This window comes from Cydia fagiglandana, chromosome 1 (genome assembly GCF_963556715.1).
Source record: "Cydia fagiglandana chromosome 1, ilCydFagi1.1, whole genome shotgun sequence".
Classification (NCBI taxonomy): domain Eukaryota; kingdom Metazoa; phylum Arthropoda; class Insecta; order Lepidoptera; family Tortricidae; genus Cydia; species Cydia fagiglandana.
The window spans coordinates 21858575-22894728 of NC_085932.1; the positions used below are offsets into that span (position 1 = coordinate 21858575).

Consider the following 1036154-nt stretch of genomic DNA (forward strand, 5'->3'; position numbering starts at 1 on the left):
TACTAGTACAATTTGAAACTGGGTTAACGGTTTAACCGTTTATCCCCGGGCTAGTGGGATGGTGCAAGTGGGCCTAAAACACATAAAAACCTCAAGCACATCACATTCCATGTACCTAACCATTAATCGCAAACTAACTTCCTACATTACCAACAAGAGCTACCCAAGTAAACCATTTATCCTAATGTACAAACACAGCATATCCACAAACAACATAAACATTCACTTACGCCGGAATAAACATGTCCAACTCGCAATCTCCATATTACCCCAGAATTAGGGAAGATCGCGCGTTAAGATGGCAACCCCGATACTTTGATATGAATTAAGATATTCTAATTTTAATTGTCCATGCGAGTGTTGCCAGGGTTCGGGGTAAACGCTTTTATTTAGATGCGTTAATTAAAACTATGAGTATATCATCTTTACAGTCATATATTTCAAAATGGTTATATGCAATGTACAGTCAGGTAAGTAACGGCCCTATTCGAACTTTAAGATACGTCAAATCGAAGATCGTTCTAGAAATGATATGGATTAGACCTGGTTATGGATTTGAATAAACGTCACTTTTGACACTGACATATCTAATCCATATCGTTTCTAGAACTAATATTCGATGTATCTTAAAGTTCGAATCGGCGCGTAAGTGTAGTAATAAGCCAATAATACTTGGCTTTTTAATATTTTTAACTTTAATCTTAACAAAATGTATAAAAGGAGTTCAAAGTCTGAGACGGCAAGTTTGGTAAGGCAAACTTGTGAAGCATGATCCTCAAATCCCTGAGCTTGCCTAAACTCATAATAACGAGAACTTTGCTCACCTTAATACTTTCAGCACCTCGGTGTCAACGAACTTGGCAGGGTTATTCTGGACTTAAGCTTAAAACACGTCACTTAATGCAAACAATACTTGATGCGCTCTTAAGAATGTTGCGCTAAAATCTAAACACTTTAAAAAAACATATTTTTAATTTTAAGTAAGTTTTATGTACCTTATTAGAAAATAACAGTCATGCGGCTCGATTCGGAAAATGAGTTAGATATCTATTAGACATCAAGAAGTTACGATATGGATAATTTAAAGATATTTGTAAGGTAGATATGTCAAATTTGACGTTTCCGCGATTCTGGACGTCCTCTTTAACGATTTCCACAAGTTATGACTTAGATATCCAAGTCACATCTACTCGATATCCAATGTAGATCCCAAAAATCTCTAGTTCGTCTCTAATCTTGCAATGATCTCGTTTCCCGAATATGCGTGTTTGAGTCAAAATAACAGTTTTATTATTGTTTTTAAAGGCTATTCAGAAAACCTTTTTTTGTGCCATCAATGTATAACGATATGTGGTGAAACTGCTTAGGTCGTTTTAGCATACTCAGGAAAATAATAGCCAATTTGGTAGTCTAGTTACCTACGTTAAATCCTGAATAGGACCCTAAGAAATCTGAACCCTGATAAGATCTGAGCAAAACATTAAACTTTGCATATGGGTGCAATTAGGGTGACTTTGTGTAACTGCAGATTAACTAAATAAATTAATAAGGCAACCCTTAGCAGGGTTAAGATGAACGCGATATGTTAACCCTTTTGCGCTTATCTTGTTAAACAAAATAAAAATTTGCATTCGGTAAAGCAATTTGTTATTTTTCTGAAGGTCTGTGTACGATTTTAATTATTTTTTTAATGTAATGAATAAATTAAAAATATTACAAGTCCCACAGAAACTTTGATTAGCCTTGTAGTGTGGGTAATTAATTAATTATTATTTTCTGTATTACCACTTTCTTTTTTATGAGTAAGTGGTAAGTAGGTACCTATATTTGTCTATCTACTTGCATATAAGCATAGGCCATAAGCAATATACCTTTATATGTAACTATCATCCATGTAGAAAACTGAATAACGTAGGTAATGCATCAGTACCGATGCATTTAATTCTAATGGTCATTATTGTGACTAAATAAAAAATATGCTACTTTTTAATTTCCATTTTTAAGACAACTAATTATTATTAGGTAGATACCTATATTATGTCTTAAGGAGTTTTTACCATTGAAAACTTTGCCCATTTAAAGGCTCTACAATGTCTTTGTCATTGTTATAAGCCGATACCTCACAGAATATACGTTTATCTGTAACACTTATTAAAGCTCTAAAATCTCCCGAAAACACCGGATATGAGTTTAGCAGCTCATCGCCATGCGAGGCACGGCCGCTCCCTCACCCCTAGCGAGTATACCTATACTATGTTGTGAGACTTGTGAGGCTGACGCGAGAATGGATCAAAGGCGGTGCACGTCATGTTGCTTCTCGGAGTCATCGGGGTATAGCCGCGGACAGTCTAGAACGCAAAATGACTAGTGTAATATTTTGCCTGTATCGCTTTTAGTCTACATCACGAACGGTCTAGAACGCAAAATAACCACTTTTTTATATCACACAGGTAGGTTAGGTTCGTTAGTTATCTTCAAATGGCCGAAGGCCAAACCTCACAGAATAGGAGCCCCGCGGCAGCGGGGCTACGTCGACATCGCTAACGTAAAGATAAAATGACGGAAAATGATGTATGCATTTTGCGTTCTAGACCGTTCTCGATGTAGACTAAGAGCGATATAGGCAAAATATTATTTTATTACACTAGTCATTTTGCGTTTTAGATCGTCCGCGAATAACCCGTCATCGGTACTTACAGCTTGGCAAAAAAGAGTAGAAATTAAAAAGGCAACACTGTAGTTTCGTCCCGTTTTTTTATATAAATTGGTTTGAAAGAATTGCCACTTTTAAATTTTTACACTTTTTTGCCAAGCTGTACCATCCATCATGTCAGACAGTGGATGAATGTTGGGATGCGTATTTAAGAACTGTAAAGTCCCTTCAGAAATAGAGTTCAAATTCTAAAATATACCTTGCTAGTCCTAAGATTTTTTATACCACCATATCTATTACGAAAAATATACCAATATACCTACCTATATAATTAGCAATATAAAGTGGTGGAATAGAGCGAAGCTTGGTTAGCTCAGAAATGAAAGTGAAAATCAATTAGGTTAGGTTACTCCGTGCGTAGCTAGGCATTCTTTCGTCAATATCAGTTTCAATTTCAATACTCCAGATATACCTAACTAAACTAAGTTAGGTAGGTACAAGTAACAGAATGTCACAGATATCTCATGATAAAAAGCACCAAATGGCTAAATGGGATGTAGGTTCGAGTCCCACGTTGGCCAGATTTGATCATCGTTGATTTTTTTCAGTGTGATTGACATCTGTATTTACAATTTATAGACATTCAATGTATTTAGCCGTACATGGAGACTTAGTAAAATTATCCAATATCATTGAGTTATCTAAAAAAAACGAGTTAGTTTAAAAGGCTGATTTAAGGCAAGCGCAAACCGGCGGAGCGCAGCGCAGATCATCGAGGAGGATTTACGCCGCGCAGCGCACACCGGCGAGGTAAAATCCCTCTGCTGCGATGCTGCGAGCGCCCGCCAGCCCGAGCGCACCAGGGAGCACTTCGGCGCACGCCGGGGGATGCCGCGGCATGCCGCCGCGTGTACTCTATCACAAGGGATTACTGACTAGTGTTTACCAGTTCTCCCTCGTCGTTCCGGCGCTACTTCGGCGCAATCGGGAGGCCTCGGCGCATGCCGGGGGATGCCGCGGCATGCCGGCGCCTACCGCCGCGGTATCCTCTAACGTGCTCCTCGATGCCGCGGAGTAACAATCCTCCGTGATGCTCCGAGGTCGGTCTCAAAGCATTTAAATTTATACCTGAGGTAATTGAAATAGGGAAGAAAATTTATTGATAATTTTAAAATGATCTGCGCTGCGCTCCGCCGGTTTGCGCAGGCCTTTAGACGGCGCCCGAACTCTCATGCGATTTTAGTTACATTGCGGACTGTTGGTTACGTCCAATTCAACCGACCAATCAAAACCCGCAATGTAATGAAACTCGCGTGCGAGTTCTCGCTTCGTCTAAATGAAACCAACCCTAAGGAAAGCGCCAACAGACGTCTAATAATTTCCACAGGCCGTTCGCGAACCCCATCGAAACTTAACACATTTTTCCAGCTTAATTCCCTACAAAAAGTGGACAAATTCTTTAATTCGCACAAATTGGCGCTTGCAGTTTAAAGCGCGATTACATTAACCTCCCCTCGCCGTCAAATGCCAGTACATTTTTAAAACCTTTTAAAAAGAAAAAAAGAGCGGTTAAGGGTATTTTATGAGGGATCCGTACGATGTACAACTTTGTGTATTGGGCAAAAAAAATTCGAAATTTTTAAAACATCATTAGCAAAAATTATTAAACATATTGCGGATGTCAAACCATCTAAACCATGACTTTATAGTTTATAGTGGTTTAACATATTCTTACTACTTGTCTTGTAGTATTTTAGGTATTAATTATCAACATAATTTATTATAGGTACCTATACATACTATCTAGGTACCTAGACTTTGATTGATTTATGGCAATTAATAAAGTACGAGTAAAAACCGCAATGAAAACGGTTGATTTTGTATGTAGTTTTTCATACAACGTAAATAAAATGAGACGACACTTTTTTTTTTTAGAAGACCATGTTTCTGGATTCCTGTGGAACCCCAAAAAAGGCGAGGTAAGTGCAGTTTTTGCGACGGTAAGCGCGGGCCCAATAACGCGGGGTAATTTTTCAATTGTCCGTGTTAGAATTCTCCGACGCACCTTGTTCTTGGATGGTGCTATGCAGTTTGAGACAACTATTCCAAATAGCTGTGTATGTAAGTACGTATTTAGCACGATTATCTAAAGAGTCATTTGAAAAGCCTATTTGTTGTCTGAAAAAGTAATCGATTTACTTAGTCAAGATTTTGACGACCGTTCTGGTCTGGCCTAGCGGGTATTGACCCTGCCTGCGAAGCCGATGGTCCTGGGTCCGAATCCCGGTAAGGGCATTTATTTGTGTGATGAGCACAGATAGGTATTTGTTCCTGAGTCGTGGATGTTTTATATGTATTTAAGTATTTGTACAGGGGTCCCTTTGTTTCCCATAAAGTTTTAAGTCATAATGTATTGTTTGTCATATTATCGTTAGTCATAAAACTGAAACCGTTAACTTTTCAGGCTTTTCCTAAGGTTATTCTATAGATAGGTTAGGTTAGGTTTGTTATATGGCAATCCTGAAAGTTTACGCGTTTCTGAGAAAAACCAATTATGACTAACGAAAATTCGGACAAACCATACATTATGACTTAAAACTATTTGGGAAACAATATAGACCCATTTGTACATTATATATATCGTTGTCTGAGTATCCACAACACAAGCCTTCTTGAGCTTACCGTGGGACTTAGTCATGTACATGGGTATTCCATTTAGGCTTTCTATTTAACTGTATACTTACATAACTAAATTTGTATTATTAATAATAATACAATTTGCAAATAAAATGTATTACAGCAAGTCACAGGATGATTTACATCGTCTTCACTTCTGGTTAAAAAGCATTTTATAAAGGACGTAGGTATATAAGGAATCGTCGATCGAGGCACCACGGTCAGCTGACTGACTGTACCTTACCTACTTGAATGCTACATACTTAGTAGTGCTTATTTTTTACATCTGTATCGGTTGTCTACATTACTCCATATTGCATAAACCGCCCCATCGTCCCGCTGCAAACGATTTGCATACAATTTTTCTCCCGTGTAATTTTGTTTCTTTCATTCGACCCCGTCTGACGATTTTTACAAAGTGACTGTACTTATTGACTTTACTTGAGAACGTCTTTTTCCTTTATTTTGGCTTTAAAAAGATTGATAGGCACTAATAAAAGACCATTTAGTAAGAAAGTGTAAGTACCCAAGTTTAAACTAACTTCATTGATAACATTTGAATCCATAACCAGGGGCCGATTGCATAACAACTTGTAACTAATAATATTAGCGAAAGTCTCTTTCTAATCAAAAGAATTGGAAAGAAACTTCCGCTAATATTATTAGTTACAAATTGTTATGCAATCGGCCCCTGCTCTCCTCCTCTTAATATAGTCCTACTCTTAATAGTAACTGTAACGATTTTTGCAAAGTAACTGTAACTTTAAGGATCCTTTCAATGGCACATAATTTAAAGGCATTTAATTCCCGACGAGTTATGAAATTCTTTTGTTGTTCATTTAAACCTCGATAATGCAGTAGTCGTGTCGCTGAGTTTTTTATTCCATTTCACTTGTAAGTCACCCACAACTTCTGTGGAATGAGGGGGTGGCGGGTAGAGCTATGCGTTTCCTAGACTCGACAACTTTTTCAATTAGACTCGAATAACGTAAACGTACCTACTAGTGCTCGACATACTAATGCCCAATAGATGACACCTTGCTGTTACCTCTATTGACAATGACATAAGTTTCAAAATGACATGCAATGGGACCGCGTCGAGCACCAGTACGTTTGCCTTAATTCTCCTCGTGTGTACATGTAACTGATGTAACGTATGTAGTAAAACTGTTGAATGTTTTAATATTTTCATAGGCGAAGCTTGGACACCAAAAATAGGCGTATTTAGGTATACATAGTAGGTAATTGATTACCTAGACAGATAACCAATCAAAGGTACCTTTAAGAGTACCAAGTTGGCACAATTTAGTTTGTTGAAAATAGTTAAAGGTCTTTTTCCTTAATATCTAGAGTATACGTGCACTATGGCCACAAACAACAAATTTTAAAAAAGTTACTTAACTACAACATTTTAGTTTTAGAGCTCCGTACAAAACTTTGTTCACGGAGGTCTTATGGGAACACTTCGGTCTTGCAAATAGGTTATTTTCTGTAGAGTGATGTAGTGCTGATGGCTGGTCTAACACATTCCCATGTCTGCACTTGTGCGCCGGCGCGTGCAATCGTGGGTCCGTACCAAACGTCACCGTCACCGCCACGCCGCACTCGCGCAAATACAATTGTACAATACAATAATACAATCGACTAGCTGTTTCCGGCATATGAGCGGAAAACTTTGTCGTGTGCATTTTAATTTTAAGAAATTGAGATATATGTATATATGTTTTTTTTTTTGTTTTTAGGCGGGCTGTTTGACCAAAATGGAATGAGGACTTACTAATGTAAATGATCGGGTAAAGGGAAATTTCAAGCCCCTCGCAACACAGCGCAATTTTGGAAGCATACATACATATACATGTGGCTAAAAAATATGTGCATTCCCATTGCCAGGGAGGTCTTGGGATTATACTGAGCAACTTTTACTTGGGACCAACCTCGAATCGCGAAAAAAAATTGACTGTTTTATTCATTGTGGCTGGTCTATTTACTATGGGAGGGATAAAAATGTTTTCACGATTTCGGGGTTAGTCCCTTACCTAGGATATATTTAGGCGGCTACTATTATAAAAATGCATTTGGAGTACTATACATATCGCTGTTTATACGAACACATTGTTAGATATTCAAAGACTGAGCATCATATAAGATTTTTCATCCTCGTATTGTATTTTGTTCTTACCAGCCCTTCTATTACTCACTACTTCAATAAAGTTGCAGGAAAAATTGTTTTAGTATACAATTTAATCCTACATGTTAACGGTCATGAAACTCATGAACTAGTTTTAAACAATTGCGGTTAATTCGTCTAATTAGGGTTTTAAATTCGAATTAAGCCTCCGTACGTGACACAAAACATGGATCGCAGCCGTTATGACATTATACTAAATGCTTCATCCATTAGCGACCACGAGTCAATACACAGTTAATGACTGGACTATACTTTCCATTTTTTGCGCAGTTTTAGTTAAATGAGATTTTGGGATTAGGATTTTTCCTTCATCTGAAAGCACCAATGGACGATTTGTCATTCTATTTTATACTATTATTGCCTAATCCGGGTCTAATACCCGGTTGGTATAGATTTTGAGGGAATATGACCAATCTCCTCTGCCGAGCAACCGAATTATTCAGTACCAATAATCTATAGTTATTAGGTACTAAATAATTCGGTTGCTACCTATTTCATTGTTTTTACTCTATTTCATGACGCATCCTCCTTGGCATGAGAAAATCAATCACAAGTCGACTCCAGGCATGAAAAAGTTAATTTTGACCATTTCCTTTAGGTGTAAACGTAACGTGTGTTCTTTGTTATACATTAGGGCTTTGAAAATACCCCCGGTTTGAATCAAACTGGACTATGTCTAAGACTTTGTTTGTTATTCTGGACTTCAGATAACCACCTAAGATATTCCTTTTGGTAGCTACAACATAGTTATTTTCAAATTATGTTAACGTAAACGAACAGACAGATATGACTCATCAATATAACCACCCATGTAATTAACCAAATTGATACGGCCGGTAATCATTCGTTAGTATGCTACGTGTCGACTCCGCCGTCGCTGTTTTGCAATATTAATCGATTACGCGATTGAAGACATCTAGGCGGCCGATTTTATAACACCTGAGGGCCTACCGCGAAACACGTTCAACGTGTTGCCTCCCTGTCGCACTTGTAGATTCGTACGTAAGTGTAACAGGGAGGCAACACGCCAAACGTGGTTCGCGGTAGGCCCTCTGTAACTTGTGATGCAATCGAAATAAGTGTTATGTTTATATGTAGATCGGTATTTTGAGCTTCATAGTTATTTGGTTGTTAGATACATTTGTTTGTCTGATTAGGGCCACTTGCACCTTCCCACTAACCGGGGTTAACCCGTTAAACCGTTAACCCAGTGTAAAATCATACTCGTAACCATGGTAACTCCTGTTTTAACCGGTTAATTACCCCGGGTTAGTAGGATGGCGCAAATGGCCCTTAGAGACTGTTATAATTATGTATATCCCGTGGAGCGCCCTACTGTCACACGTGTGCTGGTACTGGTAACTGGTAACTAGTATAGGAGTTCCATACTACGGTAAATCTGGGGCGCAAAAAAAAAGAAATCCCATAGAGAAATATGGTCTTAAAATACACTTTGTAACTAAACACATCATAACGGAATAAGTACTAGATAGCAATAATCTGTTGTACCTAACGAAAAGGATCCAAAGCACAAATATAGGTAATAGGCACTGACAAACAAGAAACGCCACCACATTAAGTATAAGGTTAGTTATAATGGTGAGTGACTCCACGATTATACCTTTGCAATCCGGGTTTTTATAGTAAGTGTACATCGAAAATCGATAGATGTAATGCTTATAACAATAAAACAAAAAATAATAATAAATAGCGAATCCACAAAAATACATTGTGTAACTTTAATCATTATCTAACAACTCATAACAAGTGACATCTCCCACCTTTTCCCTCCTCGCTTCATTGGTTGCCCGAGTTCAAATTTCTGACATCATAATTTCCATTTCACACGCTGCCAAACGACTCGTGTCAAAAATTTCGTAAGCCCTTCCATTCACGAGGCGTTAAAATCTTCATTAAACACGACCGCTAGAACAATGAATGAGCCGGCCGGTATGCTAGACACTCCAGCACTTCGGTTTTATACCACGAACACTTTTCTTGATATTTAGGGTAGGGGAGACCGAGGTTAGTTGTGACAGAGGAGAGTTGAGACATAGTCGATTTTTTGGAATCTATTAACTAAAAACTATAGGTCGCAATAGCGCGTGTTTGTTAGTTCAAGTTGCGAGCTAACAAACGCACACTGTTGCGAGCTCACTAACAGTTATTAGATTCCAAAAAATCGACAATGTCACAACTCTTCTCTGTCACAACTCACCTCGGTCTCCCCTAGCATCAAAGTTGATTGGATAACAAATGTATTGTTTTAGTGACATCGCGATTATACCTATAAATTCTGGCTTAACAATTAAAACTTAACAAAGAATAGGAAAAAAGTAACAACAATACACAAGGTTTCCTCGTTTTATGTATTTCATTAATATTAAAATGTGATTTAACCGAACCGGGACCGAATACCGGTATATTTTTCATTAAAATTAACCGGTATTCAATTTCGGTATCTTGATTGTTTATGTATATTATTGCACTTAATTTAGGTAATCTGATCAATCATTACCTAAATACTATTCAATAATATCTAAGAAATAATGTGAAAGCTATGAGATATTTTGATTTTTACTTATACCGGTAACGGTCCCCGAGTTGATGTCGGTAGCTTACCTAGATGCACAATGATTCTTACGATTAAACTTACAAAACTTTTAAAACTTAGTCCCTAAAGTTGACGCGATTTTGCTTCAAAGACACTATCAAAACAAGTATCAAAATCAATCAAACCCCAACACAAACCGGACTCAAAAGTCACGTCCCAACGCGGTCGACACAGCACGTACACCAATCATCAGAATCGCACCCGTGACTGTCTGGCATCCCTCTTACGCTGCTGAGAACCAGTATCCTCCGTCCCTGTCCAACACCACCAATCCACCGGGAAATCTCATGGTAAGAAGCTGTGGAATTAGGTACTATGACATTTCTTTAAGGTGATGGAAGATGGATTCTTGTTTATAGACATCCTTTTGAGTCGAGGGATATGGATTGAATAATGAAGAGGACTCCAAGGTTTTTGAAGCTCAAATGACAGATGATTCAAATACATTATCTTTATGCAACTGTTGGTCGAAGAGACAAACCTATAGGTATCATAAATAGATAACCCCAATCCCATTAGCCAAAATGCCATTAGGCATTAAGTCCGCTATTTGTACTTTATTCTTATGTTCTGTGCAATAAAGTCTAAACAAATAAATAACTCAACTATATTTTCCAATTTCAGCAACGCAAAGTATAAAACTAATATGTGACGTTCCACGGCAAAAGGTACCTTATGGCGGCTGGCGCTTACGTCGCATAGCGCCACAATAATATTGGAGCGACGTTAATAATAGCGTAAGCGCAAATCGCCATAAGGTACCTTTTCCCGTGGGACGTCACATATGGACAAGTAGATTGTACAGGTGTGTACGCGCATAACTGTACTGTAAAAATTAGTACTCATAATTATGTTTTAAAAGTAACCTTTAACCCCAAAAAAGTAGTGAACATACTGGTTTTAAAGAGTCGGGAACGCGTAGGTAAGGAATTGCAGGCATTCAAACCATCACGGTGAGTGCGACCCTCAGACGTCGAATAAAAAAGTAGGTAAGTATATTATGAAGAAATATATAAATCTTTTTCTTTAACTACAGTAGAATTTGATCTTCCTGCTTGTTTTTGTAAGTGGCCAGTGTCTTAGATGTACTTTACCGAAAAAAAATGAAATCATAGCGGCATCGCTAGGGCTGCTCCTGACGTCTCCCCCGCCAAGGCACGCACGACTGGCCGCTAGGGTTGCGATTTACTTTTGACTACAAAAATAGTTTCGAGACGACACACGCGCCAAAACACTTTTTTTGTTTACCGAATGTATTTTAGATCAAATCAATAACTTAGCTATCGAACTATCAATTATATACATAATAGATAAAATATACGTATGCTAAATATATAGGTATAAATACGAAGTGTCTCGAGTTCAGATGATTTCTCCTGTTAACTTTGCAGTACCTGTAATTTCATTTGTTTTAAAAGTACCTTGAAAAGTACCAGAATATTACACGTAAGTATGGTGCTCATTGATATGCTCCAAACAGTTTGCGTGCTTTGCAAGTGGTACTGTGCTGTGGTAGGTAGGTACTTTTGAAAATGATTAAGTTTCTAGTGTTAAATAAAACTAAAAATAATTACCATCATATTTGGCGTTATTTATTTTATTTTCTCATTAAAGATTAAGCATGTCATGAAGCACGTCGAAGTTCCCATTTTCCGGTCCGTTCGTCCCCACGCAAGAGGTTTATAAAGCTCAAGCGAACGTCACTTTGACGATGGACCCAATCCTTCCCACACGGAAGCGCTTTACAGAAAATACCTTTTCCGTCGTCCCAAATACTTCATGCAGTAACTCTTTGTCGCATGCCCCTCCGTTTCAATACGTCTAAGAATACCACGTACCCCGATTTTTCTGGTCAAACGAGCGCCGAACGAACGTTCAGAGTCGGTCGGCCATCACCGATCTATCAACGGTCGCGCGCGGAATTCTAAATTCGAAATCACCAATCACGCCCTCGATTTCAAATTGTCTTACGGTCATCTGGTAGAATATTGAAAAACGAACGAATGTTGAACAGATTTAGATTCGTGTTTTACTTGCCAGTTGTGTTTAGATTAGAAAAGTATGGTACCTAAAATCCTATTGCATTTGTTTTAAAGTTTCTATAAAGTTGTAAAAGACAGCAACGAATGATTCAACTGTCTTCTGGACGAACATGGGCCCTTTTGTTTTAATACGATGACATCACTTTTCAAGCGAATCATAAATTGGCTACATCAAAATTTCATTTTGTCTTCGAGGAGTCATCGCGGAAGACAGTAAAATAACGTATTTGATATAAGATAAGCTAATACGTAATGCTGTGCGAATTGACAATGAAGTTGGATACCGCGCACAATACAAAATAATCATATTTCCCTCGAAACAAATGTTTCACGGTAGCTAAAAAAAGAATCAGCAGTAAACGATAAATCCAAGCAACCCTTCACTACAGGTGGAAAATAATTTATTCAAATAAATCTCCGGGAAATTTCGCAGCGTCTGAAATAGCCCCCTGGGCGCACTTGGCTGCTAACTGCACAGAGTTTTTCGACATTTTTAATGAAATAGGTGATGATGGCGGAAAATTTGAATAGACAGCTACACTAAGAATGCTTGAATTTTATTAGAATGCTATAAAACTGTTGAAAATCTTATCGTTTTTAGTATGTTAATTAATGACAGTCGTCGTATACACTGCGGATGAACTACGGACATTGAACTTTATATGAACAGGAACAAGAATAGCGAACCGTTTGGGAACAACGACAAATAATTAGGATTTATTTATATTTTAGAGATGTATGAAAGCAGATTGAATGTTTCTGTTTCGTGTTTGTTTTGTTTTAGGTATCTATAGATACCTTATATTGTGCCTGTGGTTGCACCTACCTGTATCTGTGTCTGTGGTATCTAGTACTATCGTATTTCGGTGAATTGTAAAAAGACACCATCAAATCTTAGCCCCATTTGTGCTGCCCGTAAATAAGCGAGATAAAAACATTATCGCTCTCATTTTAATTTGAGCTCGCATTAATCATCGCGCCGCACGGGGGACATTTATTTTGTAAGAAGCGTTTGCAGGGTTGACTTTTTAAAATACGGAAAATATTAAGTCTTGGAAGAACACTCCTTCATTATTTATGACATGGCTGAAATAGTACTTTATCTTACCTTGTTTATTTGTAGAAAACCTAATTTTTTAATTTATAGAAAACATTTTAAGAAGTTGCTAAGTCTTAAACACCTTGCATTATTTCTTGAACCCTACACAATCATATTGATAAAATCTCTTAAATTTTCTTAGAAATATCAAATACCAACCGACAATATAATAGCGTAATAGAGCTACCGTTCTCATGGGCCTTGGCTCATAACATAAAACTACCAAATAATGTGTATCAATATTTTTTTGTCTACCACAGACACCGCAGTGCATAAGGTAATAAACAAATAACACAATACAATTCTATTTTGGGTCCAAATCAGGACAGGAATAGTATGGATTGGCTAAAACTAGCAGTAACTAAAACTTAAATATACCTACAAGTATGTTTGTTTCATTTGTCTACCACAATAGTTATTTTCACCATACCAACTCGGAAAGGCTTACTTTGTACTTCAAAAACTGATAGCAAAGTTGCATTTTATTCACATGTGAGGCAAAGTAATCAAGTGGAAATTTTGAGTTGTTTTCTTATGTTTGCTGGTAGAATTGACTTTTAAATAATGATTTTGGATGATAAATATTTAATAACATTCGTTTAGAGGTTGGTGTGGTGAAAAATTTTGTGTTTCACTCGGGGGCAAATTTTGTTTAACCCTGGTCCTTTGAAACCCACGCAACGCTCAAGATTCCATTTTTCGAACCACTCGCTACGCTCGTGGTTCAATTTTGGAATCTTTCGCTTGCTCGGGAATCAATATTAGCACGAGCGGTTAAACAACAACTTTGCCCCCTTGTAAAACAAAAAATAATATACCTACATTTCTAAACCATCTTAAGAAATTACACAGTTCCGTAGATAAATAGTGACATACCCATATAAATTAGTGATGTACCGACTATTGATTTGGCCGACTAGCCGACTAGCCGACTAATCGGCGCTCGAAAGGCCGATTAGTCGGCCGACTAGTCGGCTAGTCGGCCAGATCATTAGTTTCGTATAAGTTCTGGTGAAAAACAATAGTTTTGCTCCTTTGATTGCGCTATTCATCATATTAGCTTGACTAAAAGGTGTTCTCTACAGGTTCAAAGACCTATCACAAGAATCCTCGTTCCATTTCTGTCTTTCTTTTATTTTGCGAACCTGAGCAGACCATCAGTACAGCTTGTAGTATTTCCAAGGCTATATTTCCCGTACGTACTCGCCAGTTAAAAACTATCCCCTGTGGTCAGCGTCTTTGCGAGCAACGTGCCCTGTCTAAGTCTCTATATTTTGCAATTACATTGTAACAGTTCCCCATGGCTCCACCATAAAAAAAAAACAAAAACTGATTAATAATAAAATTATTTTACTATCGAACTTGCCCATGAAATTACACGAGAATCAGTTGAGTTCGACCTGTAGAGGAAAAAACCAGCCCACCAACATACGATAACGATCAAACGGTCAATTATTTATGGACAAAAGTTTTCGTTTGCAGCTTGAATAGGTATTTTAGTAAAATATACATAAAACATGTGGTAAATATTGACTGTTGATTTCTTTTTTCTCTGTTTTTCTGTAACTAATAAAGTGCCGACTAATCGGCCATTTTTGCCGACTAGTCGCCGACTAATCGCCGACTACAAATGTGGCCGGATAATCGGCTTTCCCGACTAGTCGGCGACTAGTCGGTACATCCCTAATATAAATATATTAAATATACACCAAGGACTAAGTAGGCATTTTTTCGCTAGGCAGGTACGTGGTTGGTCCTTTGAAGAACGTTTTACAATAATTTACGCTAAAATAAATACCACAAGTAGGTATAATTTATAACGGCTTATTATTAACCGGGCAACTAAAATATTAAACAGGAACTTTCATTGGTTGGGCATATAATAATATAATTTGGCTGTGCATTAATATTTTAGCGCCAAAAAATATATATCAGCCTCAAATATAAGCATAATATTATTAAAAAAACTGGCAGCAAAATCAAGCCACGCAAAAAAATTTTAGGGAACTTAAAGTGATAGGTTGGCGTCTAAAATAATAAATTGGCAACTAATATTGTAAAGCGATCATAAAATTTAGTTGTCATCTAGTTGTTCACACCTAAGTAATCAACTATAGTCATAACTGAGCATGTCGTTTCAGCTAGGTAGTATTTTGACACGAAAGCAGTTTAATTCAATGAATATTGGTCACCTTTTACACAAAACACCTCAAATTAATTTACCAATACGTAATGGTCAGTATACTTAATAGTCGAAATTTCTAACCATGAAACGCCTAATGGCCATTATACCATTAGATCTTTAATTTTTTAATTACTAATTTCAATAGTTACCACTGTGTTCTGCTAGAGTCAACAGATAGGTGCGACGACGAGCAAAACGAGGAGGAGCGCGTTAGGTTGACCGTGTAATGACCAAACAAAATATTTTAAAAGAACTTTCATTTTTTAATTAATAGATAGCCGTTTTCTTATTAAAATGTGCTTCATAAATGGTCGCCAATATAATAATTCAGTTGCCAAATAAATACTTGGTACCTGCCTAAAAATAATCAAAAGCTGTAACGGCATTAAAATACAACTCATATTGATATATTTTAAGGCTCCGTTTTTGTTGCTAAACTATTAATTTTAGTACCCATTTCTATTTTTTTAATCTACCCAAATGAATAATTAGTTGACCGGTTAAATACGTGCCATTTATAACCTATGAGAACATCCATATGATTCTAACCGTATTAGCGCCATTGCTATAAATCTGCGCCTGACCCGCGATCGCTACAGGTGCGCTACCTGCGCCGGCGCTTGACCAAAGCAGCATTCCAAAGTCAAACTTTAACAAATTGATTTGATATCACACTCGTGATTAACTGATTATATGTATGTATGTATGTATGTCGTGCTATGATATGGCGTGCGCGTGCAATGAAGCATTATTTTACATTCCGTAATTTTCACTCTCTTAGAGTTTTCTACTCATCTACCTATTCGAAGGTTAGCTGGAAGAAATCCCTTATAAAATAAGTTCCCTTTGTACCTCAATTTCTGCTTTATGTAAATCTGTTTTTGTACGAGATTACTTATTACTACTTCTAAATGCAATATGAGTATTGTATTGTCAAATCAATATGTGTCAAGTTGAGATTTTTAATTTTCGGATGCGGCTCCCGCTCATTAGCCAATGGAATGCATTGTTGGCATTATTTTGACTTAACTTACATTTTTGGGGGGTTTTAACAGATTTTTTCGAGAACATTTTATTAGTGACATATTATAGTTACCTTCTCATGGAATGAGTGACAGTTTCTACTTATAAACTACTTCTTTTATAAATTAGTCCTGTGGAATGCGAAAGTAAGAATTTTCATTGCTTTCATTGGAATATAATGATGTACCTAATATATTTAATAGAAATATCCTTTTTTAAATTGACTGTTTTGGGGTGATTTGCTGCTTTTATAATTAATTGGATTTAACTTGATTTAAGTGACAATAATCATCATAATTGATAAGAAATAAGATAGGAGTCTAATTCCTAACCATAGGTTTAGGATATTTCATTCGGTAAGCGCTGGTGGCCTAGCGGTAAGAGCGTGCGACTTTCAATCCGGAGGTCGCGGGTTCAAACCCCGGCTCGTACCAATGAGTTTTTCGGAACTTATGTACGAAATATCATTTGATATTTGCCAGTCGCTTTTCGGTGAAGGAAAACATCGTGAGGAAACCGGACTAATCCTAATAACACCTAGTTTCCCCTCTGGGTTGGAAGGTCAGATGGCAGTCGCTTTCGTAAAAACTAGTACCTACGTCAAATCATGGGATTAGTTGTCAAGCGGACCCCAGGCTCCCATGAGCCGTGGCAAAATGCCGGGATAACGCCAGGAAGAAGAGGTTTAGGATATTTCATAGCTAAATAAATTCCGGTTAATTTAAGTACTTCTTAGGTACCTCTCAAACAATAACAAATAAAGCAAACCTACACACGTGATGTTGTCAAGATGTTCACAAACGTTCCTACTACAATCGTATACCTACACAATTACACACCTACACCATTCATAAAAGTGACCAAATGTTTTAAGTTATCCGACGATCTAAACGGTAACATCCTACACGGAACGTAATGAGCCATTAGGTATAATAAATGTCAATTAGAGAACTCTTGTAGATGAGTGGGATATAGCGGAAAACAAATTCCAGACTTTAAAAGCTCCTATAACTCAATAATGATTAATAAATGGAAAAAAATCTAACAAAACGAAGTAGCATATTTGGTGGTTAATACGTATATGTACTTACATAAAATTATGTAAAAATATTTTCTATAATGTTAACATCCGGAGAGGAAAATGGGAATCACATTTTTATAGAGAAGCTGTCATATGACGCCGTACCCTTTCGTCTTAAAAACTAGATTTTTTCGCAATGCACCCTTGTTTGAAGTGTTACCCTTCCCGTAATTACACCACTTACACATCAAAACCGCACGCACACGCGCACACATTCTCACCAACCCTTCGAATGTCTACCGAGAAATTACGTAAGCAGATACTTTTTAGATCTTCATCTAGGATTTTTCTTTGAAGTCAAAGTTTTGGGGTAAAATTGAATATTAATAGCAAAATTATTCCCGCCAGTCCCTTTTCGAGTTTTTATTACTTTATTAACGTTTTTTTTGTTGTTAATGCGATATAAACAAATCGTTGTGGGCTTTTATATGTTCGGGGAAGGGTGTCAAAAAACAGTAGCATTTTTATAGCTTAATCGTGTGTTTGTTTTATAAAATTTATTAATATTAGCACTCGTTTTTGTTGGTCGCCATAAAAGTTTTTTGTTCTGTTGACTTTCTAGAAAGGTTGGCAATAAATGTAGGTGTAAAGTGCCATTAGGTTTTTTGTCTCTACCCTTTGAATAATTTTGTCCTTTAGATTAAATCCTTACTTAGATACTAATACAATCTCATATGACTTATACCGTACACCACAAGTTTTCTCCAGTCAAGGTACCAAAAACCACGGATTCTGTACGAACAATTTTAGTACAGGCATAAACAGTGTTCGTAAACAAACTTTCTTAGAAAATAATTGCCTTCTCATTACAAAATATTGTTCATAAATAAACAAAAATGTGTATTATGAATACGTGGCTTAGCAATAATTCAATTACTTGATATTTCTCATTGAATGAATAATTTATTTCAGAAAAGACAGTAAAAAGACAAATAAACTTTTGAACTAAATATATTTTAGAATAAAACTAAATTAAAACTAACAACCCTAAATATATCTAAAATAAAAACAAGGATTGTAGTTAATAATAACTGTATGACCTAATATGGAATATAGTTATTAATTATACAAAAGGTTAATGGTATATAAATAATCATACAAAAATAACTTAAATATATCTAAATGACCTAATAGGGGTGAAGGCCGGTAACTAAAGCTTCCAAAGGCAAATATTTAAGTGGTTTAATAACCAGAAACAAGACAAAAGAATATCTAACTATACATAAATTTTTAACATTATGGTTTGTCAAAACAGTGTCAAAATTTATCACAAAACAAAAAAACAAATCGGCAATAAAACGAACGGTAAAATGATTTACACTTTTTTTGTCATAAAAATCGGCTCGCCTATTCACGCATCCCTCAAAACACAGTGGATTAAGCCATAAATTTGTGAAAATTGCCATCGATAACCATCGCGAGTGTAGTATTTCAAAACATTTGAGGTTTTTTTTTTTTAATTTGGCGACCAGGTAAGAAAGACAAAGGTCAAGATGACAAATTTTGCGTTTAGTATAGGATGGCGTTTAAAATAAAATGAAACTTTTCAACAAACAGTAAGTAATAAAATATTTCTAGTTGATTTTAACCTACTCCTAAGTCCTAATAAAAGTATTGTTTTGAAACTTTGCATATGTGCAATGTTTGTTTTGTGCTATGTACTAATGTTTATAAGATGCGTTTAACGAATGAAGACCAACATTAAAAATGTGTTCCTTGTGACTTATGATTCGCACTATCAACACTAACAACGAAAAAACTTGCAGAATTTATACCTAACATTGTTTACAGAGACTTCGACCAGGTTCGATTTCCCGGTTATGTATGAGAGATAAAAAAAAATGAATGCCATTATTATTAAATCTAAAATCGAAGCCATGGTTCCTAAGAACAGATTTCGCTATCTCTCATAGTTTCTGATTTCTCCATACTGACCCATTTGGATTGATCACCCTATATATTACATATAATCATATACATAATAATAATATGGTAGGTACCAAGTACTTTTGGTAGAAATTTATACCGCACGGGTTCCACAAAACCTTAACAAATTATAATACACTTAAACCTTCCTCAAGAATCACTCTATTGATGAAAACCGCATGAAAATCAGTTCAATTCCTAGTTTTTGCGAACATACAAACATACGCTGCTGGTGACTTTGTTTTATAACTTTTATAAGGTGTAGTAATCTAGTGATACTTAATAAACAGTTTTGGTAGTAGGTATGTGTACTACCTTTACATCTCAGAATCCTAAAGTAAAGAGTTATGGCCCGATTCTAACTTTAAGATACGTCAAGTAATAGATCTGGAAACGATATGGATTAGATATGTCAGTGTCAAATGTGACGTTTCTTCAAACAAATAACTTTTGACACTGACATATCTAATCCATATCGTTTGCAGATCTATTAATTGACGTATCTTAAAGTTCGAATCCGGCAGTAAAAAGATAAAAGGAAACACACTTGGAATTCAGTTAGAACTGTAAAGTAAAATTCCATTTAGTGTCGGAATCCGGCCGGTGGCTACAGGGGGCGTTTTGTCGCTAAACAAATTGTGTGCTATGTTATGCGGGGCACGGACTAAGGCGACCTCCACCGGCGCAAGAAAGGGTGTAAGCGTGAATTTTTGCAATTTCAGTTTTTGTAATAAAAGAAAGTAGTGTCTTGAGTTTAGTGTAGATATAAAAATGCTAAAAATGTGTATTTATTTCATTTAGAATAAAAAAGAATTATTAAACAATAAAAAGCCTTAAAATAGAAAATACAAAGACTAAAAATTATTGGATGAATTATTAAATTTCGTTACCATATAAAAAACACTCCATTAAGAGTAGGTACATTTAAATTTCAATCCATGACTCAGGAACAACGTATTATATACACACAAATAAATGAACATACTCATTACAATTGAATATGTATTAATACTTATGTATCTATTTTCTGAGCAGGTCGTTTATAAGTAAATACATATAATATTACAAGAGAATATACCTCTTTATAATCTTAGGTAGGTAGATTAAAAAAAACCCTAACTCAAAAAATTCAAAAACGCAAAAACGTAAAATAGCGAGTTATATTGCTTTCCTCCAGGCGGTAGGGTTGGATGAAAAACGAGGCTCCAGAAATTAAGTCTCAGCGTGAAAAATGGTTTTCTTGGACACTGTTGATGCCGAGGGCGGGGGGCTATTACCGGCCGTTGTTTAAGGTTTAAACTTAAAGCTCATATGGATGGCATCAAGGGCTCGCTTACTGAAAAATGATATAAAATGTACTGGGGGCCGATTTTTGAATTTCGATCACTCGATTTCGTCACTCGAAAATCGGTGGAAAACGGCGAGATGCTAATTTTTGAAATACGTGCGATCGATATTTGAAATCTAGTGGTATTGACCACTCGATTTCAATTCTATTAGTAGAATTTAAACGCCTAGTAGTGGAGATATCATTTAACAAAATATACGAAATCGAGTGGTCGAATTTCAAAAATCGGTCCCCTGTACAGTCAGCATAAGGCTGGTCGATTTAAAAGTAAAATTTTGGGTTACGTACTAAAGTTAATATAAGACCACAAAAAGTATACTACTAAAATACATGATAGAGGATTATCTTTAAATATAGTAGTAGTAGTAAAACACTTTATTGTACAAAAAACAAAACAAAACAGGAAAAATAACATTCGAAAAAAAAATTTTTTTGATAGAGAAATTGGCATGATAGAACACTGCGTAATATCCATCATTACAAACAATGAGTAGCGTCCTGCAATTTATTAATCCCATCAAACCCATTAGTCTTTTATTCATATGGGTAATATACTAGTAATAACGTATATGTATAGTTCGTTTACCGGGGCGATAATACTGGCTAGTATTATGATTATTACACAGAGGCCGTCAATGGGGCGACAAATCGTTGATTATCATTTGCATTTCCATTGAAGCACGAGAGGGTAATGTCATTTTTATACTGCGATAAAACGCTGGAATTTAATAAATGTGCATTATTATATTCGTATTTTGCTTAAAGATAGGAATTTGCTGGCTAAATTAATTTTGTGTGCAGTTTTTTTAAAGGGTCGTATGGGACTTAGCTCTTTAGGTGCGACTTAGACTTCAAGTATGGACTCGCGCGCGAGAACGCAACTTATTAGGGATGTAACGATACATGAGTTTGCCGATACGATACCGATATTTGAAGTAAATAATCGGCGATACCTATACAGATACCGATATTAATGACACAGTAGTTAGTTAATAGATCAAACAAATAAGGAATTAAATGCATAATATATATAAAACATACTTGTGTAGGTACCTACCTATAATAGACACTCGATTTTGTGAAGTGTGATAAACTGTAAAACAAATAAAGAAAAATGTCAAATCAAAATCAAAGAAAACATTTATTTAGGTAACCATCAAGCAATCAAAGCAAAAGTAAATCCAACACTTAAGGTTATTTTTTTTTATGGTAACAAAGTTTATACAAATCATTAGCAGCTTCGTTCGTTTCGAGCGCTTTTTAAACTGTGATATCGGCTGAATTTAAATCGGCGATGCCGATTATATCGGTATCGTTACATCCCTACAACTTATGCTAGACCGCCAGGCCGTTTGGTTGATTGATCTCATCTTGTTACCATTCGCGCGTTCATCTCGGTCATACTTACCTACCTATAAATATTCTTGCGAGAGAGATGCACTGCGAGGCCTGCAAGTATTAAAATATTAATAATGGATTTTTAAAATCTGAATGTCATTTCCTGTTGATAAATTAAAAGCAATAATGAAAATATCAAACCCACAACAGCTGTTTCATAGTTGGGATAAATGCAATTTCAATCATTTTGAGGCCTTTACGGCCATTCAAAAATTGCCATAGCGGACGGTATTTCACGTCCACACGGCGGGGTATTGGTAAAGTTTTCAACTAGCAATAATCGCACCTCGGATTAACCTCATTGGTTACGATATTGCCTCTGCGCAAAGTTAGCAATTTCATCGAACTCCGGCCACCCGATGAAACTACGTCGGACAAACGATAGCGTGTTCTATCTCGACGCCAGCGCCATCTGTTGTCAGATAGCAGAACTATGCATTCGGAGCAGCTGATTCTGCGAAGAAAATTGCGACAGGTATTATAAATTTAAATACATTTAAAAAAGAGAAACGAATGCAAATTGCTTTTCCTTGGCTCTGATTGGCTCGATGTACGAATTTCACCGAATGAGAACGTCAAAATTCAAATTGTAACGCGATCACGCTCCGCGACCGTTACTGCACATTTCAAAAATAGAACACGCCGGCCATTTTAAGTGGATGGACGGTAGCTGCGCATGAGCGGCTTATTAATCAGTGTGTTTATTTTATCGCGCATATAAGTATGCGGGTGGACACGCATTCTTGAGAAAATGGTCATAAAACTTAAATATGCGACCTCGATGTGCCAGGGACTGCTAAGCCAAGGCTTGAATTGGAAGTGATGAAAATATACATAACCATGGTCATTGCCATATTTATGCCAGTGAGTTTAAATTAGGTTAATGATGCCTACGTCTTCTGTACAGCGCAGCGGTGCATTGTTCAGTCAGGACAATAAAAAATGTTTATAAAATTATTAACATCTCAAATTTGCTTCATAATAGTCATAATAAAATGTAAAAGTCACACCACCTCATAAAACTGTTACGAATAAAAATTCATAATAGCCGGCGGCAGATTTGCCCGCCAGAGTTTGTCAAAAGCCCTTGTTTAAGAGTTATCCTGACCCTCCAACTTAAGTCGATCCATTTTAACATCAATACAAAACCAATTCCTTGTAAAAATATACTTTTAAAAACGTATCATTTCGGCAACCACTGATATTCTTAAAGTTATTGTACCACATTTTATTTAAGACTCAAAATACAACTCACACAATCGTCAGATTTGATATTGCGAGAGTTATTATTTGAGTCGAGCAAGGGACAAATTCTTACACGGTGGTAACTGATCCAACAAAATTATAATGAAGGCAACCTTAGGTAGCTCTCCGAAGGTCTAATTTCGAATGTATAAATACATACGATAAGAGCTTGTCGAAGTTAATAGTTGGGGGCCAATTTATAGCGGTTCAGGATACACCATCATTTGTTACGTCAGATCGCGTTGATACGGCGTCAGAAGATCTGATGGCCCGAGATTTGTTTAATACAAACTATGAATATAATTTCAAGGGTTTTTATTTCTTCTGCATGCTTTTATGTTAACTGAAAATCATAGCAGAATATATGTACTTAGTTGGAACAGATTTAGGTAAGTGAAAAATATAGGCAAGCACCTAGACTAAGTAAAACAATGAACACCTACCAACAAAAAAATCTTTGATTTTAACATAGGTTCTTAATTTTCGCTATTACGTACCGAAGGTACTTTAAATGTAGTTAGATGTTCTAAATTTAATAACATCTTTTGATGGCGTATAAAACTATCTAAGTACTTACATAACCAAAACTATGGTTTTTGGGACTTAAAATATTTGGATAGGTAACTTACTACAAAATATAAAACTTACAATAGAAACTCCCTCAATTCATTAATATTAACCCCAGCCTCGCCAACCCCAACATAAATAATAAATATACATTAGAAAAAAACCACAGATATAAAATATTCATTCGAAAGATTCTTCAAACATTCACACCTCAGTCACTTAACACCATAGATATATTTTTCTTTTCTCTCGAATATAATTTACATATTTTCTTCTTAAATTTATTTGTCGCTGAAGATTATAAGTATGTAAATTGGACGATATGCCTCCTGAGGGAGCTGAGGTTTCGTGTTTCTATTTCTCTCTTTTGGAACATTTTTTGTTTATTCAAATACGCAATATGTTTTTGAACGTTTTTCTTAATTATAAGAACGACTGTGACTAGGTACATTGTTACAAAACGATACGTTTTGTACTCACCGTCAAAAAAACTGGCTCTTGTTCGTATAATATTTGCATTCTTTTCGTGTTTTGATACTTTTGATTACAAAATCGCCCCTGTGCTCTGACACATACAAGTCCTCAATGAGTAACAATAATAAGACCACTGCCATTTCCTAGCGTTATAACCGCTCCTCGCCAATCACTTCCTGTCTCAAATAGTCCAATTTGGTCCAAAGTCAGACCAAAAAGGCCATCATTTTTCCATCTAAAAAGGCTCCAACATTGCCCAACAGCCCAACAGGAAGCGGTAGTCGATTCGAGTCCTGACCGGAATATGTTATTTGATTGAAGTCTGTATGTCGTCATACATCACTGCCATAGTTGGCGAGGAATAGTAAATCTTACATAGAGATATAGATGAGATAGCTTTTGTTCAATGATCTTTGTTTAAAACAAAAGAAGCACGTGGAAATATGCGAGAAAAGATCGACACGGCGTGACCGTTAATTTGAGTGACTGTAGAAGAGACTGGACTTGTGAATTCAGTAAAGATACACAATAGGTACAGATGTAGTGTATAATTATTTTCCATCAGATTTTCACGGAAACGTATGAAAATGACTTGCTATTTCAGTCAGACTCGGTTCAAAAAGTACTAAGGTTGACTGAAGTAGCATGACAAATACGAAAATTTCCAAGAAAATACGATGGAATGCAATGATGTATATGTACTAAATGTTTAGTCAAGATAGTACTTACCGTCAAACAAGTCATCTTTGCCTCAAAACGATGGCATTGATGGTAGGTACCCAAAATTTGAAAACTGAGTATAAATTTTCCTCAATGACACAAGATCCTTCTGAATGGACCGTTAAGGTCACGAACCATCTTTGTCATGTCATGTCACTTAACTCACTGCCACTGTTTATAGCTGTGCCATAATATTTAAAAGGTAGCACACACACACACATCAATATTTAATTCACAAATGGTTATCCACCATCGGAGTACCTTCCTTCTACGCTCATCATCATCATTATTCTTAAGAGCCGGGCTCTTGTCGGTGGAGTAATCGCCATTCCGTTCTTCTCTCTGTCACTGTTTTGAGCTCCTTATACGTCACTACGTTAATTTTCTCTTTGGCCTGGTCAATGTATACATGTCTCGGTCTTCCTCTGCCTCTCTGTTTTTCTATTCTGCCTTCAATTAATATACACTTTATGTAAGTATCATGAGAGTTACGCTCAACTATTTAATTTTACTTACACTTACAATAATTTATTACACAGTATTAAGTTATTAACCAACAAATATTCCAAGACCGTTTAAAAACACACAAAACGCCAAAAAATCAAACATTCAAGACACATAAAAATCCCCATTACAAGTATTACAACCCCATCCTGCAGCAGCAAAAAGTTACAACTCTTAAGGGGCCCGGCTCACTTTAAAACGCCCCCACAGATAATAAAAACGCTTGTCTATGATTCGAGTGCCATAGACAATGAGTACCAGCCATAAAACAACAGCCAGTATAATTCGAACCAAGTCCCGCGAGTTTTCCAGGAGGCTTTTCTAGACCAGTGACATTTTTAGGGTTACAATTTTGTTGGTGGAAAGAAAGACAATACTGGCGAAAGCAAATGACGCGAGGAGAGCAATTTTAAATTGTCATTACAGGGGTAACGGCGTTTTTATATTTTGTAAGGAAGGTGCTTCGCTTAACATACATTTTGGGGGTGCATGTACAGCCGGATGGTTTTTAGAAATTATGTACCTACCTAAATTAACTTTACAATATTTATTAAAGCTCGTTAATCTTTTTGTTTACCATTTTTGTGTATCTCTGTAATACTAAGAAATAAATATTCCAGTATTCCAGGAGGCTTCTTCTCAGTCCTTTAAATTGTGTTATATTTTATGAGTGTAAATATAATGATATAAGTTTGGGCGGTGGCTGGGTTACCTACATGTTAACACAAAGACATCCATTTCCGCCAATAAGCGTCAATTAAAAAAACCGGGCAAGTGCGAGTCGGACTCGCGCACGAAGGGTTCCGTACCATAATGCAAAAAAAAAAACAAAAAAAAGCAAAAAGAAAACGGTCACCCATCCAAGTACTGACCCCTCCCGACGTTGCTTAACTTTGGTCAAAAATCACGTTTGTTGTATGGGAGCCCCATTTAAATCTTTATTTTATTCTGTTTTTAGTATTTGTTGTTATAGCGGCAACAGAAATACATCATCTGTGAAAATTTCAACTGTCTAGCTATCACGGTTCGTGAGATACAGCCTGGTGACAGACGGACGGACGGACGGACGGACGGACAGCGAAGTCTTAGTAATAGTAGGGTCCCGTTTTACCCTTTGGGTACGGAACCCTAAAAATATAGACTCGAAAACTTGATCACTAATACAAATTATGACTTCCGCTTCTTTTTTGCAACAATATGTTTGGACAGTCAATATCTATGTAAATGAGATAAAATTGTAAATTTTTGAAGCTATAATCTATAATCGGCCGCGTTGATGTAAAAATCATGAAAGTTGAAAAATAATTAATTAAATTAAATGAACATATAAAAAAATTGAATGACAAAAATGATACTTTAAATAAACATTTTCAACATCCTGTAACGACGTCGCGGAATATCCCGGCCAATAAAAAGCATAAAGCAAGCAATCCTTTTTCCGCGTTAGGGCGACTACGAGTACACATCCCTCGGGTCTCGCGAATTATTACACCTGATTACTCCGGGTGTTGCGCCTCAACATTGCTAGAGACAATGCGATTTTTTATTTAAAAACATAGGTGACAAATGAGCGCATACTACGACGCATCTGATACGCGGCCACTGCACATTAATATGTGAACTAACGAATATGTATACCATACAGAAACTTTAACCGCAGATCACACACTTTATCCTTGCCGACCTTGGAAAACCAGATAATCTCATTCTTGTAATAAGTAAAATTCTAAAAATAAATTTCAAAACGAAAACAGAATAGATTGTCTTAATACGGTCAACAAATACCTAACTATATAAATAGTTTTCTACAGTTGCTAGACCCTATCATTCACCTGTATCATCGTTTTGAAACTAAATACACGATTGACCAAAAAAGTTTGTATTGTGTGTACTTAAACTAAGAACGATATTGTGCATTTTTTTTACAACAGTATAGTGAACAGTAAAATAGGGCGCGAACAACGAACATATCCCGCGGGTGTTCGCAAATTACCTATCGTTATTTATGCCGATTGTTTGACACGCTGCAGTTGCATTGGAAAATATAATGGTATAAGAAAATCGATGTTGCATTTAATTTAATACCGGTTACTATTTTTGTATAAAACCGGTCAAGTGCGAGTCGGACTCGCGTTCCAAGGATTCCATGCATAAGTCCGACTCACGCTTGACTGCACATTTTTAATAGGTTTTCCTGTCATATATAGGTAAAGTACTATTTTGTGTACTTTTTTCAAAATTTTAGGCCCAGTAGTTTCAGAGATAAAGGGGGGGGGAGGGGAATGGTCGGACAGACAGACAGACGCACGAGTGATCCTATAAGGGTTCCATTTCTTCCTTTTGAGGTACGGAACCCTAAAAATTAAGTGTTAAAATTACTATTTTAAAGAAATCTAGTATGCGTTTTCCTTTAAAGACCAACCTAAATAAAAAATCTTCCCCCACGACCTGGCCCAAGAAAAATGTCTTCGTGTACCGGCAATTTTTCAAAATAAACACTTGATGCCACTATTAAGCGCTTAGCATATTTTTTCTCTCGTCCCGACAATTTAAACTAATGGTCTACAAACTTTACTGAACAAAAATGTTACAGATACGGTGAACGTTCAACGGCGTTTACGTCGTTCTTGTTTACAATCGGCTCCCCTCGGATGATAGGTCGGACTTATTAACTTGCGATTTGACAGGGTGCCTGTTAAATCCTTTTTATGGTCTTTTTTAAATGGAGTGCATATTTTTTAATATATTTAGTGTTTATTTTTTACGCATATGGAAAACTTTGTCTGTTGCGACTGTGACCTAAAGTACATAGATTCAGGAATTTAGAGAAATAATATTTCACTGAATTTATTATTTGACCATCAAGTACCTAATTGTCAAAAGAAATAATGTAAAGTTAGTCATGCAGAAAAACATAGTAGTCCCAAAAAAAGTAATTACATATGTATATTAAATATTTTTGATGTTAGTAATCTGAGTATGTATGTACCTACGACTAACATAAAACATATCCACTGTATGTATGTTTGTATACTTGTTTGAAAAACGCTTAAACAAATAAGTAGCACAGTGTTTCGCCCGTCTAATTCTGAGACGTCAAAGGGATGCGGTGTGCGGTACAAGGAGCCAATTTGCATATAAATTGTGTCTTGTCGAACTTCGTCTGGAATACCTAGTTAGACTTTGATGGAGTCGTATACTGTACGTATCACCACCCTGGTGGAACTTCTTGGAACAACTTGGAATTTGTATCGTGACTCCAAGAAAATACCTAACGCAGATATGAAATAAACAAGATTTAAGGTATAAATCTAAATCTGTAACGTACCCATAGGTACATATCCAGGCAGCTCTGGTCTGGTTTACTATAGCCAGCAACTAAATGGATATAAATAAATATCACAGTCTGCTGAAAATTACGATACGAGTATGTGCCATGAATAGGGTTGCCAACTTTTTTTTAGTGAAATATAGTAATTTGAAAAATTACATATAAAATATATAGTACACTGAAAGAAAATATAGTACAGTCAAGGAGATGGTTTAAAATAAATGAAAAGTATGCCAAATATCGCGCGTGTCAGTAGGCGTGTGTAAAATCATGGGTTGGACTAAAGCAAAGGGGTTGCAGCACTTAGAAAAAATCATGCGAGTAATGTTATTAGCACATCAATCACATCATCCATCGAAATTTTACTTTTCCCAACTTTCGGGTCAAATATCTTGGCCATTTTCGATTTTAGAGAAAAGTTTTTCCTACATAACATGCTTATTTTAACGTTTTGATTGAATTTTTTCTACGATTCCTATACATTTTGCACTTTTGGTCAAAATTTTTCTGTCTTTTTTTGCACCCCCTTTGCTTTAGGCCGACCCATTGTTCCTATTATAATCCTTATTACTTTGATCATTATCAGATTATCATTTTAGTCATCCATTTCACGAGTATTTTGAAATATTATTTCAATTTATTTCGTTGATGCAAAGTTACAAACTTCTGAAACTTCACATCACAAGATGAAAAAACCGTTGACAGTTGGCTGAGTGCTGTATATGAGGACGTGACAGTGACACTGATAGTGTCACTTTTGACATAACACTCTTGACAGTAACATTGACATGTAGGTTCACGTTAAAGCATGCAACACTCGCGCTTGTTCAGTTTAAGAACTTTGAGTTATGTTGTTATTTCATATTTATGAAAAAAAAGCACAGCGTAAGGACCCATCGAAATATAGTATTTATGCGTACTATATAGTATCCTAAAAATATATAGTACGCAAGGCCGAAATATAGTACAATACTATATTATATAGTACGGTTGGCAACCCTAGCCATGAATGAAGCTACTTATAAGTAAGACTGGAACTGAGCCGCTATTCGACTACAATGTCATACAATTATAAAAATATGTTTGTACTAATACTATTTCGGTCTGTAATTATTATTATAATATATTACGCCATCACCGTTCCGCATGCGGACCTATATAATGAGAATTAATGGAGTTTTTTTAAGAATCTCGGAAGTAATCTCCAAATCTTGCACTTTAATAAGACACCCCACGAGTCACGGTCGCCCGATTATCTGACTTAACCCTGTCGATATCTGCTCCGCCCTCAATGAAGAGGGTGCATTACAATTACAAGTCGAGATCACTATTCCATATGGCATAAATAATATGGTATCAATACGATACTTCTAATTTATTTTGAGATTGCTAAAAAAATAGGCACTCTCTTTCTCTCTCTTCTTCTCTCCTCTTACACACTCGTATATAAAAAAAAGCTTTTCTCTTACGGTTCTTTCTAAAGTATTAATGCATTTTAAAGTTTCATGCGTTAAGTATCATCAAAATACAACTTAGATTATTAGTAATATTTATAATGATAATAATCGCCGTAAATTTGTGCTAAACCTGACACAAAACTTTTTCCATTTTGTTAAAAAATATCTGAATGATACAATAAATTTCAATTCTTAAAATCTACTTACTTTTTTTTTATTTGCACACCCCAATAAACTCGGGTAGAACAAAACGCCAACAATAATAAAAACTATAAAAATGATTACACGGTCAATATAAGAAGGCAGTCAAATAAACTCTTGGCGTAGCTACAAATTAGTTTAATTGTGACGGTCACGCGCTGGTTGAGACTAACGGACCACGAACTTCTTTCTCTGGAAGGGTTAACAATGGCGGGGTGGCTTTTAAAGTAAATAGCGAAGAATTAGTACGGGCCACTTAAACGTCCCTTACCACAGTACCTACTGCTAATACTGCCAACCAAATGAAATACAAAATTTATTTGATTATTGTACTGTGGACATTATGGCCTTATTTTATTGATTAACACCTAGTAGCAATACGTCGAATTAAAGATCTTACCTAGGTACCATAAGATGCAATGTTTTATTTTTTATTAATTTTCCTGCACGAAATTTATATAGGTAACCGTACATTTAGAAACACTTAACAAATATATTTTTATGTGATATCGTTAATGAACAAACATAAAGATTATAGTTATGCACTTTCGAAATTGAAAAGAAAATATAAACTTGGGAAGTAATTTTAATCAAGAAGATAATTAAAAATGTTTACTATACCAGTTTTCTTGGGGATAATATCTGAAACAAGTTATTTATGAATTAATAATCACCATAAAATATAATATACAATCTAGGAAGTAAATGAAACATAAACAAATTAATAAACACCAAACGTTTTTCATGCGGTCATTTCTTCGTCTCAAGTTTTGCAGTCAAGGTAGCTAACGCCATCTGTTCGGAAGTAGCCAAACTATCACACACTACGCTTGGGCTTGGCGTTAGTACTGCTTGTCAACACCCGATGGCGCTAGTAACAAACTATTCAAACTAACTTATAAAATAGAGGGTTGTAATTTTATTGTAAATATAAAGAAAGGCTATTTTAAGGAAATAAATTGCCAAACAATGAAATTACGCTTAGGCAGAGGTATAATTGAATGGCAAAACAGTGGCCAATTTTAGCATATTTTTCGGTCAATAGCTATAATGGAAATAATTTAGTTTGCAACTTTTATTGAAACTTAAATCTTTTAACTGTCACATTTTTCACGTAAAATGCTTAAAAAAGGCAACAATTTAGTATGGTTTATTTTGGTTCAATTTTATTTCATTTCTACTATTTTATGTCGCACTAGGTATATGTACTTACTTCAAGAATAGGTACTTAAAAAAACTCTCTCTAAATAGGTTGAAGGAACACTAAGCGCCACTTGCACCATCCCACTAACACGGGGTTAATTGGTTAAACCGTGTCATTGTACAGGTAACCGCGGTAACTCGAGCTTTATCCGGTTAACCCCGGGTTACTGAATGGTGCAAGGGACCCTAAGTTTTTCTTTTCTTCAAACCGCGTTGGTATAAAACGGCATTAAATGATGTCTTTATGAGGTGACCCGATCACATAATGCCATAAAGCGTGTACACCGGAATATATCGGGCGCGGAGTAAGACATCGTGCATTCGACCGTATTTCCATACAGACGAACATACCGCGCATTCCGACTTGCGAGCGTCGCCTTTTATGAGATTAACAAAGAGGAACCGTCCTTTTTATATTGAATGGTGACATTTTAGGATTTTTATTTTATCGTGTGTGTTTATGTGTGTTTAGTTTTGTTACGTTATACCTATTTGTTTTTTAATAAAAGTGAATACAACACAAAACTACGTCAGGTGCTGAATCAAATACAACGTGATCTGTCGTCACTAAATAACTTTAGCTCAAACTGTCTGATGGTGCTTGAAACATATTTTTATTGGATACAAATTCTTTGGTTGCAATTTATTTGGGATATAACAATAGTAACTGATGTCGTAATAGTTAGGTTAGTATCTAACTTAGAGGATATAACCAACGGAGACGCCATGTCTATAATTTTCGGTACAAAATAGTCTGCCGTTTTTTGCGGGGAGGGACACATCAAATGTATACGTAACGTCAACATAGCCATGTCAGATAAACGTCAGTCCATACATGTGTTTGACATGTGGTTGACCATTGGCCGCCTTTTTTCGACAGAGGGGAACGCCTGTTATTGACCACTCCGTTTGGTTATATTCTCTAAGGTATCTAATCTACTTATTTCACAAGTCGAAAGATTTACAAACGCCACTTAAGAGCACCATCGCTATTCGCAAAGATGTGATTTATATTCGACAATAATGCGACGCACTGGCTAACGTCTATTAATATTTTCAACCCCAGTACAAGCAAATTTCACCCCTATGTATATTTGTTAGGGTTAATTTTTCATTGACAAGTCCCGTTTAAATGAAGTACGGGGAAAACTGGAATTAACTATTAAGACTACTATTCGTAAAACTGACATAAAAGTACTTAGAACAAGGTTTTGAATATCTGTAAGCGCCACGTGCACCATCCCACTATCCCGGGGTTATTAACTGGATAACCCCGGGATAGTGGGTATCCCAGGGTTATCCAGTTAAACCGTTAACCCAGTGTCAAATTGTATTGGTAACCATGGTAACTGCAGGCTTAACCGGTTAACCCCGGATTAGTGAATGGGAGCGACGAATGCTGAACCTGCATGTAGGTACTGAAAATTGGCTTAGGCACTAGTTTTAACAAAAATGAAATGCCGCTACCGTCTGTTCTTCTAATGGTAACATTCCATTTCTAACCGCAGCTGCACTACCGGTACTGAACGCGTCGCTGGTATTGTCAATTTCCATAGTAAAATTGACAGTAGTGCAGCTGTCGATGGAAATGGAATGTTACCGTAACCCAGGTTATTAGGTTTACACCTTGTTAGGTTTTTATCGGTTAATACCTAGCGATGTTTTTCTTCACTGAAAATTTACTTACATCTAAAATTTAAACCACGTAGAATCAAACAAACTCATTTGTTATCCATCGTAAAACGTTTTCACAGTAAAGGTGACAGTCCATTTCCAACGACAGCTGCACTACTGTTCATTTTACTATGGAAATTGACAATGTGCCGCTGCGGTTAGAAATGGAATGTTACCATAAGTGTTATAATAATATGTATTACTTTTTAAATCAATGTAATGCAAATCTTTAAACGAGCAATTCTTGTAGGTATACTTAGGGGATCTCGGAAACGACTCTAACGATTTCGATGAAATTTGCTATATGGGGGTTTTTGAGGGCGAAAAATAGATCTAGCTATCTTATCTCTGGGAAAACGCGCATTTTTGGGTTTTTATATGTTTTCCGAGCAAAGCTCGGTCTCCCATGTAGTAAATGTGAAAAAGATATACAGATGTCAGGAATCGAATTAAGTTGTTCGATAGTACTTAACCTACTATTATCAGAAAATCACGGGAATTATTAGTTTACGCACATAGTATTACAAAGTATAGCACGGCCCCATGTGGTCATAGTTCAGGCGGGGCGTGGGAACAGACACAAGTATAATAAGCATGCGCCGGCGCCGTAATTCACGCCCGACGCACCGCGCCATCATACGTTTATCGCCATAGATCCGCTCTGTTACTCTGTAAACTCCTTCCCAGTACCGTCTTTACCATAAGCGTACACGGGGCCTGTGCCCAGGGCCCCCATCGTCAGGGGGCCCCAAAGGACAGACAGTAGCAGTATATTTGATTACCCAGAGTAGAAAAATGGTAGTTTAATTAGCTTCCTTTACTTTCCAAAAGGGCCCCAAAATTTTGTTGCGAAAAATCTAATATACCTAGCGAAAAATGTTATTCCTTGAAAAACGTTTCGTTTGTCATGGTGGTAAGTTTTCAGAAATAAAATTAAAGAGCATAACTCTACCAGGTATCATCATATTTCATGCCAAGCCGAGAGGCATATTCAGATAGTGGATGAAGAAATGTCACTGTAGACAGTTGACAGATCATATCCGTAACATAACGAGATATTACTATCTGAAAAGGCCAATGACTAAGTAAATTTAATATGCGCGGTAGGAGCGGGAAAGTTTTAAGTAGGTAGAGTAAGATTTCCTTTCGGCCATATTAATACGAGTAGGTATGATGATTGCAGTTTAAGTCAGAGAAATTTTCTGCCAGAATCAAACAAATAATCTAACGTACAAACCTATCTGAACGGCAACTAAATGCATTAACAATTAATTCCGTAAGAGTGCTGAAATTTATTTAAATAAAGTTATGTTCAGTTTATTATAACATAATAGGTATTTAAAAATCTAATTTCAATATTTTGATATAATATTATAACTAATTCATTCCTAATCGGCGGCATGACAAAGTAAACTATTTCGGCTTATCAAAGTAAACATCCTCAGACGAGCTCCCGATATTATGCAAATTGCTAAAATCACATTATTATTCATACTGTTTTTGCAAAGGGCACGCCACTGAGCCCTAATCTTGCACCCAGCTATTTACAAAATTATACAATAACTTATTTACAAAATTCTATTTAAAATAAACCCTACTTACCAGCTATAAGGTCGTGAATCTAAGTCAATTTCATATTCGAAGTAAAAGTTTACCGTGGTATTTCAGTAATGCGCGCTATCCGCTCATAGATGGCGCTGGAGGCGATGCAAATTTTCGATAATGTAATTTCCTTATGAAAAACTGGGGTTCCGCGTAGATTTGATTGGAAAAACATCTGTAAGTTATTATTCTGTAATAAGATTGAGGTGTCTAATGTTTGTTTGATACGGGTTTTGCTTATTTTGAATTATTGGGGAAGGAAATTAATTTTGGCACGCGAGTGATTTTATTTTCGATGATACTTTCAGAAAGAGGATTTAAGTAAGTATGTTTTAATTATTTTGTGACAACGTAAGTATAATATAGCTATACATTTAAGGTAAGAAACTCGGAGATGTCACAGGAGCTTCCAAGCTCAACGTATCAGCTTAACAATCCACCGAGGAAATGCTGCCAACATCTCCGGTATTATGCCGCAGGATGCATTTTTATATTTAAATCATGGTGTTATTTATATTATGTATTTGTTGAAATGAATGAAGCCAGTTTAATACCCATTTAAGGAAAAAAATAGGTAATTTATGTCTTACCTACATATCTGTATTGCTATTACCTACCACCTACCTACTATTAATAATAGGTAGAAGTTTTGTACTGCAGCGGTTATATAATTAATTATCGATCTTCTATATGAATTTGAAATTCACGCCTTTTTCTACTGACAAGTTGGCTTGCCAAAGTAAGTCAGTTAGTAAACTTATTCATGAATGTTACTCTGACGATTCCAATAAAATGGCTTGTCATTTTATTACTCACGGACACACGAGTTGCACCCTACACCAGACATAGGTGAATACTGACGTCAATAAAACTGACCAAGCTGCTGAATAAATGATTGTAATTCTTAAACTACCCGGCAGTAAGACGCACGTGGCGAGCACTAGTTGTAGCGGGGTTAAAAAATGTTTGATACTTGACTAAAACAAATTAGTGATGGGCGGCGTAGACAAAGAAATCAGCAGCAAATAGATATAATTTTGTAGTGATTATTACGCCTTTAAATCATTTATTTACATACAATATATATACAGTGGTACAACTAAACGAAATTAATAACTAGCTTAAATCTTAAATAGGCCCCTGAGGCATTGTACCAAGGATGCTGGCGGCATTTCCCCGCTGTATCACAATACTGATACGTTGGGCGAAGTTGCCGCCAGCTCTTAGTTTTGAGTACCTTCTTTATGGTAAGGTAAATTGATTGATATTGATGATGAATTTTTTTTTGTCGATAAACTGAGCCGGAAAGCGGACCCTCGCGCTAGGCCGGGAAAACGCTAGGTTGAAGAAGAAGAAGAAGAAAGTATGTTTAACCCGTGCTTCACGAAGCGCGATGTATATTAACTTTTATTTTATTAGGTAAATTTTTCGGTTTTATTAAACTTTTAGGATTCAAAGTCGTACCTCCTTTTCCTATACCTATCTTATTTTTTAACAATAAGACTTCCTACACATATAACTATCAGAAAAGCGATTGTCTCGCACCTTTCTACCTACTCGTATCCTCGTTGCATTTGACCGTCTATAATTATTCCCGGCAATCCCTTATTTCCTGGCAACTGTAATACTAAAATTCAATCCAGTGCTAACTACAGAGTACAATGAATTCTGTCAATCGACCAAATATCACAATGACACGAAAATTGCATGCAAGTTCTTGAACCAAGAAAGAAGGACTTAATATACAAATTCTATTCTCAATACTATAATTTTCATATTATCTCTTCAGTAACAATGCACAGTCAGCAAACTAGATAGACGAGGGAGAAGTACGTACTTAAGTTTTTTACCAACATGAAAAGTACCAAGACGCCTTGGTCCCTCTAGCCGAAATATAGAGCTGTCCGTAATGACCGAACACTTTGCATAATTCGGCGATCGGCTGACCCCCGGCCGAATCGGCCTCGATATCTATATAAATGCTAACTCGAGCGGATCCGATGGGATATTAGTAACATTTGTTGAATATTGTTTAACGTAAACAATAAGGGTTTGTCCAATATGCTTTCATTTTTTAAAGGACTATTTATCCAGCTAACTCAAAAGGTCAACAATCAACTTAACACATTTCATTTTGTAATATAAATAAATAATGTAATATGCCAGATTATTGGTACTAGACTCGTAAGTCGAGTAACTTGAGACACTTGAGTAAGTAAATAATTGTAAAAATACGTTTATCGTGGGCATTCTCACCAAAGCCTCGAGCAAGCAAACAAACCAGGTAAAGCCTATTTTTTTATTCCGTAGACTAAAATGACATTTCCTAGTATGAACATTAAATGTCATTTCATAGTATGAAATGTCATTTTAGTCTACGGAATAAAAAAAACAGGCTTTTAATCGGTCAAAAACCAACAACAAAGTCCGAACTATGGACCATTAGTACCTACACTCTCCGAAGGTAATCGTCTTAAAGAAAAGTTTCATGTTTTCTGGGTGGGATCTAAATAAGCCGGTTTTCATGTGATTTCTTAATTCCAATGTAATTTTAGTAAAGTTTACAGGTAATGAATTATTGTTAAGTGATACAGAAGAATAATTAAAAAATCCAAGATTAGAAGTTATGGTTTTCCCACAATTTAATTTTATTCAATACAACAAATTTTACACTTACAGTTTTAGAATCTTTCGTAGTAAGTGGTAAGTTTTTAGTTTTTCTTGCGTTTTACTTGTTCGCGTTGACATTATTTGGTAATTAACTGGAATAAGACGTCGTCGAACCAAAGACGAGTTTATCTCGACGATTATTAACATTAAAATTATTCATTAGAATGCTTACGCGGGAATTGGTAAAAACCATCCATGGACTTAGGGTTGCCAACTGCTTTGTGCGTGGTATAAATCGCATTAAAATAGTTTTTTTACTTATTGGACAGTCGGTTGAAAACTAAAACCTACTAAGACAAGCACCAACTTAAAATACCTTAAAGCTAATTATCTAATTTAGTAGGTATGTCTCATTAGGGTCGTAAATATTGTTCTGACAAGTCGAAAAGGAAATGTGACATATTTTCTTGTGAGTTTTGAACGAACTATTATCTATTAAATTAAAATTACTAATTTTATATACTCCAAAAGTATCTATTTCTTCTTTATTTTATTGGGCTAGATAAAAACCTCAGTGAAAGAACTTAACGGTGACGACATTCAATATTATTATTGCGTCCGAAGTACCATTAGTGTATTGTGTGTGCGTGTCGGTACCGACGACACCCACCTAATTAAACTTGCATAGATCGGTCAGCGTGGAGAGCATGCTGCAAAGTACACACGAATATAAAGTTACGAGTGGGATCCATATATATTCCACAGACGATTTTTCCCTTTATTATTTTGACCCACAGAATAGTTACTCCAACCTGCTGCCTGTCGCTCCTCGGTACAAGTGTCAACCCTAACGCAATGACGCCCAGCAGGGAGCTGTCAGTCAAACGTCAGTGCCATACATTAAACTGGCCTGTTCTTGCGCATCGGGCTTATTAGCAAGCGCAGCTCTCCCCTATTCAGAAACCGGTTAGCCGCACTGTCATCTCACCCCTAGCATAACTTTACCCCAACATTCATAATAAGTATGAGTAACCTGAGTCTTGAGTTTTACTGGACTGAAGACTGCAGCTGTGGATCGTTTTGCGAATATCATTGTGCAATTCGTGGTGGGGTTTTTCTATCTTTACCTGTTTGGGGGATATTTTCTTAGGTTTATTTTAGTGCTGGGTAGTTAATAAATCATAGAGTTGCTAGGTGGATCATAGCCGTGCCACCTAAAGGACTTAATTTGAATCGAGCTTAAAATAAAGAATCTCCTATTTTTTATTTTATACATTGATAATTTGCAGAAACAACATTACATCATAAGTTATAAGTAAAAAAGATGAAAGTTTACCTAAAACATAGTTCCCTTATGATTTAAGTTAAGTTACTAACTATCAAATCATCCTATAATACGATCCAAAAATTTATTGTCTCCTTTAATAGAATGTGCATGGTTGTTATATAAAAGCCGTCGATTAAGCACCATGCATTTACGTGCAATTTAAGGCATGAAGCAGGTTTACCGGGTAAAAACAAAAGAGATCAACCCCCATATAATAAATATATACCCCACTATCCCTTTTATTGTAGCCGATTTCCACAATTTAAACACACGTAAAAAGCCGAAGAAAATTTACGAAACTTGACCTTTATGATAATACAAAACAATAAAATCCAATAGCCTAGTAGCGAAACCCACTAAGTGCCGTTTTCCGACTTTGGAGGGCACGTTTATCGGTTGAGGCCATTTTATGAGACATAACTGACTATCTGATGCATTTTTAGTTGGTTCGATCTTAGGTTAAGACAACGGTTAGGGGCTGGTGCGAGTGAAGAGGTGTTGGTTCATTGTGTTCAAGTTCGTATTCTCTTAACACACAATCGTGAAATTAGATCCGTATCGAATTGGAAAGCGAGTCAAATTTTATAAATGCAAACAAATTATTATTGAAAGAAATAAAGAAAATACATTTATTTATGACAAACACAGATGACAAATATACAATGTATAACATTTAGAGCAAAATGCCATAAAAGGATTACAACTCAGAATGTAAGTAGCTGGCAAAGCCAGCGCTGTTCTTTCGTTTGCACCCAGAAATTGATACACAAAACTTGGCGAAATCCCTTTAATCGTTACATAAATTATCAGTGATTTTGATATAGCTACTACGGGCAAGAACCATGAAAGTTTGAAAACTTGTATACCTTTAACAGTCCCAAATAAAATTGGGTTCCTCTTCCTACCTTCGCTAAATGTGTACCTATCGATTTGAAACTTTTTTTTTATAAAAAAAAATCATTTTTTTCAATAATTGTAATATAGGAGCTATCAGCATTAAGACGATCATCTTGTCACTTGCACCACCTTATAAAAAGCAATCGGGATTAAATTTAGAGCTCGATTAGGACGATGCCCACAAGGGCCGGGACACTTTCAATTCCTCCGGTTTACGGAACTACCATCGGAACTTAGCCAAAGGAAAGGAATTAAGTTGAAACCCCTTTGTGACTGACATATACATCAGAAGTGTTAATTCGGCTTTTGTTTTCGTCGTGGAACTTATGCAATAAGGAATTATCTTTTTCGCGAAATAATCCGTTTCAATAAATAGTTTTATTACATAATAACTATCGCAAGTTAATCAAAACCTACATTAGTCCGATGAAACTTAATATTGTAATTAGTTGGGACCACGCACCTGTAACATTCACATAGGTAAGTAACAATTTAAAAACTACGATTTACGTGAAGTTAAAAAGCAGTGTTACCTACTCCAAATATCATTATTTTTTAAAACGTCAGAAGTCACAATACATATTCATATACATATATGACCTAATTTTATCGCCACCTATTTGCTAAATTATGAAAACCGAGAGGCAGATGCGAAATTGCTCCAATTTCCGAAAAGTGATGTAATAAAATAAGCGGTGCGGTCGGATCAAACCCGCCAAGTCAAAAAGCCCATAAATTATGCACTCGCGCAAAATATCGGCATTATAACAAGTTACTCAGTTCTGATGCAGGGGTTGCTTACTGTCGGTATTTCGATTGAAGCAACTTTGCCTCACTCATCCTTTGACTCTGGATTGAAAACTTGGTTTTATTTCCTGTTAAGCTGTTTTATTATTTTATTATATCTATAAGTATAGCGGTCGCAATCAAATGACGCTTCTAGTTATGCATAAGCACACAAAACAACCGTAAGTGACATTTGAAACCTTATTAATTTATTTGCTGTATTTAAAGATTTTCCATTGTTATTGGTCACTACCAAGTTTTGAATGGGGGGCTGAAGTATCACAGAAGATAGTGACGTCATAACATTAAAAGCGTGGCGGCCGCATCAAACCCGCGTAAGTCAAAGAGCCCATAAATTACGCACTTGCGCGGGCGCAGGAAAAAAGCGCAGCGCAGAATATTGGCATTTATAAGTTACTCTACTATACTCGGTGGTCTTCGGCGTATATATCTAGAGCTTGATTTCTTGCTCGTAAGACATCACTTTGAGTGATGAAGACTATTTTTTGTAGCTTTGTGTTTATTATCATATGCTGCAAAATGCTCAGACATAATATCAGCCATGTATGCCGCTGTTAAAGTAAAATTAAAATGTAAGTTTTTTTATTACTAGCGACCCGCCCTGGCTTCGCACGCATTACACAAAACCTTAACAAATTATACATCTAAATTATACTCTATTGATGGGTGGAAACCGTATGAAAATCCGTTTAGTTTTCGAGTTTATCGCGAACATACATACATACATACATACATACATACATACAAACAGACAGACGCGGCGGGGGAGTTTGTTTTGCAATGTAGTGATTATAACGAATAAAAGTAATTTGAAAGCTATAGTTATACCTAGGGTAAGATGTACCTAACAAATAAACTTTTTTTTACAATAACCCATCACCCATGGCTTTAACGATACATTTAACGACAGGTAGCTTCAAATGGATCTAGAGTACTTAAGTAAATTGTCTTTACATCGACTTTGTTTATATCTAATAAAAAATAATTAAGATGAAAATGCTCCACCAACCATGTAGAGGTGATACTTACTTAAAACTATTTTGTGATATTTGCCAGATTCTAAAACTACTTTAATATAATTATATACAAACAGTAAAAACATACCCTCCTAGGTTATTTCAAAAATATTCGTGGTATTACAAGAAACAGCAATACAAGTAAACCCGGTTATCGGAGTAGTTCGCCAATAAATCGAGATGCATAGCGGCGGCGGGTCGTAAAAGTGACCCCGGCCCATTCCAGGGGTCAGGCCGCACTCAAGGATATTCCTATTCAATAATTTATACAATTGATAAATAATAAATGGAGAATGACCGCGGGCGGATCTGTTTTATTTTTATATTCTTTGAGCCTTGCAATATTGAGTTCCATTGCAGCCGAGGAATGGTCGAATTATGCGGAAAAAGTTAATTTTGTTTTCAGATGAGAAATTGCTGGAATTTATTTATTTACTTATTTCAAAATTTTGAAAAGTATAAATGATTCATTTTTTAGCATTAGAAAGAACTTGTAAGAAGGTAAGCGGTAAGCGATCTTGACATGTCTTTTAATTGAAAAACGCTTTTTAAAAATCAGTAACTATTACTTATGAAAGCAGAAGAATATAAATGATCGAATTAGATTCATAATTGTTACATATTTGCCGTGACTTATTTTTAAAACGTGTTTTTCAATTAAAAGACACATCAAGATTGTTTACCTTATTTCTTATGCTAAAAAAACAAACTATAATAAGCCTTAACGGCCTAAGCGCATTGTATTTTTGTATTTGTCTTCCGTAAATAAACTTTCAACTGATAAATTAACTTCCTTTGGACAAATGAACATTCACTCTGGCCAAATAGGAAGCACTCTTAAAAGGACTACCTGAATACTTAAACGAATAAACAACACATTAACTTCTCAAAACTAATGAGCACTCGACGCAAAAATCGACTCAAACGTTACTCGAATCGATTCAATAATCGATCAATTAAGCCGCCTCATCCCGATTCGAGAATTCGAAAATGAAATAAATGAACACCTAACGCCTCAGCCCTGCCAGTTTTTCGCACGGAATCGCGCGAACAATCGGCCCTTGTATAATAATATCGGATAATACAACTTTTTGTCCGATTCGTTTTCTATATGATTGCACATTTTACTAAACAACGCGTCGACACTGACTTCCAATGGCATTCCTTTTCTCGGCTCCGCTTTTTAATTTCGTCTCGTGCATTGCATTCTCTATTTAATGTCAAATCAGACAAAACGCATTTTCCTTTACGGTTCTACTGATCGTCCTGATGGATCTCTGTCGGGTTTCAATCATGCTGATTAGGACGTTCGTGCCTGTTTGTTAAGAGCGATTATTGCTTGCCAGGTGTAATATTAGCGAATAGGTTGTAAGGTCATAAATGAAATACTCAAAAAGGCGTTCTATCTCATATAAGGCGGAATCAGTTCTTCATAATGGCGATGCAGCATTGTTACGGATGCCTCGCGTAGCGCGAACGGTGTTATCGGAAAATACCTTTTAGGAAAAAGGCACTTTTAGATTTCCATTACGTTTTGTTGTACACTTGATCTGATCATTGTTGGCGTCTTTTTCATGGCGTGAGGTATTTCTTTTATCTAGATGATAATATGTGCGACTTAGTACGCATTATGAGTTTCTGGGCTGGGCGATATATCTGAGCTTGTTTGATGTTCGAAACGGGATTGCTTTGAATTTCAAGTCTATTTTATTTGGGCTTATGTGATTACTTTAAAGTTAGGTTTTAGATACAGAGTGTTTAGTATTATAGAAACGAGAATAATTGTATGAACCGAACACTTTTTAATCGATATCTGTCTGTCACAGTTGGATTTTTAGTGGCGCTCAAATATTGTTACTCACTCATATTTAATTATTTATCCCTTTGTTTCATTTTATACCGTGCACTATATGAGGTTATTATGAACTCAAAAATTATAATCATGGTTTCTTTTCTAATATAAAAAAAAACCGGACAAGTACGAGTCGAACTCGCCCACCGAGGGTTCCGTACTTTTTAGTATTTGTTGTTACAGCGGCAACAGAAATACATCATCTGTGAAAATTTCAACTGTCTAGCTATCACGGTTCATGAGATACAGCCTGGTGACAGACAGACGGACAGACGGAAAGGCTGACAGTGGAGTCTTAGTAATAGGGTCCCGTTTTTACCCAAAAAATACAAAACTTGGCGGACTACTCAAGAAGGCATTACCCTTTTAAAAGTTGTGAGTTAAGGCGGCGACTGTGAGTCCCCAGTGAGCCGTGAGCCTCACTTCGCTCCTTCGCGGCTCGTCTTTACGGCCTGCTTAACGACACTCTCGCCCGTTTTAATGACAGTTAATGACATCAGGTGGCTCTCGCTTGACACAGACTTAGGCCCAGTTGCACCAAACACATTTAACAGACTGATTAACGTCAAACAGCAGTGAAGTATTAATTTTCCATACAATAAAATTTAGCTAACGCTTTAGCGGTTTGGTGCAACCGGCCCTTAGAGAGGACATGTTTGTTAACAGAGTTTTGTAAGATGTTAGATTATATAGTTTTGATTGGGAAACCACAAGAAAATAAGTCCTGGTTATGACTTGAGTAATAAAGTTAGGCGATGCGTTCATAATTTTTATACCTATGTCAATCTTTATTCTCTCTCTGTGGTCGCTCCCTCATGACTGAGGATCGTGGTCATCGGTGGATGTGGTCAATTTTTATTAATTGACCGATAACCTAATTGCCGCCTAAAAATATCACTTCAAAATAATATGTAAATTATACAAACTATAAGATTAGATGCGTGAAAGTAAGAAAATTTACTCAATTCTTTTCTAGAATGATTATTTTAGTAATAACACGGTATAGATAAAAAATATTAAATAACATGAAAAAAAATAGGTAGTTTTTATATTATTAATTGGACAAGATTTTAAATCATAAATACATTAAATGTTGAATAATATTTCATTGTTTATAAAAAAATATAAACTTGGCTGTATTTTCCCGTGTCCGGAGAGTCTATTAGCCAAAGACGCTGAGCGGGGCAGCTCGTAAAAGCAAATTGTGTTCGCCGACTAGGTACCCTCCGAGGACGGCGTTAATTATTGTAATACTGCTCCATTACTAGTCTTATTACTAATGGGAAAACCGACTACTACCTACTATGTAGAAACATTGACCCTTTGTTCAAGAATCTATTCACTATACCAAAGAGAATAGATAGTAGGTATAGCCTCTAGCGGCCCACCATACAAGGAAAATTGGCAATCGAATTTGAATCAACGGTATTAGAAAATAGAGTTGAATTTGTTTTGTTTTGAAATCGAACGAAACGAATTAAAAGAAACTATTCAATTTCATTAATATTTAAATTTCATTGGAGGTAAATTGTATTAGTATTAGGACATTGAACCCCAAGAGGTAGAATAGAGGGGTCCTGTCATAGTAAATTTTGTAGTCACCGTAAAATTACTGCCATCTATCGACACACGACTAAAACTCAAAATAAACACGTATACAATTTCAATTATCAAAAAAAAAAAATGTGTATTATGGATAAATGATTTTATTATATTTATATCATTTTTACCCTTGTTCATTCCCTGATATCTATGTGTTAAAATTGTTAAATATGAAACGGTGTCGTCACGCCATCTAGCCGAGAATGACTTTTTCTTGATTTCCGGGGCACGTTTTTTTCTTAGACTTTATTCATCTTAACTATACGAAGTTATATATGTCTTTCATATTCACTGTCCGTTTGTGTGTTTGTATGTTCGCGTTAACTCAAAAACTGCTGAACGGATTGTCATGCGGTTTTCATCTATCAATAGAGTGACTCTTGAGGAAGGTTTAGGTGTATAATTTGTTAACCCGTGCCAAGCCGGGGAGGTCGTTACAGCGACAATTGTAATTAAGAAACAGTATTTCTTTGTTGACAAGATCCCCCAAAACAAGAAACAAAGTATTGACACATTGTAGTTTTAAAAAATTCATTCACCTGTACAGTGTTTATGTATCTTATATCTTATTTTGTCTCGTGCAAGATAATTTATCTAAGTTCTCTTAGGCCCGCTTGCACCATCCCACTAACCCGGGGTTAAGCGGTTAAACCGTTAACCCAGTGTCAAATTGTACTAGTAACCATGGTAACTCCAGATTTAACCGGTTAACCCGGGTTAGTGGAACGGTGCAAGTGGCGCTTAATGCACCACTATTTCTTTCATTCTGCAAGGCATAGTTTCTAAAATTAGTGCACAAAGTCAAGGATTATTAGGGACTTATTAACTGATAAAGAGTGACATTCCATTTCCAACTGCAGCTGCAATACTGTTCATTTTACTATGGAAATTGACAGTGACAGCGACGCGTTTCCATAGTAAAATGAACAGTATTGCAGCTGCAGTTGGAAATGGAATGTCACTTAAAATGTCATATTCAAAAATAATTGGAATGTAGCTGGATTATAAATATGATACGATCTCTGTTCCTCGTAATCATTATAAATTACAGCGCCAATCGGATTATCCGCTATTATTTTATCTAATTCCGCCTTCAAGGCTAATAATTATTGGCTAATATTTCCCTTAACCCATTCGCATGAATCACGCAGTTGCTGCAGAATTCAATGGATAACCTTTACTTGGATGTATACCCATCGCATTCATATCGTCTATTTAAGGTGGTTCGCCTAGGTTACTCAAAACTTAACTCTCGCTAGATGGCACCACTTTTGCAAAATTTCAGATTTTATTTTTTTGTGAAATGGTCTTGGTATTTGTATACTTAAAAGTATGTTTCGCGCACTCTTTAAGTAAATATTGAACTATTAAAATAAACATTGAATACTTCATTGTGCAAAAACCACCTTTTTAATTCGACGGAGTGTTGCTGTCACGCTTTTTCCTACTATTACTCACACATGCAAACAGTGTTTCCGTGATCCTTGTAGTAGACAATTTCACACAACGTAAGTATGTTGCAATAGCGTAACGGTATGTTCGTGGAAATACGTGCAAGAGGATTGGGGTTCAAGACTGGTGCGAGTAGGTAATTTCTTTTTGTTTCTCCTTTGTGTTATCTTACCTTTAAACGAGCAATTATTAGATATATAATTATTTATTTATATATTTGGATGGTATCAGAAACGACAGAAACGGCTCTAACGATTTCGATGAAATTTGCTATAAGGGGTTTGATCTCTTAGCTAGGTCTATGAGAAAACGCGCATTTTTGAGTTTTTATGTTTTGTAAGCTTTGGTCGGTCTCCCAGATATTCAATCTCCGCTTGGCAACTAATCCCAGAATTGGCATGCGCACTAGTTTTTACGAAAGCGACTGCCCTGACCTCCCAACCCAGAGAGTAAACTTATTTGGATTAGTCCGGTTTCCTCACATTGTTTTCTTTCACCGAAAAATAGGTATCGGTGTATAAATAGGTAGGTATCAAATGCTATTTCGTACAAAAGTTCGAAAAATCATTGGTACGAGCCGGGGTTAGAACCCGCGACCTCCGAATTGCTTTCCGCTAGGCCAGCAGCGCTTCCCCCACATACTCAGTGTTATCAGGTTTTTTAAAAATCAAAAACGATTACTTATGAAAGCAGAAGAATATAAATGATCGTATTAGATTTATAATTGTTACATATTTGCCGTAACTTATTTTTAAAATGTGTTTTTCAATTAAAAGACACGGCAAGATTGTTTACCTTATTTCTAATGCTAAAAAAAACAAACTATAGTAATAATTGTGTTTTTCATTCATAGACAAAATCCATTATTTTTAACCACAGGAAATTTTATACACTTCTTTTTAGGGTTCCGTACCCAAAGGGTAAAACGGGACCCTATTACTAAGACTTCGCTGTCCGTCCGTCCGTCCGTCCGTCCGTCCGTCTGTCACCAGGCTGTATCCCACGAACCGTAATAGCTAGACAGTTGAAATTTTCACAGATGATGTATTTCTGTTGCCGCTATAACAACAAATACTAAAAACAGAATAAAATAAAGATTTGAATGGGGCTCCCATACAACAAACGTGATTTTTGACCAAAGTTAAGCAACGTCGGGAGTGGTCAGTACTTGGATGGGTGACCGTTTTTTTTTTGCTTTTTTTTGTTTTTTTTTTGCATTATGGCACGGAACCCTTCGTGCGCGAGTCCGACTCGCACTTGCCCGGTTTTTATTGCAGTGAGGATGTCCTGATTGTAAAAATCAGAGAGATTAGGAAGAGTATAATTTCTAATTATCTTTGTAATAAGTTTTTGACAAAAATTGCATTTTTGGTACAAGCTTTTATCGCTGACTGTACTTTTCTTACGACAGACTATATTTTTTTTTTATTATGAATGGGCTTACTCATGGCCACAGACTAGCCGTAGGCGTAGACGTAGACGTGGCCTACGATGGAGCGAGCTCGCCCAGAAAACGATGGAGCGAGCTCGCCCAGAAAAAATAATACTCATCGAGACAATTCTAAAAACCCCTAACACAATTAGGTTGCGTAGTTTCATCACAGAGTTCCTATGGCCACCTCCTGTCTCCATCATCAGATCAGTTCGACAGTACCATATTATTGTATTGTCATCAGAACTACATACAGCTGCCAATTTTCATGACGCTACGATCCTTGGAAGATGGTTAAATTAGTTACCTTAGATTCCATTACATAGTTAGTTACATACAGGTCGAGAGTTCATGGCCACCTCCTGTCTCCATCATCAGATCAGTTCGACAGTACCATATTATTGTATTGTCATCAGAACTATATACAGCTGCCAATTTTCATGACGCTACGATCCTTGGAAGATGGTTAAATTAGTTACCTTAGATTCCATTACATAGTTACATACAGGTCGACCTAATAAAAGCTTGTTAAAAATAAAAGAATACGTGTAGCCCATACTTAATAATCGATTTATGATAATAAGAAAAATTAAATAAATATAAAAAAACAATACGAAATTTAGGTGTAACAAAAATACAAAAAGTTATGTTCCAGCATACAATGACTGGGGATCGAACCGGGAATCTTCCGTTTGCAAGCAAAAAAGCGACTGTTTGCATAACACGCCATGATAGTTCTTAGCTAAGCTGACGAACTTCTCGCTTAGGTCAATTAACTACCTGTCAAATATCAGTGTCAACAAAATTGCACTAAACATGACGGCACTCCAAATTCGAGCCGTGGTCAGCCCGGCAACGTCGGAAATGGTATGGCAACGTCGCAAATGTATCTGTACACGACATTTGTGACACACACATACGTAAAATTGATGAAAAGTTAACTATGATTTTTGCATGATTTCTGTATGAAACATTGTTTTCCTGTTAATTTCGCGCAAACGAATATTCGAAAGAAGATAAATGCGGAAATATTTGTGTACTAATAGTGTGTAGTTACTTAATGAGCTTTGATTGAATTTTGTATGAAAAGCGAACCACCTTAAGGAGAACCAGTATAAAACCTTTCTATTTTACGATTTTTGGATTAGATAATGTGCTTAAAATGTAAAAAAAAAACATTTATTAATTAGTTACTTTCTACATAAAATCATACTTAGTTATGTAATTGCTTGTATGGATATTTTGTAACGAATGGATTCGAAATACTTTTTGGGATATTTTTCACTAGAATTGGTAAAACTGTAAAACCGTCAAATCTAAGATAAGTATTAACGAAAGGTAAAACCGTTAAATCAAATTCATTATTAAAAAGAAACACCAATTAATTCATTAATAAAAGTTTAGTCTGGGTTGGTACTTCTTAACAACTTTAGCTTTTAGTGCTAGTTTCCCTAAGTTGAGCTTACCTTAACTGACCTTATTTTTGTCTTAGGTACTCGTCTTGCATGTGATCTGTAAGCGTTGGGAATATGAGGCTGATATATCAACTAATCATGCGAATGTTTGATACCATCAGTATTTAATATCAAATGTGCGTGTAGTCGAAGTTCTCAACAATTATGCAAGAACGTCTCTATTCGAAAGCTACTCGTAACTTAGTGTCTTAATATCATATCATAAATATCGTATCGTATATATTATTGGGTATTAAGTATCTACAGTAAATAAATAAATAAATATTATAGAACATTCTTACACAGATTGACTAAGTCCCACAGTAAGCTCAAGAAGGCTTGTGTTGTGGGTGCTTAGACAACGATATATACAATATATAAATACTTAAATACATAGAAAACAACCATGACTCAGGAACAAATATATGTGTCATCACACAAATAAATGCCCTTACTGGGAATCGAACCCAGGACCATCGGCTTCACAGGCAGGGTCACTACCCACTAGGCCAGACCAGTCGTCATTACTACATTACTCTAACTCCATTAGTCGTCAATACTTTATGCAAAGTGCGTGTGCTTAAATAAGTTTAAGATTTTGAATTACAAAATATAAGAACTGCACAAAAACGGCAAAAATTTCAAATTCAACATTTCACATGCGCATACATATGTCACGTGAAATTATTCTGTCTTGTTACCATTTAAACTTGATTTATCACTACGCCTGCACTACTTTACTAATGAGTCGACTATTACGAGAACATTTATTATTCACAGCGCACCTTAAACAAATCAACACTTCATCTAATTAATCACTCGTATCAGGAGTCGTCAACCCAACGCAATTAATATCGCACTCTATTCGCGCGTCTTCCTGTTCATTTCCTTTATGTAAATAAATGTTCGCCACCCCTGCCCTCTGATCTTGAGGGAAAACTGATTAGGATTTTTTTTCAAGAACGCGTGTGTTTTGTTTTGACATATCGTAATAGACAACTTTTCTGAATATAAATTAGGGGGTGGTTAGAAGCTTGGTTTGGCTGCTTATTAACTCAGAAACATAATATTAAAACAAGAAAGTTTGATATAAATAAGTAATACATATATATATACGTATCTCATACTATTATTATACTTCAATTTATATAACAATTATGGGTTTTGAGACACAATACTTACTCAAGGTAAAACGTTTTTGTATCATTTACATACTTAGAATAGACAGTATACATACAGTAGTAATAGACATTAGTTTATTGTGTGTATGTTTACCACTGTCAACAAGAATAACATAAAAAAAATAAAAACATTGTCACTACTCTTGAGCCTATTGTCACTGTCTTAGACGAATGGTGGCGTGGCGTACATTTGTGAACTCGGCTGTACCAGGCGTGGCTTACTCAGCGATTTCGTCGCTTTGCTACAGGTAGCTAAAAGTACATCCGTTCCACCCCAATTTTGGGGAAAGCCATAAGCCGCGCGTGGCGCTGTCGCCACCTAGCGGCCATATCTGTGCTGATCGTAACAGAGTAAGTCTTCTGTACCTAGTACTATTATTTATTCTGTGGCTGTACATACTACTTATTAATGTGTAAGCATATTTTTCATGCTAAAACAAAGTTATTTGCCATTAAGCAAAGTGCCGTCATAACTTAAAGCCAAGTTGAGTTAAACGGAGCGGTAAGTCAAGCCGTTCCAGTTATACCCGGTTTTAATCAAACTCCTAACGGCCCCATTTGCATATGGAAAACTTATTCCGTCACATTTAACTTCACTTTTAATTTATGGTCTACTTAAGTTTGCAGCATTTTTCGGGACGATAAAAGCTAAACAAAAAAATGCAACGAATAGGGTTTTTCTGAAAAAATACTGTCTAATTCAATATTATTTATTACTTAGGTGTTCCTGTTCACTGTTCATAAATTGGTTCAAATTATTGAATGGGCACCTACTAAATCATTTAAAAACTTTCTTTCCCCAAAATAAAAAATAATGCCTTTTATTTATTACGTAACCCTTAAAAGTAAACGCAGAATTGAGTATATTGCAAAACTTTTATATCACATGTTGCTCAACACATGCGTACTTAATAAACAATACCAAAATAAATCAAACAAAATCGATCTAATAAACTCAATAAACGGCAACACTGATTTATTGCAAACGAGGAAAAAACAGTTCGAGGTTCTTGACAAATAAGTCCAATAAAACACGCGTATTTGGCTTAGGAGTCACTTTATCACGCGGGCACGCGGGACGCCGCGCGGGGAGACAAAGTGACGAACTTGGCTTAGCTCTACCGTGCGTAGTATCTGCCCAATAGGTTCTGCTTTAATTGGTTGATACTTAGCCAATTGACTTGTAGGTAATAAAAATACAATGTTATAAATATATGAACCGTAAAAAATGGAATACGATTTACCCAGCTATAAACATTGACAGTAACCTGAGATACGTGACAATTATACTATAGCTTATTAATTTATTTTATTAGCCTATGTGTGTGTTCCACTGCTGGGAAAAGGCATCCGCTCTCCCTTTCCAATCCTTCCTGTGCTGAGCAAATATTAATATGTAAGTACATATAAAGTAGGTACCTATATTTATTACCATCTGAAAATATTAATGAAATGAATTTGAGTGACATTGTATATACTTAGACAAATATAATTAACGAAATAATGAACAAAAAACATTAAAACTAATAAGAAACATTGTAAACTGCAGTAACCCGTGATTTCCAAGAAATCTTAAAACAAAAGGCAACATCTCACTTCCTCCCGCTAGGGGCGCCCCTCAATAAATAATTTGGCCGTATTAGCATATGTCGATTTATCTCGCTCCGAATTATTATTTATGGCTGCCAACCCTACGGTACATATGTTAACTAAATCCGTAAGGATTGCCATAGAGTAAGATAAGATTTGGTGGAGACGTTGATTTAGAAGAAGGAATCTTGTGCAGGTTAATATTTGTACACGAATTTAACATTAATGATTATTTTACAACAATAAAATTACCACATATTGTATTTCTAAAATAGTAAAGAGTGGATTTTTCTTACCGCACTGCTTTAAAGAACCAATCTAAAATCAACTTACGATAACTAAATCTATAATCTAAGCTCGAGACAAACAGATAGCTATGGGCGTATAAAGGTTTAATCATCAGGTAAACCCCGGAAATACACCGCCATATTCAGGCAACTATGAATGTAGAAAAAATATTATTAACTATATCAACCTCGCGCTATCTTTCTACGATATATTATAAGAGAGAGAAAGTTGAATTTATATTCCAAAAAAACATTTCGTAATTACAATACTGAATCGCATGGTTATTTTTTCCAATAAAGTTATAAGTTTGTATTAATTTAATAACATTTGATGTGTCACGTTCGGTGCCCGCACGCCCGTGGCTCCCTTTGATTACCTATTGACGTTTGACGTCTTAACCAACATCGGATTTGCATTATCCAATCTGTTTACATGAATACTGTTAGCGAACTGCGACGCAGATCTACTGCTTGCTATTTATAACTTTACGGGTAACGATGTTACCTATTGGCACAGAATAAATAATAGTACTAGGTACAGAAGACTCACTCTTACTGTTACGATCAGGCACAGGTATGGCCGGTAGGTGGCGTCAGCGCCACGCGCCGCTTATGGCTAGCCACCAAAATTCGTGTGGAACGGATGTACTTTTAGCTACCTGTAGCAAAGCGACGAAATCGCGGAGTGATCCACGCCTGCTATTGGTATTTACTTTAACAGGGAGTTGTATTCTGATTGCAATAACAGGTTATAAATTTGATCTGGTTTCATTATTTATATGACCAGTCAGTGTAATTGTACGAAAAAATGTCACTTTTGACAGGCCATATCCATAACAAAACCAGAACACATTCAAAACATGTTTTTACAAACAGAATACGCCTCCGGTTTCAATCTAAGTACTTACTGAAAGTTATAAAATACATTTAATATACCGGATTGTAAAATGAAGCGATTCCAAATAGAAATGTGCAATAATATACGTACTCCTGTTTTAATTGTTTATTATTTAGTGTAGTATGTATAAGCTAAATAATATTACTTCTTCAAGTTCTACAGATAAAAAAAAGTAAGAAACTATCCTACAATTCAAAAGTGTCCATCCGCCGTTACCTTATTATCATCCCTTACAACACTTTCAACACCAATCTGTCATAATATGTAACACATTAAAACGCTTGTCATCAAGCAACTCCAACCAAAAAACTTTTAAGAAGCCATTTTAAACCTTCAATACGTCGGAAACCCATACAATTGAGGGCCCACACCGACTCGGATCCGAAGCGGCTAATTCTAATAAATATTCATGTCTAGTATTGTGATTCTTTGATTAAGTGACCCCCCGATGAATGAACGTCGCGATTGTGAGTTGACATGACATGATGTTAAGAGACGCTACCGTCTTCTGTCTTTTTTTGCTGGGGTGGTGTATGACGTCGATTTGTCACAAGTATGGGTTTGTAGCGAAGCGTTCAAAAGTGGAATTGTAGTTCCATATTCCGCTCGCTTTAATAAAGAAATAAATCAACTAGGTATTACCTGTATTTTAAGGATATACGAATCATTTTTTTTTATTTCACTAAATGTTGAAACGTCGACAAATCTTTTAAAATAAAAAAACCCGTGTAGTGCGAGTCGGACTGGCCCACCTAGGCTTCCGTACTTTTTAGTATTTCAGTTTAAAGGAGAAATCTTTATTCTCAAAAGAATTACAATAAATTCCCTTATTAAGTACATGAGAAATATACGTATTTAGTTAGTTTTAGCGTTTAGTTTTTTTGTTGTTATAGCGGCAACAGAAATAGATCATCTGTGAAAATTTCAACTGTCTAGCTATCACGACTTATGAGATACAGCCTGGTGACACACAGACGGACAGACAGACGGACGGACAGCGGAGTCTTAGTAATAGGGTCCCGTTTTTACCCCTTGGGTACGGAACCCTAAAAAACATCCCAAAATAATGACGAAAGCTCATTTATATTTCCGATAGGGGGCAAACCCCGTTGTTTGCTTTAATTAACCCCATCAAGTTATTAATAACGGCGATGTCGGCGCCGTGTCGCAGTCATGTCGCGCTAATCGCGCTATCCGTCTTGTGTCGCACTCACACCCTTAACGAGAGCTAAATTGCTTATGGAAATTTATACAATTGTTTTTCTAATTAATTATTGTTTTCTAGCTAAATATCCTAAATTACCATTCATTGTAAACTACGTGTATGTGAGGTGTGCAATAAAGAGTATTGTATTGTATCCTAGTTTCAAGATGTATCGATAGAAATAGATAATAAAAATAAGAAATATAATTTTCCTTAACTTAATTGCTTTCAAGAGTACTTTATTCACTTTCAAAAATCAAAAGTACATAGCCATTGCAAATAAGTAAGTAACAAATAACTCCTATAAGAAAACCTTCTTACTCTCCGCACATAAAAAATATGAAACTACTCATTTGATTATATAATTCCAAAAGAAAACATACTCGTATGATAAGTTAAGTGGCCAAGCAAAGTCAAACTGATCCTTTTAAAACGGATCTCGTTCGCCTAACCTACGCTTAATTAAGCCAAAATCTCATTTACCCCTCAAGCCCGCAAACAGAAATCCGAATAAGTGACCAAATCCCAGTTTTAATACCATGGCGTGGTCACCCGATCGGACTCAGACTCTAATCCAGGCCTAATAGCCCGGACACTTCATTTCACCGCGATTGCTGAAACTTGGGCAAAAAACAAACTTAAAACAAGTTCACTAAAGTTCAAGTTAACTTGGCATAAAGTTTAAAAACATTTGTGCTGATGATAGAGAAAAATGAGTCTTATACGCAGGATTTAAGAAAGAAATCAGATTAATAAGATTTTAGATAATATTTTTAGGGAGTCCTCACGACTAGTGAAAGCATTTCTATGTAAGATTATGATATTAGGGAATGTGTAGTGGCTGGACATTAGTTATCGTGATGTTTATTGGGTTTTTACTGCGTTTTATGAAAAAAACCTGATGCATTTCGCTAAATGAAGAGGCGAAGCGAATTCTAACATCGGTTGGTACTTTTAAGTTTATGCTTTTGTGTGTACCTACTTACTACCTTTAGAATGAAGTAATACCTACTCTTAATTTAATGTCTTTACTAGATAACTAGTAATTAGTCGAGCTATTTGATTTATGTGCAGTTTGATTTGCTGTAAATTGTAATAATAAATTTGTAACCCAACAATACACAAAAATCCATTCACACTTTTCACAAATAGACTAGACAAAAAAATTCAAAATCGCTCTCCTTCTTGATGCGACTGGCAAATCGTATTACTTTTTGGCAACCGGGTTTTTTAACCTAATTAGACCCCGCTGAATCCGAATTTGCCGGTTGCTCGATCGAAATCTTGACCGGAAGTGAGATATTTGACATTAAAGGTCCCTTTTTTTAGTTTTTCGTAAATAACTCTTAAACGGTGGCGCATAGCAAAAAATGTTCTATTACATAAGTAATTTGCATAAAATTGCCTACAAGAAAGATTTAGTACAATTTTTCGCTAGGATCAATATTTAAAGAGATTTTAACACGGGAAATTTAATTATAATAACTCTAAGGTCCCATTTTTTAGTTTTTCGTACATAATTCATAAACGGTGGCCACTATCAAAAAATGCTGTAAGACGTTAATAATCTACACAACATTTTGAACAAAAAAGATTCAGTACACTTTTCGCAGGGATCAATATTTAAAAAGATAATAAAGAGGGAAAGTTAATTATAATAAATTCTAAGTTTCGGATTACTACTAACTCGGATTCAGCGGGGTCTAATTAGGTTAAAAAACCCGGTTGCCAAAAAGTAATATGCTTTGCCAGTCGAAATCGTTTTGATGAAAAATATGACCAGTCTAAAACAAAAAACGGACACGTTTAAAAGGCAAAGAATGCCAGCATGCTGTGGGGCTTAGTCAATTCGCGTAAAATTGTATTATAATATTTATTTATTTAAAATCTGAAGTAAATCTTTAAGTGCTAACTTCAACTTCAGCAACAAAACGCGTATTCGCAGCTAACGCAATCCAAAGAATCTAATTAAAAGTCCGACACCTTTTAAACAAGAGGAGAAAAATGCGAATTTTCTTATTAAGAGCAAATAAATTACTCGCCCCTACTAATTGGGGAGCTTGAGAATAATTTGAGAAAAAAATCAGTCAAGCGCGAGTCGGTCTCGCGCTGTTAGTTTCGTAATTGTATACTTATCCCTACTCATATTATAAATGCGGAAGTAACTCTGTCTGACTTCCTGCCTGTTACCTCTTCCCGCTTAAACTGCTGAACAGATTTAGACGAAATTTTGTACAATAGGTACAAGTATATATTATGTGAATTGATATATTGCGAATGGGTCGTTCACTTTAATAGTTCATGTGGAACCTGAGAGCATTGCTTGTTATATGTTTAAAACTTCTATGACACCAATTCTGTTAAAAATGTAGCTATATTCTACCTAGGTACTTGTATCAATTAAATCTCTTATTCGGTTTTAAATAAATAAAAAGTCATTTATTGTCGCAACAAAACTTACAGCAACAAATCGAACAAAGAGAAAACAAAAAAGGTTACAGGTTACATAATAAGGTTTACTCTTTGGTGTTAAGGTTTTCTGTCTTTACACCAAACCTTGACACCAAAGAGTGCGGAACCCTAAAAAAAGAATTTATGCTAAACACCCGCAAGCAAATTAAAAGCGCTGACGAATAAATTAATCCAATACCGTCTGTTTTAATAATGGTGTCGATAGTAAGAAACGTGTGGACATGCTTAAATTTATTCGCATTTTGGGCGCAGTTTTATAAAGCTAAGCTAAGCATAAAATAGCTTAGCAGTGTTCTTTTTTTTGCTGTTTTATAACATAACCGATTTTTGTACGTTTCTAGGGTTCCGTACCTCAGTCGGCAAAAAAGGGGCCCTTATAGAATCAAGGGGCTGTCCGTCTGTCCGTCTGTCAAAACCCTTTTCTCAGAAACACGTGGAGATATTAAGCTAAAACTAATATCAAATACCTTTGCTCGCTTTTGTGTCTTTATCATCACCTGTTTTAAATATTTTTTCATTAATTTCATGGTAGTGACATATCCATGTTATGTCCACTAATTCAACTTGTGATGGGGGGTCATACAACAGAAGGAAACAATCGTAATCGAGGCAATAAATCTATCAGCCCAATGTAGAAGCCGACAATTTGACATATTTTGACTACTGCAGACAGTCTGCAGTAGTCAAAATATGTCTGCTTCTCGAGAATTCCTCAAATTGCCTTAGGCATATCATGTCTCGCCTTTTGCTTAGGACTGAGTACTTGAGTAGGTACTTTTTAGTAGGTAAGTACTTACTCAAACAAAAAATCAAAATTCGTTATTTCATAATAATATACATTTTTGTGATACAAGGGATGGAGCCGTCGGGCGTAAGCTTATGCTTGTGTTGGGAGGCACCGCTCTTCCCTAGGTTTATAAGTAGTACAATTTTTATTTTATTTTACTAACTTATTGTTAGTATAAGTTGTTATTAGTCCAAACAACAGGGCACTAAAGTCAAACAAAAATAATGCTTATAAGAAGTTATGTTATTTAGCTCAAATAAAATTGCGCGGGACATATGGCCAGGCAGAGTACATTTAGCATACACGAAAAGGAGTTTATGCTCAACGGTAGGCGATATGAGAGTAAAATGATAAAGAAATCAGGAAGATACTTATTAGGTACCTGAATTAGACTTGGTAAAGCAGTGTTGCGCAACTTTTTACAAAATCGTTATTTGAAGGTGGCAAAGCTTGCCGTACTTATATTTACATCAAAAACTTTTCTAAACCTCGTAAGGCCCAAGTCATTTTTTAATCTATTGAATTTGGAACCTTCTGTTATTTCTATAAGAGTTCAAAACTCGAATTTAATTTGTACCTATACAAGTACGCGGGGACTTACAGGTTAATACTTACGACAAATGGACGAACCTACAACTTGCACTTGATCACGCTTTTTGCGACCACATACTCACCTTAAAGTTGAGGCATAATTCCAATTGTTATAGAAGTCAAGACTACTTTTGCTTAAACTATTATTCGTGATTAATGTGGGCACTTCTTTTTGCATCTTACTTGGGCGGAATCGAATAAGTGATCGTGGTTTGTAGTCAGCATCAATGGTAGCGGATCCGACAACGCATCAAAAGTATGTAGGTACCTTGTCTATTAGCAGCTTCTACTAAAAAGAGGTATGTCTCTGCAGTATTTTAGAACAATTAGACTGTAACAATTACTTTTAAGCGAACTGTAGAGATTTATCTGTACTTGAAAATCTATTCCGGGGATGGCAGATACCTTTGGCGCGTTTTCATCCGCTACTAATGACAGTACTAAATATAATAGATACGTCAAAATAACACAAGACGTGGGGTACCTACCTATCGTTTCGTTTATCGCTTGCCGTAGAAGACAATTAATGTAATTGTTACTAAAGACCACGTAACACTGGTCCTCTCAAGTGCTGGACTCGCCCAACCTCGCGCTACCAATGGAAATACATCTCGTCCCCATATATTCATACCGCTAATGTAAATGCAATGCTATTCACACAAGCTTAATTGGTCGCAGATCGCTATCTCGCTTATCTATCGCGATAACGCGGCGCAGATAAATATTTAAAACAAAAGACCAATTAGTCTAAAAAAAGTCGCCTATTGATAATTTATTCACGGCGAATTAACAAAAACACGGCTCGTTTATTGTTGACTAAAGAGCTAGCATGTTGGTAAGAATGTCGAATCATAAGTTTGTTCGAGTGCCATTTATGGAAACAAAAAAAATGGCTGCGGATAAAATTTTTACACATCTTATACACAAAAGTCCTACGTGTAATGTTATTCCATTTCATACCAACATTAGCGTTAATTTTAATTGCATTGCACACATGAAGTAAGCCTAACATTTAGGTTACCATTCAGAATCCCACTGTAAATACGCACCACCCAAAACATTTCAAAATCTCAGAAGTAAAATTTGGTAATTATATGACGGTCGTATCTCAAACGCAAAGTGACTATTTACAATGGAAAGCTTATTTTGTCAAAAATGTTCAAACTTTAAAACCGATCGACCTATGTACGAGTACATATTATGAGTCAGAGTAAGGCCCGTCTCTCACGAGACTATTCAATTATCAAAAAGATGTTGACGCTTTATCAAGTAAGCACCTTTATTAACTCAATAAAATATCTTTATCTCTATCTTCAAAATAAATGCTAGTCTTTATGATAAGAGACCAATAATGCCAAAAATTTCTCACTACTACTACGATTTGAGTGACCCCCTTGTTCATAAACTTTGTCACCGCCAAATCTATACTATAAACCAAAGCTAACCATTTATTTTATCTCTGCTCACTATATTTTGCTATTTATATTGACTATTTAATGTCCCTATAGATGGTGTAGATGAACTCCGTCCTAGGAGGCACCTGCATATTTTCATAAGTCTGAAGTCGATATAATACTGTAATCCTAAAAGCTCATTTGGCCGCCTGGCCAGGTAATTTTTCACGGAAAAGCCATAAAGTAAGGAAAACTACGAAGTATGCTAGTCACGCTCCTGTATGTGCGAGCGAGAGGCCCGACCCAAATGTAGATCTGGTGTGAGTATGACAGAGATAGCCGTGATGCATGGATGCTGGTTGAATGAATAATATCAGGCGAATTTTTATAACGATAGTTTGGATGCATCTAAACATTTTGACTTAGAGTAAAATTTTATTTATATATTTTATTCGTAGACATTCACGAATACTGAAAACATTCTTGCTTAGAACACACCATTTCAATTAACCAAATATATGTATCAAATACTCATGATATTTCATAAAGAGTCATTAATTTGACCTGTTACGGCACAATAGGGTATTTATTAGCCAAATCAGATATTATCCACATGTCAAACGATCAGCCACTATGGAATTTATATGAAAACAGAACAAGTGACATGACGGTCAATTTACCTAGTCTTTATTAATTCTATTTCTATCTTCTATTCATCCAATTTGTTAAATATAAATTGTACAAAAAATAACTGCTATCTATATTTTTCAACAAAATATTAAATACTTATTGTGTTTTTTTTCCATGCATGGAATGAAATAATTTATTTTAATCACAGTCAACATCGCTATTACACTATATAGGTAGCTGCATAGGTGTCAGTAGTATCGATTCATTGAAAATTTTTACTCCTCTCCAAATCATATAAAAAACCAAAGATTTATTCCCACAACTGTTTGTAAACAGCACATTTATCGCTCCATATTTTAAACCGGCACAAGTTCCATATGCAAATATGTTTGATTAAAAACAATAACCGCTCGCATAAGGAATCGATTCGATCATCCGATTCATACGATCCGAGTTTCGATTACTGTCCCTACTAGGTAACTCGTAATTAGTCAAGCTATTGTGTTATTCGATTTATGCCCAGTTCGATTTGTTGTAAATTCTAACAATAATTTATGGGTGGGAAAGGAGGAACAGTTAATGCGACTATTATAATGTTATCTTGCGCTAGGTTTCTTTGTCATTGACATAAATTAGTTTTATTTTGTTACCATATTTGGAATTATATGCATTGGAAGTACATAACTACATAAGTAACTATATGTAGATTTTGTAGATGATGATACCCTTTTCTTATGATTTGTATAAATAAGTACTTATTTTATTGAAAGAATATGCATTGAGATAGGAATGGGTTTAACCAAGTTATACATACACACCCATGTTATTTTTAAAATAAAAATGTATATAAAATAATGTAGGTATGTACCTACCTTATTTTTTGTGGTTCCTAAATAAAACTTAGGAAACTAGGTACAGTTTGAATCCAGTAATAATACAAACAGATATTTTTAACAAAAGGTGTAAAATTGTTAAAATATTCGATGAATTTTAGTGGTTGCGATATAGCTCAGTTGATAGAGACTGTTGTAAAGCTAGATCAACTTCAATTACGATATCGAATATAATTATTAACACTTCGGGCCCTTGGGCGATGCTGTTGAAGCGAATTTGCGTGATCTCGATGCCGGTAGATGGCACAGGATCGAGACAACTGGCGTGTACTCGTGTCGGAAGCCAAGACTCATTTTGGGTCGCTGCGCCATTAAGTAGTAGTAGTAATACTTCGGGCAAATATAACAATCGTAAACACAGATCATCAATATTATTAATGTTATTATAATTTAATTTGTTATCATAAACAACTGCGTAGTGCGCAGAATCCATATTTGCGTTATTAATAAAGCGTACGAGATTGCCTCGGGGCCGTTTAAATACGGCTATCGTCGCACTTAATAAATAACGAGCTGACGTTTATTTTTCTTTGCTGTGTTATTATGTGGCCAACTTAAGAGGGCCACTGTGGAATCATATGCAAATCGTAAGGTGAATTTGCTTTTTCGTCTTATTTATTTATTTCTTTATAATATTTAGTTGATAAGGCTAGAGTATAAAATAAATTAGCACTAATGCTGTTAATTTTACTCAATATCATGGAATATATCCTTGTAATTCGATTGATTGCCGTATAATTATTAATATGAGCTTGTCGTAGAGTGCGCCGCCAGGGGCGCCCCAAATTCCGGCGTCTGGACCACTCGAACTCAATTTTGCAGGGCCTCGTTTAAAAAATAAACTTACAGTCCTCAACTTGGTAGCTTTTTACGTAGCGGTAGAGGCAGTATTATTTTAAGTAGTCTGTTATGCCGCTTCTAGAATGAGTGAAATGTTATTTAACAGGTACCTATTACGAGTATTTAGAGTATTATTGTCACTAATGTCACAGAATAAATAATAGTACTAGGTACAGAAGACCCACTCTCTAACAAAGCGCGTCTGTTACGATCAGGACAGATATGTCCGCTAATAGGTGGCGACAGTGCCACGCGCGGCTTATGGCTAGCCACCAAAATTGGTGTGGAACGGACGTACTTTTAGCTACCTGTAGCAAAGCGACGACATCGCGGAGTGAGCCACGCCTGCTAATGTTACGGAAGTCAAAGCTGTTCAGAGTAAGTTGTAGATTGTAGAAGTAACGTTGGTTTGGAAAATGTCATACATTAGAATATGTTAGTTACATGTTGGCAAAATGTCCAACGTGTTTCCCCTCGCGCCATCGCCAGATCTAATTTGTCCGGGCTTACAGCGAGTGGTGGTTTTTCATTATTTTCAGCCAGTGTCTTAAGCCTGGCTTACCGCGCGCTGCCCGCATACTAAACAGCTTAGAAAAATACACACTTTTATACTGTGCGGACTCGAGCACCAACTAACGTTTTGGCTTGCGGTTTAAATTCTTTCAAGTAACAGATCATTTGTATATAATCCTTACATATATTCTAAATAAACCTAAGACATATTTTCTATAAAGTTTGCGTAATCTCAAATTAGCATGAAACTTTTCATTAGGTTCACGGGCTGCTAATGTACAATAATTGTCAATTAAAAGTCTATGAAAATTGTCACGTATCTAATTCAAAATCATGGTTAAAACATTGTAGAAACTATAGTGTCGACAATCGGAAGCGCTCAGATGACTCTAAATAGATTTACCCCTCATTTCATACTGATTTTAATAACATCATAGATTACGACCGTTCGCATCTCGGCCGATTGGAAAACGAAATTACAGTGCGCGCGGCGTAATTTTATTGTGATTGGGTACCTTTTTTCTCATTCAATATTTAGCTCTTTTTTTCACTCAATCCTTTGTTTCGTTCGTGAGAACTGAGTAGAAATTACCATTTTTAGAGGCAGGATTATCGGATAGCGTTTTGGGGATCCGCTAAAAATATGCGGTGGAATTCTGAACGACCGATTTACAATTTTAAATTTTGACGTTCAGATCATACTCGTACTTAAATTAAACATATTTTATGTAACGTATATTACAATGAGTATGACTAGATCCAAGCTAGATGGATTTATACGCTTGAAAAATAAAATTTCTTATAAGCCTTCTTGAGCTTACCGTGGGACTTAGTCAATCTGTGTAAGAATGTCCTATAATATTTATTTATTTATTATTATTTATTTATTTTTATTTATTTATACTAGCTATAACTCTGGATAGGTCTAATTTGTGTGCATTAATTATTATTTGCTGTCAGTGTACAAAATATAATTTTTTTCTATTATAATATATTATACCTACTTTTGCAGAAAGAAGTTTTCCGCTAAACAACTACTGCCGGCCTAGCCAAGGTGACAATCGCTATCGCTTCGACAACAAAACGCTTTGTGTCTCTCAAACACTCTTCCTTATAAGTGCAACAGTGACAGTTGCGTTTTGATTCGATCGCTACGGAGCGTTAGCGATTGGCAGGTTGGCTACGCGGCCAGTTTCTCTATTTTTCTCTCAATATACAGAACCATAAAACTCCCGGGAACCGTCCCGCTCGCCCGGCGCCCGGTTATTTGGCCGGACGGAACGACCGCTGATCTGACGCGATGTCGGAGCAACACGTTTTGGGCGTGCTGCCCGATCCCGACTTTTTGGTCACCGGCTAATGAAGGAACGCAAATTGCTTACTGGTTTTTACATTTTTAGCGATATCTGGATTCTAGACCTCTGCTCGACTTGATTTTGCGATCGGCTACTGCAAGCCCACAATAACTTTTCTCATTTATATTTGGCAATTGATAAACAATATGGAAATCTTAGAAAATATATTTAAAAAACACGTTAATTGATATTTAAGTTTATTAGACATTAGAATAGTGACCGCATTATTCACACCAGGAGCCCATGGGCCCATTTCTCGAACGATATTACTGATATTAGTCAAATATTATTAGTCTGTTGCCATGGTAACCCATACGACTTGACAGTTCGTGGACTAATAATATTAGTCTCAAACCGTTCGAGAAATGGGCCCCAGTTTAAAGACAAATAGAACTAATTTTAACTCAGAATAGTCGCAATTTTTTTTTCTATTTAACTTATGTTTTATTAGCGTGGAATGGCAGTACCTCCCTACTTATTTTACTGTAAATTACTTGATTTTATTCATTCGTGCGAATTTTTATTCGTAAGTATGTATGTTAAAATTTACCTGTGTTAAAAATATGTACGTTTCATCAAATAGTTGCCAATTTATGTTATCCTGCTAGTATAGACAGTTTCACGTTCAAAGTATGTATTGATTAACTTTAGCATTGAATATAGGTAGACTAAACAAAAAGTTACTCACCGACTGTTTACGGATGCAGCGTTTCCTGCGCCATCTACCGGTGGCTTTCTGGAACAACGAGAACAATGATTATGACTTTGGAGTGCTCTGGACTACAAAAATTTGCACATTTCTATTAAAATAAAATTTTAAAGTAGGACACCAGGACCCGTTGTTGTAATATTTAGTTACATATATTCCAATTAATTCAAGCCATAGACGAAGACATAAAAGTAGTTGTATAATGTGTATGTTTAATAAATACGTACATCCAGTAGGGGTCCTGCAGACTCGACGTGTGAGGCCCGTAGCTGCCCAGGTGGTAGGGACTGCAGAAGTTCACCATTGGTACGGCGTACATGACTACAGTAACACTTTTACGTCACGCGAAACATTATGATTGGTTTTTAGGCTATATATATAGTAATTTTTGTATTTGTGCCTAGAATTTTATGAGAAAAGTTAAAATATAATTGAAAAAAGAGAGGTTTAATTTAAAAAATACACTAACTCTACGATAAATTGATTTTGAGTAATTATATCGTGTACGTTAGCTTAGCTTAGCCACATTCTGGAAACTAATGCGAAATCGCGATAATAAATCGGTGCTTCATACATTTTATTTCATCCGATATGTGTAGATGTTTCTACGTAAAAAAATTCGTGGTGTCGTAGTTGTCCCGATAGTGAAAGTGTTATATAACCTATCATTTGCCTAGCAGTGTATGGCCAAGGGTTAAAAAACAACCTGTAAATAAATATGAACTCGTAGCGGCTATTTTAACTGACCCCTACAAATACAAACAATCAAGCAGCAACTCTTCTATTAACAACCTTCCTAAGAAACATGTACTATTCATCAAATCTCAAATCTGAAACAGATCCTATGGCCCAAAAAATAAAGATAGAATTTCAAGAACCTACACCCTCAATTGATTTAAACATTTCACTGTACTTGCCGACAAAACACATTCCAGATTTAAAAATACGCAACCGTCACTAAATAACGGCTAGTTGACAGAAAGCCGACGAGCCACGGAGTTAACCGAATCGAATTGGACAATAGTTCTACTTAGCGACTCAGAGATGTCGTTAGCGCCCGCTGTGACCATGCAGTGATTCGAAATTGGAATCTTTTTGATTTTGAATTTCCTTCTTAGCGGGGCAAAAAGGTGCTCAAATGTACGAACTTGTTGGGTCGCTATAAAACTGAATACGCACAATAGTACAAGTGCCTGTGTAAAAGACTTGCAACTCCAGCGATTACAGGATAAATTTGTAGGTACCGATACCGACCTGTACGTATTACCCGACTAATACGAGTTTTTTACCGTGTAAAACAATACAAGAAACTTCATACTCGTATCACTAGGTAGTAGACCGAGGTAGTTGTGACAGAGAAGAGTTGGAAGATCGTCGATTTTTTTTTTATCTATTAACTAGAAACTAGGTCGCAACAGTGTGCGTTTGTTAGCTAGTAACTTGAACTAACAAACGCGCGCTATTGCGACCTAGTTTCTAGTTAATAGATTCCAAAAAATCGACGATGTTTCAACTCTCCTCTGTCACAACTCACCTCGGTCTCCCCTACCTGCTAATTTTTTGTTTTAGGATGACTGTTGTTCATATTTTGTTTTATAAATATACCTAATCAAAATGTATACTGCATATTCACTGGACGAAATACCTTACATGGATAAGTTCGCCTTTGTAATTTTTGTTTGCTACCATTGTTTCTCGCTATGTTAAATATTTGGTTGAATAAAATACTACTACTATTACTACTTTGTTTGAGAATAGATATCTAAAAAATGTTTTAATAAGATGGAACGAGCCACGAAAAAAATCCACACGGGGGGGCATTTTTTGTCGTTGACTTAAAGGCTCTAAAACATAATAACTCTAAAGGACAATAGAAACATAGCTGGAGGAAACGAGTTCCGTCTTTTTTGTATATTTAACTTGATTCTTAACGCACTGAATAAATTGTGACGACTACTACTTGAAACATTTTGATACTTTACAACCATACGAGTAGAAAATGACTGATATACGGTCATTATAAATACCATTAATCACAAAACGTTCTAAAAACTAGTGAAAGTAATCAGCAATTTCAATAAATTGAAACCTAGGTAATACCTAAATTAGCCCAATAAGAAAGTAATGTGGTAAACGGTAAAACTGCAAGCTACTATTGCGTTAAAATATTTCACCGTCACCAGTGATATATGTATCACTTCAAAAAGTCATCAAAATATCGACGACACAAAACCATTTCCAACTGCCAAGACCCTTCCAATCACGGATAATCGCAGTCAATCTGAAATCGATCTATTCGATGGCAATCATACCGATTTACTTCACTCCGATTTCGATTCGAACACTTTACGATTGTGGTGCCGCACTATCAAAGGCGCCGCTGACACATTCGTCATGGAAACGCTACCGTCTTTTTTTTAGGTTTGTAGTCAAATATGATGGTAAAAAGGGGTAGGTAGGTATGATTAAAGGATCGTGGTGATGATGCCTATTAAAAATAGATCTATCTATAACAATTTGACAAGTAATGCATCTGTTAGTTAAAATAAGCATCATTAAAAAAAATTCGTGAGATAAACTGTTTTAATATTTTAAAGAACAGTTATTGAAACCACATATTTCTTCTTCTTCCTCGCGTTATCCCGGCATTTCGCCACGGCTCATGAGAGCCTGGGGTCCGCTTGACAACTAATCCCATGATTTGACGTAGGCACTAGTTTTTACGAAAGCGACTGCCATCTGACCTTCCAACCCAGAGGGTAAACTAGGCCTTATTGGGATTAGTCCGGTTTCCTCACGATGTTTTCCTTCACCGAAAAGCGACTGGTAAATATCAAATGATATTTCGTACATAAGTTCCGAAAAACTCATTGGTACGAGCCGGGGTTTGAACCCGCGACCTCCAGATTGCAAGTCGCACGCCCTCACCGCTAGGCCACCAGCGCTTCTTTATTGAAACCACATACAATAAAAAAATACAATAAGGTCAATAAGCTGCCCGAGGAAGACTGTAAATACTTTTTCTAAAAATCATTCCATTTTACAATACACGGAACAATTAATTAGCCAAATACAAAAATGTACGTTCCGAAAATTATTTACGCAGGCAACACGTCAATACAAATCTCTTCATTAAGTGAAGTTCGGCATTCGGGGAAAAAAGCCGAGGACTCCCACATCGCGCTTCGGGGAAAACTCAAAACACCAAATTCCACATTAAACGAATAAGGGCACAATCCGGGGCACAGGAATAAGCAATCGATCAGACATGTTTTCATGTCACTCGACGTGGAAGTAAAAACATACAATCACCGGGAAAAAGTTAAGTTGCAACCGAGATCGCTAAGAAACACTTATTTTCTTACTTTTACCCGTTTACATAGTAATTCCGCAAAAAAGTTAAAGATTGCTTTTGAACACATACTTACAAAACTACTTAAAAACCGACACTAAGTACATTATTCTGATTAAAACGAAACAAAAACTTAACTAGCATAGCAATTATTTTTACGCGATTTTAACTTTTAGTTCTTACGCCAACTTCCTAACCGAATTCGAATTACAAAATTCCAAATGTGACTTGAGCTTATTCGAACTATTTTCGCGGAACTTTTCTGGTAAGCCAGCGCTCGCCACGGCAAACCACGTGCTAGTGTCACACCCTCGGAAAATTCGCCGGTCCCCCATTCTGTGTTTACATACAAATACACATATTGTGTTTGTGGGAGTCGTATCCCATTCTAATGATTCATTAATATATTTTGACTTTTGACTTTCAAGTTTGTTGTTGTTCAACTGGAGTTTGATTCGAGTTCTGTTGGATTTAAAATTAATTAGTCACAGTAAACAGTCAATTGTTTTAAAGATTATTACAATTAATACCAGCTTAAGGTTGAATTGTGTATACCGGGTGTGGCCTGTACTATGAGCAAAAAATTTAACTGTAGGCTGTACTCCTCATACTGACCAACATTTGTTCAGCGACTTTTGAAAATAACTTGTAGTTTGATTTTTAATACACTTTAAAGGTTATTCAAAGACGCAATGTATTGCAAATTTTGTTATGTTTAAGGCTTGACAAGCAACGTCAATCACAATGATATGGCGTCGCGATGGCGTCCATTGAATATAATATTTATTTTGTATGAAAAATAGGGAGTCTAAATACTTCATAATTTTTAAAAGTTGTTGAACAAAAGTGTCACCGTTTGAAGAGTACAATCTATGTTTTAATTATTTGCTCATATTACAGGCCACACCCGGTATATTACATAATAAATAAGGTGGTTAAAAAAATAGAGTAGCAGTATTTTTTAATTTTGCCTTGTTTAATGCGATTTCATTAGCAAACAGCTCTTTTAACTTTTGTAACTCCCCGACCACAAATTCTTAAATAAATGTTTGTACTTTTAAGCTTATAAGCTCATTATCCTACAATTTTCATATGCTCATAATCCTCAAGAGAAGCAAGTAAGTTGGTAGTAGGTTAGGTACCTACCCAACATGCCGAAAATATCTTGTAATACCTAAAATTATGGCAAAACCTTGCGTTCATATTTTCCTTACACCAAAAACTTAACCCAAACAAAAAACAATAAAGAATGTATCCTTGTTGCCAGCACTAAACAACAGTAAAGGCCTATAAGCGCGCCCCTCGCGCCGCGAATATTTCCCCAATATCGGGGTAATATGACAGAACACTGGCAACACAGCGTGAATAATAAATAAATTGTTCGGGACGGTACCGTACTGTCAATTATTTATAGGGAAATTATTGATGTTGCTTATTTCTGTTGGATATTTTCGGGGTAAGTAGTTGTAGCAAGTAGCACATATTATATTGGTGGCTCATAAATACACAGAAATCAATAAACTTGACTGTATATTTAAAGATAGGTAATGGCGCAATTATGCAAAAACATCAAGTGATATAATTAGGGTAGTGATAAAAATAAAAACTTAGTTATTATGTAGTACATTATAATTTTTAACGTAGATGTTTATCTGTGTTACTATACCTTTTTATCGATCATTCCACGTCTAATTTTAGATTTCAATTAGACAATTTTAAGTACTTTTTTCTTCTTTTAGCTTTAGGTATTCATAAGAAGTTCTAACTGAGAAGGTCTTTGGTTTGTTTCCTTGGATTTGGCATATAGATCAAAATATTAGACTCTCAGTCTATTAGACTCTTTTGCTTTTAAACGATTGGAGGGCCTCCCTTTACTTGATTAACCTCATTGAATATTATATCATTAATATTTACTTTTGAGTCTTTCAAAATACCTATCAAATTTAAAAAACTTTACATATTCCATACTTTATGACTGGCGCACATCACATCGCATATAGTTGTGCGTATACGCACCGGCCAGCTCGATAATCACCTACTTGGTTAAGTATGCAAATGTTCGCAGGCCGGTTACGGTTTTTTGCTTAAGTAAAACATTATCCGGGCAAATATCTCGGTCGCCGCGGGCCCGAGATGGTGATCGGCCAGACCATGAGTTCCTATCGCTAACTAACATTTTAGTTTCATTTTGTATCCAGCGAATAAATTAAAAATTTAAGAAGAAAGGAAAAATTTAAAGATTAGTATTAGCAAAATTTATGAATTAGTGTTAGACCAAGAAAAGTCTGCAACTCACAATCACAATAGCTGCAGACTCTTCGTGGTCTAACTCTACGAGTCCTGTCGCTATAACCAACTGAGCTACCGAAATCCAAACCTAGGTATATATCCCTCCATTCCATGTTTCTTTGTTTACATGCCAGGGAGGTGTAGGTGTACAATTGTACATACCTGTCATTTGAATCTAAATCAATTACTGAGTCAGAAAAAAATGTTCCTGTTCACCGATTAAAAATCAGCGTGTATATGTATAAATAAACAAGAATTGCTCGTTTAAATACATTACATTATCTTCTTCTTCCTTGCGTTATCTCGGCATTTTGCCACGACTCATGGGAGCCTGGGGTCCGCTTGACCACTAATCCCATGATTTGACGTAGGCACTAGTTTTTACGAAAGCGACTGCCATCTGACCTTCCAACCCAGAGGGGAAACTAGGCCTTATTGGGATTAGTCCGGTTTCCTCACGATGTTTTCCTTCACCGAAAAGCAACTGGTAAATATCAAATGATATTTCGTACATAAGTTCCGAAAAACTCATTGGTACGAGCCGGGGTTTGAACCCGCGACCTCCGGATTGAACGCTCTTATAGATAATGTAAATGCATTACATTATATACAGGTATTAAAAAATCCGTAGGGTCGTACTAGTTACTTGCAGTCCTACCCCATACATTTCTCCAACATCTTGGTGCTCCCGTAACGTAAATGGTTCCTGCCGATATTAGATATACTAACTGATGCTTACGTCAGCTTTATGAATAAACTACATTAAGTATAATGGTATGAGAAATGATAACGGATATCATGTTTTTTGTTTTGTCGTGTACAGTCGCCTTTTAGTATAAGTAACAATAAAATGACTGCGACTGTGATACGGACGCACACAACGGCTCCGTTTTACCTACGGAACCTTAAAAATTATGACCTCAAAAACCGTGACGTAAACTACAAGTTTACAAAAACTAGATCAATAACTATTAAAAAATTACATTATATATATGTTATGTCTAATAAAAGTAACATGTGCTCGTATTTACTTACTTTGCTCCTAAAAACCAAACTGAACTAAATATTTTTACGAGTTCGTTTTTATTTCGATGTAATCAACCACTAATCAAAATATACGTTAAAAAAAAGTCGCATTTGAACATTTTCTCCAATCACTCAGTTCTAAAAGTCAGGGGTAAGCAACGTCTCGGTTACTAGCGCCGTGGGACAGGGATCGTAAACCTTCGGGGGGCTAATGAGGATTTATGCGCGGGGCGCCAGGGCAGTGCAACTCGTGATTTTGACGACACCTACATTTTTTCAGTTGCATTTTTTTAATTGGTGTAAGTATTACTTTTCAAAAATTATAGACTATTTTTGAGGAAATTTGTGCCTCTAGTAAAAAAATTAAAAAACAATATTTTTGCTTTTTGTCTTTATTTTGAGTATCTATACAACATGTTAATATGTAACTGAATAACACAGAATTTTTCAGTCATCCTTTCACAAGTATTTGCATAACAAAAAGGTTTGAAGCGATTAATAATAGTGGAATCGGTTAACAAACTTGTATTTAGCATTACACAGTTGGTAAAGCCCATTTCACAATTTTCGTCCATTCCTTAGAGTTCTTCTTCTAGAGTTAGTTCTTCTTTACTTAGTTTTGTTGTGTTTACCAATAGTGCACGACCCCTGGCTCAGTACTCGGCAGACAATGCCGATGATGCGACATTGCCCTCTTACCTTTATTCCCGTTTTATTGCGGGGTGAGCCAAATGCAGGTGAAATATTCAGGCGAGTTCTACAATTTCGAGTAGGTACCTATCGTTGTATACAAAAGCATACAATATGATGCAATCTAAAACATTACTTGATGTATGTAAGTTTTTATATGCGTAAAAAACTTTTCTTTATATAAAATTACGTTAACTTTCAAACTAAATCGGCTAAACGTATGTAACATAATATTCATGTCAAAAATTATTAGTTACTATAATAACTACACTACCCTCTTCGAGCTATCTCTTATTTTCGGGAGATCCTTCAAAATGCTTCGCTCAAAACAAAATTAAAGAAAGATTTATCAACCACAACAGCGAATCCGAAACACCTGTAACCGACAATCAAACTCGCGATCACACACAAAATTACCCGTAACCCGTTTCGCGGTTGACCGCAAGAGTGCCCCTGCACAAAGTTTGCCCCAAAGCTGACCCGTTTCGGAGCCAGTGGGCTCCATCCAGCCCAAGACATCGCATCAACTGATATTAAAAAACCGGACCGACAGTTTCCGCGCCCTGCAATTTGATATTCTTGACATTTCATATAGAGATGATGCTACCTGTGAAATATTCATGCACTTAAGACCTTCTTTATCATCAAAGAAGGAGCACTAAAAGTAATTTTAAGATGGCAATGTCGACGGATTTACATGAAATAATGCTTTTAAGTTAATTCTTGGGAGATTTAAGACGCTGTTTTGGAGTTTTGGGGAGATAATGGCTGCGGCTTTGAAACAGTGGTAATGCTCGAGTTAAGCACAAAGCGTAAATACGCTGTATATTACGCAAGAGATTTGAGACAAATGCGTATTTTAATCTTGAAAATACCAGAGCGGCTACCGCGTAAACCGAAATTCGCAAATTGCGGGGATCTTTCTCTTTTACCCAATGAAGGCGTAATTAGAGTGACAGAGAAAAATCCCCGCAATTTGCGAACTTCGATTTTCGCAGTTATAGCCCAGGTACGTCAGACTCAAAACTGGCAATGGAAGTATTCCACAAACGCGAATTTTCTGAAAATTTGTAGGAATAGGTTGGAGTTATTTTTCTGTCACATTGAATATGAAAAATACTCAATAAAAATAAAATGTTCTGATACATAATGGAAAAAAATCTAATGCGTTTGTACGCGGAATAGCTCATGGAAAGCCCCTAAGGCTGTCATAACACTATGTATATTTAAATTTAATATTTGAAATATAAAAGATTATAAATTTTACAATAATTGAATAGTATTTGGTTGAAAAGCAAACAGTGGGCAATTGCCGTCACGCGGCGCGCGATATATAAGCTCTGACGGACGCAATGCGTGCGCTTTGCATTTCAAATGCAGGCATTGTATGCACATTTTTACCGACTTATTACTTTCTAGTCGGTACCGTGGGCAACGCCGTGAGTTCTGGGGTATGGGAAATTCGACAGGCCCGTTGAAATTGGGTTACTTTGATATGAAAAACTTTCAAATGTCTATATGCCTAACACGCTACTAAAGCCATTCATAAACACACTATTCATTTTGTATTGGGGATTTCACCCAAAATAAATAAAATAAAAAAATAGATAACAGGTTAAAGCATGTGTAATGTGTGTGTTGTAGCAATTGTATAAGCGGTGGTGGCCGAGTGGATATATATGACGTCCGATTTTCAATTCGGAGGCCGCGAGTTCAAATCCTGCCTCGTACTAATGAGTTTTACGGAACTTATGTACAAAATATCATTTGATATTTACCACTAGCTTTTCGGTGAAGCAAAAACATCGTGAGGAAACCTGCATACATCTACGAAGAAATTCAAAGGTGTATGTGAAGTCCCCAATCCGCATTGGGTTAGCGTGGCTGTGGGGACTATAACATGTTAAAGGGCCACTGTCTAAAACAAATATTGGACAGTAAAGATCACGTATATGCCATTTCTTTCTGGACCAGTCTGCTCACTAGAGTTGTGCTTGATTGCTAGTCATCCTCGTGTCCTATTGCCTACCGCCAATACCGAAAATCGTCAATTGCGGGGTTTTTCTCTGTCACTCTAATTACGCCTTCACTGGAGTAAAAGAGAAAGATCCCCGCAATTTGCGAATTTCGGTTTTCGCGGTAGCCGCTCTAGCCCAGTCCCGTCCATGGACTGCTGCGCTTGGCAGTAGAGAGGTATGACCACTTCAAGATCACTTACCATAAGTATAATACGTACCGATAATAACTACCGCTGCAGCTGACTGTACACGAACCTATACACGCGCACCAATTATGGTGAAGAACAACTCGAAATGCGGACCCTGGGCTAAGAAGCTGCCGATGAGGATGCAATAAAAAAAATACTCGGGGCAGATAGATGGCCAAGTACAGCTAAAATTGCCTAATCTTTCATTTCAAATCAATTTCAGAATCAAAATTCAAAACTCCCTTTTTCTGCAAGCCTTACAAAGTAACAAAGCGAGTCGCATCAAGCGTATTTTTGTTTAAATTGTGACTGATGCGCCGTTAGCCACTCGTAGGGTAAGGGCGCGCATAATGGGCGATCTCCATACGTCTCGGTGGACGTAATAAACTGGACGCTAGGCCTTGTTTACGCTAACAAGTGTATTTGGACGGGGATAGACGCAAAACGGACGACAACACTAACAAACAAAATCTATAAATCATACGAAGTTTAAGTTTCTTGTCAACATAATCACAAGTATGTACCTACTTTAATAGTTTAAATTATGTTGCATATATTATCTGTTGTTTGTTTAAATTAGGAACCGCCCAATCGAGGAATTATTTACCTACAATTTACAATATCTCTAGAAGCAGCGAGACATGTACACTAGTTTGCAAATTTATATCTCTAAAACGAGATACTTACTTAATTTGTTTTAAGACTTTTAAAGTGACATTCCATTTCCAACTGCAGCTGCAATACTGTTCATTTTCTATGGAAATTGACAATGACAGCGACGCGTTTCCATAGTAAAATGAACAGTATTGCAGCGCAGTTGGAAATGGAATGTCACTCTTAAGGTCTAATAAATGGTCCAATTCCTATCAACCTACTGACACCAACATATTTACCTACAACTTGCGTCTTTAACAATGAAAAAATAAAAGAAAAGGAAAGTATTGTCCTTAAGACACAATTTGAAAAATACTTCACGGTGAAGAAAGGTTGTTTAAACACTTGGAGGCTGACACATGTCATAAAATAAGAAATAAAACACTCGTTGACCGCGGCTGGAGTTGTGACTTATAAGTTATGAGTGATAGAAGTTGAAACATGAGGGTTCCGTATGCATAAGTCACGCACAAGATTAACTACGAATGAGAATTTATTATTTTAAGTGTTTAACAACTTAGTAAGAGACATACTTTAAAGATGGTATAACAATATCAGTAAGAATTACAATATTTTTAAGTACCTACTTTACTATTACAAGCTATCATAAGTCATAAAATGTACCTATCTGACAGTGTGTAGGGTAGGTAAGGGCCCCCCCACATCTGGCGTCTTTCGAGCGTCGGCGTCTACAATTCTATAGCCAACGTCGACGCAACGTCGACGCAGCGTCGACGCAACTGCGCAGCGACGTCATTTTCCATAGCGCTGGACCGACGCCGACAGACGCCGACGCTCGAAAGACGCCAGATGTGGGGGGGCCCTAAGTATAGTGATATGAATTATGGAAATGATGGAATAATGTTTTATGTCAATGGTAATAATAGTGTCTTGTAAAAAATGTATTATCAACGAACCTTATTTGGTGACCTGATAGTACATGCCTATACGACGAATAATTACGAAATTAAAGTTATTACAGTCAAAATACGCACACAAACACGAATGAAAAACAAATGAGCGACAAACTAGGCCTCTTCTGCGGCCTATGTCCCAAATGAGAGACAACAGGAATGCATCATCATCATCATCACAGTCAAAATATAGTTATACTTATTCGATGCATCTATTGGGCTTTGATCTATTATTAAATGTGTACCCACTAGCTTTTGTAAACACGGAACCCCAAAAACTAATCATCGGCATTAATAACCCCTTTCGAAACGAGACACTTTCGAGTTTCAATCGCGTGTTTTCCAATCTGCATGTAAAGCAGTGACATAAAGGAAATTAACATATGTACGGGGCTTTGTGCGCAGGCGACGCGGACGGTCGTCGGCCGGCGCGGGAGTGTCGCGACGTTCGATGCTTGTCTGTATCTTTAGGTATTTCAAAAACAGTAAACAAAATCTACCCTCAAATGGCTCCTTAAGCCAGTTGTTGGTAGATGAAAACATTACATGATCAAATAATGTAGGTTAAAGTGAGATCGTTCAGTGACTGATCCAGGTGGTTTTGTATATGGTTGGTTAATCAATAAAAGTTATAACTACCCGGAAATTTACAAATTATTTGTTTATTTTTATTTACCTAGGTACAGAAGACTCACTCTCTAACAAAACGCGTCTGTTACGATCAGCACAGATATGGCCGCTAGTTGGCGACAGCGCCACGCGCGGCTTATGGCAAACCCCAAATTGGGGTCGAACGGATGGAGTTTTAGCATACCTGTAGCAAAGCGACGAAATCGCGGAGTGAGCCACGCCTGCCTAAAGATACAGAGCAGGCAGTGGTATATCAAACACTTCTTCGGATTTTTTTCGGTCTCGTGCTGCTCGGGGTAGTCACTTGCGGGCGACCTTGGGGATATCATTCTTAGATGTTACGGCGGAAAATAATACTTGAAGAAGGCAACTTGTTCCACAAGATTAGGAATGAGCGGGGAAACGGGTAAGTGAGAAGTGAGTCCTTTCTACTACCGCCGCAAGTCCTCGTTCTACATAAATTAGAAGAAAGAAACTTGTTCTACATAAATTAGAACAGTTCCGGGGCCAGTCTCATATATTCAGACGCCATACAGATCTCCCTAATGAATTACATATTTTAAGAGAAGAGTTGTCACACATTCACGAAGTGCTTGCTTTAATGGAAACTAGGAAATAAACGGTACAGAAACTACCTCAAAGGAAAATTTCCAAATATTTCCTGGTAACCGGATTTGCAGCCTTCTGATCGAAATTGTTTTAGTTACTGGGTGTTCGATTGATTGCAGTCTGTGTAATGGTAACATTCCATTTCTGACCGCAGCTGCACTACTGGTACTGAACGCGTCGCTGTCATTGTCAATTTTCATACTATAATGAACAGTAATGCAGCTGTCGTTGGAAATGGACTGTCACCTTAAGTGCCGATGTCGGAGGAAACATACCGTAGTAGTTAAAATTGGTCAGGTCGCCAATTACTTACTGAACATTTATTGAAGTCAGGACCAAACCACTGGACTAAATTCGTGGCAAGGATGTGGCCAAATATTAAATTTTCTCGTTAAATATAGTTCGTTTTTTTTAGCAGTAGAAATAAGGTAAACAATCTTGATGTGTCTTTTAATTGAAAAACACATTTCAAAAATAAGTTATGGCAAATATGTAGGTAACAATTATGAATCTAATACGATCATTTATATTCTTCTGCTTTCATAAGTCATAGAGCGTTTTTCAATTAAAAGACATGTCAAGATCGCTTACCTTCTTACAAGTTCTTTCTAATGCTAAAAAAATGAACCATAGCTGATATCCGTCAATGATAATACAGCAAAAAGGGAGGATTTCTAAAGTACGTAATGCGGTGACATCACTGTGAGTAACCGAGTGTTCTTTCTTTTCGGTCACCGCGTTATGACTAATATCGCGACCCACAATAGTGTGAGTAGACAGGCGTTACAGCTGTCTCGTGGTGTAATACTTTTTATGCCTCAACACAAAAAAAGTCGAGCAAAATCCTGAAAGCCTCAGAGCTACACTGCCATTAGAGACTCGGTAGTTTTTTCTTTGTAATCTGCAATACAACTTACATCAACCGCTTACAAGAAAAATCACCTTTATTTGATACGCAATCTATCGATTTCTTACCTATACGATATATTTAAAACTATTTAACCTATTAGTACAGTTGCCATTAGATATATCGGAGTGGCCTAGGTGCTCACAAATACCTATACACAACTCTATTGTCAACGCTCTAGAGTGCATGTTTAGATATTTTGGAGCCATTACCACCAACCAACTTGTACAAATTTACCTTTCACCATCGCTCTAGCTTTACCTCGTTTTCTTTTGCTAGCAGGACTTAGGTGCTTTCAAACACAAAGAGAATTCTAAACTTTAGGCATTGCACAAAGCTAATTGTCAAGTGGACTCTAAAAACCACTTTGTCGAAAATGGTCAATTTGGACTGGGCATACCCCGCACATACTCTTTACAAACAATGTGAATAAAAACAAAGTCTTAAATCGCAACATCCTTAGCACACAATAAAACACCTGCATCGTTAAATCAGCTGAATAAAATATATACATTAGGCTCCGTATGTAAAAACACAGATGTCCGTCCGTCCGTCTATCCGACATTGCTCGATATTTTAACTAACTGCGCGCTTTAAATTATTTCCAATTGAACGCACGTGCATGGCGAAGTTATATAATTCAGAGGTGATACTACTGATAATACTTCAAACGAAGATACCAGCTGTTAAGTAGGTATACAATTATAAATGTAACGGTTGTGTAGATGTGATTGAAAACTAACTGTAACATGTAACGTATGTACGTATGTCATCAATTCATCATAATTTTTCAGGCAAACCTAGACCATAAACTCCTAATTTCTTTTTTTTTTAGATCTCCTCAATGCAACACAACGTATATAATGTACGAAAACTTTATTCATATGTATATCATGAAAGCTAAATGTCGACATCGGACTTTCAGGTAACAGCTATTGCTTATTAGGTAATTACATAATTATTGAAATACTGCCAACAGTCGCTGAGCCTGAATTGCTTGAAACGCCCACTTACGAGTATGAGCTGTTAGTTTACAGCATGTTTTATGTAGAAAGGACATACATACAGGAGTTTCTGAAATGATCTGGAGGTGGTTGTACCAGCTGTACAGAGATCCACCTGTCGCGAGCGGGATGCAAAGCGCCATTGTGTCCGGCTAACGACCACGTTACAGTCCTCATATCGGTACACATTTGCTTATATAACCCACTTAAAAAGAGTAAGTAAGTTTTGCTGCAAGTATTACAACTATTGTTATGGTTTGTCATTACTGAAGAGACATGCACGACGGTGATACCAACGGGTGACGGTATTTTGACGGCTGTCACTATCGTATTTGCGTTGAATATTTTTTTTTTGATATGTTTCCGTCACGTTAGTTAGAACAATGTCAGCAAAAAACATTATTATTGTTTTACAATGTTCGCGTGTCTGTACCTAAACAGCAAATCAATTATAATGGTTTACTATTCGATTATACTTGTGTTTTTTTGTTAACTAAGGATGTTTTACTTTGGATCTGCAACCATCTTAATATTCAACTAATTTGCTCCCGTCAGTTACGGAGCGAGCGAACGTCGCCTTGCCCCGTTCGCGTTTTTTACATAAACTTATTAAAAATCTACATTATGATAAGTGCCCAACACCGACACACTTTGGCCCCCATACATCAAATTCGCGAGCCATATACGAACTTTTAATTAGTCGATTAAAAACTCTATAAATTTACACGCGGCTATATCGGATCCGTTTGAGCTGGGTCTGCGCAAAAAGCATTGCGTTCGGTCGGCGCAGGCGCGCGGGGAATCCGGGATGGCCAAAAACAAGGAATCCAACAATGGACGGATAGTATCTACATTGTTTGTTAGGCCCAAGTGTTGTTCGGATTGTCGGAGTTGTCCGAAAGTTCGGCGGTATGAGAGGAAATGGTTGTGGTGGCACTTGCAAGACCATACAGTAGCAAAATCAACCAATAGTGGTAGTTTGCAAAGTTAACCTCAGTCGTTGTCTTAACTGAAGCGCCTGACCCAAATCCAACAGCTGTAGGTAACTGTCACGACGCATGGGAAACGCATCGCGCTTATTTTTATTTCTCTTTGGTTTGAGTTTTTATTTCATTGTAATCTTCTTATGTATACTCGTAGGCATTGAAAATGTTTATCATCAAAGCCGGGTCCAAACTTCCGAGCACATATTTATAAACATAGGCTTACATAATATTATGTTATAAAGAAAATTACTATAAAGTATTACTTATCATGATTATTTGTCACAAGACTGGAGCTCTATCAAAAATCTATTAAAAGTTTTTCTCATATTCTACTCGGATCGGATGCAATGTCTAAAATCCCTCAATAAGTCACCCATCTGAACTAGCCATTCCGAGTTTTCCAAATAAAGCAAGAATTACTAGCCCTGTATACCAGATTATGATAACTCCTTTAACGTGCTAACCTTTTGTTTAAACTTAGGCTAAAACGGACATATTCATTTATCTTGGGTATAATAAATGGCCGTGTTTCTAAGCACGTCATACTCACAGGTTGTACGTATAAATCATTTATATCCAAGAGTGAGGAAACAGGTCACTTAGTATGGAACTAGTATTTTGTATTTCTATATTGAGTGTAGGTCTAAAACATCGTTTGGTATATATATATCGTTTGGTACTTATACGTTGGTGTCCTAAAAGAATAACATTTTTAATTACGATCAACCAATCGACCAACCGATCAATCAATATAGATTTTTAAATGGATTTTATATACAATCATTTAATTTTGTTTGAAAGTTCAGCTAGAATTAATATTGTTGTTTGTTAACATATAATTTCTTTGAAAGGTCATTGGGCGTTTTTGACCCGCTTTGTGAATTTTCGCGTACAGAGACCAAACTAGTTTTAAAATAGAGAATTTAATCTCACTTTTCTAAATATCTATTTTTTTTTATGTATCACCCGGCAGTAAAAAGTTATTCAACAGTTCGAGATAGTGTTATTAATGTGCTTTCGCATTGTGCAAAAGTGTGGTTCATGCAGCATGATAAACGTTTTATAGCACAATGGCAAATGAAATGTTGTCAATTGCAGCTGTTGCCGGGGTGGTCCTCTGCAGTTTTTGCAGGTGGCCTTCTGGTCTAGAGGTCGCGTGCATTGGCTGGCCCAGTGTGGTTCGGCGCAGCGAGCGTAGGCGAGCTGTCTGTGACATCCATGTGATGAGTGCTGAAAGCCCTGGTGACATTGCGCGGGCCCTATCTTTCCGCGCCATGCCTCCACCTTGACACACCTCATGTGGAGAAGCTCCGACACATCCCGTAGATGCCCATGTGCAGCCCGGGCGGCCCCCTCTTGCATCTATCCCTTTGGCGTGTTTGGGGTGGCCCAGCTTCTCCAGGGGTTTCTTGATATCTTCAATCGGTGCGAAGGAGGGGAGACCCCTGCGGTACTCCGCCTCGGAGCGGGGTTCGAAGAGTATCTCAGCCCCCAGCGGTGTGGTGAATGGTGACTCCCGCTTTATTTCGCGCCTGCTGCCTTTTTAGACGAATTAACAATTGATTTTGATCAAGCAGAATAAAAATATTGTTTTTTGAACTGGATTTTATTTTTGTTCCTCTTGATATTAAACAATCTAACAACAGCAACGTAATATAACAGCAGCTATTCAGAGTATTTTTTGAACTAATTCCAATAGTTCTGACTTAATTCATTGCAAAAATGCTATAATGATAAGAAATGATTTTTATTTTTTTTCTCAATTCTCCCATGGCTTGCAAGAATGCGACTCATACCACTGAGTAGCAGATACATTTACCTACATATCTAGCCCTATTTCGTTTGTGTACGCTGTGGGTCATATGTCCGAACAAAATGCCCAATGACCTTTCTCTGTTATACCTACAGATTTTCAAGTAAGTACCTAACTCATTTAGCACAGTGACAACAGAATTGCTTTCACGCAGTTATTCCTTTTTAACCTTAACTCAGTTTCGCTGTAGGTAGTTCAGTCTCCTTAGTAAGTTAATAGTTTAGTTATTTGCATAAATACATACCTTTAACCATTATGGATTATGGTGACAGCAGCAGACAAATTTAGTTCGAATATAGAAACTGGGTAAGACCTTAACTAACTTCGACAACATCCAAGCAAATCATGATGTCTATTTTGATAAAATTAAAATCAATAACCAAGATGTTAACGTCCCTATAAGCTAAGTTATTTCCATCCTATTTCCAAGTATAATGTCGGAAAAAATCGATAGGTACCTACCTAGAATCGACTCCAATCAATTCTTCGCCGGTATCGACTGGGCCCTTATTATTTTTTTCTTTTTCGATAATAGGTACTGTCATGATGGATAAATACACCATTTGGCACGTTCATCCTACCAAGCCTTAATTACTGAGATCTTAAGGTTTGTTTTTGTACGTTTTATGTGTTGTTGTAATGTTTGTAATGTGCTAGACTTAAAGTATGTTATCCTGCAATTATCTGAAGGATAATTCACTCGCTGCGGTGACAATTTTGTTCGATTGTCAGGGCAGACTGGTGGCGTTTCTCGACGAAGAGGAATTGCCGACTGAGCATTCTAAATACTAAAGAAATACTTATTGAATGCTATGTAAAAAATATAGAATGTACTGCTAATAATGAGACCCATTGATAATTTTAGACTTATTCTATGCTATCACCGCGTTGATCGATAGGGATTAATAATACTCGAGAAAGATATAAGTACCGTAAAACGGGGTGAGTAGGTTTCGCGGGGAGAGGTGAGTTATGAATGGGGAGAGAAGGTTTGAGAGGGGGGTGAGAAGAAATTTTAAGGCTACAGCTACAAAAATAATGTATTCCAATTTAAAATGGAGCTAAAGTAATACACATAATAAAAAAAATCGATCCAACAATCTTCCAAAATCACCTTTGTATGAAAAACCCTCTCACCCCAAATACGAGGCAGTACGGGGTGAGGTGGGTTTTCTTCTTTATCTTCTAAGTTATGAATTGGAAATACCCAAAATAAAATACAAACTAAAATACAAACGTTCGAACCACTTATTATATACACCAGTTTTCCCATGTAAAAATAAAATGCTATCGAGGTTTGAAAGTCAAATTTCACCCAACTCACCCCATTTTACGGTACATGTACTAGTAGTAACAAAATACTAAATGCAAAGTTTGATGAAAGGCAATTGTTTACGATTTCAGTTACGTATCCAAAAAGAACAAAACATATGTAACATACGGCTTGAGCACCAGCGGCGAGGCTATTAAATAAATACGAATCTTACTTTTTTAATTCAATCGTTTGATTGTTCCGTCCACAAATTAACGTAATTAAGAAAATAAAAACGCCAATAAAGTACCGTTAGCAAAACAATGTTGCACGAAACTCTGGTAGTATCCGCGAGAAATTAAATGCAATTATTATCCTTTAATAGACGTGCCAGCATATATCGGGGCAGATCGATGCTGTACCTTCATTGGAACCAACGCTGTCAAAATTAAAGCTCCAAAATAGACTGTAAAATTATTGGAACAAAGTTCATAACCAATCAAAGAAAATTCGTAACTTTGACCACTATCTACTTACTCGTATTACAATCATATAAATACACTTGCAATATGGCTTATCCCTTGACCTTAGAGTGTTATTTAGAATACCGAATATTCTTGAAGAAGCTTGAGAAATATGCGGGAACGGGTCAACGTATATTCTTGTATGAGAGTAAAGAGGATGCATAAACTTGTTATTACGATCAAATTGGTGCGTTTATAAAAAAATCGCTTTACGCATCTGCGGATCCCTTCTGTAATTTGTAGAGAATTAACTTTTATGTCATATAAGTAGATTTTTCTTAGTTTTAAAGGTATTAACTCGATTGTAGCCAATTGTAGGTCTCAGTGGGGCAAAATTGTTTAATCTCATAATAACTATACGTTTTGAGCTTGTAATTAACTTGTAAGTTACAATGTTATTCTTATTAAAGTTTGGTGGGATGTAGACATAAATTACTATTTTCATTATTTCTTTAACGGTACAGAAATTATATTGATATGCTTCGAATTACAAAGTTAGTACTTAACTGGTGGGATTACACCCTACAATTTGATAAAAAGTAATAAAAAATTGCGGCACTTTGCGTCAAAACCGCCCGAGTATCAGAACATTGCGATCGGGATAGATGCCGTCAGCTGTCCGATCAGTCAGTAAATAAATCAAAATGGCGAATGATTTGTTTTTTATTTTATTTTACGCGTCAAATTATTAAATTGGCTTGATAGTTGAGGAGTTGTATGAAAATTTGTAGGTGAGGGTCAAAATAATTCCTACAAAGACGGGGTTTGATTTTTTTTAGTTCGGTGTATGTATATTTTTAACATACTAAAAATATATCAAAATATATGCGTGCAAAACGCTTTTATTGACATTTCAAAAACAAAAAAAAAATCGTGTGTGGTATCAAATTACAGGAAATTACATGCTAAAAAAGGTTATGAGGTTGATTTTACAAAATTGTCTGTCGGTCTGTCTGATACCCCTCCACACTGAAGCCACCAAACAGATTTAGATAGTTTGAGGCCCGAGGAAGGACATAGCAAAAATTTTAATAAGTAAATGAAAGATTGTTTTGAGGCATATTTAACTATAGTTCGTTTTTTTTAGCATTAGAAAGAACTTCGCAGAAGTAAGCTTGTGGTTCAAAATCCGGCACTTTTAGCGGTAATATTTTGAAGTAAATTATATGTATTGACCATGCTACATCAGATAATTAAATAATTATTAACAATTAAAGAGCCTGATGAAAACTGCACGCTTGCTTCTGTGGAGTTCTTTCTAATGCTAAAAAAAACGAACTATAAGTAGGTACTATATTTATACTAAAAAAATGTATTATGTCAATTTGTTTTATATTCTTGTAACGTTTCAGCAGGTTTCAGTGAGTTATCTTTGACTTGTTTTTCTTATCGATGACAGATTAGCTAGAAAAGGTTCTAGATATACCTACATTAAGTGCTACGGCTTTACTAGTTTATAAATAAATATATCTAATTTCATCCTTAGATACATCTTAATTCCCCTTCTATCCGTCTTTATTTCTCACTCTATAATTACTAGAGAGGTAGTCCAGTAATCTACTAGATAGTCTAGATAAGTGTCGTATCAATCAGATATGACATACACGCGTATTCGGGAAACGAGATAATCACAAGATCTAGAAACGATATAGAGATCAACTAGATTTACATTAGATATCGACTAGATGTGACTTGGATAACTAAGTCATAACTTGTCGAAATCGTTCAAGAGGACCTCCAGAATCACGGAAACGTCAAATTTGACATATCTATGTTGTCGAAATCGTTCAAGAGGACCTCCAGAATCGCCGAAACGTCAAATTTGACATATCTATCTTACCTTTACATTATCCATATCGTAACTTGCTGAGGTCTAGTAGAGATCTAATACATTTTCAGAATCGAGCCGATATTATCGATATCAATCGATGCGGGGCTAACGCTGAAGGCTAAGAATGAAGAGGCGGTAGGTGCAATCTCTAGTCGTACCTCTATAATATTTTCCATAAGTTGTTTAAAAATAGTAAAGCCAGAAAACAGTTCAACAACTTCCCAAATAGTTTCGGTGTTGTGTACATTGAACATTACAACATAAGATTTTTATACCGCGGCAAAACGCTATGCTGAAGAAAATCATTAATAAATACAGTAAAAATATAGTTATTTTTAGTAAAATAAACCAAATCTAAATAAAGAAACTGCTGTAATTGTTATATAGCATACATGGGCCATTCTGAAAGTTTCTGGATTCTGATATATGAGACGACTTTGTTTTTCTTGTTTGGCCAGTCCAGGAATTTTCAGTATGCCCTAAGTATTAACATTAAACCATTGTTATTAACATTTTATGTATTTTTATGTGCTCCATATATGAATTAATAAAACTTTAATCGATGACCAAAAGCATGGGCAGTATTTTAATATATGACTTCATTATAACCAGTTATAATTACAGACTGTTTTAACACCTGTCCTTAATAAAACCATAAAATATACTTTGTACTATTTTTTGTCCTTTATTACTACCTACTAAACTAAGAAAATGCAAAATATTTGTTATTTAATCCAGTTTTACAATAATTTCTGATTAATTGAACCCCAGTTAATTAAGTTTTAAATAGTCAAAAATTTGTACCATAGCATTAGAATTTCGTAGAATTCCTTAGTTTAATTTTAATGTAGGTACCTAATATAATTATACTTAATGCAATATTCTGTCACTAAATACACACACACACACACACACACATCCAAAGAGAAGACGTAAAATAGACAAAATAATTAATGTCGTGTCCCAAACATAGGTATACAATATACATACTTAGATAACGATAATATTACGCGACGACCAACACTTTAGAGCTAAGCGTCGATTAAAGGATATCGATACTCGATCCGATTAATTCGTAAAAGGTTGCAAAGTAAAAAATCGATGTATCGAATATTAATTACAAAATTGTCCATCCATCAGTTTAAAGCCACTTGATATATGGCGCAGCTTATAGTTTTTTTTAGTTACGCTTCAACCTTAGCGATACTGACACACTGTTAGGTTACGTTTACATCGACCGATTTTTTACCCATACCACTCAATTTTTTATTTATTAAATGTACATTTACCCCCTTATTCATAAACGCGTTACAAACCTCAATTATTAGCTAATAATCCTTTGCCTTTATCTATTATTTTGACTGTAATGTATTTGAAAGAAAGGAATAAAAGTTAAAATATAATTTAACGAAATCAGCCCCATAAAGTTTTATGAATAAGGGGTTGACTACAGTAGGAATCATCGTAAAAAATGATCAAAGATAGTATGTATGAGTTAAAAATTATCCTAAACCTGACACCTGAAGAGCTTTATTGTAGGTCAATACATTTTTATGTTACCTTCTATCATAGTTAATGCTAACAAATCAATACAACTATTACTACAAGTCATATTTGATTACGCGGTATTAAAAATAGTAAGAAGCGTCAATTTCATTTATTCCCCATAACATTACATTGGCCGTGCAGCAGGGCCGAGTGGTCCGACGACTCATACGCACCGTATACAGTTAGGCTAGTGTCAGGCCTGTCCAAACTGGCTAATTTCTCGTCATCCGATAACATACCCGCGCCCGCGTAATAACTAGCTTGTGCAGACCTTCGAACATGTAGACCTGGCTTTGAAAAAAAGTTTGTCAAAATTGTGACTTGTAATACTTAAAACTCCAAAAACTGTTCTTTTTACGTCACGGATAAGTACTCGTATTATTCCTGTTTAGTCAAGAAAGACATATATACTTGGTCAAGCAGATCTTGTCAGTAGAAAAAGGCGGCAAATTTGAAAAATGTAGGCGCGAAGGGATAGCGTCTCATAGAAAATTTAAATTTCGCGCCTTTTTCTACTGACAAGATTTGCTTGACCATCTATAGGTACATATATAAACTATGTCTTACGAATTCATTGTACCACAGGATCCAAAAACAATTTTTCTTACACTACAGAAAAATGTTGTAGGTACAACATTTACCTACAAAGATATCACCTGTTCCATTTACCAAGTGGCTAAATTACATTTTATGATATGCTTTTCAGTATAAAATGAAAGCGCTCTGTGGCCCATATAGTTCAGTAGGTAATGAGACATGTGCCACAATTTATTTCGACATTTAACAAATTGATTGAAAATTGTAATTGGTTTTCGAGTAGACTGTACTTTCGGCTTACACGTTGCGTAAAATATATATGAATTTTAGATGTTTTATCATACCTATCTATCTATTTATCGTTTGTATAATTTTCCGAAGAGTTGCTTTAAACTCTACTACTTATGTATCTGGACTTTCCAAACACTGCATATTGTAATTGTTTTCAAGAAATACTATAATTATAAATACTATTATTTAGCCCCGATTCAATGGGATTCGTTTTCTAAAAAACAAATACATTCATCCTCGTAGTATCATTTTCGGTAACTTTGGTGCATCATATCGGAAAACTTATGTGAGCTTAACGATTCATAGATAAATACATTGTTTAAACCACGTCCGACAGGTAATTATTGCACCATCCATCACCACTCAATAAAACTGACGTCGACACTGATAGAATATTAACACTACGCGGGGACATAATGAAAAAACAATTTAACTTGATTTATAGCTTACTCAGGGCTCCGCAAATTGCGGAGGCTTTGAAACGTTTAACTTAAGTACTGGGTAAGTAAAAAAAAGTAATCGAAAATTTTGAGTAAAAATCCAACGCGGTGTTTGCGCCTTTTTGTATAATGGCCGATGTTAAGGCCCCGCTGTATCGAAAGTCTTGACGGCTCCAGGTTATACACAACTGCCCTCTAATACATGCGACATTATTATTAATCATACATTACTCTAGATGTCGTTTGTTACATAGCATTTCTACAGCAAGCAGCCAACGAGTCAGTGCCATCAGTTCTAACCCGAACGCCACGGAAAAAAACGCTTGCAGAGAATTCGCTCACAAATGTTTTACTGTGGCCAACGCATCAGAGATATGTATGTATGTATCTAACCTAACACGTGACGACAACTGTTTGACGATAGTATTTTAAAATCGACATCGAGGAAAAATTCAAGGATTGTATTTTTTAATCGTCACTGACTTATCATAGAAGCGCTGGTGGCCTAGCGGTAAGAGCGTGAGACTTGCAATCTGGAGGTCGCGGGCTCAAACCCCGGCTCGTACCAATGAGTTTTTCGGAACTTATGTACGAAATATCATTTGATATTTACCAGTCGTTTTTCGGTGAAGGAAAACATCGTGAGGAAACCGGACTAATCCCAATAAGGCCTAGTTTACCCTCTGGGTTGGAAGGTCAGATGGCAGTCGCTTTCGTAAAACTGGTGCCTACGTCAAATCATGGGATTAGTTGTCAAGCGGACCCCAGTATCCCATGAGCCGTGGCAGAATGCCGGAATAACGCGAGGAAGAAGAAGACTGACTTATCATAGAACCGAATTTCTACATTTTCGACCATGATTTTTCCTCCGATCCCGTCATGGTTTTCGAAGTCCCCAATACATCCTCTTAATAGCCACAAATAATAAATGCAAATAAGAGAGCTGGATGTTTACGATGTAACATTAACTGGTATTTGATCGGCGCGGATGCCAGGCATCGGGGTTCGCTCCCGGCGAGTAATGCATGTATGTATTCGTGATGTGGGAAATTGATACTTTAATCAGGTCACTTATTGGTGGTCATTTACGTAATTGCGTAACTTTGTAGGTAAGGGCACATTGGTAAACATTATCTCTGATTAAATTTTAAGGTTCCTTACAATAACATAAATGCAACTTCTTTTGAGTCATAACAATGATTAATGAAAAAAACTCTAAGGTAAAATACTACTTATCACAAAAAGTTGCGCTGCATGAGAGTTGATTGAGTGATTGACCGAGTGGTTCAATAGGCGGGTACCGAGTTTTTGATAGAGCCTAAGAAGTGTTTTACTAATATTTAAGCAGTTTCTCTTTAGCAATACCTATATAGTCCCGTTTTGACTACAAACATGTAAGACACGGTCCAATCTGACAAAACTTTTACCTTAACATTACTTGTGTCAACATTGTCCTCAAAATATCTCACATGCACTCCAATATAAACTGTGCCATCATATAATTAAAGTCCATGTCGATTTGTGAGATAGGTACCTACTTCGATTAATTAAAAACCTGTCTCTTAATGCGTCTTCATAGATTTGTTATTCCCACGACTCTGCAAATAAGCCTAAACTAATACATAGTGGTCATTTGATAAATGCAGTTATGATAACTCTTAACGCTTGAAGAATAAAAACGTAAATCGAGTAACGTATTGACATATTCATTACCAATAAAATGTATGAAGCAAATTGTTCAATGGAAGGAATGTGAGTCGTAATGGAAAAAAAGTAAGGTGCATATCGCTCTCTTGTATTAAATCGGTATAATTTGTTTCTATGATTGAATTTGATTAGGTACCCCTGTATTGGAAGGGTTCACCTAAGTCGCATTTAATAAGAAGATCATGAAGAATTTGTTGATCTTTAAACTAAATAAAATTTTATTATTGTGCCAATACGTTGAATCGATAGCAAAAATGGAGACGTACCTAAATAGCTCATTTTATTTGATGTTGTTCAATAACCTTTTTTGTACATTTTTTATTTTTAGTCAGAATCCCGAGCTCTTCGATCCTAATAGAAGAATGAAAGTGCTCCAAGCTGTTAAATAACCATTTTCCTTTTTATAATTACATAGGTACCTACTATTAAAGATTACACCTTTATTTATTTTAATTGCTCGTAAATAATACATACTATATCTATCTACTATATCAATCAAAATTTGGTTAGTTAATTCAAGCGGTCTGATAGTTTTGAAGAGATTTGTTCTAGACAAACTTTTGGAATGACATTTACCATTTTGTGCAAGCCAAGAGAGTGGTTTCGTGGTCACTAAGTGGGGTAGTAAAGGGAAGGGTTGGCACAACTGCGAATTATGTGTATCCGATCCGCGGTCACCCCACAATTACGAGGCTAATGCCTGACCCACAGGCTTATACTTTAAATCTTTTTTAGGGTTCCGTACCTCAAAAGGAAAAAACGGAACCCTTATAGGATCACTCGTGCGTCTGTCTGTCCGTCCGTCTGTCACAGCCAATTTGCTCCGAAACTACTGGACCAATTAAGTTGAAATTTGGTACACATACCTATGTAAATTGGTGATCCAAAGATGGACATATTTTTTTATAGTTTTAAAATACATAGGTTCGAAGTTATATCCGAAACTACTTGGTCTAAAATTTTGAAAAAAAATACTCAAAATAATTCTTTACCTATAGATGACAGGAAAACCTATTAGAAATGTGCAGTCAAGCGTGAGTCGGACTTATCTACGGAACCCTAGAAACGCGAGTCCTACTCGCACTTGGCCGGTTTTTTTTTTTAACCAAGCATTTTCAGAAAAATAAGTTTGGTACTTTCTTAGATCTATTAAAAGAAACAGTGCTCGATTAATTCTATAGGTACATATTAACTATGTGTAGATATAAGTCGAATAATATTATAGCAGGAGATCAGGCGTACTAATCAATAATCGGAGTAAGTATACATAAAGTAAGTGAAATATTCAGTTTTTAATGAACCAACGATGAGAGGTATTTGATCATATTTACATGTAATATGCGCACTTCTAACCTAAGCTACTTATAACAGTTCATTCGCCGGTAAAATAAGTTTACACTTTTGCACCTTTTACATGGCATTGACGTCGACCGTAGTCATAGTTATTAGATAGTCCAAGACAGCGGTCAAGCAACGGTAGGGTTACCACAATTGCGGTTTATTGGGTATCTGTTCTACGCCCGCAACAAAATCAAGCAAAGGGATGTGCAATCAATGTATTCAATTTAGTATAGCCCACCAGGGTACCATGTGTTTCTCTAAATTCATGGTATGTATGTAGGCGGCGGATCTTTAAAATTTATTGTACTGTCCACTGAAGAGACCTCTTTCTCAAATGGGTTTGACCTACCTATATAAATATGTATGTATTGTTTTAGTTTCACTCCCCGAATGTTTTATTGACATGGGCCCAAATCCTAAACAAAGGATTAGACCGCTCGATCGCGTGGCCTCGATTAAAATATTATAGTGGTCAAGCATTTGCATAGTTTGCGGAGGGACTTAACCTAATCTGCGGGGCTTTGACAGAAATGTGAAATTTGAATTAAAGGAATTAGGTTAAAATTTAAATCGTGATCTTTTTGTGTTGTGTTATATAAAATATGTATAATAATAATTGCCCTTTTTACAAGCTCGTTACATGAGTTGTTGCATTAGGTATACAATAATTATTTACTGACTTTTGTGAATTAAATACATACTTTAAATCTAATTTTTAAAATCAAGTTACGTACCTGTCTGACCAGCATAGCGGATCGTCTCGATATCTGAAAATAGCAGAATAAAACTAGTTATTTTTTCCGTTGATACTTAATTGTAATAATCAGAGAATTAATCTTTGTGTAATTTCGAATTGTCGTGAGTGTTGTGTGTCAGCCGAGTGATAAATTACAACTCTTGTTTCACAGACATACAAGTACCTAGATTCGAATTAAACCTTATAGGACAAGCGTTTACCGTTCGCTAATTTAACTCAGGCGCCAGGATTATCTGCATTATAAGAGCCTTCACTGTGTTAGAGCCATTTTTAGGGTTCCGTACCTCAAAAGGAAAAAACGGAACCCTTATAGGATCACTCGTGCGTCTGTCTGTCCGTCTGTCCGTCTGTCACAGCCAATTTGCTCCGAAACTACCGAACCAATTAAGTTGAAATTTGGTACACATATGTAAGTCTGTGACCCAAAGACGGATATGTAACGTCAACAAATGAATTTTAAACATAGGGGCTACTTTTGGGGGGTAAACGATTAAATTAAAAAACAAAGTTTTGAAAACTATATCGTGTTACATATCAAACGAAAGAACTCATTTTGAGAATCTCAAATATATTTTTCTTATAAATTTACGATAAAAAATTTAGAAGTTATTCAAGAAAATAGACAAAAAATGACCATTCCCCCCCCCTCTATCTCCGAAACTACTGGGTCTAAAATTCTGAAAAAAATACACAAAATAGTCCTTTACCTAAAGATGACAGGAAAACCTATTAGAAATCTAGAGTCAAGCGTGAGTCGGATTTAAGAACGAAACTGCGGTTAACGTTTTTTTAGGGACACAGCCGCAATGGTTTAAGTGAAACGTGATGTAGACAGCTATTGCGAAGGCCCCAGGCCGATATCCGCATAAGGCCGAAGGCCCGAAGCGTCCCAAAGAGGCGTGCCTTTAGCTTCAAGCGTGAGTCGGACTGAAGACAAAAAATGCGACTAGGCTGTATCTGGCAATTAGCCGCAATGGTACTTGTAGTACAGTCAACAGCAGAAGTTGCTAAGCGGGCGAGGTGTTCAAAATTACCTTCACATGCTCTTATTGTCTTAAGTATAAAGTCGCGTCCAGATCATTTTAAACCATTCGCCCGCTTAGCAACTTCTGCTGCTGACTGTACTGATTGATTAGGATACGTTTTACGTGTTACGTGTATTAAAAAGGAATAGGTATACAGGGTGGCTAAAAAATAAACTAAGTGTATTCCCGTTACCAACGTGCAACCCTGAAATCGCGAAGAAAAATTTGGCTGTTTCATACATTTTGGCTGGTCCGTTTTCTATGGGAGGATACTTATTTTTTCGCGATTTCGGGGTTGGTCCCGTACTAAAAGTAGCTCAGTATAATCCCAAAACCTCCTCGTACTTTGACCACCCTCCTGTAGGTATTATCTCTCTTCGGCCTTCGCTTTTAAAACACTTTCGGAAGTTGTCGGAAGCGCGACCCGTCGGACGCTCGAGTTTTCAGCTCTACGCATTTGGACACTTGTATTATTGTTCGGCATTTAATCTTCAGAGATGTAGAGATATAAGCCACCGCGCCAGAAAACTTCATGTTACATCTGGTTTTTGATTGACCCATTCGGGTTTTTCAAGACGTTTCACTCACGTCACGTTTCACGTACAAAAAAAAAATGTTGAAAATTGTGTGATGTACGGAACCCTTGAAACGCGAGTACGACTCGCACTTGACCAGTTTTTTCAAATGGACCTAGTGTGAACAGTTTCATTCGATGTAGGTACCTACATCTGCAACTAGACCGGACTGCGCCCGCGACCTCCCATGCACCGAATGAATAATGCAGCGCCAGCAGCTAAGTACACGGCACTTCCAGTTAAGAACGACTTATATCACTGCTTTCTTCTACTAACCATAGCCCTTTAAAGTTTGACGTTGTCCACATTAATAAAATAACTATATTTCCCGCTTTACGGGAGTAGAGCTGGGCGGCAAATGTTTCCTTAGGCAAGCTGAAATTAAGTTGACGGGTTTTTCTGAAGTATAAGCACCTATAGAGTTCGTCCCCACTAATGGAGTTATTCATAAACCCGCTACATACCTCAAATAGCTATAAATGGCTGGTTTTAATCTTTCATTTTGACTCATATAATAAACATAAATTAACTACTTAATTGAGACTTGTAAAGTTTTATGAATAAAAGGGGGTATTTAAGTCGACCCATTGTCATCGCTAAAAGAGTCAAGTAGGCAAACTTGATGTGATCGGAGTCTAGATTAATAAAAAGGATTATTTCGAGCAAATCGCGTTATAATTGCAATAAAAATTATAATAAAACAATCGCGTTTTGAACTAAGATAAAGTAGGCCCGGGCCTATAGTTCGTTTTTTTTAGCATTAGAAAGAACTTGCAAGAAGGTAAGCGATCTTGACATGTCTTTTAATTGAAAAATGCTTTTTAAAAACCAAAAACTATTACTTATGAAAGCAGAAGAACATTAAGATCGTATTAAATTCATAATTGTTACATACTTGCCGTAACTTATTTTTAAAATGTGTTTTTCAATTAAAAGACACATCAAGATTGTTTACCTTTTTTCTAATGCTAAAAAAAACGAGGTATAGAGCGGCAAGATTTTGGGGGCGCCAAATTGTGACAAAATATTCGTTGATGATAACAAGACATAACTCAAAATGTACCTAGTCAATTATGATGGGTGCTGAGAAAGGGGCAGCTACACAGCTACAGGGTCTGGGGCCTAGGGTGGCAAATATTGCAAATCCGCCACTGCTTATAGGTAAAATCCGGTCAATATTTTAAAATGTTTTCTTATATGATCAAAATTGTAAAGGTATGACATCACTTCACCTATTACGTTACGCTCAGCTATAAAACACCGATTTGCCAGTTTTAACATCTTTTCAAAGTTCATAAGAATATAAGTAAATAAATATTTGACTAAAGCTGTTTAATATAGGTAACGCAACACACTACGGATTTTTATGAAAAGAATCGCCGATTTTCACTGTTTGGTGTTAAAGCAATTTTCACACCATTTTACGTCTTGTTTTAAACTAATAAAGATGTTAGTTTTACGTAAACTTGAAACTTGTATTTACGGTTACTTTACATTTACAATAACAATACGAGGTTTAATATTAGTTTTGCCGATTGCTTCGAAGTTTGGGTACAAACAAAAACCGGGCAAGTGCGAGTCGGACTCGCGCACGAAGGGTTCCGTACCATAATGCAATAAAAAAAAAAAAAAAAAAAAAAAAGCAAAAAGAAAACGGTCACCCATCCAAGTACTGACCCCTCCCGACGTTGCTTAACATTGGTCAAAAATCACGTTTGTTGTATGGGAGCCCCATTTAAATCTTTATTTTATTCTGTTTTTAGTATTTGTTGTTATAGCGGCAACAGAAATACATCATTTGTGAAAATTTCAACTGTCTAGCTATCACGGTTCGTGAGATACAGCCTGGTGACAGACGGACGGACGGACGGACGGACGGACAGCGAAGTCTTAGTAATAGGGTCCCGTTTTACCCTTTGGGTACGGAACCCTAAAAATCATGCTCCGACGTAAATATGAAGTTAAACGATAAGTTGTACTGTATTATGTATTATAGGTACCTAATCATAATTCCACCAGATTATTGCAGAAATATATAGTACTAAAGAACAAGATGCAAACTTTTGGACAGATGTAGCTGTGGGTTGTGTTTTATAATTGTAATTAATTAAAAAATACTGTTGGTACATAATACCACTCTAATATATCAAGATATCTTTAAGATAATTTGCCGTTGTCCTGTCTGACGGTTGACAATTTTTTCACAAAAAATGATTCACAAATGGTCTTTTTAATAAAAATTATGTAACTGTAATCATTTCGCAAACTTTTTAATGTTCAAATACATATGTTCACTCCGTAAGTAAATAGGAATATACATATAATGAGCTTTTTACCACTCATGAATTCATTAAATCAATGAAAATTAATTACGATTGTTTAGGGCATTAAGTAATTAAAATCGTACCCATTACATGAGCATGTGATACAATATGACATGACATTACCCTGCAATCAGTGCGCCGACACCGCAGGATGCATGTTATTGTAATTTTATTCCGACACCTACCAACTCCACGTGCTGCGAACGCGCTAAACGTGTGCCGAATTTCGATTGTCAAATACGGAACACTTTTGACTGTGATATTAAATTTGATATTTATATTTGAATCAAGAAAGCGTATCGTTTTTTAATGGCTTTTATTGGTGCTTAGGTACTAAGTGGGGTTAAGGCACTTAATATTGGTTCTGAGTAAAATTACCTACGAAAGAAGTACTGTAATATATTTACTCTAATACTATTTAGGAATATGAGAATAGGTTATTTTATAATAAATACTGGTTTTAAATAGATCTCGAGAGATCCAGGCTCCCATCCCATGAGCCGTGGCAAAATGCCGGGATAACGCGAGGAAGAAGAAGAAGAAATAGATCTCGAGAGATTCCCAGTCCGTAAATACCTATATTAGTTGCATAACATTTGCAAATTTGTTGTATACCGGTAATGTTGACATTGTTATCATTAAGTAATTTTTGTTTTTGGTCAAATATTTAGCTGTGTTTTGCGAGGTAAATGTGTTGGTCATACTGAATAACTTTTATTATATTTATGAGACTAACACAAAAATCACGAAACTGGCTCTCAAATAAAAAAACGTTTACTCGTACATCCCGATTCCTGATCAACCGAAATGTAAGAAAAGTAGGGAAATTTTTGCGTGATTTCTTTGTTTGCCTCATAGTTAAAGCTGTTCAGTACGACATACATAATATAATATCTATAAAGGCTGGAAAAACAACCTGTAACAACCAAAATCAAACATTTGCATACAAGTATAGTGGCATCAGGTGCGTTCTATGTCGTAAGTTTGGGCAGACTGTTCGCAAACGGGCCTGGGTCATGGGTGAGGGTGTAATTACCCGTTTCGAAACGTGTCCTAGTACTTTATACAGTGAAACCTGGATAAATTGAATCTCGATGGAAATATGTAAATGGATATGTCACGGAAATTTTCATATACAAATTTTGTACAACGACTTGCTTTGCTTGACCTATTTAAAAAAAATGCGTGATTCGGTTTACCATATTATTAACGAATATCTTGAGACACATGAGTTGTGATTACAACAATCATAAAATCGCTTATTGTCTACAAAGTTCATTGCATATATTGTATGGGGCCGTTTTTCAGTTGAGTCAAAATCCAGAAAACTAACAAATAAATGAATTCGACCCATGTCTAAACGCAATCAATAAAGAATCAGCCATTTCTAACACCCGTGGAAATTCTAAAACGTGCAAAATTGATCGTCACATTAGCATGTCAACACCACTCAGAAAAGCTAAAAGTGCCTTTCGAAATGACAGGTTCACAATCGAAGAGACTTCCTGGGCTGATATTTTGCAGGCAAAATTGAACTTTAAGTTGAACATGTTTAGAAGAAATGAGTGTTGAAAATGATATTGATTTAGTTCGTTTTTCTTTCGGAGCAGTCAGCGTTCCAAAATGCAAAATGGCGGCACGGCTGTTGACAATTGCAGCGTTCATCGAGAGCCGGAGCTAGAGATGGGTAGTGAGTAAATACTCACGGGTAAATACCGAGTAAATACTCAGTATTTACTCAATTTACCCGTATTTACTCGTTTATACCCAAATTGGTAGGTATAAACTATTTAGAGTGCTGAAAGGGGCATATAAATTTGAAATATAGGTATATTTTGTAAGCCGCTACTGGATTACGTACTCAAAATTGGAAGAAATGTATTTTTAAGAGGGGCACTCCATACATGTAACTAATTGTCACAAAAAAAAATCTCAGAAACCACCAACATTTTGCAGATCATTAAATGGGTCTTTAAAAATAACTGGAATGTTTCTAAGAACATTTTTGGATAAATTGAATATTTTTGGAAAAAAACCCTTTCGAAAGGCCAAAATAATGATTTCCTCTCTATAACTTTAGAACCAAAGTTCAGAAAAAATATGAAAACATATCGGGAGATTAGCCGTATAATAGAGTACAAAAAGCAATATTTTGAACATCATCGGTTGAGCCATTTTTGAGTTTTCTTTAAAAAACCCTTAATAAAAGGTCGTAAGTGCCGCGTAAACACGCACTTTTGCGCGACATGCACTTATCTAGAACATCGGTAGAATTTAAGTACTCATATTTTTAAAGTAAATACCTTCTTATTTAAAACATAATTGTTAACAAAATTTGCCTCTCACTAATAATTACCTTTTTTTCCTAAATTAAGCGTCCTCTATGCTTTTTATTTTATAGATATTGTTAATACACGTTAGCACTCTTCAATAAAAGACAATTTTGTTCTTTAATCTCACTTTTTGAATATTTTATAAGCAATCGTTTTTACCCACCTAAATGAGTAAATACGGGTATTTATCGGGTGCTTTGAGTAAATACCGAGTAAATACTCAGTATTTACTCACCCCTACCCATCTCTAGCCGGAGCTAAACTGAATCCGATTGCCTTTTACGTTTGAACTTGGAATGCGACTTTGGAAAATCTCAATGCATTTTTTATCTTGAGTGGTATTTGATTGTGAAAGTGAACGGTTGTTACAGGCATAACATTATGCGGAACGATTAACTATAGTAAAAAGTAACATTGCGCCAAATCTAGACGTAATTCGACATATGTGCCACCAATACTTGGCAGGATTTTCAGACAACGAGTGTGCTTCTTTTCTTAATATTAAGGTAGAGCAAGGTAGAGCCATTTTTCCGGGAACACATTTATTATGGGAAGGTGTATTATAGAAAAACTATCGTCTAACATTAACACTTGGCCTATTAATAGTATATTATGCAACCGTTGTTTAAGAGAGGTCAAACGTGTCGGCCCTCAAACGCACTCGTCCATCTTTTAGCGGTTTTCCGTCCTCTCCTACAATGTACTATTGTTGTCTCGTAGAAAAAGTATTGTATACAATAGTAATATAATCAAGCTTTTCAATCTCGTACCTTACTTAGGCAACTCAGCAAGCTTCGTTGCCTAAACACGGTACTCGATTGAGAAGCTCTCTATTATATCACGATTGTATAAAATACTAATACCTACTTACGTCGTATATTTTAATAACGCAAAAGAATAGTCCAAATATCTTAAAGCGTTTAGTAAAGGTATACTTTTATGATCTCACGTATGACTCGCTTATGAGGATTACATTCCTTCAATATTTCATTGTATTTTACACACGCCAGATTTGAGGAAACCATTCTCTGTTCCTAACGAAATTTCATTCAATTTGAAACTTTAATACCTAGACTTTATAGGTGTACGGTAATCTCAATGGCGGCAGCACAAATTTGTAATCTAAGAAGGTGTTTTATTAAATTTTCTATGGGGTGTAAACACGTGTAGCGATATTGGCAAATTCGCAGTCTCAGTCGCTCTACACATGTTTTATGGAACATTCGGGGTTCGAAATTTGAAAAATTTATGACGTTACAGTGGTTACGCGTATATGCATAGAATTTGTTTTAATACAATGATTACTTTATATTGTATAATTAATTTTACAATGGAATTTTACATCTTAAATAATTACAAAAGAAATTTAATATTATAATTGATAGTTATACAAGGTAGTCAACGTCAACACTGCTTACAATTACAGTTACAATGCTTCTGTACCCAGACTCAAATAGATATAACCTAAATTGCCATGTTAACTATACTAATAGCCAGTATCATAATGCACTATGAAGTGTATTGACAACGTATGTAAGTATGACTTTGAAAGGGCGTCCATACAAAAGCTTTCTACCTTTTCACGCAAGTAAAAGGACTGCTTTTAAGGCCTCGAGGCTCACGCTACAGAACAAATAGGTACGTCTTTCAGTTCGAAAATAGTTCACCTATTTACGGCAATATCCTTTATTGTCGGTGCTTAGGCTTAAGTCAAGTTAGCATAACAACAACAGCGACTTACTAGGTGGTACGTACTGTACGTAGTGAGTAATTCTAAAGAGTACTTCAACCAGAATGAAATCGATGAGAAATCGTTAATAAGTGCCGCTTGTAGTTCCGACATTTGTTACAAAACTAAAGAGAGACACATATGTACCTACTTATAAAAATAAAGTTCCGAGGACCCACAAGGTATGTAATGTATACCTAAAAAAATTTTACTAAACCAGTGACCGACACGAACCTATAACATACACTTATTTTTTATTCAAGAAAATAAGGGTGGGAAGCCGGTTTCTTGATATGGCAACACGTGCAGTAGCTGCACAGTGGATAAAAAATAAAAGTGTCGGTTACAGGGTCCTGTCGATCACTGGTGCCACTACGTTACATACCTTTTTTTTTTAGCGTTGGGGAAATGCGTTTACGCATGCCACCTGGCCCGGGGGAACCAGGAGCGATGACGGACTAACCAGTATTAGGACTACCGTCTAAAACCACCAACGAATGCCAACTCCGCCTTGTAGAGGAGCGCCGCAGGATAACTGTCAGCATTCGACTGCGTACGCCCCCGGCACTACGTTACATACCTAGTAGATTATCGCCAAAGGCAAATTTACTATTATTGTGAGCTAAACAAAAGCATGTTAAATGCCTGCATAAAATAATTAAGGAATAACTTATGCCGTGGCGCCGCTGAATATTTAACATAATCTTATCTCACACAGTACACAGCATAATTGCCACTAATAGCTTTTCGCTGTCGCCACAGTAACTGGGCACTTCTGTTTGTCTAACTCTGTACACGTGTCAGCTTACCTGCGCTAAGGTTTTATGGCTGCTTGAGCTATGGAAATCTGGTAATGGATTAGAAATTTAATGGCAAACGTGTTAACTTTACACGGCGCGATTCGGGAAATGAATTAGAGATTAACTAGATACGATATAGTAAAGATATATTAACTTTACTATTTCATATCTATTGAATCTGTAATTTATTTCAAGAATCGCGGCGCCAGCCACCATAAGGTACCTTTTGCCGTGGAACGTCACATATTTTTACTATTTCATATCTAGTGAATCTCTAATTCATTTCCCGAATCGAGCCGACAGTAGAAGGACACACATCAGAATGCAATGACTAGTAGCGGAAATCCTAGTCAGAGTAATGCATGGTTTGTTTTTTGAGTCGCTTCGTACGGTACGGCGCGGCGTACGAGGTTTTATTTAGGAGGAGGTGAGGTTGTGTCCTAGGTTAAAAGGTTAAAACACTGTTCGTACGCATGAATTCACCAGTTATAAACGAATACATATCTATTAACGAAGAGGAAACCGGACTAATTGGAGACCAGCTATTGGCTAGGTAGTTTCAGGTACTAAAGTGCGAACTTAATTTAGGTACTTATATTTAGAGATATTCAAGAATTATATATCGTTTCTGTTGCAGACCTCAAAATGAATCTTTAATCAATTTCAATGGATACTCTAATTCAAGAATGATCTGTCGTCGCATGGGATCCGATCGGTCCATTTCGCCACCCGTGGCCAATCACACGCCGCGATGGATTCGATATCGACGCGGCGCAGACGATGAACGCGAAGCGGTTCGATTATGTATTTGAAAGCAGAGGGAGGTGTTTGGAACTTAGCCTTATTTGGAATAATAGGTCAGGTTTGAATGTTTTGACAATAGCGGTAGCTGTAACAATTATTTTATACATTTTGATTTCACCAAAGAATAATAAAAAAACCGTCAACCGGGACATATTTCATGCTAAAAGGGGGGGTTGCGTCAGGGGGAGAGGATGGGACACTAGTGTGCGTAAAGCACCATACCCAAAGGTATCATACTACATTCATTTAATGTTGGCTATAATTTATTTTTCATAAAACACAATTAGACCGAATCATTTATACGGGTGGATTTAAGACATCATGCTTTATAAGATGTCATAATCCGTAAAATATTTCAAAAAACTTTGCAAAATTGCTACACATTTCTCTTTGAAATGCTATGTATACGTGTATGTGTTCAGCGGGAAGACAACGTTCAGTACCTCGTGGAAAGTAAACATATGTTTATTTAAGTTTGTACATTAAAGCCTGAATAAGTGTACCTAATTAATTGATACAATGTGTTCTTTCAGCTAAGTTGTAGCCCGCTGCGTCTTCCCTCTCGCGCCACACCCGAGCCAATATGGGGCCCGGCCCGCCGCCCTGTAATTCCAATACTTACCAACATTATCCCGGACTATTATAATGTATTAAGGAATATTATTTTACGACTATGGCCGCATTATGGCGCTGCAGAAAATACCTTTATGTGATAACGGAGGACATTAACACGTTCTAATAGTGCGGATAAAAAAATATTTTAAATTGCGCTTAGACTTGATTTTGCTATTAAAGTGTATTCCCATACACTTATATGATGATCTCCCTGAACTTCCGTGAACTCCCGTTCAGGAGTTCAGAGTTCGATCATAGTTCATAGTTATATGTATTTAACTTTAGAGAAACTCCTGATGAAGTACTAATTATTATTTTTAACAAAACTAATTTAAACGCATAATTGTAAAACTACTGTGAAATCAATAACATAAAAGTACCTATAAAATGAAACATATTGACTTAAATTAAATCAATTGAATACACCAATACGTGAAAATCGATAGTCGATGATGTCCAAAGTTTTGAGTCTTCAAGTTTTAGAATGAGAATAATTAAACTTTAACTTGATTTATTAAGTTAAGTTTAGATTTTAATTAAGTTTTATCGCTCCTTAATTGCTGTCATTACTACATTAAAGATAATGGGGTTATCAAATTTTACGAGACTTTTCATGGAAGAGTAAAATACGCAACGGTATATCACAAAATGTTTAATTAAATTGCAAAACAAGACTTAATCGCCAAAACGCGATCAGGAAAAAACCCCGATAACTGTGTTGGCAGAACGCTACCTCCGACAAACCTTACAGTCGCGGGTTCAAACCAACTTGACAGAATAGTTTATTTTCTCCACTTTAACTAGAGTCTGTGGGGAAAGAGATAAGTCGTGGAATAAAAGGGAACCAATACATTCGATGACTCTTCTCTTTCCGCACACTCTAAATCTTAGTTTTGTGACTTCGAGGACCCTGGGAGTTGTTACAACTTACCCCGTAATTTTTTTTCAATACCTGGTCGAAACAGAGCTCGTATGCACATCCACTCGCTTCGATGTCTGGCGGAGCAATGGCGGTGTCAAAATTGAGCGTTACTACTTACCCCTGTTATATTGAGCCCCCGGCTCCCCTACTTAAAATTAAATTACATGTATGTCACGGAATAACGTGTGATAATCAACTCCATCGACATACAGGTACCCAAGTAAGATAAATGTCTAGTGGAACCTATAAACAATCAAAGCAACACGTGTTTGCCGCAATAATCGCGACGGTAATGATCGCTGTAATGACCGCCATTACTCGCTAGCGGGAACGCGGCCCTCTTACACGAATTGTTATGATTTTTGAGAATTTTCATATACTTATACTCACGCATTTATTTATTTATTTAATCTTTATTGCACAAAGGAAAATACAAACGTACAAAAGCCGGACTTAATGCTACAAGGCATTATCTACCAGTCAACCTTCACTGGAGTCGCATTCACTGGACAAAAGGAGACTAGGACATTATATTATAAGTTTAGTACATTATATACAAGTACATTATAAGTAGGGTTTCACTGTTCTTGACGTCGCTGCTCCTGACTGACAAAGAAAAGAAGGGACCGTTTTCAGATTTCATTTATGTAGGTATTTATTTAGTACTCACTGCAGCTTAGTTAAATGGCTTAGCAGAATTGTACTGTATAAAGTGCCGTTAGATTTGACTTGACTGTGTGGTTAAGTAGGCTTTACATTTAAATAATCAACCTGGTTTCATTTTATACTTTTAACCTTAAATAGGTACTTACTTGTGAACTTAAGAATAACTACGACAGTCATGGAAGCCCACCACTCCGTAAATCGTAACATGAAGTACTACTATTTTATATACACATACATACGTACATATTTTGTCTGACATTACAAACAGACTATAGGTAAGTACCTAGTGACCCGCCGACCTACTAATCCCATTACCTACTCTTAACTATACGTATAATTTTTACTATTTTCTCTGCTCTCAGTTCTCACATCAAAAAGTTTGAAATGAAAACCGTTATCTTTCGTTGCTATAATTCATGGTTTATAGTACAAACCATAAACCCGAGTGAGTCAGCGCTGCGCACACGCAACTAAGTATCACTGCGCAAGTGTGAAAGGTTACCGTGGATTACGAGAATTATCGGCGCGGGCAGACTGCGCGGCTAGCGACCTGTTGATACGGCGACTGGGTACCGTCAACCGAATGGAACTGTAGAAAGATTTTTTTTTTAAGTTCTATACTATACTATTTGTCAATTTGACATATAGATCGTATTAAAGTGTAACTGTGCAGGTTGAAAGGTACTGGATTAGGTACGAATGGTACGATAATTGTCAGCGCGGGTCAAAATGCACTAGCGACCCTGTCCTGTTGATACGACGAGAAGGTATCGTCAACAGAGTGGAACTCAACTATGACAAATAAAATTATTACGACTGTTTTACTTATAGAACAGTTTCAAACTGTCGATGATTTTAAACAAATGATAGTCAACCTGGGCATGGGCGTTACAAAAATACCTACATAATAACTTTTTCTGGACACTGTAGAATGTCCCGAGACATAACAAAAACACGTTCAGCTTATGAGATATTGAATCTTCCTACTTGGATTTTCTTGCTAGATCACTGGTTAAAAATTGATTTCAAAAGTACCTACCTACTGGAAATAAATTACACTAATTCATCATATTACAGTATAGTCCCAACATGGACATATATATTACTTCGTAAGGACGCGGCTAACGAGCACTAAAAAGGGGGCCGCTACATGGGTGTGATATTTGCATTTATCACACCCCGGCGCTCAGTCGTGTGGCGAATTGCGCAGTAGAAAGTTGTCACGCAGCATAACACAAAAATGCCTTATTGCGTTGTAAAAGGGTGCAAAAACCATTATAGGAAGTATAAGAAAAAAAATGGGATCTCATATCATCGGTAAGTAATTTCCAATTAGGTTTATTTATTGCTTAAAACCAATTTTAAACGATAATTTTATTTCATTCTCACGAGCAACTAATGTTCGCTCGTACGTCATAGCGCTAATGCATTAACCTTGTAAGGACGTCATTTCTCTTTGGAAGTTATTATGAAGTAGAAATGCATACTGCGTGATTTGTATAGGTAAATTTACTTAAATATGATTAGTTGATTACCTACCGGATATAATTACCGAAATTAAAGTACCTATTGTCTGTCTTACAGAGTTTGTTCCCGTTTCTTTTACATAATTATTAAAAACATTCGAAATAACAAGATCAAGTATTTGTTATTGTTTTATTCGTTGACTTAGGTACCTAGTATATTAATTCTTGTCAGGTTAAAGTTTTTAATTAACTGTAGGTAAAACTCAAAAAAAATTAACAGGTGAGCGCTAGAAACAAAGCGCGCATTTTCAAACACCGATTAATTCACATCGCTGTATTTAATACTTTCCATTACCTACTTATATTTTTTCATCATATTTGTGGACAGGTGGCACGCTCTCGTTTCGGAGGCCAAGATTCTCTTTGGATCACTGAGCCAAAATAGTTAGTTTGTATTGCTGTTTCCTTCTTTTTTACTCTACCTGTTTTGCAAGCAAGAAACTAACAGAAATAGTTGTTCGCCGCATTTTACTCGCGAAAGTTCGGGAGGTACTTATCGAACTGTACTGCTGTAGCTAGTAGCTCGGCCAACTTGTCGACCTTGACAGAGCCGGCTTACACAGGGCGGCACACCGCACTGCGCGAATGTTTAAAATATTGCATTGCCACCTGAGACGATAATGACATCGCGAAATAACGTAGAAGAACGGAAACTTATAAGGATAAGTTCGCCCATTTTAATACAATAAATATGTTAACTAAAGCATTTATTACGAGAATCATAAGTAATACATAGGCAAAGGGTTAGGTTAAGACATATGTAGGTAGGGTAGAAAAGGGGTTTCAGTCGATGTGTGGAAGGGCGGCACCGTCGTCGAACCCAAGCCACCAGGCGGGGGACTTAAACCGGTGGCGTGTGCCTCGGATGCACATGGTGGTGGCACGTATAACGGCGTTACTGATCCTGCATCTCAGCCAGCCCAGTACAGTACTTAGAGATCGGTTCCAACGTTGAGATATGGTTTCTGCCATATGTTTTATAACGGAGGACATTTGGGGTGCATAGACGCTGTCAACAGATGTTACAAGTGGTGTGAAAGTTGCATGTCGCATTTCACAGGCCGTGGAATATTTTCTCTGTTTTTCGTCTTCAGCTGATTTTAGTACAGATGTCACGGGTCTTGAGAGGTAAGAAGGAGCGTCAGTGTCGACGACACGGATATCAAACAACGCCAACAAATACAACAAATAATTTTGATTAACCATAAACTTAATCGACGCTCTTCTGATATAAACCGCGAATAAACTTAACAAGCCTTGTACGCCCGTACAAAGTTATCGCGAGAGTCGAGCTCACGTAGTTGTACGCAGTGTGTAACAGATGGCGCTTTTTTGCTGACATGAAGATCGCAACGGGCAATTCATATGCATGCGCTCATCCATAGTTTATATCTATGAGTCCCAAATAATCCGCCTCGTAATCCCATATTTTCCAAAACCCTTTGATAATTTTATATGGACAACCTGGACATATGTGTTTTTTATTAAACAAAAAGACCATATCCACTTAAACCTGTAGCACGGCAATAATATCCGTACAGTTATTGTTTTTTCCCGGGTAATAAGCGGTTGGTCATTGATAGGAAATTATTGATTGCGCCGGCGTCGATGGAACTGCGATAATGGCGGCCGGCCTCACGGCGCGAGGTGCTAAGTCGGGCCGAGGGGTTAGACGAAATAATCAACACTATGAAACTTGTAAAAAACGATACATATTTGAAAAATACTAAATATTTTTATTACTTACTAGAATTTAGTATCTATATATGTTAAATTTTGGCGCAATTGGATTTAATTTTCACTTTCTATTAAGTACCTACTTAATTCTGGATGTTAGTTTTAGGTTTTACATTTATTAATTGAGTAGGTACCTGTCTACGTACACTTTTAATTGTAGTTTTGTAATAAATTGAATTAAGGGGGAGGCCTATGTTCAGCAGTGGACGTCTTATGGCTGAGATAATGATGATGATGATGAATAAATTGAATTAATAAGCAGGTATATTTGTTCACAAAACTATTGTTCAAGGGAAACCGTATCAAAGACATCTGTCGGTTTCAGATAACTTGATCTCTAATGACACATACAGAAGACACTGACAGTTACCCTGCAAAGTTCGGGTCAGCTTTCATCCATCTAATTACTTTATTACATCCTTAGTTATCTGACATCTCTGTCAGAATTTAATGATCAGTAAACGAAGTTAATTAACATCCAATTGATATGACTTCTTTTTACTTTTTTAAATTTTGTAATCTGATAATGATAAACCCCAACCGACCAATTAAATTACCATCAAAACTACATAAAACATCAAAAACATCGCTACCTCTCGTTAAAAATGACCAAACGAATAATTAAGTGAGAACACACAAATAAATTGATTCTTGTCGCCCCAGATAAGTTTCACACATTCACAAATTATTCAACTGTACAGAACAACATAATAAATTGACCGTTTTGCTCTTCTTGTATGATTAAGGAAGGTATTAAAGTAACAATCACTTTAAACCTCAATGATAGTATAGATTTTATACTAATTAAAAGAGCGCTTTTTTAATTCAGAAGACCTCTGATATAATTTCATTTTCTTTTTTAAACAAAATATGTTAAATCCCGATCCTAACTAAAAATTAATAAGGATTTTAAATATTTACTCTATTTAAATACCTACAGACATAACTAGCATATTATAAATTATAAATTACAGAGTGCCATCAATTTTGAGGTTATATGTCAAAAATTGTGAGATTTCCCGCGCTCTCCCGCCGGTAACAAGGGTTAGGCGACCACGGTATTTGGAATGATGTTGTCGCCCTTATGTTATTAGAACAAGGTCTATTATAGCTTAATCCGACTCAAGTGTAATTTGGTGTGACTATAGTAAACGAGGTAGATACGTTACGTTTCGTTTCACGCTGTGAATGTCCACCCGATGTTTAAATCGTTGTTTCTGTTCAAGCATTAACTTAATATTGTTAATAAATTTGTTACATGTTTCTCCGAACATTGTAAGGAAATTGTAATGAAATTATTCAATTTGGATTGTGTTCGATTAATTTATTTTGTCGTTTGTTCTTGCCTCCATGGGTATTTTTTTACTAACTTCTTAAACATGTAGCATAAAATACAAAGAAAACAAACTTTAAAAGGTAACTCTCATCAAAAAAGTAGTAAATTAGTTACTATCAAAATTGGTTACAATGACATTATTAAGTATAACATTGCTAGTGAAATCTAATTTACATAATGAATGTTTTTGAGAGAAATATAGTGATGTCTCAAACCTTTTTTTTTCTGCTTTCAGATTTACTTTAGTTGACATGCCAGTCTGTGGAAGTGATTTAATACAGTTAGGCTGTTTTTTTCTACCATTTTCATTTTAAACCCTACTATCTCTTTCTTATCGCGCGATAACCCGCGCCTCTTAATTAGTACAGTCGGCGGCGGATTGTTATGCTAATTAAAGTGCTAAGTGCCGTTTTCGATTTGTCATCGATTAGATAAAGGTGTTAAGTTATTATTCCCGATTATAATAGCTACCAGGTACAATCAAAACGATACACAAAAAAAAGGAAGTTCGTGGCACAATCTACCTAAAGTCACATAGTACTTTCTGATTCTTTTGATCCGAGGACAGCAGAAATGTGTGGTTGAAATCTTTCGAGGTTCTCCCGAACACCTTGTATATTATTTTTGGTGTAACATATTAAACAAATGATGTTGATGAATATTAAATAGTGATATATTTAGGTACCTACTGTATCATACTCTGGATATATACACTGTGTATTTGACAAATCATTAATCCCCTTTATCTAAAGGCCAAATTCCATCAAAAGCTATAAATGCGCGATGTTGGTGTACCACCTCATGCCCCCCGCCGCTCACGCATTTATTTGTCTCTCACCTCGCGACACTAAGTGAAATCGCCCTATAATTCCTTAGGCCATGGAAGAGTCACAACGCATAAGTACATTAATTTCTTAGGAATCCCGTTGCTAGTCGTAACATAAACATTGAACATTTCTTTGTTATAATAGATACATAAACTTATATCGTAAATAAGTTGCAAAATTTGCCGCATCATATATATAAAATTGAAAAACCAGAACGGGATAAAAAACGAGGAAAGAAGCGAGATGGCGCCTTACAAATTTCTAAAAAAGTTTTTGACACGTTTCTCAAATACGGCGCACGTATAATAAGAAAAAACTGTTCCAATCTATTATCTAAGTATGAGAATATAACTAGAGCATAAAAACTATTGCCTTCGATGCGTATTTAATTTACAATAAGCAAAAGAAATTTTCATAACATTCTTCATTTTACGACTATTGGCTATTTTCGGAAACTCTCGGTTGGTTTCGTTTCGAACTTCAAATAACCAAAATTATGTTTGTTATGTTGGTATGCAGTGATTTCGGCCTTTTTTAATCGAAGTAAAATAAAAAGTGCTGTCAATGTCAACCTTGGTATGCCCCCGTACGAGTGACGTCTGTCATATTGATGACATCTTAGTTGTATTAATATATTACTAATAATTTGCATTTCGTTGTTTTAAATTTCTTTTCGAGTTATATTATTCAGATTGACTTTTACGGCTTCGGCAACCATTGCCATTCGTCCGGGGAACGGGCTGCCGAGAAAGCCCAAAAAATATAAAGTTGATACGTTAAATATGAAGTCCATCAGTTCAAGGGATTACTTTAGAGGTATAATCAATTCGGGAACTGTTTTCTCGCGTAATACGATACGACTCGACCAGGTAAGATTTTTCTTCTTGCTGAAAGTCACCATCAGATATATCGGAGCGGAGGAGGTATTCACAAATATCTGAACCATGTAAATTATGTATAATGTAATTTAAGTGCATGTTCAGATATTTTTGAGCGACCTTGGTGGCTACGATATATATCTAATGGCGACTACACATTCTTAAAGCAAATGTACAGTCAGTATGAAATAGATAGTGACTGCTAAAGTAGCCAAATATATCGTAATATAACTTTGTTGCCATAGAAATAAGGATGTGTTCCAATATAGTGGCGTAATATTGAGAGACCACAGTGGGTCGGACACTGAGAGAATGGGAAAGGATCGTGCCGAGAGCTTACTTGGGGCAACGAAATGGGAGACAGCCGATGGACGTCCTAGGTACCGCTGAAACGACGTAGTTGCTCAAGACCTGCCCAACCTCCGCCATGCCGACTGGCGAGAGCTTTCGCAAGACCGAGAAATATGGCGTGATCAAGAGTCGGAGGCCAGGACTCACCGTAGCCGTAGTAAGTTATGTTAATATCCAGAAAGGGAAATGGGGACTGCGTTTCTATGAAAAGGCCATTTATGGGCGGTGGTCGTCCATATTATTCTTTAGGCTGAAATTAATATAATGAACTTTTTTGCAACTAGGCTTATAAAAATAAATAATAATTTTATGTTGAAACAAGTTGTTATAAATGTGACGTCCCACGGGTAAATGTACCTTATGGCGGTTGGCGCTTACGCTATTATTCGTTAAAATAATAGCATCGCTCCAATATTATTGCGGCGCTATGCGATGTAAGCGGCAGCCGCCATAAGATACCTTTTGCCGTGGAACGTCACAAATACCTACGTAGATAAGAAGATACAATCTTGCCTTTTATTTATCAAATCACATCATTTTTTGAGTGCGAACTTAGTAATCCAAGTAACGCTACAATTAAATAAGAAATCCCTATCACAGTTATAAACCCTGGCAGGGTTGCATATGTATCCAACCCTGCCAGGGTTTATAACTGTGATAGGGAATGGACTGTGTTATTATGTAATAATGTCGGTATTTAAATAAACATAAGACAAACTCTTTATTTCATTTACGCGAGCGGAGCTGCGGGCCCGTCTAGTCCTCTATAAAAACACAGTCGTAGGCAAAACTGAAACAGAGCCAAGAAATATTTGAAGCGAATCTCCTAATTTACTTTTAAATGTTGGCATTGTTGGCAATAATCAAAACGGCTGCTAATAGAGGCGACGCCGTTTATTCTTACACCCCCTTTAGGCTGCACTTGTGCAGGGGCTTGGGGTAACATAGAGTCGCAAATTTTATAGTATTAAACTTAAATAATTTTTCAGTATAGGGGTCATCCATTAATTACATCACACGTTTAGGGGGAGGGAGGGGGTCCAGAAAATGTGACATATTGTGACATGGGGGAGGGGGGAGACACAAACTTTGTGACGTCACTTCATCAGTAACCGAAAATTTATTTAAATTATTTTATTCGCTGTACATTTAAATAACAAGTTTTTAAAACGATAATCGTTTTTATTCGTTTAATTTTCTTTCTAAGCAGTTTTGGGTTATAAAATTACTAATATTTATATCGTCAAAAATATTTTGATAAAATATTAATAATACTTAGGTACTTACTTAATTTGATTTGGCGATTTCGTAGAAAAAATGTGACGTCACACTAGGGGGGAGGGGTTTGCCAAATGTGACCAAGTGTGACAAGGAGGGGGGGAGGGGTCAAAAAACCTAGAAATTCGTGTGACGTAATTAATGGATGACCCCATATTAATTTTAATATTAAATAAGTTAAATATTTAACTGTCGTCCTATTATATGCACATATAGACATAGACATATTTTTTAACATCAATATTATAGACACCAAAAACATTTTCATATAAAATGTTGCCAAGACGAGACTACATGGCTCGCACTGTCAAAAAGTTATCAGATCTCATGTAGAGCTAAAGCTTCTAACTCTACAAGTCCTAATTTCACAAACTCTACACCTTGGTCAAAATATGTGGTTTGGCAAATTCGGTACATACCGTCACATGGGTGAAAGCTGAAAAATGCATTCACTGCTCATTACTTTTCTGTTAAACAATAATAATAAATAGTTCAATCATTTCAAATCATTAGGGCTATTATAAGTTGGTCAAGATCGACTTGAAAGATTACGTATCACTATGATAGTTAAAAGTTAAATCGTTAATTACAAGTGAAGTTAATATGATTGTGTTAATAAAAGATCTCAATTAATTAGACTTTACTACTACACGTATGCTCATTATCATTGAAACCATTAATTTTTTATCCTTCCCGTAATTTCGGTGACAATGTAATATGGTCAATATGTGTGGTATGGTCGTGTGGCTGTGGTTAGGGCTGATAACACATTAAAGTGTTTATAGCGAGATCATATCTTTGCCACTAAACGCAAGTTATCATCATCGTCATCATCATCATCTCAGCCATAAGACGTCCACTGCTGAACATAGGCCTCCCCCTTGAACCTCCTTTCGTACCGGTTGGAAGCGACCCGCATCCAGCGCCCTCCGGCGACCTTAACAAGGTCGTCTGTCCATCTTGTGGGTGGACGTCCTACTCTGCGCTTGCTAGTCCGTGGTCTCCACTCAAGCACTTATCGACCCCATCGGCCATCTTCTCTGCGTGCAATGTGGCCCGCCCATTGCCACTTCAGCAACGCAAACGCAAGTAGCTAGTAGCAAATGTATAAACTAGCAATAAACACTGCCTAATACCGAATTAGGCAGTATTATAGATCGTAGAAGCGCTGGTGGCCTAGCGGTAAGAGCGTGCGACTTGCAATCCGGAGGTCGCGGGTTCAAACCCCGGCTCGTACCAATGAGTTTTTCGGAACTTATGTACGAAATATCATTTGATATTTACCAGTCGCTTTTCGGCGAAGGAAAACATCGTGAGGAAACCTGCATACATCTGCGAAGAAATTCAAAGGTGTATGTGAAGTCCCCAATCCGCATTGGGCTAGCGTGGGGACTATAGCCCAAGCCCTCTCGCGCTCGAGAGGAGGCCTGTGCCCAGCAGTGGGACGTATATAGGCTGAGATGATGATGATGATGAATACCGAATTGTGTAAACAAGCCACAAAGAAGAATCATCACCACTTTATGCGTAGGGGAGGTACATACATATACAAACCCTGAAATATTTTTGTATTAGATTTATTTTACTACTTTGTCCTCGTGATTGATTTATATAACCATGTCAGATTGCAGCTTTAAAGCGGAGCGGAGCGGAGCAAAGCGACGGACAGACAGACGGACATGGCGAAAATATGTGAGTTCCTAGTTGACTACGAAACCCTAAAAACGCAAGATCTAGAGTTACGTTGCGTTCGAAACATTCGAGCAGCTACCTAAGTTAATTCTCTTCAATTACTTAGTGGGTAGTAAAATGTCCCAGACCACCGTAAAAAAGCATTCAAAGCAAAACAGTCATTTAAAAAACATATCCTGAAATAACAAAGTTAACTGCTGTAGGTACCTAATTAGATACAATTACAAAATCATTGGGCAATAAATAATTTGAAAGATAAGTACTTCTTTTTTATTATCATTAGACATGATAATGATAACTGCTCGAGATGTTACTTCTTCTCAAGTATTCCTGCAATGTAGGTTTTTATATAGGTACGAGTTGCTTATAGAACTTATCGAATGATAAACCGATAACGCAGGTAATTTCCCAAATACCTAAGCAATTAATAATTGTATGTACATAGTGTACATATAACGCTCTTGCAACAGTTCTTAAAGAAGTAATTCATTTAAGTTTTTAATATTTCAGAGCTGATATTTAAATACTATGGAAAATTGTTGATGCTTATTACATTTCCTAACATCAAAATTAACCTTGTTTCAAGTGGCAAGCTCCTTTACTTTCTCTGTCGCTCCTGCCCTGTGCCCTTTCATTTGTGCCCAATTGCCTCGTCCTTTGGCACGTTTCTTTTATTTCCACCTTTTTATTTAGGTATCTTTCTTTCCCCTTTCAGAGAATGCGACAATTATTTGTAATTATGCAAGCAGTCTTTTGCAAATGATCGATTATTTTGAATTAAAAATGCGACTTTTTTGAAGGTTTTTTATTACAACAAAGTGGTGGACTAATTACCGCTTAGGTCGCTTTTCATTTAAGTTGATTAGCCAGTAGTTTCAATTAGTTGTTTTATAGAGTACCTACCTAGACTTGCGGTATCCACTGTCGCTTTACTTTGTGTTTTATATAAGGAGTTGACATTTACCAGTTGAGACAGTAAAGTTATTTAATTTGTCTTTCAGTTGTGAACAGGTGATGCGTTACGAATTTCAAACGATATCTTACTTCTTTACCGCTAAATACCATAAGTACTGTGCCCACCCACGAATGTTAAAGACTTCGAAACCCAGAGTATTTATACCGGTTTAGACTTACAACCAGTGGAGTATGATACTACTTATGAAGGCCGTATTTTCAGCTTAATAACCAACTCTGATTTAAACTTTCACGATTATTTAACATTATGAAACTACACAACGGGACTTAATCGCGTATTTAAGTTTTAAGATTTACCTCCGACGTTTCAAGGACGGCGATGTCCCCGTGGTCTCGGAGAAGACTGGCTTAAGTTGACATCAACATCTTCTAGCCGCGCGAGTTTTTCGAACTACCCGCACTTGGTCTTGTTTATCAGTTTGAACGTTTTGCGCACTAGGGATGTCACTCTGTCGACACACAACACTAACGATATTCGATTTATCGACTGTCGATATTCTTTTCTGCTTACATTTACTAATGACTGGATTCCATGTGGATGAGATCTTAAAACCCTCGTCCCGATTAAAAGTCAGTCTTCTCCGAGACCACGGGGACAACGCCGTCCTCGAAACGTCGGAGGTAAATCTTAAAACTTAAATACGCGATTAATAATAACCAACTGTTTTTCATATGGTTCAAGAATTCGAGCGAAGTGAAATGGAAATCAAAAATTCAGAAAAATAAACAACCTAAGAGCCACCTTTCACGTCCATGGACTTTCCACATTGAATTAAATTAAAACAGAAACCGCAATGTCAACAGCGAAACTACCCACAACCACATTAATCTCCATTTTTGCCAGGTACGTTAAGTAACGTAGTTATACTTGGCTTGGCGAGATTCCTTAGATCATTACATTACACACTACACAGGCTAAAATTACAGTTTTATGTCTTAGGGAAGAACGGCAGTGCATTTACCAAGGTCAAACTCCTACGCACGGTGAAATCTTACCTAACATACGCTTCAAAATTTAAACCCTGCATTTTAACAAATTTTAGCGCCGTGCGTTCGTAACTTGTAAAGTTACATACGGATATAAAATAAAATATTAAGCTTGATTAATCCTAATACAAACACGAATTACCTACCTCCTCAATTAAGTAAAAAAATAGTGTCGCAGTTTGATGAAGAACCATGCTACCTGTAGTTCACCGATGTTTCTACACTAATTTACCAAACACTATTGACCACTAATGTCGCTAGTTCCCACCATTCACGTGACAATCCACGCGACGAGACCAAATTAATTCTATGGACCAATTAAGTACCGTGCCCTTAATGTTATCTGCCTACAAAAGTTCAGGATTCAAAGACGTTTAGTGTCGACTTAGCACTACTGTTGCTTGGCTTAGGATTTATTACGATAGTTAATTAGACTTAGTTTGCTATTTGACATTTGTGCGCTTATTGAAAGCACAAGATGAGGCGACGTGCTTCTGTAAATATCCTATTAGTAGTTACAGGTACAGGTATTAATGGAATGGTTACTATAGTACTGTAGAGTGGACAAGTGGAAATTTAATATTGTCATATTTTTTTGCCAGACTCGACGATGAATGGTTTTTTATTTGCGATTAGGTTCCAATCAACCCGGATTACCTAGTTAATTATAAATACAAAAAATATTTAAGCAAAACGTCCCAATTTCCGTAAATAACTTTCCATAATTAAGGCTTAATGCTATCAATACCTTCAGCAAATTGGGTTTGAAAAAAACAAAATCAACACCGGGCCACCGTAGTCTACATGGATAAGCCCTCATTTGGCAACGGCATCGGGTCTTTAAGGTTGACGTTTTTCTTCTATAAAATAAAGCGTCTTTACCAGACTAATTGTGACGTATTTTACGATCGAAGCAGTGAAGGAGAATTAAAGCCAATTGAAGATAGTATAGTTTTTTAAGAACGGCCTCGATTTATGATGGTAGAGATTCTGAGACCGTATAAGGTGCATGTTTGCTGGCTTTTATTGAGCATTTTTGTGCGCAAAGTACTTGAAATAAAGGTTTCAGCGGAAATGATCGTAATTGTTGCCATGCATGTTTGAATATCGATGGAACTAAATTTATTTTTATCTTTATATCTTCTCGTAAACGACTAATTCCTTCCTTGGAAGTAATCCAGCCTAAAAAGCTTTCCTTTAAACGAATTAAGCGAAAAATTTGTAGAAACCTATCGAATTTCGCTCACAATCGAGTGAAACACCATAAAAGGATTGCCGTACGGGTCATTTGTGCCGCATTGGTATTTTTACAGACGTTCGTCATTAATTATGGATGATACATGTATATAAAGAGAAAACAGAAGGCAGACTAAATTCGTTTCAATCGACACCAAACGCTAATGAAGCGGTCCCAAATGCAACAGGCCATACTGAAGATCAAAATAAGAACAATTTTTGAAATTCAAATGGATATTTTTGTTGTTTTCATAATATTTCAACTACAAAGTGCTCTTCAAATTTGATTCTTATTGTACTAAGAGAGTGTTGAATTTTCCTTCCGTTATGTTGAATTGATTAATCGTCAATTCTGATTTGACAGTGGAACTTTTTGGCAGCAAGTAAAAACTGAACTATCGTACTATACGTCCGGTTTTCAGAAATTGAGGGTTTATAAGAGGACGGCATAATGAAATGGCATGTGTAAATAAATGCAGCATGTTGGACAGCGGCGGCCACTTTAGCATTTTCAATCCATCGTGTATGCATATCATACCTTCAGAATGTTTTTTACATGCAAATTAATGACCATTTTTATCATCGCTCACTAAACAAAAACAAACGCTACACATTTAATTTGATAAATCTAACGCATTGCATTTAGACGTATACACCTACTTTTATGACTTCACCTACATATTACCTATTGTCAGACCTTGGTGCTTTCAATACCTAAATTATTTCCCATTAAATATAGGTACCTCTCGCGTCGAGTGAGAGTTCCGTCTTCTAGTCTCGTTTGATTAGGCTTAATTAAAAAAATACGTAAACGAAGAAATATGTAATACCGTATTTTATTACTCAATTGTGACATTTAATAAACCCTCCAAAAAATTCTACATGACATGCAGCTACTCCATTTAAAAAGGAACTTCATTTGACGCGGAAATTATATTGCATTTGTTATTCTTAAACGAAATTAAATACAGTTAGCTACAGAGAACTAACCACCTCTAGAAAACAAAAAGAAATACAAAAACAAAGAAAAGACAAAAGTGAATGGGCAATATATATTATGTAGGTGATTGTGATCTGAACATACTGGTGTACTATATAATAACATATCTATGACCATTATTTTTCCCTGTATGAAGACAAAGTTTCTAAAGGCCTTCATAGAAATAAAACTTCAATATATCCACAAATCAATTCTCCAAACCCATTCGGTCATTCGAATGACTGTCATAAGAGCCGCTGTCCCCGCCATTATAAACTTGCGTCGTAATAAGCGTATGCGCAGCGCAAATTACACCAAAATGGCCGCAACCTTGTCATTTCGCTGGTCATCGGGCAATGATTACTATACACGATCCATTCATTCGTGTCGTTCGGGTTTTAGGTCCTTTGATGATAGCAACGGGATATACCTACATAAAGACTGTCGCTTAAAATGAATGATCAGAGCCTAAACAACTTAAAATCTAATGACTAAGAGAAAGATGTCTAGAAATGTATGAGTTTTAGTCACCTATCTCAATCTCACGTTGAGGAAACAGCATGCGTATTATGGATCGCTTTATCCACGTGATAAAATAACTGTCACTTTTAACTCCGCGGACACTGTTTTATCACGCTATCATGTAGACAAAAACGACCATCATATCCGTACTGGTCTATGGTCAGATGGCAGTCTCTTTCAAAACAAATTAACAAAAAAAAAACCGACGGCGAAAGTTAAATATCAATAAAGTTGTTGTAGACCATAAATGATAGTTCTAAATTAAAAACTACCAATGAAAACTAAAGATGAACACCAGCAACACTACACAAATTAATTTTATCTAAAATCTCTCTACATTCAGTACCGATAACAAGTGTCACCTTTGACGAATGAACAGCAAGTACTGTTAAAGTACCTATAGTATGTTTCTTTGGGGTTATAAATGGCATGTATGATGAATGAACTTTTCCGCCCTGTATTAATGTCACGTATTTATATATAGTATCGTATGACTTATCGTTTTATAATTGTTGTAAATAAGCCGTTGCTCTCTATGGCAGGTGATTGTTTGATGTGCAGTAAATTGTCAAAGGTATACTTAGCTAAGTAGCTAATTATATTACCTACTTATTAAATTGATAACTGGGTGGTTAGTTTCTTTTCTATGTAATTTTTCATTGTTGTTCAAAATACTTTTTAATATTGGGGATAGAGCTAATCGACCATGGACATCACCATTATATACTATAGCAGTTTTAATAAAGATTTCGATATTCCATGATGTGATAATAACAACCTTCTGTGTTAGATAAGATGATAAACATTTGAATACACTAAAATACCATATACACACACTTAGATTTCTTTGGAGTATAATTTTACATGATTAGTTGATAACCAAAATTGACCAAGAGTATCGGACTGATAATCCAAAAGTTTCTTATCATACAAGTTTTACTAGGGTTTTTTCATGAAGCCAACTCACGCTTGACCGGCTTAATAATTTGTCTGTACCTAGTATGTTTTTATTAGAACGTCACGCTTAAAAACCACATGAAATTGTTTGAGTAATACAGAGATATAGCAAAACAATAAAAAGGGCATTTATGCATATATGTATAGGAGTCACTTTGCTATTTCTGAAAGTACACTCACACAAGTACACACACTTTTAGATCAAAGTATGTATCATTCTATATATCTTAAAAAGGCACAGGTATGCGCTTTAGTACAGTCCACTCAAATCAAATTAGATAATCATTTCACTATCCCGACGATTTCCTTAAACCGGCAGGTTATGCGACAAGTTATGTCGACGACAAAACCGACCGGCGTGCCAGCCGCCATATTTAAGCTTACCACTTTTTGTCGCTACCGGCTTTTTCGATTACCGCTTTTTCCCAACCCTAGCCAGCGCTCGCCGTGATTGGTAGTGTTGCTATTATAAATGGTTTTTAATTAACGTTGATGGTGTAGTGGGGATGTCAGACATACCTATAGGTACATAAAGTATCTACTTAATGAGGCGTAATGTTTAAGTTTGCTTTATCACATACATATATGTACTAAAGTTCTGTTCTTTAGATACTGCCGTATTCGAACTTCAAGATATTCACAAGAGACGATACGTACTAGATCCATTCTAGATACAATATGAACTAGTTCTCATTTGCAGGGCAATTCGGGCAACCAATGCCACTTTTACGTTAGATAGAGTAAGATATCTATTAGATGTGAATTGGATCTCTAAGTCATATCCTGTGGAAATCGTCCAAGAGTATCTACAGAATCGCGCAAATGTCAAATTTGACAGGTTAGATCTTAAACATATCGTTATGGTGATGTCTAAAAGATATCTAATAGATATCTATTTTTCAAATATTGTATTAGTCCTCAACATCGATGTCGAGCAATTAAGGCTTTTTCCGCTCATGAGCTCTTATGTGGCTGGCCAGGCCAAACTTGCTCTTAAAGACTCTTTCACACTCACGGCAGTACCTAAGAGTTGACCGGCCGTACTGTACGTATACATGTAGGAGGGCTTAGATCTTTCCTTGCACAATTGTCGTTTTACATCTAACGTCGTGAGGCGGTTTTCCCCAAATGACTTCAAGGACAGGAACATTACTTTCTGCCTGATCTTACGATCGGCCGCCGACATATTCATACAATATACATATATAGTGACTCCAAGTTCTCACAAACAATACAAACTCACCGGTAGTAGGGGAAGGGCTGCGGCACGTGCAGGTCCATCGGCATGGGCGCGCCGTACTCGTGCTGCACCATGCCGTGCATGCCGTGGCCCAGCATGGCGGCCCACGGGGACGCGAACCCGCCTGGGTGCTCCATGCCTTACGCATCCATCGACAATTGCATCATTTGAAAGTCACTCGAACACTTCCATTGTACTATACCGTCTAACACTCAAACACTAGTCAGTGAATCACACAAAATAAACTTAAAATTTTATGAAAATGTTCTATACACTGGCAAGCACTGGATTCGAAGTTTCAATAGTATGAAAATTGTTATAACACTGTCAATGTAGGTACTTATTTTACATATTCACACGAGACGACGTTCAATTCGAAGATTTCTATTTTCTTTTGTGTTATACTCTTATTCTATTTGAACTGCGAACTGTTATTTAAATAACTGTTATGGTTATTTTATTATATAACTTACGAGTAGTGTGGTTTACCTACCTATATAAATCATTAACTCAATATTGAGGTATTTTTTCATGCCTGGCAATAAAAACTTTAAAAATAGAGTCTGTGTGGAAAGAGAAGAATCGTCAAATGTAGTGAGCCCATACATTCAACGACCCTAATTCTTTCCACACAGACCCTAATTGTTTTCCCAGTTACTAATTAGCAATGATCGTACATTTTCCAGCATTTTTGGTGCAGCGGAGTGGTGTTAACAGAATTGTGTATAGTTTATTCAACAATTTATTATTGTTTAATCTTGCATACCTACTGATTAAAGTGATATATCATTTGGGAGTTCAATTTCAATACATATTTGATAGGTTGTTAGTTGCAAGGTTAGGCTACCATACATGTGTAAGTACCTACTCATATTTATTTCGTAACAATGCAATCCGTCCGTTTTATCTCGACTCCGCTCTCGGAACAGCCGAGTCAACAGCGGCCCGCTATCACAATCAAACCTGCCGATTAGCAAACATCTTAGGACAGCTCGCACCAATACCCAGAATCCAATCACCACACAATACTATTAAAATACGCGATTAAATAAACACGACGCTAATTAAAAATCAACATAAGGTGATAGAGCGATGTTTTTCTTTCTCGTATTCAGCAAAGTTATTTAAATGATTTGTACATACGGCAAATATAACATTTTAATGACGAATTTAGAAATTTCTCATTTCATCACGCACGACTCGACTGAGAATACTTCACTTTCTATACTTCTGAGGCTTATTTTCTATACTTTTGAATTCTGACCTCTGCTATACATAAATAGAAGTACATAATATTATTTTCACCACACCAGCTCGGAAAGAATTACTTTGCACTTCAAACACGAATAGCAAAGTTGCATTTTATCCACATGTGAGGCAAAGTAATCAAATGCAAATTTTGAGTTGTTTTCTTATGTTTGCTGGTAGAATTGACTTTTAAATGATGATTTTGGATGATAAATATTTAATAACATTAATTTGGATTTGATTTTGTTTGATATTTTACATTTAATATTTGCTTCGGGTTGGTGTGGTGAAAAATTTTGTGTTTCACTCGGGGGCAAATTTTGTTTAACCCTCGTGCTTTGAAACCCTCGCAATGCTCAAGATTCCATTTTTCGAATCACTCGCTACGCTCGTGGTTCAATTTTGGAATCTTTCGCTTGCTCGGGTATCAATATTAGCACGAGCGGTTAAACAACAACTTTGCCCCCTTGTAAAACAAATAACTATTATGATCATGTTTGATTATTATGCGTACAATTCGTATTATTAATTTTACTTGGATTATCGCCGTTGGTTTATGTTTATATTTCTTGTTTTATGCAGGAGAATGGTCGTGAATGACAGGCAGTAGGTAGGTACACTAGGTACTTAAAAACATTTTTTCAACCACAATATGTGTAGGTTATTCGTTCAGTCTCTACCATTAATTGAAGTCGAATTTCAAAAAGTCTAAACACCTTATAAGGATTTCCAACGTCTACTGGAGCAATTTTCTTGCCATTTGCAACTTTTAAATTAAGTAAATTGCTCATTTTAAATTGGGTATTTTTATTTTTACTTAAGTAATTCATTTTTGTATCTGTTTTTATGATTCGTACGTGCTTCGTTATCTACTTATAGCCCATAAAATTATTCTACTTACGTAAACCAGCGATTCATGAATCCTACAAGTACATATTTCAGTATAGTAGGTTTTATTACTACATTAATTATCTATAAAACATGTCATCCTTAATATTTATTAGAAATGATTATATGGCCAGGCCTAGGTACAGCAATACTGTTATAACCAGTATTACCTAAAAAAAATTATATGAAATGAAAACTTTGGTCCCCAAATGGAGAGAAACTGAAATGAAACTTTAGTATCGTGTCCTACATTTATTTACATCTAAATGTAATTCCAAATTCGTAATTGAAGTTGTATCAGTAATTCAATTAATTTGTAATTAGTAGGTAGGGACGCTAAACTACCGCAAAAGTACCTATTGAAAACGCTTGATGTTAAATATTTTTTATATCACACTTCGTTAATATTTTATAGCAAGTTGTAAACTTAGAAAGCGATAACATTATGAAAGTCGCTATATATTTATGTTAATAGATATTAAATAATCCAGCAAATTAAATTTCCTATTAAGTAGGTAGTAATAAGTAAATGCACTGAACAGATTATATTTATATAATTTTATTTTTATAAATTGTTCTAGAGTTGTTAAATACTCATTAGCGTTACTAATACCTGCGACTTATCTGGGTCCTACCAATACGTTAACCAAAATAATAATTTCTGGCGTTAAATATTTAACTTACTATGAGCTCTTATTATTAAAATTTCAGTAAGTAATTGATAGAGATTTTTATATGTACTATAGTTCTTTTTTTTAGCATTAGAAAAAGACGTGTCTTTAAATTGAAAACTTTTTTTAAATATCAGTAAATATTACTTAGGAAACCAAAAGAATGTAAATAATCATATACAGGGTGCTTCCTGTAACAGGAGCAATAAATTAACCTAAAGGCTGTACTCCTCAAACTGACCAACATTTTTCAGCAACTTTTAAAAATTATGAATCCTTTAGACTTCCTCTTTTTCATACAAAATAAATATTGCCTTCAATGTACGCTGATATCAGTGTGTTTGGCGTTACTTGTCACGCTTACAACATAACAAAATTTGCAATACATTGCGTCTTAGGATAAACTTTAAAGTGTAATAAAAAACAAACCATGAGTTATTTTCAAAAGTTGCTGAACAAATGTTGGTCAGTTTGAGGAGTACAGCCTACAGTTTAATTTATTGCTCCTGTTACAGAAAACACACTGTATGATTCATAATAATTACATATTTCCCGTGACTTATTTTTCAAAGGTGTTTTTCAATAAAAAAGACACGTCAAGATTGTACACCTTTTAAAAACAGATAAAAAACGAAATAAAGCAGCTCCTGGCCCGCATGTAAGGTCTAAAAGTCCTGTAGAAGAAAATACAATGCTATACAACACATTAATTAGTTGTTTTATGTGTTTATAGATTTTTTAGTTATATGTTAAACTAATGCAAATAATCGTCATTTTAATGTATTTTCGAGAAAAAATTAATCTTAGTTAAATAAATCCATAACATATTAATAAATAATGCTTTAATTAAGTCTGAATTCATCCTCAATGAATTGATTCTATTGTGATACGAAAGTTATCCATATAAGTGTATGGTATGGTTTGGTATTGTATTTAATTCATACACTTATAACTCTTATAAGTTTATAGCGTACACTTGCACACTTACATGCAAGTAAGATATCTAAAAAAAAACTAAATATTTTTGTTAGACCTATTTTTTCAATTCACCCAAATACCAGATCTTGAGACAGGCTGGTCAATTTCTTCAACAAAAAACGTCACTTTTGACACTGATCTTTATCAATACCTATCATATCAGTATCATAGTGGAAAGAGATCTAATAACTATATATTATTCCGGGTGTGGCCTGTAATATGAGCAATAAATTAAACTGTAGGCTGTACTCCTCATACTGACTAACATTTGTTCAGCGACTTTTAAAAATAACTTGTGGTTTGATTTTTAATACACTTTAAAGTTTATTCTAAGACGCAATGTATTGCGAATTTTGTTTGGTTTAAGGCGTGACAAGCAACGTCAATCACAATGATATGGCGTGGCGATGGCGTCCATTGAAGATAATATTTATTTTGTATGAAAAATAGGGAGTCTAAATAGTACTTCATAATTTTTAAAAGTTGTAGAACAAAAGTGTCACCGTTTGAGGTATACAATCTATGTTTTAATTATTTGCTCATGTTACAGGCCACACCCGGTATAAAACTCGAATTGACTTTTGATGTCCGATGTACAGCAATATACCGGGTGTGGCCTGTAATACTCTGGAGTCTAAATACTTCATAATTTTTAAAAGTTGTTGAACAAAAGTGTCACCGTTTGACGAGTCCAACCTATGTTTAAATTATTTGCTCGTGTTACATGCTACACCCGGTAGATTATTTTCCAAGCTTAAGTTTTGAAATAAGCCCTAATACTAAAAAGCTTTCTGGACTTTAATAATAGTCTCAATTATTTTTAATTTGAAGAGTGCGTTGAATGTTTGGTGTCAAATCACTCCTTAAAACATATTAAATTATATTTTCTATAAAATTTTAAAATATTAACTGATGTGATATACAAGGGCCCGTCATTCTTGTTTTTTTTAAGTGTTAGATATCACATACCGACAGCAATATCAAAATTAAATATGTACATACCAAGTAAATCTCAAGAATATCATTTCAAGACTCTTACTCAATTATAACTCTACTTTTAAAGGTTCCGTACCCAAAGGGTAAAAACGGGACCCTGTTACTAAGACTCCGCTGTCCGTCTGTCCATCTGTCCGTCTGTCCGTCTGTCCATCCGTCTGTCCATCCGTCCGTCCATCCGTCCGTCCGTCTGTCTGTCACCAGGTTGTAACTCATAAACCGTCATAGCTAAACAGTTTGAATTTTCACAGATGATATATTGCTGTTGCCGGTATAACAACAAATATTAAAAATAAAATAAAATAAATATTTAGGTGGAGCTCGATAACATCGAACTTGATTTTTTTTTGCCGTTTTTGCGAAATGGTACGAAACCCCACGTGCGCGAGTCCAACTCGCACTTGGCCGTTTTTTTTTAAACTACTGACATATTTAGATTGTTAATAGGTATAAGAAGTGCAATTTTATCCGTATAGGTAGGTACTTAATGTACGTCCCGCGACTTCAGTTTTCCCCTTTAATAATAAAACTTTATCTCTAATGATTCTTAAGCAACTGATCCAAGTCAAACATATGTTGTTACTTAACAAACACCAAACTAGTCCCTTGGTACGCAATGAATACTCTGCTGAGCAAATACAATACCAGAAATACAGAAAATTCGTCTCTAATAGCCGTCACTGCGCGCGCACGTCAATATTGTCGTAGAGGCGTGTGTGTATGTTTTTATAATAATTAAATATATTTTAATAGTGTTTAGCTAGGAGTTTTGAGTGATTATCAATTTATAAGTAATTTTATTTTTACATAGGTAATCGTTTCATCAATTTGAAAGTTGTTGTATTTTTTATTTCAAATTACTCGAGCGAAATCAAAATTTTATAGATTTACAATAAACAATTATTCATATTTTTCAGTGACATCATGTATTTAGCATAACTACAGTAAAATTTTGAACATGACAAATAAGTTTTTATTTAATACCTACCTAGAAATAATTATGTTAGTACTTAAATAGATACCTACGGCCTATACTACCGTTTTTATATATCCTTACCAATAAGTACAAAAGTTTTTTTTTAGTTTGGGAGTAGTACTTCTGCATATTGTCGCGTTAAGTTGGTACTTGTATACCTATATGTACATAGCACGTTAGAAGATGCACTGAAACACTTCCATCTTATTGCACACTGAAAAATAGTATGAAAAATCTATCTATAGGTCACTTGTAGTAACTAGTGTAACTACCCCCTTCTTAACTTAAAAAAGTTTCAGGAAAAGCATGAAAAAGTACCTCAATCCATCCTAAAAACAGTGTTACTAACCACACAAAACACAAAAAAAAACTTTCACTTTTCCAAAAACACTAGCAGGCATCGCGCGCGGTCCGACTCGCGAGCATGCATTTTAGACGTGTGCCGGTCGCTCCGACCCAGCGGTCATTGAGAGCGCTCAAAACTACGGTATGTGCGGAACCGGCCGGCGAGCATACGAAACAACTATACTCCTTCCAGCTCGAAAAGACCTAACTCCTATTATTCTAAAACAGATTCCAGCTTTTATGGAACTACCTAAATGTGGCGTCCTGTCGAATTTGGCGTCACGTCGGCGTAATTGGGTTACGTTACGTGACGGAGGAGCGCGTCACGCGCGGGGCGTGCCCTAATTACTTTCGCTATGCGGAATTCTGGGGAATTCAAAAAGGATTAGCGATTCTTTAAATTATTTCACTTTATTATTTGTTGTTTTAAAATTGTTCTCATAGCAAAATCATTAGTGCTGTACATACAATTTTAGACAGGTATTTACGCTAATAAGCTAAAAAGAGTTCAAATATAATATGTAGCCTCAATGTTTTTGGTAAACAAACCATCCAAAATATTTAGTCATAAGCACTAGGTATATGAAATAATTAATATTAGCGTTAATTATATTGCGTTCATAATATTGAAATACCTACTTCGAGTCGATTTATATCAGCATTGATGTTTATCAACGAATGACACAGGTAATGAGCTTGTGAATATAACTCGGTATCGGTAATTACATATTCATTTACATTTTAAATTTACCTCACTGCCACAATAGTTAATATGTCCTTGGGAAATGAGATAGTAAATAAAAGAGTCAAGTTTATTTACCAAATGGATAACTTACCAAATAAAAATACCACCAATGCCAACACACGACATGCCGCCATAAGTTTTTTATAAACAATATAATAACGCAATATTGATTTACTAAACAAGTACAAGGATAGGTTACGGCCGTGACGGCTTGTCTATACCTACTTAATTAACTAAAGTTTAGTGTGATACCATAGATAGATCCTCTGGTGTGATATATAAGTAAATATATGAGCACAGTTTTTTGTTAATAACGTTGTGGAAACCAATAGTTTTCATATATATGTACTATAAAAACCGACCTGTTGGAAAGTTGAGGAGTGTTTTTTCAAAAGAGCTTATTTTTGTATGGTGTCCATAGAGAAATAAGCCCTATTGGAAAAACTCTCCTCAGTTGTAAAATTGATAATTAGGTGCTTGATATTTTTAAGCATTTGTATACATTGCATACTTCATCGATATTAAATTTGGTGACATTGCATTGTTAAACAAAAACTCAAAATAATTGCTTGAAAAGCAAACATGTACTCTACTATCAGCAAATTAAGAAATTAAAATATTTGGAACGCGCCATTCCCACGATTCATATTTTCACCTCTAACCTGCAGTCATTTTGACTTAACTGTCAAAACGACATTTAAGCGGGAAACGACATCCAACCATACACGACCTCCGCCACTCTCTCATCTTACAGTGCGTTTATAGATCACGAGGGGTCACGCTCCGTGGTCGGTTTAGAAGTAATTGCTGAGCGAAATAACACAGGTGTGACTAACACCTTAACGGTATTTCTGAGTTGCTATTGACGACTTTGTCGCGGTACGTTTACATGTTAACGTGTGTATTGCTGTTTTGTAATAGTATGACGAAACACATTTATTGTTTTTAAGAATACTCAGTTAAATACTTTCTTAGTCTTTCTTAGGTTTAGACTCACTTGTTGTTAGTCACTCGCGAGACATGTTTCGGAGAGCCTAGGTCTCCTTTCTCAAGCACTAACAGTGCGAGCAGCGTTCACGACGGCCGTGTATCGCGTGTAAAATTATTCAATGTACTAATATCTCACAACAGCTTAAATTCGACTTTCTTAGTCAATAGAAATACTTAGTTTTCTAACATAAATAATAAAATTAAATTACCATCATGCTTGAAGATTGAATTAAAAAGTAAAATTTAAACAGTTTAGGATACATATGTATTTTTAAAGTTTACTTATATATATTGATTTTCTTTTGGTAGTAAATTTACAGTTTAATAATATTGTCATGAAAATGGCACTATTTTTTTATTTTTACCCTAAAACACATGAATCCTACTTACAGCCCTTCATTCATGGCCGCACATCCATTCAACAACTTAAGGTTTTTTCATAAAAAAATCCCTTTATATTCACGAGTAGGGGTAACTAAACCATCGTAACTAGAACCTGGGTTATTAGTATACGGAAACGAAGATGGGTCCAAGTTATATTGGACATTTCGTTGTAATGGTCACTTTAAACGGAAGTAAGTCTGATTTACTGCCTAAAGGAGTATCGTTGACGATTTGCTTATGGAAAGTATGCTTTTAGAATTAGTATGAAGGTGATGGTGATACTAAGAAAGGGTTAAAGAAGAGTGCCAGTGAACTTTAATGTTATATAATTGTACCGATATTTTTTATGTTAATTTAAGGTACATCCTGTATGTTCATGTTCAATGTGACTGTTTTAAGTAACTTAGGTAAAAAGATATGGAGTAATGTTTATAAAAAAAAACTCGTAAATTTTGAATATTTAGCATGTTAAAATAGTGCATCTAGAAATACCCACTGAAAATGATAGACCCTTTTTTTTCGGAATTTTTTTCCTCCGAGCTATTTTGCACACATTCAATATCGCTAATTAAAAAAATAAACTGTTGCCTTCCAAATTTAAACACGCCGTCGCCGCGCGAACAGGACAGACTGTATTCGAACGGCGTCATTTGAATTTGCTACGCCGCGCTCCGATTGGCCGCCGGACAGCGAGGAAGGCGTGGGGCGGCCGCTCATTGGTGGGCGTGGTAGGTGTAAATTCTGGGTCAGTGATAGATATAATAAATTATGAGAATATGCGGGTTATGATCGTAGCGCTACGGAGCTACGGCGTAGCACTAGAATATATTATAGTCAGCCATGACGATGAGAAGTGCTCTAAAAGTATGTCTGTAAAGCTTAATATTGCCTGTCTCAGCCGCGAATTGAAAGCATTGTGTCGGGAAGTTATAACCATTTTCTGCTTTAAGCCTAAGTTTCAGACAAAGTTGCCATCTCATCGTTCAGCTAGATCAGCGGTCGGCAACCAGGGGCCCGCGAACTTCTCACTTTCGGCCCGCGAGCCTCCCTGGCTCATCATCATCATCTCAGCCTATATATGTCCCACTGCTGAGCACAGGCCTCCTCTCGAGCGCGAGAGGGCTCCCTGGCTATTTTGTATGAAATAATGACAAACAACAATGTCTGATAAATAAAGTCATAAATATTAACAAAGTGCGGCCCGCGTCCACTTCGTTAACCACTATGTGCACTGAGAGAAAAATCATCTGCTTTGTCAATGTAGTTTAAAAGCGCTCCTGTACAGTCGATGTCAAAGATATGTTTACGTTATTCGCCATATTACAGAGGAGTGAGGTGCAAAAGTGTATACATATCTTTGACGTTGACTGTACGTAATTTCGCTTTACATTAGGTACATCTTTAGTTATGTTACTTACCAAGATATACTGCCAGCAGCTGAGGTCAGTCAGCAGGAGTGTCACGTCCTGTACTAATCGATACCAGGTGAGCCGCGTGAAACTGGACCTCTTATGGCTGCTTTACACGATGGCTAAGTGCTGGGCCAGTGAAATGGCCATGCGATGGTTATGGCTCCTCTACACGATGGCCTAGCGCTGAACCAGCGAGATGACCATGCAATGGTTATGACTCCTGTACACGATGGCCTAGCGTTGGACCAGCGAGATGGACATGCGATGATTGAGAGCACGCACTATGGAATGGTCCACGTGTAGATGCGCACGCACCATCGCTGGCCCACCACCTTTGATGTACGGACGAAAAAACCGACACCTTGGCCATCCCATCGCCATCTCGCCGCGCCAAAAGCCATCCGACAAAACTACCCGCTCTACACGCCCCAGCAAACATTTTAAGTATTTTTTCCTAGGCTCGAAGAAGATTTTACCAATTTAAGTGAAAATGACGTCCTAAGTCACCAATTTATTTTACGTATTGTACACTTTTACTTCCAAGTCAAAATATAGGGATAATAAAACGTAAATTTCACTTCATAAATACACCATGAAGTCAGGGACTTAGGGGTTGAAAATAAGGCAAAATATTAGGTAAAATTAACCTTAAACCCTGACCAATAGGTCAAATCTACTAATAAGGTATTTTAGGTGTATTTGCGACGTAATTATTACTTATACGGGGACTATGAAGTCACGGACTTAATGGTTGAAAATAAGTCGTATTACTAGGTAAAATTAACTTCGTACCCTGACCAATAGGTCAAATATACTAATAAGGCCTTTTAGGTGTATATGCGACGTAATTATTTCTTATACGGAGACCATGAAGTCAGGGACTTAATGGTTGAAAATCTGTCGAAATATTAGGTAATATTAACTTCGAACCCTGACCAATAGGTCAAATGTACTAATAAGGCATTTTAGGTGTATATGCGACGTAATTATTTCTTATACGGGGACCATGAAGTCAGGGACTTAATGACCTTTAGGTCGTCGATTTTATGTCGATTTAGCTACTAATTTTAGGTAAATGTTACTTAAAATAGATACCAAATTGCGACCATATAGTTAAAATCACTTGTAAAGTACTATCAATACCATAAGGTTGTGCCGCCATTTTCTTTCATTATAACGAGATGCTAAATATGAAATTGCATAATTTAAGTTGTTATATCTTGAATGGTGCGATCGCACGGTACTTCATTGTGCTAATATTCAAAATAAAACAATATTTTTGATCAAGTCAATACACTCACACACACAAATATTCAATTGCAACACTCAATTACAAGCAAATATATGCATTTTGATTTTATAAAATGTTGAAAACTTAAATATTTCAAAGCCCATCGATAGTTTTGTATGTAAACCTAACATACTGCACGAAAAAATTTTCTGTGCACTAGATTTCATCGTTCTTCATCAGCGTAATCGGCCTAAATTATTTTACATGACTTAGTGGCCGCCATTATCATTGCACAACTTAAAGCTGTTGTTTTCTTGTTAGACATTTTGTTTCTGAGTGAAAAGAATATATAAGCGTAATGTTTGTGTCTCTTTTTCTCTTCATCACGTCTCATCTAAATATTGCCTCGCAGAGTAAGTAATTATATGGATAAAAATATGTCGCCATCACGTCTAAAGGTGGTAAAGAATACCAAATTAGTACATTTTCACTACGCGGCACGTCGTGGCGACGTCGAATCCACGTCGGAAACATGACCTAGTGTTGACCTAATGGTTGTAATCACTAATTTACCGTCAATAAATACGTCGCCGGCACGTGCGTTTTTTCCCCATTTATGTCGACTCGACGTGCCCACGACGTCGATTCGACGTGCCTCATTTTGGTCTCCTAAATTGTGCGACCTAAAATAGGTGCCTTTTTCGGAATATCGACCAAAAATGTTTGCTGGGGCTCGTCCATCTTAGTGGGCCAGTATGATGGCACATCGTGTAGAAGTCATTACTGACATACCCATTGATGATCACTTTCTAACTGAAATATTGCCATAGTATTGCGTCAAGTTCCAAAGATAATGTTTAAAAGATAAGAAATTTCATGAGCATTTTACGACAACAAGGTACTTAAAACATTCTCGTGCCGGTGTTACTTGATATCACAAAGTAGCCAAGATATATCGTCCCGACAGTTAAGTTGGTTAGCAGGAGTGTCACGTCCTGTGCCAATCGATACCCGGTGAAGCGCCGCGTGGAACGGGACATCTTTATCACTGAGATGCCCGTTTCATGAAGATCTTACATAAATAACTGATGTATTTAACCTAATGGAGGCTACTATGATTGATCTTTCTAAAAGAGGACATACTCACTGAATTTAGACGCACAGTGGCAAGACAAACCAAAGGATATGTACGTTTCTTTTCTCAAAGCATTTGTCGTATTTTAGAACCTTCATTATTTTTTTAGCACCACAATCGTTCTGTCAATGTCGGGGATGGCTCCATTTCATGCCACCAAATGAATTGTAAAAGGGTTATAAGGGCTTGAATTAAATAAAACTCTTTAGTCAACAGCTAAAGCAAAAGTGCCTAATAATCATTTTGGGTGAAAAATATAAAATTATGAATATATGAATTTGATAAAGGTCAAAAACTTATTACACCTCATAAGTTCCTACCCAACTATCGGGATCAGTATCTGGATGACACCTTTAAACCCAAGCTGTACACAATCGAAGCCATAAGGTATTCATTATTTCGTTGTTTTGAGTCAAATATATTAGCAGTAGGCGTGAAGCCCTGTAGCTTTGGTATGTGCCTCACGTTGTCAAGTGGAGCAATATACACCTGGCACAGGCAAAACGACGGCTTTTATTTTAAGCCTCATGTCAGTTAAGCCTTTCTATTCTATGCAAGCAGTGTACAACAGACGCCGCCAAGTCTGTCACGCGCGTGAGATGTATTACCTGTAGGCTAATATATACTGTACTGTTTAATAAATTTTGCTTTCAGATTTTCAGGAGACAGTCGAATGTTTGAAGTATTTTAGGGGATTAATTCAAAGTAGCATTGAATTACGAGGGAAATCCGCGAAGTAATAAAACGTTCAAGGGAGAGATGACGAGAAAGCCCCAAGTTGGACCGACGATCTGGTATGCGTATAGATAATCAAAATCGGTTTTTTCAGCTTAAGTATAGCGATGCCTGATAATATTGTATACCTAATACTGTCGAAAAGAGCCGTGTAAAGTTCCCAAATATTAATAATTAACGTTAATACTAACCAATTGACAAACCCGATACAATTCCCAAATTGATATCATTTAGTTTCAAATTACTTTCCCTCCTGCACTTAATATCTTTTCATATTGTTTTTAGTACATATTTTGTTAAAAAGGAAGAAATTCGCTCGCACTCGCCGGGTCGTTAGTACGGGAGTCACGTATCCGCCAATCGATACGGTCCGGAGCCGCGCGTGGCTGCGGCCTCCGGAGGCTTCGCTGGCATCTGTGCGTATTTACACGAAAAATGTGGCTCAGAGTACTGTAACCTGTGCCTGAGCAAATACTTCAGTCGATCGTGAAAGTCTGCACTTCTAAACTACATATGCTTCTTGCATTTGTAATTTAAAAGATATACTGCCGTATTCGAACTTCAAGATACTTATTCACAAGAGACGACACGTAATAGATCCATTCTAGATGCGTTATAGTTTAGATATCAACTACTAGTTCTCTTTTGCAGCGCAATTTGGGCAACCAATATCACTTTTACGTTAGATAGAGTAAGATATCTATTAGATGTGAATTGGATCTCAGGTGATATCCTGTGGAAATCGTTCAAGAGTATCTCCAGATTCGCGCAAATGTCAAATTTGACAGGTTAGATCTTAAACATATCGTTATCGTATCTTGGTGAAGTCTAAAAGATGTCTATTTCAAAATCCGAATCGAGCCTGATTCATTACATTGCGTTATTCGATCGGTCCGCTAAATTCATGCAACCTCAATGGTCCGCAATGTAACTAAAATCGTATACGAATTCGCGCGCCGTCTAACGCCTTATTGACGTATTTCTAATTTGGCTTATTGATATTGATAATTAATGATGCTGATTCTTTCAGGATACCGCACGGCTATCGGAGCTCGATATTCACTACTGAAGGCAAAGCGCCCGAGAGGGTTAAATATACGTATTATATGCATAATATCTTCTCTCCTAGGGATCTCCTGTGTCCACTATAGTTCGTTTTTTTAGCATTAGAAAGAACTTCGCAGAAGTAAGCTTATGGTTCCAAATCCGACACTTTCAGCGGTAATAATTTGAAGTAAATTATATGTATTGACCATGCTACATTAGACAATTCAATAATTATTAACAATTAAAGAGCCTGATAAAAACTGCACGCTTGCTTCTGTGGAGTTCTTTCTAATGCTAAAAAATTTTTAACTATAATCAGTGTTTCTCGTGCGGGTATCCAGATCCGCGCCCATGCGTTGAAGGCTTTAGCGGTTAGTACATGCCGAACCGGCAATCGATACTAACTATTCAGAACCCACAGGCCAGAGCGCTCGCAGAGTAAGTTAATCGAGTAAGTTTGAGAAAGTCAAAATTACTGTAAGTACCTACTACAGTAAGTCAGCGATAGTTAAAATGTGAAATAGAGAGCTATCTGGTTTTACCTGCTATCTGGTTTCACCACCTTTTCGGTTACGTATACAATATCTCATTATATTGATGAGTACTAAGCACACCGATGGAATTTCATTTTTTTTATACTACCGATTGTTGTTTTTACGTCTAGCTATCGTCTGTTTGTCTAATAATTAATCTCATTATGTATACGCTTTCAGAAGTAATAATCGACTTTATACATAATACTTTTTATACAACATTTCGCATTAATAAATTAGACCACTAATTAAAGGTTAATAGGTGCAGATATTTTAATTTCCCAGGGAGTCGCATTTAAAAAGTTAATTCCCCTTAAATTGTGTACTTTACAAAATACGATTTGTAAATCAATCATTAATTGATTTTAATAATTATGTTGTGGTGCCTGGTGTCCGTAGGTATGTAGTGGAATAGCTGATCACCACATGTTTATAAACGTATGAGTACCTAGAGGCCAATTCTAATCTAACGAGTTGTTATGATTTTGAACTGGTTTTGACACGACTTTGATGATCTTTGAAGGTGACAAGTTTTTAAATCTTAACCAAGCTCTTATAGTCGTATGCGTATGAAGCTTCAATATTCAAATTTTACAAACTGAGAACCGATGCACCCTGCGTTGCTCATTATAATAAACCCTTCATAAAGCATTGGCAAATTGGTGACTATAGGAGATACATTGTTCGACGTTCGAAATGACCTAACTTGTAGATTAATATGTCAGCAAGCGGGTGATAACTCGAAACATCTAAGTAATTGTTTCACAGAGCCTCTGCAGTCTGTTAGGCAACTCGCGTGGCTGTTTCCATCATCAGAGCCGTTCCCGTGATATTTTGTCTAAAAGCCAGTTCAAAGGCCCTCGCTTAGTTAGTAAGTTCGTCACGTGCCGCGAATCGATACCGAGTACTCGTGCCCAGCCTCTGCCACCGGCATCTGTGCGTAGCCGAGCAATGCTTATCTGACTCGCTTTTGTCGGTCGCTTAGTGTCATTTCATCCAAGAATATGTTTATTTTTAGATGTGTTTAATAATTGACCTTTTATCTCAATAATTTCGTTATCTTAGTGAAGTTTATAAATTTAATCGAGATAAATATACCTATCTGCCAGTCATACAGTCATTCTAACATTACAATTCCAAAATATTGCAAGTGAAACCTTACCCGTAGTTAAATAATAAATAGTATGACAGTATTACTTTACTTCTAAATTTAATTAAAACGTACACTGACATCAGAACAATATCTGAATGATGTCATTTCACTCGTTATTGACCGTACATGTACATATTTGCGCGAATAGACGCACGATAACTAAATGACATCATTTAAATATCATTCTGATGTCAGTGTTGTGTAGTTCTAATTGACCTGTAAGATCCATTCAATAAATATTTTTCAGTGACCTCTATTATATTCTTTATTTTTTCTTCTTACCTAACCTAGAGTGCCGCCAGCAGCGGGGCAGGGCCCAAGCTGTCGGTGGTCAGGCCCGCAGAGTGAGGAACCGACGTACTATACACGCCGTGTCCAAAATTACCGCCTTCTGCATCTGACCCTTGATCCAACCACCCAGCAAGTCTCTCTAAGTGTTTGACCTCTATTATTATTATAAAATAAGGTTGACAGCTGGCAACTACAGTTGCCAAAAGCATGTGAGTGGATATCGTATCTAGACGTAATATTTGACATAATATATCTTAAAGTTCGAATCGGGCAGCCACTATATACAGATACCTATACCTAGACCTACTAATGTGTAGCAGCACGAAGCATTCAGTATGGGCCACACGTACATCGAGTTGATCGCGCCCCCGGCGTTACGGAGTCTTATTAATCCTGGTTAACAACACATTGTAACTAATACTACCATTATATTGCACGTAGTATGATACAATACAACTACTATGTTACACAATAAGGTCCAGGTATTCTTAAGATAAGGAGTCGTAAGCACAAATAGGCTATTTGGAGTTCTAGTCAAGTAATTAAAATCCTAAATATGATTCAGATTTGATTTAAATTCTTACGAGTACTTTCATGTTTTAACATGAAAGTACTTATTTTACATGAAAATTTAAACGGGCATATGTACTTACCGTAAAACGTTGTACGATACACGTGCGAATAGGTAATTCGTAACTCGTGCCGATTTGTAACCCTCCCTTCGGTCATGTTTTAAAAAATTTCAATTCCCCACTCGTTGCGTATTTCGCACTTGTATCGTAAATAACTATTTTGAATAACTAATTCTGGTGCAAACGCTGTCCATCGCAATTCGACGCGGTAACGCAGCGAGTGTGATGGGCACCTTTGCGCCGGGGGTAGCGCGGGGAGGCCTCTTTGAGTAGTTTTTATATTCCTTGTTTTATTTTATATATATTTAGGGTTGTTAGTATTAATTTAGTGTTATTTATAGATGTATTTAGTTCATAAGTTATTTATTTGTCTTTCTACTGTCTTTTTCCTATGAAATAAAGTTTAGATTTTGAATGAGCACAAACACTGCATATTAATGTCATCATCGCAGTCAAAGAACCCTTTCAACCTTCCATATCATGCACAAAATATATTTATAAAGTTTCCTAAGGCCAATAAAGTGGATCGGGAGCGAATCAAGATTCACAAATTTAAGAAAGGAAGGAAAAAGGTTATGAGCCCGAGCGCGAGACAGACGGACGGACGGCGCAAGAAATCATTATTGCAGCGGAATCCATACAAATAATTGGCCCGTAAACATGTCAGGGCGGCGTCTCTGCCATGTGTATTAACGGCAGGGTTGCCACTCTCACAATTTATTTCTTAATGTAAGTATAAACTTTTTAATTTAGAATATTTTAATATTATCAATATTACAACACTGTTTCATTCAGTCTATAAATTTTCATTAGGTACAAATTTGGTGATTGGTTAAATTAATAAAATAAAATTAATTAAAATTGGTTAAAGGAAAAACTCAAAGGTCATAAAACTTACGAGTACAACGGTTTTAATGTACATTTATTTAAGTTATAAAAAACCTGCTGAAATATCTTTAAACCCTTTTTCATAAAATCCAATCAACACTATAAATCAAATTCCGATTGATATCAGTAAGTGCGCGTGGTATGCGCGTATGCGCCGGTGCAAAAATCTCGCGCGAGATATTATCTGCCACCTAGTTGACTCACAAAAACTAACTTTACTTAAGTCTGAAACTGGTAGCAACACAGGTAGGTATGTCGTTGATTTCTTACACAATTCCCAATATCTTTAATTGGAGGACGATAACATGTTAGTATTTACTTGCACATACATACCTAATGATTTACCTACTCGTAATTATTTATTAGAATTGTTACTTATTAGAATTGTTTTTCAAAGATGTTCAATATTTTTAACGATTATCCAGCTTTGTAGTTGTAGGTATCTAATTACTTATGTAAATACCTCAACAACAAAAACGGTGTTATTTAACCGTGTGACTAAGTTCCAGTGCCATTTTTTGTAGAGTTTCAAGGTAAACTAATATTAACTACATTAAAATGGAATGCCAAAACAAGATAAATGGAGTGACAATAAAAACATTCTGATAATTTGAATATGCATATAAACAGAAGGCGTAGCATTATTAAAATAAAGGAAAGTTTAGACTTGATGCTTTAAAAAAATATTTTTTGAACGATCACAACAATAATTCTCCAGAAAACTTGAAATTTAACGAAATCTGACAACGAAATTTACAGTTAATGGTGCTATGCACTGATAAAGGTTACTATGATGTTTTCTAGAATGTACTTATACCTAAATTGTGACGTACTTTGCGATCCATTTAGATTATTTTTGTGATGGGCATCCCTAGCGCGGTCCCGAATCCGTCAATGTCGTATCAATAGAGCGGCGCGAGTTTTTCGCCGCAGCTCGACGCGCGATGCCGCCATTGTGCGCACGCGCACCCACAAACATAATCCTCAAAACTTCATAGACTAACAGTCATTTATAAATACTTCATACCAGGAACAATATTATAAACCTCACAGGTATCTCGAGCGAATCAATCTTGATTAATCACAAGTTCAATGCCATTGTTAACTCTGTTGTTATTTTCTTTTTTAGAGCTAAGTGCATTTTCTTATTAGCTAACACTAATGAATTCAATCGGAAAACAGACGTATGCAGCGGTACTTACAAAAATATGTTTATGTTGAAAGAATTACGCAAGGGAAATTTCTGTCCCGAATTTTCCTGAAAAGCAAAATTATGGGAAGCGGAACATTTATCTGTTCTGGTTTAATTCTTTAAGTATTCTTATCTGTTCTTAAGCATCGTCAAACTGAAGAAACACCGTTTTGAATGATTCACGGTTAGTGATCATATCCCGGTCGATATAAGTCTAGTGAAGAAACACATTAGATACAAGACAGAACTCTATATTTCAGGAAAGTAATGCACATATAAAACCTAATTATAAGTATAAAAAAAACTTAAGTAACTTTCTAGAAGGTGTAACTCAGGTTTTTACTCAATTTTACGCCTCATAATGGTCACTTGTGATCTATAAAAATTGCAATACCTAGGCGATCACTGACTGGGGTGATGTACAACGGAACTGGATAAACTTTTTTCTGCTAGTTGTTAAACGCGGTATAAATCTTCTGACAGGATAGCTAAGTTCTCATTGTGAATGGACACATCCATAGCAAAACTGCGCGCTAGAGTAAAATGTTCAGGAACATAATCATCATCATCATCGCAGCCATAAGACGTCCACTGCTGAACATAGGCCTCCCCCTTATGGGGGGTGAATGCAATAATCGCCACGCTTGGCAGGCGGGTTGGCGATCGCAGTCGAGTACACCGAATTCGAGGGACGCTGCTGCCCGTCCACCGGTGGTCTTGGACGTAGTTTAAGGACATACCCGGGTCCACCGGGTCCGGGTCCGGGTCCAGGAACAAAATATTTTATTATAAAATAATATTTCTCAACATAATTATAATACATATATTTTTATTCACTTGATAATGTCAATTCACCACACATTTCTGGCTCGACAAATAAAGATGGAATCTAGGTGTTTACAAGTATTACCATCATCATCGTCATTACATTAGACATAACTGTTATTTAATCTAACTAGATTAGTTGTAAAATTAGACTACTTAGTACTTACATTTTAATACATATATTATTTTTTTCTATGTGAGGTCATTATTGTCACAGCAACAATTATATAAGATTCGACATCGCATTTGTTACACATTCCCATTAAATTGGTTGATTATTCCTAATTTCCTACAGATAAATAATAAATTTTAGTTTTTTTATGCCGTAATATGTTTAACGAATAACATAGAATTACATTTACAAAAATCTATCTAACTTCTGATAAATCACGCCTCAATGCTTTTTCAATCCTGATAAACTGTCGAGCAGCGCGCGCGCCTCGATCAATACATCGATCGTTAGTTCGGCATCCGAAAGACAGGTGGCGCCATTGTTCAATGTAATTATATCGTAATTAATGTACGCTTTAATTAAACGACTCAAAGCCATCAGATAACTCCCGGCTTATTGATGCACCAATTAAACCCATTAAAAGTACCGATCGCTCGATACAGACTTAATACGCGTAACAAAAACAAAAGCATTATCCTAAGTAAAATGCTTCAGTACATTACTTAAATTTATGACGGAGCTCTACTACATACCAAACGATACCTACTGGCTAGACTTATACTCCGTACCTATAGCACGACACAGATAATCGGCGCGATTTGGGAAATGAATTAGAAATTCACTAGATATGAAAAGATATGTGACGTTCCACGGTAAAGTGTACCAATGCCCCGGCCGAATATTGGAGTGGCGTTAATAATAGCGTAAGCGTCAGCCGCTATAAGGTACTTTTTGCTGTGGAACGTCACATACCTTTACTATTTCATATCTAGTGAATCTCTAATTAATTTGCCGAATCGCGCCGAATGTCTATAAACACGCTGCTGTGTGCGGGTTCACATCCTTACATATTTTAAGTAACTTATTAGAGCATGTTAATAGGTGTTTGTTAGTGTTTCAACTGTTTATCATAGCTCTTTATCGATCCGTATTGTTGACCGAGCGTAAGAAAAGGTCTCCGTTTCAGCTAAGGCAAAAATGTTTTCGTGTTCGAATCTCCCGATGTTCTCCTCTACAAATCGCAATTCTCAACCGATTCTAATGAAATTTTGTGAGCAGAATCAATAACCAAATTTTCTTTTGTCGATTCAACTTTTAGACATCATTCAAAATGGGTCATACATTTTTTCAGTTTTATGTTATACTCGCGAGTACTACAGCTCCGGAGCCACTCATGTAGATAGGAATAAAATTTGTAAATGTATACAAAACCTACCTACTCGTACAGTTTTCAGGGCAAGCAATCGACAATCTTGCCAATTTATTTCACCGTAGTCACATCATCTATTTAATTATTAATTGACACCACAAAGATAACTGTACTAATTTTCAACGCTACACGAATTATTTCCGCTGATTGCCCATATTCGGCTTAATTTGACGTGCCCATAACGCCAATTCGTAATATACCTGCAACGAAACCACCACGTTATTGTTATTATGAAGGAACTTAAATACACAAATTTTAAAAGGCCCGATATTAAAATTTGTATGGTAGTTAAGTAGGTAAATAGTTTTCGAACTAAGGGTCGCCTTTGCGCCTACATTTGCCCTTATTCACCTGATAAAATTGACTTGCTAGTTAACTCATAAATAATGTTTTCTTTATCCGTCATTGATTCCATCAGAGGCATTTCATATCTCTGAAATAAATCCTCAATGAAACTAAATCAAACAATAACTCGAAGTATGAGAAAAACAAGCAACAGGCCGCCAAACACCGTCCAATAAATAACAAAATGAAATCTAAAATCACCACCTTTTAAGTCTACACAGCAGCAGTACCTTTTATCTTTTGAATCTCGAGATAAGAGAGTACTAAATCAAAGACCGACGCTTTTTCCAGCGCTATTCTTATTCATTAATGCTTTAAATAAGCTGGAAAAAGAGCTTGCGAGTGGGGGGTTGACATAAACCGTTTGGACGCAAAAAGCAAGATTCCTACGTTTACCATAAGCCTGTAAAAAGTGGATGGACGCTGATTTTCTGTAATGCTGGATACAGCGGCCTTGGGGGCAAGGAACCCAAGCTCATTTCGAGACTCAAGATTTCGGTGCGGAAATAGTAAAATATTTTCCGGAAATAAATAAATAGGTACCTACAAAAATTTTATCCTTTATAAATGTGTTATTTGTGATGGCTCTCAAAGTTGATCTGACATTCAACCGCACCCTGTTTGTAATAAAAAGCTGCAGTAAACATCACAAACACATCTACCTACCTTGGGGCGTGTGTATGGGCAAATACATATTACATCGTGTCCAAACCTCAATGGCAACAACAGCAATTACCAACGAAATCGAATGAACAATCGCCCGGCACTCACAAAGCGATCGCAAATGCAAAAAACATCGCAATTATTTCACTCAAACAGTAATTTCGTGTCATTGTTCTTGAGAAATCCCAATTATATACAATTACTTGTATATGACATTGTGTTTCAATGGCTCTCGATCGATAGCGGATCGATGCCTGGCATTGCTCGGATGCCGCGCGGGTTTCAAGTTAGAGGAAAAAGTACTACAATGACTTGAAATGCCCTCCAAATAATATGCTCCGTTTTATGCATTCTCATGATTGATACTGGTAGGTGTGAAAAATGTTGTAGCACCAAGTACTATGGTACTTTTTAGATGGTCTGAGCAGGCAATGTAAGAATGTTGTTCTGATTTTATAGCTTGATGATAAGAGAATCAATATTCAACGAGTTGCTTAGCTGCACGAAGGTGAAGAAACGCAGAGCATTCGCAGCAATTTTAGACTCACAATTACTATGAATAATTGTATATTATATGTGTAGTAGGTAATCACACTTCTATTAACTGCGGCTATTTTTAAAAATTAGCGTAGATTAAGTCAGTCATTTCTGTGTCGAAAGAAACAACGCTTTTCTCCTTATTTATAAAACGACCTTACTAAATAAGCCAAATGCAACTATAAAGTTTAATGTAGCATTCGAGGTGCAACAATAAAAGCCTTATTTAGTCTCCCCATACTAGACTACACCTAGTCTACACTTTGCAACATAGTATTAAGTGGTATCATCCTGACATATCTCCAACTTGAGACAAATTTATTTAACTTAAAACGTTATCGCAATTCTGAAATGTGTGGTCAGCAAAATCATCACCAAAAATAAAACCAGATATATAGTGAAATTTTAATAAATGTAATACAATATTTCAAGTTTGTTTGACATTACTTTTCTCTTGGATAACATGCATACCATCATAACAAAAACCGGGCAAGTGCGAGTCGGACTCGCGCACGAAGGGTTGCGTACCATAATGCAAAAAAAAAACAATAAAAAGCAAAAAAAAAAAACGGTCACCCATCCAAGTACTGACCACTCCCGACGTTACTTAACTTTGATCAAAAATCACGTTTGTTGGAGCCCCATTTAAATCTTTATTTTATTCTGTTTTTAGTATTTGTTGTTATAGCGGCAACAGAAATACATCATCTGTGAAAATTTCAACTGTCTAGCTATCACGGTTCGTGAGATACAGCCTGGTGACAGACGGACGGACGGACGGACGGACGGACAACGAAGTCTTAGTAAAAGGGTCCCGTTTTACCCTTTGGGTACGGAACCCTAAGTGTTTAGCTGCATTTACATAAATGCACCACAAATGCCTCAACGCAGTTCAAAATTATGCAAAGCAATACGAGGAACAGAATAAAACAGCCGGTATATGGTTTAATGTGCCAAAATAAAACTCTGTACTGAAATGGGTAAATTTTAGAAAATAAACGTCCGTCTGAAAATAAATATATGACGGATGGCACCAGCAGGCAGCATGGGGTATTTACACAGGATGGCGGGTGGGCGTAGTATCTCAATGTATTACTTCACAGCCAACTCAGTATGCTACCAGTGCATGAAATAAACTTTCGGACTTGTTAACCACACTAGTGCCTACTAAAATGTCTAGTCGCTACTGGGATGTATTTGGATTGCACTCAAATAAAAGGATCACATAAAATCGTTCAAGTTTTTATTCACATCAAACTAGGCCGGCTCCAACCGTACACCTCTGACCTGAGAAGATTTAGCCCTTTATGGGACCGGCAACAAACTCAGCGGGACACATCTTTTCAAAACAACACTTCTTTTCTTTACAAAGGTAAGCTTCTAATCACACGTAAGAAATCAAAATAACACTTGGAATGAAACACTTAGCTAAATGGTTAAAGAACGTTGGATTCTATAAGCTTTCAGAATAATCCTTCAGGTATAAGCCTTCAGGAACGTGGCGAGTTAGGCACGAGGTTGGCTAACGTCCGATCTCTAGCGCGGTCAAATCAAGTCTGATTACGGAGCCTCACCGCTCCCGCCTTTTAAGTCAAGCAGGCACACCTGCTCGACCGGTCCACCAACATAACGACAAAACTACCAACTCGTGCCCACCTTCACCCAAGAGAACCCTCTTGACGTTCCAAAGCCTTCTACCTGTCATCTTAGTTCAACAACACGCCAATAGATGGCGTTACTCTCTACGCAACATTATGAATTTCGTTACAACCCAGTAATACGTAGCCAAACATTGCTAATCGACTTTATACAGGCGTCTTTAACTATGAACTATAACGCTGCAATACGTCCTTCTGGAGTCACGCTCCGACACGGCCGTCCTGCGGTACACACGTCCTCGTGTGTGGGTGTATGCATTTGCTTCTGAAACAAGATACACAGCACAGTATCATATCGCTCGGTCACTCCTGACCAACAATTTGTGTCTCATTCATCATCGAATAAAATCAATGATCACATGTGATTCTTATTGCTCGGCTAACCTGACCAATTATACGGTCGGGGTAGATAAAACAAAAACAGGGTCACCAAAGACAGTCTTTCAATCAATCTAGATCTAATGATCGCAACAGCAATTGCACAAATGTCATCATCATCATCGTCATCTCAGCCATAAGACGTCCACTGCTGAACAGAGGCCTCCCCCTTGGACCTCCATTCGTATCGGTTGGAAGCCACCCGCATCCAGCGTCTGCACAAATGTACTGTGTTTAAATTACACTCGTTAAATCTATAAAGCTCACAATGACCACCATCATCATGAACTCATGTTCGGACCACCATCCGGTCATCTCGCAATGCTACACTCACAATGACCACCATCATCATGAATGCATGACCCGACCACCATCGGGTCATCTCGCAAAGCTACACTCACAATGACCACCATCATCATGAATGCACGACCGGACCACCATCCGATCGTCTAGCAATGCTACACTCACAATGACCACCATCATCATGAATGCACGACCGGACCACCATCCGATCATCTCGCAATGCTACACTCACAATGACCACCATCATCATGAATGCACGATGTGGTTTATCGTAGCTGGCTGTTACTGAAATCATCATTTGCACTGTATCAGTTCTATCATGTATGCAGCTTAAACTCCAAGGTTTGTGAAATGCCCTAGTAGCGCACACAAAAGGCATGTTACCAATGGATACAGGACTTTAAAAAACTCAGAATAAGATTTAAACTTCAATGAGTGTGTTTTATTTTACTCCATGAACAAACACGTGTTCCTAAAATGAGTAAAAAGGTAAAAGGGCCAATACGAAAAGTGACAGCTAATTAGTTACGTTCGACTGTTATGCTTCGCCATTACACTCAAAATAAAAATCACTAATAAACAATCAGAACGAAACCTGTCCTTTTATTTCCAAATCTCCATCACAGAAGATTCTGCACAGCTGCTTCTGTGTTACAGGCGTGATGGCATCTGTAAGTTGTCTCTGCTCAGGTTGCAGCACACTGTAACATTAATTTTCACATGCGTAGCCCATGTTTTCAAAGTAAGCACGATTTGTTATCTATCACGGCATTACGGGCAATTACTTGTCGCAGCTTATTAATTACAAAACGATACAAAGGATGTCATAATTCTTAATAGGAACATTTTCTACCAGTTCATTTCTATTTTCATTAAAAATCCATTTTTGAGGGTAGATTCACAAGTGAGCGATGAAATAATATCACGTCGTGATAGTCGATAGTTGGTTTTAATTAAGAATATGGATTTCACAACAAAATAACTCAAGATCACTTTGATTTACATGGATTATAAAAAACAATTACAAAGAAACGTGGCGATACCAGAGATAACGTCACGTCACGACTGCTCTGTTCGACTGTCTCAATCATAATTCACAATTTCACAATAATTCACATCAAAAAACATAAAGAACTACACTCACCTTTCAATTTAGGTTAGACACGTGAGCTTACCATTACCACGTGTCTCGATGTAGGTCACCAAAAACACACCGTAAATACACCGCACTCCCACGTGGCTGTGTAAGCAATACATGAGACTCGGCATCCCACTTCTGATGACGGAGGCCAGCAGGGCAGCACGGGTGTTTACACAGGATGGCGGGTGGGCGTAGTATCTCAATGTATTACTTCACAGCCAACTCAGTATGCTACCAGTGCATGAAATAAACTTTCGGACTTGTTAACCACACTAGTGCCTACTAAAATGTCTAGTCGCTACTGGGATGTATTTGGATTGCACTCAAATAAAAGGATCACATAAAATCGTTCAAGTTTTTATTCACATCAAACTAGGCCGGCTCCAACCGTACACCTCTGACCTGAGAAGATTTAGCCCTTTATGGGACCGGCAACAAACTCAGCGGGACACATCTTTTCAAAACAACACTTCTTTTCTTTACAAAGGTAAGCTTCTAATCACACGTAAGAAATCAAAATAACACTTGGAATGAAACACTTAGCTAAATGGTTAAAGAACGTTGGATTCTATAAGCTTTCAGAATAATCCTTCAGGTATAAGCCTTCAGGAACGTGGCGAGTTAGGCACGAGGTTGGCTAACGTCCGATCTCTAGCGCGGTCAAATCAAGTCTGATTACGGAGCCTCACCGCTCCCGCCTTTTAAGTCAAGCAGGCACACCTGCTCGACCGGTCCACCAACATAACGACAAAACTACCAACTCGTGCCCACCTTCACCCAAGAGAACCCTCTTGACGTTCCAAAGCCTTCTACCTGTCATCTTAGTTCAACAACACGCCAATAGATGGCGTTACTCTCTACGCAACATTATGAATTTCGTTACAACCCAGTAATACGTAGCCAAACATTGCTAATCGACTTTATACAGGCGTCTTTAACTATGAACTATAACGCTGCAATACGTCCTTCTGGAGTCACGCTCCGACATATATGTTTCCTAATAACCACCAACCTACCCTTTTCACCGCATATTGTACAGTCGCCATCAGATATATCGGAGCGGCCAAGGTGCTCACAAAGATCTGAACACGCCTCTATTGTCAGGGCGTTAGAGTGCGTGTTCAGATATTGTGAACACCTTGGCCGCTCCGATATATCTGATGGCGACTGTATGTGTTGGTGTAAGTGCGTGTAGATTTGGTGCTGACTTTACAGTGCGTGCTGCCACCGCCTTATAAGTCTCAATGATCTACAAAAACCTCAACGACCGCTGGATTTATTATAATCACCTAAGAATACCGATAACGACGTTTTATGATTGTCATTCGCTAATTAGGTTTGGTTATTTTGCAGTTATATACATATGTATGTATATACCTGCATGAGTAAGGAACGTTTAAGTTGTTTCATTGTTTTGCTTCTTGGGTTTTTTCTTGAGGCACCTGGTATAACTAAGTTGATCATGCTTGTGCACGAAAATAACCAGGTAACTATAGAGATTTATTTCAGCGTCTCAACATTGTAGCGAGTGACCCTATTAGGTAAATACGAGTATAAGTTTTTTTTTAACTTAAATGTGGAAAAATTACTGTCTTGGGTGCAGGGTTGGGCAGTATTTCAATTACATGTATTTGAAATACGTATTTGAAATACATTGTAGTATTTTGTATTTGTATTTCAAATACTACCTGGAAAAGTATTTTGTATTTGGTATTTCAAATACTGCACTCACATGTATTTTGTATTTTGTATTTCAAACTTCAAGCTTCAAAATACATTTCTACAAAATACATTTTATTAAATTCTATGATCCTAAAATGGAACGTTTTTTTTTTAAATATAATGTACAACTTGTACGAGGGCAAATATGTACCATGCGCGAGTTATTCTGCGCGGAACTTTTCGTCAACAGCCAGGGGATAGAGTCATTACAGTAGTTTCCGTCCATGCTCTAGTTTTCGACCACTTGACAGATAGGCAAATAATATATTTCATTTTTAATTTACTATTTGCAGCAATGTAGGTTTATATTCAAATTTCGTCAAGTGGATGAAAACTAGAGCTGGACGAAAACAAGCGCAATGACCCTATACGTTTTTAGGAAAGGATATTCGTTAAACAAACTAAACGATTAGACAAAAAGAATTAAAAGTATTTTGTATTTTGTATTTGAAATACATTATTTTAAACACTGTAATTTGTATTTTGTATTTCAAATACCAGTCACCAAAGTAGTTTGTATTTGGTATTTCAAATACTTTTAAAAATGTATTTTGTAATTTGTATTTGAAATACGTGGAAGCCAGTATTTTGCCCAACCCTGCTTGGGTGAAACTTGAACTTACCCAAGTATCTTGATCTATCTCTTGATTTTAAAAATTTAAATTTATACAGGGTGAAATTTAATTCACTGGCCAAATTGAAACAACCGAAAGAACTCGAAAAAATATTAAACACGTGTTTTTTCTTTTAATACCGCTCAGTACATTTTTTTCGAAATAACTCATCATCAAGTTGTCCTAAAAACCTCGTACGTTATGGTGAACCGACAACTACCCACTACACCCGCTTCTCTCTTATCAGTTAAGGTCATTGACACCCCGCCCCGCCCGCTGTTTGCAATCGCGTCACCAATTATGAACCCTATTGCAGCGAGATTACCTACATAAGTTGCTAATTTTTCCTTTCATACTTTAACGGGCTTAGAACCGTCAAAATGCAAAGGCAACCCATGTTTAATCTAAAATGTTATTTCTGACTAATGATTATTAACAAAACGTCCGTGGCTTAAAAACAATGAGTAAAAACTAGGTCAGGAATCTTTGCATTCAGGCGTATTTAAAAAATTGAATCAACTTACGTACATTTGATTAAAAATCGACGCAACTAACGAAAGTCCCACGAGATGGTACTCTTGGATTCAATCCTTGTCTGCGAAGGCGTGGAACGGATTCCATTTCGTATAATCTTTGTGCACCACGTAAACACTTACCACTTAATAAATAACACCGTACCACTTAGTAATATTCCCGGTTCGAAAACATTTTTTTTAACCTTAGTACGCGCGCGATTATTATTTTAAGGTTGGCGAGTGACTAATCATTTAGGCTTACCGTTATGTTTACCGCTAGCGCGGAATGGTTTAGTTTAGACTACCCTCGAAATTGATAAACTTGCCTACCATCGCCAACACTAACTGGGTGGACCCTATTGCAACGATTATAAGGTTTAGTGAAGGTCAGATAAGGGTTTTGCTGATGTTGTTGTTAAAACCTACTATTAGGTTTGTTTACATTTGTGGTAATAGGGTGACCACGAGTCATGGAAAATATTTAAAAATTGAATAATGAAATATAAAAAAAATGTACTCTTTTTTTTCGCTAAATAGATTCCTTAAGTGTAACCTAGTGCCGGGAATGAATATGGCCAGTGATTTAAATTTCACCCTGTATAAATACCTAACCCGTAAGTAACGAATTATTTGTTATTTTTACAAATATGAATTTAAAAATTAATCGATAATACACTCATTCTAGGTCAAATACTTATTAAATTAAAGAAATACATTGTATTTTTGGCAAGCTACGAGTATGGCAGATATTTTTATTCTGTTTAATTGAGTCCGTATAGAAGGTTTTATATGCGTATTGTATAGAGACATTATGCCAGAAAGAATTTTAATTGGGTGTGTCAAAAGTAGGTAGGTACTTATTCCAAATGCGTATTTCCAGAACCCAAATATCAACCTTAAGTACTTTTTTGTCTAAAAATGAGACAATCTCCTCGCTATTCCATATGGCAAAGATAATTTCATTTCGCCTTTTTGCTTCCGGCAATGCCCTTAGAGGGCGCTAACCGTGAAAACGGGCAAAAAGCTATTTCAATTAAAATATTTATCATTTTCTCACTTACACTGCTTTGCCGTTTGGCGTTGAGTTATTTACGAGGGCCCGTGCAGGATTGAACCCGGAATATCTCTGTCAGAGTTATAAGTACCTGCCCATATGTGAGAGTAACGAGTTCGAGTTATTTGTTTTTTTTTCAATATTCTTATTAGGTACATTATTTTTATATTTCAGAGCATTTTATACAGATTGACTGTGGCGCATTTAAAAATCAACCCTGTGTATATTTTAGCTTGAGAAAATTAGAACCACTAATTACTTAGTCCTACTTTTTTGGCCTGTACAAAATCGATAAATATAGATAATTATAAATCTTTAAGATGTAGGTTTTTTTTTTCTTAACAATAACAAAATAACGATCTCAAAAATACGCACATACTACCGAAATCAATAAAAGCATACCTGTATAAATCTGGCGCATATCACATTTGGCAATTAACACATTTTTAATTAGATTTTATTCATACATTTTTCACAGCATCCATCAAAATGTATCTTTTCCGACGATCGTCGGGGCGTTGAATTGATCCTTATACCGCTGGCAATAGAGCTGCCATAGGCTCGCGGTGAGATGGATGGAATGGTAGACAAACGTGATTTATGAAGCGTCAAGAAGACAAGACAATAGTATAAATGCTGTAAAGTACAACACACACTACGGCAGAGCTGTCGTGGAAATTATTCGACGTAGGGTTGGCAATGGCAGTGGGATATTGTTCTAAGAACATAAAAACCGGGCAAGAGCATGTCGGGCAAATTGTAATGTTCACGCTATACACAGAAAGGATTTGTTAACGAAGCACAAATATATTTACAGATAAATTAACAATTAATAGGTGTTGGTTTGATGAGGATGTTTTTCAGACTGTTACAAGACTTATTCAATTATTTACAATGACAAGGTTCTAAAAGAAAACATATAAAACCTATGTAAACCTCTTTACAAAAGTAGAGCAGCCGAATACGTCACACTCAGTGTAGAGTTCCATTGTTACCTATTAATGGGTATCCTGTAGGTACATAACAAGCAAAACGGAGTAACTTCCTAGCAGTTTTACTAAGAATAAAGTCATAAAGTTCAAGTAAATTAAAAGAAATAAAGTCGTCCCACTTTATGCAAAAACTCTTAAACGGGTTTTTATGTTTTAAACCGATAATGTTCGCTATAGTTTTCCTTGAATGTCTTTATAAATTCTACTTTTACGATTTTTTTCACATTTTTCAGACCCATGGTCAAAGAGAATTTAGTTATTGTCTTTGCCCATGGTTCAATAGTTACTGTTGCTGAAACTATTGTTTATCAAGAATTGTTCTTGAAGAGCCTTATTATTTTTTATTCATATGGAATTTATTCCAGATAAACCTCCAGCTTGGTAAGTTTGATATAGCGTTCGCTGGCAGCCCTGTCCCCTCGCAAGATTGTTTTTACACCGAACTGCGAATTCATCGCATACATTGTCTTAGTATGGACAAAATAAGTGAGTCGGAACTACACGTAAGAAGCCGTCGCTCCACTTGTCCTGGGCCCTTTGAAGTTGCCTGTCACATATCAAAAACAACCTTAATCCTATTGCCATAGATTCCAAATTCAATTTAAACCAAAGTTAGTGTTTCATATCACAGTGTTAACGTGAATTCTGTCTTATAACAGTAAGGATAAGATAGATTTTCGGGTGATAGCTGTAGACTTTTGATAACAACGCATTGAAGACAGGATAAAAACTGTGTGATGATCCAGGAGTAAGCAGAAACTTATTAAGCCCTGACGAAGATGCCAATTGGCGATCGATTTCTTATTGCGACGGATTTATTTATAGACTTCAGTTGAAGGATTTGGAGGGTTTAAGGAATAACAAAAAATAGAATAAGTTGCTACCTACGTATAAATTCCGCCGGATTTTTAAAGACCAGTACCTATATCATAGTTGGCATTGAAGAAAATGCCAGTAAAAATTTTTTCAGACTTACTATCACAGATACTGTGGTTATTGATGTGCTATATTACCGACTTTACAGTATTAGTACATACTGATTTCTATAAATATATCTTCTTTTTATTTCATTACATTACACCACATTCTCCTTATTCCTTTTCAATTTGTCTTGGAACATTATATAATTAAAAAAATCAGACAGGCTCAAGTGCTCGAGCCTGAGGAAGGACCCCCGACGGGCCCGAAACATGTCGCCAATAGCGACTAAAAATTCAAGTGAGTGGTGAGTGAAACCGTTGTCGTATAAACAATTTATATCGTAGATAGCCGCGACGACGTCTCAATTCTCAAGGAATAAGAACCTGCTGTTAGTGACAGTATTACCTAACTGAAATATTCAGTTTCATGTATGCAATCCGTCCTAGACACCTAGTCTGCAATAAGTGTGGAGTCGCCCCAACCGGAGTCCAAGACGGATTAGTTATGATTTACGAGGCCCGAGGAATGTCTGCTCCATTACAGGCCCCGGCGCGGCCATTAGTGGGCCACACGGAGAGCGGGATGCGGCTAAAAGAAGGTTAGGGTCATTTGTGTTGTGCCCGACTGCGAGAGATCAAAGTTGAAGTACAAACCGACAAGAAATGTAGAAATTAAAAAGTGGCAACATCGTAGTGTTGTCCCTTTCAAATCCATCTAAGAAAACGGGATATTATCTACATCTTTATCTTTAATATGTCTCTTTGTGTTTTGTATACTTCTTGTTTCACATTTTATGTGTTTTTTTGTTATGCATTTTGTAATGGAATGATGTGTTGCCTGAATAAATATTTTTCTATTCTATTCTATATTTTTATTTCTACAATTTCTTATCAGTCTATAATAGGTACTTCTCTACTTTTAGGGGCGCTTCAAAAATAATACCTAATATGTACTTAAAATTTTCCGAAATACAAATATTCATAGTGTCAAACTTAAGTACTAGGTATATTTTGAGAACTAATAATCAATGACTGTAAAATATTTATTGATACAAACTGTTATTTTTACAGGTACTCTAGCTGCTCTAGCCAAATATTTTCACGAAATTCCTCCACTTATAAAATACCAGAATGACAGTTTCAACGATGATAATTCTTCTCAGGTACAGATTTTTTAGGTAAATTAGGTCGTTGCCGAAAACCATGCCATGGCTTGCCGAATAGAATAACTCGTGCCAGACCAAGAAAAGTCTACAGCGATTTTAATAGCCCACAGAGCAAGTGTTATTTTAATAGCCCACAGAGCAAGTGTTATTTTAATAGCCCACAGAGCAAGTGTTATTTTAATAGCCCACAGAGCAAGTGTTATTTTAATAGCCCACAGAGCAAGTGTTATTTTAATAGCCCACAGAGCAAGTGTTATTTTAATAGCCCACAGAGCAAGTGTTATTTTAATAGCCCACAGAGCAAGTGTTATTTTAATAGCCCACAGAGCAAGTGTTATTTTAATAGCCCACAGAGCAAGTGTTATTTTAATAGCCCACAGAGCAAGTGTTATTTTAATAGCCCACAGAGCAAGTGTTATTTTAATAGCCCACAGAGCAAGTGTTATTTTAATAGCCCACAGAGCAAGTGTTATTTTAATAGCCCACAGAGCAAGTGTTATTTTAATAGCCCACAGAGCAAGTGTTATTTTAATAGCCCACAGAGCAAGTGTTATTTTAATAGCCCACAGAGCAAGTGTTATTTTAATAGCCCACAGAGCAAGTGTTATTTTAATAGCCCACAGAGCAAGTGTTATTTTAATAGCCCACAGAGCAAGTGTTATTTTAATAGCCCACAGAGCAAGTGTTATTTTAATAGCCCACAGAGCAAGTGTTATTTTAATAGCCCACAGAGCAAGTGTTATTTTAATAGCCCACAGAGCAAGTGTTATTTTAAACGTCAAACTTCTATGAAATTTTAACAAAATCGCAGTAGACTTTTCTTGGTCTAACTTTCAATATGTCTCGCATCTTTTCAATATATATTTTATAGGTACATGCATATCTATATTTACGTCCTAGAACGAAACCCGATTCGCCTGTCTCATGGCCCGAAGTTTGTGTCCACACGTTACAGCAATCGTATTGCACTTACGATACTTTTTAATCTCCACAAAAACTGCCCACTGTCCCCCCGCCTGTCGCAAAACAATCTGTTTCGACTTCTTGGCTACGGTTTTTTGGGGTCTACTTTTTATTAATTTTTGTGTTCACAATTCTTATCAGGTCATGTCAAGCAGCGTCGGTTATTCAGCTGCTACCCACAAATTGGAATCCTTTTAGCAGCATTTACCAAAAAAATATATGTTTTTCTTACAAACTTAGCAGATTTATAAAATCATAAATTAATTTGAATCGTAAAACGTAACTGTATTTTTTAAAGAACACTAATTTAACTCGTACAATTCCTCGAAATTTTCTGAAAGTTCACCCCAAAACTCCCAATAACCCGAGACGGGCCCATCAGGGGGCACTATCACCTACTTAAGTAGGGGTGGTAATGAAATAAAAAATAAACCCCCTCCCCCTACCTGCGTACGCGGGGCGCATAGTAAGAATCGCATTAGAAGCCCAGCATATGGGAAAAGTTCCGTGCAAGTTAAAGGTGACTTTTAAGTGATAGTGAATACTAGGATTCATAGTTAGGTTATCAAGGTGCTTGTGGTTAAGACGAGGCCAAATTGCATGGCTAGTTCATGAATGAACTCCATTCATAATGCGTTAGCTCGCTGTACAGTCAGCCAAGAAAGTGGTTTACCACTTTTCGACTCTATCAATCAGATAATAGAGTCGAAAAGTGGTAAACCACTTTCTTGGCTGACTATACACACATGGTCAGTTAAAAGTTAAGTAATAGTATCTACAGGTTATTAATTGTTACGACAACACGCGTCCATATAGCTATAGCTCCGACACGTGGCGGTAGTACGTGACATGCATCCGCTTCAGGGACGTACGCCATAGCTACCTACATCCCGTGAGGGTCGAAGTGCCTGCTGAAATAATCTCAAAATAAAATATAACAAGAGCAGTTACTTAAATGTTAAATAAAAAATATTTAATAGAAATTAGGAATATAGTCTGTCAAACCATTTACGTCAGTGGAAAAAAGAGACAAATTAAAAAATGTAGGCTTGAAGGGTAATCGTCCTTAATCGTCGTATTTCGCGCCTTGTTCTACTGACAAAGTTGTTTGACTTAGTAGACTTAGTTGTTAGACCGGATATAATTAAAATGAAAGCAAGGTAAAACCTCTATGAAAACCTCTTGCAGAAAGTTTCCGAAACGTTGGAAAATGCCCTTGGAAATTCCAGGAAAATGTCACTAGATATAAGGGTTTCTTTACGTGCCTATATTGCGAGGAAATCAGAATAAACCCAACAACGGTCTAGGTTCTCATATCTCATATGTAATAAATTAAAAGGTCAGACCACTATTTTACAAACATTCTCAATTCTTGTTACTTGGCAAGCGGGCCAAGCGGACCCTAAAGGAACGTTTAGTTTAGGATGCACCCACGACAGAGCTTAGATAACAAAATCAGGGCAGTATTAACCGCCATAAGTACTCATACGACGCTATATGTAAATAAATAAATAAATAAATACTATAGGACATTCTTACACAGATTGACTAAGTCCCACAGTAAGCTCAAGAAGGCTTGTGTTGTGGGTACTCAGACAACGATATATATAATATACAAATACATACTTAAATACGTAGAAAACAACATATATGTGTACATATATCTTGCTTTTTATAATCAGCTGATATTAGGAAGTTTAGCCCTCCAGCGCGATGCGACCCGCCGACGTGACCGGCATCCCGCCATGATTAGTAATAATAATAAAAGTTGCGCATTAGGAAGTTCAAGTTTGCAGTTTTATCCAGAGTACGTAATCTAATGAGTTATTTTGCATACAATAAAAATTGTCTGCAGATCTTATTTGGGTGAATCATTTTTTTTACCTTTTGACACTGGCAGATTAATTGAAGCTAATAAAACGGTTTAACTCACGTAATTTTAGTCACTTACGACAGTTTAAATTCGATTACTGATAGATAACTAATACAGATCTCATTCACAACCTGTTATTAAAATCAGAATACGCCTGACAGCTTGTGTTTTGGGTACTATAAAGGCGAAGATATAATACAGTTATATAGGTATATGTATTTACATACGGAACATCCATAACTCAGGAAAATTATGTGCCAAACACACAATAAATACCTCCTAGGGACCTTCGTAGGCAATGTCACTACTGGCAGGGGTGCGAAACTCCTGACTTCGGTCAATCTCGGCTCCGCTCGGCTCAGCATTGCTCCGAGCAATTATTAGGGTTGGCACCACTTGACTTCCCTTTGCGTGAACGACCACAGATAAGATAATCACTTGAATTTTGACAACCCTAAATAGCCGAAAGGGATAGTGCTATATATTAGAAAGGCATAGTATGATTCGACCCTGAACCGCTGTCAAACTTCGGTTTTGTAGGAAGTTTCCTTTCTGTACGGTAGTACTATATAGGTATATATTTCTAATTTGCTACCGGAACGCACAATGGCCAAGTCCGTCGCTATACGTAAAGATCGCGCGGCACGCTCCCACATCGATCTGGCGACGTGACGTGCCGTGGACACGTCCGTTTTATTTATCTACTCACTAACATTTTCCGTCTCGATTGATCTCGCCTAGTACCTGTAGGTGAATCAGAGATTCGTAATAACTGCCTAAAATTTAGGCATTCATTTAGGCCCTAAATGAAGGCTAGAGCTATATCGGCTCAGCTCTGGTGATATAGTGTGTCGTCAAGTGCACGGCAATCATGCAGTACGGTTACCATCAGTTTGTCACTGACATAAACGCCGTCGAGAACGTAATTTACTTTCTATACATCCCGTTTGCACTAATATGCGAGTGCGAGCGAGATGTATAGAAAGTAAATTACGTTCTCGACGGCGTTTATGTCAGTGAAAAACTGATGGTAACCGTACTGGTGGTCACGTGACGGTGAATTTCAAAGGTTTAGGGTGGTGTTCCATCTGTCCAATTTGATTGTCCAATGTGTATTGCGTCCCACATTTTGCTTAATGAGAGAGTGAGACGCAGACGCAATGACATTGGACAGGTGGAATAACACCCTAAGGTTTGAATACGCGCTTGTTCTGTAAACTTGTAATTTTCAATACCTGAAATGCTACTTTTGTTGAATCCTTTTATTGATCCAGGTGATTGGTGATTATTATTAATAATTATCAGAAATACACGGCAATGTTGATAATTAAACGATTCAATTTAAAATACTTGCGTTTTAAACTCGAACAATTTCTAATAAGTCCGTTTTATAGGGTTGCCCCCGTTGAAGGCGTGCAAGTATTTTTATGGGCGCGCCCGGATGCCGGCGCGGCGCCCCTGACAATATCATGATTTAAGACCTCATTTGACGGTTTACTGTATTATTTATGGGTTTATAAGTATGCAAAAGCAGCGATATTGATTGAATAGAAGAGATCACGTCTACGGTTTTTGATTATGGATAAAAATAACTACAGTAGGAACAGTCAAAGTAGAGGTATCTCAACTACAGTCACCATCAATATCGGCGTATAGTAAAGAACAACATACTAAAAATATCTGCCACACTCTGAGCTTCACAAAATAGAAATAGTTATAAGTAACTCTACAGTTTCCGACATAAGTATACAGTAATTTATAGTAGTTTCCAGCCAATGTTTAGTTTGTTGTTCAAATTACCCCAAAGATGTCGCTGTTCCCAACGCAAACTAGATAACGTTAGTTTTTAATAGCAACATTGTATTAAACATAGTCATAATCATAATTTTTACAATTTATTAGACCGTATTAACATTACAAAAAAAAGTGGACTATGTCTAATAATTAGAAAATAGTTCAATACTTTTGAAGTTAGAAGCATAATTTCATGCGCGCTATTATAATATATTGCTATATGTACATATACCTAAATGAAATTAAACGCGACATAAACAAATTCGTTCCGAATTAATGTAAATGTCGTGTAGTAATTAAAAGCGCGCGAATTTTTCTCAATTTCACCGGATCCAATAAAGAAATGCAAATGAGAGGGCGAGAATTATTGCCGGGCGCTAGGGACGCGACACGAAAACGATGTTTGCATTTTTGTCGATGTCGATCAATGCTCTTAGTTAGTCGCTAGTCATCGATGTTTGAGATAGTACCCCACGCACTGTAAAAAATATTTATCTGTCAAAATGTTGCTGAAAATGGTTTCATTATATACATAATTAATAAATGTTTGCCAATCACTTAAACAAAAAGTTAATAAATTAAGGTACAAAATGTACTTATTTTGTAAACGCCTAAACTATTTTAGGAAATACCTTGTTGGGTATACTGTGCCTAGAGTCAGCGTGATTTTGAAAAATCGTACAAACAATACTTAACTCTACACTTATTCTAGTCTTCCAAATCATATTAAGGAATTAAATTTTATTAAGAAACCAAAACCATTTTCATGACATATCGATAAAAGCCTTCCCCTACTTTTGTCGATTGTGAAAAAGTTTTTATTGCCAATTCCCGGCTGGCCATTTCCCGCGCTTCTTGCCTTTACGGCCATTGTCAATCTGCCTGTAAATGAACTTGAGTTTGTTTTATCTGTGCTGTTTACGTTCTCTGTGGTTACTTTTTGATTACAAATTGGGGTAGGTACTGTTAACGGAGGACTTCTGAATGGTTGTTTTATATGCGATTACTTTTATGTTAAGGGTAGGTACTATAAAGAAACAAATGTAAGTTTAGGTTTCCTTTACAAAATGATTGTAAAAAAAAGAAAATTAGGGCCTAGGCTAATATAATAGTTAGTTTTTTTTGGCATTAGAAAGAAGATGAGCAATCTTGACATGTCTTTTAATTGAAAACCGCATTTTAAAAATCAGTAACTATTATTTGTGAAAGCAGAAGATTATAGATGAGCGTATTAGATTCATAATTGTTATATATTTGTCGTGACTTATTTTTAAAACGTGTTTTTCAATTAATAGACACATCACACATCAAGATTGATTACCTTTTTTATAAAAAAACGAACTAAAGGTTATAATTTATAACCTATAACATGGGTATATGGGCCCAATTCGGATTTTGAAATAGATATCTATTAGATATCTTTTAGACATCACCAAGATACGATAACGATATGTTTAAGATCTAACCTGTCAAATTTGATATTTGCGCGATTCTGGAGATACTCTTGAACGATTTCCACAGGATATGAGTATGACTTAGAGATCCAATTCACATCTAATAGATATCTTACTCTATCTAACGTAAAAGTAACATTGGTTGCCCGAATTGCGCTGCAAAAGAGAACTAGTTGATATCTAAACTATAACGTATCTAGAATGGATCTAATACGTGTCGTCTCTTGTGAATATCTTGAAGTTCGAATACGGCAGTATGGCACGAAAGGAAATTAACTATGTAGTATTTGAATGTTTGTACTGTGAATAAGTAGTTTTTTTTCTCAAATCAACCATTAGGTAAGTAACTATTTACCCCATACATTTTTATTCTAATCCAAAGCAATGGTTATTAACCAGCCATCCATTTACTTACCAATCGCAATATGGCCGATAGATCAGGCCCCGCTTGCCATACATTCGCGTAATAGCGCCATGCTTCGCCTGGCAACATTATGGTGAATGTTTAATGCCAACACCGCGGCAGAAAAATGGCGCCCCACCAAAAATCTACCGCCGGAATGGCGAGAATAGTAGTTGTCCGGATTTAAATAAACAATATGGATATTGGTCTTCAGTCTTGGTTTAGGGCGTAAATCCTGAATTAGAAGGAAACAAAAGATATGGCGCGGCGCTCGTAACTGGCGACGGAAAATATGGCCGTCGCACGGGTTTTATCTTGAATCATGTAATGTATATAATAGGTACAATCATAGGGTACAATCCTTTACTGAGATGGATCGTGGTACCATAGTTCTCACGCTGTTTTATTTCGCCACCTCAACAAAAGATTAGAGTGACGGCACCAATCATGGACATGTTAAGCGCACTAAATTAGAATTTCGTTTAAAAATGGGATGTTTTTTGACGATACAAACATGGTGATTTTTTTTTCGGCACTTAAATACATGAGGAACATTTAAACAAAACCAAAAATTCTGTATGTTTAATACATAAATAATAAAAAATATATCAATTGAAATTTACGAAATCACCATTGATGGACATCAAAAATTCAGTAATGGACACCCAGTCATGGACATGGACCCAATTATGAACATCCATTAATGGACACTTTTGTATTGAACACATAAATGAAATAAATGATGTCACAAATCAACTTTTATTAACGCTATTTGAACTTTCATTTAGATTTCTAAGTTATACTATAAGAGTTTTAGTCCGGTTGCCGGCTGCATGAAACAAACCTGATCAAAAAATAGAATATACCTACCCTGTAGAGGTAACTGACATTTAGTACCTTCCAACGCACTTGGTCGGCCTAGGCTTAACCTGGCAGATTTTGTACAAATGGCAAAAACGTTGGACAAAAAAACATCAAAAAAATACCTCATCGAAAAATAGAATGAAACTTGTATGGTAGGATACCTGACTTTGGGGACAGTAAAAAAAAAAGTGGTCGGCCTCACCTTAGCCTGGCAGTTTTTGCAGTCCGACCAGATTTATTGGACCACATGACAGCTACAATTTACCTCATCGAAAAATAGAATTGTTGACGTATGTCTTGGTCGGCCTCACCTTAACCTGGCAGCTTTTGCAGTCCGACCAAATTTATAAAAAAAAAACATGAAAAAGACCTATCGAAAAATTGTATGAAACTTGTATGGTACGATAGCTGCCTTTGAGGACAGTAAAAAAAAATGGTCGGCCAAAACCTGTATTGGCCGGCCGATTGGCGATTGGGTCGATCAAATTTGTGGTACCATGTGAGAGCTACAATTTACCTCATCAAGAAATAGAATTGGCAGTTTTTGCTGCCAGGCTACGAGTTTTTGCAGTCCAACCAAATTTGTGGTACCACGTGACAGCTACAATTTACCTTGTCGAAAAATAGGATGAAAAAACGGATTATAAGAGCTAAAATAAATCTGTTGACGTATGGCTTGGTCGGCCTCACCTTAGCCTAGCAGTTTTTGCAGTCCGACCAAATTTGTGGTACCACGTGACAGCTACAATCCCTACAATTTACCTCATCGAAAAATAGAATGAAACAAACAGATTATAATAGCTAAAATAAACCTGTTGACGTATGGCTTGGTCGGCCTCACCGTAGCCTGGCAGATTTTGCAGTCCGACCAAATTTGTGGTACCACGTGACAGCTATTATTTGCCTCATCGAAAAATAGGATGAATAAAAAACGGATTATAATAGCAAAATAAACCTGTTGACGTATGGCTTGGTCGACCCCGCCTTAGCCTGGCAGTTTTTGCAGTCCGACCACATTTATCCATCCATAGACAAAACAAAGAGCCCAATTATGGACAACTAAAAATACCCAGTTATGGACATCGTCCATTATTGGAAAATAAAGAGCAATCACAAAATCAACCCAACTCAAATGTTTAGTGCAATAAATTAAATAATTTAACACAATTAACTAAAAAACTAATAAAAAGCTTAAGCTTGGACACTTGTCCATTACTGAATTTCATAAAATATCGAATCCAGTAATGAACAAACCCCACAAAAAACTTATTGCTGTGATTGGACATATTCAACTTAGCTCAATTTACTTGCAATATAGTATTATTCAGTAAAAATAACATCAAATCTCATTACAACATAACACAAGATAACAACATGCACAAATGTGTACTCACCTCCTTAACGATTTCAACAACAATAACGGATTTTTATGACTACCGCCCGCAACGAGATTTCACTTCGCAGCCATCTTAGAACAAAACGGCTGATTTTGGTGACATGTGTCAAAATGACAGCTCAAACATTTATTGGTTATGCTTTAGTGTTGCCAGTTGAAAAATGTTGGGACAGTTGCTTAATAAATTCGATCAACGTAAAAAATGTCCATAATTGGTGCCGTGTCCATTACTGGTGCCGTCACCCTACATGTAAGTAATTTAAAACAAAATAACTATAGAAATATATCTTAAGACTAACTTAAAAGCCTAGTCAGAAAGGCTCGAATCCCTCAAGTTGTAACTTAAAGTAGATAAGTAGTTTATCTAAAATTGATTATGTTTCTATGAATGTCCAGTACATATTAAGTATTTAAAATGCCACAGAATACATAGGTACCTACTTTATATATAATGGTTTCTAAGACAACTTTCTTGTGTCTTCTGCAGGTTTCGTTATCCCAGCAGTGAACCATATAAAAGAACCAAGGTTAGATTTCGAGTTGCCAAGTGATGTATTGAAACAGGAAAGCCGCCGCCGCAGGAACTGAAAAATAAAACGGTAACATTTTTCAAACTGACAAAATGTATGGTTCTCCAATTGAATTTCACACTTGATTTAAGCGGCCGCGCCGCTTGAAAAACTCTTCCGGTTTTCGAGTTCCAAACGCATCTGTCAAATAACGGCGGGAAAGCGCGGACCGCGGCGCTGCCCGCTTTAGCTCGGGTCGCCATGTGTCAAACGGGAAATTGTTATTTATGGCCACTCACAAATTGCATTCGTGGCCGAATTGATATATCGGCATGTTTTATATGTAAATCTGACCCTAAGACGTATGGCTTGGCCCAGAAATGGATAAGGAATGATTTAGATGAAGTGCTTCCTATTTATTACCATTTTCTTTCGCATTACGTATGTATTAGATCTCTACTTGGCGTTGTTGTCAAGGCGTTACCCGAGCATAGTAAATAAATAATAAACTGACATTAAGTAATAAGGCAATTTATATTTATTAATTTATATTCATTTATAGTTATTTGTGTTATTAGCAACGTCAGCAACTGACCTAACTTAACTATAATTTTTAAAGCTTCGCGCGTATCACTACATCGAAAAACAAAACCTACAAGTATTCTAACAATATCCTATTCAATAATAGTATCACAAATAAGGTCCAAGTGCCTAGTTTTACCGTCTGTGGTGGTCAAAGATGGTCAGTATCTCAACGCAGGATCTCAATCAGTTTTTACTGAAGTCATGCAATATGTAACAAGCTCAAGATTGTGAACCAGCATGATTCCCTGGGTTGTGTTGTTGTTGTTGTACTAAATGACCTGCTGTGCGGACATCTGTACCTGGATTGCGAAATTTTGTTTTGTTACTCTAGGATTCTGAGATACTTTTCTAGAAAGCAAGTTAACCTTCTTTTTTTTTCAATACCTAATATTATTGAAAGACCCAGCGTCATGAGGTACACAATTACACATGATGGGGTGTTGTGACGGACGGGCAAATACGAAACTATACACCAAAGAATATAATACTGAGAGTGACCGTAACCAGACGGGTTTTCCGAACAAACAATTCTTAAAACTAGATCACTTTCGCAAGTAGCAATACCAAAAAAGGAATTTTAGTTATGTGTTAACGGATTAACGGTGTCTAGTTATTGCCTATATTCTTAGTTATTGAAAGGTAATATATCCTAATTCATCAACACTCCCAAAAAGGCGTGTGGTCATTGCAAGTCAACACTATATAATAATTGTTGTTATAAGTACTTATTGTGTGTTAATCCGACACTAAAGGTGCACTGAAAGACTATCTTGATCTTAAAAGCAGCACCTTTGTCATCAAGGTTTTTATTTACACATCATTTGGATCAACACATACGGATACACTAACGATTCGCCTTGAGGAGACGGTTGTCTACTCATTTAAGCACATTGTTACCTACTGTAAACACGTATTTACAGATATATCTGAATACGCCTCTATTGTCAGGGCGTTAGAGTGCGTGTTCAGATTTTGTGAACACCTTGGCCGCTCTGATATATCTGATGGCGACTGTACCGTGCTGTTAAAGAGGGGTTATGGGGTTCTTCCAAAAAGGAAGTTGCCTACGGGTTTTTAAAGGGTCGCAACGCGCATGTAACTCCTAACGGTGAGTTCTCTAGGGAGAGACGGGAGAGTTGCTGCAACTGGCGTCCATAGACTACGGGTGATCGAAAATCATCAGGCGAAACATATGCTTGATTGCCACCGACGGAGGTGTAGTGATTAGATTATTAGTGAACTAGTATGTATGTATGTATGTTTTTACTTTATTGTACATAGAAATATAAACACGAGAAACACAGTTACAGAGTCAATTAAATACAACAAAGGCGAACTTATCCCTGAATGGGATCTCTTCCAGTTAACCTTTGAGGAAATGAGAACTAGTGACTAGTCATATTGGAATGTCCTGAACTTTCATTAAAACAATCAAATTAGACTCTAGCTTGAGAGTTGAGACCGCTTTAGGTTCGTTTATCACGAACATTTCAAGTAGAATCAATAAAGGCTACATACTTACATATAAATTGATAGTTTAATACATTTTCCGTGACAGTGCGGTCACGTCGGACCGATAAATCGGCTGGTTTCGGTAAATCGTGTTACTCGTAGCCACGACTCCTTTCCTATACAATAAATAATAGTCTCGTACTCGTAAGACTACGGTTAACTAAATTTGCGATATATAGAAAATGGTTGTCATATTCGTCACGACTATTGACTATGACTGGGGTTTGGTTGTTCAATATAATAGCTTCGTCCTACGTACCACTGGGTCCTGAAGTCCTGACGTAGCTAGCGTGAGATAGAATGCCTGAAAGAAGATTATGACTTGATATTTTTAATAATATAAGTACATATATTAAAAAAAAATTAGGTCTACGCGACATTTCCATCATCAACACTTTTTCAAACTGTTTGCGATATTTAGTTTCCATTTTTCGCCACTAGGTCGCGGCGAAGCCGATGAGATGATTCACTATTGGCGTCATGTCACGTGAGGTTTAACAATGTTGCCAGTGGAAGTATAAATTCTGACTTTTGTGCCTATTTTAAATAAAATATTTTATTGGAAGGTACTTTCTTATTTTGTGTAATATGTAGGTACCCATACCAGTTTTAAGTATGTATATCTATGAGGCGTTAGTTGCCTAATAATAAAGCTATACCTACTCATATACATATGTATATTATTTTCTAAGCTAACATTTTTTGTTCAGACCTCAGATAAATTTCACAATAAGTAAATACTATTTAATTATCATCTAATTAAACGAAACATAAACGGCATACTTACTTTCTTTGTCTAGTCTGACCATCAAAAATACTATATACAATACTTACTACTTAGTGTTAGAGGTACCTTGTGAAAGTTGCCGAGAAGGCCGCCAGTCGACTTCTTCAGACCATTATTGACTCTATTATGGCGTTCCTACTAAATTTAGACAAAACTGCAATTACATTTGCAAAGCAATAAAATATGATTTAGAATCTTAGGGAAAGAGATGTATCCGAACCAAGAGTAATTCTTAGCTAAATTTATATTACATGCCGGGCAACATTATTTCCAGTTCAGTAGTCGACGACTCGACGCGCCGGCGCGCCCGTGTCTGACAGTCAGCTGTTCGACCTTGTGTGCAATAACAAAATAACCCAAATCCCAACATGGATTTCACCGACAAAGTTGTGTTAATAACCGGTGGCAGTTCAGGAATTGGAGCGGCTACCGCCATTTACTTTGCCAACCTTTCAGCAAAGCTGGTATTAGTTGGCCGTAAAGAAAATAACTTGCGAAGGATCGCTGCATATTGTGAGAAAGTAAAAGGAGTAAAACCTCTCACAATAACCGCGGACTTAACTGAGGACGCAGACGTAGAGAGGATCATCGACGAAACCGTCGGACATTTCGGGAAGCTGGACGTGTTGGTCAACAATGCCGGCGTTTTAAAGCCGGGTGGAATTAAGAATTCCAATATGGATAACTATGACACGGTCATGTCTACGAATATGCGGGCCGTTTATCATTTAACAATGCGAGCTACGCCTCATCTCATTGAAAGCAAAGGCTGTGTCGTCAACGTGTCGAGTATATCTAGTACGAAGCCTAACGCTTTAACCATAGCGTACAACGTTTCGAAGGCCGCATTAGACCAGTTTACAAAATGTGTAGCGCTGGAGTTGGCGGCAGATGGTGTTCGCGTTAACTCGGTGAACCCTGGATTTGTGAAAACGAATATCCTGAATGATACGGGATTATCGGAAGACCAATTGGAGCTGGTCGTGCAGAATATTGTCAACAACATGCCGCTGAAAAAGCCGCTGCAAGCGGATGAGGTCGCTGGCGTCATTGCGTTTTTAGCCAGCAACAAAGCTAAAAGCATTACTGGATCTTGTTTCGTAATAGATGGCGGTAGCTTATTAAAGTAAAAGAAATCTAATAAATACCTAGTATGCAATCTCAAAATACTTACCTACTTACTTTATTACATTAGGTACCTAATTTACGATTCGGAACCTCAAGTAATAGGTAACTATTTGAAAAGTTCGTTTCATTTAATGACTTATTATATATCTAAGTATACGTAATGTATTTATTATTAGTGCCATTCCTTTATGAATAAACGTTATACCTACTTTTTATTTATATTTAACAGGATAGAGTAGTGATTATATTCTTTGTCTCAAACTGGTTGGCGTATTTTCGGCAGAAAAATACACTTCTACATACATACATACATACATATAATCACGCCTATTTCCCGGAGGGGTAGGCAGAGACCACGGATTTCCACTTGCTACGATCCTGACATACCTCTTTCGCTTCGTTCACATTCATAACATTCCTCATACACGCTCGCCGGTTTAGGGTGCTCTTGACCTGGCCTTTCTTCAAGATTTCCCCAATCTGATCAGAGAAAGTCCGCCGAGGTCTACCCCTTCCAACTCCCACTTCCACTTCTCCCTCATACACTCTTTGTCAGCCTTCTTTCACTCATTCTTTCCACATGTCCAAACCATCTCAACATACCTTTCTCAATTTTTGTCCCTACATCTACATTCAGTCCACACTTTTCCCTTATCACATTGTTCCTAATTCTATCTTGCAATCTCACACCACACACGAAGTGCTCAACGCTCTCATTTCCACTGCATTCACTTGGCTCTGATGCCTCTTCTGCCATACTCAACTTTCGCTACCATACATAAGTGTAGGCACCAACTCCCCTCTATGAACAGCCAACCGTGCTTTTTGCGACACCTGGCTGCTCATAAAAGCGTTAAGTGCTCCATTCACACGATTCCCAGCATTCACTCTCCTTTCAATGTCTTTATCATGCTTATCGTCCCTAGCGAACAACACTTCTATTTATTAATAAAAATAGAAATGCCGCAAAGCAAAAATCTTTTCAATTATTACATAACTATGAACGTACTATATTTACCGTAAAAACCGTATTGCATTAGTCACGCCGCACGAGAGTGTTATAGGTGATACGGTATTTCGTGCCACCTTACAGACAGGGGATGTAGCTCAGTGGTAGAGCGTTCGCTTTGCATGTGAAAGGCCCCGGGTTCGATCCCCGGCATCTCCAATTTTTGCAAACGCACACTGAAAATCTTGACATTCATTTCATAACCTGTGAGTGACCGTTACTTACCAATTGATAGCTGGATTGAATCTTCTTGTTAACCCTATGAAGTCAACTGACGCGCGTGCCTACAGCCCAGTATCAACCATCTTCCATTACGACAAGGTTCACAATGATAGGCGTGACTATCAAAGGATTGAACGTTCAATAATCGTGCTAAACATTAAAAAAATACCCTATAACACTTTAAACTCTCGCGTTTTGTAGGTACACATATTTAATTACACAAACGGGTCTACCGCGATATACTTTCATAAAGTCCGACGTTTCAGCTGAGTGGTAGTTGCTTTCTTTGTCTACCCCGAACATTTTTATAAACTAATTTCGGGTAGTTAGTGTTATTTTTAGAGGGCGGAGTACCGGTGGCAAATTTCACACTAAATGTATGGAGTCGCCTAAGTATTCTTATGATTAAATAAATAACGAATAAATGATTAATTTTGCATAATAATTTTTAGGAACTTATAGAAATTATCTTACGAGCATACAAATATAATGTAATATGTTGTTAATATCTATAATACATAATAATATGTTTTCTTATCAAAACATTATCATTAGGTACTAAATACTAGACTAAGAAGTTATACCTGCCAAACGATATATTATTTTCAAGACCATTCAATTACAATTGAGGACTGGAATTATGTGTTCGAAGTCCTCCTCACAATCTACACTTAAGTGCGTATCCATGTTATAAAATGACTGGACTATGGCCACATGTTCCTGGTTTTTCGGAGTGAATCGGTTTTATTAATTTATTGAAGATCCATTTATGAGTGGAAAACGATCGCTCTACATCTACCGATGTCATGGTTGCATGTTTAAGGACTTGTTTATAATTTTCCATTGTAATCATATTCCTTAATTCGTCAGCATCTGGGTTTCTATCTAGAACCAATTTGAGTTTATTTCGCACGGTTTCACTTCCTTGGAGGCTTAAAATAGTCCTAACTATATCTATTACCAGAAAACTTTCTTCTATCGGAATTTTAGTGCATAGTGTTCAGTACTTACTTCCAATTTACGAGTAGGTACCATACTAAGTACATTAGGTAAATAAATAATTTTATTATTCAAGCCTAAAATAATAATTATAAAAACGACTCCATACCTTTTGTGTGAAATTTGCCACCGGTACTCCGCCCTCTAGTTATTTTATTTGTATCTCCGTTGACATTTGCTGGGACGTGTCTTTCCGTGAATACAGCTGCGGGCGCAGCACGGTTCCATTTTTATCGACTATCACTATGCGCGTCCCTTTCGCACTTACAAACTTGTTAGAACGTGACAGGCATGGTGACAAGGGATAAAAACGCGACCGTGCTAGGCCGCCGGTGTAACTCAGCTGAAACGTCGGAATTTAAGGTAATAATAATGAAAGTATATCGCGGTAGACCCCCTTCCCATTTTTAGGGTTCCCAAAGGGTAAAAACGGGACCCTATTACTAAGACTCCGCTGTCCGTCTGTCTGTCTGTCACCAGGCTGCATCTCATGAACCGTGATAGCTAGGCAGTTGAAATTTTAACAGATGATGTATTTCTGTTGCCGCTATAACAACAAATACTAAGAACAGAATATAATAAATATTTATGTGGGGCTCCCATACAACAAACGTGATTTTTTCTGCCGTTTTTTGCGTAATGGTACGGAACCCTCCGTGCAAGAGTCCCCCTCTTTCATTAACATAGGTAAAAAAAGACGGGTAGTCTATCTCGCCGCGAGACACTGTGGCCCCAATCATGCGCTAAAATAGGCCTAAGTGTCAGGACTTATTTTGCCATAAGGCCATTAGAGGTAACTGGACTATCTGGAGGCTAAAAATAGGCGACTTAATGGATTTTACGTATATTGTATTGTATAGTGTAACTGGGAATGGCGTTAATGCAAATGTAGTTTTCAACGCGACATTCTTTGGTTAACTGTTTTAAAACATCTTACATTACAAACCGAACATTTATTACAAAAAATAAATTACATTGCTTGTAATAAGATTAAGCATCAAAAAAATTGTCAAAACAACATGAAAAATGTCGTAGTTGAATTAAAAACAAACTGGGAATTACAATCATCAAGAATAATTTAAATTTCATTAACAGTTTTACCATCGGATTATATTACATACGAAGTACATTTTACTAATTTCGTCATTTGATTTACATTTTTTTTATAAATTAACAGCAAAAATCAAATAAAAGGAATGAAGATTATTACCAATAATTTTTATCCGTCAATTTTTCTCTTTTTACTCTAGGTTTCCGATCTATCGCATACTTTGAACACGGTTCCAATAAGTCCGGGCTCGTCCGGGGACTCTCTACTCTAGCAACACTAGGTAAACAGTGAACACATCGTAATTTAGAAAATACCAACTATCATTTTCTCATTATTTTTCAATTTAAAATCACGAAGTTCTTCTAAATTCACATCCACTATATATAGACATTTTTTAATAGAAAATAACTTCAGTACAAGGCTACGGGTATCAATTTCATAGAAATTTATTTAGACGTAGGGTTCGTATGGGTACTCTTCTGAGCTCGGACCTCGCTCTACAAGAAATGAGCAAGGCCTTACATGTATTTTCTTCTCAATTACATTCTAAACAGACAACCTACGCTATGTCTTTTCATACAGGATACGGGCATTAAGGTACTTTACGATTTTTTTATTCTTAAGTTTCTAATTTTATACACTATAAATAGAGGGATGAGAGATTTTTTAAGACAGGAATGTAAACCGGAGCTCGATCGAAAATACGACACATCGAAAAGGAAATCTTACACGGCTAATTTAAGTCTAACGACGAATTTAAGCTCTCTCGTCGAAGGCTCAGAGTCCACACTCCGTCGGCGCACTACGCGCGGGCGAAATTGAAGAAGATGAGTATGAGGTCGGCGGCCGGGCGGGCGGGGCGGTCGGGGCGGTCTCGACGGGCACGCCGGGCGCCTTCGGACTTGGCGACGGCGCTCCGGTAGAGCGCACATTCCTGTTCAGATCGACAGCCGGGCTCGCAGGCGGGCTGGCGGCAGGCGGCGAGGCGGCGGTAGCGGCCGCGCGGGCACTGCGCGAACACGGCGGGGCGCTAGGCGCGCGGCTCCAGCTGCTGCGGCGCGGGGCGGAGCAGCAGCGCGTCGCCGCAGCGGGACAGCGAGCCCGCGGAGCCGCTCTCGGCCGCGGGGCTCGCGACGGAGGGCACGGACGCCCGCTCGGAGGGCGGCGGCGACGGAGCGTCGACATCATTCTGCAACGATCCAACGCGCTCAGCACCACGGCCGCTCGCTACAACACAGGCGGAGCGGGGGGGACCGGACGGGCGGGAGGGGAGGGGACGGGGGGCACCGTTACTCACTCGCTCACAACGCCGCTTTACCCCTCGAGACCACTGTCTCCGACTAGCTTCACTTTCCGTATTATTATTATAATATTATACGTTTGCAAAATAATACGTTCGAGACAGTAATCTGAAGATCGTAAAGCTACGCGTCGTTTCTAAATATTTGTGCTGATGACTATACTCATGGGCGTGGCCTAATTCTATGAAAACAAAAATTGGAGAACAAAACAATATATTTGGACTAGAAAGGACAACTGACACTACATTTACTATGACTAATCTTAATTATCTGATTAGTAGCTTTAGCTGAAACTACGAAGTTGTTAATGATGGCTTACAAATGGATCCCGATTTCTATTATGATTTATGATTTAATACTTTCTAGGTGGTGACAAATACTAAATACGCATGTAGCCTACAAGACATTAAATGCATGTTCAAAACTTTAACTGCAACAAAACATGCTGGACTACTGAGGAAACATATTGAAGTACAGTCAGCAGCAGAGCGAGCGAGGTGTTCAAAATGATCTTGACGTGACTTTATTGTTAAGAGAATAAGAGCGTGTCAAGGTCTAAATTTCAACATCTCGCCCGTTTATCAACTTCTGCTGCTGACTGTACTAGAGATTGTGCAGATAGCTTTGTCAAAATATTACTGTGAAATATCAAGGATTTGAACATAAATTTAATGTCTATTCATAGAGCGTTGGACGATCAGCACATACCGCGAGCGAATGGTGCCAGGTTAGTTGTCCCTTTCCTACTCGCCATGCTAAACAAGGCACACATAAATTGGCCACGACTTTCTTTTAGATAGTAGTGAACGGTAATTGTCAATTTAGTTTAGAAAAGGACGAGTTACTTAAAAAAGGATCAAAAGAGCGCCGCAGCCATCCACGGCCAAGAATCGGACACGCGACAGTAATAGGTTGAGAATAAGGGCTCATTTAGACGATGCGAGACTTCGCATGCGAGTTTCATTACATTGTGGATTTTGATCGGTCGGTTAAATTGGACGTAACTAACAATCGCATGCGAGTTCGCGCGCCGTCTAAATTAGCCCTAAATCACTCAGATACGTATGTATTTTTATATAAAGGCGCTTCATTCTAGTAAAGCATCTATAAAGATAAAGATGGTTATGGCCAATTATTTTAAATATTTTTATCATGCAAACAAACCGAGTAGTAAGGCTCAATTTATGGCTATAAATATGCCAGATTTTTCTTTTTACAATGACAATAATGTATCAGATTCTTGGATGATGCATTAAACACCCTTCAACCTACAGCACAAACGTTAGGACCGTTAGTTTAGATGAAATGACAAGAAAGCGGTGTGGCCAGTGCCATAATATTGCAAACAAATAAATTCATTTGGTATTTTAAAGTCAAAATTGTGTTCGATTTCTTCAAATTTACAAAATAGAAAACATATCCAAACCATGCAAAAGATAATGAATGTTAGTGCTTAAATGAGTAAATAGCAAAAGCATAGAATATACCGTAAATAAATGTTAAGTACATACATTATAATGATAATAAAATAATAAATGTATTAAACAATAGTTATCTAAGTATGTTAACCTATAAATGTTTCCTATGTTTATAATGAGAGAACAACAATAAAGTACAAACATTACAGATATGGATTATTGTACAATCTGTTTTCCTATTTTCTAGCGACTAGAAAAAATGAGATATAAATATATGTATTTATAATAATCAATTTGTTTTACCTGGTAAAAGTGACACGTTGAGACTTATCTTAAAATCTATTTCCGAAATAGTAGCTTACTAAAACCAACATACAGTTTTACATAAAAATCTACACATACATACTAGATAATAATTTCACCTACCTAAATACTGTAACATGGGTAAAGTTTTATAAAAGGATAAGGCACCAATTAGTACAATTATCTATGTATAAAATTCTGTATAACATTCATTCGGCCCATGCGTAACCAAGTACGGTATCATATGGCATTTCTTGTTAAAGATACTTTTAAGAGCTATTTCTTTATCTATTTTCGTGTAACAACTACCAATATAAACTTTTGAAATTTTGATGAAGTACTGACACAGGTTTCTAAGTTTAAGCAAATACAATTGTAACCGAACAACGTATAGCTGTCCTGGTATACATTAATTAAGCTTTAATTAAATTCAATACACTGGTCTATTTAATCGCAACTCGGAAGTATACGGTTGGTCTAAGTTCAGGAGTTGATGCAGGAATCCGGACGTCAAAGAGTACGTGAACCATATTGAACCACCAAAGATAAATTGAAGGCTGCTGATCCATACAAACTGCTAACTAGTTTTAAGTTTTTTTTTGGGCCAGCAAGCAACAGTATTACGATCGCACTTTTCGCGTCGATAACGGCAAGTTAAATATGTCACTTCACGCCATGTCGACGCAATAAGTGCGACCATAGTACGCCTGCTGCTTAAATCTGTTTTAACTACGTAAACCGGGTGATTTTTAACGGCGGAACGGCGGGCTATTAATTATTGGGTTTGTGAAGCCAATTTGATTCACGTACTACCTAATGTTGACTTATTGGAACGTTCCAATAAACTAAAACATTTACAAAATTGACCTAAATGAACAAGGTTTTGACAAAAATACTATTTAGCTCTAAACCGAACACATCCTCGATACAACGTTCTAGCATAGTAAAAGTAAATAAACAGAGAAAAACAACGTCGCTACTTTGAAAAAATCTCGTATCTTATACTGTTCATCAAAGTTGCATTGCAGTCACTCTATATGCAATTCATACATATAGTTGGTCAAAAAGATCTTGTCAGTAGAAAAAGGCGGCAAATTTGAAAAATGTAGGCGCGAAGGGATATCATCTCATAGAAAATTTGAATTTCGCGCCTTTTTCTACTGACAAGATTTGCTTGACCGTCTATAGTTACTGCATTTTTTTTGGATGACAGTACAAGATACGATTTTTTTTTTCAAATTAGTAACGTCAGTCAACTTCATAAACGAGCGGTAGCGAACACACACATTTTCACAAAGTTAAATACCACGTTTTATTGGATTTACTGTTAACAAATGACAATATGAACCGGAATTGTAATTACATAATCATTAACATACCTACTAATTTTACAAGCATCAACTCATTTTTAATATGTAACAAGAACATAATTCAAGTAGGTAGGTCTTCTTTAAATTTAACACATTAATCGATTTACTGCAACGATTAGTTGGCGATGTTCTAAATTTATAGCAAATATAAAATTCATTAACAATAAAAGTCAGTTGAAAACTTGTGTGCGTGCTCACGTCGCATTTTACTCAGTCTATACACTTTCCCCTTTCAACTATGCGTCTAGCTTACCAACATTTCCACCGCTATCGTCAACGTCTTACGTCTATTCCTCTATAGCATCCCTATTGGGTACACCGACACGTTTACGTATAAAAAAATCTATTTCGTATTCACTCTTGGCGTACCACTGTACACGTTTCTCTACGCACTTACTGTGGGCGATGTGCTTACAACCCAAGTAGGCGCGCCTAAGCGCACTTGTCACTTTGCCCTGATGAGCAGTCAATGAAAATTTTAAACAAAACAATCAATGAATGAATATTAATGTGAATTAGTGTAAAATGTTCTTCGAAATGCTTCCGCTATTTTTAATTGACACAACGCTGATTGATAAAATCTTGTAAGAAGGGTAATTTGAGAGTTTTGCATCTCATAACTAAACAAGACCGAAGTGAACAAAGTTTTGTACAGAGCTCTAAAAAAACTGACCAATGAACAATTTGCGGATTTTTCAATATTTTTATAGATACTAGCTGTCAAAGAACCCTCCAAACAATATTGAAGTGAAACTGAATATGTATTGTGCAGTTTTACTTCTATTCCTAATTTTAATGAAAAGAGATGCCAAGCCAATCCTTAGCTGTTCTCGCTAGGAGCTGCCTCTGTAAGTCTGCAGCTGGCATGGAAAGTCTTTTCGAGTTTTGACTATCCTAAAACCTATATTATTTCGCACGCACAATCTTTCAAACTGTAAAAAATGTCTATCGAGCGGTTAAGTTGTTTTCTGCGGCATTGATGATATTTATTCCAAATTCACCGGCTTTATAATTCATGCCGTTCTCAGTCGCCGAAGTCATCAAATTCTGACCTTGATTTAATACTTTTTTTAATGAACTTTGTAACTAGATAAAATTCAAAAACCCTTGCATCTTATTTTTGTCAATGGGTCAATACCCAAAATATAGGTGATTATTTAAAATTAAGCGTGTAGGTAAATTACCACAAACTAAGAATTAGCCAACTTCGATAGACATTCTTATCAAAAACACGTTAAGTATCTAAAACCTATTTCACACTTTCAGACGCCAAATGAAAAATCAATGAAAAACAATGCCGCTTTGCGTCGTGATCGTGATTCAGTTACAACTGCCTTAGTATACCAAAGCATATGATCGATATAAGAAATATAATAAAAACATGCTCGATTATCGTAAAAACTTTTCTCACCACACTAACTCCGGATTTGCCCTGTAATGCACAGCATTTTAGTTCTGAAATATCTAAAACTTCTAATCTAACCTCAAAAACACCTTTTACTCTTGAGTTGGTCTATATAGCTAATCATCGCTCGGGTGGTTTAAATCTACAGCAGACATCAACAGTATTGAGTTAACTACAGCCATCGTTTTGGGGCTTGATTCGCAAAAATATATAACTTGTATTACAAGCGGAAAGCTCTATTTAAAAAGGATATAAAGGAAGGTCTCTGCCGCGTATTACAAGTTTTTATAAAAAGGACCTGAAGTTAATATTCGGCTACTTCTTGTTGTACACAAACTGTTATACTTCTACATTTACCTACAATCGTAACAAAATAGTTTCTTTTTGGCATTATAAATGCCGACTCCGTGGTATACAACGGAGTTGAAAGCTATTTCTTTTTCCTAAATTTTTTGCCTAATAAAATCCAACCTTGGTGAGTATCTCTCATTATAAATGTGATACATATATTAAATACACCCTTAAATATACATATATAATAACATCTTAACAAATGTAAATAATAAGAAGGTAACGCAATTGAGAAACCCAAACCAACATAAATAATGAATTGCAATCTTTACACAGCATTTAATGACAAACTATTTGTTAGCACTGTAAAGATTGCAAAAGAAAATACTAAGTGACGCCACCTTAAGTACCATTCCAATCGGATCCAGACATAATGCCGTCAAATAGTAATCAGTATAGGGAATGAATTAATCTTGGAAACGACTAGATGTAGACTGTATTTCAATGAGTCTAAGTAAACTGTATAATTCATATTAAATTTTAGTTAACAATTAAAGGCAAAAAGAGAAGACACTAAAGAGTAATAATCTCATTTTGTATAAACGCTTTTTCGCCCCTCACTGTTAACTCATTCTCTATTCCGTAGTAATCAAACATAAATATATATATACCAATTTCCCAAGGCACTATTATCACGGGGGAGTAGAGGGACTCTACAATACAACTGGAAACTGGTTCATGACATATTTCAAAACGTTACAGAACAATAAACGCGTATTCTTCATAATTAGGAGTTTAAAACCCGGTTAGGTGAATGAGTCAGGTGCGTGTTGCCACTTACCTATGTCTGATAAACCTTTATCTGCGCAATATTCCAGTAATATGACAGAGCCATAAAGACCCAATTCAGAGTGCCATAGAATTCCAATTCTAGCAAAGACGTATTGGAAAACATTAACTGTTCATTACATATCTCACGTTAACAAACTTACAATATTATAGCTTGTTTGATGGAACTCTACGGCACTAAGAATGGTGTAAAAGGGTCACCACACCACAAACGACCATAGATAGAGCAGCAGTCTGTGTGCGTGGTGCTTTATCGTGCGCGCGGCGTGCGCCAGAATAGTTACCTTCAGCGGCACGGGCGGCACCTCCAGGTGGTAGCCGATGTCGCACAGGTTGCGGAGGAGTAGCAGACCTGCAACGGTAAGTGTGCCAGCTCTAGTTATCGTTGAGGATTAACTCGATTCTCACAAATGAGACTCTAAACGGCGAAATAATCCTTCTATTAATCTGAATTTGTCAAGGTTGTTGTGTCACAAGTCTTTTTAGTTGAGAATATTCGCTTAACTTTTTAATATTGGGTTAGCATAATTGTTATTGCTATGTAGCTTACATGATTCCCAATTTATGCCAAACCGTCTCTTAATCGCCAAAGGAACCTCATCTAATGGCCTAGTAACGAAGTTTAAAAAGTTTTTTGATGTGATTTGTAAGGGATACGCAGTACATTTTTTAGGACTAGATTAACTCATCTACAAACAATCTCGAAACTTATCCCCATACAAGAGTAAAATCATAAAATCTTACCCGCTTCCCTGTTGTTGCCGTACCGCGTTTCCCACGCGTCAAAGAGCCGGTTGTAGTAGCGCGGCCCGCTGAGGTAATTGAGGTAGTGATGGGTGCTCTTGGTGGGTGTCCTCGGACTGTGTGAGCCCGTTTTCCGCCTGTATGACTCGTCTCTAAACATAGTAGAGTCAAATCTTACCCGCTTCCCTGTTGTTGCCGTACCGCGTCTCCCACGCGTCAAAGAGCCGGTTGTAGTAGCGCGGCCCGCTGAGGTAGTTGAGGTAGTGGTTGGTGTTTTTCGTGGGGAATATCCGCTCCATGTCCTCGGACTGCGTGAGCTCGTCCTCCGCCTGGATGAGGTGTCGCACGTCGTCGGGCGTCAGCGTCGACAGGATGTCGCGTAAGTACTGAAATATCATCGTTGACGCAGTTGAGTGACCGTTCGCAATCTTTATTGCAACGGAATAAGGTCTACTAAAAGTCAGTTGACAGCCATGTCTATCGTACGCGGCGCGTCATGGTGAACCCTATCGGAATGCACGAAGGTTGATACTGGATTGTAGCCGCGTGCGTCTCGACGTTTTTGGTAGTCAACGGGTTAAGTAGGTTGCTGTTAGCATGATAGGGCAAATTCAACATAAAAACCCAACATAAAAAAATGTGGGTTGAAGTAAGACTTATAAATAGAATCTTACCAAATCTCTATCTTCCATATTAGTGTAAATAATATGCTTGTCTCTCTCTTCTTTAGACAAATACACCGTGTATAATCTGCTGTCGTAAGGTAATCCACCCTAAACAAACAAAAAAAAAACATTTTATTAATAAATTCCGTACATGTAAAGATCTCACCAAGTCCGGATCCAGTACTCGCGCAGCCATGAGTCACTTTGATCATCAAGATAAGACTAACAATACAAGAAAAAAAGTGCTATAAAATTTCCACACACATTCCGTTCCGACCATTGCGTTGCTCTCATACAAAATCTGTAAAAATGGTATGTATCCGGAATGGATATTGATATTAGGATCGAAAGAGCTCGTGTTTCTGAGTAGCAATATATCATATCAAATATCATTACAAATTTCAAATTAAATTAAAGTGGGGTATACAACGTTAAATAAAATGGTTAGGCCTTTTGTTGCCTCTGTCTTCATGTAATATTATGTATGTCTCTCTGTAAATGTTTTATTGAGGTTGTGCAATAAAGAGGACTTGTATTGTAAAGTGTCATTCTATACAACTTGCTAACTATGTAAACAAACCGCCATATTGAAACTGTCACTGAATGATGATTTCAGTATGGCGGTTTGTTTACATAGTTAGCAAGTTCCATAGAATGTATAACACTATTGTATTGTACAGCTTGGCAAAAAAGAGTGGCAACACTGTAGCGTCGTCCCGTTGTTTGTATATATTGGTTTGAAAGGGACGACACTACAGTGTTGCCACTTTTTAATTTCTACTCTTTTTTGCCAAGCTGTATGGTTATGAATACAGACCAGCTTGTGCGGGCGCTCCTTGGAGAGCATGTCGAGGTTGACCTTGAGCGGCACCTGGAACTGCGCGATGTTGAGCACGGCGCGCACCAGCGGGCCCTTCACGTGCGTGTCCAGCGGCGACGCGCTGTGCAGGCTCGGCGAGATGTTCACCTGCCGGACCGACCGACACAACCATTACCTTACCTTACCTTTATCTTATCGCGATTCGATCAATTTATCATTTATCATGCCGGGGCCACACTAACGAGAAATACCGGGGAAACGCCGTTGATTATCGCAATAATCCCAGTGTGGCCCTATGAAAAGTGTCAATTATTATTATAAGTGCGTTTCCCGTAAGTGTGGCGACGGCATCACAAAGACCTAGACGCATGATGCTGATCAATGGTGCTTACTGCGCACCACATCTTGTACGAGCATTATTCAAAATTACCTGTGGCAAACACCCGTCAGATAATGAAGGAAGAAATATATTAACAAGCTGTGCCATGTTTTTCAAAAGCTTGTAACTTGTAATCCAAGTGGAAGTCCCTTTTTGACAACTTTTGTTAGAAAGGGACTTCCACTCGTATTACAAGTTACAAGCTTTTGATAAACAGGGCACTGGAGGCGTTGAGGGATAAAAATGCCTGTTAAAAACGGGCACTATAAATGCTCCAAAGACAAACAAATTCAGAATTGCGAATAACGCCGCTGCAAATGGCTAGTATACATTCTAACATATACAGGGCGTCCCACGGCTATGCCACATGGAGGGAAAATACCCTAAATATTGTAGATGGAACATTTTACTGAAAGAAGACATTATTTTAATTTAAAAAACAATTTAAACTGCATTCATAGATTTTTAAATAATTACATGGTTGAACCGGGAATCGAACCCGCCGCACGAGAAAAAAAATCACCCTGTAGCTTTATCATACCGATCGAAAGGCTTGATCATAAGGATTATTTTTTGCTAAAGAACATAGTGTCAGAAACAAAAGGAAGACCATGAATTTTAACATTTGATGTGAAATTTAGCGAAATAATCAAAAGAGTGCGGCTTTGTATTCAACAGAATGAGACTACATTTTGAGCATTTGATAAATTAAATTGATTAATTTTGAATTAAAAATTTTAAAATTCAGGGGCTTCCTTTTATTTCCGACACTATGTTATTTAGCAAAAAATAATCCTTATGATCAAGCCTATCGATCGGTATGATAAAGCTACAGGGTGATTTTTTTTCTCGTGCGGCGGGTTCGATTCCCGGTTCAACCATGTAATTATTTAAAAATCTATGAATGCAGTTTAAATTATTTTTTAAATTAAAATAATGTCTTCTTTCAGTAAAATGTTCCATCTACAATATTTAGGGTACTTTCCCTCCATGTGGCATAGCCGTGGGACGCCCTGTATACTCAAGTAACTCGTAAAGTTTATATCCAATTGACAACATTTCATATTTTTAAGTGCTACTTTTTATTGTCTACATCGAAAAAACGCACTAATTTAAGGTACCCGTATTTTTTTTATTTTGCGTAAGTCCTATATTTTGGTCATAAAATCTATTTATATTGTTACTTGAAACAAAAGGGCGTATGTAACAAACGTCATTTGTGAGAATCGTGACGTCACGGATCCGTTTCATACACTGGAAAAAACGTTGAATTAATTTACGTTTGAGCATAGACAACAGTGCGAGTCACATAACTTCAAACGTTAAAAATAAAATCACAAATTAACAAGTGTCACAAACTTCAAAACTCAAGTCAAACGATTGGTTTTCATCCCGTTTTCAATAATATTTGTTTCTAGAAATGCCTCGTATTAAACATTGTTTTTTCAAAACATGCCAAAACAACACTGGTTTGTCGGCGAAAAAGAAGTTTTTTACTGTTCCGACGGACAATAAAGCTCAGTGGTGTGCAGCAGCCGGCTGGGATCATGTACCTACAAGGGCATTATTTATTTGCGAAGATCATCTGAATGTATGTACCTAATATCAGAATGTATGTAACTATGTACTATGAAGTGCCGGTATAGCTCGGTGATAAGACGCGTGACTTTCAAACCGGAGGTTGCGGGTTCAAACCCCGGCCGTACCACTGGGTTTTTCGGAACTTACTAACGTACGAAATACCGTTCATTACCATTTGGAAAGTCGTGATAATTCAGTGTCGTAAATAATAAAATCACACAAGAAAAATATCCGAACAATGTGAACTGTTAGTAAACCATTGTCAAGTGTCACTGGTAGTGAAGTGACAATGACAATGACAATGTCAACCCAATCGGAAGTAATTTCTTTGCTTGTAGTGGCAGAACTGAAGCAGCTGGGTGACGTCAATTTCCGTTTTAACTATTTTTAGAGATTTTGAATACAAAAAATCGTAAAAAATATATAAAATATATTTTTTTGTAATCTACAGGAGCCCCTCTCGAAATGGTTTTCGATTTAGGGATATTGAAATTTTTGAAATGTTGTCAATTGCATTGGCAACACTACAAAATTACGGCCCTTTTAAATCGAGTAAGGGTCTCCCCTGATATATCGACGCGCATTCGGCAAAAGCCGATAGGAAAAAGCTTTATGTCCACGCAATAAGAGCGAAAAAGCCGTCGACGCGTCGGCAGGCGCCGGCCGAAGCGAGCCGAGCCGAACGACGACTTTTTCGCTCTTATTGCGTGGACATAAAGCTTTTTCCTATCGGCTTTTGCCGAATGCGCGTCGATATATCAGGGGAGACCCTTAGACTAGACATTGTTTAGGGTGGTATTCCATTTGTCCAATGTGTATTTGCGTATCACATTTTGCCTAGTGAGAGTGAGCCGTAATGGACATTGGACAAAGAAATTGGTGGAATACCAACCTTAGGTAAGCATGCTTCATCCTAAACTGCATCGGCGCTTACCATCAAGATATAATTGTGGTCAAATGCTTACCTTTATCCAATAAATAAAAGTACCTAGCAAGCAAGGAATCAACAATGTCACTTTATTTTACGGATTCGACGAAACAATTACTAAGGTAATTTTATGACTGGTAACTTTAGACCCATGGAAATTACCGAGGTATTTCCAACAATTGGACCATCTGTCAACATACCTCCAACAACCACGGCTTCAGATCCTCGTCCAGCAACACATCGATCCCGAAGAGCTCGTAACAGTTGTACCGCGACGTGGTGTTGGCCTTCGTCAGCGAACTGATGCTAGCTTCGCCAGAGATCACAGTCTTGATAACGAGATCCTTCATTGAGTTCCATAGCGCGTCCGTGTCCACGTTCTTCTCAGTTTTCAAGTATTGGAACAAGCTTTGAAGTGTCCTGAAATGTTATTTTCACCTCAGCAGCTCGAACAAGGGTACTTTGCTTCTTAAAAACAGTGAGCAAAATGAGTGAGCAAAATCGCATTTTGCTCACTGAGTGCGGGGTCTAATTGCTCAACATGCGGGGTCTAATTCAAGTTCGATATACTTGGGTTCTATTATCTCTGTCCCTCTAGGTATGTTCTCACTGCTTAGGGTGAAAAATTTTGTGTACTACACGAGATCAAAGTTATTTACATCTCGTGCGCTTTTGAATCCCTTACTACGCTCAAGAATCTTTCGCTTGCACGGGACTTAAAATAAGCACTCGAAGAAATATCAAACTTTGATCTCTTGTTGTACAAATAACTATTCTTGAATCAATCACTTCATCTTTATGGTGATAGATATAATATGGTGAAAGAAAAATAATTACTTTTGAACGCTTTCATACAACATAAAGGCTTGGCCACACACAGAGCGCGACGCAGCGCCGCGTCCGCGCCGCGTGATGCCGACGCGAAGCCTGGTCAAACAGGGCGCGCGCCGATCGCGCCGGCCTCACGCTCTCAACACGCCCTCAAGGCGCGCGTGAACGCGGCGCGGCCGCGCGGGAACGCGGCGCACCGCTCGCTGCCTAACGTCCGATCCTACTGATGTGACCTTGCGCGACGCGGCGGGCCGCCGCGTTCGCTCGGCGCAGCGCTGCGCACGCGCCGCGCGGACGCAAGGGGCCGCGCGGCTCGGGGCGCGACAGAAGCGGGGCGTGATACCGGCGGGACGCAGTCTGTTTGACGTCGGTAACCTGTTAGCATGTGCCGCGGTCGCGCGGCGTGGACGCGGCGCGGACGCGGCGCTGCGTCGCGCTCTGTGTGTGGCCAAGCCTTAATTCACACATGACATTACTCTCTATTCATAATCATCATCATCAGCCAGCATATACCATTCACATTTCTTCTGTTAATGGCAGTGGATACCAACGACTATTAGTAAAACATAAAACGATCAAAAGTGTATAAGTATAAAATTAAATTAAATTATGAAAGAAGAATTTTACTCCATTTTAAACAAACATTATCATGCCTCTAACTTTGTTTTCTTTCAATCAACCCAGTTTTCTTTCTTAAAAGTATAATATCTGGGAGACCGAGCTTTGCTCAGAAAACATATAATAACTAAAAAAATGGGCGTTTTCCCAGAGATAAGACCTAGCTAGATCGATTTATCGCCCCCAAAAACCCCCATATAGCAAATTTCATGAAATCGTTAGAGCCGTTCCCGAGATCCCGGAACTATATATACCTACGAGTATATGTAAATAAATAAATAAACAAGAATTGCTCGTTTAAAGGTATAAGATTCTCACCATTTGTGGCCCTCGCAGGCCGCGAAATCTTCGTTGGGCGTGTAGTTCTTGGATAGTCTGTTGATGGAGTAGTTGGTTAAGTGCATGTACCTATCGTTGAGTGACGTCAGCTCGTCGTTGTATTTCACTGGAAAATACAAAGTGATTTTATTTATATGACATTCTAGCGACCCGCCCCGGATTCACATGGATTACACAAAACCTTAACGAGTTATACACAAACTTTCCTCAAGAATCACTCTGCTGATAGGTGCAAACCGCATAAACACTAATAAAAAGCCGTTTAGTAGCTTTTGTTTATTGCGAACATACAGACAGACGCAGCGGGGGACTTTGTTTTATAAGGTGTATATATAATAAATGGATCAGATCTCGGCAGATGTTAAAATTAAGTTTGCAATCTCTTGTTTGTACAGTAATTCTTAAGCTTTATGTTTTTCTTCGCCACGTTTCTCAATGATGCTGGAAAGTGCTCCGCATCTTTTCCATAAATCGAACACAGAAGTGCCTAATTTACATCTTTTGATGTTACTTAATGAGGTATATTTTGGACAAGTAGTGGTGCAATGTTTACCTGACGCGAATCTGGCGAGTCCGTTCTTGAACAAGTATATCCTGAGCGGGTGCACGGACGTGACGAGCACGTAGAGCCGCATGTCGAACTTGTTGCCGTTGATGAGGTACGGTTTGGAGACATAACGCTGCACAATGTTTACCTGACGCGAATCTGGCGAGTCCGTCCTTAAACAAGTATATCCTGAGCGGGTGCACGGACGTGACGAGCACGTACAGCCGCATGTCGAACTTGTTGCCGTTGATGAGGTACGGTTGTATAAGTATATCCTGAGCGGGTGCCAGGACGTGACGAGCACGTTCAGCCGCATGTGGAACTTGTTGCCGTTGATGAGGTACGGTTTGGAGACGTAGTGCTGCACAATGTTTACCTGACGCGAATCTGGCAAGTCCGTCCTTGAACAAGTATATCCTGAGGGGGTGCACGGACGTAACTAGCACGTAGAGCCGCATGTCGAACTTGTTGCCGTTGATGAGGTACGGTTTGGAGACGTAGTGCTGCATAATGTATACCTGATGCAAATCTGGCGAGTCCGTCCTTGAACAAGTATATCCTGAGCGGGTGCACGGACGTGACTAGCACGTAGAGCCGCATGTCGAACTTGTTGCCGTTGATGAGGTACGGTTTGGAGACGTAGCGCTGCACGACCACGGGCCGTTTCTTGGGGATCTGCGTCCAGCGGGATACCACTTTGATGCCGGTGCCGCGAGCAGATGCCGGCTGTGGAAGCACCAAAGGTACTTTATTAAAAAAAGTAACTTTCGTTTTACTTTAGTTATAACTTCTTCAAGAATAAACTGAATAGGTTGTTGGTTGAATGGCTCACCATACAATATTATTTTTATGGAGTCGAATTTTTTTTTATGTGATAGTCAGCAAACGAGCAGACGAGCCTAATGGGGAGCGGTCATCGTCGCCCATGGACATAAGCACTAAGCAACATCACAGGAGCCACTTGCGTTGCCAACCCTTGAGAACCCTAAATACCCGCTTCTTGAAGAATCCCATGTCATAGCACAAAGGAAATACCTCAGGAGGCAACTCATTCCATATTCTGCAGGTTCTGGGAATAAACGAGCGAGATGCCCGCTTATTCTTGGTGTGCTATATATCTAAGTGAGGACGAGCTTTATAAAAACTAACAGCTCGATAAAAACGAGACGATGGCACCAAATCAAAAAGTTCTTCGGAGTGAGTTTTTTGAGAATACATAATATGGTTTATCAAAATTTACGGGTTAAGTTTACGTTCCAGTAAGCAGTAAGTAAAAATGACAATTATAATAATTTTATTAAGGGTAGGGCAGATGAAAATCTTACCGGTTTGATTATCCACCTCTCATTATTAGCTGCATACTTTTCCCAATCATACTTCAATAACTTCAAGTCGTGCGGCAGGACATACGTTTTGGGCATGATACCGAACTCTTTATCGCCGAACTTTGCAACCAGCTTCTGCAGGTTTCTCCACAAGCGGTCTTTGCGGCCGATTTGGAAGGTGCCCGGGAAGTGGTTCATTTTCTGGCCGTCTTTTATCGCCCTGAACATTAAGGACTTCATGTGTTTGCCCCATATGCCGATCCATTCTACCGTTTCTGTAAAAAAAGGCAAAATAAGCACTAAATCTTAAAATGATAAGACCACGGCCAGAAGTTATTTGCATCAATTTGTCGTACGATCTGAACCGAAAGGGAGGACGAAGAACACGCAATCTCAGTCGCCCGTTGTATGTGTATGTAACTATTTTACTTTTTCTTTCTTCCACTAACGCTAAACATTGCTATATGGTAAGTGCTGCTCATAATGCAACCTCTTCCGCAATGACAGCAATGGCGAATATTACGCGAAACTCTGCGTAGGAGGCGCCACTACCACTATCCGTCACAATCTGGGGGTCTACCGCGAAACAAAAAAACCGAATACGCAAATACGAGCGATAAAGAGGCAGATAACTTAATGTCCCAAATGGCCCTTATTAATAAACCGCCTTGATGCATCAATGTCATATTTTATTGTCTGTGAAAACTTGTCAAAAACAGTGTAAGGCACAGTATGTATAGGTTACTCTATGGTTTACTAGAGGGGCTAGTGCTGCACTCTGGCGGCAGAACATTACAGTAATACGCCCTATTGTATACCTATGTCATATGATTAAATATTTACCTTCTTGAGGACATTCGGAAGTGTCACACTCGCTTTTAACCAGCCGGAAGCCCGAATTGGTGAGTGTTTTCTTGACGACTATAGGCGTGATACTGGTCAGCTTCCACTTGAGGTGCTTCTGTATGGGCGCGGGGATCCTCTGCACCGTGGCCTCGTCGTAGTTCACGAACTTGAGGTAAGGCGGCACGCGGGGAAAGAGCGACTGACGGAGGCAGTTTGATGCTGTGTCGGGTATACAGAGAGGTGATTCTGGAATATAGAAAGGTTAATACAAACATTGTGAATAGTTAATATAGATTATAGTTATAGTTAATATAGATTTAAGTAAACAAATATTGTCTGACAGGCAATATAGTGAGTCCACTAAATTAAAAAGTATGTAATCCACCTTTCTGGAATACATTATGCAATAAATGATTATCTATTCTTATCTTAAGGGGATTACTTAATTTCGCATGTTAATAATTGCCAAAAAGAGAATAGCGTTTGGTAGGGTGTATAAAGGGTTTTAATAAATAAGAATGTCGGTAGACAAGGTGGCTCAGAAAGTGTATCGAAATCCTGATTTAAAATCACACCAAAAACTTATCAAGAAACAACCGGACGCAATTCATTCTACATACATTCATTTACGGGGTCTATTTATAGGCGTGCTTGGAAATTGAATTAAATAGAATTTCGTCTAGAAATAAACCGAAACTTCGCATACAGTGCGAATGTGTTACTTCTCAATAAATATTCGCAGTATATGCGAAGTTTCGGTAGGAATGTTATATTAGGTCAGTTCCGACCGAATTTATAACTTTGTTGACAACTGCTTGGCTTCCACTTCGCCGAACGACTTTACGTGATTTGACATGTTTATGGGATCTTTTACTACTATTACCTACATTACCAGAAATTACATTCTAAATGACCGAATTACGGATGTTAAGATGAAAGACGAAAAAGTGTGTAGTATGACACTTATTATAAACACAATACTAATACTACTATTCTATTACCTATCAAGATAAGTATACAATACTTAAATCTCAAATCACAAAACAATTTATTCGTTTTCCTTTTGTTACCTATTAGATTTTTCTTTACATTATGACCGAAATAAATAAAAAATTCTATATACATTAAAACGATAATTATAATGAACTAGAACTTGCTAAAATACAACAATTAAAAACTGAAGAGAAGAGACCTACCTCTTTTTCACGCAAAATAGGCACAAAGGTTGTCGACTGGCGGAAATGCCCAGTATAACTAACTAACTAACTAACGGAGGGGATGTGACGCGAACCTTTGCGGGCCGGAGCATATTTGAAGGGATTTGTCGTATGCAAAGCGGTGAAGAACATCTCTTCTTTGAAAGCAGGTTTTTTTTCTGGAACTGTAAATTGATCAATCTAATATTTTATTACTTTCCTGTTATATAAAAAACAAGTGCGAGTCGGACTCGCCCACCGAGGGTTCCGTACTTTTTAGTATTTGTTGTTATAGCGGCAACAGAAATACATCATCTGTGAAAATTTCAACTGTCTAGCTATGACGGTTCGTGAGATACAGCCTGGTGACAGACGGACGGACGGACGGACGGACAGCGGAGTCTTAGTAATAGGGTCCCGTTTTACCCTTTGGGTGCGGAACCCTAAAAAACAACGAAAACTTTACTGTTTTTAAGTATTTTACACCTTATGAATTCCTATTTATAGAAATCAATACCAAGGAAGAAATCTGACAGTACTATCCCACCAACCTACCATAAGTTTAAGGGTCAGATATGCCAACCAAAATCAATGGACTGATCAATGTCATTCGGCAGTGCACTATGAAACTTCCCATATAATAAAAATGTAGCGAACAATAACGGTCACAGTTAGGTGCAACCGACCTTAAGTCGCTGTCATCAACACTTGTCTAACCCAGCAGGCGGCAGGTGACCCGCGGGCCTCATGCGGCCCGCGAACCTCTCACTTGCGGCCCGCGAGCCTCCCTGACTATTTGTGTGTAGTATTGACAAATGACAATGTCTGATAAAGTCATAAATATTAACAAAGTGCGGCCCGCGTCAACTTAGTTAACTACTATGTGGCCCTTGGCTGCTAAAAGGTTGCCGACCGCTGTCTAACCTTCAACCTGACAAATCCCACCAATATAAAGACAGTCAGTAATCTTTACCTTTAGCATCTACAAGTTTCTTCGGCGCGCTAACCCCGTTGGTCTTCGGGGTGAGCTTCGCGGACGGCGAGCTCTCGACGGAGTCTAGCTTGGGCGGAGGTTTCTCTTTCAGCACGTCTATGATGTCCGTCTCCATCTGCCAGGCTCCGTCCATGCGGTCGGGGGAGGGCGAGCGGCTGAGGGCGCTGCGAAAATTGGGATCAATTAACACAACACTACACTGTTATCTTTTTTTTTGCTAGCCTATTATGGTTTCCCACTGCTGGACGAAAGCCTCTCCCCTCGTCTTTTTTTTTTTTTTTTAAATTATGAATGGGCTTACTCATGGCCACAGACTAGCCGAGGCGTAGACGTGGCCTACGATGGAGCGAGCTCGCCCAGAAGGTGCCTGTTCACTCTTGATTTGAAGGTTGCCGGGTTATAAGAACACGGAAATATAGACGCCGGCAAGGAATTCCATTCCTTGGCAGTGCGCATAAGGAAAGTAGAAGCAAAGCGCTTCGTGCGAATTGGTGGAATATCTACCAAGTAAGGATGGAAACCGGCCGTGCGTCTAAAAGTCCGATGGTGATCTTCCACGACTCCCGACATAGGCCTGCTCTGGTCAGTTACTGAGAAAGGTGTCTAGGTCGTCCCGCCATCTCCCGTCTGTTACACTGTTATCTAAGATATATTGAAAAAAAAAAACTAATAAAGTCGACAGAGTTCCAAATTTAAGCATTTGTACATACAAAGTAATTGGACCTTACTGCATTTGTTAGGGTGGTATACCATCTGTCCAATATCTTGGTGCAATGTGTGTTTGCGTCTCAAATTTTGCTTAATGTCAGAGTGAAACGCAATGCACATTGGACAAAGAAATTGGACAGGTGGAAACCACCCTTAGTTACGTGGTATTGCACTATGCCCGACGATATGACAATTTTACACAGATCGACCTCCCACAATAAACCTGTATTGTGGGTACTAGACGACGATAAGAGATGTTTCGCAGACGCTAAGATAGGGCTTCTGTTATGATACGATAACGAATAAAGTTAGACGGCCGAGTGGTTAAACGAGGTCTACGAATTGAGCTATATAAATTGGCGCCTGATATTTTTATTTTGTTTATAACAGGTGTTCCTACCTGGTTTGTTAATAACGTAACTACGGCCTTGTTTATAGTGAATTAATCAATTTGTGCTTCCTCTTAGGACCAGTTGCAATAACAACGATTAACAGACTGTTCAACTTCACGCAAGTCACGCAACTGAGATCTATGAAACTTTTCATATAATAAAATTTAGCGAACGCTTTAACGGTGACAGACAGTTTGGTGCAACCGACCCTTAATAATTAAGATTGATTACCTACTACTTTTCTCCACCAAGCGAGCTAAACTTAATTTATTTAGGAAGCAAGTACCGGGAGCACCTCCTAGTCAAGTAGTTACGGAGGACGTGTATACGGTAATAAATGAATGATATAGTTTGGCAAGCGATTTCCGTCAGTACAAATAGGCGGCAAGTTTAAAAAAATGTAGGGTGGTCCTCAAAAATTTGAACTTCTCGCCTTTTTCTACTGAGAAAATGGGTATGTCAGAGTATACTCACTCGTCCGCCTCATCTTCTCCATGATTGCACACGGCAGGAGGGACCTTGAGAGCTTTGACCTTCTTCGACTTGACCTTCTTGCCGGTCTTAACGACCTTCTTTGGCACCGGCATTGAGGTCACTGAGCTCACCGGCAGCGCCGGGCTGATGGCCGGGCAAGTGGGGGTTGGCGATTGCTGTAGGTTCTGAAAAAAAAATCGACAAATAAATTAACCTTAGGTACCTATAATACTGGTTAAACAGATTTTAGTAAAACAAAAATATTAAATTAGATTGAATAAGTGTAAGAGCGTCGGAGGTGAATCTTAAAACTTGAATACGCGAATTGCGCGATTAAGTCCCGTTGTACAATTTAATAAAGTGTAAGAGCGACCAGAATTCGGAATTTAAATATATCCGGACTAACTATAGGAAATATAAATGCTGGTAGGGGCTACCCATAGGCCCAGACCCGTAGGCTACATCATCATATCATATCAAAAAGTGATTCATATAATGTTTAAATACTATTAACTTGCTATCATTGGTTTTCAATAATAAAGTTAAATAAAGATAATATTTCTTCTAGGCGACTCCAATTTCAATTCACTTCACACTCACGTTAATCCCAATCAATACTTAGGGGTCATCCATTAATTACGTCACACCAATTTCTAGGTTTTTTGACCCCTCCCCCCCCTTGTCACACTTGGTCACATTTGGCAAACCCCTCCCCCCCTAGTGTGACGTCACATTTTTTCTACGAAATCGCCAAATCGAATTAAGTAAGTACCTAAGTATTATTAATATTTTATCAAAATATTTTTGACGATATAAATATTAGTAATTTTATAACCCAAAACTGCTTAGGAAAGAAAATTAAACGATTAAAAACTATTTTCGGTTTAAAAATTTGTTATTTAAATGTACAGCGAACTAAATAATTTAAATAAATTTTCGGTTACTGATGAAGTTAAAGTGACGTCACAAAATTTGTGTCTCCCCCCCGTCCCATGTCACAATATGTCACATTTTCTTGACCCCCTCCCTCCCCCTAAACGTGTGACGTAATTAATGGATGACCCCTTACGACTATCAATTGATACGTTAACGAAACGTTATCAATACGTCGGCAACGCGCATGTAACACCGCTGGAGGCGAGCCGTATGCTTGTTTGCCACCGACGGGGTATAAAAAGTACTTTAATTTAAAATATAACTCTCTATGTTCTTATTACTCATCTTTCAAAGATCACGCACACATATAATAAGAACACATTTACATTATATGCAATTTGATTACACACACAAAGTTCAAGCACTTCACTTCTGGGTTCAAGCGGCTATAAAAAGCAGCCGACAGGCTATGTCGGTCAATTAACGACGAAAATCGCGGTTTGCTGTAGTCAATAACCTCAAACAACACGCTATTGTGCTACTTAGTGATAGGAGAAATACACGTATCTACGAGTATCTATACACGAAATGATAAGATCGGACGATGCGAAATGTAACTAACTTTGTTAATACAACAGTGACCACGATATTACGGTTTTTTTTATGTTTAAAAACATTTAAAATATTGTTAAGCGATCCTACCTTAAACAGAAACGAGACTTAACAGACTGACCTTGACTTTATCGCGTATTTTACTGTAGTAAAATCAACCAATCGCGTAAAATAGACGCACGTGTTTCGACTCACAAACAGCTGAGAACCACGAGGTTTTGGCAACATCGTAATTAAAAAAAAACTCACTTTTTCAACTATCAACGAAATGACCGCCATGTCACTCAGGTGTTTAGGGCTATAATTGCGTAACGAGAACTATTTAGCGGCGATAACGGTGTTGCAAGAGTTTGTTATTAGAATTCCGAACTTGAGTTTTATAAGCCGCTCCAGGACTCTGCTCCTCGGCACCTGAGGTAAGTGTGGACTTACGCCTGGATGGAAGCATCGACGTTCAGAAATAAACCAGGTGTTGTTACTCAAGAGCACCACGCTGGAAGATTTCACTAACGAATTTGGCAAGCAATGCTGGTAAATTTAAAAGAAAAACTCATTGTATTACACCTTGCACACACTGGATGCCGTTTCAAATATAACAGCACAAACATGTCAAGGTTGATGAACGGGTCAACATTTCGAACGGGAGTGACATTAAAAACCCACTTTTCAGCACTCCTTTGATATTTATAGTTTAATGACTTTAATGGACCGTTAACATGGGTAAGATAACGAATATTTTTTTATAAATCGAACGGGACGTCAACATGGATGGTTTATGGGCCGGCGACTGAGGCAGTTATCACCACGATGGTAACAGTGATAATGCATCGTATTGACATTTTGCTTATTTGGCACAGTGCCCAATGGAACTGATGCCACAATAATCTAAGGGGGCCCGAATTAACTAAGACAATAGGAGGGCGTTAAGCAACACTACACCAACTAATTTGAGACTATGATTCACGGCTAGTTTATAATAGGGAGTAGTTTCACGTAAACAGAATGGGTGGGTGTTCGGAAGAATCGAACAAATGTTAACTTGGCAAGTGTTGCTAGGAATGGGGTCAGAAGGCCGTTGACCAAGATTGTGGGTTATTTATTTATCAAGGCATATTTTTAAAGCAGGTCACACGCTACGTTAGTACACTAGGTAGGAAATTAGCCGTTCAACTGAAAATTGTACGTGTCATTGCTCATGCATTATCTTTAGCTACTATTTATTTACGTCATTATGAGTAGCGTTAATGCGTAAAGTATATAATTTAGGAAAACAGCTCAACATGTACCTTCAGAGTATTACATTTGTATAATAAATTTACCAGTAAGGCTAGAAGATTCAAATACAATATTTAGTATTTTACAATGGCACGAGTCACTTCATATTATTTTTAAGTATAATTCCACCGCATTTAATATGCTATTAAGTATGCCAAAAGCTACATTGAACAATAGAAAAAGTAAAATGTATACTAAGAATGAATACCATTCAACGATAAAAGAAATGTAGATTGCAGATAACTATACACATTCACAGTCCCGGCGGAAATGAAGCGAAAGTCACGCTGCGTCCGTACATTCAAAAATATACGCAATGCGCTATTGCGCTACTTGCAATATTCTACCTTCGATCCTTATCTTCCAGCAAGTTGTTGACCCGACTAATATTGTTCGGGAAATGTTAAACAACGTGTATTTACATTATCACTGTTTATCAACAAAGAAAAACACACAATGCACTTACTCTGCGACAGTTCGAAACTGAAAGTTTTTTGAACATCTTTTTGATCGAGCGCATCGTTTATACCCTCGACCACTTAAATCTAAAGTTCAATCGCTTTCAGGCACCTGAACTATTAATCTAATAATAAACTGAGACTATCCACTTTAAGTCGGTGCAGTTTGTTCACCGACGATTAGGGCATGGTCACCTCTTGCACAAGTCAATCGGGCACGTCACGCGCTATAAAAACATTAGAACGTCGTCACCGAAAATAAACGCAAATTCCTAAACTTCCGCGATTTATGTAAACAATTCACATCGTATAATTTAGCACCAATAAATCTCTGTAAGGACTCGCTTCGATAAACGTTGCATAGAAGACTGTCGGACAGATTATGAACGATGATACGTGTTTTTATATGATAATATGAAACAGTTAATGCGTGCTGAGCTAGCTGATAACGTTAAATTAACTAGACTATACCGTGTTTGTATAAGGACGTTTTAATTATGCCATGGGGCGCGGTAAATGTCACGGACAGATCACACCCTGGAGTAGAGGCAATCTGATATACAGGGTAACACTTCATTTTTGCAATTTAATTACGGTGCTAATTGCCATTATTTCTGTCCCTTTCTAGTTTATTGGCAACATTCTTTGAGTATGATACGTCAGGGCTATTATTTATTCGGAGGGTCCACACCAACCGACTTGGCTCGGTTGCCGTGTGAGTCATGGTATTGGTAAGATAGGACCCGTCTAATCGACAAACGGTGACCGATTGCCAGATCTGATTCGTATAAAGGTTTCTAATCTGTACTCTATTATTAATATGTGCTTTAAAATTTTAAAAATGGAGTATTAATCTAGACATAATGACTGAAGACAAAAATCACCCCAAGACGACGTAATGTTCGTCAGATAATAGATATGTAGGTATTGCTATGAAGCCATCCTCGAAATCGCAAAAAAAAAAGACTTTTCCGTACAAAAAATCCGACGTCCTATCACAAATTGAAGCAAAAGACTACATACAACCAAAGAAGCCTTATTTGCGCCGACTTCGCGTCGGATTATAATGTCAAGCTAGATTATAGATTATTGGTTTTGGTTTTTAATAATAACTTTACACGGCACCCTAAACTGCCGGTTCAAGTAGCGGACATCAAGGGTAAACATTAAAGCCACACGTAAGCTCTGTGTACACAAATCAGTTATCTTTATAAGATAGACTCACTAAAACAACTCGATAACAACAGTGTAATCACACAAAACGTTTGGCACTTGCGTGTATGTTTGCCCCTAATTAAATTCTTACTGAAATTCGTGATTTGTAGATGGACTGGAGATTAGACCTATTATTAGGCTTAGCCACTAAATTGCCACTTAAGATAGAAATCTATCCTTTTCCTCGTTATAGCGCAAATCTTTCGACATGGCTACAATATCAAGCCAAATTGCCATATTTATAGAATGAAATACTGATATGTGACTATAACATTTGACCATTCATGTTGAACAGCGTAGGCGTCTAGTCAACTCTATAGCTGCTGTTCGACGCAACGTTGGCGCAACTACGCGGCCACGCCATTTTCCATAGCGCTGACGCTCAAGACGCTAGTGTGCGGTGGCCCTAACAGGTACTTACTTCCCCAAATTCGCCAGTGATAACCATTTTTTATTTACGTATACGAACACAGTAAATAATATATTATGGTAAAAAATATTGAATAACAAATTACTAACGCAACAGATTCGGCGCTAGTTAATAAATATTTAAGTTATTCATTCTACTGACAAAAACTTCGTGTATCATTGTTGTTGCTTTGTATGACTTGTTGTTGCGTTGTATGACTATTTGCGAAATAAAGGAAATAGACATATTGTTTGCATACAATTAAACTACGACTACACGCACACACTAAATCGTACTTTTATCTAATTTGAACAAGCCAGCATAAAAGTAGATAGCTATTTTCAGGACAGCATAATCAAATCTTTACAGGCGCATCTCGTGAGGTAGGTGGGTCTCTTAGTACGAAGAGCTGCGCTGAGCGACCCGAGTAAACCTCGTTTTCTAACTTTCGTGAGAAGGTTAGAGTAAAACAGTAATACTTACCACATCGTCATGTTCGTTGTTGATGGCAGTGGTCCTGAGCACGTGCATGGTCTCCTCCTTGCGTGGTGCGTCTTTACAGGCGCATCTTCTTGGGAAGGTGGGGCTTTTGTTACGAGGAGTCGCGTTGAGCGACGCCAAGGCTGTGCCGTACGAGTAGCCACAGCCAGAGTTGTCCTTGAGACGTTTGTTGTTGCTTGAGAGGTAGGATACGCGGCTGGAACAAACATGATGAATTAACAACTAGACAAAGTTATTTAAGAGATTATCTATAGAGGTTGTTAGATAAATAGATAAGACTATTCATTGATGATTACAAAATTGTGTGAAAGGTGATGTATTTACATGCACTGCACACTTTATTCTGATATGATTTTATGATGGTTTTTTATGTAAAAATAAATATTGATAAAAGGGCTTTTTCTTATATCACCTGACTATGCGAAGCCAACATATGTGAAAAAAAGATTGCATATTTTTATATAGTTTAAATTGCCAATACTCCAAGACACTGTTAATATGAGACTAATATTCATCAGGAATACTTTTACTGTAATGAGAATGAGTCTTTGAAAAACCCTATACACATTATTATTTAAATACCTATTACAAGAATGTGAAAGTATTTATCTTGAATAGGTTGTTATATTAGATTTTCATATCTAATCTTGTCTAATATTTGATAGAATAAGAGATACTAAAACTAGATATATGTTAACATATATAGGTACAAGATTTATTCTTAAATAACATGGATTGAGTGACCCTACCTTTGTGTTAAGTTATATTTTTTTAGGTAAGGTTCCATATTGGTACTATACTTGGTCAAGCAGATTTGTCAGTAGAAAAAGGCGGCAAATTTGAAAAATGTAGGCACGAAGGGAGATCGTCTCATAGAAAATTTGAATTTCGCGCCTTTTTCTACTGACAAGATTTGCTTGACCGTCTATATGTAATAGTCTTTATCATATTTTAACTCTTCAACACACTCTCATCTCATAAGTCACGACTATCACAAATGTTTGTATATGATCAATGTCTACCTACATCAAAATTTCGAGTCTACTCATTAAGAAATTAAAATTTTATAAATCTTGACAGTTGAAATTTCAAATATTGTAAATCTATAGCCCTTCTACTTATTGTCTTTCTACTGGACGGAGTGGGAAACACCACTGTAGTGTAAAAGTAGATGGCACTATATAATACTTGTTTGCAAATGTAATTGGCGTGGCTTGGCTCGGCTCAGTTTTAGGCTATTCTGAAATGTTATAACATTGAGAAACCAGGAATTAATTTAGTTTTCGATTTGATTAACTATTAACACAAAATATTAAAATAAATTCCGTCATTGTTCTACTCATTGTCAGTTATTGATGATAGTTTGTGATGTTATGTAATTGCTAGTTTCAATGTCATTGAGACCAACTTGATTATGGCATTTATGGCATAGTAGGTGCATACTAACCCCCTTATTCATAAACGCGCTACAAACCTCAATTAGCTAATAATTAATGATAAGGGTAACCCTTATTATGGGATTGCAAGGCATATAGGTATGCTTTTCAGTAAGGGGTAGCCAAATGAATGGGCTTGCAGTTCAAACTGGAAAATCTTTCAATGTGTTAGCCATGGTTAAGGGACGCCCATTGAAAGGTTTTTATCATGGAAAGGGTTGTCCGGTCCCTGAGGTGAACACAGTATGAAAATCAGCATACAACATACTACATTCTAAATTTATCCTTGTGCAAAAAATAGTCCCTTGGTTTGCTGTTGTGCAACTAGTTAGGACAGTTTAAAAAACCAGGCAAGTGCGAGTCGGACTCGCGCACGAAGGGTTCCATACCATAATGCACAAAAAAAACCAAAATCCAAGTACTGACCACTCCCGACGTTGCTTAACTTTGGTCAAAAATCACGTTTGTTGTATGGGAGCCCCATTTAAATCTTTATTTTATTCTGTTTTTAGTATTTGTTGTTATAGCGGCAACAGAAATACATCATCTGTGAAAATTTCAACTGTCTAGCTATCACGGTTCGTGAGTCTGGTGACAGACGGATGGACGGACGGACGGACAGCGAAGTCTTAGTAATAGGGTCCCGTTTTACCCTTTGGGTACGGAACCCTAAAAATGATGTTTATAACATCACATAAATATTATAACAGCTTCTCACCCATCATAGCCAGGTATAGGAGAGCCAGGTTTATTAAAGTTGGTATAAAAATTGTCAGATTCACTGGCAGCTCTCTGTCGTCTGCGGCCTTCTACTCCACTACCACTCCTGGGCTCCTGGTATGATCGCCCCTTCGGTTTCTTGAGTATACCTAATAGAAGAAATTATGAAATATTTTTAAACAGACACAATATACATATTTAAAAATAAATAAAGTTTCCCTGATAATATGGGATTTACTTTCTTGGTTTTGTATGAGTAGTCTGATATTTTGACACATATGTAAAAAGATTGTTTAGACGAATTGTTGTCTTTCAGTCACTTGAATTTTTAGTCGCTATTCAAGTGAGTGAAACCATTGTCGTCTAAGGTCCACTTGCACCATCCCATTAACCCGGGGTTAAGTGGTAAAATCGTTAACTCAGTGTCAAATTGTACTGGTAACCATGGTAACGCCAGGTTTAACCTGTTAACCCCGGATCAGTGGAATGGTGCAAGTGCGCCTTAAAAGTTAAAAATATGTCTCACTAAAGTTTAATTATGATGTAAAAAGATAATTGATTTGGTAAAAGTAATGACAAAGGCCTTTAAACAAGAAAGAAAATCGATGAACTGTAACAGATGTTAAATAAAGATTTATAGCGTTATTCATAAATGTGTTACAAGCCTGAATTAGCTGTGAATTGTTTGTCTTTATCTGTAATTTTGACTTATGTAGTTGTTAGAAAGGGATAAAATATAATTTAACCGATTGAGGCTTGTAAATTTTCCACTTGCACCATTCACTAACCCAGGGTTCACTGGTTACACCTGGAGTTACCATGGTTACTAGTACCGGTTAACCCCGGCTTAGTGGTATTTCGCAAGTAGAGCTAAGCTAAGGGGGGTTAAGTTTAGTATAATACTCTAAAATTAAGAAAACAACTGTACCTGGTGGCGATGTCTTTGGTAAAGGGTTATTGAGTATTGATTTCAAAGGTTGTTTTACATTGTATTCAACCATGTCATGGTCTAATTTTTCTATGAGTTCTTCTACTTTTGGCAGTCTAGTTTCTTCTAACTTAGAATTTGATAATGTTGTCACCAATAAAGGTCTGATGGGGCTTGTTCGATTGTACATGGGTCTACCTGGCTGGTAACTGGAACAAAAAACAAAAATATTATTTAACCATTCCATAATTAGGTTTTATTTTGATAAACATTGTCTATAAACTGTCTAGAAAACTGGTTCTGTGCTGTGTCATATTGAAAATAACCTTTACATGAGAACAAACATGTAAAGAAACATGCTTATTGTGATGGAATGAAAACATGCTAGGTTATGTTGTGCGTCACTCACCCATGGTGTCTATTTTGTTCGTGAGCCATGAGGTAGTCGCCGTTGTGCGCTCTTGGTAGCGTGCACTCGTGGTTGTACCTTTCGGGCGAGGTATTCAACGTGAAGAAACTCTTGTTGGGCTGCGCCCGGTGCCGCGGAATCCCGTCTGCCGATTTCAGGGGCTCCCGCGACGCATCCTCGTACGGCGACCGATCCACGCCCTCGCTGCGACAGCGACGGCGCAGAACGCGACCCGCCGAGCGCCCCGACCCTCCTGACCACAACACAGACCCAAACGGATCACACGAATCGAATCCCGCCTCGTAATGTGGACTCACGCGTCTCCCATCCATAGCCGACGCACCTACTCCTGACGCATCATCCAACGTCCACATCGAACGACCCCTACAATAATTTTCACAAAGGCACTGCTAATTTAAAGATACGAGATTGCAAGACATGAACTTAGGTTTTGGTGTTCAGTGCCTCAACTTGAGGCCACCGACGACAGATGACAGACCGCCATTCAACGTTACCGAAACGTGCCAGCTATCCCGCCAAAATTGAAAGAAAACCGCGTTCTATTTACAAAATAATTAATATCAACTATCTTGAGAAACTAATCCACTTATTACGCACTTCTTAACACGTTAATGCATCTTGCTAACGACAATAAAGAGCGATAGTAATGGCGATTCAGAGATTCACACATAGCACCCATTCATTAAATCTATCTATTCACGTGTAAGTAAATTAGATTACGTTTAATATTTTATTCAAGGCCAACGTGAGGAATATCGATTTTGCACAAGTGGTAAATAGTCTTTAGATTTATTGATCTGGGTCTTCATTGCAAACTGTATTTACTAATTTTAAAAAGAAATAAAGAAATTGTATGTCAAACTTCTTCAATTTCCATTTTAAGCCGAATAGCATAAAGAGCCGTTTGGCATGATGCGCTGTTCTACTTTAGCGCGTTCGGTTTAAACGAGCGCGAGTGAGATAAATACTACTTTGTCTTTTTTTCACATTGACATTTAAATTTTCACCTTTGCTAGCTATCACGACCAATCATAAAACGAGCCTTGAATTCTCATTTCGCTACCACAATAATCACACTATGCTACTCAAATTCAACCTATTGACTAAAACCACAGAGTCGAATTTCTATCGTAACATCCCAAAAGAGTCGTTGACAAACGGTGGGAAACTGGGAATATTTCGAAAAAAAAAACAGGTTGGCCAGTGCATTTCACTCTTTTAAGTTTTGAAATTTTAATTATGTTACATTTTACAGAAATTTAAACATGACATGACTATGAGCGAGCGATCTACGCTCTACGAATTGCGCATGTCACAGCGAAAGTTTATTTACAGTACTTACGTACGCAACCAGTGGGTGGATGAGGGATGGCACTTGAGAGGCTGAGAGCCCATTCCTATGGGGTCACGGGAGGGTAGGTATTAATGTACGATACAGGGTTCATCTACGTCATCCGATTTGACCTACTGACCTACAATCGCCCGGGATATTCCTTGTTGGGGTTTAACCAACCGCAAAAGAAAAAAAAAATGTGTTGCTTAACTTCAAACTCTGGTAAATCCATTCGACCCTCAGCAAATATCTACCCTATTACCTTTTCTATGCGTTATAATCTGTCAGATGGATTTACCCAAATGAAGTTATGACGAAAGTGGAGGACCCGCGAGAAATCGTTCATATAAACGTAGTCCTCATTTTCCTAATCGGTAATATCCAGAAAAGAGCCCTAACTCTTATAATAGGAGTTACGAGCATTTATATATCAAATGTGCGAAATCTGTTTTTTTGCACCTAATTAATGCATAGCTATTGATAGCTGATACATATATATGTATAATAAACATTAAATTATGCAAAAAGCTGTTGTGTCCATATCCGGAGAGGAAAATGAGGACAACGTTTGTATGGAGAAACGGCCGTCTTCTTTCCTCTTAGCGACACATTTTTCAATGAAATTTAAAGAGTAGAGAAAGCTTTAAGCTTAGAATTGTATTTCCATTTTGGATATCACGGGCCTGTTAATCCCTGTCTTTTGATAGGCTTGCATGGGGAAAAAGGTCCGTAGAGCCCCTTTGATGAGCTTTAATGTCATGTACAGTCTGACAAAAAAAGATGAAATTAAAAAGTGGCAGTAGAGTAGTGTCGTCCCATTTTTATAAATATTGATTTGAAAGGGACGACACTACAGTATTGTCACTTTTTAATTTCTACTCTTTTTTGTCAGACTATAGGGGTCATCCATTAATAACGTCACACGTTAAGGGGGCGGGAGGGGGTCAAGAAAATGTGACATGTTGTGACATGGGGGAGGGGGGAGTCACAAACATTGTGACGTCACTTTCTATTCATCAGTAACCGAAAAGTAATTTATATTTTTTTATTCGCTGTACATTTCAATAATGAGGTGTTGGAAGTAGGTTATTTTCGTTCCTAATTGGTTTTGTGTTATAAAATTACTAATATTTCTTTTACCAAAAATATTTTTTTATAAAAAAAAAATATTAAAAAAATAATGCCTAGTATTGCCGATTTCGTTGAAAAAAAATTGCCTAAAATGTGACGTCACACCAGGTGGGGAGGGATTTGCAAAATGTGACCAAGTGTGACAAGGAGGGGGGGAGGGGTCAAAAAACCTAGAAATTCGTGTGACGTAATTAATGGATGATCCCATAGAATCCTAGTGAGTATTATATTCTTTGCTATAGAAGCTGGAAACAGACCTTGTAAGATAGACTGGGTAAGTAAAAGACAAGTTTTTAGGAGAATCTGTATTCTTTTTTACACAGCTGTAACCTAAACTTACGGATTACGCTATTATTTAATACGAATCTGACTCTTTCACAAGCTATATTACTATAATAAAAATTTCTATCTGTGACAATATTACATATCAATCGTTAAAAAAAAAATGCTAGTCAAATAAGATTTCCTGCCACAAAAATTGGAATTTCACCTTAATTCTACAGTCTAATTTATTATTAAATATCTCATATTACACATGGGTAATTATAAAGAAATGTATTCCTGGCACCGAGGAAAGTGTTTCGCCGTTCACGAAAATGTACATCGAAGCTTTTACATTTCTCGAAAATATTATGTGATCCGCTTGGCGTACTTATATACAAATTTAAGATTAATTTTACCAGAGTCCATACTGATATTCGAATTATAACTGCCAACTAAAATACCATTGATTTCATAATTATCCTAGTACCAATGAAAACTGTACAGACCGCACAGAACTTACAGCTACATTGCAACATTGTAAAAAAAGGTTTCTATTGATAAATCTTTTTTTATTTAAAATTAATCGTCCTTTCAGCAGGCTGATATACAAAGTAGAAAAAATATACATTGTGCTTAAAATTACCATCTTTACAACGTTTGGGAGACTGTTTTGTAGGCTTGACTTGGTACGTAGTAAATAAAAGGATCGAAACCAAACGCGAGGGAGTTGCATTGCGAATCTAGAAGCCGGCGAGAACACTGGTTTGAGAAATCTGGAACAATAAAAATATTATAAGTCCAGATTTGAGGAATTTCATGACTCATATCAACAAGGTTATAAAAACTGCCACTCAAAACAGAACAAGCTTTAAGAATATCTACCAAATCGGTGCCAAGCTAACTCTGCGTTGAATTCGCAACGGCCAATGACAAAGTGTGGCATTATTATCATTAGATAATGTCAACATTCTAAAGAAATATGACGTTAAGAATAACCTCCCACACTTTGTGTTCTGTTCAAACTTCAAGTTGCTGCAAAGTTAGCTTAGGGTGGTATTCCACCTGTCCTGTTTCTTTGTCTAATGCATATGTATCACATCTTGCTTAGTGAGAGAGAAAGACGCAATGCACATTGGACCAAAAAATTGGACAGGTGGAATACCACTCTTAGACGGACTTCTATCTTTCACACATTTTTGTAGATTTTTTAAATATTAATTTTGCTGTACACATACATACTTTAGCTAGTGAGCAGCGCGATGTTGATCTCCTTGACCATCTTGACGCGGTGCAGCATCTTGGCGAGCGCGGCGCGGCTGAGCGGCTGCGTGGAGTACCACACGGGCGAGTCGGGCACGCATGACCGCTCCGGCTGCAGGTAGAACACGTCGTTGCGGGTGCGCACGGACTCCGGGCTGAGGGATACGTGTTTATGTTAGTGATGTATTGTTATTATTTTTGCTTGTATGTAAATTAAATGTTGATGTGTAAAAGTGCCCTTGTGGTTTATTTGCTGAATAAAGTTTTGACGATAAAGAGCAGCTGTACAGTGTTTAACCTTATGAACGCCAAGAACACCTAAAGTGGTAGTCACTAGTCGTGCCCACAGCGCCAATGATAATATAGGTTCTACGGCGTACGCTGTCAAGTAACGTAAGTAAGGTTAAGGTGGTTCTCCTTGCTCGATTTTCATACAACTTTCTTGGCACCCTAGCTCCTATTATATAGGGTTTCTTCACTTGTATATGTAATGTTTGGGTAGTATATATATTTCTGTCTTCGCTTAACGTAAAAAAATACTAGATTTTGATTAAAATTATTAAGAAAAAAGCCTTTGAATATTGGTAAAATTTTGCCTCATTGCCTGTTTGTGTGAGTGATGCTTATAGTATCGGTGTAATTCTAACATGGCGACTTCATTTGACAAGTAATCATTTTTAATTTGTCAAAGGTGTAACAGATGGCACTTTAAAACCGCAACACAGATTACCTGTGTATTTTGTTTTATTTTCACTCAATAGAGGGAGGTATATTAAATGCACAAAGCATGTTACGAGTATACCTACTCATTTAAGAATCTCCTTTCTGATATAATTTCATTCCCAGATTTAATATAACTTAATAATTATTATGATTATTACACAATAAAATACATTTATATATTTATAGAAAGGTCAGTCCAAACAATCATTCGCGTTACGGTCGTCCACCGAAAACCCTTGTGAATTCTGCTTTCGTTTCGGTAAATGTTCTCTGGAAAAGCCTATATTTATTGTAACAATGATTTTTAAACTAAAATACCTAGCTATATTTTTCTCAAAAATATAGCTTATGCTAAATATAATATAGCTTAGCGTATGTGGAGAAAAATGTCATCTTCTTGTAAATAAACAAGATTCTATAATATCTTCTGCTTGTGCATAACAATAACATTAGTAGATGATATTTTTAGGGTTCCGTACCCAAAGGGTAAAACGGGACCCTATTACTAAGACTTCGCTGTCCGTCCGTCTGTCCGTCTGTCTGTCACCAGGCTGTATCTCACGAACCGTGATAGCTAGACAGTTGAAATTTTCACAGATGATGTATTTCTGTTGCCGCTATAACAACAAATACTAAAAACAGAATAAAATAAAGATTTAAATGGGGCTCCCATACAACAAACGTGATTTTTGACCAAAGTTAAGCAACGTCGGGAGTGGTCAGTACTTGGATGGGTGACCGTTTTTTTTTGCTTTTTTTTTGTTTTTTTTTGCATTATGGTACGGAACCCTTCGTGCGCGAGTCCGACTCGCACTTGCCTGGTTTTTTTTCAAAAATGCTGCCTTTCACCCGAGTTAAAACACTCTAATTTTCATTTCGCATACGAGGAAAGTAAAATGCATGTGTTTTTTTAAATACATTTTTATAGTAGGTATTTTTGAGAGTAGGTATTTTCAATTAGCAATTTGGCCAAAAGTAATTTATGGAATGGGGAGTCAAATATCAGAATGGAAATTGTATAACAAATCCATTTATACCCAAATTTCAATTGCTTATTGTAAAAAGAATAATAAAATCGTACTTGGAATTGGAACCTAAACTGCTCTAGTGCAGTAACGTATCATTTCCTGCACACCTTTTACAACAACAATGACCCTCTTTCATATATTCGGTCAAATTGTGCTTTTTGAAAAACTAATTATAGCCAGCCTTTTATGAATGTAGTATGATACCTTAGGGTATGGTGCTTTACGCACACTAGCGTCCCTTCCCCTCCCCCTGACGCAATCCACCCTTTTTGCATGAAATATGTCCCGGTTCACAGTTTTTTACATTTTTTGAGGAAAGTATACATTTTAGGAAAAAAGTGTCAATGAAAGAAATAATCCTTAATAAATTCTTAATAAAAAAGGTCATATTCATTTTTTTTATATGATGCACCTAATTCATGTATTAGCTTGTCAAAATTCGAAATAACATAGTTTTTACTTAGGGTTCGAAACTCATTTATTATACACGGTGTAACATGAGGAAACCGAATAATTTTAACAGCGTATTCCTGATCACATTTAGAGACAAAAATGTCCTATAAACTTTTTTGAAATTCGCCTAGTTTCAGAGTTAATACCAATAAAAAAAAAACAAGTTTCTATTGTTACATAGTTCAAAACGCCTTTTTGATGGCGATGTTGCTACTATGGGATTTAGTCTAAATATCCTTATTGATATGTCAAAAAGTGACAAGTAACACTTTGCAAAAACTAAGTTTTACGAAAAAAAAACCATTTTAAGTGACAAGTTTACCAATAGCATTTAATTTTTATATACAAATTCATTCATAAAAAAAAAACCGGGCAAGTGCGAGTCGGACTCGCGCACGAAGGGTTCCGTACCATAATGCAAAAAAAAAATACAAAAAAAGCAAAAAAAAAACAAAAAAAAGCAAAAAAATACGGTCACCCTGAAGTACTGACCCCTCCCGACGTTGCTTAACTTTGGTCAAAAATCACGTTTGTTGTATGGGAGCCCCATTTAAATCTTTATTTTATTCTGTTTTTAGTATTTGTTGTTATAGCGGCAACAGAAATACATCATCTGTGAAAATTTCAACTATCTAGCTATCACGGTTCGTGAGATACAGCCTGGTGACAGACGGACGGACGGACGGACGGACGGACGGACGGACGGACAGCGAAGTCTTAGTAATAAGGTCCCGTTTTACCCTTTGGGTACGGAACCCTAAAAAACGAACAAAATTTTTTTTTTGGCGAAATTGACCTAAACACATATTACATCTTTTCGTTTTTTTTGACCTCATGTATACATTTTAGGATAAAAGTGTCAATGAAAGAAATAGTTCCTTATTAAATTCTTAGTAAAAAAGGTTATATTCATTTTATAACACTTATTATACAAGGTGTCCTCAAGAAATGCGAAAGATTTTATTTCTGAGGTCAAATTAAAAGAATCATATGTATGTTAGTCTGTAAGGTATTTGTAATATGGGCCTTGTTCCCTGAATTAAATATCTAAATAAATAAATAAATAAAATAAAAAATACATTGTTAAAAATTGTGTAATATACGGAATCCTTGGAACGCGAGTCCGACTCGCACTTGGCCGCCATTTTTTAATTTTTTGAATATATATGTATGTACATAAAAAGTAAATGTTATTGGTAAACTTGTCAGTTAACATGGATTTTTACTTTTTTTTCGTAAAACATAGTTTTTGCAACGTGTTACTTAATTGTCACTTTTTGACATATCAATAAGGATATTTAGACTAAATCCCATAGTAACAACATCGCCATCAAAAAGGCGTTTTGAACTATGTAACAATAAAAACTTGTTTTATTTTTTTAAATTGGTATTAACTCTGAAACTAGCCGCATTTCAAAAAAGTTTATAGGACATTTTTGTCTCTAAATATGATCAGGAATACGCTGTCAAAATTATTCGGTTTCCTCGTGTTACACCGTGTATAATAAATGAGTTTCGAATCCTAAGTAAAAACTATGTTATTTCGAATTTTAACAAGCTAATACATGAATGTGCATCATGTAAAAAAATCAATATGACCTTTTTTATTAAGAATTTATTAAGGATTATTTCTTTCATTGACACTTTTTTCCTAAAATATATTCTTTCCTCAAAAAATGTAAAAAACTGTGAACCGGGACATATTTCATGCAAAAAGGGGGGGTTGCGTCAGGGGGAGGGGAAGGGACGCTAGTGTGCGTAAAGCACCATACCCTATGGTATCATACTACATTCATAAAAGGCTGGCTATAATTAGTTTGTCTTCCCCATACATTAGAACACAATTTAACCGAATCAATAGCATGAGAAATGAAACGGATATTTCTTGTTTTCTTTGCATTAGCATTTTTCTCTCGATAATTTAATCAATTTGCAACATAAGTAGAAGAATCCTCATATATCCATAAATATCAAAATATAAAAGGACATACATTTTCAGAAGAATTCCCCGTGCGACGTTGCCAAATGGTTTAAAGTACAACATGCTCGCAACGTTTGGATGTCAATAAATCGACAATGAAAAATTATATTTCAAATCAATTCAAACTTGATATTTTTGACGGTAATGGGTTACTTAAATAAGAAGGCATTTTTCGCCCGGGTCTACTATGGTCAAATAGTCTAGTGGCTTTTAGCTACTGAGTATAAGTCTAACAAGTTGAACAGCATGACAGGGTTCAAACCACGAACAAAGACTCATTTCTTTTTGTATTGATTTATTTATTTTGTTTCATCTTTTTGGTAATTTTATATGCCTTATTTTAAAAGTTATTTTAAGTAAATGTGTTGTATTTGATTATTTCATGTAGGTATATCATTTCAATAAATTTTTGGAAACTTTTATTTTATACCTGGTCAAGAAAATCTTGTCAGTAAAAAAACCGGGCAAGTGCGAGTCGGACTCGCGCACGAAGGGTTCCGTACCATAATGCAAAAAAAAAAACGGTCACCCATCCAAGTACTGACCACTCCCGACGTTGCTTAACTTTGGTCAAAAATCACGTTTGTTGTATGGGAGCCCCATTTAATCTTTATTTTATTCTGTTTTTAGTATTTGTTGTTATAGCGGATAGCGGCAACAGAAATACATCATCTGTGAAAATTTCAACTGTCTAGCTATCACGGTTCGTGAGATACAGCCTGGTGACAGACGGACGGACGGACGGACGGACAGCGAAGTCTTAGTAATAGGGTCCCGTTTTACCCTTTGGGTACGGAACCCTAAAAAGGCGCGAAATCCAAATGTTCTATGAACGATATCCCTTCGCGCCTACATTTTTCAAATTTGCCGCCTTTTTCTACTGACAAGATCTGCTTGACAGCTATACTTCGTCGATAGTTGACTTCTTATGTACCTATTCTGCGATCCTAATTAGCCTCATGCATGACTTTTTTTTAATTATTTTAATCATTATTTATATCCTTTGAAAACCGGAAAATAAAAATACTTTTATAAATCTTCCCATAATATTATTAAAAAATAATTAAAATACTGAAACGTGATACGTGAGTAAAATATCTCACGTAAGTTTAGTTTCGAAGGATAACACACGCTCAAAATAATTCAAAAGAGAATGCTAAAATTATAAAATAAAAAAAAACTGGCATTGTCGGGGTTTGAACCATGTATCTTAGCTACAATCTGATTTTTTTCAAAATAGAGGCTACGGGTGCCACGAGCACATGACAGTTGATGGTCGAAAACATTAGTTGCTTCTGAATGCGTTGTAATTCTTAATCGTTGCTCAAACAAGAATTTATTATTTAATTTCCAATCTTTTTTCAACAATAAACATTTCATCCGCTGCGCCCTCTAGGTTACTTTACTGTAACATTACGAATCTGCTGACATTTGACACTGACTTTAAGGTGACTTTAAGTACGTAAGTGTGCGTGAATGCAAGAAATTGCAATATTTTGCAGTTGGATTCCGGTAATAACGAAATGAGACGATGTTGAGTTGAACATGTCTCGATTTGGATGTAGTATTTTTTATAGTTTTCGCACATATCAACACATCTTATGAAACTTTGTATTTTGGGAGAAATAGTGAAAATCCACAATTCGTGCACAGTGACGCCATCTTTTGGCTGATAATCGGCATCCCATCCCTAGACATCCACCTTAATATTAGCTCGCTTGCGCCCGTTGAATGTTCGATATGACTCCGTGTGCGCAGAGTGGATTCCAGTGTTTACATCATTCAAAGTTTGATTTTCAAAAAATAGGTACACTATAAAAATAAAATAATTAAAACTAAGGACATACCATTTGGAAATATAGAATTCGTAAAGCTTGACAGGACAACGAAGAGGATTTTCTTCGTTCTCTTGCTGCTCATATACTTTCTTTTTCCTGGAATTCGCTTCTGTAAAAAAATAACCATCCACATTTGAGAGACGTTAGTACTCAGTATACCAATGTATCACTGATTATTTACCAAAAAATATTTTTTTTAAATAAGTGTAAATTGAATACATGTAATGTCTATTTTTCTAAATATTATGTGTGCTTACCAAGCGCCGATTGAGGGGGATAGAACCGCAGTAAAACATTCCTAGAGCCAGGTATTTTGGCCTGCCCTGGCTGGTTGGGGTTTCGTTTCCAATGCTTCATTATGTGTGAAAATGATAGCTGCATATGCTCTTCAACAGTCTGGAAAAAAGTAATGTATACAAATATTTAATATACAGTATCCTACATAAGATTTACCATTAAATAAAAGAGATAGAATTGAGGAACCCCTCAGGGTAGGATATTTAAGTACACGGTAAAAGAAGTTTCATATCAAATGCTATTCTGGATATCAAAGGATACCACGATGCCGTCGTTCTACTAGAAATGCGTAGTTTGAAAACAGAACAGTCAATATTTCTATGCGTCGCTCGTGGTCGTGTGATACTCACAACTAGGTTGAAATGTTTAGTGTTGAAGAACATTAATGTTGAAAGAAGGACATGCGGAGAATGTGCTCCCAACTGCTTGCTTTCCCATAGGTGCTCCTCCTCCACTCGCGTTACTATGTACTCTGTCAAAGAAAGAGAACCGGTCAAGTGAGTGCAAGAATTACTTTTTATACTATACTGTATGCAATATTATTTGCGTTATTTGACACATTGTGACTGACGTATATAGATATGTAACTAACCCAAATCGATTGTCACAGCAAGCGATTACGATTGGATGGCACGTAGACTGAGGTATCGAATTGTGACGTATAATGAATTTTTATTTGAGATTTAAATAAAGCTAGAATTATATGGTTTTCCCGCAAGGTAAATGCATTTAATACACCGACCGAGTAGGTCGCACCCATCGTCAAAATCTAAACTAACTGGGGATCTATTTTAAAGTTTATTTATGTTATTTCTGTGTCAAATTTGTTGTCTGTTAGGTGACGATAAATATATCCATATTTACAGTTAATTATCCACCTTTTCCTTACTTTTATTAAAAGAAAAATGAAAAATTCATATCGATTTACTTAGACGACTACCGATTCATAACGATGGTGACCGGCCAACCCTAAAATTAAAAAAAAAGACGTAGAACGTAAACGTTTGCAGTGCAGTTGTTTTCCTTTGTGATTTCGATGTGCAAGACATTTTACGTAGTATTGCTGTTGTGAGTGACAGACGTCAAATACCGCAAATAATGTTGTATACACTATACAAAAAGTAGATATGTATGTTTGTATAATTAAACGTAGCAAATAAAATATAGCTTAAACTTACGTGAGTCGTTATATAAGACTGAGAATTTCTTGGCGACTTCGTCCAAACAGTCCGTGAACTTTTCATAGTATGGGTCCGTAAATATGTTGTCTATCCTACCATTTTCAAACAGATATTGTTGTATACCTGAAAATCAAATAAATGATTAGCATTCCATATTCAGGTCTAAAGGGTCCTATTGCTGGGAAAAGGACTCCTTCCTCTCCTCTTGATTCCTTTCCTATAAGTCTATATCGACGGCGTCGAAATCATCTAACAGTAAAACAAAATTTAGTTGGTCATTATATTAGTTGCCTTGCCATTATAAAATAATAAGTATGCCGAAGCGACATTTGATAGGATATAAAGCACTTTTATAAATTTATCTATACAAGATATATATGGAACTGTGTGAGTTAACGTTACACAACTTACGCAGCACCACTATTAGACCACTCAAAAACTACATACATTTTCGTTAAAATTTTACTCACCTAGAACCAAATAATAAATAGTGTCCGGGGCGTATTCGCTGCCGTTCGGTTTCCGCACCTCCTTGACGAACAGACAGAGCGAGTAGTTCAGCTCGTCGGCGGTCAGTTGGAGGATCTCCGACTTGAACGGTTTCCGCCGGATCGAGCTCTTCTCGATCTCGGCGTTCTTTGTCATGACCCACTGCTTCCATGCGTTCACGCCGAATGTGTACTGGAATAAGTCGGTCGGTTATAGTATAGTAATCCTTTATTCTACCATAGAGAAATTTAGTAAGACAAGAGTGTTCACTCCATACATCAGTTTTGGTACCAAAAAGACTATTATTTTATAGTCATAGTCGACATCTAGCATCGATATGGACGGTATCAAAACTGATGTATGAAGTGAGCAATTTATTTATTTTTTTCTCTATGATTGTACAGAATACACAAAGACACAAATATGGCACAGGATAGCCGGTACAAAGGTGAACTTGGCAGCCTTGCCATGGTCAGCGGGAAGTCCTCAGGAGGCGCCACCTTCGGACAAAGGTGGACCGATCTGACGGACTACAGTGTTCTGTGTTCTCGGGACACGGAAGCGGTACCTTGAGACACATGTTGGCGTCGGGCTTCTCGGCGGGCTCGCGGGGCGGCTCGGGCGGCGGCGGCTGCGGCTCGGCGCGGCGGCGCTTGCTGGCGCGCGTGGGCGGGCGCGCGGCGGCGGCGGCGGCGGCGGCCGGCGCGGGCAAGGGCGCGCGCTTGCGCGGCGCCGCCGACGCGCGCAGCGCCGCCACCGCGCGCTGCTGCTCCAGCACCATCATGTGGTGGTGGTGCATCGGCTCGCCCTCCAGACCTGACACACACGTTTCTCTTTACTCCTCATTTCCTATAGAGTCTGTGCGGAAAGAGAAGAGTCGTGGGATTTGAGGGCGCGCCAGTGCTATTTTATGGTTTTTGCTATGCTGACAACACTGGTCACGTGATTATAGTACGACACTAAAGGTCATGATACTTGAATCCCTTTTGTTCCGGTTTTTTACCACGGCTTACTAAACGGAGCCTGGTGGTGGTGTCGGCTCGTCAACTCAATCCTCTGATTTAGCGCAGGCACTAGTTTTATTTTTAAAACACACTTGTTTTTATGTCTCAGATACTAAAAAGTGACAGTGCGATTGACAAAACTGCTAAAACTAGTTAAGAATTTGCTCAATACAACTGTAATTTTAGTACCAAACAAGATAGTCTCATTTACGTACTGCCTAATCTGTGCAGTCCAACAGTTATTAAAACCGGGTAGATCGGGTAGAAATTGGGCAATAGAACTGTAATTTTATCTGGGATATATTTCACCCATTGTAAACTTGACTTGTAATGTATGTGTACATTATTAATAATAAATATGAATATGAATAAAAATAGTGCATAAGTAGGTAGGCCTTATTGGGATATGTCCGGTTCTCTCATCTCACGATATTTTACTTCGCCGAAAAGTCACTGCTAAATATGAAATATAATTTCGTAACTAACAGAACCTACAAATAAAGAAATATTTTATTAGAAAAAGTTTTATTCAGAACCTAGTAAACGAACTTACAAATAAAGAAACATTTTATTAGAAAAAGTTTTATTCTTTGTAATCGAAGTCTGAATTAAAATATTCAATGTCACTTATGTTTGAGCTAGCTTCAGAACAACCAGGGACACTCATAGAACTATCTTCATCTGAACTGAATGTGCTTGAATCCGGCACGTAGATTACGAATTCTTGCATATCACCTACTCAGCGGTCTTTTATTCGAGATACCGTAGGTACTTTTACACAATCCTGAAAAAGAAATTACATATAAATATGCATAAAATAGAAAGTATCAAGACTATTTGTCAGTTATTTTAAAGATCATGAATGACCTTCATATTTATGAAAATTAATATATTTTGAATGAATATACTTACCGATTATGTACCGGAGACAAGTTACTTAGGGGGCTTATTAAATAGGTAATTATATAATATTAAATACAACATCAATACCCGCAAATAGCGGAAACACGTTCCGCGACTTTTTGTAAGTCGATAGTCGGCATTTAGCCGTTTTCTTCCCGCTGACAAAACTGAACAATGTTAAATATAATTTTCCTTGTGGTTTTATGTACGGTTTTATCGTGTTTTGAAAATATTATATACATAAAACTTGCGGTTTTTGTTAATAAAAATATACAATGACAGAAGTTTGTTTACTTTTTACAAGACAGGTGTCAAAGGTTTGATTGCCATATAAAATTTAAAATGTTAGTTCCCGTTTCTGCCACGACTCTTCTCTTTCCGCACAGACTCTAGTAGGTACGAACGAGTTTAGATCAAAAATATTCATCCGACCCCAAAATTGCCCAGCGGGTATGAATAGATTTATCGATTCATACCTATTCATAAACATTACTTTACTAGATCTCCAATGGTGATTTTGACCATCGCGACAATAGATAGTCGATGGGCCGTACCCGGATGATATTAAACGACAAAGACCGATTAAACAATAAAAATGTATCGAGATAACACATACGAATACGACGAATAATCACGTCATAATTTCCGTACATTTATTTAAGTCTTGATTTTAATTTTCTATAAGCGATTGACCACCTGAAGATCGGTTTTCCTAGGATAGCGGTGCCGTCATATAGCGGCCGTCTCCATACTACGCCTAATACGGCTAAAAATGGATGTCGTAGTATTTGTATGGAGACGGCCGCTATATGACGGTACCGCTATCCTAGGAAACTAGAGCATTACCGCCTATACCGCCATCTGCTCGCGACGCATTGCTGCCAAACTTCGTAACTTACCAGGCATGCCAGGGTGCGAGCTCGGCGTGATAGTATTAGCCGTCATGGCAGACTCGAGGTCGACAGGCTGATCCTCGTACTCGGTGGCCATTTTTAAAGCCATCTGTAGCATATCCTCCCCGAATGCGTTGTTGCCATCCATTCCGGCCACTGGGCTGAACCCTTCCTCTGCTGAAAAAGACATTTAATTTAAGCATAAGCTTCCACGCGATTTACTCCTTTAGTTAATTATTATGTGTAAATATTGCGCTACTTTCAATCAATATTAAGCGTAAGATGATATAGAGGTATATATTGGGCTTATTTCATGTACATAAGCTTTTATGAGAGTCAGTGCGGAAAGAAAAAAGTCGTGACATGTATGGGGCCCAATACATTCCACGACTCTTTCCGAACAGACTTTATTCATAAAATATGGGATGAAGTGTTTGTGCATTTTATTCAAACTAAAAAAATATAGTGTAAAAATGCTACTTACTCTTTGAAGGTACTGAAAGGTTATCATACTTATCATTATCCAAATAACTAAATATAGATATTTGTTAGACTTAAGAGTTCAAACCTTTATTTACTTAATAATAACCAGGATTAGAGAGATCATTTAAACAATAATTCAAAACTAACCAGGATTAGGGAGATACCGTGATAAATATACGCATACAGATAGGAAAACTTTCTCACCATTATCATCATCAGTATCAGAGTCACTCTGATCTTTCTTCTTGTCACCAGCAACCATCTCGGCCATCATCAGCAGCTCCGCCTCGAACGGATCCGTAGGCATCTTGTCATGGATCTTGTTGATCTCCTTCATGATCCCCTTCGCAGAGTTCCGAGTCGTCGGTATGAACACCGGGGTCGGGATCGGTATCGGAATCGGCACCGGGACTGGGAACGGCAGCGACCACATGGCGCAAGGAACTGGGACGTATATAGGTACCGGGACCGGTATCAGAACGCGCCGCTCCAAGCTCGGGTCGGTCTGGCATTCTTTAGTGCACGGATGCGGACGGCAAGAGACTCCCTTCGAAATCATCATCGGCTTCGACATAGTCGCCTTATTGGCTACCTCTCTGGGAGGCAAAGTCTTGACTATGACGTGATTGTATATTTTAGGGGGTGGGGGTGGTGGAGGTGTGGGGGGTTTGGGAGGGGGCGGAGGAGTCTTGGGGGCGGCCGGGGGTTCAGGTTCGGGAGGAGGGGCAGGCTGGACCTGCAGCCGCTTGGACTTGGCGCGCGTCATGGAGGTCATGGCCGGCATGAGCGGCGGCGGCGCGGCCAGGGACTGCACGTTGGAGATCACAGGGAGGCCCGTCGACCGTGTCTGCGTCTTTGCTACGGCTGTAAAGAGAGATAGTAATCGAACGTAAGAACTCAATTAGAAATGTGAAAGTGTTCAGTTCAGTGTAAAAATGCGGGTGCAAAAAACCTACATTTACCGTTGTTTTTATGGCCTGTGCCGGAGTACGTCCGCCTGGGGACGCCAGTGGGCACCGCCTTCTGTTGGTCCATCGCTTCTCCCGGCATTAGAGGCGGCGTATGTTTTGAGTATTGACCCTAGAAAAAATAGATATCACGATGGGAATAAGGTTTTAGTTGTAATATAGACCCACCAAAAACATAAATGTAAAAAAGGAGAGCCAAGTTCAATACAAAAATTATGCTTGGCTGTGGGGCTCGCCGCAAAAAGAATGGAGATCTAAATGAGTGCCACTGCCAAGTTCTATGCAAAATCCAAATATGTATTTATAGGAACAAAATAACATTATAAACAAGTATTAAACTCTATTTCTTTGCTTTATTGGATACCTATAACAATTGCTGTTATTTAAAAAAATGTGAGATCTTAAAGTAGGTTAGATTTGACTTGGCCAGTTTTCATTATATCAATCATTTTATATATATTGTAATTCTGATAAAACCTGGCCAAGCCAAATCTAACCTACTTTAAGATCTCACATTTTTTTAAACAACAGCAATTGTTATAGGTATCCAATAAAGCAAAGAAATAGAGTTTAATACTTGTTTATAATGTTGTTTTGTTCCTATAAATACATATTTGGATTTTGCATAGAACTTGGCAGTGGCACTCATTTAGATCTCCATTCTTTTTGCGGCGAGCCCCACAGCCAAGCATAATTTTTGTATTGAACTTGGCTCTCCTTTTTTACATTTATGTTTTTGGTGGGATATCAATACTTTTTGTAAAGAAAACTAGGCAGGTATTGAGATTTAATGTTTTTTCTTGTGTTTCCGCTGTATGGTTTTTACTTCTGTTCTTTGTATAATTATGTGGTGCCGCGCGCCGCCGACGACACACCGTTGCCGCGTTGTTTAGAGCGTATTACAAGTTTTTTGTATGGGGACACCACTTATTTTTTGACTAAAGTTTATTTTAATATAGCAAATATAATAATACATATATTGGGGTAGTTTCAAATATCTGCTTGTAACGGTTCCAACGCTACAATAAAATAATATTTTTTTGTATGGGGACCCCCCCTATTTTTTAACTTTTTTTTATTTTTAGATTTTTTCCTACGCTTACACACAATAACCGAGCTGGATTCCAAATTTCATCCTTCTAGGTCATCTGGAAGTAGGTTAGGTTTAGGTACTTATATGTCAGTCCCAATAAAAAATGTTTTTTTTTTGTATGGGGACCCCCCCTATTTTTAAACTTTATTTTATTTTTAGATTTTTTCCTACGGTTACACACAATAACCGAGCTGGATTCCAAATTTCATCCTTCTAGGTCATCTGGAAGTAGGTTAGGTTTAGGTACTTATATGTCAGTCCCAATAAAAAGTGGTTTTTTTGTATGGGGACCCCCCCTATTTTTTTACTTTATTTTATTTTTAGATTTTTTCCTACGGTTACACACAATAACCAAGCTGGATTCCAAATTTCATCCTTCTAGGTCATCTGGAAGTAGGTTAGGTTTAGGTACTATAAGTCATAAGTCAGTCTTAAAATTTACGACTTTTTGACCTTCATACCTTTATAACCGTTTGAGCTAGCTTCATGAAATTTGGGCTTCTAGATATCCTTATGGATATAATTAAACACACGTAGTTTTATGTGTTTACGTCAAAGATGTTTTGAGTTATAGAAGGGTCAAAAGTGGCACCAAGTGGTTCGTGTAATATTACACTCGGCGCTGGCTAGCCAGTTCCTTTGCTTGAACTTGGCTTGACACGCTGCCGCGTGTCTAGATTTTTACATTGATCGGGTATTTATTAAATCTAAATACGTGTCCTTACCTGGAATGCCATGACGCATTGATACGTGCAGAAGTTCCGAACTGTCGCATCTGACATCGTCAAGTGGTACTGTGCCAGAGATGTTCGCTTGCACATATCACATTTTATTCTGAAAAGAAAACATCCCTTTACAGAGTCCTACTTACACGGAAGATATTTTAAGAATTTTCTGATGTACCATGTTGTATGGTGCCAATATGTAATACCTTGACTGTACCAGTGTGATAGGACCATAAAACTTAAGTTTGTACTACTCACCTTCTTGACGACACTGCGTTCACGGAGACCTGGTAGAGATTCAAGCAGTTGAGCGAACACATCATAACGACCTGGCCCGAGCTCTGCACCCGCCGTATCATGTCGAAGTTGTACTTCTTCACTTTGCACCAGTTGCACGGCACGATGTGACGGGAGTTGCTGATGTACACGTTCATGCACGACTTGGAGCAGAAGCAGTCGGGGGATTGGGTCTCATAGATGGTGAAGCAGTTTGAGGATTTCCGCTCGAAGTATTTCTTGCACCATCGGCATTGGTCTGAGGAATAGGCAACCAATTATTTTTTTCAGCTTAATGTAACTATTTCAACTTCAAGACACATACATACACACACTAGGTTTTTTCACCAAAACTATTTCATCAAGAGTAAATGCAAATTACCTGGGAATATGTTATTGACGAATTTGAAAGCGGCAAAACATGGATCGGAGCAAAGCCTTTGTACGATGTTCTCACTCACTTCGACCTCTATTGTCGTCCCTTTCTCCAGGGAGCAGACGGCGCACTTCGCCCACACCGGCTGCGGTAGCGGGCTCTTGCTCATCTGATCAAACTTCTCCATACAGGTCTGAGTACAAAAGTCTTTGAACTGGCCCTTGTCTCCTACTGGCGCTAGGAAGCCTTGGTGACCGACCGATATATCTCTTTGACAATAGCAACATATCTTCAGCCCCTTTTTGAACTCTTCCAAGCATCCAGAGTTACAGAACTGTCGGATATCATACCCGAATCTCACACAGTATTTTCCTAAACTAGTGTGCGTGACCGTGTTTTTGCAGTTGGCGCAACGCGCCCCTATCTTGTTCTGATATCTTCCCAGACACACCTCATTGCAGAAGTCCATGGTTTCCCACGTCAGAGTTTTATCACTTTCTAAGTCTAGTTGTAAATTGCACTGAAAGCATTTCCTGATAAATGTCCTTTCTCTCTCTTCCCTGGCTGCCTGCACCATGGCCGGCGTCTTGGGCTGTAGTTTGTACGCCTCATCCAGATATTTGTCTGTTGCATTGCTTATCACTTTTAATTTGAGGAGTGGTGGATTCGATACAGTTGCCGCTTGCGCAGCGGCCTTGCGAGTGACTCGTTTCTTTTTTATGTGGAATCTGCCATTTTCTCTACTATTTAATTCCTTGATGCAGGCTTGTTCACACACGGCAACGTGCTCGCCGTACAGTTTGAATGCGTACGCGCATGGTTTGGTTTCTTTACAGACTAGACACTCTGCTTCCGTTGGAGTTACTTCATCAATGGCCATCCTCCGGCGTTTGAAAACATATTTCTCCTTTTCATCTGCCATCATACTGTGTAAACAGGTAAGAGAGCAGTAGTTCGTGTCTTCGCCGTCGTAGTTGTAATAGAAGTAGCAGAGTTTACTTTCCTCGCATTCTGAGCAGGTGAGGGTTTTGGGCGTTATTTCTTCCACAGTGTACTTCTTGGAGCAGACATTGTACTGGCCGGGGTGTTCCTCCTGGAAGGCGGTGAGACAGGCCTCGGTGCAGATGTACTTGTAGTCTCCGTCCTTGTCGACGTACCGGTAGGTGCAGCCCTTACTTTCGGCGCATTGCACGCAAGTGCCGTCGAATTGACTAATTTCCTGAATGTTGTTGGGAACTAAGTTCTCTTCATCGGCTTCGGCCGCCTCGTCATGTTCGTTTTCATTTTCTTTATCTGTAACATTATAACGAAAATGATAATTACCTAGTATTCCCTGGAGATTAATGCTGCAGGTGATAATAGTGATTCTACAGACGTTTAAAGGTACATACACTCCATACATGATTTAAGTTCCGATTGGCGTTTTCTATCAACGATTGTCACCTTGGCTAGACCCCCAGCAGTCACGAAATAAAAGGGAATGATTACCGCCGGCGTGGTCGTCCGTGGCAGCGTCCGCAGGAGCGGGCGCGTCGCTCGCGGACTCCGACGGCGCCTCTGCATCCTCATCCGCATCGTTTTCCGCGTCATGCTCCGTCTTGGGCACTGTCTCTGCTTCGGCAGCTGTTAACACAAAAGAATATCAATAGTAATGTCACTAAATGATATGGTTAGATTAGGTTTCCCAACCAGTTCTTTCATGAAATGATGAAGTGATCTATTATAATATAATGTTGTGAACATTAACATGAGAAATTCAATGCTCCTTTTTCAGTATAATGTCATCCTTTTTTGTCTTACGCCCAATATGCAAATCTTCATTGCTAATGAGTTGCTCGAGTCCCATGGTAAGACCCTCAGTCACCAATTCTACATTACCTTTCATTTTCAACTAGTAGTGAAACATCCTTAAAATAAGATAAATGTATGATGTAAAATTGTATAATCAAAACACAAACCTTCAGCTTGTTTTCTCTTCTCAGCCAACACCTTTTCTGCTTCTGCCTTGTCAGCTTCTGAGATTTCTCGCTCAGTGTCAGGTAACAGCATAATTTCCTCATCAGCTCCAGGTTCCTCTGCTAATTCGGAAACACTTCCACTATCATCTAAGGGGGTTTCTCCTGTGAAGAAAATTTGCCAGATTTTAGAAAAAAAATGTGACGGTATAATTTTTTTAACATAATCCTGTTTTAGTTATAATGTGTGTTCGCAATACAAATTAAATTTAAAGAAATAAAGTGAAATTCCGTAGCGAATTAAATTGAAATTCATTTCATTTCATTTCAAATGAGACTAGATACTTAACATAAAGAAGTAACCTATCCTAATTATCAATTATCTACAGTCATAATTGACCAGTTATCACATTCCTTATTCATCTCTTATACCTACTGAAAGAAAAATTATTTAAGTCTGTACATTTTTCAAATTGAGTTATTAATATTACATTTTATTAAATAATAAGTGTTCTGTTTACCCGTGTGATCATCATCATGAGCTGCAACACCATCTGCATTGTGGTCATCATCATCATCATCCAAGTTGACTTCCCCGCTTGTTTTAGCTGTGGATGTTTCTGTAGTGCTATCACTTTTGTCCTTCAGTAGGGCATCAAAAGGATCCAATGCCTGGAGAAAAAATTTGAAGTAACCAATACATAAATGATATAGCTTCTTTAATGTCGGAATTTATATTAATTATGTATTTACCTGTGTATGGTCTTCCTGAGGCTCATCCTGAACATTAGGTGCTGTCTCAAACTCAGGTTTACCCACATCATCTTCCTTTTTCTCCACATGGGTTGTCTCCTGATCATCTACCTCACTTGCTTTCGCGGCAGTGGCTACTGAATCTTGGCTAGTTTCCTGGACCAATTCATGTGTAGACTCCTCATTAGACTCTTGTGCAGAGTCTTGAATAGTAGATTCTTGGCTGTTTGATTCTTCTGGAGTTTCTATATTCTGTGGGGGATCATCTACTGTTTCTGCACTTTCTGCATCTTCTAATTTTATTTCTGGAATAGTAAGATATTCCGTGAGAACTTATTTACTAAGGCACAGGGGTATTCAAGTTAGTACAAGTATGGTTAACCTCGTGCCGCCCACCATACAAAATTATAGACAAGGAAGTTAGAATATTGTTGTATTTTCAGTTGGGTTGAATTTCATTTGCTCGAAAATTTTACGAGACAAATGAAATGCCACCTACTTTGTTTTTAATTAAGGTTGACATTGCATCAAAACTGAGTGTAATCCTAATGTACATTGGGTGGCACGAGGTTAAGCCATGGATAAGCTAATTGCCGCAGCAAGTGTTGTAATGAAAATTATGTGTAATCATAAATTTACTTTAATATCTTTTTTATATTAGGATTTCTCCATGACTCCGAAACATTTACATAAGTCAATTTCCCAGATACTAAAATTATAGTTTCTTTTGCCTCGTCACCTCATTGCCAAGGGTCACAATCATGTTTGCCTGCACCAAGGCTCTTTATGTAAGATTTTCTGGCATCCTATGATACAGTTTCATTGTTCCTAATTTGTTGAATAAATCTTCATTTTTGTAGAAAATTATTATTTATTTATTTATTATTTGTGAAACAGGCAGGCAGTTGAAATAACTGATAATGCCTGTATCTAGAGCCATCAATCGAGTTTTCAGTGTTGAGTAGAGTTTGCATTGTGCTTGTCTAGTTTATTCTTAAACTCATTGACACTTTGGGCCGATACTACATCCTCTGGGAAATTGGTATAAAAACCACACAGCAATGTTATAATCTGAAGTACAATTATTTTAGGTACAATTAGTTTAAGAAGTTGCTATAATAGTAACTTTTTTCCCTTTCTTAAATGCAATGCCAACAAATCATTCTTACTTGGCAACATTGTTGCCTTTTTATTTACTTAATCTTATTAGACTAACTATTGTTAACAAGGATAGCATGGATTATAGTTTTAAATATGGGATATGATGTGATGAACTACAGTCAGCAGCAGAAGTCGCTATACACTCCAGGTGCTCAAAGAGAGGTAAACGTTTAAACTGTCAAAATGTTGTTGACTGTCATGGTAGCATTTACTTGTGAGCGCTCAACATGTCACAAATATCTTAACAGTCGCTATTCATTAATTTCTACACTTACAACAAATCATTGATACCTTAGCTGTCAAAAAACCACTGGTATCTAAGCGGTCGACGTGTCAAATATATCTGAACAATATGGAAAAATAGACGTTTAAAGCATACATGTATGGTCGTATATTGAATGAATAATAGCTATGCTAATTTCAGGTAAAGCGTTTTGACAATCATCGAAAGCAGTACAGTCTTGTCATCACATACATCTATCTCACGTTTTGCCCTTCAACCATTGACAGTGGTCTGTCAGTCAACTTACTGCAAACTATTTCTTTTATTGAATAGAATCATCAAAACGAATGAGTGACACATAGCGAAAGCTAACTGAAGCCGAATTTAGAGCCAATTGTCAAGGCACGTTGTGGTCTTGTTACTAAGGCGTTTGCTTTTCAAAGCAGAGACCGCGGGTTCAAATCTCAGTCGGACGCACCTAGTAATTACAGCTTTTTTTTTGGGTTTCATTTCTATTATTAATTTGTGGTTTTATATTAATTTCGCATAAGTTTATATGTTTTTTGAAGATATTATGTCACATGTAGCGTATGTACGACTTTCTAACAGGACGTTGTAGGTTTGAACCCGCAGTGGGCGTTCCTTAGATTACTCCTGTGCCGAATGCCATTTGATGTTTACTGCTAGGTTATACGAACAATAAGTTCAAAGATATACAGTATGTATCAGGACGAAAGGCCAAGAAAGAGACCCATTAATGTTTAGATCATACTGGACAAATTTTACTATGGGACCAACCCCGATAACGCGGAAAAATAATTGGAAGTTTTATACATTTTGCTGGTCTGATGTTGAAATTTTTTTCCGGGGTTTCGGGGTTGGTCCCATAGTAAAAGTTGCTCAGTATGACCTAAACATTAATGGGTCTCTTTCTTGGCCTTTCGTTCTGATACATACTGTATATAACTCCGTATACTCTATCCTCTCTGCTAATTGTAAAAACAAAATTCGTCATTCCTCCAACAAAATAAAGAAAGGAGTCATAGTTGGATATGCTTAACACCTTTACTGCCCGTGCTTCTCACGTGGGGCCACGGCTAGCCTCTATTACAAAGCCATAAGGTTTACATGTCAGATTGGGACAGTGAACGTGTTACGTTTCAATTCTATTGTTTTCTCCTTCGTTCTTTGATCGATTCGGAGCATCGTATTTTAGTACTATATAGTATATTTTAGTACAATAAGCGGGCTAAATAAATATATTAACATATAATATGCTCTACGGTTTGGAAGAACGGCCGCCTATGACAGTTAAAATAAAAAACCGATCATTCTCGTAAAACCTACCAAAGAATATAATACTCAGAACCTACTTATTTATTGTCTAAGTTTGACACTTGACGATAAAATACTTCTTTAAGAAAGGAGGTGTCAATTCGTAGCTGCTACAGTATTTTTTTTTAAAGTTAAACTGATAAAACGTTGATGCTTAGTTACCATTGAAATAACAACAGCTTAGCAACTGGTGGCACCCTGGCTGCTGACGTACGTCATTGGCAGTGTGTGTAGGTATTAATGACAGCAGCTTGAATTTGAGTGCTTAGATACCACTGACTTTTTAACCGTTATTGTCATTGTGATTAAATAAGGGTGTATGTGTTAAAGAAAAACTCAGAAGTTAAGATATATGTGACGAACTGAAAGCCTACGCTAAAATGACAACTTAGATGTCCTTATTTTTGTGACGATTGAAGTGTATATGTTTTCTTGGACACCTTGCCCGCTCAGGTATATCTGCTGCTGACTGTACATAAGGTAATGCAGGCATTTTATATAAAAACACATACCATTTTCCTTAGTCGTCTCATCCTCTGTTTCCTCAGCAGCAGGTTCATCAGTATTCTCCGCATTGGTTACCTTATCACTAACACTTTCACTCTCATGTTCCACATGGTTCTGGAGCCCACTATCACCATCCTTATCACTAACTGCATCATTCACAGAATCACCATTACTATCAGTAGCTTTGCCTACTTCTTCTGCTTTATCACTGTTATTGGTATCAGTGTCTTTATTATCACTATCTTGCGGTTCTTCAGACTTTTTGGGATGTGTCTCATCTTCTGCAGAGATCTTGTCCCCAGATGCTTCACTCACAGCCTCCATAGAGTTTTCAGGAATGCTTTCTTTCTCTTCCATGTTACCAACAATCTAGTTGGATTTAGGTCAATTAGAGGGTCGAATACATCTAAAAATGAACAAAATGCATATTTTAAAATGCCTTGGTAAGACGCCGCACCCGGCGGCAAGTTTCGAGGTTAGAATGCAATTGGGCTGGCGGTAAAGAAAAATAAATAAGAAGGAATACACCATATATCAGCTTATTGCTGTGGAAATTGACAAGCTTGCCCAATAGAATAAGATTTTTGGGCACGGTCATTTCAATTACAGCGGTAATTACAAGTCAAATGACGCCAATCCCAACCAATGCCATATTAGCCCGCGCTTATTCTCTTTTTGACTTTTTAAGCTTACAGTTGGCACTGTAGGCCTAATAATACATTCATCTTGTTATCGAAATATAACTGAACTTGAATGCTGAAGTATTTGTCAAATAACTACTAGGATGTCGCGGCAAGTTTCTTTGTAACAAGTGAAAAAAACGGCAGGACAGGTAAATTAGTTTGGCGAGACATGATGCGACAGTACCAACTATTGAACTTTTAGGATAAAACACATATTTTTCTTCATGCAACCTATTCAATTTGAAAATACAACTTGCCTGTATTGCTATTTCACACAAAATTCCTTGAAAGCACAACAAACGACACCATTTTGGAATCGACTTGCATGCGATTTGTTGCGGATGTGTATACCGCACTAACTATGTTTTATTATTCTTAAATAATACTCTTGAGCCAAAACAAGATAAACAGATGCATTAAATAAATTTGAAAACAATTTTTTTTAATGTAATATTTGCAACATTTTCCTGCAAAGAGCAGATTAAATAAAAAGTAATCAATGTGGAGCCTAAATAATTTCTCTATGTTGGTAGTAAGTGACGCTTCATACAACTGAATCAGTTTGAGTTAAAGGTTATAACGCCTGAATGTAAATGTAAAGTTAGGACACACAAACCGTAAAAGTCAAACGTGTCGTCCGTGTCCGGGACGACCGGAAGGTGTCCAGTCCAGTTTCCAGTTTCAGTCCAGTAAGATCAGCCTATATACCATTCTGGATCTAGGTATGGATCAAGGCCTGTTCACTTCCTAAGAAAGTTATGTCCCCAAATAATTGCGCATGTGTTCGCCTGAAGCTTCTATGTGTGCGTTGGCCTCCGAGAAAAAGTTGCGAGTAATAAAAATAAAAACATTTTTCTATAGCAACATTGCTCCCAACTCTGATTTAAATTATCACGAATTTTATACATAATTAATCATAAAACGGGACTTAAAACGCTTAAAACTTAATAACACGCGATTAAGTTTTATAATGAATATTTGCTTCCAACTGTCTTTATCAATGTTCATAAAATATATGGAGGGTAGGTACGTCTACCCACCATAATAAAAAAATATATTTGTCAATGACTCTGTCCAACTGCTGTGGTTAGAGTTCATAACGAAAATTTTATTTATTAAATCTTTAAATAATGAATACAACGTAGCGGTACAACCACTTAAGACTGTAAGTCTGTACCTACATAGATTACAGCAATGCACATAGAAAATGTGCTAAATGCGGAGCAACGGCTGTTGAAGCAGCCAGAGTGAAATTTATACAGCTTTAGTGGGTTCAGAAGGAACCGAGTCATAACGCATCTGGAAAGCGTATTAATTAACCGTGAAGAAATGTATGAATACAAGTTGGAAATCTGTGTAAAATGCCGTGTGTAAAGTGTAGCGTATCTGTGTGTAAAGTGTAATAGGTAGGCATGCCTAATGTTATTTGTATAATACTGAAAACTTTGTGAATGCGCTTTATTAATGTCTATTTTTTATTAAGTTGCCAGTTGCCAGTTTTCAGTGTATATTTCTATAAGTAAAAAATTTTTTTTATAAATTTAAACATGCCTTTTATTTAAATCAATTGATAATACCACAAACAAGGGTTTATTTGCATCTTTCATATATTTCGTGATATGAAGATAACAAATATGTTTATCAACAGAATTACTATATATATAGGTACCTATAATACCAATACCCGCCAGGCTAAACCGGTTGTCAACTTTAGTGTTTGGTACACAACGAAGGCGCTACTAGTATAAACGTATAAACGTTTGGGGACATTTTTTTGTATGGAGTTATCGTTCTTCTCCTAGTCAGTATTATATTCTTTGGTATGGATCTCTATGAAAATTCATGTCCGTGCATGGGCATATAATAGACCCCTAATATATTTTATCTGTCCAAAAGTTCATTAATCTGTCCAATATATTGATCCAATCAAGTCCAATGTGTATTGCGCTTTGGTATTGCGTCTCACATTTTGTTTAATGAGAGAATAATATGCAATGACATTGGACAGGTGAAAGGACCTTTACATGAATATGCGTGCTAGCTAGCGCGGAAGCGCCTCTCGTTTCTATGCGGCGAAATATTTGCTTTCGCATTTTCGAGTCGTCATTACGTAGTGATTATAATATATTATCCTTGTCGTCATTTGCTGTTATAGTCTGACAAAAAAAGTAGATATTAATAAAAACTAGCAATACTTTAGTGTCGTCTCTTTCAAATCAATATATTAAACGGTACACTACAGTATAATACAGTAAAATTATACATTTTGCGTTTGCGTCAAATCCGGTAGTTCTGATTTTTTGCAGGCATGTTTATAATGTTGGCCCAATGAATAATCCAAGTTTGTGACCTCGAGCGCCGAACGCAACTTTGTCAAAAATCGAATAAACCGTATTTTTTTTTAGATTTGGGCGATTATAACCCTAAAGTACTAGTTTTTGATAGTAACTTCCTAGGGCGTTTTTAAAGTAGACTAAATTTGCTACAATAAGACACTAGAATTGTCTCTGTACATCTAATATTTTCCGAGATAAAGCCTTTCAAAATTTTATAATTTTACATTACTTCTTAGCTATAATATAAGGGTTATGTAGGTAATTTATATGGAATTCATCACCGCCACGTTCTACAAAATATTTATTTGCCATAAAAAATGTATGAGTGCCTATTTTGCTACAAATATTTTTTTTTGTACTTTAGTGTTATAATCGCCCAAATCTAAAAAAAATTGCGGTTTATTCGATTTTTGACAAAGTTGCGTTCGGCGCTCGAGGTCACAAACTTGGATTATTCATTGGGCCAACATCATAAACATGCCTGCAAAAAATCAGAACTACCGGATTTGACGCAAAAGAGCCAGGTTACTAAATTCGACAAAGTTACTGGATTAGTATTGTTATTTTTTTTAATTTCTACTCTTTTTTGTCGGACAGTATTTGATAGAAAACGCGCTCCGTCTTTTCCTTTGGTCTCTTCACTTGTCTCATAGGAGTGTTCATATTAAAGCAAAAAACTTCATGATAATGCAATAACCTAATATAAAAGAAACAAATCAAACAAAAAACAGCACTTTGGTGCGGTGCGGTAGTGCGTTATGACTATAAGATCCCCATGATATTATAATATTATGAAGATTGAAGATCCGCATGTGTATTAACTCCCTTATGTCAGGGGCAAATATGTTCTCCTTTACAAAACGATATCTGAGGCTGATTCTGAATTTTTATTGGCTGTTTTCAACTCTAAACTGTTTCTATTGGCTGGAATAATGTCAAGACGTTTTGTTGTCAATCTCGTCAACTATGGCGGGCTTGTGTTTTTTCAAGCTCAAATACGAAATGAGTAGTTATGTGCGCCGCTCGGGCGGCGACATTGACAGCGATTTGTCGAATATTCTCGTTCGCCATTTTGTGAATGCTATGGAATTTTGTGTTAAGTAATCAACGTGAAGTCATCTTGGAGGTATCCAAAATAGGTGTAAGTTCAACTTTTTGCAAAGTGGCCGGGGTCTACTTGAAATTCAAAATAATCGCGATTCATGTGTGGGAGTCGTCGAGTGTCCGCGTTTATCGTTAAGTCGTTGCTTTATTGTTTCCTTTCGCAGCGGTTTAGCGAGCGTGTGACCTTCAGATTCTCTATAAATCACTGTTTCACTGAATTGTTTTTTCAGGTTTGGCAGGTATGACTGAAAATTGCGTTGTGGGTAAGCCGTCTCTGAAGCGGCATGAAGTCGCGAGGCCTGTACACGTCCAGAGGCTGGAAGCTGCCCTGGAAATCCGCCCTTTTGTGAACCAGGTGGAACAGATCCTCAACTCCGAAGGCGGAAGTGACAGTGACGATGATTCCGATGGCAAATCCATGGGCAATGAGATGTCCAAAGGAGATAGGGTAGTACATGGTGTTGTCACTACTAAACAAGGTTAGTATTTATTAATATCATGCTTCGATGATCCTAAGACTAAATAATAACCTTTGTTTTCAATGCACACATCGGCAGTCAGCAGCAGAAGCACAGAATAAATAATAGTACTTCCATACAGAAAGGACACTTCCTATAAAACCGAAGTTTGACAGAGATTCAATTATGCATATTGTATACTTTTCTCAGAATTTAGACATAGCGAAATTTTCAAACACATTAACAGTATATTTAATTAAGAGGGAGGTGATAATATTTACAGTATCCTTATTTACAGAACGCCATAGTGACCGCCTTCGCCTATACAACCTCACATCTGTGGGTGAAGAGAGAGAATGGCTCCGGAATGTCTTGCTGTCCTCTGAGTCCGACACCAGTAGTGGTGAGGACACGCCTGCAGGCAAAGAACAGAGGATAAAAAGATTGCTTAAAGAGAGACTGTATCATAACAAATATGCTAAGGATTATTATAAGGATCAAGGGGTAAATATGGCTTGTTTTTTTACAATATGATTTCAGTCAACAGATGACATTCTTAGGTCTTAGTTATAATTGAAATTGTATAACTGTAATTAACTTAGTGTAGTAAGCTGTTATTTGGTAATTCTGAATACTTCAGAACATCAGATAATTTCAAAACATCACCCATACTTCCATTATAAAAGCCTACTTTCGGCATTACACAAGCCAGTTTTTTTCGTTTTAATTTTATATATTATTTTATTCTTTAAGGCATTTGTAATTTGGGCCTTGTTGCATGAATCAAAAGTTAAATAAATAAATAACCCAATTACACCCTTATTTTCTTTATTTAAGAACTAAAAACAAGTCAAAAACTAAAACATAATATGAATAAATATAAACTACCTAAATCAAACAACCACATTTATGGCGTTTGCAGTTGAGACACTAGGGCCATGGAGCAAAGACGCCCATATCCTTTTCTAGAATTTAAAGAAAAACCTGCTTGAGACTACAGGTGACCCTAGGTCTGGCTTGGGTGACCCTAGGGCTGACTCATTCCTAGGCCAAAGAATAGGCATTGCCATTCATTGAGGGTACATAGCCAGCCTTTTGAGCACCCTTCTGTGGGGGACAGACCTGGGGGACTTTTCATAGGTGGGGGTTTTTATTTACTTTTCTTTATTTTACACCTTGCTTCTGTCTTGCTATTCATGAACTATCTTGGTAGCAACAACGTGTGAAGTTAAAAATGATAGCCCACTTACATGTGAAACTTCAGCTTCATTATTATAACAGGCATTAACGATAATGTACAGAGCACTAATATAGCTTCAAATTATGTCTAGTATGCGTTAAAGACTATCTGTCCCCACATTATGTAATTAGTGACTGAAAATATATTTGTAAATTTGTAAAGCGACCATGAATTGTATTAATGCCATACAGTCGCTGATGCCATACAACTAAAATAAAAATAGCCTTTTTATGCTTTAAACATTTCTTAATGTATCCAGAACTCTCGCTACATGTATTATGGCGCGGGGCTCCTATCAACGGTGGACCGGTACCCAGAGCGGCGCATCAGTCGGCCGCCGCCGCCGGCCGCACGCGGACGCCGCGGGCGGCCCGGCGAGCGCGGCCGTGGCACAAAACAGAAGAGTAGGCGCGGCCGGGGCAGGGAGGGTCGGGGTGAAGCTGGTGATATGGTATGTAACAATTTGCTACTACTTCGAAGACGCTGAGGAATGATAAGGCCATGTCTTTACAGTTTATTTTTGTGGAAAATGTGTAATGTCGCTTATTTTGCAGCCTGATGATGTGGATTGGGAAGATCAACTAAGAAATATTAAGGAGGAGAAAGATGACGAATTTACCATTGTAGATAAACCAGGAGTGAGGTTGGTCATTTATTTACTTTGATTTCTATTTTATTAATTTTAAATATTAATAAGGTACAAGTTCTCCCTTATTTTGTAAATTTAATTACATATCATCTTAGGGTGGTATTCCATCTGTCCAATATCTTGGTCCAATGTCTGTGCATCTCATTCTCTCACTAAGCGAATGTGGGACGCAAGACACATTGGATAAAGAAATTGGACAGGTTAGGTACTAAAACTCTATACTTGAGAAGCATGTTACATCCAAATTGGTGTGATAATTAAGAAAAAGCATTGTGATGTGAGTTAATTCAAATAGGGTTCTGGTAGTCGAGTATTACCCAACACAAATTTTCCAGAGGTCGCAAAAAGCTGTCCACCCTCAAAACGCCAGAAGCGCTGACCGCGCGCCGCCGCCGCCACTGGCAGCTGCTCGTCAAGAAAGAACTGGGAAAAGTGCAAAGGGCTAGAACGGCCACGCACAGGGAGGTCATGCTGCAGCGGAAGAGGCTGGCTACTCTGTGCTGTAAACATTGGAGGCATGTTGCTATGCAGGTTGGTGAAAAAGTGATGGGACAACTAATGCACCACACAAGCCTCGCTCGAAAATCTCTTTACAGTAACTGTAATACAGTTCGATCAACTTTAAGACGGCAATTGTTTAGTTTGACAGCACTAAGCACCACTTGCACCATCCAACTAACCCGTGGTTAACCAGTTAAACCGTTATCCCAGTGTCAAGTTGTACTAGTAACCATGGTAACTCCAGGTTTAACTGATTAACTCCGGGGTAGTGGGATGGAGCAAGTGGCCCTAAGCCTAATTTTAGATAGGGTGTAATTTCCAAGAGTCAAACGTAGGTCTTGCATCTATGTCCCTTGAAAAAACTATGGCAATATGAAAAACTTTTCGTTATGTTTCTATTTAATCATACAAGGTATCTGTAGGTTGTTTTTATATGTGCAGTCCCAGAAGAACATGAAAGAGACAGTGTGGCGGTGCAAGCGGCTCAGCCGAGAAATGCAGGCGTATTGGAGGAGATATGACCGCGCTGAAAGAGAAACGAGACGACGAATGGAGAGGGAGGCGGAGGAACAGAGAAAGGTGATACAGCTTTTTGGATTTTTTAAAAAGATTTTTGAGATAATGCTTGACAAGATCTAATTGGCCCTGAGATAGTGCCGCTGCAAAAACAGCTAACATATAGCAATAATGTGCGTATCCGAAGGTACCCTACTCCTTGCTAGAAAAATCAATTAGTACCACTGAAAATCCGCAACATGGCGAGGGCCAAACAGAATCTTGTCAGGCTATTAAACTTGATCACTATTATAGTTTTATTCATCTTTTTTTTGCCTTTTTTTAGTAGCCTACTTTGGTGTGCCACTGATGGGCAAAGGCCTCCCTCGTTTTTCCCACTCGTATTCGCCTTTACATTCATTACATTCAAATTATGCTATGTAGCCCAAATAAACTTTATTAAAGTAGTTTTGTACATCTAATTCAAAATTATCACATGTATCGTTATTTTAGCTTTAAAACCCCTATTACTATGACAGATGGACGTGGAACTAATGGAAGCCAAGCGGCAACGTCGCAAGCTGAACTTCCTCATAACGCAGACGGAGTTGTATGCCCACTTCATGCAGAAGAAGTTGAACGCTCCCACGGACGACGGCGACGGAGCCGACAGGATACTGCGGCAGCTTGACGAGGACAGAGACCCTAGGCTGGCGGCTATTGATAGTTATGACAGGTAAATGATGAAATTAAGATGTCTGTCTTACCGCTGGTACCTATACCCACTTCATGCAAAAGAAGTTGAACGCTCCCACGGACGACGGCGACGGAGACGACAGGATACTGAGGCAGCTTGACGAGGACGGAGACCCTAGGCTGGCGGCTATTGATAGTTATGACAGTTAAATGATGAAATTAAGATGTCTCTCTTACCGCTGGTACCTATACCCATTTCATGCAAAAGAAGTTGAACGCTCCCACGGACGACGGCGACGGGGCCGACAGGATACTGAGGCAGCTTGACGACAGAGACCCTAGGCTGGCGGCTATTGATAGTTACATTTAAATGACAGGTAAATGAGAAAATGTGGGTACTTTATTGATAAAAACAAAGAAAGAACTAAACAAATCAAAAAACTTAAAAACCTACAGAAAAAAATTGGTCCAGATCGCCGTCAACGGGCAAGGTGCCCAGAAGGCTGGCCGTATTTCCCCGCTGTATGGCGATACTAATACGCTGGGCGAAATAATGGCCAGCCTCTATTAGGCGCGCCGACAAGCCTGTGAGATGATGAGATGAAGTGACTTTTTTGTAGACGCCTGAATGCGCACTTCAGTCAACTGATCGCTCTTGGTTGCGACGGAGATGGTGCATAGTATACTACGGCAGTCCCTTGCTTTTGGTGTAGCTCTAGTTACTAGCCGTCACTCTTAATACTCAAGTAATCAAGTTCAAGGAAAAATATTAAGCGAGTATATTTAGAGCGAATACCAAGTGAGACAGGTGATTTTGTTCGTGGTGCGAAAGAAGTTCACCTGAGCTAACTCAACTATAGCTTTTTCTCAAAAATGGACGGCAAGGTCGACTTTGCCGTCTAAAAAATAGGTCGCGAAGCGCGTAGTTTATGGTCACTCAAAAATTAAAAAGTTAAAAACATTGCAGTCTCGCTTTTGGGACTGCAATGTTGCATACAAATTCCATTATTTGTCGAGTTCCAAACTTTTTAAAATTTGATATGGCCATATTAAATGAAGGCACAGGCCCATTAAACAGCCAAACAGATGATTAGTACCGCGACTATTTAGTTGTCTCAAATAGGTTGGCGTATTTTCGGCAGAAAAATACACTTCTATTTTTTTACTAAAAAAATAAAAAGGCGGCAAGGACTTTGTTCTGTGAAAATATATACGTAAGAACGTTGGTTTTGTAAAATATATCTATGATATTCATATTTCTTGCACCATTTTTGAGAAAAGCACTATATATGACTCGGCTGGAAGGCTACTTGCTGGCTTCGGATTCAATTAAACGGACTCCCAAGGTCGTCCGTTTAAAACGAATCCTCAGCCTGCAAGTAGCTACTTCCGAGCCTCGACAATAATGTACTATTATTATCTACATATTTATTAATACACCCTGTTAATTCCAGCGAAGCGATGAAAGCGCGCGCGTCACGCAACGCGCGGGAAGCGTTCCGCACGGAGCGCGCGCGCACGTGGCAGTTCGACGCCGCCGCCGCGCCCGCGCCGCCGCCCGAGGCCCGCGGCGACCACGCGCAGCCCGACATCTTCCAAGGCACGCTCAAGGGCTACCAGCTGAAGGGGATGAATTGGCTGGCCAATCTTTACGACCAGGTTCGAGTTTGATATCAAGCTTCTACCGCGGTTTGTGCGACGTATCGACCACCCAAGCGAGCATTCCGGAGTTTTGTGTGGAACCCTCAAATGCTGCAAGTTCAAAGTAAATCATTTTGATAAGTTTTCCCAGTCTTTTTAATGGTATATTTTGCTTTATAATTTGTCTAAAAAAAAACCAGCGACTTAGAGTCGCTAGCACCAAACCATCTGCCACCGTTAAAGCGTTCGCTAAATATGGGTTGTATGGGAAGTTTCATAGATCTCAGTTGCGTGATGTTGATCAGCCTGTTAACTATGGTTGGTGCAACTGGCCCTTAGCCGTCAGTTTCTGGTCTATTAACGTTAGCTGCCTAAGTTTTTCTATAGTATGTTACCTGGGCAATTTTCTTTAGACAAAGTTCATATCAAACATTATTATTTTTCTATATTGTTCAGGGTATCAGCGGCATCCTGGCCGACGAGATGGGTCTCGGGAAGACCGTACAGTGCATAGCGTTCCTCTGCCACGTGGCCGAACGGCTCGGCGTGTGGGGCCCTTTCCTAGTGGTCTCACCAGCGTCCACATTACACAACTGGCAACAGGAGTTGCAGAGATTCGTACCTGATTTTAAAGTTGTAAGTTGAAAATTTATTCGGTTTATCAGGCACCAGTTAATATTACACTTTAAACTCTCGCGTTTTGTACACATATTCAATTACACAAACGCGTCTACCGCGATATAATTTCATTGTTTTTACCTTTAATTCCGACGTTTCAGCTGAGTTGCACCAGCTGTGGTCACGGAAATGTCCCAACAAATGTCAACGGAGACCATTTGTTGGGACGTCAGTCTTTCCGTATATTGACAATAAAACTTTCTTTTCCACGAAAACTGCCTTATCAACATTGTCAAATACAATTATAGACCAACCGCTTAAATGAGTCCTCGCCTGCGCGGTACGGGGGCGGCGGGGTAGGACGACTAAGGGCGGCGGGGAAGATGCGGGCGGCAGGCGTCCGGCGCAGTCATTTAAGCAGTCGGTCTATAAGTCCCAACTCTTATCGAAATTGAATGGTCGAATGATGATAAACTCTTCTTTAGATCAAACTGCTTGACCCAACATAGAAATGATTAATTGGACAGTAAATTTGCAGGTACCATATTGGGGCAGCCCCAACGAACGCAAGATACTCCGGCAATTTTGGGAGCGCAAAGACCTTCACACGCGCCAGGCCGCGTTTCATGTGGTCGTGACGTCATACCAGATCGTTGTCAGCGACCTCAAGTACCTGAATAGAGTCTCGTGGCAGTATATGATATTGGACGAGGCTCAAGCTATAAAGAGCTCTGCTAGTATGAGATGGAAACTACTGCTTGGGTTCAGCTGTAGAAACAGACTGTTGCTGTCAGGTTACTATCAGATTTTTTTTTGTTCGGTAAGATTAAGCTAAATTTGAGAAATTGGGAAATCTATATGCTATGCTTGGGAACTTTTCCTGAATATACCTTGGCAATAACAATATTGAACGAGGCTCGTGTAGTAAAATCAGGAGGTTGTAGCAGGGTCATTCCACCGTTTCGGGTGTTACACTTGAACTCATAAAATAAGGTTTTAATCGATATTGTAACAGGAACTACGAGGTTATAACTATTGATTCATCTACTACTTTGATAATATTTTCTTTTCCTGTACACACATAATTGAAGTATAAGACCAATAACGAGAGAATCACTAAAAAGTAGCTGTTTCGGGCGTTACGCGAATTGGCCTATACCTTCTGACCATCAGTACCAAAATGCATATTTTAGCGAATTTTGTCAAGTAACCTCCAGTTTTATTTATGTCAAGTAGTAATAGTTAGTATAGTCTACGGAAACACTGAAGTAACACTTAGTATCACTTTTTGTTTAATTTTAATAAAATAAATTATCTGTTTCGGGTGTTACTCATGGTTCGTTTCGGGTGTTACGAGTACGAAATTAAGACAGATTTATACGAAATTATGGCTCATTTTATTGAAATTATTGTCTTTTTAATAAATTCGATTAAAATCATAAGTAATAGATGCTGAATTAGTATTAAATACATTAATCTTAACAACAAAAACTGTTTCTCGAAGATATCATAATTATTTTTCTTTTGATTCAAATATTTCCGAAAATATTCACTTAATCAAAAAATGGTTGATGGTGACACCTATTCATTTTGAAAGATCTATCCAACGACACCCCACACCTCAGGATTAAAGACGAAAAAAAATAAAAAATATTTTGTACTGGAGGTACCCTAAAAAAATTTTTTTTTTGTTATTTTTGTGTTACTACTTTGTCGCCATGATTGATTTTTGTATCCATGCCAAATTGCAGCTTTCTAGCACTAACCACCACGGAGTAAAGCCGGGGACGGACAGGCGGACGGTCACCACGTTTCGGGTGTTACACAACTTCAAACTTTAAAACATACGACTAAAGCAGACGCTAAAACAATAATTATTACACATTTGAATAGGTTCACATCATAGCCTTTCTTTGGCAATACATGTTTGGCTGTAGTTAATTACGGGAAAAGTTACACATACTTTTATCTCTTTTTCGTTTCGGGTGTTACTTTGAGACCACAGTCTAGAATACTCTTCTAAAAACCAATTAATCCATGCTTTTTAATATTTTTAAAGACAAATTATAAAATTACGATATTTTACCTGAAATAACTGCGAGAAATTTGTAACAGTTTACAGTTATTTTCTTTTTAATTAGTCTTGCCAATATCGCTGTATAAATTTAGTTTTACGCATATCATTTAAAACGTTGCGATCAAGTACATGGAAAACATGTAAAAATGGTTTTTTTTCGGGTATTTTTTCTGACATGAAGGTTTGGTATGTTTTCTATGGAAATAGGTTAGTGTTGACTTCTTAAACCAATTTTCATTTTTGAACCCTTGGTAGCGTTTATTATGGAATGACCCAGCAGTGGTAAAAGCTGAACTGAACCACAATAAATGTACTAGGTACCGAAGGTTCACTCTCTAACAAAACGCGTCTGTTACGATCAGGACAGATATGGCCGCTAGGTGGCGACAGCGCCTCGCGCGGCTTATGAACAAAACTGTTGTGGAACGGATGTACTTTTAGCTACCTGTAGCAAAGCGATGAAATTGCGGAGTGAGCCACGCCTGCTCGCGGCAAAAATCTGACGGCTCCTATGCTGCCCCCTATAGTTCATGCACGAGGCCTATACTGTTTGATAATCATCAGTATTTGTAACTGGCAGGTACTCCAATACAGAACAGCATGGCGGAGCTATGGGCGCTCTTGCACTTCATAATGCCGACACTGTTCGACTCGCACGAAGAGTTCAACGAGTGGTTTTCGAAAGACATCGAAAGCCACGCCGAGAATAAGAGCACCATTGATGAAAGTAAGTAAATAATTTAACTAATTAATATTTCTGGGTTAATTTTACCTGTTGACCGCCAAAGACGTTAACTGACGCGCGCGGCTATAGCAGTATAGCCCAATATCAATCTTCGTGCATGAAGGGCTAACAAACCCGCTCAAATGTTACCACTGCCCATAGACTAGGAATCCTCTAGACCGAGTTTAGAGCAATTATTTCATGCGATGATGCCAAAAATGCGGGGGTGCGCGGGACGAGGTGAGCGAAGTCCCGTGCCGTGATTGGTCCGTTCAAAGACACGGCGGACGTCATACAAAGACACTTTCGACTCGAACATGGAGTAAAATTACCGTATGCGTGGCAGAGGGGGTAGTGCGACTATGCTCAGTCTGGAGGATGTTTTGTCTGTGCCACTACCCTTGTTTTGGGTCTTCGCACAGACGAAGTACTGACTGAACTGAGGTTTCTTTTTGTTAATATCGATTTTATGTTGTTCCAGAGCATTTATCTCGGCTCCACATGATCCTGAAGCCTTTCATGCTGCGAAGAATCAAGAAGGACGTGGAGAACGAACTGTCAGACAAGATCGAGATAATGGTGCACTGTCCGCTCACCATCAGACAAAAACTCTTGTACATAGGTTAGTCCAGTATGGCTTCGATGTCGCAAACACCCTGTATAGATAGTCGTATCTTGTTGTTGATTGTTTTTTTAGGGTTCCGTACCTAAAGGGTAAAAACGGGACTAAGACTCCACTGTCCGCCTGTCTGTCTTGCTGTCACCAGGCTGTATCTCATCAACGGAGATAGACACTTGACATTTTCACAGATGATGTATTTCTGTTGCCGCTACAACGACAAATACTAAAACGTACGGAACCCTCGGTGGGCGAGTCCGTCTCACACTTGTCCGTAGTAATAAAGTAGCCTCACAAAAACCGTATGTTTTAGCACTGAAAAAGAAGATCAAAATCGAAGAGTTGCTGCATTTCACTGTCGGGTCGGAATCGGGCCACAACGTCGACAAGAACTTCACATCCAACCTTATGAACTTGGTCATGCAATTTAGAAAGGTGAGCCACATTCATCTTTATAACTTTATAAGTAGTAAAATTGTTCTTAGTGTAAGGCAATTATTGATCCTACTCACGTGGATCAAAAACTATAAATTCGGAAGAATACGTTGCTTAATAGAGTCTTTAAGCTTTTAACCGCCAGCAATTTTTGATCGAGCGTGCTCGTGTCGCCACCGACAGTAATTGTACCACGCAGAGTAAGGTTGGCATAGTTACGCGAGTTATAAATGTGCTGTAAAAACCAAATCAGATCTTTGTCTTATTTATCAGACTGTGACGAAATGAGCTGGATATGTAATGTCTTATATATCAGACTCTGGCGGTTAAAGAGTTAAAATTCCTACGCCCATCACAAAAACCTCATTCGCGAGGCGTCTTCCTAACTTCCTGCATCCCTATATTTTTAAAATACAGTAGTAAAAATGTGCAACTTATCTGAATAGTCACCTCTTGAAGCACACTTCACTTTCTCATTCCTATTCTCTTTCTTTCAATTTCATTTCATAATTTCCTTAACTACCTATACATCACCTATTAGATTACTTTTAGTTTTTTCCTTAACCTTCAGCCTATGAACTGCGAAGTCGGCTGCCACGTCACAGGCTTAGCCTAGTATGGGGCCACAGGATACCTACCTATTAATATTTGTAAACAAGGTTCTTTTCAAATAATAGTTATTTGTTTTACAAGGGGCAAAGTTGTTGTTTAACTCAGTTTTTGCGCTTATTGTATATTTTGTTGTATAGAGCTCTGCCTTGTAAGAGATTTGCTTCACACACGTTAATTCCTTGCTTGGCAACACGTATTAATGACCGTTTTATGCCAGGTATGTAACCACCCCGAGCTCTTCGAACGTCGCGACGTCCGCTCTCCCTTCGCAATGCAAGTCGACGACTACCACTTACCGAAACTAGTCGCCGAAGAAGCTATCCTGTTACGCAGCATACCGTCCAAACGGCACTTGCTGTATAACAAGCTGAATATACTGACGCCTGAGTATGTACACAGAAGTCTGAGTGAAGAGAATGGAATGTTCAACTTTATGAGGTTTATTGACCTCTCGCCGATGGAGTTGTATAAAGTGACGCTGTGTGGATGGTTTTACGCGTAAGTATTATAATATACATATTATTTTCTTTAAAAAATGCCACACTATTTTGAGAGCTTCCACTAAAACGAGACTTATGCTCTGACTTACTTTTAATATTTAACCTAACATTTCGAGCGCGACATTATAGTAATAGGCATACCTCGCAATCGAGGTAGCAAAACCGTAGCAGTTGCACATTAAGGTTGACGCATATATACGTATTTACTAAGTCACATACAAAAACTATGTTTTAAATTAATTATTTAAGATCAGGCCGCGTAGCCAAGATGCCAATCGCTTACGCTCCGTAGCGATCGAAACGCAACTGTCACTGTCACACTAATACGGAAGAGTGATAGAGAGACATAATGCTTTTCGTTGTCGAAGCGATAGCGATTGTAACCTTGGCTAGGCCGGCTGTTTGCGTGTGATTACGCTAAATAAGGTATTTACATCCTTGTGCTATACACACATCATTACGTTCTAAGTAGGTAGAATTTATTTTGTATTTCAAATTAAGAGTAAACAAATTGTGATCAAAGAAACAAAAATTTAAAGAAGTAATTTAATAATTTACTTTCTTGAAACACAAATTTAACTTCAACATTTAAAAAAATAGTGGCTTTGTTATCATGAGTCATGATGATGATTCATGACATATGAACGCTAACCTTTACATTCAACTGTCATTTGCTACGGTTTTGCTAACTCGATCGCGAGGTATGGTACAGTGGAAACTCGATAAGTGGAATCGCAAGGGACCGGCTGTTTAGTTCCCCTTATCCAGGTTTTCCATTTATCCAGTTTTCCACTTAACCAGGCTCAAATAAAACGTTTTCTCACTTACAGAGGCTCTCGCTAACAGAGGTTGTGGATGCTAGTAATGTCGCTTATAGAGGTCACGTATAGTATGTTCAAATAAAAGATCAAGACAAATAATCATCTTTTATTAAATATGTATGTAGATATGTATGTATTAACAAAAAATAGGTATGTAATCCTGACTTTAATAAAAGCAATACTGTAAATAATCCACAGTAGTTACTCGTATACAATTTTCAATATTTCAAAAACAAGATCAATTAAACAAAATCACTCCTAATATTTATTTATGCAAGAGAAACCAGTATGGTTAAATATAAATACGTAGTTAAAACACGAACCATATTGTTAACAAAACAAACTACCCTCCTTGTGACGGTTTTTTTTTTAATCTTATTTATTTTATAAGCCGGTTGACGGTTTATTAAAAATACAAATTTTATAACGCCGAGCTATTCCACTCATAGAGGTTTTGGAGACGGCTGCTTCCAGTTACAGAGGTAAAAATAATAAATTTTCGAAAAAATGGATTCCGCTTATAGAGGTCCCAAAATTCCACTTATAGAGGTAATTCGTTGCCAAGGGACTGGAACCGAGAACTTGGGTCCACTTAAAGAGGTTTTCCACTAACCCAGGTTCCACTTATCCAGTTTCCACTGTAATAGGTAAACATAATGATTGGAAATCGTTCGAGTTCAAATATAAAAACTTATTCTTTTTTTAGCATGGAGCATATAAAACAATGTCTAGAAAAATACGAAAGGCTTCGGCATCGGCACTTCTGGTGGCAACAGCACTCAAATTCAGAAGTAAAAGACGAGGTGGCCGAAGAGACTGTAGAGTCAGAGCCAGATTACTACGACGTTGTCAGTAGTAAGGATAGATTGCTGCTGTGTCCGGATGGCGATGTGTTGAGGCAGAGGAAAACAGATAGTTTGACGTGGAGGGACCTACTGTTTACTGACCCGCTGTGGACTCAAGGTAAACCAAAACAATGCATGTCGTGTAGATTTTCCTCAGTCACCCGTTGACCACGAACGCTGTAAAGGATTTGAAACGTCGAGATGAATCAATATACGCGATATAATCCGGTTATTTTTTTTTCATAAACTAAAACATTTTGCTTGAAGTTGTTTTCTTTGGTTGTTTCAAGTCATAGTTGTCAATCACTTCGGACCGTATATGTTTGGCATAGTCTTAAAATGTGTAATCTTCGAATTTCTGACAAAAAAAAAACAAGAAAACAACAGTGCAGCTGGATTAACTTGAACTTGAAGGCTATACAGTAAACTTGACGTTAATAAATTGAAAAATTGCCTGATAAAAATGTATTTGCATGATGGACATGAGTATGTATAGTTTGCGTTATTCCATTTTAATGTTTATGTTTTAGGTGGGCCATTCTACACACACACAGAACACAGTATTCACTACATGTCGGAGACTATAGAACACAGAAACATGAGGACTAGAAATCTCAAAAGTCATGATGATCAGGTAATTTATTTAACTTACATTTATAAGTAACTAAGAGTGGTATTCCATCTGTCCAATATGTATTGTGTCTCACATTTTACTACAATGAGAGAGTGAGACGCAATGACATTGGACAGGGGGAATACCACCCTTAGCTATATATTTTGTCAATCTGTCCAACAACTAACCCACACTAGCGTCTCCCGAGCGTCGGCGTCTAGTCAACTCTATGGCTGCTGCTCGACGCAAAGTTGGCGCAACTGCGTAGCGACGCTATTTTTCATAGCGCTGATTATCGACGTCGACGCTCGGGAGACGATAGTGTGGGGTGGCTCTAAAGTGTAATTCAAAATGTAGGCACTTGTCCCACCGGCGGCGATGAGCGATAAGCGAGTAGAACGATAAACTAGAAACGAGTGGGCGAGCGGCGAGAAGCGAGTGCTAGCTCCAATAGTTTTGTCGCTCGGCTATAGGCGAGTGTTCGTGTGCGATGGGCTATTACTCGCGTCACTCGCTCGGGCGGTGCAGCGTAGCCGAACCAAAGAATATAATACTCACTAGGAGAAGAACGATAACTCCATACAAAAAATCTCCCTTTCAAAAGTTCGTTTATACTACTAGCGCTCTGGTAGGATACCATTGTAATTAGAATTGACAACCCGTTTAGCCTAGCGGGTATTGGCAGTAATCCAGTTCAGGAAGCTAATGGTCCTGGGTTTTGGTCCTTGTGGGAGAGGGAATTTCTTTTTGTATTATTGGCAGCTCGTTGAATAGTCTGAATTCACTGTATTCCCTTCTAAAGTAATTAACATTTTGCATCCAAATTCTTCGTTTTTTTCTGTTCAAATTATTCCTTTTTTTCTTCCGTCTATTCAGAATTGCTGCTGCGACTATACTATAAAAATCACCATCATCGTCGTCTGAACTAGACAACAGTAACAGCTCAAACGCTTTGCTTACATTCATAGCAAATATCTGCACTGAAATACACGCTGAAAAATCACCGCTGATTGGTCTCGCAGCTTGAGTTCTACTACGAAGCGAGCATCGCCGAGCGAGTACCGCTGAGCTAGTTTTATCTTATCGCGGCGACAAACTAGCAGAGCGAGTGTTCTCGCGCGCCGGCAGTGTGAACAGCCAGCGATGAACTATTAATATATGTCTCTTTTACTGACATTAGAATCCTAATTTTTTGTTCGTTTCTTGGGCGATAAAATCGCCGATAGTTAATCGCTTACTCGCTCTTGGTGGGACAAGTGCCGTAATGTTGAGTTTGACTCAAAGTTAGCTCATGTCATTTTAAACTTAACATCCTAAATTCCAGTTTGATACGATCTGACTTTACCAATTGTTTTTTTTTCTCAGTCGGATATGTTGCGTGAGATAAAGACGGAAGAGGGAGGTGTGATGTCGGTGCCAAGCGCAGAAGTCGCGGAATTCGCCCACGTGGAGAAGCCGCCTAAAGTGTATCAAGATGTGCCAACGGGTTTACCAGCTTTCTTATGTACTGCCCAACCTAAGGTAAAGTTCAACAGAAATTGTATCTGATATTTCCTTATCTTAAAATCGTGATGTAAAGCTCTATTTTTGTTGACTTTAGATTTGAGAAGACCTTATGGATAGTTGTGGGTAATAGATGTATGTCTCCAAAGAAATTAACCCGGGATGTTTTCGTAGGTTGGTGACTCCTGTTGTCAAAGTGTAGTGGGAGGAGGGACGCCACTTTATAGCCCAACAGCGTCGGATTATGGGGTATGGCACATTGCGTCCGATTCGCACGTCGCTCCGATGTTTGAGCGTGACAACGCTATGCGCGTAATATTGCAGTGTGCCCTGCTCCTATTGAATTTTGGGAATACTACACATATCAGAAAATGTACGGTCTATTTAATATATATTCAACTCATTTGGGGGACGTGATCTAATAGACCTGCAGAAGTAAATGTATTCGCTTGTGCAGGTATGCGTGTGCCCGCTGCAGCCGTTCGCGTCGTCGCGGCAGTTCGCGTACCACCTGACGCGGCACGCGCACGCGGAGAGCGGCGCCGGCTCGCACGCGCTCGCGCGGCTCGTGGCCGCCGCGCGCCCGCCGCAAGGCTGGGCGCCGCTGCAAGTGCCAGGTACATACGCCCTTCTTCTATGGAGTGTAATCGTTAAGTGTAGCCAGCCGATAATTCCGTAAATATAACAGATATCAGAAAACTTCAAATTGATATCGAAAGTGCGTTACCCAATGAGTAAAATTACATTAATAACTATTTTAAAATAAAAGCAGATATATCCCAAAAATTAACTTCAAACCCTACCATACATTTAGTACGACGACTCACCCCTCGGTGACGCGTCGGTGTCGTAAAAGATATGTACAACTGCTTGAAATTCATTATCTGGGTATAATATTGGGTAACGCACTTTCGATATCAATTTGAAGTTTTCTGATATCTGTTATATTTACGGAAGTATCACCTGGCTACACTTAACGATTACACCCTGTATATTATAATGCTCCTTCAAGCCCATGGCCGCCCTCACTATAAGGATATTATGAATTGACTAAATCATCGAGGCTTAAGATCGATTTTCCTAGGATAGGAAACTAGAGCATTAGTAGTACAACTTTCTCATGCTCATTTACTTATTTCACGTAACCAGAGATTTTGTGTGCCCGGAATGTTTTAGTGCTGTCTTGCCGCACTTAGCAGTTACAAATCTACTAGTGATAAGTTGCAAAATTGTATTGTACCTATTACAGTTATGTATAGCCTGTCCGATTTCTAAGATCAAGTTTGCCGCACATTTACTATGGCATACTTGATCTTAGAAAATCGGACAGACTATACCTACTTGAGAATTTGTTATGCTTTGTTTTAGATAAGAATCAGTTAGTGAGCGACGCGGGTAAGCTCACAGTTCTGGACTCACTGTTAAAGCGGCTCAAGGAAAGAGGACATCGTGTTCTCATATACAGCCAGATGACCAAAATGATTGATCTCTTAGAGGTGTGTATAGTGTTCAATTTATTTTTATTTATTGTTATATTCTGTCGCTGCATACCGAAAGCGTATGCGTAGACGTATACGTGCGTATGGGTGGTGTTCAATCAGTCCAATATCTTTATCCAATGTGTATTGCGTCTCACAATTTTGCTCAATCAGAGAGTGAGACGCAATGACATTGGACAAAAAAATTGAACAGGTGGAACCACCCTAAGGTATAAATCGTCATAAGCGCCACGGCTGTGTGATGTCTCTTATAAGAGTTCATACAATACAACGCACGTGCGTGTACATTTTACGCACACCCATCCGTCATATAGCACGATCTTTTGTTATATTAATACTTATACGCAATTATATTTTAAAAATACATTTGGAATTGGTATTTGGCAGGAATACATGTGGCACAGAAAACACAAATACATGCGGTTAGACGGTTCCAGCAAGATATCGGCGCGGCGCGACATGGTGGCTGACTTCCAGGTATGAAATCAACATAAAAAACCGTTATAAGGACTAAACATCGAAACTAAAACTCTGTGTATTTTACAATGTGACGTGTCAATGGAGAGTGTTGCTATTAGTTTCCTCGCGCGTCAACGCATTTTAGTTTACGTTATGGTTGATCGCTATACAAATTCTCGAAGTAACTCGTCTGACGATTATATAAACTTAAAGCAAATGTAATTTACAGGCACGAACCGATATATTTGTGTTCCTTCTGTCCACGAGAGCCGGCGGCCTGGGTATCAACCTCACCGCTGCAGATACTGTAAGTAAATTATGATAGCTAACCCTAGCCTAATAAAACATGGTCTTCTCTTCCCAGAGTGACACAAGCCTGCGTCACAATAACATTGCCACTTTATATAGCGCTATCGCACATTATCATATAGCGCTGTCGCATGATGACGTAGGGTTGTGTCACTCACGTGACCACGAAAAGACGGGAAGAGAGTACCAGGCGGGGTATATTATTATACCATGTACCTAACTATATCGCCTCATTTGTAACGCGATTTTATTATAACAGTTTTGAACGATTCACGGTTAGTTTCACTAGACTTGTATCGACCGGGATATACCGTGATTACCTTTTGTATTGTTTTCGAGCTCCCGATATTTCGACGCTCGAAAACAATAGAAAAGGTAATCACGGTTCATATGCCGGTCGTTATAAGTCTCGCGATTTTATAGTATGGGGCGGAAACGAGAAAATTGCGATCCCATTCGACATGATTTTAGTTGTTCAGCTTTAAACGGACTTTACTTTTTCAAAATCTTTTGGTTACACAGTTGTTAATTCAAATAAGATCATGAGGTTTTAAATTTAATTTAAATTTAGAGACTGCCCAGAGAGCAACTGATTTTTGAAAGGTTAAGTTGGTGTTAATATTATGACCGTCTACTTTTGACAATGCTTGAACAATAGGCGAGTAATAAAAAATATCGTGGTTTCTTTGTATGACAGGTGATATTCTATGATTCCGACTGGAACCCCACCGTGGACCAGCAGGCCATGGACCGCGCCCACCGACTCGGGCAGACCAAGCAGGTCACCGTCTACCGGCTTATCTGTAAGGGCACCATCGAAGAGAGGATTATGCAGAGGGCCAGGGAAAAGAGTGAGGTAGGTTACCACCCACATATGATTTGGATTGAAATATTTGAAAACCGCCTGAGGACCAAGATCAGTAGTACTCTTACTGATGTGCCGACGAGAAAATATCTCTGGCATCAAAAGAAAATTCGACAACTTTTAAACGAAAACGCCAATTCCGAATTGTGCAATTATTGGTGTAAACACATATGGTGAAATATTTTATATATGAAGCATTAACTCTGTACAGATCCAAAGGATGGTGATAAGCGGCGGCAACTTTAAGCCCGACACGCTGAAGCCAAAGGAGGTCGTCTCGTTATTATTGGACGACGAAGAAATAGAACTAAAATGTAAGTTTGCCGTCAAATCCGCTCGCGACTAATTCCCCCTAAAACTTTCAAACACATTTCACCCCCTTAGGGATTGCATGTAAAAAAATGTTTTTGAGATATACTTACTTCCCACGAAAAATATGTCTGCCAGTGTATAAGTAACGAAACTGTTCTATATGCATATACATCATGTTCTTACAATTAAGTACATTACAATATTTTTATTTCCAGACCGCCAAAAATCAGAAGAAAAGAAACAAGAGGAAAGGGAAAGAAAAAGAAAGTCAGCGGCGCTGCCCCCTGTAAGTAACGAGTTATTTATTTGATTGTTCGGTGTCAAATTAGTCTCGAGTTACTTTAAAATTTACAATTAAAAATAAAAACGTTTCATTATGTGTTTCAGTTGTAGTTATTACAGTAACAGTTACAGTAACACAATGTATGTTGCAGCAACCCGCTGCCGTCGAAGTGAAGCGTGGCCGTGACTCGTGCTCGGAGCCCGGCAGTCCGCTCCTCGTGGACGATGAGCCACGCGACGCGCATCTCACCCCACCGCACACGCGTGAGTATATCAACCAACTAAACTTTAAGAGCGGCACCCTGGCGATTTGCGAGCGAGTTCGCCGCGAGCGCGCAACGATTTCGCTGCGTACTGTTATGCAGGAATGGGAGCGAAGAAGTTGTGTGCTTGCGGCGATATCGTTGCGCGCTCGCGGCGAGATCATTGCGCGCTCGCGGCGAACTCATTGCGCGCTCGCGGCGAACTCGCTCGCAAATCGCCAGTGTGGCCCCGCTTTAAGAGCCGTAGAATGGGTAGGGTATTCCGTTCGTTGTTTCTTAAACTCTAATATCAGGGATCTAAATTTGCCAGCCAAAAACCGATTTTGAGGTTTTAAATTTAGAATTGGAGTCTGTAGGGGCAGGCAAACCAGTGGGAATGGAGTTTCATGCGTCCGTCAAACATGCTAAAATTTGCCAATGTAACTGGAATTAACTGGCTAAGGGTTACTTAAACTTACTGGCTTAGGGTGGTTTAAGGGTTATTTTAATAATATGTATGCTAGTTTTAAGGTATTTATATATGGGCCATTAGTTGCCTGAAATAAAAATTTCTTTTTTTCTTTACCACCCTTACAGAAATATGAATATAAGTTGGTATTTCATCTCTCCAATATATTTGTCCAATGTAAGAAATTGAACAGGTGCAATACCTTTGCATACGGGATCTTTGTTCATGTTTTTGTATTGGAGTTTTTACTGTTTAGGTTTATGTGTAATGCGTTTGATAGAGTAATTTCCATCTACAGCTTTCTCCCCCGTGGGCCGAGCGTCATCGTGGTCGGCGACGCGCTCGACGCGCGGTGCGAGGCGGGGCCGACCGCGCGGCGCGCGACACGCGTCGCGTCGCGAGCGACCCCTCCCTGCCGACACCGCGGGCACTTCTGCGGACGCTGTTGCCGGTAAAAAAATGTTATCTATAGTTTGGCAAACAAAATTGAAGTCGAAGAAGGTGCGAAATTCAAAATTTGCGATCAAATCGATTTATCGAGCATACCTACAGTTTCAAATTTGCCCCCTTTTTCTATTAATAAAATTGACAAAGTATGTTTTAAAGTTTTTCTGTCGTTGCGTATTACGTCGTCCTAGTCGTGGACGCATTCCGTTTGTTTTTTAATCTTGTTTTATTCCAGTGAAGCTCTGTGTACGATAAAATTTACATTTTTTTTTTACTTTTGGGTGGTACTCCACATTCCTTTGATTATATCCAATTTCTTTGTCCAATGTGTATCGCGTCTCATATTTTGCTTGAGAGAGTGATACGCATATACATTGGGAAAAGAAATTGGACAGGTGGAATACCACCCTAAAGGCCTGGCCAAACAGCCGGCGCGACGCAGCGCCGCGTCCGCGCCGCGCGACCGCGGCACATGCTAACAGGTTACCGACGTCAAACAGACTGCGTCCCGCCGGTATCACGCCCCGCTTCTGTCGCGCCCCGCGCCGCGCGGCCCCTTGCGTCCACACGGCGCGTGCGCAGCGCTGCGCCGCGCAAGGTCACATCAGTCGGATCGGACGTTAGGCAGCGAGCGGTGCGCCGAGTTCCCGCGCGGCCGCGCCGCGTTCGCGCGCGCGATGAGGGCGTGTTGAGAGCGTGAGGCCGGCGCGATCCGCGCGCGCCCTGTTTGAACAGGCATCGCGTCGGCATCACGCGGCGCGGGCGCGGCGCTGCGTCGCGCCGGCTGTTTGACCAGGCCTTAAGGCTTTTATTGAATAGAAAGAAGAAGATATTTCACGTCAAACTGGTAAGCTTTCGGCCCTTGTAATAATGTAGAAATGAAACGCAGGTGCCGCAATGTTGGAGTCGGAAGCGCCGCTGGAGCCGTGCGTGCCGGCGGTGCGCGCGCGGCGCGGGCCGGGGCGGCCGCGGCTGCGCGGCGGCCCCCCGCGCGGCCCGGCGCGCCGCCCCCGCCGCGCGCCCGAGCCGCTGCTAGTGCCGCTCGCGCCGCCGCCGCCGCCCTACCACTCCTAGCAGGGACGAGAGGTGCGCACAAGCGAGAGATAACATTATTCTGGAACTTTGAGTCACCTATTTTGGCTTTAGTTTGCAGGTTTGCACTTCCGCAGAAGATTGTAGAGAAGTACGTAAAGTGAAGTAGAAAAGGTCGCTTAGGGTCACTTGCACCATCCTACTAACCCGTTAACCCAGTGTCAAAGTGTACTGGTAACCATAGTAACTCCACCACTGGTTTAATGGGATGGTGCAAGTAGCCCTTAGTCGCCTCTAATTCTACAGGAGCGAAGACTGATCAATGATTACATATACCTTATATTATTTTATTGAACGCGTAGTGATCTAATAAAGGATCCAATTAAGGCATATAAATTAAAATTTAAAATCTTTAATAAATCAAACTATGTATTATTTTGGTATGACAATTTATCAGTTGAATAAAGAAAAAGAATTTGATGCCATGGAACATGAAACGTGTTTTTGTATTTATTAGTTAGAGTACTTTTAACCTTAAATGCCGTGACGCCGGAACATCAAATATGCCAGGTAAATAGCCACTTTTATTGTTACAGATGCCATACACCCCCAATTGTGTTCGACGCTGAGCCCCACCTAGTGCAATTTAATTAAATGAATGAACTAAACCCTAAAATAAATACTGCTCATGTTAAATTTAAATCAGCTTTGTACAAACGCTTTTATTTGTTCTCCGTTATTGTTATTTTAAAAGCATGTTTTACTTTAATTTTACACAGAATATCAATTTTTTATTTAAAAAGAACATGATTGATTTAAACGTTATTTAATGAAATATGGACAATCAGCATATTTATGTGTAATTAACTTGTTGTGGTTTTAATATTAATTTAAATAGTCGCGTTTGGCGTGACGCCGTTGTATTATAGGAGGAAATGGATGTTTTGCAATAAATGTGAAAGTTGTGAAACTAAACATTTGTTTTATTACTTTCTTGAGATTGTAGTTCAATAGCTATTTAAATAATTTGGCCAAGCCCGAGATAGCTCGAGGCATTTAGTGTTCCGTACGGCTACCATCAGTTTGGCATTGACATATCGTGAACGTAATTTACTTCTTATATATCTCTTTCGCACTAATGTGTCAGTAGTGTCAGTACGAGCAAGATGCATAGAAAGTAAATTACGTTCACGCCCATGATAGCGTTTACCTACGTCAACGCCAAACTGATGGTAGCCGTACCGCTCGCATCGTTACATTTTACAGAGGTTGTTTGCCTGTTTTTAGGATACCTTATTCAACTACCCTATAGGAACCCTTATAGTTTCGCAACCCTTGTAGTTTTTACTACATATTTAAGTAATGGTACTTAATGAAAAGGAATATTGTGTATATTGTTTCGACGAATCTTATACTCTCAATAAAATCTATAGATGAGGCCATAGCTGTTAATAAATATTAAATGACTTTATTATCTCTATACGCCTTACTAACTCTATGTGTCCTATTGTGAAAAAAAAACAAAACGACAATGAAGAACGGAATTCTTAATCTGAATTTTTCAGATTTTTGAGATACCTAGTCCATTGGTTGGAAAGCCCGTTCGAAATTTAAACTTATTTACAATATAATAAGGTTGTATTTTGTAGATCTCTCTCATACTTATAGTAGGCTATTCAGATAAAATTAAATATCTCAAAAATAAGCAAGCAGAATTAAACTTTGTGTCAAAGACATAAGTCGTAAATTTCAATGCCAAAGTTTTAACTAAGGATCTTTCTCGTTAAAACTAATGCCTAATATGAAATGACCAGTGTAAGCATCAGTTAGCTAGCCCTAAGCAACCAAAGATCAGGCTGCAGTTGAAAAACTAATAAAGATAAAGTTAAGCTGATAATTTTCCCGCCGTCTCCATGCTTCTTTAAGTTGGGTATTGACTGGTCAGCTGCCTGTTAGCTATAGTTTTCGCGAAAATCGCCAGGACAGAGGTGAAAATTTTTGTATGAAAACTTGCAACTTTAAATACATTTTTTGACGAAACTATTGCTGTCTAAAATGAAGTCAAAATCAGTCCATCGTCTCAATTTTTTGCAAGCTTTCTAATGGTACCCCACACGATTCTTACAAATGAAAAATATTTCAGCCTACCCCTCTCAACCCCCTAAATTTCCCCCTTTAATAAGAAATAAGCAGTTTTGACTTATTTACAATATGAGTGGTGGTAATTGCTATAACTGTTCCAAATTTTAGGTATCTACGTCAAACGGTCTCTGAGAAAAACGCATTTAACTGATTTGCAAGACCGAAGTGATCCCATAAGTGTTCCGTGAACAAAGTTTTGTACGGAACACTAAAAAGGAATAGACCCACTTTAACCTGTCATACCTATGTGTGGTGTTAAAAAAATCGTGGGTTCAAACCTCGGTTGTGTTGTTTAGAGCAAAAATAATCGTACTCGAAAATAATGCAATAAAAGATGAGTAAGGTTTACTCGGGTAATGTTGAAAACTGTCTGATAATTCCGAAAAGAGACTTTTATCATGATGGAATTAAGGGTGATTTTCATCTGAATTTCGGAATTATCCTTGAATTATCCGACATTCGGTATTACCCGAATACACCTTACTTAATAATCTGGTCAGGATTTTTATCATACTCATACAGAGACAAGATAAAAACAGTATTATAGTCGTAGTAGATCAGGATCACATATGGATTGTGATTACCACGTAGCTCTTTTTCTGGGATAATGACCCCCTATGCCCCAAACCATTACTTTAAGCCCAAACGCATACATTTTGGTTAGTTTATGAATTGAACATTAGATGACGCTCACCCGACTAACTAAAATTCTGAATCGCGCTATAAAGATTTTTCTTGTCATAATGACCCCCAAACGCATATATTTTTGGTTAGTTTATGAATTTAACTTTAGATGGCGCTGACGCGACTAGTTAAAATCCTGAATCGCGCTATCAAGATTTTTCTTGTGATAATGACCCCTAAACGCATACATTTTGGTTAGTTTATGAATTGAACATTAGATGGCGCTGACCCGACTAGTTAAAATCCTGAATCGCGCTATCAAGATTTTTCTTGTGATAATGACCCCTAAACGCATACATTTTGGTTAGTTTATGAATTGAACATTAGATGGCGCTGACCCGACTAGTTAAAATCCTTAATCGCGCTCAGCGATGTGACGAGTCCACTTTTTTTCGATTCGAATCATTCGAATCGATTCGGCCACTGATCCGAGTTGAAATTCGAACTGACTCGACTCGACGGTTTGCGTGGTTCGCGACAAGGTCACGGGCCGCGGAGCCGCAAACGAGTCAAGCGGCAGTTGTTGTAAACAGAACCTTCAAGACACCGAATTAAGGTTTATTTTTCAATGGCCATACTACCAGTGAACTCGACTCGGGATGGCAAATCAAGCGGCAGTTGTTGTAAAAAGAACCTTCGGGCTATGGAATTAAGGTTTATTTTTGAATGGCCTTAGCGTAGCGTTGACTCGGCTCGGAGAGTTGGTGAATTGGCGATTCATTCGCCGAGTCAGCGGATCGGATACCAAGTTACCAGTCAGTTTAGTGGCCGAGTTGATTCGGATTGCCAATAGTCTTGATTCGAATCAACTCATCTGTAGGTTGATTCGGATTATTCGAATCAGATAACTCGACTCGCCCATCGCTAATCGCGCTATCAAAATTTTTCTTGTGATAATGACCCCCAAACGCATACATTTTGGTTAGATTATGAATTGAACATTAGATGGCGCTGACCCGACTAGTTAAAATCCTGAATCGCGCTATCAACGATTTTCTTGGCACAATGACCCCCTAGACTCGTACTATAACTTTTGCACTAGATTGATTTGTTATTTTATTAGGTCAGTACCATGTATGTACCTATAAAAGTCATCTCTTTACGTTATAAGCCTGACCCGTAATAACTTTTCTATTCCTCTTTCTTTTCTATTTTTCTTTTTTTTTATTGTGCCTGTCAAATAAAAGCAGGACGTTTAAATTCGCGGAGCAAATTCATTATGGGAAAATATTGTCCAATAAAACCGCAATCAGGTAGTCGTGCGAATTCGTCACTAACGACCTCTGGCGACGTGATCCGGCATCAATTAATGCACTACTGCTGCATACAAATGCACTCGTGACAGGCATGTGTGACGAGATATACGCTATGGCAGTTTTCGTCTGTCTGTACATCCCGTAGTACAGCCAAAAGCAAATTGCTTGGCCACTTTATGAATGAATCTTTTTTTATTATTAAGTCTATGGAATTAATTGAATTGTTAATGTTGAATTGTTGTCTTCATGCAATTTTGCAGTTCGCTGTAGGTACATTCGTAACTTCGTAATTTGATCCTTATAGGAAAATAAGTATGAATAATGTACGAAACTGTAGGTAGTGCCATCGTCTGCAGCGGATTTGATAGCCCACGCAGTGAAAGTGTTATTTTAAACGTCAAACTTCTATGAAATTATGATGTATAAATGACACTTGCACTGCGTGGCCTATCAAATCCGCTGCCAACTTTTTTGGTCCGACTCTACAATATTTTTACCATTCATTCGGCCTGTCATAAGTTTCCTACAGCAAGCTACATTCAATTTATCAATGAACAGTTAAAAGCCAATTTAAAAGATCACGCAAACCCACGATATTCTCTTGTAATCCATTATGATCGTAATAAAAACTCATGTTTTTTACGGATTTATGACCAAATCGAACCTTTAATATGTACGTGAGGTGGATTTACCTCACGAGTGATTCAGTGTTCGAAATCAAAGAGGAAAGGTCACAATAACAAAGAGTGCAGACGATAAACAACATCGTGTGTGTTGTCACGGTGTGTTATGTGCATTTTGACATTATTAGGATTGCAATGAAATGAAAATCTAAACTACGTACCTATTAGGTTTTCAGATTTGATTCAGATGCAGCAGAATTTTTGAAAAATCGTTTTTCGATCATAATATGGTTGCAAAAAACATGAACAGCAATATTGAGGCCTTTTTGTAGTAATTCATCAATTCGAAACATAATATCTTGACTTTCGCTCGATAGAAAAATAGGACATTGTGCAACATGGGGCGTAAGTTGAATATTGCAAACGAGAGAGTAAGTTAAATCGCGACGGCTTGCCGGAGCGATTTATAGACTCGAGTTTGCAATATTATTACGCCCCGAGTTACATACAATGTTTTTCATCACACTTTGCGATACAAAAATTAAGTATAAAGACTAGAAACTTCATAACTCCCTAGGGAGAACGCTTTTTCTATAACTCCCGCTAAACCTGCGTGCAATTTCACATTTACTGAGTGAGTGTGATGAAAAATCACGAAAATAGGTCTAAAATGCACCTTTTTAAAGATTTGAATTTTTTTTGTACAAAAGCTAAAATATTAACCTTGCTTCTTAAAATGCGCAAGTTTATTTTTGATCGAACCCATCGATTACTTTTTTTGTTAATAATATTTTTTTAGCCTATAAACGTCCTACTGTTGCACGCTAGCCCAATGCGGATTGGGGACTTCACATAGACCTTTGAATTTCATCGCAGATGTATGCAGGTTTCGTCACGATGTTTTCCTTCACCGAAAAGCTAGTGGTAAATATCAAATGATATTTCGTATATAAGTTCCGAAAAACTCATTGGTACGACCCAGGATTTGAACCCACGACCTCCGGATTGAAATTCGGACGTCATATCCACTCTGCCACCACCGATCTACAAATAATAAATTTAAAATTTATATTCTACCCTAATATTTAATATTTCGATTTTAGTAACAAATATCACGCATATTATAACATTAAAAAATCATGACATATTCGTCACGTAGGTAACGTCAGGCGTGGCTCACTCCGCGATTTCGTCGCTTTGCTACAGGTAGCTAAAACTCCATCCGTTCGACCCCAATTTTGGGGATTGCCATAAGCCGCGCGTGGCGCTGTCGCCACCTTGCGGCCATATCTGTGCTGATCGTGACAGACGCGTTTTGTTAGAGAGTGAGTTTTCTGTACCTAGTACTATTATTTATTCTGTGGTAACGTTCAGAAATGATATCAAATAGATACGTGCGTCGCGCTAGCTGGCGCAGTTAAAATGTGTTGTTCGCCCCTAGTTCGCCCTAACAGCTACGTACCGTTGTTTTCTACTATTTTTTGCCAGCAACACGAGTAATGCAACGTGCAACTTACAAAAAGAATGTCTGACACGTTAAATAGAGACTGTAAGAAGATACGCCGAGCACGAATATCTGGCGTTCTGTTAGCGGGCGGTCTCGCGGGTCGCTAAACATGTCAATTAGTATTCCACGCACTGACGAGACCCGAGAGGGTCTGAGTGCCTACCGCGAACCACGTTCGAAGTGTTGCCTCTCTGTTCCACTTGTAAATTCGTACGTAAGTGTGACAGGGAGGCAACACGTCGAACGAGGTTGGCGGTAGGCCCTCTGATTTGATCTTGCACTAGCTCTCGTATGTGGCGTTTGACAATGACATATTTAGTTATGCTGTGTTGCAATGAAAAGTATGTACTTTGTATTTTACCTATCAGGAAATCCTCCGCTCCGCCCCACCACACTGAAGGGAGTTGGACAATAATGGACATTCCTATTTAGGTAGCTACTTAGGTATACAAATAGCGAAATATGAAGGACGCACATTTAATTACCTTAGACGGATATTATAACCTAAAGGCTGCAATGGACGGACGTAGGAAACCATTTAAAAAAACTATGAATTAGGTACCTATCTATAATTATTAGGGCATTCGGGTTAGCACAGGAGCGCAGCGCTGGTATCTGGGCTGCGAGATAGACTACCAGATTTTCTTTTCTAACTGTATTCAACTACATAGAGAGGGACGGGTAGGTAGTCTATCTCGCGCTCATTCGAACGTACGCTGACATTAGAATGACATTTAAATAATGTCATCATTATCGTGCTTTTCGCTCGTACGTACAGATATCATTCTGATGTCAGTTTACGTTCGAATTGGCCTGACTGTCGAGGCGCTCTCCTGTGAGTAGTAGGGCAGATTCAATTCGGTCGGCTTTTCTTTTGTGATGCTTTACAATACGAATACTTTAAGTGGACGATCAATCAATTAATCATTTGTGTTATGAAATTATAGACACACTACCTATATGTTTAAACACACCTACGTAAGAATTCCTGCATGCCTACTTTTGCAATAGGTACTTATACCGTCCAATAATTCTGGCATCAATAGAGTGCAATCTGCATACTTTTTATAAACTAACGATTTCACAAGTCTAAATCGTCGACACTGGTCATAATGCTTTTAAATTACCGGTCAAGCACGTGTCAATCACATCAGATTTGCTGATTAGACTCGTAAATTTTAATACTTAGGTACTTATAGTATTAGGTTGTACAGGCTTAGCACGCGCGCGAGATTCTGTTGCGGTACAAAGCCTCAGTTATACTAACTACAAAACTACTACAATAGATAAAGAGACATATGTACAAAGAAAATTAACCAAAACTATGCTATGTGCCATGTCCGATCCAAAACTCCCCACCCCCCGGGCAGAAAGTAGATACTTATGCACAAATGAAGTCAGCGCACCATCAGTACGGTTACCATCAGTTTGTCACTGACATAAACGCCGTCGAGAACGTAATTTACTTTCTATACATCCCGTTTGCACTAATATGCGAGTGCGAGCGAGATGTATAGAAAGTAAATTACGTTCTCGACGGCGTTTATGTCAGTGACAAACTGATGGTAACCGTACAGCTCTAGTGTTTTACGACTCACGGCGACAGCTAAACGCAGTAGTTAGGGTCATTTAGCCCACTGTTACCATTTCTCTCGTCTCACACGACACGACAAGCCATGAGTCACGTGGGAACCATATCTTACCTCAAACGACGGACGTGGAACAATTTTTGCAAGAAATCTTAGCTGCATGTGGTGCAAAACATAAGCGATTATCTATTTTGAAGATTTGCTCATTAAGAAAGTGTGTACAGCTACATTATTATCTGGCCCGAGGGTTAACTGGTAGGATGTCTTCTGGCATTAAGTTCGCCTTTTGTGCAATTTTTACTGTGCAATAAAGTTTAAATAAATAATAAGTGTACCTACATCAGGGATAAATGGGTTACTTTGAGAATCGTCGTTTGATTTGTGTTATATATGGTACGGGTTACATATTTCTACTTTGATCCTGACCATTTTGATCGTTTAGTATTTAAATTCAACATCATGCACTGTTTAGCGCTAAGTAAGCTGCGCAGTTATCATACGCTTAGTTGTCCACCATAAACCATAAGTTATGGTTTGTTAAATTGTCTTGTTATGGTCCATAACAAGGGTTGCCATATGGAAAAATTAAATGTCCTGATAAAAATCCAGACATCACCCTATAAATCCGGACATTTCTTGTAGCAGAGATTTGGCGTAGCTTGAACGACGCCCTGGCGGCGCGCTGCTCTCTGTGGTGTACTGTATATCGTGGATCTACTTTTCCCTTTCCCTTCGCCCGATCCCGTAGCCGGGAGCCGGGAGCCGGGGAGGGCCCAGGCCTCGCATTTTATTTTTATAATGTCATTCCTAAAAATCCGGCCAAGTCCGGCCGCAATCCGGACAAAGGGTCAAAAATCCGGACATGTCCGGACAAATCCGGACGTATGGCAACCCTACTAACCTAACCTTAAACCAAACCCATTTCAAGTTTGCCATCCACAGCTCTAAGACTAGTCACAGGTTGCAAGCTTGTGACTCGCGCCACCCCGGTCTATCTGTTCACAAAAATTGCCTCGACTGCGAGTTCGTCTCTTGTATAACTTGACCCCAAAATTCATCACAACAACGCCTAATCGTAGCTCAGATTTACACTGGTCTCTTGCAAAGATGTGTGTGAACGATTCACACCGTTTAGCATGCCGCGCGCATGCGCGGGGGCGCCTGCGCAGCCGTCACACGCTTCCGCATCTAATTGTACACATAACACCGCTGCATTAACCATGAGCTCAATGGCTTATCTATTACAACGCTCAATGGACTTAACTTCATTGAAGAATACTTAAGACATTCTTTACATCTATAACATCTATGAGAAAGACCCGAGAATTATCCAATGCAAATTTAGAAACGAACGAATACGGACTTGTTCTTAGAGAGTATGTAAATCAGCTGATTAACAATTATGCAGGACTTGATACTTTGATGTTAATACTACATAGTAGGTATGATCGTATCGTGCAATAAATAATTAAGTAAAACATTGTAGGTTAATGAACGGGCAAAATTTTCGCTGGTACGTAACCTCCTTTATCGGTACAAAGCTCAACATAAATAGAAGCTTACTTAACCTCAATGTCAGGTCAACGATTGATCAGTCCGTTGACCCGGCACGACATCTTGTAGACTAATATTTCAGTGAGCTGAAACACGCGCTGGGGCGGGCTAATTCGATGCTCCGGTTAACGTGTGTTGATTGATCTCAATGAGAATCTCAATGAAGAGATATCTTGTAGCTGTATGTAATTAGGTAGTTAAACATAGATTGTTGAGGGCCTAGCACACAGTGGCCTAGCAAAGATGAAAATTGATAGAAAATTCCAGTTGAAACTTATTACTTATAAATAAATAAATAATGTATGGAAGTAATCACGTGACTGTTCGTAGCATTTGTCATACAGATACCTACATTTTTTTCTTGTTTGGCATTCGTCGATTGTCATCTTGTCTGGTAATAGTAAACTTGACAACTGGCAGGGTTTTTGGCAGTGCATTGTTGTCGAAACAGGGAAGGCGATAAACAATGGCTTTGTTTACTGATTAGTGAAAGTACCTAAACTAAACATTTCGCAGCTATTTTTGCCAGCAGCTTTGCCTGACAATTTAAAGAAAAATAAACCTGAAAAATTGTACAACTAAATACGAGTATTTATACTATTTATACTTATTTTAACCACGACTACTCTACCAACGACTTGAATCATCTTAAATAATTGCTTTACCTACTTGGCGGCCTTGTGGTTGTAATTTGTCATGAAATGGTTTTGAGAAACCATTCTGCTTTTATGACAGTAAGAATTACTTAAATCTATATATATGAGTTGATTTAACTATTAGGATTTTTAGTTTTCTTTTTTAATCTTTATTTAACGAGCTTAGTCTAAAAGACGATGCCGCTCAATAATACACATCAAGAAATATTCTTACACTACAATTAAAAGCTAAACAGTTAATTCTTTTCGTCTTCGGATGCCCACCATCACCATACTGTACAGAGCTCTCGCTTCCCTTGATTGAGGGAAAGCCAGGATTTTTAGTTGAAATGTGTAAAAATACGAAGTATTGAAATGTCTGAACACCTATCTATATTTATCAAGTTTACAACCCTGTGTCAATAAATCACACCCCATGATTTCCCTTGCTTCCATTCATCAAGTGCAGACAGATACAAAGTAGCGAGATGTTTTTTCTGACCATACATCATCACAAACCGCCTCGTCGGCACTTCCGATGTTTTTGCAGACGGTACAGCATTCCTGGTACGGCTAACTAGGTAGGAATGCATTCTTGGATCATGCTAACTGGTAATTAGGATAAGATTGTTGCTTCCGTTTTTCTGAAGAACGAAAAGCATGTGGCGTTTTTCAATGAAATTATATAAAAATAGGAAAGCTACCTATACAGTGAATGAGATATTTATGCGTTTTTGCTAGCAAGAAAATAATCATAGTGTTCGATAAAACAAACATGAAATGAAAACGAACAGTGGCTCATAACAAAATACCCCTTCGCTTCGTTTCGCTACCGAACAAGACACCTTGTTTCCATAATCCTATCTGGCTTGATTGAATGGTTGATTGGTAAAAAATGCCTTCTGGCATGAAGTGCAATTCAACCCTAGAAAAACACAACGCAACTGTAACTGACCGCCGCGCCGCCTACAGCTACCAAAACCTAACCAATTACATATATCATCATTGCAGTACCTATCTAAATTAAATTTGAAACTGCATGACCGCGCTTGCCGTGCCCGGGGACAAACTTCTCGATTACATTCTATTTCCGTAAAAAAAATAAAAAACAAAATTCATAAATAATTTCAGTCATAACAAAATCGTCACGTAAATGAGTAACACGTTGTCGTGTTATTTCGGATACCGCCAAAGCGCCCGCACGTGGGGTATCGGATACGCGTTTTTTGACAGTGTTTTTTTTTGTTTTTTCGACAGTAACGTTTTAATTCGAGGTGTAAGAACCGGGGGTGAAACAGACACTTATCTTTTAGCGAACGATATGTTATCGAGTGCACTTAGTGATTCTCAAAGTTTGCCTACGTATTTATTTAGCTGCGTTCTCGTTATGTATGTTTATGTGTAGAAGTATTTACCTCGTTACCTACTACCTACGTTAAATATATCTAAATAAAATTTTGTTTTAAAATCGTGCACAAACTTCAAGGCAGTTCAAGGGGACATTCTGACCGTGGTTGTATATCCAGTAGTCTTTAGGTTGATTAATGGTAATGATGGATAGAGTTAGACCAAGCTAAGCTGGCAGCGATTTTGACAGCATAGACTGAGCAATGTGCATGTGTTATGTAGGTACCTACTGTAAACGATAAATTTCTATGAAATTATGACGTTTAAAATAACGCTTGCACAGTCGAGCTATCAAAATCGCTGCCAACTTAGCTTGGTCGAACTCTAAGCAAGTTCGAGGTGTCTCGAAAACTTTAATTGATTCGTAATTGAAATTATTTTTACTCCACTAATACTGGCCACATGTCAATTTCGTTATGCTATAGAATTATAGAAAATTAGAGTGCTTAATGACTGTCGTCACTTACGCAAAACAACAAGTAAAGAACAAAGTACCAACATAAACCGGTAATGTCACTGTAGTTATTACAAGTCATTCATGTTGAGTACATAATGCTTCATCGTATTCTCGCTGTGAACATAAAGGTTTCTAGTTTCACTAGTTTGAACATCTCAGATCACCATAAGTCCCGCTGACATCTCTACCTTGTAAAGACATCCCTCATTCCACGCTCTAAGACGATTTATCCACCCTCCTGTCTCTATCCTATACTTAAACTCACCAAGAAAACTTGACCTGTGCCTTTCAATTTCTTCTACAATACCACAGTACAAAATAATTCCTTGTATAGAAGTCTGAGGTCATTTGTGACTGGTTTGCTAATACAGAGGGCGTAAAACGTGTAATGTGCCATTTCCGATAAACTTTTTGAAGCCCACTTTTTGTTAAGTATATTGAAAATTTTTGTTCGTTGTCTGTTTTAATAAGTAGCTCATGAAAACATGATAATCTGGGGTATATAATAATACTTAAATTATTCTATAGGTAAGTAATGTTTCAACTTGTTAGCCTAATTACAAACAGATGGAGATTCATATGACTTCAGTAATTTATCAAGTAAGTCTGCATCACTGACCTACATTACTCACAATCAGAGAGCTCCCAGTATGGCTTCCATGTAAATTACACTGTCGAGAACTTTCTTCTATGCGCATACTACATCTAGGTTTCTTAAAAAAATATCTGAAATTATAAGAATTATCTCAATTCTGTTTGCTCATAAAATAAGGTAGAGATTAAATACAACAGGAGCTTATTCATTTATAATACAATTGTATGCATGTCTTGATGTACCTATACTATTATTTACTTATTAGGTGTTATGTACATTTGGGTACATAGGTACGAAAAAAAATTAGTAGAAATGCAGTGCTAAGAATAGGGTCAACATACGTAGGGTACGATCATTAGGGCCGACTATTTTATCTTTAGAATATTATTTTAGGACTCACAAAAACGTTGAAAAAGTAACCTTTTTTCCTCTTAATTCGTCTTCGCCAGAGTTTCGCACCTCGTTCGGGCGTTAAAAACTGGTCGCTAAAAATGTCTGATGAGGGTTGTCATGGGGCGAGACTTTGTGAAGTAAACGGAAGTTTACTTAAAACATAGGTACTTTAGTTAAAAAAAACCGGCCAAGTGCGAGTCGGACTCGCGTTCCAAGGGTTCCGTACATTACACAATTTTTAAAAATGATTTTTTTTATGTGAAACGTGAGTGAAATCTCTTTAAAAAATCCGTAGGGGTCGGATCAAAAACTAAGTAATTAAGTCCGACTCACGCTTGACTGTACATTTCTAATAGGTTTTCCTGTCATCTATAGCTATAGACCTATTTGATGTACTTTTTTCAAAATTTTAGACACTAGTAGTTTCGGAGATAAAGGGGGGGGGGGAATGGTCATTTTTTGCCTATTCTCTTAAATTACTTCTATACTGTTTATTAGAAAATTATAAATAAAATATATTTGAGATCGTTACAATAAGCTCTTTCATTTGATATGTAATATGATATAGTTTGAAAAACTTTATTTTTTAATTATCTCATTTACCCCCCAAAAGTGGCCCCCATGTTTAAAATTCATTTGTTTTCGTTACATGTCCGTATTTGGGTCACATTTAAACTTACATATGTGTATCAAATTTCAACTTAATTGGTCCAGTAGTTCCGGAGAAAATCGGCTGTGATAGACAGACAGACAGACGCACGAGTGATCCTATAAGGGTTCCGTTTTTTCCTTTTGAGGTACGGAACCCTAAAAATAGAAATAATATCAATTTGATAAGAAAATCGTAAGTAAAGGTGTGACAGAGGCGGTTCCGAAATAGAAACATTGTCCATTAAATAATTAACTTAATGAATTTTGAAAAACGACAGTATTCGTAGTTAATTAAATTAGCATTGATTAAGGCTCGTCGCACAGCCAGTTGGCGAGTCCATTATGCGCGTTAAATATAGCGCGATCAATAGCAGGAGTCTGCAGCCGTAATGGTGGTACGGTCGGCATCAAAACTTAAAGCATGCCTGTGGGATATTTATAAGTAGGTAATTTATTTAAAATAAATTCGCGATAGACCCGTCTATAAATGTGAGTTAACAGGTAGTACAAGTACCTGGTTCGAACTTTCATGGACATATTTATCCCGAATTAGCTACGTTATTTATTTCCTACCTAAACCGAGTTCAATGTTTTCTTTTTTGCTTCTAGTACGTTTTTAAATGTTTCCAATGACTCCAATCAACAAGGGGTTGATCGGAAAGCGAACATTAAGACATTATGTATTGCATTTTTAAACAAAGAAAAAAATACAACTTCAGGTAAAATCCTCAGACCAACCGCTCTGTCCATATAGATACAAGAGCGTTTCCAAATGCGACGAATATTTCCATATTTAATATGATTCATTGTTTCTATACCTACCTTAGAAGGGCGTCAAGTATTTCTATTTTAAGAATATCAAAGCTTAATTTACTATTAAACTTACAAAGCTAATCTTATTTTATTTGACTGGAGTAAACTAGGTATTTCGCGTGACTTTACGATGACAGGCAAACGAATTGCTTTTCAAATAGGTACTTTTCTGTTTGTTAATATTCGGAAAATAGCAAAAACAGCAACGACTTTTAAAAACTATATTAAAAATAAAAAATACAAAATTGTCTTATTGTGTCTGGAGTAGAAGTCTGAAGTAGTTTTATTTAACTGGACGGGACGGGCTGCTGTTTCACTGTTGCGGACATTTTTGGGGCCTCGAAGGTATCAAAAAGTTACCTACTCTGTATGTATATCTATCTTTTAATTAAATATTTGAATATGTTGTACCGTAACATGTTCAAAAGTATCGATTAGTATCATAACAATAACAGCGGCAGTAGCACGGTCGCATTATTATCGCTTGTCACCATGCCTGTCACGTTCTAACAAGTAGGTATGTAAGTGCGAAAGTGACGGGCATAGTGACAGGCGATAAAAATGAACCCTTGCTGCACCCGCAAAAATAAACGAGAGTCAATCCTGATCCTGCTCTATTTAATACTGGTCTCGCCTGATAATTTTTTTTAAAGCGTGGTTATTCCAATTATTACACAAGGCAATATTACCTACAAAACAAAAGCATTCCATAAACAATCACTTTGCGAATAGCCAATTACTCGAACAACGAGCGAATCGGTCCGAATTCGACGCTGCGCGGGCGTTGCCGATTAGACGCGATTAGGCTTTCATAATCCTAGGCGCACCAGGCCACCTCGTGGATAAATAATCAGAACTTAAGGATATGATGGTGATTTTTGTCTACGTGACAGCGTGATAAAACGGTGTCCGTTACTTTCTATCCCACGGTGTTGAAAAGTGACAGTTATTTTATCACTTGGATAAACATGGATAAAGCCATCCATAATTCGCCGGCTGGAAAGTGTAAACCTATATAGGTAGGTAATTTAACTTCACATTGTGTATCTTTAATTTCGTACCACTCCCGCTGTATTACCTACTTCCGAGCCTGCTGAGATTTCTGATCGTGATAGGAGTCGTTTCTTGTATTATCTATAGAGTTTCTTTATTTACGAGTGTCCTTGTAGACTGACACTCTGGAGGCTAATTATTGTCGCCTTTTTATCGTCTGTCACCATGCTTGTCACGTTCTAACAAGTATGAAACGAAAGTGACGCGTCACATGACTAGTGATAAAAATGCGACCATGATATCACTGACAAATCCTCTGGGCCTCACTGCTCTATAGTAGTAAGGAGTTCGTTTCTTAGCTAGCAGCATGGATAAAGGAACATCAAGTGTTTTACCAACTGCTTTCTTTGCAATAAAAATTTTACCGGTACCCCTTGACTAAGTAGGTATGCGGTATTTACAACGCCTGAACCCGCATCACTGTGATAACCCCCTTAGGACTGACACGATGATTTTTTGTCGTACTAATATTGACAAACGAAAAGTAAGTACCTACTTATCAGTAGATACAGTACCTACAACCATCTGATGATGAAAAGGCTCCGTTCACAGCTGCTTCATGGCTACAATAGTGCAGCAGTGAAGTGCAGTGAAAGCAAAGCGTGGGAGGACACGGATCATACCCGGTATGCACTATGCAGTCGATGTAAACGAGGATATCTTCTAATTGTATCTTGTCGATATTGGCGGAGAAGAAACTACGATAAAATATACGTACAAATCATAATCAGTTGAAGAAATTTAGGAAAATTGACAATACTGAACTTTGTGGAAAATTAATAATGCATGGTAAACTACCAGGCGTCATTATATGCGTAAAATTGAATAATAAAAGTGTTCAACTGGATGAGTGTCAAAGAACATAATTACGAGTATGTTCAGAAACTTGAAATAAAATTAAGTATATTATCATTCGTTTTAGTAAACATTAGATTAAGATTACTTAGATAACTTTATAAGTACTATTCTGTGATGCCATGTTCGACCGCAATTAACTTTGCACATAGCGTTCCAGTATTTTAACCTATAAACGAGTCGTTACATAACGCAAGTGACACGGCATTTGAGCATGATTACGGCTTGTGTGTACGAACGGCAAAATGCTGTGACACTATCTTGTACCATACGCACATACTGTGTTCTTCTCTTGAACGATCAGTGGCGCACCGTTGCATCTGCACTTCTGCATTTGTGCCGTTGCCTAATGTATTGTTGCTTGGGTACCACGCGTAAAAGTCCATCAACTTAACGGCGTCGTGACGGAGATTAGATCTAGACATCTGCCGAACATCAAGCCTATGGAAAATATGTTTTAGTCTTATTTAATCATTCAGGCAAGTATAAGTGAGGGTGAAAACTCTTTTTATACAGTCAATATCAGATTAAATTTGAGCGGCTAAATAAAGTGTCTACATGAAATGTATGGGTTCCTATACATTCTACGACTCTTCTCTTTCCGCACAGACTCTATTTTAACACGCCTTTATTGTCAAGGGGTTAGAGTGCATTCAAGTAGTACCTAAGTAAAAAAGGCAAAGCGGGTAATTTTAATCAGAATAAAAAAGGTAACCTATTCTAAAATATGTATTCAAAATATAAGCAGGTACACCAGTTTATTAACGATCGTATCAAAAAAGCATCGGCGGTTTTCAAACCACTGCATTGTACCCCAAAGTATAAAAACAATATAAAAATAAATTATATTAGCAAACTTAAATATCACACAAACACTGTAAAAACCTAGAAATCTAGGTAAGACAAACATAGATTAGATCACCGTTTAAGTAAAACATATTGAGCAAATTTCTTTATATGCCATGTACAAAAACAATTGCTGTTGTCTGTTGAATTGTACCAACATTCCGAAAACACCTGATAAGCGATTAAAAGACAAGGGGATTTGACATAAATATATATCTACACGTAAGTATATCTTAGAAATAATATTTTTTCATGTGCATGTTTCTAGACAGTGCGAATTATTAACCATAAGTCAAACAGAGATTTTGTCGCAAGCAACAGCGAAAATAGTTGTAGAAGGAATATCAAAACCACGAGATTTAAATTCTTGCTACCCCAAAATATTACACGGAACCTTTTAACTTTTACTAATTTTACTATACTTAAGCTCAGTGTTTACGAATACCTACGAATATGTACGCCAGTATCATGGTCTTATTTTTATCACTTGTCATGCCATGCGTCACTTTCGCACTTACATATTTGTTAGAACGTGATCGGCATGGTGACAAATGATAAAGAGCCGACCATATTAGCCCTACAGATTTGTCTGCAAGCAGCCTCGTGGTATTTGCGGCCCCATATTTTGTACGGTTCTCTGCTCGTGTAAATAGTAGGTAAATATGCTACGCTTTAAGGATGACTCACGTTAAACCGGGCCGTGTCGGACCCGGAGTTTACGGCGCATGGTTTTCTACGGAAAGCATCACGTGATCGCCTGTTATATCATAGAAAAGTAAGCGCCGGAAGCTCCGGTCCGGACACGGTCCACGGTGAGTTGTCCTTTATATTACTTTATTTCTTTTCCTTCTCGAAGAATTCAGGCGTGATGGGTACGTGTGAGATCTGCTGGTAGGTGTAGGCGCTGAAGAATCGCTGCGTCACGTTCATAGCGTAGTCGATGGCGTACTCGAGGATCGGGGCGCCGAACTCCTGCGCCACCAGCTGCGAGTTCTGGTTCAGGACTTGCAGGATGTTTGCACCTGGAAGTAGGAGGGTCATACTATGAGTGCCATTAATTAAGGGTCTTCGGATTTAGTACTTACAGGAATTATATTCGTAGTAGGTACCGATAAGTCTACTATTAGGTACAGTCGACGTCAAAGATATGTTTACACTTTCCGCCTTATTACAAAGGAGTATGGTGCATAAAAGTGTAAACATATCTTTGACGTCGACTGTACCTATATTAATGTTGAAAAAACATGTGTTTAAACATTACCCCTTATTCAAAAAACTTTACAAGCTTCAATTAGTTCATTTATGTTTTATCCCTTTTTAGGGTTCCGTACCCAAAGGGTAAAACGGGACCCTATTACTAAGACTTCGCTGTCCGTCCGTCCGTCCGTCCGTCTGTCACCAGGCTGTATCTCACGAACCGTGATAGCTAGACAGTTGAAATTTTCACAGATGATGTATTTTTGTTGCCGCTATAACAACAAATACTAAAAACAGAATAAAATAAATATTTAAATGGGGCTCCCATACAACAAACGTGATTTTTGACCAAAGTTAAGCAACGTCGGGAGTGGTCAGTACTTGGATGGGTGACCGTTTTTGTTTTTTTTTTTGCATTATGGTACGGAACCCTTCGTGCGCGAGTCCGACTCGCACTTGCCCGGTTTTTTACAGATATAGATACTTACCTTATTATAGATACTTACAAATACTTACCTACATAAATCAAAATGACAGATTAAGACAAAAGATTAATAGCTAATTCATGCTTGTAGCGCGTTTATGAATAACGCCGCCATTACTCTTAGTAATTTGCTACATAGGTACTTTACTTGCTCACTGCTAAGGGAGGTATTCCATCTGTCCAATGTGTTTTGCGTCACACATTTTGCTTAACGAGAGAGTGAGACGCAATGACATTGGACAAGGAAATTGGACAGGTGGAATACCTAACATTATAATAAGTATCAAATAATAGAAAATTACGTACTGATTTCAGCGCTTCCTCGGAATAAGTTAGTGAGGTTGAGTTTGAGGTCTGTGCCGTAGTCAGCTTTGTACTTGTACGAGTTGATCTTGTAGTGCCCCTCGCCCGTAGTTTTGTCCATCACGACCTTTTCCAAAACCTCCAGGCGGATACGCTGGTTCCCTGAATAAAAGTGAATAAGTAAAATTCAAGTGGATATGTAAAATTCAAGTGAATAAGTAAAATTCAAGTGAATAAGTAAAATTCATAACTTTCGCATACTGAGAGTATTAGTAGATCTGAAAAATAACGATCGTACAAAAAAATCTTATAGGTAAATAAATAAATAAATTCTCGTTTCTGTCATTCTGATCACAGTCACCATTTATGACTACAATAAGTAGGTGAGTAATTAACTATGCTCATACATACGAGTATTTTACATTATATTAATCTTCACTTTATTCATTTCATACCCTATTTGTGCTAATTAGTGACCATAAAACCTGACACGACCAATTGTCAATCCATTTAGTTTATTATTTATTTAGCTAAATTATTTATTGTTTATTATTTACTGTCAATGGAAATTACCGATCATAACTAGGCAAACCCTATGGTTTGCCTAGTTATGATCGGTAATGGCTATGGTTAGTAGTAGGATCTATAGGTTTTTCTTTCATGAAAAAATTCAACTTTTTCCCCCAATCTAAAAAAATGCATTCATAGTTGGACAGTCACCTCATGCTTATAGAGTTCCATGGTTCCCGGCAAGTGATCACCCGATTTGAACTAGTCTAATGGCTCCTCTACACGATAGGCCAACGCCGGCCACTCGAAGGGACGCATTTATGCGTTAGAGCGAGCAAGCGATATTGCTATCTCATTCTACCACATGGCTGCGTCCCTTGGAGTGGCCGGCGTTGGCCCATCGTGAAGAGGAGCCATAAGCGTAGCCGCGTAATTGTTTACCTACAGATCGAGTCACAGTAACAATGATTCTCCTGTGTCAAGCGACAACTAAGACAGGACACTTTCAAAGTAGGTATATTGACATTCGTTGAATATTCAGTTAAGAATAATAGTTCACATTATGGTTGACTAAACAGAAGTAGAGACAGAGCACCTATCAGATGGACAGGTGCCAACCAAAAGTGTCCCCCGGTACTATTGGATGGCATCGTTATTGTCAAACCTACCTGCACAAAATCAGAAGGGTCTGGAGAACGGTGGTTAAAACTAGTGCTATATAATCATGGTCGTCAGCCACAAGGGTCGAGGAGAGAAAAAACTTACATATTTTGATCTTGGCGTTGCCGTCGGTGTCGAGGTTGAAGAGCAAGATCCTGCCCTGCAGACTGTAGTGGCCCTTGATGGTGAAGTTGCAACGGATGTCGAAGATGAACTTGCGGGTCTCCCGGCGAGACCTGACAACAAAGTATAAATCAGTGTCTATTATTTTAGGGAATCCTAGTTCAAGCACACGTAAACCATTACTATTTTTAAGTCTGTTTTATATGAATGTAACCATGAAATACGTGTTTTTAAATAAATTATGTTCATGGTTAAAGTACCAACTGAGTTAAGCTATAGAACTAAGAAAAGGTTAAGTCGTAATAATGATGCAGGCTATGCGTTTCGACATACCGACGATAACCTCTTCTACAATGAATAATGCATAGAGTTTTTCCGAGTTAATTACAAGATGCGTGAACACACTATTACGTTGTTACTTATTAACTACATTGTAGTGGGAAATCCTCTGGAAATGATGTCACTATTGTTTGACGGACACATGGGTTTCTCGAGGAACATTCAACTTATTCAAACACTATACTTCTGCCCGCCACTTCTTTTGCGAATGATTTAAAAAAAGGATAAAAATATATATGCCCTCTCCGGGGCATCAAATTATCTTCATAACATAAATTCGTTCTGCGGCGTATGCGGCACTTAAAAATACAGTAAAACAGTATGTAATGTAATGAATGAGACGTACAATCTGCATAGATTTAAATTAATTATAAAAGCAGATGTCAACTGCAATGCGTTTACCATAATTGAGGTTATCCAACGAAATGGCGAGGCAACTCAGGAAATTTCATACTATCCCAGTGTTTTAGACTACATTTTTTAGGACAACCGGTAGATAAGAAGAAGGTACCTTTATACCGGATGTGGCCTGTAACATGAGCAAATAATTAAAATATAGATTGTACTCCTCAAACGGTGACACTTTTGTTCTAAAACTTTTAAAAATTATGAATTATTTAGGCTCCCTATTTTTCATACAAAATAAATATTATCTCCAATGGACGCCATCGCCACGCCATATCATTGTGATTGATGTTGCTTGTCACGCCTTAAGCAAAACAAAAGTCGCAATACATTGCGTCTTACAATAAATTTTAAAGTGTATTAAAAATCAAACCACAAGTTATTTTTAAAAGTCGCTGAACAAATGTTAGTCAGTATAAGGAGTACAGCCTTCAGTTAAATTTTTTGCTCATATTACAGGCCACACCCGGTACCTATAGTAATCAGCAACAAATAATACGACTGGGATGTATAAAAATGCTGATTGCACAGATATTGTATTACAATAATAGGTTAATTGACTTACATTTCATCATCACATATTTTTATGTCCTAAACAGAGATCAAGGTCAAAAACACTACTACCAACAAGTCAAGGTACATAATACATAAAAAACTGTATGATCTCTTTTATGAGGCAATAACAAGCATAGGTACCAGCAAATATTGTCCATGTAAATATTGCATGGTCAATGTCAGCGTCTTTTTAGCAAGTGAAGTGTAGGTATTGTAGGTAATGGGTTTGAAGATGTGTGTATTCGTGGGTAATGGTTTTTATTTTGTGACAGGTAAATATTTAAAATATTTATGTAGAGTCAAATATCGAATAAATACTTGAAGCGGAATAGAGCTATGGATACACTTACGGCGCGATTCGGGAAATGAATTAGAGATGCACTAGATATGAAATAGTAAAGCCAATGTAAAATCCAAAAGTAAAATCCACAGCAAAAGGTACCATTTCCCCGGCTGAATATTGGAGCGGCGTTAATAATAGTGTAAGCGCCAGCTGCCATAAGGTACCTTTTGCCATGGAACGTCACATATCTTTACTATTTCATATCTAATGCATCTCTAATTCATTTCCCGAATCGCGCCGTTAGTTCTAATTAACTTTTTTAAGGAAAATGTGCTTTTACCTCTGAAAAGATTCGTAAACTTTTCTGCGTTTGTGCTGTGGTTTTGCATTTTATAGGTTGCTAATCTTGACGCTATTATTTTAATTACCAGTTGACATTCCTTGACATAAAATGACAACATAACTGTACCTTCTATCTTTACAAGTAGGTAATAAATGATAATTAACTAGATTGACTATAAAACTACCGACTGCATAGATCGATGCTCTTGACCTATCTTGTCAGTTATTATGCATCATGTAATGCTAATGTCATTAATCTCTTGGTCAAGTATAAATCGTTTAACATGTCATTTCGAAAGCATAATATGTACTTTACTTGAAATAAGCTTTGCTTTATAGCAACGAGGTAAAAACTTAAATATGTACCCTGATCTGATAGCTATTTAATAACATACCTACGTATAATTAGTTATAACAAATGACATTGGTATGTACCTACTTATTTAGAGAATCGTTCTCTATCGGCTTATCATAAAACTTAGTTATCATAGATAGGTAAAATACTCGTCATGTCTATGATTGGATAAAGTCTACGTCATATACTAACTTGACAAATTACACTATACCTATACAATAAGGTACGGTTTCATAAGAATATCCTCTCAATAACGTTTCCGTATTTACATATTTTCTAGGAGCTGCAGTATATTTTTTATAAAAACATTAGGTACCTAGTTCATATATGTACCTACATGGATTGCACGTCACGGAGTTTGCATCGTGCATCGTGTATTTAATAAGTAGGTAGGTTGTATCGAATACTCACGAAACTTTGAGCGGCACGCACGTACTGAGCCCGATCAGCCTCCCATTATGGAAGGTCATCTTGACGTTCCCGGGCAGGTTCATGCTGATGTTCTTGTCCAGGTACAGCGGATCCAGCGACGGGATATTGGCCTCCGGGATGCCCTTCACCAGCCCGGGGATGGCATCCAGTGTGGCCTGGGTGAAGCATTCGTCTGATAGTTCGGAACAGGGATGGATGAAGTCCGCTGGAATTTGAAGACAACATTATTCCTTGTCGTAGGACAGATTTTTATGTGTTTCACTAAAGTGTAGCTTTTATTGACTTTCCTTTTTCTCTCTTCCTCTTTCTTACATATCGTCGACTTAAAGATTGAATAATGTAGTCATTCCTTAAGTACTGGATAATTGGAGAATATAATTTGACTCTATCGTCTTCTATCCTCTGCATCTTTTCCTAGGTAGGTATGCATACGTACTTAAATATATGAAAATATGTATTAAGGAAGAAGATTAAGAAGAATCCTTCACTAACACTACACTAGGAACCCGGCAGCGGGCTCGATAGCCACTTGTGATTTAACTATTTGAACTTTACGAACGACTGTTAATAAAGAAGATAATTAGTGCAAAGCATGCAGTTTTTATATTTACGTATCTAAGTACATCAGTTTGGCGTTTGGTGATTTACACCAAGCAGGGATCACGTTTGTAACCAAGGTAAATACGAGTACTTGACGCAAGCGTGGCCGCGGCCGCGTTAGTAGGTAAATGAGCCCTAAGTTCTGTCGCAAACTGGAAACGTATGCGCATGCCTAACACCTGGCTAATTCACGAAACGATCCTGCGCAGCGCTGACGCGCTAGCTATTTTGGTGTCGTATAGAAGTTATATAGAATCAAGGCGCTTGTTCGCTGGATATATGCTACGCAGACAGGCAAATGTAGCTCTATGAAAACTATGCTTGTACCTACAGCAGTTTAATTCGTAGAGCGAAAGGGAGGGCGTAATTATGACAAATAATTTATGTTCAAAACTAGCTATCGCTCTGCTACAGAGTTAGGTCTGGTTGGACGCAGTTTTGCCTCTATATGATCCTAGATACAGTAATGGGTAACTAACTACTATTTACTAAGTACACCCCTAACTTGCATAATGCCCTATTATTTACAAGAAAAAAAAAAGCTTAAAAATATCATTTTGCATTCTAAAGCAAAGTTACAGAAACAGATACGAATAGGGTTACCAGATACAAATTTAGAATTTCCTGACAAAATTTGACATTCATATTTTTTTTCAGGACGGGGGGGAGGGATCTCTAGCCGTTAGCGATGGCCACCCGATTGAGCCGATATCCGCGTTTTAATAATTTAAGCTTTATTAAATTTATTATTTGTATTCATTTTTAAGTAAAAAAACAGGTACATTAAAAAAAAATCTATCAATTCAAAAAAATTCCTGACATTTTCGTGTTCCGTCCCCATTCCTGACATGTCAGGAAAATTCCTGTCATCTGGTAACCAGCTAGCTAGATACGAACTAAGTCCCTATACAATCCGAACCCGAAGGGCATCTTAAGCGCATACTACATGAGCGCACGGCGTGAGAGGAAGTCCGTTGTTGCATCGATTGCAACCAATCTGAACGGAATTTGTTCCGGTTTTCACCGTGACCTCAGCTTTATATCCTCGAGAGTTTAATGCGTTTATAATTTATACGAGCGAAACCAAGGTGATCTAAACTATTGCATGTAGGTACATACTAGTCCTAGTTGCGTAGTCTTACGCGTTTAATTAAGTGTCAAATTTATGGATGACTCACGCTAGACCAAGCTGGGGCCGGGCCGGAGCTTTCGGTGCTTCGTTTTCTATGGAAAGCACCACGTTGATTAGTATTTCAATAAAACTGCAATTAGGTACACGAACAATTTGAACAAGGTTTATTTTAATTTTAGAAAATGATTACTTCGTCAAGGTTACACTATGACTTTTAATTCACCATAATGTGCTTATGGGTAAACTTTAAGGAAGAAAACGAAGTGTATAGACCGACCGGATGTTAGATACAGGTACTAGATATGTCATAAATAGGTAGATTATATTTTATGACATATGAAACTTTTGCGTTTTTAATCATATTTTTTCATCTCATGCTCTGAAAGCGACTCATCGCTTATCTATAAAGCGGGTTGAATTTGATACATTTGGAACCTAGGGAAATTTACTTTTCATGTATTTTTTTTCGATAAGCATCCAAAATTCGATTTAAAATGGATACGTAGTATAACTTTCATTCTGATATATAACTCCCGATTCCATAAGTAACGATCCTTTAACCACAACTGTTCAGTGAAACACACCTCAAGAAATAGGTAGGTTGAGCTGCAAGAAAACAAATTATTATTTTTTACTTATATGTAAGTACCTACGTTATTATTGCTCATGACTCTCTATCGGTTTTGAGTTTTCGACTTTCGACCCATAGATCTATTTCGCTTGGAAAATAATTTAAAAAGCGACATTGAAATATGTATATATTGTATATAGAATTCTTTATGATTTATTTGGTATGAAAACGAAACAAAAATTAACTACACATGGCCACTCAGCAATCAGAATGAGTTATGTCAATCATTCTAAAATCCAGAATAAAGTAGAAGGTACGGTATTACCATAACGGCGGAGATAAGTGGTAGGACAAATAGAATGAATACATTACCAGTTTTACTTCAATTATCTATTATCATAAATATTATTTCATAAAATAAAAACTGTTAGGTGTGGTGGTGTAGGGTGTGGCGTGTGTATCAATATGCCCAACATTTCCCACTTTACATCGAAATATACTGTAGGTACTCACGTAACGGTATCAACTGCAAACTGCACTGAAGGCACACAAACACGTATACCACCAACACTGGCCAACCGCTCCTCATTTTTAACCCCTAAAACGCCTTAAAATAAAAGAAATACAAATAAATTTTCAAATTTAGAACGCGAACGTTCGAAATTTGATTTGTATTCTCTATTAGCTATGGTGCGTGTTTTTCTCGTTTGCGGCGGACGCCGAATGGCTCCTTAGAGAAACCGCGCGCAACTGGTGTTTAAAACTTTGGAGTTGTAATTAAATGCCTCAAGGACTTAAGACTAGGTTTCTTGTTCGCGATTACATTAGTATGTTAACTAACTGGTACCATGACGGGTAAGGAATTTTCAGTTAATAACTTAGCGATACTTATGATTTTAACATTCATCTTTTTGACCTATATCAACATGTTTATAATTTCAGAAGTATTACACTGGCACTGCAAGATTTACATCGTCATTGTGAACTACCGTTTTCAAAATCACGTACACATTTTCAGTACGAATATGGTGTTTGTAATTTAAAAGGGTGTTGATCAAGTGTTGATGATATTTTTAAGTAAAAAAGTCGCACGTGCATCTTTTATGCCAATTCGCAAAGCCTGCAATTTGAAGGGCCAAAAATTTATGCTTTACACGTCTCTTAACAGATTGCATCTGTCATACATGCGTCTAATAAATCATACGAATGAAATCCCAGCCTAAGGCTGTGGGAACACTCGTGCAAAGCGTTTAGAGTGCAGCTCTCGTGTTGAAACTGCTGTGTCGCAAGCCCAGCCAGAGACGAGCCTTATCCTAGCCTCGCTTAGGCTTAGCCTTAAAAATCTGGTAAAGCATTTGTATTAGCGCGTTAATAAAACATACTTAAGTTATGTATGTACGTAATAGAGAATACAAATCAAATTTTGAACGTTCGCGTTCTAAATTTGAAAATTTATTTGTATTTCTTTTATTTTAAGGCGTTTTAGGGGTTAAAAATGAGGAGCGGTTGGCCAGTGTTGGTGGTATATACGTGTTTGTACTATTCGTAGTACGTAGTACGTAAATTTAATCATAAAAATCATAAATCATTTAATTAACTACAAAATTTCGTTTTATGAATTTACTACCACTAGTAGCCAATTGTTTTATAGTTTAACTACACTGCTCTATTTCAAATTACTTTATTACAATATTTTATACAATTGAATCTCATAGTATTTAATTATAACTACACGGATCCAACTGCTTGCACCCTTTATGTAGGGACTGAACCTCGAGTATTAAAAGTTATAAAAGTGTTTACGGTATTAGGGTAGGTATTCCTACAAAGTTTAAGCTTTATTCACATTGTAGGTCATTATTTTTGGTTTGGTTCGCAACTTTTACCGATGTTTTTAAAATCAGTTCTTGATTTATTTAGGTACAGTCGCCATCAGATATATCGGAGCGGCCAAGGTGTTCACAAGTATCTGAACACGCCTCTATTGTCAGGGCGTTAGAGTGCGTGTTCAGATATTGTAAACACCTTGGCCGCGCCGATATATCTGATGGCGACTGTACTATTGCCTCACCTTCACGTCCTTCGAGAGGTACTATGTCCAGTTTTAAACGAACAAGGCTTATTTGGCCTTCACTAGGAAAAGGTACACCGCAGTTAAGTCAAAGTGGACATATTCCAGTGAACCTACTTAAAACAACTCTCATGTTGGACAATCTTAACTAATTATGCTGTGTGTCTAGTTTGTATAACGAATATAAAGTGACGAAGGTATAGTTTGCCTTTAGGTTATATTTTGGCAAACTTTATTAATTTATATGTGTTTAACTTATACTCATTATGTCCCTGTGTCCCACCGACCTCGTTGATTATGATTTAAAAATATAGGTGCGAGTAGGTTTATCAGATGTCAGGAATGCGGCGGGGAATGCGAAAATGTCAGGAATTTAGTGAATTAACAGACTTTTTTATTACGTTTCTAAAAATGTATTTTATTCATATTTGCTTATTTACCTACATAAATCCGAAATCAATTTAAACAATGTATCAAACATACATACATATTATACTTGGTCAAGCAAATCTTGTCAGTAGAAAAAGGCGCGAAATTCAAATTTTATTTATTTATTTATTTATTTATTTATTTAATCTTTATTGCACAAAAGAAAAATCTTATAGTACAAAAGGCGGACTTAATGCCATAAGGCATTCTCTACCAGTCAACCTTAAGGCTAAGCAGAGAGATTGTGAGCGGTGCTATAATTACAACAGCAAAACGAACAATAAATTACGTATAACATATTAATTACCTATACAAATATACTATAATATATATATACATATATATATATATATATATATATATATATATATATATATATATATATATATATATATATATATAAATATATAAATAAATAACGACGAAACATATTATGAAACTAATAATACACTAAGATTTTTTCATTCTGCTAGCAAAGAAAGCACGTACGGATTTTTTGAAAGCGAACTTATTAGGCGCATTTTTTATGTTAAAAGGAAGTCCGTTCCAAAGACGCGCTACCTGCACAGTGAACGAACGAATTTTCTATGGGACGAAAAAAATTCGCGCCTACATTTTTTAAATTTACCGCCTTTTTCTACTGACAAGATTTGCTTGACCATCCATATCGCTTACGGCTCCCTCCCTCTCGCCGATATGAGCGTCAGGAAAAATATTCGCAAATCATGAATTTTGTCAGGAAATTCCAAACTTGGATCTGGTAGCCCTACTACTATTATCACTTTTTAACTTTTTCACTCGATATTTTTCACAACATAGAGAAAATAAAGCCAGTGGAAGAAATGCCACTGTAGACACTGACGCATCCTATACAAATTCAATTCATAACCTGGTATTATAATTAGAATAAGCCTCCAGAAGTCATTCATCTCTTGGATGTTACCACTGTGTTTATGTTACATATACTTACTTGTACATGTCCCTTGCACATTTTTAGGGTTCCGTACCCAAAGGGTAAAACGGGACCCTATTACTAAGACTCTGCTGTCCGTCCATCCGTCCGTCCGTCCGTCCGTCTGTCACCAGGCTGTATCTCACAAACCGTGATAGCTAGACAGTTGAAATTTTCACAGATGATGTATTTCTGTTGCCGCTATAACAACAAATACTAAAAACAGAATAAAATAAATATTTAAGTGGGGCTCCCATACAACAAACGTGATTTTTGACCGAAGTTAAGCAACGTCTGGCGGGGTCAGTAGTCAGTACTTGGATGGGTGACCGTTTTTTTTTTGCCTTTTTTTGCATTATGGTATGGAACCCTTCGTGCGCGAGTCCGACTCGCACTTGCCCTGTTTTTTACATTTAATATGCCTCGCACAAGCCGCACGTGCGATCCTCCCTCATAAATAAAAATTAATTGACACTTCAAAATCGTAACGATTTAATTTAGAATCTAAATAGTATATTTATTTTATTTGTGGCGTGTCCTTTAATTGTCAGTTAAAAGATAAAAAATAATAGGTATCCTTTTTTTCATTAATCAGCAACTTAAATCTAAGTAACTTTTAATTAAGTTATTATAAAAGTATTTTTAGTTTTGATAGTTGCATGCGTACTCTATGTATTTGAATGCTTGATTGGCCATTCATGTCGTTAAGCATGCAGCACGAGGTTTGCAGTAAGTATATGACATAACATAACGTGCAATTATCACGACTATATTGATGGTTTCATCATAGCTTTTCCTGCAATCAGGACCAAGTCTAGCCGTGGTTTTGAAGTGAAAACTTCTTTAGCGGCGCTGAGCACTTTTTGAGGTGGGGAAAAAATGATAAACTCGATACAGCGTAGCGCGTAACGCGTAACGTAACGCTGACTTCATGTGTCACGGACAATGTTATTCACCAAAGAACTTTAGTCATATGATTCGGTTAAATTGTGTTCTAATGTATGGGAAAGACAAACTAATTATAGCCAGCCTTTTATGAATGTAGTATGATACCTTAGGGTATGGAGCTTTACGCACACTAGCGTCCCTCCCCCTCCCCCTGACGCAACCCCCCCTTTTAGCACGAAATATGTCCCGGATTATGGTTTTTTTTATTTTTGAGACAAGTATTAGAGTTAGGAAAAAAGTGTCAAGGTAAGAAATAATCCTTAATACATTTTAAACAAAAAAGGTTATATACAACTTTTTGGTAAGACTCACCATATTCATGCATTAACTTGTTGAAGTTCAATATAAGTTAGTACGTGATAGTACTGAAATAAAACTAATATGGAGAATAAGCTTGCAAGCTTATTCTCCGTGAAGATTTCTTTCTGTACTGTCACGTACTATGTTATATTGACCTTCAACAAGTTTTTCAACGGTTACATTATGTCGAAGTTAATAAAATAACATATATAACATCAATATGGTGCGTCGTATCAAAAAAACGGATATAACCTTTTTTGTTTAGAATTTAATAGGGAACATTTCTTTCATTGACACTTTTTTCCTATATTGTATACTTTCCCCAAAAAACCAAAAAAACTCTCAACCGGGACATATTTATGCTAAAAGGGGGGGGGGGGGGGTTGCGTCAGGGGGAGGGGACGGGACGCTAGTGTGCGTAAAGCACCATATCCAAAGGTATCATACTACATTCATAGAATGCTGGCTATAATTAGTTTTTCAAAAAACACAATTTGACCGAATCAATAACGTATCATAATCAGGTCAATTATTTAAAACTGGACTTTTTTATTAAGCAATAAAGCTCAATGTTCTAATCTTGTTCGGGCTGAAATACGAGGATCTCACAGTTACATTCTAACTTTATATCACTCAAATATAATTCAATAAAGCTACATCTTGATGAAATCGCTAATAAAAGTGAACTCTAGTACTGGTGAATAAAACTCAAAATATCATGACCAAATATATTTAGATGCGAGGTCTGCAAGGAAACTACAATTTCTATTCGAATTTTAAACAATTAACGCTACAAATTTAAGCTCACTGGCCAGCAATTTCGGAACCAAAGTTTTTCAATAGAAAGGAGGATGGGTCAATTATACATAGTGCTGCAGACACTTTGGACTAGTCATTGAGTTTTTACTTCTGTCGGCACTCCCGGAGTGCAACCCGTTGTTTTTTACTACTTAGTACTTAATTTGGTTATGTTAATTGATTGCTCCTTTTTTAGTATAATATTGTGCATAGCAATAGTAGATTGTTAACCAAGGGATGAAGGGCACTCATATCTGCCGAGGTAGTTTGGCGCTCGAACGCAATGAGAGCGCCAATAGTCCGAGGCTGAAATTATGCCTTTGAGGCTAAAAATATGAGGAAAGGAAAATGCATGTGTATTTTGAAAAACATGACTAAGTATATATTTATATGGTATTATTTGAGGGTACTTTTAATTAACAATTTAGGCAAAAGTATTGTTATTTATGGAATGGGGAGTCAAATATCAGAAACCATTATACTTTATACCCAAAATTCAATTGCTTCGTAAAAAAATGAATAAAATCGTACTTGGAATCTTAAATGCTCTAGTGCGTATCATACGTAGCATTTTAAATAAATAAATAAATAAATAAAGTAAAAAAATGTTTATTGCCAAAAAAAAACTTTCTGCACACCTTACTTTGTTTTCTATGGAAAGCACCACGTAATCATACCGATACCTAAGCCGTCATAGAAAATAACATGTCGGACGCCCCGGACCGGGCACGCCCACACGGAGAAAAAAATATTTTACAATATTACCAGATTGTATAGTAGTTATGATTCTGGTGTAGGAAAACAGATTTCAGCCATGTTTAATAGACTCGTATTTTGGACAATATTAGAATATTCTAGTTAAAATATTCTAGTACACTAAAACTCTGATATCGTTTTGGTAACAATCTAATAGTAACAGAGTAAAATATGCATTTAGCATACAACACTTTACAATAATTGCGATGTTTACAATATTTATTAATTCGGTTCACCATCATCTAGTAACACACCAATAATAAAAGTGTGTATTACAAAATCTTTGTTTACCTTATCTTGGTCCACCTTATGTAATTCATTTATAGGTACTAGATTTTCTCGTACCTGTTAGCGGATTTTTAATACCTATTACTTACTCGAAATTTCTTGATTACTATGAATATTTTTACACATAACTAGATACGTTCTCTGTTGTCATACTCTTTTTAATGATAACAATAAGGAGTGGTTCCAGCAACAATAAAAATTGTTGGCATTACAATATTATTGCACACTAAACAAAATATTATTTCCCTGTAACGAAAAACTGTTCAGTCCACGATATGAGCTAACTGCGGCCCCCCGTACCCCTGCGCCGCCGCCCGCAGCGCCTAGAACATTCTGTCATTTTCACCGAAGTCCGGATCCGGACAGAGTTCATTTCAAGTGTCGCCAATAATAAATGAATCAGGTTGCATTCCAGTTTAGATCACCGGTTTTAGCAAATAAAAGTGTCTGTGTGTAGTGAACAAAGGCGGACGAAGCGGATAGCGGTTTAATTGATAATTTATACATATGTTGCTAATAGTGATAAGGTTATATTGGAGTGTTCTGTTTGTGTGTTGTGTTTGCTACCAAAATTATCTCTGTGTTAACATATTTGCCATACGCTCACTAAAATTGCGGCCGATAATTTATGTTATGTACTACTAAAATTAAAACGAATTTAAAAAAAAAGTTTGTTTTTACTTTATTCATAGTAATTGTTTAGGATTGAGATTTTTCTGTTTATGTTTCAGGCCACCACAACTATACCACAAACATCATTATTGCGGACTAAGCCAATGTAGGTACTTACTGCCGAGTCAAACAGAATAATGTTAAACACCTTAGGTAAGTCTTCGTCGCAACAAAAGCATGTTAAAGCGAAGACTCACCTAAGATATTTAACCTAACTCTGTTTCACTCGACAGTATATTACAATTTCAGTCCGCAATAATGATTTACTGAACACAAATATAAAACCCGTTAAACTCTACAATATATATAGTAAACAAAACATACTGTTTATTTCATTCCACAACAATTATATTTAACACAAACATAAATCTGGTATTCTCCAATACTGCATAGTAAACAGAAATTGTTGATTATTTCAGTCAGCTAAAATTATACTTCAAACTAATAAAAAATCTGGTACACATTAATGAAATATCTGATAAACTCTACCCTGTCCTATAATGATGGCTACAGATAGGATACATATAATACAATACAATAAAATCAAGTTAAATTTACAATATTCTGGTAAAGAACACTAGATTTTTTTCTCCGTGCAGGCACGATCCGGTCTAGCGTCACTAGCGTGAGTCATCCTTTAAGCTTTCGACATCCTGCACTTATAGGTGCTAAAAGGCGGACTTGATGGCTGAACCGAATTCATTTAATTTTCGACATATTAAAGGTATAGGGAAAAATGGATCAATGCGGATGCGTAATAAAATCTTGTCACTTGCAAAGGAAAAACACAAAACATGTTGACTGGAAACCATCGCTGCGATAACAAACATCTAATATTGGTTTGTCTTAGTATGTTTATAAAGAATGAAATCAGCTCTTCAAGTGGGCAATATTCATGAGCAAAATGTTTGAGAATATCTGTGTTTTTGACATTAAAGACTAGAGATGCAACGGATAGTTGTTTGGCCGGATACCGGATACCGGATATTCGGCCTAAACATTGGCCGGATATCCGGCATCCGGCCGCCGAATATTTGGCCAGCGAAACTAACTATTACATTTCGGTTTTTCAGGTGCGCATTCTGCAGGTTTGACCTGTTTCCTAGTAAACGTTCGTGCGGACTCATTAGGTACGAAATGAGTGCGCGTGCAAGTCAGTGAAATGATTAAATTGTTTTAAAATAATATACAGGTACGAATATGACCGTGTCTGTTTCTTACATCCAATTGGTTTACTCCGAAATCAAGCAATGTTACTATCCGGTATCCGGCCGGATAGTAAGTCACTATCCGGTATCCGGCCGAATAGTAGGTCACAATCCGGTATTCGGCCGGATAGTAAAATAATGGCCGGATAGGCCGGTTACCGGATAGTAACCGGATATCCGATGCATCTCTATTAAAGACATTGAATGAATTCAATAGAATATTAGTTGTGAGTAGTTATGAGACAATAGGTACCTAACTCTTGATAAAGGCTTGCTCGTGGAATTAAAAGCAGTTTAAAAGCGTGATGGTATTATGTTAAAATAGCTTGTAGTAGTAGTAGTAAAACAGTTTATTGTACAAAAATCAAAACAAAACAGGAAAAATAACATTCGTCATTAGGACAAAGGCGAACTTATCCCTTTAAGGGATCTCTTCCAGTTAACCTTGCTTGCTTGTTGACGTTTGCCCACCGTATGTACTTGGTATAGTTGGGATTTTACATTATATAAATTAATTATGTACATATAATAAAGACGAGTAGTCCGGAGTTAAATATTTTTGCACTGTTTCATAAATGGTTCAAACCTCTTACCTGGGCAAGTCTCCCGGACCACACTCACAGGTGTAGGGGGCTACACTTAAAGGTTTCCACTAAAACGAAATTGCATCATCAATATCACTGCTTATGGAAGGATTGTTTGAAATCCTTATTTGAATATATAAATATAAGTAAGTGAAGTTTATATGTAAAACATGCGAAAAAATAAATTCGAAGCTTCGGCCACGAAACGCACGGTCTGAGTCTTCTTTCTGTGACCATCATAAGGAATTTGTTCGAAATATACTTTTAAATTCCATTTTTATTATGTGACTGTTTGTGTTCTAAATAAATAAAAAAACAAATAGATATTCAATAATTCGTTTGTTAAAACTATCTAAAAGTAAAAATCAAGCGATAGAGAAGAAAAAGGAAACTATTAAAGTATTTATTTATCCTGAGGACCTACATCCTAAGTCTGATCGGTTAATTAGAACCCTAATTACATCTTTTGCCTTATTAGAAACATCCTTGTGTACCTAGTGTGAGTAGTGTGGCACAGCTCGTCCTTGCTCGCTTGCTCAACAACATATATTATGTATAGTTGCACCAAACAAAGTCTGCAGCGGATTTGATAACCCACGCAGTGTAAGTGTTATGTATACGTCATGATTTCATAGAAGTTTGACGTTTAAAATGACACTTGTACTGCGTGGGCTATCAAAATCGCTGCAGACTTTTTACGGTCTGACTATATATATACCTGTGTCAGTTTAAGTAATTACTATGCACGTCTAGTATATCTTTACTAGTCGCGCGACTTCACACATCAAGCGCAACATGACATATGGAGTCGTGGGATGCGGTGCTAGACGTGAGGAGTGGAGCAAAAACTAAAAGTATTTTATCGGAGTATAACTTGTAAGTATGTCTTCTTCTTCCCCTGACTTCTGAGCTAGGTAAAAACCTGTGTAACAGCAGAGATTATATCGCGTATAATGAGTTAAAAATAGATCCTGACTTTTCGAACCTTTTACAGCTTTTGTGGTAAAAGGGAAGATGTCATCAGCGACTACAGGATACACCGGTTTTTTGTACATAGATGAGTTAAGGTCATGTGTTTTTTCTATGGACATTATAAAATAAATGGACTTGAAAGCCTAATTTTATACCTAAAGCCTCAAAAACCTACTTATATTTTGTATGATGAAAGTTTTAGACAATTAATCAAATTAGTCAACTTTTGGAATATCCACAGAAAAAACGACAGTATAAACCTGATCATTTTTCAGCCATACATAATAATTATGCCTGCCTATGGTTTCCTTGTGTAAAAAGTAATTGTAATATTTAGACTGCAGACAGAGAAACCGCAGCCTAAACCTAAACGATGGGTACCTACCGGTGTAAGCTTGGGTACATAATAATTACAATTTTATTTGACAGATCATCGAGCACCAACAAAGCACAAAGGATTTGTAAACCAATTTGTAAACCCTTTGTAGCCCGTAAATCGCCAGGAGTGTACAAAGTGCAGCGATTGTAGAGTTTTCGCGCCGTTGAGCGCCGTGCGAAAACGATTTTTCGCATTGTTAAACTGAATTTATCGAGTCGATAACTTTAGTTGCCCATTCAGTTGGTAATACGCAGACTATATTGAATACAAATTAGTCACTTTGCAGCAATGCGTGCTTTTAATCTGATTTTATCTTATTTAATATTTAAGTGGCTATGTTTTGTGGATATATAATCTTCGAGTACGTACTTAAATAACTAGTACTTAACTAGTCAAAAGTCGCGCCCACGCCCATTTATTTCACGAACTCGTTTTAATGTCGCACCCCTAACCGCCATTCGGTACCTAACAATTAGTTTATATGTACCAAAGAACTATTTTTTAACCGACTTCCATTTCATAGAAGGAGGAGGTTCTGTATTCGGTTGTGGCTATTTTTTTTTTTTTTTCTATGTACGTTCACCGATTACTCCGAGACCCGTAGTCCGATTTGAGTAATTCTTTTTTTGTTTGAAAGGAGCTACCTCCGAGTTGGTCCCATTTTAATTTGGTTCTGTTCTGATGATGGTATCCATGAGGAATTGAGGGAACTCCTCAATTTTTAAAGGCACATGCATGGCGATTTGGGTGTTTTCTTAAGCAACTCGAGCATTTTCTTCCGAAAATCACCACTTTGATGAAGTAGACCTGATGATGATGATTGTTTTGATGATAATGATGATGATTTTTTAAATGTAGTATGTTCAGCGATTACTCCGACACCTGTGATCCGATTTGAGTAATTCTTTTTTTGTTTGGAAGGAGTTGCCTCCAAGATGTTTCCGTATTATTTTTGGTTCTGGTCTGATGATGGAATCCATGAGGAATTGAGGGAACTCCTCAGTTTTTAAAGGCACGTGTAAAGTGATTTCGGTGTTTTCTAATGTAACTCGAGCATTTGCTTCCGAACACCGCCAATTTGATGTAGTGCAAGTGTAGCCTTACCACGAGTTTGACATTGACATATAGTGACGCTAACGTATTCGTAACTTACTTTTTATGCATCTCGCTCGCACTAATACGCCAGTACGAGCGAGATGCAAAGAAAGTAAGTACACACACGCTAGCGAATTAATCAATGTCAAACTCTTGGTAAGCTGGTAAGGCTACTGATCGGGGGTTAGGGTTAGGAGTTAAGGGGTCGGGGATTAAGGGGTCGGGTAATGGTGGTTGATGGGCTGCTGGTTCAGGGCCGACTGGTACATGAATCAAGGGTTGATGCGCTGAGAGGTAGAGTGATCGGGGGGGTTGAGGGATTGGGTCAGTGGCGGGGCGGAGGATGGATTTAGTGAAGTGGCAGGAATTATAATTTCCCAGACGGACTCGAGAAAATTCCTGATTACATATTTATTAACCGACTTCCATTTCATAGAAGGAGGAGGTTCTGTATTCGGTTGTGGCTATTTTTTTTTTCTATGTACGTTCACCGATTACTCCGACATCCGTAGTCCGATTTGAGTAATTCTTTTTTTGTTTGAAAGGAGCTACCTCCGAGTTGGTCCCATTTTAATTTGGTTCTGTTCTGATGATGGTATCCATGAGGAATTGAGGGAACTCCTCAATTTTTAAAGGCACATGCATGGCGATTTGGGTGTTTTCTTAAGCAACTCGAGCATTTTCTTCCGAAAATCACCACTTTGATGAAGTAGACCTGATGATGATGATTGTTTTGATGATAATGATGATTTTTTAAATGTAGTATGTTCAGCGATTACTCCGGCACCTGTGATCCGATTTGAGTAATTCTTTTTTTGTTTGGAAGGAGTTGCCTCCAAGATGTTTCCGTATTATTTTTGGTTCTGGTCTGATGATGGAATCCATGAGGAATTACATATTTATTAAAGTAATAGGTACACGAATTTAGTGTTAAACATGATCTTGTTTTTCATTCATGCGTCGCGCTGAAAACTAAAAATTGAAAAATAAAAACTTTTTACAAAAAAAGCAAACCGACTTCAAAAAGGATGAAATAAAATATTATCCTTTTTTAAGTCTATGCGTTACCAACTGATATGTTTGAAGTCGGTGCCAAGCCAAGTAGTAACAATACCAGTCAAAAATAATCAGCTTTGTGGCTATACATCCCATTAGAACTGTACTAATAACTATTATAAATGTGTAAGTAATTCTGTCTGCCTCTTCGTCGCCTTTTCATGGCTAAACAACTGAACCGCTTTAGGTGAAGTTTGGGAAGAAGGTCAATTCCTTGAATTGTTTTATATTTTGAAACGTAGTCCTCTGGATAAGGGACGGGAAATAACTGTCCCAATCCCACACTTGCGTGCTACAGACTGTTCGAGCATTAGTAAGAAATGCTCTTTAAAAAATATGATGGATTTACACTAATGTGCCGACAAAGATGGTAAGGTACGGACTGCGCCAAGAAGGTTTGATCATGTGTTCTGAGGTGTGTTCTTAGGTCCAGTCGACGTCAATGATATGTTTACACTTTTGCACCTTACTCCTTTGTAATAAGGCGAAAAGTGTAAACATATTTTTAACGTCGACTATACCTACAGAAAGTTCGTTCATTGTCGTGGTATAAGGCAATCCTTATCGAATCGCCCCAAAATCATGGTATGCTTCAAAATTTGGCTTGGCACCGACTTCAAACATATCAGTTGGTAACGCATAGACTTAAAAAAGGATAATATTTTATTTCATCCTTTTTGAAGTCGGTTTGCTTTTTTTGTAAAAAGTTTTTATTTCTGATGTCAGTCGATTTTAATCACTTACATGTGAACAAATCATAAAATCGTAGAAGTATTTCAGGGTGTGCTACAGAAATATTAGGTAGGTACCTTTTCTACTTTTTCAGCCGGGTAAAAATAAGAATGGTACCTACCTTTCTATTTTCTACGTTCTGCGTGTCTGTCTTTTCTAGACGTCTTCGCATATCGCATATGTACTTATACACTCGGCTTGAATGTATGACGTACATCGCTTGTAACGCCTAGTAAAATGATAGGCGCACGATGCTATGAAACTTTTTGCTGCTCAGTCTACGTAGGTGGAGTAATTTATTCCAGTACTTATAGGAATGGTTCAGAAGAACGGTCAGTGAGAAGATCCGTGCAATTGAAATGCGTAAACAGTTCAATGTGGAATTTTCCCAGGACGAATTAAACGGTTACATGGAAGTGCTTGACTTTCAAGATTTTTAAAAGTAGAATAATAGGTTATAGTGAAGTCATTAGTTAATAACTTATCTTTGATTTTTCTTGAATATTTATAGATGTTTTGAGATAACAGATTTATTTTTTGGAGCTAGTATTTATCTCTAAGATGAAATGGCAAGGATTCCTGATCTGCACGAACTAAGTTATATCATTTATTTAGTAACTAATTAAGTAGGTATTAAATACAAGGAATATATCTTACGAACTAAATATAGCACCACTAAACTCAAGAATTAGCAGTCTTCAGTTCAAACTAGGTTTTATATTAACTGTCAACAGCGCCAAACTAATTTAGATATTAATAATACTTATGGCTTAATTAAACTAACAAATGTATCAGTAAGTAAGGAATATGTTACCCTTTGGATCTGTTTTTTTATTCGTAGATATTTTGGTCAAACTTTCGTCTTGTGCCACAGATACTTATAAGGCCTTCTTGCACCATCCCACTAACTCGGGGTTAAGCGGTTAAACCGTTAACCTACTGTCAAATTGTACTGGTAACCATGGCAACTCCAGGTTTAACCGGTTAACCGCGGGTTATTGAAATGGTGCAAATGGGCCTAAATCTTATATATTTTTTAATAATGTAAAATAAATACTTAACGTCTTTACTTTAACTATACTTTTATTGCTCTTGCACGCACAGTTAATTTTGAATAGTCTGAATTACATTCAAAGTGGCTAACAAAAACTATGGCGCAAATACGAGTACATAGTCCGAGAGCCAAAACATGATTAACAAGTCAAACAAGTGATTAACAACGCGTTAGGGTAGTATTCCTCCAATCCTATTTCTTCATCCAATGTGAAGCTTGGTCCTAAGCAAAATGTGAAAATGCAAATGTTCTCACATTTTGCTTAGGACCAAGATATTGGACGGATAGAATACTATAATACTGAAATGCCTGTTACTTGTCGGTCGTACTTAAGGGTAAGTACGACCGACAAGTAACAGGCATTTCATGAAAATTGTGGTAGGTAAGTTCCATGTTATGCCTATGTATAAAATGTATAAATAACATATTACTTGTACTTATTATGGGTACCCTACCTAATCATAATGTTGCACCGCCTACAAATTCTTTGCTTTGCCCGAAGGTTGATTGGTAGAGAATACGATTGTATTTTTCTTTTGCACAACAAAGTTTAAATAAATAATTATGACTACAAGTTGGTCACATCCACCGGTAGCTCTTACTACAATTGCCAAATATCCGATATTTGGTGATGTCCATGAATGGTGCGTGAAATTGAGCGTGTCACGATAATGAGCAGGTGACCGATTGAGCCATTCGTCGCAGTGGGAAGCGCGCGGTTCACACGATGATTCACCTGACATGCTGATTGGGGCTTTGAAAGTGATTTCCTTGGCGCCAACGTGACTTGTCCATGTTAAATCAATTGAGCAACCTAAAAAACGAATCTTTAAAAAAAAAATTTTTTGCAGCCTGACTGCCTTCAAGTGATAGTTAAATATTTTTAAAATGAATAAAGTTCTGTACGGATATGATGGTCGTTCTTGTCTACGTGACAGCGTGATAAAACGGTATACGTCACTGTCTGTCCCGCGCCGCGGTGTTAAAAAGTGGCAGTTATTTTATCACGTGCTGGATAAAGCCATCCATAATACGCCGGCTGACTTATTAAGTCATACTAAAACACTGCACACTTTTAGAACATGATAAAGTAACTTTCGATATCGTTTTTTCGCTATGCCTGTGAAAAAATGGAAAAGGTTCTTAAAATAAAAGTTAAGTAAGTAGTTACAGCTTTAAATAACTTATAGCGATGTAAATTGTATAGGTATTGTTTCTAGCTCCCAGAGATATAATGCTAACTACGTTTTTCTGCTCGGAAAATTCGCAGAGTACTAGATAACAATACTCATTAGTGAACATTATAGACACATATAAGCAGCTTTGCGAGAAAGTGATTTCACGGTCGATTACCAGCCCGATATGCCCCGCTCACCCACTACACCCACTCGCTGTGTTCTGCGTATGCTTTCCTTGATTAGCCATTTCTCGGATACAGCTATATTATTTTCTATTTTCTGATATTGCTATACCCTTGTAACTAACAGCAATTTTCCGTCTCGGCTCCTCTGAAAACGATTACCATGACTGACACATTCACCGCTAGATACCTATATCATGCTGGGCTTGGAAATTCTATGTAGAGGATGGTTGGATCAAGTTGGAAAATTCCTAAATTGTTTGAAAGGATATAAGTACCTCACAGTTAGTTATTTTGATAATCAGATCTCGGAATAATTGAGAGTATACTCTTCAAATTTTATAGACGTAAAGCTTAGCTTCTCTCAACCGCTCTTGACACAGAGTTGCCACAATCATCCGTCAGGGATGCAGTGGCCGTTGATGATGATGAAAGCTTAACTTAGAAAAGCTAAATTATTGATTATTTGTACATAGCATCTCGTGCACTTGCTCCCGGGAAGCGACATTTCACTGGCCGTATATTACAGGGTTCGATGTTACATTTTCAAGTTATTTGAAATTCAACTTATAATGTAGTAAACGAAGCAAGTTGTTGTATGGAGACCCATGCACTAATTCCTCAGTCGATGAATTTTTGCTTGGTTATTGTATAGTATGAGCCGAAACTAACATTATAAATATCCAAAAAAAAACCGGCCAAGTGCGAGTCTGACTCGCGTTTCTAGGGTTACGTACATAATTCCGACTCACGCTTGACTGCACATTTCTAACAGGTTTTCCTGTCATCTATAGGTAAAGAACTATTTTGTGTATTTTTTTCAAAATTTTAGACCCAGTAGTTTCGGAGTTACAGGGGGAATGGTCATTTTTTAGCTATTTGTATTTTGTTAAATAACTTCGAACCTATGTATTTTTAAATTATACAAAAAATATGTCCATCTTTGGGTTACTAATTTACATATGTGTACCAAATTTCAACTTAATTGGTCCAGTAGTTTCCGAGAAAATAGGCTGTGACAAACAGACAGACAGACGCACGAGTGATCCTATAAGAGTTCTTTTTTTTTCATTTTGAGGTACGGAACCCTAAAAACACTCCTAAGTTAGATATTTATACGTAAACATACAAATCTGTTTATTTATTTAACCGAGTAATTCCTCCGTCCGAAATTTTTTTACCAAATAAGTTATTGGTATTTCTGCTGGGATTTTTTTTATTGTTATGTCATAGGAATATTGTTGCAATACGTTACATGAATATTTCCGGTGAAGACGAAAGTTTGAACGGAGCATTTTTCCGTAAAAAGATATTAACGATTTAAGACTTTAGGTATTTACTTAAATACTATTACTATTATTCTTTGGATATTTATACAATACTTTTTATTTATTGATACTTTATCATACTGTAAAGTTTTTTCTGGCTGAGGAATTACTGCGGGGTCCACTACCTTTATTTACTACACTATTAATGAGAATGTTCAAATTTCAGTTTGAAAAAAGTGAAACAGTGGTGGTTGGAATATCGAAGAAGATCGTATATATAATGTTGGCATGGCAAATGATCGACCTAATATTAGGAAAACAGGTTAAATGTTTTCCTAGATCGAATTTTTTCCTCTCACTAACATATTCCTGTATTGAAGTCTATTGTGTAGTCGCGTAGATATATCTAGGAAAGCATATGGGTTGCGTCGCATTCAGATCTTAGCTAGGACAACGTGTAACGCCTGTTGCCTGTTCCCGGCAGATGCGCTAACAGTAAATCTGCGTCGTGCGCCTGCGCTGGTAGCGCAGCATACTAATGCGGCGAGCGCATATCCACTCGCACACGGCTGTAGGAGCAAACCGAATCTGACGTATATTAAGTCAGACCTATCATGTCTGCCAGCCTGTTTAGTTACCTCGGACTTTGTCATTGATTAACCGGCATTCAAAAATCCCCTTTTTTAATTGAGATTAAGAGTTTGAGAGGTTAGGTGTTAGGAATCGGCAAAACTCCTAAGTAGGAGCATACAAATAAGTAAATCTGTGTATCAATGCTCTGTCAGTAGGCACTACTACACACAACACACACACACGCACGCACGCACGCACGCACGCACGCACGCACGCACGCACGCACGCACGCACACACGTCTACACGTCTACACATGACAACTGTTCGTAACGAAATTCTGCCAAACTTTTTTCTAAGGACCCTTTGCGAATCGTTCTCTGCGAAACGAAAGTCGGAGTAATTTTACTCGGGGAATTTATAGGTTACCACGGGTGTGCTATGGAAACCGAGCCACCTCTATCTTCAGTTGGGTCACAAATGCACGTATATTATAAAAATGATCGCAACGATGAGAGCACAATGCCGTTGCGAAATGCCGCGGCTCTTACGTGAGTCAACAATGAGCTATGCTCGGAGATCCGTGGGCAAGTGAACCTTTAAGCCAGGTTCAGGTATGTCAATAGTATGATCTATGAGTCAAAACTGGGAGGAATAAATAATAAAGTCTGCAACTACATATTTGCACTACGTTGCAGCTTTCTTCAAAGACTTGTCAGGACAAAATGAGAAATACCTAAGTCTTGCGTGTAATTTGTACTTAGTGTAACGTGTAACATGAAAAAGATATCCTTACAGATGGATTTTCTGATAGTAGTATGAAGAATATAAAGATCCTAATCTCTTATCAGTATTGGGCAAGTCTATAACGGGGTGCTATTTTCTGCAATGGGGCGTATATGGGCATGGATTATGAAGAACCTAAATTCACCATCAAACATCTTAAGTGAGAGGATTGTGGAATGTGGGTGGGTTTTATGAGATTTTTTTGACTAAACGTAGATATTTAGTCGAAGGTATAAAAAATCACATAAAAATAAAAACATTTAAAAACGAATAACCCTACAGTATTTTTTTTAAGTATGTACATATTGGTAAACGGAACCCTTTTACACAAACAAGTTTTCATATTAACTCAACTTTTTCGTATAATTTTGCATGACTTGATAGTTTTAACGGATGTCATATATATCACGCTCTATTGTAATATCATGTATGAAGTAATTTTGTACGAGTGTATGACACGCGAAAGTGGCAGTCGTTGTTTAGTATTCACCTTGCATTTTGTTGGGAAATATCAAGATACCTATGTTGTTTGGGAAAACATTCGTTGGAACGCGGATCAGCAAGGCTCTTTCTAGTTTAAGTATGTATCTTTATGTTGTTCTTGCTTAAGTATGTTGTTGTATAGGCACTATTATGGGCATTGATCAATTGTCGACTCAAAAAAGGGACTTCGAAGTTGACACCGGCTTTTTGGATTGCATTCGTTACGACGAATACCCTAATACCATGGTATTGGACCCCAAAACTGCCGGGAAATAACATCCTCTCAAATATCTTTACTAAAAACTACATATGAACACTTTTTGGCTGATATTATAGAGGGTGGCCGACCTTAGGGTAGTCTTTCTTTTTGATAACTTCTATGTCAATATGCCTTGCACTTTAATACTGTATTATATGTACTAGGTATAACAAAAAAGTCCCTTAATTAGCTCAGCAGGGTCGCCAACGCGTAAAAAGCGATAATAACTTGATTTTATGAAATAAAATGGGAACGCATCTGTGTGGCGCCTAACAAAGAGTGCGGCGCGGAATTTAAACTTGTACATGAAGAGTCGGCCATTACAGACGGCTTACACTGCATCCCTTTTCGTTATTTATAAAATAGTCATACAATTTACGTATTTGAAAATATATTTCAAAAACCTTACAATATATAACATAATGATAGCGAACTTTAAAGGGCCCACAGATTACCAGTCCACCGGACGATATCAGCCTGTCAGTTAATCGTAAAAGGTGACAATTCCGAACAACTGATATCGTCCGGCGAATTGGTAATCTGTGGGCCCCTTAAGATGCGGTTCTCTATAAAATTGCTTTTACTGGGTGTGGCCTGTAACACGAGCAAATAATTAAAACATAGATTGTACTCCTCACACAGTGACACTTTTTGTTCAACAACTTTTAAAAATTATGAAGTATTTAGACTTCCCATTTTTCATACAAAATAAATATTATCTTCAATGGACGCCATCTCCACGAAATATCATTGTGATTGATGTGGCATGTCACGCCTTAAACATAACAAAATTCGCAATACATTGCGTCTTAGAATAAACTTTAAAGTGTATTAAAAATCAAACCACAAGTTATTTTTAAAAGTCGCTGAACAAATGTTGGTCAGTATGAGGAGTACAGCCTACAGTTTAATTTTTTGCTCATATTACACAAACTTCTATGAAATTATGACGTATAAATGACACTTGCACTGCGTGGACTATCAAATCCGCTGCAGACTTTTATTGGCCCGACTCTACTTAATAAACGTATAGTGTGTAGATCAAGTATTTTATGAAATTGTAATGAAAGTAGTGCACTTGTAATAAGATTTTTCAATAATTTACTAACTAGATTTGACGCCCCCGAAGACCATGTACAACACGATTTCTTTTTAAGTATGTACTATATTGCCTTAAAGGTAGGTAAATATTATTGGTTACACGTCATAAGTAAATAATTTTATTAATTTATTATAATGTTATATAATTTGATTAATTAAGTAACTAATTTAATGTGTTGTAATATTTTTGTAGTGTGTGTTTGTATGGTCCCAGATGGTCGAAATAAATGATAATTTATATGTATTTATAACTCGGATGCAACGTAAGCCCTCCCCTGCAGTACAGATACAGTGCCGGAGAGCTATTTCGATCCCGCGCTATTTTTACACTTAAGCACACTCATCAGGACATTGTAATGTTGCCGATACAGCTCAGATTGGTACCATTACCACGAAAATCGTGCATATGGGAGAGCTCTAGATATTAACAAAAAATATGCTTTGCTTGACTTGTTTGCTTATATTAAATTGATATAGTCTGTGGTCATGAATTTCATGATAGGTACCTACTGTGCAGCGAACATTCCTTTTTGATTATATTCTTGAAAAAAAAATGCTTGATAAATAAAATAAAAAGTATAAACAAATGCTAACTTATAAGAAATTAATTTAAATGTGGCATTATAAAAAAAATCTTAAAAAATTGGATTAAGTAGGTACTATAATACAATATGTGTATATGTCGCAGTAAGATAGATAAAGCCGTTATATAGTTATAACCCTAGGGATATAATTATATGTCGTAACATAGTTATACGAAAGCGATTCATTACTATCTTACTAGGAATATAACTATAATACGTCTTTAGTTTAGTGATATAGTTACATTACTGGATTAAGTTTAGTGAAATAATTGTAGGTACCTAGGAGAGCGACGATGCAGCGGAGCCGGCGGAGGTATAGTTATATCCCTAGGGATATAGTTATATGTCGTATAGTACGTATTATAATCATATTCCTAGTAAGATAGTAATATCTTACTTATCTTACTAGGAATATGATTATAATACAGTATTTGACTAAACTAATGTGGTTAAATGGTTATAAATCTGCCAGGGAATCAAAGAAAACAGTAAGTATATTCGTTTTTATTTTTATTACAAAATCAACCTTGTTGGTTGCAATGAGTTGTAATACATTCTAGCAATATTACGTAAAATATTATATATTACTATCTTACTAGGAATATGATTATAATACGTACTATACGGCATCGGCATATAACTATATCCCTAGGGATATAATACTAGACCTCCGCCGCACCGCCGCACTCCTACCTACAATTACTATCTTACTAGGAATATGATTATAATACGTACTATACGGCATATAACTATATCCCTAGGGATATAACTATACCTCCGCCAGCTCCGCCGCACCGCCGCACTCCTGGGTACCAACAATTATTTCACTAAACTTAATCCAGTAATATAACTATGTCACTAAACTAAAGACGTATTATAGTTATATACCTAGTAAGATAGTAATGAATCGCTTTCGTATAACTATGTTACGACATATAATTATATCCCTAGGGTTATAACTATATAACGGCTTTATCTATCTTACTGCGACATATATAGTTGTTAGAGTTTAGTTTTAGTTTAATTATTTTGTTAATTCTTTTATTTATATAAAAATAAAAAATGACACTTAACTTTAAAAAATATTAGTTTATAACTAATTATGTAATTAGGTAGTTTTACTAGTATTCGTTAATCATTTTATTTCGACGCAAACAATTGTGGAGGAGACAGTACTTAAAAGTTATAAATATATAAATTTACTCGTATTCGTTGATTATAAACTCATAAAATTAGACTCGGTCGTCTAAACGTCGGTCATTTCAAGTTTTTAAAACGAATTAGTCGAGAAATCTTATGCGAACGTGCTATATCAAACAATCAAAGTATTGTTATTGCCCATTCGTACATTGATTGGTTAATGGATCAATATTGATCACTGGAGTAGGTATCAAAATAACAATTAAGACGAATCAATAAGATTTGGCACGAGTAGGCATCGTAAAGCTCATAAACCTGGCAATTGCCTGTCTTTGAAGACGGCACTAAAATCGCGCCGAGACTGAATTTCAGGTCAATCTGAGACGAGGGATTAAACCCAGATCTGCAACGCATGTGTGATTTTGAATCGACTGCATTTAAACTATTGGAAATCTATCATCAAAGTATCATCAAACTATCTGTCTGTTTACTGCGGGCTAATTAGTAAACCTGTCTACCGCTTACGTTAAAATAACTATCTTTAAAATGTGGGCAGGTACGCGATTCACTATGACTAAAATAAGTAAAAAAAAAAAAAAACTCACTCATGCTCTCAAAAAAAAGCAATGAGTTAAAATGGAACGTAAACCTCTTAAAAGTGAACAAAACCTAACGTGAATTGTTGGATCTAGTATAGAAGTGACCTGTGTTTAGCCAATTACCTATCATTAATTTTATTTTACCCGATTACGAGATATAAGTCTGCGGTTCTTTTTTAGATTTAGATTTAGATTTCTTTATTTCAAGATGAAAATTACACTATAAATTTGCTACATTCGTCAAAATTATGTTTATCTTCTCATCATGATCGTCAAAAATTACATTATATATTTAAAATAAAAAATAATAAGATTAATAAAATTGTGTCTCCCAATAAGGACCACTACTATACTATAACGCATGTTTCACCGTAAGAAAGGAACTAATAGCATTGTGGTTAATGATAAGTTGTGTTTTAGGACCCAGGGCAACATTTATATACCTAATACATTAATATAATTCCAAATAATTCTAAAAAGAAGGGGTTTCTATTTATACTCGGTAAGCTTTGAAACTTTTTGCTTGTTTACACGAACACACAGTCACACACTAGTAATTATCATACGGTATAAATAAAGTGTCATTGTCATTAGTGTTTATTCAAAACAGATATATTAATTAGCAAAGGGCTAAAAGCACCGAGGGGGTGCTCCAATTTCAATATTCAAGGATGGGCTTTGGACATATAGTAGGTAGCTACAGCAGTTCGGGGCTACAGTCAAAATATAACCAGTATTTACCCGACTACGGCAACGCAAAAGGAGGGTTATGATTTTGACCGGTATGTATGTGGGTATGTATGTATGTATGTATGTATGTATGTATGTATGTATGTATGTATGTTCATCTGTTCCCTCATAACTTCTAAAGTACTTATTATAATTTAACAAACGATGAGTCATTCGAATCGTCTTAATCGTCCGCTGGTTATAGGCTATATGGCGTCACAAAAAAATGAACACTGCGCCCTCTACAGGTCATAAAGTCACGAACCAAAAAAATAAAATTAGGTAATGATGACGTGTTATACATCATTGTAAAGAGCTCAATTAGCACATTTCAAATATATAAATATTGTTAGCTTTTGCACCCGGCTTTGCTTGCATGCGCCAGATAAAACATTAAATTTTCGGTTAGGTGATTCGAACTATGAATCTATAAGCGCTCTGGATTCTATCCGCGTGTTACGCGACTACGGCGATACAAGAAGGTTTTTGCAAAAGAAATTTGTTTGGCCGCTATACATGGTGTTTTGTTAATGTCCTGCAACATTTTATAACGTGAATAGGTATAGAAGTCCTGATCAGCCAAAATGTATGAAACAGTCAATTTTTTTACAAGATACGCGTACGTTCCGAAGCCGGGCGCCTTCGGCGCCCTCGTACTAAAATTGTCGGGCGTAGCCCGACGTACGCGTTCCAGAGCCGGGCGTCTTCGGCGCCCTCATACTAAAAGAGTCGGGCGGAGCCCGACGTACGAGTTCCAAAGCCGGGCGCTTTCGGCGCCCTCATACTAAACGTGTCGGGCGTAGCCCGACGTACGCGTTTCAGTACTAAAAGAGTCGGTCGTAGCCCGACGTACGCGTTCCAAAGCCGGGCGCCTTCAGCGCCCTCATACTAAAAGAGTCGGGCGTAGCCCGACATACGCGTTCCAAAGCCGGGCGCCTTCGGCGCCCTCATACTAAAAGAGTCGGGCGGAGCCCGACGTACGCGTTCCGAAGCCGGGCGCCTTCGGCGCCCTCATACTAAAAGTGTCGGGCGTAGCCCGACGTACGCGTTCCAAAGCCGGGCGCCTTCGGCGCCCTCATACTAAAAGAGTCGGGCGGAACCCGACGTACGCATTCCGAAGCCGGGCGCCTTCGGCGCCCTCATACTAAAAGTGTCGGGCGTAGCCCGACGTACGCGTTCCAAATCCGGGCGCCTTCGGCGCCCTCATACTAAAAGCGTCGGGCGTAGCCCGACATACGCGTTCCAAAGCCGGGCGCCTTCGGCGCCCTCATACTAAAAGAGTCGGGCGGAGCCCGACGTACGCGTTCCAAAGCCGGGCGCCTTCGGCGCTCTCATACTAAAAGAGTCGGGCGTAGCCCAACATACGCGTTCCAAAGCCGGGTGCCTTCGGCTCCCTCATACTAAAAGAGTCATAGGCACTAAAGGAGTCGGGCGTAGCCTGATATAGGCGGCGCTCTGCGTGCATGTCTGTACTGAGGACGCCCTCGCAAAAGTAATACTTATAAAGTGACTTCAAAAAGTTAGAAACGAAATCATGACCCCAAAATTAATTAAATAAAAAATAAGTTCAAAAACTAAAACCCGACTACTGCAAATCGCGCTCTAACCACATTACTTAAGTTTATAATCGTGGCATACGACCACGGCGATCCTCTGAATCTCTGTAAATATATAAAAAATTCAGTAAATTATATTACGTTGTATTTTTATATAAAAAAATGGTAACATTTATAATATTTCCTGCTTGATAATTTTAGATAAGAATTCTATCTTGTTTCATACTTTTTAGAGCGCGATTTGCAGTAGTCGGGTTTTAGTTTTTGAACTTATTTTTTATTAACTTCAAAGGATTAGAAAATAAAAGATAGCGGCGTTTGCGTCAGAGCTAAGCTGCGCTACTTTTATTTACATACAAGCTGAAATGAAACGACTTACGGCTGGAAGGCTGAATAAAGTATATCGAATATTTAAGAATCAATTTTAAAATCTAGTTGCCTATTTTTTTTATTTCTGGGCAGCTAGGGCCTAAACCATGAATGTCTCTATGTAGTTATTTTTGGTCCGTTTATTTTTATTTACTTATTAGGTATTTGTGCTGCATTGCAACAAAACTCTGTTTAAACATAGACAGTTTGACAGTATGGGGATGTTTTTTGATGTTTAGTTTAATCTAATTTAATCTTACTCGTAATATGACTTACGATTGTTTAGTTTTGAAGTGAAAGAATTTTACAATAAGGCATATAACGTTATGGTGATCCCTTAGAGTACAGTAGCAGCTTACAGGCGCACTGCGCTTGTTTGTTACCTATTATTGTGCTCTAAAAAAGTTTGCATGTGAAGTCATCATACTAGATAGTTAAAATTATAAATTGTAGGTACGTGGTGTGTCTCCCGCGGGGCGTGGGAATCGCGCCACGTGCGACCTCCGCGGACGCGGGATAGGTCACACACCATGCTTGTTTTGATTACAATGAACTTCTGAATTTGATACCTATTTTTCGGAGCACATTTGTTTTTAATGGGATGTTCCATTGTAGCACTACTAGAAATAGATTGGGTTACTTGATATTATCAACAACAGTAAACATGTTATTTTAGTAATTAGTATTTGCTTTATCTAGCTAAGCTTACAGTATTGTCAAGGCATAAACATAATTATTATACCTTTATGCTTTTAATTTGTTTTGGGATATATATTACTTGGTTAAAATATTGAATTCGTGGTTTACCTGTCGACTTTTACGCTATTTTATTATAATACTTTTTATCTCCGTTACAAACTCTCGGGTTTTTAAGCCCGGTCATTTATAAGGCGTGCGTGGGGATATAGATCCAACACGTAGAGGCTTTAGGCATACTTTTTATTATTATTAAAATTATGAAATACCTAAAATGCAAAACGTAATTCTAGGCCAAAAAAAGTAAGACAATGTTGCCACTGCAATAATTTGTTTGTAAAATATTAAATTCCTTTTGATAAATAATCACGCTAAGATAATTTATTCATTAATCATTTTACTCCTACGATTTATGAAAGTACTTATTTTTACATAAATACAAAACGCGCTAGTAAAAAGTGGCATCATTTTCTTACTTTTTTTGCTCTTGAATTACGTTTTGCAGTACTTATAGTTATAATAACAATCGAAGCGACACATCTGCTATTACGTCCTAATCTATAAAATCGCACATTAAAAACCCTCAGTGTGAAGTGGAGGGTAGCAGGCATCACTTATCACTTTATACTCATAGTATTGTGCAACTAAGGCGCCTCTGTCCATTGTTTGTCACGTGCGGAAAGCACTATTAGCGATTTAACGAAATGGCATGTTTTAAGTGATCGGCACAGACCTAAGAACGCTTCTAGATATGCACTTATTAAAATAATTTATTCTTTAAAGGATAATAATTTATTCTTTTTATATAAACATTACTACTACCTACTCATAATTAAGATAAAGAAGAAAGGGTAGCTGGGTTTCTTCTTTATGGCACCAATCAAAGGTTTAAGAGGATATATTCAGAACACAAGATATTCATGTCAATGTGCAAAACATAGATGTGCAAAATATTCATGTAGTTCGTATTTTTATAATAACTTCGTTACACTGTGAGATTTCAATGTTTCATTCTGGGACACAGACCACGGCGGCGGTTTCCTCTGTTCTGGGAGTACCGCGTCGCGAGTGTTGGTGAACATTCTAAAATTGTAACAAATTTGCGAGCAAGACTAATCGTATCAAGGAACCAGCGACAGGATACGACTACGAGTTCAAGGTTAGTGGATGGCTTCAAAGCGAAGCCAATTTTCTTGATATAAAATATATAATATATTTCAGTCGTTGCTCTTCACAAAACGGCCTTGCGTAGAATCTATAGTTCGTTTTTTTAGCATTAGAAATTAGGTAAACAATTTTGATGTGTATTTTAAATGAAAAACACATTTTAAAAATAAATTACGACAAATATGTAATCATTTTTATTCTTCTGCTTTCATAAGTAATAGTTATTGATTTTTAAAAAGCGTTTTTCAATTAGTTAAAAGACATCAAGTCAAGATCGCTTACCTTCTTCCAAGTTCTTTCTAATGCTAAAAAAAACGAACTATAGGTACCTATTAAATACGACATATTCCATCAAAAAATTGATTTTTCATGATTAGCAAACCAAACGAAACGGACCAAAAACCTTCTTAAAACTTTGTAATGCTTTTTGAAACATTTTTATGTGAATTTAATCCTTATGTTATTTGGGTCGCATCACTGCTATGTTTATTCTACAGCTACTTATAGATTTTTCTAGTCCTACAAACTATATAGATGACCTTTATTTACCTATCTATATTATCATAGAATAGTCCTTAATCCATACCTCGTAAAACTATCGTACAATACGTAAACTATAAAATCTTACAACATTCCAAAATAAGTAGTTCATGCTATTCTACCACTTTAATGTCCTAAATATCGTTAACATCTAAATTCCGGCTGTCAACAGCCCCGTCCTGAGAAGGAGGGCGTATGTTGGTAGATGTTAGTAATTAGTTACGCCGGTGTGTCGGGAGGGCAGGATGCGTGCGCGCACGCGGGACATGCGCGGTAATCCGCGCGGCGCGCTGCGCGGCACGTCGCCGTGGGCCACTTCCCATCACTTCTATAGGAGATATACTTTTCGTATGATTTTGAACTTTATTTCTTCAGACTTCCATTCTGATTGTCAATTGCTTTCATGGCTAATCAAACAAATGAACGATTGCATTAAGTAATGTCTTTTGGACCAAAGAGCTTCGGTTAAGTGCAATCACTTACCTAAGTAGTTAAAGCTGCTCCGAAATCATCAAGCCATTCTTCATTAGTCAACGCATTTTTATTTAATTGAAAATTTTACAGTATTTGTTTTCATGATGTATTTTCGTAGGTGTTTTAAAATTGGAGGTAAAATTTCCAGTATAAAATACTTACTTAACTAAACGTACAATTAAGGCAACCTACACAAAATTGAATCTCAAAAAATAATTTAATCTTTAATTATCTACACAAAATCAAACATATTGCACAACATAACGTATCAAAGTTTAATTAACCAGTAATAACCTAATAAATGTCACATATGGATACAATATTTTACAGTCACGGTTAAAATAAAGTCGTAAGTATGTTACGTAAATGTAATTGCTTCCTATTAAGAAGTCTGAATGTAGTTTGGGTAACGGAATACAAATAAAGGTGCTTAATATGCATTTTTGGTAGAGAACGGTGGACACGAGCCCGTTAAGGGTCCGTTTACATTCGGAATAAGAATTAGCCTGATGCGATATAGATTTAAGCATGTCCTACACTGTTTGCATTAAAATTTGTGTTAGCGTTTTTTTTAATACTTCATCATCATCATCATCATCATCTCAGCCATAAGACGTCCACTGCTGAACATAGACCTCCCCCTTTTTTGAATGCCATAATCGCCACGCTTGGCAGGCGGGTTGGCGATCGCAGTCGAGTACACCGAATTTGAGGGACGCTGCTGCCCGTCCACCGGTGGTCTTGGACGTAGTTTAAGGACATACCCGGGTCCTGGACGTAGTTTAAGGACATACCCGGGTCCGGGTCCGGGTATAATACTTACTTGTAAATAACGTGGAAATTGGATATTTACGTACACTTTCTAAGTATGGAGCTTATAATTCGTATAGGGAGGTATAGGATGCAAATCCTCAGTTTTACGGTGGTAGACCTGTCAGTGATTTAGACGACATAGAACTGATAGGTACTTATTAAGAGCAATAAGAACGCACATGAAGTGTTTATATTTATACCTATATAGTGACCCATTTTCATTATACTCGTATATTCATTTATGTCTCGTCTCTTTACTTCCGGGATAGCCCAGTATGTACGTTATGGTAACTATTGGTATGGTAAACATAATCAAGTATAATCAATAGTATATACAATTATGAAAGAGCCCTTAGAAAGCAAGAGCCATCCTCGGCTTTATTAATTCATTTGTCATCACGTTCTCAGCAACATTGCCCGCGGCCAGCTTCACACAAATAAACGAGGGATACAACGCGCTTCACTTAAGCTAACTGAATACTTTGAATATCTTCACATAAATAAGTTTATACTTTGTTTTATTTGTATATAGTGTTTTAATAGTATATTTAGAAGACAAGTATTCGATATATGTACCTAAACATCTCACTTAGCGTTGATTCGACTAATTGTTCCAAGATTAGACTTTCATGCAATTTTGAATTTGCTGATATTTACGTGTAGGTATATTTTTCATTGGCTTAGTTGGAATGTAGATTTTATCTATTTTTCTATATTACCTTCGCAAGATCTCAGTGGTCTAGTCACATAAAAGCTAGAATACCTATGGATCAGGATCGATTAGGCACGTGAAAAATTTCAACTTGCATTACGTGCGCGCGTCAATGTTTCAATCATCGCAGCTAAACGTCTTTATCAAAAGATAGTTCGCTTTTTATTAAAATGATTACCTATTTTAATATTCAACTGATATAACACCAATAAGTCGTTTCCAGACCTTAGGTGAGAGAGTAATTAGTCTATCTATTAAGCGTTGACAATGTTGGTATTACACCATTAACATTACCATACAAATATAATAGATTTACACTTAATTAGTTATATGATTTAATTAATCAGTATGTTCGTATGTAAATGAAGCTTTAATGTGCTTTTGTAAGCTGATAATTTCCATTTTCATTTTCCATGATTTGTCTGCGGTCTTATCGGTTCATGATTATGAATAAATTATATCGTAGTGACATTAAATAGTAGATACCGAGTATTATACATATAATGTGCTCTATAATTTCACAGCTTCGTACATTGAGGTTTTCAGAAAAATGGTACCGTTTAGGTACTAATTTTCGAAAAATCATCAACTTGTTGATTTTGAGTCTAAATAATCCAAAAATTAATGGCTTTTCGAAAAAAATAACTATTATGCCCACATTTTATATTCTTTATCTCCACTGTAGTAGTTCATAAGGAATTGCGCCGGCTGTTCCGCGATAAATCCGACTCTACCACTGGCTGACTTTTTGAGAGCGCTAAGTATAGTCGAAGTGTACCTATACCTACCTAATACTACTTATGAGTTATGTCAAATATTCTATAATCATACCGAATACTAAGTTAATGTCAATCTGATTAATTTGTATTGCTAATTGAATTTGCTAAATGCGCTGTGTTGAGAATTCAGTATGTGAATCGTGACTTCATTTACTTGTTTGCTACTCGCCACTAGATGTCACTGCCTGTAGTGCCTATACTATGGACATTGGATGCCATTTGACGTTTAATGGTCTGTAGTCAACTAGAAAGGTTAGGCTAGGATTCGTTTTACCATAATCCGTCTGTCTGTGTGTCTATACGTCTGTCAGTCCGCGATATACTTATTTAATGTTTGTGACTAGTGTGTAGACTTTTCCTTGTAACTAACTAGTTTTTAAGATTATTGGTTTCTTGTAATAAGATGCTTTGTTAAACTATGTTATTTTGTACGTATCAAATAAAACTGTAATTGTTTCTTTACGTGAAACGATTAATTAATCGTGTGTCATTTCAAATTAATTTAGTATATTAACGAATTCCGGGAACTAATAGCTGTTTCGCATTTGAAATCGAAATAAAGCTTCCGTATAATTGACGCTACTTTAAAGTGAAAGTTCGTGAAAACCATAATAGGACAAATGTCGTGATGCCTAAAAAATTAGGAACGTTTCCTAGGCATGCACATGCTCCACAAAGCCCTTTAAAGGCATAAGTAGGTATAGCAATTACTAGGCGGTACGGTTGGCAACGGCTCGTGTCCCGTCGATGCTATCGGTACCGGCGGATTCCACTGCAGTCGGGTCGGCCGGGATTGGTTCCTCCTTGCGAATAATTTTACATGTTACTTTCAGCACGAAAAATTTTGTTTATTTAAATTAACTAATTGTTAACTAAATATTATACTGATAGGTATATTTGTCATTTTAGTTTAGTTTGCGCAGCTGCCGCATGGCGCTAGATGTAATGTCAGGCGTAATGTACGGCCAAGATGAGTTTGACCTGATAATGTAACAGCTGTATTGTACGTAGTAAAACTATACATAGTAATTTATTGTAATGTATTCTTGACTAATTGCTATCTTTGTCTTTTGTATTCTTATTACTATCTTTGTCTTGTGTATGTATTAATTTTGTTGTTAATTCTCTTGTTATTCATGTTACCTGTCGTGATTGTTTCACCGGATGGTCTTATCGGAAGATCAGCGCTGGAAGTCGCCAGCAACATGCTGAGGTGAGACCATTTCGTGGCACTTTCTCTTTTTTATGTTTCTCTGTTTAGTATAAGTTTTTATTTTGTGTTTGTGCTTACGAATAAAATTATTTCTATTCTATTCTATTTCTATTCTATATCCTGTATAATTAGTGGTCAAACATATTTATATATGACCACCAGGCCAAGACGATATACGATTTGGAGATAACTTGAAAACCGTGCCACTTTTACCTGGGGTCATGTTTAGTTTGGCCTGGTGTCACTGTGACGATATATAGAATACATATATTCCCTGTTTTTAATATAGGTATATTAAACGATCTTCATGTATTATTATATATGAACATAGTGCTTACATTTTTTTCTACTCCCGTACTTTTATTTATCATTTAAAGGATCGTGCACACACCTTTAAAACCCTACCTTATAGTAAGACAAGTCTTTAGTACCTATATTCCCCAAAAAAGAATTTGTGCATACACGCAGTATCTTTTTGGCGTTTTTACGATACTTCGTGTAATGACCACTTAAAAAATATTGAATACAGTGTTGCCAACCTTATTTTAAATGTCATCTCTGACAAATAAGTGAACCATAGACATGTTTTTTTTTTATTTCATTCATTCTTCATCCTTTCCCGCCCGCACCCTCCATTTTTGCTACATCTTGAATTAAAAAGATTTGTTAAATTTTTAATTTTATTTCAAAGTAAGTGCTTGGTCGTAGAAAAAGTATTGTATGCAACGTTGTTTAACTGAGTCAAAAAATACTCGTGGCATCTTTATTAACAATTTTCGGCTTCGCCTCAAATTTTTACTCACGCCACTCGCCTTTTTTGACCTCTCTTAAACAACGGTTGCATAAAATACTATCAATAATCTACCCTAGGTCCATCGAATTGTTGTTTTTATACGTCTCTATATCGTAAATTTTATCGAAATCGCTAAAGCCGTTTTTGAGAAATCACCAAAAAAAATATGCAAATGTATTTGACAAAAATATGCTAGATTATTTGCCGCTACTGTAAGGATAACTAACATATATTGGAGTTCTCTACGCCCTGAATAACTCTGAAACCACACCTATAAGTAAACTTTGTTGTCTACCAATAAAAATTAGTAACCAGTTGAAGGCGACCGGACTGCAAATCGCACGCGGCTCTAGGATTTATTTCGCGAAATTGTTTATAGGGAGTTGCGCGGGCACAGTATAGCGAGGCACTTAACATTATTCAGGGCCACAATAGTCCCTGCGCGCAGTCATCGCTTAAAAACAGCATGTTAATCACAGCTTGTAGGTATCATACTATCGCGCCTAATCGTATCATCGCTTTGAGGCGGTAGGTTAGCTTGTTGTTTTAATTTCGCGCACTATTAGGGTTACACGTTTATCTTAGTTATCTAATTTTCAGAATGAACCTAAATAGGTATTTGGCCTTGCATAAAATAGGTACGATAGGTACTTATCTCTAATCTAAATTATTGAGCTTTTAATCCCTTATTCACAAGCGTTTTAATATTACTTCGGGGGTTTTAAAAATAAAAGATAGAAGTAAAAATTTACCGTTTTGAGCAAGATTTGAACACGGGATCTTTCTTACCATTCCCATTCCATTCTATTATATTCCATTCTATTCTGAGGTTCCGAAGTTTGCCAGACTCATGCGATTTGATTGTTCCTTTCCCGCCTTTTTGTTTACCTGTCGTGGTTTTAATAATTGCTTTAATTAAAAAAAAAAGGAATATTGCGCGCGGACTTCTCTGCTTCGCAAACTTTATCACTCACTTAGGGACGTTTAGAGAAAAGAAACCGGTATCTTGGTGGTTCAAATGTCAATTTTATCGTACTTATATGCGTCTCGTGTATTGTGCTACGCCGTTCTCGTCGTGTTCTGATATTTACTCCCATTATTTTTTTAAAACCTCAATTAAAACTAAAGCGAACTCGCTGCGGTGCTTTTAAGTCAAAGCTGCTTTCTTTGCCAATAAAGGATGTCAATAAGTTTATAAGAATTATTGACATCCTTTACTAACCTCCTTGTTATGTACTGTCCTACATCGGGTTACCGTGTTTAACCTCTCTCAGGCCAACAGTCACGCTTTTCGGCTCCCCGGCGGAAAATCAGCATAATACCGAAGATAGATGCATATAATAGATCGTTTTAATTTATTTCCACTATGGTTTATAGCCAGGTTTGTTTGTCAGGTCGTCCTTATGGTACCGGTCAATGATGTTATATACGTATGTGATAAGCATTCCACCTTTGACATGCCATCTGATGATGTTTAGTTAAGAATTACTTCATAACTCCGTACGAAGTCTAAATTTAAAATATTAGCAACATTAGGTTATTTAAGTCAGTTAATAATATCATAAAAATGTAGCTTTTTTACGTAAACACGGAAAAAGCTACATCAGAGAATACGATTGAAAACTAACACCAATTAGCAATTTCGAAGCGAGTTCCAATTTCAAAGAATTCCTGCATTCACCACCTATCAAGTTTCCCGCTCCTTTTAAAAACATTCCATATTTTGAATCCAAAAATAAAACACTAATATGAATTAATAGTTGCTACGCCGCATTTACAAATAAAAACGTTGGGGGAAAAGGCACATTGTCTATGCTCCAAATATTTGTTTTTGGAGTGTGAAAAATTGCGTTTTTCGACGGTTTGCGGTAATTTTAAGCAATACGAATGTTGGCATTAAGTCTGACTAATTCTTTTTGGCCGCAGCTGCCGCCACACGTGATTTTGTTTAGTTTCGTAACGTGAAACAAGTTTTAAAAAGACCATAGACAAATTCGTGTTGTGAGAAAAACATGAGGGCATTATTTCTGGGCGTGCCTCGAATACGATTTGATTTACATGGTGACATCAGGGAACCATGGAATGCTTAATTCGATGGTTTCAATCAATTTGTTTAAAAATACATAGTTATCTACAAAGGCACTGCGTCTGGTTTAAAATTACTGCGGTTATTGAGGTATATAAATGTATACTTGTACAATAAATAAATACTTAAGTACATAACAAATTTGATAAACCGCCATATGAGGGCAGAACGGGGTCAAAGAAATACATAGATTTTTCAATAGTAGGTAGTCTCAGCTCTCAATTTATGGACCATGAAATATATCCCACAATTTTATTAGTTAGAATTAGGTAAGTACTTAAGTATAGGTACCATGGATTTTCAGTGTAAAACTGATGTAAGCAGGTTATGCAGGGCGGAGCAGAATAGTGCATCCATTTTTATCTTATATTTCTTTGTACCAAGGGTCAAATCAAGTCACCTAGAGGAGATCTAAAACTTTTGGTGCAATAAACAAACGTGAAAGTTTGGCTTGGCAGCCTCCTCGTGTCATAAACGATGTCGGTACTCCTAAATCTTGAACTAGATTGGCTGTAATCGAGCTAGTTCGCATTTCCATAGTTTAGTTTTGAGGTTGATGACTTTAAACGGTTCTCCTTAATAGTGAGTAGAATAATGTTTGCGCTGCATAAATACCTACAGAATGTTTTTGATATATAGGTACTTACTAAATAATAAAATATAATGTCGCTAAATTACGTGTAATTTATCATAGACATATGTACATTGTGTACAGGTTTAAACAATAGTGGATCGAACTGTAAACAAAATAAATTATAACATACGCTACAATACACTAGCAGGACCAATTTGGCTGTCCCATCTAAATCAATGCCATAACATCAGCCGAAATGTATGAAACAACCAAATTTTTTTTCGTGTTTTCGGCATTGGTTCCATAATAAAATTTGTCACTACGCAGATTATGGCTGGTGAATAAAATTTCACCCTGTATTTGTCGTTTAATATGTAGTGGATAGTGCAGAATAATATAAAAGTACTGATTATGTTCTATAAAATTCATATATTATATTATTTACCCGAGCGTTGTGGAACGTTGGGCGTCTAGCCAAACGTGGAAGTGATAACGCGCAGCCTGCCCGTGTCCCGCCCGCAATAAATACGGGGTGCGAACAGTTATTGCCCATAAACGGGATCGAGATCCGCCAGGTAATGAGCTTGTCACAATATTTGGTGACTTAGTACCTACATATTCCAAAAATAGATATATCTAGTCTTAAATTACTGCATAGATATCCATCCGGTTCTCATCTCCCTTTGGCATATGGAATATGGATGAAATTGTGTTGAAATCGTATTTCTGTAATGATTTATCGACACCTAACTAAAATATCGTAGATAAAGAATACCAAAAACAACTGCCATCGTCACCTACTTCTTCAACTTCTTTGGGACTTCAGAAACTACCTGACACACAATGCATGGATATCTGTACCATAATGTACTTAGGTACCTACATAATGTATGCAAATAGAATAAACAATTTTTACCGATTTGGTTTTGTGGAAAAGCTACCTAAACTTATTTTCTAGCCAATTAAAACGAACAAACATGAATGCTGCGTAATACACCTACCTATTTTATTTGAAATATACTGACTCCTATTTTTCTTATTAAAAGCCACCGTATTGTGCTGTACGAACCTTCCATATGTCTGTGATATGTAACATTTACAGAAAAGCTTAATTCTAAAATACTATGATGGATGACTGCCTCCCCGATCTGCTAATATCACTTCATTAGTGCACCCTCCGCAACGGAACGCACGGCAATTCCACTGATTCCTCTCCATAATCTCGTAACTAAACGCTTGTCTACACGTGGGCCCCGTGATTAATGCCAAACTTAATTATCTCTTAAATTAGGACCTTTAAAATTTGCTTCTAATAAGTTTTGGGCCATATTGCAAGAGGTTTAGTATCAGATTCGATTGGTGTTGTATTTTGCTGCTGAATGCGGTATTTATTACTTTGTTTTAATATTTGGGAGGTTTTACTTACTTGTATATATGTTACTTATAAACAGGGAAGCCAAAGCTTTTTGCAATAAATAAGTAAAATATTTAAAAAATATATAGTTTCAAATGTATGTAAATTATAAACCATAGATTATGTTATGTTACTCATATGCAGGTCAACATATTCCTTGCCCAATTTACACTGCAACGTGACATGTCGGTATTATCGGTATTTAATACTGAAATTACAATAAAGCGTCTGTCAGACGTACACTCCAACAAATGATACAATTAATAACCAGCAACCGCCACGAACATGAACTTGTCACAATCAACGCATAATTATTACGATTTACATTACCAATCGTATATTAATAAACAAACAACAGCACGACGACGCACGCGCGTCGTGAGCACGCGACGCGGCGCGTGCGCACAGGGTCGTGATATTTGGGGCTATTTATTAATTAGTTAATAAACGAGCCGATTTCTTTGACGGTATACATGTCGGGATATACAGAAACAGTTTTTTTGGATATCGGATGATTATTCTATCACGCGCGCATTTTAAGTTTAAAAAATGCCGTCTTTAAGTATTCTATCACTCGTGCACCTTCTATAGGTACCTAAGACAACTCGATCGCGACAGTTAATTTGATTCTCTGGTAGTTTAAGTTTACAAATAATTTCCATATTCCGTTTATAACTGTTTTTTATATTTAATAATTATCTAACATAAACAGTTAGGTACTTATACAACGAAAACACGCATACGAGCAAGCCCAAAATACCGTCAGAAAAGGTTTATTTACAATGGTTATAAATGAATCTATTACGACATGCTTACACCGCTTTGTCTAAATAAATATATTCCTACAATAGGAATTCTCATGACATTTGTCGTCAACTAGCCAAATCAATCAGTCAGTCAACCCGATCATAGCACCAATAAATCTTGGCTCACCTGACCACACGCAGCATTACGACGCGAGTTTGACCACAAATTAGTTGCTTTACGATGTATATGGCCATTAGTAGTATTTCACACTAAATGCACTGTTCTGTGGCGAAAAGGGCAGTAAATTCTTGTGTGCAATTTCCTTGTGGGTTGTAGTAACAGTGATGAGCGGAGAGATAGCGATTTAATAGGTCAGTTCAGTAATAAGTTAAAATGGCCACTAGTACTTGTAATTGAAAACCATACTTTTTCTTAATTTAAGTACAGACTATTATAGTAAATAAGAAGTATTTTAATCTGTTGGCTAACTTGTTCTAACGACCATCATTCATTAGATTTACAGCTGGGATTACTATTATATTGTATAAATTTTTCCAAAAACCTTTCTGAGGAAGTAAAAAGTGTTAAGTTCTAAAATGAGGAACAACAACTCGATTTTCTTCTGCTTTGTTTTCTCCTTTTATTTTAATCCTGCTACCTTCTGTTGGGCTCAAATAATTTTCGTCCACTGGCTGTGGTGTGAATACCCAACACCCAATTCCGTAGAACGGCACCAAGTCAATTTAGGATGACCATGTTTCCGTTTGCCGGGCATTTTCCAGGTCATAGCCAATTTGGGTTGGGAGTCAGGTATCCTGAGGATACGTCCATTCAATTGTGATGATGACCGTCGTGCTGTTCTAGTAATAAAAAAACAATAAAAAGATATAAATGCAAAGTCAACACGCATTTTACGCCATCAACAGAGCGGGCTGTCTTTGGCGCCGTTTAGTGGACTCCAACCAACTGGGCATGTCTCCTATGATAAACGAGGCGTGGGCGCGTGAGAAGCTCATACGAAAGTGAAACTGATCTACCAACTTGTTGCTTAAAATGTGATGCAAGTTTTGCGACGTAAACAAATCGCGAGAACCACAATTAAAGTCCAAAACTTTTGACTTAGACTATTTGGACACAAAATATGGAAGGTACAGAAAACAAAAATATATGTTAAATAATCATTCAATGTCTGGCGTTTCAGACATGTAAGCCAGTCCTAGCTCCGGCTATTCATGGTTCCAGTACCATGCCTAAAAACGTACTAAAATTTGGTGACTGTGCAAGACTGCACAACCTTTTTTATAATTTTATCTTTTTTACATATTTTGTTTATGGTTTTTTGCTACTATTTTGTCCATTTAAAATGATGGGCAGATTACATTTTATTTTCTCTAAAACCAGTGCCCTTTTACTAAACAGTCGTTCATAAAAGTGATTTTTAGGTCTTAACTTTATATTCGATAACTTTTTGTAAGGGAGACGACGACTGTACCAGAACTTGTTTTACAGAATGATTATACTTTTAGATTTGTATTTTTTAGGATGCTAATATCAATTCAATAATTTTAGCTCAGGATGAGTTACCTAAACAGTATCGAGGAGCTATAGATATTTCGGAAAATATAATAATTATCGATACACATCACACAAAGTCCTGATGGTCGTTACGCGTCAGTTGTGTATTAGGGCAGTCACACACTGGGTAGATAATGGCCGATCGTTAGGCTGAATTATAGGCCAAGGACTCACTAATGATCCCACATGGTGAGAGTGTGATCGGTGTCCGATCATCAGAAAGTGTTAAATTATGTTATCGAGTAGGTTTTACTATTCCTTAACAACACACCTTCTGTTACTTTACCTGAATTTCGGTTATGAGGTCAATGCTAATCTGTTTAGAAAAATAGGTAAAGGACAACATTAAAGAAATATAAAAATACATATATCAAATACGTAATAATATATATAAATACATTGATAGTGATTGGTAATAAGAATTCGTGTAATCTAAGGCAAGCTGTTCATGTGGCTCGTTTAACCGTGCCGTGCCACATGTAATATCCGGAAACAATATGCAACTCATAAAACTATCAATCACTTACACATTTCCAAGTAAAATCACGTAAATTCCCTATTCAAAGTACTCTCAATGACTTCAAAAGCTGTGTCCGAATCTGTTCAGCCTAAATCGCAAACACCGGTAGCAAAATGGAACTTACGACATTAAGTTTATGTACCCTTACTCCGTAGCACGTTCGCAGTCTGCGCAAATGTAGGCAACAATGCAAACAATTGGTATGAAAATGTGCAACCACAGATTGCATATTTAGTGCAATATGTTGTTTGGAGCGCGGAAATGCCACCTTTGCATTTAGTTTGGTTTATCAATGACATGCACCGTTGCACAAAGGGACAGTTTGTGAGCTTTTTTGTTGGACGGGTTGAGCGTTCAAAAGAAGGTATGTGTTAGGTGGTTAGTTTTTGGGTAACATGACTGCCAATATGACTGTAATTTAAGTGGGTATGATTATAATTTGTTCTTGTTAGACGATAATATAGTTAAAATAGGTTTCTTTACCTATACTATACTCATTCTCAGAAAAAAATCAAGCTTGTTACATTGGGAACATTTTAAAATGCATACTCATAATGTTGTAACACATTCCTAGGGAAACTTTTCTGTGGGTAATACATAGTGGTCAAGCCAATTTAATTTAATTTAAATTAAATGTGAATTTGTGCGTCTCGCGCTCACACATTTGGTTATGCGCTACTACCAGTGAAGGACTTACAGAAAATGGGTTGATAAAATAAAAACATTACGCAACGCAACTAATACACACGAAACATAGATGACCCTTTAACATCCCAAAAGAGGTATAATTACACATTCGCGCTGGTCGGTCCCAATCGGAAATAGAACGGCATATGTCGACTGTCGGCAGGTAAAGGGTTGAGTTTGACACGTCTTTGTCGCGTCTAGCAGCGTCTAGCGCCCGCTGCGCGTTGCGTTAGAACAGCGCAGGGAGGTATTAGATGGATATCCTTGTTGTCAGCAGTTGTTGTTGTTGTTGGCAGGTAAGCGGTTGGGTTTGACACTAGGGGCCTTTGTCGCAGCTAGTAGATGTTTTCGTTGGTGTTAATAGGAATTATCTACTTAAAATGACATAAGTAATAATAATAATATTTGACTTATTTAAAATCTCCGGTTGTCCTCATCTTGCTAACGGCGAGTACTTGCACAGACATAATCTCGTAGCCAGAATTATTCACCAGCAACTTGCCCTCCTATACGGCCTTGTGGACCGTGAAGTGCCGTACTACAAGTACTCACCTGCGCCAGTTCTCGAAAATGGTCGTGCCACGCTCTATTGGGATCGATCTATCATCACTGACAGGACTATTGTAGCCAATAAGCCTGACATCGTGCTGATAGATCGATTGCAGCGCCGGGCCGTGCTCGTCGACGTCACCATCCCCCATGATGAGAATCTCGTGAAGGCCGAGAAGGACAAGTCCAGCAAGTACCTAGACTTAGCTCACGAGATAACCGCCATGTGGGATGTTGACTCGACGATCATTGTTCCTATAGTCGTGTCAGCGAACGGTCCCATAGCGAAGAGTCTCGACCAACACCTAGAGAGACTCTCGCTAGGTGGTTGGATCAAGGGTCAGATGCAGAAGGCGGTAATTTTGGACACGGCGCGTATAGTACGTCGATTCCTCACTCTGCGGCCCTGACCACCGGCAGCTTGGGCCCTGCCCCGCTGCCGGCGGCACCCTAGGTTAGGTTTTTTATAATGTGTTTATAATTTTTTTTTTATTGTTTTGTAAGTGTTTTTATATTTTACTTTTATATTCATATTATAATTAACCTAACTTAAGAAGAAAAATAAATAAAGAGATAATAATAATAATATTTGTATAGGTAATTAGTATGTTATCCGTAATTTATTGATTGGTTTCGCTATTGTAATTGTAGCACCGCTCAAAATCTCTACTTAGCCTTAAGGTTGAATGGTAGAGAATGCCTTATGGCATTAAGTCCGCCTTTTGTACTATAAGGTTTTCTTTTGTGAAATAAAGATTAAATAACCCGTGATGCCTGCGTGATGGGCACCTTAGCAAGGGCGCAAAATTTTGATAGGTATTTTTAATTTTTTAGCTTTAGTTTTTAGTTGTAGTTAATTTTAGTTTTGCATTCATTTTATACAATAGATAAATAAGTATGTCGGCGATTGGTAGGCGAAGAAACGAGTATGACATGTTTTTTCCGTACTCCCTGTAGTGCAAAAGGTTTGACATACTTATGAATGATAAGAATGTGTCAGTAGCAGAGAAACCTTAGCCATACTTTTTTGATAATGACGATTTAATTAAAGCAGGATAAAGGGGCACTCACACAACAACCTGGTAACTATTACATACAGGAGTGACAATATTATTCAGATTGCGTTGTGTGTATGATAAATTGATCGAGCCACCTAAACTCACATACTAGCTATTAAAATATCGGCCAGGAGTGGCAGCATTTGTTTTAATATCTATCACCCTTAAAGTTCTATGGGCGGCTCGCTGATCCTTTCCAAGTCCGTACCTGCGCTGGGCAGCGCGGGCGCATCGTTACAATATATGATCCTCCGTCACGCACACGCGCGCCGGTTGCTCACGATTGCATTGTTATGTGTATGCTAAATTGATCTAGCCACCTGCCGTGGTTCGACGAAACGGCGTGCTGTTCAACGCGACAATAACAATCATAGAGCATGAAAAATATTATAGGCAATCAAAGTTCGGCAGGCTTTAACTTTTTTTGTTACTATTTCAATCGTTATTGAAAATGACTAAATGAAATTTTCTTGAACCTGTTGGTTATTTCCGACCTAAGTTTTAAATAGGTATTCGGGCCTCTGACAATAGGTAAGGTAAACGTACTGGTGCTCGGAGCGGTCCCAGTACATGTCATCTTGAAACTAAAGTCATTGTCAATAGAAGTGACGGCAAGGTGTCATATATTGGGCATTAGCATGTCGAGCACTAAGAACGTTTACCTTAGTCAAATTCCAGTATCTATATCTACATATCTCTCAAATATCTAACTTAATAGTTACGCATGCTAAAACTTGAATTATTTTTTATTAACGAAATTCCAACTACATTCTTAAAGAAAGTTAATGAGCCAGTGAAATATAAGAACCCCACTAACTTAAAGTTTTAGTGCTTATTTCCTTAATTTCAATCTTGCCCGTGCGCATCAGCCATGACGCGGCTCCGGGATGTGCCTCGACCACAGATCACTTCACTAGATGACACGGCTAGCTTATTATGCTGCGACTCATACTAGACGGCTACCTCGGAGCCACATGATATAATAGGTACGCGCAACACAATGTGCTGATAACTCTACTCGACTAGCCGGTCATAATTTAAATTCTTTGTGTACGTAAAATAGCAACAAAAATATTGTGTAAGTAGAATCAGAACAAGCTAATAACTTGGCAGCGACTATGAAATTATATCTGTTATGTCAGTCTGTGTTATCAAAATCGCTGCCGAGTTAGTTTGGTCTGACTCTATTAAATTATTATGAGTAGTTGTGCTGCTTGAGACATCTCTCTTCTTAATCGCTCCCCCATTGCTGAGGATCGTGACTCCACTTGCGATTTATAAATTGCCTCCAACTGTTGCGGTCTGATGCTTGATGGAAGGCGATGGTAACAGGTAGCTCCAGCTGTTCGGAGATCTGGTCCGACCATCTCTTTGGACTTCGTCCTCTAGGTCTTTTACCCTCGACCTTTCCCGTCACCACTACGAGGGACGTCTGAAAACTTCTAAGCCTAAGATACAAAAACACAATTTTCAAAGGTAAATCACTGTTTATTTTTCGATATAATCTCCTCCCAAATCAATGCACTTTTTACATTTTTTATATAGTGCTTTTAGCCCATTAAAAAAATATTCTTTATTTTGCCCTTCAAAATGCTCCTCTACGGCCGCCTTCATCTCTTCGTCACTAGTAAATCGCTTTCCCCTCAACTCTTTCTTCAAATTATTGAATAGAAAATAGTCGCTAGGGGCTAGGTCGGGGCTGTACGGTGGGTGGTCGATTTCGTCAAAGCCAACTTCCTTCAAAGCACGCCTCGCAACATGAGCGGTGTGGACGGGTGCGTTGTCTTGCAAAAACAAAATTCCTTTCCTTAGTTTACCTCTCCTTTTTTCAACTATTGCTTGTCGTACCTGTCTTACAAGATCTGCATAATAAAGTGCATTTATTGTGGAACCCTTTTCTAAATAATCGATTAAAAGAATACCATCACAGTCCCAAAACACCGTAGCCATTAACTTAGAGGCCGACTTTTGCACTTTAAATTTCTTCGGCGGCCGTTCCCCCTTCTCAATCCACTGCATTGATTCGGACTTACACTCCGGGTCATACTGTCTGATCCATGTTTCATCGACAGTTACTATTCGGGAACAAACTTCGTCTATATTATCTTCGCACAAGTCTAAAAACGCCTGGGAAGTTTCAACACGACGTTCTTTATCGAAGGCAGTAAGCATTTTCGGCACCCAACGAGCACTAACTTTACTCATGTGCAAATGTTCGTGTAAAATTTCTCCGACTCGTTCTTTACTTATACCTAGGACCTCAGCTATTTGCCAAACCTTAATTCTTCTATCTTCCAATACCAACTTTTTGACTTTGGCTACGTTTTCTTCGGTCACTACCGATATTGGCCGCCCTGAGCGGGGGTCGTCTTCGATGGATTCCCGCCCGAGTTTAAATAAGCGACTCCACTTTTTGACTGTGGCATAAGAAGGCCCAGAAGCACCGTAAATAATAGCCATTTCCTCAAAAATACACTGCGGTGATTTTTCACTTTTTGTAAGGAACTTAATTACAGCACGATGCTCAATTTTCGTAATATTCGCTGGTAATTCACACATTATGTAGTTTCTAGTTGAATATCTCGAAACAGAATAATAAAAATCTGACATATTGTTTTCTTAATAATTTATTTTTAAATGGCCTTTCTAGCGGCCAGTATCATAAACACATATACAACCTCGAAATACCTTAGGCTTATAAGTTTTCAGACGTCCCTCGTAGTTTTTCTAAATTGTTGGCCCCTCTTCGTGCGATATGGCCAAAGTAGGTAACAACACGGTGTAGACATATAGAGGACAGACGTTGGGTGTTCTCCATTCTGAGTTCTTTGAGGACCGAAGCGTTTGTGCGGTGGGCTGTCCAAGGAATCCTTAACATACGGCTTGAGACATAGTTCATCACAAATGAGAGTGAGAGTGTTATGACCCGCCCTGCGTCTCCGTACATACAGGTAGGCCAAAAAAATGTGACTGTTTCATACATTTTGGGCGGTCCATTTTCTATGGGAGGGTAAAATTTTTTACGCGATTTCGGGTTTGGTCCCAAAGTAAAAGTTGCTCAGTATAATTCCAAAACTTCGCTGGCAACAGGAATGCACTTATTTTATGGCCACCATGTATAAGCTTCTGTTCATTATCTATAGGACGTAGTCTATGGACGCGATTTTGGGGTCATCAAATAACAATAGGGGTCGTAAAGTCTTCCGTTACAACCCCTTAAGTATAGGGGTAGTATAATTTGAGCTACCGTTGTCCGATCAACCCTTCTGATACCTGCTGTTGTAGGTGTTAAAAATTTTTTGACCGTTAAATTGTCAAGAAAATTTACAAATCAAGTTTTATGATGGTATATTGATACCACTTAAGTATATTTTGGCTGACTGTACCTATTGAATTAGGTAGCTTAACTATGTAAATATAATTATGTATTTGTTAAATTTAAATTGCGAAAACTTACGTTTCAAATTCAAATTCGTATTTACAATATTTACTCGTACCTACATGTATGACTTCTCTTCTTCTTCTTTGCTCATTCCCACATGAGGTGGGGTCGGCTCTCCTAATTTTTCTGCGCCATGACATTCTGTCTAGGGTTCGGATTAGGAAGCTCCTCCTTCTTTAACAGGCTGGTCATGCTGGTCCACCACGTCGTTGGGGGCCGGCCTCTACCTCTTTCTATCTCTTTCTTACCTACATGTATGACTGATTTGAAAAAAAGAAACGTTAAATTTATGGTCGCTTGCACTGATTCGTTTCACGTTTCGGGATTCGCGGGCACGACCTTGGGTTGGAAAGCAGAAGATCGCGCTCAAGAAGAAAATTGCTAAGTAAATAAATTGCTTGCGGAAGTATCCGGTGGATTATTCCATATATATGTATAGAGAAATATTTAGTGCTTTCTATTTAATTTAAATATACCTACCATAGTTATTGGGTCACTTGTTGCCGGTGAAAAACGAAGAGCATACCTTTTTATGCAGTTCAGCTAGTCATCGAGAGATGGCGCTATGTGTCTGAACCGTGGTTGGCACAAGCACATAATATATCTATTCTATATTACATCGCAAATAGACAGATATTATTATAGAGCAAGATAACTCTGAAACGATTTTGACAGCACAGACTGTGTAAGTATTTATACAATTTTGACGTTTAAAGTAATTCCTGCACATTCTGGGCTATAAAAATCGCTGCAGACTTATCTTGATCTAACTCTAGTAGGGATACGCCCCGCAATTTAAGAAGTTTTGAAATGGCATTTCAATACGGTGTACAGTTTAAAATAAATTCATTTAGTAAATTAAAAAAAAATAATTTAAACTGTTTATTTTAAAAAAGAATTAACATTCTATTAGCTTAGAACTAATCTTACATTTTTAAGATTATTAGAACTAAGGGACATGGGGAGCAACCCCTATCAAAATTATTACATTATCATATATTAGTATACGTACCTACAAGTCTAGTACAAGAGTATACAAGTATCTTAGGAGAATCGTGTGTCAGTGTTCGGATTCATCAGCCCGTGAATTCTCGGCAAATGAAGCAATTTTGTACAAAAAATAGCAGGTGAAATATAACGTCGCTTAATTGACCACTGTTTAACGGCCCTAAGTTTCATCTTTTTGATTATTGTAAAACTCTATTCTAAAATTAACCTAAACTACCTGGCTTAAAGCATTTTTTTCTTTATCATTTCGATTAAAGCGTGAATCTTACTGCTGAATCTTAAAATTTTGCTTTATACTTTAAGTTATAAGGTTGATATTCAGAGAAATGAGTGTCTATTTTGTGACAACTATCTAAATTCATGCGAGTTCAGGTGCGCGTGAGCAAAGTTACTTTGTGGTTGGATTTGAGGAAAACGCGTCGTAGCAAATCACTCTTTTATGAAGACTAGTAACGGTCTTATGCTGTTGAAATCACGCCAGTTTTCTATATCTACTATAGCGATGTACAGTCGGCATATATATCGGAGCGGTCAAGGCGCTCACAAATATCTGAACACGCTTCTTATTGTAAAGGCATTAGAGTGGGTGTTCAGATATTGTGAACACCTTGGCCGCTCCGATATATCTGATGGTGACTGTACTTTTTACGGCTAGCTAGCCTTTATTTTTGTTTTAATAGCTTAGAATGACATGATTTATTTTTTATCATTCAAAATATAAAACCGTATTACAACAACACGCAAGTTAAATATTTCAACTTAGTTATTCAACAAATAAAGTTTTTTGATAACACGATATATTAAGGCAATTAACATAGTTTATTCAAAAATGAAAGTTCAAAATCAAATTTGAATCTCTCGTTGTCATTGTAAAGATGTTCATTAAACAGTGGCGACCGGAAGTGATAAGACACCGGATATGCTGCCACGCCCCCTTGCGTGTCGAATTAAACTTAGGGCGAGTTTAATTTGAGGATAGCCGAGATTAACATCAGTCTTATTATCCCGAGAATGTTTCATAATATCTGCATAATTTTATTGCATACTGCATTTGACTGCGGGGAATGTTAATTGTTCTATTAACCTTTCTCGGCTTTCCTGCCAGCCCTAAAATAACTCATGCTTGACGGAATGGTTTGTGTATTATGAAGATGTACACAAATTCTTAATTATACTCGTATTATATATACTTGTATTAACTAAACGTAATTGTTCTCAAAATAGATCTTAAATCACAAGTGACCAATATAATTTTACCGAATGTTTTTCTTTACTTAGGTACAGTCACCTGCAATAATATATTATGTTCTCCGAAGACCGCAAACGCTCTTATGGCTCTACAAATAAGATCATGTCAGATATTTTTGTGGCCTTCGCGTGCAACATATTATTGCAGGTGACTGTACCAATTTATTATACATATATATAAAATAATTTTGTAGCAAAATCCCTTAAACAGTAAATAGAAACAAAATTTCACCGCGCCCTTGCGTTTTCAGAATTGCTTGAGCACGATTTAATTTGGTGCACTTAGTTTTATGGCACTTAATTAAGAACTTCTGAGTAAATCTTTCTGAAATTTCGTTATCAACCGGTGCAATCATTTTTAATGCTTGTTTGATGCTATCGTGTGAATGTGAACTAATTATCACTCGCTTTCAAACGTTACGTTATGTGCCCTTTACGATTACAATGCTAGTACATGAGGTAAACACATCTGATCAATTTTAATTTTTGTGCAATATACAGCTTGGCAAAAAAGAGTAGAAATCAAAAAGTGGCAACATTGTAGTGTCATCCCTTTCAAACCAATATATATAAGAAAACGGGACGACACTACAGTGTGGCCACTTTTTAATTTCTACTATTTTTTGTCAAGCTGTACTTATTCCGAGCAACTAACCAAGCGAGAAGGTGCAGTGAAATATACAACAAAGTAACGGCCCGATTCGAACATTAAAATTCGAATCGGGCCGTAAGTAATAAGTATACCTTGTTATAAGGCATGTTCCTATGTTTCGTAAAATATATTCTCACAAGATTTGATATGATATGTAATATCAGGGGTTTCTTTGAAATCTGAATGCGTCTCCTATTCAAAGATATGACCGTAGGCCTGGCGATATGTCCGTGAAATTATTATCAGTTCTGTTTTTTTTGTGAGATTAGTTGTATTCCGATGATCTAGAAACACTAATCCCCTTATTCGTAAAACTTTACGGGCCTGATTTACGTAGTTAAATTATGTTTTTTCCCTTTCTTACAAATACATAAGTCAAAATGACAGATAAAGACAAACGATCATTAGCTAATTAAGGTTTGTAGCGCGTTTATAAATTAGGGGGTAAGTAACTTAATATTATTATGCAATTATGCTTTGGAAAGTAATGTAAGCAAGTATGTATGCCAGTCTTAGAGAATACTACGTAACCCAATTGGTTAGTAACGGTGGGGTCATGGGTTCACATACTGACGGAGGTATGCTATGCATAATTTGGATGCATTTTACTCGGCACGCGTGTTTCCTCTACTCAAAACATGATTCAATAGCGTTTTCTAAGTTTAAAAGTAATGTCAATATTTGTTCTGATTTGATGGCTGCCTAAGGATCCATTATCCTTCTATCTACTCTATCATGTAATAGAAACGTATTAGGTATTTTTTTTTCGTATTGTATGAAGATAAAACGGGGTTCCATCTTGCGAAGCGGTATGCAGTTGGTCTTTTTAGGGTTCCGTACCCAAAGGGTAAAACGGGACCCTATTACTAAGACTTCGCTGTCCGTCCGTCCGTCTGTCACCAGGCTGTATCTCACGAACCGTGATAGCTAGACAGTTGAAATTTTCACAGATGATGTATTTCTGTTGCCGCTATAACAACAAATACTAAAAACAGAATAAAATAAAGATTTAAATGGGGCTTCCATACAACAAACGTGATTTTTGACCAAAGTTAAGCAACGTCGGGAGTGGTCAGTCAGTACTTGGATGGGTGACCGTTTTTTTTTGCTCTTTTTGTTTTTTTTTTGCATTATGGTACGGAACCCTTCGTGTGCGAGTCCGACTCGCACTTGCCCGGTTTTTTAATGGTTTTATAACAACAGAAATCCGCGCTGAGAGTGTCAAAGCCAGAGCTCGCAGTATATTACAAATTCGTTCAATAAAACCAGAAGTAGCTGTTTCAAACTTCTGCCGCTTCATTCGCCAACAAACTGGTTACAGTTTGGCGATATTGTAAATTTTGTTTATGAGCATGTACCTTGTGTGTAAATAAATTAAAAAAAAAAAAAAAAAACGGTTCCGCCACAAACAAATAGATACTACTAAGATACCTATCCGCGATGCCATGCGATACCAATTGTAAACAAACATTGCTTATCGATCCCTACCTGTTTCCGACGACCATTTTCGCGACTGATATCACCTAATCTCTATTTACTTACACTACAAATACCTATTACCTACTTTTCCTCCAAAATTTGGATATAGGAACCGCTTCAAGAAGACGCACGCGTAACTGACATTTTGCACAACACACACATACTATTAATAATAATTCAATAATTAGGTGTTTTGTTCTTGATCTCAATAAGAGTATAAAACTGGGTGGTTTAGATAAATAATTAAAGAGTGCTAATTAAAAAGCCTTGGTTTAGTTGAGGTTATAATTATGCAAATACGTAAAATTCAAACAATGAACAACAATTTGTACACCGGCACGATTGTTCTACTGAAATCTACTTCACCAGGGATATATAATGTACCTGTAATGTAAGGGGGAGGCCTATATGTTCAGCAGTGGAAGTCTTATGGCTGAGATGATGATGATGATGATATAATGTACCAGAGGTCCAAACAAGTTTGGGAGTTAAGAAAAATATAGCTTGTCAAAGGACTGTCTCATTTCAATCATAGACAGAGAGAATCATACTATCTTTTTCTTACACTTTCTTTTTTCTTTTTTTCTTTCTTTACTAGCACCCAAAAGAAAAGGATGAGTATAGTTTTCCTGGTTCTTACTGACTGACAAATTGGTTTCACCAACTATATGTACCATCTTACATGCATATACCGACCTTAAACAAAAGTGTTAAACATAACTTTACCTAAGTACCTACATAGCCATTTGAAATTGGAACACAAATAGACGCAATTCTCAAACGTTTTAATTAAGCGTTCTATTTTTCAAATTTATAGCTGAACCGCCGAACGCCGAATAGAGATGTCATTTTATTTGAACAGCTGAATAAGTATACTTTACGTATATGTATGTAAGCCTATTAGTGATAAAAGGTAACAAGAGGCAAAATCGGGGGAACCGTGTAATTTACTTTGCATTAGCATAGCGCTTAATAAGTTACATTCTCACATATAGATATACCTGTACCTATACACCTATTGAAGCGATAAAACTTTTTTTTATTTTGTTTATGTATCGTGATTACCATTACCAATCAGTTTCAGTGGTTTTCATGCGAAATTTCAACCTTTTAAATCGACATCTTCGGGTGGTAGATTAATATGAAAAAAAAAACTAACATTTTGTATTTCAGATCGATTTATTTATCAGCTTCTATTTTATTTATTTTACCATTAAAATGCAACATCAAATAAAAAATACATAAAAACTGCCAAAAATAACCTATATTTGTTTAGTTATGTAAATTTTGCATGTTTAGTTTAATGTAAAAATTATAAATATTTTGCGTTAATAAATTTAATAATATTCATCTTCAGTCAGTCTTAGAATTGCATTGCAGCGATAATCAAGGCAGTTAGGCTCTTTTGGTTTATGTCCGGAGATATTTGCCAGTGCTAGTTCCGGCAGAAACGTATGTGTGTGTGTCTGTGTCAACAGTCATTATGCACATCGGCATCATTAACGGCTTTATTGTTTCTTGTTTGGTTAACTTTTTATATTAATTTGGGACCGTGTTCCTAGCGGTGTTTTAGAGCTTATTGTTTGTATGAGATGTAGTAAGGATAGCTTTTTAATTGTTATTTTTATTATACATATATGTACCAAGAATTAAACAAAATCTACCCTCAAATGGCTCCTTAAGCCAGTTGAGGGTAGATGAAAACATTACACAACCAAATAGTGTAGGTTAAATAGAGGAATAGTTAGGTCGTTCAGTGACTGATCCAGGCGGTTTTGTATTTGGTTGGTTAACCGATAAATGTTATAAGTACAGCAAAATTTACAAATTGTTTGTTACTTTTATTTATGTAAATACCTAAAGATACAGAGTATAGGTGAACTCACGTTAACAAGTTGAAACCGAAAATTAATAAAATTTGTAATGTTAAGTAATGTTAACACAAAATCTTTTCAATCAACGTCAAATCCCTTCGCGAACATATTCATGGAAATAGGACGAAAGTTTTTGCGATTTTTTATTGTTCTCTTATCGTCTGGCGATTATCGCCGAATACCTAATAGTTATCGTATTGAATGCAAACACGCATGTTTGCACACGTAGGTAACATAATCGTCACTTAATAATACAGGATATCCGACGACAGGTTTATTTGTTGGTTTTTATAATAAATGATCAATTTGGTAGTTAAAAAAGTATTTTATTTTCCTACCTACTTATTATATGATATTATAGGTAAAGTACAACAATCTTGTAATAAATAACCTTAGTGTATTGTATGTAATCTGGATCCAAATTGTACGGAAGATCCGTCGGATCCGGGTAATTCCATTCTTATTGAATCCGGAGTGTAAATCATCTTTACAATTTAATTATTATACTATATATTATTATAGATTTACAATTTATTTCGGTTTAGTTCAATTGTGGTTTAAATATTTTAGGCAAATTGGATAAATAACAATATATTTATTGTATCTCTAAACATAATTTATTTCAATATACTTCTTAGGTCCTATGATAAGCACTGTTTAAATATTCGTCCGTATTGAATTTACATACTCTATAAATTTTTTTACCGCTATGCATACACAATTCGATTCAATTTAAATGACAAGATTAATCATCAAAAACTGTTGGTCAAACCCGTCATCTGGACCACCAAACACAGTAAATCGTTGTAGGCGTGTTATCATTATTTTAAAATTCGAATTCATCACGACGTCATTTTACTTTTTTTTTCTTGCATTGAGCCATTAAGGCTGTATTAAGTTAATACGGTTAATGCAGGCTGGCGAATGGGTCACTATTAAAGAAAATTGCGAGACATGTTAAGCTGTGCACTTTGTCATTTTGTTGCGGCGAGATTGAAATCATTTATTAATTTGAATGCTTTTTAAAACACGTCATTAAAAATATTTATATTTGTTACTTTGTTCGTATATGACTTGATACATTTATAACGGGGTTTACGGGTTTGGCCGTTAAATAAACCTACTCTTACAAGTCTAGTAACGTACTTGGTAAGAAAATATTTTTTTTAAAATCCTTTAATATTTTCTATTAGTGTAATCAATCATAATACCCTTTTTAAATAAAGGCCTGGACATTTTAAATTTAATCACTCTGTTAAATTGACCCGCATTGTAATGTTAAAAAATTAAATATTCTTAAATAGCTCCTCATAAAAAGCTCAATCGCGAAATGTTCCCACAAGAAATCGACTACTGTTTAACTACTTACAGTTTGCATGAAAATGCCACAACAGCGTTTACTCGTGATGGATGGATTCGGAAATTTACTTCGTATTTTTATATAATAAGCTAGTTTCAAAAATAGGCAGTGGATTAAGACTCGTCCAGGCCAATTTTTCTGTGGAACCAATCGATTTGCGATGATTAATCTTCTGTAGGAGCGAATTAAGTTTTTATTAAGTTGCGATGTATTTAAGTAGGCCGGGGGCTAATTATTTTCGTAAGGGCTTGTACAATTTCATTCAAGATATGTGATGGTAAATAGGATAATTACAAGGCGAAGCGGTTGATCTGCAAAATCAGAACATAAATAGATCTGCCATTTATAGTTCGTATTTTTTTGCATTAGAAAGAACTCCACAGAAGCAAGCGTGCAGTTTTTATCAGGCTCTTTAATTGTTAATAATTTATATTGAATTATCTAATGTAGCATGGTCAATACATATAATTTACTTCAAATTATTACTGCTATAAGTGTCGGATTTGGAACCACAAGCTTACTTCTGCGAAGTTCTTTCTAATGCTAAAAAATACAAACTATAAACTTAAATAGGTACACCTCGACATTCTTTTAGGACGTTGTTATTGTATGACAAACTTGATACTGTTTGTAGCTACCTAGGATTGTATCTTTGTCCACAGACACTAACTCGGTCTTAAAAGCTCCCAACGTTCTCTGTAGTGGTGAGATCGTGCTAGCAGCTACTGAATAACTATTTCCTTGATATGGATCTCCCACCTTCGCCGATTCTGAGAGGTGAAGTTATTTTAATTGTGAGCACATACGCTTGCGCATATGTATCATAGCGATGCGTGTAGACTGTTAATGGCATAACTTGATTGCGGCAAAAACGGACAAACAGACACATTCTTATTAATAGATATTAATATTGTGGCTGCAAAAAAGTAGTAAACAGCATTATTAATTGCTTGCGGAATCGCAATTTTTTTTTAAATTTGCCATTAACGTTTTGTTAGGGTTCCAAGCTATAGCTTTAAACGATATAATACTTGTGGGAAGTAAGTAGTGCATCTTTCCATGACTGTGCAATGAACGTACATATTTATAACTAAGTTGTCAAATCCAGTCACCAAATGTAAAGCTGATTTGTTTATTTGTTTATTAGGATCACCAACAGAAGATACAATTTACATACTAATTTCTGTTCGAATTGTGATACATTGCGGTAAATTAATGTTTTTGTTACGGATACTTGTTTTATAATTTGGGATAAAGAAATAAATATTTAAAGACAACCACACTATACACATCCTACCTTACATAATTTTAAACTAACTACTAGCAATGTTAACTATCTGGTCACCTGTTTATTTATATCTTGTCTGTTTAATTTTACAAAATAACCACAGATTTCATACCTATGTAATATTATATTTCATTCAAAACTATGAAATCGTAATGTTTGTTTAATGAATGATTGAATAAGACTCCAAATTCTTCTATGTTTAAACCTACATACAATACATACGAGTATAGGTACATATTATTTAATTGGAGGCAGGTTTACCCAGGGCCGTCTTAAACTATGCCGGGGCCCTTGAGCCCTTATCACATTCGAATTTGGGGGCCTTTTGGAAAGTAAAGAAAGCTAATTAAACTATTTTTTTTCTACTATGATAGAAGATTTCTTATGGGCAAGGCTCGGAACCGGTTTTTTTTTAAACCCGAAATACTTTCTTACTTACTTACTCCTCTGGCGCAGCGACCCAAAGTGTGTCTTGGCCTCCAACACGACTGCTCGCTACTGATCCCGATCCTGTGCCGTATCTCTCCAGTTCTCAACCCGGAGCTCGCGCAGATCAGCGTCCACCACAACCGCCCATCGATACCTCATCGAAACCCGAAATACCTAGGCCAATATGTTTTAATTATTTTATGCTGTTTACGTATAATTATTGAATAATAGATTTAGGTAACAACTTAGTATTATTAGATTGTTCCATTTAAAATGAAATAATAAACCAATGAACGAAAAAGAACGAAATAATACCGGTATTTTTTGTATGAAGAAAAAACCGATTCCGAGCCTTGCTTATGGGGAATCAAATATACTGTTACTGTCTGTCCTTCGGGGCCCCCTGACCCTGAGAATGTGCCCTTATGGTAAAGACCGTACTGGGTTCACCTCTGCGATGCGGGCCAGAGGGCCTACCGCGAACCACGTTCGACGTGTTGCCTCCCTGTCACACTTACGTACAAATTTACAAGTGTGACAAAGATACTACACGTCGAACGTGGTTCGCGGTAGGCACTCAGGCCAGGCGTTAAGTTCAGCACTATAAGTAAGTTTATTTGTGTTAAACTTCCATCTTAAAGTCCTTTGATTAAATTTACCACATAAAACTACTGATAATAGTGATAATAATCCAGATGTCGTTTAGTTTAAGCGAGTGAGTACCTATATATAGATAGCCCTGTGTAATCCAGAAGGTCGAATATCCATGGGCTCCAATGGCGCGGCAGTTTCATTAACGTCGTTCATAAACATTGTTGCATTAAACTTGCAGATAAAAGTAATGCGTCTACGCAGGTCAGCGCTTCCATCGCTTATGTTATACAAAATTACCTTCGTATGGATAAACATGGAGCAAGCAACATTCAACCATATTGTGATTGACGTAAGGTTTCCGTGAATGTATTGTATACGTGGTCTTAGTGTACTGGTGAATTAATTAGAGCACTTTGCGGTCCGTAAAGCGCATTCATCATTCGCTTCGAGATGTGTGAAACACCTTAGGAGTGGTGGGGCGATGTCGATAACCTCGTATCGATATCGTCATCATCATCATTCTAGCAGGTATTATTTATAAGACTACTGCAGGCATATATAGGTAGGTATCAAATAAGTACGTACATATAAAATTAACGTAAAATAATATTGTACTGTGGTACTTATGATAGTTATGATATATTTAGGTACCTAACGTGCTTGCTTTATTTGCTTAAATATTAGAGTATTTAGATACATTATTTAAAACTAGATCATTTTATGACTGCGATGCCGTGCCATTTGTCATACGATGAGCCATATGTGATACGATTTACAGAATCCATAATATCGTTTATTGTTTATCGTTTATCGTTTATTGTTTATCGTTTATAGATTAAAGTATGTTGAGGTTGTTCTGAGACTTCTGAGCGTTGAGTAGGTGCTGGAGGTCTTTTGATATAAGTTCAAGTAATTGAAATACCTGTAAATTTAACATTAAAAGCTAAGTTTTTATGTAAAAGTAAACTAAATTGATCGATGACTAACCTCAGCCACAGAATAAATAATAGTACTATCGTACAGAAAGGAAACTTCCTACAAAACCGAAGTTTGACAGCGGTTCAGGGTCGAATCTTGCTATCCCTTTCTAATATATGGCACTATCCCTTTCGGCTATTTAGGGTTGTCAAAATTCAAGTGATTATCTTATCTGTGGTCGGGCACGCAAAAGGAAGTGGTGCCAACCCTAATAATTGCTCGGAGCAATGCTGAGCCGAGCGGAGCCGAGTTTTTGCCGATCTCAGGAGTTTCGCACCCCTGCCTCAGCTTCTGCATACTTTGGACAGTTAGAATGTGTGCATAGTTATTAATAACTTTCTCACTTGTTATTCATCTGGGCTAGGATTTTTATACGAGTAATAGGAGAAAATATTCAAGAGCAATTAAAATTAGCACCCCGATTTCATGGTTAAAAGTACATATTTATACAAAGTATTATAATATTACTCTTAATAATTATTTATCGATACCTGTGTCACGGCAGCAGCACTAGTCCACATCTGTGTCAGATGCGCGGCAGGTGCCGCGTGAGCATGTGAACGCCATACTAGGCGCGCGCGCAGCCTGGCAGCCGAAATCTAGCGCGGCGCGGTCATTGTTTCTGCTCACTCACCTCAAGGAGAGCGTTCCAGAGCTCATTTCGATTTGAGATATAATGAAAACAGAGTAAGCATCGGTAGAAGAAAGTAATACTTACTTATATGATTATTCTGTAATCTGAACAGCTATATAAAATTTGTCAGGTGACAATTGTCACCGTGGTGAGACAGAAGCCATCTATTTGCCTATTTAGAGACCACAGATTCCGATAAGAAAAGTTTCCCTGACAACCTTTTCTAAATGTCACTTCACTTTGAAACTTTCTGAACCCTTATGACCTGTTTCGTTGAGTTTGGACATTTATTTCAAAAATCATACTTGCGGGATCCTGTTTGCCCTGTCAAATTTTTTTTGTGTCAACAAATCATCCATTAGGACAGAGTAAGGAATCTATTCAGACGACATCATCTATTATGTTGATAACAATGTCTATTTTTTACTAATTTCGATCCTGTCAAATAAAAGACAACATAGTTTTGTCAAAGGTAGCATCAGAAGCCTTATTCAAATAAGCCCTTATCGATATGGACTTTGTAGAAAAAATACATAGGTACCTGGACAATGTACTTACCTTATAGTTATTTTATTTCAATAGTAGGTACACACTTACACAGTAATGTACATTTGTACTATTACTGAGAAAACTTATTACCTAGTCTTTACAAAAAGCTAATATGAGAGATTTAGAGGTATTATGCAACCGATTTCTATTGCAAATACTTCAGGTTAGAAAAAAAAAAATTTTATACCATGTATATTGTATTGGTTTTAAAAACGGGCATAAACTTGTTAGTCTGATCTACTGACTGTTCCAGCAAGGTGTAAGACAGTATAGGTGTCATTATTTTCTGCATTTTTTCTAATAGGATATAATATCTTAATATTATGCTAGTTGTCGGCGCCCAAGCTAAACCATGCTAAATGCATAAACTAAACAGGGACATCCAGGAGACAATTACCGCCAGGTGGGGCCTTCCTTTTGATGTAAGAACAGGCTCTAGGTTTGCCGGTTTAATACGTAACAATGTTTTTCTGTCAATAGCTTGAATATTGTTAGACACGTTAAATTTACTCGATCGATTATGCAGTAAGATCGATCGAAAAAAATGCAGTAAGAAATAATTGCGTAGAACGATAACAGATGGCGCTAGAAACCACACTTGTTTGATAGTTACACACTTAATACATTTATTAAAAAAATCTAAATACCTTCTGCATAATACTTACGTATTTTCATAAAAAGGACTATATTTGGACCAAATAGATAAATAGAAAATAGAAAAAAAAAATTAAAATAGAAATAGATTCTAATCATTCTAAGATTCTAATAAGGATTGTAATAATAGCATTTCAGTTAAGTACCCAAGTAAGTACCTAATTTAGTATTTGAAGTTACATATTATAAACGATTGACTATCTAAGTAAGTTTGTTTTTTTATTACTTATGTGTTGATGTTATCTACCTGGCAACACAAAACACGACATCTAACCATTTGAAAAGTTAAAAAATAATCTTAAAAAAATGGAATTACTCTGTAGTCCGTTTTTTTTAGCATTAGAAAGAACTTCGCAGAAGTTCGCTTGTGGTTGTAAATCTGGTACTTTTAGCGGTAACAATTTGAAGTAAATTATATGTATTGACCATGCTACATTAGATAATTCAATAATTATTAACAATTAACAAGCCTGATAAAAACTGCACGCTTGCTTCTGCGGAGTTCTTTCTAATGCTAAAAAAAACGAACTATAGTTTATGTGGTGCGGAAAAAGAAGAGTCGTGAAATGTATTGGGTCCCATACATTCCACGACTCTTCTCTTTCCGCACAGACTCTGCACGGGAATTACTAAAATAACAATCAGCCGGCCTAGCCAAGGTTACAATCGCTATCGCTTCGACAACGAAAAGCATTATGTCTCTCTATCACTCTTCCATATTAGTGCGACAGTGACAGTTGCGTTTCGATCGCTACGGAGCGTAAAGCGATCGGCATCTTGGCTACGCGGCCTGTTTTCGAATAACCTATTCTTCTCTTTATCAAATTCATTCGGGAAATTTAATTTCCGCTCGAAAATTCAATTCAACTGCAGTTGTCAAGTCTCCGGATATAAAGCTAAAATGGAATGTTCGAATACTTTTTTATTTTTTCACGCTGGGGTGAGATATCGTACATCGAGGAGCGCTGGGGAAAATTCGGAAATTGGTAAAATTCGATAAATTATTCTTATAAGATGTAGTACTTCGTATGGGTTGTATACGAAGTATTACATTTGATGTAAGCTAAAATAAGGCCTATTAAAGAAAACTACTGTTGTTTTAGTTCAAATCAGGTAGGTGGTGGTACTAAATTTTAGGGCCACCTTTTTAAGAATTTTATTAGAATGTTCTTGGCGTTATATGCATATGAAGTGGCATCTACTTCAAAGCCTTTGCATTTTTTAACTGAAATATATACTACATAATATGCCATATATTAAGAACTATATACCTATGGTATATTAAGTGTAACCCAAGGTCTCCAGTGCAATAACATTGTAGTTTAATTTCCGCTCGAAATTAAACTACAATGTTACTGCACGTTATTTTTAATTTGTTATTTAAGCTTTAAGGCTACTATACAGTTTCTTTTTTTTTCGCTGGTTGAGAATATATATAAGCATACAACACGCACGTTTATGTCACTTTTTAGGGTTCCGAACCCAAAGGGTAAAACGGGACCCAATTACTAAGACTGCTGTCCGTCCGTCCGTCCGTCCGTCTGTCACCAGGCTGTATCTCACGAACGGTGATAGCTAGACAGTTGAAATTTTCACAGATGATGTATTTCTGTTGCCGCTATAACAACAAATACTAAAAACTGAATAAAATAAAGATTTAAGTGGGGCTCCCATACAACAAACGTGATTTTTGACCGAAGTTAAGCAACGTCGGGCGGGGTCAGTACTTGGATGGGTGACCGTTTTTTTTGCATTATGGTACGGAACCCTTCGTGCGCGAGTCCGTCTCGCACTTGCCCGGTTTTTATGATTATCCCTGCGATTTGCGGTCCGGGTCCCTATGTACATTGTACGTTTTAATAGTTTCGCATGTAAAGTTGTAATATAATTTCATCTCTTGGCCATAAACTGAAGCCTACAAAAATTCACTCCACAGAACAGTTATGTTAATATAAAAATATTTCTGAACAGAAATAAAGAAGATGCTAGCAAGACAAATACCTACGAGACAAACAGTTTTGTAAGTTAATTGAATTTCCGCACGCTAGGGTTGAACGCTCGTCAGGGTTGTCGAAAGCGTCGGAAAGGGCGGCCCTGAGGTAACGGGATGGGGCAGATGCAGCGGTGTCGCGGACTGACCGCCGTACGCACACTGCCGTATTCGAACTTCAAGATATTCACAAGAGACGACACGTACTAGATCCATTTTAGATACGTTATAGTTTAGATATCAACTAGTTCTCTTTTGCAGCGCAATTCGGGCAACCAATGTCACTTTTACGTTAGATAGAGTAAGATATCTATTAGATGTGAATTGAACTCTAAGTCATATCCTGTGGAAATCGTTCAAGAGTATCTCCAGAATCGCGCAAATGTCAAATTTGACAGGTTAGATCTTAAATATATCGTTATCGTATCTTGGTGATGTCCAAAAGATATCTAATAGATGTCTATTTCAAAATCCGAATCAGGCCCATAGTCAATGCTATTCTACACAACTATAAGTATTTATACACAACTTACGTAATCTCAAGTCCAATGATTTTGTTTAATATTCGTTAATTCCAGTTTGTAACCACCCAATAAACGAGTTAAAAAAATAAAAAAATATGTCAAAACTTAAGTGTTAAGGCCGGTGTAAGAATTCAGTTAGATTTTCCAATGTCCTTGCCCATAAAATACAATATTTGGCTTGATTCAAATAGTAAATAGTTACTTGAAATAAAAGTAGGCATGCAAATAATTATACGTCGTTATCAGTAAAAACAAACCTTGTTGCAAATAAAAACCATCCCTTTTCGTGGTTCTTTGAAGCCATATCAAGCATAGCATGTAGTTAAATTATTAATGGCACAAGTGACAACTATTTTGTATAACTTGATGGATTTTTCATATTTTAGTAAAAAGGTTATGTACCAGAGTTAGCACTATTTATCATGGTGGATGTTAGTAAAAATAACGAATTCAGCATGGATATACTTACCTAATAGTTAATTACAATTCCACTCTTTCAATGAATGAAAAGAACGATAATTTTGGTAAATAACCTCAACATTATACATAGTAAATGTTTATTATTTTTTATATTATAAAGTAACTTTGTAAGTACCCCAACCTTGGGACCAGCATCTGCAGTGTTCTTACTTTTTACTGTAAAAGCATTCATATGAATGTCAAACACATTCCGTGAATACATCCGACCCTTTGGGTCTAAATACCGGACACCGTTCTTCCACAAAGTAAGTTGACTTAAACAATAACATAACTGTACGAGTGTACAGTCAGCAGCAGAAGTTGCTAAGCGGGCGAGGTGTTCAAAATTCCCTTGACATGTTCTTATTCTCTTAACAATAAAGTCGCGTGGAGATCATTTTAAACACCGGGGCGGCTTAGCTACTTTTGCTGCTGACTGTACGCGAATAGAGCACCTTGTTATCCCGCCTTTTTACTGCCTGTCAAATGTCATGGCCGAGGCTTCTTTCTCTGCGGTGTGACAGGTTTTTAGTTTTAACGCATTTTGACGGCTACTTAGTTACCTACACCGTTGGAGACATTTAAGAGCAAAGGGGAAGACCGCTTCTCGATACAAACGTAGTCCTCATTTTCCTCTTTGGATATTAACATTATAGAAAGCGTGTTTACACAATTTGTTGTATGTTGACCATAGCTATGCCCCTACGTATGTTTTTTTTTCGATTTTTGGATTATTATAAAGGGTTACCAGCTAAAAACGAATTTTAAATAAGTATTTAAATGCTCCTAACTCTTGTAATAATTATAAATAATCTAACGAAGCCCAAACCCTGTGCCCAGAAGAGATACATATATAGGCTGAATTATTATTTACTTTATTTAACTTGGGTCAGGTTATGGTTTAGGTTAGGAATTATTATTATTAATCTAACTAAGCTGTCAAATTGTGTCAAAATATTTTCAATTATGTTAATATCCAGAGAGGAAAATGGGGACTACGTTTGTATGAAACGGCGGTTTCGGGGCGATTGTCCTCTTTCTTTTTAAACAATCTTCATGTACTTATGTGCAAAGTAGACCTGAAAATTATGTAAAAAGTGTTGTACAACACAAAATAAAGTAAAAGCTACTTTTGATTTAGGTCTTAGTGCCTTAATGTATAAATACATTTATAATTATGTAATATACCTATGTAGTTTTTCGATTTTATATACACCGTGTGTTTTTTGATTTCCGTTAATTTCAAGGGTGCATTCCTGAACTTAAATCAAGTAACTTTCTCAAAGACAGCGATATTCTAATTAACTCCATTTCGGAGATAATCAATAATTTATTTTTTTCCTATAAGGCCTCTACAAGCGTGTACACTTGCCTTAGGGCCGGTTTACATATTGATTAGTGTTTAGAATGAGTTCATACATTTGCTACTAAACTTAAGTACAATCTCGGTCGATCGATGTTCGAAATGACATTGATATGTCACAGATTTCAATTGTTTGGTTGAGTTAAATGTAATGCCCGTGTTACAACAACGCTATATGCTACATTTAATTAAATTTAAAATTATTTTTTTGTTTTAAAAAAAGCAAAAGAATTTTTATTTTAATTAACTACGCCATTTAGTTCTCTTAAACGTTCTTAATCATGCCCCGAAGTTAACGGAATTCAATAATAACACGGTGTATATGATAGAGGTCCTAATAAGCATTTTCTGATTCACTCAAATAAGACAATAAAATACAAAAACTTAACGATTATAGCTACGGACGTGTGAATATAGCAATCAAATCGTTAGTAACAAACCTCGACGAGCATTCGTTACACTTCATTACGGTTATATAACTATCAAATGCATACCAATATGATGCTTATTTCACATTCTATATTGGAAAGATCACATTTTGTGCATATTAATGCAATCTGATCTAAGTAAACGAATTTTAGATGTTGAGGTCACCGAAACGGTCAATCGCGATTTAAGAATATAAGTAAGTAAGTTAGCTTCAAGGTTAGGCTCTTTCGGAGTGGTCGTGCCGCCTTGCAGGAGTTGAACGACCAGAAAACCCCTCTTCACAAAGACTCTGGGATGATATTCTGTGCCGTGAGTGGCATAAGGGCCTGTTGGAGAGTGCCGTAGGGAAGGACGTTGCCAGGCTAAAGGCTGTTAGGGAACCTGAGTCCGGGGCATGGTTGCATGCCCTGCCGTCACCACACTTGGGAACCTTACTTGATAATGACACGTTACGAACGGCGGTAGCACTGAGAATTGGGGGCAAGGTGTGCGAACCACATCAGTGTAAGTGCGGGGCAATGGTGGAGGCGGATGGTCACCACGGGCTAAGCTGCTTGCGGTGTGTGGGCAGGATACCTAGGCACTGCGCCATCAACGAATTAATAAGGCGAGCTTTGGTGTTGGCGAACGTCCCATGTATCATGGAGCCCCAGGGCCTAAGTCGTTTGGACGGCAAGAGACCGGATGGTCTTACACTTGTTCCTTGGGCGAAGGGCCGCAGCTTGCTTTGGGATGCCACGTGTGTGAGTACTTTTGCACCCACTCATCTCACGCGCACGGTGAACAAGGCAGGTGCAGCGGCTGAAACTGCTGCTAGGTTGAAGCACAGCAAGTACGCGAACCTTGAACAAGTGTACGATTTTGTCCCGGTTGCCGTCGAGACGGCGGGACCTTGGTGTGCCGAGGCCAAAGCCTTTATTAAGGATATAGGCCGTCGTTTAAGGGATAGGGGCTGCGACCCTCGCTCTGGTTCTTTCCTTGTCCAACAAATATCACTGGCCATTCAGCGGGGTAATGCCGCCAGTATTTATGGCACATTTGGTCCGGGAGACAATCAGAGTGGGGGGCAATATTTTATTTGTTAAGTTAGTTTTACTCATTCTTAGGTTTATTTTAGTTTATAATTTGTATGTTTAATCTGTTTTATTCTAAAGGTTTTTAGTAAAATGTACATGTAGTTAGCTACCTGCCTACATACGTTATTTATAATCAATTCAATTCATTTATGTTTTTGGTTTCGTCAAGTCTGCCAAATCGATGGAAGACAAAAGTGGTAATATAAAATGCAGTAACGTAAAACTAAATTTCTGTCTATTCCGTTCAATCAGGTAACTACGGTTGACAATCGCTTCAATCGAGGTTATAGTCGATCAATCGCGATTGATAATCTCGTGTTTATTACAATCGCGATTGATCATAGAGTTCTTTGAAATCTGTATTGTATTTAATAGTTCGCTACGTACTGTGTTAAGATACGTGTTAAGGACTTTCAGTTCTGAATGTTTATGAAAATTTGCGAAGTTATGTAGATATGTTCCTTAAATACAAAGTGACATTTGAGTATCCCGTCGTTCGTCGTTTATCGTATGATATATTATAGCATAAGAAAATAGTCTTATAACTTTATTGTAATTGATGCAACATATAAAAATATTTGTCGAGGTGCTCTGGGATCAGAACATAAAAAAATATCTTAAAATCGTAATTATGTCACGCATAACTTGTTTTTGAGATAATTCACTTAAAAATATTAAACACGATCGATATAACGTTGGGTATGTCGCTTAGATTATTTAAGTTGACTGACTAAGAAGCATGACAACATCTATTCTTAACCATGTGAAATTTGTATATCGTATTCAAAACTTAAAAACCATCGACAGGGGCGTGGGAAAAAGGCCTCCTGTTCGACTTCTTTTTTCAAATCCTCATTGTAGATTACACCTGCTGGCCGTTCGCAGCTTTCGATAAAAAATCAGTGCGTTCCTTTTTTGAATGAGCCTATCGTTCGCCTCGATGTGGGCATTTTATTTTTAAAGTAGTCGTGAGATACCGAGTAGGTTTACTACGATTATTAAGTGGTAGAATCACGACGAATCATTATTTTTTCGGCATCACGAACGAAGGGTTATTGATCATTATACAAATCATAACGCGGGTTGGTTTTTTACGAATGACCACAACATAATAATTTTTGAATAAAATTGGTGCTTTGATTTGGTACGATCATCTTAATGAAGCTGCATAAGAGTGTAAAAAAGTAGATTAGTATGTTAAATGTAGTGTAACGATCTACCGCGAGCATAAATGATTAGATTATCCGTATTACATAGCAAAAACTTGAACCTCTAAAGTAGGAATCACATCTCACGTAATGCGGTGAAATGAACCGTAGCGGTGTCACGTCTGGGATGCAATGAGCCCCCTGTTAGCCGGCCGGTGCAGAAACAACCTGCTACTCACTCAGCGTTCATGGTAATCTGAAACACTTAGTTTGGTCGAGTTGCCAAGGTTTGACCACCGATGAAATATCGTAATCGTAACGACGAAACAAAAATAAAGCAAGTGGCGTCCGTTATAAATAAAGTAACCTCCAACCATCGCCTAAGTAGATATACATTTAAGTTATTCAATAACATATAAGTACTTCTTTTTATAGCCTTTATAGGTTTAAATAGTGTCTGGTGTTTTTTTTATTAACCATGGCCATCAAATTGATTATGTAAATATGGCAAGTTAAGAATAAGGTTTGCACATTCCTTTTTCGAATAATTATCCCATATACCATGCCATATACACATAACTGTTATTTCCAAGATCTACATAGAAATTTTAACGATTAGAGGCGTTATATATCTCGTAGGGTAGGTATATAACGCCTCTACGAGGCATTTGGAAAGCGCAATATAATTCAGGAATCTACTTAAACTAGTTTACATCCATAGAATAGATATCCAGGATTAAAACATTTCTTAAATTGTTCAGTCGGCCAGGAACATTCTGTTCAGGTACCAAAATTATATCGGTATAAATAAGTTTAATAAATACTAATGAACGTAGAGTTACAATATTACTCGCAAACTGAATGCCGAACTCGTTCATTGAATTTTCTGTATTATCTCCCTATTTTTACAAAATTCTATAGGTATCAATGTATAGTGGTTGCCAATAAGAATTAGGTGTCCAATATTTACGACAGTTCGTATGTCCATATACGGCGGGCGCGTGCGCGCCGCACCGGCCGCCATTATGGAGACGATAACATGCCATTTTTAAAATTGGAATTTAATGTAAACGACTACCTGCGTCTACGCAGTCATATTCTTTATAAATACGTCATTCGTTTTTTGAGAGTCTTTTTACAGCTTACTTTGTAGCGCTTATTGTAATTTATTCTTATTCAAAGTTACATCTAGCAAGGTAAGAATTATATTAAGGCTATTTCGACAGGCTGAGACAATTAAATATTATATGGGACAATCATACACATATCGACCTAGTCTCACTAAGCCCAAAACGATTGTGAGTACTTAGACAATACATATATTATAATAGACATCGACAATAGGTCCTATTTTTCTTTAATAATAATGTAGTACGTTGTTTTATCACATTTATCAGTTAATATACTGCAGCCACTTTCTAACTATATATGTAGTATGTATAACCAGATCTCTACAATGACATGACATTAGAAAGAATTGCACTTTTATCCAACTCAATTAAATTAGAACTTAGTGATATCTCTTGTACCTACTATTAAAATATAACTTTAAATTAATGTATTATTTATTACAGCCCAAAAAAAATATAATCGCTAGCAGTACAAAAACTTGAAAAATGGTTCATTTCAGCACATTATACTCCTAGGTATTCCATACCAACCCCTTTGCAGATTTTTTGAATCTCGCAAACATGTGCTTAATTCAAAATCCCAAGGTCAGAGTGAACCGGAAGTGGCACAATGCGCGGGCGCAGTATCCGGCGGATACGGAACCGCCTGCGCGACGGGAAGCGCAAAAACGCACAGGTTGCGCTTGTTCGAGACCTCTCTGTGGGTAAGATTAAGAGCATTTCGTTCAACTATGGTTTATTATTATTTAGATTGTTAATATGAAGAATCGCATCTCACACAGACGTTCATCTTAAGTCCGTTACGATTAAAGTTAATACCTGTGATCGAAACTTATCTGGGATATTTTAAAATTAGTGCGTCGCGTTCGTACGTATACTGGTAAATTAAGTTCTTCTGTGATTGCGCTGGACCCAAAATATAATAATGAGTTGACCACTTTTTTATCAATACGTGGCTTCGGCGAGGTAGACTCTCTCTCTCAGTTACTAGTCAGTGCAAATCCGCTGAAACCATTGATTCCTTCATGAGATTTGTCGAGACAGAAGCTTCAATCGAAGAATTTTGAGAATAAATAAATTTCAGTAGAATTTTGAGAATTATGTAAAGTTGATTGTAATTTAGCGGAAGCAGTTATAAAGTTGACCCAAAAATTTTTTATTAAGCTATGAGCTTCATCACATATGTTCCTTGAGTAATTCTAAGCATTTCAAGCCTGGGAGGCAATAAGAAATGTGTGTCTACTCGGATTTGTAATGGATTCAAACTTTCAACCCCTTTTTAACCCTGTTAGGGGATGAATTTTACAAAACGCTGAAATTACTTTTCCTGTCTTTTAATAATATCCCCAAATACAAAGATTCAAGTCCCGCGTTCGAAAATTTTTTTGATATCCATACAAACTTTCAACTCCTTTTTCACCACCTTAGGGGATGAATTTTCAAAAACGCTGAAATTAGTTTTCTTGTATTTTAATAATATATCGTTTTACGAAGTTTCAAATTCCTAGCTTAAAATAAAACTTGAACCCCATACAAACTTTCATCCCCTTTTTAACCCCCTTAGGGGTTGAATTTCTCAAAATCGCTTCTTATCTCTTGTACACTTTATAAATGTAATCTAGTGTGCAAATTTCAACTTTCTATCTTTTGTAGTTTCGGCTCCGCGTAGCAAAAATCTCCAACCAAATTTTTCACCTTTTTACGTTTTTCTTGTAAAATTACTATGAAATTGAAAAAACAAATATCAGCAATGAATTCTACGTCTTTGGTTTATACGAAAATGATACCAAAGTTGCCCTAGTACCCACCAGGATCAGAGTAGATTTTTTTTAAAGATGACGGATGGCGGCCGTCTTTGTACCCCACCCTCCCCCCCACTTCAGGCTAGAAATGCTTAGAATTACTCAAATATCAGATGTGATGAAGCTCATAGCTTAATAAAATTTTTTTGGGTCATGTATGGCAGCGTTACATAACTGACTCCAGTATTATGAAAGTTTGGTATTGAATATATTAGCATTAGCGATATATTAATTTAATAATTTTTTGGCACGGAATCCTAAAAACATGCAAACGCCTCCTATGTTAACTACGTATTTAACCCGATCACTGGCCAAATGCCTCGGACTCATCACGGCACTGTTTATCGCAATACGGCGCCGGCAGATGGCAAATGACTACAAAGCACTTGTGCCGAACGATTTCTTTTTTCCAACACAACACCATATGCACTGCGATTCAGAAATTAAATCTACCTTCTAAGCGTCATATTTGCATCCCAGTGACATATGTCTGGAAATCACAAAAACTCGAGATTTTAGAAAAAATTGGAGAAAAAAGGCTCAAGGAGCGACAGATGTACGAAAAGAAACATAGCACGTGCCATCTGCCAAATCTTAACGCACACACTGACGACGCATAGAAAAAAGTCTAAGGAACGCACACAGAGGCAGGTATCAAGCACGCGCGATGCGGCAGATGTTGCCATCTTTGATTGGTTCTGCTGTTTGCCTTTGAAACTTCCGTACAGTCAGCACTTTTATGTTCACGTCCTGGCGAAAACCTTTCTTATGCCCCAGAAAATAAAGTGCCTATGTTTTTGATACCTTTGATACTTGTCTTTGATTGTACATTTTATAAGGAATATGACTTACTGGTTGGACAGTCGATACAAATGATTTATTCTTCAGTAGCCATTTGTTCACTCGAGGAACATCAATGTATTAAATCGACTTCGCCTAGAAAGTACCAGGTGTAACATCTTTAATGATTTCTACTTTCTCATTATTAATCATCAGAATTGTGGTTTTGTTTTGGTATGCGTTATCATCTTAATGCGTTAATCGTGTTTAACTTGATGTTTAAAAAATAGTGAAAACGTGTATGACTTGCGCACGCTTCTAGACTAGTAGGTATTATACCTAATAAGGTAATTAATAAGTTATACTTATTGCGAAGGTGTAAATATTGAATTTTATTTTGGTATTAGGAGACAAAGCTGTTTCAAAAAATTTCTTTGTGTTGGCGGTTTATTGGTTTTAATGTTAACTAAGTTTATGAGGCGTTCTGCTCTGATCTTACCTACTATCTTAGAGTTTATTTCTATATCACCTATTTTTATTACCTATCTATTCTTCGCAAGTCACAAGCTACCTATCTAATATTAATATAAAACCTTTTTTTAGAAATCGACCGTTTTTCTGCTCTTCACTACTATTAATCTTTTTTTTTACCTTAAAAAACGATTAAAACCCAGAATAGGTTCATCCGAAATCTTAAGACAGCCTTGCTACCTGAACGGCAGCTGGTTTAAATCGATATATCTTGTGTCTCCCTCAAGTATACTCTTAATCATATGCGCATCCCTCTCCTGATAAGGTTGTATGGAGCATTGTCTGAGATTGTCTGAAGCGTTTGCGCACTTATCTAAATACAGCTTTGTAAGGAGTACCTACTGTCTTTGTATGTTGTTGACGTCGCTTAACTGCCGGGTTCTATGTAATAAATGCGTGTTTGTATTTCAACGCATGCTTAACTTACTTAGGTAGATAGGCGAGTAAAAAGGGTTTTAAAGTTTTTTTACAATCATTATTTATGTTGTTTGGTTTTTCTATTTTTTTTTCTTATTTTATTTCAATGCCTAAGAACTTTTCTCCTAAGTTTGCAAATTGATATTTTAGGGCTCGCATCTCCATGAGTTCCATGACGTACGATTGCAATAAATGAGACGTATATGTAAGTTATACGTTATGATTTTATTGTCATTTAACCATCGAATCGAAAATGCATTTCAATTTTGGTATATATAAATGTTTCAATCCTGCCAACATAATTCGACGAAAAAGAAATTAAGTACCTAATTATGTAGAAACGGTTAGCATTTAACGGGTGCCAATGAAAATTTAAATTGAAAATCAGTTCAATCGGCCGTAAAAGGCAAATCGCGATATTGTGTTAAATTGTCAATCACGTTTGATTCTCTTGGAGCCTTTTCTTTGAAACATTGACTTTCGTGTATGGGGTCATCCATTAATTACATCACACGTTTAGGGGGAGGGAGGGGGTCAAGAAAATGTGACATATTGTGACATGGGGGAGGGGGGAGACACAAACTTTGTGACGTCACTTTAACTTCATCAGTAACCGAAAATTTATTTAAATTATTTTATTCGCAAGCATTTAAATAACAAGTTTTTTAAACGATAATCGTTTTTATTCGTTTAATTTTCTTTCCTAAGCAGTTTTGGGTTATAAAATTACTAATATTTATATGGTCAAAAATATTTTGATAAAATATCAATAATACTTAGGTACTTACTTAATTCGATTTGGCGATTTCGTAGAAAAAATGTAACGTCACACTAGGGGGGAGGGGTTTGCCAAATGTGACCAAGTGTGACAAGGAGGGGGGGAGGGGTCAAAAAACCTAGAAATTCGTGTGACGTAATTAATGGATGACCCCTATGGGTATGGGTAAGTACCTACTACTACGAGACGGCTTCCTTTTAAAATTCTACGTTTAGGTACGAAGATGTTAGTAATTTTGCCTATTTTAAACTATCAATGCCACGGACCTAACCTACAGTTGAATATGTCACTTTCAATGCACAATCATTGATTTATAAAAGGCAAATTAAAGAATAGATACGTGAAATAAAAAAAAATCTTTGATTTGGCTGTTCTTAAACTACACGTACAAATCCTCGCATTTACTTAATCTCTTCAACTTTCAAAAACTATATACGCAGTCAAAAAACGACCTTTACTGTTTTAGAATACAATTTATTATCGCGAATCATGATACCGATCAGCTGATTCCCATGGCAGAACGCACGTGTTCAGGTCAAATTTGCAAGCTTTTTCTTAAATTTTACTATAAAAGAAACTTTTTTCTTTATTTGTGCAAGAGTCGTGGGAACGAGTTCGCCAGCCCACGTGCTTTACCTGACTAGAAAAAACGAAAAATGTCTTGCGACGTTTATGATACATACATAATAGGTGTATAGCATAGGCCGCTACAAACATAATTTTGCGGATAGAATTGGCGCAAGGCCGAAAGTAATATGTGAAATTTATACGAAGTTATATTAGTTCTAGATTTTAACACTTGTCACCGATAACTTTGTGTTTATAAGAAATAGCGCAATTTATGGATATTTAAAGGTTCTGAAAAGTATGATTGATAGGTCTGGACATTCTGCATTGTAATGTGAGATTATGTTTTATGAATAAACCAAAATGTACCCACCAAATAGTTATTTACCGTACTAACTGAAAGCCGAACTTGAATGACTCTTTATAACTGGAATAAATGAAATTGTAGGTTTCCTTTAATTATGGACAAAAACTATAATTGTTTATTATAGTTCGTTTTTTTAGCATTAGAAAGAACTCCGCAGAAGCAAGCGTGCAGTTTTTATCAGGCTTGTTAATTGTTACTAATTATTGAATTATCTAATGTAGCATGGTCAATACATATAATTTACTTCAAATTGTTACCGCTAAAAGTGCCAGATTTAGAATCACAAGCGAACTTCTGCGAAGTTCTTTCTAATACTAAAAAAAACGGACTATAGTTTATACTCTTAGCTATTTTATTGGAAAATAATAAGGTTCCACTTAATATTGGCATTTTATAATTGCATTATAACGCAATTGAAATTAAATACCTATAATTAACGAAATAAATGGCTCTGTGAAAAGTGCTCAATATCACGGAATGGTACGCAATAATGAATGGCTTGTGATATTGAGAAATTAAGTGACTACTTCCATTCTAATGAACTATTAGCAAGAAAGAATTTAATTGACCAACGGTTTTTGTAACATACATACGACTACATATGTAATATTTACGATATGTTTCATGCTTTTACCAAATTGATACTAATAAGATGGAAGTCAAATGGCTAGTGTTTTTTTCTATACTTTTACTTGGCTGGTTTTGTATAAGTAAACATTTTTTTTATCAGTAGCGTTATAGCAAAAACTTGTATTAAAATCCATGAAGGTACGTACTTAGGTAATTTAATTTCGTACGTAAAAATAGAAGTCCTCAATATTTTTCTTCTATAGATATTATTGTCATCAACAATGACTCCAGGTGACGTGGGTTCTATAAGAAACGCATTACAGCCAAGAATAAGACCCAAACGGTATTTTAACTGGCAAAACCATAGAGAATAGATCACTATACAATGGGACAATGCAAGGACGAATTTCGTTCACTCTATTAAAATGCTATTACAAACACTCGTGCCTTTAAAATCTACATTCTAAGTGATCTCAGGTCCTTATGTACAAGAATTTAAAGATCATGATTCTAGAACATAGGATGTTACCAAGAGCAAAGTACTGTGGATTTTGCGTTTTGTGGGATATTTGAAATGGATACGTATTATAATGAGTAACGGCTGGATTTATTTGCATTATAAATATTATAATTGATTATAATGCATTAAAATAACGGTGGCACTGAAGGAAGAAATGATAGTATAAAATAGGTACTACTTAAGGCGAGTTATATTTACTTACGGCGCGATTCGAACTTTAAGATATCACGCCGTTAGACAGTCACTAAGATATGCAATAGTAAAGATATGTGACGTTCCACGAAAAAAGGTACCTTATGGCGGCTGGCGCTTACGCTTATTATTAACGCCGCTCCAATATTCTGCTGTGGAACGTCACATATCTTTACGATTTCTTATCTAGTGCACCTCTATTTCATTTCCCGAATCGCGCCGTTAGGTACTTTATGTATGTATAAACTGTGATGCAGCAATGTATTCTAGGTTTGTAACATAAACATTTTAAGTTATAATAAAAAAATAGCGATTATAAATTATAAAGATATTATTATTATAAATAACAAATGTTATCGCTTTTCAGTATCTCATTATGTACCTACTCTATTGAATTACTTCCCGATCGATACACAAAACCAAAGGGTCCGAAACCACAACTATCGATTGTTGACCCAAGATCATATCGATTTCTTGTGATCTATTGAGTTGCAGGATGCGTCTTTGAAAATAATGGGGGAATACGCAAGGGTGGTTTTCCGTGGTATTTAATAGTCTAGTTGGTTTTATATATAAATATACAATAGGTACAATAGGCAGCATTTTTTAATTATGAATAATGAAAATAATATTATTTAGTAATGAACAGTTTAGCTTTATTCAATTGCTCAATGCAATTAAAACAAAGTCTGAGGCAGAAGACGCCTGGAAAATAGCCTGCCCTGGAAGAGACCTACCCATAGATAAATCAGTTCAGAGAATCTGGGATCAACCTATCTGCACACAAGTACATTCCCACATCCTAAACTCTTGCTCCACCAGCCAGGAAAAAGCACGCATCCTGGCTGTTTCGGAAAGAGAATCCGGCTCCTGGTTACATGCTCTCCCCTCCTCCAACTTTGGAACATTACTCGACAATAATACCCTCAGGCTGGCTGTCGGTCTTCGCCTAGGATCCAACATTGTCTCACCCCATCGCTGCCCCTGCGGAACTTTTGTGGACAGCCTTGGACACCACGGTTTAAGGCCCATTTACATGGTTCGAGTTTCTCGCCCCGGCCGTGCGATTATCGTAGCACGCGAAAAAATATAGTATCATGTAAACTATACGTACGATATCGCACAAGATGGAGCGATAATCGCCTCGCCCTTGATGATTGGATGTCTCTGTGTAAAAAAAATATGAATGCGAGAATCGTACTTCGAGTTCATGTGCTATTCAGTCGCCATCATGAGTGTATTTTTAATCCGTATTTTATTTTCATTTTGGACCAAACTCTTTAATTGCCACCTCATGCAAAAATGAATAAAGTGCATCCCTGTTTATTGATGTTTAAGTGACATATTTAAGCATTCGTAGCTTTTATACATCTGAAATAACCTTACGTATGTTGAAGCTCCAAATTTGTACGTGTTTTTGGGAAATTTCAAATGTTTTATTGATTGCCATAACTCAGAACAAAGTTTTTCTTTTCAAAATGCTGCTGTCTCCCGCTAACTTTTTTTTCTTTAAGTCAATACCATTCCATTTTAACTAAGAGCCATAATAAAATAAATGCAACTTACTCGTAAATGATATTAAAATTAAAAATAATTTGAGTAATGACTAATATAATTACAAATATTGACAGTATGGTGGTAATCATTAGTAAATAATCACGTAATTTGACAGGTAAAACTCGTATGAAAATCGGTTCGCACCGATTCGTGCGATACTCGCACGTACGTGAAAAAATGTCATACGAGGACCAGTTTAGACGAGTCGAGAAATCGTATGGGAATATCTCCCTGGAATGCAGCTCCCCGTGTAAACTATTTCGCCTGGCGATAATCTCCGTTCGAGTATCGCATGACATAATCGTAGGCGAGTTTTTATTTCTCGCATGAGTGTAAACATTTTTATACGATAATCGCCTGACGATTATTGCATACGATAATATCATATGATTTCTCGCCCCAAAACGTGCGAGGAACTCGCACCATGTAAATGGGCCTTTATCGTGTTCTAAAAGTGCCGGCCGCCTATCACGCCATGCCTGCCTTAACGACATCCTCCGTCGGGCCTTCGTCAGCGCCAACGTCCCAGCCATTCTCGAACCACCTGGCCTCGCGCGCGACGATGGCAAGAGGCCCGACGGAATGACCCTTGTGCCCTGGAGTGTGGGACGGGCCCTTATTTGGGACGCAACGTGTGTGGACACCCTGGCACCGTCTCACCTCGGTTCAACATCATTGAGAGCGGGCGCGGCGGCCGCAGCTGCTGAGGCAGCAAAATGCCGCAAATATATAGCTCTCACTGACCGGCATATATTTGCGGCATTTGCAGCCGAAACTCTGGGACCGTGCCCAGGGGCCCATAAACTAGTTCGGCAACTTTCCAAAAAAATATTTGAGGTCACCGGGGACCGTAGGGCTGGCTCGTTCCTCGCCCAACGGATCGGCATAGCCATCCAAAGGGGGAACGCAGCCAGCCTTATGGGAACCCTTCCACAGGGTTCGGACCTGCCGGCCTAGCCAAGGTTACAATCGCTATCGCTTCGACAACGAAAAACTTTATGTCTCTCTATCACTCTTCTTTGTTAGTGCGACAGTGACAGCTGCGTTTCGATCGGTACGGAGCGGAAGCGATTGGCATCTTGGCTACGCGGCCTGGGTGATCTAGCCTAATATATACATATTCGGCTAGATCACCCACATTATGTTATATATATATATATTTTTTTTAGGTATTAGTTTTAGTTTTTTAGGTAGTTTTATAATTTTAGGTTAATTTTATTCTAAGTTTGTTTTTAATTATGTTTAAGGTTTTATAAAATAAAAAGTATTAAACTCTAAAAAAAAAAAACAAAGTTCTCAATATTAAGTTTTGTACATCTAAATATGTAATATCAATAATATTAAGAATCAAACACGGGTACTTTTTCTTTTTTTTTATAAATCGGTTCTTAATTCTGAAGCAAAATATATAATGTAATTTTAGTCGCTAACATGGCATAGTTATTTATTTAACTGCGGGTACGTACTTATCCGTGGTGCGGTGCGGCAAGGATGTCGCTAAATTTAAAACTTCCAAAACGACGTGCATCTTAACAACCTCGTCCGCTTAGCACACTGGCCGCAATTTCAAGAATTCCTCAAAGACATCTGCAAGCAGTCATCCTGGAGCACTAACATTCTATTTTTACATGTTCGAAACACAAGGAAAGCACCAGATGCACGCGGCAGGTACCAAAACAGCCAGCATCATGTTGCAAATTATATACTCCGACCGAATTGAAAAGTTACCAGTTTGCAGGTACCTTTCGAGAGAAAGGGGCGTATTTAAATTGTCTGGACTGCGCTGAAAACCACAGCTTGCCGCGACAGATGTATTACACCGGCACAAGGAAGCCGTACAAAAAGAAGCACGTGCTGTTTCGAAAAAAATCGCATGCGGGCACAAGTTGGCCGTCATATTGCACCTTTTGAAAAAAATCGAGTTAGTCGCGCGTGATTTTCGGAATATTTTTGGCGCTCGCAGCTGCTGTAGGATTTACCTTCCGCGTTTGTGATTTGTCATGATTAGAATTGTTGTACGAGTAATGTTGATATTGTTCAATGCTATAAGTACGTGCCTGCAATGATTTTGTGTGCACCTTGTTTAATGGAATGAGGACGTAGCAATAACAATAAGAAAGGTGGTCGAACGCAAAGCTAATGTCAGGCTGTAAAGCATTTAGAAAAAATTAAGGATAGTGGCCATAAGAAAATGGCGCGAATATCAGCAGAACGCGAAATCCGTGCATGGTACAGTTTATACACTTGCAGTAGGTACTTAACAATATCTACCCTTCGATCAATGTGAGCGATCACAAATATTGTCCCGGAAGCGTCACAACGAGCCACTATGCGCGAGCGCACGTGAGGACCACCCCTGCGATCGAGGAGGTAAACATGTCATACGGGCGTCATGTGACACATCCCATCTCATCATTGGATTGCAGAAAGATATAATTGAGATCGTATTGTTTTGTTACGAGCCGGCAACCTCTCAATCAAAGTATACAGATGTGTGTACGTGTTGTCGTGATTGCTGTGATATGATTCACTGTGAATGACGGACAGTCAGCGTTGTTTCGCTGTGAACGGCGGAATTGGTAGCGCCGTTGGTCCGGCAATTGCACGTTGACAAAAGTGGACCACAGTATTTCCTTGTGATATAAAGATACGTTTCAATGGCAGTTTGTGATACGTAAGATGACGTGTGCCCTTAGTAAAATATTCCTAAGAAAGTTCCTAAACGAACAACGTAAAACAAAACGAAATTTCGCCCTTGCAGCGAGAATGGGATGTATTCAGCAAGGAAAATATAGCAATATTTTAATTTTTGAAAACGCTTCATTGTATTATTCTAGAAAACGGTTGATTCTCTTTCAATTTCTTGTCTCTGGGCCCTAAAGATGTAGGTACTTACTTTATTTTAGATATCTACCCTGAAAAGAGAAAAAAGAAGAATAATATATACATAGGCCAAGTTCATATGTGGGCAAAGGAGATACATTTTTTATAAAAACGTATACCTACCTATCTATAAAAGAATAAGTGGTAACTGTTTAAATTATGATGTTATTAATTTAATGATGAATACAATTCAATGCAAAAGTGACTGTCATCATTACTATTTATTATTGCCCAGACAAAACCAGACGTTAATTATTAATTTATGAGATAATAGGAATGTCTACAGTTACAATAACAGCAGGTGAATTCAGACAAACACTTTATGATACAGTTTACGTACAATAAAAATGCAAATTAATTTATATAATATTTGTACAAACATCGCATAGAAAAAGGAAACTACAGAATAACTTAAAAACATAGAGTAAAAATATACGAATGTAGTAAAACTCACATATAAGGTATTTATACCTAAGTACCTACCGTATTGTATGATTACCTAGTAGAAAACACAGTGGCACGAGTCAACGCTAACAAATGAAATAAAGCTACTTATCCCAGGGTCTTTATATAGCTACATTATAACATAATCGAAAATGCCAATTGGAGGAAGAATGCTATATAAGGAAGCTGACAGGGACCTTTACAGATCTTTGCTATTACCATTATTTTATGGCGATACGCTTATATTATATAAATAGTTATTGTTAATAAAATTTCATGACACATAACAAAATAAATAATAATCCAACAATCAGCTGCGAAAGTACTTATTGAAGTATCCATTAATAAATTATTTATCATTCGAAAGCTTGGCGATTATGTTTATTAATATTTTATGCCACTACTTTTTGTACATGTAATACTCGCTTTATCATTTATTTAAAAAAACTATTGAACTGTAATGTTACATGGTACTTCTCATTTATTTAACAAATAATTACTGCACTGATGTAATACCTATAGGCAATATGCTAAATACCTAAAAATATGACTGCTTCAATACTACAAAACGGTGTAAGTTAATATATACGAGTATGTATCGTAAGGCGTATCATAAAAATAAAAGCATATGATTCTGGTAATAGTCGTGCAGTGTATCTCTTTAAGTGCAAGTTGCGGTATATATTTTAGCGCAAGTGTAATTTAGCGGGCACCTGATCAGTAATTTGGCTTCATCTGAAAGTCCCGCGGTGACAAGGTGCGACGAGAGGCTGCGCCGGCGCGTCACATTAAATACACAGTAAATTTATTGATAAGCAGGCCTTGAATTCACTCACACCTAGGAGTATTTATCGACAAACCATTATTTGTCTCATCTCTGGCTAGGCATAGTTAACATTTGATCCGAGGTCATCATTTTACTGGACGGTTCAAGCGATCATTTGTGGTTGGTGTGGAATAAGCTTTGGCTCGTGTCCACATTTGTGGTACGAGTAAATACAGCACTTTCAATTGTAAAGTTTTATGTCAAACGTTTACCTTTACAACATGTACATTTTTATTTAAAAAAGTAATGTCCAATTTTAATGAAAGAAAATGTCCATTATAGGTAGAGTTTTACACTGGAATCGTTAATTTTGGATTGTTTTACTACTTTACCTACCCCTGCTGCTACCCTCGTAAAAATTACGATACCAATCTATTTAATAATCACACTAGATTACAGAATGTATTCATCTTCATTAAAGGGCCTTGGTCGCTGCTCAAATTATTCACGCCAACAATTCCAAGTATATAATATATGTTGTGGGTTAATTATGGACGGTCCCGTTACCGGACAGGTGTTGCGCGCGCACGCGTCTGCGCGCGCGCCAGTGTTACCACAGTGTATCTTGCTATTACCAAAGACGAGTACACGATAAGGACTGCTAATACTGCTAATATTTTCTGCACTAATATTGTCTGGAAGTAATTATTTTTTAAACTATATTTTTTAGGACATTAGGACCACCTGATGTTGCCATAACAGATTGGTTGTGAATATTTCTGTGCTTTTATTTTCTTTTTAACTAGGTTATTTTTAATTCGCCCGAAATGAATGATAACACCACTTCTGCGAGGTCTCAGGTCCATATTTTATATAATTATGGTAGGTAGGTAGAGTAACTACTCTAACTTATTTTTGTTATTTATAAGTATGTACGTAATGTAATGCCTTGTATAGAAAACTTTCTCAGCTAAATAATGTTGTAATCAAAGCAGGTAAGTACACAAAATATACCTTCCTTAACTTGAATGCTTAGCGGGTATTTGTAAAAAAATCTCGATTTGGCAAATCCTAACAATACTTTTCTTTTTCGGAAGAACGCATTTTTGTAGCAGTTGTGCAGTGTTTATTGCAAACTCGTCACTGATCACAGTGTTGCCACGCTGTAACTTGGTACCACCACCACTAATTGATATTCGGCAACGCATATTGCACTTATGTTTATTGGCTTGCGGATCTTCTGCACAACCACTAAGTGACTTTTAATGCATGCTTTTACAATGCAACTTATTATCTTACTTTTGAGTCTTTTGATCAGTATACATCGTCGTCGGTGTATTGTTATAACGTTCGTTGAATTGAATCTATGTTTCTGGATGCTTTTAGCTAAACGGCGAATATTTTTAAGTCACCAGTTTAATAACTTATGGATTTCAATGTCTAAAATACGTAGTTCTGTAATGTGTAGATACATTGTGTAATGTAATATAGTTATATCTAAATAAAGTTGATATGTAGAAGTTATGCGAAAAAATATGGGACAGTTTAAATTATTATAAAATTTGTATGTTTAAGATATATATACATATACAGACATATCTCGTTTTGTTAAGCTATCAGAGACCTAATTTTGACGCATAGTGACTACTTTTATTGCTGACTGTACACACATTGACACTTGGTCGCAAATACAGCTCCTAACCTACCCCGACTTTATTTGTGAGCACAAGTCTCCCAATGTTTCTAATCTGTTGTAAATATACGAAAAATCTATTGTAGTTTATAACAAAATGTAACCTAAAGAATTGTTATAACAAACATTGGGCATTACGTGCTTCTTACATTGCACTGCCGTATTAAAAACTACAAAGATATATTATGTAGGTACCTACAACAAGAAAAGGGTAAATCAGATCATTAATCCAGCCATCTGCAACGTCTTGACATCTGCCTTTTTAACCAACCCCTTAAAGGCAAAAAAACTAAGGGTAGTTTTCTCATGAGGTAAGACGGGTTGAAGGCCAACAGTTATGAAATGCTACTAAAATGTAGTATTTTATGGACTGGTGTCATTTAATCAATTAATTTTCATCGTTCTCACATTAACATTGACAGGTGGAAGACTTTATCGAGATTGTCTAAAATTTTTAGAATATTATGGCTCGTTCAAGGGTAAAAATATTTAAAATGCTTTCATTAAAAAATAAATAATACAAACTAAATAGTATAATTTACGATTTCTATCTGTGAACGACTTTATGACACCAATAGTAAGTTGTTTTTAGTTTTAATTACTAAACTTGATTTTTTTTTGTTAGGCTATACCATTTAAACAAATTCTATATGTTGAATATATTTCAGTTTAGATGTCCAAAAGTCAGTGTAGCTTGTCCTAAATTGTTATACAGTAAATTCAGTGTCAATTACGACACATAGTTGTCAAGGCCCCGGTCTAAATTACTAGTGGACGTATAGTGGTCTAATTTCACCCGTGACTCAGCTATTAATACATTTTCCTGTTTGTAATGTTACCATTGGCCGGATATACCGGAAATGCCGGGCTGAAATAGACGTTCCCATAAATTAGTTAGAAGAGTTTCCGAAAAACATGAATATTTTGGCAGCCATTCAAGGATAATAAGAAAAATGTTATGATTGGATTTTTGATAGGAAAGAGAGTTGATAATTCAGAGCTTTAGTTTTGTTCGGCTTAGTGTCTAATTATTTAAAACACTGCGCTTAAAGCATGCATTGAGCTCCATTGAGCATTGGCAGTGTGCAAAACGACATGCTGCAAAAGGTTTTCTATCTAAATTGCTCATATATGAGAGAGTGTTAGTATATGTACCTAGTTGCAACTTAAAATATTTTAGCAGAAACTAATTTCGTTCACTTTAAGATAAGGAAATCCAAAGATCCCTTAATGTAGCGCTCCACCTGCCTTCTGCGTTAGCCTCTTTTTTGCCGGCAAGGTGTTTCAGTGCGTTTGGATTTTGGCTTGCTCCCGGTTTAAAATTGAAACACCTTAATATCTTGTTTATGACAGAACTTTTGGTTAGGGTCCAGTGAAAAAAATGTGCAGCAGGTTGAACTTGTAATCGAAATATGACCACGGAAAAGGTGTATTATAGTATATGTACAATTATACTCCTTTCTTTCAGAATAACAGTCGCGGGGAATTTCACCAGAAATAAGATCGCAGCACACGTGTACGTAGGTACCTAATGATAATTTGTGTCAGCTACCCTTCAAGAGACCACTTATCCGTATTCTAATTATAGAACATAATAAGCAGTTAGCTTACTTTTTTAACCGACTTCCATTTCATAGAAGGAGGAGGTTCTGTATTCGGTTGTGGCTATTTTTTTTTTTTTTTCTATGTACGTTCACCGATTACTCCGAGACCCGTAGTCCGATTTGAGTAATTCTTTTTTTGTTTGAAAGGAGCTACCTCCGAGTTGGTCCCATTTTAATTTGGTTCTGTTCTGATGATGGGATCCATGAGGAATTGAGGGAACTCCTCAATTTTTAAAGGCACATGCATGGCGATTTGGGTGTTTTCTTAAGCAACTCGAGTATTTTCTTCCGAAAACCACCATTTTGATGAAGTAGACCTGATGATGATGATTGTTTTGATGATAATGATGATGATTTTTTAAATGTAGTATGTTCAGCGATTACTCCGGCATCTGTGATCCGATTTGAGTAATTCTTTTTTTGTTTGGAAGGAGTTGCCTCCGAGGTGTTTCCGTATTATTTTTGGTTCTGGTCTGATGATGGAATCCATGAGGAATTGAGGGAACTCCTCAGTTTTTAAAGGTACGTGTAAAGTGATTTCGGTGTTTTCTAAAGTAACTCGAGCATTTGCTTCCGAACACCGCCAATTTGATGTAGTGCAAGTGTAGCCTTACCACGAGTTTGACATTGACATATAGTAACGCTAACGTCTTCGTAACTTACTTTTTATGCATCTCGCTCGCACTAATATGCCAGTACGAGCGAGATGCAAAGAAAGTAAGTACACACACGCTAGCGAATAAATCAATGTCAAACTCTTGGTAAGCTGGTAAGGCTTCTGATCGGGGGTTAGGGTTAATTCAGTGGGGAGTTCAAGGGATTGGGTCAGTGGCGGGGCGGAGGATGGATTTAGTGAAGTGACAGGAATTATAATTTCCCAGACAGGCCCGAGAAAATTCCTGATTACATATTTATTAAAGTAGGTACACGAATTTAGTGTTAATCATGATGTTGTTTTTCATTCATGCGTCGAGCTCTTAACAATGCGTTAAAACTAAAAATGGAAAAATAAAAACTTTTTACAAAAAAAAGAAAACCGACTTCAAAAAGGATGAAATAAAATATTATCCTTTTTAAGTCTATGCGTTACTAACTGATATGTTTGAAGTCGGTGCCAAGCCAAGTAGTAACAATACCCGTCAAAAATAATCAGGTTTATGACTATAAATCCCATTAGAACTGTACTAATAACTATTATAAATGTGTAAGTAATTCTGTCTGCCTCTTTGTCGCCTTTTCATGGCTAAACAACTGAACCACTTTAGGTGAAATTTGGCAAGAAAGTAAATTCCTTGAATTGTTTTATATTTTGAAATGTAGTCCTCTGAATAAGGGACGGGAAATAACTTCAGTCTCAATCCCACGGTTGCGTGCCGACAAACATGGTACGGACTGTGCCAAGAAGGTTTGATCGTGTGTTCTTAGGTACAGTCGACGTCAAATATATGTTTACAGTTTTGCACCTTACTCCTTTGTAATAAGACGAAAAGTGTAAACATATTTTTAACGTCGACGGTACCTACAGAAAGTACGTTCATTGTCGTCGTGTAAGGCAATCTAACGTACATCCTTATCGAATCGCACCAAAATCATGGTATGCTTCAAAAGTTGGCTTGGCACCGACTTCAAACATATCAGTTAGTAACGCATAGACTTAAAAAGGATAATATTTTATTTCATCCTTTTTGAAGTCGGTTTTCTTTTTTTTGTAAAAAGTTTTTATATTGACGTCGATACCTTTTTCAATACTTTATTAGTAATAGATAGTAATAAAATACATACTTGCAACTGCGCAAAAATTTACGGTATGTATGCGTCCATATTAATGTGGTGCAAATGCCTACAGACTGCTAACCACGCGACTTAAAAAAAACACTCTATTGGATCACTCAAGTAAGTACGAGTAGCTACATACCTAGTTCTGAATTAACGACTCTATATTTTATAAATTAAGGTTTCAACTTCAGTACAGGTAAAAGTGTCACACGAGCTTCTAAAGTTTATTCGGTCTGACCTTTAAGGTTATAATTTTAAAAAGAAAATAAACATCCGCTTTATTCTCCGCCAAAATCGAAAGTGTAATTGCCCGATTGAATTTCAAAATACGAACGCTGTCAAGATTTAAATGGAACGATCAATTTAAAAACTTTCCCGCCTTTTGTGAGTGCACTGAACTTCCATTGATTTGTTAATGGCCAGTAATAAGTTTATTAATGCATCCGAGATGTTTTGTCTATGCTTGGTTATTGATTGAGATCGTTTTCGCGCTGTGTTGCCACGTGTTTTTTTTCTTTTTATTTACCAATGAGTAACTACCAATTTAAGTACATATAATCCAATTCTTAATTTCCTCAATATAACATAATTATCATCATTACTGTGCATGTATTGTTTAAAATTGGTAAGCGAAGTCTATTATCTTAAATGGTAGTTTGGTTCACAAACAAATACCTATTAGAATGTACATTAGGATGTATACGGATGTACTTATACGGACCATTTATACGGTTTTCCAAAATAATTTATAGATGCTACTTGTTTCATTGTGATGGGTTTGTCACGTCGCGAGGCACATGCGTTGCATTTAACGAATAAATAGGTACACTGGAAGAAAGTTGAACGCAATTTACATTACAAGATATTGACAGAGTAAATGCCAACAACATTTTTGACGCCGAAATCGTTAATAAGAATAGTTCGCGTTGCAATATGGCCGCGAGCAGGTGACCAGCGGGCAGCTGCGCGCACGCCGCATCAAGGTTGCCCCTCCCCTCCCTGCGTGTTTACTTACCCCCTTGATAAGTGTTAGTGATGTTAGTACGAGGGTACTTTTTATAAGTAAGCAAGGGTAATAAGATGGTTTTATGTAAATACTTGTAGCTGTCTATTTAACAAGAATATTCTTGTAAGTACCTTCTTACCTATTACATGATCCGAAATTACGCAGACACTTAAACAGAATAAAAAATGCATTCATTATTTGTTAAAATAATAATCATTACATAAAATAAGCTTTTTATTACAATCTAGTTGTTATTGCAAATAAATCGTGTTAAGGCGGGATTCCACCAGAGTGGTGCGGTACTTATTTTGGTCGACTGAATTAATTGTACTCTGTAATTAGCAATGTATCGAATTCGCATGCATGGAACAGTTGACGTCGATAGATTCCTTCGATCACTTGGTGTGTTAAAACTAGGGATGTACCGACTAGTCGCCGACTAGTCGGGAAAGCCGACTATCCGGCCACATTTGTAGTCGGCGATTAGTCGACGACTAGTCGGCAAAAATGGCCGATTAGTCGGCACTTTATAAATGACAGAAAAACAGGGCAAAAAGAAATAAACAGCAAATAATTTACTATAAGATTTTCACCTATTTTATCCAAATTCCTATTTAGGGTGCCTACGAAAACTTTTGTTAGAATTATCGACCGTGTGATTGCTTTCTTATGTCCGGTTGTCGTATGAAATATTAGCATAAGGATTTTTTTATTTATTTTATTTTATAGCGTTACTATAATATGATGAATAGCGTGGCGAAAGAGGTATAACGATTGTTTTTTATATAAGTGCATCTGATCTGAACTGAACTTAGACGAAACCAATGATCTAGCCGACTAGTCGGCCGACTAATCGGCCATCCGAGCGCCGATTAGTCGGCTAGTCGGCTAGTCGGCCAAATCAATAGTCGGTACATCACTAGTTAAAACCCTAAATAAATCGGACTAAAGAATATTATATGTATATTAGTTCTAGTGACCGCGAGTACTCTCAAGGAAATAAAATAGCTCGGATGGAGATGAAGATGAGAGTACATGAGTAAATTCCCCACTTTTATCTTCTTTTGAAGGCGCCAGCCACGCACCACATTCCTATGTGGCCTACTGGACATAATTAGGGCTCTAGTTTTCCACGTCTTCAATAGGATCACTATGTTTTCTGAGCAGAGTGACCTCAATTTTCGTAATAAATGCGTGCGGAGTCATATGTGATATCAATGATAAGTTTGCTCCTACAGTTCAAGACAAAATTTTTAGTATACATTGGGTCCATATCGTTACCTTTACTTTACCATGAATAGATACATGCAGCTACAGGACGTTATCATGCACGTCGGCCACGTGGCCCAGTCATGAGCTGTGAAATGCTAGCTCGTAGAGCTAACCTATTTATACAGGGTGATTCAGGAGACGTGAGCAGGACTAACACTGCGCATTTCGTAAATTATAAGCAACTGTTTCGGATCAGTATTAGTGAGGTTAACGTTAATTTTCTAGTCGTGTTGAAAAAAAAAGTTATTAATTTATTTACGACATGCATGGTCACCCTACAATTAGAATAGTAAACTATCGATATTCTGTGTCAAATTTAATGTCATCACGGTCTGGTTACTTTTGAAAACTCGTATCTCACTCAAGTTTGACAGTTTATTTTCTTCGTAAACATAATGCTGTCATTACGGTTAAAGAGGTTTTATGTTTATTAATTAGGTCTTGTAGGGTGACCATGATTGTAGAGAATTAAATTTGCCCTCGCCAAAAAGTAAAAAAAGAGGAAAAGGTGTGGTTGTTTCACCTAAATACGACGGTGATCGGTCAATTATCAGTTACTGAGTGTGCAGGATTAGTCCTGCTCACGTCTCATGAATCACCCTGTATATACTAAATGATCTCATATTGCGTAACAAAATGTGCATGTTCCATTAAAACAAAAATAAAAAGAGTTTGTTTCCAAATAAAATACTAATGACAAAATATGTCAGAGGGAGACCTAATCAGTAGGTTATGACACAACAAATCCCCCGGACTACGTTACATAGATCCAGCTTTCGGTAAATGAAACATACATACAACTAAATAATTTAACAATTTTTGGGGCTCAGATGAAGTCGATGAAAGCTTGGTCGTCTCGTTATATATGGTCGTGATATTTTGGTAACTTAGGTGGGCTCCTCACCTTTACCTTGTGCTAAATGACCTTAAGTTGCGCGTTATCAATGTTATCATACTTATCATGAACGCATGCACGCGCCACGTGGCGCATAGTCATGAGCAATATATAGAGCTATGTTATACCGAATTTCTATAGGTATGTTATACCGAATGACTTGAACCGAGTTTAAACTGCACAGGCTTTGCAGTGACGTACTCCTATCACAATAAGAGTGACATTCAATTTCCAACTGCAGCTGCAATACTGTTCATTTTACTATGGAAATTGACAATGACAGCGACGCGTTTCCATAGTAAAATGAACAGTATTGCAGCTGCAGTTGGAAATGGAACGTCACTCTAAATGTCACATGTAAAAAGTACTTTGAAAATACATATTTTTACGGGGTCCCTTTGTTTCCCATATAGTTTTAAGTCATAATGTATTGTTTGTCATATTATAGTTAGTCATAAAACTGAAACCGTTAACTTTTCAGGATTTTCCTAAGGTTATTCTATAGATTTGTTAGGTTAGGTTAGGTTTGTTTTATGTCAATCCTGAAAAGTTTCTGAGAAAAACCAATTATGACTAACGAAAATTCGGACAATCAATACATTATGACTTAAAACTATTTGGGAAACAATAGAGACCCATTTTTTACGTTTGACAATCGTACATTCACACTTTGTAATTTTTTACTATTATTACAGTTGTAGGTCCTCGCTTTCAAGACCGGCGGCCTATAACTATTATTACTTCGTTTCATTAGTTTGTCACGTTAGAATCGATACAGATGACTCTTGTTTAAAGTTCGTTACATTAGGTGGAAACCTCACATTGACTTTGTAAGGAAACCTCGGGTTAATAGTTATTAGACCCACGTGCCGCTTAAATAGCGTCGAAAAGCTTTTTAGTAGAATATATAAAGCTTGCTCGTATAGAGCATGGACTCATACAAAATGTTGACCCCACATTGTTTGCAGTTAGGCCTTTTTGAATACAAAGCTCGAAGGACGAAGACGAGAGGTGAGAGTCGAGTCATGGTGCAGTACGTCTTGGGGTTTCCATGCGGCATGGAGCGCGCGCCGCGTGACCGCGCTGGCTTGCGAGTGAAGCGGACGCATCGTTCAACAAGTTGATTAAAGATTTAATAATAAAACAATATGTCAAAGAATAAGTAAAGTAGAACCATGCATGGAAACACCAATTTTCTTGTCAAACATATAATATGTCACCTGCAATAACATGTTACACAACGAGGGCAGCATTAATATATCTGACACGATCTTATTTGTAGAGCCATAACAGCGTGTCACATATTTTTGCGGCGTTCGAAGAGTAAGATATTATTGCAGGTGACTGTTATACAAACTAATAATGATGCGTTGAACTGTGGCAAACAGTAACGTATATAATGATGATTATATATATTACATATATGTATATGATGTAATTTTGCGGCAACATGAAAGCAGCATCATTTATGTAAGTAATCCCGCCTGTTTACGTTCAGTGGCACTGTTCATTAATTTCTTGACTATATGATTGGACTATAATTTTTGAAAGAAATGTTAAAGATCATTAGAAATCATTTTACTAACGATTAGTTATAATGATATCATATAAATTCATTTTATTTCAATATTATTGTTGTCACAACTGTAGGTAGATAATAGGGTAGTATTAAAATTTCTATAGTTAAATAATCTTCTACCAAAATCTGTCCAGCATGCTCATGTGTCAGCGGCCACGGCTAAGCGCCGACTTCCTACTAGTCGTTCTGGCGGCTGCCTCGAGTAACGATGTGCCTTATGGGAACGTCCCCCCTATCCACCCCCCTCCTTCGCCAGAATACAAGGAAACGAGCATTAACACTGCCCTTCGGGTCAATTATGCCTTAACTCATACATCATTACCCTTTTCATGATCTCAAAATATCAAACAATTTTTTTTTCTATAAACTGGCCCATCCCTATGACCTGGTGAGACTTTTGACAAGGCCGAGATATACCTATAGGGTAGATATTTATATGGGGCATCTAACAAATCCAGTGCTGCTACGTAAATACCTACTACTAAAATATTCTTAGACCCTCTCTAAATTTTTAAAGAAAAAATATTGGCATTTATAGTAGTTTTGGAAATATTTACAGTCAGCGATCAAATTGTTAATTCTGCCAAATGTTTTGATGCTAATGGATTTATATCCAGGATCTAAAACTTCCAAGACAACAACCTGGGTTAGGCCATTAGAAAAACCAGAAATGAAAGAAAAAATGTTTTTCATACATTCACAATTAAAAATGGTTAAGTTTTTTGCATGCTTTGTTTTTTGTGTGTATTACTATTAGTCTTGAAGAATCGTAAACTGTCTTGAAGATGATAACATTTTTATGGGCACATCACAATTAAGTAGGTACTTACAATATTCATAAATCGAATTTAATTTAATTTATCATACATTTCCCGCATCCAGCGCTATCTGTTCCGTTGTTCGACATTTCTAATGCTCTAATTGTTAAAATATTTATTAGTAAACCAGCTATGGTAGTAGACCAAGTAGATAGTAAACCCTATTCGTTATTTATTTATTGCTTTAGAATCCTCAGAAGTTTTAACTCAACTTATTTATTAGAAATTCATAACAGAAACTATGAAAATGGTGGCAACCGTTACATCCTCACAGACATTATGAAGCTAGACTAAACAATGGGTAATCAGGAATATTTCGCATACTTCTCAGTCCATGTCAAGCGCATACGAGAAATGTCTCTTTTGTTTTGTTATTGAAAATGGGTTCCTGTCTTTGCGACGGATTGGTATTTCTTCTGGGAAATTATCGTAATTACCTACTTACATATTTTACACCTTTGTCGAAAGGCTATCTTTTAGAATTACGTTACAAAAAATATTCTATTTAATATTTCGTCGCAAATCCACGGTCAAATTAAATTAATTTATGTTTACTAACGTAATATTTTTTTACGACATGTCTTTATTAGTTAAGTATTGAAAAAATGAAGAGTCCATGGCATTTTATCCACAAGAGTGGCAAAGTAATTATGTAGATGCAAATTTTGAGTTGTTTTCTCATGTTGGCTGGTGAAATCGACTATTAAGTGATGATTTTGAATAAAAAATATGTATTTAGCGTTTATTTGGATTTGATTTCTTACGATTTACAGTTTGTGTTTTCTTAAGTCCACATGAGGTAATGTTGTAACAGTGTATCGGTTGGATACAAAACGGTATTGTTACCTAATGTAAATATATTAAACTTACGTTTTTTCGACCTTTTCTTTAATTATGTAGCTACCTTAGTGTGCTGAAATAATCTTTATTCATTTAACTTTCAGTCATGTTGTTGTGTGCCCTACTTATAAAATAAATATCATTATTTTATTAAATGCATGACGTAAATTACGTAATTACATTTTATTACGTTCGAAAATAATGATCATATTACAGGAAGTCATATACCTACTAAGAACCAGTGCTTGCCAGCGTGAGCTCACGTCTAATTAGTGAAGCCATTATAAAATAAGCCGTCGGTTAACCTAGTAATTATAAAATGCAAGCGATTACATATGGATGGAGTGATTGGCAACCATTGACGCCCAAATCAGCGCCCGGTGTGAACCAAATTATAATGTCAGCGCGTAATGGCGAAGACAAAAGTGATTTCGTTTAATATATTAGATTAGACCAGCCATTCTCAAAGTGTGTTCCGCGGAACCCTAGGGTTCCGCGAAGCCTCTGTTGGGGTTCCGCGAAAATACAATAAGAAAAAACCAGCATTTCTATAGGTATATCTGTTCCACAGTGACGAACGAAAATTTTTAATTTGGGGTTCCGTCATATATTTCGCTTTCCAAAAGGGTTCCGTTACCAAAAAAGTTCGAGAACCACTGGATTAGACCTTTATTAAAAACAATAATGCAAGTCAGAACCTATATTATCTGAGATATAAAAAAATGTATAGATGCGTACTTTATATTTCGTACCTATCTATATCTCTCTTTATCTTTAATCTTTAATGGCAAAGTCAGTTGTAATCTATTTAATTTCTAGTGGGTGTCAGTAATTTCAGCATAAGTAATATCTTACTTCATTTTATTTAAATGCTGTAGATAGGACCTATATCTAAGTTGAATTTATAATATCCAGACCTTCTGTTTATGCATAGCAATATTGTCTTTTATTTAAATACTTAAATAAATGTTATTTCATTGCTTTTAGATGGAGGGAAATGATATAATAATGATGATGATTTTTCATTTCGGTGGTATGGTTCCGTGTACAGCATTTTGGACGATTTATTAACAATAAATAATTCTGACTAGTTAACACTTCTCTACGCGACGTTCACCTCTGAATCGACCTCGCGCACAAAACGGATAAAAAGATGGAACAATTAGATAGTGTCAGTCTAGCATTGTGGATGCACTTTTGTGTGTAAACACCTTTATTGGGAACAAAGCTGTTTTGACAAGCAGATGTTCGTATTGATGTCTGTGTTTATATTACATTGATAAAGATAAGATTGCCTGGCATGTGTGCAGCTCGATTTACAATACAGTTTTATGAACATTGACAAGATAGTCCTGACCTACGACAAACTATAACACAGTTAACTATTATATTTCTTTACTACACGGCTATCGGTCTACGGATATAGTCAGATGACTGTGTCGATATTTTCATATACTTATCGTTCTTATTTTAGTGCCATCTATCATATTCCTGTTGTGATGCTCCTTCTCGTCACCTATCTTATATGTTGCTATTATAGCTTTCCCATACTTGTATGGTCTCACAGTAATTGGACGTAGTTTATTAGCGAATAAGATCTAACAAATTAATTACTTACTACTTACTTACTCCGTTGGCTCAGCGACCCAAAATGAGACTTGGCCTCCGACACAAGACAGCGCCACTTTTCTCGGTCCTGTGAGGTCCGCCTCCACCATGTCGCACCAGCGATATCTGGGGCGTCCGATAGGACGTCTTCCTGCTGGGCGGCCCAGGTATGCTCTTTTCACGTTCCGATCTTCATCTATTCTCTCAAGGTGGCCCAACCAACGGAGTCTGTGAGCTTTAATCTAACAAATTGGTCATTTGAATTTCAATTTTATTGTAAAAAAATTGTTGCATTGATAATAATCAGAATAAATTATACAGTGTTAGCTACCAACCATGCCATGCCATGCATGCATGCCATGGACCAATTTCGGCAATTAGACTACATTATTGCCTAAAAGGATGCAAATAGCATTCACCCATAGGTACTTAACAACCATATTTCGACAATGGTTAACAAACATGGTAGGTAGTTTTTGTCTGAAAATCTGTTATTATATAGCTATTGAATGATATCTAGTAAAATGCTCCGGGAACTATGAAGAAATTCCGTTACACATAGGGTAATAAAATGTACGTCACCACATTCTCCCGCCGTTTGTCCGGCGTCGATTGTTTCAGCTGTTTACAAACTTGGCAGCGCTTACGTCGCCCGTGACGTCACAGCGTTCGGACAAATGCTGCTAATAATAATTCCTAATGCTTAACTAACTAGTCTTTGCATAAAGCAAGCAAGAAGAGGCCCTGCCGCAAAAAGCGAAAATTGAAATTTCTTTATCAGCCTCTCAATCGCTCGAATTTGCAAGAGCAATAGAGAGGCCGATACTGAAATTTCGATTATCGTGATGTGAGATCAGATGTGGGCTCTACGATTGGGCAAAATTGTCAAGGTTCTCAAAGTTATACCTATTCTGGATATCAAGAGGCGATCGCTCGGTGTGTAACTGTAAGTGATAGGAATAACGGTCCAGAACGGCGCGTGCGCCGCTGAAGGATTTACGTTTACGACTTACTCATGTGTGTTTTCGTTTGTAGTTCAGCCTGTAACCGATTTGGCAAGATGATGACTGAATACAGACCTCATTTGAGTTTTGATATTTGGGGAGCGAAATATTCTGTGCGTAAACTTAATATTTATATTCAGATCATTCATAAAACTGCCATATCACTGAGTTAATGTGCTATCTCAACTGGTTGTTAAACAGTCCGTACGCTTGGTTGCCACCAACTTATTAATGCAGTCATTCGTAAAGGTTGAAATATAAATGTAAATATAAATATAAATGTATTTTCTTTCTTCTTTCTTTCTTTCAAATAATGTTTATAAATAGGTAAATGACACTTATGAAATAAAAATAACAAGCACTACAAACTTACTTAGTTAACAGTGGAGGAGTAGATGTATGTTTAAGATATATGTATTTATTTATTTATTTATTTATTTAAACTTTATTGCACAAAACATAAAAATAATGTACAAATGGCGAACTTAATGCCTAATGGCATTCTCTACCAGTCAACCATCGGGCCAAACAGAGACATGTAAAAATGGTGCAAGGAGAACAGGGGCATTTATTAGAACATTGGAAAACAACTGAGCAACGAACAACTAATAATTCTGATAAACTACATATAGAATACACAAATAAATATACTAGAATATATATAATTAATATACTACTACATATTTCATACATACTCATAATATATAATATATAATGATGGACACTACTCGAACTCTTGTTTCAGCAGATACTTATGTAGCAACCGCTTGAAAGCTAACTTGCTCGGGGCTTGTCTAATATTGAGAGGGAGTGAATTCCAGAGACGACTCGCCTATATGTATTGTATGTTTCTCGTTTTGTCGTTTGTGTCGTCTCGTTGTGTTTTTTTTGCTCGTATTGTATGTTTTTTACTCGAAAGGTCACGCCAATCGGCCATATCGGTCGAATATTTATGTATAATTGTCATAACATTTATAAAGGGGCGTTACATCTTTAAATAATACAACACTGATTTCATTCTTTTTCCAAATTTGTATACACGATTGAGTAATACGGCGTATCAGTTCGGCCTATTGATTCAATAATTAATTATTAAAGAGTGAGACTTGATCTTTTACTCACATTGCATATCGCTTGCAAAAAGTACTATAGATATTTAAAATATACCTACATACATACCTACATATTAATTAGAGGTTTTTAAGTTTAAATGCCGCTAAAGGACAAATACAAAAAATAAATCTTTTGAAATCACATCTCTGTTGTTGCTTATAACTGTTTACAGGGGATTTATCTTTACCACTGGGAATTTCCAATTTCCAACTGTCTGTGAGTCACTTTGGTGTTTTAGCAGGAAGTAATCCGAAATAATGTTAGTCTGGTTCTGGTTATTTAATGGTAAATAAACATTTCGCAATAACAACTGAAAAGATAAGACATTAATTCATTCCTGATTCGTAATCACAAACTACCGTATTCGTTATCTGAAAGTTTACTCTCATGATTAATGTCTAATTTAGGTACAAAACTTTTCTAAATAACATCTGAGTAATGTTAACAATGATTCTGGGTCATGAGCTCCTTACGTAATTTCTATTATTATGTTAGTCGTGTGTGCATTGATGGTAATTTAGTGTAATACTGACTAAAACAGTCTAATTAAGTCGTGCGCATCATCCAGCGATTAGATCAGGGCATTTAATTCTAGTTTTTGCCATCTGTCACTGCAGACTTTAATTATACGTTCGGTGTCTAGACTCAGCTTCGTAAAACTTAAGATTAAAGAACCTTAAGTTTGTGCACTTAGGACTATATTTGAATAGCCGTTTGTGATGATGACCGGTATAGACCGCATGGCAGACAAAGGCACATGTAGGTCGCCTGAAGGATCTGTTATTGTTATTATACAGCGGTTTGTAGATATTGAACTAATATGTGTTTTCGTATCATTTAGTATATTTAATCAATTACTATACTACTCCTGCGAGTTGTGGACCTCATGAAATTAATGAACTCCATTCCATGGCACTGCAATATTGCCAAATTACTTATCAATATCTGAGGCCACAAACAATTGATATAATTGTCGAAACTGCTGACAAAATCGTTTGAAAAATGCGACATGTTAAGAAGAAAAGCCTTACATAGGCCCAAGCTGAAATGGATAGATGCTTTGCTTCGCTTGGTTAATTGTATGAGCGTAAAATTACTCTTATTTACAGTAAGTATGGCAGCCAGAAACGTCCTCTATGATGATAACTGAGCTATCCAAGCTTACTCAATCGACTGTGTAATGGTTTGAGTGCTCGATCAGATATTTTTGACCATCATGTGTACATTTATTTGTTGATAACGACTCAGCGTGCGCCGGCGCAGCTGCTGCAGACGTTTCACCTGTTGGTTTGATTTTATACTATACTCCGTTGCTTGGATATTTACATACGATAGAACGAATGATTGCCTCTTAATAATTTTGAATACTTCAGAATGTCTTTACATTCAGAATCGCTTTTAGGATAATAAAGTTATACAGTATGTAAACTTACTAAAACCATTTACTCAAGCCCGTTAATGAATGGGTCACATTGAGCAACTTTTACTATGGCGATTTCGTGAATCGCGAAAAAAATTTAGGTACCTACTCAAAAATTTCAATGCTACACCAGCAAAATGTATGAAACAACCAAATTTTTATCGCGATTTCGCGGTCAGTTCCATAGAAAAGTTGCTCAGTGTGACTTACACATTAACGGGTTTAAAATACAGTATGTAAATTTACTACAACCATTTGGTTTTCATAGATTTTTTTAAATGCTTCTAACTCTTATAATAATTAATAATTCGAAAAATATCACACATAGGGGTATAGCTGTGGGTCATATATAACAAATTGTGTAAAAAAACAGTACTTAATATCCAGGAAGGAAAATGAGAGGGACGTTTCTATGAAAAAGCGATTTCGCGGGGGCCCTCCACTTTCGTCTCAAGGTTAAATAAAATAAAACTCACAAAATAAAAGGGAATTAAACACAAAAGCTAAGAATCACTGTCAATCGCCGGCACCTCCCCTTTTTCTTGAAGTTATTGTAATATGTTAAATGACCATAAATAACATGTTTAACTGCTACGTAACACAATAAGCTCAAAATTGATTGATAACTGAAAACTTCGTCTTACGGTAAGTCCCCCTACGACTCGGCTACAGAAATATAAGGCAAATAAGGTTCGGGAATGTGTTATTATTCACAGTCGTATTATTAAAGATATAGAGTTTGTATTAGAATGGCTAACGGTTTTGGCTACTATTTGTCGTTGCGCTTAACATGGACGCCAAATACTCATCATATTTTACGGATTTGCTTCCGTTACGGATTATAATAAAGTTTTTATGCGAAATTGTTCCAAGACTTCCTATTTTTAGAAATTTTACGAGAAGAAATATTGCTGATCTTAATACGATTACGTTTATTGGATGGTCTACTTTGATATTTTTAGCTCGTACAGTCAACGTCAAAGATATGTTTACACTTTTGTACCTTACTCCTTTGTAATAAGGCGAAAAATGTAAACATATCTTTGACGTCGACGTACCTATTAAACGGCGGATGATACTACCTATAAGGCTTTATGCTTTAGTAGCATCTGCCGTGCAATTTGTTTGGCTCCGATTGTTATCATAAAGAATATTGCTGATTTAGTGCGTTATAAACTGTTATAGTTTTGGCAATAATGATTATGATAAATTAACATTTAAAGTTTTAATAGCCTAAAATTGTTATAACTAGTGGGTAGGCGAGCTGTAAACGTCGAGATAAGCTTAAAATTGTACAAACAAAAAGCACTTACTTTGTTGAACACTTACATTATCACAGCGTTCTCACAACAGTCTTAAGTGCCCTATACATGAATACCACTTAAGCCTTTTATGCCAATTTCCACAATTTTAAACATTTTCTGTAGAACCAAAATAACAGAAAATTTATACCTAACTATACTGAATCTGTTCATAAAATTTCACGAGAATCGGTTGCGAATTACGACTAGTAGAGGACATACCTACGAAAGCAGTTTGCCAGAGTCAAAACGGAGACCTTCGCTAACGCTTCGGTCAGTAACAAAATATTCACTTGTTCTCCGTACATAACCAGTTAAGGATAAAAGTTAAGACCAATCCTTAAAGAAATTTTCATTATAGCAGTTAATATTTCTTTGGTTCGGCCAATTCGTAACAATGCAATAATATTAATATAGTATGTCTCACAAATCATTAAGTATCGGTCTTCAACGATAACAATAATTTAACTAAACGACGGTTAACTCGCGTTACATAGTAATCTACTCGTAACTGACGGTGAAAGCGCGAAGCTCAGAGGGCCTACCGCGAACCACGTTCGACGTGTTGCCTCTCTGTCGCACTTGTAAATTCGTACGTTAGTGTGACAGGGAGGCAACACGTTGAACGTGGTTCGTGGTAGGCCCTCAGATGCTTAATTGTCATGCTAATCCGTGGCTAATTCTAAACCGACGCCTGTCCAATATGAGGAGGTCTTATTCTGGAATAATATTTTGATCGTGTTGTCGTTTTATTCAAGTCATATAGATCTATAAAAAAGGTCTCCTGTTCCATTCTAATTAGAATCTTTGTTTTGACGAAATCAGAATTGCATTTTTCTTGGCAAGTTTTGACGTCTCGTCGGCTAGAGGATTATGTCATACGTATTTGAAAAACCGGTACAATCTATCATTAAATCTAAGAGTTTTTTTTATTATGAACTGTTCGTGTTAAAAAACTCAAAAGTTTATTTTCATCGATATTAAACTTTCGTGAGACATATTTTAAATTGTTTATACGATTGTTTATTTTCATATTTATATATTTTATTAGTTATATTTTAGGTATTTATGAAACATGAAGCTATTAAATAGGTATGATTAAATTCATTAATTACAATAATTACCTTGTGTATTTATTCTGTATAATATTGCAGCCGACCAATTAAGCAACAATAACATCTTAACAACATGCAGTAAAAATAGTTCTGTTACAGACGGAATTATAAATAATACTCGTAGTACGCAGAATACGTAGCAGCTACATATTATTTCCAGACTAAGTAAGCTATGAGAATTAAATAAGGATATAATTAAGGAATTAATTCAGAATAAATTATTTGAGTAAAATATGTGTTAAAAAAATCTTTAGTATATTTACATATTTAACCATAAAACTTGTTTCAGTCACAAATAAACCCCTTAATGTCCAGAACAATTAAATATAGCAATAAAATTCAGTAATAAAACGAAAAATAGCAGCTTAATGAAACTCTAGATCATTCAATCGTAAGTAGCAAGTAAACTTTAAGGTATTATAGTAGTGCCGCAATATGTTTTTTTTATTTTATGTAAATCGTTTTAAATACTTTCAACGTGTTATTGTGTGGACTATACATTGTCTACATTGGTAATTATTTTGCTTATAGATACTCGTATACGTAGAACATTATATGTACGTGAAACCACACCCAAATCATTAAAAGTATTTTAAAACATGAATTCAATACAAAAAAAACGGGTTGCACTCCGGGAGTGCCGGCAGAAGTGAAAACTCAATGACATTGTAACAGTTTTTCGATCAGGTCACGTGTCCATCTTACGAAGCGTCTTACGTCTTTACGCTGTCGCGAGTTTAACATTTTTACCCCAGCACAAAAAGTGCACAGCGCCGCTAAAGAAGTTTTCGCTCAAAAAAATAAACATATTAAAATCTTCTCCGAATAAGACGCCGAATGTCAATATTAAGAGGTCATTAGGTCGAGGAGGCTTTGTGTTTTATTGGAGGGGAATTTATTGGCATTGTAACGAATCTAACGTTGCGTCTAAATTGTATGTCTTTACATGTGATGCTCTTTAATTATGAGGCTAAAAAAAGTTAACTAAGTAGGTTTTAATAACGTGACGGGGCTCTGTAACTAACCTACTTACATATTGTAACGTTTATTAATTCAACAATATTTTCTAAAAACGTTTTCGACGCGATGGTTTGGTTTGCGATTCGGTTATTCTATGAATAATTTTCGGTATAACAAAATTCTGCAAAAAATTTGGCGCTAAAATAAGGGTAGGTACACCCTTTTTTATAAGAACTGTATAAAGTGTAATAAAAGTGTAGCTGTTTGGTATTAAAACTAAAAAGCGTAAGTAGTTCTTGTAGTCAGTGAAATTTCAAACTTAAACTCATGCGGCGTAAGATTGACATTTGATTGGATTTCAGGTTTTTGCTTACGAGGTATGGATAGGTACCTTTACAGTGATAACCGTTGAGAATGAAACTCTAATGCGTTTGAATTAAGAGTGGTGATCGTGTAAGAAAATTTTTAGAAAAACGCATGCCGACGTCAAAAGCAACGTGAGAAACAATTCTCCGTAATAAAAATGTCACAGCAATCCGTTAAGCGTTTGAGGAACGCACCATTTTGTTCACCAGTTATATGTGTGAGGACTTTAAAGTAATCGTGTAAGAGTGATTTCTGTTTGGCATACCTATGGACTCTCGCTACGTGAGTGCGATTGACCATTGTAATAATAGGTATCTATTTTGTATTAATGCCTAGTAATAGTATTTTTTATAGCCGTTTTATGTTTTAATATACGGGGCGTCTCTTTCTCAGTGGAAACGCCGTAGGAGATAAAATGATGTGTGAATAAGACTTTTTGTTTGACCGTTTCATTTCGATCTTATTTTAAAACGACTTGATAACTTTTTGGGCCGTTTATGAGATGTTAACGAGATTGAACGAGCAGGGTAAATTTACTTGGATGATTTAAGTGTACAGCTATGATCAAGGCGTCTATTTTAATTATGAATTATAAGTCAATTATTTAGTTTATAAGATAATACTAGACAGTGTATATAAGTAATTGATATAATATATAGTTTCATGAAACTCGTCATAACAAGCGGAGAGTCAAAGATAAATTTATTACTAATTTATATTCACTTAAGATGAAATTAAATACTTACCGTTATATACAGAACACAGAACGATCCTATTAAAGGCCTTGTATTAAAGACGACATGTACGAGTATAAGTGCAGACATAATCTTCTTAGAAGTCTTAAGCCTTAACTTTTTGGTTGTAATTCGTTCATAAACTACATGAACTGGACCAAGATTTTGTGACTTTGTTAAATACGTAAATAAGTATGTATATACTACAAGTCCGTACCTACTCGTATCGTTTCGACCGCGCCACTAGGGGCCCACAGATTACCAGGTCGCCGGACGATATCAGCCTGTTAGTTGTTCGGAGCTGTCAAATTTTGCGTTTAACTGACAGGCCGATATCGTCCGGCGAACTGTTAATCAGTGGGCCCCTTTAAGGAAGTTCAAAATCGAACGAAGTGAAAGCGGCTTATTCAGGATATAACAATAAGCACAAGTAGTTTGTTGTTGTTTGGTAAGTAGGTAATTAGGTACACTACTTACAGTACTTACCTACCATACGTCTCAGAAATGGAAAAAAATACGGGCAACTTCAAAATATATTACTTAGGTGCAAAATATATTCACTGTAAAAGACATACATGTCATGTTACCTTTTGTTTTTTTTTTGGCCAAAATATAAACAATAGTAGATAATCTGTAGAACATGGAATCGCCTTTACTTCTTGTACCTACACAGTTTTCACAAATATTTATTTATCGTATGGCTTCGTTACATGTCACTGAATACAAAACTTTATTAGGTAGGTATGCTAACAACTTACATATAATTAAAATTACGCCCTACTCAGTCAAGCAGCCGCTTACCTTTACAGACGATAAATATTTCTGATTCTGATTCTGATTTTGATTCTGATTCTGATTCTGATTCTGATCGCCGTACAGGGAGTAGCCCTCGCTGCGATTTAATGCGCGCCGTCATTACAGATGAGACACGCACTAATTTGCCTGACAACGCATTCCTTGGGACACCTACTGTGAAAAATGCGCGCAAAATGTGGAATAATTCACTTATAATGAGAAAAAAGGACATCTTATGACAGTTTTTGCAACCATCAATAACGTTGTTCGTGGAAAAAATGTTTTTTTTTTAATTTATTTCGTAGTGATAACTAATTTTAAAATAGCTTATTTTACTTTATGGTCAAAGAGTATAACTTGTATAACATTAAGTTGAAAAAATAAAATAAATGATATTTCACTTAAACCTTTTCACCTGCAACATTCCAAAATTATGAACTTAGTTTGATGTTAAGACTTATTTCACTTACTTGCATTCCGGTACATCTCGAGAACACGTAAATTAATGGTTAATTAATATCTAATAATAAATTTTAACTTACCTAAATTACTCATATGTCCAACGCTTACAAATACGTTTTTAAACAAATAATTGCAAATACAAAAGCAAACTACCGCGAAATAATCAACGCCGCCCCACAATAAACTGTATAAAAACACTATCCGATTTTTAAAGTGGCCCATTACGGAACTATTACCTATTGGTCGATATCGATTTCCTGTTCTCTGTCCTCATACCCATAATCCTCCCCATAATAACCTCTTGATTTATTGCATAATTTGTCCTCTACACTAATTGATCAATTTAGTGCGAAAATTGCCCAATTTCGTGTACTCTCAATAAGCGAACCGTGTAATTTAAAATAGTTAAGGCGAGTACATTTTTTTGCAGGCTTCGCAGGTTGATTGAGCCAGTCTGTTCCGTTATGAATAATTTGCTTTATTCGGAACTTTTCGATAAATAACCTCTCGTTTGTTTTGAGCCGTTTTGACTGTTGTTTTTTAGTAGTTTCTACAAGAAATGTATGTCAATTTTTTTACAGACAATTTATAAAAAAAAATGCTGAGACGATAGCAAAGTTTTAACTTGTCAAATGTAGGTAGACATTGTAACCTACATTTTCTTCCTTCCTTGACATAAATAAATCTGTGTTAACCATCGTATCAACGTTCCTAATACCCAGACTACAACAACTGTACTTATTAAAACAAAATTTGATGCGAAATAGGTAGGACTCGGCGCAGCAGTGGTGGCTTTACATAAGACTTAACTTTTTCGAATTTGAACATATGTAAGAATTTCAAACATTTAGATATACAATTTCATTGCATTTTATTAGACGTACCTACCATGAATTAAATACACATGCGGATATACACAGATCATCATGTCAGCAGGTCGTTCTTGTTCATTACTGGGAAAACGCTAATTCTCTTCCTTAGAGATACAGGCCACGTAGCCAAGATGTCGATCGCTTACGCTCCGTAGCGATCGAAACGCAACTGTCACTGTCGCACTAATATGGAAGAGTGATAGAGAGACATATTGCTTTTCGTTGTCGAAGCGATAGCGATTGTAACCTTGGCTAGGCCGGCTGAATACAAAAAAGTATTTTATAGCATGTTATGGCCATTACAAATATGTAGCACATTAAAGGATGACTCACGTTAGACCGGGCCGTTTCCGAGCCGGAGCTTCCGGGGCTTACTTTTCTATGACATGACAGGTGATCACGTGATGCTTTTCATAGAAAACGATGCGCCGGAAGCTCCGGCCCGGACACGGCCCGGTCTAACGTGAGTCATTCTTAAAGCGTTACAGTTCTGTCGTGATATGCGTTAAAATAACTCATAAAAATACTGGTTACAACACAGAACACTAACTAAGAATTAAACGGTTTCAAAAACGGAACAACAATTAAAAGCGTACACGTACCAGTTGCAAAACAATGTCAATGCATTCCCAAACTGCACGCGAGCGGCGAATCAATCACATCGAACCGTAAAAACTGATATTGTTTTGAAATCGGTTTTCTAGTACAAAAGCGGGTTTTACTGGCAGATGCGAGATGATTTATTGTCAACTTTTTAATGGATTTCCGAAATATTTTCTACATTTTTTAGTGAAAAAAAATCAAAACATGTGGGACTGTCGTTTGACTATGTAGTTTGTACCGGTCTTGATACTTTAATAAAATATCGTTCGTACCTATAGTGCGACATAAAATACAAATGAAATAAAATTGAATTTAAAAATTTCCATACTAAATGCTTAAATGTGACAGTTACTTAGGAAGTGGCGCCCTTAATAATTTTATACAATTTCTTGCCGGACTATAGAAGCGGTGTAGTATTGTAGCTAATAATAGAACGCGACACTGAAGCATAAGTGGAATAATAATAATAAGACGTTGTTCTGATATAACAAAAGTTGAATTTTAATTTTGTATAACTAATATTTTCTTAGTTAGATGAACTTAGCTGCATACTTTCATAATTATGTATATTCATATTATTTAATTGGACAAACACTTTCTAATAAAGTAAGTTAAATGTAAAATTATCGCGGAAAATACGGAAATAAACTAAATACAAAAAAATCATTTCATTCATTCACACAAATTGCAAACTCCGAGAGTTCTGTCTCTCTCGCCTACATATTCTTATCCCGTCTTTTCAAGTATCAAGGCAGTTTAGGCGAGCTAAGGTATCTTGTATGGGCATATGCTCGTTTTTTAGCAACTGATAGGTTTCGTTTCAGTGCTCCAGGCCGACAGCGGCCCAGCACGCGAATCCGACCCGGCCCGCATGGCGCGCTTGGCTTACCTGAAACCGACATTTTTTTTTTTTGAGATAATAATGTCTTTGTGAATTTCAACTTTATTGCACAAAGCATATCAATAAACAGATTTTATACTAATACGTCTCTAAAGTTTAGGGATGCCACGAATATTAGGCAACTATTCGGTAATCGGCATTCAGTATTCAGTAATTTTTCAGAGAGTTTAAAAACTTTAGGAATAAACGGGGTTGATAGTTTGTTTTAAAGCAGTCACAAAATTGGCATTATTCTGTATTTACTCTAAATAGTTCGTGTTAACAACTGAGATTTCTATGAATCATTTTTAACTATGTTCTTACTACCAAAAATCCTGCGAAAATAAATATCATGGCTTTAAAACTGAACTTTATTATATTTCCTCACCCCGGGCAGCAGACACTCCGTTTTACGGCATTTATTTTACTGAATTTAGACTATAGTTTACACTAGTTTAATCCATTATCCCCTTTGACAGCGTTCTGATGTAATAACATTCTCAATTTAGTGTGTTACAGCGATTAATGTTTCTTCTTTGCTGTTAAATTATAGAACAACTACCTAGTGCCTGCGCTTAGTTAGAATTTAATGGTGTAGGTACTGTAAAAGCGGAAAACATTTAAATTAAATCACTCAAAAACTTTTTAAGTACTCTATGAGTTAAGGTTATGCATATTTTAGTGGACATCATAAAATAAACGGACCTTGAATGGAAAGGATGCAGTTTTCCGTTTTAGATGCACTGTTCAAATTCTTTCAGGATTTACTATTTCATTCACAAACTTAATGAAGTGGATTGCCATCTACGCTTGGCCCCTATAATTGCATAGCGGATATGTTTTCATTTGAAATTTAAATGGTGTGTACAGGAGAAGAGTTCAAATTAAAAAGGTCGGATATGAACTTGTGCGGAGGCGGGGCATGTGTTCGAAATTCAAATATCTCTGACAGGAGAGGTAAGTAAGTCAATAGATAAACTATTGTAATTGTGACCTAAGCACGTCTGTGATAGGGTCTAATTTTGTATTGAATTATTTCTTACTTACCGCTATTTAGCTTCCAAGGTGCAAATATGGAACTCATTCAGAATGGTACTTCCGATTCTTCCTTTAGAATCTCAGTTCTTTTTAATGCACATGTGACGGTACACGTGCTAGTTGAATGCTTTTTTCTAATTCCGAGTTTTTAAGAAGGTTGATATGAATGAAGACATGGTGTTTATTACAGTTTTATTTAAAATCTTTCAGCTTTTTTTATAATACCTACACACTACTTAATAATTATATACACCTAACCTAACAGAATTAGGTACGTAGTAATCGGCTCTTTACATATTTTTACTTAAAAAATTGAATTTATCTATTATAAATACATATATGTATAAAAATACTTTGCATACACCTGTCCTTGTAAATCTATATACATATCTACCTCTCAAAAATTATATTAAAAACCAGAAACCATATACTATAGCCAGCTGCCCAAAATCCACACTACATTACGTAATTCGAATCCAACTTGTTCTAATCACCGGCTGAAGACTACTTGTGACTGTGCACTTGGTTTAGAAAAAAAAACCGGCAATGGCTGCACTTCCTTTTAATACAGCTGCTCTTACCACGTGCTATACGGGACCACACAAAAAGTTTGTGTGTTTTTTGATAATTCCGATGATAAAGTTTATTGTAAATACTTATGGCCCCTAATGGTAAAGGCTAAAGATATATGTATATAGTTGGTCAAGCAGATCTTGTCAGTAAAAAAAGGCGGCAAATTTGAAAATGTAGGCGTGAAGGGATATCGTCTCATAGAAAATCTGAATTTCGCGCCTTTTTCTACTGACAAGATTTGCTTGACCCTCTATATATATGCCCGTTTTTTGTGCACTTTAATTGTAGAAAATACTGCCTTATCGATTCATGTAGAGCTATATAGAAAGACGTTTCTCTACTAGAGCATTTTACTTTACGTTTCTTTTTTCATGATATTTTTACGATAAGCAATTGAAATTTGGTTTTAAATGGATTTGTTATACAATTTCCATCTTGATATTTAACTCCCCATTCCATAAACAATGATACTTTTAATTGAAAGTCATGTTTAAAAAGCAATTTAAAGCTTGCAGTTTTATAAAAATGTTACAACATGTTGTTGCAGTTCTCCGCCGTACACGCGCGTTGTCTGTCAGTTATTCAGCCAGTTAGTCACGGCACTGTTTTATTGCTGGATAGGATCATCAGAATGGAACTGATCAATTACAACCGCCGGTATCAAAGCGCAGCACTGCCCGTGCCGGCGCGGCGCGGCGTCGGTCGCAGGTCGCGTAACTGTAAGCTAAGATACGTCTATAAAATGACACATGTCCAGTTGAAACACTAATCGCATATGCCTTTCTCCACAGCACTTGAAAACTAAACGTGAGTGATTATAGTATGTGTATCACGATGGTGATTGATAGGTGCACCAAATAAATAATCGATGCAAAAATGTGGAATGTTAATGGTGTTAATAAAAACGACGTAACAATTTACGTCTACAATGGAAAATTTCGTCTTCGTTGCGAACTTTGCTACGCTTTATTTTTTAATTTAATTAGTTACCTAAATCCACGTACTTACGGGCAAGTCGAAGAGAGATCACCCTTTGCTGTCCTTCAAGCTAAATGCGCATTTCAATTGCCCCTTTATAATATACTAAGTATATTATGTGTCGTCTCAATTACCCTTAGTAGATGTGACTTTGTCCCGAGATTAGCAAATAACATTTGACGTTTGCATCTTAGTAACAAAATACAAAATCAATTTTAAACGTAATTCTAATTTTATATTTAATTTTAAGCTTTTGCTTATATTTAATTTTAAGTTTAATTTGTATTTTGATCTCAATTTTATAACTGTATAGTTCTAAATTTATTTTGTCATGAAATATGGCTTTATGAATATTTATGAATAAATGAGTACCTATGAGTGTGACTAGTATGAGTACACCCACATACATATAAAATGTCAGGAGTGTCAAAAAGAGTTGCACGATTCCTCTAAGAAACTTTATCACGCATAAACATGACCACTAAGCCCGTAATATGTTACGTACTAATACGCAAATTGAAGGATGCAATGTAAGACTTATCAAATATTCACGCATACGTTACCTAAGATAGCATCTAATTAACTGTACAACTTCCTCATAGGTAAAAGATGTGCCGGGAAGTGAGTATTAACTAGTCGTCATACATATACCTGTTTGCAGAAGATCGGGTCAAAGTGTCCGATCACTTTCACCTTTCCATTAGCCATCTGTCTTAGTCAGATTAGCTATAAACGATATTTTTTACTTCTAATTTTTAGCGTATATATTTAGATTTCTTTTATTGGCGTTATGTTTGGGTAAACATAAGCATTTCAAACTATCTTAAACAATTAACAATAGGTATATGATAAATAGGCTTTAACGCTCTACAAATTTAAGTAAAAAAATCCGGCTACTAATTTCAATTAAAAGTGTTAGTGGGAAATAGGTTCTCATATTTTGTTAATTAACCGGAGACTTCAAACCACTTACATTGGTCGCCTCACGCTTAAAAAGACGTTGTGGTTGTCTGTGGGTTACTTTTACAATAGCACACATTATTTTTCCGTGAAAGAATAAACAGTCACCGTCTATAATTGGAACGAAACGTAAATTCCTTAGCCGTTAGACAAAAACATTACCCCTTTCCGACTAATAATCAAAAATAAAGGAGTGACATCACCGTCTGTCGCGAATGGCGTCCGCATATGCTAAACCGAAAATAACTAAAATAATCTGCCATATGCACACGTAAAAACACGCGTGCATCGTGCAACTGCGAAACACCAACCCAATATCCATCTTACACGTAAAAAAGCAACGAAGACCTTTAAATATAGAGAAGAAATGGGGTCAAAAGTTATTAAAACCTTCTGCGAGAAACGGAACGCACTGAAGCATAGACAAGAAATCAAAGAGTTAAAAAATAAAAGGGGGGAGCTGAAATTCGAATTCGGAAGGGTTGTTGTAAAAAGTGGAGTCTTTTTGATTGTTTTCGGCCAGGTGTTTTCGGATTTGGACGTCTTACCGGAAATCTGTGGCGCATGTGTCTGGCAACCCGTTCGGCGGAAACAGTGCATCCCTCACCTTCCCTCCGTTCTTATTAAAGAACATCCCTTGAGAAGGCATCGTTTTATTTTCATTTGGACTTGATGAAGACGATCCTTACTGTCACATTTCTTTCTGTACCACAATGGGGTTTGTTGGGAATCGTTACTTAAAATCACAAATTCTAGTGGGGATAATTTATGCAGGTAAGTATAGGAAATATGTATGCAGGTAAGTATTTGATCGTAACGAGATTTGAACTTATTGTTTCAATAGTACTGATCACATTTATGTACATTAATATAAATAAATATTAATGATAGATTCCATATACCTACTAAAGAAAAAGTAATCCCAACAAAAACATAAATGTGAAATGAGAGCCAAGTTCATTATGTTAAGAATATGTGTCGTTGCATGGTACCTATAATAATATACTCCGCCTGGTACTCTCTTCCGAGATTCGCGAATGACCTAACTGACACAGGCCTACGTCATCATGCTGTTTACAGGTTCTCAAACTTTAAAATGTGGGAGAATTTTAACCAACGGTGAAAATTATTTTAACGGCATTAATTTTAAGTTATTCATGTAGAAACAAATAGTAAAATAAAACTACCCTTTTCACTCCTACTCCTACACTTCCAAATAGAACAGCCAACCATTTTCGTACCAAAATCACCAAACCAAGCTTACGACGTGAAAAGTTTGGAAAACACTGCAACTGCTGACACTGAGCGAGAAGGAAATAACAATTAACACGCGTTCGACAAGGATGACGGTCGGGGCATGAAGTTATCTAGACGACCGGTCTGGCCTAGTGGGTAGTGACCCTGCCTGCGAAGCCGATGGTCCTGGGTTCGAATCCCAGTAAGGGCATTTATTTGTATGATGATACAGATATTTGTTCCTGAGTCATGGGTGTTTTCTATGTATTTAAGTATTTGTATATTATATTATATCGTTGTCTGAGTACCCACAACACAAGCCTTCTTGAGCTTACTGTGGGACTTAGTCAATCTGTGTAAGAATGTTCTATAATATTTATTCTATAATATTTATTTATTTATTTATTTAATATTTATTTATTTATTTATTTAAAAAAAAAAAATTAAAAATGACGTGTTATTGTAAAATTTAAGATAAAATACATATAAATGAAAATTATAAAATTATAAAGAAATATTTTAACTTATAGGTATAATGTACCCATGTAACATGTTATGTTGAAATAAAGTGGCAATGTTATTGTGACGTAGGCCTGTGTCACTCTGGGAAGAGAAGACCATGTTTTATTAGACCATGTGTCGTTGTTGACTTCGCCGACAAAAGAATTGAGATCTACATGGGTGCCAAGTTCTGTGCTGTAATAGAAAATCCTGAAATTATAAAGGTTTTGACTAGTTTTTACCAACAAACCATATTTTAGTAGATATTTTACGCAATTATTTGCAAAAATTAAACAAAAAGTTTAATAATGAACTCCAAGTCTTTTTGTAGTCCATAAACACAAGCCCTTCAAATCAGATCAGCAACAGGTGGCCTGCTTGCGAGGGTGCAGATTCAATGCCGACTTATACATATATACCTAATACGTACTACGTATACCTCTAGATAGTTATGGGGTTGTGTGTATTTTATTCTTTACCATTGTGGTTGCGAATTTAACAATATAATTGGACTCGTTTGAGTAGTGTTATTGTTGGAATAAATATAATGTTAATGCCTAAAATTCGGGTCCATATTGGGTTGCATACAAATTTAGGTCATATATTTGATGCGCATAACAACTTGTGTCATAATCATCATTGCGCATCCAAATGAAAAGTCATATTATATTGTGTCATACATTTTTAGCCATAATATTTGATGACATACTCAGCAGTTGTCATATATTTTTTGTGCATATAGGTTTTGATTATAATTAATCAAATGTCATACCAGCTAAAAGCATATTTATCGATACTTATAATGTTTTTACGTATAACGTTTTGTAGCATAATAATTTTCAACCAATGGTTTACATAAATAATTTAAAATCTAATTTTAGCCTCGTCAACAACTCCTCAAAAAAACCTTTTCCCTAATCTTCGTCCAAACACTTAATTCGACGGAGCCCCGCTGACGCGGGGCTCCCATTTCTGCGTAGTTTGCCCTTCGGGCATCTAAAGAAACCTAACGAACCTAACCTACCTATTATGATTAGTTTCTTTTATAAAACCGTTTCTCCTACTGGAGGGGCGCCTCTTCTTCGATCTCCTCTTATATACGGTTTTTGTGTGGTATTATGACCACTAAATATATGACTTATTTTTTTATGTCTATATTAATACTATGCACTGTAATACTTCGAACGAAAAACAGTTATGGATATCAAGCGGATGACTTAAAATTTTATGCGAATTAAATTAATGACTATAAAAATTATGACATAACTCATTTATGACAAAAACACAGTTATGCTCAGGAATAATTCTGATTAAAGATTTTTGTGACTTACAATTTTATGCATAAAGTGTTATGACAATTAAAAATATGACAAAAGTTGTTATGCTACCAGAGGGAGTCCCCTAAAATTCTAACCAAAGAAACGGTTTTCATTTATTTGTTTTAAAACAATGATTAATTGTTAACTTCCTACTTAGGTTTAGGGAACCTGGGATAGCCCAAGTCCACCTTATCATCAGATTGACCGTATACCTACCTGTTTACATTGTGCAAAATTCGAGTATATATGCATAATACTAGACTAGGCAACAAGATCATTACTATATCATTTACCTCATCAATCAATCACGCTGCTTTGACCGGAGATTCCCAAATGTCAGCTGAGCGATCAATCTGTCAAAAGGGCGTTGACCCCGACGTGATCCATCTCGGAGATATGCTGCGACAACACGGTTTGTTTGCTCTTTACTCTCCCACGGGACGCTTTCATTGAGACATTTAGGAGAGGTGTAATAAAGAAATCATAGGAAAGTGTTAGAAAGGAATTCGTCGGCTAGTTGTTCTGTCCCTTAAATTGACTTTGATCCCATTAAGTTATTATTTTGGTTTTCTATAGGACCTATAGGTTCGTCTGTATTCGGTTGAGGGTACCTATTTAGATAAAGTACATTATCATTATTATCAACATTAAAAACTACGTCAGCTACGCCGCCATAAAATATTTGCATAATAGAATAATGGCCAATATACACTATAATATTAAAGATTTATTCTCGATTTTACTATTTAGGTAGGTATTCGATGTTCTGGTGCCATTTCAAAAAACATATCTCATAATTTTCACAACATCAAAGCATACGAGGGTGTTAAAAAGCTTCTAAATAACACGCCAAGACCTACCCTTTTAGATGTAAATCACAGTCGGCAACAAAAAGGGGTGAGCAGGCCGTGTATACCAGTTGTGGAAGCTCAGGAGACTTTAGTTCTCGCGCCAACCAGTGTAGCTTGATCTCTAGATCCTTAACAACTAGCTGGATACTTAGAGAACAAACTCACACTGGTTTTTCTGAGTCGTCAACTCAGTTAGCGATTAGATTGCATCCTATAGCTAACCAGAGATGATTTACGCGCATACGGCGCATACCTAATCGGATAAAGGTTCCATATCGTCTATTAATAGACACTAGCAGCTGCTGTCGACGATTAGTCATCACATTCAATAGGAATCATAGTTTTCGTTGAATATGAATATTGTGCCCAATTACGTCATTTAATGTCTTACATTACATTAAATGACGTAATTGGGCACAATATTGACATTTTGACTGACATAAGAGACTAAAAACAACCACTCATGAGTTACTTACCAAACTTTTACTCTTTCTACAAAGAACAATAGGCATTCTGAAGTCTTGTCTCGATTTCTACATCTGCAAATATCATTTCTTGCATTAACATGCACAAAAAGTGTTTCGTCGATATTCTCACGTGAAGAAAGTTGGCCCGAAAACGATACTTCCTTGCGGAAATACAATATCCGACCCTTACCCGCCCCACTCGAGAGCAATATCTCCCATACGACACGTAATCCATGTGCAAGCGTTTCTCGTTCTCACAATAAACAGTTTTACCTCTGTTTTACAGCCTGTTGGCGGTAAATTGCGCTAGCGATAAAAGCCGGATACATCAGTTTGTAAGTGGTACTTTCAGAACCTTATAAATTACCTGCAAATATATAGTGAGCTTTATTAAATTACCTTTTACCTTCATAAAACGGTATGTCGGGTTTTAAAGGCTAGGAAAAAAACCAATGTACCTAAGGACGACACACAGCGTTGCAGTAGTGACATATCTGCCCCCTTTTTATAGGGACGAATCTTCGGATACGAGCTGGCAAGATGACATCCGATGTAGGTAACTCGAGCCTCGGAGGATATCCGGCGAATATTTGTACAATTGCAGCGAATACCTGCAGACGGATGCGAGTCGGTAGGAAGGTTCGTTTGCTTTTGACGCATCGCCGCGGAATTGGGTTACCGAATTTAAAATGGGAGGGACTGGACTGGTACTCGTAAGTCTTGAGCTTGTAAGCATCGTTACTTACTTATTATTGTCAAGGAACTATGTATAAGAAGGAACGACCAGCAATAACTTCTTAAATAAAATCGGTCAAGTGCGAGTCGGACTCGCGTTCTTAGGGTTCCGTATGTTACTCAATTTTTTTTTTAATAGGTAAGGTTTATTTTATGTGGGATGTGAAAACCGCATTCGGGGTAGGGGTCGGATCAAAAACTAAGTAATTACGTCCGACTTACGCTTGGCTGCACATTTCTAATTAGGTTTTCCTGTCATCTACATAGGAACTATTATGTCTATTTTTTTTCAATATTTTAGACACAGTAGTGTCGGAGATAAAGCGGGGGGGGGGGAATGATGGGCGGACAGACAGTCAGACGCACGAGTAATCCAATGAGTAGTTCCGTTTTCCTTTTGAGGAACAGGCGGCGTAGCACGGTCGCGTTTTTATCCCTTGTCGCCATGCCTGTCACGTTCTAACAAGTATGTAAGTGCGAAAGGGACGCGCATAGTGATAGTCGATAAAAATGTAACCGTGCTGCGCCCGCAGAACCCTAAAAATAATGGCTTCTTTTTGAAGTCGGTCAAAAGACTTGTTATTAATTTGCAACTTATGTAAATAGGTACTTGCACACAGTCAAACAATTTGCTCCCTTATGCATCTACTAAAGATATAAAAGTATGAGGACAAAGTCGTTTGCCGTATTAATTATTTTCTAATTTTACTTCGACGTTACTTAAGGAGCTTAGTATTTTTTGTCTCCTTGAAGGGTTAATCTGAACAATGAGGGAAGCGCCATCTGCCGCGGACTATCGAAATAGAAAAGTATAAAAACCCTTAATGAACGTAATTCCCGTATAAAAGGGTTGCTTAAAAATAAACAGCAGCCTTATTCTGAGCGCAGTCGTTTCGATGCAGCTTAGTTTTGGGTAGAGCGCGATTGTGTTTTCTTGATGGTTCGCATGGTTTGCTTAATCTGATTATGTTCTGCAACCGAAACCATGTTCGAGTCACCGAGCTGAACTGAGGATAATAGAATGACATATTTTTAGCATGACATTATATTGTCCCGGTATGTCTGTACCTACGAATTATAAAAAAGTATAAAAACCTATTACAACTTACTAAACGTAATATAGGGCCGCCATGATAAATTAAGTGATTAATACTAAATTCAAACTATGTACAGGGGAATCTCGAAAGCACGAATCTTACCTAAGGGAAACACCAAAAATATTACGTCATAGATTGTATGATATGGATTTAGTTAGCGCGGTTCCACTGAATATTGGTTTGAAGCCAATCGTTCAATAACATTTCCATTCAAAAGCGGTGGTTGTAAACAACTCAATGATTTGGATCACTTCTCCGGCTATTCATCTTCCTTTGAACATTGTCCACTAAGGTTTTTATTTAATTTACACTCGTAATTTAGTTTAAATAAATGTTACGTACTTTTTTTATCTATTCCATAAAAAATACAGCATACAAGCTGTCGAATTTTTAGTAAAATACAAAACTAAATACATATAAAGTTGTGTCCTATTTGGTAACTATTAAGTATGTATGTTTACTAACTTCTAACAGTTCTAACTAGTATTACGAGTACTAGTAACTTAGTAAGATCGAAAACCTAATATAAAAAGTTAATGATTCAGATCTCCTACATAAACTAAATGGCATAGTTATCATAAACAAACGGAAATCTTATATAAACTATGTTTACACGTGAAAGTTAGTGTTTCACGACTCGTCGAACAGAATAAGCGGTCGGATTTTTTAGTGCATCTTAAGTCGCGCCGCGGTATGTAAAGATGATTTATAGATTCAACGTGCCTGCTTCTATTTTAGACTGTGGTATTCAAAACCGAATTTCAAAATATGTCGTTATCGTTAATAAATTAAACTGTTAACACTCATTAATAACAGACAAATCATACTGCCGTATTCGAACTTCAAGATATTCACAAGAGACGACACGTACTAGATCCATTCTAGATACGTTATAGATTAGATATCAACTAGTTCTCTTTTGCAGCTCAATCCGGGCAACCAATGTCACTTTTACGTTAGATAGAGTAAGATATCTATTAGATGTGAATTGGATCTCTAACTCATATCCTGTGGAAATCGTTCAAGAGTACCTATCTCCAGAATCGCGCAAATGTCAAATTTGACAGGTTACGGAACATTATCGTTATCGTATCTTGGTGAAATCTGAAAGATATCTAATAGGTAGATGTTTAGTTCAAAATTCGAATCGGGCCCATAGACGATTTTTGTAGTCATCAATAAATATCAATGACTTCCGGTGTAGTGCTATCCTGTATTTTAAAACTATCTTAGTTAATATACTGACGGTATGGTTCTATTCTAAGTATTTACAGCTTTGACATAACCACCCTATAGGTTTTGCTTCAATTCATATGTAACTTCTATACTTAGGTAAGTACCTACCTACTTGTCAAACATAAAGTTTGCTTGGCTGATTAAAACTACGCGTGGAAAACAAACTAGGTAATCTAGCAACAAAATTGCAGTGAGCAACAAAATTAGCATAGCTATTAACTATCACCATCTCGCAAGAAACTCATCAAATCAATAACGAATAAGCTATAAAACTTAACTACTTACTCGTAAGTTCGCAAAAAACATCTAGATTTAATTCTAACGATCTTTCTCAGGCCAAATATATCCAGATGTTCGGGTTTTTTACTAAACGGAAACGGAAAGACAATCTTTCATCTCACTCCAACCCCCTTTGTTTTGTTGTTCTGTCTTTGTTTAACACAGTATTATATTCGCAGGTTTTTCGTGCACAGATTGCGCCGTCGGCCACCTGCTTGAGAAAAAAGTCTGAACAACTGACGATCATATGGTGCGTGAACGCAGGTTATGTGAGTATGGTGGATTTGTCTGTATGTTGTGTTTGGTGATCGGCTCACGCCAGTAATATGTAAGTACTAAGATCATCGTTAATGTTGTGTCCTGGCATAGAGACATGATCGACAAGCTAGACGAGCTTATACATTTATCCGACTCGCTGGTAAAAATTTGGGTACTTAGTTTACACGTAGGTACTTAATTATATTCTACGCCGTTATTAATGCTTTACTGAACTTCAAAAAGTAGGAAAAAAGTTAGCTCATAGCTAGCCCATACAACCATTTCCAGTCGCCGTTACGACGCGGTGTAGACACATCTTGTGTCGACACCGTCTGTTTCGGTCACAATTCCAGTCGCAGAGTCGTCGCCGTGTCGACACAGTTACCAGAAATGGGGAAGGGTCGACACATGACACAAAGTGACATAAAGTGTGGTCGCCGTGTGCACACATTGTTTCGGGTTTGCGACTACTTTATGCCAAAATCATTCGTTCATTCGTTCATTTTGTTCCTGTCAAATGGAAACTGTCAGATGGAAAAATACTTAAATAAAAATAAGTGACATTAATACGCCATCTCTAAAACGGATTACAAGACGTAATTGTATTGTTTGCATTTATATTACAATAAGACTTAAATTATTATGGGGAATTAAACTGCTCGAGTGATTTGATAAACTAAGTGTAATATAATCAACGCGCCACCACATTGTTTTAGTTTAGCCGGAAATGAAATTGTTTACTTCTCAGTGCCTGTGTTCATAACTATATTATTCGATGCATTTTTAGTACTTCGATGCGTATACTATACTTAAATAACAGAAATAACGCTTTACATACTACGAAACTTGTTAATTATGATGTATAAATATGGTTTAAGACTGAGAAATATTGCAGTCACAAAGTAGTCGCAATGTTTCGACTTTGTGTCGACTCTGTGTTGACACATGACACGCGCTGTCAAAAGTAATAAACAAGTTACTGGATTTGCAAAATGGCTCCTTGTGTTCATTCGTTTTCAGATATTCTCAAAGTGTAAGAGCCATGCCGTGGTCAGAGATGAGGGCATTAATCGACTAACTGTTTATTCGACTAATTAATGGAATAAAAAAAGTTAATCCTCATATTTTAATCGCGATTAGTTTAGTCGACCTAACATAGATTGAAATTGCATTAATCTGAATATTGATCGAATAAATTATCGATTAAATCTCGATTGAAAGTTGACAGGGGGACATGTTTGTACGTAAATGGAATAGGATTTGCATGTAAATATTTCCCACCTTTTCGGGGCGGGGACAAATGGGAACACACAATTTTTGGATGTATTCCTATTTATTCCCGCAGGGAACAGATGGAATAGGATTTGAAAGTAAATATTTCCCATTTTTTCCCACCTTATCGGGGTGGGGACAAATGGGAACACACAATTTTCGGATGTAATCCCATTTATCCCCGCAGGGAACAGATGGAATAGGATTTGCATGCAAATATTTCCCAAGTTTTCCCCCCTTATCAGGGTGGGGACCAATGGGATCACACAATTTTTATCCCCGCAGGGAAAAGATGGAACAGGATTTGCATGTAAATGTTTCCCATTTTTTCCCACCTTATCGGGGTGGGGACAAATGGGATCACACAATTTTTAGATGTAATCCCATTTATCCCCGCAGGGAAAAGATGGAATAGTATTTGCATGTAAATATTTCCCATTTTTTCCCACCTTTTCGGGGTGGGGACAAATGGGAACACACAATTTTCGGATGTAATCCCATTTATCCTCGCAGGGAACAGATGGAATAGGATTTGCATGTAGATATTTTCTATTTTTTGTACCTTATCGGGATGGGGACAAATGGGAACACACAATTTTCGGATGTATTCCCATTTATCCCCGTAGGGAACAGATGGAATAGGATTTGCATGTAAATATTTCACAATTTTCCCACCTTTTCGGGGTGGGGACAAATGGGAACACACAATTTTCAGATGTAATCCCATTTATCTCCGCAGGGAACAGATGGAATAGGATTTGCATGTAAATATTTCCCATTTTTTCCCACCTTATCGGGGTGGGAACAAATGGGAACACACAATTTTCAGATGTAATCCCATTTATCCTCGCAGGGAACAGATGGAATAGGATTTGCATGTAAATATTTCCCATTTTTTCCACCTTTTCGGGGTGGGGACAATTGTGACAAATGTCATTAGCTTCGCAAAATAAGTACTTATTAACTGGCGATATAGTGGAGTTTTTTTTTAATTAACATGTTGGTGGCAAACAACCACACCGCCCGTCTGATGGTAAGCGATTACCGTAGACCATGGAGGCCTGTGACGTCAATTACAGTGATGTAGACAATTGTTGGACCTGTCACGTCCTAAAACCTATAAAACGATATTCATGACGACTTTTATGACAAAATGCGCAGCCGCCATCTTGGGTTATAAAATGGTCTACATTTTCGAATTCTGCACTCCCTAAAACCTATAAATCGACATCCGTGACGATGCAAGTTATCTTTATTTTCAGATCTAACCAATTGCTACAGAATACAAAGGACAAAAAAAGAAGCAAGGAGGTAATGAAACAAGCAAAAATACTGATGATTCCTCGACGCAATTGGATGGTTCTTAAATTATGTCCAGATTTTTTTGTCATAAAAGTTTTTATTTTTCACATATAACTCACACAAGCTCCGTGACATTTCGACCTTGTAATTTTTTTAATGTTTTTGTTTATCTATGCGTATCTCACTAGAATAATATAATCAAGGTATGTTTATGTTTGATGATTGAAATAGTAACTCTAAAAATTATATTTGTGTCTTATATTCCGGCCGAAGACTTTTATTTTTCCTTTTCCTTCTACACAAGTTAGGCCAAGTAATAAGAATTTAGGGCTCTCAATTTTATCTTGACTTCTACATCAGTAAAGCTGTGAGGCCATGTTTGGTATCGTTTTCGTATAAATTCACGGTACCAAATTTAGTTATGGTATCACATTGACACCATTCCGAAGTAAAAACATATAAACTTATTAAAATACTTTCTTTTAAACTCCTCTTCACGCTTAAACTGCTGAACAGTTTTAATTTAAAGGTACACATATATTTTGATTCCCGAGACAGGACATAATACCTTTAAAGGTGTGAAATGTGGTGCAGGGGGGAATTCATCAATTCAGAATTGAATTCTTGAAGTTAATACTTACTGTTTAAGTTTAGGTTTGAAGTCATGTTTTTTATCATTTTCAACTAAATCAAAGATGTAGAATTGTAGACCATCCCAAATTTCATATAAATCGGTTCAGCGGTTATTGATTTTCCGTACAAATTTTCACGCCAGACGCAAACTATTTCTATACCAAATTTCAACGAAATCGGTTCAGCGGTTAAGCGTCAAGAGGAGTTTAAAAAATACCGGCCAAGTGCGAGTCGGACTCGCGTATTAAGGGTTCCATACATTAAGTCCGCCTCGCGCTTGCCTGCACATTTCTAATAGGTTTTCTTGTCATCTTAATAATCGTGATAGGTAAAGGACTATTTTGTGTATTTTTTTCAAAATTTAAGACGTAGTAGTTTCGGAGATAAAGGGGGGGGGCAATGGTCATTTTTTGGATATAAAATCAATTTGTTTACGTTACATGTCCATCTTTGGGTCCCTAATTTACATATATGTACCAAATTTCAACTTAATTGGTCCAGTAGTTTCCGAGAAAATAGGCTGTGACAGACGGACAGACATACAGACGCACGAGTGATCCTATAAGGGTTCCATTTTTTCCTTTTGAGGTACGGAACCCTAAAAAAATTGTTTTTAAATTTTGTGGAACACGGCCTAGCGCCTTCACTGATATAGAGATCAAGATAAAATTGAGAGCCCTAAATAAAGTTTCAAGAGCGGATATCTCAAAAACTATTCAATATATGGAAAAAATTTCCTAAATACACTTGTAACAAATTAAATTAACTTTCATTTTGTATAAGTGGCCATGTCGCTAAGATGCATAGTTTCCGAGATATAATCGAAAAACCGGAGAAATGGGATCTTCAAAGCCCCCTCTCTCCCCCCCCCCCCCGCTCAAGGGCTACGGCCGAGGACTCTTGATATGTTCACCTCCTAACTTGTCCAAACCAAGTTACGGAGTCAAAAATTGTGTTCCGAGCATTTCCCTCTACAACTTTTTTGAGCATTCGTTGCCTGACCTAGTAAGCGTATTGCATTTCTTTAAAAACTTTTCTGTAAAAGGTTGACGGGTGTTGGGTGTTTATATGGTTTTGGTCGATTTTTATCATTCGCATCGCCCATGATGACTTACTAGAATTACGAGCACACGAGACACTAATAGTAGTTTGACAAACCTTGGTTTTCAAGAGGTATTTTATATTGACATTTGCTGTCACAAATTTGCTGTCAGATTTAGTCGCAAACCGCACGCAAAGTGCACACAAATGTGTCGACACCTTGTTACGGAAAAGTGTACACACGGCGACGACACTTTGTTTCGAAACAATTCTAGACACATTGTGTGGACTCTGTTACGACACATCTGACATTTAGTTACCACTTTGATGATTCTGCGACTGGAATGGTTATATGGGAGGTAGCTCATGAGCCACCATTATAAAACTTTATTTTGTTTACCAAGTGTAGACCTATCAGTGAGTTAAAGGATCTCCTAATAATTGATTATCACATTTAGGAATAATCATAACGCCTCTATATAAAGCTCATTCGGGGTACGATATTTACCTATCCAGCGCATAATTTGCAAATAAAGCACAGTATTATTAATGGCAACCTGTCCATTGCAGCCGGCCGACGTTTTTAATGCAGGCGAATTTGTTTACGTAACTTTGTCACTTCATGTTTTACAGGGGATAGCGTCAACAAATACAGCCTAATGAGGTGAGGTGCGGAACATTCTCTGCCATACTTCATGCAGCAGTGCTGCAGGAGATGATGTGGACAACGTTTTTGAATAGTACATTTTTGCAGCAATCTGCGATCGCCAACGATTATGGCATTCATCCCCCATCAAGGGGGAGGCCTATGTTCAGCAGTGGACGTCTTATGGCTGAGATGATGATAATGATGAGAAGTCTGATGCAATTTTATTATACGGTCAAAATAAACTAGATTAAACATTATAGACTAGACAAAAAAATTCAAAATCGCTCTCCTTCTTGATGCGACTGGCAAATCATATTACTTTTTGGCAACCGGGTTTTTTAACCTAATTAGACCCCGCTGAATCCGAATTTGCCGGTTGCTCGATCGAAATCTTGACCGGAAGTGAGATATTTAACATTAAAGGTCCCTTTTTTTCGTTTTTCGTAAATAACTCTTAAACGGTGGCGCATAGCAAAAAATGTTCTATTACATAAGCAATCTACATAAAATTGCCTACAAGAAAGATTCAGTACAATTTTTCGCTAGGATCAATATTCAAAGAGATTCCAACGCGGGAAATTTAATTATAATCACTTCTAAGGTCCCGTTTTTTAGGTTTTCGTAAATAACTCATAAACGGTGGCCAATATCAAAAAATGTTGTTAGACGTTAATAATCTACACAAAATTTTGAATGAAAAAGAATCAGTACACTTTTCGCAGGGACCAATAATTAAAAAGATAATAAAGAGGGAAAGTTAAATATAATAAATTCTAAGGTTCCTTGTTTTTATTTTTTCGTTAACAATTTGAAAAGTATGACTCATAGCAAAAAAATCTTATACATAAATAATAAATGTAAAATTTCCTACAAGAAACATCTAGAACACTTTTCGCTAGGATCAATATGTAAAAAGACAAAGCAGCGGGTAAGTTAATTATAATCAATTTTAAAGTCCCTTAGTTTTTTGTAAATAACTCGTAAACGGTGTCCCATAGCAAAATAGGTTTTTAAGAACAAATTATTTACATAAAATTTCCTCCAAAAAACATCTAGAACACTTTTCTCTAGGATCAATATTTCAAGCGATATTAAAGGAAGAAAGTTAATTACAATCAGTTCACAGGTCACTTTTTTTTAGTTTTTCGTAAATAACTCGTAAACGGTGGCCCGTTGCAAAACAATATTCTACATAAATACTAAACATAAAATTGTCCACAAAAAAGGTTATGTATACTTTTTCGCTACGATCAATATTTAAAGAGGTATTAAAGGGTGTAAGTTAATTATATTCAATTTCCAGGTCCCTATTTTTAGGTTTTCGTCTATATAGGTAATGAACTATTTTATTTTATTTTAAAAATGTAGACCCAGTAGTTTCGGAGATAAAGGGGAGATGGTCATTTTTTGTATTTTAATGTTTTATTTTGGGGGGAGGGGCAACTATTGGGTCTAAAATTTTGAAAAAATATACAGAATAGAACCTCTATAGATGACAGGAAAACCTATTAGAATTATGCAGTCAAGCGCGAGTCGGGCATTACTTAGTTTTTGAACCGATCCCGACAGGTTTTTTAAAGGCAATCACTCGCGTTTCACATATACAAAATACATCGTTAAAAATTGGGTAATGTACGGAACCCTTGCAACGCGAGTCCAACTCGCGCTTGGCCGGTTTATTTTCATTTTGAGGTACGGAACCCTAAAAAGAGAAAAGTGTTCCATATGTTTTTCGTAGAAAATTTTATATCGATTATTTATTTACAAGAACATTAAGAACTTATTTTGCTATGAGCCTTATTTTACGAGTCATTTACGAAAACCTAAAAATATGGACCTGAAAATTGATTATAATTAACTTACCCCCTTTAATACCTCTTTAAATATGATCGTAGCGAAAAAGTGTACATAACCTTTTTTGTGGACAATTTTATGTTTAGTATTTATGTAGAATATTGTTTTGCAACGGGCCACCGTTTACAAGTTATTTACGAAACTCTAAAAAAAAGTGACCTGTGAACTGATTGTAATTAACTTTCTTCCTTTAATATCGCTCGAAATATTGATCCTAGAGAAAAGTGTTCCAGATATTTTTTGGAGGAAATTTTATGTAGATAATTTGTTCTTAAAAACCTATTTTGCTATGGGACACCGTTTACGAGTTATTTACAAAAAACTAAAAAGGGACTTTAAAATTGATTATAATTAACTTACCCGCTGCTTTGTCTTTTTAAATATTGATCCTAGCGAAAAGTGTTCTAGATGTTTCTTGTAGGAAATTTTACGTTTATTATTTATGTATAAGATTTTTTTTGCTATGAGTCATACTTTTCAAATTATTAACGAAAAAATAAAAACAAGGAACCTTAGAATTTATTATAATTAACTTTCCCTCTTTATTATCTTTTTAAATATTGATCCCTGCGAAAAGTGTAATAATTCTTTTTTATTCAAAATTTTGTGTAGATTATTAAAGTCTAACAACATTTTTTGATATTGGCCACCGTTTATGAGTTATTTACGAAAACCTAAAAAACGGGACCTTAGAAGTGATTATAATTAAATTTCCCGCGTTGAAATCTCTTTGAATATTGATCCTAGCGAAAAATTGTACCGAATGTTTCTTGTAGGCAATTTTATGCAGATTACTTATGTAATAGAATATTTTTTGCTATGCGCCACCGTTTAAGAGTTATTTACGAAAAACGAAAAAAAGGGACTTTTAATGTCAAATATCTCACTTCCGGTCAAGAATTCGATCAAGCAACTGGAAAATTCGGATTCAGCGGGGTCTAATTAGGTTAAAAAACCCGGTTGCCAAAAAGTAATATGCTTTGCCAGTCGAAATCGTTTTTATGAAAAATATGACCAGTCTAATAGCAGATAAAAAACATATTTACTTGTTTTAATCACAAAATAAACCTCATAAATAGTATTGAAAAAAGTTTAATTCTAGTTTGTCAAATTACTGGTTGAAATATATAGTGCGTCAAGCAAATCTTGTCAGTAGCAATGTAAAGCAAACTAAATTAGGGCAACACTCAAAGAGTAGTAGTGCGCTAAGAAAAGCAGCAATGTACAATGTACATCGAACCAAAACTTTTTTGCCGCTGAGCGCGCCCTGTTACGTCAATTCAAATTGTCACTCGTGGATTCTCTATTGAAAATGTTTGAAATTGTTATTAAATGGTATGGACGGACAATTTAAAAGCGGTGTGTGGTGAATTTGAAGATCTCAAAATAAAATTAGAAGTGGAATATGCCGTTAAACAAGAATGTAATGAATAAAATCATTGCTTCAGCAGATAGATGTCCTATTGGATTTTAATATTTTATTAGATTTATCAGTTGGAACTGTAGGCACCTTAGCTTTGATTAAGCACAATTTTATTTCATATATTTTAATGGTGACACAGCAGAAATATCTCTTGAAATAGAATCGATTCAGAATGTAAACAAAGATGATGGCTGTCATTCGCGATCCACATTCCACAGATAAAACACAGATGACACGCGATTTTCGAATTATTCGAACACAGTGTTGCTAACCCGCGATTTTTCAAATTTGCTGCCGTTTGCTACTGACAAGATTTGCTTGACCCAGTATAGTTATATTGGCAAATAAAAATGAAGGTTGAATCTCTATGCAGAATATTGTGTATACATAATTATATTCTAAACATAACATAGCCAATTTTTTCTGCATCCACGCGACCTTTTTAGTTAGGCTTAAGCAGGCCACTGACGAGCCTTCCAAATGGATGCCGTTACAATGGATTCATCCAAATGGACGGCAACATTGTACGTTTTTGACATTCACGGTCCGATTTTGGATTGCAGCCACGCTATTTGGACTGTTGGAAGGCTCGTCAGTGGGCACCTTTAACTAAGGAGGCCGCTACGTAAATTTGTGCTTTACGCCTATATATTCAAAATAGGTATTTGACCTATGAAGGTAATATAGGTATGTAAAGTAGGATCTGAAAGATAATGACAAATTAGGTAAAAATTGACGATGGTTGATATACTGGTCAGTACTGTACGGTATCGACAACGTATCAGATTGAAACTGCCTTATCGATTTACAATTAACGCTAAATAAACCACTTGCTAAAACCTCTTTTTATCCAGAAATATCTTATTATATGCCGTTTCATACTGAGCTTCCTGTGCCATAGTCAATGCTCACGTAATTGTAATTAGATCACATGTTGAAACCGTAACGGGCCCCTACAATCACCAAAGCAAACAGTCTTTCGTTCGCATTCATTATTGGGCCTAACTAACAAAGAATATACCTACCAATGGCGCAGACGCGACATCGAGTGGTTTACGAGTATATTGCCTGCGAATGATCTTGCTTGAATCAAAGTCGTCGCCTGGTTTTCAAATCTAATACAGGGACTATCGATATTGTCAGCCGACTTTGGCGTAGTCGTTAAAACTATCGACTATTTCAACCCTATTAGGGGTACAATTTCAGAACATCCCATGTTAGTGAAGCACTTCAACATATGATATGAATAAATATTAGCAAGTGTATTTCAAATTTCGAGATCATGTCCTCATCAGTTTAGGAGTATCGGAGCTGTTTATACTTAAGTACATGTGTAATATGAAACAAGATCCCGCGATCACTATATTTTGATAACCATCGTAATAATCTTCAATTAATCTATGAACCATAAAATATCAAAGTCACTATTTTTCAAGAGGATCAAATTCTCAATAATACGCGGTGAACTAATTGGTGGACAAAGTGAACGGATATTATTTTATTGGCCAATTAAAGTTATTGCCCGAATTTATTTATAATTAATAGAAACACTCTTCATTGAATCAGGTCTATCTTACGTATAGCTCGTCGAGTCCGACTCGCAATTGTCCAGTTTTTATAATCAAAACAGACAGACCTTACATCAGGTATCTGCTACAATATTGTTAGTCTATGGCACTTACAACTCAGTGCTAAGAAACTTACTGACGCGGGGCCACATTCCTGAATTAAACGGAAGTTTACTCGATAATTGTATTAAGAATTTACTTAGTTTTGTAATCTAGTACGGTGGCCAGTCAATACGATTTCCGCCTGGGAAACGTAAAAGAACACCATGCTTTCTTTAGTACCTATTTTATTATCATTCACTTACTTATTGTATAAAATTGCATTCTCAGAAATGGTCGAAACAGCATTACTATAAAATAAGCATTGTAGAAGCTTGCGGGGGCGAGAAATGGTAGCGAGATGAAAACCTAGATCGCGATTGATTTACATCCCGATTGTCTTTCCTGTATGAGTTCTGTGGTATGAGCATGAATGCGCTCCGCCACTAAGCAGGCTAATTAACGTGCTTCAAAAGTGGGTAAATAAATAGATTTTGTATTTATATTTTTTTCGCTGACTGTACCTACTCTACAAACTTGTAGTGTAGGTAAGTTAAATAAAAGATAGGTAAGTAAAAGCTAATGGGTAATTTAGTTTCTTAAAATAATCAATCAGTCAACATACTAACGTGTTTTCCTTGGATTGATATACATAGAATCGTTATCAAAATAGTAACGTCATCTTTAATTACTTTTTTAATTGGCATGGTTATATAAATAGGTATATTTACTTTCGGCGAGGTCAGTAGCAAACAACCAATAAAATTAATTATGAAATTATCCTCAATTGCCGAAAAAAGTATGTAAAAAAAGAGTCAATATAAATATAAAAGACTTGGTATATAGGTGACGCCTTATTACAATGTAGTAAGGTGCAAATATAAATGTACCAACCTACATTTGGCGTCGACGGTAACAATTAACGATAGCAGTGACATTAATCACATTAATTATCTTGGCACAAATGGGCACAAAACATAAATAACGCGATTTTTGTGGAAACCAGCTTGAGACCAGTTTGTGAAGAAGTGTTAAATAGATTGATGAGGTTGTATCACAGTATGCACTTGTTGGAACTGACCCACCTGAAATATGATGAGAAGTAGAATAAAATAATTAATAAATGTAAAGCTGATTAATGACGGGCATGGCGATGAAATAAACGAAAAGGGACCTTTAAAACCCCCCTACCCGTTAGATTCACCCCCACCCTCCAGTACTTTTAGTATGTTGTTTAAAACACCATTCCCTACAACTATGCCAAAAAATAGGCGACTACACGAATTATTTCCCCCCATTGGCAATTTTTGGTTTTCGTTTGGTGTACTATTATAGGTACTGATGTTGAGCAAAACCCTAATTTGTGTCAATAGGAGCAGATTCTAATTTTACAACCTAAAACGTTGTGGACCTGCCTCCTTATGCAACTTACTAAAATGTTGCACGAAGATATGAAATAAAATTTACGTGTCAAGAGGAGTCATCTTCGAAACCTTGAGTATTACTGCATAATAGATCTTATGCGACCAAAATAAGGTACAAGTTTTCATATATACATTACCAAGTAAGTACTTGCCAACACCGTTTTCGAGACATTTTACAACTTACCGCTAATACATGGCGACTTCACAAGCGGATCGTAAGTTTTCTATTACACCAGCCATGTTGTTTTGACATAGATACAGTGATATATTTCTAATTAAGACTTAAATGTTTATAAAGGTATAAAAGTTATAAATTATTTCAAAGATTCTTCACATTCAATACGTTCATTCATTTTATTCTGTATTACATACAAATTATTAGTGCTTCAAATACTTTTATTAATTTTATTATATAACTTTACGTTAGATGTAGGTTTGCTTGTAAACTAAATTTTACCTACTATCTCCTCCATGTCCAATTGTTTACGTCGAAATAAAATGATATAAATAAATAAATGCTTGAGATAGAGAGATTTCAGAAAATTATAAAGCTTCTAGTCCAAACCTAGCCTAACCTGCTTAGTAAAGAAATAAAATATTCAAATAGGTATTTAGTCCTCAGCTAGTAGACATATTGTCTATCGAGTCAGGTGTCTCCCGCCTGCATAACGGAGAAAGTGGATATGATAATTGGCCCCGGCGATGCGCGACTGCGCTGGCTGACCATGTCACTAATATGGATACGGTTATTAGTTTTACAAATTCATTGTACAGCTTTTAGCGGAAACATAATACAGTAGTAATATGGTCTTAGGATTGACATATAAAATAACAGATATAATGTTTTCTCACGCCTTTCGGGACGTTCATTCTATATATGCGACTTTCGAAGCGTAGGTAGTCACTGTCGACAAAGATAAAACAGTAAACGTTATGACTAACTAAGGGCTTACCAGCTTAGTACCTTTACTTGTCACTGGCAATGCAATTATTTGGGTTTTCTGATGGAATGGAATGTTTTACCCTGTCGGGCTGTTTACAATCTCAAAGTGTTTTGTGTAATGTAACTTGTACAATTGTACAAATTTCATTCAATTGGATTTTATAATTCCAATAAGGAATATTTTCGAAGTGGAAAATAATTAAATATGCGCCTTTGCATAATGTACCTACATAATTTCGGACTGACATAGTGGTAAAATAGAAAGTAAGCAACAGATGGTTAAAGTATAATTATTTGCCATTTATTTACTATTAAAAGTTTAATAACGACTTCCAACCCTTCAAAAAAACGTGTGCTTCCTTCTTAAAGGCCAGAAACGCACTTACAACCCCTCCGTTGTAGAGGGTGTCCATGGCCGACGGTAATCGCTTACCATCAGGCAATCCGTCTGCTTATTTGCCTAATAAAAGAAAAAAAAACTAGGCACATCCATAGTGTACTCCAGCGTTAGTCCTCGCGCCGCTCTGCCGCGTTATCAATCATCTATTTTTACTATTCCACGGCTCGAGGCTTTATGCAACTATGCTAAACCACTCAAAAAGACCTAAGTTTCCTTACTTGAGAACTAACTTGTTATCTTTAGAACTAGCAACGCGTGACCTATCAGCACCTTACCATACTACCATTACATGTTCGCCACATACCAATTGCTGGAAGACATCTTTAATACGAGTGTTTCTGGTATTTTATCTAGTACCATAATTAGTTTGCGTAATGTGGCATAATTACATTATATAAGTAATATCTACAGAATAGCCTAGGTACAAAATTAAGCACAACAACAGTAAACATACCTACTTTATCTTAATGCATTTATTGATTTTAAATTCGATTTGGTAGGTTAAGTAACTAAGTAAAAAGTATGTATAAAATAGTAGTTATGATAAAATATAATACCTTTAATTCAGTATCTGCAGGTATTTCATGTTAATCCATCTACTATCTGTAATTTGTTTCTGATTTGGAGACAGTAGGTACCAAGCTTTAAAAACACACAAGCAAGTTGTATAATTTGAAAACACTAACAAACTTAAAACTATGCCTAATTGGTAACTATAAAATGCTATTTGCAATACTTAATTATCGAGATCATTTAATTATTAGCTTAACTGAAACAAAACCAGTAGCGTCAGTAACTGTAAATTAAACTTAATTAGTCCAATTTTATACATACACAAATGCCATCAATGGCCATTTCATTAATCGGAGAATATCTTCAGACATTTGCTAGGTAACGGTTTTTTCCGGAAATGGTGTTTTTTTATTCTAATTAGAGAAATAGCTTGAAATACGAAACGGTGTATGTGCCTTACAGCACTGTAGACTCTTTTGACGTTATCATAACGACATAAAAGTCTTGAAATAATATATTGGTTCGAGAATGATCGCATTATTTACGGCGCATTGGCTGTACGTGGAGTGCAGCTAATGGGCCGTGAGCCGTGAGTTGTGTGGGGCGAGACACGAATTATAGCGACAACGGTCCACATTGGATGACATGTTTCCAAAAAATGTGAAGATTAAGTCATAACGTGCTAAAGGGGCATACATTAAGCGGTAACTAGTTTAATTGTGTAGGCATATATGAATGTATATTGCAAGTGACTACGCTGGTCTTGAAGAGACCTAGTGGTAATGTCTATGTATATCTCCAGCTCCGAAGATCAATCAATGTGAAGTAGTGTTGGTGAAGTTAGGTAAAACAACAAGTATGTTGCAGATTCTGCTGTTCCAACCATTAGAAGTCGTTAGGCTAGGTTCACACGGCGTAAATTTTTCCCGTATAACGTATACGGGATTTTAACAAATACCGTAGTGACAGCAAAATTTGTATAGAAACGTTCAAAATCATTCAGACGGCTAGACGGCTTTCCCGCATAGACGCCGTGTGAACGACTTTTAACGTTTCCTTACAAATTTGGCTGTCACTACGGTATTCGATAAAATCCCGTATACGGTATACGGGAAAAAAATACGCCGTGTGAACCTAGCCTTAGGGATTTCATTGATTACTGTTCTTGGTAGTATTCATTGATCTAAAAAAATATTGGTTTGATTTCTTTGACTTGATCCATACAGGAGAAACAAAGGGGAGTAAGAATTACTTTAAATATTTGAATCGCCTAGTTGCTGGCGCGTGGCAGGGGCAGACAATCCTTTATTCAAATACATGTAAATTATATTAGTAACGTAAGGGATATATCGGTCAAGGCCTGTGATTCTAGGTAGGTAACAATATCGGTATGGGCCTCGAGAAACTTATATAATTGAATTCATTGTCTAAATGTTTAAGTAACAGCTCATACCAGAAGACAAAATCAATTTCCACTGCTCCTCATCAATTTCATATTAATTATCCGCAGGTTAAGGCAAGTTACCTAACCTACACGTTCATATTTTTTACTATTAAAGCAATATTTTTTATGTCAATTAAGTAACCAAGGTATTCACTGCAATGCCTTGATTTGTGATGTTAAAATAATATAATTTTGAAGGCATGATAAAAACGGAATACTAGTAAATTAGCACCCATTGTCCAAAAATACGTGCCTTATTGCTCGAATGATAGATACCTAATGTCTTTTGTACCGATATTTTATACAGTTGAGGTCTATTATAATTAATTGTGATTTTATAGATTCGCCTTTCAAAGTCCTCTAGTATAGGTACTTAGCCAGAGCAATAAATGAAATCACCAATCTAGTTAGTCGAAGCAGAAGTTAATGGCAGGTGATAAAATCGATACTCAGCACAAAACTAGACGGCAAACGACACGCTTCGTAAAACGAAAATTACTGTAAAAAAATAAAATTTATGACTCGCTATATGTTTCCTATTGGTATGATACAGTTATTTTTATTTCTAATTATTTTGTTTCGGTAGCAGGTGTTGGTTGAAATTTATATGTCCATTAGACAGTTTATGGGGAATAGAGGGTTGAAGTGTCGGACAGGGCTCGAGAGGGTGGGGGGTTGATCGACGTCTGGCGGTCACGCGCATGATTCTGACTTTTAATTGGACAACGATAATAATAAAAATTAAGGAACAATAGCATGTTGATTGTATATTATAATAACTTTGTATTCTATTTTATAAGTGGTTTTGTACATTATACAATATAGTTGTATGTAAATTGGATGATAAATGATCCAGGATATATGAATAGTTGTATTGAGGAACGCAGCTTAGTCATTTCGTAAATTAAATTGTAGTAAATCCTTTTATTTCGTACCTACCAAAATTATTTTAATTACCTACATATTTTCCTATGTATAATGTAGTATGTTGAATTGTTTCTACGTGATGCATAGATCCATTCATACAAATTAGATTTACTATTTTTTTAAATCACTAATTTTACTTTAAATTACTTACCCGTCAACATTTCTGACATTCCACTAGCCAGATGTTCCAAATCTTGTTTTTCATCTCATTCTCACCTAACAAATTGAATTACCTAACAATTTGCTTCGAAGCTAAAGCGAGGTAAAAACTCACTGTTTGCCTGCCCATTACCAGTGCGCGAGCAGCGTGACCGAAGGGTTGCGATCCCCTGTCTTTAGTACATCTCTACTGATCTTATAACTAATAACAATATTAGACCTAATGTTTGACAACGCAACATTCAAATTCGTTTGTAAAATACTTGTAGTTGCAGCGTTTTGATTCTGCAGATTACTGTCTCTAAGTCTGTTGCTACTTAATTAACAGATACGTTATTTTGTTTTTTGTTCCATTAAAATAAGGTTGTCTTTTGATTATTACCTGATATCGTAAGCTCTTATCCAGGTTCTGCTTCGCAGATCACAAGTAAGGGCTAGATGACCACAGGTTTATTGTAAAACGCGAGATCTTTCTTGGTCGGTATTTTGTGGTTGAGACGAAACGGATGGAAAACAGGAAGTGTATTTGGGTTAATATAATCTGGTAGGTAGGTATCTGGTATATGCTCTTTGTTTGTTTATGATAAGTACTTTTATCCTTATATTATGTCGGCATGTTACTGGCCACTTCCGATACAACCGGTTTATCGGTTCGCGGATCACCAGTCATCGATAATTCGACGAGTTTTGAGAAGCCATCATAAAAAGAGTAGTCCACTGTGGTCTGAGCTGGTTGTTGTCAATACACTAAAAGAGTACAGTCAACATCAACAAAAGAGATACATATATACTTCTCTGTATAAAGGACAATTAGACTGTGGAAAATACTTACTTTTGAGCGCGAACTGAAGAGATATAGACCGTTATATCTGATGGCGACTGTACTACTAATTACGTTATTTTGATTATCATGTACCTATAATACATATTTATATTATTTATTTGGAAAAGTAAGTATTCCACGATGTTAGATACTTTTGACGCGTCGCTTCATCAGCTACTATTGAATATTGATGCCGTGATTGCCGTGTGTACAGTTGCCATCAGTTATATCGGAGCGGCACAGGTGCTCAAAAATATCTGAACACCCCTTTAGCCAAGGCGTTAGAGTGCGTGTTCAGATATTTTAGAGCACCTCGGCCGCTCCGTTATATCTGATGGCGACTGTACTACTAATTACGTTATTTCAATTATTATCATCGCAAGTTTATTGCTGGATGAGTCATTCTCCACGATTAATCTTGATCGAGACTTTTTTCATCCAGGTCTTACAGCCACTCTAAGCCACAGAATAAATAATAGTACTAGGTACAGAAGACTCACTCTCTAATAAAACGCGTCTGTCACGATCAGCACAGATATGGCCGCTAGGTGGCGACAGCGCCACCCGCGGCTAATGGTAAACCCCAAAATTGGGGTCGAACGAATGTACTTTTAGCTACCTGTAGCAAAGCGACGAAATCGCGGAGTGAGCCACGCCTGCCTAGGCATAGATCATCACTCCACCTAGTCTGATTCAACCTTACTACACTAACTTTTATAAAAGTAGGTAATAAGTAATATGAATAAGTATAGATACCTGGCCTAAAATACGTAATAAATACATTTTTTTTTAATATTCATAAATACGAGTAGGTACGTTTATTCCCACAGTAATACTATTTAGCTCACATTGTAATACGAACAAATATTTTACTTTTAAGAAGAATTCAAGTCACTTTCATATTGACGAAATTATTTTGCATATGAAAATAACATTATTGCAATACGTCATCCAATAGCAAACTAATCATCCCCGTCAGTCTGTTTATTCCGAACCATCGAGTCGACCCAACGAACTGAAATTAATGGTCTCATGAATATTCATACTCATTTACCCATTCGTTCGCTCATTCGTTCAGTCATTCCCTTGGATTCCAGCTCATTATTTCATAAAACTCATTACCATTGCCTATCTATCAGATGGCCCACTTTGTAACGTCTGAAGCAAACCGTTTATTTTATTATTATTAAATATATATGTACTTATCTAGTAGTATCTATATTATGTGCCATATTCGTTATTAATTTAGTATATTTTTAAAAGAAATAATAGTCACTTCTGTGGTGGTTTCACACATCTTTAAACGCTCACTATTTCTCCTCGTTACTTGCATATATGTAACTACAAGTTATAACCAATGGATGTGATTATGCGTAGGAATATAAATTACCTAATTATCAAACTACTTGTATGAGTTTAATAGGTAATTAATAATAACTTAAAATATCAGAATTGAAAGTATCAGCCTGTAAAATCATGTCTATAAGTCTGAAAGGAAGTGTAAAATATTTTCTATACGTATCGTCGGCCACTTGCACTTGCAACCGAAATCTGATGCAATCCAATGTTTTAATTCCTCTTTCTAACGTCAAAGCATTTCGTAGGCATGTGGTTTCAAAATCATTTGCCTAGTGTTGTTACACTAGCGCGTCTTCCATAACATATCCCCCGTGAGCCCGTGCGCTGAACCGCGCATGCGCGCTCCGGAACGGCGCACACGCCGCCGACCGCGCGCGTGCGCGACCGGCGGCCTGTGTCATTATGGGGGGTGTCACAGCCTGACCCCTTCCAAAACGACGTAACTCAAATAGAGTTTAAACCTACTTACATCATTACAAAATCGGGGAAAACGCTGCGGTAACGCCGGTAAGGTAGCACACGTCTTTAAACAGTTTGAACACATGGAACCATTGGTCGTTTCCTACGTGACCTGGGTATTTTTTACTATCTTTTATTTGATTATTATGCTGTTATCATAATTATATATTTGCATATTATTTAATTGCTTCTCATAAACGACCGAATATAACTGATTATTATCTGTCATCTCTACCTAACATTAAAAACACCTGTACCGAACATTAAAAATATGTAATTGTATACTTTTATACATTATACGGAATGAAATAAGTAAACACGTTATTTAGCCATGAACCTAGAAGTTTATTGTGAGAGAATGATAAACTAACAATAAAAGTCAGCAAACCAATAGCTTCACCTTGCAAAAATTATACTTCACACGTCCGTTCATTTCAATTAAGTAAGTTAGTTTAGAGAATAACTATTATTACTGGCTTTAACTGCAGGGTTAAGACCGTTCAGCTGTCTGCGGATATTCCGTAATTACAAATCATAAAAACCATCCCCTTAAATCTTGATTGACAACGTTGGGTGGTCACGAAGACGACCCTCAAAATTATTTTCAAGATCGCAAAGATAGAGCGTCAGTTGCCCGGCCGTGCTTAAATAAATAATTATTTACCTAATCAAAATGGCAGTTGAAGATCGGGCAATTGAGTGCATAAGAAAAAAAATATTGCTTATAGTACTGGGTGTGAGACCCAACAGTTACATTACCTTAACTACTTAGATAATACAAATTATTCATTCTAAAAATAGGTACTGGGGGCCGATTTTTGAAATTCGACCACTCGATTTTGTGTATTTCGTTAAATGATATCTCCACTACTAGGCGTTTAAATTCTACTAATAGAATTTAAATCGAGTGGTCAATACCACTAGATTCCAAATTTCGATCGCTCGTATTTCAAAAATTAGCATTTCGCAGTTTTCCACCGATTTTCGAGTGACGAAATCGAGCGATCGAAATTCAAAAATCGGTCCCCTGTTCGAGTATAAACTTTATGTTTGTTTATTTCCAACGGTTAATTTATATAGGTACACATAATTGATACTCGTATAGAAACCTCGAGTTAGCACTAAACAATTTGCGTGCATCAAAATAATAAGTCGTTAAGTTTTATTATGGTTTGGGCTTGAATAATTGCTGTAGGTGCACACCTATTACCTACTGACTGTTCTGTGAACCTACAACGCTTTAATGAAGTATCACTGTATTAGTTATTTAATGAATAAAAGGAACGAGGTATCAAAACAACTCTATTTTCTGTAGCTTACCCACTTTTTAGGCTCCTTATCGTTTTGTATATTAATATTTCTTAAAGAAAAGGTGATCCAAAATGAAATGGATGTGGCTCAGATATTATTTACCTATTCCTCAAGCGCTCATCTCCATCACTGATCAGTTGCCGCTGGTGGGTAGGCTTGGCTCACAAGTTATCAATCCTCCTCCGTGTTAACTTGTCTCAGTGTGTATTTCATAAAAGTAAGTTAGTTGCATTATAGAATACATAGAATAGTTGCATAGAATAACGCGAATACAATGAACAAAAAAAAGACGAATGAATTTACAGCTTTCAGAATCAAAACGGATATGATAGTTTAGAATTATATATCAAACATGAACCATAAATAAGCACTAGGTAAAATTGTTGTACACTTACATTAATATGTCAATAGAGGGAATCAAATAACACCATGTAACATAAATAGTCGAAAACACCTGGTCAAAAAACAAAGGCGTCCCGTACGGTAGAGTCTAGGGCCACAAAGCGGGTCGGGTGTCGGAGCCCTACCGGAACGGTCAGACCGCGCTCGTGGTCTAACGTTACGCCGGCGACCAGCACACATGGCCTACCTCGTGGGCTACACCTAGCACTGAGACCCAAAAAAATAACTCTTAGAGGGCTTAGACTGCTAAAATCAATGTGAATTATAATTAATTAAATATTATATGGTTTCATTTATTGTAAACCGAAGATGTAAATCCGTGATTAAGTCGACATTGTAAGAAGCAATACTAATAGCTATGATTATTTTTACGACGTCACAATTAGCATTAGCGTAGTACTTAAATAGCAACACTATAAAACTGCTCAATTACATCAACAAGGTATTCAAAGGTTAATTAAAAGTGTCAGTTAAACATATTTATATTTAGAGCAAGAGCCGATTCCAACCAAGTTCTAAGTTTTCTAAAGACAGTTTTTCTTTATTCTTTTTCTTTTTTTTCTCCATGTTTTATTTATTGTTTTTATTGACTAGCATTAGATTATCTATAGTTATTATGTTCGTAGGTTAGTCTGAAATGTATATCCTGCTTTCATGTCTCTATCTAATGCTTTCGCACTTCTTAGTATTAATTATTACATATTATGATCTGTACTTTCGCCTAACGCAACGTATGTTTTAGAAAAGAAGCATAGTGTTTAAGATCCTTGTCGTTAATTAGAGTAAATAGGTATTACGTACTAAACGTACTTACTTCCTAGATTATGTTTGTATATTGCATCTGTACCAAAAAGTGCATCGGCAACGTATTAAATTTATCTTTTTGCACATCTCGCGAGGGCGGTACCTATCAAGATAATTGAATTGGCACTGTGGGACGTGGTATGGCTAGCAGTAGCACCTTCAAGTCATTGTTGAGTCATTTACATGACCCGTATGCGTTGCCAGGTCAACGTTAGTCAATTCATAAGTTGTAGATTATTAGATAAGGGAGAACGGAAACATGAATAGTTTGTGATAGTGCATCATCATCATTTCTGTGTACCGAACATGTTTTTTCTCATTCCATTTCAGCTATAATTTGGAAAGCATTTTGTGTGCACAAACCTCGCAGCCTATTTTAGAGGACCAGGAGACGCCTCCTGGTCCTCTAAAATAGGCTGCGAGGTTTGTGCACACAAAATGCTTTCTGATTGTTATAATAGGTTATGATCTGTAAATGTCAAAAGTCAAACTTCTTCAATCAGTAATGGGGACATTTAAGCCAGGTACGATTCGTGACGGTTACTTTGTTCAACTTAGATTATATGTACAGGGTGTCCCAGAATTCGACGTCAAGCCGTAAACGGATGATAGACCAAGTCATAACAGTTATCATAAAAATACAAAAAAAAAAACCAACATGTTTTTTAATAATTATGGTCACTTTAAAAATTCACTAAAAAATCCACACCCTGTAATGGTTCTTTAACTCTTGTTACTACAAATTCCATAATTTATTCTAATTTTTTTATTATTGTGTAATCTTGAATAATTACAGGGTGTGGATTTTTTAGTGAATTTTTAAACTGACCATAATTTTTAAAGAACATGAGTTGGATTTTTTTTTGTATTTTTATGATAACTGTTATGACTTGGTCTATCATCCGTTTACGGCTTGACGTCGAATTCTGGGACAATCTGTATAATGACGAAGCCTCTTGCGGATATCATCCTTGGTAGGTATGTTAGGGACGAAACATGTTACAGATTTGCATTTGTAGCTACCGGAAGAAGCCTGTGTTGCGGAATTCTTATATAACTGGAGTAGGTATTTTTAGGGTTCCGTACCCAAAGGGTAAAACGGGACCCTATTACTAAGATTCTGCTGTCCGTCCGTCCGTCCGTCCCTCCGTCTGTCACCAGGCTGTATTTCACGAACCGTGATAGCTAGACAGTTGAAATTTTCTATAACAACAAATACTAAAAACAGAATAAAATAAAAATTTAAGTGAGGCTCCCATACAACAAACGTGATTTTTGACCGAAGTTAAGCAACGTCAGGCGGGGTCAGTACTTGGATGGGTGACCGTTTTTTTTTGCCTTTTTTGCATTATGGTACGGAACCCTTCGTGCGCGAGTCCGAGTCGCACTTGCCCGGTTTTTAACATTATAATACATATATGGATAAATCAGTAACGTCACTTTTGACACTGACAGAATCCATAAATATAAATATGTACCTATAAATATGGTCATATTAGGCGGTATTTACAGTAGGCGTATTAAATTATTGGTTGATTGATTGCTGAACTGATTTCCTATCGATCCCAGGCGGGCTAAGATTCAGTCGATCCTTAATATTTATTGGCATTGCCTAACATCCGCCGTTGCCGTGATTCACGAATTGTGCAAGTCGATCTTATATTTGCTCGAGAGTTCCGCGAATGTGCCATTGAAAGTCTACAGTAATTTTAAAGATGCCTAATAGTAAATACAAGTAATGTGTACTTATCTATCTGACCGGTTATGTATCTTTTACGGAGCTTATTCAAAGGTCTAACCTTTAGACGACCGGTCAGGCCTAGTGGGTAGTGACCCTGCCTATGAAGCCGATGGTCCCGGGTTCGAATCCTGGTAAGGGCATTTATTTGTATGATGATACAGATATTTGTTTCTGAGTCATGGGTGTTTTCTATGTATTTAAGTATTTATATATTATATATATCGCTGTCTGAGTACCCACAACACAAGCCTTCTTGAAGTTACCGTGGGGCTTAGGCAATTTGTATAAAAAAAAATGTTCTATAATATTCATTAAGCCCGAAGCAGGGGCAATAAAGCAACTAACATGCCAATTCGAGTTTTAATTATTGTATCTGTTTCCAGCATGATACTGATCTGTCAGTGTTAAACGTTTGACGTTTTTGGTTGAAGAAATGTCACTTTTGACACTATAATATCAGTAATGAACAGATGGAATAATTAAAACTTGAATTGGCCTGGCCTGAATTACGATTTTGACTGACTATGTACACATTTAAGCTATCTTAAAGGTATCTATCTACACTTAAAGGTAATTTTATAACAAGACCATTGGTATTAATGGAAGACGATAACTAAACGTGCTTTTCTATTTATAGTCCAACTTTATCGTTATCAATAGTATTATTCAGATCACAATGGTTAATTCACATGAATTATTAGTCGCTATTGGCGACATATTTCGGGCCCATCGGGGATCCTTCTTCAGGCTAGATGCTGCCGAAAAAGGTCGCTAATAGCGACTAATAATTCACGTGAGTTTACCGTTGTGATATGTCCCACGAAAGTTTAATTTGGATCAATACCCATACAACCATTTCCAGTCGCCGTTACGACGCGGTGTAGACACATCTTGTGTCGACACCGTCTGTTTCGGTCACAATTCCAGTCGCAGAGTCGTCGCCGTGTCGACACAGTTACCAGAAATGGGGAAGGGTCGACACATGACACAAAGTGACATAAAGTGTGATCGCCGTGTGCACACATTGTTACTAGTTTGCGACTACTTTATGCCAAAATCATTCGTTCATTCGTTCATTTTGTTCCTGTCAAATGGAAACTGTCAGATGGAAAAATAGTTAAATAAAAATAAGTGACATTAATACGCCATCTCTAAAACGGATTACAAGACGTAATTATATATTGTTTGCATTTATAGGACTTAAATTATTATGGGGAATTAAACTGCTCGAGTGATTTGATAAACTAAGTGTAATATAATCAACGCGCCACCACATTGTTTTAGTTTAGCCGGAAATGAAATTGTTTACTTCTCAGTGCTTGTGTTCATAAATATATTATTTGATGCATTTTTAGTACTTCGATGCGTATACTATACTTAGATAACAGAAATAACGCTTTACATACTACGAAACTTGTTAATTATGATGTATAAATATGGTTTAAGGCTGCGAAATATTGCAGTCACAAAGTAGTCGCAAATGTTTCGACTTTGTGTCGACTCTGTGTAGACACATGACACGCGCTGTCAAAAGTAATAACAAAGTTACTCGATTTGCAAAATGGCTCCTTGTGTTCATTTGTTTTCAGATATTCTCAAAGTGTAAAAATGACGTGGTCAGAGATGGGACTTAATAGATTAACTGTTTATTCGACTAAGGCCCACTTGCACCGTATCACTAACCCTGGGTTAAGCGGTTAAACCGTTAACCCAGTATCAATTTGTACTGGTAACCATGGTAACTCCAGGTTTAACCAGTTAACCCCGGGTTAGTTGTCGTGAATAAAAAATAAAAAATTTAAAGTAGCATGACATTGTCATGAATAAAAAATAATAGGGTTTTAAATGTTTGAGTAATTAATGGAAAAAGTGCCTCGGATAAGATCCGCAGTAAAACATTGGACTATTGGAGTACAAGGGTCCTCTTGTTATTCTAACCTGGTTAACGGGAACTTGGTAGGATATTGAAAAGATAAAACCAAATGTCTGACATGCAATTTAATATACTCCGCTAACTACTTACAAGGCACTCCGCTTTAGGGCGGGCGCTACTCAAAATACAATCTGTTTCTATAAGCCGTTGGCGGTTATGGGGTGACACCATAGTAAACCTTAATCTACGGTCGCGAGACGGGCGAAACGCGGAGTTTTGGCCAAAACCTAAAACGAAAGTCTAGTGCACTCACGGATACCGGGTGTAGCTTTCATCCTTGAACTTAGCGTAGCAGACAGATCGACGTAGATCAGCGGCGGGCGTTCATCGAGCCCCAGCTGTGACAAGCTAAGGCGAGAACAACCCGCGGCGCTCGGACTTTCACGGGAAGGACCCGCACGAAGACACCTTGGAGTCGTCGGACGGCAGCATAGCCATCCGACACACGGCCTGCAGGTCGAGGCCGCGTCCTACGGCGTGGAAGCAGCGTCAACATGACGCTCAGCAAAATCGGGGACGCGCAACAGCGCGCCAGGGAACACGATCACCAACCGTGCTCATGTCCATCGGCGACACGGGACGCACTAAGTAAATCACGCGCACAATTCACGCACAGCGATATACGCACTTTACAAATCGGTCTCCCACCAGCCGGACCAGGCGGCGGAAGGAGACGAGGCAATTCCTCTTAATCTTTAATTAGAAACCATCTACATCCTAGCGTATTCCCATTCCAAGTCCAAGTGTCAGTGACAGTGACAGTTCGAAATCTTCCCCTACCGGACACGTTGCGTTTCGATTCACATCAACACATTAAACGTCAAACCAACTTAAATCTTTTCTAAATCAAATGGTTCTCGAAAAATATCAATACTCATTAATACTTGTAATATTTTAAGTGGTTAATAATAATTACTAATAATTATATTTTTATCGTACGTTTCTACTTTGTTTCCTTTGGAATATATCCTTGCTTATGCCTGAACAAAACGCCTATATTCTTAGCTGTCACCGGGCTGTCAAACTTACGACTACCCAACGAAAGTCTTTTTTATGTTTTTATATAATTTCATAAATGATTCTAAAATACAAATTAAATTAGGATGTGACCTATTTGAGCAGTTAGGGTAGACCAGGAGGATCATTTTGATATGCGTGAAGCCAGGTTTGGTCCAATAATCTCTGCACAATCTGGGTGACAAGTTCCGTTCAAGTGGCATACTCTTTGGACTTGTTTCTTCGAAACCAGTTAGCCAGGAGGCAGTATATGCTAATCAACCTACAGCTGAGAAGGTACATTACAGTTTTACATAAGTGTCATACTCTGGTGTATGTTATTCTGTTGGAAATGCGACACTAATGTTGTATAGGTCACGTTGTATGAGGAAGTATATGTTTAGTATAGGAAATTATGTAGCATCGCTACAATATCCCCTCTCTCGGCAAAGAGGTTAAGCACCGGTTAACCGAGGCAGCCGGGGTAACCGGAGAAAAATAAAGTAACCGGATACCTAATCAACAAGTCCATTAGGACGTTAATTATACATATTCGTTTAACATTAAGCTTAGAACCGTATTTACTGAGCATGCTAACCGTCATTAAAACTTAATTTACCTATGTCCATCTCTGGGACTGTAAATTTTATTTCTAAATATTAACTCTATTAGAAATCACAGTGCATGGCCACTACACTGTGGTTTCTGCAACCTAACTAAAAAATATTTTTTTTAATTCCAGTAATCCTAAATTGACTGGTCTAGCCACTATTTGACATAAATAATAATAAGCTAACTCCCTATTCTAAGGTTTACTAAAGTATTTAAATCCAATTTAAATATTAAGTATTTTCAACTATATTTATAAATTCTTACCATTTAGTATATTAAAAGTAGTCATATACCTAATGGAATACTAAGAATTAATATTAAGTTTTAATATGGCATGCCCTACTATGTGCATGCCTAAGACTACAAAATTAACTTACTAGTACCTTAATGTAATGTGGTAACTAGTTGCTAATTTATATCTACAAATTATATTAATAATAGTGGAGGCTAACTTGTAGCTCACACTCAAGTCAAATCCCAATGTGTAGCCAGCGGGCTTACACTAAGTGAAAAAAAAAAAAAAACTTAGTTTTCTTTTTCATGTCTAAGTCAGTGAATCATATCCAATATAATTACATCACCCTGGACCCTTAGGGTGTGTAGTCACAAAAAAATTAGGTTTCCCTAGAAACGCTTGAAAAAAAATCTTGACCAAATGAGTCAAGGAGGTACGCGTACTCAAAAAAATGGGTTGTTACCTAAGTTCACCCAAATAAAAAATAAGTTACTAACTTGAAAATACACCTTGCAAAATATAACATTGAGCATAATGTCACTGAACCAATGCTTTAAAATTAAATGGTAACTGATTTTTTTCAGATTACCTTAACTACAAAGCGGTTTGCTCTAGCAGTCGGAAATTCGGAGGTTATGTGACGAATCAGGAATACTACTCCAAATGGAATGCAGCATGCCGTTCAACAACATGTCCCTACCTTTAGCGTATACAAATGGTGCATGTTTCAGCAGAACTTTAAAAAAATGCTATGCTAAGATAGCTGAAATTGAGGTTGATTCTAAGACCAATTTCCTCAAATTTCAAAAAACAAAAACGAATATGAACATTTAAGTTCTATAAAATAGTTCTATTTAGAACCAAATAAGTCAAAAACGAAAAAATTTAGAGTGTCTCGTCTGTCATAACTAAGTCTGCGGAATGAAAAGTTTGAGTTGGTTTGAGAAATAAAAATGAATAAATATTTTAATACTTTTGAAATGGGTGGGTCGGGCGGGTGGGTGTCTAACGCGGCACCCCATGGTCGCGTATTAAACAATGAGGCATTAGGCATGGGTAGGGATGGGTAGATAAGGTATCCCCCCCCTCCTACTTCATGAAATTCCTCTCCTTCCCCGTCCGGCATGTCGGTGGAAAAAAACATGGTTTGCTTGTGTCAGGGTATGTAATAAAGTATAATAAATTGGTAACACTTCACTTTATACAGGAAGTGTTAAAATAAATTACCTACCTCTCAAATGGAGCATGGTGAAAAAAAATAATATGTGGCTGAGCGCTATGCTAATTAGTCATAGTGTAGCCTAATAATAATTGTAATAATTGATGAATTTGCTACCCTGTCACAAGTAAACTTACAAATTAATTAATATTGTATTTTTAAAACAAATAATTTCACTCAATTTTTTAAATATTAAGTTTTTTAAATGACAAAAATTTTATAAATTTATGTTATCACTCTCCCAAGCTCACAGTAACCAGGCTATATATTGAATTTAAGCTTTCTTCGGGCGCCATTGTCGTGAATAAAAAATAATTTGATTTAAAGTAGTGCTGGCACTGTGGTGAATAAAAAATAATACTGTTTTTAAATGTTTAAATAATTAATGGGAGTGATGCCTCAGGTCCCTGTTCGGGCGCCATTGTCGTGAATAAAAAATAAAAAATTTAAAGTAGCATGACATTGTCATGAATAAAAAATAATAGGGTTTTAAATGTTTGAGTAATTAATGGAAAAAGTGCCTCGGATAAGATCCGCAGTAAAACATTGGACTATTGGAGTACAAGGGTCCTCTTGTTATTCTAACCTGGTTAACGGGAACTTGGTAGGATATTGAAAAGATAAAACCAAATGTCTGACATGCAATTTAATATACTCCGCTAACTACTTACAAGGCACTCCGCTTTAGGGCGGGCGCTACTCAAAATACAATCTGTTTCTATAAGCCGTTGGCGGTTATGGGGTGACACCATAGTAAACCTTAATCTACGGTCGCGAGACGGGCGAAACGCGGAGTTTTGGCCAAAACCTAAAACGAAAGTCTAGTGCACTCACGGATACCGGGTGTAGCTTTCATCCTTGAACTTAGCGTAGCAGACAGATCGACGTAGATCAGCGGCGGGCGTTCATCGAGCCCCAGCTGTGACAAGCTAAGGCGAGAACAACCCGCGGCGCTCGGACTTTCACGGGAAGGACCCGCACGAAGACACCTTGGAGTCGTCGGACGGCAGCATAGCCATCCGACACACGGCCTGCAGGTCGAGGCCGCGTCCTACGGCGTGGAAGCAGCGTCAACATGACGCTCAGCAAAATCGGGGACGCGCAACAGCGCGCCAGGGAACACGATCACCAACCGTGCTCATGTCCATCGGCGACACGGGACGCACTAAGTAAATCACGCGCACAATTCACGCACAGCGATATACGCACTTTACAAATCGGTCTCCCACCAGCCGGACCAGGCGGCGGAAGGAGACGAGGCAATTCCTCTTAATCTTTAATTAGAAACCATCTACATCCTAGCGTATTCCCATTCCAAGTCCAAGTGTCAGTGACAGTGACAGTTCGAAATCTTCCCCTACCGGACACGTTGCGTTTCGATTCACATCAACACATTAAACGTCAAACCAACTTAAATCTTTTCTAAATCAAATGGTTCTCGAAAAATATCAATACTCATTAATACTTGTAATATTTTAAGTGGTTAATAATAATTACTAATAATTATATTTTTATCGTACGTTTCTACTTTGTTTCCTTTGGAATATATCCTTGCTTATGCCTGAACAAAACGCCTATATTCTTAGCTGTCACCGGGCTGTCAAACTTACGACTACCCAACGAAAGTCTTTTTTATGTTTTTATATAATTTCATAAATGATTCTAAAATACAAATTAAATTAGGATATGACCTATTTGAGCAGTTAGGGTAGACCAGGAGGATCATTTTGATATGCGTGAAGCCAGGTTTGGTCCAATAATCTCTGCACAATCTGGGTGACAAGTTCCGTTCAAGTGGCATACTCTTTGGACTTGTTTCTTCGAAACCAGTTAGCCAGGAGGCAGTATATGCTAATCAACCTACAGCTGAGAAGGTACATTACAGTTTTACATAAGTGTCATACTCTGGTGTATGTTATTCTGTTGGAAATGCGACACTAATGTTGTATAGGTCACGTTGTATGAGGAAGTATATGTTTAGTATAGGAAATTATGTAGCATCGCTACATAGTGGAATGGTGCAAGTGGCGCTAATTAATGGAATAAAAAAAGTTAATCCTCAAATTTTAATCACGATTAGGTTAGTCGACCTAACATAGATTGAATTGGAATGAATCTGAACATTAATCGAATAAATTATCGATTAAATCTCGGTTGGAAGTTGACAGGGGGCCATTTTTGTACGTAAAAATAATAGAAATGTCTTGCATGCAGATGGTAGCCAAACACTTTGTCATAAAAGTCGAGATGGGTGTCGATTTATAGGTTTTAGGGAGTGCCGATTTCGAAAATGATGACCATTTTGGAATTCAAAATGGCGGCCATGCACTGTGTCATAAAAGTCGTCATGGATGTCGTTTTATACGTTTTAGGGGGCCCCAATTTTGAAAATGATGACCATTTTGGAATCCAAAATGGCGGCCATGCACTATGCCATAAAAGTCGTCATGGGTGTCGTTTTATAGGTTTTAGGAGGCGCAGATTTCAAAAATGATGACCATTTTGGATTCCAAGATGGCGGCCATGCGCTATGTCATAAAAGTCGTCATGGATGTCGTTTTATAGGTTTTAGGGGGCCCCGATTTAGAAAATGATGACCATTTTTAAATCCAAAATGGCGGCCATGCACTATGTCATAAAAGTCGTCATGGGTGTCGTTTTATAGGTTTTAAGGGGCGCAGATTTCGAAAACGATGACCATTTTGGATTCTAAGATGGCGGCCATGCACTATGTCATAAAAGTCGTCATGGATGTCGTTTTATAGGTTTTAGGGGGCCCCGCTTTCGAAAATGATGACCATTTTGGAATCCAGAATGGCGGCCATGCACTATGTCATAAAAGTCGTCATGGGTGTCGTTTTATAGGTTTTGGGGGGCGGAGATTTCGAAAATGATAACCATTTTCGATTCCAAAATGGCGGCCATGCACTATGTCATAAAAGTCGTCATGGATGTCGTTTTATGGGTTTTAGGGGGCCCCGATTTAGAAAATGATGACCATTTTGAAATCCAAAATCGCGGCCATGCACTATGTCATAAAAGTCGTCATGGGTGTCGTTTTATAGGTTTTGGGGGGCGCAGATTTCGAAAACGATAACCATTTTCGATTCCAAAATGGCGGCCATGCACTATGTCATAAAAGTCGTCATGGATGTCGTTTTATAGGTTTTGGGGGGCGCAGATTTACAAAATGATGACCATTTTGGATTCCAAAATGGTGGCCATGCACTATGTCATAAAAGTCGTCATGGGTGTCGTTTTATAGGTTTTAGGGGGCGCAGATTTCGAAAACGATGACCATTTTGGATTCCAAGATGGCGGCCATCCACTATGTCATAAAAGTCGTCATGGGTGTCGTTTTATAGGTTTTAGGGGGCGCAGATTTCGAAAACGATGACCATTTTGGATTCCAAGATGGCGGCCATGCACTATGTCATAAAAATCGTCATGGATGTCGTTTTATAGGTTTTAGGGGGCCCCGATTTAGAAAATGATGACCATTTTGAAATCTGAAATGGCGGCCATGCACTGTCATAAAAGTTGTCATGGGTATCGTTTTATAGGTTTTGGGGGGCGCAGATTTAGTAAATGATGACCATTTTGGAATCCAGAATGGCGGCCATGCACTATGTCATGAAAGTCATCATGGGTGTCGTTTTATAGGTTTTGGGGGGCGCAGATTTCGAAAACGATAACCATTTTCGATTCCAAAATGGCGGCCATGCACTATGTCATAAAAGTCGTCATGGATATCGTTTTATAGGTTTTAGGGGGCCCTGATTTAGAAAATGATGACCATTTTGAAATCTGAAATGGCGGCCATGCACTGTCATAAAAGTTGTCATGGGTATCGTTTTATAGGTTTTGGGGGGCGCAGATTTAGTAAATGATGACCATTTTGGATTCCAAAATGGTGGCCATGCACTATGTCATAAAAGTCGTCATGGGTGTCGTTTTATAGGTTTTAGGGGGCGCAGATTTCGAAAACAATGACCATTTTGGATTCCAAGATGGCGGCCATGCACTATGTCATAAAAGTCGTCATGGATGTCGTTTTATAGGTTTTAGGGGACGCAGATTTCGAAAATGATGGCCATTTTGGAATCCAAAATGGCGGCCATGCACTATGTCATAAAAGTTGTCATGGGTGTCGTTTTATAGGTTTTAGGGGGCCCTGATTTCGAAAATGATGACCATTTTGGAATCCAAAATGGCGGTCATGCACTATGTCATAAAAGTTGTCATGGGTGTCGTTTTATAGGTTTTAGGGGGCCCTGATTTCGAAAATGATGACCATTTTGGAATCCAAAATGGCGGCCATGCACTATGTTAAAAGTCGACATGGATGTCGTTTTGTTGGTCATGGTCATCATTTTCGAAATCTGCTCTTCCTAACACCTATAAATCAACATCTATGACGGCTTATATGACAAAGTGCACGGCAGACATCTTGGAATCCAAAATGGTCATCATTTTCGAATTCTGCACTCCCTAAAACCTATAAAACGATATCCATGACGACTTTTATGACAAAGTGCACGGCACACATCTTGGATTCCAAACTGGTCATCATTTTCGAAATCGGCACTTCCTAAAACCTATAAAACGATATTCATGACGACTTTTATGACAAAATACGTAGCCGCCATCTTGGATTATAAAATGATCATCGTTTTCGAATTCTGCACTCCCTAAAACCTATAAATCGACATCCGTGACGACGCAAGTTATCTTTATTTTCAGATCTAACAAATTGCTACAGAATACAAAGGACAAAAAAAGAAGCGAGGAGGTAATGAAACAAGCAAAGATACAGATGATTCCTCGACGCAATGGGATGCTTCTTAAATCGTGTCCAGATTTTTTGTCATAAAAGTTTTTATTTTTCACATATTACTCTCACAAGTTCCGTGACATTTCGACCTTGTAATTTTTTAAGTAAATGTTTTTGTTTATCTGTGAGGATCTCACTAGAATAATATAATCAAGGTATGTTTATATTTGATGATTGAAATAGTAACGCAAAAAAAAAATTATATCTGTGTCTTATATTCCTGCCGAAGACTTTTATTTTTCCTTTTCCTTCTACACAAGTTTGGTCAAGTAATAAGAATTTAGGGCTCTCAATTTTATTTTGACTTCTACAACATTAAAGCTACGAGGCCATGTTTGGTATCGTTTTCGTATAAATTCGCAGTACCAAATTTAGTTATGGTATCACATTGACACCATTATAATAATAATAATAATAAGCCCGCAGGGCAGCTTGTGGCGAGCTGTTGGGGAGTAACGACCCCACGGACCCGAGTGCTCCCGAGAGTCGGTCAGGGTCTCCGTCTCCGGCGTGTCTTCGTCGGTCGGAGTGGACCCCAAGGGGACCCGCAGGACTCTCAGCTCTGGCTTGCCTTAATTGGCCGTCCAGAGAGGAGTCGCTAGAGCTATATGCTCCAGGGGTGGAAGTGAAAGATGCATAAGACGCGAGTTGGCACAGTGGCTGGTAACAGCCACTGGGTAGAAAGCGGCGCACACCTCTCGACACCCCTGAGCCGCTCACACCGATGTTGCTCCTGGTCGTCTTCACGACGGCAGTTTCAGGGGCCCATCTAGTCAGCGGCAAGTCACCACCTGCCTCGATAACGTGTGTTAGCATTGTTATGGCAGGTGTCCGAACTCTTTACAATAGCCCAGTCTCATAGTCCACCCAAACTTCAATCCATAGACCGGTATACTATTCACTTTTGCTACAATAGTCCCAATGCCTGCTGAGACCGGTTCATGGGTGTCTATTGTTGCACCTGTGAACGGGTTCCAGCAGGCGTTCTACATGACATTAAAGCTCTCCAAGGGGCCTCTACGTGTTGGATCTGTGTCCCCACGCAAGCCTATCAAAAAACCGGGATTATAGGCCCGTGATATCCAAGGAGATACAAATAATAATAATAATATATTCTTTATTGTGCACCACATAATGAAAAGGAATACAGAAAAAGAACAGATATTACATTAGGTAACAACAGGCGGTCTTATCGCTCAAAAGCGATCTCTTCCAGACAACCTTTGTACCACCATTCCAAAGTAAAAACATATACTTTCTTTTAAACTCCTCTTCACGCTTAAACTGCTGAACAGTTTTAATTTAAATTTAGTACACATATATATTGAGTCCCGAGACAGGACATAATAAGTTATCTCAAAAATCATCCTTTAAAGGTGTGAAATGAGGTGTAGGGAGAGGAATTCAGAATTGACTTCTTGAAGTTAATACTGTTTAAGTTTAGGTTTGAAGTCATGTTTTTTTTATCATTTTTAACTAAATCAAAGATGTAGACCATCCCAAATTTAATATAAATCAGTTCAGCGGTTATTGATTTCCCGTACAAATTTCCACGCCACTTTTCACACCTTCAAAAGATGATTTTGGTTATAAGATCTATCCTATGTCCTGTTCCGGGACGCAAACTATTTCTATACCAAATTTCAACGAAATCGATTCAGCGGTTAAGCGTCAAGAGGAGTTTAAAATAAACCGGCCAAGTGCGAGTCGGACTCGCGTATTAAGGGTTCCGTACATTAAGTCCGACTCGCGCTTGACTGCACATTTCTAATAGGTTTTCCTGTCATCTATAGGTAAAGAACTATTTTGTGTATTCAGACAGACAGACATACAGACGCACGAGTGATCCTATAAGGATTCCGTTTTTTGCTTTTGAGGTACGGAACCCTAAAAAGATATTTTTTTATTTTGTGGAATGGTGTCAATGTGATACCTTAAATGGATTCAGCAACCCAGATTTATACGAAAACGATACCATACACGGCCTTGCACCTTCACTGATGTAGATATATCAAGATAAAATTGAGAGCCCTAAATAAACTTTCAAGAGCGGATATCTCAAAAACTATTCAACATATCGAAAAAATTGACGGAATAAACTTGTAACAAATTAAATTAACTTGCATTTTGTATAAGTGGCCATGTCGCTAAGATGCATAGTTTCCGAGATATAATCGAAAAACCGGAAAATGGGACCTTCAAAGCCCCCTCTCTTCCCCCGCTCAAGGGCTACGGCCGGGGACTTTTGATATGTTCACCTCCTAACTTGTCCAAACCAAGTTACAGAGTCAAAAATTGTGTTCCGAGCATTTCCCTCTACAACTTTTTGGAGCATTCGTTGGCTGACCTAAGTAGCTTATTGCATTTCTTTAAAAACTTTTCTGTAAAAGGTTGACGGGTGTTGGGTGTTTATATGGTTTTGGTCGATTATTATCATTTGCATCGCCCATGATGACTTACTAGAATTACTTACGAGCACACGAGACACTAATAGTAGTTTGACAAACCTTGGTTTTCAAGAGGTATTTTATATTGACATTTGCTGTCACAAATTTGCTGTCAGATTTAGTCGCAAACCGCACGCAAAGTGCACACAAATGTGTCGACACCTTGTTACGGAAAAGTGTACACACGGCGACGACACTTTGTTTCGAAACAATTCTAGACACATTGTGTGGACTCTGTTACGACACATCTGACATTTAGTTACCACTTTGATGATTCTGCGACTGGAATGGTTATATGGGTAGTAGGTTATAGGTTATAGGTTTTCGCGGGCTTGGTTTCCGCAACTCGACGTCATAATATCGCGCCTATTTTGCGTAATGGATTGGCGGCACTATTCCTGCCAACCCAACTCTACCAAGAAGCCTATAGCAGACCCTTGACGTTGCCGACGACTTCCGGGAGAGACCCCGGTGAGCCGAGGTGTTGTGCCCGGTATTTTGCCACCCCTGGGCATTCGAGAATGACGTGGGCGGCTGTCATCAACCGATTGTGGATCAATAGTAATCTAGAAAACGTAGGTATTAAATGCACAATGAGAAATCAGTATATACAGCACTTGTTTAACTGTGTCCAATACCGGCATAGTTCAGCGAGCACTAATGCCGCCGAGACTGTTTCACCCGTCTGTACAGGTGCACACAAAAACGTCAAGAACGAAAAAAATACGTCTGAGTACTTTATGAATGTCGACGTTGACAATTAACATAAAACAAAAAGACGCCATACTTCATAATCTCAGCTTTACACATATAGTATAATTAAGTACAAGCCTTTTCTCGCGGGCTCCAGAATGGCGTACAGTCAAATTAAACATATATGGTATCGATATGTTCCCCTTCATCGACCAGTCACCGTGGACGGTTCTAGTTTAAAATCATCGCAAATAGGATTGAAATATGTTAAGCCAAAAAAAATACCAAGTGATCCTTTTTTCGTTTAGTGAGGTATTAAATAACTTTCGACTACATCTTTATATATTCAGACCCACTTGCACCATCCCACTAACCCGGGATTAAGCGGTTAAACCGTCAACCTAGTGTCAAATTGTACTGGTAACCATGGTAACTCCAGGTTCAACCGGTTAACCCCGGGTTACTGGAATGGAGCAAGCAGGCCTTAGGGGTTTAGGAGTTTTTGTTAAAATTTTACCAGACACTTCGAGTTCACTAACATGAAAATATATTCATGTATGTAACTTGTGTTCCAGACTGTACATAAAAACTCCATAGGTACCTACTTTATACTCGTACTAGATTGATGCACAAGCGTTACAATTTTCTAGTCAATTTGAGCTGCTTTCCGACTCACGTGTGTACAATTGGTACTTCTCTTTGTAACTGTACCAGTGTACGTTACTATAATATTACCATGGTCGCGGGGTGTATCCTTAGGGCAGCGGTTCTCAAACTTTTTTGGTGACGGAACCCTTTTGGAAAGCGAAATATTTGACGGAACCCCAAATTAAATATTTTCGTTCGTCACTGTCGACCAGATATAACTATTGTTTTTTTCTTATTATTAGAAGTATTTTCGCGGAACCCCAACAGAGGCTTTGCGGAACCCTAGGGTTCCGCGGAACACACTTTGAGAATGGCTGCCTTAGGGAATGTTAAAGACCTTTACGGGACAACAGGATCAGGATTGTATAATACGCTACGATGATGAAACTAATAAACTGTAGGGTCTGTAGGTACATACTTGTTTGATGAAATAATACCTACAATGTACCTACGTACTACTGAATAGTTTTCCTCGTGCCTATAAAATATAGGCAATAATAAAATTTTATCATTTTGTTTTCTAAGCCCAGGAATTCAAGCAGCAGCAATAACGAATTAAGACTAAGTGAGAAATCGGATTAAGTAATAACTAATAATAATAATATTAAGCGCTGGTGGCCTAGCGGTAAGAGCGTGCGACTTGCAAGTTTTTTGGAACGTATGTACGAAATATCATTTGATATTTACCAGTCGCTTTTCGGTGAAGGAAAACATCGTGAGGAAACCTGCATACATCTGCGAAGAAATTCAAAGGTATATGTGAAGTCCCCAATCCGCATTGGGCTAGCGTGGGGACCTTAGCCCAAGCCCTCTCGCGCTCGAGAGGAGGCCTGTGCCCAGCAGTGGGACGTATATAGGCTGAGATGATGATGATGATGATGAATAATATTAAAGTGAATAAAAAAATTGTATGTCTGTCATTTATCGGAGCTCCTTCAGCAAAGAAAAAAAGTGGGTAAGATCATGATTATAATTTTTGGGTTATTCATATTGAGGAAAGAAAATATGTATGTAAGTAGATTGCCTAGATTTATGCTGCTATCGCAGGAGGATATGTCATAACATTGGCCTCAAATTTCAAGGTTTAATATGACAAAACACCAATTCGTGTTTCCTCTAAAAATTTTTACACTTTCACCATACCCCAAACATTCGTGGGGGTAACGGGTGTCTCGGTCTGCTTGCGCGCGCTTTCGTAAGCTGATCCTCCTGATAGCGCAGCGCAGGCGCATCGGCCTGTATTCCCACCACCTACCAACCAGTCGTCGCACCTTGAGGGTCTTAAGTTATGCGTTGTTTCTGAACAGAACCATATTTGAACGAATGGTTTTATTCGTGTATCCATTCACCGACTCACTCGCTCTCTTCTTTCTCGACAACTCTCTCTGTTAACATCGCTCTGTATAATTATTTAAGTTTTTATGGAAAATACATATTTTTCTTTGATAAAAAGTGACTTTTCATCATCCACCAACATGCGTAAGCGGAGCTCACATTTAAATTGGTTTAATGATGGCAACTAGTAGGTAATGATTGGAAATAAGGTGCTAAACTCACAACAACAGCCTTAATACATGTGAATTATATGGATATAAGGTCTTTTTAATTGAATTATAAGTCTGTGGTAACACTTTACACAAACATAAAGATGTTGAGGAATACAGTGGTATACGTAATGTGTTGTTTAATTAAAATTAATTTCGTTTTCTGTGGTATATCTCACTTTACTGCATTTATGTGTCCCTACACGTTAGCGTCCAATTTAGTAGGCAACTGTATAGCATTGTCACCAAACAAAAAGAAGATAGTAGTATTATTTTTATGTATATGCCAAAAAACATACGTACGAATATTACAAGAAATATTTGTTTAGCGAAGCTCCGGCCCGGTCCCGGCCAGGTCTAGCGTGAGTCATCCTTTATTTGCCATAAACGGTTGCAATTGACATAACTTTAAAAGATGTGTCATAAACTCGAATGCAACACAATACAGATAATAAAGCCGTTTTGCTCAATGTGTTACTTTAAAATGCTTAAAAAACATGAAGCATTAAGTTTTACGATCACAACTTTACATCGATTGTAGAAACCATTAATTGCGAAGTAACTTTAGTAAACATGTCTTCTAGTCATTTAGCTGAAGCAATTAAACTTTAGTGTCATTCGCAGCATAAAGATGCTATTAGAAATTAAACTTTATTGACAATAGACAAAGTGTTATATGTCGCCTGAAAATATCACACTTACATATGTTATGTAGTACACCTAATTAACTTAAAGATATTAGCACTGTGCCTTCACATTTATCAATTAGTTAGCTCAGCAGCTGCTTAGAAAGGAAAAAATGGAAAAGCAATTATAGCACAAAACTCGGGCAATTACGAAAAGATCGACAAAAATCATGCATCTGGTTCCTTTAACCCTTTTTTGTAAAACAAATCTAGCTAAGTTGGAAATACACAGTGAGAAGGGGTTCCGTTTAGCTAACGATATATATTAGTGATCTCCTGCTTTCATTTTTATAGTTGTTGTATTATATAGGCATTTTATAAATACATTCACTTGAATTGGAATTACCCTATGTTACATTTATAATTAAGTTCAAACTGATTTTAACTGGTTATGTATTTGAAACCAATTGTGACTCTATAAAGTCCCATGACACTGCGATTTTGGAAAAAAAACGAAAAGAATCGACAAAAATATGTATAAATATGTATATTGCAGTTAAGAAATATGACCTATAGATAAGCAGCTATAAGAAAGCATTTCTGCTCAAGCTGAAACGGAGATCTTCGCTCTCGCTGGGTCAATAAGTCATTTTAATATATGACCTCATGTATTATGGTGTAAAGGCTCACGTCACGTATTATTAGAGCTCTCACTGAAGGTCCCTAAAAAGGGTTAAAAAAAGATAACTCGAAAACATGGCATTAATTACGTTCCAATTAAAGCTGCGCGTGCGCTTGTGACGGATTAATAAAGGGAGGGGAAACCTTCCCCTCGGGGACGGGTGTCACTTAGGATCTAATACACACGATCATCATTACAAGCAACAATTCATATTTTTATTGATGTATTTATACCTATTGTCCTTTTTAAAATGTTTATAGGTCACTTTTAAGCACTTTTTAATATTAGTCTCTAACCAACGGCCTTTTATCTTTGGGCCTGTTGTCACTTCCCACTTTCCCAGCGGGTGACAATTAATATATTAAAAAGTATTCATTCTTGTACCTACATACAGTAATTATTATTAATAAATCACGAATAACTTGATAAATCTGACAAAATAACCATTAAACTTCATTACGTCGACTAAACAACGACACTACAAAATTCACTACATCTGAATATGGGTAAGAATATGAAAATATATTATGTAGATATTTGAAAATAAAGTTAATATATACGTATAAAGTTTATATTATTGTATTGCTGCGGAGTTGTACATAATAATACATATCACTACAAACTTGCATACAATTATGTACTTCTTTAACTTTTATAAGTCAACCAGTTGTAACACCTATAGGGATAATATTATGCCTGTGCGCCTTGTAACATAAACCTAACTTGATCGAATACACGTTAACTTGATTTTACATTGTTGCATACATTTTTATATCATCCGCCCAACCTAATTATTTATTAAAAATAATAAAAAACCCCAGCGCCGGATAGGAAGTGCAGTCGGAAGGGGAGAGTGGGGACGGACACGTGCGCACTTACCCTATCTGCCCGCACTCACCCCATACAAATCCGCTACAAGCGCGCTGAGGGTGGAACAACACATGTCAATGGGACCTGCGGACGTGGCTTTTTATTACACGATTGCCCAAAAAAGGAGTGTATATTTTTTTGTAGATTAGGTATTGGAATTTGATTTATTATTTTTTCCTAGCCTCTACCTCTATAAATGATACTCGTAATTTCTTAGATTTAGGTAAATATCCTATGTCCTTCCTAGCAATGTACAAATTGCAGAACATTCCCAAAAAGCGGAAACGTTCTCGAGAATGTTCTCAGAACATTCCTGCAACATGGAAATTATTGTTTAAAACTAGAGAATATACTTGAAATAAAGTTTAAATAGGCATAACTTAAAACTAAATGTTATTATGCATATATTATTGTCTATTACAGTTAGCTATTTTGTTGATGTGATAAATTTACCAATAAGTTGCTTAAATTCTCACTGTATATCAGAGAACATTTCGACTTTCGTCAATCTTTTCCAACAATTTTTTTTTGTTTCATTAGAATCTAGAGGCCTCTATCTCCCGTCATGCCAAATCTCAGCGCGCTCGGACCAACATGAAACAAATTTAAAAAAAAGTAGGCCATTTTGATTTTTTTTAATGCAGTTAGTTTTGTCTCGGGGCCCTCTATGACATTTGGTCGAGCACCCCCACCTATCACGCACCGTTTAAAAGTTGCCATACAAAATAAAAGTGGCCAGTTTTCCCGCAATTGTAGCATTTTTTCAAAATAAAAATTTTCATAGGTATCTAGGGGACCCCGAGATTCCGTGACCAAAATTTCTGCGCGCTGGGACAAAATTAAAAAAGTTTAAATAAAAAGTCGGCCATATTGAAAAAAAATGGCGGCGTCAAAAACTGCCAGGGTCCCTCTATGATATTTGGTCGAGCACCCCCCACCTAAGTCTGACCATTTGGCCGGGCCGTAATACATTTTTCTGACCGGAAGCGGACGACCAAAAGTCGGAATTTTCTGGGGGTAAGGACTACACCTAAACTATCATGAATATTCATGGTATAAACTACGATAAATAAATAAATTCTCGTTCTCGAGAACATTCTCAGAAGTTACCGAGAATTTCTCATGTGGAAAGTTTCGCAACTTTGGAAAGTTCTCGTGCGTGCATTGCTAGTCCTTCCCCCGGACACAATCTATTTCTATAACAGACATACATACAGACGAATTACATTTATACTGTGTATTAGTATGGATTAGACTTGGATATCGGATTGGATTCAGAGGTTAACCAAATCTATTACTCATTTTTAAATCAGGCTAAAAGCATTAAAACCGAAATTAATTGAATTTTGACAGTTATCTATAGAAAACGAATGGGAATGATCCCGAGATCAGTCCGCAATAGAAGATTTGTTGTAAAGAGGTAATATTTCTCAAGATTAAATTACCTACTAAGTATAATAAATTGAAATACATACAAAGTCAAAAATAACTTAAATGGAATTTAAAACTGCCAATAATTATTAAAATATCATAAAAAGCATAATAACGTCATTATAATAATAAAAACTTCCCTCTCCACGACGATATCATCGAGAGCCGTCAAAATGTTTTGTACCAACTTTATCAGCCATCGCACTTCGTAAACTGAGGAAATCGCCAATTGTAAAACAATGCCCCAATCTGCCAACATTTGATCCAACGCCCTCGCTCCATCCCGCTCATTCTTAGCAAATTTTACTAAATAATGAGTGAGACTTACTTAAGTTACAATGTTGTGTTTGAACGGTTGTTTATGAAGATTGCTATCTTTAAGTGGTCTACATTGTTTTTGGATTTAGCGGTATTTGATGGAGCATTAATGTTTTAATGTTTCACCTATTCTATGATCGTTAAATACAACATTCGATTTCCTTTTACAAGCTCTTAATACAGTATTTTAAGTTTTATAGGCAGATATCAGTATTTGGCGATAAAAAGTGTTCTTATTAACTTTTAAAATGTTTTTCTTAACTCTTTCAAACCTCGTTACGATAAATGGGACAAGCCATTACAATGAAACAGTTTTAAAGCCGCTTAAAGTAACATACTACCCGTTAATAATGTCTAAGCTCCTGGTTTGCTTGACAACATGACAACACGTCTCTGCATCTTAATAAAGTCTAAGCTTAATAGTCTAGACTCGAAAAAGCTCTGACGGTGAGTATATCGAAGTTCGGGATTTAGAAGAGCTTTTTGGCTTTAGCACCCTTGTTTAAACGTGATGAAGGGCTGATAGGGACAGTGGTCCTTCAGTTTTTTTTAACTTTATAATATGTCAACTGCTACTACTATTAAAGTTGCCTAAGTGTGGGCGTTTTAAAAATGTATTAATATGTTATGAATATTTTACTTCATTTTACTATTCGGTAAAATATGGTAATGTTTATTGCTTAAACATCTATCTTTAACTTGTACTTGTACTTTAACTTATACTGTAAACATTTCAATGTTATTTTTCATAAATCAGATAGGTACGAAACAGTAGGAGAAGTAGGACACAACCTTATCAATATCATTCGCATAATTTAAGGATGACCCTAGACCGGGCCGGGCCCGGCCCGGAGCTTCCGGTGCGGCGCTTCGTTTTCTATGGAAAGCACCACGTGATCACCGATCAGCCATCATAGAAAATGACATGTCGGATGCCTCGGCCCGAGCACGGCCCGTCACGGTGCGTCATCCTTTATGCTCTTAAGAACTAACACTTAAACCCAATCAATTAGGAAAAATTCACTCCAATAGACGCAAGATGAGAGGAATCAGGTATTACTCCAGCACCCTCGTACTCGTATAATACGTGATGAAGAGCTGATAAGCCAACACTCGTTTACCACTCAACATTCAATACAGGAACTAACTTTTTGATTCGATGAAACTCCGCGGCACGCGCGATCCATTGTTGTTAAATATGCATTTTTTCACAGCGTTTGCACCTGTTAGGCACATGCTAGGATTTGCGAAGGTGCTGAAGTGGACCCGAGTGGATCAATTTGTGGGTAGCAGCGAAAATTAGCACGATCGGTCGTGATCCAAGTATGTAGGTAGGTACACCCAGCCATAGCTGCATGGCTACTTTAAGTATGTGTTAATTCATTTAAAACGTGTCCATGCAATTTTGCTGATCGCTGTACCTAAACTTAGCTGCACTATTTATAGGGTGCAAAAAAGGCGCTTTATACTTTATTTAGTAATCAGATCTATCATTTAAAATAGACACCGCGGCGGATGGATGCAGTATTGCTGTTTGAGTGTCACGGCGAGTGACTTTCGCAGATCGCAGCCTAACAGTAGTACGGTTAATTACCATCAGTTTGTCACTGACATAAACGCCGTCGAGAACGTAATTTACTTTCTATACATCTCGCTCGCACTCGCATATTAGTGCAAACGGGATGTATAGAAAGTAAATTACGTTTTCGACGGCGTTTATGTCAGTGACAAACTGATGGTAACCGTATAGGTACAAAGAAATCAACGCAGGCTAATAACCATTGTCGTTTTCGGTGCTGTGGGCGTTTTAGGGGCCTTGAATAATATGACCTACTTATATATCGATAATTGAATAACGTATGCAATTATTAAATCTAATTAAGTTATTATAAGTACAGTTACTCATTCACGCACGGTTTTCCTCATGATGCCATTACACTATTATGTTAAGGATATCGCAGTAAGTTAACTGGTACTCAACCTTGATGTGCATCGGTACGCGGACTTGTCCATTATTACCTCATAATAATGCATTTTAATAATGCATGATCAGCCATGTAGCTAGCCCAGAATCAGTAGTACATATGGTTGAAACGATAAGATCATAAATAACTTCGCTCTCTTTGTATTTTGTACATATAGGTCATGAAATGTAAAGTATGGAAAAAAATCAATAAAGCAGAAAGTCTCTAGAATTGTTGAAATTGATATTAAGCGATCATCGAGATCTGATCACGTCATGAAAACTAATCTAGCATACATAGTACATACCTATGTATTTAAGAAGAAATCTTCAATATGAGCAAAATTCATTGTTTTCGCGTGAATTCGTAATTATTTAGTTATTGTTTTAAGTAACATTTAATATATCGAGGAGTAAATAGCATTAACTTACTTCTCCGTATACTCGACAGTATATTTCCTTATTACGAGTATTATTATCTGTTTGGGATTAAACCTAGTCCCTCCCACTATTTTTATTCAATTACAACTTTTTTTCCAACCCGGTTTGTTTGTTACTATAAATATCCCGTTGTTTGTAGTCTGTGGGAGCGTTTAGTGCTATAAATAAAGCGATTGTATTTAATCGCTCGTCTTCTATTAGTGCGGCTAAGTGCGACCGATTATTGCAGTCCTCCAAACAGAACACAACCCGTTCCTTAATAACACGGTGCCGTCTTCTACATGTGAACAGCACGCTATCCGACGTAACAAAATTGAATCTGGTCGCTTTATTTATAGGACGAAATTATCCGGCTGTAGTCGCACTGTGAAGTCTGTGTAGTTCAGTGAGTTCAAAAAAATTACAGGTTTTAAGGGTCACAACGTGCATGCAATACCTTTAGGAAGATGCAGGCGTCTATATGCTACGGAGGTCAGTGACCGATCTAATTTATTAATAATAAGTTTTACCAAAATTGTATACCATTTTATTAGACAGGCATCCGGTTTTAAATCCCAGTCCTTAGACTCTGGCGGGTGCTATGGGCAAGGACAGCATCCGATCGACCCCTTACATTTCATTAAAATATCAATAGAGCCTCTACGTGTTGCTTTCGGTTACGCGCATGCTTCCCAAAGGTCCGCAACAACCATTCCGTGATGGAAATGTTTTACCATACCATCCATATTACTTATTATTATTAAAGTAAGGATAGCCATATCACCCCTTTAAACTCAGTCAGCACTCTAAACTAAGCTTACCTACGTACTTACCCATTAATGAGATTCTCAAACAATCGTTACTATAACTACATACATACCAATATATAATAGTACATTACTACAGAGGCCGGGACGAAAGGGGTTGCCGGCCGAAGACATATAGACGGCCGAGCGAAGCGAGGCCGGATAGGTCTGAGCGCGGGCAACCCCATTTCCCGCCGAGGTATGTATAGTGCTTTTCTCAAACATGCAATGAAATAAATAAAATAAAAAATCCACGAAACCCAAGTTTTATTTATAGAAAAAACTAAAAGTAAACTACACCCAAAATATAACCAACACGTACCTATATCATTATCACGCGTATGTTTTACACGAGTCGTGTATTTTTACTACCCGTATATTTTCATGTATCTTTGATTTTTTCGCCTTGTATCCGTCTGACTGTCGTTTTCGTCACATAAGTTTACATAGTCTTTCATATTGATATCATGTTTCACATACATCGTTGCTTTATGCATGGAGTAAATAAGTATAATTTCGACAGTGTTGACGAATTTGTAGTTACATTCAAAACTGTTTCTAATAAACTGTAAGCCATTTTTCTTAGTTTTACTAATAATAAAATTGCCATAAGCAACCATATACATACTTCGTCTTCGACTTCGCGGCAGAGGCAGCAAATTATTTAAAATCAATTCTGCTTACGCTGCCAATTCCAACACCTACGATTACAATTAATATTAATTTCATTATTTCGTCGGAACTCATATTAAAGTCAAAAAATCAACAACGCACCATAAATCCAATAAAACAGAATGAATATTTTTCAACTTTACCTCCATAACAATTTAAAAAATATAACTACGCGTGTTTGAGTAGACCGTTTTACCGCTAACGTTTAGATGAAATGTTTTTATTTGTGTAGTTAAATTTATAATTTAAAATTATAAAATTATAGAATGTATTATTTATTAAGTTTATGTTGATTTTATACAAATAAAACTGCAAATTATAGCAAACATTGTTTTTTGTTTTTTTTTTATAGGCGTAGTGGCAGAGTGTCATTACGAACCATAAAGCAAATACTGCCTCTAGTTTTTTTTAATGGATGAATGCCACGATGCTGTGTCACTATATCTGTGAAATGAAAATTAAAAAAGAGGACTTTGCCGGCCTAGGCCTGCAAGATGTGTATGAAATTCCATTAACGACCTTTTGTCCTAGCCGCACCTGAAACGTCATACTTCGCAGCCTATTATAAGGCACATAATATTAATATTTCATTGCATGTTTGAGAAAAACAATTATATCAAACCCATATCAAATAAATCATCATCACTGTCTACTTAAGTAATAAAGACATTCAAATTTAATGACGTCATTCCGTCAATATAAACAAACATCATTGTGATGGAACAATAACACTCGTGTGTTTGCGCATTGTTGACTGTTTGTTGTGCGTAGGCGCAGCTCTGTACGGTTACCATCAGTTTGTCACTGACATAAACGCCGTCGAGAACGTAATTTACTTTCTATACATCTCGCTCGCACTCGCATATTAGTGCAAACGGGATGTATAGAAAGTAAATTACGTTCTCGACGGCGTTTATGTCAGTGACAAACTGATGGTAACCGTACTGGATGCTATTGAATGGTGAGAGTAGCGAGTAGTTAAGTGTTTACAAGATTGATGTCACGGGTTCGTATGTTGTGTGACTAGAATGGGCATCATTAAATCCTCACTCAATGGGATCATATTATTCAATAAGACATGTTTTTCATTGAATTAAATTCCGTATATAGATAAGTAAGCTTATGTTCCTAATACCTATTGTCTTGCAGACTATATAATAATTGAAATCGGCAAAAAATGCACCATTTACACTTATTTAGCCTTTAATTTTGCTTGATCTTTGTGGTTCTGTTTATTATAAATATTATAATTGTCGTCTAAATACATATTTGAAATAATTAAGTACCTAGAAGCTCAGAAGAATAATTAGAACAGTAAAACCGTAAGTTGCTAGTGTCTAAAGGATATCGAAAAACATAACCCAACATTATTGGTATCGCGGCCGGGCTATATCGCACTTCACGTCCGATTATACATATATATAACCACTAATTATAATTTAAATCCGTCCGTCTTGTAGACGAAGTGCCAATAAACCTGACAAATTATAATTACAGTATGTTTGTCTGTTTCCGCATGCCGAACGGGCTACATGTCTAAGGCGTTTGGGGTCAAAACTAAGGGCCTGCATCCCATCTAGATAGGCAGTTTAATTAAAGTGATCATGACTAAATTTATGACCTTTGATTGTCATGTTATTGAGGTATTTATATTGCCATAAATTGCATGTCGACGGTAATTTTACTACAAATAAACCTGAATTGATGTCATTTGACCTCGGTCTTATCTGATTGAAAAGAATGGCAGAACTGACAGAAACTTGTACATACTAATTTTTTGTCATGATTAGGGAAAAATGGAATACGATATTTATAATATTAATTACACTTCATAGTCTTGCAAGATAATGTGAACTTCATTTTATTACCTACATTATACAACATACGTCATAGTTATCATTTGCTAAGGTTCATTTTTTCTCTGTTTGTTTCACAAGCATAGCAACTGTAAATTAATTACCTTTAAACATATTAATTTGTGTACATATTCACGCTACGTATCTACACACGAGCTTACTAATACAATTTAATATTACCTAGCAATAATAAGCACATGAGTATACATACTGACTCACCTGATTCCGTCTTCGTCAAGCATAACTTCTTTGGGTTAGGATGAGTTACAAGTATGCGCTAACGGTAAGTTTATGCGTATTGCACTGGCACGGCTAGAGGTGATCAAGACGAAGGATTCGCAATTTACTTGAGATTGCATCTTGCATAAACAGGTAAAGCTATTATGGCTTCTACGTATGAAAATATAGAATACATGCTACCAAAAAAGGATTTAATTAAAATATAATATAGAGTATACGTATAATATACCAACGAGGCATTAAAAGAGAGAAACTCTGGGTAAAAAATCGAATTGGAATTTTCACATAAACACTAGTAATTTGGATTACGTTGTAGAATAGACGCCTAGCTTCTTTAGGGTGCAACCTAGAAAGTTTTTAATGGGAATACCGCAAAGTTTTTTTGGTAGAACCTAACAGAAATATGTATCTATAAACAATATACATATATATGTATAGGTATATGTGCTTATCCTATAAATGCGCCCTTAAGAATGTACAAGTAAAACAAGAATTTATTAGTAGAGGTGTCTCGATTTTCCATCAGAGTTAACCGATTTAATCGTGTCTGCCGCACACGTAATATGTAAGCATATCGCGGTAGATGCGCGTGATTCAGTGGCCGTGGTCGTGGGAGCGGCGCGGGCGCAGGCAGCGCCGATTCCAGCCATACCGCGCGCTCCGGCGCCGCAGCACATCCTAGACATAGAATATTAATTGCAATAATTATTTCAACTACTGCTGTATTCAATTGGCGCGATTGACGTATACCTACATAAGACATTGGCAGCGCGTAAAACCAATTACTAGAGACTAGCGCCACTTGCAGCTAATACCCACTAACCTGGGGTTAACCGGTTAAACTGTTAACCCAGTGTCAAATTGTACTGGTAACCATGGTAACTCCAGGTTTAACCGGTTAACCTCGAGTTAGTGAATGGTGGAAGTGGCCCTTAATGAACTTGTGATAATAATATTATAGATATAAAGGTCTCGATAAGTCCATTATAATCTTTACTGGTTGGCGATCAGCGTATGAGTATTTAGATACAAATACACACGTCATGTTTTAAATGTCGATGCGATAATGTAATTAAGTACCTTTCCGGTTAGTTATGGTTACACATATCTGAGGAATGTAAGATATTATTATTTATTGTTAAATACATACAAGGTCAACATCTGTACGAAGAGTAGGTACATAGTTAAAATTAACGGGAGAAAAAATAAATTGTAGAACTTATATTGATTTAATAATCCACAATTCCATATTAAAATTCTGATTTAAGTATATTATAATAGTAGTAAGAACATCGTTTACTAGAAACAAAATATTTTTTGATGCATATCGTGATGTTAAGATTGCAAAAGTCTCATGTCTAACAGGTTATTTCGATATGAATTACATCCGATAATTGAGAATATTAACGTTATTAATATTAATTATCTCCTATTTAATTACGGCCACTATTTAGAGCAGAATGTATTAGGAAACTTGACAGCGTCAATCACTCGGTTACTATTCATAAAAAACCTATTCTAGTATCTAAGGGCCCCCCCACATCTGGCGTGTTTCGAGCGTCGGCGTCTACAATTCTATGGCCGACGTCGACGCAACGTCGACGCAGCGTCGACGCAACTGCGCAGCGACGTCATTTTCCATAGCGCTGGACCGACGCCGACAGACGCCGACGCTCGAAAGACGCCAGATGTGGGGGGGGGGCCTAAATAAATCTCTGCAAAACCTTGTGATACGAGTACTTCGTAGATAAAATCTGCGAAAAAAAACGTGACCTCTCAATAACACACATCTCTTCGATCTCATCTTCCACCCACCAGGGACTTATATTTACATTATTTAAACTACGTATGAAAAAAAGTTAAAACCGAATGCTCAATCTTTGAGAGTCAAGTATTTCAGATACCGTGAAACATGCCAACTTTGCTTCCAGGGGTATCTTTGCCCAACAATATATTTTTAAACAAATTCCTTTATGTAGAAAACTGTATAACCGTATAGTAATTTCTTTTATTTAAATTTAATTTACTCAATAATATTGAAATAAATTTAGTTTAATCAACAACAGGGTTAAGCCGGCTTAACCATAAGATGTATGGCTTATAAAATATATAAGAATAAAAAAAACAACAGGGTTATACCTACTGATTGACCTGGCGATGTTACTTAAGAGCCCTTCAATGTGCACACTACCACAGCTAAATTATCGTGATTATTTAAATTTAACGAAAGATATTGAAAAAAGGGGGCCGCTACGTACTGTATTGTGTATTTAAATACCTTTTGAATACATCAAACTAGTTTTTATGTTGCTGGATTTGTCAATCTATGCGTCCAAAGTTAAAACGGCCGTTTTTGTTTTAAGTTCCTAGATCAACGAAACCAGCAACATAAAAACTAGTTTGATGTATTCAAAAGATTTAAATAATCACGATTATTTAGCTGTGGCGCTAGTGTGCACGTTGAAGGGTTCTTAAAGAAACAAGAAAAATAGTTACCTACCCTACAAGTTCAATCCGCTAAGAATTACATCGCCGTAGCAGCTGTAGTACCTACCTAGGTATGTATTTCAAAAGCTTTACAAAGTCACAATTTGTTTGATGGCCTCATATAAAAACAACTTGTTTGCATATAGTTGCAAAGTTATTGTTTAGGAGCTAGAAACATAAAATCTACACGGATCAAAAAGGGGGTCACTGTTATTAATGACAGAATCCACCGAGGTGGACGACGCGGCGCAGTATGCACGAGCGAGTCTCTTGCGGACAGACATCGCAGTACATAGTTTAGCGACAGTAACCACAAATTTGAAATCTTATGGGATCTTTCAATGACCGCAACCCACCGTTGGACGTTGTAGAAATCCTTAAAAAAAGTCTCATTATAGCAATTTTCACTAAATTATTAAATGTTATTGGTATAAAAACACCTGTCGAAGAATTGGTCATCGTTGTTATTAGTTACTCATCATGGATGTTACGCTTGTAGCTAATTTTCCCGCTTTGTAGAGGAAAGCGACTACGAACGTACGTAACGTTTGATTTTACTCCCCATAAATTTATCTAGATAGTCAGTCAGACCGTAAAAAGTCTGCAGTGATTTTGATAGCCCACGCAGTGCAAGTGTCATTTTAAACGTCAAACTTCTATGAAATTATGACGTATACATAACACTTACACTGCGTGGGCTATCAAATCCGCTGCAGACTTTGTTTGGTGCGACTCTAGTTACCTACGTTATGTTTCGTGCGCATCCCCTAGCAACGGCTGCAGTGAATCACTTTATTTATTCAATGTTAACAAATAACAACTGTCACTATGCAGGGTTTTGATCTTAAATTTTATAATGTAATTTATAATTCTTCGTATGGAGTTAACTCGCTTTTATATAGATACCATTTGTAGGCTGTTCAGATTGAGAGATTAATAGAAACTAAACTGAAAACGCATTGTTCATTTTCTTCATTTCCAGGTATTTATAAAACTTTAACATATATACTTGGTCAAGCAGATCTTGTCAGTAGAAAAAGGCGGCAAATTTGAAAAATGTAGGCGCGAAGGGATAGCGTCTCATAGAAAATTTGAATTTCGCGCCTTTTTTTACTGACAAGGTTTGCTTGACCATCTATAATACTGTCTGATTTGGATATACTGTGATGTCACATCAAGATGTGGGAACAAAAGTCGTCCGTCTCACGGTAGATTAGCTATGCAAATGCCCCCGCGCACAATGAAGACGTCGCTCGTCGGTGCCGATTTAAGGACCCTGTACACTTCGTCGGTGCCTACTTAAGGCACCTTTATACTCAATCCAACAACTCATAAAAGAGTTTATTATACTATAGGCCAAATGGTCGATCACTATTAATTTAACTGGTCATAAATAATAAGATAGCTTTGGAGTTTGTAGGTGAGTATAATAATTATAAAAATATTAAACAAACAATAGGATTAGCCGTCGGGCTCTATTAGAAACCTACGAACTATACACTCCTTTACCGTGGCATTGGTGACGCGAATGTTTTACATAAATAGAAGGATAACAATTACACTGTACATTTGTTTAATTGACCATTATGTGGGATTTTATACCTAATCTATGTTAAATCTGAGGCCATTAATGCAGATTATCTGCAATAAGATAACAGTACAGTTGAATTTAAGTGTAGGTATGTGACAGGTCTACTTTGGCGTACAGTTAACATGTTTCTAGATACTGTTGAGACTAGAATTATAAGTTCGAGGGGAACGATTTAATTAACGATTCTAGTAATGTAAAAGCGTTTGTAAAATATATAAAAACAACGGGTTGCACTCTGGGAGTGCCGGCAGAAGAGAAAACTCAATGACATTGTAACAGTTTTTCGATCAAGTCACGTGTCTGTCTTACGAAGCGTCTTACATCTTACGTCTTACACTCTAGCGAGTTTAACATTTTTTCCCCACCACAAAAAGTGCACAGCGCCGCTAAAAAAAGTTTTCCCTTTAAAAAAATATAAACCAAATCAATTGTGTTGCATGTGATTATGGCATAAGTTTATGTTTACAAATGATACCCACCTTCATCAGGAATGCAAACAGCATGAAAGAACAATGGCCGACCTATTATACTGTACCCCTGTTTAGATGAAATCTGCAATGCCGTCTATTTTAAACGTTAGTCTTTTTATAAATTGTGATGACAAGGGCGCATAATCACGATGTGATGACCGCGGGTGACAATATCATAATTTCCTGTAGCATTATACGACTGATAATATTTGCGACAGCATACTTACCTACTAGTTTTCTTACTGTATTAAATTATTTGCCTAAATGACATAGTAGATAATAGACAACTGAATTAATGAGTATGTAGACACGATCTAGGCACTAATTCAAGTAGCTCATTAACCAAAAATATGTGAATATGTCATGTACTGTTAGTGCTTGAAAATAATGAAAATGGAGACATAGGCTACGAGCTACGAAACATGTCGCGCGAGTGACTAAAAAAGAGTGACTGAAAAATTCGCCTAAATTATTTTTACGCTCTCGTAGGTACTTCTGTTACAGAGTACTGGGGGCCTAGCCAAGATGAGAATCGTTCGCAGAGAAACGAAACGAAACGCTATTTGTCTCTATCACTCTTGACAAAACTATTTGTCTCTTGTTGTTGAGGGAGAGACAATAGCATTTCGTTTCGTTTTCTGAAAACGATTGCCATTTTGGCTAGGCTGTGCTCGTTACGATTTTCTTCGGGACCGTCCGACAATCCCCGACCACATTATTCGTTATGCATTTATGAATGCAGTTTCTATATTCGGTCGTCAGTAAAACGGTCAATTTTGCTTAAAGGTAATTTTAAAAGTCACAAGTTTGTATTGTGTAATGAGACAGATATTTTCGAGGTTAATGATCCTCAAAAACGGACGAAGCTAATAATTAATTAGATCAATTATCCTAACGGAAGTCTAGAACCTGAACACACAGGTTGTTAATAATTACATCCGCTAAAGATAGCCAAGTAGCTGGAAGAATAAAACAGTTCTTAGCATATTAATTATATATTAAAAAAATTAAAATACCTATGGATATTATTAGAAAATAGATTTATAATAATACATTCGTATGTAGGTATACCTACTAATTGTTGCAAATAATTCATACTCGTAACTGTGTACTAATGCTCATATGTAAATTACGTTTTAAAACAATATTTTTAAATATTTAAAAACAAATAACAATCACTACCTAAGTAACGAATACTTTACGTAAAATTGTATGTATGTAATAGCAAAAACCTACTTCCAATGACACTGGTCTCTTGATATTTTTTAGTTTTGTACTTGTTGTTATTGTAACATAATATATTCTTCAGTAGAATAGGTAAGTACTATCCTCTGTAACATAAGATTATGATAACAACAAGCTACGCAAATAAAATAGACTGCAACACATTACCGTCATCCGAATACCTGTCATCATCATCAAATCCACAAAGAATGACCCGAATAGGCACAAAATAATGGGACCTAGGTTCCAAAAATCGACTTCTGTACCTAAGTATATACCTATCTACACACATTATATCCCAGATAAACTCTAGGTAAGTAGCAAGAACAAGTTAGTCAACTTATATTAAAGAGCTTTATAGTTCCTGATGCCTAAAAAACTAGTATTTATGCAAACGAGGAGTTCCCATTCTCTCGCAGATAAGCGCTGAGACAGGCGGTAATTATAAAAATACGCTTCCTGCGATTAAGGGACTGCGCCGGAGTGGAGTGACAGTCGCACGGTGCGCACTAAACGCTCGTCTGTATGTGGGCCTTGTGGGCATTTTCATTTTAACTTGCACTTTAAAGTGCAACTTAAGTCGTGTTTCAGTAACGTCTAACCATTACAATTCTGACAAAATGTATGGGATTTGACATTGACCGTCAGTTTTGTAACGATTGCTAACCGGCCGTTAAAGGTGCACAGTTGGTGAAAATGCCCAGGTATTATATATAATATATGTCTGTAGCTGTAGGAATGAGACCGATTCAGTTTTAGCGATTTTATAAAGTTTTCATTTATTCTGATACGACCTTGAGTGTCACGAGGCAGATTCACCAAAAAGTGCAGACGACAATGCTTAATGAGCAACTTTACTGTGATTGCAATGCATCTCGCTCTATCATCGCTCATAGAACTCAGCTGTCATAAATTATTACCTATTAATAATTAGTGAACTAATTACCTATTATGGTGTGATAGATAGTTTGATCAAACTTAAAGATTTCTTTGTTGACTGAAACTTCAGCTTATAACTTTATATCCCTAACGACGTTAGAATGGAGTCGAAAATACCGTGAATGCCTTCGAGAAAAGAAGGTACGGCTGTGCCTTCCTTGCTTGTGTTGCTCGACTTGGCTTGACACACGTGTATCAATTGTCATTTCGGTTTTGGATAGGTACTACAGTATCTACGGGTGGCAAAACTAAGTCGTTTAATTCTGATTCACTCGTCACTCGCACGACATTATCTCAACGCGCATGTCCCACAGCAATTACCATATTAAACCGATTCCTCAGAAGTGTTTTTAGGCTAAACATCGCTTTTGTCCTCCCCGGTCACGTACGGTCTTAGGTCGAGGAACGCGGAATTGCGTAGGTATGTTCTAAGAACGGAATAATTCAGATCTCAGGAAAAAAACTAAGCTATTCGAAATCACAGTTTATTGTAAGGTATTTTATAATGGAACAAGCCTTGTAAGGAAAACGAGCCAGCGACGTGTTGTCAATAAATGACTTAATGATTACCTGATTGAGCTTAAGATTCCCCTGTACTCTACCTACTTACACTACTAATTAACCCTTCGCATGGCAGATTCCCACCCAGATATGTCTATTAATTGACAGAAAGTTATAATTCTAATAACTGGACCAACCTGAAGGGTTAGGTTTATTGTATTTAATGTTCATTATTAATGGATATTGGGAAAAACAAATGTTATAAAATAAGAACAAGATGTAGAATAAAAAAAACATGTTTTTTATACTGAACTATGTACGTCGGAATCGGAAACTGGTTGATTTTAGCTACTCCTTTTCATCGTGCTATTTTGGACGTTATTATTATTTTTATTAGCTCATGTGTCCTTAGGATATCCAAAAATTGTAGATTATTCCTACTTAGATTCACAAGCACTATTGATTCTACTGAAGAAAAAGTGTTCACCTATCTTAGTTCTGCCTTCTGCTGAGTTCTTCATCCCAAGATCCTAAACCAACGAAGGCAACATTTAGGTGAATCTGCAACAAGTCTGGTGTGTCCTTATAGGGGCTAGTCAATAACAACAGGCAGGCTATATTTGTCAAAGGACTGTCACATTTCAATCATACACAGTGAGAATCATACTATCTTTGTCTTATACCAGTACTAGCAATCAAAAGAAAAAAGAATGAGCTTAGTTTTCCTGGTTCTTACTGACTTACGAATTGGTTTGACCAACTATGCACGCAAAAAAATTTTTTTTTTTTTAATTTAAATATAATCATGACAACGCTTTTATTCTTGCGACGTGTAATTTCGCCCTATGGGAAACCGAATAACATCACAAATTAAAACAACACACCAGCAGTAAAATATTAAATAAATACCTTATATCGTACCATTTACCGGGTACTTGATTTGTAAAATTGCCTATTAAGATGGTAATAAAATATTGTAATTATAGTCTGAGCGACGTTTTCAGGGACACCACTAAGGCAGATAATGTCGTTTTAAATATAGGACAAAAGTCGGGACTCATTTATTCGCCGTTCTCATTGTTAACGAAATACATAAAACACTGCATTTACTATCTGAAGGCCAAATGTAAATTGAAATAATTTGCTCACGATTAAACATTAAAGTGGAAGATATAGGTATTTTTTTTAATCTTATTTTTTTTATAAACCATACATCTTATGATTAAGTCGGCTAGATATAGGTATTTAATTTCATTAAATTTATATAGGTATCCTCTAAAATGTTATTATAAAATTGTTTATACCTAAGTTAGTTAACTCAATGAAACTAATTGTTATTATTTAAGTACCTGAAATTTCTAAATCCGATTCATTGTGTAGCTATTATTATGTACCTATCTTTTATAGTAAATTCACTTCAGTATTAGTGTTCATTAGTCTTAAAGGAGCAAGAATCAACTTTTTAAGTACTTTAAAAGGTTAAAGCTTCCTTATGAAGCCGTATATTGCAATCTTAGGCTTTGCTAATCTAAACTCATGATTATAGGTATCACTTAAACTACATTTAGAGGTTTTCTACGCATTCATACTGTAAATAGTCAGGTAAGTTCATGATACTCGCTCGCACAGTTACTGGTGCAATTAATATGTTACTTATATCGACTCTATAAAACAAAAATTTACCGCTACTTTACTTAAAACGCTCTTAAACAACGGGGAGAGGATTTAAAATCCTTCACCGACGAATCCGAATACGAATTTCAAATTGTGCTCTCTGGTCAGCTTCTTCTTTTAAATATTCAAACCAAATGCAACCGTAATGCTAGTGATATTAAGCTGTTTCTTATTGAGGCATGGAAGATTGTAGCAGATGCATTAGCTATTGGAATTTCAACGCTTCTGCAGTTTTATTAGAGTATAAATTTGTTTGCATATTGCAGTAGGTTTTAATAATAACCCGTTTGCCGGCGTCGTGGGAACCAAGTCTGATACGCGAGTATAATCGCCTGTCGGAACCCAGACTGCAATAGTCCAATTTTGCAGCCTTTTACTTAGATTGTGTTTGAGAAACGAAACTCGTTCTGTTTTCGGCGCATCGTTTATTTTTATAACCTACTGGTCAAATTCAAACAAATTAGCTTTTTACTTTCGCAATGTTTCTTAACTAACATCATTAAATAGGTACTTAACCAATTCATAGTGCAGGTTAATGACGGGTCCTTATGTTTGGATGTAAGAAAGTTGGCTAATCAAGAACTTAAAGTTTTCAGCGTATGTAAATTATTTAACATTAACTAGCCATTTACATTACACCAAAACAAAGTTAGTTTTAGACCATTCGTATTAACCTTTTCGTAGTCTTAACTAACCAAAAGGAAACACACATGATTAATGATTCTTTAGATAAACAAGGAATAAATGTCAATTAGTCTGTAGGCAGACCTACTATGCTTTTTGTGGCAAATTAAACAATAGGCCATCGATTATACACGATAAAGTACGTAGACGGAAGTTGTTGGAGGCCTTGAAGAAGGCCAGAGTTTAAGGATCAATGGGCCGTCAGCCTGCGGGGCCTGCGGGGTCTGCGATATCACAGGCTATTTTTATAAACCTGTTGTTTGGGTCTGCTCGTACCACTCTCTTTCGATCCTTCGGAGTTGCGAAGTGGAGCCTCAATATGGTATAGAAAGTAATAAAATTTTAAATCAATTAATGACATCAAGAAAAACAAATGGTTTAAAACAACGGAAAATAATGAACGTCAATTAAGTATGTTATGATATAACTGATATAAGCATTTGTAAACTACCTAATGATTTTAGAGCGATTGCAATGTTTATAAGAAAAAGTTTATAAGCATGAAACTCTCAATAAGTGCCTACTTGATACACTCGAATAAAATAAAACAAACTTCAAAACCTTCATAAACACTTACGACACTAGACGTGTGAGTCGCTGCAATGAAAAATACGTCGAGACGACTCAATCAAATCCACGTACAAACATACGTTTGTATGTAAACAGGTGTTTAACTGAGTTTACTGACATTCGAATATTAAATACATTAACAACACTATGGTGCCATAACACATCCATTTCTGGCCTAAACTGGCAGACGAATCTATCTAGTAAAACAAAGAAATCGCAGTGTAGCGTCCAGGATGAATTGGTCGCGTGCGTTGACTGTGTGTGTAATAGACAGCGTTTGCTTGTGTGCGTATTGCGCAAGCGCACGAGACGAGACAGGCTGAGTCACCGGAGCTTCTAAGCTAAGCCCTGAGGGACACTTGGCTCAAGGTTGCTTTGAGTAATGGGTACGTGGTAACTTATTAATTCATTCATAAAATATGTTCAATACTAGCATTGCGTTGCGGCCGTGTGTTAATATTTGATTCTGACCAAAATAGCCAACGCATTGCGGACAAAGTCCCCCCTCGACATAGCAATAGAAACCTAATCCACATTGCAGGAGTTTTGAGCTTATCATTTACAATCTGGTGTAATAATACCGGCTCCCTTGTAAATTGTAAGTTTGACTTCAGTTTCACTGATGGATTCAGGAGACTTTAATCTACATCATATTATAATTTTGTGAGATTTGACTGAAACCATTTTTATCCTATGTTTGCTGCGGGGTCCTACAGAACCACTCACCAGTTCTGACGTATTAAGTTTTTTTGACACCAGTTAAGTATACCCACATCCTTATTAAAGCAGTGTCAAGCTTACAGGCATAACCCTCCGCCGACCTCGAGAATTAAATAAAAAACAAACACATAGCTCTTTGAACTTTAGGCATTTTTTGCACACAACCAGTTCTGCCACAAATTAAATTACTTTTAGAGCCTTTGTTAATTTAAATAAAGGTAGCACATTTTATGAGAACATGATACTTGCCGCCAAATAAAACAATTTTACGACTTAAGAATTGAACTGAAAGTAATAACGATCACTTTGTGACTTTTCTGGATGTTGGTCTCGACGAAGCTTTTGATCCTAGCCTGAAATGGAATGTATTCTAAACATCACAAAGAATTTAGTCATAACTAACGATTTATTTCGCCGACTGTTTTAACTTAAAAAGAATATTTTGACGTAATTTCATAAATTATTTCCATTATTTTAAACTTTCGCGTTTTGAATACATATTAACTCACATTATAGACGGGTCTAACGTGAATTATATTCAATTACCTTTATTTACCGACGTTTCGACACAGGTTTCACTGGTCGTGGTCGCGGCTGACTCAGCCGCGACCACGACCAGTGACTCAAAATATTTCCATTACTTTGTTTACATTAAAAATATCTCTAAAATATGTTTACATTGCCTTGACTACGAACTACGATCGACGACAACTATTTACATAGGTTAACGCTATAAATTGTGCAATCTTCAAGGATACTGCGATTTTGATAAATTACCCAATTTTCATCTAACTGTGGGAAAAAATTGACGTGTAACAAAGCTCCGAGTGTGGTGATGCAACAATCTATAATTTGTCAAGCTCATTACAAATTATCATTCAGCTTGGATCGTGATGTGAATCAATCATCTTGTTGACTACAAATATAGAATTACTGACAAACTGAAGGTATTGTTTTACACCGACTTGATATGAGAAGATCGGCAAATAATCAGATCGTGTAATCTACACCAGAAGCCTGTACTAATATGTATTAAGTTAAAGCAATGATGGAACGGGATTCATGGACATAAATTGGCCATTGCAATGTGTTATATAAAATCAAATAGGTTTTTTGTACTTAACATAAATAAATAAATGTACTTAACATAACTATTTGTAAAGAAATTATTAGAATTTCAAGATATTTTTTATTGGCCGAATGTAGGTATATTACATATTTTTATTAGATTCCTAACGATGATATAACAAAAAAGATAATATATATTATATAGGTACCTACTTAAAATGCTTTTTACGGTGAAAAAAAAAACAATAATTTAATTTTTTTACTTTTACAAGAATATTGTTAAAAATATAACCTAAGCCAAAAGATAAATAAAGAGAAATATAAATAACTTATTTATTCATAACAGTTACGAGTGGCTTCATACAGTTTTTACTTTTATAATAAATAGGCAGATAGGTACTTATTTAAGAGTGTCTCTCAACTGTCAATTCAGTCCATCCGTGTCGGCTTAGCGTGTTTGTCAAACTTTGCCTCACACTCGGCAAATATTAATATTGGCACTCAATATGAGTACATAACACGACTTGTTTACTTAGAGCGGGTCAATTAGCCGTTCATGTGATAGGTATCACCTGACACAAGGTTTTAATTAGTATAATATGGCTTTTTTAAATTGATGTTTATCCACAAAACTTTCTTCTAGGTTTCTATAAATCTGAATACTATTATACAGTACGGATATTATGGTCATATTTTTTGATTTTTTTGACGTGTCGGCGAGATAATGATAGTGTCTGTCTCTTACAATTGCGTGGTGTTAAAATGACATTTATTTTATAACGTGGATAAAGCAGTCCATAATAGCATTATGATGATCATAAGTGTACATTTCTAATAAATATAATATGTAATACACTATAACCTTACTTAATTTAATTTATTAATTTTTTTTAGGGTTCCGTACCCAAAGGGTAAAACGGGACCCTATTACTAACGCTACGTCTTACGTAGGCGAACAACGCGCGAACGCGGCGCGGCGCGGCGCGGCGAAATCAATCCTTTGATGCCCATAGAAGTGTCCTACGTAAGCGATCTCGTTGCGAACGCGGTGCGGCGCGATTTGCACGCGAATGTCAGGCGGCGCGGCGCGGCGCGGCGCGGCGGCGGCCGCTTTCGCCGCGCCGCGCCGCGCCGCGTTCGCGCGTTGTTCGCCTACGTAAGACGTAGCGTAAGACTTCGCTGTCCGTCCGTCCGTCCGTCCGTCCGTCCGTCCGTCTGTCACCAGGCTGTATCTCACGAACCGTGATAGCTAGACAGTTGAAATTTTCACAGATGATGTATTTCTGTTGCCGCTATAACAACAAATACTAAAAACAGAATAAAATAAAGATTTAAATGGGGCTCCCATACAACAAACGTGATTTTTGACCAAAGTTTAGCAACGTCGGGAGGGGTCAGTACTTGGATGGGTGACCGTTTTCTTTTTGCTTTTTTTGTTTTTTTTTTTGCATTATGGTACGGAACCCTTCGTGCGCGAGTCCGACTCGCACTTGCCCGGTTTTTTTTATTCAATAGTTCAATTGCCCAGTGAGTAAAGTGACCAGTGAGACTACAGACTACCCAGAGATATATTATACATACTAGTAGAGTAAACAATAACAGCATGAACCATGAACACTTGAACAGTGTCAAGGGTCAGAGGTGTCAACGGGAAGAACATTTTTTTATAGTGGCAATATTGAGTAAACAATAACAGCACGCTATGAACAGTGTCAAGTGTCAGAGGTGTCAACGGGAAGAACATTTTTTTATAGTGGCAATATTGAATCTGCTGTATGGCATCACCTGCTAGAGTCGTTTGGAAAGAGAAGAGTCGTGGAATGTATGGGGCTCAATACATTCCACGACTCTTCTTTCCAAACAGACTCTAACAACAACAAACCCATGCAATCGCAGGCTCTATTTCATGCAGAACCTCACTTACAAGGGTGCAAGATGCCGCCAGCTCACAGCATGCAAGGCCTGTCACTGTCACTCAACACTCGTGATCACTATGGACAGTATGGACATTTTAACCCCTCTGTTACACTTCTAAGGATAACTGCAGCACTCTACTCCAAAACGTAATACCCGAGAAAATACCTAGCTGCAAACACCTAAAGCTACAATTTAAGGGAACAAAATAACTACATACGACATTGAAACAATTCGCAGCAACCGTTATAAATCGAAAAATAACTTTCGCACAATAGGATATCATTCCTCGTTTTTATTGCAAAACGGATCTTATTTCATGTTTTTAAGGTTCACAATTTCCACTTACACCTTTGATAATGCGTCGATGTCCTAGCATTTAGTATTCAGTTCAGGAAAGCTCGGTGGGAAACGTCAGGACTGCGCACATTATCAATGATATACGCATCCTCACGACTAACTCGGAGGAGGTGAGTAGGTTTAATTGTGCTCATATTGGGTACAGATAAACCTCACCTACCTACTCTTCTAGTTTAAAATCCAGATTTTACTAAGAACCCCACTGAAATCAGCGCTATGTATGTCTTGCCTATGCATTACTCTGGTAGACATTTGTGTTCTTTTTTTCTTAAAGTAAGTTGTGTTCATTTACTATCGCTGGGCCAGCTGAAGATCTAGATGCCTTGAAACCTGGCATAACAAAGCTACCCTTTGATTGGCTAAATTCGCACTCCATACGATTAAATAAAAACGATTGGTTAATTAAAGACATGTTATTACAGAATTGAAACAAACAGACAATCACTGACATTCCCTCGAAATCTCGATTAACTCGCAAAGAAAATAAACACACTACAAAGTAAGTACATATGTAACTAAGTAACTATGCACTGAAACTGAAATAAATGATGATGATGGATGGTGTTTTTATGGGTCAGGTAAGTTATTGTCAGTATGCTTCTCCTTTAGTATTACTTACATATATGACATGTGTTTCAAGAACGTCCCATTATCTTATTGTTTACCTACCTATTTAACTTTCATACACACAAAGTAACGGTAACAAATAAACGCAAGCGCACTTGAGTTTAATTAAGACAAGACATTCCTTACAATTTACTCAAACTGTATATTTTTAAACATCGCCTTAGTACGAGAGGGTTGCAAGTTTCGGATGCAAAGATGGAGTTGCGACCTTGTCGTCGTGCTGTGTGCAGTGGCATCTGTGCGAAGTGAGGCGAAAATTCGCGAGCGCGGGCGCAGCTGCCGGTGCAACATTTGGTACGTGCCGGAGGAAAAAATCTTGACACGCTCGTTGTCTATGGGTTCGGTGGGTTCGAGTGTAATAAGATGGCGGCAGACTTTAGATTGACGTGGGACAAGCATTGAGATTGGCAACCTTATTCAAATATGTACTTATGTACTATTTTGGTTCTAACAGCAATACTCTTGAACTCTTAACTGAGCATCGAACCTTATATTTTTGCTTTTCGGTTTGTGAAATATCCGTTAACAATGTGGATGATGATGGTCCATGCTTAGACAGGGTCCGCAATCTAGAGTTAATGAGGAGATACCACAAATTTAACGATACTTGTACATATGTACCTTTTTAAAAACTTTAACCTATCCTATCTCCTATAATTACATATATACTGTCCAACAACCTCTAGCCTAGCCACCTAGACGTCAAAACTTAAGACAAATGCAATTGTAATTTGTCAAAATGAAGGTTCAAAATAGAATGGAATTGGATCACAAAGGCTAGACTGACACTTGAGAGCAGTTAAAACGAATCGCATTGTACTTATGAAAATTGTACAAAAAGAGAAAAAGAGAAGAATTTCTTTGAATTTGAGCGTATTTTACGCATTATTCTCATCCAATTCGCGATTTTTGTATCAGTTTTAGTTAAAACTATAACAATAGGAAAGACTTAAGTCACACTTTTAAATTATCAAAATCAATGTCCCGATGTTTCACTTAAATTTTACCGAAAAATAGATACATTTATTCTATCTAAAAACACCCTGTCTTTTAACTTACCGTTATTAATTTTCTACTTTAGGAGCTGGAACATAAAAAAAAACATTCACCTCCAGTCCTTAAATACATAAACCCTTTAGGTACCTACCTACTGTACTGCGGAAGTTGCAGTCCAATTTTAAACTCGACCACTTGAGTCCATCTAATTCCCAACCGGAAGACACAAAGTGACCGAGCCTAGAAAGCATCTGCCTTACCTGGCAGACGTCTCACAACTGCATATGCCTTTCTTGAGAAAAAAATCTTAATAATGTTACAAAAGTTTCTCGAAAAACTGTGTGAAGCACATCTGCTTTAACAAAACCGCACCTGCAATCAAAATTGAACTGTATTCCATGTTGCGGGAGTTCCTTTCCTATTAATGTGGTTTATGGAACTGTTTTGGCGATGATCTTCGTAAATATTCGGACGCCTTCGTGGATCTTCGGGCGCGTGTCTGACGCGTAATTTGGCTCCGGGGGTAAAGATGTCCACTCTCATTTAATTTGATTCGGACCCATATTTATGGTTTTTATTTTTAAAACGCGGTCAGTTTCATTATAGCAGTAATTTGGTGTAACCTTTATTTATTCTAAACTTGTCAAGTTGTTTTGTACTACAATAACTTTTAACAAATTGTAGTATTTACAATAACTTGCTAACAAGTACACATACATTGTAAATTTAATTAAAATCTTAAATTTTCCGAGTACTTAAATAAATAGTTATGGACATGCGAATGGACAGATGGACGGACATGATAAAACTACTTATTATATTATTGAGGGTTCTGTTTTTGCTATCTTGGCTACGGAACCCTAAAAAAATTGTAAGGGTTTTAAATTTTCATAAAATGCCGTTTGTTATTACGCAAGTACGTTTTCTAAATAGCATATTTGTATAAAAAAGAAATATTCCTTTATGGGCTGCAGAATGACAGCGGCATCATTAAGAATATTTAATTAACAAAAATCACATCTGCCGTAAAAAAACTGCTACTACTCACAGTTTTATCACCATATCTTTTTTACGTAAAAAACCAAAGGTGGTACGTTTTTTTTCGCCAAACATCTTCAAGGTCCTTCTTTGCGCATCTGCCGAGGCATATTTTTAACAACACATCTGCATATACTACTGATAACAAAAAAGTGACCTACAAAACTTAGGAAATCACCTTACTTTTTATGCATAAAAAATACTACGACTAGTCAATGCAATGTAAACCTAATTTTTGTAAACTTGAAAATATTGGATTTGCATCCCTATTTGATGGTTTTAAAATCCCCAAGCTAGGGACGTGAGTATTTTGGTAAGTTGGTAGTCATAAAAAGGTGCCAATTTCCGCTCGGATCTTGCATCCGTTTAGAAATCGGCAGTGACTGATTAGTGTCGCCTGTTTTTATTGTTTTTTCGCATTTTTTACTATTTTTGAAGGCTGTTTATCAATATTTGACAAGCAGCTGGCATTAAAACAATATGTGGGATATTGTTTGCAGATTGTAAAATCTGAGGAATCTTGTTCAAATTGGTGACGGCCTTTTTTATGTTTTTACAATTTTTGCAGATGTTTCTTTTCTTAAACACGACCACAAGGCCATAAGACTAGTCAAAATTAAACAAAATTATTATTATTGTTCCTATAAAAGCGATTGCTTTTATATTTCATAATTAATTTACAGTCTTTATGGTCCTGTGGTGCATTCTAATTTTAAACATATGATTTTGATTTCATATTAATGTCAGTACCTACTTACATCTTGCTCAAAAGTATGAAATGGGGCAATCGGAATGCACTGCGATTAACTGAACTAATGAAAAAATTTCTATTTCTATTTTAGTAGGTACATTTTACAATTTTCATCACTTTATACGCGTCTTATTAGACCTCACCTTGAGTTGTATTCATCTTCACCGACATACAATCGACATAGGTATCGAAAACCGACTTAATAATTGTAACGCACAAAAACAAGTCAAGATCAATTGTGTATTTTTTTCTGCTTTTATTAAATGATAATATTTTTACACATACCCGGAAGTTAACTTTAGTTTACAATGAAACATATTTGTAATTACGGTACAAATAGCACAGGTGACATTTATTCGTAGTGTTCTCACACAATATGCACCTTTCTTCTACTTGTCGCCAAAAAACCGCGGACCGGCGTACGCGCACCTTGTAACAACCCTTTAGGAGAGTAGAGTAGTGTACGGCATTTATGTAGGTAAAAGTACTAAGCTGTAGCGGAATATTTCCGTAACTTTACATGTTTAGGATTCCATAATGCCATTCTATTAACTATTAGATTGAAAAAAAAACCATATGAGTTTTAAAATATTGTTTTTTGTTGCAAATAAAACGACTCATAGATTTAAAGGTACATATTTTCGAGTAGACAGAATTTACAATAAATTACACACCTGTATGGTGTATAATTAAATTGTGTTTAAATTAAAATGTGTGTATAGCCCCGTCTCCACCAAGCGCACGCGCCCGCGAGGCAGCCTCGTGAGCCAAATGCTCGGTCTGTGTGGACGTGCCTCGGGGCCGCTCGGGCGCACGTTGGCTCGGCCGAGCGTGCCTCGGGGTCGAGCCATCCGCTGTCGGTAAATGCGACATGCTCAAAGGTGCCTCGGTGTGCGCTGCGCGTTCGGTGTGGACTGGTGGTGGTTTTGGCTCGCGAGCGCGAACATAGTTTAAATAATTATGAACTCTTGGGAAGACTGTTGGAGGGAAATGTCTAAATGAATGCATTTTTGAAATACTCTGTTTCGATCCTAATTAATTTTTAATGATATGCATGACTATGAAATGTACTTTGACTTACCTAATTATTATTAATTTATTTTTATTAAATTCATTGGATTTTGTAGTATATACCATGTAATAGCACTGTTTATTTGAATGGAATTAATTGTTTTGTTAGTATTAGTTTTATGTATGTGTAAATGCCTGAAAAGGTAAGATTTTAGTTATATAAGTTATTAATGAACTTAATGTGCTGTACATACTTAGCTTTAATCTATTACACAATAAATTACAATTACAATTACAATTACAATCCTTGAAATAAGGATTGCCAACTGGTATAAGAGTCTTCGTTTACTAAAAATCTTATAGTTATTAAAATTCGTTTCTCTCACAGTTATTGATTCTCTATAACTTGCGTCGCACTTTTTAACTTACTCAGTCAAAATTGAGAACAAATTTTCAAATTTCTCAATGCATGTAAAGTTATGTACGGTTTTATCAAGTTACAATTGTTGAAATAATGTACATATTTCCGTGTTAATTGCGACGCTCATAAAGTTTTTTTATCCACCAGCGTTTTGTTGGTATTTTCTTAAAACGCGAGTTTTTCCTCTTTTTTAAACAATAATCCACTAGAAATTGCAGCAGCAGAAAATACACAACTATGCATCGTGATTTGCCTCGGACTTCTAATGGCTCGGTCTGCCTCGCGAGGCTCGCTTCAGTGTCTCCGAGCTAACCTCGAGGCTGGCTCGCGAGCGCGTGCGCTTGGTGGAGACCCGGCTTATGGTGTTCTATTTTCTATGATAACATACAAACAAAAAGAAATAAGGTCAAATTGATAACCTCCTCCTTTTTGGAAGTCGGTTAAAAATTCCACTTTGTAATGTCAGTGCAGTGTCAGCTTACATATTACTGACGGCTATTACCTATTACTGCCGCTGCCGGCTCAATTTGCCCGCTTGAGCCCATGACTTGACTACGTGTGGGAGTCTGCCGGCAGATGTCTACCCGTTAGGTGCTTTGTGATAAAGATCCTCTCCGCACAGATACCGTACGCGCGCGCATCTGTTGGCATCTCCAGATTGTTTATCCATCACATGCATTTTACGATATTAAACCAGGTAGGGCAGCTAATATAAAACAAAATTATGCCAATCATATGAATATCGACCAGTCTGGAGTAAACATTGATTGCAAAACAATGGCTTGGATTCTAAATTCGTAATAGTATAATTCTACAGTTAAGACTACTACAGTTTACTACCTATTAACTTGATATAAAAATTGTGCAACATATTGTCTCAATTATCTTTTTTTTTACATGAAATGCCGAACCTGAAACAGTACCAAATTTTTTTTAGATTAAGAGTGACATTCCATTTCCAACTCCAGCTGCAATACTGTTCATTTTACTATGGAAATTGACAGTAACAGCGACGCGTTTCCATAGTAAGAGTGACATTCCATTTCCAACTGCAGCTGCAATACTGTTCATTTTACTATGGAAATTGACAATGACAGCGACGCGTTTCCATAGTAAAATGAACAGTATTGCAGCTGCAGTTGGAAATGGAATATCACTTTAAAATGAACAGTATTGCAGCTGCAGTTGGAAATGGAATGTCACTTTAACTGTGACTAAAAACCTAAATAAAATCTGGATTCTATCATCATATTAAACACGTATTAAGTAGATTTGGACACAGTGTGTATGGAAACATCAAGTATTTCTTTTTACGATTCGATTCATCGCAGCTGGCTTACTTGAACATATTGGGATTGAGATTTCTTCCAGACACTATACACATATGTGTGTATAAGTATTGAGATTTGATTATACTACTATGATTCGAAATGTTTTATTGTAGGTACATATATGCTATTTTGCATAAGGTATGTCATTAACTATAATGTTAATACTCGTAGTCATAACAATCATTTAATTTATTGTAATAGTAGTAGTTAGAATTTATTGTAATAGTAGTAGTTAATATTAGTTACTAATATCAATTTCATTCAGAAACAGTGGTGCGTGCTACATAAGCTATCGACTTTTATTCTCAGTTTACTTAGTACTTAACGAGACCTTAATTAAAAATTAACTAATTGTAACAGCCAAAATCTTTTACGAAATACCGTAAGCATCTGTTATATTTTTATTTCTAACTCCAGCTTGTTGCCTGTATGTGTAATTATTATAACCACATTCCACATTAAATACATTACAAACCTCTCATATCTAAATTGCCTATCGAAATCCGACGACAGATCCTAAGTAAGGCAGTAATTAAAGAAAGGCTCAGTATTTAGGGTTGGTAAATCTACACCTTGGCATCGGCAGGTGATATCTGGGCGTTTATCTTTTTTTCCTTTTTTTAATTAAAAGAGTAAAAACATCAAGGCGTCATGTGTCGCGATGCAATCGGCTGACAGTGTGACTGATATGACAAATACGAGTGCACCGTTTAGTATTCTAATGTGACATTTTCATGTTACAATTTAGCTTATTCGATTGTAAATATTTAACATTGTATGTATTTGAACTTTAATATAAAATATTGTTGTGTCGTGTTAATTACCGAGACAGTAGTTACTCATGTCAGAGTCTGTCTACCTATTATTTATATTTTTTTAATTAAGTATTATATGTCTTAGTGTAACTACTCACCGCGGTGAGTCGTACACTAAGCATACATCGACGTTGTAGAATCCTGATCTCTAGTACAAATCATGGCCTTAACAATATAATCAACAGTAATAATATAACTTACGGCTGAAGTTTCTAGCAAAAGCTTGCTTGTTTGTTTAGTTTATTTAACTTAAAAACCGTTTTTACTTTAAGTTTTTTCTGCCCCAAAAACACCAAGCTAACAATTATAACTAGCTAATGTTAGTTATTTCATATTATTATTATACATTTACGATTAAGTATCTTATTCAAATTCACTAAATATGTATCTGAAATTCAACAAAACTCGCGCTCTTCTCAAGCGCATAGGCATTATCGAAATCATACGCAGCATGATCACCGCTGTTCGATGACATAAAAGTGCCGGCACCTTCAGGCAATCTTGGTTCGTAAACAACTTCCTATAAGTGCACTTGTCCCGTGAACGCCATATGCAAATGGCACGTGTCATGCGTTAAAACATTTTTACGTATCTGGAAATTAATCAAGTTAATTACTTAAGAGAATTTCGAGGCGTCCGAACTGTTAAAGTTATTTTAGGTATTTGCTGATTTAAAAGTATACCAGCCTTATTCAGCTTGGCCTCTGCTTGCGGTTATTTGTCATTCGATTTTAGATCTTATCAGAAGTGCCACGAAATTGTTTTTCATGTGCTCTATTTTGATGAGATGAGATGAACGCTCAGCTGAGAACGTAAAGTATTCTGATAAAGAGTATTCTTTATCAGAAACTATACTTTATATATTCTGCGTGTGCAAGTAATGGCCAAACTCCCGGGGATGTGGTTAAGGAGTTTTTTAATTGAGATAAAATGTGACAAAGCTGAGATTAATGTAAGTTATTTCAAGTAGTATATACAAGTATTGCGGACATAATGGAATTCGGCCATTCCCAGAAAATGAGACTGCAATATAATTAGTCTAATTGCCATATAAAATGATATAAAAAACAAATATGCAGCTGTTAGTTTAGTTACTTTATGTACTTACTTAATTCTGAATTCTTTCGGGTGTCTCAATTAAAGTGTAAAAATAGTCTACTTATACAAGACTATGCATTTCATTCTTTTTGCCGTGACTATTTCGTAATGGTCCTATATATTACTAGCTACTGTCCAAGATATTAACTTTCAGTCATCAAATACGGGTAGATAAATTGCTAACAAAATTGAATTACGTTAGTAATTATACTACGATGCCTGCCGTCCTCCTCGCCTCGGGTCCAGGTATGGGCACGGGCCAGATGTTTAAAAAGTTATAAATCTCTCTTTTGTCTATGGGCATCTTTTTTTAACAATCACTGGACACATGGCAAGGGTTTCGGACAGATGGTGATGGAATATGGCGGCAAAAACATTTATTGAAAGTCATTTAAAATTTTAAAGGGTACTTGTGCGTCTTGGAAACAGTTTGAACTTTGAAGTTCTTCGTAAAACGTGGTTTAGACAGTTTTAGACATTAGTCAAAGACAGTTTTAAATCTTTGTACAGGTATCTATACGTTGTTGTGTTACTGTTACTACGAGTATTCTACAATCAGTTATTTTTAGGGTTCCATACCCAAAGGGTAAAACGGGACCCTATTACTAAGACTTCGCTGTCCGTCCGTCCGTCCGTCCGTCCGTCCGTCTGTCACCAGGCTGTATCACACGAACCGTGATAGCTAGACAATTGAAATTTTCACAGATGATGTATTTCTGTTGCCGCTATAACAACAAATACTAAAAACAGAATAAAATAAAGATTTAAGTGGGGCTCCCATACAGCAAACGTGATTTTTGACCAAAGTTAAGCAACGTCGGGCGTGGTCAGTACTTGGATGGGTGACCGTTTTCTTTTTGCATTTTTTTCAGTTTCTTTTTTTTTGCTTTATGGTACGGAACCCTTCGTGCGCGAGTCTGACTCGCACTTGCCCGGTTTTTTTATCTAGACACCGTAATTCTAGTCAACGGATTTCCCTGATACAGCTTACCGCTCTTTTTACTTAGGACAAGAGACAGAGGCTTGGCAATAATCTACCGCCCAGGGGGACCCTAGCAAAGGCCACTTGGGGGACCCGAGCTTGATCTTGCCAATGACCATAGGTTTAGAAAGCAACGACATAGACAGTGCTTACGTTACTGCTTAAAAACAAAATCTAATCAAGAGAATATCCCGCCCACATTCCATCACAAGATCATTTAGAAAATATAAATGCCCTTTAGATAATCAGTGGGAACGCACGTATCTTAGATTTACTCTATCTGGCTGGCTCGTAAATGTTTCGATGATTAACTGTAAGACACGGTCGGTTATGAGCTTATGAGTGGCGTTGGTTAACTACTTTACGGTGATATTAGAGGAGCTGAAGGAATATTAGACTCGTTTTAATTACCGGTTGATATATAAGAATAAGAAACCATTTATTGCCACACAAAAACAGACAGGTTACAAAATATAATTAATTAAAAAAATGGCCTGTGCGGCAAAATTATAATAATTATTAGAATTATAATTATATATACATATATAGTGACTTTTAATAGGTACCTAATCATATTTATACAAAATCTAATCGATTCTAAATGCATTAAAGTATAGAAGAAGGGTTGCGATGTTACGAACTGTGTAATAAATGTGGAATAGAGTTTCAGAGTCTATGAACGCGTTTGACCCGGCATGGAAGTCATCATTCATCAACGAGGTTGTCCGCCTGAGAGTCCTTCTTTTAAAATTTGCCCTATAAAATAATTTAGCATATCACTCAAGCCATAATTAAAGTTCGTTAAATTACACTATTCATCAGTTTATTATTAACACAAGATACAATTTAACATATCTATATACTTACGCAAATGCGCATTTAAATTTGTTGGTTTTCTGCCTTTTTGCCAAAGTTTTATTATTCGCATTTGTGTTCAGGACATCATACTGAATATACGTTACTAATACCAAATACGGAGATGACTAAGCGCCACTTGCACCATTCCACTAGCCCGGGGTTAACCGGTTAAACCTGGAGTTGCCATGGCTACCAGTACTATTTGGGTTAACGGTTAACCCCGGGTTAATGGGATGGTGCAAGTGGCTTTAAGGTGAACATCTATTTCTAGAAGACTTTTAGACAAAGTACCTACTACCGACTGACTATTATGCAAAATTAAAAAAAAACAGTCTCAAATATACTTCATGCATTAACCAAAGCATAAAATGAAAAGTTGAAATACCTACTTAACATTGTACCATAATATAGTTTCGGCACGTAAGGCCCCGATAATCCTCGGCGGCATTTTGCTACAGACCGGTGATAATACGTTTGTTGACTCCTCTCAATGGATGACTCAGGATTCAATTATTTCGCAACATTTGCACGCTTCTCGTAAATATTTTAATATGAACATTTTAAGTTAATTATTATGGCTCACAAGTATTCGCTTATTAAAACGTTGGTAAAATAAAAAAAAACGGTTGTTTGTTTTTCTTACGGGTATCCTCTATCAGCATTATTCAAGTATCCACTTTTAAAATGTATCTTAAATTCCAATTCTGACTGTACCTTATCCAATGGTTCCTATCTAATTCATAAAGCTCGGAGCTTTCTTTAGCTTAGTCGTTATGTCACGACATCATCAGTCGACAACGTGCAGAATGAGGAAAATTCAAAATACAATTGCTTAAATTAGCTAGTACCTATATTAAAAGTCTAAAGTCACAAAAATGTTAATGTAATGGTGGTCATAACATAGTATTGACAGTTCGCCTAAGCTTTTAATTTTCGTGATTAGATAACTTCTAATGAATTAATTCATCACATTAATTGAAACTGGAAACAAGTAAAACAAGCCAGTCCAATCCAACAGATACATAAGTAGTACGCCGGAGACCTACATAATAAATGAAAAGGACATACTTATTCTAGAAAGGCATGGGTTGAATAGGTTGAACGATTAGTGGGTAAGAAGAGAAAATACTTAAATAATAACGCTATATGAAGTAGGTAAATACGATTGATTGGCATGCCAGAATTAGCTTTCTTTTCTGTTATTTTATCAACTAATATTGTAGTTTTATAATTTAGAAGATATTGTATTTAAAGACTCGTATTTTTCTATCTTGTATACCACAAAACAATAAAATATATGTCATCATCATAATCAATCAAAAAAATATATGTACCTATAAGTACGTATTTAAATACATTGCATAAAAATAAAATAATCGCAAATCTATATTAAGCTTAACAGAACTGTAAACCAAACGGTCACCCAGTTAGGCGATATCGTTCCTCACTCTATTCAGTCCTAGAGAATACGAGTACCTGCGGCTAGGTCAGGTGAAGGTAGTCCTTGTGGAATTCTGTCCCTTCCCCTGCCGCGACTCGATCTATGCGTACAATGCTGTGCGATGTTATTTTTAAGCGTACGCATTTGAGGTATTTAATTACTGTTGCGTGAAAGATATAATACATATTATGATGAGTATTTATACTCTATTCCATTGCAATTAGCATTTGAGTTTAAATCATAAATATGTTTGCTGTCTTTTACAAACAAAATCCCACAAATATATGCTACTCAAAGTTAGGAGTTTAAAAAATCTGACGAACATCTACCACAGCTGAACGAGGTTGTAGAGTGATGCGCAAGAAAAGTAACGCCAATAGACAATCACGCACTGATTGGAAAGCATCCTTGTAATGTTCTGCCATCTAGCATGCTGGGTTTGGTGTAGAAGTGTAATGTGCCAAGACCCCAAAACCTACTTCCAAAAGTAACAAATAATTTCAATTAAATTCATCACTTATATTTTGTGTTTTCAGCAGCAGCAGCAGCATCAGCATCAGATCCCGACGGTTGAGCACCGCGCTTCCAAATACCAGTCCAGATATAATAAATCTCAAGTTTGTACTATCAGGATGACGCAAAGGTCAGACTCGGGAGCCGTAGCTATCGCGTCGCTTGCGCATACTAACGACCCGCCGCGTCACGATGGTGTCAACGCGGAAGCGGTTTCTGGGTAACAGGGACGCATTTCCATACACCTGTAGGAATCCTAGATAAACTGCTTACGGTTATATTACTTCATGACAGTTTTTTTAACGACTTAATATTTACCTATTTAAGTTTTAAGATTTTACGAAAAGGGTCCTGGATTGGTGCCTCCATCACGTTTCCCTACAAGCTACGGTTGCTCTAAGAATTAGTAAAAATATCGACAATGGAAAAAACTTACATCTCCATCTTCAATTGATTATCTTTCAATGATATCACATACCAGCAACAAATCACCAATGGTAAGTAAACAAAATTATGAACAGTACAATTGTATTTGTTTCATTACATTCGCTTACATTTTAGAAGTATATACATGAACTCGGGATGCTTTATGTCAAATATATAATGTATTTATATTTACAAGATGCATCAAAATACCATCACCATAAATTATAGAGTCGCGAGAGAGTAAATACCGTTGTAAGCAGGGACAATGTTGTTAAATATTGGCGTGCTTATTTAACCGGTAGTGACATCGGCGCGGGCGCACGCGGCGGTGACCTATTCTGCTCTATTAAAACATACATATGTGAAGCTGCAGGTAAACTTAACCAAAATCGCTGTCATTTAATAATATTTAGAGTTTCCAACTGTTATACATACTAAGAAAGTAAAGCGAGCAGAATTTACATACACTCGCAAACATTCTACTTACTTAATTTCCTTTATACGTTAGGTACATATTAAATTCTTAACAATGGAAACTACATACCTAATACCAGTCATCATAGATTCATGCCTGCATGCATGTTATTTTAAAATGCGAACGTATTATCGATTATATAGCGGCGGGTAAGTTTTTCTATCTCCTAATACTAACAACTTTATTTCAAAAACGTTGTATAGGTACTATTGATGTTCAGAATAGCGCCGCAGGTCGGGAGTCGCGGCGCAGGAGTGGCGTGATTGCTCGATCGGCCTTAAAGGTCGCCAACGGAATGCCTTTACTTTTCGTAACCTGTGGCGGGCTTTCCTGCATGCTCTGGCAACCACGGGCTGATGCCAGACTACGAGACGACAGCGTACCTAACAACGCCTTGGTAAACGCGAACTTTTAATTGTATTACGTAAGAATTAGCACAATACGTCATTTTGCACTGAACTGAACGCAGAACCGTGAATTGCAACAAGTATTGTGTTGTTTTTTGCGGGTGCGGTTTTTTGCAGGATCTAGTTTTCTGCAGGATCCCGCAAACAGAATCCTCGTGTGAAATTTACTATATTAGAACCTATAGGTACTACTAAAACGGGATCCTGCAAAAAACCGTACCCGCAAAAAACTGGACGTCAGTGGGAAACAGCTCTAAGAAAAGTAGAAGCTTAAAGTTAGCCGCATCCGCGACACTTCATAGTAGATAATACATTAATGACTCGTAAAACATCTGTGCATACAAGCATTTCCAAACAAACTTTAAAAACCCTTTCACAGAACGTCAAATTGTAAAGTATCTCAGGTAAGCATCTAATAGCAAAAGCCAACATCTGTAAGTTTTTAGAAATACACGATCCTATTAAAATTACCTTTTCAAACATTACCTTTTTGATGGCGTAGAAAGTAAACAATCGGAGATATTTCGCACATCTGGTTACTGATAAGCTTCAAACCATCTGTTACATCTGTAATTGAGAAACATTGTTTTAGCAAGCTACGACAAGTCGTATATCCCTTAGTTTTAATCCTATTTTAATCACCCATCTGTGTTTTACAATTAGGCTGTTTTTGAAATTTTCTTAAGCTAAAAAATCCTTTTATGTTGTTTTCGACAGAAGTTCACAGGTGGCTGGCCAAGTGAGATTATTGATTTGAATCTCCTCCTTCCCAAAATCATCATCAGCTTAGTATGCCCTTCTAAACCTCGGCTACGTTCCCTACATTATTGCATAAATGGTAGATGACTATCATGACTTTAAGAATGAAGAAGATGCCAAGTTCTTAAAGAAATACTATCGCAGGGTTAAAGTGCTCTTGTCTTTGAATTCCAGAATTTCTCGTCTTGGAAACGGTGATGGAATTAATGTATTTAGGTTGCCTATGTGATCAAATGAAAGATATTAGGATTTAACCCAAATATATGTCGCATTTTCGAACTGAAATATTTTATTAATTATGTGTTTATGGCAGGTCCCCTTTGTGCAGTAACGCATCACACAGTGATTAGCATCAGGTAAACGGCGCAATTTTGTATTCAATTCAATTTTTTTATCTGCATCGGAATCTTAAAAGAATATTCAAATAGACAGAACAGAAATTAAAAAATGGTAACAAATAGTATTTTGACTAAAGAACATTTTAACAGGGGGTCGAACGGAACACATGGAGGCATCACGACTCGCGATTTGCTGAGTCACCCGTCTCTCACGGAGCCTGGGAAGCTGTGAATCATCCCGGAACATGTTTCTACTTGAACGATGACACAAATAACTTCATTTCGTCATCAGTTGAACCAATAGTTTACTGGATAAAGGTTAAGACAGTCTAAGAATGAACGTATTTACATATATACCATTGAATAAAGTAATCCGAAACTAAATGCAAAGGGATTTAGTTTCGGATTATAAATAATGTGCAGTAAAATAGGTAAGTATATAAGAAATTCCGACTAAGCTATGCTATAAAATCAATCATAATAATATCTTCTTTGACTTATATGAGTTATTACGTGAAAAGAAGAGATATATAGTAGTAGGTAGGTTATCAATTAATTATCTATGGCATCTATGCATACGGAAGATAACGCGGATGGTTAAATAGTAAGGGGATAGGTAGGTACCTATATTATATTTGCAATAAATGCTCTTCATTGTACGTGTATAAATAGATAATTAAACACAATTTCTCTTCTATTAACACTTACTTGTCCAGTAGTAAGAAGTAAAATTAGCAGTTAATAGAGAAATTGTGCGCGTGTCACTTGTCGCTAAGAGCCCGTGCGACCCCCGACCCGCGCGGCCGCTTTCCAAAGAAGATGGCTACTCGGGCTCACTAGTTAGTGTGGCATTCCAGCGCGGTGCCATTCGGCACGGACTCGACGGTAAGCTAGGAACTCTCGGATAACCCCAGCTAATCCAACAAGGACGTGTAGTCGCGTCTGGTTACACGCGTAAAAAAATTGAAGGTTGACGACTTGTACGCTTAAAATTTAAACTATTTCTTGGTGTCCGTTTGTGGTAAAATGATGATCTGGCACAATCAGAACTAGTGCGTTCATGGGATGTGGTTAGAGTCTTTTCACCCTGACCGCTCTTTTCTTAGTGAGGAAAGGGAAAGTGGGATCGTTGGAAGGACTCTTCTAACCCATCGACAATTTAGCTAATAAGCTCATTAGCAAAAATTGAAATATTTAATAGAAGCTTGTCCGAACATCCCATTTTAAAATCTGAAGAGGGTATTTCATTTTCTATGAGCCTTAGCTACTGATATTGTCAATAATTTGCGACATATACAAACATGAAAAACCACTATAGGGTTCAAAGGGGCTTTTTATCCTATTTTTCCCAGGAGAACTAGATTGTCTTATCCATGGATTGTAACTTCACGTCAGTAAGTGAATAGCTATAATGATTCGTCCCACCCGCGAGCACTGGGTCGCAAGCGCAAGCCTCAGAGGTCGCACATACACGCACACAAATAAAACGGCACACATGGCCAATGGCGATCTTAACATTGAGACAGGATGTGCTGTGTTTACGCTACATGTATTGGTATTGAAGTGTTTAATAACTGGGGGCTTGGTAAGGAAAAGCTTATGGTAGGTATATCCGTTATGAAGTTCACTCGTTGACTGCATATCTGTGAATAAACAAAAACTTATGCGTTTATTGGGTTTGTTTCAATGATCGCTTCAACATTCTATGTACAGTCAACTGTAAAAATATGGGTGTACAAATCATCTCAAAAATATGTCCCATAACTGTTATGTCAGTGAATTAAGAACTATGGGACATATTTTTGAGTAACTTGTCTGCACCACAGAACAATAATGTCTGTGGTCTGCACCATTATTTTTACAGTTGACTGTACCTACATTTTGGTGCTAATGATACAAATACATGTGTATACAGGCTAAAATACATATTAACCACCAGCCGTACTTTGCGTTGTGACTTTATAGGCCATACTGAACAACTTTATAGGGCAATTGTCGAAATCGCGAAAAAAATTGGCTGTTTCATATATTTCGGCTGATGAGATGCCTCTCTGATTTCAATGGGACAGACAATTTTTTACCGTTGGTCCCATAATAAAAGTTGCTCAATATGACCTAACGATGCAAGAAAAATTATTCAAAGATCGATCTCCATTAAAATCACAAGCTATAGGTGTCAAAGCAGCCAGAAGCGGTGTCACGGTCGCATATATATTATTTATCACCTGTCATGCCATGCGTCACTTTCACACTTACATATTTGTTAGAACGTGACAGGCATGGTGACAAATGATAAAGAGCCGACCATCTTAGCTCTACAGGTAAGCTCATTGTAGGCAGGAAGATAAATCTTACGTAGAGGTCTGACACGTATTTGCCAAATCAACACTCGACTCGTAGCTGTATGTAAATGTTGACCCTCCATATAAATTTGAGTCCGGTATAAATAATGAAGTAATTGCATGCAAATATAGTGCCTTATTTGGAGTAGGATCTAACTGGAGCGCCAGCGGCTCTCAAATGGCAAAGGATGACCCCGATACATTACTTTAATGTGCTTACACAGCAGGATATAGGTAAATAGATAAATATGAAATGAAGGCGGCATTACCAACCTATGTATTTATATTCTATTTTTTTTAATAATTTTTTCTATTGCATTTAGCCATCGGACTTTAAAGAAGGCAATGTAGAGTCAAAATAGCTCTGTTATAACAACATATGTTACATAAGCAAGTCAACATTTATTAACTTGTTAATCTGAGATTGTGGATATTATATGTAGATACATATAATATACCCACGGTAGGATTCCTAGGAGTAAGGTAGTAGATAGGGGCTTGATCTGAAATACACCGATAGAATGTAAAATGTCGTGGCCAGATCTTAAAATTTATCATTTCATAATGTGGCAATCATTTCATGAAATGATCAGTACCTATAAAGTATAAACTAGCGGATGGTACAGATTATTGATTTTAACTGTTGAAACATTATTTTGTTTTTAAACGATTCCGACTTAAACATCGAACATTCCCCAAGTCCATTTCTCTAATTGGTCCATGTAACAGCGTTGTTTCGTGATAATCACCAAAAACGGAACTCGCTCAAATCTTAAACATTGTACCTGTACAATTTTAACCATTATTCCTTTAGATTTACGTTCTAAAACGTACCATATTACTTGCATTCTGACTTACATACGCCCTTTTTGGTTCGACAAGGTCAGACATGTAGCGCACGCGCCGTCGCTAGCACGCATGCGCGAATAATGCTACTAATTGGACTTAACGAACGGCCGATTCGATAGGGACAAACCGAGGAGAAATTCGACCGACCACACAGATTGAAAAACTCTTTTTAAGTCGTCTTAAAAAAAGAGACTAAGTTAGTAATAATTACTTGTTTTTGTTATGTAAAACTGTACTTAATCGTGTATCAAATGAAACTTGACAATTACCTCTGACATTTCGAGCGAGACATTGCACTCCGAGTCTTAATCTTGGAGAAAATTCTCCCAAATTTAACATCAACCAGATGTTGCTAAGCGCGAGATTTTGGAACTACCCTCCCTTGGTCTTTTTTATGAACATGATCGTCTTCGGGCGGTAGACACACAACACGCATAACGTGAATATTCGTTGGCACCTGCAACCATTATTTGCATTAATTCGCCAATTAGTGCATTGAGAAAACGTTCTACGATAAACTTCTGTGTCGCTGATTTATGATATAATACTTTCGCGTCACTTACGACTCCTACGAGCAGTTTTTTAACCGACTTCCAAATCCCAAAGGAGGAGGTTATCAATTCGGTTGTATGTTTTTTTTTTTTTGTTTTTTTTTATGATTGTTACTCCATATCTCCGTCATTACTGGACCGATTTTGAAAATTATTTTTTTGATTGTATGTATATGCATACAGATTGGTCCCGTTTTTGTCAAAATCCAGTTCTGATGATGGGATCCATGAGGAATCGACGGAACTCCTCAAATCTTAAAGGCATACATATGGTGATTTTTGTGTTTTTATCAACAAATCAAGCATATACATTCAAAAACGTGACATTTGATGAAGTGGAACTGCTGATGATGATCAGAACGGAACTCTTCAACGACGCATAGTTCACCTTTGGCGATTTGTCCTCTTCGTTATGTTTGTTAAGCAAGTTAAGTTTTTAAGCCACAATTTTGTCAAGCTTGAGTTCTGATGATGGGATCCATGAGAAATCGAGGGAACTCCTCAAATTTTAAAGGCATGCGTATAGAGATTTTTGTATTTTCGTCAGAAAATCAAGCATTTTCATTAAAAACTGTCGCATTTGATGAAGTGGAACTGCTGATGATGATCAGAACGGAACTCTTCAACGACGCATAGTTCACGTTTGGCGATTTGTCCTCTTCGTTATGTTTGTTAAGCAAGTTTAGTTTTTAAGCCATATTTCTGTCAAGCTCGAGTTCTGATGATGGGATCCATAAGGAATCGAGGGAACTCCTCAAATCTTAAAGGCATACGTATAGAATTTTTTGTATTTTCATCATTAAATCAAGCATTTACATTAAAAACTGTCGCATTTGATGAAGTGGAACTGCTGATGATGTTCAGAACAGAACTCTTCAACGACGCATAGTACATGTTTGGTGATTTCGAATTTCGATTTTGACTTGGACTGAAACCCGGACTCATACCCGGATCCGGTTCGGACCCGGACTCGGACTCGGACCCGGACTCGGACCCGGACTCGGACCCGGATTCGGACCCGGACTCGGACCCGGACCCGGACCCGGACTTAAACCACTATGATTACCTACCATAAAATGTGGGTATGATGATGCCAAACCCCTCCCGCTCAAACTCCCGTACACCGCACCGCATGCGCCGTTAAGTGGGTTAGGTTAGGTTTGAACTGCGATCCTCACAGAACCGAACAAAAGTGGGTTAGGTTTGGTTAGAACTGCGAGTCTTACAGAAACGAAATGCTACTAGAAAAGTGGGTTTGATTAGGTTCGAACTGCGATCCTCACAGAACCGAACTGCTATCAGAGAAGTGGGTTAGGTTAGGCTAGATAACTACGACCCTTACGGAAACGAAATGCTACTAGAAAGTAGGTACTGGTTTTACCTCCTTTTCTACATAGTGCACCATCTAGCATAATCTTTCACCGGGCCCCATAGAAGTCGGTTTTTTTTTCTTAAAAATTATTATGAGTCGTTTTGTATGAGACAAATAGTAAATAACCCTTTATGGGTAAAATGTATTAAGGAGGGAATCCAATGAATCGCTTTATCGCTAATGTTGAAGGGAATGATCGTTTAAGTGCTCATTTAGTGACAATTAATAGCTCACCTGTTTTCCAACTGCGACACTTGGCTTAGCATTCATTATTAACAACTGACAGATTTCGATTAATTAAAAGCACCTGTTTAGATATGCATGTAAACATTCATATTTTTATAACGAGTAAAAGTAATCTTGTAATAATACGTGTATGATGTGAGTGACTCGAATTATTAAAGGTATTGTATTGTATTACAGGCAGGTTTCCACAACTCGACGGCTAGCGCCTATTTTGAGGAATTTCTGAAGGTACAGTAGGTACCTATTGACTCCTGTACTTTTGAATAAGATTAATATCCGATCCAATATTTTTCCATATATTTTTGTATATTAGTAAAGAATAAAATATATAAAGCCTTTTCTATTCCAGAATTAAAGATAGAAAGGTATTGCTCTTTTAGCTTTTGGTAACTTGTAATTGTTACTACCAGCTTTATTATTTTATTATAATAATGGAGGTCACTGAAAAAAAATCATGTGAGTGGTTAAACAGAATGTTAGTCTAGTCGTCATTGTTCATTAGGGTGGTCCAAAAAAAATTTTTTTTGAAAACTGTTTCTCCACATAGCTCATTATTGTCTAAGACCTATAAAAACCGTATATATCAATTTTCATAAGAATCGAGTGGCATTTAGAGGTAGCTCAAAACAAACAAAGTTTGAAATAAAAAATGTATGAAGAAAAATTTATTAACCACAAACTATTAAACTAACGAAGATTTAGATGGCACAGGAAACCGTTTTCTGTGATTTGCAACTAGACGGAGAATATATTGCTTCTGTTCTTCGTCTTTGGTAAGAGTCTGGTTGTATTTTTGAATCAAACTGATCCCTCGTTCAGCCGTGTCATTGACAACTCTGACCTTGGCACTCTTTTCCTGTAATTCTAAGAAAACCTTGTTACTTGGCCATTTATAAGATGGAAAGTTCAAAAATAGCTGGCTTTTTTGTTTTCCATCATCATCAAGGATGTCAAAAAAGGATAACGTTCGTTCAGTAACGAAACTTTCTAACTGAACGTTTCCCTCGCCCTGAGTACCCACATCGATGCGTCGAGGAAAGTTAGTATTTTTTGGGCGAGTTAGATTTTTTGCCATTTTGTCTTTGTTTTCTGAAGACACTCGGTCATCAAAAAATGCAAATGCAACTAAATGTTCAGAAAGAAACCAAAGGTGCCTTGCAAAAGCTTTATAAGTTTTTTAACTGATTTTTTTATTAGGGTACGACTTTAGGGTATCCAAAAACAGTAAATCGTTCAATGGTGCTTTGATGCCCAGAGGTGCTTCATTCCAATAACGCACATAAGCTAAAACTGCAAAAAGAGCAAACTCTTCTACGTGTTTGGACTCTCGGCCGGTCAAGTGAAATTGTTCTCGAAACAGATATATTTTAATTGCGTAAATGGCTTTTGACATCCAGCGAGCATGATGCGTGGGGCCAGGTGCTCGGAATCTTTCTTCAACACCTCCGCCGCCCAGAAATAGAAGAGACAAATGTAGAAACTCCTTGTAATCATCTCTCGGTTGCTGGTTTTTCAAGGCATTCGATAAGTATTCTTGTAAATCATTCCGCAGCATATTAAGCATTGGATTTTCAAACAGTTCATTTTCAGCCGCCTTGTACACCGTGTGGTTGAAACTTGGCCACTTTTTTTGGAAACGGTTGAATAATCCTACTTCCGGAGCTCCCGTAGAACCAAACAAAGATGAAAATGCTGCAGAAAGTACAATCTCCATGATATGGTGCCGGCACGCAACCCAAACTAGTTCACTTTCAAGGGCTTTTTCAATTTCTGTACAAGCACCTGTGTGTAGGCCAGTATTGCTTGCTGTTGTATCAAATACGAGTGCTTTTATGGAGTGAGTCATGTTCCATGCCTTAACCGTATCGACGCATGCTTGGGCTTGAGCTTTTCCTGTTCCTCTGTCTATTTTAGGGATAGCTAAAAGCTTTTCATGGCCATTCCCAGACACAAGTATGGCGATTCGATCAACTTTGGTTTTCGATTCATCAATATCTGGCAAGAGTTTGCCGTCCCAGTGGAGAAGCAAGGGTCCATCCATTTCAGGAGCTGTTAGTTCCGCTTGTGCTGCTCTCTCTCTTTCTACTCTTCTGCCACGTCTCACAGAGCTCCGGGAGAGAGTTTTATCTGAAATATTATGCCCTAAAGCCTTGACAATAGCTCCTGCTACAAAGACAGCTCCTCTATCGGGCAAATTTACACGATCTAAAGCAGCGACAACTTCTGCAGATTTAAAAATATTAGTGCATTGGTCTGAAGAAGAAGCCTTAGGTTCTTGGCATAATTTAATATCATAACGTGAGAGTGGGAAACATATTTCGTTGTCGGAACTTTCTGAAGAACTTGACGAATGCTCAGTTATTTCACGTTGCTCATTATTTTCCATACACTCGTATCTCTTCTTGAAATTACCTTCTCTTTGTTCCCGTTGCCTCTTCCTGTTCTCTTTTGCTGTCGTAACAAGATCAACACTGCCCATACTGCACGAAAATACACTTTCCCTTTGTTTTTGTAGAAAAAGTCGGTCTTCCTCATTTTTCATTGTACTAAAAGCATCTTTTGTGGCTATATCAAATAATTTTTCAAGGTCGTTTTCAAACATACACTGACGCATCACATGATTATCACTTTGACGAGCACGGTTCTTTTTCAGGAGTAAGTATTGCGTATGTAATTTAGATAGTTTTCGTACACACGAATCGACACGTTGCGTAGGTATCCTCGCTCGCTCCCAAACACATAGAACTGCATCACAGGTATTTTTGTAACTTACTGGCAAGGTATTGCCCTCATCTATATGGTAAAATTGAAGAACACGAAGTACGTCTAATGCTCGAGGCAGTCGTGCCGTAGAAAAACTTGAAATTGACTTCCCTAAAAGCCAATTCCTTGGTGCGGATCGAGTCGACATAGTATTTTTGATGTAAAACTAGGCAACATAAATGATGATTGCATGAGCGACCAGTAAAACGCAATCAAATGAGTTAATATTTTGCACAACGATTTCAACTCATTGACAGACAAAAACTAGCTATGTGGAGGTAGATTTAGAAAACTTTTTTTTTTCTCCATACAACCGTGGACCACCCTATTGTTCATAAAGAATATTTATAAACATATTTGACAGTTTAGTTTTGGCTTTACTGAAAAAATTTAATAAAATTTGCGATACATCCACAATCGCGCTTAGTCTGACGTATCAAACAAAACGTAATTTTATTTATTTAATCCAAATATGAAAATACTTTGCTTAGTTGTACCACTTGTCAGGTACGAGTAGTCAATGTCAGGTAGATATTTAAAAAAATATAACTTATTATATAAGTTACTTGTTGTTGTCCGTTTCAAATAATTAAATGCTACTAGTGCTACTACTACTAAGTAACCATTCCTATCCTTTAGAATATTCTCCGATATCTTCAAGATAAGCTATGAAATATCGCTTGCATTCCGAATTATACAGTTTTCTTTGAAATAGAATATATCGCCATGCAGATGCTCGCATATTTATATGTATAAACTGTACTACGCAATACGTACGCATGTTTTAGTTTAACATTTTTATTTCAGTATTAGCGCTAGAATATATCGATGTGTAGATGAATATGCATGGCTGGCCACACACGAACTGAGCAATTAGCACAGCAAGCGCGAGTTTGTTTGTTTTGCGTTTAGCAAACTAAATGTCAACCGTTACGAATAGTGTTACCTCACGCGTGTCCCAGTCCTTACGACTTTGGCACAGAGTTCAAATTCGTCTGACAAGTGAAAACGGTTTAATAAAATAATTATACAGATCTAAGGCTTAAAAGGTAATATTCAATTAAACAATACACATGTAAATATTTCTAATGTATATAGATTCTGCATTATAACAAGCTACCTGATATAAGCAATATGCATAATATGTATGCAAACATTATAAGTAAGTAAAAAAACGATATTTTCAATCGTAAAATAGGATTGGTATGCTTATAATAGGTATCATAGGCAAATAAATTAATAAGTATATTCAGTATAAGTAGGTAGATATGTTGCGTAATTAGGTACGTTGAAAGCAAATACTTGGCGCTTTCCCGAGCGTATATTTGCTAGCATATAAATTTAACTGAGAATGCGAGGCTATCGAAAATCCGTTCCGAGCCGTTCCAATCGCCGTATTGCATCGAACATAATAGATAAGCTACATATAGTATGCGGTGTTCAGCTCATTCGGACACGCTAATATGTTACTGGACACAAAGCACTAGCTATCTGAGACCTGAATCTCAAAGGATTCAAATATAGTTTCACAATATCTTTGAAATTAGCTGGCTAAGGTTCACAATCGGAGCGTACTCAGACACACTTTGAGAGCTTGCTAAAGTTATACCCCAAAATCACCTGTTGTCAGTATCGCCACCTGTTCGCTACAATCACATCTGACCCCATCGGCCAACGGAAAGTGAACCTTCAGACGTACCGTGTACAATAAAAAGTTGAACTTTATTTTTCTGTTATTTTTCGAAAGATGCCGCGAGGTATACGGACGAAAAAAGCTTTCCTTAAAAAATATTTAAGGTAACGATTTTTCGACGACGATAGAATTTAAACTTTCATTTGAATTCATAAATATCAAAGTTAAAGATATTAAATACCTATGTCTTTTGTGGGTATTAAAGAATTGTGTAGGTAAACAAAAATACTTAATTTCAAATGTATCAAGACTTTTAACCTTTTAACCGCCTACTTTTTCATCGAGTGTGCTCGTGTCAGTCGTGTCGATGGCGGTACGAAGTTACACGAAGTTTTGTCTTATTTATCAGACCGCGGCGAAATGAGCCTGAATATGTATGTTTTACATATATGTATATCAGTCTACGGCGGTTATAAGGTTCCCTGTCTAAGACGAAGCGGTAACGAGAATTGTGGGCCGTAAGATTTACAGAAAAGGAGTTCCTCTCGGAAAAACTCCCAGTATCCCCCAGTACTCCCACTATATTTAATAATTTTAATTTTTAACAAGCAGAAACGTCTGCGAACGATGCTATTAAGCTTAGAGTTAATTTATAAGTTTTTCTGAGACTTGTACTCACGGCCTCTGGATCTGAGCCACCAAGAGCTCATCCATAGCCAGCAAATCTTTCCACCATATTATGTTTAATATTCTTTGTCTCATATGACCATTCGCTCGTGTAGCAGAAGTTTGTTAGCTATGACAAAACCTAGCTAGCCCTTGTCCGTATAAGGGGAGCCGCTTTCTTCCTACGACTGGTTGCGCATCCTTACCTTTAACCGCTTTCACTCACATCTTGGATCTCTTCTCTAGGTCTGTTTCAATTCATTACAATTACCAGTGTACCTGCTAAAAATGTTTAATTCATAACTACTTTAGTTTTTAGATTGTTTACAAACAAAAATTTAACTAGCACATACGTTGTAGAATTTCATATATTTATCGCACCCAATGGTAACATTCCATTTCTAACCGCAGCTGCATTACTGACAATTTTACTATGGAAATTGATAATGACAGCGACGCGTTCAGTACCGGTAGTGCAGCTGCGGTTAGAAATGGAATGTTACCATAATGCAGATTAAATAACGGTCTAATCACTAGACTGTAGTGTTAAAAAAACGGGGTAAACTTAGCACACCATGACAACATTGACAACAAATACAATGAAAGTCATAGAGAAAACAACCAATTACTTACCTAAGTATTAGTTACGATAAATTGCCATACAGTAAATACCTACTTTTCGTACAAAAAATAATATTAAAAAATATAATATGTATCTTTAAAATAATCATCATCTATCTATGCTAACCAAATCATACCTATTCTATATTATTACAACTAGAAATGCTTCGGTTTTATTGGTAGGTTTGCCACTTATCGTACTTATTTAAATATTTGACTACATATAAATAATTATCTTACAAAACTTGCCTTAATTTTTGTAAGGTATCGTCGTCGATGTATCGAATTTGAAATAAAATAAGAAATAATAATATGGAAATAATAACCGAAAACGAAATCACATCAACTTGGATAGCAGTTAAACAATATTATTCAAATGTCATAACATAATTCAGTTTTAAATTAGTAAAAGTTTAGTTAAGTTTAGATTAGCGGTTCCTTTACGCGTTGAATCGATATTTCAAGTCAATCATTACCTAATTAAGTGAAGTAAGTCAGTAAAAGCTTAAAAGCTTATTTCATAACGTTTCATCCATTAGCAAACTGTCTAAACGTATCAACTGATTAAGCTACGCTACTTGCGAAATAAAAAGAATCATAGACATCTTCAACAAATAAATCACTTAAGTAAATTGGCTTTGAAATTCGCGGCGTCGACAATAATTATTGCCTCATCAAAAGATATATGTATAATAAAAATGGATCATAATATTTATTGCATAAGAGTGAGCTATGATACAGCATTGATCACTTCCACATTATATTTCTCTCGATGTTGTTTTAACCAAATTATGCACCTTATTTTAATGCAATAGAATAACTTTTCAAACTCTGTAACAAAGCTAGATAATACGTTTCTAATGTTGTCTTAAATTTTTCATATACTGCGTACAAACTTATTGATTCAGTCAGCCAAACGCTGCTTTAATATAAAATGCATATAAATAAACAGAAAAGCAGTAAGTAATAAAAACAGAGGCAGCCTTTGGCGGTTCACTTGGTGCTAAAGCTATCTTGGTAAGGCAATTAATATCTAAGCATTGAGGAGTAATCATCATTAATTTCTTGGTTTTCTATGACACCCACATTCAGCCACGATTTCGCTGCACCAATCCGATATGTCACAATATAAAAAAGTATTATCTTTGGCAGCACAGGAAAGTACAGTCGCTTCGAGAAGAAACATATTATTATGTATGACTTGAGTGTTTGTGTTATTATGTATTCGGTGCATTAGTATAGTTATTTTTTGTAATTTGTATAAATTTATGGCAAGGACATCTGTCTCATAGGTAATATGTTTAATAGGAAACAAGTATCTAAACGTCGCGTCTGTCTGTAGGTACAGTGGACCTAGTAAAAATATTTACCTCCTTCTAATTTTGAAAAAGAAAAAAAATACTGATTATATTTCCATGCTTCGATTTTACACTTTCTGTTAAATATTTAGGACGGTTTTTTTTATTTCTTGTTTGCCTTGATTTTTTACAATAATCTAAATATACAGGGTGATTCAGGAGACGTGAGCAGGACTAACACTGCGCATTTCGTAAATTATAAGCAACTGTTTCGTATCAGTATTAGTGAGGTTAACGTTAATTTTCTAGTCGTGTTGAAAAAAAAAGTTATTAATTTATTTACGACATGCATGGTCACCCTACAATCAGAATACTAAACTACCGATATTCTGTGTCAAATTGAATGTCATCACGGTCTGGTTACTTTTGAAAACTCGTATCTCACTCAAGTTGACAGTTTATTTTCTTCGTAATCATAATGCTGTCATTACGGTTAAAGAGGTTTTATGTTTATTAATTAGGTCTCGTAGGGTGACCATGATCGTAGAGAATTAAATTTGCCCTCGCCAAAAAGTTAAAAAATAGGAAAAAGTGTGGTTATTTCACCTAAATACGACGGTGATCGTTCAATTATCAGTTACTGAGTGTGCAGGATTAGTCCTGCTCACGTCTCATGAATCACCCTGTATAAATAAGGTACAGAAAGGGGATCCAGGTCTACACGGCCGTCCGCTATCTTCTTAAGTGCTCATGATTTTCGTTGTCTGACTGTACGCAGCATCCGTCGGCTCGAACAAAGCGCTAATTAGCGGCTTGGACGTTAATCACTCCCGGACGGACGGACGGACCACGGACACCCATAAACCATGCCGATAGATCGCTAAATTCGCCACGAAAGAGAAACTGCACTCTTGCTCCTTTTTTACTATGCTACCAAGGTATAAAATTAACCTTGCAAGTTGAAGTGAAGCGTGCTTGAAAAAAGCGGCTAAATTTTAGCGCATCTGAACATATTATATATGTCATTCTCATATCACACAAGTGCAATGGTATGGCATTACCTTTGATATATGAATATTGTCGTAAACAATGAAATTTACAATTTTGGACGCGAAACAAACACGTTAAAATCCCAAATAGATTAATAGAGAAACGGAATAAGAGACGAGACAAAATGTTAACAAATAAAGCTTTTTTGGAGAGCACTTTAAATCTATTGTGAAATGGGTATACTGGTATTTGAAGATGCCAGTTACGCCATCGTTACACGCGAGGTTATTCACAAATCAGATAATTTATATGGATTTGGATGATAACTATAAAGTAATTAATAACTTATGTCACCTAACCGGAAATGTGGCCATACTTTTATGTTTATAGCTGTCAATAAATAATAAACTACAAACTAGCAGACAGCATAGCGGCAGCATTCATTAAGTCAAGAAATCATATACCTATAATGAAATCAAAACATATTTTTATTGTTTTAAAACAATCGGAATAGACTTTTTTATAACCCTCCTCCGACAGTCGGGTAATTTGCCGTCAACTTTAAATATAAGACTTCAACGCGTTTAATAGAAAATATCTTATTACCTTCTTACAGAAAATTTATATCTAACTAGCTGCTGCCCGCGACTTCGTCCGCGTGGAATCTTATCTTCAACATTTTACATCTTTAGTACCTATAATTTTCATATCCAAGCAATGCTGAAATTAAGTACTTTTCTTTTTTAGCAAGTTGTATGAAGTTAAGTCAAGTGGATTTTGATGTTGGTTGCTGAAATTACTTTTTTTGTATTCTCATAATAGGTACCTATGCCCTTATACAAAGATTCAAGTTCGGCACTCACAAAATATCTGATCTCCATACAAACTTTCAACCCCGTTTTCACCACCATAGGGGATGAATTTTTAAAAACGCTGATATTAGTTTTCTTGCATTTTAATTTAAAACGTTTTACAAAGTTTCAAGTTTCTTGCTTAAAATAAAATTTGCACCGGCAGACGAACTTTCATCCCCTTTTTAGCCCCCTTAGGGGTTGAAATTCCAAAAACGTTGCAATTACTTTTTTTTGTAATCGGCTATTATGCCTTTCTAAGAAGTTTCAAAACCATTTGTAATGGATTAAAACTTTCAACCCCTTTTTAACCATGTTAGGGGATGAAATTTACAAAACGCTGAAATTACTTTTCCTGTCTTCTAATAATATCTCTAAATACAAAGATTCAAGTCCCACACTCGAAAAAATGTTTGTTATCCATACAAACTTTCAACCCCTTTTTCACCACCTTAAGGGATGAATTTTCAAAAACGCTGAAATTAGTTTTCTTGTATTTTAATAATATATCTTTTGACGAAATTACAAATTCCTAGCTCAAAAGAAAACTTTAACCCCATACAAACTTTCATGCCCTTTTTAACCCTGTTAGGGGATGAATTTTACAAAACGCTGAAATCACTTTTATTGTCTTCCAATAATATCTCCAAATACAAAGATTCAAGTCCCGCGCTCGAAAATTTTTTGATATCCATACAAACTTTCAACCCCTTTTTCACCACCTTGGGGGATGAATTTTCTAAAACGCTGAAATTAGTTTACTTATATTTGAATTTGATACTTTTTTTACAAAGTTTCAAGTTCCTAGCTTAAAATAAAATTTGCACCCAAAGACGAACTTTCATCCCCTTTTTAACCCCCTTAGGGGTTGAATTTCCAAAAACGTTGCAATCACTTTTTTTTCTTATCGGCTATTATGCCTTTCTAAGAAGTTTCAAAGCATTTGTAATGGATTAAAATTTTCAACCCCTTTTTAACCCTGTTAGGGGATGAATTTTACAAAACGCTGAAATTACTTTTCCTGTCTTCTAATAATATCCCTAAATACAAAGATTCAAGTCCACCACACGGAAAAAAATTTGATATCCATACAAACTTTCAACCCCTTTTTCACCACCTCAGGGGATGAATTTTCAAAAACGCTGAAATTAGTTTTCTTATATTTTAATAATATATCTTTTTACGAAGTTTCAAATTCCTAGCTTAAAAGAAAACTTTAACCCCATACTAATTTTCATCCCCTTTTTAACCCCCTTAGGGGTTGAATTTCTCAAAATCGCTTCTTATCTCTTGTACACTTTATAAATGCAATCTGGTGTGTAAATTTCAACTTTCTGGCTTTTGTAGTTTCGGCTCTGCGTTGATGAATCAGTCAGTCAGGACACTTGCATTTATATATATAGATTATAAAATACTCTACTGACATTTAATGCAAACAAAAATCCATACAAAAAGAATGAAAAACCTATTTTTAGAAAATAACTTATATGACTTAGTTTTTGTAAAGAAATTACATTGTTTTCGAGGACTGAAAGGTGCGGAAAGTGTTGGAATGGTCCAAGGCAGACAATCCGTATTTTCACTGAAGAATATAACAAATATGCCTGTTAGAAAACAGTATTATACTTGAACGCTGAGTTTAGGTACAACATCGTCTGCAGCGAACATGCCAATCTTTACGCTCCGTAGCGAAGAAAACGCTGTTGTCGCACTGATATGGAAGAGTGATAGAGAAACACAAAGCATTTCGCTGTCTTAGCGCAAGCGATTGTCACCTTGGCTAGGCACTCTGGTTCAAGGTTATTATCTAGCCCCGCCAGCGTGTTACATGAGCAACTATATCATCTTCTTCTTCCTCTCCTGGTCCCATTATTTGGGGTCGGGTCTCCTCACTGTCCTGCGCCAAGTCCTACGAGTTCGATACGATACTAGTACGGTATCTTGGGTTGTCCGTTGGGGCACCTGGGTTTTCTTGAGGTCTCTTTCTATACTTGTGTGCAACTTGCAACACCTATATCTTTATCCCAAAATGTTTAAGACAACGGTCGTCTCGCCTACCCAATAAAAGGTTCAGTCACACCGATCGGCCCAATTATCGTTTATATTAATCACCGTGCGTGGTGTATGTCCGTCCGTCTGGCACGCGAGCAAACGCGCATAGTCAAGGGATACATTAGGTGATTTGAGATTATATTTATTGTATCATATCTATTCGTTTGCCAGTGATTGTCCTGGATTTCAGCTGTACATTAGTATACACAAATCATCGGTAGCTATCTGTCACGTCAACTAAGAGGTCAAGTATATAGAGTATATGTAATGAAAACTGTATTAAAAATTTAAGAAAATATTATGAAAAATCAAAATTAAACATTGTTAAACCAATGTGATCGAAATCTCGAAAACTTCATCATTTACTCATTCTCTTTTTCATAGGAAAACTCCCTAATGTGTTAACTCCACATATAACCGCATTGAACCGTGTTGATCGCTAACGACGCAATTCGATACGAACTATAAAAACTATTCCATGCCGTCCCGTAATCCTGCCATAAGAACATTAGAACATACCGACCTCTCCGCGCTGCGTTTCAATACTGTTGTTTTCACACTTCGTTTATCGAGGAATGTATTTATTATTACGATTTTTATTGAGCTATTGACGACATTAGTCTAGCTCTCCAGTTTTCAAGTTCATTGCCAGGACTAGATCAAGTATATCCGAATTTACGCATTGCGTCTATTAATAAAGAGACGGCAAGTTGTCTGGAAGTTGCCTAAGAGACCTGCAGTCCTGCACAAGCATATAAAACCAATATAATTTCAATAAACTGTATTAATTTGGCTCCATATTTCCTCAATACATAATTACATGACTTGATTTAATATATTAATCAGATAACATAGGTACAGTTCCTTTAGCGCCACTTGCACCATTCCACTAACCCAGGTTAACCGGTTAAACCTGGAGTTATCATGGTTACCATCACAATTTGACACTACACTAAGTTAACGGTTTAACAGCTTAACCTCGGGTTAGTGGGATGGTGCAAGTGGCTCTTAGTAGGATATTTATGTAGGACTTAGCATAAATAGGCATAATTATGTTATAGCGGAAGCAGTTATAAAGTTGACCCAAAATTTTTTTATTAAGCTATGAGCTTCATCACATATGTTCCTTGAGTAATTCTAAGCATTTCAAGCCTGGGAGGCAATAAGAAATGTGTGTCTACTCGGATTTGTAATGGATTCAAACTTTCAACCCCTTTTTAACCCTGTTAGGGGATGATTTTTACAAAACGCTGAAATTACTTTTCCTGTCTTTTAATAATATCCCCAAATACAAAGATTCAAGTCCCGCGTTCGAAATTTTTTTTGATATCCATACAAACTTTCTACTCCTTTTTCACCATCTTAGGGGATGAATTTTCAAAAACGCTGAAATTAGTTTTCTTGTATTTTAATAATATATCGTTTTACGAAGTTTCAAATTCCTAGCTTAAAATAAAACTTGAACCCCATACAAACTTTCATCCCCTTTTTAACCCCCTTAGGGGTTGAATTTCTCAAAATCGCTTCTTATCTCTTGTACACTTTATAAATGTAATCTAGTGTGCAAATTTCAACTTTCTATCTTTTGTAGTTTCGGCTCCGCGTAGCAAAAATCTCCAACCAAATTTTTAACCTTTTTACGTTTTTCTTTTAAAATTACTATGAAATTGAAAAAACAAATATCAGCAATGAATTCTACGTCTTTGGTTTATACGAAAATGATACCAAACTTGCCCTAGTACCCACCAGGATCAGAGTAGATTTTTTTTAAAGATGACGGGTGGCGGCCGTCTTTATACCCCACCCTCCCCCCCACTTCAGGCTAGAAATGCTTAGAATTACTCAAATATCAGATGTGATGAAGCTCATAGCTTAATAAAAATTTTTTGGGTCATGTATGGCAGCGTTACATAACTGACTCCAGTATTAAGGCTAAACGTAAACTAAAGTAGGTAAACTTAAAGGACCTAAGTAAGGTACCTATAACTGATAAACGTGATGGTATGGGTTACTGTATGCACACCACGAACTTTTAACTATCCAAATATTAAGTTAGTTAGCCTGCACCATCCAATTATGAAGACTTCGCAGTATTTCTCACTTATGTTCCTAACTTCGAGATATAAAGCTGCACCAAAGTTTGGCTAAGTTATGTCCATTTAGTTACATTAACTACTCGAAAAGTTAGAAAACTCTCAACTTATTTCTTCCTTCTCAACTTATTTATTACGAGTATGCTGGTTAACTACTATTTTAACACAGAGCTAATTAATAAAATCATGTGCAGAAATCGAAAATACTACAATACATAATTTCGTAATTTTATAGGCCAATGGTGATAAGAATACTAGCAATAAATCATACCTTGTTCATAAGCAATGCAAAGTAAAGATCAACTGCACAAATTAAATACTATAAACATATCACCCCGTTAACCCCCGAACCAGGTTTCAGTACTAAATAGCATTTCGTAAATAACCAATAAAATCCACAACGCAGTCTTATGTCAATATTGCAACATCTCAGCCATTTTAAAAATATATTATTACCATTAATTAAAAAGATACTACTGCAGACGCTGTCGGGGTCACGTTACCTTTTTAAATTATCTGAAAAATCTGACATCACAACAAATTGGATTCCGAAACGTTTATCGATGAAAAATCTGTAATAACAACGTCTAAATAATAAATTAACAAATCACTGTTTATATAATAAGCCCAAAATTAACTGCCACGATCGAAAATTAACTCTATCGTGCTTACTCAAAGCTGATTTCCATTTTCATGGGTTGGATGCATCGATGCAACTTGTTACTAAGCACATCGGCGCTTCAATTGATAATTCGATATGATACGAGTCCGAGGTAGAATTAGGAACATTTAGATTTCAAATCGACAACATTTATACTAATTATGATACCTACTTTCTTGTTTAAACACACGCCAGCTACATCATCAGATAGTTAATTCGTATTATTAGGTTGGAATGAGATCATAAATATCACAATTTACCAAAAAGTTCTTCCATGTGCAATATTTGCACGATACTCCCCATTTTATTCAGTCTTCGAATGGTGTACTAATTGTCTGTATTTGTGCAAAATTGGAAGACTAAATCTTTGTAGAAATACAGGTAGCCAGAGGTCGAAGACTTCTACACATGTAATTACTTACAGGTACATAAGATGTATACGTGTATTAAGATGTCTATATACTTTGTAGTATTAAGTACCAGGTCCGTATTTATTATTTGTTTATCTGTGTCAAAATGAATAGGCACTACGGACCCACGTTTATACGCGGATACCTACCTACATATAAACGTTTTACGGGAAATAAAGTACTAATAGTAAATTTTATCGCAGACACTTATCTGCATAAGCGAGACCTGGGGTCAAGCTTTCTAGGACCCGTCAGTGGACCCCTAATTAACGTCTGCCTAGGAAAGCTACGGAACTTGAATTTCAATGATTGCAGATGACCATTTAGGTGTATAAACTTATTAATTATTTTACGACGGCATAATTAATGCCAAACTTATATTATACACAATTGAGTTGCAGGAGAGTTTAAGAGAATGTAAGGTACCTAATTTTAATAAAGCTTGGATTTTTTTAAATAATATCACAAAATTAGCTGTCGGATTTTGGAGTAATTTTCTCACGTGTTTTGCAATTGAGTAAGTTATAAAAGCACGTATTCAAAAGAAAGCGTGCGAGTGTACAATTGCATCACAAAAACTAAAAAGCAACAGCGTTGTTATTAAGTATGAATGAATACGTAGCCCATACTCTTAAGTAGCACCGTTTATAATAACGTAACAATGAGTCAGAACTCTTCCTTCGAGATTTGCTCAGGCCCATGCCATAAAGTAAATTAACAACGCTATCCGATCAAAGAGAAAATGCATCCCAATACAAACTATCGAAACCAAGTCGGTGTATTTTCAACATCATAGGCTCATAATACAAGTCCGTGATCAAGCTTTAAGGTTATTAAGTAATACCTATTACCATATTAAAATAGGGCTACGACTCCAAATAGTAATTTATAGATCTTGTTAAGAACTGTGAGTTGTTTAGGTGCCTTATAAAATTTCATCTTTATTTATTTTAGTTCAATAGATAGAGCATTATGGACATATGTTATCAAGACTGACTTTAATGTCATTCGTTATACCGGGTGTGGCCTGTAACACGAGCAAATAATTTAAACATAGATTGTACTCGTCAAACGGTGACACTTTTGTTCAACAACTTTTAAAAATTATGAAGTATTTGGACTCCCTATTTTTCATACAAAATAAATATTATCTTCAATGGACGCCATCCCTACGCCATATCATTGTGATTGACGTTGCTTGTCACGCCTTAAACATAACAAAATTCGCAATACATTGCGTCTTAGAATAAACTTTAAAGCGTATTAAAAATCAAACGTTATTATATATAATTAAAGTTATTTTTAAAAGTCGCTGAACAAATGTTGATCAGTATGAGGAGTACAGCCTACAGTTAAATTTTTTGTTCATATTACAGGCCACACCCGGTATTAATAAGTTGTGTTTTTAATCCGCGTGGAATTATAACAATCTCTTACAAAGTTTATTTTCGCCAAAAGCTAGATACGTATATAAAAAAACATAAATATGACACATCTACTTTTTTTTTATTTTATAAAACCATAAACATAATTAAAAACAAACTTAGAATAAAATTAACCTAAAATTATAAAACTACCTAAAAAACTAAAACTACTACCTAAAAAAAACATCTACTTCAAACTCTATATCTTACATGAAATTATTTGTTGACTAAATAATTATGTAAATGTAAGGTAGGTATATTATTGACGAGAAAACCTATTAAAGATATCTAAAACTAAAGACGACATTAGTTATGATAGTAGAAACATGGACGAATGCTGCCCTCATAATATTTATAAAAGGTGTGAAGATTGATATCAACTTTGGTTTTTGCTTTGAGAACACACTTTGTTCTTCGTACCAGATGTTGACGCTGTGATCATGACTTATACCCTAGTTACTTAGACCCACTTGCCAGTATTGATTGTCAGTATTGATCCTGATCGTATTAAATATAAAAATTTTGCATTTACGATTGTACATCTACACTCGATCGGGATTTTATCTCTAGGTAGGTACTACTAAATGATTTTACCTAACTACTGCGGTAGGTACTAGTTAAAAAACTACATACGGCTCGAACAATGCTTATAAGACGTACGATATTGAACTGTTAGTTTAATAAGTGTATTTTCTCAAACATGCAATGAAATATTGATGTTATGTTCCTTATAATAAGCTGCGAAGTATGACGTTTCAGGTGCGGCTAGGACAAAAGGTCGTTAATGGAATTTCATACACATCTTGCAGGCCTAGGCCGGCAAAGTCCTCTTTTTTAATTTTCATTTCACAGATATTTATGACACAGCATCGTGGCATTCATCCATTAAAAAAAACTAGAGGCAGTATTTGCTTTATGGTTCGTAATGACACTCTGGCACTACGCCTATAAAAAAAAAACAAAAAACAATGTTTGCTATAATTTGCAGTTTTATTTGTATAAAATCAACATGAACTTAATAAATAATACATTCTATAATTTTAAATTATAAATTTAACTACACAAATAAAAACATTTAAAATATTTCATCTAAACGTTAGCGGTAAAAAGGTCTACTCAAACACGCGTAGTTATATTTTTTAAATTGTTATGGAGGTAAAGTTGAAAAATATTCATTCTGTTTTATTGGATTTATGGTGCGTTGTTGATTTTTTGACTTTAATATGAGTTCCGACGAAATAATGAAATTAATATTAATTGTAATCGTAGGTGCTGGAATTGGCAGCGTAAGCAGAATTGATTTTAAATAACTTGCTGCCTCTGCCGCCAAGTCAAAGACGAAGTATGTATATGGTTGCTTATGGCAATTTTATTATTTGAGAAACTAAGAAAAATGGCTTACAGTTTATTAGAAACAGTTTTGTGGCATATTTTAAATGAATGTAACTACAAATTCGTCAACAGTGTGGAAATTATACTTATTTACTCCATACATAAAGCAACGATGTATGTGAAACATGATGTCAACATGAAAGACTACCTATGTAAACTTATGTGACGAAAACGACAGTCAGACGGATACAAGGCGAAAAAATCAAAGATACATGAAAATATACGGGTAGTAAAACTACACGACTCGTGTAAAACATACGCGTGATAATGATATAGGTACGTGTTGGTTATATTTTGGGTGTAGTTTACTTTTTTCTATAAATAAAACTTGGGTTTCGTGGATTTTTTATTTTATTTATTTCATTGCATGTTTGAGAAAAGCACTATACATACCTCGGCGGGAAATGGGGTTGCCCGCGCTCAGACCTATCCGGCCTCGCTTCGCTCGGCCGTCTATATGTCTTCGGCCGGCAACCCCTTTCGTCCCGGCCTCTGTAGTAATGTACTATTTTTTACCAATTACGTCACTTTTGACACTGACAGATCAGTATCGTATCGCTGTGACATCTTATAAGCATTGTTCGAATCGGGCCGATACAAAACAGTAACTCTGTTGAAACCTGGAGATTTCGAAGCGTTTCAGTATCGCTTACGCGTATTGGCTCGGCTCAAGAATGCGATTACACAAGCCGTTCACTCTGACTACATACCTGTTCCTAGCACTTATTACCATGTAATACGGTTCTAACTCGCTTGGCAATATAATGAGGATTGCTCTGAGTAGAACATGTGTCTTTATAGCTCTTACTTGTTTGTGAATACGGTTGTTATTTGTACTCTAAAACGATATGTACCTGCCGTTGCGGAACGATTAATATTGCAACGCAAGGTTGGTCGTCTGCCAGTAATTAGTTATATCGCTCTATTTGGACTTAATTAACTGTTTTAATAACGATTGTTGGGTTAGATGATGATGGATCGATATCAGAGTAATGCATTAGTATGTGTATGTATAGGCGAGATGAATTAATTGACATGATAGAGTTTGTTAGCATATTAGATTTGTTTTGTGCCTGTGTTTATTTTTTATTTTGTTGTTTGTGCTACTAGTTTTGCTATTGCATACTGGTATATCTTTGACTATGGCTGTATACACCGTGTTTTTTTTTGATTTCCGTTAATTTCAGGGGTGCATTCCTGAGCTTAAATCTAGTAACTTTCTCAAAGACACCGATATTCTAATTAACTCCATTTCGGAGATAATCGATAATTTATTTTTTTCCTTGAAGGCCTGACAAGCATGTACACTTGCCTTAGGGCCGGTTTACATATTGATTAGTGTTTAGAATGAGTTCATGCATTTGCTACTAAACTTAAATACAATCTCGGTCGCTCTATGTTCGAAATGACATTGATATGTCACAGATTTCAATTGTTTGGTTGAGTTAAATGTAATGCCCGTATTACAACAACGCTATATGCTACATTTAATTACTTTTTAAACTTAATTTTTTTTCAAAAAAGCAAAAAAATATATATTTTTTTGAAAATTAACTATGCCATTTAGTTCTCTTAAACGTACTTAACCATACCCCGAAGTTAACGGAATTCAATAAAAACACGGTGTATAAATAAGTTTTTGTCAAAAATCATTTTTGGTACTTATATACCAGCTTTTATTTTTAGAAATGATAAGATTTTGAACACCTGTCCGTGAATTATGGACTGTATTTATGGGTCAAACAGATCACTGTGTTACGTTCTTTCCTGTGGACATACACAAAGTTAAGGGCTATAAAGATTAATTTTCTTATTGAACCCTTATCCACGTAAAAAGATCCTCCTTTTATTTACAGAACTATGATAAAATCATTACTTACATGCCCACAAGCTGTTAACTATTGCCCACAGGAGAGAAAACTAGCGTGTTCGCGCGAACTGTACATTTTTCTCCCCTGTGGGCAATAGTTAACAGCTTGTGGGCATGTAAGTAATGATTTAATCATAGTTCTGTAAATAAAAGGAGCACCTTTTTACGTGGGTTAGGGTTAAATAAGAAAATTAGCCTTTATAGCCCTTAACTTTGTGTATGTCCACAGGAAAGAACGTAACACAGTGATCTGTTTGACCCTTATCCACGAGATAAAAGAAGTGTTACTTTTTATCACCGCTTGATTGAAAGAGACGGACACTATCTGTATCACGCTGTCACGTAGACTAATACAAAAAACATAGGTATTCAGGGTGGCTAAAAAATAAGTGCATTTCCGAATTCGCGAAAAAAAAATTGGCAGTGTCATACATTTTGGCTGGTCTATTTTCTATGGGATAGTAAATTCTTTTTCGCGATTTCTGGGTTGGTCCCATAGTAAAAGTTGCTCAGAATAATCCCAAAACCTAACTGGCAATGGGTATGCACTTATTTTTTAGCCACCCAATATTGGTAGTTACCTACTTCTGCTGCTGACTGTATACACATTAGATTAAAGACGCTTACAACAATCGCAAAATTCTATTAATCTATTCACTTACATTTCGTAATCGCTTTGCACACCTAAATCCTCACACATTCCTTAAAATAATCGATGCGTAAATCATTTGAGAATCTCAATCAATTTCGATCTTTAAACTGATTCTAATAAAGGTTAGTTCCATTGTTTTCGTGTACAAGTATTTAGATTTCAATGCAGTACAATAAATTTCAAGAGATCGTATCTTTGCTGACGCTGTAATTTAAAATGATCTCTTTCTCGTAACTTTAAGGTATAGTTTGGTGAAATAATTATCATGAAACTTTTTTGCAACATTTTACGTCCAATAGTTCACCAACACTGTAATGAATTGTCAAATAAATTGTTCGGGTCAGTTGGATTACTGGCGCTATCTTACAAATATATTTGGCTATTAAGCTGTCTGCGGCCATGTTCGATTGTTTGTAGCTATTTGCTAATGAAATGGGTCGATGATTTGTTTGATAACATTCAGAAGTATCTGTGTATGTAATTACATACAGTGGTTGCGTGAATGCACAACTAATAACAGTAAGAAAAAATCAAAGACACTATCTTCAAATGGAATACTTATAAATATTATTCGCATTTGCCTTTCTTTATCTAGCATTCAATAATATGTAGCTATATAATAATAGGTGTTCGATGGTATTAAGTGAACAACAATTTATATTTATATAGGTATAACAAAACATTTCAAAACTGAAAGTATACTTTATTCAGTGGGATTGGCCTGTAGTTATTTCTAATAACGTCTTCAAGTGAAGCGAACTTCTATTGAGATATACACTCGAGAGTAATGAAAACGAGTCGTAAAGTATCATACAATTTATAAATTCAATAGCTAACATATTTTCTTTAAATGGTTACAGATATAATCGCATACCTATATAAAGCCATATTTATGCTCCGAATAAGAATTTAAAAATACTTAAGTACCAAGAACTAAAGCAGAATCCCGACATGACTAATGTACCATTACAAAACCGACACAGAATTATTTTTAAATTAATTTGATTCGGTAAGTCGCGTTCCATTTTCACACATTTGGCACGAGATATGAAGCAAAATCTTACATGCTAATAAATCTGCAATAACTTTATTTAAAAACGCATTTAATTGTGCATCTTATTGTATGAGAATAAAGTACAGAATTCAAAGATTATTCTAATGTACTTAGTAGCTTTATGGCATAATTGTGTAATTAAATAATTTCGTGTTCAAGTGAGACGTATCGTAGCCAAGAACTTGTTGGGGTCTGCCTGTGCGCTACAATTGAGTAATTGTGTGATGCTACAAGTCCGGTTTTTTGGGTTCTAAAGCGGGCGCGAATACAAAGAGGAACTGACCACTTTTTATAACTACATTGTGTTCATATAGGTACGCAATCAAGCGCCAAAATCAGCCTTGTTATATGCGTTTGACTTGTATTGTACATAGGCTTTATTTTTCCCTTGCATTGTATCTCCTTTTATATTGTGAAGGTGAGAAACATGAATTAGTTCCTAATACCAAACTTATACGTACTTAATTCTTTAGAGTTTTGGCAATACGTACGTAAAACACTTGATCTACGGTGACCTTCTATATAAGATGGTCTGCACACCGCACACCCATGCTTACCCATGTTTGCGACCACTTCTTCAATCTTCACCATTAATTAATAAAATGGTACGATCAAGTTCACTAACCCACTAAACCAAAGTTTCAAAAAAGATTTGTTGTGTTTGTTGTTGTGTTTGTGTGTGTGTGTAGTTGGATATTTATTCGACGTTATTATTATACTATTAGTTATCCATGCTGTGCGTCGTCGCTTGCGTCATCTTATGCACTACCGTCATAGTTTTACCGTTTATACAGTGATATGTAATTAAGTTATGCTGTTCACCCCGAATTGAGAATTCGCGATTTGCCACAAAACGTACTACCATTGAAAAAGTCTTTTAAACACAGAATCATGCAGAGCGGATAATAAACATATTTTTAAGGTTCGAAGCGATTGAGTGATCAATTTTGAAAAAGAAACCTTGTAAAGCTCCTTAATATGAATCCGCTTCTAGTACATACCTACTTTATTTTACCTATATGTACCTAGGTAGGTACTTACGTACGGTAGGTACTGGTTATTTAAAAAAAAACCTTATTTTATTTCTCACCCTTCTTAAGCAAACACTATATACTATACACTATATAGCAAATAATTAAAACATAGATTGTACTCCTCAAACGGTGACACTTTTGTTCAACAACTTTTAAAAATTATGAAGTATTTAGGCTCCCTATTTTTCATACAAATTAAATATTATCTTCAATGGACGTCATCGCCACGCCATTTCATTGTGATTGACGTTGCTTGTCATACCTTAAAAACATTACAAAATTCGCAATACATTGCGTCTTGGAATAAACTTTAAAGTGTATTAAAAAATAAACCACAAGTTGTTTTTAAAAGTCGCTGAACAAATGTTGGTCAGTATGAGGAGTACAGCCTACAGTTTAAATTTTTGCTCATATTACAGGCCACACCCGGTATAGTGCTAAAGCTCTAACATCTGCTGCTACATTCTAAACCAGCATCACCGAATTAGAGCAACGCTTAATAAAATAACAGTTCCAAAATCTTTCCTAATATCCCATCATGCACACGGAACCTAGCGCCGCCGCTGTCATGGTATATTACATAATTGCGATTTTGGACCGTCGGCAGTTCACGCTAGTTTCAATAATCCGCTAACTCGAATGTTATTCTCCTACTATTATGAGACAATTTGCATATCACCACCAATTAATCAAAATCGCACTTACGTTAAATGAAATATCAATTTAATTATTATGTTACTGTTACCTATTTAGGTATATTTCTTAATTTAATAAGAAAACAAAAAAAAATGGTAACTAAAAAACTTAAAGTGCCTTCTTAGTGCCTTACTTTACTATAAATACCTTTACTACAACAAAACACTAATATTTTAGATATTCTTAAATAATAAGCTTCATTTTTGTTCAATAGAATACAAACATAAATAAATATCAATTCGACTGACACGCACTTGACCAAAGGCGAAAAACTTTTTGACCAATCAATTTTTGCGATATAGTCTTGGATGTAACTTGCAACCCTGCGCCTAAAATGGGACCCGCTACTTCTTTTACGTAACACCTATTGACCTACCCACGTAAATTTTACCTGCGTGTATTTATACCCATGACGTCTGTTGCGTGTTAAATAATATGTTAAATTCCTGTCAAGAGTGTCAAGTGCCATAAATAGAATATTTATTTATATCACAAGTCATTTTAACCTTACCACCATCAAGATCTTAACACTACATGCCTACAGAGTACTTACTCTACTTAGAGTATGTGCGGAAAAAGAAGATGTAACTGGGCCCCATACATTCCACGACTCTTCTCTTTCCGAACAGACTCTAGTAATTTTATTATTTAGTCTTCTGTAAGGTGGAGGCACTTGCAGTTTTAAACGTAGATATGTCTATTCCTTCAGTTACTAATAGACTACTTACCTATAATTTTAGTAGAAGATGCGCTTTGTATAATATGTTCATTTGATAGGAAATTGGCTCCGACCTCCTTTGCTATCAACTTTATCATGCATGCTTTCATTTCGCCTTCCTAATTTTCGCATTACCTATGAGCCTGATTATCAGACCAAAAAGTTAACACATATATAAAAATTCATCTAATCCAGCAAGGTTTACCCATAAATATCCCCATGTTTTACAGTAGATATATCTCCCCATCTTAGCAAAAATAAATATGTAATTTCACGGTTACATATCGGTGGCCCGCTAAGAATGTAAATCTTCAAACTAATTTGATGACCGAATAGACAGGCATGCCGCCGCCGTCTACGCGGATTTAAACCGTTGACGAATGACATTTTTCAATATGCGAACAGCCGTGGGACCAACTTATCTGCCGGATCAGAGAAATCCCAACTGGGATGTTACCGAGCGCACCGCGTCAGAGACCGTTATAATTTGGTCTCTGATCTCGTATAGCTTTCACTGGTCTACCGATCTAATTTATACTGGAAATTGAAAGTCTATAATAATGTCCGCCTGAGCTCGGTGCGCGATAACAATACAACTTGGCATTTAAAAGTTTCTTTCTTTTTAAAGCTCGTATTTTTTTCTTTGTAATCATTTTATTTTAAACCTTATATTTTATTATATAGGGTTGTTTTAGATATCATATTATTGTGCGAGATATGGGTTATAGAGAGTTACTTTACACTCTATTTAAAAAAAGTGTTTATCTAAGAGGCAGCTCATAGGTACCTATTCAAACACTAACTCAATAACTTTAATTCATTAGGTACCTACAAATATTAAGTCCGAGCAATCTTAGACTTCAATATTATTGAAATTAAATTTGAAGAGAGTTATTGGTGAAGGATCATCTCCAAATTGCTCTACTTTTCGTTCAATAACACGTCGCCGCAATAAACTAGTTATCAACTAAAATGTGCAACGCTTCGTGCAATAAGTATACAATATTTAATATAAGTTTTTAAATGCCTTACCCAAGTTTTTTAGAGTGTTAATCAGAATAAGACTAAAACTCCAGTTTCAAAAGCTTTTCGTGGATAAAAAAATGCCTGTTAATCAAACTAAGTCAAAGTTTATACCATAAATACTTCCCCAGTTCCTCTGAGCCTCCGACTCGTCCACACTTTGTAAGTACATAATGTGAACGATTTGCGTGTTGAACCGCCAAAATATCGACCTTTTTATCTAACCAGTACCTAACCACCTAATCCTAGTTACTTTGACTATACTTACTTCCCTACTCTCTGTCATTGTCCCCGTGCGGTCTACTGCAATTTCGGTTTTTGCTTAGATACCTAATAGTCTTCACACCAGCACTACCAGCAGAGGCCGAAAACAGGCTTATTGAAATGGTCATTCTTTTTTCAAAATAATAATAATATGTCTATGGTTCCATAATAGTTGTAGGAGATGAATTATGATATTTATGACGTCTCTGAACCTTTTTTGCCTGAAAACAAATGTTGCATTAATTAGAGTCATGCAATAGGTGTGATTCAGTGCGCTAATATAGCGGTTACTGGAACAAAGGCCGCGCACACCCATTGTGAACGGACCACGCCTAGCGCGCGTTACCCCTGACATAGAATCTTCAGCGTTCGGCAATACAAGGAAAACGAGAAAAAACATAACTATATTTTACATACATTGTGTTTTTAACAACTCTGGCGTAATGATCAGACTTAGAGTATTTACATAAATGCTGTATAAATAATCGCGGAACTAGAAGTCACAGATTTATTATCTATTACACACTCCGTGAGCTAAATAAAAATATGAACTATATAAGTATTTTTAATAAGGTATTTCACAAGTGACTTGGAAACATGATGAAGATTTAGAACCGGGTTGAACTGTCGCGAAACTGTCGCACTAAATAATATCATCATCTCATCCTTACTGCAATGAGAACTTTGCATACCTCCGCAATAATGATTTATATGCTAGACCAACTTCGTGTAGCAACTTATGTCCAAGACCAAGATCATAACTAATCGTCCACTCAAAGACCCTCAAACATCATTGTTGGTAGCGGAGGTTGTGCGTTGGTGCTTATACTATACCTATTGCTTATATGATACCTATTATGTCCGAGACATTTTGGCCAAGGAATACCTACAGTTTTCATGTGCGAACTGTATTTTGATGGGTTTCGTTTACTGAGTTCGACGGTTTAACTATTCTGCATCTTATTTACGAGAGGCCAATACTGCCGGCTTTGCTACGGAACTCTTCACTCGGTACTGCGTCTAGTTTTTATATCTTACGGCTGATAACCCGAAGGTCCGGCCTCCACGCGATGCTGATAATCCTGTATCACTGATAACAACGTGATTGCCATACGCTGATAATTGCAGGATGTGCATGCTGCGCCGGCGGTTGGAGGTCGACCGATTCTTCGTTCTTCCTTGATTCGTAGAGAAATGTATGTATTGTAAGAGATACAATTCGTCGTATGATCAGTGTATTTAATGAAATGAACATACATCGAGATTGCATCGACCAGAATCCTACATAGTTGGTTTTCTGTATCAAAATAAAATAATAACTTGGTAAGAACATAATTTGCCCGAGACAGCCTTTGACAGACAGTATTTGAACAGACGTGACACTACTTCCTCAGATGTGTAGGTACTTATTGGACCCATCTGATGATACTCATATAAAATCCGAAGTCTAGGAATTGCAATGCAAAGACAAAGAAGTGAAAAAAGGAATGTTTTGTCTATGGGTTCCTTAGCATGCCCTACGTGTAGTGTCAGTAAAAAAGGTAGTGTCCAGTAGGGTTGGAGCAATAATCATTTTTAAAGTACTATTAACGTGGAATTAAAACTTCAGTACAATGAAGTAAATAAAAACTAAAATTTAGTTTCTAGGTTTATTACACATATTATCGATATCGATTTACGAGTACTTAACCTGAATTCCTCGAGGTCGAGAGAAATTCAGTAATGTATCCGAATAATCCAACTTCTAATGCCAAAGTTAGGCAAGGTGAATGAAACTCAACGCGGTTCCTAACGTGGTTGACTTATTATTTAAGTGTGGATATTTTTAATGATAATAATCGCTGCCTTGAACTGGCTGGATCTGGTCAAGAAACCAAGATTGCTCTGTTTGTTAAGGTATTCTACATGTACACAAGACAGATGAAAAGTGCTGAATTTTTCTGTAGACAACCAATGTAACCCTAACCATAATATATCCATTTGTTAGAAAGAACCGGAAATAAAAGTTTATAAAACGAATTCTACAGTTAAAAGATTACCTATATTTTTAGTGACATACGAGTAACTAATGGGTAAATATGAAGTATAGTACAGTCGACGTCACATATATGTTTACACTTTTGCACCTTACCCCTTTGTAATAAGGCGAAAAATGTAAACATATCTTTGACGCCGACTGTACAAGCCTGTCATCACTTATAGCTAGGTGCGGTTAGGTTTTAACGTTATATTACTACTTTATTATAGGTATTATTTCAGGACTTCGCGTGCGCACTGAGTGTTAGTCTAGTTAAATAGGTAATACATTTACGACTGACGTGTCTAATAGGTATAAGCGCTGAAAGCCTAATAGCCAGGCGTGGCTCACTCCGCGATTTCGTCGCTTTGCTACAGGGAGCTAAAAGTACATCCGTTCGACCCCAATTTTGGGGTTTGCCATAAGCCGCGCGTGGCGCTGTCGTCACCAGCGGCCATATCTGTGCTGATCGTGACAGACGTTGTTAGAGAGTGAGTCTTCTGTACCTAGTACTATTATTTATTCTGTGGCCTAGCGGTAAGAGCGTGCGACTTCCAATCCGGAGGTCATGGGTTTAAAGTGTCTAAGCCCCGGCTCGAACCAGTCGCTTTTCAGTGAAGCAAAACATCATGAGGAAACCGGATGAATCCCAATAAGGTCTAGTTTCCACTCATGGTTGTAAGGTAAGGTATAGTCGCTTTCGTAAAAACTAGTGACTACTCCAATTATCTTGGTATGTATTAGTTGCCAAGCGGACTCCAGGCTCCCATAAGCGTCTACCGACCTGCATCTACAGGTTACGTGTGTTAGGTCATACACAGATTTCAGTTCAATCTTGTCAATTTGTTCCCCAGTAACAGCATGCATGTAACAGCTTTACAGCCGTATTCGAACAATGAGATACGTCAAATACTAGATATTGAAACGATATGGAATAGATATGTCAGTGCCAAACAAGTGTCAAAAGTGTCAAAAGTGTCGTTTTTGTTTGAAGAAATGTCAATTTTGACACTTTTTTGACACTGACACATCTATTCCATATCGTTTCTATATTTAGTATTTGACGTATCTCATCGTTCGAATACGGCTGTTAACGCGTTTTCGGACCTTAATTTAATTTATAACATCTTTGGTGACATTTCCGAGAAATAATACATTTTCAATAGTAATAATATCTGTTACGTTAGCAGGTCTGGAATAACGCCTTTATAAGACCAAAATTAAAGGATAACATCCCATCGCGTGATCTCATTTACTTATGCAAATTGCAAATCTGCACAATTGCTATCGGCAGCTGCTTTGATAACTGATAAACATATTCATGAGCCGTCAGTTGAGGGAAGTTGTTATAAAAACTTTTATAAAGCTTGCTAGCTTTTGCATGTGGATTTGCGCGCTTTTTTACTTAAAGTAAAAGTCATATATTAGGATGATGATGTTATTTGAAAAAAGTGCAAAGAAGCATACCGTCTTTAAATTCTTAGGTACAGTCAGCAGCAGTAGTTGCTAAGCGGGCGAGGTGTTCAAAATTATCTGGACACGCTCTTATTCTCTTAAGGGGTCATCCATTAATTACGTCACACGAATTTCTAGGTTTTTTGACCCCTCCCCCCCCCCCTTGTTACACTTGGTCACATTTGCCAAACCCCTCCCCCCTAGTGTGACGTCACATTTTTTCTACGAAATCGCCAAATCGAATTAAGTAAGTACCTAAGTATTATTAATATTTTATCAAAATATTTTTGACGATATAAATATTAGTAATTTTATAACCCAAAACTGCTTAGGAAAGAAAATTAAACGAATAAAAACGATTATCGTTTTAAAAACTTGTTATTTAAATATACAGCGAATAAAATAATTTAAATAAATTTTCGGTTACTGATGAAGTTAAAGTGACGTCACAAAGTTTGTGTCTCCCCCCTCCCCCATGTCACAATATGTCACATTTTCTTGACCCCCCCTCCCCCTAAACGTGTGACGTAATTAATGGATGACCCCTAACAATAAAGAGGCGGCATGATCATTTTGAACACCTCGCCCGCTTAGCAACTTCTGCTGCTGACTGTACATAATTAATTCCACGTCCTCCTAACCTAGTCGGCAGGCGCCTAGGCCCAGGCGGCAGGTGATCTGGAGGCTGGAGGTCCCAGGTTCGAATCCTGGTAAGGGTGTTTGTCATGCCATGTTCATCACAATTATTTGTTCCTGAAATATGAATGTTTTCTATGTACTTCAACACTTATGTATACCCATGTGTATCTAATTCCCACAATTCAAGCCTTGTTGAGCTTACTGAGGGACTTAGTAAGTAAGATTGGCCCAATATAATATTTTTCTATTATTTAAGATACATACTTATTAACGAAAAAACGAATGGCTCTAATATAATATTTAGTAGAAACTGGTAGAAAATACAAACACACAGACAGACATTTTCAAAAAATATAGTGTATACTTAATATCAGCGAGATTTGGCAACCCGTCTCAAAATGATATTAGCATATTGCACATGATTACACGATCAGGTAGCTGGAAGGATTTCCGGCTATTTTCCCATTTCGACTCTGTTCGTGCTACTGTTCTTTCAAATTATTGATATAATAAAATTTAATTAAAGATTATTGGCGTCGTTAAAAAAACTGCAGGTAGGTCATCTTAGTTTCTTCAAAAAAATTTTTTATATTGATTATATAATAAGTAAAGTTAAATTTGAAGTACATTAATAAAATCGAATTTGACGACGGACGACGCGGAAATTTATCTTTGGGAGGGTGGGAACATTAATCGCATGTATAAAATACCGTCGGGTGACAAGCAAAAGTCACTAATACTATCACAAAATTCAAGTAACAATGTACTTTATTACACTTGTAACACGGTTTATTGTCCAATAATTTCAATGGTGTTAGTTAGTGACTTTTGCTTGTCACCCGACGATACGCAAGTTAGTACAACATATAATATAACGGGTTAGCACTGATTGACTACACGTTACGTTATCTTTTCGCTGATTAGCAAAGTAATATTTTGTTTTTTTTTTTTTTTAATGAAGTTAACGAATTTGTCTATATTTTTTATTGTAATCACCGGGGCAGCGCATGAAGATTGAAGGCTACTATTTGATTACCTAATCAATAATAACTTCCAATTCTCGAGTGTGTGACGTGTCACTACTAGCTGCACACATCCTTCGGCCAGCAAGTCAATGTCATTCCGGTACCTCTGAATTTCCTTATCGCACGCAAGCTGAATTCTTGTTTGTAAATTCAATTCTATATGTCTTTATGACTCTTACTCGTAATTATGGTAAAATGTAATTGATGATAAATACTTATTTTACACGATTTGTTGTTTACGTTTATTGGTGCCACGTCCATTATAGGGGCGTTTACCATAGTCTTCCCGGTAACTGGGCTTATTTTGTCAACAACATATGTAACAATAAAATTGCTAAATTGGTAATCATGTGTGATTGGTACAGTAATAATACGTTCCATTTTTCTTCACATTCTCAAACTAATTTAGGCTGAAATTAAATCTTAGTAGTTTTCGGCCTCAGTAAACACTACAAAAGCAAACTACATTAAAAAACTAAATAAATAAACACTTTGCATATGAATGTCGCTACGAGATCGTACTCACACTGTTTGCTACGAAGCGCTACGCCGTAGCACTTGTCATATTATTGTCAACTGCATTGTGCTCGGCCATTCAGGCGTGCCGGCTTCTAAAAAGGCCTAACTACACCAGCAGGAGGTATCACTTACGCCGTTTTCGCCCGCGCGGTAAAGTTACGTTACGTGAAACTTTGGCAAATCTACGGGTATCTCCGCTCGCTGTAGCGTACTACGGCGCGAGGATACTTGGCAAAGGTTTATTTTATACGAAGTAGTTGATCAAAGAGACTACCTTTAAGTTTCAATTTAGGTAGGTATGTACCTACATACATGAAAAAAGATTTAAATACCAAGAAATCTAAGTAAGAGTAGGTTCTACAACAGGACAGCACTCTTCTGTTAAGTATGAAAATTGAAATCTAAGAAGAATACACATAGGAATACAACTACGCAAGCATTTTACCTTATATCTTTGACCAATTTGTATTGCATCTCACATTTTACTTTAATGAGAGAGTGAGACGCAATGACGTTGGACAAAGAAATTGGACAGGTGGAATACCACCCTTACTAAATGATCGTAGATATTATTAAGTATCTGTGTTCCTACATGTAAACCTACGGTGTTCTACTGACAAGCAAATCTTGTCAGTAGAAAAAAGCGCGAATTTCAAATTTACCATGGGACGATAACCCTTCGTGTCTACATTTTTTAAATTTGCCGCCTTGTTCATCTACTGACAAGATTTGCTTGACCAAGTATAATAATAATTTCCACCTAACTATACATACCTATGGTAGGTTCATTCTATGAACACCTTATAGACGGATAAAAATAACATTACATTTGTTGGTTTTTTTTTTAACTCAAAATAATGCTTGTTTTTTCAATGTGCTAATGCTAAAAACTTTTTACATGGATATGGCACGTGTGACGGTGGGCGCGGGGCCCGGGGGGCGCAGGAGCCGGCAGATGCGCCGCGCAGCGCCATCTCTGGGCGCAACGGCGGCAGCGCGCCAGGTGTCCCGGCCCGCGACCGCCGCGCCTCAGTCCGCTACCACGCGCCGCCGGGATCACACGTCCGTACGGCTACACGCCGCAACTACACGCGCGCGTTTCGAATACCGGTTCGCAAGTGACCACTTTGTGAGTGACTCCCAGTGAAACTCAGTGTACAGTGCTGTGATGGATTGCGAATCCCGTGCTTGCTGACCGACGGCCTAGGCCGGCCTGCGATACATGCTCCGGCGCCGCTGGCCCGGTCGCGCCAGTATGCGCGCCCCTGCGGTGCTGCTTGCCCTGCTAGGGTTTCTACCCCAGGTACTGACACGGGCACTGGCCGTGCGAAACTCTGCAAAACAGAGTCGGAGTTTGTTTACGTGAGTCCAGGGCGGACTGAATGAGACGCCGGCGGAGGCGACGTCGGCCACGACACTCACTTTCCCACGTTGGTGATCGTCCTGGATAGTCGGGAGTCGGTCGTGACCGGGCGCGCGGCCCAGGACGCTTGTGTGTGTCCGATACGTTTACCGAGCAAACATAGTTAGTTGCATAGTTATAAAGAAAGTTCAGGTTTTAATACGGCCGGCGCGCGGGGTCAGCTAGGTCGCGACGCGAGCCTCTTCGTTTTAAAATTAGATGCATTCCGAGGCTTCGAGTGAAGATCCGTATACCTAGCGCTGGCCCTGCCAGGAATAACTCCAGACGGTGCGTTATTTCAGGCAGGGTTAGTAGTTCGCTCCAGTTAACAATGCCTAAGCTGGTTCGTTTATTGTCCGTGGCTAATGCACGCGCATTCTGGCTCCAGTGTCGTCAACTTGTCAAAAACTCAAAAACATAACCTCAAAACACTAGTAACATGGTTCCTTGCTTTACCTATAAATGCGAGGTCGTTGCCCCGGCCGGTCAAGGTTGCGCTGAGGGCTGAAGTCCTGAGCCGTTTCTAGATTTCCTGCACTCCTCGGGCGGCGCCAGCCGGCCGTGAAAATTAATTCATTTCTTACGCTAGGTCGTTCACGTCTAAAGTTCAACATATTCAGCTGCTCCCACTTGCTAAAGTTACTTACTTACCTATCTAACATTACCATAACTCATACGCACCTGGCATTCATATCATACTCATTCATTCTCAAAGTAATAAAATTCCAGTAAAAACCTTTCATAGCAATTAAACTAACGATGAATGCAGCCGCTATAGCAAACAATTTACTTTTAATCTAATAAACAGAGTTTGGTACTCCTTTACCAATTAAGTAATCATTCAGTTACTTTAAGCAGATAGGTAAACAACTTGAAAAAGACTGAAAACAATAACAACCAATAATCAATCTTCATACTAAAAGCTAACAATTCCTTTTAGAACAGTGCAGCCCACAGGCAGATGTGTTTATTTATACCTATTTAACAATAACAGACGTAGTAACATCTACATCTCAGTAAGTAGGTACTTCAGACTCTTCAGAGAAAAACATGATTCACCAAACGATTTGATACTTTTCCAATAATCTACTCGCTGCCATTTCGCTAGCATTTAGGTAGGTCATCTTAAATATTACTACATACATATATTATCTAGTTATAATACTTATTTTGCCCTATCGAAATGTCAGCTAGGCGTCGATAAAAAATCGATAGTTACTCGTAACTAAGTACCTAGTCGGGTCGGTTTTTATTCTCCCGCATCGTGCTGGCTAACATTTCGCGAGGGACCCTATCCCCATGCGTGCGCGCAAAACGACTACTTATTTATTAATGTACGCGAATATACCGTTATTTCACTAACACACATGTACGCGGATTAAGAACGTGTATGTTTGTAGGTGTCGATTCCGGCGACATAGTGATTTTGGATAAGTTTTTAATCGTTTTATAACCAGACGGGCAGGTTAAATTACTAACTATGGTGTCCGGCCGCACACTCGCGTCTTCTATAGATTTAGGTGTCTATTTATAGCCTTGCGTGTGTATGCGTGCGAGTGAGTTTTCAAGCCATTATACATTATGAATGAAGTCGCGTTGTTTCATAAAAAAACGGTATTTTGCGTCCAGAGCGAGGACTGGTTTGCTCCTGGCTACGTGACGACGGCGTGCATTGATGTAATTTGTCCCCCGACCGAGTCGATTCTTTATGATGTAGGTATCGAGCATCCGCAGTGGAAGCGATTGAAGAGCGTTTTTGTTTTGTGGCTCATTATGTGCAAGCTGGCTGCCGAGCCGAGCCGCGGGCATCGCGTGAGCCGCGCCGGCAGCCTCGGAAGCAGCGGAAACACGTCTGCCCAAACCGCAATTCCAATTTCGTGAAATTGTTAATAAGTAAATAATCATCATCGATAGAAGGATAACGCCGTTTAATATGTACACAAACTCAAATTTTATTCGCTTATATTATTTCAATTATATATTTTACCTAAGTTGTTCTGAAACGATTTCGTTAAAAGCTTACGGAATTTCGGGATGTAAAATTAATTACTTTATAGTAGGTAGATAGGTTTCTACTCGGTTAATTTAAACTAGTTTAATCATATAGGTATGTCGATTGTCCTACATATGGACATAAACTTCTTTTTCTAAGTTTGTTCGACATTGCATTTAATGCTGAGATTATTGCTGCATTTTATGAGTATTTCTGTATAATAGTCTGTGAGTATGTAGTATGTACCTACGTATACGTGATTGCTCGGCGCCTGAAGCATATCTAGGACATAGCTGGTCATAGCTCGCATGGAACGCTGTGCGTGTTATTGCGTTATGATTTGTGATATAACTAATATACATTAAATTCGCCCAGCCTACTTCGAATTGGCCGGTAAGTCGCAACATGTATGCAGTATGCACGGTGCACCCACATACAAGCACTGTAAACTAAAAGGTCTCATGTATATTAGAGTTTCGAAGACGCTTCAGCCGTGTCGAGGCGAGGCGGCGGCATAGCTGGCCAGCAGGTGTGCTGGCCGACTAAAGGACTCGACATCTGCTTTTTTCTTAATTTACAATGAATTGTAACTGCTTCGAGTGACTCGAAAGTTCATCACGAGGTCTCTTATCATACTTTGATGTTTAACGACCTCCTTATAGCTCCCAAACGTTAAGGACTAACGTTATACATCTAGTTAAAACTAAACTATGCACATAATTTCGCGGTTCTCCTACCTACTTAACTACCTATGTAAAAAGTTCCCATAGTTAATTTCGAGTTATTACTGTCAAATTTGCAGGATAATGGACGAATCGTAGTCGTAAATATGGTGGTTAGCGCCTGGTGGGTGGCAGTACTTTAGTAACAATGTACAGTTTCTCTGAATTTTCCCAGCGGCCAAGTCGCCACCTGCCGCGATTTCGGCCGTCGCACACGTTTTCACAACAACAATTAATCGCCGTATGTCATGTTAGTCGCAATAAGCATTTAAGTATGTGAAACTTTAACGGACCAACCCTGTTATAATTTTGTCCATTGTCCAAAACGGTTTTTGTTCTATGAGAACCGGCTCAATTATAAGAGACCTCCTTGTACGAAATCCGTATAATCGTCGGTTTTTAACAGCTTAACTATGAGAAACTGTGGTTTGGGTTTCATTGTGCCGGGTATGTAATTGTGGGCCCACGCATGCCGAATAGACGAGTGTCTGCTTCTATATAGCGCGACATCTCTGACAAATGAAGAATTCATTACGGCGCCATCGTTCACCCCCGACCACCACTCCCAGAAGCACGTGACGCGTGACATACGGACCAATACTCACTGAGGTGCAGAATTTCTTTAATTATGAGCTCTTTAAACTTTTTGCCGTACGACCGGACGCTTAATTGATTCCCGATCTCCCGGCAAAAAGGCCGCACGGCCGCCTGGATCATTGATCAGATTACGCAATGTCGCCAAACTGGATGCTCGGGGAAGTCAATATTATGCATTATTTATAAACACACGCATAACTTGACGTCCGTGAGCTTACTTAGCAGGGATTGCTGGAAAGGCTCAATGGCATTCGTAAATTGAAAACTAATTGACATCGATCCTTAAGCGGCGCGTTTTGGTACGGTTTTAATTTTATACTTGGAACTGTACGCTTCTGATTTAAGACTTTATTGTCTTTACGCAAGTATTATTTTAATTTATGGTATTGTCTAAAAGCTACCTCGGATAGGGAATTATTCCGAAACGAGTAGACGTGCCAGCGGTGCTGTGGGTTGCACAAGCGCCATAGCCAAGAGATGAGTCTCTCGAGCTTCTGTGGATGTGGGTTGAAAGTTAAGGTTGTTAAATGACAGTTATGAATGCTCAAATTCACACTGCGAAATAATTACTCAACTACGGAGGCGTTTAAATTAATTGCGTCGTTTCGAGTGTCCCACACTTAGAAACTTTATTGTTCTGTGTGTGGGTAAAGTTTCTAAAATAAAGAAGCAATTATAAGAGTAAATTTGCCTAGTGTCCCCGTACACGTCGGTTACACTTGAACGGGCATGATTAAATTTCTCCATACGAGATACGTCGAGATACGCGCGCAGGTACCGGTGCATAGCGTTTCATAACTAGCGCATTACTATGATGGAGCCGAACTAATTTACTTAATCTGTTAGTATCCAATTCATATGCAGATTTCGATGGGGCAATCGCAAGGAATCTTAAACCTATTCGATTAGATAACTTGAATTTACTGAGCTTCATGCTTCCTACAGACGACCAGTATATGTACGTATCCTATACAAAGCAATCGATATAATTTATGTGGATATGTACTATAAATAGGTATGATTAAACCAATGTAATCGAGTTATTGGTGTTGCAAGTGTTATTTATGTAGGTATAAAGTTCCCAGGAATTCCTAGTATAGACATGATTTATTACGTCTTACGTGTCATTTTTCCTCATGAGAATGTCTAGACTGATTTAATAATAAAGGTGGACAATCAACGAAAGTAATATAAGTTCCGTATTGAATCTCGGTTCACACGTAGGTATAATCCCAATAACAATTCGAGTATGAAGATCGGGCGATACAGCGCGCGATCGCAGCGAGCGAACACCAACGCACGAAATCTCAATTCCCTTGCACAACACGCTTAAACAACCGCAAAATACCTTATTATGCGCTTTCCATATACGATCCAGGCAATCTACGGGCCTATTACGCTCCGTGATTCCCGACTAATTCACAATTCCGACCTTCCATACTAAGTTTCTTTATGCGAGCAGCTGCGAAATTAACAAAGAGCGACTTTTGTCGCGCCGATTTTAACGTTTTGTTCCATTTGAGATGACATTCCGTGTGCAAGACGTCTGAAAGCCGCCCTTTGTGCGATTGTTGCCTCAAAAGTTTTCTCGAAACTTTGGTCATCGCTAGCAACAACACCCATTCATCGTCATGTTTTTTCATTAAGCGATTAATTTATCCCGAGACCGTAGCTATTTTTAATCTGAACATCTTTATGACACGTGGCGCGTAACTGAAAAATAACCGAATAAAAAAATAAATCATACTGCCGTTCTTAATTTATATTATTGCGAATTCGGATGCACCGGAGGCCACATCGTCGCGATATTAAAAGACTGTTTGGGTGTTTATTTTAACACATTTCGCTCGTGTATAACGGCCGAGATGAAAAACATTCCCCTGCGTTTCATTATTTGAGCTATTTTTAGACTTCGCTCAACCTGCCGTCTGGAGCAAAGTGTTTACTGCTGGCTTACTTACATACAATGGTGTTCACATTATTACTCCTTATTAGGTCTCCCTCGTACTGAATCCCTATTAGCGAAGTGTTTGTGCGAGTTCGTTGGGGTTGAGCAATGCGCAATGGACAGGCTGATGTAATAGAACAGTGTACATAATAACTATTTTGTATTATTAAATCATTTTGACACATCAATTCCGCATTAGTCGGTAGTAGAAACTCGGTATAATTAAAATAGAAAAAGAATTAATGTACCACGATATGTTACCGGTCGGTATCTCTTGCGCGATCGTCTATCTATTAGGTAGACCTACTCAAATCAATTTAGACGGTTTTGTGAGTCTTACACCGTCGCAATTAATGCTACAGCCATTGCTTTCTTCGAAAAAAAAAACATTGAATATTAATGTTCACGAGTCTGACGTCGAACGCATTAAATGTAAAGTCGTATGTTAAATAAATGAGACTCATCTCGAACGCATTTAATTGATTGGTGGCACACAAACCTTACATAATCGAAGCCTACCAAGGTAACATAAATATATTCAAAATTAATTTAGGTAAACATCGGTAAATAGAGGCAACGTCATAAAGCTTAGCACTTTAAAAGCCGTATTTTAAAACATCAATCAGGCAGGTGTCAAACCGCCCGAAGACATCATAAGATAAAAGTTATTCGGTAGTCGAGCAGTAAGCATTATTTAATTGTTAGTTTGTGGTCTGCCCGCGGCTGCGCCCGCGCTCGCCGCCGTCCCGTTGCCTTTTTTACCAGCCTAATTGTTTAATTTACCGTTTAACCTAAACCATAAACTGTAACTCAGACTCTAAAGGTCATACATCCAATTACTCACTATTAAATCCAACGTAGTTGAATGAAAGAGATCATATACTTAGATCTGCACCGCCCAAATTACTTGGCTACTAAAATTGATAATCAAAGTTCCTATGCCACAATTTATCATAATCCGTGCTACTATGTATAACTCGTTTTATAAACAATACATCAACTCGATAACAAAAAAGGGGATGTTTAGAGTGCCCGTAACTTTTTTTGGAGCATTTTTTTCTTTCCGCTCCTACCTGTAGAACCACGTGGATGAGTGAAGAGCGAGTCGACCTTAGCTAGTTAGAATGGTTAGAGCGAGATGTAAAACGACTCGCTTTACACTTTCTTGAGTCCAACCCTAGCCCCAGCAGGCAGGAAGTCTGGTGAAATCTGGTGTCTTTTTTACCACATTTGTTTAACCGGGGGTAAGTTTTGACACAGACAGTCCTACTGATGAGATAACACTGAATGCCCCATTGTTCGTCATTCAGATTCTTTAAGTTAGCGATTATCGCTTGATATTCGTGGGAATCGCAGTTTATCACTCAATTTGAGAAAATATGGCGTTTTTATGACTAATAATTTGCTTAAAAGTTATATATATACGAGTATTAATTACGAGACGGTCGATCTAAGGACAGATTATTTAAAGTTTATTATCAGCTTAATTATTTAAGATTCAAATCACGACAGCATTTAATAGCGGGAGTCATATTTTATGAATCTAATTTATAGTAGCCCATCAAATAATCAATTAGATCGAAAGGAAATGATTTTTGTTTTTATTAAGTGGCAACACTACCCATACTAAGCCGGCGGTGATTCGCTGAGACGCCATAACTTAATATCTACCACTTCCTTCCGATGCCATATAAACAACGCTCCTTCCCATTCAAGCCCCGTCTCTAATGAAATTAAAAGTAAGTTTAAGTACGCTTAAGGACTGCCTCTAATCAAAATAATTATGGGACGACTGTTTAGTGCATGGTTAGGCGCATTCTCTGGTGTATTAGCCTTAGAGCTGAGCCCTTATACGACAACTGTGCGTATTAATATACAAGGGTTAAACTACCCTGGAGGGAACAAAAACTCGCTATTATTATTCATATTGACAAAAAACCTCGGGGGATTCGAGTCGTTTAGCTGACGACTGCTTATCTATCAACATCAGTAGCCACATATTTTTCATCAATTTTTGATCCTGGCAGCGCAGAAAAAAATCGTTCAAAACAATGCGTGGGGGATCCGAGTATTTGACAATTTTAAATACGCGTTTTCGTTATCAACGGATGTTTAAATATTACTTTCGCAAACTCGTATTAGTTATAGTTGCTCTGTGCAACATAATATTGAATTGCTTCTAAACGCAAAAACGCTTGCTACGAACTTTCAATCGTCCCCCGTATGCTTAGCAGTGCGTTCGAAATATAAATCGGGTTAAGGGTGTCGCGCACAGTGAAGTCACCCCACATGCTCGCAACCCTATTTTTGAACGACCCACATAGTGTCCAGTAAAACCGTTAATGTCTCCCGGTCGATACAGCACGGCCAGTTGTGCAAATACTCGATCTGTTTGAGGATTACATCTTGGGGGTGTCGAAAGTTGTATCACTTACACCAGGCTCCCTGTTTGTCTTGTCAATACGATGTTGATAAATGGACTCGACTCTAGTGGAAACACATTTACGTCGTTGCTTTTATTACTAATCTCCATAAAAGGTTATTCGACCGTTATTAGTTGAAACTCGGAGTTTGCTTTTTGGACAGTTGATTTAGAGCCGTACTTTAATTGAATGTTTTGTTTCAGGTGCTGACATCTGGTTTCTTCGAACTTAGGATAAAAAGTTTTACTAACCCGTTGGGTAGGTTAAGTAGTGGCCAGTGCTGTGATGGTTCCTCAAGTAGTAGTGATGCGCCTTGCCTGGCGCCGTGCAGGACTAAATTCCGCGTGTGCCTCAAGATTTACCAAGCGAATATCGATACGACATCACCTTGTACCTTCGGTGATATCACGACCCCAGTGCTAGGAGGAAACTCTTTGGATGTGCCCAACCTTAATGTGAAAGGATTCACCAATCCCATCGTGTTCCCGTTCGACTTTACGTGGCCGGTAAGTGTTCAAACTCCTTTATATTTAACCTACGACTGTGGTTCATAACGACCCAACACTTCATTAATTTTGTAAGCAATAGTAAAATCAATACGTCGTAAAAAAGCATTAAGTAGCAGCCCTACATCAATAAATCAATGCCGCCGATGTTACCAACATTCAAATTCCAATAATCCACGAAGGCCGCGTCCCGGCCGCTGTAAATAATAGTAAAAAAGAAATTACGGGATTCTGTATTCAAATTTGACAGAAGCGACGACGATAAGAATACTTGATGGTTTAACGAGCGCGTGGGACGGTTCAAGCTTTCAATGGTTCATTTTTAATTAATTATTAAATCGTCGTACGTGTGTTATTAGAGGTAGTTCTTGGTTAACCTTCGGCGCGCCGCGTTCTCATCTCCAGACGATTACCTACTTAAAGTCGGCTGGGATCGTGATTCGATATTGTAATTACCTGTTATTTATTTACTTGTTTAGATCTATCTCGCGTCCAAGGATAACGGACATCTTAATTGGGCCTAAGTTACGGTTATTCCGCCGGCGTGAATTGTCTCTGGCCGCACTGTGGACACTGGAGGTTTCGAGTGCTATTTGTATTTTATTTAGCGGCCCGCTTCAAATGTCGTACCGTCTCGTAATGTTTGAACAAACAAACGCTCCTAAGCTCGGCCGCTTGCATAAGCTCGGACCATCTGGAGAAAAACGTGGCATTTGGTAACTAAAGAAACTGCAGGTAGACAACTGTGAAACACACACCGCAACGAAATTTAAGACTTTATACAATGTGGATCCTGTATCTCCCACTAGCCGCGTAGTTCCGAATGAATTGATGCTAAATTGAAACTTCCTGTTTAAATTCCCATAGTGGTCTATTGTCAAACATATGGTGCTCGGGAGTCTCGGGACCAATTGAGCGAAAGCCACGCGAAATAATCCCGTCTATCGAATTTCGGCAGTGACAGTGACGGCCGAAGCCGATCGTTGCCACGTTTTCACGCCATATGTCCTTTATCTTAGCCGTAGCCCGGCGGGTAAATGTCTCCCATTTGCTGGAACATTACATATGTTATGTTCTGCTCCGGCAGATCCTTTATACTCGCCGAGGAAGCACTCGACACGTCACGGCCTCACGACCTATACCGATCGTGCTGAAGATAGGTGCGTCGCATTAAATTATAAGTATAATTCACCCTAAGGAGCATTATTAGCTGAGTTTTTCCTCACAATGAGGTCATCGACGGACCGAGAAGAGCCTGTTTCACGAGGCATATCGCCCGCACGAATAAATATGTACGCGGCGCGTAATGTTGGTATATGCCTGGTACACGTTCTGCGCGCCTTCGTGACTGGCCGGGCAGGTGAACGGCGCTCGCTTTAAAAAGGATCGGCGGCGTTCGATTTTCGAAATTGACATTTTAATTTAGTCATCGACGAGCCGTGTCGATGGCCAGCATCACAATATTTTGAAACGCGATCCGCGCGCTCCGCCTCGGCTAACGGTCGAGGTTGTATTACATCCCTGGAGTCGGGAGAGTCGATTTCGTCACAAATGCATCTGAACTTTTTATCTGATCCGTAGTGAAATAATCCCGGCCATAACCAGATACGACCTCCCGATAATAGGTCATGAGCATATTAATATTACTGACAACATCGAACAGTGAAATTACAAGCACGGCGTGCGCGTTAACGACGCATAGAAACGATTCATCATCCGTTTAAAGAAAGAGATGGCTCACTCCAAAAAGAAATCTCATTTGTATTCAGCCGCCCGGCTGGCGGCTGGGTTTCATTTATTTTACTCTTAAACAATTTGTGTTTGTAAATCACAATTTTTATATTGTAATGCGGCTTTGTGAAGCCCGTTAGACCGGATGTCGCGGCATGAGCGACTCGTCGCACGTAGCTTGTAAGCGAGTTTAATTGTTACGTGTCTCGAGGAAAGGTTAATGCTGCTCAGGGCTAATTGTGCCCTTCGCGGGGCTGCTCTGGGTAGGAGAATGAAACTGTTCATTCATTCACTACTCGTAAGGACCGTTACTCGGCGCCATTTTGATCCGCAATTAAATACTTATTTTTAAAGATGAGGGAAACGGGGTATCGCAAGGTGTACTCATACCGCGAGGTAAAATGTCAGAGTGTACTTCCGCGCATGCCTCGCGCGTACCGCCCGCTGACCGTGAACTATACTTTTTATAGATTCACTATAGATCCGTATTGCTTTAGACATTACTCATCTCGGTTTATCTTGATAAATGGACTCGCATTGTTGTTAAATTGTCGATAAAACTGGTAGAAAAATAATTTGAATTGTTATGTTATTAGTTAATTGTATAGGTACGTAATTCGTTCGGCGATTTATAACAGATAACTGTGTCTATGTCTATTTTGTGTCATCATTGCTTAGGTACCTATAATAGTTTCATAAAAAGTAGATGGCAACTTTTTCGAAGACAGCTTCTCGAGAGCATTATTTATGTTACCGGCAGGCATTTTTCCGGAAACCATTTTCACTCGTGTCTTTAATAACGAATGGAGACATAAACTAACGAGTTTCCACCTAACTAAGGTTAATTAAATCAGAGCGAGTTATTCACATATTTGAGTTTTTATACTTTTGTACATTTTTTAAGTGTCTATTCGGTTCGGCCGAGCGTGGCGTTCCCAGCAACGCGGGGGGCGCGCTACAATTGGTTAATTGTGAATCTTCCAAACCTAATCTACAGAATTAATTGTGACGTTCCACAGAAAAAGGTACCTTATGGCGGCCGGCGCTTACGTTGCATAGCGCCGCAATAATATTGGAGCGGCGTTAATGATAGCGTAAGCGCCAACCGCCATAAGGTAACTTTACCCGTGGGACGTCACAATTTTATATGTTAAAAATGTATAGGTAAATATGCCGCTATTCCGACGCCTTTAAGTGAAAACAAGTACAGCAGCAGTATGCAAATTACAAGTTATGAAAAACGACGTTTTTAAAAATATTCCAGAACACAATAATATGTCTTATTAACATCGGCCGTCTGCAAGGAAACAGACAACTAACAAGAGATTGTTACACACTTTGCATGTTTCGTCAATAGTTTCACGCTCTACATCCATATGTATGCGCGTACGTAATTTAGCATTTCAATGAAAGTCAACCCAGTAAGAAAATGCCTTGGCAAGGTTCGAATATCGAAGCAGATTAATAAGATAACGTTGTGACGTCAGTGAATTCGAATTTCAAAACAATAGTACGGTAACGCACGATGCCACAGAAGCCGAGACATTGTCACCGTGAGAACGCTGCCACTTCTTGCACCGCTAGCGGCCTCTCCATTAGAAAGTAATTAACAATACATTTCACGTCGCATAAAAACTTCACACCACGAATTGTAACATGAAACTGGGTTCAAATCGCCCATAATTACGATCGAATTGTAATCGGTTATGCGGGCATTGTTATTCCGCGAGCGAGCCGTTACATAAGCCCGGCACACACGAAAAACGGAAAACGTTGCCTTCGTACTTGTTACTTCGAACGTCGACTTGTTACTTCATACTCGTAATGCGATAGTGCGTCGGACGCTTTATATTAAACCATAGCTCGCCGAGCACAACTTCCGTCTGCCGAGTTTTTTCACGTAGAGAACGCTCTTAATAATTTCCTTTATCTCAATCCGCCCGCGCCGGGATCCTCTTAAAATACTTACCCCTACATCCGCTTCTTTTAATAAAGTCTACCGAGCTACGGAATGCCTCACGGTCTTGCTCTCGTCGACACCGTCTTTATCTCCGGGCAATTAATACAGAACAAAAAATTAAATCACGAGTATATTCCTCGTAAATGCGGAATGACCGCCATTGCAAATCAACTTAATAACGATTTCATAAGTTTCAAATTTAAACAATCGGAGCGTGTATAATTGGTGCGGTCGCATTGTTCACGTGAGTGCGCAGGTATTCGGCAACCTTATCAATTAACGGCGAGTTTTCTACTGAATCCGCCTAAATAAACCAACGCACAATAGCCGCGATGCCTCAATTATACCGAGCTTGCCGGGTGCTAAAACAACAATCCCACGTCCACACTTCTCAAATAAAATCTCACTTGAGATTATGATTAGTCATAGACAAGAAGATAAAGAAAATAAGCTCATCAACCGAGTGAATAGACAATAAACTTTACCGGTTTTGTTATTACGGCCGGCTAGAGCCGAACGCTAAGAAAACACTCCTTTTTCAAATGGGCGCTCGTTTACGGTCACATTCTGACATTTTAATTGCATCTCTCAAATCATTTACGGCCACTAGTAAAATTGTTCAAAGAGCCCGATAGATATTTGGAAAAGTTTGCAGGATTTTTTTTTGTTGTAACTAAAGTCAGAAATGAGTAACTAAAGTATTATCAAAATCGGCTTCGTCGCGTCGCATAATAATCTGCATTTTAAGCTGCGTTCCATTTTTATTAGTTGACGGCGGTGGCCGTTCTCACGTCGCGAGGGCGCATCGAGCCCTCAAATCTGCAATGATGAAATTCCTCGCATTCCTGGCTTTATTCACCACACGCGCTCACTTTCTAGGAATTCTGAGTCGCAGTAAGCTCATGTGGCGGGCGGTATCCACGGCCGCGCGAATAAATCCCGCTCATTATTTAGATACATACCAAGCAAAGGCGCACTATTATACACTTGCATCTTTTGAGCATTATACGCCATACGTGTCAAAGGCCGGTCATAATCTGGGAACTACTAAACTGTAGACGGTCGTTTTACATACGAGCATACGACTGATAATATTGGTTGCGCGCGATTACATCTCGATGTTCTATTGAAGATTCCACTCCGGGATGTTTCTCGGAATGCACGTCTCCATTGTTGATCCTCTAGATTAGCCGCTGGTTATCGCTCTTCTTGTGATTGTAAAACGCACTTAGTTTATTTCCATTCGCTACGACCGTGACCAGAGTACAAACTCGTCAGTTTTCTATGTATTACTCATCGGGTGGATTGTCGGTTCTCATGGTATGCAAAGTAGAATGGGAAACCAGTTAGAGTTCAGTCTATCGGAGAGTTCCACGTATTTTCACTCGATTACAATTAAATCAATCCTAAACTTTTTAAATAAACACTCGAGATTAATTTTGTTAAGGTCAATTTGGGAGCTTGAACTTGAGGAGCATGTTTTATCTTAATCATTAATGATGGGTTACGTTACACGTTTAATTCGGTGCGGGCCCCTAATTATAAATATCGTTTGTGATCGTGTCTCGACCTGCGCGCCGGCGGAGGCTGTCCGCGCATCATCTTAGGATCGGATCCGGGTGAGCTGATAATGAGCTGTTTATTTGTACCGCGGATTCGATTTCTTTACCCTTCTCTTATCGTCTCGATCTAAGCTATCCGACGGTTCCAAAATTTGTTAACTTTATTTTAATTATTATACAGGCTGACACATATTAGATTATACTCCTTTTCAGATCTGATTCCTTCCATTGCGAATAAAAGTTAAAATAATTTATTAATTCGTGAGTCGTTGAAATAAACATAGACATACTAACTAACCAAGCACCTGCAATAATATGTTGCACAACGAAGGCCGCAATAATATCTGACACGATCTTATTTGTAGAGCCATAAGAGCGTATCACATATTTTTGCAGCCTTCGAAGAGTAACATATTATTGCAGGTGACTGTACAAATATTAGTATATTATTACAAAATATAGGGACTTAGGGACATAGTTTGTTTAATTCATAGGTACATTTTTTACTTAAATTGTTTGACAGTATATATATAATACTTAATAATATACATGATCGCTAGTCAAGCATTCAATTTATGATTGATTACAAATAAAATCCACTTAATTAAATCGGCTTTTTAAAGAGCTCTAAAGATATATTCACAAACGCTCCTCGCCCTGTATCGCCCTGTATGCTCCATTCAAATCATTCCATAGTTTATTGCGGACATTTTCATGTTTGGGATTTGGGATTCCAGCAGCGGTCCGCCGGCGGATGCCTCGTGGGCCAAAGGTAGCCGGTTCGTTTTTCACTTTAGCCAGTAGGTATTCAGCCCCGAATTCCTACCGTGAAGTCGCTTTTTTCGCGATGATTGTAATTGAGGGCAATAAATTGTTAATGTCTGACTTATTTCGTGTCTCCGAGCGGTCGTTATTAGCCGAAACGGTTAAATGTTTATGTATCACGGTTACAAAACCACAGGTTCGTTCTGATATTGCGGCCTAGGCCCGCGTATGGCAGTTAAGCTTTTAATAGCCGTCTAAACACTGTTAATTTTCCTCTTGATGTTTGTATTCTTGCTAACTGATTGCGGCAATGCTGGGGTCCATTATCACCTCGATTTAGTGGTTAATTTTTATGATTGGCGTGTGAACAACATTATTGGGTAAATTTATTAGTAACTAATGTCATCGGTTTCACAATGGACCCATGCGAAATCATCTCGAAAATTACGCCATTTACTGAGTGGCTATATCTTTTATTATCATTACAAGCTTATAAACTGCTGTTTGAAAGCTTTTTAATTTATTGCGCGCGCAGCGCAATCCGGTTCGGCGCAAGAGACATGAAATATGATAGGTATGTAACATTAAATTGAAATCTAATAAACGTATTAAATCTTTACAATGGGACTCATTGGACCACTTCCAGCTATCCTTATAAATCCAAATGATTTATTTTGACGTTACTCTTTCAAGTTTTAAGTGCTTTAAATCCGTTTACATTAAGCATTCCATTTAGGTGTACAAACAAAGGATTTCTCTCGTTTAACAATTTGAATTTGGAACGCCGTAAGTTCACATAGCCCGCGAGGTCGGCGGTTGAGAACGTCTCACTTTTGTCTATATATGCGTCCGAGACGTGCTTGTAGCGACAAGGATAACCCGGCCGAGTCACAATGCATTCCGATATAAACATAGTGGTCGTGTTTGGACGAATACGTAAACCGGCGGATAGGCAAACACAGTTGAGAGGCTCCGGTACCGCTCGGCGCACTCGCGTTTAACACGAAACTGCTTAGCATTCTAGCCGAATGCACGTGTACTGTCGCCAATAAACCGTCGACCTGGATATTTTTTGTGGGAGAATATTTCGACAGGAAGTCTCCCGTTCGCACGACATTTATCGCAATAACACTAATAGCTCATGCTATTTTATTGCATCGAAAAGGACCAATTCTGGCGGCGAGCGCAGGTCAACGCACCGCCGGGCGATCGGCCATGCCAAAATAGAAGGAAGATAAATTTAATTAAAAGCATTAATAATCCGAATTAAACGCTCTCGAAACGCTTAAATAATGAAACACGTTACGCGTCCTGTATCAGCCAGACGTTGAAATTTGCATATCTTTTAATTTGACGTATGGTGCGGCATCGTATCGTATCAAAAAAGATCAAATGGAATTTGCGAGTGTTTTTGTTATTATCATTGGGATTACAGACCTTATGCGGAGCATTTTAAGTATTGTAACAATCGTTCAGACGCCGGTGCCGGCTGGGTGCATCGAAACCTGTCCTCGCCGCGGTGTAACAAAGTGTGAAATATGAAATCACGACTCTACTTGCCGGTGTTTGCGTTCCAAATATTTTCTCGTGTCGAAACTCGAAAGCGAGGCCTAATACGTTTTTCCCGATGTTTTATGAATACTTTCGATAGTATACTGTAAAGAGTGGAACGAATAATCAGGGCGCGACCTTGTTCCATTTTAATCTCACCTGAATACAAACTTTCATTACAGTGTCGAGCTCGTAGAATCTAGTCGCCACTCAACGGACCAACTTAAACGTTGGTACCTAAAACATCTGTTGCAGTTTACCCGCATTTATTTCTATAGCAAACAAAACAATGGTCGGGACACGTGGTAAGCGCCAAAACGGCCGGCACCTGATTCTTCCCTTTGTCCGAAGTCATAAAACTCATAAAGATCCCAAACACATGACGTCCAGCACTAACGAGCCTCGGTCGTTCCCACGTATCCTTACATTGAGTATTTTAATTAATAACAAATATGACGTCGGAACGGGCTCTGATATTGAAGTAGCCTCTCTGGGCACCCTCATAAAACGATTATCAAACAATTCCCCAACATTCAGACCGCATCATATCAGTCTATTGCTTCGTTTAAGTCGATTATACAATTTAACGCATCGCGTTCAGGCGTAGGATTAATGCGTTGTGATACAGCGGTCTTTTTATTATTCAACTCTTAAAAATAACATTCATATTCTGTAATTTGAATACTAAGGATTCTTATTTAGCACTTTAATCGACAGATCGTTCGAATGTAGCTTATTTCAAAATTGGAACTCGAACTACGAGTACCTATTGGTCGTTAATATATCATAAATAAAGTGGCGTTCACGACACGTTTCCTTAATTGCGGGCCGAGTAGGTAACAAGTCTATGCAACTCTGTGTACGGTATTGCCAGCTCGACGCGTTTATAAAGGCTACCTGCACACGTACGCTTACGTCGGCCACTTTTTATGGCCGCGTCGAGAGTCACTGTCGTGGGAACCGGCATATACTTACGCCGCCACAGCTGACCGAAATGCGCTCTCCATACTCGATTAACAAATCAATACGACTACTACGACTTGCCATATTTGATCGGTTACGCGGAGTCCCAATCATAATGTATTTTGACAACGCGCCGTGTATCGCTCCTTATTCATAAAATATTACGGGCGTTAAATGGTCGTTTTATGCGATAAAGGTGGAGCTGCGAGGATTTAAGGCTCACATTTGTCCATCCGCAGCAGCCTGCTTATTAGTATGCAGAGGCGGCGATAAGACGTCCGCTCGTATTGTCCACGTATTAACAAAACGCTCGTTATAATTTCGTCTAAACCCAACAACGACACCCATACCTTAATTGAAACCCGGTCGATAAGCAATTAAACGGCTTATGAATAAGTAAACTCGTTTCGAGAAGTAAAGAGCTCGTTTTTAGCGCCCGTGTGACGCTTCGAGAAACGATGATTTCTCGTAGTGACAATAATCATTGTCTATAGGAGGCGCGTTTCCTATGCAAATATGTCATTGTTGAGCGCATGGTGCCCATGCAAATAGTGTTTTCATTCATCAAGCTAATTGACAGCGACATCTGTCAGAGAAACTGAATCACTCCTTAAGAGCTGTGATCAAGTGAGTTAAACGGTGACCCTACCATCCGGCCCGGCAGCTGCCGTGACGTGCTCATTGTAATTATTCAGCCCGGCTCCCCTTCAAGATTTCATACGCCATTAATTCCCGTACAAACGTCTCCGCCGAACTTAATTGCCCGATAATCCTTTAACGACTTCAGCCCAAAATCAACAAGGCTTAATTTTTGATCTTGTAAATTGTTTATTAACGAGTACGGGTCCGATTGGTCGCGTAATTAAAGCTCGATTAGTGAACTGTTAAAGGTCGGGGAACATCGGAGCTGTGGTCGTGCGCGCGGGTCGAGATGCAACCTCGATCCGAGTTTATGCTTCAAACAACCGGTTCTCTGGTGGGAGAAATTTTCATAACCCAAGAGACTAGCATTCCGAAACTCTGAAAGAGCTCCACCAGGGGCTACATATATTACACTTGGGTTGCGAAATATTCTTAACTCTTAACTGATTCATGCGGGATACCTCCGTTTTTGCAAGAGCGGAACTGGTGCGCTGTCACCCATAAAACTCGTCGATAAGTGTCGTCGCAGGCGCCTCGAAGGTGTTGACTCGTCGCGTTATCGTTTATAATCGATTTAGACTGCCGTTTCGCCTCCTTGTGTAAACATCGACAAAATATCAATAGCTCCCTATCAGATACGCGGAGCTATTTTTTAAGGCCCGACACCATTACGGAGTCCCATATTGGGCACATTAAATTGTAACAGAGTCGACACTCCGTTTGTATTATTTTTAGCGTTTATTAAAAACCATTTCGCTACCATCTGCTCCCGTGTTCACCTGTCCATCATGCTGGTAATTTACACTCGTTCGCGAGCCCGGCACCGGTCGAGCTCCTCGTAAACTAAGGGAAATATTTGTACTGACCCGCCGCACCCATACTTAAAGGTCTCGTTTTTAAAGATGCATTATCTTGATTAATTGTGTTGACATAAAAATCTCGTTTCGTTTTATATGTAAAACTTTAATGGTTATTTTCTGTTTTTCAGGGCACTTTCTCGCTCATAGTCGAAGCGTGGCACGACACCAACGAGACGTCGAGATCTGACGGTGAGTTAATGACTTTATGATAAGAAGGGTCATGATCATGAAATCGCCGAAGCCGTTTGTAAAATTCGAATCACGTCTGTCACGAGTCGCTCACATTCAGGTTTCACTGTAATTCTGGGTGTTTATCGTGCATTTAACGGACAGCATGTATATTTGAATGCTCATATTATCATATCGTGGAAGACAAAAATGTTCCCATGGCTGTGGCGATTGGCGTGCGGGGCACGCGGCGGCGCGTGAGTCGCGTCGCAATGCGCACTATTCTAATAAACGCAGCCTTCTGTAGGACGAAAATTTAGTAGAAATGTTGTAATATATTCTAGTGGCCGTTGTCTGTAGGTATACTCGTTACTTAGCACGGGAAACAAATCGAATCGCTGATACCGCGTCCGCAGCTATCAAGGTTTCGTGACTATTTTATGAGCAAGCCACTACATGCTACAAATTACAGCTGCCATGTGCGCAAATAAATATTTTTGATTATTATCGTTTGATTTACATTTGAAGTACGATCGGATCAATAAGTTCGGCACGGATATTACTAGTCTAAATGCTCAATAAAGATTCGACAGCGGTTTACTATCATGCGACATAGCGTGACCGAAAAAACGGTTCCAAATGAATTCTACCCACCGTAAATACATCATCGGGGTAATTCGCTTAGCTTCTGCATTACCACGCACACAAACACTCCAAAATATGACAACTGACAACATAATGTTGGATACGGGTCATGTTCCAAATTAAAGCCAGACTTTTCAAAGGCAGTCGAATAATATACCGTGTCGTTATCTTTTTTTAGAATCCAGTTTCGATTTTCTAAAATAATGGTAGACGCGAAAACTGCCGCTCCGCCCACTTCTTAATTAGATTCCTGCTGCACTCTGACCGACATAATTACTATCCTGACCAACAAAAAAACCCTGGTGATTTACTTAGAAGAGATTTGGAGATACGGGGAGGCTCTACGAGCCGGTTTACGGCAATCATTAGCCTCCGAGTGGATAGCAGAGGTCGGGCATATTTTAATACCGCTCGGGAGCGATGGGCGGCGCTCACCACTACCGAGAAATGTTACCAACAGAAATCTAATCAACCGTAATAACAGGTTACACGCACGCCGTTTGTGCTCACTTACTATCGACTCACCGGCTAATTCTTAATTAAATCACATTCGTTTTTTTTCTAAAAGAACAGCTGCATTTGCACTAGGCCGTTACGCAAAAAGATCGCTCATCGCCCCTGGTTCGTTTAATTTTTGTGCAGGCGTACCGAAGAATAGCGACGATGACTTAAGAATTCAATATATCATAGATAAACGCGCAATTGTGTAGAATAGCGCTTGTTCATGGACGTATAAAGGGATTCTTGCGCTAAACAAACAACTACAATGGCTCCTCGCTTCTCTGGCGATGTTGTCGCTCGTTCCTTCACCAAAATCTTTTGTGCGCCCGAGGCGGGCACCTGGCCGGTAACGGGCCTACATTGTTTACCGCGAGGATACACCTCGGAGGGAAATCATTTTTTAGTTTACACTTCATCTTTCGTCGTAGGGCTTGAGCTGGGTAAAAAAACCAAGGAAGATGGTCCGGAAGGTTCAATTTATGATTCAACAGGCTCAGGAAGCGCCGACGACAGATGCTAAGCACATGCATCGGGATAATGGAGGGCACACTCCACTGTCTCAGTTTGTTTAGTTTACATTTACGATTATTGCACTGCTTCGCTTTACACCTCCATATAGATGAAACCGGAAAAAAGAGCGTGTGAAAAGTATCGATAAGATTCGTAGCAATTACTTGTCTGGGCCAGTGCGTTCGGCCCGGGGCGGTGCTACCGCGCGGCGCGGCCTGGTATTACACGACCGAGATGCGATTATTGATACAGTTATGTTGTGACGGCTTGCTATCTCGTTATCCGCCGTACGATATTAGTCAATTCATTACTCTTTAGTATTCGTCTCTAGCTCTGTTCCTTTCGTCCTTGTAAATTAATAGGTACACTCATTACTTTTCTCAAAGGTTAAGCTCTAAATATGTAACGTCTACATTGCGCAATCAGGCATTCATAGGATTCTCCGCGCGGAACGAAAATGTCAATTTTCTCACTAAACAATGGGGAACTTAAAACGCGAGTCGTCTCGTGACTCCCTTGTCGCAAAAAACTGAATCCGTGTGTTAATTGATTTAAAAAAAATAACTAGCGCGGCACGATGAAGCCGAATACTCGTCGAGCCTGTAGTGGACAGTTTTATAAACAAAAGGAGTGCGTGGTGTGTACACAATCCATTCATGAGATGCCTTTTCCCACACCACGCGGCTAGAGTGGGGCGGCAGGTGCCGGCAGGTGCGTCAGAGACAGCGGCGACCGAAGTAATGATGGCGGACCAAGCTCCACAGTTTCGATTTCATTCGAACGCCAGCGCTCACTAATTAGACCAGCGTCGCGATCCAGTTTAGGCGATCGATAGACGTTGTCAATCTACGGGCTACATAATGAATGCGAGCTTCGCATCCGGTGGGCTATTGATCGATGGATCCCGCGACGGAAGCGTCGCGTGAGCTTCCCAAATCGCGCAGCATCCACCGATAACCCGAATTATCGGTTATTTCACCTTTTGTTTTTGTTTATCGACCGTTCTCTACTCTCGTTTTATTTGTATTGACCTCGTAATTACTGCACCGGCGGGCGAGCCACGTACTGCCTTTAAATGCGTTATTTATTTGTGAATCGGAATTACATTATTAGATGATAGCGCACACCTTCATTTAATATAGTTACGGCTTCGAATTGGGATAATGGGTGTAATTTGTGCGGTTTCATGCCGGACCGTTGGTAACGTTTTGACGGCGAGTAATGCGTCTATGCAGAATAGAAACGTCTTAACGCATTTGCAATTTTCTACAAATTGCTTAGTCATTCGGATGTTGAGGGTTAGCAGTGTTAGCACATGTAGGTCTACCTGTCCGCGAGGTAAAACGGCACCAATTTATTGTCATAAAAAAAACTCAAATTTAAGCTGACACTTCGTAATCATTACGAACTGCTTAACACTAAATTCTTCAAATTATAAGTGAAATGTTTTTCTAAGAGTCCTGCTAGCCATAGCCCGTGCAGCCCTAGCGCCCGCTCCGCGCTCGGGTGCCATAATTCTCCGCTACATGGAGCTAAATTGCAAGCGAGCTCAGTTCCCACACATCATTTTTCTAATTCCCTCCGAACTCTGCACTGCACTTCGCGTTAATAACGCTTCTAAGAAGCGTCTATCACATTTCACTAGGTTGTTTACTGCTTACGTTTGATTTTGTTTTAAAACTAGTCACAAACGAGCCTCACGCGACCCTTGTTTTATAACCGATAAATAACTGACATTTTTCAACGGCCTTCGATCGGAATAAATTGATATTTATTGTCGACTGATTGTATTTTCGTTTGGTAGGCGCTGCAGCGCGTATGCGTTTTATCTTTTAAATTTATTGGACAGATACGATCGGTGTAAGCCCATACCGGATCGGTAAATCGTGTGCACTATGCGCTATTCCGGCATCCACTCGCGATTATCCAAACGTCCATGTTGCTGATCGTCGTTGCGTTATTTGTAAACAAAAGAGTCAATTGGAGAATAGCAGATCTCACACTCATCTCATTACTTAAAATCCTTTATCGCTTTCGAAACAAATAAAAAAGACAATCGACTCGAATACCATACGCCACGAAATTAGTCGGATCGATCGTTTTTATATACCTTTTAATTTTGTTTCGCGTCTGGTTTAATTTTATCTGCTGTAGGGATTACTGGCTTAGGAATGTTCTGGCGAGGCAACAAGACTAAAAAGTGGGCATACAGAGAAATAAATAAAGGTAGGAACTGGTCGAGGCTCGACCGTGATGAATGGACTGGCAGTTTTTTTTTAAATCAGTGCGGGTAGTTTTCACGGAGGTTTTGTGGCGCATAATGCAGGCCTATCCTTGGCAGTTTTTGTGTTACATGAGCTATTACATCATACATGACCACATTACAGTAACAAGTTTATACTGCAGTGGTTTCTCGGTAAAGATATACACATGAAGTATTTATAGACAGTTATAAATATTATAAATTCTCTCTAATGTCTAGTGAGCACTAACTTGACATTAGATTAGATGGTAAGTTTACCATTGCCTACTTGCACTTTCCAGGTTTTAGCTTATTCCCACTAGTAAATATTTAAATGGCTATAAAAACCGCTGTTACTGTAGACGAATTTGAATCAATCACGCTCAAATGGAACAGAATCACGGACAATAGTCTCACGGTATGCGGGCTAACAGGTCAATCTACCACCCTTTCCCACGACGATAAGCAAAGGATCTTAATTTAATTAATGTCCATTATCCTTTTTAAATTCACTCTTATCGGCGCATCGTGCGCAATAAGTTTGTTGAGGATAAAATGCTTTAGATTTTATGTACCTACGCTGTTCCAGATTCCATTACGATGTTTATTTATTGCAGTCGAAGTTAACAACATTGAACTTTAGGTGTTTTCTTCCTCTTCCTACTTTTTCCCCGGTCTTTGAATTAGTTCTTCAGAGCCCTGGTTTTGGAATTAATTTAGGCACTATATAGTTTCTGCAAAACCCACTGCTAATCGACCCTAAGGAATAATGTAATTCGTTTCCATAGTTTTATTTCATTCTGTATACATTTTGTCGAGTGCGGCGATCATGACATTGTTGACTGTTGAAGTCCTTAAGCCGCCCCGTAGCATCCACCGTCAAAGCGCGCTTCGTGCACTGGCTCTCTGTTATTTATGGAAATCATCCTGTGTTTAATTGACCGTAGCGTCAGCGAAGGTCTCCGTTTTAACTCTAGCATTTTTTCTTATATCCGGAGGTTCTCGCAATTCTTAACCAATGCTCGAGAAATTTTGTGACCAGATCCTATGAATAAATACTTGGATGTTTTTGTTGACCCAGTTTTGCAAATTATTCAAAATGCGGAAATTGGCATTAAGTACTTATGCGCCAATAGCGTCTATGGCGGTTAAGACCATTGTGAGTTCACTGTAATTTCCACTTTAACCTTTTGTAAGCTTAACGCGAAGTCTACAGCTCACAGAGCCACTAGTTTTAAGATGTTCCATAGGCTTAGGAATAATCTCTAAGCGAATGGCAAATTCTATAATAGAGTTCTTTCCTTCCAGACACACTAATCGCCCGCATGACGAAGCAGAGCATCGCCGACGTGGGGGGCCCTTGGGTGGAGGAGGAGCAGCGCTGGACGTCGGGCCCGCACCTGCGGCTCTCGTACCGGGTGACCTGCGCGGAGCACTACTACGGCTCGGGCTGCGAGGTGCTGTGCCGGCCGCGAGACGACGGCTTCGGGCACTACAGCTGCTCGCCCAGCGGCGCCATCGTCTGCCTCGCTGGCTGGCAGGGGGAATATTGCCAAAAACGTAAGTCTAATTGACTTCTACGCTGAATGGTTTTTAATCCTGTATTCTAATTACTTATCATAATTAGATGCTAATTTGATAACTGAATCACTCACCTTGCGTCTATTTGTGACTGAGAAAACAGGACAAAGTACATATGTACATATGTTGTTTTATTAGGTAGGATCGCGGAAAACAAATGTATAATTGTATACAAAGCTGTCTATTTGAATATAAATTAGCGATAATTAGACAATAAAGACGAACGATTACCAAAGCAACCAAATTAAAAATGTACCACAAGGTTCGAAATTCAAATACTAGTAGGTACGCAATGTTCCAAATTTGTTTCAAATTTAAATATGGAACGGGCAATTCGCTCTTCCTCATTAGTGGTTACGCGACAGTTTAGTCGAACATCCTCTGCCTAATTGGAGTTGATAGCCTTTATTGCAATACAGATAATGCATTAATTGCTCCAGTCGACTCGTACAGTGCTTTAAACTCTGACAGTGCTTTAGACCCCGTTTCTGTGAAACTTATATCGTTAGTCTGGTTTCACACATGAGTTAATAAAATAATATAAATGTAGGTATTTGTAGATAAATATGGCAAAACTGTTTGTTGTAAGTAGTAACTAAACTGACTTAAATTTCACAGTTTTCTTTGCGCATATTTATTATTTTCTTCTTCAGTGTTGCCGTGTGCAAATAAAAATTGCTATAAAATTATCAAGTGGCATATCCACCTTAAATCGCGTTCTTTAAGTATTCCCGCGATAATATAATTAGTCTATGAATATAATTTATATTGTTATATCCACTTCCTGTGGCCAATGCTCGACCTCCAATTAAATGACTTATAATAAATTAACAACTTTTTTATTTTAAGTGTATTTGCCACGAGTATAATAATTTCGTACAAGTATTCGGTTCATAAATTTTTATTACTGATTGTTAGAGCAATTAAAAATGTAAGAATCTGGTTTGGTATTTCTGAATTGAAACTGTTCCGCTACAAAAAATATTATATAATTATATCGCAGTTTAAAGTATTTAGAAATAAGGTTGGTGTTGGTAATTTTATTAAAGCAGAGCGTCGTCGGAACGACAAAAACGATTCATCTGTCGTCAGTTGCATCGTCATTCACACAAGTTGGAAAATACGAAGCGTGCGACCGGCGTTCTCTGGTGTGGTCTGTTTGTCAATCATCGGCGCCCATTCCCAAACAAAGCAAAACACGCCATCCATCAATGTCGGACTATCAATAATAAGCTGAAATAATTCGCAAATCTAAACGTTTCAAATGCGAGGTCCTGACGTATGTTAAACACCGTGTCTCGATCTCGGTAAAACAAAGCGGTGCTGAGATGCATTGTGGGGAGCGGATGTCGCGTCGCAATCTCAGCAGCCCCACCTGCCGCTGCGTTCCCACACTCCGGCGCCGCAAAAAACGAGAGCGAGACGCCCGCGCGTCGTCCTCTCGCTCGCACACCAGGGCTGCGCACAGACTCCACTCTGATCGTGCGATCCTGGTTCCGGCGCAACCACCTAACACAAATTTCGCTCAATATTAAAATTAATCGAAGAATTTTATTCAATTGCGTTCTTGTTAAGTTCAACGTGTGAAAGCGGCGGCCATTCGCGAATATAAAACGACCATACGTTCAAATATACGCCAATAAAAGTCTCGCCAACCCTATCAGTTCGGTTTGTATCGGCGATTACGAAAATGTAAAAGCGAGAGAAGCGGCCATAATGAAATGAAAACAACGCTGTATGCGCGCACACACACAGCCGCGACGAACCGGGTCAAAAACACTTTTAAAACGAGAACTGAACACCGAACGAAATAAGCTCTGTTCTTGACCGTGTCACGAAACTTGCTCGGTGCTCACATCTGCCTGCAGAACGGTAAGTACGGATCTGCCTTCTGGGAAAGCTTAACGATCCCGAAAACTTATTTGCATGTCCCGAGCGCATTATCTCCGCTCTCCCGCTAATGATAGTCCAGCCGCCAAGAACCTTTACGCCCGCTTAATTTCGCCTAATTGTAAACGAGAGTAAGGTTCTCACGAATACTACCTCCTGTGTAGGGGGAGGTGAAGTCGCGAATCCCACGCGTCCCTAATATCCGTTCCATAGACAGATGTGGAACAGTTAAATATTTGCAGCCATGTGGGGCCGCGGGAAGGTCACTTTTTGTCGCCTGCTACCTGGCCTCGCCGAAGGCCGAGAAGCCTGAGACCTTGGCCGATCGCTGCGGTGCACGAAAGCCTTTCATTACGAATCGATACTGCTCATGCCCATTGATAATAATTAATAGCCCTGCAGGACGGTAAAAACACCCTGCGGCGCCTTACGCCCACTCGTGCCCTAATATTAGTTTTAGGAGTGTAATTTTTACGACTCCCGTTTTACCTCAAGGGGTCAAGATAAGAGTGGGAGTGCTCTGGAGTGGAGCAGAGCAACGGGCTCGCACTTGACTCGCTTTGATCTCCCTTTGTTGCGCCGGCCGCCACCTATGCATTCGAGTCGTAAATTTTTATTAAGAATTTCAATTTAAATAAAAGGTAGTTTAATCTAAGAACAAATTCGTAACGGCCACTTTTAATTCACTCGCGAAAGTGTGAAACGGACGGAAAGCGAATTGTTTTTAATTTCCTTTACGGCGTTTAAAAATAATGGAAATAGAATGTCTGCGGCTTTATAGTCCCCAATTTCGCGGAGTGAACCGTAAGCGGATTGCAAGGCGGCGGCGTTGGGCTTAGCGAACCTATTTACAGTCTAGGGAAGCGCCGGGAGATAATCTCTTTTATTTAGCTCCAACTCGTCTGAGCCTTAAATCCTCTAGAGGTTTAGCTGCCGGATCCAACGATTGCTTCCTTATTTAATTTAGAAAGTGAATAAGCTTCACATTTGCATTCTGAATCGTGGTTATGAGCAAAATGGCGTCTAGTATTTTTCTAGTGAGGGGAATAGTAACGGTCGAGCGACGGTTAGTAAGTCTCCCCGCGCTATCTGCCCCCTTTGTATTCGCTCCGATAACTTGCCCATGCGCACCCGACCGGTACGACTCCGCGCCGCACTTCTTATTTCAAAACACATTTTTTCCACCGGCTACATACACTGCCGGCTCGCCTTTTGCACTCGTTGACGGCACGCGTTTTTGCACGGTAATGCAACTCGTTCGAATCGCGCGCACCTCTTCGTTTTCTCTTTTGGTAACGCTAGAACAGGGTAAGGTTCGTTCGTTGCATGGAACGTAAATCACACAGTTAACGATGCGCACATATTACGCCTTTAATACATCACGTCCGAGTTAAATATTCATCTACCTATCTATTAAGTATATCTCCTTCATTGATTTTGATGCATCCCCGATAGTTTCAGTTCACTTCCAGGAAATAAAATTATATATATATTAAACTCTTATAATTAATACTATTTAGTGCTATTTGCATTTTTTAAAAGATTTTAAAAGGTGATAAAGTTTATGGATAGTATGGTAGCGTGTCGAATATGAATGGTCTGCGGAGCGACCTCGCCCCGGGTACCCCGGCCAACGCTAACGAACCTCTCACTTTGCTGCTCTCGTCCTTACGGACTCCCGCGGCTCGCGAGATGCAGCTATCCAACTGATATTCGTGTAATCACTCGCTTCCCTCCAACGCATGACATCCGTTGTTACACGAATGACTTTAAAGAAATCCATTAAGCAGCATCCCTTTGTGCCCGTTTTGTCTTTGTGAGGCGCTAACGAACTCGTTCTTTTGTTGCAGCGCGCTGCCTGCCCGGCTGCGACACGGACCACGGCCACTGCCTCAAGCCCGACGAGTGCATGTGAGTATCCACTTCACACCTTTGTGCTAAGCGCTACAACCTCCCTCCGCGTTTAAATCATTCATTCTCCTCATTGTTCCGAAAGACAACTTTTTAGTCGCTTGTTATCACATCCCATTCGAGTTAATGAACGTTTTTGTTCGTTTCCAGTTGCCACTCGGGCTGGGTGGGCGAGCTGTGCGACCAGTGCGAGCGGCACCCGGGCTGCGTGCACGGCACCTGTTCTAAGCCCTGGGGCTGCGACTGCGAGGAGGGCTGGGGCGGCCTGTTCTGCAACCAGGACCTCAACTACTGCACCAATCACCGACCGTGCCGCAACGGCGGCACGTGCCACAACACCGGCCAGGGCAGCTACACCTGCGCTTGCCCGCCCGAGTACACCGGCCCCGATTGCGAGAAGTCTCTGCACTCGTGCGCCGTGCGGCCGTGCCTCAACGGCGGGGCTTGCGTGCCAGATGAGGGCGGCGAATTGGCCTGTGCTTGCCCGGCGGGCTACGAGGGCGCGCGCTGCGAAACTCGCCGACTAACCTGCGCCGACCGACCCTGCCGACACGGCGGCACCTGCGAGCCCCGCGTCACCGGCTACACCTGCCTGTGCCCGCCCGGCTACGCCGGCGCCGACTGCGACCTAGAAGCCGACCCTTGCGCTGCGGCGCCATGCCGCAACGGGGCCACCTGCACGCGCGCCGGTGACGGCTTTCGCTGCTCCTGCCGCGCCGGCTTCCGCGGCAACCGTTGCGAGATCGACATCGACGACTGTGCGGGCGTCACCTGCGAGCACGGCGGCACCTGCGTGGACTTAATAGACGGACAACGCTGCCATTGCGCCCCTGGATTTTTAGGCCCACGATGTGAAACTCGAGTCGACCTATGCTTAGCCAAACCTTGCGCGAATGGCGGGGAATGCCTAGTACTAGACAATGATTACGAATGCCGGTGCCGGCCCGGCTTCGCCGGAAAAGACTGCAGTGTAGACGTAGACGAGTGCGAGTCATCACCGTGCCGGAACGGGGGCACCTGCCGCGACCGCGTAGACGGATTCCTCTGCTCGTGCGCGCCCGGCTGGAGCGGTCGCGCCTGCACCGTCTCCCTGGCAGATTTAGTGGCGGGCGTAAACATGCCTCGAGTCGGCGGAGAAACTCCAGAACAGGACACGCTATCGGGGCGGCACGTGGCTCTGATCGCGGCGCTATCGGCGGCAGTGCCGGCGGCGGCGCTGGCGGCGGCGGTGGCCGTGGCGTGCATACGAAGGCGGCGCAAGCGCGCGCAGCACGCGGCGGACGCGGAGGCGCGCGCGCAGAACGCCGCCAACGCGGGCGGCGGCGGGCGCGTGATCCGCAACACGTGGGGCAAGTGCGACGTGCCGGCGCCCGAGTGCCAGAACGCGCACAACGCCGCGGCGGAGGAGTGCAAGCGCAAGACGCTCAACACGGAGAGCGCGGCGCGGCTGCTGGCCGCGCTAGACCCGCGCCTCTCGCGGCTGTCGCAGGACTCCGCGTATTGCGCTAATAGGTCAGTACTAAACCCTACCCTGCTTTGGTCGATGATTCGACGGCCGGTCTTGCCTAGTGGGTAATGACCCTACCTACGAAGCCGATGGTCCTGGGTTCGAATCCCAGTAAGGGCATTTATTAGTGTGATGAGCACAGATATTTATTCCTGAGTCTTGGGTGTTTTCTACCATGACAATGACATTGTACCTATGAAAAGATGTTAACTTTCTGTAGAACGTGACGATATACGGTAATGGCGTTATCCGGAGCCTTTGACCTTAATTAAAATCTTCTATTTTGGTATTTTTTTGCTAAAACACCTAAGTAGTTACTATCAAATTATAAGTTAAGGGTCCGTCACACAGACGCGTTAGACCAGAGCCAGACCCAAATAACAAGTAGGTAAATAAAGTAAAATGACGTAGTACAAGAGTAGTGGAAAGACGTAGGTACTAACTTTTCAAACTACCACAATGTAATAATATTGTATATTCACCTATAAATTGTGTTATGTAGTTTACAGTATGATATATCTAACGTTTGTTCTCTTTGTTGCAGTGATACGTCGCTAGTGAAGCGGGCGCTAGAAGGCGGAGGGGTGTACGTCCTGGACGACCATTGCCTACCGCCGACGTTCGCGACGCAAGTGTAGTGCAGACATTAACTTATTTATTGGACGCTAACGCGAACTTGGCTGTGCGCCGCGTGTATATATAGCGTAAAGTGTAAAGTGACATCTGTATAAACGGCTAGATTAAGTTCCGATGTATTTATTTGTGCGATCCGTGAGCCCCTGTAAATAGTAACGGCGGAGCGGATCGTTTTTCCGCCTCATATCGTCGCGTGTCGCCCGAAACGCGCTTTCAGATCTTTCGACAGTGAAAGATTGTACGGTGCAGACTTGCCTGTCGACGGTGACCGGTGACCGGTGGAGGGTGGAGGCGGCTCTGGGGCCGGCAAGGCTGCGCCGAGCGCGGCGCGGGCGAGGACCGCGCGCGGCGAGAGGCCGGGTGGCGTGGTCCACCGTCTGCGATCTCTGTAGGTAACCGGTGCGAAGCGCGCTCGGGCAGTGTCGGTCCACTGCGCGACCGCGCCGCTCCAGAAACGATACTGATTCCTAAATTAACCCTATTTATTCATGTCACTATCACATTAACTATTAACGCTTTTGACGTTAACGCGCACGTGTTCAAAGACCACTAAGGTAGGCTGTGAACTTTTCACGTTGCTGCCAAATTATGCTCTCCGTATCGCTTCTCCGAGCTTCTCACCATTTCTAAACTGTCCCTCTTTAGACTCGCACCAGTATAGAAGCCAAAACGTGCGTAAAATAAGATTTTAGACTAATTTATAAAAAAAGAACGCGAATCACGCGTTAATCAGTTTTATACATATATTATTTTGTGATTGACTAATTATTGTCATATGTTCCTATAATTATGATGATTGATACTTATTTCCGATTTGAAAAATCTTGTTCCGGTTTTCTTTAAAATCGACATAGATTTTTTTCACGTTGTTTCGCTTCCTAGTTGAAGTACAGTAAGTAGCACGCGCCTGTGCCCGGGGACGTTCGCGCCGCCTCGCCGGAGGCCGCGCGATCGCCCCCGGACACGACCGATGCCAACAAACAAACATCACGCACGTAATTAGTCCTAGGCTAAAATAACTTGAGTACTTATAAGAACAAAATGTCGAAACCTAAGTCATTGTGTATAAAAACTATTAAGTTTCAGTAAGTTAAGTATATTCTCCATTACTTTTGTAAGAGTACTGTGACAATATGGTGGTGATCAGGCAACATAGGACGCTGGGCCCGGCTATTTATTGGCTCGGCGCGCCGCTGCGCGCCATCGCGGGCTGCTGCGCGCCGACCCTACTATAAGTAATTATGTATTTTATGAAATCTAATCACACTCAATTAAGTACCATTTCTCGAGCAGATGTAGATATTATTTGGTAAGTAGATGTTACCTCTTATGTTGCCTTTTCGACTCGAATGTAGATTTAAAAGGTTAGATCGACAAAATTGTAAAATTTATATCAAACTATGAATAGACTGATGATCAATAATAATGTTCTTGTATTTAATTTTGTAAGATGACAAAATGTAACTTTAAATTATGTGAAAATAGAACATATTGCCCGAACAATTGTACTAAAATATAGTATCATAATTTTGTACTTAAAATTGATCATGGTAAAATGTCACTTTCATTTTTCTTTTTGATGATATTTTAATAATAATGTTTCAGACCAATAAAATTACAGTATTTTTTAATTATTATTTATTACTATTTACGATTATTGTGGATTTGCTTAAATTTTACTAAACGTCTTATTTAATAATTATTTTTGAACACGTTTACAATTGACTGAAGATAAATTTGCTTCTTGATTTATATTTTGGACTTAGTTTTTATCGGGAATATATTTATAAAATAAAGATTGTGAGTATACTGAAAGATAAAAATATTAAATCATTCCATTTCTTATTTAAGTAGCTTTATCTTTTTGATGTCTTGTTGTAGTGTCGCTATTTTCTTAGGCTGTTTATTTTGCATGTGAATTTAGTAATACCATCTTAATGTTTAGTCCCAGGTGGACCATTCCTTCTTTATTCCTGTCTTACCTTTGAGTATATTCACATGGCGCAATTCTGAAAGAAAAATGAAAGCAGTCCCTGCATTAGGACATTAATTAATTCCATAAATAGATCCTATCAGAATAAAAGTCATTATATTGCTACTACGGTGATAAATTTGCCAGCGAGTGTTTGCGATGAATGTGTATATGTGCAGTGATACAATGAGAAATAAAATGTTAATAAACAATTGTTTACAAAAGATAAAAACGGTATTTTATTTCATTTACCATGGTAACAAATAAACACACGCTACACACGCTCTCTTCTAGAGGACATCTCCAAATGCCTTATTACTCTCGCGTCGAATTATGGTAAGGTACTTTTTTTAAGTTTAGCAACTCACATTTAAGTAAATGAAATTAGAGATGCCACGAATATTCGGCTACTATTCGGTGTATTCGGACACTTTGCCGAATATTCGGTATTCGGCCGAATAATTATTTAAGTAATTTAGGTTTTATTGTAGGAACAATTGCTTCATAAGTCGGAAACGCGCATGTGACACCCTTAATATAGGAACATCCATAGACTACGAAAACCGCTTAGCGTTACTTGTTAGTCTCCATAGGCTACTGTAGCTAAAATCGAGAAAAAAATTGTTTTAAAAGTAGATTGTACAACAAGGGCATAAAGTAACCCATTTTTATCCGAGGCAATTTTTTGGTCTGAGCGAAGCGAAGACCAAAATAGTAGACGTGGGTAAAAATGGACATTTATGCCCTTGTTGTACACTCTGCTTTTCACTCCGATTGCGAGGAAATTAAAACACATTTTTCACGGCAATTTACATCACGAAATTGTCGTAAAGCGAAAGAACATAATACATAACCAATTCCCGAACCAGTATGAACTTATGAAGGTATCGCGGCTGCTCGCGTGTTGTACATACTTTTGGTTTGTTTACCTCGACTCTACTAGTTTAATAGTACATAGTAGAATGGCGGCGCCTCATTAATGATAGAGTTAACATTTTTGAGACGGAACGCCGCAGTGAGCTCGACAAAAAACGTGATGAGCTTAAGGCTCGGCCGCCAACCTCAATTTCCTACAACTATGTAGGTGGTGTGCTGACGTGCCCAAAATGCGCTCGAGTATTTAGCAAGAAGATAGGGTACGTGAGCCACCTAAGAGCGCATCAGAGAGTGGATCAGCTACACTCTAATAACACGAGCTAAAAATTGCCTAGTCCAGAGCACACAGTCGCTGGGGCCGAAATCGGTCAGGAGAGCATCATCATCATCAATAGTACATTGTAGGAGAGGACGGAAAACCGCTAAAAGACGGACGAGTGCGTTTGAGGGCCGACACGTCAGTGGAGGCCCTCAAATAATACGAGTCCATCTTTAGCGTTTCCGGCCGAGGCATTACATAGTGCTTTTCACGACTACTGCGAGGAAATAAGAAAACATTTGCATAACTATAAGTACTAGCCCGCGATTTCTCTGGTAGCAAATTGCTAGCCACTGCCTGTACTGTCTCTTGAATTTCGGTAGGCGTCAACGTAAGAATATCATTTTCTTCACTAGAAGAACTCATTTTTATAGCGAGCGTAGATACGCGTTTCCTACAAAAAGTAGTATTACATAGATGAGCTATACGCGTGCCTCCGTGAGGGACAAAACATACGCAAAGCGACAATATTAAAAACACGTTTTAACATTCCTGACAACATACCAAAAACAATCTACGTAATTCGGTCGGGTTATTTGTTGCCCACCATACTAAATTTTTGGTGGGGAACAAACAAAAAGTGAGACTGTGACAAGGACAGGACAAGCAATAATATCGCTTTCTCTGCTACTGCTACTGAAATTTCCATAAGTGCATCTTAGTCGTTTGGCCCCTCCCCCGTGTGCCCGTGTCATCTCTATATTATTGTACATAGATTTATAATATATAGAGATGGTGTCTCAGCGAGCTGTCACTGTTGCCACTTTTGTTTAGTGTACGATTAACAATGAGGCCCACCTTGCTGTAGCCATGTCGATAAAGTCATATCGATAAACTATCGACATTTCTTGCAATTTTAATTTTACTTCAAAGGTTTAACGATACCTAAAATGAACAAAAACGCTTTTATTCTTTATTGTGGTTATCAGATCACAATTTTATAGTCACGCCCCAGCAGGGAACCAAGGGAAAGTTCAGATATTTAATTAAAATACATAAATACCTCCTAAAATAGGTGTTCCGCAATAATTGAATTATATTATAATATATTCATTATCCATTAGCATTTCAATTATGTTTATGTTTAACGAAGATATTGAAGCTTCAATTAATCGCTATTTCGTTCCGCTGTGTAGCGTTTATCGATATATAACATGATTAAAATCGACTTTTCACATCCCTAAAAGAGTACACATATACGCTTTTATGCACACATACACAGCCTGGGCGCATCAAAAAAGGCAACACTTGATTTGAAAGTCCATCTTGTCAACAGTATGGTTGTCCTTTTTTGACAAACGGCATTTTTAAAAGAGCTAGGAGAGAGAAATGATACTAGTTGCTGCGCCGTGAAAGAGAACAGAAGACGTTGGGCCCTTGTTATTGTACCTCTATGAGTGAATGGTTTTGACATTTCTTTTTTTAGAAAATGAAAATTAAAAATATATTTTTAAGCCTTTATACAAGTTACAATCTTGATTTTTTTTTTAATTGAACTACTATTAGGTGCATGTAACATCTAAATTTCAAAACAATCGAACCACTAGTTTAGCTACAAAAAAAAAACAATTTAAAAAAAATTTCCAAAGCAAGGGGATTCTAGGTAAGGCTTGAAATTTGGTAAAACGATATCTTATAAGACAAATAAGCGCGCCTAAGAAAGGTATAGATTTCAGTCAGGGGAAGATTCACTATAGGATTGCGGCTAGACCCTTTGCAGCGATTTGCTTGACCATTTGACCAACTATAGTATCCCATATTACTTCAAAGTTAATTGTCTTACAGATATTTGGCATCAAAGTTTAACAATTTTAGGCCAAAAAACTGGTTTTCTGGCCATAACTTTTGGGTTAGTTTAAAATTTAAACCTCTGAAACATTTTAACCTCTTTCCTTTCATCCTCCTTTTGTACCAATTTAGTTATGTTATGGTAGTACACGAAATAAAACCAAAATACTCGTATCGTAATTTATTCTTAATAGTCAGAGATCCCACAAATTTTGAACCTATTTGCTCCTTTCTAACTAGGACAACGTGTGACACAGATTTGATAAAAAAAAACGCCAGAAGACCTGCAGCAATTTTCAGTCACGTTTCCACATAACTTATACACAAAATATAAATAAGATTGAAACAGATCAGATAGGTGCATAAACGTACGGTGGAATCTTAGTAATAAAATTAGATATTTACAAAATACTAGGTATATAAGCCTATCGAATAGGATTGCCTCCGATTGCCTACCTGTCGGTCAGGTAACAATGTACTTTGAAACCGTGTCAAAACCTGTTACAAATAAGAATTAAAATTCCCTTACACAATACTCATTTAATAATAAAATTATTGTACGTTTTTAAATGTAATGCACGAGTGCTAATTCATTTTCACAGAAATAAATTGATAGTCACTTTTCTGTCTCGTCAAACAACGCCAAATTATGAATTCAATTGTTCACTAGCCCAAAAAGTATAAACTAAATATCAGAATAGCGGTAATTAAAAAAGTTTAAGTTAAAACTAATTTAGTCGGCTGTAATCAGTGATCGGCACGGACGGTGCCACACGATTCGGTGCGGGTACAGGATTCCGCACAAAAATCTTAATACGGACATGACACAAATGCCGCGATCTTGTTCGAAATAGTGTTATTTATTAAGTTTTTCAAGAAGATTTCTACTCGGTAACCCGCGGTGTAGCACCATCCGCGCCGATCACTGATAATAAATAATGCATGAAATGACGAGCAGGAGTACAAAGGTATTTGTGTTTCATATATTTGGTAAACAATTTTTTCTACCTTTACACTTGAACGAAAGGTACACATTAATTTTAAAAATCCTACAGCGAATAACTAAGGATCTATCCAACCGCGAAGTAAAAGTAGTTCGATATGGCAATTGTTTCGAACAAGCAACTATTTTTATGATGATTACTGAAAAACAACTTCACAAAACAATGCCATGTGTGAACCGTCTTACTTTGGCTCTGCTGAATAGGTTCCTAGATTGTGTGGATGAAATTACAACTATATAATGGCTTATAATTAGGATCTAAAATACTATACTGAACCTGCTTAAATTAAACCTGGGTGAAAAATGCTTTACACTTAGGGTAAACATAAAAGCTTCCAATTGATCAATCGAATAAGTAAGAGCGAAAAGGATTAATTACATAGAGGACTATGCTATTAACGCTACCGCATTCGACCCAAGAATAGCCATAATTATATGTACGTGGTTTTGGTACATATTTGAAACCTTAATAACACAACATAATCAAGTCAGTATAGCACTAAAGACGATCTGTGTATGTCTAATCGCCGGAGCGCGGTGATCGGTCGTCGGGCGCGTCGCCGTTCTGGCGCGGCGACCGCGAGCGCGAGCGGGAGCGGGACGCCGAGCGGTCGCGCGAGCGGGAGCGGCCGCGCGACGCGGACCGCGAGCGAGAGCGGGACCGAGACCGAGACTTGCTTACGCGACGCTCCTCGCGCTCTTCACGCTTGGGAGAACCCGCCTCCTTGCTGCGGGATCGAGATCTTTCCCTGTGAATGAGACAATAATTATGTTTTATCAGTCCGAGATGGATCAATCAGGAATACGAAACCAATAAAATTGGCACGCTCTGTAATCGTAAAAATGTGAAATCAATCTAGCAGGAAACCTAACAGGAAAATTTAATTTAACTATACTAACTAGTTTACAACTACATATTTAAAAACTTAACAGGAAGCCGTCTACTTACAGCACACTAAAAATAACATACCTCTACACTTAAAAACAAATTGTTACAAGGGCATAAATATTAAAGCAGGGTAAATAATAAATATATAACGTAGTTATATAGGTACAAATAAAAACCAAGCACTAATTAACCGAGCAATACAAGGGGCTCACCTTGCTGGCTTCACCTCGGTTTTTCTTCGTGATGCAGGAAAGCACGGAACGAGTCAAATTATCAAATTGTGCTATCAATATAGTGGTTCCTATGGTTGTAATTTAGATTTATTATAGCCAATAGAATTTATTTCACAAATGCTGACGACTATGTTGACACGTCACTGAAATAATTACTCTACTAAAAGCAACTGGCATGTTTGAACGTTAGAATTAAAGAAATTAAGTAAAATTATAATGTAAAAAGTGTTAGAGAGTAGTAATTTCAGTGTTACACAACCGTCAGCGTGGTATTGAAAGCACACAGGGACTCACTTGGATTTGGCGGGCGATCTGGACTTGGAGCGGTGTCCGTTGCGGTCCTCGGACTTGCGGTCGGAGCCGCGCGATCCGGAGCGGCGGTCGGCGCGGCGCGGCGAGCCCGAGCGCGACTTCGAGCGGCTGCGATCCCTAAGCGATGCCATCGCGCAATAGTACGGGTTTAGTTTAGGTCTACTTCTACGGTTAACTATATATCAACATTGTAGTCTCTGGGACTCTTCACAGCGTGACAGTTTTGTTTGGAACATGTTTACGTGCTTGCCAATGCCAAGCCCTGGCCGGCCTGACTGCGCCATTTATGTAGTGAATCTTATTTCCGTATAATTCCGCACCCATGGACGCGACTTATCAAAAGCTCGGTAATCATTTCAACTCTGACCAATGTTGACACCAATGTTTATATCCCATATAATTAAATGCAACAACAACTACTACTGAGTATCAGATACATACTAATAAAAATACAGTCATATGGACATTCATTACACTTACAGCTAAACTACAGGATTCTAAACCCAAGTAAAGATACAGAAGTACGCAAAGTACTTACGTTTTTAAATTTTGCTCAGCGCAAGTAATAACACACCTAGCCAAATGAATACTAGGTTAATTCGATATGGGCCATGCAATGCAATAATTGTTAAGATATTTTATTTAAGATTTAAATATCCATGCAAGCCACCAATGTGACGCAATGATATAAAATGGAAAGGGAGAAATGCATATCCTCTAGCCGCCCAGAGACCTATAAAAAGGTCTCCTGTTCCATTCTAATTTGAACTTTGCGTTGACAAAATAAAATCTAACTTTGCTTGGCAAGGTTTGACGTATGGGCGGCTAGAGGATATTATTCCTAAAGTGGAGACTAATGATAAATAAGGTTAACAACAAATAATAGATGGTTTCGTGAAAACAGCAGTTTTATTAGATGGTGCTGTTATTGTTGTTTCAGCGCCCACTCTTTGTCTAAGCACTGTGATTATCAAGGGTATCCTTTATTAAAGCAGGCAAGATTTTTCAAGCATGATCCATCTTAAGCTTTTTATAATCTTCAGTTACACATTAATCTACACAAAGTTGTGTTCCCTAAGAACTTCAAGAAACCGGATACTCACTTGGATCGGGATCTAGATCGGGACTTAGCAGCGGGGCTCTTGCTCTTGCCCTTGGACTTGGAGCGGGAACGGCTGCGGCCGGCCCTGCAACGTGCAGTACTTAGAGCACAGGACATCCAAGGGAAAATCAGCGCAGGTGGGGTAATCAGAGGTATAATCAGAGGTAAGATATCAACAAGGCTCTTCTGCCCCGAAAGATGGTAAAAATATAGTATCATCACGTAAGATATCGAACTATCCTTATCATATGTAAAGCATTTAAATTTCCCAATTTTGTGGTAGTTAGAAGTCCTTTCCATTATGCGTCTTCTATTAGAAAAGTTTCAGTAGAACACTTTAAACTCTCGCGTTTTGGACACATAACTATTGAATGACATTAATCTTTCACGACCCACATACTTAGAGGATATAACCAACGGAGACGCCATGTCTAAAATTTTCGGTACAAAATAGTCTGCCGTTTTTTGCGGGGGAGGGGCACATCAAATGTATAGGTACGTCATGTCACATAAACGTCAGTCCATACATATGGTTGACATGTGGTTGACCATTGGCCGCCTATTTTCGACAGAGGGGAACGCCTGTTAATGGCGGCTCCATTGTTAATTACTCCGAGCCCACATACGGCGCCCATTCAACTCCCTATTATAGGCGGTTATCACACTGCCGCCGCATTTGATGGAGAAGTACTTTCGCGTGCCGCAACGACGGTACGGTGGTGCGGTATGCTTTGTAATCTTTGTATCTTCGTCAGGAGTTGCGGTGGAAAACGATCCGCGTTTATGCACAACAATCCGTACGGTACTACGGAGTAGACGTGTGCGCCGCGCCGGCGCGCCGCCGCCGCCGGGCTTTTTGACCACGCCGCCGCCGCCGATAAATGATCGGCGTGAAATCGGCGTGACCTTGAGTGTTGTGAATTAGCTATTCCAAGTTGGTTTTTGGATTACAATATGGTTTTTTTTGTAATATTTATGTTACAGTTGTCAAATACCTATACAGTAGAATCCGTTTATTATGACTCCGCTTATACTGACCAACCGCTTACTATGACGTAATTACTGTGCGAAGTTTGGTTTTCATATAAAATTCTTAGTGACAAATTCGAATAAAATGACTTCACTTATAGTGACAAATCGCTTACTATGACCGAAAAATCCCATTTTCATGAAATTATGTCCGGTTATACTGACACTTAATGCTGGTTTTCGGGGCCGTCACCACGTCTTTCCCTGCGAGGACGTTTGGTGCGTTCGTGGCGTGTAAGGTATTTTTAGTTTTGATCATCAGTGACAAGTTGATATATGTTACAAGTTTAATAAAACTTATTTCTCACAAAGGAATTTGAGATTAATTTGGAAAACATAACAAAAATAATAAGTTGTACAACTATGTTTTATTTGACATCCGCTTAGTATGACGTGTTTGTCACTTCCCTTCGATGTCATTATAAGCGGATTCTACTGTACATCAATTTTTCATTAAATGAAACTGAATAGCCAGTTGCAGAAACTATTTGACAGACCAATTAAAGTAACTGAGTAATCCTAAGTATTCACCGTCAGCTGTTAACGAACGAAGACTGCTGCTAGTGCTGCTTATACTTTGGACAGCTAGAAGAACAAACCCCTTCATTCTCAAAGAGTTCTATATCGCCACTCATCTCTTCCCAATATGCCATGGCTGAGCCCTTAGATTCTACGGACATATTATCCAACGCATGATGTGGAAAAACACATGAATTTAATCCGAATGAATGGCAAACATGCTTGGAGCATGTGTGAGATGGTCGAACACTATGAAGAGGTCGGCTTGCGGCAGTCTGCATCGTGCAGTCCATACGGCTTATGACCGCGAAATGGAAACAAATTACATGTGGTCGCAAGCCTCAGCAATGAGAAAACGAGAAAGAAGATACGTCTCAGTGAGCCTGGTGCTTGTACGAGAAGAAAACCATAAAAAAATAATAATAATAAATAAATAATAAAAAAGAAGTCATGTCATAGCAGTTCATTATGTCTAGCAAATGTCAAGGATGTGTGGAGTTCTGTTTTGTTAAAGTACGTCATTTTTAATAGGATAAGCCATGGACAACTTGAAAAAACGGAGAGTTACAGATCGGATCGAAGGTCATTGGGACTAGGTAACCTCTTAATGCAAGCCAGTTACTAGGAAAATCAAGTTATTACACCTATCCTATATTCATTTACAAACCCTATTTTACTCAAAGCATATTTAAACTATACTAGCGATAGCGGTACAACCTGAAATTCGGGAATCAGCTGCAAATGGTGTTAAAGGTATGAAAATCGGCACGATTAATCTTTAGGCCATTTGAATCAATTTGACCCGTAGCAACAAAAAAAAAAAAAACAAACGAAAAGGAGTTATGACGTCATCTTTTTTTTGTATGGAAAAATAAAAAAAATTGTTCAGAAACCTATCGTGTGTGGTATTAAATGAAAGGGCATTTTGAGCCGGTTCTAAAAATATATCACATTATTATATTTCCGTCACTTGCATTCAATTAAAATTAAAATAACTTTCAAAACATACCAAGTTTGGGCTCCTCCAGATACGAAGCCGTTGAATTATTTTTTTCAAAATATACCTCAAGTAATACCCAATATCCTCATATCTAACCCCAAGAAATTAATTTCGAAAATATTTAGTTTTAGTATTATTTTTTAAACACACGTCTACTACGGAGCTCGGTGTGGCGTACCCTGAGGCTCGCACAGCATCTCCATCCTCAAGCAAGAACCGTCGTGCGATTTGCACGGAGTTTGTTATACCATGCGGTTATTGCATACAAATATTACAAATCAAAACTCTACAGTACAAAGTTAAAACATTTCTAACCAAATTTGGCTGCCACATGACAGGCATAGCCTAGTGTGCCGCAGTGTAATGAAAAATGTTAATAAGGATTTTTCTTTTAAATAAACAATTCTTATTTTTAAACCGCAGCACCGGACACCGTCCCGAAGTGCAGAGCAGTGTGATAACCGCCATAGCTTCTCGATGGCATCACGCATGTCGGAATGCATCGTAGTGTTAGGCGTTACCTGGAGCGGCTTCGGCTGCGGCGCGCACGCGAGCGGCTGCGACTGCGGCTCGAGGACGAGCGCGTGCGGCGTCGCGAAGAACGCCGGTCCTCCACCAGGCGGATGCGGCGCCCATTCAACTCGGTGTTGTCCAGCTTCTCGATGGCGGCGCGCATGTCGGAATGCGTCGCGAACTCCACCACGCTGAAAAACGAACAGTTAGAATGCTGTCGTGTCTGAATTGGGTAGCCCACAGCGGCAGTACTCCTCAGAAATGTATTAGCATCAAGGTTTTCAGCCCCGAAAGATGGTAAAATGTATAGTTTCATCATTAACAAATATTTTCTCAAAAATGGACGGCAAAGTCGACTTTGCCGTCTAAAAAATAGGTCGCGAAGCGCGTAGTTTATGGTCAGTCAAAAATTAAAAAGTTAAAAACATTGCAGTCTCGATTTTGGGACTGCAATGTTGCATACAAATTCCATTATTTGTCGAGTTCCAAACTTTTTAAAAGTTGAAATGACCATATCAAATGAAGGCACAGGCCCATTAAACAGCCAAACAGATGATTAGTACCGCGACTATTTAGATGTCTCAAATAGGTTGGCGTATTTTTGGCAGAAAAATACACTTCTATTTTTTTATTAAAAAAAATAAAAAGGCGGCAAGGGCTTTTTTCTGTCAAAATATATATGTAAGAACGTTGCTTTTGTAAAATATTTCTATGATATTTATATTTCTTGCACCATTTTTGAGAAAAGCACTATATATGACTCGGCTGGAAGGCTACTTGCTGGCTTCGGATTCAATTAAACGGACTCCCAAGGTCGTCCGTTTAAAACGAATCCTCAGCCTGCAAGTAGCTACTTCCGAGCCTCGACAATAATGTACTATTTCAGTGTTATATGATAACGCATCACAGACAAAACTCTGTGCGGACAAAGAGTCGTGGAATGTAGTAATAAATTCCAAGACTCTTTCTGCACAGACTCTAGGTACTTTATACAATGATGTTGACGTACTTGACAACAATAATCATCTAACAAGAAGTACAAGAACTTAAACAATTAGGGACATCTCTTTATGATAAATACATAATGTAACCTGTAACTTCCCGCGATTCCTCCATATTCGTTGTTGATAGTACACGATGATAAAATGGCTGTGACATACCTACTAACGGACGGATAGATTTATACGACAAAACTACGAGTATTGCCATTTTGGCTAGGAAACCCTAAACACTCACCCCTCATTTCTGTGTTGCTTGTGCGCGTCAGCGTAAGTCACTTCTCCAGCTTGACGCATGTAATCCTTCAGGTCCTGCCGATCAGTTTAATATGTTAATGATGACTTCAGACAAGTGTGATAGAACTTTTCCTAAGGTTAGCATCAGATTAAAATTGGCATCAAGGATTTCAGCCCCGAAAGATGGTATAAAAAAACAATATCATCATATACACACCAAGAAATTATTATTTACTTTGTGGTAATGCTAACTTTGGGAAAAGCATTTACTTAATCAAAACAGCAGCCTAATATCCCTATCTTTTCTTAATGTGATACTAAATAAAGATGAACAAAAAAATGAAAATAATAGAAATACGACCGCAACAATGTTTTCGTATTTGGCTACCATTTGGTAAATTGTTAAATGTTTGGAGGGTCCGTGTCCGAGGTTTCAATCATATTTCCCTCATTTAAGTGCAGCCTTGGTCCAATATGTCCTTTGTTTAATAATTGCCTCTTATTTGTTCCAATTATTTCTATTATATCCAATCGGTTGAGATAGGTATTCTGTCGTCGTTGACCGCAACTCAATGATCTTTCCATGATACAACAGGCATTGCATTGCTCCATCCATTCAGCAATTGACGCGAAATGTCCTCTACGGTCCCTTGGTCCTGTCTGGTGAGTAAAATTCCGTCCATGGGTCCAGGCTTCTTCTGCATCCACAGGTCTCTCTCAAAGCTCTGATTACATAAACAATTACACCTTAAAGGAAGACCCAAATACGAAAACTTGTTCGAGCAAGCAAGAGTAATTTCGGAAATTAACATGATTATTCAAATGATCGTCCACATCAATCGTTATAATTTTGTTGCAGATGCGGCGCTAATATATCGAAATGTAAACTTAAATTATAATAATGAAGGTATAAAATGATTTTAAATGGGAGTATGCACATAACGAGAGCGGCTCCTGTGTGTGTGCCCCCCTTGGTCTTGTTTACCTGGGCGGCACCGGGCACCGGGCTCGCGGGGCTCCAGGACTCCGGGGCGGCGGCGGCGGGGACATGGACGCCGGCAGGGGGCTCCGGACCAATCCCTCTAACATCGCCTCAGACCACATCTCACACAGCACTACATCGAGGGCTCAGGGCACGAAACGCCACCTTCTGTTGTTTTTAAAAATTATCTATAAGCTCGTAAGTAAGTTTGTAAGATGAAAGTTAAAATTATAAAGGACAGATATTTTGGTTAAAATTTAAAATGCTAGTTCTGTCCCTATTTGAAATTAAATCAAGTTATGGAATTACAAACAAGTTAACAACTACTACTTTACAATTATTTTCAATCCTTATTGCAATGCTGTCTTTTTAGTTAAATAAATAAATAAAGTGAGTTTTCGATTGAAGATCATGGTCCATTGGCCTCGAGATCCCGACTTCGTTGTCTTCCTTCACTATGTGATTGTCATCTTTGGTTGTACTTTTATATAGGATGCTCTATCGCCGCTTCTCTTCAACAGCTAGAATATATTTGCTCCATCACTTATGTTCGTCATGCTGTCTTCCAACAATGTGTATATCAATCTTCAGTCCATCAATGATCATCGGTTGGTTATCATGCGCCTCCAATTTGCCTCGTCCCATAATCCAGAGCCATTACATGTCCTGCAGTCCCGTCCTCGAGTAGTTGGATAGTTTAACCGTGTGGGAGAGGAAAGTCGCCCTGCCCTCGTGTTGGTGACCCTCAAGCGCCATGAGTCCAGACCCTGGGTGAGAGGTGATGGGATGATGATGGCCCAGTCTTGTCCCGGCGGGAGTTGCTTACCTGCCAGCTAATGCGGCTAGACAGATTTTCGACGACAAGCCGGTACTCCGTCCTCGTTGGCGGCCCATATCTGTAATTGTCACTGTTGTAAACAGCAACAAAAAATCATATGAAATTGTTGTTTTTTCTGTACATAAATGATCTGCCTGATGAAATACATATTATGATTGTTATAATCATCATCACTGCTCAAGAAGGATTGTATTGCCAGTTCAAGAACCGAAACCTAAAAAGGAAAACAGGTTTTATTTCAAGTTTTGTTTCTTTGACCTCAGACTGATATCTTAATAATTGAGAAACTAGGTGAACTTTACCATTTTTTTTTCATCTTCTGAAGGCCTGTACTTTATACTTGTAGATGGCCATTTATTGAAATAAATTACTGAGTCGGCATTACATTCCTTGCTAGAACTCTGGCATAGGACTGCCACCAGGATTTACTCATTTTGTCATAGTCTATTGTCAAAAGTTTTCGAGTCAGGGGAGTTGCCCTCGTTTTACTTTTAAAATAAGGAAAATCATCATGATGTCACTGGGCACTGAAAGTGAGATAGATGTTTGCTTGGTTGTTACTTGATGACATCAATTAAGTTTCATGAAAATAGATACATATTAACTTCAGGAAAAGGCGATTTACTCACAGGAATCTTCTAAATATATAGCTGCAATACACGACATTCCGTGTTATTAAGAGTTGCAGCCATAATTACGAAATAACTCACAAGTATTAGGATAGGTTCCTTTGCACCAAGGAAATTATCAAGTATGTTTATAAAAAGAACTAAGGAGATTTCTTCTACAGTACTATTTAAATTCCATTTTTTTTATGTTACACTAATTAGAAATTATCTAGATTAAAGATCAGATTAAGCGATTTTCTACCACATAAGAATTACTAGGGAATCGGGGAACAGTAACCATGCTTTTGAATATGAAATTCTAATAATTTTATCATAAGCAGAATACCATGAATTCATGAAATATTGCAATTCACATACAATTATGAAAATTTAGAATGCAATTAATTTTTTTCATGCATTCATATTATTCAGTTAAAGCAGAAAATAAGAATTAGGATAAAAAACAGTTCAGATTTCAATGCCAAAATAAATAAAATAAATTTTCCAAAATAATATTACCTACCGAAAATAATGATTTTGTATAAACATGTAGCATGTAATGATTTATAGTTTTGAAATCGTCATATTAGAAAATTATTTCTTATCAAGAGATATTACAGATCCAAGGAGTGATAGACTTATTCATAATTGCATATTACAGTGCGATGCCTTGGTACAGTCAGCTTCAGATATTAGCAACTGAGATTATTGTATATATCGTAACAAACGAATCGTGTAGTAATAGGGTAAGAGAACATGTTCGGATGTGCTATTATCTCTACTTTCACTGCTACTAGTTGATGCTGATTGATTGTGCATTTGTTGAGGTCTACTAAACATTCAAGCAATTTTACCCAAGATCGTGTTTACTGTTTATGTTTCACTTTGATTACCTGTTTTTATCAAAAGACAATAAAGACTTTTTCTACTCGAGTACTTTTATCTGTCATTTACATAGTCACGAACGAACATATAAGGGCATAAATTATTCATACTCCTTAAAAGTCTATAGTCTATTGCCCAAAAAAGCACTTGTGTCGTTTTAGAGACATTACGATACGGTAAGCTAGTGCAGGGTAGCAGGTGCCACATACCGGTACATTGCTCCCAACGTGACAAACGATTGAATGCATACGGTTTTTATTAAAAAAGAAACAAATTTGTACTGAGTTCATTGCTACCAACATAATAAAAAATACTTTTATACCCTACAGCATCACGACCCTGGTGCGGTGCGGTAGTGTGTAACGGCTTAAAAAAAAACATAACCATAGACATTACTCGTTTGTTTCTCGTTTCCCGCCTTTCCCGGTAATTTCTTGTTCTTTGAGTACTTTGCGTTACTATTTGTTTTGCGTTCATAAAAAGTGTTGAAAATGGACAAAGAGGATTACATTGTGTCTACACCTGAAGAAATATCCGCTGCAGCACAAGCAGCGACCGAAAATTTGTTGCCTAAGTACTAAATCTCAGCACCTATACGACAAATCTTATGAGAAGTGCATGGCGTGGAGATTGGAGCACAAAACTTCGTCATTCTCTGAAAACGTCTTTGGTGTATTTTCAAAGACTAATTGGAAGCACCGGATCAGATCTATATTTTAAGCAAGGTTGGTATATGTTATAAAATTTTTTGATACACATTTTTAGGGTACACAGTACAACGAGCTATATTTATGTACAATTTTATATTTTTGCATTGAAACTGAATATTATTTAATTCTCCTTTTTCTTGTTACAGGTTGCAGTAATATGTGGTATTATGGGTGCTTGTCGCATACAAGAGCTACATACAAATAGTATAATACCTACTATCCAAAATTTACATTGACATTGTCATAAATAAAATTTTGTTAATATTTTTTTGTATTTTATTTAATATTGCCTACTCATAGAAAAAGCATTGTATGCAACGTTGTATAAGTAGTCAAAAAATGCTCATGGCGTATTTATTAACAATGTTCGCCTTCGGCTCACATTGTTACCCACGCCACTCACATTTTTTGACCCCTCTTATAAAACTGTTGCATAAAATACTATATTGTTCATTTAATATTTACCAAGCATTCTTGAATCTAATTAATATTTTCCATCTTATTGTATTTTTAGTATTTTAACTTGCAAAATCAAAATAGGAGGGGTAACTTAGTTAATAAACAGGTTAAACTACGTGGAAAATGAATGGATTTTTCGCAAGGTACAAATTTCCAGGTGTCTCGCAACATAAGCGCTAATATACAAGGCATACGCTCACGTGCAAAGATAAATAAATGTATCTACTCTTGGTTCTTTCGTGTGTGTAATACAGACGCGTCCCGGCGTTTGGGCGGCGGCGGACGGCGGGAGGGCGCCGGCGCGGGCGGCTGGTCGCGGCTGCGCCAGCGGTCCGAGCCGCGCGGCATGCCTCGCGCGCGCTCCACCGTCACCCTACAACAACAGGGGACACTCACTCGTACCGCGAGCCGCGCCCGCGGTCGCGCTCGGAGTGCCGGTCCCGTCGGTACCGATCAGCGCTGCGGTCGATGCCTCGCGCCGGCTCCACCACCACCCTGGGGGCATCCGTCATGTTAGCAGTCATCCCCGCCCCCTCCGCTCAGCCGATCGTCACCTGGCCTTCCGCATGCATGCACACCCGCCGACTCTTCAGACTCACCCAACAGGATATAACCTTCTCACATCACATTATGATGATTCTATTATACAAACTTTACATCAGTGACCATTTACTTCTATCAGAAGAAAAATAGCCATTTGTAATAAATAGCCTTTTGATTGATTGATTGATTGATTGATTGATTGATTGTAAGAATAAATCTTATTAAAAAAAATCCTCTAGGTATATTCATCACACATACTGAGTATATAGTTAAATTAGACCCACAATCATATCCCACATTTATTCCTTTGCAGAAAAACGTTAAGAGTAGGTACAAGCCAAGTAGTTAAATTAAATTACAGAGTCTTCACACTTCCATACAAAAACTACCATCAAATATCAGTTCTCCATACAAATCTTGCACTAGTGGAGCCGGCTGATAAAGAAAATTAATTACAAAATATCAAATTAATAATTACATCATAATTAAACAAATGTGGCCAAATAAAAGTATTTCTTCTGTTCTGAACATAGACAAATCACATATAGATAAGGGAAAATAATTCACTTTCAACAATTTCGACTCTTGTACATATAACTTAGGTATAATATAGTCTGCCGATGGTCCCAGCATGATGAGCATGGATATTTTCTGTATTTAAGTATTTATATATTGCATATATATATATATATATATATATATATATATATACATATTGTTGCGAAATACCCCAAACACAAATCTTGCTTTTTGCAGCTTTTTTGTACAGTGGGACTTCATCAATCTGTGTAATAATATTTATTATGTCATATAATATTTATTGATAAACACAATATTTTTATAGAAACTTGCCATTAATAATGACATTGACACACTTTGTCATTGCAAATGCCATGCAGTGTTAGCTTGGTCTGACACTAATATCCTTTTCACTTGACTAAATGATGTAATAAACTTTGAAACATGAGTAAGTAGTAAAAGTTTTTCCTATAGTGCAACTGTAATAATTACCTTTCTCCTAGTAAATCCTTGCCATTGAGTTCATAGACTGCATCGTCTGCATCTCTGTAATCTTCAAACTCCTGTGAAGTAGAGCAACAAATATGTTACCCCCCTTATTCATAAACGTTTACTAAAGTTGTCAAGCCGATAATAATCGGTTGCCCTTTCTGGACAAACAAATAGTATCTGCTTGTCAACTTTAGTAAACGTTTATGAATAAGGGAGTTTGACACTTATAAAACATCAAGCCAGTGGACTGAACAAATCCTATGCAATTAGTTTCCGCTTCGCCAGTAGTTTGAATGAATGTCTAAATAATTAGTTATAGAACATCAAATATCACTTAAGAATGTCTCCCAAAATAAAAAAAGATTTGTAGTAGAGGAGAGCAAACCTCTAAACAGTGGCCCTTTTATGTTAAAGAAGGCCAGAAACCCCAAAATAGGTATAATTTTGCTGCCCAATATGATAACCTCAACTTCTGTGATATGATAAAGCGCTATCAATGTTATTATTGTCCAATCAAAAGACAGATAACCTCATAATTTATCAACACACTGGCACTTACCACAAAACCATATCCGTTTTTAATAAGTATGTCCCTGATCCTCCCAAATCCCTTGAAAAACTTCTCCAAGTCTCTGTCCCTGACACCGAACGGCAGACCGCCGACGTAAACTCTTGACCCCACCATTTCTGAAAAGATATGTAACAATACGTTCAAATATGTTGACTAATGGTTACAAGTTACAACTTATAACCTAACAGCCGCGTCTCTATAGACACGCGTCTACAAAATCAATTCGTACCGAATATTAGGACAACCCCACGCAATACGTAAAAATATCTCGTTCCTAACAACCTCACTTTACTGGATATCGGCATGTATTTATATATTTGTTTTTGACAATCGCCGTGTCTGGACACTCTATGGAAACATTTCATTGTAATAATACCTATTCATGTCGTTAACACTTACCAGGTAGCTTAGTTTAGGTAAGTAGTTAAATTATGTACAATTTGCAACAGATATACGCCGCAACCTGCTTATCTTTAAGCTCGGTTTTCTTGCAACAATTGCAGAATACAAACTCCTATTTTATTACTTTTTTGCACACCTGATCACAAATATACATTAGATGGCAATAAACCGTGAGGTGAAATATTAAATTCATTGCAAACGATCAATATAGCAAATTCATCTGTTACAAAATCACCAACTCATACAATATGGCGGCGCGTGGCCTGGCCTGGCAAGTATTTCAATATCCGAAATTATGAACTTACATGTGGAAATACTGCAAACGCTTATGTATAAGTAGTACCTACTTTCGATTCACTTCAAATATTATTGAATTTATTCACTCTAATCACAATAAACCACTATTTATTTTTATAAGTAGCACTCCGCTAGCACGTGTCGCGTCGCGTAACCGGAAATGAATGAAGGAATGAGTGAATGAGGATGGTTTGGGGGTTGGGTGGCGTGAAAATGGCGGTATTGACCAAAGAGAATATAATCACTACGTTTTAAGAGACGGGACTTCCATACTAGCGATTTGATTAGTCTGTGTATGTTTGGTTATCCAATCATTACCAACATGTATGACAAACAACTGTCAAAGAGCAATAGTACCAACATAACAGACTTAAATAGTGTAGTATGCTACACGCTCTCGTATTTTATCGATATCGATAAATTGGGGAGGGTTGAAACATGGGCCCCTGTCAACAAACTTCGTACTCGATATCAGGTTAGAATCGAGTCCATATCGTATGTTACCTATATATAGTGTTCTTTGAGTGGACTAAGACATGGTTGGACTTGTGAACACGATATTTATTTGTTAAAATAAAAATATGTAACGTGTTTTATTTTATATAAAAATATATAATATAATGTCCATTCCATTAATGCACAGATGATAGATAATTTTCCGCGATAAATATTCGGAGAAATAATTATAGTCATGTTGTATGCAAGTTACCAGGAAATTCACTCATTTTCTTTAATTTACTATTTACATTAATAAAAAATTAGGCTGCAGTCGATATCGATACTTCGTATCTTATACTTGTAGTACATCCCTAGTTCACAATGAAAGTGGATATAAAATATTTAATTTTCGATGTGTTTATAGCCTGCTACACCAAAATAAGGCTAAAAGTATCTAAAGCAATACTTACCGGTCTTCATCTAATGGAAATTTTGCCATAAACTTCCTTTTTTCGATTTTCGCGAGCGTATCAATTGCCACATATTTCGCAATGAAACAACTTAAGTTTTCGGTGGCATTTAAACAAAATCTATTGACTCACTATATGTTCTTATCACATTTGACTGTTTTGGAAAATAACGAAGGCTTTTAAAAAATAAATTGCTAGAAATACGTAAGTAAAACCTACGAACCACCATGACAAGCAACAAAGCAATGTGGCTGACAGTTGAATAGCACTGACGTTTTATTTTGTTTTTTTGGCTATGGCTAGGTTACTAAAGTCCATACAAAACCTTTTTTTGTTCTTAGTTGCGTCAGCCTGGTATTGACGGCGCAGTGCTGCGCCTGACGTGTGTTTAAGAAGACTTATTATAGCCGTAACACACTAGCGCACCGCACGCAACATACACTTATGACAAATTTGTGTGTATGACAAATCGTTGTCGATTATCGTAACGATTTGTCATACACACGGTTCGATTTATCTGCACAGTCAGACTGCACAGTTTTATCGCAACGATTTATCGTTATTTACGTATGTAGCCGGCATTAAGTGGTATCTGGACGGGACTGATCCAATCGGTCGATTTAAGCAGAAATTAAATTGGCGCTAATCTCCAATTTTAGATTTATGGTGATATTAGAGCCCTAGAGAAAAAATGCCCCAAAACGAAAATACTGGCGTCACAAATTGGTATTCTAATTGGTATTGGTAATTATCGGTGGTGGAATTCGGCGAGGTAAATTGGCTTTTGCGTCCACACGTCTAGATTCGACCGGGCAATTTAATCAGATTGGCGAATAATTGACTAATCTAGATACGCGTTTATCCTACTCTTTCTAAAGTCTATTTTTTCATTCGGTAATAATTCGGTAGACTAAAATGACATTTTATGTTCATACTAAGAAATGTGATTTTAGTCTACCGAATAAAAAATAGACTTTAGGAAGTGTCCTTTCTGTACGGTAGTATTCAATTCTTTATATGAATTTGGGTAACATAGGTGAAAAGCTTATAGTAAATATTGACTGTTTATTTCATTATTCCCTGTTTTTCCGTCACTTATTATTAACGTTATACTTTCATAGAAATTAACTTAGCCACGCCAAAAATATATTGATTGAGTAAGATGGGTAAAATCTAAGACAATTTCGTGCTTCGAATTTGACAGGTAAACGAGATGGCGCTGTACAGCTCCATACATTTTGCGGTAACTCTGATTGTCAAAAGTTGACGTTTGACAATTAAGTGACCGCAAAATATATGGCGGAGTACAGCGCCATCTGTTTTGGTTGTCAAACCAAGGGGCACGTTTTTTTCTTAGACTTTACCTCTCTATTGGCCACGCTTAACGTTACTTAGGGTGGTACCATTCCATCTGTCCAATATCTTGATCCAATGACCAATGTGTGTTTACATCTCACATATTCCACGACAGGACTCTTTCTCTTTCCGCACACCGACACTGCCTACGATTGTGGGTTTTTAAGCCCAATGGAAGTTCCACGGATCGTATGGAGCAGCGGTCGGCAACCTTTTAGCAGCCAAGGGCCACATAACAGTTAAAGAAGTGGACGCGGGCCGCACTTTGTTAATATTTATGAATTTAGCAGACATTGTCATTTGTCAATATTACATACAAAATAGCCAGGGAGGCTCTCGGGCCGCACGTGAGAGGTTTGCGGGTCGCATGCGGCCTGCGCGCCGCTGGTTGCCGACCGCTGGGATAGAGGGACAAGAAAAAAAAAACAATTAAAATCAATTTATTTATTTCATTCCAAAAAGCCAACATGCCACACATTATGCAACCTATTATTATGTTTGAAACATATTACTTCCTGAAGGGCAAACCTCTAAATGCACTATCATAGCATGCCTATTTTCTTTTAATAATTTTAGATTAAGTAATAAAATAAAGTATCAAAAGAAATATGACACACTGTAGACATACTGCCTTACATTAAATCATAGAAAGCGCAATTATTTAGATTTAATAGTCTGTGAATTCATTGATCCACAGGAAGAGTAGTGTAAAACAACCTACTGTCAGTACTGTCAGCACCCATCCAATCTTATATTATGGGAAACTTCCTGCAAGAGCTAGAGGGCTCATGACTAATGATGAGGGGGCCTCTGAAGTGGTGTCTACTTAAACTTCTGTTCCTCATGGTACAGTCGCAATCAGATATATCGGAGCGGCCAAGATGTTCATAATATCTGTACACGCATGGAACACGCAATCTAACGCCTTGTGTTCAGACATTTGTTAGCGCCTTGACCGCTCCGATGTATCAGGCCTATAACCGCGAACATCGAAGTTCGCAAATTGCGGGCATTTTTCTCTGTCACTCTTTCGGTTTTCGCGGTAGCCCCTCTGATGGCGACTGTGCAACTTACGAGTCGGAACTATGCGACTATGTGTAACACATTCATTGCCAATAAGTGCTACGGGTTACGCTCGCTCGTAGCGGGTAGTCATAGTTTCGCCATATGGAGCGCATAGTCGCTACGAACAGTGTACCCGACAGTCGAGTTCTTGGCGCTGAATGTGTTAAACACGCGCACGCAACGCGTAAATGACTTCTAAATCTAAAACAATCCAACACTCGTATACTACAATCGTACATAAGGCAGTTTTATGTGGTATCAAACATTTTAATTCACTCGAGGCGGCATTATACCTTAGCGTTAGTTAACAATTATGTCTTAAAAACTTTAACACATTAAATTATGTTAAAGGTTTTATATCTATACTACAACTACCGTAGTAAGACTTATATCCTACTCGAGTTATGCCAATTAATATATTGATACCAAGAATAATTCATTAAGTCTTAATTGCTGGAAAAAATTGGTATTAAAATACATACCATCTTATACATGAGAAATAACCATCGCACTTTAGAAATATGCAGTCGCTCTATTGTGAAGCTGCATATTTTAATAACGGCTAATTGCAGGCTTTTCAATACATACTCGTAGTATATAATAAGTATAATAACTGTATGGTCGCATATTTGTTGCAATTTCATACTTTTATAAAGTGACAAGTTCTTGTATAAAACAAATTTAATATATTGATTACAATAATTTATATTTTGATAATTTTGATTTCATTGACTTTTAAATAAAATTATTGGTAAAGTAATAGGAGTGAATCGGTCACACCCTATATTGTAACAAATTATATATATTATACTATAATATAAGTAACAATCACATCGTCATATAATGTCAGGCACAGTATATATAAATACCTATAGCCTTATACATACATATGTATACGTACGTATACGTAACAAGGAATAAAGGAACCAGGGAGTATACTCAACCGCAATGAGTGAAGTGTTACAGCTTCTATCTGTTTGTTTGTACTGGTATCAGTTCATTTGTCATACATAAAGGAACATCTACACATAGCGATCTAGCTATTGAAGTAAATAATACAGTTTTAAAATACTGACTTTTAATTCAGTGTTTAAAATAAACCACCGAAGCGTTCATAAAAATATACACAAGGAGTACACAAGTATCCAAGCTCAAGTACATTCGTACTATCGCCAACATTGTTAACTGACAGTTCGTTAACCTTATTACAAAAGGCATAAGGTCCATCGAGGAAGAGTTAAAAGTGTTGCTGTTTGTACAATCACGCGCAATTATATTTATTATCTGATACGAGTACGAGTAAGCACTCAAGTATATATTATGCCAGGGTCTATTTTTTAAAATTTTGGACTCCACAAACACAAATATGTTTGATGACCTATTTCCTCAAAGACATTATTGCTGGAGTTTCAGTATTAATTACGCGAAAGATTATAACTACTCGTAACAGTAATCAAATCAAATGTAGTACTTAATACATATTCTGTCGGCAAAAATGTATCGCGATTGATTTTAAATTGTGACTGATAAAATTATGACACTTCCATGATATTTAAAGATTCATTCATCATACCTACCTAAAACATTTCAGTTAAGTATAACAAGTCAGATTTTATTTTTACCTAAACCTATCGGAAAATCGTCAAAGTCAGAATGTCAGTCTTTACTATAGTTTACTAAGGCCACAACTGTGTCAAAAGTGCTTATTATAAATACATACATAAAAGTCACGTCGATATTTAGAATTTAAAATATATAGATACTGCGCAATGTTGCAACTTTGAAAGAAATAAAAGGTAATAACATGCAGATCTGAAGAATATTTTGTATTATTGTCGCGGTACATTTCTCTTATTTTTAAGAAATACACTGGTCACACTTGGCGTACTCTCACCTATTTTAAGTAACCTAACAAATAAACTTGTACTAAAATAGGCATGCGACTAAACTAACACAAACTTAGTAACGTTTGTTATTGTTAGTACATTAAATACTACAGTAAACGTACTACTACTTTGAACTTCATCTGATGCAGATGATACTTTTTTTTTGGAACACTTCATTAATTTGAACTTTTTTATGCTGTGAGCAAAAAGGAATTTTATAACGGAATTGGTGTCAATTGAATTCCAGTTTGGTTAAATAGTGGACCTTTGTTATGTTCACTATGTTTACAGTTAAAAGAAATATAATTATGAAATCACCAATCAACTACCTACCCATAATTCTCATAACACCTAATTAAGTTTCCTTTTCTTGGCGTATTGTTAGTAATAACCTTCGCATCTCATTCTAAGTCATATCTTTAAACGTTCTAGTCATTCCAAATGTTAGTAAATTAAAATTAAGATATTGCATATGCAATGACGTCAAAGATCAAGTACTTCACAACTATCCCATTTCCATCTTACTTTCTTAAAGTATTTCCGGGAATTGCCGAAAACGGCACTCATTTCTGAGGTTGGAACTGCCGACAAAAAAAGATTTTAAAGCGTCAAGCTTTTTTCGCGCCGAAATAGTCGCAGATACAATGTTGCACAGATACAAAAATTTGTGTCGCATTCAGACCGGCGGGGGGCCGCGTACGTAACGCAACTGCGGCGTGAGGGTTTGAGCGAGTGAGTTGAGCGCGTCGCAGCAGCGGGGCCGCTCCACCAGCCAGGCGGCCAGCAGCAGGGCCACCAGGCACAGCTGGATGGGCAGCGACGAGCGCAGCACGCGCCACACCCAGCCGCTGCGCGGTGTGTAGTCGGGATCGCCGGATCCAGTTTTCTTACCCATTACGGTACTTACGCTGCGTTCTCTGCAAATAAAAACAAATAGGTAAGTAAAAACGAAGGGCTAGGTAACTCGGTTGTAATATATTAACTCACATTTGTAAACGGGTCTATCGCGAATTTATTTTATTACTTTATTTACCGACGTTTCGGTTATTAGGTATTGTCTTGGGCCGTCCCATTTGTTTTTCGTCAAGTTCTTAAATTAGTCCTATTATGCTTTCGTCACTCATTCTACAATGAAAGCCACCGACGATTGTGACGAATGTAGAATGGGTGACGAAAGCAGAATAGGACTAATTTAAGCACTTGACCAAAATCGAATGGGACGACCCAAGCCGATACCGGTTATTATAGGTACATAGGACAATTTCTAAATACTTACGTTTCCTCGTGGATCTTTAATTCGGGGATGCTTTGTTCCACCAAAGCACGGCAAGATTCTTGCAATGTTCGCACCTCATTTTCAGTCTGCTCCATGCGCTGAAAGGCAAATAATTCAAGTTTAAATCACTTTCCTTCACATAGTCTTAGTTAGTATTTAAAGCCTAATATTATGATGGGTTAAGTTAAGGTATACCTACCTATGACAGTAGAATTATTAAATACAATAACCATGATAGCACTGCGGTCACTGCGGAGAGCAAGGCCCGCCATAGGTTGTACGTACGTACGAGTATACTGCCCTCCTAACGATAAGTGCAATAACTAATTTTGAAATCTCAGTCGCTTGTGTGACATATTGTATGAGAACAAAGTATATTATTTAATGATAATTTAATATGAGTTATTGCACTTATTGTTAGGAGGGCAGTATAAGTAAATGACCAAACATCGATTAGACTCTAACGAAAAAAAAAAAGATTTGTCCACTGTCCAGTCACCTTAGTGATGGCCCTGTGCGCGGGCGAGTTGGGCGCGAGCGCGGCCTGCAGGCGGCGCGCCAGCTCGCGCAGCGTGTTGAGGCGCCGCGCGCGCCCGCCCGCGCCCTCGCTGTCGCCGTCCGAGATGCCCGAGTCCGACAGCGAGTCGCACGTCGACCCACCCTGGGAACACAAGAATAACATTTTTATTAAAACAAACACATTTATTGAAACCAAACATAATTTGTTAAACCTTAGGGTAACATTCCATTTCTGACCGCAGCTGCACTACTATAGTACGAACGCGTCGGTGTTATTGTCAATTTCCATAGTAAAATGAATAGTAGGGCTGCTGTCGTTGGAAATGGACTGTCATCATTAGGCTTCATCATTATTCGAGGCGTCAACGCCTCAAATAATGACTAGGGCACTCCCTAGAGACAGATAGATTCATCAATGGAGATGGACAATACCAATACCTTCTTTTTATCCACAAGCGAGGCGGCCAGCTGACGTATCTGCGCGGTGACCTGGCTGTAGTCGTCCCCGGGGCGGTCCCGCAAGGCCTCCAGCGTGGCCAGGTCTCCGCGCAGCGCGCCTTGTAGCTCGCGCAGCGCGCTCTCCCACTCAGCCCACGCGCACACCGCCTTCTCCAGCGAGAGTAGCTCGTTAGACGTGCTAGATAGATAAAAATAGTACATTATTGTCGAGGCTCGGAAGTAGCTACTTGCAGGCTGAGGATTCGTTTTAAACGGACGACCTTGGGAGTCCGTTTAATTGAATCCGAAGCCAGCAAGTAGCCTTCCAGCCGAGTCATATATAGTGCTTTTCTCAAAAATGGTGCAAGAAATATAAATATCATAGAAATATTTTACAAAAGCAACGTTGTTACGTATATATTTTCACAGAAAAAAGCCCTTGCCGCCTTTTTATTTTTTTAATAAAAAAATAGAAGTGTATTTTTCTGCCGAAAATACGCCAACCTATTTGAGACAACTAAATAGTCGCGGTACTAATCATCTGTTTGGCTGTTTAATGGGCCTGTGCCTTCATTTGATATGGCCATTCCAACTTTTAAAAAGTTTGGAACTCGACAAATAATGGAATTTGTATGCAACATTGCAGTCCCAAAATCGAGACTGCAATGTTTTAAACTTTTTAATTTTTGACTGACCATAAACTACGCGCTTCGCGACCTATTTTTTAAATGGCAAAGTCGACTTTGCCGTCCATTTTTGAGAAAAAAAAATTAAAACACAGATGAAATAAAAAGCTATCTTTAAGATACCTACTTTAAGTCAAGCATTATCAACAGGGACTGTGGGCAATCATAGGCTGATAATGATGCTACTTTTAACTGATGCTACTTTTAACTTTAGCCTGTGAATATGGTATTTAAAACTGTCTCTTAATGGTTATGGAAGTATGTATTTGCTTCTTCTGGCGAGATAGTTATGAACCACCGTTCCCGGTACCAATCTCCACGCTGTTCAAAACGATTGTATGTCGTCGAAACTGTATCGCTGAGGCGCCAAGAAAGATAACAATGAGGTATCGGTACCCAACGAACTGTTGCACATTAAGGCAGAGACACATCACTTATCCCACATATGCAACGTATGTAATGCATTATGACAATCTGAACCCTGAAAGTTGTACGCTTAGAAACATACTTGTCATGCGTTGCATTGCGTATGACTTTGCGTATGCTTATAAGCATAAACATTTCAGGGTTCAGATGTCCACCAAACCTTTTACTGAAACCATCTTCTGTGAGAATTAGGGCGTGGACTCACCGATGATGCGCGTCTTCCCACAGAGCCAGCAACGCGGCCAGGTCGGCGGCCAGCCCGCTGTCATCGGGCTCGTTCTCGCCGAGCGCCCGCTTCACGGACACCTTTATCTTCAGCATCGACACTTTGCAATCCAACAGGCGCGCCAGGCGGTCCTAGAAGAATCAGAAGTTACAATTATAGCTAAATCAGTTTATACCCGAATACTGAAAAACTAATGTTTATAAGGTAGTAGGTATATATTTAAAATATGATTGGGTCATTCATATAGGCTTTTTGAACGCCTAACTTTGGAAAAATGTATGAGCAAGTGTCTCTCCAACACGAAGTGTCAAAAACGATTCTGTGTTAATTAACCGTAACTAATATAGTGATATGTTTCCAAGTCGATTGGTCCCCGAGTCCACTAGATACTAGATATCTTACATGGCCTTAGAGCATTTAGTAACTACCTGGAAACGCCTTGCCTGTCATTTTCTGTATAAAACAGTCTGCCGATTTTTGTGGGGGGTGGGCACGTCAAATGTAGGTGTGGCTATTTGTACATTATTTGTCCGTAACGGACAAATAGCCATGTCAGATAAACGTCAGGCCATACAAAAGTTTGCACATTGCGCAAGGTTTTCGGCAGATGGGTAAGCTCTTAAAGGAGACTCCGCGGTTATTAAATGCTCTAAATGCATGGCATTAGAGATTTAGGAAATTAAATGAAGGCACGATACCTTCAACTCTTCGATCCTCCTGTTCAGCTGCACCCTGGTGTGCGGCTGCGGGGCGCAGTCCTCGGGCTCGCAGATGTCGAGCAGGTTCTCTCGCAGGGCTGCGACCTCGCGACGGAGGCGGCGGGTGCCGCCGCGCCGACTCGCCGCCGCGCGCAACGCCGACCATCGCGCCGACACCGCTGGTGAGGACATAGCTTAAGTTAGATATTTTATTTAAAAAAAAAACAAGGAGAACCTTAAGAATGATGAAACCTAGAACTAGTATTACATCCATGGACCCGATTTGTTAAATAGTGAAATCATAACACAATACATCACCATCTCATCAGTCTTACAATAATCAGAAATATAGATAATAGCTGAATGGCAAGATATAATGGCTTAACCAAGAGAGACTGGGCTAATATCATAACATAACTTTATAAGGTATTATATTTTAATGACATAAACGGCTGATCAGAAGATATACCTACGTCTTAAAATTGACACAAATTACATCCTGCATTGCATGACATTAGCCTACTAGACAACGAGGTCAACAGAACGGTACCATATGCACTTATGCACGCCTCTATATGATATCAGTTTTACACAGTTATATTTATATGTTTATATATTATACAGGAGGTAGAGGGTTGACTATCGTTAATCCCCACACCAGTTATTATAATAGGTATGATCTATTTAAATGTACTTATATTTCAAAGTGCATTACATTGTTTTTTATGAACAAAGCGGGCGTGTAGGGTTCATTAAAGCTCGTTAATTAATTATGCACTCTTAATGAAGTCTAATGCTTAGATAAACAATCCAGAATAAGACGTTAATCGCCTACTTATTCAGAAAACTAAACAAACACGAGGCGCCTTCGGTCTATTCTTGCTACAGTAAAATTAGAGCGTTCAGAATAAAAACGCACACGGAAGCCACCGATGATGACATCCAAAATGTTTATTTATGTTTTTGTGTAACACTTCATTTCCCTAAGACACCTGTCACACAACACTTCGCTTTCCGCGTGATGTCAAAACGCCATCAGATACAAGTTATGAAAGTCCCTTGTGAAAGTCCCTTGAAATAGGTTTAGTCGTTTTTAGCGTTCCGTACCCAAAGGGTAAGACGGGACCCTATTACTAAGACTCCGCTGTCCGTCCGTCCACCCGTCCGTCCGTCCGTCCGTCCGTCTGTCACCAGGCTGTATCTCACGAACCGTGATAGCTAGACAGTTGAAAATTTCACAGATGATGTATTTCTGTTGCCTCATATATCAACAAATACTAAAAAGTACGGAACCCTCGGTGGGCGAGTCCGATTCGCACTTGTCCTGTTTTTTACCTTATTAAATTGCTTAAGGTAGGTGTTTCAAAAATTACAGACTAAAGCTCAGGTTTCAATATTCCGTTATCTTGCTGTCCTGTAAATTAAGATTCCTTTCAACCAAACGTCTTTAGAAAACCCATAAATCTCATTAGCTACCCAAGCGTAATAAATGGATCGCGATCACGAGGTTTTTTTTATCAGAGAAACTATTAGTGTCTGCATGGCCACCACTTTCAAGTTGTTTTCCAACGGATACTCCGATAACAATTTCATTAAGAGCTAAAGTGGTTTCCAAACGTGCCCGGTATCCGTTATGTCTAAATCTGATGGTACCTAATAATTTCCTACCGTTGATCTTAAACTACTGGTTTGGAAATACTACAAATTTTACTTAATCCTAAGAACAGTAAATTTAATTTTAACTCACATTTATAGACGGGTCTATCGCGAATTTATTTTATTAACTTTATTTACCGACGTTAGACCCGTCTATAAGTTTGAGTTCATATGTGTTCAAAATGCGAAAGTTTTAATTTAATTTTAATGCCAACGAACCTGGGAAATGGGGGGACCTGGGACCTGGGAAACTTATGTTTTATTTCTGCTTTTAAGGCAGCCAATTTATTGCATTATTTCTGCACAACCCAGACACGTATGGTCGTAAATCAGTCGAATAGATAGGGCATAACGCTGCATCCAGCGAAGTGTGCACGATCCAAAATAGCGCCCTAAATGTCATTGGGTCCATGAACTTGTCTGGTGCTCGGTGTACGTAATAGTCTTAATTTACGAGTCGTGTCGGCGCAGTTACAGCTAGGCCTAATGGTTTCCAAACGTCTAGACGTCCGAACATGGTTAATAACTGGTGAAGGAAATATGAGTGCAGTCGTAATGAAGAGACATGTTTATGATTTAGGTACTACATATACTCTGAACCGTACCGCGTTCCGGAAACGCAACCAATTCGCGTACCGCGGCAGCCGTTCGTCAAATTCAGAGTTAAATTACTGCTTCCCCCTTGAGGCCGATTTGCGAATTGGAACGCGACGGCGTACATACAGTCGAAATTCAAAATTTATATTATGAACTGCATGTCATTAACTTTCACAAAGTAGCCTGTTTATACATAATTTAATTCTTAAAAACGGTTTAGCTTTAAATAAATAATACCTGTTGGGAGACACCGTTATTTTTCATAATATAAAACATACAGAAATGAGTACTTAAATAAATGGTCAGGTATTAAATTGAATCCTTGGAGTGGCTTTCGAAAATAAAATATTCCGTGTCCATACGTGGAGAAAACTTGTCGTTACGCCACGCGACAGCTTCACATCCTCAGCGTGGGAGTGAAAGTAAACAAATTGTAAAATACATCCATTAACATGTTTGAGTGCATTATTATGGATCTTTTATTGACAGCCGTTGGAAATGAACAGTCGGGCTTAAATGTATTTCACCAGGAAAAGACAGAGGCCAGCATCGTGTAAAATCTTAACTTATGACTAGAAAGTGTTCATGCATCGTTGTTTATTATATAAAAGTGCAATAATACGACACCGAAAGAGACTCACCAACGTATAACATTGCTCGTTTTTAGGCCGGAAATTTATCGTCTTGGCAATTTGTCACGATACCTGACAGGATACTAGTTGTTGCAATCCATTACGGAACTGTCGGCGCGGACGCAGCCGGCGAGGCGGCAAGGTCGAAACTGCACTATTTGCACCACTAACCACTGGTTAACCTTACAGAGATTTGAATAACAGTATGGCAAGACTTTAATGCTCTGACTAAAGGTATAAAATAGTGCACGAAGCAAGTTTACCAACAGTTAATGCAACTTTGCAGGATATATCTACCGTTGTAGGTAATTTACATCTTTAACGCTTATTGAACAAGACCTAAGGTGTTTATACTTATACATAAACGTGTTTTTGAAGGTGAGTATGATTTAAATGTTAATAGAAACCGTGTTAAAGTGCGATCCTAAATGGGTCAAAGTATGGATGAAGTCAGTAATGCAATACTGCAGCGCGACCGATTCAAGGTGACCTCAATATGACAATTCGTTTGCAGACATTCGAGAATATAACTTAAGGACATTTTACTTTAGCTTGTATATCTATAGTGGGTAAGATAATATTTGTGTATGATATTATTCGTGTCCTTACGCAGATTTTATTGTGGGTAGGTCATGTAGCTCAGTGTCCCTGGGCTTTTCAACGTGACCACCGAATTTATCGATCTAAAGATGAAGTTTTAAAATGGGATAATTTTAAAGAAATTAACTATCCGAAACCTTTAAAATGTTACCTATATACCTGCGAAATACTGTCAGATGGCAATAAGGTTTTCAAACCGTAGTCACAAATATTTACACGGCCTATGTTATGTAGGGTATGTAGTAGGTACAGTCGCCATCAGATATATCGGAGTTCACAATATCTAAACAAGCGCTCTAACGCCCTGACAATAGAGGCGTGCTCAGATATTTGTGAGCACCTTGGCCGCTCATATATATATGATGGCGACTGTACACTAGGTATTATATTATAGGAACTTGTGTAGTAGGCATGTGCGGTAGGTAGAGGGCATGGTCATGGCTGGCGTCACGTGCCCCATGCGCGGTTTTCATCTCCGCACATTACATCTACTAGGTAAGACGTGGGTCGTCCTTGTTAAAGGTCGACTAGCTTTTCTATTTATCTCGTTTAAATATACCTACGTAAGTTTTCTGTTTGTCTATTAGCATGGCATATACACTTCCGTAACAATTTTTTTATAGGTTTTAATTGGCAAATGATCTCAACTACTCAATATGATTAATTTTAGAGAGAAATGTGGGCAACCGCTTTATAAAGTCAAGCAATTAATAGGTAAATAAACAAACTTGGTGTAAAATGATGCTAAACGCGATTTATGACCAAATTCCGTATTTGGTGTAGCAAAGGTTATCAAATACGGGTCAAGATATTGACCTAGAATGTCGAATAACTTGATTAAACGCGAGTAGGTAATTGGCTTCGCTCACATAAGTAATCAGGCTCGGTGACGATACTGAACTGAAATAAAACAAACTTATTTATTTTCAGTTTTAGATGTTTAAACGCTTGGCATTAAAACAAATAAAACTATTGGCGGTTAGCTTGATTTGTATTTGCACTATTAATGTTTATTATAAGTAGCACCCTGCGGAGAGGATTTTCCTTTCTTGTGAATACGTCATAGGTACTTGCAGTTTCTGGACAGATTATTTATTTTTAATTTTCCAGTCCCATTCTATGAAATATACCCACGAAAATATGATTAGGGTGTAGAGGAAACAGCAGGGTGTGCGCTATAGCTGAACACCTGGCTTGAGAGGCAGGCATGATTTCATTTTGCTTACACGCTATTCCTGCACGATCTATGTATAACTAGGCTAGGAGGAGATAGTGTTCCGATCAAATGTGTTAATTCAGTTGCAATTGTTTCAGTTACGTCAATGGTTGATTAATGACAATAAGTTGCATTCGTTCACTTCTGAGGTAGCAAATAACAATCAACACAACGCAACAATGGGTGAATAGAGACAATAGCAGAATTAAATCAGTTTACTGAACCACATACATTATATAGTAGGTCAACCGACTAAGTATATAATATACCAGCTACTGCCCGCGACTTTAGTCTGCGTGGGAAGATGATATTCATTGATTGTTTGTTTTACTATTTTAAGTAAGTACTGAAGCAAACTGGTTAGGCAAACTGTAGCCCCATTATAGCCTATCGGACTAAATCTTTCTAGACATTAGATAAACAAACGATTGAAAATCGGCAGTAAATCTCCATTCTGTCTGTAACGACTTTTTTGCGAGTCGTTGCGCAAGCGCAAGTGTTGCAACAACGTCTGCGCGAGATAATGATCGAACGGCTGGCCTATTCCAGATGCTCCCTTAGTAGATCCTTGAAAGTACCAGTGCAAGGATGGCCTCTGGTTATGGATACTTATTAAGATTCTTAGGGTAAAGTTATGCTGGTCGCAGTAAACCAGACTCATCAAATGGGAATACATGGTGCTGCCAGTGTTAAATACTACACTACCTCGCGTCGCGACCTACTGCCTTACTGCATCGCTAATTTTGGAAATTAAGATTTGATGTGATGGAATGAGATCTGTTGATCTATTATCGCATAGGTAAGTACTCATGATGTATAACACGTTTTTGCACTCATAAGATAAGCGTAACAGTCTTATACTAATTTCCAAGAGATATACTAAGTAATAAGCTAAAGGGCTTTAAAAATTACGTCGTCCTTTTGAGTGTCGTTATATGATATATTTTATACAATATTTATAAAAAGCAAAAATAAATAGCTATTAATTTTAAATCTGCGCAGGTGGTAGTAGATAGTAGTGGTGGTAGTGGTGGTGGTAGTGGTGGTGGTGGTAGAGTTTCTGCTTTTAAAGTAAGACGTTTGGCATTTGAAGGATCTTAATTAATTACGATAAATTTTCTATTTCCTGTTGCGCCAGAGTTGGCAATTTCCTACTTTATTTATATGGACCCGTGTTTTCCGTTTATTTACTAAGATATGTGGAAATGTTTCTATAAGGTCTTGACTATTTACAGCCTCTATATATCTAAGGACTTCCGTTGAATACAACTTGCTAATACAGAATATGTTACTTCTAATATGTTATTCAATTCAAACTTCATCGAAGTATCAGGCAGTTTAAGATTGTCGTTCATTATATTTAACGGCTCTGTATTACCTTTAACAACCGAACTCCAAAATGTATGCATCATATTCTTAAATATTATATTATATATTATATTTTTTTATTTATAATTTTGGACACAATACATAATACATCTTAAATAATTACGAAAGTAACTATCCGTCAAAACCCGTTCCTTATCGCTTCCGGTGCAAAAGTATATTATATTATATATATTATATAAATAAATTGAATTAAAATACAATCTGCACGTTCATTAGCATTAGCACCCACGAACCAATAAACGTATCTAACATGCTAACGATATAATTAGACCTAGAGAAAACAGTGCCAGGCAGGCTGCAGGCGTGGGCAGACCGTAGGCGAACTAGCCTAGGTCAAGAACGAAGCTGGGGAATCGTTCTATCGCTTGCCGAGCAGGGAAGGCTTAGGCGAACCAGTTTAATTATTAATTAAATTACTTTACGATTACATACGCGATGGCTAAAAAATAACTGCATTTAAGAGTAACATTATGACCTGAAGATCCATATCAACTAAAAAAATAACTGCATTCTCGTTGCCAAGGAGGACTAAGGAAAAAGAATTTCGCTGTGTACATTATGCTGGTCCATTTTCTATGGGAGGGTAAATATTTTTCGCGATATTTTTCGGGGTTGGTCCCATAGTAAAAGTTGCTCAGTATAATCCCAAAATCTCCCTGGCAACAGTAATGCAGTTATTTTTTATAGTTATTTCTCAAGAACTCGATCTTCTCGCGCTCGCGCACCTATAAGAACATACGAGCATACGGCCTGGCCATAGAAAATTGCTATAGCAATAGCAACATGCCTTTGCTTGGTTTACTTCGGTAGCCACTACCGGGAGCTGGCAATTTCGAAATTATCGTTGTGATAGAATGTCAGGCACTTCCAAGATTACGGACCACTTATGTGAAATAGGGTTGAACGGTACTAGATTAACCTAGTGCGTTTATTAATAAATATTTATCAGGCTACGCTTACTTGACCTTAAAGACCCACAAGGACAATATATATACACATATCAAAGCCGGTTTCCTGATGATAACCGCCTACGACATTTTTAATGGCCGAATTGTTCGTCTATATCCTTACGGTTTCTGTACTCATAGCTACTTTTGTCCTATGTAGGTATAACTCAGGTATGACATCAACATCATGCTATCTACGTGGGTGTGGAACGAAAAGGTTTGAACATGTTTTAATCCGGCTACATCGGCAAATGTAGGTAATACGTAGTCGCAATGAATCGGAAAATGTAATGCTTACTATTATAAATTCGTTAGTCGTTACCTAAAATTTGTAACTGTAAATATTTACATTATTTCCACTGCGACCGGCCTATGTGTCTACTGTATAATCCAAACGGCATTGATTTCTTAAATATAAATAAGATCAGATGAGACAGATGACCCAAGGCGGTTTAGAAACTTCGCCGCCACTAAATTTAGTAAACTTCACAGATTCTACCTGCCTTTGTTTGTAGTGGAAAGTATGAAAAGCAAGTATACGATTAATAGTTGAAAGTTATTGCTTATTCCTCTATTGTAACTTACCAATTTCGTCAGTGTTGCTTGCCGTAGTGGCGACAGATAGACTCATTTTGATATCACAGGTATCACAACACTATCTTTTCACTAATTGTTACTTCATCACTTCACTTTCAGTCCAGTCTATAGATTAATGTGTGTAATATATTACAACTTCACATTGATACACTTCCTGGTTTAGCTAGAGACATTATCATTATTTATGGATACCTTGTAAGGTTTTAATTGCAATGTATACATATAGGATCTAATTGTAGATAGGTAAGTATTGGACCAAACTTAAAATTTATATTATTTTCAGTCATAAGCATTTTCGTAAATCAGTTAACGTTAGCTCTGTTAAGGTTAATCCGGTGGCAGCATGGTTGCATTTTTTATCGCCTGTCACTATGCCTGTCACTTGTGCACTTACATACTTGTTAGAACGTGACAGGCATGGTGACAGGCGATAAAAATGCGACCGTGCTACGGCCGATATTATCGGAATTGTCGTGATAACGATATCATTTCTATTACACCATCGGTGTGGTTACTATCAAACTATCAATCAACCGTTACAATTTTTGACAAGATATCGACGCAGATTTGAATAGAATTGCTCGATTTAAATCAACAATAGCGTCGCTCACTCTCACGCCCTTCTGCGACACGACACGACTGCGACTAATCGCAGAACGTCACCTGTTTACCGATTTGCTACACATGTTTTATACAGGTACTATGCGTAATCGATGGTCAGATATTGACATTGTGCACACGCACTGTGTGGTGAAGAAACTAAAAGTCGTGTCTAATGTGACCAAATATTCCATTTGATAGGTACGACATAATTGTAATCATTGACATTTTAGTAATCCAAAATAAAATAACTGATACAGCCCAAGACCACAGTCATGCACATAGTCAACACGTCCGACGATGGCGAGTCGGAAAACTTTTTGAAAACTTGTCTATTATTTATAAATTTTAACTACCTACTTTGATGTAAGTCTGACCTTCGAATATAAAGGTTAGGTGACGAGCTCGCAGCCAAGTACAATGTTTTGAGAACGCGATTTGAATGTAAACAAAGCTGACATATAAAAAAAACATCGTCTCACTTGTACGAGTACTCACAATATAGGTGCCAAGTGAGTCTCTGAGCGCTAAAATCATAAACACGTACAGTTGCCTTTTAGTCTAGAAATCTAGTAAGTATGTAATTTTTGTGGTTGATTGGCTAGGTACTGCTGCATTTATGGTCACCTAATCGACTATTGCACTTGATTAGCGACTTCACTGCCAAAGCAAAATACCCTGTACACAGCAACATTCCAGTAGGAAGCTAAAATTTAACCATTTTATTCAAGTCAAACTACTTATTTAATTTGTGAAAACTATATTTTGAAATCACCATATGAAATAAGTGTCGCTGGCGGCGATCTCTATATTTTTAAGAAAATCGATAAGATACTTAAATATTTTCGATATTTGTTCCAGTTTCTGGTCAGATCAGGTCACTTATAAACTGTAATAATGATATAGTTGATTCCACGCCCGCCTATCACGCCAATCATATCAACCTATCATTAGCGCATGATGCAATTTGAGAAAAAGGCCGTTTCGCCCACAATTGTGGCAAAGATCTCTCTGTAATTGAATTAATGATCGTTATCTAAGACTGCTGACCGCGAGTTAGATGTTCCGATTGTTACGTCAGAAAAGATACACCTTTCGTTTTTTTTGACACAATGTCGATTGTTTTATCTGGTTAAATTGTAATTAAAGCTCGAGAAATAACACCATTCATCTCAATATTAAAGTCATTTCTATTTATACAGTGGGTATTACGTGTTTCTAAAGTATTTTCGTATTCAACACACGCTTTGTATTGTTTCTTTTATGTGTTTTTTGCATCTTCGATTACATTCTGATTAAGGGCTATTCAAAAAGCTATCAATCATGTTTTTGCATCGAATGTTTTTTAGAAAGCAGAACCTTCACCTTGTTTAAATAACACTTTAAGTATGGCATTATTTAAGTAATTTGATCGAAATAGTCAATTATATAATACGTAATCGACTTTTATAACAAGCGAGAAAGGTTTAAGATAATTATATTATAATTAACAGTCGTATATTTTTATTTTATTTTGATATTGATTAGTTAGTAGGTACTAGGTACCTACAAAGCTACCTAGCCTAGATCAAGGTAAACATAAACAAGCTATCTCTAATAACATCCATTATAGAAAATTAAAAGAAATCAACACAAAAAAGGGAACCAGGAATGTCTAGATATAGCGGTACAGATGAACTAGATTATCTGGTCTGATACACCGTTAGCTACTTACTCACGGGCCAAATTAATTATAGCCTGTAAACACATCACAATAGGGCACATTATCGCCAGCAGAAAGGACAATAGAATTAATGAAGCTGTGAGTGATTATGATTATTTTTCATGAGGACTAGTTAGTGTTAACCCTAATAAAATGAATAAGTGATGTTTCAAATGACCGCAATCCAATGAGGGAATAGAAGTCAGTCGATAGAAACATATCAAATCCACTCAAGTATCTATAAGGTGATGTCATGTTGGGTACTATTTTGCACGGGACAAAATAAACAATATTAGAATACAAGGATACAATATAAGGACAAGACCCCTACAAGAACTCTACAAGGGTTTCTCTTGTCCTTATGTTGGATGAGATCGATAAGAGAGAAAGATCCAACAATAATATTCCAACAATACCTATCACCTCATCACCAGCGTCATTACCTATCACCTCGTCTTTTTCGTTTACAAATACTTAAAAAAAAACAATATGAATGTGACTTAAATACCTACAACTAAGAAACGGGATTCTCAGATGTCGAATACTTTAAAAACTTGTTTTGACTAAAAAGTTGCATGAATAGGTCTGAGTCAACCGGTCTTTCACCTCATGAGCTCAACAGCAACAGTAGGTAATCGTCAAGCGTAATAATACATTTGCCCATCCAACAAAAAGGTTCAATGACAACCTCGTTTCTTGTAATGCTGTACTATAAAGATTAAGTACTTATAATATGTTATTCGAAGTAAAATCATCAAGATGTGAACTTAATGCGTGCAAATTGTGGATACACGTATTTGGTAAAGGCAAATTCTGATCTTGACGTAAAATCAAAATTAAATGTAAGTAGCTATCACGTACTGATTGCTGTATTTCAGTCCCTATCATTGGTCTAGCTAGATAGCCAGATCCAATCATTTCCGTAACCGTTACACCATGTTTCGTTTCCTTTTTCCCCGTGATCGACAGCCGATAGCGCCCGTAACAAGTAATTACTCATAGGTGGCATGTGTAGGGTACCTTGCAGTGAAACTCACAGGGCAAGCCAGCCCTAACTACTTTCGATAAGCATTAGAAATGATTCCTGTTTGTGTCATGTGGAAGCCATACGTTACAAAGATCTTAGCTTTGATAAGAGGACATTGAATTCTGGCAGAATTATTTTTGATTTACCGTTACTGTTACGTATAATATCTTAAAAATATATCGACATTGAACATAAACTTGGGTACCTTTTAAATAAAACAAGTATATTGCTTGTCAAGTTGTCATTGACCCAAGAGTTGCTGCATTCTTCTATCTTTATTTCTAGTGACAGATGTGACGAACACTTTTAATATTAATTAAACAGGCTATCATAGAAAAATTTAAACAGTAGAAGGAGTAGGAAGATTACTTTATTGCAGTAATATATTAACATTACCTAATAGAAGTTAGTGCATGAAAGTAACATATAAATTGAGACAATTAAACAAGTAGCTAATGTGAATTAGATCGGCGATAAAAGAGCTACAATAACAGTCATTGATAATTAATTGACCTTGCGTTTAAATAACTGATCAAGGACAAATGTTCATACCGTTTTTAATTGGATATAAGTGAATTGCAGAATCGATCCTTTCACCAGGTTTTTAAAATCTTAAAATTAAAACCGGTGTAGTATTTATAATATATATTTTTCGGATTATGCGAGTCATGCGACATGGCTTCACATGAATATAACGTTAATGCAAATGGCGCGCGCAGATTTATGCGATCTTTTAAGGAGTGTCTGTGCTCTCATGCTTAAGGTTCAGAACAATGAACTGTGCTACCCAGACTAAAGATGCTGTAGAGTGCTTTATTATGTTTAAATGTATACTGAAGCCGCATCATAAGAGATTCTTGTGTATTTGCAAGAACATCTTCCTTTTTGGAGATATTATCAACTTTTTCATAATTTTAATCGATATAAAAAATATTTTAGGGCATACAAAGAAAAAGGCCTATGATTATAAAGATTGAATTATGTACAATTATTAACTGTTATCTCGGTATTTAAATTTGCATTTTATCTTAAATGAATACCGATAATGGGCCCGATTCGGATTTTTAAATAGACATCTATTAGATATCTTTTAGACATCACCAAGATACGATAACGATATGTTTAAGATCTAATCTGTCAAATTTGACATTTGCGCGATTCTGGAGATACTCTTGAATGATATGACTTAGAGATCCAATTCACATCTAATAGATATCTTACTCTATCTAACGTAAAAGGGACATTGGTTGCCCGAATTGCGCTGCAAAAGAGAACTAGTTGATATCTAAACTATAACGTATCTAGAATGGATCTAGTACGTGTCGTCTCTTGTGAATACCTTGAAGTTAAAATACGGCAGTATAAACCTCAGCAAGTTTTACTTTAGTTTTATTTTGCATAAAGCGACACTTTTACCAGTTAATGGCCATAAAATACAACTTAATGATGCAACCGCAACTTTCACAAACCTAGAAGTATGTCATTAGCGCCGCCATATTATAATATGCGATATGCGTTAGTGCAAGTCATAGTACCTATGCATATGATTTCTTTATGCGCTAATGTACTTTTGATATGCGTCAATTTATGGTGTCTGCCTTCTATCAATTTGAGTCAGTGTTACATGGAGAGTTACGTCACACGAATACATTACAAGCATGATGTACTACATTACGTTCAAATTAGATACAAGAGCCAAAATCTGTACCTACTCTGTAGCTGCCTATTACGCAAATTCGCGGGTACCACTCGAAAACATACGAGTCATATTGAGCATTAACAGCTTATAGCGATTATTATTAATTAGTATTATATAATTATGACACACTGCCTCACTGGTTCCAGATTAAGAATTAATTGATATAATAAAATCAGGAAAGGCTAGTTTTTTTGATACCATAGATTACGTAATTTAATTACTTATTATGACATTTGGTAAATGTAATCAATAAATGACCTAATCTATTAGATAATGCAGTAATAGCGTAGTTATCTACAATTTTATATCAGTCTTTTGTTTCAAGTTATTTCATTCATTTAAGACATAATAGAACACAGGTTTTCTTGCCGATTATGATTATGGCGTCATTCGATGACTATATGTATTAATTTAGTAATAGGTACATACTGATTATTACTGATGTCACGAAAAAATCAGTGTGAGCGGATTACTTTATTCGTCGGTTTTTTTTTAAGAAACTTTGTCACTAAGTACCTATTGACTATGACTAGGTACTTAGTTGAAATGCTATGCAGCTATTTAATGTACCTAATATAATTCCATTAAAATAGAGTTATGAACTCGTGAATGCAATCTTACTAGGTAAGACGATAAATGTAAAGATGATAAAACCTACTTATAGTCAAAGATAACGAGAATCCAGAATCATCATAATATTACAGCCGTACAAAACCTTATCTTGTAAATGTATCTAAATACCGCGTGAATACTGCAGTTTGTTTAAAGCGACGTGGGTCCGATAGCAGAATGTTTACAAGAGCAATTGCGTTCCCAGTGCAAGGATGATCGTAATTTATACAGGTGGAGAAGTCTACTTCAATAAAATACCTATTCAAGGTTCTTTTTAAGTTAAATGTAAAAGCTTCCAACTGCTATTTAGGCATGACGGATGTTAAATTCAAGTCTTATTGTAAGTGGTCCATCAGACCTTTGTAACTTTTAACATGGAAAAACAACAATAAATAATTGTTGATTGTTGGTCCGATAGAGTTCCAAAATTAGGGCAATGCAATCTCTCATTAAAAACGCAACACACTGACGAGCGAAAGTGTAAACCACTCGTGCGCATCCAGTTTCTCTTATTATTATTGTCAGGAAAAATTTACACGTTTTCTTTTAATTCAGAAACATTGATTGGTTAACCGTCGCAAAGATCGTGGTCACAATAGATGTGAAAATAAAATAAAACCTTTAGTAATAAACACTCGGTAAAAACGCTTGTTCGAATTGTAAACACGAACGAACACCCGCGACTTTGGTCCGGCGTAGCGATGAACGCGACCGTTCGCGAGCCATGTAGTAGATCTACTGTTAGTACTCCCAACCACTCGGAAATTCAGCGCTTGAAGCAACTCACTCCAAAAAACCCTCTCATAAAACAGCAAACGGTACAGCCATGAAAGCGCTTTTAAATCCTGATACTAACAACATTGGATCAAATGTAAGTAAGTATGAAATCGCCTTTTGATGCGCGGAAAACACCTTCGAAGAAGTGTATAGGTAATTCATACTTTGATTATAGCGATTGGGTTTCGTAGGTAGGTACCACATTGAGCAAATACAATAGAGGTGAGAGGTCGTGACTTTTCTTTGTCTGAAGTAAAAAATATATTCATTAGTTACCTATAAATTAATCATTTTTCAACTTACTGAAACAAGGCCATACTTATGTATAGGTATTTATTCAATGAACAACAAAGACTAGACAGCTTATATTATATAAAGCGGTCGGAATACATTTTAATAAGGGAAACTAAGCTCGAATATAAAACGAAGCTCCTTGATTTTACACAATGTATTCAAATTCAAAACAAATGCAGTCGATTTACAAAACATAGCTAACTATACGTAGCTTTAATATGGCTAGCTTAGCGGTGTTTCAAACGTGTCTGCCATAGCAATTACGTCGCCTTTTGAAGCGTCTTAAGGATGCGTGTATGGCCTGCATTCCATACAATTATCCTTAGTTTAGAATGCTTATCGATGGACAGGCACTTTGATCACGACTTCGTATTTTAATTGCAATTGACGGCATACTAACTGTCAATACCTCGAGTTATAAAAATATAACTTAAGTCTATTGTTGTGTACATGTGTTTCGAATGCACGAGTTCCTGTTGCGATAAAGAAAAGTCGTTAGTCTCGAATAATTTCGCGATAACGATAACACATGTGTCGCTTGCCAGCTACAGCTCTGTAGATATGGCTCTGGCCTTGTGTCTTCGCCAACTGCAAATATCAGATCTATTTACTAAAGCGATTGTTTTGGCGGCAATGCCAAAGAATGCACTGCACTACGCGGCCATGTTGCGCAAGTATTTTACATACAGTATTTTAATGAGCAAACTTTGTCTAAAACAATGTTGGTTCAACTGTTACCTAATACCGTAAGAAATCCGGAAATTCTTGATTTCATTCTCGAATGCTATTTGTTATCATGATTGGCCGCTTGAGTAATTTGAATAACGAAATACATAATATTATGTTATGAGCGTGTAACTTTTTACTTACTTTTCCGAATGCGAGGTCCTCTAAATTCTTGAATAACCAGTAAAACTTTGTATGACATAGCAAATTAATTTAATAACTCAAGTTAGCAGTTACGAGATCAAATCAGCACTGAGATCAAAAATGTCTCTGCACAATATCATCTGTGCATTGAAGTATTTGTATTACTTTTTAACGTGTCTAGCTAGATGATGTCATGGGTAAACGTGATTTTATGATCAAGTGAATAATAAAAAACCGTATTGACACTCGATTGTTTATATTACACTTTTGACACATACTGCCTAGATTTATGTTATAAGAACATATTAAATACCTACGCCACGGAAAGTTACAGCCATGAAACACCTCAGATTGAGTAGGTATAGCCTTACATAATTTACTTATACTTGAATTGAATGCAGAACAAAAGACAAAAGAATACTGTATATGTAAAGTAAATTTCCGTGTGCTAGTTCTAAGAATGCACTTTATGTGAGCATAGTTTTGTCTGCATAGCATATGTGTTCATTTAAAGTAGGCATCGGCAAATAGATTTTTAGGTTACACTTGTAAATGCAGAAAGAGCTTGTGTGGAGTCATCAGTGTTAAGTATGCACATTAAATTAGGATTTGACTGTGTTGTTCAAAGTGGGTGTTTAGCAAAGTGATTATAGCTGTTGACGTCAAACGACTTGCTATTGTCAGAGCGGGGATTGCAATTTTAATTTACATGGCCATTTTCTGAACAAGGAATTCGGTGTTCCGTACCACACTTGGAAAAACTGGCTCTTAATAGGAATAAGATTACGTCATTTAGGAAGGTGTTCCTATGTATTTCTGTTCTCGTTATGGCTCCTCTATACGATGGGCCAGCGCCGGCCACTCCTAGGGACGCAGCCATGCGGTAGAATGAGATACCTATATCACATGCTCCCTCTAATGCATAAATGCGTCCCTTGGAGTGGCCGGCGTTGGCCCATCGTGTAGAGGAGCCATTACATTCGAACCTAGAATGTACCTACTTATAAAACTACACCTCATAAAACTAAGTCCCCCGCCGCGTCTGTCTGTTTGTCTGTATGTATGTTCGCGATATACTCAAAAACTACTAAACGGATTTTCTTGCGGTTTTCACTTAGATTCTTGAGGAAGGTGTAGGTGTATAATTTGTTAAGTTTTTTGTAACCCGTGCGATGTCGGGGCGGTCGCTAGTAATATATAAACGGAGGTGATTTAAAGATTGATTACTACACGTACCTACATACATATTACATAACTAACTACATAACAAAGTATGTTTAAAATGAACGTACTTTCAGAACAATAAATCTACTGTCGCCGCAGTATTTTAACTAAGTAGTTATTTTAAGAAAGCAAGTAAGACAATAGAAGGATAATAGGCTAGCTACCGATAGTGTAGGTACATGTATTTTTACAGAAACTATTTATGGAACTTTAACTGCCGTTTCTGTAAAGCAAGATACTAGAAAGATATGGAGGTAAAATTAATAGAGGGAGCCGTCTACCCCTGCGCTCGTATCTTAAACTATTTTAGTAACCACTTATATGTAAATAAATAACCTTTTTAATAGCAAACTATATTTCAAAAGAAGGTCCCTTTTTGAAACTACATACCAATATTTCATAGACCGCTATGTTGGTTGATTTTATTTGTTAAATAGATATCTCTAATAAATGTGTAGTCGGCCGAGCGCAAAATGTGCAATATATGTAATCTATATGCAGTAATTCATACATGATACAAACATAAATAAACGCCATTAAAAACGCCGTAAAAAGAAACAAAATGCACGAGTGTCCTCTCTTTCGGACTTAGCGGGACCGTTCCGCTTTCGTTGGCAGAAATAGACGGGCCGGCCGTTTGGTCGCCCGCCTCGCCCGCGTGGCGTTTCCGGGAGACGATAGGGTTGACAGGCGATAACGGTTCATTGTGTCGTGCCGGCAGAAAAGGGCTTAGGTGTGTTTCTGATCGTGATCAATGCAGTTTATATTTATAGGTATATACGTCAAAGGTGTACTGTAGTTAGAGATGTGGTGATAATTAGATTTTAATCGCGGGAATGATAAACTAACCTAATCTCTGTGTTTTGTAAGCACTAAGCACAAAAGTATACTTCATTGTTTATGCAATTTTGTGAAACTAGGAACACTATTGTATGCGCTAACGATGCAGATTTAACAATAGGTTGGCAAAAAAAACCAACGGATTATGAAATATTTTTTTTATTTGTCGTACTTAGTTGAACATCTTTCCGACAATTCGTTTTGACAACCCTGTTAAAGGAAGGGATAAATCAGTGTAGGTAGGTATTAATCGCAAGTCACCGAAGCCCTTCGTTCCGCGATTGCTTTTAATTTCGCAATTAGTCTACTCACATTGGTAGACGTAGTAGATTGTTAACTATGTATTATGAAACGGAAGCAAAACTTGCAGAATCAAAGGGAGACTCGTTTGACTTGTTTGACAGTGGTTATTTGATGTGTTATTATACCTGCATTGCATCATATCTGCCCGTAGTGTTCGTGCCCTTGTGACAAAAGACCGACCAATAATGACGGTAGTATAATACGAGGGTATAATGTGCTTTTCTTCGGAATAAAAGTTTTACTAAGGCACCTTGATTTCATCATAACGTTCATCATTACATTAGTATTATATACTCAGTAAAGTTAAATTCCTATTATGAGTATTTTGTCGCAAAATCTAAAGGACTGAGCTCTCTTGAGGCCATCTTAGTACATAGCCACGGGAAGGTTTTTATTTAGCAAACAATATTCTGGTTAGTATTTAGTACTAATTTGTATGTTGCAGTACCCCTGCAGGGTTTTAATAGTAGTAGATTATATTATATTACTCCTCGAAGAATATGTACAAAAATACAAGATGATTGAGCACCCTGTATAAAAGACGAGCAAAAAATTGGAAATGTTTTATATTGGAGGAACGCAACTTTAAAATAAGGCAGTCTACACTGAGAGAAAAATCATCACCAGGAATTAAAAAACAGTTCTGTACTGGGGGAAAAAAATGAAGTTTTAGTAATAATTATGGACGATTCACTATTTCTGTAAAGTTTATTTATTTCTACAAACAGCTCAGTAATCCCAAATATAATTTCAACAAAAAGATAATAGAAATTGCAAGAACTAATAGAAATTGCAAAAGCAATTTGTTCCTATCAGTTAACTCTCCTTGTCCCCGGATTAAGTTTATTTTTGTAATTCTAAGTGTATTTTTGTTGTACTTTTCTCTCAGTGTATATTTTTTACTAGAGTATAGTATACAATTCTGTCTCTTCTGTACATAAATAAAATGGGGCGACGACGAGGCAAACCGGTGCCAAACGTGGAGAAACCTTGGTTGGTTGGTACAGGGATTAAATGTTCGTATGACCACGACATTAATTGGATATACACTGGATGTATTAATTCGCAAGTTGTAACAGTAAATAAATACCATGCTAAAAAACTGCTAGCTGAATTTCAGAAAAAAATACACCGTCGTAAAAGGATTAAGTAATGTCCAAAATGATCGTTGAGTACAATCAAGTGTAAAAATATGGGTGCACATATCATACTCAAAAATATGTCTTATGTCAGCGATTTAAGAACTATGGGACATATTTTTGAGAAGTTAATTATGCACCTATACTCTAGGTCCATGGGGTCCCAGCACGCATAAGTTGTTCGCAGAAATCGCGAAGCGTCTGGTTGACGTAACTGGTGACCGAAGAGCTGGCGGCTACCTCGCACAACGTATCATCATTGCGATACAGCGAGGAAATGCCGCCAACATCCTTGGTACAATGCCTCAGGGGCCTATTTTAGATTTAAGCTAGTTATTAATTTCGTTTAGTAGTACCACTGTATATATATTGTATGTAAATAAATGATTTAAGATGATTACGTAATTATTTAAGATGTATTATGTATTGTGTCAAAAATTCTTAATAAAATGTTTTATTAAGGCCTAAATAAATGATTTAAAAAAAATGTACCTATACTTATGTACATACACATACATATGATCCTTAGTAGTTCTAGTCTTTAATGAGAAATAATAAACTTGTCCAACGTTATCCTGTGCAAATATCGGAGCTTCTTGGCCCGCAAACACCGCATGATGCACACGTACGGAAACCGGTCGCAACCTGAGTAAAGAAACCGCAACCGGCCACCTACTGCCGTAATCGAACTTCAAGATATTCACAAGAGACGACACGTACTAGATCCATTCTAGGTACGTTATAGTTTAGATATCAACTAGTTCTCTTTTGCAGCGCAATTCGGGCAACCAATGTCACTTTTACGTTAGATAGAGTAAGATATCTATTAGATGTGACTTGGATCTCTAAGTCATATCCTGTGGAAACCGTTCAAGAGTATCTCCAGAATCGCGCAAATGTCAAATTTGACAGGTTAGATCTTAAACATATCGTTATCGTATCTTGGTGCTTGGTGATGTCTAAAAGATATCTAATAGATGTCTATTTCAAAATCCGAATCGGGCCCCTACCGCTCGCATTTTTGCGAGAAATAAGATACGATTTTATTCATGGTTCATTGTTTCGGTCCGAATTGGAGCGACACTGCGGTCGGTTTTTTAATCGAACAACGTTCACGCATTTACATGGGTACGCATCAGAGACATTTAAAAATGAGTTTTACCTTGTATCTCGGGAAGTTTATACATTGTGAACATTCAGATTTTTGGATATAAGGTTTCTTCATGTCACGCTGTCAAAGTATCAATTGCTAATTACTTTGAAGTTCCATAAGTACCTACATATATTAGTTGTATAGGCCTAAGGTCTCAAGTCGGGATAGAAGTGTGGTAAAGCGTGTCAGTCTTTCTATTCTAGATCTAGTTTTTCAGAACTATAGACACGTACTAAAGTGAATGTATAAATCGGTAGGTACCTATAGTCAGATCCGCCATGTTTCTGGAACATTAAGGGCTTCTAGTTTTTTTTAACTCTTGTACAGCATAGTTACCAAATATCATTCCAAAACTGTATTTACACGCTTCTACGACGCTGACAACAAGGTCTAGTAATAATATTTTGGAAACGTTGGCCTGTAAAGATATTTGTGAATTTGACCTTACAAACTACCTATCCATGGACTTATAATGACTGCGCTCCTTGCTATTTTCAAAGGTAATTGAAGCTACCACGACGTCAACGACCTTTGGCGCTGCCATTTATGTAACTACTGTTTTTCAAGAAGTTCCAAATTACTTTGACTCTAGAACCCTGATTCCAGCCCAACCAGTTCATGTGAATCCATTTACACGTTCGGCAAACCATTATATGGTCAGTGTACTAACATTGAATAATTTTAGGGTTTAGACTCACTTGTTTATAGTCATTCGCACACAAACAAACAAGTAAAACAAGTGAGTCTAAACCGTAAAATTATTCAATGTTAGTATGTCTCACGACAGTTTAACATTTTGACCGCCAAAGACGTCAACTGACGCGCGCGGCTACAGGCCAATATCAACCTTCGTGCGTTCCAGCAAGGTTCACGATGACACGCCGCGTACGATACTGCCCTCCTAAGCCGAATAGCGCTATCTCAAAAACAAATGATTTCGAAAATGGAATTCTCAGTAATATGAACTAAAGTATAAGTTAGCAATGAATTTTCTTTTGAGATAGGGCTCTTTGGTTTAGCAGGGCAGAATAAATTCGATCAGTGTACTAACCTCTGATGTCCCGCTGCAGCGCGGGCGACAGCGAGCCGCCGGCCAGCGCGGCGTCCAGCAGGTTGATGTTGTCCCGGCACCGCGTCTCCAGCTCCGTCTGCGTATCAAAAACTTCCTTCGCTCAACTCCATCGATAACGTCGCACCGTAAGACAGCGCATTGGCTTCAAAATCCCAGCATCCGTGTCAATCAATTTAAAAAACATACTGATCCATTTTTTGTTCGTCATAGAAGTAAATGTTTTTATTTTAGAAACATACATTTTGTTCTAATATATATTTACGTCTGATTTTGGGTGATTATAATGCTTTAATTAATAACAACGACAATGCTCATCTTTCGATGCGACTTTAAGTTGCTCTGTAAATCCATGCAGTGTTTTTTATAATCAGAGTACTTAATTTAGTTTTACGAAGTGTAACTATTTTAATGGATTTACATAGCACAATTAATATTTTACAAGTGAATACCTACCAGCTGTGCATGTGCCACAATTAAAAACTTTAAAAACAGACAAATAAATTATAGCCAAGTAATTATAAGTACATTCCAACTAACTCACTTTCTCAAAACTCCTTATCTTCTTTAGCAAAAGCAGCATTCACTTTTTAAAAATCCAAATCACATGCAATTAATGTTTACAATTTTTTGATCATGCCCATTAAAAACACAAGGAGTGTAAATTTTATCTTACAAGGTAGTTACTTCTAATTTCTATTAACATAACCAAAAGTTACATCAAACAAAAATGCAGGTCTAAACTAATCAAAGAAAGGAAATGCCAAACATTAGGAAAGCATGTAGGAAAAGCCCAAACAATTTAGAATTTTAAAAATTTCCATGAAACCTCTCCGAACGATAATGAAAAGAAATATGTACTCTAACTGTTGATAGAGAAGGGTGTTAATTGACTGAAACTCCATTTAATTTTCCAACCGACACGTTTATTCCTCTTAAACTGTTACACAAAAATAATCACTTTATTGTTTTAACATTTTGTAAAATTGCACAAATAAAATCAATTAACAGCCTAGCCCTAATCAACAAGTGGTTAACTATCTTTACATAAATATACTGAGATATACTGCGGAGTTCAGTCAATGATATGTTATTCACAAAAACATATATACCACTATACAACTGATAACAACCGAAGGTGTTAGTTTTACTAACTAAGCGTACAGATATATCACTCAATGACAAGAATACGCTTCTAAAATGAGGTAAACCGTAAATTAAAATAAATTAATTGCTCATCGCCATATTAAAAGATTTGGCGATATTCAAGCGCAATTTCTTACTCATTCCTGAATTGATCGAAATCGTCAAATGTAACTGTTGTTAATTTGAAATTTCAATATATTTCATTTCATCGTTTTATTGCCACTGGTAACCCCGAATGATTCTTTCGAAGCTTTCTGTACCATTGTACAATATGCAAGAAATCATTTGATTAAAGATAATTATGAAAAATATCGAAGTATTCGATAGATACCTAGCACCGAGTAATAACCACCAAGAAGATGAGATGATTTAAAGGGAAAATAAAAGGCAGTTAGTAAAAATGCACAAAACACATCACACTGCAAACAAACTGTTAGTAGGAGATAAATAAACAAAATAAGGTTGAAAACTCAAACAAAACTTATGGAAGACAGTGTCACTTTGAAGGTACAGCAAATTAAAAAATAAATAAATAAAAAAGTAAGTACTCGTTTTGTACAAAAAAAGTTAGTTGTTTGTAATTCAAAATGATACTGTCCTTGTGAAATGATGTAGATTAAATATGAATAAATTAGTAAGTTAACATAAGCAACGATTGTCAGGTTTTTTTTTGTTAGAAATAGAATAGTATAAATGTTTTATAAATGCTTGTTATTTGTACATTCTTCAATTTCTCATACAAATACGTCGCATTTATTGTCTTTACCTGACTAAAACTAGCACAACGTTATTCGAGACACAAAACCGCCTAAAACTGACAATCGCCGCAAACTTAATACGTATACTTACATAAATAAGGATAAATATCACACACGCCCAAGCCAAATGTCATTGAAGATGTATGTAAACTATTACTAGGATAGAGAAAGCGGCGACGGCGAGGCAGAGGCGCGCGCGCAGCAGCGCGGGCGGGCGGCGCGCGGCGAGCAGCGCGGGCAGCTCGTCCTCCGCCTCCGTGTAGCTGCTATCTAGATCGGTATCGAATTGGGTCCTTACGTAGTCGAAGGCGCGCAGCAGGTCGGGCGACGCCTCGTGGCGCGCCATCATGGCCTCCGCCGCGTCGAGCTGCGCGCTCGAGCGCCGCACCAGCGACCGCACTTCCTCCGACTCCGAATCGGAATCCCCGCTCCAGTTCCTTCGGCTGTGCTTCTTGGGGCTCGACGTGTCGTCCTCGGAATCCACGTTTTCGGTCGAGCGGCGGCGCAGCTCCGACAGGGCCACTTTCTGCAGCTCCGACTCTACGTTCTTGTCGACGTTTCTTCTCCTTCGGCCCAAGGAGTCGAGTATGTCCGGCCGGTTGTTGACCTCGGTGTACTCCAGGGAGCTATTGACCTCGTCGCTGGTCATGTTCGAGCTGTGCCGGCGGCGGCTCAGCGCTTGCACGTTGAGCAGGTCGAACTCGGGTGATCGTTTGTTATTTTTGCGATCGCTCTCGGACGCTTTGCGGCGGCGAACGCCGTCGTTGCTCTCGATGCTAGTATTGTTCCGGGACCTCTCTAGACTGTCGAGGAGGGACTTCTTGCGCTCGGCGCTCGACATAGATTTTTTGGGTTTGCGAGGCGGAGTGTCGACGGGGCGCTTCTGGCGAAGGTCGCGGCGGCGGGCCGGCGAGTCGCGCTCGGGCTGCGCCGACAGGCTGGAGCAGCAGTCGGACTGCGAGTCGAGGAAGGCGCGATAGTCGTCGCCGAACTCGAGCAGGCGCCGCGCCGCGTCAGAGTCTGGGGCCTCAGAATACGGCTCTGAATTGTACTTTTCCTGTGAAGAAATAGTTAACAAATAACTACGGACAACTAATACTATGTCACATGCGAGAAAAATTATACCTATCAATTGATAAAACCTATGCTACTATTAGAACTAAGAGAAAAAATCTGAATTTTTATATTCGCATTCTTCTAAGATACAAAACACGAAAATATACCTGTAATGGATATGTAAATCTAAACCTACTCAATTCGTATCTGTACTACATAGTTCTAGTTTCTGCATTATAAAAATGAATAATATAATTATCTAGGTACTAACCTGATAGAAATCCCAAGCCTGCTCCGAGAAGGAGCTATGCTCCTCCGTGCCGGCCGTCACACTTTTGTCTATATCAGAGTCCTTGTCCATGCTGAGGTCCCACAGCTGGCTGGGGTCGCCCAAACTCAGCGCTAGGAATGTCTTTTCTCGATCCATGCTTCTAGCTATCCTCGGCCTGACCAGGCCTCCAGCGGGGCCGATCTTGAAGCTCGGAGCGACGCCTCCCGAGATGTCTGGTTCGTTCTGCTCGGGGATGGCGTTGTCCTCTCGCGAGGAGATGTGCGTCTTCTCTATGCTCTTGCGCAGGTTGGCGATGGTCGCGAGCTGTTGTTTGATTAGTTCTTCGTCGCTGTCGTTGCCGGACGTCGATGTCGTGTCAAACCTAAACAATTTATAAACCGGTTAGAGATAATTTACCGATAATTTGCGTGCGTTGGAGAGTTGGACACTTCTGTATCAAAAACTTAAACTTGACACCGAGACTTCATGCTAGTAATAATAACAGTGGCGGCGCCAGGCCAAAATTTAACGTGGACAAGGTATATTTTGCGAGGCCCTCTAGTGGCCGAATTATGCCATTGGAGCACGAGGCCATTAAGACCGCGAGGTTGTAAGCGGTGGCCCACGTCGCCTACCCCTGACACTGCCCTCTGTATTTTTTTTAAGTAAACGTGCTGTTTCTACAATTCATGCACGCGCCTTTGCTCGAAGTAGGCTCTGCTTCCTTGTGGCCTAAATGTAAATCTTGACATTTACACTTCACTCCCAATAAACAGGTTGCTCCAGTATAGTTTAGGCATGCTCCCTATAGTATGTCGCACATGCCACCTATATTTTGTTTGCTATAGACGTACCTAATCGATAAAACAGTTATCTAAATATGGAATACATCCATACGAATGATCATAAGAAATAAAATGATTCCGTTGGTAAGTTCCACTAGACACCCGAAACTGTAACGAGAGTCGAACTAGTCCGTTTTAGTTACTAGTAGTACTTTAACCTTGGGAGTTTGTCAAGTGTAGCAGCACTAACCTATTCTTCTTGCTAGTAGCCGGGTCGCTGGCCGTGCTGCGCTCGTGCTTGTCCTCGTGGTCGGGCGTGAGCGCGCAGAAGGACAGGCTCTTGACCATGCGCTCGCGGCGCGCCGCGTTGTGCCGCCGCAGCTTGAGCCGCTTGCGCCGCAGCCAGCACTGCTTGTCGGCGGCCTCCACGCACGACATGCACGCCTCCGTCATTGTGTTTGTGCTGGACACGTGGCCCTAAGATAACAGATGGCGTTAGTATAGTTGCCTGCAGTTTCCTATGTCAAATACTACGAATTACTTACATATAAACTTTACGCATTCTATAAAATCTTATTTATTAGTGTAAAACAACCAGGACCAGTTCATAATCATGTTATTGTTTTTTGTTATGTTTAGTATTAATAAATTAAATATATTATTTAAATAAAAATAACTGTGGATTAATTTTGTTAATTTAAGCAATCGCTAGATGTCACTAGGTGGTTCAAATACACGCCCCAGTGGCGCTACCATGCGTAATTTCTTGGTAAACTCTGTAAATAATCCTTTCTTGAAAACCTCCAATAACTTCAAAAATTTCGCGTTAATTAAATCTTGTTTAATGTAAAGAGTATGACCAAACGCCTTCAGATATGCCAAATTGCAATTTAACTTGTATTATTCGACAATTGTTTATTTTTATTTTACTTTTAAAAGTACACTAAACAGATATCGTACAATATCATGGGTATCATACAATTATACATTATGGTTTAAAAGTAGCACGAGAAAACAAATGCACACAACATGTTTTACAATTAAGCGGCAGATATTCTGTTTAGGTCCCCACAACTTCACAATACCTGTACGGTAGTAGTGCTGCCCCGCAGCTTCGAGTTAGAATTAGCCGGGGTGACCCTCTGCGGCGACGCCAGCGTGTTGAGCGCGGACTCGGATATGGACATGACGCTGTTGATGGCGTCGGCGGCGGGCGTGGCCGCGAGCGAGGCGGCGGCGCCGCTGAGCTGCGAGATGCACGACACGGACCACGGCCGCGCGCTGTTGCCACCTCGCTTCTTGCGGAGTTGCACCTTGGGAGGAACGTGAACCTTAGCCGAGGGTTAATTGTGTGGGTTAGTGTTGCGCATACACTCGGAATTCGAGTCAAACGTGTATATTGAACAAAAGGAAGTTTTAATTTTGATGATTATTAAAGTAATCTATGTTTTCTGCACGTCCTAGTAGAGGTATTTTAAATAAATGCGCCAACCATACGGTTGTTACGGTACTTTAGCATATTGATGTTTCTACTCGCCGCTAGATGTCGCTAGTGGTGTCAAGTAGTGTGTAGTTTCTATGGAATATCAGTGGAAGAAAATGCAACTCGAACAAGAGTACTACAATGCTTAAAAACACTACAATGTTTGGAGTTTGTTTGGACTTCTGTTATTCATTAACAATTAGGGTAAGTAGATTTTTTTGTTTTTACTTTGTATTATGTGACGTGAAAGGTGTGATTACATTTTAACTCGTTTGTGATAAAGTTATAAAATCAAATTTTTCCCCAGGTCCAGAAGTACTCAACTCATAAAATAATAATGATATTACATATATAGCAGCCTTCAAAAATAAAGAGTGTATGCGCTTCAGTAAGTACATGGTGAAATTGGTCAAACTGGTGAATGATATCCTGACCGCCCCTTGGTTAACACCGAATGTAAAAAAAGAACCACCGCCGGTAGTCAGTTAATAAATTTGGACAGTATTTTTATAAATACAATTAAAATATAAATATTCCCAATTTCATTTAATAAGAATGAAGTTACAATTTAGTAATCGAAGTGGTTATATTATACGCATAACACATAAAGCCGATATATAAAATGTGGTATTAGTCAAAGATTACCTTGGCGTGGTGTGTAGGCGTGACCGTGCAAGTGGAGGTACTCATGTCCATCGAAGAGTGTATGTTCCTCTCTTCAGAGGTCAATGATGTGTCCACTTCGCTCTCAGTGGTGTACTCGCCGGATGCGTCACAACTTTCTGTACCCTAAAATAAAACAAAGAGAAAAAAGATACACAAAAAAATAAATAAAGGCTTATTGAATTTGGCCAACGACGAGGGCCGGTTTAGATTCAAAACAGTATTTTCACACCAGTGTACGTACTACTAGCGCCATCTAGCTCATGTTTGATATAACACATTTATTGTTTACATAAATTACAAAATGTAAGCATTACCTTTAAGATATATCTATGTATTTCCTAATATAAATATAAAATTGCTATGTAAATTACTCAGTGTTAATTTACACGAATTTATAACACGGCCGTTAATACACAAATACGTTTCGTCTAAAGACTCGAGTATAACTGAACCTACAATTATTGTAGTGCATCCGAATCATTTATTACTTCCGAATAAATTAATTATACGAAGAATGGAAACAAATACAAGGTTATCGGTGCATTTAACATATTGTGTTCTTCATAAGTGAAGCCGAATAATACTTATCGACAACACGCTATTAAAGTAGTACATATTATGGAATGCTTTTAAAAATTGAAATGCCATAAGAGTATAACAATTTTTCTGTTATGTGATTCGGCATGTATGAAAGAACTGCTGTTGTTAACAGATGGCGTTAGTTGTACGGATTAACCGTCTATTTGCATTTGTATTTATGGTATTTGAAGACAAGTTCTGCAATTCTGCTGTTTTATTTATTTTAAATCACACGTGACTTTAACCAAAGAGAATTTGAAATTGAGGAATATTGTCAAAGTATGTAGTCAGTACACTTACTGCCATCGTCCGACACAAATGATTACTTTTAGAACGACATTTGACTTTGATCCTTATTTTTTCACTGATATATTTTCAAAAAGTATCGCCATCTACTCGAGAGTAGGCCAAAGGCATGGCGCCATCGCTCGACAATATGGCACACAAAATCCAATATTTTATTGAGTTCCAAACATTTAAAAAAGTTGATATTGCCATATTAAATGGAAGCATAGGTCCATTAAACATCCAAACAGATGATCAGTACTTATTATGTTGGTACTCCCAAGGTCGTCTTTTCAAAATTAATTCTCAGGCAGCAAGTAGCTACTTCCAGGCCTCGACAATAATGTACTATTTACTGTCGAGGACTTATAGGTATAGTTTTACAGCAAATACATACCTGGTGCTGGTGCACATTGTTGTTCCCCTCCGAGCTCTGGTTCAGCCACTCCTTGATGCGCGACATCTTGGCGCGGCTGGCGTTCTTGCCGTCCTCCTCGAACGCCAACGGCTTGAAGCTCCTCACTCCCTTCTTCTTAGCCATTTGCTGCTGCGCCTGCTTCTGTACCAACTCCTCAGCCTGGATTACTAGCCTCTCTATGTCCTTGCATCTTGTGTTGTTATCTCTTATTAAATCAGGCGTCGGTAATAATTTCGGAGGTTTTTTTTTCTCATCAATAGGCAGCTCGCATTGTATTTCGACCGATGACGTCATTATATCAGTGGAATATTCGGTAGTTACTTTAGAGTTCACGTAAGTCCATTCTTCTTCGGACGACTCTTCTTGACTCTTCTCGTCTGTTTCGACTAATTGCCGGTCCGAGTCTGTGTCGCGATGCTTACAGTAAAATATGGCAAGGTGGTCAGATTTCCGGTAGGTCTGGTTGAACTTCGACGGGTCGGCGGGCTTTTTCCTCTTGACTACTGTCGGTGGAGTCCTAGGTTTCTGTGCGGTCGTGTGTTCGAGCCCTAGAAAATGCAAAGACAAATGACAATCGCAGCATTGTTCTGTTTATTTGTTTGTGAACGGCGGCATTCCTCAAACAACTCCAGTATCGGAATTGTTGTTTATTGTTTTCATTGAATGGTGAATATGAATGACTGATGCGGGTATGCTCGCGTGAAACGGAAAGCTGATGAATATGAATATTTATAGACTCTCGTAGCGTGTAAGAAAGTAACGTGATTTCGAATTTCGATTCGAGAGTTACTTTGTTTGCGCAGAGACATAATCATTAAAAATACTTTGAATAAAAATGCTTAACCAATATCGGGCGTCCATGTTGCGTGGCTCAGATTACAGTCAGAGTGGAGGCCAAGTCCATTCGATAAGCGTACCCAGTAATCCGATACGTACCATCGTATTTGTCCATCATGGCCGTGATTGTCTGGTCTGTGTCGCAGGCGCTTGCTTCGCTGCCTCCACTCGGTACGCGGGCGTCTATGTTGTGTCGCTCAGATTACAGTCAGAGTGGAAGCCAAACCCATTCGATAAGCGTACCCAGTAATCCGATACGTAGGTACCATCGAATTCGTCCATCATAGCCGGCACTGTCTGGTCTGTGTCGCGGGCGCTTGCTTCGCTGCCTCCACTCGGTACGCGGGCGTCCATGTTGTGTCGCTCAGATTACAGTCAGAGTGGAAGCCAAACCCATTCGATAAGCGTACCCAGTAATCCGATACGTACCATCGAATTCGTCCATCATAGCCGGCACTGTCTGGTCTGTGTCGCGGGCGCTTGCTTCGCTGCCTCCACTCGGTACGCGGGCGTCCATGTTGTGTCGCTCAGACTCGCAGTCGGACCCGAAGCCGCGCCACGGGTACGTTACAACATAGTCCTGCTCCTCCTGGAACGAGGGTAATTTGATATTAGCGATGTTCATTAAGGCAATATGTAGGTAGGCAGTGTGCGAACATTGCATTTCAGCATTACTTAACGCAATCTTTCAGCTATCTAAGTTTAGTTTAAATGTTAATATGGAAAGTAGTACCCAATGAGTCCAATGACCATCAAAATTATAAATCCGTAAAAACCCCTCTAATGTGAAACAATAAATTGCTAATAACCATGTGACAGAATGGAGTAAACCGTTTGTAGTTCCCCTATCCCTCACAAGAGGTCACTAGTAACGGACGGCGTACTGTCTGGCGCCGCTGACCCATTAATTAGAGTCGCGGCCAGTCAAGTAGTGTCAAAGCTTTTTAACCGAGACTACTGCCTTAGCTCTTCATCCTTTTATCTATCAAATCGTCACTAACTGTAGCTTGTCTCACCTAGAAGGACGACTGCCTGCTGTCGCCCGAGCTGTCGTGCCGCCTCTGTGTTCGCAGTCGTCGCGGTGAGCCGCACCGTCGTGAGCCTTCCCGATTTAGTCGGGGCTGCTGCAACGTTGGCTATTTATCCTTGTTAGTGTACGGTCACTAAATCCCGCTATTCTCACCTCTGAGGCCGACTGCCTGCTGTCTCCCGAGCTGTCGCGTCGCCGCTCTATTCGCAGTCGTCGCGGCGAGCCGCGCCGTGGTGAGCCTTTCCGACTTAGTCGCGGCTGCTTCAACGCCGGCTCTTCGTCGCTGTCGCTTGCTGCTTCCGCTGAAGCACAGCCCTGGAATATAATTAATACTACATTGAAACAACGGTTACATCTTGTAAAATTACCAAAATAGGTGTAAGTATAAGAGATGTAATTTATATTCGAAAAAAGGCAGGAAACGGCTATTAATCAATCAAATAATAACTAGGTACTTAGTGAAAAATAGCTACGGAACGCAATGTAACATGCATAGCTAGAACGGTATCTTAATGAAGTTTATTTATTACTTGCGTGGACGTAATGACTTTTCAATGTAAACAAATATAATCTCTGAATAACGAAACGGCGTTGAGTAAATGATTTTAACGTCCCTCTAAAACTATCAAAGTAGAACACCATCCTATAGTTCTATGCATTCGGAATCGTATTTCATTCACTAATACCATTACGGTTTCATTTCATTCAATTACGCCCATTCATAAATTAATTTATACGCACTAAAAGTCGATTAGAAGTTAAAGAAATTTATGGCCAGCTATTGTCATATAAAATAGTTCGGGAGACGGACAGTAACGATCCTTATTTAAACAAACGCGCCCCTAAACTAAACACGGCGCGCTACTTTCTCTATTCATTCGAATATAAAACCTTTCCTTCTTTCAAAGGAAAACGAATGTAGGTCGAGCATTCTGTCGTATTTAGAAAAAGATATAAGTATAGATAGACACTACAGTTGTTTAACATTCGCATCGTAGATAGACCAGCCGCTGTAAGTTGCTTAGCAACGGGCAATCATAACAATCCCACACAAATTCAATAATGTGATTTATGGAGCACACGTGGCTCCGCCAATCGGAATTCACTTAACATTCAACTAATGTGAGGGCAGGCTGTTAAGTTTAATCGGGTGAACTTGTCAATGTGTTTTACTCAACTCGTAGTATTTCAAAAGTAGGAAAATAAGCAGCTACAGACATTACCTTCATGCATAGTAAGTAATCTTAGTTATTATTTCGTAGTTCAGTGGTAAATTCTTTGTTAATATTTCGATGAGGCTAATATTTCGAGATACGGCGATATAAAGACGGAGTCAAGTCACAATACCTGGAGAGATAAATAACTATGGCGTTTATATTATTCAAGCTTTACGTCGCCTTCGGTGAAGAGTGATTGATGACTACGTGTAGTTCGAAGATGAAGTACGCCTGTCTACATACAGTTCAATTGAATATCACAAAAGTTTGAGCACCACCGACAAAAATAAGTGGTTAACCGCAAGGGTGAAACCAAATTGCATGAATAACAGCCGCCCGAGCTCTCATAAAGTTTAATAGCAATAAAAGGGTTAGTCTATGGCCAATTTCTGATGCCACTTGGGGCTGTTTGCAAACAGGGCGCCGCGGGTGGCTGCCTGATTGCGCTTTTGTCGGCCGTGTGAAAAAGCGTCGGAATTGTTATAGAGGGAAAAACGCACACATATTTTATTTTGCATGTTTTGTACCTAATGTTTATCTTTGTAAAATATATGTGTGTGATCTATAAATTGGTAATTGTATGGACTGGACATGAACTTTAGCAAGAGGAGTTTCAACTTTTAACCCGTGGAGCGCCCTAGCAAGACACGTGTGATGTTAACTCAATTTGGGTCGTAGCGACTTAGTATCAGACGTGTGTTACTACAGATCAATATGGGTCAAATTGCTTTGCATCAATTTGTTGGATGGTGGACGTTCGACAGGTTAAGGCCTGTTGCGTACACACGTCATGCACACCGGCTGCGTGTGCGTGACGTGCACGTGCGCGTGCGGCGTTGTAGTATACAGATCCTTATGAGAGATGGCACACCGCTTGCGTGACGTGTTCGTGTGCGGCTCCAACATTTTAGCGCACGCGCCCGTCACGCACACGCAAGCCGGTGTGGCTCGGCCTTAATGCTCATATATAAATTAACTGACCTAGTGGTTCATAAATAGTTGATTGAATATTAGTTATAGTTAGATTAATAATTTTTATTTAAAGTGAATTATTATGTAGATTTAACAGGTTAAGGGCAAGTCGGAATTAACTATGTATGTATTTTCAAATTAAATTTCAATATTTAAATCGTTCGTCCGATTCTATTAGCAAAATGAGAGATATGCTAATATTGAGATTAAATTAGACAATTTTACGTTTATTAAATATTAACAGTGTGCATGTGAGATAGGCAGTGGTAAAAAATGTGGAAAACATTAATTATTTAAGATTATAACGCATTAAGTACTATATAATTAGTTTTAAGTGTTTCTATCAATATGTCATTAACTTCAAACAGTACAGTTCAAGTTGACATCACCGACGCCTAATTATTAAAGGAGCTACAAGTATGATCAATAATGATGCGAGCTTGTTTATTTGATTGACTGCCACTCAATGGCGCGGAGACAGAAGAGGTGCCACCTCAAGAACCGCTAAAGCTCAAGGATCAAGGTAGCGCAAGTAAGTGATGCAGGTGTAGGGTTGTTTACCTGGTTATCGATCCTAGCGAGGCACGCCTCCAGATGGCACTGCCACTCGATGGCGCGCAGGTACAGGAGGTGCCAGCGACGCTCGAGCGCGCGCGCCGCGTCGCCGCCCGCGCACAGCCTCACCACCGAGCTCACGATCCGACCGTGGCATTCGACGTCGCGTTGCAATACCTGGACAACAAAAATAGGAATGAGTAGTTGTCATGGTGACAAAGTTTGCCATAATCACAGCTATATGCCAGATAGAAGTATTTAGACATTTATGTAGCAGTAGGTCGCTACATTAAATATGGATGAAAAACTAATTATGAAAACGATGCGGCAAAATGTGATCGATTGTTTACACAATCATTTCATTGATTTTTCCGCGCGCGATTCTTACGAGCGCGATGCATTTTTGATAAGATTTAATCAGTTCTAATGATTTTAACTGCCCCCACTTTGGACTTTGTTATACATATGACAACTTTTATTCTGTTCTTAATAATTTCAACACGGGAAAGTTCAAAGCCAATGGTCCATGATTCATTGACCGCGTCTGTGAGTTTAAAAATATTAAATTGGAAATTCTATTATTCACAATAGGTAGTATAGTAAACTTACGTAGCACTAAATCGCGTTATATAATATATCATACAAAAGGAAAGACCCATGCCGCTCGACCCACGTTGTTTATAACATGAGATGACGAGGTTATAATGTATACTAACGTACACATCAGATGCTAGACGAGTCTTCAAGAATAACCCATCTATCATTCTAGTTCCCATAAATTTTGCTGTCAAGCCGTGTGCCATAAATTTAACTACTTTCCAGAGGGATGTCATGGTGATGATTTGGCAAACTTAATAGAAATAAGAATCGTCCGCTAAAATCACAAGTCTTTTAACTCAATTTTAAAGTCATTGGGGATTTGCTACTTTAGCCAACAATATGTAAAGTTTAAAACCTTTTAAATAATTTCGGAAGAGATAAGAGGTTTGCGACATTAGCCGACGAAATGCTCTAACATCTATAATATAAAAGTATGTCGATCAGAATGAAACGGCTATCAGTAAACAAATGCATCGAGATCAATAAAACCGATACGGAATTCGTGTTACGAAATGGCTGACGAAAACAATAAAGAATACGGCCCTAGCGTGCCGCGGGATAAAAAATATAATCTGGCCGCGCACAATACGGGCGAGAAAGCAGTGATGGAACCAATCAAACCGACAATGGCCGTTGACACAGCAGCCATTTAGTAGGGGAAGAAGAAAAAAGTAACATTTGAAAAGCGAACAAAGGGCGGAACGTGCTGGCACCCCATGAAAGTGACGGTTGGCAAATCGAAGAAAATAGGTAGGTACCTACGACGAAAAAGAGTTTGAATATCGACGAATTGATACCTATGACAAAAAAGTAATAGGTACTGTTGCTGTTGGTAAGTCACACGCATCAAAACGGGTACTTATAATGAACGTAAACAGTTCTAACAGAAAACATACCCTGCGATTTCTAAGCGTAATAAATTTCGCTGATTTAATTTAACGATATGATGGTTAATGAATAATAAAACAATGACTTTTTAATCTGGCGCGATGGAGCGCGTTGATATGATTGCTGCTTCATGACGTGCAGCTGCATTCTTGATGGAATCTTGGTTCATCGTAAACAAATCTCGATGCCGGTGAACGCATTCAGTAGCTTACCGGGCGTTGATCTAATAGTTAGAATGAATACGAGCTTATTTTGCGTGCAGAATACCTACGAAGAAGTTTACCCAGGAATAACTTAATGAATTACAAGAAGAAAAACTAGGATCGGTAGGTACCTAAATTATACCTATGCAACATGAATCATTGCGCGACGTTAAAATTCTTTTTGCATGCAAACTGCAAACTCTTTCTTTCGTAAAATCAACTAGCAATTTCAGAAAATGGAAATATATTATCAACTAGAAATGATTGCCTTAAGTAAGAAGGTATCTCCTAATGTTGTACGTTTCATAAACATAGTTTATTTTGAAACAACCGACTTCAAAACACGAACCAATCAGCCTGCCGGCATGTAAGGGAAATCAGTAATAAATATCCCAATTCAGTCTAATTGGGTCTATTCCAATCTTGTGCAGAGAAACCAGACCATAACGAGCATTCCGTAAGCGATGCGTATACAAATTACCATCTAGAGAATACAGATTTCGATACTGATAGGTAATGCCGATGCACTATTACGGCGAATTACGATTTATCGGGATCACTGCTCGTTTATTTTGATTTCCGCCTAGAAAACGCAGTCGTTAGGGCGCGGGAAAGTTTTTGGAAGAGTGTAAGGTTCTCCATGCAAGGAAAGTAATGTATTTACCTACTATGCTTATAGTCCCTAACAAAGCTGAGTACAGTGCTTACCTACCTCAGTTAACTTGGTTATTGTTAACTTTTGTGCGCTGTTTAATGCACGCACTGTGTGTGCATACGCACAATTTAAACAGTTAAATCATACAGCGTAATACACACAAATTCTGATGATTATTGATTACACACCATGTACAGTCAGCGTCAGAGAGACGTGACCCCCCTAGTATCAGTATAGAAACTGTATAATAATTTCGTCATCACACGTAATGTTTGCGTAGCTGTGTGGTTTCATAAGCGGACATAAGATCCTAAGAAACCGGGTTCGAGACCGATCCAAAGCGTTAGAATCTTTTTGGTTTTTTCTTTGTTTTGTTAAGTTCAGAACTATTGGAAACTAAATACGGGTAATATCAAATATTATAGTAGAAAAAGGAAAAAATAAAATAAAAACAATCTTAAAAACACTGTATTTTATTGGTATTTTATCTTTGCATAACAGCTGCATTGTAAACAACAATATTATAGTGTGAGTTAATTAAAATTGTGGTATGTTACATAGGCTGCGATTATAGCTGTCTTAATAAGTAATAGCAAGTAATAGGAGGGAACCGGAGGGGAAATCCCTAGGATACTGTCTATTGAATATAGGCTGGTGGCTGTATATTGTCTTTGCCTTACACCATCAGAATGACTGAGTCATGAAAGTCCAGACAGGATATATTTTGAATGTCGAATCGTGCGTGATTAGTAGTTACTAATATCTATTATGCAGTTGCATAACAGATAACTATATATAAATATTGGGTTTGATTAACAATGGGTATGTATAAAACGCGAAGATATTCTAACCTTGCGAGCCATTAACTACGTTTCAGAGAGAAACAGCATGTTATCGGCCAGCGATAACAATATTCATCTCCTGTCACGTTACCACAATTTTAGGAAACACAACACTTACCTACTCGTATACCTTGTTTTTAGCATTAGAAAAAGGGTTAACAATCTTGACAAGTCTTGTTATGGAATAACGCTTCTAACAAAAAGTAACTATTATTTATGAAACCAAAGTAATGTAATACCTATATATCCTTGCTACATAACTGTAACATATTTACTAACTATAACTTATTTTTCAAAAGTGTTTTAAATGTAAAGACACGTTAAATGCTTCTCCCAATCGAAATCCTAATATTTTTTGGCAAAACTAAGACGATCGTCGCGATGCTTATTAAACAAACTTATTTTTTTTGCTGGTTTATAATGGTCTATCTGGGCAGCGTGCAAATGTCTTCTGACAGTGCTAAGAGATGACCCCAAATGTCTCAGCTGTTGAGCGAGTTGTAGTAATAGCGTCGGTATGAATTTGCACAATACTACGGTGCCGCTGAGATTCCTCTGTGTAGGCAGAAGGACGAGGGCCTTGCCGATCTTCTTTAAAGTCACCCGTTCTTTCATACCGCCTTAGCCAATTTGCGAACCGTGTTCCTCTGCAAATAAAAAAACACAATTTAAACTTAATAGGTCTATTAACAAAACATGGCCAATGAAATGGAGTAAACTCTAAATAACTCACCGCTATTTTCATTTCTCGTGCAATTTTTTTAATACTCTGGTTTTGTTCCCGAAGCACTACAATTTTCGATCTCATAAAAGAGTTTAATCGAACCATTTTAAAACTCAGTTGACACAAGTTTTCGGACAAGTCGAGAATAATATGTAACAACGTTACTACTTCGGCACACCTAGAATAGACATAACGATGACGGTAATGATTTGCGGCGGATGCGAATTATTACAAAGTTACCCTAAAACTCAATTGTAATTTAAAAAATGCGAAACGGGATAATCATACTAAATTCAACCTAAACACATATTTAGTTAAAGATGTTATTACTCACTTTCGGATTCGGATATGAGGGTAGAGAAATAATAATAAACAAAGACAAGACTATATTAAGTATCTATGACTAAGACAAGGACGCATCGACATACGAGTAACTTCCACCTCTACGATTTGACGATAGTGATTCATATTTTCGCAAGTAATAATATGTGTTCGGTGGCTCAATGGTATAAGTGACGGACTAATGTAAGAACATGATGTAGTCTTAATAACAGCCGCGAGGTCCGAGGATCGATTCCCAACAACGGTTGGAGACAAAAGGGAAAAATGACTTTTTGAAATAATATGATGCTTGATACAGCTGTGGCGATGTTGAACTAATGTTTCGACGTTGCCGTGTGAGCTATAGTTTTAAAATCAGGGGGGTCACGTTTCTCTGACGCTGACTGTACATATACGAATTGGGAAATAAAGTTAAACGATCTTTCAAATATTCTTGGAATTAAATCTCGTGTAGCTGCACTTCATACACACACATAAATTAAGTTATTATATTCCAAATAAAATTGCGTTGGAGTAAAAGCATCATGGGTTCTCAATTGAAGTGCATATAAAAAGTTTAAAGTGTGCATTCACACATAATTTATTATTATTTTTATGAACAACCCACGCCACATGAAATATAGATAAAGATATTACAAAATATAAGTGTGTAATAAAAGGCATGGGAACTGAAATTTATGTAAAAATATATCAGTTGATTCATTTTTATGTAGATTGCATATTAGAGATGTGAAGAAGATATTTGAGATGTGATCAAGCGAGATAACTCGAAGGCAACCATGCAATTATGAGAAAACTAACCAGATAAATGGAAGCAAACGTACATATCGTTTTTTTTTGTTCTGATCCATACCGAATCCCTAATGAAGGACTACTTGTGAAGTGAACATATTCAATGTTTTATTTTTCAATCTTGAAGATAATTGAGAAGCGTAATAACATAATGTTATTAATTACGCTTCTGCATAACATAAAATGTTTTAATGGAGAAACAATTAAGTTTGTTAAGTCGAAATACTGTTACCTAGATTTTGAAAATCTTACCTGTGTAATAAATACCAAGATAAAATATACAGTCTAGGATCAACCGTGATATTATGCAGTCGCCGATACATCATGAAATACCAAGAGGTGTAAAGTCAAGGCGAATCATGCGGTGAGGATGTCGCATTTCGCAATCATATCGTGATATGCCGGCGCGAGCGTGCCAGACTATGGGGTTAGCTGGTCATATGTCTTGTATATGCAAAAGTCTCTTACAAGTCTGTGCTTCTAGTGTCACAGACATTTATTTTCTAAACCGTAAATATACTAAATTCGTTGTCTTTTCCCTTGTGATCTGTGCAAGTTACTTAAATGTAATGGGTATTATATTTAGACATTATAAATATGAGCTAGTTGATTCCAATAGCGTAAGCAAAGTAGGTAGAGTAAGGCTTCAGACAGCGTATCGAATCAACAACCTTTCAACAGCACGATTACATTTTTTACATTGCTTCCGACAGTTCTGTCTAATTCAACACAAGACACGACGAAGTTTACATTGCAATAGATGGTATTAACTAATAGAGCTCTCTATATGCATAAGCAACAAGGTTACATTTCGCAATCACGAAACATTATTTGTCCGGTGTTTCATTTGTCAAATTTTCATGAAATGTTAAATTTGAAATACAGAACCTAGGTTGTACTGTACAGTTTTATACAGCGAGTAGTATAATTTGCCTGGATCTCAGGTGTTCACCCTTCACCGAGTGCTCAAACCATTCATTACGCTCTTGGATTGTAATGGTACAATTTGAAATCAACACTAAGATTATTTCTTGCGGAATAACATCGTGTTCTGCTATTGACTCGAGTTCAGAATCATTTGTATCTTGAAAGTGGGTTATACAGAACAATTATGTAAGGAGAATGCGCATGAATTTAAAAATAACAACAAATAAACAGGAAGCCAACAAACTAATACAAAGACAATACTAGATATATATAATAGAGATGTTGTAGTTTTAAGGGTGTACATATGTATACAGAGTGGCTAAAAAATAACTGCATTCCCGTTGCCAAGGAGGTTTTGGGATTATACTGAGCAACTTTTATGGGATCGACCCCGAAATCGCGATTACGCAGTTATTTCTAGCCACCCTGTATTGAAGACCTGAAGCTAATGGTACATTGGAATGATGACCTTACCGGAGTGTATGAAGAAACCGTTCCGCTTCTAGTGTTTGAGTAATGTTCGGTGCACTGTTCTCGTTATAATTGGCGTTATTACTGACGTCGGCCAGCGAATCACCGCTGTCCGACCCCACTCGTAATTGTGCTTCAAACAATCGCACAAAGCAATATACATTTCGTAATCTCTTCTCATTGTTGTGTCAAAAACGACGTGTCTTATCGTTGACTACTGGAATAAGTTATATTAATGGTTATACAAAAAGCAATACGTTATGCATAGACGTCATAATTGTTACAAGACGGGCTAATGGCGGATCAGTTCGACAGATGATAATTAAGTGACTGGCTAACTATAGAAATCTGAGAGATGTTTTCTAATCAATGCATCCTACTTTAAGACGGTACGTTTTATAGTCTTGTTAAAATGTAAGTAGTAAACAGAAAAAGTCCATTGGTAGTCATTCACAATACGTGAAAATGTAATGGCAAACATTTGCGTTCCCTAGTCTATAGTGCCTGGCCGCTAAGAAATCAAACAGACGGATATGTAAGTTACTCATCACCTTTTCTTTGATAAATTTACTTATTATAATCTTCTCACGAAGATCCGTTGTAGTATCGTAAACAATAGTTTCTGAGTAATCATCCGTAACGTTTTCGTCGGAATACTTAATAAAGTTGGCAATCGGCATCAATTAGAGCATTCCCAGGCATCCCCGAACAAAGCATACTGCACCGAACTTGCTTATATAATATTAATCTTCACGCTATTGCAAAAAAGTTGATAATGCAGTGTTGCATTGCACATGCACAGTTTGCACACGTCAAGTTTACGTCAAGGTCCGGCGCCGGCGCATGCGGCGTGCCGGCGGAGTCATCGGCCGCCGCTGCCGGATTTAGCCGACGGCGAACGGAAATAGCCGAATGTCCAGAAAGCACGCGCTTGTCCGCGTTTCAGCGAAATGTTTGGAACACCGGTCAATGGCGGTGTAAATCATGACCGGGAGTAACTTTGTGAATAACCATGACTATAAACAGACATTCTGAACTTACGGCTATTGAAAGCCAGATTACTTGCATGGCGTAAAATTATCATCTACAAAACGTAGATCTACAAGGGAATACCAGATATAAATTAGCATATATGTATTATTTAAATACATATTTATATTAGCATCTTATTGTTTATAGTGCGGTGTCCAGATCTCTCTATATCGATGCCCTAGTAGAAAAATTAATTGCATTTAAGGCTTTTGTTTATGCACTATAGTGGTACTAATTACAACAATTTTGTTACCATAATTAGTTTGAGTGACTGCACTAAGATTAAGGTATCGATTATTTAAAACATACCCATGATATGCCTATTTTCATATTTCGGTAAATAGAACATGTTAGATTTCTATGCGGTCATTTCATCGCAACTCATTCTAGTCAAGAGTACAATAATAGGGTCATTCTAATTTGCTTGTTCACTGTCCGAATCACAACAGCAAAGTATGTACAATTAGGTAGGTATACCTACTTGCATACAAAAAGCGAGAAACATCATCATTCCTTTTAATAACTTCGTAAATTGTATTTCTTTTTAACGTTAAACTGCTATCAAAAATGGACGTGACCCAAAGCTTTATGCAAATCCAGATCCACGACCAGTTCAATTAAGTATCGCACAAAGGCTTCTTACAGTGTTTTTTTCAAATGCTCGTTCAACGTAACGAAGACGTGAGAAATCGATTCCAAGGCGCAAACTCGACCGTGTTTTGACTGACACGGAACAAAAATCCGAACTTAAGGACGTTGATTGTGAACAAATTGAGGAAGCATTAACAAAAATACCGCAGACGCTTCGCATAGAGTAACGTTTTTTAGGGTTCCGCACGTCAAAAGGAAAAACGGAACCCTTATAGGATCACTCGTGCGTCTGTCTGTGTGTCCGTCCGTCACAGCCTATTTTCTCGGAAACTAACTGGATTAATTAAGTTGAAATTTGGTACACATATGTATGTATGTCTTTGTTCGATTTGTTGCTGTAAGTTTTGTTGCGACAATAAATGACTTTTTATTTTTTTTATTTTTTATTTAAATTAGTGACCCAAAGATGGACATGTTTTTTGTGTAATTTTAAAATACATAGGTTCGAAGTTATTATTATATAATTATTATATTATATAAAAATTACCATCCCCCCTCCTTTAACCCGAAACTACTGGGTTTAAAATCTTGAAAAAAAAATACACAAAGTAGTTCTTTATCTATAGATGACAGGAAAACCTATTAGAAATGTGCAGTCAAGCGTGAGTCAGACTTATGTACGGAACCCTAGAAGCGCAAGTCCGACTCGCACTTGGCCGGTTTTTTTACAAATGTGAGCATTGCTACAGACGGGCGTAATTACGCTGTCAATGGGAACGACATTTCTACAGAACACCTCTAAGGGTTCTTTGAAATACCGCAGAGAAATCCATTGCAAGAACCGTTATAATATAGGTTATGTCACCGCAAAAGGTAGAGCGGACGCGAGGCGGTGCTACGGGTCTTGGATATGCCTAAGCGCAATTTTCTCAGTACGTCTGCTTCGGAAATACTCAATTTACTGTTAATCCGCGATGGCTGCGCCTTATTTACACTGAGGCAGGCGGCTAATCCTATTACACTTGACATGATAGCTTGTCCTCAATACAGCCAATTGACCAGTCGGTGAGTTGACATGAAAACATTATCATAATGGTTTGGATCGCCACCTGCTATGATATAATTGGAAATGTTGATAGCTTCGGTTAAAATTTGATCAAAGTTACTCGTACGTCGTATTAATATTTTTAAATAGAGAGAATAAACATAAAGAATACAGATATTACAGTACATGGAACCATGAACCATATACACGGTGGCTATAAAATAACTGCTTTCCCGTTGCCAGGGAGGTTTTGAGATTATACTGAGCAACTTTTACTATGGGACAAACCCCGAAATCGCGAAAAACCAAAACCTCCCTGCCAAAGGGAATGCAGTTATTTTTTAGCCAACTTGTATATTATATATTTTTTACATTTCGTCGGGTGACAAGCAAAACTCACTAAGTACTACCAAAAAATTCAAGTAACAATGCTTGTAACACGGTTTATTGTCCAGCAATTTCAATGTGTAATGATGATGATGGGTAAATATAGGTGTGAAGTGACCTTAAATCGATAAAAATGTAAGGATAAGCTCATAAATCAGTTGAACCCCAATTTCTAATTCCCACAGCCGACGACTGGCACATATTAGCGCAATTACCTTCTCCACGCGTAGTGCCAACATAAGCTACGTATCAACGGTAAGCTGCAATTAACCAAGCTCTCCGTTTACTGTACATATGGCAAATTAAAGTTGACTGACTCTATGGGAAATTAACGTCGAGTCTGAGAACGAAGTTTATGGGATATGTCAACCATTCGCTTGTAATTTGCGTTTAGATAATAAATTTGCGACTTGCGACACGTGGGGTCTGCTGGGTAGGTTAGAAACTTTGAAACGTCGCGAGAAATGTTGTGGAAATGTAATAAATAATGTTGAACTGCCTTCAAGCGGTTTAACAAATTTTACAATAAATAAAGATTAGCTTTTGATTGCAAACAATAGTGGATTTTGAGGCCTTTACGGCCATTCAAAAATTGCCATAGCGGACGGTATTTCACGTCCACACGGCGGGGTATTGGTAAAGTTTTCAACTAGCAATAATCGCACCTCGGATTAACCTCATTGGTTACGATATTGCCTCTGCGCAAAGTTAATAAAATCAGCGAACGCGAGGCACCCCATAAAACTACGTCGAACAAACGATAGCGTGTTCTATCTCGATGCCAGCGCCATCTATTTTGGAATCTTGCAACTACTGTACGTACACGCATAAAAAGTAGACCATGATGGTTCAAGCTCTCGCGGGAAGGAGTACATAGTTGCGTTGCGCACAATTAAAATACCTGTTTATATGAAGCTACGCTATGTTGTAAAAACATATAAATGAAATCAGTAACAAAATCTCAGCGGTTACTAGAACGCTGGAATATTAAAGTAATTACTTGACGATGGGAACTAACCAGCTTGGTTGATGTCGGAAGATACCTGTGCTATGCCAGTTTTTATTTTATGACTTATGAACAGGTGCAGTGAGATTATTATGGGCAATCTACTATTGCTTGCTTATGTATGTAAAGCAATAGCGTTTAAGATTTTTGGTCGTAGCGTGCCATGACTTCAATCAATGGGTAAACGGGAATATTGGGTATTATGAGTTGTTGTACACGCGAACTTGTTTTCACGAACAAGAACGAGAACAAAAAGGTGAGAGATCAAAAGACCGGCCACAAAACACCATCGTATTTTATTTTCCCTTCAAATGTGGTATGGCGGAATGCCTCTTTTAAGGAGGAATTGTTACTCAATGCTGCGGATTCTCACTCTTACGTGTTGTATGAACGGTTTTGCGTAAAGAATCAACTTTCATTTTACAAAGTTAGAGCCATTATCTGACTTAGTACACGCACTGAGAGAAAAATCATCACCAGGAATTAAAAAACAGTTCTGTACTGGGGGAAAAAATGAAGTTTTAGTAATAATTATGGACGTTTCACTATTTTTGTAAAGTTTATTTATTTCTACAAACAGCTCAGTAATCCCAAATATAATTTCAACAAACAGATAATACAAATTGCAAGAACTAATAGAAATAACAAAAGTCAATTTGTTCCTATTAGTGAACTCTCCTTGTCCCCGGATTAAGTTTATTTTTGTAATTCTAAGTGTATTTTTGTTGTACTTTTCTCTCAGTGCGGATTTCAAATTAGCACACATGACGTAAGTGAAAGCATCTAAAGGAGACGTCATGCTTTCAAAGTAAAAATAGCAACTTCCCAAGTTCTAAAACATAAACAAACGAACCGACGCAACATGCGTGCAAACGCAGTGACAGCTGACAGCCATAGCAAACTTGCGAAATGACACCTTAGCGAATCGGCGAAGTAAGCTAACACAATCATAAGGTCACCAATGTAACACCTAACGCATGCTGTAACAGGTTAGATAAACAAAATCAAATAATGATGCTGTGAAATCAGAAAACGAACACAATGAGATGCATGAACGCTCAATTGCTTGTTATAAATAGAGATGGGTAGTGAGTAAATACTCACGGGTAAATACCGAGTAAATACTCAGTCTTCTTCTTCTTCTTCCTCGCGTTATCCCGGCATTCTGCCACGGCTCATGGGAGCCTGGGGTCCGCTTGACAACTAATCCCATGATTTGACGTAGGCACTAGTTTTACGAAAGCGACTGCCATCTGACCTTCCAACCCAGAGGGTAAACTAGGCCTTGTTGGGATTAGTCCGGTTTCCTCACGATGTTTTCCTTCACCGAAAAGCGACTGGCAAATATCAAATGATATTTCGTACATAAGTTCCGAAAAACTCATTGGTACGAGCCGGGGTTCGAACCCGCGACCTCCAGATTGCAAGTCGCACGCTCTTACCGCTAGGCCACCAGCGCTTCTTAAATACTCAGTATTTACTCAATTTACCCGTATTTACTCGTTTATACCCAAATTGGTGGGTATAAACTATTTAGAGTGCTGAAAGGGGCATATAAATTTGAAATATAGGTATATTTTGTAAGCCGCTACTGGATTACGTACTCAAAATTGTAAGAAATGTATTTTTAAGAGGGGCACTCCATACATAGGCACTCATATTTTTAAAGTAAATACCTTCTTATTTAAAACATAATTGTTAACAAAATTTGCCTCTCTCTAATAATTACCTTTTTTTCCTAAATTAAGCGTCCTCTATGCTTTTTATTTTATAGATATTGTTAATACACGTTAGCACTCTTCAATAAAAGACAATTTTGTTCTTTAATCTCACTTTTAGAATATTTTATAAGCAATCGTTTTTACCCACCTAAATGAGTAAATACGGGTATTTATCGGGTGCTTTGAGTAAATACCGAGTAAATACTCAGTATTTACTCACCCCTACCCATCTCTAGTTATAAAGTAAATGTAGTAGTGGGTTGGAATTTGGAACACAACGGTCAAATGTACATTGTGCATCAAATGGAAAGCAAGGTCAAGCATATTTCACTAAACTTAAATAAATAAATATATTTTTCAATAAACTTTGTATTGGAATTTAGTTTCATTAACAGCGACAGGACATCAGTCATCAAGTTTTGTAAAGCAGGATTTAAAAGAAACATATAGCTATTTCGATACAATCTTCGAGCAACACCGGCTTCCGAAGGATACAATAGATGATGTATTTGCTTAAACTACTACATACATATTTGAATAGTTTTAATATCTGCAAGCACATTTTGATTACGATTTTTACAGTAACAAGTTACTTTAAACAGTCCACTTAAAGTAGTATATTTTCGTTTCAACAGTGCAAAGATATGTTTAGTATCTTTGATGATGTTGTACAGTCAGCAGCAGAAGTCGCTATATACTCCAGGTGCTCAAAGAGAGGTAAACGTTTAAACTGGCAAAAAGTTGTTGACTGTCATGGTAGCATTTACTTGTGAGCGCTCAACATGTCACAAATATCTTAACAGTCGCTATTCATTAATTTCTACACTTACAACAAATCATTGATACCTTAGCTGTCAAAAAACCATTGGTATCTAAGCGGTCAACGTGTCAAATATATCTGAACAATATGGAAAAATAGACGTTTAAAGCATACATGTATGGTCGTATATTGAATGAATAATAGCTATGCTAATTTCAGGTAAAGCGTTTTGACAATCATCGAAAGCAGTACAGTCTTGTCATCACATACATCTATCTCACGTTTTGCCCTTCAACCATTGACAGAGGCCTGTCAGTCAGCTTACTGAAAACTATTTCTTTTATTGAATAGAATCATCAAAACGAATGAGTGACATAGCGAAAGCTAACTGAAGCCGAATTTAGAGCCAATTGTCAAGGCACGTTGTGGTCTTGTGACTAAGGCGTTTGCTTTTCAAAGCAGAGACCGCGGGTTCAAATCTCAGTCGGACGCACCTAGAGATTACAGCTTTTTTTTTTTGGGTTTCATTTCTATTATTAATTTGTAGTTTTATATTAATTTCGCATAAGTTTATATGTTGTTTGAAGATAATTATGTCACATGTAGAGTATGTACGACTTTCTAACGGGACGTTGTAGGTTTGAACCCGCAGTAAGCGTTCCTTAGATTACTCCTGTGCGGAATGCCATTTGATGTTTACTGCTAGGTTATACTGGTTATACTAACAATAAGTTCAAAGATATACAGTATGTTGATACATACTGTATATCTTTGAACTTATTGTTAGTACGAACGTTAGTTTGAACGAAAGGCCAAGAAAGAGACCCATTAATGTTTAGGTCATACTGAACAACTTTTACTATGGGACCAACCCCGAAAACGCGGAAAAATACTTGGAAGTTTCATACATTTTGCTGGTCTGATGTTGATATTTTCTATGGGAGAGTAATTTTTTTCCGGGGTTTCGGGGTTGGTCCCATAGTAAAAGTTGCTCAGTATGACCTAAACATTAATTGGTCTCTTTCTTGGCCTTTCGTTCTGATACATACTGTATATAACTCCTTATACTCTATCCTCTCTGCTTAGTTGTAAAAACAAAATTCGTCATTCCTATGGTCAACAGTTAGCATATTACGTAGGTATATATGCATGGCAGTGATGGTTTTAACGGCTAGCCTCTATTACAAAGCCATAAGGTTTACATGTCAGATTGGGACAGAGAACGTGTTAAGTTTCAATTCTATTATTTTCTCCTTCGTTCTTTGATCGATTCGGAGCATCGTATTTTAGTACTATATAGTATATTTTAGTACAATAAGCGGGCTAAATGAATATATTAACATATAATATGCTCTACGATTTGGAAGAACGGCCGCCTATGACAGTTAAAATAAAAAACCTATCATTCTCGTAAAACCTACTTATTTATTGTCTAAGTTTAACACTTGACGATAAAATACTTCTTTAAGAAAGGAGGTGTCAATTCGTAGCTGCTACAGTATTTTTTTTAAAGTTAAACAGATAAAATGTTGATGCTTAGTTACCATTCAAATAACAACTGCTTAGCAACTGGTGGCACCCTGGCTGCTGACGTACGTGATTGGCAGTGCGTGTAGGTATTAATGACAGCAGCTTGAATTTGAGTGCTTAGTTACCACTGAGTTTCTAACCGTTATTGTCATTGTGATTAAATAAGGGTGTATGTGTTAAAGAAAAACTCAGAAGTTAAGATATATGTGACGAACTGAAAGCCTATGCTAAAATGACAACTTAGATGTCCTTATTTTTGTGACGATTGAAGTGTATATGTTTTCTTGGACACCTTACCCGCTCAGGTATATCTGATGCTGACTGTACCTACAACTTTATTCATCTCAGCAAGAGCGTACTTTGACATAATTGTGAACTAGGTATCGCAACTTCAAGACACGTTTTGACGAAATTACAAAGCCGCAAGTGTTTTAAATTACTAGATTACTATGAGTCATCAGAATTAAGGCGATGTTGTAATACTCCGGTAATTGAAGTAGTGCAAGAAAAACGAAGGTCGATGTTACAGATATATTTGAAGACCTTCAATTCAACACAATAAATGATAACGATCTATACGCCTACCGGTAATATAAATACCTAGTTGTTTCACAATTCGCACATAGCATGCAGATTTTAAGCTAAAGATTTGAATCGAATTCATCACCTGCATAAGTACAAGATACTATTCCATACATATACCTTGGAGTGCTCATTCAATCATTATCTGTGTAATACCTATGTAAAGTAAATGAATATGTATAAATAACTCGCAGACTTTTTACTTCTAACAGATAAATGTTTGCGCATCATCTACCTGCAATAATATTTAACGTAACCGTTTCTACTAAAATCCTTATGACATTAAAGTCAATAAACCAACAAAAATAAATATGACAAGTCAGCATGTCACCTTCACTAACGAACAGAATAGGTATGGTAATTATGTAAACGTTGTAAGCAGTCAGGCACTAAGGTCAGCATAATTATCATATACAAGCTCGCATCTCTAATGATGCACAAATAAAAGGTAGTTACAAAATGCGATGAGATTGAAAACCGCGGCGGATGAAACAATGATGGCCAGGACTTTCACGGTTCTCTCGCCGGTGAAACTGTAACTTTGAGAAATGCGCAATCAGCCACAATGTTGCCACAACACACATTGGATATGCAGTACAAGCAACACTAGCAACCGTAGACGTCAACATCATAAATGTATTTTCTTTGTTCCTAGACATGTTTTAAATCTAAAATAAAATCATCATCTCCATATGGCTATTATACTTTTGACTCGGTTAATGTATGGGATGGTCGAAGTCGAAGATTACATGATTCGTATTACAAATTGTATTCTTCTGTCGTATAAATGCCGCCTTTTGTACAATTTCCAATTAATTGGAAACCAATTTATTGTAGACTTTATTGACATCGAAACGGCTACATAACAAGGACAGTACAGCTTGTACCTAGTCTTGTAACCGTGATACCACGATTAGGTAAGTAATAGGACCTCTAGTCTTATTAACTAAAACTACATAATTGTTGCCTTATTTCCCCCTTTACGTTACGTACCGGCGAAAAGAACAATTACGGAATAAGTTTCATTAAATATTGTGAAATTGAACTCTATACTATAATACGATGAGAATAAGTTACTAATATATTTAAGTAAGTTTCTAGTGAAAAATATAAGAATATAAAGCAGGAAGCCACTTATATTTATTATTTAATAAAGTTGATACCGATTTTATTTATACAAAGGCTATATGAATACATAATATAAAGGTAAAAAATGTCCGTTAAAAAACTAGTTTTAGCGGATAGATTTAAGCCATTTGCCTCGGTTTTAAAATACATATTTTATCTGTGGACTGCGTCGAAGTCAATCCCGCCGCAAATCATAGTAATGCCCGCGCGTATCACGTCGTATACGCAGCCAATCTGCAATAGATGAATTTCGATTCACGTTTGATTTACAACTTTTACAAGCCTTCCATTCGCTTTCAGTTTCTACAAACTACTCGTCTTGCCTGTATTGAAGTCTAGATGAGATTTGTACGGATGCAAATTGCATATCATAGAAACCAATTCATTATAGGTCGTATGCTCATATCAGGTTGTAAGTAATGGTTAGCGCTCTAATGGCAATGGCGACAGCAATCATTTTATCACTAGCTTTTCATATGCATACTGCATACCTACTAAAACACTACAGCATATTAAGTACTATATCTCGTACTGATGATCCCATTTTTAACCGACTTCCAAATCCCAAAGGAGGAGGTTATCAATTCGGTTGTATGTTTTTTTATTTTTTAACCGACTTCCAAATCCCAAAGGAGGAGGTTATCAATTCGGTTGTATGTTTTTTATTTTTTTTATTATTTTTATTTTTTTTATTTATTTTTTTATTTTTTATGTTTGTTACTCCATATCTCCGTCATTACTGGACCGATTTTGAAAATTATTTTTTTGATTGTATGTATATGCATACAGATTGGTCCCGTTTTTGTCAAAATCCAGTTCTGATGATGGGATCCATGAGGAATCGACGGAACTCCTCAAATCTTAAAGGCATACATATGGTGATTTTTGTGTTTTTATCAACAAATCAAGCATATACATTCAAAAACGTGACATTTGATGAAGTGGAACTGCTGATGATGATCAGAACGGAACTCTTCAACGACGCATAGTTCACCTTTGGCGATTTGTCCTCTTCGTTATGTTTGTTAAGCAAGTTAAGTTTTTAAGCCACAATTTTATCAATCTCGAGTTCTGATGATGGGATCCATGAGAAATCGAGGGAACTCCTCAAATTTTAAAGGCTTGCGTATAGAGATTTTTGTATTTTCATCAGAAAATCAAGCATTTTCATTAAAAACAGTCGCATTTGATGAAGTGGAACTGCTGATGATGATCAGAACGGAACTCTTCAACGACGCATAGTTAACGTTTGGCGATTTGTCCTCTTCGTTATGTTTGTTAAGCAAGTTTAGTTTTTAAGCCACATTTCTGTCAAGCTCGAGTTCTGATGATGGGATCCGTAAGGAATCGAGGGAACTCCTCAAATCTTAAAGGCATACGTATAGAATTTTCTGTATTTTCATCATAAAATCAAGCATTTACATTAAAAACTGTCGCATTTGATGAAGTGGAACTGCTGATGATGATCAGAACAGAACTCTTCAACGACGCATAGTACACGTTTGGTGATTTCGACTTTCGATTTTGACTTGGACTGGGACCCGGACTCGTACCCGGATCCGGTTCGGAACCGGACCTGGACTCGGACTCGGACTTGGACCCGGACTCGGACCCGGACTCTGACCCGGACTCGGACCCGGACTCGGACCCGGACTCGGACTCGGACACGGACTCGGACCCAGACTCGGACCCGGACTCGGACCCAGACTCGGACCCGGACTCGGACTCAGAGACCTGGACCTTGACCCGGAAAATCACTATGGTACCTAAACTAAATAAACCGCTATGATTACCTACCATAAAATGTAGGTATATAGTATGATGATGCCAAACCCCTCCCGCTCAAACCCCCGTACACCGCACGGCATGCGCCGTTAAGTAGGTTAGGTTAGGTTTGAACTGCGATCCTCACAGACCAAACAAAAGTGGGTTAGGTTTGGTTAGAATAGAACTGCGGGCTTTACAGAAACGAAATGCTACTAGACAATTTTTAAGAAAAAAAAACCGACTTCCATGGGGGCCGATGAAAGATTATTGTAGATGGTACACTATGTAGAAAAGGAGGTAAAACCACCCACTTTTCTACTAGCATTTCGCTTCTGTATAATGGCTCCTCAACAGGATGGGCCAACGCCGGCCACTCCAAGGGACGCAGCCATGCGGTAGAATGAGATAGCAATATCACTTGCTCCCTCTAACGCATAAATGCGTCTCTTGGAGTGGCCGGCGTTGGCCCATCGTGAAGAGGAGCCATGAGGGTCGTAGTTCTAGCCTAACCTAACCCACTCCTCAGATAGCAGTTCGGTTCTGTGCGGATCGCAGTTCGAACCTAATCAAACCCACTTTTCAAGTAGCATTTCGTTTCTGTAAGGCTCGCAGTTCTAACCTAACCTAATCCTTGTTCGGTTCTGTGAGCCGTGAGGATCGCAGTTCAAACCTAACCTAACCCACTTAATGGCGCATGTCGTGCGGTGTACGGGGGTTTAAGCGGGAGGGGCTAGTAAGATTGGCATCATCGTACTTTATACATAGGTACATTAATTTTATGGTAATCATAGTTGTTTATTTAGTTAAGGTATCATAGTGGTTTTTTGGGTCAAGGTCCGGGTCCGAGTCCGGGTCCGAGTCCGGGTCCGTGTCCGGGTCCGAGACCGGGTCCGTGTCCGGGTCCGAGACCGGGTCCGAGTCTGGATCCGAGTCCGGTTCCGAGCCCGGGTCCGAATCCGGATCCGAGTCCAGGTCCGGGTCTGAACCAGATCCGGGTACGAGTCCGAGTCCGGGTCCCAGTCCAAGTCAAAATCGAAATTCGTAATCACCAAACGTGTACTATGCATCATTGAAGAGTTCTGTATTGGTCATCATCAGCAGTTCCACTTCATCAAATGCGACAGTTTTTAATGTAAATGCTTGATTTTATAATGAAAATACAAAAAAATCTATACGTGTGCCTTTAATATTTGAGGAGTTCCCTCTAGTGATGGGTAGGACATCAATTTAAAATGAGTTTGTATGAGTACCTCATTTTCTAAAATGAGGTGTTACAATGTCTTACTTCAAATGAGGTGAGGTACTAGCATATTTTCAGCGTCGACTATTCCATTAACTCCAACGGCAACAAAAATATTTAATGTATATACATATATCATCATCATCACTTCCTTTATAAATAAATAAGTAGTAATATTTCATTGGAGTGCAATTCTGGAGGTTAAGAATAGAACTTTTAGGAGAAAGATAATTTTAGAATCAAACTAAGAACATAAAGTACCTAACTTAATTTGCTGCTTTTATGAAACTTGTTCTAATGTAGCTCTTTTTTATTGTTAGATTGTTTAGACCTCCTCCTTGCTACTTGATATAATTTTAAGTATAATAATCACTAGCGACCCGCCCCAGCTTCGCACGGGTTAGCAAATTATACACCTAAACCTTCCTCAAGAATCACTCTTTTGATAGGTGAAAACCACATGAAAATCCGTCCAGTAGTTTTTAAGTTTATCGCGAACATACAAACAAACCCACAAACAGACAGACGCGGCGGGGGACTTTGTTTTATAATATGTAGTGATATATTTCATAAGTACCTATTAACCATAAAACTACCACAATTTTTAACAAACTAAGGAGAACAAATTCAATATTTTCACAATCATTATTATATAGAAGTGACTAACTTACCACCTATAATTTAACAGTAATATCATCAATATGATAATAAACATAAACAAAGCACCATTCGAGCCGGCCGCACCGTCTACATTTACACTTCATTTTTTCATGCAAAAGGCACCAAGGAAGATCCGCGGGTATATTTACTGGCGAAAACTATGTCCATATTTTGTTATGATTATAAGAATTATTACTAGGTATTAGGTATTAGAGAACTAAAATTAGCTCTAGAGAACTAGAACGAAGTACGGACAAAATAAATATAAATATGTCATAATCATAACTTGTCAGTTCGAAGACGTTTACAAAGAATGTTAATAAAAAGTATTGCAAATTCAAATCGGTATAATTTACATCTACATGTTTATTTTACCTATGCAAATTATACTTACTTTTTATTTAATAAACTTGAAACTTATTGAAATTATCATAAATTGTGTACGCTACCGTATTATATTTCAATAATATTTTAGTCACTTAAAGGATTTCTGTTTCTAACCAAGCTTCGTAAATGCCCGCCTGGTATACAGAGGGCGTACCGCGAACCAAGTTCGTCATGTTGCCTCCCTGTCACACTTACGTACGAATTTACAAGTGCGACAGAGAAGCAACACGTCGAAATTCGTTTTGAAGATTGATTTATCGCGCCATTTTGACACGTAAGTTAGGATCAAAAAGGCGTAAGATGTATGAAAGCTTGCAGCGCTTACGCTTGTTGTCTTTCGTGTTTAATTTTTAACGTATTTTCGGTGGTGACGCGAGGCGATATTGAAGTACGGCGCGTGTCTGTCTCACTCCCTCTTTGGATATTTCTAATTCGTTGTTTCATTTTGAGGTATTCATGTCACAAAGAGCCGGTGAGCGGTACAAACTCAACGCTTTTCTCGGTGGACCTTTTGTCGTTGCAATAAGGTTTGTAGTTCGGCAGTTGACAGTGTGGACCATTACGTCCATTACTCGTTTCTTCATTTGAGTTTCGAGTGTCGGCGAGCGGGTGAGGGGTGAGCACCTCGAGCGCCTCGCGCGATCCAGGGACTCTTTTGCGAGGTTATGAGGACCGTATGAGTTTTCAGGGTCGCGAGTGAAATTAAAAGGATAAGAGTTTTTTGAAATTTGAAGTGTGTGAATGATTTGTGTGGCAAGAGGTGTTTGTGATGCGCGCGAGTAAATGAGTAAAATGAATAGAGGTGTGATGTAAGACATTTTTGCGGTATGAAGTACTGCGACAAATTAACAAAATGAGCGGTACAAATGAGGTGCTTCACGAGTGAGCGACTCAACACTAGTTCCCTCGATTCCTTATGGATCCCATCATCAGAACTCGAGCTTGACAAAAATGTGGCTTAAAAACTTAACTTGCTTAACGAACATAACGAAAAGGAAAAATCTCCAACCGTGAACTATGCGTCGTTAAAGAGTTCCGTTCTGATCATCATCAGCAGTTCCACTTCATCAAATGTCACTTTTTTGGGTGTATATGCTTGATTTGTTGATAAAAACCCAAAAATCCACGAATTTACTCGTGTTTCCTTGAGATGCAAAAACATAATAATACCTACACCAAGTTATTGTATAGCATTAAGTTAAATTTGTATTCTCATTTTAAGTGAATAATGTATATTCTTATGAGAATAAATGTCTTAAACCATAAAATCACTATATGTATGCCTTTAAGATTTGAAGAGTTCCCTCGATTCCTCATGGATCCCATCATCAGAACTGGGTTTTGACAAAAACGGGACCAATCTGTATGCATATACATTCAATCAAAAAAAGAATTTTCAAAATCGATCTAGTAATGACGGAGATATGGAGTAACAAACATAAAAAAAAATAAAAAAAATAAAAAAAAACATACAACCGAATTGATAACCTCCTTCTTTGAGATTTGGAAGTCGGTTAAAAAGTGGGTTTGATTAGGTTCGAACTACGATCCTCACAGAACCGAACTGCAATCAGAGAAGTGGGTTAGGTTAGGCTAGAACTACGACCCTTACGGAAACGAAATGCTACTAGAAAGTACTGGTTTTACCTCCTTTTCTACATAGTGCACCATGTACCATAATCTTTCACCGGGCCCCATAGAAGTCGGTTTTTTTTTTCTTAAAAATTATATTATTTTTATTTTTATTATTTTTTATGTTTGTTACTCCATATCTCCGTCATTACTGGACCGATTTTGAAAATAATTTTTTTGATTGTATGTATATGCATACAGATTGGTCCCGTTTTTGTCAAAATCCTGTTCTGATGATGGGATCTATGAGGAATCGACGGAACTCCTCAAATCTTAAAGGCATACATAGGGTGATTTGTGTTTTTATCAACAAATCAAGCATACACATTCAAAAACGTGACATTTGATGAAGTGGAACTGCTGATGATGATCAGAACGGAACTCTTCAACGACGCATAGTTCACCTTTGGCGATTTGTCATCTTCGTTATGTTTGTTAAGCAAGTTAAGTTTTTAAGCCACAATTTTGTCAAGCTCGAGTTCTGATGATGGGATCCATAAGGGATCGAGGGAACTCCTCAAATCTTAAAGGCATACGTATAGAATTTTTTGTATTTTCATCATAAAATCAAGCATTTACATTAAAAACTGTCGCATTTGATGTAGTGGAACTGCTGATGATGATCAGAACAGAACTCTTCAACGACGCATAGTACATGTTTGGTGATTTCGAATTTCGATTTTGACTTGGACTGGGACCCGGACTCATACCCGGATCCGGTTCGGAGCCGGACTCGGACTCGGACCCGGACTCGGACCCGGACTCGGACCCGGACCCGGACCCGGACTCGGACCGGGACTCGGACCCGGACTCTCACTCAGAGACCCGGACCTTGACCCGGAAAACCACTATGATACCTAAACTAAATAAACCACTATGATTACCTACCATAAAATGTGGGTATGATGATGCCAAACCCCTCCCGCTCAAACTCCCGTACACCGCACCGCATGCGCCGTTAAGTGGGTTAGGTTAGGTTTGAACTGCGATCCTCACAGAACCGAACAAAAGTGGGTTAGGTTTGGTTAGAACTGCGAGTCTTACAGAAACGAAATGCTACTAGAAAAGTGGGTTTGATTAGGTTCGAACTGCGATCCTCACAGAACCGAACTGCTATCAGAGAAGTGGGTTAAGTTAGGCTAGAACTACGACCCTTACGGAAACGAAATGCTACTAGAAAGTACTGGTTTTACCTCCTTTTCTACACCATCTACCATAATCTTTCACCGGGCCCCATAGAAGTCGGTTTTTTTTTCTTAAAAATTATTAATATCTAAATAGCATTTTTCGTCGAAAACAATGAAGTTTGACTCGAGTATGTGAAAACTAGGGAAAATAAATTTTCCTGAAAATTAAACCCAGCTAGACCGATGTGTCGTCTCCATAAAGCAATATATTCGAAAACTTATTTACATGTTTATCTTATAGTATTTATTAGTATTAACTTGTAAATTAACACCGGCTCTGAATTATTATGTAGCTGATTTATTAATTACTGATGATATTTTTAATTTATCAGCTGATGTAATGAATGTGATGGAATCTTTTATGAACATACCTAATTCCCATAACAAACAAGTTATTACCGTTACTGCACTTGAATGGCTATTTGTAAAAGTCGCAAACATAGCAAACACATTCAGTATTTTCTTTTCTGAATGCATCAATCTAAACGATATGTGTAAGGTTGGGGTTGCTTACGCCAATGCAAAAGGGCACACAAATGTCAAATGCCCAAATACACTTACGGCCTTTTCACCTAAAATGGGAGTAGTCGTGGAACACGTGTTTATGGGAGGCGCAAGCGCAGCTGCGGTGCACGAGGGGCCGTATTATGAAATAGCCATATGCTTCGTGATGTTACTGGAATAATGTAATAAAATAAGAAGGAAAGCTTTAAAAGGATGCGATGCGCTGAAAATAAAGTATAACTTTAATTATAAATTCATCAATCGTAGCGCTTTCTCGGTTAGATAAACTTTGATCGTAAAATATCGGGGCCGTTTTATGACACAATTTTAGCACAAATAAACGCTGCGATATTTATAATTAGAGGTAAATAAATATAAATTAACTAAACGTAATCTTTATGCAAAACTATCAGCTATTGTGAAACTACAAAAGAACTGTAAAGTGTACGAAAAACTTGTGCAACAAAATCAAAGTGAAAGATCTCTCATCACTCTCATGCATTATAATTACACGTGGATTCTCAAGTCAACAGCCGCAGGCGACAAGCTGCAATCATTCAAATAGTATACCCTAAAGGGTGTGTTGCAATCATCAACTCTAAATTTGAACGAGAAGACGTCATGAACACGAACAAGCAACATGCTTTATAGACAATTTATCTGATGCCATTTTAAATTTTTTGAGACACGATGCTATTTAAAAAGTCATCTATTACGTTTGTTATTTACACAAATACAGTACTGTATGTGAGTTATATGTATTCCGATAAATCGCACCCGGGAGCAATAACCCGTCGATCTGATAAAGATTATGGCACTAAAGCCTTCGCAGGCTTCGCTTTGAATAATTACGCTATACGTGACGTACAGTCGATAACGTTTTAAGTACCATTAGGTTCAAATTCACGAAAGACATTCTGGCTCTGAATGGTGCACAGGCCCGTTGTTATAAATCTACCACGGCCAATAATAATAGTAACAATAGAGAAATATTTACTGCAGATATTATTAATTGGTGAACAACAGTGGTCCAAATTGGCCTCGATATGCAACTGGTAATAAAAGACATTAAACTATTACAGCTTGATGATGATTCATTCTATAAGTAATACGAAGTCAAACCTCATGTCTAGTAATGCTATTTTTGCTAAATGGCATAGCGCGGAAACACCGAACAGTTACCTGTAACAAATAAAAATAAATTTTATAACACCGTCTACTTTTAATTAACAGAGTATTGTTAGTACTCAAATAATATTTGTTTTAAACTCTACAACAAGCTACTTGAGTTCAAGGGCCCGGAATTATAAGTACAAATGATGTTTGAAATTGTAAAATATCCATAACTCTTGCTTTTAAAAGAAAAATGAATCATACCATACCAAACAGGTAATGGATGCTGAATGTGTTGTATGTACACTCAGTATACCTTTACCAACAAAGCCCAGTAACATTGGAATTCAATAGTTCAAACAGTAAGCCAAAACAAGAATGTTGCGTACAAAGTATCAAGAGCTTTGTATTGAGAAACGGGAGATTATATTGTTAGTTTCATATTCGTGTTAAACAGAAGCCCTTCAGTTTCGACACATGCCCATTGATTTAAAATATTGTACTGAAATGTTTCCATTGTACGGTCAACACAAAGATTGTAAATTAAGCGTACCTATTGCAAATTTTCTATGGCTTTTAAAACAACAATAGGCATGTGCTTAGTGTAACAAAATTATTACACAATGGCGAATTCTGGAATAACGCAATAAAAAAAGTCATTATTCAAATATCGCATATTATGTGTTGATAGATTGATGATAGTGATGTATCCAAATGACAGATGGCCTACTATGATCTAAACAGTGATATTATACAACGTGCAATTAGGTGTTTTGCGGTTGGCCACATAGGGAAATTGCTTAATGGGAATTACATCGTGAGACAGGAATTTAGAAATAAAGTAGAGCGATAGATGCATGTGAAAAAAGAAGGTTTTATTTTAATTATCACTTGGAGAAGAAGTTAGAAATTCTAGCATCCAATTATAGCTCGTTGAAGAACTACATATTTACTATCAGTAAATAGTATAGTGGTAATAAAAAATCATATTTGACACTCTGCTGCGTGTGTGCAAGATTTCAATCCAAATATGTATTTAGAAATAAAAAAAAACAATTAAAATGATTTCAAAACCATTGAAACTTACGCAATTGCGTAATCGTTAAAGTTGCAGAGGAAATAGTGATCTGAGCGAAAAATTTGACTGACAGGCCTAACAATGAAGTTAATCATTATAATTACTGAGTACGTAATACCGGAGGCGTTGGCTCCACGTGCAATAAGATATTAAACTTCCTAGTGTAATTAACCAAGTGTTCGGTTATTAATGATGCCATGTCTGAAATACAAAAGGAAGAAATAATGATATTCCTAATAAGAAGTAACATAAATCTAAGTTTTCTTTTGTGCATAGACTCTAACCTAAAGTACAGATCAAATGCATCTGGTGTTGAATGATGCACGTATGAGTATTAAATCGATAAAAGATTTCTTTGGGATATCATATCGAAAATAGATGTTGCAAAATTTCAAACTATTACATGTAATAACACTAATAACATTCAAGATAAACTAAGTGGGTCAAACACATCACAGAAGCGGAGAAGTCCAATGAACTATAAAATTAATAGTCAATAAAGAGAAGAATTACGGCCTACTGAAAATTAAAAGACCAGCATATCGCAGGCTGTTCACCTCGGCTAATAATAAAATTGTCCAATCCTTCGCTAGTAGTAACACCCACGTGAGAAGCCATTGAACAATCATGCTAATATTTCGCACTATCATGATTAGGGTTGCACGTCAGACAGCCTTCATTGATCCCTTAGTCTGCATGTTTAATGCAGAAATTATTACTACAAGCGGAATAAAAACATAGCAAATAAAAATTTAATATATGTAAGTAGTGTAAGGACTAAAGGACAGCTACTAATACGTTTAGTTATTTAAATGCAATATATACATATCAACAAATGTACCTATATATTCGCCGGGATCGAAATGAGTGGTGTACACGAAGGAAGTATATTATTTCCACAGTCATAAGACTCATTTTAATAAAAAATCTCTACTACACGATTTTTCGACTATCGTTTAACAGAGAAGACCGTTGCTTTTGAAAATAGTCGAGATTTCTCGAGATCAGAAATCGAGATTTATTTACCTTAAACATGAATAGGTAAATACTTAACAATTTAAATTTAGTAACCAGCTATGTTACATTTAGTTAAATAATAAGTATGTACCTAAATAAGTACCTATATCAATGAAGCAAACCTTGACTCAATTTCTAATTCATGATGACTGGTATTAGTTATAACGAACTGAATTCTTATAATAGAATAGAGATCGATATTAAACTACAAGGTCAAGTAAGTAATAATGTTTCGGTTCTATTCGGTAAGTTTATTTCTGAAGTACCTATTGATTGGCGGAAAAAGCAGATCATATAAACTCTTAATATGTATTAGGATTATACTTATTCGTTTATATAGTCAGCTGTAGATTTTAATCGTTTTTACGACGACTTTATATCGCACGGTGTCTTTATACGGTTATGTAGTAATTGTAGCATCGAAAGTGATATATGTGTCACTTCTGATTAGCATAATCGAGCATCGACCACCTCGTTTAGGCACGCATGATATTCAATACTGTTTTGAAATATAATAATATCAATGCAAGAAAAAGATATTGAATTAACATGAGATACGAATTTAGTACGAAATTTTATGACAGAATATAAGCCAGGAACCCAAATCGGATGAAATATGAGAGTGAATAAAAATAACCAGAGCGCGTTATATGAAGGCCACCACATTGATAAATAACAAGGAAATCTATTGTATAGGTACCCATGAATATACTGCCATGATAATCTCGTACTATAATATCAGAGATTATTGTTTATCGATAATAAAGTTTAACATTTTTGAATATTATTAGACTACACTTGAGACTATTTAGTTGAGACTATGAACGTAATATCTAATAATATCTATAACTAGGAAGAGTAGGAAGATGACCAATAATTCATCATGAGTAAAATAACAGCCCATTATGTATAACGTGCATGTGCGGAAACGGAATTCCACAATTTCGTTTACAACTCAAGACTCAAGTGTCTGACACTAATTCACCTGATCTCGCCATTCTAGCCCATTCCCGAGATTTAGTGTTTTCCTACTGTACCGAGTGGGCAGCAGTGCTCTTAAATCATGGAGCCACTTACGTTGCCGAAGACAAATTGAGCCATTTTGTCTACTCCGACGTCTATCTAACGCTAAAACCAGTTAACGTAGAACCATCGAATATTTCCAGTGAAAAGGCTTCAGTTGAAAATTCAAAAACATCAGAGCTCTTGCTTGGATGGCTGATATGAAAGAAACTACCGGTTTTCTCAAACCCGAGGGTAGGTTCTACCGATTTATTTTATGAGGGTGATTTAAGGAAACGTCGGCAAAAAGCAGTGATTGCTTTATCTATTACGGTTGATGGCTCATGTGCGCTATAGCTGCCAGTTATTTGGACTAAAGGGGGCACTTAGTCAATAGCCGGCTATCATGCGCACTTAATGATAAATTGCTCACTATTTATGTCTAGATTATTAGTAGGTCGTTGGTTGCTCCAGGTAGCATACATGATTTCCGGGAATATAAACATTGAGCTTGACTATGGTAGCTATTTGCTGCTAATATTTATTTATTTATATACAAGATATTGATATAATGAATTATTAATATAATATACATAATAAAAATAATGTGTACATATACATAAGTTTTAAACATTAAACCATTTAAGATTCATGTCTCCAGGAAGTTAACATTTACAAATACAATAAAGTTTTCGGCTCAACAATAATGTGTTCTTATAAATGTTACAGCATTTACTGTGGCGTTTCGTGCTTTGTAATTTGTTCTTGTTCATTTAGGAGTAACAAAAAACAACCTTGTGATTTCGGTAGGTCGGGTTACGAATGCTACGATCGCACAACCTTGCTCGACGGTAAGCTATAAAGTATTTATCGCCGAACAAAGAGAGGTTGTTGCAGTTGCTAATCGAGGAAGCGTTGCTTCAATGTTGAATTATCCACCATTCAAGTAACTCGGTAGTTGTCGGTAGTTAACAGGCCAATTCGAGTTTTTGTTATTCGATATATTTCTGGTACGATGCTCATCTGTCAGTGTCAAAAGTAATGTCACTTTTGACACCTACAGACCAGTATCATACGCATATCGTTGATTTCAAGAACTAAATTAAATTAATTTTGGTGTGCAGAAACGTCTGCGAATGATGATATTACGCTTAGAAACAAATTAAATATGGAAAATTCACTGTCTTGGGTGGGACCTGAACTCACGACCACTGGATCGGTAGCCCAGTGCACTGCCATCTGAGCTACCAAGACCTTACCCAATACAGCGAATATTTCCACCATATATTCTTTATTTGTTTCTAAACTAGATAAATTAAACTAAGAAATACACGGTTGGTTATTACGTAATCTATTTTATCATAAATAAAGTTGGGTATCTTAATTCATTATTATTTAGAATAATTGTGATAATAGTGATGTTGTAGGATGCCGAAAATAATATCGTCTGTTATTATAAGACTTGTATGTACCTACCCACTCGGAAGGCAATTCTTCTAAATAGGTACACGTTTTTTTATTGCAATGAGATCATTGTATGACTCACTTTAGTATTATTAATTTATTACTATTAACTTGCACGCTTTACTCTTAGTAGTTGGTCTCTGTTTCTGTTTCTACAATCAAGTGCCATTGGCCTATTTATGAGGTTGTTAAATTACTTAAAAAAATATAAGTACCTACGTAATACGTGTATTTGGTTATTAAGACAATGTGTTAGGTACATACAATGTTACGCCTATAACGCTATTATAGAAATTAACAGGTAACTTTATCATTACACTTAAGAAAACCAAAATATTAACGACCCATTCAAAAGAAAAATAAATTTACTGTTAATCGAATGTTTCGTATCGTGGCAAATCATTCGGCAAAAGATCAAAACTTGATAAAGTTAATTAGATATAATACAAATTAAGTAACAGAAGCAAATACCTAGCCCAAGATAAGCGTTAGCAACAGATTTAGTACTACAGCAGAATTAGGTCGATGTAGACCTTAGATTATATTTACGGAACTTACATAAACAGGTAACTTTATCAATAATCGGAGATAGGCCGACCGTAATTCAATCGGAGCAGGTAATTTATCGACAAATAGCGGCCAGTTTGTACGACATGGTTTAAGTGATAAAGGATAATTTTCAATGCACGAAGTAAGCAGGTTCGCCGGCAAATTATCGGAGAAGGTAGACGGTAAATGGTTTGGAATCATTGCAAAACACTGGCTTATTCTTTCAACTTTTTAAACACTGCACGAGATATTGTATGTTGATGTCTGTTCGTTTGCCACCTATATAAAATGTAGACTGAATAGGTATTTTTAAACGAGTTGTGAATACTTACTTATATATTCTTTCTAATCTAATACATATAAAAATGTAGGGAAATGGGAACAGATACAGAAGTTCAGACGAATTAACCCACATAGGCACTCGCGGTCGAAACGGCGACGACGTATGAATGAGCCGATATAACGGATTACTGTGGTTTTGTTTACATTGACATATAAATTCCAATTGTCATCGATATTGGTGATTTTTGGCATATAGTCGTGTCTACAGTAATATTTTTAAATTAATATAATGTACCTTTTGTTGATCAATAAGTTTTACCAAAATAAGCTTGAGGACTCAATAGGTATTAGTTATACTTTAGTAATAGAACATATTTAAATTGTATCGGCTTACCAATAACAAGTGGGCTAATTGAATAGGCAAAGGCATGACAAACTTACTGATTCAGTATCTCCTCTTCTTTCACCATCCCAATTGCATATGCTACGGCTAACAATTATTCCAATCAAAACCTAGCACTATGCCTAATCTAGATTTATTAGACTCAATATCGTTTAAACGTACAATTACATCCTAGGCTATAGTAATGTCATAAGACCGTTCATAATATAGGAACTATGACTCGTAATGACTCGGGTTAAAGTCTACCGTGAATCATCCTGCGTAATGTTAGACAGTACTGAATCGCATCTCGGCTAGAGATGCACCGGATATCCGGTTACTATCCGGTATCCGGCCTATCCGGCCATTATTTTACTATCCGGCCGGATACCGGATAGTGACTTACTAACCGGCCGGATACCGGATAGTAACATTACTTGATTTCGGAGTAAACAAATTGGATTTAAGAAACAGACACGGTCATAATCGTACTTGTTTATTATTTTAAAACAATTTAATCATTCCATTGACTTGCACGCGCACTCATTTCGATCCTAGAAATGAGTCTGCGCGAACGTTCACTAGGAAACAGGTCAAACCTGCAGAATGCGCACCTGAAAAACCGAAATGTAGGTATAGTTCCGCTGGCCGAATATTCGGCGGCCGGATACCGGATATTCGGCCGGTGGTCAGGCCGAATATCCGGTATCCGGCCAAACAACTATCCGTTGCATCTCTAATCTCGACTAATTTATAGGCCAGTAGAACTCTAATCAAAAACAATTTGTACTAACGGTTGACTAGATATCTTCCATTTGTCCGAGGATCATATTTCATGATATCATGATGTAAGCATTTGCTAGATTTGGTGTCCTAGATATACATGTATATATAATCCTCCTCATCGTTTTCGATGACGGCGGCCAAAGACATACATGTATGAACATTGTGTGTAAGTAAGTATACTTTTTGTCAATTTAAAAAGTGTAAACTTTATTTTTAAGTCAAAGTAATTAATTAAGGTTTCCTATGTAACGCTCCTTATTTAGATAGAAAATCCACTAGTCTAGTTGGCCCAAAACAGAAATATCGGCTCCAGTAAGGAGATAGTTTCTACACGCGGGCATGACTGCTTTTTAAGACATTGCAGGTGGCGCGTGGCGCAGGCTTTCCATACGTATGGTACGAGTATAATTGGTATATGTATAATAAAAATTTAATTTATGTTATTAAATTATTACGATTATGATATGAAAATAGTTTTGCAATAATTTAATATTAAGAAACATGTTTTGTTTATTTCTCAGCTGCTTCAGAACTCTGGATCCGTAAGAAAGCCCAGAACACCTTCATTTGCCCCGTTTACTCGTATTATATAGTTAATTTGAAGTAATACATATTACATACAATGTATCTTAAAGAAATGCATTAAGAAACAGTCCTCAAATCTATATGGCTTTTCAACAGGTCATCAAACAATTCGAAATATTCGAATATCTGTTTTCATTATGTAGATACGTGTACGACTACTTTAACTAATGGCCGCAAAGGGTGTCAGTCAGTCGATTCCCTTTGAAAGGGCCTGATAAGCCGACGCATTCGTGATAATACATTGATTGACGGTCAATAAACCTCGGTCTATGAGACCCACCGCGACCCACCGCGCGTTGGTGTGTTAAGGCTAAGCGCTACTTACCTACAAACATTGAAGCATAACCAAATCGGAGATAATAGAATGGGCTACTTTTCAAAAATCTAAGTGTATTATAAAATATTAAAATTATGAAAAACTCCTTACTCACTTAACCTACCGAAACTGCTTGATTTGCAAAAAACCTTTTAATTAAAAGTAAGAAGTTAAACCGTAAAGTAAATTTATACGCTCTAGTTTGCTGAATGAAACACTAAACAACTGCCGAGCCAGACCTAGAACTCGTTGAAAAGAAAAGCGGAATGAAAGTTTTGAAATGCTAAGACTCACGATTAAGTCTAAGTAAAAAGTAAAACCTATTCTATTCTTAAATAACAAAATAATCCAAACAGATATGAAGTGTCTACATTAATCAAACTTGATTTTAAAATCGATGATTGCAATAGTTTGACATACAAATTAAATTAAGTAATTGACTAGATTGATTTGGATATCGTATTTAACACAAATAAACTTGTCGGTACTTCAAGTATTATTAAAAGAACTATTTTATGAGAGTAACCAAAAAGTGTTACATACCAGTACCAAATAAAAAACACGGAAAATTCTATACGAACAAAAACTTCCATTTAATATTTCTTTAGATCTTTCTTCTTTTAATCAATCATAGCAGACACCCACATTGTAATACTATAGTCCACATTACCCCTAACACTTTCACGTCATTGTACCATCAGAATGCAGAACTCTCCGAAACTCGTATGAAACATCTGCGACCACTCGAAATGAAGCTTTACTTGAAATGTAATACAGTCGAGATTTAAACTTAATTGCTCAGAGTAGTCAGAAAGGTGTGAAAGTTATCTACCTTATACTTACATATCAGTATGTAATGTAGTCATTAGTCAATGTACTGTACCGTACTATTGAATGTACCTATAGTAAATATTGATGTAGATATAAAACATATCATTTATTACAGTATATACAATACACGGGTCAAACTTAATGAAAATATAAAATTAAAGAAGGCTGAATGAGTGTTTGTGGAGTCTATGTCATGCGATATATTAATGTATCGTAGCAACAAAGAGGTCGCAAGGTCAGGACGGCGAAAGAAATTTACGCCTATTTAACTATTGACAAAATGATTGCATCGTTAAGTTTCTATCGATTGATAAATGACGCTCTGAAAGCTTATTTATTAGCTAGGATATGCTTGTGTCTTTAGCGTTTTAACCATCCGAGGAACTTTCAAGCTCATCATGGCGTCACACTTCTATTTACGGCTATTGCAAACGAACAGGTAACTATTTCTATGGGCATTCATTTTCAAATTGGCCTTTTCGACCTGCGATTCAACAGATAATTCTGGCGTCCACTGCACGTAGTAAATAAAAGATTCGCTGCTAAACTAACAGTGCTATACCAATAGGCACTAAGACAAACGGCTGTTGGGCTATAATAATGTATTAAATCCTGACAATATCGCAAGAACTATTCCCTTCATACATTTAATAATCAGAATATTGTCTATTGCTTGCTTCTATTACTTTATACATCCGACATTGATTATACGCACATTTCTCGAAACCAAACTGTTAGCCGCAACATCTCACTTACAGTGTCGGCGGGTTCAACCACCTCCAATATGCCAACTATTCCTTCCTTACACCTATAATTACGGACCCAGCTCGTTAGAATTACCCTCCAGCTAAATTCGCGGAACGAAACAGATTCGTCAATCATTTACAGACAAATAGCTAACAGCTTATCCATGAATCTCCATGGGTCCATAATGTTAACAGTAAAGGGAGAAAGTCTTAACTTACGAGGGCAAGGCGAAATTTACAACAAGTCTGAAGCGGAAAAGGATAGTAGCTCTTAAAACATAGATTGGTCATTCTGGTAAAGGGGCAGTAATAATTTTCAACGGGAACGAAATAAATCGGTAGCCAATCCAAGAAAATGTATAGGTTGTACAATCTCGTCCCTTGTTGGTAAACAACTTACTTAAAATATCTGTTTTCTTCATTCCCATCTCATAGTAACAACAAGTAAACAGTATTATATACATTGACGGTCATAATAACAGAGGCGTTAATGTACGCGTAATAAAATAAACAAAGCAAACTAAAATAATTATATCAAGGAACAGATCTGATGATAATGATTTAAAGGCTCGCTCGCCCCTTCAATTTACAGCTTTAAGCGACAACATAACAATCGATTACTATTGCCCGGTCGATAAATTCTCACCGGTGATATTAGAAGTTTCGAATTCACGCTCGATTCGATTTATGTATCACGTTTCCGGAAACCATTACCCACGGTGGTCTTCAGCTGTGACAGAGAAATTATCGAGACTGTTTCTAAACTCCAGTGCGTCGCTTAATGGGTCCGTGACCGGTTGCCTTCCGCGAAGAATGGGGAGCCAAAGGTTCGGGCTCGTCTCGCTAAATCACCGATGGAAAGTCAATTAACTATTTGCATAACAGCTGGAAATATGTACTTCAGACCGTTTCCCTTTCATGCACACACTCACTTTGGTATTAATGTATGTAATTAATATTTTTTAACCTTTTGAACGCCAAACGGCGCATCCATTTGCCGTGCCACTGACGCCACGGGGGTAAAATTTAGTTTTGTGAATAAATGCGAACCTAAAAGTGGGGTGTTTTTCAGTAGATTTTCATCACAAAATGATCGACGTCAAATGCCGTCTTTGGCGTCGTTGTCACGATTTTGCGTTGAAGTCAATTGCCGTTTGTGGCGTTCAAAAGGTTAAAAACAACTAATTTACCCTAATAAATTACATGCGTTAGGTGAGCCAATTTCCATTGAAACATGTGCTGTAAGAATTATCGCTTTGAAGTGTGAACCTTGAATTACATGAAATTAGCATCAATCGACACTGTGCAACGGTACAAATGGAGGTCGCACGCTTAAACAGGCACGCGGTACACTACACATTTTGCTGAGGATGTAATGTACCATACTTATCGAATTCCGACCAATTTATAACGAAAAGGCAGGAATATCGGAATAGTCGTCGCCATTTAACTTTAAATCACGATGTGATTTTAATGTGTATATTTAAATCTAAAATGTAAGTTAAGTATAGTTACGTTGACAATTTTAGTTAGGACGTTGCTCTTCTATTTTAGACAAGGTAATAAATACGGAACCCTAAAACCGTATTTACAAACATGACGCCATTGAATTGACTGGTAACTTGTCGAATGTCGACGATCGTGTCGTCAAAGTAAAGGAAATAGTTTATCTGCATCTGTCATTACAGGAGCGGCATACAAATTAAATTGTGATTCTATCTCTCGTTATGTTACAAGATTGTGTGAATAAGTTATCTCAACTCAATTTCAGATAGGCTGGAAGGATAGTTGCGTTCTATTACTTCATCTGTCACTTGTGGGCAGTTACCGGCATTCGTGTAATGAGATTATCTAAACGATTAACTTATGTATAAGCATAGGTAGAACATAACACACTTAGTTTCGAGTAGGTTTTTATTCACATTTTGGCTGCTGTGATCGCACAAACTTATACGAGTATGTATACCATAGTCAGTATAGTCAAACGTATACCAGATACACGCGTTATTTATGTTTATGAAATACACACTGAAACCATGATACTTAAACAAAAAGATGCCGTATTTTTTAATAAAGAGGCTGGTTTATTGAATAAACGTTAATGAGTTTCCGTAAGAGACTTAATAAATGCAACAATGATGCAAATTGAATATGATTCTAAATTCTAAGTTAAATATGTTTTCATAGAGAAAATTGTTTAAGTGCACCTGCATTTGATAAACGTTCGCAATCGTGACCACGAATCGCCCAGCTTGTTAATCTTAATATTTTTCCACACATAATTTACATCCACTCTGGGCAGCGCCATATTTCCATGGCTGTTATTCCAGAGCGTATGTGAGCATTCGCCTCAAACTAGCAATTATGAAACTATGCGTAATCAGATGTCCGCTTCATGGCTACCTATTACTCACATACTTAACAGGAGCGATTTTGGGTTACAGCTTTTAATCGCCTCCTTGATTTTATTGAAATTTGGGCACAGCCACGCAATAACGTTTTTCTAGATTGACCCTGCGGCAGGGCGGTAGGCGTCATCTTCCTAGCTCGAGTCGCGACAACGTTTCATGCTCAAGGCGTGTTTTCAGCGGGATATTCGCAGATGAAGACAACCGCAATCATGGATGCAGAGGATAGAGGAATCTCGTAATTGCTCCGACTGTAGCGCGCCCGATATCAGCTCTGCGACAGGCGCACGCCCGCGCTCAGTGAGCGACGACAATACAGGGCCAAGCACGACATGCGCGTGCGCACAGAGGCCTCGTAATAAGCGCCGCGCCGTCTGCAGTCACGGAGCCTTCGTTACTAACCACCGGAACTTCGCTCTTGTCTATACTAAATCACGTACAACATGTCAAAAGAAAAATACATTCATACGTGCGTCTTTCACTGTGTTCTAGAATTTATCTTTCAGTATAACATAATTGGCATGAAGGAATTTTATTAAGAGTCTAGAAATTCAGTATCCTAAGATATCCATCCGTTATTAGGACTTCGGTGCCTGATAATAGTGATAATAAAGATAATATAATGTAGAATATGTATTTTACGGATAATCGGCCCGATTAGAATTTTAAGATACGTCAGTTAATAGACATAGAAACGATATGGATTAGATATGTCAGTGTCAAATGTGACGTTTCTTCAAACCAGGGTTGCCAACTCCATTTTTTTTTACCCCTAGAGCTCAACTTAAAACCCCTAAAACTGTACTATTATTTTGGAAAACCCACTAAATAAAAAAATAAAAGAAATTATACGTTTAATTAATTCTTTATTTATACATTTTCTACAATTTAGTAAATTATTATGATTTTCAACCGGTTCGACGTTTTTGTGATCAATGATCATACATACATATGAACGTTATAGATGGTCAAGCAAAACTTGTCAGTAGAAAAAGGCGCGAAATTCAAATTTTCTATGAGACGATATCTACATTTTTCAAATTTGCCGCCTTTTTCTACCCTAAAAAAAACCCTAAAAAAACCACTAAAAATATTTAGCCCCTAAAAAAACCCCTAGCTGGTTTATTTCCCTCTAAATCTAGTGGTAAAACCACTAAGTTGGCATCCCTGCTTCAAACAAAAACGTCACTTTTGACACTGACATCTAATCCATAACGTTTCTAGATCTATACATTGACGTATCTTATTAAAGGTCGAATCGGACAGAATATCAGAAATTAAGAGTATTTTATAAAAAGACACCTTCCATCTTCTAATGAGTGTAAGTGATCTATGGGATTAATGAACAACGTCAACAACGGGCTTGAAGAATCATTACAGTTAAAAGGGCACGATTGTTTTGCTGTTGCAAAATGCATTTATATGGCAACAATCTCCCAAGAATCACTAATCAATCCAAGGTTAGTTTACGGTTCTATGACATTTTAATAAGTTTATTAGAATGTCACAAACGAGCTGTCAATTAGCGTCCAACGAGACATACGGTAATACGGTTACATGCGTATTATGCATTGGTTGGAGTCATGCACCTGTCTGCAACGACCTTGCTTACTTAGGAGCTCATTAAAGATAATAATCGGGTTTGGCTTATGAACCTCGCTTGATTAATATTCTAATGAGTTCGAGCATAGGTAATGAGGCGTTAAATGTTAAATGAGTGCTAAAGAAACCGTGACTTTAATACCAATGTTTGTTCATGATCTATGACACGATAAGCCATGACTAACGGAGTGGAATGCTGGCCCTTGAAAAAACAAGAATACTGAGGTGGTCAACAGGGGTTACACTACTTGACATAATACCTAACGAATAGGTACCTATACCTGAAAGATCTTGTAAATAGATATATATCAAACGATAGCTTGCCCTTTAAATGCCTAGTCAAAGAAAATTGACGAATTCAACCTAATTAACAAATAAAGTCGAATAACGTAGCGAAAGTAAATTTAAGGCTTATTGTGGATCTTATGTGTAAATCTTATTATATTTCTGTATGAAATCTATATAAATTCCTCCATAGGAGCGTTTTACGTGTTTTAAAGGAAACGTAACCATTTCCTTCGCCGTAACGGTTTCCAGCAAGTGGACCGATTCCGTGTAAGTTCCGCCTGAAGATTGTTTTAACTTAGCTGCAAACAAACAAGCTCTCTTATCATACAATGGAAGTACTTTGCTTGTACTGTCGTAAACCTACATTCGTAACTACATACATATGCCGTGCATTTCATCATTTTCATCTAACTAAATTTCAAACAGTAGCAATATTTAAATCACCATTATAAAAATAATTTAAAACCGCTGTAAAGAGGTATCATTAAGTAGGATTTTATTATGTTATCATTTGCTTTATTAGGTTTTCAATACACTATTCAATAGTGACTATCGCATATACATTATCTATCGGTGAGAAAGAGATATGTTTTCCGTGGCGTCGTAGAATAACAAAAAACATGGAAAACTAAACCCACAGAATCAATTAAACAATCTGTACCCATATGGACCGTAACCGCCGAGCCGTATTCATTCCATGGAGTTTTATAGCGCAGACGCATACGGGCCGCGGCGTGGGTGCGACCACCCTCGGATTATTCGAGCACCCCGAGTACCGGCAACGGACACATTACTTATACCGTGACAGAGTACGCGGTCGCGGGGTATACTAGCATGTATGCTACTTTATGATGACGATAAATACATAATACCTATTCCAAAATAAAAGGAACGTATCTGTGGCAATAAATTCATTTCATCTTTAAATGTGCGTAATCTTGCTATTACGATATTTCCACACATACCAATTCGTACTTGTACGTACTTGACTGTGATTTACAACGCATATCCAATAATTTTATCACATCATCAATGAAATTACATTCCTGCCATATCAATATTATAAAATGTATTTCTTTACGAACCATATCATTAAAAAGTCTAGATTCGAACATTTCGAACCTACTTGTCAAAGAATTAATACCTACAGTCTACAGTCTGTACTAGACTTCGATAAACATGACCTATGTCAAGCAATCTGTAAAGCTTTCTCGTAAATATTTTAATTTTTTTAGGAAATGTTTACATCTCGTCTCCCTGCGTAGTGCGTACCCTAGTTCATTATCTCCAACCACTCTGTGTATATTCAATCATCGCGAGACAATCCCGTCGAAACATCCGCCCCTCCTCGCGTGGCTAATGAAGATGAAACCTGCGCAACTAATTTTGTATCTATTCTAGGGTTTCGTCTCCAGCAAGAATAATATGAATGTATTTTTAAGCAGTATTTTAGGCAGAATTTATAAATCAATTAAAGATGTGGTAACATGTTAAAAAAATTAACGAATAATATTTTAGCCAGAAGCATCGCTCTTCAGAGTTTGAATGCTGTATCATATTGGGTATAGCTTACTTACTTGTAACTGGCAATAAAAGCGTCTGTTATCAATCGCAACATCGATTGCTTTAAATAATATCGAAAAGGTTCCCATAAAGATAGCACTTGTATCTTAAAAGGATCAACTATGATGTTGACCGGTGACATAACATCAGATCAGAAAGTTAATGGCATCATAATACAAGCCATTAAAAGATTAAGTAATTAAATACGTAAACAAATAATTTTAGGTTGTGAAATGATGGAACCGGTTGCATTAAGGTCGAATTTGATTCACACAGAGTGAAATAAGAAGTACGGAAATCGAAGATATAGTGTGATGACGCAGTGACGTAATAAAGGTTGAAACATTTAATCATAACACATAATTATTATAAACTTAGGCGCATTTCAAAAACCGAATGGCTCAGCCGTTAAAGTAATTGAAGGCATTATTTACTGTAGCAGAGATAAATATGATGATGGTTATAAAGCGAGCGATGATGTGGAAAGACACTAAAGTAAAAAGGTTAATAGAGATATCAGGTGACCAAGGAGTCATTTCTCTAAAAGCGCATTAGCAACATGCAATTTCATCGAATGATACTGAAATTAGCCTTGTAATCGAGACGTCAAATGAATAGCCAAATGGTATGTAATCCCGTGGAGCTTGTGCCTACAAATTACTGGTAGCTTTATTATACGTTGGGAAAAGGGGCATCGAAGGCCATCTGCGGAACGACAGGATCCCAGTAATGGCCGTGAACAGATGTACAAACGCTTTATTGTTCAAGCTGTTCCGACAAGAGTAAACATTGATGAGCTCCCACGTCAAGGGGAAAGCGAAATTTAAAATCAATTAAGTATTCGATTTATTTTTGAGCTGAGATGACTCATAATTGAAAACCGACATGTTTTTAAACCAGTTGTAAAATTGACTTGTAAATCAAAGGCAGTTAAGAAAATTATCCACTGACAGTGAAAGTAGAGACGATGAATCGATTGTCTCGATTAATGAGCTTAAGAGTTAATCGATCAGGAGCAATCGAGAAAGACTAGGTAATCTAGAGCAGCTCGGTGAAACGTAGCGCACCGGACTTCAATTTTAATTTATTGACAAGTTTTTATTTTTTTGAGAACTTTTACTTAGGGTATTTCAGATTGAAATGAATTTATCTGAAAGGGTAGTCATAGTAGATTTTAGAAATTTTAGAATTCCTGTGAAAAACGCAATCTTATTGTGATAATTACCTACTTGTGACTACGTATTATCAGTATGAGACGACAACCGAAAGTATTCGAAATGTGTTTGGCATTGAAAAGTGACCTCTTCTACTAAGGCCATCAATATAAGTTTCTTTCATTAAATAAATTTAAACTAAACGCTCTTTCTCTAAATCAGACCTCCATCCTGTTTAAAACTTTAACTTGTTCTAAATAAAGTGCATAATCGTATAACACGTGTTATAGTCTGTATGCAGTCGGTGGCATTAGCGGCAGCTGTGTAAATGCACACCAAGGTAAACTGTCGATGCAAGAACGTTCCCAGTAATCTTTCATTGATCGCTATTCAGTGTATTGGTCTAAAATAATCTAAATATTAGATAACTCTATTTGTCATGTCAAACATCATTTGCATCTATGTATGCATGCAATATTACTCATTAAAAATAATGATTTCAGGTACGCCAATACTTGGGATTAGTTGCCAAGCGGACCCCAGGCTCCCATGAGCCGTGGCAAAAAATGCCGGGACAACGCGAGGAAGATGATGATGATTTCAGGTGGCTCATTTGATCCTTTTTTAGGTTCCGTACCCAAAGGGTAAAAACGGGACCCTATTACTAAGATTCCGCTGTCCCTTCATTGTCCGTCCGTCTGTCTGTCTGTCACCAGGCTTCTCATGAACCGTGATAGTTTTATGATATAGGAGGCCAGCCAAATCCCCTGATGGTAAGCAATTACCGTTGCACGTGGCAACACCAGAGGGGTTTAACATGAGAGTAAGCTCTTTTCTTGAAGGATCCTTACACACGTACTTTTAAATTGTTCGTGTACGCAACGGTTTCCTTGTTACGTATGTATTACGACATCGAAATGCATCTAGCGATTATCCCAGTGAGTCAGCGATATATTATCAACACACAACATCGCCCACATATGCTATATTCGTATTATTCTAAGTAGATATTCACTGCCAGATATTCACTGCTGATAAACATTTAATTCCGCTATCTTCATTGTACCGACTATCAAATCGTATTCTGAACGATATGAAGTTATTTGAATATGACATCAGCTGCTGCTGTCGGGTTACGTAAACTATACATTACATTCCACACAACATTGTACCCTTTACTGATATTAGGTAGGTAATGTTATTAACTTTGCCTACTTTACGACTGTTTTCATGACAACCACTCAATAGATGACATCATGCACATACTCTTAAGTTGTAAAATATGTGTTTAAAGTATCATGTTTTGTACTCTGGATTTTGTATAACATAAAGTACCTACGGAACATGGTCTGGTTAAAGGTGTTAATTTTTTGAAATTACGGGTTAGTTTTTCCAGCTATGCTTTAAAAATGGAAAAAAATAAGAAGAAGGTGGCGTAAAAAGAAAGAGCTTGTGGGGTTTATAACTAAATACCTATGCTTTGAATTTTAACGTACATAATGTTGAAGTTTTTTAAGAAAATAGGCAAAGATTGACCATTTCCCTCCCCTTATCTCCAAAACTACAGGGTTTAATTTAAAAAAAAACAGTTAATTGTTCATTACCCATAGATTAACAAGAAAAACACATTCCAGTGTTAATTTGGAAGGATCTACATCTAAATATGAGTATGTTCGTGTAATAAAATTCTAGATAGTGTAGGTACGCCTTAGTTTGTCTAAACCTCAACTAAGCAATGAAAAGTATGTGTAGATATCACATGATAACAATTGTTGTAATCAAATTTAGTTTCTCATTGAATAGATTTTAGAGAAGACTTTAGTTTTCAAACAGACAATAGAACTTCAATTTCGAATACTGTCGAGAGTCTAAAAAACTGAGCGGAGTTGTAAAGGTGAGTATAATATAATGCAGGTGCAGTCATTAGTATTAAAATTCAAGGGGACATATCGATTGGTTGAACATGGCTTCGATAAGGATAATACATTTAAACGTCTAGTCAAAATACATACATGAAAAGAACCCCTAGTGCAGGAGATCAATGTATCGACCCACATTAATCATTCGCACCCTCACCGATTCTATTATTAGTAACTAATGATTTGCAATAATTTAATAAATTGGCTACGCCATTTTGAAAAATTTTGTTTAGAAATTCAACAACACGACAAAACATAGGTACATTAGTTCGATTATGCACACTTACTGCATCCATCTATTACTGTTTGCGCATCTGTTGTATTTACCTGAAAACAAAACGGAAAATAAGAATTTAGAAAATATTCAATAATATATATTGGTAAAAATTGCTTTATATAAAAAAAGACAATATAGACGATTGGTTTTCATTTAATATTATGCACTTTGTAAGCTGGTCGCATTTAAGTAAGTAAATGGATTTTATAATATTTAATTTTTTTACTTAAACCATTTGCAAAAATAGCAATGCATAGGTATTTATACTAAATCTGCGTGCATTACATTATAGAGAATATACCTATACATAATAAGTAAGTATGTAAAGTAAGAGCTACATGTTACAGTCATTTATTTAAACGAGTATTAATACCACCGCTCGAGAACACCTAACAGTATCCAGTGCTGTAGCTTATACATAAAAATTATCAGGTTCCCGTGTAGCAATAAAAACCGAAACAAAAACGATTTAATCATATATTCGGCAACGAGATGGATCGAATTCGAATTATCGTTACAAGATGAATGGTGATTGTTCTGTGAAATAAAAAATGTGTTTTTTTACTACAAAGAAAGAAAACAAGATTAATTTCGTCATACTCTCATGAATTAAGAAGATACGACTCGATACGCCTTTCATCATCATCATCTCAGCCATAAGACGACCACTGCTAAACATAGGCCTCCCCCTTGGATCTCCATACGTGCCGGTTGGAAGCCACCCGCATCCAGCGTCTTCCGGCGATCTTAACAAGGTCGTCTGTCCATCTTGTGGGTGGACGTCCTACGCTGCGCTTGCTAGTCCGTGGTCTCCACTCGAGCACTTTTCGACCCCATCGGCCATCTTCTCTGCGTGCAATGTAGCCTGCCCATTGTCACTTCAGCTTGCTAATCCGGTGGGCTATGTCGGTGACTTTAGTTCGTCTACGGATCTCCTCATTTGTACGCCTTTACCAACCATTATACATAGCTATGTATGTGCACATGAAACTACATACTTAATGTATTATATTACATGATATAAGATTTTAAACGTATGTAACATTTCAGGACTACCTACACCGTTCAACAAATTTATCGTCATAAAACACAACCTTTAAGTTATAGAATAAAATCTCCATGACGATAACTACTTATTGTACAGACAAAAATTGCTGTTTATTAAGACGTCTTCAGATCTCAATTATCAACAAGAATACGAGTATAGAAGGGTAAAATCAATGACCGGTTAATCTTAGTTCAAGGCCGATTTTTGATTGATGTTGGATAATTTCTTACACAACAAAAACACTTCATTAGTGAAACTAGATCGATTACTGACCAATTCAATGCCGCAGCACACCTGAGAAAAACACCTTATTAATAACAGTTTTTGTCTCTGATTGTACCCGGTCATTGACGTCGTGATCATGGTGAAAAAGTCTAAGCTGGCAATATAGATTACGTCATGGGCTATGGTCATTTGCTCGATGAGATAGCATGATACGTTTTTGTAGTCGATTCGTTCTTGCTATCGACCGACCTTGTACGTGCTAAATCTTCTAGTTTTTTTTATGCTTCATAGAATAACTTCTCGCTGCTGTGAGTAGTTAGGTACTTCGCGTTTGAAGTGTTCCGCGAGAGAAGAGGAAAATATTCAAATTGATTGTGGGCAAAAAATAAACTTCTAAATCGACACAGGTGCTGATCTCAATCAATTAAATTGAAAATTATATAGGTATATTATTATTATTAGGCATCCAGTTCTTAAGAATCCATATACTCTGCCGCAAAATATTTGCTCGGCTACTTAGCAACGACAAAACGACATATCGGGTTACAACAAAAGTCAGCTTCGTTCAAAAACACTTCACTGCCCCGGGTCGCCTTACCCATAAACTAAAATTTTGCGTGAACTGGTCTCATCGGGCTTTCACCAATGCCCTTTTCATATGATATTTATTGTCGTTTACTGTGGTAAGCAAATTATGGGGCTTCCGGATTAAATGGACGTTGGAGCGTGAAGCGTCATCAATAATTTAAATAAGAGCCGATACAGTGGCATTCTCATGCCGGTTCCCGTAGTAACGAGTACAGTACAATAGCCTTGTTAATATAGGATACATGTCTTTGTAGTCGACGCAAATTAAGCTAATAAGTGAAGCTATGGACCAAACATAGTCACTTTATTTAGATTTATTCGAGACAATCTGGGTTAGTGAGTACTTATCATAAATTCGTACTTAATAAAAATTTCAGCACAAGCAGATTGTCATGTGCGAAGCTGGGAAACTAGTTCATATGCATTCCTTACATATAAAGCCTTAACACAAAATTCCACATACTTTCTCCGTAAAGGCACTTCTAATCGATTCGACAACCTATAATGAAAAATATGTATGTGAGGTTTGCATTCTACATTTTATTTTTTCAACTGAGGAACTACACAAATAAAGTAAAAATAAAAATAGGTAGGTTTGTTTCAGAACTAATTGAATCAGTTTTGATTTAGAATATTTTAAAACACTTCAATAATAAATATCTGGAATTTTCACAGCAAATTTCATCGAAATGATTAGGGATGGTGGTGTTTCATGATCCGCCTAGGATTATCTCGATATGCCGGCCGATTTTACGATATACCGCCGACATATACAATAAGAATTCAGTAGTTTCTTCTTATCCAATGATAACTTTTTATTGCACATGTCAAAAATAAAACACAACATAACATCAAATTATAGGCGGTCCGACGTCTTTCAGACAACTTAAGAGAACTACTAAATTGATTAGGTATCGGTAAATATCAATCCGGAACGTCTAAAAATTTACATAAAACATAACCCGTTATGTGATGAGATGAATATAAGATACTGTAATTTTTATTCTAAATATTATCGCGTGTTAAACGTATCAAGTTTATACCAAATCGTACGCGCGACGACCTAGCGCACTCTACGGCTACTATTTCATATTGCTCCTCAAATTAATTTTAAATAAGATCAGGCATGTTAATTATTGTCTGCCTAAAGTCCCTAGATTCTCGCGTGAACGTCCATTCACATTTTAGCAAGGCACGCAGAGGTCTAATACTCTAATAGTAATTTTACAATATGACGGCTTATCTGTGATCAAGATGAAATGATGTTTAGATGGAAAGTCATCAATCATTTAACAAGACTAAATTTAAATATACCTATTTGATAAATGAAGGCTACACGTTTTTCAATTTCCGGCCTATTGAACACCTGCTGACCAAAAAATATTTTCATTTTACAGTTGAAACGTATATTATAGCTGAAATAGTCCCATACTCATAATTGTTGCGAACTCGACACGTCAAGAAGATCTTTATTTTAATTTATTTCATCTTTATGTAATAGGATGATAACTTGATAAGAAATACAGCCATGCGTATAGCAGAGTGCAGGTAGCCAGCCCATCGACACCCCATACTTTGATAAATTATGAAAGCCCTTGTTACCAACATTGAGGCATAGAAATAATCTTATCGAATTAAAATGACTGCTGTTGCATTTTGGTGGCACATACCATACTTGCTTTTAACATAGACGTATTATACTTACTTTTCTTTAGGTTGGTATGATTGGTAGTAAAACGTCAAACGTCATTTGAATTGTCGTGAACGTGGAAATACGTGGTTATTTTTTATTGTAATTGGTAAAATAAATTTTGCTATTATTTAAATGGGGGCCAAATATTTAAGGAAATGTGAAGTTTGTAGTGGGTGTGTAAGAAGACTAACTACTGACGCATTTTTGACCAAATTTCCAACTTGATCCGAACAGGTCGGTAAACTGATGTTTGTATGCAATATTTTCATTTTTTTACTTTGAGTCGTTAACAGTTACTAATTTAATTAGTTTTAGTCGTGTACAATCCATGATTAAAACGAAAATATTTTGTGAATAAAGTATTTTTAAGTAAAAAACTAAGTAACCTATGACACGAATAGTGTACGACCAATTTTATCGATAATCTCTTTATTTCAGATGTCGATTATGGGCAAAGCTGAGGAAAAGGAAATGAGGATTTGGCGTATTTATTTACCTATTCAAAAGCTGAATGGAAACAAGTTCATTTATGGAAATCATTCTCCATCCAGTGCCTTCAATAAAAAGGGACCAGATTAAAAAAGAATTCGCGCGAATTCAGCATATTGTAATATGCCTACTTGAATAATAAACTATGTTATTTTTATCATGTAAAATAAAATTGTTTATATATATATAATGTTCTTTTATTTTATCAGTAGGTAAATACAGCAGCACGTATCGCACATTTATCGATATCGATAAACAGTAGGTACTGGAAGTGTCGAGCCCTAGCGTTGTTTTTTTTTGTGTTGGTAGTATTGTGTGGTTTTTCTTTTTTTAACAATTATGGCCTGGATGCGAGATCTTTAAGCCTGTATTTGGTGTGTTGGGATATGTACGTTCATAATTCGGTTCGAGGATTGTTCGAGAGTGCCGACTCTTAAAACGTAGTGATTATATGCTCTTTGCAGGTAGCTACCATAATATTTATAGGTCAATACCTAATCATTATTTAGGCCATTTTAGGCAAACTACTACATTAGGTACCTATCAGCTATGGGGTTATATGTATAATAGTTAATAACTTGCACAATACTTTCTTCCAATTTATAAAAACCCGTAATTTGACAATTTGAGAAGAATATGAGTTCTTTTGTAGTGTCACCTCACATCACGCTGTCAACTAAACGTGTAGGCAGAATGGCAGAAAATTAACTTCTATTTTACGCAACGCTAATGTTGATCGCAGAACAAAGCCGTTCCTACCACTTAGTAAATCTAATACGTTTAACGTCATGACATAAAGATTTCAATCACCAATTAAGATGATGGACAGTATGGACACCCGCCTGGCACGCCCACACTGTATTGTATGTACGCAACGTATCGCCAAAATGTGGAAAGCGTTGTGTAACCACATAATTGGCTCATGTGTAATGCTTGCCTTTAAGTACATTTAGGGCAGATTACATGTTAGAAATCCGGACTAACAAATACGGATTGGATGCGCTTGATGTGTTCATAAACAAGACTTGTTTGCATGTGTGATGGTTATAGGATTATAAAACCCAACTCTTGCAGATTTTTGCTAATATTAAGAAAAATATTGCATGTCGTCCGACGCCTTCGACGGGCGACAGCGTCCTACGTAGACGTAGGACATTGCTGTGTGTTAACACTGTCAAAAAGCCCTAAGATGAAAATAGGCATAAAATAAAAATACACGTTACTTTATGTAAATTATCTAGTTTGTGTGTAGCAAATGAACTATCCGCAATATGTCAAAATTATAAACATCAAAGCAATTCATTCACGAGTGTTATGACGGACAGAATATGAATTTCTGACAGGTTTAAGGCGCCCGAAATATAAGAGTTGCTGTTGCCAATCATATGAAGCATATATTAACTTTTTGTGGTTTCGACGTCGTCAAGAATCTTGACTTTCTAGACAATAATGACATCATCCAACAACTAATTGCATGTTATAATATACATTGTCACATTTCTGGATCCATTTCTTCTGCGAGAGTAAAATAACTTCCATCATTATAGTTACGTCGAAGTAACTGTGACAAAAATATTATTGCGTTGTGTTAGATTTCGTATTATTTGTTTTGAATAATTACAGTTAAATATTACAAATCAAATTGATGGGTTATATAAATTCAATTATAAATTATTGAGCTTTAAAAGTAACAGCATTTAACGACAAGGGCAGACAAAATTTCGTTCTTGATCTATAGTAGACAAATAAATTTAATAGTTTGCACATTTCATGTTTTTATGTCAAGTCAGCCTGGTTAAAATAATAATTAAGTACACTTCTGAATCAGTGGAGCCATAGAAGAGAATCAGTGAGTTAAAATCACAAGCGTGCTCCAAACTAATCACAGAACTGACAGCGTCTTCATGTGTATAGAAAGCTCGTTTCTTTTCAATTCGTGTTAAATAAACCACTACTGTAACCAATCCGTAATTAAACTTTGAATGTTATCTTTTCATCATATAATGTCTTCGTCGCTTAACGTCAGGTGAGGATCAAATGGTTGCCCATTTGTAAGAGGTAACCGGCTAGTCGAAATTAATTCCCACAAAAAGGTAGCCACGGCGTGCGTCGTAGTAGCCCGTCGCGCTAATCCATCACCCAAAGCGATATTCATAATATTCATTACAAGTGTTGCTGGTGCATGCTGCGGCCCCGTGGTCAGCGAACCAGAGGGCCTACCTCGAACCACGTTCGACGTGTTGCCTCCCTGTCACACTTACGTACGCATTTTCAAGTGCGACAAAGAGGCAACAAGTCGAACGTGTTTCGCGGTAGACCCTCAGGCCGCCGAGGTGGTCTTTACATCAATTTCACACCCGCTACACCGCGGCTACCACGAGGTTTAGACATAGATTAAAATTGTGATTAGGAACAGATTCGTTTTGGTTATCCTAATTTGGTTAATTCGCTAATCCATGCTCAAAGCCGTTGGGATATCTATGGGGTTTAGTTAAACGTCCTTATCAAGTCTAAGGTGGCGATAACTGAGAGTAAGATAGTACAAAGACCGAAAATTGTGAGTTGGCTTAATTAGCTAAAATCTACACTCATTATTATAAGACAATATTAACGCTAGTTGAGTTAATTTAACTACAAACTACATTTATTGACCTACAAGAAAACATATGAAGAATACAGAACCTATCTATGCCATGACATAAGGTATTGGTCAATGGTAACAGAGCAATTATTAATTCAATGATTATACTTTTCACTATTAACTATTGTAACAAATATGTTAAATGTTGTCATACCCATCAGCTAGGTGTTAAAAACCACAAATTAACCAACGATCATGTCATGTCAAATCCATCGCCTTACATCACATATGCACTACACAATTAGGCATAATCGGTATAATTATCTGCTTACTCTACTCTATATGACTTTCTCCGAGCTGTCAAAATTGGTCTTACTCTAGTATGAACGTGTGTTTTTGTGTAATTTGGATTTACTGGTGTGTGTGTAATTTGTGCATGAGTGTGTTACATAAGTAAGACGGGGCTAATGCGAGGCGACGTTCATTTGTTTATTCAGCGCGCATTATAAACGATGAAGATGGGTGTATTAAGTTACATTACATTTTGACGAATTTTAGTTTATCATTTATCACTCATTACAGTCATTACGAATTCATTTGGCGTATTTAGCTAACAGTCACGATTAAGTCATTATTGACAATAACCAGAGGTAAATAATTACACTGACAAAACCTTGAAACCAAAAAAACAATAAACAACGGGTAACGCAAGCAAGAATGCATCTTACAGCTTTATAAATAAGGTTATAATACATAAAACAAACAAAACACAACGAGAATATCCATTATCTCTAAGAATTAATTGTAAATAAACAAGCAAAAATGCGCTCTATAGACAAGAAAACAAAGACGTTGAAAAGAGCTAAATATAACGTGGCCGACTATGGGTGCATCCGGAGATTTATGCAGGTGCTAAACCCACCTTGCGCAACCAGAGTAGACGGTGTAAAAACAACAAAACTCACGCTCCGCATCAAGCAGCTGCAGTTTTGGACCCGCTCTTAATGGCTGGAATTCGGAAAATATCAAACACGAGCGGTTTTATGAGCCACTACTTACCTACAGTCATGAAAACGGGTACACTACACCGCTATATTTTGAATGGTTATATGTAGATCTAAATAAACCGCCGCGTAGCGGCCATGACAGTCGACATAATATGACAAATAACTTACGTACGATAGCTTAAGTGGCCCACTGATTACCAGTTCGCCGGGCGATATCAGCCTGTCAGTTAAACGCAAAATTTGACAGCTCCAAACAACTGACAGGCTGTTATCGCCCGGCGAACTGGTAATCTGTGGGCCTCTTTAGGACCATGAAAGTTTACTTTTCATTCTATTGAAATCAAAACTCAAAAAGAGAGCATTCATGTGCAAGTTACACTTTTTAAAGCTATATTTACGGAAATCGCATTAAATCGATATTACACAACCCATATTATCAATTAGTCTCGGATAATGTTTATTAAGGGCAACAACCTGATATCAGTATCAGCACCCAAGTTATGAAACCATAATCCGATAAACGTTAAAAAAGTAAGCTAATATAGGTGAAACTACTTCAATACCTAACTAGGATAACTTCTTTTCAGAAGCTTATGTAGCTGCGGATCTGTATAACTTTTGAAATAATTTCACGATAAACTTGTATTATGACTACAATTTGATCGTACGTTTAAATTATATAAATGAGATTTAAGTATAAATGTGCAAAATGTAATAACTAATAATGAGAGGGTCGCAGAAGTGACCTCTGGCGCACACAATGCGCCTGTAAAGTGCGCACGCGCTTATTGTACCAGCGACGCCGAACCTTGACTAACCCACCATGTGATTTACGACTGTAAACTGTAATAATTGCCTATTGTACCTTTCACTTAAATAGGTTATCCTGGATTAAAGCTGGTCGCAGGGACGCTTTTGTAAAAGGGGGAAATGGGAACATTTAAGCGGTGCACTTCGGTCCCTTGTTAATCTATGCATTTTTACAGGTTGAGCCAACCAAATGGAAGAGTGTGAGGAAATCAGAAACTGTAAGATAAATATAAATTTTTATGTTACGAACTACAAGGTCCATAGCAAAAGAAAATTTGTAAATCATTATTGCTGACGACGCTATCACAATAATACTTATTGAGTTACTTCCCTATAGATTCAATCTATTTACAAATGTTACCTATTGAAGTAGTTGTATGTACTTTTTATAGAATAGGTACTCAATCATCAAGTGTGGAGCGCTGCTGGCCTAGCGGTGAGAGCGTGCGACTTGCAATCTGGAGGTCGCGGGTTCAAACCCCGGCTCGTACCAATGAGTTTTTCGGAACTAATGTACGAAATATCATTTGATATTTACCAGTCGCTTTTCGGTGAAGGAAAACATCGTGAGGAAACCGGACTAATCCCAATAAGGCCTAGTTTACCCTCTGGGTTGGAAGGTCAGATGGCAGTCGCTTTCGTAAAAACTAGTGCCTACGTCAAATCATGGGATTAGTTGCCAAGCGGACCCCAGGCTCTCATGAGCCGTGGCGAAATGCCGGGATAACGCGAGGAAGAAGAAGAAAGTACTCAATCATCAACAATTCACTCACCGTTCCTTAGAACACGATGATTGGATTTTAATTTTAGATAATGCTTCTCTATTAACATATCTTATTAAAATTACAAGTCTACCACTACTTCTAGAAATCTGGTCAGGAACTTATCAAAGTTAAAACCTCTAAACCACAACATTGTCTAAAACAGCAATGCATAAATCACTCAACGACTTACAGAGATTTGAGAAAGCCCCTTTCAAATGTTTGACTCTGAGATGATATCAATCTAAACCTCGGAACAATGAGATATCGAGATAATTTTTCCGCTTTCAGTTGTACATTAAATTTGTCACCCACAAATGATTTAATGTCTGTCATGGGATCCCACGCGAGACCTACAATCTACCATTTTATGATGAAATTACAAACAATGATTTACTTTCTAACGTTTATAATATGAGTCCGAAATGAAAAGGGCTTTTAAATTTGGAGCCTGAGATAGCTATTAGCGTCACGCCAACTTACACTGTAATAAAATAAATGCAAGTAGTATGATAATAAAACTTGATATTTGACACTGTGTAAATTAACACTGTTGTGTGTACTGCTAACACAGATGAACAGGATAGACTCACAGAGGAGGGTTAATAATAGGATACCAAACCCTAAAAATCTTGCTTGAGTACAAAAATAAGAAGGCTGTCAAGAACTATCAATAAAATGTGGTTTCTAGATACATCATAAGCCTCTGGTCGAGAAAGCCCATTTCCCAATATGATAATAAATCAACGCCACAAGACATAAAGAATCTCACGTAATATTGCATATTGCTGATGCATTTGCCCATAGCGCCGACGTGTGAAAGTCCTAGAGGCGTGGCGGGCCACCATGATGTGGCGTTTCCCGGGCGGATATCTCGGGCCTTACTTGCATTGTGCCATGGCGTTACTTGCAATATGGAAAATCACGGAATCTACCAACACCTGAACGTTATGTAATATACTATGTAATGGTATCCTTTGCTAAAACGGCTTTACTTTTTGTATTTGTCATATTTAAACGCAATATTATAACATCGTTGCATGGTGTTAAAATATTTCCAAGTTTTATGAAAGCTTATAATGTGCTAACAACATTTCATAAATCTTTCTTAAGGACTGCTTATTTCCAAATTACTATTAGCAATAGCAAGCAATATCTCCAATCACCTACCACGTTTAGGGCCATGATTTCCACTCTTAACATTTCTTCTTCCAAATTGATTGTATCAACTTTGTTTTATCTTAGTTATATTCACAATGTGGCGCAAACGAATGGTTCTCTAATTCTCGTACCTAATTATTCTCTGTTGTGGTAATATTGACGGAATCGTATATCATCTGACTACCTTTTATGAAAGTTACACAGGTAGTTGTTAAAAATCTGGGGTTTACATTATATGTAATACGGGCTAGTTTCAGAATATGGCCATATCAGACGCCAGGAATAAGATATCTTACAGACTCATAAAAATGCATAATGCAATTCGACTCACGGAAGTCCTTCGGCAATTCAAACGAAAGCGAGTTTCTCTTCAAGGTGCAACGTACAATATTTCGGTAAAGGTTATAAAGCTTTATAACTTATAAAGCTGCGGTACTTTAATGCTGGCTTGCGTAACACTGAATGTAAGCATGAACATTAAAATTAAGTCAATTATATTAACTTGCTGTCAAATTTGAGGAAATTATTGTCAATTTGCTATATGTAGTAATTTCGATTCAGTACTCATATCATATATCATAAGTAAGTACGTGGGTACGCTGTTAATTTTACACGTAAATACGATTTTGCATAAATATAAATGATTATTAAAACATTGCAAGGATTTTCTCTCTTTTATTCTCCTGAATATTCAATGATCTTTGGTCACAGACGGGAAAGTTAATGAAAAGGTGATTTTTTTAACTGTTTTGAAACAATTAGGTACAAACCATCGAGTTATAGAAACATTCAAGGAAACTAACGAGTCCATAAACTGACGTCATATTAGGTTTCATAAGGAAGGAAGAAACTATTTGCGGTTAACACCATGACGGACGTTGAAATTAAATGATGTTCATATAGTATTCAACTACTATTTCAATATTTAAAAACGTGTAAATTGATAAAATACACTCGCACACTATTGGTACATAGGCACACTATAAAGAAATCTGTAGTGCGCTTCTTCATAAAACAGCGTATAATCGTAATGTAACAATCTAGTTCTCATAGAAACGCTTTCAAAACAGTACGCATATGGGTGGTTACCCATAACAGGTACAGGCCCATGACATGGCAAAAAAGTAAACGTATCACACCATCCATCATTAGAGCTGAACACTAATCAATCAATTATTCAACATCGAACAGCTAATCATGTCTTTGCAGCAGTAATAGCGGAGAAAGTGACCGCACGACGGCGTACGACGGTAAATTAACACCGGTGCATGTACAATTTTTCACTTACACGATTGATAATAAGACGGCTCTTGACGTTTTAATACGTGAAGGTCGTGGGTCAAGTACGGCATTTGTAACGTAAGTATAGTTGTCGACAGAAGTGATACTAGCTAGCCAAATAATTATTATATTAGGGAGTTCGTTTTGGATGAATGGACATACATGCATAGGTAATTCAATAGCGTATATCGGCCGCCGGCCAATAAGAGAATTTCTTTACAATTATTAAGACTTTCCATATATTTTTAATCTACCTACTCTAAATAGGTCACCACAAAACACAAGTAATGCTCAATTAAATTTTCACAAAATGATACCATTTAGCGTTAGACAACAGTGTTAGTTGTAGCTTTAGTGCAGTTTTAGGTTCTGTGTTACCTATAATCAGACATAGGAATCCGCGGGGAAAATTGTGAATTAAGACTTCCTATGTCTGCCTATAATTATCCAAATTTCCTCTTTTCATTATGTTTTCTGTGAGATAAATACCATGCTTTTGATCCTCATAAGTCCTTCAATCAAGGTAGGTAGGCGATGGGCGATGCACCCTGTGCTGTGACTGTATGATAATAAATAAGTTTCAGACCGTTTTTCGTATCGCCTGTACCGAAGTTGTAAACACAAAGCGCTTTCCAATCAGGCTGTGATAGATCACTGACATCAGTCAGATTTCGTTATCGCTGCGCCTGCGTCGATCATTGCGTAAAGCGTTCATCATGAGATGAGATACGGCAACGGTTCTAACACTCAATGCAATTGTAATTGTAGTCAGTAGCGAATTGTAGCCGATCTAGTTTGGATATACTTAACTAAGATGTTGTTAGTTATAACAATTTGAAGGCTCAATCGAATTTAAACAGTTGTGAGACATACTACATACAGTCAGCATCAGATATACCTGAGCGGGTAAGGTGTCCAAGAAAACATATACACTTCAATCGTCACAAAAATAAGGACATCTAAGATGTCATTTTAGCATAGGCTTTCAGTTCGTCACGTATATCTTAACTTCTGAGTTTTTCTTTAACACATACACCCTTATTTAATCACAATGACAATAACGGTTAGAAACTCAGTGGTAACTAAGCACTCAAATTCAAGCTGCTGTCATTAATACCTACACGCACTGCCAATCACGTACGTCAGCAGCCAGGGTGTCACCAGTTGCTAAGCAGTTGTTATTTCAATGGTAACTAAGCATCAACATTTTATCTGTTTAACTTTTAAAAAAATACTGTAGCAGCTACGAATTGACCTCCTTTCTTAAAGAAGTATTTTATCGTCAAGTGTCAAACTTAGACAATAAATAAGTAGGTTTTACGAGAATGATAGGTTTTTTATTTTAACTGTCATAGGCGGCCGTTCTTCCAAATCGTAGAGCATATTATATGTTAATATATTCATTTAGCCCGCTTATTGTACTAAAATATAGTACTAAAATACGATGCTCCGAATCGATCAAAGAACGAAGGAGAAAATAATAGAATTGAAACTTAACATGTTCTCTGTCCCAATCTGACATGTAAACCTTATGGCTTTGTAATAGAGGCTAGCCGTTAAAACCATCACTGCCATGCATATACACCTACATAATATGCTAACTGTTGACCATAGGAATGACGAATTTTGTTTTTACAACTTAGCAGAGAGGATAGAGTATACGGAGTTATATACAGTATGTATCAGAACGAAAGGCCAAGAGACCCATTAATGTTTAGTTCATACTGAGCAACTTTTACTATGGGACCAACCCCGAAACCCCGGAAAAAAATTACTCTCCCATAGAAAATTTCAACATCAGACCAGCAAAATGTATGAAACTTCCAAGTATTTTTCCGCGTTTTCGGGGTTGGTCCCATAGTAAAAATTGTTCAGTATGACCTAAACATTAATGGGTCTCTTTCTTGGCCTTTCGTTCAAACTAACGTTCGTACTAACAATAAGTTCAAAGATAATACAGTACCAACATACTGTATATCTTTGAACTTATTGTTAATAATACAGTATGTACCAACATACTGTATATCTTTGAACTTATTGTTAGTATAACCAGTATAACCTAGCAGTAAACATCAAATGGCATTCCGCACAAGAGTAATCTAAGGAACGCTTACTGCGGGTTCAAACCTACAACGTCCTGTTAGAAAGTCGTACATACTCTACATGTGACATATCTTCAAAAAACATATAAACGTATGCGAAATTAATATAAAACCACAAATTAAGTAATAATAGAAATGAAACCCAAAAAAAAGCTGTAATCTCTAGGTGCATCCGACTGAGATTTGAACCCGCAGTCTCTGCTTTGAAAAGCAAACGCCTTAGTAACAAGACCACAACGTGCCTTGACAATTGGTTCTAAATTCGGCTTCAGTTAGCTTTCGCTATGTGTCACTCATTCGTTTTGATGATTCTATTAAAATAAAAGAAATAGTTTGCAGTAAGCTGACTGACAGGCCTCTGTCAATGGTTGAAGGGCAAAACGTGAGATAGATGTATGTGATGACAAGACTGTACTGCTTTCGATGATTGTCAAAACGCTTTACCTGAAATTAGCATAACTATTATTCATTCAATATACGACCATACATGTATGCTTTAAACGTCTATTTTTCCATATTGTTCAGATATATTTGACACGTTGACCGCTTAGATACCAATGGTTTTTTGACAGCTAAGGTATCAATGATTTGTTGTAAGTGTAGAAATTAATGAATAGCGACTGTTAAGATATTTGTGACATGTTGAGCGCTCACAAGTAAATGCTACCATGACAGTTAACAACTTTTTGACAGTTTAAACGTTTACCTCTCTTTGAGCACCTGGAGTGTATAGCGACTTCTGCTGCTGACTGTACTTGCAAGTAACTTAAAACAAGTGAGTCTAAACCGTAAACTTATTCAAAATTAGACGGCTTTGTACGTCTTCCGTTAAGTATAACAACTAATTTACGTATTAAATCAACCATATATTTTTGTAACTTAGTTGACAATTGATATAAATACCTATATTATAGTTGGGTTCGGTTGATTATTTTAATAACATGGAAAGACATTAGAAATCTCTACGCAGTCCCATGTGACGAGGCAAAAATTACCCGCATATAAATGAAAAGCGGGAATTTGATATGCTATTTGACATATTTCCCCCTAGTATAATTCTGTGACCCTTTAACGAGTTAAGCAGTTAGTGTTACATTTATGAAGATAAATTAAACTCTTTTGAGACACAACCAACTGGTTTTAATAATTGTACAGTGTAAGTGTCTAGATAAAGTATATACAAAGTATACAAAATATTCACGCTTCTCGTTCATTTCTACGTAGGTGGCCATCGCTACCATTCCGAGCCGCCGCTTTACGACGCTAAAGAGCCCTCAGCTCATAGAACTAAACGATATAATATAACTATAAAAACAAAACAAAGCGAATAAGTATCTGGAACGGTTCCAGCGACCTTGCGCCTATTAAAAAGAAAAAATATCAACTGGTGAACTCACGCACAGCTTCGCAATAAATCGTAGATCGCCCTACTTTTGCTAATAAAAGACTAACGATGTACGATTTGAGGTTTAAGGTACCACACTGATGCAATATATAGTGCGGGTGTTAAGTAACTTGATTGATATGTGTGGTGATTTTACGGCGAGGCTACAATGGTAATCATTACAATTAGTAAATGTGAACACATAAATTAATAATGTACTTCAGACGAGATGTGTTGAAAATAATGTCGCCTAAAAAAATCCTAATTAGTATTCCGGTAGTAATCTAAAGGTTATAAATGAGCTTACAAATAAATATTTTCTTAATCTTAAGTGTTGTTATATTAAATAAGGAAGCGTGATCTTGAAGGATTTATAAAGTTCAATAGGCACTTGAAATCTGTACAATAGAACCATAATTACTAAAGGATATACGACAATACAATGTGAAATAAACGTTAATATTCAGTTATTACATTGCTAAAAAGCATTTATAAAGAATACGCAAAGCAACTAAAATCTCTTTGGCAACATTTTTACAACCTAATACTTCACGCCTGTTTGTTTACCAACGATAACCGCATGTTTCCAAGCTAATTTAAAATCAATTTCATGCCATGGTCGTTACTTCGACACGTGTTTTGCAATTGTAAAAATTGGGTCAAATGCCAACGGCGTGAGAATCCGCGGGATGTACTTGTGGTAAAAATAACTGGCATTCGCAGCCATGAATCTGTTCGCTGCTAAAATTGTAGATGATGGGCACTTAGTGGTTGTGCTTGGTTTCTGTTGTTCCATTAAACATTAGACTTTACTGCTTGGTAAAAATTGCTAAAGTTTAATATTAATATTTAGATCTTGTGGTAAATAATTGTAATTCATGTTATAAGTATACAATTATTTCCTATTACAATCCCTGAAACATCCGTAGGCTGACTACATTTTGGTAGTCGAGTACAAGAACATATCGATACTACTTTGAAAAAATCCCGTATCTTACACTGCTACTCAAAGTCGAAAGGCATTAACTCTGTATGCATCCCATACATTGATACCATATCTGTCTTTTTGTTGACAAGATACGAGTTTTTTTCAAAGTAGTGATGATATGTATATATTACGAGTATAAGTGCATAAATATTTATACATTTGTAGAAAATGAAGAAATGTATTAATATTTATGCACTCGACTGTGCATATTGTACTTGTGTGTTATATTCCAAACGAAACAATTAACCACCGCAGCACGTTCATTGCGTTTTATTGCCCAATAAACAAGATCAGGGACATAAAGTCACCCGGGTTATCAACTGCTCAAATGCCTGAGTCACGAGTGTTACACTTCTAACTTCTAAACTGGAGTCACTGAACTCTGCCGGCCAATTTAAGAATAAGTTAAATTGTATACTGCTAGCACCAGCACCATACAATTTTGTAGTTGGCATTGATCTATTAAACTTAACAAGATATTGTTAAAGGAGCGAATATTCTATGTATGTATATCATAAGAAATACATAAGTATGCGATATAAATAAACAAAGAAATACGTACTGGAAAATCTTACACAAATCGACCTACTCCCACAGTAACCTCAAATAAGGCTTGCGTTGTGGAGTACTAGACGAACCGAAATGTTAACTTACAACCTCATGCAATACATAACACTACAAATTAACAAGGATGCAACTCTTGATAAGACTAACCCCCTCCCATTAATAAAATGGGAGGAGATATAATTATGCTTTCTACAGTTTCTACCTCCAATGATATACTTTCACGTATTACATTTTTGAGATTGAATATAGCTATTATTTTAATCGCCACAGTCGAGTTTTGAATGCACAAGATTAGTTGGATACTGCATTGACAACAAAATTGTGAATGATGAATTCAATGTACACTTTTACTCTGTGGCTGTCGCCCGCGGGCTATCTGATGGCGAGAACGACCGCCCTGCTAACTGTAGCGACAATTTTCTTAATAAATATGGCCGAGTGTCACACCGATCTGTACTTTGTAGTCGGCGGTTGAGTTCATGAAAACTGTATGAGCGATAAATAAAAGAACGGCATCACAATATCATTCAGTCGTCAAACATTTGCTTTATTTTTAACTAGATGAAGATAAAAATAAAGCAGAAACTTAGTAACATATTATGTAGTCCGCATTAATTTGTAGTAATATAGGTAAGTAATACAATACCTTATAATAAAACTATCATGTCTTAAACTGCAGCTGCGCATCAACGGATTTCATATTGCTTCATTAACAATGCAGTGAGTATTGTTCACAGAACTACAGGCATGTCGCCTGCGACTACAGTGTGACAAGCGGCGTTTATCCAAACACCGCTGTCGGTAGCGATTCATTATTATTGTAATTGGACACGAGACACGAATAAATAACTTAGCTTCTGGTTTATTTCACGGTTAAAGTCATCTGCGATCGAAAAGCAACTCAAAACCAGCCTGTTAGAGTATAGAACCGGTGAGATTGGAAAGAAGAGAAAATGTACATACACAATCTTGTGTTTACACCTCTCAATTGAGCAATTATAAGAAACTAGCTTCTGCCCGTGACTTCGTCTGCGTGGGATGATGACAATGATTGATAAAATCTATCCTATGTCCTTCTTCGGGCCTTAAACTATCTCCATAACAAAAGTCAGCTAAATCAGTTTAGCGGTTTAAGCGCGAAGAGGCAACAATTATATGACAAGAGTTAGTTTCGCATTTATAACATCAAGTAGGGATACTAGGGATACAAACAATTGTGAGGAAACTATAACATTATATTAGCTTACCTTAAGTTAAGTTTATACTTCTTACCCAAAAGCATAAGAGATTGCAATATATCGGCGAGCTTGTATTCCTTTGACTTACCTGTAACGAAGAAAACAATACATTAGTAAGCACATAAAAACTAAACAAGATAATTCAAATTTAAATTCAAATTAAAAATTATATGTGATAAAAATGCACGTACATATTAGATGTACAGATGTACATTAATTCTATAAATACGGTACAAAACAACATTGTTAGATTTTTAGCCATGATGCTTATGTAGTTAATTATTTCACACATCGATATGATCGTGGTAATGGTAACTTCCTGTGCAGAATCGATATGAATTTGTAATAATTCAGCCCATAAAAGGGCCCACAGCATATCAGCCTGTCAGTTAAACGCAAAAGGTAACAGTTCCGAACAACTGACAGGCTGTGATATCGTCGACATAACGCACCATCATGCATGACATCATTTTCGTAATAAAACAACGTCTATTATAAGAATACCCCCTAAAAACGATTGACCGTTACGCATCATCATTGCCTATTCGGTATGAATAATACATTCTACAGACCAGATGTTTTCCCTCCCACAGTATCGGTTGCTAGTTTTGTATGTAACTATACGATCGTACGTACTACTGTATTACTTAAATAACCTAAACTTATATTATTCTTACACTTTATATGATATTCTACATGATTCTACGTAGATGGTATATTTATATTGAAGATTAAGATTCAGAGTTTTAAATGTATAAAATATAAAAAAAGTGGTGGCTTAAAGCCAGCGTTAAATGTTACATAGACTATCTCAGGTCAAATAGCTTACTTTTACGAACGGTAACAAACTAATGTGTATGAGGATTTCGTAGTTCCTTTACGAGTATACAGCATGAATCACAGCAAACAAAACACCATGCAAGCATGGGGAAGCAAGGCAAGGGATCATCTTCGTGGCAATATTCATTTTAACTTTCGGAGACTGTCGAAATTGTAATACACCTATACGTTTTATATAAGTTATTGACCGAGTAAAATGAGTCCCGTTATTGTCTTTTTGGGTAGGGAACCATACAATAGAATCTTTTTTTTTAGTTGAAATTAATTAAGAGCCATCAGGAGTGGTCGTTTCTCCATACAAACGTACTCGACTGAAGCGTATAGTCGAAAAGAGACTAACAAAATAAGTTCGATAAAAAGAAATTCAGAAAACAGGACGTTGCATGACATTATCGAGACGAGTTTGAAGTGTTGATAACAAAATGATAAGAAAAAAGATAGTTACGCTCTGTGCAACTGTACGAGTATCAGGGAACGTACCATGTTAAACTAATTTCTACATTTACTGATAGAAAGGGACAGCTAAGAAGAACACAAAACCAAACAGCCAGCCGGCTATTTGTTGATGTGTGTGCATCAGCAAGATTTTAGACAACTAAAATACTTTCAAGGAAGTAAACACAGATAATATAAAATTAAACTCAACCTACATGTAGAACACGGTGCAGATTAATTGAAAATATAATTCAAACAAAAAATTACATCTAAAACGACCCCTCTATCAATAGCAAATTATGTACTTTAATTTCTTAGGCAAACACGAATACAAATTAAAGAGGACTATGACTATGACTTATAGCTCCAATCACCCAGCTGTATTGATGTCTTCAATCTCAAGATTAATAACGATTCAGTGGCTCTAAAAACGAAAGCAGTTTATTTACGAGCCTCAAACGTTAGTAAAATTTACGATAATACCTGTGTGTGTGTGATGGGTTAATACTTAGTTGCGGTTGGTTGGTTCACGCGTCAAGCTAACTATGTTGTATTACTGTTATTATTCAAAAGCACCGGTAATACAATTAACGGCAGAGCGATATAATTAGGCGTTATCCACGCGAAGCTGCTACGTTGTAATCGTCTTAACAATTTGCTTGAGGCATTTTAAATTTTACCTTGTAAAAAATCACAACCCGACATCTAACTCTGTGCCACGAATAAAATCGTGCTGTTTCGTATAGCCGCTTTGGCAACGTTAAAAATTCGAATGATCTTGTGAAAATCACCAATATGTGAATGAAAACGAAATCAACCATTTTTTTGTTGGCTAATAAAAGCATTGCGTGGGTCATTTATGTAAAAGCGTCGTAAATATTTAAATAGTCTAAATCAGGTTAACCTCACCAAGCTGTGGTGATTTTTTTGCACATTTATTGCAATGTTACATATAAAAGTTATGCAAATTCGCGTGAATAATATGTTGTTTCAAAACACCATGTACATGAGAATAAATGTTAGCCACGGTTGTGTTGTGAACTTGTGGTGTCATAGGTTGCGTGTGCTGCATGCTGTGAGTGCATGCACAACAACAGGTATTCGTTTTCTGAGTATTTTACATATAATCATAGACATGCATATTTTATATCCATTTTATCATAAACACATTAAGACAAAACAGAAACTGAAATATTTGAGTATGATGCTAAACAATAAAAGTGTAACCATCATTATTCGTATTAATTATATAGGTTACTCGTACCTATCTATAAAGTAAAAAAAAATACACTGTTCTCAGTATAGGGATTGAAAACTATTTGGGCTCAAAAACTTTATTTTTAATACAGTTGCTCAAAAAGTGCTACTTTACGTAGCTGTTTAGCGTGCGGAAAGTTGGTTATCTCGAACTAGTGCTTTTTACTTTTCCAATTTTTTTAAATTTATACTTGTTCCTATTCACGACTACTTATTGATGAGTGTTAATATTAGTTTCCTTTAAACGTCGTAATCAGCATAAAAACCTACCGTTAATGTAAGAATACGAAAAATATTACATATTTCATATTTAATTACTTACCTCTTCATCATTATAACACGTTTATTTTTTAATATTCAATATTGAAAATTCCGTTCTTAATAAGTTGACTGAATGGAACGGAATAGCTGCCAAACGCCCATAGATATAATATACTTAAAGACGACGTCTAACCGAGCTGTCACTGTTACCACTTTTGTTTAGTGTACGATTAACAATGTTTTTCTTATTTTTTCGCAACTGTATTAAAAAACGTCGTTCGATACACGTGCGGAAATGTCATTCTTCCCTTCCGCACTAGCATCGAAATGTACTATTTCTTGATTCAAAATTATCCGGTTTATAATAATACATTCCGTCCAAAACAAAGTTTTATATGTTGGTAATAAAATACATAATTATTAGTCATTACGCTAACTATCCTACGCTTTGTACAAGTATAACTGGGTGTGTATTTTTCCTACGACTAGATTCCTAGCGTGATCTGGGTAAATTACAATGTTGTTTTAAAGTTTAGCGTATAACTATCAGTAAATTATTCAACAAGTGATAATTGGGTGTCGAACATTGGCAAGTGACGTCATTTACAAGCCTTGATGTGCAGTCGCCCTCGTGCACGCTTGATAAGAGTCACGTAAGCCGTAAAATATAAATGAATGAACATTTTGGAAAATGCTTCAAATTGCATAATGAATTAATAAAGATGAATGAAATCGTATGCAACACGTTACAAATAGGTTACAACTAGCAAAGTTATGACTAAACAATGAGTAAGAAACAGATACACGCCTAAAATAAACGTTGCAATATACTCACTTCATCATGTTCTCGGAAAACTGGTCAGTAAGTCTGCATAAAGTGTGTTTGGAGGCCTTTACTTTATAACTTTGTAACTTATTTTCTTTAGAGATTTGTCACTAAGCCGGAAGTCTGAGTTCTTCTGAACTTGTTACATACTTCTGCAGACTTATCCTCTTTAGTGGAAGGCTCAAAATTAATATAAGTTTCTAGATTAAGGGTCCAAAAAGTGTGTGTGGAAATTCAAAAACACACATAGTTAACTCGCTCACATATTTCCTGTACCTAGATATCGTGAAGTTAAGAAAATCTACTGTTAATTTTTAAGGTGCACCTTGATAGGCGTGATACATGTTTTTTCAGTACAACTCAAATAAGAAAACCCTGATATTACACCTATTACACAAGTCATTAACTTTTATTTTACTGTCCACAGTGTCCACACAAGATACCTTTTTGTAGAATGTGTTTTACCCACTCGAGTTATTTGCGTCTTGCGTTCTTTGAAATCCCCTCGAAATTTCGCTACCTAGCTACACTTTAAAACAAGTGCTCTTGAGAAGATGTCACTAACATTATGAATGCAAAACTGTGTTCATTTGCACTGGTCGGAAATATTTACAGGTAACAAAGTTGTCGTCAGGAAAAAGATTCAATGTGTTAAGCAATAGAAAGTTTTAGACAAGTATTGACAAAACATTAACTTTGCATAAAACAACTTGCAAGATATTTGTTGTAAACCGTTCGATGACTTTAAACTCACAAAATGTGAATCATGTGAATGTGAACAGTCAACTGTACGTCATTACATACGTTTGTTCCATGAATGTCTTGTAAATATGTTTGTTACCTACAATAAATATATAATAATATGTACTTACGAATAAGAAACGCTGTCGAGTCACGGCGATTGATCTAAAGAACATTGTAAGTGTTACCTAGCTAAGATACCGTTTATTAAATAACTGTAGTTTCTACTTCAGCTAATATTGAACGGAATACTTTGTCTAAAAATAGTAGATGACTTGAAAAACTGGTCTTCTGCGGAAGCAGGTGGGAAATTGGAGTTATAAACCACCCTCTATGTAGAGGATAGAATATCCGAGTCACCCAACAATAATTATAAAGACTATCGTAACTGCAAAAGTGCACTGAATTAATTGAATTAAGAACATACGACAAGAAGAAAGTCTGCCCTGCTCTTTGTTTTAGCCTTAGACACGTAAAAAATTGAAAGCCAGGGTAAATTTTAGATATGTACGTTGAAATGACTTACAGATATTCGGATAACTAGTTAAAAACACATTCACATATCAAACCAAATGTAAAGGCAACCAGGAATAGACAGCGTTACCTCTTTTGTACAGGACTCTGTTCCCAATCCCCGTGATGAATAGCGCCTTGTTACTTGTTACTTACTTACCTCTAGAACAAAGACCACGACTTTCTAATTGCTTCAAACGCGCCTGAATGTTGAGATTTATGGACTTTTTTAATCCTTAACGACACAAACCGAAATAACTTTTATGTGCTAAGTAATAAGAGCTAAAAAGTCTATTGGTCCATTAAAATGGTTTATTGAAACTGTTCCTTCACAGTTCAAGTGGCAAGGTTAAAAAGGTCAGGGTGAATGACCAGACGCAACTTTTTTTCTTTATTGTGAAGTGACACGCGAATGCTAATGTAGTTGTTAATGTTAGGCTTTAATCAGCTAATTGGGAAAAGAAACGAGGCTCGAGTGGTCTGGTCTAGGCATCAGAATGGCATTTACAATTTTACGATCGCCTGTTGTTAGTTGTTAACTCTATTGTCTTTGTTTATGTTATTGTACATTTATTGTAAACTACGTGTATGTGAGATGAGCAATAAAGAGTATTGTATTGTATCCCCTTCAGCGCAGAAAAGGAAAATACGTATTACAATTATATATTTGGAGTTATGAGTTTAGCTATAGTTACTAGCTGTTGCCAGCGACTTGGCCCATGTGAACTGAACATAGTAGTAGTACGCCGCTATAATATTTGACAACCATACCATTTTTCTGCCACAGTGTCTTTATACAAAGATTATGTGAAGACCCTCACTCAAAAAATATTCTTACCCGATACAAACTTATAACCCATTTCAAACCCCCTCAGAGGATGAAGTTTTTGAATGCTGATTTAACTTTGCTTGCTAAAATCCTTACTAAGAAGTTTTAAGTCCCACACTTAAAAAAATAACGTTCCCGATACAAACTTTCAACCAAATTTTAAACTCTGTACCTATCTGATGGCGGCTGTATCTATTCTAGGGGGGCAGATACTTTTAGCACATTATTTCATCCGCTATCCGCTATTATATTGATGCTGACTACACTTTTATAAAACGGCACTTAAGGTAAGCCCGCTAGACGGCAATAAAATAATACTAAAACCTATCTAGTAGATAAATATAAAGAAAAGTAGTTATCGTACAGTAAATCCATTTTATTTAAGATATTATTTATAGACCAGGTCCAATTTACAACCATTATGCCCATTGATAATTTCCGCTACAGCAATTATAAAGCAATCCCAATGAATTATACGAATGATAACATCTCCCGTGTTTGCATAGACTAATGTAATTAGGAATCTACTCTACCATAAATGTAACAAAGTTGACAATGGCTTGGCAAAATGCTGATAATCCATAAGCTATTACGGATAGTGATAATTTGTCCATAATAACATTTCTATGTACATGCGTTTTTGGTGCAAGTAACTAAAGGATAGCTTTGGTTACAATTACTAAGTACATAATTTTGTACTGTGTATGTCCAAGTATATTTAATTACACATAACATTAAAAATAATAAAGTGGTGACCGGTCGGTATTTTTTATCACACTCCATCCTCCCTCGGCATTTGTAGAACCCAAAACCACCGCCTCATTAATTTAATAATATGTCCTCGACACAACTTATCACTTAACTTAGGCTCAACTAGTTTGACAAAAAGAAAGGTCCTCTTCTAACACCTACGTGGGAATCATAAGGGCGTTATAACTATTCACTAAGATAAGATCACCCATCTCTGTCCTACAGGCAATAACAAATTATTAGAATGAGAGGGATAGGCGTTAATATATTTGGTTTCTATTTCTGTCGTTGCATGCCCCAAAACAGCATGACTTGGCGTTTTAGGGTGCATTGTTTCAAAATAAAACAATGAGCTGCCTTCATTGTCTAAATATTATATTTGTGGCAAGCTATTTGACATCTACTTTACATATTCCGTTATCGTTTAAATACAACAAGTTCAAGTTTTAATACCATAAGTATTTAATTAATAAGTTAGTTCAGATTTGAAAGTGCTAAGGCTAAGACTCCATTGAATAAATGTTTCATATAGTCACACTGTGACTGTCACAGTCATATCATATACGATATTTCCTGTTAAACAATTCTACTTTGACAGCAAAGTGTAGTAATAAAATTAAAAAAATGACTGCATTTTTTAATGAACATTGTATTACTATGTTATTTTTCAAAAATATTCCTCATACCTTAAACTTCGTGTTAAACAATCACTATGTTGAACAATTCTATTTTGACAGCAAAGTGTAGTACCTACCTAATAAAATACATAAATGACTGCATGTACTTATTTAATAAACATGGTATTATTGTTCCATTAAAAAAATATTCCTCATACTTTAAATCTCGTCCTAATTTAATGCCATCCTATTGTTTTACATGCACCAAATATTTTATGAGTGGCATCTCGCTGTGTTCCACAGTTTGTGACATACGCCACCTGCGCGCGGCACGTGGCGCCCCGTAGCGTGCGTGTCGTACGAACGGGACACACCCGCCAATGTGACTCCACAGATAACTGATATCACGGATCTACTAAGGCCTATTAATGTTTATATAACTTACGAGATTTACTTTACTGGACTATAAAACTTGAATGGGTAACATCCGTAATCCTGGTTTACCGGAGGCGCTCAAGATATTATAAATGTATTAAGGTCCCGTTTTGTCGAAGGCATAATTTAATTACTGTTCTCTATGCTTGTTTCCTGTTTTACTTAGATTTTTTATTATTTTACCGTGTTCGTATTCATTATTGCTCTTTATGGTATCGTCTTGGGTCGTCCCATTCGTTTTTCGTCAAGTTCTTAAATTAGTCCTATTCTGCTTTCGTCACTCATTCTACATTGAAAGCCACCGACGACGCAAGCATTGTGACGAATGTAGAATAAGTGACGAAAGCAGAATATGACTAATTTAATAACTTGACGAAAAACGAATGGGACGACCCAAGTCGATACCACGATTAGGATCGAGTTGTATTTCTTGTGTCTTCATTGAGATCGAATGCATGGTCTGGCTAAGCTAAGTAAGGTATATATAGTGTTCTTGGAAATGTTAGAGCTAATGCGTGTCATATTAATAAAAATGTGTTTCCCACGCTGCGTGTCCTCCTCTGTCAGCATATTTGCAGACTTCCACGAGCCGTCGCATCTGCTCTCATTGTTTAGCTGCAATGAGGCGATGCATCAATGTCGTTGCCAGTTTTTATTTCATTGTTCTTGTCACTAACGGTCGTATCGGCAACATTGTTCTAATTCATACTTTTTGTTTAAACTATAAAAAGCTCACAACAATTATTATAACCTTAATCTTCTACAGGTATATTGTTACATGTTCATTGCGTACCTGTCAGTACAAGGTTACGGTCACCGAAAACAATAATAAGAATCACCGCAGTCATCATTATTAAGTGGCTGTATTTTGTAGTACGTCCTGCTGCTTTTCTTATGAGCCTTCGCTCTTAAAGATGAACCGTGGTCGGAAAAAACAAACCTCAAAAGATATACCTAGATACAATTCCATAAATAAACAAACAGACAAGTGTTTTAACGGCTTTAACGGTTATTCAAGAGTTATCTGGCGACTATTACACAAAACTAGGAAAAAAACAATCATAGTTCCCCCTCGTGTATTTATTCGTCAATCCACACTCCATAATTATTACAGTTGAGAACAATTAACACCCAAACGAACAACCCGCGAACTAACCCTAATCGGGGTGGAGCCGGTCAACAACCTCTTAAAGAACGAAACAATATTAACCTGCCCTACTTTTCTTCATTGCAATGTCATAAATACATTGTTTGCTGGTTGCTTACCAAATATCAAATTTTACGGTGAAAAATTTTTTTTTTTACAAAATTCTCTGATAGCGTTTACGCAATACGATTTACTTAATTGACCAGCTGTCTACAGGAACTACAAACCGGCGGATCTGACATGTGTACAAGAGCCCCAAATATTTACAACCGAAAATGGACCCCGGTTTGGCCCTTAAAAGTAAAACAAACAAGTTTAGTACTCTCACTTCAAGTTGATCGAGAGTCCATCCACATGGTTTTTTTTATTTGAAAATCTTCTTTTCAATGGACACGGTTATTCCATTCATTGGCATCGCCCGAACTGTTTACTTTGACGGAAATATGTCGATCGGGCTATTTACATAGATGGAGATAAGTCAAAATATTCTCTGAGAATTCCCCATGAACTTTCTATTGGTTTTGATGTTTAGAGTAATTTAAGTTTAACGCAACGTTTGTTCCATTTTGTATTCGTGTTCGGAACACGTTTATTTCTTTAGGAAATATTTAACAAACCAAACTATAGATAAAACTAAGTGTTGCTGTTTTTTTTAAATGCAGATAACTATAATAACTTGGATGAAATTTTAGCGTAAAAAGTAGTTAAGGGGAATTGCTAGACTGCTAGAGGGAAAAATCGATGAGTCGGCAGGATAACACCTGATAAGGCTGCGATAAAACAATCTATCAAATTCTAATATTAGGGTTAGCCACAAAGATAACACTTTGAATAAAAACGAAAAGAACGAGTACCTAGTACCTACACCAACAAAATAAATTATAAACACTTCAAATATTTTATGCGTTGCCACGCCACGGTTATGCCCTGCATTACATTAATGGAATCACTGCAGCATGCAATTTCTCTAGTCGCACATATTGAAAGTAATCGCGTTTCTGCGCCGGCTACCGATTTGTCCATGGTTGTCGAGCTGTCATACAAGTAACATTATTATTCGCATAAAACGGGGCGGCGGCGGCGGCGCGTCGACAGCGGCCAATTGCACTGATCCTATAATCTGGTTTACAGCAAGCGTGTCCGTGAATACTGAGGGCATATCAGTGCATTGTGTAAGACGGTAGAGCCTAGGAATTATTAACACATTTTCAACTCCTACTAATGTCGGATCATCCCGTATAAAAACAAATCACAATTAAGAAAAAAAAACAGATAGTTTGCCAAAAATTAAGACCAAAAGCATAATCATCATCTATTACAGACAGACCTTTGAATCTATTACAGACTATACAAACAATATAAATATTTGGGGATAATACAGACCTATGGGTGCACTATGGGTGCTAGGACTAGGCGCCGACATACCCACATACGTAAAAAGATAAATACATATACATACTTAGATACATCTTAGATAACATCCATAACATAGAAAATATTGGTGATAGACACACCGTGCCCTTACCGTGAGTACCGTGACCTTCTGCTTCGTAATAGGTGCACTACTGAGTCTACCGACTAAGGGCCATAATAATTATACCGTTCGATAATTGCCTTTATTTGATTAAGACTGGTTGAATCTGAAAATTGAAAAGATGACGCTGCTCAGCAGACATTGAGTTGTAATTTTCAGATCAGAATGATATTCAACACAATGCAATAATAACCATTTTATTAATCGTAAAATGTCCTTCACGCAATAAACTACCACGTTGTCGGTTCTCAATTGTGAAAACGAATGTACACGAAAGTATTAAGCCTTCAAAGTGGTACGCACAATAATATTTGCAATCAAATAAATTATGAATGCTAAATTATATGTCATGCACGCTGAATGCAGATTATCAATAGGTAAAATTTTATGTTCAAATTGGGAAATATTTAACAACGTCCGAATTGTACATGGTATTGCATTATTTTTATGTTATATCGTATACCTACAATAAAGTGTTTACATCAACAACAACTAGTTAACAACATCTACGAGAAGCGAGTAGAAGGAAACAATGGTTCCGCATTTAGTTGGGCTCGTTAGCCGGAGGAAGAGGGCCGGCCCGGCAACGAACACGTGCCCCGGCTTCCTGTGCTGCCGCGTTTGATGATGATGGCTCACACGCCATCTTGCATTTTATATTTGACAACGTTTTAAAAAATTCGGTTAAGTTTATTTTTATATTCGACACGCAAAGACATCGCTACTCGTGATATATCAGGAGCAGGTAAGGCTGTAGCAGGTGTTTTATCGGCATACCTACACGTAGCTCGAAGTCCAAGCACTTCTTGTGATTGTTGTTACGGGTTTTCTTTTCAGCCTTTTAGTAAAATTGACACTTGAAGAGAATGTGTCTACAGGTGTCCATTTTAGCAGACAATCATTCTAATAAATGTCCGTGATGCCTGCTTTTAAGCATTTCTAATTTCCAGCTGAAATTACTAACTGCTGGTGGTAGAAATCTTTTACTAAGTACCATTTTTACGAGCGTTCGATAACGAGATATCCGTTCACTGATTAATGCCCAAATGAAAAAGTAGATAATATATATACAGGTAATTCATAGGTGATTAAAGAGTATAAAGTAAACAACCAATTTCTTGTATTGTCTATTTTACATTCACACTCAAAATACAATTCAATAAGCTTCAACTTATGTAGATTATTTTTACTGAACATGTATTAAACTATAATAAAGGATAATTGGAAAAAAAATTCTTGCCCCGATATTTGAATGCAAAAGATAATGTTTCAACCAAACCTATTTCGAAATACATAACAGGTACAAAGTAATTCACAAGTCAGTTCACCAGGTCGCCAATATATTTAAATGTTGCACACGAAGTATTTATGTAGGCAGAGTTATTAAGGAAGTCAGTTTTACTTTCAACGCATACCAAAATAATTGGATTTATGATATTACACAATGAAACAATTACTTAGTATAACCTTCACTATGGTACATTCTGTTTCAATTACGTATGTTCATATTTTGATGACGATTACCAACAAAAGTGTCATATAGTGACACGTACCCCGTAAACGCACAAACATTTGTATCTAGTTACATGAGTTACATCGCTCTCACGAGGCGTGGGAACAGTCTGGACAACGGGTACAGAACATATTGTAATAGGCTACTGTCACAGCACGGAGTGCGACGCTTGAGTGACTACTATAAGAGTGGCCTCCAAATGCGTAACTACCGTAGGCAAGCCAAGATCAAACTTATTAGGGATCGTTTGAGGCGATGCGTTTAGTGAGGAACGCATGTAACTGTAGGTACTAATACGCATAAAAAGAGCTAACAAGTAGCTTATGTCTTACGTACATACGCCTATTTAGAATGACAGTAAACTGTCAGTTTATAAGGATGTGTGATCTTGGAGGACAACGTGAACCCTACCTTGTAATGGGTGCTCTGAGATGCAGAGACACATTCGAACATGGGTTAGAAAATGTAGCCTGTAATTTTCATAATTATTTTTTAAATCGCTTTTGGTAAGTAACACGAAATTTTTAAATCATACAGGTAAACGTAATTCCCGTTCCAACGCTCTGGATATCTTTTTGCAAAATTTCATTAATATCAACTGATGTTTATAGTCATGAAAAGGTGCACACAAACGGACCTCATTCACATTAACTTCTACCGAAGTTAGTGTTATTTTATAAAAAAGAAAATACTTATATAATCGACAGATAAGTAAGTACCTATGTAATAAATTTATAATAACCTATCATGATTGTGTTAGACGTGCAACGTGCAGACTGGATCAGTAAACATCAAGTACCTTGCGCCTGCACCGCGCACTAATCGTTGTCTGCGCACTAAAACTATAAAGCGCGATAGATACACGCGAAAATTAAACACCACGTCGATCGTGGTGTTAAGTGAGGTTGCTGGAAAGTTTTATGATTCCCGTTTCAGTTATCAACTACAGTCGTTAGAGAGTTGTCAATTTCCAGTTCCTCCTTTATAGTTCCTGAAGCGATAATCTTCGAATATGTACCTACTGAGCGCCAACATCGAAAAACGTTATCTGCCTCTCTATGGCTCTTGTGTATTCGAACGATAGAGAGTCAACGATAAAGAACAAGAAATATAGTTGTTTATTTAAAATACCGTCCTCTTTAAGTTTGGCATATGTTTATACTAGTATTTTGAAATCTGGTATTTTACTCAAAAATATGACCATTCGGCAAATATGACAATGTCGGAGTACCAACAATACGGTATCTACAAATATCATACTAAAAGTAATAGGGAAGCCGTTTGGTCACTTACCGTGCGTCTCCGAAATGGGAAGTCCCAACAAACAGAATCCGTGTATTGCTTACCTGTAACAAAAGCAATCGATCGTTGTTATCGGTGCAACACAACAACACATAACAGGTAAATTCAAGTACCTGGTTGATAAGATTGTGTTCAAGATGCCTTTAAAGTGAACAAACAGTCTGAAATGTACAGATATAGAAGTTGATTAAGATGATAAAAAAAGTTATAGTCTGACAAAAAAGAGTAGAAATCAAAAAGTGGCAATACTGTAGTGTCGCCCGTTTTCTTAGATTGATTTAAATTTGACTTGAAAACTTTTTTTTGTCAGACTTCACACTTAATATGGAAATAAAACCTACTTTGTTTCAATGGTAGGTTTGTTTATTTTAAATTACGTGACAGGTCAAATTAAATTTTAATCACTATATACCATTATTACATATTTCATAAAACTAACTTATACACATAATCATTATCTTAATTCATAAATGTTCCATAATTCATAATAGATCATTACAATTATTTGATAGAAACTTATCCGACCAAAGGGACCATCTGATGAACTAATGAGATGATATTGAATCTCATTATAAAAGTAAACAAACATAGCCGGTCCAGGGTTCGTTAGTGGCCGAGGTCCGGTTACAAAAGCCTGACGGACGGTTAAATTAACCACTCCTCCGTTACGGTGCAAGATGCAAGGAAATTGAACAGACGAGCAGAACATTAGCTGCGAGGCGGCAGCGACGTGTTCCACTATTGTAACTAAAATAGTAATACATATTTAGGAAATTAATTTACAATAGAATTTAGGAATTTTAAAATTATGTTTTCACTAGAATCGAAGGACATAAAAGTTAATTATTTCATTTCTGACGTTAACAAACACTAAACTAAACCAGAAAGCATCTTTTTAAATTCCACTAATGATATTAATTCCATTTTATTTCCTCTTTTGAGCCGCCCACGCTCTAGACTGAAACCGTACTGCTCAGTATTTATTAGGTTAGTAATTATTTTCCGGCAAAGACGTAAGTTTTATTTTAACGGTAAAATCTTAATTGATACGGTGTCTCTGGCTTAAGTATTCGATTTTATTGAATTTCCACTCTGTATTTAATAAAGAAGTATTTATTTGCTTGAATGCTCTTTGCCCGCGGTTAAAGTTGGAAACTACGTTTACGACAACTAGACTTGCAAAATATTATCTACCCCGCTGTTAAATAAATGTTGCAATCAACGAAATACAGTTAATACTTGTACTGCTGTGCCTAAGGTTGTACAGAGTCAATGAAGATTGTCCCTTTCCAAGGTAGAAAACTCCGCCTATTCCACCTATTCCTACTGCAATATCTCCTCCAGTGGCGGAAGGATAATCACGTATTATTTCATTATAAATTGCACACATTACATTAAGTATATTTATCCAAATTTAAACGAATTAAAATATTGGTAAATAAATCACATGCAAAAATTACTAGGATATATATAACTATAACTACTGCATGCACGTTAGTCTTCATTATTAACCATTCAATTTACTAGTACTCCTTACCTATCTACAGACTATAGATAGTATAGATTACTAAATTCTTAGTATTAACATTTATCTATGGCTCGTTTTCAAAGAAAGCAAAACTAATATAGTGAAACTCGATTCGCAGTAAAAGATAAATGAAGGCAATGTATTATATTATAATGGACTTGTAAACCAAGAGTAAATTGTCGCAATCTTTATCAAACAACTTATTATCGTGACAATGACCACGTTTCAAAAGTGAAGCAGTTATAATGTCTCCAATATGACAAACACAACATTTCGTAATAGATTATACAATATCACTGTAACAGTAATGTCCCAAATTTTCATAACAAAGATTCAGGACAAGAAAAACGACAACAAAGATTGTTCTGGCTTCAGTTCAGATTCACAAAACAAACACAATGGCTAAAGAAATACAATACCATACAGAACCAAATAAGGCATTTGATGAAAACGAAGTAGAATAAGCAATAACAGCAGCTGAAAGGAGCAATTTCTACACAAACCTAGTGCTTGCGCCCACGCACCTTAAACGTCTTAATAAATAACCTTACTTGGGTTCATTTTGTATGTATTACTGCCCACGGGCGCTCTTCACCTCATTTGTGCGTTTATCTCTCTTAAATGATTGATCAAACTATTAAGAAACTGTTTCTAGAGAAAATAACGGAAAAAATTAACAATAGTTTATTATACCTATTCATTATTACATTACTATGAAGAAGCTTGCCCTTTCCTTGTCCAACACGAAGTACACCGTGAACACATACAACACATGCATGGAAATTACTACAACTCAGACTGTGTGGCAGTTTGGAAGTCCCAATCGGAAACTGATTCTAATAACTTTTTTGTCGTTAAAGTTAGACACAAAAATAAACCAATTGTCAAAAAAATATATTCTTCAATATTCTTTCAACAATATTTTAAAGATCGTTTAAATCAGAATGTACATGATTGTTCAAGCACACTTCCTCCTCGAATAAACCGTCAGATTTAACCCCGTTCGTTCATACAAAACCCACGCTCTCGTGTAATGAGCCATTGAATTGGAGAACCTTCTAATTAGTCCCATCTTGCAGTATGAGAGCCTGGTCCATTCAAACGTTATCCGATAGAGATAATTGGAGTGTATGAACATGTGTGAGACCGCGCACAATGTTTAGAAATCTGGCCAGTTATATTGATTTAATGAAGGATGTTTATGCATGCCAACCGTCTGTGTCACTTAAAAATCTTTGTAAAATTTAATCTGTGACTAAATGCACTTATTTCCACCATTTTACCCAAATCCAATCTATTACTAGGGGTTCTTAGCGTCAAAAAATCGAACCAAAGTATGAAATATGGCACAATTTTCTAGTTTCGGCTCTGCGTTAATCAGTCAGGATTTCAGGATATACGCAAATGAAATGTATAGACAGATGCGTACGCTACGGTGTGTTCTATTTGCAAGGTAACTTAGCTATCAGCTGCCTTTAACAGTCAATCATAGCAATAGCAGTTTATATACTAAATAAAGGGCCTATCAATAGAACGGATCAGGAGAAATTGCGTGTTCATAGTGTCAGATGAATGGTCGATATTATTTGTCTTAGCCGCACAAATTGTATGCTCGGCGCCTCCGATAACGCTTAAGCCTTTATGAGCCCTAGAATGGATTAAGAACATTCATTTCATGAAAGCAGCATTGACAGTTCCGTTGGCAGCGATACAGCCTAGATTCCCAGTTACGATAAGCCTTTAAACACACTAGGCCAGGGGCTGAATTACCCCATTGTGAGTGCCCATAGAATAGCATTCAGGGCACGCATTATTGATGGCAAGCCGACTATAAAATATTTCACATTCCGCCTGTTACTGCCCATTGTTGGCAATCGCTAAACAACGTTTACTATATGACAAATATTGCAAACGAAATTGTATTTTCCAGTTGTAATATTGTAACCAGAGGAAACCGAACAAGCAGGAAAATGCGCACGTAATTTACTTGTTATTAGTTCATAGAAATGTATCGAGTTTCTAAATATCATATCGGTATGCATCGGTCGGTCATAAAATAACTATCGCGCGACGCAGCGGACACTCAACTGGACATACCTATAACTCCGTAACCGGCAATTTCATCGAGAATTTCCAAGTGTTTTCACTCAAATCGCTAACAAAATAATGAGTGAGCAACTCAACTCAACCCTCACACTTTATCGTAGCTCTCTCCAGCATTACGGCCGCTTTTATTAAATCTAGACTCATATTATTGTGCTTTGCCAGCGGCGACTGGAAATGACCCGTAATCGAGGGGGATAGCTAGATTTCAGATACGTGGTGATAGAACGTGATGGAGGTGCTGCGAATTATCCAATTTGCTTAGAAATTTTCAATGCGATCTACAGATAGGTGACAAATGGTTGGTTTACCACGATATTTTTACTGAATGCTTAGGTATGGTTTATTCGCTTCATTCCTTTGTCTGGAAGAGACGTCTTACAAACTAACTTAACACTTTCGATGCCGGGCGCCCCGTTTCCAGTACAAAACGTACATACCTACGTGTTCTTGGTAGTGAATGTGTTAAACGATTTAATAACACAAATACCGATAAAACAACATGGCGCGAACATTCGGGAAATGTTGAAAACTTAACAACACATAATAGTTGCGCGAGCAGTTTTTGTTACATTACAATATCATCTGATGATCTCATTCAACGTTTCTTACAGTTTGCATCAGGTGAACAAGAAGTACACACGACTACAATACATCGCTACCGTGAAACTAAGCTTCAATTAGTTCCCACAGGAAGCTCCAATAGACTTTATCATTAAAGCAGGCGGAAATGATTAAGTTGTCGTTGCTTCTATTAGGCGAAGCATCGACAAGATAGATTTATGGACGCGCACGCGCGCTGGTGTTGTATAAAAATAAAACGTGTTTGACATTTATTTTGGGTAAAGAGTTCATGATAGTTTATAATTAGTAACTACTACAATAAATTCTACTTATGTAAATGCGGGATAATGTGCTTAAATTTAATGTATGTAGAATAGCTAGTGATGTAGCCGAGGGACTGGACGAGTACTAGTAATTTTAAACAGAAGTAGGTATAATTGAGATAAAAGCCATATTTATCCATATTGCGCGACGGCCACAGGTATCTTCCGTCTCAAGTTCCGCGCGGCGCGTACATATCTTTTGTATCCGTGTAATTATTTGGCTTTTAAGCAAATGGGTCAAACAGATCACTGTGTTACGTTCTTTCCTGTAGACATACACAAGAGTTAAGGGCTATAAAGGTTAATTTTCTTATTTAACCCTTACCCACGTAAAAAGAGAGAAAAATGTACAGTTCGCGCGAACACGCTAGTTTTCTCTCCTGTGGGCAATAGTTAACAGCTTGTGGGCATATAAGTAATGATTTTAGCATAGTTCTGTAAATAAAAGGAGGACCTTTTTACGTGGATAAGGGTTAAATAAGAAAATTAATCTTTATAGCCCTTAACTCTTGTGTATGTCTACAGGAAAGAACGTAACACATTGATCTGTTTGACCCAAATAGGTATCGACTGTTCTTTTACTTTACACCAATGACATCATTACACTTCCTCCAGGGTACTGAAGGAAAAGTAAAGCAAAATATTACAAAGGATTCTCTTTAACTTTTATCATTGTTTTTTACGATTTATGATGATTTTGGAGGTTTATGAAAACGTTAAAACCATCGGTAAGCGTACGTTAAATCAATTTTGCCTATAAACCATGCAAGATGGAACTAGAATAAAGAACAATATATACTACGATATTGTACTATGTGGTTCTCTAATAAATAATCAATTCATTCCAGCTAACGAATTTTCAATGGGTTCTTCATCACCAATTGGGTCCAGCATATTACCTTCACAAGTTTGTGAGCCCTATCGGCATCTTGACAACCATTGTACCGGCAGATTAATCTGCATTCGACCTCCTTTGGACAATAGAAATAGAACCGCATTAACCAAGACTCGAAGAGCTGCAGCGACTCTACAACTCTTGGTAACAGAAGGTCTAGATAAACCGGTGGGTGTCACACGTCAAGTCATCAAAGCTGGGTAATTAGAAAGCCCTTCGTGCGCGTAATTTTTATTCATAACGATATCTTCTCGTGAGCCGAAATGTTTGCCCATTAAGGGGTATCAGCTTTTCACTTGACCGTGGACAAACTGGTGCAAGTAGGTCGGTAAACATGGTATGTTTGATGTGGGCATGCGAAAGGAAATGGCGCTTAACATTAGTACTTACAAGGTTAGGACAGAAAATCAATACTACATTTATAAAACATAATTAACCAGGTATGTTCAGTGAAAGCTACTCCTACCTTTCAACCATTTCCCTAAAAAGGTAAATAGATGTAGGTATAACACATATTGAGCATTGTCTTTTTTGCATGGATATGGATAAGGAAAACACAGTTAGAAATGTATCTCTCACTTTAATTCCAGAAACAGGTTTGAGTCTTGAAAACACCTAATGCGAATTAAATTGTAAAAATGGCTAAGGACCATGAAACACTTTTGAATGTACCGGCACCGTATAAACAGTAATATTCGTAAGAAAGATAAGCCAATCATTCAAATATCGACATAAATGCATTGAGTTAAGGCTTATGTCATGAATCAACGGATGTTTCACGGGGTTTAGAGCATGAGCAGAAAGCCTTAATTGCCGTTCACTGCGCACACGCAATGGCAACGTCAAGGTAAAAAACATAGCATTGTGATCTTAACCCATTATTAGCGGCAATCTTGATAGAGGATTGAAAACAAGGTAAAGGGTTCAGTTTAGAAAGATTGATAGCTTAAAATTGCGAGGTTAAATTTACGAAGTTACACAAGCTAACTACCAGTGTTAGAAGTACCTACGAATTAAAGATGTGGAATCCGAATTCGTTGTTACATTTGGACCGGGTTGAAATCGGGGCGAGAAGATTTACATACAAATAGGTAGTAAAGTAATTTGACTCTTCCAATAAATTATCTAACAAAACAATTTATGAAAAAGTTATCTGAGGTGTATCCATTCGGGTTGACAGAACTAAACCACATGGCGAGGGCCGTGTTTGAACTGCGATAAGGACCGCCATTCGCGGAGCGCAAACATGATGGATCAACAGATAATGACACCGTTGAATAATAAATAGGTCTCTCATAAGTGTGTTAGTGAGACTTCTATCAAATGGATCAAATCCGCTTACCCTCAATGAAATGAAAAATTTTAATGTAGTTTCGATCGCGCTTTGAGCAACCACAAAAAACCGGGCAAGTGCGAGTCGGACTCGCGCACGAAGGGTTCCGTAATGCAAAAAAAAAACAAAAAAAAAACGGTCACCCATCCAAGTACTGACCACTCCCGACGTTGCTTAACTTTGGTCAAAAATCACGTTTGTTGTATGGGAGCCCCATTTCAATCTTTATTTTGTTCTGTTTTTAGTATTTGTTGTTATAGCGGCAACAGAAATACATCATCTGTGAAAATTTCAACTGTCTAGCTATCACGGTTCGTGAGATACAGCCTGGTGACAGACGGACGGACGGACGGACGGACGGACGGACGGACGGACAGCGAAGTCTTAGTAATAGGGTCCCGTTTTACCCTTTGGGTACGGAACCCTAAAAAGAACTTAAGGTCCGAAAGTAATATGATATGAATCCCATAGGTATAATTTATAATTTTTATTGTAATAACTAAACATATTGCGAGTAACTAGAAATCGTAACTGTTACAGTAAAGGGAATTATTAAAATTATATTAAGCGGTACGAGTTGCGGAAATTAATATCATTGTTAACATTTACAACCGCGGCGCTGCGGATCAGTGTCAACTTTCAAGTCAACTTTCGATAATTGCTATAATCGTAGGAATATGTAAACCCTGTTTGATTGCGAACGAAAACAATTAGCAAACACCACGCCCAAATCCTGGTTTTTATTGTTAATTGCTACAACGCTGGGTACACATCGTACATCGTACACGTATTCTAATCAATACACAACATTTAATTCTAGGTTATTGATAGATAAAATAATTTCTTGTTGTGTCAATTTAAAATAAATGCTACTGTTCATCAGTTAATAATGCCGTTTATGTATCTGAATCCTTTATCATAAGGAAAAATGTTACCATTTTGTTACCATTTTGTCTGACCATCCAATCAAAAGGGAAAATAAGGTCTGATTCTGCCTCACGACATTTTTCTACATCGAAAAATTACTAGGTACTAAAAGAAAAGTGCTAAATATAAAATAAGATTTAGTACATAAATTCTAAGAAACTCATTGGTATTAGAAAATTTAACACGTAGCAACTATTCTATTGTACCTGCAATGGATAACTTTCTTGCTGCAAGGTATAATAGGTACATATCTTGCAACGAGTTCGTCTAACATTTAGTTTAGACGAAGGCATTTAAGAATAAGAGTTACATACAGGCGTTATGTTCAGTTCATCGAACAACTTTAAGAATCGTGATGATTTTTTCTCAGTAGGTTTTGCCATTCTAGCAGCCACAAAAAGTGACCCGGTCCGGATGGCAGCGAACTGCAACGCCTAACGGTGGTTAGATTACAGCCATTTCGGCCATTGTTGTGTGGCCGGGCGCAGCGCACCAGCGCGAGTGCGCTGTGTTCTATCGCATCAATCATAATACGGGTTTGATCAGCAGATGCTTGACTGAATTAAATTTTACGATTATACCAAGTGCAACATTTCCTTATTGACTGTTGAGTAGAGACCCTTTGTTTACTGTTTGAAACTGAAAAGATCATGGTGACAGAAAAAACCGAAACACTAGAAATGTACAAATTGTATATTTTTGGACTTTTGAAATCTGTTTTTTTTTTTATGTGTCCAATCGACAATAAAACTTACTTATCCTACTTAATTATTCTTACTGCAATTAGGACCTCTATTTTAATCAGCTAACACGATTATACATTTATGGGGTACCTACATCGACTTAACGCATAATTATCCCAAGCATACCCGTCAGACCATTTCAAATCATAAAAGTAGACTACAAGTAATTAACTACACAGCTTAGTTGATGATTTAATGTGCGTGTAAATTTAAATTGAAACGCTTAAGAAAGTGCTCTAGTAAAAGACAATTTCCTAGTTAAATACTCTTTTTATGATTCGTTAGTCTGGTATACGCCAACCGCGATTTACTAGACAAGCATTTGTTGAGACATGTTTCAAACATTGCAAATTTTATGTAACGTTGTCGAGCAAAAACTTTAAAAACATTACGTCGGAGAAAAGGACGATTCCGCAGAATTTACAAGCGTAGTAGTATAGCAAGGCAGAGCTGCTTGTTGGTGTACACCCGATTTTTAATAAAGCTCAGCACCAGTCGCGTAACACCGGAAACTATCGGATGCTAAGTTTCCTGCTTCGAGCCAAGGTCTCGAAATTTAAATGAGCTGGCCATTTTTTTTAAACATACTTTGATGCAAATATATTTTTGTTTAGGTAAAATTACTTATATAAATATCGTTCTGCTGCACTTGTCACAGTTGCTTTTTGTAATGTAGGCACAACACCATACACCTGCATCTGCAACTATTTATAACACATCGAATAAACTTAATTCTTCAAATAAAATGTGCATTACTCAATATGTATTAGAGAACCAAATATTGAATGGCCAATGAACAAGAAAAATATTGCCACTTTTCCTATCGCGGAACCAGAACACAGCAAGCTATCACTTTCAATCCGATCCTACTTAACACAAAATTAGTCAATTCCGACCAAAAACAAAACAAAACAAGAGTAATGTCGTCGGAAAGCGGCAAGCACAACAAATTGCAATTAAGCGGACGACGGAACTGGGGCGTGAAGTTGCGGCAACCGGATGCGCCGAAACCTGCGCGCGCGCTGGAAATGCGACCGCCGTGGTGGACTATGGAGATCCTGAGGTTCTAAAGGATTTCAGAAGACAAGTTACTTATAGGTCATCGTCGAGTGGGAAAAAGGTTCATTCTCATCAGCATCACAGCTTCAAAGTCATCCGTCTTCGGACATACGCCTCCTCCAATCCCTTCTATGAGTAGAGTCCTTATCCCTTGCCACTTTCATTCAGCCTATTACAGACCGAGCTTTCTAGAGAAGCATGTACCCGTATTTTCGACCATGTTTGTGGCAACTCAGCGAGTTCTCCCAATGGTAAGTGATAAAATTCATATATTTTTTTAAAGATTTAATTCAAATGGCACACGCATACGTTAGCACCGTTGTACTCGTAATTGGACTTACAAAGTAATTGGCTACTTGTATAACCGGACGGCCAATCTTTTAAAAACTAGCACCCAAAACAGTTATTATTGCTAGCAAATTTGTTGCTAGAAACTCAACCAGAAACGTATCCATAGCGTTTTTTTTTAATCTCAGTTATAAATGCATGGGGTCACTGGGTTAGTAAGGCAACAGTTTCTGGCGGTTCATTGTGAATCGACCAATAAACAATTTTATAACGAACGAATGTTCATTACGTGCAATTCGAGGGCTATAGAGTAACAAGCGAAGGTTCTTGAAATTTCGATGAGCGTAGAATCGAAAACGTTTGTAAATTACTCTCTCCAAATTTAACTGCCTAAATACTTTGGTCTATTGACTCTATCATTTGGCACGATGACTGATGTTATAAACAACAATCTAATACTTTACTTCTTATCACAATAGCTGGGAAGCTGAAAAGCGATTGATGTAGGTACTTGGTGTAAGAATGCATGCTTATATTCCCCGTAGTGGTATCTGAAAATTGTAAAATGTACCAAACTCACCTATTTGGCTGTATCATCTTTCCAAACGTTGAATGCTCGATCGAAAATCGTGGTCGGTCAGATTGTTGAAGTTGTCGTCTTAAAAATATTATTCTTCTGTATATTGTAGGACAATATTATTTAGAATAATGTCTTTCCCTCTTTGTACAGACTTATTTTAAGAGCACTTTGATCACTGGAGGTGATTTGTTTATTTGTTTGTTATAAATATTTTAGATGTATGGAATGTTGCGTGTGTCCCTTTGAAAATTAAATATTTTTAAGATCGTTCAAACATATGAAAATAAGTAGGTACTTAGCAAAATATCATAGTTCAATAAAAACGTGCAATTAAAAGTTGTTATTAACCATATCGTTGTTTAAATCTCAGCATATTGAATACAGACTATGCAGACTGAAACGAATAGGTATTTTTAATACAAAACATATACGAGGAGAAGAAAGTAAAGAGATACCACATAAAAAAGTTGGCAAAACACTTTACAACAAATCGCATCCTAATGAAAACTAATGCTGTTAAGAAAGAGCGAGCGTTCAATAAATAGGTAGAAAGGCAAGTCGCCTATTTATTGAATGAGTTATGCTATGAAGGGTCGTTTGTTATTGTATAATGTTGCACAATCTAGTAAAAACGGTAGCAATACTAAATTAAAGATTCGAGTAATAATGTTAAATAGTCGACCTGACATATTATTAAACAAATAAACAGAAAATAGCCAGAATAAATAGTAATCTATGTTTTTGTAAGAACATCCTCAATAAATTGTAGTAAGACCGTTGACGGCAACATTTTAAAGTTATTGACAACCTTTTTAGCGTCACTTTACATAACAAACTATCGGTAGACGCTCCGTCTGCAGAGTTCAGTCAACCTTCATTTTCGTTTTCTTTCATGGAAGTTATAAATTTTAAGATGACAGTGTTGGAAGCCTGCCATTCTTCAGTTACGCAACTCCCATGAGCGTATGACACTTAATAAGTATCTATCTACGCGATTCGTGACTCAGAGGAAGTGCCGCATTAGAAACAGTCCAGGACTGTAATGAGAGTTAAAAAAAACTGCAAATTGGCAAACTGAAATTGTGTAATTCATATTGTAAAATTCGTTAGGTTAGAAGACAAAACCAAACTCAGCAAAAAAGTCAATGGAGTCACGTTTACGAGTGAAGCGGAGCGTGCAACAAGTGGCGAGAGAACAGGCGGATTCTGGACGCGATTTAACGAGATCGTTACAGATAAAGTGCGGATGACAGATGCACGGAGACGGCCGAGATTTACTGCGCACGGCGCAGGCGCTGAAACCACGATACTGCCCTTAGATGCAATTAAAGAAGCGCTCAGTAAATTAGCGGCGCTAGACTTGCCCACGCGACGTCTGTCCTGTTTATATTACGTGCACTTAACCACGATTAATGTGCACTACTTCAGACAGTAATTTAGTGTTTACGGCGGTATCTATTTGAGCAATCTTGAATTTTTGCCTGTCTACTTATATGTACTCAAATGCCAATTCATGACCGACTAGATATGTTAATTGCCGAGTAAGGCTTTATAAGGACTGACCTCGGAACGGAAAGTCTGCATCGGTGCAGTGTTAAACGGTCAAGGCAACTCGGCCAGATTAGCACGATTTGCGATATGGAAAAGAAATATGGAAAGCGACACGATAACAATAAAGTGGGATGGCGGAAAGTCTACAGCAGTGACAGATAAGGAAGATTAATTTGATACGATGTGTCAGCCAGCCGATAAAAACAACCGGTTTGGACGGTGAATCAATATCAGACGAAGCCTTGCATTACAAGTCTGTATTCTGTATTAACATGTATACTTAGAAATATATGGAGATGCCTCGAATTTCGTTTACGAGAAAGGCGCCCGCATATGTAAGTCAGGATAACCACAGGCGCAACACTCGCAAACTGGTTTGGTGCACTATTATTATTAAGGGCTCGTGCCAATATACGGGTCGAAACGTGCTTCAACCTCACCTCACCACAGTCAAAGCCTTCAAAGATAAATACAAAAAACTAAACGCAACTGCAAAATTAAATTCTAACCAAAAGGACACAAACGCAAGATGCCACTAAACTCCACACGCTGTCACTTTAGTAGTAGATTAAGTTCTTCAGAGTTGTTAATCCATGCATACACTCGCACATCCATTAATGATAAGGCACTGTTGTGTGATTAAACTATAAAGAAGTATCAAAAGATTGATATAAATTCGCGATTTGAGCGCAACAGACGGTTTGCGTGAGTCGGCCGTGCGCGCGGCCGGCGTCTTGCAAACTGTTCCGATTCGTTTCAAACGCAACACCAACGGCCACGCGGCGAGCGCCCTACTATTCCATCTCCCTCACCACCTACAAAAACATTGCGCTGGAAAGAGATGGTCACAATTCTAGCACCGCTCAAGTTTTATCGCAGGATAAACTTTTACAGCGACGTGAATAGTCACCAGACATTAGTCAGAAAGGAAAGGAGCGAGTATGTTTTTTTGTGTATTTGGCAGGGCTTTTTCTCGTGTCGAATGTTGGGTTCGGTTTTGGACTTCTATTTTTGTTGTGAACCGAACTCACGTTCAAGCGGAACGAAGAGGGACAAGTTTGTTAGAGGAAGTGCAGTGTGCACGCGCATTCTCAGAATCTGTTATTGTAAATAGCAAATGGCTGGAAATAAAAGAGATAGCAGACATACGTCATGTCGTCAAATTATATGAAGTAATCATATTTATCAGCATTTGTGGTAATACCATCGGCGACAACTTTTAGAACAACAAAGGTGCTCCCTAGTCCTATAATCTTGAAGAAAATGCAAAAAAAGTTCCGACTTGCCCGATTTATCTATCAGGTATCAAAGTATCAAGTATTATTGGCACCCCGTCACTGTTAGACTTTTACGTCCAGGAACTCATCAGTATTTGTACTTTCTAAGTTGTTTAAATATCGAAGGAATTTCAACAAAATCCTTGAAACTTCCATAAGTAACTACGTAGGTAGTTACAGAAGTTTCATGTCATAACCAGTGATATTATATTCACTTTGCCATCAATTTCCACTTCAGCAAAATGGTGTATTTATGTAAAAACCAAATTGTTATTGTTAGTGAATTCTTTTCGTTCCCATTTTCGTGTTCAGGAAGGAAGGAAACAAAACACAATTGAAGTTGTATGATAGACTTATGATGTTCTTTTTAAAGAAAAATATAAAGTAGATATTCAAAAGTAATACTTCAAAGACATTAGTAAGTATACGAAAAAACTGTGACGTGAATATACCTATAATTACATACTTATATAAACGTTGTGGGTAAATGGCATGAAAACATTTCACTCACTAGCTACTCTTAGCTAGGTATTACTTTGTCAATTGCTGTCGTCAGTTCATATTCATGTATCTTAATAAAAAAGCTAGGAGGTAGGTAAATTAACAACCTACAGGAAAATACATTAGAGTACACAACCGGACAACCACTTTAAATGTGTGTACCAACAACAGAAAACGAAATAAAAGGAGGTGGCAAGGAAGTGCTGCAATCGGCCAAATCGAACATTGAACATTCGAAGCGGTTCCAAGACAAAATAAAAAATAACAAAAGGTAAATCAAAAAAACGGAAAAAGGTCATTTGAATTCATGTTGCATTGCGCAACAACGCTACCGAATCGCGGGTGCACTTAACAAACAATGAAAGCGTCAAATCATTTGTACAGAATAAAACATTATATAAGAAAAATCTAATTTTCACTGGTAACACAAGGCGAAGAAATGTTGCGTGGTTTAGTGCTAATAGAGAAAGAAAGACAGCCTAAGAAATAAATAGTTGGTCATCGGCTGCAAACTTTCTACTGTATTCTGTATGAATACGGGATGTCTTGACGAGTTAAGTGTGGCGACTATTGTAATCGTTTTAAGTTTTACGCGCATTCATACTTATGTAATTGCGAGACCGACCGTTAAGTTACTATGTTTAACACTCTGCTTACTTTCGTCATGTCCAATGTGAGAAGCTAAATTAGAACCGCTTCCTGAGTTCTGTATGAATTTGGTATAGGTACCTGCATAAGAGACATAACGGTTTCAAAGCAATAGGTTCACAATGATGATGACATCGAGCTGAATTTTTTGTTGAATTTGGTGGTAATAACATGAGGTTACGTAGTAGACTGTTAAAATAATAGTGCAGTCATACATATAACAATAAATGATATAATCAAGGGTCAGATGCAGAAGGCGGTAATTTTGGACACGGCGCGTATAGTATAGTACGTCGGTTCCTCACTCTGCGGCCCTGACCACCGGCAGCTTGGGCCCTGCCCCGCTGCCGGCGGCACCCTAGGTTAGGTTTTTTATAATGTGTTTATATGTATTTTTTATTGTTTTGTAAGTGTTTTTATATTTTACTTTTATATTCATATTATAAATGACCTAGCCTAAGAAGAAAGATAAATAAAGAGAATAATGATATGACAAAAATAAATATCTAAATAAAGTAAATAAAGCTCTGATGATGAAGCAGCTTAAATCATTCAAGTTATTGAAGTTCATAGACGTTAATGAATAATGCATAAACGAATATTTGTGTAAGTGAAGATTGATGTACGACACGAAACTGGATCGACACTTGTACAATGGACGAACTGATTTACGAAATAATGACTTTCTCTTGGCCCTTCACAGAGTTTCGCCACAGGGACTTTTCTATTTTGGATGTAGATGCAGAGGGCTTGCATTAAGAGCCATTGATTGCAATGCGAGATCCGAATCGTAATAATAGGCGCATTAGTAATAGTAGTAATACGAGTAAGTGGCAGTGCCATGACAAGATAATCTTTACATAATTGCCACTTAATTTTATAGACCATTGTAATAAATGAGAATTCCCTTTCATATAATAGTAACTTTATGCAAAGTCACAAAATTTCAAACAATATATTTTACATAATTTTTTTTTTTATTTTTTTTTTATTGGTTTTTTTTTTTACATTTACATGCATATATTTTCATCAAAAGCATTAGCTTATCTTGATTTCATATGTCTTCAGATCAAAAATTCAAGTTACTTGATTTGATCAATTTAGTTAGTGTCCTATGTTAATGATGTCCTATACTGCTGCTGAGTAAAACTAGTAGGTTCATATTATTTGACGTCTGTATAGTATTTGATCCAAGTAATTATTCATCACGTCCTCCAATACCTACTGAAGTCGATATCTAACCCTTATGAAAAGACCTTACGATGTAATCTGAGAACTTCGAGAGCTACCTATTGCTTCGCTTGTGCCACTACCCGAAGGAAAAGGATTGTTTTTTAATGGAACAATTGCTGGTTAAGTAATACTTGTTCCGAGTTAAGTCAAAATTGATAGTGTTTATGTAATAAACGCATGAATGAAACGGGCTTTGAGTAAAAAGAAATTTAATCCTTAAGTAACTGAGACATACTGATTGATTTCCCTCTAAAGTCTGCTCAAACTTACTGGAGTGTAAAAAAATTACGCCATTAACTTTCCAAATCAGCGTTCCATTATCAGTATCAAGCAAAACCAATATACTTGCATTCGGTACATTTTAATATGAAAGCGTTACCTTAAAGGTCAGCAGAAACCGTATTTCAGGACAATTGTGGTGAACGAACGACAAATGAAGCATGTAACAAAGAGTATAGTTATTCCACCTTTGTAAGGGCATCGCAGAGCTCAAGCTTCCATATATGAGCACCGCTAAGCGTTTACAGACATGCTCCGGATGACTAAAGATGAGGAGGAAATCATAGTGAACTAACCTACATGGAGAGGTTTTTATTATTTACATAGGGAATGCCGGAACAAACCATGGCCTGGGATTCAAACATGGATGCTAGGACTAAGTATGGCTAATTTATAATGATTAACGATCAACTCATTAAGGATTAATAACATCGAGAGCGATCTGATTGCGTTAGCGAATAAAAATTATAACGTTCGATAAGCGTCACAATCGCAGGTATTTTGATAAATCGCGATGCTGCAAGACCTACTATCTTGCGTCACGCTAAATTTTCTAGTCACGACAGTTATTCAGGAATCCATTAGCGCGAAATGAGGAACAGGGCTAGTAAATCTACATTAACCCTTAAACAACAGGCCAATATATCAACCGGTCACTATCCTTCCTTAAGCAGCGCAATGGACGTTATCTCTTCATTTATATCGAGTTACAATTACTAGCCGCTTCCCGGTCCGACGCGTTGCGTAGGCGCTGTTTCCGTGTTATGGCAGATAGATATTGGATGTGCCAAAGGAATAATAGATTGGGCACCGGAGATTGTGGTACCTATATATAAAGATCGTAAGATCTAAGAATAAATAAAGACTATGCGAAACACTATTATCGCAATTATGGTGAATTAAGCCAAATACATACTACTAACATTAGTTAGAAACGACCATTTAAATTTTATTTAGAGCAATGCGTTAGGGAGAATGACTAAATGTTTACAAACAATCGTTTTAGAAAGTTGTATAAAATCAACTGTAGGTATTTAATAGTTAACATATCTAGAGGTGCGAGGTTCAGTTGCACAATGAATCTCCAAAGTATTAGCCTCTATTCTTATAATACCTCTCTTCCACCAGTTCAAACGAATGACAGAAATAATTTGAGAGCAGCCAGTCACACCTTATAAATATAAAAGGCCTGTAGTTTTTGTTGTTCGGAAGCGACATATTTTTTTGATGGTTACTCAATACTATTCTAAACGACGTGAGCCAACATAGTTAGAAATCTCTCCGAATCCAGTTTCTTATTGGACGAGTTCTAGTTTGTCCTGTCTGTATCTCGTTGACTTTGGGCACTCGCCAATATTTATAGATAGTTGCGTAAAGGAAATTGGTCATCACTGGAGTGACCGACTTATTCAAATCCGTAACGGGATCATCTTTATCTAACTAAATCTTTATAACGACTAAATTGTCATATGCTAAAAATAAAGAATTAAAAAACATTCAAAATTATTATTTTTCTCACACATTTAATAATTTGAGTGTTTAACAATTTAACTGGCAGTTTTATTTAAATGTTCTTTACTAAATACTCAATACATTTGGATCAAATTAAGTATCATTTATTCGTAGGTATAAAATACTTACACACCACCGAAGCTGCCCCGAACCAAGCTAGTGAAGCCAGCAAGAGCCAATTACGTACCTATATGTATTTTATTTACAAAAATCCGCAACATTTTGAGATCTCATTGGACCCGGCCATACTAAGGTTTTGGCGTCGAAACTGTCAGAAAGCCTAAAATATAGTACCCTTGCCAAAGGTATACACCAGAAGAGTTATAAGTGTTATAACCTCTTTTGCAAGCCATATTTATATTTGCATAGTTATCGACCCCAATCTAGATAGGTATCAGGTTGATTCAAGGGAGTCGGAAGATGCATCTCTGTTGCAACGCGCCCACCGCTCTCCCACGTGCTCGGCGTTGCCTAATTATCCACGATATATAGGTGCTATTACTTGCATTACCTCTCGGAATTATTATTAGATCCGCTTGCCTCATCATTGTTAGTACCTTGTAGATATGTACTCCGATATGTACACGACTTCACGAATCTTTAACGATTGTCTAGTTCGGTAAATATCTGCTCGTATAAATAAACATAGGTGTTAGATTTATTCTTACCAGATTTATTTCTTTGTAGTTCTCCGATTTATAAAATATATGTTGTGTAGGTGAAAATCTTCTTTACACTGTTTGTGACACGGAATCTAAAGTACACGACACCTAATGATGTATAAATATTGTCGAACCGCATGATGTTGATGGTAATATTATTACTTGCCGGTACCGCTACCGACTGTAATATTTTATTTTGACGTAAAGCGAGTGGTTACATATAAGTATGTCTCAATTACTACCGCCAGCACTGTAGATGTTATCAGATATTTCTGAGTAACTGTGTCAAATCATGCCAATTTAGTTTGACGTAAGAATTCCATGATTTCCATAGTTCACAATCGAGCGCCGCGGGCGCAGCCATAACGTGTGAACCCGTGGGTGTCCTGCCTACTGACGCAACGCTTGCCACAGGTGCACTTACTAAACTACATAAATTGTGCCATAAAAATCCAAAATTAACGGTTAGACAAATCTATTGCAGTCATTGTTATTGTGTCAAACTTATTTGATTGTTTTGTGCACGCACATGTTCTGAAGTTTCTGAACTTCTTCTTCTTCTTGATCGGGACACTCTTGACAGAGCGGTCGTGGTCATCATTGGAAGTCTCCCTTTGTGACACGTTTGACGGCTCGCCTCCACTTCTCCCTGACGGCTGCGCGTTTAGCGCATTCGTGCAAGGGGCCGTCCATTGCTGCCTTTATTTGGTCCGTCCACCTCATGGGCGACCTTCCTCGCGCTCGGGTACCTTCTACTCTGCCCTGCACTACCAGTCGCTCTATGGACACATCTCCACGTCGAGAAACGTGTCCAAAGAAAGTGAGGATGCGAGCTTGAACGATGGAGGATAGACGCTGCTTGATGCCGAGCTCTTGGAGTATGGAGACGTTGGTGCGGTGTTCGGTCCACGATACTCCAAGCATTCTTCGCCAGCACCACATTTCCAGGGCATCCACCCTCTTCCTCTCACTCTCCCGCAGGGTCCACGTCTCAGCGGCGTAGAGAAATATGGGGAATACGAGTGCTCTAACGAGCCGGATTTTTGTGGATTTTGTGATGTTACGATTCCGCCATATTTTTCGTAACTTGTCCATAGCGCTTCTAGTAATTGCCATACGACGTTTGATCTCGTCTACACATCCTCCGTTGTTGGAAATCAGAGCTCCCAGATATACATATGATTTTACAACGTCACAATTCGCTATGTGTGTGACTTCGGGCGAATTGTCGTTGACACGATCGATAATCATTATCTTGGTCTTACTGCGGTTGATCTTTAAACCAAATTCCAGGCTAACCCTCTCCATTCTGCGTAGCAGATCCTCCATATAGCCAGCACCAGTAGCGAATAAGGTGGTATCATCCGCGTAACGGAGGTTTGAGATCTTTAGTCCTCCGATTGCAACTCCGTCGGTCCAGTCTTCAAGGGCAGTTCTCATGATGAGCTCCGTGTAGATGTTAAACAGGAGTGGAGATATGATACACCCCTGTCTGACACCCGCACTAGGGTGGAAGTGACTCGACAGGACACCGTCCGTTCTCACCGATGCTGTTCCATCTTCATAAAGCCTACGAAGAAGGTGTACAAGATGTTTTGGTGTACCCATTTCCAGAAGAGTCTTCCAAAGCATCGGCCATTTAACGGAATCGAACGCCTTTGAGAAGTCCACGAAGCAAATATAAGTCGGCTTGTTGAATTCCCGGGCCTTTTCGATTATTTGGCGTACCGTCAGAATTTGCTCGCGGGTGCCTTTCCCTTTTACGAAGCCAGCTTGTTCCGGCGCTATCTCCCGAGACAGGAAGCTTTTGAGACGTTCGTTCAGAATGTGTAGTAATAGTTTCTGAACACATATGTATAATCATGAAAATCGAAAGAGAAGTGTTTTTTAAATAACGAAGTAAATTAACCTTTATTTTATACCTACTTTTACTTTTAAAACTATATCAAAAATGAGGAAATAAGTTTTCAAGCCTCGATTTGAACATTCATTAACTTTTTGTCATTTCGTGTGATTTAAACAATAACCATTTTTGGACCAACCAAGTTTGACAGTTTATCCCACTAACCCAATTCAACAACAATGCATAGGAAGGGAAGTGTCAATTTCCGTAACCATTTTACCGGTAACTGACCTTCGTTCGGATATATTTTTTCGTAGTTTTTATACTTTTCCCGATATAAATAAAAATCTGACAACCGTAAGGTATCGACTTGTTCCAAAATAATCACCATTATTAATTTGTTTCCTCCCATACATTGTATACATAAAAAAACTTCACTGTTTCTTGTATAAAAGGGTAACAGTTTAGTTTACAGGTATATTATAATTTTTCTAGTTTAAAAATGCTAACCTAATTCCAAATAGTATCAACTAGTATCAAGAATATGAGAAAGTGCCAATTTTCGTGTAATTTTCCTGTCCGTTTACCGGTTTCCAGTGAATAGTCTGAAACAAAGCCGCGGGTGTGCGATCAATAGCACCGGTGTCGCGGCGACACGGACGGACGCGGACGGACGCGGACGCGATCACTCGTGACGGCGTCGCTGCCCGCTCCGGCGCAAGTTATGAGAGAGCCGAATGACGGCTGGTAGCCAAATAAATTTTTATGTTTTGATAACCAATAGATAGTGACTAGAAATTAAAAATATACATATTTATTTCAAGAAATTAGCATTCCAAGAGAGGCAGTACAGTGATCCCCACACTAGGCTCAGCCTGTAACGTGGGGATCTTAGAGGAATATCTACAGAATACCGATATGTTGCGGCTATTACTATAGATACACTCCACTTATGCTGTCACTATCTATTTTCTACTGACTGTACCCATAGTTTGGCTGCGGGTACCGTTCGTTGTCACTGTTAAAATAAAAATGGAAGTCTGTTTTGATCTTTCAACTTCAAACTGATACAGGTTTTATTGCAATTAGGCTATATTGAGTGAGTATATACTAACCTAACTTGGTTGTTAATAGAAGTCCGTAAGCTGCCCAAGACCGTGCCATCAAATGTAAACCATTCATAAGCTTCAAAACGGTAACCCCACCCGCTGATTTTCCGCCCATATTTTTTGATTCAAACAGGCTAATTCGATCGCGCACCTGACATAAAACTGATATTTGAATCATATTGGAATTATCAGTTTAGCTGATTTGCGCGTTCATTTCGATCTGATTTGTCCGTACATTATTACGCAGGTACGTATTGCGTAGCATCCTGCATACAAGTATGTAGTTTTGATGACCACAATCTATCTGAACATGATAATGCAATATTGAATAAATTACTAAAATGACAGATGGTCCACATACATAAATACTTAATCTCAAAATAAAAAGAGCAATATTCCCACCAAGTCCAAGGCAACCACCAAACAACTGGCGGGAACCGGATGCGGATGATTAATTAATTTACCACCAAGCGGATGCTTAACGTCGCGCTTCATCTTCGAGACGCTGCCAGATCTGGACAATTATTCCCATCGAAGACGAGCCCACGAAATAAGACAGAAAATAATTTAAATCTTAACGTGACACTCGCTAATTATGTACTACTCGTATTGGGTCGCCTGACGTAAATGTGATGACACTTATGACGAATAGAGGACTTGTAGTATTCAACTACAATACAAGGAATTAACTGTAATGGCTCCTACTTACTTCTTCCAAGGAAAGAAATGCAATAAATACAATTAAATTAAACGACCTGTTCTTTAAATTTGTATGCAAATTTCGGCCTTAAATTATTTCTTCTCAGTTCTTCCAAGGAGATGTACTTACAGTATAAATTAACAGCCAAGCCATTAAGTCGTTAAGAATCCAGGAGTCTGCAGTTTGCACCACCGCATGCACGCATTAGGGATTATGCGTCCGGTGATAAAGCTAGCGGGTAGCGCGGGTAACGGTGCTCCCGGATTACGCATTATTGATAAACTGTCGCGCGTAAATTGCCGATCATCTGGGTACAGAGAATTTATAATAACTAACAACTTAATGACGCTGTGACCTCAAGTGAGTCTTGATCTATGACACGTTATTAAGCTACACGCCATTTGTCTCGATCCTGCACAAACTCCGCCGGTTAATATTAGACTTCGAGATCGCGCTAGTCCAATTCTACAGCATCGTTTCAGCGATACCCGGGACGTCCAATTGGCTTTCACCCTACTGATAGAGTAAAAAAAGCTTTAATATAGCAAAAAGCACGGCCTTTTTTCCTCCGATGCCGGCAATTGGCGCTAAAGAGTATAAATAGACCGCATTTTAGGATAAAGCGTCTGGTGATATAAGAGAGAGGTACCTTTGATGGGAAACCTTTGATTACGAATATATTGATAAATAGACTGATCTTCAGTGCGAAAGCAAGAGCACTTTTTGTTATCTACCGAATTAACATCAACATATCAAAAAAAAAGTAAAAAACTAGTACACTATTTTAGTATTCGCAAGGGATACAATTAGAGCTAAATGTCAAAGAATATCGTGATAATGGCGCTCATTAAGGAAATAAGGGTCATGCATGACATGCAATGGGCAATAAAAGCTAACGGGTAAACATCAGTAACGGGGATAAAATGTAGACCAGTTTACTATTAGCAAAAACAACATGGAGAACAGAATATATCGTAATAATAATAGACAGGCTTCCCACATCCTCGAATCTCGATTAATCAAAAAACAAATAAGAACCCCGTCAGCTATTATCAGGTCTAACACTTATGTCAGTATGTATAGGTAAAGCTGGGTTTTGGGGCTAGGACGTGTATATATATTATACTTTTTCTTACATAAAATTAATCAGCTTAATGCAGCCAAGTTTCAACCAATCCGCCTAAGTTAAACGGTAGATCTGTAGTAAGGTAGTTACATTGCTAGTATTGCTAAAGACATTTAAAGTAACTCTGGTAATAATTAGCTATTACGTCTTTATATTTATTTTATATTAAATTTCCGTCGGTTATATGTGTGTTAGGAAACTTAATTAATGGTTGTTTTTACGCACTATTTGCAATCGTGATATAAACCTGCAGGTGATTATTGGCGTAAAACAAGTGCAACACTATTAACGATAGCTGAAGGTTTGAGTACTAACTCGTACTCGTATTTTGTCACATTAATCTTAAATTCGTTTCCTGCCTACTACCTACCCTACTCCCGCCTTCACTTTCGCTTCGCAACTAAGTTCTGGGCAGATATTTAATTTTCTAGCGGATCACTTAGGCATTTATTACCCTAACTCTAACAGTTTACGACGCGCGCCAGCAAGACAGTTTCATTAGCTTAGCTTTCGTTTAATATGATGTACTTGCTAATTATAATTTCTAGCCATCATTCAGACTTCAGAGAATACTTGTCTAGACGAAATGATTGATTGAATAGAATGAATGCCTTTGGTTCTCCATTCCTTATAATGAGTCAGGTAGAATTATTACCAAGTAGGTAGCAAACGCTTAAATATTCTTACAGATACTTATTACTATACCTTCGCGCATACTTATTAGAAAATATCGATAAATTATTTATTTGTTAGTTCCTGGTAATAAGAATAAGACAGGTAATTAAATCTCAAAATGCTTGGCATCGAAACTTTGTTCATGATTAAGAGAAATTACGGTACATTAGCTTGTTTTTAGGGCTGATTTAGACGGCGCGCGAACTCGCATGCCATTTTAGTTACATTGCGGACTGTTGGTTACGTCCAATTCAACCGACTAATCAAAACCCGCAATGGTCCGAGTTCTCGCATCGTCTAAATCAGCCCTAAGTCTCGGCTAAATTCATCAGCGAGCGGAATAATTACTTATACAGTCCGGGATCCGCTCCACTTTATCAATAGCGAGTCGGCGGGTGACGCGACGTACAATCGCAAGTAGGCAGGTTCCGTGACGGCCTAGGCCACGGACATTTGTCAACTGACGGGACAGATTGTTGGCAGTCTGTCGCAGGGTTCAAGGGAAATAAATGAACATAGAAACAGGTTGGCGTTTTAGTTTAAAGAACGATTGGCTGATTTATTATGGGACATATTTCTGGGTATTATGATGTGTGCATCACCCATATTTTTACTCTTGACTATTCACTTAATAGCTGCAATGGTACATATTGTATACATACATATTGTAGGTATAAGTATAACACCTCAATGACATGTACCAACTGCCCCGAAAGTTGTGAAAATCGATAAAACTAGTACGAGTTTAAAAATTCCTTGAAATGCATAGGTACCGCTTTTCATTGCTCTATATAGTCTCCTGATGTCAATTCTATATCGGCTATTGCCCTACTCGCCTGTATGTACATATTTACAAATTAACATAACTACCGCCAGACAAAAGGTACAAGTTCATCAGTCAAACATAATTCATTCAAGCCAGGTAATTCACATGTTACGTAACGACTAGCTGGGTTTCAAAATAGGCGAAAACAATTTGTATGTAGGCCCTTCAATTACATGCAAATCATATCGCGGCGTGCAACTCAGATTCATTCATTATTCTTTGTTTAAACCACTGCAATTAGCATCCATTTGCATCTAATTTGGACAAGTGAATTATTTATTGTATGGGTAACAATCGGACAATGAATTAGACGTCGAATGAGATTTTAATTGGGAAAGATAAAAGTAATTTGGATTAATCGTAGTACTATTTAAGTTCCCAATCGCTTTGCAGGCTACCTATCCTTAGGGCCCCCGCACATCTAGCGTCTTTCGAGCGTCGGCGTCTGGTCAGCGCTATGGAAAATGACGTCGCTGCGCAGTTGCGTCGACGTTGCGTCGAGCAGCGGCCATAGAGTTGTAGACGCTCGAAAGACGCTAGATGTGGGGGGGCCCTTAGTTTCAATTTATTAACGCTGACTATCAAAGCTGAAAATCTAAGAAGAAAGACAAATTTATATTGATCTGATAAGAGTCCTTAACTCGTTACCACTAAGTCACCATTGTATATTATATGGTGTACCCTGGTAATCTATTATGCTGATCTCGCTGTTAAAAATGCATTGCACATCGTAAGTGGATGTCAGAAGAAAAAATCATTAAAAAAGTACTTACATTTGAAATAATTCTATTGCGTTGCTTATCGCTATAACAACGGCGTTGTACGTGGCTGCAATTCTTATTGGCAAGCCAAGCAAGGTCAGCATTTCTACTATCCTTAATCCAAGTTCCAACGTTATTTTGTCGTACTATTACCCAGATGCACGCCGTCCGATAACACATTATGAGAGGTGCGCTGAAGTGGTGAATTTAGATCTGCTTATCTAAGTGGGCCGATCACAACAAAAGTAGGCGCTAAAACAATAATGGCCGCCACAGTGCTTTCATTGTTCATCTATTGCATACAAACTGACAAACATATCTACGGTGAGCCGGGCACACTTACTGCATTGACTATAAGGAGGTTTTGGCTTGAATAGTAACAGAGTATTTGGGGCTGGACCTTAAGTGCCACATTAAATTTCGACACATTGCTATTAAATTTCTTAAGAGTAACTATTGATTGGAAGTTATAGTCAAACGGATATTGTATACAAATTAGGAAGACAGTATGATAATGTTAACACTTTATACAATAATGAATTGTATACATAAAATGTACGCCCGCAATATATCAATGTACGCGAATGTGCTAACATCATAAATACTTATTCTCCAAGTTTTGGCAAAAATAAAATGATCTGAAAAATAATAATACAATGGAGCACAGTGGGATAAATTCTTAGTTATCTCTAAAAGACTTTTGGGAAGGTCTACTTAAAGTCTGATCGAAAATCATGTGTCAATAACTTTGGAGCTTCTTCGACTTGTTTTGCTTTGCACAAACTCTTTACTATCCTGTGAAAAGTATTTGTTGACAGACCATCGCAAACCAATAACTTGCACTTTGAAAACCACTAACGATTCGCAACTTCGTAAGTAAATACAAATTGTATATTTTACAATCAAGTCGCACATTCAGAGGTTGATGTTAGTGATTTCCTATCGTCCGTACGCAACAATTACGATAAAAATCTCTTTTCACAAGTATTAAGATCTATAATCGTTTGCCTAGTTATATAATTTTGTAATCAAAGGCACTTATAATTATGAACTATACACGTGTTATACAACACCAAAAGCGTTTACGTTGTATGAACCTAATTCGGATTAACGCCCATGCGAAAACAGTAAATCCACTTACGCACTCCGCCATAGACAAGTTGAGTAACATACCTGCAACAAAAGAAGTAATTATCAAACAAATATCAGATAACGTTAACACCAATGTGCAGGCGCACGCAAGGAACAAAGAGTTCCATTAAACAGCCCTTCGATCGAGATCTCGATTAGTTATGACCTTATTGGGACACGCTTTAGATTGTGATCTTAGTTGTGAAATGTTCTGTGACCAGGTTGTGCAGTTCAATAGTACAAGTGAATTGATTGGACTCTGCGAAGTAAGAACACTTATTCACCATAAACTAATCAACAGTCAATACATTTTGAAGTCGAGACCACACATTTCGATATTATATCTATTATATCTATAAGAGTGTCGCAATCCGAACAATACAGTCGTACGGGCGGGGCACGAGATGAATTATCGGCCGTGCGTTATTTATCGCCTGGTCGATTCCGCGTAGTTTCACTCAGAGAGCCGCGTCCCGTCCAGCCATGTTTGTGATGTGGACCCGTCATACACCACTCTATAGACACAACACAACAAGCTGTGCGAAGCTTTGCATTACAGTATTCTTAAAGAAAGTTGCTGAAATGCGCAACATGATGTTATCAAAGAAAAAGAAGTTCGAGAAAAAAACATGTGGGATGGAAATTGAATAAAGCACTCATTAAGTCAAGTGATTTTTTGTGTCTAAATGATATCATTTAGTTGTCAATTTTTTAAAGCACTATCTGAAAAACGAAACTTGCACTTAAAGTTGCCGAGGGCATGCTATCAAAAAACATAATAAACACTCAAGTGTCAAACAAAAAAGTGTCAAGTGTGACTCAAGCCTTCTCATGAGAAACATAACCAAATAGGTATCATTGGTAAAACTAAACACCGTTGTATGCCTTATACAACTATGCAATCTGTTGACAGCGTCATCTAATAGTATACCAAGTGTGGTAAATATCCACGTCGCAACATAAAGTTGTGTCGACCTCAGCCCGTGGTGTCAGCTAAGTTATGCGTCGATAGAACTGATGAACATTTGTGGAATATCATTAAACAAGTTGTATTCGCGGTTATGTACTTAAACAATGACGAGGGGTCTTAAGATCTTGTCTTTATCCGAAAGTTGGCAATGTTTATCCAGACCGTAACAACATAATGGCTTGGCCAACTATGGCCCAAACTATAAAATGCGACATATGCGACTAAACAACTGTACTGTTAAATTGCTATCACTTGACAGAGATGTATAGAATTCCATAGAAGTATATACTCAAGACGCGCTGTAAAGTACCCCGAGACACTCAACCATGACACTCGCAATTTAGCTAAATTATGAATCGATACGACTAGGATAACCACTTTCCCCCTTACGTGTGCCGGAGTAACAGAATTATCTTGTAATTTAAGAAACATGTGTAAGACTGTCGGGGTTAATTGAGCCATTTATAAGGTGGTCAATGGTTGAAGCGGTAGTGGCGAGGATAGTAATTGGTAATGGTGATGTACGTACATTCTGCAATGTAATTAATGCACAGGTACACAGCTAACATCTTCGCTGACTACAACTCGTATAAATGAAACACTTACAGGTGTAGCTTGGTTAAGAAATTATTTTCCTTTTTTTAAGACAGTATGACCTGTCTTAGTGATTGTTATACCAAGCAAGTTGTTAACCCAAAAATACTGTCAGTCGGAAACAAAGATACTATCTGTTTACGAACATGTAAAAGACATAACAACGTTGACAAGAATAATAAATAGGAAGTGGACATAAATAAAAGCTCTGAAGATTTAACTAGTGTGCCATGAATCTCGTCGGTTCCAAGAACACAGCGAAGATTACTTGTGATTACACAGTCAATATATACAGGTATACATGTATTTCATGATACGTGATAATTAAATGTAGTTTTATATCACCGTTTAAATGTTTGCATTGCAGTAGATAAGTTTTATTTAAGTGCGTATTTAATTGAGCTTGTGCCCTATGAAATGGTAGGAAGACCTTCTAATTTAAATCCATGTTGTGCTTCAAAAATTAACACGACATAGATACCTACCACACAAGCAAAGCAAGATTGTAAGTTTTTGTAGCATGGGAATTTCTCCTACTACGGCAAATATATTTAAACACTGTCAACTATAATAAAAATACTCGTACTCTTAGAATAATACTCGTAAAAGTAAACAGCCTATACTTTAAACGACTCAAATTTTAATTTAATTAATTTAAAACGACACGATAGAAAAGGCAACAAAAACAAGGAAGCTTTACGTAACAAACGTCCAATTTGCGTCACTATCATACAATTTAACAACGGCGTGACAAATACAAGCCTGCAATTGAAGTACCGACGAGAGTTAACAGTCCCAGTTGAAACATTTCGCAGCCGCCGTGCCGCGCCAATCATGATCTAAAGAGCCCGAGCGTAATTAAGTTATACGGTTTACTTGATGCAGCGAGTGTTTGAAAGTAAATAGAACTAGATCGCGATAAAAGTGGCCGCCGTGCAAGCCGGAACGTGGGGACGGGTGTGCAGGAACTTTTAATAAAAAATAGTTTTTGCCAGACGTTGCCGCGACAACATTACCATCTTCATCACTTGGATGGTTGGCAGTCCTCAACTGTGTCTCCAGAAACTTCCTGCCTTGCACAACCAAACTGTGGAATGAACCTGGGGTATTTCCAGACCGACACGACCTTCAAACCACCAAGAAAAGAGCGCACTCCCATCTTAAAGGCCGGCAACGCGCGTACACCCCTTCTGGTGTTGCGGGTGTCCATGGGCGGTGGTAATCGCTTACCATCAGGTGATCCGTCTGCTCGTTTGCCTCCTATGTCATAAAAAAGTTGCTTTTCTTTCTACCGCCGCACTGCACCGTTCGCCGTCAGCAGGGCGTTCACCTTCACATCCTGGAAGTCCTGGAACCTAAATGGTCGTGCGATTTCAATAAGATGAATTTGTTCCCGCGGAGCCTTCGGATGTGAAATATGGTCCGTGCATGTAGTACCCCTAGAGTGCAGGCGTTCACAGACGACGGTGACCGCTTATCATCGAGCCGTATCCTTGCTTGCCACCGTCTTGATATTTAAAAAAATAGTACTAAAAACTTTGAAACAATCTCTTTGCTAACGCTTTTAGTACCATTATTTACCGGCCGAGAGAGCTATGCAGAATTGACCACCCACATAATGAAACGTTACCTGAACGCCTTTATCTCTATTGAGTTTGATAATAAACCGATTACGTCAATTGAGATGAACAATGCACATGAAGCCGGATCACTAAACGCGTGACAAATCGCACCTAGATAACGTATTAAAAGAAAACAAAAGCATTACCTAATAAAATAATGACGTTATGCTGCGATTGATCTTGATCACATTCTAAACAATTGAATGTCAAATATTTTAACCAGCTACTAGTAAAAGTAATCAATGTTAAATGTTGGCTACAACAAATTGGATAACGTTAGCAAGTAGGTACGAGTAACATAAGTTTATTCTGATACACGTCAAATTAATATTGTAATATAGAAAGTATAATTGGTGCAAATAACCTTCAACAACTATACAAGTAATCAAAAACATATCAAATGTAAAAGCCCCATGTATTGAAGGCCAGTCAGATCCGCCTGAGACGATTGTTAACTGTAGCAAAGAAGTATTAATTGTAGAAGAGTGAAAGAAAAATTAGTACGCTTAATTTTAAAGAGCACTAATTATTTTAGTGACTACCTAGGTACTACAATACCATTTTAGTGACTTAGGTGTGGTGCTTTACGATGTTTGCGCTGCACCCCATTCGAAGAAAAAGGGTTACAGTAAATACGAAGTAGCTCTAAAGCCTTTGAAATACAGGGTGAAATTTAAATCACTGGCCATATTCATTCCCGGCACTAGGTTACACTTAAGGAATCTATTTAGCGAAAAAAAAGAGTACACTTTTTTTAATTTAAATTTTTCAATTTTTAAATATTTTCCACGAGTCGTGGTCACCCTATTACCACAAATGTAAACAAACCTAATAGTAGGTTTTAACAACAACATCAGCAAAACCCTTATCTGACCTTCACTAAACCTTATAATCGTTGCAATAGGGTCCACCCAGTTAGTGTTGGCGATGGTAGGCAGGTTTATCAATTTCGAGGGTAGTCTAAACTAAACCATTCCGCGCTAGCGGTAAACATAACGGTAAGCATAAATGATTAGTCACTCGTCACTCGCCAACCTTAAAATAATAATCGCGCGCGTACTAAGGTTAAAAAAAATGTTTTCGAACCGGGAATATTACGAAGTGGTACGGTGTTATTTATTAAGTGGTGAGTGTTTACGTGGTGCACAAAGATTATACGAAATGGAATCCGTTCCACGCCTTCGCAGACAAGGATTGAATCCAAGAGTACCATCTCGTGGGACTTTCGTTAATTGCGTCGATTTTTAATCAAATGTACGTAAGTTGATTCAATTTTTTAAATACGCCTGAATGCAAAGATTCCTGACCTAGTTTTTACTCATTGTTTTAAGCCACGGACGTTTTGTTAATAATCATTAGTCAGAAATAACATTTTAGATTAAAAATGGGTTGCATTTGCATTTTGACGGTTCTAAGCCCGTTAAAGTATGAAAGGAAAAATTAGCAACTTATGTAGGTAATCTCGCTGCAATAGGGTTCATAATTGGTGACGCGATTGCAAACAGCGGGAGAGGCGGGGTGTCAATGACCTTAACTGATAAGAGAGAAGCGGGTGTAGTGGGTAGTTGTCGGTTCACCATAACGTACGAGGTTTTTAGGACAACTTGATGATGAGTTATTTCGAAAAAAATGTACTGAGTGGTATTAAAAGAAAAAACACGTGTTTAATATTTTTTGGAGTTCTTTCGGTTGTTTCAATTTGGCCAGTGAATTAAATTTCACCCTGTAGAGTCAGCACTTAGCATCTTAAAATGAAAATAATGCGACGATTGTGCGAAAGATACCGCCAAACGGGTTCGTAGCCGTCTGTCACGACAGCCACCAAGGAAATGGTTAGCTTGACAATGTTTTCATTATAATACTCCCAACACCAACTTTCGCAACTACCAATATCACAAATGTTTGTAGTTGCAACTGAGACCTTGCTCACTACAGCTAAAGTTTACATTAGTATCTTACAAAAAACCTGGGACGAGCTTAAAACGATAACTTTCCAGCACCTTCATGTGAATATTTTGATAAACAATAGAAATCTGGTGAAACGTAGGGAGAGGTTGAATTTTAATGTAAGGGCAGGGGCAGAATGACATGACATGACGCGAATGTGATGTTAAAAGGTAATCCTTGGTGAGGCTAAAAGCTTTCCACGAGGGCAAGGATTAACATCTTTTCCGCTTTCATTCGTTTGTTCCGGACGACGGAGACTAATGGCATATACGAATAACGTCGTCACAAAAGCCACGAACACGACAAGCTGTCTAAAAGCCAATTGTCTATTAGCCAGCTTACGTGAAGTTCTTTACGTTAGACACAGCAGCTCAAACCCCTCCAGTTAACCAGTACATTAATCACCGTACATTACAAAACGTGGTCACTTCCTAGTTAATCCTTTTAAGAAGTCCAAGTTCTACTTTAATAATGTATGCCAACATTTCTAAAATCTATCTAAGCTATTTCGACAGGTCCCACAGTAATTTGAGCATAGTAGTCAGCTGCAGAGATAGTTGACCCCCCTTTAAACAAATTTATATGCAGGGGGGTCAGTTATCACTGCAGCTGACTGTACATTTTAAGTTAGAATAATTGCAATCGTGAGAAACCATTAAAGGACGTGCTTGAGAGGCCGTACCGCAGAAGAAACAAACTCCTTGCATGATTGTTCCTATTATGGGTGACAGGTTTGATGTAAACGACAAAAACCAGATTCCTACTCCACAATCAAGATTTCATTCTTTAATTGTACTAGTACACACGGTTAGTACCAACAACTTCAAGAAGAAGTCATTGTCCTACGTTAGTTGAAAATAACCAACTTCTCTTTTTATATTACTTAAAATTATGATACTTATTTAAACAACGGCTTATGGTCCGGGTATCAGAATCCGGGGAAAATGTATACATACAAGAATCATCAATAATGTTAGGTTAGGCTTACGAATGATCGCAAAATGCATAAAATTTTCCTTACAAGTTACGCAATGTCTTCAACCATTAAGATAACGACAACGATCATAATAATAAGGATAAAATTAAAAACAACAATCCAGTAGTCACGACAGACGCAAAGGTTAGAGATTAACATGAGCACTGGCTGCATAATGAAGTCTTTGGCGACGCTTATGACAATAAAACGACTAAAAGCGAGATATGGAGAAAGTATACAGGGTATGGAGGGTCAACAGATAATGTGGGGCGTAATGATGTCAAGCGTATAAGGACACTTAAATATTCGGACACTAATTTATATTAATGACAACAGATTTTCAGAAATCCGATGTTGTCCAATATATGAGGGACCCAGCCTTGAAGTGTACTTACTCTAGCTCCTTCTCATAGATTGAATGGGTCACAAAACTTGGACCCCGTGAGTTAACCAATAATTCAACTAATTCAGTTAACGACTAATGTCAAATTCTCAACGTTCCTGATTTTTTTTGGTAAATGCTAGTTCAAAAATTCGTACTCCGTTCAAATAAATATGTTTTCAGATAATTCAGCAAAACGCTTACGGTTGTAGAAATTTTACTGATCTTGGCAATCTGATTGCCACTAAAAGCTGAGTTTGTATGAATCTTTTGTTCAACTTGCTACCATTACCATAGAAATAGCCCTTTAATGAGTTGGGATGAAAGTGAGATTGCATCCACTTAAGATTGGCCCCACTGAATCTGCACAGTTCGGTTCTGTTACAAGATGTGACATTTTAAAATTGAACATGAAAAATCCCTGATTATTAAAAGTATTTAGGCTCATAGCCACATAAATACGAGTAACTAATAGCTTGCTAGCGCGTAAATTTTCAATTTTGTACAACTCGCCATTGTAGTGTTGTAAACCGGTTCAATTGGATGGATGTCTCGTTCATGGGGGATAGTCACAATGCATATAATTGTCAATTTTATTATGTAGTGTAGCGGTACTCGGGAAATTATTAGATTAAAACAGTCAGTAGGCGAAACGCGACTCGTGCCATGCGCACAGGGTCATCAATTCATCATATACAGTCGCATTTAGTTAATTTTTTTAATAATTGGTAACTGTGTTTGACTGCATAATATGTAATTTAATAACATTTGACTTCCATATTGAAAACACAAACGAAAATAAAATTAAATCCGATTCATCGGGTGACGAACGCCACCACAATTTTAAAGCAAAGAGAAGTTCAATACAAACAAGGGCATTTTGTATACCTACCTAACCTGTATCAATTCATGCACAGCTTCTCTGATGGTTCCGCTTTGAAAGAATAAGGATCTAGTGAATATTAGTGTATAATTTAATCCCACCAAAAACATAAATGTAAAAAAGGAGAGCCAAGTTCAATACAAAAATTATGCTTGGCTGTGGGGCTCGCCGCAAAAAGAATGGAGATCTAAATGAGTGCCACTGCCAAGTTCTATGCAAAATCCAAATATGTATTTATAGGAACAAAATAACATTATAAACAAGTATTAAACTCTATTTCTTTGCTTTATTGGATACCTATAACAATTGCTGTTATTTAAAAAAATGTGAGATCTTAAAGTAGGTTAGATTTGACTTGGCCAGTTTTCATTATATCAATCATTTTATTAAAACCTGGCCAAGCCAAATCTAACCTACTTTAAGATCTCACATTTTTTTAAATAACAGCAATTGTTATAGGTATCCAATAAAGCAAAGAAATAGAGTTTAATACTTGTTTATAATGTTATTTTGTTCCTATAAATACATATTTGGATTTTGCATAGAACTTGGCAGTGGCACTCATTTAGATCTCCATTCTTTTTGCGGCGAGCCCCACAGCCAAGCATAATTTTTGTATTGAACTTGGCTCTCCTTTTTTACATTTATGTTTTTGGTGGGATATCAATACTTTTTGTAAAGAAAACTAGGCAGGTATTGAGATTCAATGTTTTTTCTTGTGTTTCCGCTGTATGGTTTTTACTTCTGTTCTTTGTATAATTATGTGGTACCGCGCGCCGCCGACGACACACCGTTGGCCGGTTGTTTAGAGCGTATTAAAAGTTTTTTGTATGGGGACACCACTTATTTTTTGACTAAACTTTATTTTAATATGGCAAATATAATAATACATATATTGGGGTAGTTTCAAATATCTGCTTGTAACGGTTCCAACGCTACAATAAAAAAATATGTTTTTGTATGGGGACCCCCCCTATTTTTTAACTATTTTTTATTTTTAGATTTTTTCCTACGCTTACACACAATAACCGAGCTGGATTCCAAATTTCATCCTTCTAGGTCATCTGGAAGTAGGTTAGGTTTAGGTACTTATATCAGTCCCAATAAAAAATGTTTTTTTTGTATGGGGACCCCCCCTATTTTTAAACTTTATTTTATTTTTAGATTTTTTCCTACGGTTACACACAATAACCGAGCTGGATTCCAAATTTCATCCTTCTAGGTCATCTGGAAGTAGGTTAGGTTTAGGTACTTATATGTCAGTCCCAATAAAAAGTGGTTTTTTTGTATGGGGACCCCCCCTATTTTTTAACTTTATTTTATTTTTAGATTTTTTCCTACGGTTACACACAATAACCAAGCTGGATTCCAAATTTCATCCTTCTAGGTCATCTGGAAGTAGGTTAGGTTTAGGTACTATAAGTCTGTCAGTCAGTCTTAAAATTTACGACTTTTTGACCTTCATATCTTTATAACCGTTTGAGCTAGCTTCATGAAATTTGGGCTTCTAGATGTCCTTATGGATATAATTAAACACACGTAGTTTTATGTGTTTACGTCAAAGATGATTTGAGTTATAGAAGGGTCAAAAGTGGCACCAAGTGGTTCGTGTAATATTACACTCGGCGCTGGCTAGCCAGTTCCTTTGCTTGAACTTGGCTTGACACGCTGCCGCGTGTCTAGATGCAGGTATTTACATACCTAAAAGTAATAATCGAATTCCCAACCGAGCTATGCTTCCGTTGCTTGCAAATGCTGATTTGTAATAAGGGGCAACCCTGCTGCCGAATAGAACCGTCATCTATTCCAACAGTTTGTTTGACACAGTCCATCGGCTATTGATGTTTATTAACCAACGATACAAATAAAACCATTGTTCTTTAATTACAGTAATCATAATAATTATATCCATTATACAGGTAATACTATAAAATATTGAAACTCAAATTTCAATAGCTATTTGAAAATTCAATATAATTGTACCTAATACCGAGCTTACGACTTAAAATTCCCAAGACTGTTAATGTTACTTTTTTATTTATTTATAATGATAATAATTTTATCCCAACTAGGCCTTATTGGGATTATATCTGGGTTGGAATGTCAGATGGCAGTCGCTTTCGTAAAAGCTAGTGCCTACGTCAAATCATGGGATTAGTTGTCAAGCGGACCCCAGGATCCCATGTGCCGTGGCAAAATGCCGGGATAACGCGAGGAAGAAGATTTATAATGATAATAATTTAATCTACTTAAATGTTTATAACTAAAGACTTCGCTGAATTGCTTCTGTCAGACAAACTTATTCTAACACCACCGTCAGGTTTCTACCTGTATGATAGTCAACCGGAGGACACGTAAACGCGTAAAATATAAATAGACGTTAGATTACTATCGCCACGCTATGATCTAACTTATCTCGACCAGTAGCTTTTACCTGTCTAGAATTGATACTATCGGCAATCGATGCGTGTTTACATCGCCTGTCGCCGCATTGATACATCGATAAGCAATAATCGTAAAGGTAAACTAGAAGAGGTGCGACAGGAAACATATACAATGTGGCGGATACAGAATCGGTAGGGTCCGACCTTGCTGTCAACGTGCGGCATGTTATTGTCATGCGTGTTGCTTAATAGATTGAGAGTGTAGGGTATCGAACGTGACCAATGATTAATAAACAAGCTTAAGGATATAAAAGAGAAATTCTTCTACATAGGTGCCTTGCCTACTGTGTAACCGTATTTCTATTGTAGGTCCCAAATTTTAGTAATTTTATTAAGTATACGTTGTTTTAAATGTATAAATGCATAAAATACAGAAGGGGGATACAACAAAGTGCTAGAACTGCGACACGTCAGTTGAATTATAATGCTTTAGACTAAATAGTTCCTAAATCAAAACAAGTCAAACCTTGTCCAGAGCAAAATAACACCAATCCGAACAACCATAACCCCGCCGTCGAACAAGAATTACGAGAATCAAGTAATATTTATTGCGGGCAGTGTTCAGGAAGGAGCGTAATTGTGAGGTGGTATAATGAACGGCCGGGCCCGCAGATTATGAAGAAGTATAGCATAAGACCCATTACCAATATCTAGTATTAATGATACAAATATAGGTAGAATAGCGTTGCGAACTGCACGGGTATTTCAATGAACTTTTCACGCACATTGTTTGTTAGTAAACAACATGTGAATATGTATATGCAATGCCATTGCCATATTTTAACTGTCGATTGTGTGTATAACCCTATTATGATGTTATAGAAGCTAAGTTATTAAGATATACAGACGAAATGTTTTGATATCATAAAGATAAAGCATCGAATACTGAGTTAAAGGGAGATGCTTAGATCGGACTAAGTAAAAGTTACGGATGTGTCAAAAAACTATTTATTTAATGACTTGGAGCATTGGTTGAGTACCAGAAAACCATTGTATTGTGAAGTATGTTTAGTTATGGAGAACTGCCCACCACCATACCAGCAGCAAGCGAAGGCGTCAGGTTTGCTCGGTAAACACAGGCTGGGACTAAATATTGTTATCAATACAATCCACGCGCGTGTTTCGTCGGACCAGTGTTTCCTGATGCTTTCTACAAAGTAACAATTATAGTTTTTACTTCCGAAATTGATAAGAGAAGCAAAAGTTATTTGAATTTAGTAAGGTACTAGTTCTCCACATGCTAATGTCCAATAGATGACGCCTTGCTGTCACCTCTATTGACAATGACTTAAGTTTCAAGATGACATGTACTGGGACCGCGTCGAGCACCAGTACATTTACCTTATTTATACTAACAGACTCCAAGTGTTTGTAAACAAGTGACCATCTCCAATATTAAATTATGGGAATTGACCGGACAAAACCCTTTAGCTAAGAAGATACTTCTGCGGAAATGGCGCTGGATAGGACATGTTTTACGAAGGCCAAACCACCACAAGGGCTGACCTGGAAAATTACCGGAAAAAGAGGGCTATGTCGCCCACGTACCACCTGTAGGCGCACAGTGGAAAAAGAGGCGGCATTAGTTGGCCTCGGTTGGGCGGAGCTGGAGGAGGCTGGAGGAGGAAGAATGGAAATCCCCTCTGAGAGCCCTATGTCCTTGACGAGGAATAACAGGATATAATCATATGTACTAACAAAAGATGCGTCATTTGTCTTCGGGAAAAATTCATAACTTGAGATATAAAAAAAGAAAGTATTACACATGAACCTGATTAAATATTGATATTTTGATGTTTAAAACTGCGTCAATGGTTCCTAACCAAATATACATTGTAATAATTATGATTTAAGCGCAACCCTTAAAATGTTATTAAACATAACAGGCCTTTCTAGCACGTGGGCTAATTACATAAGTGGTGAGTTATGGGCCGGCTAATGCAGATCTAGATAAGTTGCGCTGAAGCCAGGATTTATGCGGCAGGTGATAACCGCACCAATATTAATAATGCCACTAATAATAGTGAGTAATGGGTGCGCGCACGATTATCCGCGCGCGCACCACAACGAGGTTATCGCCATTTGTTTTGCAGTAAAACCGTGGCAAAACAACGGCATGCCTGTCATTAATTTAGATATGAGACCAAAAATAAGCACCATGAAATAACCTGTAGGGCACTATTTAAAATTACTAAGGTTATGGTGAAGTGCCACCTACTGGCTTGCATTTTATTTATTTAAATAAAACTAGTAATAACCTGGAATTGCTATTTGCTTCTTATTCTATTTATCAATCATAATAGGCTACAAGCTAATTTGGTAAAAGTTAAATAGGTTTTTACTTAACTGTACTTAACTTGTAACTTAACTTTAAAGACAAATATTACCCTGAAATCCTTTAACGACGAGAAAGTAGATATCATTTAATCGTATATCACCGAAATCCATTACTAATTGCAATGGCCAATTTAAAGCGATAACGAATGTTAACTCCATTTAAAATCTTCCACAAAAGGACGCCGTCCAGATTGTCTTTTTAACAAAATAATATAAACTCGATCTTAGCTCCTGAGCATAGGTAATAATTTAGTTTAGCAAAGGAATTGCAATGAAATTGGCAAAATCGTTCAACACCATAAGACGTGAAAAGGTGTTATTCCGCTAGTAACATTACTTTCACGGATTAAAGATAAAGCCGTTAATTAAGTTACAGAAATGTCCAGTTGAAAAGACATCTTAGCTGCAGTCAGCTGCGAACGGTTTAATCGAGATCGAAAAAGCGAAGGAATTTTACAAAATGTTTAGTTCGTGAAACTAAGTGTTCATTGATAACGCTATAATTATTACGACTACGTCGATGGTTCGCGAAAGTATAAAATGATTTCATGAATTTTACCTTCAATGTTTTTACCTAAACTTATAAGTTATAAAATTTAAAAACTGCGCGATTTATACTTAAGATGAATTGAATATAGGATAAAGATCGAAATAAAAAGACAGAGTGTAAATATTTTTTGTGACACATTGAGCATAATATTTCAACCTTATAATATAATAGCTTGTTAAACAATAAACATACTTACTCCGAGGAACCTAGTTTATGGTTCAATTGGTTCAAAGAATGATTGGTATATAAGTTACATTCTGAATATAGTAAAAACACATACGAGTACAGTAGGTACTGGTAATTTCTTCTTAGATCAATGCATTATTTTATTACTTATCAATTAAAAATAAAGTTAAACTTACTTGTGTCCAAAGCATAGGTTAATTAATTTTAAAATGAATGGTCTTGAAGGGGCACGCAATTATGTTTAGCTTTGATTATTCCTTCGAGATTTTCCTTTAGAAATTTGACTATCTCGTTGTAACCTTTACCTGGTAATAACGAGCTTTTCCATGTTTATAATTATTTCTCCCATGGCTAAATTATCGCGCGTGTGGTCTCATCTCCGCGCCGGGGTCAGGCAGGCTAAGATACGCTACCCGTCATGGGCTTTTCAGCGGTAAGCATTACAACTTTCTCAGCTACGGTCATCTGAAGATGACCGATCAGCGGGACGAGATGTTTACAATTTAATTTAATACGGGGATTACAACGTGCCTTCGTATTTTAGTTTAAGCTATGATGACTGCATTATTGTCGGAACTTATCTTTGGATGTTCCATGAAACAGGCCATATTAGAATTTGTAATTGGTCACTTGGTGTCGATACTATCGATGTCGTTGTCGAGATAAAGCCTGACCAGTAATATATGACCACGCGCCATGTTGCAGAATTTCGCTGGAACTAATTTTTTGATACTATACTGAACTCTGTCACCTTATATGTATGTGAGAATAACAGTGCCCTCTCGACAATAATCATATATTGATGGTCAGGCTATACATACATTAATCATTAGAATGTTATCCGTCAAAGTTATTCTTATACCCTCAACCCTCATTCATGGAAAAAATAGTACATTATTGTCGAGGCTCGGAAGTAGCTACTTGCAGGCTAAGGATTCGTTTTAAACGGACGACCTTGGGAGTCCGTTTAATTGAATCCGAAGCCAGCAAGTAGCCTTCCAGCCGAGTCATATATAGTGCTTTTCTCAAAAATGGTGCAAGAAATATAAATATCATAGAAATATTTTACAAAAGCAACGTTCTTACATATATATTTTGACAGAAATAAGCCCTTGCCGCCTTTTTATTTTTTTAATAAAAAAATAGAAGTGTATTTTTCTGCCAAAAATACGCCAACCTATTTGAGACATGTAAATAGTCGCGGTACTAATCATCTGTTTGGCTGTTTAATGGGCCTGTGCCTTCATTTGATATGGTCATTTCAACTTTTAAAAAGTTTGGAACTCGACAAATAATGGAATTTGTATGCAACATTGCAGTCCCAAAATCGAGACTGCAATGTTTTTAACTTTTTAATTTTTGACTGACCATAAACTACGCGCTTCGCGACCTATTTTTTAGACGGCAAAGTCGACTTTGCCGTCCATTTTTGAGAAATAGTACATTACTACAGAGGCCGGGACGAAAGAGGTTGCCGGCCGAAGACATATAGACGGCCGAGCGAAGCGAGGCCGGATAGGTCTGAGCGCGGTCAACCCCATTTCCCGCCGAGGTATGTATAGTGCTTTTCTCAAACATGCAATGAAAGAAATAAAATAAAAAATCCACGAAACCCAAGTTTTATTTATAGAAAAAACTAAAAGTAAACTACATCCAAAATATAACCAACACGTACCTATATCATTATCACGCGTATGTTTTACACGAGTCGTGTATTTTTACTACCCGTATATTTTCATGTATCTTTGATTATTTCGCCTTGTATCCGTCTGACTGTCGTTTTCGTCACATAAGTTTTCATAGTCTTTCATGTTGATATCATGTTACACATACATCGTTGCTTTATGCATGGAGTAAATAAGTATAATTTCCACAGTGTTGACGAATTTGTAGTTACATTCATTTAAAATATGCCACAAAACTGTTTCTAATAAACTGTAAGCCATTTTTCTTAGTTTCTCAAATAATAAAATTGCCATAAGCAACCATATACATACTTCGTCTTTGACTTGGCGGCAGAGGCAGCAAGTTATTTAAAATCAATTCTGCTTACGCTGCCAATTCCAACACCTACGATTACAATTAATATTAATTTCATTATTTCGTCGGAACTCATATTAAAGTCAAAAAATCAACAACGCACCATAAATCCAATAAAACAGAATGAATATTTTTCAACTTTACCTCCATAACAATTTAAAAAATATAACTACGCGTGTTTGAGTAGACCTTTTTACCGCTAACGTTTAGATGAAATATTTTAAATGTTTTTATTTGTGTAGTTAAATTTATAATTTAAAATTATAGAATGTATTATTTATTAACTTCATGTTGATTTTATACAAATAAAACTGCAAATTATAGCAAACATTGTTTTTTTTTTGTAGGCGTAGTGGCAGAGTGTCATTACGAACCATAAAGCAAATACTGCCTCTAGTTTTTTTAATGGATGAATGCCACGATGCTGTGTCACAAATATCTGTGAAATGAAAATTAAAAAAGAGGACTTTGCCGGCCTAGGCCTGCAAGACGTGTATGAAATTCCATTAACGACCTTTTGTCCTAGCCGCACCTGAAACGTCATACTTCGCAGCCTATTATAAGGAACATAACATCAATATTTCATTGCATGTTTGAGAAAAATACGTTAAAATTACTAATATAAAAGCGTAGACAGTCTTATAATGTATCTGCTCTCAAATCACATGATTGCTGTAGGTAAAAGGTATCACACATTTGAATTTAATGGTACCATTTGCGCTCTTGTCGTGAGTTTCGTAATAGCCTATTACTATACTTTAGCATTGTGTATCCGCATGCCCAATTGTGATAAAAACGACGCGGATGTACCAAACTACATACCGTAAATAAGGTAACTACAAGTACGTCGTATAAGCTTACTATTATTGGAATTAATTAAGCTAGGGATGCAAGTTTTTCAACCAGATGGTGAAACGTGGACGATAGGAAAGGCTACAGTTACAGATGGCTCAACTTACCATTGCCGTTATTAATATGTTACAGCATTTGAATTGTGCGGGATTTTTAGAGTCTGTTTAATAGACTGGGAAGAAAAGGCTATGTGTTTTATCCGCGTTACCTGGTAATTATATTACTTGAAACCATATTACACCACATTAGTCACATCCATGGTATCTCTTAAACATTGTTTTAAGCAATAAAATTACCGGGTAACTCGGCGAAGGCTCTCGACTGACAACAGATGATGGCCAACAGGCCACCGGCCGGCTATCTGATAATGTGTGTGTAAATTGGCCTGCAGGCCACGGACTGTCCGGCAGATATCTGTCGACGCTGACCGGAATCGACGAGCCGTAGTCCGAATAGCCGTCAGTCCAAAATCTGAAATAGAACTGTTAATGTGTGGCCTGCTGCGGTTAACTGACAGGCTAACATCGTCCGGCGAACTGTCAATTTGTAGGGATCTGTCAAAATTATATCAGACTATTGCCGGCAGGCGGCCGTACGGTGGGAAAATGACGACTCGTCTGTAGTCGCAGAGGTGGCAGCAGACCATTGCCGGCCGGCAATAATCGCTTATGTTTGTGGACGTTATTGGTCTAGGACGGCAGGTCGCCCGATAAGGCCAGAGACTGCAGGCGGACTGGTAATCAGTGGGCCCCTTAAAAGACAATAAAACTGACTATCACCGAATAACTACGTATCATCGAATGGCCAAGGTTTGCCCTACATACGAAAACCTTTGGCGAAGGCATGATCGCATACGATGTTGCTATTCTCCAACCTAACAGGCGGTTATGGCGACACCAGCGCAGCGTACTTTTCTACATTCACACACGACATAATATAGGTATACATATAATTGTCAAATATAGCTGAGTGCAGCCCTGTTTGCAAGAATGTAGGTATGTCTGGTACATTAAAAAGATGCATCGACTGCATCGCCAGTGGCGAGCATTGTCGGGATCGCTGCGTTATCGGTGGGCTCCGCTGCGTGGAGCCACTTTCGCGGCTTTCTAAATGCGAAGATTAGTACGCGGCTATCTCGGCGCGCGCCTGCTAATAGCCCGATTCAATATGGGGATTAAGGGGGTTCAATTGGGAAAGAGAGGGATCGAAATTGCTGATATTAATTATGACTGCAGATTTCATCGGCCGTCGGAATTTCTATCGAAATAGAGAATAAACCTTTTGAAAGTTTAACATTAATGACTGGATTTATTGACTTAAGGTGGTTCTCCTTGCTCGATTTTCATACAACTTTCTTGGCACCCTAGCTCCTATTATATAGGGTTTCTTCACTTGTATATGTAATGTTTGGGTAGTATATATATTTCTGTCTTCGCAGAACGTAAAAAAATACTAGATTTTGATTAAAATTATTAAGAAAAAAGCCTTTGAATATTGGTAAAATTTTGCCTCATTGCTTGTTTGTGTGAGTGATGCTTATAGTATCGGTGTAATTCTAACATGGCGACTTCATTTGACAAGTAATCATTTTTAATTTGTCAAAGGTGTAACAGATGGCACTTTAAAACCGCAACACAGATTACCTGTGTATTTTGTTTTATTTTCACTCAATAGAGGGAGGTATATTTAATGCACAAAGCATGTTACGAGTATACCTACTCATTTAAGAATCTCCTTTCTGATATAATTTCATTCCCAGATTTAATATAACTTAATAATTATTATGATTATTACACAATAAAATACATTAATATATTTATAGAAAGGTCAGTCCAAACAATCATTCGCGTTACGGTCGTCCACCGAAAACCCTTGTGAATTCTGCTTTCGTTTCGGTAAATGTTCTCTGGAAAAGCCTATATTTATTGTAACAATGATTTTTAAACTAAAATACCTAGCTATATTTTTCTCAAAAATATATATAGTAGTGGACCCTATAATGGACGTGGAACCAGTTATGGGACAAAAAACCACAAATCCTCTAAAATAAGTATCTAAAAATAGTTTATAAACACTGTCTGTATATTATCATAAATATGAGTCTTAGAGCTGTTTCAATTTAAAGTTTCATTAAATTTGGTTATTTTTTAAGAAATTGGCGTCAACCCAAAAGTTGTCGTGTCACTGAAAAAAAATACCACTACGAATTCTTAACAACTTCGCTAAGAGAGGTGAGTTAATTTATTAAATTTTAATTAATTAATACTCGATGAAAACTAGAATGTGTTTTGTTAATTGCATTTACCATGAGATAATGTATACAACACACTATGTTGTGACTCCACAGATGTAAAAAAAATAGTGGTATTTGGCCCAATCCCATTATAGGAGCTGTAAAACTGCATGCCTCCTATAATGGGACAATTGACATTATAATGCTTGCCATGGCATAATTTCATGTTTAAACAATACAGAAGTAAAATGTAGTTACGAAATACGTCAACCAGGAGGTATTCTCGGACTTCGCATAAATTAATATCGTTTTTCCAAACTTTTATTTAACTTGCCCTGTTAGTTTGTGTGGGTCAAATTTTGGTAACTGAATTTGAGCCACTTTTCGATTTCCGATACAATTGAATTTTTTTGTAAGTACGTAATTAAGTATGCAAATCTGATGATAATGCAATATTATATATGATAACATCGACCTGATCTTATGATGGAGACAGGAGGTGGCCATGGGAATTTTATCGAAATAAACCCTAACTAATTGTGTTAGGTATATTAGAATTGTCTCGATGGATCTAATACAATAATAATTGGCTGTGGAAAGAAAAATACATTCATCGATAAAAGCTTATACCAAAAATTGATTTTTTTGCCATAACTTATACCCCATTTCAATATTTTATACTGATAGAGCAATGTCCATTATAGGGGGCCCATTACTGGATCCACGTCCATTACTGGGGGCCCATTACTGGAGCTTTGGTGTCCATGACTGGAGAAGAAAAAAACATAGTTTTAATTTGTTAAGTATGTGGAAACTCATTGCAATATCTTTGATACAACACGCCTAAAACATGAAAGACGGATAGGACTTTCATCTTTTAACACGCTAAGCGGTAGACCAGTTACATGTATAAGGGAAATATCATAAATACTCCAAATTTCTTCTTAAATGTCCCATGACTGGTGCTGTTACTATAGGTATGTGGAGAAAAATGTCATCTTCTTGTAAATAAACAAGATTCTATAATATCTTCTGCTTGTGCATAACAATAACATTAGTAGATGATACTTTTAGGGTTCCGTACCCAAAGGGTAAAACGGGACCCTATTACTAAGACTTCGCTGTCCGTCCGTCTGTCTGTCACCAGGCTGTATCTCACGAACCGTGATAGCTAGACAGTTGAAATTTTCACAGATGATGTATTTCTGTTGCCGCTATAACAACAAATACTAAAAACAGAATAAAATAAAGATTTAATTGGGGCTCCCATACAACAAACGTGATTTTTGACCAAAGTTAAGCAACGTCGGGAGTGGTCAGTACTTGGATGGGTGACCGTTTTTTTTTTGCTTTTTTTTTTGTTTTTTTTTGCATTATAGTACGGAACCCTTCGTGCGCGAGTCCGACTCGCACTTGCCTGGTTTTTTTTCAAAAATGCTGCCTTTCACCCGAGTTAAAACACTCTACTTTTCATTTCGCATACGAGGAAAGTAAAATGCATGTGTTTTTTTAAATACATTTTTATAGTAGGTATTTTTGAGAGTAGGTATTTTTGAGAGTAGGTATTTTCAATTAACAATTTGGCCAAAAGTAATTTATGGAATGGGGAGTCAAATATCAGAATGGAAATTGTATAACAAATCCATTTATACCCAAATTTCAATTGCTTATTGTAAAAAGAATAATAAAATCGTACTTGTAATTGGAACCTAAACTGCTCTAGTGCAGAAACGTATCATTTCCTGCACACCTTTTACAACAACAATGACCCTCTTTCATATATTCGGTCAAATTGTGCTTTTTGAAAAACTAATTATAGCCAGCCTTTTATGAATGTAGTATGATACCTTAGGGTATGGTGCTTTACGCACACTAGCGTCCCTTCCCCTCCCCCTGACGCAACCCACCCTTTTTGCATGAAATATGTCCCGGTTCACAGTTTTTTACATTTTTTGAGGAAAGTATACATTTTAGGAAAAAAAGTGTCAATGAAAGAAATAATCCTTAATAAATTCTTAATAAAAAAGGTCATATTCATTTTTTTTATATCATGCACCTAATTCATGTATTAGCTTGTCAAAATTCGAAATAACATAGTTTTTACTTAGGGTTCGAAACTCATTTATTATACACGGTGTAACATGAGGAAACTGAATAATTTTAGCAGCGTATTCCTGATCACATTTAGAGACAAAAATGTCCTATAAACTTTTTTGAAATTCGCCTAGTTTCAGAGTTAATACCAATAAAAAAAAAACAAGTTTCTATTGTTACATAGTTCAAAACGCCTTTTTGATGGCGATGTTGCTACTATGGGATTTAGTCTAAATATCCTTATTGATATGTCAAAAAGTGACAAGTAACACTTTACAAAAACTAAGTTTTACGAAAAAAAAAACCATTTTAAGTGACAATTTTTTGTATACAAATTCATTCATAAAATTAAAAAAAAAACCAAAAAAAATTTTTTTTTTGGCGAAATTGACCTAAACACATATTACATCTTTTCCTTTTTTTGACCTCATGTATACATTTTAGGATAAAAGTGTCAATGAAAGAAATAGTTCCTTATTAAATTCTTAGTAAAAAAGGTTATATATTCATTTTATAACACTTATTATACAAGGTGTCCTCAAGAAATGCGAAAGATTTTATTTCTGAGGTCAAATTAAAAGAAGGAAAAAATGTTTGTATGAGTTTAGGTCAATTTCGCCGAAAACAATTTTTTTTATTGTTTTTAGGGTTCCGTACTTCAAAAGGAAAAAACGGAACCCTTATAGGATCACTCGTGCGTCTGTCTGTCTGTCCGTCTGTCACAGCCGATTTTCTCCGGAACTACTGGACCAATCAAGTTGTAATCTGGTACACATATGTAAGTTTGTAAACAAATGAATTTTAAACATGGGGGCCACTTTTGGGGGGTAAATGAAAAAATTAAAAAATAAAAATTTTCAAACTATATCATGTTACATATCAAATGAAAGAGCTTATTGTAAGGATCTCAAATATATATTTTTTATAATTTTCGAATAAACACTTTAGAAGTTATTCAAGAAAATAGGCAAAAAATGACTATTCCCCCCTCCCCCTTTATCTCCGAAACTACTAGGTTTAAAATTTTGAAAAAATACATAAAATAGGTCTATGATGACAGGAAAACCTATTAGAAATGTACAGTCAAGCGTGAGTCGGACTTAATTACAGTTTTTGATCCGACTCCTACGGATTTTTTAAAGATTTCACTCACGTTTCGCATAAATAATGTTTAGTTTTAAGTTTATAAAATACATATGTATGTTAGTCTGTAAGGTATTTGTAATATGGGCCTTGTTCCCTGAATTAAATATCTAAATAAATAAATAAATAAAATAAAAAATACATTGTTAAAAATTGTGTAATATACGGAATCCTTGGAACGCGAGTCCGACTCGCACTTGGCCGCAATTTTTTAATTTTTTGAGTATATATGTATGTACATAAAAAGTAAATGTTATTGGTAAACTTGTCAGTTAACATGGATTTTTACTTTTTTTTCGGTAAACATAGTTTTTGCAACGTGTTACTTAATTGTCACTTTTTGACATATCAATAAGGATATTTAGACTAAATCCCATAGTAACAACATCGCCATCAAAAAGGCGTTTTGAACTATGTAACAATCATCATCATTTCAGCCTATATACGTCCCACTGCTGAGCACAGGCCTCCTCTCATGCGCGAGAGGGCTTGGGCTATAGTCCCCACGCTAGCCCAATGCGGATTGGATGTAACAATAGAAACTTGTTTTTTTTTATTGGTATTAACTCTGAAACTAGGCGAATTTCAAAAAAGTTTATAGGACATTTTTGTCTCTAAATGTGATCAGGAATACGCTGTTAAAATTATTCGGTTTCCTCATGTTACACCGTGTATAATAAATGAGTTTCGAACCCTAAGTAAAAACTATGTTATTTCGAATTTTGACAAGCTAATACATGAATTAGGTGCATGATATAAAAAAAATGAATATGACCTTTTTTATTAAGAATTTATTAAGGATTATTTCTTTCATTGACACTTTTTTCCTAAAATATATTCTTTCCTCAAAAAATGTAAAAAACTGTGTACCGGGACATATTTCATGCAAAAAGGGGGGGTTGCGTCAGGGGGAGGGGAAGGGACGCTAGTGTGCGTAAAGCACCATACCCTATGGTATCATACTACATTCATAAAAGGCTGGCTATAATTAGTTTGTCTTCCCCATACATTAGAACACAATTTAACCGAATCAATAGCATGAGAAATGAAACGGATATTTCTTGTTTTCTTTGCATTAGCATTTTTCTCTCGATAATTTAATCAATTTGCAACATAAGTAGAAGAATCCTCATATATCCATAAATATCAAAATATAAAAGGACATACATTTTCAGAAGAATTCCCCGTGCGACGTTGCCAAGTGGTTTAAAGTACAACATGCTCGCAACGTTTGGATGTCAATAACTCGACAATGAAAAATTATATTTCAAATCAATTCAAACTTGATATTTTTGACAGTAATGGGTTACTTAAATAAGAAGGCATTTTTCGCCCGGGTCTACTATGGTCAAATGGTCTAGTGGCTTTTAGCTACTGAGTATAAGTCTAACAAGTTGAACAGCATGACAGGGTTCAAACCACGAACTCGAAGACTCATTTCTTTTTGTATTTATTTATTTATTTTGTTTCATCTTTTTGGAAATTTTATATGCCTTATTTTAAAAGTTATTTTAAGTAAATGTGTTGTATTTGATTATTTCATGTAGGTATATCATTTCAATAAAATTTTGGAAACTTATTTTATACCTGGTCAAGCAAATCTTGTCAGTAAAAAAACCGGGCAAGTGCGAGTCGGACTCGCGCACGAAGGGTTCCGTACCATAATGCAAAAAAAACAAAAAAAAAAGCAAAAAAAAAACGGTCACCCATCCAAGTACTGACCACTCCCGACGTTGCTTAACTTTGGTCAAAAATCACGTTTGTTGTATGGGAGCCCCATTTAAATCTTTATTTTATTCTGTTTTTAGTATTTGTTGTTATAGCGGCAACAGAAATACATCATCTGTGAAAATTTCAACTGTCTAGCTATCACGGTTCGTGAGATACAGCCTGGTGACAGACGGACGGACGGACGGACGGACGGACAGCGAAGTCTTAGTAATAGGGTCCCGTTTTACCCTTTGGGTACGGAACCCTAAAAAGGCGCGAAATTCAAATGTTCTATGAACGATATCCCTTCGCGCCTACATTTTTCAAATTTGCCGCCTTTTTCTACTGACAAGATCTGCTTGACCAGCTATACTTCGTCGATAGTTGACTTCTTATATACCTATTCTGCGATCCTAATTAGCCTCATGCATGACTTTTTTTTAATTATTTTAATCATTATTTATATCCTTTGAAATCGGAAAATAAAAATACTTTTATAAATCTTCCCATAATATTATTAAAAAATAATTAAAATACTGAAAATATTTTACTCACGTAAGTTTAGTTTCGAAGAATAACATACGCTTAAAATAATTCAAAAGAGAATGCTAAAATTATAAAATAAAAAAAAACTGGCATTGTCGGGGTTTGAACCATGTATCTTAGCTACAATCTGATTTTTTTCAAAATAGAGGCTACGGGTGCCACGAGCACATGACATTTGATGGTCGAAAACATTAGTTGCTTCTGAATGCGTTGTAATTCTTAATCGTTGCTCAAACAAGAATTTATTATTTAATTTCCAATCTTTTTTCAACAATAAACATTTCATCCGCTGCGCCCTCTAGGTTACTTTACTGTAACATTACGAATGTGCTGACATTTGACACTGACTTTAAGGTGACTTTAAGTACGTAAGTGTGCGTGAATGCAAGAAATTGCAATATTTTGCAGTTGGATTCCGGTAATAACGAAATGAGACAATGTTGAGTTGAACATGTCTCGATTTAGATGTAGTATTTTTTATAGTTTTCGCACATATCAACACATCTTATGAAACTTTGTATTTTGGGAGAAATAGTGAAAATCCACAATTCGTGCACAGTGACGCCATCTTTTGGCTGATAATCGGCATCCCATCCCTAGACATCCACCTTAACGTTGTCGAGTTCAACATCGCGTGGTTTACTAAAATCAATTAATATGACCAATCAAATTTAATAACTCTTTTTCCCTGCAATCGCATATGTTGTTGCCCATAAAATAACACAGTCAATCTTGTTTTTAAATTTCAGAACAACATTAAGCCAATTTTGTTTTATACATATTAGGTACCTACTACAATTGGGTCCTAACTATCCAATCTTCCTGCATGTTGTCTTAAGTTTAATAAATACCTATTTTTTTTATTACATTTAGCTTACAATGTAATATTCCTACTGGGTACTCAAGTAGTTGTTGTACATATTCGAAGTGGCAGTGAGAGTTCGAGTGTTACCTTTCTAAGTTCCGAGCACGCGGTCGCAAGGTCGTGCTCGGTCGTCGACTCACGCGCAACGACGCATTGTTTACCTTAAATAAACTGCCCCCTGCCGCACGACTCGATTAAAATGTATGACCAGCGTCTACAACAAACCTGAAGGCCTACCACGAATCACGTTCGACGTGTTGCCTCTATGTCGCACTTGTAAATTCGTACGTAAGTGTGACAGGGAGGCAACACGTCAAACTTGGTTCGCGGTAAGCCCTCTGAAATATTGGATTTAATTAAAGATTGGAAACTAAATTTTAAGTAGGTACGTAGAACTGGCAAGGCGTCCGTCGAACTATCTTCGCTCTTACTTACTCTTCTTTATTTAGCTTGATTTTGTACGTTTTTTGACGACAAAGTGATAATCATATTAGCTTCAGCCTGCTTGACTTTGTTCATATTTGCTGCCTTGGTTTACTAAACTATTAATTCAATCATTCTTGATTGAAACCATAAGTACTATTCTTCTAAATATTTATTACCGCTATTTTCTTGCCGCCTCTGTACCTATTCCTAAATATGCCTACTTATAACGATAGACACAAGCGTATGATACGTCTATTAAATAATTCAGATAAGAAATGTTCAGGCATTGCAATAAATTACTGGATAGCGTGTCAACCCTAGCGGCGTGTTGAGTGCTTGAAATGTCGCGGGCAATTTGACGTCCCAGCTGGAAACTATTACGAAAGCCTCATAGGGTTATCACTTATCACGCTGGCGTAGTTAAAATTCTAGTCAAAAAATAACTAAGAAGATTCACACGTGAATAGAAAATTAAGCTTTCCATAAGAGTGTACCCACTAAAACGCTGATAATTTTATGTTAATAGTCAAATAAAGAACTTTAGTTTCTACATTAATAGCTTCAGCAGAAATTCCATTACAGACATTTTTAAAATCTACTTATCTGCTCCTAAAAAATCCTATTGGCAACCCTGTCCAGTGTTAACAAACCAATGCGGTAGCCAATGAATTCCGCGGCCACCAGGGGGCGATGGTATCGCCGTCGCAAGAATTATTGACCGCGGGTTGACCACACCTGGCTCGAAGCGTGCCTTCGATTGTGCGCTTGTGTTACGTTGTGATGTGATGGTGTTCGAGCTACGAGGCATTCATTGCCTGTTAAGAAGTTTTCTTCTTCCTCCTTTTTCTTAGTTGAAACGTACGAGGCCCGTGTAAATGGGAATTGGAGAAAGCAAAAAAGAAAAACCATTTTGTGCCGCCATAATTATTTTATGAAAATCAGATTTAATTTACGTGAATGTGAACATAGAAACGTTTTGTAAAAAGATTTCGTCACTGCTCCTTTCAAACACTCACGGACGCAACGTTTTCACGAAAGTTTAGATCAGTTAAAGATTTTCGCAACTCCAAACGTGTCGGTACTACAGAAGATTTGATACACATCAGCGTTCATAAGTTAGTGATACGTGACATGGCACCTGACAGACGGCAGAGAAAGCGGACACTCATAAAGGTAAAGGGAAATTTGCGGAACACGTAAATGACTATTTTTGTAAATTACTTTGGTCTTTTTCCCGTTTAAAACAAAACAAAACAATCACACGCAGTAAAACGGTTACGGTTGATGATTCAAAGATTATGACCGGACACTTTCTTTTGGTCGATTAACGTTTGTTGTTCTTTGCTTTAGATTTTGAAAGCGTCTAAAAATATTTAAATTTACAGCTACTTTGTGTTTCTTCACGAGTAAAACGATAACTTAATAGTTAGTATGTATATCTACTCGTATAGGTATACGTGTGTGATACGACGACGTTAAACCACACTGTCGTGGCCGAGTAGGGCTGAAAGTAAATAGATATCGCGTCCCCTGACACGAACGTAAACTAATCTATTTTTTATCAATCATGGCAATCACATACCCCCCGGCTCGAAAGCTACCACCGTATCGACTCGATCTTATCGCCACATTGTGCAAAAACTGTCGCCCATCGTACAACCTGTCACTGTACTGACAGAGATTATCTGCGGAACAAATGAACCGTTTATGAGTAGTTACGACATTTTTTGTTAATTAATTCCACCTTTGTAAGTTTTACGTAACTGTATGGCAAGTTTGCATTATACTTTTAGACTATAGCGGATCGTCTGTCAATCAAGTGGTGCAATAGTAAAAGAGTAGCAAAGTGATAGGTGCATCTTTCATAACAACAATTAAATTTAACTTTGTTATGGAGCTCGTTATACCGTGACTAGAACGAATTCCGAAAAAGTTTACTTAAGTAGGTAGGTAGGTACAAAGCAGAGTCCGTGGAAATGAAACTTGCACCGAGAACAAATTATAGGAGTGCCACTATAAACGTCATATTTTCAAAGGAGTTTAACGTATATTATGGTGAATGGTGGCTCTCTGTCGCTTGCCAAGTCGGTGCAGTCAACTTGGTCTAATTTTACCATTTTAGGGATAATTTATAGTCGTTAATACTTCTTAATCTTTCTAATCAACACGGCTGCGTATGCGAATGACTTTATATTTATTTACTTCTATCGAAAAGACTGAACCTAATAACAAGTTTGTCATTATTGATTAATCATTATTTATATTCATAAATTTCATCATAAAGCTACATAATGAACTAGATGACGTACCTGTAACGTAAGAATAAACGAGACGTAGATAGGTACAATTTGCTGTTGCACACTTGCACAGTCTTATTCGAACAACATATTAGTAACGTAAAGTACTAATTTTGAGGTAGTATTTTGAATGCAATTATTGAACAGCTTGCAACGCTTTAAGTATTGGTGCAGTTGACAGTCGATGACAAGTTTTTGTGTTGCCCCGTTGACGTAACAAGCCGTCAGCACAAAAAAGACTAGTTTACGATCAAGAGCAACAAACTGGATCAAGTACTTGAATGAAGTCAGTTTATTAACTTGATTCACTTGTAGCAAGGGTACCTGATCGCTGACTGATCGGAGCGTATCAACCCGCAACGTAGGTAAGTGAGCAGCTAGAAGAAATCGCCAAGTATCTTAATAATGTAAGTATACCTAATTTATTAATAACAAGAACGCGTGATCAAGATTTAATTAACAAAATTGATTACTTTACTTTCGTTTTTGCACTCAAACGCCTTCAAATTAAGTGACAATGTTTAAAAAAGACTGTCTTTAGGTAGGTACCTACATACATACAGGCTACACTTTGCGTATAACATCTCTTGTTTATTTGTCTTCTTGAGCACAAAGGACCATTATGCGCAGATTTTATCGCGGAAACATGCTGAACTAAAATATTATTACTAAGATTTGTGACCCATACATTAGCATGCCTATTAACCCTTTAACCGCCAGAGTCTGATATATAAGACATTACATATCCAGCTCATTTCGCCACAGTCTGATAAATAAGACAAAGATCTGATTTGGTTTTTACAGCACATTTATAACTCCCGTAACTATGCCAACCTTACTCTGCGTGGTACAATTACTGTCGGTGGCGACACGAGCACGCTCGATCAAAAATTGCTGGCGGTTAAAAGGTTAAAATTACGAGCGAAAACTGCAAATTATTTTTCATCACACTCATCTAGTCTAAAGGGGCCCACTGATTAACAGTCCGCCGGACGGTATCGGCCTGTCAATTGTTCGGAACTGTCAAAATTTTGTTCTAACTGACAGGCTGATACCGTACGGTGGACTGTTAATCAGTGGGCCCCTTTAAGGTTTTAATTTCTGCCTTGAAGTCATGGTAACCACTGTAACCAGGCGGGTAACCAAAGAAACTGTAGTAACAGTGAGTAACAATTTATTTCTCCGTAAACTATAAGCAATAGGTAAATTCGAATTTTATTACAGACCTACTAAGTAGACAGATCTGGGATTTATACAGCTCCATAAGTTGGAGCTGTTTGAAATTCCACATTAGACTACTTTCAATCGTGGTGGTTAAAATTGTAAATAATAACGTGTCATTAATAAATAATAACCATCTGCTTTGCTACTTAGGATTTCTCCTGACTCCCGTTATTTATTTTTGCCATATCGCTTTTATTACACAATGTACAATCAAGAATTTTATACTATAGCGGATCGTCTGTCAATCAAGTGGTGCAATAGTAAAAGAGTAGCAAAGTGATAGGTGCATCTTTCATAACAACAATTAAATTTAACTTTGTTATGGAGCTCGTTATACCGTGACTAGAACGAATTCCGAAAAAGTTTACTTAAGTAGGTAGGTAGGTACAAAGCAGAGTCCGTGGAAATGAAACTTGCACCGAGAACAAATTATAGGAGTGCCACTATAAACGTCATATTTTCAAAGGAGTTTAACGTATATTATGGTGAATGGTGGCTCTCTGTCGCTTGCCAAGTCGGTGCAGTCAACTTGGTCTAATTTTACCATTTTAGGGATAATTTATAGTCGTTAATACTTCTTAATCTTTCTAATCAACACGGCTGCGTATGCGAATGACTTTATATTTATTTACTTCTATCGAAAAGACTGAACCTAATAACAAGTTTGTCATTATTGATTAATCATTATTTATATTCATAAATTTCATCATAAAGCTACATAATGAACTAGATGACGTACCTGTAACGTAAGAATAAACGAGACGTAGATAGGTACAATTTGCTGTTGCACACTTGCACAGTCTTATTCGAACAACATATTAGTAACGTAAAGTACTAATTTTGAGGTAGTATTTTGAATGCAATTATTGAACAGCTTGCAACGCTTTAAGTATTGGTGCAGTTGACAGTCGATGACAAGTTTTTGTGTTGCCCCGTTGACGTAACAAGCCGTCAGCACAAAAAAGACTAGTTTACGATCAAGAGCAACAAACTGGATCAAGTACTTGAATGAAGTCAGTTTATTAACTTGATTCACTTGTAGCAAGGGTACCTGATCGCTGACTGATCGGAGCGTATCAACCCGCAACGTAGGTAAGTGAGCAGCTAGAAGAAATCGCCAAGTATCTTAATAATGTAAGTATACCTAATTTATTAATAACAAGAACGCGTGATCAAGATTTAATTAACAAAATTGATTACTTTACTTTCGTTTTTGCACTCAAACGCCTTCAAATTAAGTGACAATGTTTAAAAAAGACTGTCTTTAGGTAGGTACCTACATACATACAGGCTACACTTTGCGTATAACATCTCTTGTTTATTTGTCTTCTTGAGCACAAAGGACCATTATGCGCAGATTTTATCGCGGAAACATGCTGAACTAAAATATTATTACTAAGATTTGTGACCCATACATTAGCATGCCTATTAACCCTTTAACCGCCAGAGTCTGATATATAAGACATTACATATCCAGCTCATTTCGCCACAGTCTGATAAATAAGACAAAGATCTGATTTGGTTTTTACAGCACATTTATAACTCCCGTAACTATGCCAACCTTACTCTGCGTGGTACAATTACTGTCGGTGGCGACACGAGCACGCTCGATCAAAAATTGCTGGCGGTTAAAAGGTTAAAATTACGAGCGAAAACTGCAAATTATTTTTCATCACACTCATCTAGTCTAAAGGGGCCCACTGATTAACAGTCCGCCGGACGGTATCGGCCTGTCAATTGTTCGGAACTATCAAAATTTTGTTCTAACTGACAGGCTGATACCGTACGGTGGACTGTTAATCAGTGGGCCCCTTTAAGGTTTTAATTTCTGCCTTGAAGTCATGGTAACCACTGTAACCAGGCGGGTAACCAAAGAAACTGTAGTAACAGTGAGTAACAATTTATTTCTCCGTAAACTATAAGCAATAGGTAAATTCGAATTTTATTACAGACCTACTAAGTAGACAGATCTGGGATTTATACAGCTCCATAAGTTGGAGCTGTTTGAAATTCCACATTAGACTACTTTCAATCGTGGTGGTTAAAATTGTAAATAATAACGTGTCATTAATAAATAATAACCATCTGCTTTGCTACTTAGGATTTCTCCTGACTCCCGTTATTTATTTTTGCCATATCGCTTTTATTACACAATGTACAATCAAAATAATTTAACTATATATGAGGAGCTTATATGTATTCAAAACGTGATTTGTCACAAAAACAATAAAATTGACTTAATGTTATCAGTCTATAGAGCATTAAAAATAGCACCTATATAAAACATTTCCTTACTGCATAAAGCTTAATTTCCTATAATAGTATTATAATTTTGTATAGCGGAATCATATTATGCAAAAAGAGATTTGTCCACAAGAATTTGCCATGCAAAGTTATTTGTCACTTTAGCTAATCAGTCTATTTTGCCGACATTTTGTCTAATGGGAAAACACTTTTTTTCTAACAGCGCAAAGTTTCAATTGTATCAATGTAATACCAAATAATATTTTTTTCCGTTTATCTTAGTTTGACATTACTGTGACAAATCACGTTTTGAATATATAGTTATTATTTTGACATTATGGCAGCCGTCAAAGCCCTACTAAGCGCTAGCAATTAATTCGTCAGGTATTTATTTGTATGCATTTATCGTCGGTAGTCCAGTGTATCATTAGCTCAGACTCAGAGCGCGTTTGACTCGCCGACTATTCATAGAGACCGAAATGCCAGGCGCTGATATTTTGCATAAAAATAAACGTGTCTCATTCACTGGAATTAAAGAACTATATATTTTGTTTTAATTTTTCGGGATCGTTTATCACAAAACGTAAATCACACGTAACAGACAAATGGCACCAAATTTTCACTAGACCTAGAAGATACATAATATCTATGTAAAGTCTTTGATAAGGCAAGCCATTAGAATATGTGTAATGTTTCAATTATCAAATAAATCACTATCACAAGTATCGCTCATTTATTCGTTATTAAGGAACGAGGTTAAACTATAATCAACAACACTGCACACACCCATAACCGTGGCAAGATCGGCCACACCGGACGCATTAAAACCTACAGATTCATAGTTAAAAACTGGTCAAGAGCGAGTGCCCGGAGGGGCCGAAGGGTTAAATACTTTAAATACAAGACACGGTAAGGTAATAAGTTCATGCAGTTGTAAGGCGCGTCAACAATTCATTATAGTTAAAATTGAATACCTACTTACAAAATTATTAAGCACTAAGAACCTTATAAACAGACTAGTGTAGTTATAAACTGAGTCTATTTACCTAAGGGACTACCTACTGGCCCCTAAAATGCAATTTTGGTACTACATAATAATTAAAAACTAGGGATGTACCGACTAGTCGGGAAAGCCGAATATCCGGCCACATTTGTAGCCGGCGATTAGTCGGCGACTAGTCGGCAAAAATGGCCGATTAGTCGGCACTTTATTAGTGAAAGAAAAACAGAAAAAAGAAACCAACAGTCAATATTTACCATGTTTTATGTCTATTTTACCAAAATACCTATTCAGGCTGTGGAAAGTTGTGTTCATATAATTGACTGTTTGATCGTTATCGAATGGTGGTGGGCTGGTGTATTCCTCTACAGGTCGATCTCAACTGATTCTCGTGTAACTTCATGGCAAAGTTCTATACTTAAAGGATTTTATTATAATTCAGTTTTTTTTTTTAATAGTGGAGCCATGGGGAACTATTAATGTTATTGCAAAATTTAGAGACTTATAAACAGGTCACGTTGCTCGTAAAGACGCTGACCACAGAGGATAGGTTCTTAACTGGCGACTACGTACGAGAAATAGGGCCTTGGAAATACCACCTACAAGTTGTACCTACGGTTGACGGTCTGCTCAGGATCGCAAAATAAAAGAAAGGCAGAAATTGAACGAAGATTCTTGTGATAGGTCTTTGAACCTGTAGTGAACACCTTTTAGCCAAGCTAATATAATATATGAATAGCGCAACCAAAAGAGCAAAACTATTGTTTTTCACCTGAACTTATACGAAACTAATGATCTGGCCGACTAGCCGACTAGTCGGCCGACTAATCGGCCATTCGAGCGCCGATTAGTCGGCTAGTCGGCTAGTCGGCCAAATCAATAGTCGGTACATCACTATTAAAAACCCATTACAAATATTTTTGTAAGCCAGCTTACATAATAAAATGAAGACATAAACTGTTTCACTGCGAACGTTATGAAGTTTAAATAATTATTGAGGCCTTAAATTACATCCGAATAGGGACTTTAGCTCGTAAAACCGCGTGAAAAGTAATTAAGACACATGTTACAACGTATGTCTTGGAAGTTTTCCTCATAAGGAAGTCGCGGAAAGGAAACGAAGTCGATTTACTTCACTTTGATGTAACACGGCGAATATTTTTTAATTCTACGCCTACATTATGTTTGGTTTTAAAAGGTGTAGAGTTCAGAGGAGATTCGGTACATTAGACAAAAATATATCGAGATAAAATGGTTTTTAGTGCGTTGTTATTGTTGCTCGCATAGTCTTAGAAATAGTTATTAATTCAATCTATCGAGATTGTAATTGAATTTACATTTTACACAGTTTTTTACAATAGGTAACTTATCTTACAAAAGCTTTCTATGAAGCAACAAATCAGGAAAATAAATAACCATAAGCAACTAAAATCACGATTATTCACGATCGTCGATCAATAACTCCAAACAGATCGCCCGTCAAATCGGGGAGGTTAATTCTGACGTCGTGCGACTCGCCCGGAAAACTGCACAAAATGGACACCTCGCATTAGTCAATCAAATGTAACTCGCAACACTACTACTCGGCGCTCGCACTTCACCATTTTCAACTTTAACCCGATCATATAAAGTTCACATAGAGTATTGTTTTAAACCGTTGGTTGGGGGCCAATTTGTGCAATTCTAGGCATCGATCGTCTGCGATAGACGATCTTTATGGAAGTGTCCTATTGGCTTATTGTTATTTATTGCTTTATAATGCGCTTCGAGTAAATTTTGAGATCATGGATCGTAAAATACATTGGAGAAATTCGATTAAATCGGGATATTGTATACCACCGCTTAATTAACGATTAACTTATTATTGTGGAAACGGGACCGCTAATAATAACTGTAAAACTTGGAGTAGGTATATATACTAACGTGACAAACTAGTTACTAAGGTTGCCTCCAGAATCTCGCGAACTAAATTGACAGGTCAATGTGCACAAATGATACCACAGTTTGGCCAGTGCTGTTCATATCGATATTTTCAAAAAAGTTTGAATTAGAGAATATCGCGAGAATTCACCGCTAGCGGCGCTACTGTTGCTCGGTCAGTTAAAATGTATCTTTAAGTAATTTAAGTTATTTTACAAATGTTATTTGGTATTTCGAAAATTGTAAAATTGTATAGTAATAGATACAAGGATATTGGATAAACATATTGTAGGTAATTGAATAAATATTTTATTATATTTATTTTGTTTTATTTGTTAGGAAAACTTACAGCTAGAGTAACAAGTTTTAGGTGATAACATAGTAACAGTGATTTTGGCTACATAAAAATACAACAAAAAGGCCGGCCCAGATGGGGAAATAAGATACGAGTAAGTTAAGATTTCTCATTTAATTTGTGTGGTTTGGACGTAAAAATTAAATCATCTCGGTGATCCCTATTGCTTCGATCGTAAAGATCAGTCCCTAAACTGGACATTCAAGTTGACATTAGGTCAGAATTTTAATAGAGTTAGACCAAAAAAAGTCTGTAGCGATTCTGATAGCCCACGCAGTGTAAGTATTATTTTAAACGTCAATAAGCTTCTATGAAAGTATGACGTATTAAATAACAGTTGCACTGCGTGGGCTATGAAAATCGCTGCAGACTTTTCTAGTTCTAACTTTAATTATGGATCAATCTCATCTACCGGCCGCATTGTATAAAATTAAATCACCAATTTTAGATTTATGGCGACAACCGCGAGCTCTTGAAATAAACAGCTTGCCCCCAAACCTGCATACTAACATTGAAATTTGTCAGTTTCACATCCGCACCTCCTGATTTGATCGGTAACGTCACAATGTTACAATCGAATCAACCACTTTTCTCGTCACATTCATACAAATCGAAATCGTTTGTGACCCCTTTATAATTATGACATGGATGAATAGGTAGTAAGTGCATTTCCTACTTATCGATATCATTTTATCGACATATACCCGTGACTATTTTTTCTTTGCTATTCCTGCGGGCGCAGCACGGTTCCATTTTTATCGACTATCACTATGCGCGTCCCTTTCGCACTTACATACTTGTTAGAACGTGACAGGCATGGTGACAAGCGATAAAAAGGCTACCGTGCTAAGCCGCCTGGTATCATTTTATTTGTCAAACTCATGTCAATTTAGTTCGCGAGTTTCTGAAGGCAACTGTAGTTCCATATGTTTCAAAAACTACTTATAGTCCGTATTTTTTAGCATTAGAAAGAACTTCGCAGAAGTTCGCTTGTGGTTCTAAATCTGGCACTTTTAGCGGTAACAATTTGAATTAATTTTTAGGGTTCCGTACCCAAAGGGTAAAACGGGACCCTATTACTAAGACTTCGCTGTCCGTCCGTCCGTCCGTCCGTCTGTCACCAGGCTGTATCTCACGAACCGTGATAGCTAGACAGTTGAAATTTTCACAGATGATGTATTTCTGTTGCCGCTATAACAACAAATACTAAAAACAGAATAAAATAAAGATTTAAATGGGGCTCCCATACAACAAACGTGATTTTTGACCAAAGTTAAGCAACGTCGGGAGTGGTCAGTATTTGGATGGGTGACCGTTTTTGTTTTTGCTTTTTTTTGTTTTTTTTTTTTTTTTGCATTATGGTACGGAACCCTTCGTGCGCGAGTCCGACTCGCACTTGCCCGGTTTTTATGTATTGACCATGCTACATTAGATAATTCAATAATTATTAATAATTAACGAGCCTGATAAAAACTGCACGCTTGCTCCTGCGGAGTTCTTTCTAATGCTAAAAAAACGAACTATAGCGGGTGTGAATGCACTATTGGAATGTTCAAAATTATGTTTAGGAAATGTTCTCAATGGAATTAGAGTTCCTATAGATAATTTTGGCTGGGCACTTTACCTGCCTTTAAGTTCCTAGCATAGGGTTTATATTACTACGTTGGGATTGTGATGTAAGATTTAGTAGATTTACCGACCGAAAGTTTTTGGAGTTAGCCTAGTCGTAGACGTATTTCGGCTGATGTGGTCATATATAGATGATGATCCAATTTTATACTCAAAGCGGATGACTACTCTTCGAAAATCTGCTATCTGCTGTTGCTGACTAGATTGACAAAAACTGACATCAGTTTCTGTCAATCTAGTATAGTTTCTTTGTTTTTAATTACCACGCATTGATGTTTTAAAGCGTGTACAATGTTGGTAGCTAATGGTCCGTGAGTCAGGCGCAGAAGTCGGAAAGGCAGGACGTATGACCTTTTTACTTATGGACGAAGCTACATGTGATACTTAAATCTACGCTTGGAATCGGCGCCACAGGGAACAACATTTCAGAATGGAGACTTGAAATTCATTTGCAAGACTTAAAATAACACTACCTATTAGAAAACTTACCGCTACAGTGATTTATCTTATAGCATTTATATTTAGGTAATTATTTATCAACTATTTGATTTCAGTTATTTAACTAACTTAAATTCAGCTTTTTAAGGAAAAAGTGTCATTTCAAAACCCCGTTCCACCTGTTTTTGCAATCTAGCACCTTATTAAAAGGTCTTTGCACTTAAATATTTTCCATTCACGCTTCAATACGGGCAATTCGAAAACAACATTGCCTCACACCAGAATCACAATAGGGCAAAGACCAACAAAATGAGCGTTGATCTAGTTTGATATTTTAAGAAATATTTAATGAGACGTAAATTTCCAACTTTGAGCTTTATACATAAGGTAAAAAGGTTGCGTTTGCAAGCATTCAATTAAGCAAGAAACGACATTGAGAAAGAAATCTGTAGAACTTTCCACACTGCATCCCTCAATACTATGTGACAGTGAGAGCGCATTGTCCCCCTACAAAGTACAAAGCGCTCTCACTCACGAAACGTCATCCCTAATTAAGGGCATCGCTCCATCGCGCGTGATTTACGAGGGCCATTAGGCCGGCCGGCGCGCGGCACGATCCCGGCCCGCAATGGATAACGTGTAAGCGAGCCGATACGAATTCGGTGAGTACACTAATTTATTAGTTAATAAGTAATTTGACTTAAATCAATGTGTCTAGAGCAATTTAGAGCTGTAAAATCTTTTAGTTAAATTAATAGATGTAGGTATTTAAACAGAAAGCAGCTTACAAGGAAATCTAAAACTAATGACTATCCCCCTTATTCATAAACGTTTACTAAACTTGACAAGCCGATAATAATCGTTTGTCCCTTTCCAACGTATTGGTATGATGGAAAGGGACAAACGATCATTATCGGCTTGTCAACTTTAGTAAACGTTTATGAATAAGGGATTAGTTTTTATTTAAATACGTCATGAAACGCTTGACTAGTAAACAAGTATCTGAAAAACCGGGCAAGTGCGAGTCGGACTCGCGCACGAAGGGTTCCGTACCATAATGCAAAAAAAAAACAAAAAAAAGCAAAAAATAAAACGGTCATCCATCCAAGTACTGACACTACTGACCACTCCCGACGTTGCTTAACTTTGGTCAAAAATCACGTTTGCTGTATGGGAGCCCCATTTAAATCTTTATTTTATTCTGTTTTTAGTATTTGTTGTTATAGCGGCAACAGAAATACATCATCTGTGAAAATTTCAACTGTCTAGCTATCACGGTTCGTGAGATACAGCCTGGTGACAGACGGACGGACGGACGGACGGACGGATAGCGAAGTCTTAGTAATAGGGTCCCGTTTTACCCTTTGGGTACGGAACCCTAAAAATGGTTTACAAATTTGATTTGTTGAGAAAATCCATTTTTTGTAAGCTTATCAATTTGATTGTCAAAGAATGAATTACGACGTTTTACTGTGTAATAAAATTTAGCCAATTTAAGAAAAAATAACTGTCATTAAAAAAAAACAGAAAGGTTGTAAACGCTGCACTTACCTCATGCTCCCTCAGCTTTCTCAGCAGCTCGTGGTAGGGCGCGGCGCGCGCCGCGGCGAGCGACGGCGGCGGCAGGCGGCCCTCCATGCCGTGCAGCCAGCGCCGCAGGCAGCGGAGCTCGTGCGACGTGTCTGAACATATTGCTTTATTATAGCTATTGTGAAATTCAAAATACTATAAAACCATTACAGATATTGAAAAATTATATATCCCGAAAAAATCTGATAGGTGTCACATGAGGCATCTTAATTAACATTAAATTTCATTCTTTAAAAAGAATGACATATTAAGTATATTAAAGGTACTGATACTATTTGTAAGCGGAGCATTGCCCGCGTGTTAATTGGTCAGTTGCAATTCACCCTCCCCTCCCTCAGGTCCAGGGTTAAATTAAGCTTTCCACATGACATGCCACATTATATCAAACTCTGTTCAGTAGTTTAGCCGTGCAAAGGTAACAGACAGTCGTGTTTACCTGTGTGTGTATTTGCATGGAATATGTATCATCAGTCAGAATGCGAGGAGCGTTTATAGTGCCATCTAGTAAGTAACGATTTAACTGTCTTAACAACGCCATCTAACGTCGCGTAGCAAGACTACAGTAACAATGCCATCTAGTGTTGAATAGGTAAACATTTTTAGAGCGCCACCTATTGTACGTCGACATAATCATCACCTTAGCACAGCGCGCTAGTTTAACGGCGCCATCTATATTTACTCTTCCGAACTATTAGCCTAACCATAAAGCGCGATAATATGTCAAGGGAAGTAATATTTAACTTGTCTACAAGATGGAGCTAACAACAAAGTACATGCAAGTTTCATAATCAGTCGGATAGATGTCGCTATACGTTTGATATAAGCGTGAATACTTAGTGAATACTAACCGACGGTGTCGGTGCCTTCTCCGTCGCGTGGAGGCTGTTCGGGGCTCAGCAGCAGACGCAGGCCTTCCCACTTCGCGTTCAAATGGTCCACGCGCCAAGTCACCTGAAATTATAAATTTAAAACCTTGTTTAATACTCGTGACCAACTTGTATGCTTTGTGTACAGAACTGATAAGGGATTTCAGCATAGTCAACTCCATTTTAAAAGTATTTGTTACATGGAATTTTAATGCTTCCATTCAAATTCGGTATTTTTAACTCTTCAATTAGATTAATTAGTAGCAAGAAGTTCCTGCAATTTATAACTTTAGACAAATGAAATTATTTTATTAAATATTCTGATTTGTGGTTTTTGAAGTAGTCACACTACTAATTGTGAGAGGCCTTTGCCCAGCAGCGGGACACGACAGGCTCCAAATAGTAATGACTTATAGTGTTTAATATTAATATTTACCTCTGCGCTAGCCTCTGGAATGCGTTCGAGTATGGCGCTCGCCTGCTCGATGAACTTAGCTCGGCGCGGCTCCACCGACGCCAGTTCGGCCATGCGATTCTGGTGACATAAAACAATGGGCGAATTATCAGACATATCTACCTTAAATATTTGCTTGTTATTCAAACAAGGCACATGAAATTCATTTTCGTTTTGAAAATTGTAGGGATGCATAAAATATAGTTTAAATTCCTACGAGATTTCAGATAAAAAAACCACAGATGACTAGATTTAGAAACAACAAGGCAACCGCACCGACTTCTAGTAATAAGGCCTTTTAGGCCTTTTAGATTAAACGATTATTTGCGAAACGGTAGCTGCCAGCTGACCAATTTCTATTAGCAGCTGACTGGCCGCCTACTGCCGGTTGTTATATTAAAAACGGGTCACTCACGTATTACGTATTACATGTTGAGCTTTTTTGACTTAAAATACGTGAGTGACCCGTTTTTAATACTTATATTTAATATGTCTGTGTCTCACGGTAGTTTTGTTATCAAAATTGTCTCTTACCGTTCTTAACTTCCTGCTGCTCAGGTTCTCGGGACTAGAATAGATCTCCTCCTGCACATGCGACAGCCACTGGCACAGCTCCCCGAACTCGGCCACGAGCTGGCTGAGCGACCACTGCCGGTTGAAGCCGGCGGCCGGGTTGAGCCGCGGCAGCAAAGCGGCCGACTTGCTCGATTGCAACTCGCCGTTTGCTTCCTGGAAACAGAAGACGAAATAATTAACATTGCGTGCGTATTCAATTCAATGGAAATACAATAATGTATTGTTTCGACTCCGATTTGGCACTCTTGTTTGGCTGACAAACAAGATAAACAAAACAAACAAAACAAACGAAATATGGCCGTACCTACATAGTACATAATAGTAACTTCAAAATGTTTTCTTGATCTTTCAGACAATAGGGTGATTTTGGACAAAGCTGCGTCAAATTCACTGCGATATAAAATATAAATGCTCTTTGTTTATTGATATTGAACTATCCCACAGCTGTACGGATATGATGGTCGTATTTGTCTACGTGACAGCGTGATAAAACGGTGTCCGTTTCTTTCTATCCCGCAGTTAAAAAGTGACAGTTGTTTTATCACGTGGATAAATGTGGATAAAGCTATCCATAATAGGCTTGCTGGCCATTTTTTGGTTTATTATTAGGAACGGTTTAGAAGTTTTGTTGAAGAATAGTGCAGAGGTAGGTATCATACCTTGCAGGTGTCGATAAGGTATAGCCATGATATAGCCGTCGTCGTCATGGCCACAGGTCGTCGCCGGCGCTGCCGCTGGCCGCCGAGCCCCAGCTCCTGCGCCACGCCTCGCGACACGGGTCCTTGTGTTACAGTAGCTAACCTTGCAGGTGTCGATGAGGTGGTTGTCCATGATGTAGTCGTAGTGGTGCTGCAGCAGCGGCCACAGGTCGTCGCCGGCGCTGCCGCTGGCCGCCGAGCCCCAGCTCCTGCGCCACGCCTCGCGACACGGGTCCTTGTGTTACAGTAGCTAACCTTGCAGGTGTCGATGAGATGGTTGTCCATGATGTAGTCGTAGTGGTGCTGCAGCAGCGGCCACAGGTCGTCGCCGGCGCTGCCACTGGCCGCCGAGCGCCAGCTCCTGCGCCACTCCTCGCGACACGGCTCCTCGTATTACAGTAGCTAACCTTGCAGGTGTCGATGAGGTGGTTGTCCATGATGTAGTCGTAGTGGTGCTGCAGCAGCGGCCACAGGTCGTCGCCGGCGCTGCCACTGGCCGCCGAGCGCCAGCTCCTGCGCCACTCCTCGCGACACGGCTCCTCGTATTACAGTAGCTAACCTTGCAGGTGTCGATGAGGTGGTTGTCCATGATGTAGTCGTAGTGGTGCTGCAGCAGCGGCCACAGGTCGTCGCCGGCGCTGCCGCTGGCCGCCGAGCCCCAGCTCCTGCGCCACGCCTCGCGACACGGCTCCTTTCTGGAATGGTCAAAGCGAGTGTTCATTCGGAAGCTAAATCGATTACAATCTGAGTGGAATGCAAATATACTTATGCTATTTAAAGGCACCAATCTTAATAAGTCATCTAAAGCTAAATTATCTTATGAGCTCACCGTGGCAGGCCCTTTGAGATTAGCTTTTCTAAGGTTAGCTGGAAGAGGGATAAGTTCGCCTTTGAGCTTTAATTTCTGTAAATTTTATGTGAACCTGTGGTGTGTACAATAAAGTAGTTAATTGCTAGTTATTTACCTCTTTTTGGTGAGGCTGTGATAGGGGCGCTCCAGGTGGTCGGCGCGCGCGGGCGGCGCGGGCGCACTGCGCAGCGACGACAAAGAGAAGCTGCTCTTCATCGCGGAGTGCTCGAAACCTGCAGCAGAGGACACACGCATCAATGCTCAACAACTCAACAGGGCTTAACTTAGCTAATTGACTTTACCAGCAGGCCATGTGGGCGGCCGGCGGGCCAAAGCGTAAACTTTACCAGCAGGCAACGTGGTACGCAATGATCCCACAAAAATCTAAATAATTATCATCTCGCGACTTCTCTTGTTTGTCGGACGAACTAAACATATCATGAGAGCAACCTAGATAATAAGAGCGCCCATCATAGCAAGTTAAAATTGCGCCACTACTATTATACCTTTACATACAAGCGTCTTAGCAGTGAATGAGTTTATTTGGACTGCTTAAGGAAGTCACTGGAATTATTTAAAAAATAAAAGGTAATATCTATTATAATTAACTATAAAAAGACAATAGGTAATAAATATTACGGATACAAAAAGCCCATTATTTTTTATTTGTTGTTGTCACCGCAGCAATAGATAAATATATTACGTATAAGTTCATGTAATAAACGCACAGCCTTGCCGTTCTTTGAGGTTAGGCGAATAATACAAGTGTACTTAATATGTAACTAATATCTTAGTTGTAACTAAGATACACTATGCCTAAATCCAAACACCCTCATTACGAGAATGCCGATTCACTTTTAGCCTTTAAACCTCAGGCTCCAAAAAATAATCGATTTAAATTTTGGCCAGCTAGGTATGACACTTGACTTTTAGAGACCGAAAATTTTAACTAAAAACTACCATGGTCGTGCAAACCCATTCATCAGTAAACTGTTTTAATATGCGTAACCCTCAAGGCTATTACAGCATAATAAGAGCAGTAGGTTACCGCAGCACATTATAAGGAAAGCACGACCGTCGCCCACCGCTGAGCAGGGATGTCTCCCATCGCTTGCCCAGCTCTCGTTTATCCAAACCAATATAATAGTAACCTCCGATTATGCCTTTGCGACGGATAGCAAGTGACACATATACTGGTACAATGGAAGCGAGTGCTTGGCAAGTGTCGAGAATACTTGGCAAGAACCGCCAGCCGCAAGTGGATGGCGAACATGATGCTTTCGTGTTCGGGAAATGCGGCATTATGTCGCTTTTCTATCACAACTGGGATACATTGTGGTCGCAATTATGAAATTATGCATCCTTAGTTATGACATTTACTTTGCCGACTTGGAAGGAAGAGTAGATTTGAAGAATATTGATCTCCATACAAAACAGCGTCTTACGAAAAAAGGGTTTCAACATATTAAACTAGATAGCTTAGCCTTGTGGTGTCTTGTGATATATGTATTATATGATTGTTATTGACTGATGGTTTTACTGCACTTCTACAGAAAAAAAGCGAGTTTTAAAACAGCCATCACATTGTAATACTTGTCCTATTAACTTTTGTAGTTAGAAATAAGAAACATAACGTATGCGGAGTGAAATTTGGTCAAAGTTTGTTATATAAAATATAAAAACACAAAAATCTAAATAAAAAAATATGTGTTGTCAATGTAAAGCCAATATATCTGTCAATCAGTTTGGTAAGTCTCATAAAGATTGGTTGTTTAAGTTTGTAATTATGGTAAATTAACAAGAACGCCGTCGTCAAACAGTATGTAATTTCTATAGTAGCCATCCCCTATGGCCGAAATCAAAGGTGGTGGAACATTTTGTGCAAATGGGTGAGAGTCGAAGCACTATTTACAATATTCTGGCGTCCTTTGCCTTGATGAAAACCACTGCCAGAAAGCCTGGTTCTGGAAACTATTCCAGCTTGAGCAAGGTTTCTGAGAGAGCTCGATTAAAGAAAATTACGGCCGGCCGTGTCGCACAATCTTATAGAGAGCTCGGAAGAAAATTTAAAACTGACGGCAAAACTGTTAAAAAATATCTTAAAGACATGGGCATTGATAAGCGATGTAGAAAAGTTAAGCCCACTGTCTCTGAAAACCAAGAAATCACTCAGAAAGTACGGTTGTGTAAATTAGTCAAAGAAATATTTTACGCTAAAAGCAATGTCACTTGCGTTATGGATGACGAGTCATATTTCACGTTAGATGGAAACGAGTGGCAAGGCAATTACTATTTTGAGAACACCAATGGTCCAACCGATGAGAACGTGAAATATGTTGAGCATACAAAATTTCCTAAAAAAGTTTTGCTATGCTTGCCATCAGCCGACGCGGAATGCCTAAGCCTGTATTCTTTGAGTCAGGTTTAGCTGTGAACGCCGACCGCTACATAGAGCGTTGTTTGCCATTAGTGCGGGATTTCATAAATACGAGTCATAGAGGAGAAAATGTAGTGTTTTGGCCAGACTTAGCCTCAAGCCATTATTCCAAAAAAACCCTTTGCAAAATGGCGGAGTTAAACATCCCATACGTACCGAAGACATCAAATCCACCTAATGTTCCGCAACTTCGCCCTATAGAAGATTTTTGGGCAAATCTAAAGAGGCGAGTATATTGCAATAATTTTCGTCCCAAAAATCTCCAGAGTTTGATTCGAAAAATAAAATCGGAGCTGAATAAAATGCCGACATCTGTGTTTTCGACAGCGATGGACAAAGTACCACAGAACTGCCGTAAAGCATCTCGCATGGGAGTAACCTATTTTTTACACTAAGCCTTGATATATACATTATTATAAAAACATAATTATTTTAAAAAAGGATGGTGTTTTTTTTATTTCAAATAATATTGAACTTTGTCCAAATTTCACTCCGCATACGTTATTGCCCATAGTTTCAATATACGGAAACGCTCTTCATTACTTAAATTGTACAAGTAGGTATAATATATAAAAAAATACTCACTTGCAGACATTCTGAATAATCCTTAGGGAACTTCTAAATGAATCAATTTATTCTTAAATCAACATTAGCTTTCCCTCTTTGTACTGTCTCATCAATTCCTTAATCTTTGTACTAGTTTAAAAATTGATATTCAAATCCTCTTATCATTACAGTCTAAATTGCTTCGTGTTAAAAGTGTTATGGCGACTAGATTCGTTTATATTAAAATTAAGTAGAATAAATAGGTGCGTGATCATGTAATCTTGTGGGATTCATGAATATTCGCAGTGTCGTCGAGACGCGTCGGTCGGTGGTCACATGTTGTGTGTGCGCTGGCGGCGTGGCCCTGCCTGTTGCGGCGGCTGCCCGGCCGCGCCTGAAATGATACAAATTAAAAGGTTAGACAAATGCAGTGAAGAAACAATTAATTAGGTACAATTATTGCTAATCTACTAACTCTACGCCTGATCTAAAGAAATTTACTAAAGACCTACCACTCTCACGGACACTGACCTAAGTCAACATTATACTGCCGTTTGTGGATAATACCTAATACCTAGGAAGCATTTAAGGTTCATGACTAAATGAATTAGATAATATTTGTTATTGCTCGCGAGTGAACACATAGACATGTATTAATGTTGTTAAAATAAACTGTCTACTACAAAATATACAATATCAGGTATGTAGCATCCAGAAAAGGGTCAAACATATTAAATACAGCTTTCATATAAAAACCAACCATAAATATGAACAGTCTAAAATTTATAACTAATGAAACTATGAATAACTAATGAAGGTTTGTGAAATTGCCACACATTGTATTCAAATTGCCGTTTGTGCAAACAAATTAAATAAACGAAAGAACTGAAAAATGGTTTCTACAAAAACGTTTTCAATTTTGGAACAGGACTTTCACCGAAAATCGGATTGTTTCCATGGTGGTTCCACGTACCGTTGAGGCAGGCGCGGGCGCACAACGAATGGAAAGCGACGGGTGTTTTCCGACGCAGTTTCACACCGATCTGCAGATTTACACGAGCTAGCCGTAGATTATGGCAATAGCTTACAAAAGCTTTTTAAAAGTGATTTAGGAAAATTCATATGGTATGTACAATCAAATCAGTACCACCCTTTTTAGGGTTCCGTAGCCAAATGGCAAAAAAACGGAACCCTTATAGATTCGTCATGTCTGTCTGTCTGTCTGTCTGTCTGTCCGTCCGTATGTCACAGCCACTTTTTTCCGAAAGTATAAGCACTATACTGTTGAAACTTGGTGAGTAGATGTATTCTGTGAACCGCATTAAGATTTTTATACAAAAATAGAAAAAAAACAATAAATTTTTAGGGTTCCCCATACATAGAACTGAAACCCAAAAATTTTTTTTTCACCAAACCCGTACGTGTGGGGTATCTATGGATAGGTCTTCAAAAATGATATTGAGGTTTCTAATATCATTTTCTTCTAAACTGAATAGTTTGCGCGAGAGACACTTCCAAAGTGGTAAAATGTGTGTCCCCCCCCCTGTAACTTCTAAAATAAGAGAATGATAAACCTAAAAAAAATATATGATATACATTACCACGCAAACTTCCACCGAAAATTGGTTTGAACAAGATTTGGTAAGTAGTTTTTTTTTAATACGTCATAAACCGTAAACCCCAATTTTATTTTGTTACTTGCTGTTACGGAACCCTTCATGGGTGAGTCCGACTCGCACTTGGCCGCTTTTTTAAATAATGTAAGAATGTAGAAATACAGTACACTGAAGAAGCAAGTACCTACAAGTTGGTTCAGCGTGGCTGATGTATAAACATACATTTTGGGCAAGTGTTGAAGGTATTTCCCCTGGGTACATCTACAACACACAGCTAGTACAGGTACTCAAACGACGCATACTTCAGGGCCACTATAATCACAGATTTTGTAATACTTATTGTATATTGTATACATTTTTTTTTTTTTTTTAGCCTGTTGTGTCCCACTGCTGGGCAAAGGCCTCCCTCTCTTTCTTCCACGCGTCTCGTTCTATGGCAATATCGGGCCAATCTTTCCGAAAGACGTCAAGATCGTGCCGCCACCTCCTTCTAGGTCTGCCGTGACGCCGCACTATGTTTGGTGTCCACTCGGTAGTTTTCTTGGCCCACAAGTCGTTTGGCATACGGCAGATGTGTCCGGCCCAGTCCCATTTAAGCTTGGCGGCTGTCAGGGCTACGTCGGCTACTTTGGTTTTGGAGCGCAAGATGGAATTTCTAATTCTGTCAACATAAGTCAAGTATTTACTATGACATTGAAATATGTATCTCATTTCGTTATATCAATACTTCATTAAACTGCTAAATTCTATTTGAAATTTCGTCTTGAGAGTTGGCATAGCTGTAATAAGAAAGATGACCACAGGCCAGGCTCAATATCAGAAATGGGCTTAAAAATCAAAAGCGTAACAACGATCGGATATATGATTTTGAACGGCATGTTACAAAACTATATCCGTTCGTAACATTCCTCGGAACCATTAGCACGAAGTGGCCATTCACAGAACATGAGATCGATTGATTCAGCACCCATTACCCGAACCATGACCACAGCCATGACTGATGGGCCGCCATCAACTTTCACCCGCGGAAGCCTAGTTGCCGACACTTTGTGTCTCTTTAATCATGGTCTATGGTGACAACCTAGTTGATACCGTCTCTCTAAGTGACACACCGAAAAGTCGCAGGCGATTTAATCGGTTACGTAACACTAACGCTTATATCCCACTTGGTTCAGTGGATCGATGCAACAAATAAATTAATATCATTACAAGATATGTACTTTGAATAAGCACTTTGCAGTGACATATATGAGTGATTATAATCGTGACATGCTGAGAGAAAACAATGACATAATATAATGGAAGTATCTTGAATTGTGGTAGATTTAATTAATCGGCTAGCCAATCAAGCACAAGCACCTACAACATAAGTGTTTTTGATCAAAATGTACTAAGTAAGCTAAGCTTATTTAACATGGATGAATAAAATTGTTGCAAATATGGGTACATTAATAAACAAGAACACGTGGAACACATAAAGCCTTTTGAAAAAGGTGAGCAGTTGCAAATGAAGCAGCTGCGAATACCGCCTCCCTACAATACAATTATATAGGCATGACATATCTAAATATAGATAGATGCAAGAGGCCAAGGATAACACAGTCGTTTTAGAACAGGTGCGTCTTCAAACACACTAAAACCTGTTCTAATCTCGCCAAGCTGGCACCTGCTGCCCGTATCCCGTAAGCTTGTTTTAACAACTCTTCCGGCACTCAACAGTTCCTTGCTATTTTAGGGTCCCCTAGCATAGTATAACACAACCATAACCAAACATAACATACCAAAACCAAATTCTTAGGTATTTGTTCCATTAGTTAGTCTAACATTTAGTTTTATCAAGAATATCTTTTACGCCTTAATTTATGTAAAAATATTGGCTTTGTTTCAACTGAAAATGTGTTTTTTTTTTATTTACCAAGTAACTAGTAAAGCATATTTATGCTGCAGATTTACATGTAATGGTTGTTTACTCAATCGTGGGATAGATGGCGTTATGGGTCTCGGAGATCGCTTATTCTTGTCGATATTTTACGTCAAGTTAACATTTTTACAAAATGAGGGTGGCGAGAGAAAAATATCCGATCCGGCGAGTGAATGTCACTGTGTCCGCGGATAAAATTATATCGAAATAATTCAGTTTTTGGTGCAATTTGGTTGTAAACTTATTAAAATCGTGTACATTCCTTATTTAAATAAGTGCATAAACGTTATCCAGACAGGGGGTAAGTGTTTTTACGTACAATTGTTAGATATAGTATGTGAATGCAACTCGTTCAATTCAAGTGTACCTAACTTGTATTCACATACTGCTATTATGTTGTTCGCAGCCTTTGAGGAACGCCCCTTATGCATATGGTGGTAACCATATTGCGTGACAAATCATATTTTGATCAAAAAAGGCTGTTACTACGGACCTTGGAAGAATTTGTAAATACGGACATAAGATTCGTGACTAACCGCAACGGGCTCGTGGTCCAGTGGCTCTGCAGTCTTGTCAACTCGTGATCGTCACCAAAACTCTCCAGTTCGATTCTCACCGCGCGAGTTCTTTTTGTTTTTATTTTTTTTTTGTTTTTTTTTGTATTTTTCATTTCTTTTACTTGTTCTGTTTAAATACAACTAACTTCACCGCTTATTCTGCCTTTGCCAACGTATAATTATCACATAATTATAGTTATGTTATTGTAAAATTATAAAATAAGTATTTGCAATATAAGCTCAAATTTCATTTATCTCTTTACTCAAGAACCTGACTCATCACATTGGCGCCCATAGGGTACGGTAAATAGAGATTTGAGCTTGTACTCGTACTGTTTAGCCGTGTTTGTTTTAGTAAATAAGCTTTACCACATAAGACTGTGTTATTGAACATTTGTATTTTATTGAGTTTTTGATTGGTTTGATCAGTAAAAATGGAGGTTAATTATCTTTTGAAGGACGAGTTGATGTTTGAACTCGCGTGTAGAGGGATATGTGACATACAGACCGTAGAGCCTATGCGGAAGATACTTAGGGAAATATTCAACCGAGAATCAAGGGGCGAGTCCTCAATCGCGCTTAAGGTTCCCCAGTTTTGCGTCGACAATCCCTTGTCAGAAATAACGATTTGCGAGTGTAAATACAAAGCACTATCGGCGGCGCTCAGCGAAATTTCGGGTAGTTCGGATCGGTCAAATTTTCGCCGTATTTTCACTCGCCTCTCTCATTTGTTAGGTCGCGTTAAGATGATCATTCCCACGGAACAAGAGCATACAGAAAGACATTTAGCTATTTTGAAGGATATTCAGGACGCTTTTAATACGTTGGAAACGTTGGAGAATGTGGATGATGAGGGAGATGGGAAAATATCGGATAAGGACAAGGAGATCCTGCAAAGGTCGTTAGGGGCGGAGGCTATGAAGATTATTGAGAAATTGGAAAAGGAAAGTGTACCGAGCCAGGGTGGATCAGCGGCAGGGTCTGGCTCGGGCTTGCCGGCTATGTTAGAGTCCGGCGATAGGCAGAATGATATAAGGACCGTTCAGTATCCGCCGTTCAGGAGCTGTGAGGTGCGGCATGCACAACTGCAGCGGACGTCAACTCTCGATATAGAAACTACCAAGAGGAAACTGATACCTCTCAAAGATTGGGGTGTAAAGTTTGATGGCAAGGGCACGTTGAGTGTTAACGCGTTTTTAGAACGTGTTGAGGAGTTGAAGGACGCACGTAACGCTACAGACAGTGATTTGTTTCGCTATGCAATTGATTTATTTGAAGATGACGCCCTAATTTGGTTTCGAGCTAATAGGGACCAGGTGTCGAATTGGGATGAGCTGGTGGAACTATTGTTAAGTTCTTTTCAGAGGCCATATTATGAGGAGGAGCTTTTGGACGAAATCAGGCAGCGCACGCAGAGCAAGCATGAAAATATTTTGATTTACATATCTGTGATGCAAAATATGTTTAATCGCCTGCCTACCAAATTATCTGATCGTCAAAAGTTGTCGATTTTACTTAAAAATATTCAACCGGAGTTTCAACGTGCAGTTTGCAGAGATCGTTTTGCCACAGTTTCCGAGCTATCAGAAGTCTTAAGGATTGTTGAACATACTAGGGTGAATTGTGAAAATTTTCAAGAGCCCAGTCAGAGCCGAGGTTTGGTGGAACCCGATTTGGCGTTTCGTGGAAGGGAAATAAATGCGATTGCACGCAACGCGGTGCAGGCCGGTCGTACCACAGAAACTATGAAATGCTGGAACTGTCGGAATACGGGACATGGGTTTAGGGAATGTCCAGCCGAGAAACAACGGTTGTTTTGTTACAAATGCGGTAAATTCGGATCTACGGTAAAGAAATGCACTTGTTCGGGAAACGCCAATTCGGAAGACAAACCTGCCGTGGGGCTTCCGAAATAGATCGCGCTGGTAGTGAATGGCAGGATTGGCTCAAGCGTATCAATTCGTTTTTTGTATCGGGAGAAATTAACGTCATTGATACAAAGCCTCATGACAATCGTTATTATGGTTTCTTCAAGGTCTTGGGAAAGTCATTTTCGGGACTCTTAGATTGTGGTGCGCAATCTTCATTTGTTAGACCGGAATTTTATAATAATAAATTGTCCACTCTTGGAGCGCAGGCGCAATCTATTTCGCAGAAAAACTTCTCCACGGCAGATGGGACACCTCATGCCGTTGACTTTGTTACTTACTTGCCAGTCGAATTTTTAGGAAAGTACAGAGTAGTTAAATTTCATATCATGGATCAGCTGAGTCATGAAGTAATTTTAGGCATGAACTTCTTTAAGCAGTTTGGGTTGCGTATCACTGAAACTGGCGATCCTCCGAACATTCCGGACATATTAAGCCGTGAAGATTTTGAAGAGGTTTGTGAGGTTGAGACAGTTCGGCCAGTCATTTCTCGGGATGAGCTGACGGCAGAACAGAGAACGTCCTTAGAATCAGTCATTCAAGAAATGCGTGAGCAGCTTGGTACGGGCATCGGCAGGACAAATTTAATTAGACACCATATTGACACGGAAAGTAGCTTGCCTGTATGCCAACGCCAGTACCCCTTTGCTCCTCCCATTATGAAGGAATTAGAAGACGAAATAGATGATATGTTAGCTAATGACATCATTGAACCCTCTAATAGTTCTTGGCGTTCTCCAGTACTCCTAGTGAAAAAAGCTTCGGGTCAGAACCGCTTGTGTCTAGACAGCAGACAGCTGAATAAAGTTACCAAGAAGGATTCGTATCCTATACCTAGGGTTTCCGTTATTCTAGATAGTTTAAGAAATGCACGCTACTTGTCTACTATTGATCTTCGTTCTGCGTTCTGGCAGATCCCTTTAGATGATATAAGTAAAAAAAAAACTGCGTTTGGTTTACCTGGTAAAGGCCTGTTCCAGTTTAAGGTAATGCCGTTCGGCTTATGCAATGCATCACAAACTCAGCAGCGTCTCATGGACAGGTTGTTTCCACCAGAACACGAAGGAAAAATATTCACTTACCTGGATGACATTGTGATCAGTAGTAGCACTTTTGAGGAGCATTTGGCGTCGCTTAGATGGGTTATTAATCAGTTGAAGATGGCCGGGTTAACTGTGAACACGGAAAAGTGCGAATTTGCCCGACCCTCCTTGAAGTATCTTGGTTATCTCGTGGACAAGGAGGGATTACGAACTGATCCAGGGAAAGTAGATGCCATACTGAATTATCCACGACCGACAACATTTACAGAACTGAAACGATTCATAGGCATGGCAAGTTGGTATAGGCGTTTTGTTGAAAAGTTTGCAATGGTGGCCGCGCCATTACATGAGCTTACTAAAGGGGGAAAGAAAGGCAAACACATTACTTGGAGTGATGAGGCAGAGGTAGCCTTCACCAGGTTAAAGACCGCGTTAACATCCACTCCAGTTTTAAGCGTTCCAGACTTCAGTCGCGAATTTTCTGTACAATGTGACGCTTCAAGTATGGGCACGGGAGCGGTTTTGTTTCAAATCGTTGGCGGAGTGGAACGGCCTATCGCCTATACTAGTCGCAAACTTACGGATCGTGAGAGTAAATACTCAGCATCGGAGAGAGAATTACTAAGTGTTCTTCATGCTGTAGAACAGTTTAGACCATATATAGAGGGCAGTCATTTTAAGGTGATTTCAGATCACAGTGCGCTGCAGTGGCTCCATAAAAACAAAGATCCTCACGGAAGGTTGGCAAGATGGGCCATGCGTCTGCAACAGTTCGATTATGAAGTCGTTTTCCGAAAGGGAAAGCAAAACATCGTGCCAGACGCATTGTCGAGGGCATTGGATACAGAGGATTTAGCCATGTTAGAAATTAGGCCAGAGAATAAAGATGGTTGGTATATGTCACAGGAGGAGAAGGTCCTCAGCGGACAACATTCAGAGGAATGGCAGCTTAGCCAGGATCGTCTATGGAAATATTTGAAGTTAAAACAGTTCCCCGACGAGAAGTTCAGTTGGAAGTTGGTAGTTCCCGAAGCGCTCCGCAATCAAGTTTTAAAAGAGTGTCATGATGATCCATTATCTGGACATTTTGGGGCCAAGAAAACGATTAATAGAGTCAGGCAGCAATATTACTGGCCCTCCCTTATTGGGGATGTGAAAAATTATGTCAGAAAATGTGAGGTCTGCGCCAGTCATAAATCTTCACAGTTGTCACCATGTGGCATGATGGGACGCCAAAGGGAGGTAACGGGTCCATTTCAAATTGTTTCCATGGACTTGATGGGTCCGTTTCCACGCTCTAAACAAGGAAACACAATGTTATTAGTGGTATCATGCTGGTTTAGCAAGTTTTCTTTGTTATTTCCTTTACGCAATGGTAAAGCATCCAATATCGTAAAAATCTTGGAGGAACAGGTATATTACTCTACGGTCCACCAGATGTCATTATATGTGACAATGGTAAACAATTTGTTTCAAACCAGTTCAAAGAAATGTCCGAAAACTACAACATAGACTTATGGTACACACCCTATTACCACCCACAGGCAAATCCTACTGAAAGGGTTAACAAGGTCATTGGGACGGCTATAGCCTGTTATGTAAGGGATAATCATAAAGAATGGGATAGGTACATCCACCATATAGGACATGCCATGAGAACTGCAGTTCACGAGATTACGGGAAGAACGCCTTCGTACTTATTCTTTGGCCGGGAAACCTCGGTGCAGCGGGATAAATGTAGACATTTCCAAGAGAAGGCTCCTTTGCAATGCAACAGACAGGGTTATGAGGCATATATTAAAGCAAGGGACGAGATCTACAGAGATGTTCGAGAACGACTCAGGAGAGCCTATGAAGTGAATTCCAGTCACTATAACAAACGGCGTCGTACCTGTGAATACACAGAAGGTGACATGGTGTGGTATCGCAAGAAGCTTCTCTCTAACGCTGCAAAAGACATAATGGCAAAACTGTCGCCGAAATTTGATAAAGCCATAATAGCTCAGAGGTTATCAACGGACGTTTACAGATTGGTAAGCTTACGAGGCAAGGACTTGGGAAAATGGCACTCATCTGACCTTAAGCGTATGGCATGAATCCGGGTCGGATTCTCCCGAGGAGGGAGGATATTGTAATGGTTGTTTACTCAATCGTGGGATAGATGGCGTTATGGGTCTCGGAGATCGCTTATTCTTGTCGATATTTTACGTCAAGTTAACATTTTTACAAAATGAGGGTGGCGAGAGAAAAATATCCGATCCGGCGAGTGAATGTCACTGTGTCCGCGGATAAAATTATATCGAAATAATTCAGTTTTTGGTGCAATTTGGTTGTAAACTTATTAAAATCGTGTACATTCCTTATTGAAATAAGTGCATAAACGTTATCCAGACAGGGGGTAAGTGTTTTTACGTACAATTGTTAGATATAGTATGTGAATGCAACTCGTTCAATTCAAGTGTACCTAACTTGTATTCACATACTGCTATTATGTTGTTCGCAGCCTTTGAGGAACGCCCCTTATGCATATGGTGGTAACCATATTGCGTGACAAATCATATTTTGATCAAAAAAGGCTGTTACTACGGACCTTGGACGAATTTGTAAATACGGACATAAGATTCGTGACTAACCGCAACGGGCTCGTGGTCCAGTGGCTCTGCAGTCTTGTCAACTCGTGATCGTCACCAAAACTCCCCAGTTCGATTCTCACCGCGCGAGTTCTTTTTGTTTTTATTTTTTTTTTGTTTTTTTTGTTGTTTTCATTTCTTTTACTTGTTCTGTTTAAATACAACTAACTTCACCGCTTATTCTGCCTTTGCCAACGTATAATTATCACATAATTATAGTTATGTTATTGTAAAATTATAAAATAAGTATTTGCAATATAAGCTCAAATTTCATTTATCTCTTTACTCAAGAACCTGACTCATCACATACAAAAGAAGCCTATTTGTTTATTTGTACCTATATTCGCTGTTAATTGTATTTCCACGGAACCTCGCCTATTGTGTTAGTGTTACTGGGCTACTGAATGTGATTCTGATACTTACTCTTTTATTTGTGTTAAGTGATCTTTCCGAGAATAAAGTGAACAAAACTAGAAATAGACGGGTGTAGTTTTACGATCATTTGACTCTCTCTCTTTGACATTTGATAGATGAGGGAACTAATTTCGTTAATGGTTTTACTCATTTCACCAAAATAGTAAGCGTTGATTTTGTCGACAGAACACACAGATTTCGAAGCTAGTAGCTTTTTAAAAGCCAACATGATATTGACTTTTATATTCGATAAATATTGTAAAAAAAGTCGTAAAGGTACGGGTATATCGTCACTGCAAGTTTTAGGCAAAGGATTAAAATTAGCTTTGTTTTGGTAAGACAAAACAAGTAAAGAAGATTACCACATATTACGCTTGCGACGTCTGTGTAGGTAGGTAATGTTTTGGTTTACATTATATGGCTCAGTTATAATATCTCGTATCAATACCTCGATCTCAGCCTAGTGGGAGGTCGCATCTCGTGAAATTGCTTCTAGCCATAATACTACCCCACGTCTTCCGAAAAAGCCATTGCATTGCAACTACAGTTACGTCATTTCGCTGGACAATGTTCCGTCGATAAATTTTCGCGTAAATGCGTAACGACAGATTGTGGTGTTGGCTCCACGTTATGGATTTAACTGCTTCCTGCTGCCGGGGGCCGTTCAGTGTTCGAAAATATCTAATAGTCGATAATAGATTGGCATTGGTCATATTTTTGTTGCGTGACAGCGTGGTAAGGCAGGGTTGCCTTAATGTATCTGTTTGAAGTAAATATTTACTTTAAATCTTGTGTACCTAAGTACCCACTGGTTATAGTATTAGAATAAACCAGTTTCCTACAGATAAAATGTGTTACAACAGTCATCAGACCAATTGTAAGAAAATGCAATACAAAAAGAGGGTCCAGCAGGTTTATTCTTTTATTTTATAATCAACCAAAAAAACACAATGAAAGTTGTATTACCTAATTGTGAGTGTGACGTCACTTGTTGTATTTCTTTTACTAATTTTTTCCATACTAAGTATTAACAAACAGTTTTCACGCTCCATACAAAGTAGCTGTTTTGGCTAGTTAGGAAAATACCTAGTCAATTAATTATTTCAGTAATACTTATTAGTTATTTATATTGAACAAGGAATCAAGCTAGATTTTATAAATACATTAGGAAAGTTTTAAAAATATTCAACTCTGTGCTTCAACTCAATAGACATCCAAGCCGTGTCGGAAAATAAGCAACTAACAAAGGAAAGTACATAGATAAAATAATTGATCCAATAAAATATCTAAGTACAACAAAATAAAGTCACAGTTTTATATAATATAATTTAACCCAGGCCCTTAACATACCTAACTACCGTCCAAACATTGACTTTCTAGCCGTTAACCCATAAAGCAGGGTGGCTCGGAACCCTAGGTACAACAATTTAATCTGTCGACTAACGGTAAACGTATTGGAGTTAAAATTTATGGCCCCTAGATAATGGCCGCCTGCCTGTGTGTCGTGCGAGGCATTATAACCTATAGCTGGCTCCGTCCGTGCTGCATAACACTCGCCAATATTATTCTCAATTGAATTATAATTTTCAAAGGGTTTATATAACTAATGGGACTGTGTTACATGACGTGCACTTGTCATACAATATATACTTATTGATAAACGATAACTCTATAAACATAAACCAACATTCACTATTGGCACCTTTACGTATTTGATTTGAATGTTAGGAATCCATTCATTTCAGTGTCCTACGTTGTCAAAACAAGTTATGATCGACAAAGTAACAGCAAATAAAATCATTACGGGAATAATGAGAACGATTGAAAATGCTCATTGAATAGAAATAGACCATGAAGTATGAACAATATGGCATGTACTTAAGTCGACAACAGTTAAAATTGCTTATTCAGTTAATGACTTATTTCGTTTCAAGGTCATAGAAAGTAATAAACCCTATCAATCTCCGTTCCGTTACCTACCGTGCGAAATCCGGACAATGCAAAAAACAACTTTCCTTTAGAGAATAACCCGATGATTACCTACCAAATTAAATTATAATTTGAAAATAGAACCGTTTTTCCCCCGAAGGGTAAAAAACGGATATTTAGGTTCCTGCCGAAGCTTGAACCACATTATGAGATAACACCCTTGTAACTCAGCCCTAATCAAGCGAATTCATCAACTAGTAGCGCCATCTATCGCGCCACTCAAGTACTAATGTCGCCCGGTTGCCAGCGCTCGGCTGCTTTCTCTTCAGTACCACATAAGCCGGCAAGGCCCTTAGGTGTGGTTCAAGCTTCGGCAGGAACCTAAATATCCGTTTTTTACCCTTCGGGGGAAAAACGGTTCTATTTAGGTGTCCGTGCCTTCGCTTGAACCACATTATGAGACGTGTTTAAACCTCTGCCGGCGCTGGTCCGCCCTACTGTGACTGATAATATTTATTATTTATGCAAAAATCACATAATAAGAACGTGGTCTTGAAATTTATTCCATATAGATATACTAAAGGATTGTTTGCGTCAAACTAGATTTTCCTTATTTGAAATTACCGATAGATGAGACAATTGTTAGCACTGACTGGCAACATAAGTTATCCGTTGCGACTATAAAATTACTTAACTTTTTATATAAAACAAAACTGTGTAATTATTAGTTGAAAAACTGTCCCTAAAATCATAATTAAAGATATAAGAAGGTACTTGTAGGTCGTACAATTTTTAAGTGTAACCACTATCTGTAGTAGTAGCTCTGAGGCATGTAACGTGAACCACATCGAGTGAGTTTTACATTAAACCCGTCCAAACTACCTCTGATGCTTTCCTTACAATAGCCCACTAGGTGATAAAAAGGTTTTGTTGTATGATGTAATGATATTACTACTACTTATCTACTGCTTACCACAAAAATAGCACTGTCGGCCCATCAACTGTTTAAAATTTGTAACTAATTGGAAAAGCTTGGGTCCTCTCTGATCTCTGATTTATCGTATTTTCCAACAATTTAATATAAATTGGTAAGTTGCATCATATGATAGGCCAGATGTAATGTTATATACGTCTATGTGGACAAATAACCAAATGTTCGTAAGTATAGGTACCCACTAGAATACGTCATTGTCATTATTTAGATATAAATAGTTATTGACTAGGTATACCAGGTTTATTTGTTAATGGGCTATCATTACATAAGGACAACATATTCCGTAAACAAATGAGTAAAACCAAAAAATTATAAACATGATGTACTTATTTGTGGAAGCCATTGAGATTTATTTCGAATCGAGTACTCCTCTGCCTGAAAGTAGCGTCAGAAAGTGAAGAAGAAAATACAACACTTCATGATTTAATGTATGCGTTACTAACTAGTAACAACTCTCAGCAGTAGTTTCAACTGAGCCGATAATACATCCTACCTTACTGATTAGTTTTAGGCGAGGGTTGCTTTAAAAACAACCATATTAATAGTAATTCATGAATAGATATTAATTCTTATATGAAAAGGCCTCCTAGTCCTCCTACCTATTTCAAGTGTCAATTATGAATCACAGATAACTGGAAACATGCCAATTAAGCTGGTGCCGGGTCAACCAAGCTTTTATATTATATGCTTGTCAGTCATGTATTTAACGAATGAACAAAATCACTGACACGCAGGTGACAATCGTATGAAGGCGATGATTATGAATTTAAAGTGATGCTGACAACTCCAGTTGTTGTGGATGACATCTCTCCATGATATTGTGCGTAGACTGAAGATCCGTCTACCAAGTAGAATATTTTAGAAGATTTTTTAATCTTTGAATAATTCCAATGCCTTCACCTATAATTTTTAGGCTAATTATAACATAGGCTTGTAATTGTAGGTTGTTTAAAGTTCACTCTTTCTGGTGGCAAGCTGATTCCCAAACTGAAGATTTTATGGTTCGCGCGCTGGTAATGGATTGTACGATGCTTTATTGTTAGACTTAGCACGATTTGTGAGTTTTTAATGCTTTAGTATACATACAATATTCTATAAGAGTGTAAAAACCCCTTGACTGATGATGGAAGACTCTTTGACTAAGAAAAGAGGAGGTGGACCTATCCACTTTAAATTGTAGTGCAACCTTTACAAACCAATTGCGAAACTTTCGTAACTCCCAGACAAATTAAAACATTATTATTATTTGTATATGGTGAGAACCAATAAGTTCTTGGCATTATAGCATTGTAGTTGCACAAACCACGGGTGTCTCATGATATCATCTAATCTCAAGTGCAGCGCCAGCACCGGCGCGCGCGGGCGATGCTGTGGCACAATTCCTGTCAAACCTTAACATGTGTATGTATACGCATTCATTACCAAATATTAATTTGATTACTTAATTTGTACTTTGAAGCCCCAATCCGCATTAGGCCAGCATGGGGACCCTAGCCCAAGCCCTCTCGCGAGTGAAAAGAGGCCTGTGCCCCGTAGTGGGACGTATATAGGCTGAATTATTATTATTAATAATTTGTAGGTACTTTGGTTAGAAATTTAGCAATACAAGGACGTTGTATGTTGTTTATTGGCTTTCGTGCAATTAAGTTGTGTATCAATTGATTTTAGACTGTTTTTATTGTCGTGAGGGAACCCTAGGGTTAATTAGGCATCATGATGCCCACAAATAAACAATTATTTGATGATCTTGGCCTTTCTGCGACATATTATATTTATGTCACTACCTTGACGTAATCATAGAATAAATAATAGTATGTACTGTAGGTACAGAAGGTTCACTCTCTAACAAAACGCGTCTATTACGACAGATTATGACCGCAAGGTGGCGCAAACGCGAGCAGGTGTCCGTTACATAGCGGTGCGCGGCAACTACTAGTGCTAGACACCAAAATTGGTGTGGGCCGCATGTACTTGGAGCGACGCGACAAAATCGCGGAGTGAGCTACGCCTGACGTAACACTGATATATGTCTACAGATATCTTATATTCAATGATGTAAGCATATTATCATGAATATATGAATATGTGAATTGTAGTTGTCTTCACAACTAATGCTGTAATTCTATTAGCAGCACATCTGCCCTATAACCAAGATACGATGATTTTGTAGGGTACTACACCTGGAACTCTAATTGATTGCATTGACGATGATGTTTCCAATTACATGCCCTACTAGACTTGTTACAACAGTATGCTGTAAACCCTGGAGTCCCTGGACTACTACCTTTCAGCTAAGCTTGTAGTACTTAGATCTGGCAATGCTGCAATGTCAGCAGAACTAGTGTTGATTTTTAGAGTAAATTGCAGGCTCTATTTAATCGGCGAACATATTTGTAGTCATGATTCACTACCAGGATCACATTTTGGTTAGATCTTGCATTTTGCCTGAACCACCGTATGTTGTTATTCTTTATAAAATCATGTGAGTACTTCCTTATCTGCCAAGGAAGCCTCTCATCTGGAAATCGAAAGAAGGATATTTCTGATCCGTGTTCTTTCAGAATCCGGTATCTGCTATCGGTGACTGCCTGCAAATATTTTCTACATATTACGGATAGTATGTACGTTTACGTACGTTGTACATTTGTATGTATATTGGCTTGCTCCGCAGTCCACTTGGTTTCAAAGTTTCTGAACTGACTTCATTTTAATTTATCTATTTGGAAAAATTAAACAATCATAATTTAGATGAAGGTAAAGCCGTGGACCGTGGCTGTTGGTTCGACAGTTTAGTCCCTTAGTCGGCTTCACCTCTAATTCAATACGCGATTTTTCGAAACAGAATCAGTAACTCCACTCTAACTCAACTTACGAAAAATCTTTTCATAAATTCTTTATTTATTTACATAAGTAATTTGAAGGGGCGCTTCATCGTCTACATAGGCATAACAATTACCACTAAAGAAGCCGATGTTTCACCTCCTATTGAACAATCATGGGTAACTATGCGGATTGCCATACTAAATTAAAATTGTACTATATAGGGTCCTTTTAGACATTATGTAAAAGCACCTCCTACAAATGCCGTCTATTTCCGATAGTTATATCACCAGTAGTAGTTCATTTCCTTTGAAATTGAACTATGTAACGTTTACGGTCAACGTTTTATGATGCATGATTGTTATACCGACGGCGCAGGTTGATTCACAACCCGCTGCTTAGATACTCTTCAGAAGTGGAGCTTGTTGCTTACAGCATTAAAAATGCCTTTGTCAGTTCGGTCTCTTGGACGGAATGCGATCCTGCCCCTGTGTTTTCAAGATATTACTCTTAGTTCAGTGGTCTCAGTTTCACAGCTACATAGTAGACGATTTAACCTTAGTAAAAGATTTATCTGTGACAGGTCGCAATTTTTTAGCTAATGGTCAATATTTAGAGATGCTTCAGTATTCCCAAAGACACTATTAAGTCTCATAGTCATTCATCATTTAAGAGAGGGATTTAGTGCGATGATTATACACTCATATATATCATTAACTCTTTATTTATTTTCAGGTTTAGAGCCGCAATAAAGAGATATCTTTTGTTAGCCTATGACAGAGTCGTTAATGAATTGGCATTATACGTGTATTGGTATTCCTATTTAGAAGAGAGAGTTTTAGTCTTCTTTCCTTCTTTAAAGCTAACGTCAATTTTTTCTTGCCTCCCCCTCTCTCTTTTTGGTATAGGATCTAGTTGGGCAAAGTATAACACACGGTTTTTCACTTTGTACTCTTCCCTTTTCACAGTTTCTTAACTGCTATTTTCCATGGCCAGTTAGTCATTCAGTTTAGGATCCTCAGAATGTATATTTTTGGTTTGTTTGGTATCTCACGGCAATTGAGATGGCAGTTATCGACCAAGACCAACATTTGTACACGACCAAGACGGAAACCGTCCTTTTTTCCCGGCAGGTTGAAACAATTACTGTAACTACATTTCGTTATCAATTTCGCGCCAAACCCGCCAATAGAAATTCTGCTGCTCGTCGTTCTAAAAGGTGACACACCATTTGGTCGGCTACAATGATGATGATGTCTACTAACTGGGTCGCACATTGGTTCATGACCATGCAGATTTTAAATGCGAGTCCGGCCGTGCAGACATCGATCGATAAAGCGACCAATAAGTCGTCCACTACCGTGTTAGTGGTAGGCCATGAGACTGATGAGACAACGGTTTTTGTTTAACAAGATAACGTCATTTCAATGTCATTTCAGAGGACGATGCGATATCGTCTCATAGGACGACGCATTAATGTCTCACGATACGACAAAATGTAGTCTTATGGAACAACGCAATGTAGTGTCTTCTCACATGATGACGTAATTCATCGCGATGCCTGTCGTATCACAGGATGACGCCTTATTGTTTACAGGACGACGCTTGATGTCCCACAGGGCGATGTCATGTCATCTCACGGGACTACGCTATGGCGTCTCACGCAACGACGCTTGTCGTCCAACGAGACGACGCCATGTGCCATTTATACCCGTATTCTGTTCAATGATGATGGCCATAGGAGCTCACTTAGTCTCATCGCTGGTCCACGGGCACTGAGCGAAATGTCACAAGGTCTTTTAACGAGTCGATGCTCGTTGTCTTACAAGACGCTGCCATGTCATCTGTCAGGACGATCACGGGACGACGCCATGTCGTCTCGCGGGACGACGCCTTGTAGTCTCGCGGGACGACGCCTTGTCGTCTCACGAGACGACGCCATGTCGTCTCACGGGACGACGCCATGTCGTCTCACGGGACGACGCCTTGTCGTCTCACGAGACACGAGACGACGCTTGTCGTCTCACGAGACACGAGACGACGCTTGTCGTCTCACGGGACGACGCCATGTCGTCTCACGGGACGACGCCCTGTCGTCTCACGGGACGACGCTTGTTGTCCCACAGGACAAGGCCATGAGGCGTAAGTACCCGTGTACTTTTTATGACGGTGCCTGTAGGAAGGTCACTGCGTCTCGTCGCTGGGCCATGGGCACCGAGCGGAATGTCACGAAGTCGGAGATTTACAAAATATTTTTTCGATTTAAATTTCTCGATCTTTTTAAACTTGCTTTGTAAACGTGTTGCTCGGCTGAGTTACAAAAGCGTACTGAAGAGAAAGCAGCCGAGCGCTGGCAACCGGGCGACATTAGTACTTGAGTGGCGCGATAGATGGCGCTACTAGTTGATGAATTCGCTTGATTAGGGCTGAGTTACAAGGGTGTTATCTCATAATGTGGTTCAAGCGAAGGCACGGACACCTAAATAATGATTAAAACAAAAGAGCAAGTGCGGATGTTTCGCGAATCATAAAACAAATGAGAGGTGATAGATTAGAAGAGGATCTGGCGAATCATTGTTTGCGAAAGGTAAGAGACATCAATCATGTTCGCCGACTGACTAATGATAGAAACGGCTGAGGTGGCCGCACGGAACAAGCTTGAACAAACTAGAAAAGATGTAGAATTTCAGTCTTAATTTAAGACTCTAGTACGTATGATTAGTAGCGGCTGCGCCCGCGCCCCCCCGCGGTAGGCCTATTATCATTAAACCAGTGTGCAAATAGCTACAGTGCGTTTCACTCGTGTCCTCATCTACATACCAATTGGCGGCGATGGCTGGTACTTTTGGATTGATTTCGGTTTTTAATCATGAAACCCAGGAGTGGAGAACCTACAAGAATCGGCTGACTCAGTGGTTCATAGCCAACGATATTAATGACGACACAGATAAAGCGGAAGTGAAACGTCGAGCTATCTTGATAAGCGCACTCGCCGAATCTACCTACCGGCTGGCAAGTAATTTAGCATTACCGGCTACGTTAGAACAAAAAGGATTTTCGGATGTGGTGAAGATTTTGGACGCACATTTCACACCAAAACGTTGCGGATACGTGGAGCGATTCCACTTTTATTCTGCTACCCAGCAAGCGGGCGAAGGTCACGTACAGTGGGCTGCGCGTCTGAAAGGCCTCGCCGCGCACTGCGATTTTAAAAATATGGAGGACGCTATTCTCGATAGATTTGTAATGGGTATGCTCCCAGGCCGAGAGCGTGAAAAGTTATTCGCCCAAAATGTCGGTGAGCTCACATTAACTAAGGCGATAGACTTGGCGGAGAGCATCAGAGTTGCTCGCACCGGTGGCGCTGCCACCGGCCCAGCTGGAGCCCCGGTGGCTACGGAAGTCAGCGGTCTGTTCCAGATTGAAAAAGCAGCTGCGCGCCCGTCTACGTCGTCGTCTGACGTCCAGTGTTCGGTGTGTGGTAGATACAAACATAGTGCTACAAAGTGTCGTTTTAGAAATTATAAGTGCAGAAAGTGTCAAACAAAAGGCCATTTAAGTAACATGTGCAAGGTGGTAAAATATATCGAGTCGGAAGAGGTGAACGAAGATGATGACGGTGAGTTGTTTCATATTCGTTCGGAAGGTGGGGCACCTATGGTCGAAACTATGAAGGTAAACAACATTTCGATTAAGTTCCAGATAGACAGTGGTGCGGCAGTCTCAGCTATCTCAGACGAAACTTATAAATTTTATTTTAGCGACGTGCCATTGTTACCCCCTAAGAAAAAACTATTCGGCTACACGCGACAGTCACTCGATAGTAGGGGCGTTATTAATGTACCGATATTCTATGACGGCCGCGAAGTCTATTTGGACATTTATGTGATTCCAGACGGTGGACCACCGATCCTAGGTCGCGATTTTATCTCGAAATTCCGCCTAGAATTAGCACGAATTCCCCCCGCGCCAATAAATTATTGTACGGATACAGACATGGTACAACAAACCCTATCTGGCTATAAGGATATTTTTGTAGACCGCCTGGGCTGCTTTAATAAATACAAGATAAATTTAAACTTAAAAGATAACGCAAAACCTGTATTTATTAAGGCTCGTCCAATTGCATTTGCGCTTAAGAGTAAAGTGGAGAACGAAATTGATCGGTTAGTGGGCTTAGGTATTTTGGAACCAGTGGAGTATTCAGAGTTTGCTTCGCCTATTGTTCCCGTGCTAAAACGTGACGGCTCCGTGCGCATCTGTGCCGACTACTCGCGCACTATCAATAAACAGCTGATCGCGGAGACCTATCCGCTCCCAACGGTAGATGAGTTATTCGCGAAACTACACGGTGGAGTTCAATTTTCGAAGCTAGACATGTCTATGGCCTATAATCAGTTTCCCATAAATGATCCGAATAACATAACATGTATAAATACCACCCGCGGACTATATAAGTATAAAAGATTAATTTTTGGGTTAACAAGTTCTCCGGCTATTTTTCAACGCGCCTTGAATACGTTGTTAGCAGGATTAGACGGCGTATTATGCTTTTTGGATGACGTGTTGATAACGGGGCGCGATAAGACAGAGCACCTGCAAAGATTAAATAATGTGCTTGCGAGGTTCAAGGACGCCGGCTTAACGCTGCAAAGAGACAAATGCGAATTCTTTAAAGATGAGATATCGTATTTAGGTCATGTAATAAATAAACAAGGTATTTCAAAATCGCAAGAAAAGGTAGCTGCAATTAGTAAGGCACCGCGGCCTGAGAATGTAGCTCAGTTGCAGTCCTTTCTAGGTCTAGTGAACTATTATCGTAACTTTGTACCTGACGCATCTAGCATTTTAAGCCCTCTATATGATCTGACAAGGAAACATGTTAAATGGTCGTGGACGTCGATTCATCAAAATGCATTCGAAACAATTAAGAGGCAGTTGTCCTCCGACCAGGTTTTAGCGCATTTTGACCCTTCGGCTAGAATAATTGTAACAGCTGATGCGTCACCAGTCGGCCTTGGATGTCTTTTATCTCAAATAGGTACTGATGGAATTGAACGGCCCGTTTCCTTTGCATCGCGAGTTTTACGGGATGCCGAAAAAAACTATTCCCAAATCCAACGCGAAGCAACGGGAATAATTTTTGCAATTAAAAGGTTTCATCATTACCTTTATGGTAGATCGCAGCCTTTTGTTCTCCGAACAGACCATAAACCGTTACTTTCTATATTTGGACCACAAAAAGGTATTCCAGAGGTCACGGCAAATCGTCTACAGAGGTATGCAATTTTTTTATCGGCGTACAATTATGTTATTGAATACGTACGAAGTGAGAATAATAGTGCAGATTATCTCTCGCGCGCGCCGCTTCCACTTAGCAACAGCGCATCGTCGCCGGCCCGTGACGTCACAACAGCTCAAGAATTCGATGACCGCGCGGCGTATGTAAACTTCGTAGTAGATGGATGCTTACCTCTAACAGTTGAAGATTTGCGTCGCGAAACGTTACAGGATATTCAGCTGCAAAAAGTATGTGACTTTGTTAGGAATGGTTGGCCGAAAAAAATTAACGATAACCATTTAAAACCATATCATTTATGCAGAAATGAGTTATCAGTCGAGAACGGATGCTTAATGAGAGGGCATAAAATTGTTATACCGTTATCGCTTAGGGAACAAGTTTTGCAGGAAGTTCATAGTTCACACCTAGGAATAGTTAAGTGCAAATCGGAAATTCGTTCGAAATTTTGGTTTCCCGGTGTAGACCAAGCTATTGAGAGAATCATCGGCGCTTGCAACGTATGCATTCAGCTACGGCCTTCTCCGCCGCGGGTGACAGTAGCGCCATGGCCGTATCCTGAGTACGCGTTTCAAAGGTTGCACATCGATTTTCTCGGCCCAATAAATAACCACTCATATTTGGTTATAGTTGACGCTTACAGTAAATGGGTCGAGTGCTTCGATGTGAAATCAAACACATCGACGAATAGTGTTATTGAGAAACTCTGCGAAGTGATGTCTCGATTCGGTACCCCGCAATGTATAGTCAGTGACAATGGCACGGCGTTTACTTCAGACGATTTTAAACAATTCTGTTCGCTAAACAAAATAACACATTTAACGAGCGCGCCGTACCACCCAGCTAGCAACGGCCAGGCCGAAACTTATGTAAAAGTTATTAAAAAAGGAATAAAATCAGTACTTATGTCAAATATTTCGAATGCTAAAATGAACTGTAAACTAATGAAGTATTTATTTGACTACAGAAATTCCATTCATTCGACCACTGGTACTTCACCAGCGCAGTTAGTTTTTGGTAAAAAGTTAAAATCCAGATTAGACTTATTAACCAATATAAACTCACCGCCGTCTTCGTCCACCAACTTCGCCTCGTCGGTTAAAGATAAACAGTCCTCACAGGTTAATTACCACGGCGGCACAGAGAGAACCGATTTTAATATCGAGGACCAGATATTATATAAGAAATATATTAATAAAAACAAATTTCATTGGGTAAGAGGAAAAATAACAAAAAAACTAGGTCAACGGCTGTATTTAATAGAAGATCAAGAAACATGTAACGTTATAAAAAAACATATCAACCAAATTGTTTTATACAAAGGGAAACAAACCAATTCACCCACTACGGAATGTATGGTGCCCACTACACACACGTTGCCGAGCACACAGGAGCCAACCGTATTCCTGCCCGTGCCTGGCCCGGTCGCCTCCACAAGCGTCAGCCAGCCAGTTGTCAGGCCGACTTTGCCGGCGCTTCCAGAGGAACCCGAAGACTTGGACACTTTTCATCCGGCAGAGGGGGAAGAGGGTAATAATATATCCCCAGAGGGTCAGTGCTCTCAGCAATCCGAGAACGCGGATGGCCAACGTGTCTACTCCTCCCCGGAGGACCAGCCACCTCAGCAACCCGGGAACTCTGATCCTCAAGACAGGAATGCCCTAAAACCCTTGCCACCGCGGCAAGCTAGACTTAATTTAGATTTTAAGAAATACTTTTAAGGTATTGTTAAATAAAGGTGGAGGGATAGTACGTATGATTAGTAGCGGCTGCGCCCGCGCCCCCCCGCGGTAGGCCTATTATCATTAAACCAGTGTGCAAATAGCTACAGTGCGTTTCACTCGTGTCCTCATCTACATACCAGACTCTCAAATAAATTGTCTTCTTCATTAGAGCTTTACAATCGTATTGAATCATCGCATTTATTCGTGATAAACTATATCATGCACAAGTATAGAACAACAAAGAAATTTAAACATAAAATTAACAAATAGTTTACCACGAAATGGTCCAGCCTCAGCATAATGCTAACCCAAAAGTCAGCGCTGATCTTCCTATTGGTATTGTTGATTTTCCCATAGTATGATCAAACGTTCAACAAGTTACATGTAATCGCCTCATCAATTCTCTTTTCACTTAAATTCCTCGTCACTAGCGATTTGGCAGTACGATAGTGGCACTGCACCCTTTGTGAGCCCGTCTTCCATCACACACGACGTCTGTCTGCCGCGGCAGTAAGTTCCGCCCGCCTGATAAGTTGATAACAATACGCCTTTCTCGTCATGGGCTGACAATGGGAAGCGAGATATAAAGGTTTTTTTATACTGTCATGTGTCAGGTGTTAGTGGCACAAGTGCCGAGAGGTTGACGCCTGTTAAGGACCTTTTTAACTGATTGTTTATCGCAAAAAATACTGTAAAAATCTTAACTGGTTTGCGTCTTTTTGTACTAGTAACTTGTGGTTATCCCTTCTGTATAGTTTACTCTTAGTTACTGTGAGTTTTTCTTTAGAATTTTCGGCAATTTTTTATAAAGTATAGAAAACATTAAGCAGAAACAGAAAATGTTTAACTTAAGAAATGCTTGTCAGTGTATGTATGAAATGCTGTTAGTCCAACTTTCTTTCCAACCATTACAAGAATCGGTAATTTTTCCCGCTTCCGCCTAACCTACCCCAGCTAGTTAATAACATCTGATAAAGGAAATTGCAGTAATGCACTTTAATTGGTGACCATCTAAAACGATTCACTAAATAAATATAGAATTTCTTAGAAGTTAAGGAAACACGAGTATTTTTAAACTCAAAGTAAGTACCTCTTGTTTAATAAGAAATAATTGCGAAGGTCTCAGTTTCCGCTTGGGCAAAAAATGCTTTCGTATGTCCGGATATTTGCCTCTACAGGTGGCCATTCTCAACCGATTTGAGCGAAATTATGTGAGCATGTTCGACGATTAAATATTTTTTTTGTCGGTAATTTTTTTTTAATTTACTAAAATGGTGGAGTCATACATTCATTTAATTTTAAGCTATGCTCGCAGAGCAGTTCACAGAGCCACTGGTGTTATTTTATGGATATAGGTATGTATGTACATATATGTATAGTACAAATCGTAAACGCAATTTAAGAGTTGTGAATTCCCCTGCCGCCTGTCCCTCGCGCCCGACGGGGTTATCAGATCCGATAACGTTGATTGTGGCCTTACTTTCATCGACCACCACTTGATTAATGTTAATGAGCTAATTGTTGCCTATGGACTTTTGGCAATGCGAGAACAATGCACAGTATATTAATACTACAGGTAGAGAAAGGCATGAAACAAATATTAATACATACCTAATACTGGCTGAGCAGAGTATGAACTTGAACTGGTATATTTTTTAGTGCATAATATGTTACTTACATAGTGCGTTGTTATCTAATGCCTATACATAAAATTACGTCGGATATGTTTATTTGTATGTATCTATACCAATTGATTGTCGCGATCGAGGTTAAAAAGGAAGTCTTGCATTGCTACAATCTGCTACATCCATTATTTATTATGAGCTCATCCAGAAATCATGTGATCAAATTTTGTTTTAATTTTGACGAAAGACGTAACCCTAAAACACTGAGCATTAAATTGTTTCTCTCTCTTCCTTCTCTTCTCCTCATGAAAGTGAAACTGCTCTAATAATAATAAGACAGCGATTACCCGCAATTAAATGGTTATCTTGTTAAAAATCGCCTACTAACTAACACCACAACGCTAATTTGTTTAGCTCCCTAATTCCTTTACGTCATGTAATGTTAAACTAATTTGGTTTATTATCATTTCTTACGCGATACAGTGAACAAAGAAAATGATGACGCCTCCATTTCTTTGTGTGAAAGATTATTTTTGATTACCTATACTTATAGGTAATAAGAACATTGGATAACCTAAAGTAGACAACAGAAATTTGGTAGTCGTGGTTTAACAAACAGTAGAAAAGAAACGTCACAACTCATTTCAAAAAGAAATCACACTAAATTCAAATATATTATTTAAAATTTTCGTCGTGTAATAGATTTCAGAAACAAAAGCCTATTTCTTGCTAACGTGTCGACGCCTATTACCCATGTGGGCCGGCCAGATCAGTCCATGCGTGGGCAAATATAAAAGGTTTTCTTTACAACCACCACTTCAGCTGGGTAAACCTAATTAAACCGAGTCAACAATAGAAAGAAAACGGGCCATTGAAAAGGTTTTAGGTGCGTAGAGCAAAGCAAACAATCCACTAACACACTAACATGGTATTATTCATATTATACGCGTATAATGTGTGCCACCTGCTCTAATGTGGATCAAAGTCTAACGCGGCCGCCTTACATAATAGCATTAATAGCGCATCTCGCTGGGAGCTTAGTGTAATTTGTGTGAAATTAGCATGTTGATGTTTATTCAGTAATAAAAATTTTAATACGATTTTCGTGGGCGTGCTTCCGGCGCGTCACGCATCTGGTTTATTTTGTTAGTTGTCTAAACATCATCTATACATTTAAGGAAGAGCTTAGAGCTCGACAAACGCGACTTCAAATGCAATTAGCATTTTTTTTACAGCCGGCGAACCGCAGACATCCGATCCATTCCACTTTGCAAATTTACTATGCGCCCAACCAAACAATAGTCTAGAAAATAACGAACGCATTTTAACAACTGTAGTAAAAATAACTAACAACCCTTTCCATGATCCTGTACTAATTACTAAAGAAACAATTTCTCAACGGCAAAACGATTCAAGATATACTTTACGGGTCATATGTGGTTTGGAATCTTGATATAAATACGCCTGTTTCGAATCACAACGTGGTCGGGAATGGATATCATTAAGTGAATAGGCATACTGAACTATTAAAGATGGACGTAATGCCGTTGAGCCTCGTAGTATATTATTGGTCCTTCGGGCCGGGGCTGTGACTGAGAAAGAAAATAAAGGATGCGCGCGAGTCCGGCAGCCGACAATGGTGTAATTATAGTTGAAAGCGAGGAGGATGCGCCGTGAAATGTACAGGTGGTTCATATTACTGCCGGCAAAGAACATGACTAGGATGTCAAGTGAAACAAATAGGTTGTATACACTAGTCGTGAAATGACACTAAAGAGTATTTGTATTTCTAAATAAGACTCGATTTCCACTCCAACAGTTCAAAAGTGACAGTCCAAGTCCTTTCTTATTATTGTTTGCCTTACTTTAGTTTGAAACACAACAGAGAGATGAATAACAGAAACTGAAAAAAAAGTAAACTTTCAAGCTTAAAATTAATTAGGTACGTACCTAATCACCACTGCAAATTTTTGTTATACAAATATTATATAATGCCATTAAATATCGAGAACATTTAACCACCTACTTATTCATTTGTTGTGACTTTGTCCTGAATTTACAAATTGTTCAACATGATTCTTACTTACGTTATGTAAAATGTAGGTAAAGCCTAATGCCCTTGTGTATTTACAAACACTATAGGTGATGAAATGTGTTCATATAACAACATATTTATTAACTTAACGAATACGAAGTTTAAGAACAACGTGATGCTCAGCAAAATGGCAGTGGAAATTTATATTTAAATTTACCACTTTCCTTAGAACATTTGTGGGAATTCAATTAAGATGCCCATACAGATAAAGTGGGTAAAGACACCAACACCTTTCATTTGCTATCATTTATATAATAAAGCAAATATTACTTTCTTGGTAGTATGATTTTATTCCCCGGTATACTATGTGTTGTAAATGTTGTAATAGTTACATGTTGGCAACTTCAACAGCCATTGCGGCAATTACGCCATTACGGCTCGAGATTAGGTTTGGTACATTTATGTTTTACGTTATATTGTCATAATATATATGCCATGTAACTAAAGCAACATAATGCCTACGGGATAAGTTCGCCTTTGTACGCATTTACTGTATTCTCTCTGTGTTATGTACTTGTTTTGTGCAATAAAGTGTTTACTACTACTAATGCCACTTCCGTTTACACTTGCAGTAAATACATTTCCTCTTCTCTATACCTACCTATGATAAAACAATAATATATGTTCAATTGTGCGATTTGTAGGATGTAAATAAGTCTTAACATGATTTAATCGTATTGATAACTAGCCATGATTATTTCAGCAACAGTAAAATAGGAACAAATAGGACAAGAAAACAGGAACAGGAAGAAATAAATCACGTGTGCCTAACATACTAATGATAATATATATCTTAAGTCATATATTATTTATTTTTCGAAATTGTTAAATATAGGAAGTCACAGTCTTTATTTTAATTACAAACACAAACACGCTGTATCCAAATTCAACAAGGTATAACAGAATAACACTTGTAAAGCAAGACGAATCCTGGCCGAAGGATGATCGACCAGAGACTAAAAAACTGTTTTTTTTTTTTACATCTTGTATCAAGGAATGCTGAGCGCGATCCGCCCCGATTATAGTTGGGCTCGGATTCTTACTCTCATTTTTTTGGAGTTAAACATAGACTTGGATAATTGTTTCACTTCTTTCATTCTTTATTAGAACATATTTTATTTTATACTTGCATACAAGTTCTATTTTAAAGTTGAGTAAGCAATACAGGACAGGATAGCCAAACATTGGTACAATTGCCCAGCATAGGTATTATGTTAAATATTGCGATAGTAGCTATCATTATACGTTTCTAACCATCAACAGTATCAACACTCGTTAAACTACAGTTGGCACAGACATACGAAAGAAAGCGAGAGGACACGACAGGGAATTTCTCTTTGACAACTACAAACACTAGCACTCATTACGATTATTAGTGTAGATAACGTCATGAGCATACCATGCACTAATCCAGCTATGTGTTTGCAGACACTGTATTTTTTTAAGCACTATCGTCTACGTACAACTCTCGAGCTTGCAATGAGCATGTGTAGATATTGATTAGATCATTAGTAGATGATTGCACATGGCAAGCGAACAGTCCTAAATACCAAAGAAATCGATGCATGTCTCAGTTTGTCAAAGTCAGTTTCATCTGATAAAATCTAATGGTTACTTCCGATACACAAGTCCTGACTAACTGCTATTGAACTTGTTACGTTATGAATCGCACTAATGGAATGGTCATCTGGAGCATTTATTAAAATGACGATCAGATAAGATCAATGAGCACGTACATGGCTATGCTATTACTTAATTAAAGTTAAGCCAAATAATGACGTTGGCGGCGTAAGATGAGATAACCGTTTTAATATTGGCAATATCTTATTTTGTACCTAATATTGATCGCCACTGTTTTGTAATATGGACCGATATTTCAGAGATATAATAAACAACTAAATACTTTCTCGTATCTATACGAGAGCGTGCATTGTATGTAATGTAATCGTGTATAAGTTACAGCATCAATTATACAAACACGCTCTCTTCGATATTAACAATAAGATCTGTGGTAAAGGTCAACGGCTAGAGCTAATCGGTATGTTGCGAACTCGTTACAATCGACAAAAATCAATTTTCTTTCAAATCATAAACACCAGACAACTCTCACTTTCGTGCGGCCAGAGCGAATTTGAATAAGAAATAATAAATATCAATATCACCCAATCTACTCATAGTCATAATGCTCGATATTAAAACAGATATTTGTTTGTAAATAGTAAGTACTAATGTAATTTTTAGAGATGCACCGGATATCCGGTTACTATCCGGTATCCGGACTATCCGACCATTATTTTACTATCCGGCCGGATACCGGTTAGTGACCTACTATCCGGCCGGATACCGGATAGTAACATTACTTGATTTCGGAGTAAACAAATTAGATTTAAGAAACAGACACGGTCATAATCGTACTTGTTTATTATTTTAAAACAATTTAATAATTCCATTAACTTGCACGCGTACTCATTTCGAACCTAGAAATGAGTCCGCGCGAACGTTCACTAGGAAACAGGTCGAACCTGCAGAATGCGCACCTGAAAAACCGAAATGTAGGTAAAGTTCCGCTGGCCGAATATCCGGCGGCCGGATACCGGATATTCAGCCGATGGTTAGGCCGAATATCCGGTATCCGGTATCCGGCCAAACAACTATCCGTTGCATCTCTAGTAATTTTTATATCGTGGGTGCAAGCCAGGGGGCTTAGAATAAGATAATATGTTCATATTTGAAACTATCTCTAGAAAAATAATGACCTAAATGTTAACTAAGGACCACGCTTAGACATTATTATAGAAAATAATCTAATTCTAATTCATACAACCGAAATCAGAAAGGAATAGTGGAATCTAAGAAATTTGTAGCCAGCAGTCATCGGGGCACCGCTTTGTGCACAATAACAATAAAGGTTAAAGCTTCAGGCCACAGTACTAACTAATACATATTAAGCAGAAAGTGCACATTTATCACCCAACATTAAATTGCCATAATTAGGCTACTAGCTGCCGCATAATTACAGTTTGTGGAGAATAATTAATTCTTACGCTGGCTATTATTTTTAATAGTCGATTATGATGATGGATGCACGAAGGGAATACAAGTTGTCGTGGAACTTTGAGGTAGATTACATCACGAGTACACACACATCCAAAACGTGTGCTTCAAATATCAGCCTTATTGAGCAGTGGCAAGATTCAGTTCAAAATGGATTGACTTTATTGTCTAATGACACAACTTTTAGGTGCTTTGGTGCATTTATCTTTTTGAGCCGACGTTAAATACTGATATGACAGTAAAGTCTATGTTTCATCATAGCATAATGACACTTCTAATAGTATAATTAATCTAACAATGATGTATATGGTTCTAAATCAACGCAGCGCTGTACTTAGAGAAAATCGATAGGTATTTAGTGTACCTAAATAAAACTCAATGCTATTTTCACTAGACAGTTTAGACGCAAGTGACGATACAGAACATAATATTAACCGATACTACGAGTACATCTGTTTACCCAGTCTAAGTATTTTTTTTAAATGGTCTATAAATGCAATAGGAAATCGTAATTGCTTAAAGCTTTAAGTCCCCCGAATCGAGTGCGTAGTGTATTTACGCGGCCACCATTAATATAACTTTCTCAGTCATTCAGAGATTGCAATCTTCTGTACATCGACATGATAGTTACAATGCTTCCGGCTGGGATCAATACCTGATAGGTTCTTACTGTGTTTTATTGGTTTACATTAGATAAGGATCTTGTTTTGAGTATATTCGGGTCGACATCGGATCGTTTGTTTTAGGCTTAGGTCATGAAAAGTATTAAGTTAAGTTTCGACAACACTAGACGGCACTCTCTATAGGGAGATGGAGATGGCTTTTGTTATTATGTCAATAATTCATACGAACCATAGGTATAGGTAGTAATAGCGGAGTCAGTTATGAAGTTGACCCAAAAAAAATTTATTAAGCTACGAGCTTCATCACATATGATCTTTGAGTAATTCTAAGCAGTTCAAGCCTGAGAGGCAATACGGGGAGGGGGGGTACAAAGATGGCCGCCACCCGTCATCATTCAAAAAAATCTGTTCTGGTCCTGGTGGCTACTAGGGCAAGTTTGGTTTCATTTTCGTATAAACCGGAGACGTAGAATTCATTGCTGATATTTGTTTTTTTCAGCTTCATAGTAATTTTACAAGAAAAATGTAAAAATATGAAAATTTAGGATGGAGGTTTTTGCTTTGAGAGCTAATAACTTTTGTATAGTGGCCAAAAATATCATATAAAAAATACTATAATAAAGCGTAATTCATGCAGATTCTAAACATACACACGTTGAGTAATATCCTACTGCAAAAAGATGGTGAAAAATTATTAAAAATGACCGCAGCGCGGGTAGTTGGACTTTCGTTTATCTTGCGGACCGTCGTTTATCTTACAAAATGATCGAGTACGAGTATCTACGTAGGTATGCTTACTTTGCTAGATTTTATGATGACGAATAAAATACTTTCATCCAGACATAATTCATCATACAGACATAATTTTATGCACTTTAATTTTAATGCACTTGCTACGATTTGAGTGGGGCCTAGTGTTATTTGACCGGTGTTTTCTGTAAGGTGGAGGTAAGTACGTACTTCCCCAGTTGGGCTCTGCTCGGATAGATCTGGAATGCCATCCGCTGTGCTGTGCCCTACCACACAAAGCGAGATGATATTCACAGTGCCCATACCTCTCTTTTGAACGTAGTTTAAGGATATACCCGGGTCCAAAATTGGGTCCGAGAAATAACTATTATAAATGAAATTATTCTAATAAAATAGCGCTCTTATTTTTGCTGATAATATTTAAACACTATTTATGAGAAAAATTGTACTACTTAGGAAGAGGCAAAATATTTATTTTCACGATAATTTTCATGCTATAACTCACTTTAAGTAATTTTATAGGTACTTGTTGTTTTTAATAAATAACTTCAACCTGCACATAACATTCATTTGGATTTGATTTTGTTTGATATTTCACATTTAATATTTGCTTCAGGTTGGTGTGGTGAAAAATTCTGTGTTTCACTCGGCGGCAAATTTTGTTTAACCCTCGTTCTTAGAAACCCTTACAACGCTCAAGATTCCATTTTTCGAACCACTCACTACGCTCGTGGTTGAATTTTGAAATCTTTCGCTTGATCGGGTATCAATATTAGCACGAGCGGTTAAACAACAACTTTGCCCCCTTGTAAAACAAATAACTATTATGCGGAGAGCTTACATTTAGAAATCATATCAGCTATGTATATTTGTCATACTAATATAGGTTATGCAAGTATGACTTGGTGACAAACCAACGAAGCCCCGCCTCGCGGGGCTTCTATTTTCTGCTCTGAGGGATAAAAGGTAACTAACGAACCTAATCTAACCCAACCTGAAATTGCGGTTGTACATGATCTTATTTGTTAAGCGAGCCGCCCTCCTCTTTAGACATGGGGATACCTGATGTGTGTATTTTTTTAACCTATACCAGAATGATGTCTGTGTACTGGAAACTGCGGACATTAAATATACAGAAAGCATTTTATTCGTCATCATAAAATCTAGCAAAGTAAGCATAGTTACCTACGTAGATACTCGTACTCGACCATTTTGTAAGATAAACGCCGCCTAGCGAGAGTCCAACTACCCGCGCTGCGGTCATTTAATAATTTTTTCACCATCTTTTTGCAGTAGGATATTACTAAACATGTATATGTTTAGAAGCTGCATGAATTGCGCTTTATTATAGTATATTTTATATGATACTTTTGGCCACTATACAAAAGTTATTAGCTCTCAAAGCAAAAACCTCCATCCCAAATTTTTATCTTTTTACGTTTTTCTTGCAAAATTACTATAAAACTGAAAAAAACAAATATCAGCAATGAATTCCACGTCTTCGGTTTATACGAAAATGATACCAAACGTGCCCTAGTAGCCACCAAGACCAGAACAGATTTTTTTGAATGATGACGGGTGGCGGCCATCTTTGTACTCCGCCCTCCTCGACTAGACGCACGCTTCTTATCGTCTCCGAGGCTAGAAATGCTTAGAATTACTCAGAAATCATATGTGATGAAGCTCATAGCTTAATAAAAAATTTTTGGGTCATATATGGCAGCGATCCGTAACTGACTTCAGTATAAGTTAAAGCAGGTTATAAGTAAAATACTTTGTTTTAAGTCAAGGTATAGGAGAGTTCTATTTTTAAAATACCGACGTTTATTATTAAATATTTTTGTTTTAAATGAATTGCAATCTCGGGTCTTTAATTCCCTCTAGCCTGCGACTGTCGGGAATAAAAACCCTCGTCTCCAAAATTTCACTTACCCCCCACGTTGCACAATGTACTACATATTACCCCGGTTCCATCCTCAGAGATGGAGTCAAAATAAGACTGTTAGAAGCAGTTACGTAGAGTCAAAGAATTTAATCTATGTAACATGTTGTACCTTGTCATCTTTTTGTATTTTTATGACACTTATGAGCAATTCAACTCAAGCACCGGTTGTAAACAAAATTGCGCATCGTTTTCAACGCGCCCCTCCCACACGTGGCACACGCCGGCGCCAGCGCCGCTAATGTCACGAGCGGTCCCGAGGTGAAAACACAAATAACTGCCATCTCTACACGCCCAACTATCGTTGCACGACCAGCCCGAGGAAAAAACCATTTAGATGCTGATCTGTAAGGAGTTATAGTCAGTGATATGTACGAGAACATGATCTCATGTAATCTGAACATACCAGTATGCGCGAAATGAAACTCTAAGTACATATGTGCCATTTTCGACCAAAGGGGTCCTTTTTTCGGTTGCCAATAAGACGCTATTTCCATAAAGCTTCCTTCCTTATCGACCCGACAATGTGGTACTCTTTAGTTGAAAACTTCACATATTATGTATAATGTTATACTAAACGAAAATTAAATATGTATAGCAAAACTTAAATATTTACCTAAATATACGATATTTAAGTGTTTCGAGTGTCCGTAAATTAGACAACTGCTTAAAGAAAAGCACAGTTATGTAAGTATTAGAACAGTGTGTTGACCAGTTGCAAAAAAATGTATTGCGCATGTGCATCACTCCTTTGTGTTTGCGATTAAGTGTATGTATACATAAATGACAAACCCCTGATTGTTACTTCGCTAGTTCGTCACTGAGCAAAGCGATGAAATGTTCTAATAAGTCAATTTCGTAACTTTTCCCTATTAAACAGTGCCATTCTATAGTGATACAGTTCGAACACAAAAACACAATCGCGTGGTATAATCAGCCACATGTCAAAAGTTTCCTATCAACCGGATGTCACTGAACTTCACATTTCACAAAATGGCTACCGGAAAACACTCTTGGTGCTGTTGACTTTGACATGACAGTAACTTTTGTCGGGCGACTATAGTTGGGTTTGGAGAGTACAGAAATCGAAAGTGAAAACAGATGATAATGTTCATTGAATGATGAAGGGCTAAAGGCAAATAAACGGGCATTAACATATGCATTAATCTTTATTTTATTAATTCGAATGTAGCATTTTGAACTATAAGCTGTGGGTATAATGTTCATAATGAAGAATAGGAATGAAAATAAGAAAGATTTTTATTAGCTACCTATCAAGCAGGCGTTTGTTATACAGTGAAACCTGGATAAGTGAGATCTCAAGGGACGAGCAAATTTGTCTCACTTAAAGAGGTTTTCCACTTACCCAGGCTCCCAGTTAGCCAGGTACAAATAAATTTCTGTCTCATTTACAGAGGGTCCCATTAATAGAGGTGAGAATAGAGGATATATCTCAGTTATAGAGGTGGTTAATTAGATATTTTGTAACTATCTTTAAATGTTTAGGTAAAATAATCCTTGTCCCTAAATATTTTTTAAGTCTGTTTGAATATTTCGTTGAATTTATTTCGAATGATTTTCCAAAAGATAGATTTTTTCAATTACATTTGATACGGACTTCATTGCGTCTTAGAAATTTATTAAATGAAAGTTTGTTTATTCTTGTTCCTTATCAAGATTTCAGCTTTCATTTCGATAGTTTTAACTACATAAAGTAACTAAATGAAACTTGAAGTCGTTTAGATACAATTAAGCAAATGCGGAATTTGTGGATAGACTAAGAGGTAGTAAGAATACCAAAATAGATCAATAAAGTCCAAGTTAGAGAGGTCATAGATTGACGTTATCTCAGATACAGAGGTAATTCAAATAAAATTCTAAAAAAACAATTAGAAAAATGTAATGTTATAAATATAGTCTCAGTGAAAGAGGTAAAATACACTCTCTGTCTCAATTATAGAGGTAAATGTGACTATAAAATCACAACAACTAATCTCAGTTATAGAGGTTCGTTTTATCTCACTAACAGAGGTAATTCAGTGCTAAAGTGTCGGGACCGCACCATGAGTCCCAGCTATAGAGGTTTCTCACTTATCCAGGTCCCACTTAACCAGGTTTCACTAAACAAAGTTGGATAGCACAATAGTCTACCTACACACACTTCTGGTATCAGTAGATTATACATCATACTCGTACATTTACAATGACATTAATAACTAATGAACCTTTTAAAAGTAATAGAACATCGTTGTTGTAAACCACTAAGATGTATGCTAGGGCGAGGGCGAGGTAGTAAATCAGGGTTGTATTTAGGCTTCGAAAATTCAAATTTCTACCCCGAATGCTACGGCACGCGATGCCACGTGTTAAAGTGAAATTTTGTATTGTACAATATGATGAGCCTTAGAATAGGTTGACAAAAGTTGACTCTTGTTTTAGTTCGGTCTGACTAACTATGTATAGTTAGTTCGGAGACAACGAACACGCGACGGCAACACTTGTCGAATCGCAAATGAGTTCACTCGAGGATCAAGGCAACGAGTTTGAAATCGATTCTCCATGCTAATGGCCGGCCAAGACGTTGGCAAATCGGCATATTCCAATGTAAATGTGTTTTACAATCAGTGCTATGTTGTTGATGGGGTCTTTAATACCCAGTAATAACTAATAATGATCTTAAGAGCATTGACACAAACAACAAGTGGATTCCTCTTCTCAATGGCTTATACAGGGTGCTTCCTGTAACAGGAGCAATAAATTTAACTAAAGGCTGTACTCCTCAAACTGACCAACATTTGTCCAGCAACTTTTAAAAATTATGAATCCTTTAATCTTCCTCTTTTTTTTATACAAAATAAATATTGCCTTCAATGTACGCTGACATCAGTGTGTTTGACGTTACTTGTCAGTTGTCACGCTTTTAACATAACAAAATTTGCAATACATTGCATCATAGAATAAACTTTAAAGTGGAATAAAAATCAAAACATGAGTTATTTTCAAAAGTTGCTGAACAAATGTTGGTCAGTTTGAGGAGTACAGCCTACAGTTTAATTTATTGCTCCTGTTACAGAAAGCACACTGTATGTATTTTATCACCGACTTCACGACAAAAACATGTTATTTCAGGAATGGTTATAAAAAAAGTATTCAGTTTTTCACCTTGCGTAAGTCAATAAGGTATAGGTATGAGTACAGGTATACTACGCAAGTACAAAGTTTATAAGCTTTTTTTTTAACATGGAATTTAGAGTCGGCCGGAAGAGTCCGGCCCGATTTCTCATTACCCTAAAAGTATGAGATTTTTATAATTAGCACACCTAAGACTAATTAATTAGCACACCTAAGACTAATTAAGTTTATAAGCATAACTGAACAGTCAATTTATAGCGTTTTGACACCTACACAACTAATTTGACGGTATCATAAACAATCACATATATTTTAGGCACTTACACAACATTATAATTGACCAATTACAGACAAGCTTATGCAATTATCAATAAAAGATGGCCGATTAAGAACGCTGTACATGCTCAGCGGTAGGTAGTTATGAAGACGTTTCATTTACAAGTAACAACCGCCTCGGATTACACCAGGAAATGTACACAATACAGCGAGCCGTGTCGTCTTGTTAAAAATGGTGTTAAACTTATGTAACATGTGCGTTTGCCGAATGGGAATTTGAGATAAACCATAAAGATTGCTAACATTTTCTACCATCTGCGAGTATGAGGTTTCATTCTTTACCATCCACAACCATGCCATCCACAACCATTGGGAAGAAGCGTAAGGTTCTTAATTAATGATCATATAAAGTTACATATATTACAACAATTTTAATTCCGAAAATGAGTCTGAGAAATAAGCTGTCGAAATAGAGGAGCCTTAACGTAGCATGCATCAAGCGTTTGGCCATAGCCATAATAAAAGATACATATAGCATAATTTAGGTCTGCGATGGATGCTGGAATAACGTTCAATATAGGTAGACAAGAAACAAAACTTGATCCACGAAATAATATCATCAATACTCGACAAGCAACTCGATAAGAGCACGCCTACGTTTCCGATAAAACAAAAGTTTGCGTGTCACCGAACACGCGCGCGAGCCATGAATCACTGACCGCAGATGGGGCAACAATACCGGGGTCCGCACCGCTGACAACATAATAGACAAGATTAATCCTACAGCTGCTATGTTGACTATTGATTAATACTAAACAAATATCAATTTATTAGATACCTCTGAATGTCATATTTAAAAGAACGGGTTTCAATCTTTTAATCTGTTTTGGGAAGTAGGAAGAAGTTACTTGGGTAGTTTGACCAGTGAGAAATATTAGTAGCAAAATGACTGATCGAAAGTCAACTTTAGCTTCAACATCTACTTACATCTTGATTAAAAGACAATATTACTTTACGTTTCATATTTTACGACATCTCGAAAGACAATAACGTTTTATACAAATATTTTTATGGATTAAATTTCTAAATTCCAACTGTTACTTAACATTTGCAATAAATAGTTCTCATGCACCTGGCACTACATGTATTAAGATCATGTTAATGCGCATGTTCCTGTAACCCAGCACGTATCGGTTACGTCCTCGAAACGCAGTTGCAGCAAAAACAAAAGACGCGCCACCTAACACTTCACAAGCTAGCTAGTGTCGAGTTGCCGAAGGCACAAAGGACACCGGACACTAGCACTGCTAGAGTAGAAAGGAACGTCTTCGTGCTATTTGGAGCATGAATTATTCAGTGTTGCTCATTTATAATGTTGATAAGTACACGTATTAACATTATCTTCTTCGCGTTGTCCCGGCTTTTGCCACGGCTCATGGGAGCCTGGGGTCCGCTTGGCAACTTTATAACCTACAATGAAAAATGTAAAATATTGACAAAAATGTACATAATTATAAAATATATGCAAAAAGTTACGCAATTAATACATTTATACGGAAACTAATACAATCTGGTAATTAGTTATTTTTTGCATTTTACTGTGTATAAGATGTATCAAATGTACGTGTATCTGATGGATTAATCCGTGGGAACTAATTTATTTATGTGCGAATACGCTGGGAAGAGTAAGGTAAACAGTTTAGATTGAGAAGTGGGCGTCTGAGCGACTGACTGATTTAAGCAGACAGTGGGTAGACATTAAATAAACACACAACATTTAAATAACAGGTGCTATCAGTGAAGTACACTCAAGAGCAATGAATACGTATTCACGTAGAATTGAAATATCTGTACATAATGACCCTTTTCCATTGCTCATGGCAATAGTGCAACTGAAGATGGGGCCGAAACAGTTGCGAATAATATACAAAGTATAAATAAAACTGAACAGTTTCAATGTTCGATAAGGTGAAGTATGTTCACCGTTTCAACGGGCTGAACGCTCGCTGCCTACTTATCAACCCGTTACGGGCGGGCGCGGAATACAAATTAACCCATTATACAATCAAACCTTTAATCAAAGGTTCACGAAATTGATCACCCGGCTCCTCACCTACTGATCATGGACAAATGAGATTGACTGTATGCTTGTTTGATAAACTCTTCGTAATTAGGTAGATTCATTTGTTTTTTTACAATAGTTAGAACGATAATTGCTAGAATTGCTAGAGAACGCAGCTCGTGCTAGACAGTCACTAATAATATTTTACTAATAAATCCTTCCAGATCTAAAAAATAATTTCGCATACATAATTAAAAAAATATTTGATAATAATAAACGTAAGACTTATATATGACAAAGAGCAATCTATTGTTCTTTATTCTATTTGCATCAAGGTCATTAGGCAGCCGTGAAACTAAGTACCTATTAATGTCTAAATAATAACAGAAGCCACACAGAGAAGCCGAACAGAGTGTACCTTTCCCACGAGCTAATTACCCGCTGATTTGAATGAATGAACCGCATGCATAAACAGTGACTTTAATTAGAACAGTCAACTCAGAACGTATATTCATGCTGCAGCTTGCAACGTACTTTTTAATAGCTTACACCTGACCTTATGAGACTTCTTTATTACGGGAAATGTAGTTTTATATGAATAGAACGAGGTTATGTTAATTTATTTTGTAGGTAAGATAAGTTTATGACCAATGTCACGAATAAATAATAGTACTAGGTACAGAAGACTCACTCTCTAACAAAACGCGTCTGTCACGATCAGCACAGATATGGCCGCTAGGTGGCGACAGCGCCACGCGCGGCTTATGGCAAACCCCAAAATTGGGGTCGAACCGATGTACTTAAGCTACCTGTAGCAAAGCGACGAAATCGCGGAGTGAGCCACGCCTGCCAATGTTAAACCGCCACATTCATTTAAAATTACACTTTAATAAAAGATAATTCAATTCAGCGATTGCATTTATCGATTCCATAAATGGAAAGCGATTCTAAGAGCTACGTTTGTACGATATGACAGGAAATAAAGGCACTTGTGACACGGTGAGCCCAATTTCTCGTGTCGTGTTCACTTCACACGCGACTCCGTCGGGAGTGAAAACTGGAGCAATATGATCATCAGCCATTGTATTACGGCGGAATATTCAGATATTTCACACCTCATCTATGTTTATGGTTGCCTATAAATCTCATATTGGACGCGTAATGCTTAGTGAAACTTCAAGAACTATCTACTTCCTAATCCGTCTGCCCGCATTCTCGGCATACTGTTTAATATGCAAGCTGGAGAAATATATTGATAAAAAATTCTTTCTGATTTCAAGCTACGAATAACCAGGATAAGAAGATATTTAAGTAGAATATATTTAATTACAGCAGTTATGTATTTGCAGTCTAATTTGTGATTAACTATATTAATACTAAAGCTATAACTATATATAAGTTTTAGTTACATGTTATTTTTGATATGTAACCACCAACTAGCTAATATGACTGTGAAACATTTATCTTTTATCAAATAAATTATCTAAAGAATCCGTCTATCCAAACAGTCATAGATAAATCACTATCGGAACTATTCGTAACCAATTACACGGAAACAGATTGTGAATAACTCCTTAATCCTAATAGAAATACCCTTACTTCTTTACCTAGTTTAAGTAACAAACAATTGAATACCTGTCCTTTTATTTTTAATAATTTGAATGTAACTTTTACAAAACAGACTATCGTAAATGACTACACTGAGAGAAAAGGATAACAAAAACACACTTAGAATTACAAAAATAAACTTAATCCGGGGACAAGGAGAGTTAACTAATAGGAACAAATTGACTTTTGCAATTTCTATTAGTTCTTGCAATTTCTATTATCTGTTTGTTGAAATTTAGGATTACCGAGCTGTTTGTAGAAATAAGTAAACTTTACAGAAATAGTGAAACGTCTATAATTATTACTAAACTTCATTTTTTCCCCCAGTACAGAACTGTTTTTTTAATTCCTGGTTTAGTTTAGTAATGATTTTTTCTCAGTGTATCTACTCTATCTTGTTTAAATTATTGAAAATAGATTACCTCCTCAAAACAACCTCTTTTCTTCCTCTCTTACGTTACAAGTAGGTATGCACTGTTATCCTAAGTTAGATCTAGCGAGCGTCGCCGGCGCCGGCGCCGGGGCAGCTGATCGCTGTTGCATCGCTGTTACCTCACAGCTCGCGCTGCCGAAGGTCGCGTTGTGTCACTTGCGAACAACCTTCTTTATTCGCACAACCTACTAAACCTACTGTCACTAAAAACATAATAGTTCATAATAAACAAGATATTCATGTCGTTTCATGATACTCGTCCAGTATCGCATAACAATAATTGTTTATTGCAAATTGCAATGCAGGAGTTTTGTCGAAATTAGCATATCATATTCAGCCCGATCTTGCGCCTACTTACGTCCGACTAGTATAGTCCGTTTTTTTTAGCATTAGAAAGAACTTCGCAGAAGTTCGCTTGTGGTTCTAAATCTGGCACTTTTAGCGGTAACAATTTGAAGTAAATTATATGTATTGACCATGCTACATTAGATAATTCAATAATTATTAACAATTAACCAGCCTGATAAAAACTGCACGCTTGCTTCTGCCGAGTTCTTTCTAATGCTAAAAAAAACGAACTATAGGTACTGCCATTTATTTACGCTTATTATACTTACTGACAATACTGACATTAAAATGTGAAGTAATAACATCATTACCTGCAACAAAAAATAAATAATTAGTAAACATAAAGGTAGATAAAACAATTTACATTCAGTTTTAGTCAATGAATATTAAGAAGGGACAAGGGAAGGGCTAGTAGGGCGTTTATAACGAAATAAAAAATAATAATAGTATTAGGTTATAATCATTGTGTTTATGACATGAACATGAATTGAGAATTTGGGACTTCGTAAAGAATAGTAAGTAATTTACTATAAAAAAAATTGCATAAACTTTATTGTCACCATCTTTAACCAGAACCACACACGTTTAACCAGGGCGCAGAATTTAGCCACATAACACATAATAATATGCGAACCGCGTGCCAACGACTGTTCCACGAAACATACTGTTGCGAATTCCTTTAAACTCTGTACAGAATCAACAGTAGGTACCTACAATTCCAGTAAAATCATGCACGTGAAACGCGTACTTACAATTAGTTTTACTCGAGATCATGGCTAAAAGCTTAAAAGTTTTTGTTTAAGTCAGGGAAGTAAATGAAGGACAAAACTCACAAAGCATAATTAGTTTCTCACTGGTAACATGTTTACTGGTGCTTAGAGAAAAATACTTAGTCTGATTTTCACTGAAATGTATACAAAAAAACATTTGTAGGTTGCGTTAGTTAGTATGAGTACATCACATTCCTGCTGAAATCAGTGTTCGATCCCATTAACATCAATCAGATACAATTAAGTAGATATTTAATAATTGCATATCTACTTAATTGTGGTTGTAATACCTATATAATTTTTCACTACATTATTAAGAAGATTGCGGCGGATTGCAACTTTGCAACTTGAAATAGAAGTTCACAATTGTCACATCTTTAAAAAACAGGGTTATCAGAACCTTAAAATATCATCCAATAAAATCGCAACTTTACGACCCTAAGCTGCAAACTAGAATACGTGGAGTGATTCACCGACAGGTGACAAAGACGACATTCCTCAAACACGACCGTGTCATGTGTCCACGAACGTGTCAAGTGTGGTGGGAATACTCATTGTATGCATAATTAACGTTATATGCAGTTTCCAAGCTACATACCAACTTAACAAATTATAGGGGCAGGGAAAATGTCCAGACATACCCATTTACGGTTAGCAATGTGTAAGCGTAGTTCTCAACGCAAAAATTGTTCTTCATGACATGCGGTTTCTTTAAAACAATATTAGTTATAACACTTATCACTATTGAAAATCTCTAATATTGTCCCAGACAAACTTAAATCCGTTGAATTCTTACTTGGCTGATAAAAAGTTTTACCCCCTTATTCATAAACGCGCTACTAACCTCAATTAGCTAACTATCGTTTGTCTTTATCTGTCATTTTGACTTATGTATTTGTATGAAAGGGATAAAACATAATTTAACTAAATCGGGCCCGTAAAGTTTTATGAATAAGGGGGTTAGTATTTATTTGTGCAGCAGTTGTCTCGTTATATGGGTTAATTGCCTGGTCAATGTAAAGGCCGCAGTTTCACGGCCGCGTGCAGTTTTGGTCAATCGCGCTGTCTCATGCTGGCTGACGCATGCGCCATATGGCAGTTAGCGACAAGTCTAGAAAACAACTGTCCGTAGAAAAAAACTTATTTTTAAGCCAAAGATTAATAAATAAACGGCTAAATTTATGTTTATTACTTACTAAATAAATATTTTTCGACTAAAAAAAAGGCCTCCACGTAGACGTCTACAAGAGACGCGCACGAAACTTAAATATTTAGGGCCCCCCCACATCTAGCGTCTTTCGAGCGTCGGCGTCTGTCGGCGTCTGGTCAGCGCTATGGAAAATTACGTCGCTGCGCAGTTGCGTCGACGTTGCGTCGAGCGCGGCCATACAGATGTAGACGCCGACGCTCGAAAGTCGCTAGATGTGGGGGGCCCTTATTCCCAGATTATTCATGAATCATGAAACACAGTACCATAGCCCACACTGTTAACTATACATCGGCGGACCTTATAATAAGGTCCACCGATGCACAGTTAGGAGTATTGCTGTTTATATCTGATTTTCTTTTTCATTTTTAATTAAATCTAGAAATAGATCCTGCATTAACAAAATCAACGATAATATGTCGTGTCTATAAGTTATGGTCTGCATAATCTAAAAATTAACAAGCTAAACGTTTGCGTGTTGTCATAGCTAACGTGATTTAAACCGACAAATGGGTCAAACGTATGCAGAGCGACCCGCCGCCGCCGCGCCTACGGTGCAATACATAAACTTAACGATGAAACTTCTACTTTATACAAACCGAGGGACCTATTTCATCACCAATATTTCTCTTCTTCCTTGTCGTATCACTTTTCACCAGCGCTCTCCAGCCGCTCTGTCTTGGACCCAGTACATGCTTGACTGAAATGTGGCGTTTGTCTCTGACGTTATTCTGTCCGCCCGTCGCGAGGCTATACGTCCACGGCTATACGGGGTTTTCTTTAATATTTAAAGCCCTTCATATGATCCTCTCTATAATATCTTTCTCAGGAATGTAATATGGCCGAGTCTAAACCACCACAATGATTGTTTGTTTAATGAAGCAAGAAAATTCACGACATTGCAGTGTCTCTGATACACCGGTAAAATTACAACGCGGAAGAAAAGTCGGGATTGAAAAAAGTCGTCTTAAAGCGCTGACGGCTCGTCGCCCGCTCGGCGAAAACTTGTCATTTGTCAGCACGCTGTCATCAACTCTACATTGACAGATTGATGCCACTGGCTTTAACAAAAAGTAGAGTGAGATACTGACTTTACTTGAATTGACTTGTGTTTGTTAAAAATTGTGTGAGAAATCAAACTTTCATGTTTCTTAAATGTACCATTGAAATCAAACGAACTTCCTGTAACGATCAGTGGTTTTTATCCTTCCTGCTTTAAAACTAAAGAATATCAATATCATACAATGTACTCGTAATCGTGTGAGTCATTTTATTTTTTTATTTTGCTTAGGTTTTAGTGTGTTTCTGGTCTTACCGCTACCTTTCCTCAACTGTGCCGTAGAGACACTAGAAGCCTTACTACGTGACTACGTTTACTATAATATTTAGTTGCTTTAATTTACCATACAATTTACCGTCAGTTTCAACTGCTATTGGAATCTTAAAGAGCCGCATTACAAACCCATAATGGAATTTCGTTGCCCATAGTTAAATTATATACATACATCGTTATCGCGGGAGCAAATATAAATTTATTAAAGAAGTGGTAAAACAGACTGCCCGTTTAGTAAAAACAGACCTTTCTGCCTACACATTATAAGCCTCCAAGAAGTTCATCATACATAGCACGAAGTTTTTGTTGCATAATGTTCATAAATCTTGCTTTACACTCTGTTAGTAAATAATGACCCGGAATCGACATATCAAATAAATATTCATGATTTATTTTGTACAACATTATTTAATTTTTGTTGATCTTAAGTGATTTTCGTAATATACGACATAAATTTTCTCTATGTTTTCTACTCTTAATCTGCGGCGTCGTGCAGTAAATATCCATTTTAATTGGCTAAATGATCTTTCGACTGCTACTGTTGTAATGGGTGCGTTTTTAAAACGACGGAAGTAATCAAATGTAGAACGATATATCGTTGAATCTAGTACTATCTCCTTCTCCGATATCAGTTCACACATTTTTTTCATAACTTCATATCCGGCATTTTTCTGCAAAACCACTTTGAACTTTTTTAAAATCTGTTTTCCATCTTTATTCAAAATTAATTTGGATATATGTTTGTATGTATTTTGTCATGCTTATTGTGACCAGGGCCCCACAAATCATCCAGGGCATTTTTTACAGTATTAGTTATACTGATATTGTTCGTTTCATTTAAACATTTGCTTGACAGCACGTGTGGAGTTCCAACATCATCTTCAAGCATAGCACCTACTATAACGTTAGCGATTTGACGACCTATAGCATCTGTGGTTTCATCAACACTTACATATATATACGCGTCTTTTAATTCGTCTCTAATTATATCCATCTCTTTGTCGTATAATTCATTCACGCAAGTCTGCCTCAGCAAACATTCTGAAGGGACCTGAACAGTTTTTTCAAATTTTCCAGATACACAATCTTCAATGAAATTTTTAAATACAGGGTTCTCTATTTGAGACCACGGTATGTTACAGCTTACTAGAAATTTTGTCAGTTCCAACCTAAAATCTTTTTTGAGAGAAGTGTGTCTTTCAGAGTTAAAATGACGTTTCACGGAAGATTTAGTTTTACAAAAACTAATATTGCACTTCGAGCAAAATAGATTTGTATCGCGAGCCTCTAGCTCAGGATAATCCTGTATAAACAACCCCACAAATTCATCACATGTTATTTTCCTTCGAGGCATTTTAAAGGCAACTTCTATTTGATTATGTTGTTACAAATAAAGATCAGTCAAGATTGACAAATGTCTAAATTGACTGATAAGGTTGCGTACCTAATAGGTAATCTTTTTAAGTACCAATCAAGTCAAGTATGGAGGTAAGATAGCATTGATATTCAATAAAATAATTATACATTTTAAGGTCGTAGGTATAAACGTTTCTCTATACGAATGTCATTTCTGTTTTTGACTGTTTTTTATAATCTTTCAGTATTGTCAAATCGTATTTGCTCCCGCGATAACGATGTATGATTATATATGTTGCTATGCAATGTTACCTATACTAATGTGACTTGTTAACAATCAGTATTATTCTAGGCTTTGCTATAATAGGAATCTATAATAATCATTGTCTCTAGGCGTTTGATGTCATATGAGTAACACTCCCTAACTTACTTATTCTAATACAGTTACAACCTAATCAGCTTCCTTACAATTATTTCGGAGACTGGGAAACTGTTAGCATGCCGTAGTAACTTGGCCTGACAAGTTGCAGAATTAATTTCCACCAGATAGGCTAGGAAAGCAAATAATGATGAAATAGGGCTTCGGGCCATAGCTAATATCCTGTGAAACTTTGCGATACCAACTTATTAATCTAAAAGAGCTTTAACGACATAATTAAATACATTCAATAATATTATAATAGAAAGATAAACCGGACGATTCAATTTGTTTTGTAAGATCCAGATTACAAGATGTCGCTTACGTCACTTTCCATTTCATGTTTCACATAAGTACTACTTTCACTCAAGTCTCCGGAATATGGCAAGTACAATAGAATATAATAATATTATCAATTACCAAGACAATTTGATGGCTTAAGTTGACGTATAAATGTTATCATGTCAGTTGCATAGGTTTGTATCTAAACATACTAAGCACAATAATTCTCTTGGATTGGTTATGTATTTATCAGAGTACTATTTTTTTTTTCAATTTATTAAAAATAATTAGGGCAATAATTATTGAAAGTTACAACTACAAAATCGTAAGTTTATTTGAACAGGGTCAGGTAGTACAAAGCGAAGGAGCATAATTCACAATCTGGCGCGGCGTTCACAAATGTTTGCTCTGATTTATCCGCGCCCTCTGGCCACACCACGCAAGGTGCAGGGGACCATGCAGCGAGCGCAATTAGGACAACTAACATTAATCTCAAAACAGTATGTATTAAAAGTAGAGAGCCTTTAAGAAAAAAAACATTTGATTGACCAATATATATGGATGCTTTGCGAAAGAAGCGCGAGAACGAACCGCTAGCAACAAAACTAAAAGATATCCCTATACAAGAGATTTATAAAATATACATTAACATGTAAAGTAATGATCATGATTACATTAAATTTAAACCGTTTTTTCATGATCAATTAAGATATGAGGCAACACTTAAATAAGAAGACCACCGCACTAGAACTAGAAAATTAATGAAAAAAAACATATTTAGAAACGGTCCCGTGTGAATTTCCCGTAAGCGAGGATACTTTAGCCGTGGCAAGCTCTTGGTCAGATACCGCCGACCCGTCAGCGATATCGCTAAAGTTCAGCCAGTTCCCTTCATACCGATGCAAGCAGGCCAGCTTTCGAAACTGTGGATTACGAATACGACTTAGGGACTATAATCTATGTTAATTCCGATGTTCACTTTCAATGGGTCCGTAAAATTCATATATCGTATATGATAAAATTCCATTTCTAAGATAGAAAACAGCAGAAAACGGGCTAGTGGCGAAAACTCATTTATTATAAAATAAGTTAAACAGAAAACAGTATTCTTCTTCATATGTAAAAGGTTTTGTCAAGAAGTACGTATTTGAACAAGGTGCGATACTTGCGATATCAACGGAGACACAGTCCAAGAATTCTGAAGGTTAGTTTCACGTTAGTTTGCATTGAATGCAACTGATTTACGATATACGAGTAAAAGCTAGCTTGGTTTACTTACATAATTTAAATAAGTTTACTACCCCTAAGAACTGTCCTTAAGTAGTGATGGTGACTACTGTGCCCTGTTCATCAAAAGCTTGTAACTTGTAAAACAAGTGGAAGTCCCTTTTTGACAGCTTTTGTTAGAAAAGGACTTCCACTTGTATTACAAGTTACAATCTTTTGATGAACAGGACACAGATCTTTGTAATTGTCCCGTTCCATCAAACCAATACGTCGGAAAGGGACAAACGATTATTATCGGCTTGCCAACTTTAGTAAACGTTTATGAATAAGGGGGTAAGTCACTAAAGTCAAAAGACGGAAAGTATTTGCTACCAATTTGTATGTTGTTTTTGTGCTTCTAATTTGCACCCTCGGCCTCACTGGAAATGGGTCGGTTACGTAACTCTAATTGATAATAAAATAAGTTTCGACGCTTAACGACCCTTCAATATTTTGTTAATCAAAACCTACGCAATGCAATGAAACAGCCCACAAGCCGTTTTTTATTATTATTATTATAAATCCTATACGTATAGTGAAAACGAAATTTATTGCAATAAAAAAACCGGTTACAAAATATTTTAAACTAGCAATTACTATTGATGATGATGGGATGCGACTTTGAACACGTCAGCCAAAACTTTAGTGCTTGCTTATCCTAATCTAATGCTAATATGTATAATTTTACTTTAATATGTATTCCACATTAATCTACTTTGAATTTATAGGTAAGTACGCGCAAGGGTACGAGTAAATTTATGAACGTAAAAGCAAACATTTATGGCGTTCTCTTCGCTTCGCTTAGAACAATGTGGGCCAGCTGATCGCGCGCCGATAGTTTCAGCCACCCAGTCGAGTGTGACTAAGGCGATAACAATAGCCACGAACAATTTTAGAAGGCTTTTTATTATTCTATCTGCATAGTGTATTTAACTATTTACCTATAATAGTAGGTATAAACTTTATACAAAAAGTATATTCAGACGAATGTATTTGCAATATTATGTCAAGACGTAAATTTCTGGACAAAGGCCTCCAAGGATCTCGATTGTGTTCATTCTTGCAGGGAAATTCCATCATCGCCTCTCTTGGAAAGCGTGTTGTCGGTTGCAGTATGATATAGCTTGTAGGTTCTTACATCCTTAATTCATGGCGTACCATACATACGTGCACGGCAATCGATAGTTACATCCATTCCATTGATCCAATTGAAGGATGTTGCTGCCCGTCCTCTATCTCGGCGTAGTCATAGGTCAAACGGGGGCACGAGTGTATTGACTAGTGGCATGATATTCATCACCTTAAATACGAACCTTAACCTACGGCATTGCTTTCTGGGTTGCTTATACTGCAAAATACCACATCGTTAAAATGATTTACCAATATTTGACATCTGTAAAGTGAAATTCATTAAAAGATCAAAAGATTCCGATTCAATTACACCTCTTCGATGTTAGGTCGACAGAAAACGGGCTCATAAAATCCATCACAAGTACTTGCTAACGGTGCAGGCGCAGGACTATAAAACCTTATCGTTGGATCTCGTCGCTCGAGGTGCCATCAAACGTGTTTGAACATAAAACTTAGGTGCCGTATATGGACAATAGATGCGCTACTTTCTAAGCTGTAAATAAACATAGAGTGGCGACAAGGACTAGAAGACCGATAAAATTAATATATAGGTAGTGAATTTTGTAGTAAATCTCGCATTACACGTATTAAATTAGATAATCTTTATCGCACTGATCTCTAATGTCGGTCATGTCTAATGAATGACTGTACCCAGTGTACCCACTTACACTTAACCAAAATAGATTTCATTAGAAGAAGAAGACATTAGATACAAAATAATATTTGTGTTTATTCTTTACTTCTACAAAAAGTTGCAATGGTTTCAATTATTAAATAAAAACGACAATGGCCGGTTTTGACAATAAAAACAAAATTGCACAATCATCTTTAACATCTCAATCACACGACGCATAAAAAGCATAACAAATCTAATAGAATCGATTACACGGTGTCGTGAGAATATTCGTGTCAGCGGCGTTGCCACGCGGTAGCTGATAACGGATGTAGGGCAAGCCAACACCTTACCATAACTGCTTTTTATGGAGTAACAGTTTACATTGCAGCTATCAAACTATAGCTCGTAAAGTTAATCTGTAATCAGAAAGCTATCTGGAAAAACTGGGACTTACATTGCCACACGCTACCTTAACGTCTAAGATTATGTTAGTAGTAAATAGTAAGTACTCTTATCCGTTAAATATACTGTCTCATCAAAATGAATTCGTGACAACTTTCTATTCGATTGTTCAGTACCTAATGTCTAAAGTTAATAGTTTAGAAAAATATATTAATTGCCGAAATGTGATACAAAAGCCTAAACCCTACCAGTTTATTAATACCATGTTACTAGCCCCACCAATTAACGACTTTGCAAACAATATGGACATTTTAATATTTTTTAATGTTAGAGATTGATATTTTAAACGAACTGGACGACTTGGACAATAATAGCAGCTTTTTCTGTAAGATCACGGATCTACCCACTTTAATGCCTAAAAAAAAACCTACATATTCAATTATAACTCAGAATATAAGAAGCATTTATAAAAACATGGATGACCTAGAAGTAAACTTAACCTTATTCCAACAGATTCCGGACGTTTTGGTACTCACGGAGTGTCGGTTTAATCACGACAAACCTCTTCCAATAAAATGTAATTACTCATGCTATAATACTACAAAACAGACAACGCAAAATGATGGGGTAGCAGTTTATATAAAAAATTCTATACAACATCAGATAAAAGAAGTTATGTTACCCGAGGCTTCTTGTATACAAATTACTATATCATGTTTTACCATACTCTGTATTTACCGTTCTCCATCGATAACGAACACTACTAACTTCGTTACGTCTCTCGATTTGTATTTAAAAAACAACCATTTGGGGAATAATGTCATTATTACCGGGGACATCAATATTAATATTATGATACAAAATAACTCGACTATAAATTACCTCAATATGTTAGCATCGCACGGCTTGTTGACAACACATAAACTAAACACTCGAATAAATAGTTGTCTGGACCACATAATCACAAATCTAAACCCCAATATATACTTTTCCAGAACAGCTATACTTGACACTACGATAACAGACCACCACATGACTTTGCTAAATATCTACTCTAAATCTAAAAACATGCCTAATAAAGCTCACAAAACCATAACTGACTACCAACAAGCACTTAATTTATTTAAAAACAATGATCTCAACGAGTTATTAAAAATAAACGACCCCAATATTTTGACAAACAAATTGATTTATTACCTCAATAATGCAATCGTAACAAGTTCTAGGATAGTTAGAATTCCATGCAATAAAAGGACGTTAAGACCCTGGATTACTACAGGTGTACTGAATTGTATTCGGCATAGAAATAAATTGCAGAGGACACTTAGACATGACCCTACTAACGAGATACTTCAAATTACTTATCGCCGATATAGGAATTACTGCAATAATCTAGTGAAAAAATTAAAACAAAAATATGAACGTGATCTTCTAAATGAGGCCAAAAATAACAACAAACTATTATGGAAGTCAATAAAAAATATTACAAATTTAAATAAACCCAGAAGTAAAAACAATGAACTTGCAAACCTATCTGACTCCCCTATCTCTTCAGCTAATTTTATAAACAAACATTTTACTTTTGTCGGACAACATCTAGCTGAAAAAATTGCACCAACTTTGAGCTACGATCATAACCTCACAACATATTTAAACTCCTTATACTCTCATGCGTCATCAATTGGCATAATAGAGCCAGATCTGGGAGAAATTGAATCCACAATCCTAAATCTTAAAAATAAATCTGCATCTGGTTGGGACAACATACCAACAACTTTTATTAAACTGGCAAAATCTGAATTAATTCCCATTCTAGGCCATTTGACTTCACTGTGTTTCTCCAAAGGAATATTTCCTGACGCTCTTAAGCGAGCAATTATCCACCCAATCCACAAGGACGGGGACAGAACAGATATCAACAATTATAGGCCCATTTCAGTCCTTTCCACAATTTCTAAAATCATAGAAAAGATAATAAATCGTAGATTGATAAATTATTTTAATAAATACGATCTTCTGTCAGACCGACAATATGGTTTTCGTGAAGGTAAGAGTACGGAAGAAGCGATACTTGAACTAACTAACTCTGTCTCAAAGCACTTGGAGAGTAAAAAAAAGACGGTATGTATTTTTCTAGATTTACAAAAAGCTTTTGATACTGTGTCTGTCCCCGTCCTAATTCGAAAGCTAGAATCTATGGGTGTTCGCGGAAACTTCTCAAAACTAATCTCATGTTATTTAAACAATAGAACACAGCGTGTTAAAATAAGTAATGAGGTATACAGCTCCGATGAACAATCAACGCAGTTTGGCGTGCCCCAGGGCAGTGTCTTAGGTCCTACTCTTTTTCTGGCCTACATAAACGACCTTACTAACATCCAACTTACAAACGGGCTAGTTATTTCTTATGCAGATGATACAGCTTTACTATTCCATGGGGAAAATTGGGATGAGGTATATGCTCATGCTGAGGCTGGTCTTTCAAAAGTGATGATATGGTTACAAACCAACTTACTTTCATTAAATATTAAAAAAACCAATTACATAACTTTTTCAATTCTAAACAGTACACAACCGGATAGGATAAAACATAATTTAATTGCTCACAATTGCATTAATCAACAAAATGATACTTGCTCATGCCCCAATATCAATCATGTTACCTGTACTAGATATTTAGGTGTCCATATAGATCAACTACTTTCTTGGAATCAGCAAAACGAAGTAACTGCTAATCGAATAAGAAAGCTGAACTGGTTATTTAGATATCTTAGGCATGTCTCAGATAAGGAACTATTAATATACATATATAAAACGCTAGTACAATCAATTATTCTCTATTGCTTACCTGTTTGGGGTGGTACTCATAAAACTAAACTCATAGCACTTGAGCGGGCGCAACGATCTATCTTATCTTCTGGGTAAAAAAATAAGATACAGCACTGTCGACGTTTACCGTGACGCGGACGTGCTTACAGTGCGACAGCTTTACATACTAAATAGTGTTCTCAAGGTACACAAAACATTAAAAATTGATAATAACTTAATAAAAAAACGTAATCCACATTCGGTAGTTAATCAACTTCATACAGCTAAGACTTCTTTTGCACGAAGACAATTTTATGTATTATCAATCAATCTATACAACAAAGTGAACAGGCTAACGAGCATTTACACAAAAAGTTATGGAGAGTGTAAAAAACTTTTATCAACTTGGTTAAAAAATAAAAACTATGATGAGACTGAATCACTCATAGAATAGATAGGATAGGTAAATAAATTATGTAACTGTATAACGGATGGTACGGAACAAGGGACGTTTATGCAAACGGGTAATTGTTTAGGATATGTACTTTATTTCTTACTTATTAATCACGCTAATGTTTGAATTCGGTTGTGAGATACAGTTTGTTAAACATTAGTGTAAAAATATGCATGTTTCAACCCTAGCTAGTAGATACTTAACTGTTTTGTAGACCACTTGGGTAACCTACTGTTATGTCTTTTTCTTATATAATATAATACTTATGTAATTAGTTAACAATAGTATTTAAGATTACCTTAAGTTATAGGTTATTTTATTTTTAGCGCTGAACCCTGTATGAAAGAGCGAATACCTCCTAACACAAGTTTTTAACTTAAAAGGAGGATTCGGCACCTATGTCTTTAAACGTGTGTTAAAAATAAATAATTTTGAATTTTTTTTTTTTTTAATGTTACGTTGCACGTTCGTTTCCGTAAAATACGATATAAATTACGTATCTATGCACTTTACATCACAAGCGCTATATGTGTATGATAAGACTGATAAGAGTAATTAGTTACTTATTTTATTAACTGAAAAATCTATCAGGTTTTTCTCATCTCATGCTTAAAACGAGTTGGTCAATCCACTTGAAGTTAGGAGGTGCAGTACAAAAAAAACATTGCCTACTCAAATCGAACGACGGCGCTGAGAATTATCGGTGATTGGTAAACATACATACTTAATTAAATGAAAATCTACACCCGAACATACAAACATTATTATACTTACACGTACAACCTCCTTACTAGAAGTCACTCAACAATGTTTCATAATTTTAAAAAGGATGATTTCTTTGTAATGTTCAAATAACACTTGCACAGTCTATGCTATCAAAATCGCTGCTAACTCTAGCTATCAAGAATTCGATCGGATGCTGAAATGGCAATTGTCCGAAAATAGCGTCCCACTTACGCCAATCTTTGTAATTCTGGGCGATTGTACCCAATCCGTGTTTGAATTGCCTTAATTCTTATCTATGGTAGAAAGCTGTTGGTAACTGGGCCAGATGTACATCTGAGGTGACTAACAGTGTTAATTAACACATTATTAGGCATTGTGCAGTCAGCAACAGCACAAAGATTCATATCTTAAAAAAAAACTCCAAAATACTTTAATAGCACTCTAGAATAGAATACATGTATCGCCTAGATATAGGGCTCATGTCTACTAAATAAGTAGGATAATGCGTATAAACATTTTGCCTGTTTGAATCAACTTACCACACTCGCACCTCTGCAGATATAAATAAAAATTTATGGAATCTTCAGTTACCGCAGTGATTAATCGAACTTACTGAGGGAAAAGTATGTGAATGACGTCACATATTTTCCAGTCCAGAAGTCGTAACAAAGTAGTCCATACTAATGAGATGAGGTAATTAATGTTGCGACTTATCAATGCCGTTACGTATCAAACGAAGGAAGAGCAACATATTCGAATCGCCTAACCTATAACCTAATCAAACACCAAATACCTAAAAAACAACTGCCAAGTTACAAATTGTTTCCAGCCATCGAAAGTTCGGACATTGATTGAATAACAGTAGCCACCAAACTAAACTGGTTAATTATATTGTTCCATTGACCCGAAATGCGAGTGTCGGCAATTTTACTTTCTTACAGAACCAGTTAAAATGTACCATGGTATCGCTCGCGAATCTCGGGTGAATACAGCATGACTTATACTTTGCAAAATAAAAGAGTAACGATCTTATCGTCAACTTTGAACTTATAAATATAATTTATAATAATTATGTTATTTTTATCGCAATAACTTTCACGAAAGTAACCAGCTGGGGGTAAAATATTAAAATGCGTTTTAAAGGTCATACCTGAGCGTTTTCCAACAAAATTTGGCATGTCTTCTAAATATTTACTTCTTGGGCTCATTTTACTCAGAATCATTTGTACATTCACGCCTCATACATGAAAAAATGTGTCCAAAAATTTCCTTTCCACATCGTCACATTCTTGTATGAAAAACTTTTTTATTTGTATGAACGTGACGCACTGGAAAAAAAATTTCTATACAAAATTTTGAGACACATATTTTTATGTATGAGGCGTGAATGTACAAATGATTCTGAGTAAAATGATCCCAAGAAGCCAATTTTTAGAAGACATGAATGAAATGTACACTTTTTTTGGAAAACGCTCACCTACTGAAAGTTTTGTAATAATATTTATAATAATATGCATAATATTGCATAAGTTGGTGTAGGCGGGATTCCACCAGTGTGAGGAACTGTGCAGCACAAGCATACCTACCCGTTCAGTACAAAAATGCTGGTGCAGTTGTGCCGCACAGTGGTGGAATCCCGCCTTGACTGATGGTGATAGCCGTAATGATACGAAACTAATAATGATACTGATACCAACATTACAAGCACTTCAAACAAACATTGCGACAGAACTGTATGTACAATTGCTACTCGAGATTACTGATACGTGTCTTATCCTGACCTCTCATTACAATAGCGACCCCCAGTGGGTGCAACATGACATTGAAGATGCAGTCGAAAGTGAAAACGAAAGTTCAAAAGTTGACCGATAGAGCCTAAGGTGGGTCCGATGCCTCGACGTTGAATAGGCGTTTAGAATTAGGAAAATAGTAGCGATAACATCGGAAGAGGTGTGTCGAATTTCAGAGTTCCGTGTGAACATACAGGTTTCGGCCAAACTTTTTAATAATCATGGTTCATTCATGCCCTTCTGCTTTTTTAATGGCATAATAATTATTTACCTACTATATCATTTTTTAACCAAAACAAAAAGACCTATTAGGTACTTAGTACTTACTTACCACGTTTAGGAAAATTTACAAAGAAACCTAAATGGATATGTATCTACATATAGTTAAGAGTTGTTGCCGATAGCAAAAGGTATAAAAATACAAGTTGCAAAAGAAACAAGGTGCATTTCAACCGAAAACACGTGCCTGTGTCCATCTCGTGCTTGACCAATTTCTTTTTTGAAATGTAAAACGGTCACACACAAAGTACATGTCTGTTATGTCATGCGTCGTAAAGCCCAAAACGGCTTGCAAATTAGTTTCGAAAGTGCAAAATAAATAGATCCAGTTGCGGACAATGTTCACGAACAATATGGCGGTCTCGTGCTGTGAACAATATCCTCGCTAAAATTATTTATTATTTACACCCGGATCCACTTTCGCTAGCGATGGCCGCGACAGATTAGCGCAAATGCTGTAAGAAATTGAGTGATGGCATTAGCTAACAATGGATGGGATAAATGTTTGTCCATGGCTTATCCATACTTAACACTAAATTTTTAAAGAGCATGCCTAAGACCTTGTGATGTAAATGAGAAAAAGCCGGACAATGGACACAGGGCTTCGAATCAGCAGCTGAGGATGCAACTGGAATAAAATTGTTGGGAGGGAGAGAGAGAGAGAGAGAGAGAGAGAGAGAGAGAGAGAGTCGACACTGCTATCTCCATGCGTTTTCTCATGAAGCATGATTAAGAATTATGGCCATTAGTTACTGGATTAAGTACTTTTGCTGGCTTTTATACATCTCGTCACAACTAAGCAAAACTTATGGAAGGCTCTTCAATTTCTCAGTCCAACTGGTGAATAACCAGCTTCGTGGTCAATGCCATCTCTTCGACATGCATGTCGTGATCGGAGGGCCTACCGCGAACACCGATGTTCCCCAATTGCGACGTTATTTTTTTACTCCAATTAAAGCGTAATTAGAGTGACAGAGAGTTGCCCGCAGTGTGCGAACTTCGGTGTTCGCGGTAGGCCCCCTGTGCTGTGTGTGCTAAGCAATCAGCGTGCTAGTGTTACCTATAGGTATTTAAAGGTCATTATTATTATAGTATAAAGTGTTTCTATAAATCCACTGAGGCCATTACGCCCATAACAATAATACTTCACATAGCAACAAGGAAATACAAAGGAATTACTAATAAGTCATAGAGCCTATTCAGCAATTGACTACCTAAATCAGAATCGGATCCAATTTGCCTCTAACACCGATGTTTATCAGAGCTTTCATGGAGACGTCATTATGTCATCATCAAAGAGTTATCCATGGTTTTAACAAACTATTACATATATCTTATACCTGTACTGTATGTTATCGCGGAAATTAACACAGCTACGTCCGTAGACACGGAACAACCCCGGACGGCGGCGTCTAGCGCCTGAGTCTCCCGCCAGCTGTTGACATCAATGACTAAATTAATTACGCACGATCGCTGAGACGTTATTACGTTGGGCAAATTTCCTTCAAGTGAAAGTAATAATTCACTTTCTCGTGCTTTCGAGCTATCTTCAGGGTGTCGAACAGGTATCGTAAACTTAATTGGTCAGACTTGATACAGCATACACACAGATTGATTTATTGTACATATATGCAAATTCACACATCTATCTAACGTGAAGTCAAGTGTTTATTTCCATCTAAATATTAGTCCGGTTTGTTATTTTGACGTGATGATATCAAATAATGTTGGAACGCTTCTGAAAATCCGTTCTGAATATAAAAAACGAAGACGAACGTTCAAATTTGTTTTCGAGCATTCTGAATGTTGCGTTTCGTCGACCGAATCAATTTCGGTCACGTCACACAGGAATGCAATTAATTGATAATCAAACGACATGACATGTTTAAATAAACGCTTTTTCTTTCAACGACCAGATTCATCTAAATCAAAGCATAAAACAGCCCATATGAGTCGATCATAATAATCAACGAAAGTGTTCTCTTCGGCTCATCAATCTCTTAATCTAAATACTAATCTAATGTCATACTTATACTCGTAGTTAGGTATATAAAATGGCATGTAATGTAACCCGTCACGTAGCATATGTAATCTAGAAATCCATCTCCTGGAAGGTCAGACAAAAATGCCCCAGGCCCTAAAGAACGATGTGCCTACTAATATAAAAGATGGCTGAAACAGTTCCGGGTATTCTGAATATGTATATGCATAGTTTATGCAAGTTATGTCTATTCTGGTGGAACACGGAAAAAAACGAGAACGTGTGAAGACACAAGCAAGGCAACAGCGCGGAAAGAACGATACAAAAAAAAGAAGTAAAGCCACATAAATACGTGGCGTTTGAAGTGTTATCGAAGTAATTATTGTGAAGTTAAGAAATACAGTCTATTTAAGTGTCTAAGCTCCGTGAGCAAAATTATATTCACAAAAACCGTATTGTATATGGATGTGGAGCATACCTGTAGCGAATACACATTAATACAACATAAAAATATAAATTGTTTTATTTACATCACGTAATGTTGTTTGAACTTAAAAGACTAGATTCCTGATGTAATATTTTCCTTCAATGGACATTTACCTATTAGGTACCTACCTATTCTTCGTGGAAAGATTCTGTTTCTAGGTTTAAATTTCAAAAATTAATGGGGTATTTATTTATTTATTTAATCTTTATTGCACAAAAGAAAAATCTTATAGTACAAAAGGCGGACTTTTTTTAGGTATCTATGGATAGGTCCACTTATCTCAGACAATTGGTAAAAAAGTTTATTTTTACGTTGTTTGTACATTTGTAAATACATCGTGATTTATTTTCTAGTACAAGTTGTTTTGACTAAAACTATTATTTATACCTACATATTTGTTTATTGCAAAATAAAAACTTATCGTATTACAAAAGGCGGACCTAATGCCAAAAGCATTTCACTTAAGATAATCACTAATCAGCCCCATGCAGCCTAGACTCCAACCAGTCCATTAATAGCCGTAATAATTAATAACTTCTTACCTTAGTTAAACGGTAATAGAGTCGGTAAAGTTCTAAATTAGCTTAACCAATTACAAAATCCATTGACATAATATTCAATTCATAGATTCCATTGGATTCCCTTTCTATGCAAGAAGTCTAGCTATACACTCACGCACAGTACAAAAAACCTCAGACGCCGCGCTACGGAAGATTAATGTGGTCTAATGAACACATCCCGCGGACGAGCGCACACACAGCGGACTTTGATCTCGCGCGCAGCCTCGCTAACGATAACGCAGGGGACTGAGAGGACCCAGTGTCAGGTGGGGCCTTAAACACTAAACGGTCCTTATAGACATGTCAATACAATGTATATATTTATTTTAGTTCGTGATCCATAAATGATGCCAACTGTGCATAGCTGTCTTCATGTGAAAAGAAAGGTCAAATGTGACTTGTAACAAAACCGTACCAAATCACAAATGGAATGGATCTTGTTGTATAAACAACAGGTCTATAATCGTAACTTATGAACATAATTAAACTATAAGCGATTTAAAAGAATGCGTACAATATCAAAATTACCTATATACATCGTGACTTTCAGAAAGTTAAATCTTGTGCTCGTTTTAATTTCAGTCCTAAGATTGGACCTATAGGTAATCGAAGTTTCTTTTTAAGGGCACATTATAAAGTGATTTACTTACCACGTGTGCTTGCGTCATATTCCGATACAACCAAGTTAATAATCATACTTGAGTTGAGAAGCAAGCTTACCTTACCTAAAACAAGAACGAATGATCAATCATCTTATGGCGATACAAGTACCTAGTTATGTCAAGGCAGGATTAATTTATGCAATCTCATTTAATGTCATACTTACGTATTATGATGACATTCATGTCACAATTACAAGCAAATATTAAAATTCTCATAGTGACGTTAAGTAAAGACAGAAATATCTTAATGAGATAAACGGAAATCTACTTATTCTTCAGGAATTAGATAAAAAAATAAACGCACTTTAACTTAAATTAGGTACATCTTTTCACCTCAAGAATACATTGGTTTAAATCCTTCGCGTTTCTCCCGGGCACCGTGTGCCTGAATGTTTAACCTTTGAATCAGAGATTGAGAGTGAACGTTAATAAAAAGTAAATTGTCTAGATTAATTTAAGTAAGTAACGTAATAAAATGCTAATGCATGCAGTAAATATAAATGCTAAAATAACGATATTTTACAAGCTAGCGGATGCATTCTTCGTTGTTATAACAAAACAAATACGATTGAAAAACCCTTCATTAATAAGTCTTAAAACATCACAATGAGAGTTCTTTTCAACGGATGCTAATATAACTATGCACTATGACAGATGTTAAAGAACTTGAATGGTGTATAAGTAGGCCATAATTTCCATGACCTCAAAACAAGTGATGCCCATTGATGCGCGCGCGCCGGGTGCCTCTAATTATAGCCCCGAACTGAGTGCGCGGACTTTTACGGCAACCTCTGTAAGTCTGTACCGACATCAGCACCACATAATGATAAATAATAAAGAAAAGATAAGAATTTAACAGCTATACAAATTGATTTTAGTTACGAAGAACAGATTTAATATTTTAACAGCCAGGCGAAACTTGGTCGTAGTAAAAATGAAAGTCACGTTTCTGATGTTTTTTTACGTATGTGAAGTCTAGGCCACTATAAATTGAATTATAAAGAGCCAATATGCTTGTTCTCTTAGAAATCCAACGAGCGAGACCGAAAAGTAGGACGCAAATAGTACGAGGAAAAATAAAAGATGCCCGCTCTTAGCCGTAGTATGTCAGAATGTTTATAATAACTACATATAAGATTATAACAAAATAACATCTCGGCCAAATATCTAAAAACTGCCTTGTTAGGGCTGAAGCATTTAGTTACAACAGATTGTTTGACGATCGATGTCCTATTCAATTTGGATAAGTAACTTCAACCACGTTCATTCAAATTACGAGCATTGCGTTTATCAAATATCTCAATCAACTTTTAAATTGCGATGACCGTCCATTACAAGAGTATCAAATTTGAATGCACGGTATAATTAAATTTAATAACTGCAATAAATCATTATTGCACTGTCGTCGCAGCTATTATGGACAGCGGGTCCAGTTTACTTGCATTTCCTTCAGAATTTCCCATGCTTTCCAAACCGGTTTGTTTTAATAGATTGACCGTTTAGAACTATCTGTACCAATAAGCGAACTGGACCACAGAGTTACCTATAATATAAATTATATTAGTTAAGTAATTAAGTAGTTCTATAATAGTTTTAAGGAAAAAATGTGCACTAATTGACAGATATAAGTGTATCCTGTATACCTACATGGCAAAATGAAATTGAAATTAAATAAGGCATGTTAATTCTTGACGATTATATTAGTCAATCCTATCATTAACCTTTCGCACGTCTAAGCACTGATCAGTGCGAATGAATTTTCAACCTATTGTATAAAACAATTATAATTTAAATTCATGCGCACTGATCAGTGCTTAGACATGCGAAGGGTTAATGTAATACATAATTTCGATGACATAGGTATCTGCAATGAAAAATACAGCGTTTGAGATGCGTATCCACTATGCCAATATAACATATAACATATGAAAACTTGCTAGTATAAATAACTACTGCATCTTTCAGTAAAGTTTTAACCGCAGTTCAGCAAAAGGTCATAACTATATGACTCGAGATCTACCGCCGCACATTCACTCTCGGCCTTTCGTAATCCTCATAATACTATTAGCGGAGTCACTGGAGCAGCTACTTCTAAGTATCTAATCACCAGCTCAGTTACTCGTGCCCATTAACCGGAATCAATTATGCCAAGTAAAAATACTTCAATTATCTTAGAAACGATAGCGGTTTCCCAACCAAAGAAAGAAGCCAACGTCACGTTAACATACGGTCGTATTCTATAAAAGGTTGCGACACTCGTTAATAAGGCCTAATTGGAGATTTCACACGGTTAGATTAACCGGCATAAATAAATGTTTGTTTCTAATACGACGTATTGCCTATTGATCTCTCGTGATTTAAGCCGTTATTGAAATTATCGATTGCATACTGTGTTACCAGTGACAGGTTTGAAACGAGTCTAAGTGACATCACGGGTGACACATTTACTGTGATGTTGCGCGTGGACCGTACCGTTCGCGCAAGGACGTTAAACCTGCTGGAGAAAATCTTGATTATATACTTAAGGGTTAGAAACCAGTCCATAGCAAGGAGAAAATTTATAGCTTAATTAAAAATGTGTGAGAAAATAGGTTTACCGTGGTTAACTTCGGATTTAATAGAGTTGCAGAGGTATAATTTTATTTTGTTACGAAAATTGGCGCAATCTATGTTCTTGTAGTTACATTTAGCTTGTGTTAGTCGTAAAATAGTAATATTTCTATGTTTACAGACTGTTATAAAACATTTAAGAGGTGGTAATTTGCGGCTAAAAATCTGCTATAATCAACGACCTTCTAGCAAGAAGATCTTGGACATGGACAGTTACGTATTTATTTCCGCTGACGTGCACGTGCAGTACCCCATGTATTTACTGTAGGTACCTATAAGTAGAAATATATTTTAATTAAGGGCTTACAGTTAGTAGTTTTAGTACCACCATAATTGAATAAATAGTGTGGCATACATTACACAGCGGTATAATTTAATATTAAATCGGTAATCCGTTATATATGAGATAAAGCAACTCGATATAATGTCCCACGATGCAATGTTACACAACCAGACAGACAGGCTCGCCCTAAGGGACGCTTAAACTATCTATTACTAAAGCATCATAATTATGAATATAAATTTATTTCACAAGCACTTTCATTCGGGAGCATAAATCCAATACAACAATTAAAGCACGCAATAAAATAAAGATTTAACACTCTTACGAAAGAAGATAGTCCAATAATTGATCCGGTGCTATCAGAATCCGATACTTAATTACCTAACACTAGATCCCACAGGTGATTCACATGATGTACGGCGCACACCGATGCATGAAATTCTACCATCAGATAAGACGAATCTCGTATTAGGGTCGCATCCACCTGTGCGGGCCGCTGTACTAATAATTACTGGGAAGCCAGCAGCAATTACGACAAAGGAAATTACATCGCACAATACTCGGGTACATAAATCATCAAAGAAAGTGAAGTGAACCTGCAGTTTAGGTTGACCTGTGTCACTGGAATAATGCCTGTATACGTAAAATATGATGACAGCAACTTGTGTTGGAATCACAAGCTAAATTAGCCTTTATTATGCAACCAGCTCTTTAAAAAAGAATTAACTTATTATCTAGCAATTTAGAGAAAGGCGAAAAGAAGGAATGAAGAATTATTGGAATTGCAATTGCACACAATAAACAATATGAAGATAAGAAATCTGAATGTAAAATAGCGCTGACAGTTTCATGTTCATACAGGATGTGTTTTTGCGAGCGTGGACTCACTCCACGATGAGATTAATAATTATCTTCATCTGATGTGTATCTATTCTATCCAAACAAGTTAATCTGCCTGAAGAAGTTATTTGTGAAATTTCCGTAGTTTTACTTAAATACCAACTAGTGTACAATAAGGTAAATTAGAATGCAATCACAATTTAATTACTGCTAAAGTGGGCGTCAACGTCTCACTAAAACTGGTTTATGATCAAATGAGATACATTCTGTGCGGCCGTTAAATTGTTGTCAGAGTTAATTCCAGTAATTATAAGATTGTAACTAATTCAAGATAGAAAATTCAATTTCTAGATTTACTGTACAATATAATTTAATTGTAGACACAGGAAATGGCTAACTATTACAATCAACACCAAGGGACCGTTTAATTAGTTTTTTATCTGTGTCCACTAGGTGGAATACAAACTGTTACTATGCCTTGACTGATATTTAAAGGATATCAAAATACGCCGAGCTAAATTAACTGAATTCTAAGGCAAATTACACCATTTTTGAAGAAACTGCTCCAGATCTTCAAAATGAGTCCACTCAGCTTGGACTTCGACCTCCACATCCCTTTAAATTTTTCTTACAAGCCATATGTTATTTTTATTGGGGAACCTGTAGAAGTCGGATGGAGCTAAACCGGACTAATACTCGTAGGATGGATGTCAATCATTAAAACCCACAATTGTGAATTTCCGCCAACGATTTTAGTGTCGTTTTAAAACGTGCATTATCCTAGTGAACGGAAGTTTTTTTGACAATAGTTCAAGCCTTTTGTCTTCATACAGCCGCGTAAACGGCATAAGAGTTTGCAATTATATGTCTCGATATAAAATTTGTAATTTAACTTGCCTGTTGACGTAAATAAATGTATTTTCTTTCTTTCTTTCAATTAGAGTCTAAGTTTAAAATGGCATCCCTTTCGATACAGTCAACTACTATTACTCCATTGCATCGTAGAAGACTGAAGTCATGCCTCGATTCTCGATTTCGTATCGGTTGACAAAATCACTTTAGCAAGCATTAGTATTAGTATAAGCAAAGAGAAATAGGTAGTAAATTGGTAACACGAGTGATTTTTTCTTTCACTGAAAGGAACTTCGGGGACCATGTCGTTGATACCTTTAAAAAAATAATTTGGCCAAGTCCGAGATAGCTCGAGGCATTTAGTGTTCCGTACGGCTACCATCAGTTTGGAATTGACATAAACGATATCGTGAACGTAATTTACTTCCTATAGGTATATCTCTTTCGCACTAATATGTCAGTACGAGCGAGATGCATAGAAAGTAAATTACGTTCACGCCCACGGTAGCGTTTATGTCAATGCCAAACTGATGGTAGCCGTACCGCTCGCATCGTTACATTTTACAGGGGTTGTTTGCCTGTTTTTAGGATACCGTATTCAACTACACACACAGAACAATAGTACAAAGTGTCTAAGTGCGAAGGCCGAAGGCCGAGCTTTAGCAAAATGTCATCGCTTTAGCACAGAGCAATAGTACAAGTGTCTAAATATGAAGGCCAAAGGCCGACCTCCGCGTAGCCCGAAGGCCCGAAGCGTCCAGGATGTCAGTGCTTTAACACAGAACAATAGTACAAGTGTCTAAATGCGAAAGCCGAAGGCCGAGCTCCGCGTAGGGCCGAAGGCCCGAAGCGTCCAGGATGTTAGTACTTAAACACAGAACAATAGTATAAGTATCTAAATGGGAAGGCCGAAGGCCGAGCTCCGCGTAGGGCCGAAGGCCCGAAGCGTCCAGGCTGTCAGTTCTGTGTTTAACCACTGACATCTTGCAGGCTTCGGGCCTTCGGCCCTACGCGGAGCTCGGCCTCCGGCCTTCACATTTAGACACTTGTATTAATTACCTGTGTTTAGAACTGACCTCCTGGATGCTTCGGGCTTTCGGCCCAATGCGACTTCAGCCTTTGGATCTTGCGACTTAGACACTTGTACTTAAAAATACTTGGAAAAGTTACGGGAGGCGCGCGTCTGTCGGACGCTTCGGATCTTCGAATTGCTCCTTCGGCCTTTGCATTTAGTTAGATTCTTGTACTATTGCTTTGTGTTTGAATACCGAAGTCGAGCATCTCGCGAATGCTTGATGTATTATAATAATTTAGAGTAAGGCCAAGCGCGCACCACGATTTTTTGTCCTGCGATAATTTTGTCGCAGAAATGCAACGTATGTGTTTATATGTTAGTGCGCGCATATGCGACAAAAAAATCGCTGCGATTTTAAAATTGTGATTTGTCACATTTTTCCGCGATTGTCGCAAAGTGATTGCAGCATGCGGAGTTGTACGGCCCCGCGCGCACTATGATAATAAAATCGCACCCCGGCCGGACCTCAGTCGGCATTTCGCTCTCCAAACCCCAACATCTCGACACCTGCATCTCCAATGGAGTCTCAAAATGAGACGCTAGATGTCGACCATTTAATTATGGAAATAGACGGGGATCACCTTTGTGTTATAAATGCTCAAAGTCATACAGCAATCGCATATTAAAGACACGTTTCATGACAAGCGACTGGTACGAAATCCATGTTGAGAATGAACAAATCGTCGACTTTTTCATCGCAGTGCGCGCAGTGAATTTTCTGCGATATACTTAAACTAATAAACGATATATTACAGCGCGATTCTAAAATCGTGTGGCAAAAATTAATATCGTGGTGCGCGCTTGGCCTATAATACCTTAAATGTATACTCCTTCAATTTTAATTTAGAACTCATTATTATTTTTTATTTGATTTTGTTTCTAGTTCTATGCCATATATGTATATAGACTTTAATATTATTTAGAACTGCTAAAAAACAAGCTCGGCTTACTTTAAATATTTCGTCAATTTTACCTTTGTTTCTAAAAACTGTGATATTTAACTGTCATATACTATTAATGCCTTCCAAAATTATTTTCTCGTAACAGGACTGAGGGGCTACCGCGAAAACCGAAATTCGTAATTTGCGGGGATCTTTCTCTTTTACTCCAATGAAGGCGTAATTAGAGTGACATAGAAAAATGCTATAAATTTGCGAACTTCTATTTTCGCGGTTATAGCACTGAATCTTGTTGCTCACCGATCCGTTCAAAAATATACATAAGTACTGAATATAATTAATAGATATTATAATTATACAATTAATACAGAAATGTAATGTAAAATAAAATTATAAATTTTATTTATGTTGTTTTGCACTAACACTAAATTTAAGTATGTACCAAACCTGTTACTAACATAATATGGGACTAGTCCTGAAATAAATATTATTCATTCATTCATTCATTCAATGGTACTTAATGAAAAGGAATATTGTGTATATTGTTTCGACGAATCAGATACTCTCAATAAAATCTATACATGAGGCCAAAGCTGTTCATAAATATTAAATGACTTTATTATCTCTATACGCCTTACTAACTCTATGTGTCCTATTGTGGAAAAAAAAAACACAACGACAGTTAAGAACGGAATTCTTAATTTGAATTTTTCAGATTTTTGAGATGCTAGTCCATTGGTTGGAAAGCCCGTTCGAAATTGAAACTTAATTGCAATATAATAAGGTCGTATTTTGTAGATCTCTCTCATACTTATAGTAAGCTATTGAGATAAAATTAAATATCCCACAAAAATAACCAAGCAGAATTAAACTTTGTGTCAAAGACATAAGTCATAAATTTCAATGCCAAAGTTTTAACTAAGGATGTTTCTCGCCTAATATGAATTGACCAGTGTAAGCATCAGTTAGCTAGCCCTAAGCAACCAAAGGTCAAGCTGCAGTTGAAAAACTAATAAAGATAAAGTTAAGCTGATAATTTTCCCGCCGTCTCCATGCTTCTTTAAGTTGGGTATTGACTGGTCAGCTGCCTGTTAGCTATAGTTTTCGCGAAAATCGCCAGGACAGAGGTGAAAATTTTTGTATGAAAACTTGCAACTTTAAATGCATTTTTTGACGAAACTATTGCAGTCTAAAATGAAGTCAAAATCAGTCCATCGACTCAATTTTTTGCAAGCTTTCTAATGGTACCCCACACGATTCTTACAAATGAAAAAAGTTTCAGCCTACCCCTCTCAACCCCCTAAATTTCCCCCTTTAATAAGAAATAAGCAGTTTTGACTTATTTACAATATGAGTGGTGGTAATTGCTATAACTGTTCCAAATTTTAGGTATCTATGTCAAACGGTCTCTGAGAAAAACGTATTTAACTGATTTGCAAGACCGAAGTGATCCCATAAGTGTTCCGTAAACAAAGTTTTGTACGGAACACTAATAACCAATTCTCTCACAGCAATAGCAATATTTCATAAGAAAAGCCTATGATGTCAGGTTTCTCCGCTTCACCGCTTCAACTAGTATAAAGCCATATTAATAAACAGACAGTCCGCTCAGATGTAAGCATATAAAAACCGGGCAAGTGCGAGTCGGACTCGCGCACGAAGGGTTCCGTACCTTCTGGGCAAGCTCGCTCCATCGTAGGCCACGTCTACGCCTCGGCTAGTCTGTGGCCATGAGTAAGCCCATTCATAATAAAAAAAATAATAATAATAATAATGCAAAAAAAAAAAACAAAAAAAAGCAAAAAGAAAACGGTCACCCATCCAAGTACTGACCCCTCCCGACGTTGCTTAACTTAGGTCAAAAATCACGTTTGTTGTATGGGAGCCCCATTTAAATCTTTATTTTATTCTGTTTTTAGTATTTGTTGTTATAGCGGCAACAGAAATACATCATCTGTGAAAATTTCAACTGTCTAGCTATCACGGTTCGTGAGATACAGCCTGGTGACAGACGGACGGACGGACGGACGGACGGACAGCGAAGTCTTAGTAATAGGGTCCCGTTTTACCCTTCGGGTACGGAACCCTAAAAACGAAGTGGATAACATTTTCTCGGAACGTAATACGGCTAACAAATTTGCAAGCACTGCAACGATTTTGCATAGGTATACAAATGCGCTAACGCACCGGAAAAAGGGCGCGTCGCTTGAACTCGAACATGGTTCACACCGACCACTCTTCCTCGAGCTACATGCAATAATAATACTGAATGTGCAAATAATACAAAAGATGACGCTGACATATACAAGTTCAGAGTCTGTAATAGTACAACGTACAGAGCGTAACGAACTAACGACCGCGCCAGACGTAGTAAATTTACGAGTACTTAGTAGAAAAATAGAAAAACCCTCATTCGATTCCCAATGCAAAATTTCAAGATTTTCAATTGACTAATAGACAAAATAGTTAGAAGTCGAGGTTGTAGAAAAGAAAATACATAGTTGGCCGAAATATACGAGGCTACAAATGGAGTATACACTTATTTTTGGTCTTGAAAACGTGCAAAGGTAAGAATATGGAAAAGGATGTTTAAAAGGCAATCGTTTTATTCACCTAAAATCGATATAGTAGGTACATTATGTGAAAGACTAAAGAGTATCTATTGGTTATATTGCTAAGTGGATAGCAGGTACTCATCGATTATGAAATCGATAACATGATTTATGTCATGTCAAGACGGTGTTAACATGCGCTTGCTTATCTCTTACCAGTCTCTTAAATCTTGTTTTAAGAGCGCGTAGGTAGTCGAAAAGTAAATCATATTCTAGTAGGTATGTATAATATGTTCGAACAGAACTCAAGTACCGTTATAGTTAAATGTCAAAGCTAGCTAGTGTGGTAGGTTAGGACCCTGGAAATGACGCCAGTTCGCGTGCCGCGCATTCGCATCGCTGGTTCCAGTCGGGGCGGACGTGTGACTCACAGGATGTCCACTCTAAGTGCAACAATCCTGGACCATTTCACAACGCTTAGGTACTGGTCACTACACACATTGCCAGTGTAAATATGACCTCTGATTACGCATAGTCGTTGAGAATTCCGGGGTCAAGTTATACTCGTATTAAGGGTGAGCTTACAATCATTGAGACAATATAATAATGTTTTGTGAAGATCGGACTATCTTCACATGGACCAAAAGGTAATCATTGTTTAAAATGAAATAGAATGAATTAATGAATGAATGTTTGTGAATTAAAGGTAAAAACAATGAAATTATACCGCGGTAGACCCGTTTGTGTAATTAAATATGAATCATTGTTTAGCAAATGTAATAAGCTTGTACGCTGCAAAACAAATGCATTGAAAACGGGTATTTATTATGAATGTGTGAATATGATTTTAAACAATAACATAGAATTTATTTGGATTGGATTGGATCTATAGATTACTACTATCACATGTTTTTTACTACTCTTACATGTTTTTTACTACTATTACATGAAAAAGAAAATGAAAAACATTCATGTTGAAATAAAAGAATTTTAAGATTAAGTATATCGCGTTTTAAGAATTTAAAATACAGTAGACAATAACTATATATTAGGTTTTTGTAATCGGTAGTTCAACCTCTGAATCCCATATGTAATCCGTGATCAATATTCGTCAATTAAGGTAAAGTTACTCGCATGACAACGTCTTTGTTACTTGAGCCTTATATGTACAAATCATGCGGAGTAATTAATGATCATTGTAAGTAGAGTGAGCATCAAAAAAATTGACGGAGTGGCCGAAGTTATTGCAAGATATCTTTAAGTACAAGTCGAAGCAATTAAAACAAAACGGTTCAATTCAGGTCACAAAATGAATTAAGTAAATAACCATAACAATTAAACGTGCATAAAATCTTGAGGGAAACGCCGTCGCGTCGCATCCTGCATTGCGCAAAGCCTTAATAAAGCAATTAGTATGGAGATCTTCCGTCTTGCTCGGCCGGTGCCTTCCATCTTGCTCCGACTATTACGACTATTACGCCTCGGTTAAGTAATTGGAAACCATTCTCTGATTTTTCAGTCTGACTGCAATCAGTGGCGTTAATATTGTTTACACAAAATTAACCGTCCAGAAATGCGGACCTGCAAGCCTATTATGGATCGCTTTATCCACATTTATCCACGTAATAAAACAACTGTCACTTTTTAACTCTGCGGGATAGAAAGAGACGGACACCGTTTTATCACGCTGTCACGTAGACAAATACGACCATCATATCCGTACTGGACGGCAGGGTCATAGGCCAATACACACCACCCCACTCACACACATAGCACACGTGACATAATAAATATTTCCTTAAGGCAACAGGCGGAACATATTATAATACGAATTGCACGGCTCCTCTTTTTGTGACTAAATAAACACGTAGGAAGATTGGTTATGTAGCATAATTTCTAAAATCAAATATCCTACACTGAGAGAAAAATCATCACCAGGAATTAAAAAACAGTTCTGTACTGGGGGAAAAAATGAAGTTTTAGTAATAATTATGGACGTTTCACTATTTCTGTAAAGTTTATTTATTTCTACAAACAGCTCAGTAATCCCAAATATAATTTCAACAAACAGATAAGATAATAGAAATTGCAAGAACTAATAGAAATTGCAAAAGTCAATTTGTTCCTATTAGTTAACTCTCCTTGTCCCCGGATTAAGTTTATTTTTGTAATTCTAAGTGTATTTTTGTTGTACTTTTCTCTCAGTGTATGTACGAAATTCCTAAAGATGCATTTCCTACGGTTAATCAACCTACTTATTTTTAAATGCACGAAAATACTAACGACATTTTTTCCTACGTTCAGTTGACCAAGTTTAAAATGTAATAAATTACGAAATTTCTAACGATATTTGTCCTACGTTTAGCTGACCTTAGCTTAAAGAGTTCTTTTAAAAAACATTTATTTTACAACCTTTTGTGGTATACCCTAAAAATGGCTTAGGTTCGGTTCCCACCCATCCCATATCATTACTATTATCATCGCTAACCACTCAAGATCCGAGCACGAAAGCATCGAGTAATCGACAAGTCATCGACGAGTCCTATAATTACGATCGATGCGCGGGAGGGCGTACCAGGATACAGGCGCTCCCCGGGAATGAACCCATAAAGGAATATTACTAAAGGCATATTACCCGGACTATTATGAGGACAAACGCTCTGACACGTATACATTTAATAGCAAGGGAATGTACGGCTAGAATGATGGATGGCAGGCCGCTGTAAATAAATTGATGATCAACGTTATGGAATAAATGAAAGGAATTAATTTAATTCAATATACCTACTAGTGTATGCTTGATCAAGTAACTCTTCTGTTTGTTTACCTAGTAACCACATGGGTACCTTTGTTTTGTACCAACAATTAAACAAACATGTGATTACTTATTACTACTGAATGAAAAAATCAAATTAATAAAATAGATTACCTAAATAAAAAGAAGTGTGTAACTAAGCAAGTAAAATTCTCACAAAAAAAAAGAAATAAAACTAAATCGTGAAATATACATTATTCAACATTTTTCATTTTACTCGTCGGTCATAGAAAACAGCCCAAGAATGGCCTTAAAGCCATGAAATGCTCAGTTTTTACCACTCATGGCATTATTGTGCTAAGTTAAGTATCTAATTACAAAAAGCCGGTTTTAGTGTGGTTTTTATTTGAATTTATGATTTCCGGACGCCACTCGTTCAGTAGTTTCATAAAATATCTCACAGCGTTAGTTTATTCTTACTATACCTACTTAATTTTAGCAGAAATATGGCACGTTTATTCCTAATAGCAGTGATGTTATCAAATTTGATTTGAATTTTAGATCGTGGCTGTTACGACGCTGGCAAAATTAAAGCGAGTACCAGTTTCCATGAGCAATTTGAGCATGGCCGTGGCCTATCCTATAAGGTTTTTATTTTTAATTAACTACTGATTAGGCATTATTTAGGTAAGTTTAAAGATTACAAAATACTTGTCGTAAATGTTCTCGTAAGAGGGAATCTTCATACCGGAAAAATCGGTATAAAAAACTGTTGTCATTTCTCAACTTTGTCTAAAAACCTTTTTCAAACAAAATATTCGTCTTCAAGTGTTTCTCTTACTCCAAATAAATTTACGCATGCATAATCTTAATCTAATATGAAATCACAAATCAAATCAAAACGCAAACATCGTATTTCTGCCAATAATGGAAAGACTGTAACTGGACACAATGGGTAATATTTTAACAAATGAAAACAAAAATCCTCATACGGCAACGCAGTAAACTTTCATTTACATCTTACTCATACGCATTACGCAGGTTTCCACGATATCACTTGCGCCCATAAATATCTTGAACCATTATTATAATATTTTTTTTTTAAAACGCGTCGTAATATTTTTTAAAGCGCAAGAACCAGAACGAACTAAATTTTAACAACGATGTTTCCAGCTTCCTTTTAAATTAATTACAACTCATTATCATTACTAAACTTAGTCTTCAATATTTATTTTATCATTTTGCGCACCGTAACATTAAAACAATATCTGTGTAAGATGATGAATGAAATTAAAAGGGGTTATGTGACTAAACAGTTGGAATTATCGTGCATAAAAATTTAAAAAATTAAATCAAAGAAATGAAATGAAATCAATTAAAGAATGGTAAAAAAAAAAGAATGTCTCTTGTAGAAGTCTTCTCCACATACTCGTATAGGTATATTTATAAACTTAAGTACTTACTTATGTATATCTAACATATACAGGGCGTCCCACAGCTATGCCACATGGAGGGTAAGTACCCTGAATATTGTAGATAGAACATTTTGCTGAAAGAAGACATTATTTTAATTTAAAAAACAATTTAAACTGCATTCATAGATTTTTAAATAATTACATGGTTGAACCGGGAATCGAACCCGCTACACGGAAAAAAAAACATCCTGTAGCTTTTTCATACCGATCGAAAGGCTTCGTCATAAGGATTATTTTTTGCTAAATAACATAGTGTCGGTAATAAAAAGAAACCCATGAATTTTAACATTTTTAATTCAAATCAACCAATTTGATTTATCAAATGCTCAAAATGAATGTCATTCTGTTGAATACAAAGCCGCTCTCTTTTGATTATTTCGCTAAATTTCACATCAAATGTTAAAATTCATGGTCTTCCTTTAGTTTCTGACACTATGTTATTTAGCAAAAAATTATCCTTATGATGAAGCCTTTCGATCGGGATGAAAAAGCTACAGGGTATTTTTTTTTTCTCGTGTAGCGGGTTCGATTCCCGGTTCAACCATGTAATTATTTAAAAATCATGAATGCAGTTTAAATTGTTTTTAAAATTAAAATAATGTCTTCTTTCAGTAAAATGTTCCATCTACAATATTCAGGGTACTTTCCCTCCATGTGGCATAGCTGTGGGACGCCCTTGTATATGATACATATAAATAAACGACCTCGATTATATTTCCCGTAATTTCAGTAGATTAATATTGTAACCGGTAAAGCTTTCCGATAGCGCGATACGAATATCAAGGGCAGCCGATAATGTTTGATGATTCGGAGCCAAATCAAACTCAATCGTGACCGGAGCTCTAAGCGAGGAAACAACGTAACGTAATAGACGCCGGCGCCGGCGGCCGGCGCTGATCGCGGTCGGAAGTCCTAGCATGCCAGCGCTGATCACGATAATACTAGCAAATTCTCTTCGACAACACTGGTCGGAAGGAATCAGAAGCTCTAAACTCAACGAAATACTGAGCATGCTAGCGGGCTTACTTGTGCAGAGGGCTAAGGCTAAGCGCAAAGATAAAATCGCAGCAACAAAGTCGTAATGTAATGACGTTTCGGAGATGAGATCGGTTATTTAACGATGTTACGTGAACAATGTGTCTAATAATTACCTTCTAAGTATAGTAAGAATGTTAATGCACAATATATGTAATAAACGTATAGAAGAGAAATATAGTGTCAGTAAACATAAATATGAATGAAAATATCAATAGAAAGTCCAAATATATCAATGGATCTACAAGCAACGCGCACGACTCTCAATATTTCGCGGTGGTCGTGACGCGGGGGTCAAGGAGCGAGGTGGAATGGCTGCCGATGTGACTATTTAAGCCTAGAAATTCAATCTATGCCTAGGTCAAACTCTCTAGGGCACTGTCTTAACAACAAGACAAACCGTTTACAGTCTGTTTATTCCGAACAAAAGACTGTTTTGCCCCTTCTAAACTGGAAAGTGAAAATTCTCTTCAGAAACAGATTTTCCATAAATTATGCATTATGACGATGGGTGGTATTATGCTAATGTTTCATATTGATTGTCTTAGCGCACCAAACGAAGTTAATTTATTATCGGTCATTCGTCAAGATTGCAAAGTGAACGGAGATCTTCGAGTTCCAGTTTATTCGCATACAATGCCGGTCCCACTTGTCGGAATAATTTGCAATTAATAAACGGTTTGACCTACTCGTGAATTTGTCGATTCATTCTTACATCGGTATTAATTAATCTCAAATTTAGTTTATGTTTTACGATCTCCGGTGTCTGGTGATGTGATGGGTGTCACTTTCTTCTCTAGATTCAATGTCACTGTCAAAATAACACCTTTATTTTATTTTTTTCTTTGGCGCGGCGGAGGTATTGTAGAATTATGTCTTACAACCCGACCGGTATAAACATTTCATTGATAGCTATCGATCTCTGTGCGAGTGTCTGGTGTCGTAAAACGAGTTTTGTTAATGAAGGTCTTCTTCGCTGCCTTTGAATTAACGTTTAATATTAAAAGATGACCAATGACCTTGCGGTTGGTCCTGCCACGATTTCCTCATTGTACAGCCAAATTCATAATTATGAAAATGGCTGACGTCTACGTGTACCTAGTTGTTTTGGTTCTGCATCAGTGGACTAGAGTGGTCATTGGCATGACTTACCATAAATCAATCCGTAGTAAGGGGGGAAAGCACGGTGTATCAATACTCCAGCATTCACGTGAATTGGATCACAAAACAGCTTTTTGTCTCGCGTTCAGTGAAACGTATCCCAAGTCTCGAGCTCACAATTAACACTTTCCACAAAACACATGCTCCAATTCCACCACACCGAGCTGATATGCACTGACTCCACAACACTTAAGGTTTGCACAGTCTTCACAGTTCCCGGCTGCAAGGACGAAAATACGCCCGTCCGAATTCGCGAAACGAATTCACGCGTACTTCGATATTTAAAAAGGTTAGTCCAACTGACTTTACCCGACCAAATCGTTCAAAATTCGTATCGAAAAGTCAGTTTACATTTTGACAAGCGTCGAGCGCGAGTCCAACACGAGAGCGCGGCGCGAGGAGCGCTAACAAACTAAAGGCCGTCCGTATCCGTACGCCACACGCGGCAGACGTCGACTTTTACCCAGCCATGTTAAACCGCTATCGGTATCGCACTAACATTATAATGCTCAGTTACTTTTAAATTGGAAGCCATGTGAAGTTGCAGACAATGTTGGGCATACACGGAAATTTGTATTTATTTAACAGCCTAGGTGTCTGCGAAGGGGACATACATACGTAAAAATTTGGGGCGGTTGGGGTTTCAAATTCCAGCACGCTACCTTCTAGGTACAGACTGACTGCGAAATTGCATGAAGAAATTATGAATGAATTCATTGATAAAGTCGATGGCCACGCACTTTTGCGGCTTATAGTAAAGCTGATGTAGACTCTGCACGATAATGAATTTCTGATTTACGTCTTACTATCTTTGATAATATTTACAAGCCATCTCAAAATGTTTTTTACGATTATTTAGTGAATACTTAAGGAGCCCACAGATCAGCCTGTCAGTTGTTCGGAACTGTCACCTTTTGCGACTAACTGACAGGCTAATATCGTCGTAATAGCGAACTGGTAATCAGTGGGCCCCTTTAGATTCTGCGTAAACATACTTATAAAAATATGAATAAATGTATATAAAAATACTTCCTATAAATGACTTACCTACCTAATCTACTAAACTGAAATCTAATCAACGAGTATGTAATCTCGTCTATTAACATTTCAACTCAAAGTGACTACCCGAGGCCCTGTATTCGTGATACTATTTTTATTCAAAACCCTAAGGCAAAAAATACAAGCTACCAGTAGATATTCAAAAATAAAACTACTTTTTACTATCTGCAATATACCATTAATGTTCACGGCCATGATAAAATTAAAACAAGAGTGACCATCCCATATAGAAGTCTCGACTAATAAATAGACTATCCATTAACATAAAATATTATATGCAGGAAAGTCACTATAGTAAACCAGTTATGTTGCTTTATATTACATTAAATTTGCATATTGTTAAGTATAAACATTGAAAAGCTAAGGCGTGTTTCAGTTGAGAAGCAAAGTAGTATCAATTTAACAGTAACTTTAACGAGCATTGGACATTAACATTAAAGTGATTTTAACCTCTACCCGCCCAGAGGTATATAATAAGGTTTTTCAATTTATTAAAATTTGAAACTTCATTTTAACAAATATAAATTGCATTTGTTCTGGCTAGTTTTAATTTGTGGGCAGCTAGAGGATATGTAACTATGTATAATTATACATATTTAGATAAATGTTGCCAATTTCTATTGTTATATAATTTATGTTTAAGCTACAATAAATTACTATAGGATAAAGGATCAGAAAAAACTATTATTTAACTAGATATGGATCTTAAAGCTTATATAATAAATAAGCTTACAATATTGCAGATAATAAATAGACATTAACAAGCAGACAGTATCCCTATATCCCTACCTAGAGCTGGTCATTAAAACAAGCGCAATTAAACAGACAAGGACAATCGCTTAGTATTCACTTCAATTCACAAGAGCTCATTTCGCAAGATTTAGTTAACAATCTATGTATTAAGTCCGCGTGCACTGGACTTAATATTTAGCTTCAAGACTCAACTATCAGACTAATTACTGTTATAGAAATCAGAGCCCTATATACTTGTATGTATAGGCTGTTATAGGATCTGGGTGGAACTGGACGTATCAGCCTAAAGACGTCTTACTAGGTTAGCCAATATACCCAACCAAAGAAGCATTTAAAATTGACGCATTTGAAAATATAGTGTGATTTTTTAGTTCATACTACAGTTGTCAACTTATCAGGATGCCTATGATGGGCGTAATCTCCTCGTTGATTTGACTACCAGGTTGTCCATGGGAATTGTTTAAGGCGTGTAAACCTAACTTGTTTCGAAAGCAATTTACCATACGAAGTTATGGCATTAAACGAACTAAATCTAAATGCTCCCCACAGGCTAATGTCGGCAATAATGAGTGGGCTGGTGCTGCAGGAAAGAAGACTCGTTCTGTGAACCCGCTAGTGAGACTAGTTCATTTACTTGCACTGAGTTATGGTAACAGCTCACTTTCAGTTTTCTGCACATTCTTTTAGTGGCCTCCTTTTGATATACGGATTATTACTTTTGATATTTTGGCGATGAGGACTCATTTTACCAAACTTAAGAGTCTTATTAATAGTCAGAAGAAAGTCACACAGATATAAATGTAATAATTGTAATTATTTTGAAGTAGACACCTAACTATAGGTATACTGCCAGGATAATTGACTCTGCTGATAATTAATAACAATCACTGTAACTCCAAAAAAATCTTTTTATTCATTTCATTTCACGTATAACCGCTATATATCGTTGTAAGAAAACACAACACCAATAGTTTATCAGATAAAAGCGTTTGCCGGTAGTGTTTGAAGCTACAATTGCATGACTGAACTTACTAATTGGCCCATAAAATCCACTCCACTCGGAATTAAAAAAGGCCATATATAACGGCGCCTGAAGTTGAAGGATTTGTTCGCTAGTAAAAGAACCAAGAGATACGCGAGACATGAGGCAACAGTTACACATTACGTCAAACAATGGGAATCGGTGGAGCAGCCAACAGCCGCCGCGTGATGCACACGACCGCTCGTGAGAAACACTTCCTAGGCGGCTCTAATATGTCTATTAACTAGTAAATGCACAATTGCACATACAAATGAGCAATATTAGCGCACTTGCCTATATGGCTACAAATATTTATTTGCTACTTTTGCTTGTAGTTTTTTTCTTATATTTAAAATATCCTGAAAAGACGTACCTTGTTCTTCTTAATTCCTTCAAAAATAGCTTTTTCCTTCCCTACTTGAAGTATGTCTATTGCAATTTGAGATGGAGTACAAACAGCAACACTCCTAACTGTACATCGCATTAGATTGCTCATTAACTCACTGACAACTCACAGCGCGTGATCAGCTGATCATGCAGTGCTCACTGTTCAAGCGATCCACGATGATCCCAGCTAATACATCGCTATGCCATGCCACCGAGGTCTCGACACTGGACGCTCATTATCCATCCATAGTTGCGGTAACTACGGGCATTAGCGCTTGGCTTGCCTTTACGTAAACTAAACATTGCCTTCCTCGGACCACAGCGGCTGGGTACAAGGAACTTGCGAAATTCCTTACAAGATAGCTTAAGATGCGGTTTGCGTTCTTCCTGACAAGAATCTTGTTAGAATCAGTACGAAGAAATTAAGTATAGCTAACACAACTCTTATCCTATTATCTATCTGCATCTCGATGTACCTAAGTACTTATATATTTTATCGACTCGAAAAATGTATAAATATTTTGGAATAAGGGACAGCGTCACCACACTTTTAAACAAATGTATGTCATATATTGAGGCCGATCATTTCGCTACATTGCAGAAATTTTACAATCAACTACGAAGAATTTCACCAAAAATGGTAACATCTTGATTTGAGTTCGAAACGAACGATAATAATTTTCACGGTTAATTTGTGGAATCGTGGTTACGGTTTAGGTTGGTTATCTTTATCTGTATCTGCCACTTTCTCGGGATTTACTTATCTCGCATTATTCAGATTCCTACTACTTCCATTCTAAATTGAGTTATCAACTCGTGGGAAAGTGTTCACTGCTACGCTTGATGTTTTCATTGTTTGAAATATTTTATTGCTTTTACTATATTAGAGAGAACAGACACACTTATTGTGTGTGTGGGTGTGTTCTCTCTGATTACACACATATACCACGCAACTGCAATAAAATACTCCTAGGTTACGAACTGTAATTACATTTTAAATTTCATAGTAATAAGTGCGCAAAAGCCTATACAAATTATACCTATAACCTACTCGTATAATACAAAGATATAAAATTAATAACTATGTTTGTCGCCGGTCTCGAAAAACTTCAACAACATATTTTTGAAATTCACAGGCATTTCACACGACTAGCATAAAAAGTTTATTATATTATGGTCATGTTCGAATAGCAGGTGTTCATTATATTTTGTCCTATTAAAAATAACTTAAGTACAGCTAAATAACTGTCTATTTATAGCTCCTTTAAAGCGACGATAGTCGTAACCATAAATATTTAACAGTCAATTTATGTCTTGCAAGCACTCAATAAGTTTTTGCGTTAATTTGCAGGCCATATTGCATTAAATAATAAGCACAGCACAAAAGACATAAGACATAACGATGTCGAATGAGCTTCTACGGAAAAAGAAACAAGCAACTCGCAAACTATCAAAATGGTTGACCACAAAAAAAATATAAGTGCCTAGGCATGATAAAACTCGTCCTTTGGCGGAGGAATAATGTAAGTAAAATGCGGCTATAGACATTCTTATACGTGATCTTAAAGCACAAGCTAAAGTCTACTAAAGACATCTTTGTGAAGATTTTAACAAGGTTGAAAGTAAAAATATACTCAACTTCATGGGACTCGAATAATATATCAACTAGTAGGGTTATAGAACCTGATAGATCGGGGACCGCAAAGCAAGGCTATCCAGTTGTACGAGTGACTCTGGCTTTTTATATGGGACTAAGCCATTGCCATAATAAATCTATTATTTAAAAATACGTACTTATTTATAGTACGGAATAGATAACTGGAGATATTTTCGATATGGAAGCTGTCATTTAATTTAAAACCAGTCGCATTTAGCCAAGATACTCTGAGCTTGGGAAAATAATACAGTAGTACTTAGTAGTAGTAGTGTAGTAGTAGTGTAGTTCAGTAAGTAGTAGTGATGCAGTACGTATCTATTGGTGCTAATGTCTACCACCCTAGGCTTTAGATTCGTGTCGTGGTAGGTACTCATGGTTTTAATTTTGACCGATACATACATATATAACATTTTGTACTGTCTATTCACTACCTACCATAGTTAACACAAGTCGCAAACTTATCAAAGCAAAACGCAAGAATCAAATATTACTTGAGCAACCACTCACCATGTCGTAAACCGTATCGAATCTGCCTCATTGTTTGTCATAATCATAATGTCAAACCTATGAAGAGACGGCCCGTATGGGTTTTGCAATAAGCAGGGTTTGAAACAATCGGCGACAAATTGGTAAGAGGTACCAGTTCTGCAAGTATCAATACACGAGTATTAATACATATGTTTAACATAACATCATTGTGGGCAGACCAGGCCCCAATTTCACATCGATGACAGGTGCGAGAATTGTAAAATGGTGGCAAACAGGAATACTGCCCGCCCGATGATAAGCGGTAACCGTAGCCTATGGAGGCCTGTGACGTCAGCAACAGTGATGTTTTAGTTTTACAATTGTCGCAACTGTCTCCGATGTGAAATTGGGGCCAGCTAAGTTTCTTCATATGTGTATCTAGAACTTTTTCTAGCAAAAAGAGGGATTGACGAAAGGAAATATCGACATATATTTTATCGGTACGTCCCTGCCTCAACCCTGTAGAAAATACTATACTACTGTTAAAGTTAATGCACCATCGCCATCCAAACACAATGTAGGTATAGGTACATAATATAAATTCATAAAAAAAATTATAAAATATGGCACAATTTTCAAAAATAAACCCATGTAATGCTGATAACGGTTGCATTATCAACGCTGTCGCAACGTCCTCAAACAAGACTTGTTTAAATAAGATTTCGAAATATTCTTTTACTTTGCCTACATTTGCTTCTGACGTTCTGACTTTAAGCCTTACTAGCGTTACTTGTCTAGGCCAAGGTCGTATTGAATAGACTATCATCGCAATACCTGCAGTATGGGTGGAGATTATGATTATATCCCGATATGAAATGGAAACAAACCCACGCGTATCCAAAGTAGTAATGGCATCTTAATTTTGTTCATAAGTATGATTAATAGCAACTTTATTTTTTAGGTTTTACAAAAATGGTCCCAAAAGAGTACATTTTGTGTAATTGGTTAGTTGTAACGTTTGCCAAGCATATGTATCACGGCATCTAAAACTAATTCGTTCAATTTTATTTTGATAAACTTGTCCTTGGTTGCAAAAGTCGTGCTTGGTTTATAATGAAGTGGCATAGATTATACCGATTTAGACATGATCAAGTGCGTCGCAAACAACCCTGCCTATGATTTACGTATAATTTACGCTTTAAGAAGTCATGATACGTGCCATACAGATCAAAGCGCCATACCAGTTATGTTAAAATGATACAATCTGACGACATTAGTTAACTTGATAATATTATGTCAACTGCTGAGTAGGGAGACTAGGGAAGTAACAATGGTTACCATAAAGGGACAATAGAACATGTGCTATGCTCATGTGCCATATGAAATTCCTCAGACTTCATACGCGTACAGTAGTTAGTGTTTTCAAAGTGCTAATACAAGCAGAAAATTAAGTACACATACAAATAAACACGAGGGGCACATGGGGTTGGACAGTGTTGTGTGACATAATGTCCTTTTATTCGGAGAGTAATTAATATACGGGCAGTAATAGTGCGACTGTGGCGAAGTAGTGGAAGCTTCTTACCTAAAACCAAGTAAGGTACTTTATAAACTTACAGGTTTCTAATAAAGATAATATTGCTGTGAGCGAATAATTTACCATTCATTCAGACTAATAGTGAGGGCTGTGGGATACACCTGCCATTTTGCATCTAATTATTCTCAACTATAAAAGTATACAGCCTAAAGTTGCGTTCATTTTGACAATACAGTGTTTTGAGATTGATGGATGTGATGACCGTGCTCGAACCGTTTTGAACGGTCGCGCAATTAATCAAGTGCAGAGAAAAGGAAAGTTTTACAAAATTACCGAGTGGGTTGATTCGGAATGATCATTCATTGTCCTTTAATACGTGAATAAGTACAAACACTTTATTGTAATTACATATCAGCATATCAACTCATTTACCTTACTGAAAATTAACAATATTTTGGACAAATGCAAAATAATTTTGCATAATTAATACATAAGTGATTGAGATTTGAAGGAAGATCAAATATCTAATTTGAGCTGAAGCTATTCGTCAAGAAGTAGATAACAGATTAAAGCATAATTTTATATATGATTTCTTCTTTATGCTTCAACATTGGATATCTAGGTGGAAAACATATTGGACTCAACAATGCCTCTTATCTATAGCAATCGGGGCCCGGGGATAGCTAACATGCCAGTTATTCCGCTTTCCACCGCAACTAAGGAATTATCTAAAATCGAAGAAGATTAATGGTTAATGTGCACTCAACCATTTAACTTGACGGACTTCGCTAAAATTTTCGTAATCTTTTGATAATATTCCAGTATCTAAGTTTTTTAGCAGTCTTACACAAATCGATCTACTTAGACTACCAACAGTATGATTAATTGATTATGATAAAAATACACAATTGCACATCAGATTCAGAGAATTTATTATAGCTCTATATGTAATTTTAAGGTAAAGTATGGTGTCTGTCCGTTCTATCACATTATTCAATCACAAACGAGGAGGAATAAAAAAATCGTAAAAGAACTCCATTTAAAACATTCTTCATATCCTGGCTGGATAACACCTTTATTGGAAACGTTATACTCGTAAAGTCTTTATCATTCGTGTAATTTCTAACTCAAACCGGGACTTTTATTAGAAAATCCATAAAATCTATTCCTATCTTAATTAAAACTGCAGATGTGATAAACGGAATCAGATGGATAGCATAATGTGAGCTCCATAAAGTGGTCTTGTTAGCTCCTTGAAGGGATATATCGGCTAAGTACGACTAGTTGTCCGATCGGTCGGTCGATAAAGTCTCGAAAGTTGTGCTTTTGCTATAAATTATCTTCAAGTACACAGGGATAGTTGGACAATTGACCGTTTTATGGCTTTCGTATCAAGAATATTAAGCTTTGAGCCAGACCTATAGGGTGATTACTGTAGCTTTTACCGTGGGTAATGTCTCCAAACTGTGCTCGTATTAAATCTACGAAAGCGCAGATCAAAATTTCCATAGTGATAATAAATGTACTTGGTTTCGTTAGATCTACATCTAAGTAAATAAAGCAATTCATACAATGCAACTAGGTATACAAATTTGTTCCTAAATTCCTACCGAATGGATGGACTATATCTTAAAAAGAAAATAAAATACCAAACATATATAACAGGAGTACCTACCTACACAATTACACGTTTCTACATAACATCATCAACAAGGACAACAAACCAATTTGAGACGCTCAAAAAGAAATTTAAATGACAAAAACATCTTATATATTGAAAAATCTGAATCAGTGATTTTTGAAATTGCCTTTTAAAACGTGCTGTGAACATAGAAATGAGTACAGAAGGCGATAACTAAGCATCAAACCGTACAATCTTGTGCGATTAGTATAACCGTACCTTCCTCGGTTTATAGACAAGTGTTACTGCCGATACAATCACTCGCCATTTATGGACACATCACTATACAATAATTTAGGTCATGATTAAAAAGAAATGTTCAACTAATGTGACATGACGTGGTAGTACCGGTATTCAGTAAAGGGCTTGAATGGTTCAATTTATTTGTTTTAAACACGGGAAAACGGTAAATGTTTTCAGAGACCTTTTTGGTTTGAATTATCAAAAAATTTCAAAATGTCATCAACAATCTCCCATCCTCAAGCCGCAAGTCTTAATGAAAACGCGGATGCTTTTATAACTAAAAGCCCAATGTTATTGTAGTCACTGTTATTTCAATACACGAATTTTTATAATAAGTGGCGCATCAGTCAAAATTTATTTATTTCAGTCATCCGATGTTCTAACTAATGTATAGATAGAAATATTTCATTTTCAGGAAGCAATATAATTCATGATATGAAAGATGATCAATCACAACGGTCCATAAAGGAAATAAAAACCGAAAATAGAATTTATAAAATCTATTTGGGATGCGGAAGACATAAAACAGTTGCAGTGTGGTTAGGCTTGGCATGTCCCAAGTACATCAGAGCCACTTCGTCAGAGAGTCAGCTGTAAATTCGATTTAGACGGTTTTGGCCATAAGTCTCTGGTGACGAGCGCCTTCAATAAATCTTGGGTTCTTTGAAGGGCCTGCGTCAAAAGTCGCAGCGTAATTGAGACCGCTTCTGCTGCGCTGCTCGTACGTGTTGTGTTTATCAAAGAGGTTCTATAAATAAATGCGGGAAAACAGCAGTGTCTTGTCAGAAAGACTTTCTTTACGTGGGAAAGCTCTCGTTTGAACTACTGAGCTCAAGTTTTTATGTTTCAACTTTGTCAGATGATTTTTGAATTAGGGAGTCAACAATTCACCAAGACACCGAAAGTGATTCCCAACACAACCAACGGTTTAATGTTTCAGATGTCTGTAGACGAAATGAACGACTCTAATTTACGTCCACGGATTTCGTAACACTAACAACCAAAAGAAAGATACAAGCTTTCCTGTTGCAACCCGATCCGCTAGCGAACTCCGTCAATCCGAATTCTCTCGCACTGATTGACGTCCATGCCGTGAAATAAATTATGTTCTCCCTCCTGGGGTCAAACCAAGAAATACGATTAACCTATTACATATTACGATGTAACATTCCGTTTATACGATTGAACGTTATAATTTATAGATCCGATGCCGCATTGTTTAATCACAAGGTGTGAAAGTGAGTGAAATTGCAAACTCACGTTTGAAAAACTATAAATCATGTGATGCTGCTTATGTAATTGAACTGATTTGAGAAATTACACGCTTATTCGATCTTAACAAACACGCTATCGATTAAAGGAACCGTTTTGAATTTGAAAGACATTATAATGGAATCATCTATCTTGAACTAGTTGTAAAACTAGTTAAAAAGGCATGAAATAAGAGATGGCACACTAATTCATATTAAGATTCCTTTGAAAGCGAATGAAACATGGGTAACATAATCCCGTCGCGACTTCCTTCGTTTTCATCACCACCAATTAGGCAGGTTCAACTGGGTCAGACGAATGGACAGGAGACTTTGGTGCAGAATTTCCGCTTCCTCAGATTTTTTTAGAAAAGAAGAAAAGAGGATCGTTTTAGAGAACGTTTCCTGTTGACAACATCGGTGCATAATCCCCGTCGTGACGTTGATTTCCTTGCTATGCTAATGGATGAAACGTACACACAGTGCAAAAGTGCATATCCACTTTATAAATGATACCAATAGCTTATTATATCAACGGATAGTATCAACAAATTAGTATTATTGTGTGGTAGAAATCGACATAAACCCAGAAACTAAAAACAGTCTGAACGAAATAAATAATATTCAATATTTTATATTTTATTAGAATTTAGTCCGATACCTAGACCAACAAAACGCCTACTGTTAACCTTTATTTTATCTCAAAATAACTTATTTTAGAGCTACGTTGCACTGTAAGATTTACTACATCATCCTAGGAGAGGAGATGTTTGTCAACTTTTTTTTATATCCAAGCATAGACCGGTCTTAATAATTCCATAAATTCCCCGTTGCAGTGCAGCCACGTCTGAAATCTGCATTCCGTTCCTAAAATAGCAGTGACTCGGCAAAGGGTGAGGAGTTGTGAAGCATCCGATAATGGCCTGTCCCATTCCCATCGCCAAATCACTTTCTACACGAATGTAGGTAAATGGATTTCCTTGTGACTAGCCTTTTATCTTTTGAATGGGGAATTTCTTAAGAGTTTTAGGTTAGTGCGATTGATTTCGCTGCAAAATACTAAGTCTTTAGGTATACCTGACTCAGCAATTATTTAAAAGCACAAAATGAAAGAAAATTTTAGAGTAATAAAGTAACTATGAAATATTCAATAGTGCCATTTTATATCCACGTCGCAATAGAGATGAGGCCAGGGGCCCGTTTCTCAAAAGCTTGTAACTTGTAATACAAGTGGAAGTCCCTTTCTAACAAAAGCTGTCAAAAAGTGACTTCCGCTTGTATTACAAGTTACAAGCTTTTGAGAAACGGGCCTCTGATAGTTAGCCATTTGGGTTTGAAGGTTAGACTATAAACTAGTGCCTGCGTTAATTCTTAAGATTAGGTTGCCAAACGGATCCCTGCACCCGAAGTGAGCCGTTATAAAATTTCGGATGATACTAAGATTATTTATATCTGGTAACAAAGAAGTAAGAGTTCGTAGTTAGTTATCTATAACCTAAAATACTTTGGAATGAAATTTTCCTCTCCCGCCGCTTTCTCCGCTCATCGCACATAATGCTTTTAAAGTGACAAGTTTATAAAACAGGGATAATAAACGTTAACAACCGTTTTTTTTTATCAAGCGAAGGCTCTACTTTCGTTGTCTGTAAAGAAATTATGTATTGTCACCTCGAAATACACAGTATAGACACGAGTATACAAGCGCGTCGTAATCATTCGTTGCCATCATTTATTTATTTATTACCAAGGGGGACAATGTTACTTTCAAAATACATATCGTTTACCTTCGTGTCAGTTAGCCATGTGACCACGAAAGTGACAGTCCATGCGAGCAAATATGACAGTCGTCTTGCCGACCGCGATAACATATGCGGATAATTCAATCAGACTTCTGTCCGCTTATAACTTAGCAGTATGTAAACAGAGACTAAATTGCCATTCTCCTATTATAAACATAGTGTATTAAAATTGGTTATTATAACAAATTGATTGAAGAGATGACACCTGATACGAGTGATGTTTCCCGAAGAAAGTTCCCGTGTGCAATGAAAACGGAGTTATCGTTAATCAATCTTTAAATATTGGTTTTATAATCGTTGCGTAATGGTTGGGTAATTAAACGGAAGGTTAACTAAACAAATCGCATACCTTATTAGTAATATTACCGGTGATTCATAAGAACAAAATGGGCCCGAAGTTATAATAAACACAGTGGGAATGAATTACCTGAAACAAGTAAGAACTTTGATTTAGGTACCTATAACATATTCCATGGAAATAATAATGAAATTATAACTATATACGAAATTATATTTTTAGTTAGTACTTAATGGCAAGGAAGTGATTTACATTAATCTGTAACAATAAGCTCACATTGCCTCTTCCGCATTGTATCATATTTTCTTCATTCCAAAGTATTTAAACTATGTAAGTATGTATGTACTTCAAAAATAAACACTACATGTACACTACATTGAATCGTTCCATACTATTAATGAAATTCATTTAGTAATTTTTATTCGCTATCAGTGCCTATAGTTTCCATATAACTGAACACGTGAATAGTCAGTATCAAATAGATAATGATAGCTAAATACCGGGTGTGGCCTGTAACATGAGCAAATAATTAAAACATAGATTGTACTCCTCAAACGGTGACACTTTTGTTCAACAACTTTTAAAAATTATGAAGTATTTAGGTTCCCTATTTTTCATACAAAATAAATACTATCTTCAATGGACGCCATCGTCACGCCATATCATTGTGATTGACGTTGCTTGTCACGCCTTAAACATAACACAATTCGCAATACATTGCGTCTTAGAATAAACTTTAAAGTGTATTAAAAATCAAACCAAAAGTTATTTTTAAAAGTCGCTGAACAAATGTTGGTCAGTATGAGGAGTACAGCCTACAGTTTAATTTTTTGCTCATATTACAGGCCACACCCGGTATATCGGAAGATCGGTACACATCATTATTTCTATGGTAACAAAGGTGATTACGACATATTTAGCCACTTTGGCTGTCACTATCTGTTTGATGCCGACTGTGGAATAACTTGTATATTTAACGTTAGTTATTGCTTTTTACGTTGGATGCCGTTTGATTTGTCTTTAATTACTTAATATGAATAAATATGTTAGCACTGTATGCGTCGTGTGCCATACCTAATAAGTACCTTCCACGACATTTGTAACTTTTGTATACATTGTGCAAGTCAATGTGGTGAATGGTGATATATGTATATATGGCGCTTCATTTAAGGTTAGGTGTAAACGGGAGTGCTACGCTTTATTACCGCTGTGCGCTTCAGCTTCAACAAGTTAATGATTAATAGTTTTTACGTCAGACCATTGAGCACCTGCTCGGTACGCGCAAGTGCATCCTTGACGTTTTTTACAAGCGTTACTAATGGCAGGTGAGAATGCCATCCTTGTGCGGGCACGGTAAACGATAGCACGCGTCGACATTCATGACAGATGTCGCAGGTGTGTCAAAGTTAAATGTCATGCGCAGGCTCCGATAAATATTCATACACCTAATTATTCTTTAGCCATAATGTTATGGAGAAATGTAGTACCGTTCCTGACCATTATGTTGTGTTACAATAACGTTCCGACTCTGTGATGATGCGCATTACTGACATTATGTCTCGCTTGACTAGGTACGATATTATTTCTGAGAGACTTAACATACTATTGGTGTTACGAAGCAGTTTCAAATTAGTATTTTTCATACAAGTATTAATTAGGATTTATTTGTGTTCTTAATACTGATTAGAAGAAAAGTTAATTAAGAAAACACGAAGGCAACTCATGAAATCATCATTAATCGTAAGGGTTCAATGTTCCTATCTTACTTACCAGTACCAGTAGGTACTTCTTTAGATACCAGTGTGCTAATAGGCAATAAACATTGCATCGTCAGGATCCAGTCCCGACAAATGTCTTTAGTAATTCTGTGCTCACACGGACGGACAACAACACGACTCCTCACAGGCCCACGGACAAAAAACAGGGCAGGAAACGCCGCAGTAATGTGACAGAAAAAAACAATTGAGTTTTTGAGTAATCAAGCCATTGATTTCAATTCTAACCGCGGTTGTTATGCATGGTAAATGAGTTTTTGATTAACTAATACCTAATAGAGTTTAAGATGGACTCTTACGGAAAGAAATAAATTTACAGTTATTCAGTGCCTAAGTTATACCCAGACATAGTATACACATGGTGTACACATTTACTGTAAAGATGACATGAACTGAATCAGGAACGATGCACTCGGACATCTACTTCAGTTCAGTTAAATAAAGTAAAATACAGAAGTTTAGCCATATTAGTCAAAGTCCCCTCCAAAGATGTTTCTTCATTATCTGTATAAATTATACGTATTAATGATATTAAATGCGTAGGCATAGCCTTGTATGGTCATTTGATTGGTCAATTCATTTACCTGCTAGAGCCATGCTGTAGCCGTAATTGACACAATTATTCTTCCTAATCATGAGATAGCTCACACAGATTCATTTTACGTTAGCTTGCCTATTTTAACATTTATCTCGTTGTTTATTAAGTAATTTAGGATCAAAAACTGTTTTCTTTTTTTCAATACAATTCGTTTCCTGTATGGCAACTCTATTTAAAGGAACCTGACAAAACTAGGGAATTCAGCCTCTGTACTAAATAATAACGAACCTTACAAATCCTTATCGTGAAAAATAATAATTAAATAAAATTGATTACATAATATATCTGTGCCGTGGATTCCATGAGTACTTAGGTATGTAACAATTTCATTTAAAATATGTACATCAAAATATTTGGCAAATTTTGCTAACCTGTCCTTTAATAAGATCTTAGATCTTAATGCACCATATCCATTGATTGAACATCTTTGTAGTTCACGTTTCATTGTTAAGGTCCCCATCCATTATGCTGTGTGTCGGAATCTATCACGAGATTTGTGCGGTTTGTGCCGTTGTATTGAAACTCACAGATTAGCTACCATTTGAATTTAACAAGAACTAACAAGTACAGTCGACATAGACTTTTGCATTGTTCGCAAATATGAATTATGTATCAAGTTCTCACTTAGCGCCAAGAAGGAATTGTTTATCTCAATCGTTGCGCCCCCTCATCGCCCACTGGTGGACATTTGCTTCCTCTGCCGGGTATGATGATGCTCTCCCGACCGATTTCAGCCACAGCGACTGTGCTCTGGAGTAGGCAATTTTTAACTCGTGTTATTAAAGTGTAGCTGATCCACTCTCTGGTGCGCCCTTAGGTGGCTCACGTACCCTATAGTACTTTAAGTTCTTTAAGAATTTTTGCAATTGTCAACTGTGTTCATACTCGTAGAACTGTTGATGCCGATGATACCAAGTTCGTAGAGAAATGGAAATTGGATTTACGTGCGATAGTCGGATAAATTATGTTGTTTTGAGTATGCTCGTTGGTCGTACAGTCTAGTAACCCGTGTTGTCTTGGTGGTTATTGCTATCGGGGTGAAATAGTGATTTATTTGCCTATTGTGATGTCGTGTGGAAACAGCAAGGGAGTTATTGGATTCATTAATGCCGCGTGTCTTACGTTGGCTTGGATAGTTGCAGGATTTAACATAAACTAATTGTGTATATCGCAGTGTATGACCACTTAAATAATATTTTTCAGCTCTTAGGAAAATAAAGACAAGTATATATGAACATCTTTTCTAGGGTTCCGTGCCCAAAGGGTAAAAACGGGGACCCTATTACTAACACTCCCTGTCCGTCTGTCTGTCTGTCTGTCACCAGACTGTATCTCATGAACCGTGATAGCTAGGCGGTTGAAATTTTCACAGATGATGTATTTCTGTTGCCGCTATAACAACAAATACTAAAAAGTACAGTCAGCAGCAGAAGTTGCTAACCGGGTGAGTACTTTCCACCTAAAGCTTCCCAATGCGAAAACTCAAAACACTGTTAATAATGTGTTAGAATTACTACTATAAGAAACAACAGCAAGGAAAATAACAGATATTCCTTTAATTAACACACAAAAGGACCACCCTTCGCCTAAATCAGTTTAGATTAGAGAGTATCAAGATCACAAATTTTCATAAATTACCAAACAAGGAAGCAAAGCAAAGCAAAGCACAATAGATTCAGATCGAGATAGCAGCCATTCAAATCACTTTCGCACCACCCACGATCATTGTGCAGACTTATTAGTCCTAAACCTAGTCGTTTATCTGCTCACTTTCACACTCAATGCTAAACTAAATGACCAATTGAACGACATGAGAAAGCCTGTTTATTAGCAATTGGCTGGAAGGTACTCGTAGTAAACACTTGGGTAATGCTATGTTGTCAACCGTTGGTGTAGTGTCAACCTTAATTATTTGCGGGCAATTCGCTCCCATGGCTCGGTCAGAGAAATGCGGTTAAGTTGCCTTGTTAGTAGGGATGTAACGATACATCATTTTGCCGATACGATACCGATACCGATTTTTCAAGTAAATAATCGGCGATACCGATACAGATACCAATATCAATGGCATAGTAGTTAGCTAATAGATATAACAAATAAGGAATTATATACTTATTATGCATAAAACATATATATGTATTAATAGACACTCGAATTTGTGAAGTGTAAAAAACTGTAAAACTAATAAAGAAAAATGCCAAATCAAAATCAAAGAAAACATTTATTTAGGGGTAACCACCAAGCAATTAATGCAAAAGAAAATCTAAATCAGTAATTATAGTTCACTTTAGGTAGTTTTTACTCGACTACGTCAACGCAAAAGGAGGGTTATTTGTTATGGAAACAAAGTGTATTCAAATTATTAGCAGCGTCATTCGTTTTGCGCGCTTTTCAAACTGTAACATCGGCTGAATTTAAATCGGCGATGCCGATATATCGGTCTGCCGATTATATCGGCCGATATATCGTATCGGTATCGGTATCGTTACATCCCTACTTGTTAGTTTAAGTTATGTGATACAATGAATAGAGCATCGCATAAGATGGAAAGCAAAGCTTGCAAGGAGGTAAGTGGAAGGAGTATTTTTCCCAGTTCCTAAAGCTTTCCGAAGTTTGCAGCCATCAAGGAATTTGTGTCAACAGTAAAGTGAAACGCTGCTGTAGAGAACTTCGTATCTGGGTTTAAACAATCGAGAAATTCGGGAATTTAAAGGGACATATAAAACTCAATGTGCGAGCTAAAAATACAGAACTAAAACCTTGTATCACTAAACTGTTGACACTAAACTCTGATCAAGTATTAATAACTATCTTATCATGTAAGTAACAAAACGTTATGATGACTAACATGAGCATAAACAAATTAGAGTTAGAGCCTAACTTTCTGTATGACGGGGTCTTGTTAGCTCAAGGAGGAGTTACTAATATTTCTGTCAGCATGCCTCATCCACTGGCCGTCGGCTAAGGCGCATCACGTCTTCAATATGACGGCGCGTGGGCGCGACAAGGCCAACTGCGAGATTATAGAGCTTCGCACAGTTCGCACTCCCTTGCTACGTGCTGTCCGCGAGGGTAGCGAATGCTTTCCGGCCAATTTCACTAGCTATTGTACTAGAGCTAGCTCGGATTGATATAGCGGAAATGGATAATTGATAAATCGTTAAGATAATAGTATGCAAGCAGTTCTGAAAACGTAACAGACAGTGTAACACACCTTTGGGAATTTAGATTGTTTATTTACTGCCTTTTGTATGATACTTGGCCCTTTGACTTGACTGGCTAATCGGTTATTATAACGTACTAGTTTTAGTTACTTTATCCACCACATACTAATCAGAATCATGGCGTTATTTATCGTGTTCATTCTTATCTGATTAACTCAAATTTCCGCAAGGACATTATTTGTTTTCGGTTTAATGAATAGTCTGTATTCTACATATGTATTAAAATATGTAACGGAAATAAATTAGAACTACGAATTCGATATCAGTAGCCAGAATAAAAATATTTATGTATCGTCTCAAGTACTATAAAAGGGAAAAACTAGTTCACATCAAGTATTTACGTTGTAATTTCCAGACCAATACAATACAACCTGTATCAAGTAAGTGCCGCGAATCGGTTCAATTGGTCCACAGCTGCAGAATTAATAACATAACTTACGTTCACATGAAAGTCTAATGTTTCGTGTATGTATTTACTGTATGACTGTTGATTTATTAGCAATTCGAGATAATAAACTTTGTATTTGCTCTTTTTATAGTTTACAGATCTGCATCTGATTGTACCTAAATTATTATTCACTCTTTGGAAAAGCAGTGGTTTTGATTGGAGCTTGTTAATTGTCTTATACACGTAAAACTTTTCTCGCCGAAATCAGTACTTTGTCTCATAACATAATGTCCGCATCTCCGTTTGCGCATCAAGCGTGTCGTGGGAGTGATATCTATGACATACAGTATCTAGCTAGACATTCGAGAAAGCGATTGTCTATGATCACGACTCGTGTGCTCCCACTAAATGTGCTCGGGTATGAGTCTTTAGCGATTTCTTATGGCGAAGCTTTCTTTGATCGTGATCACTTGCTTGTTTGATGAAAATTGCCACGATGTGATCAGGATTGTGCCCTTACACGTTAATAAATACCAAGCATCTAGAACTAGTAGTACTCTATTGTAACTTAACGGATATGCATGCTTGTGCCAGTGCAGTTGCTTGTTAATCGCTCATCGTCGGAAACGGAATGCCTGTAGGCACAAGCCAATGTAAATACATAAATATAAAAGGACATAGTTTATATATCGACTAGGAATGCTACTTTTCAGGAAGCTTGAAGCTTATATTGAAAATCATACCTATTACATAAAATAATTTCCAATTGCCAACGATTCCCGTCTCCTATCGGCTAAGAATAAATAACTGAAGTCCTATCTAATACAAGTGGCGCCACAGTGCTATCTATTCTAACTTTACTATCTCAGTTATAAATAGTATAATAAATATATGCAGTTAGAATTACAAATTGACAATTCAATAAGTAGCTATTACGTAAATCTTTACTGATATGCAACCTACCTTTTACGTGAATTGTTAACTTTAAGTGACAAATCCTATTACTATAAATTGTGAGGTACACTTATTACGGAGAAGAATAAAACTACTTAATCCTCTTCTTTTCTTCTTTTCCCTGCCCTTATCGTGTTGTGGCGTCGGCACATCATGTTTTCTCTTCCATTCTCCTCTGTCGTTCGTCTCCTCAGCATTCACTCATTTCTTTCTCATATAAATAAATAAATAAATATTGGGGACATCTTACACAGATCGAGTTTCTCATATCCTGTCTCACACAATCCATCCATCGTTTTTTGGGTCTACCATCCGCTCTCCGTCCATCAACATTCATCCCTAACATTCTTTTGCCTATATGGCATTCATCCCCCCTCATTACATGCCCATACCACGCTAAATCCGCTAGAGAAAATCTTGTTGTGTAAAGTTAGGAAGGCAGGTGAAGTGGGACACGACAGTATTATCTTCTATTAGTCTATATAGGTACTTGAATTACCTGTATATAGGTAGGTACGCGTAAAGTCGTCTGTTAGACACTGGTAGTGGTTAGTGTAATGGCATCATTAGCGTGGGGTATCAGGAACTACTTACAATGCAAACCAGTCTCTGTCACATGTAGGCAGTCGAATTGGGGCACAAAGTGAAATGTTTTCAGTTGAATTCTGATCAATTCTGCCAAATGTGCCATGGCTCAATATGTTTCACTCTACTTGCAAATAAAGGGAAGGTAAATATAGTACTTAAGTGTTTGATTTTTAACGTTACTCGTGAATATCTATGCGTTTACAGAAAGTATAATATCGGTATCGTATCGAATTCATTGATGGATGACCAAGATTCCTCGTCATAAATGCTTAATTTGACTGGTAAGTATTATTTGCTGATGACCTACGAAGCTCCGAAAGCGTGCTTTCCATTTCAAATGATATACCTTCCAAAAGATACTTCAGAGTTGTAATGAACTGATTAAGCAGTAATAGTGACCGGGACCAGGAGACGCGCCTATTTAGCCATTGCGCGAAACTTGACACCCGTTGAGCCGGTCGAGTGGCGAGCGAATGCGCCGGCGCCGCGCGCACTGGACCGGCGCAAACGCACATTAACGAGAAACGAACTGGGCGTGGAGGATCCTTCGCCTTGCGAAAAGGCGCCGATGGGCCCGTCATTAATACCTCAACGTGTTCATTTGTGTTCATCACTTCTGTAGTTGCATATATTATATTATACAGACATACTATTTTACAATACAATCCCGTAAAAAACACATCCGAATTGAGAACCTCCTCCTTTTGAAATCTAGGAGTCGGGTAAAAAAGAATCGGTGTAGTGTAGTGGATTTGACTGACCGACCAAACGCAGCGAGGGAAATTAACCGAACTAGAAAAATCCATGACCTTACATAAAAGCGCCAATGGAGTATTGAGGCCTCTAATCTAGCACTTACAACTCCATGGCTTTAACGGAATACAGACTGGGAGTGGAATATCCTCCACTGCTAAAGGGCGTCTTTTCAAACTCGGGCTAAAATTAAAAGGATTACAGGGACTCTTAAAAAAATTTAACTAATCTGGACTAAATTAGTCTATTGGCTTAATCCATCCAAAAGCAATTGAAGTAGGCATGTCGTAAGCTAATTATAGTGGAGATAGATTACATGTAAGTGCATCGAGCATTAAGTACACATTAGTTCCATCTCACAGCAGCCAGCATCTAATGGTCCGTGATGTCTCTGTAACTTAGAATAGTAAGCACACAATCACGCCACCACTTACTGGTACTCCCATATTTGCAGCTAGTTTTATAGAACTTGTCCTGGATACTGTTACACCAAGGTTAGAAAATTTCATAAATGCTCGTAATTAAAACAAAATCTGGCAAAATTTAGTAAATAATTACTTAATTTACAACTATTTGCAACTTATATAAGAGATGTAGCAGCACAAACGGTTGTCAGTAAACACCTACTTAAAATTCGAACACCAAAACAAAACACGACCGACCACACGTGGCTCTACCTACCGCCCCCGCACTGAAGTGAATTAACAATCACTTGTAACAACTTAACATAGACCCTTGACACGGACGTGGCCACAAGAGTAGCAAGATGAATTATGCAAGAAAATAATAAATCACAGCAGCGTTTAATACACTTCTCTGCTTCAACATCGCGGAACTAAAAATGAATATTACCCGTCAGGATGCATTCGAGTAAATGTCTTACAAGACATCAACGAAGGGTCACTGATAAGTTGTCGGCTTAACAACTTCCAACGGCATTACTGTAATCGGACACCTACGGAAGCGAACATCCATATTCATCGGTGGAACCGGTCGGAAGCACTTACGATCCCAATTGGGCTTAGGAAGTGTATTGTGTGATGTCAGTGCCAGGGATTTATGAGAGAGCTTTTGTATTTGTGATAGATGTGAAGTATTAAAAGTATTCTGTACTGAGCTTCCGAAAAATATTTCTAATTAACTAATTAACTAAAACTAATTTGTGTAATACTAATGTTAACTAAGTAGTGAAACCAGGCACAGACGTTTTCTTACATATATTTTCTTGCTGAATGTAAAAAATTAAGATCTCCGACAGATCGTCAGAGACTGTTTTCTTTGGCAATAAGTAACTTCGTCTGTCGCTTTTCATAAAATAAGCAGCGCTTGAATTGAATGAGTAACTGAACTATATTACAGCCCGAAGATGTTACATTTAAACCCAGACTGGAATGGCGAATCGCGAAACGAAAAAGCAAAGTGTGTTCTAAAACGGACACTTAGCAACATGAATTAGTTTCAAGTACGCAACTGGTACTCCTTAGACAAGTTTAAAAACATGTCCAAGTTAGTTATGCACGCTAAATTATCTAAGTTTATCTACGCTATATTCGTTAACGCGCGGAATCCAGTCGGTGGGGTCAACGCCCGCCGCGGTTTCACACAAGGCCGCCGCTACACCACCACCAGCTTATTTTAATATAAAAAAATCGGTCCACTCATTGTCTATGGATCTGGACCTCTAATGACCAGTTCTTTTTTATATTTAGATTAAGAATTACTATTAACGTTTTCTGTCATGCGACTAAGCGGTGTAGTTATTGTAGAGTCTAGAATAAAGTATCCTTAAGAATTAACGTAAAATTATTGTACCAATTTAAAAATCGTGCTAGCCCAATTTTAACTTAATCAAACATCGAGAAGTAGTTCTAAATGAAGTAACAATATTATAATCAATATAGTATTTAATTTCCAATTTCGAGGATATTTATACATCTTGATCTTGAAAGTGTTTAAGGTAGAAACCGAAATCTTAACGAAAAAACATGTTATATAAATGGACTTTGAAATTTTGAGTTAAAAACGTTTGAAAGCTCGCTCTAAAATTTCTAAATAAAGACAGTTACATTTGTCAACACACAATACAGTTAGAAATAGTTGCTTTTCATTTATGTGTAAATGCTCTTAACAAGCGAACTTAAAAGCTTTTCGTTGTACTCGAGTGCTTTTTAAGTTCAGCTCACGAGTTCAAAGTGTCTTTTACTATTAACCTTTGCAGTTAACTTATTACTGAAATTTCGACTCTATCAGAGATAGCGTGTCTCAGATTTACACGACGATATGTCCCACTGATTTCCTCGAAAACAGATATGAACAATCACGTTACGTATAACGTAGGCGAGAACTAAGTGAGGCGAGAAATAAAGTGAATTTATATAACAAGGCATGAAGCATATTATTTTATACATTCAGCGTCAAAAGTAGCGTATCCGACTATGCGCCAAAAGTATAGGTACCTAAATATTTTTTTAAAGCCGTAATTTAACGCGCGTCTTAGGTCCACTTGCACTATTCCCGGGTTAGTGCCGGGCTTAATCGGTTAAACTGTTAACACAGTGTCAAATTGTACTGGTAACCATGGTAACACCATGGTTTAACCGGTTAAACCCGGGTTAGTGAATGGTGCAAGTGGCCCTTAGAGCATTTTTAGCAGGCAAAGGTACTTATTCTTGAATAGCTTTGCAAAAAGTGACATATGTCTCTATATTTTAGTACAATTAGACTGTACATTTGAACGCGACCTGTAGCGATATATGTATCACTATTTGGAAAAGTATTTGAGGGTGCGTGGCATACACTAATGCCGCGTTATTTCATCCGCTACTATTGACGCTGACTGTACTCCAAGATAATTCAAAAATAAAGAATAGATAAGATTAATATACTTGTATTACTTTCGCTAATATTACGTAATTTAAGTTCAATACGCAGGCATACCTGTCATCTCTAGAGCTTTGCCTCATACAATACTTTGTGGTGAGATATTAATAATGGCTCATTTAACGCCATAAGCACTATAATGGGAAAGTAGATTGCCTAAGTAATATCGCTAAGGGGGCAGTCACGGACCGTAAAATGAGTTCCGAAGAGCATTGAGTTTCTACCGAGTCCAGTGAACTGCGATGTCTTAATCCTACTTAAACGGATCTATTATATTGGAATGGTCCTATTATATTGATAAGTCAAAACGTTTAAATGTCAACGATACTGGAAATTACTGACATACTGGATGTATGTCCTTATGTTGGTTAGGTACTTATATTACGTAAAGGAAGATTTGAGAGTAACATAAGTAACCAGCAACGTTACTAGTACCTTATACAAACTAATACAAAGTTTGACACAAGTAAACCAGAAAAATGTGTTAAACATACCTGCAAGTTACTCCATCTTATTTTATCGCACCGGAATTACCTGCAAACATAAACCAAAGATTATTCAAAACACTTTAATCCGAATACGTATATTATCTACTTTAAGAAATTTCATGTTGTGAATACAAACCAAGTTAAAGCTCCGAGCACACGGTATTTATGTGCGCTTATAAAAGCTTTCATGTTTTATGGTAGAAAAAATATTATTAAATAATTTCACGCCTAAATAAAACACAGATCGTGTGCCATATTCCGAGCAATGATCTCAAAGGCCAGGCGTTAACATAGTCAAAATATTCTCTATAGATCAACCGCGAGCGATTCAGGAGATAACTGCGCCTGGCCGGCTGCCAACTGCAAGAGTATTTCAGGACATCCTTTTATGCGTTTTATTAAGTTCCCAAGTTATTTTCTTCACAGCTACTATTAGATCGTGAGTGTTAGCAAAAACTATTCTAGTAAATACGAATAGGAGTGAGAATAAGTTATTTTTGAAACTTTGCAACTGCAAGCAACAATTGATACTTAAAATGGTGTATTAAGACTTCCCCATAAGCGCCACTTGCACCATTCTATTAACCCGGGGTTAACCGTTTAAATCTGGAATTGTCATGGTTACCAGTACAATTTGACACTGGGTTAACGGTTTAACCGCTTTGAATTGGAATGGTGCAAGTAAGCAAGCAAGGGCTTAAATTAATCAACCACTCAACTGCGAATTCAAAAATATGTAAAAATCTGTCATGAATATGCATAACATCTCGGCGTAGAAAAAATCGATTAGTTAGCTTACCAATAACTCGTAAAACAAAAGCCAACCACCAATCATGTCCGAGAAAACAATAAATTGCTCTGACCACGCCAGTGAAATAATAGTTAGAAGTGTTTAGCGCTGATCGAGATGTATCGCCGATACCCCTGGGAACTACTCTAATTACAGCTGGATAACAGTTAGCATTGCGCAAGCGGCGACATTTTAGCGGGCGCCCGCGCAACTTACCACTGGTAGACGATTACTTTTCACTCGCGCTTTGAAACTATTATAATGCATTTTATTTTGAACTGAGGAAATTGTGACGTGAAATAGACATTTACGCGGTTACCACACTTATGTGGATCCGCACGCCGCTCCGATGAGTCCGATGTGTAACCGAGACAACGCTATATTTTACAATAGCACCATCCCACTCGCTCACTGAATCCGCATGCGGTTCCGCATCCAATGTGATAATTGCCATATCTATATAGATGTCTAGATACCTTACGTTACTCGTAATTACATTACATCAGCATTCAACAATTCATATTATTTGACAAATCAATTTATATGCCCGTTGTTACTTTTATGTATAACTTTAAATTATCTTGGAATCATTGTCCCATTACGAAATACGAATAATGAATAACAACATTTAATTACTGTAGCTAAATATTTCCGGGCCATTAAATATTCGCATCACAAAGTGTTACGTTGCGAGAACCTATGATAGGTCATAGAGCAGTTCGTGCGTGCGTTAACATAATGGGCTCAGGGCATTTGCTTTAGCAATTCAGAGCTGATAATTGTACTGCAAGCTCCAATTGCAGCGTATTAGTGCACGCCTATGGTAATTAGTACGGGACCGTGTCAGGCACTCGTCTGTGTGTTGACAGTATCTCGATCTCGATATTGGCCGATAATGAGCCGGTAAAGGCTGATTGAGTATCAAATTAGGTTTGAAAATGTAACCTCAATCGAGATCCGGTCTTTGTATTACCTGAATCGCTATGCTGCATACCAGGCTTAGACAAATATTTAAGTATACGGAATATTATACCGCGTTAACGGCGATGCGAATTATTTAGCGATTCACTGATTAGTGATCCAAGTTAGGCGAAATCTTAGGGATAAAATTTCGGTGAAAATTCGGAAAAAAAAACAATAAAAGCAACCTTCTGTCTAGATCGCTGGGATCGCAATTTTTATCTTATTTGCGATCAAGTTGATAAGAAACTTGTCATATCCTTTTTTCAATGAATAAGAGATATCAAAGCGTCGGAATGTGACACAAAAGCGAATAAGGAAGATATTGCTTGCTTGGTGCATGTCGAGAATCATAAATCACGAAGCAAAAAGTCGAATCAGTTGTACCTGATGCGCAAGAATTTCGCAAACCGGAGCATACTGGCTGGTATTCCACAAAAGGCAACATTCTAATTAGACGATAGTCGACCGAGCAGCCACAATGCTATCGATTTGGAGCATCGCCGATATCATCCCTCGCGATAGTCCTAAATGGTGTTACCGAATCACCTAAATCTTAATTGATTTAGTCACGCTCCGGGAAGTTCGCAATGGGCCGTGATAGAAAGGTGCCACGAAAATCGTTAGAATCAGATTCACATCAGATCAACATTATATGAACATGCTAGGAAAACCTTTCTAAATCTTCGAATACAGTAAGTATTGATTTGCCAAGGAACGATTCCTACGTATTAAACGAAAGAAAGGTTGGTCATTTGCTGAGCAGAGTCGAAGGCAAACTCTTTGCAGTCAACTCGATGATGGATAGGTATATGTACTGCAAAAAAGTCTTAGCCTCTCCGATTTATCTGAAGGCGACAGTACTATTCACGTGCGAAAAGGTAATTCGCACTTGTATCGTAATGTACCTACTATTCTCGACACTTGATTAGTTGAAGAAGGATCATAAAGATCATAATATTAAATCGACCGCAGTAATTCAGGGAGGACGTCAAGAGTCGTCAGAAAATAAATCAAAATAATTTATTTAAATCAACTGCGAGTACCTACCCTTTACCCGGCTTGCAATAAAATGTGAATGTGACCTGCATAGAGGCCTTTTAAATGCACACAGAGAAACCTGGGCTCCTCTTTTCCTTAGCATTGAACAATATATATATGTACTGCATTCCCTTAGTTCTAATAATCTTAGTTCTAATAATCTTAAAAATGTAAGATTAGTTCTAAGTTAATAGAATGTTAATTCTTTTTTAAAATAAACAGTTTAAATTTTTTTTTTTTATATAGTCTGAAAACAGAGAGCAGCGCGAATCGCACGAATAGCACAAGGAGGGCACTGCAAAAGGAAGTGCGTGTCCGAACGATCACCGCGCGGCGATTGGCAAGTGTATCTATCAGATGCCATAAGCGATGGGAAGCCGGGATTTAGCGGCATACAGATTGCCGAGACGATATCGCTGATGTTGGTTTTGCTAAGCAGGGGAAAGCCGCAGTTAGACTTAATAAGTATTCCTGGGAACTCGAAAGAAAGAAATCGATATTGAAGAAATATAAATTATTCCACCGTTTATAAACTCGGAGCAAACTATAGGATTTAGTATATCAGTATTCAGTTCGTAAGAATTGAAGCTTCGATATAATCAAAAACTTGTCTGTTCAACTTTGGCGGATAAAAATAACATAGTTATGCAGGAGCAGAGCAGGTTGCCGCGGTTTGCACGCTTGCGCTTGCATTGACACTTTGACACCACTTATTCGAATAAAATAAACAAGTTTATTTGTACTTATAAAGAATACGTTGCCTTCTAGAAAACGTTTATGTTAGTCGGAGACGCGTGGAACTTTATTTCCAAGACTATCTTATTAAATTATTAATTATGTATTGTTGCAAGGCGAAGGACTAGGCCTTGGTCGTATCATGCGACTTTCATGTTTACCTACGACGCTTACATTAAAATATCCGGGTCGGTAACACGCAAGTCACCCCTCCAGTAGGCTTTTATGATTAATTAGTAAGTATTAAACTAGTTAAAAATAAGGGCATATTAAGCGCGTATCATTGTACGACTTTTGTTATTATTTCATAAAAGCATTGAACGAATTGTCTGTCTGATAATAAAATGAGGTACATACCTACTTAGCAATAAACACTTAACAACAATAAAATAAGTGATAGATATTACCGATGCCGACATCTTTTGTACGTTTTATTAATTACTAACTTTAGGGCGCAAATCCGGGCATCTTTCTCTTCTACTCCAATTAAGGCGTTATTAGAGTGACAGAGAAAGATGCCTATTAGTAGGGATATCAAGCCACTCAGGAAATACCTTTTATTCTCTAATAAATAATTATGTGTAAGACAACTATTGATTTACTTCTCTCCTATATAGGGTTTGCAATCCGGATCCGAAATGTATGAAATTATCCGGATCTGGATCCGGATCCGCGGATCTTCCCATACATTTCGGATCCGTCGTGCAAACCCTACTCCTATACCCGCGCCAGAGAGCCCTCTGTGCGCATGTTGGTGTTGCAAGTATGAGAATAACATAGCGATATCTCTTCATTTACACTAGCCCCACGTTTGTAGAGAAAACATACCTACACATGACCCAGAGAACTTATCCATAACGAGTACTTTCAACCGTCTACAATTTAAGCCGTCCCACTTGTAGTGCTAATACTAAGTTAGCCCCGAGTCATTACTAACTCCAGATGCATGGACAGACTGACACGGTATGCAGGTTACGGACCCTATAGCGATAGGCCGACATGAAATTTCTAGCAAAACTCGTGGTGTCATAAATAATCCTTGTGCTAGGGATACACCGGCGCGGCGTTAAAAGCTTAGTTCGATGCCGGTAAAGCCTGACAACAGTTTATATGACCCTCGCCATTTTGCGGATTTTCAATGGTACTAATTTCTTTTACTGGCAACAAGTACTCTTTGACAACGAACGTTGGATGTCACCGAATGTCACCGATGTAAACAAATAGAAAATATCTACGAATATATTCAAATATAAACGGTTTTATTACAAAAAATGCCAAAAAAAATCCAAAGATGTGAAAAAAATTGTAGTGAATGCAATCAAATACTTCCAGCTTAAAAAGACGAAGGATTATATAGCATTCCAATAAACAATGTTTTAAAGTTGGTTGTTGACATGACCGGGATTGACATTTTATAGTGCGGTTGTATTGAACTGGTTAGTTGTTTGGTTTAATATTAAATATTTTGAATCAGATTTCGACGAACAGGTAAATAGGGAATATTAGGCAAAGCTCTGCGTAGGTGGCACCTTTGTGGCATATACAGTAAACAAACCACATTGACAATCACACGTCACGTCAATCACATGGCCTACCGCGAAACAGGAAAATCGAAATGTCGTTATCTAATCTCTCTATCACTCTTGCATATTTGAGCGATAAAGAGGCAGATAACTAAATTTTGATTTTCGCGTTTACCGGTAGGCCCTTGTTAACAAACCGCCTTCATGCATCAATCTCATATTTTATTGTCTGTGAAAACTTGTCAATAAACAGTTAGTCTATGAATTTACTGAGTCGGTAGTGCTGCACTCTGGCGGCAGAACATTGCAGTAATATCCCCTATTGAAAGAACCGAATTCCCTGTAAGCAATGTTTTGACATTACACGAGTATCAACATGAAGCCAATGCCCACTACCCCGACTATACATGACGTACGCACATTATTGCCATACGTAAGCTGTTTGCAGCGACACTATCTCAGGGTTAAATAAACTGTTGTCAGGCTATACATACGCTTTGTTCGTTGATCCCCAAGGCTTTGACGTAATCTCGTTAAGAGTTTTCAGTTGAAAAGTCAAAACCTATTACAGGTGACAGTGACAGGTAAAAAGGTGACGTTTGTTCTACATTTGATATTACGTTATTTATAAGGCTTCAAAATTTTAATTAAATAATCCTGAATAAATTAGTGTATTCCCAACTTTACTGCAGTTTCTAATGAGATTAACGCCATTTGTCTGAAGCCTTCGGCAAATATTGAGAGCGTTGTGAACTCGTGATAATGTCAAGACATAAATCTAAGGTTTGCCCCACTGGTACATTGATGGATAAGTAAATCTTGCATTTATGACCTGTTGTGGCAGGTTTATTGCAATATACATAAGTTTCTCTAATAACTCATTTTACTAATGTACAATTTTATGTACGTATATTATGTACAATTCATCCTGTGTAGCGATGTGCCATCCCCGGGAAAATTCCTTAGGTGGGAAATTTCCTGGAAACGTTCCCGGAAATTTTCCCATGGGCCCTTCCCACGGGGAAACTAGGGGAATTTCTACATTTTAGTATGTATACATCTTGTATTATTATATATTCCGTTAGCACATGGGCTCTTAATCTTTTTACAATGCCAATAAACATTGTATCTTATCCACTAAAGAAAATTCCCTGTGTTCCCGGGAAAATTCCCATTTTTCCTTGGGAATTTCCCATAGTTTCCGGGAATAATTCCCTAGCCAAAATAAAACAATTTTCACAATAGTACTTCTTTAGTCATCAAAAACAAGAAAAATCATCATAGTTTAATTGGCACATTGAATCATATATTATTACTTGGCTTCATGATTTACGAGTAGGTAAGCACATTTACGCACATGTTCATTACACTGAATACGTAAGAAGACTGAACGTAGGACATGGTATCTTTTAAGAAGAAGTGAGATGGTCTATATATTGAAAGAAAGAGATAGAATTAGAACGATACAAAAACTAACAAAAAAAAATCATGCACAGCTCAATCAGTTCATCCAGGAACATCAGCAAAATTGTGTACGAAAAAAAATGTATACTATAATATTGTATAAAATTGTTTGGTCTTGTTTAAGATCTGTTAAATTTCTTCCTTCCTTCCTTTCTTCCTGGATTCCTGGGAACAAGGGGAAATTTCCCATGTGGGAATTTTCCTGTTCCCGGGAAATTTCCCACGGCACATCACTAATCCTGTGAAAGTACCTAAGTTAAGCGCCAAAATATAGGTAAGATCTTATCTTATCGATAAATAAAATATGGATAAAATTTCTTTTTTTGTCATTGAGTATCATGATTTAGATAGCTTTCTTACTAAGTACCTACTTCTTAAATCTCTACATGTTAAAAGTGGGATTCATTAGGCTTTGCGAATATATCAATAAACCTATCTAATACATGTTTAAGAAGCAATGTTGTACCTGTACGTTACCTAGACGACCTAAATGTGTTTCCCAAGTCCCACCGACAGTTTTAATCGATTTACACTATTCATTAGCTTTCAATCGTTTGTCCGACAACCAGTATCAACTTCAATCTGCCGAGGACAGTAAAAGGGCTTTCCAAGCGGGTCCAGCTAACTGTACAATCTATTGGCTATAACCTTTAATGCATCGGCGGTTTACATTGATTCGACCCGCCTACAACTGCGGCCGTAAAGCGCTGACGTCGATGACCTATCGAAACATTGTTTTTAGGGTTCCGTAGCCAAATGGCAAAAAACGGAACCCTTATGGATTCGTCATGTCTGTCCGTCTTTCTGTCTGTCCGTGTATGTCACAGCCATTTTTTTCCGAAACTATAAGAACTATACTGACTTGGTAAGTAGATGTATTTTGTGAACCGCATTAATATTTTCACACAAAAATAGAAAAAAAAATTTGGAGGTTCCCCATACTTAGAACTGAAACACAATTTTTTTTTCATCACACCCACACGTTTGGAGTATCTATGGATAGGTCTTCAAAAATGATATAGAGGTTTCTAATATCATTTTTTTCTAAACTGAATAGTATGCGCGAGAGACACTTCCAAAGTGGTAAAATGTGTGTCCCCCCTCCCCTGTAACTTTTAAAATAAGATAATGATAAAACTAAAAAAAAACCGGGCAAGTGCGAGTCGGACTCGCGCACGAAGGGTTCCGTACCATAAAGCAAAAAAAAACGGAAAAAATGCAAAAAGAAAACGGTCACCCATCCAAGTACTGACCAAGCCCGACGTTGCTTAACTTTGGTCAATAAAAAAACCGGGCAAGTGCGAGTCGGACTCGCGCACGAAGGGTTCCTTACCATAATGCAAAAAACAAAAACAAAAAAGAAGCAAAAAAAAAACGGTCACCCATCCAAGTACTGACCACTCCCGACGTTGCTTAACTTTGGTCAAAAATCACGTTTGTTGTATGGGAGCCCCATTTAAATCTTTATTTTATTCTGTTTTTAGTATTTGTTGTTATAGCGGCAACAGAAATACATCATCTGTGAAAATTTCAACTGTCTAGCTATCACGGTTCGTGAGATACAGCCTGGTGACAGACGGACGGACGGACGGACGGACAGCGAAGTCTTAGTAATAGGGTCCCGTTTTACCCTTTGGGTACGGAACCCTAAAAATATATGATGTACATTACCATGTAAACTTCCACCGAAAATTGGTTTGAACGAGATCTAGTAAGGAGTTTTTTTTTATACGTCATAAATCGTAAACCGCAATTTTATTATGTTACTTGCTGCTACGGAACCCTTCATGGGCGAGTCCGACTCGCACTTGGCCGCTTTTTTTGTGTATTCAAAGTATGTATACGGTAACAAATTGCATTAATAGGTAGTAGGTACATACATTCCGTCAGCGTCTTGTGTCCCTTCACGACCTTCATCCATTAGCAATTGGACATGTATGTACCTAATTTCCGAACAGTTAGGGAAGTCATCAATTACTGAGCATGCGTATAAGAATTAGAACTCATAAATATATTTTATTACCCGTTTAGCATTTAATATTGTAATTAACCGTTAAATTTCTACAATTTTAATAATCTGCTGCATGTAATCGTGGTCGACATTAACCGTGGTAACTGGGCCATATTTTTAATATTAAAGAAATAAATAATAACTTTGAAGTGGCTTTAATCGAAAATCAACAAACCGCAAACAGATACAAATGAAGCAAAGGTTAACAACCTAGCTGTGGTATAATTATCCAATAGAAAAAAAAACTTTGGTCGCTCGCCATAAGCACAAAATATAAGTAGTATTTAACATGATAATACACTGTAACCGTTGGGCCAAATACATTATTCAAAAATTTCTACTGATTATTCGTTGTAAGGTACTAAACAGAAACTTCAAAATTACAAGAAACCATAAACTAAGCGTTAAGAGTTTATAAACAATGACATGACGTAAAATATTAAAAACGAATGGGAAAGTATTCAGTTACTTATAGAATGACAAGAGGTGAGATGGACAAGTCAATTATTATTATTCATACGGATGTTTAGGCAAGACTAGTTGACATAGAATCTCTAAACTAAAGGATCATATGATTGAATAACTACGCACAAGAACATTACGCGGAAAATATACTAAGAAACTTAGTTTTTATTTCTTACGAATTTTCAAATTGAGTATATCTAAGTAATTTTGGGAACACACCATGTTTCAGTGAAAGCGAAGTATGAGCTCATTTGAATACCTATATGAAACTAACTAATTATTATGTATAATGCAAATACCATTTCAAAATTTAATTACGCATAAGTTAAGGTGAATTCGTGTAATTCTGAAGATCACGCATAAAGTTAGATTCGGAATTACCCGACATTATAAAGTTCTCCGATATACCCGAATACATCTGAAACGTACGAGTATGTCATTTTATGATTATGTTGAAACGTAATCATAAAATTTGAAAACGGCAGCTACCTACTAAATACTAATTGCGACGGGCACGGACGAACCGCCCGAAAAACAAATTTCGCAAACGCTGTCTATTTACAATTGTCCACGACGTTTCAGTCACAAAGTGTTAACGTCCTAAAAACAATTGCCGAACATAGGCGCTATGTTTGTACATCTGCCACCTCTAACGTTAATGTGAGTAGGCAATTGTTTCAGTTGTCGAACGGGGGCAACTTCAAACGGAGTTTTCAGTTCTGAAACCGTTCATGTAAACAACTGTGTAAATTTAAAGAATTTAACTGATAAGTTAGAATAATGCTCTAAATAATGCGCGATTCAAATTCAGACAAATTGCGCATTTCGATAAGTTTACCTTACTCTAATGGTATATATAAGTACAAGTCTATTCGTTTTTGAAATTCGCTATGCACACCCCTTTAATTAACCGACTTCCAAATCCCAAAGGAGGAGGTTATCAATTCGGTTGTATGTTTTTTTTTTTGTTTTTTTTTTTTATTTTTTTTTTTTTATGTTTGTTACTCCATATCTCCATCATTACTGGACCGATTTTGAAAATTATTTTTTTGATTGTATGTATATGCATACAGATTGGTCCCGTTTTTGTCAAAATCCAGTTCTGATGATGGGATCCATGAGGAATCGACGGAACTCCTCAAATCTTAAAGGCATACATATGGTGATTTTTGTGTTTTTATCAACAAATCAAGCATATACATTCAAAAACGTAACATTTGATGAAGTGGAACTGCTGATGATGATCAGAACGGAACTCTTCAACGACGCATAGTTCACCTTTGGCGATTTGTCCTCTTCGTTATGTTTGTTAAGCAAGTTAAGTTTTTAAGCCACAATTTTGTCAAGCTTGAGTTCTGATGATGGGATCCATGAGAAATCGAGGGTACTCCTCAAATTTTAAAGGCATGCGTATAGAGATTTTTGTATTTTCATCAGAAAATCAAGCATTTTCATTAAAAACTGTCGCATTTGATGAAGTGGAACTGCTGATGATGATCAGAACGGAACTCTTCAACGACGCATAGTTCACGTTTGGCGATTTGTCCTCTTCGTTATGTTTGTTAAGCAAGTTTAGTTTTTAAGTCACATTTCTGTCAAGCTCGAGTTCTGATGATGGGATCCATAAGGAATCGAGGGAACTCCTCAAATCTTAAAGGCATACGTATAGAATTTTTTGTATTTTCATCATAAAATCAAGCATTTACATTAAAAACTGTCGCATTTGATGAAGTGGAACTGCTGATGATAATCAGAACAGAACTCTTCAACGACGCATAGTACATGTTTGGTGATTTCGAATTTCGATTTTGACTTGGACTGGGACCCGGACTCATACCCGGATCCGGTTCGGACCCGGACTCGGACTCGGACTCGGACCCGGACTCGGACCCGGACTCGGACCCGGACTCGGACCCGGACTCGGACCCGGACCCGGACTTGGACCGGGACTCGGACCCGGACTCTGACTCAGAGACCCGGACCTTGACCCGGAAAACCACTATGATACCTAAACTAAATAAACCACTATGATTACCTACCATAAAATGTGGGTATGATGATGCCAAACCCCTCCCGCTCAAACTCTCGTACACCGCACCGCATGCGCCGTTAAGTGGGTTAGGTTAGGTTTGAACTGCGATCCTCACAGAACCGAACAAAAGTGGGTTAGGTTTGGTTAGAACTGCGAGTCTTACAGAAACGAAATGCTACTAGAAAAGTGGGTTTGATTAGGTTCGAACTGCGATCCTCACAGAACCGAACTGCTATCAGAGAAGTGGGTTAGGTTAGGCTAGATAACTACGACCCTTACGGAAACGAAATGCTACTAGAAAGTAGGTACTGGTTTTACCTCCTTTTCTACATAGTGCACCATCTACCATAATCTTTCACCGGGCCCCATAGAAGTCGGTTTTTTTTTCTTAAAAATTATGCAGTGTCATATTGAATGTAATTAAAATAAATATGTATGTAGGTACTCAATCCAATTATTAATTAATATTTTATATCGACAATTGTCAACGTCAATTGTTTCTTATTAATTTGTGGCCTTAACAAAATAAAGATAAGGCAAATGAAAAAGGAACGAAATATTTACAAGCTAATAAGGTCCCCTTTACCCCTGTTTGTTGACAATCATTTTATAGCCACGGATACGGCGTGGGAGGCTATTGCAGCCCCTCGAGATCTGGATGTCGATAATCGACCAACGGGGCTCGGGCACTTTTCAACCAATTTGGAGGTGCGGCCAAACAGTGATAGAAAATGGGGCGGAAACTGTAGATTTACTAGACTAAATATTACAATTACGAGCCAAATTTTAAAGCTAAAGAATAACGGACACGACTTTTCTTCTGTGTCGTTCGTTCGGTTGATTTCATCAGATAAAGTTATTCGTGCGGGTTTAAAGTAATTCGATTAACTTTGATTGTAAGTTACAAAATTTTATCGTTTATTGTGGGCTCCGGAGTATCCACTGTGGATTTAACTGGCATAAACATTAAGATTAGTTAGAAGAACCTAATTATTTGCAACTTAATCCGCATACTTTAGGTACATAACTTATAAATACTTACTGATACTTTAGGTATGTTCTCTTGACAAATCTTAGTCACGATTTTCAATTCTTACTTGAACAACAAAGGTTATTATTACATATTAATATCATCAAATTCAATGATGCTTCGCTTAGGCTACTTTTCATTTTGTAAAAACATTAGTATTTAGTGATAACGTGTTTCATTGAGCGGCGCATGCGTCCCCATTATGTGGCAGGCTCGTTACGAGCGGTGGGCGGCGATAATAACAGGTTGTCGTGCGGATCACGACGCCTAATAGGTTTTATTAATAAAGATTAAGCTATTACTGGTCATTAGGACTAACTGAAATAAACAATGCATGCAACTATTACTGGTTGAACGCGGGGTTCACTAGTCTCCTCTAATACTTAGCGTGTCTAAGGTAGGCGTGACACTGAACACCGATAAACATCGAGTCGCTAAACACTTTGTTAGAAAAGGCTTATTAAGTGATTATGGTTACCTAAAGCTGGCCGGTCTGGCCACTAACTTAATAGAATTTATCTCAACATTCTTGTTGCATAGTTAAACCTATGTTTGGTAAACAAAAACTATAAAAAATACGTTACTACTGAAATGTCAGCCACCAGCCTACTTACATAAACTTTGGATAAATTCTAAAGAACCTGAACTACATTATATATAACTTCTTAACTAAATAACATTATGAACTTTTAATATATGTTGGGCCTATTGTCACTAATCTTTAGGTCCCTCTAATCATCTCTAAAGGTACCCTGAGGTAAACAGAAGGTACAATATGTTTATAAATATTTCGGTGAAATTCGCTGAAGTCCACCCGCCATCCTGACGCGCACGGGTAGTGACATCGGTGTATGGGGATTACTGCAATGTTGTCTGTACCTATATCATAGCTACCTACTATATATATATTGGTAAAAGAACTATACGTTGCATCAGCACTAATGACAATATTATCTCGGGTTAGATACAAAATTTTTTGCGTGCGCATCTACCTATGCGATATGTGTCTATCTCCCTAATAGTTGTAACCAACCCTGGAGTTCTTACGCGCTTTACATCAGAGTGAATGAGTGCTTGATAGCGACATTTACACGCAGCCATCAATAGGCGACCATTAGCAGGCCGAGTAATAGGTGACGCTGCATGCATTGACACTCGGCAGCATGGGCCGTACCGATGGTCATTATTTCTCCGATTTATACAGACCTAACGACCGAACATTCCACTTTCGCCGTCATGCCCTGCTCCCTGTTGCTTTCTTCTGTCAATCTTCATGGTTACACTTAATTGGTACAATATTGTAACATCTAGCTACGTTGTTTTACTGCATATTCCGTAATCTGATTGATTTGTTTTGACCGTTGTCTAGAGATCGGCACGACTTTAATAAATTGATACCTTCACTGATCTCAACTTGCGTTTGTTAAGTTATAAACAATTTAACCGCCCACATCGATAACTGTTATCTTTACCGCTCTTGAGACGAGTTTACTAACATCGTGAATGTGTCAAAACCCAAACATTCGTACTTGAATATGTTTACATTGTTGCGTAATGCACGAGTTCATAAACGATCTTCAAATTGTGTCTGCAACGACATGTTAACCTGTTTTGTTTACAATGAGGCATGTCAGTACAGTATTAGACTTTTGAACTTGTGGTAAATAAAACTTGTTTAAAGTAAGCGATGGACTCCCGCCGAGCTTTGTGGAGCGTAACCGTAGTCAGTGACTTCAGTTTAAATCACAAAGACCCCCTATCTCTTCAAAACAACAACCGAAAGAAGAAACAATTTCACAAATGTTTGGTTTTTATCATTTCGGTTTCGTCGTGGGAATTCAAAGTTTTTTCAACTAAAGACACGAAAATAGATTCAGCCTTGACAGTTTTTTTTTATTTCCTTTATAATGAAGTAATTCTAAAAGGCAAAGGTGATAATGAGTTAAATTCGCAATTTTCATAATCCAAATGCGCTGAAGATCGTACACTTATTTATTACTTATTTCATAACATTAGGCAATTTGATACGGCTTTTTTTATTTAGTGGCTATAATGCAGCAACTAGTTAAATTTGTAGGTTTTAATGGTAGGTATAAAATGTTTTGAGTGTCTTTATATATTGAAGTTAAAGCTCTGTTATATGATGATAAACCACAACTAAAACAATTAAACTGCGCATTACTCCTACCTAAAGCTAGTAACCAAAACTGTCATAATTAGGATTGTTCATTTTTTTTAGACCCCCATTTTTATTTTATTTTCTGAAAATATAGGTTAATTTAAGATACCAATTTGAATGATTTAGTAATTCGTGGCTCGGTTGAATATTTATAATTTATTGAAAATATGAGATACGACTTCTCGTAAATTACATGTCGTCGGCTGATTAGGATAATGCACAAGCAACAACAAGCATTAAAAAAATAGTTGTCATTGTCAATTGATTGTAATGTCACCTGTCGACAATGTCAGTGTCGCGAGTTTCTATAAATAACAATCGCCTGGAATGGAAAACTCGTTTATTTTGAATCATTAATTTCAAAATACCTACGCTATAAATTTGAGAAAGCTGATTCCAGAAATCTGCCTAAGTTATATAATATAACTTAGTTTTATTGGAGTATGTATCCATATAGCATCCAACTCCAACCATAACTTGGCTGAAATCAAGGGAGCAAAAATACAAATGTAAGTTACCTACATCATATATATTTTAACTGATTCGATTTGTAAGAAGATTGGATTCATAAAATCGTTACAAGCGTCCATTGCTAAAGGTAGCTTAGCACCCAGTGGGTGCTTTCTGCCGGCTTGTCACCATTGTTTGGATATTGTACTACATACTTATACTACTATATTAGGAACATGCCAATTTTGCTAATTATATCCTATTATTTCAGGTCATCGTGATTCCTATTTAGATACAGCTGTGAGATATGTAACTGCACTTGGGCCCAGAACAAAGTTGAGCATTTTGTATTGAAACGAACGTCATATTAATTATTAATCGTCGTAATACTTTACGTCCGTAAATAATGCCTGGGAACAGAGTAAATAACAAACCATACACTTCTCTTCTGGATGGTCAACAAGAAGCCATCATTGTCAGATGCTCGTGCAGAACATGATAAATATACATTTAATGTAAAGTTACTATTTTTTTTGGAAACATATACTTACCTATAACATATTTCCCAAATTAATAAAAAAGTAGATAAACAAAAACATGTTTTATTATTCACAACTCTTTATTAAGTCTTTTCCACCATGATATCAGCAGCTTGAACTGCAACATGTACCTGGAAATTAGAAATTATATCTTTTTAAAGCAGTTTCAGGCTGAATTTTGAGTATGGCTATGTATTCTTGTATATTCCTTCTTTCTAGTAGGGACCATCTCTGTTTAACGGTTTGCCTTTAGATACTCTGGCTACATTACCACAGAAAATAAATAGATACCACGACCCTACCAATAAAGTGAGCGTTTAAATACTTAATTCTAGTAAATTAATATTAATTTTATACTTACATCAACGTGATTCTCACAGCAATACTGTGTGTAACACGTGAAGTAGGTAGGTATTCCAAGTTTAATTCACGGCACCATCTTTCACGTCGTAGTCTTCGTGGATTCGAACTATTATTTTTGTGAATCATTCCCACACATAGGAACAACGTTTTTGATATATTATTAAGCAATGAAATCTACTGTTTAGGTATTAATTATAAATCAAATTGTAACAAACAAGCGCAGCGGTTTAACTGAAAAAAATTGTTATGACAATCGATGACAATGATAACTTTGACAATACGTGAGTGACGGATTTATTTACTATGGTTCGATAACTTTTATTATGCAATGACTTTACATTCAGCCCAGGAGAAGGTCAAACTAAGGTCATAAGGATATTTGTTGAAATATCTTCAATCCTCAATTATTATATCGCAGCAAATGTCGGAAACTGTTTAAAAACCTTATATCTCGAAATGGTTTTCGAAATAGAACATTTGAAAAAAAATGAACAATCCTAATAAATTCAAACTTTTAGCTTAACTACTTACAACGCTTACGTACAAAGATACCACTCATAAGTCTGATAACTATGAGCATAGTCAACACGTATATAGTGATAGTGACCTAGTGTCACACGAGGTAGGTATCGATTCAGTAATGGATGCCCTGGCCTTGGCAACGGTTGTAGAAATTTACTTCAGCGTTTACTTGTCTCACAACAATCGATCAACCACCTGGCTTAGTACTCATTTTATTTAAAGTTGACGTATTTAGCCTTCCTCGCACTCGCAAATTTCTTAATACAACAATCTCTCGGCACCATATAAAGTAATAACAGAAATGACCTAAATGTTAGTAAGAAAAACAAAGAAATCGTAAACCTTACAAAAATAAGGCAAACGTCACAATCTCACATGATCGGCCCGGCCCATAGAAATAGCGGCTAACCCTACAAGGCACTAGAAAGCAAGTCGTGCGCGTTGTCAGATTGCGCGCGACATCAAACCGAGCCGTACTTATGCGCAGACGACATTGTGCAGTGATTTCAGATCGCACAGACCGAATTTTCAGAATCCTTTGGTCTACTAATAGCTCTTCCTTGTTTAAATCAGTTGTAACAGAACCAATTAAAACATTTCAGGTCGCCAAATGGGTGTAAATGTCATGTCAATCAAAATATAATAAAACTTTGCAGCAGAAATCATTTCGATGAACTCTATGCATATCTAAATCTATCCACTAAATCGATCCATGATGTAACATGACTAACAAAAATAAAAATGTTTTGCAATCTGTGTCATGACTTCCCATAGATCACCAGAAATATCAAGTCAAGATCAGTGCGAGCACTGATTAAATCGCTGTAACAATAGGCTAGCTTACGACATCGTTGACCTGCGCCTCAAATAAATGGAATAACTACGATTTGTCATAACTAGTTACATGCAGAATTTAAATAGGAAGTCTGAATTATAAAATATAGAGCAACATACAATACTAGCATGACAACATTGACAGTATTTTTGTGTATTTTCCTTTTACATGGATGTTATCTTAACTCCCTTTGAAAACGTAAACAAGCGATATACCGACTAGCCGCACCGACCCTGAACCACCCTTAGAATAGTTACCCTAAGCGACGTCACAAAATATTTACAGCGCATAAACATGCAACCGGACCAGAATTACACGGTAAGTATTGAAAACAAGAACTTCTTATACTAGACTAGACAAAAAAATTCAAAATCGCTCTCCTTCTTGATGCGACTGGCAAATCATATTACTTTTTGGCAACCGGGTTTTTTAACCTAATTAGACCTCGCTGAATCCGAATTTGCCGGTTGCTCGGTCGAAATCTTGACCGGAAGTGAGATATTTGACATTAAAGGTCCCTTTTTTTCATTTTTCGTAAATAACTCTTAAACGGTGGCGCATAGCAAAAAATGTTCTATTACATATGTAATCTGCATAAAATTGCCTACAAGAAAGATTCGGTACATTTTTTTGCTAGGATCAATATTCAAAGAGATTTTAACGCGGGAAATTTAATTATAATCACTTCTAAGGTCCCATTTTTTAGGTTTTCGTAAATAACTCAAGAACGGTGGCCAATATCAAAAAATGTTGTTAGACGTTGATAATCTACACAAAATTTTGAATAAAAAAGATTCAGTACACTTTTCGCAGGGATCAATATTTAAAAAGATAATAAAGAGGGAAAGTTAATTATAATAAATTCTAAGGTTCCTTGTTTTTATTTTTTCGTTAATAATTTGAAAAGTATGACTCAGCAGAAAAAAATCAGAAACATAAATAATAAACGTAAAATTTCCTACAAGAAACATTTAGAACACTTTTCACTAGGATCAATATCTCAATATTTCAAGCGATATTAAAGGAAGAAAGTTAATTACAATCAGTTCACAGGTCACTTTTTTTAGTTTTTCGTAAATAACTCGTAAACGGTGGCCCGTTGCAAAACAATATTCTACATAAATATTGAACATAAAATTGTCCACAAAAAAGGTCCTCTACACTTTTTCGCTAGGATCAATATTTAAAGAGGTATTAAAGGGGGTAAGTTAATTATAATCAATTTCCAGGTCCCTATTTTTAGGTTTTCGTAAATGACTCGTAAAATAAGGCTCATAGCAAAATAAGTTCTTAATGTTCTTGTAAATAAATAATAACCCTAAAAAAGAGAAAAGTGTTCCATATGTTTTTCGTAGAAAATTTTATATCGATTATTTATTTACAAGAACATTAAGAACTTATTTTGCTATGAGCCTTATTTTACGAGTCATTTACGAAAACCTAAAAATAGGGACCTGGAAATTGATTATAATTAACTTACCCCCTTTAATACCTCTTTAAATATTGATCCTAGCGAAAAAGTGTAGAGGACCTTTTTTGTGGACAATTTTATGTTCAATATTTATGTAGAATATTGTTTTGCAACGGGCCACCGTTTACGAGTTATTTACGAAAAACTAAAAAAAGTGACCTGTGAACTGATTGTAATTAACTTTCTTCCTTTAATATCGCTTGAAATATTGAGATATTGATCCTAGTGAAAAGTGTTCTAAATGTTTCTTGTAGGAAATTTTACGTTTATTATTTATGTTTCTGATTTTTTTCTGCTGAGTCATACTTTTCAAATTATTAACGAAAAAATAAAAACAAGGAACCTTAGAATTTATTATAATTAACTTTCCCTCTTTATTATCTTTTTAAATATTGATCCCTGCGAAAAGTGTACTGAATCTTTTTTATTCAAAATTTTGTGTAGATTATCAACGTCTAACAACATTTTTTGATATTGGCCACCGTTCTTGAGTTATTTACGAAAACCTAAAAAATGGGACCTTAGAAGTGATTATAATTAAATTTCCCGCGCTAAAATCTCTTTGAATATTGATCCTAGCAAAAAAATGTACCGAATCTTTCTTGTAGGCAATTTTATGCAGATTACATATGTAATAGAACATTTTTTGCTATGCGCCACCGTTTAAGAGTTATTTACGAAAAACGAAAAAAAGGGACCTTTAATGTCAAATATCTCACTCCCGGTCAATATTTCGATCGAGCAACCGGCAAATTCGGATTCAGCGGGGAGCGGGGTCTAATTAGGTTAAAAAACCCGGTTGCCAAAAAGTAACATGCTTTGCCAGTCGAAATCGATTTTATGAAAAATATGTCCAGTCTATACAGAATTATTGCCCGCTGTGAAATGCTCTTGTGGGGATAGATTACACACGATGTATACAAATCAAAATCAAATAAAAATCAAAATCTGCATCTTGCAATCTGGAGGTCGTGGGTTCAAACCCCGGCTCGTACCAATGAGTTTTTCGGAACTTATGTACGAAATATCATTTGATATTTACCAGTCGCTTTTCGGTGAAGGAAAACATCGTGAGGAAACCGGACTAATCCCAATAAGGCCTAGTTTACCCTCTGGGTTGGAAGGTCAGATGGCAGTCGCTTTCGTAAAAACTAGTGCCTACGTCAAATCATGGGATTAGTTGTCAAGCGGACCCCAGGCTCTCATGAGCCGTGGCGAAATGCCGGGATAACGCGAGGAAGAAGAGAGTATACAAATCAAAATAATGTTTACAGTTTTTTTGCATTAAATGTTTCAGGTGAAATAAAATATACGTTATAATTATAAATGTAATTCCTTCTATATGTATGTATTAAAGACTCAACACAAGTATATTATGTGCCCGAAGACTACGTACTTTCTGTTTGTTAGAACAACTATTACTTATTTGTAATCTGGAAGTTGCTCTTTTTAACATGTACCTAAGGTATGCAGTCTATTTAAAAAAATACAGTTTATCTAGACTCTAGACTAGAGCAACCTAGGTACTGTAGTGTTCTTAATCCAGCCCCTTTGCCTTCGTTATATGGAACACAGTATTATAACATTCGTGCACTGACACCTGAAAAGCTCCTAAAATTGAACAAATAAAGTTTTTAATAATATGAAAGATTAGCCATATCAAGTTAAGGGGTTTTCAAAGTATCATGTGGTGTTGTCACGCACGCGGGCTTGCTCAGCCATCGTACGCAAATTTCACGCTGCGGGGGGCACGCACTCTGTGATTCACGCGCGTTATATTCGTGATAGGTTAATAATCAGCATGGCTAGGACAAGCTGTACCTTCTCGCTTGTCGCAGTGGGACCCTTGCGTAATAGTTGTAACGGGGTCCCTTTGTTTCCCATAAAGTTTTAAGTCATAATGTATTGTTTGTCATATAATCGTTAGTCATAAAACTGAAACCGTTAACTTATCAGGATTTTCCTAAGGTTATTCTAAAGATAGGTTAGGTTAGGTTAGGTTTGTTTTATGGCACTCCTGAAAAGTTACGCGTTTCTGAGAAAAACCAATTATGACTAACGAAAATTCGGACAAACAATACATTATGACTTAAAACTATTTGGCAAACAATAGAGACCCAGTTGTAACAACTATTGGACAGTTAGTTTGCGAGAAAATATATCCTTCCAAATAAGGTAGGATTGATAACTACAGCGCCCAACCAACTAAACAAGGGGTTACTCAAGAAATACGTAGGTATAGTCCGTCCGTTTTTTTTATTAAAATCGCACAGGATATAAGTATATTTAATAAAAATATTTTTTAGGCTAATTCACCGCAACAATTGAGCACGATAGTAGAAGCAAATACAAAAATAACAAAGCATTTGTAGATTAGGGAATCGGAACTGTAAAAGCAGTTTTGTAAGTAGAACCTAAGTAAGTACACTAGGTACATACATGTAAACATTGGTTGCTATTTTGGCCTTGATAAAAAAATTAGCCGCCCAAACACAGCTCTAAACACTGTAAGATGTATGCAAGTGATGCGTAGGCTTAGTATCATCATTGTTACAACATTTTTGTCCGTTTTTAACCAAAACAATTGAATTACGTATTACACAACATCCATTAGCTTGGTTACCTAATTATCAATCGATAATAAGCCCTTGTCCTTGGGAAGAGATAAGCTTCAATCAAGCTCGTGGGCTCATGAACGCACTCGGTCGGTGTCAACTTAATGGCGTCGCTATTATATCGTCAGCTTCCATTGATATCGTTGTGCAATCTAGTTTCAATAGATTCAAGGGGCTTAAAATGTGTAACACTGTCCACGACATGTTATATTTGAGGCCTGTGATGTAATTTGCAGAATCTGTAAATAACTAGTCTTTTTGGTAATATAACTCCTCTCAATCTTTCATTTTAATTGAACGTCTTCAAATATCCTCTACACGTCTACATATATTTACTATTGTAATGGATCATTCCGTCTCATTAATGTGCGTTAGGTTCACATAATTAATATTCGTATGGCAAGTTCGATAACCTCGTGGAATTCGTTAGCAAATCAGAGCATCAGCAAAAAACTTTTGAGATCAGTAGAGCTCAATAAATTCGCATACATTAATTTGTATTATGTATTGCTTTTTATTAAGATAACCGATTCGAGCATTATTTTAACTGGTTAATATTTAATTATTTTTGATAATTAACCCTCAGTTATCAATATCACAAGCCGAAGAATGCAAGAGATGTTTAAATGCAAATGAATGTACCTTCTGGCATTAAGTTCGCCTTTTGTACAATTTTTTACTGTGCAATAAAGTTTAAATAAATAAATAAATAAATGTACAGTCATTCGAAATAGTGGATTAGACAGAGTTAAATATACAATCTTACAGTCTCTGGGGCTAAGGAGCTTTGCCGAAATTAAACAAATACATACCTATAAAAAATAATACACTCTTATGATACCGAAAATACATACCTATATACACCTATTTTAGAAATAACCTCAATATGACGATTTATAAGTATTATTTCTAAGAAAAGCTAAATCTATGTATATCCAATAATAATATCAGCTATACACACGAAACCACATAAAACTTCAAATATTTGTCCAACAAAGCATCGCTTTACTGGCATCTAGAGTTTACATAATGAGGCGTGTAGGGCTGCCATCCCTTCGGGTTTTTCAGAATTTGTCCTCGTTTTTGGAGCGTTCAAAAGCTCGGTCACTTCATATTTAGGGTCCAAATAAAAACAAGATTCCACGGTCTCCCGGGATGAAGCGATTCATAGGACGAAAACTTCCGGGGTTTTTGAAATTTATATGAAGTCGGCAATGCAGATGATGGCAGCCCTAACATGCACTGCACACAACTCTAGGCGGGGAGCGATCAGTGATCGACGTGACTCAACACATACGTTGATTGCTTACGAAGGTCCATCTTTTGTTAGCCGCCATCGCCGTGTAATTAGCCGGTCATTTCTTTGTTTTAGATGGTTGGCTAATCTACTGTGTAGATATTGAGAATTCATCGATGACTCCGTGTCAAAATCCGTGTCGTAACTTCAGCTGTACGTTGAGAATCAAAAGATGATGACCGTGACCAATATCTGACGAACCACCATCCAATATTTTGGTATCTAACCTTTAAAGTTTATGTTACCGATAATAATAAGATTATGGGTAGCAAAAATGATAAGCGATCATGTACATTCATTACATATATTGTAATAAATCAAATTTAATGCGTACGAGCCCCGATGCATATGTTTTCGTCAGGTGACCCCATTTTTTGAGGTTCTCGCGTTTGTTCAAAAATGATGTTTTTGTTTAAAAATTACTAATATTTAATGCTTATACTAATGTAATTTAATTTTATATGGTAATACTCTGCAATAACTAAATCCAAATACAAGAAATACCGTTTGTACTAAAAGAAAAAAAATAATGATTTCTTTTTTTTTTTTGACGGGTAGGATTACAACATATGTGAAAAGGGCTATTACCAGGGAAAGCAATAGGGCTCTGCCAATGTACTGACAATTTTGTTTCGAGCCCATGCATGCAGCAGTGCTGTAAGAGAGGACAATATGATATGGACAACGTTTTGGAAAAGTCCTTTTTTTCAGCAATAAAAGTCTCATGCAATTTTATTGTACGATCAAAATAAACTACATTAAACATTGCTATTATGGTTCCCATTACTGGGTTATTATATGTTCATGTGTAAAATTTATTAAAATAAACAAAATTGTTGCGCGGAACTTGACGAAATCATTTGCATCGGGGCTCGTATCATACAAATCACTACGTTTAATAGCGCGACGTTTAAAATCGGGTTATTTTACCCATTTGGTAGCAATTGCAATGGGCTTTTGTGGACTTAGAAATCCAATTACGTCAATGTATTTTCTTCATGCGAGAATAAACGTAATGAATAATAATATATTTTATATATTGCCGATTCCTCTCATATGTGGAGCATAGTTACAGAGACAACAAACACTGAACGACATTTTCGCCGACGCTCTCAACGTTTCCGTAGTGTAGCGGTTATCACGTGTGCTTCACACGCACAAGGCCCCCGGTTCGATCCCGGGCGGAAACAGTATTTGTTTTGTATTTTTATATCACAAAAAAGTGATTATATAATGATTATAATGAAGTTATTTGTTTCATATATGAAAATGTTGCAATGGGATGCAAAAAAATAATTTTTCACTTTTGACAAAATTATAACCCGATCGAAAAAACCTTCCGAAATGCTTATGAGGATAAATCCAAATTGCGTTCCTGACGAGAACTCAACTTATTTGGAACAGTGAGGATTTACTTAGTGTTGTGTTACCGTGATACAGAGTAATAAAGCTCGGAAAAGCTTCTGCCCCGGTCATTAATTTTCGCGGTCTCTGCAAGCATTAGCAAAGTAAATGTCCGCTCGTTTATAGGGAATGGGAAATGGTATAAACGTTCTAGTGCAGCGATAATGACGCGGAAGAACGTTGACAATGTGAGTCCAAACAACTGGAAAAGGCGGTAATTAAAGTTAGAAAGTGTACCAACCACTGGTACTGCACATAGGGTTGCCAGATGGTCGGGATTTGGCGGGATTCTCCCGATTTTTAGCATGTGTTCCCGATTCCCGACAAAGTGTAAACTGTCCCGAAAAACAGCTTCACGTTATAAAACAACAATTTCAAGTTCCGAACTGTCGACGAGCGAGCGAGCTGACGTAGTGCCAATAATGTAAAATATCGTTGTTTTTAATACAATTACTTTAATTTGAATGTATTTTTTTCCCGACTTAAGTCCCAAAATCCCGAAAAATTGATATTGTTTCCCGATAATAGCGCCTTGCGATCTGGCAACCCTAACTGCACAGGATCGGATAATTTATATAAATTGGCACAGCGCGGTTCGCTGCTCCATTTGTGCAGAATACAGATTGTTTTCGTAGTGTTATTGTTTACTTATTCAAACATATTTGTAGTCAACAAGTCAACATATTACGAGAAATTGAATAAATACCAATTTTCGCAATTGAAGACTTCTCGTATCAACGTTTAGATAGAACGAAATGATTCCGTGTACATAAATATGCATTTATTGCTTAATACCTGAGCTAACTTTTACTTTTCATTATTACCTAAACGGAAACTTATCTTTTAAGGTGTAGATTATTAACAAAGTTAAAAAGCACAACCATTTTGAGCGTTGAAGGCAATAACGGCCGAAGCATAATGTCGAGAACTGGATGTAATTAAGCCTCATTGCGATATTTGCGACATACGAGTAGAGTGAAAAAATACCAAAAACGTTATTGGATGTAATGTAAACAAAGTTGTTATAATTGTAATAACCGGATCTATATACTCATGCGTGCTAGTTACCAAAATTTTTGAGCGAATATATAATTACACGTGCAAGACATAAAATCAGCGGGCGTATATATGATGGCGTGACACAGAAGACGAGGATGATTGAAAGGGAGAGACACTGGCATCATAAAGCTGTTACGTTAACAACTACAACCATCATATCAGCAAAGGTCGGAAACCTAAGTAAGCGTCAACTTACGAGACCGCACTCAGAAGGTAACGCCACAGGATTTCCCCATTTCGTATTCGCATTTTCCCTGACGGGCTTCAGAAGCGACAACGGCCAGGTAGCCATTTGAATGGTGGACTCACTATATATACCTGACCTTTTGAGATGATAGGCAAATAAAGCATTAAACAAATGACAAAAACTGTCCTTTTCTCCTGGCCAGGTCAAATGAAATATCAACAAGAATTTAAGCATAGTAAAGAATACTGCCTCATCTGATATCTGGTTGGTTTCTTTATTGCCAGTATTTTTTTAAGTATTAGTATTATCGTTTGGAAAGCCGGCACGTGTAGAGGTGCTTCATCAAAACACGACAGACTATTTCCGGAACTACTTACTTGCCATATGCAGGGAAGGCTGTTGGCTTTTTTATGGCACAAGTGCTTTAAGATTTCGTTTATGGCACGGGTCAGTAAAATTTTACAGGTTTGTTTAGTAGCGAGCATAAATAAGACTAATGGAGTGAGTAACATACGAGTAATGTGGTTGGGTAGGTACACAAAAAGTAAGACAGCACAATGTAACACATTTGATGGACTATTTGGCACTTATGGTCCAAGGTAAGGGTAAGGTAAGGTTTGATCCTGTTATCAGGACGAAGTTCAAAGGAAAGAAGATTGGATCTCACCACTCACCGCCGCCGCTCCTCTGCTTTCACTTGAAATATATTATGTTTTATCCATCACTTATATATATACAAAAGTATTTGAGTATCCTAGTTTACTTTCCATTCTATTCAATAATCACATTACATTTCAGTTTGCACTTTTTGCATTGAACTGTCATAAAACTGTAATTTTTTTCTACTTTAGCGGCCAGTGCCTAATTCGAGCCAGTAAAACCAGTGTTCCGCCGAAACTTCTATTATGTAAATGAGGTTAAGTGGGGTACTTACAAACTTAGAGGATATAAATTAATTACTCCGAAATTAATTACTTACAAACAAGGTAAGTTTAGGGTTAGTACGGTAGATAATGCATCCAGCAAGCGTCCAGCACGGCATTCATAGGTAATGGACATGACATGAAACGCTTGATATTCTTGATGCACTTCAGACCGAGACTTCAGAGTAGGCAGTAGTATTCTTAGTAGTGGGCATAAGGCTCTGGCAGGTCTATGTACTGTTTCATGTAGAAATATAGTGCTTTCCTTTTAAGTTTAAGGACACATCCAACGTAAATACTTACGCAAAATCTTCGAAGGAGAGTAGCAGGGGACAGGGGACCGATTTTTGAATTACGAGCGCTTGATTTCGTCACTCTTAAATCTGAGGATAACGATAAATTGAGAATCTATACAGTGGTATTGATTACTAATTTTTAATTCATTCAATTAGTAGAATTTTAATGCCTTGTAGTGGAGATATAAAGGGAGCCACACGAAATCGAGCGCTCGAAATTGTAAAATCGGTCCCCAGGTTCGCGTGTCAAATCATGGTGCATACAGCTTAAGTATAGGGCATAGGCGATTCCCACGTATAAGTAATTCCCAAACAAAGGGCGGTGTCAGTTCTAATTCTTCATAGCGCACTAACTGCCTACGAGCGGGATTATCGGTCGTCGACCGCGCCCTAAGCTTCCTCCTATGACGAAATTACAATGGATGTCCTGTAATATAGTCGAATTATTATAATTCGGCTTGAAAAGTTCATAAATAATAGGTAAGCATTAATAATATTTTAATAAAAATGAATTTATTTATTTTGTTTTAAAGTAGCTTCATTTTTACTAGGTATAAACCACAAAAAACCTAGTGAATATGAGTAAGGCGAGACCAGGGTGAGACGGTCTATTAACTTTTCATACCTGTGAGTGGTGTCCTGTGGTCAAAAATCGTAGGTTCAAATCGCGGTTGTTCTGTATGGAGCAGAAAAAATAGTTATCCAAAAAAAAGATGACTGAAAATTCGGTCAGGAGTCAGGACCCTTATCAGTCTTATCACTGTACGGTAAACAAGATGTTAAAGCAAGATTATCTATAACTTTTGTTTAGTGATTCACAGGTGATCTTTATTCACACTTACTTTTACCTTTTATGTAGATAGATAGATACTTATCTAACCTGACACTGTATTATGAAAATTGTTACCAATTATTACCAACTTCATTACAGTTATATAACATGGTTTTTCATTTTACCTATTACAATGGTAGAAAATTCTATGGACTAAAAGTTAAAGTGTTGACTTAAGTATGTTGTTTGTTACTCATATCATAACATAGAAGCTGTAAAAAGCTGGGTTTGGCAAGAATTGTCATGGGCAGAGGGATGCGGATGGGGGATGGGGTGTTGTATGGGTGGGATACTGTCCTTTTCTTACATTAATATTTTAACCCCTCATCAAGAGGAATGAGTGTAGATTGTTTATTCATTTGTAATAAAACTTGTTTGCCAGACTTTACATAAAACACATCCCTTATTTATTTTTTATTCATTTCAGGCCCTAAAACTAATGTAAATTTTTTGTGTTAGGCGCAAGGCACACTGCACTCCATTTGCACTCCCTTCCAATGTTTGAGTGAGACTATGCTATGTGCATATAAAGCAACATCCCACTGGGATCGAATCTGATGCTGTTTGCCATGCGCCTTAGGATAGGATTACCTAAAGGTTGTACTTTTCTCAGCCTTGAACAAATAAATTAAGTACAGTTTATTTGACCATCCAATGATTAATCTGTAATAGAGATAAATGATTTCCAAAACAGTACCCAGATGGCCCGGATACAGGTTCCAAACTAGGATAAATGCAGACAAATAGCAGCCTTAAATAGATTGTTTGTTCAGATGAAGAGAGAAGGTCAAATGGGGTAAGAGAAACATAGTTTATTTTACTCGGGGTAAGAGTAACAGTATGAGGATTCTCTACAAGTGTCAGTCTTGCCCCAGTGTTTGTCTTATCCCATCTGAGCGTAGATAATTATTGGTCAGTACTCATTAACATGTTCACTGACAATACTGGCATTAAGCATTGTTAAGCCGTTAAGCCCACTAGTACCTGTTGACGTACTGTCATCGGATGCATTAACACATACTTAGCCAGGTAGAACTAGCAATAGATAAATTAGTGATACTTGTTACATTGACATGAATGGTTTACAGGAATTCAGTTGTATTTTATGACACACTCAAAAGAGAGGATAGTGTAGGTAGGACTGGGTGCAGGCAGGGAGGATCCAAGGTTTTCTAGTGCAACTTCATTTGCTGGCATGCTGCAAAGATAAATCTTAGATAAGTATCTGACTATATTTACTTAACATTCATATTCTTATTACAATAAACAGAAGCGAGAAAGATCGTCAAAATTAATTCCTAAAGAAAATTAAATTAGTAAAATAAGTATTCTAAGTTCTATAATTTGATTGTTTAAAAACCATTGCATGACCTATGTTGGGCCAAACAGACTAAATTTAGTGCCTAAGAACCGTCATAAAGTATGTGCGAAACAAAAACATGAACACAAAGTAAGTAAAAACCTGTTATGAGTTAAATTAAGTATACTTAAAAGGCGAGAACATAACGGTGGTCACGTAGTGGCCAGTAACAGTGACGCATAATCAATAAATCAAGGATAAAATGCAGTTGCAAATTTATGACACGAGTTCCCAAATAGGTACGTGTGAATCTTGCAAAATTCATCCACTGATGACATAAACTTAATTTTCATGAACGAGAAGAGTAATAAACTAGTAGTTACAACAATATACTATGTTTTTAAATGCAGCAGTATGTATAGTGCATAAATAATTACTTACCCGGCGACGAGGTGATCAATTGCAACTCCGGATCCAACTTAAGCAAACACTTAAATCACTACACAAGTCACTAACGAAACTTGTTTTAATGTTCCTTCGTTAACTTATTGGTTCTTCTTGTAATACAATTGGAGTATTATGTGTAAAGTGCATTCAAGTGCAACGAATGAACGTCCTTAGCTCTTAGCTTAACGCCGTACGTCACGCACACAACACGAACAAACTACTTGCAAACTTGCATGTTGCATTCAATGCACGCAAAGCAACCGCAACCGGGTGAATCAAACGAACTAATATTGTGATTAGTAGCGACATCTTTTAGCTTTCCCCCGAAACCATTTGACATTCAGAATAGTGTTGCGTTTAGATACTCACTGACCGCAATTAGTTCGAAATTTTTGTTTTGTTTTTTAACTCAAAAGCCTTTTTAATGATACATTACCATACATTACCTTATCAATTGCGAGAAAACGAAATGTACAATAACGTCAATAACTTACATTATGCTGTGACTGGCTGTGGACATGCTGTGCATAGTGTGCAACAGTTCTTCAATGAAGCATTTTCGAAACGCACGACCGGTGTTGCCACTACATAAAATAATGTTGTGTTAGGATAGGTTTTTGCTTTGCAGCTTTTGTATACAATAGGGAATAATTATTGACATAATTTAAGATATAGCATAATATTTGTATAGCTTTATTTATTTTTTTCTAAAAACTATGTTTTATACATAACAGTTATCCAAGCTGCGGTTTTGGTGCACTAAGCGTGCGTTTTCTATATGTCTTCTTGCGCGTTATCTGCAGCTGATGCAGTTGATTGTACACTTCACTCCATATTTCGCTTTGGTCTTCTTCCGGGATAGTTTTTCTGGAAAATTATATGTATATACATATTTTATATTAATCTTAACATAATCAAATTTTAACATATTTGCGAACCATCTTACACAGGTCAACCTAGACAACCTACCATAAACTAAGCAAAATGTGTACTATGAAATGCATTACCAAGTACAAGTAACTAATAATAGTAATAATATTCATGCTTATCACACAAACAAATGCTCTTTATGCTGAGATGAACTTGGTTATGAGTCTGTAACTGGCTTGCGGGATATTTCTTGGATTCAAACATCTAGCTTTTTAGACAAGGATGAAGTTTCTTCAATAGAAACACAAGATCTATAATTAACTAAAATGTACCTGTACTGCTTCATCAAATCATATTTCTCCCATGGAGTCTTCCTCAGTTCTCGCCTAACTCTGTCTTTCTCCTTTAGATATTCTTCAATATTAGACACTCCTTTAAGATCTTGCCTCTCCCATCTTTCGAGCCATGGTCTTGGTTTCAGTTTGACCTAAAAATATTACAAGACTCATCAAGTTTAATAATGTATGTATAGTAAATCAAGGGTTAAAAATTATTTGACAGCATAGACTAATAATTGTGATATGTCGATTTCTATTATAGTTTTTCATTATCAATTCACACTCATTTTAGAATCAGGGAATGATCTCAATTTCATGGAAACCAAGAAAAACTACTGTAATACTTTTTGGAGTATTACACAATTATACCTGAATATGTAAAAAAAAGTAATTTATTTAATTATTACTTCTTACCTGAACAGGATTAATAGGCACAGGAGTCCCCTCTGGCAAGATCTCCGGATCCATGTCAGTTGGGAATGTGCTGTACTCTGGTAGAGCATCCCTCAAGTACAGCAGCTTATCATCAAGGCGCTTCTCAAGACGAAGCACTTGGATCTTTTGGATGGTGGGGTCATATAGCTCATAGCGAACCTTAAATTAATGTGCATATGTAATATTACTATACTGAAAGGCAAGTTTTTAATCAAATAGATATTTTGCCATGCTCTGCTGGTTTGGAACTAAGACATCTGAGAACTTATCTGTAGTGAATTGTATTCCACTAAGTTAAACATCAAGCAGATACATCTGCATAAAATACTACAAATTTTAAGTTAAAAGATAAATGGAAAAATTCACCTCAATCCAATAAATTCAATTAAATTATTCCCAGTGTTTTTTTTTTGTGTTTCAATAAATTGTAATTTTTACTAAGTATTTTTTTATCAGCTTAGTTCCAAAATAAAACTAATAATATAATAATTATAGTAGCACTTGACACATTGTATCCTTGCTTACCTCAATACCTTGATGATCAATGACATTTCTCAAAATGAACTCTGCCCTCAAACCACAGCCTTTCCTTTCAATACAGATGCCCACAAAGCGGTTGATCTTGCCCTGAGCATGAGGATCTGTTATGGTCACTGCTAATATAGACCCTGAAAACAGAGAAAATGTGTTTAGGCAAACATTAACTAGCCTCTAGCAAGTCTAGCAGGGACTTTAAGTATTCATTCAATAACACATATTCCCTTGCAATGTTTATTCATTTTAATTTTTCAAATCATTACAATATAGTACTCATTATTATAATTTTTTGCACATATGTACCTACTATGTAGTTCTAGTACATACAAAGATATATTTTGCTTACATACCAACATAAAACTCTGGGATATCAATCTGATTTCTCCTTTTCAGCATATCAGCTCTCTCCAACTTCTCCCGTAAGCTGTTACGCCATTTAGGATTAGGATCGGGCAAAAATTCAGGATAAGCATGACGGAACTCTAAAGCCGCATTCCGGTTCCCAGGCTTTCGTCCCACCCTCCTCGGCTTCTCATCTTGAACCGCTTCGGCCTTCTCTGGAAGGCTTGCCAGAAATCGGCAGTCTACAAAAAAGTTCAAATAATATAAGTTGTGTCAAATAAAGTTAAGTAATAAATACCAATAGTAACTTGATTATAACCTCTTCGAGCAAGCCATTTGGCTGCGGTGAATAAATCAGTTGTACTTTTTCTAATGGCCAGAGCCATAGTTGAATTAAATTAAATACGAACTAATAACACTGCAGCAATTATGTTTAAATTCTATATAAATAAAAAATATGATTTGATTAACACAAATTACATATATTTTTGACATACGCAATTTGACATTTTAGTAGTACCACAGAGAACTGTAGATTATTTTCATAATATAAGTAACATATTTTCAACGTTTAAACATATAACTTGAATAATATAAATATGGGATACGTTCGGAAATGATTCTTAAAAGCAGTAACAGACTACCACACCGCACCGCGACAAATAATTCTGACAATATCCTTGTAATTTCTAAATATATTAACAAATAATTTATTCAAACAAGAAATACATGTAATATAAACAAAAAAAAAACAATTATAAACTAAAATTAAAAACTACAATAAATCTACAACTAAAATAACTACTAAACTAAAATAACCTATAAATAAAAAACTGGCTCCAACTCTGTGCCTTGGGGCAGGGTGCCAAGAAGGCTGGCGGCATTGCCACGCTGGACGGCAATGCCAATGCGTTGCGCAAGGTAGGAGCCAGCCCTCTTGTCACCCGTTGCCTCCACAAGGCGCTTCGCCAGCTCGGCGAATATGCCGTGGGCGCCAGAGCCCCACGGCCCTAGGGTTTCCACCCCAAACGGCTCAAACATGCAGCCAGAATCAATGGCTGCATATTTGCGCCGCTTGAGGTGTTCAGCCGCGTTGGCGGCCGCACAACAAATAATATAATTTACTATAATAAAATAGCAATTCACTAATTTTTATATTTAATAATGAAGAATACTGTGTGTTTTATCCGAAAAAGCTAATTTTGTAAGATTTGATCTGTTTTTAAACGTACCTGTACCAGTCACTGTCAAATTTGACAACTAAATGACAGAAATGACAGAAACTTATTGAATATTGATTTTCGTCCTTCGTCAAACGTTGCACTTTTATATTGTATGTAAATAAAAACTTTTGCCAGGCTAAGATTTTGAATCTAACAATTCTTGAAGAAAAATGTCGTCAATAGTGCAAAAGTGTAACGACGACAACATTCCATTAGCTGATGATGATCCGCAAGTGATTATTACAGACGACGTGGAGAACAATCATTTAGATCATGGTCGTTCAATGGACTCATTGCCTAGTTCGTACACTGGCGGTTCCTCTAGCCCTGGCCTGAATGGCCCGCAGAGCTTTGAACCCGACTCGGGATTAGATGAGCAGGAAGAGAAGGCACGGTTGATATCGCAGGTGTTGGAGCTTCAGAACACTTTAGATGGTATAATTCATTATTAATTACGTTATTATTTTATGCTCAACTATTTTACATCCTAAAGTTCGTGTTGGCATCACTCAGTTAACTGTGAATCAATCAAATTAGCTTACAGTAAATACCTTGCAGGCTCAGGGACTGATGGCTCATTGAACCTTAGAAAATTATTATGCAGAAATAACTTTAGAAGTAGTTTACTCCATTTGCTAATTACTAATATTTACTATGATTTTTGTAACACTGTAAGACAACACTATAAAAAAATAAGTTATTAATCATACCTATGTATTTTATTCACAGATCTGTCGCAGAGAGTGGACTCGGTAAAGGAAGAAAATTTGAAGCTGCGTTCGGAAAACCAAGTGTTGGGGCAGTATATTGAAAATCTCATGTCAGCATCATCAGTATTCCAATCCACTACCCCTAATGTTCATAAGAAGTAAATCGGAGAGCTTGAAATCTATAATGCACTTAAAATAGTGCATACTTATTATTGGTTGCACTTTAAAATTAAGCACCAATACAATTTTAATCTATAATGTTTTAAGTATTACATATAAATAATGTTTAATACAAAGTTTGTATGGCTTGTATCATCTTCTCTACTTACATGTAAAAACCATGTTGGCTGATAGATTAGAAAAGTAATGCATTTGTTTTCTTGTCACAAATATTCTGCCCTCCTAACGATAAGTGCAATAACTAATTTTGAAATCTCAGTCACTTGTGTGACATATTGTATGAGAACAAAGTATATTATTTAATGATAATTTAATATAAGTTATTGCACTTATTGTTAGGAGGGCAGTATTGTAATCTTTAGTACTTGCTTTGCTGACACAATTAGTCAAGCAAATCTGACGATACAAATCTGATGAAGCAAATCTGACAATACAAACACAGTTTATTGGAAAAATATACTTATATGTATGTATAATGAAGTTTACATGACTTAGTTTATGCTTTATTAGCAGTGCACTATTGAAATTATGAAGCAAAACAATCTATCTCATATTGAAAGGTATTGTTTAAATTAACTAAATTCTTGAACCTGTTAAATATCAACTGGTTTAATAAATTAATACCTTATGAAATGGGGGGAAAAAAAATACTATTTCATTTCTGTAAGCTTTGATGCTTAGCTTCAGCATTCATTAAAATTTAATGTGTTTTGAGGTGGAGTTATTAGATTTTTTTTATATATAATTGTAAGGTCTGACATGGGTTTGAATGACGGCTTTTGTAAATGTAACTGCTAAATAAAGGCTATTGCCCATATAAAAGCTAAATGACGCTATGTACAGTCAGACAAAAAAGACTAGAAATGAATAAGTGGCAATACACTGAGTGTTTCAAATCAATGTAAAAAAACTGGACAACACTATAGTTCGTTTTTTTAGCATTAGAACAACAATCTTGATGTGTCTTTTAATTGAAAAACACATTTTAAGAATAAGTTACGGCAAATATGTAACAATTATGGATCTAATACGATCATTTATATTCTTCTGCTTTCATAAGTAATCGTTTTTGATTTTTAAAAAGCGTTTTTCAATTAAAAGACATGTCAAGATCGCTTACCTTCTTGCAAGTTCTTTCTAATGCTAAAAAAAACGAACTATACAGTATTGCCACTTTATAATTTTTACTCTTTTTTGTCAGACTATAGTAAGTATAACCGTTGTATCTCAAAAATGAACTGAATGGATTAATTACGTTTTACACATACAGATTTGTGTATTGTTACTGTCAACATAAACAACTCTAAATTATATGTCTTTTTTTATTAATTTAATGAACAAACCAGTATTTTTGATCAAAGCTCTCATATGCATTTATAAACATATGTCCACTCAGTGGCGGATTTGCAGTCTTTGCCGCCCTAGGCCCCAAGCCTTGTAGCCGCCCCTTTCTCAGCATCAGCACCCATCATATTGACTACATTTAGATCAGGCAACGAAAAGATATAAATGCGAAATCGACGCCACACTCGCGTCCGCGGCTTCGCGCCGCGATTCGGGCACAAGTGTGGAGGGCCCTCCAGATATCGTAAAAATTATAGCTTGTAGCAAATTTAACCAACTTTCTTTTTGTATAATGAATAATGATCATGTCGTTAGAACGCATAGTTTCCGAGATATAAGCGAAAAACTGAAAAATGTGACCTACAAACCTCTCTCTTCCCCCGGCTCAAGGGCTACGGCCGGGGACTTTTGATATGTTCAGTCCAAATAAAGTTAGGTACAAAGTCAAAAATTGTGTTTCAAGCATTTCCCTCTAGGTACCTTTTTTTGAGAATTCGTTGCCTGGCCTGATAAATTTTGAGTCATTTTTTGTTATCATCAGCGAATTTTTTGTCACAATTTGCCGCCCCTAATATCTCGCCGCCCTAGGCCCGGGCCTACTGTGCCTTATGGGAAATCCGTCCACTATTTTATTTCTTAATGCTAATGGATGTATATTTATATTCGATTGTTATGCTTTATAAAGTTTTTAACATAATATCTTATTGTTTTAATATTTTGTCACCTAACATTATAATATTAGGCATCATCACAGCAAGGATATTGTATAATTGCAGAGATGTGACTTATTTGAAATACTTGTATTTAAAATGCAAATACAAAATGCAAAATACCTATTTTGTATTTAAATACCTTTTGAAGAAAACTATTTTGTATTTTATTTGAAATAGGTTTTGGGACCTATTTTCTATTTTCAAAATACTTTATAGTAGGTAGGTAATTTAGGTAGGATTTACAATCTCTTCTGATGTTACAATCCTGGCAACTCTCTCATTCTTTTAACATGGAACTGTTGAATTTGTTTAGTAACGTCGCACATGACCACAAGCGTAGCGAGTCAAAGAACAAAGAGAGTCTTTTCAACTTGGAAATTCTGAGTAATACTTTTTAATTCAGACTAGGAATTCACTACTCAGAGTACCTTTTATCTAAAAGCATTTGTATTTTAAAAAAGTATTTTAAAAATACCTATTTTGTATTTAAATACAAATTCAAAAACTATTTTGTATTTTGCATTTGAAATAGTATTATCAAGGAAGTATTTGTATTTTGTATTTAAATACTTTTTATAAAGTATTTTTCGCATCTCTGTATAATTGTTATTAGGTCCTATTATTAAAATAAGTTTAGGTAATCAGAATCCACCATATGCAAATGGCCTATGGCCTATATCATTCATAGTCTGATTTGGTATTTTTCGAGTTTTTATAATCTATTCATATCAATGAGAAATTTCCTAAACTAACTTGAACTTCCACATTAGGGTATATTACTTTCAAACAACTATGGGTCTTGCGACATTTTGGAAGCACCATTTATAACAACTAATTAATTTGAGAAACTCCTCTCATTTGCTAGCGGCGTGGCACTTGGCAAGTCATTAAATGATTCACAAGTTACGCCACTCGTTCGCACGAAGAACCGTTGAACACGATCATGATTCCCGCAAAAAATTGGCGCGGGCGCAGTCAGTTAGCAGAAGTTCTAAGGTCCTGTTTTCTAAGGGGACCTTGCATTTTGGAGACAAAGCAAACCGCTTGGAACAGGTGTTTCTGGGGGTGATCTGAGCCGATTAAGCCCGGTTGCCAAGAGGTTCCACCCAGCAGGTGGGCAGGGGAGGGGGGGCAAATGTGGCTCCGGCGCGCCTCACTCTAAGCTATATATCTGCATACATCTAGCAACTATATCAAGTTTGGTGTCTTTTTCGTGTAATTCGAGGATGAAGAATTCATTTCTGTGACTAAATTTTCACTCTTCCATACAAAAAAATCGAGAAATTAAAAATTCCAAAAAAATCTTTTCACTTCTTTTTTCGAAAATCTTCTACAAAATTAAAACTATGAGGATTTGCTCTAGAAAAAAAATACCTGTGAATAGCCCAGTTATCCTACTATATAGAATAGTAAACTTGTTAAACATTTTTTTTTCATAACTCTGATAAAAAAAAAGTTTTGTGTCGCGCGGCGTACCTGCATTGTAAGAGCGGTATGCAGCGTTTAGGATTTTTAAGTATGTTTCGATGGTTTCTGATAAGTTGTTATTCTTCTGGTTGTAGAAAATTACTTCTGGACGTGATATATATACAAATATAAATTAAACGTATAAATATAGATGTTGGGAAAACTTTTGCCAATAGAGTTATTATAAATGTGATAAAATTAACAAAGCAGATGTTTGATTAAAATGCGGGTTAAAATACGAGTAAGATATATATTGTTCGCAATTGCCACTACATGCCCATGGGTCCGTGCATTTTAGTTTTTTCTTAACGCAGTTGCACCTCCCTGCCCATTTTGTTTTGCAGCGGCAACGAATAAGCTCTAAACAAGCAGCAGCCGCCGCAGGTAGGCTTGTACATATGGGCTCCCAATAACCATTTTGTTTGGACCAGCTCCAGTCAGCAGGACATGGAAGCTGTTGCTGAGGGGCTATAATCTGTCCCCAAACATAGCCTCCTTGGTAAACTGCACGGAGAAATATGTTTACGTGGGTAGGGCATCTTCAGGGGCGTAGCTAGAGGATATGGCGCCAGGGGCAGGCACCAAATTTGCGCCCCCCCCCCCCCACACAAACGAAATGAACTACAAAAGGGTTACTTTTTTTTTAATTAAAATTTACTTTTAATTTAGACAATACAGTGTATATGTGTTTTTTTAATACATCGGCAGGCGTGGCTCACTCCGCGATATCGTCGCTTTGCTACTGGCAGTTAAAAGTCCATCCGTTCGACCCCAATTTTGGGGTTTGCCATAAGCCGCGCGTGGCGCTGTCGCCACCTAGCGGCCATATCTGCGCTGATCGTGACAGACGCGTTTTGTTACAGAGTGAGTCTTCTGTACCTAGTACTATTATTTATTCTGTGACATCGGTGGGTAACAATTTTTACGACCCACCTGATGGTAAGTGGTCACCGCATCATATGGACGTCTACACTCCAAAAGAGTTACAAGCGCGTTGCCGACCATTTTAAAACTTATGCACTTTTTTGGAGATCTCCATACTGTAGCCTCTCGAGAAAAAGGAACTTAATCAATTTATTGTGGAATGAGCTCCCTTTTTTCGACAAATTTCCTCCCGACCACTGTGGAAGGAATTCCTCTTAAACCGCACAGTATGCGACCATTTAGGTTCTAGGGTGTGAGGATAAACACTCTGCCTATCCTAATACGGCGAGCGGTGCAGTAATGGCAAGCTGTCACCGTTGGCAACTAGGCAGCATGTCAAACAATTCTTCAGACAACAGCTCATTGTACTTACCTACGAGCGGTAGAGAACATCCTGTATACAGGGTGGCTAAAAATAACTGCATTCCCGTTGCCAAGGAGGTTCTGGGATTATAATGAGCAACTTTTACTATGGGACCAACCCCTCAGTCGCGAAAAAAAAATTTGGCTGGTTCATACATTTTGGTTGGTCCATTTTCTATGGGAGGGTAAACTTTTTTTTTTGAGATTTCGGGGTTGGTGGTTGGTCCCGTAGTAAAAGTTGCTCAGTATAATCCCAAAACCTCCCTGGCAACGGGAACGTAGTTATTTTTAACCAGCCTATATAGGAATCCCCGTACCTACTGTCGTCCGATAGACAACATGTCACAGATATGCAGCAGCAGCTATTGGAGTAGGTTCCGTCTACTACGGCTCATATATATGCGCCTGCCGGACAAAGGGCTAGCGATCCATTTGCATAGGTAGTCTCTTGGACTGTCCATAAGATGGTAACTTCCCGACAGGAGACCCCTGAGGGAAAAGACGCGCTAACACGGAACACAGCTCTGAACTCTCTGAAGCACTCGGCCCGCTCGCCTTATAAAATGAAAGCATAGCAACTCCTACCGAATATCCCTCTGCTTGATAGAAGTTTCTGGCATAGAGTATTCGCACTGCGGGATGGTGGGCGGTAGGGCGCTACCGTCGTCTTTTAAGGTCGAGTTCTAGGCAAAAAAGAGTACCTAAAAGATCGGCTTTCTCTTTGCTTTTCTGAGCTGTGGGCCAGATTACCAGGATGAGAGGTAGTCTTTTGCCCATTTTGGCGCCCCCCCCCCTTGGTCGGCGCCCGGGGCACTTGCCCCCTCCAACCCCCCCCTAGTTACGCCTCTGGGCATCTTCCATTGGATGCAGATTCTCTAACTGAAGATTTTTTTTTGTAAAAAGTACTTTTCGGCACTCTTTTGCACTCGTACTTGTACCTGATGTACTCGTAAAATCAGTAACATAATACTATGCATTTTGTTAAAATAACGTCTAGGGGCCAATTCACACCTCGTAATTCAAATCTGTCCATACTTACTATTGTAAGACTCTTACTTGCCATACAAGACAATAACAATTTTTATCAATTTTGGCAATGCCTGCTCAATATTGCCTTGTTTGCCGTATTTAAACCCCTCCGTTACGGCAGGATATGCGCTCCAAGCTTGAAATACGCTTTTTTCCCTGTCCATACAAAAAAGAAACAGTGTCGCAACCTGAAAAGGTGTGGAAGAATGACAAACCTTCTGACCTTTCTGGTCCTGTAAAATAAATTATATATCTATGCGTTACAAATAAAATCATATATTTAAAGAAAGTTTGCAGCACTTGACCAATTGCCCTGGTGAGCTGTCTCGTATACTGCGGTGACATATTTATTTTATTTACAATTAATGGAGGATTGGCACAGGAAAGAATCACCTGTTCCTCTCGTGCCATGCTATTGCATTTTCTTAAGCTAACGTTTGTAGTTCTTCCATTAATTGTAAATAAAATAAATAAATATGTCACCGCAATAAGAGACAGGTCAACTGGGCTAATGGTCACGTGCTGCAAACTTTCTTTAAATATATGATTTTATTTGTAACTCATAGATATATGATTTATTTTACAGGACCAGAAAGGATAGTAGTCTTGCCATTCTTCCACGCCTTTTCAGGTTACAACACAGTTTCTTTTGTGTGTGGAAAGGGAAAAAAAGCGTATTTCAAGCTTAAAGCGCATATCCTGCTGTAACGGAGGGCCTTCTTCTTCGTTACACTCTTGATAGAGTGGTCGTGGCCATTATGAAAACTTTTGAGCGACTCATTTAACGACACGTCGCCATTCCTCCCGTAGAGCTGCTTTCCGTAAGCATTCGCTTACTGTGACCGACACACTGATTTGGTTTGGTCAGTACATCTCATTAGAGATCTTCCCCTAGCCCTGTCACTTCCTACTCTTTCTTGCACAACTAGACGTTCTGTAGAGGTTCCGTCTCGACGAGACACGTGTCGAAAGAAGTTGAGTACCGAGTTTTGCCCGTAGAAAGCAACCGCTCTTTAATGCCAAGCTCCTCAATAATTGATGCTCAGTCCATGATATGCCCAGCATTCGTCTCCAGCACCACATCTCTAGTGCATTCACTTTCTGTTTTTCGGATGCCCTTAGTGTCCATGTGAGACATACAGCATACAGAAAAGTGGGAAATATGAGGGATCTGACAATCCTGGTTTTAGTGGTCCTTGTAATGTTCCGGAGGGATTTAAATACGGTAAACAAAACAACATTGAGCAGCCAATTTTGGAAAAAAATGTTATTGTCTTGTATGACAAGTAAGAGTCTTACAATATTAAATCTGAACAGATTTGAATTACGAGATGTGAATTAGACCTAGGTCCTTAGACATTATTTTGATACTATGCATTGTGTTACAGTGTTCGGATCAGGTACAAGTACAAGTGTAAAAGAGTGCCGAAAAGTAATTTTTACAAAAAATAATCTTCAGTTAGAGAATCTGCCTCCAATGGAAGATGCGCTACCTACGTAAACATATTCTCCGTGCAGTTTACCAAGGAGGCTATGTTTGGGGACAGATTATAGCCCCTCAGCAACAGCTTCCATGTCCTGCTGACTGGAGCTGGTCCAAACAAAATGGTTATTGGGAGCCCATATGTACAAGCCTACATACCTGCGGCGGCTGCTGCTTGTTTAGAGCTTATTCGTTGCCGCTGCAAAACAAAATGCGCAGGGAGGTGCAACTGCGTTAAGAAAAAACTAAAATGCACGGACCCATGGGCATATAGTGGCAATTGCGAACAATATATATCTTACTCGTATTTTAACCCGCATTTTAATCAAATATCTGCTTTGTTAATTTTATCACATTTATAATAACTCTATTGGCGAAAGTTTTCCCAACATCTATATTTATACATTTAATTTATATTTGTATATATATCACGTCCAGAAGTAATTTTCTACAACCAGAAGAATAACAACTTATCAGAAACCATCGAAACATACTTAAAAATCCTAAACGCTGCATACCGCTCTTACAATGCAGGTACGCCGCGCGACACAAAACATTTTTTTTATCAGAGTTATGAAAAAAAAATGTTTAACAAGTTTACTATTCTATATAGTAGGATAACTGGGCTATTCACAGGTATTTTTTTTCTAGAGCAAATCCTCATAGTTTTAATTTTGTAGAGGATTTTCGAAATAAAAAGTGAAAAGATTTTTTTGGAATTTTTAATTTCTCGATTTTTTTGTATGGAAGAGTGAAAATTTAGTCACAGAAATGAATTTTTCATCCTCGAATTACACGAAAAAGACACCAAACTTGATATACTTGCTAGATGTATGCAGATATATAGCTTAGAGTGAGGCGCGCCGGAGCCACTTTTGCCCCCCCTCCCCTGCCCACCTGCTGGGTGGAACCTCTTGGCAACCGGGCTTAATCGGCTCAGATCATCCCCAGGAACACCTGTTCCAAGCGGTTTGCTTTGTCTCCAAAATGCAAGGTGGTGGACCTTAGAACCCCAGCTAAGTTGCGCGTTGCGTGGCAACGGCGTGATCGCGGCGTGACGTAGAGGTGATGTCACCGAGTTGTCTCAGGTTTTTACTTGTTGCATGTTTCCGCGGTAGATAACGAACTGCATTGTATTCACGTTGGAAGTTAATTTACAGATACGACCTTCAAACCTTCCAGAAAAAAGCGTACTCCCATCTCAAAAGCCGGCAACGCACTTACAACCGGGCTCAGACCGGGACATTTAACGAAAACCGGCCAAGTGCGAGTCGGACTCGCCTTCCAAGGGTTCCGTACATTACACAATTTTCAACAATGTATATTTTGATGTGAAACGTGAGTGAAATGTTTAAAAAAGACCCGTAAGGGACGATCAAAAACTAAGTAATAAGTCCGACGCACGCTTGACTGCATATTTCTAATAGGTTTTTCTGTCATCTATAGGTAAGAAACTATTTAGTATTTTTTTTTTAATTTTAATAGTTTCGGAGATAAAGAGGGGAAGTGGTAATTTTTTGTCTATTTACTTAAATTACTTATAAACTATTAATCTTAAAATTATTAATAAAATATATTTGAGATTCTCACAGCTCTATCACTTGATATATAACACCATATAGTTTGCAAAACTTTGTTTATTAAGTGTCTCATTTACCCCCCAATAAGTGCCCCCTATGTTTAAAATTCATTTTATTTACGTTACATGTCCGTCTTCGGGTTATAGATTGACATAATATATGTGTACCAAATTTCAACTTGACTGTCACAAATAATGTAGGTACCTAAATGAAAACGCGAGCGAAGCGAGCGCGAAATATTTTCGAGATAATAGTAGGTAGATTTTTAGGATTTCGTACTTCAAAAGGAAAAAAACGGAGCCCAAATAGGATCACTTTGTTGACCGTCCGGCCGTCTGTCTGTCTCAATGCCCCCTACTAAATAACTATGATTTATAAACCGGGACAATTTGCTTATGGGCCGGGACACCGGGACATCATGCTTCAAACCAGGACATGTCCCGGCGTACCGGGACGTATGGCAACCCTACCATAGGCGCGTCCTATAGGCACAAACAGCAACACTCCTAACTGTTTTATTATTTTATGTTTTATTATATTTTATTACAAAAGGCATTTTAAGGTCCACCGAAGTACCTACACTGGCGTTCAAAAGTGCATGGACATGTTTCAACCGTCATATGAAGGCATTACGGTCGACATCAATCCACGCACTTTTGTACGCCACTGTACAGTTAACAGTGTGGGCCACAAAACAAAAAAGCGCTTCATTCTTCCTTCCGTGGTGTGGGCGGAACAAATATCAAATATCAAATATCAACATTTATTCAGCAAATAGGCCACAAGGGCACTTTTACACGTCAACATCGGGGGGCACGGCAGTGCCCCCGCCAAGTCGAGCGCGAAGCAAACACTGCCGTACCATATTTACTGGAACCATTTCGCCGCATTTTCAGGCCCCTATTTGAGAACCTCTGGATAAGACCAGAACGAAGAAATTTTGGTCATCCAGTAAGCTATAATCACATACTTAAAATCCAAAATTTCAAGTCTGTAGGTCATTTAGTTCCGAAGTTAAGCGAAAGCAAAGTTTCGCATTTATGAAACTCACTCATGATCATCAGAATAGAACTAGTACTTCCCATAAATGGTTTAATGGCCACATAAAGGGAAAACCTAAAAATATTGCAATATCAGTCACGTTTTAAAGATCTAAGAACTGCATAAGTAAGTTTGTAATCCCATATAAATATATGATATTACAAAGTTACTGTTGCAGTTCCTACAAATAGTAGGTAAAGTAAAGTAAAGGTACTCTACGATGTACGATGTGAGTATGAATGAAGATATGTTTAGTTATGATATGTGTATACATAGTATGGGTATGAGTACCCGAAAAGAAGGACTGCCTACAAAAAGAGATGAGATCCCATCAAAAACATTACATGTAAAAAGGTGCAAGTCTCGCAACGCTTTTACTACAAAAAAGTTTTGAGATGTAATGTGAAACCAAGTCGGTTATTTTAATCAGTGCCAGGGGGTGTTAAAACCGTATCAATAAGATATCTTTAATTTGTAATACGTATAATGACTTGGCCATCGCACGGCTGCATAATGACAAAAGGATCATCGTCACCTATTAAAAATAATTCTAATTGAACACAACGCTAGCGCTAATTGCAGTTTGAGCATTACACATATTTACGAGTACGGTACGAGTAAAGCATTATGTGCGATTGCCAAGTCATTATATGATGATTAGTGACGGATTACTGATTATTATTTAATTATTAGATTTAATGAATGGGCAATACGAAAAACTGTTGCTACTGTACAAGAATCAGAACCGGAAAAAAAGAAAAGAAAGATTTGTAATAATAAAAAAACTACTCCTAAAAAGAAAAAAAATGTGTTAAATAAGAAAATCTAATAAAATAAATCAATATGCCCACGTTTCTACAAAAAGAAGTGAAATCCCACCAAAAACATTCTGTAAAAAACTAGCCAAGTCTCGATGGAGCTGCTTGTTTATCTCTAAAAAGTAATGAAATCTAGACAAAGTCGTGCCAAGTCTAAGGTTCCTTACTGCGATTTCTTTATTATTATAGTTAATGTTGTGTGACTTGGCCGTTGAAGGGTACACAAGGGTACAAAACCAGGTGCTCCATGACACCATTGCACCAATCTGCCATTGCACCAAAAAGAAGTGTTTGTTTCAGGCTCGCCCATACATAAGTATTATTGAAATACGCAGCTTTATCAAGCCTACAATTGACTGGTTATTGAATCAACGTTTTCCAAGTGGCAATTTTCCATCGTCAATGGGTAGCGGTTCTGGCGACAGATTGGTGCAATGGTGTCACGGAGCACCTGGTTTTGTACCCTTGTGTACCCTTCAACGGCCAAGTCACACAACATTAACTATAATAATAAAGAAATCGCAGTAAGGAACCTTAGACTTGGCACGACTGGTGTACATCTCTAATTACATTAAATAATAATATAGAAATATATGTGTGCTTTATTTGATAGCTAAATCAATAAGTCAAGTGAACTCAAATGTGACATTCTTCTAGTCATCGATATCTAAGTAAAACATGAAGGTCTAACACTCTCCCTCGTTAATGGATTCAAAGTAAGGTTAGAGATTGAGACGTGTTGGTGCTTTTCTATTTCTTGTACTCCGGCGTAGCACGGGCTCTGTAGAGTTCTCAACTGTCTCTGGCAATGTAGTTGACTGTGTCTCATCTAGGGTTTGAGGTTCTGGTGCTACATGCATGGGTATAGGTAAAGTTCCTACGTCAGACACACCGCTTTGCCTTGTACTTGGGCTCGGAACATTTTGAACATCATTAACCCCTTCAGGGGGTGCAGTTGTTTCTACATTCGGTTGACTTGGTATAGGCTCTGTGGTAGGTGAACTTGGCCTAGGTAAATAGACGTATGGAACATCACCGCTGCATGACGTTTTTTTTATTTGATCTGTATGTCTCTGATGTAATTTTCCTTCTACTTCGACTTCGTAGTGAAGTTTCCCTTTTCTTTCCGTGATTGTTCCAAATTTCCACTTGTTGTCGTCGTACATTCGTATTTGAACTCTATCACCTCTTCCGAATTCCTTTTTCACAATCTTGTCGTCATTATCATTTTTCATCCTTATCTCTGGTACTCTCTTGACTAAATCTATCCTTGTCCTATATAATCTTTTAAACATCATTTCTGCTGGGCTCAAACCCGTAGCGCTGTTTGGTGTTTTCCTGTACATCATTAGAAATCTGTATAGCTTGTCTTGTAAGGTACCCTCTTCATTTGCCATTGCTTTCAGCTTTCTTTTTACTGTCTGTACATATCTTTCGGCTTGGCCATTCGTAGAAGGATGAAAAGGAGCAGTAAATTTAGCCTGGATTCCATTTGATTTGAGAAATCTTTGCATTTCTTCTGACCGGAACTGTCTGCCGTTGTCGGAAACTTGTGTAATTGGTAGTCCAAATGTAGTATATAACTTTTTAAGAATATTTATTGTTGCTGTTGATGTAATTGAATTTGTTAGTGTTACTTCTAACCACTTTGTATACGCATCCACAACAATAAGAAAGTAATGGTTCATGAATGGTCCGGCATAGTCTATGTGTACTCGGCTCCATGGCTCTTTCGGATACTCCCAAGCATGTACTGGTACTTTGGTAGGATTCTTCTGCATCAAACAACATACTTTGCATTTCTTTACCGTATTTTCAATGTCTGTATCAATATGTTTCCACCAAATGTAGCTTCTGGCTAAAGCTTTCATTTTAACAATGCCTGTATGGGCCGTATGAAGTTCTTCTAATATTTGAGGTTGTAGCTTCTTAGGTATGACAATCCTTATTCCATAGAAAATGCATCCGTTTTGCAGTGAGAATTCATGAAGTCGATTAGGGTCGTCTCTACCCGACTGTATGTCCATGTAAAGCTTTTGTAGCTCTGAGTCCTTCATTGTAGCGTCTTTTATTTCTTGTAAGGTTATTGGCATCTCTGATATTTGATTTAAGTAAAACGCGTCATCATCTGTAAGTGTATTTTTTGCTGTATCTGTAGGATTAGGTAGTCTTGAAAAATAATCGGCATTTGCATGTTCAGTAGTCTTTCTCAGCTTTATATTATAATCAAATCCTGCTAAAAAATTTGCATAGTGTACTAGTCTGATCGCAGTAGTAGCAGGTGCCGCTTTTTCAGGGTGTAGTATTCGTGCTAATGGTTGATTGTCAATGATCAATGTAATTTTTCGTCCATAGCAGTATTGGAAAAATTTCTTAAGTCCCCATATCAGTGCTGCCGCCTCTTTATCTAGCTGACTGTACCCTTTTTCTGCTTTAGATAGAGATCTTGACGCAAAAGCGATAGGTCGTTCCGTCCTGTCTGGCATAATGTGTGATAAAACCGCTCCAAATCCTGTAGGTGACGCATCTGTGGCAAGTGTCACTTGTAAATTAGCATGGAATGGTATTAATACTTTATCTCCGCATATTTCATCCTTCAATTCATTAAAAATCTTATCACATTCTTTTGACCAAACAAACTTGGTATCTTTTTGCAACAGCTTGTAAAGTGGATTTAGTTTTGAAGCAAGGTTGGGAATGAATTGTTGGTAGTAATTAATCATCCCCAGAAAAGTACGGAGCGATGATACGTCTGTAGGGCGTGTACTATTTTTAATGTCGTTTACCTTATCTTGCATTGGATGAAGGCCTTTTTCATTTATCGTGTGTCCCAAGTATGTAATTGACTTTTGGAAAAATTGACATTTCTTTTTATTTACATGTAATCCGCATTCCTGTAATTTTTGGAACACCGCCTCGATTCTCTGTAGTAGTTCCGTATATGTGCGTCCTTGTATGGCAATGTCATCGAAAAAACAGGCTGTACCTTTCATTCCTTGCAGGGTTTGGTCCATGTATCGTTGCCAGATGTTCGGTGCTATTTTAACCCCAAACATTAACCTCTTCACCTTGTAAGTGCCTTTGCATGTACTAATAGCTTGCATTGCGGCTGTTTCTTCATTCGTCGTCATATGTAAATATGCCTGATTAATGTCTAGCGTGCAAAAATATTTCCCGCCGCTAAGTTTCGAAAATACCTCTTCTATTCTAGGGATCGGATAGTTGTCATCTTCCAGGTTTTTATTTAATGTAGCTCTAAAGTCTGCGCATAAGCGTACCTTCCCAGTTGGTTTTATCACAGGAACTACTGGTGTGCCCCACTGAGAATACGTTAATTTTTCTATTATCCCTTCTTCTTCTAGTCGGTCTATTTCGGCTTCAACCTTATCTTTAAGAGCAAATGGTACTGGACGTGGCTTCAGAAAGATAGGTATGGTACCTTCTTTTAACTTAAACGAAACTTTAAAGTTTTTAATTTCTCCCACTTTTTCCGAAAATAGCTCTTCATGATCTTGTAATAATTTGTTCAGTTTATCTTTAAATTCTTTCTCTGTAACATCTTCTTCCGTAATTGTTTTTATGTCAAAGTCTATATTTAAAGCTCTCAACCATTCTCTTCCAACGACTGTGTCTACGTCATCATTGATTACGAATATTCTTCCCATAATCTCTTTATTTTTGTATAGGATTTTGACTTTGCATATTCCAATAGGTTCCATTATTTGTTTGTTGTATGCACGTAGCTTTATATGTGTGTTTTGTAGTTTCACGTTTTTAAAATTCTTTTCAAAGTATTCTTTAGAGCATGTAGTAACTGCAGCTCCTGTATCCATTTCAATAGTGTGCATTTTTCCATTTATCTGAAGTGTTATGTTGAATTTGTCTGTTGATGAGGTATTATGTATTTTCTTTATTTCGTATATTTCTTCTTCACTTTCGTAGAATGATAGGTCACTATCCATATCTAGTTGGTTTTGGTCTTTGAAACAGACTGACTGTACATGTCCCTTGGTGTAGCATTTCTTGCAGTATAATTTATTTCTCAGCTTACATTGATTAGCTTTGTGGTTTTCTTTTCCGCATCGGAAGCAAGTGATGTTATCCTTCGTATTATTATTTCCGTTGTATGTATTTTTATTTTCATTTTGTGTATTCGTATCTCTTTTATATGTATTTCTGTTTCCATTGTATGTACTTGTATTACCATTGTATGTACTGTTTCTGTATCTATTCTTTATTGATATTTTGTTTATGTTAGGCTCTATATCTTGTCCCATTTCTTTCGTTTCAGATTTAGATGTTTCTATAGCCAAGGCAATCTTGATTATGTCATCAAACTTTGTAGCAGGAGATTCTTGTAGCAGTTTTTCTTTAATTTCTGAGCTTCGTAGTCCGCGTATGAATTGGACACGTAGGTGTGTGTCAAATGTTGTTTTGTTGCAATGATGGCATATGAAATTACATTTACCACCTATTTCTTTGAGTCCGGCTACGTAGTTGGCAATACTTTCGCCTTCATGCTGTAATCTCAGGCAAAACTTGTGTTGTTGTGCTACTTCACCGGGTTCGGGTGCAATTTGATTTTTCAATATCTTTACTAGGTCGTCGTAAGACTTTGATTCAGGTGTATTCGGTGCTGTTATATTTTTCAACAATTGGTAGTATTTCGGCCCGATGCAGTTTAAGAAAATTTGTAACTTTATATTTGCATCCGTAACGCCTTTAAGAGTAATGTAATTTTGTAGCCGTTGTAAATAACTATCGAATGTTTCGTGTAATTCATCGTAAGGTTGGAGTGTAATTCCGCTTACTGGTTTTGTATTTGCGCTTTGATTAAGCAATGCGTTTTGCAAAATTATTTGTTGGCTTTGCATACCTTTCATGGCCTCCATCATCTCGGCGAGCACGTCTGCTAGCTTTTCCATTGTAAAGGAATTAGTGAACTAGCTGTAGTTTGAGGTACCGCGGATATAACTTCGCGTGGAATTATCATATTTTTATTCGATCATAACTCGTCGCCATTCTGTTGTATCTCTAATTACATTAAATAATAATATAGAAATATATGTGTGCTTTATTTGATAGCTAAATCAATAAGTCAAGTGAACTCAAATGTGACATTCTTCTAGTCATCGATATCTAAGTAAAACATGAAGGTCTAACAATTATTTAATTATTAGATTTAATGAATGGGCAATACGAAAAACTGTTGCTACTGTACAAGAATCAGAACCGGAAAAAAAGAAAAGAAAGATTTGTAATAATAAAAAAACTACTCCTAAAAAGAAAAAAAATGTGTTAAATAAGAAAATCTAATAAAATAAATCAATATGCCCACGTTTCTACAAAAAGAAGTGAAATCCCACCAAAAACATTCTGTAAAAAACTAGCCAAGTCTCGATGGAGCTGCTTGTTTATCTCTAAAAAGTAATGAAATCTAGACAAAGTCGTGCCAAGTCTAAGGTTCCTTACTGCGATTTCTTTATTATTATAGTTAATGTTGTGTGACTTGGCCGTTGAAGGGTACACAAGGGTACAAAACCAGGTGCTCCATGACACCATTGCACCAATCTGCCATTGCACCAAAAAGAAGTGTTTGTTTCAGGCTCGCCCATACATAAGTATTATTGAAATACGCAGCTTTATCAAGCCTACAATTGACTGGTTATTGAATCAACGTTTTCCAAGTGGCAATTTTCCATCGTCAATGGGTAGCGGTTCTGGCGACAGATTGGTGCAATGGTGTCACGGAGCACCTGGTTTTGTACCCTTGTGTACCCTTCAACGGCCAAGTCACACAACATTAACTATAATAATAAAGAAATCGCAGTAAGGAACCTTAGACTTGGCACGACTTTGTCTAGATTTCATTACTTTTTAGAGATAAACAAGCAGCTCCATCGAGACTTGGCTAGTTTTTTACAGAATGTTTTTGGTGGGATTGAATTTACATAAAAGCAAAAATAATAACATCAACAATTTTATAAATTAAAACTAACAATTCAATCTAACGTATTACAATTACTAAGAGATGTATATGGTCTCTTAATGTCGAATTACATACAAAATACAGATAAAAAAACACACACAAAAAATCTATAATATTTAGAGGTGTAAATGTCTCTAGGTGTCAGAACTATAAGATTATATAGTTTATCAAGTTATCCTTAGAGATGTATAGGGTCTGCAAGAGTCAATATCCTGTATAATTAATACATTCATTAAAAGAAAAGAAACATACGAGAACAGAATGAGGCGTCTCACTGTAATTAATTAATAAAAGTTACTAAGTATAATAGCTCGTGTTAGCTTAACAGACCAGTCTCCACAAACAGCACCCGTTCACGAGTATGACGCGTATCTCAGCCATCGCCTCCCTCAACCTTCATTCGGGAAAGTGGCGACCCGATCAACAACGCCACCGTAAGCAAAGACTTTTAAGCGAGCATGACATGTTCAAGCTACCGAACTGAAAAGAAACTGTGTTTAAACTTTAAACTGCTGGATACTTTGCAAGACGTGGGTTGGCATAGTGCGTTCCCATTGGGCATTAACCACTAGACCATTGGGGCCATTGCCACAGAATAAATAATAGTACTACCGTACAGAAAGGAAGCTTCCTACAAAACCGAAGTTTGACAGCGGTTCAGGGTCGAATCATGCTATCCCTTTCTAATATATGACACTATCCCTTTCGGCTATTTAGGGTTGTCAAAATTCAAGTGATTATCTTATCTGTGGTCGTGCACGCAGAAGGTAGTCAAGTGGTGCCAACCCTAATAATTGCTCGGAGCAATGCTGAGCCGAGCGGAGCCGAGTTTGACCGATCTCAGGAGTTTCGCACCCCTGCCATTGCCCCGCCCCACCCACGTGACCACACATGAGGCGAGGACGCACCTATTCCCACCTGTGCCCTGCGGAGACAAAAGGGAATAAGTACACCTAATAGGAATAATTTTAAAATACGAAAATAATGATTTCTGTTAAAAAACAATATAATACCCATTCTGTTTTTTTTATGATATAGGAGGCAAACGAGTAGACGAATCACCTGATATTTTATTTCCGCTTTAACTCATCTTTAACTTCACTAATTTGGCTGATTAATAGTGATATAATAAAAATGTGCATTACGTGTGATTACGCTTTACACCAAGGGCCCAACCTTTTCTGTTCTCTTTCACGACGCAGCAACTAGTAAGTATCATTTCTCTCACCTCGCTCTTTTAAAATGCCGTTTGTCAAAAAAGGACAACCATACTGTTGACAAGGCGGACTTCAAATCAAGTGTTGCCTTTCTTGATGCGCCCACCCTGTGTATGTGTGCGTAAAAGCGTATATGTGTGCTCTTTTAGGGATGTGAAAAGTCGATTTTAATCATGTTATATATCGATAAACGCTACACAGCGGAACGAAATAGCGATTAATTGAAGCTTCAATATCTTCGTTAAACATAAACATTATTGAAATGCTAATGGATAATGAATATATTATAATATAATAATATAATTCAATTATTGCGGAACACCTATTTTAGGAGGTATTTATGTATTTTAATGAAATATCTGAACTTTCCCTTGGTTTCCTGCTGGGGCGTGACTATAAAATTGTGATCTGATAACCACAATAAAGAATAAAAGCGTTTTTGGTCATTTTAGGTATCGTTAAGCCTTTGAAGTAAAATTAAAATTGCAAGAAATGTCGATAGTTTATCGATATGACTTTATCGACATGGCTACAGCAACGTGGGCCTCATTGTTAATCGTACACTAAACAAAAGTGGCAACAGTGACAGCTCGCTGAGACACCGTCTATATATATTATGTCTATGCTTTACACCGTGAGTGCACCATGTGTGATGACAGTCTGTCTGGCTGATGGATGAGTCGGTGCCTTGTCCGTGAAACGGAACGGCGACGTATTAAAAAAAGTTAGTAGAGCTGTGACAGTCGTGGAGAGCGCACGCTGGTTTAATTTAATAACGGGGTAAATTTATTTCAAACAAAATGCCGAAGAAATTGAAAGTTGTAGTGAAGTCTATGTACTCGCACGAAATTCGGAAGGATGTGAGCCTCGCCGACTTGAAGTCACTAAAACTTGAAGATGCGTGGCCATTTATTAGAGATGAAATTGAAACAGAAATCGGTAGCAGCCAATTGGTTTGTATCCCGCACATTACGGAAGCAGACCTCTACAAATGCACCTCTCTATTCGTTCCTAACGAAAAAGAAACTAACGGTAAAATGTTCACGCCGCTTGGAGAATTGAGCAAGAATCTTAATAAGGCAAAATCTAATAGCGATTACGTGAAATGGCTGGAACAAGGCAATTTTCAAGAGGAGGACTTTAAATTTCCGCATGAAAGTGTGAAGGTGAGATGTAAACGTAATAATTACGCGTATGCTGAAATTGCTTTCAGCGTATGTACCTTTGACCTTGACCTGTCCCTTTGTTCCATTGCTTAGATCCAGTGTTACCCTGGAGACCTCTTTTAGTGCGCATTATATAAAAAAAATAATTAGTCGTAGCTTTTAAATTCAAAAAGTTACCATAACTTGTTGAAATAAAACATTAAGTACTACTTTACATTATTACCTTAACTTAGTACTCCTAATTTGTCCACGACCTAAGGTTAACAAATTCATAATGACTGTTTTCTTATTCATGACAAAATGTTTATTCATGTGAACCTGACATGATTTATGTTTAGCAATTTAAAATTATTCTGAGCACATTGTTGTCTTGTTACATAGCCTTTGTAACAAATAGGAAAATTAGAACAAGTTACACTTACATGCCTAGCAATTAGCAATATGCTTAGCAATTAACTTTTTTTTGCATGTTATGATTATGATATAATTTAAGAGACAGTACAGCCCTTCTTCTAAAATCATAACTTTAGGTGTTAATTTATTATGATTTTTCAGTCCATCAGGATTTTATGTTCATCTGTCTCTAAAATAGTGTGTGAAATGCTAGTAAGCTGCTAGCTATGATACCGAGCTATATAATGTTGATTGCACAAGATAAAAATTAAATCACTCAACAGTGATTATCAGTTACTAAGTTAGTTATTTTAACTGCTTACCTGTTCCATGTATGACTTGGACCCGATTTGTGTTTGATTCTCCAAATTTACCTTATATTATATATTATTATATAGCCTTTTCTTTTCCACAATTTTCATTTTTCTTTTCAAACTATATATATTTCTTTTATTTATTTGTGGTCCCTGTTTGGGTAAAGGCCTCCTCCAAGCTTTGCCATTTTAATCTATTTTGTGCGGTTTCCATCCAGTCCCTTCCCGCTGCCTCCACAATGTCGTCAGCCCATCTTTTTCGTGGTTTTCCTGCCTTTCTCTTTCCCGTGGGGCCTGGCCATCCGGTTGCATGGAGAGTCCATCTCTTGTCTCGGTATCTCGCTAAATGTCCTGCCCATTTCCATTTCTGGGATAGTGCATGTTGAAGGGCATCTGTCAGCTTAGGTTTCTTCCTTATTTCTTCATTTCTTGTTTTCTGGATTCTCCTTAACTTCAAGATGCTCCTTTCCATTGCATGCTGGCAAGTGAGAATTTTGCTCTTTACCCTCTTGGTGTACACCCATGTTTGACTCGAATAAGTGAGGCTGGGTAGGATGCAGGAGTCCATTATTATTTTCTTAAGTTTCAAACTGTAGTTGCCTTTTAGAATTTCTTTTTGAGCCAATTTACCTTACTGTTCATAAATATCTTTTGGGAAATATTTGACTACATATGCTATTGAATTTTTTTTATCAATATTTAGCTAGAAATATACATAGGTAGATCTGCCACTAATCATAATCAAAATTATAAAAAAAACATTGAAGAAAGAATGAGCACACCACAGTCTGAAAAAAACCTATGCATGGCACTTCAAATTTGGCTTTACATAAAATTAGTCAGACTCTTGTAAAGTTTTTAGAAGTCTCCTGCATATTCGGGACATCAAAAATAAATTCTCATAATCAATTTAACCTTTTCTGACACATTTGATTGTTTGTTATTTATATAGATCACACTGCAAGATGAAACCATCAAGAACAAAGTGCGAGTGATCATGATCAACTTCTCACGCGCCAGTGTCCCCAAGGACAAGCACCTTGAGAACAACATCTATCTCGATGTCAATAACAAAGGTAACAACACTATAGTAGACCCAAACCAAACGGACAACCGGGGTATTATCTCTATCTCTCTCACCCTACCTTCGACCACGCGAGCGTGAATGAGAAGTTTTACGCGCCCGGTCGTCAGTTTGGTTTGTAGACGCAACAACAACAACAACATTTTTTCTATACATTTACCCTACATTTTCATCATATGTTGCAACAGGCAAGATTATTACAGGAATGTTCCCAGATATTTTACGTTTTGGTAACTAGTTTGGAGCAACATGATTTTATAACCAACTCCTAACTTTTAAATAGTTGGATATGGCGACTGGCTTGATACACACGAATTATTGACTCAATGCTGTAAAAAGGTATAGAAAGGGTGCTACATACAAATAATTTAAGTACTCTGCCAAGGTAAATAACTAAATACCAATTATTGGCCCTACTCCAAAATATAAACGTGAAACCACTCAAAATGGGATTGAAGTTAAAATGGGGCTCCTTTATCTTGACATTGACATGAAACAAAGAGATACCTACAGCAGGCTGACTTAGTGCCAAATGGCGTCATTTATCTTATATTGCCATTCTTAACTGCCACAATAAATCTAAGAGTCAAGCAAATACAATCAATTAAACTAGATATTATATGAAGTGATTAACGAAATAAATAAATTTGAGTACCTAGTTGAAGTCATAACTAAACCTTATTTTGTTTATTATAAATACTAGAGTTTCTAAATTAGTTATCTAATCGTGCTACCTATAAATTGTTATTTTTTGCCGGGGCCCCTTTGTTTCCCATAAATTCTAAGTCATAATGTGTTCTTTGTCATATTATGATTAGTCCTAAAACTGAAACCTTTAACTTTTCAGGATTTTCGCAAGGTTATCGTATAGACAGGTTAGGTTTGTTTTATGGCAATCCTGAAAAGTTACGCGTTTCTGAGAAAAAGAAATTATGACTAACGAAAATTCGGACAAACAATACCTACATTATGACTTAAAACTTTTTGGGAAACAATAGAAACCCATTTTTGCCTTCTAGTAATTAATACCCTTTAGCGTCACACAATAACAATACTTCGGTTGCGCGCAGATCTGAAGGGCAAGAAGTCGGTGTACATGATCACGAACGTGCTGATGGCGAAGACGATCGAGTTCCGCGTGACGCGCGGCACCTCCTCGCGCATCTTCCACCTCGGCAACCTGTCGCCGCTGGTCTTCGGGCTCGAGGAGTTCCTCATCGGGGACGACGGCAAGCTCGTCAAGAAGGTATGTTCATGATCCTCTGTGTGAAGAGAGGTGCTTCCTCGCCCGTCTTCCACCTCGGCAACCTGTCGCCGCTGGTCTTCGGGCTCGAGGAGTTCCTCATCGGGGACGACGGCAAGCTCGTCAAAAAGGTAGGTTCATGATCTTCTATGTGATGACTTGATGAGCGGTGGCTCGTCGCCCGTCTTCCACCTTGGAAACTCGAGGAGTTCTTATCGGAGATGATAGCAAGCTCACTACGATAGTATATGCACATATAGCGGCTCGCATTACTCGCATATCATCCAACTAAAAGGTATGCGTAAATCTGGATGTCTTCATTGCCATAAGCCTGCTGAAGTTCACTTTCTTTTTGTAATTTAGGACCAGACAGCTAAAATATCGGATTAGACAACTCTAATGATGCGCCAAAAATTCTAAGAAACTTTCGAAATTGATAAACTAACTAAAATGACGTGTGCGACGTGCGTAACCATTTTTTCCCGTTACACTATCTGACGGTGACGGACAGACAGAAATGAAATGTGTCATAAACATGAAATTTTAATTACGTCTTACCTACTTCCTACTCTACATAATAACACAATCATCAACAACACTTAATCATGAACAAAATTTAGGTAGCTATGAAAAGTTGACTACCTACTCATTTTATTGATTGGTTGTCGTTTGAGCAGTTATTTACGCATTTATTAGATTGACCATGGCGTTATCTAAGCAAGGTCGATTATGGTTAAATTTTACGAGCCTTGTCGTTGAATGCGTATAGTTTACCTTAACTACACAGGCTTCACACTTTTTGCGGGCTTATAATTATTAACGTCCTTGGCTTGGCTTCCTATTGTGTCTGGTGTGTGTCTGTATTACGCGCGCCGTGTGACTTATTCGAGCACGTTTGTTTTACCTAGCACGCATAAGACGTGGCTTGTTGTATTTTCAATTCAGGGTAATAAGGTTTTGCAAAGACATTTGGAACCCAGATTCTGGGTATCTGCGGTACCTATGTAAGAGTACTTATCACAACAACTAAGATAGGTAGGTAGGTAATAGGTAATATCCAGTCAGATGAAATTTGTGTTTTAACTTCACTATGTTGATAATAATAGTAGGAGACCTACAGAGACGGTGACACAAACAACCCGTCTATAAATTTTGCTCTTTAAACGGTGTTTTGGTTGTAAAACACCTCTATTTTTAAGTAGATAGGCACATCCTCAGGTCACCTTTTAACATTATTTAATAAAATATTATTTCATTCTTCTAAAACTTTTGTATAGCTAATTATAATAAATAAATACTGAACGGAAAATCTTCCACCAGCCAGCTGCGCAAGAGCGCAAACAATCTCAATTATTTAAATGCTAATTACATCGCGCTGTGAACGACGCGCCACGCTAACTAGGATCGTCATGGTTTTATACGGACAACAAATCAATAAGCAATAATTTTCCATGTAAATACTTTAGTAGTGACCCCTTGCGAAGTGACTGGAATAACATCTAGCTATCCGCATGAAATTGTAAATCAGGTATCAAAAGGACGTCTAGATCGCAATTGCATTGAACTAGAAATTGCCGACTAAGTAACGTTTTTGTCAAACCTCGTATTCTCTGAGCAACATGTTAATGTTACTGTTCATACTTAAACCGCTATGGTAGCCCATACATAAAATGGGATCAAAATTTTAGGTATAAATAAAATAGCGAATACATTGGACATTTTTGGAACTCACGTGGACCAGAGACACACGAAGATCATGACACACAGACGTAGGGAGTTCACAAGTGCAATTCACGAGCATGACGAAAGTATCATAAAACAAACGAACTCATTGTGAAACGGGCGCCCTAGATTTCCACGCTGGGAAACTCGCAGAGCTGCACAAATGAAATGTGACTTTAGCGGTCTATCATTGAGGGGAACATCTACTTTAATTATAAATAATTAGGTGCAGTTTTCTCCGGTTCATACAATATATGGGAGTATAAAAGTATAGGTAATTTCATATGTTTTGATGTTTAGTTAATGTAGAGTGGATACTGCTGGCGGGCAGTGTATTTTATTTATAGGTATCAATTAAGATTCAACTTCAGATTTGAACCGTGGTACAGCACCTTATTGGCAACCGGCAAAGTACTCAAAATAGTTAAGTAGTACCGTATTTATCGAGAATAAAGATTCAATCGCTTCATACACTTGCATCAACATCGCCTCTGAATTATGTATTGAAATCTATGCGATGCCAATTATGAATTTGGCAACTCCGCTGACACACGTTTGACTGTCTCGACAAAATTGGAAATCTCTCTTGTCGTATCTCACTCTATAATTAAATTCGTCTGGATTTAGTATTCAGTCACATTCAGTGTCCATTTTAAGATCATCTAGAATTCTAAAACGATTTCATAACGGCTGAGTCAGAAAGTAACAGTATCTCACCGGAAGTATCGGTTTAGTTTAGATTAGAACATTGTTAGGTAATGGCATCGCAGCTCGCACACAGGCGTTAAAAAAACTGTTTATAATGTGTCGCATTCGCTTCGCCATCCATCTTGCATAAGTAGTTCAGAACATACGACACGTGTACTATACATGTTACCGATCCATAGGGCGCGATCTAGACACGCGGCAGCGTGTCAAGCCAAGTTCAAGCAAAGGAACTGGCTAGCCAGCGCCGAGTGTAATATTACACGAACCACTTGGTGCCACTTTTGACCCTTCTATAACTCAAAACATCTTTGACGTAAACACATAAAACTACGTGTGTTTAATTATATCCATAAGGATATCTAGAAGCCCAAATTTCATGAAGCTAGCTCAAACGGTTATAAAGGTATGAAGGTCAAAAAGTCGTAAATTTTAAGACTGACTTATGACTTATAGTACCTAAACCTAACCTACTTCCAGATGACCTAGAAGGATGAAATTTGGAATCCAGCTTGGTTATTGTGTGTAACCGTAGGAAAAAATCTAAAAATAAAATAAAGTTAAAAAATAGGGGGGGTCCCCATACAAAAAAACCACTTTTTATTGGGACTGACATATAAGTACCTAAACCTAACCTCAGAGGCGTAGCTAGAGGATATGGCGCCCGGGGCAGGCACCAAATTTGCGCCCCCCCCCTCCCCCCCAAACGAAATGAACTAACGAAAGAGTTACTTTTTTACTTATTACTTACAGTTTACTTTTAATTGAGACAAAAAAGTGTTTTTAGTACATCGGTGGCTAACAAGCTTACGACCCACCTGATGGTCAGCGGTCACATGCGCGTTGCCGACCATTTTAAAACTTATACACTTATTTTTTGGAGATCTCCTTAGACTTAAAGGTTCAATATCGCTTGTGAGTTTGGGATCGTAGACTATTCACAGGTACGTGCCTTTGGACTGATTTGAAGGGTCCAAGGTGGCATCCAGATGCTCCTGCCCAAAGGTGACAGCAGTACTCAATAAATGGGATCTGTCTACCCCAGAGTAAAGTATCGCCTCCCTTTATTGAGCACACCGAGTTTTTTTTTGGATACGAGCGCAGCCTACCCAGCAAGGTGGCTACGAAATTATTGGACGTCACTGATGGAGATCTCAACCAACACCGAGGCTCCCAATACTCCCTGACATGGGAAGGCTTGTGCCTTGAAAAATGAGGTTTTCTTAGCCCTAAACGCGCAAAATTGAGTCTTGGTGGGATTGAATTGGACTAGATTGTCCCGATCCCACATCGAAACCTGACACAGGTTTTTCACGACATTCTAGTATCACAGAACGAGCGATGTTATCACGGCATGTCTTATACAGGGTGGTCCAAACCTTGACGTCCATCATTTTTTTAAATTTCTCACGCTGTGGGCTATCAGAATATGTACGTTAGCCGACGTTTCGTAGTTTTCGAATTATGATTTTTATTACTTTTAACGTTTGTTAAGAAATTCTGGGGTGAAGATTTAATTTAAAAAAAAACTATTGAACTTTATTGTTTCTTTTTGTTACATAATCCTTGACCAACGGCGCAATTGCTAAAACAACAGCATCCTCACTTGGCTGAGTTGAGCTGAGTTCAAGCTTAGATGTTGCCATTACCTAAATAAATAAAAAATAAATAATGATAAAATACAAGCGATTTCAAGGATTTTTTGTTATTTTAGAAACTGCTAGACCCTAAGTTTTTTTAAAAGGTCAAAAAAGTGATACTTAATAGTCTTAATTTTTCAGAGTCGCCGGTCAAAGGAACTGAGGTGGAAAGCTTCCAAATTAGTAATTCATTAAAAAAGTCCTCTTTTGTTATTTCTACTATTATTTTATGGTGTCACTTCCCCATCGCTATTTCATGTTATATGTGCAAATACCACGAACATGTATTAGAAGACATAAAAGTAAAGCAAAGCTTCACCCCGGAATTTCTTAACAAAAGTTAAAAGTTAAACTCGTAAACTACGAAAAATCGGCTAATCATGGGGTATATATATTCTGATAAAGTGATAACCCACGACGACTATACTAAAAAAAATTTTTGGACGTCAAGGTTTGGACCATCCTGTATACAGGTTGGCTAAAAAATAACTGCATTTTCCTTGCCAGGGAGATTTTGGGATTACACCTACTGAGCAAGTCGCGAAAAAAAAATTTGGCTGTGTCCTACATTTTGGCTGGTCCATTTTCTATGGGAGGTATTTTGCCCATTTTGGCGCCCCCCCCTTGGACGGCGCCCGGGGCACGTGCCCCCTCCAACCCCCCCCTAGTTACGCCTCTGCCTAACCTACTTCCAGATGACCTAGAAGGATGAAATTTGGAATCCAGCTCGGTTATTATGTGTAACCGTAGGAAAAAATCTAAAAATAAAATAAAGTTTAAAAATAGGGGGGGTCCCCATACAAAAAAACCATTTTTTATTGGGACTGACATATAAGTACCTAAACCTAACCTACTTCCAGATGACCTAGAAGGATGAAATTTGGAATCCAGCTCGGTTATTGTGTGTAAGCGTAGGAAAAAATCTAAAAATAAAAAAAGTTAAAAAATAGGGGGGGTCCCCATACAAAAAAAATATTTTTTTATTGTAGCGTTGGAACCGTTACAAGCAGATATTTGAAACTACCCCAATATATGTATTATTATATTTGCTATATTAAAATAAAGTTTAGTCAAAAAATAAGTGGTGTCCCCATACAAAAAACTTGTAATACGCTCTAAACAACCGGCCAACGGTGTGTCGTCGGCGGCGCGCGGCACCACATAATTATACAAAGAACAGAAGTAAAAACCATACAGCGGAAACACACGAAAAAACATTAAATCTCAATACCTGCCTAGTTTTCTTTACAAAAAGTATTGATATCCCACCAAAAACATAAATGTAAAAAAGGAGAGCCAAGTTCAATACAAAAATTATGCTTGGCTGTGGGGCTCGCCGCAAAAAGAATGGAGATCTAAATGAGTGCCACTGCCAAGTTCTATGCAAAATCCAAATATGTATTTATAGGAACAAAATAACATTATAAAAAAGTATTAAACTCTATTTCTTTGCTTTATTGGATACCTATAACAATTGCTGTTATTTAAAAAAATGTGAGATCTTAAAGTAGGTTAGATTTGGCTTGGCCAGGTTTTATCAGAATTACAATATATATAAAATGATTGATATAATGAAAACTGGCCAAGTCAAATCTAACCTACTTTAAGATCTCACATTTTTTTAAATAACAGCAATTGTTATAAGTATCCAATAAAGCAAAGAAATAGAGTTTAATACTTGTTTATAATGTTATTTTGTTCCTATAAATACATATTTGGATTTTGCATAGAACTTGGCAGTGGCACTCATTTAGATCTCCATTCTTTTTGCGGCGAGCCCCACAGCCAAGCATAATTTTTGTATTGAACTTGGCTCTCCTTTTTTACATTTATGTTTTTGGTGGGATAAGAGATAACAGTAAATACCCGTTTCAGTACATAGGTAATGCATTTTATATCCACATAATCATCTTATCAATATCTCCTAGGAAGAATTCCTTTAGTTCAGCAACAGTTCTTTAAATTCAAAGTAGGTATAGGTACCTATGTATCTATTGAGGGATCTATGAATCCTAATCAGTTCAATATAATTTTTATTATTAATTAGTTAATACAATACAAAGGTATTCTTAAAAAATAGTCATAGCCACAAAACTCAACAATGAGTTTGACTGTAGGGGTCATCAGTCTAGTTATAGTAGGTAATTAAATTACTACAATATAAATTATGGTAATGTTTTTTAACGCAGTTTTAAATTTAGGCTAATATTATTTTAACGTCTTATGGCTTCCGGCAAAGTATTAAGTAATAATGGAATTATTTTCCTAACGGTTCTATCCCAATATCCGTCTAATACAAATGTTTGTACTTACGTAACGTAAGGATATGTTATGATTGCTCCTAAGCCTAACTTTTAAGTCGAATATAGGTAAGTATACGTTTTTCGGATGCTACTCCCTTTTTAAATTAGAATACTTAAATACTTATTATTATTACATATTATGGACCTTCATCATTCTCTTTATTTCTCGTAAATCGTTATTATATATGGGATGTTCTGCTCCGATAAATATTATGGTGGTATAATGGATGGCCATTCCATTTGTTTCGATATTGTTTTAAGGCGACCTTGCTAGTTGCTCAAACATCATCAAACATCAACATTTATTCAGCAAATAGGCCACAAGGGCACTTTTACACGTCAACATTGAATTTACATAAAAGCAAAAATAATAACATCAACAATTTTATAAAATAAAACTAACAATTCAATCTAACGTATTACAATTACTAAGAGATGTATATGGTCTCTTAATGTCGAATTACATACAAAATACAGATAAAAAAACACACACAAAAAAAATCTATAATATTTAGAGGTGTAAATGTCTCTAGGTGTCAGAACTATAAGATTATATAGTTTATCAAGTTATCCTTAGAGATGTATAGGGTCTCCAAGAGTCAATATCCTGTATAATTAATACATTCATTAAAAGAAAAGAAACATACGAGAACAGAATGAGGCGTTCTCACTGTAATTAATTAATAAAAGTTACTAAGTATAATAGCTCGTGTTAGCTTAACAGACCAGTCTCCACAAACAGCACCCGTTCACGAGTATGACGCGTATCTCAGCCATCGCCTCCCTCAACCTTCATTCGGGAAAGTGGCGACCCGATCAACAACGCCACCGTAAGCAAAGACTTTTAAGCGAGCATGACATGTTCAAGCTACCGGCCTATATTAATATTAAAATAGTAATAACATGTAGCTGTAAGACACGGCATTTTGTGCTCATATGTTACATAAAAAGACAGTAATATAGCTTCACATAATTACTAGCCTAAGTTGACTTAGAGATGTAAAGGTCTCTAAGTGTCAGAAACATTAAAAATATAGGTAAGTATGTACAATCAAAAATAATAATCAAATAAATAAATATGTACTTAGAGATGTATAAGGTCTCCAAGTGTCCAAAACTAAAATTAAATTAAACAATATAATCAAGCGAGAACATCATTGTCTCATGTGTCAATTCTACTGGACACTAGCATATTTAATTCACAATGTAAAAAAAAAACAATATTTATTTAATTCTTATTATACTAATGGAATCAAGCTACCGGCTTAAAAGCATCTCTATCGTTTATAAAATCATTTACAGTGTAGTACGCCTTACGTAACAAGGACTGCTTAATGTGCGACTTAAATTTGTGAAGTGGTAAATTCGCTACATCAGTGGGGACTTTGTTATAAAAACGTGTACAGTTCCCGACGAAAGACGTACTAACCTTACGGAGGCGGTGGGCGGGCACAGCAAGTTTATGTTTGTTTCTAGTGTTATAGTTATGGATATCACTGTTAACCTTGAATTCGTGGATGTTTTTCCGAACATACATAATATTCTCTAGTATGTATTGAGATGCAACGGTAAGAACGTTAACTTCTTTGAATTTATCTCTTAGGGATACTCGAGCGCCCAGTCCATAGATGGAACGTACAGCTCGTTTTTGCAGCACAAATATTGTCTGAATATCTGCCGCTTTTCCCCACAACAGAATTCCATAAGACATAACACTATGGAAGTAACTAAAGTATACCAGCCTGGCCGTCTCTACGTTTGTCAGCTGTTTGATTCTCCTCACTGCATAGGCTGCTGAACTAAGTTTTCCGGCTAGAGTGCCTATATGTGCATGCCATTGCAGTTTGGAGTCTAGAGTGACTCCCAGGAAAACAGTTCGATCCTCAAATTCCAGCGTATCACCTTTTATTTTAATCTTGCTGTTATTTACCTGCTTGACGTTAGGTAGCGTAAACTTGATGCATTTGGTTTTCTTGGCGTTCAAAAGCAAATTGTTTGCCGTAAACCAGTTTACAATGGTAGATAGCGCGTCATTAATGCTCTCGAAGCTATTTTCCTTTCTGTCCACTTTAAATATAAGGGAAGTGTCATCTGCAAATAACACTATATCATGTCTATCTTGCACAACTTTTGGTAAGTCATTAATGTATACCAAAAACAGGAAGGGACCAAGAATTGAACCTTGAGGCACTCCGAGGGCTACCGGGGACCCCGCCGATTGAGTTCCATTAATAACTACTCGCTGAGTTCTATACGAAAGGTACGATGAGACCAGGTCAAGGGCACTAGCTTTTATCCCATAGCGGCTTAATTTTCTCTTTAAATTTTCGTGATCAACGCAATCAAATGCCTTTGACAGATCACAGAAAATTCCAACAGCATCTTGAGCTTTTTCCCAAGCATCAAAGATGTGTTTTAGAAGTACCGCACCGGCGTCAGTAGTCGATCGACCTTTGGTGAAACCAAATTGATTGCTATCAAGCAGTTTGTTTCTGTTGAAATGTGACAATAGTTGATTCAGAATAAGTTTCTCGAACACTTTGCTTAATGCCGGTAGTATTGAAATCGGTCTAAAGTTCGTGGGATCTGTTCTCGTTCCTGATTTAAACAGAGGGATAATTTTGCTATGTTTCATAATATCTGGAAAAATTCCAGCATCAATGCATCTGTTGAAAATCTCAGCTAAGTATGGTGTAATTGACTCAATGATGGAATCTAATACTTTGACAGACAGGCCCCAAAGATCTTCTGTTTTCTTTAAATTTAAAGACCTAAAAGTCTTAAGAACTATATTCGATGAGACATACGAAAATTTGAAGATTTCTGTACATTCTGCCACATTTGTCTTCAAAATTTCTTCAGCGACGTCTGGCGATGAATTAAGGGATCTTGTTGTTTCTACCGGGATATTCGAGAAAAACCGCTCAAAATGATCTGCCACTTCACGGTCGGAACTTACTAAAGTGTCAGCAATTCGTAGGTTGTAGTGCGGATCCTTCAGTTTACGTTTTCCAGTTTCATTACTGATAACTTGCCATACAGTTTTGACTTTATCGCTGGAATTTAGGATCTTTTTCGACAAATAATCGGCTTTAGCGGCGACACACAACATTTTAAAAGATTTAGAATAATTTTTGACGTACTCCAGAAATTCCGGTTCTAGTTAAAGACCGCAGTTAGTCATGGTTGTTATCACGTATGTGCGATGACAACCATGCTCGAGATATAAACCAACTTAAGATAGGTATTTTATATATATATATATATATATGAATAAATAAAATAAAATAAATAAATGAATATTATAGGACATTCTTACACAGATTGACTAAGTCCCACAGTAAGCTCAAGAAGGCTTGTGTTAGTTGTGTTGTGGGTACTCAGACAACGATATATATAATATACAAATACTTAAATACATAGAAAACACCCATGACTCAGGAACAAATATCTGTATCATCATACAAATAATTGCCCTTACTGGGATTCGAACCCACAGGACCATCGGCTTCGCAGGCAGGATCACGACCCACTAGGCCAGAGACCGGTCGTCATATATATATATATATATATAACCTATTTCCGTGTGTTCAGAATACATTTTTGAAGTTTGCATTTATTTTGGTGAAATTTAGACACTAGAAAACCTAAATCTTGCCTAAATACCTGCCTGCTGCTGCTTAAAGTAGCTACGCGCAAGTCATTGGTCTCATTCATATTGATTATCTGTGTTTTGTGTTAGATATAGAGATTCTGCCCAAAGACTTCCACGCCCAACGATCTCTCAACAAGATCGCCCTACGAGTATCTACCTCATTACCACGCCTCTTTTCGCACCGATAGTTTCCAGACTCACCTCTTTAACCTATTCATTCATCAGTTCATAATGTGGAGGAAAGACCTTGTACTAAGAGACCTAAATTTCCCCATTTCTACTTCGTTATGCGTTATGTTTGTAGTTAAATTAAAGCCAGTTTACACATTATTCATAACGATAACATACCTCACCGTTCTTTACAACTCTTTTAATGTTTGGCCTTGGTTTAAAATAGCCTTAGTGTGACTAGAAATTCCGTAAAATACGTATCATGATTAGGATTAGGTATAGCTATGTAAATTGCTTTAAAGTACATTATGTTGCTTGGCAATGATCCTAAAACGGTGTATAAAGTATATGTAGGTAACTAGATATGTATTTACATAGTTAATGGAGGAATAATTCGATACTTATTTATTTTTATCCAGCTATGCCCGTAGGAAAAGGCCTGCATTATTACCCGTCCATTTCCCTAGTTAAGGGGGTGCAATTGTAACCAAAACAGTGTATCTTGCGTCGAAACGTAGGAAATCACCTATACAAAAGTAATACTAACTTTAAAATCAAATACCTACCCTTTTCGATAATATGATTCGTCACATCGCACTCATAGCGATTAGATTAGGTAGAGATTATTATTTGTACAAAAGGAATCGATTTGTTTGTATTATATAAATGGAATAATGATTAGATTTAACAAACATGTTCGTTCTAGTATTAGTTAGGTGCGGTATTTATTATAATACAATACACGACTCACATCAATATCATACAATATAATTTCTGACATCAACAGAATAAAACAACAGCAAAGTAGATATTCTACTTTGGCGCCAATGTTATCTTATTCGTTCTATCACCTGCCGAAAAATATTGTTGTAACGTGACGTGATTAAGATCAGCTAGGTGACTCCGGAGAGGTGTGTCTGGTCCAAGTCGCACGATTGGCGCGATGCCACTCGCATGACACTCATGACGTCCAGCCGGGCAGATTGGAAATGGTTCATCGATCTGGCTTGTTACGTTGAACTCGACCACTTTTTTATGACTAAATAATTATACAGTTTAGTCTGTCGACAGTGGCAATAAGTGCCTCCTTCTATTTTCAAAATCAGAATCAATGAGAATTACTCTATCATACCCTGAGACATCGCAAAGTTAAGAAAGTCAATAGTTAATTTTTAAATTACACGCGTACTGACGAGTACATTATTTCAGTACTTGATATACCTACCTATATGTATGTACCCGCGGGTTGTTTCTTTTTTATTGTATTGTCCACAGTACAATCCATTTCTAAAATGTGTTTGAGTAATATAAGCTTGCTAGCAAACGTGCAAATTAACCCGGAATTACAAGAACACCATAAATGTTATGTCATAATTAATTATGGCATAAAAGGAATACATTGCATAAGTCTGCTATAATATAACAGTACCTAACGTAGGCAGTGGTAGTACTTAGTTATGATTTCACTTTTGTTCTCTGTCGATAACTTAATATAACTGTAATAAGCTAAATTACTGCAAAGGATAACCTTGGTGGATACGAAAATGAAAGAAAAACACAAATAAATGACGCATGGAAGTTGAAAACAATAGTTGTTTAAATTTATAAATAAATAATTGGATAAAGACTGGTAGTCTATCTCGCCGCGAGATACTGTCGCGCCAATCATGTGCTTGGTCTACTGGGTAGCGAAGTTTCGATAAAAACTAATATTTAAAATGCCCCATCCTTTTTTCAGGTACCAGTGACCATCAAGTCCAAGGCGCTGCGTTGGAAGAAGGTGGACTCCTCGGACCAGCTGTACATCGTGGGCAAGGACGAAGCATGCACTGCTTAAATTATTTACAACATTTAGTAGAAATACTTCGGGCTACCTGAATGAGCTCACCACAAGATAAACTTGCTGCCACGTGAGATTGCGGGTGTAGCATGTAAACGTAAAAACTGTTTACTTATTTATATAAAAAATATAGGCGCGACACTTGGCCTTATGTTACGTGGATGTCACGTATTTTTTAAAATAGGCAAATATTTTAAAGGTGATTTTCAAAATCTCGATAGGTAAAGTAGAAAAAAATATTGTGTTATCAAGGGCAGCTCTAGCACGACCTTAACATCTCCAACACCGGAGCACCGGAGGAGTTTCGTTTCAGCGCCCCCTCAAGGCGGCGCCGCTCGCACCGCCCTAGGGTCGCCCTTCGTCGCTAATGGATGGGTATTAGATAATTCTGTTTTAGGAGGTATTATCACTTGGCCAAGCCATGACCTATTTTATGATAATAAATCACTCTAGGTTTAGATTAGATGTTATCTCAATTTCTTAGATGTTTCGAGATAATTGATCTTTATGAAACTGTATGCATACCAATTGAATTATACAAAAATAATATGGTTTATGTGTAATTTGACATTCCAAAGTATGACTCCACAACTTATATCGAGTGATGTTAACTAAAATCACATTAGGTATTACCTACATTTCTTTCTCAATCCTGCTCTGTGTCAATGCTTTATCACACTGGCGTTTTTGGTGGGTGAGTTCGCTGAAATCGCCAGTGCGAAAAAGTCCGTCTTAACGGAGTTTAATAGTATTCCTAGATAATTAATTAGGGTGTAAACAAAGACCCAGTACTTAAAAACTTAGTTACGTTCAGTATTTGTGATGTGATGCTACTTATACCAATAGATAATTTTACCGCTACCTAAGCTTCTACAATTCTAAATAGCATGTGGTGATTAATATACACACTTCACATAAGGAAGCGAACATTGTGTTTGCACTTATTTGATGTGGATGATCTAAATTTGTGTGCATTTTCTAAGACTTCTCTAAGTCTTATTGATGTGGCCAGTCTCCCGCTGAGTATTTTATAGACGAACTATAATTTGATAGTGTTTTCACCACCTGCATTGTGATACTTTTAGTTGTAACTATCTGGATAGGTACATGTTTTCAATGTTACATTTGATTTATGGAAAGATAGTGTATTCCTAGATGAATGATGCAAATAGACAAATGATTATTGAAGTATTAATTATGATTTTTTTACCCTGTGACTATTTATTGTGATGTCAATGTAATTTGATTCTAAATGTGTAATTTATTAAGTATTTTATTATTGTGACCATCTACACAATTATCAGGCTATCGTATTAAATGTTTTATCACATTTGTATCTTTAAGAAATAAATGTTTTAAATTTAAATAAACTATATGTTGACATAATGAGAAACTTGTTTTTATTATTGAAATCCCTTCATTTTTCATTTAATTAAAAAGAGCCCAGTAGAGATACCGGCATGGTATAATGATATACTCGGTACTCTTTTCCGACCACGTGACTGACACAAGCCTACGTCATCATGCGAATGCGCTATAATAATAGTATGCAATAGCGCTATACAAAGTGGCAATGTTATTGTGACGTAGGCTTGTGTCACTAGCCGGCGTATTATGGATAGCTTTATCCATCTTTATCCACGTGATAAAATAACTGTCACTGTTTAACACCGTGGGATAGAAAGTGACGGGACACCGTTTTATCACGCTGTCACGTAGACAAGAACGACCATCACATCCGTACTGGGAAGAGAAGACCATGTTTTATTAGACTATGGAAACCTGCCATTGCCTGCGCGTCGCGACACAATATACATCAGTACATCACAGTTTATAAATGGTTTTCCTCCAGCAGTGAGATTGAATTAACAGAAAATAAATTAGGTATTATAAAATCTTTTATTAATAACTCACATTCGCAATACATTTTTCACTTTCTAGACCAGTTATTGACACCAGCTCACCACACTTAAACTATAGTTATTTTCTTATTTAATTAGTCTTGCTTGACATATCTAGATTCAATGTACAGGACTATCAAGTATTAGTTGATTCTTTAAGTATCTAAAGAGAAAACGTAACTTTGCCCTCTGTCCATGTTCTTTGTTATTACAAAAAAGTTAAAGCCTAAATCAATGTTTTAGTGTGAACAGAATACCTGCTTCAATTTTCGTACTGTACAGTACTGGCGATCAAAGAGGAGTGCCCTCACAGTAGACCCCAGATGCGCTGGGACGACATCAAAGGGACTGCGGGGAAAAAGTGGCTCCATGTCGCACAGAAACGTGACGAGTGGCGTAAATTGAAACCCGAAGCGTAGAAAAGGGCTATAGAGAGAGAGAGAGTACTGTACATTAAACAAGATATCTAATTCCCTAGTACTTCTTGATAGTTTTCCGTATGAGAGCCATGCGCTGTTTGTGTGCCTCGGTGACGGCGGCGCGCTTGTACGGCCGGAGCTCGTCGTTGCCGAACCCTGGAATCCACATGTTCCATTGTCGCTCTGGAATGTTCAATAACATCATTGATACGTATAATCGTAAATATAGGTACATAAATTGTGATTTTGTTATCATTGTTTGTTGCTACGAACATGCTAGGGGAGTTTATTTTCTGAACAGATTGTTAGATTTATGCTCTGTTAGTATTCAATGGTTTTGTATGAATTACATAAAAACAGTGTACTGCATAAATTAAAATGTGAGAATTTAAATGTCGAAAATATATTATTCTCACTAAATGTGACAGTAGATTTATGGTAGAAAATAAAAATAAGGTACCAATTCATATTCATTTGGCTAGTAAATTTTGTTGACATTACAAAATGAAAATAATGCCTCAGCAGTTTACATTCTTATTTGAATATATTATATGACAGTGTAAGTGTAAATTTTATGCAAAACTGTAATTAATAAGTAAATAAGGTTGTCTCACCTAAATGTAACTGCACATCCCTCAATTCCACCGTGGGGGCATGTCTGTGTTTTGCGAGTGCACACGCAGCGTTCAGAGACGTGTCAATGAAGTCATCGGCCAGCTGCAGCAGCATCTCCTCAACCTCCTCGTCTAGTTGCACTGTGGGATCCACTTCTCTCACCAACTCCTGAAGTCTGGGTCTGCTGAGAAGCTGTCACAGTGTTTGTTATTAATTTCAATTCCTGTTGGTAGATAACCAATGCTTAATAGCCATCCTATAGACAAGGCTCAGAACTGGTTTTTTCTTCATACAATAAATACCCAATACATTCTTTTTCTTTCTTTGTTTTATTATTTAATTTTTAATGGAACAATCTAATAATACAAAATTGTTATCTAAATACATGATTCAGTCCTATGTAAAGAACATAAAATAATTAATAATATTGGGTATATTTCGGGGTTTTGAAAAATTCCGTTCCGAGCCTTGCTAATAGATATTATAAACATATAAAAACAGATTTACATGTGTTAAACTCCATTTACTTAATGTATATGACCATGTTAGCTTAAAAACATTTCCAATGGAGACGAGTTTATGCTTTAAGCCTTGTGCTGAGTTTACACTTATATTTGTATACTTTTTAATATAATTTGATGATTTCATGGGAAACACATAGTAAATACTATATATTTTAAAATTACAGTAAGTACTCAGTTAATAATATAATGACCACGTAACTACAGAGTGATAAAAAGCATAAAATAAGTTCTCACCTGCGTAGTTTGATCACCACTCGTATTCACTTTGGCGCCAATTGACGACTGGCTACTCATAGGACTATGTTGCGACGGTGAGCTCTGAATGGAGCTCGACTGTAGCTGCGGACTCTGCATCGGGTTATTCGCGTATTGGATAGCACTAGAAGGATTCATGGACCCAATCGAGGGCATATTACCTCCTGGGTTCATGTTGTTTGACATAATTCAGTCAAAGAAGAATTAAAGTTTTGTTTGAACCACAAAACTGTATGTAACAACTAATATCACATTTCAAAAGGAAATGTAACATAAACTAAACAGTTTTTATTATAACTGTTGTCTTAAGCAAAGCAAAATCAAGCAGACGAGAAGCGTCTCCAACTCCAATGTCGTGACATGTGTCACTTTGACAATAGCAACGTTTTTATTCGCGCTATTTGAGTATGACTTGTAAAAATCGTGTTTGTTGTAATCCTTGTAAAATTATTTTGGCCCGTGCAGCGATGTTAATATAAGTAATAACTTTTTTTTTTATTTATTTAGAACACAAACAGTCACATAATACAAATGGATTTTTAGTACAATGTAGTGTACGTAACATACTTAAGAAACAGACCTGTGGCCTATTTTATAAAGCTACAAGTTACAATTTACAAGCGGAAGTCTCTTTCTAACCCTGTGTTAGAACGAGACTTCCGCTTGTAAATTGTAACTTGTAGCTTTATAAAATAGGCCACTGGAGGTTCATTAATGAGTAGGTATATAATGTTAACATACATAATAACCGCAGAAAGAAAAAATAAAATTGTAATTATGAGCCATATCTACTTAAACTGTATTTACCAGTCTTCCAAACAAAATCAATATTGTTTTAGATTATAGTAGGGTAGGTAAGTAGAAAATTGGAACTTTACTGGAGCAAGTAATAAAGGTGATATTACGCAAAACTATGCGTAGGGAGCGCCACTAGCATAACACGCAATTTTGTTATATGCCTCTCTATCACTCTTGCGATATCATTCGAGCGATTGAGGCAGATTACGATAAATATCTATTTTCGAGGTAGGCCTTTGGAAACATACCGTTTTGATGCATCATAGTGAAAATTTCTCAAAAAAACTTTAGGCTAGGTTTAAGCATAGTATGTATAAGTTACTCTATGGTTTACAATATGAGCTAGTGCTGCTCTCTGACGGCAGAACAATGCAGTAATGCGCCTGTTAGCCTACGTGCACCACGCGTACGAAAAAAATAAGTTTTTGGCAATAATTTAATTCTTGATACAAGCTGTGCTGATTGTAGTTACTTTTCTTTCCACAGCCAACTAATACTCATCGAGAGAATTCTAACAACCCCTAACACGATTAGTTTGCATCGTTTTATAACAGAGTTTCTGTGGCCACCTTCTGTCTCCATCATCAGATCAACACGATGGTACCATAATATTGCATTATCACCCGACTTACATATGTATGCAAATTTTCAGCTTCATCAATGGATGAATTGTTTGTAGTACGATGATCACACAGTTGCAAACTATTACAAAAACAATTAAGTTATACAAAAAGTCAATAAATAAAGCAGAAATAATAAATGGATAACACAATGAATTGTATACATCTTTATTTAGTCTACTTCATCTATCAACGACGATGTATCAGAGAAATCGTCGTAATCGTCTTCAATAAACTTGTCGGCGCTTATTTTATTCTTCCTTAATTCATCCCAAAACTCTTTGATCGCACTTCTGAGATCCCAGCTATGGATTTTGAGACGTCTGAAAACGAAATAACGATTAAAAAAATCTATACGTTGCAAAAATTTAACCAATACAGCTTGGCAAAAAAGAGTATAAATAAAAAGTGGCAACACTGTAGTGTCGTCCCTTTCAAATCAATATGTATAAGAGAACGGGACGATGCTACAGTGTTGCCACTTTTTAATTTCTACTCTTTTTTGCCAGGCTGTACAATGCTATGTAGTTTGGCACTGGAAGATAAAATAATAAATGTTTGTAAATTCTATTGAAATAAATTAATTGCAAAACTATTGAGTTTTGTTCAGTTGTGCTACATTAGTTTATATTTAACTTTAATGTATATGTATTATAAAAACCTGCATTAGTAATTATACTACAAGCGCCACCTTGTGACGAGTAGCGCGAAACCAATCTTTTTATTTATCATTTTTAACTGTCCGAGGGAGGTCCGAGAACGAAAAATAATAAATGTTTGTAAATTTTATTGAAATAAATTCATTGCAAAACTATAGAGTTTGGTTCAGTTGTGTTACATTAGTTTATATTTAACTTTAATGTATATGTATTATAAAAACCTGCATTAGTAATTATACTACTAGCGCCACCTTGTGACGAGTAGCGCGAAACCAAATTTTTTATTTATCATTTTTAACTGTCCGAGAGAGGTCCGAGGAGACTTATTTAATTATTATTCTGTACTTTGGCTTAATTTAAAATTGGGAAATCATATACCTATTATACCTAATCAGCCCGCCATAGATTGAAATAAACTTGAAATACATACAATTCTACTTCCGTCCTTTTCAATTGCGTGACGTGTGTGAATGCTCTGGAAATTGCTTCTCTTTCCTCGGACTCCGGGTTTATAAGGGCCAGGGAGTTCATGTTTCTTATTGGAGTCTGCAAAATAAATTATGGAGGTTAAATTTTAATTTTTTAACCCAAGACATGCATCGTCGTGCTCGTCGGCGATGGCGGGATAACTTCGACTCCTTTTTGAGAGACTGGCCAGATGCAGCTCAAAATCGGGAAGAATGGAAGAAGAGGGGGGAGGCCTTTGCCCAGCAGTGGGACACAATGGGCTCGTAATAATATAAGACATGCATACAAAATAGTTATACAGTTCTTTTTTAGCATTAGAAAAAGAATTACGCGATCTTGACGTGTCTTAACGCTTTTCAACCATCAGTAACTATTACTTATGAAAGAAAAAGAATGTAAATAATCGTATATGTTATATGTTTCATAAGTGTTACATATTTACCGTGACTTTTCATAAGTTTTTTTTTTTTAAACTCACGTCAAGACTGTTTACCTTTTTCCTAATGCTAAAAAAAACGATCTATAGAGTGAGACCACACTAAGTTTTCATGCCAAGTGCAGTGCTATGGAATCAACTATGGAGCATAAAGGGAAAAGGGATGTATGCATTCTTACTGTCAAGTGTGTAAGTTAGCGTGGTCAAAGTCTCTTCTTCTTCCTCGCGTTATCCCGGCATTTCGCCACGGCTCATGAGAGCCTGGGGTCCGCTTGTCAACTAATCCCATGATTTGACGTAGGCAACTAGTTTTTACGAAAGCGACTGCCATCTGACCTTCCAACCCAGAGGGTAAATTAGGCCTTATTGGGACTAGTCCGGTTTCCTCACGATGTTTTCCTTCACCGAAAAGCGACTGGTAAATATCAAATGATATTTCGTACATAAGTTCCGAAAAACTCATTGGTACGAGCCGGGGTTTGAACCCGCGACCTCCAGATTGCAAGTCGCACGCTCTCACCGCTAAGCCACCAGCGCTTCAGCGTGGTCAGTCTATGGCAAAATAAAGCAAGAAAACTACCTTAAAACTGCTGTCAATCTGTTCCTTAGTGGCGAAGGAAATAGAGAACATCTCGTTGTTGATGTGGTACACGGAGTTGGAGTTAATGTTGTAGATGTTGAACACGAACGTGCGCCGGAAACGGAAGTAGCGGTCCGGCTGCCCCGGGTCGAACGACTTCTCGCGGTATGTCCCGTCCACTACCAGGATCATGCATTTTTTCTAAAAGCAGTCACAGAATAAATACTAGTACTAGGTGCAGAGGACTCACTCTCTAAAAAAAACCGGTCAAGTGCGAGTCAGACTCGCGTTTCTAGGGTTCCGCACATAAGTCCGACTCACGCTTGACTGCACATTTCTTATAGGTTTTCCTGTCATCTATAGGTAAAGAACTATTTTGTGTAATATTTTTTTCAAAATTTTAGACCCAGTAGTTTCGGAGATAAAGGGGGGAATGGTCATTTTTTGGCTATTTTCTGAAATAACTTCGGACCTATGTATTTTAAAACTATAAAAAAAAAACATGTCCATATTTGGGTCACTAATTTACATACGAGTATGTGTACCAAATTTCAACTTAATTGGTCCAGTAGTTTCCGAGAAAATAGGCTGTGACAGATGGACAGACAGACACACGCAGAAGTGATCCTATAAGGGTTCCGTTTTTTCCTTTTGAGGTACGGAACCCTAAAAACGCGTCTATTACGATCAGGACAGCTATGGCCGCTAGGTGGCGACAGCGCCACGCGCGGCTTATGGCTAGCCACCAAAATTGCTGTGGAACGGATGTACTTTTAGCTACCTGTAACAAAGGGACGAAATCGCGGAGTGAGCCACGTCTGAATCAGTTCAAATGTTCATCTAAAAACACAGCATCAGTTGACAAGAGGCAAAGTAAAAGACCCCTGTTCAGGACGCCGTGAGTTCAGACACGGATTCTACCTACTACTATTATATACTATTCTACAAAAATCTGGACCACATCTGAGAATCATTTATCATTGTTTTCAAAATCTTATTTAATACCAACATTACTCCATAGTATGGAGTAAGAGACATTACTCCATAGTATGAAGTAATGTATGGATGTTGCACTCCATCCATAGTCCCCGTACAAATTCTCTAAGCATATCATACTCACATCATGTCTCAGCACGTCCACGGAAAAGGTAGTCGGGTCGTGTTCTGACTTAGGCAGCGCGGAGAGCGCATGGACGCACGCGTCAATGTTCCGGTACATCTTATTGTTGGATTTGGCCGCCACATAATTGCGCTTCATTGGGTGGAGCGCGTTGCGGCTGTATATGGCGTAGGCTGATGGAAGAGCGGCATCTTCCGCGTCTGAAACAAATATGTTTAACAGAGTTTCTAGAAACTTCCTAACAACTGATTGTCTCCTATGCTGTTTCGTCGTACGCTTTTTTTTTTGTTATGTTGTTATGCTGACAAGTGTGCGATATAGTATGCAGAACTATGTTGCCGTGCCCTAACAGGGCGTCAAGTGAAAAGCTTATATTTAAGAACAAATGTACCTACTATGTGATATGAAATTAACGATTTCAATTTCATGTTACATTGTAGGACGAGTTGCGCAATGGGAAAAATGTTAATAGCTAAAAATAAATAATAATTGATAATCTTATAATATAAGACATATTTACCAGTAAATGATGTGTTTATGGTAAGAGCAACTTTGGCATCATAGAAGTTATTGATTTTCTTTCGATTTGAATCATAGTGCGCAAAGTATAAGGTGAGAAACTTCTCAACAAGCATCTTGGTTTTCTTGTCAGGCGTATCTAGGAAGTTTTTGAAGAATGGAAGCATTACGCCGTGTTGGTTTAGGGTTATACCATCCTGTAAATAAAATAAAATAATATATTTGTTATTGTTTAATTTAATTAATTGACATGATTTAGTTAAAATTAAATTTCAAATAGACATCCCTGCTGTGATAGTTTGCCTTACAAAGTTATGTTATATTAGTGTGATTTAAAAAAGGGGCTCAACTCAGCATAATGGTGCAATAAATTTACTGCAGTGCTGGTTTTCAGTCAGACCTCAGTACTAAAAATAAGTCTTCCAATTATTATACCGAACATTCTCCTCACGTGTGAAAGTCAACACCGACATTAGCAAATTCACCCTGTGCAAAATTGCAGGGAGTAAGCCAGAAAAAAAAAAGTCTTCCAAGTACTATTAATATTTTAGAAAGGCATATTAAATAAATAATAAAAATAATAACTTACCAGTTCTGTTAGTCTCGGGAACCTCATGACAATGTTTTTCACATATGTTGAGGGGTCTAGGTTCTCACAAAGCGGGTTGCCCTCAATCCAGAGTTTCTCTATTTTACTACTGATTCTTTGTAGTTCTGATAAGGCTGGTATCTGAAGAGTATGTTACATAATAATTAGTAGCCTTTCATATGTGAATGTGTTACTTCAAACCTTGCTATATAACCTTAACCTTACTTGCTTGCCTTGTGTATATGGAGCAAAATTAATTGTTCTTAATAAAGTCCAAAAATATGATGCAAAAATGTGGTCAGGATTCTAATTAAACACAAAGTAAAGGTGCATTAAATCTTACAAGTACCTCCATAAAAAGATCACACTGACTTTGTTGTTTTAGCAATGCAAATAAAATGTGTTGAATTTAGGATACTTGCTGACAATGGGTAACTTTAAGGAGTTGAATAAAGCCAAAAGTTAATGTAAATTCTTTTCTCCAAAATGCCTACACCTAATGTAGATAAGTGCACCTTTTATGAAGCATACTGTATGTGGCAATCAAAATGTAAAAGTAATGAAACTGTTACATATGCCAATGACTAATTATATTATGATAAATAGAATTAATGCTAATGAAATTCTGGCAAACAGTACTAACCTCATTATGACTTAAATTAATGGCAGTTAAGTCTCCTTTAATGAAGAAGTTCAATAGATCCACTGGTATTGTACTGTGAAATAAGCAATAAAATAAATTAGTACACATACTTAATATGCATGTATTTTGTTCTTACTTCAATTAATATGATTTTAATCATACTCCTTTGAAGAAATATCTTTCTTTAATATTATAACTGCAATCATTTAACATGTTCTTTCAATGACTTTCTAATCTTTTTAACTCCCAAACTTTCAAACATTACACTATAGTCCGTTTTTTTTAGCATTAGAAAGAACTTAAGCGTGTGGTTCAAAACCCAGCACTTTTAGCGGCAATAATTTGAAGTAAATTATATGTATTGACCATGTTACATTAGATAATTCAATAATTATTAACAATTAAAGAGCCTGATAAAAACTGCACGCTTGCTTCTGTGGAGTTCTTTCTAATGCTAAAAAAAACGAACTATAAGTTTAAGCAAATATACAGCTTACCTTAGGTTGTTATTACTTAAATTCAATGACTTTGTGTCTCTCCCCATGCGAATCATCAGGATTTTGTACTGTGATAACATGGACAGCTTATAGAAGTGTATTCTCTTTTCTACAAATTCTGAAAAATCCAAGCAAACAAAAATTAAAATCTGAGAATCAAACAAATGTAAGCAAATTTGTGGATTAAGTGTTTAAAAATCACACAAGGGTTTAGTAGTTAAGATTTGTTAAAGCTATGGAAATATTTTGCCAAGCAAAAGGAACTACTGTATATTATGGCTCCTCTACCCGATGGGCCAGTGCCGGCCACTCCAAGGGATACAGGCATGCGGTAGAATGAGATAGCAATATCACTTGCTCCCTCTAACGCATAAATGCGTCCCTTGGTGTGGCCAGCGTTGGCCCGTCGTGTAGAAGAGCCATTAGTAAAAAAATGACCTGGATCTTTATCAAAACTTGACAAGTCAAGTTCACACTTGTCGCTCAGCCTGTTGCTGACCACTCCGGCGACCACGTCGTCCACCGTCACTCTGTTATCGAAGCAGTCAGCGGAACTCTTGTCGTTGAACAGCAAGTCCAAGTTGAACATGTTGCGTTGGTATGGGAACATGAAATCATGTTTCAATACTTTCATTACAAAGTTGAGGCTGCTTGTATAAAATGTGGTTATCTCTCCTTGAGATGTGCAGTTCACGGGGGTGAAAGGCGATTGAAAGTAGTCCATCAGAGTTTCAAAAAGCTCGATGTGACTACCCGGCCAGTTATGAACCTGAAAGATTAAGTAAAAATCTAAAACCTTAGCTTCCGATAATTGTACAATAATCTAATGTTACAAACCATAACAGATAAAGTCGTTGATGAAATTTACCATAATTTTATGAAAAGAATGCTTAGCGGCTTCATCTTCGGTAACTATACAATTTTCAATATATGACACAACAACCGAAGAAGCAGTATTCCTATTTAGTAAATACTTTTTGTAGTTTTCTAACTGAAACCTCTTGGCACTCATTATTCTCTAACTTAATTAAATAACAATAATATCAAGTTATTAGCCAAAATTCCGGTAAAATATTGATGTTATTGACAATACAATGTCGACAATCAAATCAATGACAAAATTGACATTAGGTCAGTCACTTTTGTTTTCAGACCGTTCGAGGTTAAACAAAAAAAGCTGCGACCGTGAAAAAGTTCTAAAAATTATATAAAAAATTAATTAAAACCTTATTTTCAACACCGAACCTTGACATAATAATGTCACATAAAATTATTTATTAGGTTTTTTCCCTTTTATATCGGTTTTAATGAACTTTAGGTAAAATATACAAATCGGAACTTGAAAGTTGACTCAAACAAACTTAAACCCTCGCTATAGCTACACGTCAGAATGTCAATCTGAAACTGAAATGAAATCAATTTCTATTGCTCGGCTCGGCATCAAAAAAGCTTTATAAATTGAAGTTCCTGTGTTTGAATCCAAATTTTAATACAGATTTATTTCATATTTGATTAAATTAAGAAGCGCAATGAGTAGTACTGTGGCAATTTTATGCAAAGTTATGCTGTTTGTTTTAGTATTGATGAGTATAATTTCTCATGTAGTTATTGCAAGCACTGCTCCTAAAAAATTGCAAATTGGGGTGAAAAAGAGACCTTCAGAGTGCCCCATTAAAAGCAGGAAAGGTGATCTACTGCACATGCACTACACGGTGAGTTTTTCATACATAGCATATGATATTACTCTAATTGTATTCTGTATACCTAATGAATATTCTCTGAATGTTCCATGTGTACTAATAGGGATGTTGTTTAATTACAGGGCACTTTAGATGATGGAACTGAATTCGACAGCTCAATTCCTAGGGGCAATCCTCTAACCTTCACATTGGGATCCGGTCAGGTCATTAAAGGTTGGGATCAGGGCCTCATGGGCATGTGTGAGGGAGAACAGCGAAAGTTGGTCATTCCCCCTGAGCTGGCATATGGAGAAGCCGGAGCACCACCTAAAATACCGAAGTCTGCAACACTCACATTCCATGTTGATCTCGTAAAGATTGAAAGAAAAGATGAATTGTAAATGCAATCTCTGTCTGTGTTACATTCTTTTAAGTGAGATATCATTTATTTGTACCGTTTAAGTGTATTTATTTTCTTTGTGTGTAGATGTGAACAATGATATAGGTGCAATAGGTACCTAAATGTAATTAGTACTTTATTACAATTTTATTGTGAGCATTTTTTACTGATTAATAAACATTGCTTTATATAATGAAATTTACTATAAACAACATACCTAAACCATATCACTCATATAATAGTTCTTATCTCACACATGCTGTTATGTTATTAGCATGTATAGCAACTGAAGTACATTTATGTACTGATGCTAGGATGGCATAGTGAAAATTACAATAAACTTTATTGCACGTTAGTTACCAATGAAACAATAGGTACACCCAGTGGTCCTAATCTTAAGAGCGTCAGTTTCACTCGTACGGCTGCAAGTTCACTATAACAAATAAAACAGTAGTAGTCCCGTATAGATCATGGTTTCGTAGTCTCCACAGGCACAGGGGACAATTTTGCGATTTTTAAAATTACCGCATTTAATTTGAATGCTCCTGAAAATTGTTCGGTTCAGGTGCATTCATGCATTGGTGCAGGGTACAAGTATTAATTTGAATTACGTATTATTTATCAGGTTAATTTTTATAGTACATACACTGGTGCATGTTTAAGTACAATTTTGAATAATATTATTTAGGATTATATTATTTCGAGTTCTTAATAACTCAAGCTAAAATTGAGTGAATACTATATAAGATATTTGAACGGCTTCAGCCTGTTTGTCATTATCAAATTAAACCTTATCTTAACGGAAGAAAGATCAAATTGAAATACTAGATGTTATAACGTCAATAAATTGAATGACAGTTGATCGTGGCGCATTGTGGTTCGTATTCTATCTTCATCCCACTCACTCTCACCGGTTCCATTTAATTTTCTCTTTCATTTATTTTCATTCACTTGGGTGAGTGCTGACGAGTGTTTGTTGATAAAACGTGCAATTTTTATGTTTGAAATCACCGCGGTTATCGATTGATTAGTGTAATTAGATATAGGAAGTGCACCGGGTGAATAGAAGTGATAAAATGGTCAAGATAATATTCTTGCACCCGGACCTGGGTATCGGTGGAGCTGAGCGGTTGGTCGTGGATGCTGCACTGGCTTTTAGGAATAAAGGACACCAAGTCTCTTTTTACACAAACCATTACGATCCTACGCATTGCTTCTCAGAAACGAGAGATGGGAGCTTTCCTGTGACGGTGGTCGGGGATTGGATTCCACGTTCTATTTTTGGTCGTTTTAAGGCGGCATGTGCTTACGTGCGGATGATATACGCGGCAGTTTATTTAGCCTGGTACGTGATACCAGTTGAAGAACCCACCCTAATTTTCTGTGATTTGATATCTATATGCATTCCATTCTTGAAAATGGCGAGAGGGCCTTTCAGAGTAGTATTCTATTGTCATCATCCTGATAAACTGTTGTCTGAAGAAGGAGGGTTATTAAAGAAACTTTACAGGGCTCCATTGAATTGGCTTGAAGAGTTGACAACTTCCAAGGCCGATCAGGTTTTAGTGAATAGCAAATACACTGCTAGAGTGTACAAAGATGCATTCAAGAATATAAAAGAATTGCCAGATATTTGCTATCCATCAATCAACACAGAGTTCTTTAGAACAACCTCCCCCATGCCTTTGAAAGAGGTAGTTCCTCTTGGCACTGACAAATACATTTTCCTCTCCATAAATAGATATGAGAGAAAAAAGAACCTTCAATTAGCTTTAAGAGCATTTGAGAATTTAAAACATATAGTTCCTGAACCAGATTGGAGCAGAGCACACTTAATAATGGCTGGAGGCTTTGACCCAATTAACCTAGAAAATATGGAACACTACATTGAATTGACAGATTTGGCAGCAGAGCTTGATATTGAAGATAAAGTGACATTTTTAAAATCACCTAAAGACATTGAAAAGGTGTCTCTACTGTATCATTGTCAGGCTCTTGTATACACTCCGTCAAATGAGCACTTTGGTATTGTGCCTTTAGAAGCAATGTACTTCTGCAAGCCTGTCATTGCTGTCAACAGCGGAGGTCCCACAGAGACTGTTGTGAATGATGTCACTGGCTTCCTGTGTGAGCCTACCAGTGAGTCAGTTGCACAAGCCATGAGCACATTGATGCTGACTCCCGACCTTGGAGAGAGGCTGGGAGAAGCGGGCAGAAAGAGATTTGAAACAAAGTTTTCCTTTGATGCATTTACTGATCAATTGGATGGTATCCTCACCAGAGAAAGGCAGATTATTTCTGAGGCCAGGGCTGTTGATTATGAACAGAAGAAACGTAAATAACAGTCTGCCAACACTCATACAGTATGTGATCTTGTATGAGTGTTCTATTACCAAAGAACTTAATGTATCAAAAAAAAACTTTACCTAAAGTGTCATTCTATGGAACTTGGTCACTATGTAAACAAACTGCCGTATTGAAATTGTCTCTGTATATATTATATATGTATTATGTATTTACCTTTTGTTTACATAGTTAGCAAGATCCATAGAATGACACAGTAAAATTTTGCTTTTCATTTGTGTTAAATATTTTGTTTCATTATATTTGGTGTAAAACTTTGATCTTAAACTTGTTTGGGTGTTAATGATACTTACAGTTTTGCTTTTTATGTATGTGTTGATTTAATAATAATTATAGTTGTTAGCTAAAGTAGCTTCCTTCAATTAGCCAAAATGTTCTAATAATAAATGTATGATTAAATTCTGTACAATGCTAGTTGTATGAAATAGGAAATGAGGTAAATAATTAATGTTGTATCATTATTTAGATCCATAAATCTTGTTTTATAGTAATTATAAAACTTATTCTGCAATGCAAATGCATCAATGTAGCTTGACCACTTTTAGTAACAAGAAATAAATAACTTTGTGTCCTGAAACTCTTGTGTGCTCTGGGTAAAGCACTGTTCATATTTTTTTATCTACTTACTGAACAGCATTTAGCACAAAAGTTGCATTTTTGATGAACATTAGCAAGTGAAAGAAGGGCAATAATCAATTTCTCATTTTTTAATGTCTCTAAAAATTCTAAAATCAATATGTTGTTGTAAATATTGTAATATATGTTTAAGCAGTTCATGATTGTTTCTTTTTATACATTGTGGTTTTTTAAACTATTAGAGTCAGACCTAGAAAAATCTGCGGCGTTTTTGATAGCCCACGCAGAGCAAATGTTATTGAAACGTCATAATTTGATAGAAGTTTGACATTAAAAATAACAGTGCTACTGCGTGGGCTATCAAAATCGCTGCAGACTTTTCTTGGTATAACTATACTTATCCTACAGATTGAAACTATAACCACCATTCATTTTCTGCGTAATGACTTTATAGGTCATACTGAACAACTTTTCTCCACAGATTGAATGATTTCTCCATAGAAATCAGCGGCATCAAATCAGCCAGAATGTATGAACCAGCTAAATATTTTTCGCGATTTCGGCATTGGTCCCATAATAAGTTGTTCAGTATGACCTATATTGACCTGACCTGTATATTGACAGCTTTGGTAAATTATAATGTAGACTATGTGTGTATGGTATGTATGTGTGTAGATTCTAAATACATCTTTTTAATATTCGCGTGAGGGGTGCCTAAATTAACAAATGTAATAAAACGATTTTAGTTAAACAACAATCAAAATAATTTATTTTACATAAAACTTCACTCAATAATTGTTTTGTCTATGGTATTATACACTTTTTCCACGCGCTCCTCTGGTAAGGGGTCTATGATTTCAAATTGGAGGTCATACTGCTGGTCCAAGCCCATATAAGAATCGCTCATAAGATACACAGTGTAGATGATGCGACCTGCAACACAGAATTACAATAGTTATTTACGATACAAATTCAGTCGTGTTTTAAAATTCACCACTTGTTGCGAATTACCTATTCGCACGTGTATTATACAACGTTATACAGTACATATATGTCCCTTTAAATTTACGACGTAGTTACGTAATGTGCTTATTAAAGCACAGGGTGTCGGAATGGAGCCCGAGAAGTACTGTAATTCTTTGGCGTGGTTTCTACAATTTTTTAGCCGTTTAAGCCCGTAATGTCTAATCGGATACCCTCCATAAAAGTAAGCTTGCTCAGTCAGGAGATGGATGACCATCCACTCTGTAATTGTGTTACTCGCCACTAATTTTACTGCAGGTACCTCTATAGTTCGGCGTGTAGAAGGTGATTTGCGCATTGCCCCTGGCCGGTACCCGCTTGAGCGCGTGCAGTTCACCGTGCTCGATGGTGCCGAGTGTCAGGAACCAGCCTTCGTTCTTGCCGCGCGGGAAGCGCGGACACAGCACGTTGTTGGGGTTGCCGCCGCGGCGTTGCATCTCCACCATTAGCGTGTATTCCTGATGATGAAATTAGGCAGAAAGTGAGAAAAGTTACAAGTACCTTTTGGGACTATTCGCCTGATCAGATTCAAGTCAGTTACGTATTGTACCTGTTCAGCGTGTAGCGGTATCCAGTGGTCCCTGGCTGGTGGCTGCCTCAAGAATTTGTCTTGCTCACCGTCTGCATCGAACCATAACCCGCGCACCGCTAGTTTTAGGTCCAGGGTCGGGAGATCACATATTGCCTAAAAAAGGTAAAAATCAAAATGATTATTCTACAACTAGGCGACAAAAGAATTTTTAAAAGTGCCATTTTTTACAACTAATATGACAATTGATTTATAATATAAAATATCTGAATCTCAATCAAATATGATTCCCTCTTATTTCTGCCACAGGCGGTTCAAAGTTAACGAAAGCGTATCTGAACCTTAAACTTTCTGAAAGACTTTGCCAACTCTTTATACAAACAGATACAACGAATTTTGACGACCTTTCGCATGTTACTCGGTTTCCTGTACTGGTTTCATGTAGAGGTAGGCACATTACATGGAATAGAAACCATCATAAATTACCCGGGAGCTAGTTTAGAGTAAACGTAATGAACAAACTTACCCTATGTATCTGCTCAATCTGATTCTCCTCAAACTCCCTCCTCAAAGGCTTGGCTAGCGTCTCATAGCTCTTTATACTCGCGTGTTTGAGCCCGTTGAGCGTGTTACACGGTCTCCTGGCGTCGCTGGACATGTTGGTGAACATGTAGAGATGGTGGGACTCCACATGGGGCAGGGTGGTGAGGGGGGAGTTGGAGGGCCAGCGCGCTTGCACGATGCATTGCATCAGCATCTGGCACGAGAGGCAGGCGGACAGCCAGCCGTTTTCGGCGGACGTGTCTATCATTGCCTGGAATTATAGAACAGTAGCATGTGTAAATGATTTTGAGATTGTAACCCCCTTATTCATAAACTTTTACTAATGTTGACAAGCCGATAATAATCGTTTGGCCCTTTTCATCATATTTATACGTCGGAAAGGGACAAACGATTATTATCGGCTTGTCAACTTTAGTAAACGTTTATGAATAAGGAGGTAAGACGTTAATGGATAGCCAAACGTCAAAAACTTAAATACTGAATTTCAAAAGCTATAATTGTTGACGAATAACTATTAATGTGTTTTAATATCTGAAGCTTTAGGCTGTTAAATTTTATTTTAATTGCCCATCGCTTAGTTAGAAGTACATTCTGCGATCCGAGAATTAATAAAAATACCAAACCTAGGTAGCTAATCACTGATTTGCTGGTTGTAGTATGACCAACCTGTAAGATCCTTATAGTCTGGTCGAGCACAGACTTGGTGTCGGTGAGATAGTCGGTGTTGGGCAGCGTGAGGCGCGACATGTGCGCCTGCAGCAGCAGGAACGCCTTCACGTTGGACGAGTCGAGGGACAGCGGGTCCACCGGCAGCCGGCACTGCTGCGACAGCTCGCTGGAAATTACGCTCTTATTGTAATTAGGGTTAGAGCCCTCCCCCCCCCTCCTTGTCATACCTAGGTGGTCACATTTAGCAACCCCCTCCTCCGGCTAATAAAAACTAGCCTGTTTAGTTCAATAAAAACAATTTTGGGTACAAGTGAAGTTAAAGTGACGTCACAAAGTTTGTGACTCCCTCTTCCCCCGTGCCACAACATGTCACATTTTCTGGAGTCCTTCCCTCCCCCTAAACGTTTAACGTAATTAATTGATGACTCCCTATGATAACCGTCGAACCTTCGCCTAGATTATTTTTAGCAACTTACCCGTTAAGGACATCTTCGTTATGTCTCACAGGTAGCGTGGCGTACTCCTCGCAGTCGCTGAGAACGCGCAGTAACATGTCAAAGTCCAAGTCGCCGTGTAGTGATTGGCTGAAGTGAGCCATCGTTTTGTGGGACAAGTAATAGTATGAGGCGATACGGCCCATCCATGTTGTGTGGAGTGTACGTTGGTCCTGTAATAAAATAATAAATACTTACAGCTGCAAATACATACTTATACTCTGGCCATCTGTAGATTCGAGACAGTAGAAATTAGTGACACCCTAAGCAAAAATATATCTTCAGCTACTTTCTATTGAAATATTTAAAATTCCGAATAGATTCAATTTTTTTACTGTCTATGCACCCATCACGTTTTTTTATGTGTGTGTACACCTCCTTATACAACTCCTTATATGTGTTTTGTAGTTCTCTTTTGCTCAGATTCTAATAAAATATTTTTGGTTATTCCGAATTTTCTTTGATAGTATGAAATTTGAATTGTTTCTAGCAATATCATGCTGATTTTGCTGCAGAGTTCATTCAAATTTAGATAATATCCTAAATCCTATTATTTGACTGGTATCTTCTTAGGAACGAATATATGTATTACGGCTACGCAGTTCGAAGCGAAGAACCAGTGGTAAGAAGGCGCTACTTAGTTCGTACTTCGTACCTCTTCGATCTCCACACAGTTGGCACTGCTGAGGGCGTCAAGAGAGGTCTGCACCAGATTCGACAGATAGTAGTTGATATCCTGGGGCTCTAAGCTCTCCAAGTTGTAGTACGATGGGTTCTTGAGCAGGCGACGGAAGAAATACGTCCATGTCAGGTAGTCGAGGATATCCTGCTTTGACTGTACAGTACCTAGAAGTAAAAACGAAATTAAATTACATTTCAAAATAGGCAGTTAGGGTGAAATTCCATCTGTCCAATATATTGGTCCATAGACATTGCGTTTCACTCTCTCATTAAGCAAAATGTTAGATTATACTAGAGATGCAACAGATAGTTGTTTGGCCGGATATCGGATATTACATATGGGGTTTTCAGGTGCGCATTGTACAGGGTTTAAGCTGTTTCCGAGTGAACGTTCGCGTGGACTCATTTCTAGGTTCGAAATGAGTGCGCGTGCAAGTCAGTAGAATGTTTAAATTGTTTTAAAATAATAAACGAGTACGATTATGAACGTGTCTTAGATCCAATTTGTTTACTCCGAAATTAAGTAATGTTACTATCCAGTATCCGGCCGGATATTAAAATAATTGCCGGATAGGCCGCATACCGGATAGTAACCGAATATCCGGTGCATCTCTACTAAATACACATTGGACAAAGAAACTGGAACCACCCTTAAGCAGACAGCTTGTCTACCACACAAAGGAGAGCCCTGTTACGAGTGTTACGTACCAGCTACGATCTCGGCGTTGAGATGGTCGGCGAGCACCTCGAGCAGGCTGGACTCGACGGGGAACGGCTCGTACAGGAACTTCTTGTAGAAGTTCTTCTTCTGGTCGTGAACGAGCACCACTGCGACACCTTCGTTGTCATACTGTCAGATATAAACACACGGTTACTTGATATTAGTAATATGAAAATTGCAAGTGCTGGTTAGGCTTGTGCCTGCTCCGTCACCACAGAGAGCGCTCCGCTCTCGGTCAATCGGTCAAACGAACTAGTTCGGTCTTTTAGTTCCTTTAGTTGAGTTCGGTTATTGAAAGCCGGGAATGAATAGGAGTCGATTTTTCATTGGTTTCTTTCCAATCTTTGGTAACTAAATACAATTCAACTTGTACGATGCGATGTTAAACATTAAAACACCTTAACACAATAAAAAAAATCAAATATATCGAAAAATATTTGATATATATTTTACGGGCTTAGGAGTGTCACGAGATGAAAGAACGACTTCTTAATTAGTATGGGTAGCACATCGTAACTGGTGAATTTCCAATATGACTTGGAACTCCGGTAGCCGTTTAAGAAGTATAACACTCTTACGGTAGATGTCGCTAAGGGTCCCCTTGACCTATAATATGGTGGAAAGATTTGCTGGCTAGGGATGAGGTCTTGGTGGCTCAGATGGCAGAGCGCTGGAGTATCGATCCAGAGGCCGTGAGTTCAAGTCTCACCCAAGACAGTAATTTTTCCACTTTTAAATTCTTTCATCTCGTTCACACTCGTGCCAGCGACATTGTCAACAGTTTCGTTCCATCCGTTTACCGTTTCACTCAGTCAAGCGATGTCCAATCCCACTGAACTAAAGGACCTAAAGACCGACCGACCGACCGAGCGTGCAAAAAGATTTAGTTCCTTTCGGTCCTTCACGGGATTTCATTCTTAACAGTTCTTAGTTCAGCACCGACTGAAGCCTAGTGCTGGTATATGCCTATATGGCCTAAAACACGGGCGAATAATCAAAACGTAGATTCTACTCCTCAAACAAAGGGGTTGAACAAATATTGTCTAGTTCAACGGTTCTCAAACTTTTTTGGTGACGGAACCCTTTCGGCAAGCGAAATATTTGACGGAACCCCAAATTAAAAATTTTCGTTCATCACTGTGGCCCAGATATACCTATAGAAGAGCTGGTTTTTTCTAATTATTACAAGTATATTTTCGCGGAACCCCAACAGAGGCTTTGCGGAACCCTAGGGTTCCGCGGAACAAACTTTGAGAATGGCTGGTCTAGTTTGAGGAGTAGAATCTACGTTTTAATTTTTCGCCCGTGTTTTAGGCCACACGTGGACGTCTTTATGGCTGAGATGATGATGATGATGATGATTTAGGCCATATGCTGTATAAATACCTGCGGGCGGCCGGCGCGGCCCATCATCTGCAGCACGTCCGTGATGGGCATGTCCACGTATCGCTTCTGCTTGCCGTCGAAGTACTCCGTGCCCTTGATCACCACAAGGTTCGCGGGGAAGTTCACGCCCCACGCCAGCGTGGCCGTGCAGATTGATAACTACCTGCGGGCGGCCGGCGCGGCCCATCATCTGCAGCACGTCCGTGATGGGCATGTCCACGTATCGCTTCTGCTTGCCGTCGAAGTACTCCGTGCCCTTGATCACCACAAGGTGCGCGGGGAAGTTCACGCCCCACGCCAGCGTGGCCGTGCAGATTGATAACTACCTGCGGGCGGCCGGCGCGGCCCATCATCTGCAGCACGTCCGTGATGGGCATGTCCACGTATCGCTTCTGCTTGCCGTCGAAGTACTCCGTGCCCTTGATCACCACAAGGTGCGCGGGGAAGTTCACGCCCCACGCCAGCGTGGCCGTGCAGATTGATAACTACCTGCGGGCGGCCGGCGCGGCCCATCATCTGCAGCACGTCCGTGATGGGCATGTCCACGTATCGCTTCTGCTTGCCGTCGAAGTACTCCGTGCCCTTGATCACCACAAGGTGCGCGGGGAAGTTCACGCCCCACGCCAGCGTTGCTGTGCAGATTAGGACCTGAAATATTTAAATGGGTCATTATTAAACAGTTGCGCGTTGGAGGGTCAGCAGTTTTGTGACCTGGCCCCGTTAGACAACATGCCAATCGCTATCGCTCCGTAGCGATCGAAACGCAATTGTCACTGTCACACTAACATGGAAGAGCGATAGAGAGACACAAAGAGATTCGATGGCGAAGCGCTAGCGATTGTCACCTTGGCTCGGCCGCCTGAATAACGAGAAACGATTATTTCCATGATTCTTTGTTGCTGTCATCATGCCAATTTAAACTTTATATGAACACTTCTGGCTAAAAACACACAGTTCATGTATGCTATGCTACCTATATCGAAGCGGGAACGTGGGTTATTTCTACCCAGAGTCACGAGGACTATTATCGATTTAAAAATAAATAAAATGTGATAAAAAAAAATGTTAGCAAGTATGTACATACATTTTGTATGGACCGTTACAAAACTGACACCAAAAATTTATATGAGAAACAGTGATCATTTTTTAGGGTTCCGTACCCAAAAGGTAAAACGGGACCCTATTACTAAGACTTCGCTGTCCGTCCGTCCGTCCGTCTGTCTGTCACCAGGCTGTATCTCACGAACCGTGATAGCTAGACAGTTGAAATTTTCACAGATGATGTATTTCTGTTGCCGAATAAACTAACTAAACAGAATAAAATAAAGATTTAAGTGGGGCGGGGCTCCCATACAGCAAACGTGATTTTTGACTAAAGTTAAGCAACGTCGGGCGTGGTCAGTACTTGGATGGGTGACCGTTTTCTTTTTGCATTTTTTTCCGTTTTTTTTTTTGCTTTATGGTACGGAACCCTTCGTGCGTGAGTCCGACTTGCACTTGCCCGGTTTTTACTTTTAATTTCAGAAAACGTGTAACGTGATTGAGTATTTCCAGTGCGTACCGAAATTATAAAAGACGAGTAGTACAGTCGCCACAAACCTGAATCTTCTGATTGATAAACAATTCCTCAACAGTATTTCTATCTCTCTCGTGCAAGCCCGCATGATGGATGCCGATACCGAACGCCAGGGTCAACTTGAGGTTGGACTCCCGGATGTTCGACAGGATCTGCTCCATTTCTGACTCTTGCATGTGCAGCCATTGTTTTGGGTTGTCTTCGGCCGCGAGGTACGCGATTAGATCTAATGCTGTTAACCTGGTAATAGAAAAATGTATTTTGGTGTGGATTTTTTGGCATTTTAATGTAAAATTTACATTACAAGACAAATTGGTTATATTTTCAAAACAGGCACGACAAGAATGTATGTCTCGCAGTGGGACACCGGCAGACGAGCCGATATTCCGACCTGGCAGGAGCGGGAGAACGGCATACTTAGTACAAAATGGCGTCTGATACATGAAGGGTTATCACAACACTGGCAATCATCATTGGCTCTTTCGTCTATTGCAGAAGATTCATGGTGAAATTTCGGGGAGATGCCGTTTTCGGTAGCTAAATAAAAATATGCGAGAGGAAATTTTGTCTACTGCAGCCTTGAGAAGAGAAATTTGTCTAGTTAATCTAGTTAATAAGTATAAAAAAAATATTTGCACAGACAGTTGTTGACCACCCCTAGCACAAGTGTGCCACGTGCGAGATTTAGTCCTCTATTATGTGTATTTGCTCCCAGATAGAAACAAAGAGTTACCATGGCTATCTACAGCTAGAGACAAAGCGAGGGGTGAGCGGTCAAACCGGATAAGTCGAGATAATATTTTTTCATTCAAATAAGAACTCCACGCAGGTGTATATAGTTCTAATTTGAATAAAAAAATATCTCGACTTATCGGGTTTGACCGCGCAACCCTCGATTAAGATGGGACGTTACAAATGAGTCGTACCTGGTCTGTCTCCGGCTGGAGACGAAGACGAGCGCGGGCGCGGCGGGCGAGTGCTGGCGGATGGCCTGGAACGTGGGCTTGTTCATGGTCATCATGCGCGGGCAGTAGTGGCGCCCTGGGTGCCCTGATATATGCACCTGCTCACACAAAAATCATTGTTATCCTCTCTGCTCAAAGACTACTTTAATTGTTACTCGGCAGTTCGTATGATTAGCGAGACGACCAACGAACGCGAGTGTGCGAATGCAGAGAACCGACCTAATCGCTTTTCACCGCGACATTTTAGACATTTATCTGAGCCAAATATAACTACGAATTTAATATCCTGTCACTATCACTCAGCTTAACATACTCCCATAATCTTCACCAGTAAATATGTATAGTGACCCATTGAATAAGGTATACTTGTGGTGGAGTCACTTAGTTCTGTTGGCCAGGCTTTTGCCATATTAACTTTTTCTAATACTTTGATCTTTTGACAACCAAATATGTAAAAAAAACTAGGCATCATTTCACACGAGAATTCGAATATTACCTCCAAAGGCACCGGTCGCACCGAAGGCCTAAAGTTGTACAGTCCCATTTCACCAATGTTCAACCAATTCGCCAAGTCTTTAGCGTTCGCGAGTGCAGTTGATAAACCTATAATCCGCAGCCTTCTTGACGTATGAGATTCAATAAAGTTTGTTCTGAAACAATAAAATAATTTTTGTAGGGGAAGGTAAAACAATATGCAACAGCTGATCAGATATAATCTTAACCTATTCAGCGCTATTACGAGTAATACACCGACTTTTCGCTACATACCAAAAAACCCATGGCTTAGCGGTGAATGTGTTAAAATGTAACCTCCATCAAATTCTGGCGTTATAGACAAAACAATCTTGTATTTCGTAATTAAGTTCCACTGCTGGATGCTTTGTGTCAAAGAAAATTATACCATAACACTAAGACTATTAGTCTCTCTTACCTTGACACTATAACTTCCAACACCGGCCCCCTGTCCTCGCCCAAGAGGTGTATTTCGTCGATGACTATAAGCGCCACATCTCGCACGTAGTTCCTGGTCTGCCATGAGCGACTGATGCCGTCCCATTTCTCGGGCGTGGTCACTATCACGTGGGAGCTCCGGATAGCCCGGATATCCGGGGACACGTCACCTAGGAATTGTATATCATTTATGGTCTGGCAAACCAATTTTGACAGTAGAATGATGCAGCAAATTTAAAAAAACGTCGGCGCGAAAGCACGATTTATTTTCCATACCAATTTTAAATTTTTCGCCTTATTCTACTGACAAATTTGTTTGCCAGACTATAAACGTCGGAGAGAACAAATACAGTCGTCTATAATGGCACTCTAGGAAAAACGTCAAACTAATATTTTCTCTCTTCTATCTCAATGCTAATATTTTATTCCGGGAAAATGAAACCATATAGTAAGTAAAAGCAGTAATTTGTAAGAGTATTATTCATTAACCTGTCAACTCGACGACTTTCTTGCCCATTTTCTCTTCCAGTCTTATTTTCCAATCTTTGATGCGCTCCTTCACAAGAGCTTTTAGAGGTGCAATGTAAACTACCTGAAAAGAAAATAAGAAAATTCACTTACATATTTCATAAGGTGGTGGTACTAGTGTTGGACATGCTAATGCCCAATAGATGACACCCTGCTGTCACCTCTATTGACAATGACTTAAGTTTCAAGATGACATGTACTGGGACCACGTCGAGCACCAGTACTACCACCTTACAGATGTTTTAAAAATTAACCTTGTTGGACATTTTTGAGAAAATATTGTTTTACCCCCTCTTCCATTCATTATGCTGGTAATATTACCTTACACCCAGGATATTGGTTGAACACCCTAAACATGGCCACTTCAGCGACGATGGTCTTGCCGGAGCCGGTGGGCGCTCCGAGCAGCACGTTGTTGTCCGTGCGGTACAGGCAGTGGAAGATCTGCGTCTGGATGGGGTTGAAGTGGCTGAAGTTGTACAGCATCTCGTACGACGGGTAAGTGAGTCCTACCTTACACCCGGGGTATTGGTTGAACACCCTAAACATGGCCACTTCAGCGACGATGGTCTTGCCGGAGCCGGTGGGCGCTCCGAGCAGCACGTTGTTGTCCGTGCGGTACAGGCAGTGGAAGATCTGCGTCTGGATGGGGTTGAAGTGGCTGAAGATGTACAGCATCTCGTACGACGGGTAAGTGAGTCCTACCTTACACCCGGGGTATTGGTTGAACACCCTAAACATGGCCACTTCAGCGACGATGGTCTTGCCGGAGCCGGTGGGCGCTCCGAGCAGCACGTTGTTGTCCGTGTGGTACAGGCAGTGGAAGATCTGCGTCTGGATGGGGTTGAAGTGGCTGAAGTTGTACAGCATCTCGTACGACGGGTAAGTGAGTCCTACCTTACACCCGGGGTATTGGTTGAACACCCTAAACATGGCCACTTCAGCGACGATGGTCTTGCCGGAGCCGGTGGGCGCTCCGAGCAGCACGTTGTTGTCCGTGCGGTACAGGCAGTGGAAGATCTGCGTCTGGATGGGGTTGAAGTGGCTGAAGTTGTACAGCATCTCGTGCGACGGATAAGTTAATCCTACCTTACACCCGGGGTATTGGTTGAACACCCTGAACATGGCCACTTCAGCGACGATGGTCTTGCCGGAGCCGGTGGGCGCTCCGAGCAGCACGTTGTTGTCCGTGTGGTACAGGCAGTGGAAGATCTGCGTCTGGATGGGGTTGAAGTGGCTGAAGTTGTACAGCATCTCGTGCGACGGGTAAGTTAATCCTACCTTACACCCGGGGTATTGGTTGAACACCCTGAACATGGCCACTTCAGCGACGATGGTCTTGCCGGAGCCGGTGGGCGCTCCGAGCAGCACGTTGTTGTCCGTGTGGTACAGGCAGTGGAAGATCTGCGTCTGGATGGGGTTGAAGTGGCTGAAGTTGTACAGCATCTCGTACGACGGGTTGTTGAGCGCCGTCACTGGGAGCGGCTGGAGCTCTAATAAGTCTGTAAAAATACAGTTTTGTACTATAATATTAATAATAAATTTATTAATTAATGATCTCAACCGACGATATATACTGAGCTTATTAATTGGTACTCTAAAGCGCTTTAAGTGTTTAGGAGCAGTATTAATTTACAGAGCAGTAAACAGACTCCCGCCGAGGGTCCCGAGTCTCTTAAGTGGTTCGGTAACTTATCGGGTAGAGGACTTCCTTTGCGAATTAGAGGTGGTTTCTCTTTATAAGTGCATTATAATTGTAATATGGCATTATTAAATATTTTTTTTATCGTTCCTTCATATGATCTTTGACATTTTTCTTTCGATGCGTTTAGCAAAAATACAATTTTAAGTAGGAAAGTAATTGAAACTTTTCACAATGACGGAACCAAAATTGTATGTAAGTATGCATTTGTTGAACGAGTGTATGTATGTATGTATGCATATATAAGACACCGTAAGATTGTGAACCCGTTAGTTTATAATCCAACGTAGGTTAGGTTAGATTGTAATCTCCCTACCGTCAGTTTATAATTTAACTAGCGAGATTATAAACTGACGAGTGTTTACAATTTTATGCTTTAAAATAAACTAAACTGTTATAATTTAATAAACTAAATATTTATATCTAAAGAAAACAAATAATTTGAGCAATATGCAGGATCATAACCGATTAAATTAAATTTAATTAACGGCAATATTATAAGCGACAACGGTGATATGGAACCGATTCAATAACACGTAACTCGTGTATTAGTTTAGTCACACCTCGGTCACATTCGATCTGCACGTACCTGTGTGCGGCGGATGCGTTTCAGGCAGAATCAGATGCTGGAATGTCAAGGGCAACACGCTTTCAGAACCCAGCCATCTAAAAAAATAAAAATAAAGGCATTAGCAGGCGTGTCTCGCTGTCTCACCCCGCGATTTCGTCGCTTTGCTACAGGTAGCTAAAAGTGTACCCGTTCGACATAAGCCGCGCGTGGCGCTGTCGCCACCTAGCGGCCATATCTGTCCTGATCGTAACAGACGCGTTTTGTTAGAGTGAGTATTCTGTACCTAGTACTATTATTTATTCTGTGGCATTAGTGAATAGAATAAGGCGTTACTTTGCGGAAATCAATTCTAATTGGAACCAAAATTTTTACTTTGCTAATCAGCGAAAAGATAACGTGCTAGTCAATCAATGCTAAGTAAGATCAGTAGTCTTCTTCCTCGCGTTGTCCGGGCATTTTGCCACGGCTCATGGGAGCCTGGGGTCTGCTAGGCAACTAATCCCAAGAATTGGCGTGGCGTTGGTGTTTAGTAGATTGTTAACCAAGGGTTGAAAGGCAGCCATTTCTGTCGAGGTAGTTTGGCGCTCGAACGCAGTGAGAGCGCCAATAGTCCGAGACAGAAATGGTGCGTTTCACCCGAGTTAAACACTCTACTTTTCATATCGAATGCGAGGAAACCAAACAAGACAAGGCAATTTCGCAAAATCAGTAATGGAAGTACCTAATAGATCTACGGCCATGATTTATTTTCCTTAGGACTTACTTGCAATCGGAGACTTTCATGTGTGAAGATTAATAACCCCTATCGAAAATCATTTAGATTGCAATATTTACAAAAACACTCATTTTTTAACAAACTGCAGTAATATTAAAATTATTTCTTTATTATAGTATGAAAATCAGCGGGATTGCCTCTTACTTTTTAATTTTATACTTTTTCGTTCTGAAAGCCGCAACAGACTACCGGACCGCACCGCGACCTTGGTGCGCCGCACCACGTAATAACATAATAAAAGTATATTAAATAACAATTTAATTAATAATATAAGTAATTTTTATCTTGTATTTTATTTTATTTATATGAATATAGTGCTAAATAACATTAAAAATCAATTTAATATCGTACAAACGTTTAACTGTGGCTGTATGAGATTCTGCGTTTGCTCATTTACGCAAGTGTAAGGTTTAAAAAAAATATTTTTGGTGTATTCCTTTTGGTTCCCGCCTTATGAAATCGAGTTAATAGAATTCAACGAAAGAAATCAAGAATTATTAGTTTTTAACAATTCACTTACATATTTTTTTATAAAAAAAGGATCAACGTGGGATTAGTAAAATTAAACAATTACCAATTGTTCCAGGCGAGGAAATAAAGACACTATTTTCCATTTTGTTTCCACCCAGTTGTTCGTGGGACGGGGACGTAGAGGAGTACACCATTTTTCTGCACTAGAGCATAAACGTATCACTTTCTGCGCACCTTTTAGAACAACAACGTTCCACTTTCAGAGCATGAGATATGAAAAATTTATTTTTATACGTCATTTTCAATTAGTTTATATATTCGTGTGTAGGTATCTATACAGTCATCGCAGTCGATGTAGGCTGTAGACTACTTCCCCAAAATACCTACTTTAGTCGCTGCAACTATCATCTGCAAAGATGCTGTGGCCAATAGGGTGATTCACTTTTGTATGGAGAAAAAAAAGTTGTGATATTTTTCCTGACTTTGCTCACCAATGGAGTCTCCCCACACTAAAAACTATCTATTTAAATTTTCAAGCGAATCGAATAACGTTTAGAGGTTGCACAAGTTGAAAAGGTAGAGTGAGAACCCCATACATTGCGTGAAAATGAACTATGTTGTAAAATGACAAAATATACTGATCTGATACTGAAATCGAATGAGAAAACTGAATTTTGCATCTAAAACACGATAAAAGCACTTTCCCTTTGGAAACAGGTGGAAAAACAGAAAAATCTTAATTAAAACATTTATGGAGTAACCAAAATCCAAGTTTACTACTAATTTTAAAATTTATTAATATATACATAGAAGGTTCAGTATCACACTACTCTTCGCTTTGATGGTAGCCGCTTAGACCATTTTCTACCCTCCAATGTAGTCGTTGGTTATTTGAAAAATCTGTTGATGTTGTGCAACCTCTAAATGTTGAGCGATTTTCATTTTTTTTAACGTATAATATTTTTTTATCAGTTAGAACAAGAATTCGAGCAAAGTCAGGTGAAAATCAAAAATTCGGAAAAATTAAACACCCTAGTGGCCAATGATGATGATGATGAGGTATATTACACGATGTCACGATAATTACCTCACCAATATTCAATACTTATTGTACATACTTGATATCCATAAAGTTGAGTTGACGTCCGTCTTAAGTTTTTAATTTAGTAATAGCTAATAAGCTTTATAATATTGTAAAATAAATTAGTGAAAATCGACTCTTACCTTTCAGATGTTGCTCTGATGTAATATTGCGGGGGCAGAGGTTCTGTTATTGGTATCGTTATTATGAGTTCTTGTGGTTCATTTGTTATTACCTAAAATATGACAGAATAATAGTTATTTGTTTTACAAGGGGGCAAAGTTGTTGTTTAACCGCTCGTGCTAATATTGATACCCGAGCAACCGAAAGATTCCAAAATTGAACCACGAACGTAGCGAGTGGTTCGAAAAAGGGAATCTTGAGCGTTGCGAGGGTTTCAAAGCACGAGGGTTAAACAAAATTTGCCCCCGAGTGAAACACAAAATTTTTCACCACACCAACCCGAAGCAAATATTAAATGTAAACTATCAAACAAAATCAAACCAAATCAAATTCAAATGAATGATATTAAATATTTATCATCCAAAATCATCATTTAAAAGACAATTCTACCAGCAAACATAAGAAAACAACTCAAAATTTGCATTTGATTACTTTGCCTCACATGTGGATAAAATGCAACTTTGCTATTCGTTTTTGAAGTGCAAAGTAATTCTTTCCGAGCTGGTGTGGTGAAAATAATCATTAATCATTAGTAACGCAACACGACGCAGCGATATAATATTTCTAATAAAACTTGCGCTGTACAATGGAGAAGGCATTGAAACCCAGAGGCCATACATAGCTCGAAAGCTGATCGATGGCTCGAGTAAGCAAAAACAGCTATAAGTGTAAGTTTTACGTAGTTTTCGTCCAAGGAAAGATGGGCGAAAGCCGAATGTGCCGTTTCGTGAGACATGACTAACACTTGATACAAAAGGTCCTAAATATTGCAGAGGAAAGTGTCATCACAGGACGCCCACTTATGGAGGGCACTAGCCCTAAGAACGCAAAATAGGTAGGATTGGCCCAAAATTATAGGACAGGATTGATTTGGGAACAATGCTAAGCGATTATGACCAAATTCAGAACCGGTATCATGGGCGCGGTGGTGGCCGAGTGGATATGACGCCCGACTTTCAATCCGGAGGTCGCGGGTTCAAATCCTGGCTCGTACCAATGAGTTTTTGGGAACTTATGTACGAAATATCATTTGATATTTACCACTAGCTTTTCGGTGAAGGAAAACATCGTGAGGAAACCTGCATACATCTGCGAAGAAATTCAAAGGTGTATGTGAAGTGCTCAATCCGCATTGGGCTAGCGTGGGGACTATAGCCCAAACCCTCTCGTGCTTGAGAGGAGGCCTGTGCCCAGCAGTGGGACGTATATAGGCTAAATTATTATCATGGGCGCATTTTTATTACCTGTCATGCCATGCGTCACTTTCGCACTTACATTTTTGTTAGACCGTGACAGGCATGGTGCAAATGATAAAGAGCCGACCATCTTAGCCCTACAGGGATCTTCATGATTATAAATGTTTCTTAGAATTATACGGCTAATCAATTACAATACAACAACATCATTTATTGCTATTAAGTACTCGACAATCCACCATACTATTTCCGTTTAACGACGTAATACAATGAATGTAGAATTAAAATACTCTACACGACTCATAAAACGTTACTATAGTGTATACTTGATGATTTCATTGAATACTTCAAGGAAGATAGACCGGATTTTTTAAATGATCGCTTGTTTACATGACAATATGAGAGGATATTAAAATGCATTTTTAGTGCATAAATAAAAGTAATAAAGATATACTCACTTGTTTCTTCGTGATGAGGAAAAACTCATTGTAATACATAATGTCATTGTCGGGGTCCTCCACCCATATCCAGAATGCTTCGGGCGCTTTCCCGTGATATTTATCGTTCCATCTGAAAACACAGCATTAATCATTCTTCCTTCAGTTACCTCAGAGTCACCCCTCATATTGACAAAAAAAAAAATAGATATGTTTTTCGCGCTCCCGTATCATCTTGCTACATCGGCGGACCTAATAAGGTTGTGAAACTTGTGAATTCCTCCTGGAATAGGCAAAAGGTTGCGAAAGCGGCTTCATCTGATCTTAAAACTCAGAGGGAAACTAAGCCTTATTCAGCTTTGCCAAATGACGGGTAATTTGTCTATTAAGGTTACGATTTTAGTTACGTCCAAATCAAACGACCGATCAAAAACTGCAATGTAATGAAACTCGCATACGAGTTCTCGCATCGTCTAAATGAGCCCTAAGGGTGGTATTCCATCTGTCCAATGGCATTACGTCTCACTCTCTCATTAAGCAAAATGTGAGACGCAATTTACATTGAACAAAGAAGTTGCATAGGTGGAATACCACTCTTAGTGCCACTTGCATCACCCCACTAACCCGCGGGTAACCGGTTAAAACCGGAGTTACCATAGTTACCAGTACAATTTGACACTTGGTTAACGGTTTAACGGGTTAACTCCGGGTTACGGGGATGGTGCAAGTGGCCCTTACCAAGTAACTTTATAAGGCTCACTTGAAATTAGGTGTGATGGTGAGTCGTATCCGCAGCACGGTTCTCGTTATGGGGTGCAGGCTGGCTTCCATCTCCAGTAGAGGGAATTCGTCGGCGCACTTCTTTAGGTGCCGGGCTGCTTTTGGGTTTCTTATAAGATCACCTAGAAGTGAGAAATTATTCATGTTTATCTCAATGATATAATGAGAAACTTTTGAATTAAGTCTAGCTATATGCGCAAAGACCCATGTAGAGCCATTTTAGAATGTTTAGGTCTGTACAAGAGAACAAGTCCCATGTATGGCCACTTGGCCAGCCTAATGATCAGGTACGTATACGATGTGCTCGAGCACCTCGATAGGGAAGCAGCTATACCGCCTCATCATCATCACCATCATCATATCAGCCAGAGGACGTCCACTGTTGGACACAATCCTCCCCCAAAGAGTGCCACAACGACCAGTCTTGCGCCACCCGCAACCAGTGGACTCCCGCGACCTTTACTAGGTCATCCTAGAAATCCCACTACTGTAACTCGAGCGTATTAGCGATGTTGAATAGTATTTAATGTTATATAATAGTTGATGCTGATAAAGTTAATTGACAAGCTGTAAATCTCATTGCAACGAGATAAAGATTACCAAAGGTGTTGTTTCTGAGATAGACCGAAAATCTTACCAAGTTCTTTCCAATCCATATCCTGGATCTGATCCGGCTTGAGCATCGGGTACTCGATATGCTTGAGCACCTCGTTAGGGAAGCAGTTGAACTGCCGCATGTCGCTGTAGAAGTCCCACTGTTGCAGTTCCAGCATCTTCGCCATCTTTAGGTAAAATGCTACCAAACTACCAAAAAACTTACCAAGTTCTTTCCAATCCATATCCCGGATCTGATCCAGCTTAAGCATCGGGTACTCGATATGCTTGAGCACGTCGTTAGGGAAGCAGTTGAACTGCCGCATGTCGCTGTAGAAGTCCCACTGCTGCAGTTCGAGCATCTTCGCCATCTTTAGGTAAAATGCTACCAAACTACCAAAAAACTTACCAAGTTCTTTCCAATCCATATCCCGGATCTGATCCGGCTTGAGCATCGGGTACTCGATATGCTTGAGCACCTCGTTAGGGAAGCAGTTGAACTGCCGCATGTCGCTGTAGAAGTCCCACTGCTGCAGTTCGAGCATCTTCGCCATCTTGAGCTAAAATGCTACCAGACTACTAAACATCTTACCAAGTTCCTTCCAATTCATATCCCGGATCTGATCCGGTTTGAGCATCGGATACTCGATATGCTTGAGCACCTCGTTAGGGAAGCAGTTGAACTGCCGCATGTCATTGTAGAAGTCCCACTACTGCAGTTCCAGCATCTTCGCCATCTTTAGGTAAAATGCTACCAGACTACTAAAAATTTTACCAAGTTCTTTCCAATCCATATCCCGGATCTGATCCGGCTTGAGCATCGGGTACTCAATATGCTTGAGCACCTCGATAGGGAAGCAGTTGAACTGCCGCATGTCGCTGTAGAAGTCCCACTGCTGCAGTTCGAGCATCTTGGCCATCTTGAGGTAAAGCGCTGCCATGTACGCGTTGTTTTTGCGGAGCGTGATCTCGAACAGTGCGCGGATAATGCGCACCGCATTCTGGAAACATCGTAGATTTGGGAACGGAAATCTTTGTAATGGTTTCTAACCAATCTATGATTGTAAATATAATGGAAAGTCTGTTGGAATATACTCAAGAAGAAAACGAAACTCTAGTCAAAAAATAATATTTTCAATACTGCACTGAGGATATTTGAGGCAGTACATAAATCTCAATCAAGCGTCCACATGTACACAATTTAACAGATGGATCGGCAAGCCAATGTCCTTCAATTTTATTATTGCGTCCACGCCACAGCTAAATTGTCAATTTTATCAGATTGTGCGCGAAATGGTCTTACCTGGACTGGTCTTATCATAGTCTAATAAAACATGGTCTTCTCTTCCCAGAGTGACACAAGCCTACGTCACAATAACATTGCCACTTTATATAGCGCTATTGCATATTATTACTTGTTATATAGCGCTGTCGCATGACGATGTAGGCTTGTGTCAGTCACGTGGTCGGAAGAGAGTACCAGGCGGAGTATACTATTATACCATGGGTCTTTGTGTACAAAATGATAGACACAATCGATAGGTATACCTGGCTAATATAGTTCAAATCGGACTGTAGCGACGATCCGTTGACGCGGCCCCTTGACAAGTAAGTCTGCAGCAGGATGTTGATTTTCCAGTGAATGTCTTCGGGGGCGTCCTCTATACGTAACTCGCAATACTGGTCCTTTAGGTTCCAAAGTTCTGTGAGCTCTTCTTTACGCACCTATGAACATAATATTTTTTGTAAATCAATATAAGAGATAACCTGACACAATCTAACGAGTGAGGTTGCAGGTTTACCCAACGCAATTTCAGAGCCTTTATCCAGCTCGATGGACCAACAATGTTTTAATACAGATGTAGTGCATAATTGTTTCCATCGTATTTTCTCGAAAACATTCGTATTTATCATGCTGCTTCAGTCAACCTCAGTACTTTTTGTATCGAGACTGACTGAAATAGAACGTATGAACGTGTCTAGACATGTTCGTCCGTGAAAATACGATGGAAAATAATTATGCACTACATATGTACTTGCACCACGAACAGCTATCAGCCTATCACGCCGATACAGGACTGTGAAAAGTTCAATACAAGTTAAAATTTTAACAAACTACGATGACTTTGTTACACGGGTTGGTGCAACCGGCCTTTAAAGTGTTCTGATGATAATAGAAATTCTATATCTTCAAACACACGTCAGTCATACAGCTTGGCAAAAAAGAGTAGAGATTAAAAAGTGGCAACACTGTAGTGTCGTCCCGTTTTCTTCTGTATTTGGGTTGAAAGGGACGACACTATAGTGTTGCCACTTTTTTATTTCTACTCTTTTTTGCAAATCTGTACATGATGCGTTTTTTTTTTCTTATTATAATAGTCATTTGGCGGAAACCGGTTACTTACTTTGAGCTGTTGGAAATCCGAGCACCTTGTAAGCATCTCTAAAACGTAGCCCTGTGTCATGGATTTGCGAACCATAGAGTTGAACACTTCCATAGTTTCGCAGGTTATGTAGTAGTGGCTGGCGGTTCGGCCCAAATCTGTCAAAGGAGGGTTATCCTTTAATTACAGACATTTTAAACAAGTGCCTAAACAAAAAAGACAAATAAATTTTTAAATACATAAGTAGCACAATTCTAAGCAAGCATGAACAATAAGGGCGAAGTCTGTCTCACTCTTACATTTGCAGCCTTAGGGCGCAAGGTCATTGACATTGCCATGTTGTGCAGATTATGTATTCTCTGCAGGGAATCTCTCGATCTTACATGTAAGTATATGTTCATTAGTACCTATTTCCCAATTAAAGTAGTCAATCTGATCAATAGTACGGATAAACTCATTAATGAGAATTCATACCTGTAATGTTAAGATCGCCGGTCCGCTCGTTGTACCGTATCATGTGCGTTTTGTCGAGCGTCATGGCCGCCGCTGTGATAAGCTGCCTACGTTTAGTCTCCAACATTGGTTCTTCTTGAACGTCGCCATAGGTCAGGCCATATACCTATTGATTTAGAGCAAAATTACTTAAAAGTTAAACAAATAAATCTAAATAGTTTCTTGATACAATGAATCTTATTATTAAAACAAGGTTAAGTAAACTTATTCTAGTTAAACACTGATAGATGTTGTTGCAAGATATCGAAATTGCCCGTGACTGCCTCCTGCGCTACCTAAATGCATGCTACACTACAGTCTGCTACTAAGTAAACTACAATTTTTGTCTACTACGACACCAACTTTAAAATTACAATAATTATAGTTTATATTTATTTGCTTTTCGCGAATGCGGGAAACGTGATGAATCCTAGTTAGCTAGGTCTATCTCGTATTCGTAAACCCAACCTTTTAGTCAATTTCATCGAAGCTTTATTCGAAATCTGATTTATAAAATATGTATCGTTTAATAGTTTAGGCGATCTAGTATTATATACATCTTCTTAGTAGTTTGTGGTTACATACCTGTGGATTGATCCTCATGCGCACAAATAAGTACGTGTAACTCAACCATTCTACTGCTTCATCTATATTCGTGACAGTCCCTAACGCAACCTGCGAAGAAAATTTCAATAGGTATATATCTATTGAGATTATGCGTGCCAGATACGTATTGCAAGTTGCAACCCACGCACAGGTACGCAAGTGTTGTGACTTCTGTCATATAACTTCATATATTACAACCACCGAGTGCACGCACATTTCTACTTACTATATTGAAAATGACAATGGGCTAAGATGTGTCGTGTTTGCTGATTGCCTATGACATAATGTTCGATTAAATTTAGCTCTCGATATGTCATTTCGCTGGCCCAATATTACAGGGTTCTATGTTTCACTTTTATCGAAATGAAATTTGAATATTGTCATTAAGTGACATTAAGTTGGATTTCAACTATCTTGAAAATGTAACATAGAACCCTGTAATATTGGGCCAGCGATATGTCAAGGTTACTTATTATTATAATGGTCATATCTAAAGGTTAAACTTTTATTGCTACGAACTTACCTCAGCATTCAAGTTATCAGCCAACAAATTGATAAAGTTACTCTCAATCGGAAACTGATTGGTCATCGACTTGAGGTAATGCGTGAGCTTGTCGTGGGTGGTTATTATAATGCCCGTCCCAGACTTGTCGAACTGGGGCCGTCCGGCGCGCCCGAAGATTTGCAACACGTCCAGAATACTGAGGTCCACGAATGTGCCGTGACTCTGGTCGTAGATTTCCGTACCCTGCAGAAATCATGTTGTTATTAGTTACTGGTTATAGCTCACTCCGCGATTTCGTCACTTTGCTACAGGTAGCTAAAAGTACATCCGTTCCACACCAATTTTGGTGGCTAGCCATAAGCCGCGCGTGGCGGTGTCGCCACCTAGCGGCCATATCTGTCCTGATCGTAACAGACGCGTTTTGTTAGAGAGTGAGTCTTCTGTACCTAGTGCTATTATTTAGTCTGTGTTACTGGTCTAAATAGTATTGGTTAGTAATTGCAATTATTTAGAGTTGAGACTTGACGGATGGTTCTATCCGGTTTGATTTTTGCTATACCTATTTAATGTAAGTACCAACGGGTGGTATTCCGTCTGTCCAAATTCATTGTCCAATGTCACTGGGTCTCACTCTCTAATTAAGCAAAATGTGAGACAATATACATTATAACTTGTACTACTAAATTAGCTTGACTAGGAAATATTATCTCGGAGTAAAAATACGTACAGATTTTTTTTCCAACCCGTACCCGTTTTGAGAGGTGAATGTGTAAGCTGTACTGGATGCATAGCCAATATGCCAATCGTTTACGTTCCGTAGCGAACGAAACGCAACTGTCACTGTCACACTAATATAGAAGAGTGATAGAAAGACACAAAGCGTTTTGTTGTTGTAGCGCAAGCGATTGTCACCTTGGTTACAACTTTTACAATGGGACCAAATATCGATATGGTAATTGACGACGACGTGAATATACGATACACAATACAGTTCAGATGTAGGTACATGTTATTACCTTAGTTTTTTGTCCTTAATCAATTCGCCATGGAATAAACGACGCAGTACCATGATTGGAGTTCGTTTCGCGCTATGATGCGATTAGTTATACCGCTTAATTGCACTGAATGCTTACATAATATGTAATGAACACATTAATTGATAAAATAACCTGTTTCAACAACAGGTTATTTTATGTCATTTGTGTCCACCCAGGAGCAGTACCATCTTTACCATAAGGGCACACGGGGCCCGTGCCCTGGGCCCCCATCCTCACGGGGCCCCGAAGGACAGACAGTAACTAGTAGATTGTTAACCAAGGGTGGAAAGTGAACCATTTCACCCGAGATATTTTGGCGCTCGAACGAAGAGAGAGCGCCGATAGTTCGAGTGTGAGATGGTTACTTTTACCCGAGTTAAACACTCTACTTTTCATTGAATTTTCTTATGAGGAAAGTTAAACACGAGAAATGTAGGTTTATTATTGGTAAGTATAATTCTTTAGAACAAATTATGAACAGATTTATAGGTAAACCACATAACTTTAAGTCACTCGAATCACTTGAAAATGTAAACGGCGCCAATTTCAGCCATGCGGAAGCTGATATGAGAGCTTATAATATGGCATATATTGCTGTTAGCCGTTGCTCGAAGTGAAATAAAAAAAAAAATTACTTTCCACCCTAGGGTGGGAAATGCAATTTTCCACCCGGTTATCTGCCTATGAAAGGTTTCCGAACAGGAGAGATGAAAAGTATATTTGATTACTCATAATAAATAGAAGATCATAGTAGAAAAAATTTAGTTTAGTTCGCTTTCTCTACTTTCCAAAAGGCCCCCAAATTCTTATCTGCCCAAGGGCCCCGGCATAGTTTAAGACGGCCCTGCCCAGGAGGTGCACAGGCCTTCCGCAAGATCCTTCCACGGCTTTCTCTCTTGAGCAACCGTCTTGGCCTCGTTCCAGCTCAGTGCTACGGCGAGCAGGTCGTTCTCTACGCTCCGCCTCCAGCGGGCGCGCCATGGTTCCATTTTTATCGCCTGTCACTGTGCCCGTCACTTTCGCACTTACATACATATTAGAACGTGACAGGCATGGTAACAAGCGATAAAAATGCGACCGTGCTACGCCGCTGGTGTGTACGGGGCGTTTGCGGGCTCGCTTTTCGCCTTGAGGGCGCCACTTAAACGCGATACTGGCGCTGTTCGCAGCTCCTCTTCGAAGGGTATGTTCGATCCATCCCCATTGTCGCGTTACTTCTTGGCCGATAGGTTGTCGGACAATCCTCATTCCTTATGGTCTTCGGCCGGAAAATGCGGAGGATCGACCATAGCGACTTAATGACAAACACTTTGTAGCTTTTGTGTAGAGGAAAATATGTGCCGACCCCACATAACGTGGGATAAGGGCAGGGAAAAGAAGAAGACTTGTAGCTTGTGTGTCAGCCCCTTTGACACTCTCCATGTCTCACAGCCGAAGAGAAAAAGATAAAAAATCTGCATTGTAATAATTTTAGCAAGATTATGAACTTACCCTTATAATAACTGCGTGTGCGGGCAGGTTTACCCCCCAAGCTAGAGTGGACGTGCACACGAGCACCTTTATGTAGCCTTCAGAGAAATATCTCTCCACCATGTTTCTATAAACAGATAAAATATTGCAACATTATTACTATTATTAGTGTCCCATGTCAGTGTGTGTGAAGTCCGCTATTTGTACGTATTTACATTTTTTTTTATTATGAATGGGCTTACTCACGGCCACAGACTAGCCGAGGCGTAGACGTGGCCTACGATGGAGCGAGCTCGCCCAGAAGGTGCCTGTTCACTCTTGATTTGAAGGTTGCCGGGTTATAAGAACACGGAAATATAGACGCCGGCAAGGATTCCATTCCTTGGCAGTGCGCATAAGGAAAGAAGAAGCAAAGCGCTTCGTGCGAATTGGTCCAATATATATAATGGTGGAATCGTGATTCTACTATATACTGCGACATGTATTTCAGTAAAGCAGTTAGTAAAATGAAGACTACACGGTTGGTCCAATGGTCGCATTAGATGACGGTTGTGGGAGTATACTTCCTTATTTCTTAGTCTAGCATTGGACGTCTAAAATACGGCGATGATGATAATTGTGTTTTGTTGGAAAGCATCGGCACGTCACTGCTCCAAAAGCGTTGGTACAACGTTTGAGCTGCAAAATGTGTGACAAAAAAACCGGACATGTGAGTGTCGGACTCGCCCACAGCGGGTTCCGTACTTTTTAGTATTTGTTGTTATAGCGACAACAGAAATACATTATCTGTGAAAATTTCAACTGATAGCTAGGTTCATGAGAATCATGAGATACAGCCTGGTGACAGACAAACAAACGGACAGTGGAGTCTTAGTAATAGGGTCCCGTTTTTACCCTTTTGGTACGGAACTCTAAACAAAAACAACTCATAAGAAGATAGTAAATAATAAATGTATACAGTACCGGCCAAAAATATGTCAGCTTTAGGTTTGCGGTACCTAATAACCTGACGGTAATATATTTTTGGCCGGTACTGTACACTGCGTTGTCTTACCTATCACTCCGCAGCATGCCAGCGTGATGGCACGCAAACCCAGCCGCAAACAGCTCGCTTAGCACCTTATTAGGACTGCTACTAATAGCTTTTTTCGCCTTTAGGAAACCCCCCGAGTCCTCAGGCTCGAAGTGTTTTAGGTGGCCCTTCTTCTGGGCTAGCTCCTTTAGGATCATGGCGGTGGTGTGCGTGGCGTTTCGCGCGTGCACGAATACCATAACCTGGTGACCTTTTTGGACCATGTCGGCAGCTTTGTCGTAGCATATGTCGTTCATTATTTGTATCTGTCGGTATATGATTGTGATTAGCAAAGGTTTTAAAAATACTGTCCTTTATAAATAATTTAAAAAAATATAGTGACTTTACGTTTGAATAACATCTGTTCTATTTATTAGTTCAGTATCCTCTGTAACACAAGAGGGAATATTAAGTAAAACTTTGCGTAGGGGGCGTCACCACTATCCATCACAATCTGGGGGTCTACCGCGAAACGAGAAAACGAAATTTCGTTATCTAACATCTCTATCACTCTTACATATTCGAGCGATAAAGAGGCAGATAACTAAATTTCGGTCTTCGCGTTTCCCGGTAGGCCCTTGTTAACTAACCGCCTTGATGCATCAATGTCATATTTTATTGTCTGTGAAAACTTGTCAAAAAACAGTTTAAGGCACAGTATGTATTTTAAGTTAATCTACGGTGTACTAGCTAGCTTAGTGCTGCACTCTGGCGGCAGAACATTGCAGTAATACCCCCTTACAAAATATATTACAAAATACTTAATTAGAAGTTACGATTTAAGGAGTACATTTTTTGATACTTTTGAGTTACATTTTGTGTAAAATCCATGCAGTGCAGCATGACGTAATGCAATAACTCAATAAGAGATACTTAAACTTATGTGACTAAACAATAGTCAGTTACAAGCACTGATTTCCATATCGCCCTTATACTGCGAATAGCAGTAGCACTACATAGTTAATGTTCAAGGTAATTATAGTTCTTCGAAACGTGATATTAACTCATTTCAATTGTTATTTAGCTTGACAGACCTATACGAGTTTAATAGTGGGCATAAAATTTGTCATTTGTTTGACGTAGGTTATGTAGACACTTATAAAAAAATGCAATGGTTATTTTATTGTAATAAAATGTTACTTATCATCACACTTGCTCGTAAATGATGCATAAATCCTAAATTTCGACCTAGGCATGTAATGTACGAACGAAATTAGGCATATGTTTTATTTATTTCCCTTTATTTTTCCTCACAAGTGTGATGATGATGAAAAACATTGTGTATCACTTGCCACTGAAATTTGGACCTAAAGGGTAGGAATTAGAGTTGATTTTGCGTTGTTTGAAAATTGAATGAAGCAAAGCAAAAGCGACTCTGTTCCAATTTAATATGATTTTAATTTCATCAATCTGGAGAATTGCTATAGGTACGACCATGGGCCTTAGGAGGCCTAAACATAACGCCATTTATATGTACCCATAGACTAGGAATCCTCTAGTCGGAGTTTAGAGCAATTATTTCATGAAACCGATGCTGCCAAAAATACAGGGGTGCGGGGGACGAGGTGAGCGAGTCCCGTCCCGTGATTGGTCCGTTCAAAGACACTTGGGCGTCACACAATAACACTTGATCGAAAATGGAGTAAAACTACCGTATATTTGTGGCAGAGGGGGTAGCGCTACTATGCTATGTCTGGAGGTTTACTAGTATATGTTTGTACCTGTCTAAGATGTGCCCCCCCTCCGCTGCCGACCTCCTTCACCCCCACGAACTGCTGCTCCAGCGGGACCGGCCGGAACCGCGAGTCGAAGAAGAACAGCCCAATATTCGGGTTCACTCTCAAGAACCTGCACGATAAAACAAATGTACAGTCACCACACAGGATTCTTATGCCATTTAGGGTTCTTGCTGAATTGGAAATTCTATAGCGTAAGTATTAAACAACCAATTTAGCTAGGACCCTTAATGGCGTAACAATCGCGGAGCGGTAGGTACCACCAGGTACAGTCGCCATCAGATACATCGGAGCAGCTAAGGCGCTCACAAATATCTCAACACGCCTCTATTGTCAGGGCGTTAGAGCGCGTGTTCAGATATTGTGAACACCTTGGCCGCTCCGATATACTATACCGATATACTTTCGTCGCCTTCTTTTCTAAGTGGAAACTAGTCCATCCTCAAGTACGTACATAAGCCGTGATGCAAATGCCTATCTAGCTTTATCAACTCACCGGGCAACATCTAAGTAGTTAGGCAGCGTCGCCGAAAGCCCGACTATGCGTATCATGTTCTGGCTAGACTCGACTTGGCGAAGTGTCCTCGCGACAATCGCTTCGACTATCGGCCCTCTGTCGCCGTGCAGCAGGTGGACCTCGTCGATAATCAGCAGCTTCACTATGGACGCGAGCTCCGTGTCAGCTAAAAATTAAGTTACGATTAAAATTTTGGAAGGTCAAATTTGGAGATTTTGCATTGTGCATGAGCAGAAATTGTGCATAAGTTAAAGCAGACATTGATTTATAACATGTGCACTTATAAAAATCGTGCTTCAAGTTTGACAGCTGAAGAAGACGGTGCTGTACGATTACATATGCTAAATTGCGAAACATTAACTTTGGACAGCCTGAGTTACCGCATAATGAACCGTACAGCGCAGTTAACTATGACTGTCAAATTGGAATGATCTTAGATTTTAAACATCGAATACAATCTAATAACGGGCTCTCAGGCCTAGTCGGTAGGAATAGTAACCCTGCCTAAGAAGTAGAAAGTGCCGGGTTCAACACACAAATGCCCTTACCGGGATGGTAAAGGCATTTGTGTGTTGATCACTAATATTTGTTCCTGCGTTATGCATGTTATCTATGTATCTAAGTATGTAGCTCAAAATTAGTATATTATATCATCGCCTAGTACCCACACTACAAGCTTTAAGTTTGAGACTAGGTTCATCTATATAAGATTGTCCCCATTATTTTATTTATTCATTCTAATCAATTAATCTTTGTCTATCCTTTAACTCACTGGCTCCCTTCCTAGTGACGACGTCCCATTTCTCCGGGGTGGTGACGATCATTTGCGTCTGCTGCACCTCTGTCTTCGTTAGCTTCATGTCACCAGTCAACTCGCGCACCGCGATCCCCAAGCCGCGCAGACGCTTCCCGAAGCTCGCCGTCATTTCAGACGCGAGCGCTTTCATGGGCGCTATGTAGATGATCTAAAAATGGACGGCAGAGGTTAGTAAAATGCATGCTAATTAGTATTAATGCTACCCAAACTGGTATGTACCCATGTCCGAGCTCACTGTTTATAAATTTAAATAATATTAAGTTAGTTATACATATATTTCTCGTGTAAGTGAAATGTAATTTCTTATGAGAAATAAATATCTTTAAACCGAAAATAATAAGATAATCGTAACATTCAGGTTGGTTGAACTAGCCTTCTTCTCCTGCTTCACGCAAAATAGGAGAGCCGTTGAGTTGCGGAAATCTCTATTCGTCCAAGGGATAATAAATTGTGGATAGGTATATACTAAGGTGTATACCAATAGGTATTTTAGGCGAGTTCAGAGCCACGAATGCTGAAGATGGTATTGCAATCTCAACCTAGCCAAGTTGCCATACAAGATCATGAGCATCATACTTTCGACCTACTTCATAACTCAAAATAGGGATTCTGAACATGTTGAATTTTATAATTTGATTTAACTAGTTGTAAACTTTCACCCGAATTTCCCACGCTAATGGAAGAATTTCAAACAATTCTTTCATAATGGATCTCTTAAGATATCAATCAATCAATCAAAATGTCCTAGGATGTGCATTGTACTAATGAATTATTGCGAATTATGTACGTTAATATCTAGGAACCTACGAATGCTAATACTACGTCAACAGACTGGACTCTTAAACCTTTGATGAATTGTTTTTAAGTTGACAGTACATAAATTACCATGATTTAATACCTATGGTCATAAACATTGCTATATAAATGCAAAGACTTAACACCCAGGCACATAATCCAACCGACTTCCAAGATGAAACTGGCTCTCATTCTTTGTAAGTTAAACTAAATATTTCTAGCTTCTATTAACTGTAAATTAACGTTTCCATTTATATTAAATTTGTATCTGTATTATTTTAAGACAAAATACTTTAGACGGCGCGCAAACTCGCAAGCTATTTTAGTTACATTGCGGACTGTTGGTTACGTCCTATTCAACCGACCGGTCAAAAACCGCATCGTAATGAAACTCACACTGTGATGTAGCATGAATTCAATATGCGCGATATAATCCGTTTCAATAGTTTTATTTTATGAGTAACTATCGCGGTAACCGAAGACAATATTATGGATTGAAAATATTTTTTGATGGCAGAAATCCCATTAAGTTAGTTTCATGTCATGAAATTATGAAAGTATCAGTATGGAGGTTCGATATACAATGATATAAGTATATAGTGATTCTGTTGTGTTTAAAAGAAAGTGTTTTGAATTTATCAGTATTTCCAAGTTTGTTATAACGACCCTTACGAGTGTTCTTTTGTATGTATCGTTTAAACTGATTAGCTTATTAATAAGCCAGACTTGTTTGACGATTTTTACAATAAACCGCTTTTGTCCACAGTCGCTCTGTTGGGCATGGTGCTGGGTGCCTTCGGGCAGCTGTGCGGGTGCCCGCCCGACCCGATGGGCCCGCTGTGCGCCAGCGATGGCCAAACCTACAACAGCGTGTGCGAGATGAACTGCAAGACCGCGGGCAGAGGCGTTTACAAGGTCCGCGATGGAGCCTGCCTGTGAGACATAGTCAGATGACACTATGATTAATGATCCTGAGATATATCATTTATTGCCTTCTAAAATTTTTCTTTCCTAATTTTTTTGAGATCGGTTCGCTTTTTACTACTTGTTTTAATGTATTTTTGATATTTACTCATCTATTTCTTTTGCACAATAAATTGTTTATCATTTATTTGCTTCTTTAATTTGAATTTACTTATTTTGATATGGGCGAAGATCCCGGCTGGAGCCCATTGAACGCATAATGCTAGAACGCCCAATGCATTAAATCTCCTTAAAAATAATTCTGATTTATATATCCACTCGTAACTTGATATTCGATTTAATAAGGTGCTGGCTGGAGAAACAAGATTTCGCAATTTATTTAGTTCATTTATTTAATTCCTGAAACTTCAGTTAATTCATGTTTTATCCCTTGCTTACAAATATTTAAGTCATTATGACAGATTAACACAAACGCTTACTACTTAAGGCTTGTAGCGTTTTAATGAACAACGGGCTAATTTCCGTCCCGACAAATCCAAATTAAAGAGAAAGCGAAGCCGCGAAGGCGCTATAGTTCAAATGAAGAAACCAGCATTAGCTTTTAGTTTTAGTGTGTTGATATAGGTACCTACTCCAACACTGCTGGAATCAGTGTATCTAAAGTATTTAAGGTTCAGATCTGTCATCAAAACAGCTGCGCCTATGACCGAGTAAATTTTGTACTATATACTCGTAGGTAATTTTTTCTAATATTTAAGTATAGTAAATAACTCATCAATCTCATCATTCTCTTGCCCTTGTCCCATTCACTTGGGGTCGGCGCAGCATCTCTTTCTCTTCCACACTTCTCTGTCGCCCGTCATTTCATCATTCACTTGCGTTCGTTTCATATCATCTCTCACACAGTCAATCCACCTTTTCCTCGTACTTCCCTCCACATTCATTCGTAATACCTTTCTCGTCACATGACTTTCATCCCTCCGCATCACATGCCCGTGTGCTCGTACCACGCTACGCGATTTGCCCTTACTTTTTCTGTTATGGGTGCAACTTTCAGGCTTCCTCTTATATAGCTACTTATTCTTTATCCTATCCATTCTCGTCACGCCACACATCCATCTTAACATTCTCATCTCCGCTACATGCAATCTCTTTCCATCCATCAGTTTTAGGGCCCAACACTGATCCATACATGACGACAGGTCTTATGATTGATTTATAAATTTTACTAGTTAGCTAGTTCTCTCCCCTTCCCAGTCATCGTCCCTATATTTCAGCTAGAATACCTCAATGTCACATACTTAGGTTCCCGGGCTCGCTTCTTACGTCGCCCCCGCCCGGGCTGGTGCGACAATCCTTGTCCATTTCCCACAGGAGCCGGGTGCTGCCCCTGCGCGTCGCCTGCGGGGTACGCTCTAGCCCTGTCGTTCATCTCATTTAGTCCGATAATCATACTGCTAATAGGATTTGGCAAAGAGTAAATAACTATTGGTAACTTTCGCGCAAAATTTTCTCTTCTTCACAGAGCTTCTTTAAGTTACCTTATAGATACGAGCCAGATTTTAGTTTAAATTCATAAGAGCTACGGTTCCTTAATCGACTACAGAGTTTAATTAGAAATATACAAGCAAGGACGTATGTTAGGAAAAATTGATTAATTGTAATTAGTAACGGACTGACGAGAAAATAAAAATTACAAGCAACTGCAATACCATTAGGAGGGTACTCGTGTGATTGTATATAAGTCCAATGATATGGCTTAGTTCCTCACTGTGCTCCCAGTAGGTAAACAACATGAAGTTCGTCGTGATATGTAAGTATAACTCAGAGTTTTTGTTGTTTTATCCCTATATTTTACGTGTAGACGTGGTCTAACGCATGGTGCCAATGAAATTGTTTGTAGATTTTCAGAAAAGTATTTTTTAATACATTAAGATAGCTACCCATTTTAATTTTATTTTATATTCCCCTTTAAATTTCTTTAGATTTTTGAGTCACAGTATCCCGCCGCCTAAAAGCCACCCTTATACAATAAATAATATAATATATATTAGAGATGCAACGGATAGTTGTTTTGCCGGATACCGGATATTCGCCCTGACCATCGGCCGAATATCCGGTATCCGGCCGCCGAATAGTCGGACGGCGGAACTATACCTTCATTTCGGTTTACTCCGAAATTAAGCAATATTACAATCCGATATCCGGCCGGATAGTAAGTCACTATCCGGTATTCGGCCGGATAGTAAAACAATGGCCGGGTAGGCCGGATACCGGATAGTAACCGAATACCCGGCGCATCTCTAATATATATCTATATCTGGTATTACTTTTTGTTGCTAAATAAATGTCAAAAAGTATCGCCACCTACTCGTGAGTAGGCCCAAAGGTACGGCGCCATCACTCGAAAAGATGGCACCATACCTTTGGCCTATCGTGGAGTAGATGGCGATATTTTTTGACATTTAACAAATTTAACACATCAGTGAAAAAATAAGGATCAAAGTTAATCATTTGTGTCGAAAGATACCTGTAAATGTACTATACATAATTTACTTTGACAATATGCCTCTATTTCATATTCTTTTTGCTTAAGATCGAGAAATATTCTATAGGTAAAAGATGGACCGATGAAAACCGTTAGACAAGGGCAAACTCTTTATGCAATTTTTATTATTTTGGTTTATTTATGTTAGGAGAAACAACAGCTTTAAAACTTACAAGAGACAACAAGATTAAAACAGGAAGCCAATTACAGGAGCTCACACTGTTTTGAACTCACGTTGTTTATTTTTTATTTTCAGTGATTTTATTCGGATTGGTTGGTGGAATTATCTGTGAATTTATTTATAGCCCGCACTCGAAACGGCTAAGTCATAAACACAAAAAACGCTTGCACGGCTATGACGATGTCGATTGTCGTAAACGCTGTCCGCGGCCGCATCCTCCGTACCATCCTTTCTGTGCCAGTAACTATCGCAATTATCTCACAGAGTGTCTGATGAACTGCGACAGCAGGGGCCTCGGTCTCTACAAGACACGCGACGGCCCATGTTAGGTTGAAACACTCGTGTGTGGCTAATAAACACCTACATATGTGCAGTTGTTTTTTTTTTATGAAATAAATCAGTATAAGGGCCAGTTGCACACCCACAGTTAACAGACTGATCTACCCATCACGCAGGAGAAATCTATGAAACTTCCCATACAATAAAACTATGTATTAGAACTTAAGTGTAAGCAGGCGTGGCTCACTCCGCGATTTCGTCGCTTCGCAACAAGTAGCTACAAATACATCCGTCCCACACCAATTTAGGTGGCTAGCCATAGGCCGCGCGTGGCGCTTGCGCCAACTATAGTACGTTTTTTAGCATTAGAAAGAAGGTAAGCGATCTTGACAAGTCTTTTAATTGAAAAACGCTTTTTAAAAATTAGTAACTATTACTTATCAAGCTTTTTTATTACTTATTAGTTGTCAAGCGGACCCCAGGCTCCCATGAGCCGTGGCAAAATGCCGGGATACACGAGGAAGAAGAAGGAGTAACTATTACTTATGAAAGCAGAAGAATATAAATGATCGTATTAGATTCATAATTGTTACGCCTTGCCGTGACTTATTTATAAAACGTGTTTTTCAATTAAAGACACATCAAGATTGTTTACCTTTTATCTAATGCTAAAAAATCGAACTATAGCGGTCATATCTGTCCTAATCGTATCAGACGCGTTTTGTTCGAGAGTGAATCATCTGTACCTAGTACTATTAGGTTGGCCATTAGGTTGGTAGGTTAGGGAGGCGAAAACTTTTCTCGGGGAGCTGGGGCGTCGCCTGCAGCAGAGGGGTCTCGACCCCCGCTCCGGGTTGTTCCTGGCGCAGAGGTTGTCCATCGCGGTTCAACGCGGTAACGCAGCAAGTGTGATGGGCAGGGCACCTTTGCGCCGGGGGCGATGCGGGATGGGTTATTTGATTAGTTTTTATAGGTAAGTATTATATTATTTATTGTGTGGTGTAAGTAATATGTATAGTATGAATAATCTCAGGTGATTTTTTCGGGCTCGGACCCTAATTTGTTAAACAAAAGATATTGTTTCCTTTTTGCAGTGGTTACAATGTTTACTGCTAATAGCCCCGACGTAAGTAACGGGAACAAACCCATTTAAAAAGCAAATTTACCATTCTAATTATATGGTTCAAATTCTTGAATCAGCCCATTTGGAGATAACACGTTTTTGTTATCTCAAAAAACAAGACCACCCTAATTGTTCTCTAAAAAGCTGTCATATGAATTTGAACCTTAATACTATCACGATAGTTGCTTTTTAAACGACATGGTTGCTTCGGCACGAGCTGTAGTAGACCGCTCTTAAAAGAAACAAAGGCTTTTGTTTAACGGATTAGCACCCGAACTCGAAAAATTCATCTGAGATAATTCATACTATAATAAGTTAATAAGAAAACTTGTCATATTATAAACTTGACTTCAAAACTTGTCATGTCATATTGTCATATTATTATAGGTTAAAGTCAAGCCAGTCAGTGACAGATCCAGGTGGTTTTGTATTTGGTTGGTTAATCAATAACTGTTATAACTACCCGAAAATGTACACATAATATCCGAAAATGTATACATATATATTTATTTACTTTTATTTAAGTACCTAAAGATACAGAGTATACCTACCACCTGCCAAAGGCAGCCACGGCCTCTAAACGTTTTAACGTGAACAATCAATGACCCCTACCTTAAACTTGTTCTTCATAATGACTTTGTTCTCGATGTGCTGCTTGATCTGACGCACCACCGTCAGCAAGGCTATGTTGGTTTTAATAGTATTTTATGATGGAACATTAGCGTGAACAATCAATGACCCCTACCTTAAACTTGTTCTTCATAATGACTTTGTTCTCGATGTGCTGCTTGATCTGATGCACCACCGTCAGCAAGGCTATGTTGGTCTGAGTAAAACCGATGCAGACGGCAAGTTGATATTCGATTTAATAAGGTGCTAGCTGGAGAAGCAAGATTTCGCAGTTGTTTTAGTTCATTTATTTAATTCCTGAAACTTAAGTTAATTCATGCTTTATCCCTTTGTGTCAAATATTAGTCATTTACGAGAGTTGTTGCGTGAACAAATGATTTCCTTTGGCAGGATTGGTCCTTAGGACCCACGGATGGATTTAAAAAGTGGAGCCTCCAAGATTTTTGATGTAAATTTTTAAGGGCCCGTGCTCTAAACTTTCTCTTGATATGTATATCATTTAAGCTACTAGGCCAAGTTTGGTATCGTTTTCGTATAAATCAGGGATGCCGAATTCATTTATGATATCATAATGACAGCATTCCGAAGTAAAAGCACATAAAATATGAAAAAATAGTACTTTTTTTATTTCTCTTCACGCTTAAGCCGCTAAACCAATTTAGTTGAAATTTGGTACAGAGATAGTTTCAGTCCCAGGGAAGACCATACTGTATGGTAAAAGTATTTTTAATATCAAAAATCGTCCCTTAAAGGTGTGAAACGGGAGGTGGAAATTTGTATGGGATTCAAAAACAGCTAAATCGATTTATATGTAATTTGGTATAGAGATATTGTGAGTCCCGGGGAAAGAACATAGGATAGTTTTTATTTAAAAAAATATCTTAAAAGTGAAAAGGAAGGTGTAGGATTGAGTTCATAAGAGCTACGGTTCTTTAATCGACTACGTAGTTTAATTAGAAATATACAAACAAGGACGTATGTTAGGAAAAATTGATTAATTGTAATTAGTAACGGACTAACCAGAAAATGAAAATTACAAGCAACCGCAATACCATTAGGAGGGTACTCGTGTGATTGTATATAAGTCCAATGATATGGCTTAGTTCCTCACTGTGCTCCCAGTAGGTAAACAACATGAAGTTCGTCGTGATATGTAAGTATAACTCGGAGTTTTTGTTGTTTTATCCCTATATTTTACGTGTAGACGTGGTCTAACGCATAGTGCCAATGAATCTGTTTGTAGATTTTCAGAAATGTATTTTTAATAGTTTAAGATAGGTATCTATTTGATGGCACCATACCTTTGGCCTATCGTCGAGTAGATTTACTTTTTGACATTCAACAAATTTAACACATAAAATTAGGATCAAAGTCAAATGGCGTCATATAAATGTTAATCATTTGTGTCGAAAGATGCTTGTAAATGTACTGACTATACATAATTTACTTTAACACTATGACTCTATTTCAAATAATTTTTGCTTAAGAGTGAGAAATATTCCATAGGTAAAAGATGGACCGATGAAAACCGTTAGACAAGGGCAAACTCTTTATGCATTTTTTTTTATTTATGTTAAGAGAACCAACAGCTTTAAAACTTACAATAGACAACAAGATGAAAACAGGAAGCCAATTACAGGAACTCACACTGTTGTGAACTCACATTGTTTATTTTTTATTTTCAGTGTTTTTATTCGGATTGATTGGTGGAATTATCTGTGAATTTTTCACGCACCAGGATTATCCTGGCCCGATGCGGCCAAGTAATAAACACATAAAACACATAAAACGCTTGCATGGCCCTGACGATGTTGATTGTCGTAGACGCTGTCCGCGGCCGCATCCTCCGTACAGACCTTTCTGTGCCACTAACTATCGCAATTATCTCACAGAGTGTCTGATGAAATGCGACAGCTTGGGAATCGGTCTCTTCAAGAGACACGACGGCCCATGTTAGGTTGAAACACTTGTGTGGCTAATAAATACCTACATATGAACTGTTGTTTCTTTTTATGAAATAAATCAGTCTAAAGGCCAGTTGCACAACCACGGTTAACAGACTGAGTTACGCGTCACGCAGAAAACTATGAAACTTCCCATACAATAAAACTATTAGAACCTAAGTGTAAGCAGGCGTGGCTCACTCCACGATTTCGTAGCTACAAATACATCCGTCCCATACCAATTTAGGTGGCTAGCCATAGGCCGCGCGTGGCGCTTGCGTTCGTATTTTTAGTATTAGAAAGAAGGTAAGCGATCTTACATGTCTTTTAATTGACGATTTAGTGCAATCGAGCTTTAATCTGTAGTCTGTATCTTCAGGTATGTATTTTAAAATAGAGTAAACAAAATCTACCCTCAAATTGAGGGTAATAGATGAAAACATTACATGATCAAATAATGTAGGTTAAAGTCAGGTCGTTCAGTGACAAATCCAGGTGGTTTTGTATTTGGTTGGTTAATCAATAACTGTTATCACTTCCCGAAAATGTACACATTATTTATTTACTTTTATTTAAGTAGGTACCTAAAGATACAGAGTATACCTGCCAAAGGCAGCCACGGCCCCTAAACGTTTGTAAATGACCCCTACCTTAAACTTGTTCTTCATAATGACTTTGTTCTCAATGTGCTGCTTGATCTGATGCACCACTGTCAGCAAGGCTATGTTGGTCTGAGTAAAACCGATGCAGACGGCAAGTTGATATTCGATTTAATAAGGTGCTAGCTAGAGAAGCAAGATTTCGCAGTTGTTTTAGTTCATTTATTTAATTACTGAAACTTAAGTTAATTCATGTTTTATCCCTTTCTTACAAATATTAAAGTCATTTACGAGAGTGTAGCGTTGCGTGAACAAATGATTTCCTTTGGTCCTTAGGACCCACGGATGGATTTAAAAAGTGGAGCCTGCAAGATGTTTTATGTATTCTTTTAAGGGCCCGTGCTCTATACTTTCTCTTGATATGTATATCATTTAAGGTACTAGGCCAAGTTTAGTATCGTTTTCGTATAAATCAGGGATGCCGAATTCATTTATGATATCATAATGACAACATTCCGAAGTAAAAACACATAAAATATGAAATAAACTACTTTTTTTATTTCTCTTCACGCTTAAGCCGCTAAACCAATTTAGTTGAAATTTGGCACAGAGATAGTTTCAGTGCCAGGAAAGACCATACTGTATGGGAAAAGTATTTTTAATATCAAAAATCGTCCCTTAAGGGTGTGAAACAGGAGGTGGAAATTTAAATGGGATCCAAAATCCGCTAAATCGATTTAGATGTAATTTCGTATAGAGATATTTTGAGTCCCGGGGAAAAAACATAGGATAGTTTTTATTTTAAAAAATCTCTTCAAAGTGAAAAGGAAGGTGTAGGATTGAGTTCATAAGAGCTACGGTTCTTTAATCGACTACGTAGTTTAATTAGAAATATACAAACAAGGACGTATGTTAGGAAAAATTGATTAATTGTAATTAGTAACGGACTAACCAGAAAATGAAAATTACAAGCAACCGCAATACCATTAGGAGGGTACTCGTGTGATTGTATATAAGTCCAATGATATGGCTTAGTTCCTCACTGTGCTCCCAGTAGGTAAACATGAAGTTCGTCATTATATGTAAGTATAACTCGGAGTTTTTGTTGTTTTATCCCTATATTTTACGTGTAGACGTGGTCTAACGCATGGTGCCAATGAATCTGTTTGTAGATTTTCAGAAAAGTATTTTTAATAGTTTAAGATAGGTATCTATTTGATGGCACCATACCTTTGGCCTATCATCGAGTAGATGGCGATACTTTTTGACATTTAACAAATTTAACACATATCAGTGAAAAAAGTAGGACCATAGTCAAATGGCGTCATATAAGTGTTAATCATTTGTGTCGAAATATGCCTGTAAATGTACTGACTATACATAATTTTCTTTGACACTATGACTCTATTTCAAATTCTTTTTGCTTAAGAGCGTGAAATATTCCATAGGTCCGATGAAAACCGTTAGACAAGGGCAAACTCTTTATGCAATTTTTATTATTTTTGTCTATTTATGTTAGGAGAAGCAACAGCTTTAAAACTTACAATAGACAACAAGATTAAAACAGGAAGCCAATTACAGGAACTCACACTGTTTTGAACTCACGTTGTTTATTTATTATTTTCAGTGATTTTATTCGGATTGATTGGTGAGATTGTCTCTAAACATGTCACGCCCAAGTATCGTTATCCTGGCCCGATACACATTCCTGGACACAAAAAACGCATGAATGGCCCTGACGATGTTGATTGTCGTAAACGCTGTCCGCGGCCGCATCCTCCGTACAAACCTTTCTGTGCAAGTAACTATCGCAATTATCTCACACAGTGTCTGATGAAATGCGACAGCAGGGGCTTCGGTCTCTACAAGAGACACGACGGCCCATGTTAGGTTGAAACACTCGTGTGTGGCTAATAAACACCTACATATGTACTGTTGTTTTTTTATTTAATAAATCAGTCTAAAGGCCAGTTGCACATCCACGGTTAACAGACTGATTTACGCTTCACGCAGGAGAGATCCATGAAACTTTCCATAGAATAAAACTATTAGTACCTAGAATTGTAAGTTATATGTAATAACTTAATATTATAAACTTCCTGTTTTGATACACCCTTTTCAGGGTCCATGTATGTTTATGTATTAAAAAAAAAGCGAACGCTTTAACGTAACTGACGATTTAGTGCAATCGACGAGCTCTAATCTACAGTCTGTATCTTTAGGTATTTAAAAAAGAGTAAACAAAATGCGGGTCTTCGATGAAAACATTACATGATCATATAATGGAACATTAGCGTGAACAATCAATGACCCCTACCTTAAACATGTTCTTCATAATGACGTTCGAGAACGATGTGCTGCTTGATCTGATGCACCACTGTCCGCAAGGCTATGTTGGTTTTAATAGTGTTTTATAATGGACATTATCGTGAACAATCAATGACCCCTACCTTAAACTTGTTCTTCATAATGACGTTATTCTCGATGTGCTGCTTGATCTGATGCACAACTGTCAGCAAGGCTATGTTGGTCTTGCCCGCGCCTGTGGGTGCGCATATGAGGAGGTTTTCGTTCGTGTTGTACGCCGTTTGGAACACTACCGACTGGATGCGGTTCAGTTCTTTGATGTTCTCGAACGCCATTTGGCCTATCTGAAAAAAAAAGACAAATTTAGGGCCAGTTGCACCAACCATTCTTAACAGACTGTTTAACATCACTCAACAGAGACGCCAGAGACCTATGAAAATTCCCATACAATAAAATTTAGCAAACGCGGTGATTGGTAACAGACGGTTTGGTGCAACCGACTCTTAGAATAAAACTGATCCTTTCAATCAAGTCAGAGAGGGAGATAAAGTAAAAACATGCGATTATATTAGAATAGAATGTTGTTTATTCAGATATAATCTACACGTCTAATTTTATAACTAAAATTGGTATGACCTTACAGCTATCACCAAAACGAAGGATTTTTTAGAAACCTCAACTAACCACTACTATGCTTACTAAGCTTCTAGAAAGTAGTTAATAGTTTTAAGTCCGGCAGAGGAGATGGAAGGCTATGCTGTAACTACAAAATACGATGGTGAGTTAGCTAGAGGGCCTTTGGTCACGTTTGGAGAAATGAGCTTCCAGGAAATATCATTCAATGTCAGTAATTTTTAGGGTGACGTCCGGACTTTTGTCGGGAAATCTAATTTTTGACCCTAATAGGATTTATTTTTATTTTATTTTATTATTCAAATAAGTAACACAGCATTACCCTCCTAAGGCCTAGCCATACAACTGATTAATCCAAAACTTGCCACTGAAATTTGAACCTAGTGTAGGAACTAAGAGTTGATTTGCGTTGTTTAAAAATTGAACGAATCAAATCAAAAGCGACTCTGTTCCAATTAAATATGATTTAAACATCAAACTGGAGAATCGCTATAGGTAGGACCATGGGCCTTAGGAGGTTAAAGTAATGGCTCCTCTACGCGATGGGCCAACGCCGGCCACTCCAAGGGACACATTTATGCGTTAGAGGGAGCAAGTGATATTGCTATCTCATGGCTGCGTCCCTTGGAGTGGCCGGCGTTGGACCATCGTGTAGAGGAGCTATAAAACCAAGGCACTGTTAAACTACAAAATTTATGTGATTGTAATAATGTTAATTTTCCCTTACCTCGTCCATGTCGGAAATGGGCACGCGGTTATTGCCGACCGAGAGCGGCGCTTGGTCGGTCTTAGGTATGATGACTTCTTCGTATTCTTTGTAATCCTTCCTCACGGCGTTCTCGGGAAGCAGCAGTTTCATTCCCGACACGAAACCTGATCAAATAAATTTTCAGTAACTTTTTATTGGATTAAAAAAATTAACTCTCGCAAACCAATATTATCCGTTGAAAAAGGCGGCTAGTTCGAAAATAGTAGGTAGGCGCAAAAAAATTGAGTTCCCTATAGAAATACGCAGAAAGCGCGAAAAGTTTATCCTTAAGTTTGGGAATTTTGCGACTCTTTCTTGTTTGTCAAACAATAATTATTTGTTGGTAGGTATAGCAAAGCAAAAGTTTAACTACCTATATATTTCATAGATAGATCGTTGGAATCCAGTCAGAGAATAATTTTGCTAGTCCAGTTTATACATATGTAGCCGACAAATCGATAGTGGAGGCTTAGTACTAGGTTTTATTATAGTACCTTTCAGGCGTGTCAACCAAAAAACCACTCTTGTTACCCTTTGTTAACCCTTTACTAGGCCAAGGGGTATATATTTCCCACATACGGCACTTTAAACATGTATTCCATTTTCGATGAGTAAGACTGACATTACTGATGTTGGAACTAAGACCGTCAAGCTGAAATGGGACTGGGCCGGCCATGTCTGCCGCATGCACCCACAGAGGTGGGCCAAAATAACCACGTTATGGGTGCCGCAAGACGGGCGAAGATCTGGTAGGCCCAGACGGAGATGAAGGTTCAAAATCATAAACAATACCTGCGGAGTTCTTAGCGTCAATCGAGGAGTCGTATACGTTTGGGTATTGCACTTTCGTTTGGAAGTATGATATCTTCTGCAACACTGGATCTACCTCCCTCTTGGACGTCGAGAATGGTACCACTGGCTTTGTTAGTTCTGATATCCTGTCCAAAGAAATATTGGTGTTTAGGATTTTGTTTGGGACAATCGTGTTTTAACAATATTAAAATTTAAAATTATTAAACTACCAATCTATACGAACCATCACCGTATGCAAATCTCTTTTTTAAAAGAAGAAGAAAACTTTGTGATTTGTTCTGATCTTGAGTAGCTCTCTCCTTCTAGAGACCAGCAAAGCTAGGCTATTCTTAACTGATCATCATATGACACAAAACAAGACGCCTCGACTCGACTCAACTAATTATCTTAACGTGCAATGACTTCCGGTCCTTCTCCGAACGCAACTCGCTGAGCGAAGAGCGGACAGCCATGCGTGCCCAGGGTCACGGATATCATTGTTATTGAATTGTTGTTTTTAGCTATTTTTAACAAAAAAAGTAATAGAGAATTACCAAAAATAACCGATTAGATGAAGTTACTAGAGAAAGGCCTCAAGATTTCTATTCATATTTTTGGCAACACCGCAACAGTATTATGATATAAAAAAGCGCTACGATTTTTCAAATTCAAACAATGCTGGCTGAACGCACTGCTCCTTAAATCCAATATTATTAAATCGTACCTTTTGGCCCTCATCTGGGCAATATTAATTTCGGGTTCGTCTTCCTCCTCGTCGATTCTCTTCGCGTTCTTGCCTTTCTTGCCTTCCTTCCGCACCAGCTTGGCGAGGGCCTTCTCTTGCTCCGACTGTACCGACACTTGGCAGAGGTACTGCGGCATTTTGTTCTCAGGCAGGATCGCGGCTACTAAATCAGAGATTATAATATAAGAGATGCCGCAGCTAAAAGATGCTATAGAATAGATTAGATACTCTTTTTACAACAATCGTTAAATCAGGGCAGTGCCACCTCCAGACAAGACGCACAATTTTATTCTTAAAAAATAAACGTTTTGGTATCATTGCATCTACATATGATACGTTACGCCATTGTCTTTATTTGTCCTAAATTTTGAACCAACTTAATCCCAAAATCCAACTTCTACGGCACCTTGCCGAGGGGTGATTTCTTATTATAGTTTAGGTTCAGGGTGTACTATTTTTATTCATTTAGGATATTTACTACAATTTAGTTACTTTTAGTTTATAAGTTTTATACAATATTTATATTTATCACAAAATGGATAAATGTCAAATTAATTCCTTATTAAAATGGGCAAAATGGCCAAATGCCGGTATAGTTGGTTGCCTAGTTTTACGGCATGGAATGAGTTGCTTACTTTCTGACAAGGTAGGTTGCGGCGGCGGCGCTCTCAAACTGTTAACGACATCCTGCCGGTGCTCCAGCAGCTCCTGAATGAACTCGAACTTGTCGAAGCCCAGCAGCTCGAACAGATCGTTTTGCATGTCGTCATTGCTCCTCGGAGAGTTGAGAAGGGTGATGACGGTTTGCATGATGTCAGCACTGGATATGTCCGGGATGTTTGCGTATAGCTCGGTTACTTTGGTTTCCAACCATGCTTTGCCGAACTGGAAAGATTAGTTATGTATTAACAGTAAATATGTTGGATGGTAATAGTTAGCTAGTTAGCGTTTGTAGATCCTAAGGCCTTTTAAGGTGCAGCCATCAGTTTTTGATAAAAGTAGCGCTTTATAGATAACAATACGGTTGCCAGAGATTTTATTAGCAACCTTGAGGCCTTTCTTTAGTTACTACATCAATTCAATCTCTGATTTCTTAATATCGACGATTAGACGATTTTTTCTTAATATGATAGAAAAAATCGTCTAAAACGCACGTTACAACTTTTGCCGCCGATATTAACTGTAGTGTACCTACCTTAGAAACTGGCAAACTTGACGACGGTTTAGGAGCTCTATTTTCGCTGCTGCTTTCAGCACTGTACTTCATAGAAAAATCGGTCACAAAACTGCTGTCCGTTGCAGGCCTTTTCAGTAACTTTGCAAGAGGTTTTTTTGCCGGTTTGTAAGGAATATAATGGCATTGTATATGGTCACCCCATAGTTTAACATTTTCCTTGTTTTCTTCACTGATTTCTTTTCTGATGTATTCTTTTGTGTCCTCCGATATTTCTACAGAGATCTCATTGACAATCTGTAATGGACACAAAATCATTTTGAATTATCTTACAGAAAACAGAAACACAACAGACATTTTATGAATAAAAAAGAGAATATATATTTTTTGTACTCAATTTGCCTATAGGCCAGTCTTTGGTATATGAATTCTACTGACCTCACAAATCTTATTTGCCGTTGAAGATATCACAGTTCCGAATGTCTGCCGCAGCTGAGTCAGATGCTTCAGCATAACAATATCCTGATCGAGGAACATCCTTAGTGTTAGCACAGCAGCATCTTCAATGATATCATCAGGTTGATCACCAGTGAGAAGCTTGCAAGCCTCTTTAAGGTTATCAAGAAGTTTAAGATCTACGCTTGTTTCATTCTGTTTTATGTAGTTGTAGATATCACTGAATGATTTGAATCTGTAAATGAATTTAGTTAAGTTTGCTCTTACTTTATTTAGGGCCACTTGCACCATTCAATAACCCGGGGTTAACTGGTTAAACCTGGAGTTACCAGTACAATTTGACACTGGGTTAACAGTTTAAGTGGTTAATCCTGGGTTAGTGGGATGGTGCAAGTGGCACTAAGGCCCACTTGCACCATTCCACAAACCCGGGGTTAACTGGTTAAACCTGGAGTTACCATGGTTACCAGTACAATTTGACACTGGTTTGACGGTTTAACCGCTTAACCCTGGGTTAGTGGGATAGTGCAAGTGGCGCTTAGTATCATACTTTGGAATAAGTAAAATTTGCCTGAGTAATAATGAGAAGTATAATTTTTAACCAACTGACATAGGAACAGTTAGGTAGAACTAGGAATTTATTGCATATATCCTAGTGACTAGACATTGCAGATAGCACCCATAATATACTAATATTTATATATAATATTAACATTATTATATAGCCTTTTCTTCCATATTCCTTTTAATTTGGCTATGTATTTTTGAGCGAGTTGTTTTATTTGTTAATATGGATCCCTCTCTGGGTGAAGGCCTCCTCCAGTTTTTTCCAACTTTCTCTGTCTTCTCCTGTCTCCATCCAATGTTTTCCAAACCAATGTTTTTAAAAGTCAAACATTTATATATAAATGCAATCTTAACTCTGTCTCTTATCTCTTTACGCTTAAAATGCAAAACCAATTTAGATGAAATTTGGTATGGACTATGGAGTTGTTTGAGGCTCGGGGGCATGGAAATAAGACATTTAATAATAAAAGAATTAAAAATATACTAACCTTTGTGTTTTTCTTTTCCTAATTAAGTTTGGTTTAGTTGGGTCAACCACCGGTTTCAGGCATCTTGGTTTGTCAAGTTGTGTGTGTGCCCTCAGAGCCCTCGTTATCCGAGGCAACTCTATCATATTGAGTAATTATATGACAACTGAAACAATAAAACTAAGAAGGGTTTGTTAAAAAAATACTGTTCTAAATAAATTTCCCAAATTGGTCTGGTGACTTCAAGGATTAAATAATACATTAAATAACCTGATAAATCAAGAACCTCCTCCATCACCATTTTGAACTACAATCATGCTAACTATCAGTTTGTATGATATGAACCACCCTCAGATAATTTGAATGGAAGCATGAATGAAATAAACTTGCAGACTGGCTGACAGTTGATGACAAAAGAAATCGTAAGATAATGATACAACACTTCCTTTTTATACAATGAAGTGACAGTTTGAAACTTTAATCTGGAGTGCTTTTTGAAACAGTTTAAGAACTTTATAATGGCTACAAATATAATGACCACCAAAAAATACTTTGGTACCCTAAATAAAAAAATCATGCTTACCAAAAAAAATTACTGAACACCAAAAAAATAAGGCCTAAAATTACAAATGTACCACCATTTTAATTACGACTGCACTTCAAATTGTATTCGAATACCAAATATATTGAATGATTACCAAAAATCATTAATGATCACCAAATCTTGAAGACCAAATAAATGCGATATTTTCACCTAAATAAACTACTGTGATACCAAAAAATTTATACATATTACCAAATAAAGTAAAATGATGCCAAAATTACTAGCCCCTCCCGCTCAACCCCCGTACCTCGCACCGCATAACTTAGGTAGGCATACTGAAATGCTACTAGAAAAGTATGTTAGGTTAGGTTTGTACTGCTATCAGTTAAGTGGGCTAGGTTAACACTGCGACCCTTACAGAAACGAATTGCTACTAGAAAAGTGGGTTAGGTTAGGTTTGAACTGCGACCCTTACAGAAAAGAAATGCTACTAGAAAAGTGGGTTAGGTTAGGTTTGAACTGCGAACCTTACAGAAACGAAATGTTACTAGAAAAGTGGGTTAGGTTAGGTTTGAACTGTGACCCATACAGAAACGAAATTCTACTAGAAAAGTGGGTTAGGTTAGGTTTGAACTGCGACCCTTCCAGATAAGAAATGCTACTAGAAAAGTGGGTTAGGTTAGGTTTGAACTGCGAACCTTACAGAAACGAAATGTTACTAGAAAAGTGGGTTAGGTTAGGTTTGAACTGCAACCCATACAGAAACGAAATGCTACTAGAAAATTTTGCTTTGCTTTAATAGGATAGCAAGATTTAAAAATTTGGTTATAATTTTACATTAAAATGGAGTTCTAATTTTGGTGGTCATTTACTATTTTTGGGTTTACAATGATTATTTTGGTGTCATTTTATTTAATAGGATAGCACGATGTAAAAATTTGGTTATCAATTGACATTAAATTGGGGTTTGAAATTTGGTAATTATTTACAATTTTTGGGTTAATAATGATTAATTTGGTGTCATTTCCTTTAATAGGATAGTAAAATGTAATAAAATTGGTAATCATTTCACATTAAAATGGTGTTATAATTTTGGTGATCATTCATTATTTTAGGGTGGTAAAGTAGATTTTTTTGGTATTAAATTTTATTAAATCTGGTGATCAGTTAAATAGCAGCCCTTTATAATAGTGCAATATTTATCGTTCAATAATGTTGTGAAATATTTGCACAACTGTTGTTGTCAAAGAGGAATTGCAAACAATTGTAAGTATTAATACTTCCCGTTTTTTGACTCTCTCATATGTACAATGTTACGGAATGATTGAATTGCAGTATTCTCCTACAGCACAATCGGTTATTTTATTATAATCTTGTAAAACATTGAAAATAATGCTGTCATATTTTGTAAATAAGTGTTTTTCCCATACCTTTTGCGGTAAACTCTTTGTTGGAACAGTAGTAAAAGTACTTGATTGTATGTTACATGGTTCTTTCACTAATTGGCTCAAAACTATATATTTTATATTATTTTGAAGCGGTTTATTTTACGGTATGCAACGTAAACGAAGGCTAAAGTAAATGTCAATTTTCTGACAGTGACAATGGTGACAGCTATCTGTAAAAAAAAATCAAGTCAAAGCTATTCCAGCACATAATGTACCTGTCCATTTATTGAATATCTTGAACGGTATTAAGTGAGTCTTGAACAGACTGAAACAATTTTAATTTCTTTTTAATTGGTTTAATGGCATTTTGAACCTGTCTCTTGTTGTATTTGGCCAGTGAAACATCTATTGTGCAAATAAAACCTCAAACTATAATCATTATTTTGGGTTCAATTCTGGCATGTGAACTCTTCAAAAGAAAAAGGCGCGAAATTAAAAAAAACCATGCGAAAGCAATCTTTTTCTTTTGCGTTGTGTATTACACCGAGCGCAACACTTGTTCATCCAGTATTTTAGTGCTTTAGCCGGACGGGTTTTTAGAGTATTATAGTATTATATTATTTGGTCCGGTCCGGATAGACCAAAGGAAAAAATAATACCAGTATTCTAAGTAGGTACTTACTTTCCGTCGCACGATGCCATTTGTGTGGGTAGTCGTCGACCATTCAACACCTATTAGGTAAGTATATTTTTAGAATAAAATCTAACCACGTTACAACAAAACTTGCATTGATTTTTGCAGTGCGGATCTGAATGACTCGTGAGTTTTAAACCTACAAGGCTACACTTTTCCCGCTAATGCCGGCTACATACGTAACGATAAATCGTTGCGATAAAACTGTGCAGTCCGACTGTGCGATAAATCGAACGTTCCTAGTGCCTCCACACGCCTCCGATATTGGCGTCGGTCGTCAGTTCTCCGCAGAAGCTCACGCAAGAAACATGTTATCCATGTCATCAAAGTTAATATGGAAGTTTAGTTTTCTTAAATTTTCTAATGTTCCGCGCAACTTTCTTATTTTTTTTCTGTCATAAGAAACTTCTCCTGACAATAACCAAACAATATATGACAATGTATACAGGCAGAGAGTGTGGAACTGCATCTTACCGAGCATCTTGAATAGATTTTCAAAGGATATACTAAAACTTATAGAAGGACGGACGAATAGACAAGCAAGAAATATTATTAAAAAATACCTAATTAAACAACTGTACCGCTATTCGGAACCTAATAATAATATTGAGAGTGGCAACACTGTTGTCGGTCGTATTGTCCTTTTCTAGCATATACGTCCCTCTCTCTCCCACACTCCCACCACAGCAGTTTGCTTTTTGGCGGTTGTCGCAAAAACAAATTTCCAACTCATTGGCTTGCTGTTTTTCCATCTGGAAGGTCGTGAAGCTAAACTGCTGGTGAGTTTTTGAATTTGTACCCCAGTTTAGCTGACTATATTGAAAAACAGTTTCTAACGGCTTTTGCCGTTCGAAATAAATATTTAAATTTAGTGTCCGTTAAACTATCTAGCAAATAAAAACGATCCGGAATAGTAATGTGTAAGTTTTCAAAGGCTGCCTGCGCGCACCGTGGCTATGCTAATGAAAATACTAAAACACATAATGTTAGAAAACACATCGAGCTGGTAAAACTTGTCACCATTAGAATTTAGTTAATATTATACCTACATTAAGTATCTCTTCTGAGTCTTATTACTTATTACTTTAAATCTTTGTGTGTCTATAATAACGGTTGAAATTAGGTATAACACTTAAATGGTGATGTGTGGAGGCATACCCTTCAGTTTTCAAGTGATTTGTGTTTTCGAATACGAAAGGATCGGATAGTTTAATACGTGTTACGTAGAACCTACGTATTAAGGTAGAAGCTTATAGACGTGTAGGGTTTATCTGTCCAAGTATCTATCAGCAACTTGTCGGTTTATCCCGTTCCGGATTAAATATAATATTCCAAAATAATTTTTTTGGTAATATACTTGCTGATAAATAACGTGTACCCGCTTAGGAGTCGACGAAGCCCCGCTTCGCGGGGCTTCTATTTCCGCTCTGAGGGACACAAGGTAACGAACAAACCTACATCGCAAGCATTGCATTTATTTTTGTGGAAAGTGAGTACTTCGGCAGTACGTAAACTTAAGTCTGACTAGATAACGAGAGAGATTAGCATGGCTCTGCGCAAGAATGACATGGAAATCCTTAAGTATTTCACTCCTTATCTACCAATTTATATCTCTCCAACTAGATCTTTGATTAAAAAAAAAAAAAAGATGGTTAAAATGTAGGTAGATAGGTATCTCTTTAAAAAAATAACAGGTACTAACAGCTTAAAAGAACTCTTGAATGTAGTTGCTATATGTGCTTGTATTATTTTGGATTTGAATAACTTGATTATTCATTCTATATGTAACTATAGGTACATACAAGACGGTCAATCTTTAAGCCTACCTACCTACCTACATAAATAGTACCTACACTTGTAAACGTTTTAAATAAAATCGGAAGCCTGTGACTTGAAAGGGCATTAACGATATGGGAATGTTTAGATTGATTCATTGACGAAGACGCATGGTTTGCTTCATAATTTCAAATTATATTCGCTAACTGTAGAGTTAAAGTTTAGTTATGGCAAATCTCGTCACCGTGAATGACACTTTCTAAAAGTGCCTATTAAAGTAAATCCTTTCCCCTTGTCGAGCGAAGAACTCGCAACTAAGGGAATATTACCCATAAACTTCATTTGAATGATATTCTTAAGCTATGTCTGTTATGGTTCCACCTGCGTAAGGTGTGCCTAAGAGAATCTTTTATTCAGGCACAAACTAACGTCAAGTTATTTGTGATGAAACCAATATGTTGTGTACCTATTTAAGCCTGCGCAAGGCTGCCATGTTTCCACCTGCGTAAGGTGTGCCAAAGAATCTTTGATTCATTCACAAACTGATATCAAGTTATTGATGATGATATTACAACCTATATAAGCCTGCGCAAGGCATGTCAGAAATTAAATGATATGGTCATAACACAGGCGAGCGAGTAGGCCACAATCATAAAAATATAACAAAGATGAATATGTAAATACATCCTTTTGGACAAAGGACAAGTGAAAAGGGTTCTAACAAAATAATGTTCTGGGTAAAAATCAGTCGAAATAGGCTTCGTTATTCGAGGTTTCATTTTAGTTTACCAATCTATTTTAAGGGTCCCGGACACCCTATTGGCTAAACCCAAAATTGGACTAATTAACATCTCTAAAATTATAATATAATAGGTATAAAATAACCTAAGATTCCAGGCCTATCTCGACTCATTTTTATTTTAAAGATGTGTGGGACTTACTTGTTTACGATTAGCGGGAACTGTCCGAGGTGCTTGGAATCAAAGTCAGCAATTCACAACACAGCTGTTTATTAGCACAAGCACAGAAGAAAGTCAGCACACAAGCATAGAAGGTGAAAGGAACACAAAACAAGCAAGACAAGATAGAATAGCGTAAAGGTTTCGGAGCGCAAAGCGACGTGCGTCTAGTAGCAAGCGGTTGAATCGACTGACCGCGCGGGGGCAGCGGGCAGCGCTCGCGCAGCCGGTTGGTAACAAGAACAAAGGATGACGTCCGGCGCCCTGTCTCCACTATACGTAACTACTACGTACGGATGTCGTCCGTCAATTAACACTCGATATAAAACACACAATATATATATAATAAAACTACACAAATTTAACACGTGACGTGGGCCCCCACATCACTCCCCTCCTGAGACCGTCACTACGGGCGATAATAACATGGCCGACGTACTTCGCGACCTGACCTTGTTCTAGTTACCACTGGGGCCTTGGTCATGCTTACTCTGGTTTCTTCGGGTTGGTTGTTGCTATCAATTATGTAGGCCGGTTTCAACCGATCTATTGATACAGAAACCTGTTTTCCCTTAATCATTAGATTGAAAACCTTGGCATCTCTTTCTAGCACTTGATGCGGTCCAGTGTATGCAGGTTGTAGAGCGCCGCGCAATGCGTCCTCCCTCAGGAATACGTGGCTGCATGTGGCCAAGTCTTTAAAAACAAAAATTGACTTATTGTCATGGCGTGCAGCTGGCGATGGTCGAAGTCTTTTAGTTGACTGGCGAAGACGAGCTATGTAGTCAGTGATATCCGTAGTTACTGGCATATGTGGCTCAAAGAATTCGCCTGGCAATCGTAAGGTTTCGCCATATACCATCTCGGCTGACGATGCCTGTAGGTCTTCCTTGTATGCGCTTCGAGCTCCCAAAAGGACCAGCGGTAACGATTCCGTCCATTTTTCTGCAGCGTGACAAGTGATTGCTGCCTTGAGTTGCCTATGCCATCTTTCCACGAGGCCGTTGCATGACGGATGATACGCAGTGGTTGTTTTGTGTTGAAATCCGGATATTTGGGCAAGATGTTTAAACAAAGAAGATTCGAATTGGCGGCCTCGGTCCGTGACTATTTCTTCTGGACATCCGAACCTCGAGATCCACGTGGAAAGTAAGGCCTTGGCTACGGTCTCTGCAGTTGCATCTGTTATTGGTACTGCCTCGGGCCATCTTGTGAACCTATCTACGGCAGTAAGACAATATCGAAATCCTTCCGAAGGTGGCAGTGGCCCTACGAGGTCTATGTGTACGTGTCTGAATCTAGCGCGTGGTAGTGGGAATGTTCCTATAGGTGCGGAGACGTGTCGCGATATCTTGGCCCGCTGACACGGCAGGCAGCACCGTGACCATTCTCGGCAATCCTTCCTCATTTCAGGCCATACGAAGCGTTCTGCTACTAACTTTACTGAAGCATTAGCCCCTGGGTGGCTGAGACTGTGAAGGCTGTTAAAAATCTGACGTCTGAAGATCTTCGGAACGTACGGCCTTGGGCTTGTCATACTAGTATCGCAATAAAGTTCGGCGTGTGTTCCAGGAAGCTTGATTTTTGTAAGTCGTAATGACGTTGTTTGCTGCAAGAGCTGGGCCAGTTCCGGGTCTTCGGCCTGGCTTTTGGCCAATTGCTCAAGGTTCACAGGCGACGAAATTTCCTCGATACGGGATAAGGTATCGGCTACAACGTTATCTGTACCAGCTATATGTCGAATATCCGTTGTAAACTGCGATATATAATCAAGATGGCGGTATTGGCGAGGTGGGCATTTCTCCTTGCGATTGTGAAACGCGAAAGTTAGAGGTTTGTGGTCGGTATAAATCGTGAAATTACGTGCTTCAACCATGTGTCTAAAATATTTCACAGCTTCATAAATCGCCAGCAACTCCCTATCATATGGTGAATATTTTTGCTGGGCCGGGCTGAGCTTCCTTGAGAAGAATGCCAATGGTTGCCAAGAGCTATCCTTAAATTGCTGTAAGACCGCCCCAATGGCTGTATCGGATGCGTCACATGCCAATCCGAGCTTAGCGGGAACTGTCCGAGGTGCTTGGAATCAAAGTCAGCAATTCACAACACAGCTGTTTATTAGCACAAGCACAGAAGAAAGTCAGCACAGAAGCATAGAAGGTGAAAGGAACACAAAACAAGCAAGACAAGATAGAATAGCGTAAAGGTTTCGGAGCGCAAAGCGACGTGCGTCTAGTAGCAAGCGGTTGAATCGACTGACCGCGCGGGGGCAGCGGGCAGCGCTCGCGCAGCCGGTTGGTAACAAGAACAAAGGATGACGTCCGGCGCCCTGTCTCCACTATACGTAACTACTACGTACGGATGTCGTCCGTCAATTAACACTCGATATAAAACACACAATATATATATAATAAAACTACACAAATTTAACACGTGACGTGGGCCCCCACAGATGAAAAAATCTTTGCACCCTAATATAAAATTGTGGTCTGGAGACGCTAAGCCTCATAACGTGGGTGGCATGGATAATACTAAGAGATTTAGTCACCTAAATTCGACCATAAGCCCAGGCAGAATATTGATATTTAGAATAAGGTGTGGTCAATCCTCCAAGGTCCAGATAATCTGTGGACTCTAATTAAATCAGGCTCACTTAAGCTCACGACACAACATAGCTTACGGTTCAATTCTGAAATTAGCTATGTTTAATATCACTCATGGTGTGAAAATAAAATTACAAGAGCACAAACAGCCTGCTCAAGGTGTACAAAGGGTTCCGTTTAGCGGCCCTATGAATATCTAAAAACCTTTGAAGTCTATGCCTGCTATGACAGACTCGAAATTAATATAAATTATATTTGCCTCGAGAGCACTAGTCTTTCAGTTAACATTTTTACGAGTACCTACCTATGTAGGTACACGACATAACCAAGGTTACCTATTTAATTATTATATCCCTGACTGGCATGATATAGGAAAATTGTCATGTGCTGCACAAGCATGTTGGAAATAAAAATATACAAAACTGACCAAACTGGGCGTTTATGAATGCTTTATTTTACACCCTTATGTCTGCCTTGTGAACCTTGAGGATTCGAATTACCTTGATCGTAAGTGCTCCTATGCACAGATTAAGTTTATTTTAAACTACCCATGCACTAATCTCAAGGGCACGTGCTTCTATGCACGGACCAAATATTGTTATCACTTAATTCACTTATCATTATTCGTCATAGTTTGATACTATACGTTTAACAAATGTACCCACCGTGGAATGTAATGTACCCAGTCATAAGGTTTTTAATAAACAGTGACTTAATGGTTTGCACGAACGATTCGAGTATAACTTCTGGGCGGTCACGTCTAGGGCATGACCCTCTAGTTCTCAATTTATACAAAATTATAGCATTGCGATACTGTTTGCTTTGCACAATGTGAAACAGCAGCAAGCCTTGCGAAAAGGCGAAGCTATTTTGAAAGGCGAGTACTTTTCAAAAATACATTGTAATATATATAAATATGTTTTTGTCGTGGAACAAGTACACCCAAACAAATGCAGTCATTTATTATAATATGTTGGCAAAACTCTGCAAAAGAGTTATATAGTCTGTCTGTACAGTGTAACTTGAAGGCATCAATGCACATGAATCTCTTGAAACATGGTGGATCATTAATTTACACCCCGTCTGTGTCTTGCTCCTATTACCAAATCCACAAGTTAAGGACCTCAACCTATATATAGGTACCCTTCTTGCTCGAGACCTGTAAAAAATGTGCACAATAATTTCATGCAGTCAAGTGTCGGAAAACTAGGTCCACACACTTAGCGATATCGTGAATATATATCCAAGAACTCTGTATATTGCCTCTCAGGAGGCGGGATGTTATTAGACTAACCTATAGTAGGTAGTAGGCCAGAGATATAGTATACAAAAGTACACTGGCCCAAATTAAGTAATATTATATTTCAGAATATAAAATAATTTACAATCTTGCTATTATTGGAATATAAACAAGTAACAATTATCCTTAGCTCATAAGGAGGATAAGTATACCTAAATATATAATAGATTCGACAAAGTGTTGATTCTAGCATTGGATAAAATAGCTCCCTCTTAAAGGGCCTCTGCGCTGTTGGCTTTGGGGCCACAGGCGCCCGGCAAATGGTAATAGGGAACCCCCTGGTTTCCCACAGCAAATAATGTAAAATCACGAAATAAGCACATAAATTTGTATTTCGGTTAAAAGCACCTATGCGATGAGCTAGGGTTTCGAATTAAGTATCTGATTCCTTATAATTTACACACTGAATAGAGAAAACTGAATGTTCAGAATTAAGCAATGTCTATGAATAGTTTACAGAAAATTAGCCACTTTAGCGGTCAGAACCAATAAAGGCTTATGTCTACCAGTAGGCACCAGATAAAGTAAACCACTAAGAAACTACTCTTACTACATATATACAAATTTTTGAGTAAAATTAAGGTTATGATAGCTAAACATGAATTTAATTAGAATGACTCTGCAAATATTATTGATAAAGTTCTGTAGCAATTCTACACAAAAACACCACTAAGCGTCATAACTAGTGCCACAGCGCAGTGAACACATGAGTGTTGTGGCTTAAGCTCTCATAGTAACCTTCACACTTTTAAGCAAGGTTTATTTATGTACACTGACTTGCGTTCTCGTTAGTAAAGCGTTTAAAAGGGTTAAATGCATTTTATAGCTATAACTATAACCTATAACCAAGTATATGGCTTACAGTCATTAAATAAATTTAGTGATTCCCTATGACATTTCAATAAGTACCTAATTTTATTAACTCTGTTTGTGGTGATAGTGATATATAACGAATAATTAAAATATTCGTCTACTTAATCCCGAGGGATTCTGGAAATAAGAAATGTCCTGTCCTTGTTATATTCCTGCAACTGCTTACTTTACTATTATAGATAATTATTATCAAATTTGATAATAATTGCGACTTATAAATAAAAACTACTCTAGTACTTTATTATTTTTATCTTTTCATACTTGAATTACATTACTCCTTATAACAGATGTGTATGCTCCTTGATGAGTAGACTGACTTATCACATCTTCTTTTACCTAGTTTTCACATACATTTAAGTAATTAAGTATAGCACCCTTGTGGTGACTCACTTATTCTTTTTGAACATTTATAAGTACATTAAGTACGTATATAAAATGTTAAGTTAGTATCATAATATAATGGAATATCAAATTGTATGCTTTACTAAATACCTCTCTCGTACAGGTGTTAAAATAAAGGGTGTACTGCATAATTAATTAAACACTCATAATATAATAATATTACATATACATAGTTAATAAGTACATGTATAATCACATTGGCTTGGCGTCTTCCCACCACCAGGCGATAACAAACACGTCTCAATATTATTATTAGGTTCCGAATAGCGGTACAGTTGTTTAATGACAGCGTTTTACACAAAAATAAAAAGCTAATTAAATAACTTACCCTATTCGGAACCTAAAGTTTTAATCCTGCCTGGTGTAAATATGTATAATTTTGAGACAATGAGTTGGAAATTTGTTTTTGCGACAACCGCCAAAAAGCAAACTGCTGTGGTGGGAGTGTGGGAGAGAGAGGGACGTATATGCTAGAAAAGGACAATACGACCGACAACAGTGTTGCCACTCTCAATATTATTATTAGGTTCCGAATAGGGTAAGTTATTTAATTAGCGTTTTATTTTTGTGTAAAACGCTGTCATTAAAATAAGAGGGCAGTATACCGAAATCACCGAATTATATGACCTATTATGCTATTATGTACCTATAAAAAATATTAATTATATATAAATATTTAAAATAAGACTCCTTTACTCAAAAAATCTTTTAAAGTTAAGATTAGTAGTTAAACTTGATATTATATGATGTGCATATTTTACTGAAATAAACAGTTTAAATTTATTTATTTTTTGCTTGACCAACTTTAAGACAAAAATAATTAGCGAAATTGGTCCAGCCGTTCACGCGTGATGACGTGACCAAGAGAAATATGGATTCATTTTTATATTTTTCATTACATTTTTCATTATTTACTTGAGGAACGAACGTGCGCACACAAGCAAGCTACGTGAAGTACTGCCGAAATGACCGATCGCCATCCACACGCAACGATAAAACTGTGCAGTTCGCTTCGACAACGATTTTTCTGATATAATTTGCAACTGCCATAAGTAATTCAGTTATTCTTTGCTCCAGGCTAGTGTATTTGTTTATTAGGTAGGTTAATAAAATTTAAACAATGTTGTTAAACATTTTCAGGTAATTAAATTAAAACATTTCGTAGTTAATCAACCAGATAGAGGTACATTAATGATGCAAGCAATAATGATGAGGATGCTACCTTCTATGATCAACCAAAATACAAAACTGCCGGGATATGGCTTTACGAGCTTGTTCCCACTTGTCGGATGTACGGTTTTTATACGGGTGTCCCAGAGGCAAAACATTTTACATGAAGCTATGCGCACGTACTTGCCCTACAGTCCCTAAACTGTCATCCTATCTCATCCACCCTACACCAATTTTTGACCATCGAAGCTTCATTGTGTTATTTAAATTGCAACATATATTCCAAGGGAAGACTCATAAATATTACAACCTGATTAATAGCATTTTTTTTAATTCGTTGTTTAGGTTCAGATACAAATAGTCTAATCCTACACATTTGAAGGCTCTATGATGCATTATTGATGCATAATTTATAGGTACGACAGCTGAAGAGAAATGTGTATACTCTCCTACGGAGTAGAGGTATCCCCTTGCATATGTATTCATTAGGTGCTAAGCGGATAGTATTGCTGACTGTACCTACCTACCTACCCTGTACCGCTTTTAAAGATAGTTTCATCTAGGGTCATTGCGCTAGTTTCGTTTGGCTCTAGTTTTCGTCCACTTAACGAAATTCTAATATAAACCTGCATTGCTGCACAAATTTGGACTTATTGCAATCCTTAATATCTAAACAATTTATCTATCTACATAAAAAATATATGTCGCAAGTAGCAAATTAAAAATGAAATGCATTATTTTGCTAATCCGTCAAGTGGATGGAAACTGACACTGGACGGTAAACTGACGTAAAGACAAAAGATAGTTTTAAGTACAATTTCATCTATAGTTCGGGATAAATAGAAATAAAAGGCACAATAATAATATTCTAACATAATTAATGTTGGTTTATTTATTTAAGCAATAATAATACATAGGTACATAACTTATTATGCTATGTATACACGGCGAATTACAATTTATATGTAAATATTTACCAAATATTTGCCTGATGTTTCATTAAACTGTTAAGATTATGTTTGATTTTTTAACGTTTAACAGTTATAATTATAACTTGTTAACATATAAATACATTTTTATGAAATAAGTTTTAATTACACATTCTCATAAAAGAAAGGTAAATGATGTAAGTAATTATATATTCCTTAATAAAATTTCGTTAAAATGACACTTTTAACTTTTAACTTATGTACTTTTAACGATTCAAGACAAATTGCAAATTAGGTACCTATTGTCTGTCAAAGCGAATTTTGCATCAATTTTGCAACCGATAGTGTGACAGTGCCACTATAAATGTCAAATTCCTATGAAAATATGACGGTTATAGTGGCGCGTCCCCATTTTATCGTTGTAAGGTCGGTGCAGAGTTAGCTTAGACGGAGTTTAGGCATACCTAATATGTTTATTTTAAAACCGATCTCATAATAATTAAGTAATTAAACATAAGTAGTGAATAAACATAATTTTAGGTAATATATTCTTACGACATTCCCATTAAAACAGACTATATAATCATCATCATAATTGAATATTAAATAATGTGAGACACGTATAAAGTAAGTAGGTACCTACTTATCTAAAAGGTAACGCTTTTTTACCCTTTAATCATTTTTTTAAATAACTTAGTGTCTTAACTAGTCTCATCACATATTGAAATTTAATATAAATCCACTTTTCATGAAAGAAACCTTCTGTTTGCTCAAACCTCTTAACCTTCACGATTCGAAACATTTAATATAATTAGATAAATTTAAATTTCGTTACATGTTATTTCAGTACAATTTCACACCCATACCTGCACGGCTACCACGAGTTGGCATTTGTCATTTACGTTAGCGACAGTGCGAACTCTATCGCATTCCCTCTCTATCGCACCAACCATCAGTGTGAGGGAGACGGACTGCGATCGCGTGTATGCTGCGAATTTTATTATGGGGAATGACAAATTAACGAGATGGAAACAAAATGTTCTAAGTAGGTATTAATACCTATTCTCATGATTAGTGGTTTTACATAATTTTACACTATGCGTTTTGAGTCTTTTCACAATTAAATTACTTACTTGTGGTCATATTCGCAGTAAAAAAATAAATAGGTGTAAGTACTTACCTAATCAATGATGAACCGTTGTTATCAAGTCTAAAACTTGCTCATAATGTCTCGTATTTCCACAAAAGAAGTTTAGATTTCGCATTTTAGGATCTTAATATGATATGACCACAAATAACGTAGGAATACCCAACACCAGTGAAGAGGTATCTTTATTTTCTGATTTATTGCAGTATGTTACTACAAATACATGTCAACAGTTTTCGGTTCAGACCTTTTCACTAATGGAATATTCTTATTTTAAAGTATAAATCTATTTATAACATATGTATCTGGTGTATTTTTTACCTTACCTTACAGTGATTTTTATAACTTCCATTTTCGAATTATTATTAAGAACACCCATCTATCAATTATTAATTAAGTTCAGATTTTTTAATTTTGATAACTCGTTAATCAATGCTTAGGAGGTATATTATTTTGACGGATATAACTGGTACTGGATGTTATTAAAAAAAATCGAAAATGTAGGTCAGTAAGTAGTTGTAACAATTTCAGTAGGCTATGTATACTATACCTAAAAAACGACTCGACACGACGTGCATATGCATATCTATCCTTGTAGAGTTTTTTCTATGGCCTGTTTATGCCCGTCTCAATTCTTATGGCTCAGAAGAATGAGACCAGCACAAACCCTGCGTATTTTAATACAAGTAGGTATTAAGAGAGATACTGCGCGATACTGGGCCAACCCCGGCCCCATAACGATATCGGTCCTGGGATTGACACAATACTGAGGCCTTATACCCGGCCACGATAGTGTCTAAATCTAAAAACTAATTCATTGTTACCCATACATGGCTTATTATAAATTTCATTTTCTGGAACTCCACTTAATTTACTAATGACTGGTTTAAATCCAACACTGGCCAATTTCCCCAACGGATAAACATGTATGTTCATTAACTTTAACTCGCTTTTAGCCTATGCGTGGTTACAATAAAAACACCTAATTATAGTGAAACTTTTTACACTTTCTAACTACAAAGCTGTTTTTACATACAATACACACAGAAAAAGATATAAGGTACATATCTGTTACAACATGTGGTTATGTATAATTATTTAAAAAATATTGGCCAGTCACGATTACTACAGATCGTAGGAATGAACATTATTTTTTTAGTCTAATTCTATTTATTACAAACAACAACATGAATATTATAAATTTTCGTTTCAAATAGAAATCACCGCCAATAAGTATATTATGTTATGTTAGGTACTTAGTTTAAACAGCTACAAAATGCCTGTAGACTGACTAAAACTAACCGAACAAGCAAACCATTCTAAGTCGATCGTTATTCACATCCATTAAGTTACCCAATTCAAAAGTAATATATTTGCGTACATAGAAGCAGTAAAATGATTCTAAAATGTAATATAATATTTGTTCAAGTACTATTTTTCTGTCTAGTAGTTACTTAATTTTAAAGGAAAGTCGACCAGAACGACAAAGTCAGCTGCTACTATTCTACGTGAGATCAATATCCATATTATCCATGTATTCAACATTTTAAAAGTTTACGAAATTCCATACTTACAAGATAGAAACATATTCATATAGACGTTTTATCAAAGAGCAACAGTTAAATTATTCGAAATTGAAAATATAAATTCAAAAACACCGGCGTATAAAAATAAACACAATCGGTAATAATGATTATTAAGAAACTTGGTCCGAATTAAAAGAAATTTAGAGTCTAAAAATTTTAAAATTTCTCTTAGGTCGATCTCATGAATCAGATATTCAATGTTGGAAATTGGTGATATGGTCGTTTTCAATAAGCTTTAGGTTGTGTATAGCGTTTAGCAAATTACAGTTGTTATTCTAAGATAAACATTTTTAATAACGAAAACTCATCTAAAAATACTTTTCTTAAAGTCAAGACGGTTGATAGTGATGTGAAGAAAATACAGTTTTCTAAACTTTTTGATTTAGGCCCGCTGCACACTAAGGACACGTGAGTACGAATAGAGACTGGAGCTAAGTTAACGCCGCACCTGAGTGTACGGTGGGCCTAGTAGAATAAATAGTTTTATGTGGGGTATATTGATATTGGGTACATCGAAGGCGGTGCCGATTGAACTCGAGGACACGTAAAAAATGGTGAAATTAGGCTGTAGGTAATGGAATTCAGTAGTGTTTCTGAAAACAAAAATATTGAATTGAATAATATGAAGATAACTAAGTATATCAACAATTAAAATAATTGGTATTGTCAATATACTATTGTGTGGTTTTGAATACTTAGATGTAGTTAAACTACAGTGGCTATAAAGTGCTACGCCGTAGCCAGTAAATCTCGATGTAGTTACCGGAAAATTTTGCTACGCGCGTGTGTGAAATACGTGACATGCGCTTAAACTGAAAATCGTAGTTCAAGACCAAAAAAGAAAGACAATGTTGCCACTGCAATAAATTGTTTGTAAAATAGTAAATTCCTTTTTTTATAAATAAACACGCTAAGATAATTTATTTATTGGTAATTTTACTCCTACGATTTAAAAAGTACTTAGGTACTAATTTTTACATAAGTACAAGACGCGCTAGTAAAAAGTGGCAACATTGTCTTACTTTTTTTGGTCTTGAACTACGATTTTCAGTTTAGGCGCATGTCACACGTATTTCACACACGCGCGTAGCAAATTTTTCTGGATAGTTGAACTACGATTATCAGTTATAGATGTTTGCCATGTAGTAAGTTGTCACTCTATTCAAGTATTCATGACTTAAAATTTGCATTGCATCCGGCGTCTGTGATTGGAATGATGTGTTTAGGTAGAGTCAGACCAAGAAAAGTCTCTCAAAAGTCTGAGAAGTGGGCTATCAAATCCGCTGCAGACTTTTCTTGGTCCGACTTTAGGAATAACGGTTAATAAGATGTAGATATATAGAATCTGTTAATACATTACCGAAGAACAGAGGCGCAAAATTAAAGATTTCAATGCATCTGAATAGTTAGGTACTTACCTCAGCCATCTGTCATCCGTACCCGATGTTTACAGACCTAGAAAAAGAGTTCAAGTTAGATTATCGCTCGTCTAACGCTACGTCTTACGTAGGCGAACAACGCGCGAACGCGGCGCGGCGCGGCGCGGCGAAATCAATCCTTTGATGCCCATAGAAGTGTCCTACGTAAGCGATCTCGTTGCGAACGCGGTGCGGCGCGATTTGCACGCGAATGTCAGGCGGCGCGGCGCGGCGCGGCGCGGCGGCGGCCGCTTTCGCCGCGCCGCGCCGCGCCGCGTTCGCGCGTTGTTCGCCTACGTAAGACGTAGCGTAAACCACGCCATAATGATAATGATAACGTATAGACAGACAGATTGTCGTGTTTCACGATAGACGGTCAAAATTGGTGCATTTTGATTGATTCAAAAAACTTACGATGAAACTTTTGCAATAGGTACAAGATTATCGATTTTTAATGTATTCACAAAGATACGCAGTGAAAATATATCCTCAATTTGATGTAGGTACATAGGTACCACTTAAATCCTAAGTGTCAAATTTATGTAGGTATTGTAATATATGATTATTGTCACAAAAGCAAATAGTCGGGGTACAACTTGGGAAAAGCATTGCATTCTTGGAGAGAAGAATAAAGCAATTGGTTTTATTAGTAAACATTATCTCTTAGAAGTTTTTTTTTATTTAAATGTAGGTATACGAAATATAGAGCAGCATCAGAGGCAACAATAAAATGTACGCAAAATAAAGCACGCGTTGTTTACTATTCAAATTCATCCCGTGTCCTTATAAAATGCTTCTAAAATATAACAAAGTTAGCTGTTAAAATAAATATAAAGGAAACAATTGAATTATCTGGCATTTTCTGTTATTATAATATTTAAAACTTTCGCGTTTTGAACACATATTAACCGTCTATAAATGTGAGTTATATATTTTCTGCTGTCCTTTTCACATATTTCACATATTTCCGTTTTCTTGGACGTTGAATTAAGTGTGACCCTTTGTATTAACGCTAAACGACCTATGTACTTACCTACCCACAATATAAATTTGAATAGCAAACTAACCATGTATATAGAAGATATCGAAATGACATTACACATTATACGCCAGAAACATGTTCTACGATAGGACACACAGATAAAGCCAACATTTAGGTATCATCAACTCAACAACGACAAGACGCCTACTTACCAAACTAGGCTTAGTTTTAACGCAATAAAATAACGTTATACTATAAACATTATAACAAGTTACTTCTAAATGAAACTGCTCCAAAGTTGTTCACACACAGTTGGCTGAAAATGTTGAAAAGTTAAGATTAGTCTAATACAGTGATGTGCCGTAGAGTCGGGATTGGCAGGGAACTTACCTATGATCAGAGCCAGGATGACAATTCCGATCACAGCTGCGATTATCATCATCTGAAAACAAAATTATTATCACTAAACGAACTAACATAGATTAACGAATTTCAGGAGTTTTAAACTAATAATCAAATCTACTGACTGAAGAAGTTGACAGTTGACAGATCATATGCATAACCGATTTATAACAAAAAAAATAACTGAATCGGGTATCTGTTGTTTAAAAACATTTCTTAATTAAGTACTGCTTACATCCAGTACCTACTTCCAGAAGTTCCAGGAATTTTTAGTATGCCCTAAGTACTATACGACAAAGTTTACAATTATAAGTTTATATAGGAAATAACATAGGTATACATATAAGTACATATGTACCTTTAAATTCTGCAACCAGAATTTGCTTTTCAGCTTCCCGGCCTGTTGCTCAAACTGTGATGCGCCATGCTGGAGTGCGTCTGAAGTTTAACACCAAACTGAGTTTAGTAAGAAAAAATACTCTGTAGGCAATTCATAATTATATAACCAGACATCGTAAATGTTATAGCTTTTCGGTGCAGCGGAGTGGTGTCAACAAATTTCAACCCTAATGATTAATTAACGTTAATTACGTTAATATTAACCTTAATTTATCATTTCAGTTGGAATTATCTATACCAACTCCGTTAACAGAACTCCGCTGCACCGAAAACGCTATAAAATTTACGATGTCTGTATATGACAAATCAAATGAAATATATCAAGAATGAAATTGATAATAATCTTCCATTAATATAATATATGTTTGTCTATTACCTGCTCTATCATCAAGCTCTGAGAGCTTAGAATCGCGCTCCAGCACCTTTTCGACGTTTGTTTTCATGATGTCCACCACCTAAAATAAGCAAATTAATATAAAATAGGTAGGTCTGGATCGTTTGCACGTATGTGTAGGGTACCTGTACGCAACTGTTTAACAAACTACATAATTATGAAACGTCAGTCCGTAAATAGCTGTCACTGAATGCGCTAGGAAAAAACTGCCTATCACTCATACACAAAATAGAATAATAATAAAAACATTTAAATTAAAAGTAGCTTTATATTCTAGTAATCCTAAAATTCATAATATCCTTAAATTAATTGCATCAATTTTTCATTTGAAGATTATAGTTTTTTTTCGTTACACCCTTAATATATGAGTTATATCGCCTTTGTATTTGTTTTTGTTTTGTTTTTGTCGTTTTATGTAAACCTATATCCCACCAAAAACATAAATGTAAAAAAGGAGAGCCAAGTTCAATACAAAAATTATGCTTGGCTGTGGGGCTCGCCGCAAAAAGAATGGAGATCTAAATGAGTGCCACTGCCAAGTTCTATGCAAAATCCAAATATGTATTTATAGGAACAAAATAACATTATAAACAAGTATTAAACTCTATTTCTTTGCTTTATTGGATACCTATAACAATTGCTGTTATTTAAAAAAATGTGAGATCTTAAAGTAGGTTAGATTTGACTTGGCCAGTTTTCATTATATCAATCATTTTATATATATTGTAATTCTGATAAAACCTGGCCAAGCCAAATCTAACCTACTTTAAGATCTCACATTTTTTTAAATAACAGCAATTGTTATAGGTTATAGGTATTTTTTTTAACTTTTTTTTATTTTTAGATTTTTTCCTACGCTTACACACAATAACCGAGCTGGATTCCAAATTTCATCCTTCTAGGTCATCTGGAAGTAGGTTAGGTTTAGGTACTTATATGTCAGTCCCAATAAAAAATGTTTTTTTTGTATGGGGACCCCCCCTATTTTTAAACTTTATTTTATTTTTAGATTTTTTCCTACGATTACACACAATAACCGAGCTGGATTCCAAATTTCATCCTTCTAGGTCATCTGGAAGTAGGTTAGGTTTAGGTACTTATATGTCAGTCCCAATAAAAAGTGGTTTTTTTGTATGGGGACCCCCCCTATTTTTTAACTTTATTTTATTTTTAGATTTTTTCCTACGGTTACACACAATAACCAAGCTGGATTCCAAATTTCATCCTTCTAGGTCATCTGGAAGTAGGTTAGGTTTAGGTACTATAAGTCATAAGTCAGTCTTAAAATTTACGACTTTTTGACCTTCATACCTTTATAACCGTTTGAGCTAGCTTCATGAAATTTGGGCTTCTAGATATCCTTATGGATATAATTAAACACACGTAGTTTTATGTGTTTACATCAAAGATGTTTTGAGTTATAGAAGGGTCAAAAGTGGCACCAAGTGGTTCGTGTAATATTACACTCGGCGCTGGCTAGCCAGTTCCTTTGCTTGAACTTGGCTTGACACGCTGCCGCGTGTCTAGATAAAGCAATAAAGTGACATACATAATAATATTAATTTGTAGCTAGTATTCTAACAAGATGGCACAGCGATCTTATATCGACATATAATAATAGGAACTATCTCGTCGTACATATAAATAACTTACTAAGCATTTATTACTGTACGATATTTATACAGCGATGGGTAAATAAGATAGCTCTGTCATAAACAAACAACATGTAGGATTAAAGTTGTTTCACATGTAGCCGTTCATCAATACCCGTTCTAGTAATATTTATGAATTATGTCGACTAAGGGCTGATTTAGACGGCGCGCGAACTCGCATGTGATTTTAGTTACATTGCGGACTGTGGATTACGTCCAAGTCAACCGACCAATCAAAACCCGCAATGGTATGAAACTCGCATGCGAGTTCTCGTATCGTCTAAATCGGGCTTAACATCGGGTGGAATAAGTAGCTTTTATAGTATTTAATAAGCTTAAATATGAATTACCTCGTCAACTTGCGCCTGTGTCTGCTGGAGGCGACGCTGCGCCGCGATCTGCTGGGGCGTCTTGGGCCCGCCCACGGGCATGTCGCCGTCGGCGGCAGGCGCCAGTCCGCCCTCGGTCGCCCTGTAATATACACCAATACATAAGTATACTATCACGATTATTGACGAGCCTTTATACACAAAGTATGTGGATTATGAACTCGTATAACTTTACCCCGAGATTATGAGAACAGGTCGATGTTATAATTTGAGCGAGACTAGAATCCAAGCGATTTTTCACCCAAGAGTTTGATTAAAAACTATCAATTAGGCAACTTAGTCGTAATTGTTTCTTATTTGGATGATCTGATAATGGATAATCTGTGAAGTATTTCCAATTGATTTTATGTCGATTATATCACATAATTATGTATCTACTACTAGTAATACAGTCAGAATCGGACATTGGATACCGACGTTTGACAAGTGTAGATGTAAACAGGGTCTTAATACTCGGTATTTTGGTAAAGTATACCGTGTTTATCTTATTTTTTTTTACTATTATATCTCTTGTTAAGATTGCTAAGGTAAGTTAGCATTATGTTGGATATTAAAATTAAATTACATTTTCTTTCGAGGTGACCGGTAAACGACCATGAGTCACGTTTCTTTTATGGTTTATTCACCTTGGTTTCAGTTGTAAGTATTTGAGCAAATTTCAATGGGTATCTCTACCTATTCTACATTACATCACTTCACCTTACATGTAAAACAAAATCCCCCGCCGCGTCTGTCTCTCTGTATGTTCACAATAAACTCAAAAACTACTGAACGGATTTTCATGAGACTTTCATGTACTTATCAATAGAGTGATTATTGAGGAAGGTTTAATTAAGTGTATAATTTGTTAATTCGTTTCGCACGTTTTCGCAGGGGCGGATCGCTAGTTTAATTAAGTAGTTGAGAAATAGCGTTAAAATATGACGACGTATGCCTACAACGTAGAGCTACAAATTAACTCGTTCGTAACAAGTTATAAGGTGTATTGGGATATCTTCGAAAGCGGCGTGATTTAGAAAATAATAAATGTATACTGAACTACAAGCTCATTCTACTGTAAGTAAGGAAGCATGATGCTTTGGTAAGTGTTACTAAAGTATGAAATATTTCTAGTTTTGTAGTTATTTGCCGTTTTTAAAATTACTCCGCTTTCACAGTTATCCCAATGCATCTTATATATTATGCTTTGAAATTATTCGTATTGCCGGCTCCGTTTATGTAACCAAATCAATTAGTTTAAATGGGATTTAGATTCCAACGTTCGCGTAGCTAGCCTCTCTATCTAAGTACCAATTTGAAATGCATTACAGCCGTGACCTTTGGAAAGATATATGTATATATATATAGATCGCCCTCGGGTCTCAAGTTTCCTAGGCTCTTAGTAAACGTCCCAGTAAACGGGCTCGCAGTAAGTGTCATATGATATCTATCTGTACAAGTACACACCAACATATACATACTTAACTAATTGGCTTTAAAGTAGCTTCGTATAAAATGAACAAATCTGAATATCAGGTAATATTACAAGGCCTGATTAATTATTGTCAATTCTTATCTTATTGGCTTGAAAAATCAGTGATAAGTAGTTCTTACCGTTCTTAGTACTTTATAAGTAACTATGGACTTTAGCCTATACCTCGTTTTTACCATTTAGTAATACTTATTATAGTTTTATTACATAATAATACTATAATATTTTTAAAATTTTGCAAATTTGCATATTGGATTTGAATGAATCAAAACACAAGTTTAAAAAATCAGGGAAGGTGTATTTTTTATGCGTTTTTTTATATATTAGGTAACCTTCTTAAATATCTATCTATCTTACTGCCTTAGTAATAAAATATAAATAATATAATAAATAAACCTTATACATAAGATATAAGGTACTTGCGTTTTAGACACACGATAAAACCGCGATGAAATTTGCAATGCCTGTCTGTTATCAAATGGGACAATATACACCTAAGTTTAATCAGGATCAGTTTAGTATTTATTTCTTAAGAAAATACCACGATAACTTTAACGTTGCTATATTGTACCTACTATAAATAGTAAAACACTTAGATGTCCATTATATATCCCTAGTACCACCCCCGCATAAAATGTACATCTAACAACGACGGTTCCAGTTACCGTAACAAAGAATGTATTTTTAGTCGTATTACTTTATACAGTACAAATGGTAAATAGCCTCCCACGCGCCGTGAAATATCAGAGTTTATTCAGATAGGATCTCACAGCTTAGCACGTGCGCTTCAAATGGTATTTACTCCAAGGACCTAACAATTAACCGTGCTCCGTATGTTTTAGAAATCGCAAAATAAATATAAGTACCTACGGGTGCTTTTACAACAATGTTTTATGACGTGAGCGTGTAGCTAATTATGGTAGTTAAAGCTGAGTGGGCGTTATTTTAGTTAAAGACTAAGTAAAGTTCTAGAGATCATTAAGTCGTAAATATTTTTTAGCACATTTTTTTTTACTTTATTTCATACTGTCAATATCCGTATTATACATACTTTGTCTTCCATACCACGCGTCACGTTTACACCAAAACTTAATAAAATATCGGAGTAATAGTAATATAATATACCTACTACACTTTAATAATTTAATACCCTCTGGCTACTGTCAAAACTTTGTATCTCAGAGGGGAGGAGGGAGAATTATATTACAAACTCTACTCTTTGCCTGACTCTAGTTTGCCATGTTACTCTTCTCACTTTTCATGTTGAAGTAACATACACATGTATACACACACAACATACAGAACATTTAATAAAGCAAAATAAATTCATAAAAAAGTAAGGTAATGGTAAACTAACTTAATGCCATATATAGTACTTAGGTAGGTACTAGGTACACAATTTTGATAATTATGAGAAAAAAACAGCTATTTAATCTAATAGGTATATAATATCCTCGCGTTGATGCTTCTCCACAAGCCTCTGCCGCCAATAATTCCCCCATTTCTGCGTCATCACGTCTCGTCTAGTGACCTTGTACCTACTTATTGTCATTCTTTCGCCGAAGAAACATCGCCATGGGTTATCAAACATTTATATATGTACCTAGTATTGATATATTATAATTCACCAAAGTGAAATTTGCTAAATTAGGTGCAGATAAATGTGATTCGGTCTGGTCTGCAACAGAACTAACGACTCTACTATAGTCACTATAGATCACATCTGTAAACTTTGCGAACCTCATGCGGGTCTTATCTGATTATACAAATCGCTGGTAGGTAATGAGGAGGATGTAATTCAATTAACCTGGAGAAAACATAAGTACATATACATTCGATTTTCAATTGTCCTATTACTTACTAGATATATAGGTATTTAGTGGTTAAATTATAACAAACACGAATATTTTGAAATGCTCTTAAACATTCATTTAAACACTTACTTTCAAATTTAAATTATTTCAAATAAATACTTTCATCATGTATTAAGTTATTTAAGTTTTATGATATATATATATATATATATATATATATATATATATATATATATATATTTAATGTGGACATGTGCAATTGTTCATATTCCGTTATGGTACTTATGTCATTTTCTCAAGTTAAATAGGACACGAGGAATCTAATAAATCAGACGTTGACAATGTGTAGATAAATTGAACTTATATTTAACTAATTAATTAAAAATGCCTTTCTTAACATATTAGTAAAACTATGATGCTACAAAACTTCATACAGTCGGATATCTGCATAACCAGGTTCAATCGATACGCAGACGATCAACCCCTATTTTCTGACCCTTATCGGACTTGATTTGCATATTAATCTGTATTCACCGGCATTGGCCCATAAACTCCAATTGCACTTTTCATTATTGGAAGTATTTGCTGTGTTAATAACAGGGGCCTACTTGTGAATATACTAATATTATATTTAAGTATCTTAAAATTAAATGACTCATATACCTAACATCGATCGATCATAATAAAGAAGTTCGTTTGATCGTCTATTATACTGAAATAAATAAAGTAAAATAACGAATTATTGTTTAACGCAAGTAGCCAGTAAGTAAGTAGGATTACACCCTATTGATGCCCAGGTTCCACTCTCAAAAAATAAAAAGAAATCTATCTATGAAGTAAATAATAATTAAATAAGAATATAACGAGTTGGAAACGTGTGTTCTGTTAATGGAGCTGATTTGGCACGCGAGCTCACTTAGCCTCACTTGACGTTGCTCGTACTGTTGCTAAGCTTTGGGCATACTGCCAACAGCTGGCAGCGTTTTGGCAGCCATCTGTTTGCATTGTTCAACTTGTTTGCAAATAAAACCCTGCTTCATTTTGAAAGTTTAGATCACAAAATGAAATACCTATAGGTATCTATGGACTTCTCATAGAATGTATGTACCTTTGGTGATAATGTTTTGTATAATGACGTTATGAGAATGCTTATTTCTACACAAAGTAGGCTTGTTTTTAGAAAATTAGATTCGAAGAGTCTTTACACGTTCCTAGTTAATCGTTCCACAATACGAGTTGTAGGATGGGTGATTAAAAGAAAGTAAGGTTTAGCATTATTGAAGTGTCAAGCAAAATAATCTCGTTTGATTTATGTTTACTGTACTGGAAATATCAATACTATATATCAATGATTGAATCAGTGTGTCAGGTAATAAGTGTTACTCACATTTTGCCTCTTTCCAATACTTTTTCGACGAAAACTCCTTCAAAGGTGACGCTGTTATTGATTGGTCACTCCGTTCCAGCCAACGATGTGAATTCACCGATAAATTTTAATTATGCGCCTATAACGTGTCGTCACGACCGACCACCAAATGATAGATTTTATGAATGGAAACCTCGCACTAGATTTTCCTACGAATGTATCGGGCACTGTTCTATTTTTAGTAGTCAGCTTAACAGGCCATAGAGAGCCTTAATCGCAGTAAATGATATCCGTTGAACACATACAATTGTCGACGTACAAATACCCGCTTATTACAGCGGTACGGTATATAAAATGCGAATTTTCCGAAAATATATTTAGAAGAGAAACCTTCTGCGGCCAGGTTTCCCGATTTGTATGGAAGAGGGCGCGTTAGTGCGCCGTAATATGAAAGCGTTATCTAAAAATATCGTCCCTTTACAGGTAACTTGAATATTGGACTCTAAATACACCGTAAAGAACTTAAATTCGTTTAACTTAAATATCGGTAGCTTCGCTTGTGTGGAGGGTCAGTGTGATCGTGTGAGTGATGTTTTCACGCCTGCGCCCTGGAGGTTTTGTCGGCGCTAACAAAAATCAATTCGGTCCGTACGTGGGTGTTACGTAATGAGACATGTTCGTGTCGTCGAGTCTGCCTATAAACAATTGGTATTAATTACAATAAACCTCTTAATTATTAAATATATGCTGGAATTGTCATATCGCTATTTCAGGCGTCTTTGAAGATGAATATTTAAATACTGTAACTTAAGTATTTAATTAACAGGGTTTAACAGAGACGAGTGATTCTACTTAACTCTGAAATACAGGCTTTGTCAGAGTGGTTTCGTCAATACTCGTGGGTTAGGTTTCCGTAGCCTAAACCACGCATTCATCTAAAACATGTTCAACACACGCAATAAAAAGAAACTGACTCGGCAAAGGTTACATAAAATAAATAAACTCAAAAAAATTACTTAAAATCGGATTTATAAAAATGTTTTAAAGCACATTATCATAATACTCTTGATAACGTAACGTGCTTGTGAACTATTAATAATATTTTTTTTTTATAAAATCCTTTCATTAGCAGTAGGTAATATCTTGGTCATGTTTTTCCTTGTAATAGTTTAGTTTCTCTTCCTTGTTAATTCAAATGTAGTTTAACTCCCACTGGGACTGGTATAGGTATGTTCATAGCAAATATTATTTTTTCTCTTTAACTTATTGTTTTGTATTTGGCTAAATAAATAATAATAAATAAATATTGGAGACATCTTAAACTAAAAACGTAGTATTTAAAAATCACAAAGGTCAAAGCGAAAACGCTTGGTGGGTGGTAGGAATATCATGCAGTTTTTTTTTTTTTCTTTTATGCTTTTTGCTGAGGGTCAATCGGTCCTCGCTAGGAGTACGGGCGGTCGATTGCCTTTAAGTTCAAGTCCAAAACAATATGGCAGTCAGGCGATCACGTGTTTCTATATTGTTATTAGATATCTGTCTGGTCGCTATTCGTAGGCAAGGCGTGTTGGGTTGTTTCAAGCCGAGAACCAAACCCGCTCGCCTCGACGTGACATTGGTAGGTCATGCACTCGACCGCTTCCGGCCTAGTTCCGCGAAGACCGATCCACTTCCTGTCGGACTTGTTTAGATTGGCGGCTTGGAATATATCACATCGATCACTTTAATCAAGTTGTGTCGATAATTTATTACCTCGTCGGTGGCAAAAAACATACGGCCCGCCTGATTGTAAGCAGTCACCGTAGCCTATGGATGCCTGCAACTTCAGAGTCCTTACATGCGAGTTGCCGGCCCTTTAAAAACCAGCACTTTAAGAACCCCAGTTATTATGGATATAGTAATTCAAATGCCGCATGTAAAAAAGAAGTTAGGTACCTATTAGTTATTTTTCCTAAATGATATATTTTTTAGGGTTCCGTACCCAAAGGGTAAAACGGGACCCTATTACTAAGACTTCGCTGTCCGTCCGTCCGTCCGTCCGTCCGTCCGTCTGTCTGTCACCAGGCTGTATCTTACGAACTGTGATAGCTAGACAGTTGAAATTTTCACAGATGATGTATTTCTGTTGCCGCTATAACAACAAATACTAAAAACAGAATAAAATAAAGATTTAAGTGGGGCTCCCATACAGCAAACGTGATTTTTGACCAAAGTTAAGCAACGTCGGGCGTGGTCAGTACTTGGATGGGTGACCGTTTTCTTTTTGCATTTTGTTCCGTTTTTTTTTTTGCTTTATGGTACGGAACCCTTTGTGCGCGAGTCCGACTCGCACTTGCCCGGTTTTTTTGTAATCCTTCTAGCCTAAGTATACATATAGTTGGTACTAGGGAGGATTCCCTACGAAGCTGGTTCGAATAATAAGGGCAATTATTTTATATGTGTGTTTATTAAGAATAATTCCAGAGTTAAAGTGTCCTTCTATGGAATAATGGAACTTGCTAACTATGTAAACAAACGTCACTAGTAAATTCATCATTTTTGACAGTTTCAATATGGCGGTTTGTTTACATAGTTAGCAAGTTCCATAGAATGACACTATACCTACTTATAACGTATAAGTAAGTACCCATTATCGTCGTCTAGTACCAAAATTGTGTCGGTTTACTTCAAACTCTGGTAAATTAAATCCATTCGACGCCCTCAGCAAATATCTACCTTTTCTACCCGAGATCGGTTTTTGAATCGTATCACCTTTTTTTGCACTACAGATAGATTTATAAGACAAACGGTTACCGGTTTTTCAATCTTTTATCTCCGGTTTTGTCCACCGGATTTTGAAAGAAATGAATACTTATTTTTTTATGCATTTTTTAAACATTGTTTAAAAAACACTTTTTTCGTATCTAGTTTGCAGTGAAGGGTCTGTACATGTACGAAATCTACATATTTGGTTTCGTCTTTGACGTCTCGAAAAACGTGTCCAGGGTTTTAATTTTAAACTAATTAACACAAAAGTTATTGCCAGAAAACCAGTTTTTTAACCTAAAACTGTTCAACTTTGATGCCAAATAGCTTAAAGTCGTTGCTGTTAATATAATAAGCTACAAAAAAACATTAGAAAACTAAGGGATTCAAATCGAAGGTCATTGGCTTGGGGGAGCCCCTTAATACCAAAATCGCATAATCTGCCAGATGTATCTACCCGAGTTTGAAGTAAAGCGATTCAATTACAAGCTTTGTTTAGTTATTATTCGGGGCTAGGCTAGGTTGATATGTTTATTTATTTAAGTATATAACATTTACTAGTGAAATTTACGTTGCTTGCTTAATTTGATTTTAGAATTGCATACGATGAATCGGTATATATTTAGGTCAAGTAAAATCTAAATTAGTACTTAAAAAACACAAAAAAGAATAAGTATCAATATATGTTATGGGTTTGAGATTTGCTTAACTCCCCAAAAAGCAGTTAAAGTTTATATGCTTTAAAATAAACAAGTATTGTAGGTAGGTATATTTATTTGATTGTGAAATGTTCTAAGCTTGAATATTGGCACTCTAACTACATGTGTCGTTTTATGATTTTGAATTGCAATATGTACCATAGAGCACGATGAAATGCGTTTTTGTAAGCTTTATTATTGGTAAGTAATTACTCAATCTTGCTAAGAATAGATATTAATGATATATTAATGACAAAATACCTCTGGACTCTCTAGTGAGCAGGAAATATTTTTCCGAGGTCCTTAAGAATGTGTGCACTTGTCCTATTTGTCCGAGAAATTAATCTTATGAATGTTAAGTATGTATACATATATTTAATTATGAACAATGAAACCATTATGATAGCCGATGTGTAAATAAAATTTACTTTAAATTTTCTTTCAACTTTCAGTAACTATTTTAATAATCCAATCCCGTCAACATTTTATAACAGTAAGTATTTTCTAGTTGCAAATATTTTTGTCATACTACAAATAGTATAATAAAAAACAAAAAAAAATATAATGTCGGTGTCCAGTACGGATATGATAGTCGTATTTGTCTACGTGACAGCGTGATAAAACGGTGTCCGTCAAGTCAAGTCAAGTCAAAAATACTTTATTCATGTAGGCCTAGTAACAAGCACTTATGAACGTTTTACATAATAATATATTATCTTAAGCTAATTATCAGAGCAATTTATTGAAGTTAATATTATTCCATAGTAATATTGGATTATTATACAGATCAAATTTAATACTAAGAATTTCACAAAAAGATCGTCAAACATAAAAAAAATTGTATAAAAAATACTAGTCTAGAATGTTTCTAGAATAAAATCTAAATGTCAATAACAAATGTCAATAAAACTTAACAAAGAAGTACATACATTGAATTATCTATTTCGAGTCACCATTAATCCCACGTTGTTTTATCACTCATGTAGTCTTGTGTGGTATAATAAGCTTTAGAAATAAGTTTACGCTTTACATAATTTTTAAATTTATTAATTGATAATTCAGTAATATGGTTTGGAAGTTTATTATAAAATCTTACACAATTACCCATGAATGATTTTTTAATTTTATGGAGCCGTGTGAAGGGCACTGCGAGCTTATGTTTATTTCTAGTATTAATATTATGAATGTCACAATTTTTCCTAAAATTAACAATATTTTTATGTACATACAGAATATTCTCATAAATATATTGACAGTGCACTGTCATTATGTCAATTTCCTTGAATTTATCTCTAAGTGAGTCTCTATGGTTCAATTTATATATTGCTCGAATAGCCCGCTTCTGCAGAACAAAAATGGTATTTATCTCTGAAGCACCGCCCCACAGTAAAATACCATATGCCATAATGCTATGGAAGTAACTAAAATATACTAATCGAGCTGTTTTCACATCAGTTAACTGACGGATTTTGCTCACCGTCTCTTTCTATCCCGAGTTAAAAAGTGACAGTTGTTTTATCACGTGGATTAATGTGGATAAAGTGATCCATAATAGGCTTGCTGTATGTTATTATTTCAGCCACTTCATCATTGTGTTCTGGCTGAAATCTGCAACCACACACGGTTAACGGTTTGCGGACAGGATAAGAAGAATTCCGAACTCCGGATTTTCAACGACGAATGTGACTTGTTTGAGTTAAATTGCGACGGTCATAGAGGTTCAATATTTTTATTAGTTACCTTCTCTTTTTAATTTCGCTTATCGATATAATTCTTAAATGGTGATTGTAGGTGTATTTTTTTAAATACAATGAAAATGAGCACATTTAAATCACATGTAACAGCAGGGATTTGCAGTCACAGAGTCACAGATTTAAATGGCTATGAATAAAAGTTCTAGTGTTGATTATAGGTAGTTCATTTAATTACCTAATATCTGGGAGACCGAACTTTGCTCGAAACCTCGATATAGCAAATTTCATAGAAATCGAAGTCGTTTTCGAGATCCCTGAAATATAAATACAAAATGTACTCGTATATATACAAAAATTGCTCGTTTAAAGGCTTTAGATTTTTAGCATGACTGTCCAACTACTAACTATATATCTTGATACGAAACGTATAACTTATTGTGGAAGTGAAATAGACTAAATGTTTTATTTGCTTTTAGACTTCGTACCAGTTAATTATTCAGAATGTTTTCAACAAATAAAAAACAAAATGCCAGTAGATATTTATAGTAGCCCAAGAAGATATAATAAAAATATATTGCAGAATATGAATGAAGAAAGGGTGGAAGCAAAGACGACGGTTACTTTGAAAGGGTTTCGGTTAAGGAATCCAACATTGTGGCTACCTGAAACCACTGTTACTCTTACTACGACCCCTACTACTTCTACGACTCCTGCTCCTACTACTACTACTCCTGCTCCTACTATGACTACTCCTACTACTACTCCTGCTCCTATTACTTATCCTGCTCCTACTATTACTCCTGCTCTTACTAATACTCTTGCTCCTACTACTACTCCTGCTCCTACTACTACTCCTGCTCCTACTACTACTTCTACTACTACTCCCGCTCCTACTACTACTCCTGCTCCAACTACTACTACTTCTATTGCTACTCCTGCTCCTACTACTACCCCTGCTCCTACTACTACTACTCCTACTACTACTCCTACTCTTACTACTACTACTACTACTACTACTCCTACTACTACTACTACGGCGAGAATATCTACAGTCATATTAAGAAAGGAGACGGTTTGGAGAAATGGAAAATTATATATGAAATTAGTAAAAGGTCTAATACCCACATGAATATCCTCAAATTACGAACGAGTTGGGTGGATATAATATAACTAATATAAGTAATTGATCTTTAGAGATCCTCATAACAAACACTGTCAATGTGCGATATTTTAATATTAAATGTATACATGGCTATTTATTATTTTAGTACCTACCGTAATTATCGGTCTTCTGTAAACATGCACCCACTGGTGCTGGTACTGCGCGTACAGTCGCCATCAGATACATCGGAGCGGCCAAGGTGTTCACAATATCTGAACACACACTCTAACGCCTTGACAATAGATATGTTCGGATATTTGTGAGCGCCTTGGCCGCTCCGATATATCTGATGGCGACTGTACCTACTTAAGAGTCCGCATCAAGCTCGGTTCTCCATACAAACGTTACGCTCTCATTATGAAACGACTGGCGAGCTTGCTCTGATACTTTATACATACTATAGGATAAGGTATATCTATGCCAGTAATTAGTTATGTAGCTTCAGGTAACATAGTTAAAAAATTTCAGCGATTTTAAGTTTTTCATACCAAACTTGTTTTTGCTCTATTTCGTTTGTTTTATAAGCTGGAGTTGCTTAATAATTATAGGCATAGATTGTACCTCATGTCATTGTATGTGCAAAGTTTCATTACAATCCAACAGTACGTATAGTACGTTTTCTTTAGAGGAATTCTTTCTAACAATCTTGATGTGTCTTTTAATTGAAAAACACATTTTAAAAATAAATTACGGCAAATATGTAACAATTATGAATTTAATACGATCATTTCTTCTGCTTTCATAAGTAATAGTTATTGATTTTTAAAAAGCGTTTTTCAATTAAACGATATCTCAAGATCACTACCTTCTTTCAATTTCAAGTTCTTTCTAATGCTAAAAACCAGCCAAGTGCGAGTCGGACTCGCGTTCCAAGAGTTCCGTACATTAATAATTTTTTTCCAATATATTTTTTAGGGTTCCGTACCTCAAAAGGAAAAAACGGAACCCTTATAGGATCACTCGTGTGTCTGTCTGTCCGTCCGTCTGTCACAGCCAATTTGCTCCGAAACTACTGGACCAATTAAGTTGAAATTTCGTACACATATGTAAGTCTGTGACCCAAAAACGGATATGTAACGTCAACAAATGAATTTTAAACATAGGGGCCACTTTTGGGGGGTAAACCATAAAATTAAAAATCAAAGTTTTGCAAACTATGTCGTGTTACATATCAAACGAAAGAGCTCATTGTGAAAATCTCAAATATATTTTTTTTATAAATTTACGATAAAATTTTTAGAAGTTATTCAAGAAAATAGACAAAAAATGACCATTCCCCCCCCTCTATCTCCGAAACTACTAAGTCTAAAATTCTGAAAAAAAATACACAAAATAGTCCTTTACCTAAAGATGACAGGAAAACTTATTAGAAATCTAGAGTCAAGCGTGAGTCGGATTTAAAAACAAAAATGCGGTTTAGGTTTTTTTAGGGACACACAGGGATGATGTAGACAGCTATTGCGAAGGCCCTAGGCCGATATCCGCATAAGGCCGAAGACCCGAAGCGTCCCGAAGAGGCGTGCCTTTAGCTTCAAGCGTGAGTTGGACTGTAGATAAAAAAATGCGACTAGGCTGTATCTGGCACACAGCCGCAATGGTACTTGTAGTACTGATTGATTAGGTTATTAGGTATTGTCACGTGTTTTAAAAAGCACTATACAGGGTGGCCAAAAAATAAACTAAGTGTATTCCCGTTGCCGACGTGCTACCCCGAAATCGCGAAGAAAAATTTGGCTGTTTCATACGTTTTGGCTGGTCCGTTTTCTATGGGAGGATACATTTTTTTTCGCGATTTCGGGTCCCATAGTAAATGTTGCTCAGTAGGTATAATCCCAAAACCTCCCTAGCTACGGGAATGTGCGTATTTTTTGGCCACCTTGTAGGTATTATCTCTCTTCGGCCTTAGCTTTTAAAACACTTGCGGAAGTTGTAGGAAGCGCGACCCGTCGGACGCTCCGAGTTTTAAGCTCTAGCGGAGCCACAGAATAAATAATAGTACTAGGTACAGAAGACTCACTCTCTAACAAAACGCGTCTGTCACGATCAGCACAGATATGGCCGCTAGGTGGCGACAGCGCCACGCGCGGCTTATGGCAAACCCCAAAATTGGGGTCGAACGGATGTACTTTTAGCTACCTGTAGCAAAGCGACGAAATCGCGGAGTGAGACACGCCTGGCGGAGCTCGGTCTTCAGTTTCGCATTTAGACACTTGTACTATTGTTCGGCATTTAATTTCCTATCTAAGCTTTGCATATTTGCAGAGATATACCTAAGCCACCACGCCAGAAAACTTCATATTACATGTGTTGAAAACTTGATTGACTCATTCGGGTTTTTCAAGACGTTTCACTCACGTCACGTTACACGTACAAAAAAAAAATTGTTGAAAATTGTGTGATGTACGGAACCCTTGAAACGCGAGTCCGACTCGCACTTGACCAGTTTTTTATATATGTGAAACGCGAGTGAATTGCCTTTAAAAAACCCGTAGGGGTCGGATCAAAAACTAAGTAATTGGTCCGACTCACGCTTGACTACATATTTCTAATAGGTTTTCCTGTCATCTATAGGTAAAGACATATTTTATGTATTGTTTTCAAAATTTTAGACCCAGTAGTTTCGGAGATGGTAATTTTTTGCCTATTTTCTTGAATTACTTCTAAACTGTTTATTCTAAAATTATAAATTAAATATCTTTGAGATTCTTACATTGAGCTCTTTCATTTGATATGTAACACGATATAGTTTGAAAAACTATATTTTTTGATTTTCTCATTTACCCCCCAAAAGTGGCCCCCATGTTTAAAATTCATTTGTTTACGTTACATGTCCGTCTTTGGGTCACAAACTTACATATGTGTACCAAATTTCAACTTAATTGGTCCAGTAGTTTCGGAGAAAATAGGCTGTGACAGACGGACAGACAGACAGACAGACAGACAGACGCACGAGTGATCCTATAAGGGTTCCGTTTTTTTCCTTTTGAGGTACGGAACCCTAATAAATTAAAAAAAACTCCTGCTATGGACCTGCTACAATGGCAGAGATTATACTTAACAGCTAAATTCTTGGTGTAGGTATGGCAAACGTCTTATTTTTTATTGCTCTTGTTTTATAGATTTCTATAATTTGTATAAAAAATAGTATTGTCTCAATGGACTATAATTATTAAATATAATCAGGACCCTTATTACATTGAAAATTGTTTACCCGGCTGAAATTTATAGTTGTCATAAAAATAGTCACGATTGGTTCGGAGCGTTAAAAATAAATATATAATAAAACATATGGAGTGAAGCAAAGTAAAGGCGTGTAAAACCGATTATTTGATCTTACTACAATAAAACTATGGAAGAAAAACATGAAAACCATACTTGTAATTCGTAAGTGTAATAAGACTTGTATATTTTTCGCATTATGTTGTACATTTTTACTTTGTCTGATTTAATATTTTTATTTCAGTGTATATTATTCGTACAAGTAGACCATCATGCACACACTTTATACAAGTAGGAGAATATACTTATTTTAATTTAATAAAATTATAATTGTAATAGTTACACATATGTAACTTATAATGATTAAAAAAAACAACAATTTGCTTCAAATTTTAGCCACTTGACGCTTGCGTGCAATCAGAAATTTGTAACCATACGTGGATTCCTGTTTGTGGACAAAATGAAAAGACTTCAATACGACGAACGTTCGGTGACTTGTGTGACATGTTAGAATACAACTGTGATTTTAAAACAGGTTCGTCCAATTTCAAAATTGAAAAACAAAACTTAATTTTAATAATAACCCTAATTAATTAATCATGCACGAAATTACTTTTTCAGAATACAGGGAAATCAGCCGAGAAGAGTGTGTAAATACAACCACTATATCAGCGCGTAAATCATTATTCACACCCAGTGATACTACTACAGTCTCATATATTTATGATGATGATGATTACCTTACAAATCTCCCTGTAAATGTTAAAACAATGTCAAAATTTTATTTGAAACCACCTGATGAAACAACGGATGCTGCCATGTTTATCAGTGCAATATCAGAAAACCCACTGATAAACGTTCTCACACGCGGGTTCGAATATAGACGTCAAATCACAGATCCGTTATCCTCTTCATCTACAAAAAATGAGACCACTTTATCCACGGGGTCATTTAAAGCATGCACGTGTTCAGCGTCTCCTATTACCACTACAACGGCAAAGACTACAACAACTACATCGCCTACCACTACAACTCCTATTACTACAACTACTACTTTGTCTACCGAGGCTTTTAAAGCATGCACGTGTTCAACGAATGCTATTACCACTTCAACAACACCTAGTACCACTACACCTACTACATCGACAACCAATACTCCTAGTACATCTACGACTAATTTATCTACTGAGGCATCTAGTGTAACCAATTATAGAGGATGCACGTGTTCAACATCTACTCCTACATCAACAATGGAAACGACACCGTCGACGCCATCTACTACAACTACAATCACAACACCTAATACTAGTGTAGTAGACACTAGTGCAACGACAAATACAACAGAGTCTGAAACAACCCCTAATACTCCTATGACTACTGTGTCTACTGAGTCACCTAAAGCATGCACGTGTTCAACGCCTCTAATTACCACTACAACGGCAGTAACCACAGCTAGTACTACTACAACAATAGTCACCACACCTAGTACTACTACATCAATAGCCACCACACCTAGTACTACTACTACTTCTAGTACATCAGTAACCGTTACAACTCCTAGTACCAATACAACTACTGTGTCTACGGAGTCATTTAAAGCATGCACTTGTTCACCGCCTACTGATACCACCACAACATCGACCACACCTAGTACCACCACACCTACTACATCAACAACCATTACAACTCCCAGTACATCGACTATTTTATCTACTGACGCTTCTAGTGTAATCGATGGTAGAGCATGCACGTGTTCAACGCCTATAATCACCACTACAACGGCAGGGACCACAGCTAGTACTACTACAACAATAGCCACCACACCTAGTACTACTATAACAATAGCCACCACACCTAGTACTACTACAACAATAGTCACCACACCTAGTACTACTACAACAATAGCCACCACACCTAGTACTACTACTACAGCTAGTACATCAGTAACCGTTACAACTCCTAGTACCAATCCTACTACTTTGTCTACGGAGTCATTTAAAGCATGCACTTGTTCAGCGCCTACTGATACCACCACAACAACATCGACCACACCTAGTACCACCACACATACTACATCGACAACCATTACAACTCCTAGTACATCAACGACTACTTTATCTACTGAGGCATCGAGTGTAACCACTGGTAGAGGATGCACGTGTTCAACATCTACTCCTATATCAACAATGGAAACGACGCCGTCGACGCCATCTACTACAACTACAATCACAACACCTAATACTAGTGTGTCTACTGAGTTAACTAGTGCAATGACAAATACAACAAAGTCTGATACAACTACAATGACTACGACAACAGTCCAGTCGTCAACGCCATGGAAAGGATGTGGACATCCTGGATGCGATATAGTGGCCACCTGGGCAACAACAGTTAAAGGAGAAACGAGGGACTATTATCAGATTCTTAGGAGCAAATACGGCCATCTTCCTTTCAGGAGAAAGAAACATATACAAGCATTAAGATACACCAGTCATTATCCTCCAGGATTTCCGTTTTCAAGGCCTCGTCGTCGTTATCGTTATCGTTTTCGTCCTTTGGGTCCTTATAAGCAATTTTATGGACGTCATGTCGAAGGCTAGCTTTATCTATCTACTTAACAATGAGATTATGTATTATGACAGAGAACTCGTAGCGTGGGAGCGGTAATGTCAAGGTAGGTACATTAACGGAGTCCTGATTTTTATCGGATAAAACTAACATTAAGTGTCCAATTACAAGAGATTTGAATATCGGTTGTAAATTGTAATCACACATGCATGGAAATTTAATTTATGTGCATCTAAATTCTGCCGCATATTGATATTTTAGTGAACTCAGCCAGTATAATCGATATAATGGTATGAAACGGTCGAATTGATAAACGCCTCCTTTTTTGTAATCGATTAAAAATGACGGGTGTCTTTGGTACTGATTTAACATAGTAGCTTATATTTTATAAAGTAAATAAATATTGTAGTAAAGTAATAAAATACTAAATACGTAGGTCAGAGAGGGTAGGAGTTAAGAAAATGATGTTTAATAAATAAACATAATTTTAAATATTGAAACATCAGACGATTATCCTCTACTAAAAATGTCTCCCCGAGAGTCCTGTTACTTTGAAAATTTCACCACTCAGTTTTCCGTTTTGACAGTTTTTTCAGTTTTTACACCTTTTTCTTCTGAAGTCCGAATAATCCAACTAAATAAAATTCTTATATTATATCTTCTAAGCTAAGCGATTTACTTCTAGTAAGGTAGCTGTCTACAAGGTGCTTCGGCACGCCTTACGATACTACGAGTATACTTGTATGTTATTAGCGGCGTGACCTCATTCGCATTGCATTGAACTTGGCCAAGCAAGTTGCCGGTTTAGCTAGTTCATCTCGGAGAAAACATTCTGACGACGTGTTGACGCCACGTACCTACTGTTACCGGGTGAAGGACTGTTTACCAATAAATGGAATTATATTCAATATTTGTTAAAAACCTAACATGTTACGATGTAATTTACGATGTACCTTAGTTGATACTGAAGACATCTATTCGTTTTAAAAGACCTAGCTAACGACACCCCACACGTGTGTTTTCGTGTAAGGAGATACCCTATTATTGTTTGTTTATACTTACACCTTATTTTATAACAAACTTGGATGTGTATATAGGAGTAAGTGTTTAATTATATTGGATTAGCAAATTGGTCTATTAGTACAAGTCTTTCCGGGTTTGATTTCCGATCACAACATATTTCAAGGTCTCTTTACGGACACGATATTGCGGATGCGGATAGTGCCTCTATCTGCTAAAAATGCCGTTCGACGTATAATAAGAATACTTAATTAAATCATCTTATGATGTTGCATAATATTTGATAAAAATTCAATGCCAAAAACAACGCCATAGTTAAAATAAGTAATGGTCAAGGGAAGAGGCAAAGTGTTCAAAGAACTTGACTCATCTAAGCAAGGGCTGATTTAGACGGCGCCCGATCGCATGCGATTTTAGTTACATTGCGGACTGTTGGTTACGTTCAATTTAACCGACCGATCAAAACCCGCAATGTAATGAAACTCGCATGCGAGTTCTCGCGTCGTCTAAATCAAACTGACAGTGTCAAATACAATGTCATGTGACCAAAGAACGTAGCCACTTGTGGTAAAGGTAACATATAAATTGCAGCGTTTAGCTTCACCGCGATACATTCCTTACAAGTTGATAACATTTGGCATACTTTGCTCAAGTCTAGTCTAGTAACTCCACAAGTCCACATAATATAATTATAGTGAGTAGGTATATATTATGGAAGTGAATATGCTTTCAGTAAAGTTTTCATCAAGAAGATTCATAACGATACAAGTGCGAAAAGTAGGAAATTCGCAACGAGTGGCAATATATTAAAACTACTATGTTTTAGCATGAAATAGGGTAAGAGTGGGTATTACTGCGGATGTCAAGTATTATTGTGGATTATTTGTCTTTAATTAAACTATGTGTGAAAAAAGGTATGATTCTTCTCAACAGTATTTGGCCCAGTTTACCGTGCGCCATGAATCTCTTGAACATTACATCACAATGACCCGCATTCCATTCAAAGCTTCGGTACATTTTGCATTTCAATTTGTATGCTTCTGCGGGTACGAGTAACTTACGGTAGATATATTATGTATGGGTTTAGTACACGTAGCAGCAATAGTAATTTTGAAAATGTATATGTCGGCGGCAGATCGTAAAACCGGGCATATCGAGATATTCCTAGGTATATCATGAAACGCCGCCATTTCATGATCTGACTAAGATTTGCCCAGGCATATCACGATCTGCCTTATAAAAGAGGCGGCAGATCGATCAGAGCATTGGCATTCGTTGATATTCCTAGCTTCATACCGGGCGCATCGTAAAATAACCTCGTGAGGATTGCACGATATAGCTGGTGTTCGCTAGGAATGATCTGCCTAGGAATATCACCCTGTGAGGTTTGCACGATATGGCTGGTGTTCGCTAGGCATATCATGAAATGCCGGCGTTTCATGATCTGCCTAGGAATATCACCCTGTGAGGTTTGCACGATATGGCTGGTGTTCACTAGGCATATCATGAAATGCCGGCGTTTCATGATCTGCCTAGGAATATCACCCCTTGTTGAAAAATGACGCGGTTTTGGAATGAGATGCAATGCCAATTCACAACATTCAGGATCGAGCATAAATATCTATACTCACCGGTAATAAACGGTATAACACGATAAAATAACCAAAGGATATCACGCACTGGACTGACCTGATACTGCAGCAATGGCGGAATCCTTTCGATGCCACTAGTTCTTTCTTTACGTTCAGCACCTTCTCCTCTTTCACACGCCGGCCGGCGGTACGTTAAACAGTCTTAGGCCTTTTGTCACGCACGATATATCACTAAAACACTTCGTTTTGGAGGCTTAATACATATAATGTGATTTAAATCGATAGTGGTCGATCCGCATGCCGCGGCGTGTCGCTAGTTCTCTTTTTCGCCAACAGAGGCGCTGCTGAGGCTCGTCCTGAGCGTGCCGCCCGAGAGTTTCGGACGATTCTATTGGGTAAAATGTCAATATTGTATCGTTGTGAAGTGCGTTTTGGCTTTGCATCGATAAACGGTAGAAGCGCGCAGAAATTTGATTAATTACTTAAAAACTAAACGTTAAGAACGGAACACCCCTTGAGGCTAGCACGATATGGCCGGTGTTCGCTAGGCAGATCATGAAATACCGGCGTTTCATGATTTGCCTAGGAAAATCACTCCGTGAGGTTTACACGATATGGCTGGTGTTCGCTAGGCATATCATGAAATGCCGGTGTTTCATGATCTGCCTAGGAATATCACCCCTTGAGGCTTGCACGATATGGCTGATGTTCGCTAGGCACATCATGAAATGCCGGCGTTTCATGATTTGCCTAGGAAAATCATCCCGTGAGGTTTGCACGATATGGCTGATGTTCGCTAGGCATATCATGAAATACCGGCGTTTCATGATCTGCCTAGGAATATCACCCCTTGAGGCTTGCACGATATGGCTGGTGTTCGCTAGGTAGATCATGATGTGCCGGCGTTTCATGATCTGCCTAGGAAAATCACCCCGTGAGGTTTGCACGATATGGCTTGTGTTCGCTAGGCATATCATGAAATGCCGGCGTTTCATGATCTGCCTAGGAATATCACACCCTACTTATTTGATATGCCTAAACGTAGCCCGGCAAATCGTCAAACGTTGAGGTTTGAACGATATGGCTGGTAGTCATTAGTCAGATCATGAAATGGCGGCGTTTCATGATATGCCTAGGAATATCTCGATATGCCCGATTTTACGATCTGCCGCCGACATATACAGGTTGAAGATGTATATATGTATGTATTCAGGAGTCCAGACTGCGCATTTCGTAAATTATAAGCAACTGTTTCATATCAGTATTAGTGAGTTTAACGTTAATTTTGTAGTCGTGTTGAAAAAAAAAGTTATTAATTTATTTACGACATGCATGGTCACCCTAAAATTAGAATACCAAACTACCGATATTCTATGTCAAATTAAATGTCATCACGGTCTGGTTACTTTTGAAAACTCTATCTCACCAAGTTTGACAGTTCATTTTCTTCGTAATCAAAATGCTATCATTACGGCAAAAGAGGTTTTATGTTTATTAATTTTGTAGGGTGACCAAGATTGTAGAGAATTAAATTTGCCCTCACCAAAAAGTTACAAAATAGGAAATAATGTGGTTGTTTCATCTAAATACTACGGTAATCGATCAATTATCAGGTACTGAGTGTGTAGGATTAGTCCTGCTCACGTCTCATGAATCACCCTGTATAGTGATTCTATACGCAAACATACACAAGGAAGCACTACTGTCCCAGCATAAACCATTTCACCAAGGAGGAGTTTTGGCCGAAGGGTGTCAAGTTACAACGGTTCCGCGGCCGTCTCTGACACTGTGGGGTTGCGTAATGCATCGCAACCATAATGTGATTTGTAGTGTTTAGTTTTAAAATATATTTTTATAATATGTATGCTAGTTTTAAGGTATGTATGGGCCACTAGTGCCTAAAAAAAACATTTTATTTCATAAAATAAAGCAAGTGCAGCGCTACTGCTTGAGGCTGCATATGCGATGCGTTTGCGCAGGTTCACGTGATGCAGAGCGGCGGCCATGGACCAGATTCCTCATTAATTGCTCTTGTTATCACCTGATTATTACTATGTTGATTACACTAATTGTTATTATCTGCTCTTATTAGATCACAGCGAAAATAGTGTTAAACCTTCATCGTTTATTTTTGTAACTTTATTGGTACAAGCTTTCATCGCCATCTTGAAACTGGCAATCTTAATATAATATTTTTAGTTTATCACAGAGAAAAGTTATACCCAAAGATATATATGTCGCAGTAAGATAGATATAGCCGTTATATAGTTATAACCCTAGGGATATAATTATATGACGTAACATAGTTATACGAAAGCGATTCATTACTATCTTACTAGGTATATAACTATAATACGGCTTTAGTTTAGTGAAATAATTGTAAGTTGGAGTGCAGTGGTGCGGCGGAGGTATAGTTATATCCCTAGGGATATAGTTATATGCCGTATAGTACGTAACTACGTATTATAATCATATTCCTAGTAAGATAGTAATTGTAGGAATTAGGAGTGCGGCAGTGTGGCGGAGGTTTAGTTATATCCCTAGGGATATAGTTATATGCCGTATTATATTCATATTCCTAGTAAGATAACTATTGTATATATTTTCATGCTGCTATTTTTAAGGGTTTATGAGGCATTGCGATCGATTCACGAAAGCTGGCGCGAGATTTGACAGAATTTCAATGAAAATAGCTGTCACTCAGTAGAAATCTCGCGCCAGCTTTCGTGAATCGACCTATACTTTTACGTAATATTGCTAAAAAGTATTATACGGCATATAACTATATCCCTAGGGATATAACTATACCTCCGCCGCACCGCTGCACACCTACAATTATTTCACTAAACTTAATCCAGTAATATAACCATATCACTAAACTTAATCCAGTAATATAACTATATCACTAAACTAAAGCCGTATTATAGTTATATACCTAGTAAGATAGTAATGAATCGCTTTCGTATAACTATGTTACGTCATATAATTATATCCCTAGGGTTATAACTATATAACGGCTATATCTATCTTACTGCGACATATATAAGACTATCGACTAATCAATATGTATTTATGTCTATGTCTACCTATACCCTATACCTATCTGGACTGGAGATACAGACGTACGAGTATAAAGTGAGAGACCTATCTTTAAGGTAGCAAGGGTTTTATTTACTATACACGTATACTGTAGGTAGTGTAGGTACTTAACTAGGTACTATCAACGGAAATGGCATCGGCCATCAATAAAAGAAGGAATGGAAAAGGGTGTTAGATACTTGGTTTCAAACGACGAATACGACGTTTCGTCCACTAGTTTATGCAGATAGCAAGGCGAGCTACAGTGACCCAATTGTGAGATTAATCGAGTGCCGGCATTTTCTAATTGGGTTCGGATAGGTAATCGATTGCATGTTAAATAGATTAATCAGGGCATGGGCAAGTACTACTTGTATTTCTACATATTAGAACTGTTTAAGAAACGATTTATTCATATGACACGATTATATATCTTTCAATGGTTTAATTTTTAACACGTATGTAGAGCAAGACCAAGAAAAGTCTGCGACGATTTTGATAGCACACGCAGTGCAAGTGTTGTTTTAAACGTAAAACTTCTATGATATTATGACGTAAGAATAAATAACATTTACACTGCTATCAAAATCGTTGCAGACTTTTTTTGGTCTAACTCTATACTTCGTTTTTTTAGCATTAGAAAGAACTTGAAAGAAGGTAAGCGATCTTGACATGTCTTTTAATTGAAAAACGCTTTTTAAAAATCAGTAACTATTACTTGTGAAAGCAGAAGTATATAAATGATCGTATTGTATTCATAATTGTACTTATTTTTAAAATGTGCATTTCAATTAAAAGACATATCAAGATTGTTTACCTTATTTCTAATGCTAAAAAAAACGAACTATACATAGCAATGCACGCACGAGAACTTTCCAAAGTTGCGAAACTTTCCACATGAGAAATTCTCGGTAACTTCTGAGAATGTTCTCGAGAACGAGAATTTATTTATTTATCGTGGTTTATACCATGAATATTCACGATAGTTTAGGTGTAGTCCTTACCCCCAGAAAATTCCAACTTTTGGTCGTCCGCTTCCGGTCAGAAAAATGTATGACGGCCCGGCCAAACGGTCAGACTTAGGTGGGGGGTGCTCGACCAAATGTCATAGAGGGACCCTGGCAGATTTTGACGCCGCCATTTTTTTTTCAATATGGCCGACTTTTTTTTAAACCTTTTTAATTTTGTCCTAGCGCGCTGAAATTTTGGTCACGGAATCTCGGGGTCCCCTAGATACCTATGGAAATTTTTTTTTTGGAAAAATGTTACAATTGCGGGAAAACTGGCCACTTTTATTTTGTATGGCAACTTTTAAACGGTGCGTGATAGGTAGGGGGTGCTCGACCAAATGTCATAGAGGGCCCCAAGACAAAACAAACTGCATTAAAAAAAATCAAAATGGCCGACTTTTTTTTTTAATTTTTTCAATTTGGTCCGATCGCGCTGAGATTTGGCATGGCGGGAGATAGAGGCCTCTAGATTCTAATGAAACAAAAAAATAATTTTGGAAAAATTTGCCGATAGTTGAAATGTTCTCTGATATACAGTGAGAATTTAAGCAACTTATTGGTAAATTTATCACATCAACAAAATAGCTAACTGTAATAGACAATAATATATGCATAATAACATTTAGTTTTAAGTTATGCCTATTTAAACTTTATTTCAAGTATATTCTCTTGTTTAAACAATAATTTCCATGTTGCAGGAATGTTCTGAGAACATTCTCGAGAACGTTTCCGCTTTTTGGGAATGTTCTGCAATTTGTACATTGCTAACTATACATGTTCATCATTATGTTATGGCAATCTTCTATATATCCAGCATCCGACCAGCTTGAATATAACCGACATATAAATGTACTTATTATAAGTATTAGCGATGTTACGTACTCGTACCTACTTAATCAGTAATAATATAATATATCTTAAGTCAATTTGGGACCCGGAACTGGTTCAAAACTTGTTTAGGTGAATTTTTAGGCAAAGACAAACATTTACACAAAAAAAAAAAACATAGCCACAACCGAATACAGAACCTCCTCCTTCTATGAAATTGAAGTCGGTTTCATTAAAATTATTTCAGTTGCACTGAAATCAATTTTAAATTAAATGACTTATCATGTTATAGCATTTTACGAAATGAATAAATGTATTAATAAAACTAGTGCCCTTTCAGATAAGTGTTTCTTTTATTAGCTCTCGTATGTACGAGTAAGGTGGTAGTTATGGATGGGATTGGGAAAAGATGGATGGCTTCCGTAAACGGGATAGTTATATATATCTCCGGAAAAAGTTGAAAGGATGACTTATACCACACGTACTGAATTCGTGTATTAAATATCATAATCACGCTCATACAGTCGGTCCGTACCGAATACTCGTAATTGTAAAGCACTGAACCGGACGTGGCATATAACATATAACGGCTAATAACAAAAACTTAACTGTCTCTATAAATCGCGGACCGTATATAACAGGTTACATAATTAGCAATAATTTTGGTTATTCAAAACATCCTTGCGAAGAGGAGATTTGTAGAATTCCCAGTAGGTGGAAGTGGTCCCGGAAGCTCGGCAGAAGGTTAACGCAGGCTATATAATAGTCGCGGTGCAGGCGCGGGCGCACTCAGTACGACGCGCGTTGTGACCGTGACTTTTGTTTTCAAAACGTAAGTGTTAACGGTTTTGTTTTAAATTGACTCGAGTTTAAAATCGTGATTTATGTTTGTTTGGGTTTGCAGTGTTCTATTTGGCAGTGTTATCAAAAGCCACAGTTGAAAGGATTTTTCACTTGTCTCTAGATTACCGCGATTATTTATTGGTACGAGCTTTCAACCCGAATTCTTAGTACCTATGTAGCTTTATAGGAGTTTTCAGAAAATAGTATACCCAACCCAATTAGCGTATATTAAGAAAAGCTAATCACTGTCAGTTTTGTGACGATAATCAGGCATTAATTTGCAATAAAAACCTTTGGTTTTCGTGTTAATTTCGGAGCGATGTTGCAATGTAACAAAAGGCAAACAGTTGATTTCCATAAAGATTTCATGATTAATTGTCGTCATAAAACTGATAGCGATTAACTTTTCTTAACTACTCACGCTAATTGGGTAGGTACAGGTACACTATTTTCTGAAAACTCTCTTATCTCTATATGTATGGGGCGACATAATACAATACTGTGCTAAGACAATTAATTGCAAAGCCGTGTTCACGTGTAAACAGGTCTTCCAATTACAAACTTTTTATCTTATCTATTTGAAATAGGTACATATAATAAGTACTTAAATCCATTATTGTCATTAATTTATTAATGGATGGATTAAGAATTTATGTATATATTTTGTGATGAAGACGGTAAATTGATTTAAAGGGCCATATGTTACCTACTGTAAAATGTACTGTATGATACATGTGCGAACAGGTAATTCACACGCTTGTGTCAATTTAAAACACTCCCTAAGATTTTGATACAATGCTTAACTAAACTAATAACATCTGTTGAACTTATAATAACCTTGTCCCTGTTATTTTAGACAATGCGCTGCTTAATTCTCCTCGCCATCGCGGCTACAGCGCACGCGCACCCCGCGCTGATCTTTACCCAGGCGCTTCAGCCAATCGGAGTCGAGTACGCGGAGAACGCCGGTCCACTGGTTCGCCCGCATCCCGCCGTCGAACGAAACGCCGCCCGGGACGCTCAGCTGCCGCGTGAACTTCTCAAGTCTCGAGACTTCTATGACAACCCAGCGGTTGCTGAAGCTCTGGCGAGAGAGTCGTGGTTCACCAACAAGGAGATGCAGGTCGTTGAGAGGGAGGCTGAAAAGATCCCCAGGGAGAGGATCTATAAAATTGTGAAGAGCGCTGGCTTCTTAGATCAGTAAAATTTATTTATGATCGTAATTACATCGCTCGGGATGTTTGCGATGTTAATTAAGTAGGTACTTTACACAAGGTTTGAACTATTGATCCCGACTCAAACGTCGACTAAATGAGTTATTGAAGGTATCAACGTGCCATCATGTTAAAAGTCTTATTGTGTAGGTAATTATTTAAAATGTTTGCTTTTTAGAATGATTTTTACTATTTATTGTTTTATGCATAGTATACCTATGGGATTAACAGTTAAAAGAGTCAATACATTTAGTTATACATACCTACTGTAATGTGTGAATGTCTTTGTTTTTTGTAAATATATAGTACTTTACTTAATAATAGTAAACATTATAACAATATTGTATATAAATATAATTATAAGACATAGAGTCAATATTGTACAACAGTCATACCAGTACTTGAGTAGCACCTACCTACAAAAACTTGTTTACATGCACGCATATAATTTAAATGTTTATGTAACTAATAATAATTTAGGAGTGTGAAGGTAAACATGCCCTTATCTTATTTGTTTGTTAGTTTCATCGTTGTATATATTTACATATTTAATGCGGTTTTGATTTAAGTAGGTATATTGATGGATTATTAGGTAGTAGGTATATAATTTAACTGCGTATTATGCACATATGCAGGTATTGTGTAGAAGGGTTGGATTATATTTTTGTATGACTTATATACATACATCGAAAACAAGTTACTGTTTTTCATATGTCACGAGAGTAGGTACTATTCTGGTTGTTGTTGGGTTGTATGAAGGGCGGCTAGTGCTAGTACCTACCTGTTGCCATACAAAAATACAATTCTTTTTAAAAATTGTAGATTAAAATGAAGTAAAGCTGTGATCTCGAGCAATTAAGTACGTAAACGTAAGTTATTGCTCTTAAATAAAAATAAAACAAAGTGTTTGATAAATCAACTATATAGTTTTAATTATATTTTAACAATCTCTTTAAAATGTAATGAAAAATATTTCCGTTACTCGAGTACCTAATGTGTTAAATGGAATGCCGGATGATGCATGGTAAGTTAACTATTCATAATGATCAAATCCAAATGTTGGCTGTAAGGAGATTTTTTTTATGAATTATAGATATTCTGCATTCAAAGATTTACAAAAATCCTATACCCAGTAGTTTTATTATGGAAAAGATTAGACTAGGTAAGTAGTAAGGAATATACGTGTTAAATAAGGAACTATGTTGTTACCAACCAAATCAAAATGACGCATTTCGTACCTAATTTTGTTAACTTAACAAAAAACTGCCTCAAAACGGCAGCCAGATCATTTTCATGAAAAAATCGCCATTTATGAAATTCTGTTCATGTATTTTTTCTTATATTAAAAATCTGCCTTGTCATTCTTAAAAGCCATATATTATAGGACAATCTTACACAAACGGACCAGTTTATCTAAAAAAAATATTTCACATAGGTAGTGTTTGAGTTTCCCTTACTGCCTTATTTCGATTATCTAATAATCTTTGTATCATATAACTAGTTTCTAGTTAGAAGTTAGAAGGACTGTTCATTCAGGTATGACCGAATGAATTCATACTTTATTGATCCCGTCGCAACCCTCGCCATAAGTAGGCCTCTTGAAGGACCTGCCCCTCTTGCAGGTAACCCAACATTCGTGTACTGGTTTTTGAACAAAATCTGAAAATCATCAAGAGAAAAATTCATCAATAAACCGCTATAATAACAATTATGAGGATGTACATAAAATATAAAAAGATACTCATAATGGCAAATATTAAGGCAGGTAAGTTATATTATGAGGGCACACATATTGCTCAAAAATATATCCCATACCTTGTATTTATGTTAGCGAATTAAGAAGTATGGCACATATTTTTGAATAATTTGTAGGTATGTATACATATTTTAACACTTTACTGTTGGTACGTATCTGTCGTGTAAATAATTTAATATATTATCTAACTAATAACACTCGGTTATTGATCCACTGGATTCGACTTTTAAGAAGTTATGTCGAGTGTAAATAATACGCAGCAGCATTTCGAATTTGTTTGTGGAACGACGATGTTTGCTTTTATTCCGCTAGCACAGCCTTGTATTACGCTAACTTTGTGGCAACAAACGATTTCACAATCGCATATTTAAATGGAGTGCCTGTTGCAAGATTTGCTTTACAGATTTTATTTTAATTGGTTTTAATACTTTATTAAGTAAATAAGTACTGCCTATTTTGTGGTAAGAATATGAAAGGTAAACACAGAATACAGAAGTTGATGGCAGTAGGTATTTGCAGTCGATATCCACAAGCGAAAAAGGTGAGTGCTTTGGAATTGCCTTTATGCACGTATTGCTTAAAAATGTTTTTAATACAGTTGCTCAAAAAGTGCTACTTTCCGTAGCTGTTTAGCGTGCGGAAAGTTGGTTATCTCGAACTAGTGCTTTTTACTTTTCCAATTTTTTTAAATTTATACTTGTTCCAATTCACGACTACTTATTGATGAGTGTTAATATTAGTTTCCTTTAAACGTCGTAATCAGCATAAAAACCTACCGTTAATGTAAGAATACGAAAAATATTACATATTTCATATTTAATTACTTACCTCTTCATCATTATAACACGTTTATTTTTTAATATTCAATATTGAAAATTCCGTTCTTAGTAAGTTGACTGAATGGAACGGAATAACTGCCAAACGCCCATAGATATAATATACTTAAAGACGACGTCTAACCGAGCTGTCACTGTTACCACTTTTGTTTAGTGTACGATTAACAATGTTTTTCTTATTTTTTCGCAACTGTATTAAAAAACGTCGTTCGATACACGTGCGGAAATGTCATTCTTCACTCGTCCCGAGTCTTGCCACTCGCCTGCGGCTCGTGGCAAGATATCTCGGTACTCGTGAAGTAATGACATACCTTCCGCACTAGCATCGAAATGTACTATTTACAGTGATAGAGACCCATCGCACGTGTGAGGGAAAGTGATACTTTCTGTGATAAAGATATAAAATGTTATGGGATCTTACTTGATTGGGGTTTTTCGATTAAATAAAACACATTGAGCAGAATGGAACAAAACTAAAAAAAAACCCAGATAAATAGCCTCATTCCGAAATTTATAGCCTACCTACTTGTTGTGATACGATTACAAAGAAATAAAAGCTACCTATTTAATTTTAATCATACTGCTGAAGAAACATCCCCAGAGTATTCAGGCGTTGGCGCCAATGTGGGCGTTAGACTGTCCGGTATAGAATGAACTTCTCTGTTTGTTCTCTGTTTGTTGTTCTTCTTGTCTGTCTGTTTGTTTTTCTGTGTAAGAATGTTCTATAATATTTATTTATTTATTTATTATTTATTTATTTAACTTAAAACTTCGTATGAGTGTATCTTACGGACACCGTATTTCATAGAGATTAGAAATATTATATGGCGGGCTTGAGGTCTTTTTAGAATAGCTCATGACGGAGAGGATATTATGATATTACAAGACTACGACGTCATTCCTGTAAGTTTATTTATAAATATTATATTGTAAACTTGTAACGTTGTGACGACCGGTCTGGCCTAGTGGGTGGGTAGTGAAGTGCCTGCGAAGCCGATGGTCCTGGGTTCGAATCCCGGTAAGGGCATTTTATTTGTGTGATGAAACTGATGAACACAAATATTTGTTCCTGCATCATGGGTGTTTTCTTTGTATTAGTTATTAATTTCGTCTAGTTGTACCACTGTATATATATTGTATGTAAATAAATGATTTAAACTTCAGTATGTATTTATCTATATAAGTATGTTTATATCATCGCCTAGTACCCATAGTACAAGCTATGCTTAGTTTGGGGCTACGTCAATCTGTGTAAGATGTCCCCAATATTTAATTATTTATTAAACTTACGAGTTAAAAACCAAGATAGCTTTTCATTAGATGATATTTATATTATTATTGCCGGTACCTTGCTATCTTGGAAAATCTTAAAGCTTTAAGGGAAGTGAGTTTAATTTTGAATTTATCAAGAGAGCGGTCGTGTGCTTTTGACAAGTTTCTGATTGGGTTACCCATCCATTCATCAGACATTCACTTATCATTCTCGTAAGAGCGCTCTTACAAGAAAAGTCGAAATAATGCAAAATTGATGATACTAGTCGACGAAATTCAGGACTTTGTGCTCATTATTAGAAACAATGAGTACTTGTTCCAGTAAAAGCGTCTTCTTATCTTTTTAAATATCGTTGTAAATATTAGAAAAAGGACTTATTAAATTAGTAATGAATTTTTTTCTGATGGTCGTTTCCGAAAAACCCCGTGAAGCACTGAACGGCAAGCTCTTATTTGAAAATGTTGAGAAGTTTACTCTGCTAAACCTGGCTATTTTGTATTACTAATACCCTGTACTTTAGGCATATCAAACGATATTTTTCCTACATACCTTTGAGAAAGAGAAAATCAAAGTAAAACGAACTCAATTTTCTCTCCGAAACAAGTGTCAATTTCTACGAAAATCGACTTAATATCGAAGTCATTTTCATACTCAAGCAATCTGCAACGTTTGCTTATACTGTTGGTATACATTAGTGTTTATGAAATTCTACTATAATTTTTTGGCAATTTTTTGAAAACTACTCTATATTACCGATGACGCGCGCTCGCCAGCTCAGTGCCGCGGCAGAGCTTGTACAGGCAGGACGTGTGTCGGTCGGCTCCGCACATTTTCAATGGCGACGACGAGGTTTTTTATCATTGTGTGCGGCGGGCGCCGTGTAAAACGCTATACTGTGTGCGTGTAAACCGCAACGAGAGACTTTGATCCTAGCACTGTTTTTATAGTATTATAATTTATAATGGTACAGTTTAATAAACTACCGGACAGGATTAAAAATATTTGAAACGACCTGACATTCTATATGTATTTATTTGACTCAAGATAGTACTCAGGGTCTGATGATGGAGCCGGAAGGTGGTCACCGGTACCAATCAACCATGCAACTAAACCACTTTGTGTTTAGGCTCGTTTTATTCATCTCAACAAGATCTTTGACACAAGATAGTACTCAGGGTCTGATGATGGAGCCGGAAGGTGGTCACTGGTACCAATCAACCATGCAACTAAACCACTTCGTGTTTGGGCACGTTTGATTCGGCTCAACAAGATCTTTGACTTAAGATAGTACTCAGGGTCTGATGATGGAGCCGGAAGTTGGTCACCAGTACCAGTCAACCATGCAACTAAACCACTTCGTGTTTAGGCTCGTTTTATTCGTCTCAACAAGATCTTTGACACAAGATAGTACTCAGGGTCTGATGATGGAGCCGGAAGGTGGTCACCGGTACCAATCAACCATGCAACTAAACCACTTCGTGTTTAGGCTCGTTTTATTCGTCTTAACAAGATCTGTGACACAAAATAGTACTCAGGGTCTGATGATGGAGCCGGAAGGTGGTCACCGGTACCAATCAACCATGCAACTAAACCACTTCGTGTTTGGGCTCGTTTGATTCGGCTCAACAAGATCTTTGACACAAGATAGTACTCAGGGTCTGATGATGGAGCCGGAAGGTGGTCACCGGTACCAATCAACCATGCAACTAAACCACTTCGTGTTTGGGCTCGTTTGATTCGTCTCAACAAGATCTTTGACACAAGATAGTACTCAGGGTCTGATGATGGAGCCGGAAGGTGGTCACCGGTACCAATCAACCATGCAACTAAACCACTTCGTGTTTGGGCTCGTTTTATTCGTCTCAACAAGATCTTTGACACAAGATAGTACTCAGGGTCTGATGATGGAGCCGGAAGGTGGTCACCGGTACCAATCAACCATGCAACTAAACCACTTCGTGTTTAGGCTCGTTTTATTCGTCTTAACAAGATCTTTGACACAAAATAGTACTCAGGGTCTGATGATGGAGCCGGAAGGTGGTCACCGGTACCAATAAACCATGCAACTAAACCACTTCGTGTTTGGGCTTGTTTGATTCGGCTCAACAAGATCTTTGACTTAAGATAGTACTCAGGGTCTGATGATGGAGCCGGAAGGTGGTCACCAGTACCAATCAACCATGCAACTAAACCACTTCGTGTTTGGGCTCGTTTTATTCGTCTCAACAAGATCTTTGACACAAGATAGTACTCAGGGTCTGATGATGGAGCCGGAAGGTGGTCACCGGTACCAATCAACCGTGCAACGAAACCACTTCGTGTTTAGGCTCGTTTTATTCGTCTTAACAAGATCTTTGACACAAAATAGTACTCAGGGTCTGATGATGGAGCCGGAAGGTGGTCACCGGTACCAATAAACCATGCAACTAAACCACTTCGTGTTTGGGCTTGTTTGATTCGGCTCAACAAGATCTTTGACTTAAGATAGTACTCAGGGTCTGATGATGGAGCCGGAAGGTTATCACCAGTACCAATCAACCATGCAACTAAACCACTTCGTGTTTAGGCTCGTTTTATTCGTCTCAACAAGATCTTTGACACAAGATAGTACTCAGGGTCTGATGATGGAGCCGGAAGGTGGTCACCGGTACCAATCAACCGTGCAACGAAACCACTTCGTGTTTAGGCTCGTTTTATTCGTCTCAACAAGATCTTTGACACAAGATAGTACTCAGGGTCTGATGATGGAGCCGGAAGGTGGTCACCGGTACCAATCAACCATGCAACTAAACCACTTCGTGTTTAGGCACGTTTTATTCATCTCGACAAGATCTTTGACACAACTGTCCCTTTCCCTTCCCTAAGATTAGTTTTCAAAGGTGTCCTTTTTAAGCACTTACTTACTGGACTTAAAGTCGATATCTGAGGTTCCCAGAGGTTCGAAAACATGTTCCTGATGTCAGTATTGACTGATGTCCCTTTTAGGGACATTTTTCGAAATTGGCCAATTACGTTCATATTCGTAATCGATGTCGACCATAGGTCCCGAAAAATGTTTCGCGCGTCAGTATTGAAGGATGTCCCTTCCATTTCGGGACATTTTTTTAAATTGATCGTTGGCACTTTAAAACGATATCTGAGATTTCCAAAGGTTCCGTAACATGTTTCCGACGGCAATACAGACGGAGTTTCCTTATTTTTCTGGACATTTATGGGACATTTCTTCCAATTAACCGATTGCGTTCAAAATCGATATCTGAGGTGCCCAAAGGTTTCGAGACATGTTTCTGACGGCAATACCGAGAAATGACCTTTTTTCAGCAGGGTGGTGTAATGCAGGTAGTAAAGTAAGTACGCGGCTAAAGTGTAGAATCTAAATATTGCCGTTGAAACCATATTTTGCACCTCAGATATCGATTTTGAATGCAATCAGTCACTTTCAAAGAATGTCACTAAAATGTCCCAAAACAGGACACCTTTCAATATTGCAGTTGAAAAAATGTTTAGAAACGTCTGTTTACCTCAGATATCGATTTTAAACGCAATCGGGTAATTTCTAGAAATGTCTCAAAAAAGGACATCTCTCAATATTTCCCTCGGAAACAAGTTTCGAAACCTTTGGGCACCTCAGATATCGATTTTGAACGCTATCGGTTAATTTTAAGGAAAGTCCCGAAAATGTTCCAAAAAGGACATCCTTCATATAGCCGTCGGAAACATGTTTCGGAACCTTTGGTAAACTCAGACACCGCTTTTGAACGCATTTGGTCAGTTTCACAAAAATGGCCTAAATAAAAAGGACATTAGGTAGGTACATACAAAGTAATCGTCAATCCGAATTGACGATTGAGGATTGACCGATCAATTTGAATTAACGATTAGTAATCGTCAATCTTCAATCAGTAGATTTAGAATTAGTTTCGTCAATCGTCAATTCGAATTGATCGGTCAATTCTCAATCGTCAATTCGAATTGATTTTTTGCCAACACTGCTATCATGTAACTGAACCACTTCATGTTTGGGCTCGTTTGATTCGTCTCAACAAGACCTTGGACACAAGTTAGTACTCAGGGTCTGATGATGGAGCTGGACTGTGGCCACGGGTACCAGTCTACCATGTAACTGAACCACTTCGTGTTTGGGCTCGTTTGATTCGTCGCAACAAGATCTTTGACACAAGATACTACTCAGGGTCTGATGATGGAGCTCGAAGGTGGCGACGGGTATCAGTCTATCACATAACTGAACCACTTCGTGTTTGGGCTTCGTGTTTGGTTTATCACCTAGTGTCAAACATCTTGTTGAGACGAATCAAACGAGCCTAAACACGAAGTGGTTTAGTTGCATGGTTGATTGGTACCGGTGACCACCTTCCAGCTCCATCATCAGACTCTGAGTATCACCTAGTGTCAAAGATCTTGTTGAGACTAATCAAACGAGCCTAAACATGAAGTGGTTTAGTTGCATGGTTGATTGGTACCGGTGACCACCTTCCGGCTCCATCATCAGACTCTGAGTATCACCTAGTGTCAAAGATCTTGTTGAGACTAGTCAAACGAGCTTAAACATGAAGTGGTTTAGTTGCATGGTTGATTGGTACCGGTAACCAACTTCCAGATCCATCATCAGACTCTGAGTATCACCTAGTGTCAAAGATCTTGTTGAGATAAATAAAACGAGCCTAAACACGATGTGGTTTAGTTATATGGTTGATTGGTAATGGTGACCACCTTCCAGCTCCATCATCAGACCCTGAGTACTGTCTTGTGTCAAAGATCTTGTTGAGACGAATTAAACGAGCCCAAACACGAAATTGTTTAGTTACATGATAGACTGGTACCCGTGGCCACCTTCCAGCTCCATCATCAGACCCTGTGTATCTTCAGTGTCAAAGATCTTGTTGAGACGAATCAAACGAGCCCAAACACGAAGTGGTTTAGTTACATGATAGACTGGTACCCGTGGCCACCTTCCAGCTCCATCATCAGACCCTGTGTATCTTCAGTTTCTTGTAACTTGTTTCTTGTAAATAAGCGAGTACCTATAATTTCTTTCGAGTAATATACGTTCATAAGTACGAGTATGGGGCTATTCATAAATTACGTCGTTTCAAATGGGAGGAGGGGGGGTCTGGACATCGGATGATGGTAGCATGACGTAGGAGGAAACAGAGTCATCCGAAGCATGATTTTTAGATGATTTGAGGGATGGGGGGGGGGGGGGTCAAAAATAGATGACGTAATTTATGAACAGCCCCTATGTACATTTGCACTGCATTTAGTATTTTCGTACTTACCAAATAACAGTTTTAGGACTTTATAAGTTAAGTACAGTTAGTGTTGTTATGGTTGATTTCAATATGCTTCGCGATGGATCAAGAATGTTTAATCCATAATTGTAGTGCGAGTGTGGTAGAAGGGATCGGAATACTGAGCTCGCACGGCCTGCCGCAGCGCGTAAAATACCTAAACTCGCTCAACCCCGAAATGTAATAGCACTCTTAAGTACGTTAAACTATATCACTACACTTTATAAAAGTCTGTTTGTGTGTGTGTTTTTCTGAGTATTGGAGGTCTTGATCACTTTTTCTTTCGTACATGATATGACATCTATTTCAGTTTGCCTACGCTATGGTACCAATGTGTAATCTTTACATAATACGTATTTGAATATTTAAACCCTAAGCGCCACTTGGACCATCCCACTAACCCGGGGTTAAGCTGTTAAACCGTTAACTTGAGTCAAATTGCACTGGTTACCATGGTAACCCCAGGTTTAACCTGTTAACCCCGGGTTAGTGAAACGGTGCAAGTGGCGCTAAGTGGCTTATCAATGTCATTTAATATAATACACGAATGTATTATATTAAATGACATGGTAGTTGTACCTTTCCGGCTGTCGCAGTTGAACTCGTGCATGTCGCATGTGTCGATGAAGGTGCGCAGCTCGCCGCAGGAGTCGATGCCGCACATCGGCACCTGGTCGTGGCGACAGATGTCCGCAATCTTACATTCCTCCTCCAACTGAACAGACCATATCAGAGTGTTTCTTTTATTTTTTGCCGTTTTATATATTGTGACCTTTATTGCCACTTTTTATTTCTAGTCAGGATCGCGAGTCCTTTTCATCCTTTTAGGAGAAAAAAAAGTGTCCTAAAATTGTCATACTTTTTTCATACTTTCCTTTTTGTTACCGCCATACAAAGTATATGGGGAAATGGTAACACAATAGAAATAAAACTTTTTTTTTAACCCATTAGATCGAAAGAGCTCGTGATTCTGAGTAGAAATAACACAAAAGTGGCAAAAAAATTCACAATATTAAAAAATGGCAGAGAATAAAAAAAACCGTCTTCGTTCGTTTTTAAACATTTTCGTATAATATGACACTCATCGTAAGCAATTAAGTGTTATTAATTACCAGTGCTGGATTAAAATACTATAAGGCTTTAAGCATTTCTAGACAATGGTGCATGGCACCACTCTCACCGGGATCATCCTTCGGATTCGATCGATTCCTGAGATTTTGGGTGCCTGAATAAACTCCCTACCCACTTAATTCTGCACTGTTTTACAATCATAAAGGTATTTAGGCAACGACATCGAAACATAGACTCCTGACAAACACTTTACTAAGTATTAGCTTAACTTAGATAAGTCATCAGAGCAGTGGATGTGGATAGACGTAGCTGAGTAGGTGAAAATGATAAACATTAAGCCAAGTTTAATAAGGCAACACTGTAACAAAAGTACGTAAGGTGGTCAATTAGTTAATCTCCCTTGGGATAAAACTGAACCTTAATGAGCTAAGTGTGTTTGAATAAACTTAGGTTTCCACGCAATTGGTGTTCATTGAAAGTTCAACTTTATATTATAGGTACCTTCTTGGATAAGTACGGCAATAGGTACTTATAAAATTTCTAAGAAATTTATTTATTTTATTTATTTAAGGATCACCAAATTGAACCATGACCTGTTAACAGATTATTTTTTCAATTAAGAATTTTCTTCACTTTCGACACTTACCAAATATAAAATAATGCCAAACCTTAACTTTACCTTGGCTTTCTCAATGTGTGCGTTGCAATGGTGAATTATCAGTGTACAACATAGCAACTGAAGGAAAGTCAGCATTTCTTCTCATGTGCTCTTCATGTTTATTTTTCGTTTTACAAATGTTTGCTTTTGCGCCGCGGCCTTAGTCGGATCATGGCGATGAAATGTTATCGATCGTAATAAAATATACTGCTTCAAAACTTAAGCATGTACTCACTGGAGTTGCAACAATTTATCAGAAGTATTGACGCCGTATGAGTATAATGATCCAACTTCATCGTTATACCTTCTTAGTATTCGAAGTTTCTTTCGAATATTTGTATTATGTATTTAAAACTGTAAATTTCATTTCACACCTATACGATGGTACAGTCGCCATCAGATATATCAGAGCGGCCAAGGTGATCACAATATCTGAACACGCACTCTAACGCCTTGACAATAGAAGCGTGTTCAGATGTTTGTGAGAGCCTTGACCGCTCCGATATATCTGATGGCGACTGTACCGTGACAGTCCATTTCCAACGACAGCTGCACTACTGTTGCGACGTTACTGTCATTCATTGTCTTGTCATTAATTTTACTATGGAAATTCACAATAAAATCGACGTCTCGGAGCAGTAGTACAGCTGCGGTCAGAAATGGAATATTACCTTAATGCTGCCAGTTGAATAAAAACAGTAGCTCAATAGTTCTATGAGGAACGGTTTTATTAAATAATTTGAACTGTTTCTCGATTATAAAATAAAACTACGTTATTCGCAATACTTAATCTGACATACAGTCGCCATCAGATGAGATATATGCGATTGGTCAAGGTGCTCCAAAACATCTGGTGCATGTCCTTTAATGTTTTCAGAATAGAGGCTATGTTCAAATATTTAGTACCTAAATATTTAGTTAATTTAGTACCTAGTAATATTTTGTAATCTCCCAGACTCAATATTTAATTAATTCTATTCTTTTAAGGTCAGTTTAATTCTGAATGGCTACGGGGATCAATAAGTATATATACCTATTTAATAATCATCTGCCTACCAAAGTCTAGTCTAGTGTGACGTGTAAAAGTAAAATGACTATTAAGTAGGCATTGGGTTAGATTTTTAAGGGAACACTGTCTGCCAGGATTAAAATAAGTAATATTCAGGTTCACAGTTGTTAGCTGTTGGTACAAAATGAAAGCCAAAAATTAAATTCTAGCATTTTTATTGTCTATATTACAGTTGGCGTTAAACTCGGGCTTCTTGAAGGAGCGCCCGCGCTTGCACGTCACCCAGCACTCGTGGATTGGTCGGCTTTTGTAATCTGTAACACGGCAGTTGATATTACAATTTGTTAAAGTTTTCATGTCTACGATTACCAATAATTGCGAGGAAGCATGTTGCCAAATACCACGCTCAGTACAATCCAGGAAACCCCGCGCGAGCGATCGTATCATATTCATATCAAAACGTTTTCAGTCTTGGGTTTTTTTTTGTTTTATGTATTTTTTTATCTTTATCTTTAGTTTTATGAGCTTTGCTTCAGACGTACCTTAGGAGGTATCAATTTACCAATTTTATTTAGTGCAACGTAGGGGTTTAATACTTAGTTCAGACGTAAAAAAGGCATTCAATATTGTACCTACTTAGCAACTAGTTAAATACTAAGCTCGACTTTCTGAATGACCCTTATTATATAGATACTTAAACTAAAAGTAAGTAAATGATGATAAAGACGTACTGATAGTTTTTCTATCATATCATAGAAAAATAAAGACGAGATGATAGTTTTTCCATTAAATCCGTATTAAATATCCGCGTACAAAATACACGGGAAGTGGGAAACCTCCCAATTTAAAGAGGGAGATGAAAGCGCAGCACATAACTGATATGACAACCCAGGATAGGGCTAATATTCGTATCAAGGAGTTGCGACCCCAGATAGGGACTTAGGGAAGGTGTCTCTTACACATACAATCCATAATTATACTTGATTGTCGGCTCGATTTGGGAAATGAATTAGAGATTCACTAGATACGATATAGTAAAGATATGTGAAGTCCGTAAATCCGTCCGTCGGTAAAGGTAGCTAATGGCGGTTGGCGCTTACGCTATTATTATCTCTAATTCATTTCCCGAATCGCGCCGTGTACCTCTCTTGCTGTCGCAGTTGAACTCGTGCATGTCGCATGTGTCGATGAAGGTACGCAGCTCGCCGCAGGAGTCGATGCCGCACATCGGCACCTTGTCGTGGATGCACAGGTCGGCGATCTTGCATTCTTCTTCGTGCTACATGACCAACAGGCATTAGTCAGCCTAGGCTGTACTTTTTTTAAAGCCATAAAGTTAAATTCAGAGGCAACTTTTTTAATCTGTGTAGAATGCGTAACTAGTTTGTACAGTCAAGTGCACAAGGAATAACTGCGTACTATGCTACAGAAAATAGTGTAAATATAAGCATTCTTAAAAAGTTAAACATGTCGTCGGTGAACGTGCGCAATTTTCACTGTAGTCAGATTTGGCTCTTTGTAGCCCAAGTACATAGTAGCCGTACATATGTAAGTAATTTAGGTTTGATACTTAGACATCAGAGTGATCGGTACGTAGCATAAAAAAAACTCATCATAAGTTTCTCGTAGGTGAGGCGTTTAAAGATAAATAAGATTATTCATAGAAGGGAAAAAAGGCTCGATTGTGCCGTGTTTTATTGTAAATATTTGTCTAAATATTACTTTTATTTATCACATATTTGTACGTACACATATATGGTAGTTATTAAAAATTAGAGAGTAATTTTATTGAGTATCTACGTAAGTACGTTATCAAAACGTGTCCTGTTACACTTGTAGAAAATGCTTTCCATACCTTTATAGTTTCACTGTGTGTGACGACAGTGGGAGCGAGATATATTATTATTGCTGAAAGCAGAATAAATTCACTTCTCACTATATAATTCTACATTAAGTGCGTCGGTATTTAGATAATATATCTACTTACCTAATAATATGACCATAGCGCAGCTTCATAATATTAATGATCATTAAGTTACAATGCCCATACAACGCGTGCAACTCATAACTGTAGTGCAAAGTTACAAATACAAGATTATTGCATTTCAGTGCCAATAAAAACTTACGATCTGCAAGCAAATCATTTTCTATTGCGTTATACGTCTCTATTTCAGTTCGCATTTTTATTGCATTTGAGATCAGAGACGGCGATAGCTCTAAGGGTGCAAAGATTGCATGTCTATTGATGAGTCCTCTGGAGAGATACCCACTTTTGCCGTCGTGTTTTATTTCTATTCGCTCGTTTCGTTGAAATTTTCGGTCGGAATGTGCTAAGACATGTCATATATAGATAAGGGAGCAAAAAGTTGTCCTTTTTATATGTACATACTTATTTAAGACTCTCTTGGTGTGAGTCCGTCAAATAAAATCGGGTCAGTTTGGATGGATACAGTAGAGAGTATAGAGTTAGCAGAAGACGTTGCTAAAGGAACTAAGTGTTCCAAATTATCTACACACGGTTTTATTATCTTAACCATAAAGATGTGTTCAGATGATTTTGGATACTTCATCCGCGTTGGTACTTCTGCTGCTGACTGTACCTACGGTTGTCACTGTGAGGAAGCGTAGCGAAGGCTATTATACTCGCAGCCATTTACTAGAAAAGCGTATCACAGCTCCTAATTTCATCAGGAGCGCTTAATAACGCTAAATCACATTCTATGATAAGTACGAAGACCTACTAGTTTTGATCCTTGAAAAAAAAACAGCTATTGTTTTGTAATTAAATATTGATTTTATCAGGCTTAATTTATCAATTGTTAGGTACCTAATTATAATAAATATGCTTTAAAATAAGAATATGTAATTTAGTACTTACACCTGAGGTCAGAGGCGTAGTCAAGCTCAATTTTTAGGGTTCTGTAGTCAACTATTTCGCCTAGCCAATTTCGCCATGTCCATCAGTCCGTCCGTCCGCGGCTTTACTCTGTGGTCGTTAGTGCTAGAAAACTGCAATTTGGTATGGATACATAAGTCATGCACGGCGACAGACCGGTAAAATAAAAACTAAATTTTTTTTTTAGGGTTCTTCATAGACAAAACTGTTTTTTGATTTTATTTTTCGCCTTTACTTTACCCAATGGTGTCCGGTAGGATAGGTCTTTCAAAATTAATCTCTCTCTCTCTCGGTATCTAAAAATATTTTTTTAAGTGGATTATTTTGGAAATAATCGCTCCGAAAGAAAAAAGAACAACAATTTTGAACCATGGGTATCGAAAAGAATTGTAAAACAAAACATTAATAAATACTTTCAATGAAGCGAACATGATCGGTCCAGCCTTTTTTGAATCATTGCAAGTCTTCTTTTCATAGTAAAAAGGCGTACAAAGTGCTGCGAAGGTACTCCCTTAAGCTTGTAAATGTACCTATGTACCTACACGATACTTACTAATAACAGTTTCCGTTGAGCCTATTCTAGCAAAATGGTAAGTAACTACGGAAACCTTCACTGAGCATAATTCGACCCCCCTTGTTGAACCCCCCACCAACAAACAGATCAACATAAACGGCTAAAAGTGAATAAGGTAGACTGCACGGGGTAGTAAAATATCACTCATGTCTTAATCTGACGCGCTATAAAAATCCCCTCTTGGGTTCCCCAACCACTACGCACCCTGAAGTGAAAAAAATTGTTGTTAATTATCCTTTATATCTTACATTAAACCTTGAAAGTTTGAAGGTATTCTAGAAATCAAAGGGATCACGTGTAATTACTAAACAAGCACGCGCTCAGTCACGTGCGGCCGAGATACAGGTGACCTTTGAATTTCCCAGGACTTCATTTGCCCCGACGCGGACGTGGGCGTTTTCTGTTTATACGGTAATTCAACGCCAGCATTAACATGCTTCAACAAGTGATTGTTTTAATTCCACGAATTTCGTATAATGTTTATGCAAATGTAAGGTAAGTACCCCTATTAACGAGCCCATTAAAATCGACACTGATTACCGCGGTATGTACAAAAAGGCGTTTTATAAGAAAGCCTATTGACTTTATAAAAATTGAAGTACACACAAATATAGCTTTGTATATTGACTGTCGAATAAGTATAGCACTATTAAAGAAACACAAAGTAAACAATTCGAAAACCGTAAACTAACTCATCGGGAGCGCAGGATTTGAATGCTCCATACTAACGCGCAACACCTCAAGTAAGCAAACGCGTATTTTAGTTAGTGATTTTCATAGTAATGGTGAATATAACAGAAAGACTAAGACTTTATATCAATTCTTAATTATGATATTTATGGTTCCCAAATCCTCAATTTGTAAATATTTGCTTACCAATAGTAAAAAACAGAGTAATTAAAAACCTCGGTGTTGGGTTCCATTTTTTGGTGTGATTCCTAATTTCGAGGTATACCTCGGTAATAGCGGAAACGGTATATTAAGTTCGAAGGGTTATATATTCATATGTAAATACATATTTTTTTAACTCTTGATGTTATTGAAATATTTAACCATCTATAAAGCTAAAGAGCTATTAACGTGGTATGAAATCTATTCAAGAACTCTTAATTTTGACTACAGTTTTAAGCACTTAACTGGAAGTTTCCTTAGAAATCATTATATGAGAATCTTGTTTAAATATTGATATAAAAACAAAAACATGGCTGTCAAGTCTGTTTTATACAATGTTTCGTAATATTTAGTATCTTCCATTTTGATTGTGTTCAAAATATACGCGATCTTTATTTATTTTTATTACTCGTAAATTAGTTTTACATTAATGTGAATTAAACCGTTTAGCGATGGTTACAAAAGACATCACTCGGTAATAAAATGTATGGGAACCCAATACCGACCCACCTACAACTTTGGTAAGAAATAAATAGGTTCATAATATAATTATTATAAAACCTATTGTATTATTTTAATTAGAACATATAATACACCAACATACAATCGCAATCCAACGCGGCAACGCAGCGAGCGTGATGGGCTCCTTTGCGTCGGGGGCAGCCCGGGACGGGTTTCAGTAGGTTGTTTATTTTATACATATTTAGTTAATATTTAAGTTTAGTTTTTAATTAATTTAAAATTATGTTTGGATTATGTGTTATTAATAAAAGATGCAGTACATCCAAAATTAATTTATTTATATATTTGATTTCACATACGAGTATGTTGTATCATTGGATCAATTTGATGTTGATGGGCATGTATTTGTGTGATGAACACAGATATTTGTTCCTGTAAGTCATGGGTGTTTTTTATGTAGGTATATAAGTATGCCCAGCAGTGGGACGTATATAGGCTGAATTATTATTTTTATTATAGATTTGTATTTATCTATATAAGTATGTATATCGTCGCCTAGTATCCATATCCATGTCGTCCTATAATGGCTAAAATAAGTTACTAGTGCTTAATATTATTGTTATTATTATTTTTGAAATGTTGTTTATGCTATTGTATTTTATCTCTTATTTTTCCTTATAGAAAAACAAAAAATAATATTAACTGTATCTTATGATTGGAAATCTGAATAAATATAATACCTACTATTTATTTAACTACTATTGTCAAATAAATATAAGTAGGTATATAAAGAAGGAACTAAAAATGCGATGGGTTTACCTACCCTCGTAAAAAGGAACCCTTATCCGCGGTATTTGGGTAGCAATGATCAATTACCACGGTAATAGGCGATTTCGACGTTTTAGGTTTAATAATTATTTTTTTCTATATAACTGGCCAAAACAAGTCCAAAAACGAATGAAATATAAATTTCGATGTACAAACTATCATAATAAAATATGTCTTTGTTCTTACAGAGCCAGCTTATGCTTCATTTTTGGCTGTCTTTGTAAAAGTTGCTTAACCCCCTCGTTAATAGGGGTACTTACCTTAGTTAGATTGCCCCCTTAAAACCTTTCATAGAAATCGTAATTCCGATACTTCCTGTGACGAGCGGTTCCGCGCATTTTTCCTATATTAAAATACGTTTATTGTATCTGTTTGCAACGAATATTGCGGTACTTTGGCCATGTTGCACGCAAAATAGAGGGAAAAAGGCCTAGGGGTAGAAGTCCCAAACGATGGTCGGACCAAATAGCGGAGGAACTAAAAATACCTGTCAGCGACGCACTCCACCAAGCTACAGAACGGGACCGATGGAGACAACTAGTTGACGGAATCAAACGGAGTCACGATCCTCAGCAATGAGGGACCGATTGAAGAGAGAGAGAGATTGTATCTTATGTTTTCATAAAACTGTAAATATTATGTACAGCACTTAATATGGTGTTTGAACCTATGACACCACGAACAATAATTTACATGAAAATTAAAAATGTAAGTAAGGATCAAAACTAATCGTGCTACAGAAAAGTATAACGTCCGACACTATAAGTGGAGCAGCACACTGCTGGCTATTCTTCATGCGACAAGCGCCATGCTGCCTCTATATCTTGGTGAGTTTCATGCTTCGTATGAAACATATATAATTATTTTGCGGATTTTCAAAACAAGGCACAAACTATGGAATTTAACCTCTTCCATCATTTAACTATTTACTTACATAATATATATTGTTATTACACTTGGAGGATATAACCAACGGAGACGCCATCTCTAAAATTTTCGGTACAAAATAGTCTGCCGTTTTTTGCGGGGGAGGGGCACATCAAATGTATAGGTACGTCATGTCAGATAAACGTCAGTCCATACATATGGTTGACATGAGGTTGACCATTGGCCGCCTATTTTCGACAGAGGGGAACGCCTGTTAATGGCGGCTCCAGTTATCACATAACTTCTACCTACATATTAATATCTGCTTTTCAAAGCTTGTCTGCTGGAAGAGATCACCTTTTTCACAATTGCATTAACTCTACTTGCTGTAGTTTTATTATTGTATTCAAGTATGCAAGTATTTGTATTGTATTGTATTTTTTTAATAATTTGTAGTTCAATAGGAAATAGTAATTTATAGCAGCATTGATTAATTTCACTTCATTCATATTGTAATGTACTTACAATGAGAAATGATAAAATATAAGAAACAATTTATTCACATATATATCTTCTTTTCAGTAGTGTCATTGCTGATGTTAGCAACTTCATCATATCAGCTGCTATTAGACGAATCTGAGACGACAGATGAATTTCTCGAGGACTTTTTGGTCTATCCTATAAAGCCGCTGGTAAGCATCACTAATCTGTACAATATCCTCTTCCACCCTTACACAACATTAGCATTTGAACATTTCGAACTATCCGTGTTTCTAGTAAGTATTTAATTGCTTTGCCAGAAAATTCGTAAGCGCGAAGTGACATCTCAGGGATCCCGTGGTGACCATGCCGCGTTTGTTGAAGAGAAGTTGATACAACACTCGCAGGCATTGGAGCAACTTCTGCGGATGGTCACTAAAACTTCATCAGTCACCAGGCGATTGGTGGAGCACTTGAGTAGAAATATAGAAAAACCTTCGATGCCTGAAGAAGTAAAGGTAACTGTTAATAGTAGACGGTCGTTCACGAGTAATAACAATACTCCTGTACAGACTGAAAGCCCTCTTTCGAGGCTGGGCCGAATAATTCCGTTGTACGGAAATTATGTGAAAAATTTAGCAGAGAAGGAATTAAGTCATGATTCTGAGCCTCAAGTAATCGTCCAGAAACGATACGAAGAAGACAATGACAGGAAATAAAATAAAAAGTCAAAATTGTGCCCAGACTCGGGGTCATTAAATATCGTGATATCACAATACTTTACAGGTCATTGCATTTTGTTGATATTTCTTTTTGTCAGGCGCTCAGGCGTCAATTCTGTTTAGTATTAAATACTGCTTAATTATTAAGTACTTATGAAAAGTTTCAAGTGTTTCAATTATTTAAACTTTTGAATAAAAGTTTAACACACATTTTTTATTTGCTTTATTTCTTGACCTGTCGTAAACCCGTCATAATTATTAGTCAACTAACAATTACATAGTTTATTTAGTGTCAAGACAACAAATATTAAACATTATTTCATATTATTACTCTATTTTAACCCTACGATCTAAAGAAGAGGACATCGTGGTATATAAAAAAAAACAAATTTTCGAAATAATTGCTTCGTATTATTTTTCAGTGCTTTATCTGTAGCGTTATAATATGTATAATTATTTAATCCATACAGTGCAATGTAGGAGTAACAAATTTGCAAGAAAAAAAAACTAATTTAATTAAAGCCCAATTAAAAAATTATAATGTAGGGGAACGAATTTAAATTTCGTACTTTTTAGTGGCATATTTCACACAGTGAGCTATTACTCGTATTTACTGTACCTAAAATTACCATATAAGTACACCAAAGATATTTCATCGTTTCAGTTTACTAGGCGTTCCTCCAATGGCAAGGTTGACTTGGTATCAAGCGTCACGCCTACGGCTAAGAGCCCTTGGTGCGAGCTTTCCGTGCTTTGTTCTCGAACTCTGAAGCCTATATGTGCATTCGACGATAACTTTGGATACGGGAGGTTCTACGATCTCTGTCACATGTTCCAAGTTAATTGCTATTGGAAATACAGTAAGTACAGACTTGATGAAGATGATTATCTGATGTGTTTTTCTGTTACAAATCAATAGTTGACGTATCCCAAAAGCTGACATACCTTTAGGTATTTCTAAGAACTATGAAAATGATTTATTCTAATTTGTTTTGCTCTATTCAAAGCCGTTGCCCTTAAAAAAGTATCTAAGGCCTTTAATTTTTCAAGATCTGCGTATTTTAACAATACGTTTTATATTTCAGATTTCTCTATCGTGAAAAATTGCAAGCCAAGTTTTGAGGAACATTGAGGATTATTACTTGTCATTACAAATAAAAATATCATCGCAAACTGAGCGTTTTAATTATAAATAAATATGTATTTGCTTGTTATAAGAGTAAGCTGTCTAGAAATAGTAAAAAATATTTATAGGTACTTAATGAAAATTAAGACACGTTTTTTCATCTCAGCCCAACCGCCCTGGATCCGGACACCGTGGTTCACTGTCTGTCTCCTTAATCTTAATGAAAACTGAAAAAAATAAATTGAACTGGTTTTTTTTTTCCTCTTTCTTACATAAAATTAGCACGTGCACATATATATATATATAACACACGCGTAACAATACGAGAACGTGATCTTATTTGTAGCGTCATAACAACGTGTCACATACATTTTATTTTTTATTTTTCCTCTCTTCGTTATTATTGCAAGACCTTTTCAACTTTTTACGGTTTTAATTGGTTTTGATACGACCTTGAAGATGTTGAGGCTGATTTGTGCATGCGAAACGAAGTCAAACACGTGCGTGGGATCTGCGCCAATCACCAAACCGATCGTTAATGTCGTATCAAAACCATAACAAGATGTTAAATCTGAATCGGTATTAGATTAGTAGATATCATCATTAATTGGTCCCTTCAATCACATTTTATGTCTGATAACTTATGCATTGTGTGTAATTCCACTTATTAGCCGATGTACGATTAGAAGTGTAATGAACCAGATCAACCAGAGGGCCTACCGCGAACCACGTTCGACGTATTGCCTCCCTGTCACACTGACGTACGAATTTACAAGCGCGACAGAGAGGCAAGACGACGAACGTGTTTCGCGGTAGGCCCTCAGTAGTAACATACTCTGATTGGTCTCGCAGGAGTACTCGTACATGTCGCAGACGTCCAGGAAGGTGCGCGTCTGCATGGCGCCGCGCCCGCACACATACACCTTGTCGTGGAAACATGAGTATGCGTACTCGCACCACTTCTTTAGCTGATCGTGTCCCTCCTGAAATGTTCAATTATATTTATTTAAACATGTTGCACATTAAATGAAAGTAATAATGGCGGAGTTCATGCCAGTAGGCAATTTTTAGGGCCAGTTGCACCAACCACATTTGACAGACTGATCAACGTCAGCCGGCGCGCCCCGGCGCATATGAAACTTTCCATACTTAAAAATTTTGCGAACTCTTTAACGATACGAACGGTTTGGTGCAACCGACCCTTAATCATTTCTTTTAAATCGGCTCTATTAGCGGATGGTGCTGGAGCTAACATACGGCGTTGCATGAACAAGAGATTTCCTTTGGCAGGATTGGTTCTTAGGACCCCTGATTTATACGAAAACGATACCAAACTTGGCCTAGTAGCTTAAATGATACAGATATCAAGATCAAGTTGAGAGCCCCCCCCCCCCTAAAAATTTACATCAAAAATCTCGGTGGCTCTACTTCTTAAATCCATCCTTGGGTCCTAAGGACCAATCCTGCCAAAGGAAATCTCTTGTTCATGCAACGCCGTGGTTGACCTTTTTATGCTCTGAGCACACTCAACGATATTTATTGGATCATGAATTGGGTTAAAATGAAAAAAAGAAGCTTATATGACTTTCCTAACCCAAAGCAAGTGGTGATACTTTCTCAGTTCATAGGTATGGCTATTAAAAAATAACACTAAATTAGTTAACTAAACACATTCACACACGTGAAGAGCCAATACATTTGTACAGTAAAAATCCGAATAATATCTATTAGATACCGTTTTAATAAGACCAATTTTTTGTGTTCTCTAGGGATTCTCATAAATGTAGAAATAATCATTTATTTTGCAAGTTTCTCATCCGTATTGAAGTGTAAAGAGATTCTGTACGAGCTGGAGTAGAGAAAATATAGTTATGTACTTAAATTGAATTCTACACACAATCAATAACCGAGTTAGATATTTATTTATCGTGGCTACGAGTATTATTTATTAAAAATAATGAATACGTATAATACAGTGAAATCTCCATAAAGGCACTCCGATGGTCCAGTATACTCGCCTTTCGTATATTTCGCCCTTCAATCTCTTTATAAATGCCTAAATGCCAGATAGTATACAGTTATTTTTTAATTTATTATCTTAGTAAAGTGTATTTCTACAAAATACTAAAACACATCAATAATACACAGATTTGCTCTAATTTCAAGTAAACCGAATTTTCCAGTAATCTGGCTCTCTTGTTGACAGCATTAGTGCCGGATTAGTGAGATTGTACATTGAAAATATAAACCTACTTTGCGGTTTTCACATCCAACGCAGTTCTAAAATCCTTACCGTATCCTCCGGTGGCACTAGATGAGATTGAACGGATATTGCGCAAGTAAGAAACCAGAGTAACTGTCTGGGATACATGAGGTCCAATTAACCAATATTAAATGCGTTGACAACACTCTGACGACGCGGGACTAATACCACTTGAAACAAAATACAATTACCGGATATTGTTCTACGTTACCAACAATGTTGACAAAGCCAGACTTACCTAAATATATTTCTTACTCCTCTACCGGAGAGATTTTATATCTGAGCACCATACCTCAGGGTCTAAAATTGATTATGGAGCATTCCACGCGCTGTCCCGTACAAACGCATTTTATTTCCTGTGTTGAGACTTTGTTTTCGGTAGACGATTATTTTTCTATGCATATTTTTGACCATTTGTCATGGAAAAGGAAACTCCTATACCTGCAAATCTTCAGACAAATCGCGTTTGTACGGGACAAACGGTACACAATTTCATGGCATGCTCCTTATAATGATAAATAAAGACTTTTCATATCAATGAGTATGTACTGTCAGTGAAACCATTTGCTTAGCACCCCTGCATACATGTTTCTATGCAGAGATGCTAAGCTAATAACTTTGCTGACTGTACCAACAATAGAAAAGTTAGCCTTTGCTTGTAGGCGTGTTTCAATTTCCGTCAAATTGTTCGGAAGGAAGTTAATAATTTTGACATGGAAATTGCTTCGTTGTCACGGGTTAAACAATCTGCTACAGTTTATTAACTTAAGGTCATGAAAAAAAAAATATGGTTGTCTGTAAAGTCGGTTTACGGACGATAATTTTGCGTGAGAGCGTCATAGGAAAACGTGGCCGTAACGTTACCATGGAGATCCATCCACAACGTTACCATGGAGATATGTCCACAACGTGACACTTTTTCGTGCATGCTACCGGTTTTCATCGATTTATAAGACGTTATCACGTCCAAAAATCTTGATGTATAAAAATTTGATGACGATCTCTAATTGAACTATGAGTGATTGAACTATGAACCTACTATGAACTTATTAGTTAAACAATAATAATTTGAACATAGGTAAAGGGTTAGTACC

The 1036154-nt window shown here is 37.3% G+C and overlaps 24 protein-coding genes, 5 long non-coding RNA genes and 4 other non-coding genes across 52 annotated transcripts; 16 read left to right on the plus strand and 17 right to left on the minus strand.

Moving 5' to 3' along the window:
- Positions 1–22425: 22425 nt before the first annotated feature.
- LOC134671720 (U4 spliceosomal RNA) lies at positions 22426–22564 on the minus strand. The gene has a single exon (XR_010099263.1). It is a non-coding gene; the product is annotated as a U4 spliceosomal RNA (small nuclear RNA).
- Positions 22565–64983: 42419 nt separating this feature from the next.
- Positions 64984–120833, minus strand: LOC134667797 (uncharacterized). Its single transcript, XR_010098691.1, has 3 exons — positions 120630–120833; positions 92290–92322; positions 64984–65031 (listed from the first exon to the last, which is right to left on the minus strand). It is a non-coding gene; the product is annotated as an uncharacterized LOC134667797 (long non-coding RNA).
- On the plus strand, positions 67638–605161 carry LOC134667791 (uncharacterized). Its single transcript, XR_010098690.1, has 2 exons — positions 67638–67763; positions 605115–605161. It is a non-coding gene; the product is annotated as an uncharacterized LOC134667791 (long non-coding RNA).
- LOC134666422 (3-oxoacyl-[acyl-carrier-protein] reductase FabG-like) lies at positions 165716–166788 on the plus strand. The gene has a single exon (XM_063523572.1). The coding sequence runs from the start codon at positions 165820–165822 to the stop codon at positions 166579–166581; it is 762 nt and encodes a 253-aa protein (XP_063379642.1). The 5' UTR covers positions 165716–165819; the 3' UTR covers positions 166582–166788.
- Positions 167676–167747, plus strand: Trnaa-ugc (transfer RNA alanine (anticodon UGC)). The gene has a single exon. It is a non-coding gene; the product is annotated as a tRNA-Ala (tRNA).
- LOC134666981 (tubulin polyglutamylase ttll-4-like) lies at positions 169748–199928 on the minus strand. 4 transcript variants are annotated; one of them, XM_063524301.1, is made up of 18 exons: positions 199024–199925; positions 198615–198823; positions 197685–197835; positions 195513–195726; positions 190185–190369; positions 188590–188774; positions 187712–187801; positions 186418–186666; positions 185575–185849; positions 184768–184975; positions 183682–183808; positions 182115–182334; positions 179024–179173; positions 178216–178314; positions 177720–177927; positions 177082–177149; positions 175664–175684; positions 170755–171049 (listed from the first exon to the last, which is right to left on the minus strand). In XM_063524301.1, the coding sequence occupies exons 1-18, from the start codon at positions 199395–199397 to the stop codon at positions 170891–170893; spliced, it is 3192 nt and encodes a 1063-aa protein (XP_063380371.1). In that variant the 5' UTR covers positions 199398–199925; the 3' UTR covers positions 170755–170890. The 4 variants fall into 4 exon arrangements, with proteins under 4 accessions (XP_063380365.1, XP_063380377.1, XP_063380385.1 ...); XM_063524295.1 differs by lacking the exons at positions 175664–175684; positions 187712–187801 and having other exon boundaries at positions 169748–171087; positions 199024–199928; XM_063524307.1 differs by lacking the exons at positions 175664–175684; positions 197685–197835; positions 198615–198823; positions 199024–199925 and adding an exon at positions 196280–196320 and having other exon boundaries at positions 169748–171087.
- On the plus strand, positions 180447–181415 carry LOC134667811 (uncharacterized). The gene is made up of 2 exons (XR_010098696.1): positions 180447–180903; positions 181170–181415. It is a non-coding gene; the product is annotated as an uncharacterized LOC134667811 (long non-coding RNA).
- Positions 201799–224756, minus strand: LOC134666430 (zinc finger MYM-type protein 3). The gene is made up of 20 exons (XM_063523587.1): positions 224618–224756; positions 223683–224083; positions 220452–220756; positions 220220–220370; positions 219702–219863; positions 219232–219366; positions 217750–219036; positions 217350–217626; positions 217092–217200; positions 215268–215385; positions 214510–215169; positions 213829–213999; positions 211591–211838; positions 211004–211214; positions 210531–210656; positions 209703–209824; positions 209313–209451; positions 209065–209164; positions 203012–203187; positions 201799–202545 (listed from the first exon to the last, which is right to left on the minus strand). Exons 2-19 carry the CDS (start codon positions 224032–224034, stop codon positions 203013–203015), a joined length of 4848 nt encoding a protein of 1615 aa, XP_063379657.1. The 5' UTR covers positions 224035–224083; positions 224618–224756; the 3' UTR covers positions 201799–202545; position 203012.
- On the plus strand, positions 227639–249738 carry LOC134666435 (chromatin-remodeling ATPase INO80). The gene is made up of 29 exons (XM_063523599.1): positions 227639–227837; positions 228031–228279; positions 228557–228762; positions 229758–229949; positions 230053–230141; positions 230483–230678; positions 231090–231227; positions 231683–231879; positions 233294–233498; positions 233937–234116; positions 234637–234892; positions 236756–236902; positions 237381–237521; positions 237832–237953; positions 238783–239063; positions 240593–240849; positions 241262–241365; positions 242710–242865; positions 243305–243464; positions 244216–244343; positions 244734–244823; positions 245035–245112; positions 245812–245970; positions 246191–246293; positions 246507–246577; positions 246726–246837; positions 247583–247735; positions 248621–248817; positions 249360–249738. The coding sequence occupies exons 2-28, from the start codon at positions 228042–228044 to the stop codon at positions 248803–248805; spliced, it is 4344 nt and encodes a 1447-aa protein (XP_063379669.1). The 5' UTR covers positions 227639–227837; positions 228031–228041; the 3' UTR covers positions 248806–248817; positions 249360–249738.
- LOC134667502 (uncharacterized) lies at positions 265693–274869 on the minus strand. Its single transcript, XM_063524933.1, has 5 exons — positions 274628–274869; positions 271791–272016; positions 269083–269213; positions 267811–267969; positions 265693–266845 (listed from the first exon to the last, which is right to left on the minus strand). Exons 1-5 carry the CDS (start codon positions 274701–274703, stop codon positions 266658–266660), a joined length of 780 nt encoding a protein of 259 aa, XP_063381003.1. The 5' UTR covers positions 274704–274869; the 3' UTR covers positions 265693–266657.
- Positions 500556–532960, plus strand: LOC134667149 (neurogenic locus protein delta). Its single transcript, XM_063524450.1, has 7 exons — positions 500556–500843; positions 508829–509131; positions 519294–519354; positions 524540–524791; positions 528553–528613; positions 528764–530125; positions 530665–532960. The coding sequence occupies exons 1-7, from the start codon at positions 500763–500765 to the stop codon at positions 530756–530758; spliced, it is 2214 nt and encodes a 737-aa protein (XP_063380520.1). The 5' UTR covers positions 500556–500762; the 3' UTR covers positions 530759–532960.
- Positions 535880–551025, minus strand: LOC134667324 (serine-arginine protein 55). Of its 12 annotated transcripts, none has more exons than XM_063524673.1 (11): positions 550861–551024; positions 550142–550269; positions 549583–549653; positions 548255–548401; positions 545355–545436; positions 543548–543621; positions 542320–542502; positions 539252–539335; positions 538687–538722; positions 538131–538265; positions 535880–537463 (listed from the first exon to the last, which is right to left on the minus strand). In XM_063524673.1, the coding sequence occupies exons 2-11, from the start codon at positions 550265–550267 to the stop codon at positions 537235–537237; spliced, it is 1167 nt and encodes a 388-aa protein (XP_063380743.1). In that variant the 5' UTR covers positions 550268–550269; positions 550861–551024; the 3' UTR covers positions 535880–537234. The 12 variants fall into 12 exon arrangements, 10 of the variants coding, with proteins under 10 accessions (XP_063380743.1, XP_063380755.1, XP_063380798.1 ...); XM_063524685.1 differs by having other exon boundaries at positions 550903–551023; XM_063524728.1 differs by lacking the exon at positions 548255–548401 and adding an exon at positions 548431–548523 and having other exon boundaries at positions 550861–551023.
- Positions 546520–548247, minus strand: LOC134667786 (uncharacterized). Its single transcript, XR_010098689.1, has 2 exons — positions 548012–548247; positions 546520–546893 (listed from the first exon to the last, which is right to left on the minus strand). It is a non-coding gene; the product is annotated as an uncharacterized LOC134667786 (long non-coding RNA).
- Positions 553546–733725, minus strand: LOC134667756 (nuclear anchorage protein 1). Its single transcript, XM_063525177.1, has 21 exons — positions 733597–733725; positions 732754–732948; positions 732202–732300; positions 731748–731850; positions 730861–730991; positions 593344–593514; positions 590747–590908; positions 589993–590152; positions 588712–589274; positions 587424–587567; positions 586381–586608; positions 585546–585772; positions 584511–584892; positions 583482–584240; positions 581262–581358; positions 560337–560515; positions 559618–559769; positions 558301–558499; positions 557843–558004; positions 557344–557441; positions 553546–556984 (listed from the first exon to the last, which is right to left on the minus strand). The coding sequence occupies exons 1-21, from the start codon at positions 733624–733626 to the stop codon at positions 556744–556746; spliced, it is 4482 nt and encodes a 1493-aa protein (XP_063381247.1). The 5' UTR covers positions 733627–733725; the 3' UTR covers positions 553546–556743.
- LOC134671728 (U4 spliceosomal RNA) lies at positions 603408–603546 on the minus strand. Its single transcript, XR_010099265.1, has one exon. It is a non-coding gene; the product is annotated as a U4 spliceosomal RNA (small nuclear RNA).
- Positions 733726–733739: 14 nt separating the features above from the next.
- On the minus strand, positions 733740–812603 carry LOC134667581 (uncharacterized). The gene is made up of 4 exons (XM_063525017.1): positions 812206–812603; positions 737366–737720; positions 734459–734576; positions 733740–734188 (listed from the first exon to the last, which is right to left on the minus strand). The coding sequence occupies exons 2-4, from the start codon at positions 737373–737375 to the stop codon at positions 733744–733746; spliced, it is 573 nt and encodes a 190-aa protein (XP_063381087.1). The 5' UTR covers positions 737376–737720; positions 812206–812603; the 3' UTR covers positions 733740–733743.
- Positions 812604–859454: 46851 nt separating this feature from the next.
- Positions 859455–859527, plus strand: Trnav-cac (transfer RNA valine (anticodon CAC)). The gene has a single exon. It is a non-coding gene; the product is annotated as a tRNA-Val (tRNA).
- Positions 859528–865457: 5930 nt separating this feature from the next.
- On the minus strand, positions 865458–867791 carry LOC134666444 (large ribosomal subunit protein bL19m). The gene is made up of 6 exons (XM_063523610.1): positions 867627–867791; positions 867316–867549; positions 866954–867096; positions 866408–866587; positions 865988–866142; positions 865458–865652 (listed from the first exon to the last, which is right to left on the minus strand). The coding sequence occupies exons 1-6, from the start codon at positions 867691–867693 to the stop codon at positions 865520–865522; spliced, it is 912 nt and encodes a 303-aa protein (XP_063379680.1). The 5' UTR covers positions 867694–867791; the 3' UTR covers positions 865458–865519.
- Positions 867792–868605: 814 nt separating this feature from the next.
- Positions 868606–871461, plus strand: LOC134666455 (short coiled-coil protein homolog). 2 transcript variants are annotated; one of them, XR_010098508.1, is made up of 3 exons: positions 868606–868965; positions 869260–869622; positions 869760–871461. XR_010098508.1 is itself a non-coding variant. In XM_063523620.1 (2 exons), the coding sequence occupies exons 1-2, from the start codon at positions 868701–868703 to the stop codon at positions 869400–869402; spliced, it is 408 nt and encodes a 135-aa protein (XP_063379690.1). In that variant the 5' UTR covers positions 868606–868700; the 3' UTR covers positions 869403–871461. The 2 variants fall into 2 exon arrangements, 1 of the variants encoding a protein (XP_063379690.1); XM_063523620.1 differs by having other exon boundaries at positions 869260–871461.
- A 16639-nt stretch (positions 871462–888100) lies between these two features.
- LOC134666466 (uncharacterized) lies at positions 888101–905017 on the plus strand. Its single transcript, XM_063523637.1, has 4 exons — positions 888101–888554; positions 890214–890337; positions 891416–891591; positions 903523–905017. Exons 1-4 carry the CDS (start codon positions 888189–888191, stop codon positions 903619–903621), a joined length of 765 nt encoding a protein of 254 aa, XP_063379707.1. The 5' UTR covers positions 888101–888188; the 3' UTR covers positions 903622–905017.
- Positions 905018–905504: 487 nt separating this feature from the next.
- LOC134671223 (transcription initiation factor TFIID subunit 12) lies at positions 905505–907681 on the minus strand. Its single transcript, XM_063529023.1, has 3 exons — positions 907318–907681; positions 906559–906751; positions 905505–906127 (listed from the first exon to the last, which is right to left on the minus strand). Exons 1-3 carry the CDS (start codon positions 907522–907524, stop codon positions 906000–906002), a joined length of 528 nt encoding a protein of 175 aa, XP_063385093.1. The 5' UTR covers positions 907525–907681; the 3' UTR covers positions 905505–905999.
- A 1227-nt stretch (positions 907682–908908) lies between these two features.
- Positions 908909–915360, minus strand: LOC134666472 (nuclear RNA export factor 2-like). The gene is made up of 10 exons (XM_063523649.1): positions 915136–915360; positions 914706–915036; positions 914268–914385; positions 913771–913843; positions 913128–913268; positions 912540–912735; positions 912020–912219; positions 910900–911100; positions 909846–909961; positions 908909–909079 (listed from the first exon to the last, which is right to left on the minus strand). Exons 1-10 carry the CDS (start codon positions 915277–915279, stop codon positions 908929–908931), a joined length of 1671 nt encoding a protein of 556 aa, XP_063379719.1. The 5' UTR covers positions 915280–915360; the 3' UTR covers positions 908909–908928.
- Positions 915361–915654: 294 nt separating this feature from the next.
- On the plus strand, positions 915655–916518 carry LOC134666490 (peptidyl-prolyl cis-trans isomerase FKBP2). Its single transcript, XM_063523672.1, has 2 exons — positions 915655–915979; positions 916090–916518. Exons 1-2 carry the CDS (start codon positions 915797–915799, stop codon positions 916345–916347), a joined length of 441 nt encoding a protein of 146 aa, XP_063379742.1. The 5' UTR covers positions 915655–915796; the 3' UTR covers positions 916348–916518.
- A 765-nt stretch (positions 916519–917283) lies between these two features.
- Positions 917284–919484, plus strand: LOC134666481 (alpha-1,3/1,6-mannosyltransferase ALG2). The gene has a single exon (XM_063523662.1). The coding sequence runs from the start codon at positions 917423–917425 to the stop codon at positions 918686–918688; it is 1266 nt and encodes a 421-aa protein (XP_063379732.1). The 5' UTR covers positions 917284–917422; the 3' UTR covers positions 918689–919484.
- Positions 919485–920038: 554 nt separating this feature from the next.
- Positions 920039–966822, minus strand: LOC134666500 (activating signal cointegrator 1 complex subunit 3). Its single transcript, XM_063523683.1, has 39 exons — positions 966685–966822; positions 964732–964876; positions 963659–963911; positions 963242–963517; positions 962682–962931; positions 962026–962209; positions 961302–961447; positions 960489–960634; positions 959272–959472; positions 947755–947947; positions 946962–947148; positions 946451–946577; positions 944712–944995; positions 943679–943784; positions 941169–941393; positions 940625–940714; positions 940022–940166; positions 939569–939705; positions 938712–938888; positions 937939–938164; positions 936550–936691; positions 935811–935922; positions 934117–934208; positions 931665–931741; positions 930655–930875; positions 929335–929437; positions 928826–929015; positions 928391–928544; positions 927856–927992; positions 926953–927169; positions 925843–926001; positions 923955–924096; positions 923221–923411; positions 922548–922738; positions 922069–922237; positions 921365–921652; positions 920860–920994; positions 920572–920767; positions 920039–920219 (listed from the first exon to the last, which is right to left on the minus strand). Exons 2-39 carry the CDS (start codon positions 964854–964856, stop codon positions 920071–920073), a joined length of 6543 nt encoding a protein of 2180 aa, XP_063379753.1. The 5' UTR covers positions 964857–964876; positions 966685–966822; the 3' UTR covers positions 920039–920070.
- LOC134671233 (uncharacterized) lies at positions 951095–952617 on the plus strand. The gene is made up of 2 exons (XR_010099197.1): positions 951095–951331; positions 952323–952617. It is a non-coding gene; the product is annotated as an uncharacterized LOC134671233 (long non-coding RNA).
- A 10455-nt stretch (positions 966823–977277) lies between the features above and the next one.
- LOC134666516 (neuronal synaptobrevin-like) lies at positions 977278–990813 on the minus strand. 4 transcript variants are annotated; one of them, XR_010098517.1, is made up of 8 exons: positions 990390–990808; positions 985679–985799; positions 983659–983737; positions 983242–983321; positions 982872–982923; positions 982694–982797; positions 981500–981536; positions 977278–980674 (listed from the first exon to the last, which is right to left on the minus strand). XR_010098517.1 is itself a non-coding variant. In XM_063523715.1 (7 exons), coding segments are annotated over exons 1-6 (342 nt in total). In that variant the 5' UTR covers positions 990392–990809; the 3' UTR covers positions 977278–980674; positions 981500–981528. The 4 variants fall into 4 exon arrangements, 1 of the variants encoding a protein (XP_063379785.1); XR_010098518.1 differs by having other exon boundaries at positions 981500–981576; positions 981815–982797; XR_010098516.1 differs by having other exon boundaries at positions 981500–981576; positions 981815–982923; positions 990390–990813.
- Positions 990814–993980: 3167 nt separating this feature from the next.
- LOC134671240 (UV excision repair protein RAD23 homolog) lies at positions 993981–996792 on the plus strand. Its single transcript, XM_063529043.1, has 4 exons — positions 993981–994012; positions 994264–994304; positions 995391–995529; positions 995982–996792. Exons 1-4 carry the CDS (start codon positions 993982–993984, stop codon positions 996632–996634), a joined length of 864 nt encoding a protein of 287 aa, XP_063385113.1. The 5' UTR covers position 993981; the 3' UTR covers positions 996635–996792.
- A 3098-nt stretch (positions 996793–999890) lies between these two features.
- On the plus strand, positions 999891–1002618 carry LOC134671247 (mucin-2-like). Its single transcript, XM_063529056.1, has 4 exons — positions 999891–1000051; positions 1000131–1000177; positions 1000283–1000421; positions 1000508–1002618. Exons 1-4 carry the CDS (start codon positions 1000030–1000032, stop codon positions 1002484–1002486), a joined length of 2187 nt encoding a protein of 728 aa, XP_063385126.1. The 5' UTR covers positions 999891–1000029; the 3' UTR covers positions 1002487–1002618.
- Positions 1002619–1010716: 8098 nt separating this feature from the next.
- LOC134667687 (uncharacterized) lies at positions 1010717–1012954 on the plus strand. Its single transcript, XM_063525112.1, has 2 exons — positions 1010717–1010814; positions 1011682–1012954. The coding sequence occupies exon 2, from the start codon at positions 1011685–1011687 to the stop codon at positions 1012027–1012029; it is 345 nt and encodes a 114-aa protein (XP_063381182.1). The 5' UTR covers positions 1010717–1010814; positions 1011682–1011684; the 3' UTR covers positions 1012030–1012954.
- A 579-nt stretch (positions 1012955–1013533) lies between these two features.
- Positions 1013534–1023196, minus strand: LOC134671253 (uncharacterized). Its single transcript, XM_063529068.1, has 3 exons — positions 1022964–1023196; positions 1021793–1021928; positions 1013534–1013698 (listed from the first exon to the last, which is right to left on the minus strand). Exons 1-3 carry the CDS (start codon positions 1023036–1023038, stop codon positions 1013592–1013594), a joined length of 318 nt encoding a protein of 105 aa, XP_063385138.1. The 5' UTR covers positions 1023039–1023196; the 3' UTR covers positions 1013534–1013591.
- A 952-nt stretch (positions 1023197–1024148) lies between these two features.
- LOC134671263 (uncharacterized) lies at positions 1024149–1026095 on the minus strand. Its single transcript, XM_063529079.1, has 4 exons — positions 1025939–1026095; positions 1025807–1025859; positions 1025095–1025230; positions 1024149–1024265 (listed from the first exon to the last, which is right to left on the minus strand). Exons 1-4 carry the CDS (start codon positions 1025952–1025954, stop codon positions 1024150–1024152), a joined length of 321 nt encoding a protein of 106 aa, XP_063385149.1. The 5' UTR covers positions 1025955–1026095; the 3' UTR covers position 1024149.
- Positions 1026096–1030304: 4209 nt separating this feature from the next.
- On the plus strand, positions 1030305–1032900 carry LOC134667592 (uncharacterized). Of its 2 annotated transcripts, none has more exons than XM_063525028.1 (5): positions 1030305–1030429; positions 1031052–1031161; positions 1031270–1031467; positions 1032336–1032531; positions 1032757–1032900. In XM_063525028.1, the coding sequence occupies exons 1-5, from the start codon at positions 1030411–1030413 to the stop codon at positions 1032801–1032803; spliced, it is 570 nt and encodes a 189-aa protein (XP_063381098.1). In that variant the 5' UTR covers positions 1030305–1030410; the 3' UTR covers positions 1032804–1032900. The 2 variants fall into 2 exon arrangements, with proteins under 2 accessions (XP_063381098.1, XP_063381103.1); XM_063525033.1 differs by having other exon boundaries at positions 1031055–1031161.
- Positions 1032901–1036154: the final 3254 nt, after the last annotated feature.

Excerpts from the sequence above, each read along its gene's own strand:
- LOC134667687 (XM_063525112.1), top strand. The coding sequence starts at position 1,011,685 with ATGCGCTGCTTAATTCTCCTCGCCATCGCGGCTACAGCGCACGCGCAC.
- LOC134666472 (XM_063523649.1), bottom strand. The coding sequence starts at position 915,279 with ATGAGTGCCAAGAGGTTTCAGTTAGAAAACTACAAAAAGTATTTACTA. Across the intron at positions 913,844-914,267 it reads TTAAGTAATAACAACCTAAG|TACAATACCAGTGGATCTAT; the intron begins GTAAGCTGTATA and ends CTTATTTCACAG. Across the intron at positions 909,080-909,845 it reads AAAAGGACGGAAGTAGAATT|ACGTCTCAAAATCCATAGCT; the intron begins GTATGTATTTCA and ends TTTCGTTTTCAG.
- LOC134666516 (XM_063523715.1), bottom strand. Across the intron at positions 983,738-985,678 it reads CACAGGCGCAAGTTGACGAG|GTGGTGGACATCATGAAAAC; the intron begins GTAATTCATATT and ends TGCTTATTTTAG. Across the intron at positions 982,924-983,241 it reads TCTGGTTGCAGAATTTAAAG|ATGATGATAATCGCAGCTGT; the intron begins GTACATATGTAC and ends TTTTGTTTTCAG.
- LOC134671223 (XM_063529023.1), bottom strand. The coding sequence starts at position 907,524 with ATGTCAAACAACATGAACCCAGGAGGTAATATGCCCTCGATTGGGTCC. Across the intron at positions 906,752-907,317 it reads GTGGTGATCAAACTACGCAG|CTTCTCAGCAGACCCAGACT; the intron begins GTGAGAACTTAT and ends ACACTGTGACAG. Across the intron at positions 906,128-906,558 it reads GGATGTGCAGTTACATTTAG|AGCGACAATGGAACATGTGG; the intron begins GTGAGACAACCT and ends TGAACATTCCAG.
- LOC134667324 (XM_063524673.1), bottom strand. The coding sequence starts at position 550,267 with ATGGTGGGGTCAAGAGTTTACGTCGGCGGTCTGCCGTTCGGTGTCAGG. Across the intron at positions 545,437-548,254 it reads CACACACGAAAGAACCAAGA|TGACAATTACAGATATGGGC; the intron begins GTAGATACATTT and ends TGTTTACAACAG. Across the intron at positions 539,336-542,319 it reads CGCAGCCGAAGCCGCTCCAG|GGCCGGCCGCAGCCGTTCCC; the intron begins GTAACGCCTAAC and ends TGCACGTTGCAG.
- LOC134666981 (XM_063524295.1), bottom strand. The coding sequence starts at position 199,397 with ATGTGGACGTTGGATGATGCGTCAGGAGTAGGTGCGTCGGCTATGGAT. Across the intron at positions 190,370-195,512 it reads ACAACGAACATGACGATGTG|AACCTACAGCAATCGCCAAC; the intron begins GTAAGTATTACT and ends TTTTTTTTTCAG. Across the intron at positions 178,315-179,023 it reads AGGAGCGCCCGCACAAGCTG|GGTGGATTACCTTACGACAG; the intron begins GTCTGTATTCAT and ends TTGTTTGTTTAG.
- LOC134671253 (XM_063529068.1), bottom strand. The coding sequence starts at position 1,023,038 with ATGCTGACTTTCCTTCAGTTGCTATGTTGTACACTGATAATTCACCAT. Across the intron at positions 1,021,929-1,022,963 it reads CACACATTGAGAAAGCCAAG|TTGGAGGAGGAATGTAAGAT; the intron begins GTAAAGTTAAGG and ends TGGTCTGTTCAG. Across the intron at positions 1,013,699-1,021,792 it reads CAACTGCGACAGCCGGAAAG|ATTTTGTTCAAAAACCAGTA; the intron begins GTACAACTACCA and ends GATGATTTTCAG.
- LOC134666422 (XM_063523572.1), top strand. The coding sequence starts at position 165,820 with ATGGATTTCACCGACAAAGTTGTGTTAATAACCGGTGGCAGTTCAGGA.
- LOC134666500 (XM_063523683.1), bottom strand. The coding sequence starts at position 964,856 with ATGATAGAGTTGCCTCGGATAACGAGGGCTCTGAGGGCACACACACAA. Across the intron at positions 938,889-939,568 it reads CGGATTTCCAACAGCTCAAA|GTGCGTAAAGAAGAGCTCAC; the intron begins GTAAGTAACCGG and ends TTATGTTCATAG. Across the intron at positions 929,016-929,334 it reads GAAAGTCGTCGAGTTGACAG|GTGACGTGTCCCCGGATATC; the intron begins GTTAATGAATAA and ends TACAATTCCTAG.
- LOC134666444 (XM_063523610.1), bottom strand. The coding sequence starts at position 867,693 with ATGGCTCTGGCCATTAGAAAAAGTACAACTGATTTATTCACCGCAGCC. Across the intron at positions 866,143-866,407 it reads TGCCTATTAATCCTGTTCAG|GTCAAACTGAAACCAAGACC; the intron begins GTAAGAAGTAAT and ends TAATATTTTTAG. Across the intron at positions 865,653-865,987 it reads GATTTGATGAAGCAGTACAG|AAAAACTATCCCGGAAGAAG; the intron begins GTACATTTTAGT and ends ATAATTTTCCAG.
- LOC134666490 (XM_063523672.1), top strand. The coding sequence starts at position 915,797 with ATGAGTAGTACTGTGGCAATTTTATGCAAAGTTATGCTGTTTGTTTTA. Across the intron at positions 915,980-916,089 it reads TACTGCACATGCACTACACG|GGCACTTTAGATGATGGAAC; the intron begins GTGAGTTTTTCA and ends GTTTAATTACAG.
- LOC134666430 (XM_063523587.1), bottom strand. The coding sequence starts at position 224,034 with ATGGAAGAGAAAGAAAGCATTCCTGAAAACTCTATGGAGGCTGTGAGT. Across the intron at positions 209,165-209,312 it reads TCCCCCTCAATCGGCGCTTG|AAGCGAATTCCAGGAAAAAG; the intron begins GTAAGCACACAT and ends ATTTTTTTACAG. Across the intron at positions 203,188-209,064 it reads GAATTCTATATTTCCAAATG|CCCGGAGTCCGTGCGCACCC; the intron begins GTATGTCCTTAG and ends CGTATCCCTCAG.
- LOC134671263 (XM_063529079.1), bottom strand. Across the intron at positions 1,025,231-1,025,806 it reads CACACAGTGAAACTATAAAG|CACGAAGAAGAATGCAAGAT; the intron begins GTATGGAAAGCA and ends TTGGTCATGTAG. Across the intron at positions 1,024,266-1,025,094 it reads CAACTGCGACAGCAAGAGAG|ATTACAAAAGCCGACCAATC; the intron begins GTACACGGCGCG and ends GCCGTGTTACAG.
- LOC134671240 (XM_063529043.1), top strand. The coding sequence starts at position 993,982 with ATGAAATGCGTTTTTGTAAGCTTTATTATTG. Across the intron at positions 994,013-994,263 it reads TTTTGTAAGCTTTATTATTG|TAACTATTTTAATAATCCAA; the intron begins GTAAGTAATTAC and ends TTCAACTTTCAG. Across the intron at positions 994,305-995,390 it reads CCCGTCAACATTTTATAACA|CCACTTCATCATTGTGTTCT; the intron begins GTAAGTATTTTC and ends TTATTATTTCAG.
- LOC134666466 (XM_063523637.1), top strand. The coding sequence starts at position 888,189 with ATGCCGAAGAAATTGAAAGTTGTAGTGAAGTCTATGTACTCGCACGAA. Across the intron at positions 890,338-891,415 it reads TCTCGATGTCAATAACAAAG|ATCTGAAGGGCAAGAAGTCG; the intron begins GTAACAACACTA and ends GGTTGCGCGCAG. Across the intron at positions 891,592-903,522 it reads ACGGCAAGCTCGTCAAGAAG|GTACCAGTGACCATCAAGTC; the intron begins GTATGTTCATGA and ends TCCTTTTTTCAG.
- LOC134666435 (XM_063523599.1), top strand. The coding sequence starts at position 228,042 with ATGACTGAAAATTGCGTTGTGGGTAAGCCGTCTCTGAAGCGGCATGAA. Across the intron at positions 228,763-229,757 it reads ATTATTATAAGGATCAAGGG|AACTCTCGCTACATGTATTA; the intron begins GTAAATATGGCT and ends TAATGTATCCAG. Across the intron at positions 236,903-237,380 it reads TAAGAGCACCATTGATGAAA|AGCATTTATCTCGGCTCCAC; the intron begins GTAAGTAAATAA and ends ATGTTGTTCCAG.
- LOC134667502 (XM_063524933.1), bottom strand. The coding sequence starts at position 274,703 with ATGAGGAGCGGTTGGCCAGTGTTGGTGGTATACGTGTTTGTGTGCCTT. Across the intron at positions 272,017-274,627 it reads TTTGCAGTTGATACCGTTAC|CGGACTTCATCCATCCCTGT; the intron begins GTGAGTACCTAC and ends TTCAAATTCCAG. Across the intron at positions 267,970-269,082 it reads CAACGCCAAGATCAAAATAT|GGAACCAGCGTATCCGCCTG; the intron begins GTAAGTTTTTTC and ends ACTTTTATTCAG.
- LOC134667592 (XM_063525028.1), top strand. Across the intron at positions 1,031,162-1,031,269 it reads TCTATCCTATAAAGCCGCTG|AAAATTCGTAAGCGCGAAGT; the intron begins GTAAGCATCACT and ends TTGCTTTGCCAG. Across the intron at positions 1,032,532-1,032,756 it reads TAATTGCTATTGGAAATACA|ATTTCTCTATCGTGAAAAAT; the intron begins GTAAGTACAGAC and ends TTTATATTTCAG.
- LOC134666455 (XM_063523620.1), top strand. The coding sequence starts at position 868,701 with ATGTCGTCAATAGTGCAAAAGTGTAACGACGACAACATTCCATTAGCT. Across the intron at positions 868,966-869,259 it reads GCTTCAGAACACTTTAGATG|ATCTGTCGCAGAGAGTGGAC; the intron begins GTATAATTCATT and ends TTTTATTCACAG.
- LOC134667581 (XM_063525017.1), bottom strand. Across the intron at positions 734,189-734,458 it reads CACAGCCTCACCAAAAAGAG|AAAGGAGCCGTGTCGCGAGG; the intron begins GTAAATAACTAG and ends TGACCATTCCAG.
- LOC134666481 (XM_063523662.1), top strand. The coding sequence starts at position 917,423 with ATGGTCAAGATAATATTCTTGCACCCGGACCTGGGTATCGGTGGAGCT.
- LOC134667756 (XM_063525177.1), bottom strand. The coding sequence starts at position 733,626 with ATGGACAACCACCTCATCGACACCTGCAAG. Across the intron at positions 589,275-589,992 it reads TATGATGGACGAATTCGATG|GGCTCGAACACACGACCGCA; the intron begins GTACGTATCGGA and ends TGCATTTTCTAG. Across the intron at positions 584,893-585,545 it reads GCTACTAGCAAGAAGAATAG|GTTTGACACGACATCGACGT; the intron begins GTTAGTGCTGCT and ends TAAATTGTTTAG.
- LOC134667149 (XM_063524450.1), top strand. The coding sequence starts at position 500,763 with ATGCTCCGGCGCCGCTGGCCCGGTCGCGCCAGTATGCGCGCCCCTGCG. Across the intron at positions 509,132-519,293 it reads CGTTCGACTTTACGTGGCCG|GGCACTTTCTCGCTCATAGT; the intron begins GTAAGTGTTCAA and ends TCTGTTTTTCAG. Across the intron at positions 530,126-530,664 it reads TCCGCGTATTGCGCTAATAG|TGATACGTCGCTAGTGAAGC; the intron begins GTCAGTACTAAA and ends TCTTTGTTGCAG.
- LOC134671247 (XM_063529056.1), top strand. The coding sequence starts at position 1,000,030 with ATGAAAACCATACTTGTAATTC. Across the intron at positions 1,000,052-1,000,130 it reads GAAAACCATACTTGTAATTC|TGTATATTATTCGTACAAGT; the intron begins GTAAGTGTAATA and ends TTTTTATTTCAG. Across the intron at positions 1,000,178-1,000,282 it reads CATGCACACACTTTATACAA|CCACTTGACGCTTGCGTGCA; the intron begins GTAGGAGAATAT and ends TTCAAATTTTAG.